Source organism: Miniopterus natalensis, chromosome 1 (genome assembly GCF_054644295.1).
Source record: "Miniopterus natalensis isolate mMinNat1 chromosome 1, mMinNat1.hap1, whole genome shotgun sequence".
NCBI lineage: Eukaryota > Metazoa > Chordata > Mammalia > Chiroptera > Miniopteridae > Miniopterus > Miniopterus natalensis.
In genome coordinates this window covers 65,150,828-66,304,260 of record NC_142081.1, presented here as the reverse complement: position 1 = coordinate 66,304,260, position 1,153,433 = coordinate 65,150,828, and the positions used below count along the sequence as shown (strand labels likewise).

At 40.9% G+C, this 1,153,433-nt stretch overlaps 23 protein-coding genes, 1 non-coding gene and 5 pseudogenes across 32 annotated transcripts; 14 read left to right on the top strand and 15 right to left on the bottom strand.

Annotated features, from left to right (window-relative positions):
* Positions 1–12,271: 12,271 nt before the first annotated feature.
* LOC107527031 (olfactory receptor 4K1) lies at positions 12,272–13,204 on the top strand. The gene has a single exon (XM_016199647.2). It carries the CDS (start codon positions 12,272–12,274, stop codon positions 13,202–13,204), a length of 933 nt encoding a protein of 310 aa, XP_016055133.2.
* Positions 13,205–30,821: 17,617 nt separating this feature from the next.
* On the top strand, positions 30,822–31,760 carry LOC107526994 (olfactory receptor 4Q2). Its single transcript, XM_016199621.1, has one exon. It carries the CDS (start codon positions 30,822–30,824, stop codon positions 31,758–31,760), a length of 939 nt encoding a protein of 312 aa, XP_016055107.1.
* Positions 31,761–38,164: 6,404 nt separating this feature from the next.
* LOC107526993 (olfactory receptor 4L1-like) lies at positions 38,165–39,103 on the top strand. Its single transcript, XM_016199620.2, has one exon. The coding sequence runs from the start codon at positions 38,165–38,167 to the stop codon at positions 39,101–39,103; it is 939 nt and encodes a 312-aa protein (XP_016055106.2).
* A 21,623-nt stretch (positions 39,104–60,726) lies between these two features.
* Positions 60,727–61,653, top strand: LOC107527030 (olfactory receptor 4N5). The gene has a single exon (XM_016199646.2). It carries the CDS (start codon positions 60,727–60,729, stop codon positions 61,651–61,653), a length of 927 nt encoding a protein of 308 aa, XP_016055132.2.
* Positions 61,654–75,222: 13,569 nt separating this feature from the next.
* On the top strand, positions 75,223–76,134 carry LOC107527029 (olfactory receptor 4K15-like). The gene has a single exon (XM_016199645.2). It carries the CDS (start codon positions 75,223–75,225, stop codon positions 76,132–76,134), a length of 912 nt encoding a protein of 303 aa, XP_016055131.2.
* Positions 76,135–78,075: 1,941 nt separating this feature from the next.
* Positions 78,076–79,014, bottom strand: LOC107527028 (olfactory receptor 4F15-like). Its single transcript, XM_016199643.2, has one exon. It carries the CDS (start codon positions 79,012–79,014, stop codon positions 78,076–78,078), a length of 939 nt encoding a protein of 312 aa, XP_016055129.2.
* Positions 79,015–105,672: 26,658 nt separating this feature from the next.
* On the top strand, positions 105,673–106,607 carry LOC107526992 (olfactory receptor 4F15-like; annotated as a pseudogene).
* A 31,859-nt stretch (positions 106,608–138,466) lies between these two features.
* On the top strand, positions 138,467–139,405 carry LOC107526991 (olfactory receptor 4F17-like). The gene has a single exon (XM_016199618.2). It carries the CDS (start codon positions 138,467–138,469, stop codon positions 139,403–139,405), a length of 939 nt encoding a protein of 312 aa, XP_016055104.2.
* An 18,185-nt stretch (positions 139,406–157,590) lies between these two features.
* On the bottom strand, positions 157,591–158,529 carry LOC107527027 (olfactory receptor 4F3/4F16/4F29). Its single transcript, XM_016199642.2, has one exon. It carries the CDS (start codon positions 158,527–158,529, stop codon positions 157,591–157,593), a length of 939 nt encoding a protein of 312 aa, XP_016055128.2.
* Positions 158,530–175,520: 16,991 nt separating this feature from the next.
* On the bottom strand, positions 175,521–176,459 carry LOC107527026 (olfactory receptor 4F15-like). Its single transcript, XM_016199641.2, has one exon. It carries the CDS (start codon positions 176,457–176,459, stop codon positions 175,521–175,523), a length of 939 nt encoding a protein of 312 aa, XP_016055127.2.
* Positions 176,460–186,688: 10,229 nt separating this feature from the next.
* LOC107527024 (olfactory receptor 4F3/4F16/4F29-like) lies at positions 186,689–187,642 on the bottom strand. Its single transcript, XM_016199640.2, has one exon. The coding sequence runs from the start codon at positions 187,640–187,642 to the stop codon at positions 186,689–186,691; it is 954 nt and encodes a 317-aa protein (XP_016055126.2).
* Positions 187,643–194,857: 7,215 nt separating this feature from the next.
* Positions 194,858–195,802, bottom strand: LOC107527023 (olfactory receptor 4F15). Its single transcript, XM_016199639.2, has one exon. It carries the CDS (start codon positions 195,791–195,793, stop codon positions 194,858–194,860), a length of 936 nt encoding a protein of 311 aa, XP_016055125.2. The 5' UTR covers positions 195,794–195,802.
* An 11,211-nt stretch (positions 195,803–207,013) lies between these two features.
* LOC107527022 (olfactory receptor 4F6-like) lies at positions 207,014–207,949 on the bottom strand. Its single transcript, XM_016199638.2, has one exon. The coding sequence runs from the start codon at positions 207,947–207,949 to the stop codon at positions 207,014–207,016; it is 936 nt and encodes a 311-aa protein (XP_016055124.2).
* A 9,023-nt stretch (positions 207,950–216,972) lies between these two features.
* Positions 216,973–217,893, bottom strand: LOC107527021 (olfactory receptor 4F3/4F16/4F29-like). The gene has a single exon (XM_016199637.2). It carries the CDS (start codon positions 217,891–217,893, stop codon positions 216,973–216,975), a length of 921 nt encoding a protein of 306 aa, XP_016055123.2.
* A 38,321-nt stretch (positions 217,894–256,214) lies between these two features.
* On the top strand, positions 256,215–264,558 carry LPCAT4 (lysophosphatidylcholine acyltransferase 4). Its single transcript, XM_016199546.2, has 14 exons — positions 256,215–256,391; positions 257,871–258,013; positions 258,333–258,553; positions 258,932–259,044; positions 259,165–259,225; positions 260,241–260,299; positions 260,494–260,528; positions 261,074–261,128; positions 261,256–261,338; positions 261,587–261,712; positions 262,081–262,213; positions 263,393–263,491; positions 263,850–264,006; positions 264,283–264,558. Exons 1-14 carry the CDS (start codon positions 256,278–256,280, stop codon positions 264,435–264,437), a joined length of 1,554 nt encoding a protein of 517 aa, XP_016055032.1. The 5' UTR covers positions 256,215–256,277; the 3' UTR covers positions 264,438–264,558.
* Positions 264,559–265,574: 1,016 nt separating this feature from the next.
* NUTM1 (NUT midline carcinoma family member 1) lies at positions 265,575–274,869 on the bottom strand. The gene is made up of 7 exons (XM_016199544.2): positions 274,839–274,869; positions 272,489–273,197; positions 270,408–270,536; positions 269,124–269,263; positions 268,344–268,630; positions 267,965–268,081; positions 265,575–267,637 (listed from the first exon to the last, which is right to left on the bottom strand). The coding sequence occupies exons 1-7, from the start codon at positions 274,852–274,854 to the stop codon at positions 265,682–265,684; spliced, it is 3,354 nt and encodes a 1,117-aa protein (XP_016055030.2). The 5' UTR covers positions 274,855–274,869; the 3' UTR covers positions 265,575–265,681.
* Positions 274,870–276,808: 1,939 nt separating this feature from the next.
* NOP10 (NOP10 ribonucleoprotein) lies at positions 276,809–279,632 on the top strand. The gene is made up of 2 exons (XM_016199636.2): positions 276,809–276,928; positions 277,226–279,632. Exons 1-2 carry the CDS (start codon positions 276,875–276,877, stop codon positions 277,364–277,366), a joined length of 195 nt encoding a protein of 64 aa, XP_016055122.1. The 5' UTR covers positions 276,809–276,874; the 3' UTR covers positions 277,367–279,632.
* Positions 279,633–281,534: 1,902 nt separating this feature from the next.
* SLC12A6 (solute carrier family 12 member 6) lies at positions 281,535–362,421 on the top strand. 3 transcript variants are annotated; one of them, XM_016199538.2, is made up of 25 exons: positions 281,535–282,981; positions 320,513–320,557; positions 334,797–334,891; positions 335,920–336,051; positions 336,930–337,076; positions 338,863–338,917; positions 339,238–339,368; positions 340,117–340,358; positions 342,609–342,823; positions 343,642–343,800; positions 344,179–344,277; positions 344,553–344,610; positions 346,437–346,611; positions 346,884–347,002; positions 348,154–348,252; positions 349,973–350,092; positions 350,852–350,956; positions 351,573–351,741; positions 354,602–354,797; positions 355,384–355,553; positions 356,760–356,891; positions 357,483–357,590; positions 357,798–357,982; positions 358,350–358,483; positions 359,524–362,421. In XM_016199538.2, the coding sequence occupies exons 1-25, from the start codon at positions 282,711–282,713 to the stop codon at positions 359,613–359,615; spliced, it is 3,453 nt and encodes a 1,150-aa protein (XP_016055024.1). In that variant the 5' UTR covers positions 281,535–282,710; the 3' UTR covers positions 359,616–362,421. The 3 variants fall into 3 exon arrangements, with proteins under 3 accessions (XP_016055024.1, XP_016055025.1, XP_016055026.2); XM_016199540.2 differs by lacking the exon at positions 281,535–282,981 and adding an exon at positions 297,860–298,019; XM_016199539.2 differs by lacking the exon at positions 320,513–320,557.
* On the bottom strand, positions 359,987–367,948 carry EMC4 (ER membrane protein complex subunit 4). 2 transcript variants are annotated; one of them, XM_016199542.2, is made up of 5 exons: positions 367,789–367,948; positions 367,368–367,482; positions 363,952–364,105; positions 363,486–363,646; positions 359,987–362,826 (listed from the first exon to the last, which is right to left on the bottom strand). In XM_016199542.2, the coding sequence occupies exons 1-5, from the start codon at positions 367,872–367,874 to the stop codon at positions 362,791–362,793; spliced, it is 552 nt and encodes a 183-aa protein (XP_016055028.1). In that variant the 5' UTR covers positions 367,875–367,948; the 3' UTR covers positions 359,987–362,790. The 2 variants fall into 2 exon arrangements, with proteins under 2 accessions (XP_016055028.1, XP_087678625.1); XM_087822499.1 differs by lacking the exon at positions 367,789–367,948 and having other exon boundaries at positions 367,360–367,436.
* Positions 367,949–382,547: 14,599 nt separating this feature from the next.
* KATNBL1 (katanin regulatory subunit B1 like 1) lies at positions 382,548–415,555 on the top strand. 3 transcript variants are annotated; one of them, XM_016199535.2, is made up of 10 exons: positions 382,548–382,652; positions 402,556–402,686; positions 403,560–403,600; positions 406,170–406,449; positions 409,557–409,675; positions 410,351–410,401; positions 410,493–410,582; positions 410,918–411,007; positions 412,538–412,631; positions 414,098–415,555. In XM_016199535.2, the coding sequence occupies exons 2-10, from the start codon at positions 402,570–402,572 to the stop codon at positions 414,128–414,130; spliced, it is 915 nt and encodes a 304-aa protein (XP_016055021.1). In that variant the 5' UTR covers positions 382,548–382,652; positions 402,556–402,569; the 3' UTR covers positions 414,131–415,555. The 3 variants fall into 3 exon arrangements, with proteins under 3 accessions (XP_016055021.1, XP_016055023.1, XP_016055022.1); XM_016199536.2 differs by lacking the exon at positions 382,548–382,652 and adding an exon at positions 385,492–385,631; XM_016199537.2 differs by lacking the exon at positions 410,918–411,007 and having other exon boundaries at positions 382,549–382,652.
* On the bottom strand, positions 411,334–411,957 carry LOC107526950 (small ribosomal subunit protein eS8 pseudogene; annotated as a pseudogene).
* A 34,755-nt stretch (positions 415,556–450,310) lies between the features above and the next one.
* Positions 450,311–464,126, top strand: EMC7 (ER membrane protein complex subunit 7). Its single transcript, XM_016199534.2, has 5 exons — positions 450,311–450,565; positions 454,744–454,863; positions 457,401–457,539; positions 459,518–459,598; positions 462,066–464,126. Exons 1-5 carry the CDS (start codon positions 450,327–450,329, stop codon positions 462,216–462,218), a joined length of 732 nt encoding a protein of 243 aa, XP_016055020.2. The 5' UTR covers positions 450,311–450,326; the 3' UTR covers positions 462,219–464,126.
* Positions 464,127–474,619: 10,493 nt separating this feature from the next.
* Positions 474,620–547,866, bottom strand: CHRM5 (cholinergic receptor muscarinic 5). 3 transcript variants are annotated; one of them, XM_087822458.1, is made up of 3 exons: positions 547,352–547,866; positions 485,728–486,117; positions 474,620–478,504 (listed from the first exon to the last, which is right to left on the bottom strand). In XM_087822458.1, the coding sequence occupies exon 3, from the start codon at positions 478,421–478,423 to the stop codon at positions 476,825–476,827; it is 1,599 nt and encodes a 532-aa protein (XP_087678584.1). In that variant the 5' UTR covers positions 478,424–478,504; positions 485,728–486,117; positions 547,352–547,866; the 3' UTR covers positions 474,620–476,824. The 3 variants fall into 3 exon arrangements, with proteins under 3 accessions (XP_087678584.1, XP_016055015.2, XP_016055017.2); XM_016199529.2 differs by lacking the exon at positions 485,728–486,117; XM_016199531.2 differs by lacking the exon at positions 547,352–547,866 and having other exon boundaries at positions 485,728–487,120.
* Positions 490,231–640,843, top strand: AVEN (apoptosis and caspase activation inhibitor). 2 transcript variants are annotated; one of them, XR_015715322.1, is made up of 7 exons: positions 490,231–490,479; positions 522,184–522,361; positions 629,211–629,281; positions 635,130–635,225; positions 637,915–638,278; positions 639,078–639,252; positions 640,573–640,843. XR_015715322.1 is itself a non-coding variant. In XM_087822468.1 (6 exons), the coding sequence occupies exons 1-6, from the start codon at positions 490,231–490,233 to the stop codon at positions 639,191–639,193; spliced, it is 1,074 nt and encodes a 357-aa protein (XP_087678594.1). In that variant the 3' UTR covers positions 639,194–640,012. The 2 variants fall into 2 exon arrangements, 1 of the variants encoding a protein (XP_087678594.1); XM_087822468.1 differs by lacking the exon at positions 640,573–640,843 and having other exon boundaries at positions 639,078–640,012.
* On the bottom strand, positions 520,625–522,150 carry LOC107526947 (hsc70-interacting protein pseudogene; annotated as a pseudogene).
* Positions 523,999–524,105, top strand: LOC148094166 (U6 spliceosomal RNA). The gene has a single exon (XR_015713688.1). It is a non-coding gene; the product is annotated as a U6 spliceosomal RNA (small nuclear RNA).
* Positions 530,821–620,688, bottom strand: LOC148094165 (lupus La protein-like; annotated as a pseudogene).
* On the bottom strand, positions 639,585–1,111,669 carry RYR3 (ryanodine receptor 3). Its single transcript, XM_087815056.1, has 104 exons — positions 1,111,619–1,111,669; positions 1,105,753–1,105,932; positions 1,026,294–1,026,449; positions 964,332–964,451; positions 938,307–938,414; positions 911,136–911,210; positions 908,847–908,925; positions 903,236–903,348; positions 902,216–902,315; positions 899,274–899,367; positions 894,764–894,838; positions 892,512–892,668; positions 885,806–885,979; positions 882,069–882,190; positions 871,288–871,456; positions 869,830–869,965; positions 866,255–866,350; positions 864,578–864,696; positions 858,861–858,994; positions 856,865–857,106; positions 847,302–847,494; positions 837,843–838,059; positions 833,811–833,915; positions 832,161–832,264; positions 830,738–830,821; positions 828,943–829,102; positions 827,177–827,324; positions 826,101–826,306; positions 825,312–825,486; positions 817,515–817,723; positions 815,693–815,868; positions 814,776–814,812; positions 813,130–813,293; positions 809,960–810,125; positions 803,465–803,551; positions 802,906–803,132; positions 800,612–801,407; positions 798,366–798,566; positions 794,797–794,899; positions 793,899–794,036; positions 775,533–775,806; positions 773,861–773,975; positions 772,196–772,325; positions 771,013–771,116; positions 767,770–767,905; positions 756,120–756,300; positions 754,791–754,902; positions 753,747–753,867; positions 744,527–744,696; positions 742,393–742,613; positions 738,841–738,931; positions 736,527–736,667; positions 735,029–735,192; positions 733,319–733,397; positions 729,451–729,540; positions 728,367–728,513; positions 728,111–728,173; positions 726,961–727,036; positions 726,727–726,850; positions 724,414–724,529; positions 723,762–723,829; positions 722,688–722,809; positions 719,835–719,884; positions 719,370–719,430; positions 716,901–717,139; positions 715,460–715,541; positions 709,984–710,114; positions 703,434–703,754; positions 700,653–700,893; positions 693,800–693,887; positions 693,603–693,695; positions 686,724–686,894; positions 686,380–686,439; positions 684,760–684,891; positions 684,190–684,302; positions 681,329–681,425; positions 679,298–679,404; positions 678,828–678,879; positions 677,793–677,846; positions 676,784–676,883; positions 676,552–676,631; positions 674,774–674,850; positions 672,201–672,274; positions 671,434–671,514; positions 670,881–670,969; positions 669,606–669,734; positions 667,279–667,383; positions 665,464–665,545; positions 663,484–664,811; positions 661,593–661,651; positions 660,764–660,932; positions 659,600–659,686; positions 658,227–658,427; positions 655,199–655,329; positions 651,934–651,976; positions 651,346–651,473; positions 650,870–650,930; positions 650,393–650,539; positions 647,026–647,160; positions 645,560–645,716; positions 644,329–644,393; positions 643,797–643,897; positions 641,573–641,624; positions 639,585–640,670 (listed from the first exon to the last, which is right to left on the bottom strand). Exons 1-104 carry the CDS (start codon positions 1,111,667–1,111,669, stop codon positions 640,575–640,577), a joined length of 14,910 nt encoding a protein of 4,969 aa, XP_087671182.1. The 3' UTR covers positions 639,585–640,574.
* LOC148094164 (large ribosomal subunit protein eL34 pseudogene) lies at positions 822,970–823,334 on the bottom strand (annotated as a pseudogene).
* Positions 1,111,670–1,153,433: the final 41,764 nt, after the last annotated feature.

Here is a 1,153,433-nt window from a genome sequence, read left to right as displayed (position 1 = left end):
CAAAAGTAGACGCATAGATAAGTAAATAGTTACCGAGGTGGATAAATAAAATTTTGTATGATATGAATTGCCTTATGGGAAGTATTTTTGTATATTGATAAGGTCCTGAAAATTTGTGATTACTGGACTCTGTTGCCAAACAAAGTTGTTCTTGGTAGATGCTATCATTTGAAAATATTCAGACTTTTTATAGAAAGGTTTTCAAATGTTAAAACTTACCAATGAAACCTTGGTTTTCAAATGAGCTTTTAGAAAAACTGTTAAAGCCAGGTTGCTGAGAGCTGGAGTAACCCTCTTCTCTCCCTGTGTGTTCTCTTACTGTTTTGCATGGTGATTTTTGGATGCATGTATCTAGATTGAAAAACAGGGGGAGAAGCAGCCATAGAAATGTAATTCATGTGAACTTCTGGCACTTACTCTGACTCCAAAAATATTCACTGAGCTTTTTGATAATCTTTCAGTTTATATGCTTCTGTCATGATGATTAATTGAATAAAAATTAGGATACTTTCTGTTGTAAATTATTTTTAATACTATTGGTTATTCCTGCAAGGTATATATGTATAACTTATGCTAGAGTTAGAAGGACTGACATCCAAATAAGATTAGAACTGTGACTTGCTTGGATCATGGGTTGATGTAGTCTGTCTGTGAAGTTTCTGGTATAACTTAATTAACATTTTATCTTTTACTTTCTGATTTTTTTGTTAAATAAATAAATCTCAACACCTAGCTTGTACTAAAATATCAGATTTGCATTTTTATTTTTTCCTCTGGTGATTTACACTGCCAGGGAGAAGATGTATACCTATGTACATTTAATTAGCCCTGCATTCTGCAGCAGAGAACAACCCACTAGCTGAAAAGCAAATCTTAGGTGCTGAGGGGCATTATCAGAGATTGAGTTCCTGACCATGGGTTACCAAGTGACTAAGAAACGAGCCCTGTTCATCATGAGCTAAGTATTATTGAATTTAATAAATCACGATTCCTAGCTGTGACAGCAGTAAGTCATCATGTATTGGAAGTGGGACACCCAGGACAGGCTGCAGCAGGGATGAAGGCTCAGGTAATCAGTACAAACAGGTAGCCCAGCACTCCACATCATCTACTTCTGCAGCATCAGTACCTTTACTTCAGCTCAATTTTATGGCCGCCTGGAAGGGTTCTATGGATGGCTCAATTTGATGTCATGGTGCAAACCAAGAAAGGGCCTCTTGCTGCATTACAGCCCATTCAGATGACTCTAATGGACACGGTGAGGGAAAATTCTGTTACTGGAAAGAGCCATAAACATTTCACTTAGTTATAAAATGGATCAATAATCCACCCATGTTTAAAAATAAACATGATTTTCTGGAGAGTGAAAAATGGCTTTGCTGGTTTGTTAGGGGTCTTGAAAGATCAAAATTGGAATACCAGAGAAAGGTATCCTGGTAGAAAGAATGAAGATGGACCTAAGCGAGTGGGCACAAAGTGCATGGCTATTTGTATCTCACATCAGTGACCAACTGAGATCAAAAGCACATACTCCTTTACCAAGGGTGGTCTCATAACCGCTATCTCTGCTACTGACCACTTATCAGCAGAAGGGACTGATGCTGAGAACCTGACATGGTGTCATTTCCCGGAGAGACCAGATCCATTCAAGTCAATCACATCACACTCCTTCCTGCATGCAGTGGAGAGTGACTTGTCCTTCCTGAAACTGACTCCTGCTCCTACCCCAGGGACTCCCTGCAGTCCCTTTGCCAGGACATTACCTCAGGGCTTACAGACTGTCTGATTAATGGATATAAGATTCCATGAAAATTGCCTCTGGATCGACAGATTAAAAAAACAGTGAATAAGGTGTAATTTATTGGATTTATGGTGAAGAGATGTGACAGCAGGAACATCATCATGGCATCTACTTTTCTGGGAAGCTTCCAGCCACAAAGAACTGTGGAATGGCCTATAAAAAGCTCAGATGAGACTCTAGCATTGGGATTACACCCGATTTGGTTGAAATGCAGAAGTCCGAGATGTAAAATACACATCGAACCAACAGTTCATTTGTAATTCTGTGTTACCAATAGCTAAAATACTCACATTCAGGAAAGAAGGTACGGCAGGTTGACCCTTCGCTCCATAGTTCTCATTGATGCACTTGCGGGTTTGGTGGTTCCTGCCCCAGCAATTCTAGGCTGTACTATGATTTTGCATTTATTCTAGTGATAGGTAGAACTTCTTGATTCTGTAGTTTGATGTATACTCTAGTTTTGGAAAACTTTCAGCCAGTATCTTTTCAGCCATTGCTTTAGCTTTATTCTCTCTTACTCTGTGACTTCAATTATATGTTTATTAGTCTTGCTCATGGCATTCCATATGTCTCTCTAATGCATGACTTTCCTTTGCTCTTTTACCAATTTAACAATGGAAAGCTTGTTTTTTGAAATTTCCCTTTTGTTTGTTTTGTATTTCTTTAAATGATAATAAAAATACTTTTTATTGAGACTTTGCATCTTTTTAAAATTAAAAATATGGTGGTTTTCTCTACTTTAAATATATTACACAATATGTGAAATGCATGCTTCTAATTAGACTCTCATTGGCAATAAATAAAAAGTATGTTTCCCCTAAATCCACCCTAATTATTTTTAAATGTATTTATTTGTTTTTTATTTTTCAATTATGTTTTACATACAATACTATATTAGTTTCAAGTGTACAACATAGTGATTACACATTTATATAATTTAGAAAGTGATCACCCCAGTAAGTCTAGTATCCACCTGACACCATACATAGTTATTATATTATTGACTATATTCCCTATGCACATTTTACATCCTCATGACTTTTATAACTGGCAATTTGTACTACTTAATCCCTTCAACTTTTTCAGCTAGCTTCCTAGACTCCTTTCAGTCTGCAAACCATCAATTTGTTCTCTGTAGCTATGTTTGTTTCTGTTTTGTTTGTTTATTTTGTTTTTTAGATTCCACTATAAGTGAAGTCATATCGTATTTGTCTTTCTCTGTCTGATATATTTCACTTAACATAATACCCTGTAGGTCCATCCATGCTGTCACAAATGGCAAGATTTCATTTATCATTATGGCAGAATAATATTTCATTGTCCATATGTACCACTTCTTTATTCATTCGTCTATCAATGGACACCTAGGTTGTTTCTAGTATCTTTGCTGTTGTAAATTATGCTGCAATAAACATACGGATGCATATATCTTTTTAATTAGTGTTTTGAATTTCTTTAGATAAATACCCAGAAATGGAATTGCTTGGTCATATGGTAGGTCTATATTTAGTTTTCTGAGAAACCCACATGCTGTTTTCCATAGTGGGCTGCACCAATTTACAATTCCACCAACAACAAAATGAGGGTTCACTTTCCTCCACATCCTCACCAGCACTTGTCTTTGTTGATTTGTTGATAGCCATTCTGACAGGCGTGAGGTGATATCTCATTGTTGTTTTAATTTGCACTTCCCTGAAGAATAGTGATGTTGAGCATCTTTTCTTATGTATATTGGCCATCTGTATGTCCTCTTTGGAGAAACGTCTATTCAGGTCTTCTGCCCTTTTCTTTTTCCTTTTAATTTTATTTTTGTTTAAAATATTACAGATGTCCCTTTTTCTCCCCAATGACCCATTCCACCCCATCCTTTCCCGCTCCCCAGTCCCTCTTCCCATCATTGTCCGTGTCCTTGGGTTGTGCATATATGCATATAAATTCTTCGGTTACTCTCTCCCCCTCCACCCAGCTGTCCTCCTCCATCTCTCTGACATTCGTCAGTCTGATCCATGCTTCCATGTCATTGAATCTATTCTGTTCATCAGTTTATTAAGTTCTTTAGATTCCACGTATAAGCGAGATCATGTGATATTTGTCTTTCTCTGCCTGGCTTATTTCACTTAGCATAATTTTCTGCAGGTCTGTCCATGCTGTCCCAAAGGGTACTAGATTCTTCTTCTTTACAGCTGCGTAGTATTCCATGGTGTGAATGTCCCACAGCTTTTTACCCACTCATCTACTGATGGGCACTTGGGCTGTATCCAGATCTTAGCTATTGTAAACTGTGCTGCTATGAACATTGGGGTACATATATTCTTTCTGATTAATGTTTCAGGATTCTTAGGATACATTCCTAGGAGTGGAATCACTGGGTCAAACGGCAGCTCCATTTCTAATTTTTTGAGGAACCTCCATACTGTTTTCCATAGTGGTTGCACCAGTCTGCATTCCCACCAGCAGTGTACTAGGGTTCCTCTTTCTCCACACCCTCGTTCTTCCCATTTTTAAATCAGATTGTGCAGGGCTTTTTGTTGTTGTTGTTTTGTTTTGTTTTTAGTGATGAAGTGTACAAGTTCCTTATGTATTTGTATATTAACCCCTTATCAGATATATCACTGGTGAATATGTTCTTACATTCAGTGGATTATCTTATTATTTTGTTGATGGTTTCCTTTGCTGTTCAAAAATGTTTTAGTTTAATGTAGTCCCATTTGTTTATTTATTTTTTGTTTCCCTCGCCCAAGAAGACATATTCAAAGAAATATTACTAAGAGTGATTTAAAGAATTTATTGCCTGTTTTCTTCTAAGAGTTTTATGGTTTTGAGTCTTACATTTAAGACTATAATTCATTGAGTTTATTCTTGTATATGGTGTAAGAAAGTGGTCTAGCTTAATTTTTTGCATGAATCTGTCCAGTTTTCCCAACACTATTAATTGAAGAGACTGTCTTTACCCCATTGTATATTATTGTCTCCTTTGTCATAGATTAATTGACTATATAGGTGTGGGTTTATTTCTGAGCATTTTTCTGTTCCATTGATCTATGTGTCTATTTTTATATCAATACCATGCTGTTTTGATTACTATAGCCTTATAGTATAGTTTGATATCAGATAGTATGATACCTTCAACATTGCTCTTCTTTCTCAAGATTTCTTTCGCTATTTGGGGTATTTTAGAGCTCCATATAAGTTTTAGGATTATTTGTTCTAGTTCTGTGAAAGATGACATTGGTATTTCAATAGGGATTGCATTGAATCTGTAGTCTGCTTAAGGTAGTAGGGACATTTTAACAATGTTAATTCTTCCTATCCATGAGCACTGTATATACTTTAATTTATTTGTATCTTCAAATTCTTTCTTCAATATCTTATAGTTTTCTAAATACATCTCTTTTACCTCCTTGGTTAAATTTATTCATAGGTACTGTATTTTTTTTTTTGATGCAATTATAAATGGGATTACTTTCTTAATCTCTCTCTCTAGCAGTCAGTTACTGATGTATAAAAATACAACCAATTTCTGAATATTAATTTTGTATCCTTCCACTTTACTGAAATCACTTATTAGTTCTAATAGTTTTTTGGTGGAACCTTTAGGGTTCTCTGTACACCGTATCATGTTATCTGCCACCCTAATTACTTTGAAGCTTTTCCAATCTGTAAGGTAAAGCTGTCTCATTACTGTTGTAGGGTTCTTATAGAATATTCCTATTCCTTTGGACTACTTGTGTGTGCCTTTGCTTATTTTTTTACTTGGTTATTAATATATCTTTATTTTCCTTTCTAACTATTTTGATTAATAAGAAATTAGCCTTTTACTGCTCATAGTTGTACATATTTTCCATTTTGGCATTTTTATTTAATGTCTAATGTGGTTTACCTTTGATATACCAAATCTAAAAAAATTTATTCAGTAAAATTTATCCATTATGGCTTCATGCTTAGGAAGAATTCTGCAACTCCAAGTCACAAAAACCTTCACCCTTTTTTTTTTAGTTCTCCTATAATTTTTTTAAATTAAATGTTTGACCCAACTGAAATTTATTATGCTGTCAGAACTGGCATACAGATAGGAATTAATCTTTTCCCACCAATTCCACAGGTTTAATAATCTGTATTTCCTTAAAATAAATAACTCTGCCACTACAAATGATATTACTTATAGGATCTATTAATACAAATATTACTACATGCTATTTTGTTTCATTTACTGTTCTCTTTATTTTTACTTTCTTAATTTTAATTGACTATATTAGGGTGACATTGGTTAACAAAATTATATAGGTTTCAAGTGTACAATTCTATAATAATCATCTGTATATTGTATTGTGTGTTCACCACCCCAAAGTCAAGTCTCCATCCCTCACCATTTATCTCCCTTTTACTCTCTTTGACCTCCTCCCACCCCACCCCCTTTTCCCTCTGATAATCACCATACCGTTGTCTGTATCTCTCTCTATATTTCTAAATATCAAGATATTTTAATTTTCAAGTGTTTGAATATATTTTGTTTGATAGAGCTACTTCCTTTTATTTTTCTCTTGCAAATATTTCCTGTGTATTCTCACACAATTCATTCTCCTACTAACCTTTATAGACTACTTTGATAATGATTCTGTTTTTTGCAAGTGAAAAAAACTAATTCTGACCAACCTAAGCCAAAAGTAACTATGAGAAGCATTTATCATTATCTGTATTTTTGATAGTAAGTTTGTGGAAGCAGCCTCAGAAATGAACAGAAACCACTAGAAGTTATGCAGCAGGAAACATAGACAAGACCATGTTTGTCTGGTAGAAACAACTGTTTACTGACACCAGGTCTTCCCTCAACCACTACTGCCGGAATCCAACATTCAAACCATAAAAATGTTTCACCTTTGGAAATATTTAATATTTTATAATAATACCATCCAAGTGTGTATATGCACACACTCTGTCTGCCAGGATTGTGGGGAGCATTTCAGGTACCTTTGTTTCAACAAAGAAGGCTTAGCACATCATACCACACAGGCTCTCACAATAGAGATGGAGATTCCTCCTAAACATAAAAAGGGTTTTGGAGTCTACAGTTGCCAAATAGCTAACCCTATAGTTACAGATGTATACCAAAGCATAATGTTGTCAACTTCTAAAAATAATTCTGCTATTTTATGAAAGAAGTGACACTATATTATATTTGGAGTTTAATTTAGAAATATTTAAATTTTTTGCAAGACTGAGTCTAATTGATAAAAAAGACATGCATCCTTATATTTTCAGTCCTTTTTAATACTTTCAGCGTTTTGAATGTTTCATTTCATAAGACCTGTATATTTATGATTAATTTTTCCCAGATACTTTATATTTTGTTTTATTTGGAATTGTAACTATTCAAGATATAAAAGCATAGGGGAACCCTAGCTGGTTTGGCTCAGTGGTTACAACATTGGCCCAAGGACTAAAGGGTCTTGGGTTTGATTCTGGCCAAGGGCATATACCTTGGTTGCAGGCTCAATCTCTAGCTCCAGTCAGGGGGCCTGAGGGAGGCAACCAATCCATGTGTCTCTCTCACATCGATGTTTTCCTCTCTCTCTCCCTTCCACTCTCTCTGAGAAGCAATGGAAAAAATATCCTCAGGTAAGGATTGGGAAAAAAAAAACCACAAACATAGTAATTTTAAAGTAATCTTTTTCAAAAGTACTATTATGTATATAGTAAATATTGGAATTTTCCTTAGGTTAACTAGACATTTAAAAATATGTGCAATATTATTAATTCAGCTTAAGTCCCTTTTATACAATTTTTGACTCTTGCCTTTGCATTCTTTCTCACACTCTTCAGAATTTGTACTACTACTCTGGATATTTTAAAACTTTTCTTTCATAAGTGTGTCCATATATTTTAGGTTTATAAAAAATGTGCACATAATAATTTTACCAACCTTCCATTTTTCCTTTGATATTATGTTTTTATTTATTTGTTTGTTTTTTAAAATATATCTTTATTGATTTCAGAGAGAGGAAAGGAGAGGGAGAGAGAGAGAGATAGAAACATCAATGATGAGAGAGTCATTGATCAGCTGCCTCCTGCACACCCCCGACGGGGGATCGAACCCGCAACCTGGGCATGTGCCCTGACTGGGAATCAAACCCCAATCTCCTGGATCCTAGGGCGACGCTCAACCACTGAACCACGCCTGGCCGGGCTGATATTATGTTTTTAATCTTACACACACATTCATATATAAAATATAACTTAATAATTTAAATTATGAAATGTATGCTATCACACTAAAACACTATAACTTTTATTCTCAAATTTATAGATATTTAGAGGTTTTTTTTTCAGTATCTATCTCTTTCAATCATATGCCATTGGTATATGAATATTTTACTAGGAGATATATATATACACACACATAAGTGGTAGAGAATCTTATTTTCAATTTCCTTCTTTAAAGGTGACCATTTGAAAATTTCATCTACATTACAACTTTTGGAAATCTAGAAAATTTCTTATATAAAATACAGTTGAAAAGATTGTTGACATATTTGGGGGGAGAAATAGAAGATTTGTCATCGAGAAATGAGAGCGCCTTTAAATATTTGAGAAATCATTATGTTAAAGTGGGAATAAATTTATTCTATTAAAATAAAAAATTTTTAAAAATTTATTCCATTAAACCACAGATGGTAGAACCTGTTGAGCACTCTAACTAGATTCATCTGTTTCGAGAAGTAGTGGAGGTAAGCACCCTGAGGATTTGATCATTTTGTAAGACTGTTTAATTGTTTTATTAACAGGAATTTAGGGTCCAAATAATTACTTTACTGACTGGGAATCAATGAAAATCAAACAATCTGTTGCTCTCATATGTACCAACAAACTGGAAAACAAACAAAACTTTTTCTTATCTCTTTCTGGAAAAACTATTTTTTTAACATAATTACTCTTACTGCAGGGTGACCTCAGATCTCTAAAGGGTGATTTCTCACTTCCCCAATGAAATCATTTGCCTGGAATGACGATGGAAGGCTTTATATTGCTTTACCTTAGGACACTGTAATTGCCATGGGCAACCGGATCAGAGCCCTCGCTACCTCAGGGCAGAGCTGCAGGACTTGCTTCTGCACAGCTTAGTGCAGGGACCAAGTTAACATGCATCAAGTCAAGAGTATATGGTAAATATTTTTGGTATGAAAACTCATAGCAGAAAGTAAGAAGCTTAGAAACAAACTGAAGGACATCCAATTTGGAGAAAATAAGGAAGAGCTGAAAGACTGGGAGAAATTACTAAAAGTGTAAGTATTATATACGCATTTGAAGATATTGTTTGGACGAGACAAATAATTGGTAAATTGCCTTCTAGATGCAAAATCAGAAACTAGAAGATAGCAAAGGAAAAATTATTCTTGTCTCAGTCAAATTGGAAACTCCATCTGGAAGAAGTGAATCCCTGCTCTCCACTTGTCTGTCTATCTGGCCCTCCCACTGCACTGGCTTAGGGTAGCCCTGATAATAATAGGATCAGTATCTGATGAAAAAGGGAAGTATGCTATAGCCATTACCTGTTCCTTCCCTGCCCCTTTAATGCTTTCTAGTCAGAGAATACTTAGCCATCTGTTAAGCAAATTTTTTTAAATTCTCACCTGAGGATATAGTTAGAGAGAGGAAGGGAGAGCGGGAGAGAGAGAGAGAGAGAATCGAACCCACAACCCAGGTATGTTCCCTGACTGGGAATCGAACTGGCAACCTTTCTGTGCACAAGATGACGCTCAACCTACTGAGCCACTCCAACCAGGCACTGCCTCTGTACTTAGAAGTTTAGAGGTAAAAATAGCTTTGGAGAGAATCTAGTTCTATCTTTAAGGTCAGTCATACTGCTAGTAAGTGGAAAATGCTATTTATCTTTACTACCTTAATTGTGAAGGAGAAAATGAGATGTAACATTGGAACCTAGTCTGTTCTACTTGGATTAAGAAATCCTAGGGAATTAGTGTGGAGAGGATTTTCTAGTTTTTTCCTATATTTTGAAAAATGAAGACCGACAAACCTTACCGTTTATTAGATATTGGAAAGACAGTATTGGCAGGAAATTTGGATATTTTCAGAAAATCATTTTTCAAAGTTAAGATGATCTTTCAAAAATGTATAATGCCGCTAACTTTATCTAACATGCTGTTAACCATTAGCTTTCTCCGCCTCTCTCTTCCTCCCTGCTCCCCCCCCTCTTTTTAATGTCATCCTAAAATAAATTAGTATTGGTAGGCTTTACACAGTGGATTAAATGCTATTAAAAGGCTCTCATAGAGTCAACTTTTATCTTTTTTAAATTAATAAATGGAGCTCTTTAGAGTCTTTTGCAGTCTTAGAAATGGGAATCTCTTTCCTTTCCAGTGTTTATTTGCCTTCTTCTCTCCCCTGCCCATGAAAATACACCATCAGACACAGCAGCATTGGCCCAAATCTTCCACATGGAAGTGAGAATCCCATGATGGATGACAGTGCTGAGGTCGTTTAAGACCTCATTGATATATTTCTATTCTTGAGTGACAAAAGCTTCTGCATTCTTCTTAAAACTAATAGCATAATTTAAATGCAAAGAGGGAAGCCCTTAAAAGGGTAGGACTTAGTGCTTCAACAACCAGGTTAAAATAACGTAATAAAAGCTTGTAAACAGTTTAAACATTTTTAAAAGATGGAAAAGTCTCACCTTTTTTAAAATATATGTTTTTTGTTGTTGTTTTTATTGGTTTTAGAGAGAGTAAGAGAGAGGGAGAGAGAGAGAGAAACGTCAATGATGAGAGAGAGTCATTGATCTGCTGCCTCCTGCATGTCCCCTACTGGGCATCAAGCCCGAAACCTGGGCATGTGCCCTGACCAGGAATCGAACCATCACCTTCTGGTTCACGAGTCGATGCTCAACTACTGAGCGTGCCAGCTGGGCTAAACATTTATAATTGGTTAAATTATGATTACCTATACACTTTTTGCTTTTAAACTTTAAATATGTATTATGTTAGTTATATCTAAATAACCTGGTTTAACAAACTATTGAAGAATATAGGTGCATCATTTTAATTAGTATAAGGACAAATAAATAATTATTGTGCACTGTTGGTTACACAGGGCTAAAGCCAAAAATGTTTTCTGAACCACTGGAGGTTGTATACGGGGGTCAAGTGGCCACATGGTGTCCAATGTGTTATGCAAAATGTCAAAAAACATTCAAGAGGCAATTTACACACTACTTAATTTTTCTCTTTTGAAAAGCAATTATATGTTTATTTTTTATTATTTTTATCCTCACTCAAGGATATTTTTTCCATTGCTTTTTAGAGAGAGTGGAAGGGAGAGAGAGAGGAAGATGTGAGAGAGACACATCAATTGGTTGCCTCCCGCACTCACCCTGACCCTGGCTGGGGATGGAGCCGAGGCACGTGCCCTTCACTGAGATCAAACCCGAGACCCTTCAGTTCGCATACAGGCCAGCGCTTTAACCACTGAGCGAAACCGGCTGGGCAAAAGCTATTGTTATGTTTGCAGCGCACCATCTAAGGCCTGTTTCTGAAAGGTGTTGCGGATTTTGATAAATCCAGGTATGTCAGGCATGTTTAGAAAGAGACAAAAGACAGAGTCAGAAGAGACTGAAAACACAATGGTGGTTCATTCATAATTGGTCTTTAGTGATGGAAAGAAAATTCTGATTAACCAATTGATTATTAAAGGGATGAAACAAATGTTCTTCATCTTCACAGAAATTTTCAGAGTCTCACCACTGCTGCTTCTTTCCAAGCAAACTGCTTCTATTAAGCTTGTTAACACACTGTCAACCACTTTATGATTCTTAATTTCAAGAACATTAGTCTAGTCCCCTTAGCCTTGCATTCGGAGCTAATTGCACCCGGTTTGCTCCTGACTGACCACTCCAAGCTTCATTTTTATTGCCGCTCAGCATGCCCTCTTCTCCAGACAGGTCACTCAACTCACAGCTCCCTGAGTATGCCTTTCATTTTTTTACCTTTGTATCTTTATTCTTATTACTCCCCAACCTGAAATGAAATTTTCCTTCACTTTTGTCCAGCAAATTCCATACTTTTAAAAAGTTTTGGCTTAAAATAGTGCCTACCCTGTGACACCTTACTTTACCACTTTGACATAATTTCTTTCATCTTGATAATATTTAGGGTATTAATGCACCACTCACTTATATTTGCTCATTTCTGATTTTATACTTTTAATATGTGTATCTTATGTTCCTAGTTATGATAGGATCCATATCTAATCCTCGTTTTTCACACTTCTCCCTCTTTTCACAGCAGTTACAGATGTTAGATATTAGCCAATTTTTTATAATACTTCATTATATTAAATTGACTTTTAATTGAAAGCTGGTTATATTTCTTTTGTATGTATACACCAGATATAGTCCTAATCATTGTGTGATATTTTCCTGATTCTTTTAAATTTAGGTACCTGTAGACTGGATCCATGGCTCACACAAATGAATCAGTGGTGTCTGAGTTTGTGCTTCTGGGACTCTCTAACTCGTGGGATCTTCAGCTTTTCTTTTTTGCCATCTTCTCTATGGTGTATGCGACGTCCGTGCTGGGCAACATCATGATTATTGTTATCATTTCCTCTGACTCCCACTTGAATTCCCCGATGTACTTCCTGCTCAGTAACCTTTCTTTCATTGATATCTGCCAGTCTAACTTTGCAACCCCCAAGATGCTTGTGGACTTTTTCGTTGAGCACAAGACTATCTCCTTTGAGGGTTGCATGGCCCAGATATTCCTTCTGCATAGTTTTGTTGGGAGTGAGATGATGTTGCTTGTAGCTATGGCATATGACAGATTTATAGCCATCTGTAAGCCCCTACGCTATAGCACAATTATGAATCGGAAACTATGTACAATCTTTGTGTTTATTTCCTGGGCTGTGGGTATTCTTCATTCTGTGAGCCATGTGGCTTTCACAGTGGATCTGCCATTCTGTGGCCCCAATGAGGTAGACAGCTTCTTCTGTGACCTTCCCCTAGTGATACAGCTGGCCTGCATGGATACCTATGGGATGGAAATCATGACACTAACTAACAGTGGTCTGATATCACTGAGCTGCTTTCTGGCCTTGATGATTTCCTACGCCATCATTCTGATCACTGTCTGGCGCCGGTCCTCCAGTGCGTCATCCAAGGCGCTTTCTACATTAACCGCTCACATCACAGTGGTGATTCTGTTCTTCGGGCCTTGCATTTATTTCTACATATGGCCTTTTAGCAGACTTTCTGTGGATAAGTTCCTTTCTGTGTTCTACACTGTTTGTACCCCCATGTTGAACCCCATCATCTACTCTCTGAGGAACGAAGATGTTAAATCAGCCTTGCGAAGGTTGAGAAATCATCACGTGAACTGGAAAAACTAGGCACCACCATGAAGGTGTAACCCTGAATGCGAGTGAAGAGCCTCCGCTGGATCACAGCACCATGCCAATTACTTCTGCTAATGACACGGGGTATTGAGTTATAGAATTGGATTTTTATCCTAAGTGCAAGGAAATTGCATAAAGTCGGCTCCTGGTTTAATATTTAAAGATAATTGAAACAAATTGTTTATTACTTATAATTCTAAAGTACAAATTCTCTTAAAGTATTTAATAATTCTTTTAAATATTTTATAAAAAATTTAGAGTCTAATCTACGTAAAACTCTACTTTTGTTACTAAACTTCTGATTCTCTTCAACTGAAGTGATATTTTATACTTTGTAATCACAAAGCATACACAAATTGAGTTCCTGATCTCTTCATTCAACTTATTCATAACATTTTTAAAATATATTGACATAGTAGAAAAAATATTGTGTTTTACAACATGGGTTTTATCTCATTAATGTACATTTACTAGCTTATCTTTTCCTGTGTTTTGAATATTTGATTATTTCTAATTTGGTTGTTATACATTTGGTTATATATAATTTTCCATACTACTACTATGTTCCAATAAAATTTTTCTATTTTCTTTTAGATTGATATTCATTTGTATTCATTATAAAACTTTTTATAGTTATTTGGTGCTATCAGCAACATGTATATTTTCAAAGCCTACTTATTTTAAAATAGGATAAATCGGTATAATATATAGAAAACTGCAGATATCTTTCAAGTTCATTTCAAATATGGCAAGTGTTGAATATTTAAATTCAGAGAAAACATTAATTTTATATGGACCTAAAACATACAAATGCACAAAGAAGCAACCAAAAACTATTTGCAATTGAAGACCAAATCTATTTGGTCATATGAAATCTATTTTTTCATATTTCTTGGAAAACAGAAAGGGAAAGTAAAATTCATGTAACTCTAAAAATAAAGATTTTAAAATCTATTAATTATTGTTTCATTTGCTAAAAGTTTTATTATGTACTTCTCCCTGGATTAACATTATGAAAAAGGCCTTGTAACAGAGAGACTAAAGGTTTTCTAACAATGAAAAAGAGAATTGCCTAACAGAAAATAGAAAGCCTGCATTCAGTGCACTGGATTCAGTATTCTAAGTATACTATAAGACATATGTTAGTGGTCATGTGCACAGATATTAACACTGCATGCTAAGTCTTAGTGCAAGCTGAGTTTTAGATATAGACATACAGTCTTTTTGAATCATGATACTACTTAGTTAAGTTTTCTTGGAATTTAGTCTTTTCATCAACTTTATTTATACAATGTCAAACATGATAATGATCTTTTAAATTTGACTACCTTTTATATATTTTTATACAATGCCCAAAACATTTTAAATATACAATAAAATTAAAGCGGTCATAATATTATTGGTAGTGGTTTTTTTTTTCCTTTTAACTCTGCCCTGCCAGTGAAAATGGAGAGGTGTTGCTAGTACCCTTGAAAAATCAAGTCATTTCACTGCTCCGATTCTAAGAATTATCATAATGAAGGAGAGGAGGGGAAAGTAAAGGGGAAGAAGAGGAAAGCAGCAGAAGAAAGAGCAAGAAAATGACAATTTATTAGTGGCTGTTAAATTTGGTCAATTTTTTGTAGTGCCAGAGATACCTTCTTCAGTTTTCTAATTCATACTTTACCATTGATTTATTTGGGTTTTTACTGATCAGACACGGCGATGACCTATCACATTAAGTTTGACAAAAATCCAAAAGTTATAAAGTAAAAAAAAAGTTGATAAATCTGACTACATAATTTTATTTTCTTTTTTGTTATGCATTTTTATTTTTTAAATTTAATTTATTGGGGTGACAGTGGTTAATAAAATATATAGGTATAAAGTGTCCAATTCTGTAATGCATCATCTCTATATTGCATTGGATGTTTACCACCCAAATAAAATCTCCTTCTGTCACCTTATAATTTTTCAGAGATTTCTGTTTTGTTTTGGTTTAAAGCCTATCACAAATAAACTCAAAAGGAAAACTAAGTGAAAAGCAGTATTGTTCTTAGAGGTAATACCTTTAATTTGTAAAGAGCTCTTACAAATCAATAAATACATGACCAAAAAGTGAATAGAAAAATTATCAAAGTATATGAATAGGCAATGTAATTAATTATTATTAATGAAATGTGAGTTACTCTTCAATATAAAAGTAAATGCTAAAACTAACATATAAAAAATGCAAGTATAAGTACGTGAGATTCCCTTTTTCACTTATATGATTGAAAAAGATTCAAAAGTCTATTAAATCTCTAAACTGGTACAATATATGAAGAAAATTTTTCAGTATTATTACATTTTAAAACTTTGAATTTGTAATTATACTTCTAGTATTTTATCTTACAGATGTACCCACGCATATGTAAAAAAAATATGTGCTTAGTACTTATTGCAAGCATTGCTTTTAAGAACAAACTATGGGAAAATATAAATATAAATAACCTAAATATTTATCAATGTAGACACCTGAACTATATTATTGGTACATCCATTAACAGAATGCCGTGCAGCTATTAAAAAAGAATTAGGGATCATCTAATGCTATGATCAACTTACAAAGCACAGAAGTGCTTTAGGTTATGGGAGGGCTAGAGAACACTTTATCATGGACTTCTGGGGTAGGAAGGGTTGTTAGAGATCATTTAAGACAGACTCCTTGCTTTTCACTGAGGAACTTCAAGACTAGAAAATAGACATGATCTGTCCAAACATTTCAGTGAACTAGTGACACAGGCAAGATTCATTTCTATATCTCAGTCTTCCCTTCTACCAAGTTGGAAGGTTATGGACTTATAGGCTTGTGGGAGGGCTGCAGTTTTAGTAGGTGTTTCATTAATATGGAGACTTCAACAGGATTATTCAAGCTGAGGAGGTATTACAATTATTAGAACAAATGATTTTTCTAACTATATTTAAACATTTCTGGAGAACAAATTTATTGTAATTTGATGATAGGTTAGTCTAGATATGCATGCTTTGGTATTTGTGTAACAAATATTTTAAAGATTTTTTTCCTCTTTATAACACAATAAGTTGTGTTTTGATTTTATAGTCCAAGCAAATGCACTCTCATAAGCTAATAGCTCTGATCCAGGTGGTACATTTTCCTTAAATAGTCTTGGGCAAAGAGTAAGAGTAAATCAACATGTCATGATTGATTTTATTCCCCTTAGCATGTATTCAATCACATCCTCTATATTGACCAAAGCAATGCTTGTTTTTTGATAAGAGATTTAGAATGAACCTAAACTAATAAAGGTCACTTTTTAAGTATCTAATAAGTGCCAATGACTTTCAGTGTTACATTTGACATCTATCATCATGGCATTGTATGGTGAGTAACATAGCTTGTCCCCATTTTATAGATGATGAAACTGAGAGGCTAAGTGAAAGCCAAGATTTTAATGCCTATATGTCTACAGCCGTTTCCTATTCATTGCAGCACCACAAGTAAAAACAGACTCAGCAGCTGAGAATTTACTCTCTTCTGTTAATTTTCTAAAGACTTGTTCTGAGATCAACAAAATTATAGCAGCAACTAGAAATTCATAAGCTAGAAAGAGCCTGTGAAAGCTAAAATAAATATCATAAAGTTTAACTACTAAATCCCATATCTTTAGCCCAGAGTGTTAGGGATGGATAGAGTTTTCAGGTCAAAATACTGGAAAAGAAAGAACTACAAAGATATATAGCTGCAGAAAGTCACAGAGGGCTCTCCTCAAGTACTTGACTACATATCCATCAGTGCATATGTGTGAGGAAGTTATCTGGAACCTGGGAAAGAACCAGCAGAAAAGAGATGGGCTAAACAATCCTCTCTTGGGCCAAGGGGGAGTTTAGGTTTCCTCTATCCAGAGTAGAGTTTTAGAGATGTTTTGCTTTGGTAGGACTAAAAGAATTGCGATAGACTAAAAGCTAATCTGAATCTTCACTAACAAAGCTTAGAAAAAAAGCCCTGAACCCATCAAACTGATTCCAAGTAACTTCACTGTTTCACAAAACTAAATCCAGTAACTTTTACAGGAATGGGTAGAGAAGGGGGAAAGGAACTAACATTGCAAAATGCACAATGTATTCACAATGAAAAATGACAAGACATGCAAAATAGCAAAAAGGTACGGCCTATAAGCAGAAGATAAAACAACCAATAAAATGAAAGTGAGAAATGACATATGTAATAAAATTATCAAGCAAGACTCTGGAAGTACCTAATACACATACTTCTTATGCTCAAGAAGGTAGCAGAAAAGATGAATATGTTATGGAAAAAATGAAAAAGATTAAAAAGCTCAAAGTCAGATTTCTAGAGATGAAAATGGGAATGCCTGAATGCAAAGTACACAGAAGAGATTAGGTTAAATTGGATCCTGTACGTAACTTGTGTTTCCTTCTTTCTCAATGCTTTTAACATGTTTTTCTTCTGCTGATATTCAGCAATTAGATTATGATGGGCTTTGGTGTGATTCTCTTTAAGTTCCTTTTGACTAGGTTAGCTGCCCTTCTGAGATTTCTGGATTTATAATTTTTATAATATATGGAAAATTATTGTTTATTTAGCAGTGTTGCTTAATAAAGTTTAATTTTCCCCAAATTGATTTATGATTCAATGCAATCCAGCTAACATACTTGAGGAAATTGGGATGCTAATTATCTAACTTACATAGACATGCGAAAAGACAAGAATAACCAACGGACTCTTGAAGGAAGACATACTACCATATGTCAAGAATTCTAATGTTAATGTTGTATTAAAACTAATATTAAGACTGTATATTAAGATTTAGTGGTATTGGTAAAAGAACAGGGAAACATGCTAATGGAACACGCCTGAGAGTTCAGGAACAAAAAAGCATGTATACAGTCACCTAACTTATAAAAAGAGATGATACTCAGAGCAGAAACAAAATGATGGTGCGTGGTCAGTTCTTTATCTACATTTAAAAAAACTTGGTTCTAATCTCACAGTTAACAAATATTAATTCCAGGTTTTTATGTATGTATTTTGTATAAATTGGAAAAAATACATATTTTAGACCATGATATTAGAGGATGTTTTTATGTTGTATAGAATACAGGAAATCCTAGGCAAGGATTTTTTAAATCGGAAGCAAATTACTTTAAACTTAAAAGAAACATGACAAACTAGACTTTATTAAATTACATCATCAATGGTCATTGAAAGACATTAAGCAAGTGAAAGACAAATCATAATTTGGAAAAAGACATTTACTGTGCATATATGCAACTTATATCTAGAATATTTTTATAAAATGCCTATATGTTAATTTTTAAAAAGCAGACTAATAAGAAAAATGGGCAAAAACTTAACCAGGTGCTTTAACAAAGAAAATATTTAAGTGCTAAATAGCTTATAAAAATTTGCTTAAATTTCATTAATAATTTGGGATATGATCACTGAAACTACAATGTAATACAAAGCATTACTGTCCTGGGTATTAGTAAGAAGGTGAAGCAACAAGAACTCTCAGACACCACTGCTGAGGTCATACATTTGTACAACCATTTTTGAAAAACTGTTGGCAGTATCTACTGAAGTTGAACATACACATACTCTATCACTCACTAATTCTATTAATTCTTTCCTAGTTGTTTATCCATCATATATAACACAGATCCTCACTAAAGGCATGTACAATAAATGTTTCTAGCAGTCCCACTTTAGTAGTACCATACTGCAAACAAGCCATAAACCCACTAACAATAGAATGAAGAAATAGTATTCCATGGTGTAAATGTCCCACAGCTTTTTTATCCACTCATCTACTGATGGGCACTTGGGCTGTTTCCAGATCTTAGCTGTTGTAAATTGTGCTGCTATGAACATAGGGGTGCATAAGTTCTTTCTGATTAGTATTTCAGGATTCTTAGGATATATTCCCAGAAGTGAGATCACTGGGTCAAAGGGCAGCTCCATTTTTAATTTTTTGAGGAACCTCCATACTGTTTTCCATCGTGGCTGCAGCAGTCTGCACGCCCACCAGCATGTGCTAGGGTTTCCTTTTCTCTGCACCCTCGCCAGCACTTGTTGTTTTTGATTTATTGATGGAGCCATTCTGGCAGGTGTGGAGTGATACATAATTGTAGTTTTAATCTAAGCGAAATAAGCCAGTCAAAGAAAGACAAATATCACATGATCTCACTTATATGTGGAACCTAATAAACAAACTGATGAACAAAATAGATGCAGAGACATGGATTCATGGAACAGACTGACAGCTCTTAGAGGGAAGGGAGGAGGGGAGGAGGTCATGGGAAGAGATTAACCAAAGAATTTATATACATATAGGCACAGCTCATGGACACAGCCAATAGAGGGGTGAAGCCCTGGGGTAGGGCAGGGGCTGTGTGGAGGGGAGCCGAGGTGGGGGTGGAAATGGGGCACATTTGTAATACTGTCAACAATTAAAAAAATGTTTTTAAGTCTTGGCAGAATTAAATGAGACACCCAGGAACCAACAGCAGCAGCAGGAACCTTATCGTCCTTAGCCAGGAAGGGCAAGAGAGGGAATAAAAACAGGTCAGAGCAAGAGCCACGAAGGGGCCGCAAGATGCTGAGTGGCCAAGTCAGTAAATACTGCCTGAGGTTAGGGATGTGGCAGGCATGAGAAGTAAAGAATTATGCAGACCTCTCTCTTTTTCTTCTCTCTAATCTCCTGCTAGCTTCTTTCACTCTCCAACCTCAATAAACGTTAGCGGAAAAAAAACCTGGATAATGTAGTCCATGGGGGTCAGCCCATAGGGTCAGAGAACACAAGGGGTATAAAATGGAGCAAATGGAGAAAAACAAAACAGCAAGAGAAGTGGGCAGGGATACTGAAGCAGGGACCGTGAGGCAAGTATCTCTGTCAAGAATTTTGAGTATAAATGGGAAGGGACAAGTTTATGGTTGGAAGACGACACCTTAAGAAAGCTGGGTATTTAACAGAATGAATGGAAGGAATCTAGACTTAGGGTAATAGGATTGGTTTTAGACAGGAGAGAATGAGTTTACTCAGTACATACTGTATCCTAAAAGCCCATATAAAGAAGCAAATTCACCCGGCAGGGCATGGCTCAGTGGGTGAGCATCGACCTAGGATCCAGGCGATCGGGGTTCGATTCCCGGTCAGGGCACATGCCCAGGTTGTGGCCTGCAGCCGATCAATGACTCTCTCATCATTGAAGTTTCTCTCTCTCTCTCCCTCTCCTTTCCTCACTCGGAAATCAATAAAGATATATATATATATATGGAGAAGCAAATTCAAATGCCCTGTTTCAGAAGGCGAAGATGATGGTCAGGCCATTTTCTGCACTCTCCGCTCACCATTACATAGGCCCTCAATGGTTAAATATCTTCATTAACCAACTGTGTAAGAAGGAATCTATTTTTGGGGGGGGAGTCTATTTTTGGTTCACTTTTATGCAAACTATCTGGCATAAAAATTAGTTAAAGAAAGTCCTATTTTGCCACCTGGTTCTGGGTATATGGACTGATTTAAATTGTTTTGCCTTAAAAGAAGGCATGAGGAGTAGGACATCTCTAAATCTTCATATTTCAAATATTCGGTTTTAATTTAGGAATTTTGGCTAAACTCTGACCATTAAAGTTAACATATTTTATTACAGGAAACTTGTGTGAGACTTTTTGTACCTATGTGCTTCAAAAAAGCCACAATAAAATATGATGGAGAAATAAAACAAAGAAATGTCAACTGAAATGGGAAGCTAATATTAACAGGTAGTTTATATTTCTGCTATGACAACCTATATTTTCCAGTTTTAAATAACTAATTCAACTTTCACATGAACCTAGCAGTGCACTAGAAATATGACAACATAGCCACTCAGTGAAAAGAAAATTTCACTAATTTTCATGGTGTCTTGTAAACTCAATTTGTCAGAAACTGCTTATTTGTTTATATTATTTAAGAAACAATTATGATAATCTGCAATGGAATAATAGATAATTGTATCCAATAGATTTTGCTACATGTCATGCCACCTTAAAATTTATTGTTTTGAAACAACACTGATTTGCCTGACCGGGCATGGCTCAGCAGTTGAACATCCACCTAGGATCCAGGAGATCAAGGTTCGATTCCCAGTCAGGGCACATGCCCAGGTTGCGGGCTTGATCACCAGTCGGGGGCTTGCAGGAGGCAGCCGATCAATGACTCTCTCATCATTGATGTTTCTATCTCTCTTCCCCCCTCCCTTCCTCTGTCCAAAATCAATAAAGATAAATTTTAAAAAATCAATAAAGATATATTTTTTTAAAAAACACAAAAAAAGACTGATTTTATATTTACTAAAAAAACAGGTAGATTCCTTCTCTGGTCTGGACTGGCATGTCTGCTCTCTGCTGAACTGCTGATAAGTCTGGAAATTGGAAGATCAGCAATGATTTCACCCACATACCGGGTGGTTGGCAGATTAGCAACAGGAATTAGCTATCGGCCAAGGCATCTCAGTTCTTTCCACATGGCCTCTCATCTGTGGTCAGCTGTAGCAGGTTTATACCAGCCCTTGAGTGCCAATTATTAAATTATTCCTGTATCTAGAAATTCAATGCAGTATTATGTCAAGGATTTTAAGAGTGAGGGAGGACAAGCCACCGTGGGTGCCTTAAGTTAACTTGATAACCAGAGGCGCCTAAGAAATAACAAGGAGGGGAAATACTCAAGTTTGTGGTGGCTCCTCAAAACAAACTCATTTCACTGTATAATTTTATTTGCAGCCTTTTCTGACTTCGGATTCCATCGGTAAACAGCCTTTTCTGAAAATTCTGGAGTCATAGATTTGATACAATCTGTGATGATACGTGAATTAATTCTTTGGCCAGTTTTCTGGAGAATTGGAGATTTGAAATATAGGGTGAGTCACCAAATTTGGTTCCTGAAAGTTAAAATTATAAGTGGAACTCAAGGAGACACTAGGCAATTTTCAAGTTATGATTTAAAACATTAATATAAAAAATTTCAGATGATTAGAAATAGGTAAAAACAAAAGACACTCTCTCCCAAGACCTGATTTAGATGTAGAGTCTTAAAAAGCTAATGCTTCTTTGCATTTCACTTTTGAGTTTTCTTAGTCACCACATACTTTTAAATCCTATAAAAGTAAAAATAACAAAAGGGAGAAGGTTCTGATAGAATTGAATGTAGATAACTGAGTTGAAAGGAAGAAAGTATTTTGCTTGTGGTCTAAATTCCTTATTATGAACACTCTTGCACAGTATAACTATAGTGTTTAAAAGCTCCCCCCAATCAAATGCCAATCATAATTCAATAAAATGCCTATGGTGGTTAACACCAATGGTCAGGTTTAAAGAAGCTTAATATCTTCAAGAAATAATTAAGAGGAATGAATGCACCAGATTCCTTGAAAAGCCGTATCACAGCTCTAGGAAGAGTTCCAGTAAGCTCAAAACCATTCAGTTTTGCTCTGGTTTTGTATTTTCGATTATATAACTTGTGAGTGGATAAAAGAAAGAGATCTAATCACTCAAGACAGTGATTCCTCCTATTCACATAATGCAATACTGTCTTTTTATCTCCTGTTTTAATTTGTTTAAATACATGACATACATGCAAAAGTGCACAAAGCAGAAATATACATCTTGATCAGTTTTCACAAAGTGAACACACCCATGTAAGTATCAATCACATCAAGAAGCAGAGCATTACCAACAATCCTTAAGCCCCTTTCTGCTCCTATTCCCTTTCAAGGAAACTGCTGTTGGACCTTTTTAACACCATAGATAAATTTAGCCTATTTTTGAATTTTATTTAAATAGGTTCATATAGTATAAGCTCTTTTGTGTCTAACTTTTTTGGTCAACATTAAGTTTGTGAAATTATCTTCCTCTGTGTTAGCTGCTCAAAAATTTTTTTGATATAATTTACTGTAGAAAAAAATGATTTAGATTTTGTCCTCATAGATCATTAAACTGGGTCTCTGTAATGTCAAAGAAAACATTTCAAATATTCAATTTTATTTGTAACCTAGTTGATTGCGTTCTTTAAATTCATGTACTTGGATATACCAATTGGTTGAACATCGTCTTGACCATCCCCCCTCCATCCTTTAGTAGTGTTGTCAAGCTGTTTATGTAATTTTTAATGATGCATGAAAACTCACATTCATAAATATAAGTAGAAATTTGAACCCTTATGGACTGAAGTGAAATTGAGAAATAAAACCCATGCTCGGTTCATTAATTTCTGTTTCTCTCCTATTCAGGTAATTGAAGATAAGTTCCTACTCAAGTCAATGAATGAGACAAATCTTTCCCAGGTGACCAGATTTGTATTGCTGCAACTTTCCAATTTCCAGGAACTCCAACCTTTCTTATTTTTCATATTTTCTCTACTGTACCTAACAATACTGCTGAGCAACATTCTCATCATTCTCACTGTGATCTCAGATTCCCACCTTTGATATTCCCAAAATGATTGCAGACTTTCTGGTTGAGCACAAGATGATTTCTTTTGATGCTTGACTGGCCCAGATTTTTCTTGTTCATCTTTTCACTGGCAGTGAAATGGCAGGCCTTGTGTCCATGGCTTATAACTGTTACATTGCTGTATGCAAATCTCTCCACTACATGACGATCAGGAGCCTTTGTATATGTATTAGCCTCGTTCTCTTCTCCTGGTTTTGGGCTTCATCTATACTACTAGCCAGTTGGCATTTACTGTTAACTTGCCATTTTGTGGCCTAATCATATAGATAGTTTTTTCTGTGACCTCCCTCTAGTAACCAAGCTAGCCTGCGTAGACACTTAGGTTGTCAGCCTACTAATAGTGGCAGACAGTGGCTTTCATTCTATGAGTTCCTTCCTTCTCTTGGTTCCTCCTACACTGTGATACTTATCACAAGTAGGAATCACTCCTCTGCCAGCATGACAATGACCCATTGCACACTGACTGGTCATATCACCATGATAACACTATTCTTTGGACCATGCATCCTCATCTATGGTTGACCCTTTAGCAGCTATTAAGTTAGTTACCTACGAAGGAGCTCCCATAAGACTTGCAGCTGATTTCTCAACAGAAACTTTGCAGGCCAGAAGGAATGGCATGAAATATACAAAGTAATGAAAAGCAAAAACCTACAACCAAGATTTCTCTACAAAGCAAGGCTATCACTTACAATTAAAAGTGAGATAGTTTCCCCTATAAGAAAAAGCTGAAGGAGTTTATTGCCACTAAACCAGTATTGCAAGAAATATCAGAGGGACTTCTTTAAGTAAAAAGGATAAAAAATGTGAATAAAAAATTCTCACTAACAAAGGCAAAAACGTAGTAAAAGCAATCGATCAACCAACTATAGAGCTAGTACAAAGGTAAAAAGGAAAAAAGTAGAAAGATCATGTATAAATACAACAATAAATTAAGGGATACACACAAACACACACAAACAAAAGAAGTAAGAAATGACAAAATCATAAGGGTAAAGAAAGTGAATGAAAATTGTGATTTTTAGACTGTGTTCAAACTGAAGTTACCATCAACTTAAAATAGACTGCTATAAACATAGCTTGGTATATATGAAGCACAGGGTAACCACAAACCAAAAATCTACTAGAGGTATACAAGATATAAAGAAAAAGAAACTCAAACTAACCACTACAGAAATTCAACAACACTCAAGAGAAGAAAGCAAGAGAATAAGAAAGGAACAAAAAGAACTACAAAAGCAATCAGAAAAATTTAATAAAATGGCAAAACTGCATGTCTATCAATAATTACTTTGATATAAATGGACTAAATGCTCCAAACAAAAGACATAAGGTGGCTGAATGGATAAAATAAATAAGACCCACTTCAGACTGAAAGACACACACAGACTGAAAGTAAAGAAATGGAGAAAGATATTTCATACAAAGTGAGACAAAATAATCTGGGGTAGCAATACTTACATCAGACAAAACAGACTTTTTTTAAAAAAAATTATCTTTATTGTTGAAAGTATTTCAGATGTCTATACTATGCAAAACAGTCTACAGTTATAATGTAATTCTTATCAAGAACCAATGGCATTTTTCACAGAACTGGAACAAATAATCCTAAAATTTGTATGAAACCACAAAAGACCCTTGAATAGCCACAGCAATCTTGAGGGGGAAAAAACAAAGTTGGAGGTATCATGCTACTAATATTGAACTATGCTAGAAGCCTATAGGAATCAAAATAGCATGGTACTGGCATAGAAACAGACATAGATTATGGAACAGAATAGAGAGCCCAGAAATAAACCCACACCAAATAATCGATGACAAAGGAGGTAAGGACATACAATGGAGTAATGATAGCCTCTTTAATAAATAGTGTTAGAAAACTGAACAGATACCTGAAAAATAATTTAACCGGATCAGTTTCTTACACCATATACAAGAATAAACTCAAAATGAATTAAAGATTTTTAAATATAAGTCTCAAAACCTTAAAACTCCCAGAAGAAAGCATAGGCAGTAAAATCTTTGACATTGCTCGCAGTAGTATTTTTTTGATGTCTCCTTGGGCAAGGGAAACAAAAGAAAAAATAAACAGATGGCAATACAGCAAACTAAAAATTTTTGCACAGAGAAGGAAACCACCAACAAAATGAAAATACAATCTACTGAAGAGGAGAAGTTATTTGCCAATGATACATTTGATAAGGGGTTAATATCCAAAATATATAAAGAAATCATGTAACTCAACACCAAAAAAACCCTAAACAATCCAATTTAAAAATGGACAAAGGACCGGAACAGCCACTTCTCCCAAGAAGACATATAAATGGCCAACAGATATATGAAAAGATGCTCAGCTTCACTAGGTGTTAGGGAAATACAAATCAAAACTACAATGAGATACCACCTCATACTTAGTATTAACAAGACAAGTAATAAGTGTTGGAGAGGCTGTGGAGAAAAAGGTACCCTCATCCACTACTGGTGGGAATGTAAAATGGTGCAGCCACTATGAAAACAGTATGAAGAAAATTTCAGAATAATCATATGACCAGTAATCCCTCCTCTGGGTATCTACATGAAAATTTTGAAAAAATTATTTGCAAAGATATATGCACCCCTATGTTTACTGTAACATTATTTGCAGTGGCTAAAATTTGGAAACAACAAAGTGTTTTTTGATAGAAGATTGAATAAAGATGTGGTACATATATTAGACAGAACACTACTCAGCTATAAGAAAAGATGAAATACTGCCATTTGTAACAACATGGATGGACCTTGAGACTATCATGCTAAGTGAAATAAGTAGATAGAAAAAGTTAAGAACCATAGGATTTCACTCACATGTGGAATATAAAACTGAAAGCAACAAATGAACAAACAAGACAAACAAAAACTCATAAACACAGACAATAGTATGGTGGTTACCAAAGGAAAAAGGCGGGTGGAAAGGTAATAAAGGGTAAAGGGATCAAATATATGACGATGGAAGGAAATTTGACTTTGGGTGGTAAACACACAATACACACTATACAATATACGGATAGTATATCAGAATTGTACACTTGAAACCTATATGATTTTATCAACCAATGACACCCCAATAAATAAATTAAAAGTTTACACAAGTCCCGGCCAGGCGTAGCTCAGCAGTTGAGAGTCGACCTAGGATCCAGGCGATCGGGGTGCGATTACCGGTCAGGACACATGCCCAGGTTCCGGGCTGCAGCGATCAATGACTCTCATCATTGATGTTTCTATCTCTCTCTCTCCCTCTCCTTTCCTCTCTCTGAAATCAATAAAGATATATTTAAAAAAAAGAAAAAAGTTTACACAAGTAAAAATTCAGTCAATTATAAATTTAGGCTAGGATTAAATATTTAAACATTTGCATCATGTAATATCTTTTTAAGTCTAGATAACTTCTGTATATTAATAATAAAACATAATAAACTGTGACAACACAAACATGAAATTTTCAGAAGCAAAAATATGTAACTAATGAAGACCTGAAATGTTCATACATGCTGCTGATGAGGCAAATGCAAATTAGGATAACAAGCTATCTTTTTTATCCATCACATTTGCAAAATTAAATAACAGTACCGGTTGATGTTACTCAGTGTTGGAAAGTGTGTGAAATAGTGCCACAGGTATTGTTTGTAGGAAAGTAAATAAGTCCAGCTTTTTGGGAGGAAAAAAATTTTTGACAACATTGTGTCAGAAATTTTACTTTCAGGCCTCTATCCTACAAATACTCACTGAGTGTCTAAAAAACTGTGAAAAAATTCAAAATTGGCACTATTTGTAACTGATAAAATAGTAAGTTATCTACATGCCCACCAAAAAAGTATTTATTTCATTATAACATACCCATTTAAAAAAATATTATGTATCAGTTATAAAAGAATTAGAGCTGTATGCAGTGCATGGAAGTGTACCTACTAAGCTCTCTCCCTGTTGCGTCTTCTGTCTTCTCTCTTTCTCTATTCTCTCTCTCTTTTCTCCCCTCTCCTTTCCTTCTCCCCTCCTCCCCAGTGGTATGGAAGTGGCAGTGGAAGAAAGGGGAGATTTTCATTCTTACTCTAGATATTTCTATAATTTAAAAAATAAGATAAAATAAAATCTAAAGTTGAAAATTCTGGTTAGAGAAGGCACTCAACATGGAGAACGTGGCGCAAGCAAAAGTGTCGGCAAGGCAACTGCAGCCCAGCATTCCTTAATGTTTCCCATCAACCTCAGTCCTGGGAACACTTGCCTCTCAATATAGCCCATCTGACATTATTGCAACTATCATAGCTTTTACCTTTTTCTTTTCTTTTTCCTGTCCATTGCCTTTTACTCTCATATCCCACCATCACCCCAACACACACATATCCCTATGTTCCATAATTTCTGTCAAAATGTTGTGATTAAAATTTTTTAATAATTCCCTTTGTGATTTGACTGTGAGTACCTGAGTCTCTAAATCCCTAAACAGCAAACTTTCCTAATGATGGCCGGTATATCCATGGGGTTCCAACTGATTTATTTATCTTCTTGGTTCTGTTGTATCTCAGATGGTTTTAGAGTGTTAGAGCGCCACTGTTCTATGATTGCAGGACCTAAGACCCTACACTCTACAGATAGAAGGTGCGTAATTTCACTTAGAACCTATTATACTGAAAGCATTCCTTCATGCTCCTGTCGTCTGTACCCACTTTCAGGATCAGTATTAATAGTAATGGTGGTATTTTTCAGTACAAAATTATATCAATTATAGAAATCAATGCATTTAGCATGGTTTTAAAAACATATGACTGCCTAAAGTTAACAGTGTTTGCCTTTTGATACTGGGAAAATATTTCTTCATGTTTTCTGTGTTTCCAAATTTCAGCAATAATCATTCATTATTTTTGTAATCAGAAAAAATTTAAATAAATAGTACAGTATAACTTGCAAAACAAATCCATTGTTAAAAACTTGCTTTTGATAAACCTGAGGTTGTTTGTTGTTATCTAGACAATAAATACTACTCTCAAAAAAATTTACATGGATTATAATTAAGGCTAATTTTTACCTGAAATTTAGTAACAATAAATAAATAATAACTATGTTGAAGAGAACAAATCCCAAATATTCATTTTTCATACAAAAACAAAATAGTAAGTCATAAGGTAAGTGGTTATGCATAACCACAGAAATTCACAGAAAGTTTATGTATTTATCAGAAGTATAATTGACTTTATTGCAGAAAATTAGAAACTATCAGTAAGTAAAGAAGTCCCAATAGTCAAAGTCAACATTTGTAAGTATTTTGCTGTCTTTAATTTTAGTCTAGTTGCTTATATAGTTTAACCTTTCTGTGTATATAGATTTTTGTCATGTGTTAAATATAATTTTTTGTCTTGTTTTTTCCCATTATTATTTAACTATTTTCAAGTTAATGAATCTTTTTGCAAACAAACATCATTTTAACAAAATAATATTTAAGTTTTGGGCTTTTTCTTCATATTACTTCTTGATACTTTCAATTGTTAGAGAACATATAAATATTGTATTTCTATTTTCTTAATTGTCTTAATTAAGAAGTATGTAATTTTTATTTTTTTATTTAAACTAACTTTTATTTAGTATAAAATTAATTTTCTTTTTTAAAACTTTTATTCTTATTGAATTACCTAAGTGAAGATATTTAGTTCATAGATTTAGAGGAGACATGAACTATGATAAGACAAAGAAAATTCACCAATATCTAAATTTGAAATTATTATATCTTAATACTTCAAAATCTGTTCTGTGTGTGTTAGAACTGTAAAACTTGAGTCAATAGCAGCTCTCATGATTCCCCAGAATCTTCAATGGACTATCACCTATTTCATCTAATGCAGTAGTTTCTTCCAGCCATTGCTCATATGAATGGATAAAATACACATACAAGCACACTCCTAGGATTGCTAATATTTTTATCTCAGAGAAATAATTTATTTTTACCTAATTTGATAGGATAGTCAAAAGACAAAGTCACCTAAATGTATAAATATTTTATAATTCTATTTAGATCATTAAAAGCATAACCTATGCCTATATGCCCATAGCTATGACTTAAGATGAGAAATTTATTGTAGACAATAAAAATCTGGACAGAAACGTGTTATAGACAATAATAAGCTATGCAGGCATTCAGGAAAGTGAGGTAAGGGTCAGTGAACTAGCAATAAGCCCCAAGTGGAATGTGATACTTCTTACAGCCATTTTCACGGGGCAGAGACCCGCAAGAGTCATCTTGATAGAAAAGAGCACAGGGTTATTATACTAGCCTGACCATCTATCTATACAGTGTGATTTCCTATCCCAAATAAAACCTCTACAGACCCAATGCCTGATCACTTAAATCTTAATTTCTACCTTCAAGTTTTATTTTTTCCTAAGGTTATGAGGAGTGTATGGGGCAGTGATGGGGATGCTCAGAGACTAACTAAAGGACTTATATATTTATATGCATAGCTCATTGACACAGACAATAGTATGGTAAAGACCTGGGGTGGGGTAGGGGCTGGATTGGGACATCTTTAATACTGTCAACAATAAAAATATATATTTAAAAATTATGCCAAAATCTCCATATGATATGGAGTTGCAATTATAACGTATGTTCTATTGGAGAAGATAACATTTTATTTTCATAATTTTTAGGTTCAATTTTTAAATTTTAAATAGAAAACTCACTTAAAATTTTAATAATCATATATATACATATATGTACATATATATATTACTATCTCAGGGAAATGTAACATATGTCTAGAGGCATTGTAAAAAAGAGAGAGAAGTAAAATACAGACTGATGGAAGAGAGATACATCAAGCTGAAGCTAAAGGTCTGGGACCAGGTAACTTCATGCTTTAAAAAAATCTTGGCTACTTCATTGTCTCAAAGTTGGAGCTTGTTGAAGAATATATTCTTGTATCAGCTAAGGAGAAAAGAATTTCTTCCAGTTGATCAATTAGGATGTAGTCTAGGGAAAAATATCTCTTGAAAATGGAAAGGTTCTTGCATTTTGTGTAAAACATCTCATCTATTTTTATTATTAATGCTCCTTGTTTAATTTCTTTGATCTAGGTGGAGCCAGGTCAAATGGAGGAAAATCAAACAGAAGTGGTGAGAGAATTTGCCCTGGCCGGCTTCTCGCAGACACCATCTATTGAGGCAGGGCTGTTTGTACTATTTTTTTTCTTCTATGTGTCCACATGGCTAGGCAATGTCCTCATCATGGTCACAGTGGCCTCTGATAACAATCTAAATTCATCACCCATGTATTTTCTTCTTGGCAACCTCTCTTTCCTGGACCTTTGTTACTCAACAATAACTACCCCTAAGCTTCTGGCTGACTTTCTTGATAATAAAAAGCTCATTTCCTTTGACCAATGCATTGTGCAACTCTTCTTCCTGCATTTTGTAGGCGCAGCTGAGATGTTCCTGCTCACGGTGATGGCCTATGATCGCTATGTTGCAATTTGTCGTCCCCTGCACTATACCACTATCATGAGTCGAGGACTATGCTGTGTGTTGGTAGCTGCCTCCTGGATGGGAGGATTTGTTCACTCTACTGTCCAGACAATTCTCACTATTCGTTTGCCCTTTTGTGGGCCAAACCAGGTGGACAACTTCTTTTGTGATGTTCCCCCTGTCATCAAACTCGCCTGTGCAGACACATTTGTCATTGAATTACTAATGGTGTCTAACAGTGGGTTGATCTCTACCAGCTCGTTTGTGGTGCTTATTTCTTCCTACACCACTATCCTTGTCAAGATTCGCTCCAAGGAGGGGAGGCGAAAGGCACTCTCCACCTGTGGCTCCCACCTCATGGTAGTGACACTCTTTTTTGGACCCTGTATTTTCATTTATGCTCGTCCCTTCTCCACTTTTTCTGTGGACAAAATGGTATCTGTACTCTACAATGTTATCACCCCCATGCTGAATCCCCTCATTTACACACTTCGAAACAAAGAGGTCAAGTCCGCCATGCGGAAGCTGTGGGGTAGGAGTGGGCTTCCCTGCAAAAAGCAGGCCTAAGACGTTGAAGTGGGTTTCTGAGAGCAACGCATCTGAGGGTAAAAGAATTCATTTTTACTAATGAGTTAGGAGATGATGGCCTAGTTGTTTGGTTTTCTTCCATTAAATTTTAATACTTCTATTTATGGCCTTATAATTAAATTAAACTTGGAAAAATTCCTTTCATATTGAACTATCCTGTCTCCTGCTTCCTTTTCTTCCCTGAAGCAAATGTTTTCTTTTTTTTTTTTTTGTCTTTTAATTTATCTTTATTGTTGAAAGTATTGCAGATGTCCCTTTTCCCCCATTGATTCCTTCTGCCCTGCACCCACCCCCACCCCATGCCTTTTCTGTTTTTATCAGCTTGTGATCTTACATTCTATCCATTCATTTGATCATATTTTATGCCACTCTTTCTTTCTTCAGTTTGCTATTACACACTGGTACAAACCACCCTCTCCAAACTTTCACAACTTTATCTCTGCCTTTCCATAGTTTTTATTTTCCTCTTGATTTTTAACTCTTTTTACTAGATGTCTGAATAAAACTAGATGAATTGAATAAGGAATTTATTTATGATTTTTTTTATTCCCACAAAATATTTAAAGGGATATCAATTAGATGAATTAGGGTGAATCAGATTTATCTAATTGTTGAACAGTAAACTAATGGGACATATTAGTTGGTTTCATCACTTTACCATACTGCTAACTACCATTTAGTAGTATAATTGACACAGCAATTGCTTAATAGTGTGGGTTCAAATGCCCATCTTTGAACTACAAGCCAAGTGAATCTAGAAAAATTGCTTATTGGAGCCCTAATTTCCTTGTCTGTAGTATGCATAGAATGATGCCTCTCTCAGTGCTCTTGTGAAGGCTAAAAATCATGATAGATAATGGATATATCTAGTTTGGTGCCTGGCTCATAACAAAGATTGACTATTATTTATTCATTAAAGTTGTTTTTTTCAATGACAGAAGATACAGCTGATAAAATTTGAAAATCGCTGATTCACTTTAATGAAACAACAGCCTGATCTATAAATAATTTGTGAAATACGTTAGAAAGTATACAAAAATGAGTCATGATATTTTCACCTTTGTCAATTATTGAAGTTTATATTCTGTCACTGTTATCATCAAAAAAGCCCTCATTGACATTGGATATCCTGAGGGTTGTATTAAGACTGATTCATAGGCTTATTTACCTTACTGAGGTTTTATAATCAAGGGTAAGAAAATTAAATTGACAGTAAAATTTATAACAAACTAGACACAAACAAAATATGACTGTAAAATACAGATGTACTATAAAGTATTTTCATTGCTTTAGCTTTTTTAGTGGATTATAGAAGCAATTTCAGCAGCTAATTTGGGTGATGAAAACAGTTATTTTTACATTTTGGAAAATAACCCCTTATCACATGTATCATTGCCAAATATTTTCTCCCATACAATAAGCTTCATTTTCATTTTGTTGATAATTTCCTTTGCTATGCAGAAGTTTTTAGTTTGATATAGTTCCATCTCTTTATTTTTTCCTTTGTTTCCCTTGACCTAGAAAATATATCAGCCAAAATATTGCTCCAAAAATGTCTGAGATTTTACTGCCTATGTTTTCTTGTCAACTGTAATGACTCATAATAAAAGCAATGTCTCTAACAAAATCTACATTAATCCATGGGTTAAGTGGTGAATTTGACTGGGATTTAAAATAGATTTGGAGGTAAGTGACAGAGATGTCAACCAATTTAAAATTCATTCATGACATCCTTTGTTGGCATGTTACTAAAACACACTTTGAAGCCTGTGATGCAAAGTACACCAGAGTCACCAATATGATTAATTTTGTAAAAGCAACACCATCTTGTAAAACAAAAATTTATTGTAATATTTTATAATGAAAGGTGTAATGATTATGAAACTATTTTGTGCCATCTAGATATTCTCTAAAAGTCTCATAGCAAAATACCTAAATAAAAAAATAGTTATTAATACTTTAGTGAGCATAAAACAGTTCATTATACCATTAATGTATAATGTCACATTTTAAATTATTTAACACTCTCTTTATAATTTCTACCTTCTGAATATGTTAATGTATATAATATATGCTTTTAGCAGTGAATTTATAACATATATAGAACAATTATTATATTGAGGATGTTATGCTCAGAAATTTTTGGAGATTATTCATCTAAAAAATTATCCACAAAGTTGTCAGAAGGAAGGTGAGATGATAGTTTGGGAGTAATGTGAGGGAGAGGAGGGGCCTGTTAAGTCAAACACGTCTACATTTACTATAGCACAACCAAACAGCCAGTACTCTCATGCCTGTTTTAATCATGCCAATGCCCAGAGACAACAACAGCATATTACAGGGCCTGAAATTAAGCATAAACCTATTTTCCTGGACACGCGAGGGCAGCAGCCTCAGTGTTTTAACAACTCCCACTGAAATTTGGATTCCCAGAGCTGCACAAAATCTGCCTCCAAAGTGGATCACATCTTTAGAAAAGAGGCAGGAAATAGTATGCAGAGTCATATACAGAGCACAGAGAGAGAGAAAGGTAGACTTTCAATATTAAATAATCCTGTGAACACATTGTGCTTCATACTGTGCCTTTAGAACAGGTAAGAGAAAATATTATAGAGTTCATTCATTAGAAGTTTAATATACTGAAGATGGTGTTTTAATTAATTTTGTGTTGGCTGGAAGGAAAGGATGTGACTTTTGAGATATCAAATCCTCTCTCACTAGGAGGTAACATAACTATTTCACAATGAGATATAACCAACAATTTTTATGAAAATTTAAAGGATATATGCTCTCGCAATTATATAGCAGAGTAAAATTTAACAGTAGATGGTAAGTTATTAAGGATGATGAATAAAATTAAGATAAGTAAATCCTGAGCATCCAGATAACTCATACCATCATCAAAAATAATGGAAAAGCTAGAAACACGTTTTTTTGCAGAATAAGAATATTTTTCTTTCCATAGTTTCAGGTATTGACAAAACATGTAAATGAGCATATCATAATGACAGTTGGAGAAGGAGCTGGTGAGGGAGATTAGTGACCAGAACTAGATATTTGGAAAATCCCTGTATAAAATTTACCATTAGAACATAAATATAAATGAGATCTTAAAGGAACAAAGAGGGAAAAGTCCTTACAAGATGTTCAAATTTAGGGGAATGAAGGGAAATGTAAATAACTCAGGAAATTTATTTTGAGTATTTTGAATAGTTGGGAAAGAATCAAGAATACTGTTTAACAAAAACAGAGGATAGTAAGTTTCCAAATACATACAGCAATCCAAAACATAAATTCAAATAGGGGACTAAGAAAATTTAAAACTAGATTAGATTGGATTTGCATCATGTCATTGATTGTCTTGTTGTGAAAGATATTTGGGTACAAGCAGCTGGATAGTAGTAGGAAGCTGTATTTAAAATACTAAATTAATATATTAAAAATAATTTTAACTAAAGAATAAGAGCAAAAGTATATAATGGTTTAAGTTTTATTAAATAAAATTTACATAGTATAAAATTCACCCATTTTAAGTACATATTTTAATGATTATTATATTTGCATAGTTATGCAACTATCACCACAATCTCATTTTAAATCATCTTTATCATCACAAAAAGAAAACTTGTGCCCATTTGGACTCAATCCCAAGCTCAAGGCGACCACCACTATACCTCTGTCTCTATGAGTTCACGTTACCTAGGCATCTCATCCAAATGAACTTATACTACATGTGGTCCGTTGTGCCAGGCTTCACTTACTTAGCATAATGTTTTTGAGGTCCACCTGTATTTTAGCATAAGTATTTATAATTTTTGAAAAACATAAAATCAATCAAGATTCAAATTATGTTTATTTTCTTAAAATGCTTATAATGAAAGAGGAAGGAAATAGTTACTTGAATAAATTATTTTTATATTAATACAATTTATATTATATTAATGCATGAGTAAGAGCAGAAATGTTCATATCCGAGTACTTAATAAAACACGTTTTGGCTCGTGCCTTCCCTAAAAGAGGTTTACATGGAAAAATTCTCAGGATGGTGCTCCTCCAGGCCCGCAGTCCATTCAGCATCCACTGCGCGCACCCCTGAAGGTGGGCCTGCAGGAGCTACATCACCTTCAGCTTTATTTTCCCCAATTTATAGGCATTATCTGTTTCTTAAAATATCTAAGAAAGGAAAGCAGTTGAGGGAATTAAGTTTGGATAACGGTGCTAGGATATTTTTGACAAGGGCCTAAGTAGAAATGAAAATAAGGTGAGAATTACAGGTTGTTGGAGAAAAGAGGACAGACATTCCTATGCACCTTCACCTCTTAACTCAGTCCCTTTGCTAAATTCATCACTCCTTCTTGTAGCTGTTCTTAATTCTTTTCTTCCTATAAATTCTCATGCATTCTCCAGTTCTCCAAACCTGTCCTTTCTGTTTACTGACCATGAGGAGTATTTTCACTTTTATTTTTTTATTTTTTATTTTAAATATGTCTCTATTGATTTCAGAGAGAGGAAGGGAGAGGGAGAGGGAGAGAGGTAGAAACATCAATGATGAGAGTCATTGATCGGCTGCCTTCCGCACGTCCCCCGCTGGGAATCGAGCCCGCAACCCGGGCATGTGCCCTGACCAGGAATCAAACCTCCTGGATCATAGGCCAGTGCTTAACTGCTGAGCCACACTGGCTGGGCTGTTTTTACTTTTAAAATGTTTTGAAGATAATAACCTAAAGCCATATCTGAAGCTGTCACTTGGAATTGGTCTCCATTCTTTTAAAATTCTTATATGCTGCTGCCTGGCGGGGCGTGGCTCAGCGGTTGAGCCTCGACCTAGGATCCAGGTGATGGGGGTTCGATTCCCGGTCAGGTCACATGCCCGGGTTGCGGGCTCGATCAATGACTCTCTCATCATTGATGTTTCTATCTCTCTCTCTCCCTCTCCTTTCCTCTCTCTGAAATCAATAAAGATATATTTAAAAAAATAAAAATAAATAAATAAAATTCTTACATGTTGCATACACCCTGTACTAAATTTAATATTTTCTTATATGGTTTATTGACATTTTTGTTTGATAATTATGTCTCTTTAGATTGTAAACTTTCTAGACCATAGGGCATTGATTCATTCTGTATAAGAGAAAGATAATGCAGTTAATTACAATATATAGGGATTCCAACATACCTATTGAATCATATCTCCTAAGGAATTCATGCAGAAGTATGAATTCAATAAATATTTAATAATTTAATAACTTAACCATACATATATACTTCTTTAATTTTGGAGGCAACATGGTATATTGGTATGAGCCCTGGTTCTGGTGTCAGAGTGACCGGGCTTCATACCAGCTTTAATCCTTGTTAGCTATGTATCCATAAGTAAGCCATTAAATACTTCTATGCCATAGTTTGCTCATAAGCAAAAATTAGGAAAGTAACAGTACTTGGGGTTGTTATGAATATTAAATGTGTCAATGTATGTGAAACACTTAGAACACAGCTTAGCACACAAAAGCCACCTACTTGTTACTGATCAATTTTGATCACTCTAATCCTATGAACAATGTCTAAAACGTTGAGTAAAGATGATTTAGTGTGATAAATCACAACCAGGCAAAATCTATATGTTAGGATTGAATTATTTCACTATTTGTTTCTAAAGCGCCACATGCATACACTTACACATAATGCACATAAGCCTGTGAACAATGGTAATACAAAGATTTGAGAAAACAAGATAAAAATGATCTGAGGCTAAGCTCATGTTTCCTGAAATTCTCAGTATACTACACAACAAAACTAAAAAGCAAAATTATTTTTAATGAATTCAAAGACTCTTTGCATAAATTAGTTTCTAACTTTGTGTTTGTACATTGTTTGTTTTAGAACCATAGAATGACCTTTGCAAATTGCTTCAGAGATATAGGACAGTACAAGTCCCTCATCTCCAAATCCTAATAGCTTATATATTGTGATAACATAATCTCAAGGAGTGACACATAAAGAAAATTGTAATTTAAAAAAGGCAAAATAAATACTAATCTAATTACTTATCTATTTTTTTCACATGAGCACATTAGTGACAAAGTCATGCTCAGTTGATGAATATTATTTGATAGAATACAGTAGAAAACAAAATTTCATTTCTTCAAATGCTCTTTAATTACTGAATAACTGTAAGAATATTGTTTCCAAGTGATGTGACCCATAAAATAATCTCAAATTATAAACAGGGATGGGCTGATATGTTTAAGATTATATGCTCTCATATCACCAACTATTATTAATTAATTAGGAATAGAAAACTATTGGTGCTAACTGTGGCTTAATTTTTTTTATTTTATTGCTTTCATATAAAAGAACTTCTGGGACTTTTCTGAACTGAGTAAATGGATTTCAAAAATGGATCTGCAGTGACTGAGTTTGTTTTACTAGGATTTCCTGGACAATGGGAACTTCAGATTTTCTTCTTTCTCACATTCTCCTTGGTCTACAGTGCTACTGTGTTGGGAAACATTCTCATTATAGTCACAGTAACATTTAGCTCCACGCTTCATTCTCCCATGTACTTCTTACTTGGAAACCTCTCCTTTTTGGACATGTGTCTCTCCACTGTCACCACACCCAAGATGATCACAGACTTGCTCGCTGAACACAAGACCATCTCCATATGGGGCTGCATGACCCAAATGTTCTTTATGCACTTCTTTGGGGGTGCTGAGATGACTCTTTTGATAGCCATGGCCTTTGATAGATACGTAGCCATATGTAAACCCCTGCACTACAGGGCGATCATGAGCCACCGGTTGCTGAATGGATTTGTGATACTTTCATGGATAATTGGATTTATACACACCATGAGCCAGATGGTATTAACAGTGAACCTGCCTTTCTGTGGCCCCAATGTTGTAGACAATATCTTTTGTGACCTTCCCCTTGTGATTAAGCTTGCTTGTATCAAAACATATACCCTGGAATTATTTGTCATTGCTGACAGTGGCCTGCTCTCACTCATCTGTTTCACCCTCCTGCTTGTCTCCTACACTGTCATCCTGGTCACTGTATGGCAAAGATCACCTGGAGGGCTCTCCAAGGCTCTGTCCACATTGTCTGCACATGTCATTGTTGTCACTCTGTTCTTTGGACCTTGTGTCTTTATCTATGCCTGGCCATTCAATAGCTTTGCAGGCAATAAAATTCTTTCTGTATTTTTCACTGTTATCACACCCTTCCTGAATCCTATTATTTATACTCTGAGAAATCAGAAAATGCAAGGGGCAATGATAAAATTATGGTTCCTACTTGCTAACTCTACACAGAACTTCTAAATTTAAGCACAATATAATTAACACTACTTTCAAGTACTATGCTAAAGGAACTTTAATAGATTATATTAATACATGGTTTTATTCTTCTTATGTTAAAATCACAACCATACAGAAAAAATTAATAATAAAATATTTATAATTCACAAATGCAATTATAACACATAACAATGATTAGCAGCCTGCAGCAAAAACAGACACAAAATCATTGAGTACTTTTACATAGTCATTCAATATATATTTACTAGTAAAGAAATAAATATGAAAAAATATGGTAAATATTATTAGAGATTTTAATAGATATAGATTGTTAATGACATTTCATAAACTTTTACTATTATTAAATGAGATACCATTACAAGTAATGACTGAAATAATGTTACCAACAAGGGGAAAATATGATTCTAATATCTTGAACAATGAGAGAAAAAAATAAGAATAAATAATTAAATTTAACAGTATAGTGAATATAAGATGCTAGAATGATTATATACCAGAGGTGGGGGGAAAAATGGGAAAGCAATTTAAACAGAACTTTAAAGAGCAAACTTGAAACCAAATGCTTCCAGAAATATTATAAGTATGCACAGTTGACTTTGTTTTTATTTTATTTTTTATTGATTTCAGAGAGAGGAAAGGAGAGGGAGAGAGAGAGAGAGATCAATGATGAGAGAGAGTCAGTGAAACCTGGGCATGTGCCCCCTGAAGGGAACCGAACCAAGATCTCCTGCATCATAGGTCGACGCTCAACCACTGAGTAACACCAACCAGGCACACAGTTGACTTTCAAACCTCCAAAGATAAAAGTAGAAGCACACATCTTGATTTTATGTAATATATAATGTAACCTTTTCTTTCCAAGAGCTTTATGTCAGACTATAGTTAAATTTGCCTCTTTCGTGCTTGTAATCCTTATTGCAATTACAAGCTAGATCTGATTTGCTTGGGAGCATTGATGAGGGGGACAGTGCCTGCTAAATTGGAAATCCCAGACTCATGGTTTGTTCATTTTAAATTTTCTCTCCCGATTCAATATAAAACATTCCTTGCATGCTCTAGTCAATAGCTTTGTAACTGATCCTAAACCACCAGATAAATCCTTCCTCCACTCATTGCTTTCTCTACAAGCATCCAGAGTGATGTCATTAAAATGCAGTTCTCAATGTTTCTTCCTTGACTAAAACTATTTCGTGGCATTCAGACACGTTCATATTCTGAACTGGCCTTAAAAAGCCTACATAATATGCCCTACCCCTGGAATTATGCTTTAATATACTCTTCTTCATAATGTTAGAGTCACATTGACCTTCTTTCGAATTCTTCAAAGCATCAGCATCTTAACTAGGACTATTTCCAGGCTGTTCCCTTCACCAGGAATGATCTACCACCTCTTCACCCAGCTAACTCCTTCTTAGAATATAAGACCCAGATAAAATATTACATTTTAGACCATCTTTCCTATAAGTCCTTGGTCAGTTTATCTTTTTTTATTTTACTCATGTATAGCGTGCTGCAATTTCCATTTTTTGTATAAAGTATGGTAGTAATTACTTGTGTAGTTATATGTTAAAGTCAGCTTCATTTTTAGGCACTAAGTTCCATGTATCTTCAATATCTAGCATACATTTTGGTGCACAGTAGTTTATAGATACATACTGAATAAATTTTTAAAGATGAAATAACTATATTCTAGCAAAATGTTACTCAATTATACTTACGACTAAGAAATTCATACACCTTTACTGTGAGATGTTATCTGTTAAAAATATTAAAGTATACAAGGGCATATGGTGTTCATATATTTCAGTAATTGAATTACAGGGATTAGAGCCTTTTAATTAAATAAAGAGAATTGAATACATGAAAAATTCAAGGCAAACGAATGAGAAGAAATAAAGCAAGTTCACCTATGTTCATTGCAGCGTTATTTGCAATAGCCAAGATCTGTAACTAGTCCACGTGCCCATCAGTAGATGAGTGGATAAAAAAGCTGTGGGACATTATATGTGGAATCTAAAGAACTTAACAAACTGATGAACAGAATAGATTCAGTAGCATGCAGGCATAGATCAGATTGATGAATCTCAGAGGGAAGGAGCGGGGTAGGGGAGAGAGCTTAACCAAAGAATTTATATGCATATATGCATAATCCAAGGACACAGACAATGGTATAGTGAGGGACTGAAGAGGGGAGTGGGGAAGGGTGGAATGGGTCAATGGGGAGAAAAAGGGACATCCATAGTGTTTTGAACAATAATAAATAAATAAATAAATAAATAAATAAATAAATAAATAAATAAATAAGCAAGCAAGCTCTGGTACATTTACACAATGGAATACTACTTGGCTGCAAAAAATAAATATAAAAAAAGGAAATCTCACAACATGGATGGAGTTGGAGTGTATTATGCTAAGTGAAATAAGCCAGTCAGAGAAAGACAAGTACCATATGATTTCACTTTGAGCCTGATCAGTGATGGAGATTGATGGGAGGCCTTTTTGAGGGATCCAATTATAAAAAAAAGAAAAGCATCATAAAGCAGAAGCAGAAAAAACGTGTGTATCTCAAATTTGATTCTTGGTGCAGATGAAAATAAATGCTTCCCTAACAAGGATTTGGATTGTCATCACACTCTTTGTATGTTTCATTACATTTAGGAGAGAATTTTCTTTTAACTTGATATTGAAGTGTGTAGGCTCAGGATTTGGCAGAGTAAACACTGGAAAAAGTGCTCCCTGAGAACTGGTTGCACTGAACTCTCACTATAAAGCTTTAAAAATAAAAACTTACAATAAAAAAATCACATGATAAATAAACAATAACCACAGCATAAGTGAGAGTCAGGAGACAGTGAGAAGACAATGAACAGAATGGGAAAAAATATTTATAAACCATTTATCTGATAAGGGTCTTGTGTCCAAGATACATAAAAACTCTTACAATTCTAGAATAAAAAGGCAAATAACTCAATTAAAAATGCACAAAGGATCTAAATAGATGTCTCCAAACAGATATATAAATAGCCAATAAGTACATGTAAAGATGCTTAGCATTAGTCACTAGGGAAATACAAATCAAAATCACAGTAAGATATTACTTCACACACACTAGAAAGACTATCATAAAAAAGACAGACAATAACAAGGAGCAATTAAAATCTTCATATATTGCTGGTATAATGTAAATTTGTACAACGATTTTAGAGAAAAATTTGCCAGCTCTTCAAAATGTTAAACATAGAGTTACCATGTGACCTAACAATTTCACTCCAAATATACACACAAAAGAAATAAAAACACATATCCCTCCCCAAAAATTGTACATAAATGGTTATAGCAGCTTTAACCATAATAGTCAAAAATTTTTTAAAAACCAAATGGTCATCAACTGATGAATGGATAAACAAAATGTGGTTTGTTCATATAATGAAATATTACTTGGCAATGAAAAAGAATCAAGGACTGACACATGCTACCACATGGGTGAATCTTGAAAAATTAGGCTATGTGAAAGAAATGAGTCTCTAAGGACCATATATTGCATGAGTCCTTTTGTATGAAATGTCCAAAATAGGACAATCCTTAAAGACTGAAAGTCGATTAATGGTTATCTAGGTCTGGCAGAAGAGGAACAAGGATACGGTCTTTGGTGTTTGGCTTCTCTCCTTTAGCCTAATGTTTTCAAGATTAACCACTTGCAGCATGCATCAATACTTGGTGATAGGAGTGATGTCAGCACCATAGCAGAGTAGGAATCTCTCCTTTCTCCCACAAGCACATCAGTTCAGCAAGAATTCATGGACAAATTACCCTGGTGAGAAATCAGAAACTAATTGAAAGTCTCCTGCACCCTATGGGAATGAAAAACCAGGTAAGGAGATTCAGGACACCCTCTCACTGGAGACCCTGCCCCTGGCACACAGGCACCAATACAACTTAGCAATAAGCAAACTGTACTACTTGCAGGAATTTTTCTCCCCTGTATTTTTCAAAAGACTGAATTATTCACCTGCAGTAGCATTTCTTTCCAACAAGATGTTTTCCCAAATCATCACTAGTGAAATCTTTAGCAATCAGGCATCTGTATCATGCCAGGGTCTACCTGTGTCCCTTCTACCACTTACAATATAGTCTTATTTGCCCACCAGGAGGTGAGTGAATCAGCCACAAGTCCCCATTTATCACCTGTTTTCTCAGACCACTCCCAGTACCAATTATGTTAGCTTAGGTCACCTGAGAAGTAGACACCAAATGGGATTAGAGTACATTCATGCAGTGGAATACTACTTAGTAATAAATTTAAAATTCCCTTAAAACTAGTACATAAAACAACAGATACATCTCAAAAATATTACGTTAGGCAGGAGACACTCAAAACCAAACAGTGAAATTTTATTTAAATAAAATTCAAGAATAGACAAAACTGATGTTTAGTGATAGAAATGAAAATAGTCATTAGTTCTGATGAAGAATATTTATGGCAAAGGGACCCAAGGGAAATTTTTGGCATGAAAGAGATATTTTATAATTTGATAAGTATAGTGGTTTTACACATGCACATATTGGGGGAAAATATCAATCTATGCATTTAAGGTTTGTTCATCTTAACATCTGCAAATTATTTCTCATATAACAAACAAAAATAAAAACAGACTGGTAAAAAAGAATAGCAAAAGCGATAAATAAAGTGGTTGACATAGTATTTGGGATAGTATCCTTTCAATAGTACTGGCAATGAAAACTTTTGGGCACACTGTGGAAGTGATTTAATTATTGTAGGACAATTTATTGCTTTGTTTCTTTACCGGAAACTTAGTTTTTTCTCTCCCTTGGGGAGCTCCTAGCCATCTATATGTTTTTATAGCCAATGTGTCATTTCATTCTCCAAGGTAAAAATAGGCCTGGGGGAAAGGAATTCTAAGTTAGCTGGACTTTAATAAATATCTTATTTGTTTGTTTTTTATATTCTCCTCCCTATTGCATTTTTGTGTGCTATATTTGTCTCTAATTTTATCTCATGTATTAAACTAGCAGTGTACTATAATTAATAGTATTTTCCAATTAGCTCTTTTCTTTTCAGCAAAATAAATCTGATTCACTAGTAAATTATTTATTACACAAGGACTTCAATAAATGGCAATGTTTTGTAAATTAAAATGTAGTTTAGAACATTTGACTCAGTCTTTGTGCGTATGTATACATATATACATGTTTTATATATATTAAACTTTATATATATATTAATATATGTAATTATATATTTATATATAAATATGTATAAATTCTCAGTTCAAACTCAAGAACATAGTCATGTTCGTGACTAATTAGAATTTTAGTCTTCTTATTTGACAAGGTAATGTGTCAAGCTCTTGTCGAAAAAAAATTCATGTCATAATTTCATTATAAACAGAGATGAATGACTAGCAAGAAGAATCCCAGAGGTTCTATTTATCTAAAAATATTCTAATTATATTAATTGAGGACTTAATTTGCAACTCATGCTCTAATGTGGAATGGTGGTAGACAAGGTTTCTTCTTTTATATGAGGATCTGCTTCATTCCTCAACACTAAGGTGACTCGTTTTAAGAACTTGAAGTCCGGTTTTGAGTTACGATTGAATTGACTTATTTATGATTGAATGAGTCATTATTGAACCGATTTCTTTTTACCTAGAAGTGGAAGAACAACTGACTTCTCCACAGGCTCAAACATCCATCTAATTTAAAAAAAGAGAAAGAAAAGAAGGAAAAAATAAATGCATATATATAATTAATAAAATGATGGACTTTACTGTCTTGTTACCTAACATCATATCTCCATATATAAGCAAGATAGACTTCTCCTTATTTCATCACTCTGTATTACATATGACTAGGATTAAAGTCACTAAGAAAGAGGTCACTGCCTGATAAGATCCTCAAACACCACAACTACAGAGACACATTTTCTTAAAATTTTTCAACTTGGACTAAACAAGAACAAACATAATTGTACAGCAATGAAGTATTACTAATTTCAAGATTACATGTGGATTTAGGAACGAAAACAAAAGAAAGAAAACAACTTCTAGAACGCTAGAAAGCAGGAAGCCAGACTAAATCATGGAGGACATGACTGGAGGAGAAGTGTTGATAATAATTTATTAACAATTGAATAAGAAACAACCATATATATAAAGAGTTAAGAAACTCTTTAAGCATTAACATGGAAAATTCCCCAAGATATATGGAAAGTGAAAAATAAGGTGCGAGATATTGTGTTTGATATTGTTAAACAAAAAAGTTCCACGGCTGAAAGCCTTTATATTTTATTTTTTAACTTTATTTTTATTATCGACACTCTTACAGACGTCCCCGTTTTCCCCTCCTTTGCCCACCTCCACCCAGCCCCACCCCCTTCCCTTTGGCCATCACCAGACTGTTTGTGTCTAGGACGAGCAGATGGCCAGTAGACATATGAAAAAAATGCTTAACGTCGCTAAGCATCAGAGAGATGCAAATTTAAACCACAGTGAGATATCACTTCACACCCGTCAGAAGACTACCATCAACAAATCAACAAACAAGTGCTGGCAAAGCCTTTTTAAAAGAAAGGACTTCGTAGGCCCACAAAGGACCAGGTCCGGGGACATGAAGTCTAACCCACAAGCAGCAGCGCTGGGTGGAGAAGGCCATGTGTTCACTGCCCTGGAGTTGAGTGCTTTTTACACATTATGTTCTGGGGAAGAAAGATGTAAGTTACTTTGAAAGAATTTACATTTGCTACAATAAGGGGGTAAGATAAGGTAAAGTGGAGTCAGTTCTATGATAGGAGCACCGTCTGTAAGGAAGAAATATTTACTACTTTTGATTGGTTAAAGGCAACGGTCCTGAAAGTTGACGCATATGCAGGGCCAGTGGTGGTCTAGTGGTGGGCCACAGACTCCCGGACATTGATTCAAAACTCCGACACCCATTCAGGAAGGTGAGCAGTCTTTTGTCAGCTGTCCCTCAGCTATTAACAGGCTAACCCCCCCCCCACTCCCCCCACACACATTTTCTCTCATTCTCCAGCTGCTGTAACTTAACTTAGAACATCTCAGCATGTTTTTCTTGTCAGTATGCTTTAAAAGGGAAAAAAGAATGTACATAAAAATTTACTTTATACTCACAGTTTTTTAATTTACACATGAAATTAATAGTTTCCTCTCTTGAAGCATAGGTAAATGGATGGGAGACTATGATGGGAAAATTTCTCACTGAATATATATTTTTTTACTTTTATTTTTTAATTTTTTATTGAATTTATTGGTTAAATGTTGGTTAATAACATTATACAGGTTTTAGGAGTACAGCTCTATAGTTTGTCATCTGTATATTGCATCATGTACTCACCACCCAAAGTCCAGTCTTCACAAAAAAATGATAATTTCCTCTCTTGAATCATGAGTAATGGATGGGAGACTACGATGGAATGATTTCTCACTGAATATATATATATATATATTTTTTTACTTTAAAAAAGAATGTTTAATTATGCAAACGCATTTCCTATAAAAATTAGATGTATGTTTTCAACAGCAGGGTTTATTCTATCACTCACCTCATCTTGCCCGAGTCATTTCCATGTTATTAAATTGCAATACTATTTGCAGCTACTCCATCTAAAATCATGAGTTATTCATTATTCTCCTTTTCAGACATCATGTGTATCAGCAAGTCCAAATGTCTCTACTATCAAAATACATGTCAAGTTCTACCTCCTTCTCCCGCCCTCTCCCAGGCTAAGTTGCCAACATATCATGCACATAGTACTGCAAAATCGCCAAACTGTCCTCTTTGCTTTTACCTTGGCCTCCCTCAATCCATTCTCCATACAGTAGACAGAGTGACCTTCAGATTACGTTACAATTACTCACTTAGAGTAATGACCAAATACCACATCCTGAGCAACGTGTGCCTACCTTTCTGACATGCCTTATACTTTTCTTCCATTTTCCTCCACTCTCCCACCACCATGGTCTCCTTTCTATTGTTCCTCAATGCACCAGCTCTTCCCTCCCTCATGGTCATTGTCCTTGCGCTTCCTGTTGCCTGGAATGCCTTTCCTTCAGGTATCCCCACAGCTACATTTGTTTAGTTATTCAGACCTCAGCTTAAATGTCACCTCCCCAGAAAACACTTTTCTAATAATCAAAAAGAATACCTGCCTTGTCTCCATGCATTCTTCAAAATATCACTGTTAGTCTTTTACTCTCTGGCTTTGTGTGTGTGTGTGTGCCCATTTCTTTTCTCTTTGGTTCCTTCCACTAGAATGTCAAATCCCTGAGGCCAAGGATCATAATCAGTGCTGAATTAATTGCTCATCCACCTATACAACAGGCCTTCCAAATGAGACACTCAAAACTTTTGTGAAATAAAGAAATACAGGGGTGGGCAAAAGTAGATTTACAGTTCCTCATGTGTAAAATAATAAAATAACTAATAAATAATAATACAAACAAGAATAAACTCTTGCACATACTCACAACTGTAAACCTACTTTTGCCTTCCCCTGAACACTTCCAGTTTTTCAGATTGGGAATCATCTGAGAAAGCGTGTAACATTTTCCCAAGAAATAACCCTCATGGGGTTATTGCCTTTTGAGTTCCATTCTTGAGATATGTTCACTATTACTGGATGTCTTGTTTAGCAAACTAGTGCAGGTCAATCTGAGATCCACCCATTAAAACACACACAAGTCATTCTTTTTTAATACTATACAATTGCCTAAGATGAAAAACATTTTCAGCAGAGAGGCGAGGTCTACTGTGGACTAGTAGTTAAGATCTCAATATTATTTTTCATTAATTCAAAGGGTTGTGATGTAGTAAATTCTGAGAAGTGAGATCCCTGGAAAGTCTGCAGTTAAATAAAACACAACAAAAACAAACACAAAACAAAGGCTTTGCATTTCCAAAGATTTCTCATCTCTCCTCTTCCCCCTCCTCTCTCTTCTCCCTACTCTTTCCTCCTTTTTCTGTATCTTTATATATGGTTTGGCGGTATGTGCATCTTGGTGGCCATAGTTTCTCTGTATCTTCATCTTTTCTCATTTTTTTTCCATATCTGTCTTTCCACTTTCCTTCCCTGTTCTTCTATTTTTTCCAATTATTTTATATTTCTAGCCTTCTGTCTTTCCAGGAATTTATCTTATAGATAAACTTTCACACAAGCAAAATGACATATGTTCAAAGTTATTTACTTGCAGCACAGATTGTAACAGGAATAAAAACTACAAATACCACTATCTCCACCTCTTTACCTTTTTCTCTCACTTTCCACATCTCCCACTGCATCTCTCTCTGAACTGGATGTAAATTTGAATAAAAGTATACTTGATAGTATGTTGTGTTTCTTTTGTAAAAGTTGTTATTTTAATTTTAATGTGACTCAAATTTATTCCATCTTTCTTTTTAATGTATAACAATGAGTGAAATAGACTTTTGTATGGTTAAATACTTTCCCCTCAGCAATATTTTTAAATTAAAAACAGAAAGGTCTTCATTTTGCTATAGCAGGACACAGAAATGACATATTCAAAAGCAAATAATTATAAATACCAAGGTCACACCAGAGTAACTGTTCTTTTATTTGAGAGGACACAGTCCTAGAGGGTCTATAAGAAACCATGAAGTTCTCTTAGGTAAGATGAATTATTTCTGAAAAGTGTTTTTGAGCATAACATATTTTCTCTCTCTACTTAGTTTTTCTGCACCAAAAATATGCAGATACTAACATACTTACCATTAACTTAACCTCACTACTTTATCTTACTAAACATCAATGCCTTCTCATCACTCATATGAATTATTTAATAAGATCACTGCCCCTGATAAAATGTCAAAATCAAGATTCTAACATGACTGAGTGAGGCCTTAGCTGACACATGTTTTGAATATTTAATCCTTAAAATTTTCTAATTCTAGTTGACATTCTAATAATTACCATTGGAAGGACTCTGCAGGCTTAAGGTTGCTATAAAACCCCAAGGCATATTCCCTATTGCATAGCAAATTAGTAAACTTCATAATTTACAATTATCCACCCTGAGAATATATATTTAAGGAAAAATTCTGGAATAATCAGTTAATCTCCCTTTCATCAGAAGAAAGAGGCTAGATAGCTATTTGTTTGAGAGTAGCGCTGGACTCCTGCCAAGGTGAAATTTTTGGTCATTGTTTGTTTGTTTTAACTGAGAGGAAGAAGAAATAGAACAAAATTCATACTATTTGTCTGGGATATCTACTGCCTTAAAATGCATGAGGATAGAATAATGCTGCAGAAACAGGGAAAGGGTAAGATCGAAATTCAGACATATAGCCCTTTCTATCTTGCTCCTCAAATACAACTCCTGTCACATCCTCCTGATGCTTAATAATATTTTAAAGGGCCTAAAATATTTAATTGCATTATTATAAAAAATGAAAATGTCAATAGCTTTGAAAAGTTCACCATTTGGATTTAAATTTGGGTATCACACAAATGACTGATTTTCCCCATGATAAATCAGAGATAAAGAGGAGGCGGAAATCAGAAATCATGAGTAAGAAGGGTAAGCTGAGTCCCAGAGACAAACCTGACTAACTTCACAAGTTTGCAAACCTCTCAGTCCCCATACTCAACTGGCATGAGCTTCTTCTCTAGCATATGGTTCTATTATACACCAATATGAGGCTCAGAGTTAGGGATCTGAAAACAAGAAAGACAATTCACAAACCTTAGCTGAATTAGATAAGAAAACTTCACATGGACAATTCCTTAAACCTCTACAAGTTCTACCCGTTCAGTCACCATCCCCTCTGAGATTAACGGCAGAGCAGTGTCAAAAGCTCTAGTGACATAGTGTCTACTTAGCATTTTTTTTCTAGAATTTGTCTGATCACTGAATGTTTTCTTAGTTCAGATTAAGTCTATGTGAATTGACTACTAATCAACTCATTTGATCTTTATTTATATCAATGCTGTGGAGTAAAAAGAGTGAATATATTATTTCTCTTTTATAGATTTAAAAATCAGGTTTCAAAGGACTAAGTGACTTAAGTTTGTAGAGTCACCTAATTGCAGAAATGATAACTTAGATAATAATAATTCCCAAACCAATGCTCTTCCTATAATATTCATGATACTGTCTAAAGCCTTTAAATATGAAAGGACCATAGAGGTTTCCACCATCTAATTAACTATCCCATTTATTTGATAAGTAATTGTCTGGGTGAAGATTTGTGCGAATGAATGAAATTTTATGTAATCTTCAACTCTAGTATCAATTAAATATTTCTGATGTGCTTCAGCCTGATCCACATTTTTTTAAACTTGTAAGAATAGGTAACAATATATTTTAATAACTTAAAATATAGAATCAATACCGTATCAGAAACCACACTGTCATTTTCAAACTTTTATTAACTGTATTTGTGTTGGCAGGGATGATATTAAGGAGATTTATTTTAAAGCACAAAGATCGGTCACTTTGTCTTTATCAGGATGAGTTAGAAATAAACAAAATATGTGAGAGAACGTGAGGTAACTAATGCCTAATTGAGAATGAGCAGAATTCAAAGAGGGTAATATTCAGGAGGAAAGGCTTACCACTGAAGAGCAAATTGAGCGTTTTTCAATCTGTAGAAAAATCCATTGGAATGGAACACTTAGGAAGTTCCTACAGTTTTCTCTCCACCATGGAAGGAGGAAAACAAGCTGTTGTCTCAGAATTCATGGAAAGACAGGCACTGAGTATAATGAAGCTGCACGCACGGAGAGAGCAAAGTGAAAAGATTTAAGACTGAGAGCATGTGGGGAATGAGAGAAAGAAGAAAGAGTCAAGGAGGAGCGGCCAGGAAGGGAAAGCAGGGATATAAGAAGTGAGAGAAACTGCGAGAAAAACATAAAGGAAAAGAAAAAATAAAAGAAGCTAAAGCAAATATTTTTAAAAAGTGAAAAAACAGTGTGTTGTGACTGGGTGGAAGGTTGAGCAAAAAAAAAAAGAGAACTCAGGGACACAGACAACAGTGTGGTGGCTGCAGGGGGCGGGTGGGTGGGTGGAGGTGAGAGGGTGCAGTGGGAGATAAATGGTGATGGGAAGAAAAGAAAGAGGAAAGTAAATTAAAAAAAGATAAAACTGAGTGTCTGAAGATAAAATTAGCAGAGAGAATAGGAAAAGATAAAAAATGAAAAAGAAGGGAGGAAAGAAGGAAGGAAGGAAAGAAGGAAGGAAGGAAGGAAGGAAGGAAGGAAGGAAGGAAGGAAGGAAGGAAGGAAGGAAGGAAGGAAGGAAGGAAGGAAGGAAGGAAGGGAGGAAGAAAGGCTTACCAATGAAGAGCAAATTGAATGTTTTCTTAGTTCAGATTAAGTCGATGTGAATTGACTACTAATCAACTCATTTGATCTTTATTTATATCAATGCTGTGGAGTAAAAAGGAAAGAAGGAAAGAAGGAAAGAAGCAAGAGGAAGGGGAAAGGGGAAAGAGCGAGATGCTAGCACGGTAGTCAGGCCTCTCACAGCTGGCTGCAGGAACCCTGGCAGGCTCGGTGTGGCCTGCCCATGCTGTGTGTCCCGCTCTATACGGGGGGGACATCGCACCCTCTCTCTCTGTGCATCTTCAGTGCCAGATGTGTGTATTGGTTGAAATAACAAAGAAAGTTAGAGATGAGAGTATTTAAGCTCCTATGTTAGCCTACACGAACAATACTTCTTTCCCTTATCTGACTAGAGCAAAAAACTTGTCCCTGTGAGCTCCACTGTTTTGTTTTTTTCTTTCCAGGAATTCATTTTGTGCAGAGTAATGTCCGTCTGAGGCTTATCTGTCCTCAGTCTCTGTGATGAGCCTGATTTGAGAATCACCAGGACAGAATGTACGGAAATGAGACTGGGAGGAGGAAAGTGGAGTGACGGCGTTAGTGGTGAGGAGTTCCACCTGCTGATAATAGACAGAGGACAGAAAATAAAAAAGGAAGAGTGGAAGAGACTGTAACTCTCAGAGTGTCACCTGTGCCTGGAATTGTCAACCCCCCAAAAACATGAAGTAACTGAGAACCTGGAATGCACCAAACGTCAGAATAGGTAATGGGAACTATTGACTTTCTTAAGAGCAGGGTTCTTCTGTAGGCGGAGTGAGGGATGAATGTGGAAGCCAATAGTTAGTTGTCTATGTGGGTAAAGGACAGAAAGGAGCTCCTAAGCTAATCTGAAGAACACCAAAGATTTTTTTCCCGTTCCAATTTGCTTCAACTCACTATGTGTGTGTTTACATGAGTGAATATGTATTTGTATGCACAAATATGTGCCCATGTGTTATAAATCCCTGTTCCATAACATCTGGCTGCTAATTATAAAGTTTACTAATCACATAAAACAAATGTTCTGATGTTTAGGTGATGTTTAGAACACCAAAGTAGTGCTGAAATTTCCCATGAGTTTTCTATGGACATTAAAAAAAATGTTTTTAAATATGTTTTTATTTATTTGAGAGAGAGGAAGGGAAAGGTATAGAGAGATAGAAACATAGATGAAAGAGAGACATCGATCAGCTGCCTTCTGCACACCCCCTTACTGGGGATCAAGCCCATAACCTGGGCATGTGCCCCCACCGGGGATTGAATCAGGGACCTCTTGGTTCATTGCCCAACGCCCGACCACTGAACTACACCAGCCAGGCTCTATGGACTCTTTAAGCCTGATTTTTCTTTATTCTTTCCTTCTTTCCTCTCTTCCTAGATCCTCTTTCTAGGGATGCTACCAATAATTTCTGTCAAATTTCAGTTGGGAATTTTTCCCTCTCAGGTCTTCCCCAACCACATTCAATAGCACTTAAAACAAGATTTATTGAGATATAATCAACATATGATAAAATTTACCATTTAAAGAACATAATTCAATGGTTTTAAGTGTTTTTACAGACTTATGCAAGCATAAACATGATATAATTTTAGAACATTTTCATCATCCTAAAAGAAACCTCAGACTCATTAGAAGTTACTCGCCCATTCTACCCTTACACCTAGACAACCACTCTACTATTTTGTGTCTCTATACATTTGCCTTGTCTGGTGACTTTGCATTAATTGAATTATGACTGGCTTCATTCAAATAGCATAATGTTTAGAGGTTCATCCATGCTGCAGCATGGATTAGTACTTCATTCCTTCTTATTGCTAATTTGTATTACATTGTAGCCATAGCACTTTTGAAAAACAAGTATTGCAGGTAAGTAAAACTCAAGGGAAATAGTTATATGTCACATTATAGTATTTTATTATAATCACCAATCTTTTATTTTTTATATCATTCCTGTAGTCAGACATGCCCACATATCACAAGACTATATATACATATTTATTTATAAAATATGTTTTTACAGTTGTAGTGATATAAAAATAATAAAACAATCACAAACATAAGACATTGTAAATGCATAATTTATAATAATACATAAAGTCCACTGATTTTATGCATTCTGGTTAATTATCTTGTGTAGCCCCTGTTATGAACACAGCCAACCCCTTTGGAGACCACTATGTAGATTAAGTCTTACTTCTAGATGTCTCCAACATGAATAGAATTCTTATTTAAACTAGCATATTTCCCCAAAAGGGGAAATGTTTATACAAGCAAGATCATGGTTAATTATTTAGGTGCCTAAATAAAACAACACCAGTTGATGGGACACTAACAATTTCCTAATCAGTTTAAACCAAGCAATGCAAGCCCTTTTTTCTATTTCCTAATGAGAATGAAGATGGAAACTCATTGCAAATTTAAGAATTATAACTGCAATTACTTTATTTTTCTCATCTGTCAAATGAGCATATTAGACTATATGTACTATGTGGCCAATTTTATTAGTTTGAGAGAGTCGAAATATTTTACATATTGTGATAAATTGTATATTATATAAAAATATTTGTGGGAAGGATCATTAGGCTATCATTATGAGATCTGAGGAAGAAGTAGGCTATGGATATATGGTGAGCAAGTGAGACTGGATTGGTGTTAAGATTTAAGAACAGGGTGTGGAGCATATGCGGGATTGGGACCCTACCAAGGGTGTAACTGGGGGACACCTTTATGTTTGGTGAAATGTAGGTCCCTTGCTTGAGATCCTGGTGAACAGTTTGGAGTAAGGATGCACAGGGCTCCAAAGCAGAACAATCTAATGAGAACTTTTAAGACACAATTTCAAGAGAAAAAAGGCATATAGCTACCTGCTGGGAACTGGACATTCTATAGAAACTGAAGAAAAGAAGTGCCTGCAAAAGAACTATGCTCTGTAGGGATGAAGACAGAGCAAAAACCCAGCAACTAATTTAAACATTGGAGATAGTGCACCACCACTAACAACAACAAGAACAAAATCTGACCATTTTGATAATGGTTAAGTTTTGCTTTAATCAGGAAATTTCTTCTTTTTTAAAAAATTTATCTTTATTGTTGAAAGTATTACAGATGTCCCATTTCCCCCCCCCCATTGATCCCCTCCCCTCCACTCTGAATCCACCCCACCCCCAGGCCTTCCCCAACCAATGTCTGTGTCGATAGGTTAAGCATATAAACATATAAGTTCTTTGATCAACCTCTCCTCCCACTCCCCCACACCCACCTTCTCTCAGATCCCTCAGTCTGTTCCATGCTTCTATGTCTCTGGTCCTATTTTGTTCATTATATTCCACATATGAGTGAGATCATGTGGTACTTGTCTTTCTCTGACTAGCTTTTTTTCACTTAGCATAATACTCTACAGTTCCTTTCATGCTGTACCAAAGGGTAAAAAATCCTTTTTTACAACTGTATAGTATTCCATGGTGTAAATGTACCACAGCTTTTTTATCTGCTCATCTACTGATGGGCATTTGGGCTGTTTCCAGATCTTAGCTGTTGTAAATTGTGCTGCTGTAAACATAGGGGTGCATAAGTTCTTTCTGATTGGCTTCTTAGGATATAATCCTAGAAGTAGAATCACTGGGTCAAATGGCAGTTCAATTTTTAATTTTTTGAGGAACCTCCATACTGTTTTCCATAGTGGCTGCACCAGTCTGCATTCCCACCACCAGTGAACTAGGGTTCCCTTTTCTCCACATCCTCGCCAGCATTTGTACTTTGTTGATGGTAGTCATTCTGACAGGTGTGAAATGATACCTCATTGCGGTTTTAATTTGCATCTCTCTGATGATTAGCGACTTTGAGCATTTTTCATGTCTCTTGGCCATCTCTATGTCCTCTTTGGAGAAGTGTCTATTCAGGTCCTTTGCCCATTTTTAATTGGATTGTTTGTCTTCCTTTTGTCAAGTTGTGTGAGTTCCTTATATGTGTCATTGACAAATATGTTCTCCCACACAAGTAGTTCTTTTTCATTTTGTTGATGGTTTCTTTTGCTGTGCAGCAGCTTTTTATTTTGATGTAGTCCCATTTGTTTATTTTCTCCTTTGTTTCTCTTGCCTAGGAGATGTATTAGCAAATACATTTTTACGAGAGATGCCTGAGATTTTTCTGCCTACGTTTTCTTCTAGGATTTTTGTGGTATCGTGTCTTACACTTAAGTCTTTTATCCATTTTGAGTTTATTTTTGTGTATGGTATAAGTTGGTAGTCTAGTTTCATCTTTTTGCATGTACCTGTCCAATTTTACCAACACCATTTATTGAAGAGACTGTATACTCCATTGTATGTTCTTGCCTCCTTTGTCAAATATTAATTGGCTATAATGGGTTGGGTTGATTTCTGGGTTCTCTCTTCTATTTCACTGATCTATATGTCTGTTCTTATGCCAGTACCAGGCTGTTTTGATTACAGTGGCTTCGTAGTATAACTTGATATCTGGTATTGTGATCCCACCAACTTTGTTCTTTCTTCTCAAGATTGCCGTGGCTATTCGGGGTGTTTTTTGATTCCATATACATTTTTGAAGTGTTTGTTCTAGGTCTGTGAAATATGCTGGTTGGTATTTTAATAAAGATTGCATTGAATTTATAGATTGCTCTAAGTAGTATGGACATTTTAATGATTTTGATTCTTCCAATTCATGAACACGGTATATTTTTCCTCTTGTTTATATCTTCCCCTATCTCTTTTTGCAATGTCCTCTAGTTTTCAGAGTGCAGGTCTTTTAATTCCTTGGTTTATTCCTACCTTAATATCTTAATTTTTGGTTGCATTGGTAAATGGGATTTTTTTTTAGTTTCTTTTTCTAAGAGTAAATTATCGGTGTATAAAAATACCATCAATTTCTAGATGTTAATTTTGTATCCTGCTATCTTGCCAAATTTGTTTATCAAATCTAGTAGTTTTTTGGTGGGATCTTTAGGGTTTTCTATGTACAATATCATGTCATCTGCAAATAATTGCAATTTTACTTCCTCCTTTCCAATTTGGATGCCCTTTATGTTTTCTTCTTATCTGATCACTGTGGCTAGGAATTCCAGTACTTTGTTGAATAAGAGTGGTGAAAGTGGATACCCCTGTCTTATTCCTGTTCTTAGGGGAAATGGTTTTAGCTTTTGCCCATTGAGTATGATGTTGGCTGTAGGTTTGTCATATATGGCCTTTATTATGTTGAGGTATCATCCCTCTATTCCCACTTCGCTGAGAGTTTTTATCAAAAATGGGGGTTGGATTTATCAAATGTTTTTTCTGCATCTATTGATATGATCATGTGATTTTTGTCTTCAATTTGTTTATGTGATGTATCACGTTTATTGATTTGTGAATATTGTACAAGCCTTGCTTCCCTGGAATAAATCCCACTTGGTCATGGTGTGTGATCTTTTTAATATATTGCTGGATCCAATTTGCTAATATTTTGTTCAGGATTTTAGCATCTATGTTCATCAGGGATATTGGCCTGTAATTCTCTTTCTTTGTAGTGTTTTTATCTGATTTTGGAATTAGGCTAATGCTGACCTTGTAAAAAGAGCTTGGAAGTATTCCTTCCTCTTGGGTTTTCTGGAATAGTTTTAGGAGCATAGGTATTAGTTCTTCTTTGAATGGTTTGTAAAATTCCCCTGTGAAGCTGTCCAGAGCAGGGCTTTTGTTTGCTGGGAAGTTTTTATTACTGCTTCAACTTTATCAGCAATTATCAGCCTATTCAGGTTTTCTGACTCTTCCTGATTGAGTTGTGGAAGGTTGTATTTTTTTTAGGAATTTTTCCATTTCATCCAAATTGTCCAGCTTGGTGGTGTATAGTTGTTCATAATATTTTCTTACAATTCTTTGTATTTCTGTGATGTCAGTTGTTACTTCACCTCTTTTGTTTCTGATTTTGTTTATTTGGGTCCTCTCTCTTTGTTTCTTGATGAGTCTGGCTAAGGATTAATCAATCTTGTTTATCTTTTCAAACAGCCAGCTCCTGGTTTCATTGATCTTTTGTACTGTTTTTTAATCTCTATATCATTTATTTCTTCTCTGATCTTTATTATTTCCTTCTGTCTACTTACTCTGGGCTTTTCTTGTTGTTCTCTTTCTAAGTCTTTAAGTTGTAGGATTACAGAGTATATTAGAACTTTTTGTTGTTTTTTGAGGTAGGCCTGTAGTGCTATGAACTTCCCTCTCAGGGCTTTCCTTGTGTCCCATAGATTTAGGGTTAATTTTCATTTATTTCCGGAAGTTTTTTATTTCTTTCTTCATCTCTTTCGTAACCCATTCATTGTTTAATAACATGCTATTTAGTCTCCATGTGTTTAAAATTTTTTTAGTGTTTTTATTGTAGTTCGTTTCTAATTTTATGCCATTGTGGTCAGAGAAGATGCTTGATATAATTTCAATCTTCTTGAACTTGTAGAGACTTGTTTTGTGCCCTAATATGTGGTCTGTCTTTGAGAATGTCCCGTGTGCACTTGAGAAGAATGTATGTTCTGTAGCTTTGGGGTGGAATGTTCTATAAATTTCAGTTAAATCCATCTAATCTAGTGCGTCATTTAGGTTCACTGTTTCTGTATTGGCTTTTTCTCTAGAAGACCCATCCAGTGAAGTCCCCTACTATGACTATATTGCTGTCAATGTCTCCCTTAAAGTCCTCCAGAAGTTTTTTTATAAATTTAGGTACTCCTATATTGGGTGCATATATATTTATCAGGGTTATATCCTCTTGTTGGGTCATTCCCTTTAGTATTATGTAGTGACCTTTCTTGTCTCTCATTATGGTCTTCATTTTGAAGTGTATTTTGTCCAATATGAGTATTGCTACCCCAGCTTTTTTTTTTTCATTTCCATGCAAAAATTTTTTCCATCCCTTCACTTTCTTCCTGTGTGAGTCTTTTGTTCTGAGGTGGGTCTCTTGTAGACAGAATATATTTAGGTCATGTTTACTTATCCACTCAGCCACCTTATGTCTTTTTATTGGAGCATTTAATCCATTTACATTTAAGGTTATTGTTGATAAAAACTTATCTATTGCCATTTTAATTCTTTATGCCTAGGTTTCTCTCTCTATTTCTACTTCTAATTACAGTAGTCCCTTTAACATTTCCTGTAATGCTGGTTTGGTGGCGATAAACTCCCTTAGCCTTTTTTTGTCTGGGAAGCTCTTTATTTCACCATCTATTATGAATGATAGCCTTGCTGGATAGAGTAGTTTTGGTTTCAGATCCTTGTTTTGCATTACTTTGACTACTTCATGCCATTCCTTTCTGGCCTATAGAGTTTCTGATAAGAAATCAGCTGACAGCCTTATGGGAGCTCCTTTGTAGGTAACAGATTACTTTTCTTTGCTACCTTCAAAATTGTCTTTGTCTTGAATTTTTAGCATTTTAATTATGATGTGTCTGGGCATGGGCCTCTTTGGACACTTCTTCCTTGGGACTTTCTGTGCCTCTTGAATTTGTGTGAATTTTTCTTTAACCAGGTTAGGGAAGTTTTCTGCCATTATTTCTTTAAACAGTTTCTCTAGCTCTTGCTTACTTTCAACCTCTTATGGCACACTTGTGATACAAATATTGTTACATTTCACGTTGTCCCACAGCTCCCTTAGACTTTCCTCCTGTTTTTTAATTGTTTTTTCTTTTTGGAATTCTGATTGAGTGATTTTTCTACCCTGCGTTCTAATGCACTGGTCTGATCCTCAGCTTCCTATAATCTGCTGTTTATTCCTTCCAATGTATTCTTTATTTCTGCTATGTTTATTTCATTCTTCATTTCTGACTGATCATTTTTCATAGTTTCCGTATCTTTTTTTATGCTGTTGAGCATCCTTACAACCAATATTCTGAACTTTTATAACTAAAAAAATGTTTATCTCCATTTCATTTACCTCCTTTTCTGGAGACTTCTCTTGTTTTTCATTTGGGGTTTGTAATTTTGCCTGCCCATTTTGGCTGCCTATTTGGGTTTGTTTCTATGTATTAGGTAGTCCTGCTAGGACTCTCAGTCTTTTGGACAGTCTCTGGTGCAGGCCAATGTCAGATGCTGTTTGTGACTGACCTTGAATACCCTATTTGGAGCTACCAACAACCCTCAGCTTGAGTTCTCCTCTGCTGGCGCTTGGTGTGGTTGGACAGGACCAAGATGCACAACAAAGTCTGCTTTTTCCAAGGCCCAGGTCCAGAATCAGATCAGGCAAAGACTAAAAGCACTCTGAGGTCTGCCTCAGCCTTCAGGCTAATTAATCTGATTCTTTTAAGGAGCCTCAGGCTGTAGAAACTCCACAAGGTAAGGAGAGGTTTTCCAGCATGGTGGGGCAATTTCTTCCCACTCAGGCAAAATCTGCTTGGAAGGTAAATGTCTGCCTTAGCAAGATGTCCTCTGCACTATGGGGGAATGACTCAGCATAGGAATCCAGAGAGGTGCTCTCTGAGCTCTATCTCCAGAGCCCCAAACCCAAGATTCTCCTCACACAGCTCCAATCCACTCTGCCTTCCATCTGCTGGAGCCAAAGGTGAGTTTCTGCACACAAACGTTTGTGTGTTGGCTTTTTAAGAGCATGTCTGCACTTCCAGCCATCTCTCTCTGGCATTCAGAAACCCAGCTGCTTTTCAGCCAGATGTTATGTGGTCCTTTCTCAGTTCTGGTGCTCTTGGCTAGGAAGCCCAGCCTAGGGTTTAGGTCCCAGAATACTCAGTGGGAACCCCCTACAGCTGACATATCCCTGTGTATCTTCAGCTGCTGCCCAGCTAGCCCTCTCATGCCTCTGTACTTCCTACAAGTCTCTATATGGTCTCCACTTTTCCTCCTTGATTATGAGGGTGCTCTACAGCTTGTCTTCAGTTGCAGTTAATTATTCAGGATGTTTTTTCTATATTTTAGTTGTAATTCCAGTTTGGTCCCAGGAGAGTGCCAGTGTAACTTCCACTCAGTCTGCCACCATCTTTAATCTCCAGGAAATTTCTAATATACTTCAAGTAAAGTAGCTCACAGTCCTACAGAAGCACAATTATAAAAATGCATTTAAATGGGAACAATAGTGTGGCTATAAGAACAGTGCCTTAGGGAAACTGGGAAAATAAAGGGTAGAAAGGTTAACTCAAAACATAGGAGAGTTGTGAGGCATAAATTGTTTTCAGCTAGGGGATGTTGGATGTGGCAAATATTGTTTATATTTGAGGAAGACCTATAGAATAGATAAAAACCTGGTTATAACACATAATATTTTTCTGTTTGTTATTTTGTACACTGAGCAGTGATGGAGAGCGAGAACAGCACAGTGGTGACAGAATTCATTCTCCTTGGTCTGACCCAGTCTCAAGATGCTCAACTCCTGGTCTTCGTGCTAGTTTTAATTTTCTACCTCATCATCCTCCCAGGGAATTTCCTCATCATTCTCACCATCAGGTCAGACCCTGGCCTCACAGCCCCCCTCTACTTCTTTCTGGGCAACTTGGCCTTCCTGGATGCATCCTACTCCTTCATTGTGGCTCCCAGGATGCTGGTGGACTTCCTCTCTGAGAAGAAGGTCATCTCCTACAACGGTTGCATCACTCAGCTCTTTTTCTTGCACTTCCTTGGAGCAGGAGAGATGTTCCTTCTTGTTGTGATGGCCTTTGACCGCTACATCGCCATCTGCCGTCCTTTACACTATTCAACTATCATGAACCGTAGAGCCTGCTATGCCTTGCTGCTGGCTCTGTGGCTTGGGGGTTTTACTCATTCCATTGTACAAGTGGCTCTTATTCTCCACTTGCCTTTCTGTGGCCCCAACCAGCTGGATAACTTCTTCTGTGATGTGCCGCAGGTCATCAGGCTGGCCTGTATGGACACCTTTGTGGTGGAGCTCCTGATGGTCTCTAATAGTGGCCTGCTCACCCTCCTGTGCTTCCTGGGGCTTCTGGCCTCCTACGCAGTCATCCTGTGCCGTGTAAGGGGGCATTCCTCTGAAGGGAAGAACAAAGCTTTCTCCACATGCACCACACACATTATCATTGTGTTTCTCATGTTTGGGCCTGCCATCTTTATCTACACTCGCCCCTTTAGAGCTTTCCCAGCTGACAAAGTGGTTTCTGTCTTTCACACAGTGATCTTTCCTTTGATGAATCCTGTGATTTATACCCTTCGCAACCAGGAAGTGAAAGCTTCCATGAGGAAGCTATTGAGTCGGCACATGGTTTGCTGAATGGAAGAGAAGAATGAGAAAAGCAAAAAGAGGAAGTCCAGCTTGAATGAATTAAATCACTTTTCATTATGCACTGAATCACTCAGTAATTTATCAAATATTGTATTTATTAAGCACTGCCAATTTTCAGGTACTATTTTAGGTGTATGAATGAGACAGGTAAGATTCCCTGTCTCCTGTGGTTACATTCAAGTGGATAAAGACAGGTTAAACTATTAAATTAAAGAATAAAGCACCATAATATTCAAAAGAGAGTGCTCTGAAACAAATCAAAAGTAATGTTATGATAGAGTTTGACTGGAAGATGGCAGTTACTTTATCTCTGGTTGTTAAACAAGGTCTTGTTGAGTGGCATTTAGTTGACATCCAGATGACTTGAAAGAACAACCATGCAATTACCTGGGGACAGAAATTTCTAGGCAGAGATGATGACTAGTACAAGGGCACAAAGATCTTATGAGCTTGATACATTTGAGGACCATAAAGAGAAATAAAGTAGCTGTAATTTAGTTAATAAGTGTGAAAGTGGCAGGAATTGACATTGGAGAGGCTGATATGGGCAAAATCTTGTATTTTAATGATGGTAAGAATTTCAATTATTCAAATTCCAAAGAGAGGCCATTAAAATACATTAAGCAAAAATAACTATCTAATGTTTCCTATTTGACTTAAGGCAAGAGGGTGAAGATTCTGATTAAAGGGCTATGTGTAGTAAAATATCATTAAGTAGAAAGTATCATGCTGTTGAGTGTTTTTTATTAACACTTAAAGACTTAGTTATTTTTTCTTATTTTAGTGGATTCCATGGGACAATGTCATAAAACTATTTATATTTTAAAGTTTTGGAGAGTTTTGTAGTTATTCCTAATGGTTATTTATTAAATATTAGAGAGGAATTTCAGTTTACTCAAAAATCTTTTTACCTTGAATGCAATGATGATAGGAATTTGGTGTGTCAGTCATTATTTAGTTACAGATAACTAAATCACTCTGGTTATTTTTTAAAAATGGGAATAATATAAGGCATTAAGTATTTACAAAATCATGAAAAGGCCTGTAAGAGTAGCCTTAATGTGGCAACCAGTAATAAATCTCAAGACATTATCAACAAATTGGTATATACAAGGAGTTACTGTTCTCATAGCAATTATGGAGCTAAGAATACAGAAGTCATTTTTTTTTACTTGAAATTATCACAGGATCTCAGTACTTGTAAGTACTCCAGAACTGCTTTCGTACCACTAGATATCCCCACACACAATGGAGGCCTTGCATTCTGTTGTCTTTTTGCCCACTCCCATTATTCCTAAATTTAAATCTCACATAAGTGAATCAGAACTCCTGAGAATACATCAGGATTCAATTTTAATCCTAAAGGTCTATGGGTGAACCAGAGATAGACTGAATCTTATGAAGGCTGCAAATCAGTTTAACCCAACAAAATCCCTGTTTGGATTAAGGCAGGGTTTCTCAACCTTGGCATTATGAACATTTGAGGCCATACAATTCTTTGTTGTGAGGGGTTTTCCTGTATATTACAGATTTCTTAGCAGCAATCCTGACTTCCACTTGCTAGGTACCGTAGGACCTCCTTAGTTATAACAACCTAAAGTATCCCTACATTTTGCCAGTACTTTAGAGGGCAAATTTGGCCAAGCTGAAATGCACTAGAATGAGAGAATTAACCTCCACTATATAGATCTAGTAGTGAGATGGATGAACTGTCTTTTGGGGAAGACTATGTAACTTAAAATTTTTAATAAAAATCACTAGAAATATCAAAAGGTAGAAATATGTTATCAAAAATAAGAGGAAAAAGATAATTAAAATATAAATAGATTATCTTATGAAAGTAAATAAAAATAACATTATAATTACAATTATCAATATGTTCAAAATAATAGAAGAAAAAGTGTAGTAAATAGGTTAAAAAAACAGAATTTGAAGAGAGAGTTGGAATCCATAGAAAGAATTCAATGAAAATTCTAGAACTGAAAAGAGATATAAAATCTAAATTCTAGATGTTTAAAATTAAACACAGGAGCCTGGCCGGACGTGGCTCAGTGGCTGAGTGTCAGCCTAGGATCCAGGAGATCATGGTTCGATTCTCGGTGAGGGCACATGCCTGGGTTGTGGGCTTGATCCTCAGTTGGGGGCCTGCAGGAGGCAGCCGATCAATGACGACTCTCTCATCATTGATGTTTCCATTCCTCTCTCTCCCTCTCCCTTCCTTTCTCTGAAATCAATAAAAATATATTTTTAAAAAATTAAACACAGGAGAAACCTAGAGTGAACTGGCATTTAAGTCAATAGAAAATACTCAAATTGTAATGCAAGGATGGAAAATACAGAAAAGGACATTAGAGATATGTGAGATACAATGAAAATGTCTTATAGATGTGCAATTGAAGTCCAAGTAGGATAGGGAAAAGGGAGAATGGGAGAGATGCAATATTTGAAAAGAAAATCACAAACAACATTTACGAGTTGATAAAATACATCAATCCACATATACGAAAACTCTGTGTGCCACAAGCAGAATAAAGACCAATAAAAGACTCAAACAGATCAATATAAGATAAAAATAAAAGATAAAGAGAAAAATCTTAGAAGCATCTGGGGTAGGGAAATGCATGTTGATTTGAAAAGAACATGGTAGGACTAACAGCTTTTAATAACAGAAACATGAGAACCAGAGGACAATGGCGTGACAGACATATTTAATGTGCTAAAAGAGAATAAACCAATCAAAAAGTCTACATGAGATTTAAACATAGTCTTCAAGTGAAGATAAAATAAAGATACTTCAGAAAAATAAAAATGAGTGAATCTGTTGCCTAAGAAGTTGCACTAGATAAATATTAATAGCTGTTCTTCAGATAATAGAAAATAATCCTGGAGGAAACCACTAATTTGAAAGAAAGAATGAAAAATAAGAAAAAGTAGCTTGTTAGATATGTTTATATATGTAAATAAGCATACAGTGAAAGTGAATATTGGTTGTACAAAAAAATAGGATGATGTCTTGGGTTTGTCATATATATAAATACATGCATGATAGTTGTAAAAAATAAAATGTCATTTACATTTAGTAGGATATTTATTGATATGGCTAGATTAAAATTAGCTTTCTTGTGAGAAGTTTTATATTTATATTTTCCCACTCTTTTTGCTTCCTTTTGGTTTAATTGAAAAGACAAGAAAATGGATTCTCCCGTAGAGTCTCCATAAAGAAATGCAACTCTGACAACACTATGAGTGTATCTCAGTGAGATTTGCATCAGACTTCAGAATTAAAGAATTGTAAGATAATAAATATTTGCTATTTTAAGTCACTAAGTTTATGGTAGTTTTCTACAGCATAGTTTCTACAGCATAAAACTATTAGCATAGATTTTTAAATCTTTTTACTGTTAATCTCTATGTGTTTTTATTTGTAATAGTGGCTTCTTTCCTGCAACATATATTTTATCTAATACAACAAACAAAAATTAGGATATTCTGTCATTTACGTATATCATGATTATGGTTTGGTTAAAATTCCCATTTTATGTGTGTTGCATCTTTTTTTTTCAGTTTTGTCTTTTTTATATACTTGAGTGTTATTTTATATTATTATTTCTTTATATTTATTATTTATTTAAGCTTGCTCATTTTAATAATATTGGCTTCTTAGCTATCTCTTCTTTGAGTTTTTGTGTGTGGTTGTTTTAGAGCTATAAATGCATACTTTACATTTTTAACTTATCACAGTCTAATTTCTATATTATATCTTTTCAGTAAGAAAGTTACTACAGTAAGCTTCCATTTACCTCATCTCAGCTCTTTTATATGTAATGTCTACTGTTATCTATTGAGATAATACATTCATCAATATATTGTTGTTACTTTTGCTTTGTATAGTCATTTACCTTTTAAAGGGATTTAGGGCCCGGCAGGGCATGGCTCAGAGGTTGAATGTCAACCTGAGGTCCAGGCGATCAGGGTTCGATTCCCCGTCAGGGCACATGCCTGGGTTGAGGGCTCCATCAATGACTCTCTCATCATTGATGTTTCTATCTCTCCCTCCCTCTCCTTTCCTCTCTCTGAAATCAATAAAGATATATTTTTTAAAAAAGGGATTTATATAATAATTTTTTTATTCTCTTCATGTTTCATTTTGTATACAGCAGTTCCTTGAATAATGTCATTTTACTCAAGGTCATTTTATTATAACATTGATGAGGAAAAAATAGATTCTGGAGCTTGCACATTTTATTCTCCTCATGTCCATGTGGGTTTTCTCTGGGTACTCCAATTTCCTCCAACATCCTCAAGATGTGCATCCTAAAGATTGGCATGTCTAGATTGTCCCAGTATGTGTGAGTGTGATTGTGGGTGTGGGTGTGAATGCGCCCTCTAAATGTAACCTTTTAAATTTAAGTTGTAGTTTATGAACCAGAAGTGGTCTAACTTGGCAAATGTTCCATGTAAACTTGAGAAGAATGTATATTCTGTTGCTGTTGGAAAAGTGGTCTTTAAATGTTAATTAGATCAATTTGACTGATGCTTTTGTTGAGTTCAGTGATGTCCTTACTAATTTTCTGTCGGCTGAAAACAGAGTGTTAAAGTCTCCAACTGTACTAATGGTTTGGTCTATTTCTCCTTAGAGTTACATCAGTTTTGATTCATGTATTTTCATGCTCTGTTGTTAGGTGTATAGACATTAAGGAATGTTGTCTTCTTGGAGAATGAATAACTTTTCTAAGGTTTTCTCTGTCTGGGAAAGTGGGGTTTTTTTCTCCTTCACTTTTGAGGGATAATTTTGCTGAACATAAAAATCTAGGTTGATTTTTTTAACCATAAAAATTTTACTCCACTTTCTTTCTACTACATGGTTTATGACAAGAAATCTGATGTAATTCTTATCCTTGTTCCTCTATAAGTAATGTGACTTATCTCTCTTTAGCATCCATCAAGATTTATTTTCTCTTTTCTTTTGTTTGGTTTTGAATATAGTATGCTCTGGTGGAGGTTTTCTGCTTGGTGTTCTCAGACCTTTCTGGACTGTGATTTCATGTTAGCTACTACTATTCTGAAAGTCCACTTGTTTTGCATCTGTATATACTTGAAGATCTTAGATTTCACTTATGAGGCTTTTCTGAGTTGCAAATCCAAATTTTTCCCTCTATAAGACTCACACTGTATACATTTTCTTCCACAGAAGTTATTTATAGCTTTCAATTATTTATTTATTTACATAAGTATTTGTTTGATATCTGGTTCTCCCTCAAATTCTAAATTCCAGTCAACCTAGTTGGTTTAGTCAACCTAGTATTCCATCGTAGACCATTGTCTTGCACATCGCAGGCAAATGACATAAACATTTGCTCTCCTCAGGGGCCTAAAAATGTACATTTATATTGGGGGTTTTTCCTTCATTCCCCTCTCATCTCCCTTGCTCCCTCTCTCCTACTTCCAGAGATCCCCTTTCCCACACACTCTGCACACAAGTCCTTAACTCAAGCTCCTCTTTGGGAGAAGGAAACTTAAATTAGACAGGAGCCCAAAGTGGGAAGCCCAACGTGATGTGCTGGTGGGAGACAAAATAATGTTTCATCATGCTTGTGAGAGACCAGAGGGACCTATAGAAGCAACCACATTGGGCCCTTGGCCATGTAGCAGAGGCAAAAGTTGTCATTGTTATGGATACTTCAGCTAGAAAGAAGGCAAGAGTGCAAATCTGGTGTGATGTCTAAACTAAATCTAGTACACAACCATCACCATTTTACAGATTACACATTCTTTTGTTTATCTGGGTGACTTTGTTTGGATACTGTCAGAAATATACAAAAAACACTAAACAAATTAACACTAAATAATACAAAAAATCATTTTACATATTAAAATATATTAGGCTTAAAGTTTGTAACTTGATTGAATTCCCACAGTTCATAAGTGATAGAGCCAAGTTTCAGACTACGTCTTCCTGGCTTCAAAGCCTGGACTTTTCGGTTCACACCACTCACTATCCTCTTTCATGCACTATGCTAATAGAGTTCTCGCTCTTAGAAATCACATCCCTTTACCCCAATATCTCTGTGGAGTTTACCTATTATTCAATCAAATTTGGCAAATTCCATCCCACATTCACCCATCGGTCCTGTCCATAGTGATCCTTTAATCCTATGAATTTTGTAGCCCTCAATTATTTACTAACTTTTGCTGTTCAATGTTTTATTTATTAATCTTGACTTACCAACCTAGTAATACATTCTTTAAGGTAAGAAGTGTATGCTGTATGTGTTTAGATCTAGCAGTTCTTCTAAGACAGAATCCTATGTCAATTTCTTCCCTGAACAGACTGCCAGAAGAAAGATGAGGAGCACCAAGCAGGGGGTATCCCACCAAAAAAAACCCTTTGCTTTGAAAACAGCAGGTTGAAGAAATATAACTTTATAGATCCCAGGGTTCCATAACTGCCTGGGAAGAAGATGAAGGTAGGGATAAAACAGAAAATGTCATTTCTTGAGTCTAAGAAGAGATCATCAAAATAGTACTGTTAAAAATGTGGAAGAGAAAGTACATTCAATACTCTATCCCTTAATTCTTTTCTCTTCATTGCTTTTGTACAACAATTTTTATCTCAAAGATGTCTTGACCTTATTTAAAATTATATTAATCAGGCTTAGGTTTTCTATATTTCTTTCTCATTGTAATTGGTTAGGAGCCTCATTGCCTAGAAATTACAGAAGTATACAAATATAGTTTTAAAGCCATTGAGATTATTAATGTCATGACCAGGTGAGCTAGTCATAACCAAAAAATAAAAACAAAATATTTTTTGTCAAATATTGATAAGGAAAAATTTAGACCCAGTTTAAGTTGCCTTAATCATTTCTAGTTTTCTTTCAAATAAGTAGTTGATATAAAAGACAATGAAACAAAATAAAAGAATAAAGTTTTTATTCCCTGCCCTCCATTACCTCATGGAGGTCATCTGTATTTAGGTGGTCAACACAAGTTGATAATTACAATAAGTCTGCTGAACAGAGGACCTAAATGCCACTAGCCTATTACTTTTTTATACCAGCAATCTGGGAGAGGATCCAGAACAACATTCAAAAAGTCTATCTATTACCTTATTTAAATATTTCTTTTTGCCCAATAATTACTTAACTCCAAATTATAACTCTTACTTAGTTGGTGGTCTTAGAGTAGCCATTTCTAACATAATCCAGCATCCTGGTTTGAGACATGGATGTTTACCTCTCTCTCAACCAATTACTTACAATCCCTATGTAAGCCTTTGAAGTTGGCAACAACTCATTTCCATGCATAATTAATTAAACTTTGCCTCCTTCTTCCACCTTGAATATTAATGAATAATATAAATCTCAATGGCAATTATTCAAGTTTGAATCTTCTTGAATTGTGTGCATGTGTTTTAATTCTAGTATCTCAGCTTATGCTCTTGCGGTTACTTTGCTTGGCCCTAACAGGCAGTTATTCACGTTTTCATCATAACCCTCATGCATTGTGGCTGGTCCACAGGCCAGGGAGCATTCGGTACTCCCCAGTCAGCTGTGAATGCTGACACATGTCTCAGGATGATAATGTAGAAGTACAACATTGTCCCAGGTGTAGCATACCTACATTCAGGATGAGCAGAATGATTCTTCAGTTCCAATAAGAATAAATCTTTTGAGACTGCATCTGGTGGTGGTTGATGAATGATTGCAAGCCCTGTCAAGTGAGTTTGTCAATATGACCCAGAGATACTGCTCTCATTCTCTATTATAATTCCATGATGCCCAGTTCTTTGAAATCATTTCCATCTGCCTGATTGGACCACTTCAGGCAGATGATATATCAAGTGGCCTGTGTTATAGAAATGTTCCACTTCCTAGACAAAAGTCCTGAGAATATCCACTTTTTAAGTTTTACCTAGGGATAGGTGAGCAAGATCTAATGAGGTAACTACTCCTTCTCCCTCTTAAAGAATTAAAAAAATAATAATAATAATAACAGTATTAACACCTCCGTCAAATAAACAGATCAACCCCTACTCTTCTACTGTTGTTGCTTCTTTCTTGGTGAAGTTGAAACAAAAGATTTATTTACTCTGTAGAAGTTTAGGTAAATGCTTGGAACCTGTCCAGAGTCTCCCATCATTCAGGTCTACTAAAATGTCTATTTGGTAAAAGTCCTCTAAAAATTAGAAGAGAAAGAAATGAACAATAGAAAGTCATCCTGCAAATATGCTGCATCATAGCTGCCCTTCCTTGATGAACTTATGTGAAGTTGAGGTGCTCCCTCCATATGCAAGGTTATTTTACTGTAATTGCCATATTTAAATATGTTTGTATTCCCCAAGTTATCTAGAATATTCACACAATGGAACCTGAATAAATAGTTTATTTACTGGTTTACTTACGGTTTTCATTCCTTAAACACAATCAACTATACTTTAATGTAGAGATGTTTCTAGGCTATGTCTCAAGACACAGGACTTTTCTTTTCCTGATCTTCAACCAAGGTGACCAGTGAAATCACATCACTAACATTACCCACACAGTTAATGCCAAGCCCAATAATCCTACCCTTGTACCTCATTGTCTTTCCATGTTTGCTTTCCAAACCCCAAGGGTCCATTCCTAAGGTATGAAGAGAACACTTTTAAAAGGTGTCTTTACTTCTCAACAAAAAATGAGGTATATTGTAAATAAATTTTCTCTTAATTTCTCTTTATTTCTCTAAAAGCAATCATTACCATTGAATGAAAGCTATTTAAACATAAATTGACTTTAAATAATTTGTCTTTTAAGTACCCTTCCATATTCTATATATTTAATAGTAAACTAGACTCCTCCAAATATATATGTGGATATGCACACATCTAATGATGTAGATGCATTGAAAGGAAACAGAAATAATGACCATCAAAATGTGGACAAATTATTTTTTGTGAGTGAAAAGGAAGTAATAAAAAGGGAAGATAGAATCATACTATAATATTTCCTTTTCAAATCTATAAAGTGTTGGAGTCTCAATAACACTGAATGTACATAATACTTTGTAAAAGTATTATAAATAAAAGGTAGGTTTCCATTATTATTTTGTTAAGTAGAAGAATATTAATGATGATTCTTTCTACTCAGTGTTAAACCTAGAACATTGCTCAAGCAACCACAGTAATTTTTGAAACTTTAAAATATTTTTCTACTCTTCATTAAAACCCTACAAAACCAGCAGTTCAAGGCACAGTTGGCGTACACCAGTGACTAGCTCCTCTTTCTCTGCTTGTCATCTCCTGCCCACTTATCTAAATCATCTGGATTTTGCCTGGACCAGAAACAACAACTTAGGTCTGAAATAATGTTGTTTCTTAAAAAATAAATAACTGAAGAAATATTTTAAAACTGTGTTTAATTTTCATCATTAGAACTTATATAATTGTACTCACCAGGTCTGTCTTTGACAATAGGCACACTTTCAGGTGATACTCTCAATTCAGAGAAACTCAGAAATTAAGAGGTCCCAAAGGAAGACAGCATGACTAGCTTGAATGTTTCCTACCCCAGAGGCTACTCTCTATAGTGAATATATGCCTCACACTCTCCCACAGTTTGTCACAACAGAAAATGGATTGTTTTGCTGAAATACGATTTTGTTTCAGATTCTAGTTAGAATATGAACAATGTTTTATCCATGGAAAAAAATATGGTGTCTCTCTGGTAAGAAGATGTAATCTGTACTCTGTAAATTTCTTAACTTCTCCTTTAATTCCCTTCCCCTGTCACATTGAAGACAATGTCACAATGTTTTAATACCATATATCCATAAGTAGTAATTGGGATGGAATTAGTGCATACATCGCTTCATAGATTCCAGAAATATCAAAGGTTTCTTTCCTCAGCTACATCTTGGGACTTCTGGACTTCCTACAGCATCAAAAGATATGCCTTCTACATAGTAACACAGCACCTTCAATGCCCTGGTTGAGGAAGTATTCATGTTCTCACAGCACCACAATCATCAGCTTCCAAGTTTTCATGGGTTTAGGTGCTGTTTCAGGCACAGATATGTTACTATAATTTACAGAAATTTCCAACATGGGGAAAATTGATTGTTAATCATTTAGCTCAGAAAGAAGCCTAATAGAAAACATGGAAGAAAATCTCTTAGAAGCTATAACAGTCAATAGTTACCATGGAAATGGAATTATGCTCTTGGAACTGAACAGCAGAAGACACAGAATGATGCCACAGAAAGAGAAGGAGTGAGAGGACACTGGGCATGCATCCCTGTCATGCTATTTGCCAGCTCTGAGACTCCTAACAGGCTACACTGAGAGTCAACCTCATAACAGTAAGACATATTTCATGGGGTTATTGTGAAGATTAAGTTAGATAATGTAAGTCAAAGTTTCTAGCACATGGATGTATTGAGAGAGAGAGAGAGAGTTAGGGAAACACACAGAGAAACAGTTTTTACATGATCCTGAAATTAGTAGCTCCAAAAGGAAAAATGGACATTTTATCACTTTTTGCTTTTTCTTTTCCTAAGTTTTGATTCTCTTTGGTGAGTTTTGCTTTAAGTAATTTGATTTTTATGTATATTCATGCGATCTAGAGATTTACCTCTCCCACCTAGGACATGCTTGAAAATTAATTATAACTGTATTGTTAATGTAGATATTAATATAATTATTTTAGCAGTAATATTTTGCTTTTATAATTCAACTAAAGTAACTTTTAAAGCCAATATTAGGTGAGAAAGAGGGCATAGGCTTTTACTTCTTTGGTATAACGTACAGCACCTCGTTTATTTTTTTTTATCTGAAGTGCCCAGAAGTGATGAGTATGCAGTAAGAAAATATCCAACAAATTCTTGTTGGCCATACTAGAAAAATTAAAAGCCTCTGTACAATTAGTACTTTCTAATTCTGTTTTTATTTTCATCCTTGGTATCTGATAACTCTAATGAATTTAAACGACAACATCAACAACAACTTCAATGACAAATAACAGTGAGGGTAAGCCTAGACTAAATTAGAAGAAATCCTGAAGCAATTAGTGTCAAGAGCAATAACAGAATTATTCTAGACACAGAGAATATATTTCATACAATTATTGGCCATTTATATTTCTTCTTATGTTGATAACTTCATAGAACATTAATTCTTAAGAAGAGTTTTATTTTTTTTTCTTGATTCATAGAAATCGTATTTCTTCTCAACCAAATTAAACTGTTCTCTAAACCAATATTCTTTCCTAACTCTAACAGGCCTCTGTTACCTGGGTTACTTTGGCCTTTTACCTTTTGTTGACTTGGTTTTTCCAGCAGTAAAATGAGTAAGATTGCTATTGTGGTTATGAAACAGTGATTAAAAGTGTTTTGCATAGCTCTGAGTTATATAGAAAGGCGTTTTAAAAACTATACAACTGTTCCCAACTTCAATAGAGGGCTATCAACACCAGTTATCAAGAACTCAGTAACAGCTGTTAGAAATCATTGATCTACTGTGGCAAAGACTTTGAGATCCAGATATTTGAAAAAAAGAAGCAGGAAGAGGAGAGGGAGGAAGAGCAGGAGGAGGAAGAAGGAAAAAGAAGAGGGAGAAGAAAAACTGGGAGGAGAGAGAAAAATGTTTAAAAGAGAGAGAAAGAAATATATAGATCTATATTCCAGCTTAATAAGATTGTTAGATTTCTTAAAGTAATTTAATAGCAAAAATAACTACTTTAAAGACAAATTTAAAGTTTCTCTGACTTGTGACAAGAACTCTAATTAATTTGTATATGTAATTTACTCCGCTATGGCAAAAGAAAGTCCCCTGCCAAAGACTGTTTGGGAGAATATATCTTTCAAAAATCATGACTTCTCAGGCTAAGGCATACGAGACTGAAGGAAAGTAGCTTCCTATGGACATGTTGGAAATGGAGGGATTTGCCTAACTCTACAAATGTGTAGCCAGAGCCTCAGGGCCCAAGGACCTTCGCAAAAAAATCTGTCTCCCAAGAAAGGTGATGCAGTCTCTCTCCCAGAGTTCATTATGGATTTTGGATCATTCTAATCATTGCAGAGACTTCCAGATTTTAGTTTCTCAGAAAGTATCCTGTTTCGAATCAGAAACTTGACACCAGATTCTGTATTCCGTGGTCCTAGATCATGCCTGGCAAAATGGGCTTTCAAACACATTTTAGAGTTCGATATTCAAGATTCAACTTCAGCATTCACCGTGGCTGATGTATACCTCAGGCTTTGAGTAATTTCATACAGGTTACAAAAGCTCTGAGTTTTGTTTTGTTTTGTTATTTTAATATATCTTTATTGATTTCAGAGAAAGGAAGGGAGAGGGAGAGAGAGACAGAAACAGAGTCATTGATCGGCTGCCTCCTGCACGCCCCCTGCTGGAGATCGAGCCTGCAACCCAGGCATGTGCCTTGACCAGGAACTGAACCCTGATCTCCTGGATCCTAGGTCAATGCTCACCCGCTGAGCCACGCCCGGCCAGGCAAGCTTTGAGTTTTATGAACAGATACAATTTCTTCCTGTTGTTCATGATTTGTCCTTTCTTCATTCCTTGAATATTCATTCTTTCACTGATTGTTAACCCCCTTCTCCTTGATTTATCTTCTCTTCTACTTAGTTAACTCTGTGAAAAAGTTTTATCACTTTGGCAAAAAGAGATATTAATATCTCTTTTCTACCTGATTGACTCATTTATTTATGCATTAATGAAAAAATCATTAACCTTCAATAATGTGCTAAATGTGATTTCAACTTTTCAAATTTATATATAGAAACTATTTTTCTACCATACACCCCCTACACAAAATGTCTTTTTTTAAAATGTTATTTTATCTCAGGTCCACAGTATTGAATTGATTATAACCCTTAACTCAAAACATACTCTCACTATTTTTTCATCCCCATTTTGTGTTTGTTAATTTACTAATAAATTTATACCTATGAAAACATCATAGGTATTTAGACCTAATACAAGATCTAAACAATTGATAATAGCATACAACTGCTCATGTGTTCATACTCATGCTGACCCTTGGCCTTCCCACCCTTGATGTTACTTACATTTTAACATCTTTCCTTTTTGTACATAGTTTTACCATTTATACAAGTTCCTGCAAAGTATACTGCTAGTTTTCTATTGTTTTTCACCTTATAAAAATTAAGCTGAATGGATCCACTTTAGACTTTTTTCCATTTATTATTCTATCTTACTAAGATAGATTTATCTCATTATATATAGTTATACTTAATTTGTCACAGTTTTCAATAATATTACATTGTCCCATTTATGGGCATTATTATAAATTTTTCCTTATATACACATATGCAAGAGTTTATCTTGGGTATTTAAATGAAGTGAAATTGCTGGGCCATAGAATGTGTGAATGTTGAACTTTACAAGATAAGGTCAATTTTTCCCCAAAGTGATTATATCAGTATACCCTTCCTTTAGCAAAATATAAGAAATTCTCTTCTCTTGATTCACATACTGTTTACTCAAAAAATCTAATTTCATGTTTTTTCTTCAGATGCATTTAGAACAAACTGGACTAAATGGAAGAAGTTAACCAGTCTGCGGTGTCAGAATTTATTATCCTTGGGCTTTGTAATTCATGGGAGCTCCAGGCCTTCCTCCTGGTAATATTTTCTTCACTTTATTTGATCACCATTTTAGGCAACATCTTCATTGTGCTCCTAATCATCACTGACCTTCATCTCCACTCCCCTATGTACTTCCTGTTAGCCAATCTTTCATTCATTGACTTCTGCCTTTCCTCAGTCACTACTCCTAAAATGATCACAGACTTTCTCAAGGCAAAGAAGACAATCTCTTTTGGAGGCTGCATGTGTCAGATTTTCTTTGGACATTTCTTTGGAGGGAGTGAGATGGTGCTGCTTGTGTCTATGGCCTACGACCGTTATGTGGCCATCTGTAAGCCACTTCATTACTCCAACATCATGAACAAACGAATGTGCATCGTGTTAGTGATGACATCATGGATCATTGGCTTTGTGCATTCAATAAGCCAACTAGCTATGATTATAAAGCTCCCCTTCTGTGGACCCAGGGAACTGGATAGCTTTTTCTGTGATATTCCATTGGTGATAAAGCTAGCCTGCATGGATACCTATATTCTTGAAATGTTGATAAATGCTGACAGTGGGGTACTGGCAACCATCTGCTTCATACAGTTGCTGATATCTTACTCTCATATTCTATTTACTGTCTGCCTTCACTTTAAGGACAGGGCATCCAAGGCTCTCTCCACCTGCACTGCCCATATCACAGTAGTGGTGCTGTTCTTTGGGCCTTGCATCTTCATCTATCTGTGGCCACTCAGCATCACCTGGGTGGACAAGTTTCTTGCTGTATTTTATGCGGTCATTACACCTCTCCTAAATCCAGCCATTTACACTATTAGAAACAAAGAGATTAAAAATGCCATTAAGAGACTACGATGTTAGCATATGGATTTCTCTGGGTATTTTAGATTCCTATATTATCACAAGGTTCACTGTAAGCTCCCTAAATTAGTCACACCTGTCCTGTTACTTGGGACTGGGAAGCATTCCCCAATTCACATATGGAAATCATATGTATATCTAAATGTAAGTTTTATGTCAATTCTCTTACAGTCTACAATCTTTTTTTTTTTTAAATATATCTTTATTGATCTCAGAAAGAGGAAAGGAGAGGGAGAGAGAGATAGAAGCATCAATAATGAGAGAGTCACTGATCGGCTGCCTCCTGCATGCCCCCGACTGGGGATCGAGCCCTCAACCCGGGCATGTGCCCTGACTGGGAATCGAACCCCGATCTCCTGGATCCTAGGTCAACACTCAACCGCTGAGCCACGCCCGGCCGGGCTACAATCAGTTATTGATCATTGAATGCAAAATGATTTGGGAAATTTGGCCCTTTTTTATAACTATGAATTTGATCGTAGCCAAGGATGAATTGAAATTAATAACAATGTTAATGTTACCTATTACTATTAGTGCTGCTTCTTCAACACTCACCACCACATCTTGAAATTATTATGCTAAGCATTTTCTTGAGCAAGGAATTTTGTATAGATCTCTAAATTTTTGTCAATATGTCAGTGCACTAAATATTGCTATCTTTATTTTTAATGGATAAATTTGTTTCTCAATTAGTTAATATTTTAGCTACCTATCTATCTGAAAACAGTATAAAGGTAATCATTACTCATTTTCTATCACACTCAGAAAAAATCTGAATCATAACTATGATCTGGAGAGAATGTTGTTCCCTCAACTTCATGTTTCAGCCATTTGTGAAAGGCATGCAATTATCTTTAGAAAATATACATTAAATACAACAATAGATGTACTAACAACCTTTGGGGATTTTGCTGCTTCTCTTTCTATCTATAAATGGACAAAGGGAGTTATTATCTACACCAATAAAAGCAGGGGAAAAGTGTTATAAAAGTGAGGCCAAAAAAATCTAATTTTAGAATAAACTATTCATTTAATTCACTGCAGTGTTCAGGTGGCCTGCAAGCAACTAGATTGTATACAATATTTGTGAATTGTTCATTACTGCATATGACAAAACTTTTAAGAATCCTTCCTACATTATGCCTCAAAAAGATATACAAATTTACATCCCCTCATTTGAAATCCATGGAGCTATATGTACTTCAAATTTCATATTGCCTTTTAGAGATAACATGGTCCTGTTAACTTTGATAGAGTGTGAGACATAGACCCCTAAAAAACAAATTACTATTTCTGTATATATATGTGTATATATATTTATCTGTTCTGATTTTTAAATTTTTCTAATTTCTCTACATCAGTTTGGATAATATCTATTAAATTGTCTTTGAATCTATTTATTTTCTTCTGCTGTGTCCAGTCTGTTTTTAAGCTTACTCAAATTCATAATTTATATGTTTCTTTTTTAGTTATAAAATATCACCTGATCTTTTCTTAAAACCTCTCATACACATTTTTTTGTCTTTTGGAAAAAAATATAAATTTGATTATTCATATCCTGGGTTTAAATTGAAGGAGAGTTGCATTTTTCATAGTTTGCTCAAAAGTTTGAGTGTATTAGCTCTAAGTTAATTCACTTGAATCCAGACAGGCTGATGTCTGAGGTTAAACTTTCCACAGATTCTGAGTCTGCAATCTATGCTTTTTCAACAACTTCCCATAAACATTTTCTGGGACATTAATTCAGTTGTCAAACAGCTTGTTTAAAAAAGGGTTAATGTGATAATTCAATGTAACCTCATAATAAATTATCTATTTTAAATATTATAAAGTGGTGCCTTTAGAAAAAAACAGCCCCAAATTTTATATAATTATTTAAGCATTTGCATTGCTTGAAGTTGCTTGAAAATTTACTCTGTAATTTGTGCTCTTGTGAGTTATTTAAGAGATCTTCCTCAAACTCAGGAGTTGACTACTCAGTCTTCTCATTGCCATCTTCATATCTTTGTTCCTCAATGTGTACATAATAGGATTCAGAATGGGTGTAATCAAAAACTCCAAAATGGCCAGAAACTTATCCACTGGCACTGTGGGAAACGGCCACATGTAAATAAAGATGCATGGTCCAAAGAACAAAACCACCACAGTGATGTGAGCCGAGAGAGTAGAAAGAGCCTTAGACATACCACTTGAAGAGTGTTTCCATACAGTGACCAGGATGAAGATATAGGAGATAATCAACAAGAATAAGGTGGCCACGGAAATTAACCCACTGTTGGCAGTTACCATGAATTCCATTCTGTAGGTGTCTGTGCAAGCAAGTTTGATAAACCAAGGAAGGTCACAGTAAAAGCTATCTATCTCATTAGGACCACAAAAAGGCAAATAAACAACAAAAGCTAACTGGGCTACTGAGTGAATGAGGCCTATAATCCAAGCACCAGAAAGAAGAAAAATGCACTTTTGTGGGCTCATGACAGTCAGATAGTGGAGGGGCTTACATATGGCCACATATCGGTCTAAGGCCATGACAATAAGCAGCACCATCTCAGATCCCCCCAGGATGTGAAGGACAAACATCTGGATGACACATCCCTGGAAGGATATGGTTTTGTGCCCAGAGTACAAGTCAGATATCATCTTGGGAACCGTTAAAGTAGAAAGACAGAAATCAATAAATGAGAGGTTGGCTAAAAGGATGTACATGGGGGAATGTAAATGAGGGTCGAAAGCCACTATAAACACAACAAGGAAGTTTCCTAGGACGATTGTTACATAAAGCACTGTAGAGAAGGCTAGGAGGAGATGCTGCACTGGTCTATAGGTAGAAAGTCCCAGGAACACAAATTGAGACACTTCAGAATAATTTGCTCTGTTCATTGACTTTGTGTTACCTGAAAAACACACACACACCAAATAAAAATAATTATAAAGGAATGCACCACAGCTATTGAAAGAAACAGTTGTTACTAAGTTTTAAATTCTGATATTAAAGAAAAATCTTAACTCCTGGCCACAAAAATCCTTTGAAGAGTCATACAACAGTTTATTCATTTAACAAGTATTCATTGAGCAGCTACCAGGAAGGCCTCCTAGGTACATGCATTGTGCCACATTCTGGAATAAAACATACATCTTGTCTCTATGTAGTCTGTAGTCTAGTTGTGAAGCTAGGCATTAAATAACTAATTGTCTAACTAGGTGATTATAACTTATTTGAAAAAAAAAGACAAAGGGCTATGCAAACGGTACGAGCTCATAGAAGTATCATCTACTCCAGTCTGGAAGAAGGCGCTTGTGCTAAAATCTACATAGGAGCTAAATAAGTAGAGAAAGATAGGAAGCATGATCTATGCAGGGGAAAGGCATGGGAAATATTCTGAAGCATGAAGACACAGATCAATTTGGAATAAATAAAAGAAGACCTGTAAGGGTCTGATCAAGGTAGAATCATATAGGGTATATAAAGAATTTGGTCCATATCTTAGAAGTGATAGAAAACCATTGAGGCAGAATAATGAAATAATGTTAGTGCTTTAAAAAGTTTTCAGTAACTGCAAAGTGAAGAATGTAATAGAGGGATCCAGAAGAAAGGGAAAGAGGCCAATTAGGAGCCTGTCAAAGGATAATATTAAATCAGTACAGAAAGAATGACTTTGTCAATAAATGGTGGTGACACAATTTACTGAAGTTGGTAAAAATAAGTTGAATTCCATACTTTCCAACAGTAACTAAAATGAATTTTTAAATAAAAATAAAAGAAATAGAAAATATGGGCTTATTTTTAGGTAATCCTTTGTATGAGAAGATTCTTTCTAAGCATATCCTAACGTGCAAATCGTGCAGAAAAAAACTGACATTTTCAGATTCAAAATTTAAATCTTCTATATAAATTTTAGAAGAAAAAAATAAATGTACGAAAATAGTTGTTAAATATAATGATAAACCAAATTTAAAATGAACAAATATAAAGACTTGGACCAAATATGAACTCTAAATAGTTAACATATGAAAAGCAGTCACATTCACTATTAAAGAAATGTAAATAAAACTATAAAATTATTATTAAATTTGTTTAAAAAAAGAGTTAAAAATTAATAATATGTGTGAGGCTGTGAGGAAAGACACTCTCTCAAACTCTATGACTCAGAGTACACATTCATACACCTTCTCCAGAACACAATTTTAAAATATATATTAAATATTTAAAACTTCCCTTATGACTAAAGACTCCCATTACAGTACATTTTTCTTTTTTTTTAATCTCACCTGAGGATATTTTTTCCATTGCTTTTCACAGAGAGTGGAAGGGAGAGAGAGAGAGAGAAACATCAATGTGAGAGAGACACATTGATTGGTTGCCTCCTACATGTGTCCCAACAAGGGCCGGTATCAAGCCTGCAACCCAGGTTTGTGCCCTTGGCCAGAAATGACCTAGGATCCTTCAGTCTGAGGCCCAACATTCTAACCACTGAGCCAAACCAGCTAAGGCACAATAAGTTTTTATTAAGATATAACAACAAATGAGTTAAAATATTTATCAATTATGGCAAATGTTATACAATTATTTATAAAATAGGAAAAATATTGAAAATAACAAATCAAATCAATGAGGAATTGTTACACTACAATAATACATTCAACTGGGAAAGGCACTTAACCTTGTATGTAGGAAAATATCATTTAAAAGTTTACAATAAATCTTTAATTAAAAAAAAAAAAATAGCTTGAGCCTGGCCCACACGGCTCAGTGGTTGAGCATCAACCCATAATCCAGGAGATGGAGGTTTAATTCCCAGACACAGCACATGCCTGGGTTGTGGGGTTGATCCTCAATAGGGGGCATGCAGGAGGCAGCCAATCAGTGGCTCTCTCATCACTGATGTTTTTCTCTCTCTCTCTCTTCCGTTCTCTCTCTGAAATCAATAAAGACATGTTAAAAAAAAAAAAATAGCTTGTAAAATAAAATGTATAAAAAACACATTTTTAAAAATTTAAGTCTAGAAAATAGAAATTAAAGATAATCAACAGATTGTTGATCTCTGGGTGTATATATATTTATTAGCTTGCACTATATGAAATTGGTATTTCAGTAGATAAAAAAATAGTCAAATATCAATTCCACAAGTTATAACTAATATATTAAACTTATTTTTTTCCTTACAAGATTTTCTAAGCAACTATCCTTTTCCACAGTCAAACATTATTGATGTTTATTCCACACCTAAATTGAATACTATATGGGTTTCCCGCTGTTCCCCACTTGCACTGTCACCACCAAGTTTTCCTCCAGGCCACGCAACACTAACAACCACTCTTTCTCATGTCATCACTTCTCCCTGTGCTGCTCCACATCATGCCCAGGCTTCAGCTTGGACACAACGTGCACCACATTGGCAGAAAATTAGCATAAGCAAGTGGGAACACCATGGAATAGGCTGAGGGCATCCAGGCCAGGCAGAAATAGGCATCCCGAGGGTTATGGCTGTGGAGCAGGTATTATAGCCCAAAGGAAACACTATGGGGGTGATGCTAGGAGGCCCTGCGACAAAGCACTGGATGGAGAATGTTATAGTGAATAGCTGGGGAAAATAGAGCAGAATTGAACCAGAGAGAATGGGACAATCAATGAGATGAATGATAGTGGTTATGACTTTAGAACTGCCAGCTGTTTTTATATTTTGACCATGTAATGCATGAATAGTAAAAGATGCATATTCTGAAATGTAGAATGTACATTCAACATGATCACAATTATGAAAGATAAAGAAAGAATAATACAATAAAAGGAAATTTTCCATTATTTTCTCTGAGTAATGAAAATAAATGGGTGATTTTGTTGCTTCTCCTTTTATTTATTTTTCAAAATTCAGGATTTCTTAATTTAGTATCAATTGACTTCAGTTGATAGAGTTCACTGGGAGAAAAATAGGTAATATTGTCATCAAGTAAGACTATAGATGATTTACACCAACATATGTTAGTGTACTAATTCCAAAATCGGGACTTCAATTAAAAATAAAAATAAAAATACACAAACAAATAACAGACAATTGAAAAAATGCAAATGGCAAACTCATCTAAGGACATTCAACTTCACCAATCATCAAGAAAATGCAATTTTATCCTGGCTTTGTTGCTCAGTTGTTTGGAGCATCATCGCATAAACCAAAAGATTGCATATATCTAGGCTGTGGGTTCATCCTCAATGGATGTTTCTCTCTCACACCTATGTTTCTCTCTCCCCTTTCTCTCTCTCTAAAAATAATCAATAGACATATCCTTGGATGGGGATAAAAAATATTTAAGAAAAAAATAAAACTAAAAGAAAATGCATTTTTAAAAAACAGCTTTGTTTTGTTTTACCATTTTTTCCCCTAACCAATTGACAAGACAAAAAAGAAAAGAAAGAGAAAGAGATAAAAAAATTAATCCCATTGTGTTCAAAAGAGTTCTTATGCATGGTTGGTGAGAGTGGGAAATAGTAATATTTATTAGAATTTTAAATGTTTAAATCTAAACAATAACAGAGGCTTTTAACACTAAACAAAGGGTTGAATTCCTGGAGGAAGTATCATAAGCAAAAGGAATCCCACAGTTTAATTACACAGTGTTGATATATATATTTATATGTTCAGCACACTATTATTCAATAGCAGTGGCAAATAATTATAAATAACCAAACTGTAAATGAATATAGAATTTTTAATCAAATTATAATGCAGCTAAATCCTCAGCTATTATGTAGCTATTAAAAACAATAGCATATGCCTGGCTGCCATGGCTCAATGGTTGAACATCAACCTATGATCCAGGGGATCGAGGTTCAATTCCCAGTCAGGGTACATGCCCAGGTTGTGGGCTTGATCCCCAGTAGGGGGTATGCAAGAGGCAGCTGATCAGTGACTCTCTCATCATTGTTTCTATTCTCTTTTCCCCTCCCTTCCTCTCTCTGAAATCAATAAAAACATATTTTTTTAAAAAACACAAAACAATAGTATAGCTCTACATAACAGGCTTAACATGAAACATATCACTTTAGTGTAATTCAATAGTATGATTTTGTGTGTATACACATAAAAACATCTTAAATGCCTAAATTTTAAGATTAATATAGAAAAACGTGATTGAGTATACATGACTAACTTTCTAAAATCCTTGTTTCTGCATTTTAGATGTCTGTTACAAAGAAACGACATTTGTTAATAAAGATTATGGATCTCTCAAAATACAAATGTGAAAATTTGAGATGTACAGCATGCTAAATGAAGAAAGGCAACACAAATGAAAAAATGAAAAGAAATGTTGCTAGTAGATGATTAACTCTTCTCATAAAAAAATCAAAACAAGAGGGATTCCAAGATGGCGGCAGATTAAGTGGAAGCTGCCACTCTCTCAGGACCAAACTGGAATTACAACTAAAATAGAGAAAAACTATCCTCAATAATCAACTGAAAACTAGCTGAAGAGCACCGTCATAACCAAGGACAGAAAGTGGACACCACATAGAGAGTGGTAGGAAGTGTGGAGGCACAAGAGGGTTGGCCAGGCTCCCACAGGCAGCAGCTGAAGGTTGGAAGGGATCTCTCAGCTGTGGGGGTTCCCACTGAGGACTCTGGAGTCTAAACCCCAAGCTGGGCTTCCCAGCCAAGAGCATCTGACCTGAGAAAGGTGCCCATATAACATATGGTTCTGAAAAACAGCAGGGGGTTCTGTCTGCCAGGGAGAGATGATGGAAATGCAGACACCCTCTTAAAGGGTCAACACACAAAATTATAATGTGCAGCCACTCTCTTTGGGCTTCAGCAGAGAGAAGGAAGAGTGGACTAGAGCTGTGTGAAGAGAATCAAGTGTTAGGCGTTCTTGGGAGACAACTCGGATTCCTGTGCTGAGTCATTTCCCCAGACTGCAGAGTACATCTTTCTCATGCAGACCTTTCCCATCCAGGCAGCTTTTTGCCAAAGGGTGAAGCAATTGCCCTACCCTGTTTGAAAACCTCTTGCCTCACCCTGTGGCATTTACACTGTGCTATAATCTACAGACTGATGCTCATTAAAAGACTGGAAATAATAATCAGTCTAAAGACAAAGGCTGACCTCTGGATGCTTTGAGTCTTTGCATGATCTGCTTCTGGACCTGGGGTTAGGAAAAGCAGACCTTGTTTCACATCTTGGTCCTTTCCAAAAACACCCAATCTCAGCAGAGGGAGCCACAAGCAGTGGAGTTCAGAAAGCTTCAAACAGGGTACTAAAGGCCAGTCACAAACAGCGTCTGACATTTGGCCTCCACCAGAGACCATCAAAAAGACTGGGAGTCCTAATAGATCTACCTAATACATAGAAACAAATCCAAACAGGCAGCCAAAATGGGGAGACAGAAAAACAAGCCCCAAATGAAAAAACAAGACAATTCTCCAAAAGAAGAGATAAAGGAAATGGAGATAAGCAACCTATCAGACCTGGAGTTCAGAATACTGATAATAAGAATGCTCAACAGCATGAGAATGATATGGAAACTATGAAGCAAATTAAGAATGACATAGCAGAAATAAAGAATACATTGGAAGGGATAAACAGCAGATTGCAGGAAATTAAGGATCGGATCAGCAAATTAAAAGACAGGGTAGAAAAAAAATCACTCGCCCAGCCGGGCGTGGCTCAGCGGTTGAGTGTCGACCTAGGATCCAGGCGATCAGGGTTCGATTCCCAATCAGGGCACATGCCCGGGTTGCAGGCTCGATCCCCAGTCGGGGGCGTGCAGGAGGCAGCCGATCAATGACTCTCTCATCATTGATGTTTCTATCTCTCTATCCCTCTTTTCCTCTCTCTGAAATCAATAAAGATATATATATATTTAAAATCACTCAATCAGAGAACCAAAAAGAAAAAACAACTAAAAAACAGAACGACAGCTTAAGCAAGCTGTGGGACATGAAACATAACAATATTCACACCATAGGAGTGCCAGGAGGGGAAGAAAGTAACCAAGGGAGAAAGAGCCTGTTTGAAGACATAATAGCAGAAAACTTCCCTAACCCGGTCAAGGAAAAAGTCACACAAGTTCAGGAAGCACATAGAGTCCCAAGCAAGAAGAACCCAAAGAGGCCACACCCAAACACATCATATTTAAAATGCCAAAAATTTAAGACAGAGAGAATCATAAAGGCAGCAAGAAAAAAAGCAATCTTTTACCTACAAAGAAGCTCCCATAAGGCTGTCAGCTGAGTTCTCATCAGAAACTCTACAGGCCAGGAGGAAATGGCATAAAGTATTCAACATGATGAAAAGCAAGGATCTGAACCAAGAATACTCTATCCAGCAAGGCTATCATTCTAAATAAATGGTGGGAAATAAAGAGCTCCCCAGATTTAAAAAAAAAAAAAAAAAAAAAAAAGGCTAAAGGAGTTTATCACCAACAAACAAAGTGCAAGAAATGTTAAAGGGTCTGCTGTAATAAGAAGCAGAAATAGAGAGAAATAAGCATAAAGAATTAAAATGGCAATAAATAAGAACCTACCATTAATAACCTTAAATGTAAATGGATTAAATGCTCTAATCAAAAGAGGTAGGGTAGCCGAATGGATTAGGAAACAGGACCCAAATATATGTGTCTACAAGAGACCCACCTCAGAACAAAAAACTCACACAAGGATGAGAGTGAAGGGATGGAAAAAATTTTTCCATGCAAAGGGAAATGAAAAAAGAAGCTGGGGGAGCAATACTCGTATCTGACAAAATAAACTTCAAAATAAAGGCCATAAAAAGAGACAAGAAAGGTCACTATATAATGCCAAAGGACAAGAGGATATAACCCTGGTAAACATATATGCACCCAACATAGGAGCAACTAAATATATAAAAATACTTCTTGAGGACTTTAAGAGAGAGATCAACAGCAATACAGTCATAGTAGGGGAATTTAACACCCCACTGACCCACTGGATAGATCTTCCAGACAAAAAATCATCAAGGGAACAGTGACTCTAAATGACACACTAAATCAGATGTATTTATGAAACTGCCATTTGACCCAGTGATTTCACCCATCCCACTTCTAGGAATATATCCTAAGAAATCCGAAACACCAATCAGAAAGAATATATGCACCCCTTTGCTCATAGCAGTGCAATTTACAATAGCTAAAATCTAGAAACAGTTCAAGTGCCCATCAGTAGATGAGTGGATAAAAAAGCTGTGGGGCATTTGCACCATGGAATACTATGCAGCTGTATAAAGGAAGGATCTCGTACCCTTTGGGACAGTATGGATGAACCTGGAGAGTATTATGCTAAGTGAAATAAACCAGTCAGAGAAAAACAAATATCACATGATCTCACTCCTATGTGGAATCTGAAGAAAAAATAAACATGAACAAAATAGATCCAGAGACATAGAAGCATGGAACAGACTGATGAATCTTAGAAGGCAGAGGTAGGCAGGTGGGTGGGAAGAGATTAACCAAATAATTTATATGCTTGTACGCATGACCCACAGACACAGGTATAGTGGGGTGAAGGCCTGGGGTGGGGAGGTAGAAGGGGGCAATGGGGGGGAAAAAGGACATCTGTAATACTTTAAACAACAACAAAAATTTTAAAAACTCGAAACTAAAAATAAAATAAAATAAAACTATTAGTATGGCAAAAATTCTCAGCAAAGGGTGCATCTTGAGGTACAACCTGTATATTTTTATATTTTTAACACCATTTTTTTCTGGAGGGGTGTGTGTGTGTGTGTGTGTGTGTGTGTGTGTGTAAGGATAGAGATGAAGAAAATAGAGGAAAGGGGAGAAAAGTGACAGAGATAGAATAAAAAGCAGGAGAAAAGAAAAATAAGCAATTCAGAGAGTAAAAAAAAAATGGAGACGGCAGCCTCTGTGAGAATTACAGTCCTGCTTAAACTCCTTCAGTGAGTTTACTTCTTCACCAAGTTTAGACTCCTTCAAAGAGGTGCTTCTCTGTCCTCTGTCTATTCCCAGCCTCACATCTAGATTCTCCCCTACCCCCACAAAGTATCCTTCAATTTTCTTGAACTGACAAATAAAATAAGAACAGACTCATAGATACATAAAACAGACTAAGAGCTGTCAGAGGGGGGTGGTTGGGGGGCTGGGTGAAAAAGGTGCAGGGATTAAGCAATAAAAATTTTAAAAGGCACAAAGATTGCCAGAGGGAAAGGAAGGTAGAGGGAAGTGAAAGAGGTCAAAGGGGATAAATGGTAATAGAAAGACACCATGGAATACTACGCAGCTATAAAGAAGAAGAATCTCGTACCCTTTGGGACAGTATGGATGGACCTGGAGAATATTATGCTAAGTGAAATAAGCCAGGCAGCGAAAGACAAATATCACATGATCTCCCTTATACGTGGAATCTGAAGAACTTAATAAACTGATGAACAGAATAGATTCAATGACATGGAAGCATAGATGAGACTGATGAATGTCAGAGGGATAGAGGAGGGCGGGTGGGTGGAGGGGGAGAGAGTAACCAAAGAATTTATGTGCATATATACACAACCCAAGGACATGGACAATGGTGGGGAGAGGGACTGGGGAGGGGGAAGGAACGGGGTGGAACGGGTCATTGGGGAGAAAAAGGGACATCTGTAATATTTTAAACAATAAAACTTAAAAAAAAAAAAGGTAATACACACATAGAAATTCACCGAAGAACTTATAAGCATATATGCACAGCCCATGGACACAGACAATAGACAGAGGAAGAACTGCGGAGGGGTGGGTGATGGGGGGAGGGGGTAGAGGGGAGAAAATGGGGAACACCTGTAATCTTCTCAACAATAAAAAAAAAGTAATGAGGAAAAAAAAAAAAGAAAGAGACTTGACTTTGGGTAGTTAGTACGCAGTGCAGTGTGCAGATGATGTTATAGAATTGTGTGCTTGAAACCTGTATGGCTTTGTTAACCAATTTCACTCCAATAAATTTAATAAAAAAATTGTTTTAAGCATCTGGCAGGGTGAATCAATCCCTCCCGACCTCCCTGTCACTTTACCATAAGCCAATAAAGTGACTCCAACAAGTTTAAAAGGGAAATCCAATTAATAAAAATGAATTAATAGAAGAGACTTCATCTAGCACAATTTCCCATGGAATAACAGCAGAAGCACGTTAGAAAAGATAGACCTAACAAGGGTGCAGCCCTGTTGGCACCCATGTGCTGAGGAGGCTGCCCTCAGGGTCTGTAGTCTAAATATATGTCATTGAGAGGATGGGATAGGATACATAGGGAGTGAGGCTGGTTCCTTATAGTCCCTCCAGGCACCCCACTGTCTAAGTGAGTTCTGCTTTATTATTTATTGGCTAAATATTTTTCTAAATAGTTATGTCTTAATTATTTATTAGGAAGCATGCTACATTGTTTTAGATTCCTCCACCATTTTAATTCCTTTTTGTCCATTCATCTCAACCTTATCAGACCTAAAGCACTCCTCACTGCAGCTCGTAACTACATTACTTGATTCTAATTAATCTTTCCTTTCTCATTCTATGAAGCAGGAGCTAAAAATGGCAGCAGCAGCAGAAGCTCCTTGAGTGCTGTTGGCAATGTACAAGCAATGTCGTGGTGATGGTGCTCAGTCATCACCAACATACTAAGTACTTTCCTTCATCTTTCAAACTATCTCCCACCTAAACTGTGGATTTGTCTCCCATGTCCTTCTGTTGGTACATACAATTATCTCAGTGCACACTTCTCTTGTAAATTATTTATACTGTTGGTTATTTCTACATTTGAAAACTGTCTCTCTCCAATAAAAAAAATGAAATAGTAAAAAAGTAAACAGAAACGGTCTATTTTACAGTATTCATTACTTTTTTCTTACTAATCTTTTTTTTTTTAATATATCTTTATTGATTTCAGAGAGAGGAAAGGAGAGGGAGAGAGAGAGAGATAGAAACATCAATGATGAGAGAGTCATTGATCGGCTGCAGCCGGCAACCCGGGCATGTGCCCTGACTGGGAATCGAACCCTGATCGCCTGGATCCTAGGTCGATGCTTTAACCACTGAGCCACGCCCGGCCTGGCCTTACTAATCTTGATTAGTTCAAAGTGATCAAAATGTTTATGAAGGTGTACATAACCTTTTGTCTTTCATTCCTTAGACGAGTCTTCCCTTTGTTATTACTCCTTTATCTTTTTAACACAGGTTAGAAATAATTAAAACAAATATGATACTGTTCAACTTTGCACTCTCCCCAAATTTCTGAAACTAACTTTGCATGCTTATATTAATTGGTATTTATGACATCCAACCAACTGAAACACTCTCTTGAAAAAAAATTTTAAATGTTAGTTTGCGTATTTATTTTAAATCTTCCCCTCCAAAAAACTTTGAAGTCATTGTCAAATATACTATTAGGGATTTTTATCTGATTACTTTATTTGAATATCACTAAACTCTATGATCTACCCAATAATACCTAAATATGTTGTTCATGTTCTTGAAGAAATATTACAAGTATGAAATAAATGTATATCAATATATCTAATGTCTGTCCAATGAAAAAAATGAAAGTCTGAAAATTCTATAGTAAATTTGCATATTTAATTTAAGGTTTTGACCAGAGGAACCAAAGTTTCTGTTCATTCCTCTTATTCTATGAGAACAGAAAGAAATAGAGCACCTTATTACAAAGCACGATGATCTTGGCAGAGGAAGAAGAATCAGAAAGCTTCTCTTATTTCTTTTTTCTCCACATTCTGCTGCTCATTCTATTCTCACTGGCCCTGACTGTGTCCAGCAAGATTCTGTGACCTGCCTTCTACAAACCAATCCCTCTGTGAAAGTATAGATACTTCTCTAATAATTTTGAATCCACTAATTTGTGAACTTCAAACAACTTTCTCCGCACCTGAATAATAAAGCTGCTAAGGCACTGGAGTATGATTAGCTCATCTAAAAATTATTTCTATCAAGCAAGATTCACATTTTTATTTCCTTAGGAGTGTTCACTAAACCTTAGGAGAATATTACCCCACTTCACTCCTTCCCCACTCCTATGCCTGCTTATCCACGAGCATGAATGTCAGAATGCCGCTAGGGTCACACTTAGATTTTCCTAGTTTCAAGGACAATATTCTATCAAGTCTAGAGTAAAAAAACCCAGTGCTCTGTAAAATACCCTTGAATAAATGTAAACAATCAACAAAATTAATCTTACCCAAAAGTATGGGACATGGAAGAAAAAAAAGCTCTAGTCTTAATGAGTTTTCAAAAAACATCTAGGTACAGTCCAAAGCAGTTCACCTAATAACCAGCTATCCAAGTCATTCTCATCCCTCCTGGAATATGCTATGATCCAGACACAAAAAATCTTCCCATAAATCAGGGCATAAACCGGACACACAGAACAGCCCATGTAGCCTGAAACAAAAATTCTCTCCTGCTAAAAATCAGCTCCTAGGAGGCAGTCAATGTTTGTTGAACTGAAAAAGAAAATCCTCATAATTCTGGAATCTCAGCAGACTACCAACTTTAATTTTATCTTTTTCACTTACCTGACCGCACACACATACACACACACAAAAGAAAAAGGATATCAGAAGGCAACATATTCTGATATGCCTGTGTCATTTTTAAAATCTTTTCATTTTGATGCCCTGTGCTTATTTTTGGTGCATAACTAGAGTAAGAGCTGCTTCAGCACAAACATCACCTCTCAGTGACCAGCTGGTTCTCTGGTGACTTAACAGTCCTCAACCCCATTCATCTTGGGAATTCAGTGTTGGAATCCCCAAGGCCTGAAGAAAGATGGTGTATTAAAAGTTTGGTACAGAGTAAAGTTAAGCTAACGGAAAACAAAGAAATATTTGTGCAACCAAGCACACCTGAGGAATCCTTTAAAGAAGGAACAATATTTCCAGGCAGTAGAATGTCTATAAATTACATTTAAACTAATATCAATGAACAGGGAATAGTTGTTAACACAATGAATAAGTGGGGTTTAAAATCCTATTGTGAAGCGTATTCACAGTGAAAAGGCTTAAGTGAGAAACTCTGCCCTTGCATTTCCATTTTAATGAAGTTAAGTCTCAGGTAAAATAAGTAACTTGACCAATGCTGCCCCTATTGATTGTGGAGCTAAGACACAAACCCAGATCTGTCTCATTTCCAAGACCATGTAATTAACAACTGTACTGTACTGTCTCCCTTTCGTGTCATTGTTATTGCACATTAACAGGGGTTCACAGGTTTATGTAGTTTTTAAATTTCATAATGTAACTATTTCATGTCACATTTATAACAAGGCAATGAGGTAAAAAGAGGATTTTTTTAAATTAATAGGTTAAAAATGACCTTACAGCACATGATTCACTTAATGTTGGTAGCAGGACAGAGACAAGAATTTACGTAACCCTGAGATTCTGCCCTAATGCCAAACATACTAAATGCCTGGAATGTTGATCAAAAAAGAAATCTGAACAAACATAAAATTTAGTCTCATACAACTTAATCATGGGCGTTCAAAGCTATAATAAGAATTCCTTTTAAACACATAGATTCAACTGAAATAAATATGCAAACATGAGTGTTGTTACTGAGGTTGGTGTTAATCATTTCCTGTTTACTAAATAGTATGCCAAGTTCTTCATGAAGCCTAATTTGGGGAGCTTAAAAATAGCTGATAAATGTTGTAAGTTGTTTAAAAATCTCACAGGCACAGAGAAGATTCAAAGTTGTGCGATTTTTTAAATCATGCTTATCCAAATTAAATAACCAAATAAGTAATTAATAGAAATTAGTACCTCAGAAATTATGGAAATCTGTCTAAAAATGTAATTAATTGTGATGAGTGAAAGAATAGAGTGTATATATAAGCTTTCAAGAAATTACTATTGTTAGGGAATGAACTTCTGTCACTGGAAGAATTAAAACAAAAATGAATAATCAATATGACAGAATTGCTATAGGATAAAATTAAATAATTTCTAAAGTCTTTTCATACAGAAGAGTTTATGAGTCATTAATATAACTTCCCCATTTAAAGTCTAATTTGGAATATACATTAGATGGTAAAACAGTAGTTGAAAAGTAAAATAATTTACTCATTACCGATTATTGTTGAACTACAAAATACATTTCAACAATCACTGACTTAAATATTACTCTCATATTATTGTATACTTGAAACCTATATAATTTTATTAACCAATGTCAATTTAATGAATTGGCACAGCCTCACAATCCACCCTTTTAATATTATAAGAAACAAAGGAAAAGGGGAAAACCTAGTCAATAAACCAATTATTTGATTTCTTAATAAGCCTCTCTCTTCAGGAGTCAGGGTAGCAGTTTGCCTTATGACCTCAGCTATCTTATGGATACAAAAAGAGTCATTGATTTTCAGTGTTTAGCATTTTTCTTATTGTAAAAATGCAAGTAACAACTTACAAGCACTTTACCTGTCAGACATTAAACTAGAAGTTTCCTTTAGCTCCTTAGTGTGTTTTTGTTGTAATTTCAAACTTGTCTAATGACTAATTACAAAGTTGTTACTTCCTTTTGCTTTATGAGTTTATAGTTCCTACACATTTTCAAACTGGCTAATTCTGATTGTTGTTCATCCTTGAATGAGCCTATTATTTCTGAGCCAGACGGTAGCTGAAATAGCAGGCAAGGAAGAGATGGAAAAGCAGGAAGGTAAGGAAATCATAAGTGTATAACTGCATGAGCTTTCAAAAATGAAAACAGACAACCAACACCCAAGAAAATAAATAGACCATTACCAGCTATCCAGAAAAACTTTATTGCATTATAAAGATTTTTATTGTTTTTCAAGTTTCAAAAAAATCATATACTCCTCAAAGTCTCCTCTAAACCAACACCCTTTCTCAGATCATACCTCTCATTGGTCTTTCACTAAATAGCTATAAGGCTTGAGAAAGTCACTTAACCTCTTTTTTACTGTTTTCTCACCTGTAAATGGATCTAGGTGTCATCATGACTACATGATATTGTGCCTGAAAAGTGCACTGTAGCACCCAAGCAGGTGAATAAGCATTGAATTTTTATGTTCTCAGACTGAGATGCTTATGGACTCAAGACTTGGGACACAAAATTGCTAGTACAACAAATAAATTTATTTAAATGTTTTGAGATATAAAAATGAAAGAGGTAAACCAAACTTCGAGAGGGAGAAAATAAGATAAAGACAGAGAAGAGCAGGGATAGTAAGGGACAAGAGAAAAGAAAGAAATGAGGATTTAATAATAGTCTTTCATGTTTAATTCATTTAAAATTAAAAATGGCAAACAAACAAAAAAGATAAAGAAAAAATTATCTAATGACATATGTTGATATGTACAAAATCACTATTGATAGGAACAGTAATGGAAGGACGCGCTCACCACAAGAAGATAGTAGCTTTAAGTACTACCTTCAAGAATGTGATGTTTGTCTTTCGCTGCCTGGCTTATTTCCCTTAGCATAATACTCTCCAGTTCCCTCCATGCTGTCCCAAAGGGTAAGAGATCCTTCTTTTTTATAGCTGCATAGTACTCCATGGTATAAATGTCTCACAGCTTTTTTATCCATTCATCTACTGATGGGCACTTGGGCTGTTTCCAGATCTTAGCTATTGTAAACTGTGCTGCTATGAACATCGGGGTGCATATATTCTTTCTGATTAGTGTTTCAGGATTCTTAGGATACATTCCTAGGAGTGAAATCACTGGATTAAAAGGCAGTTCCATTTTTAATTTTTTGAGGAATCTCCATACTGTTTTCCATAAAGGATTATTATACATGGAATCTAAAGAACAATAAACTGATGAACAGAATAGATTCAATGACATGGAAGCATGGATCAGACTGACGAATGTCAGAGGGATGGAGGAGGGCCGGTGGGTGGAGGGGGAGAGAGTAACCAAAGAATTTATATGCATATATGCACAACCCAAGGACACGGACAATGGCGGAGAGAGGGACTGGTGAGGGGGATGGGACAAGGTGGAACAGGGCATTGGGGAGAAAAAGGGACATCTGTAATATTTTAATCAAAAATAAAATTTAAAAATTTTTTTTTAAAAAAAGAAGGAGCTTGGGAGAGGACAGATGAAGGGGGGTTTTGATATTTGATCCAAATACATCAAATTAACTATTTGAAATCTTATTAAATTAGACTATATTCATGTTTTTTTTAAATAAAGTAGTGAATTTAAAAATATTCATCACTTACAGAAATGCCTATAATGTGCTTTACATTAATCAAAGTATTAATTTTCAGTACTCTGCTGAAGGAAGCACTGAAAATGTTGAGTCCTAATATTCCCCTGAAGTCCCAGGAAGCAGAGGTTCAAGCATTCCCATTTTGCTGAGAGTTTTTACCATAAATCAGTGCTTTTTCTGCAATTGTTGATATGATCACATGACTTTTATCTTTTATTTTGTTTATATGATGTGTCACATTTATTGATTTATTGTACCAAAGTTGCATCCCAAGATAAATCTCACTTAATCATGGTGTATGATTTTTTTTAATGTATTGCTGGATATGGCTTGCTAAAATTTTGTTGTGGATTTTAGCATCTATGTTCATCAGGAATATTGGCCTATAATTTTCTTTCTTTGTAGTGTCTTTATCTGGTTTTGGAATTATGATAATGTTGGCCTCGTAAAACGAGCTTGGGAATTTTTCCTCCTCTTGAATTTTTTGGAATAGTTTGAGAAATAGGTGTTAGTTCTTTTTGAATATTTGGTAAAATTCTCCAGTGAAGCCACCTAGTCCAGGGATTTTATATGTTGAAAGTTTTTTTTATTACTGCTTTGATTTCATTAGTTGTAATCTGTCTATTTGGATTTTTCTGATTCTTCCTGGCTCAATATTGGAAGATTATATGTTTCTAGGAATCTATCCATTTTGTTCAGATTGTCCAATTTATTGGCATATAGTTGTTCATAATATTTTTTTGCTATACTTTGTATTTCTTTGGTGTCAGTTGTTACTTCTCCTCTTTATTTCTGATTTTATTTGTTTGGGCCCTCTCTATCTTTTTCTTGTTGAGTCTGGTTAAAGGTTCATCCATCTTGTTTACAATTTTAAAGAACCAGCTCTTGGTTTCATTGATATTTCATATTGTTTTTTTAAGACTATTTTGTTTATTTTTGCTCTGATCTTTATTATTTACTTCCTTCTACTCATTTTCAGTTTTGTTTGTTGTTCTTTTTCTAGTTTCTTTAAGTATAAAGTTAGATTGTTTAGTTGAAATTTTTCTTGTTTCTTGAGGTAGGCCTGTAGTGCTATGAACTTTTGTCCCAGGACCACTTTCACTGTGTCCCATAGATTTTGGATTGTGTTCTCATTTTTAATTGTTTCAAAGTATCTTTTGATTTCCTTCTTGATCTCATTGTTAACTCATTCATTGTTTATTAACAGGTTATTTAGCTTTCATGTCTTTGAGTGTTTTTCAGTTTTTTCTTGTGACTGATTTCTAGTTTCAAACCATTATGGTCAGAGAAGACACTTGATATGATTTCGGTCTTCTTAAATTTATTAAAACTTGTTTCATGTCCTAACATTGTCTATTTTAGAAAATGCTCCATGTACACTTGAAAGAATGTATATTCTGCTGCTTTGTGGTGAAATGTTCTGAAGATATTAATTAAATTTATCTAACCTAGTGCATCATGGAAGGCCACTGTTTCCTTGTTGATTCTCTGCCTGGAAGATCTATCCATTGATGTCACTGGAGTGTTAAAATCCCCTACTATGACTGGCAATTTTTCCCTTTCTGTCCGTGAAGATTTGCTTTATCTACTTAGGTGCACCTGTATAGGGGGCATAAATGCTTCCAAGGGCTATATCTTCTTGTTGAATTGCTCCCTTTATCATTATGTAGTACCTTTCTTTGTCTCTTACTATAGCCTTTGTTTTATAGTCTGTTTTGTCAGGTACAAGTATTGCTAGACCAACTTTTTTCCCCTTTCCATTAGCATGAAATATCTTTTTCATCTCTTTACTTTTAATCTGTGTGTGTCTTTTCATTCCAAAGTGGGTCTCTTGTAGACAGCATAAATAAGGATCTTGCTTTCATATCCATTCAGCTACCCTATGTCTTTTGATTGGATCATTTAAGCCATTTACATTTAAAGTGATTATTGATAGGTACCTATGCATTGCAATTTTATTCTGCATAACTATGTTCCTCTGTTTTGTTTTGTTTTCTCTTATTGTTCTTAAAGGAGACCCTTTAATATTTCTTGTAATACTGGTTTGGTGGTAACAAACTCCTTCATCTTTTTCTTCTCTGGAAAGCTATTTCTCCTTCAATTTTAAATGATAGCCTTTCTGGGTAAAGTAGTCTTGGTTGTAAGTCCTTGATTTTTATCACTTTCAATATTTCATGCCAATCTCTTTTGGCCAGAAATGTTTCTGTTGAGAAATCAGCTGACATTCTTATGGGAGCTCCCTTGTAGGTAACTAACTCACTTTCTTTTGAGGCTTTTAAGATTCTCTCTGTCTTTAATCTCTGACATTTTAATTATGATGTCTCTTGGTGTGAGCCTCTTTGGGTTCATCTTGTTTTCAACTCTGTACTTCCTGGGCTTGTGTGTCCTTTTCCTTCACAAGTTTGGGAAGTTTTCAGACATTATTTCTTCAAATAGGTTCTTGACCTCTTGCTCTCTCTCTTGTTTATTTGGTACCCATATGTTGTGGATGTTGTTATGCTTCATGCTGTCCTGAAGGCCCTTAAACTGCTTTCATTTATTTTAATATTCATTTAATTTTGTTGCTCTGATTGGGTGTTTTCTGCTACCTTGTCTTCCAAATCGCTGATTTTATCCACTGCTTCATTTAATCTACTGTTTATTCCTTCTAGTGTATTTCTCATTTCAGATATTGAATTTTTTATTTATGACTTTTTTTTATGAATTCTATGTCCTTTTTCATGCTGTTGTAGTCCTCATTAAGTTTCTTGACATGCTCACTAAGTTTTTGGAGCATCCTTATAACCATGTTTTTAAACTCTATACCTGATAAATTGCTTGCTTCTATTTCACTTAGCTCTTTTTCTGGACATTTGTCCTGTTCTTTTGTTTAGGGCATGTTTCTTTGTCTCCCCACTTTGGCTCCATTTTTGTGTTTGTTTTCATGTATTAGGTAGACCTGCTATGTTTCCCAGTATTGGTAGGGTGGCCTTATGTAGGTGTCCTGGGATCCACTGGTGTAATCTCTTTGATTGCTTGAGCTGTATGCTCCAGGAATGTCCCTTGTGTGAGTTATGTGAGCCCTTCTGTTGTAATTGTCTTGATTGCTATTGTCTCATTCATGCATGGGTTTGACATTCAGGCTTGCTCACTGTAAGTATTGGCCTTAAGTACAGTGTAAAAGCTGCTGTGTACATGCTGACCACACTAAGCAGAGTTTGCTTCAGCAGGGTCTGGTGCCTGCCAAGATCTCCCTTTGGATATGCCATTTGTGAAGCTAATTGAATCCCACTCTGATGATGTCTAAAGCTGGCCACTGGATGTGCTAATTCTGGTATGTCTTGGGAGGGAATCTGAAGCAGGTTGATGTCAGACCCTCCTTGTGACTGGCCCTAGGAAACCTTTTTGGAGCTACAAAGTGATACACAATTTGTGGTTGCCTTTGCTGGATATGGTTGTGCATGGGAAGAACCAAGATCAGTTCTGAGTCCGGGAGCAGGTCAGCAAATGGCCCAAGGCACCCTGAGATCTGCCTCTGTCTGTTGGCTGCCATTAGGCTCAGTCACTGAAAGGCTTGTTGGAAGGAGGGAGTAGTGGCCTCCACCCAAGAGCCACACAACTCAGTCAGTGACACCCACTGAGTCTGCCCGGGCCTCTATACCTCAGCCCAGGCAGCTGACTCCTCAGGAAGGCAGGATCTCCACAGGGTGGATTGGCAGGGAATCCAGATTGTGGGGCTATTGCATTTCCCCAGGCTGATGCCATATGGAGGGCAGTGCTCCACCCAAGAAAGATGGTGCCTATAGTGCGGGAGAGGGACTTAGCACAGGGATCCTAACAGCTGTCCCTTTAGCTCTCTCCCCAGAGCTACAAACCTCAGCCTCCCCTCATGTGACTCTAGTCCACTCTGCCCTCCTTCCACCGGAGTCTAAGAAATTTTGTGCATTGTCCTTTTAAGAGGGCACCTGTGTCTCTAGCCGACTCTTGTGTCTCTCTGGCAGATGGAATCCCAGCTGATCTTCACAGCTTGATGTTATGTGGGCACCTGTTCTCAGCTCTTGTGCTCTTGGCTGGGGAGCCTGACATGGGGTGGAGACCCCATGCTCCTCAAGGAGAACCTTCGCAGTTGAGATATCCCTTTGGCATCTCAGCTATAGCCCATGGGAAGCAGGGCCAGCCCTTTTCTTGTCTCTGCCCTTCCTGCCAGTCTTGATGTGGCTTCTTATGTAAATCTTTGGTTCAAGACTTCTGTTCAGTTAGTCTTCAGTTGATATTCAGATCGATTGTTCTAAATTTTAGCTGTAATTTCAGTTTTTTCCTGTAGGAGGTGAGTGTAGATTTCACCTACTCTGCAGTCACCTTGGATCTCTCTATTTGTTGACTTTTTGATAATAGCTATTCTGACTGGTGTGAGGTAATAACTCATTGTGGTTTTAATATTCCTTTCCCTGAAAATTAGTGATGTTAAGCTTTTTTTTAATATGTCTGTTGGCCATCTGTTTGTCTTCTTTGGAGAAATGTCCTTTCAAGTCCTCTGCCTATTTTTTTATTAGCTTGTTCATTTTTTTTGTTGTTATTGAGTTGTATGAGTTTCTTATATATTTTGGATATCATTACCAGATACATAATTTACAAATATATTTTCCCATTAAGTATGTTATCTTTCTGTTTTGTTAATGGTTTCCAACTGGTTCATTTTAAAATTAAACTTTGTTCAAACTTTGTGTTTCCTCTTTGCTGACTAATCTCTGGTCTATATAGACTTCTACAAAGAAAAATGCAGAGCTAAATGGTTTCCTGGTGGATACTGCAAAACATTTAAGAAAAAAAAATTTATATAAACTTCTTTGAGAAGAGAAAATAAAAAGAAATACCTTTGGAGGGATAAAATTAGAGTTGGATTATCAAAAATATTATACAGTATGTATATTTCCATTTCCTTTCCCACAACTTGATGCTATTTCCTTGACTTATAGCCCAACACCACTCTGACTTCTGTTTCCCTAGTTACTTCTCTTACTCTGACCCTCCTGCCTCTTTCTTATAAGAATCCTTTGATTACATTAGGTTTACCAAGATAATCCAGGATAGTCTCCCCACTTAAAGTCCAGAGATTAATAACATCAGCAAAGTCTCTTTTCCCAGGTAAGGTAGCATATTCACAGGTTTCAGGAATTAGGACATGTACATCTTTGGAGTCATTATTCTGCCTATCACACCTGGTAATCTAAAGAGCTACACATGTGCAAGCCTGTACATATAATCAGTAGAGACAAGACAAGACCCCATCTACTTACACATCCCTTTCTAAACCCAATTCTTACAATAAACACAAAGAACAAAAGAAGAAACCCAGCAAAAAGCTAAAGCAAGGGCACACTTATAAACTGCCCAAGCTTTGAATATATTTCCCAATGACATATAGATCCATTGGCAAAGGCTGGAAACTCTACAAGCTCAAGGCATTTGAGCACAACCTTTCATCAATGATTGGCCAAATAGTAAGCTATGCTGAAAAAGATTCGACCCCAAATACCATGCTTAAAAAATTTTTTAAATAATTTAAAAAATACTGAGTAGAGACTGCAGTGGTCACATATTGCAGAAAAGAGAGACCCTGCAGAATTAACTCAGGAAGGCACAAAACAAAAAATAAAATAAAATAAAATAAAATAAAATAAAATAAAATAAAATAAAATAAAATAAAATAAAATAAAATAAAATAAAATAAAATAAAATAATAAAATAAAATAAAATAAAACATCCAGAAAACAACCCCAAGTTGTGGAAAAGAATTGGAATCCAAGTTACTACAACGTATTATCCAAAATGTCCATTTTTCAACAAAAATTTATGATATATAAAAAAAAAAAAAAACAGTAAATAAGCTCTATACTCAGAAAATAGACAATAGAAACTGTCTCGAATGGGCCCAGATTTTAGGCTTAACAGACGAAAACTTTAAATCAGTTATTAATAGGATGTACAGAGAACTAAGGAAAGCTATGTTCAAAAGATTTAAAGGAAATATGAAAGCAATGAATCAACAAATACAAAAATATCAAAAAGAGATAGAAATTATAAAAATAATAAAATTTAAATTTGGGAATTGAAAAATATAACTACATTTTTTGAAATTCACTAGAAGGGCTCAAAACAACCATGAGATGTCAGATTACAGGATCAGCAATTTGAAGATAGATGAACAGAAATTATTCAATCTGAACAGAAGAAAAAATTGAAAATAAATATAAAAACTAAAAAGGCCCTCAGAGACCTATGTGACACCATCAAGCACACCAATATATGTAATGGGAATCACAGGAGAAGAGAGAAAGTGGCACACAAAAAAAAATTCAGGAAATAATGTCCCCCAAAACTAGTCAATTTGGATGAATAATATAAATCTACAGATCCAAAATTCAAGGAACTCAATCAATTCCAAGTAGGATAAATGCAAATATGAATTTAAACCCTTACCTAATATCATACACAAAAATAAATACACAAAGTGGATCAAATACCTAAATATAAGAGCTATAGTTTGAAACTTTTAGATGAAAACATAGGAGAAAAGCTTCTTGACCATGAGTGAGGCAGGGTCCTTAGATAAGACACCAAAAGCATGATCCATAAAAAACACAAAAAAAAGGAATAAACTTCTGATTCATGCTACAACATATATGAATGCCGTACACATATAACTGAAAGAAGCCAGTCATGAGAGACTATATATTGTATGATTCCATTCATATGATAAATCCAGAAAAGGTAAATCTATAGGCACAAGAAACAAATTACTTGATGTCTGGGTCTGGGAGTGGGAGTGGAGATTAACTATAAATAGGCACAGGAATTTGGGTGGGGAGGAGGAGATAAATGTTCTAAAACTGAATTGTGATGCTAGTTACACAACTCTATAAATTTATTTTAAAATCACTGAATTGGATTCCAAGAAAGCAGTGGATTGAGTGGAAGCTACACTGACAATCTCCCCTGACCAAACTGGAATTAGAGAAACACAATCCTGACTAATCTACTGAAGACTAGCTGGAGAGCACCCTAATAACCAAGGACAAAAAGTGGAAACCACATAGAGACTGGTAGGAAGTGAGGAGACATGAGAGGGCTGGCTGGGCACCCACATGCAGCAGCTGAAGATATATAGGGATATCTCAGCTGTAGGAGGTTCCCACTGAGGACTCTGGGGCCTAAACCCCAGGCTGGGCTTCCCAGCCAAGAGCACCAGAACTGAGAAAGGTGCCCACATAATATCTGGCTGTGAAAAGCAGCTGGGTTTCTGTCTTCCAGGAAGAGATGGCTGGAAATGCAGGCACCCTCTTAAAGAGCCAATAAACAAAGTTTGTGTGCAGACACTCACCTTGGGCCCCAATAGATGGAGGGCAGAGTGGATTGGAGCTGTGTGAGGAGAATCTGTGGTTGTAGGCTCTGGAGATAGAGCTCAGAGGGCACCCCTCTGGATTCCTTTGCTTAGTCATTTCCCCACAGTGCAGAGGACATCTTTCTCAGGCAGATATTTAACATCCAAGAAGCTTTTGCCTGGGGTGAGGGTCTAGCAATTGCCTCATCCTTTTGGAAACCTCTCACCTCAACCGGTGGAGTTTCTACAGCCTGAGGCTCATTAAGAGACTGAATAACAATCAGCCTCTGGGTTCTTTGAGTCTTTGCCTATTTTGCTTCTGGACCCATGGCTTGGGAAAGCAGACCTTGACACCATCTTGGTCATTTCCAAACACACCCAGTGCCAGCAGAGGAAGCCACAAGCTGTGGAGTTTGAAAGCTTCAAACAGGGTACTAAAGTCCAGTCACAAACAGCATCTGACATTGACCTACACCAGAGACCATCCAAAAGACTGGGAGTCCTAGCATATCTACCCATTACATAGAAACAAATCCAAACAGGCAGCCAAGTGGGGAGACAAAAAAACAAGCCCCAAATGAAAGAATAAAAGAATTCTCCAAACTCTAGGGCCCTTTGTGCCAAGTATTGGTATATACTAAGCTGGCTAAAAGCTCCTTTTCTCAAAAAGAACATAGTTGAAAATGAAGAACATGCAAAAAGTATAATACACTTTATTACAAAGAATGTAAAAGATACAACACTAGTTCATAGAGGGAAGATATTTACTCTGCTTAGGGTCTTCAATGAACACCTCAGAGCAGGTGATATTTAACCTTGTCTTGAAGGATAAAGAGAAAGGGGAAGGAGCATTGTATCAGAAAGTTTTACCTATATCATCTCAAGTCCTCACAACATCAGGAGAATTAAATTATACTTCTCCCATTTTATAGACAAAGAAATACCACCAGCATCTTTTGGTAGCCTGACTTAGTTTATATTGCTCATAAATGGCAGAGTTGGGATGGCAACCAATGTCTACCAGAACTTAAAACCAGACAGTTATGCTTTGCAATGACTAGAAACAGCACTGATGAAAGAATATGCAAAGGCATAGGAATGTGAAAAAATATGGTGAAGTGTTCAGTTCACAAGGATTTTATGTTATATGCTTTTGAATTTTAAATATTTTTGAAGATAGAAGCAAAAGCTTAAATAGGAGAGTAATGTGATCATATTTGATCTTTAGGTAGATCTGAAAGCAGAATATAGAAAGAGCTAGACTTAGGTAAGATTGGAAGCAGAGAGGTCATTCAGAAGGCTTTTCAGTCATTAAGATGAGAAAGTATATAGACCTGAAATAAAAATTGACAGTGGAAATAAAGAGGAGGAAACAAAACTGAGAAATATTCAAGATATATAATTTTCTTTCTGGGATATAAGGTGGAAGAGGAGACAAGGGTGCCACATATGTTCCTGGGTTGTGCCTCTGATAGAATGGTCATGGTACTTCTTAAGGTATTTAGAAAGATGATAAAATCATGAGGTCAGCCTTGAGCATTTTACCTTTGAGATCCTTGAGCAATTTCCACGTATGTATTCTACTACAGTCTTGGAAATATTATGCTGGAGTCTGGGGCTAGAGCTTTAGATATAGAAATCTTCAATGAGTGGGGGAGTGGTTAAAACAATAAAGCATGTTTGCAATGAACAAAGATTTTAGAATAGACTCCTGAGTCTCATCAACAATCAAAGATAAGCAGTAAAAAAAAAAAATTTAAAAATCCATGTATCAGTGAAAGACACACAAAAAAGTGAGAAATATAGGAGAAAATTTAAGAGACCTCTCTTATACAAATATTAGGAATGCATTCAGCTGCAAGTAACAATGTAAGCAATGCCTTATTTATACTCTCTTAAACAAACTAGGTTTTACCTTTTCAACATTACAAGATGTCAGAAGGTATACCTTTGTTGATATCAGTTAAGAACCTTTTAGACAGATTTTCCTCTATCTGTTCATATTAGCACATTTAACACATTAACTTCAAACTCTTGTGGTCTCTGCACTTTAGGCACATTATCAGTACTGAATGCAAGAAGCAGTGATCCAGGAAAAGAGTTTTCTCCATGTTAAGCTATGTGTTTTAATCTGAGAAAGAAGACCTTCCACTGAAGACTCTTCTATATCGCATTAATCAAATCTAGGTTACATTCCCCTCTTAAACCAATCTGCAGCCAAGTTAAATTGGATTATCATGTTTCATCTAGGGACTAGGATAAGGGCCTACCCTCTCCCAAAATAGAGAACATCTCTACCAAATACCTAAGCAGATAGGTGTTCTGATAGCAAGAAATCAAGAAGGAAAGGCTTTGAGATAGGCAACATATATAGCAGCCAATGTCAGAGAAGTTTCATAAACAATGGATGGTCAACAGTATCAAACTTGAAGAGGAACTAAGAGTGAGAAGTGATTATTATACGTGATTTTTTATATGTAGAATACTGTGTGGTGGTGACTTTTCTAAAACATTTTCTGGAGTTGGAAGCTAGCTTGTTTTGGCTTGTTCAATAAACAGAATGTGTAAGTTAAGCTTACTTGGAAAGAAGTTGAGAGTAAAAGGGAAAATCAGAAGAAATCTCCCCATTCTGTCCTTGATAGATTTGATTTTTGAAGGAGAGATTCTATGTGTAACAGATCAAGGGAAGTGAAAAGTTGAGATGAAGGGAAAAGTTGATTGATGCTTCCAGATTCTTGGAAAGATCTAGAGTTTACTTGGAGGCGCTGGCCTTGAAGAGCATAGAGCAGTGATTAGTCCTACAGCTCTGAATACTGCAGGTCCTGGCTTTGCCTCTTCATCTTTCTGAGGCTCAGTTTCTCCATTTGTGAAATGGAGATAATAAAACTGGACTTATTTTATGGAGTTGTTAAGAGGTTTGAAAGAGGTGATACTCTTAACACAATGCCCTGAAGTAAAAGACACTCAAATGTTACCTGTGATCATTATAATTGATATTAACTATTAAATATCATAGTTATATTTACTAACCTTTACTCTCAGATATACAAAATTTTAATTTATTTTTAGTTTGTCATTAATTAATCTAATTACTATGTTGTATACCTGAAATAATATAATATTGTACAGTGTTACCTCGGTTTTTCAATGTAATCCATTTTGGAAAACCATTCGAGTTCTGAAACTTTCGAAAACTGAGGGATTAACAGCCGACAGCTAGGCCTCAAGATCTTGCACTCGGCAGAAGCCATGTGGCATGTTCGACTTCCGAGGCGGGTTCAAAAACCTAAGCATTTACTTCCAGGTATATGGCGTTTCGTAAACTGAAATGTTGGCCAATGAAGACTTTCGAAAACCGAGGTACCACTGTATATCAACTATAACTGAAAAATAAATTTTTTTAAAAGTGGTCATGGACCAAAGGTGAAATGTAATAAACCAAGTATTATAATTATTAAGTCCTGTGCACCTAGTTCTATTTAAATTTTAAAAGACCGAGGTAGAGAGTGATGGGATATGTTCAAGTACTTTTGTCCTCATGATCTCTATAGGCCCAGTGAAGTAAGAGAATATTAATGGGCTAAGGTGCAGGTAAGAGAATATAGAATTAATATGAAAGTATTAACAGTGGTGTTACAAAAGAGATGACATTTATTTGGTGTGAGAACACTTAGGGCAATGGCTGGAAAAATGATTCAAAAATCTTTGAGAAAAATACAGAAGAGGTTTAACTACGGGATAAAAATTAAAGTCACCCCTCCTGGCTCTATATGAAATATTTACTATCACATTTCCCCCTTTGATATTCCTCTTATATAATAAATTTTTGCTAACCTAATTTCTTCCCATTTTTCTATTTTCATCTTATCAATCAATTATATCTAATTTAATTAGCAAGGAAAATAGGAAATCTATGTTTGTGCCAGTAATACTTATTCTTTTTAATTTTTATCCCCAGGTCACTTGAAAATCAGCTCTTCTGACCCAGTCAATGGGTGGACTAAATGACTCTGTGGTCAGTGAATTTGTGTTACTGGCCCTTTCTTGTTCTTGAGACAAAAAACTTCTTCTCATCTTGATATGTTCTTTGCTCTATTTAGGGGTCATCTTGGGGAACCTTTTTATTTTGTTTTTGGTAATTTTTGATTCTCATTTACATTCTCCTATGTACTTTCTGCTGGGCAACCTGTCCCTCATTGACATGGGCCTTTCTTCTACTGCAATTCCCAAGATAATCACAGGTCTTTTAAATGAATACAAAGTAATCTCTTTTCAAAGTTGCATGACACAGATATGTTTCATTCACATCATAGGAGGAGTGGCGATGGTTTTACTCAGAGCCATGGCATTTGATAGGTGCACAGCAATCTTTAAGCCACTTCAATACTTGAAAATCATGAATTCTAAAGTGTGTGTTTCATTTGTAATCACTGGCTGGGTAACTGGGGTGATCCATGCTATGTCTCAGTTTTTTTTGTTATAAACTTGCCTTTCTGTGGGCCTAACAAAGTTGACAGCTTTTACTGTGACTTTCCTAAGATTATAAAACTTGCATGCACAGGTGGAGCCAAGCTTGAGTTTATTGTTACTGCCAACAGTGGCTTCATGACTATGGCCACTTTCGTCCTGCTAATCCTTTCCTATTCCTTCATTTTGGTCACCATCTGGAAATGTTCTTCAGGAGACTTATCTAAGGCATTTTTCACTTTGTCATCTCATATCACTGTGGTTTTTTTGTTTTTCACTCCATGCATATTTCTTTATATCTGGCCTTCTCCCCCACCATCACTCGATAAAAACCTGTTCATTGTTGACTTTGCTATTACACCTGTCTTGAATCCTGCCATCTATTCATTAAGGAACAAAGACATAAAGGTAGCAGTAAAAAGATTGCACAAAAAGATATCTTATTTCAGATTTTGTTGACCATATATATTTTTGGGAGTTTTAAAACTATACATTCAACTCCATGCTGGCCCATCTCCACTTAGGCACCTCAAATTTAACATATCCATAACAAACTCATCATCTGCCATCCTAAATCTGTTACTATATCTGTGGAATATAAGACTATTACCATTACCATCATGAGAAAACTAAGTCCATCATGCTAAGAATTTATATTCTTACAGAGAACAGCATGATTTGAAAGAGGACATTTTAATTTTGAATTTTTTGTTATTTTGCAAATAAAATGATATAATAGCATCATTTCTACTATTCATAAGGTCTAAAATAACCTGTAAACTTGTAGTGAATGTCAAAAATCATCACATTGAATTGTTATATATGTAGGTCCAATGGCTTTAATTATTACCTAAAAGAAGATCCAGAAACAAAAATCTGAATGCAAATAGTTTATTTGGAAGGAATTCCTAGAAGACTGGTTCAGCAATGAGGCCATGATACAAGGAAGGAGAGGATGCCAATAGTGTCTGTGTTAATTGATATCCTACTACTGTGAACAGCTGCGGTGCAGTCCTGCTGTGGCTCTCTAAGAGAACATACAGATTCTATGAATTACTGTTGTCTCACTTGAGAGGCAAGAAAGTCATGTATTTTCTTTTCCAAGTATATAACTTTCTTTCTCTTAGGTAGTTTAAGCATTCTAGAAATCTACAATACTAAGATAAAGGGATTTTAGAAATCACTTTATCCAACCTCTTTATTCAAAACCATTTAAGATAAGACTGGGAAGAGGAAAGAGTGTAGTGAAAAAGCAAGTCTCCTTCTTCATTCCTCTCTAAATCTTTTCTTTTTCTTCCAAATTTACTTATGTTTTTTACTAACTCTTACAATTTTTAAAAATTTATCTTTATTGTTGAAAGAATTTCAGATGTCCACTTTTTCTCCCCATTGACCCCTTGTACCCACATCCACCCCCCACGCCAGGCCTTCACCACACTGTGTGTCCCTGGGTTATACATTTTGTATTAGTGTAGCTCTGAGGCATTAATTCCATGGGAGTTTCAGGCTTCCCTACATAGTGGGTGGAACACCTCTGATATCCAAAGAGGTCCTCAGGTGAAAATCTCTGGAGCTTATGGTATAAAAGAATCTACATTCTTGGAAATACTAAGTTCTAGGGGGATGTGTGTGGTGTACCAAGAGCAAATATCATAGGCTAGAGTCATTTGATAATTCCACATCTTCCCATGCTCGAGACATTTATCTCCATAGCAGTTCATTCCATCATTGATTCTTCAAACACAGGAATGTTAATAGAACAAGTGCTTATGGCTCATGTCAATACACATGTTCTCAGGATTATATTCATCATTCTTTCCTCCACAACTCATTCTAGATTTTCCTCACATTTATCTAACATTCCTGCTCATCTAGATCCCTTGCTCAGATCCATATTTTTCTATCTGAGCAGTATGAGTCAGTCCATGATTATCATGTTCCTGTCAGGCTGTAATTGTTGCAATTGCCCATTTACAGTTATCAATCATAGTTGATGCAAGTTATCAGCAATTCTATTTTTTCATGATAAAGAAAGTTAATTATTGCTGGCATGAAAATAACTTTTTATTTGTCTGCTGATCTATAAATACAAGGAAACCAAAATGGCCAGGGAGCTACTAAAATTTTGTTTATTGTAATGCTTACTCTGTCCCCAAAAGAAGCATTCTCCCCAGCCCAGCATAGGTCAAAGATGTAGGTCAGAAAGCTCAGATTCTCCAAGGAAGTGATAGAGAATGAAGTCACGCTGATCACCTGCCCTTGGTTTTGAGACCTATGCATTCTAGAACACAATACCTAATAATGTCCATTGGTTCGAAATATATATCTACATTAAAGCACAAAGTGTCACCTGCAAACTGGCACATATTTGCACCCTTACAAGGCTATTCCATGTTTTATCAGACTGACAGCTTCTGTTGGATACAAGCACCAGTAGGTCACTTGGTTGTGTGCCCTTTGTTGCACTTTCTTTGCTGTAAAGACATTCCTATTGTCCTAAACAATATTATGAGAATATTAGGCATTCTGTGTACCTCTGGATCATCTCATGGCCAAGGTACTACTGTCAAACCATACCTGGAAAGAACATTTATCTTCAGTAAGAACAATTCATTGTTTTTCCAGCAAGGAAGGGATATCCAATGTAAACAACCTGCCATCAGGTTGCTGACATGAATGCCTCAACAAATGAAACCATATCAAGTGTTGAGCATCCATGTGTGAGCATCCATCCTTGAAAGGTCAAACATTCAACAGTGGATATAGCTAGGACTGCTTTAATGAGAAGAGACCTTGCTGAAAGAACCCATGGAAAGACTTCATCCTTGACATTCATAAATATTCCATTCAAGGGCCCATTGTGCAAGCACTGGAGTGGGTGAGCCAGGTAATCAACTCTGCTACTTAACACTATTCTTGGACTACAATATGATAAGTACACATGTCTTTATTCCTGCTTTCTTCTGGCTAAAAGAACAATTATATCACATCTCAACATGACAAAGTGACAATCCCACGGTTGTGAAGAAATTATAAAACTGACCCACATTTTTTAGGACGAATATCATAGAATAGAGTCATTTGATAATTCCCAGCAGAGTGCTAGGTTCATTGCTATTTTTTCTTTCTTTAAACACATAAAATAGAAATGTTGACTCATATGGTTTGAAAAGGGCAAAATAAATGAAATATAACCTCCAAAAGTATGTGCTGTTGAATGTACACTCATAAAATACAGTAATTAGAATAGCAAAGAAAGCTCAGATGAGAGCTAAGTTCTATTCTGTAATAAAGGTGTATTATCAAAACAGAGGTGAATAAATCCATATAATAAATAATCAAGCATTTGAACAAATAAAAATGTTGTTTTTTGTTTGTTTGTTATGTTATTTATTATAGTACTTCATTAACATGAAATAATTTAATTTAGAGTAATATTTGTGTTTAAACCATATAAACACTATCTTACTGACCCTCCCAGATGAGGGACCCAAACCAAGATCCTTCTGTCCAGTAACATGCATGCCAATAGAACAAGACTGAGTTCAGTAAAGCAGGGCAGAATATTTATTCTTTGATCCAGGAATGGAGGAAGGTGAGCTCATGCTCTAACGGGACCTTATCCAACTGAGGAGAAGCCTTCTGTATTTATAGGATGTGGCATGGCGTGGTTAAATTATTTTAATCATGCATAGTTATTCTACTGTTTTACTGGGCAATCTTGCATTCAGCCCTTTTGCACATGGTCCTTTTTTATTGTCTTCACCCATGGATATGGTTTTTTAAAATTGATTTTAGAGAGAAGAAGAGAGAAGACAGAGAGAAGCATCAATGTGAGAGAGAAACATCACTGCAAGAAAGATCAATCATTTGCCTCCAATACAAGCCCTGACCAGGGATGCAACCAGCAACCTGGGTATGTGCCCTGACCAGAATCAAACCTGAGACCTTGTGGTGCACTGAACAACACTCCAACCAGCTGAGCCACACTGGCCAGGGAGCACATTGTCCTTTTTGCAAGATGCCTCATTGCCATCTTGGTTTTTGCACTGGGCTTCTTGGTCATTGTGGACAGTAATCTTTTTCAGTTCCCTGGGTTCTGGAGGAAGGGGGCACAATGGACTAGAGTCATTGAGGAGGGTCTGGGGCTCATGGCTCCAGGGAAGAAGCTGTGGGGGACAGTGCCAGGATCCCCGTGCCAAGACACTCTCCAATACCACAATCACTGACCTTGGGTGGAGCACTCAAAAATTTGGGTCTTTACACACACAGAAATTAGATACATACATATCAAAAATAAGTTAACTTGATCAAAACATTTTTAAATTACATACAAAACAACTTTTGAAAATGTAGATGAAATGTATAGAATTGTGGCATAAAGTGTGCAATTTTAAGCAAGGCAACACAAGCACAAAACATGGGGGGTAAAGACTGTATTTTACTACACTAATTTTAAATTTGTTGAAAAAAAGACTTCTGGTTTTGGGCTTCCACATGTAAGGAGTTTGGAAGTTGCTACTCATCCTAACAAGTAAAAAGCTGGACAGTGTGAAAAATCAATAACTCTTCTTGGGTTCGTCAGAAAGGAGAAGACACAGGGCAAATTGATGGCCCCAAAATTAGAGAGACAGACATGCAAATACAGTTTAATGTGGCTTACTGGAACAGAAACAAACAAAAGGAAACTGAACTACCATTGATGAGTTGCTGGTGGCTCAGTGCAGACAATTCTGAAAGTTAAAAATATTCCAGGGGAATGCAGTCATGGGGGTTTTATCAATATTGTGAGATTTACTTCCAGGAGGTTGACCAGATTCCAACAGTAAATATTTGTGGGGGGCGGAATAAACCTTGGGATTCTGGCAGAAGGAGGGAAAAAGGAACTATTTTGAAATATACCAGAGCCCTCTGCCATCTTAACAAGCCCTGCCCTCAAAGGAAACTATTTAAACAGAACCTAACCTATTGTGGTATTATCAGAGCCTCACTGACCTGGAAAAGGAAAATACCCAACCCTAGCCAGCTCTAGTCTCCATGTGGGAGAAGAGAGATACCCAACTCCAGCTCACTCTAGCCATCCTGTAGCATCTAAAGAGGGAGGAAAAAACTGAAAAACATTTGTTAAGTTCATTGTACAGAGGCCTAGGCTCACTAAAAGACTAAGACCTAATCAGAGAACTATAGGACATTTCCTTTTCACCCATGCCTTACCGCCACATTACTAAAAACCTATTTACAGCAATTCCTTTTACTCAGTAAACCATGTCCAGATATCAAGAAAAAATCAGTAGGCATACCAAAAGGCAAAAACACAATATGAAGAGAGAGAGCAAGCATCAGAAGAAGACAAAACAGGGATGTTGAAATTATAAGACTCGGAATTTAAAACAACTATGATTAATATGTCAAGGGCTCTAATAAGTAAAGTAGACAGCATGCAAAAACAAGTGGGCAATGCAAGAAGAGAGGTGGAAATCCTAAAAGAGAACCAAAAAGAAATGCTAGAGATAAAAAAACATTGTTGCAGAAATGAAGAATGTCTTTGACGGGTTTATCATTAGATTAGACATGGGTGAGGAAAGAAATCTCTGAGCTAGATGATACATCAATAGAATCCTTGCAAACCAAATAGCAATGAGAACAAAAAACAAAAACAAACAGAACAAAATATCCAAGATCTGTGGGACAACTACGAAAGGTTTAACATTTGTAATGGGAATACCAGGAGGAGAAGAATGAAAGAAAAGGACAGGAATAATATTTAAGACAATAATGACTGAGAATTTCCCTAAAATTAATGTCAGGTACCAAACCACAGGAAGCTCAGAGAACACTAAGCAGGATAAATGCAGGGGAGATGGGGGACTACACCTGGGCATATTATATTCAAATTACAGAAAATCAAATATTTAAAAAATTTTTGAAAAAAGTCAGAGGAAAACAATAACCTTACCTATAGAGAAACAAAGATAAGAACTACATCCAGCTTCTCCTCAGAAACGATACAAGAATCAAGAGAGTAGAGTAAAATATTTAGTGTTGGTATGGAAGAAAGCTAACCTAGATTTCTGTACCTCATGAAATTATTCTTCAAAAGTAAAGGAAAAATAAAAATGTTCTCAGTTAAACAAAATTTGAGGAAAGTTATTTTCAGTAGACCTGTATGTGAATATATATTATTTATATATATAAATTATGTGTACTTACATATAAGTGAAATGAATGACACCAATGATTAAAAAAAAAAAAAAAAAAAAAGGTGAGAGAAAGGAATTGAGATTATCTTGTTATGATAAGGTACTCACACTAGCTATAAAGTGGTAGAGTTTAATTTGAATGTGGACTTGGACTTATTGTAAATGTGTATAGCCAACTCCAGGATAATCACTAAAAAGTTTAAAAGCAGTAATAAATGATATGCTAAGAAAGAAGGAAAAATGGAATTATGTCAAATGCTCCATTAAAAATATAGAAGGCAGAACAGAGTAGAAAACAAAAATAGAAACAAAGAGCAAGGACAAAAAATAGAAAACTAATAAATATGCTAGATATTAATCCACTATACAAATAGTAACTCTGAATGTCAATAGTCTAAATGTACAAACCAAAAGACAGAGATTATCAGAGTGGATCAAAAAACATGACCCAACTATATGTTATCTATAAGAAACCTACTTTAAGTATAAAGTCACATAGAGTTTAAAAGTAAATGGATAAAGAAAAATATACCACACTTCGAAGTAAGGAGAGTTATCAGAGATAAAGAAGGCCATTATATAAAGGGGTCAATGCTCCAAGCTTTCACAGCAATTCCAAAAGGGTGTACACCTAAAAACAGAGCAGCAAACTACGTGAGGCCAAAACTGATAGAACTGCAAAGAGAAAAAGATGAATCAACTCTCATAGTTGGAGACTTCACTTCTCTATCAGAAATAGACAGATCTGGCAGGCAGAAAATCAGTAAGGACATAAACTCAACCACACCATCAATCAACTGGATATAATTGACATTTGTAGACTCTTCATCCAACAACTACAAAATACAAATTCTTCTCAAGCTCACACACAGCATTCACCAAGATAGACCACATTTGGGGCCATAAAACACCTTAAATTTATTTACTTATTTATGTATTTATTTATGAACAATTAAATCTTTAATTGAACATTGATTCCTTTTATCCACATAGCCAAATATGGAAATAACCCTTTATTTTTTTAAGTAATTCAAAAAATCTCCCAGAACTAGTCTTCTCTAAGTTTTCCCTGTGTTAAAAATCCTCTTTTAAACATTTATAATTGAAGCATACACTGCCATCAGTAAGGACGCAAATTAGATCAACTGTGAAGCTTAGGAACCAAGGCTCTCATGTCACCGCTCATTGTTTGGGCAAGCATATTCTTTTGGCCTTCCCCTGAGTGAAGTTTTGCAATTTTTTTCCCCTGATAAGTTTTATTGGACAGTAGACCAGGATGCTGACTTCTTATGATATAATCTAGAGGGAAATCCTTCAATCCCTTGGGAAGTAACCATTGGAAAAATTTTTGTTTCTTTAAAAAAATAAAGCTGCATCTTTTTGAGATCAGATATATTTTTGCCTAATATTTAACACAGTTAAATGAATGAAAATCATACAATGCTTTCAGATCATAATGGAATAACACTAGAAATCAATAACAGAGGGATAACTAGAAAGCCCCAAAATACATAGATATCAAACAGCAAACTTCTAAATAACACGCAGGTCAAACCAGAAATCTCAAGAGAAATTTAAAAACATTTTGAACAAAATGAAAATGAAGACACACTTATTAAAAATTTGTGAGATGCAGTGAAAACAGTGCTTAGAGGGAAATTTATAGCACTGGATGCATATATTTTAAAAAGCAATATCTAGAATTTAAAAATCTAAGTTTCCACTTAGGAAATTGAAAAAAAAAAAAAAAAAGAGCAAGTTAACCCTAAAGCAAGCAGAAGAAAAGAAATGATAAACATCAGAAATCAATGGAACTGGAAACAAAGTCAACAAAGAAAAATCAATGAAACCAAAATCTTTTTCTTTGAAAAGATCAATAAAGTTGATAAGCCTCTAGCAAAGGTAAGTAAGAAAAAAGGGAGAGGACAGAAATTGCTAATATCAGAAATGAAAAAGAGGCCATCACTGCAGATCCCATGGGTATTAAAAGGATAATAAAAGAATAAATACTATGAACAACTTTATGCTCAAAAATTTGATAACCTAGATGAAATGAACCAACTTGTTAAAAGACACAATTTGACAAAATTCACATAAGAAAGAGATCATCTGAACAGGCCTATATCTATTAAAGAAACTGAGTTAATAATTAATAACCTGTCAAAACAGAAAGCTCCATATGAGTTTACTGATGAATTCTACCAAACATTTTTTTTAAAATTATACCAATTCTCTACAATCTTTTTCAAAAATAGAAGCAGAGAAAATGCTAACTCAATCTATGAGGCCAACATTACCCTAATACCAAACCAGACAAAGACATTACAAGAAAAGGAAACTATTGACCCATATCTCTCCAGAGACTGGTGCAAACATCTTCAAAAGAATATTAGTGAATTGAACCCCCAAAGTATTTTTAAAAATTATACAAAATAGTGAAATGGAATTTACCTCAGCTATTCAAGGCTGGTTCAACAGTTGAAAATCAGATGATGTAATCTATCACACCAACAAGCTAAAAAAGAAAAATTACATGATCTTATCAGTAAATGCAGATAGATAATTTGACAAAATTCAACAACCATTTATGATTTTAAAATCCTAATAAACTAGGAACAGAGGGAAACTTTCTCAACTTGATAAAGACTATTGACAAAAACAACAACAACTCTACAGATAACATTATACTTAATGGTGGGAAACTCAAAGCTTTCTCACTAATATCAGCTACTAGGTAAAAATATTTCCTCTCACCATTCCTTTCAACATTGTACTGAAGTCCTTGTTAATGCAATAAGGCAAGTAAAGGAAATAAAAGGTGTACAGATCGGAAAGAAGACATAAAACTATGTTTCCAGATGACATGACTATCAATGTAGAAAATCCGAAAGAATCAACAAAAACTCCTAGAACTAATAATATATAAGATTCCAAGATACAAGGTTAATATACAAAAGTCAATTACATCCTATATACCAACAATGAACAGGTGGAATTTGAAGTTAAAAACAAAATACCATTTACATTAGCACCCAATTAAATAAAATACTTACATATAAGTCTAACAAAACATGAAATATGTACAAATTTATGTGAGGGAAACTGCCAAATTGCTTAATTAAATTAAAAAAGAGCTAAATAAATGGTGAGCTATTTCATATTCATGGATGGGAAGACTCAATATGTCAAGAGGTCAGTTCTTCCAAACTGCACTATAGATTCAACCCAATCCCAATAAAAATCCCAGCAAGTTATTTTAAGGATATTGACAAACTGATTTATTAAGTTTATACTGCAAGGCAAAAGATTCAGAATAGCCAACACAATATTGAAGAAGAGCAAAGTTGGAGGACTGGCATTACCTGACATCAAGACTTACTATAAAGCTATAATCATCAAGACAATGTGTTATTCACAAAAATTTTAAAATAGGCAAATAGATCGATGGAACAGAATAGAGAACCTGGAAAGAGACCCCCAAAAATGTAGTCAACTGATCTTTTGCAAAGAAGCAAAGCAATACAATGGAGCAAAAATAGTCTCTTCAACAAATGGTATTGGAACTGGACATCCATATGCAATTAAAGTGACTCTAGACTTAGACCTTACACCCTTCATAAAAGTTAACTCAACAAGGGCGGCTGGGAAGATGGCGGCCCTGCGAGAAGAAGCAGAGCGCCCCGCTCCCAGCCACGGACTCGATTTCCTCCTAAAATCCTACAGAGCCAGCTTAGGAAAACCACAGAAACATACCTGAGTGGACGGAGTGCGAGTGGGGAGCACTGAAGACACATCACAGAGTCCGGTAGGAGAGGGGGCGCAGGGAGGGGGATCCCCCCTGAAGCCTGTGCTGGGCGCCGAGCCCCGAGGCCTGGAGGCTGCAGAGCTCCCTCCCCTCGGGAGTGCGGACGGCCTCCAAAAGCGGGGACCCCACACCCGGAGCAGAGAGGGGAAGGGGCGCCCCACGCACAGGACAGAAGGGCACAGGGGAGCAGTGAGTCTTGGAAGGGACGGCACCTTCCTAGGAAACAAAGCCTCTGATCGCAGATGGCGCCTTCCTAGGAAACAGCCTCTAATGGCGGCCGGCGCCTTCCTAGGAAACAAAGCCTCTAATGGCGGACGGCGCCTTCCTAGTGAAACAAAGCTTCTAGTGGCGGCTGGGATCGGTGTTTAGTGCTCAGGGTGCCAACCACAGGGAAGGCTGTCCCAAAGTGTGTACCACTGAGTGGTAAGGGACTAGAGGACTGCGCTGAGCACCCGCACACGGGGACCCTCTGCCTCCCTGTGGGGCACTGTGTTGAGCCCCAGAAAGCGCTGAATCTGCGTGGCGCGGGGGAGGGGAGGAGCCCTCCCGTCCTGAGCTCCTGGTGCTGAGAGGCTGGGATCTGTGACCAGCCCTGAGGGGCGCCGTGGTGGCCCGTGAAGCTGCCCCGGCTTTGCTGAAACCAGCGGTGCAGGGAGCTGCAGGGAGCTGACTTGGGTCCCCTCCCGCTGGGGGCCTTGGCGCACAGATGGCGGGACCTTGCAGGGCGGGCTTTCTGCCTGTGTGTTGCTTTGTGCGTTTGTGAGTTTGGTCATGGAACTGGCTCCCACCTTCCCGGCATGCACTGCGAGGACAGACCAGAGGAGGCTGGGATTGGGGTCTGCACAGTAGACTGAGGGGAGGGCCTGGTGAGACCAGCCAACCAGAGCACAGCAGGGAGGGGTGGAGCCCGCCAGCCTCTCCTGCAGCCAGGAGCACAGCCCCCAAGAGGAAAGGGGCGGGTCCCACTCACTGAAGCCCCAGACACCCCCCCAAGGGCACAGTCCTGAGGGAGATGGGAGAGCATCTCACAGGAGGACTTTACAAGAATAAGACGCTCAGGGACTGTTGTTTGGGAACTGGAGGAAATGCTGAAACCCCTGCTGGGGGCTGGGCAGGCAAAGGGCTCACCAGAATGTTTTTTTAATCGAACTCACTGAGCCCAGGCTGCTGAAATGGCCCATACAGAAAAGGCAACAGGCTGAAACCAATCTGAACTTGCAGCAGGCCAGAGCCTGGGGAACTAGAATCAGAGGACAGGGTAGGGACTGAGGAGCTGGCGGTGGAGCAGAGACTAACTCCCGCAGAGTGAGCGCCTAACAGCAACACCTCTAAGGGAAGTAATACCCTGAGCTACACTAGCCAACTTGCACCCTAAAGACTCTACAGAAGACTCTGGAGTAAAACCAGGCAACTACAAAGTTGCAAAGTATTTGTCAAGAGGAGGTGGTCCACGGAGAGCCTCAGATCAACTATCTACCTAACGACACCAGAGCCAAACCTAGATGGCTCCTCACATTGGGTGATACACAAGTACCTCCCAGGAGAACTGAAACTAGCACACAAAACAGTGAGCCTCAGACAGCATAAGCTGCCCAGAAGAAACCCACCTGATTGTCTTTTTTTCTTCGGTTTGGTTTGGTTTGGTTTGGTTTGGTTTGGTTTGGTTTGGTTTGGGGTGTGTGTGTGTGTTTTTAATTTTTTTGTTTTTTCTTTGTGTGTTTGTTTTTTCTCTTTTTTCCTTAAAAAAAAGAAAGAGGAGAAAATTTGTTTTTTCTTCTTTTTAAAATTTTATAATAATTTTTTTTTATATTTTTAACTAAATTTTTTTCTCTTTTTTATAAAAGAATTTTGTCTTGCTTAGCTTGTTTTTAGTTTTCTTTTGTTTATTTGCTTTATTTTGTTTTATCCTTGCTTTTACAATCAAAACTTTCTGGATATTCCTGCTTAATGACTGGGACTTTATCATTATAACCAGGTTTACTGCTTTCCTCTATAGTTTCCACCAAATCTCTTACCAGACTCCCTCCCTGCCTAGGTTATAGTTCTCTCTCTCCTCTCGATCCATTGGCATAACTTTTTTTTTCTTTTTTCTTCTTCTACTTTTCTTTCACTCATTTCTTATCCTCCCTTTTGTCTTCCTGTCTTTTTATTCAATTGTTAGTTTCTCTTATTCTCTTTATTGTATTTTTGGTTTCTCATTTTCAACTATTATCGTATTCCTATTCTCTCCCTTAATTTTTTGCTGGCCCTTCTTTCAGAATCTTTTCTCTGCTTCTTTTATCTCCCAGTAGCTTCTCTATTTTTTACATTTTAGTTTATTATTATTTTCTAAATTTTCACCACTATTAACAATATACATCTCTCTCTCTAAGCGTTACTTTTCTTTCTCTCTTTCCTTTTTTTAAGCATTTTTGTGTGGAGGGGTGTGTGTGTGTTCTCCCTTCACTCTCCCAGTTCCATTTTCATGTGGGTTGTTTTCATTGTGACTGTCAAGATATTTTGTAAGATACCTCTTGTTTCCTGGAAGTTGTGTATTGTCCTGCCTTGCCAGCACCCATACAATAGCTTACACAACGAGGTTGGGGCTGAGACACAGTTAGCCAACCTGAGAGGAGGGTCCTCCCAAGGACTGATCAACGACAATCTAGACCCAACCACAATAGGAGAACATAAAGAAACCACAAAAGGGACACCCACAAGAAGGACATGCCTAGAGCCAAGAGCTCAGAAGTATAAGGAAAACACACCTCTGGGCTACTGGACCCACAAGACAAGATCCCATTCCACAAGACTGGGAGACAGCAGATATATCTAATATATAGATACAAACACTAAGACCTACCAAAATGGGGAGACAAAGAAATAACCCCCAAATTAAAGAAAATGAAATGTCGCCAGAAAAAGATTTGATGAGATGGAGTTAAGCAAGTTATCAGAAATGGAGTTCAGAGGATTGATTATGAAGATGTTCAAGGAACTTAAGAAGACACTAGGTGATAAGATTGAAGACCTTAGTGAAGACATGAAAAAAGAGATACATAACATAAATACAACTCAGACAGAGATAAAGAATGCTGTATCTGATATCAAGAATGCACTGGAAGGAATTAAAAGCAGGCTCAATGAAGCAGAGGATAGAATAAGTGACTCAGAAGACAAGATAGAAAAAAATCACTCAATCAGAGCAGCAAAAAGAAAAAACACTTAAAAAAGCATGAGGACAGTCTAAGGGAGCTTTGGGACAACATAAAGCAAAACAACATTCACATTATCAGAGTGCCAGAGGGGGAGGAAAGAGAGCAAGGGATAGAGAACTTGGTGGAGGAAATGATGATAGAAAACTTTCCTAGGTTGGTGAAGGAGAAAGTCACACAAGTTCAGGAAGCACAGAGGGTTCCAAACAAGAGGGACCCAAAGAGACCCACTCCAAGACGCATCATAATTAAAATGGCAAATGTCAAGGACAAAGAGAAAATATTAAGGGCTGCAAGAGAGAGACAAGCAGTGACCTACAAGGGAACCTCCCATAAGGCTGATAGCTGATTTCTCAACAGAAACTCTTCAGGCCATAAGGGAGTGGCATGAAATTCTCCAAGTAATGAAAAGCAAGAACATGCAACCAAGATTGCTTTATCCAGCAAGGTTATCATTTAAAATCGAAGGTGAAATAAAGAACTTCCCAGACGACAAAAAAAAGGCTAAAGGAGTTCAGTACTACCAAACCAGAACTGCAAGAAATGCTAAAAGGACTGCTTCAAGAAAAAGAAGGAAACCCAGCCGCGCATGGCTGAGCAGTTGACCATCGACCTAGGATCCAGGTGATCAGTGTTTGATTCCCAGTCAGGGCACATGCCCGGGTTGCGGGCTCAGTCCCCAGTTGGGGGCGTGAGGGGGCGGCCGATCAATGATTCTCATCATTGATGTTTCTATCTCTCTCCCGCTCCTTTCCTCTCTCTGAAATCAATAAAGATATATTTTAAAAAGAAAAATAGCAAGAAAAGAAAAAGAAGGAATAGTGAGAGAAAGGTACATCAGCATAAAGGGGAAAAATGGATTAAATAAGTTTATATCAATAGTAACCTTAAATGTAAATGGAATAAATGGTCCAATCACAAGACATAGGGTAGCTTAATGGACAAGAAAATAGCACCCAAATATATGCTGTATACAAGAGACCCACCTGAGAGCAAAAGACTCACACAGGCTAAAAGTGAAGGGATGGAGTAAAATATTCCATGCAAATGGAAAGGAAAAGAAAGCTGGAGTAGCAATTCTTATTTCTGACAAAACAGACATCAAAATAAAGACCATAACAAGAGACAAAGATGGTCACTACATAATACTAAAGGGATCAATCCAACAGGAGGAAATAAGCCTTATAAACATTTATGCACCCAATATAGGAGCCCCTAAATATATAAAAAATTCCTTGGGGGACTTTAAGGGAGTGATTGACAGCAACACAGTCATAGTGGGGACTTTAACACCCCACTGTCAGCACTGGACAGATCATCAAGACAAAAAATCAACAGGGAAACACAGACCTTAAATGACTCACTAGACCTAATGGATTTAATTGACATTTACAGAACATTTCACCCCAAAGCAGCAGAATACACATTCTTCTCAAGTGCACATGAAACATTCTCAAAAATAGACTACATGTTAGGGCACAATGCTAGCCTCTACAAATATAAGAAGATTGAAATCATATCAAGCATCTTCTAGTACCACAATGCCATGGAACTAGAAATCAACCACTATTAAAAAAAAAAAAACTCAAAAATATTCAAACACATGGAGGCTAAATAGCATGTTATTAAAAAATGAATGGATTACCAATGAGATCAAGGAAGAAATCAAACACTTCATGGAAAGTAACAAAAATGAACAGACAACAACCCAAAACCTATGGGACATGGCGAAACCAGTCCTGAGAGGAAAATTCATAGCATTACAGGCCTATCTCGAGAAACAAGAAAAAGATCTGATGAACCATCTAACACAACAACTAAAAGAACTAGAATGAGAACAGCAAGAAAAGCCCCGAGGAAGTAGAAGGAAGGAAATAATAAAGATCAGAGCAGAAATTAATGACATAGAGACTAAAAAAAAAAAAATACTAAAAATCAATGAAACCAAGAGCTGATTCTTTGAAAAGGTAAATAAGATTGATGCACCTTTAGCCAGACTCACTAAGAAATAAAGAGAGAGGACCCAAATAAATAACATCAGAAATGAAAGAGGCGATATAACTGACACCACAGAAATACAAAGGATTGTAACAAAATATTATGAGCAACTTTATGCCAACAAATTGGACAACATTGGGGAAATGAACAAATTCCTAGAATCATACAACCTTCCAAAGCTGAATCAAGAAGAGGCAGAAAACCTGAATAAGTGGATAACAACTAATGAAATTGAAGCAGTAATCAAAAAACTCCCAGCAAACAAAAGTCCTGGACCAGATGGATTTACAGGTGAGTTTTACCAAACATTCAAAGAAGAATTAACACCTATTCTATTCAAACTATTGCAGAAAATTCAAGAGGAGAGAAAACTCCCAAACTCTTTTTACAAGGCCAGCATCATCCTAATCCCAAAGCCAGAAAAAGATACTACAAAGAAAGAAAATTACAGGCCAATATCCCTGATGAACATAGATGCTAAAATCCTCACTAAAATACTAGCAAACTGGACCCAGCAATACATTAAAAAGATCATACATCATGACCAAGTGCAATTTATTCCGGAGATGCAAGGCTGGTACAACATCTGCAAAGCAATAAATATGATACAACACATAAACAAAATGAAGGACAAAAGTCATGATCATATCAATAGATGCAGAAAAAGCATTTGACAAAATCCAGCACCCATTTCTGATAAAACTCTCAGCAAAGTGGGAATAGAGGGATTATACCTCAACCTAATAAAGGCCATATATGACAGGCCTACAGCCAACATCATACTCAATGGTCAAAAACTAAAACCATTTCCATTAAAAACCGGAGCAAGACAGGGATGTCCACTTTCACCACTCTCATTCAACCTAGTACTGGAAGTCCTTGCCATAGCCATCAGACAGGAAGAAAACATAAAAGTTATCCAAATTGGAAAGGAGGAAGTAAAACTGTCATTATTTGCAGATGACATGATACTGTACATAGAAAACCCTAAAGACTCCACCAAAGTACTACTCAATTTGATAAACGAATTTGGCAAGGTAGCTGGATACAAAATCAACATCCAGAAATCAATGGCATTCTTATACACCAACAATGAACCTTCAGAGAGAGAAACTAAAAAAGCAATACCATTTACTATGGCAATTAGAAAAATAAGATACCTAGGAATAAATTTAATCAAGGATGTAAAAGACCTTTACTCGGAAAACTACGTGACACTGAAAAAAGAAATAGAGGAAGATTTAAACAAGTGGAAGAATATACCATGCTCATGGATTGGAAGAATTAATACCACTAAAATGTCCATACTACCCAAAGCAATTTATAAATTCCATGCAATTCCTATTAAAATACCAATAGCATATTTCACAGACCTAGAACAAACATTTCGAAAATTTATATGGAACCAAAAAAGACCCCAATTAGCTGCAGCCACCTTGAAAAAAAAGAACAGAGTGGGAGGGATCACATTACTGGACTTCAAACTGTATTACAAAGGCACTGTAATCAAAACAGCCAGGTATTGGTACAACAACAGGCATATAGATCAATGGAATAGAACAGAGACCCCAGAAATAGACCCACACCGTTATGGTCAGTTAATATTTGACAAAGGAGAAAAGAATATCCAATGGAGTAAAGGCAGTCTCTTTAATAAGTGGTGCTGGGAAAATTGGACAGATACATGCAAAAAAATGAACCTAGACCACCAACTTTCACCATACACAAAAATAAACTCAAAATGGATAAAAGACTTAAATGTAAGTCACGAAACCATAAAAATCCTGGAAGAAAATATAGACAGTAAAGTCACAGACATCCCACGTAGTGGACTTTTTACTGATACATTTCCTAGGCCAAGAGAAACAAAAGAAAAAAAAAAAAAAACATATGGGACTACATCAAACTAAAAAGTTTCTGCACAGCAAAAGAAAACAGCCTCAAAATACAAAGGAACCCCATGGTCTGGGAAAATATATTTGCCAAGGATGTACCTGATAAGGGGCTAATTTCCAAAGTGTACAAAGAACTCACATTACTCAGCAAGAGGAAGACAAACAACCCAATTAAGAAATGGGCAAAGAACTTGAATAGACACTTCTCCAAAGAGGACATACAGATAGCCAAGAGACACATGAGAAAATTCTCAACATCGCTAATCATCAGAGAGATGCAAATTAAAACCACAATGAGGTATCACTTCACACCTGTCAGAATGGCTAACATCAACAAATCAACAAACGACATGTGCTGACGAGGGTGTGGAGAAAGGGGAACCCTAGTACACTGCTGGTGGAAATGCAGACTGGTGCAACCACTATGGAAAACAGTATGGAAGTTCCTCAAAAAATTAAAAATGGAGCTGCCTTTTGACCCAGTGATTCCATTCCTAGAAATGTATCCTAAGAATCCTGAAACACTAATCAGAAAGAATATATGTACCCCAATGTTCATAGCAGCACAGTTTACAATAGCTAAGATCTGGAAACAGCCCAAGTGCCCATCAGTAGATGAGTGGATGAAAAAGCTGTGGCACATTTACACCATGGAATACTATGCAGCTATAAATAAGAAGAATCTTGTACCCTTTGGGACAGTATGGATGGACCTAGAGAAAATTATGTTAAGTGAAATAAGCCAGGCAGAGGAAGACAAACATCACATGATCTCGCTTATACATGGAATCTAAAGAAGTTAATAAACTGATGAACAGAATAGATTCAATGACATGGAAGCATAGATGAGACTGACGAATGTCAGAGGGTTGGAGGAGGGTGGGTGGGTGGAGGGGGAGAGAGTAACCAAAGAATTTATGTGCATATACGCACAACCCAAAGACATGGACAATGATGGGGAGAGGGACTGGGGAGGGGGGTGAGATGGGATGGAACGGGTCATTGGGGGGAAAAGGGACATCTGTAATATTTTAAACAAAAATAAAAATTTTTAAAAAAGGTAACTCAAAATGAATCATATACCTACATGTAAAATGAAAACTGTAAAACTCCTAGAAGATAACATAGGAAAAAACCTAGACAACCTTGGTATTGTGATGTCTTTTTAGATACAATACTAAAGATATAATCTATGAAAAAAATAATTGATAAGCTGGACTTTATTAAAATTAAATTTTTCTGTTCTGGAAAAGACAAGATCAAGAGAATAAGAGAAGCCACAGACTAGGAAAAAATATTTGCAAATGACCCATCAGACAAAGGACTATTATTCAAAATATACAAAGAATCCTGAAAACTCAACAATATGAAAACAAATATTTGATTAAAAAATGGGCCAAGCAGAAAAAAGTATGGTGATTACCAGAGAGAAAGGGGTGTGAGGATAGTAAAGGGGGTCAAATATATGGTGACAGAAGAGGATTTAACTTTGGGTGGTGGGCATACAATGCAATATACAGATGAAATATCATAAAGTGGACATACACTCAAATCCTATATAATTTTATTAACCAATGTCACACCAATAAATTTAATGCAAAAAATAAAAAGACCCAGAATCAAAGTTTAAATCTCAGCTACAACCCTCACAAGTAATTCTTGTGAACACTTAAAATGCTACACTTTAAAACAGCACCCCAAATCCTGGAACAGAAAGAGATTTGAGCCTTTCCTCCTGTCTTCTTGCCAATTGACTGGCAAATAAAGCTCCTTTCTTTTCTCAAAAAAAAGGGGGGGGTCAAAAACCCCAACTGACTCCTCACCAATAAAGATATACAGCTAAAAAATAACTATATGAAAATATGGTCCACATCATATGTGAACAGGGAAATGCAAATTAAAACAACACTGAGATACCACTACACACCAATTAGAATGGCCAAAATCTGGAACACTGACAACACCAAATGCTGACGGGGTTGTTGAGCAACAGGAACTTTCATACATTGCTGGTGGGAATGAAAAATGATACTGCTACTTTGGAAGAGAGTTTGGAAGTTGCATACAAAACTTATCAGACTCTTACCATACAGTCCAGCAATCACTACCAGTAACGGGAAGGAATAAAAAATGTTTATGGGACTATCCCCTTTGCATAAAGCCTCTTGCTTGTTTCTGAATAAAATATTGATACATAGGGCTCACTTTCCCCCACTCACAAATGAGGGCATCTGCAACAATTATGGATGACGTCTTTCTTCCCCAACTCAGTTTATCTACATTTACTATAATAGGCTCATGCTTCCATATTTCCTGCCCTAAATGGAATGTATTTCCCATGTACTCAGCACATGGTTTCACCCAATATATAGGAGATATGCTTACATCTTCCTTCTTTCCTTACCTAATATCATCAACTATCTCTCCTGATAGTTTTGTCTCTTGGGAAAATTAATATGACTCCTAGACTTGGTTCCCAAGAGAAATCAATAAAACGTTGGCTATTAGGGATCTCAGGAGCATCAATGGGTCACTAACACCTAGTGCCACTAATTAACTGTATTCCCAGTGGAAAGAAACATATATTTTTGTCTTGGAGGTGCTTACACTACAAAGAAGGAAACAAAATTATTGAGTTTCTCCAAGTGCTGCTTCACACCCTAGAACAAAACAGGTAGGTCAGAAAAATGCTGCTCATGTTGACTGATACCAAAGCAATCTCTCTCTTCTATTTTCCCTGAACTTTCTGTCTTTCTTTTCCACTTGTCTACTTCCCTTCTCTCTCTAGTTATTCCAGTCCTTTGGGCATTATTCTTGCTATTTTGATTACTAAATTTTATTATGCCTGAAGAAAAAAAATATTTCTAAAAGGATTGACAATTTTTATGTCTCTTTTGGTGAGTAGGTATATCAATCTTGTATTTCACACCACTTTTTTCAACATCTTATATACTTCACAATTCTCACAGTGAGGACCAAATATGTTTATTTCTTGTCATTCTATTCTCACCCATACTCCTAACAGATTACACCAGGAAAAGTGATTCTCTACCTTCACATTGGATTGCTGGAGTTAGTCATTGCCTCAACTTGATATATTAGATAAAGCATTTAATGACATTAGCCAAAGACTGGATCAGAAATTTTAAAAAGAATGACAAGAATGAACATGACATAATATAACTGTTGTCCATCAGTTCTGAAAAGTAGATTTTTAAAAATTAGTGAATATGGTACATCACTAAACAGGACATTGGTAAAATGAGTTTTGAACTGCTTTGCTTCTTTGTGTTTTTAATATTGTGATGGTTATAATAGCTCATGGCCCCTTAGAGGAGGGGAAATTCTCAATCATGAAAGTCAGAAGACCTAAATTCTGATTTTCTGCATTACCTATTTCAAAAGGGTCACACGTTAAAGCCAAAATATCCAGCTGGGATAGCAACCAACTCTTACAGGGTTCTGTCTCCAGAGAATTTCTGATTCTTTAATGCTTTCTAAAAAAGCAAAAGAACTAATTTTTTAATTGATTTGAATGCACTCTTCCCTCATGCTCTAAGCATGAACTCATTATTTTAGAATTAACTAACTAAAAGTTAGAACCAACTCCTAATAAGTCTTAAAACAAAAGATGTGACTTCTTTAAAGATGATAATTCATCACAACTCTAGTAGTATGTAGAGTTACAAGTAAATCTGATTTCACTGCACATTTTTAGCTTTTCTTTATAGACAGATTTCTTCAATCAGTCTTATCTATTATAGAAAAGTACAAGGGAAAATTAGGAAGTATAAAATTTGGTTGGCAAGCTAAAGGGGTAACATATTTTCCCATTATATTCAATGTATGACTTCTTTGTTCCAAAAAACTGGGGTGGACACACTAGGATTCTGTAAAATGCCATCCTTTTACCAATCATTTATATCCCTTAACTCAAAACTCACTCAAATATATTCATTTTTCACTAAACAAAGAAGCATGTACATTGCTTGTTTAAATTTGGTTTAAAACACCTATAATTAGTACTCCTGTAATTATCATTCACTGACTGAGAAATAGAGGTTTAACCAGGGCTAGTGAAAATATAAAACTAGTGCAAAAAATAATTTATCTCTAACTATCACATATATTCATAATCCACTTTCTCCATGAATCTCACAGTATTTTTTTTCCTTTTCTTGCCTCTCTTTCTTCCCTGTTGCTTTTTTATTCTTTTTTTTAAGTAATATTATTACAAACGCATGTCCAACATAGAAAAATACAAAATATAGATAGTCAATCTTTTTAATATTATAATTACCGAACATGTCATTACTCAGATTAATCATCTTAATATGTTCATGCAGATACATATTTTTGCAGCATAGTCATATAAAATCACATAAGACATATTCCTTTGTAACCAATTTTTTTCACTTAATAATTTAGTGGGCATGGCAAATCTAGATGCAAATCTAAATTTGCATCATTTCTAACTGCCACACTCATTTTGGTACGAATCTTATCAATTTCTCCTTTCTGCATACCTTCTCATGTCTTACTACCTCTTTTAAGTGTACTTTTAATTTTTCATTTTAGATTAGATCATGAATGGGCCCAAATATATTTTATAGATAGACATATTCAACCTTTCTACTTAATCTTGTAATGGTTATAATAATAATCACAGATATTCTCTATTTAAAAGTTGTTGGTAACAATTTTACTCACCTTTAAATAGCATTTTAGCAAAACTAAGCTTCAAATATTTGAAGACAAGGTATCATGACCATTATCTTTGACTTTCTGTAGCCCTGTAGTTTTTACATGCTCTTAATGTATCCTGATTAAATATTTTATTTCAGTAAAGATAACATTATTTCTCAGTTTTATCTTTGAATTGCCAATCCTTAATCCTAGAACAGAGCTCAAAAGTGCTCCCAATCCTAGCAAAGTAGTAAAAAGCCTTCTTTCTGCATCTTCTGATACTCTTTCTTTGGGACTTAGAATTTCACTTGATTTAAAATGATCTTAATTCTCCAAGTGACTGCTTGCAATCACAAGTATTGGAAACTTTCCAAAGAGTAATCCTTTTCATTTTAATGCTACCATCCCCCTTAAATTTAACATTCTTCCCTCATTGGCTGGTTACTATTCTATGTGTGATTAATACCCGAGACTTCTCTGATGTGAAGTAAAAGAAAATCAGAGAGTATGTTCTCCTAGAGTATGTATTGACAAAAGTGGCAAAGAGTGTGAACATTCAAAAGATGGTTAAGTATTCATGACATGAATATTTTTTGTTGAATATATATGGACAAGACTGAAGAAGTCAGAATTATTGAACAATAAGCATGGTAATGAAGCACTCTGTCAGGAGAATATTACTCTTTGCTCCTAATTTCTCCACCTTACCTGACATATTCCCATAATTATTTTCTTGTCTCTCTGCTCTAACATCTTTTTTAATTAAATTTATTGGGGTGAATTGGTTCATAAAATTATGTTTCAAGCGTACAATTCTATAACACATCTGTATGTTGCATTGTGTGTTTACCATCCAAAGTCACATCTCCTTCTGTCACCATATATTTGAACCACTTTACCCTTTACTAGCCTCCACCACCCCCTTTCCCTTTGGTGCCCGCCATACTGTTGTCTGTGTCTATGAATTCTTGTTTGTTTGCCTTGTTTGTTCTTTTGTTGTGTTCAGATTTATATCCGACACGAGTGAGATCATATGGTTCTTGACTTTTTCTGTCTAACTTATTTTGCTTAGTATGATATCCTCAAGATTCACCCATGTTGTCACGAATGGCAGTATTTTATCTTTTCTTATGGCTGGGTAGTATTCCATGTATATATATACATATATACCACATCTTCATTATCCAGTCATCTATTGAGAGACACTGGTTGTTTCCATGTCTTGGTCACCATAAATGTTGTGGTGAACATAGGGGGTCATATACTTTTGTGCATAAATATTTTCAGATTTTTCAGGTACATACCAAGAATGGGGTTTGCTGGGTCATATGGTAACTCTACTCTTTTTTTAAAAAAAAAAAATTATATTTATTGTTGAAAGCATTACAGGTATCAAATCCCCCCCCCCATTGACCCCCTCCACCTCACTCCCACCCACTCCCCAGGTCTTTACCCCATTATTGTCTTTGTCCATGGGTTGTGTATATATGCACATAACATCTTTGGTTAATCTCTTCCCACCCTCCACCCCCCCTTCTCTCTTCCCTCTGAAATATGATGGTCTGTTGCATGCTTCAATGTATCTGGGTCTATTTTGTTTGTCATATTCTTTTGTTCATTGGCTTCTTCTTAAAGAAGACCCTTCAACATTTCATTTAGTACTGGTTTGGTGGTGATGAACTCCTTTAGCTTTTTCTTACCTGTGAAGCTCATTATCTGACTTTCCCTTCTAAATGATAGCTTTGCTGGGTAGAGTCATCTTGGTTGTAGGTTCTTGCTTTTCATCACTTTGAATATTTCTTGCCACTCCCTTCTGGCCTGCAAGGCTTCTGTTGAAAAATCAACTGACAGTCATATGGATGCTCCCTTGTAGGTAGCTAACTGCTTTTCTCTTGCTGCTTTTAAGATTCTCTCTTTGACTTTAACCTTTGGCATTTTAATTATGATGTGTCTTGGTGTGGGCCTCTCTGGCTTCCTCTTGTTTGGGACTCTCTGTGCTTCCTGGACTTATAAGTCTATTTCTTTCACCAGGTAGAAGTTTTCTGTCATTATTTTTTCAAATAGGTTTTCAATTTCTTGGTTTCTTTCTTCTCCTTCTGTCATTCCCGTAAGACAAATGTTGCGCCACTTGAAGTTGTCCAGAGACTCCTTATACTATCTTCATATTTCTGGATTCCTTTTCTTTTTGCTCTTCTGGTTGGGTGTTTTTTGTTTCTTCATATTCCAAATTGCTGATTTGATTCTCAGCATCCTCTACTCTACTGTTAATTCCCTGTAAATTATTCTTCATTTCAGTTCATGTAGTCTTCATTTCTGATTGGTACTTTCTTATGTTATTGATGATCTTAATAATTTCCTTAATAGTCCTACTAAGATCCCTGAGCATTATAACCATTATTTTGAACTCTGTATCTAGTAGCTTGCTTGGTTCTATTTCATTTAGTTCCTTTTCTAGAGATTTCTTCTGTTCTTTCCTTTGTGACATGTTTCTTTTCCTCCACATTTGGCTGCTTCCAGGCGTTTGTTTCTATGTATTAGGTAGAGCTGCTATATCTCCTGGAATTGGTAGACTGGCTTTGTCTAGTAGGTTCCCTGTAGGGTCCAGTGGTTCAACCTCCCCAATCACCTGAGTGGGCCTTCTAGGTGCTCTCCTGTGTGGGCTGTGGGCACTGTCTTGTTGTAATTGAGCCTTGGTTGCTGTTGGCATCACTGGGAGGAATTAATCCCCAGGGAAATCAGCTGTGAGGACCAGCTGCAACTACAGCCAGAGAGCTGCTGTACTGGAGACACAACTATGGAGTAGGATATGCTTCAATGGGGCTTTGGTGCTCACCGAGGATGCCCCTTGAATGTGTCACTCATGGATGTGGTAGGGTTGTAATCCAGCATGGTCAAAGCTGACCACCATGTGCACTGTCTCTGGGGCTCCTGGGCGGTGCAAAGTCAGCCTCTGCCTGTGCCCTGCCCAGGGCCACCCAGCATGATCTTCACAGCAATTCGTACATGGCTGCTACTTGTGCTGAACTTGGAGGTGTCCAGGAGAGGCCAAGCTATGAACCAATGCAGGCTGCCACTAATGCTGTGCCTGGGGCACTTATTAAGAGGTATGAGGAATGCTGAGGCCAGCTGCTGCTTGTTTGAGAGATTTAGGAAAGTCCTAAGCATGAGGCTAGAGAGGCCACTTGCATAGAAAACCACTGGAAATGGCTTAGATGAGATTGCAAGTAGGGAGGGGCAGGGTCTCCTGGAATCACCAGGGTGGGGGGAAAGGTGTGAGTCAGGTTGATGGAGATTCAGATATGGCACCTTCCTGCCAGCACCTTGGGGGAAGGGCTCATCAAAGGAACAATGGCCTCTGCCAGCTCTTCTGTCTGGGAGAAAGCTGCCTCTCCAGCTCTTTCCCTGATTCCAGGTAAGTTAGTTCCTCCCTGAATGTTCCAGGTTCCTTTCAAGCTGCTGTCCAGCACTAGAGCTCAGAGGGAGTGCTTCTGAGTAAGTCTGTGCACAGGCCCTTTAAGAGAAGCTGCCTGGGACTCCAGCAACCTCCTTGTCCCTTAGCCCCAATCCCCTCTGATTTTTATAGCCTTAAGTTGTGGAGACTTCTCAGCACTGGAACCCTGGGCAAGGGGGCCTGATGTGAGCTGGGACCCCTTGCTCCTCCAGGAAACCTCCACGTGCAAGATATTTCTCCCAGTTTTAAACTGCCCACCAGGTATAGGACCTCGGCCACCTCTCTGCAATTCAGCCCAGATTCCGCCCTGCATCTGCACCCCTCCTACTAGTCTCAGTGTGCTTCTTCAGTTCCCTGGTTGTAAGACTTCTGTTAAGCTAGATTTCAGGAGGTTCTGAATGATGGTTGTTTTGTATTTTAGTTGTAATTTTGATGTGGTTGTCGGAAACAGCGGGTACCACTGTTACCTATGCCGACATCTTGTCTCTCCTGGTAACTCTATTCTTAATTTTTTTAGGACACTCCTTAATGTTTTCCATAGTGGCTGTACCAGTTTACATATCCACCAGCACTGAATGACGGTTCCTTTTTCTCCACAACTTGTCCAACAACTTGTCTTGTTGATAATAGACATTCTAATAGGTCTGAGGGTGATATCTCATTATAGTTTTGATTTGCATTTCCATAATAGTGAATTTGAGCATCTTTCCATTTATATATCTGTTGGCCATGTATGGTCTAACTTCTGATTATCTCATTTTTCCTGTTTGTTCATCTTCTTTTTACCTGCCCTCTCTGTATGTTTTCTAACTTCCTATTTTGGCACTAGCAACATATTTCCCACAAAATCACTGATAGGCAAACAATGTATCAGTGTTTAGTACTAGTATCTCTTAATTCTTCCTTATTTTATACCATCAGAATTTTTCAGATTCTTCTCTATTGATTGAATAAATAGATGGAGCAAATGACTCTATGGTATTGCCACTTGTATCAGTTGGACTTTCAAATGCATGGGAGATAGATGTTTTTCTTTTTTGGTTCTTTCCTGTGTTCTACATGGGAATTACCCTAGAAAACCTCTTCATTGTGTTCAAGGTAATTATTGACTCTCATATATGCACCCCCCCATGTACTTTCTATTGGTCAACCTCTCTCTTCTTGATCTAGGTCTTCCCTCTGCCATGACACCCAAAATGATATCTGATATTTTCACTGACTGCAACATAATTTATTTTCCAAAATGCATAATATACTCTCTGGAAGATGGTTGCAAAGTAGGTGGAAGCTACACCCTCTGAGAACCAAACTAGAATTACAACTAAATTAAAGAACAATCATCTTGAATACCCAACTGAAGACTAATCAAGAGGCAGAAGAGGAGTCTTCTCACAGAAGATTTACAGAAGAAGCCATGTCAAGACTGGTAGAAAGAGTGGAGACACGAAAAGGAGAACTCTCCAGAAAAAGAGTTAAATGAAATGGAGGTAAGCAATTTATCAGATAAAGAGGTCAAAGTAATGGTTATAAGGATGCTCAATGAACTTAGTGAGAACTACAAGAGCATAAAAAAAGACATAGAAACCATAAATAAGGGCCACTCAGAAATAAAGAATACAATATCTGACATAAAGAATACACTGGAAAAAATAAACGACAGGTTGGATGAAGCAGAGGATCAAATCAATGATTTGGAAGACAAGGTAAAAAATCAGAGCAGCAAAAAAAATTTTTTAATTAGAATAGTTTAAGGGATCTTTGGGACAACATAAATCATAACAATATCCACATCACAGGGATACCAGAGGAGAAAAGAGGGAGAAAGAGATCAATTTGAAGAAATATTGACTGAAAACTTCCCTAACATGATGAAGGGAAAAAACCATACAAGTCCTTGAAGTGAAGAGAGCCAAAGGAGATGAATTCAAAGAGGCCCACATCCAGACACATCATAATTAAAATAGCAAAGTTAAAGACAAAGAGGATCTTAAAAGCCACAATAAAAAGACATTCAGTTACCTACAAGGGAGCTCCCATAAGACTGTCAGATGATTTCTCAAAAGAAACTTTGCAGGCCAGAAAGAACTGGCAAGAAATATTCAAAGTGATGAAAAGCAAGGACCTACAACCAAGACTACTTTATCCAGAAAGGTAATTATTTAAAATTAAAAGAGAAATAAAGAGTTTCTCAGACAAGAAAAAGCTAAAGGAATTTGTTACCTCCAAATAAGTATTACAAGAAATGTTAAAGGGCCTGCTTAATGATAAATAGAAGAAGAAAAAGAAGAGAAAAAAACATAGAGGAACATAGTTAAAAGAATAAAATGACAATGAATACGTATCTATCAATAATCACTTTAAATGTAAATGGCTTAAATATTCCAATCAAAAGACAGGGTAGCTGAATGGACACAATAGCAAGACCCATGTTTATGCTGTCTACAAGAGGCCCACCTCAGAACAAAAAACACACACACTCTAAAAGTGAAGGGATGGAAAATGATATTTCATGCCAACAGAAATGAAAAAAATCTTGGGCAGCAATACTTATATTTGACAAAATAGACTTTAAAACAAAGGCTATAGTAAGCGATAAAAGAAGGACACTACATAATGATATAGTGAGCAATTCAACAAGAAAGTATAACCCTAGTAAATATTTATGCACCTAACATTGGAGAACCTAATATGTAAAGCAAATGTTGATGGACATCAAGGGAGTGGTTAACAGTAATACAGTCATAGTGGGGAGATTTTTAACATCCCATTGACATCAATGGATAGATCTTCCAGATGGAGAATCAAAAAGGAAACTGAGGCCTTAAATGACACACAAGGCCAGATGGATTTTGTTGTATCTTCAGAGCATTTTAATTCCAAAGCAGCAGAATATACATGCTTTTCTAGTGCACATGAAACATTTTCTAGGATAGAGCACACATTATGACACTAAACAAGTCTCAATAAATATAATAAGATTAAAATCATATCAAGCAACTTCTCTGATCATAATGGTATGAAACTAGAAATCAAACACAAGAAAAAACTGGAAAACTCAAAGACATGGAGACCAACATGCTACTAAACAATGAATGGGTTAACAATGAGATGAAGGAAGAAATCAAAAGGTACCTTGAAACAAATGAAAATCAAAACACAACCCATAATTTGTGGGATACAGAAACGCAGTCCTAAGAGGGAAATTCATACCATTACAGGTCTATCTCAAGAAACAAGGAAAATCTCAAACACTCTAACTTTACACTTCAAGGAACTAGGAAAAACCAACAATAAAAATGCCCAAAGTGAGTGAAAGAAAGGAAATAATAAAAATTAGAGCAGAAAAAAAATATATAGAGTGAAAAAACACACACACACACCCATACAAAAGATCAATGAAATGAAGAATCAGTTCTTCAAAAAGATAAAAGAGACTGAAAAACTTTTAACGAGACACATCAAGAAAAAAAGAGAGACTACCCAAATAAATAAAATCAGAAATAAAAGTAACAACTGACAACAAATAAATACAAAGGCTCTTAAGAATATATTATGAACAACTATATGCCAAAAATTGGACAATCTGGACAAAATGGATAAATTGCTAGAAACATACAATCTTCCAAAACTGAATTTTTTGCATTATAAAGAATCTCATATAGAGTTTTGTCTTGGGTGGGTATTAGTTACAGAAATGAAAGCTAAACTCTCTGAGTTTCTCTCCTCCTAAAAATACACATCCTGTGACTGAACAGACAGGTAGGAAAGATGCTTTTAAATTACAAAACTGCCTCTGTCATGTTTAGTTGTCTCTCTCTAGCCCCCACAACTCCTCTTTAATTTCTGCTCTTCTGCAAAATATTTGTCAGAAATGTTCTCCTTTTTGAAATGCTTTTTTTCTTTTATTCTATACCATCTCTCTCTTATTCTAAAATTTTAATCATTGAATTGCACTGTCTCATAAAATTAATTCTAAACACACACATACATTTTTAGTTGGTCTCCTTAATGTAAAGATTTTTCAAGATTCACATGTTACTGACTCTCTTGCTCTCCAATTTTAAACTTTATTTTTCATTGTGTAAAACAGCCATCTGGCCTCAGCTATTCCCACCCTGTCTGACAACCAAATTCTGGGGGGGTTTTGTTTTTGTTTTTGTTTTATTTTTAAATCTATCTTCATTGACTTCAGAGAGAAGAAGGGTGAGGGAGAGAGAGAGATAGAAACATCAATGATGAGAGAGTTGTCATTGATCAGCTGTCTCCTGCAACTTGGGCATGTGCCCTGACTGGAAATCGAACGCGATATCCTGGATCCTAGGTCAATGCTCAACTGCTGAGCCATGCCCAGCCGGGCCCAAATTCTGTTTTAAATCAGAGGAAAATAATCTCTATCCTTGACCTCCAGGATTCTGATGTGGTTCTCTCTCCTTCAGTATTACTTTCCTCCACATTTGAAGGTTCTAGCCAATGCCTAATCTGAGAAGATGTGCTCAGGTTCAAAAAGATTTTGGCCCCATACCAGGGGGTGGTACAGAGGAGCTGGTGGTTATAGGTTTTGAAATGGAACTGTTCAACGATTGGCCAGGTTGTTTGAAGAAATAGGTAAGGGGATAGGAAAGAGCAATATTCAATGAAAAAGAAATAGGTGGTGTTTTTTTAGAAATAGAAGACCAATTTTATTTTAAATGAAATAAGTACTCAGGGATAAATAAGGCCCTTTCAATTAGGTTATGGTGATCTTATCAAATATAAACAATTCTAAATTTTTTCATGACTTTCTCTATTAAGAAGGTGTAGAGCATTGTCAAGGGTGACCATTGGACTGGAAGTTAGGTTGACTTCCAGTTCAGGCTCTGTGAACATATTGCTGTAAATACACTGGCTAGCCATTTAACCTCACTGGGTTGATTCTCTACCTGTAGAATGAAGTAACTGAGGTAATCTCAAAGTTCTTTCCCACTTCTATACAAATCTATAATTCTAATCCTTTTTGGGGGAGGGGAGTTAATATGTATCTACATGTCTCCCCCCACCCTGAATGACTGACAAAACTTAAGTCTCCCACAGGAAAGATGGCAGATTCTATCAGGACCTAGTTTCTAAAGTACTCCTGGGAGCCTCACAAAGTCACCAGTGTTTCCTAAGATGGCAGAGAAACAAAGCGTGTGGTCTTTTTTTCCAAGCAAACTCTTATGTCATCAGGATTTTTTCAACAATGATACATATTAATTTCAGATGTAACAGAAGGGTGGGTGGACTTTCTTCACTTATCTAAACACTAATATATATATATATATATATATATATATATATATATATATATATATATATATATATATACACACACACACACACACACACACACACACACATACATATAACTGGGTTATTTCCAGGAAGTACAAGCTTGTAGAGAAAATATTATTAAATTCAATTTCTCTATATGTTTGTGAGGGCTACTCTTTTGCTTCTTATATGAACAATTTTGTATCCATTTCTAAAAAATTCATTCAACAAATATTTCTTGAGCTTTTTCTATGTGTTAGTCACTGTTTAAGGCAGGTGTTTGTTGGACAAAGCAGAAAGGGTTTCTAAATAATGAACTTTAACATAGGTAAAATACTGTCTGGAAGCTGAAGGGATGTTTTTAATCAATTGCTTCTTAATATTTTAGAGGTGACTTACCTGTCAGGTGAATCATTATGTCCAGGGTCTTTTGTTGTTCCATATAAATTTTTAAAATATTTGTTCTAGTTCTGTGAAAAAAACCGTTGGTGTCTTGATAGGAATTGCATTTAATCTATAGATTGCTTTGGTTACTATGGATATTTTAATCTTGTTAATTCTTCCTAACCATGAACACAGCATACACTTCTGCTTATTTGTATCTTTTTCAATTTCTTTCTTCAGTTCTTTTAATTTTCTGAGTACAGGTCTTTTACATCCTTCATTAAATTTATTCCTAGGTATATTTTATGCAATTATAAATGAGATTGTTTTATTAGTTTTCCTTTCTGATAGTTTATTATTGGTGTATACAAATGCAACTGAATTCTGTATATTTATTTTGTATCCTGCTACTTTACTGAATTCATTTATCAGTTCTTGTAGTTTTGGGTTGGTTTGTGGTTTTTTTTGGTGGGGCTAGTGGATCTCCTGTGAGGGGTAGGCACCAGCCAGGGTCATGGGAAAGTGGAGGGAATGGCCCCCACCTTAAAGCCACACAACTCAGTCACTGACACCCCCTTATTCTACCTCTACATCCTAGCCCAGGCAGCTGACTCCTCAGCAGGGTGTAAGCTCCACAGGGTAGATGACTGGGAGTCCAGAGGGTGGGGCTATTTCATTCCTTCAGGCTGATGCTGTATGGGGGAGCACTCCATCCAAGAAAGATGGCATCTGTGGTGTAGGACAGGGGCATGGCACAGAGATCCTGGCAGCTGCCCCTTCAGCTCTCTCCCCAGAGCCACAAACCCAGTCTCCTGTCTCACAACTCTAGTCCACTCATCCTCACTCCCCTAGAGCCCAGGATGAATGAACAAGATTTTGTGAGCTGACCTTTTAAGAGAGTGCCTGTTTCTCTAGTGGACTCTCATCTTTCCCTGGTGGACAGAATCCCCACTGCTTTTAACAACCAGATATGTGGGTGCTTCTTCTAGGCTCTGGCGCTCTGGGCTGGGGAGCTTGGCTTGGGGTTGAGACCCCATACTTCCCAGGGAGAACCTTTGCAGCTGAGATATCCCTCCAGAATCCCAATGGCTACCCTTGGGAACTGAGTCATTTTCACACCTCCACCCTTCCTACCTGTCTCAATGTGGCCTCTTCTTTAAATCCTTGCCTATAAGACCTCTGAAGCTAGTGTTCAGTTGGTTATTCAGGCTGATTGCTCTATATTTTAGTTATAATTCCAGTTTGATCTTGGGAGGAGGTAAGTGTAACATCCACCTACTCCACTGCCATTTTGGATCCCCTTACTAACCAATTTTAAATTATCAACATTGAACAAATTTTATTCAGTATCTTAAAAATCGATATATTTTTTCTTTTCTTTCAGATCACTTCAGAGTCTTCCATCTTTATAAATCAATGGACCAAGTAAATGGCTCTGTGGTAACTAAGTTTGTGTTACTGGGACTTACACAAACCTTGGGAATGCAGTCTTTTCTTTTTCTTTTATTCTCTTTAGTCTATGCGGGAATTATCCTGGGAAACCTCTTCATTGTGTTCACAGTAATTTTTGATTCTCACTTACATTCCCCCATGTATATTCTGCTGGCCAACCTATCACTCATTGACCTGGGCCTTTCATCTACCACAGTTCCCAGGATGATATCTGATCTTTTCAGTGACTGTAAAATCATTTCCTTCCACAGTTGCATGATACAAATGTTCTTTATTCATGTTATGGGAGGAGTGGAGATGGCACTGCTCATAGCCATGGCATATGACCGTTACACTGCAATCTGCAAACCTCTCCACTATCTAACTATTATGAGTCCCCAAATGTGCATGCTTTTGATAGTGGCTGCTTGGATCATTGGAGTGATTCATGCAGTGTCTCAGTTTGTTTTTGTCATAAATTTACCTTTCTGTGGCCCTAATAATGTGGGGAGCTTTTATTGTGATTTTCCTAGGGTAATTAAACTTGCGTGCATGGACACTTACAGATTAGAATTTGTGGTCACTGCCAACAGTGGCTTCATATCTACGGGAACTTTCTTTTTCTTAATTATGTCATATATCTTTATTCTGGTCACTGTCAGAAATCATTCTTCAAAGGATTTGTCCAAAGCATTCTTCACTCTGTCAGCTCACATCACTGTAGTGGTTTTATTTTTCACTCCATGCATGTTTCTCTATGTGTGGCCTTTCCCAACCAAGTCCTTGGATACATTTTTTTCCATTGTGGACTTTGTTGTCACCCCTGTCTTAAATCCTGTCATCTATACTCTAAGGAACAGAGATATGAAAGTGGCAATGAAAAGATTGACTGGAAAAGTTGTAAGTTCTCGGGAGATGATGTGACAGATTTTATTGATAAGAGCACAAGATGAATATTATGGACTAAAAGGACACTTGTGATTACCATAAACACTATGAAATATGTACAATTTCATCATTGCCTTGGAAAAACTGAAAAGTACCCTTGTGATTGCCATAAACACTATGAAATATGTACAATTTCATTATTGCCTTTGAAAAACTGAGAGGTCTACAGAAAAAGAGGTATTAAATCAAAGAATTTTATTTTCAGATGGAGTTGCAATTTTTGTTAGTTATAAAAAATAGTGTTATGTATTTCAATTTAACCTACAAAACTAAATTGTAGTTACCGTCTATGACTACAATTTTCAATGTGTATATTAATATATACATGTATATACATATGATTTCCTTTTTTCACTATGTTGATAGTGATAAAAAGTATCATTGGAAATCAATTAATATTTCTATGGAAGTTATATGGATCCAATGGATAAAATATGAGTTTATATAAAGCAACAGACATTGAAGTCAAGGAAGAAACAATTCTCATCCTAATTGTACTTTAAGTTGAGTAAATAAGAGTGCAACACTATGTTACAACTCTTAAGAATTTTTTTCAGTCTTTGGTTGTCAGTGTGTTTTGTACAATGATATTTTACAAATCGACTCTAGTACTTTGCATTCTGTAAAATTTGCCTGTGTTCCATTTTCCCCAACAGCCAATTTCTGTTGCCCTTGCAGTCTTCCCTAAAGCATCTCTTGATTCATTCTTTTAAAGTATCTACAACTCTAACCATATTTGAATGAACTTTTTACCTAGAGGAAGGTACCCCACTGAGACCTCAGTTTATTTCATGTGCCTGTTCTTAAGCTAGGGTGCTTAGGACAAAGAGGGCAACTAACATTTTTCAGGTAAAACCTGGAAAGTCTAATGGTCAAGGAGCACAAATGAGAGATCACTTGGATATATTTCTATGACTAGTTGAGGAGCATTAATTGTAACAACTCAGTTCAGTTTTAACTTCTGCGTGGTAATTAAAGATGCCCAATAGAATGATAAATGATAAGTGAGACTTTATTATTGATCAAGTAATTCTCCTATATTTTTTCCAAAATTGGTCATCAATGTTATAAGCTTTACCCTTTTTATAAAATCTAAATCTTTATTACTCTTTGTCTGGTTAACCCATCTGGATTTTAATTTTACAACTTTCTCTTATTTAATTATTTTACTATAATTCTTTAAAAATTCACCCTTAGACTCAGTGAGGTAGCAAAAATGTCTAAGTAGCCAAGAAATTGTGACAATAGCCTTTAACTCAAGATTATTTTGGGAATACTCTTTTGAAACTATAAGAATTAGTCTCAGTACTCAAATTTCAGGCTGGCTACCTCCAGATCTCTTCACCTACCTCTGGTCACTTTCAAAAATGGCTCTTAATTAACCAAGTGACTTACTAAGGAGGACAATTTGTATAAATTTTATTCTCTTGGAAATGTTATCCTACAAGAGAATGTGAACGTAAAGGAAAATCTGTTCTCTTATTTGCCCTGCAAATTGCTGTATCTCTTCTAGTTATGAAGGTAGATAAAATGATGAAAGTGAAATATATTAGCAGAACTAAACAAAATATACCTTCTTCTCAAGTGCTCACAGAACATTCACAGAATTTGATCATTTATTAATTCTCAAAGAAAACATTAGTGTCACAAAGTAAAAATATTACAAAAAGTTTTCTGATAACAATGAATAAAACTATAAGTTGAAAATAAATTTGAGAAACAAAGGGTGCATCAATCTTAAAATTTAGAAGTGTGCTCTCAATTCTAGGATAAAAGTGACACTACAGAAAAAATATATAAATTTTCTGTATAGTGATAATAGAGTAGTACATATCAAGATAGCTAATATACATTTAAAGTAGTGATCAGAGGGAAACCTGTAGCCTTAAACACATTTATTTATTAAAAATGAGAGAATTAAAGAAATGAATTAAAATGCCTATTCAAAAATTTAAAAATAAACCAAAAAAAAAGTAAATTAAAAAACTGCAAGTAAATTAAAAAACTACAAGGAAAAAAACAAGATAGCAATAGAAATTAATAAAATAAAGTAAAACTACATCAAATCAGTATACAAAAGAAATCTTATTATTTTTTTTAAATCTATGAAGTGGACAATTATAGTTTCATCACGGATAGAAAAAGGTAAAAGACAAAAACAAATAATAAGAGGATATAAATTTTGATGATCAGTAAATAGAAAGTCATTTAAAACAATGTTGTATATATCTGTATAAATAAATGAGAAAGCTATATGAAATGAATAATTTCTAGGAAAATACGTTTCATCACTACTTACTCTAGTAGAAATATAACACTTAAAAGGAGCAATTTCTATTGAAAATATACAGAAATTTATCAGGGAATTATAACAAACACACACACACACACACACACACACACGCACACCAAAGTTTCTTTTTTTGTTTTGGGTTTGTTTTTTTAAAATATCTTTATTGATTTCAAAGAGAGGAAGGGAGAGGGAAAGAGAGAGAGACAAACATCAATGATGAGAGAGTCATTGACCAGCTGCCTCCTGCAAGCCCCCTGCTGGGATCCAACCTGAAACGCAGGCATGTGCCCTGACCGGGAATCAAACCAGGATCTACTGGATGTTAGGTCAATGCTCAACTGCTGAGCCATGCACAGCCGGGCCACCCCAAGTTTAATTGGTTCACAAAGAAATCTAGCAAAGCCCTCCCTGGTGTAGCCCAATGGTTAGAGCGCCCAACTGCGCACTGGAGGGTCTGGGGTTCCATTCCTGTTCAAGGGCACCTACCTGGGTCGCTAGTCTCCCACCTGCCCGGGGTCGGAGCAGGTGTGGGAGGCAACCAATTGATGTGTCTCTCTCACATTGATGTTTCTCTCGCTTGCTCGCTCTCTCGCCTCCCCCCCCTTCCTTCCACTCTCTCTAAAAATCAATGGAAAAAGTATCCTCACTCTTTGGGTGAGGATTGAGAAAAAAAGAAAGAAATCTAGCAAAGTTTTAGAGATCAAATAGTTTCAATAAAAGTAAATTATTTCAAAGAATTAAAAATGAAAATTACTTCTAAATTATTTTCATGAAACAAGTACACTGTGCCCAAATTAAATAAAAATAGTAAAAAACAAAATTATAGACCAATATTATTCATGAAGGTTGAGGTAAAAATTATAGATAAAATATTAGGGAATTAGATTACATTTCTGATACCATACAAAAGAATAAACTGCAATAGGCCTGAAATCCAAATATGAAACATGAAGATACACAGTAGAAAACACGGCTGGGTGTCCCAAAAACCCTGAATATAAGGGAAAACTTTCTGTGACACTAAACCCAGATGTGATGTTTTTAAATGATGAATTAAAACAATAATAAGCAATAACAAACTTTTGCCACCCAAAATATTATTTTTAATAGATGCAAATTCAAGAGACATATTGGGAGCAAATATTTACAATGTATATCACAGATAAGACTAATGTTCCTAATGCATAAAGAACTATTAAAATTGAAAGAGGAAGACCAAACATCAAATAAAAAATGAGCAGGGGTTGATGGTGCGGATGGAGGAATACTAGATCCAAGGGCTCATTGCTCTGTAGCAGCCCTGACAAGTCAGGCAACGGCTATCAGAATCAACTTCGTCAGAACTCTGGAAAATAGCCAAAGGCTTAGAACAAACAAGTGAATGATGAATTTTTTTTAATGCAACTTAAAAATAGTAGGATAGCTTTGTACCTTTTTTTCCATTCTCACAGACCCCTCCCTGTCAGCATCAGCCTCTAAGATGGTGGCCCCGGGGGGAGCACAAGAGACTTTATTCTCAAAGAGTTGTGTGTGTGTGTTCTGTCCTGCCCGAGGGCCACCTGAAGAACTGATGCAAGGCTTTTATCTTTGTTTCACCTGAATCAAAACTCACTCCGTGTGGAAAAGGGGCAGGCATCCTTCGAACACCCTGTAAGGCAAATGAATAATACAGGACGACAGTAGAAGCAAACTATGCATCCCTGAAAGCCTGAGCGGGAAGACTGGGGAGAGCTCTTTTGGGAAATGAAGTTATTCAAAACTGCTCATTTACACTTGTCGCTGCTAATTTTGGGGGCTCACACACTCCCAACCCAAAGGACTGTGCGCAATGCTAAACTTGAAATCACTGCAGAAAAGACATCCTAGGGAATTCGGATGGCAAGGTGAGAAATGGGCTGACCTGAATTCATGGTATAGAACTTCAGCGTAATGGTAGTTTTCCAAGTTTATTTCAGTTCATAAGGTAAAGTATTTCAAATAAATTCGTGATCATTTTGCATGGGAAATTTATACTAACACTAGTCTACCATTCTTTGCAGTTTTTGCTTTCTTGGGGAAATTTTAAGGTAGGCACAGGTTCATGTTCAGGTTTTAAGCACTTTTAGAACAATGAGAAGCGCCTTTTTAGAAATAGGTGACTTTCCAGCTTGTTAACCTGACATCTCTGTCTGTTTAGTTTCTGGGCAGATTTCATGTGGCATCTCCTCTCTCCCCATTTTTTACATAAATCAAATCCTTTGTAGAGGTGGAATCTAAGCGTTTGTCCATTTTGCTTGGCATGTGCAGTCTGTTGCTGTGCCCATTCTGCATTTAATGCATAATTAGACATTGAATCAATAAATGTAAATAGAACTTTTGATCTGTATTGCTTTTATACAAAGCTTATCTTAATAATAAAACATTTTGTTCTTAACAAACAAACAAACAAACAAACAAAAAAAACCTGCTAATTTTAGTGGGGAATTGAGAAAGCCATATGCATACCCGGGGCAGGACACACACTCAGAAAATGCCTGAGAAAATCCTAGGCTTCCACCTCTGACTGAATTCTAGGCTCATTTCAGCAGAAGGTAAAGGCTAATGCAGAATTATAAGAGGCCTAGGTATTGAAGGAGTGCCCGAGCACATACCCAACCAGCAAAGACTGGAACAGGTGTTTTTTAATTTTTTCCCCTCTTTCTTGTTTGTTTTTTTTTCTTTCTTTCTTTTTTGGCTCCTGGTGTTCAAGAAAATCTCTTTCAAAAATCAGCAGCTGAACACATGCCAGAGGAATAGAGATTTCAGATACTCAACATAACAAAGAACACAGAAACTACAAAAATACTTTAAAAGTCACTAAACAACAACAAAACAGCTAGATCCCACAGCAATTAAAAAATAAACCTCGAGGAGACGAATCTGATTTCCAGAATTGCAACATTATTATGCCCAAAATGCCCATTTTAAAAAAAATAAGCACGCAAATAAAAAAAGAAAATGTAGCTCATGCACAGAAGAAGTAAACAGAAACTATCTCTGAGAAAGCACAGACACTGGATTTACTAAACAAAAACTTTAAATAAGCTTAAATAAACTCAAAGAGCTAAAGAAAACCAATAGAACAATAGAGAACAAATCAAGAATATCAGTAAAGATGTAGAAATTATTAAAAGGAGCCAAACTGAAGTTTTAAAAAGTACAGTAACTGAAACAAACAGTCCTGGAAGAACTGGATATCCACATGCAAAAGAGTGAAGTTGAACCTCCACCTCACACCATAAACAATTTTTAATTCAAGTTGCATCAATGACTTCAACATAAGAGCTAAAACCACAAAACTCTGAGAAAAAAACATAGGAATAAATCATGACCTTGTATTGGCAATGAGTTTTTAGATATGACACCAAAAGCACAAACAACAAAAGAAAAAATAAATTGGGCTTCATCAAAAGTTTAACTTTTGTGTAACAAAGGGCATTATCAAGTAAGTGAAAAGATAACCTAACCAACTAGAAAAATATTTACTAATAATATATCTGAAAAGGCTCCTGCATCTAGAATATATATTTTTAAAATTACAATGGAGCATCAAAAAGACCAAAAAAATCAAACATGGGGTAAAAAAGGAATAAACATTTTTTCAAAGAAGATATACAAATGGCCAGGAAGCACATGAAAAGATGCTCAACAACATTATTAGCTATTAGAAAAATGCACATCAAAACCACAAGATCCTACTTTATAATAACCATAAGGCCATTATTTAAAACTAAAAATAAAATAGGAAATTTGTTGGTGTTGGTTAGGATGTTGAGAAACTGGAATCCGCATACACTGCCTGTGGGGATGTAAAGTGGTGCAACCACTTTGGAAAACATTTTTACAGTTTCTCAAAATGTTAAACATAGAGTGAGCATATGACCCAGCAATTTCACTCCTAAGTATATACCTACAAGGACTGAAGACAAGTAGTCAGACAAAAAATTATATATACGCGTTCATAGCAGCACTATTCACAATAGCTAAAATATCCAAATAAAACATCCATCAACAAATGAACAGATAAACGAAATGTGGTATACAATGGAATATTATTCAACCATAAGAAGAAATAAAGTACCAATACATGTTATAATGTACATGAACCTCAAAAATGGGTTGAAAAAAGCCAGTTACAAAAGATTACACATTGTATTATTTCATTTATGTGAAATATCCAGATTAAGTAAATCCATAAACACAAAAAGCAGGTTGGTAGTTGTCAGGGCCTGGGGGGGAATGGAACTGCTTACTGGTATGCGTTTTCCTTTTGGCGTGACGAAAATGTTTTGGAACTCAAGAGAGAGTGTATGTACAACATTGTGAATATACTAAATGCCACTGAATTGTTCACTTTACAATGATAAATTTTACATTATGTACATTTAGCTTCATTTTTTAAGGATGAAAGATGTATAAACACTCTGAAAATAGATTTTAAAAAATCACTTAACCGTATAAAAAATGTTAAACTTCATCAATAATAAAATAATGGCAAACTAAAACCACAATGAGATACCATTTCTCACACATCAAGTTGGCAAAAACACTAAAACTCTTGTCAAGGCTGTAGAGAAACAGTAGGGTTCGTGTAGGAAGACAAAATAGTTCAACTCCCATGGAAGGGAGTTTGGCAATATCTAACAAAACTATGTCTGCATCAATCTTTAACTCATCAACCCCACTGTTGGGAACTTATCCTGGAGACACAGCACCAAAGATACAAAAATACATATGCAGTATTATTATGATTGCAAACTATTAGACACTACATAAATGTGCAAATATTAGAGATAAAGGTTTGATAAATTATGAAACATCCACACATAAGAGTACTATGCAGGTATAAAAAATCAAAAAGAGTTCTATGAACCAATAGGGAACAATTTCATAAGTGAAAAATATGAATTGCAAAAGCATATGCATAGTACACAAATTTTGTGTAAGAAATAAGGAAAAATAAAACATTAATTTGTTTTAAAAAGAAATGTAGCAAGCATGTACCAGAATCTGGTGACTTATGTTATCTATGAGAGGTAGAAGGAAATATGTTGGAAGGGATAGAGTGGAATGGGACAGTCCTTTAAGAATGCATAATTTTGAATTTTAGTCTTATTAATCTTTTACATATTCAAAAATTAAAATTAATCCAAAAGGATAAGTTGTGTAAAGTCCCTAAAACTGAATGCAAAGAGAAAAAAAAGACCCCAAATATATTTCAAATAGAGGGTACAGCCAAACTGAAGGGGAATATATAAGAACAAATCCAATTAATTTTTTTTTAAAACAATTTCATTTGAAAACAATTTTGTGTGCATTGAAGGATTAAGCAAATGAATAAATATATTTGTGTTGTTAGGACCCAAAATTCTCACTGGGAGAATAAAAAGAGAAACAAATATATAATAGGAGAAGGCAAAAAGAAGCCCACTGAGTTGGATAGAATTGGTATTGGTATTATCTATTTAATCTCTCTTTCCTCCTCTCCCCCTCCCCCTTCCCCCCTCCCCATTATATAAGTAGTGTATATATAATGTATACACACACACACACATATATATATATACATATGGAGCATTCACAATAACAGAGGGGAAAGTCACAATTATGCCTCTTGATCACCTATAATCTTACCAAAACTAGGATCAAACATGTTTGGTCAAACCTCTGGTTGCAGCTGAAATATGGATAAAAGACAAAGGTCAGTGGAAACGCTGAACTGCACTGGGTCTTAAATCAGTAAAATTCAGAATACAGAAAAACAAGTGTCAAAATGCCCAAGATTTTCAACAAATAAATTATATGGAAAAGAAAAAGTTGGAGGGAAATATGTATGTTGGAAGAGATTGGAAAGGCATGTCAAATGATAAAAAAAAAAAAAGGCCAAGACAAACTGTAGTGTCTTTGGATGCACTTTTCGAAGATAAAGCTGTAAAACTAGGCGAGGAAGTTTTACTAGAACAGAGTCATGATTACTATAAAGGAGGCTGTGATTTGGACAAGTCACAGAGAAGATTTCTGGGACGGGATAGCTTGCATAGCTTTATATAATGACTTGAGTGATGATTACTTTATAAAAATTAATTATGCTATAAATTTTTGTGTCATTTTCTGTATCATGTTTTATTTTGCAATTAAAAATTATAAATAAAATTAAAGTCAGAGTATAGTGAACAAGGTACAGCACAAAACCTCCAACCTATACACTCCTGTCACTCTTGCCTGGGAGCCTGCCTTCAGCTGCCACTAGCAGAAGCTAATGCTATCAGTGCACGTATATTTTTAATACTGAAATGCAATGAACAAGGAGAATGTTGCTCCTCTGTCTCAAGGCATCTTCAGGAAGCCAGAACAACTCAGAAAGTTTCTGTCTGTTGCATAATTCTCCCCTGGGCAAAGAGTTACACAAATGCTGCCAATGTAAAGGCAGCTAATTAACAGTACTAATTATGCTTGGGTAGTGACCAAGTGGAGCTGCAGAGACTTGGTGTTACCTGCCAGAAATCAGTCTGCTATGGGAATAGGCTCTTAGAATCATTTTGGTGTTCCCAGGGTAACTAAGGGGAAAAGTGGTTAATGGGTCACTTGGGGGTGACATTTCTGTCTGTAAATTACCATTTCCTTCCCCTACTATAATTTTTTTTTTCTTATTTTGGCCATAAAGCCAAAAGACAGTCCTTGAGTAACAAGGAAAGCAAATAACTAAATAAGAATAACAGGGAGGAAAAACTGTATCAACTGAAATATTACAACCTCCCTGAGCCCTTGAATAATACTATCTTCTATAATAAACTAAGGAGGTTCGAGCAGATCAACCTCATTCTGTGTATGCTAGCTTTGGGTCAAAGTTTGTAGTCAACCAAATAAAGCAAACTATTACAGTCACTACCAGCCATCTGAGCTAACATATGGAACAGAATCATTGCTGAGCACCGTAATATCATTAAATGGAGCCCAATATTATATTCCTTCCACCTAGTCCAACATCCTTAGAATTCATTCCCAATATGTGAAATCTTGCAATTCTTTTGGTGTGTACTGCATCTTCTCATGAATCCTACTTTGTCCCTGACTCACTAGAGATTTCTGGGACTTGAGACTGGTTATAGTACTAGGAGCAGTGTGAAAAGGTGAAGGCAGAAACAGGATTATCGGCAGTCCCTGTAGGGCAACTCACTCAGGAGAAGTCATTACTGTTTCTTCACGTGAGTGGAGACAACTCTCTTCAGGTACAGAGAGAAAAGATGCTTCCACCGGTAGAAAGGACTGGAAGAATTTAGAGATTCAAGTTTCTTAGTTTTATTGGAATCTGCCAATATTCCTCCTTTTTTTATTTTCAAGGTTTTACCCTTTCTTAATCAATCTCATACCTTTAATTTAAGAGACAGTGTGAGGTTGTGAACTCAGTTTGTCTTGTAATTCAGCAATCCACATATTATAATTTTCTTCCCTAGAAGACATTACCAGGTAGCTACAAAAGATAAAGTTTATTTTAGGAGGGTCATAAAGGCTTTATGGCCCCTTACTTCATCTTGAGATTGGAATTTGTACTGACATGGTCTAGATTGGGTATCAGGGTAATGTTGTTCTTGTAAAATTAGTTTTGGAGTGTTGACTTCTCTTCAAATTTTTTTAAAGTGCTTTTTAAAAGATTTACATTAATTCTTTTATAAATATTTAGTAAAATTGATCAGTAAAGCCATTTAGTCCTGGGCTTTTCCTTATTGGAAAGTATTTGATTACTGATTTAATCTCCTCACTCATTATTGTCCCATTCAGATATTACATTTATTCAAAATTCAGATTGGTAGGTCATAAGTTTCTAAGAATTTGTCTGCCGGAAGCTGTTCCATCCTTGCTGCTTGACACAGTCCTTCAAGGAGGAGACCTCTGCACAGCCAGTGCTCCATGGGGCTTGGCGGATGGCAGATCCCTCTTCCCATGCTTGTTCCCCTTCCTGACGCTCTGTGTCCTTACCCGAGTCACTTCACCAGAAAAGGGTTTTTGCCCTAGTTGGAAACTTTTCCCTAGCAGGGTAGTCAGGTGGGACTGGAAAAGACAATGATTCAGTAAAAGCCCCAAGTATTACAAAGATATCATGTGGCACCTATAAGGAACTTAGACTCAGGCTGTCAGCAGAAGAGTTAGGACTTGTTAGGCCACTACCCCGGGGACCTTCCCACCAGGGAACAGGCCTGGGTCCGGGCCCCTGCTGTCTCGGGGCGCAGGGCCATCCACAGGGAGGCCACAGTGAGTCCCCACTAAGGAATGTATTACTGGGGATGTTCATATTAATGGAAAACTCTGGGAATCCCCACAAGGAAAGAGCGGTCTAGGAAAGAGAGTATTTCAGTCTACACCTGAGCCCTTATCATACACAGGACATCACACTGAGGACGGGCTGCTGTGGGGAATGTCAGCGGGGAGACTGAGGCAGGTGCCAGACAGGCGGGCAGTCGCCACAGCTAAAGACAATCACGCGCAAGCTCCAGAGCCCTCACTTAGGACTCGCATCACCTTCACATAAGAAAAGCTGGCTCAGTTATCCTCTTTTTAGCTCTGTGGTAGATCAATAAAATAGTAACTTCAGAATATAAATAACAAACTAGAGATTAACCTGTAGAATAGCCTATAGAAATATAAACAATAGGTAAGACTAAAATTAACACACCTAAACTGATGTAAATTCTTTAGTAGAGGTCAGATAAGAAGGTACAATCATTAACTGAAAGGCCAAAACAGAAACCAGAACAAAGCATGACGTCATGTTGTTTAACCAACAATAAAATCAAATAGTTTAAATACAGTTGTAACAAGGCAATAAAAAGAGAAGTTGGTTGTCCTGATGCTCTGAACGCTGTCTCCGTGTCCTTCCTTCTTCTCCGACACCGTCCACACCTTTGGGGACCCCTGAACCACTGGACCCTGGCATTTGTCAATTTGTTCTAGGTTATCCAATTTATTGGCATATAATTTTTATTTTCTTTTACTTTAAAATTTTGTTTTACTTTTAATTACAGTTGTCATACAGGATTGTATTCGTTTCAGGTGTACAACCCAGTGACTAGACATTATATAACTTTTTAAGTGATCATTCTGATAAATCTCGTACCCATCTGACACCATACGTTGTTATTACAATATTATTGACTATATTCCCTATGCTGTACTTTACATCCCTGTGACTATTCTGTAACTACCAATTTGTACTTTTTAATCCCTTCACCTTTTTCACCCATCCCTCAAAACCCCTCCCATCTGGCGACCCTCAGTTTGTTCTGTAGCTATGAGTTTCTTTCTGTTCCACTTGTTTATTTTATTTTTTAGATTCAATTGTTGATAAATGTGTATTTATTGCCATATTATTATTCTTTTTTTTTTAACTATTTTTCTTCTTCTTCTTAAAGAAGACCCATTATCATTTCATGTAATACTGGTTTGGTAGTGATGAACTCCTTTATCTTTTTCTTGTCTAGGAATCTCTTATGTGTCCTTCCATTCTAAATGATAGCTTTGCTGGGTAGAATAATCTTGGTTGTAGGTCCTTGCTTTTCATTACTTTGAATATTTTGTGCAAATCCCTTCTGGCCAACACAGTTTCTGTTGAGAAATCAGCTGACAGTCTTATGGGAGCTCCCTTGTAGGTAACTAATTGCTTTTCTCTTGCTGCTTTTAAGATTGTCTCTTTGTCTTTAATGTTTGGCATTTTAATTATGATGTGCCTTGGTGTGGGCCTCTTTGGGTTCATCCTGTTTGATACTCTCTGCAGTTCCTGGACTTGTGTGTCTTTTTCCTTCACTAGGTTAGGAAGTTTTCTGTCGTTATTTCTTCAAATACATTCTCAATCACTTGCTCTCTCTCTTCTCCTTCTGGTACCCCTATGATGTGGATATTGTTATTATTCATGTTGTCCCAAAAGTCCCTTTTTTTTCTTTTTTTTTTAAACATATCTTTATTAATTCCAGAGAGAGGAAAGGAGGGGGAGAGAGAGATAGAAACATCAATGATGAGAGAGTCATTGATAGCTGCCTAGCCCACAACCTGGGCATGTGCCCTGACGGGGAATCGAACCCCGATCTCCTAGATCCTAGGTAGATGCTCAACTGTTGAGCCACACCCGGCCGGGCATCAAAGGTCCCTTAAACTTTTTTTTTTAATTTTTTTCTTTTGATTGCTCTGATTGCATGTGGGAGGTTTTTTCTACCTTTTTCTACCATGTCTTCCAAATCACTGATTCCATCCTCTGCTTCATCCAACCTACTATTTATTCCTTTAAGTCTATTCTTAATGTCAGATGTATTCCTTATTTCTGACTGGTCCTTTTTTATGGTTTTTATGTTCTTTTTTATGCTGTTGTAGTTCTCACTAAGCTTCTTGAGTGGTGATCTTTATAATCACTACTTTGAACTCTATATTTGATAAATCGCTTGCCTCCATTTCATTTAGCTCTTTTTCTGGAGAGTCCTCTTGTTTTTTAATTTGAGACCTGTTTCTTTGTCTCCCCATTTTGGCTGCCTCTTTGTGTTTGTTTCTATGTATTAGATATATCTGCTATGACTCCCAGTCTTTGTAGGGTGGCCTTATTTAGTAGGTGTTCTGTGGAACACAGTGGCACAATCTCCTTAATAATCTGAGCTGGGTGCTCTAGGAATGTCCCTTCTGTGTATTGTGTGGGACCTCTTGTTGTATTTGGGTCCTGATTACAATTGGCTTATTCATATGTGAGCTTAACCCTCAGGCTGGCTAACTGTGAGCCTCAAACCTGACCACTGTATGTGAACTGTTGTGTAGGTGCTGACCACATGAAGCAACATTAGCCTCAGCAGAGTTTGGTGTCTGCCAAGATCTCCCTTTGGATATGCTGCTTGTGAGGCTTATTGGAACCTGCTCTGATATTCTCTGAAGCTGGCCACTGGGTGTGTTGGTTCTGGACATTTTCAGAGGGCCACTGTCTGTGCCTGACCCTGAGCAAACTGTTTGTAGCTACAAGCGATCCACAGTTTGGGGCTGCCTTTGCAGGGCTTAGGTGCATGCTTGAAAAACCAAGCTGCACACCAAGGCCAGCTTTCACCAGCACCAGGTCCAGGGGCAGGTCAGCAAAAGTCCCAGGACACCCTGAGATTTGCCTCTACCTGCCTCCACCTGCCAGCTGTCTGTTAGTCTCAGTCACTATAAAAGCCTCTGGTGGAGTTGGGAGAATAGGGCTAATGTATCTCCTATGATGGGGAGGTGATGGCTTGGCTTCAAGGAAGGTGGTGAATGTGGCTCCTGCCCCAGGGCCACATGACTCAATCTGCCCCAGAGTTTGCCCCAACCTTGACAGGGAGAAGCCAGTAGGGGTCAGGCAGTTGGTGCCTCCAAAGACCAGAGAGTGGGTCTGCCAGAGCCCAGCGGGTAGTTCTATCAATCTCCTATAGGTTGGAAGAGCCAATCAGGTTCATGGAAAAGTGGAGGGAATAACCCCTACACCAAAGACAGACAACTCAATCACTGATATCCCCTGAGCCCATACCTCTACACCCAGGCCATGGCAACTGATTCCTCAGTAAAGCCTACGTCTGAAGGGTGGGGTGAGAGGGAGTCTAGAGGGTGGGGCAATTACTTCTTCCCAGGCTGATGCCACATGGATGGGAGTGCTCCACCCAAGAAAGATGGGTTCTTCAATATGGAAGAATGACTCAGCACAGGGATCCTGGTCGCTGGCCTCCAGGTCTCTCCCCAGAGCCATAAACCCCAGACTTTTCTCATATGACTCTAGTCTGCTCTGCCTTGCCTCCACCAGAACCCAGGGTGAGTGTCTGCAAATGAAATTTTGTGCATTGGCCCTTTAAGAGGATGCCTGTGTCTCAAGAGGACTCTGGTCTCTTTCTGGTGGACAGAAACTCTACTTCTTTTCACAGCCGGATGTTATGTAGGCACCTCTTCCCAGCTCTGATGCTCTAGCTGGGGAGCCCAGCTTAGGTTTTAGGCCCCACATTTCTACGGGAAAAACCCCCACAGCTGAGATATCCCTTCGGAACCTCAGCCACCACTTGTGGGAGCAGGGCCAGCCCTTTTCACATCTCCATCCTTCTCACCTGCCTTAATGTGGTTTCTTCTATAAATCGTTGGTTGTAAGACTCCTCTTCAGCTAGTCTTCAGTTGGTTATTCAGGATGGTTGTTCTTTAATTTAGTTGTAATTTCAGTTTAGTCCTGGGAGGAGGTGAGTGTAGCTTCTATCTACTCCACTACCATCTTGAAGTCCCCAGGGTATTGATTTTCTTCCCTTTATATGGGAAATTTTCAGCCATTATTTCTTTAAATAAGCTTTGTTCTCCTCTCTCTCTCTTTCTCTCTCTCTCTCTTCTCTTTCTGAATCTACCATGATGCATATATTAGTTTTTTTGATGGATTCTCATACTCCCTTAGGCTTTCTTCACTTTCTTTCATTCTTTTATCTTTTTTGCTCCTCTGAAGAATATAAATTCAGATTTCTTCAGATTCGTTGATTCTTTCTTATTCTGATCAATTCTGTTTTTGAACCCCTTCTAGTGAACTTTTCAGCTTAATTATTGTAGTCTTCAGCTCCACTATTTCTGTTTGGTTCTTTTTTCTATCATATCTATCTCTGTTGATATTCTCATTTTTTCAAATATTGCTTTTCTGGTTTTATTTAGTTGCCTATCATGTTCTCTTGTAACTCAATGAGCTTTTCAAAGATGATTATTTTTAATTATTTTTCAGGCAATTCACAGATCTCCATTTTTTTTTGGATTGTTTATTGGAGATTTGTTTTCCTCTTTGAATTGTGTCATGTTTCATGATTCTTTATGTTGTAGATTTTATTTTTTCACCTATGCATTTAAAGAAGTAGCTTCCTCTGCAAATCTTTATGGACTGGTTTTGACTGAAGAGACCTTCACCAGTCAACAGTGCTCAATATGAAGCAAGATCTGTCAGAGTAAGTGCTTTAAGTCTGGAACAAGGCCCTCTTAAATTCTTTCCTGCCCTCATGGGAAAAAAAAGCTTCAGTTCTGTGCTTTTTCTCAATCTTGCAGAACAGTGCCAGCTTTAAGAGAACATCCATTTCTTTTCTTTGTGGCTAGTTGACCAGAAGACTGGGCTTTTCCAGTGTTTTAGCACTCAGTTTGAGCAAGAATTTGGCTTCACAGAGGGCACTCTGAATTTCTGGGGATTAAGCCCCCTTGCTTCCTTCCCTCTTTCCTAGAAACAAATCTCTTTCTATATTTATTCCAAATCTCACAAAGCAGCACCAGCTATAAATGGTTGCCCTCCCCTTTCCTATGTTCTGAGCTATCTCAAGGAGCCAGACTCTGCAAATTGTTCAGTGCTAAATATGAGCTGAGATAAAAACCTGCTGTTTTATGGGCCATTAGAGAAGCCTTCATAAATATTTTTTAATCCTCACCTGAAGACATGTTTATTGATCTAGAGAGAGAGGAAGGAGAGAGAGAGAGAGAGAGAGAGATCTGTGAGAGAAACATCTATCAGTTGCTTTCTTATACGCTTCCTGACAGGGGATTGAACCTATAACCTTTTGGTGTACAGGATGACACTCCAACTTACTTATCCACACCAGCCAGGGAAAGTCGTCATAAACTTAAAACTATTCAGCCCAGCCAGGTGTGGCTCACCAGTTGAGTACTGACCTAGGATCCAGGAGATCATGGTTCAATTTCCAGTTGGGGCACATGCCCAGGCTGCAGGCTCGATCCCCAGTTGGGGCATGCAGGAGGCAGCCAATCAATGAATCTCTCATCACAGATGTTTCTATCTCTCTCTCCCTTTCCCTTACTTTCTCTGAAATCAATAAAGATATATTTTTAAATAAATAAATAAACAAACAAGCAAGCTACTCAAATCATACAAAGTAGGCTGTGGACTACAATGACAATAAATGAGAATCAATAACAAGATGATATCTGGAAATTTTCCATGCAGTTTTAAGCCATGTGTTAAAAATTAAATTAAAAATCAGAAAGTATATTGAACTGCATGAGAAGAAAACAAGATATATAAAATTCTGTGATGCAGTTAAATCAGTGCTTAAAGGGAAATTAATACAACTAAATATCTGTGTGTGTGTTTTTAAAAAAAAGTTTCAAATGAATGACTATAGTTTCTATGTAAAGAAACTAGAAAAAGGGCAAATTAAAAATGAAGAAAAAAGAATATAAATATAAACAATAAGAGCAGAAGTTAATAAAAGAGAGCACAGAAATAGAGAAAAATAAATGAAATGAAAACCTGGTTCTCTGAGAAAATAAAAAAGTTGAAAAACTTCTAGCCATGCTGATAAGATAAAAAAGAGAAAAGACACAAACTACCAATAGTCAGAATGAGAGAAAGGAAAATATTGCATATCTTATAGGTTTTTAAAAAGATAATAAGGGAATATTGAGAATGACCTATTCCAGTAAATTTAACAATATAGATGAATGTACAAATTTCTTAAGATACACAGAGTACAAAAAACTGAATTTATAGTTGAAAACCCTCACACAAGGAAAACTCCAATTCTAGGTGATTTCACTGGTGAATTTTACCAAACATTTAAAAAAGAAATGATTCCAATTCTACAAAACTTTTGCAGTATAGTTAATGTAAGAAAACTGAAATTAACAGAAAAATACAAGAAAAACAAATAAAAACTCATAGACACAGACAACAATATAGTGGTTACCAGAGGCAACAAGGGTGGGCGGGTAGTAGGATCAAACATATGGTGAAAGAAGATGATTTGACTTTGGGTTATGGGCACACGATGCAATATACAGATCATGTATTATAGAAATGTACACTTGAAACATATATAATCTTATTAACTAATATCACCTTGATAAACTTAATTTTTAAAAAGACCAGCATTACCCTGATACTAAACCAAAAAAGGCATTTTACAAAATCCAACATTTATTCCTGATTTTAAAAACATTCAACAAACTGAATAGACTGGAACTTCCTCAGCTTGATAAAGGACATCTATGAAAAACCTATAGTTAGCATTATATTTAATTATAAAATACAATGTTTTTCTCATAAGAATAGGAATTAGTCAAGGATGTTCACTTTGTTTAACCACTTCTAGTCAGCATTTTACCATTTAATCTAGCAAGTGCAATAAGGCAACAAAAATGAAAAAAATAACCATACTAGAATAAAAGGAGTAAAATGTCTTTATTCACCAACAAAATTATAATCTATGAAGAAAATTTTTTTTTAATTTATTTTTTATTTTTTTTAATTTATTTTTAAAAATATATCTTTATTGATTTCAGAGAGAGGAAAGGAGAGGGAGAGAGATAGAAACATCAATGATGAGAGAGTCATTGATCAAGCCCGCAACCAGGCATGTGCCCTGACCAGGAATCAAACCCCGATTGCCTGGATCCCAGGTCGACTCTCAACCGCTGAGCCACGCCCAGCTGGGCGAAAAAACTGGTAGAAATAACAAGTCATCAGGATACAATGTCAATAAACAAAAACAAACAATCTACTATACTTACGTATATTAGCAATAAACGATTATAAATTAAACAAAAAAATACTTTTAAAACAGTATCAAAAACTTAAATACTTAAGGATAAATCTCAAAAAAGATATGTAAAACCTATTCACTGAAAACTATATTACATACCTGAAAATTTTTAACATGACTTACATAGATAGATACACTGTTTTCACAGCTCACTCTTCCTCAAGAATAAATATATCCTTCAGTTAAAAAATATGTTAAAGGTTTGACAACATTCAGATCAATATGTGATGCCTCAAACTTCCTGAATCTAAAATGCCAAACACAGAAACAAAGGCTACACCTTGGTTAGTGAAAAGGCCTTATCATATCACTTAAGAGATCTTTCTGTAGGTCACTAAGTTTTTGCATACTCTCTTCATTGCTGCCTTCATCTCTTTATTCCTGAAGGTGTAGATGACTGGATTTAAAAAAGGAGTGAGAACAGCATCAGAGAGTGCAAGAAACTTGTCCATCTGGGAATTGAGGTGTGGCCATGTATAGACAAACATGGTTGGGCCAAAGAACAAAAGAACTACCGTGATGTGAGCTGACAAAGTGGAGAGGGCCTTGGATAAACCACCTGGAGAATGTTTCCAAACAGTAAACAGGATGAAGACATAGGAGATGAGGAGTATAATGAAGGAACCAACGCAGATAAACCCACTGTTGACAGTCACCATGAACTGCAATTTGTAGGTATCTGTACAGGCCAGCCTAAGGAACAGAGGAAGGTCGCAGTAAAAGCTGTTCAAGACATTAGGGCCACAGAAGGGCAAATGAACAATAAATGCGAGTTGGAACAGTGAGTGACTAATGCCAAGGGCCCAGGCAGCAGCTGTAAACAAAATGCACATTCGTGGGCTCATGATGGTCAGGTAGTGGAGAGGCTTACATATGGCCACGTATCTGTCAAAGGCCATGGCGATGAGCAGCACCATCTCCACACCACCAATGACATGGATGAAGAAGATCTGAGCAATGCAGCCTCCGAAAGAGATGACTTTATGCTTTTTGAAAAGGTCATAAATCATCTTTGGTGAGGTGACAGAGCAGGCTCCTAAGTCAATGAAGGAGAGATTGGCCAGGAGGAAGTACATGGGGGAGTGTAAATGAGGATCACTGGTCACCGAAAACACAATGAGGATGTTTCCAGTCATGCTTGCTACATAGAGCACAGAGGAAAACACCAGGAGGAGAAGCTGGATCTCCCACGAATGGGTGAGTCCCAGAAACACAAACTCAGACACAAACGAGTGATTCTTTTCATCCATAGATCCACCCAACTGGGCTGTGGCTGAGATTATGATAACTAAGAAAACGAGGAGGAAATTGTGATTATGGAGATGACAATATGTGAAAGAATTTCAATGTTCTCATTATAAATGAAAAGTATACAGTTATCCAATTCCTCAAATATACAAAAACAAAAAACAAAAGTCAACATAATATCACAACATGTGAGCTGCAACGTATTTAAACCTATCACCAGTACTCTCACTGCAATGCTCAGTTCTCAAATTAACAGATTAAGCAAGAACAAAAGACTCATGAGTGTTCATGACATCCATCATCTGTTTAAATCACTTCTGATACTGATTATTTCTCATTTCCAAAATATCCCATCCTGCTTTTATGTATATTCTCATTACCCTTTCTTTCTCCAGTTTGCTCTCATAGTTCACTGATAAAAAGGAGGGATAAGAGGAAAACATGATTAACTGATGGGCTGTCACCTGGGGTGACATGTTCCTGAGAAATGAGTTGAGACTGAATTAAGATAGACTGCAGATTGAAACTGAATGAAGAGACTGGGGTATGTGAAATTGGAAAGCCTCTAAGTATAGTAGAACAGGGCAAGTGTGTAGACTCTGATAAAAAAAAGAACCAGCACTATTTTCCATCACACTTTATCACGTCGACTGCTATCCTGGGTGCCTCTAATTTCCACACAATTTTTTATAACTACAAAGCCCTAAGTTGGCCTCAACACTCTGCAAGACTTTCATAAGAAGCCTATGCCTCCTGGTGATGCAAGGCTCTCTCTAGGCCTAATAAATGTGTATTTGGGAGATTTCATCAGAGTTTAGCCAAGGCACATGCTTAATTTAGCCACTAAAAATACGAAGTAGCTCTGCAGCTTTTTTCTGTCCATACACAGAAAAGTATTAAGGACCAGCACTTGGTATAGATGAGTTATTAAATTTTAATTCATCAGAGCCTCAGCCTCCTTTTGGTGACACCTTTTATGTCCACTGGCATCCCCCTCACCCTTTAAAGTACTGAGCACTGCCTGCATGGTAACCTGTTCTGATATTTTATATTACCCTGCTTTCTTTGACTGAAATACATTCTGATATTTTATCTTCAAGACAATTTGTATTTTATACTTTTGATTTATGATTACAAAAGTAAGAGGACTATCAAATATTAATGAGACACATTTTAGTAGGGCAGATTAGCTTTCTTCTTGATCTTAAACCATAAAATACAAAATGTAACACTGGAGATTAAGTCCTAATATGTATTGTATTTACATGTGATGTGGAGTGTGAGCAGAGAACAGTGTTATGTTTCTCCATGTCATATACCTACCTCAGTCATTCCCTAGAGCAGAGAGCAGTTCCTGAAAACACTTAATACAAGTTAATCATTTTAGGAATTGATGAAATACAATGGAACAAGTATATCAACATCCTTCATTTTTGCAGTGACAACTCTGGACTTTCTCACACAAAAGGCCCTATGACTGATGGCCTCATTCATCCCAGACCATAAAACTCAGAGGCTGTCACTGTGTCCTGACCCCAATTCTGGGTCACCATCGCTGGCATGAATTTCTCTATATTTTCACCTACACATGGTAATTAGACTGTCACCTCCTGAGCCAATAGTCCATAGTCTCAAGGTGCACACTTTTTATTGCTAGAAACCTGGCGCCTGGAGTGGGGGACTGGGCAGGGAACGGCCACTTATGCTGCTCATCAGGGCAGGCAGAGTCAGCACAGGAGAGGACCGATGGGATGAACATGCACCGAGAGGTGATGGAGACACTGGGGAGGGGCCGGGAAACTCAGTCATTGTTGAAAAAGACCCAAAGCCCTAGTGAGAAAAAGCACATGTCCACATTGCAATGAGAAGAAAATTCTCATGGAATTATGTAAAGACCATTTTGTGCAATTGGTCATCATCTAGATGGAAAACATGAGGCCCGGCCAAGTAAACCGAGTTTCCCAGATTCACACAATTGTCAGAATTGGGCACCAACACTTAGGTCTCAAGATTCCTCTTCCAGAAAAACAAATGCTAGAGAGAATAATAAAGTAAAAAAGAAAAATTGAAAACAGTGATTTTTCTTGATTAAAACTCCAGCAACATTTACACAAAGTGTCCATTATTAATACTAAACTATATAGTAGGCTAACGGCAAAAAATATATAAAATGTGTGTCCAATTAGGATTATTTGACTAGTACAATAAATAGTTAATTATATTTGGGAAAATGATTACTCATTGCTACTGTGATTTGTGTACTGACTCTTTTTTTTTTTTTTAATCCTCTCCCAAGGATATTTTTTCCATTGCTTTTTCAGAGAGAGTGGAAAGGAGAGAGAGAGAAACATCGATTGGTTGCCACCTGCACATTCCTCAACCGGGGCCAGGGATCAAGCCTGCAACTGAAGTATGTGCCCTTGGCTGGAATCGAACCTGGGACCCTTCAGTCCATGGCCTGATGCTCTAATCACTGAGCCAAACAGGTTAAGGCTGTACTGATTGTTATTTTGTTGGTTCTGTAACTGGTCACTACAATAGTTAAAAAAAACTTAAGATGACACAGACATTAGTATGGGGAAGGCCTGCAGGATGGAGGAGATCAATGGGGAGAAAAAAAGGGGACATCTGTAATACTTTCAACAATAAAGATAAAGTAACAAAAAAAAAACTTAAGGTGAATCCTGGCCAGTGTGACTAAATTGGTTGAGTATTTTCCCATGCACCAAGATGTTGCTCATTCAAGTCCCTGTCAAGGCACATGCCCAGGTTGCCATCCCCAGTAGGGGGTGTGCAGGAGGCAGCCAATCAATGTTTCTCTCTCGATGTTTCTATCTCTCCCTGTCCCTGCCTCTCTCTCTAAAATCAATAAAAACATATTTAAAAAAAAAAAAAAAAAGTAAGGTGATGTTCCTAAAAAGCCCATTCTTTTAGTCTTTCTAAATTTTATTATCCTCAAAGGTCAATTGAAATCCCAATTACTTCTTGTCTCTTATTGAAAATTTTCTTTCATATGGATTTGTTCTTTTTCTAACTCTTGTAAGTCAAAGAACCAACAAAACAGTTAAAAATACATGAGTTGCACACACACACAAAAACACAATCTAATGTGGAATACAATACACTTAAAGTGAATAGTAAAATGAATATTTGTTGAGGGTTTTGTTTAGGGGTGGGTGGATAGAAGATAACTTGTGTTAGCTAGAACAGGTGGGAAAGGCTACACCGGGACATAGATATTGATCTGGCCCTTTAGGAATTAGAGAGAACTGAGTGCGGAAAAATAAGGAAGAGATATACAATGTGAGGAAAATACTTTGAATTATATAATATGAAGTTATCCATTAATATTAACTATCATTATTTATATGTACATAGCCCATATTATATACCCAAGTACCTACAGAAAGTCAGCAGATAGTTCTTGGTTGAGAGATTAGATTAATAACTCCAGCCTGCAGTAAGGCAATTTCCTCAGGTCAAGGATCTTTATTATTCTTGATTCTATTCTCTCTTGGTCACCTATTCCAATAGTTTTAACAGGCATAAGGCGAAATTCTCCATTTAAAAATTTATAGAATCCATGACAAATACTCTCCCAGTGAGAAGGCACCTAAAGCTTCACAACATATTTCTTGCCGGGGATTAGATAGCATTTCATCTCCAAACCTAGAGCCAGCACTCATCTTATTTTTCCAAAGTCTATGGAATAATCTGATATGCAGAAAAAAATAAATAAAGCAGGGAGAAAGGATAAAGAATGAATATATAAAATACAGGAAAGATGGGTAAATTAAGGAAGATATTCACAATATCAAGAAAATGAGCATCAGAAGAGAGAATGAGCTGAATAAATTTCAGGTAATAGGAAATACAGCAGCCTCTGTTTCTGAGAACCCAGGTAAGTTAAAGAGAACATCAGTCTCTCACCTTTAATTCACTGATTCAGGGCCGCTCCTGTCTTTGACTGGGGTACATTTAAGGAAGGAGACAAAAGGCAGATGCTTCCATTACTTGCCCGCTCAGGCTCACAGAGTTTCTGTGAAAATCACACATGATGATGAACGAAGAGTTTGCTGCACACTGATATAAATCACGTAAAGATTTTAACTGTTAGTGTGATGTGAGGAGTCTAGCATACACCAGGCAGGAGAAAGGGGTATACAGAGCAACAGACAACAAGCACATGAAATTCTCCCCGGTGTGTGTCTTCTGTGTGTTCGACCATTCCAGAAGGGCTCTCTGTGCAGTCAGCTTCTGTTATTGAGGGTCCCAGCACAGTCACTTCCAAAGGTATGTGACTCTTCTATATGGTAGAGTTATCACATTCAAATGTCCAGAAATCATTTCCAAATTTTCATTTTTATCTTCTTCAATCCTAAAAATACAAACATTCACACATTGCCTTTCAGACATTCTAGCAGAATGGTTAAAGCCTGGACTCTGACATCAACCAGGCTTTTTTGCTAATCCAGGCTCCACCACTCACTTACTGTGTGAACATGACAAAGTCACTTGACTTCTCTGAGCTTCAGCGTTCTCATTACTAACATGGGGATAATAATACCTCACTTGCAAGGTGCTTGAGAAATAAATGATGTAATAAATGTAAACATTCCTAACCATACCTAGCACGTAGTATGGCACAATAAACGATATCTATTATATATTGAAGACTATATGAGTGACTTTCAAGTATAGAAAATTATTCTTCAAATTCAGATTCTGTCATTATTCTCAAGTATTGAAACTAGACCTAGTTTTAGGTAAAGTCTTCATGTCTACACTTGTATCCAATCACTTAAGTATATTTCCCAAATGAAAATTTTGCTTCTTAGTGGAGATACTACTCAAAGACTGCCTGAGGGATGCAGGAAGAAGCTTTGTGCTCTGATGAGGCTGTGCCCCTTCACCACTGCTATCTCCACAATTCAATGCCATAAACTTCAATTCCCCATATTAAGAACATTAAATATTTTATGACCACATCAGATAACACTGGATATTTCCTTTGTCATTCAGGATAAATGGGAGGAGAAAAGGAAGAAAGGACCATGGCAGGTGCTTTAAGAGATTTCTGAAGGCTGTGTCCATCCAGGTGCAAATTTGTGTTGATCTGCCAAGGCAAGAAAGACAAACATACAATACCAGCTGCTCAGGATAATAGGCTTTTCTCTCAAACTGCCTTTTTCATGAGGTGTACAAATTCTTTAGTTTTTACCTCCACTTTAATTGCGTAAGTGGAAAAAGGAGAGGTATTTTAGACATATTATAAAGTCAAATGGTTACTCAAGACCCAAGTTTTAGTTATGTTCTATTGTCATTTTTACCTCCTCACTTATTCACTTTGTTAATTTAAAATAAATTTACTTGTAAGACCTTAAACCATAAAACTCTTAGAAGAAAACATAGGAAGTAAACTGACATCAGTTTGAGTAATATTTTTTTTGGACATGCCCCCTTGAGCAAGATAAATAAAAGAAAAAATAAACAATGGGTCTACATCAAATTAACAAGCTCTTCACAGTGAAGGAAACCTTCAACAAAACAAAAAGGCAACTGACTGGGAAAATATATTTGCAAATGATATATCCAGTAAGGGGTTGGTATCTAAAATTATAATACACTCACATTACTCGATAACAAAAAATAAACAATCTGATCAAAAAATGGGCAGAGGACATGAAAAGACATTTCTCCAAAGAAGGCATAGAGATGGCCATCAAGCATGAAAAAATGCTCAACATCACTAATCATCAGGGAAATGCAAATCAAAATCACAATGAGATAACACCTCACATATGTCGGAATGGCTATCATCAATAAATCAATAAAGAACAAGTATTATTAAGGATGTTCACAAAAGGGAACCCTTGTGGACCGTTGGTGGGACTGCAAACTGGTGCAGCCACTATGGAAAACAGTATGGAGTTTCCTCAATAAAACTAAATATAGATATACCTTACAGCCCAGCAATTCCACTTCGGGGTATTTTTAAAAAAAAACAAGAACCAGCCCTGGCTGGGTGGCTCATTTGGTTGGAGCATTGTCCTGTACACCAAAAAATAGCAGGTTCGGATTCCCTGTCAGGGCACATAACTAGGTTGCGGGTTTGATCTCTGCTCGGGATGCTTATGGGAGGCAACCGATCCATGTTTCTCTCTCACATTGTTTCTCTCTCTCCCTTCTTCTTTCTCTAAAATCAATTTTAAAAAGCAAAAACAAAAAACATATCCTTGGGTGAAGATTAAAAAGAAAAAACAAGAACATTAATTTGAAAACGTACATGCACCCCTGTGTTCATTTCAACATTATTTACAATAGGCACGATATACAAGCAACCTAGGTGTCTGTCAATAGATGAATGGATAAAGAAGTTGTGATATATGCCCGGCCGGCTTGGCTCAGCGGTTGAGCACCGACCTAGGATCCAGGAGATCTCCGTTCAGTTCCCAGTCAGGGCACATGCCCAGGTTGCAGGCTGACCTTTAGCAGGGGGCGTGCAGGAGGCAACCGATCAGTGACTCTCTCATCATTGATGTTTCTATCTCTCTCCCCATCCCTCCCTCTCAGTGAAATCAATAAAAATATATATATATTTTAAAAAGTTGTGATATACACACACAAACACACACACACACTGGAATATTACACAGCAATAAAAAAGAATGAAATCTTGCCATTTGCAACAACATGGATGTATCCAGGGGATATTAATGCTAAGTGAAATAAGTCAGGTAGGGATAAACAAATACCATATGGTTTCACTTATATGTGGAATCTAAAAACAAACTTATAGAAACAGAGACCAAAAGAATAGTTACCAGAAGAGAGGAGATTGGGGAATGGATAAAAAGAACAAGAAGAATATAGTCAATAATACTGTGATAAGTTCATACTAAGACAGATGATTATTAGAATTAATGGGATGATCATATGTAAAGTATAAAAATATCAAATCATATATTGTACCCCTGAAACTAATATAACCAATATAAGATTGTATATCAACTATACTTAAATAAAAAATAAATTAATAAAATAAAATAATAAAATGGATTTACTTACTACATGCCAGATCTCAAGATAGACCAATGTTATACAAAGTCAATCCTTACCTAATATTTATACAAATATACACCAGACATTGTGTGATGCATGTCATAGAAGTGGAATAGACCCTCTAACATATGAGAAGTGTGAAAATAAATAACTATAGTGATGAGGAAAGAAAGCATAGCAGATATGGCATTTGTGTGTAGCTTTAAAAGATGGTAAATACTATAATACACAAATGAAGGGTCTAAAGAAGTAATTTTAAGCAGGTGGTAAAATATGAAAAATAGATATGTTCAGTATTCACTGGGTTAATGGCAAAGCATGAAGACTGTCCACAGCATAGCTACTGTTTTGGAGAACAGAAAAAAATAAGATTAGAAAGGTGGTAGAGGTTAGTTTGTGCCTAACATTCTAGGTATTTAAGAATTATTAAATAAATATAAGGAGTCAATCAAGAATTGGGTGCAAGGAATTGATGATGAGGCCAGTAATAAGGGAAGATGCTTCATGTATCAGTGTGATGGGTCAATTAGAAGAAACAATGAAAGCAGGGAGTCCTCTTAAGTGAATGCTGATATATGACAGATCTGGAGGGCTACACAGATGCACTAACAGTTATAGCTGTCAGACTGTAAATGAATAAAATAGAAATACCGAGAAGTGAAAACCCAAAGGAACTGGTGACCGATTAAAGTTGGAGTGAACATGAAGGAGAGTAAAGTCAAAGATGACACCAAGACTTGAGCATGAATAGATAAGACAATGGTGGATTTTTTTTTTTTAAATAAGAAAATTGGACATGGATTTGTGAAGATAGGGAAAATAGATGGTTATATTTCTATTTAGCAGTTAGTTTCAGATACTAGCAAGAAAGATGTCCAGGTGGAAAGAAGAAACAGAATGAATGGAAAAATATTAGATTCGAGATATAATTGTATAGTAATCCACATAAAAGTAACAACTGAATATATAATAAGGACCCTGAGGGAAAGAGTATAGAGAAAAAAAGCAGAGATCAAACCATATAGAATGTCAAACTGATAATGTAAAAGGAAGGAAAGGGAAATCAGGCAGAGCACTCACAGAGGTCAGAGGACAACCATCAGTGGGCCAGAGAAGCCAAAAAAGAAGAGTGTATCAAGAATGAAGGAGGAAAGAGACTAAGCATGAAACGAAACAAAAACACAACCTCATAGACACAAACAACAGTGTGGTGATTACCAGAGGGAAAGGGGAGTGGGAAGAGATAGAAGAGGGCAAAGGGGGATAAATGGTGACAGGAGACTTGACCTTGGGCTGGGAAACACAGGACACAATATACAGGTGATATAGGGTTGTACATTTGAAACCTATATAATTTTATTAACCAATGTCACCCCAAAAAATTCAATAAAAAATTTAAAAAAAAAAAAAGAAAATTCCAGGCTTCTAATCATGGTTTTGTCTTTCTGGTGACCAACCCCTCTTCAGAAGCCCACCCACCAAGACTCACCTCGAACCAAATTCCAAGGGACCTAGGAGCCCTGTGTCAGCAAGCAGGGTCAAAGGCCAAATATTAGGACAAAAAATAACCCTTGGCCATTATTACTTAGGAAATTACAAGGTTTCTCAGAGCTCTGCATCAGGAACCAGGGACTGAGATATCTCACAACTACATACCTATTTGAATGGTCAAAATTCAAAACACTGATGACAGAAAATGCTAGCAAGGATTTGGAGCAACAGGAACAGAAAGCTGGTGGGAATGAAAAAAATGGTACAGCCACTTAGGAAGACAGTTTGGCAGTTTCTTACAAAACCAAACCTACTCTTACCATAAGATTCAGCAATCATGTTCCTTAGTATTTACTCGAATGGATTGACGGCATGCCCACACAAAAACCTGCACATGGAGGTTTATAGTGGTTCCATTCATAATTGCCAAAACTTGGAAGCAACCAAAATGTTTTTCAATAGGTGAGTGGATAAATAAACTGGCACATCCAAATAATGGAATATAACTCAGTGCTAAAAAGAAATGAGTTATGAAGCCATGAAAAGACATGGAGGAAACTTAAATGCATATTACTAAGTGAAAGAGGTCGATCTGAAAAGGCTACATACTAAATGATTCCAACTATTTGACATTTAGGAAAAGGCAAAACCATGCAGACAGGAAAAAGATTAGTGGTTGCCAGGGGTTAGAGGGGAGGGAGGGATGAGCAAACAGACTGTGGAAACCTTTGAAGGAAGCAAAACTATTCCATAGGATACTACAGGGGTGGATACAGGTCATTACATATTTGTCAAACCTCATAAAATGTACAACACCAAGAGTGAACCCTACTGTAAATATAAACTTGGTGATAATTATGTGTCAGTGTGGGTTCATCACTTATAACAAAAATGCTACTCTGGTGGAGGATGTTGATAGAGGGGAGTGTATGCGTGTGTGTGTGTGTGTGTGTGTGTGTGTGTGTGTGTGTGTGTGTGAAAACAGGTGTATAAGAACTATCTGTACCTTCTGCTCAATTTTGCTGTGAACCTAAAACTGCTCTAAAGAATAAGGTTCATTAATTAAATTTTTAAAAAGAACGAAGGAGGAAACCAGAGGAGAAAGGGAGGAAACAGAGTAATTTTGTGACTGAAGAAAGTGGGATGATAAAAGAGAAGAAGTGGAAATTGAGGTAGGAATTTACATAAAATTTGCCACTTTGTAAATGGGCAGTTTGCACCTGGTATATCATGAACACACATTATACATATCAAACGGGCTCATTGATGAATGAATAATATAATAAATATGATAGAGCTACCAAAGAATGAATTAATGAAAAACCCCCATTAGAGGCTGGATGACAAAGTTTCCAGAGCACCTACATGCCACTCTGTTCCAACCCACACCAGCAAGGCTCCACAGCTTGACATCAGCCTAAAAGAGCTATAACCCTGATGACGACGAGGGCTGAGAAGCCGGTGGAAGGTGAGGCAGAAGGTTACAAAAGGATGAAAGGTTTCTAGGCACTGGATAGACCCACCAGGTGGCCAGACTGACCATAAACCACAGGCTGAAAGGAGGGCACACGAAACCCAAAAAACAAAAATTAAAAAAGAGGTCAAACAGTTGGGAAATTTGGAAAGGAAGAAAAATAGTCATAACTAAACTCTGAGTCTTCCCTGACATTCTTCTACAGTTTTATTCTCATTCTTTGAGGGCAAAATGTACACTTCCCCCTACTCATGCCCTCAACTGATCACGCAAGTGACCGGTTCATGGGCCTGACTCCTGCTCCACCCTTCTTCTCTAGTGCCAGCAGCAACCTGCCACATGGAAAGCTGACATCACAGAAGCTGAGAAAAGCTTAATTTTTGTGTTCCCAGAACATAGGAACCTTGGCTAGCTGATTTATTCACTATAGATTTTATTTCAGACCTTCCCACCTACCTATTTTGCCAGGGAACTAAGAGAACAGCATTAGTAAAGATTCAGAAAGATATGGTTCTTCCAGAATGGACTGAATCCTATGCAGGATCATTCCAGACGAACACAAAGAGCTGTATAAAACAATCAGAGCAGCAGCTAATTACAGCCCCAGGGGGTAACGGCCAAAGGAGGCTGCAGAGATCTGAGGTTGTGAGATCACTTGGCCTAGGGAATCGCGGCCTATGGCCCTTTAGGTTTTCCCAGTGTAGCTAAGCGGGGAAGTTATTAATGAGGAGAAAGAAAAGCATTTGGTTTTCTTATGACAATGAGTTCTTTTGCCATTTTAGAACTGGTTTTTGATTAAATTTATTGGGTGACAGTGGTTAATAAAATGACTTAGGGTTCAGGTGTACAATTCTAAAACACATCACCTGTATATTGTATTGTGTGTTCGCCACCCCAAGTCAAGTCTCCTTCCGTCACCGTCGATCCCCCCTTTACCTCTTCTGCCTCCCCCGCCCTCCTTCCCTCTGGCAATCGTCATACTGCTGTCTGTGTCCGTGAGTCTTTCATTATTCTTCTTTGCCTAATTCTAGCCCCAAACCCTCCCCTCTGACAGCTGTCCGTCTATCCTCCGTGTCTATGAGTCTGTCTCCACTATGTTTGTTACTTTATTGTGTTGATTAGATTCCACATATAAGTGAAATCATATGATACTTGTCTTTCTCTGACTAGCTTATTTCACTTAGCATAATACTCTCCAGGACCAATTATGCTGTCGCAAAAGGTAACACATCCTCTTTAGGTCTGCGTAGTATTCCGCTGTGTGAATGTCCCACAGCTTTTTTAACCCCTCATCTACCAGTGGGCACTGGGCTGCTTCCAAATCTTGGCTATTGTAAGTAACGCTGCAATGAGCATAGGGGTGCGTATATTCTTTTGAATTAGTGTTTCAGGTTTCTTTGTACATATTCCCAGAAGTGGAATTGCTGGGTCATAGGTCGCAAAATGTTCAATATTTTCTTCTAGAAGTTTCAACATTTTAGATTTTATATATAGGTCTAGGATCCGTTTTGAGTGTAAGATGTAAGATAAGGATTGAGGCTCAATTTCTGCACATACTGTGAGGACCCACCGAGACAGAGGCAGGCCCCTAGGCCCCGGGACAGGACAAAAGGCATACATGACTGACTCAGTAAACTGCAGACGGTGGAGGCAGTTCCAGGAATTAACTTAAATCGGTGGGTTTGACAAATACCAGGTGCACTCAAGCTTCAGGCGCCTGTGGTTGAGAAACATCCTGAGCCCACCCTTCCTAAAGAATTTACAACCCTTGCAAGGACAATGATTGCTTGCTCACTGTAACCCTATATAAGCCTGTTGTAAATTTGGATCGGGGTTCGAGTCAGAATTCCACTACGTTGGATACAACTGAACCCCAGCTAGCTGGAATAAAAGTCCCTTTTGCTGTTACATTATCAGCTCTGGAGTGATTGTCTTTCTGCCGCATAGGGGATCTGATTCTCGGACATAACAAGATGATAGATGATAGATAGATGATAGATAGATAGATGATAGATTAGATAGATAGATAGATAGATAGATAGATAGATAGATGATAGATAGATAGATAGATAGATAGATAGATAGATAGATAGATAGATAGATAATAGATAGATGATTGATAGATATAGATAGATAGATAGATAGATAGATAGATAGATAGATAGATAGATGATTGATAGATGATAGATGATAGATGATGATAGATGATAGATAGATAGATAGATAGATAGATAGATAGATAGATAGATAGATAATAGATGATAGATAGATAGATAGATAGATAGATAGATAGATAGATAGATAGATAGATAGATAGATAGATGATAGATGATAGAGATAGATGAATAGATACATAGTTACACAAATACAGTTAAATATATAGAAACTTAGGTACATATGTAAATTCTATGTTAGGTTTTGATACGTGTATGTAAAATTTTAACTGTAGTAACACTGACAAGGGTTGCCAGAGCAGGGATTGGGGAAAGTTGTTTTTCATTTTACATCAGGTGGTCAGGTGGGAAAAACACTGTGGTAAAGAAACACTTGAGCAGGGATCGTCAAAAAGGGAGGGTGTGAGCTGAGTAGATGCACCTGGTGGTGTGGGCAGAGGGCTCCCCAAGTCCTGCTGTTCTCTGGGCAGAGATGGGTGACTTGCAGGTGTGTGGGTCCGTGCACAGGAATCTGACAACAATATGGAACTAGAAATGCTGGACCTGAGGCTCAGGGAGAGGGAACCTGACACCTGGGCTACAAAACTTGGAGCTACGTGATAACAAAGCCCCAGCCCAGTGGGATCAGAATCAAAGATACAACAGCAATATGATGTGACAGACGTTGGCCCCTCCCTGATCATGGCTGATAGGAGCCAGTATTCCTTGAAAAAATAGTCATAATATTTAGTAAGAAAAAGGTTGAAAAGTATATATTCATAAATTCTAATTTTAATAAATGCATATATATTTATTTTTAAAAATAAAAGTGAAGGTGACATTAGAAAAAGATCAGATGATATTCTTAGAAGACAAATAAAATAATGATTAAAAATCCAGCCTCCGGAACCAGACTGCCCAGAATTAAACTCAAATATACCATTTACTAATATTAGACAAGTAATTTAACATCTGTGTGCTCCATCTCCCACTCTGTAAAATGGGATGTTAATAGTATCGATCTCAAGGATTGCTATGAGGATTAAATGAATTAATACAAGTAAAGCTAAGAGCAGTGCCTGACACATAGTACGTATTCTGTAAATATTTGACATTTTTACCAATGAACTGAAAAACAAAGCTTGACAGGTGACACAAAGCAATAAAAGTATATACCACAATACTATAAAAAGACAAGATAATGGCAATATATCACAAGACATTTCTATGGGGTGAGGGGAGTACAAAGTAGAAGATAAGTGTAATATGTATTAGAACATAAAATAGATTTTATTTTTAAACTGGTAACAGCCAAGCAAATGGTAACAGCCCAGAAAAGGAACCCGGGCTAGTTGTGAAATGGATAAAGCCTTTTCAAATAGCATCTGATTTAGTCATAACCATAATCTGGGAGTTGTATTGCAGCTTTTGAAGAAACTGAAATTCAGAGAGGTTAAGTAATTTAGATAACACAGCAAGTAAGTTGGTGCTATTGGGACCAGAATCTCTGAATTTTAACTGCAAATTTTGTGCGATGTTATAGTGTCTTTTATTTTAGATTCTTATTTTAACAGAAAGACTATGATATTTGGGTGAATAAGGAAATCTATATGTTGAGCATTCCAAATCTGGCCTGCCTCCTGTTTTTGTAAATAAAGTTTTATTGGAACTCAACAAAGTCTATTCATTTATGTATTGTCTATGGCTATTTCAATACTACAACAGCAGAATTGAGTGGTTGCAATGGAGATCTGCAACCAATCTGAAAAATAATCTGGCCCTTTACAGAAAAAGTTTGCTAACTCCTGATTTACTTGACTAAAAATAAAATCAAGAACATTCTTCAATCTATGGAAAAAAGTATGAAAGCAAGATTTGTGAATTAGAATGTGTAAGTAACAACAGATCGTAAAGATAATTGCTCCTTTTTGACCGTAACCAAAAGGCTGAAATAGCAAAGCAGAAAAAGTGAAAAGGGAGCTATGGAATACAAACAGATAATGAAGCATGGTTTTAACAAATGTACCAATTATAGGGCAGAATAACTTGAAAATAATAGCATGGTTCTCCTGAAAAACACTTATTTACATCATTATTTAACATGTGTGAAAGGTATTATTGGCACAGTAATTTGGGAACTGAAACAGAAGGGTTAATATAATCTTTGATTTCAATACCTTTAATATAAAAGTGTCTCTTCCTAATCAGGAAAGAATGTCACTCTTTCTTCAGTAAAAACAAAATAGACAAGTGCATGGGTGGTGAGGGTCCGTGAACCCTCAGTAGGTAGCCCTGGTTCTGGTTCACGAGGGCGACCTAAGAGGGCCCTGAACTCACCTTCTCCCGTGAACACACCAAATCTACAGATACATGTGGAACAACTTCCTCTTTAAAAAACCCTAAAAACTGGCTAAATGATTCCTACACGTGGAGCCAGGGAGAGAAGGCCCACATCTTAGCAGGTAGGAGAGGCTGGAACACAATCTCGCCATAAACCCCACACCAGGCACAGCGACCCACAGTGGGGAGGAACCAAAACCTGGAGCTTCTCCCTGGTGAGGAAAGGGTTTGAACCCCACAAGCACCCCAGCTTTTAAGACCTGCACCTGAGACAAGCTCCCAAGACATCTAGCTTGAAAACCAATAGGGCTCTCATCCACAAAACCATCAAGGCTATCACCATCTGAGAAACTGCTTTTCAGGCTCAGGACTCACCTGCCCCAGGGCCCAGCGTGAAAGCAGCGATCAAGGGCTTTCTGGACTGTTGGGGAGAAGCGCCTTTGATTTTTGCTTGTCTTGGAGTATTAGCCTGAGGGGCAGGCATCCTATCTGGCACACATTTGAGGGCCCACTGGAGCACTTTCCAGACAGACTGGCCAGCACCATCTTCTCTCTCTCCCTCTGCCAAGCTCTGGAGCAGTGATTTTCAACCCATGTGCCACAAGAAATTTTTTTTAATGTTTTTTTTAATTGATTTCAGAGAGAGCAAGGGAGAGGGAGAGAGAGATAGAAACATCAATGATGAAAGAAAATCACTGATCGGCTGCCTCCTGCATGCTCCCTACCAGGGATCGAGTCTGCAACCCCGGCATGTGCCCTGAGGGAATCCAACCGTGACCTCCTAGTTCATAGGTCAATGCTCAACCACTGAGCCAACTCCAGCTGGGCCACAAGGATTTTTAAAGCATGCAATACCTGAATATTTAGTCAGGGACACTGACCTCTTTTCCCTTAGATTATCAAATTTTAAAAAATGACAACAGCCAACACAACAATAGCCATCTGGTGTGAATGAATCAAAATTATACCCTTTTTTTGGTCAGATCAGCAATATATATATATATTGTGTGTGTGTGTGTGTGTGTGTGTGTGTGTGCTGCAGTTTGGTAATTAGTTTATGTGTGCCATGAGATAAAAAGGTTGAAAATCACCACTCTAGAGCATTAGTATTTCCCCACAGAGAGCTTTTACATGAGTGTCTGGTACCCTGGGTTTGTGGCTGCCACCCAGGGAATGCCCCTTGAACACCTGATGCTGGTGGCCAGGGGTCTGGCATTCCTGGATCCCAGCAGACTGTAAAAATCAGAGAGACAGTTCTTGGCAGACGACCACCCCCAGTGCACAGCACAGATAGCAGGCTGAAACACACCCCAGTCTTTCTGTGACAGAGGCCTATTTGCCTGTCCTGGAGCTTTGGCCTGAGGGGCAGGCTTCAGGTTGACCCAGATGTAGGGGCGCAGGGACAGACTTGCTCTCAGGGAATAGAGGCGGGCACAAACCACCTCTGCGCTCTCCCTCTGCTTCACTCAGCTCACCATTATCTCCCAGGCAGAAGCTTATATACTCATCTGAAACCCCAATTTTTGCAAACGCCGTCCAGGGGATCGCCTGGCACTGGTGATCAGCAGAGCTTACGCTTGAGGTCCCACAAGGCTGCATATATTTGCATACTTTAAAAGCTGCTGCCTGAAGGTCTGTCTTTCCATCAGCCTGAATCTAGGTGCTGCCTGAGATCCTCTCCTTCTGGGACACTGACAGGTCTTGGCACACCCTCAACCACTGGGAGCCACTCAAAATATAATTGGCTGTTTGTTAGGACAATTGCAAAAGTATGGGAAGCAACCAAGAGCTAGGGCAGGGTTGAACAATAAGGTTTATCTCCTACATGAAGTCACTTCTTCAAGACTGGTAGAGCCAGGCTGGGTGTGGCTCAGTGGTTGAGCATCGACCTAGGATCCAGGTGATCCGGGTTCGATTCCCTGTCAGGGCACATGCCTGGGTTGTGAGCTTGGTCAATAACTCTCTCATCATGGATGTTTCTATCTCTCTCTCCCTCTCCTTTCCTCTCTCTGAAATCAATAAAGATTTATTTTATTTTATTTATTTTTAATATATCTTTATTGACTTCAGAGAGAGGAAGGTAGAGAGAGAGAGAGAGAAACATCCATGATGAGAGAGTCATTAATTGGCTGCCTCCTGCACGCCCCGGACTGGGGATTGAGCTCACAACCCAGGCATGTGCCCTGACCGGGAATGGAACCCGGATCGCCTGGATCCTAGGTCGATGCTCAACCACTGAGCCACGCCCAGCCAGGCTAAAGATATATTTTTTAAAAAAGACTGGTAGAGTTCGCTGTTTTATCTGATGCACAGAAACCACCACTGCCCGTCAGCAAAATGAAGACTCAAAGGAACGTGTTGCAAACAAAAGAACCAGACCTAAGAAAGATGATTCATTCTTCATTAAGGTTGACTATTAGGCACAGAAAATTTATGAGTATCACTTGGAACTTCAGTGTTTCAATAAAGCCACTTAGTGATTTTTTCTAAACCCCATGGTCTGACGGAACACTCTTCTCATTGCCATCTTCATCTCTCTGTTTCTGAATGTATAAATGACTGGGTTTAGAAATGGCGTTAAAACTGCATCAAATATGGCTAGAAATTTATCCAGATGTGTTGCAGGAGAGGGCCACATATAGAAAAAAATCAGTGGCCCAAAGAACAAAACCACCACAATAACATGAGCTGACAGTGTGGAAAGAGCCTTGGCTGAACCACCTGAGGGGTGTTTCTGAAGAGTGGCCAGGAGGAAGATGTAAGAGAGAAGAAGCAAGAAGAAAGCACCCAGGGAAATGAACCCACTGTTAGCAGTGACCATGACCTCCAGCTTATGGGTGTCTGTGCAAGCCAGTTTGATGATCCGGGGTATGTCACAGTAAAAGCTGTCTACTACATTAGGGCCACAGAAGGGCAAATTTACCACAAATGCCAACTGGGCCGAAGAGTGAATGAGACCAGTGGTCCAGGCAACCACTAAAATCAAAACACACATTCGTGGGCTCATGATGGTCAGGTAGTGGAGGGGCTTACAGATGGCCACATATCTGTCAAAGGCCATGGCGATGAGCAGCACCATCTCAGTGCCTCCAACAGCATGGCTAAAGAAGATCTGAGCTACACAGCCCCCAAAGGAGATGACTTCCTGCTTCCTGAAAAGATCACAAATCATCTTGGGTGCTGCAATAGAGCAAAATATCATGTCAATTACGGAGAGGTTGGCCAATAGAAAATACATAGGAGAGTGTAAATAAGGATCGGAAGTCACGGTGACCATTATGAGGAGGTTTGCCATCATACTAGACATATAAAAAAGACAAGAAAAGAAAAAAAGAAGAAGCTGGATCTCCCAGGAGTTGGAGAGTCCCAGGAGCACAAACTCAGACACCACAGAATGATTGGCTCCATTCATTGACTCAATTGGTAGGTGCACTCTCCTGTTACCTAAAGGAAGAAAATGATACAACTCAAATTAATACTATTATATTAATACCCTCTATGGAAAAGTATATAAATTTTGGAAGTCAAATAATACCTGAGCATTTCACAAAAATCAAATAACCTCCTGTTGGCCACTGTTGCTGTCATGACATATGACAGTAGTAGAGTTGTCAGGTGGTCTTGCTAGCACAAGGAACGGGGAGTGATCTGGTGGACTGGTGTCCATGGATGCACCTGATGAAACCATAAACAAAGGGCATTCGATACTAAATTGCTTTATCAGTTTGATCAGTGTTAACTGTTCTCTCCCTAGAGGAGTAATAACCAAACTAGATAAGCAAAAGAGGACTATTACATGACAAAGAGACTGGTAAGGTCCTGTGACTCTGATTTTGTTCCTCAAGCAAGAAATCATCCTACTTTATACTTCCTAAAATATGATTAATTCATTAATAACTAAATCAAATGGTACCTCATCTGTCTAACCTTCCTCATGGCCCACCTATACATCCACATTTACTTAATGTATTTAGAATTGGTCACATGTCTATTTCTTCCATATGATTATAAACTGTTCAAGGTTATAAATCATTGTGCCTATAATTTTTCATCCCATACGGTATCTTGCAAATATTAGGTAGTGAGAAAAAGATTTTTTTTCTTTAGAGAGGAAGGGAGAGGGAGAGAGAGAGAGAAACATCAATGATGAGAGAGTCGTCATTGATCAGTCAGTTGCCTCCTGCACCCTCCTCCCCCTGCCCACTGGGGATCAAGCCCACAACCCAGGCATGTGCCCTGACTGGGAATAGAACTGAGATCTCCTGGTTCCTAAGTCGATGCTCAATCATTGAGCCACGCCCGACTGGGCGTGAGAAAAAGATTTTAAATAAATGAATGATTGGACTGAAGTAGGTCTTATCTATTAACTCATTTCCTTCAACAAACATTTATCAAGCAGCTACTACATCCCAGGAAGTAGTCTAAGCACTAGGAATATAGCCTAGAACAAAATACACAAAAGTACCTGTCCTCGTGGATCTACGTTTTGGCAGGGGAAAAAAGACAATTAAAAAACAAATACACAAAAAGATATATAGGTGTCAGTTGATGATTTCACTCTGGAGAAAAATTAGGCAAGGAAGGGGAATAGGGCAATATGGGGGTGCTTTTATAAAATAGAACTGATAGGAAACATTTTGCTGATAATTTGACTGATCAGAAAATTAAAGAAAGTGAATGAGCAAACCATGAAGGTTTGGGGGTGGGGAGATTCCAGGTAGGAATAACAGCAAGAGTAAAGTGAGTTCACTTGGTCTGAACCTGAGTTTTTTGGGGGCCGGGCAAGGGGAGTGGTGTATGTAGTAGGGCCTTATAAGCCATAGGACTTTGGTTATTGTTCTGAATGAGACAAGCAACTGGAGTTTGAACAGGGGAACAAGAAAATCTGGCTTACGTTGCTAAGAGATCACACTGGCTGCTGCATTGTGAATACACTTTAGAGTCTCAAGGATAGAGCCAGGATTATTACTGCAATAATCCAAGCAAGAAATGATGGCGGGTTAGAGGTAAGGTGATAAAGGTAAAGGTAGTGAGAGGTGGTCATCTTCTGGATGTACTGAGATGATGCATGGTGAAATGTACAGGGCTATAAATACCCCTCACCTTTTAGGGACTGTAAAATAGTGCATGTCATTGCAGAGTTTTCATAAGAAAATAAACAAAAATTATGAAAGGTACTAGTAAATATATATTTAGCCACTAAATTTAATAAGGACACTAGAATAAGGAGGCATTTAAAACTTTAAGAAGAAAATCTGTGGGAAATAAAAAGAAGTCATCTCTAACACAGCAAGTAGAAAGCTATGGAACTCGATATCACAAGAGCAGTACAGGCTGAAATGTTATAATCCAGTAGGAATTTTTGAGTGAAGAGAACAAAATATTCTTTAGTTTTTTAAAGCTAAGTCACTGACCTCTCTATACCATGTGACCAAATTATCAACCCAACACACATCCAAAAATGCAAATGAAGAGCAAAATACTAGACCTACAGAATATTAGCTTCTACATTTAGCCATAAAAATCTCAACTCAGTTACTGTCAGACCTGCATGTACCAAAAGACAAAATGTGCCTCTGCTATGGTTGGCTACACTGGCCAACTTATCAAGGGCAGACCAGATTGCATTTGGGCAAAGATGCAGATCAAGCTCCTAAAGAATATATTAGCCACTTCTACTACAATGAATGGCAGATGGCACAAGGAAGCCATTCTCTTTCTGAGTCATGTGCATTTACTCTGCCAAGACATCTAGAACTGTGATAGAAATCTGTATGTACTCAACTGCACACGCCAAAGATGAAAATTGAAATATTACAGCCAAGAGTCAGTTGTACAGCTATTTAAGAAGTTTCCTCTGCTTGTCTAAAAAGTTAGGCAGAGAAAAATTTAATCCTCCTAAGCCTCTCTTTATAGGTATACAACCAGGGTAAATTAAAACTGAAAAATATTTAATTCTGAAAATAAAGAGCTAATAATTGTCAATAGTATAGTAAAACTCTGTTGTCATTGACACCTACTAATGATCAGAGCCTCAGCAAGAAGGAAACTGCAAACTCCTCCCAATTCTATTCATGGCCAATAGGTAAAGAATTCCTAAAGTCAAAGTTTTATAAGACCAAATGAACAGGAAAGCATTTGAAGCAATATTCAAATGATTCCTTGAATGTTAGAATTAAAAGCACATAATTAACCATGACATTCCATCAATACTCTCTCCAAAACCTGAAGCAAGATATGTTTCAATCTAGAATTTGAGAGAACAGCACTGGAGTGTCAATGAATGAAATAATGTAAGCAAAGGATATGTAATGATAAAGGACCTATGTTAACTACTGTATGAGCAAGTCAGTACAAACATCTCACACCCAGTAAGATCTAATGGAATATTGTTTAACTATTGCCAACCTTTGTTTGGGGCATAAACTACTAAAGATCTGTGCTTGAAAAATTACTAATGTAGAAGTAATAATAACCTCAATTAAAAGTAAATCAAAAAATTTTATTTTAAAAAATACACATTGCCCCCCCCAAAAAAATTTTTTTGTTGATTACAAATTTCCAGTTCTTTGCATCCTGATCTACATACTGGCTCCTTTTTAATAGTTTAGTATTTAATAACTACTTTCTTAAAAATAGCCTTTATGTTAAATATCTCTACAAGTCATTTCAACAGAAACTACATGGAAGAAAAAGCAACAATAAAGTCTAATTAACCATTTGGCTGAATAATTGACCTGGATGATGATCTATCAGATGAAACAGCAAAAGTCACTACAGTGCAGAAGCCAATCATGAGTTTTAATGAATAATTTCCTGATATATATGATCTCCTTTTGGGAATGAACCAAGAACTACTTTGCAGAAGTATATTAGAATGATCAAAGGTGGGAGCAAAGACAGAATATATCCATAATGCATCCCCCATATGTGCACCTTTCTTATAGGACTTATCAAATGAAGGGAAATATACCCATTTTAGTTTCTCTCATTAAACCAGTGTTCTTACTCAGGATGCTTTACTTCCCCACAGGGGACACTTGGCAATGTCTGGAAACATTTTTGGTTGTCACAACTGGGAGGATCAGAGTTGTTACTGGAATCTAATGGGTAGAGGTCAGGGATGCTACTAAACATCTTACAGTGCTCAGGATAACAGTGTAGCCCCAGCAACAAAGAATTATCCAACCCCAAATGTCAATAGTGCCAAGGCTGAGAAGCCCTGCATTAAAATATAAGTATCTTCAGGGAAAAGTCAAAGTCTTATATATTATTCTATTCCCCCAGGTTCCCTGGCACCATCCCCATCACATGGTGTACCGCTAATTAGTATTTGTTCGATGGGTGAAAGAGCAAGTGGATGGATGAATGGATGGATAGATGGAAGCGGAACCAGATTGAGAGAGGAAAAGATACTGAACAAATGGACAGATAAAGGATGGATGACAGAAAAGCAAAGGAAGAAAGATTTCTAAACAGTTGCTAATAAGTAATTTTTAGAAACACTCTGAGCTAATAATGGCCACACTTCATAAAAATGTAAATTTTATGGAAGAATTAATTATCTCTAGACACACACACACACACACACACACACACACACACACACACTAGCCATATACCTAATGTACTCCCTAATTTGACAGGTAGAATTAGGCTTTTTCTAGGCACCCAAGCAATACATCTTGGAAATAAGATACTAATGTCCCCAATGTTTAAGCAATAAGAAATGACAAGTCTTTCACATCCTTCAAAAAGGTTAATGGAATAAAAAGTGAATACATCTTTTTCTAAGTCATCATTTGAACTGCCAAATTCCTTGCCTGTGCTAAAGACATTACATTGTGCTGACCCTGACTCTCTTCCGTAACTTTAGTTTTACCCTGGAAACCTAAGACACATTTCTAGTACCAAGGTAAAGTCAAAGTTAGTTATTTGCCTTCCTCCACAATCTATAACCCATTATATACTCCCTCACGTGATTCCTTTTCCCTACATTATAACCTACCTAACCACAGCCAAAATTTGATTGATATCTGCACACAGAGATTCTACAACTAAGGCAGTTTTTCTGAAACTGAATGGAATATATTAAGTCTAATTTTTTTCCTGTTCTTGTCTTGACTTTCCATCTTCCCACCTACCTGTTCTCAGGCCACAGCATCTTCAGGGGACTAGAATACGTTGCTAACTGAGCTTCTGCTTGTACCAATACTATGATATAAAAAGCCAAAAGAATTTTAAAAGGCAATTAATTAACAGCACTGGAGAATAGTGACCAGGTGCTGCTCAGAGACCTGGATTTTCTAACTTAGCTCATGTGGTCAAGGGAATTCTCCCTGGAACCCAATTGATTTGGTTAGAACAATTGAAAGAAAAATATTATAATTAGTCACTGGAGATGAAACAAAACTGAGACTGGGTGTTTTAAGAGCATCACCTTTGGCAATTTTACCTGTCAATTCTGACTCACTGATTGGTGGTTTAAAATGAGATAGAATATCCCGGGAGTGTGAAGACATTTAAACAAAATCAAGTGGATTTTACTATAAATTTCAATCAGCCTAAGCACACATAATGCTGAAAAAGTAGGAGAAATTGCTTGAATATCTTTCATATTTAAAGACAATGGCATGGGAGAGAGTAACAGGGTGAACTGTTTATTCATGTTAGGTGGTCAAGGCAGCTGAGGTCTGAAGGGTGAGAAGGAGCCAGCATGGCAAAGAGGCATTGAGGACCCTTCTAGGAAAAGGAACAGCAGGTCAGGCCTGGAGGCAGGAGGCAGTTGTGCATTTTTTACCCTTCAAAACCTACTCAAAGCTCTCCTTTTCCAGAAACCTCTGAGTATTGGCCCCAGTGCATATCAATTCTTCCATATCTTTTTGTCACTTTCAGGATCCCCATCCAAGCAAACCCAGCAAGAAAATGTGCATAAAAATAAAACCAATGAAAGATTTACTTTATAAAAAATGATGCTTTTAAAACAAAACTAGACCACCTAAAACGAAACTAGACCACCTTCTTACACTATATGCAAGGATAAACTCAAAATGGATTAAAGACTTAAATGTAGGACTCAAAACCATAAAAATCCTAGAAGAAAACAAAGGCAATAAAATCATGGATATTTCTCATAGCGATATTTTTTCTGGCTTATCTCCTCAAGCAAGGGAAACAAAAGAAAAAATAAACAAATGGGACTGCAGCAAACAAAAAGTTTTTGCACAGCAAAGAAAACCATCAACAAAATGAAAAGACAACCCACTGAATGGGAGAACATATTCACCAAGGATACATCTGATAAGGGGCTAATATCTAAAATTTATTAAGAACTCATACTACTCAACACCAGGAAGACAAACAATCCAATTAAAAAAATGGGCAGAGGACCTGAATAGCTACTTCTCCAAAGACGACATACAGGAAACCGATCAATAGACATATAAAAAGATGCTCAACATCACTATTTGTCAGAGAAATGCAAATTAAAACCACAATGAGACACCACCTCACACCTGTCAGAAAGGTATCATCAATAAATCCACAAACAACAAGTGTTGACCAGGATGTGGACAAAGGGGACCCCTAGTACACTGCTGGTGGGAATGCAGACTGGTGCAGCCACTGTGGTAAACAGTATAGTTTCCTCAAAAAATTAAAAATGGAGCTGCCTTATGACCCAGCAATTCCACTTCTGGGGACTTATCCAAAGTAACCCAAAACACTAAATTTGAAAGAATATATGCACCCCTATAGTCATTGCAGTGTTATTTAAAATAGCCAAGATATGGAAGTAGCCCAAGTGCCCTTCAATAGGCAAGTGGGTAAAAAAAAGCTGTGGTACATATCTACAATGAATATTACTCAGCCATTAAAAAAAGAATGAAATCTTACCAGTTGCAACAGCATGAATGGACCTAGAGGGTATTATGCTCAGTGAGATGAGCCAGCCAGAGAAAGACAAATACCATATGATTTTACTTATATGTGGAATCTAAAGAACAAAATAAATGAACAAACAAAATTAAAACGGGCTCACAGAAATAGAAAGTGAACTAGTGATTGCCAGGAGGAGGGGGTTTAGGGGACTGGGTGAAAGAGGCGAAGGGATTAAGAAGTACAAAGTGGTATCACAAAATAGTCACAGGGATGTAAGTAAAGCCTAGGGAATACAGTCAATAATATTGTGATAACAGTCAATAATATTGTGATACGGTGTCAGTTGGGGCACTGGAAACACTGAGGGAAACACTATGTAAAGTATATAATTGTCCAACCACTAAGCTGTACACCTGAAGCCAATACAAAATAAAATTAAAAGAAAAATAATTAAAGAAAAATCACTGTAGACTTGTTTGTTTCTGGGTTTCGGCTGTTTGTTTCCAATCCTGGTTTACACAGGGCTGATAGTTTATTCCTCAGTAGTAGCAACAAAGATGGTGAATTTGGTTTTGTGATCTAATCATTATTATTCTCAATGGTGGAACCTATTCTCTATCAGATGACAGATGATAGAAATTTTGGTTTGTTAGTTGGCTTTTGTTTTTTCCAATCTTTTTGTCTGTTTACATCTTTTCTATGTTAGTCTTGTTTCCATTGGAAGTAGAGGTCCCATTAGAGATCCAATGTGAGATTTTGTGTATCTAACTATACTTTTAATTTTTGGTAAGTCCGAGTCTTGATCAGTAACTGAAGTTCTGTAACTGACCTTAATATTTTTATGTGTGACTGTGTTTCTATAATCTAGGAGGTTTTTCTTCCATTGTACGAAAGTGAAATCTTTTCCTAATTCAAAGACATATTAATAAATTAAATATAAAGTCTCTTAAAGGAGTTCTATTAGTATTGCTTGATGGAGATTAGTAAGTACTGACTTGAACCTAATATTCTGCAAATTCCTAAAAAATAAAGAAAATGGAATTTCCACTGTTTTATATATGCCATTTTTTAGAGAAAAAAATCTCATGTAAATTAAGGCTCACAGCATTTTTTAAAATTTATCTTTATTGTTGAAAGTATTACAGATGTCCCTCTTTTTTCCCCCATTGACCCCCTCCACCCTGCTCCCACTTGGTCCCCAGGCCTTCACCACACTATTGTCTGTCCATGGATTATGCATATATGTATGTAAGTTCTTTGGCATTTTTATATGAAAATTCAAATTCAAATAATCAAAATTAATTCTTGGACAACAGACTGATTTGGTAACTTTTTTTTATAAAATAGCCATAGATCTTCTCCCTGATCTTATCAGAATGGAGTATAAAGAAAGTATTCAAAATTACAAAAAAAATTGTGTATTCAAACAACTGGAATTATCATTTTGACAGTTTTATAGTGAGTCCACTGAAATATAACTTCTGAGATCCTTAGTTATTTTAAGATTTTGGTTTAGTGTTAGTAAACTGTTTAGTGGAAATTCATTGGATAATTTTTAAATAAGACTGATTATTAAAACATCAGTCATGGTGTGTGTGTGTGTCTTTACTTATACCTTTATAGAGTGTCTATATCTTTGGATCATGTTAGTAAATGTGTTTGTTTTTGCTATTCTAAGAACGTTTACTACCTTTAAGAATGCATACGTAGGGTGTTTGTGGCGGTAAGAGTTATATTTTGAGTCTTCCTGAGCTTTGTTAGTCTACTGAAATCATTATGACAGACAGTTCTCAGTTACCCACCTTTAGGTTGACAAAGACTCTCTTCTCCTTGACCAAACTTTAGTCAGGTTCCTCTGAGCCCACTTGTCCACTAGGCCTCAACCTGGGGCCCATTGTTGCTGGACTGCATAGCTCACTTTTAGCAATAATGCTGCTGTCAGTTTAGAGAAAATACCTCACTTTTAATATCCAATAAAATTTCTAAAGCCCCACCCTTGATATCTGATCACTTGGCCTGCCCTCAGGAAGAATTCTGTTAGGTCATTTTAGCAAGCATTCTCTCTATCCTTCATGTCTCCTCTTAGCAATTTTCCATCCACCAACACCTTTTTTCTATCTCCTCTTTGGCTATAAATCCCCACTTATTCTAATTGTATTGGGAATTGAGCCAGTTCTATACTGAGGTCTCTTTTCTCCTGTTACAATAGTTCGTAATTAAAATCAGTTTTAACCACTTAAACCACTGTCAGAGTACTGGTCTGTGAAGTAAGTTAGTTACTTTGGTTAAAGTCATAAAATAGGTGATGGAGACTGTACTAGAATTATAGTCAAAAGTTAAGATTGACTATGCAAGGTAATAGGATCTAATTTTGTTTATCAAGAGGAAAAAAAGGATAGCTTCATCCTAAGATAGAATGTCTAGTTCCAGCATCTGAAAGAGGATTGTTAAAAACAAACCCAATGAAAATAGAAAGCTGTAGAAGGTTCAGGAAGCAAATTCTGTTTGCTTTGGTATCTGAAAACAAATGATATATGTTAATATTTTGGAAACATTTGCACAGCTCAGCTTTGATGGGTTTCTTTTTAAAAACTTAGAAATGTTTTACCACCAAGCTCTATATTGAAGCAAGACTAAAACTGGGTTTTTTCTCTGTTTGAATGACATAACAAATTTATTTTGATGTATTTATTCTGCTCTTGACTAAAGGAAGTAAATATCATTTTTTTTCTTTTTTTTTTGTGCTCAGTATTTTTTATCTTTATTGTTGACAGTATTACAGATGTCCCCCTTTTTTCCCCCATTGTCCACCTCCACCCAGTTTCTTTTCCAACCCAGGCCTTCAAGTAAATGCTATTCTTTACCTTCTGTGTAATCTTCTGAGTTAGCAGATATTCTTTAGTTTACAAAAATAACTTTTTGGTCTTATACTGACTTTATATTTCTCTATTATTTAAAAAATATAGTTAATTGCCTATGAAAGAGCTAGAGTTCCTCTACTGTTTATTTTAAATATATTTGCACTCTGATTAAGAGGTAACTATGCTACAACCATTCCTGTTCTCTACACTACTCTTATGCATTGATTTGTGTCCACCAACTAAATATGTTAAAATCGTAACCCTCAATACCTGTGAATATGACCACACTTGGGAATACAGTCTTACTGCAGTTGCAGATATAATCAATTTAAGATGAAGTCATGCTGAATTAGGGTGGGTTGGAAGATACTTCTTCATGTTCTGAGGATCTTACTGAAGTCTTCCCTCTTGTGTGTTTACAAAAATTACTTCATATAAATATTATTCCTTAGAAATTTAGGGTCAAGATTATTAAAATATTTGGTTTACAAATACTTTATGTAACTCTTTTCAAAAGTGAATGTCCCTCCCAACCAGGCATGGCTCAGCAGTTGAGCATCAACCTGGGATCCAGGAGATCGCGGTTCAATTCCTCTTCAGGGCACATGCCTGGGTTGCGGGCTCAATCCCCGGTGAGGGGCGTGCAGGAGGCAGCTCATCAATGACTCTCTCATCATTGATGTTTCAACTCTCTCTCTCTCCCTCCCTTCCTCTCTCTAAAATCAATAAAGATATATATATTTTTTTTTATTTTTTTTTTAAGTGAATGTCCCTCCCTTCTGAGAAACAAAAGGGATTCAATATCAGTGTGAACAATAAAATTAAAGTAGAACTCTCTGAGTTTGACCATCAATAATGAACATCAGTAATCAGCGAGGGCTCTTTGCAATTCAGGCGTAACTTAAGAGATCTTCCTGTAATTCACTAGCTGTCTGCATACTCTCCTCATTGCCACCTTCATTTCTTGATTTCTGAATGTGTAAATGATAGGATTCAGGAAGGGAGTGAGAACTGCATCAAAGATGGCCAAAAACTTATCCAGGTGTGTGGAGGGAGATGGCCACATGTAGACAAATATCAAAGGACCAAAGAACAAGACTACCACAGTGATGTGAGCTAACAGTGTGGACAGAGCCTTGGATGAACCAGCTGAAGAGTGTTTCTGAACAGTGAGAATGATGATGATATAGGAAATGATCAGTATGAAGAAGGAGCCAACAGAGATGAAGCCACTGTTGGCTGTGACCATGAGCTCTAGCTGGTAGGTGTCTGTGCAGGCAAGTTTGATGAACCGAGGAAGGTCACAGTAAAAGCTATCCAGAACATTAGGACCACAGAAGGGTAATTTTACCACAAAAGCCAATTGAACCACGGAGTGGATAAGGCCAGTCGTCCAGGCAGCCACTAAAAAGAAAATGCACATTCTTGGGCTCATGATGGTCAGGTAGTGGAGAGGCTTACATATGGCAACGTATCTGTCAAAGGCCATGGCTATGAGCAGCACCATCTCCACACCACCAATGACATGGATGAAGAAGACTTGAGTCATGCAACCGCTAAAGGAAATGACTTTACGCTTTCTGAAAAGATCATAAATCATCTTGGGAGAAGTGACAGAAGAAACTCCCAGATCAATGAAGGAGAGGTTGGCCAAGAGAAAGTACATGGGGGAGTGTAAGTGAGGGTCAGAAGTTACAGTGAGCATAATGAGGGAGTTTCCCAACATGCTTCCCACATAAAATGTGGAAGAGAACACAAAGAGGAGAAGTTGGAGCTCCCAGGAATCTGTGAGTCCCAGGAACACAAACTCTGACACCACAGAGTAATTCGCTCCATCCATCGGCTTTGTCAGCATTGCTACCTGAAAATGTAAATTGTGATAATCATGTAATAAATTAGGTAAAGATTGAAGTTATGAAAGCCTTTCTCTAGTATTAAAAGACCTAATGTGCCCAGGGCCTCTGAAATGTAATCACAGAGAACTTGGTGGCTTTTATGTGGAGTTGTGCTCCACTTCAAAGTCGTCTCTGCTTCTTCCCAGAGTTGATGCTGTGATATCACTCATGATACAAGATAGTCAACATAAGTAACAGGAATTCAACCTTAAACCTTTTGCTTTTTGTCTCAAAACTAATATACGGCCCAGTCACAAGGAGTTAATTACTATTGCATTCCCTTTCAAGCCTATAAACTTTATCTGACAGACCCTTCTTCTCTTCTTTCCTACTCCTCACCTCTGAGAACATTTTCATCTTAAATATTACTTATTTACCACACCTATGATGTCTTGCTTTATTATTACTAGTATTTATAATTACTAGTATAACCACCAGGTTTTCTCTGCATTTAATACCTCTTTGCTTCCTCCCAGGGTTGATACTATGATGTTCTTCCTTCATGAGATACAAGGTTGATCTAGGTGGGAAATAGGAATTCAACTCCAAATTCTTTTGATTTTTGGTTCTAGACTACTAAATCCTGGCTCCAGTCACATAAAACTGTAATATTTTGAACAAAAAATAAATAATAAATAAATAAATAAATAAATAAATAAATAAATAAATAAATAAATAAATAAATAAAGGCATTGTGGGTTTAACATCTCCCTCAGCTCAAACTTTCTGCATTTTCATATTTAAAATGTCACAAAACACCTTCCTTATATCCAAGTAAAATTCTACCTCCTCTAATTTAAGACCACCTCTACTTTTACTTTTTATAACTGTGGGAAATATAAATAATTCTGTGTCCTTTTCAAAAATCCTTTATGTACATAAATGCAACAAATTAAGTCAACCTTAGCTTTCTGTTTGCAAGATTTAACAAATTCACTACCTTTTATATTACTTATTAGGATCTCTTTCTCACTCCCTTCCATCCAAAAAATTTCTCAACCTTCTCTAAGCCTTTCTTCATACTACTTACAGCTTAGAGATAAAATTAATATAAAACATTCTAATTCTAAACCACATAAGAGACCAGGGAAACTAGTTCAATCCCCTGGTAGTTTATTTTTAAATTTTTTCACACCATATTTTAAAATGGCATTACATTGGAAATTATTCATTCTGCTTTGGATTTTTTGGTCTCCATGTCTTTTATTTCCATTAAGGTGTCTATAAAATATTCTTTTATTTTGTAAACTTGACAAATTCCTAATAAATTTGCTTCCCTTTTCACAGAAGATGATCATTTTATACCCATCTCTCTTAAAAAGCTAATGTAGAGAAAAATATAATCACCTTTTTTTAAAAATCTGTGTGTATCATCAATTTTTCTTGCCTGTTTATCAAAGTGGCAGAGGGCGAGAATCATTCATTTAATCAGCATCATGATTAGAGTGATTAATTGCAACCTATGCTGAATCTAGAATATTGCAAAACCACTTGACTTTTTCTAATGTCTTTCACATTACCTGAGGCACAGTGTGATTCTAACTAAATGTCAAGGTCAGCTAATCTTCTCTGATATTTCAATAAACTTTTCTAAATTATGTTTTTATACTATTCAGTTTTATATCCTGGGCACTATCTACTTTGCTTTAGGATAGCGCTCAAGCACTTGAGTATATGGCTCATATTCTTAGCAATTCCAAAGACAAAATTACGTCTGAAATAAAGCCACTCTTTGAATTGTTAAATTTATTTCCATCCTTCATTTTACCTGTTTGAAGAGAACAGCATCTTCCAGGAGTCTGAGATTTTCCTGTGTTCTCTAACACAAAGTGCCATCTAAAATCCTGCCGTAAGAACAAATGAAGCTGATTACAGCTCAAGACAGTGACCAAGTGATACTGCAAAAGAGTGAGTTTAGAAGGAGCTTATGGACCAAGGGACTTTGTCCCTAGAGAACTACTTGGTTTGACCAGAGCAACCAAAGAATCTAAAAACTAATAAGACACCAGAGAGGAAGAGGGAAACAAGAGTAGAATATTTTTGTTTAAAGGCTCCATGCTATTTTGCTGGAAAAATTATAAATATTAGTGGTTACCACTAAAATTAATCTCTGAAAATTGGCAAATATTAACTCAAAAAATGAACTGTAATCATATTGTTAATCTCCAAAAAAAGCCAATGTGCTTAATTTTTTAGTATAGTTTCAGTGGTAGAAAAATGTACACAGATTTCATTTTTATACAATCATATTTTGAGTAATGGATGTGCACAAAGATTTAGCTATAAGAAGTTTATTCCAGTGAATAAAGTATATAGAGTTTAAAATTGAATGAAACAATTAAAACATAACAATTCATGATAAATTGGTTATAATACATCCATACAGTCAAATTCCCTGAAGCCACTGAAAATCAAGTTCAAACTCTGTATAGTCTAAAACACACTGTTGAATGAAATTCTGGGTAGCAAAGTAGCATGTATAGTATGTTATCATGCATATAAACACATATCCATATCTGAACAAATAGACAATAAACTTTTTTTGATAAGTACTTCAAGACAGTGGGATTGGTAGGTGAGAAAACAACAATTTTGACTTTCAATTTTGTATGCCTGTATCAGTCCAGATCCTGCTAGGACAAAAAAAATTTTTAAATGGCACACTTAAATTAAGAAACTGGAAAAGAGCTTAATAAAGGCACAAAGTCTTTTATCCGGGGAACAAATAGGGCAGGAAAGATAATATCAGGATAGAAGAACTTGAGCATCATAGAATAATTAGCTATTAAAGTATTGCAGAGTGATCTAAAGCCAAAATGTTAGTCTCCCCCAGTGTATGTCATATGAATTATGTAAGGGAAAAGGGGGAAAATGATAATATAAAACATAGCTATCAAAATCCCCTTTTGTATAGCTGTTCAGTAGATCTATTTTGGTAATGGAATTTCCCTCATTTCATCTTACCTTCTATCATCAATACTTAGGCTGGACAGGGTACTCTACCTGGTGGGGTGAACAAAAATTTATTCCTATAGATTAATAGTCTTGAGATGATCCTCTGTTTAATGGGATGCCACTATTTTCCACTGGGCAAAGGATCACTGAGCAGCACTCCAATAAAGCCCCTGAGTTCTGGGCTTGTCCCCATTGTGGAATAGGAACCGAATTTTCCCTGGTAATTGGGATCTGTCACCCCAGCAATGAATACTGTTCCTAGACCCAAATAAGAGAACCCCTTGTCCTGGTGTTTATCTTACAGAAGACCTAAAATTGGCTCCTTCCCAGTCATGCCTTTCACCATGGTGTGAAGATTTCGAGGAACCAAAGAGACATGTCTACCTGGAGCTTATGCCCATCCTTCTAAATCAGGTTCTGGTCCCCAAAAACCCAGGAAGGTTTTTTTTTAATTTCTTTAAGAACTTCCCCAAATTTGAGAGAAACATCATTTGGTTGCCTCCCAAACGTGCCCCGCCAGGGTCGAACCTGCGACCTAGGCATGTGCCCTGACCAGAAATGGAACCTGCGACCTCCCGGGGCACTGGATGCTGCTGCAGCCAACTGAGCCACACATGGACTTCCATCTTTTCCCTCACTTCCCACAGATGTCAGGGTCAGGTCCTTTTCTCTCTGCTGGTTCAGTGATTCAAGGAGCCCAAAGAGGTCAAAGACTAGACTCAGCTCTGTTCCCTTTGGAAACATTCTTCCCTGAGGCCTTAGGACCTCCGAACCTACTAAACTAAAGTTCCCAAGAATAATAGGAAACACAAATTCACAGTGCTGCTCTCAGCACTACCGTTTATTATTGGTCTTATTTGGTCCTATTTTTAGAGTGACTTTTTCCTTGGCTTCATCTATTCCATCTTTAAGGCAGATAGCAATGTGTATATTGGCCACTGGTTTAAGATACGTAGTACATCAAATAGACAGCATCCTAATCTTGCAAGCTGTTCACCTCCCACTTGGTACAAAAGCTGAGCATTCTCTAGGCCATTCCACTACTCTATCAAACCAGTTGTTTCTGGGCGTTGGAGCACAAGTCCAGTGAATGCCATGGGTGTAAGCCCATGGTCACACTTCATTTTCTATTACGATATGTCCAGATATAGTATTATATGTCACATCGTAGCAACAGATAAAGCAGTAACGATATTCTATGATTCAATAAATGGTAGTGCTGAGAGCAGCACTGTGGGTGGGAAAGGCAAAGCAGTGCCTAAAGTAAATAAATAAATAAATAAATAAATAAATAAATAAATAAATAAATTTATATAAGCATATTATATATTATTACATATTTTACATGTATATTATAAACATATAGTGTTTTTAATATGTGAATAGTAATATTTTTATATTTACATATGCTTTGTATATATATTTACAATAAGTATATATATATAAAAATAAGTATTTGTAAGTTGTATTTATATATATAATATTTATCCCTATGGAGTGAGCTTAGAGATAAACAAATGTAGATATAAATATCCCTATGAGGATAAGCATCTCCCCATTTCATAGAAGAAGGGTTTCATTCTATTTTTTCTGCCCCAGGTAGACAGCTAGTCCTCTCAGAGCGGAGTGAGATATGGCACCACACAGGGTGCTGTCCATTCGCTTTGCTATTGCAAAGCTTAGGCACTCGGGGGTGACTATAAGCAGATCAGCCTCAGTGAGGGGAAATTCTTGTTGTTGGTTTCATGCAGAGGTGTCAACTATGCTACTATGGCCACGTTTAGTGCCAGTTAAGCAGTTCTAGAACAGCTGGGGAAAGAGGCTGACTGACATCCACAGGGGCAAGTGTTTTTGTTCCCGTACAGTGAGTGAATAACCTCTAATACTTCTTCTTAAAATATGTTTTACTGATTGTTTTAGAGAGAGAGGAAGGGAAAGGGAGAGAAACATCGATGAGAGAGAACATCCATTGGTTGCCTCCTGCACGGCCCTCACCCGGGAATCCAGCTGCAACCCAGGCATGTGCCCTGACCGGGAATCAAACCAGGACTCCTTGGTGCATGGGCCAATGCTCAACCACTGAGCCACACCGGCTGGACATCTAATAGGCTTTTACATGAGCATAAATGCTGTCATTCTCTGTGCTTTTCTGAGAAGTCCAGCTGCATACCTCTCCCCAGAACTATGATACTGTATGAGTTTGTTCTTTTTTAGGCTCCGAACAGCTGAACCAACCACTAGGCCTGCCCACAAATTAGTAAGATTTGTGCCACAAGCCATCTTTCCTTCCAAAAAAAGAGTACAACTAAAGGTATTCCCTGGGGCTCTTTCCATTAGATGGCTTTTCCTGGACCACTGCTCTTCAAGGCAGCCTCTGAGTAAAGCTTAACGCCACGGCCACTCACTCACAGCATCACACGCTTAACTATTTGTAAGCCAGCCTATGTCTTCTCCATTTGCGAGTGATGGGGCCCCTGTTTGTGAGGAAGACCCACAAGTAGGAATTGTTTTTAATTAAATGAGTTATTCTATTATTTATTACCAGAGACCCATAGTGCAGGGGTTAAACTAACAGGCCCTGGATCCAAACTGCAACACTTTGAGCCCAGGCTTATTACTCAATAGACCTTGAGGACATTTTTTATTGAATTTATTGTGGTGACATTGGTTAATACAGTTATATAAGTTTCCAGTGTACAAATTCCCTCCTCTTGAATTTTTTTTGAATAGTTTGAGAAGGATACGGGTGTTAGTTCTTCTTTAAATGTTTGGTAAAATTCACCTGTGAAGCCACCCGGTCCAGGACTTTTGTTTGTTGAGAGTTTTTTAATTACTACTTCAATTTTATTAGATGTAATCTGTCTATTCAGATTTTCTGGTTCTTTCTGATTCAGTTTTGGGAGATTGTGGCCTTGAGGGCATCTAACATCTTTGTGCCCCAATCCCTCCTCTCTAAAATGGGGATAATGAGAATATCTGCTCCATACAATTCAAGGTAAACCACTTAGGACTATACCTAGACATACACTGCACAGTTTCTGGAAAACAAAACCCTGCACACATATTTTATAAATATTTTATTTTTATGTTTATTGAAATATTTTAAATTTATTTTTCTGGGAGAAGCACAATGAGCTCAGCATGACTTACTTAAGCAGAATACACAATTCACCAATCACATTGTTTCCCACAAAAAAAGGGAATATTATTAATTGTAAGCATTTGGGAGGAACTTCAAGCCTACAAAACAGAATATAATCAAAGATCTCTCTGAACCCCACAGTAGACCAAAAAATACTGTTAATAATGAATTTTAAACATTTTTTTCATAATTAACGCAATGGTTTAAAATTTGGCTTTGGTGGGCCCTGAACAAGGAAATGTGTGATAGCGGTAGAAATTAGGAAAGGGTTCAGAATTGATAAAAAAGTGTTAAGTGCTAAGGAGAATACAAATGGGAGGTATAACAGTCTCTCTTCAAATATACCTATAGGAAAAAGTTAAAAGAGTGAATGAAATATGAGCAGAAATTCAAATACAAAATTGACTTGAAGGTACAAGGGCACTGACATAAGAACCAGAGACAGTTTTTGGTGCCTGACTATCTCTGGTGATTTTTGGCCGTGTGCTTCTGGATAAATTCCAGTCACCCTTCAATTCCTGGCTTTTAGCATGTACAACTGAGGTGATTAGAACAAATGATGTTGATTACCCATTCTAGCTTTAAATTCAAAATTCTAACATAGAATTAACAATTTTCCATACTTGTCAGATAGAGGAGCCTGATAAGGAGGCAAAATATGTTGGTACTGGGGATACAAGAAGCAAAGAGAGTAGTAAAAAAGAAAATTAAAATCAAAATAGTTATGTAGCAAATAGATGAAAATAATATGAATGCATATTCTACCTATCAATAGAATAATCTGTGTAAAATAGGAAAAAGGTAAACTATTATTTGCTCAAGTACATGGTACTCTCTTAGACCATGTAAATTAAAAAAGATATTATGATTTGGTCTTTAACACTGATGTACAGAGTGTCAAAGAATATCATTTCTCATTTAATGATGAAATAGATACCATAATTTAATAGATACTAGATCTCTAGGCATATAACATGGCCTAAGTCTTGAGTATTTCTCTGAAATTGCATAATGTTTTTTCTGCAACCAGCATGGGGGAGAATCTTATAGTTCCATGTCATCAAAGCCAATTCATTTACTAAATCTTCCTGTAATGCACAAGATGACTGTACAATCTCTTCATTGCCACCTTCATCTCTTTGTTTCTGAATGTATAGATGACTGGATTCAGAAAAGGAGTGATAAATGCATCAAAAATAGCAAGATATTTATCCAGGTGTGATGTGGGAGAAGGCCATGTGTAGAAAAACATCAGCGGCCCAAAGAACAAAACCACCACAGTGATGTGAGCTGACAAAGTGGAGAGGGCCTTGAATAAAGCACCTGAAGAGTATTTCCAAACAGTGAACAGAATAAAGATGTAGGAAATGACCAGCAAGACAAAAGATCCCACAGAAATAAGTCCACTATTGACAGTAACCATGAACTCCAATTCTTGGGTATTTGTGCAGGCAAGTCTGAGGAGCCGAGGAAGGTCACAGTAAAAACTGTCCAATACATTAGGGCCACAAAAAGGCAAATCTACCACAAAAATTAATTGAACCAATGAATGGATAAAGCCAACAACCCAGGAAGTGACTAAAAAGTACATACATATTCTTGGACTCATGATGGTCAGGTAGTGGAGAGGCTTACATATGGCCACATACCTGTCAAATGCCATGGCGGTGAGCAGCACCATCTCAGTGCCCCCAATAGCATGACTAAAGAAGATCTGAGTAATACATCCCCAAAAGGAGATGGCTTTGTGCTTCTTGAAAATGTCACAAATCATTTTAGGGGCTGTGATTGAGCAAAAAAACATATCAATGACTGAGAGGTTAGCCAGGAAGAAATACATGGGGGAGTGCAGACGAGCATCCAAGGTTACAGTGAACACAATGACAAGGTTTCCCGTCATGCCCGCCAAGTAGAACAAAAAGGAGACGACAAAAAGGAGAAGTTGAATCTCCCATGAATTGGTGAGTCCCAGGAACACAAACTCTGTGACTGTGGAGTGATTCATTCCATCCATTGTCTCAGACACCAGGGTCCATTTTCATGTTACCTAAAATGAAGAAAATTTTTAGAAATGTATAGCCAAGTAATAGTGCTCAAGAAAGAAAGCCTTCAGTCCATGAAAAAATCATAACATTAAAATCTCACACAGCCAAATAATCTTCACTACATGCACACTGGACTTCTACTTAGAGAAGTCAGCTGGTTCCCAAATGACATTATGGTTTTCAAAACTACTACTACTAATTTAATTCCATTTCTGGACCTGTGTTCCTTCTTCTTTCTTTAGTATTACATGCATATTTTTATATTCTCCTGCCCAGTGTGTTCGACTTCGATAATGTATGTTATCTTCAAATACTTTTGACTATGATTTCTTATAAATTAATATTATTTCAGTCATTCATGTTACCATCTAACAATTTTTCATGCACAGCATACAGCTTCCAAAGTCCCTTTTGTTATTCATATTGTTCAACTGGACTTTAAAAGTTTTCTTTCTTTCAACTTTCAAAATTTCTTTCATTCTATTCAAATCACAAAATCCAGTTCTCAATGTCCCAGCTCAAACGTTTTCTCATTTGTGAAAATTTCCAAATCTGCACATTTCTATACTCCTTCTGCACTGTTAGCATTTATTGCACTTTGCCTCTCATAATTACATAAATCTCCATCTCTCCAATTAAAATATAGCTTCCTGAGTACAGAAATCATGTCTGGTTCATATAGGCAGCCCCCACCTCCATCACAATCGCTAATGGTGACTAATACAGTCATTTAATGAATGTTTCACACTTGTTGAATGACGGATGACCCTGGAGTCAAGAAAGTACACTATAATTCAGTAAGGTTCATATTAACAGTATGTTTTGTGTTATCAATCAGGAGTTATCACAGGATCCCAAGCCTCATTCCTACAGTTGTTTAACTATTCAAAGTAATATTTGCACAAGAAAATTCTGTCATCAAAAGAAATATGGGGGTCTCCATTATTAACTTAAAATAGTCAATAAAGGGCCTTTGATATGTTTCAAAATGGGAGAAAAATCATTTTATTTTATAAATGACACTCACTTTCCAAAAACAAAAATCTCAGTTTTTCACATAAAATATGTGATGAGCTGCGATCAATAATCTCCTCTTCTAGTGTGTGTACACAATATACACATACACTGGGTCACCAAAGATAGGAACTCTGCCACATTAAAGTTGTCCTTTTTTGTTCCAAAGTGCATTTGGAATGGACAAAAAAGTGACAGAAATAAAAAAAATTTAAAAACTGAGTGAAAAGAGCCAGACAGTGTCTGTGTCTATAATTGAGAGAGGATGATGACTGAGGTACAAAGTCCAGAAAAAGAACCAAAGGACTTTGCACACATACCAGTATGGGGAGATAAAGGCAAAATTACAATTTTTAGGGAGAAAAAACTACCAAAGAAAAGCCATCAGAGGTCCACTGTTCAATAGGAAGTCCCTGATTTAGTACAACACCTATGTTTTATCAGTGAAATAATTAATATAGAAAGAGATACAGGTAGTGACCTGATCATTAGCACTAAGATAATTGGTGGGAGAGTTTATACCAGAATCAAGAACCCCTGACTCTCACTGAAAATTCTTTTTATTAAATAGCTTTTGTTTTAGTTTTCTATTTCTGCTGTAACAAATTAACAGCAACAGTAGTTTTAAAAACACACAGTTCTGGAGATGAAAAAGCCAAAATGGGTCTTTCAGGCTAAAGTCAGGGTATTGACAGAGCTGCATTCCTTATGGAGAGTCTAAGAGAAAAACCATTGGCTTGCTTTTTCCAAAGTTGCCTGCATTCTTTGGCTCATGAGCCCTTCCTCCCTCTTCGAAGTACATCACTCTGACTTCTGCCTCCACTGGAGTACATCAGTCCAATATCCTCCCTGACTCTGACCCTCTGCCTTCCTCTTATGAGGGCCCTTGTGATTACACTGGGCTAACCCAGATAATCCAGGATAATTTTCTCATCTCAAAATTCTTCATTACATCTGCAATGTCCCTTTTGCCATGTAAGGTAATACTGTCACAGGTCCAAGGATTAAAACATGGCCAACTTTGGGGGCCATTATTCTGTATACGACAACTTTCTTACATGTGACCAAGTATTTTAGGAGAAAAAGGAAAATATTAAAACTAATCAATACTCTGACATAGGGAATTTCAGATAGCCTATCAGGAAGGTGAAAGAGATATTTGGAGGAAGGACAGATATGGTGGGAGCATCCTGACTTTTTCCCCGAAGCTACACTTAAGTAACTTCTGACTCCAACTACAACCAGGACCAAGCCTGAGCAACTAATGTCAACCAATGAAAGAATGCTATGATAATCAGTCAATCAATATGGTCTTGGACAAGTTGTTATGCCAGGTGTATATGACTCCTGAATGGTTCTCTGAATTATTTTTGTTCATTAATTTAATAAATATTTTGAGTGCCCAGATGCCAAGCATCACTTCAGGCATTGGAGACATAGCATTGACAAGAATTTTTGCCTTTGTGGAGTTCCCATTCATGACAGAAAATGCAATTTTTGTCTGTTACATACAATTCTTCTTCTCTAGAAGGGATAATAACATTTGAAGAGGTACTGTAATTAGTTAATTTTTCAATACCTGAGTTCAGAAAAACAAGCAGTAGCCAAGATACACTTCCTTTGAAGAGGGGGTTTCAGCTTCATAGGAATCCCTTTGCTAAATCATTACATTTTAATAATTCTAACTTCTTACCTCTGTTTCTCCAAACCTAGGGGTGGTAGCTATTTCCTGAAGCTGTTACCTTCAGGATAATATACAGTTCTCTTTATATGCTTTAACTACTAGTTAACTGGTTCATTTTTTTAATTTAAGTATAGTAGTTACTATATTAGTTATATTAGTTTCAGGTGTACAATATAGTGTTTCAACATTGTTATACCTTAGATGTGATCATCCCACTAATTCCAGTCATCATCTGTCACTCTGCAAACTTAGCACAACATTATTGACTATATTCCCCTTCACCTTTTTCACCCATCTGCCCACCCGTGATCCTCTGGTAATCATCCCATCAGCCTATGTTTTTATTAATCTGTTTTTTATTTGTTTTGTTTGTTCATTCGTTTTGTGTGTTTTTTTAATTCCATGTATAAGTGGAACAACAATATGGCATTTGTCTTTGACTTCTTTCACTATCATAATTCTGTAGACTAACTGAAGTGCAGCTCAAAAGCGATGGGGGGAGAAAGATTTCATGGCTCTTTCACTCATTCATTCAACAAATATTTACATAGCATCGATAAAGTGCTTAGTACTCTGCTAAGCCTTAGAGACAGTATAAAGATGAAAGGAGAATAGATACATAGCATGTGGAATAAAGGAATGAAGAAATCGAACACATACGAAATGAGACTGTAAAGTTATCAGAACAATTTTAAGAGTGTGTAAACTGGTTATGACTTACAACCAAAGTCATGAACTATGAACCAAATAATCAAAATTTTTCTAGAAATAAGCAGAAAAATAAAGCAAAAAGATTACTGAGGGAAGAAATGCTTCTAACCAAGTTTTTTAAGACTTCCATTAAGCAGGAAAAACGAGAATATAATATGAAGTAAAAATATAAGCACTGCTTCCGCTAAACTGAATTTGAATAGCAAAAAGTAACAAACGAGAACAGCAAAAGAAACAGTGGTAAACTTGGCTGTTAATGAATTTGCAAGAAATAGAGTCAGCGAAATTTGAAGGGATTTATTAGGTCATTCAGAAAAAAAAATGAAATTCTGTGTGACAGAGTCTAGCCAGAGGGCAAGGACACTTTAAAAAAAAATTAAGTCCATTTTTTAAAATCTGAAATAAATGCATAGGAAGATGAGAAAAAGGAAAGCAAAGTAAAAGATGGACTGTGGGAAAACAGTGCGGCGAAGGCCTGGGGTGGGGCAGGGCCTGGGTGGAGGGAGCAAAAGGGGGGGAAACTGGGAGACATCTGTAATGCTATCAACAATAAATATATATATAAATTGGACTGTGGAATGCAGCAGGGGAGCAAGATGGTCAGTTAGGTGGAAAATTATGACAAAGAGGAAGAAATGGAAGAATGGGAGCTTGTTCAGATTTGTAATCTTAAAAGCCCCAGGACCCAAAATTATGTTGTAATTGCACCGAGCATTAGAATTGCTTTCTTTTAGGCTAGCATCCTGAATTCCCTAGTTTTACTTTCATTGCTAAGGGAAGGGTGCTCCCTTAAATTATTACAGACAAACAAGTTACCAGATGGTGTTCCTTAGCTCAGATCTTATGCGGGCAAGAAATGAGAGTTTTGACAACAAAGATATTAGTGACCCATTTTAAACCTGATTCATTACCCACAAAGGATTAGCTTGGACAGGTTGCTGCGGAAGACAGATAAAGAGCAGATGAGCTCAGCAGGAGAGGAACAGACCTCAGGCATGAACAGGAGGAATGGGCTCAAAGACAAAATGCACCTCCCCTACAATCCCTTCTCAAGCAGAGGAGAGAACATAATGCCAATAGAAACTATCAGCAGACCTGGAAACTTACCCAGTTCCTGTCTTCGAGTCTTCCGATTTCTTAGCTATCTAATGGCTCTGAGTATAGTCTCTGAACGGCTTGTAGAAGACGCTAGGTTCTGGATGCTTGACCACCCTGAGGCACCCCAGGCCCTCCGTGGAAAGGGTGCTGCTCTCCTACGACCCTCGCCATTTCAGATTTTTCCCTTTGAGTTCCCCAGTTCTGACCTAGCTATGACTCTCAAGAATTATAACAGGCATGAATTATAGCCATCATTTATTTAGACCACTCAAACGATTATGTCTAACAAATGCAGATTCTGCAGCACTTAATGGAATGATGATTTAAATATTTTTATCTATATGGAATTAGAATTGGGCAGCCTCTTAGAATAGATTCATAGGAATTTTGCATTTTAAAATTTAGAGGGGAAAACAGAGAGATGCTCATTATCCCCACTTAATAATATCATTTGGCCGAAAGAGATCTAAAAATATATTCTGACCCAGTTCCTCTGTTTTTTTCTCCAACCAGGACATGTCAGTTATTTATCAGTTCACAAGGTTTGAGAATTCATTTTCTTCCTTGGTTTCCTGCTTTTTATTAACATGATAGTACAAAGGTTTTTCCTTACAAAAGGAAAGTTCTTCTCCTTTCAATTAAGCCAATGTCCACTTAATTCTTTCTCTGTGAAATATAAGGAAGGTGTCAGCAAACCTCTCAGGTAAATGTTTAATATCCTTGACCTTGGTGAAATCAAATAAGGATCACTCCTCTGTACCCTCTAGATTTAATCACCTCAATTCCTCTAGCCTGTCCTCAGAGGATCTATCTTCTATCCCTTTATCTTTGTGACTCTGTCTAACCACCCCCATTTCACCACCAAACATTTCATTGTAGTGACCTAAAAAAAATTCTTATAAATGTTTTAAAACATAAACAAAAACCAGAGGATTGATTGCTGACTATTAAACATTATACATTGAGTTTTCTACTTTTTTCCCTCTGTGCTTCCATCACCTAGTTTTAACTGACACAACATTATTTTAGAATGAGCTATATCCCTAGATATTTTTCTTCTAAGCAAGTTTTCAATCACGCTTTCTCCACCTTGATTCTATGAAGTTGGGGGTTTATTTTTTAAAAACTTTACTTATGCATTTTCTCTTCTTTATATCTTAGTTATCTAAAGATAGAAGTGAGGCAGAAAACAAACTTATTATGAGGACAACACACATATTTGTCTTTACTTTCAGTACTAAGTTTCTCTAAAGATCCTGAGTACAGTTAACAAATCAACCTACATTGTAGTCCTGGCCACAGTGTGGACTCCAGACTCTGCAACGCGTCTCCAGTTGCACCTTTGGATCTCTAGGCCATTTCTAAGTCCTGGTTAAAAATTAGGTTAATTCTTGCTCTCCATCTCCACAGCCACTCATATTTATTCCCCTGTTACGCTCCACCACCATCTGTGTCTTCCTGCCTCCGGATCAAAGATTAATTGATACAAACAAAAAGCAAAGTGTTACCTGAGGTTGTCTCATTGCTGAAGTTTATCTAATATAATGTCCTCTTGTTGTCAACTTCACCCCATTCTTCCCTTGTAGCTATTCACAGACTATTATCTCAAGCACACAGAGGTAAATATGTTTCCATAAAGGGAAAAAATAGCTAATTAACTGCACTGGAGGATAGTGACCAAGTAATGCTATGGTGACCTGGGGTTGCAAAACTAACGTCCATTAGTCAAAGAAATTGTGTCCTAAAACTGTATTCGTTGTGATTGAAGCAACAAAGGGGAAAGGCTGATAATGAGTCACAGGAGGGGTGAACGACACTGGAATTTTTAAGAAACTTAATCTCTGTCCTTTTTTTTGCCACTTTAAATCCTATCATAGTGAAAGAAAGCATCCCTATGTAATTTGATAATATTTACTTTCCAAGAGATACAAACAAATTACATGAAACAGCCTTATAAATATTAATTCTCCCATATATAAATAAACTAGGCAAATGAAAAAATAATTTAAAATTATTAAAATTTTAATTAAAAATAGTTTATAGCCTGGCAGGACATGGTTCAGCGGTTGAGCATCGACCTAGGATCCAGGAGATTGAGGTTCAATTCCCGGTCAGGGCACGTGCCGGGGTTGCAGGCTTGATCCCCAGTTGGGGGCCTGCAGGAGGCAGCCGATCAATGACTCTCTCATCACTGATGTTTCTGTCTCTCTCTCCCTCTCCCTTCCCCTCTCTGAAATCAATAAAGATAATTTTTAAAAAATAGTTTATAATGTGACATTTGTAAATAATAAATTACCACATTGCAATAAGTACTTTGAGGATATGGGGTTTGTCTAATTTATATTTGTTTCTTCCAAAGCAGCTTGTACAGTTTCCTGCAATTAAACGGACCTACTATACATTGGTTGAACTTAACAAGAGAGCTCAGTCACTGAAATAATTCCATTGTCCTTTACTGTGCCTGTCATTTGGAGGCAGTAATAATATGAATAAGAAAGTTCACTTCAAAATGTTAAGAGGGAGTAACAAGCTTTGTTTCTCTCTGTCTTTTTTAGTCTCGGGTGCAGACGCCTGAGGCAATCATACTCCTCTGTAGTACACTATTAGCATTGGTTTACAAGGGCCCCTCTCTTGTTTTACTCGTTTACTCTCTTTCACCTCCATTCTCCACTTCAAATCCCTTTCCTTTAGAGGCAACCATCCTAGTGTTTATAAAATATGTCCTCGTGTTGTATGTTTTATCATAAAACATGTATGTTATTTTGTATGCACATACAAAATGAAATGTTATATATATATGTTATATATATTATTGTGATTCTTTTTTATCCGCTTAGCCTATGTTGCTATATGTACATCTAGTCTATTATTTCCAAATACTGCATAGTAATCCATGGTGGGTATGCACTATTTTTGCCTGTCTGATCTCCTAATGACATACAGATTATCTCCAAGGTTTTCAGGACCACTGCATGTGATTGTACAAGTATTGGGTGCAACTTGCCCAACACCCACATCCCATAACGTTAATATTCAGCTAGAACACAGCTGTCCAATAAAACTGGTTGTTGAACATTGGTTAAAATATAGCCACTGTCACAAGTCCCTTGAGGTTCCACCTGCCTCCCACGTTCTTTCCCCAGAATTTATTATAAATCAGCTACTAAAAGTTAGTGTCTGACCCGGCCAGGCGTGGCTCAGTGGTTGAGCATTGACCTAGGATCCAGGCGATCACGGTTCGGTTCCCGGTCAGGGTACATGCCCAGGTTGTGGGCTGCAGCCAATCAATGACTCTCTCATAATTGATGTTTCTATCTCTCTCTCTCTCCCCTTCTCTGAAATCAATAAAGATATAAATAAATAAAATAAAATAAAATAAAATAAAATAAAATAAAATAAAATAAAATAATAAAATAAAATAAAATAAAATAAAATAAAATAAAATAACATAAAATAAAATAAAGTTAGTGTCTGGAAAAACTGAGGTCTCCAGGATCTTGCTCCAACTCTGTGGCAAACATCTGTTCTAATGGGTCAGTGCCTATACCATGAAGCTATTTCTTATTTGAATCCTTTCCTGTACTAAAAGCAACACTTCGGTGAACACCCGAGAACATATCTCCCCGGAGATCAGCAGTAACAATGATTATGTGTCTCAGTGCGTTAAGAAGCATTGACTTCTCAACTAGTAATCATTATTATATTAATCACTCATTTATAACATAGAAGAAGTAATACAAATAAAGCAAATCTAAATTAGTGAGTAAATATCAGCACTAGAAATAATATCAGGGTGGGGGACAATTTTTTTCTCTACTGTCTAGAACCCCAGACTGAGGGCACAGAGAGTAGTCATTATTGCATCCTTGCTGCTATGGTAACATTCATATTCAATTTCTTACTCCAATAGAATTAGGCCAGAGAACCTATGTAAAACCCATCCTGGGCTAGGAGCTGTCTAAGGTTATTACTCTATCAGGACACTGGTAGAGGACCGGTTGAGAACTGCTAAGGAAAACTAAGAGTTGACAGAAGTTCAACATAGAAACATCAGCTCTAAAGGCTTAAGATCAGGAAACTCAAGAAGAGAGGGGCCAAGAATTTCACAATGATAGAAGTAAAAGGTAACTGAATCAAAGAAGGAGCAAAAGAAGAGAACCATGAGCAATCATGTACAGCTTGACTTTATAGTCCAACCAAGGTGAGATGGAGTTGAAAAAAAACTGTTGGTAATACCCACATGAAGTATATAAGTTACACAGACAAAATCATAATAAGCCATCATCAAGTCTGGGGATAACTTGGGGGAAGAGATTGACTAGTCAAGTAGGAAGAAAGAATGCAAATGGCAGAAGTAACATCTAATAAGTCACTCTCTTAAGATCAACTAATAAATCACCTGAGCATGTTTAACAGCACTAGAGGTGGCATGACTATTATGTGCCCCCTGATATGATGTATGAGAAAGTCACTTCATCTCTGCGCTATTCTGTACAAAAACCCAGAACCCCAGTCTAATTATGAGGAAAACTTCAGACAAACCCAAATTGAGGGACATTCCACAAAATACTTGACCAATGCTCCTCAAAGCTGTCACAATCATGATAAACAGGTAAGACTGAGACTCACAGCCAAGAGAGAAAAAGAAAGACATGGTAACTAAATGTAATGTGCTATCCTGGATTGTACTCTGGGGTAGAAAAAGGACATTAATGGAAAAACTGGTGAAGTCGGAGTGAAGTCTAGTGTTTAGTTAATAGTAATAGTGTTGGTTTCTGTTTTGACAGCTGTACCATGGAAATGTAAGATGATAACATTAAAGGAATCTGAAGCGGGGTGAGGGGTATATAGGAACTCATTGGACTGTCTTCACAACTTCTCTGTAAATCTAAAATTATTCCAAAATAAAAAAAATATTTAGAAATGGACTGAAAAAGAAATTTAAAATATGGCTGAATAGATTTATTAAGTGAAAATCATTTATGAACATTTGTTGAAACTCTGCTATTTGACAAATAGACATTCAAAATACAAGATGAATAATATAATGGTGCATGTCAGTAAAAAATTACAGTCCAGTGGAGACATGAGATTTGGAAACTGAGGAAACAAGATCTAAATTGACAGAAGGGCCTTGGATTTTTTTCTCTGTTCAAAAAATCTGGCTTGGTTGGTCAGAGCATAGTCCCCATATGCCAAGGTTGTGGGTTTGATCTCTGGTCAGGGCAAATACAAGAATCAACCAGTGAATGCATAAATAAGTGGAACAACAGCTTGATGTTTCTCTCTGTATATATCTCTCTCCCCTCTCTCCCTTCCTCTCTCTCGAAAAAAAAATCAATAAATACATTATTTTAAAATAATAATAATAAAAATAAAATGACAGAAGACAGCAAGAAAACAGGAGTCCATCAACCTAGATTCTATATTTGGATCTTCTACATATTCCTTTTATGACCTTGAGCTAATTGGTTAATTTTTCCAGTATCTAAGACTTTCTAAAATAGGGAAACTCTATAACATTATTTATAATTTACTTTAAAATTCAAAAATTGTATGATCCTAACAGAATTTTAATAGTTCTCTAAGCAGCTGCATTTGCTGTATAAGCTCTTCTCTTTCAGCTCTGATGCAGGAGCTGAGGCTCTGCCATTGGAGGGCGCTGGGGGGAGAGTGCAAGGTTGGAGGAGGAAGGGCTTATTGCTCCTTCCTGTGTGCTGCCTCTGGCCTTCTCTGCTCCCTGTGCCTGTGAGCATCACCCAGCCACACTCCTCACCTCAGCACACTTGGTTTCTTTCCAAGGCAGCGGCTGTTTTCCAACATTAGAGAAATTTGTGTCATCACACCCTCCCGAGGAACACCTGTGGTAGCCAGTGACACCCCTTCCTCAGGGGTTGTGCCCCTGTCCCATCCACGTCCTCTAAACTCAGAGACACTAGCACCAGCCAAGCAGCATCCTCTCCTCAGATATTTGAGTTTCAACTCCACAGGTACTTCCTCCAAGCTTTTGATAGGTTTTTGGTTTTTAACTTCAAGTTTTAATCATTCTAAACTCTTCCTTAGGGTAAACGTGTTTCCTACAGATGCTATGTCTGTGATATTTTAAAGTTCATTCTTTTTCAAATACCTTTAAAGTTTACAACTTCATAATTAATAACTCTTTGTATCAAACTTTCTCTGTTCAAAAAATCTAGTATGGTTTCTGCCTCTTCACCGGACCCTGAAAAAAGCCAGATTAGCAATAACACTGAGGGAAGCTAAAAGATAATGAGCTGGAAATATAGAAACAAATCATCTGTATAGTAAGATAAATCAGATGACGAAGAAAATTAACAATTGTCTTGAAAGTAAGACAGTCTACTTAACAGAAGAAAAGTAGAAAATGGACAATAAGCCACGTGCTGACTTTGAAAAGGGATTACTTAACATTGATATTTATTCTATTAGCACTAAATAGAGGTCAGACCATTGGTAAGAGAGCCACAACCTGTAGTCCTAGGTCTCTTACATAAGCAGAGCCCAGAGATTAACATCACAATTCAATTTGGAGAGGAAAAAAAAGACAGGACACAAACACATACTAGTAGATAGTGACATTCCGTTTAAATTTAACATACCTTATTTAGTTCATATCCGTCTGAAATTCTAGCCTGCTTTGCCTTTTTATACATCCTCAGTATACTTAAGAAACTTTAATTCCCAACTGAGTGCATAGTCTCCTCATTGCCACCTTCATCTCTTTATTCCTAAAAGTGTAGATGACTGGATTTAGAAAAGGAGTGAGAACTGCATCAAAGATGGCAAGGAGCTTATCCACATGTGATGTGGAAAATGGCCACGTGTAGAAGAAGATTAATGGCCCAAAGAACAAAAAAACCACAGTGACATGAGCTGACAGAGTGGAGAGAGCCTTGGACATGCTGTTACCTGAAGATTTTTTCTGAACAGTCACCAATATAAAGATGTAAGAGATAATCAGAATTAAAAAGGAAACCACAGAAATAAAGCCACTGTTGGCAATAACCATAAATTCCAATGTATAAGTATCTATGCAAGCAAGTTTGATAAATTGAGGAAGGTCACAAAAAAAGCTGTCCAATTCGTTAGGGCCACAGAAGGGCAAGTCTACAACAAAAGCCAATTGAGTCACTGAATGAATAAGGCCAATAACCCAAGAAGTGACTAGAAGTAAAATGCACCTTCTCGGGCTCATGATGGCCAGGTAGTGGAGAGGCTTACATATGGCAACGTATCTATCAAAGGCCATGGCGATGAGCAGCACCATCTCAGTGCCTCCAACTGCATGGGTAAAGAAGATCTGAGCTACACAGCCCCCAAAGGAGATGGTTTTGCACTTTCTTAAAAGATCGTAAATCATCTTGGGAGCTGTGGAAGAGCAAAATATCAAGTCAAGGATGGAAAGGTTGGCCAGCAGGAAGTACATGGGTGACTGTAAATGAGGGTCAGAGGTCACAGTTAACACAATGAGGAGGTTTCCCATCAGGCTTGCTGCATAGAACACAGAGGAAAAGAGGAAGAGGAGAAGTTGGATCTCCCATGAACTGGAGAGTCCCAGGAACACAAACTCAGACACCACAGAGTGGTTGGCTTCATCCATTGCCTCTCTCTGTCAGCAGAGACAACTCTCATGATACCTGAAAGAGAGTAAGGAGACACTTATTTAGGAAAAATGGCACTGATCTTAATCTTGGGCAATTCATTAGTTAACAGAAAACTACACAAAGGCTGATGTATGCCTTTGGAGACCATTTCAGTCCCAAAGCAATCCATATTCTTGTGTTGTATATTTCATTGCCAAAACAGATTGCACAGAATAAGAATCCATTTACTTGCCTGGAGGCCATGGCTCAGTGGTTGAGCATCAACCTATGATCCAGGAGATCACGGTTTGATTCACAGACAGGGCACATTCCCAGGTTGCCAGCTCAATCCCCAGTGGGGGATGTGCAGGAGGCAGCCGATCAATGATTCATTCTTTCATCATTGATATTTCTATCTCTCTCTCTCTCCCTTCATCTCTCTGAAACCAATAAACACATATTTTAAAAAATTATTTTACTTATTTGAATGGCTAGTTCTGTTGTATTTCTAAGTGTCATTATTTCATAGTCATATATCACATTTGACTATAAATTAAAAGGCTTTCTATAAATTATTTACATATGTGAAATAATTAAGTGACAATGGGTTTCATAATTGGGACATTTCTCAGTATATTGATACCATATCTACGATTGCATTGGCAAGTTCTTTCAAAACTCTTATAAACAATTTTTAAGACCTGAGATGTAAATTTCTCATATCTGAAAATTAGGAAGACAAGATGAGTTACTTAGAGGAATGAAGGAAAAATAGAAGTTGAGGATGCCAGTGCATGGCACTCACCATTTCACAGAGGGAGGATAAGTGCTAGAAAAAGTGACACAATTATGGGTTCTGTGGAGGAGATTCTGACTAGAGGTGGAGAGAGGAAAGGATGTGGAATAAGAATGACAATGATGAGTTATAAACCCCAAAGAGGAGAGAAAGAGTAAGTGAAAATATAGCAAGATACTAGTTTTTGCTTATCATTTTGGCAGAGATTTAAACATTGGACAAAATCCACGGTTTGAGCCTGGTCAGGCGTAGATCAGTGGTTGAGCAATGACCTAGAATCCAGGAGATCAGGGTTCGATTCCCTGTCAGGGCACATGCCCGGGTTGCGGGCTCGATCCCCAGTGGGGGGCATGCAGGAGGCAGCCGATCAATGACGATTCTCTCATCATTCATGTTTCTACCTCTCTCCCTCTCCCTTCCTCTCTCTGAAATCAATAAAGATATATTAAATAAATAAATAAATAAATAAATAAATAAATAAATAAATATTTAAGGTTTGAGGCGAAATGGGGAAACAGTCTCATAACCAGAGATGGGAAAGTAAATTGATAAGACATTTACCACTCATGGACATGGACAACAGTGTGATGATTGCCAGAGGGGAGGAAAAGGGGGGAGGTGGAGAAGGGTATGGGGACATAAATGGTGGTGGACAGAGACTTGACCTGGGGTGGTAAACACACAACACAGTGTACAGATGATGTGTTGTAGAATTGTGCACCTGAAACCTGTAGAATTTTGTTAACCAGTGTCACCCCAATAAATTCATTAAAAGGAAAAAAAATACTCTCATCAACTTTTTCAAGCGGGTACTTTAATTATCCTTGATTTATGAAAAAAGAAACTGTAGCATAGGGGAGCTAAGTAACTTGTTCACGGCTCCACAACTGGTACATGGCAGCACATCAGGTTTGCTTGACTTCAAAAGACAGCTTTAGTAGATGCCATCACAGTTTTGTGATGTTGCTCAGTGTTTTGTAGAATAGAGCACTGTTGTTCAGCAGGTTTCTCATACCAAGTTACCTGATAAGCCTTCAACCTATATCCCAAATGGTTGATCGTATCATCCAATGGGGGACCTCCAACCTTTAGTGTAGATGGATAGCATCTGTGAGGTCCGGAATGCACAGCCCTTCTACCACCAGACATGGGGCATCAGAAAGTACTCCATAGAATTTCTTGGATTTCTTCAATATTTTCCCCTGCCCTCTTTGTGAATCAGTAACAATTGTCCACAGCTTATGCATAAATTTGGATTTTTACCTTAGTCTCCTCTTCCAAGAAAACAACAGCAAGATGTAGCCCATGAGGTTCAGCCACTTAAGAGCAGTGGGGAAAGTTTCTCTTCCTCACTGCCCTTTGTGGTCACCCCTAGATGACCTCTTTCATGCCACAGAATCTACTTACAGGTGGTACCAAACCTTTGTATGGAGCCACCACTGAATTCTCTCTTCCTCATAACCCAAGTAGAGCCTCTGTTTGATCGGGCCCTCTATTACTTCTCTGAATTCTCCTCTGACTTATACTCTCCTTCTCACTCTTTTCTCCCAGCCACATAGATTTTCATAATGTTCTTCAAACACACCATGTATGCACACTACTGCCTTAAAAACCTCTGTTTTGGTTGTTTCCTCTGTCTGAAATGCTTCGCATCCCCATACCCACATGGCTAGCACCCTGCCCTCCCTTCCTTCAATCCTGTTCTCCAATCTCACATTCTCAAGGAGACCACCCATGCCCCCCAAGCCCAACACCTAATCCTCATCACCTTGCTCTACTTTATTTACTCTTTTCTATAGCATTTATCACTTTCTTATATACTGTAAAATTTGCTTTATTCTTTTTATTTTAAAACAAGAAAAAAATAAAACACTTACCACTTTGGCAATACCTTTCCAAACTTTTATAAGATCCTGTACTTTGACTCAGCTACTCTGCTTTTAGGGGGAAATTTCTGGATATGTATGTGTGCACATGAACAACATGGACAAATAAAAGATATAGAGATGTTCGCTGAAGCATTGTTGCTTATAAGAACAAAAGCCTGAAAATAAGTGTGTAGAAATAGGGGACTAGTTCAATAATTTCTCTTAGATCCCTTACTTGGAATACTATGCAGCCACCTATAGTGCTAAAGAAAACCTAATTGCACATATAAAGGATAGATAGGAGGAAAGGGGAGAGTATCTTGTATTCATCTTATCCCATCTGGCTTTTTAAAAAATTACATAAATAAATTACATATATAAAATTACATAAGTAAAACAATAAATGGATAGAAAATGCCTAAGTCGACAGAGGTAAAAAAGAACATTAACTATAATTATTTCTAAGGAGTGGGGCTGAGAAAATTGTGCAGGAAAAGGGATCTTTTACTTTTCACTTTATGCTCTAACTTACTATCTTACATTTTTGCAGAGAACATATGTCAATTTTACTTTTACAAAAAGGTCAATGTATGTGGATCTTAAAAATTACACAATTTGTATATTTAGAGATTCAAAGCTTCCAAAGATATAATCATAATGTATCTCCCAAATTATAACACAGATCAAAGCTACTCCAGGAGGTTTCCTCTACACCACGCTTCTTTTGCTGTGATGGCCCAAACTTTTCATCCAGCCTATGGCCCAGGAAACCACAATATATCAAAGCTAGTTTCTTCAGCATTGTCCAAAATTCTTCATATTTTATTTCCACTGAACTCAAATCTTCTGCTCCCACTTTATTCTCTTTCTGGAGACCAACACTCAAGACATATCTACACATGTCACTAGGATAACTTTCCCAATACAGAACATGAAGTCATGTCTTGACTCTACTCCTCCTGCTGTCTCCTGTATTTTGGTTGTGAGTTTATCTGCTGCCATCTCCATGTTGAATAACAGAATCAATTAGTTTATTCTTGTTGATTTGATTCCTCCTTCTCACTGCTCTATTGTATTTTCACTTAAAGGTCTGATCTCCAACAAAAACAGTTTCCATCCATCTAACTTACCTGGACCAATGGAACTAGAGGAACAGAGAATGCAGGGCTCTTGCTTTTGAAATGTCATTATCACCTGACATAAAAAGCCACATGTAATACCTCCATCACAGGAAAAGCAGCCAATTAGCAGCACAAAAGTTACTTAAACACTGCTGTACAGACTTGGGATTGCCATCCTGAGTGCATTTAGCCAAGGGAGTTGTTTCCTAGGACTACAGAAATTTGGCCACAGCAACCAAAGGGAAAAGCTGGTAATGGGTCACTTGAGGAAGAGGAAAGGAGACTAGGGATCTTTTATGAAATTACTGATTTTTTTAAATCTTTTTTACTTACTTATTTTTCTTAGTTGTGAAGGGAGAAACCTTGCAAGAATGAAAATATATACCTTTTTGAAAAGTGAAAATTATGTTTATCATCTTCATAGGAAGAAAGGGAGGGAAAGAGGAGAAAAAGAGGACTCCAGTTGTTACCCATTCATGGAATAGCAAAAAATGCCTCTTTAATAAAGAGCTCGGGCAGGCTGTAAATTCCAGTTACATTATTTTCAGTATTGTTGGTTATATTTAAATTTTTCTTATAATAAAGCACACTTTTATAATTTAAAAAAGAGATCTTTAATGTGGCATCTAGAATGTGCTCCATGTCACATTAGAAAGGATAACTGGAGTAAAGATAATAATGTATACAGATGGTCCGTCAACAGTTAGTTTTTATGTGTGTGATGTGGAGAGATGAATAGCGGCACGGGAGCTGAACTCAAAATGCTAGTGGAGCTGGAATGAGGCAAATCGCTAATGGTTTAATCTCTCAGAGGTTAGCTTCTTAAGAAGAAACAACAGAATGGAAAAGCTCCTTTGTTTATATTTTATCTTTACATCAAAAGTATGCAGAGTCAATGAAAGGGACATTGAGGAACTATAATTATACAGAGTAATCTATATCGCTTATCTATTGCTGTCCCACAAAGTAGCTTAAATCAATAGCATTTTACTTGCTCGTGACTGCAGTTAGGGCTGAGCTCAGCTGGGCTTTCCCATGAGGCATCAGTTATCTGGTAGCTCGACTGGGGTTGGAGGATGGGGGGGGCCTGCCTCATTCACGTCTGGGGCCTTAATGCTGGCTATTGGCTATGCCGCTCTCCCCAAGGGGCTTTTATCCTTCAGGAGCCTTGCTGACGCTTCCTTACAGGGTGGTGGGGAACACTACAAGGTAAAGGCAGAAGCAGCAAAGCAACCTGTGTTCAAACTCTGGAATTCATGTAACATCATCTTTGCCACAATCCATTGGTCAAAGCAAGGAACAAGACCAGGCCATATATAAGGTTGGGGAAATAGACTCCACCTCTTGGCAGGAGAAGGTGCAAAATATTATAGCTGTGCTTTTCAACCAGCTAGAGATGCATATCTACCCATTCTGAGCTCTGTTGATTAGGTCTCAGTTAGAAGCTTTAATGTAGGAATCTGATGTACATCATAACATGCTGTTGCTCCAACTTTTGCTAACTCAAAGGCACATCAGCTCTCTCCCATTCCTGCTTTTATCTTAGATTCAACAGTTTTGTAATAAGCCACTTTCATTTTCTAAACAAGTGTGTATCCTGATTCTATATATGAGACTTGGTTAAACTACATAACCTTCCAGAATCTTCTGTGCCCAGGACTAACCAGCCTCCTAATTGTCAAAGAATATTCAGGAACACTGAGGTAGAGACACAGTCACATTACTTGATCTGAAAGGAATCCTATGGGAAAGAAATTTCTCACCCTCACCAAATAAGATCAGATGTGTACAGAATTGTTTGATAAACTCAAGGTGTTCAAAGGAGGGCAGTCTGGTGCATCTGTGAGAAAATCATTATAAAAACAAAAGACATCTGACAGAGTAGGCCAGACTAAGCATCATGCCTGTGTTAGGATGGGCAGTAATTCCAGGTACTGAGCAAGGGTGTGCATGACACTCCTCCAACACGGCCTCTTTATCCCTTCCCACATCATCGCCAGATTCCTGCATGTCCCTGTGCTCTCTGAAAATGATAGGGCTATGATACCAAGAAAAACCTGAGAAACTAGAGCCCAAGTTTCTTGTGTGGGAACCCCTTCCCACCAAAGAGGCTGTGAGGAGAAACATAATGTAGGCAAAGGGCTGACTGTCCAGAGCAGACACACAGTTTCAGCAGGGGCATGTGGGCAACTCAGACATCAGCAGTTTGGGAGAGATGGACAATGATACCAGCAGATAGCTGTTTGCCACAGAATGGCTTCTGTCTTGAAGCAGAGGAATGGCTCCAGCGTGACCATCAGAACAGAGAACCTTCCCACTCAAGTACTCTAGAGGAAATACTTGGGGAGGAGAACCCAGAAAAAGATTCAATTTCTACTTCTCAAACAGGTCAGAGAAATGAGACTTGGACTGTTGTGGTAAATATGACACATTTATACTCAGCAGATCCTGGAGCCTGGTGTTTTGCCTTAATTTTACTTTTTTAACTTAATTCCGTGTCTGCTTATTGAATACTGTGTGATGACATATATTAAAATGTTGAATGCCAAGATAAATATTTTCTTATATTATTTTAACTCTTTACCAACCAAAAGATATTTTTACAAATATCTTTTACAAAAGCCTAGTTTTACAAAATGTGTGAATCAATATGTATGGGGAAGTTTTCCTTACAAAACTTTTCATTTACAACTGAAAATATTTGTGGTTGTCATTCATATAAATGCCTATAAAGAAAGCATATTATATCTGTCCATTTTAGATTTTATATATTTCACCTGGTAGTGCCTTATACAGCAGAGATGTCCAATTATTGTTTGTATTTATATATGCAAACAATAATTATCTATGATTATTAATTGTGGCCATAAGGAATCAATGGGTCCTGGGAAAGTACAAATGAGGTCAATTTTATGGGATCGAGATACAAAGAGACTATATCCTGAATTATTCACATAAAACTGGAACTTTTTTGTGTGAAATAAAAATCTGTAACTATAGGCATAATAACTACCACATCCAAGGAAATCAGAGACCCTGTATCTTTAAGAAAACATGTTCTCAATGGGGAGTTCATGTTTAATGAGTACAGAGTTTCTGTTTAAGATGATGAAAAACTTCTGGAGATAGATAGCGCTGATGGTTGTACAACAATGTTAATGTGCTCGATATCACTGATCTGTACCCTTAAAGTGGTTAAGACGATAAATTTTATGTTATGTGTATTTTACCACAATTTAAAATAAAATTTTTGTTTTTAATAAAAATAAATTTAATTAATTTAAATTAAAACTTAAAGAAAAGAGAAGTCAGCGAGGTTTTAGGAAAAGCCCATTTTCTAATTAGTTCTTATTGTCATTTGGTTTATTTAATCAGTGAACATTCTGCCCTGGCTGAGTGACTCAGTTGGTTGGGGTGTCATCTAGTACAGGAAAAGGTTGTAGGTTCGGTCCCCTGTCGGGACAAGTGCAGGAGGCAATTGATTGATGCTTCTTTCTCATATAGATGTTTCTCTCCGCCCCCCCCCCCCCGCCTTCTTCTCTCTCTAAAACTCAATAGAAACATATCCTCTGGGAAGGAAGGAAGGAAGGAAGGAAGGAAGGAAGGAAGGAAGGAAGGAAGGAAGGAAGGAAGGAAGGGAGGGAGGGAGGGAGGGAGGGAGGGAGGGAGGGAGGGAGGGAGGGAGGGAGGGAGGGAGAGAGAGAGAGAGAGAGAGAGAGAGAGAGAGAGAGAGAGAGAGAGAGAAAGAGAGAAAGAGAGAAAGAGAGAAAGAGAGAAAGAGAGAAAGAGAGAAAGAGGAGAAAGAGAGAAAGAGAGAAAGAGAGAAAGAGAGAAAGAGAGAAAGAGAGAAAGAGAGAAAGAGAGAAAGAGAGGAGAAAGAGGAAGAAAGAGAGAAAGAAAGAAAGAAAGAAAGAAAGAAAGAAAGAAAGAAAGAAAGAAAGAAAGAAAGAAAGAAAGAAAGAAAGAAAGGGAGAGAGAACATTCTATTATAATCCAAGCAAATTCACAGTAAATTTGTCTCTTTCTCCAAAATACATTTGAATTCAATAACATTTAAGTACCTGCATTGCTATAACTCTAAGCACTTTGTTCCCCACTGATCCCTTCCACCCTGCTCCCGCTCCCCCCTCCAGGCCTTCACCACACTATTGTCTGTGTCCATGGCTGTGCATATATGCATATAAATTCTTAGATTAATCTCTCCCTTCCTACTCCCCCACTCCGCCTTCTCTCTGAGATCCTTCAGTCTGTTCCATGCTTTGTGTCTCTGGATCTATGTTGTTCATCAGTTTATTTCGTTCATTAGATTCCACATATGAGTGAGATCATGTGATACTTGTGTTTCTCTGACTGGCTTATTTTGCTTAGCATAATACTCTCCAGTTCCCTTTATTTGCTTTTATTTTCAGTTATAAACCTGGTCCATATAATATAGAAGTCTTTTGCATTTTTATTCATTTATTCATAAAAACCAGTACCACCTCTTTTTAGCTTAAAAATATTCAATCCATTTATAATATTTTAAGTCATATAGTTTTCTTTGCCATATAAAAGTAATGACTATTGTTTAAAGAATAATTGGAGTAAAACATAATTACCATATACACTGAGTAGTGTAGGAATTCACATCTCTGGTCTCAGAACATTTGATTAATTAAAAATATTAAAGATTCCTGAGTTGTTACTCAGTAATTTATCCCAAATTTTACCCTTCAATTCTAACTAAATCTAAAAACTTTAGTACTAACTAAATCTGAGCATGTATGGGCAAATCCAGATGTTACAAGCCTCAAATTCTCAAAGCTACCTAGGTAATTATCTTTATTTTGTTGATTCCTCCAGGTATATAGACACCTAGTAACTCCAAAGGCATGAATATCGGTACATATGTAGATTAGAAGAGATACGTCTCTGAGAATCACTACCAACGAGAAGACATTTTGCTTCCACTGAAAATGTGCCCAGTATGCAAGATTGCAGCTTTCACCAAAGTCTTCAATAACAAAGAAGGACACTACATTCCAAAACTGAAGTCACTCCTTCTCAACATTTTCAGGATCCTTAGAGCAAGGGTCCCTATGAAAAACTAACCAAATCAGAAGAGTCCTTGAGGAGAGATTTCACGGTGGATATTAAAATCAGTTACTAAGCTGAAAAGATCTGTGAAATGTTTAATTAAAGAGATTAATTTCCAAGTATAGTCAAGATGAATCTGAATTTCTTGGATTATGTGTGAAGGAACGCTTCCTCAAACTTCAAACCTTACCAAACAGTCTCCTCATTGCCACCTCCATCTCCTTATTTCTAAATGTATAGATAATAGGATTCATAAAAGGAGTGATAAGGGCATCAAAAATGGCTAAAAATTTATCTATGTACGGTAAGGTAGGGAATGGCCGCACATAGACAACAATGCAGGGACCAAAGAAAAAAACCACCACAGTGATGTGAGCTGAGAGAGTGGAGAGGGCTTTGGACGAACCACCTGAGGAGTGTTTGCGAACCGTGACCAAGATGAAGACGTAAGAGACAATTAAGACAATGAAGGTGCCCATGGAGATGAAACCACTGTTGGCAATGACCAGAAACCCCAATCTAGCTGTGTCTGCACATGCAAGTTTGATGAACAGAGGAAAATCACAATAAAAGCTATCCATTTGGTTGGGACCACAAAAGGGTAAGTTTACAACAAAAGCCAGTTGGGCCACAGAGTGGATGAGCCCGATGGTCCAAGCAACAGCCAAAAGAGAAACGCACGTTCTTAGGCTCATGGTGGTCAAGTAGTGAAGGGGCTTGCAGATCGCAATGTATCGGTCATAGGCCATCACCATGAGCAGCACCATCTCTGTGCCCCCAACAGTGTGAATAAAGAACATCTGAGTAATGCACTCTTTCAAGGAGATGACTTTACGTTTTCTGAAAAGGTCATAAACCATCTTCGGGGTTGCAATGCTGGAAACACCCATGTCAATGAGGGAGAGATTTGCCAGGAAAAAGTACATGGGGGAATGTAAGTGATGGTCTGAGATGATTGTGAGCACAATGAGAAGGTTTCCTAGCATAGTTGCTATATAAATTATTGTGAAGAACAGAAAAAGAAGAATCTGAATCTCCCAGGAACTGGTGAGTCCCAGCAACAAAAATTCAGACACCACCGAGTGATTTCCTCCATCCATCAACTTTATGTGTGAGGCTGACCCAGAAGTTACCTGAAAAGCATAATAGAGAGGAAACAAAATTTTTTTTAAGTTGAAAGGGAAGTCCTAGCTATAGAGCTACACAAACGTCAAAAACTAAACATTACCTTTTAATTGTGCACAGTTACTTCGAGTTTATGTAGTTCAAAAATCACAGTGTCAGCACCAGGAATGTTTCCATGCCTAGATCTTTGGTATCGTTTAATCATATGCCTCGAATTTAGTTTGGGTTTTAGTGGATAAAGAAGAGGGGAAAATGTAGACAAAGGCACCTAAGAATTTAAGGAGAGGTACGTCAGGAAATAGAGAGACATATTTACTAATTTCTACACAGAATGGAAATATGTGCAAAAAGGCACAGAGAACTATCTAAAGAGGTTTCTATTTTATTATTTTTAATGACTGCCTAATGTTCACAGTGTTGATAGATTATAATTTATTTACTAATTTTCCTATTAATAAGCATTAAGCATTTACCTTGTTTCTAGTTTGTTTTTTGGCCCCTACAGACAATGCTGCAAATATTTATCCTTATACATGCTTCCTTGTATATTGAGGCTTCTGTTTCTGTGTCATGGATTCCCAGGAGTGAGATCACTGCGTTAAAGTACATATATTTTTAATTTTAGTAGTTCTGCCTGATTGAATTCCCAAAAAAGCCTGTAACCACGCATATTTCCACAAGAATAAATGTTAACACTTTTTAAAATTGTTGGGTGTAAAGTACATTGAGTGTAAAGTGATAGCTCACTGTTACTCTAATTTTCATTTCCCTGACAACCAATAGATTTGAACATGTATTTTCTTTGCAATTTGGGTTTATTCTCTGTGAATTTCCTATTCATATCTTTTCTTATCCCCTACTGTGCTTTTTCTTATCAATTTGTAAGAGTTCTTTTTATACTATAGATATTAAGCTTTTGTCATTTCTTATACATTTTCTCTAAATCAATTCTCTATTAATTTTGTTTGTGGTTTGTTTTGCTGTACTCAAGTATTTAATTGTTATGACTAAATACAGCTATTATTTATTTTATAGCTACTGAGTTTAGTCTTAAGATCCCCCTTACTCCTGGATCATACATATACACCCTTAGATTTTCTTTAAATATTCTATTATTTTTTGCTCTCTATTTAAAACTGTGCTCTATTAATTCTGTGTATATTTTAAAATATAAGTCCACTTTTAATTTCTTTTAGGTAAATAGAACTGTAATGGCACCGTGTGTCAAATGACCTGTTCTTTCCCTATTGAATTTAACTACCATTTTTTTATTACACAAAATTCTTAGATATTTTGGGAATTGTTTTTGGATTCTTTATTCTATTTCCACTAATATATTTGTCTATTTGTGTAGAAATGTCAGAGTATTTTACACTAGGCTTTATACCATGTCACTATACCTGATAAAGCAATTCTCTCCTTCATTGTTATTTTTTACACTTTTTGGCTAGTCTTGAGCATGTATTATTCCATATTAATTTTAAGATAATTTTATCCAATCCTCCAAAAAATGCCATTGGACTTCTGATTTGAGTTGCATTAAATTTATATATTAACTTTGAATGAAGTAGCATCGTAATGATTATGTCTCCCCACTCAAGAATAATACATTCATCCAGTTGTTCAAACCTCGTGTCTTTCCATACGATTTTGCCCTTTTTTTATACATGTTCTATGCCTCTTTGTTTAAATCATCCCTATGTATTTTATGGTTTCTTTGACATTATGAATGGGATATCTTTTCCCATCTCCATTACTAGACTCTTCTTGCTAGAATGAAAAAAAACCACACAGTTATTTTGTTGTCTGTTACTACATTTGGTTATTGTGTGTAAGAGTTTTCCACGAAAATGTCTTGGGTTTCCTAGACTTGCAATAATTTCAAAAGGGACAGATAACCTTTCTCCTGTTTAATTTGTGTTGGTTTGATTGAGATGGTATTCAGCCCAATTATTAACATGGAAGTCCTGCTATACTCCCCCCCCCCTTTTTTTTTGTTAATCATCCCTTTCCCCGTGACAAATTTCTCTACTCCTATTTTAAAATAAGATGCCAACTATTTTCCTTACCAATAAGTTTTATCTCCTTCCTGTTTTACCTTATACCAGATAAAATGAGACCTTCAAAATCTTTTTCTCTTTCTTCTTACCTCCTCTTTCCATCTGAACTGAATCAGTTCCTTTTCTTTCAGGAACTTCTATTTGTCATAGTATCCCTCCTGAATTTATCTTCTCTCTTCTGTTTCCCTTTATGAATTCCATGTCATTACTTTTATCCTATGTGCTTTAAGACATCCATTGCCCTTAACCTTCTAGCCTCAAATTTGGATTTCAAGAATAATCATCCTTGCCTGGCCAGCGTGGCTCAGTGGCTGAGCATCGACCTAGGATCCAGGAGATCGTGGTTCAATTCCCGGTCAGGGCATATGCCTGGGTGGCGGGCTAGGCAGACAATCAATGACTCTCTCATCATTGATGTTTCTATCTCTCTCTCTTTCCTTCTCCCTTCCTTTCTCTGAAATCAATAAAGATATTTTTTTTCAAATAATCATCCTTTGTTTAAACTCATCTGAATTATTCAGCTCCAAAGGGTATTGATTATATTGCTCATGAATCCCTTTACATGCTGTTATTATTTTGCATTGAAATTAGCATCTGCTTCTTTAAGCAGCCCTGTATGCAACATTAGCTTAATATTATGTATAAAGTTCTTTATGAGTATAAATTATAATATTTGAGATGAACCTTCAGAAATCATCTATATCAACCATCTAATTCCAAAACTTAGTCAATATATCCAGTCTAGTCTGGTACTTTTTTTACTCCAATTTCTCCAGGGATGTAAAGGCTCCCTACTACACAGTGTTAGACTCCCTGTTAAGTTTTGTTAGAATAATAACTCGACAGTAAAAAAGTACCTAAAAATATCATGGCATTGAGATTTGAAGTAAACTATAACTCTCAAAAGCAATATTCTTATTTATTGTTTTGTGATGATTTAATTAAAGAAAAGCTGACAGATCTTTTTTAAGGCCCAAACTTAAAATTAATCTCTTCACAAATATTTTCTGGTACAGTGGAGGCTGATCTTGAAGACAAATAAAATTTTACCTACAAGATAACAAAGAACTAGAATTTAAAATAAAAATCCAATTAAGAGGTACAAATTTCCAGTTATAAAAACAGTCATGAAGATGCAAAGTACAGCCACTAATGTTGTAACAACCATGTATAATGTCATATAGGTACTAGACTTATCAGTGTGATCACTTCATAAGTTTTATAAATGTCTAATTACTATGTTGTACACCTGAAACTAATATAATATTGTATGTCGACTATAATTGAAAAATAAAAAACAATTTTAAAAAACATTTAACTGTTGCTATCTTTCTATAAAAAGTCTATGGGTGATTTTTTTTTTTTCCTCTTCCTATACTTTTATAATTTTTTTTACTTTGCACATGTATTTCTCTTTAAAAACTATTACTTTAAAAAAATAACTACTCTAAGTCATTGACAACTTAAAGTCAAAAATAACTTCAAGGGCATGAGGAAATAGCTTTTACTACCAAGATACTTAATAGAATTTCATAGAAGGCAAAGTGGGTCTTTAGTATCTATGACCTCATCTCCAGCTCCTGCACCATCTCTTGTCATACTGACTTCTACTACTACTCAGTTGTCTACTGCCCTCACATTGTCTGCTGGCTATCCAAAGATCTCCACTATGTCATTCTTGCCCAAATCTAGTCTCTTCTAAGTTCCTAGCCTCCAGAATTATATTTTTCAGACCCTTTTCAGTTAAACTATATACATGTTGACCCACTTGTACACGAGGTGTCAGGGAAAATTAATGCAGCTACCTCTGTTTATGAAACTTAAACTCTAATAACATTTTTTATTTTTGTTAAATATGTTCATAACTATGCCATGCTTCTTAATTATTCCAGACTTATGCAACTCTCCCACTCTCAACCTGCCCTCCTTGCACATCAGAAAGAGACATCAATAAATTAACACTCAACTTCTGAAATGTTGCCTCTGTACCTGATCTTAGTTCCCTATGGTAAAGTTTTTACTCTGCATTCCACTGATATCTTGGTCTGTGTTAGATCAAAAACAACACAGATGAATCTTCTCTGAGTCCTAGCAATGACTCACAGTCAAGGATGAAAATGTTACTAACTCTATTTGCAAAGAAAGGCAATGGGAATCAGAATACTCTATTTTCTGAGTTAGAACCAAAAAGAATCTACTCAACTCAAATGGTAGATTGAGTTTCTCCAAATTTTGTGAGAAGAGAGAAAGCTATCAATATATAAGATATATAATTTCTAAAAGAGAAAAATAAGAATTAGTTTGATGGATGCTGAGAACCAAATAACAGAAATTGGGAGTTTATAAGACATAGAAACTAAAAACATTACTTAGGAATTTATCCAGAATTAAAAACTAAAAAGAGCCCAGCCAGCATGGCTCAGTGGTTGAGCATTGACCTATGGTCCAGGAGATTGCAGTTCAATTCCCGATGAGGGCACATGCCTGGGTTGCGGGCTTGATCCCCAACTGGGGGCATGCAGGAGGCAGCAATGATGACTCTCTCATCATTGATGTTCTCTCTCTCTCTCCCTCTCCCTTCCTCTGTCTGAAATCAATACAAATAGGGGTTTTTTTTTTAAACCTAAAAAGAAATACAGGATAGCAGAATAAAAGGGAATATGAAATAGAAAACAAAATTATTATGTTGTTTCCTCCTCCTGGAACACACTGTTTAAGGCCAAATCTTACCCTTCATTCACAATCTAGCTTAGTGTTATCTCCTTCAAAAATACCTTCCCAATACCCTTAATAAGAGCCATAACTTACTCACTTGGATACTCCCCTTTGTGCCTTGTTCAGAATGCATATGTAACAAATATGTTGAATAACAATTAAATTGTAGATTAAGTTTAAAAAGTAAATAATTACTGAGCAATCATTAGAGAGAGATTGATGGATAAGTTGGATAATGCTCAGTGTGCTAAGCAGTAAAACATTTGTTTTACATATGTTTTTCATGAGAGTAATTGAAGTAGGAGCATCTTTCTCCGTTTGGGGAAAGACAGCTTCACATTCTGAGATAGTAACCATTTCCAAAACAAAGAGCTTAATATTGTTTTTCTCAAGTAAAAAAATTCTAATTAGCAAGTTGAATATTGGTGACCAAATGATGGGTCTGAGCCTTGGGAATAGTCACCTTTCCTTGACTGGATTTTCCTGGGAATTACACCTCAGAGTCCACATTGATTTTCACCCAGGGGATAAAAGGACAAAAGAATGGAAGGAAAAAAGGTATCTTCTGGGTACTAGATTTAATGGTCCAGAAAGGTTTTTGCCTTAAAGTGAGTCAATAGCAATAACTGACTGAAAATCCAACACTTTACAATGCTTAAGAAGCAGCTGGAAGGGGAAAGAGTATTACTTCACTCTAGTACTAACTAGGGATTTCATGGCAAAAACATTCTCTTTAGCCCAGCCAGTGTAGCTCAGGGGTTTAGTATTGACCTATGAACCAGGAGGTCATGGTTCAATTCCCAGTCAGGGCACATGCCCCGGGGTTTCAGGCTCAATCCCCAGTGGAGGGTGTGCAGGAGGCAGCCAACAGATGACTCTCTCTCATCATTGATGTTTCTATCTCCCTCTCTCTGAAAGCAATAAAATAAATAAATAAGCATTGTCTTCAATGAGAACAAGGAGGTAACAGCAAGTGAGAAATCGCAGAACATAAAGCTATCTCTTACTTTAATAATTTTGGCTTTCTAGATGCTTTTCAGCCTACAAGACCCAAAACTCATGACCTTAGACTTCAGAAATGTTTCATCAGAGTGCTGACAAGTTGTAAAGTTTTAATTACTGGAGTATAAGAGGAAATATTATGTTAGAAAGTTTTAAAACAAATACACATCTTCCAGGAAATCTTTCATTGACCACATTTAATAAAAGAGGTTCTTATACTTTTCTTTCATAATCCTATGACCTTTTTCTCTGTTTCTATTATTACCATCATTCTTCAAGTATTATTGCCTCATATTAACCCTTACAAAGAATTACAATCAGCCCGGCCGGGCGTGGCTCCAGGTGATCGGGGTTTGATTCCCAGTCAGGGCACATGCCCTGGTTGCAGCCTAGGCAGCCGATCAATGACTCTTATCATTGATGTTCCTATCTCTTTCTCTCCCTCTCCTTTCCCCCCTCTAAAATCAATAAAGATATATTTTAAAAAAAGAAAAAAGAATTACAATCAATTGGCTCCAACACCACCACCATATTCTGCTGTAACCTCATCAGTAAAGTAAAGCAAACAGTGATGGACAGTGCAGAACATGTTGTCAGTATTTAATAAATATTTGTTTTAAAAATATCTTTGAGAGTCAAGATGGTGGCATAGGTAAATGCAGTCCTCAGAAAGTCCCACAGCCACATTAAAATTACAACTAAACTACAGAACAACCATCACTCAGAACACCTGAAATTTAGCTAAACGGAAGTGTTATAACTAAGGATATAAAGAAGCCACATGAGACTGATAGGAGAGGCAGAGATGCGGAATAGGCTGGAAACCTACTACATAAGGCCACTCTACCAAGTCCAAGAGACATAGCAGCTCGACCTAATACATTAAAACAAACACAGAGAAGCAGCCAAAATGAAGAGACAAAGAAACAGGTCCCAAATGAAAGAACAGAAAAAGTGTCCAGAAAAAAGACTAAATAAAGTGGAGGCAGGCAAGCTAAGAAATACAGAGTTCAAAACAATGGCAATAAAGATGCTGAAGAAACATTAGTGAGAATTTCTGCAGCATAAAAAAAGACATGGACCCTGGCTGGTGTGGCTTGGCAGTTAAGCAGTGACCTATAATCCCAGAGATTGCGGCTTGATTCCCAATCAGGGCACATGCCCGGGTTGCAGGCTTGATCCCCAGTAGGGGGCATGCAAGAGGCAGCCAATCAATGACTTTCTCATCATTGATGTTTCTATCTCTCTCGCTCCCTCTCCTTTCCTTTCTCTGAAATCAATAAACTATTTAAAAAAAAAAAAAAAAGGAAACATAGAAAGTATAAAAAAAACCACTCAGAAATGAAGGATATACTAACTGAAATGAAGAATAAATTACATGGAACCAACAGTAGAGTGGATGAAGCAGGGAATCAAATCAGCAATTTGGAATATAAAAAAGCAGAAAGCACCTAATCAGAACAGAAAAAAGAAAAAGAAACAAAAAATTAGGATAGTTTAAGTAACCTCTGGGACAAGTTCATTCGTACCAACATTTGTGTTGTGGGGACAGGGGTGCTAGAAGGAGAAGAGAAGGAGCAAGAAATTGAAAACGTATTGGAAAAAATGACGACAGAAAACTTCCCTAACCCAATGAAGGAGATAGACATACAAGTCCAGGAAGTGCAAAGTATCAAACAAGACGAACCCAAAGAGGCCCACACAGAGACGCACCATAATTAAAATGCCAGAGATTAGAGATTAAAGAATGTGGCGGACTGAGTGGAAGCTACACTGACACTCTCTTGGCTCCAAACTGAAATTACAACTAAAATATAGAAAAACCATCCTGAATAATCAACCACAACTAAAAATGAGCTGGAGAGCATCCTCATAACCAAGGAGGGGAAGTGTAGAGCACATAGAGACTGGTAGAAAGTGCAGAGGCACAAGAAGGCTGGCTGGGCTCCCATAGGCTGCACCTGAAGGTCCAGAGGGATATCTCAGCTGTGGGGGTTCCCACTGAGGACTCTGGGGCCTAAACTCCAGGCTGGGTTTCCCAGCCAAGAGCACCAAAAGTGAGAAAGGTGCCCACATGGCATCTGGCTGTAAAAAGCAGCTGGGTTTCTGTCTGCCAGGGAGAAATGGCTAGAAATACAGGCACCCTCTTAAAGAGCCAACACACAAAGTTTCATGTGCAGCCACTCAGCTTGGGCTCCAGCAAAGGGAGGGCAGAGTAGACTGGAGCTGCGTGAGATGAATCTAGGGTTGTGGGCTCTGGAGATAGAGTTCAGAGGGTCCCCCCTTGGATTCCTGTGCCAAGACATTCCCCCACACAGCAGGTAAACATTTACTATGCAGGCAGCTTTTGCCTCGAGGGGAAGCAATTGTCCCATCCTGTTAGAAAACCTCTCTCCCCACCCTATGGAGTTTCTACAGCCTGAGGCTCATTAAGAGGCTGTGAATAACAATTAGCCTATGGGTTCTTTGAGTCTTTGCCTGATCTACTTCTGGACCCAGGCCTTGGAAAAGCAGACTTTGGTGTGCATCTTGGTCCTGTCCAAACTCACCTAGTCCCACCAGAGAGAGCCACAAGCTGTGGATTGAGGAAAGCTTAAAACAGGGTTCTCAAGGCCAGTCACAAACAGCATCTGATATTGGCCTGCATCAGAGACCATCCAAAAGACTGGGAGTCCTAGCAGATCTACCTAACACACAGAAACAAATCCAAACAGGCAGCCAAAATGGGAAGACAAAAACACAAACAAAAACAAAAGAATTCTCCAGAAGAAGAGATAAATGAAATGGAGATAAGCAGTCTATCAGATATAGAGTTCAGAATTCTGATTGTAAGGATGCTCAAAAGCATGAAAAAAGATATGGAAACTATGAAGAAAATTAAGAATGACAAAGCAGAAATTTTTAAAAAAGAATACAATGGAAGGAATAAACAGCAGATTAGAGGAAGCTGAGGATCAGATCTGTGAGTAGAAAAAATCACTAAATAAGAGACCCAAAAAGAAAAAAACAAAAAACAGGAGGACAGTTTAATGGAGCTGTGGACATGAAATGTAACAATATTTGCATAATAGGAGTGCCAAAAGAGGTCAAAAGTAAGCAAAGGATAGAGAATTTGTTTGAAGAAATAATGGCAGAAAACTTCCCTAAACTGGTGAAGGAAAAAGTCACACAAGTTCAGGAGGCACAAAGAGTCCCAAGCAATAAGAATCCAAAGAGGTCCACGCCCAGATACCCATAATTAAATGCCAAGAATTCAAGACAAAGAGAGACTCTTAAAGGAAGCTAGAGAAAAGCAATCTGTTACCTACAAAAGAGCTCCCCATAAGACTGTCAGATGACTTCTCATCAGAAACTCTGCAGGCCAGAAGGGAATGGTTTGAAGTATTCGAGGTAATTCTAGACAAGGATCTGAAACCAAGACTACTCTATCTAGCAAGACTATCATTCAAAGTAGATGTTGAAAGAAGGAGCTTCCCAGACAAAAAAAGGGTAAAGGAGTTTATCACCACCAAACCAGCATTGCAGGAAATGTTAAAGGAACTGCTGGAATAAGAAGTAGAAATAGAGAGAAAGAGAAATACAGGCATAAAGAATTTAAATGGCAACAAATAATACCTATCAATAATAAGCTTAAATGTAAATAGATTAAATGCTCCAATCAAAACACAGAGTAGATGAATGGATAAGAAAATAAGACCCAAATATATGCTGTCTACAAGAGACCCACCTCAGAACAAAAGACACACAGGCTAAAAAAAAATATTTTGGAGGACTTTAAGGGAGAGATAGACAGCAATAAAGTCATAGTAGGGGATTTTAACACCCCACTGACTTTACTGGATAGAACTTCCAGACAAAAAACCAACAAGGAAACAGTGAGTCTAAGTGACACACTAGATCAGATGGATTTAATTGACATTTACAGAACATTTCACCCCAAAGTTGCAGAATACACATTCTTCTCAAGTGCATATGGGTCATGCTCAAAGATAGACTACATATTAGGACACAAAGCAAGTCTTTTCAAGTTCAAGAAGATCAAAATTATATCAAGCATCTTTTTTTTTCTTTTTCTTTTTTAATTTATTTTTATTGTTGAAAGTATTACAGTTGTCCCATTCCCCCCTCCAATTGACCCCCTACACCTTGCTCCCGCCCCCTCCCCAGGCCTTCACCCCATCATTGTCTGTGTCCATGGGTTATGCATATACGCATATAATTTCTTTGATTAATCTCTTCCCACCTTCCACCCCCCTTCACTCTTTCCTCTGAAATATGGTCATTTGTTACATGCGTCAATGTCTCTGGATCTATTTAGTTCATCAGATTCTTTTGTTCTTGTTAAAGAAGACCCTTCAACATTTTCTGTAGTGCTGGTCTGGTGGTGATGAACTCATTTAGCTTTTCCTTGTCTGAGAAGCTCTTTATCTGACCTTCAATTCTAAATAATAGCTTTGCTGGGTAGAGTAATCTTGATTGTAGTTCCATGTTTTTCATCACTTTGAATACTTCTTGCCACTCCCTTCTGGCCTGCAAGGTTTCTGTTGAAAAATCAGCTGACAGTCATATGGGTGCTCCCTTGCATGTAATTAACTGCTTTTCTCTTGCTGCTTTTAAGATTCTCTCTTTGTCTTTAACCTTTGGCATTTTAATTATGATGTGTCTTGCTATGGGCCTCTTAAGGTTCCTCTTGTTTGGGACCCTCTGTGCTTCCTAGACTCATAAGTTTATTTCTTTCCCCAGGCAGGGGAAGTTTTCTGTAATTATTATTTCAAATAGGTTTTCAATTTCTTGCTCTCTTTCCTCTCTTTCTGGCACCCCAATAAAGCAAATGTTGGGCCTCTTGAAGTTATCCCAGGGGTTCCTTGTGCTATCTTCATATTTCTGGATTCTTTTTTCTTTTTGCTATTCTGGTTGGGTGTTTTTTGTTTCTTCATGTTCCAAATTGCTGATTTGATTTTCAGCGTCCTCTACTCTACTGTTAATTCCCTGTAAATTATTCTTCATTTCACTTCATGTAGCTCTCATTTCTGATTGGTACTTTATTATGTCATCGATTTTCTCAATTATTTTCATCATACTTTTACTAATATCCTTGAGCATCCTTATAACCATTATTCTGAACTCTGTATCTGTTAGCTTGCTTGGATCTACTTCATTTAGTTCCTTTTCTAGAGATGTCTTCTGTTCTTTCCTTTGTGACATGTTTCTTTGCCTCCACATTTTGGCTGCTTCCTGGTGTTTGTTTCTATGTATTAGGTAGAGCTGCTGTGTCTCCTGGAATTTGTAGTGGCTTTGTGGAGTAGGAGTCCTGTAGGGCCCAGTGGTTCAGCCTCCTCAGTCACCTGAGCTGGGCCTTCTAGGTGCTCCCCTGTGTGGGCTGTGTGCACTGTCCTGTTGTAGTTGAGCCTTGGTTGCTATTGGCATCCCTGGGAGGAAATGACCCCCAGACTAATCAGCTGTGAGGACCAGCTGCAACTACAGCCAAAGAGCTGCTGTGCTGGAGACACCCCTATGAAGCAGGATTTACTTCAGTGGAGCTTTGTTGTTCACCAAGTCCGCCCCTTGAGTGTGTCACTCATGGATGTGGTAGGGTTGCAATCCAGGGTACTCAAGTCTGACCACCAGGTGCACTGTCTCTGAGGCCTCCTGGGAGGTGCAAAGTCAGCCTTTGCCAGTGTCTTGCCCAGGGCCACCCAGCATGAGTTACACAGCAAACCATAGTTGGCTGCTGCTTGTGCTGGGCTTGGAGGTGTCCAGGAGAGGCCAAGCTATGAGCTAAGGCAGGCTGCCGCTAGTGCCAGGCCTGGGGCCACTTATCAAACTGTATGGGGCATGTTGCTGCTTGTTTAAGAGATTTTAGGAAAGTCCTAAGCATGGGGTTCGAGAGGCACCTTGCACAGAAAAGCCACTGGAAATGGCCTGGATGACCTTGCAAGTAGGAAGGGCAGGGCCTCCGGGAATCACAGGGCGGGACCAAAGGTGTGAGTCAGGTGCTGGTGATTCAAATATGGCGCCTGCCTGCCGGCTGTGTGCGAACGACTTGCCAAAGGAGCAATGGCCTCTGCCAGCTCTTCTGCCTGAGAGAAAGCTGCCCCTCCAGCTCTCGCCCAGATCTCAGGCAGGTTAGTTCCTCCCCGAGTGTCCCGGGTCCTTTCAGGCTGCTGCCCGGCGCTGGGCTCAGAGGGAGCGCGTCTGAGTGAGTCCGTGCGCGGGCCCTTTAGAGGAGCTGCTGGGGCTCCCGCAGCCTCTGCGACCCTCAGGGACAGTCCCCGCTGGTTTCACAGCCCGGAGTTGTGGAGACGTCTCTTCCCATCCCTGGGGCCCTGGGCTGGGGGCCTGATGTGGGGCTGGGACCCCTCACTCCTCCGGGAAACCCCCACCACCAAGATTCCTTACCGGGTTTCAACACCGGGTGTGGGCCCGCGGCTGAGTCTCCGAGATTCAGCCCCAGCCCGCCCGCGTCTCCCCCTCCTACCGGTCTCGGTGCTTCTTCAGTTCCCTGGTTGTGGGGCTTCTGTTCAGCCAGATCTCAGGAGGCTCTGAGTGATGGTGGTTCTGTATTTTAGTTGTGATTTTGATGTGGTTGCGCGAGGCGGCGGGTGCAGCTGTTACCTACGCGCCATCTTGTTTTCCCATCCATATCAAGCATCTTCTCAAATATTTACACCATGGAATACTATGCAGCTATAAAAAAGAAGGATCCCTTACCCTTTGAGATAGTATGGATGGACCTGGAGAATATTATGCTAAGCGAAATCAGCCAGTCAGAGAAAAACAAGTATCACATGATCTTACCCATATGTGGAATCTAATGAACAAAATAAACTGATGAACAAAATATATCCAGAGGCATAGAAGCATGGAACAGAGAGAAGGTAGGGTGGGTGGGTGGGGAGAGATTAACCTAAGAATTTATATGCATAAATGCATAACCCATGGACACAGACAATAGTGTGGTGAAGGCCTGGAAGAGGAGATCAATGTGTGTGGGGGGGGGGGGGAATGACATCTATAATACTTTCAACAAGATAAATTAAAACCTTTCTAAAAAAGGAAAGGGTAGCAGATTGGATTAGATAATCATTGACAATCCCCTCCAGGTTTAATATCTTATATTGCACATAAATATATTTGAGATTTCTGATGAAATAGTCAGGGGGGAAAAAGGAGATTAAAAACAAACACCTTCAGCAAGGTGGCAACTGTTGATAACTACTCCTGTAAGCACCCCAACAGGGGACTGGACCTCAGTATAGGCACGTGCCCCGACTGGGAATTGAACCAGGACCTTCCAGTGCATGGGACACTGCTCCAATCAACTGAGCCACACCAGCCAGGGCTGAGGAAGCATTTTTAAATAAGAAAAATAGAGGAAAAGAAAGAGCAATTATAATGAAAAGAAAGTTGAAAAGGAAAGGAAAAAATAAAATTATATAATGGATGGCTAAGGTTTTCATAATATCTACTTCAGGGTTAGAAATTTGAGAACTTAGCCAAATTTCAAAATTATCTTGAACATTAATTATACATAAGCTTCTATTCTGGTACATGAAGTTGTTAATTATCAGCTCTGCATATAAGTAACAGTACATTCTACTGAGACCACAAAATAGCCAATTGTTGTGCCTAGGAAATTGTGTCATGTCATCACTCTGGGTTTTTATTGACTTGGTAATGAAGTACAGAGAGAACAAATTCCTCCTGTATCTGAAAATGTACAATGTGTGGCATATCTGCTTAGAATGATAGAGACTAATCTTGCAATCACAAAGAGTTCATGTCAACCTTATATCCACTCACAGAAAATAAACTGTCTAGGGGAGAATAGCCCCAACAGTAAGCTTAACTACTGGTTCATCTTCCAGAGCTGTTTTCTCCTGCTCTCCTGGTTTGAGAGCCCCAGGAGACTATGGGTCTCCATGACACATCAAAGCTCTCCTTTGTTTCAAGATGACTTCAAAAAGAACAAGTATCTTGATTAAGAACTTGAGACTTTTATAGAAAATACTATGCCCTTAGGAACTTCCATTGTACTCTATATTACCTACAGATAAATAAGCAACCAAAAATAAGTATCAAACCAGAAGAAAAGTAGAAGGTTCTACAGTCTGTAGACTTGGATAGTTGTACCAATGAAAGCAATTTAAGTTGGTGTGATTGTCCCTGCCTTGATTAGATAACAGAATAATTGAGATATTTAGTAGGTGATCTTTCAGGAGATTCCCTGGTGAATAAAGATGATGAAGGATACAAAGATAGTCTCTTTATCTTGTTCATTGCATGGTAAATCCATAAAGAGAAATTTTGTTTTTTATATGATGAAGGAAAATCATTTCAGTAATACCAATAAAACCATGATTTAGCTGCAGAGTTGATGGACAGATTCACTGCCTAAGTACTAAATTGGGACAGTTAATAACAAAGTTAATTTGATTTCATAAACTATCTGGGATAGCAATTGAGCCTGAGAACCAAACAAATTAAGCCTGAGAACCAAATAAAAAAAAAAAAAAAAAAGAATGAACAAATGAATGAATGAGCTGTTTCTTCCTATTGTCGCAGATCACCCCTACCTTCCTATTTCTCTCCTAGAAAGAGGATCTAAACTGCTCATTAGGCCCTGTTAGAGAAAGGCAGTGCAGAATATTGATTCTAGAGTTAACCTGCCTGGCTTTAAATCCTGACTCTATCACAAGTTACATAACATTAAATAAGTTACTTCATCTCTCTATTCCTCAATTTCCTCACCTTTAGAGAAAATTCTAGAGTCTACCTAATAAGATTGTTATGAGATAGAACCAACAGGATTCATTCTTACATTATAAGAGATAACATTTACTTGGAACTATGAAAATACACTTTTGATATTACAAGTGACTATCTTAGTTCCAGCTGCTATAACAAATTACCGTAGACTGAGTGGCTTAAACAATAAACATTTCTCACAATTCTCGTGGCTGTAAGTCACCAGCAGATGTGCCTGGTGAGAACCCACTCCCTGGTTCATAGATGGCCATCTTCCTGCTGTATTCTCACAGGGCAAAAAGAATCAGAGCTCTATCTGGAGTCTCTATCTCATTCCTGAGAGTTGCACCTTTATGACCTAACCACCTCTGAAAGTTCCCATCCCCTAATACCATCACATCAACATATGAATTTGGTGGAACACAAAATAATAGCTCATGTTTACTAAGCTCTCACTAGAGGCCACTTTGATCAACTTATAAAATTCTCACAACTTTATGAGATAAATCCCATAACTATCCCTATTTACAGATGAGGAAGCTGAGTCACAAACAAGTCAAGCAATTTGTCCAATGTCACATGTCTGGTGAGTGTCTAGGTGCCAAGCCTTTCCCATCAGCCCCACCTAGTGGTGTTCCTCCAGTTTACAGTCTGGCAACTAGCAGAGCCAGGATGTAAACCCAAATTGAACATCAGTGCCAGGCTATCAGCATGCTTTTTCTTTTTTTTTTTTTTTCTTTTTTCTTTTTTTATGTTATACTGAGAATTTAACAAAGCAATCAAAAAATATAGGATCTTTCTCCAAGCACTTATTCTCACTATTTCACCAACTACTTCATTCCACGTCTGCTCTAATCTCCCTTGTGATGAGTTATAATCAATCTCTGTGGGGGAACTGCCTGCCCCCTGGCTTGGGTTCTACTCTCTGGAGCTGCACAGAGTTTGTCTGCTTTCACATGGCAGCCCCTCAAACACTTAAATGCAATTTTACATCTCCCTTGAGTCTTGCTTTCATCTTTTGGTTCCTTTAATTCCACCAAGTTAGTGTCCACTGAGGCAATAGTGTGCAGCAGTTTCCAGGTGTGTGTTTGAGAAACCTCCACTTACTAGCTAGCACATTTGAACACTTTTCCTAAGCTCTCTAGGCCTCAGATGCCTCATCTGCAAAGCAAAAATAATAAAAATTCCTACATCATAGAACTGTTGTGAGTATTAATTTAGATAACACATGTAAAGTGCTTAGCACCTACCTGGAAATTATTAAGTGCTTAATAACTGTTTCTTGTTTTGATTATGACTGTTACTCTTAACATCCCAAGTTCAGCACTGCAAATTCTCCCTGCTCAAAGGGAGACCAACTTGTACAGAATGACCTATACAATATCATTTCGTTATGCATTGTGCATTGTACATGAGGCAGTGTCACAGAAAGTAGCCTAACCTAGATGCTTTGCCTTATGGATCTGTTATAGACTAATTGTGTCCCCCCAAAATTCAGATGTTGAAACCCTAATCCCAATGTGATGATATTTGGAGGTGTTAAAGCCTTTGAAAGGTGATGAGGTCATGAAGGCAATGCCCTTATGAATAGGATTAGTGCCTTAAGAAGGGGCCAGAGCTCTCTACTCTCTTTCCACCATATAAGGATACAATAAGTCAGCAGACTGCACTCCAGAAGAGGGCACTCACAAGAATTCAACCCTGGTCTTGAACTTCATGTCCTGGAACAGTGAGAAATCAATTTTTGTCATTTAAAAGCCACCTAGACTATGCTACTTTGTTTGGTCAGCTTGAACAAAGACAACTGGTTTCTAAATGGGACACTGGGAAAATTGGCTTATTGCTTGGAACTGCTATGGAGATTGATTGTGATAGAGTGTGTCTGCCACCTACTGTAATTTTTGTGAAATACCAGCCAAGAAAAACTTGGACTAAAACCTCACTGTTCTAGGAACTAAAGGAAGTGTTGCAAAGAATACTGCTAGGGTTTGAGATGCTCCTAAAATTACACCCCTTTTCTACCTTTTGACCAATAAATAAGGTGGCTGGAGGCCAAACATCACTCTTGTTATTAATAAAGCTGATGTTCGAGCATGTTGTATAGAATATTAGAGCTACAGAAGCGTTCAGTGCTGCATGCCAAATTAGACCTTCCCAGGTACAAGCAGGACTGAATCACCATAGACCTTCCCACATGGAAGACTATCCTTATAAAACTTAGTGCCTGAAAGAACAGAGAAGAAAGAACGCTGCCTGAGAGCAGGAAGGAGAGAAAAAATGTCCACTTTCTCCCTCCAAACTCACCCTGGGCAAGGAAAAGCTCAGTCTTTGGTGCACAGCTCAGTGTTTCCCACACTCATCCAGCGCCAGCAGCGGGAGCCACAAGCTGTGGATCACTGATAGCTCTAAACAAGGTACTCAGGGCCAGTCACAAACAGCATCTGACATTGGCCTGTACCAGAGGCCCTCCAAAGAGGCCCAAAACCAATAAACCCAGTGGCCAGCTGCAGACAACAACAGAGCAGGATCTAATAAGCTCTGCAAGCAGTTTATCCACAGGAAGATATTGGAAGGCTCTAAACCCTGCAGAGGAGATTTCCACTTCATGTGATAAGCAACTGCACAGCAGATTACATGCTGTGTTGGGGGTTGAGCCTCATTGTCAGCCAGACTGAGGGTAGAGTCCATGCACAAATGTGCCAATAGTAATCAAGACTCAATTACAACAGGAGGGCCCAAAAACCACGCACAAGGGACAGTATTAGAGCACCCAGGTCTGGCAATCAGGAAGACTGTACCATAGGAGTCCATAGGTCACCCACTACATAAAGTCACTCTACCAAGACTGAGAACCATAGTAGATCTACCTAACACATAGAAGCAAACCCAAAGAGCAGCCAAAATGGGGAGACAAAGAAATAATCCCCAAATGAAAGAACAAGAGAATTCTCCAGAAGAGCTAAATGAAATGGAGATAAGCAATTCATCAGATATAGAGTTCAGAATACTGATCATAAGGATGCTCAAGAGCATGAGAAAAGAAACACAAACTGAAAAATGACCAATCAGAAATGAGGAATGACATAGGATAAATAAAGAATACACTGGAAGGAATAAACAGCAAATTAAAGGAAGCTGAGAATAAGATCAGAGAATTAGAAGTCAGGGTAGAAACAAATCATTCAATCAGAGAACAATAAAGGGAAAAGAATTTAAAAACAGGAGGACACTTTAAGGGAGCTGTTGGACAACAGGACTGTAATAATATTTGCATCATAGGAATGCCAGAAGGGGAAGAAAGTGAGCAAGGGATAGAGAAGTTGTTTGAAGAAATAATGGCAGATCTGTGAAGGAGTCCCACAGCTGGCCTGCCTGCCTCCTTGACAGAGTCACACAGCTGGCCTGTCTGCCTCCTTGACAGAGTCACACAGCTGGCCTGTGGCCTCCCTACCAGTGGTGCCCACGGCCAACTTGACTGCCAACTTCAAGGGGTCTCATTGCCTGCCTGTGTGTATGCCTCCATGACGAGGTCACACGGCTGACCTGCCTGCTTCTCTTCCAGCAGCACCTCCCTGATGGGATGCCTACAGCCTGCCTGCCTACCTCCTTAATAGGGACACACGGCTGTTTGCCTGCCCCCTTGAGGAGGGTGCACAGCTGACCTGCCTACATGCCTGCCTACTTTGCCTCCTTGAGGAGGTGTGAGGCCTGCCTGCCTTCCAGCCTGGCCCACCCCCTTGATTGGGCACTCACAGCTTGTCTGCTGGTCTGCCTGCCTGCTGTGCTGCCTTGATGTGATACATACAGACTCCCTGCCTGCCTGCCTGCCTGCCTGCCACACCTCCTCGACAAGACCCACCAGGCCTGCCTTCCGGCCTTCCTGACTCCCCAGTGCAGAGCGACCAGCCTGCCCGCCAGCCTGCCTGGCCTACAGCCTTGATGTACTGCACCTGGTCCGCAATTCTGACCCATTGCCTCCCAAACACATAGGCTTGCCATCAGGACCTGGCTGACGAACACAGGGCCCTGGGACTACCAGAAATAAGGCTCATTCCCTGCAGCCTTGACTTGGTACCCCAGGACAACCTGCACAATAAAATGGGGAGAGAAAGAAACAACACCCAAATGAAAGAAAATGAGAAATCACCAGAAAAAGAACTAGATGAAATAGAGGTAAGCAAGTTATCAGATATAGAGTTCAAAGAATGCTAAACCAACTTAATAAGAATCAATTGGAAATGAAGAATGACTTCACTGAAGGAAAAAAAAGAATACACTGAAAGGAATCAATGGTAGATTAGAAGAAGCTGAGGACCGAATCAGTAAATTAGAAGACAGGGTAGAAAAAAACACCCAATTAGAGTAGCAATTAGAAAAAGAAATTAAAAAGCAGGAAGACATTTTAAGGGAGTTTTGGGACAACATGAAATGTAACAATATCTGCATCATAGGGTGCTAGAAGGAGAAGAATCCAAGCAAGGAATAGAGAACGTGTTTGAAGAACTAATGACAGAAAATTTCCCTAACTTGGTGAAGGAAAGTCACTCGGGTTCAGGAAACACAGAGAGTCCCAATCAAAATGAACCTAAAAAGACCCACACCTAGGCACATCATAATTAAAATGGCAAACATTAAAGATAGAGAAAGAATCTTAAAAGCAACAAGAAAGAATCAGTTACCCACAAGGGAGCACCCATTAGACTGACAGCTGATTTCTCAATAGAAACACTTCAGGCTAGAAGGGAGTGGCATGAAGTATTCAAAGTAATGAAAAATAAGGGACTGAACCCAAGACTACTCTATCCAGCAAGGCTATCATTCAAAATTGAAGGTGAAATAAAGAGCTTCGCAGACGAAAAAGGGCTAAAGGAGTTCATTATTACCAAACCAGCATGACAAGAAAGCTAAAGGGGCCGGTGGAAGAAGAAGAAGAAATGTAGAGAAAGAGAGGGATACAGACACAAAGAAAGAATGGCAATAGATAAGTACCCATCAGTAATAACCTTAAATGTAAATAGCTTAAATGCTCCAATCAAAAGACATAGGGTAGGTGAATGGATAAGAAAACATGACCCAAATATATGCTGCCTACAAGAGACCCACCTCAGAACAAAGGACTCACACAGGATGAAAGCGAAGGGATGGAAAAAAGTTTTCCGTGCAAATGGAAATGAAAAAAAAAGCAGGGATAGCCATGCTCGTATCTGACAAACTAGACTTCAAAATGAAGACCATAACAAGAGACAATGATGATCACTACGTTATACTAAAGAAAATGATCCAACAAGAGGATATAACTCTGATAAACATACATGCACCCAATATAGGAGTAACCAAATATATTTTTAAAACTTCTGGAGGACTTTAAGGGAGAGATTGGCAGCAATACAATCATAGTAGGAGACTTTAACACCCCACTGACATCACTGGATAGATCTTCTAGACAAAAAATCCACAAGGACACAGCGATCCTAAATGACACACTAGCTCAGAGGGAATTAACTGACATTGAGAGAATATTCTACCCCAAAGCTACAGAATATACATTCTTCTTAAGTGCACAGGGAACATTCTCAAAAATAGACAACATGTTGGGGCACAAAACAAGTCTCTATAAGTTCAAGAAGATTGAAATCATATCAAGCATCTTCTAAGACCATGATGGCATGAAACTAGAAATTAACCACTATAAAAAAACCTCAAAAATATTCAAACACGTGGAAGCTAAATAGCATGTTATTAAACAATGAATCAGATACCAATGAGATCAAGGAAGAAATCAAAAACTTCCTGGAAAAAAACAAAAATGAACAGACAACAACCCAAAATCTATGGGACACAGTGAAAGCAGTCCTGAGAGGAAAGTTCATAGCAGCACACGCATACCTCAAGAAACAAGAAAAAGCTCTAATAAACCATCTAACACAACAACTAAAATAATTAAAAAGAGAACAGCAAGAAAATGCTCGAGAAAGTAGAAGAAAGGAAATAATAGAAATCAGAGCAGAAAGTAATGACATAGAGACTAAAAAATCAATACAAAATTTCAATGAAACCAAGAGCTGGTTCTTTGAAAAGATAAACAAGATTGATGCACCTTTAGCCAGACTTACTAAGAAACAAAGAAAGAGGACCCAAATAAATAAAATCAGAAATGAAAGAGGCGATATAATAACTGACACCACAGAAATACAAAGAATTGTAAGAAAATACTATGAGCAACTATATGCCAATAAACTCAATAACCTGGGTGAAATGGACAAATTCCTAGAAGGATACAATCTTCCAAAGCTGAATCAAGAAGAGGCAGAAAACCTGAATAGGCTGATAACAGCTAATAAAATTGAAGCAGTAATCAAAAAAATCTCAGCAAACGAAAATCCTGGACCAGATGGATTTACAGGCAAGTTTTACCAAACATTCAAAGAAGAATTGACACCTATTCTCCTCAAACTATTCCAGAAAATTCATGAGGAGGGAAGACTCCCAAGCTCTTTTTATGAGGCAGCATTATCCTAATCCGAAAATCAGATAAAGACACTACAAAGAAAGATAATTACAAGCCAATATCCCTGATGAACACAGATGCTAAAATCCTCACTAAAATACTAGCAAACCGGATCCAGTAATACATTAAAAAGATCATACACGACCAAGTGGGATTTATCCCAGGTATGCAAGGCTGGTACAACATCTGCAAATCAATAAATGTGATACATCACATAAACAAAATGAAGGACCAAAATCATATGATATCAATAGATGCAGAAAAAGCATTCAACAAAATCTAGCACCCATTTTTGATGAAAACTCTCAGCAAAGTGGGAACAGAAGGAACATACTTCAACATAATTAAGGTCATATATGACAAACCTAAAGCCAACATCATACTCAATGGTCAAAAACTAAAACCATTTCCCCTAAGAACAGGAACAAGACAGGGTGTCCACTTTCACCACTCTTATTCAACATAGTACTGGAAGGCCTTGCCACAGCCATCAGACAGGAAGAAAACATAAAAAGTATCCAAATTGGAAAGGAGGAAGGCAAACTGTCATTATTTGCAGATGACATAATATTGTACATAGAAAACCCTTAAGACTCCACCAAAGTACTACTAGATTTGATAAATGAGTTTGGCAAGGTAGCTGGATACAAAATTAACATCTGGAAATCAATGGCATTCTTATACACCAACAATGAACTCTCAGAAAGAGAAACTAAGAAAAAATACCATTTACCATCGCAACTAAAAAAATAAGATACCTAGGAATAAACTTAACCAAGGATGTAAAAGAAAACTTGGAAAACTACAGAACACTGAAAAAAGAAATAGAGGCAGATATAAACAAGTGGAAGAATATACCATGCTCATGGATTAGAAGAATTAATATCATTAAAATGTCCATACTATCCAAAGCAATCTATAGATTCAATGCAATTCCTATTAAAACACCAACAACATATTTCACAGAGCTAGAATAAATATTCCAAAAATTTATATGGAACCAAAAAAGACCCCAAATAGCTACAGCCATCTTGAGAAAGAAGAACAGAGTGGGAAGGATCACTTTACCAGACATCAAATTGTACTACAAAGCCATTGTAATCAAAACAACCTGGTATTGGTACAACAAGGCATGTAGACCAATGGAACAGAACAGAGACCCCAGAAATCTACCAAAGCCATTATGGTCAGTTAATATTTGACAAAAGAGGCAAGAGCATATAATGGAATAAAGACAGTCTCTTCAGTGAATGGTGTTGGGAAAATTGGACAGGTACATGCAAAAAAAAATGAAACTAGATCACCAACTTACTCCATACACAGGAATAAATTAAAAATGGATAAAAGACTTAAATGTAAGCCATGAAACCATAAAAATCCTGGAAGAAAACATAGACAGTAAAGTCACAGACATCTCATGTAGTGGAATTTTCACTGATAAATCTCCTAGGAGAAACAGAGGAAAAAATAAACAAATGGGACTACATCAAACTAAAAAAGCTTCTGCACAGCAAAAGAAAACATTCTCAAAATACAAAGGAACCCCACAGTATGGGAGAACATATTTGCCAAGGATACATCTGTAAGAGGCTAATTTCCAAAGTGTACAAAGAACTCATACAACTCAACAAGAGGAAGACAATCCAATTTAAAAATGAGCAAAGGACATGAATAGACACTTCTCCAAAAAGGACATACAGATGGCCAAGGGACATATGAGAAAATGTTCAACGTTGCTAATCATCAGAGAGATGCCAATTAAAACCACAATGAGGTATCACCTCACACCTGTCAGAATGGCTCCATCAACAAATCAACAAACGACAAGTGCAGGCCAGGATGTGGAGAAAGGGGAACCCTGGTACACTGTTGGTGGGAATGCAGACTGGGGCAGCCACTATGGAAAACAATATGGAGGTTCCTCAAAAAATTAAAAATGGAGCTGTCATTTGACCCAGTGATCCCACTTCTAGGAATGTATCCTAAGAATCCTGAAACACTAATCAGAAAGAATATATGCACCCCTATGTTCATAGCAGCACAGTTTATAATAGCTAAGGTCTGGAAGCAGGCCAACAGCCCATCAGTAGATGAGTGGGTAAAAAAGCTGTGGGACATTTACACCATGGAATACTATGCAGCTGTAAAGAAGAAGGATCTCATACCCTTTGAGATGGCATGGAGGTACCTGGACAGTATTATGCCAAGTGAAACAAGCCAGTCAGAGGAAAACAAGTATCACATGATCTCACTCATATGTGAAATCTAATGAACAAAATAAACTGATGAACAAAATAGATTCAGAGACATAGAAGCATGGAACAGACTGAGGGACCTCAGAAGAAAGGGGGGGGGGCACGAGATTAACCAAAGAACTTATATGCGTATATGCATAACCCAATACACAGACAATAGTGTGATGAAGGCATGGAGGGGAGCAGGTGCAGGATTGAGGGGGTCAATGGGGAACAAAGGGGGACATCTGTAATACTTTTAACGATAAAGATAAATTTTAAAAAAATAAAAACAAAAAGAACAGACTAGGTATGTCTCTTCTCCACCCCTAACCCTCCATTGGCTCTAACTCTGCTCAGAGTAATACTTAAGACGATAAAATGACCTACAAAGCCCTATGTGATCTGGTTTCTCAGGATCTTCCCCACATTTCCTATTATTTTCCTCCCATCACTCTGCTGTTTACCCATCCTCCCGCATGTCAGCTTGTGGGGCAGGCTCCCTCCTCAGAGCCTTTTGCACTTACTCTTCCCTTTGTTTGGACTGCTGCTCTCCCAGGTAGTTTCATGCTCACTCCCTCTCTCCTTAAGTCACCATCTCAATGGGTCTCCTCTGATTACAACCCCAATTACCACCACCCCAACCTGCTCAACACTCTTTATGGCCCATCCTTACTTCAGTTTCCCCTTTAGCACTTAGCACCATCTGACACTATAGATATATTTACTACCTGTTTTTTTGGTCTGCATCTCCCATCATCACACACACACACACACACACACACACACACACACACACACGGCATGCAAGTTTTGAATGACGCTCCAGGAGAGCAGAGATTGGTTTACTGTGTTCACGGCAGTGTCCCTGTCCTCTAGAATACATAGCAGAGCCCTGCTCAATAAAAGTTTGTGGGATAATTAACATAATAAATGAACATCTTGCCCAGTTTTCTAAGTCTACAGATTACCTGTTTGTAAGTCACCTGGTATGCTTTTGGGAAAATGCACATTCTGAAGCCCACCCCAGATCTCCTGAATTAAAATCTGTCAGTTTGGGCCAGGAAATTTGTATCTACCTGGAAGCACACAAAAGCTTGAGAACTTCTGATCCAGCCCAACCCAGTCATTTTACAGAAAGGGTCTGGTGGCCAAGGCGACAGGGCTAGTTTGCAGAAAACAGGGACTATAACTACCATTTCATGTTATTTCCACTGCAAGTTATTTTCATTGTATCATCTAAAATGGTATTAAGTTCTCTGGAATAACTTGGAAAATGACACTAGTCTTTGGGCTTCCTACAGAGACATGAAGCAACACTTAATTAAAATATTTATTTCAAAGAAATAGTTGCAAAATGAAAAAAAAAGTAACCAAAAAAAAAAAAAGAGTATTTCTAAAGATTATATATAATTTTCAGGAAAATATAAGTTTTAATAATGGAATTTTATTTCATTCTTTTGACCCAAATTTTCCACTACTACATTTCCATCCTGTACTAAAGTGTAATAATTCATGTAAGTGATTTTATTTTTTTTAATTTATTTTTTTAATATATCTTTATTGATTTCAGAGACAGGAAAGGAGAGGGAGAGAGAGAGATAGAAACATCAATGACGAAAGAGTCATTGATCAAGCCCACAACCAGGGCATGTGCCCCGACCGGGAATTGAACCCCGATCACCTGGATCCTAGGTCGAAGCTCAACTGCCCAGCCGGGCTATAAGTGATTTTAATTAAATGCTACTAGGCGCTCTGTTCTACAGCAACAGTAACAGAAGAGACAAAGTCCCTGCCCTCCTGGAGCAGACACCAGGGAAATAGCCAATAAACAAAAAGATAAATATATAATTCAGAGAGTCATTAGTGCTGTGAAAGAAAAATGAAACAAGTTACCAACATGGAAGGCAATGGGAGCAGGACAGGAAGGGAGGAGGGATGTTATTTTATATCAGGGATTCAGGAAGGGCTCTTTGAGGCATTTAAAGAGACTGGGATGAAGGAAGGAAGGAAGCGAAAGCAAGATAAAGTGCCCTGAGTCAGAAGTAAGGTTTCTGAGGTCTTAGGTCAGGTGCTCCAGCAGCAAACTGAGAGAAAGATCAGTTTGGGGTGATTTATTAAGAAAATTCCCCCCAAGTGTTGGCAAGGATGTGGAGACAAGGAAACACTGTGCACTGTTGATGGGAATGTAAATTTGTGTAACCGCTCTGGAAAACAGTACAGAAGTTCCTCAGAAAATTAAAAATAGAACTATGATATGATTCAGTGATTCTACTTCTGGGTAATATATCTCAAAAAGGTATCTGCACCCCATGTTCATAGCAGCATTATTTACAGTATCCAAGACTTGGAAACAACTTAAGTGTTCATCAACAGATGAGTGGATACAGAAAATGCAGTGCTAGTATGTATACAATGGAATATCATGCAGCCATAAAAAGAAAGAAATCTTGCCATTTGCACAGCATGGAAGGAACCTTGAGGGCATTTTGCTAAGTGAAATAAGAGAAAGACAAATACTATATGATCTCACTTATATGTGGAATCTTTAAAAAAACAAAACTGAATGCAGATACAGAAAACAGATTGGTGATTGCCAGTCTGTTGTTTGGGGGGGGAAATGTGTAAGGGTGGTCAAAACGTACAAACTTCCAGTTATGAAGTCAGTCAGTCATGAGGATGTAATGTACAGCATTTTAGACCACAGTTAATAATATCATATTATATATTTAAAAGTTGCTAAGAGAGTAGATCTCAAAAGCTCTCATCACAAGAAAAAAAAATTGTAACTATGTGTGGTGATAGGTATTAACGAAACTTATTCTGGTGATCATTTTGCAATGTATACAAATATCAAATCATTATATTGTACACTTGAGACCTATATAATGTTATGTCCATTATACCTCAATTTAAAAAATCATTATGATGCCCTGGCTGGTGTTCTCAGTGGTTAGAGCATCGGGCCACACACCAAAGGGTCATGGGTTTGATTCCCAGTCAAGGGCACATACCTGAGTTTGATTCCTGGCCCCAGTAGGCTCATGAAGGAGGCAACCAATTCTCTCTCACATCAATGTCTCTCTCTCTCTCTCTCTGTCTCTCTCTCTTCTCTCCCACTCTCTCTCAAAATCAATGGAAAAAATATCCTCTGGTGAGGATTAAAAAGAAATCATGCCGTACATCTAAAACGAAAGCAATGTTATATCTCAATTAAAACATTGAATTTTTTTAATGGCTCATGTGAGCAATATTTCCTGAGTCCTTATTTTTAAAAGAAAGAATTTGCTTCCAGAAAAAAGTAGGAAGGGAGTTGGGGAAGCAAGACCAGGAGGAGAGAAAGCCAAAAAAGGATGCAATCTCATACAAAGTCCAGGCCTCATCTGTATCCTGCAGGGGACATCTGGAATGTAGATTATTGCTCAGAGTTTAGAGTTTATCCCAACTGGAGTCAAAGGAGCTGTGTTTTCATGCTTCTGCAGCAGCTAAGGACAGGGAGGGCTGGTGCAGGAGGAATGTAAACTGTGGGCCACTTCCTTTTGTCTTGGCCTGAGCTAAGCAGCTCCAATACTGATTTCATTTCCTTTGGCTATAAACCTAGAAGTTAAACTAAGTGAAATAAGCCAGACACAGAAAGGCAACTACTGTATGATCTCACTCATATATGGAATCTTTAAAAGTTGAACTCAGAACCAGAGAATAGAACAGTGGTTGCCAGGCGTTGGGGGCTGGAAGAGATGGAGAGATGTTGGTAAAAGGGTACAAACTTTTACTTATGTATAAATTCTTAGGATATAATGAACAGCGTGGTGACTATAGTTAACAGTACTGTATTATATATTTGAAATTTGCTAAGAAAGTAAATCTTAAGTGTTCTAACCACACACACACACACACACACACAAAGAAAAAGAAAGAAAGAAAAGGTAACTTTGTGAGTTGATGGATGGGTTAACTTTATTGTGGTAATCTTGCCCAATGTATAAGTACCTCAAATCATTACATTGTACACCCTAGATATATAGGATTTTTATTTGTCAATTATGCCTTAATAAGGCTGGGGAGGAGCAGTTCTAATGGCCCAAGGACCATCCCCCTAAGAGAGTTGCAGGTGCTGGTCATTAAAAAACACACAGAAATCCTTTACTAAGGGGTCCAAGAGAGTCTAGGCAGAGCATTGACAGAGGTCACTGTAGTGTGTTCAGAAACTGAAAGTCTAGGAAGGGGGGAAATGGTTGGAAATAGGATTGTGTTTCCAGTATTCCAGAACACCATTCTTTTTTATTATTATTATTATTATTATTATTATTATTATTATTAAACAGACATTTATTGAGCACCTATGATGTGCCAAATACTATGCCAGCCCCGAGGATACAGTGATGGACAACAGAGACACCATTACTGTGTCTTTTTGGCATCTATAGTCTGACCATGAATGGAAACCCTAAATTACCTTCAAGCTCCAAAGGACACAAAACAGAGGAACAATTGCCAGTTTAGGAGTCCCAGAAGGCCTCCCTGAGGAAGCGGTATCTAAGCCGAGGCTGAAGGGAGAACAGGATGTAGTCAGGCATAGGCTGGGTTAGGGGTAAGGCAAGGAGGGAATGTTTCAGAAGAAGGAACCTCATGTTCAAAGGCCAGGCGGCGTGAAGAATGTGGTGGGTTCACTGAGCTGAAGGAAATCTGGCACGACTGAGACAGAAAGACTGAGTGGCAAGAGGTGAAGTTGAGGATGATGAGAGTGACTGGATGAGCTAGGGGGCCAAGCTGAGAATGATATATTGCCGTCCAAGGACAATGACAAGATTTGAATAGAACTTGGTAGCTAATTAGATGTAAACGTAATGCTTGGTGATGCTGGATTTACAATACATATTTCAAAGAAAAATTAAGAATATAAGAGCAAGTTTTGGGAAAAGTGTTTTACCACTTCATTCTGTTTTGAAATATTATTTTTATTAGCATCAGATGTGTATTTTGATATTTCAATACATCTGAAATCTGAATGTTATGTGACGATCCCATTTTTGTTCCATATATATATATAACATGTATTTTTATATATGAGAGAATATGTATAAAATTGTAACAATGGGTTCCTCTAGAAAATAGGACTGTGGAAAGTTTTTGCTTCCTACTTTGCATATATGTGTATTGTTTGACTTTTTATGAGCATATATTTTCTATATAATTATTAAAATGTTGCTTACAGTAATACTCAAAAAAAGAGAGGAAAGGATAATAAAGGAAGGCCCTCTTCACAGATGAATGCTAGCTAGAAAATATAGAGGAAATGACTGAATTAAGAAATCACGCTTTTGTCCTCACAGTGTGATCATTGACTCAAATGGAAACAATGAATGCCAAAGCATTAGGAGATACTGATAGGAAACATGATGCGTATGGTAGATTGATTGTAACAAATGGGCCCAGTTCTTTCCCTGTAGCCATGCCTCTTGCAATGTCATTCTGTAGCAACCTCATCAAGAGATGAAATGTAATTTCCCATGAATCTTAACAGGCCTTGTGATTTGTTTTTGACCTATGGAATGTGGAAGAACTGACAGTGTGTCAGTTCCTAGCTGAGACCTCACCCGCTCCCACTTCCTGTCTTGGAGCCCCACCACTGTCATGAGAGTCAACAGGCTAGCCTGCCAAGGAGATTCAAGGTGCCACGGGCAATAGCGAGCCAACACCCAGGAGCAGAGCCACCTAACCAATCCACAGCTGACCACAGATGCACGAGGAAGTCCAGCTGAAGTCAGTAGAACCACCCTCTAAACTCAACTGAAACTGCCAACCCTCAGAATCATGAACTAACTATATCATTGTTTTAAGCCTCTCACATTTGAGATGGTTTGTTAGGCAGCAATAGCTAACTGATCTAAAACCACAGATAAGTCACTCATTGCAGAGGTGAAAATATGTGCCATTCAATGGAGCGACCTGTTATTCACCACCCTACCCCTCACTGATAGTAGAACAACCTCACATTAGTGTTTCCTTAGGTAATGCAATAGCAGATGCACAACACGAACGCTAATGTATTCCTGCTAAAATTCTCAACTAATGAAGCCTCTAAACCTCCAGTCATGTATACAGAAATACAGGGGAGAGAAAAACAAGTGATGTGGCAGCATGGAGAAATAAACAAATCAGAACCTGGGAATTTACAAGATGCTTGGCAGGGACCTTTTAGAAACATAAAACATGTCATAGAAAATAAAGGCAAAAGAGCCCTGGCCGGGTGGCTCAGTTGGTTGAGCTATCCCATGCACCGAAAGGTTTGGGTTCGATTCCTGATCAGGGCACATACCTAGGTTGGGGGTTCGATCCCCGGTTGGGGCACATGCAGGAGGCAACCGATCAATGTTTTTCTCTCATATGGATGTTTCTCTCCCTCCTCTCTCTCTAAAAATCAATTTTTTTAAAAAGCATGTCCTCTGGTGAGAATTTTTTTTTATTTTTTAATAAAAATAAAGGAAAAAGAGACATTACAATTCTGGAGGCTGGGAAGTCCAAGATCAAGTCACTGGTAGATTCAGTGGCTTCCTGTATCATAGACGGACATCTCATTGTGTCCTCACGTGGTAGAAAGGGCAGTGGAGAACTCCAGTATCTCTTTTATAAGGGCACTAATCCCATTCATGACGGCTCAAACCTCACTACCTAATCACCTCCCAAAGGCCCCACCTCCTACTACCATCACATTGTGGGTTAGGTTTCAACATACGAGTTTTTGGAAGACTACAAACATTCAGTCTATAGCACCAGTCAACCCACTGAATCATGAAGAATAATTACCCAAGGACATGTTTTTCACTGATTTTAGAGAGAGGGAGGAAGAGAGAAAAACAGCCATGTGAGAGAGAAACATCGATTGGTTGCCTCCCATTTGTGGCCCAATCGGGGATCGAACCTGCAACCTGGGTATGTGCCCTGACAGAGAATCAAACCTGCCACATTTCGGTGTACAGAACGACACTCCAACCAACTGAGCCACACCTGCCAGGGTTTATGAGGAATAATTCTTGTTTGAAGCCACTAAGCTTTGGGATGACAGGTAACATAGCAATAGATAACCAAAACACAGATAATCGTCATAAAAACTCTATAAGGCAACTGCCATTATTATCTTCATCTTGTATATGAGAAAACTAATACTTACAGAGTTTAAATAACTTGTCTAAGTGTTACCTGACAGGGTCTGACCCTGGGCAGTTCTTCCTACTGCTCACCAGTAGAGTGTAGGTTCTTGAATTCGCATAGGAACGATTTCACAGTATGAGTCCAGGCGATTTTGAGAGTATATTTATTAAGCCAAGTAGAGTGGAACAAAGGAAGGACTTAAGGTAGAAGAAGAAACAGGAAGGAAAAAGAGAGCAAAGGGGGCCTTGGAGACAGGTTCAGGGAATAAGCCCCTGATGAGCTGCAGCTGCCCATTGCTCCCCTGGTTGCAAGTCTATGGAGTCCCTTAGAGTTTAGGAGAAAAACAGCAGAGATACAAGGTGTGGACATGCTCTAAAGAGAGAGCGCCATGGATCCCTTGTCTTGAGGCTTTTTATCTTTCCTTGGCTGGCTGGAATCCTAGGAGAGGTCTCTGGGGAGTGTCTCAACAGAATATTCATTAGCTTTTCAGATATGTCCTTCAATACGTTAATTCATCAAAATGTGTGTATAGAAGGGCCAGGGTTATTTTCTGGTTAGTTTTATTTTTAAAGAATGTTATCAAAGAGGGACTGTGACCGAGGTCAGCCTGCCCTGGGACGGTCAGGAATATGTAAACCATTTGTTCCTAAGTGTCCTTGGTTAGGGAAGATAAAACCTTGTGATTTATTAGCTGGCTGTAAGTTGCTCAAATTGTTTGGCCTTATCTAATTATTTTGTCTCAGCTTCTCTTATTCCATTTGTTAAGGAATTTCCCTAGCTCCCTTACTATTCTGCCTCACAAGGTCACAGAGTTCAGAAGCGGTAAAACTAGGAAATAAAATCCATATTGGTCTGATCCTAGAGCCTAACTCTTCAGTATTACATTACAGAGCTCCTGACAGAGGCTAGTCTGTGCCCTAAGATAGACAATAAAGTATAAAATTCAGTTTAGAGTCAAAAAGATCTAGAGATAATGTATTCAGAACATGAAGGAACAAACACCTTCACTATAAAATTTTTGTCACCTGGAGGCAGCGTCTCCAAACACAGGGCTTCTATTCAGAAAATACTGTCAAAAACAGCTCTATTAGTGTTCACCCCAGGCACTGCTAGAGCACCAGGGAACACAGAGACTTTTACAAAAAATAACCACCTTCCCACAGAGAGTAAAGGGAGGAAAGATATTAATTAGCACCAAGCATGAACACTAACATGTGGACTCAGTTGGCTATCATGGTTCAGGAGAAAAGAGTCTTTGAAGAAAGATTAAAAACCAATGACAGAAAAGATGTGTAACATCACTCGCCAAAAGAGAAATGGAAATTAAGATTAAAATAAGATATAGCCATGTACCTATAAGAACAGCTAAAATTAAAAATAGAGACAATGCCCACCCTAGCCAGGTGGCTCAGTTGGAGTGTCATCTTGTGTACCAAAAAGCTGCGGATTTAATCCCTGGTCGGGATATGTATGGGAGGCAGTCGATTGATGTTTCACATAGATGTTTCTCTCTCTCTCTCAAATCAACTAAATTATATATATATAAATAATCTCCTTGGGCAGGGATTTAAAAAAAAAATCTGAGACTTTCACCTGGCCCAGTAGCTCGGTTGGTTAGAGCATTGTCCCAATACACCAAGGGTACAGGTTTGATCCCCAATCAGGGCACATATAAGAATCAACCAATGGGGGACTAAGGGGAGGAAATTGGGGACATCTGTAATACTGTCAACAATTTTAAAAAAGAATGAAAAAAAAAGAATCAACCAATGAAACTATAAATGAATGGAACAACAAATCTCTCTCCCTCCCTCCCTCTCTAAAATCAATAAATAAAAATTTTTAAAAAGGTCTGAGACTCTAAACACCAGAAAACATTTATTAAACATAGGTATATTCAGCACTGTGGTTCACTCAGAACCACAGAGGTGGAATCACCCCGTCTCCTTTGTTCACATGTGCCTTTATGCTATAAGCTCCCTTCTTTTTTATTCTTTTTTTTTTAAATATATCTTTAATGATTTCAGAGAGAGGAAAGGAGAGCGAGAGAGAGAGAGAGAGAGAAACATCAATGATGAGAGAGTCATTGATCGAGCCCGCAACCCAGGCATGTGCCCTGACTGGGAATTGAACCCTGATCACCTGGATCCCAGGTCGACGCTCAACCGCTGAGCCACGCCCGGCCAGGCATGTAAGCTCCCTTCTTACAACATTTTTTCTCATTTCAAGCCTATCTTGAATATTCGTGAATGTTAAAGTTTGTGATTTCCCCCCCCTCAATCTCCTATCTCTCCTAAGTTCTTGGTGAACTTAGAATGAAGGCATCAAGCGTGGGCTAGCTGTACTGGTGAGCAGTCCGACCTATTAGCTCCCAAAAAAGAATCTGGCTTGATATTAAATGAGCTTCTTGCTTATTGAGATTTCAAAACATGGTCCAATATAAATCCTGACTAAAGAATAAGAGGGGATGAGAAAGCTGGAATTCAAGTTCACAACCACAATAGACTTATGTCCAACTCATCCATGTATGTATACTCCCAGCACTTAGCATGGTATCTGGTACATACATGTTGCTCAATAAACATTTGTTAATTAAATTGAAGACAAGATGGTTTGTCAGAAGAATTTCCACCTAACTTAAGGCACCTCTGAAACAAATAAAAATACATTTGATCCCAAAAGTATGTGGGAAACACACTTCTGATTTTGATTTTTTTTCTACCATATGCATAGACTTCTCCAAAATCTTTATCTCCATCCCAAACCCCAGATCCACATTTCTAAAGTCCTACTAACGATGCCACCTGAATCTAGCGGGTGCCTCCCACTAAATATGTTTAAATCAAGTCAATCTCAAATCTCCCTAGTCTCCCAAGCTAGACCAGTGGTTATCAAACACCTAAGAGATCATAGCGTCAGTAAGGTACCAAAGACAGGTTGATAGAGGGGGTCAGTCACAGGCGCAGACAGTAAGAGTGTGCATTGTCTGTAGAGAATATAAAAACAATAATAAAACTGCCTAACAATCAGTCAGCATTTAATTATCACTGAGCCAGCCAGGCATGGCTCAGCAGTTGAGCATCGACCTAGGATCCAGGAGATCGGAGTTCGATTCCCGGTCAGGGCACATGCCCGGGTTGCAGGCTTGATCCCCAGTCAGGGGCATGTAGGAGGCAGCCGATCAATGACTCTCTCATCATTGATGTTTCTCTCTCTCTCTCCCTCTCCCTTCCTCTCTCTGAAATCAATAAAGATATATATTTTTTTTAAAGTTTAAAAAAATAAAAAATAATAATTATCACTATGCACCAGCGATTCTGAGCGTCAGTGATAAAACACTTGTCAAAAAAACATATCCTATGAGTCCAGGTTTTAAACAATTGCTATGGTTACTTTTGAGTTTTAATAACATTTATTTAAGCTTCAAGTTATACCTTTTTATTACACACCTTTTAGCAAACATCGTATTCTACATGGAATTTAACTCAAAGAACTCTCAGTTATACAACTGCCCCCAGACACAAGCAAACTCAGTAGCTATTCTCATTCATTTAGAGAGTAAGTGTGCAACAGTCGAGAATCATTCCAGATAACTTGCATCCTTCCTGTCTCCAGACCCTGGGGTACCCGATATGCCTATGTTTAGTACTTCTGAGATAAACAATTATGGCATAGCAACAGTATCTTAGCTCAGGTTGTTATAACAAAATACCATGGGTGACCTGAGAAATCAAATTTTATTTTCTCATAATTCTGGAGGCTGAATGTCTGAGATCATGATCCATTTATAGTGAGGGCTTTCTTCCTGGCTTGCAGATGGCAGCTTCTCACTGTGTGCTCACCTGTCCGAAAGACACAAGCCCTTTGACTGCTTTTATAAGGGCACTAATCCCGTCATAAGGGCCCCACCTCGGGGTGAAATATTCGAGGTATACTACTGCATGGAGTAATTCCAAGGAGTCTAGAAATTTGCATAAACAAATATTATCTGCAAGCTGAATAAATAATAGAACTCACATTATCTACATAACCACACAATGTGGTTAAAACCCTTAGGATGGAGGACCCAGTGCCCTCTCCCTCCTGGGTACACGCCCATGCCCTTCCCTTCCTCCTTCCCCTTCTCCCCAAGGCGGCTCTGTCACCTTTACCTTCCTCATTTTTAAGCTTAAAGGGTCCTTCCTTTACCTCTTTTTTTAAACTAAATTTATTGGGGTGACAATGGTTAATATGAACATATAGGTTTCAGGTGTAGGTTTCTATGTTACAAGATCTGTATATTGCCCTGTGTGCCCACCACCCAAAGTCTTATCTTCTCCCCTCTTCCTTTACCTCTATAACTTGTTTCCTAAGCCCATTTTTTCCTACAAATTACTTATTCTACCTCTGTGATTTTCCAAATAAATGTTCTCTTATAGTTTGAGTCTTGGCTCTGAATTCTTTCCTAACTAGAACTCAAGTGTTGAGGTTGCTAAACCCAGGTCCAGTCTGATCTCACAGGTCTAACACCTGGTGCTGTTCCTTTCCCCTACAACAAAAGTATTATTACCCTGGGTAGGCCTGACCTAATCACGTGAGTCCTTTAAAAGAAAGTCTGGATGTCCGAGATTCAAAGCAGCCACACTTTCTAGTGCTGGCTGTAAGAATCAAACTGCCATTAAATGAATTCTGCCAACAACTAAGGAAACTTAGAAGCAGATCCTTCCCTAGTCAAGCCACCAGAAAAGAACATGGCCCTGCCAACACCTTGATTTCAGCCTGTGAGAACCTGAGCAGAGGACCTAGCTTAAGCTGTTTCTGGACTTCTGACCTAGAGAAACTGTGATAATAAGTGAAGGCTGTTTGAACTGCTAATTGTATGGCACTTTGTTACACAGCAATAGAAAACTAATACAGTGGATTTTTGTACATAAGAAAATGTCTGGCTCAAACTGGCTTAACGAGCAAGAAAATTTATTTTCTCATGTAACAGGAAGCCCAGAAGTACTTCAGACTTCAAATTGGTTTGTTCAGCCCTAGCTGGTTTGGGTCAGTGGTTAGAGCCCTCGAACTGAAGGGTCCTGAGTTTGATTCGGGCCAAGGGCATGTACCTCGGTTGTAGACTCAGGGTGAGTGCCAGAGGCAACCAATCAATGTGTCTCTCTCACATCAATGTTTCTCTCTCGCTCTCTCTCTCTCTGAAAAGCAATGGAAAAAAAATCCTCATGTGAGGATTTTTTTAAAAAATTGGTTTGTTCAGAGGCCCCTTTCTGTTATCAAAGATCCAGACTCTTCACATCTCACCACTCTGCTACCCTAGTGATAGCTGATCCTCAGGGTAATTGCAAAATGGCTCCAGCAGTCACAGGCGTCACATTCAGAGACATCCAGAGGATAAAAAGAGAGTGTTCATTAGAGTGTTCATTCGTAAGGCATTCTCATGAAGAGTGAGGAAGCTTCCCTGAAGCTCCTCGGCAGGTTTTCCTTCATGCTTCATTGTCCAGAGTCACACATCCATTCCAAATCAGTCTCCGACCAGGAGAAAAAGATTACCTCAGATGGGTTCCACCCAACCCGGCTGCCCCTGAGGCACATGGGCATGGGGCAGCTAGATACTGGAACGAAATCAGGATTCTGTTAAGGAGGAAAAGAGAAAAAAAAACAAATAAAACAAATCCACTACAAATCCAGAGTTGCTCTACAAAGAAGACAAAATGTGTGAAACCTCTGGCCCATCAGCACTGGAGAATGAATTAGACTAGAACCTCTAAGCTAGAAAAAGGCAAGCAGAGGGGCAATGAGCAGCTGATAGCAAGCGCATTTGTGACACATATTAGCAAAAAGATAATGAAGACTTATTTAAAATATCTTTAAAATTTTAATATTTAAGGAGCAAGAACATTTCAAGAGACATGAAAGGTAAAACAAACGATGGGACAATAGAAATTCACACCAGACATACTGCCTAAGGGCTTTCAGCAGTTCCAGAGAGAGAAAGAATTAGTAGTATCAAAACTTTGATACTATGTGGTTATCCATAATTTAATTACATAGTAATTGGCATATAATTATTATTACTCTCTGGGTTTGAGTCCTAAATTTAATAACTCCTCCTGGAGATTAATCAAAGAATTTATATGCATAAATGCATGACCCATGGACACAGACAATGGTACGGGGAAGGCCTGGGGTGGGGCAGATATGGGATGGAGGGGATCAATGGGGAAAAAAGGGGACATCTGTAATACTTTCAACAATAAAGATAAATTTTTTAAAAAAGATTAGCTCAACCCTTCAAAAATAAAATAAAATAATTCCTCCTGGTTCTGGTTTTAGATAATTTATGTAAAATATTCAAGGCATAAAAATAAGATGTCATTATGCACTTAATGAATTGCATTAAAAAATTATAAAACTAATGAAACTACCTTGGAAAACCCAAGATATACAGAAACCGGCCCTCCCTTACATTGTAGATAAAAGATCTACATGTATCTAATCATCATATTATACACTTTAAATGTTATATGTCAATATCTCAAAGCTGGAGATTACTATTAATTTAAAAATAAGTAAAAGAGACCTATAGAACCTTCCCTCTAAAACTCTTTAAGAAATAAATCTTGACTAGGATATCCTTTATTTCTTAGAATTCTGACTGCTCTCTTCTAAGGATACAGGCGGTTGTGTCAGTGAGTCAATTATGGGGCAGGGAAGGAGGTCTGGATAGGAGTGACTTCTGGCTTTAGCCTGATTCCCCTTCCAATAAAAGATTAATGGTATCCAGTGACCCAGCTGCCCATCGATCTGCCACTGTCCTCACTATCCTCACAAAGTGGTGACCGACAGGGTTGCAGAAGAGAGAAATAAAACAAGGTGAACCGAAGGCAGCTTCCTTCCACACACAACGAAGCTTCTTCCTTTTTGTCAAGGGTATTCGCTTTCTGATTGTTACTGGCTGTGGGTCTCAAAGCCCACTCAACTCCCTGATCTCACCATCACCTAACAACCAGTGGCTGGCCAGCTGATGAGTTTTCTAGCCTAGTTTGGAGTTGAAAAGGTATTTCTCCTCTCACACAGTGGAGAGAGGGAGACAGCAACAGAAAAGAGACACTAGAAGGAAAAAGTGTTGCCTCTGGAGTCACCCCAGCTTTCCCGGTCCCCGACCTGGCTTGTCGGGCCCCGGGAAGCATGTGGGCCGGCGTCCTGAGGGTTGCCGGCGACGCGCGGATCCAAGGAGCCCTCACACCAGAACAGGCGACGCGGCCTGGAGCCCGCAGGACGCGGACGCGCCGAGGTGTGCGGCACAGCGCGGCCGCCAGGGGGCGCGAGCGCCGCCAGTCCTCGCGCGATGGCTCGGCCCGCGCCGGGAAGGAAAGGTGGTCGGCCTCCGAGGGGAAGCAGCAGCCCGGAGCGGGAGGGCTGGACCCCGCCTCGGCCCCGAGCCGCCGGCCTCCGCGCTGGGCGCACCGGCCCTTCCATTCCCCCCGCCGGAGGGCCCCACCCCAAGCTGCGCCCGCCGGGTGACCTCGACGCGCGAGCCCAGTAGGCGGGCGATCTCGGCCACGCGCCCACCTCGAAGCCCCAAACCCGCTCCCAGCGGAGGCAGCGGCCGGGTCGTCGGAGAGGGACGGCCAGAGAGCCAGACCCGAGGGCACCCCGCGGGCCCGCCCCGCGCCCAGTATCCGGCCGCCGCGGAACAATGGCCGGAGGGGCTGCGGACGCCGCGGCGGGTGCAGAGGAGCCCGAGAGCTGGGAGGCTGGAAGCCCCGCCCCTCGCCGGCTCCCTGACAACGCGAGCGGGGCCGCGCCGCCTGCACCCCCGCCCCTCGGCGCCCCGCACCAGGCGGGGCCGGGGCCAGAGCGCTGCCGCCGTGCCGCTGCAGCCGCATCTGCTGGCTCTGCAGAGCGGGGCCCGGGGCAGCGGCCGGGCGCTCTCCCTTCCACCTTCTCCCGCCGCTATGAGCCAGGGAGGCCCGGGGGGCTGCGTCCCCCTCGATCCCACCTCCGGACCCTCAGCGCCCCCCAACCCGTTTGTGCACGAGTTACATCTCTCCCTCTTCCAGAGGATTAAGGTAAGGTGTGGGCAGGGGACGTCGGGAGGGCTCCTGGGGATTGGAGAAGGAGGCCGTTTAGAGCCCTGGCAGATGGGGATGGGGGTCCGAGAAGGACCCGGGTGAGGCTTGCGGGGCGGGAGTCCGGGGTGCGCACGTGGGGAGGGGGTTGAGCTGGAGAGGACGCGGGATTGAGCGATAGACCAGCTCCTAGGTGTGAAGGAGCTGGCTAGGTGAGGATGGAGGACTGCAGGGGAGCAAGGGTGGGGGAGATGGAGGACACCGGGAATGCGGATTACATCCTGCGGAGGCCCACGGGCTGGGAAGGAGTCGGAGGCTACGGAAAGCCGGGGGTGGGGGCAGGGGCGTGCTGAAGGCTCCTCCAGGCTCTGAATTAGAGGAAACGGGTTTCTGGGCCCGCGGTCTGCGCCCCCGTGCCCTTCCAACGCCCCCTCTTTCCACTCCCCCCCCAACCCACCCACCCACCCCATCCTGCCGCACCTTCAGGGGGGAGGGGAGGCTGAGAAGGGGGTTGGCTGCAGGAAGTGCGGGGTCGCCGCAGCCTAGCGGAACTGCCGAGCGGCGTGGGGAGTGTCCAGGCTCCTGCAGCCCTAGCCTCCCCCGAGGCGAGCTCCCGGGGCCGCGGTGTTTACCTGCGCTCTCCCCTGGGCAGCGCGTGGAGTCGCCCTGGCTCCAGGCAACCTCTGTGCCTCGGAGCGGGGCTGAGCTCTTCTCTCCCCCATCCCCCAGTACTAGGGGAGCGCTGTTTGTTGCGCCGAACTAGACACTGGCCTGCGGCCTAAAAAGTGGATCTCAGTGTGTTCCAGGCCCAAAGTGGAAAGAACCATCCTCCTGGTTTCTGTTGGACCTAGGAGCTATTTATGGAATGGGACGTGGGTGAAGAGGAACTGTCTCTAGCCTACTGCACATCAAGCCCTGTGCTGGGCGTGTTCACATGGGTTATCATTAAATACTCTTAACAACCTCTCCAAGTTCTAGGTGCATTTGATGACATTCGGTGTTATAGGTGGGATGGGGACCATCTGAAAGATAGGAAAATGAGGCCCCCGATCCTGTTCATCTTTTTTTTAATTCTCACCGGAGGATATTTTTTTCTATTGATTTTGTGAGAGAGACATCGATTGGTTGCTTCCCGCAAGCAACTGACCAGGGGCAGGGATCCAGGGATGGAACCTGCAACCAAGGTACATGCCCTTGACCGGACATTGAAGCTTTGACCCTTTGACCCTTGGACCTGACACTGTAACCACTGAGCCAAACCAGCCAGGGTCATCCTGTTCATCTTTTAATTACTCGTTCTCGTTGATACCTTCACCCCACCTCGGATGCCAGCCCAGTTTCCTGCTCCCACACCACCTGTCACCGGATGTACAGTGGGCGGTGGCCCTCTGCTCCTGGGTCTCTGCCGTGTGGAAAGGGAAGCCTGGGAGGGAGCACCTCCCGGCCCTGAGGTGGCGCGTTCTCTCCCACCCTCTGCAGTTCTGCCTCCTAGGGGCACTGCTGGCCCCCGTCCGAGTGCTTCTGGCCTTTGTCGTCCTCTTTCTCCTCTGGCCCTTTGCCTGGCTGCAAGTAGCTGGTCTTTCTGAGGAGCAGCTTCAGGAGCCACTTACAGGATGGAGGAAGTAAGTGGGGGATTAGCCCCCAGACACCCTGCTTCTAACTTGTTTCCTGCCGCTTATTCTGCTCCCTTTTTGAGAAGAGCAGGGAGGGTGCTGAAGCTCTGGTACTCAGCCTGGCAAGGTGAGATGAGTCACCTAGGCCCAGACCTGGTGCTCAGGACCTCTAAGTGATGTGCCTTGATATGTCCCAAAGTAGCCAGAAGTGACTTCCACCCCTTGGCCAGAGGGCAAAAGAAGGGCGCCTGCTTTTCCAGGTGCCTAAGCCTGGGTTGAGTGCGGGTCATACTCTCTGCCTCCACTGACACCCCACCTTGCCCTGCAGGACTGTGTGCCACAACGGGGTGCTGGGCCTCAGCCGCCTGCTCTTTTTCCTCCTGGGCTTCCTCCGGATTCGTGTTCGGGGCCAGCGGGCCTCTCGCCTCCAAGCCCCTGTCCTCGTTGCCGCCCCCCACTCTACTTTCTTTGACCCCATTGTTCTGCTGCCCTGTGACCTGCCCAAGGTTGTGTCCCGAGCTGAGAACCTTTCTGTGCCTGTCATTGGAGGTGAGAGAGTTTAAGAGGGGTGAAGGGGAGAGATGACAGCTCTGGGCAAAAAAGACAGGAATCAGATGGACACACTCTGAATAGAACTGACCTCAAGGTTGCAGGGGAGAAGTTAGAAGAGATTGACTGGTGTGGGCAAATGAGATGCAAATTAGCACCATTTGTGAAGCCACCTCTCAGACTCAGAGGGCTGGGGCTTAGAGAGGGTGTTGGAAGGAGCCCTGGTCAGTTCTCTAAAAGGAAAACACACAATAAAAGGAGGGGCCCCAGGGCAAAAAGATAACAGAAATATCTCCTACTGTAGAAGGAGGGGGACTGTGGGTGTTACTGCCCCCTGGTAGGAACCAAGTGACTCCTTGTATCCTCTCTGGACCCCAGCCCTCCTTCGCTTCAACCAAGCCATCCTTGTATCCCGGCATGACCCCGCTTCTCGACGCAAAGTGGTGGAGGAAGTCCGAAGGCGGGCTACCTCAGGAGGCAAGTGGCCTCAGGTGGGTAAGGGTCTTAAGACTCCTCACCTTTACTGTGCTCCTAAAGAGGCTCCTCTTTCCTCTCTCCTCTCCTTTAGCCTACCCCACCTCATTCTGGCCCCTTGATTTTTTTTTCCCCAGGTACTATTCTTTCCTGAGGGTACCTGTTCCAACAAGAAGGCTTTGCTTAAATTCAAACCAGGTGAATAAAATGATAGTGGGTGGTAGGGATGTAGGCAAAAGGAGCCCCAGATTTGAAGAGCGACTCTGGAATAACCCAAGAAGTGGAGGTGTTGTAGGCGGTGGGATAGCACTGGGTGTTAGTCTGGTGGTGTGAGACCAGTCCTGGGTTCAGCAACCTTGGTACTTGGGTTCTGGCTAGGAAAGAATTCAGAGCCAAGACCCTAACTATAAGAGGACATTTATTTGTAAAGTCACAGAGGTAGAAGAAGTAATTCCTAGAAGAAATGGGTTTAGGAAACAAGTTATAGAGGCAAAGGAAGGGCCCTTAGAGCTTGGGACTGAGGAAGCTAATGGTAACTCTCCTGGGGGCAGGGAGGGAAAGGGAAAGGCACGAGCATGTTCCTGGGTGGGAGAGCACTCTGGGTTCTCCATCCTAAGGGTTTTAGGGGAGGTCCCAGGGGAAGATCTTAATAAAATATTCAGCAGTTTTTCAGGTATGTCCTTTCAGGGTTGTGGTCCCCAATGATTGATTAGTCAGTGCCAGGGCAGGCGTCATTATCCAATGTAGCTGGTCCTGAGGTCAGCTGTGGCTGGTTTTGTTGCTTTTCTAGGCCTGGAGCTGAAATACAACTGAGGCCTAGATGTTATCTCTAAGGTCTGGGTGTTCAAACCTCTTGGCCTGTGATAGGCTAGGGGAGGAAAGACCACCCTGGAAAAAAGGTCCCACCCTACACTTGTCTGTTGCTAGACACCTGGGGCTTTCCATCCTGATGACCTTTTGTACCTGGCCATTGTCCTTGCTCTGCTCCTGTCTGTCTAACTGCCTATCACGGAGGGGTGGGGAAGGAATGGGAGACAAGATACCACCTTGCTGACTCTGAAAAGTCCCAAGAAGTCAGAGAGAAAATTATAAATGAAGCAGAACAAGACTAGATCTCATCTGAGGACTGTCCCAGACCCCTGTATTTCATGCCTTCTAGCTACCTCCACGTACTAACCTCTACCTGGGGGGTGGGGGTGGAAATGGGATTTAGGAGCCTTCATCGCAGGGGTCCCTGTGCAGCCTGTCCTCATCCGCTACCCCAACAGTCTGGTGAGTCTTAGTCCAAGAGAGGGGGAAGGGGGAGCATGTATTCACCCTAATGGGTGAAAACTGTTAGTGCCATGATGGGGTGTGCATGTGGGGGTGGGGCCAGGGCGGAGTCACAGCCTCTGCTCAAAGAGGATTAGCCAGTTCCAGGGAAGAAAAGTAATGCCAGTCTCCCCCCACCTCTGTTTCTCCCATAGGACACCACCAGCTGGGCATGGAGGGGCCCTGGAGTGTGAGTTCTGGTGGTCCTGGGTGAGGGTAGAGAGCAGGGTCTATCGGAGAATTCCTGGGCCATCTTCTCATCTCCAGACAAGGCCAATGGCCCTTCATTCTTGGATGAGGGAGCTCTAGAGAAGGAGATGCCTGTTTCCCACTGTTTTGTTATGCTCTCCCAGTGTGATCTGGAAGTGCTTTGAGCTATCCCACCTAATCATTCCTGCTGTGATTAAAGCTCCTTTAACTTATTTCCCTATTTCTAAGTGATTTTCTCCCTCGCTCCTTTCTTGAGAACCACCATCGGGCTTGCCTCTTGCCCTTTTCCCAGTTACTCAAACCTTCTCCCCCACAGTTCTGCCTCTGGCACATCCCTTCAAAGCTTCTTGCTTCCCCTCCCACCTTTCCGGCCTTCCCTCTGTCTCCCAACTGCAAATTTATCCAGCAGACTTTATGGCTAGGAGTCCATTTTCATAGTGAGCAGAAATTTCCTACTCCCCTGTTCCGGGTGGGAGGAGCTCATAGTGAGAGATTAGTGAACATCTGAAGTCTCTCTGCTCTTAGACTCAAAGTCCTCTGGCTCACAGCCTCTCAGCCCTGCAGCATCGTGGATGTGGAGGTATGATCGCCCCCCCATGGTGGGGTAGGAAAGTGGGCACCCACTGACCTCTGAAGCTTTGGGGGAAAAGGGTGGGAGTGGTCACCCTGGCTCTGAGGTCCTGATGAGAAGTGTGTGTATGTTTCAGTTCCTCCCTGTGTACCACCCCAGCCCAGAGGAGAGCAGGGACCCCACCCTCTATGCCAACAATGTCCAGAGGGTTATGGCACAGTGAGTGTTCCGCAGGGTGCTTCCTGGAGCAGATACAGGGCAAAGGGACCACAGGAGGGATGGAGCGCTGAGAGTGTGAGGCAAAGATGGGGAAGAGGGCAGTGGGAAGGCTTAGTGGACATCTGAGACTGGGTGGAGGGGGGTTAAAGGGGCCTAATGTCCTCTCCCTAGCCATAGGCCAGTCAGTAATGAACCCTCGGAGGATTCTTCTGCCTCCTCCCTCCGTTCCGTCCCTCTTCATCCTATAGGGCCCTGGGCATTCCAGCCACCGAGTGCGAGTTTGTAGGGAGCTTGCCAGTGATTGTGGTGGGCCGGCTGAAGGTAGCATTGGAGCCACAGCTCTGGGAACTGGGAAAGGTGCTTCGAAAGGCTGGGTAAGTGACCTTGAAGATGAGCGAATGGGCAGTGTCATGTATAGACAGAGAAAAAGAGTAGGAGGAAAAGGGAGAGATGGGAAGAAGGAAGGAAAGTCTTATTAAAAAAAAAAAGTGGGAAGATAGAGGAAATTTTTAAAAGATAGTGGAGTAAAAGGAAGGAAGAAAAAGAAAGGGGAAGATATGTAATTACCCCAGTGAAAAAAGTAAAGAATGGCTCTCAAGGGACTATGAGTCAGAGTATATCTTAGAAAAACACTAGATGTACCTGCACTGGAAAACTCTTGGGGCTGGGGCCAAGCTCCTGCTGGGTGGTGTGCCCAGGAAGAAACTGAGTCAGCTCTCTGCCTTCCACAATTCCATTGTAGGCTGTCCCCTGGCTATGTGGACACTGGGGCAGAGCCAGGCCGGAGTCGAATGATCAACCAGGATGAGTTTGCCAGGCAGCTCCAGCTTTCTGACCCTCAGACCGTGGCTGGTGCCTTTAGCTACTTCCAGAAGGTAAAGGAGCTGGGATGAAGAGTGCAGAGCTCAGCATTTAAGGATGTCATCCACGTGGCCATGGCAGTCACATTAGATGGCCAATTTGGAGTCTGTGCTGGATGTTCTAACCGCTATTGTCAGATGACCAACTTCTGAGGTTCCCTGGGGAATTTATTTTTTAATAGAGTATCCAGTGCATCGCAGAGCAGTGTTTTAATCATTGTGGTGTAGAACATTAAAGAAATAATTGGTCAGTGAGATCCATAAATTTCCGAAGCCACTTTAGAGATTGGCAAAGGTGAGGGATCATACGACCTTGAGGGAGACTGTGTGAGGGCTTCAGAGATGAGTCATGAAGGGTAGGTGGGAAGGTGACAGAGGAGACAATGCTGGACAGGTTAGATGGTTAAGAGTTTGAGACTCAGAATTATTTGCTATATTTGGGCAGATTTTTTAAAATATCCCACAACTTCTCTGGGGAATTTCTGAACTTCTCAAGAATCTTGGCAAACTGGATTATTTTCTGGGACTTTACCAGGTTTTCCTGTTGAATTATAAGATTGTCCCAGGAGATTCTTAATGTTTATAAACAACCACCAGTGATCCTGAGGAGTTCTTTTTTGATCTAAGATGCAGACTGTGGCTCTCAATGTCCTCTGAAGGGACAGAAGACATTGATTTCTTAGACTGAGGCAGACCGTCCCTGAAAGGAGCTTCCCCACTTAACCTGTAGCAGAACAGAACCAAAGTCCGAATACCATGGTTCCCCCACAGAGCTGGCAGGCATCCTTCTTGGTATTTTTGTCAGAAATTATGCCAGTGGCCCCCTTTTAGTCTGTTGGACCTGTTCTCCCACATAGGATATGAGTCAGGGGAGAACTGGTTTTCCTAGCTTGGAGGCCAGAAATGCCCTCAAAGGTAGGTCAGAAACTTAATGGTAATTTCAGCATTCCTGAGGGATTACTTCACATTCCTAGAAGATCCCTTTAGAAGAGAACTTTGTCACCAGGTGACTTGGGGCAGTAGAGCTTGAGCAAACCCATGATCTGAGAGAACTATCAGGGATCCTGGAGCATTTAGGACTCCAGGTTCTCAGGGAAGCAGACACAGGAGTCACCTCCGTGCCTGCGGAGAAGAGGGAGGAGAACAGGGTTGCTCCCCCTCCCCCATCGCCCTCGTTTCTCTTCCACACTCCAGGATGCCAACGGTTTGGTGGACTTCCGAGATGTGGCCCTTGCATTGGCAGCTCTGGATGGGAGCACAGGCCTAGAGGAGCTCACTCGCCTGGCCTTTGAGGTACCAGAGTGTTGGGAGGAGAGGGCACATGGTGGCTGTGCTCAGCCCACTCAGAAGCCTGTGTGGTATACTGTTTGTTACCAGTAGCTTCTGCATAGCTGGTGCTTGGTATCCACCCCAGTGCCGCACTGTAAACCCCAGAGTCCCAGTGTGTCTGTGTTGAGGCATAGCTGGGAACAGGAAGAGGGCAGCAGCTATGAAGTTCTAGTTCTCTTGCAGAAAGGACCCAGGGTGGGCAGGGAGGGCCTATGTTTTGCATTCTTAGAAGAGGAGGAACCTGTCAGGCAGACCTTTGGGAGGGAGAGTGTGGGGTGATGGCATGAGGAGGGTGCTTAACTTGTGTCCCCTTCTCTCCCAGCTGTTTGCGGAGGAGCAAGCAGAGGGGCCCAGCCGCCTACTGTGCAGAGACGGCTTCAGCACCATCCTGCACCTGCTGCTGGGGTCACCCCGCCCTGCTGCGGAGACTTTGCATGCCGAGCTGTGCCAGGCGGGACCCCGCCAAGGCCTCTCCCTCTGTGAGTCACTGTCTTCTTAGCCCACATGGGCATTAGGGGCACCTTCAGCACTGGGCTGGGAGGGAACAAGGGCTGGTGGCCAGTGCCAGGGATTGGAACATCTGAGAAGTGAGAATGGGAGGAATTGGCTAGGAAGGCAGAAAGAACATAAACTTGGACTTGAGAAGTGGAGATGAGAGAGAGAAGACATACCAATTCTGAGAAAAGAGCAAGGTGCCTGTGTCCTCTCCTTCTTAGATTATTTTGCTTTTCCCCATTTCACTCTCATGTGTCCAGGTGAGTTCCAGGACTTCTCCCTCCGTGATCCTGTCCACGGGAAGCTTTTCAGCACCTACCTGCGCCCCTCCCAGACACCAAATGCCTCATCCCCAGGCAGCCCCACAGCTCTGGCCAATGGGACTGTGCACTCACCCAAGCAGAAGGACGACTGAGCACCTCGACCTCCCCAGCTCGCATCTGGCCCGCAGACTCAAGGCAGCGCCAGGGGCTGACCCTGGGCCTCGAGCCCTCTCTGCTCCTGCTTGATTTTTAGTTATTGTTTGTTTTTTTTAAGTTGATTTTCATTTTTTTGTTCGTTTGGGGTTTTTTGTAAGAAACTATTTTATATATAAATATAAATATATATCTATATCTATTTAAAAAATATGAAGCTCGGTCACATTGATGGTCACATTAGCTGGGAAAGAAAGGGATTACGGTCGCCAGCTGCCCATTGGACAATCCCGAAGGTTCCCCAGGTCAGTCCTGTTGGCCAGAGCTGGATGAATCCTCACTTCCAGCTGGACAGGGCGCTTTGCTGCACAGAAATCCTGCAAATCTCGTGTCCTTTCCTCTTGTCATGCCCTGTATGTGCACATTTTAACAGGCTTACTCGTGAACCTCTTTTCAGCGTATTCCCTCTCGTTCTGTCCTCATTAGAGATTAAAAAATAACTAACTGCCATTCCATATTTAATAATCCTACTGAGGTTGATGCCTCCTCTCTGCAGCTCAGACCAACCACACAGGAGGGTTTTTCTGCCTTGGGATTGAATTGAGGACAGTTAAGTCCCTTCTGTCCAGTCTCTTTTCAAGAAGGAAGAAAACAAGCCCTCCTCTAGACACAATTATGGAAAATTCGATTTAGAAAATTAGATACCTATCCCAGGTTTTTTAAAAAGGCACCTTTCCATATAGACTTTTGAAGGGAGACAGGCTGTCCAGAGAAGCCCTCCCAGCAGCCAAGTCCTGGCCTTTGATGAGGGGAGAAATGAAGTCTCATTGGTACTTTTCAGTGCTCGGGCTTATCAGAGAGCCTGCATAGGCTAAAGGCTGGAAAGTTCGATCTGTAGACTCTAAGACCACCCCACCTCCTTTTTTTACAGCATCTTACCCCATCTAGGAGCCAAGAAGTAAATACAAACTAGCACATTGAGAAGTATTTGCCAACAACAACAACAAAATCTTTATTTTTTTCCCATATAACTTCTTCCAAAGGTACTTTGCCCTCACCTCCCACCAGGGCACCTCCTCCAGCCTAGCTGGTGTGACCTCCCTCCTCACACTAGCCACTTTTGCAGAGCTACAAAACATAGGATTGAGAGCAAGTCTCTGGTTTGTGTGCAGCCAGTGTGAAATCTATTCAAACGGCCCGGCTTCAGGGACTGGCGGGAGGGATAGGAAGGTCCTGCTGCTCCCTACTGGCAACGGCGCCGTTTCTTCCTTCTGCCTGTGCCCAAACTGTCACGCCGCCTTTTACGAGGCTGCGAGGGTAGAACCAGGGGTGTCTCCCCGGCGACCGAAAGTTCAGCTCCCAGGTAGGGCCTCTTTCCAGGAGGAACTGGAACTGCAACTAGAGCTCGCTTCTTAGACTTGGCAACAGGATATGGAGCTTGGCCGGGGCCTCTTGCCTCAGCAGAGAGGGAGCAGGATGCTCTCTGGACCCCCTGACCTGTGGAGGACAGGCCCGAGGCCGGGTGAGGACCCAGAGGAGGCCGCCTCGGCGACAGGCTCAGTTTAGAGGCCAAGAGGTAGGCAAAGCTAGAGAGTTCCTCATCTTCCTCCTCCTCTTCCTCCTTTCCTTTGGCCCCATCTGCTGTGCTGCATGTTTCACTAACAGGAGACGCTTCTTTCAGAACTGAGGCACCCCTGGCTCCCCATCGGGAAGTTTGTCCAAGGCCCTTGGGAGGAGATGTTTTGGGGGTCCCATGTACATAAGACTCTCGATTCCCTGGTAAGGGAGCAAGGTCTTTAGGATTCAACAAATCAGTGTCCTCCCTGCCCTCTCCTTGGGGGTGAAAAGAATCAAAATTTAATGCCCGGGTATCTTCACTGGCCCCTAACTGCAGGCCAAAGTCATCTCTAACATCTAGTATGTTGTTGTGACCTGTGGTTTCCAACAGAGAGATGGAACTGCCTCTGTTCCCCACCTCTTGGCTGGCCTCAGGGAAGGAGGAGGCATCCTGGGTCCCCAGGATAATGACATCGCCCTGACTAGCAGGCAGGAGGGTTTCTTTGGAAACCAGTGTGGAGGCATCAATACTGCCTTCCAGCAACGGGGGGCAACCTTCAGCCCACAGGTCAGTGGGATCCTGTATAGTCTCAGGACTCTGTTCTCTCTTTTCTTTAGGCCTCAAGGCCAGGCTGTAGTTTCTCTTTTCTAAAGCCGCTGTGGCATCTGTGCCTCCACAGGGAATTGCACTGCTCCCCACATCCCTAGGTCCTGTGCTATCCCCAAGACCCAGAGAAACGCTGCTTCTGGAGCCCAGAGCCTGGCAGCCTCCCTGGTACTCAGGTGCACATGGCCCAACATGGAAGTCCTCTGTGACCTCGATTTCTAAGGGCAGCTCTAAGCCTATGGCATCCATCTCACTGCTGAGCCAGAGTCCTGGACTGAAAGAAGCCTCGTCCTTGTCCCCAGCTGCTCTCGGGGAAGGGCTCTGCTCATAACTCTGAACCACAGGAGGACCTCTGTCACCTCCCCACATGACTCCTGAGGAGACCTCCTGGGGCACGAGCAGCTCCTTGCCTTGAGGCAGCCCTCCAGCACCCCCTGTCTGTTGTCCTGTCTGCAGCCCCAGGATCTGCTTTTCTAAACCCTGTCCTTGCAGAGCAGCTGGCTCTGCGAGGGCAGCATCCAAACTGGGAACTATCTCGAGCTGCGGGGGGTCTTCCTGCCAGCAAAGGGACAGAACCTCAGAAGTCCCATCAGCCACCAGGGAGTGCCCAGGGGACCCAGCACCTCCCAGGTAGTCATCTTGGTGTGAGGATATCTGGTTTGTAACTTTCCCAGGCCCTCTTCTCTCTGTACCTAAGGGCCCTTGAGCTCCCTGTGGAGCTGCAAGTTCTATGTGCAAGTCCCAGCCGCTGGGGGATGGCAGGGTGTTCCCATCCCTGCACGTGCCCCTTGGGCGATCTAGAGCCCATTCCTGCCCACCATGCACTTCTCTTGCCTGCTTTCCGGGAGAAGCAGCCTTCCCAAGGCAAACAGTGCCCCCAGCCACCCGAAGCCCAGGAGAGGGCCGAAGCCTCCCACCCCCATCTTCATCCTCATCAGAAACGGAAGCACTTGAGTCCAGTTGAGCTCCAGGGCAACTTGGAGCTGCCTCTGCATCGTCTTCCTCCTCCAAGGCCAGGAGCCGCTTCTGGACCAGCTGGAAAAAGAATAGACAAATAGCATGCCACACGAGGTGGGGACGGCTGGCTGAGTGGTGGGCAGGGCAGAGAATGCAAGCAGGTGGCTTAAGCGACAGTATTAAAGGCAGATACCATAGTTCTTTTCTGCCTTCTTGGGCCTTATGCCACACTTTGAGCCCTTACACTTCCCTTTTCCTGCACGTCCACAGTCCCTTACCTACTGTTCAGTACCCGAAGCCCGCTCCTGAAGTTCATCTCCAGATGTCATGCCACCCAAGACAGCGTAGGGTTAGCTACAATCATGCGAGCTCCTGGTTCTGATATTCCCTACCCCTCAGGTATACCTGGGCAAGGCTGAGTCCTTCTTCTTGCTCCAGCTCCTCCATTAAGGCCAAGGGGTCCCTCTGTTGTTCCGGGGACAGTAGGTCTGCCAGAAATTGAGGGTGAATGACGGCCTCCACCTGGGCAGCGGAAGTAAACGTGTTATGAGGCTGACAGGAGGTAACTTGTGAGCCCGGAGGCTCTAGAGAAGCCATAAGCCCCCTCCCCCCCAGGGTTGTTATAAACCATGACCACCAGCAGCTACACACATTCACACGTGTACATACATGCACACACATTGCTCAGTACAGAATAGAGCCTAGGGCAGAACCCTAGATCTTTGGTTCCCTGAAGTTCCCACCCCAGGATCTCCTAGAAACCAGACATCCAGGCCCAGCCCACCTTGGAGACAAAGACCTCCTGAGAACACAGCTCATCGATGTAGCTCAGGAGATCTGGATCTGGATACATCCCTTCCTCCTCCTGCTGCTGCTCTTCCCCTTCCTGTCTTCCGTCTGACTCCCCAATGACCAAGTGACTCCCCACCAGCCCTTCCATGATGTCAGTATACTCTTTCACAGCTTCTGGTGGGATTTCCTTGGGTGCCTCAGGAACTGGAGGCCTCTGGGTTTTGCGCTGCCGCCGGCGTGGGGTCCGTGCCTTGGAGGCCGCCTTCTTGGGAATGTACGCTAAGGGAAGAGATGAAAAGGAGAAATGGAAAGTGGCACACAGACTACAGCTTCTGCTTCCCAACCCCACCCGAGAACACGAATGTCTCCAGGCTGGATCAGGCCACCCTGAAAAGTACCAGCCATGGGCAAAGATTGAGGAGTTGGAAGGTCTGAGAAAATCACCATATGAAGAACCTTGGAAACCCTGAAATTTCGGGAAGTCCCCTGATCCAGCCCCCATTTCTTAGTCAGATGAGGTATTATGGGCTCCGCTTACAGCCTTGGTGAGAGAATAGTTGGTTTACTTGGCCAAGATCAATACCTGGTTTGGGACCAAGGGAACCTGAGAACCCAGACTCCTATATTTGCCCTGTTTGGAACATCAAATGCCACTCCCTGGAGGGAAAGTGGCAGATGCAAGGTCAAAGCCTTCCCCAACCCATGACTGCTTTCGGTATGCCTCCCTTTGAGCCTTTGGTGTACGGCTTCTGTTAGAACTGGGTAACCTTACCTGGCTGCTGGCAAACCCCAGGGGCCCGGGGACCCTGAGAATCAAGTTTCAGAGGGGCTGCAGGAGGCAGACCCTGGGACCCACTCGTCAGCTGAGTGTTCTGATTCTGCATCTCCTCCTCAGCCTCAAACTCCATGAACCTGCAAAGGACAAGAAGGCCCAGGCAGTGCTGAGGCCAGACCCATCGGGAACCCGAACACCAGGAGGGTGCTGCTCACAGATAACCAAATAACAGTTCTGAGGAAACCTCACAAGGTCACCACATAGTCCCTTCACCTGCAGTCATCATATAGGAAGCTTGTTAAGAAAATAAACAACATAGAGCTTGTAAGCTTCTCTAGGACAGAGCCATGGCTTTCACTTCTTTTTCATGCCCAGTCTAACAGCATCACCAAGGGTATAGAGCAGCAATGAATACAGACTTGTTGAATTCAATCAGGCCTATGCCACAGCCTGGTAGGACCCCACCAGCAGGCCCTTCCTCGAGGCCTCATCTGTCCCTGCCTACAACCATAAAAAAAGGCTGAAATCCTGCAGGGTCTGGAGTTGCCATTCAAGGCAGTTCCCACCAGGAGACAGTGCTGAGATCCAGGAGTCCTGGGACTAGGCCCTGGAAGGGTGAATATAGGAGGTATGGGTCCAGAAGATTTGGGGGAGAAAGTGGAAACTAAGCATGGAGGAAACGGTTCATTTTCCTCAGAGTTATTTTTTTAACCAAGGAGATTATTGTGGGAAAATGGAGGGTATAAGGCAGGAGACCACTCTGGGCATCCAGGACCCTGGCTTCCCCTGCCCAACCTCTTCAAGAACCAGCTCCTCCCTGGGATGACAGGGGTAACTGATTTCTGTGCCACTATTTCCAGAGGAGAGGTGGTCCCAAGTTCTGCATCAATAAACACTTTGCTACCTGGCCAGTAGGTAAAGAATAGTAAAGAATCTGTCTAGTAGGGCTTACCTGCTCACTGCTAGATCCCTTCAGCATGGAATTTTTACACCAATTGAGCTCCAATCCCCTCCTAAGAGCTTCAAAATCAAGGCCCTTATATAATTCAAGATCTGGAAAAGGGAGAGCTTCCAAAAGGAGATAGGACAGAAAAACCTCAAGAGTCAAGGTGGTGGAAGAAGCAACGAGGATCCAGGAGACCCTATCCTAGTCCACACCCTTCCTTCTAGGATCCTTTTTAAAAATCACCCACACACCCAGACTCGAGTCTTCCTTACCTTCCCCCTACCCTCCCAGCCTCACAGCCCCCCATCAGGAGAATGAGGGTTCCTCAGACTCACTTTTCTGCCATCTCATAAAAGATCATCCGGTCAAAGTTGCTGGTGTGATCCCACTCCTGCACAGCCCGTGGCAGTCCCTCTTCCAGGGTCATAGTGGGCTTCAGCCGGGCCAGGGAGCGAAGCACTGGGCTAAAACCCCCATTGGGTCAGTCACAGTTTACAAGTGTGTCCCCCACCCACCTGTCCTGACACTGTCCTAATACATACACCCAGCCCTTCGTCAGCGCTAATGTGCCCCTCACTCCCCAACTTGTCCCACTTGATTGGGCTTCCGGAACCCCTTCCCCCTCCATCCATTCATTGGCCATCCTGGCTTTTCTTCCCACTGAAATTTACAAATCTCTCACAAAATCAAACATGATTCTTCTCCCCATCTTTTGAAGTCAACCACCCTTAATTCTCCCAGTGCTTTCCTTAACTAAACATTCAGAAGAAAGCCCTCATGTTGTTAAATTAATGGGTTTCATTGTAAATCAGGCTTAGCCCTACCCAAAAGGCTCCTGCATTTTAAAAAAGGCACTCACTAAGCCAAATGAATCTCTCATTGAAAGTGATGTGGTATTTTTATTTGTTGGTTTTTAAGTGTTGTTGTTTTGCCTCCAGGATACCCCTCATAGACAGACAGTCACATATCAATACTCTTTTAGCTGTTTGTGATTCATTTTTGCCTCCCTGAAACGAGTCCTCGGACATTATTGTGCCTAAGATTACCTGGTGAAGCTTGTTATAAATATGGATTCCAGGAGTCCAGAACTGAGAGTATTTTACCAGCTTCCCAGGTGACCAGTACAGAGGGTCTGGGCTGCACTTTGGGGGAGACCCTGCCTAGAGGCCCTGAGTGTGGACAGCAGCCTTAGGCCAGGACCAAAAGCAGTGCTCACTCAAGAGTCAGAAATTCAGCCTGCCAGGCTCCAAGAGAGACTCAGAACTGTGTGAAGAAAGCAGGGAGTAGATAAGATGACCTACACTTAATTATTTGGGAGAGCCTCTTGGTTTAGCCACTCCAGAGTCAGAGTGGAAAGGGAGATTCCTTTAAGAGTTGGCCACTGAAGGAATAACATGTAGGTTTTTTAAATCCAGTAAAACGGAGTATGTGTTACATAGTGGCTTACACAAAATGTTGAGGGTACAGTGCAGTGGAGAGAGGCAGCAAGTCTGGGTAGGAAAAGGAAAATTGCTCAGATGGCCATGATGTTGTTTTATAAACCCAAGAGAGAGCCCATGATCCTGGGCTCCTTGGCTAAGAATCCACTCATACTCTTAAGCAAAAGACTTTGGCCTTTTGTGAGTTCTTTTTCTCTTCTAGATTGCCTTTTTATAATAACAGCAGCAGCAGCTACCATTTAATGAAGCATTCTCTGTGCCAGGTGCTCTGCTAAGCACTTCACATATATTAACTCATTTCATCTCAGCAACCCTCTGAGGTAGTAAGTATAATTATCCCCTTTCTAAATGAGAAAAATTAGGGCAAAGATATGAAGTGTCAAGCCCAGGATCAAAATCTAGGGAGTGGTGGAGTCTAGGCCTAGGCCCTCAACTACTAAGCAAACTCTACCACCACCCCATTTCAACTTGAATTCCCCTGAATAAAATAGGGGTGGTGGAGGGGGATACTCAGAAGTTCCTTTGCCTGGCCCCACACTGTCCTTCCCTCCCACAGGAATGGGTCAGGGCCCATCACTCCTCATCCTGGTAGGTTTGGACAGCTCAACTCAATGTCCAAAAGTATTAAAATAGAACCAGAGGACCCTAGCACTTGGTTTCAGAGACCTATGGTACAATCACCTCCACATGTTATGACAAGAAACCTCTCTGAGCTTCAGTCTCCTCATCTATAAATGAGGATTACCATAAAAAATGCTTGCCTGAACTCAGAGTTGTGAGCATCGCCTGAGAGAAGACACCTGAAGGCTTGTTATATTGTTATTATCACAACCACCATGCTTTTTGTACTCATAGCATCTCCACCACCCTCATGACCTGCCTCAAGTATTCCTACGTAGCCTAACCTATTTTGTCCATCCCAAAGCCCTCCTTAGTTAAAAGCCCTAGGGTAATTAATCCCTGGTCTCCCCACTTACATAAGAAAGCAAGAAAGAGCTTCTGCATCAGGACTTTGGGATAAGTGCTTCCGGGCCAAGGCTTTGTAGCGCTGCCAGCGTCGGAAGTTCTCATAAACACCCTTGGAGGTATAGGAGAGGTCACCCAGTGATGGCTTGGATTGGGCCACTGCCAGAACTCCTTCTCCAGTCGCCCCATGTGGCCCTGGCCAAGCCTTTTCTGGGGGCACAATGGGGGCCAGTTGGGCAGCTGGTGCTGGAACCTGGGCAGGAAGGCCTGGGAGGCCCTCCTGGCTCACCCCAACTGTCTCAGTGGGCAGAAGGGTCTTCATGTTAGAGGCTATCACAAATTGAGGGGGAGGGACTTCGGGACCCCCACAGGGAGCACCTGAGGCAATCCAATTGTGGGCAGTCTGAGTGAGGATAAAGTTCTGAGTTTGAGAGGGCTCAGCTGCCCCCCCTTCTGTCTTGACTTTGACAATGACCTTGCCAGCTTCATTCCCACTGTGGCCGGGGCCCCCATCCCCTGTCACCAACAATGGATTGGGGAAAGCAGAGAGCATCAGAGGGTTGCCTGGAGAGAAAGCTGAAGGCATGGGGGGCTGTGGAGGCAGCTCCCAGAGTGGTTGGTCTGGTGGGCCAGGAGCAGATGGGGGAATGGGAAGTGGAGTGAAAGAAGATAGGGCAGTGCCCGGTTTCATGGTCATATCTGGTCCAGGCAATGGAGATGCTGTTGAGACAAAGAAAAAGAGGGAATGGAATAGGAGAAAAGCAGACCAGAAACTAGGTTATCAGAGTTCCACTTTAGTCCTTGAAGAATCAGAGTTCTGATTCTCAACAGGTGAGGAAAGGTATATAGAGGGAAACTTGTGTAGTTTGCAAATGTCCCCCAAGTGATTTTGATGTCCCTTACTCCCAGTTAAAAATTATTGCACTAGAGAAGTTGCAGTGACCCTTGGCCCCAACAGCTCATGCTCCATAAAACATCCCACTCAGCATATAGTTGTGTCTCTTGTTAAACAACATACTCCAAACCCATGCAAACCACCTGAACCCTGCTTTCAGCTGCTCTGTGGTCCCTGCCACCACTCACAGAAATGCTGTTCCCAGGAGAGGGGGTGCGGATTAAATGTCTGGTTCTCAGAAATTTTGTTATATAATAGCCAGGAACAACTAGAGATAAGGGCCAGGAAATGGGTGACGGGGGGTGGGGGGGGGAAGGAGTTTTCCAGAGCCTTATGTAGCTGCTGCACATGTTAAAATTTGGCAGTGCAGACTATCTGGTTCTGCTTGGAGCTGCTATCAGAAATTTAGGACCCACCAAGAGCAAGGCACTGACAATGAAGTTTGAAACGGTACCTGCTAAGGAGGAATTACATGGGCTCTAGTCAAAGAGACCAGGATCAATTCATAAAATGTTACTTAATGAATCAGGACATGTGTCTCCTAGGACTTTTTATAATAATAAATCATCTGCCTAATTTCATGCTACTCTCCTCCCCACTTATAAAGAGTATTCCCTGCAAACTAACAACACTCAGCTTCTGCTTCCTGACCATGAAGGAGTTGGAATATGAACAAATTCGTCACCTCAACCATAGAGCAGAGGGCCAGGTGTTCTGACACAATGAAATGGGTCTGAAGGCCTGAGTTCCACAAAAGGTAGAAAAATTGAGTGTTTCTCAGGGAAGCCTCAGTTCTCATCCTGCCTGGAGTGGTTCACCTCCCCTGGCCCTGAGGAATCAAGGAAAACTGCTTCCTAAACTGAAAGAGAAGCCATCCCTGGGGCTGGAAGGAGCCCTGAGACTCTGAGCAGAGGCCCTTATACCTTCCAGTCTAGCTTTCAGGAGGACATTTCTCTACAGACTTGGTAACAGATAACCGCACTGAATAGCTTTTCTAGCTAAGGCCTCCACCCCACTCCACTCCCCAATGCATCGAGAGTGGCCCCAGCTCAGTTCTCTCATGGCAAAATTCTAGATCAAGCTCCAATTACCTAAATAAGACACAGGAACTTGGGTTTTCCCCTTGAACGGTCTCTGTGCCACATATACCATACATACCCTTCCCTGTCCCTGCCACACAAACGGGTTGAAGGGGTCTCTCTTCCAGAGTAGCAAGTTGCTAACTGCCATCCCTTCTCCATACTTCACTCTCCTCTGAGTGCTTTGATCTACCTCCCAAAAGGCCCTCTTCCTTCCCCAACCCCCAGTCTTAATGGCACAATCTCCTTCCTCAGCCTCCCCAAGTGTGATGCCTTTGGTGGGCTCTAGTGCTCTCACATTCCTCTAAGTCAGTCCAAAGTGCTCATCCCCAGATAAAGCGTCAAATTTGAATCTCCAAGGACCCTGCCTGCCACCTGCAGACTTGCCTCCATCTGAAGTCATCCTATCAGGTTTGGGCACTACCCGTGGCTGCCTGGAAGCCTCCAGAATGAGAAAGTCAGGTCCAGGACCCAGAGAGTAACCTGGCTGCAGTAGATACACAGGGATCCAAGGAGGGAAGGGTAAAGATCAGATCAAAACAGAACTAGAACCTAAGACTCAAGGCATTCTACAGTGGGGGAGGGGAATCTCCAGGAGGGGGGAGGAAGGTATTCCACAAGGGGCGCCGGTATATTGTCAGTAACTAGGAATTCCCTCCAAACCAGAGTATGGTGACACAATTGTTGTGTACCTCTTTAGGGCAATTTGTAAACTCTCGGATTCCCAACACTATATTTTACATCTCCATTCCTTATACAATTCTTCATTAATATATTTAGTTTTGTGCCCTTCAACCCCACCCAATTCTGTAACTGACTTCCTATTTAATAGCAGGTTGTTATTCCACAGGGAATGGAATATCTGAAATTAGGATTGTCTGGGAAGATCCAAAGTGTTTGGCTGCTGTGTGCATATGATTTCCTTGGAAAGCTGCCCTGCAGTTCCTGAACAATCCACTACCAGTAGCTCGGCAGTCCACAGAAGGCTCAGCCTTAATCCTTGGCTGAAAAGCCCCACACTATCAAAAACTGGCATTCAGCCTAAAATATCAAGACCAAAAAGTCCTTTTGTCCGTTAAATTATTTTTGTTGTTTAAAAATTTTGTTAAATAATTTTAAATTTTTTTTTCTTATTTAAATTATTTTGTTGACACTACTGCAGATGCCCCCCCCCCATGCTCCGTTTGCCCACCTCCATTGAGCCCCCACCCCACCCCCTTGGCCCTCACCACTCTATTGTCTGTGTCCATGGGCTATATATGTTCTATTATTATTATTATTATTGACAGTATTACAGACGTCCCCAATTTCCCCCCCACCTCCTCCCTTCACCCAGCCCCCACCCCACCCGAGGCCTTCACCACACTATTGGTTCTAAAGTGAAAGTATGCAAAACAGCATACAGCAATCTCCCTCCCACTCATTTCCTCTGGAACCCGAGTTCTTTGTCCCAAAGGAAACCAATATTATGTTTCTTGTGAATCCTTGCAGAAATATTTTATGTACTACAAGTACATATGTCTGTATCATTACATTTATATTCTTTTTAAAAAAAATCTTTCAGGTTTTTCTGGTTATAAAATTAATACATGTTCCAACGCTTTTGCGATTATAAATAATACTGCAACAATCATCTTTGCAATGTTACCTGAGTTCCAATTTTCATTTCTTTAAAATAGAGTCCTATAAGGAGAATTTCTACGTTCTTTAAAATACTCGAAATACCCCTAAGAGGGAGATCTTATTATGCTATTATTAGGTACTCACCACTATAAGAAAGAGCGCTGAATTTGTGGTAGAGACCTGAGTTTGAATCTTGGTTCGACCACTAAAACAGACTTCACCAGTTCCATAAAATAACCTCACGCTCTCTTTGTGGTACATAATATTGAATACCCATCATGCACTCTTACCGCCAATACTTTAAAATAGGGCTGGGGAACCGGATGTAAAAGAGGGGAGGAAAGAAAACTTTCTTTCTTCCCTAAGGTAAAGGGGTTCTGGATCCTGGAGCCCTTTGTTTTTCCAGGCACTAGAAACCCACTGCCCATGAAATGGGTGTGCATCTTGCGATAAAGACAGGATTCTATTCACTAACGTTCACCCCATGTCCATCTCTATCCCCCTGTAACACCTAGCAATGTTTGGCACACAGTGGGCACATTTCACGTGTCTTAAAAAGCCTAAAAGGTTGCAACTGGGCGCCAATGGCTCCAAGGTTGCAACTTGGTTGCAACTAGGCTAAGTCCTGCACTAGTGCGCCGCCTCCTGCCCAGCTGGAGAAAGGCCTAAAAAAAGACTACATTTCCCGGCTTCCCTTGAGAGCTATTTCCGGCTATCCCGGAAGGACATTGACGAACACGTGAGGCCCTCTGTTAGGTTGAGCTGCGCACGGAACTGGAAGCTCCTGCTTCAGCGAAATCATGTTTCTCCAGTATTACCTCAATGAACAGGGAGAACGGGTCTATACCCTGAAGGTGAGTGGGGGAAGGCTGTACATGGGCTTGGCGAGAATTGTAGGTGGGAGGAGAGGTTGAGACCAGCCGCCGAGTCGCCTAGCTGGGTGAGGGGAACTGGAAAGCCCAGAAGCCGGGCGTGGTGGAAGCTGGAGTGTGTGACTGCTTATCTGACCGCCGCGCCTCCAGTCTTCCTCTTGACCCTTTTTCGCGCTTCCCCTTCCCCATCCCAACCTCCAAGTTTCTCACGACGCCAGTGATTGAGTTTTCGCACCACTTCTGTACTGAGATTATGTCCTGTCTTTCTTCCTCGAGCAGAAGTTTGATCCTCTAGGACAACAGACCTGCTCGGCCCATCCTGCTCGGTTCTCCCCAGACGACAAATACTCTCGACACCGAATCACCATCAAGAAACGTTTCAAGGTGCTGATGACCCAGCAGCCGCGCCCTGTACTCTGAGGGTCCCTTAAATTCCATGTCTCTCCTGCCACCTGCTACCCCTTTCTGAGACTACGAAACCAAGCTTTTCAGCCTGTGAGCCTTGAAGCCCTCTCACCACCCTTGCTCTGTGGAATCCGGTGTCATCAGTACTTTGGAACATGCTTGTGCGAAGCAGTCATGGTAGCATCCCCCTTAAAGGGAACAAGTTTGAATCTTCTTTTCATATTTTGAGTCACTGCCAGGTTATTAAAATAATTTGAAAGAGCTCTTATTTTACATGTTGTGTAAAGGAAAGGGTGGTTTAGAAACAAAACAAAAAAAACACACAAAAAAACGAGGAAGATGAGAGGGAAGAGTAACCCAGGGGTATACTTGGAAGAAAATCTTAAGTAACTGCCATAGCTGGAGTAGTGCTGTACTTTTAGTGATAGGAGGGTGTTGGTGAACGGAAGGAAAGGTTGAGAAAGACTCTCACATAATTGTGTGCATTCACTAAGCAATAACCCTGCAGTCATGTAATTTCTTGCCTCTTGCAATGACATTTTGGCTCAAAATGGAAGAGTTGCTTGACAAATAATAGCCATATTATATGTAGAGGGAAGTTAGTGAATTGGAAGTCAAGAGACCAGGATTCTCCTCTATTTGTATAACTTTAAGTCATTTAACCTATTTAGCCCCACTTTTGTCATCATTTCTAAGTTTTCTTCCAACTCTAAAACTGATTGGGTTCAGTGTTGGACCTTAATATATCTACTGTATTGTCCAGCTATTGTGAATGGGGATGCCTTTATGCATATTTACTGCCCCTCGGGTAATATTCCCAGGATTTTAGTTCTCTTCATCAAGGAATTGCCCTCTTACATATACCTAACTTTATATTCTGTCTGGCAGCTAGCTGCCATGTGGAACTACATGGATCTTAATTTAAAAGATGAGATATGAGAGATTCAAGCAGGGATTTTATTGTTTTTCAAGCTACTATTGGGGGTTAATAAAAAAACCCTGGGAGATTTCTGAGTTTTGGAGCAGCTGTCATGGGACAACCATAAAAATTTTAATCCAATTACTTTATATTACACGGAAGATGAGGCAAAATATTGTAAATGGTCATTCAAAAAATGCTATCTTGCTTTTTTGTCTCCCTCTCTCTGTCAAGTTAATCCACTCATTTCCCAATCTCGTTTGTGGCTTTTGACATTGGATTTGAATATTTGCTTAGTGCCACAGAAAAATTGCTTTGTGGAGATTGTGTTCTAATTATGCAATATTTTTCTATTGCATCAAAATTGTAGACTCCAGAAGCAGATGTAACTTAAATCAGTGCAAATTTGATTTATGGTTTCTCTTGGAATCTGATGTCTGAGCATCCCAGCAGAAAAGACTAACGAGAAAAAAAAATCTAAACTTGGGTCATAGTTAATGGAAGACATGACTTCATGACTTTCAAATCAATTACTTTAACTTATAGGAATAGTGAAATAAAATACTTGTCTCCTGTCGAGCAATTTTTTATTTCTTAGCCTATCCTCTTACAGGGTTCTTAGCAATGCATCTGATGGATTTTAAAGAGTTATCCTGTCATATTAAGGGGATAATGATTGAAGAAATGTTAGAAATTCTGCAAATGGCTAGAAAAAAGAATCTGCTATGGAAGTTTCTTAAGCGCCAAAGTCAGTTAATGAAATCTTGCATTTTTTTAGATGTTGACTGTAGTTCTATCTTTATAATTTACCCCATCACCCCCCTCCCAGCCCCACTTCCTCGGTGCTATGTTCTGTGTAGACTGAACTGATAAGACTTTGACCTGGAAATATTCTGAATTGAAATAGAGTAGAAAGACAAACTGGCTTGAATGTACCAAGGACTTTTTGCTTAAGACGTCCCCTAAGTATTAACATCTGAGACATGCTTAGAAACAGAAGAGTCTTAACAGGTTTAGGATATTGGTAGTAGGTAGTATATACGTATGTAAGTGAATGAAAATACTCTGTGGTAGAAAACAAAATTGGATGCAGTAGAACTCCAGCGTTTCTTTCTAAAGGGAAAGTCTCTGAGATTTGAATGAACAGCGGATCTGCCTGAGAAAAAACGGATGCCTCAGGTAGGTCAATTTCTTGCTTCTTGAAGTTAGAATCAATAGGCCAAGCTTCATAAAAGCATCTAGCTTTGAGGAGGTTTACATTTTTAAGTGGGAATTGTTTCACATTTTGTTACCTGGATCTTTTTTCAGACTTTGGACTTTGTCATTTATTAAAGGGAAATTCCTGGCTCAGGTCTTAATACAGTTCTGATTTGTTGCTAAGGATGATGCTTAAACATTTCCACTTGTGTAGAGGAAGGGCAAAGGCAAAGCTAGGGCCCAGATTGTTAAATTTAAATGTCTTGATCAAAGCTACAAGAAATAACTTTCAAACAAAACATTGATGAGCCAAAATATGTTGAACACCTCTATTCGTGTATTAAATAAACATGCTAAAAACATTCTGGTGGCAGTAGTAGGGAAAACATTGGGAATGGAGTCAAGAGAAATTACCTTCAAGTCTAAAAATTTTTTTTTTTTAATCCTCAGCCGAGGATATTTTTTTCCACTGCTTTTCAGAGAGAGTGAAAGGGGGAGAGAGAGAGGTAGAGAGAAACATCGATTGGTTGCCTTCGGAATGTGTCCCTACCAGGTCCAGCAATTGAGCTGAGGTACATGCCCTTGGCTGGAATCAAACCCGAAATCCTTCAGTCCATGGGCTGACAATCTAACCACTGAGCAAAACCGGCTAGGGCCAGGTCTAAAACTAAAGGTGTTTTCGTTAATGGAATGTTCAGTCTGGCTAGAAAGTGAATATAGCAATTTTTTCAGCTTTATTGAGGTATAAATAGTTGACAAACTACATATTTAATATGTACAACATGATTTTAATAGATGTATACACTGTGAAAGGCATAGCACAAAGATAGGAAAAGGAAAAATGTAACAGTGCATAAATTCAAGGAGACAATGCAGTGATTTTCAACTTTTTTTAATCTCATGGCACACATAAACTACTAGAACTCTGGCACACCAAAAATACATATATTTTGCCAATCTGACAAAAAATAGGTATAATTTTGATACATTCACACTGGATGGCTATTGTTTTGTCACTAAGGGAAAAGAGGTTAGTGCCCCTGACCAAATTGTAAGGTAGTGTATGTTTTAAAAATTACTACAGCATACCAGTTGAAAATCACTGACACAATGCTTTAGACCTCTACATAAAAATTCCACTAAGGGAAGGGTCATACCTAGACACGTGGTATTTGGAATGTTCGTGATTTTTTAAAAGAAATCATGAATTTTCAGGGACGCTCTTATTAAAGGGGATTTTTTAAGTCCTCAGGACAAGGGGAAATCACTGACACAATGCTTTAGAATAGACCTCTATATAAAAATTCCATTAAGGCCCTGGCCGGTGTCTCGGTGGTTAGAGCGCGGGCCCTGCGGCCGCGAGTTGGATTCCTGCCAAGGGCATCTCCCTCCGTTTCCGCCTCCAGCCCTGGTGGGGAGGTAGGGGGAGGGGAGGCAGCCAATCCATGGGTCTCTCGCTCATCGATGTTTCTCCCCCTTCTACTCCCTGAAAAGAAATGGAAAAAATATCCTCGGGTGAGGATAATAAATAAAAATTCCATTAAGGGAAGGGTCATGATATTAGGTGGTTTGTGATTTTTTTTTAATCATAAGTTTTCGGGGACACTCTTACTAAAGAGGGTGGGTTTTCTTTGAGGTTCTGAGGACAAGCGGCAGGGCCTGCTCCCTGAGGTACCTCCAGACTGGGTAGGGGCAAGAACGCAGGACCAAGAAGGAAAAGGATTTGCTAAGTGCGCGTAGCTTTGGTCCAAACGCACGACTACAATTCCCGTGCTGCTCAGGGCCTCCGACGGGGCCCCGCCCCTCGCCCGCCGGACCCGCCGCTACTCCAGCGAGCGCATGCGCGCTTGCACTCCGTCCGCCTGCGGGCCGCGCAGACTGGGCGGGGCTCCCGGAGTTTGCGGGACCGTTCCGCCCTCCGACCGTTCCCCCGCTTCTCTTCGGACCGTTAGCCTCGAATGAGGAACAAGCCGGGAGGGAAGGGAGGGGCTGCGGCTGCGCCGGTACAGCCCGCTGGACCCGGGGCCGGGAGCGGCGAGGTCACGTAACTGCAGCTCCGGCGTCTGGCCGGCCCCCCCGGCAGCGCGAGCCCTCCGCCTCCGGGCGCGCTGCGGCTCGGAAACAGTTACCGGCTTGTAAACAACAGCTGCGCGCGCATCCCCTGTCAGCTGGCGCCGGGATCCCACACCTGCGACCTCCTTCAGTCATCGCCGCCTCCTCCTGCTCGGCCAGCCAGCACCAGCTTGCGAGGCTGTCTCCTCTTCTGCTGGGACTCGGAGGAAAAACGGCGAGGGGGTGACCTGCGCCAGGGACCTGGTAGGAGAGAAAGCGTCTCCCTGCGAAGAGGTGGCCTGTCCTGTTACACGCAGGAGAAACCTAGCGGGCGGACCGTGGGCTCGATGGACTAGCAAGGACCTGCCACGATCCTGAGCTGCAGTCCGAGGTGTCTCGATCCGCTAGCCTCTCTTCCCAGATCCCAGGAACCTTTCTGCCAGAAGAGCGGGTGGGCCACCCCCGCAGACCTCTGAGAGGCAGGAATCCGCTCTGCCCCTGCATCCTCCTCTGCTCACCCTTCTCTCCTCATTCTCCGTCCTAGTGTGGGATATTTTTCCCGTTATGCATGCGCACCTCTCCCACCAGACCCAAGTGGATTATCGGCCTCAAAAACCTCGGGTGGCTCTACTGCACACACCTCCTCCCAGCCAGACCTGTGGGGTATTCACCTGATATACAACAGGTGGCCGGTGTACACCGTTTTGCAATCTCTCTGCTATATTTGCATCATAAGGGTGGGCCTGTGCGCGCTTGGCTCAACTAAAACCGTGAGACTTTTACCAGATAAAGAACTAACTACCTCGGTCGAAACCTGGGGGTCGAAGGGAGAAAGCCTTCACCTGCTTCTCTAAGATCATGGCACTGAGCCCGCAGCCCTGGATCAGAAGACATAGTTAGATAGCTCTTCATTCTGAAGGAACGAAGTTACACGAGACTGGCATCGTTTTGTCTTTTTTTTTTTTCCTTAAATATTTTTCAGCTACTGGTAGTGCACTTTCTAGGTCAGTCTGCTTGAATTCTGAGTATAAAGATTCTTATTTGGGTCTCTGTGTGGTGTAAATCAAGGTAATTGAGATTTTTTTAAGTTATCTTTTCTGTTTTTGTGATCAAAAGCAGCTAGCTAGGAGGAAGGATTTTGCGGGTTTTTCTGTTTTGCCCTTATAAAGGAGGAAAAAAGAAAAAAGAAAAATGCATCCTCCAGAAACCACCACCAAGATGGCTTCAGTTCGGTTCATGGTGACACCAACGAAGATTGATGATATTCCGGGTTTGTCAGACACCAGCCCAGACCTCAGCTCCCGGTCCAGTTCCCGAGTAAGATTTAGCTCCCGGGAGAGTGTTCCTGAAACGAGCCGTAGTGAGCCTATGAGTGAGATGTCTGGAGCCACCACTTCACTGGCCACGGTGGCACTGGATCCAGCCAGTGACCGGACTTCTAACCCCCAAGACGTTACTGACGGTAAGTAGAAACACAGATGACAGGATTCTTTCCTTACTGGCTTATTTACCAAGGATAACTGTTTCCTGGGAGATCGTTTTTCTGATTTATATGCAGTAATCAGGAACCTCTTTTTGAGATTCTTAGGAACCCTTTGAAATAATGGTTAGCATAGTGGTTCTCTGCAGTAGTAATTTGGCCTGTGGGAAGATACATGGCAAGAAGAAAAGTAGATGTACGTTTTGACTTCCTTGTTTTTATCTCCTTAGAATTGAAATGCGTATTTTGGTTAAGGATGAATGGCAAAGAATTTAATAGATTTTCAGCACAGAGAATACTAAATTGTAAAATGTAGCGGAGAGCTAAGTTTTGGGGCTCTAACTTCTACAGTCTGTTTTTAAGGCTACTTTACAAGGAGTAGTTATTGATCACATTAGTTATTGGCTTTTCTACAAAGACTTGAGATATTGTATCACAAAGTTCTTTATATATTTTTTACAGAGACAGTAGTTCAAGCAGCTAAACTCACTCTGGGTGAGGCTGGGTAGATTTAGTGTGCTATCTTGTTGAATATAGAAATCCTAAAGACGCTTTTAGGGCCTGATTCCCACATAATTTTTTGACTTTGAACTTTAAGTGGAATGTATTGAGTATTGAGCCTTTGTAGTGAGAAAGCACACAAGCCACTTCTAACTTAGACTGACCACTGCAGACTTTTAGCTTCCTGAACCAGTTTGTGTTGGCTAGCTTGGATGTTTTCATTGGATTTAGTGGGAAGAAGTGATGAGAGAAATGAATGGAGAGATCATAACATTTTTAGGATTCTAAAGTTTGAGAACTACTATATTGCTTTATGTATTTAGTTTTATATTTTTATATATTTAGTTCTATATTCTAACTAATGTAGATATGACTGGTAGTGAAAATTCCTTGTAAGAATCTTAGACTCTGAAAATGATATTCTACCCAAATTTGAAAACCATAGCTTCAACCACTAACCTGTAAAAGCAAGTCTGCCTTAACCATTTTCTAGTGTCAGAAAATGTTGTTCCTCCTTACCTAAAGGATGCAGGAAACCAGAATGATTTTAGTTCCTTATTTCTGTTTGTACTGTTAAATGTCTGGAGACAAGGTAGATTTGGTAAAGCTAATAGTCCTAGAATTATCCTCAACTAATCATTTATTTAATGGAGATATTACAGGTTGGTTCCTGGACTTATTTTCAACTTGACAAACTTTACACTGTGTACCACAGTATCAAAATTACATTATGAAATAATAAAAAATAATTCCTTTCTTCCAGACTAACTCTAAAGTATAGTTTTAGTTACTTATCATACGGTATTGAGGTGGTAAGATTACCAGGTAAAGACTATATTGGTGCTAATTTTTTTATTGCTGTAATTGTTATTAGGTAATTTATAGTTAAGTATTGTTAGGCTTGTGGCTTTTCTGTTATGGAATTGTATTTGTATTTTGTTTTAAAAAGTGGGTTTGTTTCTATAATGTGTTAGCTTTCCAGAACAGGATTCTTGCCCAGGCTACTATCTTACCTGTAAGCATTCTTTACAGGCCAGAGTGCTATCGTTTTATACTATAAGGGGAAAACTGAGGACATGTCTAGGTGAAATGTTGTGTAGGTGGGTACAGAAGTTAAAACTTGGCTCTGTAGCACATTCCTTAATGTTTAAATACGCTCTGGTACCAGATGATAGGGAAATTAACTGTCCAGCCATTGGATCATACTTTCCCCCATATCCTGAGGAAACTAGTTTTCTACTTTCCCAATAACCTACTTTTTCCCTTTTTTGTTTTTAATTCTTATGATGACTATCATCCTCTGATATATTTTTCGCACCATTAGAGGGAACTGGTTAGAAATATAATTATTTCACCTTTGGCTTCATAATGCCTTGTTAGCCATAGATCTTCAAAGGACGCTGTTGTCAAGAATATCAAGGGCATATTAAGCTACATTTTTCTCTGGGCTGGAGTTAGTATAGGAAAACTACTTCCTTTCCTACAATTAATCTTTAAGCTCATAGTGTATTTCAGATTGTTTTTGCTATTTTAATATTTAGAATTCTGATTTTTTTTTTTTTTTGGCCCTTTCTACATATCCTTCTATGATTGTGATATTGGTATGATTCTTAATCCTTTCCACACAATTCCCATGCCTTCCATGTTTCTTCCTGTAGAGAAGCTTACCACCCTAAGTTTGTTTTCTTATTATATACCTTTTACTCACATTACATTGCACAACCAAGGTGGAGGTGACACATGAAGTTTTAAATACTTATTTTTGTGTTTTAATTTTTTTCTACTGTTGGCCTTTTGAAAGTAGATAATTATCTTTCTGCTATCGAAGTATTTGTTCTCCTTTCATTGTATCAGGGTTCCATTAGAAGTTATGGGACTGGCCAGTTGGTAAATAAAATCAAGACTCAGCGTTGTATTTGCTTATGCATGAAGAATGTCTTAAAGATACAGAAGGAACTGTTGAGAGTGGATATCTCTGGAGAGTTTGAAAATAGAATGGAGAGTGGGAATTTTTCTTTATCTAAACAATTTAGAAGGAGATGTACAATTTTATTTTTTTAATCCTCACCCGAGGATATTTTTTTCCGTTGCTTTTCAGAGAGAGTGGAAGGGGCGGGGGGGGGAGAGAAAGAAAGAGAAAGAGAGAGAAACATAGATGTGAGAGAGACACATTGACTGGTTACCTCCACATGTGCCCCGACCAGGGCAGGGATTGAGCCTACAACCAAGGTACGTGCCCTTGGCCGGAATCGAACCTGGGACCCTTCAGTCCGCGGGCTGGCGCTCTAACCACTGAGCAAATCCAGCTAGGGCAACATGTACAATTTTTTATATTAAGAGTGTATCACTTTTATAATAAAATTTTTTATATTTATTTATGTATTTATTTATTTTATATATATCTATGATTTCAGAGAGAGGAAGAAAGAGAAACATCAGTGACAAGAGAGTCATTGATTGGCTGCCTCCTGCACGCCCCCTACTGGGGATCAAGCCCTCAACCCCCGGCTGGTGCCTTTATCCGGAATCTAACCACAACCTCCTGGTTCATAGGTCGATGCTCAACCACTTAGCCATTACGGGCGAGCTGCATCAGTAGTTTTTAAAAGCTCTTCAGCTTGTTCTCATATAAAGCCATAGCTCAAAAGAGAAGAATGATTAATGCTACATGCATTGGAAGAACTTTCCCACCTGAGCTGGGCTTTGAAGGATGAGCAGAAGTTCACCAAGTAGATAAAGCACAGCAGGTTTTTCCTTAAAATCAGTAGGTCTTTTTTTAAAAAAAAAAAATTCCTCAAAAATTGCTTTTTAGATAGAGAGGAAGGGGGAGAAAAAGAAAGAAGCATTGATGTGATAGTACAGCACAGATGGGCTGCCTCCTGTACACCCCCAAAGGTTGCACAGGACGACGCCTATGCCTAACCAACAGAGCCACACCAGCCAGGGCAAATGTCAGTAGGTCTTATAAAATGTTAATTTGTACTTGGAATCATTACATTACAAATGGACATTTAGCCTATTCAGCAGATCCACCAATTCTTTGTCATCAGTAGGTCTCATCAGTGTGTCATGCTAGGGTTGAATAAGAATAATGTTTTCCCTAGCCGGTTGCTCAGTGGTTAGAGCATCTGCAGGTGGACTGAAGGGTCCTGGGTTCAGTGCCGGACCTTGGGTGTGGACTCGATCCTGGGCCCCATTCGGCTCGTGCCGGAGGCAGCCAGGCAGTGTGTCTCTCTCACATCTGTGTTTCTCTCTCTCCCCCCCCCTTCCACTCACTCTGAAAAAGCAATGGAAAAAATATCCTTGGGTGAGGATTAAAAAAGCATAATAATAATGTATGACTAAGAAACTTCAGGAGCTTTTTTTTTTATAAGAACATGTTTCAAAGTATTAAGCACTTTTTTAATACTTTTCAAAAAAACTTCTGTTTTTTTGCCTCAAACCAAAATAAGTGAGTTACAGTGTATTGCCAATCTCAGGTGATCATTACCCTTCTTTTAAAAATACTTTTTTTTTTTTTTGGTTAATCCTCACCTGAGGATATTTTTTTCCACTGATTTTTTTTTAGAGAGAGTAGAAGGGAGGGAGGAGGAAGGAGGGAGGGAGAGAAAGAGAGAGAGATAGAAACTTTGATGTGAGAGAGATACATCAATTGATTGCCTCCCACTTGCACCCCCACCTGGGGCCCAGGATTGAACCTGCAACCCAGGTACATGCCCTTGACCAGGAATCAAACCCTCAACCCTTTGGTGTGTGGGCCAGTGCTCTAACCACTGAGCGACACCGGCCAGGGCTAAATATACTTTAATATTATATGGTTATTGAATACAATCCATTTCACTTTGGCAATCTAATAGTGAGCTAGAACATTGTATATAGAGAGTAGTACGATGGATAGTTTTATAAAAATACATGGATTTGGTACCTTCCTAGTTCACCTGATGGCATCCTCTGATAGTTATTTGTTTGTTTTTTAAGAGTTTTCAGTATCACTTTATTTCAGTTATAAACCACAGCTGTTATCCCCTGTTCTCCATACTCCATAGCCAATGATTAAACTTTATAATATGCTATTTTGTACCACAAGAAGCAATCAGCCAAATCTAGAATGTGGGAAGTTTTATTGAATAACTAGATCCTTCAACAAATAAAAATCATGGAGTGGAGGAAAAGTTATAACAAGGGAGGGAAAGCTGTTAGAGATAAAAAGCGTATCAACCAAATGCAATGTGTGAACTTCATTTAGATCCTCATGTGAACAAAACAACTGTAAAAAGACACTTTGAGATAATCAGGGAAATGTGACCATGTACTTGGTATTAAATGATACTAAGGAATTATTGTGAATTTTCTTACTTAAATTTATGACTTTGTGGAATGTAAAGCCCTTATCTATGGAGTTTCATATTGAACTATTTACAGATGAAATAAAATGTACTTACCCCCTTCCCCCAAAAAAGTTGAGGAGAGAGAGACAAAACAAGATTGACAAACGTTTATAAATGTGTTGCATTTGCCCGGCCGGGCGTGGCTCAACGGTTGAGCATCGACCTAGGATCCAGGCGATCGGGGTTCGATTCCTGGTCAGGGCACATGCGTGGGTTGCGGGCTAGCCGATCAGTGACTCTCATCACTGATGTTTCTATCTCTGTCTCCCCCCTCCTTTCCTCTCTCTGAAATCAATAAAGATACATTTAACAAATAAATTTGTTGAATTGGATTCAAAGGTACATGAGGATGCATTTTACTGTCCTCTATGCTTTTATGTGTATTTAAAAACATCTATAATAAAAGTTTTCAAAAGGTTGAGCTGCAGTTAAGCTGCTTTAATAGAAAGGCTTTTCTTTTATAGAAGTCTGTCATAGAATGCTCTAGATAATTCGATTAAATATCAGTGATTGGTAAAGTGGTGTTTTACCAATACATACTCAGATACATTTTACTTTTGAACAATTTTAAGCCACCATTAAATCATTGGTGGAATTTAGAGTTAACAAAATTTCAGAATCAAGTCAATATTGTATGTTAGTCAACCTGAGAGGCTATGCAAAACTTTTTGGCTGTCTTAACTGAATAAGGGCTGAAGCTTTTTATATTTTTCCTCCTAAAATTGAGGGTTTTTTTGTAGTTGAAAAGTACAGAAATAGAAAACAAAAGCTGTATTAAGTTATAAGGAAATGATAGGTGTGTTTAGGTCTTAATTCTAACTTTGGGTTGTTGTTTTTTTCTTTTTAAAATTTCCTGTTATTTTAGCTTAGCTGGGTTTCAGTCTCCGGTTTTCTTGCTAAATTAAACAGTGACAACTTCTGTTTTGCGTTTTTATTACTGCATTGCTGAGCCTTATTACATTTTTAATGGCCTTGAGAAATTCATGCACGGTACTCGATAGCATTCATCTGTTTACAGTTGGAACCATTTACTAGGTAGCTTTAATTCTCAGCAAAGTGGCACCTGAATTTCCTCCATTTTACCAGTTGAGTCTGCTTTTACTTTGGGGTAAGAGTATTCACTTTTCATATTGCTAGTTTAAAAAAAGAAAACACTAATAATTAACCATTTTTGTATACACGTGTACATTTTCAATTTGAGGATCTATGAGAAATTGAATGCAGTTGAAATACATCTTTATTCTATATTGAGAGTATTAGCATCTAGCTTTTTAAAAAGTACCTAGAAATAATACTTATTTTCACAGTTGGTTAATTTATATCCTAAAATGCATGTAAAAATTATGTTTTGTTGATTTATTTTTTCTACTTTAGCAGTGTGCTATTTCCAAATAAAATTTTAATAATAGGAAAGAGAAAGCATTCTTTCCTATCAGATGAAGTTAATTCTTTCCTTTCCTGAAAAATCATCAGTTTTGATATTTTTTCATTTTAAAAAAGTCATTTTCTTCTGAGCTTGGATGGGATTTCTTATCCAGGAGAAAACTGAAGCTGATATGGTTAAGTAAGCTGCTCAAGGTCTTACAAGTAGTACATCAAAGAATAGTGATTTGAACCCAGGTGTGTGTGATTCTAATACATTGTTCTTGTCATTACACTTTCTCTACTATGCTAACAGTGGTTGGCTCTGTTGAAACATGTATTAAGCCTCAGTTGTATAGTACAGTAAAGGAAGCATAAAAGAAATGCAATTTTTATGTTCTGTGTACATTTTTGCAATTATTTTGTCTGGCATTGGGAGCGTTAAAAGAAATAGTCACAGAGGGTGGTGTAGTTAATAAAATGACATGTTTCCCAAGTAACTTAAGGTTCTGTGTTTCTAAAAGGAAATCTTTCCAAACTGTGTATTTTACTGTTTTTTAACACAAATGATGTGCAAATCCTAGGGCAGTGTAGTAGTGCTGAATTACCTGAAGAGTTGTTGTTTTAGTTACATTTGTCCATCTCTGCTAAAGTTAATGAATATTCATATTTTGACCCAAGTCTCAGTAGATCTATTTTTAAACGGAGTTTTGTTGCAGGGGAGGGAGGAAGTAATAACTTATAAGGAACTTTTTCTTCTATGAGGTGAAAATTAACCAGGACATTTTGTTTTGAATTGTGTTTTCATTTTCCTTTTTTGGAAATATGTCCTAAGTTTTGGCAATATATGGCTTAATATCAGTTTTATATTCTATACACTGTTTATAGTATTGACTAGAATCCCATCTAGAAAGTATTTCATAATAAAAGAATGAAATGTCACACATCAGAAATGAAATAACTGCCCATGCTACCTCTTCGGTTGGTGATTCTTGGGTTCTATCATACCTGGACTATAATGACATAAGGCTGAAAGAAATAGACAGCCTTATATAGGGAGTAACAATATTGTTTTTAAAAAAAAGGTAACAGTGGAAACTGAGGGCTCTGAGTACTCAGTTGCTTTTGCTAATGCCTTCGTATTTGGGTCAGCAGCCAAAATGACTGACTTAGCTATCAAATTAAAGTAGTTGCCCATCAAGTGTACTACTGTGTTCTTTCCTCTGGTGAAGACTCACAACTTTAGGCCCCTGAAGAAGTAACTGGGTGAGGTGATGGTGTGTTGTGCTCTCCAGGTTCCTTCTATGCTTACACTGTTTGTACAGAGTCCTGGTTTTATATTGCATTTAGTATCTCCTTAATTGGACAACAAGACCATGAGTTCCTTGAGGGTGGGAACAGTGTCTTGTTCTCTTTTGCATTCCTATTTCCTGGCACATAGTGGGCACTCAAATATATATTGAATAAATACGTGATTCCTTCAGCCTCTGTAAAGCATGAGATTTTCCTGATGTTTGATTTGGAGAACTCTTTGTCTTCCTTCTCTACAATATTATGAATCCATCAGAAAATAATGTTGTTGTTTTTATGAACAGTATTATCTTTCAGTTATTAGCCCCCAAGTGCATTATACTATATTCGTTACTGATTCCATTTTATAAAAATTCATTTTCATAGGCAGTGTTATGTAATTTTGAGATGTAGAAGTTTTAAGTCCTTGCTGGCCATGGTAGTCGATCCTCACCAAAATAATTGACTAATTTATTCAGTTCTTTCTATAATTATCTACATAGTAAGGTAAAATTCAGAATTTGTGGCCATTTTGATATTTTGAATATTTATTGTTGCAGTATCTGAGGGAGAAGAAGGGTTTGCTGAATATGGTAAATATGGAAAATGTGTACTTAAGAATGAGAGTCAGGCCCTAGCTGGTTTGTCTCAGTGGTTCAAGCGTCGGAGCAAGGACTGAAGGGTCTCAGGTTCGATTCTGGTCTAGGGCACATACCTCAGCTGCAGGCTCAATCCCCGGCCCCAGTTGGGGCAAGTTTGGGAGGCAACTAATCGACGTGTCTCTCTCACATCGTCGTTTCTCTCTCTCTCCCACTCTCTCTGAAAAGCAGTGGAAAAACTATCCTCGCATGAGGGTTAAAAAAAAAAAGCAAAGAATGAGAGCCAGTATTTTTCAGGCTCCAGCTATAGTGCTAAACTTAAATAGTGAACTGTTACACATCCTCAGTAAAATGTTTACAATATTCTCTAACACAGAGCTATTCAGAGTGTAGGCAGACAGTGCTGGTCCATCAGCTGTTTATTACCTATTTGTAAGGTGATAAGCTCAGAAATTGAGAGGTTTTTTTTAAAAATATATTTTTATTGATTTTTAGAGAGAGAGGAAAGGAGAGGGAGAGAGGGAAACATCTATGTCATTGATGGGCTGCCTCCTGTATGCTGCCTACCAGGGATGGACTGAAAACCGGGCATGTGCCCTGACCCAAATCCAACTGGCAACCTTTCAGTGCTCAGGACAACACCCAGCCAACAGAGCTACACTGGCTGGGGCAGAAATTGATAGTTCTTAAGGAAGTTGTATAGCAGTTTAATAGAGCAATTTTATGTCTGTTGAATCTAATAATAAAAATTGAAACTTACATTTTGTATATTTTTATTTCATTTTCTAGTAATTGTTCCTTATTTTTTTACAAAATTTTTAGCCCACAATAAATTGGAAATTTAAAGAAAAATAGTCTTTTACCAGAGATAATTTGTAAGCACTGTTCTAAAATAATGGTTCACAGCCTTTTGTATATTTGCCTAACCTGAATGATACCATGTTCAAGGGGGTGTGAGGTAGTGTTTCCCTACCAAGGGCCCTTTGAAGCGAGAGTATCTGAATGGGGTGGGGCAGTGGGTTAGTCTTTCATGCAAGTCTGATATTTTTCTTAAGAATCTCTGCTCTAGCACATATAATCTCTTTCCTCTCTCCATGTAACTCCATATCTGAAGTTAGATGTTTTAAAGAATTCAGATCTTTTTCCCCTCAAACACATCTCTCTCAATAGGACGAATTATTAGATTGATCACTGTAAAGATTTATAGAATAAAGAGTATGAAGAGTTTACGACTGAGGATAAAACATGATTAACCTTTTTAGCTCAGAGTTCTTCATAAACTTACCTCGATCAAGAAAATTAAAAATGCCCAGTCGGAGTGCCTTGGTGATTAAGCGTCAACCTATGAACCAGGAGGGCATGGTTCAGTTCCCTGTCAGGGTACATGCCTGGGTTTCGGGCTCCATCCCCAGTGGGGGGCAGCAGGAGGCCGCTGATCAATGACTTTCTTATCACTGATGTGTCTATCTCTCTCTCTTCCTCTCTCTCTGAAATCAATTTAAAAAATTTTTTAAAATAGAAAGAAAATTAAAATATAACGTAGTTAGTTTCTACTTGTATTTAGTTGCCACTGGCAGTTGCAACGATTCAGTGAGAATGTCCACCCTAAATATTTTGCAATAATAACATTAGAAGCAACTGCTTGGAAGTAGATTCCACTTTATTACTTCTTGTAAAAATAGCATTTCTAATAAACTGAATGTCGTAAGCACAAAACTATTACTATTAACTGGTTATAATTTTAAAAATTAAGTGTGGCTAGATGTCAATAGTGGATAAAGCTCTCTGAGTGGTGTCTTCAAACAGTAGGAGCTTAGGAGAGGTTCATAAGGTTTGAATCTGTTTCTAAATCAAATCCATTGTTCTTTACTCAGCACTCCCACTGAACTTGTGTATGTGCATGTGTATGCATGCACATATGCACACTTAAATTACTGGCATAAAAATTTGTCTTATGTGCACGAGAGATGGAAGGAGAATTCTGTGAAAAGGTGTGGACAGATAAGATGAATTAAATCTACATTGTGTGTGCTCATGAAATTTAGTCTGTTCTATTTTATACATCTCCAGCTTTTTACTAGCATGCTGGTATATACTTTTGATCAAGCCTTAATTGCATTTTTTATTTAAAAAAAAAGAATGTTACTGGACATGTTACTAAAATCTCAACATCATATCTACAAGATGCTCTGAAGAATGGTAAAATTCATGTATTCAAAATGTATGTGGCTTTTTAATTTAAGGGATTTTGCTCACTGATCACTTATTATAGTTTTCTTGCATCACAGATCCGTTTTTGGCATGAATTATTAGTTTCTTTTTCAGAATCATTTCAGCAGTGAGATTGTTTGGTTCTAGATTATTTGTATAGCTTTTGTACAACACAGTTCTCAGAGGAAATACATGATTTGCTCTAAAATTGATTTTTCATAATATAGTATAATAATGTATTATAATATGATAGAGAATTCTTATGTTGAAAAATAATTTTCCAGTCCAGCCTGCATGGATCAGTGGTTGAGCGTCAACCCATGAACCAAGGAGATCATGGGTTGATTCTAGGTCAGCACACATGCCCACGTTGTAGGCTTGATCCCCAGTAGAGGGCGTGCAGGAGGCAGCCAATCAATGACTCTCATCATTGATGTTTCTATCTCTCTCTCCCTTTCTCTCTGTGAAATCAATAAAAACATGATTTTTTTTAAAAAAAAGAAAAAAATAATTTTCCATTAACTTTCCATTAATTGTTTCAATCTTTTCACTAAATCTAACTTGTCTTTATTTAATAGGTGGGTTGAATAAAACAAAATGCTGGTTATCATGAGTTGTTAGCTGCGATTAAAAATAAGTAATTGGCCCAGCCGGGCGTGGCTCAGCGGTTGAGTGTCAACCTAGGATCCAGGCGATTGGGGTTCGATTCCCAGTCAGGGCACATGCCCGGGTTGCAGGCTCGAGGCAGCCGATCAGTGCCTCTCTCATCATTGATGTTTCTATCTCTGTCTCTCCTTCTCCTTTCCTCTCTCTGAAATCAATAAAAATATATTTTAAAAAAACAAACAAAAAAAAACAACAACATTCAGTTCTCTAAAATCAAAGTACTGGAAAAGCATTTTTTGCAACTGCCTAAATTTTATGTGAAACAGAATTTGACCCATAAGTGATGTGCTTTTATACTTAGATCCTAAGATCTTTAGATTTCAATTCATTGTATTACTTGCTAACATTTTATTATGAAAATATTCAAACATACAGAAAGTTTGAAAGAATTGTATGGTGAACACCCATATTCTTATCCTCCAGATTAACATTTTGCTACTTTGTTTTATTACATATTTATACCTTCCATTGATTCATCTACTTTAGAAGCATTTCAATGAAAGTTGCAGACATCAGTGTGCTTCAGCCCCAAACACTCCAGTATGTGTATAATTAATGTATAATTTATAATGTGTAATGTTTTTGAGATTTATCCATGTTGTTGAATGTTATCAGTAGTTCATTTCTGTTTATTGTTATCTGTTGTATGAATATACTACAGTTTCTTTATCCTGTGGACAGATACATGGGCTGTTTCCTGTTAGGATATTATGAATAAAGCTGCTATAAACATACTTGTTCAGATTTTTTAAATGAAAATATGCTTTTATTTCTCTTGGGTAAATACTTAAAAGAGGAATTTCTGGGTCATAGGGTAGATGTATGTTTTAATTTATTAAAAACTGCCAGACTTTTCCAAAGTGATTGTACCATTTTACATTGCCACCAACATTTGCTCTACATCCTTACCAACAGTTTTAATTGTGATTTTAATGTGTATTTCCCTAATGGCCAGTAATGTAATGTTGGGCACTTTTTCAAGTGCTTATTAGCCATATGTGTAACATCTTTTGTGAATTGTCTGTTTAAATCCTTTGCCCATTTTGTGTTGTTTTTTTATTTTTAAATTTTAATGTTTTTGTTAATCCTCACTGGAGGATATTTTTTCCATTGATGATGATGATTATTACTTCAGAAAGGGTGGAAGGGAGGGGTGAGGGAGAGAGAGAAAGAGAGAGGAGGGAGAGAAACATCATGTGAGAGAGACACATTGATTGGTGTGGGATCGAACCTGCAACCCAGGTACGTGCCCTTGACTGGGAATCAAACCCGCGACCCTTGGGTGCGTAGGCCAACGCTTCAACTACTGAGCCATTCAGGTCTTTTTGTTACTGAGTTGTAGGGCATTTCTGTATGTTCTAGATACAAGTCCTTTGTATATTTTCTCCCAGTCTGTGACTTACCTATTCATTTTCACAATGGTGTCTGTCAGTTCATTGTATCTTTTTAAACATTTTATTATAAAAGCTTTCAGATATACAAAAAGTTTAAAAACTTTTATAGTAAATATCCATACACCCACCACCCAGCGACTGTCATTAACATTTTATTGTACTTGTCCTATCACATATCTATCCATCTTCTTACCTGTACAATTCAAGGTAAATTGCAGGCATCAGTTAACTTCTCCCACATACTTCAAAATGCATATTATTAGTTAGAATTCAGTAGTAGTTTGCAGATTTTTTTTTCTTTTGAGGTAAACTTTTTATACAGTGAAATACACACACTTTAAATGAACATTGGCTGAGCTTTGACAAATTCATACACCCGTGAAACTCTAAACTCTATCAAGATGTAGAATATTACCATCACTCGGGAAGTTCTCTCATGCCCCATCCCAGTTAATCACCTTCATCTCCCCAGAGGCAACCATTATCCTGGTTTCTCTGTACCATAATTTAGTTTTGCCTGTTCTAAAACCTCATATCAGTGGATTCAAATATTGTGTACTCTTTTGTTTATGACTTCTTTTACATAGCATAATGTTTTTGAGTTTCATCCATATTGTTGCATGTATCACTGATTGATTCCTTTTTAGAGCTGAATAGTAATTCTTTGCGTGCACATATCATATCATAGTTTACCCATTCTGTGAATGTACACCTGGGTTGTTTCCAGTTTTGGGCTATTAGTAATAAACTCTTACGGACATTCTTGTACAAGTCTTTTTTGGGGAATATGTTTTCATTTGGGGGGTGAATACCTAGGAATGCAATTGAGGGTTATAGGGGAAAGTACCAGACCCTTCCCAAAGTGGGTGAACCAACTTACACCCTAGTAACAGTGTATGAAAGTTACTTTTGTTCCACATTCTCACCTAATTTAGTCTTACCAATTTTAGCCATCATGGTGGATTTATAATGATGCCTCATTGTGGTAGTTTATTGTACTTAAAATAGCTATTTCTTATATCCTACCCTCTATCTAACAACTCCTTATACACAGCACTCACATACCTCAGTTTTACCACTTTCCCCCCAAGTTTTTCTGTACTACTTTAACTTCGCCTTCAATTGTTTTTATGCCCCTGCACTTTCTTTTTCTTTCTTTTTTACCTATAGTCCACTCTAGGAGAGAACTATTTTTAAATTGCTGACCACTATGGTACCAAAGCATCAAGTTGATAAATAAATTGCTCCTATCACAGATTAACAGGAATTTGTTACCTTCCTACTTGTTTAGTTTGGGGAACTTTTTAGAGGGGAGAGGTTTATAGGATAAAATTGTACATAGGCTTATATGCACAAGCTGTACACTGATTCTTAAACACAAGTCATTTTTTCTGTCCATCAACTATAGATTAGCCATAATTCAACTCTTTATAAGATAAATATGAAAGGCAAGCTCCTATTGGAAATACGCAGTGGCACTAAAGTATTCAAGAATTTGGAACCCAGAATAAAATATTGAAATCTTCGACAATTTGGTAGTGTTTTAAGTTCCTTTGAATAAATTAGAATAGTTACCTGAGTTGTGTGGAAAAATCACCCAAGGTACAACACTACCACACCTGACTTAGTTTCTTTCAATTATTAGAATAGTTACCAAGACTCAACAGGTTAAACTTTTCTCTTTCCCATGTGTAGTAGTAATTCTCAGTCTTGGCTGCACCTTAGAACCATGGGGAGAAGGGTGCTTTTAAAAGTTTGTTGCCCGAGTTCTGCTAGAGAACAATTAAATCAGAATATCTAGGATGAGACCCAGGAGTCAGTAACTTTAAAGTCTCCCCAGGTGATTCCTGTGTGCAGCCAAGATGACAAGCCAGCGCTACACAGGAACTCAAAACTTAGGTTGAGCATGTGACTCCCCCCCCCCCCCCATGAAACAACAACTTGCCGCCTCCCAACAAAGGTCTTAGAAGTTTTTAAGTTGGGCTTCACCACTTAACAATCTCTGTGACTTTGGGCAAGTTCTCCAGCCTGTGGATTAAATGAGATCATAATGAAAACTTCCTAGTGCAATGAAGAGCACAAAGTCGGTCTTGAACAACGACTGATCTCCTTGGCTTTTAGAAGCGGTGTGCGTCCGACTACCTGTGGCTGAGCTCGCCGCGGGCTGCCGTTCACGAATTCCGCGCGCTCGCCAGCTTTTGGCGGCTCCCAGAAAGGAAAGCAGCCCAAACAGTTCATGGGATTCTCGCGCTTAAAAACCGTGAGCGAAGGGTGGGGTGCTAATCCTTTTAAGCGAGAGATCGAGGCGGTGGAAGGCGTGTCTCCCGCGCTCCCCTGCCTAGGTGGCTGGTCACGTGAGCCCCGGCACTTCCCGGTCCCCGGCGCCGGGCTCCCTCGGGCGGCGGGCAGAGTCGGGCGCGCGGTGGGGTGGGCGCGGCGGCTGGCGGGACGCTTGACGCCGAGAAAGCTCAGGGTTTCCGCGGCAATGCCGCACTTTACCGTGACGAAGGTCGAGGACACGGAGGGGGGCGCGGCCGCTCCAGCCCCCCAAGAGGGGGAGACCGGCTTAGCAGAAGTAAAAGCCCGGATCCAGCCCTCAGATGAGCCAGGTAAGCACTCACCTGGGCGCTCTCGGAGCTTACAGGGGTTTTCGTGAAGGAAATGGTAACATATATTCCAGATACCTCCTTCCCATGGAGAAAAAGGATAGTGGGTGAAGTGTTTTTCAGTCAACTGTTTCACTCCCCTGTATATCTGATAACCTCGTTTCTCACATTCTGGTTTGTTTTCCCCACAATGAGTCCTGTGTTCCTTACCTACAGGTGAAATCGAATCGGTGGCAGGGTATGAAAGGAGTTTTCAAGCAAAAAGAAAGGCAACAGTAAAAGTCAATTCATGCAGAATTTAGAATTCACCTTTTGCGCAGACAGGTTAAATTATACCTAGAAAATTACATAGAGAGAGAACATGGTTGAGTAGTTTTGTACAATGGACTTTGCACTTGTGACTTCTCAAGTTATTTAGTATTTTGCCTCAATTTACCAGTTAAACAGTAACCTAATAGTGAACGGCCGACGAATTCTTCAATGAAAGAACAAAAGTACAATAGATTGTTATGGTGACTAGCATAGCATTGGGTTTAATAAATTTGATGAATGCAATAATCCCTATTATTTTCTTTTAATAGTAATAGTTACGCTTCCTGGGGGAATTGTGGTTTGGAATTTTTAAACAAGCAATTAAAAGCTTGGTTAATATTATAGTATTAAATATAGTCGTAGTTTGAAGCCCTGTTTTTTAAGTCTATAAATTTCATAAATTGTCAAAAACTTCTCTAGTGTATTAATGAAGGCTATGGGAATAAGTAATCTCAAAATTCCTTTTGCTTTTAACTTTTCTCTACAGCAGGTAACACGTCACAATTCCTTGCTGTAAACAGCTGTTTACTCTCTCCTGTCTAATTAAGGCTTCATGAATTTTTAAGAATCTTTAACTAAAGATAGGGACTATTAAAAACAAATATCCTTTTGTTAATTTTTTCCTTCTGAAGTGAGAGAATTTACTAGGGAAGATAAGAAAGAAAGTTTTATGGGAACTCTTTGTCTGCCGTGTTGTTTTCATTTTGCTAAATAGGGTGATAAGAAGTTGAAAGTTAAGTTTAACCTACTTTGAACTTGTACCTGATTTTCCCGAACCTTAGCGCAAAGAACTTAGGTTCTCTTTCGGAATTGTGTGTATTTGAAGCTGCACTTTCTTAGTTGCTTATGTTTGCTGCCCTTAAATTTTAATCTTTTTAGGCTTTTGTTCTTTGCTGTTGTCTTCATTAATTTCACAAAATGCAAACAAGTGAAATCTATCTGTACTTCATTTCATTTCTCATGGTTTCTTATGTCCTTTCTTCACCACCTCTTTTATTATTTTGTCTTTACTGGTTCCACAGCGTTTGAGGAAATTTGCTGTATTCGGATTAGAACAGTGTTAAAAATCACTTAATCTATTATTAGTCACCTAGAAAAGCTATAACATTTTTTTATAGCAACCAACTTTGTGGTAAATGACATTGCTAGGCCTAATTTATTTTCTTCCGTAGTAATTGTTTGGGACAAGGAAGACGTGAAAGATGTAAGTTGAATTTAATAGGCTTTTTATTGGCGTTTTCCATGACAGCCCAGAAAGTGTCCACTTGAATGAACTATTTGTTTGGTAAGTGAACAACTGATGGAAATGTTACCTGAATTGTATTTATCTTTATTGTAGGATTAAATTAGAGGGGAAGAGGGAGGGAATATATATGGGAATAACCTAAAGTTTTGTTTTTTCACTTAGGAGTAGGATGTACTTGAGGATAGGTGGTGTTTTTGGAGTAGTTGCTTAAAATGCAACCTTTTCTTCTGAGCTACAGTAGCCTAACTTGATTGTGGGTCTGTTTGCAAGCACTTCTAACACCAGCCAGCTGTATAACAAGTTGTGTGTGTTTTTCATCGAGTGTTTCTTTCTATAATGAAAAATATGGAGAGAGAAATAGGTACTGTCATATAAATTGAACATATTTAAAAAGCAGATCATTCTTTAAATTTTAAAATGTGTTTTTTAAAAGATGAGATTTATTGAACTAGGTAGATAATTTGAGATAAAATATAAACTAATTTTAAAAAGAAATATGTTAATCCCTGCCATGCTAGTTGCTAGAGTACTAATATGTTAGAACCCTGCTTAATTTTGGTTTTGAAGGTAGAAGCAGAAACAAACATTCTTGACTGTTTTTCTCCCCAGTCATCTGTGCCTCATCCTATGTTTTCTAAGCAACTTGTCTACAGAAATAGCACGTATCACACTATGTGTTTATCACCTATTTACTTGTCTCTCCCACAGTAAATTGACTGTAGACTCCTTGAAGGTAGAGACTTTGTGGGATCATTTTTGTACCTCCAGGTCCAGGTGAATTGGACATAATAGGCCATAATAGGCAATTTAATGAGATTTCTTCGCCGCCTTTTTTATTCACCAAACACATGTTTAGTGCAAATCTCATGCTAGGTGTTGTACGTTTTCCCTAAGGGGAAGTGTAAGTTCTGCACCAAAGGCAGCAGAATGGCTTTAGAGCCAGGGACCTGGCATTAAATCCCAGTCCTAGTAATTATTACTAATTAGGAGTAGTGATAATTTGTATTATTACATGAATGACTTTGGGCAAGTTATTTAAATTCTCTAAGCCTTACTTTACCCATTGATAAGACAAAGGGAATAACAGTACCTACTTCACAGGGTGGTTGAGAATTACGTGGGAAAATGAATATAAAGCACTAAAAAATAAGAGCAACCTCTTACTCATCACATTGTGGTTAGTGGTTTAATAAGAACAAAAAGAAACCGCTTTGGATAACAGGTGAGGAAGAGAGTTAATGATACTGCTTGGAGAGGACCCTGGACATAACAGGGGATGGGGCATAACAGATTCTGGAAGGGAGGTCTAGAGGAGATTACAATAGGAGCACTTAAGATGTGAAAGGAAAGTGCAGAGCATGTGGGAAACGAAAGTTCAAGATAGTTAGCACATTGGGCTTGTGGTAAAGATAACTAAGAGATGAGACTACTGACTGAAGTGTTACCAACTTCCTCCTCTCCCTGCTCCGTGGGAATACCGGGTGTTACTACCTTTTTAGAGAGAAATAGAGGCTGCTAACAGTAATTTGTCTCAGGATACGTGGTGAGTAGTGGCAGAACCAGCATTCAAACTTCTTAAGTTGTGGGGGGTTTTTTTTATTTGTTTGTTTTTTTAACACCCCTAAGTATCATGTTTGCTATGTGGAACCAGTAGCTAAGTTTCTGTCTATTGCACCTATTAGGAATTTTAATAGCAATAGGCATTGAATTTAATCAAAAGGTTTTCAACATCTACTGATGATTCTCCGTTTTCTTCCTTTAATCTGTCAACATTGAATTATATTAATAGAGTTCCTGATGTTGAACTACTTTTACACCCCTAAAATTGAACTTACTTGGTCATAGTCCATTGAGTTTTTAATGAGTTTTTGGGGTGACACTGGTTCATAAAATTATGTAGGTAATAGGTGTACAATTTTATAATACATCCTTTGTATATTGTATTGTGTGTTTACCACACCAAGTCAAGTCTCCTTCCGTCATCGTTTATACTCCCTATTCCCTCATCTTCCTCTCCCCACCCCCTTTCCCTCCGCTAATCGCCATACTGTTGTCTGTCTATGAGGGCTTTTTGTTTTGTTTTGTTTTTTGCTTAATCTTAACCTTTTCTATCCAGACTCCCAATGCCTCTCCCCTCTGACAGCTGTCAGTCTGTTCTCTGTATCTATGCATCTGTTTCTATTTTGTGAGTTTATTTTGTTCATTATATTCCACACGTAAGTGAAATCATATGGTGCTTGTCCTTTTCTGACTGGCTTATTTCACTCAAACTTCTAAGTTTTATGTGCTTCCCATCACACCATGATGCCAAGTCCTAGCTTTTTAAGAGTAACAGAGAGTGTCCTGGCCAGGTGGCTTATTTGGTTGGAGGGTTGTCTCATGCACCAGAAAGGTTTCAGGTTCAGTTACCGGTCAGGGCATTTACCGAGGTTTCGGGTTTGATCCCCAGTCAGTGCGCTTATGGGAGGCAGCCGGTCAGTGTTTCTTTCTCACATTGATGTTTCTCCCTCTCTCTTCTTCTCTCTCTAAAATCAATAATAATAATAAAACATATCCTCAGGTAAGGATTAAAAAATAAAAGAATAACAGAAGCTGATTTCATATCTTAATGTGCATGGACTACAGGACTTTGATGTGAGCATTATCAAATCTGTGATTTTTTAAATAGGAACAGAGTACAACAGAGTTTTACTGTTTACTGCATTTACTTAATCAGGTACAATTCATATCTTTAAATATTTACTGGGTTTAAGTATTCCAATGAAATAATTGTTCTAAATCTCCCTCACTCAGATCTTACAGTATCTATGGTTTAGGCAGATTTTGACTGTTGGACTTGTCTTCACTTGATACAGATAGCAGATTAGAGTATTTCCCCTTCCTTTGAAATAGAGTTCTAAGGAAATTTTCAGAAATGGCCCTGTAATGGAAAAAAGGAACCTGTATCGGTATTGAACAGCATCTCCAAACATTAACTCTCAAGTAATCCAAATGGTATTAGAGAGATTTTGTGTTAAACAGAGTTTAAATTTAATTAAGAACCCACAAGATGCTAGATGGTTAAACATAGTTCTGCTTGTTACTCACTGAAGGTTATGTTCCAGAGAAGGTGGTATGACTGCCGCCTTTTACTGGCTAACATTCCAATAGGTTGAAATAGCCACAGAGCTTCTTTGTATTGATAAAAAAAAAAAAAATTTTCCGTAATGAAGATTTAAAAGCTTTTTTTTTTTTTTTTTTGGTCTTTTAACTATTCACATGGGGTTTTTACTAACCCAACAAACAGAAATTTGAATCTGTATGTTTTAAAATCTCAGGGTCAGAATTTACCTTTACAGTTGTCTCGATGAGGAACGTTTTTCTGTCTTCCTCCCCACCCCTAATGTTCTATTGTTGTCAGAAAGGCTAACACCACCTGGAAATATCTTTCCAATTCTTTTTTCCATGTATCAAAGATTTTAATACAAGAATACGAATTTGAATATGATTCCTATCAGTTCTTTACATCTTAAAACTTTAGTTTGTTGACTCTTCTTGGTCATATTAGGCTCTGACAATCTTGAACACATTCATTCCCTGTTTTAATACTATTTTCACCAGGTTTTTAGAACCTCTTGCTCCCCAAATTTTCCTTGCTTAGTGTACCAGCGCTCTGTGTACTATCTGCTACTTTTGCCCCACAGGAGATAAACCAGATTGGAACTGATTTTTTTCTATAAATATAAAATTTCTCCAAAATGTACATACATGCATATTGCTTAACATTTTTTATTCTAGACTCAAAGAAACATTTAGTTTAGGGTTGTAAAAACATATTAAGTGAAATTCAGCATATTGTAACATACTCAACAAGTTTTCAAATTTTAGACTGAATTTAGACATATAGCACAGATTACAGAATTCATTATAAGCTAGTAAACTGTAAAGAATCTAGCATTTCTTGGTTTTGCCAAGTTGAAAGTGGAAACAGTATTACTAAAAATGTCATCAACATTATAGTAATAATTGCCTAGCACCTACTATATGCCAGGCATTTTACCAGTATTGGCTTATTTAATCCTCATAACAATCAGGACAAGTAACCATTATCACTATTTTAGAGATGAGGAAAGTGAGATGCCAAGAAATTAGGTTATTTAAATGGTAGGTGTGTAGTTCTCTGTCACTCTAAAGCCTTTTTTCTTTTCATCATCCCACACTGTCCCTTTATTTTAAACACACACATAAATTAGTTTTGTTTTCTGAACTAGGCTGCTCTATTTTCTCAGTAGTTACCAATTCTTTTTAGGTTCTATTTCCTTTGTGGATTTCTCAAAATTAATTGATCCTGGGGCTGGGGTGCAGGGGATCAATGGGGGAGAAAGGGGGACATCTGTAATACTTTCAACAATAAAGATAAATTTTTTAAAAATTGCAAGTTACTTGCTGTTCCTACCTTTTCACATGTTGGATTGCTTTTTTATTTGGTGTAGACTGTTTCCAAATGTAAATATTGAAATTAATATAACAAGAATATGCATCTGAAGGTATGAAAGATATATTTATTTTAGCACACTAGAAAAAAGTGTATTATTTCATGTATCTGATTACTTAGAATGAAGCTAGATAATAACACAAATTTGTTTAGAGAAAAACACTAATATAGATAGAACACAGACATAGTAAAGGCTGAATATGGTGCATAAATAACATAGATGATTTTGATTAATTCCAAGCACTCATATAGTGAGTGAGACCTCATTTTCTTGCCTGTGCGTTCTTCCCACTATAACGTAGACTGTTTTTGTGACAAGAGATTTCAGTGGTTGTGGTGGTTGTGTTAGAGATGGTGAACCTGTAGTAAGAGTACTTTTCAAAAACTGTCTTAATCTTTCTCCACCACATTGCCTTTGATCATATATTTTTATTTATTTGAACGCTCTTCTGCTTTCTCCCCATCTACCATAAAGATTTACACAAACCCTCATTACCTCGAGACCAGGCTCTGACTCATTTCCTCCAAAATGACTTGCCTAATTCTCTACCCCACCTTTGATTATCCCATCAATCAGTAAGTATCCACTAGCACTCAAACTTACTTTGCAGTGAGCCCTGAAGTTGCAGTGGCTTTGTGATTATATTTGTATCTGAGGGCAAGGAATAGTGTTTTAATAGTTTTTTGAAAATTATATATACACACACACACACACACACACACATAAATTCTTCACCCGAGGATGTGTTTATTGATTTGAGAGAGAGAGACAGAAACATCGATGTGAGAGAGAAGCATTGATTGGGTGCCTCCTGTGTGTGTCCCGCTGGGGGATGGAACCTTTCGGTGTGCCCGGTGATGCTCCAACCACCTGAGCCACCTCAGCCAGCGCCATATATATAATTTTTTTTATTATGGAAAATTTCAAACCCACAAAAGTTCAGTGACTTTCTGTTCACTTTTCTTACCTGTTGGTATTTTTCTTTATTTTTAGATGTTCTCTATATTTAGGGTTCTCAGCCTTTTGTGATGTAAGTTGCAAATATTTTTCCCAACCAATATTTCTTTTAAAGTTTTATTGAGGTATAATTTTCAAAAAGTAAACCACATATTGCCCTAGCCGATTTGGCTCAGTGGTTAGAGCGTCAGCCAGTGGACTGAAGGGTCCAGGGTTCGATTCTGGCCAAGGGCACGTACCTAGGTTACAGGCTCCATCCCCAGCCCCAAGAGGTGACCACCAGTTGGTGTGTCTCTCACATCGATGTTTCTCTCTCTTTTTCTTTCTCTCCTCCACTCTCTGAAAAGCAGTGGAAGAAATGTCCTTGCGTGAGGATTAAGAAGAAAAAAGAAAAAAAGTAAAACTAACTAAATAAATAAACCATACATGAGTTTTGAAATATGTATACACTCCTGAAACAATTATCATAATCAAGATAATAAACATTTCCATCACCTCCAAAAGTTTCCTTATACCCTTTATAACCCACCACCTATTTCCCTGGTCCCCAGGCAACCACTGATCTTTCTGTCACTATACATTAGTTTGTATTCCATAGAATTTTTTTTTAATATGTCTTTATTGATTTCAGAGAGAGGAAAGGAATGGGAGAGAGAGAGATGGAAACATCAATGATGAGAGGATCATTGATCGGCTGCCTCCTGCACGCCCCTGACGGGGGATCAAGCCCGCAACCCGGGCATGTGCCCTGACCGGGAATCAAACCCGCATCGCCTGGATCCTAGGTCGACGCTCACCCGTTGAGCCACACCCGGCCGGGCATGTATTCCATAGAATTTTATGTGAATGAATCATACTCTCTCTTGACTGCTTTTATGCAACATAATTATTTTGAGAGATCTGTCTAGTCTATGTCCTTTAAATTTGACTTACATTAAGATCTTCATTATTTCTCAGAGCTTAATATTTAGGGCAGTAGTGGGTAATGATACAAGCCACAGAAATGTGCACCTTCAGAGGCTTTTAAAATTTTTGACTTAATTTGCCAAGATTCGAATGTTTTTAGGATTAGTCTGTAAACAGGACTTACTTTTCAAAGAGGGCTCTGGGAAGGTGAAATCTCACTATTTTTCTGTTCCTGATTCCAGCCTCTGTCCGCCTCTCTTGAGCCAAATGACCCCTTGATCCAATGAACATTTAGGTGCCAAGTGAAGCTGTCAGGGAGAGCTGGCCCAGGTCTTGTTCCTCAGGGGTTGGACAAGAGCCTCGAGGTGAGGGTAAGAATGGCAGATCTAGGAAAGAGCTTGGCTTGGTAGAGATCCATGGACTCCTCAGGGGAAGGAGAAAGGGAAAGAGCAAGGAGACTCACATCTCCCTATCCCTGCGGCTAAGAGATGTAAGGGGACCCGAGAGCTGGGAGGCTTCCTCCTGGGTCTCCGCAGGGCTGACAGCTAGCCTGCTGCACTGCCTGCCTCTGGGGGTGGAGACTGTGTGCCTTTCTGTTCTGAGACTGCTATCACTTGTGGTCTTTCAACAATGAAACTTAAGCCCCTAGGTGGTAACAAAGAAAACAACCCATCTGGGGAGGCCAGGCAAACAGAAAAAGAAAAATAACTTAGAATAAACAATGTGATAGATTGAAATGCTGGAGAAGACAATAGCCTGAATATGAAAATAATAAGAGGAGCATTCAAGGAAGTTCAAGTGATGTATAAAAAAAACCTATGCCCTAGCCAGTTTGGTTCAGTGGTTAGAACATCAGCCTTCGCACCCTTTTAGTTTCGATTCCCGGTCAAGGGCACGTACCTGGGTTGCAGGTTCGCTTCTGCCCCTGGTAGGGGCATGTGTGGGAGGCAACCAGTCAATGAATATCAGTGTTTCTCCCTCTCCCCCTCCCTCCCTCCCTCCCTCCCTCCCTCTCTCTCTCTCTCTCTCTCTCTCTCTCTCTCTCTCTCTCTCTCTCTCGTCATCTTCCCCCTTCTCCCTCTCTCCCACTCTCTCTTCCCTTCCTCCCACTCTCTGAAAAGCAATGGAAAAAATATCCTCAGGTGAGAATTAACAACAAAAAAGATTTTATTGAGCAAAAATATGATTTCCCAGCTAAATACTTATTACCACATGACTCTCAATCCATGCACACCTTTTTATTTTTTTTACTATCTCCACTGAAATGTCAGTACCCTAAGAGCAGGAATTTTTTCTTTTGTATATTCTGCTAATCTGTGTCAACATCCAATGCCTACCACACTGCCTTGCACAGAGTAAGCACCTAGTATGTAATTATTGAATAAGAAATGACTGAATGAGTATGATCGTGTATTGGCCTGGAAGATCAAGCAGAAGAAATATCAAAGCACAGAGCCAAAAATACAAAGAGATTGAAAAGAAAAGATAGAGACTTGGAGGATAGATTCAGGACACCTAATGTGGCTAATGTTGTAAGTTCAAGACAAAGGGACAAATGGAGGAGAAGCAATATTTAAACAAATATAAATAAATTTCCTGAGTTAAAAACTTCATTGTGCAGAATGAAGTTTCAGGGAAGATCAGTGATAGAAAACAGACACCTAGAGTTATCCTAGGTAAAATTTTTGAACTCCAAGGGTTTATCTTGGAGGTTTCCAGATAGAATTTATTGTACCTATAAAGTATCAGACTGGAATCAGAATTCTAATCCACAACACTGGGAATTAGGAGGCAGTGGAAGAGTATCCACAGATTACCAAGAGGAAAATAATCTGAAATCCCTATTCCCAGGGAAGATACCATCCCCCCTACAAGGGAGAAATAGGTTATAAATATACAAAAATTTAGAGACTGTATTACCACTTAACCCCCCTGAGAATATTTAAGGAAGGTTTTTAATGAAATAAGTGAGCCAGAACAGAGATCATGAGATGAAAGAGATAGAAATAGTGGAAAATGACATACTTTCTGGGTATGTGTTATGTAAATGCTAAGGGCTCTAAACCCAAAGGGACATACTTCTACTTCAGGGGACAATTCAATATTTATGATGTAAAATTACTAAGTCAATAGGAAAAAACCTCAAAACTGTGGGAGGAAAAAGAGGTAAAAGCTTTCCAAATGGAGATGAGGAGAGAAAAATGCCAGTAAGCTCGTGTAAAGCTGCTGAAAATTACTAGTCGTCAGGGGAATGCACATCAAAACCACAATTAGATATCACCTCGCATCACCTAGGAAGGCTTTAATTAAAAAGGTCGACAATAACAAGTGTTAGCGAGGATGTGGAAAAACTGAAACCCTCCCTCATACACTTCTGGTAGGAACAAAATGGTACAATCACTTTGAAATACGGTTTGGCAGTTCCTCAAAACGTTAAACATAGAGCTACCATATGACCCAGCAATTCTATTCCTAGATAGATGCCCAAATGAAATGAGAATAACAGGAATGTTCATAGCAGCATTATTTATAATAGAAAAAGATAGAAACAACCCAAATATCCACTAACTGATGAATGAATAAGTTAATAAAATGTAGTATATTCATATAATGGAATATTATTTGGCAATAAAAATAAATGAAGTACTGATACACACTACAGTATGGATGAACCTTGAAAATATAATCTACAGAAAGTAGATTAGTGGTTACTTTGGTTTGGGCAAGGTGGCAGAGTGAGATGGAGATTGACTGCTCATGGGTACAGGGATTCTTTTAGAGGCGGACCAAATTCTAAAATGAGATTGTGGTGAGAGTTGCACAACAATGTGAATATATTAAGAAACGTTGAATTGAACACTAAACAGGGTGAGTTGTATGGTATGTAAATTGTACCAGTAAAACTTTTTAAATAACATGCAATGACTTGCGTGGATCGTCAAGGACTTTGCTGAATGAAAGAAGCCAATTTCAAAAGGTTACATACTGTAAGATTCAGTTTAATTAATTAAGGTAGATCATGACACATTTACTAATAATCAAAACATTGTATGTGTGCATGTGTGTATACACATACATACACACACACTAAAAACAATGTTTTTAAATTCTTCAACATGTACCATAGTTTTTACTTTTTCTTTGTATGGTTGCAAATTTAGAAAAATGTTAAGTTCAGCCTGCATTAAGCAGTTAATCTTTAACCATGACGTGAAATCAATACAAGTTTTTAAAATATCAGAAATGAAAAATCTTTTTAAAAAGTAAAATATCAGAAATATTTATCATTTCCTTTTAGCCCCCATAATGCAAAGCTTTAAGTTCCTTAGTTCCTTAGCTCTTTAGCTTCATTGAATTTGGATGTTTGAGTCAATTCCCTCCCATCCTTGTTAAGGAGGTATTCTGTATGGTCAGGCCTTACTCTTCCAAAACCATCTTAAAATGAAGGAATCAATGTTTTTCTACAGTGTATGAAGAATAATTTTGATCATCTACAAAGCCAAAGAAGGACATAGATATCAACAATATTCTTGAATGTTTGCAATAATCCCCAAATCCTTTCTTCTGTTACTTCTTGGTGAGATTTTTCTATTTTTTCTCTCAACTGTGTAAGTACTGCCCTCTTCTAGTACTTATATTTTTCTTGGCTGATCAGTTTGCGATTTGTCCCAAGAGACTGTCTTTGTATTATGCTGTGGGCTTTATTAAATATACTTTCTGCTATTATGTTTGCTGTGTTCCAAGTGTTATATAGACTGGACATTGAATCACAGCTGTCTTCATTGCAGATGAGTTCTTCAACTTCTAGTGGATAATCCCATATATCTAGGAAGAGTTTTAACAAAACTTAATTATTCAAGTGAGTCCAGAACATACTTTACATCATATTCATTTTCTTTATGCAAATCTGAAGCCCAAACAAAACAACAAAAAAAGTGTCCTTCTAAGAACATTTCTCATGCTCAGGACACCCTACTAAACAGCACTCGTTTCCTCAAGGGCCTCTATTAATCTAATGTTTATACTTCGCATATGCACCAGAATTCGAAGGATATTGTTGATCAGTGCTCAGTGCTGGTGGCAGACCCACCTGTATCTCTTGGTGTCTCTTGCCACTTCTTTCTGTCTGAAGCCCAATATTGTCCCCCAGCACCCATCAGTTCCCCCCTCCAACATCGGAGTGCCCCCCTCCCTGCACTATAGTGCGCCCCTGCTGCGAGAGATGGGCTTGAGTGGCCTGCGGAAGACTCATAACGGCCTGGTTCTCGGTTTCCTCAGGCTTCAGCTACGTGCCTGCTGCCTCTGTGTTCTCACCACCCTTTCGTTAAACCAAGTCAGAAGGGTCAGAGGGAAGATCGCTAAGTGAGTTTTCTTGAATTTCTTCAGGACTTGTGTATAGTGTTCTTTGCTCCCATGGGCATGTTTGGCTCTGCATTTTCACCACTCCCTACCTTAATGAACTTTCTCATCCTTTTAGTGTCTAGATTTGGTGGGGGAAACTGGCATGACAGCATTGCAGTCATAGTTCTTTATGTGGTTGTTTTCCCTCCGTTTCCTTCTGTGGTTGCACTTTCTTCTGTTCGCTAGTATTTCCAGGGCTTGATCTCAGTTCCTCTCTTTTTACATTGACTTTTAGGAAAGTTTATCCTTTTGTCTTCAACTCTTACATTCTGATGATGACTTTAAAATCATTGTTTCTATCATTAACCTTTTATTGAAACTAGTCCTGATTTTCTATCTCTTGGTCTTTTTCTTTGAAATCACTTCACATCAATCAATTATTTAGCAAACATGTATTGAACATTTTATAGTGTGTACGAAGCTCTATGTTACAAAAAATTGTTATTGTCACAGCAACATTAAACAAAGTTCTTACCCTCACAACACTTATAATCCCAGATTGACTCACTGGGCCTCTTCTTATTCTCTTTACTTTTTTTCCCTCTCTCAAACTATTTATTTATTTGTTTATTTATTTATTTATTTATTTTCTCCTTTAATTCTTAATCTTTTAAAAAATATTTTTATTTATTGACTTCAGAGAGAGGAAAAGAGAGGGAGGGAGAGAGAGAAACGTCAATGATGAGAGAGAGTCCTTGATCGGCTACCTCCTGTGAGCCCAATGCTGGGTGGGGATCAAGCCCGCACCCAGGCATGTGCCCTGACCAGGAATCGAACCACCATCTCCTGGATCCTAGGTCGATGCTCAACCACTGAGCCACCCCAGCCAGGCTCTCTTCTCATTCTTAGTCTTGGCAGTTGTGTTGCTGGTGGTGGGGAGAAGGGCATATGTCACAGCTGTGAAAATTGGTGCCACCACAAATTCACCATTTCTAACCTCAACTATGCTATTAACACTATTGAAAATTTCTTCTACATGATCCTAGTTAGCCTCTTTTACCTAAGTTTCTCACAAAACTTTTAAAATGCTCATTAAGCTCCCCATCCTTCATTCCCTTATATTTAGTACTTCTGCTTCACAGAGAAAACTGTATCTCCAAAACACCTCATCCCAAACTCTTACCAACACCTGTGTTCACACCTGTCCTTCACCTTCTTCCTCTTACTCAATACTTTCCTGTACACCTGTGCCGTAGAGCCCTTCTTTCCTCCTCTCTCCTGTGTCTCCTCCTACTTTATTGACTCCTTTACCTCAGTGTATTAAAATATTCAACCGCTCTCCTCCGCTCTCTCCTCTTTTCCTCTGTCTTTAACCAATTGTTGCTCATTTAGTCTCACAAATATTTCTCCATTCTATGTTCTCCATCTGCATTGCTTCTATGTTAGTTCAGGTTAGTCCTTTGTCACTTCTTCTCTAGGTTCCTAAAGCCACCCATTATAGCAACTGCCGTAGGAATTTTTCTGAAATAAAAATGTCATCCTTTTATTCCTCCATTTAAAACCCTGTAATGTTTCCCTATTGCTGGCTAAATAAAGTCTATACTGCTTAGTAGGTCATACATGTTCCTTCATGATCTAGAACATCTCAGTGTAACAGCCTCCTTGTCTGTCACTCTTTCATACTGCACACCAGATACTGTATAAGAAATGTTCTTGAATGTCTTTTGTTTCCACAAATTTGTTCCATCTTGCTGGAATGTTCTTTCCTGCACTTTCCAAGCAAACACCACTTCTTCCTTAGTGGCTTTTCTGTTACGTTTTCCAGGGGATGTAATGTACATACCTTCATATCTATTTGTCTGTATCTCTAATGTACTATAATCACTCTGATGTAATTGACTTAGTAATAACGGCTACCTATTAGAACTACTCTAGAGACCACACTAGAGATGCTTGTTATTAGCACGTGGATAAATTACAGTGGTCTACTGAGTAAGCCCATCCGCTTCTAATAAATCTGGCATTTATTTCACTTTTGCATATTGCATGCAGGTTTCCTCACCTAAGATACTACTTTCATTTTGAGACTTCTACTTAGAGAATTTCAGAATTGTGCTTTTGAATTCTACATGATTTTTAAGGTTTTTAAAAAAATTCTACTTAAGGCTCATGCTGCCTTGATATCCATATTGTCCCCCTCTTTCTTTGGGCCCTTGCAGCACTAAAGGCTACACCACAGGTTATTGGCTCTCCCACCTTGGGCAAAGCAGTTTTGCTTTCTCAGAGCTAGTTTCTTCTGGAACATAGGAATTTGATATGAAGAAGGTAGAAAATTTTCTCTACATTTAGCCATTTAGAGACTACCTTTATAATCTTCCCAGTTTTATATAGCATATTTGCATTACTTTAATATATTTTCTTAAGTTGAGTCACTGACTGTCTGGGGTTTTATGTAAAGGAAACTTGTACTAAACAAAATGCCAGCATGCTTGCCATAAACAGAGTATAAACTAAAAATAAATGTGGTGCAAATGATATTAATCTAGCTAGATACTATTGCCAAGCAGAGCCTCTGAGCCTGTTAAAAAAAGAGAGAGCATCAAGTTTTGAATATATGTTCAAGATATTCTAACACAGACATAAGAAAATGATATTTGATAAAGTCCTTTGACTCTCCGTTAGCAGGGTTAATGGCAGGGGTGTAGGGAGAAGGTGGAATCATCCTGATCATCTAAAGTCACAGTTAAAACCTACGAAGACGTTTACAACAAAATGAATTTAATAAACTTTTTAAGGTAAAATTACAATAAATATTTGTGATACATGTAATCTTCTAGAAGTAATCAAAAGTATAAAAATAACAGAAATAAAATAGTCTGGTTACTAAACTTCAAATATCAAAAGCAGAACCATATTTACTATCCTACGTGGATGACCTTTATCACCTCCTAATTTCTCTACCCTTTCAGCCCTGACTCTGTATTGGATTTCATAACCACTTAAGTTTCCCTTACCCTTCTCATGCCCTGTGGGGGACAGGGGAGCATGTCTTACTGAGGTGAGTAGTGTATTTGTATGATATTTGTATGGCTACAGGCCTCACTTCAAGTTTCTGGTCAGATGTCACATTATCTGAGACTCAGAATCAAAACCAGCACAGAGCCCGGCTGGTGTGGTTCAGTGGATTCCCATCATCCCATGGACCAAGAGGTTCCTGGTTTGATTTCCATCAGGGCACATGTTGGGGTTGTGGGCTTGATCCCCAGCAGGGGGTGTGCAGAAGACAGTCAATCAATGTTTCTCATTGCTATTTTTATCTCTCCCTCTCCCTTCCTCTCTATCTAAAAATCAATGAAAACATGTTTTAAAAAACCAGCACAGAAACCACCCCCACTAATCCTCTGTCTCCTCCTCTGCTTTTTTGATCTATAACTTATCACTTGTCACATATAATGAAGTATGCTGTTTGTTTATTGTTTGTGTCCTGTTGACAAACATGTAAGCTCTTTGATGGTAGGGATTTTGTTACTATTCTATTAATTAGAATGGTGTTTCACATGTAGAAGGTGCTCAAATGATATTGAATGAATGAATGAATGAATGAATGAATGAATGAATGAATGAATAGAATTACAAATTTTAAAGTAACATGGACATCAAGTTTGCAGATTAACTCATGAGCTCTCCTTCCAACTTTTACCCTCACAACTTTTACCATCTTCACTACAGTCATTATCATACCTTTCTAAGATTTCTGCCGTAGACTAATTGGTTCCCCATTTCTGTTCTTGCTTCCTCCACAGTCCATTCTCCAACCAGCAACTCCATCTTTTAAAAGGTTAATCAGACCTTTCATGCTGCTATTTAAAACCTTCAGTTGTTTCACATAATTTTTAAAGTAAAATCCACACTTTTTACTATTGTCTGCAATACTACATGTATGTTACCTAATTTGCTCACCTTTTTTTAAAAAAAACAAAAACACCTCTTACTCACTGTGTTTTAGCCACATTGTTTCCCAAACTTATTAAACTTATTCCCATCTTAGAGCCTTTGCATAACTACTCTGCCCTGATCAGTTTTTTGAAGATCCTCATGTCTGTCTCCTTTATATGCAGGTCTCATCTTAAAGACTATTTCCTCAGAAAGGTTTCACTGTCTACCCAATCCAAAATAGCCTCTCCATTCACTTTTCTTAATTTTGGCTTAAATAAATGTTATAAAGAAAATAATCGTGGTTATTCATTTTCTTTTATTCTTTGTCTCACCAAATCTGCATGAGCATAGGAAATTTGTCTTAATCACTACTCTATCCCTAGCACATAGAATAATGCCTAACACTTATTAATTACTCAAATATTTAAATGAATGGATAGTTGAGTGAATGAACGGACCTTTATGATAGCTATATGGGGCACTTCATAAAACCACAGATTCTCAGGTCATTAGGGTTAGTTATGTGGCCCAGGAATTTGTAGCTTAACAAAAATTCCAGATGATTCTTTGAATGGGCACATTCAGAAAATACTGGCTTAATGGGAGTATTGCCAAGTGAACAAATGAGTAAATGGGAATGCTGACTCGGGGGGTTATCTTTTAACCTTAGTGTACTGATATGAATTAGTCGAACATTTCCCAAAGTGTATACAATAAAACACTAATGAAGATGCTTGAAAAAGTAGTTATCTCTCTTGATATATTTAGGAATGCCAAATATTACATTCTTCTTTTGTAGATTAGCTGAGCAACCATTAACATATTGAAGGATCTGAGAAACTGTACATTATAGAAATCTACCTGACTGTTAAATGGATTTACCAAAACTCCTTGCCACCCCTGTCCAAAACCATTTTCTCACCAAGTCCGTATTAATATACTACAGAGTGTGCACTAAGCACTAAGGCACACGTGCTGTACATGAAGGACACAGACAGTCCACAGCTGAGTGCTACTGCCACAGATTATTTGCTCCATGATTAGCTGTCTACGCAGATCCCTTGCACAGCAGATAGGTGGAACTAAACTATAAACCCCAGCAAAATTATAGATATATATTTTTTGGCAGAAGTAAACCCTTAATATCTTTTTAAAATTATATTCTTAGTATATTAAAAACTCAAGTGTCTTCCAACTCTCCTTTATGGGGTAAGACTAGAAATAATGACTTGTTAACTTTTTGTTTGTATTGCTTTACATTTCCATCTCACTGTTTAATTTTACTTTGCCTAAAATTGCCCGATGTTTTTCAACCATCTATTTATTTAAACACAATCACATGTAAATTTTTCCAGGTCTATCTAGTTTAATTGCAGTAAGTTCAAAATCTACATGACGAGGATAGGCTTTTCAGATTTTACCTTATTTCAGCTTGTTTCCTTCTTAAGTTTCCCACTAAAATGAGGACCTACCCATATAGAGAGGCAGAATCTAATAAATGTGAATGTTAGAGTAATTGTCTTTGATTCCATCTTTAATCATCTTTGCCTAAATCAGAGCCAGACGATTTCTTATGATGTTGATGCTTGTTTGGTTTTTCAGAAGTTGGAGTCCAGAAAATCAGAAATGTGGTAAGACTGGTGATTTCAGGTGTTTGCTATCCTGAAATACTTTTGTAGTACATCTAGAAAATATAGACAACGTAGCATAATAAGCTGATTGTCCTGACGTATATGCATGTAGGCATGTCTACTTTTCCTGAACAATTAGGCAACAGTGTTCACTTTTGATTGTGTTATTTAATGAAATTACTGATTCTATCTTTAATGAAGACAAACCTTCCACACTGAGTTTTAGATGCAAAATACAGATAGTCTTTGTTTCAGATTCTCTACCAAGAATGGTAGATGAAGTTATTATCAAAGGAAATTCAGAAAAGACTATTTCTGTGGGCAAACTAGGGGAGATAATAAAGCTTTTCAGCAAAACTATTTACAGAGGCAGTTTTGCAAGTGAGTACCACCCACAATCATTTTTCTCTGTTTTCCAAGGCACATGGGAAGAAACAGAATAAAATCTTCACCCTTTACCATTTACCCAAGATAAATTAAATATATTGAGCAAGTGCCTGTTTGTAAAACAACTATACCATTACTGTTTCGAGGAAATATTTTCAATTTATTTTTATGATTGCATTTGTGAAAAGGTTTATGTTTCTGTTTTTTATTTGAACTATTATTTGACTAGTAGAGTGTCACAGACTTTTGAGTATTAACTGGTTATATTATGACTCAGAAGTAGCTTAATTCATTAAGACCAACAAAGAGTAAAAATAGTTACATTATTGGCAAATTCTTCCTATTACAGGAAGTAATTTGGTTAAAGTAAATGGCATTTTGAGTAATATTAGGGACAACTCCCAGTCTTAGGCAAACTTGGGTGTGCTCTCACCAGTGACATAGGCAGGAAAAAATGTTAAATGGGAGTCTTCAGATATAGGACAATAGAACGAAGCCCAGACATATCCTAGATGCCCAGAACAATGTTAGGTTGACTGCACTACACAGTTCGGATTGCATACTCAGAAACGCCCTTCCGTGTAAACCATGTACCAAGTATGATTTTTACAGGCATGCCTAGTTTCATTCTAGTGGCTTCATAAGCCTGTTTGTTCCTAGATTTGCCCTTGTGTCAGCTTTTATACATATTAATGTTCTTAAGAGTTAATCTTCAACTTACAAATAAGTAGAGACTACCCCCCCCTCCCCGTTCCTTTCATTATAATTGAAAGGCAAAAATCTAAGCTGGATTTTAGGGAACTACACAAGGGTGTTCAAAGGAAGAGAACCTGCTTGACTAGAGAATGCACACACATCACATGTGCCCAGCTCGGAAGGCAAGGCAGCATATTACACAGTACAGGAGAACATAATTTTTCAAAGAAAAATCATTTACACTCCCACGTCTAAAATCGTACCTATTCTGCTTGACTGTTCTGAGATGTTTTTCCATTTTTATTCATAGATACGTTCCTGGCAATCCCAGATTTGTTTTAGGCTCTCGTACTTCATTTTAGAACAAGAAAGTTAGAATTGCAGAGTACGGAAATGCATGAACTCAGGTTCTCAAGACATCAAGACTGTATCTCTAATCTTTCTCTTTTGGCCGTAGTGTGGTGTGTCTTTGGCCTCTCATTAACCCAGGCATTTGTCTTGTCCACTATAAATACTAAACTGAGCTTCTCAATTTGTTCTGTCCCAGCACACCTGAGAAAAAAGGCATTCCCATTAATTACAGTAGGTGGGAATCAGAATCTTGAGGAGTCTTGGCATGGTTTTAGGATCACTAGAGTAGATCTAGATGATCACCAAAGTTCTTCTGGTTCTAAAATTATATATTTTTTTCTCTCTACTCCTCCTTCCATACTATTTGTACACCTGCTTCTCTATAATGATGGGGCCCAAATTTTCCCCTACATGAGAGAGAGGAGGGGTGAGGAGAGGGGGAGAGGACAAGGGAGAAGATCTAATATATTAACTTACTATGGATCTGTTATTCCTACTGTATCTTATGTGCAAGAACCACGCATATTCTTTTTTATCTTTATTTTTTTATTCTAATTGATATACGACATTATATTAGTTTCAGGAGTATAACATAATGATTTTATATTTGTATATACTGCAAAATAATGAGTCTTGTTAACATTTGTCACCACACATAGCTGCAGAATTTTTTTTCTTATGATGAGATAAATTCCATTGCATCATGGTTTGTGATCCTTTAAATGTACTGTTGAATTCATTTTGCTAATATTTTGTTTAGGATTATTACATCTATGTTCATCAGGGATATTAGCCTATAATTTTCTTTTGTCATGTCCTTGACTGGTTTTTGTATCAGGGTAGTGCAAATCTTGTAAAATAAGTTTGGACGAAGTCCCTCCACTTTCCTTTTTTGAAAGAGTTTGAGAAAGATTGGTATTAATTCTTCAAATGTTTAGTAGAATTCACTAATGAACCATTATTTATTTAGATGGGAAAACGAGTTTAAATTAAAACTGGGAATTCACCTGCTAGTATGTTGGGAAAAATATGTTAGAATAGAAAAATTTGGAACTTTTTCAAAAGTAAATTAAGAATGAAAATCTTCTAAAAATATATCTTAAAATACACACACAGCATTTAAAACTTTAATTGTCTGAATCAGCTTTCAACTTTATTTTCTCCTTGAGTAGAGTATGTAGAGTGCACATCAGGAACCAGAATTTATTAAGTATTCTCATTGAGTCTTTCTGTCTAGGATGCTTAAAGTGTTAGATTTAATTAAAATTATATATAAAACCTTTATAAATACCATAGAAAATATTATTTGAATTCTTTCTAAAATGGTAATTGTTAATCTTTTTTGTATCTTGGATCTCTTTGCCAGCCTGAAGCCTATAAATTCCTTTTCAGAATAACGTTTTTAAATGCATAAAATAATACACACATAAATACATATATACATAGGATTAAAAAAGAACCCTATTATATTAAAGTATAGTAATTAAAATATTAGACTTGTGATCTCATAAGTGCTTCTTTATCAATGCATTGAATAAGATCTAGCATCCATTCTAATAATTACCATAATTTAAAAGTAGCACTGAACCTAAAAGATATTGCGATATATGCAGCAATTCTAAATGTGATATGAAAATATATGATGATATTGACAAAATCACAGGTACTTTTATGTAATTTGTTACCTACATTATATTTGGAGAAAATACTAAACTTCAATTAGAGGTTAGTGGAAAAAAAGGTGTAATTTTTTCCCCCATTGTTGTTCACAGACCCCACCCGACCCCTTGCCCTGACTAAAATTTTTATTCCCCAGACACATTTAAGAAAGCCACATGTAATCCTCTGTATCACAAGAGACTTAATTTTTAAGGAAAGTGGAACTGAGCCTTTTCCATATTTAGCCCTTAATGCTTTTCGAGCTTTTAAAATAAGCAAGTGGCTGGTTGTTAAATGGTGATTGTTAATATCTCTTGCGTTAGGAACTTGGCTTGTAGCCATTAATTTTATGGTAGATTGCTGAAGAAATAGATATGTATAAAGTCCAGTTTTGTCATTTTATCTTAAAGTCAAATCAGACCTGCTAATAGTTACGAGCGCTTTACTTGTCTTGACTTTGAGCTGCCACGGTTGTATGTCGTATGTTCCGTTGTCATCTATGAGAAAAGGTACCTCATGTTGTAGGCCTTGGATCATCCTTTTGCTTTATGAAATTAGTATTGCTTTGTCAAATTTGTGTTGTTGCTGTTATTATTATTCTTTTTAATCCTCACCTGAGGACATGCTTAGAGAGAGGAAGGGGGGGGAGACATTGATGCGAGAGGGAAACTGATCAGTTGCTTTTTGTACGCTCCCCGACTGGGAATCACACCCGCAGCCCAGGTATGTGCCCTGACTGGGAATCGGACCTGCAAGCCTTTGGTGCACAGGATGGCACTCAACCAACTGAGCCACTCTGGCCGGGCATGTTATAATTTTTTTTAATTTACTTTTTATTTTAGTAAATATATATAAAACAAAGGCTACCATTTTAACCATTTTTAAGTGCACATTATTGGCATTAATTGCAGTTCACAATGTTGTACAACCACCACCACTATCTATTTCCAAAATTTCTTATCACCCCAAACAGAAATTCTGTACTCATTAAGCAATAACATCCCATTCCCCACTCCCCTCATCCCTGGTAACCTCTAATCTACTTTCTAAATATATGTAAGTTTGCCTTTTCCAGATATTTCATATAAATAGAATAATACAGTACTTGTCCTTCTGCATCCAGCTTATTTCCCTTAGCATAATATTTTCAAGGTTCATCCATGTTGTAGCATGTATCAGAACTTCATTTTTGTGGCTGAAAATATTCCATTGTAAGTATGTACCACATTTTGTTTTATCTGTTCACCTTTTGAAGGACGCTTGGATTGCTTCCACCTTTTGGCTATTGTGAATAGGGTTCCTATCAACACTGTCATACAAGTATCTGTGTGAGTCCCTGTTCTTATTTCTTTTGGATATATACCTAGGAGTGGAATTGCTTGGTCATGTGGTAATCCTATTGTTCAACTTTTCAAGGAAGCAGTGCAATTATTTTTTATAATAGCTTATTATATTTTTGTTATCCTTTCATTAATGTTTCTTAAGCACGTAACAAAATTTTGTTTTGCTTATTTCCTTGGTTAACTTTTGTTGCTGATTTTTAAGAAATTATTTTGGTCATTCATTTTTTTCTTTTCTTTTCAATTGTTTGTTTTTCAGACCCGAGTCAGAACTCCATCACAGGGGAACACAGCCAGCTGTTAGGTATAGTATTACAGTGGGGATTGACTCTCACTAACGTTACCCTTTTCTGTTTATACTAACAGACATTACTCCCTTCTCTAATTCTATTTTCTATTTTCTACTTTTCACTCAACTTTTTTTCCTGCTGTTTCTAGTCCCAACTTGGTAAGTTTTAGGTAACTACTTCTGCAATTGATTGCTAAGACTCAATTTAGCTATACTAGAAAATAATTTTAATACAAATACCAAATTATGTTGTACATCTAAAACTAATGTAATGTTTTATGTCAATTATACCTCAAAAAAGGTAATTTTAACAGGGTCTGTGGTGGAAGAAAATCTGTAAGAAGTGCAACTTCTTTTTCCAAACTGTTAAAAAGAAGATACACTATTCTGCAATATCTTGGGCTTTGCAGTTACTTTGCCCTTTCTATTATTTTTCATGGTCTTTTGTTATCTTCATTAAAAATACTTTTTAATTGAATTTATTGGGGTGACACCGGTTAACAAAATTATACATATTCCAGGTGCACAATTCTGCTACACGTCATCTACACACGATATTGTGTGTTCACCACCCCAAGTAAAGTCATTCACCTTCATTTTAATTACTGAAAGTACTTCATAAACACCATGGCCTTAAGCAAACTACAGTTGAAGTTCCAGTTTGTCATCTGTGAAATACCTTATGGAAATGAGTTTATTTCCTTTAGGTTTTGCTTATTTAAATTGTAGTAAGCTTATAATTTGACAAGAATTACACATCTCAGAACTGATAAATTTTTAAAATATAAAAATAGAACACTCAGATGAGGAATTCACATAATACAAAAAATATATACTCTAAAGAAAGTAAAAGTCCTCCAGAGAACCTTTTCCTTACCACTTCACCTCTGCTCACCCTGAGATACTTGCTGTTAACCCTTTCTGGGGAATTATTCTAGAAATTTTAATTTTCATATTATATGTAACCATCTTTTTTTTTACCTTTTCTACCAATGGAATTATACAGACTGTTCTGTGACATCCTTTTGTTCGCTTAACATTGTATCTTGGACATCTCACACTAGTGCATAAAGACCTGCCTCATTCCTTTGTGGCAGAATAGTATTCCATTGTATGGCTGTGCTGTGACTTTACTCAACCAGTTTCCTATTCACAAGCATTTATTTCCAGCTGTTTTACTGGAAATAAACATCTTGCCATGAATATCTGATACTTATATCCTTGCATTCCCCCTTGCTGGTATATTTGTAGAATAAATTCCTAACAGGTGAATTCCTTGCTCAAAAAGTATGTACATTTTCAAAAAGATACATCAACTTAAACTCCCACCAATAAGGAGTATGGAGGCATACTTGGCTCCCTGTCTTCAAAAGTAGATATTATCAATAGTAAATTTTTTCTTATCTAATCAGTGAAAATGGCATCTCTAGTTTGTATTTGTACTTATTTAATTATGAGTAAGTACTTTTCAATATATTAACTGCCATTTTTATGTGTGTGCATCTTTTGGTTTTAGTCTTATTTTCAATCCTCACCCAAGGATATGTTTTCACTGATTTTTAGAGAGAGAGAGAGAGAGAAACATCAATGCGAGAGAGAAACGAGAAATAATCGATCACCTCCCGTACTGGGCCCTGACTGGGGATCGAACCCGAGACATGTTGGTGTAGAGGACAACACTCCAGCCAACTGAGCCACCTGGCCAGGGCAGTTTGAGGCTTACTTTGATTTGTATGTCGCTGGACTTTTAGCCGTTTGAATATGTTCAAAGCAGCTGTGAAAAATATAAGCTATCAAAATGTCTGAAGTAGGGAAATTACTTGACCTGTTTGCTTAATTAGCTAAAGAAACTGGGATACTTGTCTTCTTTTTCAAGGTTAAGGACATAAGTTTCTGGTTGTCTCATTCCTTTGAATGAGTTTATGTGCTGGAACAGTACCTGTCAACCTAGGTACTAAATAGGTATTTGTTAAGTAAATGATATGACATAAACATAGCTAGAAATCTGATCACCAGGGTTCTGGCCTCGTGGTATTGGGACTGTCACCATTCTCTTTTTTATATTAGATAGTTTATTTAAAGTGTTCAAAATTAGTCTTCTCTATATGAAAATTTTATATTTGGATCAGGAATGATTAAGATTGCATGGAAAGATTTTGTCATACCATGAAAAGTATATTTTCCCCTACACTATTACATTGTTCCTGTCTCTGGTACGTGACTGAGGGTAGAGAAGTTTGAGAGTAGTGAGTTCATCAGCTGACCAGGAGCAGTTGTGTAATGGAGGTGGGGGAGTTGGCACGGTCCCTGTGTTCCTAAGCTGCATTTTATTTTCGATTAGGCACTTATACTAAAAGATGGCAGACGAATTGTAGGGAGACAGAAATAGTATGTGCTTGTGAAGGAAAGGTTTTCTTAGTATTAGCCAAAAACCCTAATAGTGTTGCAGAGAGACTTCTCCAGACATTTGGCAGCCTACAATCGCACTCAGTTTTAAACAAACCTGGGAATTTATCCAGAGTCTTATGGCCAGATTCTCAAGTAAGTTCATCCTGCTTGCTATCCTGGGTTCTCTCTCCTGGGTTCCTTAGGTCAGATTGTATTTCCTTTTTTCTCATGCTCTTGCTAACTACCGTCTTCTGTCTCCCGTCTTAAGTACCTTTGTTTTAAGTACAGCTTCAAAATCCTTAAAAAGACTGGTTTATTTTTAAAAAATGTTTTGTTTGCAAAAAAATGAAAGCGATTTTTTGTTGTATTTTCTAATTCTAGCATCAGAAAAGGCATTGGTAGCTTGAATTAAAATCTTGCCAGATCTCTATAAAAAAACCTTGTTTAGGATAATTTGGCCTAGTAGGTGAAAAACTGATTGCCTGCCTGCTGAATGGAATTTATAATAGCGTTTTCCAGACCTTCTAAAATTTTTTCCTGTCAACAGGGTGCAGCTCTTTTAAGGTACCTACTGTTCCCACTGACTCATCAGATCTCTTGCAAAACTCAGGGTCAGCCTGAGGAGATCTCTGAAAGGGTGAAACTGCTGTTGTGATAGAGAATCGAGCTGTCTGCTTAACGATTTATGATCTCTCTCTCCTCTCTCACTCTGTGTGTGTGTGTGTGTGTGTGTGTGTGTGTGTGTAATTTTCAATTTAAAAAATTGCAGAAAGCCAGCAAGCAAATGAGCAATGGAGGCCTTGGCATTTTTATAAGTTTTACCAAACATTCAAGGGAAAGTAATTTACCAAACATCAAGGAAACTCTTCTACAGTTTCTCTTAAGGAATAGACAGAACAAGGTACCCCCCCAAGTTTGAGGCTTGTAGTACCTCGATACCAAAACGTGACAGTGACAGTGTGAGGAAGGATAGGCCAGTTTTACTTATGAACACATATAAATATCCTAAGCAAAATATTTGCAATCTGACTAAAGCAAGACATTTTTAAAATTGTCCCTGTGACTCGGTTGGGTTTCCAGTAGAAAGACATGGTTGGTTTATCATTAAAAATCAGTTTATGTATTAACCAATGTCACCCCAATACATTTAATAAAAAACTTTAAAAATATCAACTTATGTAACTCAGCATATTAACATATTAGAGGAGATATATTGTATAATCATCTTAATAGATGTAGAAAAAACATTTTATTTGAAACATATCCAATATTTAAATTCATGAATTTATAATGATACTTCAAAAAAACTTACTGATCACCAGTAGCTTAGTGAACAAATTCATTATTCTGAGAATTTGTCAATAAAGGGTAAAAATGAAGTATTTCTCTTTCCTTTAACTATTCCAATGGATAACCAAATAGGATATTAGAAGGAATGTCTTTTTGTAAAAGTATTTCAGTTAATAAATGAAAGAATAATATCTTCAGAATATCACCATTTTTTTAACCCCATAAATTAATGGATCTAGGCATTAATCATCAGTAGTTGCTAATATCTCAAAAAGAAAGACAACCAGATGACATGTACTTCCTGATGGAAGACCAAAATACCACTATGAAGGAGTTTTCCTCCCTCCCCCCACCTAAAAACAGTAAATGTTGTTAAGCCTCTAGACCCAACTACCAATATATAGGAAATACCCCCAAACAAATGTTAAACAACATACACATGGATGCCATCATCTAAATTCGGACCATCAAAAACTACTAAACAAATAACTTAGTTTCTTCAATAAATAAATTGCAAAGAAAGCAAAGAAGCTAAGGACTTCAGAGATATAGCAGCCAGTCATACTGTGTGCCTCTTATTTAGCTACTGATTTAAACAGATGCTAAAATCAAAACTATACTAAGGGGTTACTATCTAAAATTTATAAAGAACTCATACAATGCAACACCAAACAATCCAATTTAAAAATGGGCAAAGGATCTGAATAGACAGTTCTCCAAAGAGGACATATAAATGGCCAGGAGACATAGGAAAAGATGCTCAATGTCACTAAATCATCAGAGAGATGCAAATTAAAACTACAATGAAATATCACCTCACAACCTGTCAGAATGACTTCATCAAAAAATCAACAAACAAACACGGTGAGGATGTGGGGAAAAGGGAACCCTTGTGCACTGTTTGTGGGTTGCAAATTGGTGCAGCCACTGTGGAAAACTGTATGGTGGGTCCTCAAAATATTAAAACTAGAACTACATTATGACCGAGCAATTCCACTTCTGGGTATATAATTGAAGAAATCCAAAACACTGATTTAAAAGGATATGTGCACCCCCGTGTTCATTGCAACATTATTTACAACAGCCAAGATATGGAAGCAACCCAAGTGCCCATCAGTAGTCAAGTGGATAAAAAAAAGCTGTGGTACATATATACAATGGAATTTTTAAAAATATGTTTTTATTGATTTCAGAGAGAGGAAGGGAGAGAAAGAGAGAAACATCAGTGATGAGAGTCATTGATCGGCTGCCTCCTGCACAACCCCCAGTGGGGATCGAGCCTGCAACCCGGGCATGTGCCCTAACTGGAAATTGAACCCTGATCTCCAGGTTCATGGGTCGAAGCTCAACCTCTGAACAACACAGGCCAGGCTATATACAATGGAATATTACTCGGCCATAAAAAAAGAATGAAATTTAACCATTTAGGACAACAGGGATGGACCTAGAGCAGGAATGGGGAACATCTGACCCTCTACAGCCTGCAAAATCATTTGGTCTGGCCCTGCCAAGGCAGTTGCAGGTGGGACTTGAAATTCAATAAATCTAGATTTCTTTCATAGCTAATTTTTAAGTTGACAATTTTGTATGCCCTTGAATGATGTTATAAATATCCAAATGGCCCTCAGCAGATAAAAGGTTCCCCACCCCTGACCTAGAGGGTGTTATGCTGAGTGAAATAAATCAAACAGAGAAAGAAAAATACCATATAATTTAACTTATATGTGGAACCTAAAGAATAAAATAAATGGATAAACAAAACAGGAACAGCTTCATAGATACAGAGAACAAACTGAGGGTTGCCAGATGGGAGAGTGGTTAGGGGGTCTGGATGAAAAAGGTAAAGGGATTAAGAAGTACAAATTGGCCCTGGCTGGTGTTGCTCGGTGGCTAAAGCGTTGGCCCCTGCACTAAAGAGTCTCAGGTTCGATTCCTGGTCATTTTTAGTGAGAGCGGAAGGGAGGGGGGACAGAAAGAAGGAGAGAGGGAGGGGTAGAGTGAGAGCGAGCGAGCGAGCGAGCAGGAGACAGGAAGAGAAGCACTGATGTGAGAGAGACACATCGATGTATCTGGGTTTCAGGTTTGATCCCTGGCCCTGTTGGGGCGTGTGCAGGAGTCAACCAATCGATGTGTCTCTCTCACATCAGTGCTTCTCTTCCTGTCTCCCGCTCGCTCGCTCGCTCGCTCTCACTCTCCCCCTCCCTCTCTCCTTCTTTCTGTCCCCCCTCCCTTCCGCTCTCACTAAAAATCAATGAAAAACTATCCTCTGGTGAGGGTTAACAAACAAAAAGTACAAATTGGTAGTTACAAAACAGTCATGGGGATATAAAGTACAGTATAGTGGATATAGTCAATAATATGGTGATAACTATGTACGATGCCAGGTGGGTATTGGAAATATCGGGGGGAGCACTGTAAAGTTCCTAATTGTCTAACTACAAGCTGTACACCTGAAACTAATACAAAATAATATTGAATGTAAACTGTAATTGGACAATCAAGTTTTAAAAAATCAAAAACATAATTTATAGCAGTTGAGACAGCCTTTCCTGTTCACATGGTCACGTAATTCCAACCCAAACCTGTGCCAAGGGAAAGTAAGTGCACTTACTGTCCTACCTCCTCAGGCCACAGAAGGCTGCTGAGCAAGATCCCGAGGATAAGGGAGAATCTGACTCACTGTGAGCCCTAACTGTGGTGTCAGTGGTATCTGACAGAAGCAGTATTACAGAAGTAATAGCGCCATAAAAATAAATTTTTTTTGAAGAGCAAGACATTCTGTTTGCAAAAAAAAAGTATGCCATAAAAAATGGAAACCTGGCTCTGACAGTATGCTCAATGGTTAGCACTTTGGCCTGCCCACAGAAGTGTCACAGGTTGATTCCCGGTCAAGGGCACATGCCTGGTTTGTAAGTTTGATCCCCCTCCCTCCCTTTCACTCTCTCTAAAAATCAATGGAAAAAATATCCTCGGTAAGGATTAACAACAATAAAATAATCTGAAATCCTCAGTATGAACCAATGGCATTCCTATCAGTTTTCATTTGAATTGTGCAATGAAATACCCAGCAGTGAGCTTCACAGTAATATCAGTATTATTTGGATAGTAAAATGAGAAAAAAGAAACATAATAGTGATTCCATTCACTATTTAATTCAAAGCATTACTGAGACCAGTCTCAGTAGGTGTCCTCCAAAGGAATCTTCTTAGAATTCTGGATAACCTAAAACAGCCCCCACATGTGGATTCGGTTCTTAGTTTTTGCAGAGTAAGTGTATTTGCTTTTCAGACTTTAGAACTCCCATTCCATTTGGGATTTCCTGGGGTCACAGTAGTGACGCAGACTTCTGAAGGCAGCACATCTATCTGAAGCAGCATGATTTCCCATCAAGAATTGATCAGTGCCTTTCAGTATAACCCTCCTGATTTTATGTCAGATTGAGCCAAGCCTTTCAATTAACCACTTCTAATGAGAGCTTTGTTCCTTGCCTGATTGGCCAGGAGCACTAGGGAACCTTCCATTCTACAGCACCACTACAAGTAGGCCTTTGGTAGGACAATTTTGGAGGCATCATTGGTCTCATAAATGTAGACAAAGTTTCCAGGGGCATTCTTCCACCCCTAAAAAGTTAAGCAAGCAAGCAAATGGGAGTTAGGCCAGAAACAGCCAGGACCCGATTAAAAGTTAAGGTGGTTACACTTGAAATTTGAAACTAGAGTGGCCCCAAACGTGGATGTGCCAGGACTGCAGCAAGGAGAGCCAGAGCTGCTAGGAGGTGGCCAGCAGGCAGCAGGATGGGGCAGGAATGTTCTGAGGCCTATTTTTATAGCAACCATTTTGTAAGGCTATTGAGCAGCAGGGCAGTAGGACATTGAAGCTGGGACTCCTACTCTTGTAACCCTCAAGAGGGAAGAAGTGGTCCTGAGTCTTGGATACAAAATTATTAAGTGGCAGATCAATAAAGGATATAATTAGAAAGGTGAGCATACTCAGGAATGAAAGACTGTTTAGAGAAAAGGGAAACAAATGGAACTTGTAAAGAGAAAAAATACATAATTATTGTATTTGTATTGTATTGTAATAATACATAATTATTACAGATGAAGAGGTTAAACAGTAGATTAGGAACAGGTGAAGAGTGTTACGAACAAAAAGAAAACTACACCTAGACATAGCTTAATGAAAGCTGCACAGCACCTAAGAAAAACTTGAAAGCAGCCACAGAGAAAAGACATTCAAGAACAACATAATGATAGGAGCGTTCTCAACAGCAAAACCTAGCAAATAATGCTTTAAAGTGTTTGTGAAATTATCTTAGAATTATGCTTGGCAAGACATTCAGGAATAAAGGCAGAATACAGGCAATTATAGGTAAAGAAAAGCTGGGATCATTATGTACCACAAGACTTGCTCTAAACTAGTGGTGTTCAAGTAGGAATGATTTTGCCTCCTAGCAGATATTTGGGAATATTTAGAGACATTTTATTGTTGCTACTGGAGATGCTACTAGCATCTAGTGAGTAGAGGCCAGGGAGGCTCTTAAACATCCTACACTGCACTGGACAGTTCCCCTACAACAAATAATTATTTGCTTCAAAATTTCATGGTGCTGAGTTTGAGAAACCCTCCTCTTAAAGGAATTCTAAAGAATGGACCTCAGGGTAAAGGAAAATGATCCCAGAAGACCAGTACTCTGAAATGCGACAAAGAATATTGAACATACGAAATGGTTAACATGGCCCCTGACCCAAGTCAGTATTTTCTCTATGGAATAAATTTTAGTGTCTTATTCGTGAAGTAGAAAGAAAAAAATAGACTACTGGAACTATTGGATAGTAATAATATGTAAGTCCAGAGAAGAGAATTTGAACTGAAGTGTTTGAAAAAGTCTTTGTTGTTTGGGAGGATGACGATCTATTGTTTAATTTACTTAACAGTTTTTAAAAATAAAATGTGTGGTACAATTTCAAGAGTAATTATTAAAAGAATAGAAATAGACTGTGGAAACTCCAAGAAAAGATAGAGGAAAAATGGATTAAGGGAATACCAACCAAAAAAATCCAGACAGAAAATGAGAAACAGGGACAAATAGAAATAAAAAGATGGTAGAATCCAGTCCAAATATATCAGTCTCTAAGGGTGATGGACTAAGCTTGACAATTAAAAAGACAGATTGTCAGATTTTTAAAAATACAGTGATTTGCTGTTTACAAGAGATCTACCTAAAGCAGAAAGGGCATTTAACAAAAAGACAGCTAGTGTAGTCATCATTGTCTTTTTCCTTCTATTGCCTTAGGGTTTATTCTGCTGTCTTTCTAGCTTCCTGAAATAGGTACTTGGCTCATAACATTTTTATTCTTTTAACTACTTTTGCTGGATCCTACAGATTTCAATAAGTGGTATTTTCATTGTCACTCAATTTTTAAGTATTTTAATCTTTGATCCTTGAATTGTTTAGCAGTATTTTTTTATTTCTAAATTTGCAAGGATTTTAAAATGTATCCTTTTGTAATTAAATTCTTATTGAATTGTTTTTATTGATCAAGATCATTGACTATATTAGACCTGTTTGAAATTTATTCAGTCTTTAAGATTTAGTGCATAACTTTTAATAAATTTTCCATATACGTTTGATTAAAATGTATTACCTCTAATTTTGGATGTAGAACTCCTATGTCCATTAGATGAGCTCTGTGTCCATTGTTCATTGCATTATTCAGGTCTCTTTAGCCTTGCTTATTTTGTTTGCATTATCTGTTATTGAGAGAAATATGTTAAAAATCTCCATGTGTGAGGGTAGATTTATCAATTTCTCACTAAAGTTCAGTCCATTTTTTGCCTCAAATATTTGAGGCATGGGTGGGTGGGATGGATGGATGGAGTAGGCAGCTTTTTCAATTGATTCCCAATGCTCATTTCTTCATAGTATTCATGCCCTTGCGTAATCCTTTCCCCTTTGAGTGAAGGCTGTATTTAATGAATCCTTCTAATTAATAGAATATGGCAAAAGCGATGTTAAAATGAGATTACAAAAGGACTGTGATGTCTATCTTGCACTCTCTCTGGCTCTCTCTTTTTTCAAAAAATATATCTTTATTGACTTCAGAGAGAGGAAGGGAGAAGGAGAGAGAGAAAACATCAACCATGAGAGTTTCATTGATCTGCTGCCTCCTGACGCCCCCTGCTGGGGACTGAGCCCGAAACCCAGGCATGTGCCCTGACTGGGAATCGAACCACAATCTCCTGGATCCTAAGTCGATTCCCAACCGCTGAGCCACGCTGGCCAGGTTCCCTGGCTCTCTTCGATAGCTTGCTTTGAGAGAATCCAGCTGTCATGCTGTAAGCTGTCCTATGGAAAGGCCCACGTGGCAAGGAACTGAAAAGAGGCTTTTGGCCAAAAGGCCTGAAAAGAGCTGAATCCTGCCAACAACAATGTGAGCAAGGTTGGAAGTGGGTCTTCCCAAGGCCTTCAAATGAGACCACAGTCCTGGCAGACCATTGAGTGGTACCTTATGGGAGGCTGAAGCAGAGGCCCAGCTAAGTCATGCCCGTGTTCTTAGTTCACACAAACTGAGATAATAAGTGTGTGTTGTTTAAGCCACTAAATTGGGGAATAACTTGTTACATAAAAAAAGATAACTACAAACAATAGGTGTATGTTTTAAATTGTTATACTTCCTTGTTTTTCTCTTAAAGAAAAATTTATCCAATAATAATAAAACTATATCAGGTTTCTTTTGGTTAGTATTTGCCTGAACTACTCTTTCCTTTACTTTCAACCCTTGCATGCCCTTATATTATGTTTCTTATAAACCATATATTTTCTTTTATCCAACCTTTAAATCTTTGTTTTAACTACTGAATTTGGTCTATTACATTATTATAATTACTGGTATTATTGACATATTTGGACCATTCTGTCATCCTAAATTAGTATTTCCATTTTCCCCACTTTTTTCTACTTTTTAAATATTTTCTTACTTACCAAAAAAAAAAAAAAGCTGTTTATATTACCCCTGTCCCACTAATAAAGGAAATAGTATTTGCACACGCTCATATTACTCTCTCCCTGGCCCCAGCCCCCATGCATCATGTTGCTATTATCTAGAATAGTTCAGTGGGAAAAAGAGGGACTGTGCAATAGATTCGGAAGAACTCTCCTTTTGCTAACTTCATAGTCTGGCTTCTTCCTATCTTCCTAACTATTCCTTCCTTTCCTCAGTCTGCTTCAGCTGTGCTACCTGTCCTGTTTTATGAATCCATTAAGATTGTTTTTGCTTTAGGATCTTTTAAAATTGGTATTCCCTGTGCCTGAAATGCCGGCTTTTCCTAGCTTATGCCAAGGGTATGCTACAGCCAGCTCATACTAGCTCGTGGGAGCCAATTGTATGCATCTTTTCCCAAAACCATGTTCAGTGACTTCACATTAGTAGTTGAAAATTGTCATATGAGTATTTACACCACAGACATTGTCAAATATTAGAAATCAGTAATCTTTGTTTTTAAAATCTGGAGAGCCTGCTTACCAGCACAGCAGTGATCTTACTGAAGTTGTCCTTCCCCTCCCCAGTCATGATCTGTCTCAGAACACATATCATTGAACTTACTGCTTCTTGAAATGTCTTTGTTTTTGTTTTGCTTATTTTGTCTTCTGTTACTTCAGTATATTCACAATGAAAGCAGCATCTTTATCTGCCTGTCCATCCCAAGGGCCTAGAATAGTACCCAGCACATCATAAGAACTTAATAAATTCTTGTTGAATTAATTGAATAAATGAGTAGCTCATAGTGGTGATAATTTTAAGCTGTGTCATTCTCTTGTGAATTTTCTGCAACCATTAGAGAGGGAAAAGAATTACACTTTCCTTTTTTTTTTTTTTATAAGCTTTTATTATGGAAATTTCCTAAGTTACAGAAAAGTGGATAGAATATAATGGACCTTCACAAACCCATTACCTACCTTCAATCATGCTTTTAAGCCCCCACCTAACTTTTTTCTGGGGTATTTTAAAGAAAATTCCAGACATCATATGATTTTAGTTACCCTTTAAAAAAATAGCAACCCATCACATTCAAATTTCTCTGATTGTTTCAAAATGTCTTGACACTTTTATAAGAGTTCACCTTTTTGTCTGGCTGGCGTGGCTCAGTGGTTGAGCATCCACCCACGAGCTAGGAGGTCATAGTTCCAATTCCCATTCAGGGCACGTGCCCCAGTTGCTGGTTCAATCCCCAGTAGGTGGCAAGAGGGAGGCTGCCAATCAATGACCCTCTCTCATCGATGTTTCTATCTTTCCCTTCTCTTTGAAATCAATAAAAACATATTTTTTTAATAAAAGAGTTCATCTTTTTTTAGTTTATGCCATTTATTTGTTGAAGAAATCAGGTTATCTGTCATGTAGAATTTGCCACATTCTGAATTTTATGATTGCATATTTGGTGTGATATTTAACATGTTCCTCCTCTGTTTTCTGTGAGCTGGCAATTAGATGAAAAGACTTGATTAGATTTAACTTCCATTCTTCTAACATCTTAGGTCGCACAGTATACTTTTCATTGAATTACATTAGGAGATTGTGTTGTCCCACTTTTAATGATGTTAAGATTGATCAGTGGGTTCCAGATCACCCTGATCCATCCACGATAAAGTTCTGCCTTAGCCTTTCACCTAATGGTTTTTGCAATCATTGATGGTCATTGTCTAGATCCATTATTTCATTAGGAGTTAAAAATTGGTCATTTTATTTTCTAATTATATTGTCCCATCTGCAATTATTAGCCAGGGTATTTCTATAATGAAGAAATGTTCTTTATTTAGTTATCCTTATATACAGTTGGTATAGGAAAGGCAGGATAATTGTTGGATTCTTTCTGTGGATTATTTTTTAGAATTACATGTTGATTTTAGCAACTCTGTAAAAGTGATTAGATTTTTTAACTTTATTTTTCAATTACAGTTTACATTCAGTATTATTTTGTATTAGTTTTAGGTGTACAGCATAGTGGTTAGGTATTTACATAATACATGAAGTGATTCCCCTGGTAAGTTTAGTACTCACCTGGCACCATATGTAGTTATTAGAATATTATTGAGTATACTCCCCACGCTGTACTTTACATCCTGTGACTGTTTTGTACATCTTTTTTTTTCCTTCAAATTGTTCTTCTTAATCCCTTCACCTTTTTTAGTCAGCCCTTCAACCCCCATACTCTCTACAACCATCAGTATGTTTTCTATGTCATCGAGTCTGTTTCAATTTTGCTTGTTTGTTTGTTTTGTTATTTAGATTCCATATATAAATAAAATAATGTATTTGTAAAAGTGATTATATTTTTAAAATATGTTGGATATTTTGCATATTTGCATTTCAATCCATTGCATCATTTACTTTTAGTAGTCATATCATTCCATTTTAGCCAGGGGGAACTCCTTCAGGTTGGCTTTTCTGTCCTTTGGCATGACCCAGTTATTTATTTATTTATTTTAATCCTCACCTAAGGATATTTTTTCCCATTGCTTTTCAGAGAGAGTGGAAGAAGGAGAGAGATAGAGAGATAGAGAGAGAGAGAGAAAGAGAGAGAAACATTGATATGAGAGAGACACATCTATTGGTTGCCTCCCGCACTCACTCCATCCAGGGGCGGGATCGAGCCTGCAACCGAGGCATGTGCCCTTGACTGGAATGGAACCCGAGACCTTCAGTCTATGGGCCAACGCTCTAACCACTGAGCCAAACCAGCTGGGGCTGACCCAGTTATTTTGATAGCTTGTTGCCTATTTCCCAAGCTCATCGTATATATATTTAAGGTTATGGGACTTTAAATTAATTTCTTTAATTTTTATATTGGCATCTATTTTCTCAATATTTAAAATCTTGGTTCTTAATGGCCTTTGCATATTTTTTAAAATGTTCTTTCTTTCTCTTCTACCAGACAGTTGTAATTATATAGCTTGCACAATAAAGAATCAAAGTTAAGGAAGTGCTCAAACACCACAAACACTGCTGTCCCAGGGAACCCAGTCTTTTTTTATTTTTTTCTTCATACCTAGTTTACCAAATTCTTGTGGGGTGCTTCTTTGAATATAAAATATGTGGCAAGTGTTTGTATAAAAACATTGCTTGATTAAACCACCTAATGTCATTTACAAAAGGTCGGACAGCAACTGAAGGCAGAGAGCTTTTATTGCTGTTATCAACAGCAGCAGTGTGGGAAGTAGCCCATGTCTAGCATGGTATTGAGCAGGTAATAAATATTGAATTTCTTTTTTCATTGTAGATTTGGATGACTTTAAGAGACCCTACTAGGCTGGAGTCCTAAAAGAATAGTATTTCCAGAGGTTTTCATATTGTTAAGAAAAGGAATGAGCTATGTTTACTTCTTAGAGATTTGTTTTTGCTCTTCTTGGAGAGGGAGCCACATTCTCCAAGCAATGCTGATTGAGTTGTACACTCTCACATTAAAATCTGAATATGAAAGTGGGTTCTATATTAATACAGAGACGACAGACAATTATTTGGTGCTGGTGCTTCTTCAATACCAGTGAGAAACTAACTTGGTTTACTTTTTCCCCCAGATGATGGCCATAAGAAAGCACGAAATGCTTATCTCAATAATTCCAATTATGAAGAAGGAGATGAATATTTTGATAAAAACTTGGCACTCTTTGAGGTAATATGTGGGAGAAAACTAGGACAGATTTCAGGAACAGAGATTTCAATATAGTAGCTGTTATCCATTAGTTTTAAAACAATACAGGCTGGATAATTTAATAGCTAATTGTTAAAATACAATACTTAGAACTTGTCATTGTGGTTGATTTAATCTGTATAATCTAATTATTACTAATTAATGGGTAGCAATTAAATCAAATTCCTATGAAATAGGAAGAGGAATGTTGACAACACAGGCATATGGAGAACCTTGCTATCAAATTCAGCTGGGATTTAAATGTTTAAATTGGAATTATCTTCTGAGTGTAAAATAATGTGTTTTTCAACTCTGTGTTTGAGAAGACTGACATTTACCTTCAAACTACTAATCAAAAAGCAGTGTGGCAAGCAGGCTGCTAGAGGCAGAGGACCTGTGTGTCTTCTCTAAGACAGCATGGCCTCTGCAGTCGGGTTGTTGAAAGGAACTATTTTATTCCAGTGTTTATGTCCACTGCCTTTGTTTGGCTTTGGACAGTGATATGAGTGCCACTTCTCAAGTGTGCCCATTTTTTAAATGATGTTTTCTTTCAGCTTCCTTCAAGAAAAGGTCTGAGGTGAATATTTAGTTCAATTACAGAAGTTTTTTGTTGACCTGTTCTTGGTGCTAGGAATAATAGCCATAAATTAGTAGAATGTTCATAGCCTAAAGAAAGAGAGTACTCTGATTAAAGGTCATATTATCAATGTTTTTTATGAGATTACACCTGTCTGTAGGGGCCAGTATGATTTTGTTTTTACTGTAAAGTTAAGCTATTAGAAAGAACCAGGAAGCTTTTCGTTTAAGAATTTTATAAGGATTCACATAGGCCTGATTTAGTGTGATATTTTAATGTGGGGGGAAATAAAGTCTCATTGATAAATCGTCTTAAAATATTTACCCATGAAATATTTTCTCATTTACTTTGCAATTTTCTGATAAGTGGTCATTTTGATGCTATTTCCAGTGTGTTCTTCATCACTCGTCTCTTCCATACTTGTTTTTTTTAGGAAGAAATGGACACCAGACCAAAGGTGTCCTCTCTCCTCAACCGCATGGCTAATTACACTAATCTGACTCAAGGAGCAAAGGAACATGAGGAGGCGGAGAACATCACTGAAGGGAAAAAGAAGCCCACCAAGGTGAGGCCTTAGAAAACCAGGATAGATGAGAAGAGCCCCATACATAAAAAAGGAGGAATATCCAGTATCTCACTGTCATGCAGTCTAAATTTTAGTGTGGGGACACATCCTTAAGATGTTTTAACTGTGTTGATAAATGTTCTAAGGAAACTATAAGCAGGGTAAAGAGACCAGCAAGGGAGCCAGAGCAGAGGGCACTGCTATTTTAGAGAGGTTGATAGGGTGATATCTGAGCAGGGCCCTCCCTGATGTGAGGGAGTGAGCCACGTGATAGCTGGGAGAAGAGCATGCCAGCGCCAGGCAGCAGCACTTCAGAAGAAGCGTGTCCACACCTACCTGCTGGTGCTATCTTTCTGGGTTTTTCCAAGACCAAATATCAGTCTTTTTTATCAAAATGAAAATATGGAACAATATTACAAGTTAGTTTTTTGGTTGTTCCGGGGTAAAACAATCCTCAGATCTTTATTTTACCAACTACATTTATCAACTACCATGAAGGATTTATACCAGATTCTGAAGATCAAGTCATTAGTCCATTTTTAAGTGAAAAGAGAAAAGTAACAGCTTGGAACAACAGAAATTTTTTAAGTTGTTGGGGTGCACTTAAAAGTTTATTTGTATGCAAATGCCTATGTAAACACGTGGGGACCTATGAAAGGTAAAACTGTATAGCTCTAGGAATAATAAAAGGTACGTGATAGACATTTCTAAATTGGAGATTTTATTTGTGCCTCTTTTAAATTATTTATTAAACTTATCTCTGCTTTGAGATAAATGTGATAGTTAGGGAGCAAGTTTTCATATAAAAGTAAAGAGATCAAGTCCTCTTTTCTAGATGACTAGATAACTTTTTCTTTTGCCAACATCTTTCTTTTCAGAGCCCCCAAATGGGCACCTTCATGGGTGTCTACCTCCCGTGTCTACAAAATATTTTTGGAGTGATCCTGTTTCTACGCCTTACATGGGTGGTGGGCACAGCTGGAGTTCTTCAGGCCTTTGCGATTGTCCTGATCTGCTGCTGCTGCGTAAGTGCAGAGGTGGCTCCTGGAGACCACCTGGAACCTTGCCAGTGCTCAAGAGTATGTGCACTTGACCTCTTGGGGAATAAAACAAAGAATACTAGGGAAAGACTCATTTCAACAGGAGGGATTATTTTGATATTAAAACCAAAAGGATTTTCAGTTATTTAATGTCAGTCACTGCTTATATCTATAATAAGATTTACTAGAAATTATAATGAAAGTCTACAGGAAGCAGAAGATACAGCCTACAAAGGATTCAGAATACAAACCACTTGAGCCTGATAGCACCAAAGTTTTCACAGAAAATGTGTTAGAAAATGGGGCATACTGCTCCAGGAGAGAGCTGAGAAACAAAACTGATTGTTGTTTGGGAGTGAGGATCGTTTGTTTTGTTTTGAAGGCTCATTCATTTTCTCTTTCCCAGAAATTCACATGTTTTTCCCAGGTCTTCTCTCCACTATACTGAGAACATTTTTTCCCCCTCACCCAACGATATGATTTTTATTGATTTTTTTTAGAGAGACGAAGGGTGAGAGAAAGAGAGAAAGATCAATGTGAGAGAGAAACATCGATTGGTTGCCTTCCATAATGCACCCTGACTGAGGATCGAATTCACAACCCGGGTACATGCCCTAACTGCCACCTTTTGGTGTATGGGACAGTGCTCCAACCAACTGAGCCACACTGGCCAGGCCATACTGAGAACATTTTCATCTATAAGTTGATAGGGGTTTTTTTAAATTATTATTTTATTTCCCTGGCTGGATGGCTGTTGGTTGGAGCATCGTCCTGTACACCAAAAGTCTGTGGGTTTGATTCCCAGTCAGGGCACATACCTAGGTTGCAGGTTCCATTCCCCTGGGGCGCCTATGGGAGGCAACCAATTGATGTTTTTTCACATCGCTGTCTGTCTGTCTCCCCTTCTCTCCCCCTCTCCACCTTCCTCTCTCTCTAAAATCAATAAACATATCCTCTGGTGTGGATAAAAAAATTATATTTTATTATTTAACTAGCAACTGACCTCTTTTATTGCATCACCATTATATCCTCCGTGTGCATTATGCTCAGCAGAACACTCTGCAGAGCAGCGCAAGCAGCCATAGTCTGTATCATTAAGTTAAAATTAGTGGTACCATCTTTTTTTTTCCATTTTCTTAGTCTTGAAACCTTATTGCCATGTTTGGCTCTCTGATTGCCTCTTACACCCAGCCAGCTCCCCAGGCCAATCATGCCTCCCTCTGAAATCTCTTACATTCCGCACTCCCTTTGTATTTCCATTGCTGCCACTGCAGTCCCTGTCTGTCACGGAACTACTGTAACAGCCTGCTGGCAGGGCACGCTGCCTCCATCTACTCCGTCTGCAGTCCATGCTGTACTCTGCTGCCAGGTGATGTTTTAAAAATACAGTTCTTAGGAGCTCAGAGGTCTTCAGTAGTTCTCCTCCTTACTGAATATTGCTCTTGTTATTGTAGCCAGCCTTTACTCCGTTTCTAATCTGTTTTCCAAGTTGTTTGGGAAATCCAAGAGGAGATCAGTGGTTCTCAATAGCACCTAACCTACTGATTATGATGTAGGGGCATTTTAATAGAATACTCCAGGTAATAGTAGTGTGACTTGTGTAATAAGTTGTACCCACATCATCTCATTTCCATGCCATTAGGTATGACAGGTAACTTCCTCCATAAAAGTAGGTAGAGGTAAATTTTCCCTAAGTTCTCTGAGGTCCACAGATGGGAAATAGCACAGAAAGGTATATAGTAACAATCTCCTCCCTTCTTTTTCCTTACAGACAATGTTGACTGCCATCTCCATGAGTGCCATTGCGACTAATGGAGTGGTGCCAGGTCAGTAGGCTAAGCACAGACTTCAGGGACTGTCGGTGGTTACTGTGTGTTTATTATGTGAAGGCCTGAAGGTAAACTTTCAAGGAATCGAATCCTGTTTTGATCTGTTGGCCATAGATACTAATGCTATTTAACTTTAGAATATCATCTTTAAAAGTTTCTTTATGTTCTAGGCTAGAATCTTTCATTTTTACTGCATTCTTAGCTTCCTTTAGTTAGAATATATTTAATTGGGCCCTCTTGTGCCCCTAGTAATATTTATCCTTCATGCATATTTTTATTCTTACTTATGATTCTTCACATACCTCTTTGTGTTTTAGCTGGGGGCTCATATTTTATGATTTCCCGGGCACTGGGCCCAGAGTTTGGTGGAGCTGTTGGCCTCTGCTTTTACCTTGGTACCACATTTGCAGCAGCCATGTATATCCTTGGTGCCATTGAAATCTTTCTGGTGAGTAGTCACTTAGTTGTGTTCTCCGATGTGGGTAATATAGATTTGGATTTACTTTGTTCTTCGATGTCAAAGCTTCTGAGAGATCAGCTGTAAGTGATTGATTGTGATCAGCTGACCTGTTACAGGCTTACCTCATTTTATTGCATTTCAGTTTATTGTGCCTTGCTTTATTGCACCTAGCAGACACATGTTGGCCTCCTAGTTAATATGCAGCAGAAAGGCTGAGGGTATCCTTTGCCTGCCTACTCCTTCCCCTCCTCCCAATCACCACCACCCCACCACCTCAACCAAGAAGTTAGTCTCCAAGGAAGATTTGTACCAATGGGAGGGAAAGTAAAATAAAGTTGTGGGCTTTTTTAATATTTTTATCCCAATGAAATAGAATTTTTTTCATTTCTTTATTCACTAGGATATATTTTTTACTATTTAAACTAATGATAGCAGAAGTAGGACTCAAGATGACCATTACAATTATTTTACATAACCCTTTGTCTATAAGTTATTAATGCATTCCTTGTTTTTTCGATTTGGAAATACAGATATTCAGAACAGCATGTAGACTGAAAAAAAAATTGGTGATATCCCATTTCTGTAGGCATTCTAGATCCAAACAGAAATTAGGCTAAGTCTCCAGCCATTTGTCTGTCTCAGCTTTGCTTTCTTTTGTGAAACCAAATCAAACTACAGCATCCTTTTACTTGCTTACTTTGAAATTACCTAATTTTCTACTTTTTCTGCGTAACAGATATATATTGTCCCCCGGGCGGCCATATTTCGAAGCGATGATGCCCTGAAGGAATCAGCAGCCATGCTAAATAACATGCGTGTCTATGGCACAGCCTTCTTGGTCCTCATGGTGTTGGTGGTCTTCATCGGCGTGCGCTATGTGAACAAGTTCGCCTCACTTTTCCTGGCCTGTGTCATTGTGTCCATCTTGGCCATCTACGCTGGAGCCATCAAGTCGTCTTTTGCCCCTCCACACTTCTCGTACGTTTCTGTCTCTCTGACGAACCATTCATGTTGGGTAGTCATTAGCAGTATCTGGCGATGTGATCATTTCAAGTGAGAATTTTCCAGCATCTCTGAAATGTCCCTTTTGGATAAGCCTGGTCAGCATCTGGCGGGAAGCCTCCCAGCAGACTGCCTAGTTTGTTCGTGTTGATGCTGTTCCTTATGTCCCAGGCGTAAACCTGGCAGCTGTAACTATCATTTGGCTGTAGATAATTAGTTTTTTAAACCCTCTGATAATGATTGGGCATATTTGAACTAGTCATAAAAGGCTTTTCAAACAGTATAGTTATTGCCAGCAACCTTTATAAAGTATTTAACTGGGGGTTCCTTTCATTAATGTAAAAGCAAAGTCAAAGGAAACCTAAACTCCTACCAAAATATTTGTAATTCATTGAATTTTTTATTCTGTTAGTACCAGAATGGACTTCCTAGCCATAAAATAAAGGGAAATAAATGTCATTATTTGCACTGCTATCTCTCTGTGTATAAGTTATATTATACACCATAAGTAGTTCTGGTACCGTAAAGTATGTTTTTTGAAGCAGTAATGGATTTGTGCAGATATGTGACTCACAAGCTCACCTGTTTTCCATTTGACTAGTGGCAGAGGGACTAACCAGCACTGAGTATTATTTGAAATTTGTTATAGAGATTGTCTTTGAAAAGTTACCTGGATCATACAGGGATTAAATTCATCAGTACTATGTGGATTTAACCTGATTACAGAAAAGTGGATTTTCCAAGATGAAAAATTAGGTTCAGAGATATTAACTTAAATTACTTGCCCAAACGTTAGTTAATAGCAGAGCAAGAGCATGAACTCTCTGAGTTTCTTACTGCCAGTCCAGTATTTCTTCTATGCTAAATGATGTCAGCAATAGGTTCCATCATACTTTTTTAATCTGCTCATCTAGAGACTACAGCACAGCTAAAGACCCATTTCAGAGTCATAAAAATACTAAGGCCACATTCTGGCTATGTCTTAACTTGGGAAATTCCATTTTGCCTCAGGTTCTCCTCTGATGCTTCTCCTCTTTTCTGGTGGATAAAAAGGTTATGATATGTGATATTTTCTTTAAAATATTCCAGCAAAGCCCTAGCCAGTTTGGCTCAGTGGTTAGAGCATCGGCCTGTGGACTGAAGGGTCCTGGGTTCAATTCCGGCCAAGGGGACATACCTCGGTTGCAGGCTTATTCCCCGGCCCTGGTCTGGGCTCATCCAGGAGGCAACCAATCGATGTGTCTCTCTCACATCGATGTTCCCCCCTCTCTTTCTCTCTTTCTCTCTCTTCCATGCTCTCTGGAAAGCAATGGAAAAGATATTCTCGGGTGAGGATTTAAAAAAACCAAATATATATATATTCCAGCAAAAAAGACAAAAAACCTAGAGGAATGCATGAAACAAGACTGGGAAATGTTGAAAGTGGTTGAAGCTGAGTAATGGGTACATGGTTCATTGTGTATGCATGCTATCATCTTGCAGATTTTAAAAGTTACTTTGTTCCTCCTGAAAGGTATTTTAACTGTGGGTGTATTATTCCTTTGTACGTATTCATATCTCCGGACTAAAGAAAAAATAAAATCAGCAGTGAATATTTCTGTTATCCTTAAATACCCTCACTCCCACTGGGTCCAGGCTCATGTTCAAAACAGGTCTCTCTTAGGCCACAGAGAGATTGCTTTTTAATTCTAGCCAAGCTGTATTCCTCCAAACAGTGGCCAGAGGTTTGACCTTTAGCAAAACATTTTCAAGGGGTTTGTTATGAACATAAGCCTTTTCTAGACCAAAAATAAAATTAGGGGAATTTTTTTTCTTTTTGGTAAGAACAGAAGGACCTAACAATTGGTTAATAACCTAGAAATTGTGGAAGATGAATCAGCAGTGTATTATTCACAGTCTTCATATTTGAATTCTGTCACTACCAGCTACCATCTGTGTGACCTCATGCACAGTACTTTATCTCCCCAGGCTTCAGTTCCTCCATCCACAAAATCAAAATAATACATATTTTGTGAGATTGCTATGAGGATTAAATTGGCAGAAGATGTAAGTCACCATTTGCAGAGCTAGTCAATAAATAGTTTCTTTCCCATCCATGACAGTGAAGATCTCAGAGATGACATTTTCCTTTTACTAACCTCTTTATTATTTCCTAACCCATTTCGAACCCATTTTCTTTTTAAAAATCTTCTTCCTGTGCTTTATTTTCTGTTTGTTTTTACTTAGGGTCTGCATGCTGGGGAACCGCACCCTTTCATCAAGACACATCGACACTTGCTCTAAGACCAAGGAGATCAACAACATGACAGTACCATCGAAGTTATGGGGCTTCTTCTGTAACTCCAGTCAGTTTTTCAATGTCACCTGTGACGAATACTTTGTTCACAATAATGTCACATCAATCCAGGGCATTCCTGGATTGGCTAGTGGTGTCATTAAAGGTAAGTCGGGAAGTTTTTGAACAAGTTTTTCCTTTGAGGAAAAGGGGCTTTGCCCTCTTAGACTCCTTTGTAGTCCATGAAGACTCACTGCCAAGTGTCATTCCCCGCTTAAGCTCAGCACACAACCCTTAATTCAGCATCTTTCTGCTTTTCTATTAATGAATTTATTCTTTCTCAGGACTCCCTTACAGTGTTGTCTGCGAAAAAATTACCTCCTTTTGAGAGCAGAGCTGAGCAAATCACTTTTTAACCTAGAATAAATAATAAAATATCCGTTGTGTTATAGTAAAATTACTACTCATCTTCCAGCATGACAGCTGGAATGTAACTATTTTAATGTCACCGCATCCACATGTGTGTTTTCCTAACTTGGCTGCATTTCTGAAACTCTTTCCTTAAGCGACTTCTATTTTAAATGCGTGGTCCCCAGATTTCTTTGCGTGTAAGCAAGTTTACACTAAGAAACAGCATTGATGACCAATAAAAAAATAATAGGTTTTGCGGGGCATTTAGCTTTAGTCTGCTTAAGTTTTACTGCTTCGCATTAGTAAACTTAACTGGACTTGTATGTACCAAAGCATTTTGTCAAATCATATTTGAACCAGATGAGAAAGGGCATTTTTAGTTTTTTTTTAATGTGTGCTGTATTGGACAATATGCGTGTGCATATATACATGTGCTCATGCAGAAGCAAACATACCTTTAAAAACTATATAAATGAGGAATCTGATTTAGAAATTTTTGGGGGTAGAAAATTGTATAATTATCTTGTTTCCTTACTATTGCTGTTTATATCCCCCCTCTTTTCCCCATTACAGAGAATCTTTGGAGTAATTATCTACCAAAGGGAGAGATCATTGAAAAGCCCTCAGCCAGATCATCTGATGTCTTAGGCAACTTAAACCATGAGTATGTCCTCGTTGACATCACCACCTCCTTCACTCTTCTGGTGGGGATCTTCTTTCCCTCTGTCACAGGTAAGCATTTGGGCTGTTGTCTGTTTTAGAAGCTATCAGAGCCCGACCGGGCGTGGCTCAGCGGTTGAGCGTCGGCCTAGGATCCAGGCGATCAGGGTTCGATTCCTGGTCAGGGCACATGCCCGGGTTGTGGGCTCGATCAATGACTCTCTCATCGTTGATGTTTCTATCTCTCTCTCTGCCTCTCCTTTCCTCTCTCTGAAATCAATAAAGATATATTTAAAAAAAAAAAAAAAAAGCTGTCAGACACAAGGAGCGATTTCTCAGCAGACAGAATTATATTCTCAGGGTTCCTCGATTTGTTTCTGGCCTCAGTCTGACCTATCAGAGTGCCCAGGAACTTGAGGAGTTCACTTACTCTTTTTTCCTTCCCTGAAGGCATCATGGCTGGGTCAAACAGATCTGGAGATCTGAAGGATGCTCAGAAGTCTATTCCCATCGGCACTATCCTCGCCATCATGACCACCTCCGTTGTCTGTATCCTTTCATGGGTCCAGCCTGAGTCTCCGTCACAGGAACATCAGGGGGAACTAGAGTGATCAGTGTTTGTATCCTGGTAGTAAAGATATCTGCTTGCTACCACATCACTGCTCACCAGATAATCCAGCCACCTCATCTTTAAAATCCAAGAAGGGATTTCTAGGATTAGTAAATGTAGCAACTCATTTTACTGATAGAAGAAATACCCTGAGTGTCTACTTTCTATCTCGTCTTAGAGGGTGAACGTCCGTTTCCTTGACTCAGTATCGTAGATTTAAGCAATGTTGTCCTTTTTGGTGCATGTATTGAAGGCGTTGTTCTCAGAGACAAGTGAGTAGTTGATTTCTTGGTAAGAATTATGTCTTCTGTTTTGTCTGATCATCCCACATAGTCCCAAGACTCAAAACTCAAAGCCCAGCCTCAGGCATCTGTCATGGCTAGCAATTAGGAAATGATATGTACAGTAGTATACAGCTCCCAAAAAGGTTAGCGAGTGATAAGGGCCAATGTGTTGTTATAAATATGTGAGATATAATGAATATAGTTCTTAATGAAGTAGTGAATTTGTCTGAATAATAATGACTTTCCCGTATATTAAGAGCTATTGGAAAACCAAGACCTAAAGTAAAGGCAGGCGAGTTAAAAAAAACTTCCAGGTATCTCTAGCCTCTCCTCTAGGAGACATAAGTATGTATCCGTTTGGCATTCTAAATAAAAGCTTGAAACTTGCTGTCTCCATTTCCTTCATGAAGGTTGCTAAGTCTTTTTCCTTTCCTCTCACTCTGAGTATAAAATATGTTTTTGCAAGAAATTCCTAGAAAAACCTTTCCCTGAAACCTCCTATATCTCTTCCTGTTTTCCCTGTCTTGGGGAGGTAATAGCTTCACCATCCATCCACCCCTTTCACAGGAGCCTAGATGTCATCCTAAGGCTTTCCCATCAAGTCCCTCTTCCAGTTGGTTTCTAAGCCCTGTAAGTTCCACCTTTCCCCTTCATAGATCTCGTTCTTTCCACTATTCTTTATTCTCATCACTTCGTACAGGGATTCAGAATTCTTTGTAATAATCACCCTTTCAGTTTTACTATCTTCTAATAATCCCTCTTCCATGCTGCCACCAGAATGATTGTTCTAAAACACAAAATCTGATCATACCAACCTTCCTGCCTCAGAGCCTGCCAGAGCCCTTTAAACCCATTGCTTTGATCTGGCCCTGTTTACCTTTTTCCAGGCCATGTGCCATCCCATCATAAACTCCCAGCGTTAAATGTACTTGTGTCAGATCTCCATCCACCCACACATTCAAGTGGTTTCCTTTGCTAAGAATGGGGCATTCCCGCCTGCCAGACTTACAGTCACCCTCTAAGAGTAGACTGAGTGTCTCCTGTGCTGTGGCGCTTTCCCAGGCTCACCCAAGCAGAGAGAACCACTCCCCGTTGTTGAGCCACTGTATTGAACATGCTGTAGTATTGCGTTTAACACACCATATGCCAGCTACTTGTTTTCCTGTCTCTCTCCCCTACCGGATTGAGTTCTTTGAGGGCAGGAACCCTAATACAGGTCTACCTAATTTTATTGCACTTTGCAGAGACTGAGTTTTGTACAAATTGAAGGTTCATGGCAACCATGTATCGAGCAAGTCCATCAGCTGCTATTTTTCCAATAGCATTTGCTCACTTTGTGTCTGTCTCTCTGTCACATTTTGCTAATTTTCACAGCATTTCAAACTTTTTCAGTATTATATTTGTCGTGGTGATTTGTGGTTAGTGATCTTTGGTGTTACTATTGTAATTGTTTTGGGGGATGACAAACCTTGCCCATGTGAAACTTCAAACTTAATCAGTAAATGAGTTCTGTGTGTGCCGACTGCTCCACTCACTGGCAATTCCCTCATCTGCCTCCCTCTCCTCAGGCCTCCCTATTCCCTCAGACACAACAGTATTGGAATTAGGCCAAACAGTACCTCTACAACGGCATCTAAGTTTTCAAGCGAAAGGAAGAGTCGCACCTCTCTCACTTCGAATCAGAAGCTAGAAGTGATTTAGCTTAGCGAGGAAGGAAGGCATGGCCAAGGCCTGGGGGGCCGAAAGCGAGGCCTGCACCCGACAGTCTAAAGTTGTTTCCAGATTAAAGTCCCCCCCTCTTCCTTCTCTCTCAGGTTTGGGGATGCTGTGAAAGGTAACCTGGTGGTAGGCATCCTGTCGTGGCCATCCCCGTGGGTCATCGTTATTGGTTCCTTCTTCTCCACGTGCGGGGCCGGACTTCAGAGTCTCACGGGGGCCCCACGGCTGCTCCAGGCGATAGCGAAGGACAACATCATACCCTTCCTGAGGGTAAGTGACTCTCTCTCGTGCCCTCATCCTTCTTTTCTCAGGTCTTACAAGAAGCGGTGTGGTCTTTATAGGCTTGGAAATTACTAGATCAGATAATACGAAGACGTGGGTTTTTAGTAAAAGACTCACTGTACAAGTTTATATGTGAGTTGAGTAAAGGTGTTTAAAAGACAGTACAGTTGTAACACTGTTATCTTTCGGATATCCAGAACTATAGCCTTGACTCAAACGCTCCCACGCTCCTGTGCCTGACGTCTCCCTTGTCCGTACAGGTTTTCGGTCACAGCAAAGCCAACGGGGAACCTACCTGGGCTTTGCTCCTGACTGCTGCCATTGCCGAGCTGGGGATCCTTATCGCCTCTCTGGATCTTGTGGCCCCGATTCTTTCCATGTAAGAGCCAGTGTTTGTCTTTACTCTTCTTGTTTATGGAATGTATAATCCATGCTGATTTCCATCAGGCACATAACAGCAGTGGTAACAGCAGACTGAGCCAAGTACAGGTGTAGCTTCACCTGAATAGTAATATTCCCGGAAAGTGCCATGTATGGCTCATTGTCATGGTTTCTTCCTACCTGTGTAACTTCAGATGTCCTTTGCCTTCATGTCTGAGCATTATCAGTTGGTGGTAGCACTTACTACTACTGTTAGCTTTTATTCATTCAGCCGTGACTTACTGATGACTTACCACCTCCTCGGCCCTGGGCATTATACTGGGAATACACAGGTGAAGGAACTGACGGTGGGTGAAGGAAGCAGTGATCCCTGTTCGTTATGATGGGTGCCGTGGTGAAGGTGCACACCGAGTGCCATTAGGCCTCCCAAGGGAGGCGTCTAAGTGGACAGAGACTCAGGAAAGGTGTTCAGGAAGAAGTGACACTTGTATCTGGAGGGAGGACGGGTTGTTTGCTAAGCGACTAAGGGGCGAAAGCTATTCCAGGCAGAGGACACGTGAAGGCCTGAGGGGTGAGACAGTGCAGAGAGCGGAAGGCAGGTAGGCTTTGATGGAGCGGAGGGTGCCTGTTGGGAAGCGGCAGGCCAGAGAAGCAGGTGGAGCCAGGTCCCTGCGTACCTGGAACTTTCACCTGGAAGAAGCAGGTAATACTTTGAGACCAAAATGATTATATCTGTGTTTTAGAATGACCAATTTGGTATAAAAGATAGATTCGAAGGAAGCTAAAATTGAGCTGGGAATGCCAGTGGAAGCTTATTTAACTAATCTAGGAAGGAAGCAATGAGAGCCTGAACTAAGGTGAGAGTGGTAGAGATTTTTAAATACGTAGAACCCATAGGACTTGCTAAGTGGATTTGGAACAGGGGTGAGTGACGGACACCTGGGTGAGGAGTGGCTGTATCATGGCTGAGAGAGATCGTAGGAGAGTGAGCGGTTTGTGGGGAGGGGTTGACGTGGCTCTACCTCCTAGTCTGAATCAAAGGCCCGTGGGTTAGAACCGAGGCTTCAGGACAGCAGAGGTCCCAGTTAAGTTGCCCTTGAGGAATCATTTTACAGTAATAGTCATTCCTCTGACTTTTTATTCTGCCAGGTTTTTCCTCATGTGTTACCTCTTTGTGAACTTGGCATGTGCCTTGCAAACATTACTTCGAACACCCAACTGGCGACCCCGGTTCCGCTACTACCACTGGTAAGTCTGCTCTTTCACTTCTTTATTCCCCCTGCATTCGGAGAGAGCCCACCATTAAACTTGGAGAACTAGGAGATTCTGGGATCTTGATATAATTTTTTTTCTCGACTAGCTATTTCAACTTTGACCGCTCACTTGAATTTCCAGCCTACTGCCATGTTTTTCATATATTCCTTTAAGATAATTGATAACACCCACTTGAGAATAAAGATCAAAACTGTGAAATAAATATTTTCATCCCACTACAGTCTTCAGGCGAAAACAACTTCCCCTTTGCAGGTCTTGTTTCCCATTTCCCTCTCATCTCAGCTCTGGGCTTCACTGCTTTCTGCCTGTGCTCTCGTATTCTCATCAGTTTCATCCTCAGATTCTCTTCTTATGACAATTTCAGTTAGTAGTTACAAGTGTGAGCTTTTGGCCTAACTAGGGTGGCTCAGCAGTTGAGCATCGACCTAAGATCCAGGGGATCGCAGTTCGAGGCCCAGTCCGGTCAGGACACATGCCCGGGTTTCGGGCTCGATCCCCCGTCAGGGGCGTGCAGGAGGCAGCCGATTAATGACTCTGTCATCATTGATGTTTCTTTCTCTCTCTCCCTTTCCCTTTCTTTCTCTGAAATCAGTAAAGATATATTTAAAAAAAAAAGTGTGAGCTCTTTGCCCTAGCCAGTTTGGCTTAGTGGTTAGAGTGTCCATCTGAAGGGTCACGGGTTCAATTCTGGCTGGTCAAGGGCACTTACCTCGGTTGCAGGCTCGATCCTTGGCCCGGAGTATGCAGGAGGCAACCAATCAATGTTTCTCTCTCTCTGTCTTTTCCCTTCCCTCCCCTCCCCTCCCTCTGAAAAATCAACGGAAAAAATATCCTTGAGCAAGGGTTAACAAAAATAAGTTAATAAAAATAAAAATGAGCTTTGGAGTCAGATCACCAAAGTTGAAATGACAGCTTTATTTCCCAGCTTTGTAACCTTCAACAAAGCACATAACCACAAAAATTTCATTTTACTCATTTGTAAAATGAGACTAATAGTACTACCTATCTCATAGGGTTGCTTCGAGATACTCCAAAGTGCTCAGCAGACGCTAAAGCTCTCAAAGAAATGTTGCCAAGCTGCTGCTATCATCCTAAAGGGGCCATCATGTTTTTAGCTACCACCCCATCTCTCTCCCATTTCTTTTCTCTCATAGCTAAAAGTTGTAATACATCCGGTATGTGCCCGTTGCTACATTCCTCTTTTCAAACTTGCCCTTTGACCCCTTTCAGCTTCACTTACCAGTGGTGGACATTGATGTGACCTTTATCTGGCAAAAATTTAGATCTTCAACTGATCTTAACACCTCCCGTCCTCTTTCTAACTTTAACTTTAGTTGAAAGTTCATTATGAACTTTTTTGTGTTACTGTTTTGCTTTTGTTGTTTTTTCTTTTTCTCTTACCACCCTATATTTTAATTAGATCCTAATGTTCTGCAGATTAACAGCTCTCCTATTTATGTTTTGAAATGAATTATAGAGCTAAGAAGTTCATTACACAGAAGAACTTTAGTAAATGTAGTTGTCTATTGCATTTTACACAAGTACTTTCTGTAATGGACAGGGCTTTTGTTGTTTGTTTTTTAGAAAAAAATAATATCTCACCACAGTTTAAAAAGCACCTCTAGCACAGGCTTCTTTTGTAGCTACTTAGAAGAACACTTTTTTGTTTGTGTTTTTGTTCCTAATTTTCTAGGACCCTCTCCTTCATGGGCATGAGTATCTGTCTGGCTCTGATGTTCATTTCTTCCTGGTATTATGCTATCGTAGCTATTGTGATCGCCGGTATGATCTACAAGTACATTGAGTACCAAGGGTGAGTCTGGATTTGAGCTTGATCACTGCTAAAACTATCACAACTGGCTAGTTTGGTTAGAGTCAGCCCAAAGAAAATTGCATTAGGATCCAGATAACTTTATTCATTCATAGCTAAGTTTTGTACCCCTGATGATTCTCTTAACCATCCTATAGCCACAGCTTTTAATCGCAAGGGGGACCTGTTGAGAAAGTATGAATGGGTTGATGAAAAAATAACTAAAAAGATATAGCCAAATAGTAATGAGTATTAAACAAAGTATAACACAATTATAAATGCCATTTTAGTCAAGGCATTTCTCTGAAATGGAAAAGATATTAATTAGTCCTGAATAACTTCGTAACAACTAAGATGACTAACAACTTCCAAAAATTAGCAATAAATAACAGATTCAGATTATATTCAGTTTTGCTTTCTCCCATTATTTTCAAAATAAACTTCAGATCTGTATTAACTTCCTAATTCAAATTGCTGTTTTACATTATTGCTTTTGAATAGTTACGTAGAGGGACAAGTGAGTCACCCTTCCAGCCTTAATTCTTAACTGTGATGCAGTACAGTTGATGAACAGTAGTGGTGATCTGCTTCCAGTGAGTTTATGATGTTAGTAAAGAGCATTATATGCGTCATTAATGAGTTTTAATCTCCTGCCTTGTGCATATGTTACTTTTAGATTCAGGGGCAAAAATAAAGTTTATTTTTTGAAATTGTACTTGCTATGGTTTAAATCTGTTCCTGCTCTTTTCTCCTTTCTCCCAGAGCTGAGAAAGAATGGGGTGATGGTATCCGGGGGCTGTCCCTCAGTGCAGCCCGGTTTGCTTTGCTTCGGCTGGAGGAAGGACCTCCTCACACTAAAAACTGGAGGTAAAGAAGGGATGTGGGGAGGGCAGATGCGTAGAAGGGGTCAAATATATGGTGATAGATAGAAACTAGACTTTTGGTGGTGAGCATACAATAGTGTATACAGATATCAAATTATAATATTGTACACCTAAAACTTATATAATGTTATTAACCAGTTACCTCAGTAAAAAAAAAATTTTTAATATAAATAAAAGACTTTTAAAAAAGGAAAGGACATCAACAGAGCTTTAGTGGTATTTGGCACATAGCTACACACAGAAATGTGTGCCTCATTGATATTACAGGATAAGGAAATCATGTGGTTAAAGGAATTGGTGCAATGGACCTGTTTTGAACTGTCCCGAATCCTTGATTTCTTTCTTTTTTCTTCATGTGATTTATGATCTAGATTTCTACCATTTTTATTCTTCCTTGAAGATGGATCCATTTGAGATAATACTGGAAGGATTCTAAATAATTCTATACTCTTATCATTTCTTCTAATCTCTTCCTTCTGTCAAATTACCTGTTTTATACAGATCTCCTGAGTTAAGGGGCGGAATTGTCATTCTGTTCCCCTAACCCGAAGTGTTTTCTCACCCACACCCCTCTCCCCCCACCAACAATTTCTTTTCAGGCCTCAGTTGCTTGTCTTGCTGAAACTAGACGAAGACTTACACGTCAAGCACCCTCGCCTGCTCACCTTTGCTTCGCAGCTTAAAGCGGGAAAGGGTCTCACGATCGTGGGCTCTGTCATTGTGGGGAACTTCCTGGAGAGCTATGGTGAAGCCTTAGCTGCTGAACAGGTGAGAGTCAAGGCTTATTGCCCCTGTGGAATTGAGCTTACGGTTGTGTGACGTTAAGTGGTAAGACCTCAGACATCCAAGTAAATCCCTGTCCTGAGTGACCCAGGAGATTCCCCTCTGCCCAGATAATAAGGCGAGCCAGAGGACAGTAATGTATTCTCTCTTTCTAGTTAAAGCATTACTAAACTATAAGATCATCAAGGCTAAGCACTATTTCCAGAAGACTCCAAACATCGACTCAGCCCTGAGAGAAGTCATGGGAATAAATCGTGCCTTAGAAATACGGAGATGATTTTTCTCAACATTGTGACAAGGAGCAGTGGGGAACTTTTCTTCCTCTTTACTAATTTACATGGCACCACGAGCAGGATTTCTTTCCTGCTCTGATTAGCTTGCTTATTATTAAAACTCTCCCCGAAAAAGAAAGTAGTTTTCCCTCTAATACTCCTTATAAATGATAGAACTAACCCTTTGTTTGGAGAAATTTTCAGTTACATTTCAAAATTTTTACTGGCCTTCATTTTAGAATGTTTTGAAACCCAAAAAAACTAGTAATGCTGAAAAAAATATTAATCCAGAATGATGGCAAAAATAAATAAAAAGCACAGGATTGGAAATGAAGAGACCCTGTATAATACCCTAGCTGCACTACTAACTTAATCTTTCCTTTGGGAAGTCATGTGGGAAATAATGATTTTCCACATCATTATTCCCTTCACCTTTTCACCAAGAGAGGAAATGAAACATCGCCTCCAAATTGGCTTGAATAAATAAAATAATAGTAAAGCAAATACAGATGTCCTCAGTAATCACCATTAAAATATCAAAAAGAATATGGAAATAGGAGAGACAAAAAAGAAAACATACCTGAGAAAATCCTAAACTGAACTGTCAAATTTCTAGTAATATGAGTCAGGGCATGCCTCACTGAGGAAGGAAGTGTTATCCGGGAAATTGAGAAAGCCCTTTCCCCACCGTGTGCCAGGGTTGGGGGCCTTACAGTATCTCAAGAAAAATAATTTTCTGAGACTTTCACAGGAGAATGAGTGATTTATTTGCGTGGAATTACATCCCTGGGTTTTTAAAGTCCCATTCCAGTCACAGAAGAAGTGTAAAAGCAAAGCCAATGTCCAGAGTCCCTGTTTCATGTTGCAGCTGGATCCAGTTCAGCGTCAGGCTAGTTACAGTTTGTTTCTCCGTTGCGTGTGGGGATCCACATGGCCATGGGCCGTGTAGGCGAATGCAGGGGAGCCAGAAGTGCGCCCCTGCAGCAAGAGAGCCCAGATCTGAAACACCTTTGTTCAGGGAATTAGGTACCCCAAATCTTCCCACGCTTGCAGCGGCCACGCCCATTCTGGCCAATAGCCTCTGTTCCCAGGTATGACTGACAGCCAGCACCTTTGCTAGTTCCCCCAACTTTACTGGGCATACATCTGTTATCTGGGAAGTTAGGGTATCCCTTTCCCCACTGAGTGCAGCGGGTAGAGTCCTTACAGCATCTTTGGAAAAAGAATTTTCTGAGACTTGCACGGGAGGATGAGTAATTTTTATTTGCATGGAATTACATCCCTGGATTTTCAAAGTGCTGTTTCCCTTAGTACAGTGCTGGAAGACATGTAGCTGGGGATGCAGTAGAGCCTAAAGCAAAGCCTGTGTCCAGAGTTTCTGTTCCATGTTGCAGCCACATTCAGTTCAGCATCAGGCTGGTTGCAGTCCATTAGTCCACTGTGTGGGGGTGTGAATGTAGGGGAGCCAAGAGAGCAAGCCGCCTACCACAAGAGTACCAAGAAAGCCAAGAGCAACAAGAGAAACCAAGAGCACAAGAACCCAAAGCACTAGCTTACAAGAGAGTGAAGTGAGTTCCTTTGTTCAGGGAATTAAGTATCCCAAATTATGCACCCTTGCAGTGGCCATGCCTATCCTGGCCAGTGACCTGTTCCCAGGTGTGACTCACAGGCAGGTACCTTCCCTAGTTCCCCCCAACTTTACAGGGTATGCATCTACTTCCCCCCTGTCCAGTCTGTTCCCCACCAATCTAGAGAATAGACCGGTGGCTCCCTAGGGAGTTGTAAAGCTTTAGCTTCCTGGTGAAGCTGCCCAAGTGACATGCCTATATTTGGCCTTCCTTTTGCTTCTTTCCTGTTATTAATAACTAGGTTAATTACAACGGGGTCAGAAGGAGATCTTATTCACACTCATCCTGGTCAATTAAGAAAGAATATTAACTATTCATTTTGTGAAGATCCCTATTCTCAATTTTTTGGGTATGTTACAAAGAAAAAAAAAAGCAGAATAGAAAGGCAGAGGAACTACATGTAGACAAACCACCTATATATACAGGGTATCCCAAGAAAATGTATACACACTTTAACAGCTGATAGCTCAATTTTGAAAATGAAATGTATTTTAATAAACACTGCCTTTATAATTATTTAAAGTGTGTGTATACATTTGGGGGGGGGGCACCCTATACATAGTAAGCACTTAGAAAGTGAAAAACACAGCCCTGGCTGGGTGGCTCAGTTGGTTAAGGCATAGTCCCATACACCCAAATGTTGTGGGTTCGATTCCTGGTCAGGGCTCATACCTAGGTTGAATGTATGGGAGGCAACTGATTGATGTTTCTCTCTCTCTCTCTGTCTCTGAAGTCATGAACATATCCTCTAGTGGGGATTTTAAAAAAGTGTAAAAGACAAAGGATCATGAAATTTCATTGGGATAACTTTAACTTTTTAGACTTTTCTATAGGAGATATGGTCTTAGGCAGAGTTTGGAAAGAAAAGTGGAATTAGAGGAGGAGTAATAAATTAAAAGGTCCAGGATGAAGCAATTCTGTGTTGAAGTTCTGTCTCCCTTTCAGACCATAAAGCACCTAATGGAGGCAGAGAAGGTGAAAGGATTCTGCCAGCTGGTGGTGGCCGCCAAGCTGAAAGAGGGCATTTCCCACCTCATCCAGTCGTGTGGCCTTGGAGGCATGAAGCACAACACTGTGGTGATGGGATGGCCTAACGGCTGGCGCCAGAGTGAAGATGCTCGATCTTGGAAGACTTTTATTGGTACAAAACACTTCTCTTACTATCCCAAGGGCCCAAATAGGGCAGATAGTGAAAGCCCTGTTACCCTAACCCCAACCCTAGCCCCCTAAGTAGAGGCTGTATACCGTTGCTGAAGCATGGTCTTATAAGGGCACCCAAATAACTAGTAGCAATAGTAACCTTATTCTACTCACCCCCTCTAGCTTTACATTCTGTTCATGCTTTGTTTATTTCTGTCAAGTCTCATGTTGGGAATTACCTCTGAAATCAACATGTTTTCATTTGTGAGTTCCCACATTGACATTCTCACAGGAATTGGAAGGATTGTCCTTCAGCTCCCAATTCTCCCAAATTCATACATCTCCCCTTAAAATGCAGTAAACAATGTATCTAGTAATGTGCACAGTGGTATTCAGTCTAATTCTGTTAGCTTGTCAGTTTTTCTCGGTGATTTCCGTTACTATATGAGGTATGACCTACTGTGTAAATAGGACCCCTTGCTCAAAGACACGTAAAGGAACGTTATCCTTGCTTCCCTGTCACGGCGGGAAGCAGGGCAATCCTAAGGTTCTTCTCTGCTTATCCCGATTCTCTTTTTATTCCCTAGGCACAGTTCGAGTGACAACTGCTGCCCATCTGGCCCTGCTAGTGGCTAAAAACATCTCGTTCTTTCCCAGCAATGTGGAGCAGTTTTCTGAGGGCAACATTGATGTGTGGTGGATTGTGCATGATGGGGGGATGCTCATGCTGTTACCATTCCTACTGAAACAGCACAAGGTATTTTAGACATCTTTTTAAAACGCCTTTCTCCCTTAACTTCTGCCCTGTTTATTAGATAAATTCTTCCTCTGATTATGTAGTATTGGGGCTTTGAGTCAGAAGAGCTGGGGATTATTCTTGGCTCTTCCTTGACACCAGTTTCAACCTTATGAGAAATATCTTTGTAGTTGATATTTACCTATCTCCAAATGAAATTTTGTGAATTGATAAAGTTTCATATGAGCCCTTGGAAAAAACATTAACAAGTAAACACGTTCTTTTCTTTTTTTTAACCCTCACCCAAGGATGTTTTTGCCATTGCTTTTCAGAGAGAGTGGAAAAGAGAGAGAGAGAGAAACATCGATGTGAGAGAGACACATCGATTGGTTGCCCCCTGAATGTGCTCCTACAGGGGTGAGGTGGGGGGCAGCCTGCAACCGGTCTACATGCCCTTGGCCGAAATCGAACCCAGGACCCTTCAGTCTGCAGGCCAATACTCTAGCCACTGAGCCAAACTGGCTAGGGCAGTAAACATTCTTTAAAAAAAAAAAAAAAAGACCAAGGTTTCTCAAATTTTGGAAACCCAAGGGTATGCATATGCGTGTGTGTGTGTGTGTGTGTGTGTGTGTGTGTGTGTATCAAGTAAACTGAAATTTTAAATAAGTATAGTCTATGCATGGTGTCATCAATATGCTATCTGAATAAAGCACCCTCTTAATGTGTCACGTGCCATCTTTTCTCTTTTTGCCAGGTGTTTTCTTGTTATGAAATTAAGACTGCTTAAAACAGCCCTGGCTGGGTGGTTCAGGTAGTTGAGTGTCATCCTGTATACACCAAAAGGTTGCGGGTTTGATTCCTGATCAGTGCACATATCTAGGTTTTCTGGTTCAATCCCAGGTGGGGCACATGCGGGAGGCAACCAATCAGTGTTTCTCTCATATTGATACTTCTCTCTCTCCCTCTCCCTTCCTCTCTCTCTAAAAATCAATAAAAACATATCCTAGGGTGAGGATTAAAAAAAAACAAAACCTGCTTAAAACAATATTTAATGTGTTTCTTAACCAAGCTTTTGCCCTAGTACAATAATGTTGCAAGTAGGAGGCTAGGAACCAATACACCGATACTATAGCAAGGTGTTCGAGGTAAAAACGCCCATGTTTTAAGAAATGACTCACTCTTCCCTTCTTACGTCAAATTTTCCATGTACGTATGGTACTTTCTCAGGTGTGGCGAAAATGCAGCATACGGATCTTCACAGTAGCCCAGCTGGAGGACAACAGTATTCAGATGAAGAAGGACCTGGCCACCTTCCTGTATCACCTGCGCATCGAGGCCGAGGTGGAAGTGGTGGAGATGGTGAGAAAGCTGAGTTTGAGATCGAAGAAACCTTCTCCCCGCCCCTCCTGTCTTCCAAGTACCTTTTCTGGTTTGGAAAATTCTTTAACTGCAAATGTAGATTGATTCCTTAGTTCCAACACAACCCTAATATATTGATCTAGATAAGTAGTATGCGTATATGACATGTGTTTGGTGGGGTTTTTTTAATTTTTGTTTTCTTCATTACCTCGCCGTTATATTTCTGTCAGATTCTTGTCCGCTTAATATAATTTCAGTAAGTTTTCATTCATGTATTCATGCTAAAACCAGAGAGAGCTCCTATTTTTGTTTTTATCACCAACAGTATTTAAAAAAGGCTAGAGTTTGTGTTTTGTGTTTTAAGGAAACATGTAATGGTTAGATTGTAGACAAGATTCTCAGGGCTTCTGGATTTGATCCACACTCCACAGCGTTGTGTTTATGCAGCTCAGTGACTGAACAAAGTAGGAGAGAGACTTAAGTCGATATGGTGATACTTTCTCAGGTTTAATGTAGTGAGCGGAGACGAAAATGTGTGACTCACCCTTCTTTCTCCTTTGTGCGTATTGCTCACTCTGATGCATGTGGCAGCACGACAGCGACATATCAGCTTACACTTACGAGCGCACTCTGATGATGGAGCAGAGGTCCCAGATGCTCCGGCACATGCGACTTTCCAAAACGGAGCGGGACAGAGAGGTGAGGCCTTGCTGCGTCCCGCTCTCCCAGCCCTGCGAAGCCTGGCGCTGAGAGGGAGGACGCTGTATTGCTGTTATAAGAGAACAGAGTCTTTCCTCCTCGCTTTATCAGTTATCCCCCTATAATCGCATTATTGTTTTGAAATCCTTGCGAGGTGAGGCGAGAGGGAAAGCTGGGGATAGAGTCGGAGCTGTGTGGCCCCCGCAGGCGCAGCTGGTGAAGGACCGGAACTCCATGCTGCGCCTGACCAGCATCGGCTCCGACGAGGACGAGGAGACGGAGACCTACCAGGAGAAGGTGCACATGACCTGGACGAAGGACAAGTACATGGCGTCCCGCGGGCAGAGGGCCAAGTCCATGGAGGGATTCCAGGACCTGCTTAACATGCGCCCGTAAGCTTCCCGCTCCCAGGCTTAGCACTAACAGTGTCCTAGGCAGGCCACAGGTGTGCCTTTGCCGGGACGCACGGGAGGCAGTCTGTTCGTTTCACCCCAAACCCAGCCACCTGTGTTGTTTGCCTGCGTATCAGCTGCCACTTAACATTGTACACAAGGTAACCATCCTTCTCTGTGTGTTCCTGGTATAAAACAAGCAAGCACAGAATGAGAAAACCCAGGAGACTGTTATAAGGAAATCATTTATTCATACTCAAAGCAAAAAAACTCTGTATCTCAACTTTTTTAAGGTTGTTGACTACATGCCTGGTGTTCTGTTTGCCTTAATCGCCTCTCTCCCCCCCACTCCCCCTTCCCTCCCCAGGGACCAGTCCAATGTGAGGCGGATGCATACAGCAGTGAAGCTCAATGAGGTCATAGTTAACAAGTCCCATGAAGCAAAGCTGGTTTTGTTGAATATGCCAGGGCCGCCCCGAAACCCTGAGGGTGATGAAAACTGTATCCTTTCCAAGAGTGGAGCTACCAGTAGGGAAAATATTAGCTTGCTTTTTAGATGAGAGTACTAGGTCACTCTAAGTCATTGTCTCTGCCAAAATTTCCCTCTTGAAGAAGGAAGACTTTTAAAAGTCTTAGGCAAGGATTCTTACAGAGCAGTGAGATTCATCTTCTCTTAAGGAGTTGGGGGTACAAAATGTTCTCTCTGAACCCTAAAGAGACTTGTAGGTTGTATATTTGCAACATTACTTCTAATATTATGTGTAGAACCCTTCTGACAATCCTAGAGGCAGAATACCAACTTTCTCCTTCTCAGGCTCTACCCACTTGCAAAGCCTATTTCTTCTGGGTGGTATTAGGGGAGAAGCAGTTGAAGTGGACTGTCCTCTGAAGGAAAAAAAAAAAAAGAGAGATGAAGGTTCTTTCTCGTACTCTGACCCCTGGATTTTTTTTATGGGACCACTTCAACACTTCAGTGGTGTCAACGGGTCCATTCCCACCAGTATCATTAAGGAAAAGAAATTTTCTAAAGGAAAAAAGAGCTGGCAGAAAAATTCAACTTGAGCAGCTTCACTTAGAAATTACTTGGATTCTCCCTAGAATTTTTTTTTTTTAAATATATCTTTATTGATTTGAGAGAGAGGAAAGGAGAGGGAGAGAGAGAGAGACAGAAACATCAATGATGAGAGAGTCATTGACCAAGCCCACAACCGGGCATGTTTACTGACTGGGAATCGAACCCTGATCGCCTGGATCCCAGGTGGACGCTCAACCGCTGAGCCACGCCCGGCCGGGCTCTCTAGTAATCTTAACAAGCTGCTCTGTTGTCGCTTTTTCTTCTTTTTTGGCTTGTTTTGCTACATTATTACACATTACTCGTAGGTTTTTCCTATTTTTAAAAAAATTTAGAAAAAGAATCTAACAAATGGGAGAGAGTCTTGTACTATATATGCAGTTTTATAATCCGATAAACCCTGATTATCATACCAGGTTATAAGGTATGTTCTTCTTCTGCCTGTTTGTCTCCTTGACAAATTCTGAAGACATGGAGTTCCTAGAAGTGCTCACCGAGGGACTAGAGCGAGTCCTCCTTGTCCGAGGCGGCGGCAGTGAAGTGATCACCATTTATTCGTAACCTACTGCTGAACGACTGCTTGGCTTCACCCTTCCTAAAAGGCTTCCATTCTCCTTGGAAGTACCAGCTCTTCACTACCACTCCCACCAGCTAGAGGCCTCGGTCCCGTACACATCACCTGAATGAACTCTCCACGAGCTGAGCCTCAAGTACTCGTGCAAAAATGTAACAATAGTTCTGCTCTTTGCTCTCATGTGATCTGCCCCCCTTTCAGAAGCAAATATTCCCTCAACATTAGAAAAATGGTCAGTTCCTAAAGCCATGTCTGTATCAGTTGAAGGCAAGTTAGAATTAACAAGCTAAACCAATAAAATGAATTGCCAGAAGTGATACTAGAAATTCAACTGAAGACCAAAAGCAAGTACATATCCAACATTAAAGATGAGTCTCAGAAGTCATGGTTCATTGATGACACCATGAGGGTAACAAATAGCATCATCATACTAAGGAATTCATGGCCGAGTATATGGGGATCGAACATCCTGGTAAAGATAACCTATGGCAAGCCAAGATGAAAACCTTTTCTAGCTAATTTTCTTGAGTGTACCCACTGCTCCAGGACTCTAGTTTTGTATTAGGGCACTGATACACAAAAACTGAAACATGGCTGGGGCTTCTACTTCTTCCTCCAAAACAAGATTTTCCCCAAAATACCAGGTTTAAGTATACATACTGTGTTGTATATTTCAACTGTTTGTTTCTCAAAACCCACCTTGTGGTTAAGATTGTAATGTAGGCACCATAACCATGGAAATTTTTAAATGGTGGAGTAAAAATTATTTCTTTTAGGTTTTTTTCAAATGGCCAAACTACAGAAATTTTAAATAGCTATTAAGATTGACTAGAAATATAATCTGGTTACCTGTGTGACATGGGCAAAACACGCAAGCTGTTTTCTAAGAAATATAGGTGATGATGCACATTGGCCGATAGGTTCACCTTTCCTTCTCCCTTTCATGCCCTCTGGGTTAGTAGGCACAGGTCAGAAATCATAGGAACAAACACTAGAAATCCCGGCTAACTTCCTTCCCTAATAGGTTTCTATCTTCTCAAGGGGAAATCCAGCAGTGAAATTTGAAGTTCTAGAGCCATATTCTTTCCATAGTGCCAAAGTTACTGAGATGCTGCTCCTCACATACTTCACTGAAGTGGCACCCACCGGCATGGGCCTAGGCAAGGAACTTCCTTCGCTAAGGAACCTGTGGACTCATTTCTAAAGCCATAGTGAAGACTTGAGGCACTCAAATGCCCAGAGTATGTGCATTTTCCTTTCCATTTTAATTCTTTATTCTGACTGCAGAAACTTGGCTCTAAACCAAGATTGTCCTAGCCAAGTCTCCTACTTTAGTCTTGCTTTAGAAGCTTTAAGTGTTATGGAAATACTTACGCAAGCTTAGCTTATTTGCTAATTTCTGATAACAAAACACCTGTGTTTCAAGCATAAGGAAATTATCCTGTGTGACTAAGTGGTAATTTCAAATATATGAGGTCATTTCTTTTGCAGGATAGGTTATTTGGAGAAACAGTTTGCCTATATTTATGTCTGCTTTTGAATTTCTCTTTATTGATCAATAGTGCCACTTTTTTGATTACCCATTAGGATATGAAGCTTTTGATTACCCAATAGGACATGGAGCAAGCTCACCGAGGTGCCAGCAGACTATTCATTTGACCCTGACCCCTACAGAGGAGAAAACCCTTCAATATGGCTTAAGAAGTTGAGTCCTTTCAATTTGTTCCTTTTACTTTTCTTTCAACCTCCAGGCCCAGTCAGGGTAGCAAAGTGGCCAGAGTCTTTGTCTTTTATTCTGGTCCTTCCTGCAGAGGGTAGAAGCATTATGTACAGCTTTCATTCAACACTCCATTGCTTAGCTGAGTCCAGCAGTAGTCAGACAGGTTCCCCAGGATCCAAGACATTGAAGATCCATGCTCTAAAGGTCAGCCTGGCCAGGAATTCCTCTACATTTACACACACCTTCTGGCCAAAGTGATATTTATATATATTTTCCATATAGAAAAAATGTGGGCAGTTAGTTTTAAAAGCTTTTTGTGGTTGGAGCTCTGTAAAAATCTTTTAAAAGAACAAGGGAATTTGTGGCTCCTAAAATAGCCACTACAGCCCCGAAAATACAAAATCACTGTTACGTGGGAAAATGGTTATGAGGCCAGATTTAAACTCATCTCTGTCTAGAGCATTTCATGTCTGTATTGCTTATGTTGTTTGTCTACAATGTGTCTTGTCTCTTTTAATCACTGCAAATAAAGCAATATCGAAAACTTGGTAAGAATGCACCTTAGGGGAAGGGGTTTTGTGTTTCAAGGAAGAAAAAGAAAAGACCTCCTGCCCTTTGAATAAGATCCAGCTTTTTAAGTCTTAGCTGTGACTTTACCAGGGCAGGTTATAACAAACATTTCCCAATTGCTGGCCCTCTGCCTTCAATAGCTTTCTTAAAAGCTAAAGCTTGAACAGCATCTGCTTGACAGGAACCAGGTTCCTCTTGGCAGGGGAAAGATGACTACTTTGTATCTTCCGCTGCCTCAGATTCCTGTGGCCCCGATTCCTCCAGTCCTCATTCCCCCTAAATATGTTAAAAATCCATTATTGTGGATATTAAAGTAGCAATTTACTGTAAGCATATTTATGTGCTCTTTTTGTCTGGTTTTTCTTTTCATCATGTATAATCAGAATCCAGCATTAGTTTCTCACATCTTCCACAAGTGTCTCCAACAGAATTTTCACATCCCAGCTTATGTTAGATAGAAGTGAAATATTAAGGAAAACAGATTTAAGAAAAGCGTATATAATTTTTTTAAAGCACTGTTCTTGACCATTTAATTTATTGAAAGGAGATGCTGCTGTGGTTCTTGATTTAGCAGCAACCACTCTTTTGTTTACATAGTTATGGTTTTATTTGTTGTTTTGCTCTATACTGGAAACATAAATAAAGTTTTCTACATTATTTTCAGTCAAGGGTTGTGGTAATTTCTTTGTGTTTGTAGCAGTATGTACATTGTCTTTCTAGGATGTGTCTCCTCACCATGGAGAAAAAAGTGCTTTCGGTTCTTTTCAGCATGAGTGATAATGTTAGGGGTGAGTATGCCGAGGAGGAGTCACTGGGCGTAAAGAAGGTTGTAAATAAGATCCAAATAGCCACCAGGTGCTTCTTTCTCAAGTTCACAAAAGCAGTCCTCCGCCACTGAACTCCATCCTCTGAAACAACAAAGAGTAAATAGGTCAGTGGGATTGAGTACTGAAATAACTTCCTGAATCAAGTACTTAATACTTTAATCAAATTATTTTATCCTTAAAAAACAACAACTAGCCCTAGCCGGTTTGGCTCAGTGGTTAAAGCATCAGCCTGCAGACCAAAGGGTCCCAGGTTCGATTCCGGCCAAGGGGCATGTACCTCCATTGCAGGCTCAATCCCCAGCCCTGGTTGGGGTGCACGCAGAGGCAACCAATCAATGTGTTTCTCTCACATCAATGTTTCTCTCTCTCTCCCCCCTCCCTTCCACTCACTCTGAAAATCAGTGGAAAAAATATCCTCAGGTAAGGATTAAAAAAGAAATGAGCCCGGCCGGGCGTGGCTCAGCGGTTGAGCGTCGACCTAGGATCCAGGCGATCGGGGTTCGATTCCCGGTCAGGTCACATGCCCGGGTTGTGGGCTTGATCAATGACTCTCTCATCATTGATGTTTCCGTGTCTCTCTCTCCCTCTCCTTTCCTCTCTCTGAAATCAATAAAGATATATTTAAAAAAAAAAAAAAAGAAATGAGCTCTAATACCAACTCTAATCCCCCACTATCAAATGGATCAGCTATTTACTGTCCACTACAACTGACCCCAAAGTTAACTTTTCTTTTGCCTTACCTCAGGGGGTTCAATGAAGGCTAACCAGTCTGATGCATGTGTAGGCAATAGGCCCATGGACTGGCACTTATACACGGCCAATGCCAAACCCATGAGGTTCCCAATGAGATACACCAAACCCTGAAGGAACTTCTGGCTTGAACTTTCTAGCATCTTGAAAGCTGTTGGGGTAACAAAGTATGAAAACCAAAACAACTTTTTTTCCAATTATGAAACAGGCACATATTAAAATAATATAATACACATAGGTCCACAGTAAAATAGCAAATAGAACTATTAAAAGTGAACAAAACCCATGATAAGCAGTTTTCCCCTCTATGTCACCACCACTACCATCACTGCCCTGCACACCCTCCCCCTACTACTAGCCATGAGCCATGCAAAGATGTCTAATATGGGTTTTGCCTAAGAATTTGCCTCTAATTCTTAAAACTTTGGGGAGGATTACTATTTCAAGAATACTTACTGGCTGAAATGGCCATAAGTGCCTGAATGGGTCGCCAAGCCATCATACACACCATCATAGTAGGAAAGATGGAGATAGTATTGCCTGCCATATACATGATGAAGAGGTTCATGGGGATCTGTTTGAGGGGACCCAAGGCAATGTCCCAGCAGCGCTAAAACAAAGACACAATTTTATCCTCTGATCACTACCCTCAGTCCCACATTTACTGCATCACTGATGTTCAAGTCAAATGAGCACAATTCTCAATTTTGTGCTTCTGACTGAGCTGACACCTCAATTCTACCACCTCTGGCTTCCATGTCACCACAGGAAGCCTGCTCTTCTACTAAAGATAATGCATCCTCACTCTGTGTTATGTTCTCCCTATTGGTTTTTCATATGTCATTTCCTCCCACAATTTTAGCTAAAGAAAGGTTTTCCCTGCTTTTGTCCTTCTGCATCTACCGCTGTCCTATCTACAACTAAAGAAACAGATAAATCCACATAGTGGGAGATTAGCATACCTCAATCAGTAACTAATAGAACAGACAAATTAAGATATAAGAGATTTGAAAGACATTATTAACAAACTTAACACAACTGACATATATAAAGCACCCACCAAGGTAGGCTTCATTAAGAAGGTAACATTTGAGATAACAGAACAAGTCATAAAAGTAGCCAGGGGAAGAGTATTCCAGGGAGACGGAAGGACAAGTACAAAAAGCCTGAGATGGGAGCTTGCAGAATTCACATTCTTCTCAGACACACATGGGACATTTACAAAAACTGACCACTTGCTGAGCCATGAAGGAAGTGTCAATAGCTTTCAAAGAACTCAAATTATACAAAGCATGTTCTTTGATTACCATGCAATTAAGCTAGAAACCAATAACAAAAAGATAACCAGAAAATCTCTTAGGAGTTGGAATTAACAAATGTACTCTAAATAATTCACGAATCAAAGAAATTATAATGGAAAATATAAATATTTTTAACTGATCAAAATACATTTTAACACTTGGGGGACACAGCTAGAGCTCTGAGAAATTCATAGCCTTAAATGCAAATTAGGAGACTAAAAATAAAATAAGCATCTATTTCAGTAAGTTAGAAAAATAACAAATTAAACCCTAGGAACTGAAACGGAAGGAAATAAAAACGAGAGTAGTAATTAATGAAATTCGTTAAATCAAGCCAAAGGTAGGTTTTTTAAAGATTAATAACATGAATACTGGTGAACCTAATGAAGAAAAAAGGATGGAAGACAAGTATTCAACACTAGGAATGAAAAAGGGGCATCTCTATAGGTCTTGCAGATATTAAAGTGATCATATTATGAATTTTAGGAAATGGTTCAATTCCTAGAAAAAATACAGCTTATTTAAATGGCATAAGAAATTGGAAATATAAATAATCCTATAACTGTATAAGAAACTGAATCTGTAATTAAGCCCAGATGGTTTTCCTTGGCAAATTCTAAACATTTTAAGGACAAAAATAAACCGATTTTATACAAACTCAAGAGGATAAAAATGAACATTCTACAACTCATTATATGGGGCCTCATAAATACCAAAACCTGACAAGGACATGAGAAAAGTTTATAGACCACTACCAGTCATGAACCTAAATGCAAAAATCCTAAACAAAATATTAACAAAGCAAATCTAGCTATATAAAAATAATAATATACTACTATTCACTTGGGTTTATTCACATTAAATGAATAAGTGGCCATACTTGTAAACAGTTCCCTAATGTATCATTTACATGGAAGATCATTTGTCTGGAAGTTTAAATATCACATCGTTCATACAACAGGACTGTTCTATAATATCATAAATATTTTACGATAACCTACCTTTAAAATCAGGCCATTTTAATAATATTTTTACTATAAAATATTATATTTCAATTTGACTTCAAGACGAAAAATGATACCAAGAAAAAATTGATACTAGCTCTTTCATTTTCATGTGAAATATCACTGGAATTTCATAAAACAAAGATAATTTAGTATTGGACAATAGGAAGGCTGAGAGGAAAGAAAGTGCAGGCACTGTTATAGGCACTTGGGAGGCAAACTCCTGCTCTCATGGAGCTTACAAGAATAAATAGATAGGTAGTAAAATAAGTAAACTATATCATATGTATGAATGACAGTGAAATATAAAGTGGAAAAACAGGACAGGGAGGGCCACCAAGGTAGGCTTCATTAAGAAGGTAACATTTGAGATGACAGAGCAAATCATAAAGGTAGCTGGGGGAAGAGTATTCCAGGGAGACAGAAGAACAAGTACAAAAAGCCTGAGATGGGAGCTTGCCTGGCATATTTAAGGAGAAGCAAGGAGACCAATCTAACTAGACTGCAGTGAAAAAAGGGGAAAGTGTTAAGAGATGAAGTCAAAGATGTTACAAGGGGCTTAATCAATGTAGAGTTATGTAGAACATTATAAAGACTTTGGCTTTTACACTAAGTGAAATGAGCTACAGAAGGGTTTTTGAGTAGGAATGATCTGACTCATGTTTAAAAGGATCATACAGGCTGCTATGCTGGGAACAGACTACAGATGGCAAGGTGGAAGTAGTGAGACCAGTTAGAAGTCCACTGCAGAGAGGGACACAAGGAATCTTTTCAAGATGAAGAAAATGTTCTCTTTCAAGATGGTGGTGGTTTCGTGGTGATATACTACTATGAAAGCTCATCAGATTGTACTCTTTAAAAATCCGTGGTTCTCCACTGAGGGCAATTTGCCTCCCTGGAGATATTTGGTAATGCTGGAGACATTTTTGGTTGTTACAACTAGGGAAGGGCACTTTTGGCATCTAATAGATAAGAGGCCAGGGATGCTGTCAAACATCCTACAGCGCACAGTAGAGCCCCCATTACAACGAATTAATTATTCAGCCCAAAATGTCAATAGTGCTGAGGTTGAGAAACCATAATTTGAATCACTGCAGTATACTGTACATAAACTACAAAGGATTGATTTTTATTTTTTTTGGTCTATTGCAGACATCTGGATGAAGGATGGTAGTGGCTTAGACCAGGATGATAGGTGAAGGTAATAAGTGGTAGTAAGATTTTGAATCTATTTTGAAGGTAAAGCCAACAGAATATCCTGACAGATTGGTTGTATAGAGTAAGGAAATTAGAGTAGAAAAGGATGACTTCAACTGGAAGGCAACTGAAAAGAGATCATTTTCAACCTACTTTCTTATGCCTTATGTTCCAAACATCTTTTCTTTTTCCAATTCTTAAGCACTTTTGGAACTGATAGTTAAACTGTCAACATCTCAAGCAGTTGAGCTTCCAAACATTCATGATGAGGACCATCTACAGTAAGATATTCTGTGCTGTCTGGGAGAGAATTGTGGGTGTGTAGGTCAGGACTAGCCCAAAGACCACGGTGACATCTATACCTCTGTACCTTCTCCACCAGGATCCGGTCCGTCTCTTGCACGCTGGTATCTGGCACTTGCTTGTCCAAGTAACCGACTGGGTACAGCGAGTCTCCCTGGCCACCGCCCCGGTCACTTCGGCCCCTAAAGAACCAAACCAAGAAATGAAGGCTGCAGACTCCCACACTTCATATCGCACATTTCCTGTTCTACTACTCATAGGACTAAAGATCTTCAGAAGCACCTACCCAGATTAGATCGAGCCCTCTCCTGGGTTCGTCACACCCCTGCCTACTGGGAAGACTGAAATATGCATCCTTTGGGCACAAAGACCTCCACGGCAGAGAAGCCTCTAGCTCCCCAGGAGTCGTCTTTGTGCCACCCAACCAGTCCAAGTTCCATCCCTCTGGGGCAGTTCTGGGGGGAAGGCTCTTGGCCCAGGCTCCTCACCTGCTGCCTCCTCCAGGCCCGCTCAGCTCAATAGCCCACTTGAAGCGCCGGCCTCTGTTGGCCACCAGGCTCCCCTGGGCCGTCATGGCAAAGGATGCCAACCAAAGATGTGAAGCCAGTTACTCTGAGGCGGAGCGGAGCCTCAGGCCCACCGGCGTCTGCGACTTCAAGGTCCCGGTCTGCAAGCCCACTTCCGGCGCGCGAGTATATACGTCACTTCCGGAAATTGGCCGGCGGAGGAGCGCAGAGTAGGTGGAGGCGCCGGAAGTGCCGGGTGAGGCAAGCTGACAGGCCTTCAGTCTTCCTAAAGCCGCTCCCGCGCATTCCGTCCTTTTCGAAGAGGCGCGTTGTGTCCCTTACTCTGAGGTGCACTTCACGGGGTAGAGGGAAGGTTCGTACTGAGCCTGCTTTAGGCGCTGAAGCCTAGAAAAGCTGCTTCAGTGCCGACGCTCTCCCGGAAATTACAAGGTTCAGATCTCGCTTTAAATCCTGGCTTCATCACGGATTGCGTGACCTTGAGTTATTTAGTAGCTGCCGAGTACTGAATGCCCACTGTGTTCCAGGAGCTTTGTGTTTATTATTTCATTTAATTCTCACAGTGACGCTGCGAGGTGGGTAGTTGTATCCGGTTCTGCACAGAGGCTGGGAGGCAGTGTGGGCGCGGAAGGCCGTGGGCTCGAGGTTCCGGGGCCTCCTTTCGAATCCGGGCGTCTCGACTTAACTGGGCGACCTCGGGCAAGTTAAATTGTTTATGTTGTTGCAAACTCTTCATATGTAAAAGTTGGGTAATCTACTTACTTTCAAGGTTTGTTTGCGAGGTTAAATGGCGTGCTTGCCAGATATGCATGATGTGTTTTTTAATGCCATTAAATAATCTACAACGTTTATTTGTAGTGATTGTGTTTTTTGTATTCAGTTGTACACCTATATCATAACTTAACCTATTTTTGGATATTTGTTTTCTGTTTTATTTTTCCCTTTTATAACCCATGTTGCTGTGATCATCCTTGCACCTCTTTTCTTATTTCCTTAAATTTCTAGAACTGCAATTGGTAGATCAGAGTATGCACGTTTTAAAGGAGTTTTCATCCAAAACGCCCGCTAAGAAAATTGCATCTATTTACATTCCACCAGCTATAAAATTATAAAAATAATTTAATTGCCAGTTTGAAAACGGTACCATATTATTTTTAAATTTGTATTATCTGACTCCACATTATTTGACATGACTGGGGGTGGAGAGTAAGGGGGAAGGAGTGCTGTGACAATGGCTGGGAAGTAGGGTAGAAAAGAGCCTCTTTGGCCAACTAAAGAGCTTAGAGCCTTAAAGAGGATGGTCATATGGAGACGCTGAAGATTACCACCCCCGCTTTGTTTTCTGATTTTAGAAATATTATGTGTTCATAGAAGACCATGAACAAGGCAGAAATGAAAAAGGCTTTTCCCCTTCCAGTTGATTATACAATGTGCACCTATCTGATCACAGCTTGTAGATTGCTTTCCTTCTTTTGATTTTCCTGCCCTGATTCCAGTCTCTGGTGAACCTCTGAGATTCATCTAAAGCTTCACAGGGGCCTTGGCCCTATTAGGCATTCCTATCCCACCATTTTCTGCAGAATAGAACCTACCAAATTCCATTGTTTGTTGACATCTTCTAAGCCCTTGTCTTTGCCACCGACCCCACTGTACCCTAAATTCCTTGAGGGTAGAAACTATATGTTAATTATCTTTGATTACTCATCCTATTGCCTTGCTCATATAAAGTACTGAATAAATGTTTAGTAAATTAATTGAAAGTAAATGTAAGACAAAACTGTGAGTATACTATAATTACATTATATAAAATAAAGCATAAAAGTTAGAAGGGAGGGTGTACATAAAAAGTGTTATATATTGTATTCTTTTATTTTTAATCCTTACTCAAGGATATTTTTTCCATTGCTCTTCAGAGAGAGTGGAAGAGAGAGAAACATCAATTGGTGCAGGTGACCAAGCCTGCAACCGAGGTACGCACCCTTGGTCAGAATCAAACCCAGGACCCCTCTGTTCTTGGGGCCATGCTCTAACCACTGGGCTAAACTGGCTAGAGCTATATATTGTATTCTGGTAATGATTTTCGTGCAATTTGGCTTGATTTTCAGGCTATTCTTGTTATGTTTCTTTAGTAAGTTTTAAAGGAACACTTTAGAACATTGTTAGCCTCTTGAATCATATATTCCTTCCCTTTTGAAGTACTGCCCTATTTCTTTAAAAAAAATTTATAGCCTGAATCAAAGTTGCTTTGGCCTCAATAAAGTATTCCAGGTCTTTTATTCCTTAATCCTGGTAGTCTTCATAGTGTTATTTGTTAAAACATATTCCAAAGAACATGAAGATACTGGGACTGTGCTGAGGAAGAGCTCCAAGGTCAAATACTGCATATTATACTTTGTACATACACACCAGAGATTCTCAGTGCTATTAGTGTAACATTAAAATCACAAGAAATGATTCAGTAAGAATCTCCTTTAATTTTGTTTACACCTAAATAAGAACACACCCCCCCCTTTCTTTTCTTATCACATCTGTTAGTGTCCAATGGAATCAATATTTCATAGAACACAATGGGGGCAACTTGCTATATATTACAATTCAGGAGAAAGATGAAGGCACTCTCTGTAAAACTCTGCTTGTTTGTTTTTTTAAGATTATAAGAATATCATTAGAAATAATCCTTTATGGAAATGGAATTTTAACTTGGAACTGAACTTTTGAGGATTCCAATTATTGTACAGATTTTGTTTTGCAAGAAAAATGAATGAAAACCTAGATTCTAATCCTGACTCCAAATGAACTACCTGAGTCACTGAGTTTGGAACTCTCGTGGCTTTAATTTCTTCATCTATAAAATGAGGGACTTGTACTAGATAACTTCTGAGGCTACCTTCTAGTTCTAAAAATGTATTTTTTTTACACATTTTGCATGTTATGTCATACATTCATAGAAAAAAAGACTCAAATAATAAACACATAAAGGAGTAACAGGATTTCATATCACTTTTTTAAATTGTACTTTCCCATACTTTTCCTAGTTCTCTGCATTGTGCAGGTACAAATTTTGGATTTAGAAAAATGTAAATGTTTTTTTAAATGTAACCATGTGTGGTGATAGATGTTAACTAAATTTATTATGGTATATACATATATACACATACATGCACAGGGTGGGGCAAAAGTAGGTGTACAGTTGTATTTGAGACAGTTTATTCTTGTATTATTATTTATTATTATATTATTTTCCATATGAACAATTGTAAACCTACTTTTGCCTCACCCTGTATACATACATCAAATCATTAAGTTGTACACCTAAAACTAATTCAGTGTTACATGTCAATTATATCTTGATTAAAATTTTTTAAAGATAAAATTTTTAATGAGGTATCTTTGGTTAATAACATAAGTTTCAGTTGTACAATATTATAATTCAATATCTGTATACACTATCGTGTGCTCACCACCCAAAGTCTAGTTTTCATTTGTCACTATACATTTGACTCCCTTTACCCATTTCACCCTCTCTTCACCCCGGTTATGACACAACATGATTCTAAACCTAGAAGCTGTCCTGGATTCACTGGAGACACACTGGGAGCTCTTAAAAAATACTAATGCCTGGGCCACACCTCCAGTGATTCTAATTCATTTGCTTAATGTGGAACATGGACAATGGGAGTTTTGATAGCTCTCCAGGTGATTCTACTCAAGGACTGAGAACCACTGATTAGAGCACTTTGTTGCTTTAAAATAACAAGGTTTGAACTTACGCAAAGTAATTTAAGCAATCAGCTTTTGAGAGCCTCCTGTATGTGTCCCACTGTGCTAAACTTGAGTTAGAAAATAATGGGAATATTGAAATTGTAAAAATAAATATTAAACTTCGCTTACTTTGTGCTTTTGAGCAAATATGATTTTAATTAAACTGTTAGAAGGCACACCACGATTCCATAGGTCATACCAGTTGTCTCATTTTACTTTTATAATTTGTGCTACCTACAGTTTTTGTAATTGTTTTTGTACCTCACCTCCCCACAACCACTTCTTTTTAGGAGTCTAAGAAGCTGACTAGTTCTAATACTTCACAGCATTCTCTTCAGAGAAGTTGCCTTTGGATTGAAACTTGAACAAGGACATTTTCTTTTCAAATAACCCAATTTGCAAGTCTAGACCCTTCTAAAGGGGAAAAAAGGAGCTTTGATAGATATGTTTTAAGTCTATGCCATTTAACAATGTCTATAATAATTCTATTCGGCTATCCTCACTGGCCCAACCAGTTCCCCAGTGTGCCCTAAAAGCTCTTAAGCCTTTTGACAGCTTCAGTGAAATGGGCTTCCTTTGCAAATCCCAGTTATTTGTGTTATTTAACCTTACCATCATTATTGCCTTCTGAAAAGGACCACCCTACACTGTTTTATTCGTGATGCAATTTCTTTCATGTCAGCAATAGGGTCTTAACAAGAAGAAAATTTTCATCCATTTTGTCTGTTTGCATTTTCAAACCTCCTCAGTGAAAAAAATACTTTTTTTTTTGTAAGATCCTACCTTGATAGTTATTATTGGGTTTCTGAATTATTTCTATGTGGATTACAATTTTTTTCAATTTCTGGTTCATGGCTCTGCAGTGTCACATCACCCTATCAGCAGTCACATGAACTAGTATGGTGCTGGGAGAACACGTTGGTTAGTAATACCATTCTTCCTTCGCAATTAACTTTTTTTTCATTTTGGGAGGACTGTTGTGCAATTCACATTTTAACAAGTTCCCATTATAGCACTTTCCTCCAGCACTTGCTTAGGAAGCTGAGAGGGTTGCCATTCCCACAGATTCCATTAAAGGGTAAGAATGAACCACAGCATGAGTCATAATGATATATTACTGATGGCCTAACATGTTTCTTCAAGCCTGGTTACTCTGGATTCACTCTGGTAATTAATTTCAGCTATCTTGGAGGTGGTCTAAACTGTCTCTACATCAAGTATCTGAATGACCAATCAGGTTCTTTGTGGCATATTTTCTTGTGTGCCAATTTTAAAAATCCTCAATTGGTTCAAGATTGTTTTATAGCCTGGGCTTTTTTATGGAAGGAGGATTTTAATGGACTTAATGTTTGTGTCCTTCCAAAATTTGTGTTGAAGCCCTAACCGGCAATATGAAAGTATTTGGGGATGGTGCCTTTGGGAGGTACTTAGGGTTCCACGAGGTGATGAAGGTGGGGCTCTCATAATAGGATTTGTGTTCTTAAGCAAAGACACAAAAATTGTATTATCGTTTAACCACTACTCTATATACGTGTATTATTAATACATAATAATATTGAACATAAACTGTAATTGAAAAATAAAATTTAAAAGTTACTAAAAAATAAAAAAAATAAGAAAGACACAAGCTAGCTCTCTCACTCAGCCAGTGAGGACACACAGTGAGAAGGTGGCTGTCTTCAAGCCAGGAAGAGAGCTGTCACCGGGATCTGAATCAGCCAGAACCTGGGTCTTGGACTTTCCAGCCTCCAGAACTATAAGGAAATAAATTTCTGTTGTTAAAGCCACCAAGTCTGTGGTATTTTGTTACGGTCATCTGAGCAAACTAATATAAGGATGGAATTGTATTCAGAAGAATTGAAGGAGAACATAAAGTACTTTTTGGTACTTGAAAGACAAAGTCATACCTTAAAACATATACAAATGTAGAGTTGTTTAATTTGTAGGAGCTTATTTTGTAAATGGAAACATACTGAATACTGTCCACTGACTTGTTTTTTTCACTTAGTCTCTCTTGGATGTCTTCCATGCCTGTCACTCAGATCTACCTATTGTTTTATTTATTTATTTATTTATTTATTTATTTATTTATTTATTTATTTATTTATTTATTTATTTCCTCACCAGAGGATAAGTTTTTTTTACGGATTTTAAAAGGAAAGAGACAAACATTGATGTGAGAGAGAAACATCGATCTGTTGCCTCCCATTTGTTCCCCAAGTGGGGAGATCGAACCCCCAACCTGAGTATGTACCCTGACTAGGAATGGAACCTGCGACCATTCGGTACACAGACGACACTCCAACCAATTGAGCCACAGTGGCCAGGGTGTATGCCTCATTCTTTTAAAAGGCTACAGAGCACACATGGCATGGATACATGGTATTTTAGTTAACTTTCCCACAGATAGATATTTAGGTTGTTCCCATTTGTCACTACTACAGAAAATGTTACTGTGAACATCTCTGGGTAGCTTTTCAACACAGTTCTGTAGGAGTCATACAATTAGGATTGCTTACCACAGAGGTTATACAGTTACATTGTTGATAGTTTCAAACAGGCCCTCCATATGTGCTAATTTACATTTTTAAGCATTTGTGAACTAAATTATTTCTTGTAGTAAATTGAATAGTGTCTCCCAAAAATTCACACCCACCCAGAACCATGTGACCTTATTTGGAAATAGTGTCTTTGTGGAAGTAATTAGTTGAGATGGGGTGGATTATGGGGGTCCTAAATCCAATGATTGGTATCCACATAAGAAGAGGAAAGGATATATACACTCAGCAAAGAAGTCGGTGTGACAATGGCAGCAGAGATTGGAGGAATGCAGCCATAAACAACCACTGCCAAAGCCACCAGAAGCTAGGAAGAGGCAAGGAAGGAATCTTCCCTAGGGCCTGCAGAAAGAGAGCATGATCCTCCCAACACCTTGATTTTGGTCTTCTAGCCAACAGAGGTAAGAGACTGTTTCTGTTATTTTAAGCCACCCAGTTTCTGGTACTTTGTTACAGAATCCCTAGTAAAATAGGACACGTTTCTAAAAACAGGCTTCATACAAATGAATTAAGCTAACCAGGGTTAGTTAAGTGGGAAATAAGTAATAAAAACTGCCAAATCACATCCTAAACTTTCAAAAATTTGCACAAAAAGTTTCATTTCCTGCTCTGACCTGTTTGGCTCAGCAGTTAGAGCATCAACCTGCGGACCTAAGGATCTCCCGGTTGATTCCCAGTCAAGGGCATGTACCCAGGTTGCAGGCTCCATCCCCGGCGCACGTTTGCAGGAGGCAACCAATCAATGTCTCTCACATTGATGTCTCTCTCTGTCTCTGTCTGTCTGTCTCTCCCCCCCTCCTCCCTACCCTCCACTCTCCAAATATATACATATATATCTCCTCGGGTTAGGATTAAAAAGATAAAAGAGTTTCATTTTCTAATTGCTATGATGATTCCTTTAATAAAGTGATTTTTAAAAATAGTTTAATTACAAAAGAAGGACATTTATTGTTTAAAGTGGAAAATACAAATAAGTTAAAAAAAAAGTAATCAACAAATCCTGCAATGCCGATAAATATATATGTATATCCATAGACATTTTTAATTTTTTTTATTTTCTTAGTTCTTCCTTTTTTGTCAGTATAAAATATTTAAATATTTTAAAATTTATCTTTGTTCTTGAAAGTATTACAGATGTCCCCCTTTTTTTCCCCATTGACCCCCTCCTCCCTGCTCCCGCCCCCTCCCCAGGCCTTCACCACACTATTGCCTGTGTCCATGGGTTATGCATATATGATTTTGACTCTTCCAGATGTTTTTGATTTATATTTAGACTTATTTCGCATACTGTTTTATAACACACTATTTCATGAAGATCCATATTTTTATTTTTATAAAAAGCAAAAAAAAAGGATGGCTAAATTTTTCCTATTTTTTTTTAATGTCTCTTACAGCTCTGCCAGATGTTCAGGCTCTGTTCGTTTTATCCAGCCCTGGCTGTGATCATGAGGCTCCAACCCCACCCAATTTCCACCTTCCTCCCCACCCAGCCTGCAGCTGGAGCCACATCCCTTTTCCCAGGACCCAGGACTAGTCATGCTACTCTTTTTATCTTTTTTTTTTTTTTTTGAGAGAGAGAGACAGAGGGAGGGGTAGGGGAGAGAAAGAGAGACATCAATTTTTGTTGTTTCACTTATTTATGCATTCATTGGTTGATTCTTGTATGTGCCCTGACTGGATAAACCCGCAACCTTGGCATACCAGGACGATGCTCTAACCAACTGAGCTACCCTGCCAGGGCCTCCTACTCTTTTTAGATAAGAGTAATTATTTAGAATATGTGTGCTCTCCCTTCAGAGTTCAGGTAAGTTTGAGTAGCACTAGATAAATCTTTCTTTTAAATACTCACAATTAATGTTAGTATTTTAAAGGTTCTAAGAAGCACTACAGTAAAAAAATATTTGTTAATCCAGCCGTTACCAAACTTCTGTGGCCAAAGAAGACTTCCCCCGCCCTCTTTTTCTTTTTCCTTTTTTCCCCCCCAACCTATCAATATCTTGTAGAACTGGTGTTCTACAGAACACAGCTAATTTTGGGTAAGAACTCAAGCCAGTTTAGGTTCAGACTCAATTTTGTTATTACAAGAGTGGTTTTGCCTTGAAGTGGACCTAGTTGGTAATCTTCCTATGACTCCCATCTCTTAAGGCTGGGCACCTACTGTGTACCTTTTAATGTCCTTTGCCAAGGACATTATCCTGCTTTTAATCATTGTTGCCCTGCCCATTTCATTTCCTTCCTGTCTGCCCCTGCCCTTGAACACTTCACTAACTCTGTTAAGAGGCCCCAGGGGTATTGACCACCCGAAGCAGCTGCGTGATTAAACTTATTGCGTATGGTCATACCTTTCCGATACCCTGTACTCATTTCCAGGCCATCAGTTTCACAGTGAATCTGTCTCCGAAGCATTGCCCGCCCCCTCCGAGCTGGTCCTGAATTTTCCAGCTCAGGATAATTTTTCCTGAGGCAGCAGCCAACCATAATGTGTTTTCTATTTTGGGGGAAAAAGCACTGAACAAAAAAAGATAGGGGTGGGGGATGTTTTGCAGAGACATAATCGCTGTGCTAAGTACTAGTGTGGGGTTTTACATACTTTATCTTATTTTCCAACATCCCCATTGTGCAACTAAAGTAAAAATGGTGCAGAAAGGGTGCAAAGGCAGTGACCTAGGCTTCCAGTAGAGGCGAGCCTTGCTCCAGGCTAGTGTTCTTTCCACTCTAACATGCTGCCCTGTACCGCCTCCCGCTCGGTGCGTGTACCCTAATTGCAGGTAATCTTCTTGGGGGAGGGGGAAAATGTTCTCTGGGGATTCAGATTTGAAGACCTATAAATACCAGATATTGCTACCTGCTTCTCAGTTGTTGAGATGTAACAGAGAGCTGCATCAGAAACGAATTGTCTTAACAGGAGGACCCCCACCACCCACCAGTCCCCACCACTCCTACCTTCCACCTCCCAAAAAACTCTAAGCAAAGCTGCTACTTCTGTTGAAAAAGATACAGTATAATATATGGAATGGAAATCTGTCCATGATGTAGTATTTGTGAAATGGGAATAAAACTAAGATATGACAACATGTGTACTGTGAGCCCATTTTATATGTATAGTTGTATACACGTTTACAAATGCATAGAAAGATTCATCCACTTGTTAATAATAATCATCTTTTATAACGTGGGAGATGGTTGGGAAGAGATTAATTACAAGGAGGGCTTTACCTAGTACAATATATAGATTTCTGTATTGCTTTATTTTTGCTGTACAACCAGCATGTATTTTTTTATAATTAAAAAGATTAACATAGTTACATATTGGGGGGGGGGGGGGACTGCTGTTTCTGCCACCAAGGAGAGCCTGCTTTGACTCTCTAAAAATGTGTTTAAAAAAAAAAAGCATGAATCTCATGAACTAGCAGTGAGGTTTGCTCATTTTCATTGCTATTGCCTTATCTGAAGCATTTCTTCCTTCCTTCCTTCCACAGCACAGGAAGGTGGGAAAGGGAGGAGCAGAAAACAAGGGATCAGCTTCTCACTGGGACTGCCCAAATCAGCTGCCCAGAATTTCCCAAAGGCTCAGATGCTGAGCAGTGGATGTAGTTACCCATGGGATGGATGAGCTATTGCTGTCTTTAGATCTCCTCAAGCATTGGCCTCTATCAGCCCTGGCATCAGTCTGAGTTGATGAGAATGACATACACAGTAAATGCTATGGCTCCCTGAATCTTCAGCCTGAACTGTGACACTTTCATACCTAAGGTTCTTGCCATCAACCCTCCCTTCCTCCCACTAGCCGTCTTGCATCCTGGTGAGAGATGAATCCTTCTAAGTCTTGATTTAAGTCTGCCACTTTCCTGCTCAAAGCCTATGCCGTTTGTTTTTTAAGTTTCAACTGTCACGTTTATTATATGCATTTCTACAGACTGGCATGGATTGACCTACATAATATATATGATATTTATTATTAAAAAGGAGCTTACAAAATTATAAGTAGGATATTATCTCATTTCTGTTCATTAATATAGTTACATTTGCATAGTAAAATATCTCAGAAAATATATTTTCAAACAGAAACAGTGCTTACCCATGAATAATAGACTTTCAAGAGTTTCTAATAGTTTTTTTTTCCCCCCCAAATACCTTTACTTGATCATTTCAGATCTTTACAGCCTGTCAGGTGACTACATACCTTTTCAATCTTCACTCCTGCTACTCTCCAGGGCTCTTGCCATTCCAATCAAATCAGGATAGACAATGGTCCTGGTTTTACAGGAAAGGGACCTGCCCTGGACCAGGCTGTCCTGTATTGTGTGGCTTCTTGACTTCATGCAGAAAAGATTTCACAACACGCGTTCAGATGATTTTGAGAATACACTTATTAAAGCTGGGGACAGTGAAACAAGGGAGGGCCTAGGATAGAAGAAGCAATGGAGAGAGACTAGGCGGGCTCGCTTTGGCTCTCCAAAAATGTGATGAAAAGAAGTGAGCCAAAGCAGAGCTGCTGTCAGCTCACTGCAGAGCAGAGAAAAGGGGACCTTGGAGACAGGTTCAGGGGGTTAGCCTGGGACAAGCTGCTGCTGCCCATTGCTCCCCTGGTTGAAAATCTCATGGGGGTCCCTTATTGTTTAGGAGATGCACCCCTGTGGGGGAAAGGAAAGGCGTGGGCCTGCTCCAAGGAGAATGGGCCCTTGATCCTTTGTCTTGAGGGTTTTAAAGGCCAGGGGTTTAGGAGTGGTCTTAGGGGAGGATTCAATAGAATAGAATATTCATCAGCTTCTCCAGGTGTGCCCTTTCAGGGTTGTGGTCCCCACTGATTGGTCAGCACCAAGGTCATTAGTCATTGTAGCTGTTCCTGGCATCACCGGCCAGGTTTTGCTGCTTTTCTGGACCTAGAGCTGAAATACAACTGAGGCCTAGATGTTATCTCTAGGGAGGAAAAATCATGGGGGAAAGACCACCCTGGGGCAAGGTCTGGGCCAGTTTTGCCCGTTGCTAGGCACCAGAAGCTTTCTGCGCTGGTGACCTTCTGTATCTGGCTGTGAATTGCTCTGCCAGTTTGTTCAGCTATCTCTCTGTTTTCCCATTCCACTTGGTAAGGAATTTTCCTAGCTTCTTACTATCCTGCCTCACTGGATCTTACTTGGCACTCCCCCCCCCCCCCAATCTGGAACACCCTGCCTGTTGAAATCCTGTCTAGCATGTCAGGCCTAGCTCAAACCTTCCTCCGCAATCCCTCCCTAACTCTCTAAGAAATGCATGTGGGACTTTGCGTGAGTGTTTTCTCAGGTGAGTGTTTATGGTTAGGGTTACTCTGTACACTGTCCCTGAATGATGTCCTTAACCCTAAGAGACGGGGTGTGGGGCACAAAGACTAACTCAGCTGCCCTTCCGTCAGATGGAAGGAATGTTTAAGGCAGTGAGAAGGAAGGGATGAGGGAATGGCCCAGGGCTAAGCTCCCTCAGAGTCTGTCCACCGTGAGGGCGAGCAGTGAACCACTTTTCTGTGTACAAGGACTGGCGCAGGGATAATAAAAATGTTTGGTTTGCACTTTTTTATCTATCAAAAGATAAAAAACTTGGCTCTGGCTGGGTGGCTCAGTTGGTTGGAGCATCATCCCATGCACCAAAAGGTATCAGGTTTGATTCCCCATCAAGGCACATACCCTAGGTTTCAGGCTCAATCCCCAGTCAGGGTGGGTACAGGAGGCAACAGATGGATATCTCTCTCACATCAATCTTCTCTCTCTCTCAAATCAATAAAAAAAAACCAAAAAACACCATATCACCAGGTGAGGATTTAAAAAATAAATAGCCCTAGCCGGTTGCTCAGTAGTTAGAGCATCGGCCCACAGACTGAAGGGTCCCGGGTTCAATTCCAGCCAAAGGCATGTGCCTCAGTTGCAGGCTCAATCTCCGGCCCCAGTGGTTAGGGTGTGTGCTGGAGGCACATTGACATTTCTCTCTCCCCCCCCTTCCACTCTCTCTGAAAAGCAATGGAAAAAATATTCTCTGGTGAGGATTGAAATAAAATAATAAATATATAAATACATATATAACTTGACTGAGGTCCAAGGGGAAAAATTTTCAATTTCATTGACTGGAAGGTATCAATGAAGAAAACTGACCTGCATTTTCATCACTAAAATGCTATACATTTCATAAGTAGCAATATAAAGCCACTGCAAATTTTTTCACCTTTAAATTATGCTGACACTTGGCAGTCACCTGAGCTCTATGAGCGAGGGCCACTCTTCCACTGGTGAAAATCTCCAAACCTGAGCCTGAGGATGAACCTGCCTGAGACACTGTGCCCTAAGAAGCTCTAGAAATGAGAACATCAAGATTTTCCTCTGGCCTTCAGACCACCTGAGGTCTTATGTAGCGGAGATGCTGCTATGTTAACACAGCAGATTTCCTGAGTCGACTCAGAACGCCGTTATTTGTCCTACCTCACCATCCAGCATCCCTTGAGGGTAAGTACTGTCTTACACTTTTTTCACCTTCTTCTGGTGGGGGCCTAGTACAATGCCTTTTATATAGTGGGTCATCAAGAAATTCCTGTTTATGATGATGGTGATGAAGAAATAGCGTGAGAGAAAGTGACTTCACCCATGTGTGTTAAATTTCATTTTCTTTAAAACCGCACACCTACTTAGTGGAAGTCATACTCAAGGAATGTCCTAAGTTGCACACACGTAGAACCCAGGGCTCCTGCTTCCTTCACTCAGCCTGCTAGACTCTCTCAAGAGTCCCACCTGTTAACAGGTGTGGCCCCACACATAGGCATGTGCCTGCTTGTGCTTAGTATAATCTGGGAGTCACTCAAAGGCATTGTTTATGCAAAACATATCCTAAAAATATTTCTCCCATGGACCTAAGTTAGTGCCTGAAATTTTCACCATTGCTTAATTTTTTGCAGTAAGAACCCTGTTAGTAGGGAGGAAAAATACATTGTTATTTTCATCTAGTGATATCTTAGCTCTGATTAGCTTATCTGCCAGGCCACCCAGGGCTCTGAACTCCCACAGCATTTAGAATATATTCTTTTATCACTGCACTCACCACAGTGTATCAAAATGATCTCTATCCCTGTTTTCCCAAGCCACTGTGAGCTTCTCCAGGTTATCTCAAGCACCTGGTACAATGTCAGTGTGGCAAACAGTAGACCCTCAAAAATATAGTTGTACCAAACTTAACCAACCTGTTTCTTAGGCAAGCCCTGGAGAGTCCTGTAAGGAGTGCCTAAAAAAGGTGAATCAAAGGATGTAGAGTCTTGCAGTGAGGAAAGTTTCCATCAAAAGCACTACTTGAGCCCTTACCCTGTGGCTCAGCTGGTTAGAGCATTGTCCAGTACACCAAAAGGTTGAGGGTTTGATTCCTGGTCAGGGCACATACCTGGGTTTTGGGTTCGATCCCCAGTTGGGGAGCACAACCAATTAGTATTTCTTTCTCACATTAATGTTTTTCTCTCTCAAAAAAAAAACAAAAAAAAAAAACCAACAAAAAACCAACAAACATATCCTCAGGTAAGGATTTTTTAAAAGCACTACTTGATTGGCTTCTGCAAGGGGTGAGAGGCCCACCAAAGACAAACTTGCTCCTGTCACAATTTGGTTAACCTCGATCGGTGGCTTACCTTTGAAGATGGGTAGATTCTGCTTCCACTAACATAAAGAGAATTACCCTCAGTAATTAAAAGCATATCAGGGACAGATCCAAATTTAACGTCATACTTTACTGTACCCCATTCCAAAGAGACTAAGCCTGCTTCCTGGGGACAAGGTCTGCATCATGCATATTTCTTGCGTTCTTATGAGTATGACTCTAAGTCTGGCACATATTAGGAAATAAAAAATAACAATTACATAGTGCTTACCATGTGCCAGATACATTCCTCTAAGCATTTTATATGTATTAACTCATTTAATCCTCACAATAATGAGGCAGCTACTACTATTATCCCCCTTTTACAGATGAGGAAACCCAAGCGCACGGGAGTTTATATGACTTACCCAGCGTCACAGAACTCGAATCCATGCTTTTAAATACTTTGCCTGGTGCATTTAAAATGGGAGCGACTTAATCTCTCCCTGCACCATATTTTTATAGCAGATCGTTTGAACCTCGTGGTGCAACACTTAAGGGACGGTCGCCCCCACTAGGTTGTCATTAGCGCGGGGTCATTTTTTGACTTTTGTCATCCTCAGTTCCTTAGGGCGCATTCCTTACGGCGTAGCAGGAAGACTGTTGTGCGTACCTGTAGCCACCAGGGGGCACTGCGGCCACAGGTCCTCTTTCCCCCTCCCTCCTGCGCGGCCCGAGATGGGCGGAGCCAGCGTTGGGCGGAGCCTGAGAGACGCCCAAGGGGGCGCAATCCCGGCGGGCCCCGCGCGCGGCCGCTTTTGAATGGCCCTGAGTGGGGCTCGGCTCGGGAGCCCGGGGACTCCGTAGGTTTCGGGCGCAGCTCGTCAGCGCCGGGGCTGGACTGAGGCGCCGCGGTACCATGAGGCGCCGGTAAGTGACGCCGGGCCTGTGCGAGCCCCGCGCCCGCAGCCCTCTTGCCGGGACCGGACGTGTCCTCGGGCCTGGCCGCGCCCTGGGCCCACCTGCAGGCCCCGCGGGGGCCTCGGCTCGGCCGGCGGCGGGGCTGCCCGGGTCGGGGGCGGTGCGAGCCCGCGGCCCCCGGGGCGGCCCCTCTGCCCGGCCGCGGCTGGGAAGGTCGGGGCTGCGGCGCCGGGGGCGCGAGGGGGCGCGAGGGGTCCGGGCCCGGAGAGGCGCGGACGGAACCTGCTGTCACTTATCGTCGGGTGGAGCCGACGTCTGCGGCCCGCGGAGGGGGAAGCACGGAGCGCGCGGCGGGCTGGCGGGGGACGGGCTTTCCCGACGGCCGCCCGGGCCGGCCGCGGCGTTTCCTTATTTTCTGACGGCTTCTTGGTGCCCTGACAGATGAGCTTTTGTTTAGCTGGACAAAAACTTGACATAACTGCATAAGCATTGCTGATTACAACTTTAAAAACCTCATTGTGTACCCTGAAAAGTTGTTCAGTAACTACCGAGGCTTTTACTTCGCTCTTAAATTGGCTTAAATATGGAGATAACAAAGAGTTGATTTGTTTTCTCGTGGCTTGTAAAGTTCCGTGAAAACAGAGTTGTCTATGTCAGTTTCTTTGCAGAAAACAGAGTTGTCTATGTCAGTTTCTTTGCAGATTAATAAAAAACCAAACACCTGTAACAGAGATTCTGTAATTACCAGTTTAGCACCAGCAAAAATTCTGAGAAACTAGTCCACGTAATAGCTTAAACTTGTAAATAGCTTATCCTGCTTTTCTGTAAAACCAGCTCCAGGTTTGAATCAGAACTGTAGACATTGGCGCTTTTTACTTGGCTAATAACTAAAAGTGTAATTAATAGTAACAGTGGTTACTATTTATTTTGGCTTTCTATAGGCAAGCACTGTTTTGAGAGCTTTGCTTTGGGACAGATACTATTATCCCCGTTTGACAAGGAGGAAACCGAGGCACAAAGAAGTTAAGTAACCTGTGCAAGGTTACACAGCTAATAATAGTTGGGACCCAAGCCGGTTGGCTTCAAGCTTCTAACTCTCTAGGCTACGCTATTGCCTTCTCTGTGGCTTTTTTTCCAGTTCACAAAGTGCTTTCATTTCGTTTACCTCTTTCAACCTGGGATGTAATAGACATATGTGTAAGGTGTGTTTGTGTACACGTATATTCACACACTATAAAATCAACTTGTCTGCTCTTGTTGACCATACTTAAGTGTTGTGTACTGAGCAAAAAAAAAAAAAAAGCCATTGGGTATTTTAAGATACGTGGAGTTCATAAAGTTCATGTTTGTGTTGTAGTTAATAGTTTTAATTCCTTTGTTTCATTTCCTGAAAGTGTAGAGAACAGTTGAAAACCTACGTGTTCCCAAAAATTTTAAAGGGGAAAAAAAACGCAAAACCTAAGTGTTTCTGAAAATATGCCGTTGTATGTTAATGTTTCATTCTGAAAAATTATTGATGAACAGCAGAGCATTTAAATTCATTCATCAGTTATCAAGCGTTTGATTGCTTCTGTGCCCAGCACAGTTGTTAGCCCAGTGGCTATACGACAGAAATGTGTCTGAGCAAAAAGCCTGAGGGAGGTTAGTCTAGTTTGGGATATGAGATTAACAACAAACAAATATATATGTGTATTATGATACTCTTTATTAGTGTAGTGGACGTATACTGAACTGAACTAATTAGTAAAGCTTCTGCAGAGAACTGACAATTGAAGGATGGATATAAGCCATTGAATAGAAAAGTACGAATGGGAATTTTAGTGAGGAAACTCTGTTCAAAGACTTGGAATTGAGAATGAAAGTTATTTTTCTAGGAACAGTAAGTAAGTCTGGTCTATTTGGAAAGTTCCTGTTGAGAAAAAGAAGATGTGGGCAAGACTATGAGGAATGTTGTGTAAGACATATGTCAAAGAAGTTTAGGCTTGAGGTATATATATATGGATATGAGCAGAGATGATTTTGGAAGTTTTAAAACTTTTCAATGTATGGTTCTCAATGGGGACAATCCCCTCCCCCACCCCAGACATTTGGCAGTGTCACAGGATGGGGCAATGGGAGGTGCTACTGACATCCAGTGGATAGAGGCCAGGAGTGCTACTAAACATCCTACAATAGGATAGCCCCTTCATAAGAAGTGATTACCCCGAGCGTCAGTGGTCCTGAGATTGAGAAACGCTGTTCTAAGTTGGTTGTTTTTATGGCCAGCTCTGCTTCCATGTGTTGTAGATAAGTATGAACAAGGAATTTTAGGAGCATGTGTATGAGCAGTATTAAGTTGGGTAGGCGCTGGCTCTGAGACCTCAAGAGGAAAGAAGACTGTTGTTGTTCAAGTCCTGGGGAAGGGAGAGACTGGAGGAAATAGGATAAGAATGGACAAATAGTGGTAAAATGAGAGTTTTTTAAATAACATTTTTTCTAAGTGTGAAAATAATGCATGTTTATGGTAGGAAATGCAGAGAAAGTGTGAAAAAACAAAACACAGTTATAAACTCCCCCCAAAAGAAAGAACAACTGTTAATACTTTCATGTAGCGTGGTTCCTTTCAGATCTTGTTTTATGCTGATAAATATTTTCCTTTTTATAAAACTAGGATTATACATTTTTCTCCCTATGGCGGTTGAGTGTTTTGTTTTATTTTGTTTTGACTCAGCATAGCATGAATTTTTCTCATGTTTCATTTTTTGAAAAATGTTCTTTTTCACGGTCAGTCTTTGTTTTTTGTATGTATCCTTTTGAAATTGGGAATTTTGCTTTGTATTCACAGGAGACATTTTGGAAGGAAGAAATTTAGAATATGGTGACTGATTAACTATACAAAACAGTGGGGGTAAAAGTCTACGGTATCTCCAAAGTTTTAAATCTGGGAAGCTAAAAGAATGGTGGAGCTACTGAAATAAATTGGCACTCTCGTAATAGTTTTCATTTTAGGTATGTAAACTGACATTCACAGAGACTCATAATGACATTTTAATGAGGACCCTTGATGCCTATCACCTCACATCCTTTCTAAAACTCCTATAATTAATCTTCCTTTGATTTTCTTTTTTTCCTTTTTTTTAGTTTTTATTTTTTGTACTAAGCTTATTTTTCAGTTCTTTCTTAGCAAGTCTTCCCTTTTCCCCGTCTTGGAAAGGTTTTTAGAAATGTATTTTCGATTAGAATCCTAAATAAGGCTCAAGTTTGTTTGTGTTGAATTTTACTTTGGGAGAGGTTAGAGGACTAGTTTGGGATTTTAAAATGTATAGATTGCTACAGTTTATAATCAAGAGGTGAGTATAACTGTTTGAGGGGAGGAGGAATTATCTTTAAAAATGCTTGCCCAGTGATGGGATGCCTCATAACATCACACCAGTAAATATTACATTGCTATTTTATCAGTCAGTATACTTGTTCATCTATGTCAGTAAATTTGGTGCTCTCTGGAAAATGTATTTAGGAAAGTAAATTAAAAAAGACACCTTAAACCTAATAAATATTGTACTTTTACTGGAAGCATGCACTTTTCAAAGTGAATAGGATATAATTTCATTGTTGGATTAAAATTCTGTTTTCTACTTTGTGCTCATCTCCAAGTATCTTCTAATAGCTAATATCCATTAACTTTGGGGAAATTTTATATTTTCTTTTTTGTTCTTGTAACACAATGAGAGAAATGGGGGAGAGAATGAATAGTAAGGTTTCTGTTTTCAATATATTAACTTCAGGAGTGGATGACTGTTAGTCATGTGGAGATGACTTGTGGACATTTGGAGAAATGAGTCCAGAATTTGGGGGAAACATTGAGATGAGCTGTTATGTGTTTTTTGTGTGTTTGTTTTTTAATGAATATGTTAGTTTGATTACATTTAAGTCTTGGACCTGGGAGTCATTACACCTCCTTAAGGCAGTGTTTGACTCCTCTGCTGGAGAAGAGACTATTCCTTAAGAGAAGGGGTCATTTCCAGACTTCAGTATGTATTCTGATTTCAGCCCAGGAGATAAAGTGGTAGCAAACCGCTGTAACTGATAGGGATGTGCAGTAATCCTCAATTTAAGAATTGGAGTATGAAGAAGATTAAGAACTTTGTTATAAAAGGACTCTAGCATCCTCTTTTGTTAATTTCTTTAATTCTCAAAGGGCAGTCTACCGTTATTTCAAGGTCTTAGGGTATACTTCACATACTGACCAGGTACTGCAAAAATTAAGCACAAGTGTTAATAGATTGTTAATAGATTAGTCCCAAATCGTGAGGATAGAATGTTAAAATTAGTTTATATTAACTGTCTTTTTGAGAGTTGTATATCTTATTGGTTTATCCTTTCATATATAGTCTCTCTGTCTCGAAAGCATCAGAAATACCTTTAGTAACCAAACAAGGAGTCAAAAAGGATCCTTAAGGTGACATTGTTTTGTATGTGTATCTATATATATATTTCCACTTATGAGTTTAAGAAAACAATTAGAAAGGGTTAGAGTATTTTTCTTCCCTGTGAATATTTCCAGAAAAATACTGGAATGGTCTAACAGGGAGAGTAAGGGATATTTACCAAAACATGCTAATAAAATAATCATCTACTTGGCTTAAGAAACTCCAAGTCTTCCCAAAGATTCAGATGTTTATGTAGCCATTTAAGAAGAAATGTATAGTATACTATTAATACATTTTACTTTCATTGAAATGTAATACTTGCATTTAAATTCGAAATTTAAAAAGTCCAAAAGGACTTTTATCTCATCCCCCAGTCACACATGTTCTCTCTAGAAGTGACATTTTTCCCCAGTTTCTTGAGTATCCTTCCAAAGATATTCAGTGAATATACAAGCAATTGCCCGTGTACACATTTTGTTTTTACCTAAGTGGTAGCATACTGTTCTCCTGTTTCCCCCACCCCCTACCAGTATAAGGCATAAAGTCACTGCAGTAATTAAGTCTGTTGGTCCAAAGTACTGATAAAGGTGTTGATAAAAAACCACCTAGCTTCAGAATTTAGCTAACTTTGTTTTCCTATTATTAATCTCAGTTCCTTAATGTAGTATGCTGAGTGGCCTAGTTATCAAAACTGAGGAAGAGGTGGTGGGAATGGTAATTCCCCATTAGCATCAATTGTGTAATTTCTATTTCAGGTGACTTGGTTATAAGAAAGTTAGAATTCAGTTTGGCCTAATTGATTGTAATGATGTGTCATCATGTCGTACCCACTGAGTCTCCAGAAATCTGTATTTTCATGCTTGACTTGCCTTCCTGAATTTGACATCATTTCGCAGGCCAGCCTCCCATGGGAAACTGAATTAAGAGAACGTGGTGTGATGAGTATCATTCTGCCAATAAAAACAGTCAGGGTTTATTTTAGACACTAGGGGTTTGAGTTGTTCTGGACATCGAATTGATCAGATTAAGGGGACCTAGTTTTATAATTTGAATATTTAATGATTATCAAGTTCCAATAACTTGGTAAATTCATTTCCTCAATAGGAATAAATGTAGCATGTGTAGGAGACATCCAGGTAACCTGACGGGACACCCTTTCCGTGGACAGTGCATGAATAAGCACTGCCTGGGTTTGTTTCTGCTTCTCTTTTCCTTCTCAGTGTTGTCCACCCCCTTCCCCTAGTCCATGCCCTATCTGACACATTCTTTCAAAATGTTAATTTAAAGTTAGATTAGAACCTAGCACAAAACTAAACAAGTTAACAGAATGTATCATTATTCTAGCAGTGTAATAATGTCTCTTATAGCTTATAAAAAGCACAATTAACAACCATTCCCTTTGTCACTTTTAGAGTACAAGTGTTCACTGCCTTTGTAACTCCCCTCCCCACCCCTTGCTCAAATATACCTGAGAAAGAGATGTCGCACTTAGGGAATCATGTAATCTTTTGAGTCTGGCTTTCACATTAAAGGGTTTTTTTGTTTGTTTTGAGTTTTTATAATAAGTTATCTCTACAATGGGTCGCATGATTGTTTAACCCAGCATTTGTTTGAACACTCTTATAATAGTTACGGAAATTAATTTTAAACATTGATTAAAATAAAGTGAAACACTGAGAATCACTTGGCAGTCCTGCTCTACTACAAGCTGTTACTCTTGTAAAATGATTCTTTATAAATATCTTTACTTTAAACCACTCTTCTACTTCATAGTTGAACTCAGAGAGCAATTTTTCTTCCTCAGCTCTTTAGATAAGTCATCAGGGATATCGTCATGCTTAACATATTGTATTATAATTGCTTGTTTTTTTTTCTTTCATTGTAAACCTTGTGGTGATGATGAGAATTTTATAACAGGAAAGGGAAGTTTAAGAGTATGGGCAGAAATGAGGCAGGAAAATACAAGTCGCTATGATATAGTTATATATAATATACCAAGAATTCTTCTACCTTCAAGTGATTCATGTCACTGCATTTTATAATTTTACAATTATTTTGTGTTTCTTTATATAAGAATTTGTGTGTTTTGAGGCTTAAGAAACTATATCCTATTAATGTATTGTTTTCTTATGTTAAAAAAGAAACTTAATTCTTTTATTTAAAATGTAAGTTTTTTACTGTAGAAAGTTAAAACAGAAAAATAAATGATTCAACTGTAATAACACTTTTTAGAAAGAACTTTTATGCTTTGTTCACCCCGCACCCCATTCTACATATATACTTACAGAAGAAACACAATAAATTTAGGAACTGGTAGTAAAATTTGCTGACATCACAAATCATGTTTTTTACACCAAAGGCACTTGCTTCATTAGTGATATTTATGTATAACTTAATAATACCTAACATTTACAGAGTGATTAACCCAGACATTGTGGTAAGTAGATTATTTTATTTCTCAAAACACTACTCTGAAAATAGGAACTTAAGTAACTTGCCTAAGATCACATAACTAGTAAATGGTTAAAGCAGGACTCAAACCTAGGAGGTCTAACTTTAGGACTTGTTTCCCATTACAACATACTGCTTAGTCCTTTCAGTTTAATCATGTAAGAAAAGTACAATTTCATGGTAAATCTTTCAGCGGAAAACTAAAATATGATATTGTTTATTGTCTGTCAAATTTTTGAAGTTAAAAATTGATAATATAAAATCTTCTGTTATTAAGGGTGTTGATAGTGGTCATTCTCTGTTTCTGTTGGCAGAAGTCCTGATGTGGAGGGCAACTGTCCGTCTCTGCCACATTTTCCAAGCTTATGTTGTTACCAATATAGTAAATAAACAATTTAAAACAGGAGTTTAAAAGCATTTTCTTTATAAAAACTAATTGGAATGCCTTGGATAGACTGGATAAAGGCAAGTGACACAAAAACGTCCTATCAAATTTGGTGTAGGTTAGAAAGCTAAAGATAGCCTGGCCAGGCTTGGCTCAGCGGTTCAGCATCTACCTGGGATCCCATGAGATCGAGGTTCAATTCCTGGTCAGGGCACGTTGTCTGGGTTGCGGGCTCAATCCCCACTCGGGGGCGTTCAGGAGGCAGCTGATCAATGACTCTCTCATCAATGATGTTTCTGTGTCTCTCTCTCTCCCTCCCCCTTCCTCTGTCTGAAATCAATAAAGATATTTTTTTTAAAAAGAAAGCTAAAGATAAATGAAGTAAAACTATAACCATTTAGGATTTTGCACTGATAATGCTTTGTGAGTACCATTAAGTTCTTGAGCCACTGTAAAGAAACCCAAAGTAGAAATAGATGATGCATGTGCATGATTTTTAGATTTTAAATGAAAATGTATTCACTAGAGTGGCTAAAATTAAAATATTAATAACACCAATGATAAGACTGTGGAGCAACTGAACTTTCATATGTTGCTAATGAGAATGTAAAATGATACAATCACATGGGAAAGCAGCTTAAGTTATACATTTAAAATTGGTGAGCTCTATGTTGTTTATACCTTAATAAACCTGAATTTTAAAAATAAAAAAAGGACATCACAAGAAATCATTGACAATGGCTAATAATATATATTTTTTAAATATATCTTTATTGATTTCAGAGAGAGGAAGGGAGAGGGAGAGAGAGAGTTGAAACATCAGTGATGAGAGAGTCATCATTGATTGGCTGCCTCTTGCATGTCCCTGACCAGGAATGGAACTGCGATCTTCTGGATCCTAGGTCAATGCTTAACCACTGAGCCACTCCCGGCCAGGCCTAATAATAATTCTTTACACTCATACACTGTTGATGGGAATGCACAGTGATATGACAACTTTTAAAAGTTTGTAAATTTTCACCTGGCCGGAGTGGCTCAGTTGGCTGAGTCCATCCTGTGCACCAAAAAGTTTGCTGGATTGAGTCCTCGTCAGGGCACATACCTGGGTTGTGGGTTTGATCCCTGTTCAGGACATGTACAGAAGGCAACTGATTGATGTTTCTCTCTCTCTCCCTCCCTCTCTCCCTTCCCCCCCCCCCCAAGCATGTCCTCAGGTGAGGATTTTTAAAAAAAAGTTTGTCAATTTTCTTAAAAAGTTAAACATACACCTACTATATGGCCCAGCCATTCCACTCCTAGGTATTTACCCAAGAGAAATTAAATTTGTTCATGCGAAGATTTGTACATAACTATTCATAGCAGCTTTATTGGTAATTGCCCAAACTGGAAACAATCCAAATGTCTATCAGTAGGTGAATGGATAAACAAATTGTGGTATATCCACACAATAGGATAGTGTTCTGCAACAAAAAGGAGTGGACTGTTGATACATGTAACAGCATGGATGATCCTTAAAATAATTATGTTGAGTGAAGGAAACTATTACTCCCCCCCAAAAAGAGAGTATATACTACATGATTCTGTTAATATAAAATTTTAGAAAATGCAAACTATTCTATAGAGACAGAAAGTAGATCAAATGGTTGGTGAGGATTTAAAAGGGGCATAGGAAATTTTTGGAGATGATAGGTGGTTTCACTACCTTGATTATGGTAATGGTTTAATGAGTGTATATGTAAGTATGCTTTAAATGTGTACAGTTTATTATATACAGTTTAACTTTAAAGTTGTAAACAACTCCTTAATCACATAGCCAGCCAGTATTTAAACTTCCCTGATTCTTACACTTTTTAACAGTTTTTAAAAAACTAACCACATTAAAGCTTTCACAAAAAGAAAAAGGGGAAAAGGTAGGGACTTCTGAACTCACTGTACCTTTTACGACAGCATGAATGGACCTGGAGAATATTTATGCTAAGTGAAATAAGTGGAATCTAATGAGCAAAATAAACTAACAAACAAAATAGAAACAGACTCATAGATATAGAGAATAGACTGACAGCTGTCAGAGGGGAGGGGAGTTGGGTGACTGGGTGAAAAGGGTGAAGGAATTAAGAAAAATCAGCAACTCAGACAAAGACCATAGTATGATGATTGCCAGAGGGAAAGGGGGGTTGGGGAGGTAGAAGAGGTTGAAGTGTGGATACATGATGACAGAAAGATACTTTACTTTGGATGGTGAACACACAATAGAATCTGTAGATGATGTACACCTGAAACCTATATAATTTTATGAACCAGTGTCACTCCGATAAATTCAATAAAAATAAAAATAAAAAAATTATTGTCAGCAATATTTTTTATTCTTTTGGAGGCAGGGTAAAAGCAAACATTTTATAGATGAAGAAGATGAGGCTCAGCTGTTTCCAAGGTCACAAAGCTAGTTAAGTAGGAAAGGTGGAAATTTGAACATGGGTCTGTTTGACCTAATCTTTTAGCTACACCAACCGTTAAGGTTGGATGAGTCTTTAAGTTTTCACCCAGGTAGTGAGTTGTGAAACCTACTGCATAGTGAGCAGAAAGCTTTCCAGAGAGCTGGGAGAGGCATAGGGAGCATAAAGGTTAAGCTTTAAATGTCCACTGGCCTCCAAGTGAGAGGACTCACCCCACTTCATTGCACACAGAGGGCATGAGGGCATCTACCATCCTCAGGGCCACACTGAGCCCCATGATTGAGCAGAACAAAGAGAAAGCCAGAAGGGCTGCCTTAATAATCACCAGTCAAAATGTAAATATTCCAGACGCTTTGAGGAAAGTTTGTGGAACTTTCAGTACTGAAAGGTAGACCAATTTCCTGGAGAAAAGAAGAATGGAGCCATGTTCTGTCAAGTGAGTGGCTGAGTGTCCAAGGAGTCTGGTGAAAAGCCATGAATGACATGTGCTCTGCACTTGTTTTTTAAAGTCAGGTTATTGATATACATTTACATGAGTCTTGACATACATACAGTTTTGTGATCCCTACCACAGTCAAGATATAGAACGTGTTTCTCACCACAGAAAGTTGCCGCTCATCCCTTTGTAGTCAACTCCTACCTTCCCTCCAGACTCTGGCAATGATTGATATTTTTCTTTCCCTATAATTTTGCCTTTTCTAGAATGTCATAAAAATGAAGTTGTATAGTATTTAGCCTTTTGAGTCTGGCTTCTCTCATTCAGAATAGTGCGTTTGAGACTTATTCTCATATTGTCTGTGTATTAGTAATTCATTTCTCTTTACTGCTGAGTAATTGATAATTTTTATAGAAAAAAATATTTTAAAATCAATGTAGGAAAGTAAACATTTTAAATGAGCTGTGATGACCAGACATCTCAATTTGCTTGGAACAAACCTAGTTTATGCCTATTGACCCAGCATAATTTTTAATATTCTCTCCTTTCACTCTCAAATGTGTCCTGGTTTGGATGATAGATTATACAGTTGCTATAAACTGACAAGATATAATTATAGTTTACTTGCTCTACAGTGTTGTCAAATTTGCCTTCCAAAATGCCAGAATTATATATATTTATATTTTATATAAATATTATGAGTGATAATAGCAATAATAACTTACATGTACTCTTTTTTTTTTTAAATCTGCATCTGAGGATATTTTTTTTCCATTGCTTTTCAGAGAGAGTGGAAGGGAGGTGAGAGAGAGAAAGAGAGAGAGAGAGAAACATTGATGTGAGAGAGAGAGACATTGATTGGTGGCCACCCATGTTTGCCCCGACTGGGGCTAGGGATTGAGCCTGCAATCGAGGTTCATGACCTTGGTCAGAATCCAGTCCAGGACCCTTCAGTCTGCAGGCTGACACCAAACCAGCTAGGGCTATAATCTCATTTTGATCTTTATAACCATATTTTCATTTTGCATTTAAAATAACAGATTCAGGATAGAATAAAGGACCTGCCAAAAGTAATGAGCTAGAAAATGTTAAAACCTGTATTATCTATCTACACATTTACCCTTAATCTCCCATCTTAGTTGAGAGGCAGGCAGTCTAGTATATTGGTGGAGAGTAGAGGCGATGGTGACAGAATGCCTGGGTTCCAGTCCTGGTTCACCTTTCTTGCTGTTTGACCTTGAGCAAATTATGTAATCTTTCTGTGCCTCAGTTTCCTCACCTATAAAAGGGGCATAATATGATCATAATGTGATAATGCCAATGGTGAGCATATTGTAAGCTTTTGATAAAGGCTAACTATTATTTTTAATATTATGGATTAAAACCACTGCAATGGAATCACCCTCCCTCAACAAAAAACTTCCTGTCCTCTCCATATAAAAAAATAATAGGGGATGTTTTGTTCTTTTTCCCTTCTAATTAAACAAATTTATTAATTTCTAACTGTAAGGTACCTGATTATGAAGGTTTTCTACATTTAGATAAATAGTTTAGTCTTGGTGTAGTAAATCAATTCCACAAACTATGTTCCTTGGAACATCTGTTATCTTTCAAATTTTATGTATATCTGGCAGAATGAAAAAAGAAGTAGAATGATGGCTAAATGTGGGACTCCCGAGTTAAATGAAAGTATGCAGCCTTCTCAGAGCCTTTTTAATGTATTAATTTTCAAGAAATAGTTTAGCCCTGGCTGGGTAGTTCAGTTGGTTGGAGCGTCATCCCAATATGTCAAGGTTGTGGATTCCATCCCTGGTCAGTGTACATACAAGAATCGACCAATGAATGCATAAATGAGTGGAACAACAAATTGATATTTCTCTCTCTCTAAAAAAAATAAAAGAAAGTTTAACGTGCAGCATATTCAAACTTATTTGAACAGATTAAAACATCTATTAAAATCTATCTAGATACTCTAAACATAATTTGGAAAATTAAGTAGGAAACTTGGAGATTTGAGGTTTTTGCCATGAACACTAAAGGGAGTGATTATAAAGGATGATTTCTAGGGACCAGGAACAGGATGGTGGCAGGAAAAATTGAATAGTTCTAACAGTACTTTAGGCTTGAAGTGATGAAACTGAAGATCTAACAGTGAAAAGGGGAAGGTCAGAATGGATCCAGGAAATATTCTGAAGGAAGAGTCAAGAAGACTTAGTGATTGGCTGGAAGGAAGGAGAGAGGAGTCAAATTATCTCTCAGGTTTCTAGTCTGAGAGAAATTTGATGCCAGTAAATTAAAATGTAGCTAGGAAGGGCAGCTAGTTGGTTTGACATTGGGAGAAGCAGAAGAGGTTTGTTTTAGATGTGTTGACTTGGACCTAGCAATGACAGGTCAGGAAGTGGAATACATAGAAGAGAGACTAGGTCTAGAGCAATGACTGAAGCCATGAAAGAATATTTTTCCAATTCCAGTTTAGAGAGAAAAGAGCTATTGAAGGTGAAGGAACCAAAAGGGAGTAAGGGAACAAGGAAAATCAAGATAGTGCTGTGTCATGTGAACAAAAACATGGAGGGGTGGAATTGAAGTGATAAAAATTCTAAATGGTGATGAAGAATGAGCAGTCTTTAGAGTTGGCTTGGCTGACCTTGATGAGCATCATCAGTGCTATAAAGGCTCCCTTACAGCTTCAAGTGACCTTGAAGATGCAATTTTTTCAGATGAGAGGGCAAAATAAAAGCAAGGTTGTAAAGGGTTAAAGAGAAAATGGAAACTAGAAAGCATTCATTGTAGAAATTTGGCAGGAAAGAGAAGAAGAGAAAGAGTATAGGAGTTGATAGAGGAAACCTGAGTACGTTTGAAAGCAGAAGGGGAGGAATCAGTTCAAAGGGAGAAATCGAAGATATAAAAGTGTATGTGGGAGCTAAGTCCTAGATGGGATGAGAAGGCAAGAATTGAGAAAATTGGATGGAGTAGCCCTAATTTTGGAAAAGTTAAAATAGATTCTTCCTATAAAATGGTACTCCTATGTGTTGGCATTTACACCTTTTTCACTTTTTTACTATAAGGGAATTAAATAATTAAGCTTCTTTTTATAAGATAATGACCTTATTACATTAAAATATTTACTTCTTCAGATTATGAAAATAATTCATGTTCATTGTAGAAAATAGAGAAACCTGTAAGTGAAGGAAAAAATCACCTGTAACTCCACCAGCAATAAATAACTTCTGTTAATGTCTTGATAGAGCCTTTTTGAATGGATTGATTTTATATGTATATTTTAAAACCAGGATTATACTATATATTCCATTTTCTGTCCTGCTTTTTAAGATACTGTTATTTTGGAACCTTCTTCCCCTTTGCGTAGTACTTTGTAAAAACTGATCCCATTTGGATCAACCTTGGCATTCTCAGTTCTCTTTTTATCTCCTTGTTTTTTAACCTAATCCAAATTCCATCATTAAATATAAGTGCTACAATGACCAAAGCAGTTATTGAGAATATAGTAGCTGAATTTAGGAGGAAGGAATCAGTATCCCCAGGCTTTAAAGATTGTCCCAGAATATCTTATTTTTACCTTCTGTTCCTCTCCCCTTCACTGAAAGTCTTGAAGAAAAAAGTCCATATTCATCCTTTCCTTTCATTTTTTGTGTGGCAGCTGCCTCATAGAGAAACCAATGATTTGTCTTTAAGCCCTGTAAATTCCCTGTGGGGCCTTAGAAGAGAGAAAAAAAGGTTATCCTTATAGAGGGAGGCATGGATGGGAGGTAGTTCATAGATTATGTTCATCTGTCCCTCCTTCGACATCTCAGAAAAATAGTACTCTTATTTGGCTATTCAGAAATGAAAGTGTTGACTCTAGTTGGGAATTAATTGGATTCAATTAATGAAAACAAAGATGTGGTAGAATGACATGGACACTAACTAACTGGCTTGAAGTGAGGAGACTGGAAATCTGACAGTGGAAAAGGGAAGGTCAGAATGGATCCAGGAAATACTCTGAAGGAAGATTCAAGAAGACTTAGTGATTGGTTGGAAGGAGAGAGGAGTCAAATTAACTCCCAGGTTTACTTGATCTCTCTGAGTTAAAAAAAGAAAGAAAAAAATAGGCTGAAGCTTTAAATTCTAAAACCCCTTTATGTGTTTTATTATTATAAGATAGTGATTATAAATTTTCAACCTCAAGATCTTGGTAAGAATACCATATAAATACCCCTTGTAATAGTTTGAGTGACTCTGGTGGTGGTGATTGGAGGAGAACCACTGATACCAGAAATATTAATTATTATAATTCTTTGTACACAACCATGCTTTCTTTGTTTTTCAAGAAGAGGAATGAAATTGCCTAGTGAAATTGCAGGCTTAAATACAATATAAGTAATTGATATACTATAGTATATTAATGTAAAAAGAAAGCTTAACTTAATTTGATCTTGAGCTGTAAATAACAAGTTATTAGAGACAGAAGTCCAGGCATGTTTCATTCCTGTATGATGAGCTTTTCTCACTGGGAGTAGGTAGGGAGTAGCTGAACACTTAGAGCTATTTAATCTCTTGATTTGGCAGCCATTGTAGTAAATTATCTGAATACATCCCTTTTCATCTTTCTGGTATCAGATGACTACTATATAAAGGCAATTTATCCCTCCTGCTCCTTCAGCATGCCACTGTTTTTTCTACCTTCTCAAAAAAATACCCATAGCAATTACTGTATTGTCTTTGTTTAAGAAAATACACACTATATATCCGTGTTCAGAACAGATAAATAAAGTTAGTATTTTGGTCTCTTCTTAATATCTCCTACCCTTGCTTTATCTCTCAAAGCCTTGTTTCCTTTTATTTTTTTCATTAAAAGATTATTCTTTCTATTTTCTATAATTAGTGTTTTCAACCACTCTTTTTAAAATATATTTTTATTGATTTCAGAGAAGGGGAGAGGGAGAGAGAGATAGAAACATCAATAATGAGAGTCATTGATTGGCTGCATCCTGCACAGCCCCTGCTGGGGATGGCGCCCTCAACCCAGGCATGTGCCCTGACCTGGAATCGAACCTCGATCTCCTGGATCCTAGGTCGATGCTCAACCGCTGAGCCATGTCGACCAGGCTTCAACCACTCTTGATCCTATTTCTGATTATTCTCTTTTTGTATATTATCAAATGGCACTTTGGAAATACCTAAGAGCCTCAACAATTGCTTTAAACTATTTGAGTAGCACTGTCAAATGCTCTTGGGGAAAGAATAATCCTATATTATTGCCCAAGAAAGTTACTGACTACCAAATTTATAAGGCATAAAGCAAAATGGAATTTATAGTGTAAAAATCCTTTGTAAAGAGACTTGATCATTAAAATTTTCACCTTTTTGAACTTTATTGAAATATAACTTACCATAAAATTCACCTTAAGTATATATACAGTTTACTGATTATATACAAAATTATGCAATCACCAGCCCAATCAAATTTTAGAATACACCCCCCCAAAGAAACTGTGTGCATTTCCAGTTACTCCCACTCCTACCCCAGCCCTAGGCAACCATTGCTCTACTTCTGTCTCTCTAGATTTTACCTTTGTGGGCATTTCATATAAATGGAATCATATATTATGTGATCTTTTGTTTTTGGCTCTTTTCACTTAGCATGGTGTTCATACTTATTATAGCATGTATCAGTACTTCATTCCTTTTTGATACTGAGTAGTATTCTAAATTGATATAACTCATTTGTTTATCCATTTACTAGTTGATAGACATTTGAGTCTATCATGTTTTTGGCTATTCTGAATAATTTTGTTATAAACATTTGCTTACAAGTCTTCTGTGGACATAAACTTTCATTTCACATAAATAAGTATGTAGGAGTAGAATTGCTGGATGGTATGGTAAATCTGTATTTAACATTTTAACAAACTGGCAAACTGTTTTCCAGAGCTACTGTACCATTTTTTATTCCCACAGTAATGTGTGAGGGTTCTAGTTTCTCCACATCTTTCCCAACACTTTTCATTGTCTGTTGTTTTTATTATAGCTGGTCTAGTGGTTGTGAAGTAGTATCTCATTGTGGTTTTGACTTGCATTTTTCTGATGATGTAAAGTCCTTCATTCTTTAAAAAAAAATGCAACATTGAATGTTCTTTAAAAGAACCTTTTTTTAAAAAAAAAAATATATCTTTATTGATTTCAGAGAGAGGAAAGGAGAGGGAGAGAGAGAGATAGAAACATCAATGAGGAGAGAGCCATTGATCGAGCCCACAACCCGGGCATGTGCCCTGACCGGGACTCGAACCCCAATCGCCTGGATCCTAGGTCGACGCTCAACCGCAGAGCCATGCCCGGCCGGGCTAAAAAAAAAACTTTTAACCTATGAAGAAATGAATATTTTTCCATATAAAAGGGAGACAGACTATCAATAAATGTTATCTTCTAAAGGAAAAATATTCAAATTCTATAGACTTTAAAAATTGTGTGTGTGTGTAATAAACAGGGTTAGTCTATGGATAAAGGATTCTGGTAGTTTGTACTAAAAAAGGTTGAACTAAAGACAGGTGAAAGCTGTTTCAAAATTATCATTTTTACATAGTATAAAATGGAATTGTTACTAATTCATTCAACATGTATATATAGAGCACTTTGTATGTGTCGGACGGTGTTCTAGGTCCAGGGAATATAAGAGTGAACACAAGCAAGGTTCTACCTTTCATGGAGCTTATATTCTAGTAGAGAAGACATAATAAACAGAAAGACATATATATCTAGTAGTGGCAAGTATTATCAAGAAAAATAGGGTAGGGTAGGGTAGGGTAGGGTAGGGTAGGGTAAGGAGATAGGGGAGTGAAGGTAGGTGCTATTTTAGAGTGTGGGTCAGGGAAAGCCACTAAGGAAGAAACCATAAGACTATATGAGGGGAAAGCGTTCCTCAGATACAGAGGACAGCAAATACACAGAGCCTTGAGATGAGATATTTTATCATTCATCCTCCACTGATCAGGCAAAGTTTGGCCTGAAATAAACATGAAACATCTTTGGTACATTAGAGCAAATGACTTCTTAAAACCTAATACATTTATAAAATGGAAATTATAATTTCTGCATCAGAAATTATAATGTAAAGGAGATACTGAATATAAAGCATCTATAGTTCTGTGTTAAGTGATAAAATGGTGGTAGCTAGTATTTTATTGGAAATTATTGTTGTTATTGTCACCCATTTTAAGCTTTCAAAATTAGTTTTCCAACTGATAGTCTTTAGTAGTCTTTGTTTTTGTATCTTTTAAAATTTACAAAATCTTAAATCAGATACTAATGCTTTAGGAATGTCATAATCTTAGTGAAATAGGACCATTGCCTCACCTTTAGACTATTATGCTTTTGATTATCATTCTATATTTATTTATTTTAAAAATATGAATGACATTAGAGACCTCTTTCTCTAATTATTTTTATTTCTCAAGGCTCTTTTGTGAAAAAGGTAACTTCATGTTTATTGATGAGTTGGATTCCAAAAAGTTGACTTTTTATAGATTGTGTAATAATCAGATTATACCTTTTGACAGAAAAAAGGGTCTACTCTGATAGTAATTAATTTCCAGGGGTATTAGTTGGTTTGTTTTTTGTCTCATTTGTGTTTTGGATCCAGCTTGTTCTTATCTCTTAAGGATTTTTTAAAGTCAGGTTTATTGAGTTATAATATACATCTAATAAAAATTCACCCATTATATTGCATAGTTCTGACAGTTGGGTAACTACCACCATAATCAAGAAACAGTTCTTTGTGGACTTTGACCATCACTGATGTCAATATTTTTAGATATGTATGGATGTATGTATGTGTGTGTTTCCCTCTGGGATTGATCTTCTGCACTCTTTTCTGAAGTGTATAAGCCTGGCTGCAAGCGTCTGTGAGGCAAGTGGTAGAAAAAAGGTTAGACGTCTCAAGATTTAGTATGTAAACTTTCAGTTGATTCCCAACCCCCCTTTAGAATATGTTCCTTTCACCCTCATTTGTGACTGGTGTTTCCCATCCCAGAGACTTTGTTTTTACATTTTCTACACTATAAAGCTCTAGTATTTTACTGGAATGGAGAAGGGTATATAGGGATCCATGTGTCTTAAATGGGTAATCAATCATTCTACTTGTTTTTAAGCCCTTTTTTTTTTTTTTTAATATATCTTTACTGATTTCAGGGAGAGGAAGGGGGGGGGAGAGAGACAAATAGATCGAGCCCACAACCCGGGCATGTGCCCTGACCAGGAATCGAACCTCGATCGTCTGGATCCTAGGTCGACGCTCAACCCCTGAGCCACACCCGGCCAGGCTAAGCCCATTTTTATCCTCACTTCTTGAGATCCTCAGTTTTGCTGATTCCTGAACCTTTGGGGGATTCTGCTTTTCACCTTTCCTTGCTGCTGGTTTAAGATTTGGCTTTCTCAAATCTGCCACATCATTTATCACTTATACTTTACTGGTTCTAAAATGCTACCATCATTTCCTCTTCTTTGTCCTTATGGGTTTTATGTCTTTAAATGGGGTCTCAGGGACCCCATTGTAATGGGGTCTCAGGGAAGGGTAGAAGTAATTGCATATGTTTAGTCTGCTATCTTTAAATGTCTCCCTTCCTTTAAAAAAAAAAAAGCAAAAAAAAGCCCTAGCCAGTTTTGTTCAGTTGGTTGGAGTGTTGTCCTGAAAGGTTGTTGGTTCGATTGCCGTGGGCACATACCTAGGTTGCAGGTTCAATCCCCGGTATGGAAGGCAACCAATTGATGTTTTCTCTCACATCAGTGTTTCTCTCTCTCTCTCTCTCTCATCCCCTCTCTAAAATCTATAAGCATATCCCCGGGTGAGGATTGGAAAAAATAAAAAGCTTACCTGGTGGACACAAGACCCTTTATGATCTAGCTTCTGCCTATCTCTTCCAGCCTCATTTCTCACTCTGCTGCAATCTACCCCTAGCCTAAGCTCCGGGCACATGCATCTGCTTAAGATAATGCTAAACAAACCATGTTGCTTCATGCCTTTCAATTCTTCACATGCTGTTTGTCCTTTAAGACTCTCCTTAGTGAAGCTTTGCTCACTCACATGGGTGGCCCTCTGTCAGTGCTTATTGTATTGCTGTAGTTAGTTACTTTTTTAAAAGTCTCACCTGAGAGGTTTCTTAACCTGGGGGTACAGGTGGAAGGGCTGTTCATGGATCAGATATAATTGGAGGAATAGGAGAGTGTAGATTATTTTTTCAAAGGTAGAAGAAAGCTTTGGAGAGCTAGCTGCAAGAATGAAAGAAAAATGTAAGGATTTGGAATAAGCAAGTCAGATATATATAGTTTGACTTTGGTTCTTCTGGCTGCTTGTGGTGATATATGTAATTTTGTTCCAAAACTTTAGGCTTCTGTAGAATTAGATGCCATAAATATTACTATTATACATATAGACCTCATTTCATGACCTGTAAATTTAAATTTAATATATGGCTAGTGATGATGGAAAATTGGGAGATTGACATTTTATGTTGACCCAAAATACATGCCATGTTATTGTTTACTGGTGGCAACTAAAAAGAATGAGAACAGAAAGAGCCTTAGTTTCCTGAAATGCCCTGTCTGTGCTTCCTCTGTATTTAAGGTTTTTAAAAATTTATAAATTAGAATGTGTTCCCTGCTTTACTCATAAGCCTTTTTTATATGGTGAGGAGCTGTTGTTGTATTTTTATATGTGTATTAAGGAAATGATCAGGCTCTTTTGCTTTTTGTATTTTCCATTTATTATTTTTATTTTGTTGTCTAGGTATTTAAGAGATTATGGCATCTGAAACCCACAATGTTAAAAAACGGAACTTTTATAATAATATTGAGGATCATTCCATTGATCTTCCTAGAAAAAGGATCTCTAATTTTACTAATAAGAACATGAAGGAGGTAAGTCCATGGTTTCTAGGTAACAGGTAAGACAGTATCTTAATCTATTCAGGCTAAGAATACCATAACAGAATACCATAGACTGGGTGGCTTCAGACAACGGAAACTTATTTCTCACAGTTCTAGAGGCTGGGAAGCTCAAGATCAAGGTCCAGGCAGACTTGGTGTCTGGTGAGGGCCCACTTCCTGCTTCATAAATGGCTGTCTTCTCGCTATGTCTTAGCATGGTGGAAGGAGTGAGAGAGCTCTCTGGGGTCTCTTTTGTAAGAGCACTAATCTCATTCATGACCCAGTCACCTCCCCAAAGCCCTACCTCCTAATATCATCACTGGGGGTTAGGATTTCAACTTGAATTTGGGGGAGACAGTCTTTTGTTTCATCACAGGTAATTTAAACTGTTAGGTCTATGGATAGTTCTGGTAAAATTATTTAAAGAACAGAGGTACTAATTCTGCTTAACGTGCCATAATTAAGTAGAATTAATAAAATATTGAAAACTTTATATTCTGAAAGCTAAAAACTTTTTGTCCAGTATACTGGTTTGATAGGATATAATTCTAATACTTTAATATTAAAGAGGAATCATAGAGGTGCTTTTTGTTCACCATTGCAAGGCATATGAGCATTGATATAATTTCTTTTAAATCACATTAAAATTCAACTTATTAAGTACCCTTTAATATGTTACTAGTGGCATGGAAAATAGGAGATGTTGTTGTAACTAATGATTGAGATAGAGCATTAAAACTGAAAAAAACTTTAATCTGAAAAACTTAATTGTTGAATCACAGATTTGTTAATATCAATCATAAAGTTTATATAGCTTTATTAAAAAACTTAAATATGCTGCAACTATCTATTTTAATTTTTCAGGTTAAGAAATCTCCAAAACAGTTGGCTGCTTACATAAATAGGTAAGAACATCTTTAAAGTTTGTGGGAAACAGAAAATATTGAAAGCTGGGTAAAAGTAGGGAAAAAATAACTATTTTATTATAATAATTAACTTATTATCAGACAGTTCCTTTGTGCTAGGCACTGTGCTAAACATACCAATATTATCTCTAGTCCTTACAACAGTCCTACTGCGTAGGTTTCATACTCCCTAATAATTGATGAGGAAAACTAAAGATCAGAGAAGTTAAGTGATTTGTTCAGGGTTATACACCCAGAAAGTGGTTAAAATGGCATTCATTCTCAGATCTGCCAAACTGCTGCCTCTCAAAATGTGATCAGAGGACCCTGGGGGTCCCTGAAGCACTTTCAAGGTTTTTGAGTTCACTATATTCATATTAATACCAAGACATTATTCACCATTTTCATTTATATTCTCTTATAAGTGTACAGTAGAGTTTTCCAGAGGCTACATTTGATATAATAAGATTGAATGGAAAAGCAGATAATGAGAATACAGCTGTCTTTTCTTAAACCAGATATTAGAGATTTTGCAAAGAGGTAGAACAGTGCCATTCTTCTCACTATGTGTGTGTGTGTGTGTGTGTGTGTGTGTGTGTGTATATATATATACACACACAGGATTTTATAAAATTTTCTGCGTTAGCCCTGGCCCTCTGTGGCTCAGTTTGTTGTGCATCATCCTGAGCACCAAAAAGGTTGCTAGTTCAATTCCTGGTCAGGACACATGCCTGGGTTGTGAGTTCAATCCCCAGTGGGGGGATTGATGTTCCACTCTTAAATGGCTGTTTCTCCTTCTCCCTTCCTCTCTCTCTCAAAATCAATAAAAATATTTTTTTTAAATTCTGTGTTACTCTCTAATGAGGCTATTAGTTTTAGATGAGTTAACAGATTTTCTCAATTTTAGTTCCTAACATAATAAATATCAGTATTTCCCACATAAAAAAAAATTATTTTGAGACCTCAAGAATTAAAAAAAATTTTAATTAAATTTATTGGGGTGAATTGGTTAATAAAATGATATAGATTTCAAATGTTCAGTTCTAATACGTCATCTGTATATTGCATTGTGTGCTCACCACCAAAGTCTAGTCTTTTTCCATCACCGTATAACCGACTCCCTCTACCCTTTACTACCCTCCCACCACTCTTTTTTCTGGTAACCACCACACTGTTATCTGTGTCTATGAGTTTTGTTTGTTTGTCTTGTTTGTTTGTTTGTTGCTTTCAGTTTTATATCCCACATATGAGGGAAGTCATATAGTTCTTAACTTTCTCTGTCTGACTTATTTCACTTATCATGATATTCTCAAGATCCATCCATGTTGTCAGAAATGGCAGTATTTCATCTTTTCTTATGGCTGAGTAGTATTCCTTTGTATATATGTACATCTTCTTTTTCCAGTCATCTGTCAAAGGACACTTCAGTTGTCTCTATATCTTCACCATCGTGAATATGCTACAGTGAACATGGGTGTACATATATCTTTTAGAATAAATCAAGTTTTTTGGGTGGACACCCAGAAGAGGGGTTGCTGGGTCATATGGTAACTCTGTGCTTGTTCTTTTTTTTTTAATCTTCACCTGAGGATATTTTTTCCAGTGCTTTTCAGAGAGAGAGAGTAGAAGGGAGAGAGAAAGAGAGAGAAACATCAGTATAGAGTCATTGATTGGCTGCCTCCCACCCAGGGCCGGGGATTGAGTCTGCAACTGAGGTACGTGCCCTTGACCCAAATCGAACCCAGGACCCTTCAGTCCCAGGGCCGACACTTTAACCACTGAGCCAAACCAGCTAGGGCGGTAACTCTATTCTTAATTTTTGGGGGAACTTCCATACTGTTTTCCATAGTGGCTGTACCAGTTTCTATTCCCACTAGTAGTGAATGAGAGTTCCCTTTTCTCCACAACCTCTCCAACACTTATTACTTGTCTTGATAATAGCTATTCTAACAGGTGTGAGGTGGTATCTCATTGTAGTTTTGATTTGCATTTTCCTAATAGCTAGTGAAATTGAGCATCTTTTTATATATCTGTTTAGCCATTTCTCTGTCTTCTTGGGAGAAGTGTGTTCAGAAGACCTCAAGAATTTTTAAGAGTACAAAGCATCCTGAGGCCAAAATATTTGAGAAACACTATACTAAACCTTGAAATGTGCTCTATTGTGGTTTCTTATTCAAATAAAATTAAATATACTTCAACCTAATGAAAATAAACTTTAAAATATTCAAATATGTATAATTATTTGTCACTTTGTTAGAAAAAGTTTAGGTGACTAGAAATTGTTATAATTTTCTTACTCCCAGAATGGCCTGTAATATTTTATTTTAAAAGCATCTAGTCATTATGCCACTTTTTATTTTCATTTGGTATAAAGTATCATCCTTTTCATTACTTTTTAGATGGTTTGTAATTTCCCACTTTGATCTAAAATTTAAGATTTTTAAAAATTCTGTTTACTTCTATTTTTACTGGATTGTAATTACACAGTGTGACCTATTAAATCTTTCTGTTTAAAAATTTTTAAAGGTTTTGATGTGTGTTTTTGTTGTTATTTTTTTCATTTTTACAGAACAGTTGGACAAGCTGTGAAAAACCCAGATAAACTACGTAAGGTGATCTTCCACAGAAAGAAAGTTCATTATCCTTTTCCAAATTCTTGTTCTAAAAAGAAACAGTCCCCTAGAAGTGGGGGCTGTGACATGGCAAATAAAGAAAATGAACTGGCTTGCGCAGGCCACCTGCCTGAAAAATTACACCATGATAGTCGAACATATTTGCTTAACTCCAGTGATTCTGGTTCTTCACAGACAGAAAGTGCATCATCAAAATACAGTGGGTTTTTTTCTGAGGTAAGTTTATAAACTTAACTTTATTCTTGTTGTACTATTGGTTTTTTTCTCTGCCACATTCTTCTAGCAGAATAATTTGCCACCCATTGAATTCAGATTTATTTGAAACAGTTGTAACTCCCTGACACAATTTTCCTGATTAAACAAATTTGAATCAGTAGTTTATTCCATTTCTCTTAAGTTAGTGATATCTGAGGTAGATTGAAATGATTGATTAGCTGCTATAAATATCCAGAATGACAGGTTGGCCAGTGGAGATTTAAAGGAAAAGAAAAGAAATCTTGCTTAAAAAGTGGACCACCATAGCCCATCTGGGCGTGGCTGAGCGTTGACCCGGGATCCAGACGATCGGGGTTCGATTCTCCGTCAGGGCACATGCCCGGGTTGCAGGCTTGATCATAAAAAGTGGACCACCAGCCTGGCTGGGCATGGCTCAGCGGTTGAGCATTGACCTAGGATCCAGGAGATTGTGATTCAATTCCCGGTCAAGGCACGTGCCTGGGTTGTGGGCTCGATCCCCATTGTGCAGGAGGCAGGCGATCAGTGGCGACTCTGTCATCACTGATGTTTCTATCTCTCTCCCTCTCCCTTCTTCTCTCTGAAATCAATAAAGCTATATTTTTTAAAAATATAAAAATAAAAATAAAATGGTCATAAGCGATAAGCGTGTAGTATAGGTGAATGAAGACGAGCGTCATTATTTAGAATAATAATTACAAGTAAATAAGATTAAATAAAGGTAGAAAATACAGTGTTATTAAAATAAAGCCATAATGAAGTGATGCAAAAAAAGATTCTTTTTGCTAGTGAAAATGTTCTCAAAAAATTAGATCCTGGAGTAATAGAAAGTTAGCAATGCTAGGAGAAGTGAAGGAGGTGTGTATAGTATATGTGAGAAAAGAGGGAGGAAGGAAGGAGAATTTGGCTTAATATTGAATTATCATGGAGCCCAGAGAACAGGATGGTAACTTAACCTTAGTTTTAAAGAGAATCACTGTCATACTAATTCATTCACAAATACTTATTGAGGGTTCCCTACTGTGTAATGCATTCTGCAGACTCTAAGGGGAGAGATTGGTGGGTGAAAAACAGACACTGCTCCTGCTTTCATGTAGTTACAGAAGTGAAGAGGCCAACACTAATCAGATAATCATAGAAATGACAAACTTTGAAGGAAAGTAACATGTAACTATATAACCCAGAAATCTGGCCTTGATTGGGATCCCAGCTGATTCTTCAGTTGTCTTGAGAGAATAAACATTGAGTGCAAATGCTTTTTAAAAAAGTTGCAGTTGTGATTTGAATTAGTGCCATGGTATAAGACATTTTTTCAAGGCCCGCTTTTTACTTTGTTCTCTGATTTTTATTGCTTTTCACAAACCTTTCTTTTTCCTGATTGACTAGTGCCTGCTCTAAAAACCTAAATCTAAAAGTGATACCATATTATTTTGTCAAAGTTAAAGTACACATAACCTTTGATCTAACTATTCCAGTCTAAAATTGACCTTACACAAGTATCTGTACAAGTACACATATTTACATATATAAGAATGTTCATTGGTGCATAGCTTTAATAGGGAAAAGTCAGAATCAATCTAAATAAACATAAAGACAATATGTAGTTGTTTTCCAAAAATTAGGTTGATCTTTGTTTTAACATTAATAAATCTTCTTAAAATATAAGTGAAAAAGCAGGGTTTTCAAAAATATACATAATATTTTAATTTTATAAATAGCTGATTTGTCTTTGTCTAGAAAATAGTATGGAAAGATGCACACCAGTTTGTTAACTGTGGTTACCTCTAAGCAGTCTCATTAGATGTTTTTGTGGGCAGGTAGTTACTTTTAATTTTATGCAGTTCTGCATTATTTAAGCTTTTTTTATATTTAATTTTTTCTTTTTAATCCTCGCCTGAGGATATTTTTGCTTTCCAGAGACAGTGGGAGGGGTAGGGAGGGGGAGGGAGAGAGGGAGAGAGAGAGAGAGAGAGAGAGAGAGAGAGAGAGAGAGATGTGAGATGTGAGAGAGACACATTAATTGGTTGCCTCCTGCACACACCCCAACAGGGGCCCAGGATAGAGCCTGCAGTGGAGGTATGTGCCCTTGGCTGGAATCAAACCCGAAACCCTTCAGTCCTCAGGCAGACACTCTAACCGCTGAGCCAAACCGGCTGGACTTTTTATAACAGGAATATATTACTTTATTTTATAGGAAACACATATAAATGAGTCAGTTTAAATACTTGTCACAGAACTGAATTTTTATGGTTCCTTTTTTATGTGCTATTCAATAAATGACTTGCCTATATGTTTACCTTTTCCTTTAAGCCATATTATAAATTGAATCCTTTTATAGGTGAACTAGAAAGAATTTATTTCATAAATTATTGATATTTAAAAGAAAAATGGTAGCAAATAAGAAAAAGTACTGGTTAAAAAAAAATAGCTCCTAACTTTCTTTAGATCATTTGTTTACAATGTTCAACTGCAATATACACACACACACACACACACACACACACATACATATATATTTTAATATATCTTTATTGATTTTAGAGAGAGGAAGGGGGGCAGAGAGAGAAACATCAATGATGAGAGAGTTGTCATTGATCGGCTGCCTCCTGCATACCCCCGACTGGGGACCAAGCCCACAACCTGGGGCATGTGCCCTGACCAGGAATTGAACCTTGATCTGCTGGATCCTAGGTCGATGCTCAACTGCCGAGCCACACCGACTGGGCTATATATATTTTTTTGGTGGGTCCGTAAATGGAGTTACCTTTGTATAATTTTTCTGTTTTTTAAAAATTTTTTATTGGATTTATTGGGATGACATTGGTTAATAAAATTATATAGGTTTCAGGTGTACAATTCTATAATACATCATCTGTACATTGTATTGTGTGTTCACCACCCAGAGTCGTCTCCTTCAGTCACCATTTATCCCCTCTACCCTCTTCTATCTGCCCCCACCCTCCTTTCCCTCTGGTAATCACCACCTTTGTATAATTTTAAAATATGTTTACCAGAATAATTTAATTGAAAAGATGATTTCCTATCATATTTCCGTGTGCTTTTTAAGAAATTCGATTATTGCCTTTTAGGTTTCTCAGGACCATGAAACAATGGCACAAGTTTTGTTCAGCAGGAATTTGAGATTGAATGTAGCTTTAACTTTCTGGAAAAAAAGAAGTATAAGTGAACTTGTAGCTTATTTGGTGAGGTAAGTGTGACCTTTTATGCTTTTTGTTCAATAAAAGTAATTTCCAATGTGTTACCTAGAAGTGTCTCTTTTTTGTTATTACTGGCTAAAGTTTTAAACCTCTGTATTTAGCTTCAATAGAGACAATATGGTTTAAATTACATTTATTACCAGTCTAAGAGCAACCAAAATACAGAAAACTGTTTTATCAGGCTGAATAAAGTTGTTACCTTTTCTAAGATTCTTATCTATAAAACTAAGAGATACGAGTATGGGAAAACTAAACCTTTAAGAGTCCCCTATGAGTGAAAATTTTAAACATTACTTTCTCAAATGTTACCTTAGTGAGGCCTTCCTTGGCCACCTTATTTAAAAGTACACATTTCTTTACTCTATCTTACCTGTTTTATTTTTCTCCATAGCACTTACTACCATCTACATGTTCTATATATTTTACTTGTTTATATGTTTGTTGTCTGTCTCTGCCTTCTCACACACATACACACCCATGCTCACGCACATACTAGAATGCAAACCCTGTCTCTGTTTATTGCTGTACCCTCAGTATCTGGCTAATCATAGACACAGATTATTGGTCGAATGAGTGAATTTCTCAGAAGCAGTGTGAAGTTCATCATATGAAAATAATTGAGGAAATCAGCTCTCTAAGCAATGCTATTCTTTTTGTTCCCACAGGATAGAAGACCTTGGAGTGGTGGTGGATTGCCTTCCTGTGCTTACCAATAGGTAAAAAGAATATTTTTCAGAAAACAAATTAGTTTTAAAAAAGGAAAAATTATGACCTGTTCATATTTTTATAACTTAGTATTTATTTTAGTTTACAGGAAGAAAAGCAATATATCTCACTCGGCTGCTGTGTAGACTTGTTGCCTCTTGTAAAGTCACTACTTAAAAGCAAATTTGAAGAGTAAGTGCTAATCTGAATCTCAATTCATTTTCCTTTTTCAACATCCTTGATTTTGTGCCCCGTGAGTGCATTAGTAGTAGATTGAATTCCATGGGACATACGTGGTTACTCTTTTCAAGTTGGTTATAGTCTAATTAGGAAAAGAATATGAAGTGACTAAAGACAATTACAAAAGCATCTATAAACAAGTTACATAAAATACAGTTTTATGAAATAAATGTTTAAAAGGAGGAAAGATCAATGTAATGTGTTTTTTTGAGTAGGGGGAGTATCATTTTTTTGTAAAGACTACCTAGATGAAAACACTTGAATTTTGTAACAAAATGTCATTTCAGATATATAATAGTTGGTTTAAACTGGCTTCAAGCAGTCATAAAAAGGTGGTGGTCAGAACTATCATCCAAAACAGAAATTATAAATGATGGGTGAGTATACCTTTAAAGATAACCTCATGCTCCTAAATCACCCCCCCCCCCCAGAAAAGCAGCTGGATTAAGCTAGGTGATAATTTTTTTTCATGATCATCAGTATATAATACTTATCCTTTTTGTTTCTAGGGAAATATTAAATTGGAATACTGTTCATATGAGAAAATTACACATAGAAGTTCAATTCCAGAGCCCAGTAACCCCCTGTACTACTTTTAGCAAAACTCTACTCTTCATTGTATTTTATTTTTTATTATTGATTTACTTATTTATTTTAGAATAAAAATCTTTGTTACATGAGGTAAGATAGGAAAAAAGGGGATTTATTTGCCTTTCCGAGCCTTGATTTTCCTCAGATAGAACTCCAGCTCCTTGCCCTCGAGCACATAGCCATCTGCTTGGCCACACTGGCCTGGTCTTGAAGTGATAGGTGCAAGAAGCTTGCCCTGCTAGTCTGGCTCCTCTGGAAGACTGCTGATTTTGGCATTCTTTTTCCTTTCATTATATTTCTTCTGAATTTTCTTTGATCTTTTTTTTGTTTAAAATCTCTTCCTCCTCAGGAGTCAGCTTGGCTCCCTTCGTGTGGCCCAGGGGCAGTGCCTAGTGGGACTGGTGCCTCTGTGGGTAGGGTGTGCTGTCAATGAGCACGACGCAGTTCTTTACTAGGGTCTTAGTGCGGACCAGTTTGTTGTTGGGTGCATCATAGACAACATCAGTAATCCTTGTTTTGCATGGACAACACTGAGCCCCAGGAGAAGTTGCCCACGTCCAGCCTCAAGGCTCAGTACTTCTTGTTGCCTCCCCACACGTGCACTGTGTGTATGCTCCAGGGTCTAATCTTAGTGTTGGCAGCAGGGTGTCCCAGCTCTTATTTTTGCTGCTTGTGATAGGGCTTTCTCTTGCCCCGTGTTGTAATGCTTGTGCCAGTGGTCCCGAGAGATGCCCATAGCTCTGCACTGGCTTCCTACTCTTCATCTTAGAAGGAAAAAGCACAGCAGAGGTTGAACCATTATAATGAGTAAGGGAGAGAAAAGAGATGGCCTTTAGTGGAATAAGTAATGAGACACAGGAATGGAGGCATCCTGCAAGGTCCTTTGGCTACCTAGACATTAACTTCAGAACCCAATATGGACAGTTACAATTCTAAAAACTGTATTATAATCATCATAACTTGAGTATTTCCTTGATGTGAAAATATGTAGGTATTTTACCAAATGAGCCAGATTATCATGAAGCTACAAAAAATATCTCCCAATGGTTTCCTTAAAGTTTATATATAGTTTTCTTTTTAGACTCAAAATTTCCTACTGCATACCCAAGAACAAGTTGTCTAAGTGCTTCATGCCTAGTTTTCTTACCTGCATTAACAAGTAACCTTTAATTTCTGTGATTGGCATGTACTATTTTAGAACTGCTTGACTTCAATTAGTATAATTTTCTCTGGTAAGTACTTAACTGTTTTCATTAAATGTATTTACTACCAAAGTTCATATCATATTATATTTGCATTTTCCTTTTTCCTCCTAGAAATATTCAGATTTTAAAACAACAATTAAGTGGATTGTGGGAACAAGAAAACCATCTTACTTTGGTTCCAGGATATACTGGTAATATAGCTAAGGTAATCTATCTTTAAGCGTAAAATTTAAGGTTAAAATCAATATTTAAGCTTAGTTAAAATTTAGAAATAATATGTGAGTATTATGCAGTTCGAAATGAACTCTCTAAAATCTTGAGGCAAAGTAATTCAGTAATACTCAGTAAGGTCTACAGTTAATTTCTTATTTGCAAATGCTTATGGTCTTCTGGATATGAATGTGACTTTGACAGGGAACGCAAGAATTACAGATAAGACAGAATGTGTTTGATATACAGCCACAGAAATAATGTGCTAGAGGTTATTTAATGACCTAGTTCCAATCAAAGAAAAATATTTGAAAAAGCTAAAAATCCAGGTAAAGAAGGCATCCGAAGAGTAGGTGAGGAATACAATTAAATGGTTTGGGGGATAGTATATTTTATTTGACTTTGGCTAATGTCATGCTCTTTGGGAAAGTAAACTGTTCATATCACAGTATGAATTGATTTGCTTGTCTCTTAAAGGAAAAGGTACATTGGACTTTAATATTTAAACTCCAGAAAACATTGGCATATAAAATACATATAATTTCAGAAAAAAGCCATTGTTAAATCTATTCACCTTTTTACTGAGCATATTGCTATCATAAATGAGCATTAGCCAGAAATATAAAAGCGTTCTTTAATTTAAAAATATATAATATACTAAATAAGACGATTTACGTTATAGACTTGTAAAAATCTTCTTGGATACTTCAAGAAATGAAGCAAGATGATGTACAAATGTGTGTTACCACTGTGTATAATTTTACTTTGTAGAATTTTTAATGATTAAAATCTTATAAGCAGAAATCAGTTTCCCAGTAGTATTTTCCTGTTGTTCTTTTGATATTGGGGGAAAAATGAAGTGTAAAAGCTGAAAAAAAGTGGAATACTTTTAGAACATACATAATATATCACATTGTTCTGGAGGGATCTTATATTCTTGGTAATAGAACTGAAAAATTATTGTTTTCTTAGAAATTTGCTTTTCATTGTAATTTTTTATAAAGGGAGAAGCTTTATTGTGAACATGAGATTAAGACAATATTGAGTGATTAAAAGTTCTCTGAAGTTGCTTAAGCTATGATAAAAACCTCCTTTACAATATTAAAACCTCAATTATAGTTTTCTTGAAGGTAGAAATCAGAAACATAGGCTGTCATCAAACTGAGGGAATTGCTGTGAATGATTTAATGAACCTGCCTAGCTATAAAGGCAGAGTTGCTTGATCACAGGAACCAAACCATTTACTCAGCATTTAGCAAACATTTATTGAGCATGTGCTGTGTGCCAGGCCCTGTGCTAACCAAATGCAGATTAAGAAGTTGAGTAAGACACAGTTTTTACCCTCAAAAGTTTACAAAGGGAAACTAAAGCAAATCAAGTAACAAAAAGGGAGAAGAAAGGGGTTGAGTATATGTGTATTTCATGTATAGCTAATGGAATGCTTTTGTTTTATTCTCTAAGGATGTAGATGCTTATTTATTACAGTTGCATTGAAAGACTTCATCTACTAAAGAGCATTTGGTTGTTCAAAGCATCCCTGGACTCTGTGATTTCTGAATAAGTCTCATTGGAGAACTGTGAACTGTGGAAGAAATCAGAACCTTTTTTTTTTAAAGCCACATAATAAAACCACTAACAAAACGCTAACGATCTACTTCACATTGAAGTGGAAAATTATCCGAAAGGAGCAGCTTCAACTTGAGTGAGGTGAAAGCGCACCGTGAAGAAGATTGTTCACCTTTGCTGCACTTGGGATTTATATGGTTATTTGGCAACATTGTTTAAGAACTACTGGATCTTAATGCAGTCCTGCATAAGAATATACTTTATACTTTGTGAAAAATAAGACAGAACTTATTACTAGGAACCGCAAAGACCAATCATCATTACTTTTTTTTAAGATTGTGTTTTATAAGGAAACACTCAAATGTGTGCAGCTATTTTCTTATGTTAAAAAGACTTTGAAAGTTTAAGACATCATAGCAAATAATACTAAAGGTTGTTTTTCCACACTGAGATACTCTGTATACAAAATGCCTTAATTATTAATAAGCCAATGTGTATAATACCAATATCTGTTTTTAAAAAATTAAAACCAACCATGCTTCTGGCATGAAAATTATGGAATTAAATCAGGGGTTTCCATTCATGTAGAAGGTTGTCGTCAGAACTTATTCCACACCATCTTTAAAACTTGAGAATATTTTTGATATTTCTGAGTTTTTTTGGCCAGAATTGTCATGTCATGTACTTATGTATTATTCCTATATAAAAGAGGTGAATATGTATTTGTATGAGTGCTTGTCTGGAAGTGTTCAGAGAATTGGCTAATTTATATTCACTTTCTATTGTATATAGACTTCTGATATTTCAGTTCTGTATCATTTAAGCTTCATTTGAGTAAATTTACTAAATATTCCCATTTTTTGATTTTTAAAAATCTGGTTTTGTATGAATTCTAATTCTTTTTCACTACATTATAATTTAAAGAATTACATACAATGCTTTAGAAATGTTTACAGTTAGTGCTGATCTTGTATTTTAAATTCCAGTTCCAACACTACATATTACTACCTCCTCCAATGGTTGGTGTGAAATGCCAGCAGACTGTATGAGGTCTTTTTCTTTTTAATACTACCTTTGGTGTCAATGAACCCACTTGTGGAATGTCATCACAGCTGTATATCTTAGCCTGTCTTGAGAGTGAGTGGGAATTAAATACCACTATTGGTTTGTACATCATCTCATCTTTAATGAGCCCGAAAGGCATCTGAGCAAAGATTTTAATATCAAATTTCTATGCAGTAATCTTTCAAGCACTTGAATGTAAGTCTAGCATTTACCCAAGTTGCAACTACTGATGTGAATCATAAACAAGCATCTTTCTTGCTTTAAAAATATTAAAAATGTTATCTTTTACTGATTTCTCCTTTTGTGTAGCTATATTTCATATAGCTATATATTCTTCACAGTGAACATCACTTGTAGTAATTGGCTATTTTCTTAAATCTTTAGATTAGGATAATTTCAGATTACTGCACTTCTGTGATTTGAGAGTTGAGTCATTTAAGAAGTTGTTTTTAGGAGGTGGGAATTTGAATCGGAAACCTACGTCATCTCTGTGAAACCTTAAGATGATGAAATATAACCTTCCTTTGTTCCTATTCCTTTAGTTATCACTTTATCTAACAGTTTGAACCAGTTAACTCAGAGTGTGGTGCTACTGAGGCTAAGGACAGGAGCTCGATCCTTTTACAGGTTCATTCACTTTACACACATACACAGAACTATTCATGGCTAGAGACTGCACCTTTTCTTAAGTATCCATCTCACAAATTCAGCTTTTGGTCACAAGGAAGATGGTGTATATAGCTTAGCATAAACCCTTCACCTCAAATAGAAAGGTAACTCAAATAATTGGTTTATGTAATACCATAGACTTTTAATCTAATATTTAAAACAATATTATATTAAAAATAATATATCTAAAATGCTGTGTCACTATAATTTTCTGTGGGTAAGATCATTAACTAAACAGTACCTTCTAAAAATTAAACTCCAGTAAATCAAACCATTAAAAATTAAGTACAAATGCAAATGAAACATAATAAGAAAATTTACTATCCTTTTTAACAGGGTTGTCCTAACTTTGGGTTTGTTGAAGGAGAGTAGATATTCCATTTTATTTACTTGGAGCTAAATAAAGCAGCAGTCTTTAGCTCACAAAGATTATTCAATAGCACACACTTCTGATTCTTGGCCTTTGCAATTTGTCTTAGTACCTACCTCTCTCATTGACCCAGTAATGATTAGTATTACTTGATTTTAAGATTCTTGGATAAAAGATGTTAGATAAGTAAATATTACTAAACACTTCACTATTAAGCTCTGAGCATGCTATATAATCAACACAGTGTTGATATCCAGAAAGAGCCAAAGAAAGTGTTTACAAAGTATTTTGTCTGTTGTATTGACCTAGATTAGGACAATTGCTGTCTGTCATTGCTGTGCTGCTAAGCAGAACTGAGGGACTGTCCAAGGTCTCGATGCCTTACTACCTCTTCTACCTTCTTAGGTTTTCTGTACTGAACTCTGCTAACTTTGCAAGTCTAAGGACAGGTAGTAGTTTATTGAGGTGATAGAGGGTTATAATCAAGTGATTTGTTTCTAACTAGGAATAAAAGTGAATGTCTTTTGTAATAAGTGATCATGATCAGGAAAAGAGTTAAAAGTTAGGAAGCAAGCATTATCAGATGGTTTTTAAAATTAATCCTTTGGCAGTAACTTTAAAGGTAATTGACACATTATTTTACATGAGTCCTGGGATGTGAGTATTTGGATACAAATATCTATATCCACTTTGGGGAATCTTAATGTTAGCACTGACACCTAAGGGCTCCTGAGGAATTAAATCTGTATCCACCCCCTAAACATAACCTAGTACATGTCATATCCTGACCTTAAAAATCGCTTTGTGGGTTCAAGGCTGTATTTCTTGCCTTTGACATAGTAATTTTCTCAAACTTAGAACATACCTACATTTGGGTAACTAATTTGAGTAACAATTATTACCTATTAAATACTGATAGTAGAAATAATATTTAAATGTTTATGTAAATGAGTCAAAGAATCTGAAAAAGCGAAATTTAAGTTAATGTTTTGTTAGACATTCACAATCTCTTCTGATTTAAGAACAAGATGGTAATGTCAGTTGCCTTTGTTGATTTAAAGGAAAAAAAAGAATCATGAGCAGCTGACTTGCTGGAGTAACTCATTTGGATGCACTGCTTCTTTCAATACAGACTTTTATTTTCTGGATTACTCCAGGTGGGAAAAGTATTGCTGGACATTTGTTGGTAGGTATTTCCTCCTATATTATCCTTTCCCCCTCAATTTCCAGTTCTTCTAGCTGTGAAAATGGTTGTAAAACTTTATAACACACTATTCCCCCTCCTTTTTTATACTGTAACAGGAACATAGAATTAAAAGTTCCTCCCTAAACACTGTTAGCTTCTAATGTGTAGTATAGCTTGATTGATTCAATAACAGCACCACCCATAACAACAAAAGTAAATACTGCATATCATACACCCAGTATACTGAGTACATTTTGTTTGTATTTGGTTTTTTTAAGTATTTCCTTACTGATTTTAGAGAGAGGAAGGGAGAGAGAGAATAACATCAATCGATTGCCTTCCACACGCACCCCAACCGGGAGTCAAACTCGCCACCTTTTGATGCTTCAACCATCTGAGTCATACCAGCCAGGGCCTCAGTACATTTTCTAATGCTGTGCTTAAAATACTATTTCAAATATTGTAGTCATAATTTTATTTAGGTCAGATTATTGATTTAATAGTACCTGTTAAAATCAAACTTTAGTAAAACGTAAGTACAAAACAGTACAGTTGACCCTTGAACAATGTGGGGGTTGAGGGCACTGGCTCCCCCACCCCCTGCAGTTAAAAATTCACATATAACTTTTGACACCCCCAAAACTTAACTATTAGTAGCCTACTGTTGACCGAAAACCTTACCAATAACGGTCTATTAACACATTTTGTGTTATATGTATTATATACTGTATTCTTACAATAAACTAGAGAAAAGAAAATGTTATTAAAATCATAAGAGAAAATACATTTACAGTATTTATTGGAAAAAACCTGCGTATAAGTCGACCTGCACAGTACAAGCCCCTGCTGTTGAAGGGTCAGCTGTGGATACCACAGTATTTTCATCTATGCACTGTAATTAATCATAAAGCAAGATGACAGGTACTGTGCACCAGTAGTTCTATGAAAGGGCGGCCCCATAGCTGCCAGTATTTTTCACAGCAAAGCTGCTTATATAGTATTGCTTTGATATACAAATTATTATTTTCTAAACTGTGAAGTTTTCAGATGAGAAATGCCAGGCATCTGAATAAGGATTTAGCCCCTAAGTATACTTGATTCTTATGCTTTACAATATTCTGTATTTTCATTCAGATTTAAATCAGAATTTTCTGTTAACGTCCTGGATTCGGGCAAGTCTGTTGTGACTGGATTTACACCAAAGCTAAGAAGAGTTGATCCAAAGTGTTTTCTGGGGTAAGAAAGAGGAGTTGTGCGTGTCCTGGAATACACTGAATTGCCAGAATTACTTGCTCCTAGAATTATTTTATTGCATTAATCAACCAAACAAACCTTCAGCATGGAGCCTGGACTAGAATTAGGCCTCACTGTCCAGGAGTCAGGAGGAGTCAGCATCTGTTTACTTTTCTACTTTGATTTTAGAAAATTAAAAGTAAGTAAAAGAAAAAACTTGATTAGCTGTTTGTATAAAATTAGTTAACAGGTGAGTGAGGACCTACCTCACCTCTGGACTTGCCCTGCAATACACTCACCAGTTCCTCTCTGTGCAACTGCAGCTTTGCCTCAGCAACAGCAGGAGAAATGAGAGTGACACCTTTCTTTTAGGCAGGTTCTGAAGCTTACTAAAGGTTTAGAAGAGGCTTATCGTTTCCCCTTAGCCATCCAGATTTTTCTGCTCCTTAGAATAGAAGATAAGAAATCATTAAAGGGGAGAAACCAACTCACTTTTTATTCTTTTCATTTGAAGGCTCCTCTCCCTGTCCCTTAGACATTGGTGTTCTTCAAGCTTGTCTTAGGGTCTTTCTCACTTTTACTGTTTTCCTGAAAAATTCTCATTTGTTCCCATGGCTTCCTTTACCATCTACATTAATTTCATCTTAGGAGTGGAAGGAAGGCCATTTTGGGGTTCATCAGGTAGACGTGGATTTTTTTAAAGGTTGAGAAAACATTGAACTGTATGATGGTCACCCTCAAATACATGTCTTGACCTAAACCTAACTCTTAGCTCGTAAATTATATATTCATTGCCTACTTGACACATCTGTTGGGATATCTTGTAGAATCTTAAGTCTACCAGGATTGATCTCACTTTCCACCTCCACTTCCCTCCACCAACCTACCCCCAGCTCCACCCCCACATGGACAAAAAGTCTGTTCTGTCTGGATCCTGGGTTTCCATCCTCATTAATAGGCCTCATATCAGCAATTATCAAGCCACAGCCTGTGAATCATCTTTGACTCATCTCCAAATCACTGAAGTCCTGTTGGAGCACCCCCTAAATTTTATCTTTCTGCATCTCTCACCTTTCCTGCCATTACTTTAGTCTATGTTATTACAGCAGCTGCCTGACTCTGGCGCTCCTCCTTCATTCCTACAACCTGTTCTCCACACATGCTGCCCCGGGTAGTGCAAAGCACAAGTCTTTCTGTGTCACTCCTTAAGGCCTCTCAGGAGAGAGTCTGAACACTGTGATTTACGATCTTCTGACAGCACTTCCTCCCCTCCCCCTGCTCCAGGTGGAATGATGTTTCAGTTTCCAGAAAGCATTACACTTTCTGCAAATGCTTCCTTTGCCTGGGCTGGGCAGGAGCCTGGTGGATGGAGAGAAAGAGGGGAAAATGGGGGCATCTGTGATACTCTCAACAAAAAAAAATAAATTTTTTAAAAATGCAAGGGTGTGGCATCTTTCGACATACATTGTATGAGGAAGTAATTTAGTAATCCAAAGCTATTTGTGATAGCCTAGCAGCTAGAAATGAGTGGTTCTAGAATAAATATAACCAGTTTTCTTCTCTCATGTTTTTTGTTTTAGAAAATTGGTCTATAAATGGTCATGCTATAACAAAATAAAACTTTAGCTAAAATGCGTTTGATTCTTAAAGGTTGTTAACGTTTGTTTTTCTACTGTATGGTTTTTACCTTCCACATAAAATCCATGCAAATGAGGACCATCTTACAGTGCAAAATTAAGATATTTTCATATAATGTGTAAAATATATGTTTTTTTCTTGGAATTAAGGGTATCCCTTTGGTGTTTGTGTTTCTTTTCTGTTTTTATCTTAAAGTGGTTGAGAATCATGTGAAATAGTGTAAGTTCCTGTTTTAAATTACCAAAGTAGTTCATACCCATCTATGAAAATAGAATGAAAAGATGAAAATTAAATACCCATGATCTCATCCACCTAGAGGAACCATTATGTCTCTCCTAGGTTTTCTCTTATGTGTATGCATTTTAAAATACAAATGGATTCATACTCTACATACTGATATTTAGTATATTATTTTCTACTTTCCATAACACTGGAAAAACTTGAAGGTAACTGAACCATTTTTTTGCCTATTAAAGCTGTATGTTCTGAGCAGTTACTTTTAATTTCTTTTGGGATATTGGAAGAAGCTAAGAAATATTTGTGAATTACTTTTGAAGCACTCTTAGTATAGGATTCTGTTTTCTTTGACCATTGCTAATCATTACCTATCTTTTTGAATGTTAGAAAGAGGGCTTATAAGGAAAAACAATGTAATTTCTGTATTTTGAAAAGAAACATGTAGATTTGTTTAAATGATCCTTAGTATTTGGGAACAAAATTTCATCTTTTAAACCGAGGAGTATTTCCTCTAGCCATCAAACATACTTTTCTAAAGAGTAGTCAGTTCTTATGTATGAAACTGATACGATATTAAGCAATACATAAATATTGAGTTAGTGTAGAACTAAGATATGACTTTTAAGATTCAGCCCTATCCAAATACAATAAGTCCTAATAGACTGACTTTTTCTTAAAACATTTTCTACAAGTGGAGAAAGGTTGGTTCCCCTCAAACCTTTAAAGTGGGTGTGTGTTTGAGTTGGGTTCACCCCACCCATGGATTTTTCATTTAAATCTTAAATGTTATACTGCAGGCTGCAGGCATGACAGGCAATGAGCAGGTGAAAAACCAATGAAAAGTGTTCAAAAACAACTGTGTTGACTAACGGGCTTCTTAATGTATTTCTGTGGTCCACAGAGAAGGCTGGAGAAAGTAGCAAGGAGATGGTGCTGTGTCAGCTGCTTTAATTGCGGCCTTAAAGTCGGTGTCTCTTTGGATTTTAAATTGTTCCTATGCAGCTTGTTTTATTTTTGTTTAATCAAATGAACGAGAGGGTTTTTTAACCTATGGGAAGAAAACAAAGACATTTTCTACAAAGAGTCTATTTATTGAAGTGCTTCTCACTGAATAATTTTCTGCCTAAATAATTGTTTTTTAGTTTCAGTGTTCTTAATTAAAAAGTAATCTGCGCCCTAGCCAGTTTGGCTCCGTGGTTAGAGCATCAGCCTGAGAGCTGAAGGGTCTTGGGTCGATTCTGATCAAGGGCACGGGCCTCAGTTGCAGGCTTGATCCCCCGCCCCAGTCGGGACATGGGTGGGAGGCAACCAACCGATGTGTCTCTCTCACGCTGATGTTTCTCTCTCCTTTACACTCTCTCTGAAAAGCAATGGAAAAAATATCCTTGGGTGAAGATTAAAATAAAAAAATGATTTCTGCTTTGTCAGAATCCATATGGTTAGGCTGATATGTGTAATAACTCCACTCTACAAATCTTCAAAATATGAAATAGGTAAAGTTTGCTTTAAAGTTTCTGGTGATAACTAGAAATACTTTGGTACATTATCTAAGCTAGTTGTTTTTTGTAAATTTTACTGATTATTGATATAACTTTGGAATTAAATAGTGATAACTAAAGTGATTATAATAATTGACATGTGTTTGGTATAATTTTCAAGAGAATAGCTAATGCTTTAGATTAGTATTACACCATTTATTTTCTTATGCTTTTCTTGGACAAATGATATAATTTTGTAATTAGAATTAAATTAAAATAACCTAGTTTTTTGTTGTTGTTATCTTTATCAGGTTAGTGGAACCTAATAATTCTTTGAAGATATGAGCTGATATGGGGGGACTCAGTATAAATTTTGTGTTTAAGTGACATAAAACTTAGGGCTTTTTTAAAAAATGTTAATTCAGCTGTTGACTTTGTGATATTTGAGGAACTGCATTATATCTTTGAAATCAAATACTTTAATTAAAAGATATTTATAAAATGTACACAGCTTCCATGAGCTGCTCGTAGCAGCTGGCACACCCACATTTGTCATATTACATGTGGTGTGAGTTTCATGTCTGCTACTTTTATCTCTTGATCCATCTTTTCTTTCAAGAAAAAAGCAACAGCTGACTACATAGGAGAAAAAACTTCCTCAAATACATTCTAGTAATATTTATTAGCAGTGACCTGAGTATATTATAACATTGATAGTTTAGAAATATACATATACAACCACTATAAGCCAAATGTTTAAAGATAGCAAAGAAACATACTTGGTTCAGCATTCAACAATTAAGTTGTTAACAAGTGTTTAAATTTATATAAAGAGCTTCAAAATTAAAATAGAATCGATGGGATTTTTTTTTTCCTTCTTTAAATTAGGCTAATGGAAATTTCTTTTCTCCTGTTAGTCATTCTGATTATACAGTTCTCTAAAAGTCATATATCAAGTAAGTTTTCCAAAACATTTATTGGAAAATTAAAAAGGTGGTTTTACATCCCAATGACTGCTAATAGGTATGATTGATGCTCTGTCTAAAGTTCTCTATTTATTGCATGTCATTGTTTCTGGGTAATAAGCTGGTTAAGGCAGTGAGACTCTACGTAATCAACAGATTACTTGCTATGTGCTTGTTGATGCTAAGCACAAAGGTTAGGTACAGTCCCTGTCCTCAAAGAGCTGCTCTTTTTTAAAAATTCAGGTGCTCCTTTATTTTATTTTTTATTTATTTTCATTGTAGTTGACATACAATACTATATTAGTTTCAGGTGTACAACATAGTGATTAGACATTTAAATACATTATGAAGTGACCACCCCATAAGTCTAATACTAATATGACACCACACATAGATATTACAATGTTATTGACTATATTCCCTATGCTGCACTTCATATCCCTGTAACTATTTTATTAACCAGCAATTCATACCTCTTAATCCCTTTTCTCTTTTTCACCCATCCCCCCAAAACCCATCCCATCTGGCGACCATCAATTTGTTCTCTGTATCTATGAGTTTATATTTTGTTTTTTAGATTCCACATATAAGTAAAATCATGTGGTATTTATCTTTCTCTGTCTGACTTACTTCACTCAGCATAATATCCTCTAGGCCCATTCATGTTGTCACAACAGCAAGATTTTTTTTATGGCTAATTAATACTCCGTATAAATGTACCACTTTTTCTGTATCCATTTGTCTATCAATGGACATTTGGGTCTGGGTGGAAGGTTTTTATTAAACGTAGGCAAGGTGGGGGGATAGGTTGGTCCTCAGCTTCTGACACTGACTGGTAGGATGACTGCCGACACAGCTGGTCCTCAGACCTTCTCTCTAGATAATGATTTCTTTTCTGGTCTTTCCAGAATTGTCATGGCAATTCTGGAGGTGGAGTGATCCTGAAACTGCAATGCAAATTTATTATAAAGTAACGATAATGGCCCTGTTGATCACTTTTAGGTCAATATGGCTATCGAATCTGGTTGAGACCAGCTTTCATTTGTCTCAACTACAGGAAACTGGAGAAGGGACGTGGAGAACAGGTGGTCAGTAAAAGTCACATCCACAATGTTCTAGCCAGGACAGAAAAGGGAAGTAGAGCTTGAGGCCTTTGTTCCCTATTTTAACTTTCCTGCCTCACTTACGTCCTTGATTATACTGAGTAATGGCTGTTTGGTAAATTCTAAGTATCCATTTTTTACTTTTTCTTTCACGAGTTGTTACAGCAACATTTTTTCTAAATTGCTACTTTTGGCTCTTCGTAAAAAAGTCACATTTTAATTGTAAATGGTATGCAAAAGTAAAGCTGTAGATCTCCTTTGGACTTGTGATGCCCTCATCTTTTATAGGAAAAAATGTATATATTATGTAAAATCATAGCCTTTAAATATACCAATGCCTTTGCTTCTCCCTGAGTTACCATTTTAGCTCAAGTATCACTGCCTGGGGGAGTTGGCATTATACAGTGGTTATGCAACGACTGCAGATTGCATTCTTAGTTCACAAGATAAATCCTTACGCCAAAAGCACTCCCTTTGTAGGGGTGTGGTTAGCCTAGAATAAAGCATTCTGTGAACTATCTCGAATGAAATTGCTGAACTTTCCACTCCAAAGTTGCTTAAATTCTAGGGAATTTGAGGTTTTCCTTTTTTTAAAAAAATAAAAATTATTTTCTAGTCATTTTTAATTACTTCAATTACAGTTGACATAAAATATTAAATTAGTTTCAGGTTTACATCCCAGTGATTAGATCATCCTGATAAATCTCATACCCATCTGACACCATACATAGTTGTTAGACTATTACTGACTATATTCCCTATGCTGTACTTTACACTCCCATGACTATAAGTACTAATTTGTACTTCTAAATCCCTTCACCTTTTTCACCCATTCCCCCAACCACCCTGACATCTGGCAACTGTCAAAATGTTCTCTGTATCTATGAGTCTGTTTTTGTTCTACTTGTTCATTTATTTTTATTTTTAGATTCATTTGTTGATAGATATGTATTTATTGCCATTTTATTTTTCATATTTTTTATCTTTGTTTTTCTTCTTTTACTTAAAAGAAGACCCTTTAGCCTGGCTGGGCGTGGCTCAGCGGTTGAGCGTCAACCTAGGATCCAGGAGACCACGGTTTGGTTCCTGGTCAGGGCACATGCCCGGGTTGCGGGCTCAATCCCCAGTTGAGGGTGTGCAGGAGGCAGCCAATCAATGACGACTCTCTCATCATTGATGTTTCTATCTCTCTCCCTCTCCCTTCCTCTCCGAAATCAATAAAGATATATTTTTTTAAAAAAAGAAGAAGAAGACCCTTTAGTATCTCATATAATACTGGTTTGGTGGTGATGAACTCCTTTAGCTTTTTCTTGTCTGGGAAGCTCTTTATCTGACCTTCAATTCTAAATGATAGCTTTGCTGGGTACAGTAATGTTGGTTGTAGGTCCTTGCTTTTTATCACTTTGAATCTTTCTTACCACTCCCTTCTGGCCTGCAAAGTTTCTGTTGAGAAATCAGCTGCCAGTCTTATGGTACCTTCCTTGTAGGTAACTGACTGCTTTTCTCTTCCTGCTTTTAAGATTCTCTCTTTGTCTTTAACTTTTGGCATTTTAATTATGATGTGTCCTGGTGTGGGCCTCTTTGGATTCCTGGACTTTCTTTATTTCTTATTTTTAAAATATATATATCTTTATTGATTTCAAAAAGAGGAAGGGAAAGGGAAAGAGAGAGACAGAAACATCAATGATGAGAGAGTCGTTGATTGGCTGCCTCTTGTACGCACCCTACTGGGGATCGAGCCTACAACCTGGGCATGTGTCCTGACTAGGAATCGAACCACAATGTCCTGGATCATAGATCGATGCTCAACCACTGAGTCATGCTGGCTGGGCACTTCCTGGATTTTTATGTCTATTTCTTTCACCAGGTAATGGAAGTTTTCTGTCATTTTTTCAAATAGATTTTCAATTTCTTGCTTCGTCTCTTCTTCTGGCACCTCCATGATGTGAATGTTGGTATGCTTAAAGTTGTCCCAGAGACTCCTTACACTATCTTCATATTTTTGGACTCTTTTTTCTTTTGCTGTTCTGATAGGATGTTTTTGTTTCCTCATATTCCAAATCACTGACTTGGCATCCTCCACTCTACTGTTGATTTCCTGTAAATTATTCCTCATTTCAGTTAGTGAATCCTTCATTTCTGACTGGTTCTTTTTTATGGTTCCTAAGTCTTTTATCATTGCTGTTGAAGTTCTCACTAAGTTCCTAGAAGTTCTTAGTAAGTTTCTTGAGCATCCTGAAACCATTGTTTTGAACTCTGTATCTAGTAGTTTGCTTGCTTCTATTTCATTTAGTTCTTTTTATGGAGATTTCTCCTGTTCTTTCATTTGTGGTATGTTTCTTTGTCTCTGCATTTTGGCTGCTTCCCTGCATTTGTTTCTATGTATTAGGTAGAGCTTTCAAGTCTCCCAGACTTGGTAGAGTGGACTTATGTGGTAGGTTTCCTGTAGGGTCCAGTGGCACAGCCTCCCCAATCACCTGAGCTGGGCACTCCAGGTGCACCCCTGTGTGAGCTGTGTGCACTGTCCTATTGTAGTTGAGTCTTGATTGCTGTTGGCATCACCGGAAAGGATTGATCCCCATCCAATCAGCTGTGAGGACCAGCTGAGACTACAGCAAAAAAGCTGCTGTGCAGGTGTCGACAATATGGAGTAGGACTTGCTTCAGTGGGTCTTTGGTGCTCAAGGAGTCTGCCCCTTGAGTGTGTTGCTTTTGGAAGTGGTAAGGTTGTAATCTGGCGTGGTCTGAAGCTGTCCACCAGGTGCACTGGTTCTGGGGCCTCTTGGAAGGAGCAAAGTCAGTCACAAGGCACAAGCTACCAAGTCATCTACAGATGGCTGCTACTTGTGATGGGCTTGGAGGTGCCCAGAAGAAGCCAACCTGTGAACCAAGGCAGGCTGCCACTAGTGCTGGACCTGGGGCCACTTAGTGAGAGGTACAGAGCATGCTTGTTTGAGAGGCTTTAGGAAAGTCCAAGGCAAGAAACGAGAGGCCAGTTGTATGAAAAAGCCATCGGAAACGGCTTGGATGAGTCCGTAAATTGGGCAGGGCAGGGTCTCAGGGAATCACCAGTGGGGGCGAACAGTGTGAAACTGGTTGATAGAAGCTCAGATATGGTGCCTGCCTGTTGGTGCTGTGGTGGGGAAGGCTCAGCAAAGGAACAATGGCCTCTACCAGCACTTCTGTGTAGTAGCTGGGGAAGGACTGGACTAGTCCATGTCTGAGGTTCCTTTGAGCTGTGCAATTCTGAGTCTGTGGTTCCCAATTGGGAGGAAAAGAGGATGAACAGTATTTTCCCATTTCTTCTTCTAGGTTTCTTATTTTACTTGCTTTGCTCAAACAACATCAGAGTCATCCTGCTTGAAGTCAAGATCCCACACACCACCGGCTGGCTGGAGGATGACTTGTCCTGGTCCCTGTCTGGTGACACTACTGTTAACTCCACTCTCCTCGAAGGTATTGATGACTGTGAGTTTTCCTTTTAAGGGTTTAGAAGGAAGCTGTTCCTTAGCACAAGCAGAGTAATGGGTGTGTAAGAGCACTGGACTAGGACGAGGGGACTCTGAGTTTTGAACACTTCAGAGAACTGAGACTCAGAGAGTTTTTCAGGTGAAGTGGGTTTTATTTATGTAAATTAGGAGAAGTGATTCTGACTTCCGTTCAATACCCCTAAATAATAATTAACTCTGGTTTGTGATAAGTCTTCTACATACAACACAACTTCTGCTTTGACACCACAGAGGAAGAATATCTTGATAAAGCTATGCCAACTTTGGCCTGGAAAGACAGATTTAGACAATATTTTATATCAACCGAAGCCTTTTTTATATTTCTGAAACTTGGTCAAGAAGTTGAGCTAAATCTGTAATGCTTAATAAGCTTAGTTCCTTCACTACAGCCTGCCCTGCCCATTTTTTGTATACTTAAGATATTAAAGATCTCAATAGATATACAAAAGCCAGTTGATTATAAGCTTTGAATATCTGTATTTATAGGAACCTTACAACACTTTATTTGGAAGAGCACTCAGTACATGCATTCTTTACCTTCTGAGGATTTGCTGAGTCACTGGATTATGTTTGTGATCCTTCATCATGTTTAGTGAACTTAAACATTATTTCTGTGAAGCACCACAAAACTGTAATTGTGTCCCACAAGCACATTTCCGACTCCTACATTCAAATCTTAATTTCCACTTATGAACTTTTCTAACATTTTATACCTATTTGCCCAAGACAACTTGACCAGTCAGATTTATGAGACTCAGGTAGTCCTCCCCCCTCCTTTATTTTTATCCCAAGAGCTGCTAGTATTTGATTGCAGTTTTATATTAATAAACATTTTTTAACCACTGTTTTAAACTTAATTTAATTTTTCCATCACCTTTTATTCCCTCTATGCCCTCTTCCACCTCCACCCATCCCCCACCACCCCTGCACATTTTTCTAATTATTTGACTTGTTGATATTGTACATATGTTATTGCAGATCAAAGATAGTGCTAAAGAACACAAATATGCCACTCTTTTTAGAAGCCTAGAGCCCTTGCTGTAATGGAAGTCCCTCAGGACAAAAGGTTTCTGGGAAGGATAATAGCTAACACTGACGGCTGTGTCCAGGCAGTGCTCTGAGCACTTGACATGCATTCACTCATTTTGTCCTCACAAAAGCCATGTGGCACTATACTTGTCCTTATGAGGAGATGGGAGTACAGAGACTTTTACCAACTTGCCCGAGGCTACTCAGCTCCTAAGTGGCAAAGCAGTCAACCTGGCTCTAGAGTCTGTGCTCTTAACCGCTAAGCTATCTTCCTCTCCCAGAAGAGTAAGAGGAAGGAGGTGGGAAAGGGGTGGGGATGGGGCAACCTACACAAAATTTGACCTTTGAAAATGGAATTTTAATTAAATAGATGTTACTATCATCCTTGACCGTTATGTGAATTGTGTAATTCTTCAAAGAATCTGTTTTATTCTTTCAGGATATGTGCCTAATAATTTTTTATTTTGCATTATACCTATTAAATCTTATGTGGATGTTTTGATTCATTTCTATGAAATTCCAATTGTTCTTCATAGCAATCATTTCTCCATAAGATCTAAAATATATCTTACATGTTTATACCTGTTTTATATATATATATATATATATATATGCTTTTAACAATGTATCCCTCTACTACAGCGTCATACAAAATCATCCCCCACCCTGGCTGGTATGGCTCAGTATTAGAGTGTCAGCCCAAGGACTGAAGGGTTGCAGGTTCAATTCCCGGTCAAGGGCACGTACCTGGGTTGCAGATTCACTCCCCACCCCTGGTTGGGGTGCATACAGGAGGCAACCAGTTGATGCCACATTGATGTTTCTCTCTCTTCTCTCTTTCTCCCTCTCCTTTCCTCCCTTCTACTCTCTAAAAAAGCAATGGAAGAAGTATCCTCAGGTGAAGATTAACAACAACAACAAAATCATCTCCATAGTGCTGTGCCTTCCCAATTATAGGTGGAGCAAGGAAAGAAAAAGTTCCATTTAAAATTAATTTCATTAAATATAGCAATAAATCAAAGGTGTTTCTGCTTATATTTTTCCTTAACTGTGGAAGTTTTATTAGATATCAAAACCTCTTTTGCATCAAAATTGGCAAGATCACGTCTAATCCATGGCCAAATTATAACCCACCAATATACCCTAATGGAGATTAGCAAAACTAAGAAAATTGATGCTAAAGTAGCTCTAATACGCCTGTGCCATAAAGCAGGGAAAAGAAACAATTATGCTATTATATCTAAAGTAGTGTTTTTTTAGTACAGTTCAATCTGTCTCATTGTGCATTCTTTGTATATGTGAAAGGTATTCATTATTCAAATATAACCATAAGGCAGAAAATATGTAAGAAGAGTAATATGGGAAACCCTTTCTTCATTCATTATATTTGTAACTAGGACACCCTATAGTAAGAGTCACAACATGAAAATAAGACTTCTAATCTGAAGGTAAAGTTAAAGAATGATACTGGCTTCCTTTCTAACCTTAATTCCTTAAATTAGAAGGCTTGCATTCTGTGTGTCCCCCCCCCCCCCCCCCAGTATCCTTAAAATGAACAGGAGGCTAATTTTCCTGGGATATCTATTGCCAAGGATACAGGTTTCAGGAGTGAGAGTTAGTTTCACAAAGGCTGCCTCCTGTGATCATGGGAAGTTTAAGGATAGGAAATAAATGGTTACATTTTCTGCCTCTTCCCCCAAAAGTGAGTTTGGAGACAAAATTCTTAAGTTAAACTAACCCTTTCAAGCGTCAATTTCTTGCCCTCTCCTCTTTCCTTTGGACTCTGTTTACTGGTGTGCTAGGTGTTAGAAATACAAAGATCAGTCTAGACTTGGCTCTGCCCTCAAGCTGTTTCCAACTTGGGCAGCATGTGTTTGGCTCAGTAGTGGAGGGAACTATAGGACTTTATGGGCCCACAGAGGAAGAACATCTAAACAGACTGGGGGAAAGGAGACCATAAAGAAAAGATTCACAGATGTATCCCAAGTTGAAGGTAGGTGAGTAGGAGTTAGCTAGTTGAGGAATGGCAGTACAGGCAAAGCAACCAGTGTGTCTGAAGGCATTGTGGATGAAGCAAAGGGCACACTGTGGAAGGTGGCAGGAGCTTTATGGGAGGGGCCAGATAATAAAATATTTTGTGAGCTTTGAGAATAATATTCCAAGTCCTTAAATTTGAGTTAATATTTAATAATTCAAAGCAAGTAAATTGCATGCAAATTTATGTTTTAGACAACTTATTCTGTCAATAGTATGGAAAAGGAATCACAGGGGGCTCAATGGAAGGAAGATGCTCTGTTAGAAGGCTATGGGTATGACTCAGGCTGGTAAGGGAGAGGCCTTGAAATAAAGCAGAGGCAATGGAATAAAGAATAAGATAAGAAGGAGGTTAAAGTAGACATTGTACAAAGAAGTGAAGTTGGTGTTCCAGTTGTCCATTGCCCTAAAATTTATTGGCATATCTACAAGGATGCAGAATACTAGATCAGCAAGAAAAATCTATTCTATTTCCATACAATAGCAATGAGAAAACTGAAAATGAAATTCAGAAAACTTCTATTTACAATATCATGAAAAAGAATAAATTACTTAGATATAAATTTAACAAAAGGAGTTTTCTACTTTGAAAACTATAAAGCATTGTTGGAAGAAACTGAAGGAGACCTAGATAAAGGGAAAGACACCCCATGTCAATGGTTTGGAACACATTATTAAGATAGCAGTTCTGAAATTCATCTACACAGTCAATGCAATCACTATCAAAATCCCAACGAACTTTGCAGAAATTGATAAGCTGATCCTAAAAGTCATTAGGAGAGCCAAAAAAGCTTACGAATGAAGAACAAAAGTGAAGGACTTACACTTTGTGATTCCAAAACTTACTATAAAGCAACAGTAATCTGGACAGGTGGTACTGGCATGTGAATAGAGATATAGACCAATGGAATTGAAATTCTAGATTTATAGTCAATTGAATTTCCACAAAAACAAATGGAAAGAGAATAATTTTTTCAATAAATAATACTTACCTACATGCAAAAGAATGAATGTGGACTGCTCACACCATACACAAAATTATAAAATGAATCAAAGACCTAAATATAAGAGCAAAAACTATAAAACACTTAGATGAAAACATAGGTATAATTGGATTAGTCAATATTTTATTACATATGACACCAAAAGCATAAACAACAAAAGAAAAAAATCAAACAAATTGGACTTCATCAAAATAAAAAACTTTTGTGCTTCAAGGGACACCATCGAAAGTGTGAAAAGACAACCCACGAAATGGGAGAAAATGTTTGTAAATCTTATATATGATAAGAGACATATCTAGAATATATTTTAAAACCTATTACAACTCAGTAATTAAAAGACCCAATTAAAATATAGGCAAAAAAATACACAACCAAAGAATCTAAATAGCTCTCCAAAGAAGATATACATGACAAATAAGCACATTAAAAGTTGTTCAGAGATTAAAGATGGCAGCAGACCAAGTGGAAGCTACACTGACACTCTCCCAGGACCAAACTGGAATTAAAACTAAAATATAGAAAAGCCATCCTGAATAATCAACTGCAGCTGAAGACCAGCTAGAGAGCATACTCACAACCAAGGAGGAAAACTGGAGACCTCATAGAGAATGGTGGGAAGTGTGGAGGCATAAGAGGACTGGCCAGGCTCCCAGAGGCAGCAGTTGAAGGTCTGGAGGAATATTTTGGTTGTAGGGGTTCCCACTGAGGACTCTGGGGCCTAAACCCCAGGCTAAGCTTCCCAGCCAAGAGCACCAGATCTGAGAAAGGTGCCCACATAACATCTGACTGTAAAAAGCAGCCAGGTTTCTGACTACCAGGGAGAGATGGCTGGAAATGCAGTCACCCTCTTAAAGAGCCAACACACAAAGTTTCATGTGCAGCCACTCACTTTGGGCTCCAGCACAGGGAGGGCAGAGTGGACTGGAGCTGTGTGAGGAGAATCTAGGGTTGTAGGCTCTGGAGATAGAGCTCAGAGGGCATCCCCTCTGGATTCCTGTGCTGAGTCATTCCCCCATACTGCAGAGGCAGACATTTACCTTCCAAGCATCTTTTGCCTGAAGGGGAAACAATTGCCCCACCCTGCTGGAAAACCTCTCACCCTACCCCAGTGGAATTTCTACAGGCTGAGGCTCATTAAGAGAATTGGATTAATTAGCCTGCAGGCAGAGGCAGACTTCAGAGTGCTTTGAGTCTTTTCTTGATCTGCTTCTGGATTGGGGCCTTGGAAAAGCAGGCTTTGCTGTGCATCTTGGTCCTGTCCAAACGCACCCAGCCCCAACAGAGGGGATCTCAAGCCATGGGTTGCTGATAGCTCCAAACAGGGTACTAAAGGCCAGTCATAAACAGCATCTAACAATGGCCTGCACCAGAGACCTTCCAAAAAGACTGGGAGTCCTAGCAGACCTACCTAATATATAAAAACAAACCCCAAAAGGCAGCCAAAATGGAGAGACAAAAAAAGCCTCAAATGAAAGAACAAGAGAAGACTCCAGAAAAAGAGCTAAATGAAATGGAGATAAGCAATCTATCAGATATAGAGTTCAGAATACTGATTGTAAGAATGCTCAACAGCATGAAAAAAAATATGGAAATTGTGAAGGAAATTAAGAATTACATAGCAGAAATAATTAATACATTGGAAGGAATAAAGAGCAGATTAGAGGAAGCTGAGGACTGGATCAGCGAATTAGAAGACAGGGCAGAAAAAATCACTCAATCAGAGATCCAAAAGGAAAAAACAATTGAAAAACAGGAGGACAGTTAAAGGGAGCTGTGGAACAACATGAAACATAACAATATTTGCATCATAGGAGTGCCAGAGGAGGTCGAACGTAAGCAAGGGTTAGAGAACCTGTTTGAAGAAATAATGGCAGAAAACTTCCCTAACCTGTTGAAGGAAAAAGTCACACAAGTTCAGGAGGCACAGAGAGTCCCAAGCAAGAAGAACCCAAAGAGGCCCACGCCCAGACACATCATAATTAAAATGCCAAAAATTCAAGACAAAGAATATTAAAGGCAACAAGAGAAAAGAAATTTGTTACCTACAAAGGAGCTCCCATAAGGTTGTCAGCTGACTTCTCATCAGAAACTCTACAGGCAAGGCGGTAATGACATGAAGTATTCAAGGCAATGCAAAACAAGGATCTGAAACCAAGACTACTCTATCCAGCAAGGCTATCATTCAAAATAGATGGTGAAATAAAGAGCTTCCCAGACAAAAAAAGGCTAAAGGAGTTTATCACCACCAAACCAGCATTGCAAGAAATGTTAAAGGGACTGCTATAATTAGAAGTAGAAATAGAAGCATTGAAACAAATGTTAAAGGGGCTGCTGTAATAATAAAAAGAAATAAAGAGAGAAACATAGGCATAAAAAATTAAAATTGCAATAAATAAGGACCTATCAATAATAAACTTAAGGACTTTCAGGGAGAGATCAACAGCAATACAGTTATAATCATGGACTTTAACACCCCACTGACTTCACTGGATAGATCTTCCAGACAAAAAGTAAACCCAGAAACAGTGACTCTAAATGACACACTAGATCAGATGGATTTCATCGATATTTACAGAACATTTCACCCCAAAGTTGCAGAATATACATTCCTCTCAAGTGCACATGGCTCATTTCAAAGATAGGCCACATGTTAGGACACAAAACCAGTCTCTACAAGTTCAAGAAGATTTAAATCATATCAAGAATCTCAGATCACAATGTCATGAAATTAGAAATCAACTACAGTAAAAACACTCAAAAACATTCAAATACATGAAGACTAAATAGCATGTTATTAAACAATGAATGAGTTATCAATAAGATCAAGAAAGAAATCAAAAACTTCTCGGAAACATATGAAAATGAACACACAACAACCCAAAACCTATGGGACACAGCGAAAGCAGTCCTGAGAGGGAAGTTCATAGCACTGCAGGCCTACCTCAAAAAGCTAGAAAAATTTTAACTATCTAACCCTACAACCTAAAGAATCAGAAAGCTCCCCTGTGAAGCGGTCTGGACCAGGGCTTTTGTTTGCTGGGAGTTTTTTTTATAATTGCTTTGATTTCATCAGTTGTTATTAGCCTATTTAGGTTTTCTGATTCTTCCTGATTCAGTTTTACATGATCTCACTCATATGTGGAATCTAATAAACAAAATAGACTGAGGAACAAAATAGATCCAGAGGCACAGAAGCATGGAACAGACTGATGAATCTCAGTGGGAAGGCAGGGGTGGGGGAGTGGGTGGGGAAAGATTAATCAAAGAACATATATGCATATATGCATAACCCATGGACACAGACAATAGTGTGGTGAAGGCCTGGGGGGTGGGGATCCATGGGGGAAAAAAGGGGGGATATCTGTAATACTTTCAACAATAAAGATAACTTTTTAAAAAAGTTATTCAATATCATTAGTCATCAGGGAAATGCAAATCAGATTCATAATGAAATACCACTTCAGGCTCACCAGGATGAAAAAGACAGGTAATAACAGGTGTTGGCAAGGATGTGGAGAAATTGGAACCCTCATACACTGCTGGTGGGAATATAAAATGGTACAACCACTTTGAAACACAGTCGGGTGGTTGCTCAAATAGTTCAACAGAGTTACCATATGATCTTGAATTCTGCTCCTAGGTATATACCCAAGAGAAATGAAAACATGCCCACAAACAAACTTATACATGAATGTCCATGGCAGCATCATTCATAACAGCCAAAAAGTGCCTCACGGACTGAATGTTTGTATCCCCCCTCCAATTCATATTTTGAAATCCTAACCCCCACAAGTGATAGTATTAGGAGTTTGGGGCCTTTGGGAGGTGAGGGTGGAACCATCATGAATGGGATTAGCTGCTTTATAAAAGAGACCCTTCTGATATGTGAGGATATAGTAAGAGGACAGCTATCTCTGACCCAGGAAGCAGATATCGAGTCGCCAGGGCCTTGATTTTGGACGTTCCAGGCTCCAAAACTGTGAGATACAAATGTTTGTGGTTTAAACCACCCATTCTACGGTATTTTTCTTATAGCAGCCTGAATGACCTAAGACAAAGGGTAAACAATCCAAATGCCCATCAACTGATAAATGGATAAATAATGGTATCATAAATGCAATATAGCCATACAGTGGAACAGTATTTGATAATAAAAAGGAATGAAGTATTGAATATATATATACACACACACACTATAACATGGTTGAACCTTGAACAATTGCTAAGTGAATGAAGCCAGTCACAAATGACAACATTGTACGATCCCATTTATATGAAATGTCCAGACAGGAAAATCCATAGAGTCAGAAAACATATTATTGGTTGCCTAGGGGTGCGGGTGGGGGTGGGGGGAGATTGGGAAGTGGCCAGTAAGGGGAATGAGAGGGATGATCTATATTTGATTATGGTGATGGACACACAACTATGAATACACTAAAAGCCATTGAATTTTACACTTTAAATGGATGAATAGGTCAATGAAACTGTTTTTTGTTTTTGTTTTTTAAACTTAGTGAAGTAAAAAACAACTATTTTATTACACTAAAAAAAAAAAAGTCAGGAATTTGGGCAGGGCCCTGCAGAACAGCTCCTATCTACTCCCCCAGGACTGGATCCTGAGCTGGAGTGACTCGACTGGCTAGAGCTGCCTGGGATGGCTCAACTCAGGTCATAGGCATCGGTGTACTGGAACCAGCTTGCACCAGCTTCTGGGAAAGCCCTCAGTGCACAGCCCAACTCCACCTTCAGCGGCATGACCTGATAGCTGTAATTGGTCATGGTGGAAGCATTTATACCACGTAAGTTGGAAATGCTACAAATCAAGATTTCCTGATTGGAGTGTTCGAGCAAGGTACAAAGAAAAAAATGAAACTGATTCCAGAAGCGTCTAAAAGAAGCATGTGGTTGTTTTGTGCTTTGTTGTTTTTGTTTGTTTTCAACTGAGACGTTAACAGAAGAAACAGTTGTTAACATGAAGGAGATGTTAATAAGGTGGCAGAATGAAAATTAAGACTGGAACATTCTCCTGCTAAAGTCAGGAAGCCTCTACCAGCCTGTGTGTCAGGCTTTCCAGGTGACTGTCACCTCGTGACCTGCTCTTTTAGAAAAATAAAGGATCGTGGCATAGGTTGGGAGTACCACAGACCACCGTGAAAAGCCCAGGAGCCCGTCACTTACCCTTCAAGGACAGCAATTATAATTTCAAATATTTTAAATTTCAAGTTATTGCAATGGGAGGGGCATGTGAAATCGGGACAATTAGGGTTCCTTTGACAACCCTTGTGTCCCTATTGAGGATGAAATATTTGGGGTTGATCTTTTTAGAAGTTCCCACTACTTCACGATCCCCCTCTGTTTCAACACAAAAGTTTGGGAGAATATGAGCTGTGAGTTAAATTTTCAAGTGTGTGTTGGTCAACAGATTGTCATGCATGTAAACACAGAGATTTAAAACCAGACCTCAGTGGAAAAAGACCCCGTAATAGGTACCTGCTGCGTGCAAGACTCGGTGGGCTTTGTAAGGAGGTTCGCACATGAAAGAAGAAGTGAAATGAGTGGCCTACAGCATGCGGAGGCAAGAGTGTGGTTGTGTGTGGTGGTGTTTCTGTTTACTTTTTCCTTCTTGGTGGGTGTAGTTGGATACAGGTTGATTATTTTAGTCTGAAGGAATCTGGGAAAGAGCAACTTCAAGATAGCACCTTCAGATAGTATAGCTCTGCTACTTCCAAACTTTTTCATCTCATGACACACATAAACTAATTACTTTAATTCTGCGGCACACCAAAAAAATATATTTTTGCCAATCTGACAAAAAATAGGTATAATTTTGATTCATTTACTCTGGACAGCTATTATTGTGTTAGGTGTTGTCATTTTATTATTTGACAATGTAAGAGAAAAGAGGTCAGTGCCCCTGACTAAATAGTCAGGTGTTGCAGGTTTTAAAATTCCTGTGGGAGGCGTGGATAAGTGGAACAGACTGACCGATCTCAGAGGGGGGGATGGGAGAGGATGGGAAGAGATCAGCCAAAGAATATAAATAAATAAAGAATTCTTGCTGCACACCAGTTGAAAATCGCTGATACAGATCAAACAGCAAATTTCTTCAGACAAACACTTCTAAGCTTACTGTGTGTAGAGTTTCTTTATCTTGTTTTCTAATTGATGCAGACTGTGTGTTCTGTTTTACTGTTGGTTGGGACTAGAACGCACCCACACCAATAACAGGAACATAAAAGCCCAGCCCTCTTCAACTCGCTCAGAACCTGTCCGATTTAATCACGTCAGCTCACTGCTGCTAGTGACCTAATTGGACCTTCCTTGCACCTTAATATGGATTTAATAAATTTAGAAAATACTATAAGGTACTATTTGGATAGTAAAATTTTATGAACCTATTGGGCAGGTTGTCTGAGGCAGGAGTTGAACAGGATTATTAAGTTTTCTCCCTTATCTTTTGTAACAAGTAGCTAGAGGAATCTTTCCACCTTACAAGAAAATCAAGTCATTTCCTGATTTAAAAAACTTCAGAAGTGGCGCATTGCCCCAGGATAAAGTACCTTGGCTTACTAGGCCTTTCATGTTCTCGTCTTTGCTCATCTCACCTGGACCTCTCACACACACACTCACACACACACACACACACACCCCACCCCCCACCCCCCCCGGGTGTCGGTGTACTCTTTAGCCAGTTTGTCCCACACACCCTGCAATTTCAATTCCAAGCTTTCAAACTTGCTGTTCCTCCTGCCAAGAACACTTCTCCCTCCGTCCCTCTCTGCCTCTTCCCTCCAGCCACCCTCCCCACCTCCTCCTAAAATAACTCTCTGGATCTCTGAGCCTTAGCTTCGCTTCGCTTCCAGTGTCTGTCCCGTCAGTGGAGCCTCCGCTGGCTCTGAGCGTCTCTGGCCCCGTCACCGCCGTGGGTAAAATGGGCTGTGCTGCATTTTACGTATTTGTCGGTAGCTTCTTAGGTAGGACCGGTCTGTTTAACTCACCGTTGTATCCCCAGCTCCCTGCATCCTAAATAAGAAATGTTAACACAAATTAGTTGAAGAAATGAGTAAACAAAGGAACAAAGGGCTGCTGAGAGCCTTTTACTCAAGCAGAATATTCAGATAAGAGCCAGGTGCCTGTACTGATCGGTCCCTCATTCTCCTCGGCGGTAGCCACCGACTGGCACCTGTTTTTCCCCCTGAAGGGGAGATTCGCTCCGTAATAGCGCTCCTGTAACAGGACCCTGCAAACCCCAGGGCACATCTGCAAACCCTCTGTTACTGCCACTGGGACTTGCCGCCTTACACATGGATCATTGCTTGTAAGACTGCATATTTTGTTGCAGAATGAAGGTAACAAATAGACAATAATTGTGGCAATAAGACACCCAGCACAGCACCCTTTACAGTTTCATTATGTGATAGGTGTGCTGATAATTATGGTAGAACCCAGGGGACCTCCTCGATGCCCCCCCCCCATTGGTTCCTTTCCTCTGACCCGTCTCAGGGAGGGAGGTGAGTAGGGGACTCAGTAACTCTATTGTCAGCACTCTCCAGTTCTGTTTAGGGACTTCACTGTCAGCTTCTGAGGCTTTTTCTGCCTCACCTCACTCCCACCCCCTACCAATGCAGAATTATAAAGTATTTGGGAAATGAAAAGTTGTTCTCACAGAAAAAGATTAGGGACCTCTGAGAACTAGAGTTGGGTAAACCTAGGATAGGGGAATTGAACTGCTCTATTGCAAACACAGTTCCTGAAGATTCTTTGTCTGAAAATTGTTCATATTCATTTAATTTAATGGGTCAGAGCAATCGGGCTAAAAGAACAATGATTAATGCTGTTTGCCGATTCCTGTTACTGCTTTTCTGTCTGGTATCAGGACATAGGCCTCTCACCACTGTAAGACTAATTTACTTTTTGTCTTAGAAAAGCATGCTGGCTTTGAGGGAGAAGTTTGGTCAGGGATATAAAATCAGTCTCCTAAATCTTGGATTTCCATAGTTGTTTCTGCTGTGTGGCCTTGAATATGACACATGTCCATTTCAGGCCATGAATGTCTTTGTGTAAAATGATCTCCCTGTGTAATTATAGGGGAGTTTATTTCTAAGTGATGTAAACAAATGAAGAATGGAAGGGACTAGATGCAATTACTTTAAAGTAGATCAAACATTTTATTGTAGTGTGTATAAGAGAAACACTTGTACATTTCACCCTCTCCTGGAACAAATATATGGTCACAGAAAGCTTATTAAATTGATCCTATTTCTAATTCTGTATTAATCATAACAAGGTCACACTGAAATGACCTAGTGATTAGTTAACATAATAATAACACTTGCATGTGAGTGCTTTTCACATGCCTGTAGCTGTGCTACATGTCCCATTACATCACCTCGTTTAATCTTCATAACAACCCCGTGAGGTAAGTACTCTAATTCCTGTTTTTTTCTATATGAGGAAATTGAGGCTCAGCAAAGTGAAGCCACTCGGCCAAGGCTCACTGCTAGTAATGGACACAGCCGAGATTCAAACTCGGGTTTGACTCCAAAGCCTATGTGCGTATTCTTAACCCCTACACTGTTTTAAGTGTTGAGTTAGAGCCGGAGAGAAATCTGTTAGTGTCCTGATGTATGGACAGAATAATTTCGGCTTCTGGAAATTTGCTACTAAAAGCCACACAGGAAGCATTCAGCTTAAAAATAAAGCCCAGCATTTATAGTATACTTTGTGTTCTAAGAGCTTTACTAGGCCACTTATTTAAAAATGCTTCCTCCTGTGACTGGTCAGTAGCTCTCCAACGTGGTGCATCAGAATGACCTGAGGAGCGTGTAAACAAGAGAATATCCAGACCCACGGAGTCACATTCCCTGTGGGTGGGGCCAGGCACCCGATGTTTAACAAGCTTCCCAGGTGACTCTGACACACACAGAAGTTTGAGGATCACTGAGGTCTAGGAATGACAATTCTCAGGTTTGTAGATTTACATAGGACTGCCCAGGACATGTGGGAGTGGCTAAACTGCAATGCATAAATTCCAAAGCACCATCCTGTCTAAGTTTATAGAATAATTATCAATGGGCAACATCGGTGGCATGACCTCATGTAATAGAACTGGTGATCTCATTTTTCTTTTTTCCTGTTGAGAGGTCATTTATTAGTCGTAATAGCTGGCACTCTCTTGTGTATATGTTGAGTCTTTTTCCCTTGGCATGTGAGAAATGATGGTTGTTTTCCTATAACCACTATTAAGATCTCAAGGAGTTTAGAACAACTGTTCAGACTCCAAATAAAGAATCACAAAATCCCAAGATTAAGGTCATCATGTACAGCCATATGTTACTTGAATTCTCTTTTATGGCATCTCCGCCAAGTGTCTCAGTGGCCTATTTCTGCTAGATAGCTGGCACTTCTGGCAACAGTCCATTCCATCTGACCTCGAAAGTCCTTCCCTATAATACGCAGAAATCGATTTCTCTAGAACTTCCATACGTTGGTCGTAGTTCTCACCCCTTATTAGAACTTCTTACTCAAATCAGCCAACCTTTGCTCGAGAAAGTAACTCCCTGATTGCTGTGTTCTGGAAGTTCACAGGATGCCTCACTGTTTGATGTAAGCTGTGTGCTCCATGGCCAGGCCATCTGCCAGGCTATTTTCTGTATAGATGAACTTAGAATTAGGACTTAGACTAAATTCATGATTCATTGGTTTAAAAAAATAAATGTAAGTAATTCTATATGGAGAGATTTATTTGGGGTGTTTAAATATAGAGTCCCAAGTGACAAAAACAAATTACTGTGATCTGACATTTTGTTAAAGAACTCTAAGCGTTCCATTTTAGTCCTTTTATTAGCCTGATGTTGGATGTAGCAACCAGATTAAGAGTTTTAAACACTGTCTCCTTTCCCTGTGAGTTGTTCAGAACCTTCTAAAAACCTGGTGGTTGTCAATAGGTCTCTTCTAAATGAGAAATATAATGTACCTTAGCTTCCTGCGATTCATTTGCTTTTTGAAGCTCAAAAGAAAAGGAACATTTGTGTCCTCATTGCCAAAAAACTTCTGGTTCTAACACTCTTTTTACAAGATATACCATCCTTTTCACCATCCTTCCTCACAGACCAGAATCTGATCTGGCGCCCAGGAGAAAAACAGCCAATGTATCACTAACCAGCTGTCCAGTTGCCACCAATGTTAACTTTCAGTGCTCTGGATACAATGAGAGTCAAATGCAGGCAGAAGCTAAGATAACAAGTCAGGTAATTGTTGGGAAGAGATATTTCCCTGGCTGTAGCTACTTTTGGATATAAGGTCCAAATTTTAGAGGAAAAGCCAGACAAATGTTGGTTACTACTGTGACCATTCAGATAGGCTGGCCAGAGTGGAAGAAACTTTAAGACACTAATTTAAGACGGAAATGACAGCCCTAGCTGGTTTGGCTCAGTGGTTAGACCGCCAGCCCAGGAACTGAAGGGTCCTGGGTTCAATTCTGGCCAAGGGCATGTACCTTGATCCTGATCCCTGCCCCCATTGGGGTGTGTGTAGGAGGCAACAAATCTATGTGTCTCTCTCTCTTTCTCTTCCACTCTTTGTGAGGAGCAATGGAAAAAATATCCTCAGGTGAGGATTAAAAAATAAATAAATAAAATAGAGAATATTTAAAAAAGAAGGATCAAAATGACACTGAATAGTAAAAGAAAAATTGCTGTTCGATTATAATTTATGGCAAAGGTCAGCTATGCCTCCAAGAGCCAGTTCCTTCTCTGATATAATTTTCCTGGGGCTAGAATGAAAGACGAGCATTCTCCTCTATCTCCCTTGATGCTTCCAGACTTTTGCCCTTTTATCACAGATCATCTTTCCTAAAATTACTGTGATCTCTTTTTGTCACTTTTAGTATATTGAAGATATTTTTGCCACCACTTCTTTAGCATCAGGTTCTACCTACACTCACTGATGATGTCTTCAACATTCACGTTGATTCTTCAGATGTAAAACAAAGCACAAAAAACCCATGTATGAGTCACTTGTATTTATTTTATAAGAGAAGAATATGAACTTATAGACATGTTCTGACAACTGAAAAACTCTGTGGGAAATTATGTATCTGCTTTAGTATTAAAGGACTGAATGGCATTTGAACTACAATAATACATGTCTTAAAGTCTGGTTTTGGAAAATTATAGGCAAAAATATATTGATTTGTATCACTAAACTTTCTAAGGTTAACTCCCACATAAATCAACAGATAATGTGCATTACTAGTGACTCACAATTAAGAGTAGGAAGAGCAGCAACTGAAAATTATGACTAACCCACAGTACTGCTGATGCAGTGTTTCAGACAGCATCCTGCCTGAAAATCGCAGGAATTCTAACTATCTGCCTCTGCTTGTTAATTGTGGGAGCGCAGCAACCTGCCAAGTATTGCATGGCTGCAAGTCCTCCGCATGGAATTCTAATTTAGAGTCTTCAGTAAACCAAGGCCAACTTCTGTATATGGCACAGTAGGCACAGTGCCTAGGGCCCAGGATACTTTTAGGAGCCTATAGGTATGTTTTAATTTCTTTTTAATATTTTTTATTGATTTTTTTTTTTTTTTTTTTTTTTAGAGAGAGAGGAAGGGAGAGGGAGAAAGAGAAACATGGATGTGAGAACAGAACATTGATTGGCTGCCTCCTGCACGCCCCCTACCGGGGACTGAGGCCACAACCCAGCATGTGCCCTGACCAGGAATCGAACCAGTAATTTTTTGGGGCACAGGACAAGGCCCAACCAACTGAGCCACACCGGCCAGGGCTTAATATCTTTTATAATAAAAAGAAAACAAGTAAAACAATAATGAATCTGCCTGGGTTATATTTATCTTTATACCAATGCAGTCATAAAGTAGAATTGAAATTTGTGTGTGTGTGTGGAGGAAGGGGGTCTACAAAGGCAAAAATCCTAAAATCGTGTAAGTCGCTGTGGTAAACTCTAATACTCTGCTAATGAAGCTCATGAATACCAGACTTTAATGGTTCTTAATAATTCACAAAATATAGCATTTAGTGTGATATGAAACTTTATGGAACTGCTTGTGTGTGATCATAAGGACTAAAGTATTTTAGTATCTGGGCTGGAGGATTCTCATAGTCCACCCATAAACAGAAGGCCATGCTGTGATGATCACAGCTCTCCCCCACACATCCCTGCTCAAAGTATAGTCCATAGGCTAGCAGCATAAATGAATTTGTTAGAAATGCAGAGCCTTAAGATCTACCCAGAACTTCCTAATCAGAATGTACATTTTTACAAAATCCTCAAATGATATGTGTACATGGGAAAACTGAGAAGCACTGTCAGTTTTAGAAGAATCTATACCTAGGAAGTACTCTGCTTTCTAATAGAGAAGACATCTCCATAAGGGATATGATTGAGGAAAAAAAAATCCTTGGTCCATACAAAATCCTCTACCCATACAAAAATAAGTCGTTCAGATCCCACAAGAAGCAGAGGAATCTTCCAACAAACGTGGAAAATGTGTTCATAAAAAGATAGTAAGAAAACTATAAATCTCTTAGAGGAAAATACAGGGAAAATTTTCATAATGTTGGATTGGTAAAGATTTCTTGGATATGGCAACAAAAGTACAGGCAACAAAAGTAAAAATAGACACTGGATCACATAAAAATGTAAAAACATTTTTAAAATATATATATCTTTATTGATTTCAGAGAGAGGAAGGGAGAGGGAGAGAGAGATAGAAACATCCATGATGAGAGAGTCATTGATCGGCTGCCTCCTGCACGCCCCCGACTGGGGATGGAGCCCGCAACCCGGGCATGTGCCCTGACCGGGAATCGAACCCCCATCACCTGGATCCTAGGTCAGTGCTCAACCACTGAGCCACACCAGCCAGCCAGGCAAAATGTAAAAACTTTTGTCGGCAAAGGACACTATCAACAAAGTGAAAAGGCAGCCTATACAATGGGAGGAAATAGTTGCAAATCATATATGTGATAAGGAGTTAATATTCAGAATATATAAAGAACTCCTCTAACTGAACAACAACCTCAAAACAACTCTTAAAAAATGAGCAAAGGACTTGAATAGACAGTTCTCCAAAGAAAATATGCAAATGGCTAATAGGCACATGAAAAGATACTGAACATCACTAGCTGTCGTAGTCCCTTTGGGCGGCTCTAACAGAATAGTACAGGCTGGGTAGCTTAGACCTGAGCCTGGCAAGGCCAAGGCCAAGGCACTGGTGTGGCTTCCTGCTGATGCAGCAGCTTCCTGGTTCACAGATGGCACCTTCTCTGTCCTCACTGGGTGGGGGGGGCTGAGATCTCTGTGGGGCCTCTTTTGTAAGATCACTAACTCCATTATGACGGCCCTATTCTCATGACCTAATCACCCCCGGAAGGCCCATCTCATAATACCATCGCCTTCCGGAGTCAGGATATCAACATTCGCATTTTGAGGGGACACAAACATTCAGGGAAATACAAATCAAAACCATGAGATACTGCCTCTCACCCATTAGGGTGGCTATTATAAAAACAAACAAAATAACAAGTGTTGGCAAGGATGTAGAGACACTGGCGCTCTTGTACGTTGCTAGTGGGAATGAAAAATGGTGCTGCTGCGGGGTAGGGGGGATCAATGGGGGACAAAGGGGACATCTGTAATACTTTCAACAATAAAGATCCATTTAAAAAATGGCACGCTGCTGTGGAAAAACAGTATGCTGATTGCTCAGAGAATTAAACACAGAATTACCATATGATCCAGGTGTCCCACTTCTGGGCATATACTCAAAAGAAGTGAAAGCAGAGATTCCAACAGACATTTGTACACCCATGTTCACAGCAGCACTATTCACAGCCAAAAGATGGAAGCAACCCAAATGTTTACCAACTGATGAATGGATAAAAAAATAAAAAAGTATATATAGGGTGTCCCAAAAAATGTATACACACTTTAACAGCTGATAACTCACTTAATTGTGAAAATGAACTGTATGTTAATAAACACTGACTTTATAATCATTCAAAGTGTGTATACATTTTTTGGGAGACACTCTGGACATACAGTGGAATATCATTCAGTCTTGAAAAGGAAGAAAATTGTGACACATGCTACTACAACAGGGATGAACTTTGAGGACATTGTACTAAATGAAATAAGCCAGTTAAAAAAGACACTATATGATTCCACCTTTATGAGCTATCTAGAGTTGTCAAATTCATAGAAACTGAAGGTAGGAATGGAGGTTCTTAGGGGTTGGGGGCAGGGGAACACGGAGAGTTGTTAATGGGTATAGAGTTTCAGTTTTGCAAGATGAAAAAGTTGTGGAGATTGGTTGCGCAACCATGTGAATATACTTAACACTACTTAACTGTACACCTTAAAATGGTTAAGAGGGTAAATTTTATGTTATGAGTATCTTACCACAATTTTTATAAAAGGGCAGTAAGACTCAGATCAAAGCATGCAGAAGACCCTGCTTTTAGACTTCTTCTGCACTGATGTAAAGAGAGCTAATGCTTTTTCAAGGCTGGCACGTGAGGCAGTCGACACAGGAATGGCGCAGGCAGGGCTGAGGGATGCCTTCGTGAAGCTGAAGTTCAACTACTGCTGCGCTTCTCAGATCCTGTGACGGGTCTTAGAGCCAGTCCTGTAGCCTCGGAGCCTGTGGTGCAATTGCACATTCCTCTACTGTCGTCACAGGCCAGGGACAAGCTGAACCCACTAGGCCCGAAGAGCCCAAAAGCACGGGGTAGTTAGTGTTACATAACTTCTTCATTCTACACGTTGGCTTCTTGCTCTTTATTGTTCAAATCCAGTAACTAACAATACTTAGATTTTACTGTTTACAAAGCACTTTTGCTATAATATCCTGAGATGTTTAGAATTTTGCCTCTTATTAAAGATGATTGTTTTCTCCTCATGTTTGTAAGCCATTTAGCATATCTTCACACTTCCCAAATTTATTTTACTCAGGTTTTTCACAGAATTTGGTGGAAGGGATAAGAACTTAGAGTAAGCTGAAGAAAGTGAAATCTTTCCATTGTAATTTATTTTTGCAGGATGTGAAGGCAAATTAGATGCCTCTTGTACTCCCTTTAAGAGGGGTGGCTGACACATCCAGTTCAGGAGACTTCCATAGGGAACTTCAGAAAGCCAAACCAGGGATCCTGGTGGGCGAAAGGCAGTTTTAAATATGAAGGGAATTGGCTCCAGTTTGCTCGAGTGAAAAAGATTAGCTAACCTATTTGAAATAAATGAGGTTCGAAAACTCAAAGGGCAAAAATCACAAGTAAAAAGCAGGGTGTTTGGGGATTAGCACTGCTGAGGTCTCCCGCGCACTGTGCTGGTGTTACAGGCACGCCTCATTTCATCGCGCTTCATAGGTGTTGCATTTTTTATAAAGATTAGGACTCACTTTATTGTGATACTAGCTTTATTTTGGTGATCTGAAACTCAACATGTAATATCTCCAAAGTATGCCTGTACTGTATTTAAAAAACAAACTCATTGATTTAATATAAGAGAAGGAGCTAAGGGTATGATCCTCATTACTTTGAAGTCACACCTTATGAATGACTATCTCTTCTGTGACAGCCAATGTAAGAAGCAGCTTGAAAAGCACATGACACTGAGAGATGCCGACAGGCAGAATACTGAGACGGAGAGAAAAGACCAAAACCACTTTAGTCTTATCAGGAAAACTCTAAATAAGGATGGCAATTATTTTTTTGGCTGATTTAAATTTTAAGAGTTCAAAGTAAATTCTATTATATTTTAAAATCAATTTTAGTTTCTCCCTTTATTTTTAAAAATAGCTTTATATTTTTATAACTTATATTTATAAAAACAGTGCAAAAATCTGAAAAATCATGAAAAACAAAATAAATATATATTTCCCCTGGAGTGAACCTCTGTTGGTATAATCCAGCATTTATAAAAATGCCTTGTGTAGTTTTTTGAGTGTTGTCTCTGCTCTTATCCTTGTTCACCCCCTTGTGGCCATGTCATGAAGAAGCCCAGAGCCAGGTAGCAAAAAGGAAAGAAAAGCAAAAGGCTTGGAAAACAAACAAGCCACCCCTCACTTTAACGATATTTTCCATAATTAAGATAAAAAGGTCTGCTTGATATCTATATGGGTCAGGGTCTTGTCAGGACATACATGGGAGACTTGAAGGGATAATTGTAAATTACCCCTCATTGAACTTTCTTAGAAGTTTGGGCAGTGGTAAGGGAAACTGAAAGGGATGTCCTACTGATACCTCCTGCTGGCTGAACCCAACTGGAGGCACCCTGAAGGTGAAGGAACCAAGTTTTTGCAATCCTTCTGGGTCCAGTCTTCCAGGGCACATGGCAGTAAAGGGTAGGAAATGGGTCCTGCTGGGCAAACAGAACAAGTCCAGTACAAAAATCTTTATAACATATTTTATTACAATTATAGTTTGTTTCATAAGGTATGAATCCAAGGGCTATAATCTGGAATAACTCTTGTATAATTTGGCATTGAATATCTATGCAATTCCTGGGACCTACCTGGGGGGAAAACCAGAGATTTCAAAACTTCACACTACCTGAAAACATTGCTTAGGCTTCTCTCCTCCAGCTAATGATTGTGGGGGTATAAATCTGACATTTTAGGGGTTCAAAGCATTGGATACTCTGGTATTAGAGTGACAATAAGATGGGGGGAGAAAAAGGCAGAAATGGGGATATAGAGAACTCAGTTGCTGTTTGCTGGTGGTCCTGTCCCACCCTTTGTCCCACATAAAAAGTAAACGCCTGGGGGGACCCGCGTGGCTCAGTGGTTGAGCTGGACCTAGGCACCAGGAGGTCACGGCTCCATTCCTGATCCAGGCGCATGCCCGGTTGCTGCTCCATCCCCAGTAGGGGGCGTGCAGGGGGCAGCCAATGGATGTTTCTCTCCCATGGATGTTTCCAGCTCTCTATGCCTCTCCCTTCCTCTCTCTAAAAATCAATTTTTTAAAAAATAAAAATTTTTAAAAAAGTAAACTTCTCAGCTCTCACTTGGATCGGGGTATTGAGACCAGCACTGATTAATAGTCAGACTAAACATGTGTCTAAGACACCAGCAAAGAAAGATCACCAAAAATATGTGAACGAAAATCAGAAAATTTTAGGATGAAGCTATTTTTATTTGAGCATATTTGAGCACATTGTAAGTTTTGTATCATTTTAGAAAAGTGAAATTTTATTTCATACTTGAGGGTTGTAGCACCTGATAATCTTTTTACAGCAGACTAGCTCCTTTCAAAGATCAAATATGAAGAAATGGCTATCTTCAAAAGACTTAGGGACTGTACTCCTAAGAGGTAGCTCTTGATGCTCAGGAGAATAAAGTATCTACCCCCCCCCCCCCCCCCCCAAATCTCAGGCTAGGGACTCAGAATACTTGACTCTTGTATCTCTTTTATTCAGTTTTTGTTGCTCTCCCGTGGGAGGCTAAGTCTAAGAGTGCACTGGGCAAATACATGCATTTCTCTTGATAATCTTGATGAAGGATTTGTGGTAGAGAGGGCAATGTTTAAGGCCAACAGAAACCTTGAGCAAATCATTTCCCTTTTTATCATCAAGAAAATGAAAGGAGAAGGTGAGGGGAGGTGGAGGAGGGCATAAGGGGAATAAACGGTGATGGGCGGGGACTTGGGGTGGTGAACGCACAATACGGTGTACCGATGATGTGCTGTAGAACTGTGCCCCTGAAACCTTTGTTACCCAGTGTCATCCCAATGCATTGCATAAAAAGGGGGTTAAAAAGAAAAAGAAATTGGAAAGATGAGATCTCTGAAATCTCCGCTTAGCCCCAGGATCACACTGGCAGGCTTACTCCCTCCCCCCAACGTTGTTACCATGCAGAAAAGAACGAATGGTGAAGATAAATGTCCCCCAGCTCTTTCCCTTTTCACCAGAGGCAACCCTTAGTAGATAGGTTACTTATTTTTCCAGCTGTTTTCGCTGTAGAGACATTATCTCCTTTGAACCTTTTCATCTCACACGCCTTGGGGAATCTCTAGAAGTTCTTTTACACGTTTTCTTCTGGACCTGTCCCCCGAAGCCTTAGCCTCATTAGCAGACTCTACTGCAGATCCTCTTCCCACCCCGTCTTTTTTTTTTTAAATATATCTTTATTGATTTCAGAGAGAGGAAAGCAGAGGGAGAGAGAGACAGAAACATCCATGATGAGAGAGTCATGGATCGGCTGCCTCCTGCACGCCCCCGACTGGGGATCGAGCCCGCAGCCCGGGCGTGGGCCCTGACCGGGAAGCGAACCCCGATCGCCTGGGTCCTAGGTGGATGCTCAACCGCTGAGCCCGGCCGGGCCCCACCCCGACTTATCGACTTTTACTTTGGAGAGGTCCCCGACCTCGGTGGTTGCCACAGCAACAAACACTTCACTTTCTGTGGGCGGCCCCTTTGAAGGGACCAGCTGCTCAGCGCGTCTGCCAGACCCGAGCGCCGGGCACATCCCCCGGTTTGAGCCAGCAGCTGGCGGCAGAGCCGGGCGCGCAGTGATGACGTCGGCCGCCGGCGCCCGGGGACGGGGCGGGCTTCCGGGGCTGCCGGCGACTGCTGAGAGCTGCTGTCATGGCGGCCGCTCGGTGGGGCTTCTTCTCCGTCCTGCTGCTGCTGCTGCTGCTAGCAGCGAAAGCCCGAAGCTCGGAGGTCGCCGGGGCCTCTGCCGAGGGGTCGGCAGGGGTTGGGGTCGGCATAGGAGATCGCTTCAAGATTGAGGGGCGTGCTGTTGTTCCAGGAGTGAAGCCTCAGGACTGGATCTCGGCGGCCCGAGTGCTGGTAGACGGAGAGGAGCACGTCGGCTTCCTTAAGTGAGCGTCCCGAGGGCCGCAGGGGAGCGGTGGGGATGGAAGCCGGAGGGGAAGTCCCCCGGGAGAGCTGAGTGTCAAGACCTGAAGACGTCGCTGTCGGAGGGTGGAGGGGCGGGCGCCGCTAGCGGTCTGTACCGGGAGACGCTTTCCCCTTCCCAGCCGAGCAGCTCGGAATGAGGATGGCAGGTGCTTCCCCGAGGCCGGAGCGGGGGTCAGTTACCTTCAACTCCACTTTGGCCCTGTATGGGGACGACCACCCCTGGGCCCTGGGGACACGTGGACGCCTTATTTGTCTCTTGCTGAATTCTTCCCTTTGCATCTCTTCTGATTTCCCTGAATCTGGCCGTTTTTTGGTTTTTGTTTTGTTTTGTTTTTTTTTTGCATTCATTTCAGTGTTTTTGTAACTTGGTGTTATGTAGAAAGATGCTAAGCAAGTGGGAATTCTGAAAGCCCAAAAGGCTTCTAGTGATGACATAGATTGGGAGGCTGATGCTGCTTCTAAAATTAATAGGCACCGAAATCCCTAAAGCACCCTTTTCACCTGCAGGTGGGATTGCTGTTCTTTTTTTACACTTGGATTCGTGCAGAGATTTGCAACATCACTCTTGGCATTTATGTAAGACTAGGGTTTCTCTGTGTTGCTTACGTGCTTCGTTCCTCTCTAGCGAATAGTAGAAATGGGATTTCAGGCCATATTAAAAGACATGTTGAATTTATTAGCACTCTCATTTTGCAGTAGCCTGCTTTGCGGATGTCTAGACAAGTGTGATGTTTTCAATCTTTCAGTCGTTTCTTGGAAAGTAAAACTGCGAACTGAAAGAAAATATTTAGGAAAGAAAGAGTTTCTCTGGTGAGAAAGTCAGACCACTTAAATGTGGACGTAAAATTCTAAACTTGATTTGCAAATATTCAGATAATCCAGATGTTTTTGAATGAGAATTTCAACCTTATATTAATAATAATGACAAGAAGCTTGCAACCATTACTTTAATGCTATTAAAGATCTGGCATTAAGGCATTCTTTGGGTTTACCCTAATTAATGATGTTTTAATGATAAAGTTTTCATTAAACTTTGGAAAGTTAGCCTTCCTTGGCTATTTGGCCTCTCTTTGCTGCAGTATACAGCTTTTTAAAATTAATATGTCTTTATTGATTTCAGAGAGAGGAAGGGAGAGGGAGAGAGAGAGAGAAACATCAATGATAAGAGAGTCATTGATAGGCTGCCTCCTGCACGCCCCCTGCTGGGGACCGAGTGGGAACCTGGACATGTGCCCTGAGTGGAATTGGACCATGATCTCCTGGATCATAGGTCCACCGGCTGAGCCACCCCAGCCCGGCAGTATACAATTCTTTTAAAAAGCATTTATTATTTTTATTTTAAAATAACATCTAAGCAACATGTATTGAAGAAATTATAAATAATAAAGTAGAGCTAACAACCCTTAATATTTTATTGTTTCTTTTCCAGCCTTTTTGGAATCATATGACCTATATATATATTTTAATCCTCACCCAAGAATATTTTTTCCACTGCTTTTCAGAGAGAGTGGAAGGGAGAGAGAAAGACAGAGAGAAAGAGAGGGATAGAAACATCGATGTAAGAGAGAGGTTGCCTCCCGAAGGTGCCCCAACCTAGGCTGGGCATCGAGCCTGCAACCGAGGTTTGTGCCAGTGGCTGGAATTGAACCCAGGGCCCTCCTGCCCGCAGGCTGATTCTCCAACCACTGAGCCAAACCAGCTAGGACATTACCTATATTTTTAATAGTAAAATACAATATATACACTTTGTAACCTGCTTTATTTACTTAATATTTTGTGAGCAGCTCCTGATACTATTTCATGTTTTTCCATTTGTGTGTAGAATGTTTGATTAAGAATTAATATAAGGAGTTTATCCTGGCAAACTTGTTGGAAGAGGGATAAGTAATTTGTCTTGTACCCGTTATGCATAACTGGCATGCAATTTTGATTTCTGTTTATGCTTATTGGAGGTTACGTGGGACTTGGTTAGTGGAGATGAAAGGAGTTTGGCTTGAGGAATTCCCGTGCTACCTTCTCACTTTTATCACTATGTATACGAACCATAATTTGTTTAACCAGTCCTCTGTTTTTGGATATTTAGGTAGTTTTTAATTTTTGACATAGGAAGATTATGTACTGTACTTTTATGAACTTTTTATTATGGGAAATTATAGACGTGAACTAAAATAAGCAGAATAGCTTAATGACCCCTTAGCTACCCATCACAATCTGCTGTTTTGTTTCATGTCTTCTCTATACCTCATTTATTTTTTCTAGACTATTTAAATATGGTCCTAAAGATGATATGACTTCACTCTAAAAAGCATCATTTTGTATCTCTAGAAGATAAAGTCTTAAAAAATAACACAATACCATTATTGATTCAACAAAATTAATAATGCTGTAACATCATCTAAAAATACCAGTTCATTTTTACGTTTCCCAACTTATTTTAAAAATGCTTTTATGTATTTGTTCTTTCAGATTATCCAACAGGGCATACATGTTGTAGAGTACAGTTTTAAAGCCAAATTTGAAAATTTCATTATAAAATTTATGTTATCTTGCTAAAGTAAAATATTTACCTTAAGGTGAAAAATCTGTTTGCATTTTCTTTAGGCAATTAGTTCTGCTATTATTTTGGTTACAAATAGTCATTAGTTAAATTGTTTGTTTTTTCCTGGACCTAGAAAAATGTTTTAAAATTCATGCAGTTAGGGCCCCATAAAAAAACAGAAGATACACTCAAATTAGATAATTCAAGGAAAGTTTAATGAAAGGATTAAACAGTGTAGTCATGGTGTAGGGAAACCACCAGATTGTGCAGTACCCTGAAGTTTACAACTTCAAGGCTATTACCACCTCTAAGGTGAAGGGAGGAAAGGAAATAAAGGTTACTGGAAGCTAGATAGGAAGAAAGGGACTGCCTTAAAAGGAGCTGTGTGCCTTGACACAGCCAGTCAGAGGTGGCCTCTCTGGGAGTGCACTTCCAGAAAAATACACTAAGCTCATCTTCCCTTTCCCCAGTGTACAGAGAGGAGAATCATGGAGAGTGAATCTGAAGGGCAAATGGACATCTAGCTCAGGAATAAAATTAACTTAATGGTTACATTTCAATTCTGTTTTAGTTTAGTGTGTACTTTAAAGTAGCAAGGAGTACCTTCTCTTATTTTTTTATTAAATATTGTGAATGTGGCAGGAATCAATTATTCCTTTAACAGTGAAAGAGCCCAATGATAAGAAGCATTATTTAAAAATATTATGATAGCCCAGCCAGCATGATTCATGGTTGAACATCGACCTGTGATCCAGGAGATTGTGGTTCGATTCCCAGTCGGCACATGGCCGGGTTGCGGGCTCAAGCCCTAGTAGGGGCGTGCAGGAGGCAGCCGATCAATGACTGTCTCATCATTGATGCTTCTCTCTCTCTCCCCCTCTCCCTTCCTCTCTCTGAAATCAATAAAGATATATTTTTTAAAAATATTATGACATTGGGAATTCTCTGATAAAGTTGCTCCTTTTAGAATCAATCAGTTGTTTTTCTGAAACAGAAACTTCTTTTTCCTCAGAATGGCAGTTTCTCATTATCAAAACAAATTAATTTTGATCTGTGAAATTTGCCCTTAATGGGATGGTTTTCTAAGCCCAGGAAGTTTAGAAGAAATCAGTTAGGAAAAGGTGGATAGTTTTAACTACAAAAACAGAAAGAAAGAAGAACAGCACACTGCAAATTAAAACTAGGGGAGAAAAGCTATTTTAATATAAAAAATTCTTGGAGGTAATTGTCAAAATTGGAACTGCTAATATTGTAGAAATAATGTATATTGGTAGTTTCCCTTGAATGAAGACATGACTTCAGAATAGGAACTGTGCTATCACCTGTTATCTCCATCCCACAGAGGGAATAGAAGTACTCTCTATGTCAGGGTTCTCTGTTACCGTGGAGTGTTGGGGGTATTTTCAGAACCCATGCAGTGTAATTATGGAAGCTGAAGCATGGGACAGTTCTTGCTAGTTTGGGGGTATTTTTTTTCTTCTGATTACTCTGAATATCATACTTAGGGGATTTGGTTTGGGGGTTAACAGATGATCTAAAGCATCAAAAAATAATAAACTATTGATCAGAAGTGACTAAATATGATTTTAATTTTTCCAGGACAGATGGGAGTTTTGTGGTTCATGATATACCCTCTGGATCTTATGTAGTGGAAGTTATATCTCCTGCTTACAGGTTTGATCCCATCCGAGTGGATATTACTTCAAAAGGAAAGATGAGGTGAGAGCAATTGATTTAATTTTTACCAAAGTCTGGGCTACCAAATACCTCATATATTACTTTTAGAATTTATAGTTAAGGTTGAAAATTTTCTTATTTAAAACTACAGGTATTCCTTAAAACATTTAAAACATCCTTATATTGTTTTAATCTGAGGATTGATAATATTGTAAAGTTGAACTTTCTTCTGCTCTGGCTTAAAATTTACTTTAAAGCTCCTGATATGATTATATAGAGAAGAGATAAGATTACTTATTATACAACAAAAGCACTGTGAAAGTTATAATTGAAATGTGATTTAAGTTGGAAATAATTTAACATTTCTAAATTGGAAATGTTATTCATCACCTGTTTTCATCAGGATATTTTGACAGTATCTTAGTATATATTTGCTAGTATGTTGCTCTAGAAATTTCTTTAGTTCTTCTTGGAATATTTAATGTGCAGTGGAAATTTAATATTTCTTGGGAAAATAATAGATGACATTGTAAAGTTTATTTCAAAGTGAGGATCATGATAAGAAAAAAAAAAAGCACAGCGTTAGAGGCTGGCAGACTAGGAAAAATTTTCAGAATTTCTAAGTAGGTGAACATGTGATTTGAATTTGAGGTGGAAAGAGTTTTGAACTCATTTAGGCTATGAGTGTGGAATACTGCAAACACATTTGCAGTTGGAATCAGTTGTATAGATGTCCACAGTTCAGAGTTAGCCTTCTGTTATAACCCCCAATTTCTTTGTTTATTTTATTCTTGTTTCCTGCCAATAGTATTCTTTTTGCTCTAATCTTACTAGGAAGTATATGAAGCAATTTTGTCTTTTTATTTTTCCTAGCTTTATTGAGGTATTATTAACAAATATGAAACAATTTTAAGTGGTAATGTCTCTTCTTTGAACTACCACAGAATTACTCCATGTTGCTGTAATAAAGCACAAGTCATGCAATGGCAATAATTTTGGGGTTGGAGGAGGTGTGGTTTATTACTGACCTTTTCAGTATGTGCCAAGCTTATTTAGGTTGATATGTAGCTACCCCAAATTGAGCTGATATAGTAAGAGATATGTTCACTTAGTACCATAATATGTACAGTTGAGTTAGTGTTTACTCCTAAAATGTTTTCCTTCTATCTTTTTCCTTTTTTTAATTGCAAGTTTCTAAAGTATAATATGTAAATATGCTGTAACTCAAATAGAATAACACAGAGAGCTATCTTATCCTTTATATCAGCTGCATATTAGTCCATTGATGGATTTGCCATCATTTTTATAACCAGCTCCTACTGATGGACATGTGAGATTTTCTTTCCCTTTTTTAGCATGAACAGAGACAGTTATCCTGTAGTGATTTAAGTTCTTAATGTTATCATGAAACTAATGCCATGATATCACTAAAAATACATTGTTTAGAAACAAATTACTTTCCCCTTTTTTTCAAGTTCAATTCCTGTCTTAGATAATTCTGCTTTGTCCAGATTCTAGTCATATTTCTTGCTGTTGGCTATTCAGAGCAAGGGTGAAGCTTTGAATTGAAGCTAATACCTTGCATATATGTTTATAAATAATCTTTGATGGAGTCAGTGATAAATGGATTGCTTCAAAGTACATGAACCTCATTAGGTATTGACTTTCTCATACTTTTTAGAGACATACAGATTTTTGTTTTTTAATGTACAGGTAAAATTCTAGTATGTAAATCTAAACCATGAAAGACTTATGACTTTATACATTTTGAATTGCAAGCTTGGAGATGGGGATATGTAGAATACATTATACATAATATATAGGTTGAAAAAATTTTTTAATTGCAAACTGAATATTGGAGGGAATAAGACTTGTTAAAAGGGGATATTTGATACTTGTCTTTAAAAATTAAATTTAAAAACTAAATTATTTTTATTTATTCTTTTTACTCTGTTTGAATTTTGAATTTGTAGTCTAAGCAAATAGAAATATTTTTCTAAATATAAAGTTTTATTTGCTTTTTTACCATGGGTAAAGAGTACTTCCTGCTTTAGCATTTAAGGACTGGTTGCAGCAGTGGGATTCATATTCTCAGATCCATTCCCGATGATTGGATGCCTGAAGCATAGGTAAAAAAAACAAGGCCCTTATCATTTTAATAATTGGGGGTGGGGCAGAGTAGAGAACAAAGTGGGATTCATATAAGATCCTAATATTTTTGACCAGTGTTTCATAAGCATACTTGGTAAGTTAGTTTCAAGTATGCGGGACTTCTATTTCTGAAATTTTAGCGGAATGTAAAACCTTAGAAATGCTGGATAAAATATGTATAGCTATTTCTTTTAAATGATTAGCTTGATTCCAAGTCTTGTATTCTTTCCCTACATTTTGCTAAATATTTTAGACATACAGATAAAGCTACTTTGATCAGATTTTCAAGATCAAAAGTTTAGATACCTAAGTATTTTGGAAGAGCTAAAGGTAATTATAAGGCTTTGCTAATATATTGTAGGCAGTTCTAGTAACTAGTAATATTTTTAGTAGAATTGCTGATGCTTTTTTTCATGTTGCTTTATCAGAGCAAGATACGTGAATTACATCAAAACATCAGAAGTGGTCAGACTGCCCTATCCTCTCCAAATGAAATCTTCAGGTCCACCTTCTTACTTTATTAAAAGGGAATCATGGGGCTGGACAGACTTTCTGATGAACCCAATGGTATGTATCAGGTTACAAGAAAGTATCTTTACTAATCTCTAATTTGCTTCTGGGCAGTGAGATAGAAATCTGAAGTTGGATGAAAGGATAATTATGAATAATTTGTGGATTTCAGGAAAATGGTGGCTTGGGAATATATAATGAAAAGAATATAGTGACAATTGCATGGTAGACTTGACTTTGAAATGTGCAACAGAAATTGGATAGATACTTATTTATGTTGAAATGTTTAAAATTCAAATAGAATAAGAATATGTGATAAGTCATACAGGAGCTGTCTCCTTTTTCGTACTACTTGCATATTAATGCATTGATGAATGTGCCATCATTTATTAACCAGCCCTTTATTGATGGCATAAGTAAGTTTTTTTCTTTCCTTTTTTGGCATGTGTAGTGAGCAGAGAACTTATTCTGTGGTAATTTAGGTATTTGGTATTATGAAACTGATATGATGCTCTTCACTAATTAAAAAACACAAATAGAATACATTCTTTAGAAACAAATTGACTTTTTTCCCCCTGTTTTTGAAAGTTGAATTATTATATTAGAATTGTCTAAGTTTTTATCATACTCCTTGCTGATAGATATTTAGATTACAAATAGGAATGTTTGAGGCTGTACATCCTCTAGAGAGGAATAAATCGGTGCCTAGAATCTCCTATCAAGGATCAAGAAGCAGAAGGGTGGAGTGGATAAGAGAATTCAGCAGTGAGACTTTAAAACTTACTGAGAAATATCTTCCATGTTCTAATTTTTAAAAAATATTTTATTTATTGATTAGAGGGGGAGGGAGACATATCAAGACATCGATCTGTTTTTCCACTCATTGATGCATTCATTGGTTGATTCTTTTTTTTTTTTAATATGTTTTTATTGATTTCAGAGAGAGAAAGAGAAACATCAGTGATGAGAGAGTCATTGATCAGCTGCCTCCTGCATGCCCTCTACCAGGGATCAAGCCCGACACCCGGGCATGTGCCCTGACCAGGAATGGAACCATGACCTCCTCATTCATAGGTTGACACTCAACTACTGAGCCATGCCAGCCGGGCCATTGGTTGATTCTTATATGTGCCCTAAGTGGAGATCAAACCCACAACCTTCATGTATTGGGATGAAGCTCCAACCATCTGAGCTACCCGGCCAGGGCCATGTTCTAATTTCTGAAATTCATGGAAGCATATCCAGAGCTATAACCTTCTGGGTCATCTTTTGAACTGATCTGCTAAAGTAGTTGCCTAGTATTATATTTCAGACTCTAGAGGATGTACATTAATGTGAGGTGCAATATACTGTTTTTTCTAAGAACCAAAAAGTCATCTGGAAAGAGCAGCCCAGCTGGCTCTCAGGATCACCAGTCCCAATGCCAGACTGCAGATTGAAGCAAGTGAATAGATAGTTCTGTTTGCAAAGTACTCGTGTAAACTGCAAACTGGTAGGTGGCACAAATACAAAGTAAAGTGTCTATAAAGTCCAAACACATATAGATAAGGCTTTTATATTCTGCAACAGTCAGACATTGACTGTTGCTATCAAAAGGGCTTGTTTGCCCTGGCTGGTGTGGCTCAGCAGTTAGAGCATTGGCCAGTGCACTGAAGGGTCTTGGGTTCGATTCCCGGTGAAGGGCACATACCTGGGTTGTGGGTTCACTCCCTCCCCACGCCTGTCAGGGAGCATGCAGGAGGCAACCAGTCGATGTGTCTCTATCACATTGTTTCTTTTTCTCTCTCTCTCTGTTTTTGTCCCTTCCCCCTCCCTCTCTCCCTTCCACTCTCTCTGAAAAGATATCCTCGGGTGAAGATTAACAAACAAACCAGCCAACCAACCAAGGGCTGGTTCAGTAGAACTGAGGTGGTTGCTGCTAGTTTTATTCTATATACAACATTTAAATCTTTAATTTTGTCATTGGCTGTTAGTGCAGACTTTGTTCTACTGTTAAGTAGAAAGAAACATTTTCTGAAATTTCCCTCCCCCACAGGTTATGATGATGGTTCTTCCATTGTTGATATTTGTACTTCTGCCCAAAGTGGTCAACACAAGTGATCCTGACATGAGACGGGTAAGATGATTGCCCAGCTGTGATTTTTGACCCATATTCTGATGCCTGTCCATCTGTTGTGGTAGGTGGCTTGGGCCTGTCCACTTTACCCTAAGACCCGAGCCAGGTTCACCTAGAGAATGTGTTAACACAGTGTTATGCTCCTGGGATTTAGATAGTCGTTTCCATTGGACCAGTTAAATTCAGTTTGTGCTTGATAAGGGCCTGGGTCTCTTCACACAGCTAAAACATTCTAATTAGTACTAACTCTTTGTCCTTCACTTGTTAAATAGTTGAAATGTATAATAATCCTGGTACACCTAACCTAAGTATTTTGCAAAATGATAGCTTCTTATAATCTATTTTTGCTTTACAAAACTCTTCAGAGTATACATTTAGTTTATGTGTTCAGGCACGTGAAAGAAATTTGAATAGACCAAGGGAGAAAAATAGAATAGTGGCTTTCAGACTTTGTACCACAAAATTGTACTGGCTTGGCACGGGGGAGAGCAATTGCCACGTAGGATGCTTCAAATTTAGTGCCACCACTTTGTCTCTTTTAAGTATTGGGTCCCATATAAAATATTCAATTTTTTCAAAACCATTGTTCATTCTTCTACCCAAAATCATCAATAAATATCTTCTTAGTTCCAGATTTTTCCATATAATTAATGTATTGATGTGCTGACATCATTGCTGAAAAACATTTACTAATCAATTTCTAGGTTCTGGGTACTGGGGAATATGCAGATGAATTATTGTATCATCCCTGTTATCAGCAAGCTCATAATCCTATAAGTGTAGGAAATAGAAAGGATTTATAAAAAATTCTTGCCATCAAGGGTGTGTGTGTGTGTGTGTGTGTGTGTGTGTGTGTGTGTTAAGTAGGAAAATAAAATAAACATAAAATAAATAAAAATGTTTGCTGAGATAAGTTCTGTAGAAGATGAGGCATTTTATTCCAAGCTGGAATGGCAGAAAAAGCTTCATGAAAAAAGAAAGCTTTATAATGTTTTATAATATTTTATTGCTAAATTTTGGCATTTCTGCGTCACTGTTGGCCAGAAAGTATACATTCTATACAATCCTTGTATCTGTTAAGCCAGTTAACTCTCTATGACATCAACAGAGGCAACTTCAGAAGTCACACTGGATTAAAAGTTCATTACTTGCAAAATGCTTTGTACATGGTAAGCAGTATAAAAAGTTGTTTATTCAAGAGCTTCAGGCGAGTTTCTCTCCCGGGAGCACGTCTGCACCTTTCCCTTCCCCCTCTTCTCTCTCAGGCGAGCATCTTCTAAACTCTAAGGGACCCCATGAGACATGCAACCAGGGGAACAATGGTCAGTGATAACTTGCCCTGGCCTAACCCCCTGAACCTGTCTCCAAGGCCCCCTTTTCTTTGACTTCTCATTGAGCCCGCCTAGGCTCTCTTCTGTTGCTTCTTTTCTCCTGAGCCCTTCCCTGTTTCACTGTCCCCAGCTTTAATAGACATGCTCTCAAAAAAAAAAAAAAAAAAGCTTCAGAATTGAACAGATTAAAAAAAGGAGTTGATATATTTTTGCAGGGACTCATACGTATTACCACATACATTTAATTCTTGATTATTAGGGCACATTCACATATCTGATTTATATTCATAATGTTTCTTTTCCTGGCCGTATTTCTAAAAGCACTTTCTCCTTGAAAACTCATGTATAAATTTTACCTCTGGGGAGAAAGCCCAAGCTAATACCCAAATAGTGTTCAGTTTTAAGTGATAGCTAATATAGTATTTGCTATTTTTTCATGTCTGAACTAATGCAGTTTTAATTTGGAATGTTACATAAAATTCAAAGGAAGCAGACATTACATTAATATTGTGAAAATGGAAGAGTGCTTCACAGATTGTTGGCTCAGTACGGGGAGGGCAAAACCTCAGAATAACAGTACCAGGTCCTTATCCTGCCCTGCCAGCAACTTGTTTGTAACATTTGCGTTGTTTGCTTCACATGCTGTAGTTACGGTCACCCAGCTCATCCAGCCTAGATTTATTAGTAAGGGTCTTAGGAATCAAGTCTTAGAAATACTGCTGTTACCTTCCAAATTACTCTCATACCTTGATATTCTGGTTATATGTATCTAAAGGAAGCAAGAGTTTAAAAAACCACTCATCAAAACAATAAGAAAGCATTTTAATCAGAAAACAAAATAAAAAGGCAGGAATATGTCACATGCGTCCATTATCAGAGGAAATGTCTTTTATAAAAACAAGCTGAATCAAAACCTAGGCAAGCATTTACTGGACATTTACTAAGGATCAAAATGCTTAATGGCATGAAGGAGGTATGAAACATGGTTTCTGAAGTGCTGTTGGGTATGACATTGCATCATGGCTTAGAACCAGTGCCTTTCTCTACTCTCCTTCTTCCTTAACGGAAGTGTTAGTTGTACGGTGACCCAAAGGATCCCTGTGCCCTTCATGCCATTATGCTTTCTCTTCCTGCAGGAGATGGAGCAGTCAATGAATATGCTGAATTCCAACCATGAATTGCCTGATGTTTCTGAGTTCATGACAAGACTCTTCTCTTCAAAATCATCTGGCAAGTCTAGCAGCGGCAGTAGTAAAACAGGCAAAAGTGGGGCTGGTAAAAGGAGGTAGTCGGGCAGTTCAGAGCTGGCATTTGCACAAACACGGCAACACTGGGTGGCATTCAAGTCTTGAGGGAAAACCGTGTGAAGCAACTACTGTAAACTTGAGTCATCCTTAAAGTTGATCTCTTATAACTGTTGTGTGTGATAGCTCTTCAGTACGTGTTTTGAACTTGGTACACAAGAAAACTCAGCTTTCATCCTTGTGTGAGGTCAATATTGATGTCACTGAATTAATTACAGTGTCTTATAGTAAATGACATTAATAAATTATATGAAGTACTATACATTATGTATATTAAAGTGTCTTAACCCAGAGATAAAATTATCTTGTCATTTTTTTTCCACTTAATGTTTCTTTTACTCCTGGAAGTTTTCGTTTATCTTTCATTATCTAAGGCCTGAAATTGATCCTTCCTGTTTAAAAAGAAGTGGTTGATATTTTTAGAGCAGCACGAACTATGGTATTTTAGCCAGATCATTCAAAATTCTCAGCCCTGCCCTGCCATTTAACATACCCTAATGATTGAGGTACACATTCCTGATGTACTTTCAGTTTTTATTATTACAGTTAGTTTCAGAGTATGGATGTATGAATTACAATAGTTATCAATTTTTAAATTCTGCTTACCATCTGTGCTATTCATTATTGAGTATCAGCCCTGTGCTGTGATTCAAGGTGGGATGCGGAAATAATGTCCAGTGTCTGCCCTCAATAGAGCTGACCACGGAGAGAGGGAGCACAAATAATAATAGGGAGTGAATGGCCAGGGGAAGGAAGCGCAGCAGTAGGAGAGCCTTTTAGAGTCTGAGGATAGAAAATCACATCAACCTTAGAGCTTCATGTAATATTGGTGGTGTAGCACAGTAGCTTTTCAGTTCCGTCATCTCTCCTATGATTGATTTCCAGAGTTGTTGGAATATAAATTACTACTTTCCACTCAGGGGTGTCTCAGAAACTTTTTATTTAAATAAGTTACAAAAATTTCACACCTTTTCTTATGGTTCGTTTTAATTAAAGAGGAGCTCTGAGGCTATATATTGCTTCTAGTAGAGGACTCCTCTCCTTCCCTGCGTTAAGGAACCCCCTATTGATTTTCTTCAGGTTATTAAATTAGCAAAAAACAGCAACAAAAAAGATTGGTTCCAAACTCTTATTTTCCCTTTTGTAATAGGTGCCATTATTCATTTTGAAATGAGGTACGTAAGTTTTCTTTTAAAGAAATAAATTCCAATGCAGGATATTTATATTTATATTTATATTTATGAAGGAGGAACTATATCTCTGTTTGTATTATAACACTAAAGTTACCAAACTGGTACTTTATGAATGATTCAGGTGGGAAACTGGTTAATGTGAGAACTAGGTCTTTTAAAATAGAGTATTTTATTGAAAATAAAATATTAGAACACTAGTTAAGTGAAAGTTATAATTTAAAGGAGACAGTATAGTAAGAGTCATAGTTGTATGACCAGAAATTATCCTGAAAAATTTTTAAATCTGGATTGTCAAAATTTGTATATGAAGTACCTAATGAAAAGAAATTAAAAAGCACTTCCGAGGAAATTACCATTTCAAGTGTTAATTAAGAAACTACATGTGGTTATTTTACATGATTCTAACACCATCTGAATATAATATATATATATGTATCCCTTATCATATTGTGGAATGTTATTACATCACTTGCATATGAAAATCTTATCTTTGCATAGAACCTTCATCAAATGCTTAGTGTGCTTACAGGTGCAGAAATGATTGTATCAGAAAATAGGGGTTTAGTGCAAAGAGCCCCTGCTAACTTGCTTTGTGACTTTGGACAAGTCACTTTCCCTCATTGGACCATGTCTTGTTCATTGTATTTCCAGCATTGAGCATGTAGACACACAATAAATGTTTGTTCAATGAATAAATAAATGGGCCTCAAGTTTCCTCATCTGTGAATTGAGGATTTGGATTAGACCTGTAAATTCCTTTTCAGATCTAAAATTCCATTATACTTTTAACCCAGTCCTATTATTTCCTACCCTTAAGAACCATATGATCAGTGATCAGTGCCAACTTTCTCCTCTCTCACTTCCTTGTTTATTTTCTGCTATTCCCCATTTGGAGACAGAATCTTATTTTGCTCTTCTTTAGGACCTTTCTTAGATTCAATTTACATGCATCTCCTTTGAAATGTAAACTTTGTGTTTTAAAATATTTTAAATCTACTAAGTTAAACCGGGGTAGACTTGGTGCAAAACACATCTTTTTTTGCCCATTCTTGCAAGGAAGTCATGAGTGCCCAGGGTGCATTCATAGCACCCAAGTTTTTATAGGAGTCAAAACCTCATGACTCACCCTGAGTCTGGTTAATATTTTGAAGATTCAGGATTTTACCTAACCTTTCCAGAGTAAAGTTTCTTATTTTCCCCTTTGTGTCCTCTAACAGGAGGGAAGAAGCAACTAGTCAGCAACTTTTCAGTAGGGGAAGGGTTTCAAGGTCCTGGTGGGGAACGCCCATGGTGATCAAGGACAGTACTTTCATTTTAAGTGGTCACTCAGACTTTCAGGAAGGGGCGGTAGTGCTCAACCAAGTAAAAAATTATTAAAAATATTTTTATTAAATATCTTTAAAAAATTAAGACAAGTATTTTCATTTTTGTTTATTGCCTTCCAGGTCGCACATAGACATATTTTTGCATGTTTACAATAATGTATGAACCATTTTTAAGCCCAATAAAAATTCTGCTAAGCACTAATCTTAGGGAACACAGTAGAAGCTAGTGGCTGAATTTAGTTCAATTCAAGGAGTATGTTGAGATAGGACATAGTACTGTATTCTTTTAGCACTGTAAGTGTGATTATTGTCATCATCTTTTAATTTTTACGGTATATGAGAATATCCAATTGGTAAAAGTATATTACTCAGGGGAGCTTGAAGATAGGTTTTGCAAAATTTAGATGCTGCCTATAAACTCTAAACATTGTTTTAATATTCTGGGAAAGAGTTGATGAAATATAAAAAGAGATATTTTAGGAAAAATCTTCCCAAAATAGCACTAAATATTAGCATACCTTTCCCCCCCTCAGGAACACAACTGACTTTATTATGGGAGCACAAGGGAACTGAAGCCTTTCACAATGACTTCAGTCTGGTAGGGTTGAGCCAGCCAGGCAGGCAAACCTGAGATGAAGGAGCAATAAATGAAGGTCAGGCAGTAAACAAGAGGAATGGGTGAAGCCATAAAAATTAGCTGTGCAGAGCATTTCCAACAAAACTTTTGACAAGGCATTTAATTCCATTAAAGTTTAATAAACTAGTAATTATTGAATATTCATCTGTATCTCCTTAGGTAATTTTGAGATAAATATTCCATATAAATGAATGTAAATCATTTGTTCTCACTTTTAATGAGCTTCTTGACTATGTATTTGGATATTTTATCTTTTAAGTATGTTTCATTGATTTTAGAGAGGGAGAGAGAAATACCGATGTGAGAGTGAAACATCAATCAGCTGCCTCCTGTATTCCCCCTACTCAGGATTGAGCATGCAACCTGGGCATGTGCCCTGACTGGGAATCAAACCAGCGACCTATCTGTGCATGGTACGATCCTTAACCAAATGAGCCACACTGGCCAGGGCATATATTTGAATATTTTAAAACATTTCTAAATAACTAGTAAGAAAATGAGAAAATACTTAGAATTAAGTGATCATGAAAGTTTGGCATGAAGATTAAGAAATGGAATCATTCTAGAAATGTGATGATTCATAAGGAACTATGAGAAGATGGTGTAAGGAAAGCTTCCTTACAATAGCTTCTATTGTGGAATCGTGTCCATTACACACAAGAAAGAAAGAAAAATACCATTTTGCGTTTGTCTCTCCACAGGACTGGATGGACTTGCCTTTCCACCCACAGCTGGTTGGACGGAGGGTGGGACTGAGTGAGTCAGTTGGGTGGTACTGGATCAGAGGAGGCAGCATGTTGATGCTGAGCCACAGGTAAGCAGAATCAACAGTGGAATCTACAAGTCTGAAGAGTCTGGCCAGCAGAGAGTGTAGCAAAAGCCCAGGTGGGAAACCGTGGTGACTCCAGAGAGGGATGGAGAGAGTAGCTGCCAGATAAGAATCCAGTCCCATGGAGGCTCGGCTGCTCTTACAGTGGGTTCTGTAAAGCCTCTTGAAGTCCTCCCTCCACCATCTCCACCCTAACCTCTTACTATCATCTGTCCTGACTAGGTGAGTACTGTGTCCAGTTTTTGCCTCTAAGATGATACACTGAGGTCCAGAGAAAAGCTGCCAGTGATAGGTATTCATGTTTTCCGGTACAAATGGTTCTATTGACTTCATGACTATATTAATTGGATGCAGTTTAGGAAGGATTAAAGGGTATACTTTTTGCAGTTTGGTAAAGAGAATGCTGAGGGGATTTTAAAAATACTTAATCTCTTTAAAGCAAATTCTGATCAGCTGTGTGCCACTCCATGCAGTCAGTCTGGGAAAGGAAATGGACTTCCATTGCAGCAGAAGGACTTGCAGTTGACCCTTGAACAATGTGGGTTTGAACTGTGCAGGTACACTTACACGCAGATTTTTCACTTGACCCACACAGTTCAAACCTGTGTTCAGGGGTCAGCTCCCCAGTTGGGAATCTGTGTATGCAGAGGGCTGACTGTAGTTCTATGGATCTTTGTGGGGAAGTCAGCACCCCTAACCCCCAAGTTGTTCAAGGGTCAGCTGTAGTTGTAAAATTCTTGACATGGTAAATAAAATCGTGAAATGCCACTCTGAGATTTACTTTTCTTGGAGATCTTCAGAAAATGGGGCAAAAAATCATCTCTTAAGATGGCTTATATGTGAAGCTACCTAATGGTCTCTCAAATTTCTTCCTATCCCCCCAAATAAATTATTTTATTCCCAGAATGTGAAGAATGATAGGATAGATAAAATACCAGTGGAGGAGGAAATGAGATATAGCAATAAAATTGGACTGTAGGGAAGGGGAGAGGAAAATCTAAACTCTAACAATAAGAGATTTCCTGTCTGGCTGGTGTGGCCCAATGGTTGAGCACCAAGAGGTCACCAGTTTGATTCCCAGTCAGGGCACATGCCTGGGTTTTGGGCTTGATCCCCAGTAGGGGGGATGCAGGAGGCAGCTGATCGATGATGTTTCTCATCAGTGTTTCTCCCTTTTCCTTCCTCTAAAAAAAAAAAAAATCAATAAAAACATGTATTTTTTTAAAAGAGAGATTTCCTTTCTTTAACGTATACCTGCTGATTGTCGTCCAGTTTACCCCCTGTAACTGGTTCTCCCCTGAGGAGTGGGTGCAGCCCAAAGGAGTGTTCTCCGAGCAGCTGTATTTGTGGAGCTTGGTTCTGCTTTTATAGGCATAGCTGATTGTTCCAGGAGGAGTATCTAACTCAGGCTAGGCTGAAGGCTGTTGCTTGGGAATTTGAAATTAAAACTGAGGGACTAGATGGCTACATGTAAATTTGTAAAATGTATATATTCTGTCATGTAAATTACAAAGAAGAGAAAACTGACTCCAGACAGAAAATACAGAATGAAGCAGATGCATAAAGAGCTGAAATGGGAGATGAAGTTTGAGAATTGTACCTTAAATCCTTTTCTGAGGAGACTGCGTTCGTGCCCTTGGGTTCCATGGAGCACTGCTATACCCTACAGTATAGTGTTGATGTGTTTTACTTAAGCTAGCACCAGTAGGTTTTTGTCACCTGATTCCAAGTGTCCTAACTTACACACTTTTCCAGAGCTGACCAAAAGAATGTCCAACCTGCCGAAAGCCTCCTCCACTTCCTTCAGTCATACAGAATTGGCTCTCTTGCCTCCATATTCATCTTGAATGAAGGAGTCAGAAGGGACTTTCTGACTCAAGGCGGGGAGGTTGGGTGAAACAGATTCTGGCTCCGTCACTTACTAATCATATGATCTTGGGAAGCCTTTCTGAGCCTCAGTTTCATTGTGTGTAAAATGGGGAAAATATCTGCTTCATGAGTAGAACTGTTCAGAACACTTAACATGTATTATCTCATTTAATAGTCACACTAACCCTATGCATTTAAGTCCTCAATAAAAGTTTGTAATTATTAATATTCTTACTTTTTGGGTGTGGAAACAGGTTCAGATTTTCCCAAGCTCACCATGGTAACGTAGAACAAGTCCTGTTCACTCCTTCCTGTAGTGCTTCTCTTACACCAAAAAAACAACATTCATATACCCATGTCAACACAGCCATACATTTGTTACAGCTGTTCACCCTTTGCCTACCATCCTTGGCATGACTTAGGGACTTGCCTCTCTCCTTCCAAGCTCTTCTCGGAGAGAAGGGGTGGTGCAGTCAAGAGAAATTGACTTCCAAGACAAAGCACTTCTAGTCCCAGTCTGTGGTGCCTGAGCTTCAGTCACTGTAAAACTAATCTTTCTAAAAGGCAAATCTGATGGGGTCAGTCCCCTATTAAAACCCTTTATAGACTCTGTGGACTTAAAGATAAATTTTCTGACCACAGTCCCTCCAGATTCACTTTTTCTCCCACCTACATCTTGAATTTTTCACATTTCTCCATTTTAAGCTATATATACACACTCATCTCTGGGCCTTTTTGATTATTTCTTCCTCTCAACTCTCTACCCACTTTTTTCCTATTCTTTTCATGTGTACCCCTTACATCTTATTCAGGATTTAGTGTTGAAATTACCTTCCACAAAAGTCTTCCAGGCGGATACGAGCTTGGGTAAGAGCCTCTCCTTTGCCCCCTTTATGCCTGTACTTAATGCCATCATTGCGCCTCCTTGTGTCGGATTCCCCGTTCACTTCTCTCACTTCGCTCTCTGGGCTCTAAGCTGCCTGGACTGTCAGGCACTAGTAATACAACAGTCCTGTCCTCAAGGAAGGGTAGAAGGAACATCAGTTTCTCCTGTGAAACAGCTCTGGAGTGGCTGCCACATAGAGCTTTGTAATGAATTGTTGGGATCCCAACTCAAATTAGTAGACAAACATAGAGATCAGAGACCTATGGTGAATTGAGCTTCCACTCCTCAGGGAACCTGAAAGATACTAGCCTTGCCAGAAAAACAAAAACAAAACCACAAAACCCAGGAATCTTGCCTCACGACTGTCTCCTATCTCAGGTATGCACTGCTTATTTAGTAAAGACTACATTGTGAAATCCCTGTACTATTATCTGTGCCAAGGGTGTTGGGTGAGAGGACACAGTGGTGAGCAAACAGCATGAACTCCGGCCTCAGAGCTCGGAGTTTAGTGGGAGAGAGAGACCAAACTCATACAGATGTGTAACGAAAACCTTGATAGGTGCTCTGAGGAAAGGTCTGAAGCGCCATACAGGGACCTGTGAGGTGAGATGAAAGAGAAAGCAGTTATACGGAAAGAACAGAATCGGCGGGGCACTCCAGAGGAGGGAGCGCACCTGGAGAGGTAGGCGGAGGCCTCCCCGGGTGTGCTGCGGGCCTGAATTCACTGGGTCTCCCCGAGAACACACCTGGCGCCTCTCAGGACAGACCTGTGGGTGGCGTTCCAGGGTCACCTGTCTGTGACTACTGCTAATCAGTCCCTGAGCAAACTTACGTGAAAATCATTGCCAAAAACCTAGAATCTAGTAGAAATCTCAGGGTCCCAGAAACTTTGAGATAATATAGTAATTGGAAGAAAAACGAGCCTCGCCTTCCCTCTTGCCTTGCTCCCTACCCGCTCGGGTTCAACCTCAGATCTTTAAATGATGTGGCCCAGCATCATCTGTGGCATAGAGATGGCTTCTTTTCCCTTTTATCCTCTGGAGCTGACGGGATCGGTTGGGAAGAAGGGTCCTGCCCTTCTTCAAGGCCTCTCAGTGGACTCTTGGCTCCTGGGAGGCTCTCAGTCCTCTGACTCTGAACCAGCTGCTGACCCCAAGGCTCTTTTCTGTGGGGATGAAAAGGGGCCATGTGCTAAACCTGACAAGCTCAGGGGAGGCCTGCATGGCGGCCTTGCAAACTCAGACCTAAAATAACTGCAAAGGATGGTCTGAAATTAAAACCTTTTAACTAAAAGCAGTCTATGGTGGGTAGTCTGTCCTAGGCTGGTGTCTTCCCTAACAGGTTAATTTTCATCTTAACTAAGCCTGTCCTTTTTGTCTTTTGTATCTGAGATAACATATCTGATTAACACATGCCTTTGTAAAACAAAGTAATTTCCTGCTTTTCCAGACCCTCAGCGCACTAGGGCAGAGACTAGGAACCCTCTCGTTGTTATTATCTTGTTCATCTATGAGATAGAAAGTGTTTTCCTTGCTTGGTTATTGTCATGGGTTGAATTGTGTCCACCAAAATATGTTAGAGCCCTAACCCCCAGTACCTCAGAATGTAACCTTATTTGGAAATGGGGTGTTTATAGAGGTAATCAAATTAAAATGAGGTAATTGGGGTAACCTAATCCAATATGACTGTTGTCATTATAAAAGGGGGCAATTTGGACACAGACAGACATGCACAGGAAGAAGATTGCTGTCTACAAACCAAGGCGTGCCGGAGGCTACCAGGAGCAGCCGGAGAGGCCTAGAGCAGACCCTTCCCCAGCGCCTTCAGAGGGAGCAAGGCCCTACTAACGAACGCTTGGATATTGGACTTCTGGCCTCTAGAACTGTGAGATAATAAATTTCTGTTTTTCCAAACCATCCAGTTTGTGGTACTGTGTTATGGTAGCTCTAGGAAACAAGAAGAGTTATTTTAAAAATTAGACTTTATAAGTCTTTAAAAAAAATCCCTCCAGGAAATGACTGGTTCTTCTCAAGTTTAGAATGAAGAGGACAACGATCCCTGTGCACTAAGCTGTACAGGGTGTGTCTGTTAGAGATGAAAACGGTCAGAAGTAACCTCTCTCTAATCTATTTTTAGTTATGGATAGGAGCTCTCCTTTACTTGAAGCCTTAGATTTTCTGCGTTTGAAGTGTTTGAGTAACCAGTCTGCAAGATGTGAACGTGAGGATTGCCGAACAGTACTTCGCAGTTTTGTGTGTTTTTAAAAGCATCTGTTTGTACTTAGAAAAAGCAAGATTATAAGGATAGACCCTAAGATATTTAGCAGAGGTTATCTCTGTGTGGTAGAATTACTGGTAACTTTTATTTGCTTCTTTATTTTCCAAGTTTTCCAAGCGAATTCTTACTATTTTAGTAATCACTGTATTATAAAATATAGTGACTATAAAATAAGACCTAGTATAGTTTTATGTTTCTGAACGCTTTTCCATGGCAGTCCTCCAAACCCCAGTTTACATGGGTATTACCTTTTCCTCTTCGCCATCTTCCAGCCCGTGGTGTTCCCCTCTGCAGTTCACTGTAGAGTACAGTAGGGAAACTGGGCTGCAGTTAGAACATCATGGTAAAGCTTCACGGATTTTGATTGAAAGTGGCTGATCTGTAAACATATTTTTGGATATATGCAGAACTACTAAAAATAAGCACCAGTTCCCGAGCTAGTGATATTGGGGCTAAGCGGGCTGAGTATGAGCCGCTCTTTGTTCAAGGTAAGGGTGCCCATTTCTTTACCAGGACACCACTGAGGATGCATTTATGCAGGATAACTCTCTCTAGGAAATCGGTGCTAATAAAACTGTTTGGAGGACTGCTCTTAGCAGGAGCATAAGGGCATTCGTGGGGCATCTGGTGGTATGAGGCTTATTTGAGGGTTATATAAGAAAATTAGGACTTTTTAGACAAATAGATTGCCATGAGGCACACTAATGTAGATGATTCTTGATGTGATGGTCAAGGCCAGTGAGCAGAACTGGGTCTTGACTTTTTTTTTTTTTTTTGCATTATCACAGATAAACTTAAGGTGGCCACCCCCACACACATTAATTCATCAAGGGAGATGGAGGACAGTGCAGTTCATTGGGAGGATACCTTGCCCAGCTGGATGTGCCCTCTGTGATTTTAATATGAATAGTTATTTGGGTGTCAGTCTTTTGCTTATTACTTAATGTCTCCAGAGTTGTTCTACTTGTGTCCTCATTAACTGAAGCAATTTTTGAACACAGTAATTTGACTGTATCCCTTCAATCTTAATCTGAAAAAAACTGTAAGCAAATATTGGAACTTTACTAAAAGGTAGTTTTTCACAGTGATATGGGTGTTGAAATTCTGAAACTCTTAAAGCAAATTGAGCAAATGGTGATTCTCAGTGTTGGAGAGGGAGATACAAATATGGAAAAGGGAGAATCCTGTGGCGTAGGATTGGAATTGCAGATGTCGATATGAACTCATTGCTTTTAATAAGTATCCGCATGCAGATATTTCTTAGTTTCATCCACTAAAGGGGCCTAATAGCAATGAATATATCCTGAGTCCAGATCTGAGTCAGGTACCATTCTCTACTTAATGAAACCAGGACTTGAAGAAATGGCTGATTCCCGGGCTGGGGAGAGTCAAGATGAGCCTAGAACTTTTTGTTGTATCAGAAAGTAAGGGAGTGCTCCAAAAATGTTTAGGGTATGTCAAAGGGTCCCAGGAAACATCTTGAAGTTCTCACTGCTTAAACTGGTGATAGTCTGAGCACTGAAATAATGACAGCAGTGAATTTTTAACCATTTACTAAAATAAGAGTTAATGAGTCCATAATGATAATGAGAACATACATAAATAAATCAGAAAGAAGCAAAAAGCATTTCCGCAGTAGAATGCCAGCCACTTGGCAGTCATCATGGTAATAACTTGGTTGGGTGAGAATAATAAACAGGTGCTGTAATTATTGGGTGAAAATCTGATAACCCACAGGGAATTTATATAGGCTCAAAGTTTCTTTCCCCAGATTGAAGGAGTCTAAAGAGACCTGGTAACGGGGTGCAGGTGTGATCCTGACTAGATCCTGAACTGGAAAAGAAGTTCTTATACCTCATTTGGACAACAGGCAAAATTTGAGTGTGGACTGTATTACATAATATTGTTGGGATGTTAAATTTCCTGATTTTTATATTTGTATTGTGGTTATGTAATATAATATCCTTGTTCTTCAGAAATACCCACTGAAGTATTTAGAGGTCAATGGACACAATGTTTACAACTGCAAATGGTTGAGAAAAAATATGTGTGGGTACACATACACACAGGGGTGAGCTACACATGTGGCAAAATGTTAACAACTGGGGCATGTGGGTGAAGGATGTAGGAGTTTTTTGTACTATTCTTGCAGCTTTTCTCTAAGTTTAAAATTATTTTGGGAAAAAAAAAGTTTTGGTTTTTTCATTTCCTGCTGGTTTGTTCCTTGATACTTAAAACATTTAGTTCCCTCCCCCCGCCCACTCACGACCTGAAGTCCTCATTCTGTAAGAGTTTGTGCAATCTCAGTCTTTACTGGTGACATGGCCTGGGGGAGATGGAAATTTGTATCCCTTGCAGTGGGGGTGAAATGAATGGGGCTCCAGCCTTTGGAACAGTCGAAGAAGAAACGCTGCTGTTGTTTTGTTTCAGGGTCTGTACCAGCCGAAGGGCTGTGGTTTGGGGTCTGCCCACCTCCCTTGTCCTGGAGGGAAAGGGAAGCATTTTAGTCACAGGAATCTCGTCATCATTATTTCATCTTGATTTGGTCATTGGTAACAGAGGAAAGGGGGAAATCACAAAGGTAGCAAGAGGGACATGTATCCATATTGTGAATCAACCCCTCCCTTCCTAAAAGGCCAGGCCATGCAAATGTCTGTGGGATCTCTAATATAGAAGGATCTATCAAGCTAACCTGAGACTATTTTCATGTTTAAATGCTTTGCACTGGACTACTGTGTGGTTAAATTTCTTTAATTTCCAGAATGATGCTTGTACAATATACAAAAGCAGCCCAGTCCCCACATCCTTTGCTATACTTCCAGTATTTATAGTAGACAACTGAATATTCCAGTCCAGAGATTAGGTGCAGATTTCACAATTACAAAGAGCAGAGCATCAGCGTCTCCCTCGAACACTGACCGAAGGAGCAAAGCAGAGGCCGGGAATATTGACAAAATGCTTTAAACAAAAATCATACTGAAAAGAGATTCCTCAACAAGTTATCAAATTCACAGCCAAGGAGAAACACGAAGTTAGCAACATAGCAGCATCCAGTAGGTAACTAGTCAAACAAAGCTGTACATCGTTTACCCTAGACAGAGCGTGGGAACCTGGGGGCATAAAAGGCCTAAGATCTGAAGTTAGCCCATGCCTTGCAGTTTATATTTGGATCTTCCTTCTGAGGACTCCACCAGAGGCCCGATGCTAGTCTCCCCTAGTAGTTTGGGCTTTTTTGTGTGTGTGTGTCTATGCCAAAGGGCATAGGTAGTCTGCAAAACTGGCTCTCTCCAAAAACCAATGATAAGGAAGCACAGGCCTCTCCATTAATGTCACATATGATGAACAAAAAGTCCTAGGCCACCGTGGAGTGTGACAGGATACCTCCAACACTGCCCCTCCGCTCCCCCTCCTGCTTCAAATTCTGTGTTGTTTTGATTAAATTAGCTTGTTTTTCTTCTCTCTCTTGGAACAGTGAATGCCCAACATGGGCTCAAAGTCCTGTTATTCTCTTGGAGGGATTTTCATTTTTCTCAGGAACCAAAGCCTTAAACTGAAAAACCCACCTGCTTATCTAGAGCTGGTGGAGCAGGTTTGCTCATGAAGTCACACCCTGTTGGCATCACATAAGCCTGGGAGCCTCTGTCTTGGAGAACTGAGCCAATTAATTAATATTCTTTATCAAATTCTTGGCAGGTATCAACCTGCCCTTCCCAAACGCTCAGCAGCTACATTCCTCTCCAGATGTTACATCTCAACATTGAGTCCCTAGAGGGCTGGAGGCTCGGTCTGCGTTTCTACTGCCCTGGAGCATTCTTGGGACTTTGTAAGAGGCTGATTTGCTCGTCAGGGGTTGGGTGAAGCTCTCCTATCCTCAAGTACATGCCTAATTCCCAGGACAGCTAAACCAACTATTTTTACATCTTCTTAGCAAATGAGGCTGAGAAAGAGCAGGCCTGTATTAAGTGAAATGAAGTCTGGAGGTTTTTAAACACATCGCAGGTACGGTGAACAGGTTAAACAAGGAACCCTGTCTGGCAGGAGTGCTTCATCTTTCAATTTCCCCTTGCTGCCTTCTTTGTGGATCTTTCATTAATTGCATGCACTGTTTTGTAGTTTCAATTTCTTGCACATTGGTTTATTTTCAGAACTATCAAAGAAACGTCTTAGATTCAGTTTATGTACACAGAGATTTCAGTTAAATTTGGTTTTTAATAATCCTGATACTCTATATTTGATATAACCGCTATATTTTCATACATTATTGTGACCTATATTTTGTTTTTAAAGCCTCATCTTTCATTTTTAATGGCCATAGCCAGCTTCACTGGACCTCAACTGTACTTTTCTGGACTTCTTATCTTTGACCATGAATTTGAAGGGGAATAAGTCAGTCATTTCTGAACTGTGATCGGAGGACCTATAAAAAATAATAAAACCTTTCCGCTGCTGTCCCCCCACTTTTGGCTGGAGGCTCCACAGTGACCTGCTTGTGCCTAGGTATGAACTGGGGTCTGAATGAGGGAAATTGGGGGCCTGCTAAAGGCCCTAGAAGAAGTTCAAAAACATGGAGTGACACCAAATTTGTTTTCCACATTAGCCTCAGGTTGGCCTGCAAAGAGATTAGAAAATAAGACCTCTGAACACAATTTAAGAGAACCCTGAGGAAATAACCTGTAGAAGATCTTTACTCCGTGAAGGGCTGTGTTACTACTAGCCTTCCTAAGAATAGAGCATGAATAAAGGGGTTTAAACGGACACAAAATAGAATGCACAATATTTGTTTAGAAAACTAGGAAAAAACTCCCACCAGTAAAACATAACTGACTGGAGACTTGATATCTTTGTTAGCCGAGTAGAGGCCCCTGTCTCGGACTGGGTGTGGTCAGGTTTCAGGCCCTCCCAGACGCAGGCTTCTGAAAGGAAGGATGGGGGCCAGCATGGCTTCAATAGTACCAGGAATTGGCATCCGTTTTGAAAGAGAATAACATAAGCTTTGCTCAGGTGTAGGGACAGGAAAACATACCACAGTGCAGAACACATAGCTGTATAATAAATACTTCGTAAATAAATACTGATCGGTTTATAAAGGAAGTCTTAGAAGCCAGCTGAGTAACACTCCTGTTAATAGGTAACACTGACTGACATTCCCCTGGTTCTCACGGCGCGGGACAACTCCATAGACACACACATACTGCGCAAAAGTGTACAACAGGTTCCACAGGGGAGAGGTTTCCAGCTGGTCCCTGCTGCTCCCCACAGAAGGTTAGACAAAGGTTCCCTCAGTCATTGTTCACCATGACCCAACATGCCTGTGAAGTGCCACTAGTCTGTCCACTTCAATGACAAACTCCAGTGGCATCAGGTGGCCTTAGTTACAGATAAGTATAATTCTATGTGGCAGCAACTGTGGCAGGTGTGGCTCATTTCTTTTGGCGACAGGCCTCAAGCCTTTACAAAGTCCTCAGGGACTCAAAATGACGGATGTCTATTTTGAAAATCAGCCAACCCGAACCAGCTTGCGCATCCTCAGAGGAAGTGAGTGATGGCCGTTCTTTTGAGGGGAGCTGCTAACTTTTCAGGGGAGCTTGCTGTTCCCCTGCCAGTACAACTTCTCTTCCACTTTTTTCTTTTTCCATCGGCAGAGAAGCAGCATCTTAAAGGTCTTCCTGAAGGTTCTGTTGCAGAGGGCATAGCAGATGGGGTTGACAGTGCTATTGACATAGCACAACCAGTAGCCCAAGTGCCACAGGGTGACTGGGACACACTTGTCACAGAAGGTGGAAACCAGGACCATGATGTTATAAGGGGTCCACGTGATGATGAAGGCCAGGAGAATGGCGCTCAACGTCTGGGCTGCTTTCCTCTCTTTGACAAGGACCATTCTCTTTCGTTTGGTCATTTGATGGCTGAGGTTGGGATCCAGGCCTTTCGTCGAAGGGTCCTTGGACACTGGGGAGGAGCAGGGCATGATTTTCACTTTGCGGCAGCCGTTGTTGGTCTCCTGGGCCCCGTCAGCTTTTACCACCAACCGGAACTTATAGGCCACACATTTCTGACTCTTGGGCCTCTGGGCAGCTGCTGGAGACAGGAAGTATTTGGGGGTGTCGTCGTCATTTTTTTCAGTTTGACCTTTCACAAAAGTTTCCTTGGTCTCTTCAGTGCTGAAATCTTCCCTGGGGCTTTCCTTGGCCTGGCTCCTGTAGACCACCTGGAAGTCGGGGTCAGCGGCGGGCTTGTCCTCATCTTCCGAGGAGGGGCAGCTGCTACATGTCGTGAGCTGCTCGGCTTTGTCCCACTCAGCGCTTGGGCCAGTGGCCTGGGAGGGCTTCCCGGTGGTGGAGGTGCTCCTGCGGGAGGATGACCAGGAAGCTTGGCTCCTTTCCCTCTGCGCCAGCGCGGGCCCAGGGCAGCTAAAGCAGGACTGCAGCAGAGCCTTGTGAGCTGGCTTCCTCTTCTCAGCTTCAGCCACAGAGTCCGAGCCCTGCAGGTCAGCGAGGTCCTTGGTCCGCTTCTCTGTCTCCCGGTAGATTCGGCAGTAGAGAATTGTCATGACGGAAACAGGAATGTAGAAGGCAGCGATGGCAGTGCCAAAAGTGATGGTGGGCTCAGAGAGGAACTGGATCTGGCACTCATCCGGAGGCACCGTTCGCTCCCCGACCAAGTACTGCCAGCAGAGGATTGCTGGGGCCCAGAGGATGAAGGAGATCAGCCAGGCCAGGCCAATCATGATGCCGGCCCTCTTTGGGGTACGCTTGGCCCGATACGTCAGGGGTCTCGTGATAGAAAAGTAACGGTCAAAACTGATCACCAGAAGGTTCATGACGGAAGCGTTGCTGGCCACATAGTCCAGCGCAAGCCAGAGGTCGCAAGCCAGACTCCCCAGGGCCCAGCGCCCCATGAGGATGTAGGTGGTATAGAGGTTCATGGAGAAGATCCCGATGATGAGATCTGCGCAGGCCAAGCTGAGCAGGTAGTAGTTGTTAACTGTCTTCAGCTGACTGTTGACTTTGAAGGAGATCATGACCAAGACGTTGCCCACGATGGTGACCAGGCTTACCACCGCCGTCACAGCGGCAACGGTGATGACTTCCCACAGCCCGTGGCGTTCCAGAGGCTGGTGGCTCACTGGGGTGCCATTGACAGTAGTTGCATTGTGGTAAGATTCTCCTTCCATCCTGGTGCAAGAATTTGCATTAGGAGTAGGTCAGGTTCTATCCTATTCTCTTTTTTATCTACACCCCTTCTGGGACAGCATCTGGAAGAGAGGGAAATACATTAGCTTCACTCGCCAGCATGAATTTCTTTTCCACTCATTGTTTATAATTTCTAACAAAATATTGAATGTGGTCCCACACACATGTGGGGCAAGATGCTGAAATCTCTAAAGTTTTTTTAACCCTCATCCGAAGATACGTTTTTATTGATTTTTAGAGAGAGAGGAAGGGAGAAAAAGAGAAACATCAATGAGAGAAACATTGATTGCCCCCCATATACACCCTGACTGGGGATCGAACCTGCAACCTTTCGGTGGACATAACGACACTCTAACCAACTTAGCCACCCAGCCAGGGCAACTCTCTAAAGTTTTGAACATTTTTATAAGGACATCATCCCTTCGCTTTTTAGGATTAATAACATCTGAGCACCTTTCTTGTACACCAGGCTGCTGCCCTCTTGTGGTTCCCAAAGGCAATTTTAAAAAAGGTCTGGGAAGATGAGAGCAATGGAAAAGGAAGGAGAATTGGATTGTCGGGGAGTATTAATAAGGAGAAAGCAGGTGAATTGTTGCTTTGGGCTGCGGTGTCCTTAACGGCAGATACTTTTTAAGTTCCTGGTGATAAGTACTTAGTCTGTCATGCACTGGAGAAAAAGATAAGTTGTACCAACTCTATAGTCCAATAATTAAGATTATTGAGTTTAATTATAAATTCAGTTGTTAAACATTATTGAGGCACTGTTGTGAGCCGAGACTGTATTACAAAACTTCATCCTGACTTCATGCACAAACTCCCACTGGGTACTTGGTTTTCATTAAGAGGGTTTGAAATTTGCCCCAGCTGCTGCTGACTCTTCCTTGGGCTATATGCAATGCCATAGAAATGTTTTAAAATACCTTTTTTTTTAAATTTAAAATTTTTTTCTTTTCTTTTTTTTTAAAAATATGTCTTTATTGATTTCAGAGAGAGGAAAGGAGAGGGAGAGAGAGAGACAGAAACATCAATGATGAGAGTCATTGATCGAGCCCACAACCGGGCATGTGCCCTGACCGGGAATTGAACACCGATCGCCTGGGTCCTAGGTCGACGCTCAACCGCTGAGCGACGCCGGACCAGGATAAATTTCTTTTTCTTTTTAAGATAATTTTTAATTATAGCTGACATACAATATATTAGTTTCAGGTGTACAACAGTGATTAGACATTTATAAAACTTATGAAGTGATCACCCTGATAAATCTAGTGTCCATTTAACACCATACATAGTTATTACAATATTATTGACTATATTCCCTATGCTGCACTTTATTTTTTTATATTCACATGATTTAAAAAACTTTTTATTGAATTTATTGGGGGTGACATTAGTTAATAAAATGCTATAGGTTTCAGGTGTACAATTCTATAACACATCATATGTATATTGTATTGTGTGCTCACTATGCAAATATCTTTTTATTTTTATTAAAAATTTTTTTTGTTAATCCTCACTTGGGGGTATTTTTCCATTGGTTTTTAGAGAGTGGAAGGGAGGGAGGGGAAGAAAGAGAGACACAGAGAGAGGGAGAGAGAGGGAGAGAGAGGGAGAGAGGAAGAGACATCGATTGGTTCCTCCCGAACTCACTCCTACGTGGGCCAGGGATTGAACCTGCAACCCAGGCAAGTGCCCTTGACCAGGAATCAAACCCAAGACCCTTCAGTGCGAGGTCTGACACTCTAACCGCTGAACCACACCAGCCAGGCCCAAATATCTTTTAAAAATCTGACTATAAGATGCTCCTTATAAAAGTTGAAGCAATGTCAAAATGTATAACTTAGGAAACAGAAGTCTCCTCTAGTTCAGTCTTGCAGAGGAAATCAGTGCTAACAGTTTAGTGTGTATTTTGACAGCTTCCCTTTATGTATATACTAACCAACATTTAAATACAGTTATTTTTAAGTGGGTGAATTGTTAATGTTTGCACTGAATTTTGTTTTTTATTTCTTTTGTATCAGTACATCTTTGGGATCACTTTTTTTTTTTTTTTTTGCATTTTAGTGACTGCTCATTATTTCACTTAATGGATGTACTATAATTTATTTAATCAATCCCCCATAGACAAATTCCAACTTTTAAATTAAATTTTCTTTTCTAGTTAAAAAATTTACATGCATGAGAAAAGCTTCAATGAGTACAAAAGGGAAAATGGTGAAAGATTGGTCTCCCTCCCACCTCTGACCTCCAAGCTCCCTATCCCCCTTTTCCAGAGGTCACCAGCTACCATTTCTTATCTTTCCTTCCAGAGAGATACTATGTGCATATGCTATATATTTGGTGGTGTATGAAAATAGCATTACAAAACTCCAGGCTCCATGGCCTGGTGACAGAGGGCGGAGAGAGGACCCTTTGATGGCCCCCCCAGCGCGCAGTGTGGCCGTTTTGACCCGTCTTTAATAACAGTAATTGACATAAAGATGACAGATTTGTAAAGGGCTATAGATTTTCTTTGTTTTCTATTTTAAACTGTGTTTTTAGATTTTTAAAGCCTCAGGCTCAATATGGCATTGACGATATTGTAACAGAAACCAGGTTCTCCCACCTCCCTCATCTAGTCCCTTCTCTCTCACATCCCGACTGACGCGGTCCAACCCCATGAAACACCTCTGACTGGCCCCTTCACTCCCGCTGCTCCCACGCTGGCCCAGGCTCGTTACCTATACCAACAGCTCCTTGGCATTATCAACATCCAAAAGCTGGCACAGTAAATCCCAAGAATGCCAGGTCACTAGACACAGACTCCCCAGAACCTGAAAAGCCCAAAGTTACTTTATACCCTATAATTATCTGGAACTTTAGAAAAGCACTAATGCCTGCGCCCCATCCCGGGCCTGCGAACGCAGAATCCGTGAGGGAGAGGCATGCCCGTCACACCGTTTTGAAATTCCTCCAGTGATTCTCACGTGCAGCCAGGCTGCTCCGGCTGCAGCTGGCAGATGGCATATTGGCATCACCTGGGAGCACGGTGGAAATGAAGAGCCGGTGCTTCTCCAAAGGTAACATGCTAAGGAATTACCTGGAGGATCCTGTTAAATTGCAGGAGGGCGGGGCTTGCACTTCCACTGTTCTCACCAGGGCCCAGGTGGGCTCTATGCTGCTGGTGCCTCAGCCACACTTTAAATAACGAGTCTGAGGATAATTCCTGAACTTCCTAGAAAAGAGGAGCCGAAGCTTACAAAAGTTGCTCTTGAAACTAGAATTTTCCAGCTAAAATGTGCAGTAACATTTGGATTCCTCTCTGCCTTCCAAGGACATTTGAGTACATTTTATTTTTCCTATTTAAAATTAACATGTATTTCCTGTCCAGCTTTGCTTCCCTCGATTCCTTGCATTTTTTCCTGCTCATTTTTGAGAAGATAAAATTTCCTGATTCCTGGTTGCTGGAAATGAACAGATCTTTCTACAAAGACACTTGGAACATGAAGTAGGTTCCATGGCTGAAGGATTGGTTTCTTTTTTTTCCTTCTTCTATTTTGTTCATCAGTTTATTTTGTTCATTAGATTCCACATATAAGTGAAATCATATGGTACTTGTCTTTCTCTGACTGGCTTATTTTACTCATAGAATACTCTCCAGGTCCATCCATGCTGTCACAAAGGTTCTTTTTGTGGGTGAAAGTTGGGTGTGAAAACTGAATTTTGGGCATGATAGTCCTCCACAATAAACTTTTGGAGTCATTAAAAGGTTTTTGGGAAAAAGATTGTATTTGTGGAGGGGTAGCTCTGTTTTTTGTGGGGGGAGAGAGGTTGCAAAGGCAAATGAAATATAAATGGTTATCTGAGGGGTGAGAAGCCTGAGTTCTTTTTTGGTTACTCATACTTTAAAAGCTCCCCTTTTCCACTATGCTATTGAGAGTATATTTACTTCTAGGGTGCCAGCATGAGCAGAGAGCAAATAATCACCCCAGGTTTATTTTCTACCATTGAACAAAAGACAAAGAATCCCGGAATAATAAAAGTCTCTGTTCTGCCCAGCTGGTGTGGCTCAGTGGTTGAGCATCAGCCCATGAACCAGGAGGTCAGGGTTCGATTCCAGGTCAGGGCATGTGCCTGGGGTTTCGGGCTTGATCCCCAGTAGGGGGCGTGCAGGAGGCAGCCGATCAATGACTCTCATCATTGATGTTTCTCTCCTTCTCTTCCTCTCTGAAATCAATTTAAAAAAATATTTTTTAAAAAAGTCTCCCTGTTCCCAACCTTGGCAGATTGCTTCTTGTTTCTTTGTTGTCAATAAATCACAAATGAAACAAAACATATTAACCAAAAAAGGGTAACACTGTACCAAATGAGTTCCCTTCTTTGTGGAGAGGCCTCCTTGGCTCCTGAGGCTTTGCATGAGTTCAGACCTTACTTTTCTGAAATGCCTTTTCTTTGAGAAGCTTTACGCCCAAATGTGTCTTTGCTATTCTTTCCCATCTTTCCTTTTCAGGGACAAATCAAGAGAATTTAGGCTTATTGTACACCTTCAACTTACACAATGTTATATCTCAATTTTAAAAAAAGACAAAAAGTGAGAAAGTAGTTTAAGCTCACGTGGTAACTTTGGGTTAGATATCAGAAAGAAATTCCAGCGAAGGAATGTGAGAGTTAGGGAGGTTCTGGACTTGCCTTTTTTGGTTTCTGTTTTCAGGTAAGGTCTATCGAACTTTTTTGATTGATAAAGTAGAAATGCTGTCCAAAGATATATTGTAATTAAGAAATGGCTTCTCAATGTTGCTGAAGCAATAATATATGGAACAGAATTTCAATGTGACATTTTTTAAAAAACATGTTCTCTGTTCACCACTGTGCTATATGTTGTGGGGCAGGTAAAAGAGATACACTGTTCTTGATCGGAGGGAGTTAATTTTTTACAGTGTAAAAAAAAGAGGATATGAGAATTAAATTGAGCCATTACACTATATTTACGTGACAGAGAAGTTTGATAACAAGGACATCAAATGATTGTGTTTTTATTGTAGGACAGGAAAACAGAGATGGGACTGCTTTACGCGAGGGCGTAAACTGGAGACACTCAACGCGTGCACTGTGTGTCCCTCAGGCCTGGAGCCTTCTGTTGGGGTTAGTCTTGTCCTGTTATCCCAGAGTACTGGGAAAATATTAGCATTTTCTGCATGTGCCATGATATGAAATAGTCTGGGAAGTGCTGCCACAAATGGGTTTATGTGAGAATCTGAAAATCCAGAAGCTCTTGACTATATTGTCCAAGTCTTCCCAACAGGCTCAATGGCACGGATTATATATTCATATTTGAATTCCGAAGGATACCATGTTTTCTGGAAGCAACTATAAGAGGCATTTCAAGGAGGAGGGAGTGATTGACTGCATCACATGGGGCTGATAAAAGAAGAAAGATCAGGACTGAGCCCTGCCTATTGGGCTCCGTTTCGTGGAGATCACGGTGAACTCTGTCGTTTTGGTGAAGGGGTGGGCATGAGAGCCTTTGGGGCGTGGATTAAAGAGCGAAGGGAGCCTCGCCGGGCATCGCTCAGTGGTTGAGCATCGACCTAGGATCCAGGTGATCAGGGTTCGATTCCCGGTCAGGGCACATGCTTGGGTTGCGGGCTCGATCCCCAGTTGGGGGCGTGCAGGAGGCAGCTGATCAATGACTCCCTCATCATTGATGTTTCTCTCTCTCTCTCTCCCCCTCCTTTCCTCTCTCTGAAATCAATAAAGATATATTAAAAAAAAAAGAAAAAAAAGAAAGCGAAGGGAGAACTAGAGACAGTCCTGTAGATGACTCTTCTGAGGAACTTTGCTATAAAGGGAGTAGAGAAATGGGACAGAAACTGGGACAGAATTTTTTAAAAAGAAAGGTGGAACTACAGCATGTTTGTATGCTAATACGAATGTCCGTTAGAAGGTACCAAGTGACATGTAGAAGGCAGCTGCTGCAGAGATGTCCTCAGGGAGGTGAGCCTGTGCCACAGTGGAGAGCCCTCTGCAGAAGCAGGAGAGGAGCGGAGTGCATGGGGACGTAGGGAGGCTGTGAGCCGTGGTGATGACGGTGGTGGAAATTTTTTCCTGATTGCTTCAGTCTCTGTGAGATCCAGAGCGAGGCCAGTGTTTGAGAGTGAGGATGGAAGCAGAGAGAAGGGATCAAGTTGTGAATTCTGTATTTTAAGAGTTTGGTCATTTTCAGGAGTTCTCCGCCCCTGACCTCAGATCGAGAGGCCAAAGCATCATTGTGACCTGACAGGCGGTTCACTTGCCCTCATCTTTACCAGGTTATAGTCTGGGGGCTCTGGCCTGATAAAATAGCGTCTGCCAAAGTCCCTCCCCGAAGCCGATGGCAACCCTCCACAATGGACGCAACCGTTTAGAAACATATAGCAAATAAAGGACATCTTTTTGAGAAACTGTATCAGGGCTTTCCAGTTTGCATTGTTCACGTTCTAAGCATCAGGAATCAACTAGACCATAGACAATCTGCCTGCCTATGAAGAGAAGAATCAGGAACATGCATTTGTTACATGAAAATTACATATGGAGGGGAACAGTGCTATTTTTAAAAGTCCTATTTATTTTTAATTTATTGATTTTAGAGAGAGGAGGGAGGGAGGGAGAGAGAGAGAGACATCAATTTGTTGTTCCACGTATTTATTCATTGGTTGATTTTTATATGTGCCCTGACTGGGTATTGAACCCACAACCTTGGCATATTGAGATGACACTCTAACCAACTGAGCTACCCAGCCAGGACCTTAGGTCCTATCTTAACATCTGCCTTCATCAAACAGTGAGAGCTGATAAGATCCATGGCCTTGGACTAGCATTACTAAATTTTCTTGTGACGTTTAAAGGGTCAAAAACGACCTTGACACGGTGGTTCTCAAACTTGAGCAGGATCAGTATTGCCTAATGGAGGGTTTGTTCAGCCACTGACTGCTGGGCCTCCTTCCCAGTTTCTGAGGCTGGGGGAGGCCTGAGTATTTGTATTTCTACAAGTTCCCAGGTGCTGCCGGGTTGCTGGGCCACATTTTGAGAATGATTGCCTTAAGAATTTGATTCCTTTAAAAAAAAAAAAAAAGGGTCATATATATTTAAAAAATGCAAAAAGCATAGTTTATCTTCTTAAGGAGCTACGTATGTAATTTAACACTTTGTTTTGCTATCTCATGAGTACTACCCAAGGGAAAACTTTTTATTCATGCAGTGGCATATGATTAAAATCAGAACTATCAGGTAAAAGCAATCCCAGAAAATCCTCATTCCCTTTGTTATTTACCAAGTCAAAACGTCTCTGGTTTCTTGCAATGCAGGAGGTACTTGCATGGCATTTGCCTCCTTGATGACAGGTATCTTTTCCATGCAGATCAGAATCAAATGAGGAAAGCATACTCAACATCTGGTGAAGGGAACTTCCGCCAGTGGTGTTCTCCAAAGGAGAGGTGTTAGCAGGGGGCCACTAACCTGAACACTACTGGTTGGATGGAAACACACACCTTGAATTAGTAGATGGGGGAGGGGAGAGTAATGCAGTCCCTGGACTTCTGTTGGCATCTGCAGCACAGACTTGAGGACACAGGTTCTTAAACCAGTGTCTGGGTATGAATCCCAGTTGTTACTTAATAGCTTGAGCTAGTTATTTAACTCCATTCTGATTCAGTTTCCTTATCTGTAAAATAGGAATAATAATAGTCTTTACCTCACAGGAATATTATGAAGATTAAATGAGTTAGAATGAATAAAGTGCTTAGAATAGCACCAGGCACAAAGTAAATGTTAAATCTTAGCTCTCACTATCGGCAAACAAGGCTGCCTGTAAAACAAGCACCATAATACCTCTCAACAGTGTTACTGAGTCTTACGTTGCCTGCTAAGTGAAAGTATCAAGCAGAGTGAATGTGTCCTAATGAAGTCGGCTTTATCTGAAACCCACTGATCTTTTTAACCGCACAATTTTGGAGGCTTCTGGAGGGACAGTTACATAGTTGAAGCCACTTGTGCTAATGGTTCTCATCCAGGGTGATTTTGCTGCTGAGGGAACCCTTGGCAATGTCTGAACACATTTTTGTCACAACTAGGGGAAGGAGAGTTGCTAGTGGGTAGCAATTACAGCAGTTCCTCTTCCCTGTGGTTTTGCTTTCTGTGGTTTCAATTAACCACTGCAATCTGAAAAATATTAAATGGAAAATTCCAGGAATAAACAATTCATAAGTTTTAAGTTTCATGCCATTCTGAGTATCACGACGGAATCACTCATCCTCCTGCTCCTTCCCATCCAGGACACGAATCATCCTTGCTCAGGTATCTTCACTGTGTATTACCAGCCCCTTGGTCACTTAGTAGCTGTCTGAGTTATTAGATTGTTATGGTAGCACAGTGCTTGTGTTCAAGTAACCCTTATTTTAATTAATAATGGCCCCAAAGCACACAGGAGTGATGCTGGCAATTCGGATATGCCAAAGACGTTGTAAAGTGCTTCCTTTACGTGAAAAGGTGAGTCCAGTACAATCAGGTATTTTTAGAGACACATTCACATAACTTTTGTTACAGCATATTGTCCTAATTGTTTGTTCTTGTTGTTGCCTAACTTAGAAACTAAGTTTTATCATATGCATGTAGGTACAGGAAAAACCAGTATATATAGGATTCAGTCCTATCCAGTTTCAGGCATTCACTGGGGACTGGAACACATCCCTTTCGGATTAGGGGTGACTACTGAGTGGTAGAGGGTGGGATCCTCTTAAACATTAATGCACAGGACAAGCTACCACCCCAAAATTTAGCCCTAAATGTGCCAAAGTTGAGAAACTCTTTATTTGTGTTAATGTCTGGCATGAGATTAATACGTGGATGTTCCTCTTGGTTAGAGACCAAATCAGTGGTGTGCCTGAAATTTAACCACCTGTTTCTGCCCTTACCCCCAACAAAACCCTGATTGGCAGAAATTTGCCAATTTCTGTGGTGTGACAGTTCCCACCATGGCCCATTTCAAGTTACTGACTTTATGTCACTGACCATAGAATTAGGGAGAGACAATGTACCAAACCACTATCATTGACACAAGGGTTGGGGGGCCAGGTTGTCCACTGGATTCTTTTTTTTTTTTTTAATTTTATCTTTATTGATTTCAGAGATAGGAAAGGAGAGGGAGAGAGAGACAGAAACATCAATGATGAGAGAGTCATTGACTGAGCCCACAACCCGGGGATGTGCCCTGACTGGGAATTAAACCCCCATCGCCTGGATCCTAGGTTGATGCTCAACCACTGAGCCACGCCCGGCCGGGCTGTCCACTGGATTCTTAAAATACTATTTACATCTGTCTGTACCTCCTGTTAGCTCCTAATGGTGTGCAGAGAAAAGGGTACAATTCTCTCTACTCTTCTCACCTTCCTCTTATTCAGTTTCTTTAGAGCAGGGGTGGGAAACATCTGGCCCGCGGGCAAAAATAATTTGGTCTGGTCCTGCCAAGACAACTGTAGGCAGGACTTGAAATTCAATAAATCTAGGAGCTTTTCTCATAGCTAATTTTTAAGCTGATAATTAAAATATATATATATTTATTGATTTTAGAGAGAGGAAGGGAGAGGGAGAAACATCAATGGTGATAGTCATTGATCGGCTGCCTCCTGCACGGCCCCCACCTGGGATTGAACCCACAACCTGGGCATGTGCCCTGACCAGAAATTGAACCTCAACCTCCTGGACCATAGGGCGATGCTCAGCCACTGAGGCACACCGGCTGGGCTAAGGTGATAATTTTGCATGGCCTGGGAATAATGTTATAAATATCCAAATGGCCCTTGGCAGAAAAAAAGGTTCCCATGCTTGCTCTAGAGGTAGAATTGCTGAATTTGAGTTTAGCATGGGAATGAATAACTTAATGCCACGGTGAGTCTTAATTTTACAAGTAGAGACAAGGAAAAAAAAGGGGGGAGGAAGACAGGGCCTGGAGGAACAAAAAAAGGGAAAGGCTGGAGAAGAGTAGAGAGGGAAAAGAATAAGAAAAACTGAAGAAATAAGTGTGAGAAATAAGTGTCTACTGATCAAAACATTAAGACAAAAACAAAACAGAAAATGCAGAATACAATGTTAAAAAATACTATTATCCTGATAACACTCTCTCCCCTAACTCTGCGTTCCCTCTCTTGACTAACAGCATCAACCACCTGGTCATTCAAGCAAGAAACCTGGGCGTCAACCCTGACTTCTCACCCCCCCCTCCCCACCTTCCCACTTAGAACTGGACACGAAGTCCTATTAATTCTCCCATCTCCTCTCTGGCCCATTATCTGCCTCCTTGGCTCTCAACTTAATTCAGGCCCAATTTGTGGCCTAGATTATTCCAGTGGTTTCCAAATGGCTCTGCCTAGAATTCTAATTCTCCTCCACAGAATTATCAACCAGGCAACTCCTGTCCAACCCTCAAGCTCTGTCTTAAGGGTCTGTTTCTCATGAAGTCTTGGGCATAGTTTAAATTTTCTTCCCCTGGGCCTTCACCTTGAACCATGCACACACTGTCCTCGGCAAACTACTGCAATCATCTGTTTACAGGAGTCTCTTTCTTATGGGAAGTGAGCTATTTGAGGGCAGAGACAATGTTTTTTTAAAAAAATCTTCAGGACCTAGCATTGTGCCTGACACAGAGTAGAAAACTAAAGCAATGAATAGTGTTAAATTTATGTTATATACATATATATATACAAACAGACATACACACATATATATATAATTTATATTAAGGGCGAGGAAACACTGGGAAGAAAACACCTGTCGTGCAGCACTGATTGGATGGATGTTTTAAGCCCTTGTTCTTGCTTTTTTCGTGTGGTTTCCCTAATACAAAGTTAAAAATGGCCCCCAGGTATCCCCATAACCAATTACCCTTCCCCCCTTGGTTAAAAATACAGACTGATGCATAAAATGGATTACTATTTAGGCGTAAAAAGAAACGAAACATTAAGCCGTAAACAGGGCTAAGTCTCAAACCCTCCTGCCGAGGACGGCACAGGGAGAGGCTGCAGCGAGCGCGCCGGGCCCGGGCTACCTCGCCCGCAGCGCAGCGCTGCGCGCCAGCGTCTCTGCGGCTGTTCCCTCGCCTGCAGAGCGAGGTGACAGGGCTGCCGCGGGAATCTGACGCCCAAGCGCTCAGCAGGAGGGCGCGCAGGCGGTCACTCCCACAGCTCTCCGCAGGGCTGAGCCTGGGCTGCCGCCCACCGCCCTCCCGCTCGCAGGGCCCGCTGCAGCCCGCCCCGCGCCCCGCCTGAGGCCCGCCGCCCTTCCCTCCGTCTCCTCTTGAAGCCCGGGTTCAGCACAATTCTAAAAAGTATACTCATCCGGAACAACCGGGCGATTAAAGAGAAACATTAGCTCGCCGTCTCACCACACAGTTAACCACTTAACATTTTGGCACACACGTTTTTAGGCACTTCACGCAAACACACCCATCTTTGTCTTTTCCCTCTTTTTCACTTAACAAACGTATGTTACACAAACGGACGGTTCTACAGCCTGTCCTTTTCCTCACCAAGGCCCGGCCCCACGCCCGCCCCGGCCCCCCGCCGGCGCCCCCAGCCTCCCCGCGGCCCGGTTCCGGCCCCACCTGCCGGCCCGGGCCGCCCCGCCCCCGCCCCCGCGCGGCCTCCCTCCCAGCGCGCCCGCCGCGCTCGCAGCGCCCGGGCCCCTAGCTCGCGGCTGCACCGCGCGGCCCGTTTCCGGTCGGGCCAGGGCGTCTCCGCGGCGGCCCGGGCCCTGCTCGCTCGGCACCGCCGGCAGCGGCCAGATGCAGGCGGACCGGGGAGCTCGGGGCGGCCACGGACGCCGGCCCGGCCGCGACCGGCCCGGGGGGGACCGTGACCGCGAGAGGGCGGGAGCCGCGGCGGCTGTGGCGAGAGGCGGCGGCGGCGGGGACGGAGGCGGCCGCCGGGGCCGCGGTCGGGGCTTCCGTGGCGGCCGCGGAGGCCGAGGAGGAGGCGCCCCGCGGGGCGGCCGCCGCGAGCAGGGAGGCCGGGGCGCCGGCGCCAGAGCACCGGTAAGAGGCGATGGTTGGTGGGGTCGGGACCGCGCGAAACCCGAGCTGGCCGGGTCCCTGTCGCGAGTTAAGAGCCGCGAGCGGCGTGCGGGGCGCGCGCCAGCGGGGCAGGGGCGGCGCCTGCGCGGCGCGGGCGGCGGGGCGCGCGCCGGGGCGCGCACGTGGCGCCGGAGGCACTGGTGCGCCGCCCGCCGCCGCCCGGCAGGTGGAGGCCGCCCGCCGCCGCCTCGGGATCCCGGCGCCGCGGTCAAGCCCCGGGGCCGCGCCGCGCGTCGGGGCTGCGGCGTGGGCGCCTTGGGTGCCGGCGGAGCGTCAGTGTGGTTGACCCTTGTGGGGTGGGCGTGAGGCCGGGCTTGGTCTCCAGGCCTTAGGGCCGGGCAGCCTGACGTTACGGGGAGACATTCCTGTTACTGGGAGAGAAGGCGCTTTTTCTTTTTCGGTCTTTTGTGTTCCCTGTGCAAATGCCTGGCACACCATAGGCGCATAATAAATGTTTACTGAATGAAAGAATGCCCTCGATGGACTGGACTCACAGGGGGCATGGGGTCAGATGCATTGTTCTCTCTCTCTCTCTTTTTTTTTTTTTTTTTTTAAAAAAAGAGTAGTAGTTATCTTTTTATTTTATATATGTAGGAATCGGGTCACTGGCCTCTGTCTTTTTGAATTTTCAATCAGTAAATGTTTCAGTAATCAGGGCTGAATTTTAATAGCAATATGATTGATGGGTCATTGTCACGCATTCATAAGGAAATTTCTTAAAGATCGCAGCAGGGAATGATATTGGCAAACTCTTACTCCACTGATATCCCAGCTAAAGGAGTTAGATTACTGTCTTTTTGTGAGCTCTTTCTTATTTTAACATTTATAGTACAAAACTTTTGAATTTGCGTGTGCATAGGTTAAAAAATTCTTTTTAATTTCCTGTAACTGAAATATTTGCAATGTCTTAAGGGCACAGTAGGTAAGACATCCCTGAAGATAGTGGTTGTATACAGAAATACAGAGTTGGAAAAAAATTATAAAACTAAAGATTTCAAGTGTAACATACTTAACCTTGTTAGGATCAAGGTAGGTAATAAGTAAAATCTGAGTGAGGTATGAAAAAATTCTTAGTGTCAGTTTATCAGAAAATGAAGGAAACACAGATCAATCCACTGTGCACTATATATCACATTTTACCTCTATAACATTATTTATATCTATATATAGGTATAACTATATATATATAACAACTTTATTTTTATTTTATTTTTAAAAAATATATCTTTATTGATTTCAGAGAGAGGAAAAGAGAGAGAGAGATAGAAACATTAATGATGAGAGAGTCATTGATTGGCTCCCTCCTGCAGGCCCCCTACTGAGGATGGAGCCCGAAACCCAGGCATGTGCCCTGACCGGGAATCGAACCTCGATCGCCTGGATCCTAGGTCGACACTCAACTGCTGAGCCACGCTCGGCCGGGCAACAACTTTATTTTTAAAGCAACTTAAAGTTGTTTAAACAACTTTTTGACAACCTTATTTTGTATATACATATGTAACATCTTCAATTTTAGAGATTAACTAACTTGTCTAAGCTGTCATAGCTAGTGGCAGAGCTGGGATTTATACCAAGCTGTCATTGACTCCACTGTGTTTTCTCTCTTACATTTTTGTGAGTCAACCTCTGCTTTACTGAGAACAAAGTAGACACTCCTTGGCTACAGGGATCATGTATTTTGTTTGTTTGTTTTTATATATCTTTATTGATTTCAGAGAGAGATAGAGAGAGAGAGAGAGAGAGAGAAATGTCAATGATGAGTAATTGATCGGCTGCCTCCTGCACTCCCCCTACTGGGGATCCAGCTGGCAACCAGGGCATGTGCCCTGACCTGGAATCGAACTACGATCTCCTGGATCCTAGGTCAATCCTCAACCGCTGAGCCACGCCAGTCAGGCTATATTCATCTTTTTGATGAGCTATTAGCAAAGAGAAAGTCAAGGCCTATTGGTTTTCCTTGGAATTCTTTTCCCTTTTTTCCTCCTTGTAGTTAATGATAGTAACTTACAGTTATTGAGTACTTGGTATGAGATGAGAGAACTGAGGCACGGTTAAGTAACTCACAGTTAGGAGAGGTTAAATAATTTATCCTTTATCACTCAGCCAGCAAATTGCAAAGCATGGATTCAACCCAGGCATTTGGCTCCAGGAACTGTTCTTTAAACTACTCCCCTAAACTGCCTCTGGAGTGACTTTGAGATTTGAAAAGGGGATGTGTGGAGGACTGTTGAGTGATGCTTTTCGCGTACCTGTTTTTTCCTCATGTCTCAATATGGTTATAAGACTTTAAGGTAATACTGATACCATAGTTAGTTCTTGTGGATGTCAGCAGATCTTCGCTTTCTTGCTCCATGTTTATATGGCAGCTGCTTTTAATTATGTTTTAATAATTTGTGTCTAATAAAAGATAAGGTAGCTGTGTATAGCTGAATTGAGAGTAGAACTTGGAGGCATTTTTTCCTGACCTAACTTGCTTTGTAAACAATAGTGTAAATCCTTTGCCTGAGGATTTGACATTTGACATTTTTATTGCTACTATTTCACTCAGTAAAAGGGAAATCTCTGACTTGGATGTTCAAGTTTACTAGGAACCTGGAAGAAGAGAGATGTCAAATCATAGTTGTTTGGCAGGTTTCTAAGGCAAGCTTCATTGTTGCTGGAAGGAGTCACCCTTATTGTGTTAGATTAAGAGCCTAATAAAGCTCAAACTAAATGACAGCCTTTAGACTATCTTTCCTTTTTTTTTAATTAAAAAAAAAGGCTGAAGCTTTTTTTTTTTTTTTTTGGTTAGAAGCTGAACATGCTTATGGGTCCCCAAAGAAAATTGCTCTAAGATTAGCTCTTCAAAATTCATGGACTTGACCTTCTCCCCTGCTGTTGCAAACCACTGCTCAGACACTGTGGCTGTTTGGCATCCTTACCCTTTCTAATGTGGACTGTTTTGAGGTTTGCTTTCCTTACTGACTGTCATTTCACTTACGCATTTCCATTACCGACACAGCTGATTCTTAAATCTTTCCCCTTGTATTCTGCCTGAAATATTTTTGATAAATTATGTATGATGTTGTACTTTAATGTATATATCTAACATTTTTAATCCCTGGGTCAGGTAGTTTCAGAATATAAGATTCCTGCCTGACTGGCATGGTTTAGTGGTTCAGCTTCGACCTATGATCCAGAAGATCGCAGTTCGATTCCCTGTCAGGGCACATGCCCGGGTTGTGGACTTGATCCCCAGTTGGGGGCGTGCAGGGGGTGGCTGATCAATGACTCTCTCATCATTGATGTTTCTATCTCTCTCCTTTCCTTTCTCTGAAGTCAATAAAGATATATTAAAAAAAAAAAAAAGAAATCCTCACATTTCAATGATTACCAGAACCTCCCTGTGAAAGAGGCAGGCAGTATTCAATGTAGTTTTACAGACGAAGAATTAGTAGGTGGGTGGATTTAGGCACTTTTAGGGTACAGCCAAGTAGTTGGTGGTGGGGTTGATACTTCAGGTTGAAGTTTCTGACTTCTAGGATGAGATTTAATTTTTTTTGTTTATAAATGAGCAAAACAACTAACTGAATTGTTTTCCCTCCCAGAACAATTATGTACTTTTTAATGCTTTCCTTACAAGCATCTTTTTTTTTCATTCTAGTATAGCCAATGGTTAGGCCGTCTTGAACTGTACATCCTTTAGATCTGTTGACTTCAGCTTTTCTAGTTTATTTAATATATATCTTAGTACTCTTTTTAAAAAATATATCCTTATTGATTTCAGAGAGAGGGAGGGAGAGAGAGAGAGAGAGGTAGAACCATGAATGATGAGAGAGTCATTGATCGGCTGCCTCCTGCATGCCTCCTGCTGGGGATCGAGCCCGAAACCTGACCGGGAATCAAACTTCGATCTCCTGGATCCTAGGTTGATGGTCAGCCGCTGAGCCACGCTGGCCGGGCTCTTATTACTCTTTGAGATAGCGATAGGTGTAGTAGTAAAATATGGAGATGGGAATTTAAGGTGTCCACCAAATGACTTAGGAATTGAGGCTTCTGCCCAGTATCCTAAAGTCTAGGTGTGTGACTTCACCACACTGTACTTTCCAGGCTATAAAAGTCACATTCTATTCCTTAAACATAAGTTCTCAGTGGACTGCTGTGATAGGTGACATTAAAAAGACTGGGAAACTTTTGCATTCCATTTGCCTTCCCTTCTCAGTTTCTGTTTTCTTTCTAGATTTGGGACATTTATAACAAGTATTAATTCATTCTCATTCTGTCACTTATAAAACATTTAAATGTAGAAAGCCTCTAAGAGACCATTCAGTTTTAGAATGCCATCATTATAACTTGTAATCAATTAAATCATCCTTGTAGATTAAAAAAGTTAAGTGTTAGATTGAGATGTGCTCTGTAAGTACACTTTCTGGAAGTGCAGATTGCTTAAAAATGACTGTGATGGTGATGCTTCATTTCCCACTTTAAAAAAAATTAAATTTATTGGGTGACATTGCTTGATGAGGTTATATAGGCTTCAAGTGTACATTTCTATGATACTTCATCTGTATATTCCGTCACCGTGTATTTGACTCCCTGTCCCCTTTCCTGTCCTCCCCCCCTTTCCTCAGGTAACCGCCATGCTGTTGTCTGGGTCTATGAGGTTTTGTTTTTCTTGTTTGTTCATTTGCTGCTTCTAGTTTTATATTCCACATGTGAGTGAAATCATATGGTTCCTGACTTTTTCTCTCTGACTTATTTCGCTTAGCGTGATAGTCTCAAGGTCCATCCATGTTGTCGTTTTTGTTGTTGTCAGTCCTCACCGAAGGATATTTTTTCCATTGAGAGAATAGAAGGGAGGGAGAAAGGGGGAGAGAGAGAGAATGAAAGAGGGAAACATGGATGTAAGAGAGACACATCAATTGGTTGCCTCTTGCACATGCCCCCAACCAGGGCTGGGGAGTGAACCGCAACCCAGGTGTGTGCCCTTGACTGGGAATAGGATCTGAGACCCTTCGGTGCGCAGGCCGACGCTCTGACCATGGAGCCACATCGGCCAGGGTTCGTGTTGTCATCTCTTACAGAAGTTCTGTTTAAAGGATTTTTTTAAAAAAGAAAAAGCTAATAGTAGAGTTAAGAACAAATGTGTAATTGCTTTTTGGCCTATTCAAATAAGGGACCATAGAACCACCTGTCAAATGAAGGTTGAACTAGGTGTATGAACCCCAAGGCCCTTGTCCAGCTCCAAAACGACAGTGGAAAGAACATTTCAGGCTTCTCCCAGGCACCATCTGTTGCACAGAAGGTGTGTCTGCTCACAGGTGCGATGAAACCAGCCACTAAAGCAGTTTTAGCAGTGAACAGCAGGTGGGGTAAGAAGTCCAACATTTTCCCAAATGGAAGTAACATTCATTTCGTACTCTGGTCATCGAGGGAACAACCATGGAATGCATGCAAAGCTGAGTATGTTCAGACCTTAGCTGAGTAGGTTAAAACAACAGCAACAGTATCGTGATAGTTATTATAATTCTTTACTCCTCAATTTTGACTGCTTCCTGGATTGTTGATATTTCAATCCAGATGGAAAAATCTGAGAAATGATAGACACTCATCATTTTCTTTTGTGTTTCTCCACCCCTTATTTTGTTAGAATAGCACAGTTGTACTCATTGGGGAAAAAAAGAGTAGGAATCAGAGAAACAAGTGACAGAAGAAAATCATCCTTTGTTAATGGGGTTTCTTATCTTTTGGATGTGTGGGCATTATTTCTGACTGCTCATCAATGTGCATGTCATGGCCAAGGGTAATTCAGGCAGGGATAATTAGTAAATGTGTGAGTTTAATATGCCACTTAATATTTTATCCTTAAGGTATTTTTAGATGAAAATGTTGGCTGAGAGCACATTTGAATCTAACACTTAATTTTTTAATCAACGAGGTTGATTTAATTGATTATAACCTATAATGATAGCATTCTAAGACTGAATAGTCTCTTAAAGGCTTTTTACATTTAAATGTTTTATAAGTGAGAAAGAGAATGAAAATGAATTAATAGCTGTTTGCTATAAATGTCCGAAATTTAGAGACTGACGTGTAGTATAAACACATATGGTATGTATTATCATATTTGTGAAATTTTAATATAGTTTCATTTGGTACTGAGCATTAATGTCTTAGAGTCAAAGTAGAAGTTGCATCTACAGAATAAATTTTGTGGACTAAATCACAAACTTTGGGAGTTCTTTTCTTTTGGGTTATTAGCCTCTTTTGATATATTGACTTTTGTGTCCACTACTTTCTTTTCTGGATTGTAGAAACTGAGTTTATAGTTGTAGTTTACGTATATAGTGACTTTTTGGTGCCAAAGCCATCTGTACTTCCCCACCCTCCCTGCTTCCAAAGCTGGCATATCTTTAAATACATATATATTTTAAAAGAACAACTTAAAGGGGGCACCTTTATTTTTTAGTGCAGGATCTGACTACATACATTGTATAAACACATATAATTAGCCCGTGTCCATCTCTGTAATTTCACATATATATTAATATATTAATGAATATATAAGTTTTATGTTAATATACTATTTGTAAGCTTTTTATATTCCCAGTTGTTTCCTTTTTGTTTATGGTAATTTATATGACTAGATAGTTTTCTGAAATGAATATTCTCTGGGCAAAATAGCTTCTCTTTTTTTTTCTTATGTACATAATGATTATTAATGTTGTTATGGACTGAATGTGTCCCCCAAAGTCACATGTTGAAGCCCTAACCCCCAGGTGACTGTATTTGGAGACAGGACCTTAAAGAGGTAATTAAGGTTAAATGAGGTCATAAGGGTGGGGCCTATCCTGAGGGAGCTGGTGCCCTTATAAGAAGAGGAATCGAGAGATCCAAGCGCTCTGTCTCCTTGGCAGTGTGAGGATACAGCGAGAAGGCAGCTTTCTGCAAGCTGGGAAGGGGTTATCACTAGACACCGAACCTCCTGGGACCTGGATTTTGGACTTTCCAGCCTCCAGAACTGTGAGAAATAAGTTTATATTGTTTCAGACGCTCAGTCTGTGGCATTTTGTTGTGGCACTTCAAGGTGACATACAGATGGCTCGCTTTCTAACCACAAATAAATATGTACTTTTTTAAACAGTAGTTTAATGGAAGACTTCAGATGAAGTAGATTAAGAAACCATAGGGAATTTTAATGCCAAGGACACCTGACTGTTACGTTACTGAAATGAATAGCCCAGCCTGCTTTCTGCTGGAGCTTACATATATCAGTTCTTTTAGTTCCTGATTTTTAAATTCTCTTATTTGTGATTGTTTACTTCACACATATGAATAACACTTTTTTTCCTTTTCCATTCCTGGATTAAAGGGCTCTTCTGCTCGAAGCAGGAAATTTCTTTCTATAGTTAGTGTATTTGCGTTTTGCTGCTGTAACAAATTGCCACAAACTTAGGGGCTTAAAACAATGCAAGTTTATATCTTACAGCTTTGGAGTCTTAAGGTGGGTCGCACTGGGCTAAAATCAAGGTGTCGGCAGAGCTTAGCTCCAGAGGGGCTCCGGGGAGAATGTTTCCTTGCCTTTCTGGCTCCTAGAGGCTGCCCACATTCCCTGGCTCTTGACGCTTTTGTCTTCAAAGTCAGCAACATAACATCTTTCTGACTTTACTCCTGTGACAGCGTCTTTCTCTCTGTCCTGCCCCCCTCTTCCACTTGTAAGGATTCTTGTGATTACATGGGGTCCACGTGGTAATCCAGGCTAATCTCCCTATTTTAAGGCCAGCTGATTAGCAACCTTAATTCCTGTCTGCTGTGTAACCTAACATACATCCAGGTTCAGGGATTAGGACATGGACATCTTAGGGGGGCTGTCATTCTACCTATCACAGGCAGAAAGTGATTTAATTAATTAATCTTAAATATATCTTTATTTCAGAGAGAGGAAGGGAGAGGGGGAGAGAGAGATGGAAACATCAATGAGGAGAGAGTCATCATTGATCCACTGCCTCCTGCGTGCCTCCTATAGGGGATCAAGCCCGCAACCCGGGCATGTGCCCTGATCTGGAATCGAATCTCGATCTCCTGGATCATAGGTCGATGCTCAACTGCTCAGCTGTGCCGGCCGGGCAGAAAGTGATATATTTAATAAGGTGTAAGAAAACTTTGTTTTGAAAAGTACTGGAGTTCTTGTCTTGCAGCCTGTTTGCTTCTGGTGGAAACATGCTTTGTGTTTCTCAACCATTTAAACCCATGTCCTCTGTTGAGGAACAAAACTCTGTCTATTCTGTGGTCAGTAATAAACAGTTTTTTTCCTCTTAAATATTCACCCCTCCCCAAATGTCTGAGCTGAAATACGGTTTGTCACACCTCTGCTTGGCCTACCTCTGGGCCATCATTTCAGCCCTCCGCATTATTTGAGGCTCTGGGCTCTGGGCTGTGGCGTTCGTATTTTTGTTCAGACCTAAAATCTCTGTAGTATTCGCTCTGTTCTCATCACCGGCTTCATTTCACCCATAGTAGTAACTTTTTGGTACTGCTGTTGTGGACTTACTTAAAGAGGTAAACATGCCTAACAAATATTTTATAAACTTCTCCGTGTACTTAAGAGGTAGGTAGAGTTGTGGATAGTGCTTGTTCAGAAGAAGTCGAAGACCTGTGACCTCAGTTGCTTAGTTGATGAGAAGCTGATCCCCAGTCTCGTCATATCTATTGAAACAACTCCTAACAATAGGATAAGGTGATTGCTTCTGTTGGTACATGGTTTCAGAACATGTATTCTGCATCTGTAGTTTTAAAAATGTATTTTATAACTTTTTAGTACAGTTTTAAATTTACAGAGAAGTTGAGAGAACAGTATAGCGCATTCCTATATATCCTGTACCCAGTCCCTCCTGTTAAAGATATCTCACATTAGTATGGTACATGTGTTACAATTAATGAACCAATATTGATACATTATTATTAACTATCCCTGTGTCCCAATATTATGTTTGTCTGAGTTTTCTTTCATGATTAGACTGAGGTTACAGGTTTTGGGAGGTAAAATACCATCATTGCATCATATCAAGAGTACGTAGGATCAACATGATTTTGTTACTGCTGGTGCTGATCTTGACCACCTGGCTGAGGTAGCAGTTGTCAGGTTTTTCCACTGTGAAGTCACTCCTGTCTCCCTTCCATGTCTTACTACACAATTGCCTCCTTGAGGGTGGAGTATCTATCTAAAATATTTGGAATTCTTCTGCATGGGAGATTTGTCTAACCCATTTACTTGATCACTTATGCTAGTATGGACTCAGGGATAGTTATTTTATACTGTGGGCTATATAACCCAATATTACTTTATTAATTTTGTTGCTCAGATTGTTCCAGCTTTGGCCATTGGGAGCTTTTTCAGTTGTCTCCTGTGCTCCTTTGAATGCCCTCATGTGTGCGTGTGTGTGTGTGTGTGTGTGTGTGTGTGACTTTCTACTTTCTGGTACTACTAGAGGCTCCAGGCTCATCTTGTTTATTTTCTGCCCCAGTCCTAGGATCAGCCATTTTTCTAAGGCTACAGGACTATGCTTTATACTGGATTTTGTGTTTTGATGATCGGCACCAAAGAAACAGTTTGATCGGCTCGTTGTGTCTGCCGTCGCAAACATTGAAAATAATCGCTGACCTGCTACTACACATAGTAACGTGTGGTGAGAGAGAAAGGGAGAGAGAGAGGAGCAAATCCCCGTTGTAAAGCTGATTGGTAAATAATTGAAAACAAAACAACAACGACAAGACCTCAAATGAATATCAAGTGTGGCTTAGTCAGAGAAGAATTATTTTGAGTGATTCTGAAGTGATATTTTGACTGTGTAGTCCTTGTTGGATAAATCCTAAGAACATAAGTACCTAAGAGAAATTTTAAATTGTATTTAGTATTCTTATTGTTAGTAGTGACATTGACATCGTTATGTTGACATATACACACACATATATCAGAGTATGTATATGTGTGTGTGTATATATATAGCGCGCAGGGTAAAGGAAAAAAGTAGTTATGTTAATGTTAGCAACTCAGATTTTTCAGAGTAAAGAGATAATATAAAAATTGAAGCAATTAAGTAGAAACCCTGTAATCTTAAATTTGAATTGAAATATCTGAATGAATTTAGATTTACTTTATCTTTTGCAGTATGTATCTTCCACTGAGAAAGCATAGAAGTCACCGTGAACACTCTTAGCACTCTGATTCATTTCTAAACACTACTTCCCACTTAAAGGAACCAGGCATATTGGAGAAAAGGCTGTTTCCAGGCGCGGGGTAGAAAGCAAAATGTTATTAAAGGTTACTGGAGCTTCCAATAGATGGGACTGTTTGAGCATCAATGAGAATAATAAATGCATTGGATTGAGATATATCAAATATGAGTTTTTAATGATACCCCCATCCCCCGCATTGGTTACCTTTGGAGGCTTCTTAGGTAAACATGTACAGTTCTGAACACTGATAAGTTAAGGAAAAGCATGTAGCAATCACCCTTTCTTGAATGAACTATACTTCAGGATAATCAAATAGTTGATAATGAAAGTTAAAAAAAAAAAGACAAATTGCACCTAGTAAATGCAGAAGAAAGGATAGAATTAGAAAACTGCCATTTTTAGCTCCTAATGAACTAATAGATCTAAAAAATAATCACCAATGGATCAAGCCACTAGATCCAATTACCACTTGTGGAAATAGTGGGACAGAAGAACAAGGTAAAGGACACTGCAGAGAAGCACTTAGTCAAATCCAGAATGTGAGAGATTTTATAGTACAAATACAGATGAAAGGAAACTTAGACATATTAACCATGTGCAACATGTCAGCCTCGTTTGGACCCTGGTTCTTACAAACCAAATATAAAAGGACAGACTTGAGACATTTGGAGAAAATTTGAACATAGACTAGGTATTAGATAATATTAAGGGATTGTTTCTTTTGTTAGGTATGATGGCATCGTGTTTATATTTCAAGAAAATTTTAATATAAGAACTACATAATGAAATGCCGTGGGTAAAATGATAGATGTGTGAGATTAAAAAAAAATACATTAAAAAATACGTTGAAAAGTGTGTGTGTGTGTGTGTGTGTGTGTGTTTGAGAAAAGTAGGAGGTGATAGATTAAAAACAAGATTGGCAAATTATTTGTAATTGTTGAAGCTGAGTTATGGGTCCCTGAGGATTTAGTGTACTGTGTTTGAAGACTTTTTTATAATAAAAATACAAGTTAAAAAATATAAGTTAAAAAGCTAAATGTAGTCTTTCAATTTTCTTTTGTAGTAGAAAAGGAATAATCTGGCATTTGAGATTACTATTTATAATATATATAATGCTATTTTTGGGATGGATTATGTTTCATTTATATTATTTTTAATTGAGTTTATTGGGGTGACATTGATTAATAAAGTTATATAGGTTTCAGGTGTACAATTCTATAATACATCAACTGTACTTTGTATTGTGTGTTCACCACCCAAGGTGGTCTCCTTCCATCACCTTTTATTCCCCCTTTACCCCTCCTACCTCCCTCCACCCCCCCTTTTTTTCTGGTAATTGCCATACTGTTTGTTGTCTGTGTTTGAGTTGTGTTTTTTTTTTATCTTGATTCATCTTTAAATTTGTGATTTGACTTTTTGATCTATTAAGATTGAGTTTGAAGTGGATTAGAACATTAGGTTTAGCTCTGAATTTGAAGGTAAATTTTTTTGGTTGGGATGGAGAGTGAGAAAGATGGTGAGATGAGACCTATGGTCTGCCTTCCCGTCATTTAGGATACAATCCAGATTCCTTACCAAGCCCTATGAGGCCCTTCATGATCTATCTGATGGCTGCTCGCCTCTTAGGCCTCATTACATTGCTCTTTCCTCCAAGTGCAGCCCAGTGCAGCTAGAATAGTTGCTTTATTTCTTATTCTTGAATGTAGCCGGAGTGCTCTCTCCTGAGGGCTTGTGTGCGTGCTGCCTGGAACAAGCTTTCTAGACCTGGAACCAGCACGGCTTGAGCTCATGCTCGAATGTCATCTTTAGGAGGCTGCCCTGACTGCCAGCGTCCTCATTATTCTCCAGCCCCCACCCCACTTTATTCTTGTAGTATTTGTCACCACCGGAAGTCACCGTGTTTTATGTATTTATACAGACACTATATGTTTATTTATTCACTCGCTTGTTGTTTGGCTCCTCCAGCAGAATGTGAGCTCGGGGAGGGCAGGGCAGCTGTCTTGCTGGCTGCTGCGTTCCGCCCGCCCGAGTCAGCCCGTGCCTGGTAGCCAGGCTCGTGGTAGCTATTTATGTGACTGAGTAATGGACTCTGGGTTGACGTCTGGTGCTGCTTCCAGTGTTCTGGAAACATTCATTTGCATTCTCTGTTAGCAGGTTTATGCTTTTCCTGTTATAGCTAAAAGCAGTAAAGGGAAGATAGGTTTACCTCTGAAACCGAACCCACTTTTAAGGGCCCCTTCCTGGACACAGCCCTCTATTATTTTGCCGTCAAGGAAAAGAGGCAGAATGAGTTTAAGTGCTTCTGCCAGAGAAAGAAGCACCTTCCAGAATTTCTAACACGATTTCTTTCTTTAATGCCTTAACAGCCTGAATATGTGTAGGTTAGTTTCTTAGCCCTGATCGCCAGACCTGATGAGCAGCTGTTTTCTATGAACAGTAACCACCCTCCTGGGCCCGTAAGCCTGGTGTGGTTGGGGTGGGAGGCTCACAGAGGCCAGGTAGTTCTGTTTTCCTTTCCTGCCTCCTGTTTAAGGGTGTGACATAGATAGTGACACCGAATAGGACGGTAAAAATGTCAGATGGTCATGGTTTTATGAGTGAGCGGTGGGGTTTTCTCTACCCGGCAGCAGCCTCAAGGGGAAGGTGAGATGGGCTCAGGTGTGCGTAGGTTCTCCTGGTGTAATGTGATCCAGAGGGACGCTGTCTCCGCAGGTAACAGTGAGATTACTGGGAGGACAGGACCAAGGCGAAGGTGGCCCACTACGGCCTGTTTCTCCTGCCGATTGCAACAGAAAACTATGGACAGATGGATCACTTTGAGGACTCAGAAAAGAAAAGAAAAACTGGCAAATTGGGAAGGAAGTAGAAACCCAGAGAAGTGACCTGTATGGGGGACCAGTGGGGTGAGTTTCTCATTGTTTTTCTTTTCTCTCTGCCCTGGAGCCAAGAGCAGGCTCTCAGCAGAGGCAGCTAAAATCCTAGAGAAATCCCATCTTTCTGGCCAGAAAACCAGGAAAATGCAGGCTGGAAAATATAGGGCTGCCCCTCCTTTTCTTTTTTTTTTGAATCACAGGGTGGTGAGGGAGAACCTGGAGCCAGGTTAGCTGGCGGTGTCAGCAACTGAAATATCTGTAGAAATCCTGTCTTTCCAGCCAGGGGAATTGGGAGAAAGGCCCCTGCAGTCCAGAGAGTTGAGGGATAATGCTCCTCTTTATTTACGTTTTTCTCTGTCTCTGCTTTGCCCTTGAGGGGCAATGTAGGCAGCTGGAACTGCAAGAGAAACCCTGTGCTTGGGCTGGGCATTGGGAGAGTCCTAGAGAGGAAGGAGCTGAAGGGGATTCTCTCATGTTTGCTGAGCATGAGGTGGGGCGAGACACGGACGGGACACAGACCTAAGCAGCCAGACCCTGAGAGCTGAGGTGACATTGGAACTGTTGCTCACAGAAGGTGAAACAGAACTTGCACTCTGAACCTAACCAGACTGATTGCCTGGTAAATGAAACAAATAAGTGAAATCATAATATCCACTAGAGGATTTTTAACAGAGTTTTAAAACAACTTTTTTTATTACAGTCTAAGCAACTTCATGATCAGAAGTTTATTCTGTACCTAAAATTTCACAATGTATCAGAAAAATTCTTGAGGCAAAAGGCAATCAACAAATGCCAGCCCTCGGATGACTCAGATGTTAGAATTATCAGACAGTCATTGAAGCAGTTATAACTCTGCTCCACGAGAAGAACTGTCTTGAAAGAAATGGAAGGTTAGTTGTATTTCTTTTAGACAAAAACATAGAAAATGTTTGTGACCGTGGGTTAGGCAAAAGTTTCTTAGATATAGTACCCAAAGTATGATCTGCCAGAAAAAAAAGATAAATTGCACTTCATGAAAGTAAAAAACTTTTGCTCTGGGAAAGACACTGTTCAGAAAATAAGAAGAGCCCTGACTGAGTAGCTCAGTTGGTAAGATGATAAACTTAAGTACTAGGGACTGCAACTTGGCAATACAAAGGAATGAACCACTGTTATTTACAGCAACTTGGATGGATCTACTGTAAATATACTGTGAAGAAGTGACAGTCTAGGAGGGGCGGACAGTTTTCAGGTGATGGAGATTTTGGGTGATGGACTGTTCTCTTTCTTGACTGTGGTGGTGCTTACATGACTCCATTTGCCTAAACTAGAACTTTGTATTTTATTATTTGTATAAATTGGAAAAAGGAAATAATCATTGAGGAGCCATCTAGTCATGATTTTTATCAGGTCCTAAAGGGTAAGTATCCTAGAGCGAGAGGACTATTACTTTTCACATGAAGTACTTTGGCAGTTAGTAGTGGGTCACCAGCGGTCTTCAGAGGTGGAAGAGAAGAGCCTGCCCATTGGCGGGTTTGGAAATCTGTGATTTCTTTTTTAAGGCTACTTGTGTCCTTCAACTAATGAAAATTTCCCCTCTGGATTGGGACTCTGTTCCTGTAGAATCTCACTGTCACTGTTTTCTGAGTGGCTTCAGGACCACTGGATATAAATAAGAATAAGAGGAGTTTCCCTTTTCTTTTTAACCTTGAATGCACTGAGTTGCTGTGGGTAAAGCCTGAAGAGTGGGCTTGGGGATTGTGTAGAAGGAGGCAAGGTTTATCTTGCTGGCGCCTGTGACATTTTCTTTGGGATACACTGTTTCTTAGGGCCCTCTTCCTGTCCCTTTTATTCTCTAGGGCTGTCTGAGACATCCCATTCAGAATTATCTTGATACAGTGCGCCCCAGACATTTTATTTTCTTCTCCCCTTGTCAAAATTGTGATAATGACAGTGTGTGACTCTCAGGAAAGGGCTTTATATCTAGTTACTTCCATCTAGTCAGTGTTATCTCTGTAGAAACCCCAGTGTGTGCACTGTGCGGGGCAGATGAACCTTTTTGTGCTAAGCATATTACGGGAAGATACAGCATCTTCATCCTGCCAAAGCTCGAGTTCACTTCCTAACAGGCTTTAGCTTTTTCAAGTTTAATTCTTTTGAGCGTTTCGATTATGATTTTAAATTCACAGGCCTCCTTACTGGAGGAAGGTAATACTAGAGTTTAATTTGTGCTTCTACCACAAAAGAGTATTTGGACACTGTTGGTGGGATCCCGAGAAGGTGGAATAAAGTGTCGCTTTAAATTTCTATGAAGCAGAGAGAGCCTCGCACTTGTAGAAAAGGTAAGGCACACATCGTGGCAGCAGGCAGCAGGCGGCTGGGTGGAATTGCCCCAGCATGCAGTTAGTTAGGCTTGCTGTGCCGCCGGCCGAGGCCCGCAGCTGTGTGCTTTGCATAATCCCAGCCCTGGGATTTGCATTCTGCCCTTGTGGATCCGGAGCTTTGAGAAAATCCACCTTTCTCTAATGCAGGGTAAAAAGCCTTCTTCCTTAGGCGTCTTTGCTGCCCTTTCCTTTAATTAAAGTTTTTTTCCTCCCCAGTGTTGGAAGAGCTTCCTAAAGGTCACACTTGAAAAGGGCTGCTGAAGAGAAATGCAGATTATAGTATTTTGTCTTTTTATGGGGGAAATTTTCTCTTGAATCACTGCTTCTGAAAAGTGCATTTTCTTTTTTTTAATTAAATTTCTCAGTTTTGGTTAAAATAGTGTGGCTTGGAAGGAAGGTGGCATTTTTGCTAATATGTACCCATGATGTCATTCAGCTGAGAAACAAGGGAACATGCGGTTCAGCCAGAAAACCAGTGCCTCCCAGATGTCATGCATTGTGTGCAAAGTAGGTTTCATCTTTAATGCACGCACTTGTCTTCACTGCAAACAATGCTCTCGTATTCTGGCTACAAAATATTTGCACTTGAAATCCCTAAATACGATTTTAGCAGTTGTTACTTGATTTCCATGGGCTTTCTGGGATCCCGCCGACAAGAGCGTTGGAAGTGCTCACTCCCCTTTCTCTTCATGTTAAAGTTGTTTGGGTAAGTGCTATTGAAGAGAAAAGACTTAACATACAAAACATTCAGCCAGCCCACAAAAGAAACACTATGCATTTTACACAATTCTGGTCATTGGGGAAGAACTGAAAAGGAAATAAATTCAGAGGAGTTTCAGATGTAGAGAGCTAGAGAAGGTGGAAGAGGCGTCACAGTTTCAAGGGTCCGTGAGATACACGGTCAGAGAAAGACTTTTCAGGGAATTGGCCTAGTGAGTCATCCCTCATCATTTGCTCAGTGTGTGTCGGGCTGTCCCTCCTGAGCTAAGTGCTTAGAAGGAAGACTGCGCTGGCCCATTTGTTCTTTAACGTGAAATGACCATAAAGCAGCTTTTACTTCCAAGGGCTTGAGTGTGGCCCTTGTCTAAACACAGAACTGCTAGGAGTTACGTGGAGATATTATCTTGTATCATCTGAAATTAGAGCTTGTTAAACTTACAGCTTTCTGCCCTAAGGAGAGTAACGTGTTGGAGTCAGGGGGCCTGAATGTCGTCATGAGTGGGGCTTTCTGAGGGCACAGGAATTCTCGCTGCGCAGCTGTAACGCCCCCCAGCCCCCCTGACTGAGCTGCGAGGTGGGGTGAGAAGTGTGTTCTACCAGATGCTGGCATTAATCCTGTAATTAATAATAGGTTAAGATTACACCTGCTTGGTGTGGTGTCCTTTTTCCACGTTTCACCAGTTTGTCACTGGATGACATCATCTTTTGTTTTAGTTTGCTCTGAGGTACTTTCGGCAGTTTTTGCAGAAATGCTCATTAATTCTCTTGTTTAATTGTGCATTTTTCTTTATTTTCATTGATTATGTGTATCCCTCTCTCCCTAATCTCCGGTCATATTTATTTCTTCTGTTAGTGACTTCTTACTGTCAAGCCATTTCCCCATAAGTGAACCTTGATGTTTTCAGTGATTATTATGAATGGGTTGCCATGAATAAGTTTTTGGGTCAGGCTTGGTCTCTTGTGTGGTGGTTGGTAAATTTTTGGAGTGGGTACATGGCCTATTTCAATTGCATATCACCTGTTTATGTCTAATTGATTATGTGTAAGGAAGGTATGTCTCTCTCTCAGAGCTTCCCTGAAGTTAAATCAGATAATTGAATGAGAATGAGTTTTGAGAGATAGTGTCATCGATGTAGAGAAGGTTGTTGCACGCATTAGAAGATAATTGAGATTTTGCTTAGTGAAAAGACTTATTTGCAAAAACACTGGATTGCATTTTAGGCAGATTTTCCTTGTTCCTCTGTTGTAAAGACCTTTGCCGAGTTCTTGTCTGAACCTCATTTCATTGCTAAAGCCTTGGGGCTTAAACCAGATGATCTATAAGGATGCGTAAGGAGAGGAACTATTGTTTCAAGCCAATTTCCAATTTGTCTCCTTGAGTTAGTATTGTGGAGCACATTTCTAAAGATATTGGTAAGAAGATCTCTTATAATGGCAAAAAAGGATATTATCTAGCAGTAAAACCTTTATTTTGAAGCATAGAAAAGAGTAGATGACTTTATGAAAAAATCTAGAATTTATTGAACCTGTTGGGTGCATTGGATAAAGTATGAGAGCTTACAAAGGAATTGTATGTGATATTGCAAATCCTCTGAGTGTTGCTAGAATAAATAGTTGCTGGGCAACAGAGTTTTCAATCCTTTTGGAAGCTCTGAATGAGGCTTACTGAAATCACCTTGTCATTGGCGTCTTATTAGAATTGTTAGCTACATAGTAAAAGGGACATTGCATGAAAAATCTTAAGTGATAAATGTTTCAAAATAGCTGATAAGGAACGTCTTTGAGGAAAGCTTTTAACTTTATTGGAACAAAGACGAGCTCTCTATGCTGCTTAAAATGGCACATGGCTGTGGTTACTTTGCTGTCTCATTTTATAGGGAGAGTTGAGCACTCTGTGCGAGGCTTTCTGATGAATTGTTAACAAGTGGACTGACTGGGAGAACCTGGGGTGGTTGGGTGAAAAGACACTTGGAAAATCGTATTTTGATAAGCCCAAGAGATGATTGAGAAGGCAGTGATTTAGAACTGAGATGTAAAGAAGAAACAAACCTTTTGTCTTTGTGAAAATACCTACACTGTTGTAAAACGGAGCAGCTCACCGGAGGAGGGGATTCTCTGTGTTTCAGTTGTTCCTTCATTCCTCTGTGCTCTGTGGCATAAAAGCACACAGACACTTGCGTTTAGCTAATAGTGGGGCTCACAGGTTTGGAGAAAAGCATGTTGGCTGGATCAAAAGCTCCTAGAAAGGTTTTATGAAAGATGCAGGTTACATTTGCAGTTCAGGAGATAAAAATTGCTGAGAGACTTTTGACCCAAGTGTAGTATGAAAGAAAAGGGGGACACTTGTGAGAGCAAGGAGACTGCCACATGCAAAGGATGAAGTAACAGGGAGTAGGTAAGTGACCACATGAGATGAATAAATACCCATCAGAGTCTACCTTGGTGCCTATGTTTATTATAATGAGTTTTTAACATAAGTTTAAAAAAAGTCTGTTGTGCTGACCTGATAGCACTGTGAACTTCATTCTGATAAAGAACCTAGGAAATAGAAAATTTCCTCCAGGTCTGTGCCCAGCTGGTGGTTACTGTCAGATCTGGGGTGTATTGTTTGAAGGAAAGGCATAGAGCTTCTGAGGAGCTGGGAATGGAGAGGAGAGCTGCGCCCTCCCACATTCTTGATTCTGCTAACTGGTAATTACCTTTTTCATGCTGCTTGTTTTTATGAAACTCTCTGAAACAAGGGAACGCCTATGAGAAAGAGATAAGAACTTAGCGAAGGAAAGGGGTGGAGTGAAGAGCCCATGATCTGGGTCATTGAACAACTGTTTTGTGGGTTGGTTTATGTTTTTTGTTTCTTCTCGGGTACTTTTCATCTCATGCATTGATATCTCAGCAAGATGGAGACTGGGCAGCTAGTGGGTTGTGTATGTGTGTGTTTTAAACTCATTTTCCCCTAAAGACTATGGGTAGAATATCTAGTTACATACTTAGAACAGTGAAATTGTATTCTAATAAAACAGCTTTTGATGCTTTGTTGAATTTATTATAAAAACGGTCCTATCCTTATAATATCTGTCCTTATAACCACAAAATATGGGATTTGGGCCATGATCCTTTGTTGTTCCTGATTTTCATGTGAAATCAGTTTTCCTAAACTTTTAACAGACACTCTTAAGGCTAGCTTTGCAGATTTCATGGCCCTGGAGCACCCTCTGCTGTTATTTTGAAGTGCAAAACTGTGGACCTTCTCATCTGGTATGTCCCTGCCTCCCCCCACGACCCCACCGCACCCAGCCAATATTTTCCCTTTCTCTTCTTTGTCCCTCTTCTCAATTTGGATCCTGGCCCCAGCAGTTTCTCTTTCGAGTGGAGCTTTGTCCTGCAAAGCACTTTTGGGACTTCATAGGGCCCAGACTCAGCCCCGTTAGTCTGTTCTATGAACTTGTACTCACCAGCTGTTGGAGAGCCTGAGAGCAAACATTTTTAGCTGCTGTTCTCAATGCACCTGCCAAACTAGAAAGTTTCTAGTGAGCACCTGTTGTTTATTCTGGGATGCTAGGGTCTCTTGGAGGCCCTGAGCTTCCCTCTGCATCCTCTCAGGGTGCTGGTACCATGCAGATCTTGCGACTGTTGGTGATTGGTTCCTACCTGCTCATATTTGGGGCTTGGAGGAGAGATTGTGCCACCTAGATTTTGTGAATGTTGTCTATGGAGTTTGGAATTTGCTATCTTACTTGCTCTGTGTGGTATTTAGTGGGGAGTGGTTGGGAAGACTAAAATACTGTCATTACTGCCACCGTCTTCCCAGATCCTTATACATGTTTTTCTCTTTTCAAACCTTCCCATCATTGATCTCTCTGGGTTTTGTTTTGAACAGCAGTTATCCTTGGTTAGAAGCATGTTCTCTGCTAGTTCTCTCTGAGCCTGGGAACCACCTTCCAGCGGGAGATGGTAGCAGTTTCCTTCACGAGACCAATCTCAGACCATGTGTCCATGGTTGGAGCTGAATTATTCCTGTTCCCTCAGCCTAAAATGCCTTCCTCCTCTTCCCTGGCCCAGGATCGAACCACAGCCTTGGTTTGTGCCCTGACCGGATATCGAATCCACAACCTTTTGGTGTATGGTGTACAGGATGACGTTCCAGCCAGCTGAGCCACACTGGCCAGGCTAGCCTGAGTTCTTACATGAAGTTCAAGCTGTAAAGCAGATAAAATGAACCCAATTCTATTGCCACTCTCCCCCTCCTTCCCACAAGGACTCCATCTAAAAGGACTTCCATGAAGGATAGTTTAAAATCTCCAATGAGTCCAATTACTGCAGTTTAATTTCCCAAGCTACCCATAAATCATAAAACTCTGAAGGTCTTTACAGTAAGTCTAGCCCTTTAGTTGGCTGCCAGCAAATGGTAATTTGCTACCTATTTCTATGCCACCTATTTTTAGCCAAGTCTCTGAAACAAAATTACCCACCTGAAAAAGATGTAAGAACTTAGAGAAAGAATATATAAGGTTTCAGGATGAGTGACAAAGGCTGTGAGGTGTCACTAGTAATGTTTCTCTTTCCCTCCCTCCCCTCTTCTCTCTCTAAAACCAATAAACATAACTGAAGAACTTATATACAACAATTTAACCTTAAAAGTCTATTCTGGTATTTGTATAGTCACTACAGCTCTCTTTTGCATACTGTTGGCATGAACATTTTTTTCTATCTATACTTTATTATAATGATATTTCTAGCTTTGAATTTAATGTGTCTCCCGTAGACAGCATAAGTTGGATTTAAAAAAATTCATTCTCACCCTGGCCAGTTTTGCTCAGTGGTTAGAGCGTCAGCCCACAGACTGAAGGATCTTGGGTCTGGTTCTGGTCAAGCGCATGCACCTCGGTTGTAGGATCAATCCCGGCCCTGGTCGGGTGCGTGTGGGAGGCAACCAGTGGATGTGTCTCTCTCACATCGATGTCTCTCTCTCTCTCTCTCTCTCTCTCTCTCTCTCTCTCTCTCTCTCTCTCTCTCTCTCTTTCCGTCTCTCCCTTTCCCTCCCCCCCCCCCCCATCCATCCCTTTCACTCTCTGAAAAGCAATGGAAAAAATATCCTTAGGTGAGGATTAAAAAAAAAAAAAAATTCGTTCTCTCAGTACCTGCCTTTTGATTGAATTGTTTAATCTATTCACATTTAGTATTATTGATATAGTTGAATATTTGCCCCTTTACCTTTTGTTTTCTTTTTTAAAATATATACTTATTGATTTCGGAGAGAGGAAAGGAGAGGGAGAGAGAGATAGAAACATCAATGATGAGAGTCATTGATCGGCTGCCTCCTGCACGCCCCTGACTGGGGATCGAGCCTGCAACCGGGCATGTGCCCTGACCGGGAATCGAACTGCAATCTCCTGGATCCTAGGCCAACGCTCAACCGCTGAGCCATGCCCGGCCGGGCTGTTTTCAATATGCCTCATGTGTATTTTGTTCCTCTATTCCTCCTCTACTGCTTTCTTTTGCATGAAGTGAATATTTTGAATGTAACATTTTAATTTCTTTATTTTTTTCACTTTTTAGTCATTTCCTTAGCAGTTGCTTTATATAAATGTGTAAAATGTACTGTATACATTTTAACTTATCAGAATCTGCTTTAGATTGATGCTAACTTAATTCCATTGAGCTTTAGAATAGACTATTCCCTTTTCCCTTTTTTATGGTTTGTTGTACACATTACATCTCTATGTAATAAAACCAACAATGCATTGTTAAAATTCTTGCCTTATATAATTTTATATCTTTTAAAGGCTATGAGAAAGAAAGAAGAGTAAACATATACTTATAGTTTTTGTTATATTGGCCTTTTTATTTCCTGTTTCTAGTTTTGTTCATTTGTTTCTGTGTATTTGAGTTCCTATGAGGAGTCATTTCCTTAGTCCAATATAGTTTTTCTCCCACCTACCTCCCCTGAGTTGGTATTTGCAAATGTATTGTTGGGCCTATAACATGTAGAAATATAATGTGCACACATTGTTTTATAAAATTGCTTTTAAAATCAGTTATGGGAGGAGAGGCTATATCAGATATGTGATTTGAAAATATTTTTTAGTTTCCATTTTCATTTTGTCCATGGTTTCTTTTGCTGTGCGACAGCTTCTTAGTTTGATGTAGTCCTATTTGTTTGTTTTTGCTTTTGTTGCCAAATCCAAAACATCATTGCCAAAACTGATGCCTGGGAGCCTATCAGCTGTTTTCTTCCAGGAATTGTGTGGTTTCAGGGTCTTACTCTCAAGTCTTTAATTCATTTTGAGTTGATTTTTGTGTATGGCGTGTTGTCCAGTTTTCCTCGCCCTATTTATTGAGAGTTCCTTTTCCCATTGTATATTTTTGGCTCCTTTGTCATAAATTAGTTGACCATCTGTGTGTGTGTTTATTTCTGGGCTCTTTATTCTGTTCCATTGATTTATGTGTCTATTTTTTATACCATACTGTTTTGATTACTATAGCTTTGTAATACAGTTTGATGTTTTTCTTTATCAAGATTGCTTTGGCTATTTGGGGTCTTTTGTGGTTCCATACAAATTATAAGATTGTTCTATATCTGTAAAAAATGCCTTTGGAATTTTTATAGGGATTGCACTGAATCTTTAGATTGCTTTGGGTAATATGGACATTTTAACAATATTCTTCCAATCCATGAGCACAGAATATCTTTCCATTTGTGTCTTTTTTAATTTCTTTCATCAGTGTCTATTAGTTTTTAGAGTATACCAGACAAATTTTGGAATGATGATGTTAATATAATGCTGTCTGTATATTTATAGTTTTCACATTGCTTTCATCAGTATTTTGTCTAAGATCTTTGTAAAGTGAACTAAACATAAAATCTTTAGGAGTTTTGAAGATACACCTTTGTCTAAGTTACATCAAGTGTCTTCTAAACTTCGTTACCTCTTATTACCCTCTTGTGATGGAAGCTAATGACAGCTGTCCTTGTTTCTGCAGTTGGTGGGGGTAATGAGATCCTTGGTCAGTGCTTTTTCTAAGTTGGGGATTAGTGAGTTATTCAACTCTGTGAAGCCCAGCATATTATTAACACATCTGGTAAATATTAAATGATGATTATGACGGCCATTAATTCTGTCTAGGTCTCCTGCCTCCCATGTCAGTGCTTGTTTCATTGAGTTAATATTTCCTCCGGTGTTTCAGATCATAGCCCTCTTTCACATCAAGCTAATTACTTTGTTCAGGTTTACATTTTTCACATGTGTTACAGCTATGTTCAGTAGTTTTGTATTAACTGGGGAAGTCTCTGAACTCTGATTACCCAGTGGGCCAACAAAAGAACATTGGATTTCCCCAGAATAAAACTCTCTAGTATTTTCAGCTCCAGTTCTAGCCCCCAAATTCTTATTAGTTGCAAAGCTATTTTCTTTAGACTGTTCTGGTATTTGTTATTTGTATAGCAGATCTCATTCAGCCACATGCCTTTCATCTACTAGCATCTTTTCTTTCTGAGAAACTTTTAGTAATGGCAGGAAACTGCTAGGGTCCAGGCAGTCTTTGCAATGCTTAGATTGTAATGTAGATTGCCATTTTATTTTTGTGCTGTCAGGGAGGCTTATGATATTTGAGGGCTGGGAGTGATCTTGAAAGGTCTGTTACTCCAGTGTTTCATGAAAACGTATGAAATTTGATTTAGGTGAAAATTACTAGCATTAAATCTCTTAGGTGAATAGTTGATGGGGAACTAAAAATTTGTAGTGGACCAAAATAACACCACATAGAGAAATTCCTAGATGCAAGGGGGAAAACAGTGGACGGGCCAGTCTTTATCACCCAAACCCACTGGTTAATATTGGCGTTACTTATGTTGGCCTGGCCTTTTATCATCTCTCATTTCACGTGATGTAACATGAAGTTCCGAGTACCATCTATGATGTGATTTAGCCAAAAAACATTTAACTTGATTTCCTTGGGCATTTAGACTTAAAAAATTTTTTTTTAAATCCTCACTTGAGTATTTATTTTTCCTCCCTTGCTTTTCAGAGAGTGACGGGAAGGGGTGGGGGGTGAGAGAGAGAGAAACATTGATATGAGACACATCGATTGGTTCCCTCCTCCAAGTGCCCCAACTGAGGCTGGGGATCAAGCTTGCAACAGAGGTATGTGCCCTTGGCTGGAATAGAAATCCAGGACCCTCCTCCTCTGGCTGATGCTCTAACCACTGACCTAAACTGGCTAGGGTGCATTTAGATTTTTCAGATTAAAAAAAAAATTAAAAAATTAAAAAAATTTTTATCTTCGTTGTTGAAAGTATTACAAGTATTTCCCCCCCATTGATCTCCTCCCCACTGCACCCCTCCACCCGGGTCTTCACCACACTATTGTCTATGTGTATTGTCCATGGGTTATGCATATATGCATGTAAGTTATTAGGTTAATCTCTCCCCACCACCCACCCACCACCCCTGCCTTCTCTCTGAGATTCGTCAGTCTATTCCATGCTTCTATGTCTCTGGGTCTATTATGTTCATCAGTTTATTTTGTTCATTAGATTCCACATATGAGTAAGATCGTGTGATACTTGTTTTTCTCTGACTGGTTTATTTTGCTTAACATAATACTCTCCAGGTCCCACTATGCTGTCTCAAAGGGTAAGGGATCCTTCATTTTTATAGCTGCATAGTATTTGAAGGTGTAAATGTTCGAGAAGATGCTTGATATTTCAGTCTTCTTGGATTTGTAGAGACTTGTTTTGTGTCCTCACATGTGGTCTGTCTTTGAGAGTGTCCCATGTGCACTTGAGGAGAATGTATATTCTGCAACTTTGGGGTGAAATATTATGTAAATGTCAGTTAAATCCATCTGATCTAGTGTGTCATTTAGAATCACTGTTTCCTTGTTGATATTTTGTCTGGAAGATCTTTCCAGTAAACTCAGTGTGGTGTTTAAGTCCACTACTGTGACTGCATTGCTGTCAATCTCTCCTTTAAAGTCCTCCAGAAGTTAATTTATTTTCAGCCTGTGTGAGTCTTTTGTTCTGTGGTGGGTCTCTTGTAGACAACATATATTTGGGTCTTGTTTTCTTATTCATTCAGCTACCCTATATCTTTTGATTGGAGCATTTAATCCATTTATATTTATGGTTGTTATTATTGGTAAGTACTTATCTATTACCACTTTGTTTCTTTATGCCTCATTCTCAGTCTCTTTATTTCAACTTCTTATAGCATTCCTTTTAACATTCCTTGCAATGCTGGTTTGGTGGTGATAAACTCTGTTAGCCTTTGTCTGGGAAGCTCTTTATTTCATCATCTCTTTTGAATGATAGCCTTGCTGGATAGAGTATTCTTGGTTTCACATCCTTGTTTTGCATTACCTTGAATACTTCATGCCTTTCCCTTCTGGCCTGTAGAGTTTCTGATGAGAAGTCAGCTGACAGCTTTATGGGAGCTCCTTTGTAGGTAACGGACTGCTTTTCTCTTGCTGCCTCTAAGAATCTTTGTCTTTAATTTTTGGCATTTTAATTATGATGTGTCTGGATGTGAGCCTCTTTGGGTTCTTCTTGCTTGGGACTCTCTGTGCCTCCTGAAGTTGTGTGAGTTTTTCCTTGACCAGGTTAGGGAAGTTTTCTGCCATTATTTCTTTAAACAAGCTCTCTAACCCTTGCTTACTTTCTACATCTTCTGGCACTCCTATTATGCAAATATTGTTACATTTCATGTTGTCCCATAGAGCTCTTAAACTGTCCTCCTGTTTTTCAGTTGTTTTTTCTTTTTGGCTCTCTGAGTGATTTTTTTCCTAGCCTGTCTTCTAATTTGCTGTTTTGATCTTCAGCTTCCCCCTACTCTGATGTTTATTCCTTTCATTGTATTCCTTTTTTTAATTTCTGCTCTGTCATTCTTAATTTCCTTCATAGTTTCCATATTTTTTTTTCATGCTGCTGAGCATCCTTACAATCAGTATTCTGAACTCTGTATCTGATAGATCATCTCCATTTCATTTAGCTCGTCTTCTGGAGAATTCTTTTGTTCTTTCATTTGGGTTTGTGTTTTTGTCTTCCCATTTTGGCTGCCTGTTTGGATTTGTTTCTGTGTGTTAGGTAGGTCTCCTAGGACTTCTAAAGTCTTTTGGATGGTCTCTGGTGCAGGCCAATGTCAGACACTGTTTGTGACTGGCCTTGAGTACCCTGTCTGAAGTTTTCTGCACTTCACAGCTTGTAGTTTCCTCTGCTGGGGCTGGGTGTGTTTGGACAGGATGAAGATATGCACCAAGGTCTGCTTTTCCAAGCCCTGGGTCCAGAAGCAAATCAGGCAAAGACTGAAAACACCCAGATGCTGTTTTTCAGTCTTATAATGAGCCTTAGGTTGTAGAAACTCCACAGGGTGAGGCGAGAGGTTTTACAGTAGGGTGGGACAATTGCTTTCCCCCAGGCAAAAGCTGCTTGGAGGGTAAATGTCTGCCTGAGAAAGATGTTCTCTGCTATATGGGAGAATTACTCAGCACAGGAATCCACATGGCTGCACTCTGAGCTCTATTCCCCAACCAGCATCTCTGGATTCTTCTTACACAGCTCTAGTCCTATCTGCCCTCCCTCTCCTGTAGTCCAAGTTGAGTGGCTGCACATGAAACTGTGCGTTGGACCTTTAAGAGGGTGCCTTCATTTCTGGCTGTCTCTCCCTGGAAGACAGAAACCCAGCTGCTTTTAACAGCCAGATGTTATGTGGGCACCTTTCTCAGTTCTGGTCATCTTGGCTGGGAAGCCCATTCTGGGGTTTAGGTCCCAGAGTCCTCAGTGGGAGCCCCCACAGCTGAGACATCCCTCTGGACCCTCAGCTGTTGCCTGTGGGAGCCCAGCCATCCCTCTGGTGCCACCACACTTCCTGCCGGTCTCTATGCAGTCTCCACTTTAGATCTTTGGTTTTGAGGGTACTTTCTAGCTAGTCTTCAGTTGCACTTAATTATTCAGGATGTTTTTTCTATATTTTGTAATTCCAGTTTGGTCCTAGGACAGCATCAGTGTAGCTTCCACTCAGTCTGCTGCCATGCTGGAATCTCCAATTTTTTAGATTTTTAAAATCTGATATTTCCTGTAATCTAATCTATAAGCAAGCACTACAAGGCAGCAGTTAGAGAGAAGATGATTCCTTCTGCACTCTACCTGTACTGGTCTCTTCAATAAATCAATGTCATAAAAATAGAGATTGTGCTATATTCAAAGAGACTTAAGGGACCGACAGTTTGATACAATGCATGGTCTTGAATAGGATACTGGCTTGGACAAATCAGCTGTAAAGGAAATTTTGGGGTTCAGGAAAATTTGGAAGTAGCCTGGTTGTCATAGGAAAAAAAATGTACTGAAATGGAAAGGTAGAGAATATTGATGAGAAAAATTTGGTAACCAAAAAAAAAAAGTAGGTACAAATATATACATAGAAAAAAATCTGGAAGTATATGCAATAAGGTGTTAGTAGTGGCACTTTCAGGTGATAGGAAGATGAGATTTTCATGTATTTTTTGCTTGTTTTTCCCTCCTAATTTTTTGTAATGCACATTTCCTGTTTCTGTGTTAATACAAACTTATTTTAAAAACTCTATACTAACCTATCCTGTACAGATGGGTTGTTTTAGTATATTTTACAAGTTTTTTTCTTGATAAGGATTTATAGTTTTTAGGATATTTTTTTGAACTGTGTCTTTAGATTCTACATCTCTTTTCTTTAATTTTTTTTTTATTATGGAAAATACCAAACACATACAAAAATAGATAGAATAATATAATGAATTTTCATGTGCCCATCATTCAGCTTCAGCAATGGTCAATTATGCCTCATCTAATTCATCTCTACCCACCATTCATCTCCATTATTTTGAAGCAAATCCCACATCATATCTTTTCATTCATAAATAGTTCATTATTTATTTCCGAAAGATAAAAACATAAAAAAACACAATACTGGTATCATACCAAACAATAAATAAAATAATATATCCTTAATATATCAAATATGCAGTCATTGCTCACCTTTCTCCAGTTCTCATAAGTGATTTTCTCTAATTATATTGTTTCATTCAGAGTACAAATAAGTTGCTGACATCACAACTGGTATGTTCATTAAGCCTTTTAATTTACAAGTTTCTTCCTTCTCCTCCATAGTTTTTTCCCTTTCATTTTATTTGTTGAAGAAATTATCTTTATTTTTTATAATTTCTCACATTCTGCATTTTCCTGCATGTTCTGTCAACCTTTGAGTGCCTAAGGCAGGAACTGTGCTCTACAGTGCATCTAGGCAGGGCTCCCACTTAATGCTTACAATGTAACATATTTATGGGGTGTTTGTAAAATCTGTACATTGATAGGGTCGATTTCTATCCTGAAGTCCTTTGAGTTTTTTTTTTTAATTTTTAAACTTATCATTTTCTTTATCTTTGGAGAGGGAAAAAGGGGTGAAAATATAGTTGCAGTATTTAAGAGCTGAAGAGAAAATGAATCTTTTATAATACCAACAACTCTACAATAAAGAACAACCACAGATCTCATCAATTTTATAACTCATGCTGGATCAAGAATTTAGGTTTAGGTTCTCCTCTATGTATCTCAATTAATTCAAACCCCATACTCTCTTCAAAATACAAAGGTAAACTCAATTGCTATTTCCTAAGTAGAAGACCAAACACCAAATGGACTCCTTCCTTCCAACATTTTTTGTTATAAGATTTCGCCAAAGTAGAAATCTAATACTTAAATATGAAATCTCCTGGCCAAGAAGAAAACTACAGCTGTTATGGGTACTACCCTACGTAGTCAATCACTGTATGCATTACATATTAAATTAAACCCAGCACTGAGTATGCTTGCGCAATTATGCAGTGAATTACTCACTAGCAGTGATGACACTAGTGATGACACTGTCTTTAGCCGAAGAGGAAGGGGGAAAAGATAGAAACAAATCGAAAGCTGACAAAGAGTTGGGTATTTTCTAACCAGAACAGGCAATTTTAAACATAGGGAATACTTTTCTTTTTCTATTTCTATTTCCCCTATGTGGAAATAACATGAAACACTTATTTTATATATCAGACAAGAATAGAGCTAAGTAATCCAACTCTATTGCAGCATTATAAAAATCATCCCTTTAACACATGTAAGATTTAAATGCATCTGCACAAGGGTGCATGTTACATAAAATGTAAGATTGCAGCTGCCCTGCCTAGTACTTCCATTCCCTACCCACTGCTATACTAGTAGTCCCAATAGTTCTTTCGAAATAAATCATTTTTTGAAAAACAAAGCATTTAAAAAGAGAAATCAAAATGGGTACAGCCCAGCCGGGTGTGGCTCAGCGGTTGAGCTTCGACCTAGGATCCAGGCGATCAGGGTTCGATTCCCGATCAGGGCACATGCCCGGGTTGGGGGCTGCAGCCGATCAATGACTCTCTCATCATTGATGTTTCTATCTCTCTCTCTTCCTTTCCCTTCCTCTCTCTGAAATCAATAAAGATATATTAAAAAAAAAATAAAAATGGGTACAATATGTGGTTACTGAGGTAATCATATAACCAACTCAAACTTTATTTAAATGTTATATTTACTTCCTACTAATAAACCTTTATTTCACTCAAACTGAGCAATAAATCTTCCATACTGAAGTATCTTTTGCCCAATTAATTCAAAGGAAAACACCAACATGATTAGTAAAGAAAAGTGTAGGGTTTAATACATCCTTTTGTTTTTAAATATCTTTAAGGTTTAAAGTGTTTAAATTTTATAATTCCTAGTAGGAAAACATTATCTGAACAAATACCGTAGTGGCAAACCACTGTAAAATGTTATAGCTGCATTTGGGGCAGAGGGGTAGGTATTCTCTTCAAAGCACCCCAGCTGCACGAGAAGGTCAGAGGTACAGTGGTTTGTATTATTGTGACATCCATCGGGTGATCCAAGTTGCTTTTCTTTCAGCAAGGGTTTTATTTGTCAGAAGGGCATTACGCTTGACCTCCAAATTTGGCTGACAATTTACTGATGAGATTCATAACCTTTGGGTTGCTCTGATATTTTCACATGTTTGCTGGATTCTGAGCCACATCCTGGAAGGCCACCATAACTTCTGGATCCTGCATGGCTGCAAGAGCCTCTGGATCACTAAGGATTTCATTGAGCCCAGGCATTCCTCCCATTTCAGGCATTGGCTCTTTTCTAGGAAAATTACCAGGCATTCCCTCAGGAAAGCCACCTGGAAAAGAGCCAAACTGAGCTCCTTCTGATTGTCCTCTGGCTTCTTCCTCCCTCTGGGCTGTTCATGTTCTTCCTGAGCCTTCTTAACCCTTTCCATTCTTTCTTTGACCTCTTGCTCTTCCAGTTTCCGCTCATACTTTCTCCTACATTTTGCAATTTTCTGGGCCCTTGGTTGAACAACTCTCAGCATTGCACTAGCATCTTCATCATAATTCAATTTACATGCAAGGGCAAGATTGTGGGCTGCTGCTTCCCAATGGCGCAGAAGTCTGTGTGCTTTCCCTCGCCACTGTGTGAGGCTGAGCTGAATCAGGATTTATTTCAATAGCTCTGTCACAGTCTCGGATGGCAGGATTTGGCTTCTGTCATTTGGTGAAGACACGGGCTCTCTTGGCATACAGAATGGCCCAGTGAGGATTCAGCTTGACGGCATCTGTGAACAAGTCAGTGGCTTTCTGTAGTTCACCATCATTTAGGGCATCAGTGGCAGCCACTTTTTTATCGCTTGCCTGATCCAGCATCTCCTCAGTTATCTCTACATTTTCATCTCCCATTTCTTGACGGGCATTGGTGTCTGGTTCAATCACACCTTCATTATCGATTTCTAGATCACTTTCCTCACTTGATGTTTCGTCTCTTTATGCCTTCCTCCACTTTCTTACTATGTGTTTTTTCTTCCTTATTTTCTTCTGATTGAGTTTTAGGAGTAGCAGGTGGTCTTTTACCTCCCATGCTCTCCACCCACTCCCTCAGAAAGCGCGTTTCCTCCGTGTGCAGAACGCGCGGATCCTGCTTAGGCATTTTCACCAAGGCCCGAAGCTCGCTCACTTCGCGGGGCCCATGGTCGGGAAGCCAGGGAGGCGGCGGCCTGGCTAAAGTGCTGCGGGATTCCAGGCCCCACCTCGGCGCCACCGTGCAGACCAGACCAGAACTCTCCTTTGAGTTTAAGATTCGTACAGCCTTGATTATTTCAATAGGAGGAAACAGCTATTGAAATAGGATACACTGGGGTGGATTTTAGAGATATCAGTTATATAAGTTTTTAGGTAGGAACTCGCGCAGATTTCCTTTTCAAAGCGAAATGAAAATTTACCCTAGAAGTACACTCTGGTGTAATGGGGTTATCTGGAAATATTATTTAATTTCCTCAGAGCTTGGTCTGTAAATGTGCTCTCTAATGTGATACCTGTGTACTATTTTGGGGGTTTTAGTCAACTCCTAAGGCTGCTAAGGTCAAGATTTGCATTGACTGTGTATTGATTTTCTCTAACGATTGCAGGTTGAAGATGGCAGTGATGCAGAGACCTATGGAGAAGAGAATGATGAACAGGGAAATTACTCTAAAAGAAAGATAGTCTCTAACTGGGATCGATACCAAGATACTGAAAAAGAAGTCGGTAACGAAAGTGGAGAATCGCAGAGGGGGACAGATTTCAGTGTTCTCCTCAGCTCCGCAGGTATGAATTCCGAGTCCTCGCAACCGGTTAGTGCTATGAAAGTTGCAGAGGCACTGATGTTCTGTTTTAAATTGCATCTTAGTAACTGGCAATTCATAGATTGCCCTTTGGATTTTAAATCCAAGTAAAGGACAGTGTGTCTAATGGTTTGTAAGGAAAAAGATGGCGTCTCTTTAAGTGGAAGTCAGGGTCTCCAAGCACTGGTTGCAATGACTTCAGTCGTAGTTGAAATGGATAAAAATCTTCATAGAAGTGAAAAATGCTGAACTATGCCCCTCTCAAGTGGGCAGTCTGAGGAACTGCAGGATTTTCTTTGATTTCAGAGGAATCGGTTCTTATGTTTATAAAAAGCTTTATAGAGTTTCTAGAATATGGGTTCTTTTTTCTCTTATTTTGTAGCCAGGAATGTGCATATTAGTGGATATGCATATATTGGAGACATGTGCACCTGAATACCAAAACTCTTCTGTTATGCTTTGGACAGTCTTCTCTTTCAGTAGGGTGGAAAACTCATTCCTTCTATGACCAGCTGTGTTTTTAAGATTGACTCCACCTTGAGCAATGTGCAGTGATGTGGAACCAGAGCGCAGTTTCAGGAGATAAGGGAGCAGGGCTGGTTGTATAGACGGCTACTCCCTGTTGGGTGGGACATCAGAATTTGAAGGATGAATGGAGGATGAATGCCTTTCAGGGGTTAGGGATGGGAGGTGATGCGGCTATAAAAGGGCAACATGGTTGAAATGGATAAAATGGTTTATATGCTGGGTACACAAAGCTATGCAAGTGATAAAATTGTGTAGAACTTACACAAACACAAGTGAGTGCAGATAAACCTGGGGAAGTCTGAATAAGATTGGTGGATTCTGTCAGTGTCACATCCATATCCTGGATGTGATAGTATACTGTAGTTTTATAAAATGTTATCACTGGGGGAAACAGGGCCAAGTGTGTATTTCTCTGTATTATGTCTTACAACTGTATCCGAATCTACAATTATCTCAATAAAAGAATTGCCAGGTTAAAAAAAATTAAAGATGTGAGAAGCAGTGAAATAATATGAAAATAATATTTTCAGTTTGTTTTGAATTCCCTCTCCCCCAACTTTTGTGTTGCTTTTTTCTACCTTTTTTTTCTCTCTGCCTGTATTTTTGAGTGCCTATGCTAGACTAAGAGTCATAAAGTGATAAATTCTCTCCCAGCTTATTAGTTGGAAAGAAAGAGGTGAGTGGAGTAGTTAGTGAGTTTTAGAGTGTGAGTCAGAAGAGCAGATTCAATCTGGTGTCATTATTTTTATGGGCACACAGTGTAACCACCTTAGGTAGAGGTTTGCTGATGTCATGTAACTCATTGACTGTTCTGGGACTGGTGACTCATCTTTTTGCCAGTCAGTTGAGTATTTTTCTCTTGTTACCTGCATTTTGGCCAATTATGGGTCTCAAAGCACTTTTATTCAAGGTTGGGGAAATGTAAAATGTGTGCTGGTTAGCTTCAATTTTTATCAGCTATTCTGCCAAAAGATTTCTGGGGGAAATTGAAGTAGTGCAGTAAAATTAACATGTGGACTACCTGTTGGTTTAATTGAATCAATTGTGCAGTCAGTTTCCACGACAGTATCTGGCAATAAAAGATACTGCAGAGTGCTCACTTGGGCAGCACACGTACTAAAATTGGAACAATACAGAGAAGATTAGCATGGCCCCTGCGCAAGGATGGCACACAAATTTGTGAAGTATTCTGTAGTTTTGAATGTCAACTGTAATTGAAAAAAAAAGATACTGCATAAATGTTTGAAGGCGATTTAGAATTCTAATCTAACTCAGCTGTTATGTGCATTGACTTATGATTTTGGTTATTTATTTTAGCTTTTATTTATAACTTAAAACTTGGCATGGTTTGGGTCTCATAGGTTTTTGTTTTTTTTGTGTAGTCTCTTTGCTTATTGATTTCTTAGTGGCTTGCTTATCTTTTGATATGTGTTTACATTTTCCCCCTCTCCTACTGATTTATTATTTTCTTTTCACATAGCACAAGCCTGAGAGGAGCTACCATGCTTTCTTCATATGTGCTGGAGTGGGGCTACTATATTGGTTTACTTTTGAGAGGTGGGGTTCATTCTGTGGTCTTAAAATAGTAAGAATATCCTCTAGATTGGCAGACCATACTCCTCCTTAGAATGCTTCTAATTTCTAGTATACTGCTCTTGTTTTTATAAATAAATATAAAACCCAGGAAAAATATCGCTAGTTTGTTAGAGGTGCACATGACAAACTTTCTAGATATCGCTGAATTGCTCTCCAAAGTGGAGATGAGCTAGAATTCCTAGTGTTCACTGTATTCACCAATATGTAACACTGTTAGACTTTTTAATTGTAGCTAGTTGACTGAATGGTATCTAGTTGTGGTTTAACAATTATTTGAATGCCCACTATTTCCAGGTACTGTTTTAAAAACTGAGTATACTGTAGTGCACAGAACAAAAACACCTGTGACACAGTTAACATTGTAGAGGCTGGAAGACACAGAAAAGAAAAGAAAAGAAAAGAAGTATATGAGATCTTAAGTGGTAGATAATTTCTCAGGATAGAAATGAAGTGGGGAGAGGCTGTCACAATTTTAGAAAGAGTGGACAGAGAAGGTCTTACTGAGAAGATGACGTTTCGAATGAAGACTTGAAGGTTGGGGAGCAGACATTGAGGATCTGTGGGAAGAGTGTTCCAGGCAAAGGGAATAGCAGGTTGAAAGACTTGGAATCTCTGAGATGAGCAGCCTCTGGAGGGTTTTGAAGAGAAGAATAATACAACTAATTTAGATTTTAACAGGATCACTCTTGCTGCCGTGTGGGAGTCCCCCGAAGATGGGTAAGGGAGGGAGTGGGTAGACTAGTTGGGTTATTGAACAATTTAGACGGGTGTTGATGGTGGCTCTGCCGGGGTGGGGGGTGGGGAGAAGCAGTAGAGGTGGTGAAACATGGTTGGGCTCTGGATCTATTTTGAGGGACTTGCATATAGGTCTTGCGTCTGTGGGAAATAAAACTATGTACAGGTATGATACCAGGTTTTTGGCCTAAACAGCCAGAGGAAGGGAGTTGCCATTATTATTGGAGGTGCTCAGTTTTGCATGTGTTAAAATTGAGATGCCAGTAAGACATCTGTATTCATCAGGGTTCTGTAGGAAATAGATGGCACACTCAATATAATGAGAAGGAAAGTATTAGCAAAGGAATCATTTACGAAGCTGTGGGTAGGATGTAGGGAAAGCACAGAGATAGTGCAGTATGGGGAGGGCAGGCAACAGCAGAGATGTTACCACCCCTAGGTACCGGGGAGCTCTGAAGGAGAGATTTGTGGAGAGCAGTTCACCTTGAGGGTGAATCACCTTTGGTCAAGAGATTTAGCCAGTGAAGTGAAGGCGACTCCACAGGGGGGGGGAGAGGGGAATAAATACCCTGGTCTTGAACCCTTTTTCTCCTCCATTCTCTTGCCAGGGCTCCCCATAAGCTTAGCCTGCTGGAGGCCAGAAGGCAAGGGAAGCCTGTTACTGCCGTCCATGTAGGTCAACTCCCAGGGCAGAACAGGGAGGAGAGGTTGGGGGGCGAGTCTGGAGTAGCAGATGGAAGAGACCCAGCACAATATCCACCACGAAATAACAAACGGGCTGGAGAGTAAAGGCGCCTGGGGTTCAGGATCCAGGCCTGGAGTGGAGGTGTGCATTTGAGTGATGCCAGCCTAGAGATGGTATTTAAAGTGATGAGAATGCATGAGAAGGCCAAGAGAACTCTCAGCTAGAAAAGTACTGGGCCCCGGGCGCCACAGTGTCTAGACATTAGGGAGATGAGAAGAAGCCAGGAAGGGAGCTTGAGCATGAGGGGCAGAAGGAAAAACCAGGAGACATTGGTGTCTTCAGATGTTTACAGGAAGATAGAGGGATCTGTGTCAAACGCAGCTGATGACAACCAAGAATTGACGGTTGAATTTAACAATATGAGATTACTAGTGATCTTGGTTAGAGCAGTTTTGTTGGAGTGGTGGGATAAATTCTTTCTTGGATTTAAAAAGAATGTGGGAGGAGAGACATTTGAGACAGTAAGTATAAACAATATTCATTTTAAGGAGTTTTATTCTAAAGGGAAGGAGAGTAATAATGGACAGGTGGGGAAAGTGGGTTAAGACATATTTTTTAAAGATGGGAGAAGTAACTGCATGTTTACTTGATAGGAAGATCCACAAAAGAGGGCAAAAATAATAATTGGGGGTGAAGTGAGAATTGCTGGTTTTATGTTCTTAGGTACACACAAAGTGTTGGAATTTATTGTACAGGTGGAGGGATTGCCCATTGCTAGGCTTTGGACAAGTTTTTCCCTGTAATCAGAGGAAAGGCAGAATATATGGGCGTAGATACAGGTGGGAGGGTAGATAGATGTGTTTGGGGCTTGAGGAAGCTCTCTTGTAATTACTTCTATTTTCTTAGAGGAAAAAGAAAGCTGTGAGTGAGGGCCAGGGAGGAGGAGAGAGCAGAAGGTAAGAAATAGTTGTTTAGGGACTGTGGGAGAGTGAATGAAATAGGAACTTATGGTATGGCTGCTGGGTGGTAAAAGAGGGCCACTGGAGGTGAGTGTCCAGGAATTTAAGGTGCGAATGGGTGTTTTCCCTCATTCACTTTCTGCTGTATGGGTGCACATAGAGGGGTGGACAGTAGGGTTTAATCATGGTTGCAGTTCAGCCAAGCAAATGCAATGAAAAGGGGGTGATTAGAAAGACTGACACTGAATTTAAGCCGGGTAAGGAGGGAAGTGCAGGCATGGAGAGGTGATGGGCAGTGAAGAGATACTGGGATCAATGAACTGGAAATTCCTCTGTGCACACGGATTGTTGACCTCCTTGCGGGGCTGTGAGCTGGCAAGGTAGGAAGTGGTGGCTGTAGAGTCGAATGTTTGATGTTGAAGTTTGGTGATGGCCGGGTTGTAGATGTTAGTAATGATATATTTTAGTATAAAAACATGAGTGACTGGCTCTGAGCTGTGTGGAGAACTTGGTCAGTGGAGGTTGGTTGAGCATCTTTATTTGCAGTTCTTGCTTTTCTCTGAACTTTCTGCACACATTTTTTTGCTTCTTACTGACTTATAGATATTTTAAATATATTCTTGATACTTATCTTTTGATGTTTATAATCACGCATTTCTTCTAATAGGAGATTTACTTTTACTTTTATAATGGTGACTGTCAGTGCATAGTTTTACGTTTTAATGTATTTGAATATATCTTTGTATCTTATGGTTTATGATGTTTTAGGTTTTGTTTGATAAATCTGTTTTTCCCCCAGGATTATGAAGATGTCCTAAAAGTTTAAATTTTGGTTTGTTTTCTGAAGTGTGTTAAATTTTATTGGTTGCTAAATTTTTTCAAAATTTTATTTTTAAAAACACTTTACTGAGGTATGATTGATATGTAAAAGGCTGTAAAACTTGATGAGTTTTGGGTTAAATATATCTATACCTGCAAAATCATCACCAGCATAGAGGCCGTAGACATACCCTTACCTCCCAGAGTTTCCTCCTGCCACCTTTATTATTATTATTATTATTATTATTATTATTATTATTGTGTGTGTGCGTGCATGTGGTAAGACCACATAACATAAAATCTACCCTTCTAGCAAATTTTAGGTGTACAGGATGGTGTCGTTAGCTATAGGCACTATTCTGTATAGTGGATCTCTAGAACTTATTTACCTTGCATAACATAAACTTTTACATCCATTTTATATTAGTGAGGTAAGGTGGCATAATTACTCTACTTTGCATTTTGGTCTCCTAAAGAGTGCCTAATGTTTTGGATTCAATTTTCTACTTTTCTTTATTAGGATATGATTTTTTTACTAAGTACAAAAGTAACCAAAATTGGAAGCAACTTATCCGCATTGAACATTTTGGTTTTTACTATTGGCCATTTAGGCTTAGCTGTGATGTTACAGTCTTTCCTTGGTCAGTGTGGTTCAGTGTAAGGAGCGCAGGCCTCTGAGGTGAACAGGTCTGGATTTGAGTGCTGTTCTGTCACGTGTCTGCCTAACCTGAGGCAATACTGTTTCTCTCACTAGGAAATGCAAGAATAGAAAGAAGTGCTTGATTTGGTGATGTCGGCATCTTATCTGAAATTTACTGCTGATTTTCGTTCTTCTTTAAATGTAACCATGGTGCCTAGATTTAATATTTATCTGATTTTTGTTGTTGTTGATAGCTTAATTAGCTATGTTAAGTCAAGTAAAGTCTAATTTCCCCCCTTGAATGTTAGACATATGGCAATGGTTGCCAATAGAATTTATGTGTCTTCATTTTTCTGAGAAATTAAAAGTTCTTCTTGGGTATAATATAAGTGATTATTGAATCTATTTATTGGCTAACCAGTGGTGGTGGTCTAGTCTCTGAGCATTTAAAAGTTGGTGGTCTTAGGTTAAGTCATAAAGTCAAGCCTTTTCCTCTTTCTCCCACTTTGCTGCCTATAGTTGTTCATCTGGTTTTCCTCTCATTCTCAGTGCCTGCCAAGTGCCACGAACGATGGCCGTTGTCACTGCACCACGTAACTCAGCCTTGGCATCTCAGACAAGGACTCTGTGCTTTGAACTGCTCTTTATACGTATTTTTTAATTCCCGAGTGAGCTGTGCTGTGTACGCACCTCTGGCCCAATTTTCGGATGCCGTTTGAAGGCAGACCTTTGGCTGAGGGTACATCTAGTTCGTTGCATTGTTTTTCTCTAGTAGGGTTTCCATTGTAACAGTGAATTTTGCAGACCAGTAATAAATATAAAAGAGTAAACTTCTGTTGTACACACTGTTGGTGTGTATGTACATTGGTATATTCACTTTGGAAAATAGTTTGTCATTTTCCAGTAAAGTTGAAGATCCAGCCCTTCCACCCTTGGAAGATACTCTAGAGAAATTCCAGGCACGTGCACCAATGTTCATAGCAGTGTTCAGAAGAGCCCCAGATGGAAGTGACTCAGGTGCCCATGACTGGTGGAATAAATACGTGGCTAAGTGGATGAAGCTCTCAGATATAACGTGAAGTAACAGAAACCTACATCCCCTCACAATTCCTCAGTGGGATTCTATTTTAGATAAAGTTCAAACTTGAGAAAAATGTAAACTGTCTTACTTAGAGATGCTGTTTAAATGGTAAGGTGAAAACCAAGGAAGTAATTATCACAATCAGGATTGTGGTCACCTAGTGGAGAGATGAGGGGGGAATGAATGGGGGGAGGCTTATAGGAGGTGTTGAGGGGGTGGGAGAGACTTCTGATGTTGCCAGTATTCTAGTTCTTGATCTGGATGACGGTTACTTATGTTTGTTTAATAATTCTTTAAATTGTGTGTATATATTACCTATTTTATTTACATATCTCTGTATACAAGAAAAAAAAATCTAAAAATGATAGAATTTTAGTTACGACTGCAGACCATGGGACACATTTTTGGAGAGGTGGTCCCTGCAGCACCCCAGTTTGTGCCCTGAGGAGGCAGGTGCCGCCTGCTTTGTTTCTGGCCATGGGCAGGGGCAGCTGACGCTTCCAAGTGGAGGATATGGGAAGGGGGCTAATTTGTTTGAAATCATACTTCTCCTTGTCAGATTAGGTGTCTTCAGATGTCTTTTTAGGACTCTTTCTGTAAGCCTCTGAAACACAATCATGCCTTCAGCTTTTCTTCAGCAGTATTCTTGCAATTCTAAGTTAGGTTTCATAAGCGTTGAGAATGATATACTCTCACTTAACATTCAGGCATAAAATGTTAGGTCTTTAAGCAATTTTTCCACCCTCCCCCTACTTTTTTTTCTTCTTTCAAATGATGAGTCATTGAATTAATGCCATATGCTTTATCTGTTTCTTTCAAGATGTCACAGATAACCAGTTAGAAAAATGCTTACAGCATGAGCAGAATGCACCAGAGCAATAGTGAAGATAATCACGTAAAAAATGTGTGTGCAAGTCTATAAGCTCTGCTTAAGTGGGACAAATAAAAATGAAATGATTAGACTAGAGTTTGGTCAGCAGAATTGTCTATGCATATTTTCATTTATGTATCTTCTTCAGTGTAATTCTAGGGAAAGTTAATTTGGGGGGAGGGAGATTTTAATGTAATGACTTTCGTGTCCTTTAGCCAGCAATTAGGCTGGAAGGGGAAAGAAAGCAGATCAGTGTAGCAGCCTACACTTTTAAATTAAACTGGACTTTTCCTTCCCATGAAGCAGCAGGACAGTTGTATTCTCACTGATTCAGTTCATTTCCCCCCCTCTTTTTAAATGGTATGTATTTTACTAGTTTTACTAATATATTCTCATATTACAGTGGCAGTTCAATGGAAGAATCCTTTGGCAATTGAAGCATCTGAAATAACACAAAGAACCAGATTAAAAAAAAACTTTATTTGGACAACAACAACAATAACAGACAGGTTAAACCACACAAGACAATCTTCCCTTTCTTACAGCTGGACATGGAAGTGGGCCTAATTTGCTTTTGTTTTTTAAAACCTCCGGAGATAAAAGCAGCTGAGTATGTAGAAATTAGTTTGCTAAACTACCCATGCTCCGCACCGTTTCATGTGTTCTGTCGTTTTGAGGCAGGTTCTTGGTCTGTTTTCACTGGACTGGCCCAGCTGCACCGTTTTCACCATGTTCATTATCATCAACTGTCATTCTCTTGCCTGAAACTGTACTTTTCCTCTACCGGACCCAGCCTTGGCAGCTTTAATTGCTTTTCCTTTTCATCTGTGACCTTTTGGCTTCCATTTGTTCAGGGATCTTGTTGATCCTCTGTGATTTTTTTTGGGGCTGCTTTTTCTACCTCTTCCAGGGCGTCCTGAATTGTGGGCTACCATTACTGCCTTCGTCATCTTTCTCTAGTGCTTCTTTAGCTTTTTCTTTTAAATAGAATCATTCCCTCTTTTGTTTCCCTGATAAAGTCTGTCCATTTTATTTCCCCACATTTTGAGAAAAGGAATTGTGGATCTTTGGTACAGGCCTGATCATTGCAGTAGTCCCTAAATTCCAGTAAACATCCAGTCGTTTCTTCTAGAGTTTGCATTTCAGCATCTATAGTGCTTCTGTTTTCCTTCTTGTTAGCTCTTCATTTAGCTTACACTTGGTTGTGCCGCCTTCATTTTTTTTTTTTTTTTTTGCAAAGTAATCTTCCTTGAAAAGTATTAGAAGACATGGCTTTATGCTTTTGGGCAGGTGTCTTTGTAAACTTTTTAGCAAAGTCAGTATGATCAGATACTGCAAATATCGATCCCTTAAATGCTTTTTTTTTTTTTTTTTTTTAAAAACTACATTTTTATTGATTTTAGAGAGAGAAAGGGAGAGGGAGAGAGAGATAGAAACATCAATGATGAGAGAGTCATTGATCAGCTGCCTTCTGCATGCCCCCGACTGGGGATCGAGCCTGCAACCCGGGAATTAAACCATGTGCCCTGACCGGGAATTAAACCATCATCTCCTGGTTTATAGGTCAACACTCAACCACTGACCCACACCAGCTGGGCCCTTAAATGCTCTGTGTGATGGTTTTTCTCATTTGAAGATTTTATACTTGACCTTTATTTTCTAATTTTTATGTCATCAAGGGTTGCACCAGTTGGGAATCCTTTCAGATAAGTGGGTCTCTTTTTACATAATTTTTTATATTTATCATTCATCAGAAAGACCTTTTATACTCATGAAAGAGATTTGCATGGAGAGCTTCTGATTTTTAGCTTTATCTTCATTTATTTCCATGAGTTCTGTCTTTGATTTTCTTAAGGCTTCTAGCAAAGCCTCTTAGGCAGTTTAATATGTTTAATTTTATTATTATCTCTAGAGGCATCCGGTTTTCGTTCAATTTGATCGGTTCCTTTAAAATTTGTCTCATGGAAAATTTGTCACTAAAATAATACTTGATTTGATGACAGGTTTTGGTCCCCTAGTAGCCATTTTTTTCACTATCACTGTTTTCATTTTCAACAAGTGAGGAAAGCTGTTGAGTTGCAGGATATCTTGCATGTGGATCCATTCAACTGAGTGAGATTATGACCCAATTATTTATTTTTTGAACTTTTTATGTTCTAATACTCCTTAGATTTTTCTGAGTTGTTGCAGAGATACAGAGAATTCCCATATACCCATTACCTAGGGTGATGGCTTTTTTCTGTTCCAAATCAGCATACTATGTTACATTTATTTATCTCCTTGGTCTCCTCTAATTGGTGGCCATTTCTCAGTCTTTTCTGGACTTGACACTGTTGAAGAATAGTGACCACGTATTTTGTAGAATGTTCCTCAGCTTGGGGTTTTTCTGATGATTTCTCATGATTGGACTGAGGCTGTGGATTTTGGGGGAGAATACCACAGACATGATGCATCTGTCTTGTTGATCTTATCAGTGGACACACAATACCAACATGCCATTACTGATAATGTTAACTTTGATCACTTGGTTAAGATGGTATCTGTCAGGTTTCTCTGTTGTAAAGTTACTTTCTATTATCTGTTTACTAGATGAGTGACTAATTGCTACTCATACAGGGATGGGAATTAAGATTTACTTGCTAGAGGGAGGGGTAGCAAGGAATTTGTGGGCATATGTTAAAACAATGAGTAAGTAATAAGTACTTTGGGAAAAGTATTTTGAAGCTGTGCAAATACCCTGGTTCTCCTTAAAGGCCCAGGGGAACCAACTCTCTGAATGTGGCAGAGAATTGCCTCGGATAAAAGGTGAAATTGTAGGTGAATGGATAAAGAAGAGATGGTACATATATTCCATGGACTATGACTCAACCATTAAGAAGAATGTAATCTTGTTATCTGCAACAGCATGGATGGACCTAGCGGGTATTATGCTAAGTGAAATAAGTTAGAGAAAGACAAGTGCCAGGTGATTGCACTTGTATGTGGAATCTAAACAAACTAAAGGAATGAGCAGAACAGAAACAGAGTCAGAGACACAGAGAGTGGACTGGTGGTGGCCAGAGAGGAAGGGACTTGGGGGGCTGGGTGAGAAAGGTGAGGGGATTAAGAAGTACAGATTGGTAGTTACAGAATAGGCATGGGGATGTAAAGTACAGTATAGGAAATATAGTCAATAACACTGTAATAACTATATATGGTGTCAGATGGGTACCAAATTTATCAGGCGGTCACTTCATAAGTTATATAAATGTCTAATCATGGGATTGTACACCTGAAACTAATATAATATTGTACATCAACTGTAATTGAAACATAAGAAATTATTCAAAAGGAGAAAGTCAAATTGTGATAACTAAATACTTGACCTTTCTGTTTAAGGGTTATTGGCAGAGCTATCTGTTGTAAATGGTGCTGTTCTTGTGTTACTGACTCTTCTGTCAATGTTTTTGAAGAATGGAATCATTTATATTAACTGAGTGGGGTTAATGAGGGTACATTTGTGAAACAAGGTAAAACATCAAAAACTGATTTTAATTTCTTCCTCGTTAATCAGTTACAAAATGCTTATTTTATCTCTTAGCATTTGCGGCTACCAAGTAAGAAGCTATATATACACAGCGGTTAGCAAAAGTAGGTTTATAGTTCTTCATCTGGGGAAAAAAAAAATACAAGAAACAACTGTAAACTTACTTTTGCCAACCCCTGTGTATATATGTACATATATATGTACGTATGTGTGTGTGTATGAGTGTGCATATACATATATGATTACATGTATAAATATATATTATTAGCTGCATTCCAAATGACTTGAATCACATGTCTAAAATTCATTGATCAGAAAATCTTTAATGCTGTGCTTCTTTATTCAAGAGACAGTCATGGTTGCAGTCTTCTAAAAGTTACCCCAGTGGGAGTTGATGCATGAGGAGGCATGCTTCAGTGAGTCAGCAGTCATCCCAGCACATACCAACTATTTGGTTGAACTCCCTCAGAAATTGGGATAATTCTAGTGTAGCCATTATTGTCCAAACAAAGGCTGGTCCAGGGAGAGAATGTGTTGAATGTGTTTTTAGATTCCTAAGGGGGGAAACATCTTGACATTTTGATGTATGGCATAACCATTTATTCCTTACTGCTTTTCTCAGCAGCTTCATAATCTAAGTGTATTTCAGTTTAGTAAGAAAATCTGGAGTGATAGTATTTGGTACAGTGTCAGATATAGGTAAGGATTTCTAGCACTTAAAAAAAATTGTAAAGTCTTAAAAAAATATAATCAAGATTTGGCAGTGATGGTTTAATAACTGTCAAATTGAATCTGACTACTGCACTGAGATTTGGCCTCTTAACCGTATGTTATTGCTTTGCTCTAGAATAGATTTTAGTAATGAGCTACTGTGAAAAATATTTTTATTTATTGTCTCCTTTTTTTTCCCCAGAGGAGCATTTCTAGTTCTTGGGGTCATCAGATGAGTAGGGTTTGGGTGGGGAGGGCTGGGGGCTGGGAGAGGGCATGGTTTTGCAGGAATCTGCAGTGGAGAAGGCAACATTGTGATAAGTGGGGGGGGCCAACTTCTGTATTAGGTTGAATAAATGAACTGCCTTAATTTGGGGTGAAGGGGGTAGAGGAGGTGTACGCATAAGTACATGTGTTAAAATAGGTCTTATAGAGTACCTGGCTGGGTGTTTTGTACATTATGTACAATATTTTATTTAATGAAGATAACCCTGCAAGGTCAGTATTGTACCATTTTATAGATGAGGCAAATTAAGCTCAAAGAACTTAGATGATGTGCCTAATGCCACATAACTAGCATGTGATAGAACTGTAGTATGATTTCCTGCCTGTCCGATTCCAAAACTCATTTCTGTTTACACTAAATTGTTGCTTTCTGTAGAATGCTTGCAGTTGGCTGTGTGGTGAGTGGCTCTTTGGGTAGACTGTATAGAAAATGAGCCAGTAAATGGTATGGAATAGTTGTGTCTCCTCCCTTCCTCCTCGTAATAGAAACAAAACAAAACAAACATTTGGCTACTCTGAAAAAGTTATCTTTGTTGGATAGTTTGGTGCCTTTTGATCTGGTCATGACAATGGGAACACTACTCTTTTGACTTGCTACTTGGTTCATTTATACTGAAAAACATGGAAAACAAAATATGGATTTATTTCAGATCTCTGACTTGTATTATTATGACAGTTACTCAGGAACTCTAACATGGAAATGACTTTTTCTTCACTGCTGGTAATTATTAACTCAAGTAAAAAGATAATTATGTGTTAAACTATTTATGCTGTGTATGTGCAAATGAAATTCATCAGCTTCAAATTAGGAAAATTGACAAGGTATACTACTGTTAATATTTTTTATATTTTGTTTAAAATTTCTTATTTAGATATCTTACCATAATTTTGAAAGAAAATAAAAAAAGATTGCTGCCAGGGCTTGGAGGAGTCTTGGAAAAAGTTGTGGTTATAATATTCTTACATAAACTCAGTTTAACTGCAGTAGACTGTTGAAAATTTTTGCAACTTGATGATCCCTATTTTAAAGTGATAGAGTAGCCCTAGCTGGTTTGCTCAGTGGCTAGAGCGTTGGCCGGTGGACTGAAGAATCCTGGGTTCGATTCTGGCCAACAGTGTCTGTACATCGGTTGCAGGCTCCAACCCTGGCCCTGGTTGGGGCTCGTGCGGGAGGCAACCAATCAATGTGTCTCTCTCCCTCTCTCTCCTCTCCCTTCCACTCACCCTGAAAAGCAATGGAAAAAATATCCTCAGGTGAGGATTAAAAAAAAAAAAGTGATAGGGTACTTATTTGTAAAACATTTCTTTAAAAAAAAAATGTTTTTATTGATTTCAGAGTGAGGAAGGGAGAGGGAGAGAGAGTGTAAAAACATCAATGATAGAGAATCATCTAAGGGCTGCCTCCTGCACGCCCCCTACTGGGGATCAGCCCTCAATCCGGGCATGTGCCCTGACTGGGAATCGAACTTCAATTTTCTGATTCATGAGTCCACACTCAGCCACTGAGCCACAATGGCTGGGCTGCAAAGTGTTTCTGAATCCTAGGTTAATATTTTTTTAGTTTTTATTGGAGTCTCAAATGATGTCATTTTTAGTGTACGCTAGTTTTAACTATATAAGAGCTATATATTTTTCTCTTATATTTTGAAGCCTGAATGCTTTGCAAGGTAGTAATGCTTTAATTTGTATATGGTATAACTGGGATTTGAGAATTAGCTAAGGTATTTGCCTATACCTATCTTCAGAGCAGGAAGTAATTTGGGGGCTCTCTGTGTATAGCTGATAATGATAAACGGACCATGTTGTGGGGCACATTTTATCTTCAGACCTCCACCTCTTCTTTCCTTTGTGACACTCCCTTTCCTACCCATTTGGGTACTTTACCTATTTTAGTGCCTGATTCTTTTATGCACTCGTTTATGCTTTGCCTGCTCTCCGGTGTTCTCTCCCAGGAAACCCAGGCATGTATGTTTAATATTCAGACTTTATTCTCATACTGTATATGGCCAGCAGGGCGCTACTGGAGAAATTGGAGGGAGTGTTGCTTGAGAGGCAGTTCATTTGGAGTGTTCGTGAGTGGAACTATACTAGGACACCTTTATATAATTAAAGCAACAGATATGGTGAAATGATTTTAGAGGAGGCTGCTCAGTGAGGTCTTGTCAAGTTAACACATTCCTGGTGCAGTGGCATTTGAGTATTTGAAAGGTATGCCGCTAACAAAGATATTATTAAATCTGGACTGTGTAGGAGTATGCATGTCTGTCAGCTATACAGTGTAATTTCTAAATAAGAATTTGCTGCTCCTGGTGGAACTTGAAAATAGTGTGTCTTCAGCACTACACATTTGATTTTCCTGTACCTAATCACTGCTCTGCCTGGTTGCTATGAGCCACACCAGTTTACAACAGGATCACTCAATAAAATAGCACTAATTCGTCCAGAACATTTTAAATCTTCTCCCTTGTTATCTTTATGCTTTTTTTTTTTTTCTTTAGATCTCAAAATCAGAGTGAAAAAGTGAGTTGTTTCTTGCTTTGAAACCCAGAGAACAGATAATTAAGAACTATTATTGCGTAATGAACTCACAGCTAGAACAAGTCAATGTTCACCTGGATGGTTTCTTCGAATGCAGGCCTTCAGTCTCTTGCATTGCTCCTGCCATTCCAATAACCAGCAGTTGACGTAAGAAAATATACAGCCACATACAAGTTGCTTTTTTCTTGACCACTTAAGGTCCCTATTGCTTCTCTGCAAGTGCCCGTTAGATTCCCAAGGCTGCCAGACTAACTACTCTTCATTGAGTGGAGTTAGCATATCTTGAACTTTTGATATCTTTTTCCTCATTTTTAAGGCGCATCATGGAACAAAATAATCTCATAGCATTTGGTCCATATTTAGCACTTTTCAGATGGGGAAACTGAGACTCATGTCAGTTGGTGTTTAACCTAAGGCCATATAGATACTTGTCGGAGATGAATTGCCCAGATGGGTGTTTTTTCTGTAGGTTCGTAGACAGTGCGGTTTCTAAATCATAGCAGTAGACACCTCACAGAATTCCAGTTTTTATTTTGGAGAGGAATTTGAGTTGATTCCTTGTGGGTAAACTATTATCAGATTGGTATATAGGAAGGAAATAGAGATCATTTTTTTTTTTCCAGAGTTAAAAGCGAGGAATATTCTCAAGTGTATAGACTTTCCTAAACAGATTCATATAGGGTGAGAAAAACCTGGACTACTGTATAAGATAAGAGGTTTGGTCTGTTTTCTGTTTTTTTGTGTTTTTTTTTAATCCTCACCGAGGATATTTTTTCTATTGCTTTTCAGAGAGAGTGGAAGTGGTGAGGGGGAAGAGAGAGAGAGATAGAAACATTGATGTGAGAGAGACAGTCCAATTGGCTGCCTCCCACTCTCTTGCCGACCAGGGCCAGGGATTGAGCCTGCAACTGAGGTATGTGCCCTTGGTTGGAATTGAACCCAGAACCCTTCAGTCTACAGGCCGATGCTCCAACCATTGAGCCAGACTGGCTAGAGCTGTTGTCTGGTTTTGCTTTTTTTAAAAATATCTCTTTGCTGATTTCAGAGAGGAGAAGGGAGAGGGAGAGAGAGAGAAGCGTCAATGATGAGTCATTGATCCGCTGCCTCCTGCACGCCCCTACTGGGGATCAAACCCGCAACCAAGCATGTACCCTGACTGGGAATCAAACTGCGATCTCCTGGATCATAAGTCGAGATGCTCAGCTGCTGAGCCCCTCTGGGCGGGCTGTTGTCTGTTTTTTATCTGTCTTGTTCCAGTACCCCTACTCCCTACCTTTGCCTGACATGGACCTGTGTCTCTTTCCTCTATCCATTTTCCATGTTCGTTTTTGTTAGACTTGGGATTCAGGTCATTACTCACTGGTTTCCATGCTTGTAATTTATATCCTTCTAATGTTTCTTGGGTGCGGGAACCCTGAGAAGGGCAAGAACTGAGGCTGATTGCCATTTTTATCAGGCCCTTCAGGGACCGACTTAATTTTCCTTCAGTATTTTTGTTTCTAGTTGTTTTTTTTTTATGCACTTACTTTCCTTCTTTTCCTCTTTCCTCCTCTGTCCACATGGGTTTACCATAGCCTAGCACCACACTATAGGCTACACCACAACATGTTCGGAGGATGCTGGGGAAATGTTAATACTTTTAAAAGTACCACTTTGTTCAGCATGGCCAATCTGTAGTGGTCTTCTCCTAGAGAGATGATGTTCTCTCATTGTCTACTCTGGTCCCCACAGTTTTCTGGACCAGTTATTTGTAGTTTTATACAGGGGCAGTGAGTTTTGAAATAGTATCTCCAATATAAGCCTGGCTGCTTTAACGGGGGAGCAACTTACCTGACCATCATATTTTTGGACGATTATATTTTAGAGTATAATAGAGAACCTGTGATTCTCTGTTTGTAGAAATAGAGTTTCAAGGTTCAAAAATTTACAGACGTAGATATAGGGATAAATGAAAAGGAAAATACATTTGGACCAGCCTTTCTTTCAAGTGTCCTTGAGGGAGATTGAACATGTGAATTGTGTGTGGTGAAGTCACTGGGTTGGGATACAGTAGCCTGACTCTGAGGATGCTCGCCTAGCCTAATGAGAGAGAATGTGAGTGTATGAAATTGGAATTTATTGTGATATGCAGTATTTTATGTGCTTGTGAATAAAGGCAAGGGGACAGTAGGAGGATTTGTTGAAGTGCTGAGCAGGGGATCTCTCTGGTAGCAGTATGTGAGAAACAGTATCTTTCAAGGCAAGAGTATTGGGGCTCACTCTCAGTTATCCTGAAGTCAAGCTTTCCTGTCTCACTGTAGAGTCCAGCCTGTGTTTATTTTGTGGTTTTTGTTTATTTTGTTTTTAAAAGGGAACGGGTGTGTTTTCTGACATTAGAGTGAGGAGATGCACATTTCAGACTTCTTTAGTACTGACTTGCGCCAAGAACGCATTGCTTTAAGCAAGATATTAACCTTGCTACAACTAGGTTGTGCCTTTTTGGCCACAAGTTCAGGGATCTCTTTTGAACAAAAGAAATCACTGTTGAGAGTTGATTTCTACCCAAGGGACCCTGTAATATTGATTATTTTCCTTCTATCCAGGATGTCACTATGCCACAGGAGCTGACAGGGGGAAGATATAAGAAACTAGCCTGTGATTCTGTTGCCTAAGACATTGTTTCAAAAATTCATCTGGGCATCTGAGAAAGGAAAGGTGCAGTAAATGTTTTGGTTTTTTTTTAATCTTCCCAGGATATGTTTTTGTTTTTTTAATTGATTTTTTAAAAAGAGAAGAAGGGAAAGATAGAGAAACATTGATGTGGGAAAGAAACATAGATTGGCTGGCTCTGACTATATGCCCTGACTGGGGATTGAACCCACAACCTTTTGGTGTGTGGGATGATGCTCCAGCCAACTGAGCCACTGGCCAGGGCCAATAAATGTTTTTTGTTGTTATTGTTTTTAATATCTTTGTCTCAGCCATGGCCTGTAGCTTAGCTGGTTAGAGTCTCATCCCAATACACCAAGGCTGCAGGTTCAATCCCTGGTCAGGGGACATACAAAAAGTAACCAATGAATTCATAAATAAGTGGAACAACACACTGATGTCTCTCTCTCTCTCTCTCCCCCTCTCCCCCCTCTCCCCCTCCCTCCCTCCCTCCCTCCCTCCCTCCCTCCCTCCCTCCCTCCCTCCCTCCCTCCCTCTCTTCTCTCTAAAATCAATAAAAAAATCTTTGTCTCTTGTCTTGGTATTTACATTTATTTAAAGTATTTGTAATGAAGATAATTGTATATTATGGTTACAAAAGGTCCTTCTCCTGATACTAAAAAACTTTAATAAAGATGTATAAATTATAATTGGCTCCTAATACATTTATCTCAAATATTGCCTACTGGGAATTTTCTTCCCAGACCTATTTATGGAGGGACCATGAAGAAAAATCTGATGCAAAAATGGCAAATTGATATTTGTTAAAGCTGAGTGGTAAGTCCATGGGCATTGGTCATGTTTGAAATAATTCATAATAAAATATTTAAAAATAAATAGAATCTCAAGAATATATTTGAAAAGATTTTAAAGCATTTCAGGTCGAAAAAAGACATTGCTCATTTGGGAGATTGGGTTCAAAATGGGAATCATTTGAGATTTTGGAATAATAGTTATGAGACTTCCTTAGTATACAGGAAATAGTGCTGGAGCTGATCAATGAATGGAAATGAATAATTTATTACATAATCACAATAAAGTATTACATAATAAATTATGACATAATTATGTCACCATATTTGAAACATGTTTTTGGGGGGTGGGGTGGAAAATGATATTTCCTCTTGAGAAAAGGTTGCTTTTCTTCAATATATCCTGCCAGATATAAAATTTAGTGGTACATGGTTTGTAGTTTAAATACTTAAGCTCTATTTCACTCTCAGTCAAGTAAATTATAGAGCTCACAAACCTGCAGTCAAATAAAGGCAACTAAAATGTTTGGCACAATGTTATAGGTGAAAACATAAAGGAGGCTTTGTGGTATTTCCAACAATTGAATTTCATTGACTTTTTATACTGAATTCTGATTCCTTTTTTGTACTGAATTATGACAAATTCTCACTGTTTAATTTCCATGCCTTCTTGATTGCAAATGATGTAATTTTCTGAGATTTTGTTAATTTTAGTTACTTCTGGGATATTCTAAACCAAATTATAGACGTTTAGTCTTTGTTTACCAACTAGTGATTTATTTGAATTCTAGGTCTCTGTGTGATCATTGTTGAGACAGCAGGATAACTGAGTAGTAGTCCACGTGTCTCAGCAGCACTGTTTTGCAACCTGTGCCCACCAGGGCTAGCAAAAGCTATTGCTTCGCATAGCTTATCCCAGGAATTTTAAAGTATTTGGTGGTGTCTATATGGAGTCAAATGCATATGTTAAAATGCAGAAGAATACCTTTGTGGATCCTCTAGGTGGCACAACAGTTTCAACACATACACCTTAGGAGCCAGTCCAGTAAGTGTGGGGAGGGGAGGGGCCGTCTAGCTAGCAGGCCCTAGGCTTTCCATTTCAACCCAACCAGGGTAGATCTGCTTTTATATGCTTTATATATCTTGATGGTTTCTCTAAGATCTTGTTTGAAAGAATGTAATACTGCTAAAATGATGGAATATCAAAGGTCAAAAAACCTTGAGTTGTGCAAACCAACATCAAACCCCAGATTTCTGTGGGGACTTAATGAACGCATCACTCATGTGCCCTGAGCGTCTCTAGAGACTGTCCTCTGTGGACTGCATCCGACACACACGTTTAGTTCTAGAGTGAATGCGAGCCTCCTCCAGTGCTCTTCTTACCTTAATTTTTATCAGAGAGGATGAGGTCTAGCATAAGCTTTTAGTTTTTGACCTTAGTTTGAAAGAGATCACCATTGTTGGCATAGATTTAACGGTTAGATCTTACACTGTGGCTCTGAAACTCAGAAAGGAGATTTGACTTAGATACTTGTGTAGATTCATTCCTCACAGAGAGGGAGAGAACACAGAATAATTGTAAGATTTTTAAGCCTGCCACTTCCCCACACTCATCTTTGAGTAGGAAGCCGATTGTAGTATCACTTCAATTTCTTTTTCAAAATGCTTATCCAGATTCTCTTGTAATCACTTAATAGTATGGCCAATTTAGATCCTTTAGGACTGTCGATGAAGTTATAAGTCACAATGTTATGGCAAATGTGATTTCCATAGGTCACATACAGCAAATACGGGATAAACTTGCTATCTGTATTGTATACTTTATAATATAACATACCTCACAGATCTGATATCTCTGTAGCCATTATTTCAGTATGACTGTCCCAGAAAGTTCCCCGCCTTGAGACTTTTCTGTACTTGTTCTATATGCTCATTACTAATGAATTAAAGCTGAAGTATATTTTAGTATCATTGTTCTTCTGTTTGATGAGATTGCCCTTGAGAATATATTAGGGTACATTTCCACATTCATTTAATACCTCTGTTAAGTAGTGCTGTGCTTACCTTGGGAATAGACAAATTAAAGAGATGTGGTCCTCATACTTGAGGCCCTCGCCCATGAGGATGCAGAGAATGGTAGGTAGGATGAGTGTGTAAATAGGTTACTAGTGCAGTATAACAAGGTGTCATGAAAAAGGTGTGATCAAAGTGCTATGGAAGTTCCTAGACCTGGAAAACTCTTCTGTAGATATTACTACAGGTTACTCAGAAACTACTGCATGCAGAGGACTGTGTCCTTGCGACACATGTGAAGGAAGACATGCAGCCGATGGGTTAAATATTAGAGTAGCACCATGTTATTTGCTAAGTCTGATAGACTCACATTATTCAACCCCCCCCCCAGCATATTTAGATTATTGCACCAAGAAAATTTTGTAAACAGCTAAAGATATGGGGATAACTGAACTGGAAACTGCCTTTGACTTTTGCTACCCAAAGAGCACATTCATTATATGTTCATAAAATGATAATCAGGAAACAAGAAGCCCACGTATAGTGATGACAAAGTGGGACCTCAGACTGTGGGTCTGTGAAAGTGGTAATGTTTTTCCGATTGATCTGCATTCTTGAGTTATTTCACTAACACCTCCAAGGCCATGTGAAAAATGGAGCTTGGCAGCATCTTTAAACAACTGGTGAATAATAAAGCGGTAGTAATTACCAGTACAAAGGATGGAAGGCTGCTTTAAGAGTCCTCTCGCATACCATTGTTTCAGCAAACTGTGTAACTATAGATGACAGGACTTCAGCTTGGCTTGTAGTTATTCATGGAATGATAATTCTTTTTTTACACTTCATCTGTGTAGACTCTGAGTCTCAGAGGCTGAGACACAAGTGCCTGTTGTCTTGAAGCGAGGCTCTTGCAACTAAAAGGATAACCTGCACCTGTGCTCCGGGTGGGAGGCCTGGTGGCTCTGCCTTGTCCTTTGCAGCTAGAGCTGCGTAAAAGATGGCACAGAAGGGAGAGATGGCGCACTTGGGTGCGTGTTTGTAAGTGGAGCTCTCACTCCCAGATTGTTTTTGTTATTTTTTGCAAATTTTTGTTGAAGACTTTCGTAGAACACAGTAGTTTTGTTTATTAAAGAGATTCTTTTTAGGATCACTCCTAAAAAGAGATTCCTCCTCTTTTCATGAATTCATATTTTCTTGAAAGGATGGTCACCAGCTTCTTCCCTGCCCCCACTTTAGAACACTAGTTTGTGTGCCACATACTAATTAATCTATGTCATGAGATCACTTTGTAATCTATATTTAGGAAATCTCTCTCTCATTCAGAGAGATTCTTCCCCATTTTGAGTGTGTGGATCATTTTCTGTTTCCTGAGTAGCCTCAGTATTACTGTTGGAACCAAGGTGGAATTTTGCTCCTACTCCTCTGTTCCCTAGGTCCCCCTTCCAGGTGTTGTCTGGTTGCTTCCTGGTATTTTCCTCACTCCCATTTTATCATCATCTGTGAATTTTATTAATGTGATGTTTGCTGCCTTTTGAAAATTATTAATGAAGAAAACTGTGAAATGGTACTTTTATCTTTAATAGCTGGTGCTGTAAAAGTGTCAACTGCAATGGAAGCCTCTTTCTCTCATCCAGCTCCTGTCCTGCTTCTCTGTAGTGTCTCTGTGATACGCCTTGAAATGACAGTGCTCACATCTCTCATGACCAGTTCACACTGAAAGGATATAATCATCTGTTTGATATTACAGCCACTTCCCCAGCTACTGATTGTGATGTCACAGGCCAGAGATTATGCTCGCTCAGCTGGAAGAAGCTGGAGAGGGGCTCACTCTCCATGGTGAACCATCATTTTTACTCAAATCTGGCCAATTCATGACGAAAAGAAACCATTATGAGGAACAAATATACCAGCTAGTTGAAATACCCAGTTGAATTAAGCTTGAAAAACTTTTCCATAATACTGGGATGAAAGACAGTATTTCAGAAATTTTCAGGAAAATTTGAAAGTTATAGTAATGCAGATATCAGTAAATATTTATTTATTGAGTTTAAAAGTATTATGTAGTGCCAGTCCCTTTAAATTAAATGTTAACGTTTAAAAATGAATTTTAGGTATATTTCTAATTTTAGGTACAAAACTATTTTGCTTGCTGTTTCAGACAAAGATAACATATGAAGTCAACAAAGATGTTAGATGGGAGTATTTTATTTTGACCTGAACACCTACTTTTATTTTCTCATAGTTTAAATAAAAAGTTTATAGCTTTTGGATGTTTTAAAGTGTGCAGAATCTGTGGATGTAGTGATAAATATCACTGCAAGGATAGGGTAGCCAAAATATTTGCTCCATTTCTATGAAGAATCCAATGATACACAATCCTATTACTTTTACAATATAATACTTTTCTATAACAAATGTATAAAATACATTTTAAATTATAGAAACAGGCAGTCATTGACTACTTCTTTCAAGAATGTTCAAAAAAATTTTAATTGTTAAATCTATCCCATAAACCAACCAAATCTTCAGGTACTAACATAAAACTTTTTATCCATTTGTACCCATGAGATGCTATGCAATTTTCAACTTTTTAACAAATCATTGATAAAGTTAGCTAATTGATAAAATTGAGCTGATTGATAAAATTAGCTATCATTTTTTATTTTTCACTAAAATGAAGAGGAAAATGTAGATTATTCCATATTACTATAGTGTTTTAGAAACTGTTTTTAAACTTCAGTAATCATTATGCAGAATGGATTATTAAAGAGAAAACCCTTGATTTAGATGGGAAAGAAAATGAAGACTCATTGGGACTGATGCCCACCAGAGCTAAAGGGGAAGAGAGTGATACCGGTTTGCCCATCTATTGTCATTAGAGAAGTCATAGAAGCAAAGTCCCCAGATTGGTAGGACATGAGTCTCTATGTACATTACAATGAATAAACAAAATCCAGAAGACTTCAGAAATATGATTTTATACCCCCTTCAATTCTGTTCATTGGAAACAAATTGTTTGAGCATAATATTGTTAACCTCATATTTTTGCCAAAGTTAATTAAATTCCTCAATTATGAGTTGAAGTATTGATTAATATTTTTACTTACAAAATATACACATACTTCCAAAGCATGTCAGTTTACAAAATATATCATAATAAAGAGGAAAAGATGAAAAGAATCCTTAAGGGTTCAGGTAAATCTCAGTGTAGGTAAAAAGCAATACTTTGCTTTTAGTTAGGGCTGGTAGTACAAAGCAACTATTTTGAAATTTCTTAATGAACATTTTTCTCTGCAATAAATTGGTGCATTACACTGTCACTGCTTATATTTAAATTGCTGCTTTCCTTTGGTACTGGAAAATGATGGGTGAATTTCTGTAATGAATTCAGATGCAAAAGACATGATATTTCAGGTTATTTATAGATTGCTTTGAAAAGAGTAACAGGATCATGTAATTCACTCTATTAAAATTTGAAAAACAGGAAAGAATTCAGTGAAATGGAAGAGAATAATTTCAGATTTTATTGTTCTTTAGACAAGTACTGAGTGATTACTTCTGATGCCTTGTATTGTCAGATCTCTGTAGTTAGGTGTGATTTGCTTTTGTTTCTCTTATCTCCTGTATTTTAAGATAATAGAAATATATTATTTGTTGTAGAGCAGCTTTATGAAAAAAATTAAGCTTGGAACTTTTCCTATTGAAGTTATAAGAAAACTAATATGGTTGAAAAATCTATGTAGGGTATTAAAATTCTGACATTCCTGTGTGTGTGTTTGTGTATCTAGAAGTTTCTTTATTGGGTGATTTCTAGGGAATTTCTAAAAGCCACTGTACCCTATAAAATTCTTTGATGGCTTCAGTAGTTCTTTGCATTTTACAGTTTGGACTATTGATCTAACTTAAAACTGTGAAAATACCAGACATTTTTAAGTCAGAAAAATGTCCATATTTAGTCTCATAAAAATATGCCCAGTACCCTCAGGGTAAATTAAGCTCATTCTACTTAAGGGTTATTCCTAATTTACTAGAGATTGTTTTTCTTTAGTGTGAATGAGAGTGACATCACAGCCTTTTTTTTTTTTTGGTCATGATAAAAATCAGTCATTGAGCTTTGATTTATTTTGCATTAATAGAAGTAATATAAAAAAACACATTCATTTTTTTCTGTTTTACCAAGTGCCCTGGGAAACACATTTCATTTGAATATGTTCAGTTAACAGCATCTATGAATGGCTCATGTGCCCCATTCAGGGCTCTCTCCATGCATTTTTTCAGGCTGTTAAATAATACAAAGTTGGGGTTTAAAAAATGAAGACAAAGATGGGACCAATCCAGTGAAAACCAAATGGGATTATTTGGATGTTTTATTACCTAGTTATGAATGATTAGTTTATGTAACATAAGTAAAATTAAGACTTCACTTCAGAAGGCTTAAGTTTGCATAAGGATTAGATGAAATTTAAATCTCCCGGCTCATTCACAGCATCTGCAGGTTTAGCTTCACAGTCAAGATATAAATGAATGTTACAAAATTAAATCTTACCTGGTAGTGGTTCGTTTGAAGCTCAGTAATTTGAACTCGGGCTGGAAATTGTAAGCTTCGGTACCTGAAATGCCTATTGCCTGTGGGGTGTTCTCTCGCCAGTGTGTTTGATTTCTTGCAGTGACTGTCTGTCCGTCTGCCTGGTAATCCTGTAGCATTAGGACGGCACGCCACAGATGAAGATTCCACTTGGGTAGGATTGTAGAAAGAGAGGGTGCATTTTGCCTTTATCTGATAGCAGCGGTTGATGTGACCACGGACAACTCGAGCGTTCAGAACTTATGAAAAATTCATGGAGTGTCTCGGCAGTGAGAAAGCCCGGCCCTTTCTCTAGACCTTCTGCCTTCCGGAAAAGTTCTGTCCACAGTTCAGCATTCTCCACGCTCCCGAATCAAGTTGCTTAAGAAATGATCTGGACAGAAGCATTCCTTGTTTTTCCCCTCTGCCAACTTTTCAGTCCGTTGGCTGGCTTTCGGTGGAGGCGAAGGGGTGCTTTCTCCTGTGGTCCTCGTGCCCTGAGGCACAGTCCTGGCCCACTGCCTTTGAGCAGGGAGGGACAGTCCCCACGGGGAGCATCCTCGGCGGGAAGGGAGAGCTGATGGGGGCTATTCAAAGCAGACGGCACTCGATGGGGTGACGCTGTCATTCAGAATGAGCCCATTAATTACTCCTGCTGGTGGACGGCGGGGGGGCCCTGAGGGGAGCCGAGGAGGGAGCGGATGATCGCATTTGGTTTGATAGGTGCTCTCTGAGCAGCTTGTCACTGAGAAGTGAATCCTAGAATGTGATCAGGTGGCACGGGCGAGAGTTGTTTTGGCAGACAGTTAAGTGACGTATCCTGGGAGGAGAGGGAGAGCTGAGCGCGGAGTTAGCTGCAATAAGCTTCCAAATGCTTTTGGAAATGTTCATTTTCTCCCGTTAGTCCTTCTGGCTGGAGGAAAGGACTCTGTGTTTAACCTGTGCACCATCTGCAGATATTTCGCTGAGCTCTTTCCTCATAATAATAGTTTTCCCTAAAGAAGGGCAACACTTTTTAAAAAGTCTTTGAGATAAAAAAAGTATATTGTGGGTTTTGAAGATTTATAGCAGGGAAAAGGCTGCTTTTTGGGAAAGGCACACCTGTTTTTATATATCTTTTGGGCACTTGCATTTCGTTGCTTTGGAATCAAGCATCACTGGGTATAAAATTTTAGTAGGGTCTTTGAGATTTTTCTTAAATTAGATGGGATTCTGAGTAGCTGTATAAAAGAATAGATCTAAAAATGCCAACTTCATAATTTTTGTACTTCATTTTTTTAAATATCAAAAGATGTTTTTTCTATTGTCCATAGAGTCTGGAGTGTTTCTGGACTATTTGCTTATAATTGTTTTTTAAAATTACAAAACATATCAAACATATATAAAACCATGGAAATATAGGAACTTCTATAAACCCATTGCTCAAATTCAGTAATGACCAAGATTTTGCTTCGTTTAGTTTTTTTTTTTTTAGCTAAGTACTGAAAAGCAAATCTCATCTCACGCCCACATGCTTTAGTATGACATGACCACTGTGCCATTATCACACCCAACAATAACAATAATTAAAAAAATGATAATTAACAATGGGGTTAATTGTTAATAATTCTTTGAGATCATATAATCATAGGGTTTTTTAAAAATTAGAATCTAGTTATAGTTCATACTTTATAATTAGTTGTTAGGCCTTAGAATTTTAAACGTTGACTTAGATGATCACATATGCGAAAGAAGTAAAATTCTGTTCTATAGTGGTCTTCTACACACACTTATAATATGAATATCTACATAAGAGAACATATCTCTAGAATATTTTCTTGAAACTTTTCCACTTAACATTATTCATGGTACCAAAAAGGAATGTTTTTTTATATAGTAATGATTGGCCATTGGTGAGGTTCATTGTTTCTCTAAGTTTTTCTTGACTTGTTCTGGAGTATGTGGTTTATAATTTTACCCCAAGCTCTTGAGGCTACTTTTTGGGCTGGACAAACTCAATCAAAGGGGCATGGATGGAAATTATACCTAGGCTCAAAGCCACTACTTAGCACCATGCTCCATTTCTATTGAGGTACAGAATACTGCTCTCCAAAGGTGTTCATATTGTGTGTCCTGTTATATGTCATGCTGTGGCATGACTGTTTGGTAGCTTTGTGTAGCACTCTTTGTTTTCTCACATTATGCCCTGTCCCTTACATCTTGCTGAACAAAGAGTATAGGTATGTTTTTATTACCTATGTATGTACTTTATTGAGAGCTCAGTAGTCACTATGACCATTATGTACAGATAAGCTGAATAGAAAAAAGTGAGCTGAAATGCTTTTTCTAAGTTTTCTTTGTAATTTTCCCGCTCAAATTTAGGTGGGTACTTTGTAAATGTGCAGGTTCTACTGGAGACCATTGTGTGGATGGCGAGAGTAGTTCTAGAGGGAGCTAGATTAATAGATTGTGAGTGCATCTTGGGTGCAAATCCCCACTCAGTTTTAAATCATCTTCCGGAGCACTAGCTGTAAACGGAATTAATAGGAAAACATTGACTGAAGCAGTGACCTGTGGGTGACCTCTGCTCTTGTGAGAATCACTGTTCTCCAAGATTTTGTTCTTGGTATTCCTGATGTTGATCTTGTTTGTAGAATGCTACATTCGTTTTTATTTTCTACAGGATGGACTTTATGCTTTGAAGGAATTGTGTCTGTGAATAATATTGTTCAGCAATTTAGTAACTAGTGGGGAGGCTGGCTTGTTCGGCTCACCCCAAGCCTCCATACGAGAAGGAGGGAAAGTCTCAGGGAAATGGACTTCATGTTCTCTTTGATGCACGTAATAAAGCACGATTTTCTTTTGTTCACAGGTATCAACTCCCATTATTATGTTTAATCTGAACTCTCCAATTTCCACTATAAAGTTGAACAAACAACTTCCAAAGTTTCATAGGCATCATAGATTTTTAAAGAGCTTTATATAATAAGATACATCCCCCCCCCCGAAAGTTGTGGTTTTTTTTTTTCCCCCCAAGAATATTTGGTCTATACCTAGAAATATGCTCACAGCTGTTTTTGAGTTTGTGGAATTATAACTGCCTTTATAAAGAAAAAAATAAAAAATAGTCTCCTCTTTATGTTTTTCATTTCTTAGGTGCATAGGATTGTGGTTAAAGATTTCATCTGTGGCAACTATTTTTTTAGGGCATTTTAAATATTCATAATCTCAATTAAGTATGATTATTTTTCAGTTAATATACCAATAAAAAGGTTGCATTTTAAGAGAGTATTGAAGAACCATGAAAGCTCTTTCTAAAACAAGTATGCTTGATGGGGCTACATGTGATGTCTTGATTTGAACTAGTAAAGCTGTTATACCAACAAGTTAAGACTTCGGAATTAAAGCTGTAAAAGTAAATAAATTGAATTGCATGAAAAAAAAAGGCTCATTTGTTGCTCTTTTTAAAGATGTCAAATCTTTGTTGGCTTACATGGGTCATTGTAGATCATTGAGCTCGTTAGTTGTAATAATTGATAAATACTTGGTTCCTTACTAGGTATATGACACTATTCTAGGTTCTTAGAATGTATAATGCATCTAATTTTCATAGCTTTGAGGCAGAGAGTTTTATTGTTTCTATTTTAGTTTTTAAAGTATATCTTTATTGATTTCAGGGAGGGGGGGGAGAAGGAGAGAGAGAGAAACATCAAAGATGAGAGAGTCATTGATCGGCTGCCTCCTGCACGCCCCTGACTGGGGATGGAGCCCGCAACCCGGCCATGTGCCCTGACTGGGAATCAAACCGTGATCTCCTGGATCCTAGGTCGATGCTCAACTGCTGAGCTATGCCCTGCCAGGCAATTTTATTTTTCAATTATAGTTTACATTCAGTATTATTTTGTGTTAGTTTCAGGTGTATAGTATAGTGGTTAGACAGTCACATACTTAGTATTCTCTCCAATATTTCTAATTCCCACCTGGCACCATGCACTTCTGTTTTATAAAGGAGAAAACTGAAATGCAGAGAGGTGAATTAACTTGCTCAAGTTGACCCAGCTAGTTAGACCTTGAACTGTGGTATGAATCCAGTAAGATTCCATACTAAGAAAAAGATCAGGGAGACATGCCTTTTAAGTGTGAGACTGAGTATAATTTTGAGAGTGGTGCCTCTCCAGGGTAACCAGTGCTCTACCAAAATGGGGTCAGCAGTTTCTCTGAGATCACAGATGACTGGCAGATGACCCTAATAGTTGACTGTCTTTGAGAAAAAGACAGTGAATTTAATATAGGATGTCTGTTTCCTTCCTGGCTTCCATGCTTAGAACTTATGAAGGGGTGATTTTCTTTTCTTTTCAAAATTGTTTATTCTTTTATAGCCTCTCAAATAGCAATATGTTTTAGAATACTAGCCATTTATGTTTAAAAACATTAAAAACAAGTGTGGTGCTATGAGAGGATTATGAACTAGATTTGTATACTTTCTAATAAACTAATGATTAAGAAACAGTTTTCCTTCATATGTATTACATTCAGATAAACCAATTGCGTTTTAACCTTATTTGGATTTGTTTATGCTTTATTTTTAAACTTCCTTAGTTCATTACTTTGTCACAGCACTCACTTGTTTCACTCATCTTGGGCCTTAACCTGTGTCCTGGTGTTGGGCCCTTTCCAACCTGTCCTCCAAGTTTGACTTCTCTTAGTGAGGTGCAGACACCACTAGAGGTCTCCAGCCCACACGTTAGGAAGCTCTGATTTTACAGGTGCACCCTGCTAAGTGGAACTGATATGTTCCCTGGGAGATTGGTTACTAATATTTCTCATTAAATATTTATTAAGTGTTTCTTATGCTCCAGGTCCTAGACTATGCTATGTCCTGGGGGTAAATAAAATAAAGTAAAAAAAGTCAGGCCTCTGCCTCTAAGAACCCTGCAGTCTAAGTGAGGACACTGAAGTGTGGGCACATGGTCACAGATCGCTTGTTAGGCACGACCACCTCACACACTCTGAGATCCCAATTACCAGGGTCCTTGAGACTTCAGGTTTATCAGAGCTTCACTCATACTCTTGACCTTCTCTGTAGCTCTTCATCGACTGTGAGGTCACTTCTGCTTTCTTGGTGAGCCTGATACTGCATCTTCATCAGGCTGGCAAGGAGCCAGTCTCGGGCCAATCAGATGATTGGGCTGAGCTCTGGTTTTTGCTTTCTGATGCCCTTCTCAGCCGTTCCAGGCTTCTGATCTTTAGGGAAGCACTTCACACAGGAGTCAGCCTCTCCCAATCCCAGAGAACAAGGCAAGCCCCCCAGTTTGGGACCTTTCATTTCCATTTTGCTTTATATTAGAGATTTCGTTTTTAGGAAGGGTCTGTGTCCGGTTGGCATTTCTGTAAGTCAGGGTATTTAATTAGAGAGGTCTCATAGCAGCATGCTCGTGCAATTATTCCGAGTGAGTCATGAAAAGCCTCTAGCACAGTGCCTGGCACATGGAGGCCATGTGCTCGGTGCCGGCAGTTGTCTTTATGACTATGGAATTTAATTTAATTTTAGTGCTGGAAGGGCCTTCAGAGATTATTTAGTCCATTTTATACAACCGATTTTAGGTTTTCTTTTTCATATGTGGATAAATATTTTGAATGAAATGGCAGTTTTGAATTTTAAAAGAAGTTAAGGGTAAAAATGGGAAAGCATTAAAATATTTCAACACAAACAGTGATAATATAGAAAGCCAGGCAATTTGTTCGTCTTTTATTTGTAACAAAAGTTCCAGTGGGAATTCTGAAAATAACAAGTTAGTGACCTTCTGGAGAGTAGATCTATTTTTAAAAGTGTAGCATTCTTGAATACTTAGGTGAACAATGATTGAAGAAAAGATAGCTTGGTTTCTGAACTAAATAACTATATGGATGAATAGGAACTATTCCATGAGACATACTATTTACTTATTTTTCCTCATAAGAGAAATTCTACGAATAAGAGAAAATGTTTTACAAGAAAGCAAGATTACGTCAGTCCTCCGTTGAACAGTTTAGAACCTAGAATATCTGCATTGTTCTTGGCACAGGTTGTATAAAGGTGGCTAAAGAGAAACTGTTCCCCAGCAGCTGACATGGAGAGAGGGAGACAAGCATATAAATGAATGATGTTTTCCTAAGTGTGATATTTACTAGAGTAGTTACAGGATAGGAGAGAAAATGGGGCTTGCCAGCAGGAGGAAATAGATAGTTTCGCTTGGAGAGGCAAGGGAGGTTTTTCAGAGGTGGTATGTTAAGTCCTGTTGGCTAGGTGCCTTTTTTTTTTTTTTTTTAAACTTTATTGTTGAAAGTATTACAGATATCCCCCTCCCCCCCATTGATCCCCTCCACCCCGCATCCGCCCCCCCCCCAGGCCTTCACCACACTATTGTCTCTGTCCCTGTCCGTAGGTTTTATATATATATATATATATATATATATATATATATATATATATACACATATATACATATATATATATGCTTGTAAATTCTGATTACTCTCTCCCACCCACTCTCCCACCCCTGCCTTCCCACTGAGAATCGTCAGTCTGTTCCATGATTCTATGCCTCTGTATCTATTTTGTTCCTCAGTCTATTTTGTTTATTAGATTCCACATATGAGTGAGATCATGTAAAACTGAATCAGGAAGACTCAGAAAACCTGAATAGGCCAGTAACAACTGATGAAATTGAAGCAGTAATAAAAAAACTCCCAGCAAACAAAAGCCCTGGTCCAGATGGCTTCACAGGGGAGCTTTCTGATTCTTTAGGTTGTAGGGTTAGATAGTTAAATAAAAATTTTTTCTAGCTTTTTGAGGTAGGCCTGCAGTGCTATGAACTTCCCTCTTAGGACTGCTTTCGCCGTGTCCCATAGATTTTGGGTGGTTTTGTGTTCATTTTCATTTGTTTCCAGGAAGTTTTTGGTTTGTTTCTTGATCTTATTGCTAACCCATTCATTGTTTAATAACATGTTATTTAGCCTTCATGTGTTTGAATGTTTTTGAGTGTTTTTACTATAGCTGATTTCTAATTTCATGCCCTTGTGATCTGAGATTCTTGATATGATTTCAGTCTTCTTGAACTTGTAGAGACTGGTTTTTTGTCCTAACATGTGGTCTATCTTTGAGAATGAGCCATGTGCACTTGAGAGGAATGTATATTCTGCAGCTTTGGGGTGAAATGTTCTGTAAACATCAATTAAGTCCATCTGATCTAGTGTGCCATGTTTATGACTGTATTGCTGTTGATCTCTCCCTCAAAGTGGCTCGGTGCTTTTTGAATCCCTTCTGCAGAGTTAATTTTAAGAAGCCCATTTTATTTTTCTTGTTTATCTCAAAACACTAAGAGGCATGTTGTGTGCTAAGTGAAGAATGCGGTTTGAGATTATATATAAAACATTGAAAATATTTCTAATGGAAGTGGCTAGGCACACAAACTCTCTTCCTCTTTTTAACCCATGTGTTCTAGTTGCCATAACAACCTGACGGTGGTAGTGCATTTGCAACTGTGGTTGAAGTTGTGTCAGCAGTTCCATTATAAGCTGCAATTTTCAGGATTTTAAATTCAATGTCATCTTTACTGATGTGACATATGAAAGTCCCATCTCTCTATCGATTTCATTTTCCAGTATAGTTGAATACCCAAAAGTCATTCTCCTTTCCCCTCCTGTTGAAAAAGTCCGTATATCCCGTGTCCAGGATTCTGCTTTTGTTTGTGAATATGTTATTGCTAAAAGAAACCTACATATCTGATTAAGTTCTCTTCTTTTATAATGAGGAAATTGAGGCGCCGAGGGGCTAAATGACTTGCCTGAGGGCAAATAATTCAAAGGAATTTAGTAGTTAATACATTGCCAGCACTGGTGGTGCTGAGGAGCATCTTTACTTAGTGAGGCCTCTGACCTTTGATTAAATCTCATGATGACTATGCCTTTAATTTATTTAAATATGTGTGTCTCTGTATATTTGATGCGTGTCCTTGCTCGTCTAATAGCATTCTTTTAAAAAAATTTTTTTAAGTTGATTCTACTTAGTTGGAAATAGTCCACTTCGTTGTACATTCATTGTTGATTCTTGTATGTGCCCTGCCTGGGGATCGAACCCGCAACCTTGGCATACGGAGACGGCACTCTAACCAACGGAGTTACCCGGCCAGGGCTGATAGCTTTCTTTTGCCACAAACAGTCTGGGCTGTAGAGATTTGCTTTTCTGTCTGTCCAGCCTGCGCTCAGTCGAGCTTCTCAAGGTCGGGCGCCGTGCTTGACCCAGTTCGCCAGCCGCTGCCGGGCCAGCAGCGCAGCCTCCTCCCTTCTTGCTGTGACCGCTTCACCTGGCTGCTTCTGATCCTAGCCGCCTGTTTCTAGTTCTTAGACCTAACGACCTGTCACTGGTTTGCTGTGGCCTGACTCTTCCCTGAGAGCGTGACAGGAGGAGATGGGGAAAGAGGGAGTGAGCAGGAAGGAGGGAGGGTGTCCTGGGCAGCGGGAGAAGCACACGGAGGCTGGGGACCCGAGGCAGCCGGTGCTTTGAGGGCGCCGCTTGGACCGAAGCGCGGGGAGGGGTGAGGGAAGGCTGCAGGTGCCAAGGGGCTTGAAGATAGACTCGTCCTGGGCTTCCTGCTGAGGAATTTGAACTTCATCTAGTAGGTAATAGGGACCCACTGAAAGGTCATACGTCGGGGCGTGTTATGAGTACCTAAATTACTAGAATTGAAGATTGAAGTGTGCATTAAAGAAAGTGAGGCATAGATAGTCGGACATTCTCTGAAGTACGAAAATGTAAACCCAGAAGGAACAGTGAGGAGGAACTTAACACGAGATGTCCTGTTTCAACTGCATTTTAATGGGTACCTGGGATTACACTAGGCAGGGAAGCGGGAGCGATGGCACTGGAGACATGGGAAGCGGCCTGAACAAAGGATTGGGGCGAGGACATGCTTGGCACGCTAGGGAAATCTTGACGGCACCGCTGCTGGTGCGGTGTAAGGTCTGACGGGGCCAGTGGCTTGAGGTGAGACTGGATATGTTGTGTTGTGACCAGGTCGCTAAAGGGTTTTGGTGCCTCACCAAAGAGTGTAGACTTTATGCTCTGGACAGCTAGAAGGGAGCCATGGTCCGTTTTGAAAGGAGCAAGAGGGCATTGAGTGACATAGTGCAATAGCTCTGGCAGTTTAGAGGCTGATTTGGACAAGGCGAGGGGTAGAGGTACACTGTTCTGCTAGACCAGGTCAAAAGTGAAGCTGGCTGTTGAAAAGGGGGCTGCGGTGAGAAGGATTAGAAATGGAGGGTTAGAATCAAAGAGCCGAGACATTTCAGAGGTTAGATTTTCCAGATGTGGTGACTGACTGCAGAGAGCAAAGGAGGGGAAGGATTGAAAGAGGGAGTTTTGTCATTCAAGCTTCCAGGCATCTTATTTTGCCATTTATCAACGTAAGGAAAACAGTAGGAGGAGATAGATTTGGGTTAAAGATAATATTTAAAGAATTATATCCAAATTTTTAAAATTCAGGCATGATTTACTTAGAAAATGCTCAGATCCTAAGCAAACATTTTGATGAGCTTTGACACTTGTGTACACCTGTGTAATCACCTCTAAAACAAGATGAGAATAGGGGTTCTCAGCCTTTAACGCTAAAGAGACAGCTGGCGGACGCCTGCACAGACTGCTGCGCCCGCTCCCAGAGTTTCAGGCTCAGTAGGTCTGGGGTGCGGCCTTGAGAATTGACATTTCTCGCAGTCCCCAGGTGCTGCATTTTCAGGGACAGCACTTTGAAAATCACTGAACATACTGTCACTTCAGAAAGGCTTTTCCTCTCTCTCCCCAATCCCCAGGGAACCATGGTTTATTTCTATCATCATGAAAAGTTTGCCTGTTCTTGGGTGGGGTGGCATACAAATAAAATTATACCATGTGTATTCTTCTGTCTGGCTTTTTTCACATGGCAATGATTTTGAGATTCACCCATGTTGTTGCATGTAGTTTATTCCTTTTTATTGCTGAAGAAAATTCTGTCATATGACTATAGCACCATTTGTTCATCAATTCACGGACATTTGTTTTAGTTCCAATTTTGGGCTTTTATGAATAAAACTTCTGTGAACATTTATGTACATCTCTTTTTGTGGCCATATGTTTTTGTTTCTTTTGGGTAAATATCTAGGAATAGAAATGCTGGGGCATAGGGTGGATTTATGTTCCATTTTCTAGAAAATTCCCACATTTTCCCTAGTGTTGTAAATATAACTAGTTAAATGGTGATTAAATGTTCATTGAATCTGGTGAGATATTGATAGATATTGACTAGACTGAGGTACTTTTGTCAAAGAAGAAAGGGCTGGGTGGACAGGGAGGCTTGGCAGAATTACCCTTTGGGACATACACATAGTTAACACTGATTTAACTCTTCTCCAAACCCTAAGGGAATTTAAGTCTCTTCTTGACCTTAAAAAACACGAATCACTATTTATTTAAAGAACATCTATTAAGCAGTTACTGTGTGCTGGTCACATAAAAGTACATGGGTCCCAATACCTACCCTGATAGAGTAAATTCTTGTATTTTAAGAAGGTGTAAGATAATACCTTAAGTCTAAACTGCTCTTAATTCTAGTTTATCTGAGTGTCATTATCTCAGAAATGCTAAGCACCAGGAAATCATGACATAAACAAAAATCCCCAAACCAAAAAACTCCAAGTCACTTCAGATCATTGGGAAAAAGATGGATTTGTAAATCAGTGATGTTGGTCCAAGTGGAGTCACTGTCTGGAAAAAAGTGGGATTCAAACCTCATACCGTGTAACAGAATAAAGTCTGTGTGGGTCAAAAATTTTAATATCAATTAACAAACTCATAAAAGTATTAGAGAAAATCACTGACAAATTTTTTTCTGATGTCAGAATGAGGAAGGTCTTTCTAAATATCATACAAAATCCAGAAACCATAAAAGACTGTAAAATTTGATTACATAAAAATTAAGAATTCCTGCCTGGCAACCATAATGAAAGCCAAAAGCCAAATGATTATGTGCACGGAGGTGGGGTTGGTGGGGAGGATCACCGCTTTTATCACAGAGAACTGATTTCCAATGTATATGACGAGTTTTAACAATCTTATTAAAAAAGGGCAAAGGCTATGAGCAGACTGTTCACACAAAATGAAATGCAAATGGCTTTTAGACGTGTGAAAAATGCTCATCCCACTCATGATAAGAGAAATGCAAATTAAAATTAAACCGAATACGTATTTTTAGCTATCAGACTGTCAGAGGTCAGAAAGTTTGATAAGACACCGTTGGCAATGGTGAGGCTGGGTAGTGTTGGGAAAGGGCGTTTGGGTTGGGGGAAGGGGAGCAGAGAAATGGAGGCTGAGAAGTCTGGTCAGCAAATTGGAGCAGGGCAGGGAAAGGGGGGGGGCACACGCACTTACACTAGCAGGGAGCGACAGCAGCAAACTAGTGTCGTGGAAGACAGGGAAACTAGACACATCAAAGCAGTAACTCAGAATGTTCGCCCAAGACTGTCACTTTATAATGATTGATCAGGGTCACCACAGAAGGTTATATTATGCGCAGCATTTTCCATTTAAGAAAGCATTAAAGTAGAATTTTAAATTAAATTAAGCACACTCAATAAACGGTAATTTAAAGATAGATTTTTTTTTTTCAGTTATCTCAAATTTAATTTTTAGGGAAAACTTTGTATTTGAAGATGATGAATACATGGAAAACATCTCAACTGTTTTAGCTGCTTATTGCTGTTCTTAGCTTCTCTTAGAGTGACTTCTGTTACATCACCTCATGTTTAGGTAATAGTGGCCACCCCTCTGTCTCTCTTTGGGTGCCAAAGAATAGGTGACATAATTTACAGATAGGGAGAGAGATGAATGACAATGCTTGGTTTTGAAAAGGCAAGTAATAAGTGTAATTTAACAGAAGGGTGCTTTTTAAATTCCCACTCTCTCCCCTCCCCTCCCCCATATTTCTTGCACTCCTTTTATTACTTCTGCGTCATTGCTTATTCTTCTCTCAGATTCTAAAATTTATGGTGCTCTTTTAAATGAGGTTGTTATCACTGTTCATGACTAGTTTAGTATTGGAGGCAAAAGGTTAGATCAGATAACTCGTGCGATGCCTTTTGGCCTGGGATGTTGTCATTCTCTGCAGTGCTCCGTGGTTTTAAGCATTGCACATTGTGGATTGTGCCTTCAGATTTTATAAGTATTAGGGGCAAATAGGGCACCAAATATTTAATGAGATTCTTGGCTACTTACATTTCTAACACAGAATGTCATTATATGCTCGAACCAAAAAAGTTAATTTACATTTTCCTTCTCACTCACAATTTGGTCGCTATCTAGATTTAAAAAAAACTTTTATCCTGTGCCCAAGTATATTCAGTAGTTCTTTTGAGTTACTAAGGCAAAAGCTTAAGCAAAAAGATAAACCTAATAGACTACTTTTAATACTGATCAGCATAGACCCCCATAGGATTTTCTGATAGGCAAGGCTGTAGGTGCTGTTAAAAGACTGTGATGTTAAGTAATTAGTATCTTCTGTGGCATCTGAAAGTAAGGGTATTGTTTTGTATTGGGTTTTTGGAAGTCACTGTTCAAGGTGTCTTGTACTCTTTCCAGCGCAGAGCTGTAGGAAAATGACTATCTGATAATTTTCAGTGGTCCTTTCAGGGACTTGTCTAGGTAGAAAATCTAATGACAGAGAAGCGGTGGCACTGATAACTCAGGTGTTACTCATCTCAGTTAAGAGTTGAGTTTGTGAGACTAGAAGTAGATGTAAACATCTTGTTTACTGAGACCAGGATACTTAGGAACCTGGATGTATTGTTGAAATGTTTTGTTTTCCTCTTTAGCTCCTTGTGGACAAGGGTCATGCGCTCGTGTGTATTTGTAGCTGTCTCCTTGTTGTACCATGTTAGGCACTCAAATGTAGTTACTGGCTGATTGACACATTTTGTCCATATTGTTTTCCTTGGTTGGATAGTTTCATTTTCACATCCAGTTCAACCATCTCCGAAAATTAGGTAAAATTTGAGTTGTCATACAAAAACCAAATGCATGTTTAATCTCTATTTTCCCATTTATGCTGTTTGGGGAACAATTTTTTTTGAAGTTAGTACTGTTTCATCATTCATGCAATTTCATATCCTTTCAAAGATTCATTGTAATTTTTTGCCATTGAATGTATTGATGTCTGACTCAGAGAAGTACTGAAATTACAGTGAATGAGACTTAATTTCTCATTTCCCTCTAATCAACAAACATGACAGGAATCTATGTGGCAGGCAAAGCAGGATAAATTTAGGAGTTGTCTTCTAAGAATTCAAGGAATAGGTTGTAAGGTGTGTTGCTATCTTCTCAGTGCTTTGCCTTTTTCAATTTCCTCCATCTGTACCCCTGAAACCTAGAGTGAATATTTTTCTCTTTTGACGTCATAAATAGAACTGACTTATTTTTCCATTTAAAGATACTATTACCCCCCCCCCCCCCCCCCCCCCGTTGGTGAGCTGCTATTATCTATATAGCCACCGTGGTACAGACTCTCATTTCTAAAGCTAGGCCAGACAGACAAAATTTGGTTCTAAAATAATCTTTTGTTATTGCGGCCACATAAACCCTGGGTTATCTAGAGATCTTGCTATTGAAATTGCATGGATTTTTGAGCTCTAGAGCTGTGCTTACTTGGATGCAGATGGTGAATTGTGTGTGGTAGGTATTTAGGAAATTAATGTTTGGCATTGGTCTTACCCAGCTTTATAAATGGAGTTGAGTGATTTTTCTGAAGAATAGAAGCTTTCTTCTCAGTTAAGATACATTTTTTATTTAAAGTCTATGAATGAAATTTTCCTCCTGTGCTATCATGGTTTTTCCTAAATGATTTCTTCTTAACCATAAAGAATGAGATTGACATGAAGGAAAAAGGGGTAATAATCTGTAGATCAAAGTCTGAAAGGAAGTAGGAAAGGATATATAATATAAAAAATTAATGCCATAGATCAATATTGGTTTGTTTTTATCTCCACTCTGTATTCTCTTGGAACCCTAAAGAGCAATGTTGTTCTCACCACAGACCGGAAATATGGGAGACATAAAATCAGGAGCATCATTCTTGTCAAGGGTCCACTCTTATATTCAGTACAAGCTAGATGAATTCAGAAAGAGAGGGAATTAGAAAATGTGCATAGTGGTTATAGAATTGAGGTTATGCAGAGAAAATGTACTAAAGGGGATAGGTGCAGAGCTTCTATTTGAGAATCTCTGTCTCAGATAGAGAAGGGAATTTGTTTCTTATGTATCTGGAGCCATGTGGGCAAAATGTCTCCTGCTGTCAAGGAGACAGGAGGAGTATGGGCTCAGGAATAATGAGATGAGAGACCCCACGTGGGGGAAAAGGGGAATTAATGCACGGGTTTGAAGGCTCGTTTAGTCTTTATTTAATTTTTGGCTCAGGGAATAATGGCAGTAAGTATTACATGACATGGTCAAAATAGCAGTTGTAAAGAAACTGTCTTGGGAATACTTCGAAGCACGTGGAGCCCAGGAGACCAAACAGTATCTGCCTCCTTCCCACTTGGGGGCCTCCTGAAGCTTTGCTGCTGAAGACGGGATGCCCCCAACACTTCTCAGGCCGCGTCCTGCCTCCTCTCTCTCAAACTCACCCTTCTTTTGACCATGCTTTCCTGAACATACCATGCTCTCCCCTTTTTATTGTTTTATCTGATTTTTCTCCCTAATCCACTTTTCCCTTTTCTTTAAAAAACTTACTGCACCCAGTTCTCATTTCTGCCCTGACACTTCCCCCGATGCCCCAGTGCAGTCAGTCACTTCCTCCCGTCTGCGTCCTCTTGGCCCTGGCCAGGTGGCGCAGTTGGTTAGAGCACTGTCTGGATTCCCCAAGGTTGTGGGTTCAATCCCCGATCAGGGCACATACAGGTGTCAACCAGTGAATGCACGAATAAGGAATAACAATGTTTCTTTCTCTTTCAAACGAATCAGTAAATTAAATCAAAAGAAGGATATTTCCTTTGTGTGTCCTCTCTCTACCTTGTCCTGTGTTCTCACAATGGTTGTAATGACTTGTTTGGGTGTCTGCCTCCCTTACAGCTTTTGAGCTCCTTGCGGGCAGAGGCAGTGCCTTTCATCTTTGAGGTCCCAGCACCTCAAAGCAGAATACTTGGTATACAGTAGGGCATCAATCAATGTTTATGAAATGAGTTGAGTTACCATATTTAAATAATGCTCAGGAACCATACTTCATTTACATGCATTCTTGGGGGCTCTAGCTCCTGCCACAGAGTCCATGAGTATAGTGATGGCTGTTTTCTTAAATTTTTAGTGCCTCCAACTATTTATGGAAAGATAGTAAAAGTGTTATTTAAAAGTATTGTTACTCTCTTTATTGTGATTCCTCCTACATCTTTAAAATATCGATGTTTTTCAGACATTTAGGAATTTAAAATTTACTTTTTAAGTATACAAAATAAATTATTACTTCAGTGATGCTAGGTTCTTTATATCAGTTTGTACAGCAACTGAGACAGCTGATATAGGCCTTTCAGAGGAAGTATTTGATATTTTTATAAGTATACTGGATATTTTTAGAAATAGCATGTGGTCTCATGTTAATATCTGATTGTATATACAGGGTGCCCCCCAAAAATATATACACACACTAACAGCTGATAGCTCAATTGATACTTCTTTCTTTTCATATTTAACCCATTGGAATGAACAATTATTCAAAGTGTGTATAGATTTTTTGGGACACCTGTATACTTGATTATGTCTACACATAGTTTCAAGAGATTTTTCTTGTCATTCTCAAAAATGAAAAACCTTTAAAATGGTTGGAATTGTTCGTGTATTTTTTACTTAGTAGAAATGCATTATTGCAGTAGTTTCCATCCATACAGACAGAGTATAGCTATCTTTTATGTTCCAAATGATTGTTTCCAAGGGAGTCTAAGAGATTATATTTCATGGTTAAGTTATTTAATTTAGTAGTCCCCGGGTGCATCTACATATCATAGATATTTCTGTTTTTCTTATCTTTTTCTCTCACCCTCTCATGATGTTTTTTCACTTTTCTCATTTCGTTGGTTAGGGTATAATGCTCAATGTTCAAGAGCTTGGAGCACCCCAACTGTTTGGCTTTTTTCCCCTTCCTCATACTGTGGGCAATATGAGTTTTTTTTTACCCATATCAATCCCCAACTGACGCATCTGTATGTGGCCACTGGTATTTTCTGTAGTGATTTCTTGGAGTTAAATGGAAAAAGGGGCTGGCAGGCTAGATCTTGAATTTGTCACCTGCAACTTAATCTTCCTGATTTCTGTGGAGCTCCTTCCCTTCATCCCCAGCTATGCCAAGTTCTGAGTTGAGAGTTCTTCCAGTTCTGTGGTTCTAACCTCATCTACACATTGGAACGAGCTGCAGAGATTTTGAAACTACAACCAGCCACCTCCCAAACCAATCAAAATTCATATCAGAAACTCTGGGTTGGGACTCACCTAAGTTTTGGAATTTTCCACATGATTCCAGTGTGCAGCGGGGAGGGAAATCATTGCTTTAGTGGACCCTCCTGTCATCTGGCCTCTAAGTCCATCTCGGACCCCGCTGCCCCTGTACTTTACCCACCTGCCACGTCAGCAGGCCTGCTGTTCATCTGTGGAGTTTGTTTCCCCTTCAAGGCCTTGCACTCACCCCCCTCTGTCTGGAATGTTCTTTCTCTGGATACCTGCATGGCTCACGTCTTCTTTCAGATTTCTGCTCTGTAGCAAGAGCCATATCACACGCCCTGTCCCCTGCCCTGCTTCCCGTTGCTCCATAGTCACGTTAGATCTGTCACAGGTTCACAGGCTTATTTCTCCGCACTAGAGTGGAAGCTCCGGGGGGCGAGGCCTTAGCTTTGTTCCCTTGGAGGTATGGGGGCATCTAGACCGAGCCGGGCACAGAGTAGTTGCTGGCTATCAGTTGAATGAATTTCTCTGGAGGAGTTTTCCAGCTGGCGTTGGAGGGAGGGTCGGTTAGGTGATTGCGTCGTGTTGGGCAGGAGATCAGGGAGTCGAGCTGCTCTAAGATTTTTCCAGCCATCCTTTTGCTTTGCGGCCATCCAGGCATGCATACATTCAGAGATACCTGTGCCCTCCATCTGGGCTTCCCTTCCAAGGTTCACATAACTAGGGCTGCAGGTCAGTTACCTCCCATTTTTCGCTGCTATCATCTCTTCTCTTTGCTATTCTGGATTTAGGCTTAAAAAATGTCTTTAACAGTTTCTTAAGTGAGAGTTCAGGAGGGAGTGGAGGTGAGATGTGTATTCAGTCCACTCTGTCTATTATTCATGCCTACTTCCTTCACTTACAGATTAATTTCTTCCATGAATTGATTATCAACTTTGTGCCAGGCACTATGACTAAAATATACAGCTCCTGCTCTTGCTGAGGCTGTGTCCCAGGATTAGTAAGTGGTGAATCTGGATGGAAAGGATCAGGAGTTCTTTTTACTCTTCTTGTAACATTTTTGTAAGTTTGAAATGATTGAAAAATAAACGTTTTTTAAAAACCGTGTCACGTAGGGACTAACTGGTAAAGAGCCTTCTATGGCGTGTCAGAGATCCCGACGGCTTTGCGAGCCATCGAAGGTTTAAAGCAGGGAGTGCCGTGATACCTTTGGAATTTATAAAGATTAATAGCTCTGAGTGTAAAGCAGAATGGGTTTGGGGCATGCGTGACTGGAGGCGGGGAGAGCAGGTTGGAGGCTTTCGCAGTAATCCAGAAATGATGAGGGCCTAAGATGAGACACTGCGGATGGACAAAAGCAGCTTTTCCCATAATATTCATTTTATCGGATTCCCTTGGAGCTAAAGCTGCTTCTGTGGTAACATAACCCACCGATATCCCATTATTAAGGAAAGCAAGCTTGTTCTTAGAGACTAAGGTTCTCTCTGGTGGTTGCACTCGGAGACAGAGTACTAGGATTTATGACAAAATTGGCACTGCAGTGTACAAGAAGGCCGCCTGGAAAGGAACAGGGGTGATCACTGTTCAGAGAGCAGCTCCGTGTGTCATTCCGAGACACTGCCCAGACTGAATTCAGTGGGTCTGATAGAGAAAATGTTGGAATTTGTACTAATACAATTGTTTAAAGTCATCTCAGCCAAGTATTTCCTATTATATTAGGCTGCATATTTCTACATCATTGGTCGGCCTTCGCTCACTCCTGTTGCCATGGAGAGTCTGTCCCTGCTCTGCTAGGCTAATAAGTGCCTTAAGGATTCTCTGTAGATCTGCTTTAGTGGAAGAGCCTTTCTGTCGTTTTTACTCCAAGTGTTTCTCTTTTAACAAAAGAATTTTTGGTTAATTGAATATTTTAAAATTTATATGGACTTCCGCCTCACATGTGGGTATTGTTCTTTGTGCTCACTGCTATGGGCACTTCGTCTAGAGAAACAACAGTCCACACAAATCCCACTTTACCCATACAGTGTAGCAGGTAACTGAGAAGAACTGCAGATCTGGTCAATTGATCGCACAGGTAACAGGTCTGATCTGCTCCGGGGCAGGGTTATGGCCTAATTAATCTTTATATTTCCTGCAGTTACCACAGTGTAGTTGCTCGATCACTGTTAAACTGACCAGAGGATGTGAGAGCAGGAGAAGGTTGTGTCCTGGGAGCCACATTCAGGGCTGCATGGGACTTCCAGGCAACTTCATTCAGTAGATGTCTGTGTGTGCTGAGTAAATATGGTAACATCAATTTTACTTGAAGATTTGGGACAAATAACATGATTAAAAACATTTTTAAAAAATTGTAGAAACACAGAACGTAAAATTTACCATCTTAGTCATTTTTCAGTGTATGGTTCAGTAGTGTTAAATATAATCAGATCTGAAACATTTCTAGACCTCCTTCATCTTACAGATCTGAAACTATACTCATTAAACAGCTTCCCTTTCCCCTTCCTCCATGCCTGGTAACCACCATTCTTTCTTTTTCTATGAATTTGATTACTTTAGATACCTCATATAATTGGAATTATGCAGTATCTGATTTTTTGCTTATTTCACTTGGCAGAATGTCCTTAAGGTTCATCCATGTTGTAGCATGTGACAGGATTTTCTTCTTTCTTAAGGCTGAATAATATTTAATTCTATGTATATATAACATTTTATTTATCCATTCATCTATCAGTAGGCATTTGTGTTGCTTCCACCTCCTTGCTATTGTGAATGTGCTGCTATGAACATGGGAGTGCTAGTCTTTTGGAGTTCTTGATTTCAGTTCTTTCAGATATATACCCAGAAGTGAGATTCCTAGGTTATATGATAGTTCTATCTTTAATCATTTTAGGAACCTCTTTGCTGTTTTCTGTAGTGGTCACAGCATTTACCATCCTACCAATAGTGCACAGGGTTCTAATTTCTCCGCATCTTCACCAACATGAAAACATTACTATTTTTGTGTTAAATGTATACTATGGTGTTGAATCTTACATTTCAAATGTATTTTGAAGGTTAAACAGATTTGATTTTATGCTAGACCCTGTATCCAACAAGAGTAGTACTTTGGTGGAAACATTTGAGAAGCCCTGAATTGTAAAAGAAATCCTCAGGATAACCTAGTTGAGAAGGATTCATGTGTACACGTGAAGATAAAGAACATCTTCCTAGAGCAGCGTGTCACAAAGTGCAACTTCATTGTTAAACACTTGGTACCATAGGCAGGTTGTAGGGAAGTGAAGACTTCCTGAGAGTAATATAGTTTGAGTGGGAGCTTGAAGAACAATGGAAAGGAAATTGACAGCAGGAAGGATGTGCATTAAGGTAAGAAAAATATGTGATCATGATTTTACAGCCATAGAATTTCACATTGAGAGCTGATATTCAGTGCTTTTTCTTTTCTGTAACTGGATGTAGTGACTGAGAGTGTACTTACTGAGGACAGGTTCAGTATTTTTATTGTGATTTTCATCAAGACCTGACAGTAAGTCATCAAATGTAATGATTTGGATCACAAAATCCCTGGAGTGGATTTAAAAGACTTAACAAACACCATTTTGTTAGCTAATCTATTAGGACCAAGTGTTTTTTAAGATGGTGATTTAGGGTAGGCTGACCCTTATTTTCTTTTGCTTTGACATGACCAGAAGGAAGAAAGAACACTTACTGTCAAGAGAGCAAATGTTGAAAAGCTGAAGTATTTAGATACCTAACAAAGTGTTCAACTCTTTGCAAGTATTTCCCCATTGTATGTGACTCTAAGTCAATCTTAATTCAAGTGTTTATATTTTCAATATGAATGCTGGGTATAATCCTGTTGTCCCATAAGTCTTATTATTTTTTTAATAGGTTTTCTCCTTTTATAAGGAGAAAGACTTATCCATTTTTAGTTTTTAAATCTCCCTTCTGGTTGTTTAAATTATACAACAGTTGGAAAGTTAATTTAATATTTAGAAATTAGTAAAAGATTTTTAGTAATATAGAATGTCAGAAGCAAACAATGAAAACAAATCTGTTTCAGTAAATGATTTTTGAGTCATATAGAATGTCTGAAGTGAAAAACAAAACAACAAAAAACAAATCAGTTTTAGTTTAGCAATGTGTGAATTAAATATCATCACATTATGTTTAAGCAAGCACTTTCCAAAACGACTCCCTTGAGCACTAATGTTACAGGGTGTTAATAGATATTCTGTGAAGAAAGGGTTTTGTAGTTACTTGGGTCAAGAAACCCTGGATTAAACAATATAAATCAGACTTCTATACACTAGGGCTTCTCACAGCCTTTAACATTTCCATGTTCATTGTAAATTGCTCAAGAATAAGGTATAGCATCTAGCATTTCTGAGATATTTGTGGCATTCTTTTTTGTTAGAGCATTTACAGGACTAATATTCTGTAGAACAAATTGTAGAAAGACAGATTAGGAATTACTAGAACCAGAGTTTCATTGTAGGTCACAGGAAGGATGTATGGTCCCAATGAGTTTGAATCCTTGTGGCCAGCCAAAGAGATGAGAATCCCACAGATGACAGGCATTTGAACTAGATGTTATGTGTGCATCCTGCTCCCCAGTTTCACAGCTATGCCTGAAGTCTGCTTTGGGGACACAGCACTGGGGATGATCTGTCCTGCCAATCAGTAACTCCTAACATTGTATCTACATTTTCAGGACATAGGGAGAAACTGAAATGATGATTGATAAGACGGGGAAATGAAGTTATTTTGTTGAAATATTGGATGTTATTTGATTTTGAAAAGAGGTAATAGTACTTTAATGGTTTTTCAGGGTTGTTAAAAGGAAACTGGGATGCTGATTTACATTGCATTTAAGTCCAAATTATTATTTTCAGCTCACTGTACCACATTTTCCCCTTTGTGGAAAGGGTGTTACAGAGTCTTAGAATTTTAGAGCTTTCAGAACTTTTAACAATTATTTCATGTTGTTTTTAAGGATGAGAAAGCTGAAGACTAGAGAGATGAGCACAACTCAGTTCACAGCTAGTTTAGACTAGAATTCAGGTCTCCTGCTTCCTAGTTGAAAATTCTTTCTAGTGCTTTTTGAAACTTCCCAGTGTGGCAATGAACCAACCAACCCTCCCTCCCTCCCCCCTCCCTCCCTCCCATTCCTTTAGAGTTTACCTCTGTAGGGGACTTGGTCTTAAGCATATTTTATTCTGTTCTACAGGTTACTCCTTAAATAACAGTTGATACTGATTTCTATCCTCTGATCCTGTCTCCTAACATGGTGCCATTTTACATTGGCAATTCATAAATTAGAATTGATTATAAGATTTGATCAAATTCTGTTGACCATGTTGTAAATTCAGTGATATTTTAGTAAAGAAGAGGGAGGAGTGAAAGACTGCGGGAGGTTCCCAGGGTTTTTAGTGGCTGGGAGAGTGACAATGCCATTAAAAGAAATAGGCATATTTGATGCTGTGAGTTTGGCAGGAAATGTGATGTTTGTGGTTAGACATCTAGAGCTACCTTGCCATTTACTCTGAAAATATAATTTACACATTCTCAGTTTAAAAAACTGAACAGTATGACATGTTGATTACTAAGTCACTGCTAAGAGGTTCTGTATAAATGTGTAACAAGTAGTTCAGATTTGTAGGAGTTCTTTGTATATTCTAGAGATGGCTGTTCATTTCTGTTGATTACATGTGTGAAAATATTTTCTCCCAGGAAATGGCTTGTTTAAAAATGTTTTTATTACCTTGCACAATTTAATAAAGCAATGGATCGTAGACCTGAAAGTAAGACCTACTATAAAACTTGGTTGAACCCTGAGAAAGAAGACACCAACTAAGAAGGGCTCCTGGTGGCTAACTAGGCTCAAAATAAATCACACACACAACCTAGTAGCCATTTCTACACAGAGAACTCTCGGGCAAACCTCACTTCAGGAAGAGACCTGCACTGAACTGCCTGCCTACACTGTGTTTCTGCAGCCTGAGCCAGGCCTTCTAAAGGAGTCCCTGGAATCCTATTTCAACCAATAGGACTGAGGTATTTCCATCCAACTGGAGCTGTGCTGCTCAGACCAATCAGAGTGGCTCTACTCTGACCAATCAGGACAGTGCCTTTTGGATCAGTGAAACTGTGCTGATTTAGGGTCTTCATTTGCATGAGGACAAACCAGTCAGGGACTAGGGGACAGGAACTTCCCTCTGGCTCTGGGAGTGCCCTTTCCCTTTCCATTGGGGACTGAAGATTACCTCTCCCCAGCTGAGCTGAAACACTGAGGATGTCTTGCAGGAGCAGAGCAGTACAGCACAAAACAGAAGAGTGGAGCACAAAGCAGACTGGCACAGAGCAGAGCTGTGTAGCCAGAGAGGGGCCTGGCCCAGGGCCACCTAGCCTGGGGCTGCCTTGCAGCCCTGCTGTGTTCACAGCCGAGCTGTGTCACAGTTGAGCTGATTTACTCTGAATAGTTTCCTTCTTCATGGTGCACACCGAATGGAGGATTCCTGTTAGTGTTGAGTTGGCACCAACATCCATCTGTTCATGCTTATAAACAAAAAAAGGAGAAAAATCTTTGAGATACTGAGTTGGGCAAGTATTTTTTAGATAGGAGTCAAAATGAACAAAGAATAAAAGAAAAAATTAATAAATTGGTCTTTATCTGTTTTAGTTTGGTTGGGCTGCTATAATAAAGGACCATAAACTGGATGGCTTATATCAACAGAAATTTATTTATTTATTTTGAATGTCACTTAAACAATATTTTTAATTGAATTTAATGGGGTGACATTGGTTAATAAAATTATATAGGTTTCAAGTGTACAATTCTATAATACATCATCTGTATATTGTACAGTGTGTTCATCCAAAGTCAAGTCTCTTTCCATCACCGTTTATCCACCCATTACCCTCTTCCACCATCCTCTACCTCTCTTTCCCTCTTTTAATCATCATACTGTTGGCTGTGTCTATGAAGTTTTTTTTGTTTGTTTAATCACTTCACTTTCTTTACCCACTTCACAGCCCCGCTCCCTTATGACAGCTGCCAGTCTGTTTTCTGTATCTATGAATCTGTTTCTATATTGTTTTATTTTGTTCACTAGAGTCTACATATAAGTGAAATCATATGGTATTTGTCTTTCTCTGACTGGCTTATTTTGCTTAGCTAATACCCTCCAGGTCCATCCATGCTGTCCCAAAAGGTAAGATTTCCCTATTTTTTCACCTGAGTAGTAGTCTATTGTGTAAATGTACCATAGCTTTCTTATCCACTCATCTACTGATGGACATTTGGGCTGCTTCCAGATCTTGGCTATTGTAAATAATGCTACAATAAACATAAGGGTGCATATATTCTTTCCAATTAGTGTGTCAGGTTTCTTCAGATATATTCCCAAAAGTGGAATCACTGGGTCATAAGGCAGTTCAATTTTTAATTTTTTGAGGTAACTCCACACTGCTTTCCACAGTGGTTGCACCAGTCTGCATTCCCACCAACAGTGCACGAGGGTTTCCTTTTCTCCACATCCTTGCTAACACTTTTTGTTTGTTGATTTACTGATGATAGCCATTCTGGCATCTGTCAGGTGATATATCATTGTGGTTTTAATTTGTATTTCTCTGATGATTAGTGATGTTGAACATCTTTTCATATGTCTGTTGGCCATCTGTATGTGCTCTTTGGAGAAGTGTCTGTTCAGATCTTTTGCCCATTTCTTAATTGGATTGTTTTTTTGGTGTAGAGTTGTATGAGTTCTTTATAAATTTTTGATATTAGCTCCTTATCACATGTGTAATATGTTCAGTGGGTTGTCTTTTCATTTTGTTGTTGGTTTTCTATGCTGTGCAAAAACTTTTTGGTCCCATTTGTTTATTTTTTTTTTGGTTTGTTTTCATTGCCTGAGGAGATATATCAGAAAAAATATTGCTTTGAGAAATGTCTGAGATTTTACTCCCTATGCTTTGTTCTAGGATTTTTATGGTTTTGAGTCTTACATTTAAGTCTTTAATCCATTTTGAGTTTATTTCTGTGTATGCTGTAAGAAGGTGATCTAGTTTTATTTTTTGGTTGTACCAATTTTACCAACACCATTTATTGAATGTACTGTCTTTACCCCATTGTATGTTCTTGCCTCCTTTGTTGAATTAATTGACCATAAAGATGTGAGTTTATTTCTAGGCTCTCTATTTTGTTCCATTGACCTGTATGTGTTTTTATGACAGTACCATGCTGTTTCTATTACTCTGGCCTTATAGTATAGTTTGATATTAGGTAGAGTGATTCTTTCAGCTTTGTTCTTTTTTCTCAGGATTGCTGTGGCTATTTGGGGTCTTCAGTGGTTCCATATAAATTTTTGGAATATTTGTTCTAGTTCTGTGAAATACACCATTGGTATCTTGATAGGAAATGCATTCAATCTATAGATTGCATTGGGTAGTGTGGACATTTTAATGATGTTAATTTTTCTTATTCCTGAACATGGTATATGCTTCCACTTATTTGTATCATCTTAAATTTCTTCAGTGTCTTACAATTTTCTGAGTGCATGTCTTTTACATCCTTGGTTAAATTTATTCCTGAGTATTTTATTTTGATGCTATTGTGAATGGGATTGTTTTCTTAGTTTCCCTTTCTGATAGTTTGTTATTGGTATATAAAAATGCAACCAATTTCTGGATATTTATTTTGTATTCTGCTACTTTACTGAATTCATTTATGAATTTTAGTAGTTTCTTGGTGGAATCTTTAGGGTTTTCTATATACAGTATCATGTCATTCACAAATAGTGACAGCTTTAGTTCTTCCTTTCCAATTTGGTTGCTTTTTATTTCTTCTTATCTGATTGCTGTGGCTAGGACTTCTAGTACTATGTTGAACAAGAGTGGTGAAAGCAGACATCCCTGTCTTATTCCCTATCTTAAGTGAAACACTTAATTTTTGCCCATAGAGTATGATGTTGGCTGTGATTTTGTCATATATGGGTTTTATTATGTGGAGGTATATTCCCTCTATTCCCACTTTGCTAAGAGGTTTTTTTTTATCATAAATGGGTGCTGGGTTTTATCAAATACTTTTTCTGCAATTATTGATATGATCATGTGATTTTTATCCTTCATTTTGTTTATGTGGCGTATCACATTTATTAATTTGTGGATATTGTACCAACCTTGCATCCCCAGAATAAATTCAGCTTGATCATGGTATATGATCTTTTTGATGTATTGCTGGATCTGGTTTGCTAATATTAAGTTGAGAATTTTAGCATCTGTGTTCCTCAGGGATATAGGCTAATAACTTTCTTTTGTTGTAGTATTTTTATCTGGTTTTGGAGTTAGGATAATGCTGTCCTCATAAAATGAACTTGGGAGTCTTTCCTCCTCTTGTATTTTTTGGAATAGTTAGTGAAGGATGGGTGTTAGTTTTTTTGAATATATGGTAAAATTCACCTGTTAAGCCACCCAGGCCAGGACTTTTGTTTGTTGGGAGTTTTTTTTTTTTTTTTTTATTACTGCTTGACTTTCATCAGTTTTAATTGGTCTATTCAGGTTTTCTGATTGTTCCTGATTCAGTTTTGGAAGATTGTGTATTTCTAGGAATTTATTCATTTCATCTAGATTGTCCAATTTGTTGACATACAGTTCTTAATACTTTCTTACAATCCTTTTTGTATTTCTTTGATGTCAGTTGTTACTTGTCCTCTTTCATTTCTGCTTTTATTTGGTCCCCTCTCTTTTTTTCTTGATGAGTCTGGTTAAAGGTTTGTCAATCTTGTTTATTTTTTCAAAGAACCAGCTTTTGGTTTTATTGATCTTTTGTATTGTTTTTAAGATTCTATTTTGTTTATTTCTGCTCTTTATTATTTCCCTTCTTCTACTCACTTTGGGCTTTATTTGTTGTTCTTTTTTCAAGTTCTTTTAAGTGTAAAGTTATATTGTTTATTTGAGATTTTTCTTGTTTCTTGAGATAGGCCTGTAATGCTCTATGAATTTTCCTCTTATGAGTGCTTTTGCCGTGTCCCATAGATTTGGGGTTGTTGTGATCTCATTTTTATTTGTTTCAAGGTATCTTTTTATTTTTTCCTTGATCTCATTCTTAATCCATTCATTGTTTAGTAACGTGTTACTTAGTCTCCATGTCTTTGTGGGTTTTTCAGTTTTTTCCTTGTGATTGATTTCTAGTTTCACACTATTACGCTCAGAGAAGGTGCCTGATATGATTTCAGTCTTCTTAAATTTGAGACTTGTTTTGTTTCCTAACATGTGGTCTCTCCTAGAAATTGTACCATGTATACTTGAAAAGAATGTATATCTGCTGCTTTGGGGTGAAATGCTCTGAAAATATCAGTTAAATCTGTCTGACCTAGTTTGTCATTTAACGCTGCTGTGTCCATGTTGATGTCTTGGGGTGTTAAAGTTCCCTACGGTGACTGTATTACTGTCCATCTCTTCCTTTATGTTCATCACAATTTGCTTTATATATTTAGGTGCTCCTGTGTTGGGTGCATAAATGTTTACAAGGGTTATATTCTCTTGTTGGATTGCTCCCTTTATCATTCAGGTAGTGTCCTTCTTTTTCTCTTACTGTAGCATTTGTTTTAAGTCTGTTTTGTTCAGATGTAAGTATTGCTACTCCAGCTTTTTTTTCTTTCTTCCCCCATTTAGGTTTGCATGGTAATGAACCCCTTTAGCTTTTTCTGGTCTGGGAAATTCTTAATTTCTTCTTCACTTTTAAATTATAGCCTTACTGGGTAAAGTGGTCTTGGTTGTAGGTCCTTGCTTTTCATCACTTTGAATATTTTATGCCAATCCCTTCTGGCCTGAAATTGAGAAATCAGCTGTCTGTTTGAGGGGAGCTCCCTTGTAGGTAACTTACTGTCTTTCTCTTGCTACTTTTAAGATACACTCTTTGTCTTTAAAAACTTTTATTTTAATTATGATGTGTCTTGGTGTGGGCCTCTTTGAGTTCATCTTTTTTGGGACCCTCTGTGCTTCCTGGACATGTGTGTCTTTAGGTTAAGGGAAGTTTTCAGTCATCATTTCTTCAAATAGGTTCTTGATCCCTTACTCTGTTTCTTCTCCTTCTCCTATGATGTGGATGTTGTTACACTTTATGTTGTTCCAAAGGTCCCTTAAACTATCATCATTAAAAATTTTTTTTTCCTTTTTGCTGCTCTTACTGGGTGTTTTCTGCTGCCTTTTCTTCTAAATCGCCAATTTGATCATCTGCTTCACCCAACCTACTGTTTATTCCTTTTAGTGTATTTTTCACTTCAGATATTGTATTCATCATTTCTTACCGCTTCTTGATTGGTTGTGAGCAACAATCCAGAAAATTCATCACCCAGGAGAATGCAGTGGCATGTGGTGGTCGGTGGTTTTATTTTAGATGGCGGCCTGGAACTTGATGCAAAGTTTCAGCATACATTCAGGAATGTGAATAGTCTTTTGTTAGTTTCAGCCCACAGCTGTTAACTGATTAACTTCAGTTGTCTCTCCCACTCTCTGGCCAACTGTAATTTAATTTAGGACATCTCAGAATTTTTCTTTTGTCAGTGAATGCATTATATTCAGATTGTTTCTGTAGCATATTGATTTCACAGTGCAATCAGTGAGTTAAATATATCCATCATTTACCAGTTAGTCATCCTCTTTAATAGGGACCTTAATATGCTGCTGAGAATCTACTTAACAAAAAGGTTGCAGTGAAGGGAACCAGTTGCCCTGAATAGTTATCCAAGGTTATTTTGAGATCAATACAAAAAGAAAAAAAAAAAAAGAAGAAACACACACAGAAAACCCCCAGTCTATAGATAGATAACACATTGTGTGATTCTCCCCCTTCCCTGCCCCCTGCAAATTGTTTACTATTCTTTGGGTTTGCAAAAGAATCACTTGAAATATAGCTCCTAAAGGTAATTTCAATTATATTATTCTAATTTCATTAGGTAATTTTTGCTAAGTCATAGATTGAGTCTCAGCAGTGATAAAGGAGGGATTTCTATAGCAATCAAAGTTATTTTTTCAAACCAATCTTTTTCCATTATGGGTTTGTTCCTTCCTTTTGTTGATGCTGATTTTAAATTTTAAATGTGGAATCTGAGCTGGTTGATCTGTCATAATAACTTGTGATCCAAATCTTCATTGCAAGTGGAAATGACTTATTAACTGACTTGGTAATTTTTTCTTTTTTAAACTCAAGTAACATTTTGAATGAAGCTTCACTACTTTCTCTTTTAAATACTTTTAGAAACTTTCCTGACATTTTGAGGGAGTTTAAAGTTAAAAGTTACATTTAGAGTTATGTGAAGTCATATAAAGTATGTTGGCCATACAAATTTAACAGAATTGCACATTTATTATTATATTGTATTTGGCCCATTTATGATTAATTTTCTTTAGAAAAGAGAAATGATCTTTCATAAGTATCTTAGCGAGTTTCAATCTTTGTGGTTATTTTGGAGGCAGAGCCATTAGATTCTTCTAGAATAAAAATTTCTCCTTAGATGCCTTAACCCTAAGAGATGTAGTGTTTTGACTCTGCATATTTCCTTGTAGTGAACTTATTTTTGATTCCTTCTAGCTTTCTAAAGTTTCTTACTGAGTTCTTTATTGCAGCCAGTGTTAACGTGTGGTGTAGTCATGTTAGAAAGTGACCGAATCATAGGCAACATCTCATCAGTATTGTAAAGATAACTGGGAAATGGGCAAAGCTGTGGGCAATATTTGTCATTTTAAGAGACTGAACCTTATGGTTGAAAAAAATTCACTTTTTCTTCTATGTTTTGGATTTGCCAGATTTACAGCCATTTGCTAAAGATAGTGGACGGAATGTTCTTTTGTGTAATAGTGATGACTGGCTTCTGTTGTAGCTCCCCGTCTTGCATTGATTATTGAAATGCTGAAGGCTTTTGTTGTTGACCACTATCCAGTTGTCCTGTGTTCTGGCCTGGGGTTTCTCTGCATCTCCACATGAAGCTGGACAGGTCACTAAGGTCTAACCATGTTCCTTCAGAGCATCACAACCTTGTTCTTGCTTCTAAAAGACCATTATGCTCCAGCAGTGTGTACAAACAGAGAGAGATAAGGGCTCTCTTTGGAATACGCTCCACTCCTCTCCAAAGACATAGAGTTGTTGTGTGATATTGTGATTTCTAATAAGAAAATACATATTTGGTCTTTGTTGCCATTTCTGGCACAAAGTTCCTTAAACCCTTGGAATTTCCTAAGTGATGAGAGCAATAAAGGTGTCTTGTTATGTTTAATGAAGTGATTTTTGGATGGTTCCTAAGGATGAGGTCTGGTTGCCAGGCCAATAAACCATATGATTATAGGGCTAGAACTTTCAGTCTCACCCTCTTGACCTCTGGGTTGGGGAGAGGAGGTATTGGTTGAGTCAGTTGTCAATGGCCAATGATTTAATCAGTCATACCTATATAATGAAGGCTCAGTCAAAACCCAAAACGACAAGGTTCAAAGAGCTTCTGAGTTGGTGACCACATGGAGCTTCAGGAGAGAGGCATGCTCAGAGAGTATGAAAGCTTTGAGCCCTTTTCCCATATCATGCTCTATACATCTCTTTCATCTGGCTGTTCCTGAGTTATATCCTTTATAATAAACTGGTAATAAAGTGAGTAAACTGGTTTTCTGAACTCTGTGAGCTACTCAGGCAAATTAATCAAACCTAAGGAAGGGGTCGTGGGAACTTCTGACTTAACAGTCAGTTTGCCGGAAGCTCAGGTAACAACCTGGACTTTTGATGGGCATCTGAAGTGTAGGACAGTCTTGTGGGACTGAGCCCTTAACCTGATGCTGTCTCTGGGTAGACAGTGTCAGAGCTGAGTTGAATTGTGTGACACCCAAGTGGTGTCTGAGAATTGCTTGGTTGTGTGGAAGAAACCCCACACATTGGAATCAGTGTCAGAATACTGTTGTGACCTTTGTGATTCTGGAGCTGCCAGCCTATGGAAAGGGACATGATTCTTCCAGGTTCCCCTTCATCTCAAACACTGATTGATCAGGTTATGTCCTGTAAAGGGAATGTTTGAGGCAGTGGTTTTTGAGCTGTTTGAACAGGACCCAAGTAAGAAAAACAGTTTATATTGCTATCCGTTCCTCACACATACCAGACATAAAAGTCATGAAATAAATCTTAACATTTACTGTATACAGTGTCTTTGATATATCCTATTGTTTATTTCATTATGAAAATGCTAATACCCATTACATTGATTTTGCAAACCACTGATGTATCAAGACGTGCAACTGAAAAATAATTCTGGCTTAAGGAGACTTTTTATTATTCTCCTTCATCATTGCATATTTTTCCTGTTAGTTTAACTTCCTCATAGAAATAATGCTCCAGAAATGTGTCCATCATAATGTCAGTATACATACAGTTGTTCTGGGAACTATGTTTGTCTTGTGTGTGCACATATGTAACTGACAAGATCATGTTACTGAACTAAAGGATTTCGTTTGCCTGCATGCATCAAAGCCCAATCAAACCCAAACAGAAGTTTTCATCGAAGAAAGTAAAGGTTTATCTAAGGAAATGGCCCTAAGCCTGGAGTCACAGGTGAGGTAGTGCTGTATGAAACCGTCTCCCTGATGGCTTCTAGGGGATGGGTTATATAGGGGGGAAATCATTACTCATGGTGACTAAGGGAGTTAGGGTCCTGGTCTCCACTGACTGCTTGGAGCCACGGTAGAGGGTAGGTGGTCATTCATCTGGTCCTGAAGTCAGCCATAGCATAGCTCTGTCTGGTTTTACAAGGGTGTGGTCAGTGGGGTGGCTCTGCTTTTCTGGGTTTGGGGCTGAAACACAACTGAGGCTTAGATGTTATCTTTAGTTTGACTGGAAACTCTGGTCAGCAGACCGGAGGCTTTGTTCCTAAGACTGTTTGATGCTGACCAGAATCTAATTTTCCTGAGGGCTTAATGATTAAGGGAGTGGGTGTGCAAGGAAGGAGGGAAGCAGGTGAGTTATGATGCTGAATGAGGCCAGTTTGAATCAAAAGGAAAGAAAGGAGAAAAGGTCCTAATGAAACATGAAGTTTCTGTGGGGTTGCAGTTACTGTATGACTTTTCCACATGCATACCTGCTGGTGGAAATGGAGACTTCAGACTATTTTGTTGATTTTGAAATAGTAGATACAAACGTGTCAAATTGGGTATATGTTGCCCGGCCTGGCGTGGCTCAGCGGTTGAGCGTTGACCTAGGATCCTAGGCGATCGGGGCTCGATTCCCAGTCAGGGCATATGCCCGGTTGTGGGCTTGATCAGTGACTCTCTCATCATTGATGTTTCTATCTCTCTGTGTCCACCTCCTTTCCTCTCTCTGAAATCAATAAATATATATTTAAAAAAAAATTGGGTATATGTTATTAAGTAGTGCAAAGTTTCTCAGAACTTGTTTTAATTCTTCAATTTCTGCTCGTCTGCATCAGGAGATGTAGCTTGTTTGTAACATCTGATGCTACTCTTAGTGATCTGCATCTTGACCTGGTAAGATGTACTTATTAGCCAACTTGATTTCTAATTTTTACATGCTGGGAGTCTGTTCAAACTAACTTTATAGGACACTGGATAGTGTAGGATGCAGGATATTACTTCTCACTGTGATTTATTTCCCTGGAGATCAGTGCCATGCCACCTCAGAGTCAGTTCTGTCCTTGTCAGTGCAAAGACTCTGGGTGTTTTCTTACTGTGATCTCTGTCTCTTTCTTCTGTCAGGGGACTATTTAGACAATGATCACCTATTTTCTCTGTTGCGAATTAGCTGTATTTCTAGCTGTGAGAAAGATCTTTCTAACCAGTCAGCTCTTGTGTTCTGCCTACTACGTGAATTCTAATGACCAAGCTCTTTATTAAGAAAAAAAAAAGATGAAGTAAAATATTTAAAATTAAATACTTGGTTTTGCTATAACACTGTTTATTTTAATGAATTTAGTGAAAGCATCCAGCATAGTTTCTTTTTGGCAAGTAAATAAATTTTTTAAAAAGGTATTAAAAGGTCCCTTAATGGTTATGTGCTGGCTGAAATAACTTAAAAAATAAACCTATACAAAAGATCCTATAAATGGAATTTCAGTTTTTGAAAGCTTTCTTTTTAAGTGAGAGGGATAATGGTTTATGATTCAGACCATAGATAATGTCCTCATTGTTTGCACCGCACCTGCCATTGGTAGTCATCCTGAAAGAAAAGCATTCACAGGAAATTGTAGAAAAAACTAAGGGGTAGGTTGTGTATGCAAGTAAATACAGAATCTGCCCAGAGAAGGAAAAGGGCTGTTTAAAAATCATGAACTCATGGTTATCATGACTATCATGCCATCAGCTCTTAGTATTTCTTAAATTAAACATATTACTTTTCATTCAGAATTTCATATTTCGTGTGATCAACTTAATTTTGGATTCACAGTGACTATTCCCATAGCATTTTTCATTTAGCAGGAAGGTATTTATAGGCTGTTTCACATGAAAAGAAGAGGGAGTATTTTGCTCAAAGTCTTTAAGAAAAGAGTTATGGATGATAATTTCTGTATATTTTATTCATGCTAACATTCTTTTGTAGAAAGTCTCTTTGTGTCTAGGACCTGACTTTTACTTGGCTTAAGCTGAACTTGAAATTAGTATTTAGTTAATAAATTATCTTTAGGGATTGATAAAGTGGTTCTTCTTTACAGATGGACCCCAAATAGTACTGGTGTCATTTTTCATTTCCTTGTCTTGAGTGACGATGTCAAGATGCTATCTTGAATCAGATCTTTATTCCCCAATAAAATCTCAACTTAGGTACTTAGTTCTGCTCACTCCTAAAAGATTAGGAAACCACAGACAGAGGGACAGAGAAAGATAGCAGAAGATTATTTGTAAAATGATGGAAGGTATTTGTTATTTTTTTCAGTTGTCTTGGGGACTTAATGTGTCATATTAGGACAGTTTCCTAATCTGTCCCTCAAGGTGCGGTTCATATATGGGACTGCCTTTGTAGGTCTCAAACAGACAGTTGATTTGTAGCATTTAGGAAGAAAGGACTGGATTTTTTTTTTTTTTTTTAGGAGCAGTTATGCCAGTTATAACTGAGCGTATCTGTTTTCATCAGTCTGTAATCATATGCTTTTAATTCAGTTCCCCAGTCGTTCAATGCCTTATGTTCCTGTTTGTTCTGAATACATTTCCCTTCTTAGGTATGTGAAGATTAAGCTTCACATGTCTGCTTCACTGTGTACTTAGGGATACTGTGTTTCCCATTTATCACCGGCTGCTAATCTTAGCAGTGAGATTAAATGACATTTGTTAGAGGGTGTTTTGATCTATCTTTGAAAAGGGTGGTAAAGAATCATTCATCACAGTAATGCCTTCTTTTTCTTCTTCTTGTGTGCAAATTTAAGTTGCTCGCTGAAGCAGATTCTAATTTTGTAATGGTGGTAGAGAATTCTTGTTTTGGTTTCGTGGCTTGTTTAAATAATTAAAAATCCGATAAATCCTTGAAGCATTTGTAAATTTAGCAGCCTTGGTAGCCAGCCCCCTTTCCTGCATTGGTAGCTCGCAAGGCTGGCGCCAGTCCTACACAGTACTTTTCTCTTTTTTCCTTTGACCCAGGGGTTGGCCCAGTCCTGTCTATTGAAAGACAGTCTACAGCTATGAGCTGTGGGCCACTCGCTTAAAACCACTCAAATTATGAAGTCAGGACATTGGCCGTGTGATGCTACACTTACTGGGTGACTGGGGTTAACATTTCCGTGCCTCGGTGACTAAGGTCCACAGAAAGACCTGGGTGGAAACGAAATGTGTGTGGGAAGCAGAACGCGCCAAAGCACAAGCAGGACTCCGGAGCTCCGGTGGAAAGCACGCACACGTCACAGGCCGAGCATGTTGTTGATTCTGGGTCACGCAGCGCGATCTCCACCCCTGTGGGTGCAGCGCCCCACCCAGGGCACGGGTCCCTCTGCCCCGCCAGCTGCGCCGTGGCCGCCCTCGGCCTGGTCTGCTTTCCCGCTGCGGCTGCAAACTCCCGCGCCGCGCCTTGGGCCTGGCGCGCCCTCCCCGCCCGGTCCCTCTCAGCAGCGCTGCCCTGCTGGCCGCCTTGCTGTGGTCAGATTCAGAACCGCCGCTAAGTTTCCTTCCCGGTGGGAGCCTGAGGTGTCCGAGCGTCCCAGTTGCCCTGTGTGGAGACGAGCCTTGCACGCGGCAGCCTCAGCAACCAGCTCTCCTGGTTTCTGTCGTAGGGGCTTCTGGTGAGGTTTATGGGACGTTCTTTAATAGTGGCTCCCGGCGATCCTGGACAGGGGGAACTTCCCCTTTTCACTAGGTGTCCAGCGGTGTCGCCTAAGCGTTAATTTGCCAACCGGATCCTGGGCGGTGGGGCGGGAACCCCCCCCCCCCCCCCCATGGCAGAAAGCCCTGCCCGCGCCACTGCGCTTGGGGCTCTTGCGCCCCGCGCTCGTGCCCGGCCCGCACGCCCGGCCCGCATTTCTCTCGAGTTACGACGAATTTTCCTGGTCACTTTAAAACTTTCCTGCATTTTCACCTGGTTGTCCCCACCTGGAAGCACACCCTGCCTCACCCGTCTTTCCACGTGTCTAACCCCTACCTTATTTCAGTTTACTTATGCTCAGTATGTGCTGCTTTGTTATATCCAGCAGGTGTGTGTTTATTTATTTTTCAGATTTCCGTTCAGTACTATTTTGTGTTAGTTGCAGGTGTTGAGCAGGGTTTTGCTCCTTTTTTGTTTTTGTTCCGGCTGGACGACGAGCCAGCCGGTGCCCCGCGTCGTGGGAATGCCCCGCGTGCCTCGGGCTTTCAGTGAGCGGCTGGTGCAGAGGGAGATACCCTGTGTTACAGTCTGCAGCCAACCGAGGGCCGAATCTGGCCAATTGCATGCTTTTGTAAATAAAGTTTTATTGGAAGCACAGCCACATCCACTTATTTACTTGCGGCCCATGAGTGCTTTTGTACTATAACAGTGAGTTGAGTAGTTGTAGCAAAAACGAAGTGGCCCACAAAGCCTATTGTATTTATTATTTGATCTTTTACCGAGTAAGTTCCTCAGCCTGCTCTGCATTTGTAACATTGCAGGCTCTTACAATTGTACCTCTTAGAATTTGGACATCCCAGAATAATTCAATTAATATGCCTTAGATGAAGTGACTGTGATTAGTCTTCATTAATGCATTCTTTTAACTATTATATTGTAAGGTTACATATAATTATCACTAACATTATGGAAGTTAAACACATGCTTCAGCGTAGAATAAATTCCAAGTACTCCTTCAATTGCTAAAACAATGTTTGACTAAATCGTACCTTACCAATTCTTTTTTTCTGCCTAATAAGATTGTTTCATTGACATGGAACAAAGAATGGTAATTATCAAGTTCATTCCCACTCTTTTTACATTATCCCTTTCTAAGGTGGTTTGCCTTAATCTTGTAAAAACTTTCTAATTTTAAAATACAATTTACATTCTTAAAATATGTGTTCTTGAGTTAATTCAGAAAGCATAAGATCTATTTTAAATTAATACTTATTAAACATATATATGGTACTGATTAGAATACCTGTAAAGCAGATATAAATTCAACATTGATTTATTTATTCATTCCCAACAAAACTTTGATTGAGCTTTGTTTATAGGACAAAAACAAAAACAGGAATAAAGAAAGATTAAAGCATCAGACATAAAGCAGAAAACAAATTTCATGAAATAAGCTGTTCAGAAGAGAAGGTCTTTGAGATAACACAGAGGTTTAGATGTTAAATCAGATCCACAAGAGTTAGATATTACCCCACATCAGGCTTTATTAATAATTTACTAATAATTGGTTTCCCAATTCATATGACATTTTTCAAGGGGTTATATTCCATAAATTTAAAGATTCCAGATTTGTTAACCATAAATAATCCTAGGCAGATTAGGTACATCCTGATAAAATAATTCCGTAGATAAGTATTACTTTGTCATTGTTGTTGAGATATGAAAAGTAAAAGTGAACATTTTCTTAAAAGTCCTAAAATAAAAGTCAATTTAAAAGAAGTTGAGTTACTTGGGAAGCCAGTTATGCCTTCAAGAGGTGTTGACTATATTTGAAGATGAGTTCTGATGCCAGAGGAATTCATGCTTCCTAAATATAAGACATAATTAGGGCACACTGATTTCCAAAGTCACATTTTCTGTAATGGAGATCCTTTCTAGCTAGGACAAATTTCCTCTTCATTAAGCTATCAGAGCCCAGGAGGCTTAATAAGGTGGTAACAAGGGAAGGTGCTGATGCTCGCATGTCTTGAAATAATAACTAGCAACTTCAAAAGTAGTATAAGTACAAATTAGATGCTCTGGAATTTTTTTTTTTAAAAGACCTGGTATAGAGAGTGATAAATAGTGGAAGGAGATGGACATGTGGGTAATGGAATTTATATTCACTTAGAGAAGGAGAATTAGTGAGGAGTGGGGACTATCTCATGGCTTATAGTTACTACTTCGTAAGTTTTTAAAAAATTTTATTTTTCAATTATAGTTTACATTCAATATTATTTTGTATTAGCATAGTGGTTAGACAATCATATACTTTACAAAGTGTTCCCTCAACACTTCCAGGACTCAGCACCACACATAGTTATTACCATATTATTGACTGTGTTCCCTGTGCTGTACTCTACATCTCTGTGACTATTTTGTGACTACCAATTTGTACTTCTTAATCCCTTCACCTTTTTACCTGTCCCCTACCCCCCTCCTCACTGGTAACCATCAGTCTGTTCTCTGCATCTGTGAGTCTGTTTCTGTTTTGTTTGTTCATATATTTTGTTCTTCAGATTCCACATATAAGTGAAATCATATGGTATTTGTGTTTCTCTGACTTATTTCACTTAGCATAATACCTGCGAGGTCCATCCATGCTGACACAAATGGTAAGATTTTCTTTTTTTGGCTAAGTAAAATTCCATTGTATATATGTACCGCAACTTTTTTATCCACTCATCTATTGATGGGCACTTGGGTTGCTTCCATATCTTGGCTATTGTAAATAACACCACAATGAACATGGGGTGCATATATTCTTTTGAATTAGCATTTTGAGTTTCTTCGGGTATATATCCAGAAATGGAACTGCTAGGTCATAAGGAAGTCCCATTTTTAATTTTTTCAGGAACTTCCATAGTGTTTTCCATCGTGGCCGCACCAATCTGCATTCCCACCAGCAGTGCACAAAGGTTCCCTTTTCTTCACATCCTCGCCAACACTTGTTGTTTGTTGATGATAGCCCTTCTGACAGGTTTCAGGTGATACCTCATTGTGGTTTTAATTTGCATTTCTCTGATGCTTAGTGACATTGAGCATCTTTTCATATATCTGTTGGCTGTCTGTATGTCCTCTTTGGAGAAATGTCTGTTCAGGTCCTCTGCCCATTTTTAAAAAATTTTATTTCAGAGAGAGGAAGGGAGAGAAAGGGAGAGATAGAAACATCAATGATGAGAGTCATTGATCGACTGCCTCCTGCACACTGCCTACTGGTGATTGAGCCTGCAACCCGGGCATGTGCCCTGACCAGGAATCGAACCTCAATCTCCTGGATCATTGGTCAATGTTCAACCTTTGAGCCACTCCGGCTGGGCCTCTGCCCATTTTTTAATTGGATTGTTTGTTTTCTTGGTGTTGAGTTGTATGAGTTCTTTATAAATTTTGGATATTAATTCCTTATAAGATGTATCATTGGTGAATATCTTCCCCCATTCAGTGGGTTGTCTTTTCATTTTGTTGACGTTTTCCTTCGCTGTGCAAAAATTTTTAAAATTGATATAGTCCCATTTGTGTCTTTTTTTTTTTGTTTCTTTTTCCTGAGGAGATACATCAGAAAAAATATCTGGAAGAGAAATGTTTGAGATTTTACTGCTGGTGTTTTCTTCTAAGAGTTTTCTGGTTTCGAGTCTTACATTTAAGCCTTTAATCCATTGAGTTTATTTTTGTATATTGTGTAAGAAGGTGGTTCTAGTTTCATTTTTTTTGCATGTATCTGTTCTATTTTCCTAACACTATTTATTGAATAGATTGTTTTTATCCCACTGTATGTTCTTGCCTCCTTTGTCAAATATTAATTGATCATAAAGGCTTGGGTTTATTTTGGCTCTGTTCTGTTGTATTGATCTATATGTCTGTTTTTATGCCATGCTGTTTTTATTACTATAGCCTTGTAGTATAGTTTGATATCAGGTAGCATGATTTCTTAAACTTTGTTCTTCTTTCTCAAGATTGCTATGGCTATTTGGGGTCTTTTGTGGTTCCATATAAATTTTTAGACTATTTGTTCTAGTTCAGAGAAATGAACCATTAGTATTTTGATAGGAATTGCTTTGAATCTATAGATTGCTTTGGGTAGTATGGACATTTTAATGATGTTAATTCTTTCTATTCATGAACATGGCATATGCTTTCATTTATTTGTATCTTCTTTAATTTCTTCAGTGTCTTACCATTTTTTGAGTACAGATCTTGTAACCCTTACTAAATTTATTCATAGGTATTTTATTTTTTTGATGCAGTTGTACTTTGTAGGTTTTTAAGTGTTCAACAATAACTGTAATGCAAAACATGGTAAGGAGGGTGAGAGAAGAGGTTAGATGCTATTAGACCAATTAATTCAGCAAGATTCTTCTGATTAGTCTTTTAAGAGTCAGATTTTAAAACTATCACTGTTAGAAATAGAGATGGCTATTAACTGGTAGGAATGAATGTTTCCATATACTTACCAAAGGAACACAGATTAAATGGTTATTACCCTTTGCCAAATCAATAAATGTAAACTTACATAGAAGATAATATTCAGTATTGATAAAGGTACAGCATGAGAGGCACTGTGATTATGTGGTTAATGGCAGTGTAAAATTGACAGATATTTAGGGAAAGCATTATAGCAGTATTTTTCCAGATATATAAAAATGTTTTTCTCTCTTGTAATCACTTTGCTATTCTGAATCACTCATAAAGAAGTAGAGGATCAGATAAAGATTTATACGTAAGAAAGTTAATTCAATCTTTTATAATGAAAAATAGGAAGCCATCTAAACTTCAACCAATATCACAACAATTAAGTTGTGTGGTAACCCTAAGAGGGAATATTGTATTATACAGCCATTAAATTAGGGTCATAGAAAAATATATGGTAACTTTGGACACATTTGTGATTCAATATTGATTTTAAACGGTATACTTAAAATATATACAATTTGGGTAAAATTGTTAACACAGGACATAACGATGAAAGTAAAATGAGGAGTTATCTTAGTTTAATTTCCTCAGTATGGTTAAATAACAGGTAATTTGAGGTTTCTGTAAATATTTTATGGAAATTAAAAAAATATTGTTTTTACTTTTATAATGAGAAAAAAATGTTATTAAAAAATGAACAGCTGTTCTCCCCATAATCTGTGTGTCCCATCATAGGGGCTCTGATGGCCTGGTGTGAGCGGATTCTAACAAAGGCAATAGTTTGCCTGCACTGAGTCCAGCCTGGCACGAATTAGGTTTTCTTTGCATGTTCCTTGATTTGAAATTAATCTCTTGGGAGGTTAGACCTAATCACTTTGCCTCTTTCTGTCAGTAGCCTAAAGAGAACAAGAACCTTAATGTAGAGTATCACTTTTAAAATACTAAAATTCAATGGGAAGAGTTATGGTCACAATAAGTGGTTGAAGCTAGACTTCGTAGAAGACTATTCAAAAGTTATCAAGGGCAAACATAAATTTAGCTATTGAAAACTGAAAAATGAGGAAGAATATTTAGAAAGTTAATCATCAAACATTTATTATCTTTTACATACTTGCCACTGTGCTAGACATTCAAAGATGAATCAGAGGTGGCCTTGTTTCTCAAGCTCATAGTCTAGTGAGTCAGATGGACATACAGGTGAGTCATTAGGAAGCTGGGTGGTATGTCCAGTAGCAGAGCAATGGCCAGGCTGTGTGGTCTCAAAAGAGTGCCACTAATTCAGGTTGGGGTGGGCAAGAGGAACTCTTCCCGGAAGGGTATCATGAAGGGTGCTGAGGGTTAATTTTAAAGTGTATAGGATCGAGGTAGCTTAAGAAGCATAGGGGACAGTTATTCCAGAGAAAAGAAACAGCAAGAACCAGGGCACGGACGAGAGACACAGCCCAGTATATTGGAGGGTGAAGGGGACACGTCTGTTACTAGAGTGTAAAGTGGCAGGTAGGTAGTGGATCAGGCTGACGAGGTAGGCAGGGGGCAGATAACAGTGCCCTCTTTATTTCCCATGTAGTGGCCTTTCAGGGGTTTTAAGCAAAGAGTAACAGTGAGATTTGCAAATTAGGAAGACTCTGGTGGAATATATGGCATGTGGCTAGAGGTGCAAGCCTATAGGCATGAAGAAGCAGCAGTAATGGCCACTGCAGGGGTGGGCCTACAACATGAAGTCAACAGGATGGGCAGAGGGACAAAGGTCATAGTGGGATTGCTAAAACTGGGGAGGAAAAATCAAGGATGTATGTTTCAATACCTGTTGGTTAAAAAAAATTTTTTTTTTGCATCTGTATATACATAGACACATAGAAAATACTAACTGTAAGAACCTTATTAAGACTATGACATCACTAATATTAATTATCTTTAGGTAGTAGGAATTCAGGAGCAAATGCCTTTTTTCTTTGTGTTTTTCAAGTATTTTGCTTTGAATGTGTATTACTTTTTATCATCGGAAAAGGAGCATGGCCTTTTAAAAATAGTGGGAGAAAGATAAAAGAGAGTACTGGGGTTAAGACATAAATCAGATTTAGGGATCAGACTGCTATAAGAAGGAATAGCATAAGGTCTTGACCAAAAAATAATAGGACCAAGTGAAGAAAGCCAGGCACAGAGACAAATACTGTATGATCCCAATTATATGAGGTATCTAGAGTAATCCAGCTCAGCGAAATGGAAAGTAGAATGGTGTTTGCCAGGGACAGCATGTGGAGATGAGTGGGGACAGAGGGGGAAGATAGGGAGTTGTGTAATGCCTGTCTGTTTCTCCTCCCCCACCTTCTCTCTCTCTCTCAAAAAAAAAAAAAAAAAAAAAAAGGGCAGGTATATTGTGAAGGTACCAAAGAGACAGGAGATTGTAATCAGAGACTAGGAAATGGAAGTTTCAGTGTATTCTGTAGAAGTGATACGGACCTACATTCATTAATATAAATGAATGTATAGTTATAAATCTGTGTCCTGTTAGATGGGAAGCTCCTTAGAGGATGCTTGGAATTATTCTTATTTGTACTTTTTAATAGTTGAGGGAATGAGACTAAATACTTAAATATGCTCAGTGAAATTCTTTATCAGTTGAAGAAAGCATGTATGTTGAGTCTTGCATATTTGGAAGTAGCATCCCACACGTTGAAAATGCCTTTTGCTTGCCTGTCTTCCTTCTGTGTTCTTACTCTGAGCCACAGGTTGTGTCGCCGCATAGATCTCAGCATTCCTGCAGTCCCTTCCCATACCCTTCTTGTTTTCTGTCTAAGTGGAATTGATATTCCACTGAGATTTGGGGAAAATATTATAAATGTCGACTCCACCCTGTAGAATCTGATTGAATGGCTTTTGGGTAGGACCTGGGCATTTCTAGTTTAAACAAGCTTCTTGGGTGGCCTCATACACACCAGATTTGCACAGCTACTGCTTGAGAATTACCAGCTTTGCCTTTCTAAGGTTGGAATTACCTTATTTCTTTTTGCTGTATAATATTACTATTTCCTAATGTCGTTAGACATTACTGAAGTTTGCTGAAGAGTCTGGAATTTATTTTCCTGAGAAACTTGATGTCAGCAAGACACTAATATGGATCCTTTTCTTAAAAACAAAACCAAAAGCAGAGGCATGAGCTATTTTATGTTTGATGAAGAGAAGCCAACAGCACTGACCTGTATTAAAAAGGTAATTTTCTTCACATTGAGGAAATTCTTAGTCATTCGAAACCATATAATTTGTAAGAAAACGTTTAATTATAACAAAGATGCTGTAATTTAAAAAACTGAGAATTCAGAACATGCTTCATTAAATTTTATAAAATGCTATGTTTTTCTTTGATACAAATTACAGCAATCTTGTGTTGTCTAAATTTAATAAACAAAGGTTGCTAGATTTATATCATCAATTTGATATTAAAAGTACATACTAGGGCCTAAATGAACTTAAACCACCATTTCAAAGAACCTTGAAGCACTTTTTAAAAGTTGATTAATCTTGCCCTGGCCAGTTTGGCTCAGTGGTTAGAGCATTGGCCCAAGGACTGAAGGGTCTGGAGTTAGATTCTGGCCAAGGGCATGTACCTTGGTGGCAGGCTTGATCCCCAGCCCCAGGCATGTGGGAGGCAACCAATCAGTGTGTCTCTCTCACATCGACGTTTCTGTCTCTCTCCCTTCCACTCTCTGAAAAGCAGTGGAAAAATATCCTCAGGTGAGGATTAAAAAAAGAAAGATTAATCTTTTCCAAGCCTGCTAAGAGTATTTACTTTGCTTTCTTAGATACATTTAACAACCTGTTTTTATATCAGAAAGCTTAAAATGAAATATCTTATTTCTGGTTTTTGCTGCACAATTTTATTGTAAAATAAAACATAGGTACAGAAAACCACATAAGATAGATTTATAGCTTAAGAAAGGCAAATACCTCTGTACTCACCACCTGGGTCAAGAACTAGAACCTGGTACAGCAGGAGTCTTCCTTCTGCTCCCGCTCATTCATAGCCAGGTCCTTCCCTATTAGTTACCACTGCCTTGAGTTTGTAGTAATTACTTCCTGTGTTTGAAAAAAATACTTTCATCACCCAAATGTAGCTCTAGACACTATAGTTTAGTTCATTAAAAAAAGTTGATCTATTTTTGAAATCTCTTTTAATTGATAGCAGCACTCTTCAATAATGGGTGCCACACATGTAATTTTAATTTTCTAGTAACCATATTATAAGAAGTAGAAAGAAACAGGTGCAGTTAATACTAATATATTTTATTTAACTAAATGTATCCAAAATATTATTTCACCATGTCATCAATGTAAAATTATTGAGATATTTTACATTTTTTGAGGAGGAAGGGTACTAAACATTTGAAATCTGGTGTCTGTTTTATGCTTACAGCACATCTCAAATTATCCCAGATTTGGCCAGTTGGAAGCCCCTTAGCTATCTGCTTTATACTTGTGACATACCTCATCATTTTTGGTGTGCTTCCTTACTTTCTGGCATTGAAGATGTTCCAAACTCATCTTGTACCTGTTCTGTCCCAACCCTGGACTTGGCCATTCCTCTTGGGAGCCCTGGTTTTTTTTGTTCTAGTGATTTTAAAGACCAAGATATGAGCACTAGGTGCATACATTGTTCCCGGGGTGTCTTTGCTAAGTGGCAAAGCTAGGGAATAGATATACCTGTGTGTATGTGTATACATATATTGATACATACATACACATGAACATACACGTATATGCATGTATCTCTCCATACACACACACACACACACACACACACACACACACACACACAGTAATCATGAGTTCACATCAGTACTTCCAATTCCAGTCTATCCCCATGGGTTCTTTCTTGCTTTCCTCTCTCACATTCAGCATGAGAACCCTGACACTCAGTGCTATCAACTCATTCACTTAGTCGCACAGGCCTGTAATTCATCTAGTATAGCTTCCAAACGGCTTCTCACATTTACCACTACAAAAAAATAAACCTTCTGGAAAGAATTCAGGAGTTATTGGCTGTTTTGCCCCCAGTATACAGTCACATATGGTGTTTATAAATTTCTTGAATTAGTTTTCTCCCTCCCACCCTCCTTCAGTGCGGTTATGGTATTTGCTTGAAATACAAAGGAATATGTTTGTTTTTGGTTTTAGGTGTTTCTTCCTCTACCCACTCCTACTAATTTAATTTTATATCTATCTATCTATCATCTATCATCTATCATCTGTCTGTCTATCTATCTATCTATCTATCTATCTATCTATCTATCTATCTATCTATCTATCATCTATCTATCATCATCTATCATCTATCTATCTATCTATCTATCTATCTATCTATCTATCTATCTATCTATCTATCTATCTATCTATCTATATCTATCATCATCATCTATCATCTGTCTGTCTTCTATCATCATCATCATCTATCTATATCTATCATCTATCTATCTATCATCTATCTATCTATCTATCTATCAATCTATCTATCATCTATCTATCATCTATCTATCTATCTATCTATCTATCTATCTATCTATCTATCTATCTATCTATCTAATCTATCTATCTATCATCATCATCTATCATCTGTCTGTCTTCTATCATCATCATCATCTATCTATATCTATCATCTATCTATCTATCTATCTATCTATCTATCTATCTATCTATCTATCTATCTATCTATCTATCATCTATCTATCATCTAATCTATCATCTATCATCAATCATCTATCTAAGTAATGAACATTGCCATCTTTCAAAGTTAAAACTATACAAGCCACACCCAGGGAAGTGTCACACTTCCTCCCATATCTCTCCCACCCCGCTTTCCCCAACCCTCATAGGCAACTTCCGTCACTGTTTTCTAGCTTATCCTTACTTTTCATTTTGTAGGAATCCCTTTCCTTCTCACACCCTGTGTGCAGAATAGGCAAATCTATAGAGACTGAAAGTAGATACATGGTTGTCTAGGGCTAGGGAGGTTGGGGGCCAGGGAGTTGCTGATGGGCATGGGGTTTCTTTCTGGTATGATGAAAATGTTCTAAAATTGTCATAATGGTCGCACAACTTGAAAGGAACTAAAAACTATTGAATTGTGCACATTAAATGGTGACTTGTACAGTATGTGAATTACATCTCAGTAAAGTGATTTTTTTTTTTTTGAAAGGTAGCATGTTTTATGTACTCTTTTTGTACTCTGCTTATTTTACGTTCAACTAACTGTGTCTCCTGGAAATCACTTCCCATCACTTCATAGAGATCTTTGCTCTTTTTAATAGCTACTTACTACTTGGTTGTGTGGCTGTAGAATAGTTTACTCAGCTGGTGTCCTGTTCTGGGACATTTAGGTGGCTTTCATTTGTTGTAAATGGTACTGCAGAGAATAACCATGTGCACCTGTACCTTCTGGCTGGTGAAGGGTTATCTCCGGGGTGCATCCCCAGAAGTGGGATTGCTGGGTCAGAGGGAAAATGTGCCTGTAGTTATTAGATAATGCCAGTTTTCCTCCATGGAAGATGGTCTTATTTTGCATTCCCAGCAATGAATGTCTGTCTCCCCCTAATCTTGTCAACAGAGTAGATTATCAAGCTTTTTGGTTTTTGTCAATATGGTGGCTGGAAAATAGTATTTCATTATGGGTTAGATTTGCATTTCTCTTATTGTTCAATTATTCAGATTGAAGATTTATAATATTTTAAGGGCCATTTTTATATCTATTTGTGAATTGTCTTTTTTTTTTTTTTTTTTGCCTGTTTTCCTGTGGCATTTTTTGTTATTGTCCTGCCATTTAAAAAATCTCATTGCATATTAGAGGCATTTACCCCTTTTCTCTGTGTTTGTTGAAGATATTTTCTCGCATTTTGTCTTTGCTTATGTAAACGTTTTTATTTTTAGCCAAATTATCAATTTTTTTAAAATCTAGATTTTAAATTATAGCTTAGAAAGCTTTCCCTTGTACTCATGTTATCGAGGAATTCACCTATAGAGTATTTCTTCTAGTACTTGTTGAGTTTCATGTTTTACATTTGGATCTCTGATTTATTTGGAGTTTATTCTTCTGCACAGCTAGGGGAATCTAATTTATCTTTTTCCAGATAGCTATCCAGCTGTACCAATCCTGTGTATTAAAAAGGCTGTCTTTGTCTCAGTGGTTTGAGATATATCTCTAGCATATGCTGCATATGGGTCTATTTCCGGACTTTCTATTCCATTGGCATCTCTGTATGCATGTGCTACACACTGTTTTAGTCAGAGAGGCTTTTTAATGTGTTCAATGTTTCTCACGGTTCTTCCTTTTCATTGTGTCCCTAGCTGTTTTTGTGTGTTTATTTTTACATTTGAACTTTATAAAGAATGACTATAAGCGAATTAGAGAAAGACTATAATTTCACTCATATGTGGAATCTAATGAACAAAATGCACTAACAAGCAAAAGACAGACTCATAGGTAGAGAGCAAGCTGACATCTATCTGTCAGTGTGGGGAGGGTTGTGGGGCTGGGTGGGTGGTGGTGGAGGGATTGAGGGGGAAGAAAAGAGAGAAACTCCTAGATGGACAACAGCGTGAGGATTGCCAATGGGAGGGGGTGTGGAGGAGAGCATAGGGGGGATAAATGGTGATGGAAGGAGACTTGACTTGAGGTGGTGAGTGTACAATGCAGTGTACCGATGATGTGTGGTGGAATTGTGAACCTGAAACCTGTATAATTGTATTAACTAGTGTCACCCCAGCATATTGCTAATCACCCCTACCATGAGGCTTAGGAAATACTGCAAGGTAAATTTTTTTTTTTTTTACTGCACAGTAATTTTAATATTAGGTGAAGCAAAACATAATTAGGAATATAAATCTGCTCAAATCCCTTGATGTTCCATAATGTGCGGTACAGTCCCAAATTAATGATGTTTTGGTTGTCTCTGCTATTTTCTTCATTACGAGAACTGTAGTGAATATTTGAGAATTAGTGTTGTTTGGAACCTGTATGTATATTTCTACTCTCTTTAAAGCCAAATCAATTTAAAAGTTTAACATTTGGCGTCAGACTTTGTTTAAAAGTAGCCGTGGCTACTGTTGAGGTTCGTAAGAAGCTAGGAAAATTCCTTGGCAAGTGGAATGGGGAAAGTGAGACAGCCGAACAAACCGGCTAAGCAATTCACAGCCAGATACAAGTCACCAGGGTGCTTAGCAACAGGTCAGACTGGTGCAGGACCTCACCCCCAGGGTGGCCTTTCCTCCCCTGGCATAGCTCTGGTTTTGCAGTTTAGATCCCCAACCTTTCCTATCTCTGGTCACGCAGTTTAGACCTGCTGACCTTTCCTTCCTAGAGATAACATCTAGGCCTCAGTTGTATTTCAGCTGCAGGCCCAGAAAAGCAGCAAAACCAGGCAGGTGACGCCAAGAACAGCTACATTGACTAGTGATCCTGGCGCTGACCAATCAGTGGGGACCACAACCCTGAAAGGGCACACCTGGGGAAGCTGATGACTGTTTTATTGAGGTTCTCCCTTAAGACTTCCCCTAAACTCCCAGCCTTTAAAAACCCTCAAAAAAAAAAAAAAAAAAAAAGGACCCAACACATACTCTCTCTCCCAGAAGCATGCCTTTCCATTCCGCCTCTTCTTCTCCCATAGGCATGCATCTCCTAAACTCTAAGGGTCCCCAGGAGACTTGCAACTGGGGGAGCAATGGGCAGCAGCAGCTCATCCCAGGCTAATCCCCTGAATCTGTTTCCAGGCCCCCTTTTCTCTGACTCTCCAGTGAGCTGACAGCAGCCCTGCCTTGGCTCATTTCTTTCCCATAACGTTTCTAGAGAGCCAAAGCAGGCCCGCCTAGTCTCTCTCCTGCTGCTGCTTTTATTCTAGGCCTGCCTTGTTTCACTGTTCCCAACTTTAATAAATGTACCCTCAAAGTCACCTGGATGAGTATTGTGAAATCTTCCCTGCGAGGTCAAGAACCCACACTACAGGCTGGCCCGAGGCAGACCTTCTCCCAGCCTGTCCCTTTCCGGCAACACTGTATTTGTTAAAAGCCTCTTTATATCTTTTTTCTATTATTTCTTTTACATGGTAATCTTTAAACAATATACCTTTGTCTATAAATAAGTGTTTGATTAATTTTCACTAATGAATTTTCAAAGTTCTTATCAAATGTGGATTTTAGTCACTGGCTTAGGGAGACTTGGTTTTCCCTTTTTGCTGTCAGTGGGGGTGTAGTGCACATGAGTGTCATATGTCACCAGTCTGGTTGTGATGATTGATTTGTCCAATTAGCAGAGAAAGACAAGCCGATCCCTTCATAGAGACGAGGAGCTAAGATTAGAACAGCTAAGCATTTCATGTGGGCAGAACTTCAACTAAGGTGCCCTCTTTGGGAGGGATTTGGTTACATATTGATGGAAATCTGTAGTTGCTGATGTTTTATATTGTACTTTTGCCCTTATACCAAGAATTGTCCTTAACAGTATAGATAATAATTTTGTGAGGAATCTCCTTTTGATTCCCATATTTAAATCACTTTTTCCATGAATATTTTACATTTCTACATGAAAAAAACCCCACTTATAAACCTAATTTTAATGACTACTGTTCCATAGATTATACTTTTTAATATTAAGCAAAAACTACCATATGATATAGGATGCCTTCCAACTGTGATGTATTATCTTTATAACACAGGGAGAGCATGTAGGGAGCATTAGTATTTATTATGCCTTTTCTAAAAGACATACATGTGTTTTTTCACTTAAATGTAACAATAGGTCTATGCAGTAGATAGTATTAAATCTTATTTTACATATGAGAAAGTTAAGAGAGATTAAGTAACTTTACTAAGAGCTAATGAGTGTGGAGCTGAGCTTTAAGCACACGACTCTTTGCTTTCTGTTACCTCATGCCTGTTTCAAAGATCCACGTATAGTTTACATAGTGCAGGGAGTCTGTAGGTGACACAGATCTTTCTTGAAGGCTAGAGTTTCTTCCCTTTCCCCTTATCAAATTCTGTTATTGCAAGGTCCAGCGTAAAAATAGTGAACCCAATTGCATTTCACCTCTCTGTCTCTCTCTTTCTCTGGAAGTTCTTGTTTACCTTGAGCTAACATCTCTCTCTCGGTGTATGACTGAGAAGAAACGGAGGAACCATGTAAGTCCTAGCTAATTGTTAGCCTGTAAATAACGTGAAGTTTGCTAAGATGATTCTTAATTGTTGTTCCAATGGTGTGTGTAATTTATAACAAATCAGGTTTCCATCTTTTCATATGCCAATTAGATGAATACACAGTGACTTGTCAGTGTTTACCTAATATATGCTTTTATTTTCAGAGCTCTGTGTTATTAACTGTTATGTTTAGCTCTTCAGCGGTCTCAGTTTATGGCTCAGAAATTTGAATTTTAAAACCCCTGCCCTAGGGGTGCCTTAGATTTCAAATGTGATTTATGCTTTTAACAGAGTTCTCCTCCCACTTGGCCTGGCTGTACTGAATGCCTCTGTTTCCAGGCATTGCATTATTTCTAAAAGTCACTTGTAATGAAAGGTATATAGGGCTGCGTGAAAGGCTACGTAAAATATTTTATCCTTTAAATGCAACTCATCAAAAAGAAAAGGGAAAGAGATGGAAGCACAGATGAGAATCGCTGGGGATACTGTCGACTGTGTGGTGTGCGCTGTGGACCCTTTTCCTTTGTCCCTGAGAGGCCCAGCGCTGGCCTTGGTCTGCTGCCCTCAGTGCTGACCGGTGGGTGGAACAAGCGGTAACCGTGGAGTTGGCTTGGCCAGTGTGGCATCGGCACAGGGGTGGTTTTGATACGGGGCATACTGAGAAAAAGTGGAGGTGCCAGGAGCGTGTCCCGAGAATAAGGAACATTTATTTAATATCTGTAAATATTTTTGAGAGAAGATTTTAATGAGTTGAATTCAGTGCAGTTTAATTTTTGGAACCGTTCTCACTGTTTTAGCTTCTCCCTTCTAATTCAACGTCGAGTCGCAGTGGTTCAGTGGTTTAAAGTTGCTTTTCTTCCAAAGACCTCAGAGCATTTTCCTGGGGAATATCTGCGATCTTGGCATTGCCCAGAAGTGGCAGAGGGAGAGCTGAAGTGGCAGGTAGTCAGCAGTGACAGTGGAACTAGTGTATCTCCTGCCTCCTGGTTGGAGCTGCCTTTTCTATCCGATGGACTTCAGAAAACTCCAATTCCCGTGCAGGTCTGCCCCTGCAGGAGTAAATGCCTTGGTCTAGCTGCAGGATGTTCCTGTTATTTCAGCCTCACCAGCATGATGTGCCATTAGAATCTCCTAGCATAGCGAGCAAGGCTCCCTCGGGTGAGTTGGGCATTTTATGAGCTGTTTCTCTCCCTGTCACTTTCTAGATCTTAGAGTAGAAATTCCACTAGTGCTCTGTGAGAGAGGAAGCCTGTGCCCAACATCACTCTCGCCCTGGGCTAAGTGAATGAACGTGAAAACTGGTAGAACTGTCATCAGGTCACAGTTACTTTGCCCACTCTTGGCCTCTGTGGCCAGTGCTCTTTCAGCACCAGGGACAGTGCCTGGCAGGTTTTGAGTCTGTAGTAAATGTGTTGACTTTGTATTGTTTTCATTTCTCTTTTGTTTTTTTCCTGCTGGTGATTTCTGAGTAGATACCTTAATAATTGTCTGGCAAAGTTCACAGCCACCTCACAGCTGCCCACCTTGTCTGTTTTTAACACTCGCTGTAGCTCCCCACTGACAGATCTCAGAAGAAAGGGATGTGTGCCCTCCACAAGCGCCAAGGGGACATCTAAACAGACTCATTTTAACAGGCAGTACCTTGCTTCCTAAGCATATGTTTTTAATGCTTAAAAAAAGTCCTAGGTAAATACAAAGTGTGGTGTGTATAATTTTATATACCTGGTGGATTTAGTAATTTCAGCCACTCCAAAATTGTTTTGATTTTAAACATTTGAAAAATGAAATACATAGATGTGTTTTTTTAACTGGTGGCATGATAGGGGGTAGAAATAGAGCTGACACTTTTAGCATCTAATCAAAATTCTTTTACTTCCAAAACTACATTGCTAATTCCAGGGAACAGTGTGCTGACGGTGCCTACAATTGAGATTTCACCTTTGTCTATGATGATTTTGTATCTCACAGCAAGCATTATTGTTAACAGGGAGAAAAGAGCCCTGCTTCCTTGTTCAAACCTTAAACTAGTAACACATCAGTATTTAGTCACGCTATTGTTAGCGCATCAATATAGCGTAAAATCACTGTATAATCGCAAATGGGCCAATAGTTTTCTTACATGACAGCTCTCATGTTTCTTTTTCCCCTGCGTGTTTTACTTTTGTCTTAATCTCCAAGTTGCCAGCCTTTCGCCTGCTTTCTTCCTCTCTCCAAGGTAGCAGGCATAAAATGGGTGTGAGCCCTGGGTTTCTGCAGAATCGCACACCAAAATGTCAGGGCTTAAGGGGAAAATAGGGGTCAGAGCTGGCCCTTCAGAACCTATGCAACTTTGTAACCAGATCACTAACAAGCACCAAAACAATAAGTAGTAATTAGGGAAGATACTGTGAGGGAGGGCCCAGGCAGGCAGCTCAGAGCAGTAGAAGGCTGCTGCAGGGGTTATGAAAAACATAAAAACACTACTTCCTGAAGCAGCTTCAGGACTCAGAAAGAATTAGGTGAGGGAAACTGGTCATGCTTCAAATCTCCAATTTTGTCTTTCCAGACCCACATCTTTGGTGAATCCCCCCTCGCCCCCCCCCCCCCCAGTAGTCCCCTGTGTGAATAAGACTCAGACCTTCTGTAGTTTTCTCCATTAACTGGGTTATATGTCTTTTAAAACACTGATTTGTATACAATAGCTAGAAGGTGGAAACAGCCACACTAATCAGTGGATAAATGGATAAACAATATGTTTATCATACGATGGAATATTACATACAATGGAATATTATTCAGCCTTAAAAAGGAAGCAAATTCTGACACATACTGCAGCATGGATGAACCTTGAGGACATTATATCAAATGAAATAAGCAAGTCACAAAAAATCACTTGTGTACTATATGATTGCATGTGTGTGAGGTTCCTAGAGTAGTGAAATTCAGGGAGACGGAAAGTAGAATGGTGGGGAGGGGACGGAGGTGGGGATTTTGTTTAATGGTACAGAGCATGAATGTGGGAAGGTGAAAAAGTTCTAGAGATGGATGCTGGTGGTGGTTGTATAACCATGTGAATGCACTTAATACTATTGAATTGTATACTTAAAAATGATGCAAGTGGTAAATTTCATTATGTATATTTTATTTACCACAAATATTTTTAAAAATTGATTTGTAAAGTGGACATTGTAGTAGATGAAGAATAGTCTTTTATCTGTTGGTTGCAAATGTTTCTCCTGCATGTCATTTGTCTTTTGACTTCATAGCTTTTGGCTATATGGACACTTTACATTTAATGCAGTTACATGAGTTTTGTATTGTGTTTGTAGAGGTCTTCCTCACCCCCACAATGATAAAATATAAGTTTTACCCATGTTTTCTTCTAGCACTTTCACCTTTTTGCATGTTTGTGTCTTTGTTCCATATCGAGCTTATTTGGGTGTTGGCAATCTTGCGGCGTAGGACAGTGTGGCAGCGATGTTTCCAGTGCTTTATTATTTTCAGGGTTATTAGGAATTCAGGGAAACAGCCTTTGCTTCTGTTTGATTCTTACGAGCTGCTGAATTTTAACTTTGTTGGAATGGGGGTGAGGGGAATGAAAGCCACGCAACCACGGGAAATCTGTGCCTCCAAGGCAGCTACTTGACAGATTATGAGGACTCTTCTCACATGCTGGCCTAAACAAGGTCACATTTCCTTCTTCTTGATGAGCTGACTTAGCAAAAAAAAAAAAATTTAATGTATGAAAAACATGGAACCAGAGGGTTGACAACGTCCCTTAAGAAACAACATGTCATTTAAAAAGCATAATCCAGTTCGGAAGCAAAATAACTTACCTTGGTACCCCACCCAGGCTTTCCTCTGAGATAGCCCTTAAAATTCCCAGAGCATGTCATGCCAGCCGGCCTCAGGGGGCTGCCCTTGAGACAGAGCAGCCTCTGAGTACAGAGGAAAGTGACAGCCTCCAGCTCCGTCATTTGAAGTCCCAGCTTGTAGGAGAGTTAACTTAGTGCCTAGTAGGTGCAGGAGAGAACTGGGGTTGGGTGAGCAGGGGCACATCCCAGTGACATCTGGACTTTTGTAACGCTAGGCCAGTGGTGGTCCAGATGCCACACTGGGGAGACATTCCAAGTCTATAATCAAGTTTCCTCTCCTTCATGGTTTGTTGGGAAAAGCTGTGGACCATTGGACCATCACCTAGAAGAACTTGGTCTTTATTCCTGCTCTACCACTAATTAGTTGTTTGACATGAAAAGTCAGTTACCCAATTTGGGCCTCATTTTTTAAGTCTGTAAAACGAGGCAGTTGAATCCGATAATCTCTCAAGCCCCTCACATATCTCTAGTATTCTGTGTATTGTGTCAGCACAGAGGGCTTACCCTCACACGATTTATATTTGCTTTTGAAATATTGTTAGAGGGACAGCACTCAGACTCTTCTTCTTCTTCTTCCCTGACCCAGGGAATCGGGGGTAAGGGAGGTGAGATATCTCATGGTTACTGCTGAGGGAGAAATGATGGGGTAGTCACTGCTGATTGTTAGTTGACTGGTATTGCTGTTTTTGAACAATTAGGAGTTAGAAAAGAAAATCTGATTTAAACTTGTAACCTATAGCTGAATGTCAGGTTTTAGACCTTAAGGAAATTATATTGTGGTTGAAGAGAAATATGACACCAAAATGATATTTTAATTGACTTATGTGTCTCTGCAATCAGATTTTCTGTTTAAAATTTTTTTAAAAGTTCTTATTCTGAAACTGTACCCACTTTTCCACACTAGAGTTGTAATGTCAGACCATTGAGAACATTTAGACGCAATGTAGCTTTGTGGGAGAGGTGACCTTCTAGATCCCAAAGAGTTTCAAGGGTTTCATTTCCATAGAGCAGTTACAATTGCACAGTCCTAGAAAAGGGCTTAGAGAGAAGAAAAGGGGGGGGGGGGGGGGGGGGAGAAGATGCTTAAATACAGGCGTAGGTGCTAGGACAGGAACACACGCAAGAATTGTGGCCTTGGCATTCTCACTGTGAGTTTCAGCAGAATTGCTGGCAATTAGATTCTCTATTCTGTGTACTTGTTCGTAAAAAAAATAAAATAACTATAGTGTTAGGGCTCTTAGCTCTATAACCTAAAAGGATGAGTTGGTTTGCACTCTGGGAACACTCTTTTGGAGAGAAGAATTACCTAAGAAAATAGTTTCACCACAAGTTAGAAATCTTACTGCATTTTGTGCCCTAGCTTGCAATTTAACAATAGAAAAATCTTTTACTGGAGCAAATAAATATAAACACTTTTGAATCACTGTTGCATTTTCAAGAGGGAACCATTTCAGCAGATGAATGACGTAGATTCCACAGAGCAGCAGAGTGTTGGGGGCCCTCCAGCTGTTCCTAGTTCTGGTATCACATGATAGCTGGATCAGTAGGGAAAACTGGAACCTGGGTGATGAACAGTCTGAAGAACTACATCAGAAAAGTCCCGTCATATTCTTTTTACCTCTTCACTGTGTTTTTTGGGCAGGAAAGAGAGGAGATTAATTTTTACCCCCATTACTCCCTCAGTGGCCCCCAAACACCTACCAAATGAAGCGCAGGCTCCTTATTTCGGCATTTTGCCACCCGCTCCCTGGTCCTGGTCCCCACCTACCTTTGCAGTATATCATACTTAGAGCTAACGCTTTCATCAAATTGGACTCCTTCCTCTTATCGTTCTTGCCTCCTCTCTCTAACATGATAGCCTTTCTTCCCTTGACGTAGAATGTCCTGGTTTTCTTCACATCTCCTGGCCCAAGTCATACTCTTCTATCCAGGACCATTTCAAAGACCATTTTTTAAATACCACGAAGCCCTCCCTTAAGCCCCCTAGAATTCTGAACCATAGCACTTTCGACTTCTTTCTGTGTTGTCATATCTTTGCCTTGTTTCATAGCTATTTGTGTGTGTTATGGGTTGAATTATGTTCCTTCAAAAGGTGTGTTTAAGCCTTAACCCCCAGTACTTGTGAATATGATCTTATTTAGAAATAAGGTCTTTACCAGTATAATCAAGTTAAGACGAGGTCATGCTGGATTAGGATGGGCCCTAATCCAATGACTGGTAACCTTAGAAGAAGAAGGAAATTTGGACACAGAGACAGAGGAGACTTCGGGGGGGGGGGGGGAGTCATGTGACCACAGAGGCAGAGATTGGAGTGATGCGGCTCCATGCTGAGCACCACGGATTGCCAGCGACACCAGGAGCTAGGAAGAGGCGAGGAGGGATCCTCTCCCAGAGCCTCCAGAGAGAGGGCAGCCCTGCTTTTAGCCTCCAGAACTGTGAGAGAATACATTTCTGTTGTACGCTCCCCCGAGTTTGTGGTACTTTGTTAAGACAGTTCTAGGAAACCAATATAGTGTTTATCTCATCTTGACTGCTGCCCTGCCCGCATTGTGCTGAAAATGGATTGAGTTTGGACTGTAATTTACTCATTACCTCCTCAGTACTGACAGATTCCTTCAGCTAGTTTTTAAATACTTTCATGTCTTTGAGGTATGATTTGTGTACACTAACATTTACCCTTTTAGGCATACAGCTTTTATAAACGTCTTCAGGCTGTGGCCATCACCACAGTAGCAAGATAGAACATTTCCATCATCCCGTAAAGTTCCCTGTGTCCCACTGCAATCCCCTCTCCCTGCCCCCGCCCCTGGCAACCACTGATTTGGGGGTTTTGTCATTTTCATGGTATGTAGCCTTTTGTGTTTGGCTTCCTTCACATTGCACCATGCATTTGAAGTTCATCTATGTTGTTGCATGTATCAGTATGTTTCTTTTTATTGCTCATTCAGCTAATTTTCATTGAGTGTTTTATGCGCTAGCTATTGTGCTAATGCTCTGCAGGTGCAGTAACGAATACCTACCTTCTTGGGGTTTATGGGTCACACAGGTATAAAACGAAAGACTGTCAAAAGTGCTCTCATGGCGAAAGTGCACTGTATTGTAGGAGCACAGAGGAGGAACATTTAACTTAAATTTGAGGGATCATGGAAGGCTTCCCAGAGGAACTGATGTTGAACTTGAGACCTGTGGATGAGTGATTCAGGTGCAAGCAGGTGATGGGAAGAATGAATGCAGGCTTGTAGCAGCTCATGAGAGTTGATTGTTAAAAATTTAGGAACTTTGCAAGCTGATTGTTAAACCATTGCTAACTTGAAATTGGCTACAGTGGGAGTATTTACACCATGGGTATTGTTAAGCACATCAAATCAGGACTTTCCCCCCCCCAGACAGTCTTCCTGCATACCATCCTGGACGGAGAAGCAAGGGGAGATAGTTAACAATGAAATCAAGAAAGAACATGATGTTTTTGAAGAACAAAAACAAATTCAGTAGAGTTGAAGCATAGAGTGTTGAGGGGAGAACTGAGGGCCAGAGAATGAGCTGGGGACCAGATTGTGTTGGGGGATGCAAGCCGTGTTATAAAGCCTGAATGTCCTTTTCTCCTAATTTTAATTTCTCTGTCAGTTCTGGTTTGGTTTCACTTGATTGATTATTTTCCTGATCAGGGGGAATCATTCGCCTGCATCTTTGCATGTCAGGTAATGTTTGATCGCATGTCAGAAATTGTGAATTTTACCTTCTTGGGTGTTTTATACTCTGCATTCCTATAAATCTTGGGTAGTTTTAGTCTGGGATGCAGGCAAGTTTTACTTGGGAACAGTTTGAACCTTTTGGGTCTTGCTTTTAAGATTCCTTGGGTGGGACCAGAGCAAGGTTTAACATTGAGTTAACTATTCCAACTACTGCAGCAAGACCCTTTTGAATAGTATCTCTCATGCCCCATGAATCATGAGGTTTTTCTAGTCTGACTAGTGGGAACAAGCACTATTTCTGGCCCTGTTTTGGTATGTGGTACTGGTTCCTCTAATCCTTTTGGGTTCTTTTCTTGGCCTTGGGCAGTTCCTCTCACTTACGCAGTGATCAGAGTCTGCTGAGTACTTGAGGGGACCCTCCCTGATCTCCAGAGTTCTCTCTCTCAAGCTCCCCCCTTTCTGGAATTCTCTCCTGAAACTCTGTTTACCTTGATTTCCCTGGATTCTTAATTCCATCTTCTCATCGTGGGGAGTCTGCTGGACTATGCCTAGTTTCCCCCAGATTTTTCTGTTGTTTCAGGTGGGAGAGTAAGTGGGGTTCTTGGTACTCCATCTTAGTTGGAAATAGATGTTAAACTTTAAAATCAGTGGAGAGCAGTTGAAGACAGGTTTGAATAACGGGGTGACAGGATCAGATTTGCATTTGAATGTAGTACAGCATAGAGAATGGATTGCTTTGCTTACCTAGTGGACTTGCTGAACACCTGAGACAACAATTTTGGAGGAAGGTAAACCAGTTAGGACACCACTGCAATAATTCAGTTAAGAAATACCAGGGCATCATCAATATGGTTTGAAAATAGTGTGTCCGTGTAAGAAATATCTGTAAGGTAGAAAATATGAACCAGAGAACAAAAACAATGGAAAATCAATAGGTTAAGCTTCAAAGACAACAAATCTATTACAATCCAGGTCTGATTAGAAAAAAAAAAAGAAAAAGTATGAATTCAGAGAGGCTGCCTACCAGAGGCAGAATCCAAAAACTTGAATACAGGTGTGACAGAGCCAAACCCTTGGAAATGTTCAAGAAGGAAAAACATGTTTACAACAGAGAAAGTGTGCCTTTGGACCTTGCTATGCTGTAGAATTGGAGCATCCAAAACATGGCCTGAAGTTTAATTCCTATATGTCACCTTTTAATCACACAGATTGGACAGAACAATTAGCATCTAAAGAACTAATCAGTTAGGAAAAAATTAGGTGAAAAATGGAGAGAATTATAAGCAATTAAGTATAAATTAAAACATCATTATACTATTTTAACAAGCAAAAAATCTTATAGTACTTAATACCTTAATAAATATTTATGAAATATACTTAATAAATAATAAGCCTTACACTTCTTACTAAATTGTGGTTATAAATACAAAAATTATTGAGAGGGTTTTTGAGAAATAGGTGGATTAATTTAAATGCCTTTTCCTGTTTAGTAGATGTCTAAGTAGTAGAAGATATATTCCAAGAGAGCAGAGACATTGTTTAATCTTCTGTATCTCCGGCTTCTAGTTTGTCACATAGTAGGCACTTAATAAATACTTGTGTAAATGTGAATGAACACACTGCAAGTGAACTTGCAAATTGGATTCAGTAGATCGATAGAGCAACACAGACAAAAAGCATCAAAGTATGTTTTATATACTTGGGCCCAATAATTCCAGTTTCCAAAATGTAAGTCAGGAATCAAAAGTGGCAAAAACCTTAGTGTTTTGTTGATGTGTGAACCTTGAAGAATCAGCCGTAGGGAAGGAATACGCATTTGACAGATTTGCTGTTTTTAAAAAAAATGTTTTCTCAGGGGGAAAAACCCCCATCATTCAACTATGTGTGTTCTTCCACTTTTAGTTAGATATTTGGTATTAGCTGCCCGTGGAGGAAAGTCGTGTCAGTTGTTTGCCTGCAGCCTTTCTTGAGTGGAAGCTCTTGCCAGCAAAGAGCAGTGAGGCCCTGCGAAGAGCAGCCTGTGCCTTGCTGTTCCGCAGCCACTCTGTCCCGAGCGGGTGCCGTTGGAGATCTGCCAGGATTCAGCATCTTCTTTCCAGTTCTCCAGTTATAGGAGCTGGTGAAGAGCTATTTAAAATGCTCAGCATCAGGGTTGTTCTTTCTTCCCACTCTTTTCTGTTTGAGAAACTGTGAGAAGGAGCTTGGTATCATTGATGGAACACTGTGATCATATTCTCTTCCACCTTCTTTCATTGTTGCACATTTAGCCGATCAGAGGAGCTGCATAAGCAAAGGAAGGACCCCATGGAGTGCATGCCCTTCCGGCCGTTCTGTCATCAGCACCAAGACCTCTCCTGGCAGTTTCATTTTCCTTGTAGCAGTGACCACACTTTTTATTCAGGAAGGATGAAGTGCCAAAAGAACAGACATGTTTCTGAAGAATTTATATTGAGTCATTATTGTTGCAAAAAAACTGTTCATAAGCCTAGAACCCTCAGGAAAAGACTGCTTTCTAATACAAACAAGGCTGGTGTTTTGTATGAATCTCTTATACACTGAAGTTTTCCTGGAGATGAATTTCTACAACTTGCTTATTAATAATAGCAAGGGCAGTATTTTAAAGCCATGTTTTCTGGTAAAAATTTTAGGACATTTTTCTTTTTATTATTATTTCAACTTTATTAAGAAGTAATTGACAAATGTAATTGTATATATTTAAAGTGTACAAAGTAATGATTTGATATACATTATGGAATGATCACCAAGGTCAAAATAATGAGCTCATCCATCACCTCACATAGTTAACTATTTTTTTTTTATGCTGAGAACACTACTCTCAGCAACTGTCAAGCACACAGTACAACACAGTATTATTAACTAGTTACCATGCTGTGCATTAGATCCTCAGAACAACTTCTTACAACTGGAAGTTTCTGTCCTTTCACCTACATCTCCCCTTTCCCTAGCCCCTGACAGCCACCATTCTGCTCTCTGCTTCTATGTGTTTCTTATTTTAGATTCCACATATAAGGGAGATCATGTAGTATTATTTGTACTTTTCCTCTGTCTGGCTTATTTCACTTGGCATAATGTCTTCCAGTTTCAAATGACAGGATTTTCTTCTTATATTCCATTTTGTGTGTGTTATACAAACATATATATGGGGGGTAGCAAAAGTAGGTTTATAGTTGTAGTACAAATAAATAATAAACACTAATACAAGAAGATAAACCTACATTTGCCTACCCCTGTATATGTACACACACACGTGCGTGCACGCACAAACACACTACATATATATCACATTTTCTCTGTTCATTTAAGGATGTTCAGGTTGTTTCTATACTTTGGCTACTGTGAACAAAGCTGCAGTGAATCATGAGAATGCAGATATCTTTTCAAGATCCTGTTTCATTTCCTTTGGATATGCACCTAGAAGTGGAATTGCTGGGTCATAAATTTGTGCCATTTACTTGCCTTGGATAGAGGTAATTGTTAGAATATTTTAGAGATCCATCTTTAGCTTCTTTTTATCTTCAGTTTTTTAAAAATACATCTTTATTGATTTCAGAGAAAGGAAGGGAGAGAGAGGGAGAGAGAAACATCAATGGTGAGTCATCATTGATTGACTGCCTCTTGCCTGCCCTCTGCTGGGGATGGAGCCCGAAACCCAGGCATGTGCCCTGACCGGGAAATGAATGGTGATCACCTGGCTGAGCCATGCCTGGCCGGGCCCTCTTTCTTCAGTTTTGATGGCAACTGAAGATTTTTGTATCTTCGTCTTTCCACACATTCTTAATTAGAAGTTCTTGATTTATCAGAAAGTTCTGATTGTAATGTAATTCTGTGTTTTATGTTTCTGCTGTATGTTTTTGGCAAGCTTCATGAAAATAACATGTTTGATATTTTTCTTATATTTTATCCCCTACCCCCTTTATGTCACATGGATCGCTTATATTTATTTGCTTATTTATTCTTTGATTTGTACACCACTCATTTGCTTATTTGTTCTTGCATTAGGTTTGTGCATTATTCATACAGCAAACACACATTTACTAGCTGCCTATAGTGTGCCAGAAACTGTACTGGTCCCAGGAGTATGTGATACTGAAAAGAATGGGCTCTGACAGTTTAATAAAAAAACTTGAGATGATTGCTTCAGTGAAAATGTATGTAAAATGCAGAAATGATCTTGGCTTTGTGTGGAGCAAGGTGGTGTGGTGTGAACGCCCCCCCCCCCCAAGATCAGATTACTGCTACCTCAGTCAAATAATTTCCGTTACCCCATTCTCTCAAGGAAGCAGAAAAACTTGCAGTATCAGTTAGCAAAAGCCTAGGCGCCGTGTCGGTGATCCATCATCGCGCCAGGGTAGGATCAGTGGGCCACAGGGAAGGGAACTCGGGCTGACACCATGTGGCAGGTTGGTTGTGTGAAGTTTGGCGTCGCAGGACACTGGGCTTGAAGCCACCTTGCCGCCCCCTCCCCGTGTCAGGGAGCATCTTTCTTCGCATGTCGTTTTCACAGCTGGACCTTGCGACATGCCCCTCACCCTCCCGGGCAAACCTGTCTTCAGATTTTCCACCCGTGTGTGTGGGGAAAAGGAACCATAGCTGCTTTGTAAGTCTTAAGGGACATGACCTGAAGAAGATTAAAACCACAGTGTGCATATTCTTTGCTTTAATATTTGACAGGAGGGCAAACCAAAGACTTAAAATTCAAATTACTCTGCATATCATTTGCCCATTGAAGCTGTAGCTCAGTAGAATACTGTAGTGTTTTTCCAAAATAAAAATGAAGAAAACATAATGGGATGAGAAGGCAAGTTGGATGCTGATTTTTTTTTTCCCCATGCAGAAATATTTCATACCCACTGGGTAAGGAAGAGGCCGAGAAACAGGTCATGTAAGCTTTACATTGGCGCGTGGAAGGGGCTCCAAGGGGCGTCACGAACTTCCTAAGGAGCCGCACAGTGCTCGAGTCCTTGGCTGAGCTCAGTGTGTGCAAAAACAAACGAGCAAATGGAAACGCACTTCATACAGCAACGAAGGAGAGGACAGTAAAAGCCAAAAACGGTGGGGTGCTCACAGGGGTGATCTTGGTGTCCGTTGGAAAAGGTTTCATATTACTGACTTACATGAAAAGGCCATCATTATTCAGCAAGCGGAGTCTTCGAGTTTTTGAATTTAATATATTCGCCTTTTGAAGTCTTTGTAGTGCAATAGTCAAAAGATGCCCATTTTTGTAGTTTAGTTAATAGAACAGATTCTTGATGCTTTCATTCAGAAATCTGGAAAATGTTCAAAATGTAAAATATGGTAATTAAATATGGCCTGAAAGGTATATTTTCAAGCACAGTGGTACCTGGGTTTTTGAACGTCTCTGTTGACGAACATTTCGGGTTAGGAAGTGCTTCGGTTCCCGAACCCGCCTCGGAAGGCGGACGCGCCCCGGCAGGCAGGGTCCTGAGGCCCAGCTGCCGGCTGTGGCCCCTCGGGTCCCAGCGTTTCAGAGCTCGGGCGGGCTCCGAAACGGAGTAGATTCGAAAACCCAGGGACCACTGTATATATAAATTGAAGAACCTTTTTTTGAATCTATAAGAATACATCTTACTTGCATTACCAAAATAGGAAAAAAAGTAGAAATTCGTGTTTTCTATAGATAATATCTTAAACTCCCCAAGATTAAAGCTATTTAATAAAAATGCCAACTTGATCTATAAAGTACATTTACGCATTGTTTTTAGGTCCTCACACAGTCTTGTGAAGAATCATGATTGTCATATCCCCGTTGCTGGAGGAATTAAGCGTATCTGGTGTGACTCCATTGGGAGAGGACCCTTGGGTACTTGCGCCTCTGGACTTTGCCCTATGCGCCTTTGCCTTGCCTGATTGTGTTTTGTCTTTTGCTGTAATAAATCAGAGCCACAAATATAACTATGTGTTGAGTCTGATGAGCCCTCCTAGCAAATGGCTGAACCTGGACGTGGTCCTAGGGACCTTACAGAAGGGTGCCCCTTAGTGTCTCAGCTATCACTGCATCTCAGACATCCTCTCTATCAGTTATACAGATGGGCCTCACTCTTTTTAACAGCTGTAGAGTGTTCTATTTTTGGAATGTACTGTGAGTTATTTAACTGTTCTCCTATTAATATTTAGGATGTTTCCAGTTTTTCATTTTTATAGTCAATGCTTGGACCTACACATTGAGTTCTAAAAGTAGATTTACTTTGGTCATTTTTGAAAGGTACAGCTCAGTTATCTTTCAAAAACGTCTATGACACTATGCTGTACATCTGAAACTAATATAAAATAATATTGAATGTAAAATGTAATTGAAAAAATTTTAAAAGGCTGTTCCAGTGTATGTTTTCACTAACAGTATATTAATACTCCGCTTCTCTACATTTTTATTAATCCTGGATTTATTATTTAAAATTTCGGTTCTCATGGTCAAAAAGTGGAGTGGTCTCTTATGATTGTTTAAATTTGAGTTTTTTGACACCTAGCAAGTTTGAGCATATTTTCCTATGTTAGCTTACTTTGTCTATTTGTATCTTTTGTCCTGAATTCTGTTCTGTTGAGTATCTTCTCTAGGTTTCTTTATAGGTACTCTTGGTATATGAAGGATATTAGCCTTTTGTCTTTTTTATGTTACTTTTTAAAAATCAAGTCAGTCTTTTTCTAACCATTGTAGTGTCTTTTGATTATGAAGAGTTTTCAATTTTAGGTAATAAAATCTGTTAATCTTTCCTTTATTGATTTTCTGAGTATCAATTAAGCCTTGCTGTGAAAAGTCTTACCCCATTCTAATCAAACTATTCCCTTCTGGTTTGACTTTGTATTTTTGTAGTTTCAGTTCTCACATTTATATTTTAAATTTATCTGAAATAATGTGTGTGTGTATCTGTAGAAAAAATGTGAAAACCTAATGTAAGTTTTCTTCATATGGATAGCAAATAGATCTGCCCGTTGGCTATGATGTTCTCTCCCCTGACTTGAAATGTCATCTTCATCCTGTACAAAGTTGTTTGCCTGCCTGGGTTTCTTTCTGAAGTGTATACTCTATTTTCCTATTCCTCTGCCAGGACTAGACTGGTTAATGATATCAACTTTCTAGTCTGGCATTTTGATGTGGCAGGTAAGGCGTATTCTTCCTTTTTATTTAAAATATTTCAGAAAAATCTTGTTTGTTCTTATGTGTTTACTCCTGCAGGTGAAACACAGACTAATTGCCAAATTCCCTGCCTACCCAAAATTAGGATGGTGATTGAAATTGCATTGAATATAAATATTTTTTTGGGGAGAATTGACATTTTTATAGTTGTGAGATTTCATCCAGAAATGTTATATTTTTTCATTTATATCTTTTCCTTATTTTTCATTATTCCTTCCTCAAAATTTATGCTCTAGTAATACCAAAGCACATGCAGGTAGGTACTCACCATACCTGCACTTTCTCACTTTCTGACTTTGACTCTGGCTTTAATTACAGTCTCCTAGCTTTTTGCCTGGCTAGCTGCTTGCTATCCATCAGGTCAGGCATCACCTCTTCTAGGAACCTTTGTCTGACACAGCCCCAACCTGAATTAAGTATCCCCTTACCTCCCCTACACACACACACACACACACACACACACACACACACACACACACACACACACACACACACACACACTCTCTCTCTCTCTCTCTCTCTCTCTCTCTCTCTCTCTCTCTCTCTCTCTCTCTCTCTCTCTCTCTCTCTCTCTCTCTCTCTCTCTCTGCTCCTATAGGGTATTTTGTCTATTACATGTTCTGTAACTTCTTATTTATGTAACTGTCAACCCATCAAGGGCAAATAGGCCTGTATAATTTTATACTTGATCATAGCCAAAAGGCCAAGAAGCGATGCCTATATAATTTTATGCTTTCAGTACTCAATACAGTCTTATTCTTAGTAAATTTTGTTAAATGAATAAACAAGAATCTTTATAGTTTTACAGTTTTCTTCATATAGGTCTCAACATTTCTTAAGTTTTTATTGCTGCCATGAGGGGGTTTTCCCCCCACCCCAGCCATTGTCTAATTGTTTATTGATAGTATGTGGAAAAGTTATTGATTTTTTTTTTCATTTATCTCTAATCAGCCTTCTAAATTTCTCTAGTGTTTCAGGTAGATCCCCTTGGCTGGTGTCCTATTCTTGATATTATAGCTTGAGAAGAGGTCACTGGAAGTGACTGAGATAAGTTATAAAAAATTATTCTCTACTTAAAAAAAACAGCTTTCCTATTAATGGAAGATCAGATATGTTGTTTCAGAAAATATTTTAGTTTTCCTATGTATTAAATCAGTTAAGTATTATCTAAATAAGAAGTAAACTAAATTCAGATTTGGTTACCTTATATTATATAAGGTTCGCCCCATAACCCCCAGCAAATCTGAGCCAAATAATTAAGTATCATTAAAAAATATATAGTTGTGAGGCAGATGGGGTTTTCTTAATATTAATGAGTTGTATAGATGACAAAGGTGAACGTGCGGTTGATTTGGTCATTGGGACGTCTGATACATTGATGGGTGTGAATTTTTAGATTGTCTTTTCCCTCTTACACCAGAATAATTTTTTTGTGTGATGATAAATTATATACATACTGCTGTTTGGTATAGAATTATTTCTAAGTAAAAGAAACAATATTTAGTATTTATGTTTTTCTTTTTATTATGATAAAGGAGCAACTTATAATGGGATTTTTTAAAACATCAAACTCTGAAAAGTACTTTGAATGCCTTAGAACAATGGCAGTTCTTTCTATGGTTCTCATAATTTAGGCTAACACTTGATGTTTGGCAATAGATTATTGGTCTTTGAAGGCAATGAATACATAGGCAGAATTTCTAACCTTAATCATCTTATTCATTCTCATTCAAGATTACAATAGAAATTTATTACAGTAAGAAGCAAATGTGAGCTTTCAGTCAATCACAGTACGTGGCTATCACTCTTTCCATTTCTTTTAACCCTGTGGTCCCATGGCAAAAGGTTTTTTCCTTTGCTATGATATCTTTCCAAAACTGCTACCGGGAACTCAGCGTGAGTCTTAGATGAACTAAGTGACATTATTTGGGAGAGCCTTGGCATGACTTGGTTTTGGGGGGGGTGGGCATACAATATCTCAGGATGGAGCAGCAGCATGATTCCTACTTATGTTTGCTTGGTGATTGTGTTAGCAACAACTAGATACTACAAAGCATTTGCTACCCGCAACCGGTGACTGTGTTAAAGCAATTTATGTACAGAACTCACTTAATCCCACAAAACTCGGGACTATTATTATTCCCATTTGACAGAAAGGTCAGGCAACTTTTTTAAAGACACACAGGTACTAAATAGTGGGGCCAAGATTCAAACTCAGATGGTCTGACTTCAGAGCCTGATCATTGAACAACCATAAGAGCATAAGTGCTGCTTATACTTTGACTTACCAAAATAAATATCCCTAAATTAAAATCCCTAATTTTGTCCTAGTGGCTCACTTCACTCCTTCTCCTTTTCCCCTTTCTTTGAAAATTAGGTCTGAGGACCTGACTTGGTATCCTTCAGGCTGGTCTCATTTTTTTCCCTTGTCATCACTGATAATATCTGAGAAAACCCAGCCCTTCACCTTTCAAAGTGTCATTGAATATTCAGTGACATAGTATAGTGTCATTGAATCTGTCAAGTAAACCTTTGTTGTTTCTTTAAAACATTATAAATAAGTGGATCTTAAAGTCTTAAATGTGTACGTTGTGAGTTTCCTTTTATATCCAGTTACCGTAGCCCTTGTCAGCAGTGTTAACATTATGTGATCATTGGGTCTGACACTCTGGATTCAGAAAAGACTTTTACGTGTAACCAGTTACCTGGTGCTAACAACAGCATCTATGAAGGACAAGGACCTCTCTCAGGCTGACGTTGACTCTGGTCCTTGTGGATTCTTGCCCAGGATGGGTTGCAAGAGCAGTTGAGAGTGAGCTGGGCTTTGGTTCGTAGTCTTGAGTCAGAGCAAACATGTCATTGTGGATCTTGCTGTGACCCACATGGTTCATAGTGTCTGACGAGTAGAGCTGCTTTGAGAACTTTAGGGTGTCTAAATGTGAGCTCTCTCCCTGCACATGGATGGCCCTCTGCATAATGCTGATCTCTGCCATTTTATTAGGTATCCATTTTAAGGTGTTTTTTTTCCCATCGCATAGATGGCCAGTCCATATTTTGCTGTAGTTTATGAGTGTTCATTGCTTAAGTGCAGCACTATGAAGCCAATCTATGGTCTTCGTGCTGTTAGCTGATCGCAGGCCCAGCAGCAACCCCAGAAAAGGGAAAAGTCAACCATGTTAATTACACAAGTTATAAAAAAATTTAAAGTTAGAAATAATAAAATATATCTAAACTACAGAATCCAATCTTTCTCTAGAGACAGTAAGTTACCTTGAAGAACTTCACATCTATAAATAGAATTGTCAGCTTTTGAATGTCACAACTGTTAAAAAAAAAGCTGTATTTCTCATTTGGCAGGAGGATGGCCCTCTCCAGAAAAACCAAAGGAAAGCATGCCAGAATTTATTATATTTAAACAGTTTTAAATATATATTGGGTTTAGAAACATTGACATTTCAAATAGCTATTTTTTTGTCATTCCCCATCAGAAGAGAAAACCTTCTCATCCTGTCCTGAAAAGGGGTGATAAAAATTGAAATTTTATTTTGTAACAAAATGCCACTCTACAACTCAATTACAATTCCGACTTAAAGGCAGTTTTTTAGTACTATTACATCTTCACAACCACAGCTATAAGTAAGTAAGCTTAATATGTATCATTCACTAACATTTAACCTGTGAACACAAAAGAATGCTTTGTCCAGTTCATTGGAAATAGGCACGTGGAATAGCAGGGAGTTTAGGTTCCCCTCCCTCAAAGGTGCTGGAAGCTTGGATTAGAGGGAGAAAAGGAGACTGTCCATCTGCCATAATCAGCAGAGGAGATGAATGGACCAGACTTGTAGACATTGGGCTGTATGTGTATTGGGCCAGGGGCCCATGTGTAGGGGGTGCTCCCTTTCTTTCCCTTCAGCCTGTGAACTCCGCAGGCACGGGAGTCAGGCTGTTCCACAGCCCCATGGAGCAGCCAGCCCAGAGCATGGCTGGAGAACCTCGGATGTCTTATAATTCCCCCTGTAGAAACCTCAATTTAATTATGTACCATTTTTTTTGAAATTTCCTAGAACAGAATTCTTCTGGATTTAGCCTGGACATAAATCTGCTTTTTTTGGTATCCATTTCTAAATTACCAAGACAGGAAAATGGCTTGGAAAGTGGCTCTATCTCTTCTACTTGCTACCCCTTTTCCTTGGAAAACAGAATGAGTTCAAAAGTGGATGCAGGTACACAACCATTTCCCTAGGTGATCACGATCAAATCTCTTCTCATCTGAAAAAGTGTGTCAGTTACCATCCTGGGGTTTATGTGATGTCAGTTTTGATGACCATACAAGTTATGCATTATTATCAATCACTTCACCATTTTAAAAACTTTGCTGTATTATAATTTAAGCTTATTTTAATTTCACTACTAAATAATGAGCAACTTTAAGATCTACTCATTTCCGAAAAATATCAGGCAAACAGTGGGTCTGGGATATTTTCCTCCTGTCCAGATAACTCCAAAAGCCAACATTCCACCTTTATCTAAAATTGGATTCTGCCCTTATAAATTTTCATTAATTTTCTCTGATTTAAAAAGCATTCATCCAAAGAATTGAATTTCAATCTGATCAAACTTCTAGTTCTAACAACCAGTTCATAGGAAATGTAGGGGGGAAAAAAGAACAGATTAAACAACAATTTGGGAGTACAAATCAGCAAAATCCAGAAAGTGAAAAAACTGATAGGTTAAATGATCTGGTTTCCTCAACAAATAAGCCATGAGTACTGAGGAGATTTAAGGGACACATAGCTAAATGCATTGTGGGGTGTTTGTTTGGGTCATGACTGAATATAATTACAAAAAACGATCTTCCTCACGAGAAACACAAAACATTTTATGGTGATATTTAAATATCTGCATATTCGATATTTATTTTTATTTATTTTCTTTTTAAATTTATTGGGGTGACATTGGTTAATAAAATTCCGTAGGTGTCAGGTGTACAATTCTACAACACATCATCTGTACACTGTATTGTGTGGTCACCACCCCAAGTCAAGCCTCCTTCCGTCACCATTTATCCCCCTTTAACCCTCATCTGCCTTCCCCAGCCCCCTTCCCTCTGGCAATCACTGTACTATTGTCTGTCTATGAGTTTTGTTTTTTTTCTTAATCCCTTCACCTTTTCCACCCAGCCCCACAAGCCCCCTCCCTTCTGACAGCTGTCAGTCTGTTTATTATTTTTAATTACTGCCATTTAAACATATAATATTATTGTTATTGTATTAAAAGACGATCTTATACTTTAGAGGCATATACCAAAGTTAAAAAAACAAAAACAAAACATGCTATTTGGTTGATACCCAGAGAGCCCCAGATGGGGCTAAATTTGCAGAGGTGAGTGATTAAAAAAATAAAATCGGCCCTTAACTTGCTGAATTCTGCCCAATGGCATCTCAGTAAACATGAAACTGAACAAAGCTAGTTAATTATATGAAAAATGATTGCTAAAACCTGTCAGATGAAGTTTGGTAAACAGATTCCACTGGCACCTTGCCTAGCCAAAGTTTCTCATATAAGTAGCTGAAGGCTTAGAAGGTAATTCTTCCTTTGAAATAGCAAAAGCAAACCCAACATTTATCATCCTCATCCTACTTCTAAAACATGAGGTACACCAATAATTTAGAGATTCTACTCTGATAATTCACTTGCACAAATTCTGCTTTGAACTTTGAAATCCTGAAAAAAGTTTTGCTACTTTTCACAATACCCATGAAAAGCAACAAATTTCTTTTGAGAAAACAGTAAGACACAAACATGCTCACCAAACTGGAAACACTTGCGAGCGAGCATTTAAACAACAGGGGTTTCTTTCTAGCTAATCCACTGAAGTTCCTACCATTTAACAATGAATGTATTCTGAAAAGTTTTAAGTAAAGCCTTTGGAAACTTGATAGCATTTTAACTGTGTCACAGAATCTCAATATCTAAATGAAATCTGCTCATGAATCCTTTGGTAAATCTGCAAATTATTGTTCAGTTTATCAGGTGACTATCTGGTGATTTTGTATATCAGTCTTTCTTAAAATTCACCACCCTCTGTCTTTAGATATGGAATGGAAGCTTTAGATGAAAGAAAGCCAAGCATACTCTAAGGCTGCTGTAAATAGAATCAACACCCTTACCACTGACATCTCAATCAGATCTACCAAATACGAAGCAACTTGTGGCTTCCAGTGAAAGCTGTGTGTATCACCCACCTGAATAATGCCAGACCGAGCAGTGCTTATCAAAATGTGTTGAATAATAACCTGGCGCCCGCATCTGTCATCAGTTTACTGTATTGTTCAAGTCCAGTGTACAGGCACTGCAGCGTCAGAATTCCCATTCCCCAGAGGAAACAGTTGTATCATCTAGAGTACAGGACTGTGTGCAGTGTCTTTGGCCTTTGGTCTTACAGATTCCATTCATTACCAGAGTTTTTTGGGTCAACAACTGCCCTCCACCCTCACTCCTTTCAGTAAGGCTATTTCACACGTTTGTAGCACAGACAGACCCTCTTGTCAGAGTCTGCGTTTTTTCCTGGGATACTCTGACCTCTCAAATGGGTTTTTTAATTTGGATACATTACAATTCACTCTTTGTGTTGTAGGTTCTCCAGGTTTTGACATAGGCATGACGTGTTGTGTTTCCCATCACAGTGTCATAAGAATAGTTTCACTGTTCTAAAAATCCCCTGTGCTCCACCTACTCACACCCCCTCCCCAAGCCCCTGGAAACAACCGACCTTCTTACGCCCGTCTCTCTAGTTTTGCCTTGTCCAGAGTGTCATACAGTTGGAATCAGACAATATGTAGCCTTTTCAGACTGGCTTCTTTCACTTACTGATATGCATGTCTTGATCCTCAGTAACTTATTCCTTTTTATTGCTGAATAATATTCCATTGTGTAGACATAGCATCTCTGTTTTTGTGCAACTTAAATGGGTAAATACCTAGTCGTGCAACTGTTGGATCACATGGTAAGACTTTGTTTAGTTTGGGGATATTTTTATGGATACTCTTATTCTAGAAAACAGAAGTATGTCACTGATAGCCTTACTCTTCTAGGTAAGAGAATCTAGTCACTCTTTTTTAACGTCTGATTGTCTTCTCTATATTTTTTTATTCTCCATGTTATTTTATTGCATTAAAATCTTACCCATTTGGAAGACCAAAAACAACAACAAAAAGGAATGGGTGTGCTCTCCCTCCAAGGAGCACACCCTCGAGGGCCTTTCCCTTCCCTTCCCTCTTCTCCCGAGGCTCTTATCTCCTAAACACCAAGGGACCTCGTGAGACTTGCAGTGGGCAGCAGCAGCTTATCCCGGGCTAACCCCCTGAACCTGTCCCCAAGGCTCCCTTTTCTCTGACTTCATAGTGAGTCAGTGCAGCCCAGTCTAGGCTCATTTCCCCACCTAGCCTCTCTCCTGTTGCTGCTTCTATTCTAGGCTCCTCCTTGTTTCACTATCCAAATAAAGAAAAAAGCAAAAAGAATGGCTTGGGTAGATGGCATATAGCCACAGCATTGGTTTTTAGAACGATCCATTACCCTATGCAGACAGAGAACTTTTGAATCTTAAATCCTCTTTGTTTTTGAAGGTGACAATTTGACAGCGCCCCCCCCCCCCAAGTTAATTTTTTATTTAACTGGGGAGGAGGTATGCTTCGTGTTGTCTTGTTTAATCTGTAAACAGCTTAAGGATAACCATCACATACTGTGTGTGAGTACTCATGCAAAATGTGTTTAACAGAGAAGAACTAGCCCTGATTGAGCTTCACTAAGCCTGGTGGTTATTGTGGAATATGGTGTTAAGCAGTGAGACTTGATAACTGCATGAGGAACGCAGAGTCACGTCAAGAATAGGACCCGTGACACGGCCTTCTCATCAGTGACCTTGCCTATTCACCCCTCGCCATGCTCGAGCCAGGCTGGTCCTTGAATGGCCAAACTCCCCTCTATCTCAAGGCCTCGGCCCGTGTGGTTTCTGTGAGGATACGCTGACCTCCCAGACTCATTCCAGGTGGACTCAAAATCTAGAATTAAGAAAGTTTTACAAAGAAAACCAGGCTCTGGGATATGGAGAAGTTAATCAAAACTCACTTCCACATGTTCTGTGTTGGCTGCATGAGTTGACCTCAGTAAAAAAGTATGTAGACTAATGGTTTCCTCTCTTCAGCTCGGGTATTGCTAGTGCTTGCTGGAGCTGCTCAATTGGAGACTTTTATGAAGAATATTAGGAAAATCCTTATGTGGTTTTGAAAAAGAGGCTTTATAGGATCTTAGGAGTGAGAATAGAAGCTGAAAGAGCTGTCAGCATCTAAAGGTGTGGATATGAATTTGTACTTTATGCTAAGAAGATGTGAATTCCTGTTAGAGGTGATTTCAGTGAACTGAGCTAAGGTGCAGTAAGAAAATAATCAGACAAATCAAAGAGAAGACAAAAGGTAAGACTTTTTAACTCGTTAACTTATGAGACTCTGGCATACATTTAGCCAGTAAACAACAAATTGAAAGCATTCTCATAGTCCTGATAGAAGGGGGTTCAGGCATTTTCTCTAGCAAACCCCACAGTTTTCTCTAAATTGGAGGGCATGCTTCAAGCCATTTTTCCTTATCATGGGATTACAGCATTTGGGAATTTTAATTATTTAACATTATCCATGATGGAGAACTTTTAATTTCAATAAGAAACATTGGGCAGGTTAAAGTAGAAAGTACCATGTTTGAGAGACATAAATAATAGGGATAGTTAGACTTTCAAAAAGATAGGAAAGAAAATGAAATAATGAGAAGGAATGGATGACAGGCCAGAAAATTCAGGCAAGGCTCAACTCTGCTGTGGGACCCAGATACTGAGTTTCCTAGATCTTTGGAAAAGACAGTGTAAGCGTATTAGTGGGACTGTGCTGTTTCTGTACAAAACTAGAATTTTATCCCATACTTACCTCTTACCAGAATTGGAAAAAAAGTTGAAAGGCTTGTACTCTCTAAAATTTGTTTTAATTATAATTTGAGAAGCTTGAATGTTGCAAGTATTTCATTAAAATAATTGGAGGGAGCTCATACTTCAGTGAACACCGTCATTACACTCAAGCTGCGCCTTATTAACTGCCTCCTGAGTAAGATCTTCTAATAATTTGTCAGAGATTAGTTGCTTCCCCAGCCCATATTTGTTCTCCTTCTTCTCAAACTCCTGATTCTTATCTGGGCACATGGCCACTTGGGAAGAAATTAGTTATCTTGTGTTCTTTGTATCTTGATAAAATGATATGATATAGTTCTGGCTAAAAGAGAGATGAATAGAAGTGTTCTACGGTAGTGTCTAGGAAAACTTAGCGGGTAGATGGCGCATGCCTTTTGCCCCTTTTTCTTTGACTCTTTTTCCATCTTGCTGTCTGGAATTTTGATGGGGTAGCAGGAGGTCTGGTCATCATCTTTGATCATCTAGGAATGGCAGAGCAATGATCTGGAAGGAGTCTGGGCCACTATACCAGCCTTTGACTGCCTAAGTCTTGACTTTTTTAGTTTTTAAGCCATAATTTTTCAGGTCTTTGTTTAATGCAGCCAGACCTAATCCTAACTGACACACTATTTTACTTCAGAATAGTTCTAAATCTTATGACTTCATTGTCCACGAGAGGATTGATCTTTATATTCTTATTTATTTACCCTTGTCTAATCACTTTCAATCTTGGAGTTCTGTGCTAAAGTTTCATGTTGGCTTTGTTTCTGGAAATAATTGACCCGAGAAATTGTAGTAGACTGTCCACAGTGGTACAGGGTTAACATAGAATATTCGACTATTTTGAGGAAAACAGCTAGACTCTAAATTCTAGAATGTTAGCATCATCCTTCTATCATAAAGCCTAGAACCCTGTTATGGTACCTGAGTGTATTTCCTTTTACATAATCCTTGCAGATGGGGAAGCAACATTTTAGGGACATTGGGAAGATAGGCACATCTATTATGTAGTGCTCAATGTGGATATTTGATGCTCAGGGGCTTTGGGGGCCCCACACCTGGTGAGAAAGCTAATTATAAGTCACTGTTGAACAGGAGGAGAGATTTTTCTTACCTCTCTTGTTCTTTTAGCTCAACTTGACTTTTTTTTGTATTAATCACCGTAGTGGCTTGTATAGTCTTCCTCACAAAGACAAAGTGTTAGCTGTTGCTTTGTTTTAGGGTAAATATTGGAGTGCTTGACATCTGCATCTAGAAAAGCTCACCCATGGAAGTTAGAAGTTGGGGGTGGCAAGGATTTTTTATGTCCTATAGGCTGAACTATGATCATTTCTGAACTGATCTGTGTTAGCCTGTGGATTAGGATCCACCTTGACCTTCCAACAATGCCATCTCTCGTAGATGAGAACAGAGAAAGTCAGAGAGAAGAAAGGGTACGTTTCATTTTCTGTATCAGCCATTGTGTTGACTATCAGGGCATATTCTTTTTTAATGAAGATTGTGAACTTGTCAACCTATAAAGTTTGTGTTTTCCCAGAGACATGGTGTCCTGGTTGAGGGCATATTCTAAGGACTGTGGGGGAAATAAAGGAAGGTGCTCATGATAAAAGCCAGGAAAATGGAGCTGAAAATGAAGTACTCATCCAGAACTCGTGATACATTTCTCTTGCTTTCTAGAGTTGGTTTCCAAAATAACGCACCACGGACATCTGGGCCAATTTTATGAGAAAAAGATCCAAATGCTGAGGACAGATTGGTAATTCCCAGTTATTAGAACTGCGTATTATTAGGTGGGGGCACACTTTCCATCTTTTACAGGCACTCTTCATATGCACCTAAGTCTGTATTGTTGAAACTGAAAGTATTTGCTGGTTTCTCGTTACCCAGATAAAGATTATTCCTTTTAACCCCACCCAAACTTCCACTGGAGAGTTTGGTCATGTTAAGTACCTTTGCTTGGCAGAAAACTCTTTTGCTGATGGAGCCGAAAGGGTAAGCTTAAAATTCAAAGACAAGTTATCTATGACTAAGCTTTTAGAAAGCACAGTACTGCAGAATTCTAACAAGTTTAGTGTCCACATTGCCACTGATCATAAGACATGTATTAGACCAATGTCAAGAAGTTAGGCAGAGTAAGAATCCTGGGTATCGTAAGTACAGTGACAGTGCTGGTATTTTTATTCCTCTGATGCTAACATTAGAATACCTAGAATTCCATAAAAATGCTCATTTTAAAAAAGTACTATAGTAGTTATTTAAGGGAACCCTGAGTGAATCTTTTCCTAAAAGGAATTCTATATTTTTGAGTTTGGATTTTCATATCTTCAAATGTCAGCATATCAAATATTAGCATACCAAATATCATAAACTATTTATTGAGTATCCGTTTTTGTTCTAGGGAATTCGGATAGCTGAGAAGCCTAGTGGAAATAGTAGAAAGACCTTTATTAGTTGTAGATATAATAAATGCTAGGAGCCAAGAGGTCTTGTTGTCCAACCACTAACTGGCCCTGTGGCCTTGGTCACGCCACTCAGCCTCTCCAGACCTAAGGTTCTTCATTGTTCTATAAGGAGAAAGTTGCATGAATGGCATCTGTGTTTCCAGCTTTGAGATCTAGGGATGTTTTGCCTTAAATACATGCTGAGAAGGTCCCTGCCCTCAGGCAACTTAGCGTTTTTCTAGATTTCCTTCTGTTTGGTTCAGTTCCAGTAATAACTGCTGCTTGTTTACAAAGGAAAATACAACTGGAATATGTATTGTGCAGAAAGGAAAAGTCTCCCATAATCACAACTTCTGAGAGATAATCATTCTTAAAATAGGTATATAATTATCTCGATTTATATGTGTACATATATTAGTATTTTTGTGATTTATATTTTGTGTGTATATGGATATCTCTATATATCTTATTCATACTCTACTAAAACTTGACTATTTTCATGTAACAGCTGAGTAATGGGTATCCATGTCAGTACATATAAAGCTACCTTATTTCTAAAATGGCCTCATGGAAGAATGTCACTAACTGAAAATTCAAGGTGCACCAAATACACACTTTGCCAAGTGGTCAAGTGTTAAATCATATTTGGCTGAAGCCAAAGCAAAATGTTACTGTTGTAACATGGATGTCTGAAATACAAGAAAAAAATCTGAAAATTTAATATAATGATTGAAATTGTATTATAAAAGTTGTTAGTAGCCAGATTTAATTTTGATGATGTACAGGCAGGCATTCTTGTTTCTCACCACTGTCTTCTGTTAGATTGTCCCCATAGTCACTCTATTGTATATTTGTGATACTAAGTAGCTGGTGGCTTTCAGTGGAAGTGGGCAGAGGAGCAAGATGTTGGGCCAGCTTTGCCAGAATCAAGGACTGCTGGTGGTACTTAGCAGTTAAACTTGTCCTCTCTAATAGTAACTAAGTATAAAGACCAGGTTATTGACCAAGTGAAGACTTATCTTTCATTAAACCCTGGACTTGGAGATTTGTGTGCTGATCATGAGTTTCACTGAAGGAATCCCAGCAATTGAAGCATGGTGCACTGCTTGAAACATACTTTCGGAGTATTTTCAGAAGCATACTTAAGATTGCTGCTTCCCACATGTCTAATTTCCAACATTTTTGCTGCTTCACACAATTAGTTGATTGAAAAAAACCTGTCATTAATTTTATCTCTAGAAATGTGGCCTTCGAGCAATGTAGTTGACTTTCAAGATATAACAAAATTGTGTGTGTGACCTGCATCTCAGATTTCATTGCATCCACACCAACCTCAGCATGGTGGCTGAAATAGAATTATATAAAACTTTTATTATGTAAGAAAAATGTGAACTCTCAAGGTACATCAACCTCACCCGTTTTAGCACATTCTAGTGAGTAAATTATGTTCTTAATAAGCAATCGTTGGATTTAGTAGGCCTGCTACTTTGATATTCTTATCTGCAAAGTAGAATATTCTGGAGTTTTTGTTGCTGTTGTTCAAGCAGCCTGTCTAACAGGCACTGGCTGCTCCTCTGTCATTTGAGGATGTTGTATGAGTTAAGTACACAGCAAGGCAGCCATAGCCTTTTATAAGTCATGGAATTAATCTTTGGCTGAAGAAGAGGGAAGAAAGTGCTGTACCCCTTTTATGACTCCTAGTTGTGTTCAATCCACTGTACTGTGATTACTGTCTGAATATACAGCTGGTGAGTGCCACCAAAACTCTGAATGCTTATGACTCCTAAGACACTCACGTCACCATTTGTTCCATCGTCAACAGCTGGCTGTCACTGTTCTCTACTGGTTTCCAATCCCTGCTTCTTCATTCGGCTTCACCGTTAGTGTGAGACCAGGAGCTCTCAGCAAGGCAATGAGGCAGGAGCAGAACCTAATGCACTGCTAACGTCCTGTGCTGCCCTACTTCAACATACAACATAGAGAGTGTCTCCAGTTTCCGCATGTGCACATGTCTGATGTACAGGATATGGGAGTGGCACATTTGGTAACACTACCATCCTTTTCATGCACGTCATGTTGTAATTCAGGAAGAAAAATTTTGGGAATGTTTTCCAGAAGCATTCTTAATTTTAGGGTTCACCATTTCGACAAGTCTGAATGCTCCTTCGGGTTCAGTGAGAGGATTAGAGGGGTTGACATTCCTCAGTAGTCATTTTAACAAGTTTATTTTTCAAAAGAAGCCACTTTATTCTTTATTTATTAGGGTTTTTAAGTTGTGTTGTTTTGAAGTTTGATACCTGTAAACAAACTGTTTTAGGTATCTCATTTTTTCTCAGATAGCCATTGTTGGAATCTTACCTGTATTTGAAAGTAAATATTCAGATATTAAATATATATATAGTATGCCTTGTTTCAGTACTGTCATCTTGTGCTGATTATATGTTATAGTAATCTGTGCAATCACAGGATTGTTTATAACAGAAGCTCAGGAATGCCAAAAATAACACTGATTAAGGCATTCAGCTATTTGGTTAACTTTTAAAAATCTACTGGATTGAGTTTTTTAAAGAATAGTTCTGATTTTATTGCCATTTTCAATTTCTTTTTAAAAAATTATTTTTTGATTACAGTTTATATTCAATATTATTTTATATTAGTTTCAGGTACATAGTATAGTTTGTTAGACATTCATAACTTTAAAAAGTGATTCTCCCTCAGTATTTCCAGTACCCCCCTGGCACCATGCATAGTTATTACAATATTGTTGATTATATTCCTTATGGTGTACTTTACATCCCTGTGACTGTTTTGTAACTACCAATTTCTACTTCCTAATCTCTTTATTTTTTTCACCCCATCCCCCAACCCTCTACCCCTCTGGCAACCATCAGTCTGTTCTCTGCACCTATAAGTCTGTTTCTATTTTGTTTGTTTTTTAAACTTTTTCTTTTTAGTATGTTTTTATTGATTTCAGAGAGAGGAAGGTAGAGGGAGTGAGAGATAGAAATATCAATGATCAGAGAGTCATTGATCGGCTGCCTCCTGCACGTCCCCCACTGGGGATTGAGCCTGCAACCCGGGCATGTGCCCTGACCAGGAATCGAACTGTGACCTCCTGGTTTATAGGTCAATGCTCAACCGCTGAGCCACACCAACTGGGTTTTTGTTGTTGTTTTTTTTGTTAATCCTCACTGGAGCATATTTTTTCCACTGATTTTTACATCAATGTGAGAGAAAGAGAGAGAGACATCAATTGGTTGCCTCCCCCATGCATCCCAAGTGGGGCTGGGGATTGAACCTGCAACCCAGGTACGTGCTCTTGACTGGGATTTGAACCCTCGACCCTCTGGTGCACTGAGTCACGTCAGCGAGGGCTATTTTGTTCTTTAGATTCCACATATAAGTGAACTCATATAGTATTTGTTTTTCTCTGACTTATTTCATTTAGCATAATACCCTCTAGGTCTATCCATGATGTTGCAAATGGTAAGGTTTCATTCTTTTTTTTATGGCTGAGTAATATTCCATTGTATATATGTACCACAGCTTTTTAATCTACTTTTTTTTGATGGGCACTAGGGTTGCTTCCATAGCTTGGCTGTTGTAAATAACACTGTAATAAACACAGGGGTGCATATATATTTTCAAATTAGTATTTTGGGTCTCTTTGGATATATTCCTGAAAGTGGAATCTCTGGGTCATAAGGCAGTGTCATTTTTAATTTTTTGAGGTAACTCCATACTACTTTCCACAGTGGCTGCACCAACCTGCCTTCCCACCAACAGTGCATGAGGGTTCCCTTTTCCCACATTCTCGCCAACACTTATTGTTTGTTGATTTATTGATGATAGCCCTTCTGATAGGTGTCAGGTGATATTTCATTGTGGTTTTAATTTGCATTTCTCTGATGCTTAGTGACGTTGAACATCTTCTCACATGATTGTTGGCCTTCTGTATTTCTTCTTTGGAAAAGTATTTATTTACATCTTTTGCCCATTTTTTAAATTGGATTGTTTGTTGTTTTGGTGTTGAGTAGTTTGAGTTCTTTATAAATTTTGGATATTAACCCCTTCTTAGATGTATTATTGGTGAATGTCTTCTCCCATTCAGTAGGTTGTCTTTTCATTTTGTTGATGGTTTCCTTTTCTGTGCAAAATCTTTTCAATTTGATGTAGTCCTATTTATTTTTTTCTTTTATTTCCCTTGCCTGAGGAGATAAATCAGAAAAAATATTGCTAAGAGAAAAGTCTGAGATTTTACTGCCTGTGTTTTCTTCTAAGAGTCTATGGTTCCAAGTCTTACATTTCAGTCTTTAATTAATTTTGAGTATATTCTTGTATATGGTGTAAGAAGGTGGTCTAGTTTCATTTTGTTGCATGTATATGTCCAGTTTTCCCAACAGCATTTATTGAGTGGACTGTCTTTACCTCATTTTATGTTCTTATGTCCTTTGTCAAATATTAATTGACTGTAAAAATGTGGGCTTATTTCTGCACACTCTATTCTGTTCCATTGATCTGTGTGTCTGTTTTTATGCCAGTACCCCACTGTTTTATTATTATAGGCTTATAGTATAGTTTGATATCAGGTAGCCAGATTGATTTTTAATTTATTCATTTATTATTTATTTCATATATTGGCCACTCATATTTCTTATTCTCACCCCTTGTTTTCTATTAGGTGGTTTTATTCTGATTGATTTACAAAAGCTCTTTCTATGCAAGAGATGTTAACTCTTTGCCAATATGTGGTACAAATGTTTATCACCAGAGACTATGGTTTGTATGACTGTTACATTTTAGGATTTATTGGGGTTTTTGGGGCCTTTCAGTAGTACTTTTTAAAAATTAATATTGCACAGATATTTACAAAGAAACCACACATATCACAATACACATAGGCATCCACATCCATATGCAAGACCTTATTAATTATATTGTTCAGAATCTTTATATCATAATTTTTGATGGATCATATTGATTTGCCAATGACTAGGAGTAATGACTTTACCCTTTTTCATGATAAAGAACGTTGCTCTTGGCCCTTTTGGCCTTGAATTTGATCTTGTCAGATATTAATGTCGTGACCCATGTGTTTTGAAATTGGTGGGGTTGGTGTAGGTTTTTTTTTTTTTAAATCCTCACCCTAGGATATATTTTTATTGATTTTTAGAGAGAGAGGAAGAGGGAAGGGGGAGAGAGAGAAACATCCATCAGTTGCCTCCCCTCCACACCCTGACCAGGCTGGGACCTGCAAGCTTTTTGGTGGGTACGGAGCCTGCTCCAACCAGCTGGGCCCCCCCGCCTGGGCATGTAGGTTTTATCTTTCAGTTTATCTTTGTCGGTCTCTTTAATTTTGTGTTCTTGACCCCTCCCCCCTCTTAATGTAGAAATAAAGACAAATAGATGGTTAAATCACCTGAGAGGTGTCACAGCAGGAGGAAGTGCGCTGTGCCTGGGCTCCTGGCGTAGAAATCGAGGACAAGTGGCGGGAGTGTGGGGCCTCCAGACAGGGAGAAGGCGTCAAGGAGACATGAGGACGGTGTGGGATGCGGAGGACGTTTGGGATGTGAGCAGGACCGACTCCAGAGCAGGGAGTCTGAATAAACAGGAAGGAATGTGGGCCAATGAGGCAGGACCACAGTTTGGAGGCTCCTGAAAGCCAGGCAGAGACGTAATTCTTCCCTTAGAATTAGCTGTCAGACGCAGATACCCAGACAGACACGCACCAGGTGGGCCCGGCCAGGCCGCCCCGCAGGCCCGGCTCTCGGGCTCCGCATGCCCATCTCGCACCCGCATTCTCCCGTGTTCAGAGCGCTCAGAGCAGTGGGCCGCGGGTCACGGGCACTAATCTGAGACATGTTTTGTGAGTTTTATCTTGCACTTGACATTTGAGGCGGGTGATTGTTGGAGTGATGGGAGAGGTTCATGACCTCGCCTCCAGGAGATATTTTAAGCCTGCCATGTTGCATTCCCTTCAGTCCTAGCCTTCCCCTTCCTTTCCCGCGGTGCCTTCCCCCAGAATCATAAATGCTGGCTTCCTTGCGGCCTTACGCAGAGACTCGAAAGCACGGGAGATACGGGGAGGCGGCCGTGCCTGCTGGCCCGGCTGCTTGGCCGCCTGTCACGGAGCCCCGGGCGGCGGCCTCCCGGGCACGGATCGAACAGCAGGTGCAGCTGCGCGGCGTTTCCGGGGCCCACCACCCCACTGGGGGAGACCGCTGCATTCAGGACGGCCAGCTCCTCGGAAGTGGAGCTCTTCCTCGGAGAGCGGGTTTGGAGAGCTGAGCGTTTTCCTGTGGCTTTTGCATAAAGTGGCGTTTCTGATTCTAGGGGACTCCTTCGCGCAGTTCCGGTTTGCTGAGGAGAAGGAGTGGGACAGCGAAGCCTCACGGCCTCAGCAGGTAAGCGGGTCAAGCCGAAGACCGACCCCGCGGGTATTATTGTGAGGTAGAGTCTTTACGTAGAAAAGTTTGGCAACTCATGTCCAGTCTGAGTTACCTGAACCGCTCATAAAGCTCTCGGGGAGCTCCAGGGTCGCGGGTGCCCGGAGCTGGAGCTGGAGCTCACCTTCCCCTTGCGCGCCTGTGGGCTGCTCGCGCAGGCTGGGTTCACGGGGGCAGGCGAGTCATGGTTCTGAGTGGATACGCTGCCATTTGGGCTTCCCCCTTTTCCATTTCTGTGACAATCCCCTTCCCTTAGGGTTGACAAGTAGTTTTTTCCTCCCACGTTGTTTTTGGTGTTGAGAAAAATCCTTTCTGGCCTTAAAGAACTCTTCTTCCAGAATTAGGAGAGTAAAGCTATAGAATAGGAACAAATACCGTAGAGGGCTCTCAGTGAGTCCATAAAGCTGAATATTTTATTCACTTTGTATTCATGCCATATTTTTTCCCCAGGGAGTTTTGGTTATTTTTCTTATGAAAGATAACAGGTATATTCGCCCCTTTGAGATGCACAGAGACGTGGTGGTGGCTCGGTGGTGCTCCCCGATTCCGGGGCTAGGGCATGCTCCCCGGTGCAGTGATTAGACAGTCTGCTCGCAGCCTCAGGTGGCGGAGCAGCAGAACCCAAAGGTGGGGCGCCCTTCTCCCCATTCTGCTACCAGCTCAGTGCACACACTCATTTTATCTCCAGTGCACACACTGGAAGTGGTTAGTTGCTTGGGATGGACAGTTTGTCTTATACAAACTGAGGAGACGGGAATTACTGTTAAAGGACTGCCTGCCACTTTGCAAAGAGTACATATTATACGGAAAGTTGAGAATTAAAAATATTTGTCTTTGCTTGAGTCTCTTCAGGCACATACCCCACATACAATTTAGAATTCCAGGACAGGCTGAAAACTGACAAACCGACATCACTGACAAATATGGTGAAAACCAAACAACTCACATTTCAACTCCTTTTGTGTTTTTTACAAAATTGATTTGAAAAAGAGGAAGGGAGAGAGATGTGAGAGAGAAACATTGATCGGATGCCCCCGCATGCGCCCCAACTGGGGATCGAACCCACAACCTGGGCATGTGCCCTGATCAGGAATTGAACCCGCCACGTTTAGGTGCATGGGACAACACTCCAACCGACTGAGCCACACTGGCCAGGGCTCATCTCCTTTTGAACTATGTTGGCAACCAGAGAAAATTACAATTATCATGAGAGTTTCAAATAATTTTAAGGTTCTTCATCAAAACACTGAGCACCTGTTATTTACTGGATATTTTATTAGACGCAGTGTATTCAAAGGTGGATAAGACAGAGACTGTGCTTGTTCGTCACCCCAGCGCCTTACCCTAGTGGCTGACATATAGTAGATGATTAGTAAATGTTTTTATGCAATAAATGAAAAAGAGTAGAACATTAAATAAGTGGTGTAATGAATGAATGAACATAATTCTGAAAGAGACAGTTACTGGGCTGCACTAAAAGCCTTTTAGTGCAGTTCCTGACATGGATGAAACACTCAAAACTACTGGAAGTGACTGAGAGCAGTACCATGGGAAAAAGATCATTTGAATGGGCCTTTGTGGATGAGTCTGATCTGGTCGTCCTGCTGAGGGGGTAACAGGAGAACAGAAGGTGAGCTGCAGGGCCAGGCCTTGCTTGGCGGGGGAGTGTGGCTGGAGGGTAGTTTTCCCGGGGAGGAGGCTTCAAGGGCAGGTCTGGACTAGTTGGTACCAGCGGTTTGGTCTTCATTTTCCTCTGGGGCAGATTAGCATGTAGGAGAGAGCCTCGGCTTTGGAGACAAACCTGAGTGTGAATCCTTGTTCTGTGACTTGGGCTAACTCTTTTTCTTCTCTTGTTTTCTCATCTGTAAAATGGAACTAATAATAAAATATAACTTGGAGCTGTAATAAGAATTAAATTCAATAATAGTGCAGTCCCTGACATGGATGAAACACTCAAAACTAGCTTTATGACTATTATTTGTTAATAAGAGTTTTATTTAGCAGGAAAATGGAAATGGCTAGATTTGACCTCAGCCTTTGGGAAGCGGGGACTGAAGAGGTCAGAGGCTGCAGGCTGGGAGACCAGTTAGGGAGGAGATTATGTTGGGTAAATGAGAAGGGATGAGGGCCTGACAGCGTGAGGCAGCGAGGGTGGAAAAGGGGTTCAGATAGATGGGACCTCAGCAGAGGACGGGGTAGCATGTGCTGCTGACCAGATATGAGACATAGGGACGAGGGAGATTTGTAGTGGAGCTACGCTTTCCAGCTGGGTGACCAGGTGTAGCTGGGTGACCAGGTGAGTGGTGATGGCATTAATGGAGCAAAAGAAGAGTTGAAAGAAGGAGTTTGATTTTAAACATATTGAGTTGAGGTATTGGTAGGACACATCAGAAACTGAATTTACCATTTCCCCATCAAAACTGTTTTCTGTCCCAGTTAAATCCTTCTTCTTGTATACTTGAGAGACAGGAGCTTATGTGTATGTGTGTGTGTATACACATACATATATGTGCATTTCTACTCATGCTCCCTCCATCCCCAGTGCAACCAGTGGCACACGACAATAAAGAGCAAGAGGAAATAGTAGGAGTTTGATAGTGGGGCATGTTAGGGCCTCAGAGGACATCCTTATGGGAGAGGGACCCAGCCCGTCATGCTGATGTGCCTTCGTTTCTTTGTAGTTCACATGCAGGCTGATGGAGACGTAGCCTGGTTGTTGGGGTCTCCGCTTTAGCTGTGTTGGTTCCTGTCACTATAGGGGGCTGTCCTTAGGTCTATGAGTGGGATTTTCACATCTTTCTTTTGGACAGTGTGGAGACATGTGTGGAAGGAAGGTGGGAGAACTTCTTTGGGTGAAAAAATACATCTTTTTTTTAATCACCTTTTTTTCATTGCATTTTTCATTTTTGTTGACATAGTGACTTATTTATCCAGCAGAGCTTCCTTGAGTGACTGTTGAGTGCTGGGTGAGATGCAGCGGATCCTGAATGCCTGGTTTCTAAAGGTTAGACTCTCAGGTCCACCCTCCAGAGTCCAGTTCTGAGTGAGGCCTGAGAATCTATGTCTTGAAAAGCTTCCAGCTTTGTAAAAAGGGTGCCAGATTTGAGCACTTCTGTCAAGTGTACTGTGGTCCCTGAGTCCAACATGAACATGGCCAGTGCTCTAGCTCCTGAGGAAGGCGTGATAGTCTGAGTAAAGGCCATGGTGACTGCTCCTGGAAAAGGAAGAAGGAGAACTAAAGAAAAGGAAAGCAGTTCTAGACTTTTTTAAAGCTGCAAAGTGGAGTTTCTAGCAGGTTCTTTGGTCACCAAATAGTGTACCTTTACACAGACTCTGAGACTCAGAGCCTAATAAGGTTCCTGGACAGAGGAGCCTTCAGGATTACAGATTCTCACCACCCAGACAGACTTGTGTGCACACTGATGGCAGAGGCGGGGAGTGTGGGGACTTTGTCTAACAGTCGAGGCTGGCTTCCCTCTGCCAGCCTAGGATTATACGGGAGTGAAGGCAGCAGGGTGTTCCGGCGTTGCAGACCAGGCTGTGACTCCAGCTGCAAGTGACTCCAGCTGGTCAAGTGGATATGGGGACTGGGCTCTCCAGACAAGTATAACCTACCGATTATTTTAAAATATGTAGCAGAAAGCTAATTCGTGGTTGTTATTCCAATTAAACCTATTTTAAAATTCATGCTTTACTGTTACAATTCAATTCAGCTCCCTTTATATCTAAGGCTTTCAGCTTTAGCCCTTTAGGGGGCAAAGTGGTGATGAAAAAAGGACAGTCTTACAAAGCAGCATTTGGTGGCAGGCTCTAGGCTCTGGTACTCCTGCAAGGGGACAAGGAGCAATCACCTTGTTGGCTCGAAGTGTCTTGACGGCATCATGGAGGTGGTACAGTGTCAGCTGGGCCTTGGGTGATGGTGGGAATTAGAAATGTGGGGGAAGGAGACATTCCAGTAGCAAACACAGCCCAGTGCCCATCATTCAGAACACAGCTCACAAGCACAGCTGTCCCTTCCCTATCTCTGTGGTCGGTCTCACAAACTTCATTTTTTATGATGTACCTTCTTATCACATTGCACGTGATGCAAGAGGGCAGAGGACGTTTGGATACTTTTAGCCAGACCCCAGCACGTCTCAGCAGTTCTCTAGGGAGTTAAGAGAACAATAGGTCACAGAGGGAAAGTTCTTGCTCTTTTGTAGACTGAATTAAGGGGGGCTATGTGTGTGACTTTGCAGAGCCCTTGGCCAGTTTGTAATTTAGTGACTTAGCCATGTGTTGATCATTCAGGATCACTCCTTACTAGTGGGTTGAGTGAGTCTCTTCAAACTGGAGAACAAAGACTTGGCCACACTGCTTGTGATCACAGCACTGAGGTGCTGAGTGCAGGGCTGAGGAAAGGCCTGGACACCTGCTGAATTGCTCACTTTCTTATCAGGACTTTGCTACCCTCCATCCTGTTCCCTAAATACTTTTTCTTTTTAGATGTAAGTTCCTTTTTTCCAGCACAAGGGGCACAATTGGTGCTGGTGACATTGCTTACCTAAGAGCCAGCCACCTTTGGAAAGTTTCAGAAGGGCAGTTGAAGAGCCAGCTTGTTTCTTTCGATCCTGGGCACTGCTGTTGCGGGGATTGGGGGTCAGAGTGGGTCTGGGTTTAGTTTCTGGGCTCTTCTTGAGCCCACCAGGATGACTATGCATCTGCATCATAAACTCATCTGCCCGAGGCGTTCAGGATTCGACTAGATAGATGAGCCCTGGGTTTTGTTCTAACTCAAAGTTAGTGATTATAGAAGAAGATGTGGTTGCAGTGGTAGGTGAGTTGGTCAGTGATGTTTGCCTCTAATGTGCGGTCACTGTAACCACCTTTCCATTTTTTCCTTTCTTTGGGCAGCCAGGGCACCGAGAAGCAGCTGTTACACTATTATTAAGCCATGTGATGATCTGGAATGTTTTTTCAAATACTGTCAACTTGGGAGGCCATTGCATGGATATGACTTGGCTTCTATGAATGGGGAGGGGGTCAAAAGGAGCTGTTAGTGTTGGCCTTACTCTCTGCTAGCACACTGCTAGTGGGTGGGCTTTCATTCTCTGCCCTCTGGTTAGCAGGAACCTCACGGGCTCCTTCGCTGTGCCTCTCTACCGCAGCTCACTGCCTGGACAGCTCTTCCCTCCTCTCTCGAGGGTCATCCACCTGTATCTGAGGGAGGTGTCCACTTAGATTTCACTGAATACCCATTTTTTAGTTTGCCAGGAAGTCCAAGAGTGTCCAGTTTCACCCTGGCCAGTGTTTCTCAGTGGTGAGAGCATCAGCCCACGCGCCAAAGGGTTGTGGGTTTGATTCCCGGCCCCGGTTGGGTGCATGTGGGAGGCAGCCAATCAGTGTGTCTCTCTCACATTGATGTTTCTCTTTCTCTCCCTGTCCCTCCCTCCCTTGAAAGTCAATGGAACAAATATCCTCCAGTGAGGATTAACAATAACAAACAACAAAAGAGCGTCCTGTCCGGTTTCCAGGATACCATGCATTCTTGACAGCAGGGGTGATCTGTGGCTCAAGAAGGTGGTTCTTGGTTTTGCTCATCTTAATGCAGAGGTGATAGACATAACCACATCAACTGTGATTTATTATCTGATGTACTCCCAGCTCAATGTAAATCATCCCAGGGGATTTATTTAGTTACTTTCGTTTTCTGCTCTTTTATTTCTAGGAGGTCACATGTCATCATCACCAGAAATACGTATCATATGCACATGTATGATCTGTGCCTCTTTCTTATTTACTTACTTATTTATTTACTTATTTATAGAATTCAGCATTTTATGTGGACTGTGAGTCACTGGTTCAAGCCCTTCAAGAACTGCCTCTGTCACTCCGACTCAATGTTGCTGCTGAATTGGTCCAGGTAAAAACACTGATGGCATCTTCAAGCTGGTGTGGATTAGGGTAGGAGAAGACAAAGAATGAAAAAGAACCCATGGCAGGATGTCTCAGATGCAGCCTTTCCTTTCATAAAGCTGAGGGGTTTTTTTTGTTATATATTTTTTTATTAGCGTTTTATAAAGTTTTAAGGGAGAATGAGTGTTTTTTTGTGTTTTTTGAAAATTTTTTTATATTTTTGATACATTTTAAGGAATCAAATGTAATGGAGTTGAATGAAAAAGTATAAAGTCTGGCTGGTATTTTCCTCACAATATTTATGTTGGGTACTAAGGACATAGTGGTCAAGTAGATAGACAGACATGGTGCCTGCCCTTGTGGAGCTTAATCAGATTATCACACAAATGTCCAAATTGTGATAATTGCTATGAAGGAGAAGTAAGTGTGGGATTATAAAAGGGAACCTGGTCTACTCTGGTGTAAGTAGGGATGGATTTTCTGAGGAAGTGACAGATAAGCTGAGACCCAAAGGAGGACATTGGAGTTGGAATTCAGTCAGATCTACGGTAACAGCAGCTAGCAGGAGCGTGCTGGCTGTAGACGGAGAGTAGACTGCGGGGTTGGGGTGGGCGTACTTATTAGTTAAACTGCACTTACAGGAGGAGAGGAGATGAGGGGAGGCAAGTTAGGGGGCTATTACACAGGTCCAGGTGAGTAATACTGTAGCTTGGACTAGGGTGATGATGGTAGAGATGGCACAGAATTGGACTCTTTAAAGGGATACTTCAAAAGAAAAATTAAGAGGACTTGGTAAACGACTGAAATGGAGAGAGAGCAGACAAAGAATTATTCTAGGTTTTCCAGCTTGTGCAACTCAGTGGTAGGTGGTAACCAGAGGGGTGAGGTTTGGACATTATGGGTTTGTACCTCTGAGATATCAAAGTGAAAATATTAGTCAAATTATAGTTCAGAATTAAGCGCTGGGAGTAGAAATTTGGGAGGTATCTATATAAAATGGCATTTGAGAGGAAATAGCCCAAGGACTGTACTATAAGGAACTTCAAAATTTAATTGTGGCTCCATTGAATTTTTTTTTTTAAAGTGAAACCCTGGACAGTACTAATTTTAAATAGAACCCTAACAGCTAAAATGATCAACTTTGTTTGGCAGTTGAATGTGATGCTGTTCCTATTGCACTTGCTAGTCTCACATTTAGGGCAGCAGGCGGAATTCAGGGCTGGAGGACAGTGAGGGGCGGAGAAGTGGAGAGGATGGCATTGGCCTCTGATGAGGATCACTGAGGCTTCTTTAGGAATGTGGGGGGTATCTGGGGTTGTCTCAGTGACCGAGAGAGGCTACATTTTCTGCTGGGTGTCCGGGTATTCAAGGTTCTGATGTGTTTAGTCCCACACAATGAGGAATGGTTAACAGAACACATCAGGGAACCGCTGAGATGAAGGTGACGGGGCACCCAGGACTCAGGAGAGAAACAGGAAGTGTTGTATTTGGAAGTGAAGGACGAGTTGGCGGCAGGCTTAGAGTAAAGGTGTATAATAACTACAGTAATACTGAAAACCTGCCTAAATTGTTTTTAAACCCCTCTCCTGCCTTCTGTGCCCTGATGCACAGCAGTTATTCTCAGCTGTGTTTGCACATCAGAAACCCGGCGGGGAGGTAAGAAAAACCAAAACAATGCCAGACACCCAGGTCCAGACGATGTCTGGAAACAAAGCTATTCCAGGACTAAAAGAGAAGGACCACACCCCAGCATCGCCCTGCACACTGACAATATGAGCATTTGAATTTGTGCACACTGTCATACTATCTTAGAAGCCCTGAAGAGTTATTAGCAAATTGGATCTGCTCAAGATGCTTAACTACAAATAGGGGACGGTGCCGCCAATAGTAGCTGAATTTCATTCTGCACCTGTCCACTCCGATGCTGTGCTGTGCTGGTTGTGCCAGGCCTCCCTGCAGAGCAGTGGTTCTCAGCCTAGCTCTGCATTACAATCACCTGGGAGTTTTTACCTTTTATTAAGTTATAACAGTTACACCCGTGGACTTGGCATCCAAATGAACAATCAGAATGTTCCCAGCGCTGCAGAAGCCACCCCTCTCCCACTGCTCTGGGCCACTGTTTCCCTAAAACCACTATCCTGACTTCTAATACCAAAGGTCAGTTTTGCCTGTTTTTGGCTTTTTACAAATACAGTCAAATAGTATGTTTTCTTTCATGTCTGGCACTTTTCACTGAATACTGAGTCAGTCTTTTTCTTCTTGGTGAGCTTGCCCTTCACCTTTATATTTTTGCTTTTAAGTACAGTGAACAGATCTGGTTTGCTAGTTACTTCTCAGTCCTTTTACAGAGGTTTAACTCATCACTGACTTCAGTGTACATTCAGGTGGACCTATGGCACTGTCATTTCTCAGGCCTGATGGAAGACAAGGCCATTTAGATTTCAGCTCCGAGTTAGCACAGAGCTGAGGTGGGCAGAGTGGGGGGTGCAGCCCTCTTATGTTTCAGTGAGGTCACCCACATCTACCCATATCATTAAAGGCGGTGCTGTGGCAATCCTGCACCAGAGACCCATGTGACCTTCCTGTCTGAATTGTTTCCTACTCCACAGCTTGATGGCTTCCTTAGCTTCTGTTTCTGCTTAAGCAAATATGGCAGGACCCACATGTTCAGCTCAGTTGTTATGCCTCTCTTTCAGACCGCCCTTCCTTTAGAGCTTCCTCAGGTGAAACCAAAGAGAAGTGATGAAGGCAAGGGACTGGGCATGCAGTTAAGAGGGCCGTTGGGGCCTGGAGGAAAGGGGTCCGTGTCTGAGTTGAAATCTGTGGCTGCCGGCTGCCCCATGTACCTCGGTAAAGATAGCCCAAGACCAGGCCCTTCGGAGGCTTCCCAGAAACCCGCTTCCCCACTGCAGTCAGCAGCAGACCATTTGGAAGAAGAATTAGACCTGCTGCTTAATTTAGATGCGCCTGTAAAAGCTGGAGACAACATCTCACCAGACCAGACACCTCAGGACCTGGAATCTGAGAAAGATGGGGAGGATGTGGCCCAAGAAGAAAGAGGTACGGTCTTCATTTTACTCCCTATGTATCTTCTTGATTCTGGTGCTTTTGTGAGAACAGCCTCACCCGCATCACGTCCCCACACATCCCCATCAGTGTCTGACATCGATCTGGCTTTGTCCACTGACAGCTATTTCTGTGCGCACATCTCTGCCTCCCCTGAGCCAGCCTTTCTGGCAACATTCCTCTCAAGGTGCTGGGCTTCCGAAGCTGCTACCTGCCGGATTGCAGTGTTAAACCCGGGGCTGCGAACTGAACTTGTGCTGTGAAAAGGCATTAAGATCTTTGTAGCCCTCAGCTGTGCAGCAGCAGGCCTTTTAATCGACTGTGTGAACAGCCCAGTTAACCATCTTTTCCTGTGTCTTGCTTGCTGTTTTGATCTTATTTTTTACAAGAGAAGAACACATCCTCATTTGTGCATGTCCTGTGAGGTGGTGGCCCATCTGATGTGGAGAGACCTAGGGCAACGGCCTTAGCCATATACTGCATTCAAGAGCCCTTAGTGGCTTTCCAGGATTGTTACAATAGTAAAAAGAAAACCAAGCTGTTGGTCTTTTTAATAACCTAGTGAACTGCGAAATTTAACTTAATAAATAGAGAAGCCAATTTCTATTCTATTAATTTGTTTAGATATTATTGTATCTTCTTAGGGAATAGGAACAATAATAGAATGTTTCCCCTTGCTGTAAGCAAAGTAATAATTATGGTTGAATTATATCATGGCGCAAACCCCAGGGATGCTTTTGCCCTCAGTCTTGGGACTAATGTGAAGTTGTTAACATTGCTTTTGTTTCCCTAGTTCCTGCAAAACCATCTGTGGCAGAAGAAAAGGGCGTGGAACCTGAGCAACCAAGCACATCAAAAAATGTTACTGAGGAAGAGCTCGAAGACTGGTTAGACAGCATGATTTCCTAACAAAAGAAGAAAAAGAGAGAAAATGGAAAAAAGTGCCTGGAGCCAATTTTGGTTGCTTTGTAAGTAAGGATGGGCCCAAGGCTGTCCTTGAACAGCTGGTTTACAAGCTTGCCCCAAGCCAGCGTGTTCCATCAGGCTACGCAGTAAACACCTACCTCTGTGTTTGACAACATCCACAATAATACATTTAGGAGGCTCGCTGCATTTTTCTCTGGTTTAGTAATCTGAGAGACTCATGAAGGGCAGGAGACCGGATGGCGCTTGTTTCTAGCAAGTGCATGCTGCTGCTGAGGAGAGCGAGCAACAAGGCATGTGTTTGGCCAAAATAAAACAAATGCTGGTCTATGGAGTTTTTCTTTTTTTGTGTGGGGTTTTAGGCCATTTGCGTCATGTCCCTTTTCCCAGCAGTCACAGCGTGGTTGTAGAATCACCCAGAAGTGATGCATTACAAGAGGCCACACCACAGATTGGCACGTATTACTTTTATTGCAGTGGGCACTTCATCTTATTTAAGATTCACCTAAACATAGCAGCTCCACTACTTACGAAGGACCATAAAGCATTACTCAATTTGGCATAGGATTGAGATTTTTCTGAGATTTCAGTACAGTACTTTTCTTCTAATAACAGCAACTGACAAGCTGTTACTGAAAAACAATTATATGAATAACCTTCAAGTGCAGCTTCTGAAAGACAGAAGATCGACACAGCGATTTTATGGAAGTGTCCACCTGGAACATAAACATAAAAAACTTGCATAGCTATATCTAAAGAGGTTTTAAGGCACTTAATCGATAGTTCAGTGTCGACAAAGTGTTGCTTTTTTTTTTTTCTCCCCTATTTCTTTAACTGCTTAAAGCTTTTCAAGCTAATTCTGGGTACATTCACTAGCAAGTACCATGGGAAAAATTAGACTGCAGTTAAAATGAGTTTTTTTTGTAGTTCAGACCATGAGTCACCAGTAGAAACTGTCATGTGACATTCAAGTGTTTAAAATTTCATGTATTATGCATTCACGACTTCATACTTGTAGTCCTTTTCTCAATGATGCCATCCCGACAAACAAGTTACATTAGAACTGAAAAACTTGAAGGCATTCAACTAGAGTCCTTGATTTAACATTTTCAAAGGTTATCTCCCAGAGGGTATATCCATTAGGCAAATCAATTGCAAAATATCACACATTTTTTTTGTGTTTTTTTTTTTTTTTGGTGGCTCCTTTTTGGGTTTGTTTTTATACAGATTTTTAACAGACACTTTCTTGTTGTAAGGGAGGCATTTGGAAAATGTCACCTTTCAAAAATGTTGCAGAAGTGTAAGAGAGGGTTTAATTTCACTTTGAAGTGACAGTCCAGAATCATGGAGTTTCTCTCATTCAGGTTTATCCAAGCTGATCTTCGTACTGTTTCCGAAAGCAGTCACCAGCTGGGAAGAAATCCCAACACCTTTCTTGGTACATCTTCCAGACATAAGATTCCTGAAATAATGGGGGAAAAGGCACTTCTTTTTAAACCACAGTAAGCTAACACTAAACCTGTTTTTGCTCTGTTGTGTCTCCCTTTCAGAATATTGATGTGGGTTTATATGAGGCTCAGCTGGTGCATTCCTTCTTGTTCCATTCCCAGCCCATTTTGGGGGCAAGAGGTTTCTTCCTAGTTCTGTCCCCCCCCCCTGAAACCAACTCAGTGACTGCCACTAGAAATACTTAAAGATTAACAGTAGGCTGATTCCACATCATGTGTAATTGATAGAAGAATGCACGCTGAGGGAACATAGAGCACTGGCTTAGGCAGGTGCCTGGAGAGCTAAAGCCAGATCTGGAAACCAGCTGCCTCTCTCCTAAGTGTTTGCACTTTGAAGAATTCCTACAAATCCAGTGATGTTACAACATTTGATAACCTGTCTCTTCCGCCTGTGTTCTGTCTTTACATTTCTTTTTCCCTTTGACACAAACCTTCATTCATACTCTCATACCCACCCCTCCACATCCCCCGTGTCACCCACACACAAGGTTATCTTTCCTGTGCGATCCTCATGGCATTTTATCTGATTCTCCTGTTCTTTGTCATCGCCACCCACTTAGCTCCTCATTGTCTTTTGCTCTCTCATGCTCCCAACCTCCAGCTATTTAACTCTGAAGGGTTTAGAAAATGCCAGTGTTTGTTGGGAAGGATAATCGGGTCTTTTGGGACAGATTGGAGTTGCCTTAGAGTTTTGGCTTCTTAAGTCACAGGGGATGGTGGGAAAAGGCATGGGAGAGGCTGATGGGATTATCTGTCTCTTTCATGTAGCCTGTGCTCAACCGATCCTTGAGACTTAGGAAAAGGAAGCTCTGCCACAGGAGTATGATGCTTAATTAGACATTTTTTCCCCCCTCACCTGACCCGTGTGCTCTGTTTCATCTTTGTTAATCAAATACATCAGGAAGAATCTGGAACAAAGAAGACAGGTATAATAAATGAGAGGAAGACAATATTAGATACTTCAGTTAGGAAGCCTAAATTCATTTACTCAATCAAAGGCACCAGAGGAGGGGTTCAAACATGCTTTTTATCATGCTGTTGTCTAGGACTTTCCAGACTGGAAAAATGACAGTCATTTTCTAATGATATACATTAATCTCAAAATTAGCCTTTTCATGAAAAGAGACCCCTTTTTTACTGTGAGCTAAGATCACTTATGAGGAAGCATTTTGGCTATCATTTTATTGTTTAAAAATATCCTAATCTAAACAATAAAATGGTAAACCAAACTGTTCCCGCACACTTCTTAGTAGGCCAATTTATCATCTTATAAGAATGGAGAATTGAAATTATATGTGCGTCTCAAGGATATGGGATTTTTGGAATGTGTTTTAAATTGCTCCGATTCTTCCAGAAATGCAGTTCTGTTTTTGTTATAGACTGAGTAATGCTGGTGTGGCTTCACTGGCTCTAACTGTGATGTGTCTGAGATTTGAGTCTCTGTGTTGGGAACACACAAGTATCCCGGGAGGCCGAGCTCGCGTTACACAACCTCAGAGACAGCTTCCAGAGGAGCCGGTCTCGTGCCCTTCAGGGAAAGGATCGTAAAGCTGTCGGTAAGAAAGAGAAAGTAAAAATAACACTCTTCTGAGGGTGGAGAGGGCCTGAGCCCCAGATTCTGAGTTCTCTCAGGGTCTCCTTAGGTTTGTAGCTTCAGACTGAGGCCCACGGTAGAGGCTGTAAACACACCAGCTTCCTTCCTCCCTTTCCTTTATCGCACTGAGAAACAAGGCATGGCCAGTATTTTACCTTGTTGGAGACCCAGGCATGTAGGACATTATCCCTTTCCTAGCACATTTACTTCAGGGAGGGGGCTTTCCCCTCAAGCTCTCTGTGAGAGGGGCACAGAGATAGAAAACAGACTATTATAATACAGAGGGCTGGGGAAGACATAGCCAGATAACATAGAACCCTTTCACTCTCTCCTTCACTGGTCCTGACACATGGCCATGTGCTCACCTTTTATAGAGGGACATCCACCTGATCACCTCCATTAAGATGCAAATTCTCTCAGTGAGAATGAACGTGGGTGGGTGATGGTCAGACTTGGCGAAGGGCGTGCCAAAGTTATTTTGAAAAAACGTGTGTTTTCATCTTGAGAAACTCTTAAACTAGCAAAAGGCTTGCATTGGGGAGAAGAATATATTCTTCCTACTTCTCTGATAACACCTTTCTCAAAGGCTACGTCTGTACCATTTTAAAGATTAGGATTTTCTAAATACAGTGTAGACATAGAAGGGAAGGGCTAGGCCAGGGAGCAGAGCTGAGCAGTTTTGTTTTTCTTGCAAATGATCACTTACAGAATCTGAATTGTCAGGTAATCTCTAGTCTCTATAAATTCTGTAAATTATCAATTTCAGGGGCAGTCAGTCCATGGTACATAATAGGCTCTAAACAACTTGTTCTGGAGTGAATGCTTTACCTTGGAAAAAGTGAAATGTTTATTGTTTGCCTACTGGGTGCCAAGGCCTTAGGTGCTGGGAGAGAGCAGTGTGAAAACACGTCCCCAAATCTCCCGCTCTCATGGAGCCCATGTACCACTAGGAGAGGACAGACACAGTGAGGACTGAAAATTCACCACGAATCCAGCAACATTCGGACCATTGGCCACCTTGATGGGAGGAAGCCCTGACTGGGTGGGCACAGAAAAATCAGAGACAGTGAGCATGGACACTTTTTAAGTTTTGCTGGAAGGGAGAGAAAGCAGCAGTGCAATGGCTGTAAGTAAAAGCGGGGCCACAGATTTTTTGTTGTCTCTCAAAAAATTTGTATAGTGATAGGACAATTCCAGTAAAGAAAAAAATTGCTGGAGTTATGTCATCTTGAGACGAGATGGCATCTAATTCCAGTTTGAGGGACTGACTTTTGCTCAGAGCAGGAATAGTCCACAACCCACACCTACGAAAACATGGGAGGGCAGGGGACAAGGACTCCTGGAAGTTCTTTTCTAATCGCCACTATTTCTTAGAGAAATAAGAGGAAATGGCATCAGCAGAGACTGAACTAAAGGACATAACTGTTGGTGTTATTCTACCGCTCCTTCCCCCTGCCCGGCACCCCTGTCCACCAAAACTACTCACAAGTAGTTGGCTAAGTTGTGCTCTTGCAACGTATGTGTTTCAAAACCATGGGGGGTCGTGTCAAAGTAGTCATTGCCAATCCCACAGATGAAGCATTTAGTCTAGAAAAATAACACGCAGTAAAGGCATTAGTAGGCGTGACATTACAGGCAGAAAGAAAAAGGGTGATACCTGCTTAAACTGAGAGCTGCTGAAAAATATTTCTCAGATGCTTCAGGTGCTTAGTCATCTGCTCCCTAGTGCCCCACACCTCGCGCCCAGCTAGCTGAGGATACTTGCTCCTGCCCAAGCGGGGGACAGGGTGGAGGCAGCAGGCTGCGAGGGGTGGGGGACAGTGCAGCACAGGGTGGAGCACTAAATGCCCAGAGCTGGTGGACAGGCACCGAGAAGAAGATGGGAATGGAAAACAAATTTTATTGGTAATTTTGCCACGGGCTGGCCCTAAGTAATAGCAGAACCTATTGTTTAAAACAGGTTCGTTTGCTGTGAGATACAAAAACAGAGTTGGAATGAGTAGTTAGAAGAACATTACCTCCATATCTTCTCGTACTTGTTCCTGCTGGTCTCTTAGCTCTCCAAAAGCATCAATAATAAGACCTGGGATTTTAAATATAAGAGTTTTAAATAATGTGTTCAGTGGTTCAGGATAGAGGAGTGACAGCAGGAATGGCAGAGGCCACTTGGTTTTGTAAAAAAGTAAATCATCAAGCTGAACTACTCAGTGAAAACAAAATCAGAAAAAAGTTCTTGTTTTTAAATGCTGCATCCTGGCTAACCATTTCTCCCTGTTCCGCTAACTGCACCTTTCTGCAGTATGTGCTGCTAACTACTCCTCCTAGAGACGTTTTCCTCTCCGCCCTCTGTTTCACTCAGCCACTCATTTTCTTTTCTTCCCATTGAGCTCTCCCTCCCCTAGCCCCTTACTCATGGATGTGTCTCAAGGTCCTTCCTCAGTTTCTTTGCTTCTCTGTCTGGGGAATCTCCTCTACACCAACATCTCTGACCACGATGGGTCTCATTTCTATTTTTGTATTTGTTTCTATTTATTTTACATGTACTTATTATTTCATTCTCGATTTGTTCCTTGAAGGACCTATTACAGCTAACTGCTCATTAGCTCTCAACACCTGCATGTCTTGCAGGTACCTTAACTCACCATGACTCAAATTTATTCCATTCCTCTTAATTCCTGACAAGCTATTGACTAAATATCAGTACCACTACCCCTAAAGAAGAGAAAACCTGTCACACTCTCATAGGTCCTCTCTGTGCTCCTTCCTCACCGCTGCCTGGGAGGCAGTGAGGAGGGCAGGGGACTGTGGGCCAAGACTAGACACAGGAGAGCTCTAGGAAGCAACCAAACAGGTCATGGTCAATTCGGAGTGGGGAGTGGCAGGAAGGGGCCCTTTGTAAGGATTCTCAAGTTTCTTGGAGATACTGTGGGTTTGGTTCCAGACCACTGTGAGTCTCAATAAAGCGTGTCGTAATCTTTTTGCCAGTAGAAGGTCTTGACTTCAATTTGTAAAAAATGCAACATTTGTTAAGCACAATAAATGAGGTAAGCCTGTATCAGTGCCTGAGTGGGTCTTTGGCTCTGTACATAGGCAAGGCCTCATAGGTAGTAGTAGATGCTCAATAAATGCTGAATTAAATACATGAATGCACAAACCTCTTTATAAATAAAATAATTAGGCTGTAGGTGTAGGATGGTAGAGAGAACCAGATTAAGCCCTGTTCATACTTAACATAACCGACAGCCCCACCTTGAATGATGGCCAGCAAAATGACAATGACGAAGAAGAAGAAGGTGATGTCGAAGACAATGCGGTACATTTCGTACGGGTCACCAGCAGGGTCTTCAATCTCATCGCCGATGCCTCCTCCGGCTCTCACTCCCACGTACATGTGGAATAGGTAACACTACACAAGAAAAATAATGTCATTTCAAGTAGAAGTTTTGTTTTTAGCAAGATGGTCGGATCATTCACTTAATTAGATCAAAGTTCGGCTGCCCTGAGCCAGGGAAGGGCGCTCGTCCACGATCTCGGTACTCCTGCTGCTGCGTGCTCTGCACCGCACCCCCGGTCAGTGTGCTGTCTACCAAGGGGAAGGGCGCTGTTACGTTTAGCTATTAAGCAATCAGTTTTGCTCATATTTTTTAAAAGTTTTGAACTTCCAGATATATACGAGAGGATTCATTTAAGGCGTGTATAAATTAAAAAACGTTCAGGCTCTGATGAGTATGGCATATACCAGATATTAGTTTTCCCTCATTTAATTTTAAGGGTGCCAGGCTAGGCTCCAGCCTCCGGGAAGAGGCCCCTTCTACTTCTCTGCATTCCCCTTACCCCTGGTTGGGGCGGGATTCCTGTAGCATCTTAGAGAATAGACTCTCTCCTTCTGTGCTCCGTGTGTGGCCCAGGGCAGGCATCTGGGCAGTGGCTCACAGAGCCAGGCGCCCCCCGTCTCTCCTCCTGCCTGGATGGGTTAGGTCCAGAGGGAAAGGCAGTCTTACAACTGGTAAAAACCAAGGCAGCGTGGAGATGGGTGCTGGTCACATTGGTGCTCTGGTAACTGTAGTGTTGCTGTCACATAAGGGTGCCTCCCAACCGCCAGAAGGCATAGGAGAGTCTTTAGCCAAGAAGTCTTGCCCATTTTCTGGAGAAATGACCACAGGCTGGGGCAGTTCGCTGTCGCCCATCCCTGCCTCATGTTCCTTCCCTGACCTCTGGTCACCATGAACGTGCAGAGATGCTACTGCAGCTGTGCTCGTTCACCCTGAGCTGTGCCCTTCTTGCCCACAAGGGGCTCTGCTGGGAACGCCCGACCTGGTTCTGCTGCTGCTGTGGTGGTGACCCCCCCTCCCCCCCGCTGAAATAAACTGAGCACCAGGTCCATGGGCCTTTGCTCTGCTCTCAGAGACAAGGAATCGAAAGCGTGCCTTCTGTGAATTTAGAGACAGGTCCATTCACACTCAGATACAAAGTATTCACATCTTTGCCACAAACACAGATGGCCCATGGCCTGCTCCAAGGTGAGCTGCTCCTTCCTCGTAGCCTCAGGCGGGTGCCCATGAGACCCGTTTCCACCACTACTCTCTTGAGGACGCCCCACTGAGCGAGACATCTCCATCCTCTGTTCTGCTCTGTAACTCCGCCCTCAGTCCCCAAACCCACAGCCCTCCTCTCCCAACGAGGACAGGTGACCCGGCGGCCTGAGCGGCGCTCACCGTCATCATATCATCACACTTCATGTCGGGATCGTCGTCATCCTCACTCTTGTTGTAGAACTTGCGGAAGAAGTTGAAGGCCACCACGGTGTAGAGGTAAACCACCACGGCCAGGAGCCCCACGGTCAGGACCAGCTGCGGGGGAGAGAAACGAGCTGGGGCTTCACTGTGGAATGTTCGGGCGAGTCCCAGGAGACGGGAGAGGTGAGGCTGGGCCGGGAGACGGGAGTAACGATGGGGTGTTATGGACTAAACTGTCCCCCAATTCATATGTTGAAGCCTTTCCCTGCAGTCCCGCAGAATGTGACTTTGGAGGTAGGGCCTTTAAGGAAGTAATCATATTAAAATGAGGACATTACCGTGGGCCCTACTCCTATCTAACGGGTGTTCATATACGGAGATTAGGACACAGAAAGCAACAGCAGATAGCTGAACACACAGAGGGGACGAGCAAGTGGAAAAGAGCCAGAGGGCAGCCAGGTGAGAGCCACAGAGCAAGCCAGACCTACCACGCCTTGGCCTTGGCCTTCCAGCCTCCAGAAGTGAGAGGACGTGTCTGTTGATTAAGCCACCCAGTCTATTACGGTGGCCAGAGCAGGCTAATACCTGGGGCCTATGTAAACTACAAAGGGATTTCGGGATTGAATAGTGAAGGTGCCAGGAGGAAGGCTACCTTGTTTTTTTATAGTGAGAGCAGGGACCTGAAGCTTCACGCGATGCAGCTTCTACTCTAACGATGCCTCTAAAGAGACGAGAGATCCTATGGACCAGCAGGTGTCCCTACATTACACAATTTCATAAATGACCATGAACTGGATAATTGTCACAACTTTGAAGTTACTATGAGAACTGTTTATAATGGTTGAGTAAAGTCACATCTTTCATAACCAAGATATCTGCCCAGACCTTTGCAGGGGTCACAGGGCATGTTCATCTCCTGGCTTAAAGAGGGTCCACAAACGAGTGCACAGGACCTGCCCATGGGGCCTACATGAGGAACTAGGTGCTGAGCAGAACTATGAACATCAGTAAGATAAAATCTCAGCCCTCAGGAGCTACACATAAGGGGTGGGCATGAGCGCCAAGATAAGTAGCAGAAGAGGCATATTCAGTGACTTCTTGAACAATGAATGGTAACCCATCTAAACCTCAGAGAGCAGACCTCACAAACCCGCTGATTTTTGAAAAACAGAACAAACCTGGGCTTTGCATCAAGGAAGAAAGAAGCCACTTAGCAGCTGTGTGGTCTTGGGTGAGACATTTGGCCTCTCTGAGCTTCAATTCTCTTCTCTGTCACATGAGGATAACATCTACCTTACAAAGCAGCTGTGAACCCATTATAGTACCTGACACATGGCACATGCTGGGCACATTTTTAAAATAATCTTATCAAAGTTTATTCAGCAAGGCCATATAAAAAGTCGTTTAAACTTTCCATTTAAGTTACAGTCTTAATGCCATTAAGCTAAATCAATAAAAACTAGAGTTTCAATATCTGAGTAAAGGGGAAGGAAATAATTCTAAAAGAACATACAGAACTGGCATTCCACAGATCACACTGGGAAGCATCGCTTTATAGGAGAAAACTTCCCAAGATAAACATGCATGTAAAAAATATGCAATGCCTTCTCCCAGGAACCTATAAGGAAGCATTTAACTCTAAGTCAACATCTCTCTCACAAGTTCTGTTATTACCTCCCCAAGCTTCAGCTGCTTGTGCGTGGCAGCAATTTCTATTTCCAGCTTTCCTCATTCTCTTTACCACCAACCCAAACAAGAAACGACTGTTGCCACAACTACCAGAAGCCTAGAAGAAATAACCACCCTAATACCTGATGATCTAGCACCTTTCATTTTAGAACAACAGTCAACATGATTTTTCTTCTGGTTGGAGTCTTTATGTATTTCGTAAGGTGTACAACCTGATGATTAAATATATGTCTACATTGTAAAGTGATGACTGAAATCAAGTTAATTAACATATCCATCACCTCATATAGTTATTTCTGTGTGGTGAGAACACTTAAGATCTACTCAGCAAATTTCAAGTATATAATACAGTAGTTTAAACTATAATCACCATACTTTACATTAGATTCCCCAGAACTTAGTCCTCTTATAACTGGATATTCATGCGCTTTGACCAACATGTCCCCATTTCCCTGACCCCAGCCCCTGGTAACTAATACTCTACTCTTTGGTTCTATGAGCTCAGCTTTTTAGATTTCATATATAAGTGAGATTATACAGTATTTGTCTTTCTGTGCCTGGCTTATTTCATTTAGCATCATGTCCTCAAGGTCCATCCATGTTGTTACAAATGGCAGCATTTCCTTTTTTAATGACTAATATTTTGTTGTATGCATGTGTATATACCACATTTTCTTTACATGGTCTACTGTTTCCATACCTTGGCTATTATGAATAATGCTGTGTGAACACAGGGTGGAACTTTCTCTTCAAGATTCTGATTTCATTTCTTTTGGATCTATACCCTGAAGTGGGATTGCTGGGTCATGTGGCAGTTGGATATTTAATTTTGTGAGGAACCTCCACACTGTTTTCCATAATGGCTATACCAAGCTTCCTTCTTTTATCTTTCTCATACAAAGGTTGAGAGATGTGAGGGGACACGTCTCATTCATGGAATTGCACTTAATGAATGGAATGCTAAAGGGTTTGAATGTGTTGACGGAGGAGCAGTTAGAGGGTTCACCCTAACAACACTGTAGCAGACAGACTGGATATTGATGAGACCGGATATGACAATGGCTATATAGATACATAATTATGTCTTTTAACTTTTACTATACTATATCTACAGATAGATATACAAGTGTACCTGTATCAACTGTCAGTTTTCTATATATAAACACACACACATATATGTGTACTAGACATGCATATGGCTATATGTATAGCTGTTTATATGTATGTGTAAACATGTCTAAATCATTGGTTCTTAGTTGGAAGCATATACCGGAAGTACCTGGGGAGTGTTATAATTACATATGACCACTTGCTCACCCCCAGTGAGTATGCCAGATCCCGGGAGGAAGGGGTGGATCTACAAAAGGTCTCTAAAGTGATCTGGTGTGTCGGTTACCTCCTCCCCTCCCCTCTTCCTTGCCTGATCTAAATGTAGGGATTTCTGAATCAAGGTCTTATGCCTCTTAAGTGATGGCTACAATTTTATTTTTAATTGGCTGCAATTGTATAAAAATCACTATTAAAGTGTTTTGCCAAGTAAGGGGTACTGTACACTGACAGGTACCTTCCTGTCATACACTTGTTGTACTACCTGTTTTGGTTACTTTATTTTCCGTGTCTAGGTCCATTCTGTCCTGTACTAGTATAAACCCAGTACCTGTTTGCCGTTATGAGTTACAGATGACAGAATAGTCCTCAGTGTCTTGAAGCCCATGGCGATATCCAGCAGGTGAGCAGCAAAAAAGAAGTTGTTGTAGTGGCCCAGGATGGACATGGTTGTGTACCAGGCCAAGTAGAGGAAGGACTGTGGAAATGAAGCAATTTAGCAGCTTTTCAGGCATCCATGCCTCCCGATGCTCACTGAACCCTTTTCTCTCATCTTTGGGGACAGAGTGAGGACAGAGGGTTTTTAGATGCTGAGGTGCTGTGGACTGGCCTAAGAATTGCCACATGAACCCCCACCTGTCTTACACTACTGCACAAGAGAGACATCCCCAGCCCCTTCCAGGCTCTCTGCCTTTGAAGCAGGCCCTGAATCTTTCTGGGCATGCTCCCTAGCTCCTTTCCCTGTGGCATCTAATGACATCCCTGAATGTGGGGCGCAGAATCTTGTTTTTCCAGATGCCATACTTACGTTGTCAGTAAAAACAACTCCCAGCTTCCAGATATGGTACTTCATGTCGATGGAACTTAGCCTAAAGGGGAACAAATAATTTAAAAATATGTAAATGTCAGGCTTTAGCTAAGTGTTTAATAAAGGGAAAATTAAGTTTTTTCTCTCTCTCAGCTTTAATAACCTAAATGTGGCTCTGAGCTTTATCAAGTTGTATGTGTTTCCCTGTGAGACTGGGAATGGCAGAATCACACATCTGAAATTTTAATTCGTCTTCTCTTTCAGCTCTATCAGGCATGAACGCCGATAGGTCCTTACTTTTTTAAAGCAGTGCTCTCCCAACATGTTAGAATCCAGAGGAAACGCCTATGCGGGCCTAGAGCCTGAGAGAGCAAAGATCCGATTGAGAGTTTCCCCCTTAGCGCCTTGAAAGGGGCTGGAGGAATCAAAGGGTCTCGTTTAGGCAGACTTTGGGTTTTAACTCCTGAGCTCTGTACCATGACACGAGAGAGGCCGCCTCTGCTTTGGTCTCTTCCACCGGGCTAAAGTCAAGGGCGTTTTTGTCTAAACCAAGGAGTTCAGCAATGCGTTCCGCTCCGTAGAGATCGCCGTACTTGTTGATCACCTAGAGCAAAAAGAGGACAGGGTGAGCTCGGGCCACTCGTCACCAGCAATGTTTTATCTAAGCCCAATGTCTTCAGGAGTCTGCTATACTCTGGGCTCTTCCAAGGGGTTGATAAAGACATGATTCAAAAGGCAACGGCAAAATAAAGAGAAAAAAACAACTCCCAAAGAAAACAAATGATAAAGGCTATCAAATGAATATTGCTTTTCGAGCTGCTATCTTTTTGGAGGCGAGAGAAAAACCTAGTGTGCAGAAAGCAATGCCTGTTAAGCTGTTGAAGGCAGGTGAGGAGAGGAATGAAGGAGCACCTACGTATGTTCAGTTAAACCCCTTCTGTGACTTACTCTTCAGAAACCATCGTAAAAGTAACATCAGATTTACTCGTGTTAGCATACGGAGAGCTTAAAACCTATGACATTTTTTTGGTGGGCATGGGACTCACCCCACTGACAAGGCTTACCTTTCTCTTTACAAATTTGTCCCAGTAGTTGTTAGGAAAAGATCTGAAAAAAGAGAATGAAAAAGGGGGTTCTTAACATCAAGCCCAAGCGCATCAAGAAACTCTGCAATTTGCGTGTCTGGATCTGCGACCCCCGTGGTGTCTGTCCTGCTGCTCACTGAAGACTTCAAGGCTCGATTGAAGTTCAGAGTCACCGCAGGACTGATGCCTGGTCCCACTACTTTGTACTGACTTCTGAAACACTCGGAAAGCCACTCTGCATTTTCTATTCAGAATTATGCCTAAAGAGCCAGGAATTGTGATGAAAGGATTAGACAGAAGCAAAAATGAATGGTTACTGATCCCAGTATTAGGCAGAAACAGAACCCTGTGGGAAACACGAGCATTTCACCTTCATTCACTGAGTGCCTAGTTTATGTCAGTAGCTGGGGTAGGTGCTGGGGCAATGTGTAGACAAGGTCGCTAACTATGTATAGTTTCCAGTCTGGGAATCACCGTTAGTTAATTTCTAGAGGGTTTTGCTTAACTATAGTGCTCTTCCACTCTCTTCTCCATTCCCTCATAACTCCTGTGGGGTGTGCTTTCCTCAGGGAATTAGATCTCTCCTTTGGAGGTGGTTCCCCAAAACATCCCATCCCTCACCCCCCAGAGGAACTTCTTTCATCTGCCTGGTAGCTTCTACAAGCTCCACTGCAAATAGTTTTCTATTGTTGAAGTCAAGAAAGAACTGCCACTTTCGGGTTGGCAAAAACCATTTAAAATATTTTGCTCCTCTACAGAATGGTTGATCTTCCTGGGAGGGTTCCTTGTGAGGCTAGATGGCAGCCAAGGAACTGCTGGCCCTTGGCACTTGCTTCTTACTTCTGTTCTCCTTTACTTGACTCATTCTTGCTGGATGTGGAACACACAGTCTCCTATTCTAGAAATCACCCAAGTTGGTGGTGAGGAAGGGGGGGCCTCCCTCTATTCATGGACCTGTCAGAAGAACTCTAAGCAAATGCCACATCTCCCCAACAGGGCGGCAATCTTTAAGAACATTTTTTTTATGGTTAAAGCAGTTTCTTTGTCTTAAACATCCAAATGCCATTTAAAAGCAAGAACAAATGCTGCGTTTATAGAGTAAATTGCTAACAGGGGGATGGAAATAATTATGTTGACTTTCTTCTTTGTACATTTTTCTGCTTCTGATTTTTTTTTTTTTTATGTATTGCATAAAATAAACAAAACCAACAAAAATCAAGCCAGGCTTCCTCTGTCCACACTGATTATCTCCCTTTCTCTTAAATCCTTTATAAAAATGGTCCATAACATACAACTCAGCCTCGGTCCCAATTTGTTGTAAGTGGTACAGGGCCGCTGACTGAAGGCTCTGGGCAAGACCCTTTTGCAGATGATCTTACTCTAGTCTGAGTATTTTTTGTGCACTGACTATGTATATAAGCTCCTTGAAGGTAGAAAAAATGTGTTTACTTGGTAATACTCCTTAAGCTGTGGGATAGACAAAAGAAACTTCAGCAGGGAAGTGCATAAATAAATGATACATCTATATATGAATGGTCAAGAAAAATAGTAGAAGATGCTCAACCTCTTTAGAAATCAGGGAAATTCACAGTGAGAGGCCATTGCTCACCTACTGGATTAGCAAAACTATCTGACAATAACAAGTGCTGGCAAGGAGGCAGAGGAGCAGGAATTCTCATCCAGTGCTGGTTGGAAGGTACATTGGGACAGACATTTGCATATACTACTATTCAGCAAATTTTACTCCTGGGTCTCTACTGTTGAGAAACTTTTTTCCTTGTGCATGAGTTATAAAAATGTTCATTGTAGCACTGTTTGTAATAGCCAGAAACTGAAAACTCGAAACATCCACTGTCAGGAAAATGGATAAATATGGGGTAATATACTCATATATGTGTTTTGAAACAATTCAGTTTTGCAAATAACCAAACTATGGCTACACATATCAACATAGGTGAGTTCTCAAACATAACACTGAACAAGTGATTCAAATGACAGTATAACGTGTAGTAGAATTTCATTTATATACAGTCCAAAAATAGTCACAATGAAACAATATATAGAATACACACCTAAGTGGTAAAACTATAAAGCAAAAAATGATTATCACTAAAGTCAGGAGAGTAGTTAGCTGGAGGTGGGGGGAGAGATAGGATCAAGGAGGATCATAACATCTGGGACCGTGAACCTGTCTGCAATGTTCCACTTTTTTAACCTCCTTAGTCCAATTTATTATTATACCTTAAAATATAAACATTTTATGTCTTCTATGTGTGCATTTAACAAGATAAAAATAATATTAAAAAAAATCTCTTCATGATATATAGTTAACTGAAAACAACAGGTTACTAAGTACTACACATACCATGACGCCATTATTGTGAAAAAAAGGTTCACTTATTAAATTTTAAACATCTATTTATTTATGCATTTTCCTACTTGTGGACATTTAAGCCACTTCAAATAAAAAGTTTTAGCGGATATTCTTGTTGGCACATTTTAGTGTTCTTGTCTCATCTCCTTAGGATAAATTTCTTGAAACGGAACTGCCTTTTTACTGGTACTTTTAGGCCATATTATCTTGTGCCACAAACACAAACATTACTGATAATTGCAGAAGGCTTACCAAAGGATTAAATTATTTAATAGCATCCAAAACTTCTGCACCATCTTAACAAAGGCTCAGAAACTGAACTTGGTCCCTCTTCCTTAGTGGAAGAGATCGGCAGGGACGGGCTTTTGATCTGCACATTCGCTTTTTTCTCCAAGCAAAGAGTCTTCCCTTTCTAGGGACTATTTAAAAAGCTCAGTCTTGCCTTTGTAGGGCTGCCTCTCTCAGTCTGCTGACCATCTTTGGATACGGAGTGATGTTCTTCTTCTAGCGGTCAGGGTCGTTGTTTCTAGATGTGTCTATTTTAATTGTCACAGCTAAGAGTTTCAACACAGTCACCTTGGTTTACCTATTTAGCGCTATCTCTTCACCTGTCTTTCAGAACATTAATTTATCTTGCAACTCGTGTTTTCACAATTGTGACTACACTGGCCTAGAGCATGACCTTCACTAATGATGATGGCCATTTTTTGAACAGTTAGGGAAAGGGAATGACTCATAGCTTGATGCCTACCTATGCCAGGCACTGGGCCAAGAATTAATATTCCAGGACTGTAGGGGGTGACATTTTCATCCCTCTATTACTAAAGAGGAAACTAAGGCTGAGAATGCTTGGGGTTGGGGGGTACTTACGGGGTGTTGATTACCAAGCGGTCCCATTGCCCCTTGATGTCATCTTCAGATGGCTGTTCGGTGATATAGAGGCCATCAAACTCCAGCTTCCTGGCAATTTCTTTTTCTCTTTTGAATACCACCAAAGGGACCTAGGAGTGGGAAGACACTGGTTACTCAGAGGTTTCCTAATGAAAGCCCTCTCTCACAAGCATTTCTTACAAATTGGCCTTCCATCTTCAGGGCAACACTCTTTTTAGTGGAATTCTTAGGTGCCTAATTGTGTGTCCAAAGTCAAAACTCATCACTCCTTTGGCTGATGCACCTTCCTTTCCAAAAGCTGATCTGACTCAGGCCATCCTTTAAGGTTTGGGCTAAACAGCTTAATGCAAACTGGACTCCTTGAGCCATCCTAGTGAGAAGGCCACATGCAGATGAGTCCCTGGGCCTGCTGAGTTCAGTCTCAGCAGCCTTCTAGATGGGAACTGAACTCAGAAAGGGTGAAAAACAATTCTAGAATTGACTGGTCAGCCACAGGAATACCATGAAATATTCTAACCCCCCCTTGGGGGCTAGGGTCATATTTATCGCATGGCACTGAAGTTTGGTTAATGAAACAAGGTCTGACAGAATGAGATGACTCACTGGGCTCTGTACAGTCTTTCTGTACTGAGGTTTTCTTCCTGAGATTCTTTCCCAGGAGAGTTCCTGCCAGGTCGGAGCACACTTATTTGCTCTCACTGTCACTCCCTGTTCTTTTATAGTCCCAAGTCTGATTTTAGACTTCATATGGTGGCATGGCTATAGAGACCTACAACACGGAAGGATGGTGAAATAGTCCACTTGCCCCAACCGTCACCAGACACACGCACACTTCAAATACAGGACAGAGTTAGTGCGGTCAGAGGATACTACTGAAATCCCAGAGGAAGTCAGAAGGGCCAGAGCACCTCTAGCCAGAAAAGCTTAGCTCAGACAGAACCAGGGCTTCTGATTCGGCTGGGAAGCTACTGGTCACTTAGCAACATCCTTGAGACACTGGTCTCCAAACAGTTTCTTCTAATAACTCTTTCTCAAAGCTAATGCCATCCATATGCCTCACGCTTCCCCTTTATTTCAAAGACAAAAAGACAAAATTTAGATCATGATTTGTAAAGAGTTACCTCTTGCTCTTTTTTCTTTAAAACAATGCAACGACACCGAGGAGATAAAAGACTAACGATAGGAAGGAGGTGAAGGCTAATAATAGGCATTGTGTGCCGTGAGGACTCAGCGACTGCTGCCAGCTAATGGATATGTGGGAGGGGAAACAAAGACAAAGCTGCGCTGACTAATTTGTGCTGAATTTTGAAATGACTCTGAATAACAATAATAATATTGAGTTTTGGAGCTGCACTGATCCCTGGGATCCAAAGCATTCCCCTTCAGTCTTCCAGGAGTTTGTCTTGCTTTGTAAGCAGGACTTACACATCTTCAGTCCCTAGATAGTGTCTCTTTTGTTTTCCCTCCGTCAGCAGTGTATCTGCACCCTGTCCAGCAAGAGGGGCTCTAGGATGGTGACCTAAGGACTGGTAGGGAACACTCTATGTTACTATGTCTGATGTTCTGAGCACTTTTACACACATCAATTCATTTAACCCTCCCAGCAGCAACTTTTAGGGGCCGGTGGTACTATTACAATACTCATTTTGACAGAGGAGGAAACAGAGGAATGGCAAGGTTAAGTAGCAGAGCTGTGAGTCCAACCCAGGAGGTAGGCTACAGAATCCGTGCTTTTATTGTCACAATGGGGTCCTCAGTGTGGTTTAGGGTGCATGGTCTCTCCAACAGGGTGACTGAACTGCCTACATGATACCATAGTTCACTGGGAAAGTGAGGGCCACAAGGATAGAAATACATCTCCTGGATCCTGTCCCAGGAGATGGCTTGGTAAGGAGCCAAGACGACGTCCTACTAAAGAGAAGAAAAAATGTAATGAGAAAAAAAATGTGGTATAGTAGAAAAAGAACCGGACTTAGACACCAAAACCAGAATGACTGAAGACTGACGGAACTGTGGCAGCGTCTGAGGACGGCCCAGCGAACCGGGTCTCTAGTATTCATGCTCTTGTGTGGCCCTCCGCACCCCTGTGCCACATGAAGCTGGGCTGGCCCTCGGGCTTGCGCTAACCAACAGCATGCAGCAGAAATGACACTGGCAGTTCTGGGCCTGGGCCTTAAGAAGGGCTGGCAGCTTTCACTTTTGTGCTCCTTTTGGAAACTCCACGGTACCATATGCAAGAAGTTCAGCTGCCTGCCTGGAGAGCGAATGTGGAGGGGCCACATGGACAGGGCAATGCCCTGAGCCTGCATGGAGAGGCCCTGAAACCCCAGCTGAGCCCAGCCTGCCAGACGTCACCTGTCCACTGTGCCAGGCATGAGCGTGTGCCAGCATGGACGGTCTGGCCGAGCTGAACTCCCAGCGGATTGCTGATGCAGCCACCATCATGGGGAGCGGCGGAGCTGCTCAAATGGGCCCAGCCAGTCCACAGAGTCAGAGAGATCAAATGTCACTTAAGCTACCAAGTTTTGGAGTGATTTGTTATCAACAATAAACAGTAACAGAAACAGTAACTCATCAGTAAGTCTTCTTCTGATATCTTGAATAGTCAAAACCTAATAATTTTTGAAAAGTAAAAAGCTCTTTTATAAAAACTCCAACATAAACTCAAAGATCAGAAGAAACTCTCATTACAAGGTCCACATGTGACTTAGCACGATGATTCCAATTTTATGAAATTCAGCAAGTGGTGCCTGAAATGGGACTCACAGAGCAAGGCTTCTCAGACTAGAGATCCTGAGGATCACGTTAAATTACAGATTTTGATTTCAAAGGCCTTGGGCGGGGCCCAAGATTGTACAGATCTAACCAGTTCCCGGGGGATACCCAGGCTGCTGCTCCACAAGCCTGTCTACTAGCAAAGTCTTTGAGAACAAAAGGCTGGCTGGGTTAAAAAACGATGCTTCCTCCCTAAGGAGTCAGATTAGGTTCAGAGCGGAGAGCAGCTCACCTTCAGGCAGTAGTAGCCCACCACACAGACCAAGGAGATGATGGTGTGGACGACAGCCAGGGCCCGCAGCGCTGGCGCCATGTACCCCGTGCTCTCCTGCAGGACAAAGAACACCATCGCTTCTTCCTCTTCGTCGTCGTTGAAGGAATGCCACAGGTTCGCCACGTCCTCTGTCTCCTCTTCCAGAGGTTCTTCAGTGACCTGGCCCGAGACACACACTCCTGTGAACATCAGAAAGGGCCTCGGCCACCGGATCGCCCCACGTACTTTATGTTGCTGTGCAGATAAGGGTGACTCAGCATTATGTGCTGAGTGTGAGGTTTTAGGGTGACTTATTCCTAGGAGTCCTCAATATCTTTAATAATTGCAAACAGCATTTTAAGGAGACAAAGTGTATCTTTTGAGAAAAAGCAAACATATTTAAACATCAGGGAAGTTCTACTGTACATGCTATAATCTCTGTGCCCCAGGAGGTAATCTCTGAAATGCTGTGGCCTGGGAGGAAGTTAAGACACAAATAGGTGCACACACAGCATTTTCCATTCTTTCTTTGGTGCCACCAACATTCATAACTTCAACTGCCATTCCTACACAGATGGCTCCCAAACCTACACCTTTGAGACTTTCATCCCACAGCTCCAACCACCTGCTGGCTATCTCCACCTCGACGTTGTCTGCAGTCACTTCAACCTCCATATGTTTAAAACCAAGTTTTGCCACATCCCTCTGTAAACTTCCTACAGGTGACAGAAAGCCATTAGTTCATGGAGTGGAAGGTTGGTGTGGATAGAAGCATGTTTTATAAAAATTAAATTGGTTATTTTAAATAGGAAGGGAGAGAGGCAAGACAGAATAGCCAATTGAAGGCTATGTGAAGAGTCCAGGACCTATCATTCATTAATTCACTCCATGAACATTTATTACGTGCTTGCAGTGTACCAATGTTCAAAATCTTCATTTCTCTCGATCATTCTCTCCTTTCGCACGTTCAGAACCAACTCCTGCTAGTTCTTCCTTCATAATGGTTCTGACGTACATACAGGCCAACAACGATGGTTCTCTGCCACCTTGTTCCTCAAGGAGAGATCTGGATGACTCATTTAGAAATGCCTCCCAGTTCCTAGTGTAGGGTCCAAGGACATAGTAGATGCCCAACAAATATTGAAGAATTTAAGTAATGAATAGAAAACCTTGAACTACTGGAACATTGTCCTTGCAGCAGTCTTCCCGTTCTTTCCGCTGCTAAAGATAGCATCCTTTTTGGAAGCCACTGTCTAAGAAATTTCTTTAGATATTAGAATGTTGGCTCTAATTTCTATTATTTTTTTAAAAATAAGGTATATTTAGCAAGTAACCCTTGAATGAAGTATCACCTTGTAAAAGAGCAGGATGAAGTTGATGGCGAAGGCTACAAACAGAGCGAGGAACCTCAGGTTGTAGAAATTCCTGGCCAGGTAGTGCTGAAAAGACAAGGACAGGCAGATGGCGAGGAGCTTTGCAAGGGAAAGAGAGTTTCCTTCTCTCACACAGATCTCTTCTGGCTAGAGGTTTACACAGGCCTAGTCCTACTCTTTGGTAACCAGTCTTCTAGGACAATTCTGGCCTTCTTAGGGCTCATTTGGGGGAGAGACTAGAAATGGTGATTAAAAAAAAATCTGCTTAGAATGATGCTCAAAGGAACCCAGTCCCAGCTTATCCCTCAGGGAACCAAATGCCAAACATGTCATTAGCATACTCAAATGCTGCTATGAAGGTGCACACGTGTGCATGTGCGTGCCTGCATGTGTGTGCATGTGTGGGCGCGCATGTACTGAGCACTTCACACAGAAAGTAGTCTCTTTGCACATTAGGAGTGATCTAAGCTCACGAAACTTGTCTCTCCAGCTCCCACCCTGCATGCAGCCAGACTGTGGCCTCTGGTCCCTGTCCCTTTGTAAGTCACAGCCCCTGCCTCTCCCCTCTCAGGGGGCACCCTTCCCAATCTCACTGCCATCTTCCTGGAAGGATCAGCACTTGAGGACTCAGATGGTAGCTGCATGGGGAAAGCTCTGTCTCTGTGGAGGGGTCTCCCCGCCGGTGCCGGGGGAGGCGTGGTCCTGGCCATCAGCAGCTGTACCTCAGTGGGCAATTTGTCACAAGCTGGGCTGATCGCATGTGGAACAGCAGCTTTGGAGGACTAGTGTGAGAACCTAACCTCCGTAGGTATATTCTCTGCACCCCTAATGATCCACCTACTCGTGAACTTTGGCCTAGGGGCAGCTAAGTCCCCACGTGACACACATGTAGGCCCAGCTCAGAGGAGGCATTTCCACTCTTCAAGACAGCACTGGTCAGAGAGGGTCTCCACTGCTTGCCTCTTGCCAGGTCACCCCCTTTCTCTTCCCCCAGCACAAAAGGAAACAGGCAGGTAAGTGAGAAGAGGAAGGAGAGCGCGAGGAAGCAGAACTAGCCAAACTGCGCAAACCCCGTGTCCTTCCCTGGCACATTCCAAAACCAGCGGCCATTTCTCGGAGGTGTCCCCGGGCCGCAGCGCTTACCAGGAGCTTGGTCTGATAGACTTCCAGCCCTTTGAAGAAATTAGCCATGAAGGCTTCAGGCTTCTCAACTTTCTGGCCACGCCGCCGCTTCTTCCTTTTTGTTGCTTCTGCCCACAGGGCCTTGGCTCGCTCCTCTCCGGCCGTCTCCTCCTTCTCTCCATCTTCCATGCTGCAGGAGCAAGAACCCCGGTCAGCACGGAGGGCAGAGGGGGGCCCGGCCCAGACAGGGGGAGCGAAGTAAAGAGAAATCTTACAATTCTTCCTTGGGGCCGGGAACCTCAGGTCTTTATCACCCAAGTGATAAAGTGCCTGGACGGCAACTTTGCACTTAATGAGTGGTGTCCACTCTGATGAGCCAGGGTCATAGGTGTACAATAGTTGTATGTAAGTTGTGAAATTTGGCTTAATTTTTTTCCTTCAGAAAAGTTCTTTATTTTTTAAGACTTCATTTGAATTAGCAATATTACCTATTCTCCAAATTTATGGTAGGAATTAAATGAGATATTGTGTAAAAGACTTACTTAGCACAGGGCCTGACATGTAATAGGTATCAAATATATTAGGTATCATCATCATCAAAATTATATAACGTTATGAAATGTGGGTGTTTGATAATTTGGCCAGATGGTGAAACTCTGACCTACTAGTGAGATTATAAAGTTATGTTTATTGTATAGCTGAGGAAAAAGGAAATGTATCCAGAGCTTGCAAAATATTTCTTGTATTACTAGAAATCAAGTACTGTATTTACCATAGCAATAGAACAGTAGATGCTATCAAGAACTATCTTCTACAGGATTTTGAATACTCGGCCCTACCAAGAACTTACTCTGCCTTCTCAGGTTCTACTTTTCCTTCTGATTCATGTGCTGCTTTCATCTCTGCTGCCTAGACAAAAACAACAATCAGTCAAGTTCTCCCCAAATCAGTGAGTTCATGGTGAAGAGCCACATCGCTGGCCATTTTCATCTTCTTGGTCCGAAGTCCCAGTGGCTTTCTCTTTTCATGCTTCTGCTTTCCTCAGGGTCGCGGAATGTAAGTGTCCTGCTATAGATCAAGGTACTCTGGAGAGATGCCAAGACAAAGACTCCAAACCTGAAAACTTACCGCCCTGTTATTATTCAACTCAAAGAGAAAACTTGTGGACACTGTCAGAGCCCCATGGCACTGGTCCTACTGCCCCACGGGGTCAGGGAGAGGTGGTGCAAACCAGAACCTGATTCCATCAGACAGGATACCTGCCTTGTCTTCAATCCTCTACAACCCTGTTCCCTCAATCCCTCTGACCGATGACCACCGAGGTCTACATGGCCGATGTGATCATGGCCTTTGTTCTGACACCTGAACACCCAGACCTCATGTCCTTCCCTGGGACATTCCAAATCCTTCCCTGCACCAGGACCTTTACATCAGCCATATCCTCTGCCTGGAGTGTGGCTGCTTTCCATAGGCCAGATACCTTTCAGGGTGTGGCTCATAGGGCCGCCTTGACCATCCTATTTATAGTAGGGCTCACGTTCACTCTGTAACACGTGTCCTTGGTCATTTACTTTAGCATGTCACAAATGGTAATTATCTTACTTATCTGTTGTCTTCTTCTATTAGAAGTTAAGCTCCATTAAAGCAAAAATGTTGTCTTTCCTGTTAACTGAGTTCTCACATCCTCAGAACACAGCCTGGCATGGAGCAGGCCTTGAATGAATCCCTGTTATGTATCAAACACTGTTTATGCTGCGGGGCTACATCAGGGAGCAGAAGAGAGCAAATAAATTACTATGGTAAGAATGCCTCCGATTCCGAAGCTTTCTTCCCCGACTCTCCACGCCGGGGGAGCGTTCTCTCCTACACATTTCCTTATCACCTGGCATGCTTCCTTCCTAGCATTCTTCACGCTTACACTCATTGTCCAACCTCTCTCTTTTTTACAAAATTATAGCAACAGTGCATTTCTCATTCACCACTGTATTCTCAGAGCCAAGAACAGGGACAAGCACATATTAGCTAGTCAATAAATATTAATGTAATGAATGAATAAAAGTTGTCTTTGGGCTCTCATCTCTTCACATTTCTCCGCATACTCTCTCTAGTGCTAGGAAGGGGCTGTGAGTTGGATGCTGCAACAGAGGGAAACACCCATGACCAAGGGTTGACCAGGGGCCAACATCCATGACCAAGGGGCTCTGAATTACTGTTAGCTTATTCTCTTAATCTAGTCGACCGACTCAAAGTCCAAATTTCATAGTGGGTGCATCACAAAAATGAAAATGTCCCAAACATGATAAAACTCACTGGGACGCTGTGCAAAATTATATGGTATCATCTGGACCTTTGAGACACTGCAGAATTATTGTCTCACAAGAAAGTCTCATCTTATGCTATACTTGGTTTTCTATGCTTTCAGTTCACTGAATGAACCTGTCCCCCATGAGAAGTAACCTTCTAATGAGAGTGTAGAGGCAAGGTGAGCGTCACAGGTCATCACGTTGGAACTCCGCCATGCAAACTGAGGGCCACTCAACAACTGGACACTGAGACAACCATTTAAGTCGCGCTCTCCCCAGACACGGCAGAGCTGAATTATAAGATCAGGGTAATCACAGGAAAGCTGGTGTCCATTACACTGTTGGCTCCGAGGGAACTGGTGTCAGTACTGATTGCAAAATAGAGTAGCAAGTCTTCTTCTGGGCACCTAGGGAGATGGTGGAAACAAGTCAGCTTACCTGCGCTTTCCTTTTCTTCCGGACGGTGCTCTCTAGCGTCGGGGGTTCATCCTTGCCGATAATCTCAGAGAGGTCACCCAGACCCGCTTCGGGCCCATGCTTTAGGCCGCCTTCTCTCTTGGGGTGCAACCCAAAAGGATCTGACACGAGATCTGCATCTCCCTTCTCACCCTTTAAGAAGTGCCCCAGGTCCGTGGCGATGCCCGGCTCGGTCCCTTCTGCCCTCTCAGCCTCCACAGCGTCGTCGTGGATGCCGAATTGGGTCGGGTCAGGCATGTCCCCCAGGATCTTGGTCACCCTGATGTTCTTGGCCCCTTCTACCAGGCCCCCCCCAAACACCGTGTTCCAGAGGATCTGAAAGACTCCCCCCAAGACGGCGAAGAACAACTGGAACAGGCCCACGAACAGCGCCCAGAAGAAGGACAGGAACACCCTCACCAGCTCCTTCACCGTCATCTTCCTCACCGCCCGCCACTGCTTGCGGAGGTTCCTCAGGGTCGCCCTCTTCAGGAAGCCGGCGACGCTCCTCTTGCCCGAGGCACAGGCCAGGGTGAAGGCCGAGGCGGACTCGAAGGACGCGTCCTCCTGGCCGCCCTCAGTTTCCGCCGTGTAAGGAGAGTCTTCTTCGTCTTCCTCCTCCTCGTCTGGCCTGTCAGCTGCGTCCGACTCGGAGATCTGGGATGCCAGCTGCATTTCAAAGATGGTGTCCTCGCAGAAGTTCACGAACAGCTCCATCTTCTCCTGCTCGCCGCCTTCGTTGACCACGTCAAAGATGAACTGCCGCTTGGACTCCTTCACCTGGGGCTTTTCCCACTGAGTGCGGCTCGACTCGCTGATCTCGAAGTAAACACGCTCGATCTTCTTGGCGCCCCCCATGATCTCGATGCGCCCGAGGTAGGGCTCGAAGTAATTCAGCACGCTTTCCGCGGGGTCCAGCAGGCACTTGAGGCGGGAGTCGTTGGGCATGTGCTCCGAGAGGTTGGTCAGTAACACTGCCACGTTAAACCCTATGTCCTTGGCCGGCTCGTGGAACCGGTCTACGAAATCGATGTAATTAAACATGTCATTCTCATCAGCTTCCGCGCAAGAAAGGAGAAAGTCAATCTCTGACTGTGTGTACTGTTTTTGCCCTTCCATGGCCTTCTGGAATTCTTTTTTGGAGATAATCCCTTTCCCATCAGGGTCATATTCTCGGAAGGTGTCTGAGCTGGTTAAGTCTTTAAGTTTCAAGAACATGTCAAAGAATTTCAAGATCATTTCTACATTGGTAGATGACTCTACCAGTGTGTCAACCATCTGCTTGCCAATAGTTCCATTTACCACATTCCCTGTGAGGCAGGTTCAAAAAGACATACACATATATCAATAAATCCAAGCCATTGTGTAACTGGTCAGGTAGCTATTTATAGAAGACTTATGTGCCAAGTCAGTCAGCTCTTTTCTGACTGTGATGATTTGGAAATGGGCAGGAGGGAGCAGCAAGCCATAAAGACTACACCACTAGGAGCCAAGGGGGATAGAAACAGAGGGAAGGAGGAGAGGCTATACCAGTGCCTTTTATCTGGCCTGGGGCCTGGGAATTGGTTTTGTTAAAAATTATTGGGGACACATAGGAATAAGTGGTGCCCCTCTTATCCCCTTAGACCTAGGAGGGTGACCAACTAGATGGCTGGCATACACACTGGCAGCCAGATGTACTGAAAAGCAATGGGGAGAGGGAGAGGACAGGGAAGAGCGAAGCTTGGAGGTTTTCCCCAGTTCATTCTGGCTTTCCTATTGACATAAAATGAGTTGGTTTCAGGCTTTGTCCATCAGATCATGTGCCCCTCACTCATTTTTTTGTTGCTGAAAATTTGGTTTTCTAACCAATGTCATATGGCATGAGTGACCTGCTAGGAGGACAATCTGCGCGATTAGTATGGTTAGTGCTCGGACCAATTACAGTTTGTGTGAATGCCTAGTTATACCAAACAGCCCAACCTTCCAGGAGGGACAGAAGCATCACCACCATGTCCTGAAGGAGATCCAAGAGTTCCTTCAGCAGCTCGATCTGACTGGAATCCTAGAACAGAAACAGGAGATACCCCTGAGCTATCTGATCCCTCAGCAAAGTACAGGGCAGTGAGCAAGGAGAGCCTGCTCTGGAAATGCTGGGTGGAGGCTGCGTCAGTCTTGGGGATGAGCTCCCCTCTCATTGTGAATGCGGACGTCTTACCATCCACTGTCTGTGGCGTCAGGAAGCTTGCTGTAGCAGGGCTCGGCCAATAGCACTCTTTTACGGTTTTCCTTTCATTCACACAATGTGGCAGGGGTACCACTTGCTGTCCAAAACTACTGAACAACCCAGTCCACCAAAGAGCTGTCAGGTATCTCTAGTAGCTGACGCTGTTCTTTATACTGGAGAAATACAAATGATCTTTTTGGGGATACTACTGCAATCCAATTAAGGTGTTGAGATTAAAATCACTAAGTGGGTTCTCCTTTTTTTTTTTAATGTATTAATTTAGGCTCTGGATTAATGTAGGTTCTCCTGAATCTAGTTGGTGGTGATCTTGGTGCCACTGGTCCCTTAAAATGTTAAATAATTGAGGCTATTCCTCCACACAGTTTGATATTCATCTGTTTGGTTTTATTTTCAGCATTGCACGCAGGGCATTGCCAAGTTAGCACTGTGCTTCACACCCCACATCACAGAAGCAAAATGATCCCTGGAAGATCTGAGCTGGGCACTCTGGGGGTGAGATTAAAAAATGCATCTGGGCCACACTTCTTTTACAGACTCTCTCTGAAGACAATTATTTGTCTAGCTCTTCAAATTTCAGAGGGATTTCCCCACCTCTGGTGTGTGTCACAGCTTTATACAAAACACACGTGTGGAATATTACAACTGGAAGAGACCTCAGAGGTCAGCTATGCTAACTCCCAATATTTTATAGCCGATGAAGCAAAAAAACGGAAGAGGGAAGTGACTTCCTGAAAGTCACCAGTGAGGAGGTGGCAGGACCAGGCTCTTGTCTCTGGAGCCTCTACACCGTCCTGCCCTAGCTGGGTGACACAGGAGTCAGTCGGCTGACATATTGTTGCCGAATTAGCAGCCCTCCCGAGAACTCTCTCCTCCCGTAAGGCCAGAGTCAAAAGGGGAAAAATGAAAGGGTTAAATAGCACATTCCAGAAGAGAGGAGGCAGATGTAAGAGCCTTGAACAGTGTACACATTATTTAAGTTGATGCTGCAAATGTTATTCTAATCAGCCTGAAACATCCTGAAGGTCTCCCTCATGCGTTGCCATGGAGAGAGACGACCAACTCCTACATACACTACATTTATTTGTTCATAATAAATGTTCTGAGCGAGTCCGATTCATCTTGCCAGAGAGATGGGGAGTGAGAAGGAAAGGCAGAAATGGGGCGGGAGGGGGAAGCGAAGGTGAGAGGGAGGGCGTGTGAATTAGAGACGTGCAGACGCCCGACAGGGCGGACGGGGCGGTAGCCTGTTATCAACGACAAAGCAGTGACAGGAAGCAAAGGGGATTAGTGCCACAGAAAGCAAATGTGGAGGCAAGTATGAAAACTTGGTTGGTGGGACACCAGGAAGGAAGCTGCATCCATGCAAAAGCCCATCTGGGGCATCCATTCCCGCCTCCCATTTAGACCCCATGGTTTTTAAAAATGAGACCTAATCTGCTTGGCTTTTTCAGCCACATGATCAAGCAGCCACATCCACAACGAGATTATCAAGGGGTGGGGACTGACTTAGCATTTCACACCAACGACCCACTAGGGATCGGCCACAGTACCTGGGAGAGTTTCATCTGCATGTTAGCAAACACGTGGAGGAAGCCGACCACCGCATCCCACAGCCGGCTGTGAGCCAGGCTCTGCTGGTTCCCAATGCAAGGGCCCTACGGAGAGCAGGACATCCTGTTTCACTTAAACAGCACGAGCTGCTCTGAAACTGGCCCGAGGGAGGGCGTGTAACACCAGCTTATGCGGACAGATAGCTCCTCCCCAAAGTCACATATTACGTGCTCAATATTTCCCCAAGATGTTAACATCGCCCCATCATAGGATCCTATGACTAGCAAAAGCCACTAGGAATTCCACAGTCTAGTGATTTCCAGAGATTTTCTTTTAGCCTTAGAATACATTCTTCAAATAAAATCTTACACTGAAGGACATTATTTAATAGAGTTAAATGCTTTAGCTGAAACAGGACTGAAGGGCACTCCTGCCCACTTTCACCTACACCTTGCTTACAAGGGGTCCTGAGGAACTCAAGGGTTCCGTGGAACCCAATGTGAAAATGAGGCCCTAGCACATCTATTGTGACCTGGCAAAGCTACATGGAGAATGCTATGACCACATGGTTATCTACTCAAGTTAAAAAAACAAAACACTGAATAATATTCCTGGTGTCCAATTACTTTTAGGATTTTCTTAACATCAACCTGAATATCAGGTATAGCACCATCTCTAACTATCTCTTCTGAAAGCCAAACACAGAAGGATGACAATTCCCAGTTGGCATTTTCCATGTTAATAACCTTTCCTGTTTTTGCAGATCATTATTGAACTGATATTTCCTATCCTAAACTCTTCCTTATAGTTTATTTTTTCTACCTTTTAATCAATTCCCAAATCACTCTTCGGTAAGAAATTTCCAAAAGGAACACTGATACTATCTCATGTGCTATTAACAGTCTTGGCAGAATTTCCAGGGAGCAGGTGAGCAGGAGAAATACTGCCTGCTTCCCTAAGTCACGTGAGCATGTTTAAAAATCGCTGTTTATGGACATTTGGTGTCCGGTCCCTAGGAGCCTCTAGATTCTTTTTGGAACAAAATCCTTTGTGGAAAGAAACTAAGTGTCTCCTTTACTTTTGGGTTAAATGCTGCATGGGACATTCTGAGGATTGGGATGGGTTCTGCAGAGAGCAAATCAGATGCCTGTCAAATCTGTTCAATGATCCTTACAGGCATCTCACACTGTGTGACACTTCAGATGAGTCACCTGTTCCTAGGCTTCTCTCTCCATGCTCTTACCATCCTTGGATGACAAGGATCAATCTCTCCCTTAAAATCCTCCTTTTCAAGTTGACAGTCTTAGTTTTGTGTTTATCTTAGTAATCAAATATGATCTGACTGTGCCAGTTGATTCATCTTATGTATCTTTTTTTTCTTTTTTTTTTTAATACTCGCCTGAAGATTTTTTTTCCCATTGCTTTTGAGAGAGAGAGAGAGAAACACTGATGTGAGAGAGACACATCAATTGGTTGCCTCCTGCACACACCCCAACTGGGGCCAGGGATTAAGCCCACAACCGAGGTACGTGCCATTGACTGGAATCGAACCCAGGACCTTTCAGTCTACAGGCTGATGCTCTAACCACTGAGCCACACCAGCCAGGGCCATCCTATGGATCTTTAAAAAATTTATGTAACATCACTGAGGACGGTGACATGGCTACTGATTTTATAGCATATTATGCCCGAGTATGTCTTTTCATGGTAGCTAGACCATGGTAGGCAATGAACAGAGAATGCTGTGAACAGAAAAAGAATGCTGCAAGATCCAGACATTCAACCTGCAGTTCACCTCTAGATTTATCTGCCATAGCACCTGGCTATGTGCTTCTGAAGTTACCTCTTCCATAGAGTTCATTTCTGACAAATTCATAGGGTCTCAGGAATTCTGTTTTTAATCTCAGGACTCAAGGTAACATCATTTATGCCTTTACTCCTTCATTCTAGCAATCATTTCCCTATTCCACTGACCACATTTACTGAACACCTATGATGTGCTAGAAACTGCTAGAAATGAAGACTTTTAAATGGAATAAGAAGTTTTTTGTCTTCAAAAAGCTTTCAGTCTAGGAGGGAAAGCAAAATATAACTAGGTAAATGCAAGTGTGACAACACTATGAACAAGTCACAGTGGGGACCCATAAACCATAGCATCTCATAGAGTGTAGGTACTACTGGTTCCTATTTATAGATAAGAAGTGTTGTCAGCAGTAGGCTAGATGCACAGTCCATACGTGCATCGGAATATTCTGCAGGGAATGTAGAACACGGGAATGTTGAAAATGTTCCCATTGCTTTTGAGCATGCATTCTGTAGCACATACCTGGATGTATTCTGTAAGAGAATTGAAAATCTGCTTTGTGACCGCCAGAGCTTTGGAAAAATTGTGCTGCCCAGATTCATCAATTATGTCCTTCCCTGAGTAATACCAGTAGAAATCACTGATTGATTCCTGGGAACAAACAAGTAAGAGTTTAGTTTCTCTCAGGCTTCAGTCAGTGTCGCTAAACTGGATGTTTGGAAAGAGTATGAGAGAGTCCTACATCTCTGTGACCTCTTGGTTAAGCCAGGAGCCTGGCACTCTGTGAAGACGCACAGAGATAGCTGGTCCCTGGCATCTCTAAAGGACAGGTGCCCCTCCACAAAAAAGAACAGATGGGAGAGAGGACCACTGGACCTGGGTGACTATGATATAAGACAACTTACCCACAAGAAAAAATGTACACGGAAGATAATAATGATTATCATCCAAATAATCATAATGGCAACAACATAACAGCTAACACTGAGTGGCAGGCATTGTTCTGAGCTTATTAGATATGTCAAACCTCTCAATCGTTACTCTCACCCTATGATACGGGTCCTATCCAGCTTATAGATGAGAAAACTGGAACACAGGGAGGTTAAATAGATTGCTCCAGGTCACAAACTGTTAAGTGGCAGAAGTGAATGAAGAATTAGCAAAGAGAAAAGAGAATCCTTCTTTGTGTTTGTGTAGGCTTTCCTGATATTATTTGGATTTTCCTTCAAACAGTTAAACCAAGTGACTTCTCAACACTAAGAGCTTGTAGACTCATCTTATTTGTACCACTTTCTAGAACTTTTCCTCAGTGAAGAATCTTTCCTCAGTCACAGGTTGTATTAAAGCTCTGGGGCACTGTGGCTAGGTTTTCACTGGCAAAATTAAAAGAAACCAGCATTTCATAATAGATTATATGGTTTTAAACCATCTCCCCCAGGTCAGTCTTTGAACATTCAATTACACATTTTAGGCAGAGCAGGGCCTCAAATAACATTGTTTTGTTCAGTGTCATTTGGTTATAATATTGATGAGATGCTGTGGGAACTTAACTCTTGCTTATACCTGTTAGCTTATGGCAAAACTGGCTTCATTATAAGTCGTTTCTCTTAAAGTCGCAGAACCTCTTGATCACGATGAGGACTTACTGTATTTGACTTCCCATATTGTGTGTGGACATAGATGACAATACCTTCCCTACTGGGGCTTGACTATCTCCTGGGTGTCCCTCACCCTGTGTGACTGTCTTTAGCTTTTGGAAGCACATCTGAGACATGCCACCATCCACAGCCCACTCACCTGAAGACGCAGGAGGTAGTCCACGGTACTGATGATGACATTCACGGTGGTGGTGTTGCCCATCTGAGTCCGCAGGAAGTTCTGAAAGTCTGACAACACCAGGGCTGGGTCAGAGCCCATCCCTGTCATACCTAGGGAGCTGGTCATGCTTTCTTAGGTTAACTCCGACGAGGCACACTATGTGAACAACCTTACAAGGGCACCCTGTTTGGGTCTTGGTGGATCCTGCAGGACAGAGCTCTAACCTGAGCCCTCCCATCTTGGTGACACCAGAAACTGGGCCTAATGAGCCTTCATGGACTTGACAGGAAAGCGCTGAGTATTTAGTTTCACCATCTGAAGATCTTGGAAACAGCATAGCCTGGGTGGCACTAAATAACTTTAACCATGAGTTAAAGGTCATTCTACATAGGGTTTCTTAGTTAGGGATGAATTAACTGCTGCCCTTAAGTTAGCAACTGGTGGTATTGAATGTGACTTCCTGAACTGAATCATAATTTTGTACATGAATTATTTGTCAAATAGTTTTGACAAATCTATCTGTTCCACTTACCATTGTTATGTCCTTCACAAAGTAACTGCAGGAATCTAAAGAGATCGCGTGTGAACTCGTCATTCTGGAGTACTTTTTCACCTTGAAAACAGGATACTGGTAAGCATTTGCTTGCTTCTCAACATAGAACACTTTCTGATGCAAAAGACTGCAAAAATGCTACCAGAGCTGTGTGAGAATGGTGAGGAAAGGGAACACTGGAAGAATGCTGATCAACCTGATGAACCCGGAACTGAGGCTGCGCAACATAATGACCAGCGAAGCTAAAATATTTAGCCCTAGGATGCATTTGTTAGGAAAACAACTACGCTAGTGGCAGGGATGGTTCACAGACCATAACCCATGCTTTGCAGATGGAAGACTCTTCTTTAATCAAACATCAAACTGATGGGTTAAACTCGGCATGCAGCCACCAAGCCTAAAATGTGTTGGAGCTGAGGCAATTAGATGGGATCCCTTAGGAGTCACACATGGTAGGAGCTCAGGCCAGAAAGTCAGACTCACCTCGCTCACGAACAATGACTGGTGATGAGAGAAAAACAGAAGAATACAAAGTAAGAAAACCATAACTACCACGATGTCTTTAGCTAACACTGGCTCTACGAACACATCCAACCCAGAGGGTGGCTTTATCAAGATTACTAATGGAAATATTTTGCTGAAATGGAGCAAGCCCTTGAAGATCAAGAAGCAGTGAGCAGGGGCTCTAACGGGAAATAGTTAAGATTTTTTTCAGGAAGAGAGTGGCCTTCACATTCGTTACTTACGTGTTCCTTCCTCAGTAACCATCCCCAGGCCTTCAGCTTTATTCTGTCTCTCAAATGCATTCAAATCAAGGACACTTGTAATAGACAAAGGAAAACAAGGTTCAGGGCTACGCACACTGGGAAAACGGCTTACTAACGTCAATGTGCCTATTGACTAAGAATATCCTGTCCTTGGATTATCATAAATGCACAAACACATCACAGTGTGTTTGAGATTCAAATAGGTTTTGTGCCAAGCAGTGTTGCCCAAGGAAGGCTAGAGTCACGGACCTTGCCACACCCATGGGGAGGGCAGAAACACTCGTGGTGGCTGTCAGTGTTTGTCCAGTTTGAGTCCTTTCTTATGGATGAAGATTTAGAAAGGTTTTCCAAATAAAGGAGGAACAATTTGTTTCTAAGATTTTTCAAGGGAAAATTTACTTTAAAGTGTCCTAATTAATGTTCACCTCCCACATTTACATACTTTCTCTGAGAATCACAAGGAATTGTGGCATTTCGTACTTAGGATGAATACTGACGGACAGCGCTACACATTTTCGGATTTCGAAGGGCCATACTCTAAGGATCCTTGTATCATTCAGCAGCCAAAGAGTAAGCGAGATTAAGCTTTCTAGAGGCAACGGTGTCCCTAGGTGTTCCTGAACCTTTGATAAGTTGGTCTTCATTTTTGTCCCCACTTTCCCCAACCTTTCCAGTCACAGCCACCATCAAATTCTCCTTAGTCAGGAACCCCTAGTACAACCACAAAGCTTAATAATAAGGACCATATTATTTCCAACTGGGGCTCATTCTACTGCTCTAACGGACTCTAGCTCCTTCCCCAATCTGAAAGGTTTCATAGAACATAAGGTCCCACAAGCCTATATATAGCTCTTAGGGAAGCTTATGGCTGAATCCATTAAGATTCTGCAAAACCTAGTCTTCCTTTTAGCACTGGGCAAAGGAAATGACCATCAGCTTGGAAAGACATTAGCGGAAAACCCAGAACCAATTTTCCCCTTTTAGGGAGTCTTGTAGAAATATTCTGCAAATCAGATGAATTTAAAAGAGACAACAGTGAAAATTCCTATTGCCATCTTGTTGGCTCTTCCCAGATCCTGCCATCAGAAGGGCCTGTTCAGTAACAAAACTACCCTTTTATTTCGGTGTTGCTGTCACGGGAGCAGGGGACTGGACGCAGCTGCTTTGAAGCAGCGGTTCTGATTAAGGAGGCAATCCATGCAACAGGCATTTCTGACCCTTTCCCCATCACAAAACTCCCATTTCAAATGTTCTAATTTCCCTAATGCTTAAATGTCTTACAAGTATGTATTATTTTTATAATCAGCATAAGACTACTAAAATATCTTAAAACTTCTGTTAGAACTCAGTTGGCCTTGAGGGTATGTCACCTGTCCCCCAAGCCACCATTATAAATGAGTTTAGCAATATTAAGTATTACTGACCACCAAGAGAGCTCTTAGGAACTTAATTGAGAACTTCACGAGCAATATGGAACTGAACTGCCTTGATTTTTGCCACCTGAGTCCACATGTATGATTTTACCCTCGGTGAATCAGGCCTGGCAATATTACATTTTCTTTTTGCAAGAGAGGTAATAAACGAATTGGCTGTCATTGGGGGGTAAACGGAGGTAAGAACGAGGGATTGTATTGCAGCTCAAATATGCTCCCTTCAGGTCCAGGGTACAATACTCGCCCAATCAAGTAAGGTTAGTAAATTACAAAGTCTGCTAAAAAAAAGAATGTTCATCCTCCAAATGTTCAAATGGAAAACGTAATGTTCCATTTTAGAGAATATTAACTGGAGGCAAATGAGCTAGATAACTATAACTTTGAATTCTTTTTAGAATGAGTTGCAAACTGTTCAAAATATGTGTGAATAATAGAGAAGAAGCTGACGCTTTGCTTAGATTTCTGGCTCATTTCTGAAACAAGCAGGTGTAGTAATCAGACTTTTGACTACAAACCGTTCATTTGTCAGAGTTCAGCCATGAGGTGTGGCTTCCACAACTTGGTAACGTAAATGGGAAGTTCAATGCCTTGCTTTTTAGGTTATGTCAAAATGTTCCCACGTTAGGATGTACCTCTGTCAAAATATGTACCCACCAAATATCTATTCAGACTCAAAAGACCGGTTAAGGCTAAAGATGAACAAAATGCCCAATGAAAACATAGCCTTGAGTCACAATGAGGCATTTCTCTTCTTTTCCATTCTTTTCTGGTTTGGCTTATATGAACATATATGTTTACAAGAAACTCACGCTCAGTTCTGAGCATAACAAAAAAGGAGGTGAGGGTGATTAAAAAGCCTAATGAACAGGTGTAGAGGTGTGTGTGTGTGTGTGTGTGTGTAATGGAGATTACATTTCCCCCTCTGAATACTGTTTGAATACAATCCTGAAAGCTGGAGGAACAACACTCATCCACCCTCTTCACTTTCTGCAGAGGGTGACTCCTCTCTTACTGTCCCACCATACGCCAGTTTACTCCGTGGCTCTCCCCATCCCACCTCCCCTTCCCTTGAATAGTGAAGAGTTTCAAAAATGCTGTGGCTGGTTTCCCCATATTTACCTGCAAGACTGCATCAGACCAGAAAGGCTTTGAAAGAACCCAGCATCCTTCTTCTCCTTCAGGTAATCTAACATTTTCTGCAAGGGAGACACATTTTAAACGGAAAAACAATGGAAACTATGCCATAAGTACTGACCCTCCTCGTTGTAATGGAGAAATGGCAAAATTCCAGCCAAGCAGGCACGCGGAGTTGGATCCAGGGTGGTGGGCTGTAACCCTGGGCACTGAAACCTGCCATGTGTCTGACCCCACCCTCTACTTACAGAGCCTGAATCATTAGGGTGGACATTTTATTTTATAAGGGTCCACTGGTATTTCTGCTAGGGCAGCATAGTAGGTCTTCCACATTCGTAGCCTTACTGTCTGAAGCCTCTCCTATTTGGGAACAAGCACCGAGGCCACGGTTTAGTAATGCTTATGGTTGGGAGGTAGGAGCTGAACAGCTCACGCAATGAGTTAGACACAGTGAAGCGAGGAGCTAGCCAGTAAGGAGTCCCACTGAGAGCTCAGTCTCTCTTTCGCAATCAGACTTCCTCTCTGTTACTGGGAGGGCAGGAACTTTGTCTGGCATAACAAAAATGTTTTGTTTTGTTTTTTAAAAAAAAGCCTTTCAAGAAAATCATCTGAAGGGGTAGTGATGGGAGAGAACAGAAAGTGAGGGTTGTCTTAGAAAATGGTGGTTCTTAATGAGAAATTTGTTTGGGATGAATAAAGGCTGGGAAAAATTATATTCAATAATGGTAGTTATGTCCTGGCTGGTGTTGCTCAGTGGTTTGAGTGTCAGACGACGCACTGCAGGATCGCTGGTTCGATTCCCAGTCAAGGGCATGTACCTGGGTTGCAGTTTCCATCCCCCGCCCTGGTGGGTGCATGCAGGAGGCAACCAATCAATGTGTCTCTCTCACATTAATATTTCTCTCTCTCTCTTTCTCTCTCTCCACCCTTATCCCTCCCTTCCACTCTCTCTGAAAATCAATGCAAAAAATATCCTCAGCTGAGGATTAAGAAAAAAAATAATGGTAGTTATGAGTTTGGAGATTCTCAAAAGCACTGGGATATAAGCCTCACAAGTGCCAAGAGTATCTGAAATGTCACACAGACATCTGCTCACAGATTATTTGAGCCAGAACCCAGAGTGCCCAGGAGACACCGGTGCATTACTGTCTTCTGCAGCCAGTTCCAACCCAGACTGTTGAATGAATTCCACGTGCCAGGCACTCTGCTCCATGCTAATGTGTCCTCGTTTATTGCATGGTGGCAGCGGTTTCTATTTGCATCACTTGCTGCTACACCCTCCACCCCTAGAACAGGGCCCGGCTTTAGGGCATTGCCAGCAATCACTAAACAGCTGTTGAATGAATGAACAAATGAATGAACAAACAACAGGTGTGAGGGATTATGAACCCCTTTGCTCACAATAAGGCAGCTAATTAAGTGAAAAGGTTGAAGTGAAATGTTAAGGCTTAGAAAACTTCCTCTAGAGCATAATTGTGTAAAAAAAAAAAAATCACCTAATGATGAAAAAATATAATATTTTTCTCTTTGAACCCTGGGTAAACTCTCTTGATTAAGTTCACATGTGCCTGTCAACACCCAGCCTGGTTTTACCTGTGTCCCCAGCTACTCTCATGAAAGTGGCCACTAAGGACAAACACCAGCAAAGGTGATTCTGGGTGGCTCCCTCTGTAGCAGAATCAATTCCTCTTCCCCAAAGCGTGACAGCTGTCAAATGGGAATACCCCAGGAAGCCTGCACCCCCTCCGGAGAGTCCCCATTACCTGCTGCACGCCTGCATTGCCTCCATTCAGAATGGCGATCCCCAGCTTCAGAGTCTCAACCACCATGGGGCTCATCTCACCTGTCATGGTGAAGATCCGATTGCATTGACAAGGAAAGAGAGGGTAAACAGCACCTACTGGGCTTTATCAGGACTATTTCACAACGACTTCATTCACAATGTGGCTTCTCTGTGGTAGTAACAGGGGCCCGTCCAGAAACTGTGGAAAACACCTTTGCTGGCGCTTATCATCTGAAGGACCATCTCAGCGGCTCCGCGCTCGTGCAGCCGAGCTTGCTGATAGAGGGTTTTCTGCTTTTCCATTTCTTTTTCCTGGAAAAAATACACAGGGAAAAGATTTGTTTACCCCCAGGGAACTCACTGTGGGGAGGTAAGTTGAGAGAGATAATCTTTACCTGCCTGAGGAAGGTGACACACAAAGCAGATCTCTGAAGTTTATCTGTTGGTTTATTTATTTATAAACCAACTACTCAGCTTTCCAGAACTGTCCACCCACAAGTCACTCATATTTTGATGATTAATTTTCCACTTTTTGTATGAGAGGCAACACGGTCCATTGCTCTTTTATACTATGACCTCAGATTAAAATGTGTTTGTTTTCAATGTTCTGGCATGCAAGGAGGCCTGGTCATACAAGGTCACCTGGAGTGTACCTGTGCGACTGTAGAAAACACCCACTTGCCTAGAACGCTCAAACCACAGTGAGCAGAGACTCTACCAGATACGGGGCACTAGAATACCAAGGCCTTCCAGAACTGTAAATATAGTCTTCTATTTTCACTGTATACTTTTGTCTATAAAAGAGTAAAAGTCAACAAATACAGTTTTGTCTTGAGAGATTTAGGGTCCTGTACTGCCTCAAAATAAAAATTGCTATTAGTACATGTACAGATTAGCAGGGCCAAACCCATCCCAGCATCTTTGTTGCTTTGAATTTTCATTTTGGGATGTTTAACTTTGGCCTCCTGTGGCCCTTTACTACCATACTTGGGTAGAAGTATAAACCTAGTGGGGTGGTTTGCTGCCTGCTGGCTGCCTGCTACCTTCTGTCAGGCAGACAGACAGACAAACGGAACCACAGCTCACAGGGTGCTTTCCCCAGGCAGGCTTGTATGTTTGCCGCCAGCCACACAGGCCACTGGCCAACGTCAGCACCCACCTCTGAGGCCCCGCCACTGGCTCTGGAGGGCGGCCCTGTCTTCAATCTTCGTGAAAACTTACTTCGAATGTTTTTTCCTTGTCTTCCTCCTCTTCATCTTCCCCATTCTCACAACTCTGGATTCCGAGGAACAGGGAAAGGAGACAATCAAGTTACAGGCGGACCTGATGAACGGGACACTGCTCCACTGTGCCGGGGGACAGGACGCGATTCACAGGCTCCTCGGGACCTCAGCACATTGTAAAACCAAGAACATTCTGACCACTGTGGGCAACTTTCTACTCCAAATGCCATCTTTGCAGTTACCGAGAGGTTCGGAAATGAGAAATGGGGACACTGAGACCACACAATCAATGAGGACCCATCTGGTTTAAACGGAGACCTGAACTCTTCTACCTAGTCAAATTCTAGTGTAAAACCAGAGACAGGAGTGTGGGGAGCTGTCCCTGTCTGAACAAGAACCAGGGGCTTGGCAAGAAGGTCAGAGACATCTAGGATGCAAATCCCAAAGTGTCCTTTCCCATCGTGACCCTGTGGTGTAGCCGGTAAAGGAACAGGTGCTCTGTACCCCAACGTGTCCCCCTTTCTGCCTGACATGAAGGTTTCCCATTTGAGAAGGAGCAGTCCCCTTAACCACTCAGTGTTCCAGAGGTCATCATCCCTCCATGAGACACAGAAACAGCATCTCTGATCACGTGCCTCTTTTAGGACACTAGGCTCTCCCTCTAGTTTCTGAGCCTGTTTCCAAATGGACTGAACTGCCTTCGCCCACAGATGTGTTTGAACTGTTGGACGGTTCTGAACACTGAGTGACAAGGCGAGGGCCATCCGTACGTCCCAGCCCTGCTTGGCTGGCTGAGCACCCCCAGGTGAACCTCGCCAGCCAGGACCCGCTGTTTCTGCAAAGCTTCAAGGCTGTCTCAGGAGGACGGGGGAGGGGTTTCCTAATGCCACCCGTATGGTACATGAACTGCGCTGTGCCTGGAGCTCACGTCATGACCGACCCCAGGCCTGCTGCTCAGCGTGACAGTTTCTGTGCCTGAAGAGGTCCAAGGGAGGACAGAACGAGGGGACAATGGGCCGGAAACCCGGGGTACCTTGGCCATCATGCTGGAATAGGAGGTGTACAGAGGGTCGTCTTCCAATGTGCTGGAAAGAATAAGGGAAATATTTAGCAGGCTACCTTCAAGGCCCAGCCGAAAAGGCCAAGAGCCACATACATCCTAAATGATATGCATTAGTGAATGACTTAGAACCCCCTCCCCCACCCTGATTCTGAGAAACCACCCTGAAGATCTGAGTCTGCACTGGCTTGCCATTGAACTCAGGGAGGAAAGTCACAGTTTCAGGCTCTTTAATCTACACACTCAGCATCTGGCATTATGAGGACAGGGCCATGGCTTATGGCGTTTCCCTAGATGCTTCCTGATGGCCACCATTAGGGCAGCAAGGAGGGCTGTGCGAATCTGGCATCCCCTTTGCAGGCACTGCCATCAGCGAGAGGAAGGCTTGGGGTGGACACAACCGCGCCAGGTGCCCGGAGATGCAGGGCCTCCGAGGTGCTGACCTCCTCTCCGTGAGAGCATTGCGGCTAAAGTGGAGCACGATCTGGTGGAGTGGGTCTGGCTGCCTCTCCGTCTCCATCTCTTCCTCCTCTTCCACCTTGGGAGATCTCTGCACAAACCAACGCAGACAGGTTTTAGGCGTGGATCGCGGCACACCCCGCACGGCTGCATGCGAGAAGGTAAAGCGCAAGGCACAGACTGCGTCAGACGAAAAGCACAGAGAGAAACTGCTCCGTCACGTATTTATTTCAGGACGCAAGCCCTAAGGATGCAAGGTTCGGCATATAGATGGATATACTTCTTTCAGCCAATCAAAGAAACATTCCAATTTTGGGTTAAAACGAAATGAAAGGAAAAGCCAAAGCCTAACCCCAGGGGAGGAGCTCCAGACCCCAGTTAGCAGAACTCGCATGCAAGCTCTGGGCACCCGAGGTCAGGAGGGAAGCCCTGGATGGTCCCCAGAGAGGTTGACCTCTCGGCCCACACCTGAACTTTCTCTAGGGGAACTGGGCCGGACAGAGGGATGGGGCAAGAATTACAAAGCCCTGGGGCCATTTTGAGGGGCTAACACCGCTCTAGATTCAACCCAGCTAAACATTTCTCTTTTCTAACCTCACTCCTGATTCTAAAAATCTTTTTCCTGAGAGATACCATCCTGGAGCTGCAAGCCTTACAGTTTCTCCTCTTGTAGAGTCTTTCTCTATCTCCTTTTACAGAAAGGGACAGAGCAGCTGATGCCAGAGGTCAAAGTGAGCTTCTAGCACAGCCAGCAGGGTGGAGCACATTCAGTAAGTTGGTGAGAACTGCACAGGCTGTGAGAAGTTCAGAAGTGGACGGCCAAAACGACGCTCACTGTCCCCTGACAAGGACCCGGAGGGCATGACGCTACGCGAAATAAGCCAGCAACAGAAAGACAGACATCACATGATCTCATTTATATTATGAACAAAATAAACTGATGAATAAAATAGAACCAGAAACATGGAAACACAGAACAGACTGACGAATCTCAGAGGGAAGGGGGTGGGGGTGGGAAGAGATTAATGAAGAACTTACATGCGTATATGCATTGCGCATGGACCCAGACAATAGCGTGGTGAAGGCCTGGGGTGGCGCAGGAACCAGTTGGAGGGAGACAATGGGGGGGGGAATGGGGGACATCTGTAATACTCTCATCAATAATGATAAAAAAATCATAAAAAAAGAGAGAGATTGGGAAAACCGAGGAATTCTTTCTCACCGACAGCACATATGAAAACAATGAGGGCCATAATGACAAATGAGAAAAAGTAGGGAAGAAAGGATTAAAGGGGGGAAAAAAAAGATGGGCAGGGGAAAAGAAATACAGGGAGATAGGAAAAGATAAAAAGAGAAAGAAGTATAGGAAACAGTGAATATGAGAAACGTAGGGCAAGACTAACAGAGAGAAAGGGATATGAGAAAAAGAGAAATAAGAAACAGCAAAAAAAATTTAAAAAAACCCAAAGAGTAGGAGGGTTTATTTTCTTTCTGGACCAGGACGAAGCTCTGGTTTGCTACAACCACATTTCCCCCTGGTGTGTGATTGTGAGTAGTTTTACAGCATGAAGTCTGTTAGAGATGGGGCATGACACATTTTCCGAGGGCCAGCTACAGAAACGTGAGATTCAGGAAGGGGACCTACACGTGCCTTTATAACGCTGAGCTACTGACCCCAGATGCGGGGCCCTGGCTGGGGCGGGCAGCCTCCTGTGACCAGTGGTGCTCAAAACTTAACTTAGCGAGAACTTTGCACGGCATGGCTCTGCGTCCCAGGAAATATTAGTTGTTGACAATGATGACGAGCATGATCAGTTCCTAGCACCTCCAAGGGAAATTTATTCTCTGGCTCTCATGACCATTAGCAGGGCTTCCCTGATAATTTATGCCGTTAATTCCTTTCAAATTTACACACTCGGTTTTTGTGTATCTTTAACTGTTATAACGCACACACATGAATACAAAAATCAAATCCATTCACACTCATATCTGCTCCCAGTTGAGTCAGTACTTACAGCCAGATCCTGTACTAGTCTCTCTTCAAAGGAATACTCCTCTGTTTCTATCCAAAATCTCTGATAGCCATGGAGGAAGAGGTTAATAGAGCGGTGCCTGAGCGGAAGGGGTGAGAGTGAGGTCAAGAGGGATCCATGGGACACCTTATTTTAGTTTGGGCGGTACACAGTTAGTAAGCAGAACAGGCTTTTGTACAATTCTTAGCTTCTGATTGGTCAGCCGGTAGCATATCACCATAAGCGTTTATTTTGAAGAACCCAGAACTCTCTAACATAGTGCTTCCTGGATGTCTGGGACCCCTTCTGAATGAACTAACAATGGCTAGTGGAAGACCTGGAGGTAACCATAATCTCACAAGGTCTTTATCATATTTCCTCTCTGATGAAAAATAATTCATTAGGCCAAGGAATAGCCCAGATGTATTTGTTTAATACGGCAGTTTGGTTCTTTTGGCTGATCACCTCTTCAGGTTCCAATCTAAGTAATACTGATGGTGAATGGGTTAGTCTCAGATAAACTTTACAGGGCCTCCAAGGAGCCACGCCTGCAAGGTGCTGCAGCTTTTACTTAGGAAGTCACGGCTTGGGCGAGCTGAGCTTATCACCTAGCTCCTGTGTGCCTCATGCATTCTAGCTGTGGCCCTGGTATCTGAAAACTCTGAATAACTGGCACAAGCCACTCACTCCTTAGAAGCCAGGATTGAATCCTGGGAATATCAGCCACTGAATAGCAGTTAATTGATCACCAAATGAGAGGAGAGTAGTGAGGAGGGAAGGAGAGAAAAGGAACATGAAGGTCAAGACCAGAGTCATCAAGACCTAGTCAGGGTTTCCAGAACAGAGCCCTTGCCATCTTTCTTTAAAATCTGACCAATCAGAGTAATTTTTAAAAATTGTACAAATTGGTGTTTTTATGGTAATGTTAAATCATGGTCAAGAAAGGAGGAGTGTGCAGAGAATGAGCAGGTCCCTCCATAGGTTACATTACCATTAAAATGGGTATAAGCCTGTCATACTGAGTTTTTTCATTAACCTTTTCCAGCCAAACCCGTTGAAAGGTGCTCAGGAAGAAATTGTTAATTTTTTGTCTGGAGAAAAGCACACAGATTTTCTTTTAAAAACTAACACCAGAGAAACAGTTTCCATATAATAAAATCAATCCCTTTAGCCCTTTAATTTGGAAGCTTACATGCAGTTTATATCGTAAGATGGAGAACAGGCTTGGTCTCCACCCTCAGCTCCTTAGATAGTTTGTGTTGCTGTTATGAAATCTCCTTACAGTCCCTCACGCTAGGAGGAAATCCAGGGCAATCCCCCAAAACAATGGGGTTAGGGGTGGGATGGCCACGTTTCACCAAGGACATAGTGAGTTCCTGAACTTACTATTACCCACACAAGAGTAGAGTTGCTGAAGCATCAACCAAAATATGAAAGGGTGGTACTAACATTTTCAGTGGATTTAGGAAAAAAAAAAAGCCTGTTTTTGAGAGATGAAAATTTCTGTCTAGCTGGTTCCTGGAGACATACTTAGAGCTGAGCCCTTCTGGAGGCCAAATTAGCACATCAGGCATGAATCCCCATCAGAAGGGAGTGTGAATGCCTTCTGATGTTTCACCACTTCTGGAAAACAGAGAAAAACCCTATGCATTTTGCTTTTTCTACTGGGTATGAATTTCATTTTTTGTTTTTTGGCCAGGACTTCAGCAGCCTTCACTCCCATGACAGCTTGACTTAATTTTTCAGCTTTTTATTAATGAATTCTACTTGATTCTGTGGTGCCTGATTCCCTTCCAAAGACACTAGTCTGTTTTCTTGAGAGACCTGGAAAAGCAAGTGTGTCTCAGAGGCCATGATTCTCCACCATCTTCAAAGGTCCTAACTAGGAGAGCTCAGTTGGCCAGTTGGCTCAGGAGAAGGTTGCAGGACACTCTGGACAAATGATGGTGAAGTTGCACAATTTGATGAAAGCAAAATGTCAAGCACAGGAATAGTTCTTTATCTGATATTCAAAAAACAAACACCTTAATTTATTTGTATGGGATTCAGAATGTACTTGTCCAAGTCAGTTTATTTTTCCTGACCAGGTGATGTTTCTACCGATTTGAAAGTTGATGAAGCAGAAGCTGATACTCAATTACCAGTTGACCTCACCAATTCTGAAATTAGTCTGAGGATGGAATGTGGCCACATCACCAGTGAGTCTTGGTGGTTGATGCTGGCCAAATCTGTACTGATATGCAGCACGTGTGTTCACACACATTCCAGAAAAGCCTTCACATGTTTTTCACTTCAGAGTATAGACTAAACTACCCAGATGAAGGCATCACGTCCTTGACTACCCTCTTGGGACAGTGCCCTTTCTTCATCTTGAAGGCACATACACTATGCAAAGGATTCTCAAGTTACATTTCTGTACCTGCTGAGGAAACAGTAATTTTGGTGTCATCCAAGTACCTGAGCAGAGAAATATTATTTGGTCTATTGATGGAATTTAGAGTAAAGTAGTTGAGAAAACAGTTCCTTTTTTCCAGGGTGCCTTCACATCCTCACAAAAAATCCCATGTAGGTAAAACTAGAGAGCTTCCATATGCTTACGTGGCTGACTTCACAGTGCGCAACAGTGAGCCAAGGCAGGCATGGGGTACTAGGGAATCTCATCTGGTTTCAGTTCTCATGCTTACCTTGATTGCCTTAGGAGGCTCTTACACTATGTGAAGACTGTAATGGCTCCATGAGTGAAGGCCTCCAATTTCTACCTTTTGGAGCATGAATGTCAGGGCCAGAAGAGAGCACAGCTGTGGGAGGATAGCTTAATTCCCAGCACCGGCTCACAATACAGAAGAAGATGACAGAATACTTGCCTGGGCAGGTTGTAGAGAGGGGCCATCCTGAAACAGGCCACCACTGCCCGCTTCCGCTGCTTAGACAACAGTTTGTGCCAGACTGCCTTCTTGGACCTCAAAGGCTGCTCCACCTGAGGGGGAATCACATGGGCAGGTGAGCATAGGCTGAGAGGGTGGGCAGCTGCAGCCCAGACTTCTCAGCCCTGCAAGAATTTGTATTTCTCAACTGTAGTCAGTAAAATGTACCCATTAGTAGATGATTCAGTTTGTGGAGGTCTTAGGTTTTCTTTCTTCTCTCAATTGTGTTTGGCTGTTTATTGCTTAACAGAATCTTTACGAATGGGTGGGCGACTTCAACAGGTCATTTGTGCTAATGACAAAAATTTTTAAGACACTGTGAGGGGAAAGAATTGAGGAGTCTGCTACCATGAAGCACCAAGATGGCACCTGGGTGTGAGCTGGGATGATCCCTGCTTCTCGTTTTCTGTCTTACAAGGGCACTTTTAACTAAGAGCTGAGTGTAGACAGGAGCTTTGTATTCTCCAAGGTAGTCTTGCTTTCTTAGTACTCAGCACAGATGCTCCTTACCTGCTCCAGGTGGAAGACAGCTGCTGAAATTCTCTGCACACGCTCCACTGTCTTTTCTGGATTGGAAGGTTCTTCACTCTTCAAAACATCCTTGTAGAGGTTCAGTTGCCACTTTACAGCTGGGTCATCAGACTAAAAATTGAAGCACACACATGAGGTGAGCAGTCTCCAGTACTTCCTGTACTGAAACAGCCTTTCACTCCTAGCACAGTTCCATAATAATCAAGACTATTCTTTCTATTATTGCCTCTCTCTTATTTTCTCTATTATCTTTTTCTGGAATACTGTAGATGCTATGCAGGAACTTCTCATTCTAGCCCATATGTCCCTTAACTCTTCAGTCATACTTTCTATCCCTTTCTTTCTCTGTGCTACATTCTATTCCTTAAAGCAATTTTCCAATTCATAAATTCTCTTTTCAGCTGTGTCTAGCTTTTTTTTTACACATAGATTGGATTTTTAGTTTCAATGACTATTTTTAATTTTTGTAATCACTCTGAGGTCTTTTTCAACATTTTCCCTCTTCTATAACAAAAAATAATGTCAAGTCTTGATTTATGGATTCTATTACTACCTTTCTCTCTTTAAATATTTTAACCATACTTAAATTCCTTTCTGCAGTTCCTTAGGCTTGAATTCTTCTCTCTGTTGCATTTTCTGGCTTTCTAATAATGGTAGGTTTCCTTTCACATTTTGTACTTTTAAAATATGAGCTTGTCTTTAGAGGAGTTCTATTAATTGGCATTGCAGCCCGTATTCTAGGGGGTGGAGACTCTCCAAGTGGTTTCATGGTTGTCTTTGCAGAAGATTCATGTTTTATTGGTTCAAGGCTAATTTCATGTAAGTTTCTTGCTTTGAATTTCTGTACAATGTGAGTAATTAGATCCTACAGCTGTCTTCCGTTAAGGTTATTAGAAACCCCAGCTGCTAAAATATCTAGTACAGAGGACTCTACAAGTTTTTCCAACTGCATCAACTTCTCCTCAATACTATGATTTAATGTGTCTTCTATTTTTGGGTACTTGGGACTTCTTTTTACTGCCTTTTTTTTTGGTAGTATTTTTTTTTCTTCTATTATTCTTATATGTTTGGGAAGAAAAGAAGAGGCTATTTGTGCCAGCCTAGTCTTCCATCTCAGGGGATAATGTATCTCATGAAAGAGCTCTTCAGATTTGCAGGCCTGGAAAAATAATCAAATAGCCTTTAAAATCAAAATTGTCTTGATTTAAAAAAATTATACCAACTCAGATACAAAATTATTTTCTTTCAAATCTGGAGAGCAGGAGGTGCCAAGACTTCCCCCAGATGTCCTGTTTCCCTGTTTAACAACTATCACAGTCAGTAAATTCTGAGGCTGGGTCCAACCCCCTGCTCTGGCTGGACGTTAGTTCACACAGTGGGAAGTGGGAAGACATGCTTTACTGGTGTGGTGCCTCTTTGCAACTGCAAAGGAAAGAACAAAAATTAAGAGTACTCCCCCCCAAGATTAAGGGGAGAGAGCTAATCCTACCAATTTAACACAAGTACTCTGAGACTGTTTTTAAAAAAACATGGGTAAATTAAGTGGGAGGAGGTCACCCAGAAGGCTGTGTGCATCTTCATTGTCTTTCTGTGCATCACCTTTTCCTGCAAGTGCAAGTTATTCCGCAGGTGTTCCTTCACCTCTTCATCTGTGTCCCTCTGTGGAAAGAGATGTTACATTTTATTCCTGGAGGTCACTATGGAAATGTAAAGCAGGGTGCAGGGAGGTATGACAGCCAAGGGAGAGTTTTGCCGGGATCTTTATTCAAGAACAAAAGAAATTACAGAGGACTGTTCCAAAGGGAACATGCTAACTCCCAAACCGGCTCCAAAGACGTGCTGCCTCTGCTCACCTTGGTTTCTGTCCATTTGCTCCTCCCCTCCCCCCACGGAGGACTGTGCACCTGCCTTACACACTCAGCTAAAGCAGCTGCGCAACTCACATAGCTGTATCGTGCTTTTGCGAGGGAGATCAGCTCCTGGTCGCCTGGGGTGCACATATTCAAACCAATAGGCAGCATTTTCTTGAGTGCAGCCACGATGAGGGAGGTCTGGATGGAATACAAGTCTCCCCTCCGCTTCGTCTTCTTCCGTTCCTGGTCCTGTCCTCCAGACTAGGAGATGAGGTTGACAGAGACAGAGGGGCTCAGTGATTCTGCGAGGAACTGCCTCACTCGGAGGCAGCCTGCCTCCTTGCGGCCCTGTCAGTACAGGTCAGGCCTTAGCACATTTCAAAGGACAGTGAAAGGAATGTGTTGAACAAAGACAACCAGGTGGCCATAGAAGTCCCTGAGCCCTCTCCTTGTGGGCATGCTCACAGAACCACGTGACCAGACGCACACCACAGACACCTACAGTCTTTGCTCACTCACTTCCAAGTTGAATAAACGAATAAACATGTTTTTTCCCCGAAATGATTTGAGAACTAGCAAAATGACTTTGGCTTTTTCATCCCTTACTGGGAAAGTTCATCCAATGAAGTGGTAAGTTTCAGAGAAGAGTCCAATGCACTGGGCTGAGGCACCCAACTAAGAACCTCAGAGTCTACACCACTTGGGGGTGGGGGGCGGTGTGTGTGTTCAAGCAGACGAGGCACTGCAGTGACCAGAGTTTTCATGATGTCAGACTCTGAAAGAGCAAAGCTTCCCTGTGGTACCTCACTGGCTGGACTCAGCCTCAGCTGAATGGGCACCTGCTAGAAGTGTGTGTGTGGAGGGGGGCAGGGGAGCCAGAAACATAAAATGAAGCGAGGACCATGAGGGAGAGCGAACTGGTGCTCACCAAAGCTTTGCTTCACGAGGCGCCCAGGGAGTGTTTGCAGCAGTGAGGTGGCAGCTCTGCAATTTACAATGAGCCCCGGGGCCCTGGGAGCAGGGCTGAGGCCAGATGCCTCCCCTGGGACTGGGATGGGCTAGAGCAGAATTCATTTTATAAAGGATTGCCTTTCTGAGAGGAGGAGGGTTAGGATGAACACTGCCTTGAGATGATCTCTTTAAATGACTTTCCAAAGTTTGAAAGAGGTTCAGAATTATTCAGACAGTCTTCAAAGGGATTCAATTTCTTTCACCCAGCTGCGGTGGCTGCATCTTCAGGTGGTTACATCACAGAAACCACAGCAAAGCCCCTGACTGGCAAAACCCAGTCTGGCCGACCACCACCAGGAATTCTACTGGCTGCAGGGCCACCCTGGGCTCGGTGATCCAAAGCAGCACGCCAGACCCAGGCCAGCAGTGGGAGGGGCAGCGAGAAATAGGAGGGGGAGGAAGAAATGAGGCCAAGAGGCAGTGGCTTCTTGTGTTCCAGAGCACAGCAGAAAGCGGGCTCACACGGAGGCCACAGTTCTCCTATCATTTCCCAAGCGCCTGCAGGGTTCCGTACATGTTCTACCTCCGGTGCAGAATTCTAAAGGCTGTGGCTAAGGCAAAACTCATTTACAGTCTAAATTACCCTTGAAAATGCTTCATATCATCCATCACCCACTTTGATGTATATAAACTACGAGAGACCCTGTGCATCATATAAATGGAAAAGGCAACTCCTAACATGCCGTTTACAATCCAGTAAACGTGCAAAATGTAACGATGTGAATTTGATGCACAATTTAAATAGTTTCTTGCTCACTCTCTCTTTTATCTCGCCAATCCCAGTAGTTTATGATCAAATGGTGCATGTATAATGTGACTCCAATGTACCTGCTACTTAAATAAAACATTTCCAATCCTCCCAATGACTCTGAGATAGAAACAAGTTGGTTTTATCGGTGAGAACATGATGCTCAGAAAAGTTAAGTGATTTTTTGCAAGGTCACAAAACAAGTAGCATCTGAGTCAATGTCTAGACCCAAGGCTATGAGTCCATGGCTCCATTTCCCCTTTCTAACCGAGAACTCCCTGGGATCTGGTTCCTGCACATCCCCTTTCTCTGCCACATATCTTAGAGCAGACTGCTGGGGACAATAGCAGCAGATAAACATTAATGAAGAGACAGAGAAATATTCCCAAGTTAATAACCTGAAGTCACTGGAAAATTGTCTGAAGGTTTATTCTACCATATGCACATTTTATGCAGAAGCTCATGGTTATCTGCTGATTTCAAATCCTGGAGCTTAGTCCTTGGAAAACTCTTTTTGAATCATGGGAACCTTGCACAAGAGGCAAAAATGTACAGTGTGAAGGGCTGGGACCACTGATAGCAAGTGGGATTCTGACCCTGCAGGGCACATCTGAGGAGTGTCCCCCAGGTTCTCAAGCCCTGTCAGTATCCCTGTCTGTTAGCGTGCTGGCTGCAGAGTAGGTGGCTGGGGAAGGGAGCAGAGATAGCAAGGAGACCTCGGTTAGGTTAGGGCGAGGCTTGGCTGGCTTCCCCGGCTTTCCCATTCCAAGGGTGGGTAGGCCTACATTCACTCTTTGACAGGCAGTTGTCTTCCCTGGAGCAGGCCTGGGGGACCTCCAGGTGAGAAAATCCATCCTGTACCACCCCCTTGGTGATCACAGTGCAGAGGGTGGCCAGAGCCTGGCACCTCTACTACTAGAACAGAAAAGACACGTCATGCATTTGACCTGTACCTTTACTTGCATGGCCTGTGTGGAAAGACAAAAGAAAACAAGGAGAAGAGTCAGTCAGTAAAAGCAGGGGTCCAAGGCATAAGGTACCACATGTTAGTCATAGTTTCTTAGCCCCAGTTCCTCAGCCAACACAACAGAAACTCAACCCTGCTGGAAGCCAGTTGAACATGGCATGTAGAGCGAATGGGAGATTAGGATGGAGTTTAATCTGGTCATAAGGACTTACACTCAGACAAGCAATGCACCCCTGGGCCAAGGTCATCTCAGAGACCAGCCTTCCAGAGTGCGTGACACTCAGACCAAGGTGGTCTTCAGATGAATTCTTTAGATCTAAAGTCCTTCCCCTCCCCATTCCCTCCTTCCTTTCACCTGGGTGGGCTGTAGACAATCTGTCATGTTACCAAAGACCCCAATTTTCTTTCTTCCTTCCACCCACCACATTATCACCTCTAGCAGATCTGTGATTACCAAAGTATGTAAAAGTCTAATGACTGTGTTGTATACCTGAAACTAATATAATTTTGCATGTCATCTATGACTGAAAAATAAATTTAAAAAAAGAAGAAAAAGAGAGGGAAGACCTGAGCCAAGGGGTGATGGGTGCGTTTCTGCTAAAAACAAAAAAGGACTCTAGGAATATCTCAGGTGGTTCAGGGTCGCCCCACAGCCTGAAGGATGGAGCACGTCCCTTGTGCTGTGACAGTTACATACTTTTGGTCAAAGGCTCCTACATTCTACAGGTTCTAATTTTATTCTTTTCTTCACATATTACTAAGATTAGTTAATGCATTTTGCTAACACTGGAAATACTTTTTTAAAAAAGTTGCCAAAATTTTTTATTTTCTAAACAAAAATTTATGAATTCCTATACCTTTAAAATTATTTCATTTCCCCCAGTAGTTTAAGATCAAACAGATGATTTTATGTGTGAACTTAAGGAAAAAACATAGACTTTTAAGGGATGAAGGAAGTAAATAAAGGGGGGGAGGGGAAAGGAGAGGGGAGGGAGAGCACTCAAGCTGCAGAAGTACACGAACAAAAGGAATAAAAATAAAATGAGAAAAGGTGGAGGCTGGAGGGAATGAAAGAGAGAGATTGAGACTAAGAGAGAGAGACACACACACACACAAAGGGAAGGGGGAAGGGAAGGGAAGGGAAGGGAAGGGAAGGGAGAAGAATGAGCAATAGGGGATATTGGAGTAAGAAACTCACACACTGAAATCACTCATGGGGTGGAGTGGCTTTAAACAGAGCAGCACTCCAATATTTACTGCACACAACTCTTTCATTGTTTATAATCTTGGTCAATGAACTGGCATTTCTTGGGCTAAATGAGTTCTAACTTACCATTGCCCTCCGAGGAAGCTGCTGCCATTTTTCCAGAAAACAAAACAAGTTTCAAAACAAAACAAAACAAAAACACTTGCTCAGCTTAGTTATGTTTAGCTTAACATATATTTGCAAACTGGTGTTATATAAACAAAATATACAATGAGCTCTCCAAAAAATCTTCTTTAGCCTCCAGAAAAAATCACACATTGTTGAACTGACCTCAGTTAACCAAGTGTGAACAGGGTGGCCCACTGTATATTTTTCTTTGCTTCCTTTCCATTGGCAATGGCAAGTGCAGTGTGTGGACATGCGGCATTCCAGTACGTGGCTGCCATGTGCACTGTGGCCAATTTCATTTACACAACACCAGAATTCAATAAAGGTGGAGGTAAAAACAAGCACAGGTGACAAGTGACCATTCAGATCAGGTAGCAGGGAGAACCTCTCATTTCAGGGAGGCAAAGGCAATGAGAATTCAATTGATAATAAGAAAGACTACCCCCTCCCTGGCTTCTCAATATGTAATTCTACATCCAAAAAACAGCAGGAATGGCTATGGCTGTGAGTTGCTGTTTTGGAGGCATGGTATCTCTCTGTCTGAAGTAATGCTCTGTATTTATGTAATACTATTTTTTCCTAGAGATGCCATTTGAAACTGACTTTTAAACAGAACATCCTAGTAGAGCTGGGAGAAGTCAGGTAGTAAGCTCAGCCCCTATAATTGGGGCCCAAAGGAGGTAAGTGAATGAGGCAAGGCCATACCTCCAGTCAACAGTTGGGCCAAGAGTAGGACTTAGCTTCCTTTTAGTCTCTAGTCCTATTTACTATTACATTTTGTGTCTCAACAGATGCAATAGGAACAATATGAATATTTGTTACCCCGAGAAGCATGGCAAATATTATTTAATTTCTAGGGAGGGTCCTCATATTCATTGCACTATAACTTGACTTTATCCCTTGTGCCTTAGAAAAAACTGGCATCCAATGTCAATGGAAATTAAATGAACGTATTTGCTCCTGTAGACTAACCTTATCAATAGGGGAGATGCAAAGATTCTGAATATGACCATCCTCTGACAAGACAAATATACCATTTTCCTCATTCAGTGATGTGAATGAACATGATTTCAGGTTAGTTTGTTAGTAGGTTAGTTTTGAAATATCACTCTTTGTCATCTCATCTCTTTCCAAGTGTGAAACCAAGGACCCTGAATATACACTCAGTACCAGAGGGTTGAGATATCTTTGCTATTTCTGCTCATCTGGGATCTGAACTCTTGTATCCGAGTCATTTCCATTGCTTTGCTGCTGTCGCTGATGATGACAATGAATTCTAGCTGGTTCAGTCCTGAGCCAATGGGTCTACTCCAAGTTGAAGGCAGCTTGGAATCCGCCTGGGATTTATTTAGGTAGGTGGGGTCAAAGGAGAGACTGTGATGGCTGTAAGAAGATCCTTCAGAGGGAACTTAAGATAAATAAATGTCCAGGGATCAGGAGTCTGAAATATCTTACCTTGTATACCTGACATGAAGAGCAGATGTGTTTGCTAAAAGTTGAATGCAAAATGAACTTTGGAAAATCAAATAAAAGTTATATAAAGCTCAAAAGGATCCACGATAGGTAAAGTTCCTATGTGTCTAAGGTTCCTTTTCAGTGTGAATACATACTCCTGATTGTTTCACTTTGCATACGCACAATTTTATTTATCCAACTTTATAGAGCAGTGTATACCAGATTCTAAACTTTAAGAGTCAATTTTTGGGTGAAGGAAGTGTTAGTGTCAACATAGCTAAAAGATGAAGGGCTGGCGAGTTTGAAGTGATGGAGCTGATCAGAGGTAGCCACACATAGTGAAGATGTGAGTGTTGATTTTTGGTGTCCTACCAGCCCCTTGTCTGCAGCTCCACATACACAGGTCTTCCATCTCAAATGGTTATTTGGAAAGATGCCCCAAGAGCTTCACTACAAAGCCATGATTTGTCATCTTTCCAGAACTGATTTTCACTTTTGAGGGGTCCCCATGCACACTCCACCTTCGTGTTCTTCAAAGGCAGCACTGTACCAGCAATGAGAGAGACGCACATCTCAGGCATTACATGGCACTTATACTTGACGTATATAGTCAGTCCTCATTGCCGCACACTTCTCAAGGGAAGAGAGTCAAGGGTAAGCCATAACAGCTGGTAACAAAATATCCCAATTAAGTAAGCCTTGGTTTTGTATATACACTTGAAGGAGTGTGTCTCAGAATTCTCTCCAATCAAAACAGCGAAGCCTCACTGTGCAGAGCTGACCTAGGAGTTCTGGGAGACCAGCTCCCCCTCCCGTATTCCTGCTACAGTCCTCCCTATAGGTTATTTTTTTTTCTCCAGACAGCTGTCTGGTATGCCCTCTTTCAAACATTTCCTTCAGGGAGATGGACAAATGTTTGGGTTTCTGAAGGCAACTCACATGGAAAATAAACAGAAGACAGTAAGAGGTCAGCATAGCTGAAACAGAGCAGCTGTTGGGAGTTCCAGACAGGGGGACAACAAATACACTGTAAGAACATGTGCTAGGGAAACCCTCAAAGCCAAGTAAATTCCTAATCAGAAGGTGACTCTAGCCACCTGTATTTTTGCAGCTTCCCTACACAGGAAGTAGTTCTATTTTAAAATGACTGGCAGCAGGTTTTAGGGACCTCTTGAATGTCTTAGGCAAGTCTTGAAACATAAACTTTTGGAAATACAAGCAGCTATTTATTCATAAAAATGTGATGACCATGCTTATTTGAGAGGAGTTCCTTGTGGCTCATTCTCAAAGAAACAACAGTAGAGACTGCCGGCTTGACCTAAATGCTGTATGGAGCTGATCCCCTCAAACATCAAAGATACATAGCTCAGGTCAAGGTTGAAGAGTCTTTGGAATTGATTTCTTAGGACTTACTTTTGACATCTTGCTTTTGCTGTCTCCAGTTAAAAATGCCAAATTATTAATTTCGTTCTGAATCACAAAATTTTGCTCTTCCCTCTTGAAGTTCTAAGTGGGGGGAAAATAAAAAAAAAGCACACGTTACAAGACAGCTCTCTGAGGTCTGTACCTTTCACAGCCGTCTCTAAGTCAGGGCCCACATGTGTCCTTACGTGAGACTTGCACCACAGGATGAAGACCTCAGCCACCATGCGGAAGAGCTGGTCAGAATTAGCATCGGGGCTTTTGAGCCAGTTAGATCTGAGTTGAAAAGTAAATGAATATACATATGAAATTCAGTGCTGATTAAAACAGTCACACTCATTGGACACTGTATGAACACATTTATCCAGATAAAACTATATTCCCATAAGAAGGCTATCATCAGAGAGGCTAAAGATCGATACACTCCTTCCATGCTTAGATATAGGCATGTAATTGTAGATATTTTAGAGGACCTACAGTAATCATTTCCATTTACCAAAAGATTCAAGGATTATCTTAGCAAACAGATGTCAGAAATCAACATTTCAAAACTGTCAAAGGTAGGTTTCTTTTTCTTTAAAATGTAGAAGTGATTAAGGTTATACTTTAAGTTTTGGGACAAAAGTCCTTTAATACATAAGGCAGACAAAACTAGAAAAGTCTTGGTCACTAAGACATCTAATCTTGTCACTGACACTTGTCATTGTCAAGCCTCTGAAATGCTGAGCGCTCTACAAACACTTCAGGCTTCAACACTTTTCCTTTCAAAGCCAATTTTAAGAATAAAATTTGTAGGACAGTATGTTTTTCGCTGTTGACTGAAGTGCATGGGCAGACCAAACATCTCCTTCGTCCCCTGAAAAGGTTTGGAAATTCCCTATAAATGGGTATTACTCATTTCTTTTTTAAAACAAACAAACAAACAAAAATACATACATATAAAAAACCCCCAGAAAACAGTGGCAGCAAGAAGGCTAAACTGCAGTAGAATCCAGCCAATTTCTAAAAGTTCTCTTGCCTCTAAGTATCAGACACATTTGAGTTAAATTATATTTTGAAAGGGCTGGGTGAGTTGGCATTTTCAAATATCTGTAGAGTGATGTAGAAGTTAAATTGTCTATTGCCTTTCTTAAGTTAAAGAAAACTTTGGCTTCCATGGATGGTCTGAAAAACCCACTGCCCCCTGGTGCATGCAGAGTAATAGTTATCAAAAGCCAGTTCCCTGAGCCCCGGGACACCAGGCTGCAGGGCCCTGAGCAGCCTTACCTTCCGCCCACTCAGAGCAGCACGCACCAGGCTGAGAAAGGCGAAGGCTAGTGAGGCCAAGGCCACTTTTGGGTCCCTCTCATCTCCTGAATTCCCTGCTGCCCTGTGCCCCAGCCTCACACACGACCTTACCTAATCCTTCCTGTTTTCTTTTTCAACTAGTCTCTTCTCTTCCTTAGGAACAAAACCCCATGTTATTCAGGGTGGCGCTGTGCCCTGCTGAAGATCCATTACCCAGATTTCCCCGAGGGATCGCACTGTGACTAAATTCTGATCAATGAGGTGGAAGGGGAAGTTGTCCGATGGGCCTTTGGAAAAGCTTCTGAAAAGGGATCAGATAGCTGAAGGTGCCTCTTTGCCTTCCTGCTTCCTGTCTGGAAGGATAATACAATAGTTCTAATTGGCATTTTGCACCATAAAGCAACTTCAAAGTTGGAAGCCAATGTTAAGGATGGAAAGACATAGGAGGGAGGGTCTCTAATGAGTAGCAACCACACTAATTCTGGACTGGATATCTTTGGACTTCTTTTATGCGTGAGATTTAACTTCTAATTTGTTTAGGCCACTATAATCAGGCATCCATTACTGGAAGCCAAATGCAATCCAAACTTGAGGCTTGCTATCGGTAATGTTTTTTGATTTCTTTCATATGACTTTTTCAGAGGTGCTTTTTCAGGGTCAAGTGTAGGTTTGATCAGAACTGGCAGCTGTTCATTCTCTAGCGTTTTGGTTTAAATGAGCATTATAGGTTTGCACTATGCCCTGAGTGGGAAGAGGCGAAGGGTCATACCCTCTCCTACCAAGGAAAAGTACAGCCACAGGGCGTGTGAGTAGCAGGAGCCCTGAAAACAACCTTGGGTCAACATTCCCCCCCGGGAGAAAGACCATTTTGACCCCTTTGCCGTCCTATGGGAAAGCAGTTTCAGTGGAATGAATTTTTTTTCATTACTCTTCCTCTAAGAGGAAAAACTTTACCCTTTATTTCTAGGGAATCCTTTCATCAGGTTCACAGTGGTGGGTGTGCATGAAGAATATCTCATTAAATGTCTTCCCCCAGGTACACAAACGCTGCACCTCTCTCAAGCCAGATTAAGATGGTATTTGCAGAAGACTAGAAGATCCTGACCTCACCTCTCCTATTTGCCCAGAGCCGTCACCCCTACATGATGTGCCAGGCTCATCTTCCCCTGCTCCCAGTCTTGCACAGAATTCATGGGGTCTCTTAATATTCAGACACTGATCCCTTTTGGAGGCACTTAGGTGATTCCCGAATCTCTTTTCATCTGCACTGCGAGCTGCCAATGGGCAGTTCGGAAACGCAAGGCTGCGGGTGGAGGAAGGCTGGGTTTAGAGGCAACGGTCAGTGGGGGTGATGGCTGAAGCGACCCAAATGATAAAATTACTGAGCATATGAACGGAGAAAAGAAGCACATAATAAACTCTTGGATGATGGCAAGAGTAAGGAGAGTTTGACTTTCATTTTCAAAAAGACAAGCTATCAGATTTTGAAAGAAAGCAAAGCCATGGTCCTACGTTCACAGTCAGGTTGTCTGACACAGAGGTAAGAGCTTCTCTCAGGCTTGTTCCTGAGCCTCCAGTAGAAGACAGTCTGAAGCAGTCACCACACAGGGCTCCCTTCGACAGGTTGAGAGATGGGCTTTCTCCAAAATCACACTATTTAAAGTTGTTTATTTCCATGTTCCGATTGTTTCTGATTTCCAGATAGGCTGAGAAACCACTGCCTCTTTTTTTTTCCCCCCCTAGGTGCCTTTTATTTCATTGCCTCTTGTAGAGGGACTCTCTTGAGCCTATGCTGATTTACTGTCTCCTGGGTGAGGTGATGGAGGCTGATCTGCCTGCTCTGACCACCCCGCACCAAACCCCGGATTCCTGCTGGTTCTGGGTCAGCTCCAGGCTGAGCACTGACCCACAGGAGTGTCTCTTCAGAAGAGTGTTCCAGGCAGTGAAGGAACTTGAAGCACTGCCGTGACGGGGCTGAAGGAAGTACAGAGGTTTAATATAATGAGGAAAAACAGGGAGGCGGTCAAGAGAAGATGGCACCCTTCAAAATTTCAATAGCTGCCACAAGACAGATTGGCACCGTTTTGTGTGGCCCTGAAGAGCACAGTCTGAGCTCGTGGTACAAATAGTTACAGATTCAAGCTCAAAATGGTTTAAACTGTCTGGGACTAGAATGAGTTGCACACAAGGGAAGGATGCACCTGTTGTCTATAACCATGGTCAGTAGTCAGAGGTGGAAGGGCCCTGCTAGGGAAAAGGAAGGGGGTATTTATTCATCCAGTTAGAGGGAAGATGGAGTGACCTCAGATATTCGGGCCAACTCCACAATCCCATAATTCCAGGCCAGCTAATTCTTCTGGGTGAAGAAAGGACTTGAAGAAGGTGAAGGCACACACATAGGAAGGAGGCATTTCTAAGCAAGGCTCAGATGACCATAATGCTCCATAGTGTTCAGGAAAGAAGGGGCTGATAAGCGGGGATGAATGAATTAATGATGATCTTAAAGACCGTCTGACACTGCCATTTTTAGCCCTGCCAAACACGGTGGAGGTGGAGCGCACTCGATCTTGAGTCTCGATCGTCAACAGTGACAAATGCCACTAAAGATATTCTCGGAGCAACCTTACTCTACTCTCATTTTTGTTTTCAACTCTAACTGACAAATTCCTTCTCTAAACTGTTAACATAATATGTTAATCGGAAATGACTAAAATGATGACTCTCAGAGCAGGATTTCTTTTGAGGAAGTGAGTCAAATTTCTCCTAGATAGGTAAGAGATTATATGTACACACACAATGTGAGTGAAGTGTTTATTTTGAAGTGCTAAATATAAGCTAAATTATTTTAAATAGTAAGTACAATTTACCTTATAAAATAAACGCTAAAGTGGGCATATTCAGACCTATTTTCTGCCCATGACAGAATGGCATACCACTCAAAATGTTAGCAATGTTCCCTCAGATATTCCTGTGTCCTTTCCATATCTACAATGAGGTATTTTAAAATCAAGCTTCCCCAAACTTATATTTTAGGCCTGGAAGCTTTAAGAGGGCGTGGTATAATAAAATAGATCTATTTGGTCTTTGCCTTCCACTGGGGCCAACAATCCTTTGTTCCTTTTCCTGTTCATGGTCATTGGTCTCCTATGTGCCCACTTCCCTCATCATTCAGCTTAAACTCCATAGTCAGTCTTTATAATCACCCTCTTACATACACCCTCAACTCCCTAACCCATATTTTGGGTCATAGTCACTTTGCAAAACCCCAACCGTGGTCAAATCCAGCTTCTTACTCTGGGCCAAGGCCTGGCAGCTGAACTGGCTGGGGGAAAAGACAACCTGCTGCTGGGTCTCACTTTAAATTCATGATCACAGATCTCAAGTGGGGCTCTCGGTGCTGCTGCCTGGCAACCACACGGCACTTCCCTCATCCATCTGCTCTCCCACTTCTCCATGGTCACCGCCTTATACCCCCTTCCTTACTCCTCAAATCTCCAAGCACTTTCTCCCCTTCCTCACTCTTAGCTGATGTCTTGCTTCCTACTTCACCGAGGACGAAAGCAATCAGAAAAGGATTCCTACAGACTCTATCCATCTATATATATGAATGTAGGTGTATGTCATGTATGTTATGTGTGGTATGTACATATGTATGCATGTAAATCTGTGTGTGTGTATCTACCAGCATTAGCACCCACTCTCTGCCCTCCTGCCTGCTGTTGTGAATAAACTATCTGAGGCTGATCCTTTGCCTGTTCAAGGACATTGCTTTAGAAATTCTCTCTCTCTGATCAATTTCCTCTTCTCGACTGGATTATTCCCATTAACAAAGAAACATTCTGACGAGGCTCCCATCTTAAAAACTCTTCTCTTGACCCTAATTTGGTCTCCAACTACCATCCCATTTCCCTGTTCCCCCTTAAAATAAAACTTGAACAAGTTTCCATATTGCTGTCTCCAAGTCCTTTCTTCCCATTCTCTTCTAGCCCAATCTGAAGAGGCTTTCATCTCCACTGTTCCACTGCAACTGCTCTGGTCAAGGTCACCAAAAAACTTCAGTCAGTATTCTTTACTACTGGAAATGCTTTATAAAGTTGGCACCCAGGACACACCATTCTGTTGGTTTCCTCCTGTCTCTCTGGTTACTCCCTCTCAGTCTCAGTCTCTGGTCCCTCCTCTTCTGCCTGACTTCTTAATGTTGGAGAACACAAGCCTGAGTCTTTGGGACACTTTCTCCCCTTCAATCCTTTATTTCATCCAGTCTCATGGTTCTTAAAGACTACATGTCAATATGCTGATGATGCCCAAATTCCTAGATCTACACCAGGCCCCTCTCCTGAACTCTGCCCTCATATTCAACTGTCCAATCAACACTTTCATTTCTATATTGATTAGGTAACTCAAATTTTGCATGTCCAAAAACAATGTCCTGATCTTCCCCTAAAAATCTTCTGTACCCACAACCTTCCCTGACTCAGCTGATGAAAATCTCATCTTTCCATTTGCCAGAATCATCTTTTACTTGACTCTCCTCTTTTCTTTCATCCCCAATCTAGAAGTTCCAACGGCTCTACCTTCATAATAGACCCAGAATCTGATATCTTCTGTCAACCTTCATTATTACCACTCTGGTCTCAGCCAGCATCAACTCTTTTCATTCTCTTTTCTTTTTAATTGTGGTAAAATACACATAACATAAAATTGGCCATTACTGACATTTAGTACATTCACAATGTTGGGCAACTATTTCTAAAGCATTTTGAGGGCTCTAAAAGAAAACCCCAATCCCGTTAAGCAGCTGCTCCTGATCCCCCCCCCAATACCCCCTCTAGGCTGGCAGCCTCTAGTCCGCTCTGTCTCCACAGCTCACCATCAGCTTTTGACTGGACCATTGTGAGCTTCCTAACTGGTCTCACTTCCTTATTTGCTTCAATCCCTCACCACAGTGTTCAAAGCGTGAATCAAACCACATCACAGGTTAGCTCAAAACCCCCACCAACTTCTTATCTCAGAGTAAAAGCCAGAGTCTTCAAGGCCCTGACTCATGTTGCCTCTCTGACATCTACGCTCTCCATGACCCTCACTCTGCCCCAGCTACACTAGCCTCCTTGTGATCCCCTGAACATCCCAAACTCACTCCTTCCTCAGGGCTTACACCAGATGGTCCCTCTTCCTGGGACACTCTTCCTCAGACCTGCAGGGTTCCTGACTTCATCTCCTTAGGTCTTTGCTCAAACATCACTTTCTCAGTAACATGCAATTTACAACTGCAACTCCACCTAATTCCCCTTACCCTGCTTTGTACAATTAACTGTCAAATTAAATATATAAATATATAAGTGTATGTAAGTCTATATAATTACATAAGTACTTGTTTTGTTTACTGTCTGCATGCCCCACTCCCCTGCCAGAATGAAAGCTTCCTACATCAGACATCTTCATTTTGTCCCATCTTGTTCCCCAGTGCTGAGGACAGTCAGTGATATCTGTGGAATAGACATGTGACAGAACAGCAGAAGGGCATCGTGGGTCGCAGCTCCTTCTCACCTATGGCATCTGAGGATGGAAGGGGTGGCCATGCCACTGATCATATAGCATCACTGGTCAAGGGAAACACTGCCCAGAGGTCCAACACTAGGGATTATTGGGGGAGGGTGCTGGTGGAGGCCTCTGTGACCTCCCTTTCTCAATTGTAACCCAACCCAACACCATCTTTGCATCCCGTGGACATGCTTCCCCAGGCCTCCTCCCTACCTGTTGTTGTCCACGTAGCGGATCAGCATGGGGTAGAAGGCATAGAGGTCTCTGCAGAGCACTGCAAACTCATCCAGGATGAGGAGCTCTGCCTCCTGAGTGTCCCCTTTGCTGTCAGCTTTCAGCTGCTCCTCCTCCTGCACAGTCTTGACAGCTTTTTTCTTCAGCTTCTCCAGAGTTGGGATGAAGTGACTTCTGAGCAGGTCAGGCCTGGCCTTGCTGATGATGGGCTGGGCGTACACTGCGTTTGCAAACAAAGGGCCTCCCCCTCATTTCCCATATTATGACAATTGAATAAAAGAAGTGATACTAAGAGGTGAGGCTGTGAAAATCCATCAACACAGGATGGCACTGTCCCTTGTTCCCTTCCTTAATCTCCCACTCGGTACTTCCCTCTGATGAAGCCACAGCTGAGGGAGATGGGGGAGCTATAGGAGAAGGTCCTGCTCCTGTTCTGCTAGACCATGGGAGCCCCTGCCACCCCTGAACTCCTCATGCATGCTCGGTGTTTGCCACATATCCTAGCTCTTCGTAACAACTACCTTGTATCATTTTATAATATGCTCATGCTGGTTTTGGCTCACTAGCTAGATTATAAACTTCTTGAAGGAAGCCTTTTGTTCATAATAACCAACACTGTGCGCAGCCAAGAATAGGCACCAAACACTATGCTTTCCAGTTATTTTCAGAAAAATCTGTTGTTAAAAATACATTAATCCAGTCACAGTTCTTAGCCCCCAACACTTGAGGACTATCTGCCTAATGCCTGTAGAATCCTCTGGGCTCCAAGGAAGGCAGATAAACTATTATCAGCTATAAGGAGCTGAGAGAGAGGATGGAGTGGCCACGAGGGGTCAAGGAGCAGAAACCAGCAATCAGTGGGGTTCGGGACTATAATTCTGACCCTCTTACAGAGAAAGATAAACCTTTATACTTCACCCTATTTCTTAAATAAAATATCTCATTGGTTCAATTCATAATAAAGATCAGAATCTGAGTAATTATAAAAAAAAAGTGAAATGAAATTAATGAGTCATGAACCATTGGCAATGTTCATGGTATATTTCAAAGTTTCTTTTTAAAAAAAAAACCTTTATTGATTTCAGAGAGAAGAGGAGGGGAGAGAGATAGAAACATCAATGATGAGAGAGTCATTGATCAGCTGCCTCCTGCACACCCCCGTCGAGCCCGCAACCCGGGCATGTGCCCTGACCGGGAATCAAACCCCCATCGCCTGGATCCTAGGTCCACGCTCAACCACTGAGCCACACCTGGCCAGGCCAAAGTTTCTTTAGCTCAGAGCATTTTAATTGAAAACAGCCTCCTTTCCAGAACTTTAAAAAAATTATCTCATTTTGCCTTATTTTTTAATTTCATAAAGACTGTTTTAGAAAGAGAATGTGACAGGAGGTCTCTGCTGAGATGCATTAACCAAGAAGTCGAAACTCAGAGACATGATGGGTTGAATTTCATACCCTGCCCCTCACTGAGGCGCACCTCTGCTTTGGACCTGGAATCAGAATGGCTGTTCCAGAGGCAAGTGATGTGGGGTTACTATTTAAAATTGATTTTGCTTAGGTAACAGGAATTAAGTGGCCTGACTGTAGAATTAATTCACCCGAGGAATAAAAGGCCAAGTCCAAATCCCATCAGTGCCTCTCTTGCTGTGAGGTCTTTCCTCTCTGCTCCTCTAGGGAGCTCTAGGAGCTGATCCTTTATCTCCTTCCTTCCCTTAATCCAGATGTACAAATGAGAGCTCCTCAACAAACTTCCTTAGGGCTAACAATATTCTTGGGCTAAGGTAAGAAAGGAACACACCTTTGTTTACTCATGTTCCAGAAGCCTCTGTTTACCATCTAGCAGCTGTTAGCACCCAAATGTTTATCACTTTGATCTCAGTTCATTTCTGAGAAAAGGGGGAGATAGGAACATTTCTTCCTCAGTCTGCCAGAGGATGCCTACCAATTTGTCCAGGGAGGGAAATACCTACAGTTGGGCCGATACTCCCTGGGACTCAGCCCCTGTGTGTCACAGTCCAGGAGATAATATGGGTGAACCTGCTAGGGTGGAGGCCTCTGTCTAAGCTGTGGGTCCATCCAGTGCAATGACTCTGCCTTAGGTTCTGTCTCCTCAGGCTCTACTCTGACACAGAGAACACTGAATATTTGTGGTTTCCTGACTGCAGAAAGTACAGTTATTCATTTTCCTAGTCTTTCCTTTACAGAGGTTGCTTCAGGAACAGAAAATCAGCTAACACCGTTTATCAAGAGCCTATGCACACAAGGAGTCCCAGAGGAACACAAAACACCCCACTTGCAAACCACCCCAAAACAGAGTGGTACTACTATGAACCTAAATTAGAGCGTGTCTGAGAAAGCATAACGTGAGATACGAATGCTAGGAACTCACAGTACAGCCCAGCTGGGAGTGAGGTTATACATGTGGAGAACAGAGGATCAGTTACCAAGAAAACAGGGACAATTACTGCTGTAAGAGCAAATGGGATTCTTAAATACCAAAAGCAAATAAAGCAAGGCTCATCTGCGTCAGGTAGAGTTTATCAAGAAGGGCTTCCCGGAGGTCTGAGGGGCCTGCATTAGCTGGGGAGCTGAGCAGGAGCATTTGCTCTAAGAAGCTCTACAGGGGAATAAGTCAATTCTTTTTACTGTTAAGTAACTAAGAGGGGTAGGGAGAAGAGTTTAAAGATAGACTAAGAGATGAAAAGAGAATCTAGGCATCTTGGTCCCTGAGCCGGACGTGGGAGAAAGGCATTTCTGGTACCTGCGATACGTTTCATCCAGGAGGCCTCGTCGATGCCCAGGTTGTTGTTGATGATTTTCAGGATGTTGCCCAGGATGATGCTAAGGTGTTCCGAGGTGACTTTGGTGCACCAGGGCCCCGTGCTGGGGGGCAGGTGCTCAGGCCCCTGCTCCCACCAGTAGGACAGGTAGTTGCAGAGCATGGGCAGGATCACCTCGATGACGTGGGGCATCTCTGTGTACCGGGCCCCGGACTCGGCCAGGCGGTGGATCTCCTTCATGAGGCGTTCCAGCGGCGGGATGTCGGGACACATCTCTTCCACCGTGTCCGGCATCCCCAGAACTGACCGAGAGCACACAGAAGAACGAAGGAACGGTAATTCAAAAGCACAGTGGCGCAATTTCTCTCCTCTGTCCCACCCTTCCTTTGGTCGTTAGACGTGGCTTTCCACCCCAGAGCCTCGCACGAGCGAGCCCTGGATGTGGGGCTTCTGCCCGCTAATGGCTACAGCTTCCAGACAATGGGTTATCCTCCCACGTGTCCCATTCAGCTTGGAACACCTAAACATAAGGTCAAGTGAGCACGACAGGGACCCAGCTGAGGGGTATTTCAGGGCCTCTCTGTGACCAAGCTAGTCTCTGGGCTTCTCCCTCTTGTCCTGAGTGCGGGACTAGTCAGAGAAAAGCAACTCATAGATATTTAGTTGCCAACCCATGGTTCAGTCGCCTGGATCGCATCTGTACTGTTTAGAAAGGAAAAGGAAACCATCTCATCACTGTCCCAGCTGGACTACAGTCAACAATACATTCCATCCAGTTGAAATTTTGGGGAAAGAAAACATGACGCGTGTTGATTTCCGCATTTACAACAAACCTGAGGTGACCTGTGCCAAGACTTCCTGTCAATCACTTAAGCCTTTTTGGTCTTGCAGACTTGTGCACAAGGAATAGTGAGGTAGCCGGCCCTTTCCTCACACTGAACGACTGTGGTCACTTTGCTGGACAAGTACAGACAGAATGAAGTGGTGACAGAGTTCAACACTGAAGGTTGTCAGATACAAGAATAGCCAATGGAAGAAGCCAGGGGTAGCTGCCCGGTTCTCCTTAAGGAAAATGACACCCTTTCCCCCAAGTTGGGAGGAGACCAGAGCATCCTGAGGCTCCCAACAGGTGAAGAGATAACAAGGGATCTAAGCGGAGGAACAGGAGCTGGTTGGGAAAGAAGCCCAAGCCCCAAGCTCTGCAGGTGCATCCGTTTATCCCACAGCTCCCCACAGTCCACCTAGGCCTGGGGGCAGAAGCCACCCAAAGGCCAAATTTCTCACAGTGGGGCCAAAGCATTAGGCACCACAAGGGCTAGAGCCTGAGAGGCCACAGGAAATGTGGAACGTTTTCCCAGGGCATCAGTTCCACCAGAAGATTTGAGGAAACAATATTTGATACTAAAAGTAAAATGTAAAGTTCTCATGAAATTTCACAGGACAGAGCAGAAGCCTTCAAACAGAAGTTTGTGTTTAGTGAGGTGGGTTATGCCTGCAGGCCTTTTGCCATTGGTGTTGATGCTGGTTGGAGGTCTGCTTTGGATCTTAGGTCTATAGGAATTGAAGGGTCAGAGGCCACAGCACATTCTTTGGCCTTTAGGAATATTGGCCAATTGAAAGGGACTATTTTGATCTCTCTTATGATTACAGAGCAGAGCTACAGAATAACCCTGGCTATCGTGGAGACTGTGCATCTGTAGTGAGACAGGCGGTTCTACTGAATGGCATGTGGCAAAGACCTGGACCTGGAGGAGCCCCTGCTGTGGAGCAGGCCCCATGAGGTCCCAACATGCTTTCCCTAGTGATGACTTTCTGTCATTGTTACTATGGCCTTCTGGTAAGTAGAAAGCTAAAGACCTCTCTGCCTTGGAAGTCAGCAGTGGACCAATGTGCCTTAAAATCCAGACAATTCCAAAGGATTCACAGCATGAAATCCAAAGAACACTGCACTCCTGTGATTTACAGTGGAAGGGGCTTTCACGAGCCAGACGTGGCCCACTACCAACGCCGGTCATTTGCAGAGAACAAGTCCAGCTTGTACCTTTTAGCAGAACAACAACAATCAGGGGTGACATCAACATGGGAGCCTGGGGAGACTCACAAACAAAATAATTTTACACAAACAGTGCCAGAATAAATAGGTAAGGACAGAGAAGTCAAGCCTTCTACTTTCTAGCTCTGCACATGGAACAATGCCAACCACCATAGATGCAACTGAACCTTATAGTTGTTTGCTGTAAAATTATAAATGAGAAGGCTCATGTGTATATAGGTGTGTGTGTGTGTGTGTGTGTCTGTGTGTGTGTAAATGGCCCATTGACAATACATCAATAGGAACACTTTTTTTCCTACCTAAGAAAAACACAGAGTTGTTTGAGGTTTCTGCACTGGAGTCATTATAATGACCTTTAAAAATTATTTATATGTAATTGGTTCTTGAGTAGAGAACCCATTTGTGATTCAGATTGTGTTTTGTACTTCAAATGCCACATAATGAAACCATAGAACAGATGCTGCTGAGTTATCTACCTGAAAAACAGCCTCGGCGGAGTCTTATCAGAATCAGACACAAGACTGTTGGGGGGATCATTCGGACCCACTGCCCTTTCACCTTCTAGATCAGTGATTTTTGACCTTTCCCATCTCATGCACACATAAACTAATTACTAAAACTCTGTGGCACACCAAAAAATATATTTTTTGCAGGTCTGACAAAAAAAAAGGTATAATTTTGATTCATTCACACTGGACAGCTATTGTTGTGTTGACTGTTGTCATTTTTTTATTTGACAATCTAAGGGAAAAAAGGTCAGTGCCCCTGACTAAATAGTCAGGTCTTGCATGTTTTAAACATTCTTACAGCACACCAGGTGAAAATTGCTGGTCTAGATCAATAGTTCTCAAAGTGAAGTCCTCCCACCAGCAGCAGAGTAGTGATAGGACCTTCTGATGCCAGACCTACTGAATTAGAAACTCTAGGGGTAGGACTCAGCAAGCTTTATTCTAACCAGCCTTCTGAGGGATTCTGATGTATGCTGGAGTTTGAGAACCACTGAGTTATATTCTAAAGTTGTGTTTTCTTCACTGAGCAGCTCTTCCCTCAAGAAGAGGGCATCAGAGAGTCACCTCTTTGCAGTAGAGGCAGAGCTTACATGGGAACTGGACCTCCTTTCTCTGGTTGATTATCTTGACTAGGGTTTGAAAAGTAAACTGGTTGGGGACTAGGATGTTTTAGCCAATTTAATATCTGATTAATAGACCACTGCCACACTTAACCAAGGATTTTATCTAGTTTTGAATAACTGGCACATAACAGTATTAAACCTTTTCTAGGCATATCTTAATAATTTTTGGAGGAGTCAGAAAATGCCCAGGAGCTTATAGGATAGGAGAATTACTAATGTGAGTAACTGCTGGCAAAGCACTGTCAGTTAATAGAGATGTCCAATTGACTGAAGGCTGGATAAATCAGTTCATACTGTATTTCTAAACCAAGACTCACATCATTTGTCACCCTATACATTCCTTCCCCTTCTTGATCCCTTAGGCCATCCACTTTATATAATGAATGATGTCTACTTTTGTAGAGTCTATTAAGCCATCACTCATTCTCTGGCTCCAGGCAACCTGGTTACCCCAGAATACATATTCATATACAGTCTACTTTTCAAGAGCCATACATGTGCTCAGCATTCACTCTTTGATTAACTGAGTGATGAAAAGAATGGGCTTGGGGACTTGGGTACTGAGTCCCACAGTACATCACTGACGGATGAAGAACCGTGTCATCTCTAATCACAACCTTGTCTCTTTTCCTCCCTGTAGAGTAAGCAATGATGGGTACTTATTTTTAATTTATGAACATGTCTTATTAAATCAATGTAAAGGTATGTAAAATAAGAAGCAACATTTTTCAAATTACCCTTGAGAAGAAGATAATGGGACAGAGCCCTTCTCTTCCTCCCAAAGCCAATCCAGGGTTTCCTCCATCTATCTTTGTCAAGTTCCCATTTTGCCTGCTGCTGTACCTGTATGAGCCTAAGAGCAGAGTAGGCCTTTCTCTTTCCCAAGGTTCAACTCTACACATTGGTGATACAGAGACCAAGGTGCACTATTTCATGAATCAGAGTTGGAGCAGAATGAATGTATCAATATCCAGCACTGTCGTGACCGGGCCCATGACCCTTTGGAGTTGGGGAGCAATGCTTGGGCTGGCATTTGCTTACAGATGTCACAGCCCTTCTCAACATTACCAAAGCTACTCAGTTGTTGCTCAGCTCCCACTCAGCTGCAAGATGTGACTCATTTAAAATCATGAGAGGGTGGAAAAAAACAAGGTTGGAAATGTTTTTGGTAGTCTAAGAAAGGGAAGAAAGGGGAGAAAGGGTGAGATGAGGCTGAGGGTGTTGCGGACTTAACTTAGAGATTTCATCTGAGACTTTGGAAAGTGGAGGCATCTCAGCAATGTTTCTCTCTTAAGTAGCCCTGAGAACACTAGTCTCCATTGTATTCTTGCTCAGGAAAAGAAAGAGTTTTATAAAGTGGCCTTGTCTAAATTGTGCTGGTGATCATTTCTGGGGGCAAGATGTTTCTTTTATGTGAAGTAGCAAAAGCAAATGGGGATAAATCCACCATGGCTGAGAACTCTGCTTTCTTAGATGGAGAGACTGGTGTCAAAGAAGAGTGGAGCATGAACCCTGAATCGCTGAGAACACTCTCCCTTAGGGTCTCACGGCAGCTTGAAAAGGGGGCCCGAACTAAATGGAATCGCTGTGCTGTCCAGTCACCTGCTGGTCTGGTGTATCAATACTTTAAGGAAATACTGGTTCTGAATAGCATGGTTCTGGCTTGAAATAGTTTACTATGGTTTTAAAAAATATGGTTGGATTTTAGAGAGAGAGGAAGGAAAAGCGGGGGAGAGAGAGACATTGATGTGAGTGAGAAACATCAATTGGCTGCCTCCTGCGTGCCCCATACCGGGAACGGAGCCTGCACCCAAGGCATGTGCTCTGACTGGGTATCGAGCTGGTGACCCTTCGGTGCATGGGACAACACTCAACTGACTGAGCCATACCGGCCAGGGCATGGTTTTTTATTTTTCTTAATATTGGGTAGGCCCATGGTGTGATAATTTTTGCTTCCTGTTACATGAAATCATTGTAGTTCTTTCTAGTTGATTCAAGGTTCCTGCTGGAAGCTCCTCTAGTCCACTGCCCTTCAGCAGGATCGCAAGTCATCCACATGTGAGGACTCTCCCTTCTACCCTGGGGCCGGTTTACCACCTGCCTTATATTCCATGTTTAAGTTCTTCTAGAGCAGGGGTGGAAAGCCTTTTCTGTAAAAGGACAGAGCGTAAATACTTTAGGCACTGCAGGCCCGTCTCTGCTGCCGTGGCTCCACTCTGCCCCTGGAGCGGAAGGGGAGCAGAATGTGCTACTGCAAATACGCCTTTTTGGCATAGGGGTTATTTTGAGCTGATTATTTTTAAGAAATAGCACAAAGCAGCTCTGAAAACAGAGTAGAAGTTACCCTTTTGTCAAAGAACCCTACATTTATAACGGAGATTTACATTAGAAAGGCAGTCTACCAGGAAGAAAACTGTCACCAAACAGGACTTTTTCATCCAAAAGACATCTGAAGGGCAGGGCAGCCTGTGTTGACAAACATTTCCTCTTCCCACCTTCCTGTGAACTGCCTCCTTCCCCTTTCCTTAGCCAGGATGGTATTTAATTCTCAATCTTCTGGCTACCTTTCCAGTCTCACATCTTTGTGGGGCACCCGTACCTACACATGTGATTAAAATAGTTTTATTTTTCTCTTGTTAATCTGTCTTTTCTATGGGGGGTTTAGCCAACAATAATGCAGGGCAGAGAGAAAATTATTTCTCCCCAACATAGTGCTAAAACAGGCACAGACAACATCTAAATGAGTGGGTGTGACCATGTTCCAATAAAAGGTTATTTACAAAAAAAGGCAGTAGACAAGATTCAGCTTATGGTCATAGTTTGCCAACTGCTGTCTTAGTGCATCAATGCTCTGGTTAAATTCTGTTTCTTGTGTGATTTCACTTCCCTCTGGTGTTTTCCTATGCTTTATTTTCCATGCAGATGGAGAACATGTGGTCACCATTCTTGGAAACACAGCCTCTCTTTGGACTTGAAGAGCATAATTAGCTTTTTAGTGCAGATATGCTCCTTCTGTTGACACTGGAGAGAAACTGTGAAAAAGCCATCACACCTCCAGATGCAGGAGGAGAAGTGAGATCCAGAGTATATAGACAAGAGAACCTGCACTTTTAGGATAGAAGGGATTTAGAAATCTACTACACTGTCTCCTTATTTTATAGAGGAAGAAACCAAAGTCTAATGATAACAAAGGACTTGCCCATGCCCACTTTCCCAGTAAGATGGAGACATGCAACCCGGTCCCAGCCCTGGCCTCCCGGCTGCAGCTCCCTGCCTGCATGGCCCTCCTTCCCGGTGGCTCTCCTCCCAGCACGTGGGCTGACGGTCTCTGTGGGAAGATACTTACTAGATCTCTCCCTGGGGGTTTTGGTGTTGAAGACTGAGAGTGGATTGTAGCGGTTAAGGGAGGGCTCCAGGAATGCCACTGGGATGGCAGCTGCCAGTGAAGCCAGACATTCTCCAAGGGCAGGACGTTGTCTGGAAACAAAGAAGTCCATTTAGAAGTGCAGCCGCTCACATGCTAGCTCCATGGGTCGGCGGGCCAGGCCCCTTCCCCAGGATGTCTCAGGGTGCTTCCCCATAGATTACTCCACTGAACATCCCTGGGCCCTGGGCTCAGCAGGGTTGTGTGCACTTCTTTCTCCCCCATTTTTTTGCTGGACACTAACCAATGGTTTGCAATGGTCTCATTACTTGGAACCTAGTTATTAATTGGTTAAGGTGATGCAATATGCTACATAGTTTTGTTATCTCCCAGCACGTCTGAGGACAAGTTTTGCTGGGATGCACATTGAATCTGATCCTCCTTGTCCTCAAAATGTTTTGAAATTACCCTAGTCAGTCTGGCTCAGTGGTTAGAGTGTCAGCCCGTGGACTGAAGGGTCTTGGGTTCAATTCTGGTCAAGGGCACACACCTCGGTTGTGGGCTGGATCCCGGGCCCAGGGTGTGTGTGGGAGGCAACCAATCACCGTGTCTCTCTCAGCTCTCTCTCCCTTCTACTCTCCCTGAAAAGCAGTGGCCAAAATATCCTCGAGTGAGGATTTAGGAAACAATGTTTTGAAATCTTCTGTGTAATTTCTCTGTGTTTATTCCCTTCTATGGATGGAGCCTGTGTTCACTGGTGGGAACAGTAAATGTGGGCCAAAAGCTAATTAGACACAAAATAAAACACCTGCTTTGCAATAGAAATAATAGGTCCTAAAACAAATTGCTTGATTTAGAGGAAAGACCTCTGACACCTATTACTTCTATCTCTTCCTTTCACAAATGTTTGAGTGTCCACCACTTAATAAAGCTCTCGGTTTGAAGTCTTTCTCTGAAACAAGCATCCAAAAAAAAGTAAAGTGCTTGGGATTCCTAGTTCAGGTTTCTAGTTCTCCAACTGAGAGGACTTGTGCCTGCTCATGGGATGACCAAGTCTGCAAGCGTAAGTGATGGGAACCAGCTGGTCAAAGTGGAGCTAGTACTGAAAGAGTGCTTCCCCCTCGCAGACCTGGGCCAAGCCTTGGAGTTGTTCTATCTAACCCGGCAGGTCCTTTCTGCTAGTGAGAAAATAGAGTGACAGTGCTGGCTTGGGACCCCGTAAAGGGGCTGTTATCTGTTGCTTTCTGATGAATGAAAGACCAGAGCCATCTGTCTGTCACCCATAAACATCTCCTCTTCGTCGCTCATTGGCATTCAATCATGGACAGACTACACACCTGTCCTGTGAGTTACACATGTGATGTCAGTTCCCATATGAGGGAAAAATTTTCTTTGAATTAACCAATACTGTGAGTCCTTTGTTAGACAATGATGCCAAGATAATCAGTGGCAAATGTAGACCACAGATCTACAGTTAAGAACTGGAAGGGCTTACAGTGTTTAAGTCGATCTTGTTTGTTTTGCCCTATGACTGACCAGCTCAAATTGAGCACAGATACTGTGCACATGAAGCCCACTAGCAAAACTCCTAACCAGGAGGGTGTCAGGCTGCGCCTCTGGAGATGTTACAGAACCACCGTGGAGAAAGCTGCCGGCAAGAAGGGGCGCCCTTGCCGTCAAGAGCAAACCCTTACCCCACTACTGCAGTTCTGTGGACACAGAAAGGCATTCAGCCCTTGAGTTCCCTGCTGCTCCCACCAGAACCTGCACCTGAGACTGTTACCTGCCCTTCACTATGACCACAGCCAACACATCTGGCAGCACTGAGAGCCAGGATGTCAAAGCTGTAGGGTCGCTGGGTGTGGATAACAAGCACTTGCTATCTAGTGGGGTGTGACTAGGGGAGCCAATGCTTCCCGAGGAGGAAGCCCGATGGTTTTAGTCTTTGTCTTCCAGGTGGTGAAAGGCCTTTCTCACTGAATGCAGAGCAAGGCTAGAGCCCGTAAGCAGTGTAAATAACACATCTCCCCTGTTTCGGTTACCTGCAATCTGACACTATTAAAGGAAAAATTCCAGGAACGAAAATTCACAGATCTTAAATTGCATGCAGTTCTGAGCAGCATGATGAAACCTTGCACCATCCCTCCCGGGACGTCAATCATCCCTTTGTCCAGCATCTCTCCTCGCAGATGCTCCCTGCCTCTTAGTCACTTAGTAGCTGTCTGGCTTATCAGATGAACTGTCACAGTGCTTGTGTTCACGTAACTCTTATTTTCCTTAATAATTCCACATTCACATAACTTTTATTATAGTATATTGTTATGTTTTATTTTATTATTAGTTATTGCTCTTAATCTCTTGCTGTGCCTAATTTACACATTAAAATTTATCATAGGTATGTATGTATAGGAAAATACATAGTATATATAGGGTTTGCTTACTATCTGTGGTTTAGGCATCATTTCAACTTTAGACCCGAGTGACCAACACCTCAGTGACCCCTGAGGTGAGGGCCTGTTTACATCAAGTACCAGGACCTACGACAGGTTGTTTTATTTCTCAGTCAACAGTCTCACCATTTTACTAACCACAGTCGCCAGTGAGGAGAGATACCGGGTTTCCTCTCCTCAGTCTTGCCTTTTGAGAAGGAAACAAAGAGCTAAATTGTGATGGGGAAATGAATGTCATAGGGAGAGCATCAAAGGAAAAAATCCTAGGTGAAAATCAGGGCTGGCGAGGAAGAGCAAACCTGGGAGGGAATTTTCTTTGGCTCAGGGAGGAGAACCTAGGAATCAGCAGGTCCTGTGCTGTCCTGGTGCTAAACGGACCCATTATTCCTCTCTTTCTCTTTCTCTCACCAAAATTAAAGTCATGGTCTCATGAAAGTGGATTTCTAGAAACTTAGTCTTATACAAAGGCAGTCCCTAGAACAAAAGGCAGTTTTCAGTGCTGCACTGACTTGAGGGACATGCATGTCCCTGTCCTGCCTGATATTAATTATTGAGAAACCCCAGTCTCTACAAGCTCAGGACAGGACGTTTTCTAGTCTGGAGCTCACCATGATGCTAATTAGCGAGTGGGTCAGGAGGGATGTAAACAACAGTTCTCCCGGCCTCTCCGTGAAAAGTTCTATAACAGTGAAGCTCAGATGTCTGCCAATTAATGCTCCTGGCTGTGAAATACCAGAGTGGATGGCCTTGGCCTCCAGGCCCCAGAGAGACTGAGCTGGGCAAAGGCCTGCTGTTCTAATGCTTCTCTGGTCACCAGTGCCCCCCAGAGGGTGATGTGCGTGAGGACCAATGGAAACAAGGGCTACACGGCAGCTCCACAGCAACGAAGGATCTACCTGAAGAGCTTCTCTCTGGATGTGGAAACTCTTTTTTCCCCTCCCTCAGTTCCTACTGTCTAGCACAGTCTTTTCCATATCTAGTAATTGGCCAATGGTGACAGAGTGAAGAGGGTTCAATTTGTATTTCAGGTCTTGTTACTTCCTAGGTCATTCTCTCAATTTTATTTCTGTGGATCAGGATCTTGTTTCTCGAATGTCTGTTGCCAGGGATACAGGCGGAGACAAAGTCATCACAGCAATAATAATTACACCCTGCACATATCTGGGGATTTGTGGCTGTGAAAGTTCCTCCATGTATATTCCAGAGGATGCCAAGGAGAGAAAACAACACGCAGCAGAGGGGCAGAAATCGGAGGCAGGGATGGTACCAGAGAGCGACCTCAGGGGGCCAGGGAAAGTGTGCAGTGTTTGATCAGAAACACCCGGTCAAAGGGAGCCAGGGAAAGAAGGAGAAATCAATCTCTAAAGTATGGCTCACTACAAGTCTAGGATTTTAAATCGTTTACTAAGAGATGGACAAGAAGAGCAGCCTTACTCTAGGTGCTTCTCCCAGCTGACTTCTACCAACACTGATTGTAAAACACAGGCACCAATATTCACAACGCTGCGGAGAGCAGATATGTAATATAACTGGAATGAATATGTGAATAAAGTATAAAAAGTCATGAAGAACACTCATTTTCTGGTCTGACATTTCAGAGCTGACCTTTCTTTGACCTTTTTTTCCCCCCAGGAAAATAATGCATAAGTTTTTCAAAAAACAGTACAAAGAAACACATATGCATATAGACACATGTATAGACACACATAAAATGAGAGATTAAGACACTGAGGAAATATCCACAAATGTTAATGGAAAAAATGAATTCAAGACACCACCCCTAAGTGAACTTCCTGAACAACTCCCATCAAACGAAAAATTTTAAATTAATTCTCCTGTTGATTTGGTATAAAATATTGTTGAAACTTTTGTTAGCTCAGTTCCTAATTCAAAATGACAAAAGCAGCCATATTTTATGTAAAACAATAAGGAAAGCTATGCAACTATAAGGAATTAAAATCATAATCAAAATAAAGTGGTCATTAGTTTCTTAAGCTCCAGAAGCTGGTGGGAGCTGTGGTTATGGAGACACGGCATTTCCTGGACATGTTTGGTTACTAGTGTATGACTTCAAGTCAGTAGTTCCTGAGTTCTTGAAGGACCTGGGGTCTCTTTTTCTTTTTGCTTTTTTGGGAAATTACAATGAGAATTTATGTAAGTTTTGATGAGAAGCAAGGATTTATCATTGGTTTGTTTGATAAAGGCATCATAAACCAAGGAGGCCCCCAGGGTATAGATACCAAGGGATGCTTAGGTTAAATAATTTCAAGTACAGATCGAATTCCTTCCAGTTTCCTCATTTGAAAGGGCAAAAAAAGTCTTCCAAGGATAAGACTAAGTCCAGAGTTTGTTAATACTGTGTTTATCTTTCTTATCTTCCCTATACATTTAAACAGAATAACAGAACACATGGCATTTGATGGTGAAAAGCAGGGGTCACAAAAGGCCTCCATGGCTCCAGGCGGATTAGCGAGCAAAGCTGAAACGCAAGCACTCTGTAAATCAGCTTGTTCAGATCCAAGATTATTGAATACCATTTCTGCAACCAAAGTGTGGCCTTGTTTAAAACTATAGCTAATCTGACAGCTGAGAACAGTCAAGGTCCAGGGTTGTATCACACAGAAACTCATTAAACACTAAAGCAACTGCCTCATGCCCCTTGAGCTTCTCAGCAAGCTTTAACCACAGGAATCCTGGAAGCTATTTGGAAGCTGTGATTATGAAGAAATGGGCATTTCTTTGACATTTTTTGGTCACTAGCACATGATTTTCAGCTTGGCTATCTCTCTCCTTCAGCCACATATATTCACCAGCAATCTCCACAGCAGTCATCAATCTTAATAGCATCATTCCACTTTTTAATATTGCCAAAAACATTTCATAATCTAGGCTCAAAGTCACCATCCCATTTCAGTGGGCGTTTTGCTTTTGCCGGATTGAAAAGATGCTATTACTAAGTAACATTTTTCTGAGTGTGAACGTGCTAACCTCCTCTGTTCATCAGTTACCTTTCAACATAGATGTTCTTCCCCGTCCCAAGGGAGTAGAGGCTACACAGTATGTGGTAGCATGAAATCTGCACGTCACCCGCTGCAAAGGAAAAAGAGCTGTCGTTACCGTGCGTCATCTCAGCTCTCCACCTCCTGCACACAGGAAGGGTCTCAACAGAAAAAACAAGCTGGCGTCACCTGAGAGCCAAAGAGAGCTCCTTCTCCCCCCCCCCCGCCCATAGAGCCCCTTTCTACCCAGATGCTAGCTGCTGAACTGGAAGAGAGAACATCGATAGGAAAACACCCTCCACCAACCCCTCCCAGTTCCTCTGGGGGGCTTAGGGTGGGGATCTCAAGAAATCATTAGACCACTGAGTCCTTCTGTATGGGATTTTTTTTTTCCAGTAGAGGGAGACACTGAAGTCAGATTTTATCCAGAGGACCATGTCCTCGCTTTGAAAGGAAGAATGTAATAAATTTAAAGTTCGAACGAGCCTTTTGTTCATTTCCCAGGAAGATATGTACAAGATCCCTACCTCTTCAGAGAGAGAGCAAAGTTCCTCGTGTTCACCTGTCCCAAGTTATCTGAGGGAAGTTTTGAAAACAGCAATTTAATCAGATCATGACTTTGCCACGTTTTCTAAGGGAAGGCGTGTTCCACTTAGGAACGCAGAGTTTTTCTGCAGGCTCCATGCCAGTTAATGTCTGGAGCTCACCACACGGCTGGGACTAACTTAACACAGTGAGAACTAATTCAGTTTTTTATTTTTTTAACACGGAGGTGTGTTATTTCCATGGCACGAATAAGGAGTTGAGATGGTCCCCCACCACGTCCCCCAACCGCATGGAAATAACCGCTTTTCAGTTGTTTGGGGATATGGAAGACACAGCCTTAGCTACGACAACTGGTTAAATTAAATTAATCAAGTGCCAACATTTAAAGTGTGCAACTGAAGCTTGGAGGCAGAATACTCGCATGAGGGGTCTGTACGTGGTATTAAGTGCAAACTAAAGTGAAACCAACCGACCATGGTCTTCTGAAGGCTCAGATAAGGAAATGTTAGCCGCTTTCCTCGGCTCCTGGTATTCAATGAATAAATTAGGGCTCTTAACAAGAAAACTGGTGTCTGAAAAACCCTGGGAGCAAACCTGGATCTCCTGCTGGATTACTCAGATAACCTGTTCAGATTAAGTAGCTACACAAAGGCTGGGAGCTAAACCAGTGGGTGAAAATTCTGGTCTCGAATAATAGTGAGAAAAGGTGAAATATTATATATTCGAATTTGGGGAATTCTTCTCCTCCAAGAGTCTACTACTTGATTTTTAAATCTAAGAAGAAAAACGTGTGGAATGATTCTCTTTCCACTTCTCCCTCCAGGTCAACCTCATTGACTGAGCCACACACTTGCCGTCTGTGGCCATGTGCATATAAATCCACGACACACAGCATCTGACTCACAGAGTAAATCCACCCCGAACTGGTGCTGAGCCACGTGCTCAAAGATGGACGTCAGGATGGGGAGCAGCGCCACCGTGGTGTAGTTAATGTTCTGAGAGACGCCTTTAATCTGCGTCCTGGAATGGGTGAACTTCCCGAGCTTCAGGTTTTCCGAAGTCTTCTCTAAGTCTTCCGCAGCGTTTTCAAAGAACGCGCGTAACCCGGCCTTCACCAGCTCGGAGCCCGACTTCATGACCGTCCTGCAAGCAAGCAACGTTCAAAACCACAAGCATCGTCCGAACCTTTGGCTAACTCCCTTCCTTAAACGGGTGACTTGCAGTGCAAGCTGGGCAGACGTCTGACACTCCAGTCACCTGATGACACTGTGTCAGGAGCAAGGGAGAGGGTAGTTGGCGTCCAGGAGAAAGCTGGACCACACAGACTCCAAGGGGCTAGCACTGGACGGTATGCTCAGTTTGAGGGAAGTTGTGTTCAGTTCTTCAGGAAACATAGAGGGTGATTCAGAATGAAACTGATATTGTCACCTGCTATGTGTATCATGTAGCAGCTGGCTACGAACTTCGGCAAATATCTAATTTAAAGGATGGTGAGGGGAGTTTTTCCTGCAGCTCACCAGGGATAAGCAACTATTTTGTTGTTAATCCTCACCTGAGGATATTTTTTCCACTGCTGTTTTAGACAGTGGAAGGGAGGGATAGAGGGGGAGACAGGCGGGGGGAGAGAGAGACACATTGATGTGAGAGAGACACATTGATTGGTTGCCTCTAGCACGTGCCCGGACCAGGGGATTGAACCTGCAACCCAGGTACATGCCCTTAGCCATGGCCTGATGCTCTAACCACTTAGCCACATAGGCCAGGGCAGGATAAGCAACTTTTATAAGGTCTAGCGAGATGTATTAGCCCTTCTATGATGCAGGGCCTCTTAGAAAGAGAGAGCAAAGGAATAAGTTGACTGGAGCTTAGATTTCTATCAGCTTGCAGGGGTGTCCTCCCTTTAAAACAGGCAGCTTAGTCAGTTCACAGACAAAACCAATGCGGGCATGGAGATTAGCTATGTATATCTATTTTATAAAACTTAGAATTGGAACAAAGCCTACAAAGCATCTATTATCTTCCATAGTTCTACATCTTACTCATAAGATGATGACAGGCTTGCTACAAGCACAATTGCTTTTTATCTCCCGCATTTTCATGATCACTCAGCCAACCAGAGAAATAAAAGCAAGGAAATAAAGTCAGTGAGCCTTGCTCCCATCCTGTAAGTATTCATGAGCTATCTTTCACCCGCCTAACTTTCTAGTCACAGCTTTTGTCAGGTCTGATGATCAAACAAACTGACCTGCATTTATTTATTTATTTATTTTATTTATTTATTTTTAAAAAATATATCTTTATTGATCTTGGAGAGAGGAAAGGAGAGGGAGAGAGAGAGATAGAAACATCAATGATGAGACAGCCATTGATCGAGCCTGCAACCCGGGCATGTGCCCTGACTGGGAATCGAACCTCGATCGCGTGGATCCTAGGTCAATGCTCAACCGCTTAACCTCGCCCGGCCGGGCTGACCTGCATTTTTTAAAAAAAATGGACTCTCTCTTAGGGCATTCCACATGTTTCTGGGAGAAAAGGTCCCTTCCTGGTCCAACTGCAAGGGATTTTAGTCCCCTGGGAGGCTTTGGTCTGGTCCTGCAAACTTTGTGCTGTCCTAATATCTCCACAATATGTTTGTTTCTCTTGAAAACCTGAAAATCCCCTTTAATTACCGCCCCCTCCATTGGTAACCATTCTTTGTTTATAGTCGATTTTCATCCTCTGGCCCCTCTTGAGGTTGGCGGCTCTCCTCTGCATTTGGGATGAATGTCCTTTGACAAGGGACCTGAGTGTGCTAATGAATGCTCCCTGTCAGTTCTTTTCACTGCTTCTCTCTTTTTTATCTCATCAAATAGAAAATATTTGTTTTATCAGACTACATGCATTTTTAAGACTTCCTTTCCCGTTCAGCACTCTTTCCTACCAGGCCCTCAGGCCATGGGCCCAGACTTTGTATGTGATCCTCTGGTGGTCACAACTCCCTTCATTTCCTTCCTGGGCCAGTCTGACTTCAGGGTTCTATGGTTCCCCTCCCCAGGATGCTGAGCCTTGCTGCCCGTCAGCAGCTCTTGCTTTTTTTATGGAGAATTAGGAACAGAGTGGTGCTGTGCCACATTATATATTTTATCTCCTAAAAGATGAACTTCTCAGGACAAGAAGACAAGAATGATCAGATGCTCAGTTTTCAGTGGTCAGCACATGCCACGGCAGTGGCCCTTTGTCACTTGAACTGAGAAACAGAGCCATCTTTTCCTTGTGTTCCTCCCTGCCCCTCCAGTCCTGCAGAGCAGTGCAATCGCCAGTACAGGCATAAGTGAGAAGAGAGGGCCAGAGAGGGAGTCTTGAAAAACTATTGGGAAAAACTGGGCAGACTTACCTCGTGTCGAGTGTCTGAGCTAAGATGTGAAGACAGCTCACCATTGTAGTAGAATCGCTCCCTAGAATAAAAAATATCATCTATGACTCCCCAAACCATTCAGCCTGATTTTCAAACACAGTCTTATCAATATACACAAACCACAGCCCGGCATAATTAACCACCGACACACAGCGTGCCAGGCCTATGTCAGGGATAGTGCGTTTATCTCTGGCCTGACACATTCGCTTTATGATGGATGTTGGAGGCAGAGCTTAAAACACTCATTGGTGTGGAAAATCTGAGGTGTTAAAGGGATAGAGAGGTCATCTATCATACTTCAGACCAATTTCCTATGGCAAATTTCGGTGACACCTTAGTTCTCAGGCTCAAGTTGTCTGCAGGGGCCACAAATAGAGGCAAAATGGGAGTTCAGGATAATTACAGGGACGAGTGCAGCCATTAGCAATACCTCTTCTCACTCACCGAAGAGAGAAATCCTGTGCCGAACAAGAGCAGCAAGTTTGCAGAACAGGCTGAAGCAGAAAAGAGAGTGAGTCGGAGAGGCACAGAGATTCAAGGATTAATTCACCCCTCCCTCGGCCCCCATGCTATGAAACAGAGCACTGAGCGGCACTCTAGGAAGATGCACTGCTTTCTTCTCAGACAAGCCTCTGGACCACACTAGGAAAATGTGTGGTTCTCATAGTCTTGCTGGAGAGTCATGAAAGGTACTTCTCAGGGAGCTCCAACCTACAGAAAACAACCCTTCTGGAACAGTTACAGTGCTCTGCAGTGAGCCGGCTGCTGCAAACCATCCCTCGCAATAGAGAACTATGTACTGAAATGTTCATTTGTGTGACATTCAGGGATAAACGAGGATTCTGGAAGGAGGCATAATTTTTCCAATGTTGCAACAGACGGGAAACTGTTCTGCAGCCTTCATTGGGGTGTGAGGCCTTCGCTGGGAGATGGGCAAGAAGGTGCAGCTGGAAGGTTAATGGTTCAGGTTTGGGCAATACTGCGTTGACCCAAAAACATAAGTTGCTTTTCTCTGCCATTTCCCATTCATCGATGGGCCTGGCCAGGTTGCTGTCCTAGCTTGTCCTTGGAGGCCAGGAAAGCCCGTGTGCTATGCTTTTGTGCTTCCCGCCCATATTATCTGCCATGGAAGCTCCTGGAGGTCCAGCTGTGTCTTACTGTTTTACTTTCCACAGGGCCTAATAGAGGGCCTTGCGTAGTTAGGAAAGAGCCCATGAATGTTTCTGAACATGCTATGGATGGTCCCTGATGGACTCTGTATGGGGGCACCAGGCCATCATTTGACCTGTGTTGTCATGTTCTTGGGAGGAGATCCTCAGAGCTCTGACGTTACCTGACACTAGCACAACTAGGCAAGAACCCAGCAACCCCTTCAGAGAGCAGCCCTTCCTGGTGGAACAGGAAAAGGGAAGCGTGAATAAAAACACTTGGTACAGGCCCTGGGACTCCAAGATGAGGCTGAGCTGAAGTCCTTCCCAATCTCTTATTCATCTGTTGCCATGGGCTTCACGCCCCACACAGTGCAGAGGTCTTTTAGAAGACAGCTCAGATGGAGAAGAAACGCATCCTGAGTTTTGGTCGGAATGAAAACTTTTTCACCTTTTAGTGGTTTTCAATGAATACCCTAGGCCTTTCTGGGCTGTCTCCTAGAAATCACAGCCAAAGTCGTTCCTGGTTAGTCATTTGTTTTTCCAGCGGAAATAAGTTGGAACGCCCGGCCTAGCGCTTGAGAGATCTCAGAATGAGTTATTAGAAATTTGGCAACCAGCTAGTTTGAAATTAAATCTGGACTGCTGCTTTTTCCTCTCTTTCCCTGGTGTTTGGTTTTTTTTGGAGCTGTGTATCTGGTGGTAACTCTTGGAATTGGGGAAGGGGGAAGCCTGGAGGAAAGGGAGCTCTGCGATCGTGGAGGGCAGCAAGCAGGATGCTGGGTCTGAAAGCTATTTGCAAGGCTGATTAGCTTCAGGTTGTATTCCAGCCCTGACAAATGGTGCCCGACTGAACAAATGTTACATTTCCATGAATTAATAATCTAAAAAAAATAGAAGAAAACAGACACACCTGCCCTCTGTTGGATTATCCAAATATCTCACTTTCTCCCTTAATTCCTAACTTTTACAAAATACGCTAGTGTGTCCTGCAAATATTTGGGAAGTCATTGGCCAGTAACGGATTCCAAGTGTATCTCATTTTGATAGCACAGGTTCCTCCTTTCTTAACAAATGGGGTTAAGTGATGGCAGTGTAGGGAAAAATGGCACACGGTCTGGATAGAGAGGACTGGGCCTCCATTCCTGCCCTAACTTACTCTCTGGGTCACCTTAAGCACTGTAGTCAACCTGACCAGGCCTCAGTTTCCTCATCTGCAAAGTGGAGATTATAACAACACAGTGTTCTTAGATTTAAAGCATTGTGTTAATGATACAGAAGTGGGCCACACTCTTACATATGAAAAATTAAGCTCACTGCTTAGCCATGTGTGTTTAATAAATGTTAGCTAAATCCTAATATTGACTATCTTCCCGAAGATGCTGATACCTAACAGCTGGGCCCTTATTAAGTATTATGCACACTGTTCACCATCAGTGGATGCTAGGGAAGGAGTTGATCAGCTGCCTTCATCACAGTGCTTAACTCTTTGCTGTTTAGAAGTCTAACCCCTTCCGTGTCATTCACAGATCAAACACAGAGAGGACCTGAGGCATGCTGGATCCGTCTCTGAGCCTGATCCTGAAGCATCCCTTTTGGTCTTATCTCTGTTGAGGCATCCACGTGTTATGTCTGTGAAACGTAAAGGGGGCTGGCGCTTTTGATGAAAAACATTTCCCTATTAAGAATTTAACTTGAATTATGTGGCTCCACATTTCAAATCTCAAATCGTCCACACCAGAACTTGTAGGATCTGATTCTGTTTTTAAATTTTTAATCCTAAAAAGCCTGATAAGAATGGGATTGAAAACAGCGTTAATCTGTTTCTTCTCAACGTTGCATGTTTGCTTTTCCTAAGCTTCAGAATTACTTCACCTTTTTCTAAATGTTATTTCAGGATCGAAGTTGACCTGATCTATAAATTTTCCCCCTAGCCCTACTGAAACCCCCAAACAGTGCACTTTTCTTGGTTGCAAAGATAATAATACATAAAGTATGAATAAAATTTCTTTAAAAACCAAGGTGATGACCCAAACCACTAATCATCAGGATACAGTTCATTTCTCCAGGGCTCACTGAGTCTCCAGGAATTGGCGTTTTCTGTCCATCACCTGAGCACCGTGGCCTTGCCTTCCTTTTGCAGACTCACCTGGCTACCATTTCTTTCTCCTTGTGGGAGGCGTACCCGCTGCTGCTAAGGGGCTTCAGAGGGGACGACAGGAAGTAGAGGCGGTGGTTGGTGAAGTACTGGTCAACCAGCGGGAGGAGGACCTGGAAAGCCCGCCAGAAGTTAATTTCTAGGGAGCCAGCCAAAGCCCTTCCTTTGCTTCTGTTGACAAAGTTCACCCTCAGTGAGCAGAAAGCCTCTGAACACCAGTCCTGGAATTCCCAGGAAACTCTGCCCAGTGCATCTGTTTCTGATGCATTTTCTTCTTTTGTGCCTGAGCCCAGAGGTCCTGGGGGCGTGTAAAAGGACAGGGCCACCAACGAAGGGCCCAAAGGAATATGAGTACAGAACCCCCGAGTCAGCACTGTCAGGGGAGTCCTGCGGGACACCTGCACTGAGATGTGGCTGCTTGGGCATGGCGTCCAACAGGTACACCCGAGGCCTGGCCCAGCAATACGAGCCCTGCACATCCCATGACTGCTTCTCAGAGCACGCTGCCCCGAGGGCGCCCACACAATTAGTCCTCTGAGAAGGGCTGTACGGCGGAGACTGCTCATTGGCACCCAGGCTCACTCTCCCCTCTTTTTTTTAGCAATAGAAACCCCTGTGTTTTGGCTGGACACCAGGTCACCAAACTAGAGAATGCATTATCCAGTCTCCCCGGTAGCTAGGTGAGGCTAAAATGACTAAGTTCCAGCCACTGGGATAGAACTTTAAAAAAGCAGCAGCTCGCCCTTCCCTCTCCTTTCTCCCTTTCCCACAGACGCGGCACAGGCGAGCCAGTTAGGACCACACTGACACAGACCACGCCTTAGGAGAGGGTGGAGTGACAGAGAAGAGCCTGGGACCTTGAGTGATGCCGTGGAGCTGAGCACGCTGCCCACCTCCTGGCACCACCCACCTGCCTCGGGGATGTTCCACAGAGGAGAAACACATGTCTGTCTCACTGAAGCCACTGGGGTTTTGGCTATCTTTGTTGGGCCAGCTTAACTTGTACCCTAAACTGTACAGATCCTAAGAAGAAAGTAATTTGGTTAAGTACAGAGAGTCACTTACTTTGGCAAAGAATTTGATCTCCTGGTCATGGGGAGACCGTTCAGTTTTCCCACTGATGACAATGGCTTCTACAAAGACACAAGTAGCACAAAGTTGGCCAGCATTAAAAAACAAAAACCAAACAGCCACAGCATTTTAGAAACAGAGCAGCTCTTCTAAAGGCCACGAAAAGGCCGTCTGAGTTGACAGAGCAGCTTATATTTTACAAAGTACTTTACAGTTGTGCTTAGTTATTTTTTGTGTCAGTTTTCTAAGCTGTTTCACTACCCTTTTCTCCACTTTTTTTTTTAAATAAATTTTTTTTCCTTTTCTCCACTTTATTGATGAGAAAGGAGCTTCAGAGAGGGTAAGTCATATGCCCACGGTCTCAAAGCAAAACAAAGGGAAAGTTAAAGTATGAAAAATGACCAATGGTTCAATCAAACCCAGTAGGAAAACCAAGGAAGAAACCGATTTTTTTTTTTTTAAGTGGGGTGGGCGGGTGAGTGGGGGAATCTCTGCCACTGCTTCCTCCCCAGAACCACACACCTAAAGGGGTCATGAACAGCTAGGGCACGAAGGCCTCATTCCTTGACAGAGAGATGCCAGACTCTGATATTATGAGCTATTACGAGAAGCATACGTGTTTGTGACATTGTGCAAGGATACTTACCCAGATGGGCAATAAACTCTTGAGCAGAATCAACATATTTCAGGATCTTCTTCAAAAACTTATAGGCAAACCTCTTTTCCATGGAGGAGGCATCCAGCTCCATGTCCTTCATACCTCTAGGTTGGAAGCGGGTAAGCCCCAGGAAGCAAGAGATAACTACGTGACTTTGGCGCACCGGCAATCCTACCTGCATTGACCTCATTCTGCAAATGTGAGCTGTTATCCTGGCTCAGTGACCAACTCATCTGACTGATCTCCCTTTGCACTTGGGAACCTGCCTCTCTGAGCACGCAACACCTGTATTGCAATAATTCTGAAAAGATTTTTCAAAAAGATCTTCATTATTGAGCTGGGGATAAATCAGAGAAGCAAGCAAGAATCCCTGCCCTCATGGAACTCACATGTTAGCTATAGACAGAAACACAAAATAAATAAAATAAGATATACATTATGTGGAATGCTAGAAGTTAATAAGTTTTGCAAAAAAAAAAAAAAAGAAAAAGTAAAGCAGGATGAAGCTGCTCAAGAGTGTCTGAAGTGGGGGAGAGAAGATAGTAGTGTTAAACAGAATAAGTGCTACTCTCACTGGGAGGCAGATATCAGAGTAAAGGCTTGAGGGAGGTGAGAGAATGAGCTTATGGACATCTGGGGAAAGAGCTTTCCAGGCATAGGGAGTGGAGATGCAGAGGTCCTGAGGCAGGAGCACGCATACTGAGTTGGAGGAATATGTCAGAGGCCAGTGTGGATGGCATGGAAGTGAGCAGGTAGTCAGGAGGGTGTGGGGTGGGTAGTGAACTAAATCATTAGGGCCCTGTGCACCATCCTTCGAATTTTGCTTTTGCTCTGAGATGGGAGGCTATCGAGTTTTGAATAGAGGAATGACTTGATATGACTTACACTGTAACAGAGTTACTCTAGTTGCTAGGTTTAAAGTTGACTGTGGGGACAAGGGTTGAAACAGGGAGCCCAGGTAGGAGGCTCTTTCAGCAATCATGGTGACAGCATGGAGGTGGTGAGACGTGGTCAGATTATGGGTATCTTAAAGGTAGAACCCATCAGGATTTCCTGAAGGACTGGATGTGCACTGGGAGAAAAAGAGGAGCCAAGGTTTTTGGCTTGAGCACCAGGAAGAAGGGACTTTTCACTGAGCAAAGGGAAGGTGAGGATGGAGCAGGTCTAAGCTGTGGGTAGCAGGAAGCCACCAAGGAGTTCTCCTTGGTGATGGGGACCTCGCTTCTTCATCTGTACGTCCAAGTGCCCACCAAAGGCTCTGGCACATGGTAAATGGCCACTAGAACATTTCACCAAATTCAATAGTCTTTCTTCTCCCTCTGATTTCCTTGACTTTCTTTTTAGCTATAGTACAGAGGAAAGTTTCATTTCTGTGAGCAAGTTACTTATCAGCAAATCACAGTACGCATTCTTGGTGTTAAGAACAGGATTAAAATGACGATGGGAGTCTTTCTCAAGTGCTTCCCCGGAGGCTGTCTCCCACTGCCTGACCTTTCCTGCTTGACAATATGGCAAATGCGTTTCATTATTTTTTCATATGAGATACAATAGAAATATTTGTATAGATTTTTAGTTGGGTTACTGCTATTCAGGGGCAAAAGTTCTATAGGGAACTAAAAGAAATAGCAGCTGGCCCAGCAAACATTTCTTTCAGGAGGAATGGCTGGATCAGAATAGGAACGCCAGCTTGTTTTCCACTCCACGAGGGCTCAGCACGCAGGACCCTGCATAGTACAGCCCACCCCTGGCATTTGACCAGTGAGAAAACAGGTTCTACTTTTAAGACTTAAGCAGCCAAGACCATTCTCATATAAAACTTTCACCTAGATAATGCTGACAAATCTAAATTTAAGATAAAATGTCAATGATGCTTAATATTGTTATTATATAACAATTAAATACCATATTATTGACTATATTCCCTATGCTGTGCTTTACATCCCTGTGACTGTTTTGTAACCAGCAATCTGTACTTCTCAATCTCTTCACTTTTTCACCCAGTCCCCCAACCTGCCTCCCCTCTGGCCACTTCCAGCCTGTTCTCTGTGTCTATGAGCCTGTTTCTGTTTTGTTTGTTCTTTTATATTGTGCTGTAACTGATTTTTAAAATTGATATTGATCAGTCCTGTTTATATCAGAAAAGAGGGCTTCATCCTGCAAAATAAAATTTTTCTTATTTCAAAAAACTCACCAGCTATCCTTGCTCTGATCCACTTTGTAGGCGGGTGATTAAATACCTGGAGGGAAACCACACCTGCAAGCCCGCCCGGCCACATTAACATCACCTGGAAGATGGCTTACCTAGAAACCACGATGCCATTCACCTGGAGGAATTTAAACAGGTCCTGTGCCTTCTCTCGGTCCCTAGACTTCTCCTTGGCGGTCAAGGTGTCATACGGTACCAATAGAGGGTGACTGCCACCACCTGGGGTCAGTAAAGTGAGAGATGACACTTTTGGCCCTTCCTTTGCACTTCCTGGGAAGCACACCTGCCCCTCAGCTCACCTCTGGGGGGCTGTGGGGAACCAGGCTTACCTTTGCTCTCCAGCTCCAGCTTCTTCTTCTTGGCCCAGATGTTGTGATAGTTCTCAGCTATGACCTCCACCATTCCCTGCGCCCCACCAGGGAGAGGACCGTCAGAGAGAGAGTGAGAAACATGGGCTCATGTCTGCCAGGCTATTTCAGGCAGCCTGGGGCCAGAGCTCCACCAAATGCTAACGGCACGCTGCTGGGCGTCTCCCGTCATTAATTAGCCTGTGCTTACGCGCCTCGTTAGTTTTATATCTTCTCATACACACGGAAAACAGCTTTGGATCTGCCCCTCCCTTATAGTGTATCATCCTGGCGGTTTGATGCATTTATGAGAGACACACATTTCCATTCGGAAGTCCATTCTGGTGGCACTGGATGTGTCACAGGACTGGAGATTAAGGAGCTGGAGGTGAGGGTGAAGGAAAAGTCTAAAATCCCTAAAAGCCTTTAGCTTAGCAAACTAAAAATAGTCACGTCTTGCGGAAGACTGCTGCAAATAAGATTTCTCAGATAGCATTTATCTTTATAAGGTTCAGGAGACAGTGACCTGGAATGTGTCCTTTGGAAAGAAACTTCCTCTAAAGTCCAAAGGTTTGTCTGATGGACTCGGCGAGGAGCAGCTGCCCTGGCTGGGGCTGGTGATGCCCACCGTGTGTGCAGGAGGGAGGACGGGGGGAGGGGGGGGCAGCTTAGGGCTCTTTATTTCATCTTCGTGGTTGTATGTTCCTAAATCCCACAACGACTGCCTGTCTACATTATCGGGGAACTCAAGTGAACCCACTATGGGATGCTGGGGAGACCTACTGGGACCAGAAAGCACCCCCAGGGGTCTTTTCACAGATCTTCTCCTCACTGTTAATAGTTCTGTTCTGGGTTTTGATGCTGAAATGTGCTTGTTTGTCCTTTGATTGAGTGATTACCTGTTACGATGTCCCTGGCAGAGGTACAAAGCTTCACCTTCTCAGATGAGTGTGTAATTCTGTGGAAACCTTCCCTGCGGCCCTTTCCAATTTTTATATTTCAGTGGCGATATGTTCTAGGCATGCTTTCCTTTCTTATTCTTGTTTAAGGAAAATACTTTGGAGGGTGATAATTCTGCACTTGAGGGGCTTTGGAAAGCAGGCTGTGCCGTTCTGGAGGGACCAGCACTGACCTGCAGCTCTCTGGACAGCACCACGTTGCAGAGGTCCAGCGGGGCAGGGCTGTAGCTGTTGCCCTGGGAAGGCAAAGGCAGAATCACCGAGGTTGCCGACATTTTCCTTATTTTCACCAGCATCCCGGCATCAGCTGCCGAAGATGCATCCTAGAGAAGCCCAGGGCTCCCTGTTGGTGGTCTTGGCTTCGGGACCCCAGGGGGAGGTTCCCACCTTCCCCACGGCTTGGGGGGAGCCAGCTTGGCCTTGTCATACCTGGCTGGCCTGGGACACGCTTCGAAGCTTCTCATTTTCCCGTTGTTGAACAAGGGCTTCTCCTTCCTTGGTCCTCTCCACAGTCCAGCCCACAGCCAGCATGGTTTTCAGGGACTCTCTGGCTGGCCAGCGGTAAATTTCCTTCTCCTGGGAGAAAATCGGAGCAGAAGAGCCTTGCAGAGCACGCCCAGCACTCTGACTGGCCTGATTCCCTGGGGAAGCGGCTCTCACGATGGATGGGGGTAACTGGGTCCAGCGTCCTCCCCCTAGGTCTGAGTCCCCTCTACAGCATCCCTCCCAAAACACACAGTCAGTCTTTCTGATGTTTTTCAATATAAGACCCCGCAGTCTCCTGCCTCCAGAGGGAGTGAAGCAGATGTCACCCACAGGCTGTGGGTAAAGGGAGCAAGAACAGAGAGGGGCTTCTCTCGTGCCCGTAGCTGGTTAACAGGCGACTCGCCCAAACGCATCTGCATAAAGCTCTCCTTTGAGCCTGCAGAACAGAATTTCTGAGATTTAGAATTCTCTTTAGAGTTGTGCACGATTTTATAGGTGGTCAATATGCACACAAGATACACCTGCCGCCCTTTATGGGCAACACCAGGCCTACAGCTTACAGAGGACCTTACTGACTGCAGAGAGAAATTCAGAGTGGGGCTGGACCACTTTCTTAGTTAAAAAAAACCATGAGACCTGCTCACATTTCCTTGGGGACTCTCTTCTCTACGCCTGTTAACTTCCATGATTGGAATTCATTCCTCTTTGAATTTTGTCCAGCAATTCACCCCTCTCCCCATCTCCACAATCTAACAAAAGCCCTCCCTACTCCAGTTGCATTCTACATGCTGAGCTGTGCTTCTCTCTCCAAAGGGCTCTCAGAGCCTAGGAGCAGACCTTGAGGCTGGGCTCTAGGGAGTGTTGTGGGGTGGTGCCCGCCGGTGAGCTCCTGAGAAGTTTACTGTGCTTGAAAGTGTCTAAGAAACTGGAAGAGGAATGTGCCCTGAATGCCTCTGACAACCTGATGCCATTCCCACGGCAGGAAAGCCAGACAGCCACCCAGTGATACCTGAGGCCCGTTCCTTACCTTCTCCGTTAACGTCTTGAAAGGCCTTATCAATGGGTGCGTCTTCATGTTTTCGTCCAGGGAAATTCCATATTTCCATCCATTCTGACTCTGCAGACATGTTCTCAGTTCAAACATCCCTGGCACCCAAAAAGCCCCACTATGTGACCCAAATCCCAGCTTGTTGTCACTGAACAAGTGGAAGAATGGAATGTGACAGAGCTTGGAAATTGCCCCCCAAAATGTCTAATGGATCCATGAAGGCTGTCAGGCCCTCTGCCCCTGAATGGTGAACTCTGCTCCTTCATTTCTTCTTGGTTTGATTGCTGTTCCCTCCACTTACTCGCTTGCGTTTCAGGCTCACTACAGACAGAAGGATGTTTTAAAAGACCCGAGAACAATGCTTCTCCAGTCGGTGCGTCACATTCATGGCCAAGGATGGAAGCCAAGGCTAAAGGCCTGTGAGGACGGGCCCCACTGACCACTGCACCCCTTTCCGCCAAGCCCACAGCAAAACTGTAGCAATGGGTGCTTTCCGGAGCCACAGAAGTTTATGAATTTCAAGAGTCATTCGACATTGTTTGAATGTCTACTACTGTAGGTGCCAGACTCTGTCCTAGGCATAAGGACAAGCTCCTGCTGCCCATAACTTCACAGCTTAAAGGCTCCAGGCTGCTTTTTCTGTGTCTCCGCTACCCACTTACTAACAAGTACATGGGGCACACTCTCCCTGGGTGATCTAATCAAGTCCGCAGTCCAACCTTAAATCAGTATGTCCAGCCCAGCTCTCTCTCTTAATTTCCAAACCTATTTAAGCTCAGGTTCCTCTCAACAGGTCTGACACAGAATCTGCATTTTATTCTCTAAGTGGCTCCCCCTCTGGGGTTCCCTCTGCCTCAGGGAATGGCAGAGGCTCACACTCACTTTCTGAGCCAGGAATCCTCCTTGACCATCCCTTCTCCTCTGCACCTTCTCACATGGTTCCAGCTCCCATCTCCGGGCCAGGATTTTCATTCAGGCACCACCAGCTCTCGCCTGGATCACTGCAACAGCCTCCTACACAGTCTCCCTGCCTCCAGTCCTGCCACCTCTCTCTGGGTCCATTTTCCACAGCACTGCCAGAGGACATTTATAAAATCACCCCTATCAGGCACTCTACTGCTTTAAAATTTTCGAGTTCTCAGTTGCCATCATGGCAAAATGCAAACTCTTCCTGGTCTCTAAAGCTACAGCGAAGACCTCGTTGGCCTGTCTAGACCCATCTCACCATCCTTCCCCTGCCCCACTCCATGTCCTGCTGTATGGGACTATGGTTCCCTAAAGCCACCACTCTCTCTCTCTTGCTTCCCTGGATCTGCACTTGCTGCCTGAACAATGACCCGTCCTTTATCACTTACTGCAGATGTCACCAGCTCGAGGAAGTGTCCCTGGACCCCAACTGTTGGATTAGGAACTCCTCCTGTCCTGTGTGCCCTAACCCTGTGCTCATGCCCATCCCAGCAACGAACAACCTTTACCCCCATGGTTGCTTTATTCTGTTTCTCCCACAAGACTGCAGGGCTCGTGTATTTTTAATTAATTAATTAAAAAATATTTTTTCAATTATAGTTTACTTTTAGTGTTACTGTGTACTGGTTTCAGGTGTACAGCGTAGTGATTAAGACAATCATATACTTTATAAAGTGTTCCCTGTGATACTTCCAGGGAACACCTAGCACCACACATAGTTATCACAATATTATTGACTATATTCCCTGTGCTGTACTTTACATCCCTGTGACTACTTGGTAACTACCAATTTGTACTTCTTAGTCCCTTTACCCTTTTTACCCACACCCCAACCCTCCTCCCCTCTCGCAACCGCCAGTTTGGTCTCTGCGAGCCTGCAGGGTTCTTGAGGACAGGGAAGATATTTTTTTTCTTGTTAGAGAACTGATGCCCATCTGGCCACAGTGAGCAAACATGTTTCCTTGAAAACGTGAAGCTCACGGTCTAGTGGGAGAGAGAGGGTAATCAAATACCACACCAGTATAGTTGATGGCTGGTATAAATGTAAAACTGCTGTAAATATAACTATGTAAAGCTGCTATAAAGATGCTACAATGGAAAAGAGCAAGGTGCTAAGAGGGCCTATATCTGAGAAATCTGAGGAACAGGCATCCCAGGAATTCACACGTGGATGGGTATCTGCAGGAGGAGCTGATGGTGTGCAGGTGTGTGAGTGCAGGTGGGCACCCGGCTCAGACAGAGGAGGGTTTCAGGCGAGTGTGTGTGTGTGTGTGTCGTGGGGGTGGGTAAGAAGGGGATGTGGCCGGAGAGCAGAGGGTGAAGGGACAGTGAAGCTAGAGACGGTAGCAGGGGCCAGATTAGGCAGTGCCTGTCAGGCCATATTAATGATTTTGACATTTATGTTAAAAATAGTTAAAAGTTACTAAGGAATTTTTACACGGAGAACAGTGGTAGGAGGGGACCGACCTGCACACTGAAGCTATGACTTGTCTACAGTGTGAAAGCAGGCTGGGAAAATGCTCGAGGGGAGACTAGGCTAGTTAGGAGATCATCACCACCGTCCGGGCAAAGGAGGACGGCAGCTCGGGCTAAAGCCATGGGCTGGGGCAGACGGAATGATTCGAACTCAGGAGGCACTAAGGGGGTAAACCCACGTGGCTTGGTGGTGGACGGGCCATGGCCATGGACTGATGGGGTGCTGCTTCCCCCTCTTTCACTGGCTGGCAAATGGCATATCTAATGGGTGCTGAGAAAATACAGATGCTCTTGAGCAAGGGTCAGTCAGCTACGGCCCTTGGGCCAAATTGGGCCGACCATCTGGTCCATAAACACGGGCTTACTGGACACAGGCGTGTGCTTTTATCTATGCACCGTCGTGGCTGCTTCTGTGCCATGAATGGCAGAGATGAGCAGCTGCAATGGAGACTCTCTGGCCACAATCCTAAAATGTCTACTATCTGGCCCTGTACAGAAAAGTTTGGCCAACCCCTGCTCTCGAACCGTGAGGCGTCAACTCAGCCCATTCTACAGTTACAATGACTGTTGTCATCATCGGCCCCCCAATGGGGACCATGGGAGAATAAGAGCTGAGCTTAGACCAGTGCGGAGGCTGAGCCGGTGGTGCAAGGTGTCCCCTCTCCAGGACACGTGGCACGGAGGTGGTGTCTGTGGCCCTGCCGTGGACTCGGTTCCCTGTTCCACGCTGCAGCTGCGGCTGAGCAATGGCCCCAGTGCTTGACTGGCTGTCCACAGGAATCCTGGACGTCTCTGGCACATTCCCCCCACTCTGCCTGCCAGCGTTAAAGGGCCGACAGAGCAATTAAATGTATCAAAGCAGGCTGACCTCGTGTGGTGAGGAATTTTAAACACCAGATGGACAGGCTTATTAATAAGGGCGCGTCTGGGACTTCTGCTCTGCCTGCCGCGGGGAGATGTGTGTCCCCCGCCTTAGGATAAAATCCAGCTTCCCAGTGAAAGGCAAGGGTAAGGCTCTCAAGTTTATTTTCCCTTTGCCAAAAAAATTTTTTTCAAAGAAAAAATGTAATAAAAGCCTCCCAACCTGCATTAAGCGTTAACATCAAACACACGTGAGCTCGTGCTTGGGCACACACTCCAGGGAATGCAGTGCTGAGAAAGAAGCGCACACTCACAGAATCGATCACTTTCTTGAGAAAAATACAAAAAGCAGCACCTCTAGCTTCTGCCACCTATTTTCCTGACCTCCGCCAACCCTGGGAAAGTGCTACTCAGAAATAATGAATGCTCTTGGCATGGCGAGTCTGTCACTTAGACACATCGGGTCGATTTCCAGCACTGGACCCTTGAATGCTCTTGGGCTGTTTTTCCCCTTGACAGTTGTCAGCTGGAGGATAATCCCTACCTTGTCACAGGCCCATTTATCATGCGAATGCTCAGCATACTTGGTGACGATGTATTCCAGTTTTTCAGGCAAGGAGAAACTGAAGCGAGAAGGAAAAGAATAAGTTACCACCTCGCCAGGCACCTCAGCCAGATGTGCCGAAAAGACGGCCAGAACCAACCAAGCTCAAGCTGGACACCAGACGCAGGGAACTTCCTGAGCCGAAGGTGTGGCACACCCAGAGCAGTCACGGACGCACCCAGGTCTAACCAGGGGACCTCTCTACAGGAGGCTCTCCTGTAGGTAGCTCCCTCCAGCTGCTCTGGGTCCTCTCGACTCCTGAAGGGCCACTCTGGCTCCTGGGCCAGGCCTGTCCAGGTTACAGGGTGAGTATCCCTTCATCCAGAGACACTGGCCTGCCACCTCATGATGCAATCTGGAATGGCAGGAACGGGAAGCTAAAGGAGAAAATGTTAGAAAAAACTAGCTGTCTACCTCTTTGGTTTCAACGACTCATATTTAAATACTAGTATTTTGGAAGTACAGTAGACACCTGTTGTTTCTGTTAGTCTTAGCAGCTTTCGTCCCTTCTGTTGGTTGTAGCACCTCCTTTTTTCTGTTAAGGGACAAATCTTGCATTGCACACAGTCTTATGTGAACTGCTGAGAATGGGCATCTGACTAGACCCTTCAGACTCACTTTTCCAGGAATTTGAATCTTGAGTCAGATGAGACCAGGGCAGTGAACTCTTCAAGGGGATTCTTACCATGCCCCTTACCTCTTCCTTGTATCAGATTCAATTCTGTTTCCCATCATCCATTCAGCTCAAAGCTCTGTCTGATGGACTGTGTATTAATTTCCCCAAAGATGAATTTTACATTTTATCAAAGCCGACAGCCCCAGGGCAGGGCTCAAGCTGTGGCTCTCATTTGAGAACTACTGCCACAAAACACAAGTCCGAGGGCTCCTAGAGGATGTCTTACTTTCCCTGCTCGCTCTAAAGCAGTTTTGGAGTCTCCTTTTAAAATGCACCTGGAGATGAAGACCATATGCTCCACGACACAATCATACCTGGGGCAGAACTGCCACGGGCCAAAAACGTGCATATGTTTCATCCATGGCCTAATCATCACCAGTGAGATACACTGAAGAGCCAGAGGGAGAAAGTGAAGGTGCTATTGTGGGGTTATTCCAAAGTTTCAGCATCGTTAGCGGGCAGAGAGCAGGTCCAGCCTCTCAGGTGGGGACCTCGTGCTGTTCTGCCGTCACAACCCAAGCCCTGTTGGGCTCAGGTGAGCATTATTTTTGGAGCTGTTGTGATGTATGATGCTATTAGAATTGTACAGACCTAATTCACAAAGAATGAAGATTTTGTCAAAAAACTTATTAATAAATTAATTGCCTCATTTGTCAGGGTGGTTCTTGCAATGTCTCAGATGACATTTATTTGTGGAGAGCATCCATCTCTTATAATAAATAAACCAACTTCACCCTTTAAAACGAAAGCCCAGAACATAATAATACAGTTTGAAGTCAGATATGGATGCATTAATCCTTCAGGAACCAAGGACAAAACCAGTACCTGATGTGACTTGTGGTGTCAAAAGAAACAACGAATAGTGTTGGCAGAGGGGAAGGAATAGACTCTTATATTTCTTGCTACCTTCTGAAAGAGAAACACTGGCCACTGGGAAGACTACAGGACCAGCTCAGAGATGGTTCTGGACTCACTTCATGGTGTTGATGGGCTTGGGGTCAAAGTTGCCATCTGCATCCACTGAGATCTGCTTCTCCAATGTGGCCGAGATTCTGGTGTCTAAGTAATCGGGTGGCAAGGCCCCGGCAATAGCACTGAGACAAGGCAGGGCCATTCGGAACAGATCCGGGTCATACTTCTGTGAGGAAAACCAAAGACCATGTTAGTACAGAAGCCAGATACAGTGCATTCACTTATCCAGGGTAACCAGCACGGGGAACATGTAAATCCTTCAACACACTCTGCTGGAAAGTGAGGGATCCTTGGAGGTTGGCGTGATAGTTTGCAAAGCCCTCAAGGCACCATTGGCTTTAAGTTGAAAAACGTTAAGTCAAGGTTTAAATCAGTATCTCCTAGCCCTGGTTGGGTGGCTCAGTTGGTTGGAGCATGTCCTGTACACCAAAAAGGTTGCGGGTTCGATTCCTGGGCAGGGCACATACCTAGGCTGCAGGTTCAATCCCCCGTCAGGACGTGTATGGGAGGCAACTGATTGATGTTTCTCTCACATCAATGTTTCTCTCTCTCTCCTAGTTAATTTCAAGAATACCTAAGGGTTAAAGTGGTTCTCACTCAGCCAGAAATGTCTGTAAACTTGCTTGCTGTAGAGGCTTATAGAAGCTGACCCAACCCATAGCTGGAGAGGACATCGGAAGCTTTGCCAGGCCCCTCAGTGGCTGACAGGGGCCATGTGTTGATATCATCAGAGCACATCCATTCTCTCTTGAACTGGCCGGGAAGGAATTTCAGTCAAATAACATGGGGTTAGGGACAGCTTCGGATCTGCTTACACAGACCAAAGGAATACAGGAGTAAAGACAACTTAAGTGCAGGTGAACAGGCCATGCACACGTTCCAGACTTCTGTAAGAAAACCAGACCTGCTCACGCTCTCCCCCTAAGGCTGATGCCCTCGAAAACCTGACTAAATTGGGTTATGGGAAATGGAGGCAAGTCTGAGAGCTGGAGCTGTCCTTCCATCAGACGGTGCAGGGAGGCTGTGGGTTCAGGGGCCCTCGGTTCTCCCTCCTCCTCAAACAAGTGGCTGTGAAGAACTTCCCCACTGTGGCTTAAGTCTCCTGAGATCCCACACCCCGACCTCAGAGCAGGCGTCACGACTTCTCCTCTAGGCGCGAACCTGGCGAAGCCCAGCTAAGAGGGGCCACACACGTCGGGGGAAGGAGTGGCGGTGGGGTCAGTCAAGGCTGAAACCAAGAAGTGATTTTGTGGTTGACTCTGGTCGTTGCTCTGCCCTGTATTAGCTTCATGTGTCTGGCAAGTTCCTCAGCTGCTCTGGGACTTTTCCTCACCTGTGAAACCAGGGTCAGAGTAGTTCCTACTCCAGGGGGCTGGGGTGGGAATGAATGGGACACTTGGAAAGCGCTTGGCGCAGTTCCTAGCGCGACTGGCCGGTATTATTTGTAGCAGCTTGGCTAGACGAGGGCCTCCCCCTCTGCTCGAGCAGCACTGTCATTACCTTATGGGAGAGGGAGTCAAAAATCCCCCAGAAGAGCTTCTCTGTGAGGTGCAGCTCTTCCTCCACGGCGAGGCCGTAGCTGCCCCACCCCGAAGGCAGGCAGTAATACTTCCAGCATTGCTCATAGTGGCTCGTCAGGAGCTGGAGGTTCCAACAGCACCGCAGTCAGAGGGGTCGGGAGGATCCGCAGGCATCAGCAGCATGCAGGGGAGAGCAAAACAGCAAGCGGCCATCAGGAGAGCGAGACGGCATCCAACAGCTGGTTATCTAGAGAGGCCCTCGACCACCACCGGAATGGCCTGCTTTCCTGCCTAATGAGCTCAGCCCGAACTGAACCCACCCAATTAACTCGTGTGCCTCCTAACGTGCCCCTATAGCAGTTGCTAAAAAACGGATAACTATTCCTACTCCCAATGAGAAAATTCTGCCCTCTGGCAGGGGCAGGAAGAACTTCTTGAGGTCTTTGCTTATCAATCTGGAAGGTGCTGGGCGATGCTGATATGGGGAGGGGGTGGTGGGGAGCGCGCTGGGGGTCTGAAGATTTTCTCTAGATTGACTTCTGCCCGTGGCTTCCTTCCCTTTCACGCCAGCCTTCTGATGGCCCAGCCGTGTAACAGAAGTTCCATAAATGGCCAGCAGAGGGCAGACGTACACCGCCAATGTTCCCATCCCAGCAGGTGGGATCCGCAGCCTCTAAGGGTGGGGTTCCCGAGGCTGGGTGAAGAGGTGAGGGGATTCAACAACAACTACAACTACTCATAGACACAGCCGGCAGTATGGTGATTACCAGAGGAAAAAGGGGGTGAAGGGAGGTAGAGGGGGCTATAGGGGGTATAAACAGTGACGGACGGAGACTTGACTTGGGGTGGCGAACACACAATACAACATGCACATGATGTGTGGTAGAATTGTGCACCTGAAGCCGCTAGAATTTCATTAACCAATGTCACCCCAGTAAACCCAATAAAAAACCCGAAAAATCCCTGACCTAAGAGGTAAAAGTGAGCTTATTGAGGGCTACTCATAACGCTTCTGTGCAAGCCAGAATCCAGCTGACGGCACTGGCTGCTGAGGAAGCAATGTCAAGTTGAACTGAGAGAGCTGTGGTTTTCAAACACGGTACTTTTCGAGATTAGAACTGGGGCAGTGCCCTGGCTGGTGTGGCCCTGTGGTTAGAGCGTCGGCCTGTGCACAGATAGGTCCAGGGTTTGATTCCCAGGCAGGGCCAGGTACCTGGGTTGTGGGTTTCCTCCCTGCCCCGAGTCTGGGTGCATGTTTCTCTCTCTCTCTCCCTTTCTCCCTCCCTCCCTCCCTGAGAAGCAGTGGAAAAAAGATCCTCAGGTGAGGATTAAAAAATAAAAAATAAGTAAAAAGGAACTGGGGCCTAGGGTAGAGCCAAATGAGCCCTTGGAGGGTGGTGGAACCTCTGACCACACACAAGCTGCCCTCTGCCTGGCATGGAGAAAGGACTGAACTAAAGGCTCCTGGGAATTGTTTAATCCCAGTAAAATGCTTCTTGAAATCCTTGCTTGGGCTATTTCTGGAAAAAAAAAAAAAAGGAAACATCCTGTTACAATCACTAGGCAGAATTTTTGGCCATGGCTGGCACTTTTGAATATGCTAGTACTGCAGATGCCACAAAGGCAAACGATGAAAAAACCCCGCTCTCTTGTGTGGAGGCTGATTCTGATGTCTCCCCTCCCCGCCCCCCAAGGCCCAGATGCTCGCAGTGCTAGTGATAAAATGTTAGTAATTAATGAGAAAATCAGGAAAGAGGAAACAAACAACAACAAACAAAAAACCAACCAACCAACCAACCAACAAAAAACAGAAAGAAAGAAAAAAGAAGGCCTGTGGCCTTCCTTTACTTTAGTAAAGAAAAAAATGTAAAAAACAAGAGGATCTGTTACAAAATAAAAGAAAAAGCATAAGGCAATCTGGAAGAGAAAAGGGACATTTTAGTTTCTGTACTTAAACGAGTCATCACAGGCCTTCAAAGGTTTTTGAGGTTGAAAACATTCTGAAAACCCAATTAGGGCAGGAGAGCCCAACCGCAGGTCGCCTCACTGACCTGTGCTGAGTAAGCAGCAGTTGGAGGGAAGCCACCCAGGAGACTGGAGCAGGTCATGACTCGGGAAGACCTACTCTCTTCCACCCAGACACACTCGAGAAGGGGTTGATTTTGTGGGTTGCATCTTGTAAGCTCTCAGCTTAAAGGAGAAAAGCCCATTTAACATGCCCCACGTTGCGAGGACATCACGTCTCCCGGGCAGGCTCCCTTGCCACGGGCCTGCTGTGGCGAGTGGGGGGTTACCTTCAGAGGCATTTTGCAGTACTCGTTGAGCTGGGGCACATCGAACACCAGGCGCCGCAGGAGCTGCTGCAGCATGGAGGGCCTCAGGTGACTGCAGCGAGGAACGGGGCGAACGGGGGTCGGGTGAAAAATAAGGGAGAAAATGAGAAAGGAAGGACAGAAGAAACACGCAGCAATAATCATATATTAGAACTAAGCCTCCAAACAATTAGCTCCTAAAATACAAACGCTTTTAAAAAAAAAAAAATATATATATATATATATCTTTATTGATTTCAGAAAGAGGAAAGGAGAGGGAGAGAGAGAGAGAGAGAAACATCAGTGATGAGAGTCGGGGCCTCCTGCAGACCCCCGACTGGGGATCGAGCCCGCAACCCGGGCATATGCCCTGACCGGGAATCGAACCCCGATTGCCTGGACCCCAGGTCGATGCTCAACCGCTGAGCCACGCCTGGCTGGGCTAAAATACAAACTCTTGTAAAACACAATCGATGGTGAAACACTCAAAAATCTGAGTAGAGTTAAAATACAGAAAGAGGGACATGTGGCTAATAGATTTAGGTACCTAAGGTTAGAGTCCAGTCACCATTAGACAGGATGTTCTAGGGTCTATGTACATTCAAAGTATAGCCGCTGATTAAGTACAAAGAATGTGACAGAAAGAAGGGGCAGGTGCTTTTAGTCTAAGGACCAGGAGTCCCTTTGGACTCTGCAAAGGGAGAAGCTGGAGTGGACCAGCTGTATGGTGGAATCTGAGGCCACCTACTGGTATGATCTGAAGGGAAATTTAAGGCCCCTGAGTTACTGTTGGATCCTTGAAATTCTCATTATTAGAATAATTTCTTTGGGTTAAGGCTCCATCCTCAAAAACACTCCTTTAAAAAGCAAGTGTACCAGCTAATAGGAGAATGATTTATCCAATTATCAAAGAGTTTATGGCCTCGGTGTTGGGTGCATGTAAATCCTGAGATAGAGGAAGGAGAGATAAGCATTGCTGATTTAGCCTTTATTTTTAGATTGCCACGTTTTAAAATCTTTTTTAGATTTAAAAATATTATTTTTCAGTTATAGCTGACATACAATATTATAGTAGTTTCAGGTGTATAACATAGTGATTAGACATTTATACAACTTATAAAGTGATCACCCTAAGTCTAGTATCCACCTGGCACCACAAACATTATTGACTATATTCCCTGTGCTGCACTTAACATCCCCGAGACTCTTTTGTAAGTGCCGATTTGTACTTCTTAACCCCTTCGCCTTTTCCACCCAGGCCCCCAACCCCTTCCCCTCTGGCAGCCATCAGTTTGTTCTCTGTATCTATGAGTCTGTTTCTCTTTTGTTTGTTAGTTGGTTTCTTTAGATTCCACATATCAGTGAAATCATATGGTGCTTGTCTTTGACTTATTTCACTTAGCATAATACCCTCTAGGTCCATCCATGTTGCCCCAAATTAGATTGCCAAGCTTTTTAAAAATCTAGGGGAACCTCTGGATTCTCTCCAGAGAAAAGTTCGTGTACACAGTAGGCACACTCTGGCAGGTAAGTTCCGTTCGCAAACCCACAAATTCCTTCCACAGATGCCTAAGGAACCATGGAGGCAAAGTGAGTAACTCTGAGGTTAAAGTGTCAGAATGCCGGGAAAGAAAGCCTCGGAGGATGGATGGAAGCAGAGGCGAACAACAAAACTCATCTATTTCACAACTTTATCTAGAGCTGCTCTGTTGATTAAAAAAAAAAAAAAAGCCCTGGAGTTAAAATACACAGCAAATCAATGGCCTTGTTGCTGACTCCAGCAATTATAATGTAAAATTCCTCAACTTTTCACATTATTGTTTAGCTTGTTGAGAATATCACCTAAGACTGACCAACTTGAATAAAATCAAGGCGTGAAATAAATCTCTATTAATTCCTGACTTATTAAAATAAATAACGACATAGCTAGTTAAATACAACCAGCTTGGCTACTGTATCCAGAGCTCATCTAGGCCAAGAGGAGATGTCTGGAAGCTCCTCTGAGCATAGCAAGAGGGCTGTTAGCTACATTTTTAATTTGATGTAAAATTCTAATTTCCCCAAGGTCTGCTTCTTTAAAAGCATTGCAGCTGATGTCAGTCTCATCAACATGACTTGAATGCTAGGAAGCAGCTTGTGCTGGGAAAAGGGGGCTCCTTGAATGGTCTGGTTCCTAAGACACCTGCTGAGCTCAGATCTGGCAAAAGGTAGAACAAGACCTGCAGCTGCTGCTGGTGCAGCTACTAGCTAATTACAGAATCAACAGCGATGGGATTACTTTGTGTGTAAACTCATTATTTATTCCCCTGCCACCATTGCAAAGAAAAGTAGGGACCCATCTACACAAGCAATGGGGCCATTACTCCTCCTTTGGAAGAGGCAGAGTGGAAACCCCAGGAACCCTATGGACTCCTAGAGGCTGTAAGGGCATCTATCCAGCTTTGTCTTTTAAGACCAAAAAATTCTAATGAACTTAATTCTCTGCCAGTTTTAATAATCTTGGAATGAATGACATAGTGTCAGAGTATAGGCCCTGATTTTGGGGGGGGGGGAGCTCAAAGACCCCTTTTTATGGGGCCTTGGCAGACGCCCCTCCCTCCTCTGCCCTCTAGTCCATGTTCCAGGCAAATAGTACTGTACAAGGACACAGCCTGTCCCCTAAAGTAGCTGAAGCCTGTAGGCCTTAGAAGATAGAGAGACAGCAGATAGAGCTTACTTTTAAGAAAGCATTTTAAATGGAAGGAACTTTACTATATTTGAAATATAAATAAGTGTGATATTGCCTTTTAGTTTGGTGTTCTAAAAGAACCAATCAACTGTTATTTTCCAGGTGGCCCTAGGTCTCAATACACAGTCACCCCTGGTGTGATTAGGAAACAGCTTATTCAACAAGAATCAGGACCATCCAGCTGGTCTGTGGGTCCTGTCTCCAGGACAATCTAAAGCAGAGGCTCTCAGCCTCACTGCATTATGGAATCACCTGGGAGCTTCAGAAGCTGGAGGTCTGGGTCCCATGCCTAAAGGTTGGATTTTGGGGGTGGAGGTGTGACCTGGGCACTGGGGTATTAACCCGATATTGCCCCAGCTGATTCTAATATGTAGCTGAGGTGGAAAACTGGCTTAAAGCAGGAGACTCAGGTCCTGGATCAGCTGCTGAGACCTGCTGTAGGAAGAGCCTTCTTCCTTTGACCGCACCAGACCTGACGTGGTTTCCTGAGGAGCCAAGGCTCTTGGGGTGACTTTACCCTCTGTCCTCCGTGGCTCTGATGCCTGCTTGCAGTGGTGAGAATTACTGCCCTTTCTTCCCTGCTGGGATTGGAGATCCCTTTTCTTTGCTCCTAGTGTCCGAGGTCGGGAGGTGGGCTGCTTTGATTCACACTTAGTCTGGCCCCTGTGCAAAGGTCCACACACACACAGCTGGCATGGATGCACGCACAGGGGTGACATGAATGCATACACACAGGTGACATGATGCATGCACACAGCTGACATGGATGTGTACAGAGGGATGAAACACGTGGGAGGGGTACTTACTTGCAAATGGCAAGTAAACATTCTTCTATGGTGTCTCTCTGAGCCTTGGTGAGGGAACGCCCCTTGGAAAGCCTATAGATTGTCTGCAGTGTGGAATCGATTAAGGAGGCGTAGTGTTCTGTCCCGGCAAAGAGAGGGGCGCACCTGGTGAGGAGCGGGAGCACCGCAGAACATATGTACCTATTTAGCGCCAGCGCAGCCTCCGTGGTGCTGAGGGACACCTGGGAAAGGGCATCGGGACACCGGTTAATCCCCTGGGAAAGCGAGCAAAGCCTCCCCCTGACTGAGCGCCCATCTAGCAGGCAGGGGAGTTCACACGTGTCTGCTTGTCATGGCAACGAACTGGGCAGCTTTGTGCCTTCTCAGCATACTGATTTCTTTTCTGCATTTTAAATGGGGGGAAAAAATCCTGTTAAAAAGAAAAAAATAAATGGAAGAAAAGCAAAGGCTGTCCAGTCCTAACTCACTCCAAATGATCCACAAACATCCATCCCGCTCCAAAAATTCCAAACTCTTCAAATCGGGTGATGGCCAGTCTAACCCAACATCCTTGATGTGTGCAAAATTCAACTACATTATTATCCCATTCTAGCTCTTTTTTCTCACCCCAGGGAGACTCACCAGTTGTGATTCTGAGATTAGTAGATGGGAAAAGGCCAAGGAAGCTCTCAAACTTGCTGGTTTTGCAGAGAGAAAGTAAAGTGGCTCTGATCCCCAGCACTTAATTTATGAGCATCATGAACAATTCACAATCTGATAAATGACATGAGGGCAGGCCTTACTCGGCATGGCAACAAGTGTCCAAGGAAGAGAAACGTGGGACCTTCTCTAAAACTGCTGCAAATCTCCCTCACAGTGTCCTCTCTTGTTTATTTAGACAGGCCGAATTCAGGGAAGGCCCCTTAGTGACACAGAATTTAGCCAAAGCATATTTACCTATCCTTTCTGAAAACTGCAGAACTTTTTTTAAAAAAATACCTTGAGATACAAAGAGATAAAATATTATTTTATGTGATCATTGTAGTGATTATATCTGTAACTTGTGATTTGATAAACTGTACACATTCCTGGGAGTTACTCTTAATTATCAGAGCCTGTCTCCTAGAAGCTTGAGTAATCACATTGAAAGAGCTAATCTTTCACATTTATCACTTTAACAGTTATTAAAATGAGGAAGGACAGAGCTTTTATTACAGTGTCTTGAAAGTTTTCAGAAGAGAATGTATGAAAACGTGTGTGCTGAGAACTGAACAGAAAACTGCTTTTGTAGATGGTGTTTAGACAAGCATGTGATTTGGACCCCAAATGCTTACTTGATCTATCAAAAACTGAATGCTCTGATGAGGAACCTTAGGAATATCCTGCAAGTTAAAAAATTATTACAAACCAAGGAATTTACAGAAAAGCTGAAAACAAAAGCAGCTGTGGACCCTGTACTCCTGGTGCACTGTGCCCCTGCTTAGGCCTGACTTGGGGCATCAGGCATCTATGCTCTTTAACTCCGGGGCCTCCTGTCTTGATGTCTGTTGATACTGGACGACTGTACCTCACACTTGAATTCCGAGCTTGGATTTACCCGTGGCCTCTCGTCCTGACCTTGTCATGCCCTGGGCTCCAGGCTACCCTGCCTGATGGCCAGCGCATTAAACTTCGGGAGTGATGTGGGAAAAGGATTCCCAGCCTATCATGTTGCCAGCCAGCCCTTTCATAAGCAACAGAGCCAGACTTTTCACATGAGGGCGACTTTGTCCTGCAGGAAACATTTGGTGAAATCTAGAATTGGTCTGGGGGATGGTGGGGAGAGGCCAGGGTAAGGTGGTGGGTAGGATGTACAGCAGCAGCTACACATCCTACAATTCACAGGATGGCCCCCCCAACAAATAGTGCTGATATTGAGAAACTTTGGAAGAGAGGGAACTGGATTGAGCATCTGAGGTCAAGTTTATGTACATCTAAGTCTCTGGCCAATAAATTAAGATCTTCCATTACTTGGTGCCTCTTTTTTCTTACCCTTTAAAGCAAGCTACTACTATGTAATCAGTGAGTGGATTAAAAAATGCTCACTTCTAAATCCAATGTTACTAATTTATTTACAATGATGGGAAAAATATTTTTTCTTATTTGAGTCACTTACTGTATCTAGAGAGGCAGAGGCTCTTAAGTCAGGTAAAAATCCAACCTCCAGCAAGTGGAGCAGAAAAGTTTGATCCTTAATTCCATAAACGCGGTCCAAGAATAGCACCATGGGGGCCTTGTGGTCAGGGCAGAAGTTGGCTGCCATATCCGGCTCACTGACAGATCCATCTGAAAGACACACAGAGAATGTCATTTCCCCTTGTCTAGCTCCACAATCTCAAAGGCAACACAGAGTTTGTCTGTCAATGGCTTGTTCGCCTAACAAGCAACATAAATTTTGGAAACAATATAATATTGTGCTGAATCCAGCTTATACTGGCTTGGAAGGGCTGATGGTTAAAATTTCAAGAATTTTGTGAGTCAGTTGTTAGATACGCTCATTATTAAAAAAATAAAGTTTGTAGTTAAGTAAATTATATTTAAAAAGGTAACAAATACTCAAAATTCATTACTTTCTAATTATTCTCTTGAGGTTATTTACATCCATTGTATTTGTATGTTGGAAATACAATACAATGGTGTGCCATGTGTGACTCCGTGCTCAGTGACATCCTGTTGGTAACTTGAAATTGACCATGGTGAGAGTATTTATACCACAGAAATGGGCAAATGCCAGGAATCAGGGCTTGACTTACTGCTTTGTGGATTGAAGACATAAAAAAGGGAGGGAGAAAATGTAAGGCAGAATAAATTTAGAAGTGTGTCATGTCTACAGCTATTACATCATAAATAGCACAAAACTGAGAAAATCTTCCAGTATTTAAAAACTATTATCTGATTTAAGTGAAATTTAGATCAGACCACCTAACAATTCTAATCTTATCTTAAAGAAGAGGTTCAAAGATGAAGTGAGGAATGACATGAAGAAAATAAAAATTGCTTGACTTGGGGAACAAAGATAGAATTTTGAAATAGGATACAAAAGAAAAAGTCTTCCTCCTCCTATTTTGTTAACATAAAAAACTAGAAAACATAGCCCCTAAATTATGAATCTATAGTCAGAGCATATTTAAGTACCATAGTTCATAAGGCACCCTAAGAGCTGCAGAGATATAATGCTATTCAGCCCAGAACCTCATTTAGCCCAATGATCACTGTGGGCTACTGGAAGAGCCAGGGGGGAAGGGGCTTTCCAGGCTGGAAGCTGCCTGCCTCTCCTCTCCTGAACACTAGGGGGAGCTGGATCCAAATGAACCTCTCAGGCACACCTGGTGCGTTGAGGGACAGGATTTTCATGGTGTATCAGTAAGTGTTTTGTGCTCAAAAAATTTGGAAAACACAGAGTTCAACATTTATTTTCTTTATCATACATTTTCTCAGAGGCTCTATGATCCAATGTGCTTGATGAAGTTTTATAAAAATGTCATATTTCAAGAGTGATGTCACCAAGATTGAGGAGGAGATCCCAGTCTCTCTAGCTAACAAAGATCAATGATTAAACAGGTACCCATGAACAAAAATAGTACTGGGAGAGCTCAGGAGTCCAGTTAAGAAATTTCAGCAACCTAGTGGAACAAACCACCTGAGAATAACCGTACAGAAATGGGAGGACGAACAGCTTTATCTTGCCTGCATTGTCCCATGCCCCAGGCCGCCACCGCTTGGTGCCAAGGAGAACTCCTCAGCTAGAAAGAGTTCCCTCTGCTGGAAAAGGGAGAGGGGTGAGGGGAAGCAAGCCTTTCGGGGTATTACATGAAGGACCTGCTTTGCTTTCAAACTTGGTGAAAATCTGTCTTGTTACTAAAAATATTGGGGGTCTTCCTGACTGTTCTCATCTTTTTCATTTGTGAGTATATAAAGGTTTAATATATAGGGCAAAGGACAGATGTAAGTTCAGCAAGATTGACACCCATTCAGTCCAAATAAGTAACAATTAAAATATCTTGTTTAATCAACAGCTATATAGGACACACTTTGCCTGTCAGCACCTATCAGAAATTTAGGAGAACTTTTCTCGTCTTGTCTTGTTTAGTCCATGACGGTCTAGCTCCAGATATATCTCATCTCCAAACATTCATCCACCAGATTGATCCAGAAAAGCCATGCTGAGTGAAAGAAATCTTTTCTTTTGACTGTATACTCTAATGAACTTGAGCCACTGACTGCCCTTTTGCACAGCAGAAGAGAGTTTATAATGGTAGAAAATGCTATAATAGCAGGTTACAAGTTAATTCTATGACTTCATTAAAATTGTTGTCATTTAATATTAAATAAGGTCAGAATGTGTAAACATTTTTCAGCTATAGTTGATTAGGTTTTGAAAACTATTGTACCTAAGAGACCTCTTTGTAGCTAAGCAATCTTCTTGAAGTATAGCAAAATCTGACAGGCAAAATAGCTAGAGGCACTTTTAAATCCACAAATACAAATGACTTACTCTGTTGGCAATTATATAAAAAATAAAATAATAATTGCAATTGTACTTACTAAATGGAGCTAGTCAATTTCTTATTAACAGGTCTGTTTGTACTACAAAATAACAGCACGACCCTGAATAAGACCTTTAAACAATGAATATTCACAGGGAGCAGAAGCAGAAGGGGTCTATTTCATACTACCTGGAATTCTCTTCCAGTTCTGTCTATTCTCCTGCCATTTAAGTATAGCATTTAACACAGTGAATTGATGTCTAGAGATGGCTAAGAAAAGAAAGATGGGCAGGGCTACTTGTATCAGCCAAGCAGCAGGAGCCAGCGTGGTTCCCAGTGACCTGCTCTGCAGAGAACCTTGGCAGCTTTTGCCACTGACAAAACCAACCACCAGCACAGTCACCACAAAACCCTGGCAGATTTCACAGGGTTTTTCATGTTTGCAGATGCCCAGATGCCTGAGTCTCTCTCCACTCCCATCCCCCTCACTGCTGGAACCCAGGATCTGCACTGGCAGCCTGTGCAGCTGTGTAGGTTCAGATGCTAGCTTAGACCCCTGCAGCAGATACCCATTGCCATGTGTGCACTCAGGAACAGACTCCCATCACTGGCCTTTATTACCATGCACGTGTGATGAGGTCCTGTAGCCATGGGAGTGCATACTGACAGCCAGGGTCCCCACAGCTGCTTGTGGGCCCAGTTCCAACTCTGTCTCCTATCAATGGCCTGCACTGCTGTGCTCACCTGTAGCTAGCACCTTTAGTGGTGAACTTGTACACCACTGGCCAGAGCCTTGTCACTGGCCTCTACCTCTGTGCACCTGTGGCGAGACTCTGAAACCACAGGAATGCATCCTGACAGCTAAGGTCCCCACAGCTGCTAGTGCACTTATATGTGACCCTTGTCCTTGCGGCTGGCCCTGGCCATTACCACTATGTGTGTGTATGCAACTGGCCTGAGCCACTACACAGACACGTGTAGCTGGTCCCTGCAGCTGAGTCTGTGCATACCACTGACTCTGAACATCACCACTGCCTACCCTGTTCCCAGTCACTAGACATGGAAGCCCGCTAAGGATGTCAACAGCTCTTGTAGCCAGTGAGGACTCCTGGCAACTCTTGCCAAGGACCATACAGTTGTCAACATTGTGGACCCCAGTGGCCCTGACCTGACAAGACATATCACCCCTCCCCCAGACCCAAAGCTGCTACACACCCCCACCCTTGGCACCTTGCTTCACTAGACCTGGGATCACAGCATACTCCAAAGTGCCCCACCCACAGGTGAAGGTGTTTCCTTACCAAAGTCAGTCCATAAAGGCTGGAAGAGATGACAGATTCTTCAAATGTGCAGCTACCTATGCAAAGCTACGGGTATCACAAAGAATAAGGAAACATGAGACCACAAAGGGACACAGTAAACTTCTGGGAACTGACCCTAAAGAAATGAAGATACATGAATTGCCTGACAATTCCAAATTATTACTTTAAAGATGCTCAGAGAGCTACAGGAGAACACAGAAAACCAATTTAATTAAATCAGGAAAATAAGAACAGAATTAGAAGTTCAAAAAAGATAGAAAATATAAAAATGTAAAAACAACCTGTAATTTTGGAACTGAAGAATATAATGACTGAATGGAAGAATTTAATAGAACACTTCAGCAGCACACTGGAACAAGCAGAAAAATCAGTACACTCAAAGAAAGATCATTTGAAATTACCCAGCAAGAGGAACAAAAAGAAAAAGAATAAACAATAATGAAGACAGACTATGGGGCTACTGGGACACCATTAAGAGAAACAATCTACACATCATTGGAGTCCCAGAGGGGAAGAGAAGGAAAAGAGATAGAAAGCTTAAAAAATAATCACTGAGAACTTCTCAAACCTGAAGAGATATCTGGATGCCCAAGTTCATGAAGGTAATAGTCACCCCAAAATTTCAATCCCAAATTATTTTCTCCAAGATAAATTATAAAATTGTCTAAAATCAAAGACAAAGAAAGAATTTTAAAAGCAGCATAATAAAAATAATTTCTCATTCAAGGGAAGCCCCTTTAAGACTACGAGCTGATTTCTCAGGAGAAACCTGCAGACCAGGAGAGAGTGGAATGATACATTCAAAGTGATGAAAGAGAAAACTGCCAACCAAGAATACTTGAACCAACAAAGTTGTCCTTCAGAAATACAGGCAAGAGAAATACTTTCCCAAACAAACAAAAGCTGAGGGTAATCATCACCACTAAACCTGCCTTACAAGAAATGCTGAAAGAAATTCTACCAGCTGAAATAGAAGGATGCTAATTAGTAAAATGAAAGTGTACAACACACTAGTAAAGTTAAGTATATAGTCAGGTTGAGAACACTGTAAAGAAGAAAATAATAAAGACCAGAGCAGAAACAAATGAAATGCAGAATATAAAAACAATAAAAATGATCAACAAAACTAATAGCTGATTTTTGAAAAGATAAAATTGACAAAACTTTAGCTAGACATACCAAGAGAAAAGGAGAGACAACTCAATAAATAAAATTACAAATGAAAGAAGAGACATTAAACTAATACCACACAAATACAAAGGTTCATAAGAGACTACTATGAACAATTGTATGCCAACAAATTAGACAACCTAGAAGAAATCGATAAATTCCTAGAAACATACAACCTACTGAGAATGAATCATGAATACATGGAAAATATGAATAACCAATAATGAGTAAAGTGATTAAATCAGTAATCAAAAACCTCCCAACATGAAAAGGCTAGAACCAGATGACTTCATGGGTAAATTCCAACAAATATTTAAAGAATTTATACCAAGCCTTTTCAAACTCTTCCAAAGAACTGAAGAGGAGGAAACACTCCCAATCCAATCTTATTTTATGAGGCCAGTATTATTACACTGATACCAAAGCAAGATAAGGATACTACATGAAAAGAAAAGTACAGGCCAATATCTCTGATGAATATACAATTGATTCTAGAACAATGCAGGGACTAGGGGTGCCGATATCTCCACACAGCTGAAAATCCACACATAACTTTTGACTCCCTCAAACCTTAACTAAAGTTGTCTGTTGGTATCTGCAGGAAATTGGTTCCAGGACAACCCCCACAGATTTAAGGGACTTGAGTATACCAAAACCTGTGTATACTCAAGTCCCTTACATAAAATGGGGTATAACAATGCATACAGTTAGCCCTCCCCATCCACAGACTTCCAACTGTGGGTCAAAAATACTGTCTTTGATTCCTGGTTGGTCGAATCCATGGATGCAAAAGCCATGGATACAGAGGGCCAACTATATATTTATTGGGAAAAAAATCCATGTATAAGTAGACCCCAGCAGTTCAAACTTGCCTTGTTCAAGGGTCAAATGTACATGCAAAATTTCTCATCAAAAGACTCTCATACCAAATTCAACAGCACATTAAAAGGATCATGCACCATGATCAAGTGGGATTCATCCCTGGGATGCAAGGATGGTTCAATATACACAAGCCAATGAATGTGATATATCACATTAATAGAATGGAAGACAAAAATCATATGATCATTTAAACAGTTACAAAAAAGCATTTGATAAAATTCAACATCTTTTCATGACAAAAACTCTCAACAAATTGGGTACATACTTCAGCATAATAAAAGCCATATAGACAAACCCACAACTAATATTCTGTGTTGAAAGACTGAAAACTTCCCTCTAAGATCAAGACAAGGTGCCCACTATTACCATTCCTATTCAACATTACTGGAAATCCTAGTCAGTGCAGTTAGGTAAGAAAAAGAAGTAAAAAGCATCCAAATTTAAAAGTAAAAAGTAAAACTGTCTCTGTTTGATGATGACATGATCTTATATACAGAAAATCCTAAAGTCTTCATCAAAAATTGTTAGAACAAATAAGCAAATTCAGTAAAGTCTCAGGATACAAAACCAACATACAAAAATCAGTTGTGTTTCTATACTCTAACAATGAACTATATAAAAAAGAAATAAAGAAAACAATAATCATTTACAAAAGCATCAAAACCAATAAAATACCTAGAAATAAATTTAACCAAGGAAGTGAAATAGTTATGTACCAAAAACTGTAAGATACTGATGAAACTGAAGAAGACATGAATGGAGAGAAATCCTGTGTTCATGAATCTAAAGAGTTAATATTGTTTAAATATCTGTAATACCGAAAGCAATCTGTAGATGCAATGAAATCCCTACAGAATTCCAACATCACAGAAATGGAAAAACAATCCTAAAATTCATATGGTATGAAAAAAGACCCTGAATAGCCAAAGCAGTCTTAACCACCCCCCCCCAAAGTTGGAGGCATCACACTTCCTGATTTCAAACTATATCACAAATATAAATAATCAAAACAGTATATTATTGGTATAAAACAGACACATAGATCAGTGGAACAGAATTGAGAGCCCAGAAATAAAGCCATACATATACAGTCAAGAAATATTTGACAAAGGAGCCAGGAATACTCAGTGGAGAAAGGATAGTCTCTTCAATATATGGTGTTGGAAAACTGATATTCACATGCAAAAGAAGAAAATTAACTCCTTTCTTACATCATTCCCAAAAATTAACTCAAAATGTATTAAGGAAATTTTAGACCTGAAACATAAAACTCCTAGAAGAAAACATAGGCTTAAGCTTTTTGTTTGTTTGTTTTTTAAATATATCTTTATTGATGTCAGAGAGAGGAAGGGAGAGGGAGAGAGAGAGAGAGAAACATCAATGATGAGAGAGTTGTCACCAGTAGGCTGCCTCCCACACGGCCCCAACCAGGGATCAAGCCTGCAATTCCGGCATGTGCCCCAACTGGAATCGAACTGTGATCTCCTGGATCCTAGGTCGATGCTCAACTGCTGAGCCATGCCCGGCCGGGCTAGGCTTAAGCTTTTTGATATGGATCTTGGTGATGACTTTTTGGCTATGATACCAAAAGCACAAGTAATAAAAGCAAAAATTGACAGGTGGGACTCCATCAAAATTAAAAAACAACAACAAACCAACCCTTTTGCACAGCAAAAGAAGCAATCAAAATAAAATGGCAACCTATGTAACAGGAGAAAGTATTTGAAGACCATGTTATCTGACAAGGAATTAATATTGAAAAATATAAGAGACTCATACAATGCAATAACACAAAAGCAAATGTTCCAATTAAAACTGGGCAAAGGGCATGAATAAACATTTTTCCAAAGATGACACAAAAAATGACCCACAAGTACACAAAAAGGTGCTCAACATCACCAATCATCAGGGAAATGCAAATCAAAACCACGAGACATCATCGCATATTTATTATAATAGCTATTATAAAAAAGACAAAGGATAACAAACGCTGGTGAGGATGTGCAGAAAAGGGAGCCCTAGTGCACTGTTGGTGGGAATATAAACTGGTGCAGCTACCATGGAAAACGCTATGGAGGTTCCTCTAAAAATTAAAAATAGAACTACCTTTTGATCCCACTTCTGGCTATACAGTAAATAAAATTATCATCTTGAAGAGATATCTGCACCCCTATGTCCACTGTGGCATTATTTGCAATAGCCAAGACATGGAAACAGTCCAAGTACTCGCTGATGGATGAATGGATAAAGAAGATATGATACACAAATGATGGAATATTGAGCCATAAAAAAAGGAAATCCTGCCATTTGCAACAGTATGAACGGACTTTGAGGGCACTCTGCTAAGTGACATAAGTCGGACAGAGAAAGACAAGTACTGTGTGATCTCACATATGTGAACTCTAAAAACATTGAACTTACAGAAACAGTGAGTAGAATGATAGTTACCAAGGATGGGGGAGGTAGGGAAATAGGAAGATGTTGGTCAAAGAGTTAAAACTTTTCCTTATAAGATGAATAAGTTCCGGGATCTAATGTACAGCATGGTGACTACAGTTAATACGGTGTTGTATACTCGAAGTTGCTATGAGAGTAGAACTTCAATGTTCTCACCATAAGAACAACAAAAACACAGTAATTATGGGAGCTGAAGGATGTGTAAACTAACCTTATTGTATTAAACATTTTGCAATATATAACTATAATCAAATCATCACATGGTATAATACCTTAAGCTTACATAATGCTATATATCAATCATATCTCAATAAAGCTGGGAAAAATGTGATACATTCCAAAGCATTTCCTAAATTTATTGACTCCAAACCCCTTGCACACCAATTTATATCTTCTACAAAAGTGTTCCACAGAACACCGGTTTGGGAAACACTAACAGCCAGAGTCATGCTATCTTTTCAATTCCTCCATCTGCCTGGATGAAACTGCCTGGAGAGCAGGTGGAGTGAGGCAGAGAAACTGAGGGCTTCTGGGAAAGTAGACATTTTGCAAAGTTAACATTGAGTGTTACCAAATGTCACAAGTAGCACTGGGGAAAATCTGTTTGTACATAGGACTGTGGCAGAACAGAGCCTGTGTCAGGTCTTATGGTTACCCCAGGTGGCTGCACAATCTGGGGGACACAGAGGCAGAGAAAGAAGGCCATGGTGAGAGCTGTCATTGGTCCCATTCCGTCAGCCTCCTTCCAGAGGGTTAGAGTGCTTGGAGGACTGTGAGGTCTGGACTGTCCGTATCTGTGGGGTGTAGGGTGCAGAAGTCTCTGACACTGGGGAGCAGAGGAGAGCAGCCAGCTGGAGCCAGGAGAGAACTCCTCACCAGAAAAAGAGCAAGGCCTTCCCCTGGGCTGCCTGCCCTCAAGTAGGAGCCTAGAAGGACTGCGCTGGGCGACAGAGTCCTGACCCCGAGAGCGGCCCCCAGCAGGGACAGGCGGCACTCAGCCCTTAGCTGCTTCTCTTACCTTTGTTCAGGGAGGGCAGCTTCAAGGGGATGCTGATGATTCCAACCAAGTCCTCGGTGGGGACAAGGGAGCGCAGGATTGACCTGATCCGGATGGCTTCCCCCTTTCCTGTCTGGATAAGCTGCAATGTAGGGTTGGAGAGTAAGATAAAGGAAGTTCCCACACCCCTGTTCCACCCCACCTCCAAACACCTGACAGTGAAATTGTTTTCTTTAAGGGCCAGGTACACTTCTAGATTTCTCTAATTGTCACAGACACTTATGACCACAGGGAGAAAGAAGAACTTTCTCTTGATTTTCTAGAATAAGTGCTACTGAGGGATTAATTGACCAAGGAGTCACTTGATTCCTTTGCTGTGATTACAATGATCATGCAGTTATGGTATCAAATCTCAGCAGTAAGTGTGGGTTATTGGTGATTCTCAGTGTGACTGCAACACAGGGAGCTCTCAGTGACCGCGACAGAAGTGCTGACTAAGTGGCCACAGTTCCAGACTAGAATGCTGCTAAATGGAGAAAGACTTATGAATTTTAGTTTCCTAAAGGGATGATGAATGCTGGGACTGGAGGCAGGCAAGAGGAGTGTAGAGAATGTCCTAGAGAAACTGAGACTCTCAGTGGAGTCATTCCTTAGTCCCACGTCAAGCACATCATGAGAAGGTTCTTTGGAAAAGACAATAACGTGGGGAAAACAGAAGGCAGCAGGAAAAGGGGAAGACCAAATATGAGGTGGTCTGACTCCATAAAAAAAGCCACAGGCATGAATCTGCAGGAGCTGAGCCGGGCTGCTGAGGACAGGACACTGGACAGCACTCATTCACAGGGTCACTAGGAGTCAGAGCCAACTCAACAACAGGTAATGTACACACATTCCTTAGAAAGCTGCAGAATCAGGTACCGGGGATGGAAACGACTTTCTCCCAGGGAACTGAGAGAAAGGCACATCAGCAAATGCCAGAGACAGAAGAAGGAAATACATTCAGGAGGTCGACAGTGCTCTCGGATCAAGCCCCTCCACGCTGCTCTCTGAGAACTCATTACTTACGTGCATTTCAGGAGCACAGCGGCCTAGTAGATCTATAAGAGCTGAATAAAATGACATAATTGCATTGCCCATGTGCACGATCTCTTCTTCGTCTTCAGTGTCTTCTGTGCTGCTGAGAAAGAACCAAAACAGGAGGTGTGAGGAAGCCTGGCAGCCATGGGCATGTTATTAGAGCTGTGTGGCATGGAAATACTTTGCTCCTCCAGGGCATCATGCATCCATTCCCTTGGGCACCTTTCCTCTCCCCAGAAGTCAACCAGGTGGTTCTAGTCACTAAGTTCAAAGGACCCAAACAATCATCCATGACATTGCTAGGGTCGCATGAACTTTAAGGCACAGGTATTGACATTCAGCTGATCACTCAGACTCATGGAGAAGCACTGGAATCCCTATAGTTCCTACCAACCATTCATTCCCCTTTCCTTCCTGAATATACGTGGGAAACACTTTGGACAGGGAGTTGAGGGGCCTACGTCCATGTCCTGGCTTTGTTGCTAACAAGCTACACAACCCTGGGCCTCAGTTTCTTCTCATGTTACATAAGGAAGTTGGGACAGCTTATGTTTTAGTTTCTTTCTAGGTCTACTAGGTCGCCCGCCAGAATAAATGACAAAAAGTCAAAAAGTCAAAAAAAAAAAAAAAAAAAGCCAACCAGCTGGAGAGGTATCTCTGCTGAGTTCTACCCATTCTCTAGATTTTGGGGGCTAATCTAGAGGCTGTGATTAAAAAAAGGGAAATGGTCATAAAAAATAATGAAAGGAAAGTCACAAGGCAATCTGCCAACACACTATCTATCTCCTTAACCTTCAAAGACCAAGATTAGTGATGCTGTGATTTTTTTTTCACATTCTGCAATTCTCCTTTTTACCCAAAGAATCAAATAAAAATACTTTCAGAAGAGTAAGTATTAAAAGTGGGGTATGAGATGAGATACCAAGGTTTAAAATACTGAAGGGAACAGTCTGGAGTCAGACAACAACCGTAACTTGGTTGGTCCAGGCCTTTTCGCCTCTACACAGTAACCCCTGCGGCGATGCTGTGGGGAGGATCAGAGCTAAGAGCTTGCCAGGCTTCTGGATTTGCCAACTGGTCTGAGTGCAGTAAGAAAAATGGAAGTGGGTGAAGGTGGTATTGATCGCAGGGCTTACTGGGAAAGTGAAACAGCAACATGCTTGACAAAGTGATTTAAAGTGTTTTCACCACAACTGTTAAGAACCCGTGCTCTCCCCCAGGGGGAAAGGTACTGACATGTCTTTAATGATTCCTGTATTGACAATACTGGGAGCTCACCAACTAGATCCCTACAAGAAGGCAATTCCATTCACTTACACTTCTCTCTTGTATCCCTGAGAGGGGAGGTCGAGGGCTGGGTTCTCGGAGATCTTAATGGCTCCCTGCATGGCTGCCAACAGGCCATTTCCACCTTCCCCCCGCAGGGCTGGGCCGAAGCACTCCGGGCGTCTGATGAGCAGCTTGACCACCACACTAGCATTTTCTTCGACACTTTCACCTACGGAAAAGAGGCATATGTCTTTCTCATTGGGAAGGACCACCCCAGAATTTATTTCTAACTGATGAGGCTGGGAGAACAGCCTCATCTAATTTGGCTGAGCTTGCCACTCACTCGTAAGATCAGGAGGTAATACTGATGGAAAGAAAGGTGAGCTTTGATAAATTAAGTTAGAATCTGTTTATTTGATATATTGTGATTAACCAATAGAGAACAGAATCCTACTTTTAAGTTCAGGATTTTGTGCTGTTCAGATTATTTCCCCATCTTATGTTCTCAGAGAGCAAGAAATATACCATGGAGTCTGCCAGCAATTACCGATGAATTCACAGGTGACTTAGAGAAGAAGCTTTATATATTTGCTAACTCTATGAGGGGCACTTAAAAAGTATTTCCTTACTTTTCTGAGAAGAGATAGGATGGTAACTCAATTAACCTGTGAGAAGTGATATATTAGCTCCTGAGCTGTAGTCTCCCAGTCTAATACCTACCCCAGAACAACCAGGGTTGTGTGGATGGACCTCAGAACATTCCTGAAGTCATTTCTCCATGATACAAATTTACTTGTAAAGTTGTCTTGGTTATACTTGAAATACCTCTGTGAGAAGCTAAAGGTTGGAGAATTATATTCTGCTGGTGTTTTCTTTGGAAGAACCATAGACCACTAAGACAGGGTCTCATTCCTGAAGAAGTGATTAGCAGTAGAACTCTCATATGTAGAAATGGAGAGCCAGTGTCTCTTAGAGCTGATACACAGAGTCAAGAGCAGTTTAACAGCTGTTCAAACAACTTCATAAAACACACCTTCTGTCTCAGATAAAATCTGAATTTGTGTCTGGGAATTTCTCTCTTGGCCAAAGCTCAAAGACAAGACTTTTTGATGTTGTATGTTGGATGAAGCCTGAAGAAAAACGTCTACAAAATAATTAGATATTTCTTGGAGGATCGTGCTCTGTAACAGAGGTTATTACACCTGGATATGCTCTTGTATTAAATACTTACTCTTGCATAAAAATTACTGCAAATCTTAGCAGGGTCAAATAAAAAGTATTCATAATCTTACAGTTTCTGTAGGTCAGGAACACTGGAGTGACTAAGTGAGGTACTCCTGACTTGAGATCTCCTGTGAGACTGCAGCCACAGTGTTGGCCAGGGCTGCAGTCTTCTGAAGGCTTGACTAGATGTGGAGGATCGGCTTCCATGCTCACGCACATGCTGGCAGGAGGCCTCAGTTCCTCACCACGTGCACTGCTCCAAAGGACTGCTTGAGTGTTTTCATGGCATGACAGCTGGATTCCCACAGGGTAAATGATCTCAGAGAGGGAGTAGGGCAGAATGGCAATGCCCCTTACAGCTCTGTCACACTTCTGCTGTACCCTATTTGTTAGAAGTGACACTCTGTGTCCAGTTCACACTCGACGGGAGAAGAATCAGGCACCATCTTTTGGAGGGAGGGACATTGAAACATGTATACACACATCTTGAAACCGTCAGAGGAGTTTTAGTTCTGTTTTAATAAAATTTTTTATGAATCGATTTAAAAGTGTTGTGTGAGTAGTGCATTAGAACGAGAACCCAGAAAACCTGTCTCTTCAGTCCAGCTTTTTAGCAAATCACTGTGTGAGTATGCACCCTGCACAATCTCACTGGGTCTCATTTGTACTGTTGAGATGCTCATGCCTCTTCTAGTTTTAGAGTGAGTCTATTAGTCTAACCCAGACGTAGAGATTTCTCCCGTCATGCCCAGAGGTTCAGAGGGGCTGAGCTTGCTGCCCAAATGCTTATAATTAACTTGTGCTCACCTTCCACACAAACTCATACTTGAACACATTTCACAGCCCTGGAGATCCTACCCTATGTCTCAGCCGTAGTCCTTCCTGGTCAAGAGGATGGTCCACTGACAACCATTTTTTTTTTTTTTTTTAAGTCACTCAACCTTCTGCATTTCAGGTAAATTTAAAGATTGTAAATATAAACCTCCTCTTTAAGTTTCCGAATGGTATAACTTAAGAAAAATTTTCATTAAACTGGATTTAAACAGCTCATCAATATGCATTCACTGCTTTATAGTTCAATCCTTCAAAAAGAGGCTAAACTTTTTGTAAAGACGTTTTTCTTCAAGTTTAATCTAATGTATAACATAGAAAAAATAATTTGTTTTTATTAAACCAGAATCCATGCGAGGAAAGTTCTCAGGAGATGCTAAGAAGGTAAAATAATCTCAATAATAGTACAAAGAACCAATGAAGAGGGAAACCAAGGAGAGTTTGAGTGACATTGTGTGATTTGTAGAAAAGCTCAGATAAAGTGAGGATGCTCAGTCCTAAGGTCATGCTTGCCTATTTGTTGAAACTAACATCTATATCTGGTAGAGTCTAGTCACAGGGGGGATACTTAAAGAAAAACACCAGGGTACTCAACATATTTGAAAGCAAATATCCTTAGTCCTAGATAAATTCATATAGTTCTCAAATGTTTTTGGCCCCAAAACTTACCAAGTAGCACATACATCTACCCTCCCAGTTGTCATTTTCATTTTAAGAATAAATAATGCAGCCAGCCCTCCCACATGAGAACACAGCAAGAAGACATCAAATTTGCTGGCAGCTTGATCTTAAACTTCCTAGACTCTACAACGGTAAGAAATACATTTCTGTTGTTTATAAACAAACAAACAAAAAAAGAGAATACTGAAGCTAAAGCTGAAATTTTCAGTGTTAAAATTAGAGAGAAACCCCCCCTGCTAATCAACTTATTTAAACATTGTGCTCTGATTCTTTTCGTTGTCAGGATGGAAACACTGGTGGGTCAGCCAGTCTTGGCCAGCGTGCTGAATTCACCTTAGCTCTTCCCACGGTCATCAGCATCATGGAGTTTGACGGGACATAGACCACAACGTGCAGCAGAATCTGAAAAACCAGACTCTGAGTTCTACACTGAGTTTGCTATTAAAATTCATTTGCCACATTAGCCTCATTTTTATCTGAATCTCAGGTTCAGATCTAAGCCAATTAGGTTGGCTCTACTAACTGACCCTGGAAGCCATTCCTTGATTACTGAATTGTGGGGGATAGAGAGGGCAGCCTACAAGAGGGAGAAACTAAAATGCAACCACTGCTGCTAATTAGAGAGGGGACCATGGGAAAGAATTTCCAAAGGTTTCACAAGGTAAAGAGAATGGCATGATTAGAAGAGAGAGAGAACATTCTCTTCTTAGCTACCTGCAGCCCGGCGTGGGCTGCACTGCCAACCAGATCCACTGTAGGGAAGATGAATATTGACCCTGAGGGATTTTTACAAGGGACAGAGAGATCTGAGGTAGGTTAATTTTGCCCAGGGGCTTACAACAAAGCTTTAGCTTGAGTTCCAAAATGAATAGAGCTTCACAACAGTGTGAATGTTCAGAGTGACTGTCTTCAAAGGCTCTCAGCTCTGCCTTCCTATAACTACATTCCTTTCTCCATTCCTGAGAAGCTGGATGGACATGGAATGACTGCTCATTTTACCCTGAAGCAATCATCCTCACCACAGGGACGATTAGCAGGGATACAATGATTTTACCTTCAGCCCATTGCTTTCTGTACTCCATATTCTCACTACATCCCTGTTTTAATGCCCTTTTCCTTCTCACTCCCTTGGCATAAACCCTTGACCTGGGTAACTCCATTTCACCCTTCAGAACAAGCTTAAACTTGGCAGCCCCAGAGGATCTGGTCTCCTCAAACTCTTCCTTGAAGCACTGAACACAAGTATAGTTAATTAAATTGTTTGTATTTGTTTGTGTCGGTTTTTCTTACTAGACTATATATTTAATAAGAACAGGGCATTCATTCTGAATTATCTAACTCCATATGTTCAAATATCTTGTTAACGCCTGGCATATAACAGGTATTTAAAAAACATTTTCCAAAAAATTGAGGAGACTCCACTGAGACTCAAGATGGAGGCTTGAAATGACCGGAATGAAGGCGGAGGGTGACTATGCATCATTGCGTCACCAGACCAGTTATTAGCCTCTGTTTACAAGAGCCTGATTTCTCAGATTTCAATCAGTCCTAAGGAAGTGAACATATCTTCAATCAAGTCCCAGTGCGATAAGGGAGAGCACTGGGGGCCCCGCAGGAATGAGTCTAAGACACTCTCACTTTATTTAGAGAATCACAAGGCAGAGGTGATGGCCAGGACCCAATACATTTTTTTTTTTTTTTTTGGTAAGTGCCAACTTTATTATAGTAGTAGGAAACTTGTACAAGCAAATTAGTTAATGTGGTGAAGACATAAAATCACCTCCTTAGTGCCTGGGAAGAGAGCAGATGTGTCTATAAATTACTGTGACAGACAGAGAAAACCAGGGCTTGTTTGCATGTTTGGTCATTAGTCCAACCATTCATTGAGCTTTATTACATGCCAGTGGCTGATCCAGGAACAACTGGGCAAGTAGTGAAGGAGACAGCCTGGACAGCGCAGTGAGATGAGTGGAACAGGGCCACCCCAGCAGATCCACAGACCTTCAGCAGAGCTTCCCAGCCAACTTGCAGATATGTGAGCAAAAACCACATGCTTAATATTACATGTCCATGAGATTATGCAGTCATTTGTTGTGCAGCAGAGGCTGACTGATACAGGGGTGAGAGTAGAGGCAGGGAAACCAGTTCCTACGCTTCTGTAGTGGTCCAGGAGGAAGACAATGATAGCTTGGAGTGGGATGTGGCCAATGGGAATGGAGAGAAGCCGGTGGAATTCAGGTATCTTTTAGACACTGAGTCAAAAGAATTCTTGATGGACTAGATGTGGGGAAAAGGGAAAAGGTTGAATTAAGGATGCCACCTAAGATTTGATTTGAATATCTGCAAAATTAGTTGTGCTAGTAAGAGAGATGGGGAATCTATGAGGAGAACAAGATTGGGTAGATAATTATAAATTCAGTCATAAAATGTACAGAATTTTAGATACTTGTTCAACTGCCAAATGGAAATATCAAATAGCCACAGGATAAACAAGTCTGGGGCTCAGGGAAGAGGAAAGGATGAAAATGTATATTTGGGGGATAATCTGCATGTATGTGGACTTTGAAGCCAAAGGACTAAATGAAAATCTTGCAGGGTGGACTAGCACAGGAACCCAAAAATTATGGAGACCAGTATTTAATCCCAAATCATGCTACAATTATGCTTATGTGTCTAGAATTTGGGTCCCTATGGATTTTTCATGACATATGTGAAATAAAACTTGGGTGACATTGAAGCCTGGAATCAAAACTGAGGTATGTTCTGATAGAACATAAGCCCCTGTTAAACACGGGCATTCTCGCCGAGTTGATGAAAATCGCTTTGTGATGAGCACCAGGCTCACAACACTGCTGCCACTTTGTGTGAATAGAGCTGATGAAGCAAATTTTGCCCTGCTATACCATTTCAGTGAAGTGCACAACTGTATTTAGGCGTCAGACCGCATTTACTATTCTTATCAATAAAATGACTGATAGAGAATGGGTTTTGGATGTCGGAGCCCACTGCCAAGCTGCTCAACCAGCCCTGGCGCTGGGACCCAACAGGGAGCTGTGGGGAAGAACCACTGAGCAATTTACTGAGCATGAAAAGAACAGGCCAAACATCCTTTCACCCAGGCACAGGTTTCCTGGTTTTGGTGCTCTGGGCATTGGTTTACCATTGGCTTCTTTGAGTAATTTATTTTCTTTTACTTGTGTTGTTTTGACTACTTATTTCTGGGCTTCGATGCTGCTTCACTTTGAGATTTTACAGATGGAGTCACACTTCCTTGCCTTTGTCTCTATAAGCCTTCACCTGGCCCCACTGACTGATTTCCTTCACCTTCTCAGGCACAGAGATTCAAGAGGCCCAGTGGGAGAATGAAGAAGGTGGGGAAGAGGCAGCAAATGCCTTACAATCGGCGAGAAGGTGCAGCACAGGCGTTACCCGACCCCACTGGCCATATCTCAGTGTGTCTCACATTCTGCCTTCTCCCCTGACCACCCTAGCCTGACATGTCTCCTGAGTACAGCACTGTTATTCATAATTGTCTCAAACTGCCATTTAAATCTTTTACCACTGGTTAATTTTTTGAAAGTTTGCCGAATCTTTCCAACTGTACTGTAAATTTGAGAATAAGAGCAACGTCTTATATTATAATCCTAACCATCCCCAGTCTTCAGTACCAATCATACTGACGAACGGCTGTTGTATCCTTTCTCACGCTAAAAACATGGATACATGAGCAGAAATGACTCAGCTGATTCTTTTAAGCATCTATACAGACTATGCCCTTCAAAGTTAATGTGCTACTTTGTACTCTTGACCCTAAAAGAATCTTCCAGCTTTATTGAGATATAGTTGACATATCCTAAAAGATTCGTGTCTCCCAGTTCAAAGGCCCATCAGTAGGCTCTCCTCACACTCTGTTAAATTATGTCCATTTCTTTCCTTAAGATGTTATTCAATACTTGTCTTCTTGCCCAGGCATCCCTAGATTCACTCTACCGGGTTCCAACAAGAACCATCGTTGCTGGCCTGCTGAAGTCACATGCGCGTCACTACGTGGATAGGTGTGGTTGATAACAGAATTTTTAGTCATTATTCCGTATACATCTCTGATAATTCAACTTAGGTTTGCTCTGTTTCCTGCTTCAGCTTGTAACTGGAACCAGGGTCGAACTTCTAGAGCATGTCTCTTGTCACTTCTCACAGATCCTCAGGTAGTCTTCACATGTCATGTGATGGATGCGCAACTTGTAGCCACTGATGATACATCTGCCTAGAGAGATTCCGCAAAGCTGGGAGAGACTGAGTTTTTAACAACCAAGTTCATTGCCTGGGGAAGATGATATCATGGGAACACTCCAAAGACTCAAAGGAAGCACAGAAGAATCTTTCCCTTCTTCTTGTGGATTGGTAAGAAATCTTTTACTTCTTGGAATCTACTTTAGAAAGGGATTAATCAGACTCCCAGACATATCTGTGTCTAGACTGATTATAGAATTTGCAACTGCCGAGTAAACAGAAGCTTCTGAACTTCATTACTCTGAGTTAAACACACCCCAAGGCTTACAGCAAACTAATAAAAATAAAGTAGAGAAAATTATATACTTCAAGTTCTTTTAAAGACAAATCTTGTTTAAGAAGATTAATACAAACATCGAGAAGGACCAGAAAAATAATGTTAGAAATAAATTTCCAGTTCTGTTACTTTGACAGAGCAAGAGCTTTTGATTTGGCTTTAAAAAATGTGTTTTTTAAAAAGCATTAGAACCGAACAGTAATTTAATAATGCCACAGTTTTGTGACAAGCTCAAAGGAAAAAAATGCTGTTTCTCCTCATTCATCAGGGAGACGGCGCTGCCAAGACCATGCTGCATAATGATTTGACTAATGCTTGGCCCCCTGGAGCCAGACTTCCCCAGGTCAGATCCTGTGAGCTGTGTGACTCTGAGCAAGGTACTTTCTCTATAAACTAAGGAAGATAAGTGTACCTATTTCAGTGGATTTTGTATTATGTAAGTTAATACACTTAAAAGTACTTTGAACAGTGCCTGGCATGTGGTTAAGGCTCAGTAAGTGTAAGCTGTTACCATCGCTACCACCATCCTCATAGCCCACTATCACCAACTCCATCATCACTCACTACCACCTACCACGGGCACCTCAACAACCCAGATGGCATCTACCACTCAACCACCATATCCCACCATCATCCGCTATGACCACCCTCCCCATCGCTTATTATTATCACCGCAACATCACTAACCCCCACCCAGCTCAATCACCCCCCAAACGTGCTATGACCACTACTCAACCATCATGTCCCACCAACAATATCATCACCAACCACCACTCACCATTATCATTCCCCATTGTCCACCATCACCATCTAGCACCGCCCATCATTCCCCATCGTCTCCATCCACTACCCCTGCTCCCACCGTCACCAACCACCACGACCATCCCCATACTCTCCCATAATGATCCACAACACCCTTATCTTTCACTGCTGAGCGGAGGTGACAAAAGTGGCCAGGAAGTCCTTTTCAATCACCTCTTAGACATAAAGATTTATAAAAGGCTTTGAGATCTGGAGGGATCTATTTATTAGAGTCTTCCCATTTCAAATGCCCTAATGCTCTTGTAAGAACTATGAACAACACTGACAACTAACACGACTGCGGCTGTGTTTCTGGCCCTGTGCTAATCTAAGTTTATTATTTCATGTAAGCCTCACAGCAACTCAGTGAGATATACTACTATTATCTCTATTTTATATAGTATATAAAGAACTGGGGCTAGGGAATTTTTAGTAACTTGCCTAAATTCACAAAACTGGTAAGCAGTAGGGCTATATTTGAACCCAAGATACTCTGTTCTCCAGCCCAAGCTCTTCCACATCACTCTGCTGTGTTTGGGTCACTCATTCTCATTCTTTATGTGTTCAACAAGATTCTAACATTTTCTTGCTCATACTCCCCACCTCTCTCTTTTTCATGCTCTTCCCTGTGACAGTCCATTTCTGCTATTTCTTTATTTTATTTTTATTTTTTTATTTTTTAAAATATGTCTTTATTGATTTCAGAGAGAGGAAGGAAGAAGGGGAGAGAGAGAGACAGAAACATCAATGATGAGAGAGTCATTGATCGGCTGCCTCCTGCACGCCCCTGATTGACCATTGAGCCCGCAACCCGGGCATGTGCCCCGACCGAGAATCGAACCACGATCTCCTGGACCCTAGGTCGATGCTCAACAGCTAAGCCACGCCCAGCCAGGCTATTTCCACTATTTCAACTACAGATGACCTTCATATCTACTTAGTCCCAAACTGTTGATCGATTGATCTCTATCATATAATCTCAATTAGGGAATCTCAATTTGGGGGTCACATACTGCAAAATCAACATGGCCTCAGCCAAACCAAGCTCATTGTCCATCTCAATCCATTTTCTTCCTCTCACACTCTTATTTCTTTCTTTCTACCCTTAAATTGCTAAGCTTCAATCTGACTTCAGTTTCTTTCTCTCAACAGACCCAGGCCTAGCCACCATAATCATCACTATCACCCAGTTCTATAAATTCTGTCTCTGTAATTTCTTTCAAATGAATCTTCTGCATTCTGTTCCTACCACCACCATTATAATTCAGAAACTTGTTATCCTAACCTGGTCACAGAAGTTCCCAGTGGTTCCCATCAGTCTCTCTTTTGTTAAAAAGATCTCCCAGTTCTCTGCACACTGAATCAAGACTAAACAGTCCAAGTTGGCATTTAGGTTTTCCCAGTAGAGCTGCCAACCTACATTATAAACCTCATCTTTTACTAGAGTCATCCATTTATCTACCTATCCTCTAGATCACGGGTGGGGAATGTCTGGCCCGTGGGCCGAAATCATTTGGTCTGTCCTTGACAAGGCAACCACAGGCAGGACTTGAAATTCAATAAATCTAGGAGCATTTTTCATAGCTAATTTTTAAGTTGATAATTCTATATGGCCAGAAATGATGTTATAAATCTCCAAATGGCCATTGGCAGGAAAAAGGTTCCCCACCCCTGCCTAGATCAATAGATCACTGTTTCCTGAACACAGTATGCTTTAGCCTTCTGGCCACTGTTCATGCTCTTCCCCAACTGGATCACCTCTCCTGTATCTCTGTGTCTGGAACTTTGAACCTTTAAAGCTCATCTCTAACATCACCTCCTCCATGAGGCCTTCCCTGATCTTCTCAACAGGATGTGAGTTACCCCTCATGAAGCCTGCCAGTACTCGGTCTCTCTGCCTTACTCCACTTATTGTAATGACCTCTGCCCATGTGTACTCTCCTTCCTAGACTGTGAATTCTTTTAAAGCAGAAGCTAACATTCTTTGCCCAAACCAAATGTGTTTTTATATTACAGAGACACAATAAATATGAAATAAAAATGCACATATCTTCCTACTGATTGGTCAACTTGCTAGAGGAGCTGCATTATGGTACTATAGAGACTATATAAAAAGGGAATAAAACAACCGGGGACAGACTAAACATTTTGGTCTAGGGTTTAGTTCAATGTGGTCATATGTAACCATGAGAAGCAGTCTAGATAGGAGCATAGCCAATGGATTCCTTTACTTCCTTACCCCATGCACAGTCCCACTAAATGAGTCAATAAAGCTCTTGGTCTTGACTGCAAAGGTGGCCAACATGAATAAATCGGTCCTATTTACATAATTTGGTGAGCTTTATGAATCCTCATAACCCACTTTAAAAAATTCTCTTTATTACCACAGTAACTCCGCATTAATTTTGGGCATGTGATCACTTGGAGAGGAAGTAGAACAGGCTATTAGAGGCCACCCTGAAACTGGTCTCAAAGAAAATGGAGTTTAGCAATGCTGGTGATGAACAGGTAGGGGCAGGGAAGCGCAGAGAGAAGCAAAAGACAGGTGATTAAGAACCCGGCTGGCTGAGGTCCAGGGGAACAAAACACAAATATCTCAAAGTCTGTAACCCAAGCAGGAAAAGGGAAAAACCAGGAAAACAGAAATCATTCAAATATTTAGAGTATGTTACAGTGTAAGAAGGTAAGCACATGGGATGGGGGTGAAGACAGACGAGAAAAGCACATGGGAATATAATGGTCATGTCATGTCACTGTATTTTGAGGTAAATTCTCATACTTAGCACAACTGTCATGATTGCGTATTATGTGCGATTCCTTTTTGTAATCACTTAACCAGCCCAGCTGGATTTGTTAACCTTTAAGGGCAGCCTGAGAGAAGGAAGAATGATCATAAGTACAATGTAGATACAACTGAATTAGTATTATAACAAAATCTTGGGAGACAAGGTACATTTTCAAGAAAGAAGTCCACTTATTTTATGCAATATTCAGCATATTATACTAGGGCAACTGCAAAATTTTTGTAGAGTTGGAATTAATTATAAGTGGGAGGTGGCTTGCATTAAGTAGAAGAATAGTAAAGGTTGCTAGAACAATTTGTTTCTCCAAGGAATTTAGTTATCTTTTATAGCTATTTAGTTATTCTTGATTTATTAATTCATTTACCATCCATCCATCCATCCATCCATCCATCCATCCATCCATCCATCCATCCATCCATCCAATAGTCTAAGAATCTGGAGGCATCTCTGCAGTTAACTCTGTGAAATAGGTAAGATGAAGATATTAAAAAGCCCCCCCCCCCCCCACTTTTATTCACAGGAGAAGAGGTAGAGAGGGCTGATAAGCCCAAGTCTACACAGTGAGTTCTTTGCTGCATCTGGCACTAGAGCTTAGTACTATGTCCATTAGATGCTCCTCTCGATCCTTGTCTGGGCTGATTATCTCCGATCTTTTTCCAACAGCTGCCACCTACATGTAGAATCTATCATATGAATGGAAAGGAAGCAACGGAAGGATCTTCTTTTCCTTGTATGTACCCAGTACTGAGCCATCCTAGGTCTGAAAGGCTGTGGAACACTTGGGACTCACTGTTCACGAAGACGGCAAACCTCAGGAAGGACAGGTAACGCTCCCCTTCAATGGGGTTCCAGCCTATGTCAGGGTACCCTTTGGCCAGCAGCATGGGGCAGCTCTGTAGACCACAGCCTGCCAAGTAAGTCACCACCTGCAAAGAACAGCACAAAAGTAAGTGCCCAAGGTTTTTACGAGATAGCTGTAAGGATGGACTATGAAATTTTGGAACCTGTGGGGCTTTCATTTCCCTAAAAGCTAGAAAGAGCCCAAAGCTTTTAAAGCCAGTAATTTAGTAGATTTGAAGCCGGAACCTCCAATTCATCTTTGTTTCCCAGTAATTGACAAGACTGGTGACCACCCTTATGTACGAATACGCCATGTGCTATCAATTTCCTGGTTTTCCCAGTTCTGGCGAGAGGCGGGTGGGTGCCACTTAAAAGTAGGCCTCCCATCCAAGTAACCCAAGGACACGGACAATGGTGTGGAGAGGGACTGGGGAGGGTGGTGGGATGGGGTGGAATGGGTCATTGGGGAGAAAAAGGAACATCTGTAATATTTTGAACAAAAATAAAAGTAAAACAATAAAACTAGGCCTCCCTAGGGTGCATCTGGGGAGACAGCAATGGATCTAGGCTGGCCATGTACACTTGGCCATGGTATTTTAAGACCAAATATCCAGTCACTGGTTCACTCTCAGGGGGCCCTTGACTAATCAGGGGTCCCTACTCAAGTTCTGCATCAACAGCAGTTGCCCAGAGTGAAAGGCAAGGTGCTGAGGTTGGCATGGCTAGTGAAGGGGCCACGGCCAGTTACAGACTAGGACTGGCAGTGTGGTCTTTGCTTCCAGGTCACCAGGCACTTATCATAAGATCTCAGCTCTGTGATGATGCAGAATATTAGCATATGCCTACTTTTAGATGGTATTGGACAAAAGCCTGGCAAATAGACATTTTCTTGAAATGCAGTTGTTACTCTAATTTAGCCTCTGATATTTTCTGGATACAGGGAGAAGGGGAGGCTCCACTGTGCTGCGAAACCCTCACAGTCAGGAATGGTGTCTTTTTCATTATTTAATCCCCAGGATCTTTAACCAATGTCACCCCAACAAATTTAATAACAAAAGGAAAAAATCCCCAGGGGCTGGAACATACCAGGTGCTCAATAAATTTTTTGTCAAGTGAATAATGTATTTGCTGATGTCAAATACTTGAAGTCATTTTGCCAGAATAATGAATCTAAGTCAGAACTCGGTAAGAAACTATCATCCCTCTTAAACCAGCAAGGATACTGTTCTTCTTGGACCTTAGATTTGATTTGGCCTTTAAAATGTCAGGAAAAACCATCAATAAAGGCAGGAATTAGGCAGTTTTCAGGATTCCAGGCACAGGGCATTTCATAAAGTAAGTGTGTGTGTGTGTGCTGTTGTTGTCTAATCTTAAGGGACCTAATTTCTGCTGTGATCAAGAGAAGGAAGGAACTGCAGCATTCATTGGTCCTTTCTCCCTCTCTCCCAGGAACCAAACTTGGGAAGTTTCCTGACACCCCTCTAAACAAAGTCTGTGCACTGTGCTAAGCTGCTGGAGGCACTTGAAATGGGCAGAAAACCCCATCATCCCCTTTGCAGATTTCCCCAAGCCCCTGCTTCTCCCCTCTCCCAGCCTCCTGGCCTCCACTTATATCCTGCATCTTCCAAGGGATGCTCAGGGTCTTTGACCAGCAGTATCATTGGAAAAGATGAGTGTGGCTGAGGGTGGGGTACTGAGCACTAAACCTTGCGGCACTGTCTGGTGGTAAGAAAACCATTAGCTATTTTCTATATGAGCATCAGTTGTCACCTCACCACCTAAAACACTGTGTTATTGGTTATTGTTGAAATGTATAAATACTAGGGTTTGATTGAAGTCTGTCCCGCTAGATGCTAGCTGCAGAGGCCATGAGTATGCGTGGACTGTGGAGCAGCTATCACACAATGTGCTGCTGACAGCACAGCATTCGAGTGTGCGCGTGTACAGGGGGCAGGGTCTTATTTCTGTTCTAATAATTTATTCTTTTTGAAACCAGGCTGTTTTTTCTAAAATGAAAACTGTGTGGTGTTGCTCCTCTGCTTAAAGAACTCCAATAGTTTCCATCCCTCTTGGCTCACAGTGAGGTCCTATCATTTAACAAGAGCATGGCCTCTGGGGCCAGATACTTTTGAATCCTGGTTCTGACACTGACAAACCCCGTGACATTGAAGATGTTTTCTAATCTCTCCATGCCTCAGTTTTCTCTCCTGTAACTGGGGGCAATAATGAAAAGGCATGTTCCGAGGGTCACGTGAGGTGATTCGGAGTGGGGTCTGGCACACAGTGACTCTGCAGGGCATGCCTTCTGTTATTACCAGTGATGGCAGCGTAACAACCAAGTCCTCACTCACCCTCCTCACCTCTCAACCCCGAGCACTCTGTGCTCCTGCCCTGCGCAGCTCTCGATGCCCAGGCACACCACGCGTGCCCCTCTGAACCTCGGATGTCCCGGGCATGCTCTTCCCAACGACGTAGCTGATTAGCTTCTACTCACCCCCTAGCTCGTCACTTTCTGAATCAGTGTCCTGATCTCCTTGCTGATCCCCTTGTTGCACAAGGTGCTCCTCTGCCATGTGCTCCCCAACCCACCCCACAGGGGATGACCTCTGACTCGTCCCTGCCCCCTCACTAGACTGCTCTTCACACTCAGAGTGCACTGTTACTCTTGTCAGACATCCAGTCAAGGAAACAGTCCCAAAGTGGGATGGGGAGCGGTTGGGTGAGCCATCCCCAGTCACCACCACCTGCAGGGGCACGGTTTTATGGTCCCAGTGTGGGCAGCTCAGTTTTGTCTTCTTTGTGCGTGGACCAGCTACGTATGGGCATTTGTATCCTTTATGCTGATTATACGGTTTTCTGTCATGTCTCTCTAGTATGTGAGTATAAACTTGATGACCCAGAACTTGATCAGGAACCACAGGTATTTGGGAGTGGTCCCTGTGGATGAGTGAGGCTGGGCCTCCACATATACAAATGTCCACATACTCATGTCTACAAACATGGCTATCACTGCCCATAGGAGGCGCTCTGCTCCCAACGATCATGTGGTTACCAGTCGCTCACATTCTACCACTTTCATCACGTGGGAAAGAGGTTCAGAAGGAGGCCCCCTGAGCCTCTGGTCTGCTCTTGCTTGGCTTGGCTCACTATAGGCAGGAAGGAGGGAGCACATTGCCTCCCCACAGCCAGTTACCTTCTCGAGGTCTGGTTCCTCTAGGCCCAGTGCTAACTCGTTGTTGTCCATCACGGAGGAAGCCGCCACATCTAGCGGAGTGGATCCCCTCATCGATGGGGAGGCTGAGAAAGGAGGAAAGAAGGAGCTAGAAGGGACCAACAGGCCACCCCTGGCGGAGCTGAGGCTGCAGTACACATAACTGGCCAGGAGAGGGCAGCAAACACACTAAACCTGGTTCAGGCTGCTGCTCTCTGAGGGGACTGCCGGCCAGTTTAAGGAAAGTGCTATTTCCTGTCCCCCACTCATTATTGACTGTGAATATGGATTAAGTTAGAAAATCAGTTCATGGGGCCAGGTGGGACCACAGATTTTCAAGTGCTTTTCTAACATGAAACGTCCTGGGGCCTCGTTTGATGATCACCCCAAAGACTCAGATGCCCTCTAACAGCTAAGCTCAGACGACTTGGCCATTTCCGGGGCCACCACCTAGGATTTAAAAATAGCTTCGAACGGCATTAGTTCACATAGTCATCGGGTCACCAACGTTGTCTCTGGCTTCCCTTTGTCCGGTCCTTAGGTGGCATTTTACAAAAAGAGTGGTAGCCTGCGGCTGCGTTTGATAAACAGGGAGCCTGAGAGTTCAGGTTTCACGTGCACGGACGTGGATATCTGCGTCTTCCACAAATGCATGTGGTTTACGTCAGAACAGTGAGTGAGGCACACGCACGTGAGTCGTGTTGCTTTTCTAGTGTGAGATGGATTCACACTGTTTATCCACCTTGCTCTTGGCCAGGCCACCTGGAGGCTCCAGAGAGCACTGCCTGGTTGGCCAGTGGGACAGGCACGCAGGCTGCAGCCAGCCTGCCAAGAAGGGGCTGCATCTGGGACCGTGGTCTCGTTAGCCGAGTGGGCCGGGAGGAGCTGGTCCCCAGACCATGTCTGCAATTTCAGGCAGCATTTTATAAACCTGGTCCCGAGAGAGAGGAGGTAAAACTATGCCCACACGAATCTGTCACCAGGCTGGAGAGCAGAGTCATGGAATCATTATTTCACTTGTCTTTAGACCAGGCAGGGGTTCTTTTTGTATTAAAAAAACCCCCACAGAATGAGTGTGGCTTCTTTCCCTTTCCCTCCTGAGTAAGTGGTCTGCAGGGGGAGTGTCGCCTCTGAGCCCCGATGTGGAAATTACGACAGGACTTACCTAGGCCAACACTGCTGTTCTCTAGCAGGTAACTCAGATGCTCAAACATGGCCTTCTGATTCTGCCGGCTGATTCGACAGAAATAGCAAAGGAAGCGGCAACAGCTGGCAACCATCTTTGGAAAAGCGATCTGCAGGGAGGAGGGGGAAGTGTCAGGCAAAGAGCCTGTCATGAGGTCTTTCTGGAAAGTCGGACTTCAAAGTGTCTTAGGCTGAAGTCTGGCAAGCTGTGAACGGTGTGGAAAAATAAATCTTCTCCTTACTTCCCATTTGTTCCGAGACTTATTCGTAGGAGAGACAGAGAGTACGCATCTAAGGAGTACGCTTCCAAAAATACTGACAGCTAGTTATAGTTTCTGAAACATCTTTCTTTCAAAGGAAACAGACGTCAAACAAGAATCCCAGTCACCCTCAGATGTCAGGGGAAATTGCACGGCCCCACACCAGGCTGTTGTTTCTAACCAGGAAGGGGGTGGACAGGCTCCGACGGGAAACTGCAGAAGGGAGATGGGTGATCATAGACAAATGGGGCCCAGCCCTAGATCGAACCTGGGTGCTATGGGTAAAGGCTGCCTCCCCCCCCAGTTGTGGGAGCCTCGAGAGCATCACTTCTCAGCCTGGGAGCCTCCCCCAATTACCTCTGCGCTCCTCCCCTATGGGCTCCTATGGCCCTTGCAGCCTGATTCACACAATTTAGCACCGAGATGCCATCTTCTATTACTGTTGGCTGTGTTTGGCTTCTCTGCTGATCAGAGTAATTAGCATCTCCAGGGCCTGGCCATGTCTCATTTTTGATCCGATAATGCTCACAGTAAATGGTGTCAGAGTGAACCACGCTCGGGATCCTAGGAAGCCCTTGATTTCCCCCGTTAGAATCACAGAGGGTGCTTGAAGAAAGGTTCTGAAACCTGCAGTCTACCTGCTTGCTCAGGCATCGGACGTTTACCCAGGGACCTCCTGGAGAGAGTCCACTTTCCCCAGAGATCAGACAGAAGCAAGTGAGGAGGAAAGTGAGCTTGGCGTCTGTCCTTCCTTCACGTGTCATCTCTCAATACTGATGGGACCGCATTCCTAGGACCCTGGCCCTCTAAAATTGCCAACATATGAACACATACGCCACCTACTGCCTTCAGAAGCTATCTGGCTCTGAGGCAGACCCCAGACAAGTTGGGCCCTGTTTCTTCCTTTCCCCTTGCCAGCAGGAGCTACCCCGACAGCAGGCACCTTATGGGGCGCCGGCCCGGACAGCCTCAGGAGACTGGCTCACAGAGAAAACCTGCACACTCCTGGGGGACACTGCCAGGATCGCTATTAAGATCTTGTCTTCCATTAAAACAGCCTTCTGCTGATACAGCACAGGACACACCAGGCTCCTGAGTGGAGCCAAGAGGATTCCAGCTGGGAAGAGCAGGGCTGCAGAGTACAGTAAACACAGCAGCTGAGAGCCCAGCAGAGGGAGCGAGAAAAGGCCCTGAGCTTCCAGCACTGAAGCTCTTCCTCTGGCTGGATGCCACTCAGCAGCATCGTCCCACCTGTGGGTACCTTCCTGGCTCTGTGCATGTCCCTCCTTCACCCTGGGAAGAGTAACAAGCAATGGACACCAGCCACGTGGCTGCAGGCACGTCACCTCCTGTGTTCCCACCCAGGGGTCAAGCTCTGGCATTACCTGAGATTTCTCTGCACCCAGCACGTTCACCATCACCTCCATCACCGTCTCGTGCATGCCGAGGACCCGCATGAGGTTGGGGTGCTGGTAAAACACCTTGTTGTTCATTATGTCTCTAGGGTAAGGAGCGGAGAGAGACATCAGCTCATGTTTGTGTCAGTGCTACAGAAATTCAGCGATGAGCACACACAAATGCGCACACACCCACCAAGGGTGAAACAGCAAGTGTGAGGCTGAAAAGACAGCAAGGAGGTACTAGGTCAGTTGGAAAGGTGTGGGGTGCGTTTTTAGCAGACAGGAATATTCTGTGCTCTTTTATTTCTGCTAAGTGCTTGCTTTCTCTTTGAAACATTTCCTTCTAATGACATATTAAGCAGTTGCTCCTTGGTCTTTGTACATGTAATAGCTTCAAGGCAGCCCAAATCACTGAATTCCTGCAGGTACACAGGGTCTTCTGTTTTTCTCTACTCTTATCCTTACACCTATGTCTCTAGGTACTTCAGTTTTGTTAATGACAGGGCTGTACCCTTTTCTTAGGATAATTGTATATTAGGTAACAATGAGGACAGCGGTCCTCAAAACCCAACGGAATTATCAACAAGATGTGAAAGGAATTATGTTTTTAAGTCATTCAATATAAATTCACAAAATAAAGCCACAGGCAAATCTGACTGCAGGAGCAGCCTGCGACCTGGCTGTGTGATGCCTGGCAGGGGTTACCCCCCACCCCTGTGATGCAGCTGCTGAGAGGAGACACCACCAGCTTTTACTGCTGCTGTGTCTACTGCAAGGGCTGTGGGAGATGCTAATTTGGTAGCTGTTTCCCCTTTCCATAAAGTCTCTTCATTTCTACTGTAAAATTCTTTGGAAACGAGTTTAAGAGTGCATGTATTCAATACCCCACCCCACCCCACCTGGTATCGTCAAAGTCCCTGTTGCAGGCCCCGGTGATAGAGGCTCCCTTAGGTTGTGGGCTCAAGGGTGGTGGAATGGAACAGTCAGCAGCAGGAAGGCTGCAGTTCTAGTTCTTGATTTTAATCAAGTGACACTGGGGGCTGGTCAGTGAACTGTTTTGGGCCTTGGTTTTCTCATCTGCAAAATGGAAGTGCTGTGTTACCCAAGTAAAGGAAACCTTTCTGATGTCTAACATGCTTTTTGACAACATAGTTTCTAAGGAAGAAACCCCAGCTATCGTTATGGGAAAAGGTGTTTCAGAACTGACAAAAATAACACTCCAGGAGAGTCCTGAGAAAAGGAAGTGTGCAGGTAGTAATTTTTCAGAGCAAGTCCCAGGAGTTTTCTAGTCAAAAGCAGGCATGCTCAAAAAGTGTCTCTCTTGTTGGGTTGAACACACTGTCCTTTCCTCTAAATCTTTTCATTGCTTCCCTGAGGCTATTTTCATCACATTCAAGCTAAGTAACTGTTTTTCTCCAAGACTCCTCCCTACTTCTTCTGTCAATGTCCCTTCACTCTGATTAGCAGGTAGTCTGGTCTCTCAGGTTATCAAAGGTGACTGATGTGGCAAGGATGTCATCCCACAAGGGGTACCTACAGGAAGGGGCACGCAGAGATTGTGGATGATTTGATTCTGGAACATCCATAGAGCAAGGTAACCCAGTGTTCCCACCTGACGCCCTTCTGGCAGACTTGCACTTCACGGTGGATGACCTACCCCAGCCCATTGATCATGAGCAGCTCCTCTTCCTTGCCCATCCTGACACTGAGGAGGCAGCGAATCTGGCCCAGGGCAGCCAGCAGGTTAATGGTGTCGCTCACAGAGGCCTGGCTGATGGTGTAGGTCTTCCGCAGGGCCTGCAGCAGTTCCCCGATGCTGTCGTATTGCCTCCGGAGGAGGCTGAACATCATCCGGATTAGGTCTGCGTCCTGGATCTGGTCCTCCTGGGCCCAGCGGATCATCGTCTGGGAGATGAGTTCCTTCAGTGTAGCTGGAAGGAAAACAGGAAGAACCAGTACTGTGGCCGCCCGGCTCAGGGAGAGCTGCGTGCTTCAGCTACTTCATTCAGTGATAAGACACATCAGCAGCTGATCAAGGTTAAAAAATCCTTTTTTTCAGAACAAAACTGGAGCTATCATACTGACTTCAAATTATACTACAAAGCAACTATAATCAAAATAGCAAAGTACTGGCAGAAAAACAGACAGACCAATGAAACAGAATTGAGAGCCCAGAAATAAACACACATGCATGTGAGCAAGTAATGTTTAAAAAAAAAAAAAATTTATATATATATATTTGCCTGGCAGTTAAGCATCGACCTAGGATCCAGGAGATCAAGATTCAATTCCTGGTCAGGGCACATGCCCGGGTTGCGGGTTGTATCCCCAGTAGGGGACGTGCAGGAGGCAGCCGATCAATGACTCTCTCATCATTGATGCTTCTATCTCTCTCTCTCGCTCTCCCTTCCTCTTTCTGAAATCAATAGATATATTTTATTTTATATATATCTTTATTGATTTCAGAGAGAAGAAGGGAGAAGGAGAGAGAGATAGAAGCATCAATGATGAGAGAGTCATCATTGATCGGCAGCCCCCTGCATGCGCCCAACTGGGGATCGAGCTGACAACCCGGGCATGTGCCCTGACCAGGAATCAAACCACGATCTCCTGGATCCTAGGCCAGTGCTAAACCACTGAGCCACATCTGGCTGGGCCAAATATTTTTTGACAAAGGAGCCAAAAACACATGGAGAAAATAAAGCCTCTTAAATAAACAGTGCTGGGAAAATTGGAAAGCTACATGCAGAAGAATGACACTAGACTACTGTTTGTCCCCTATACAAAATTAACTCAAAGTGGATCAAAGACCTAAAAATAAAACCTGAAACAATAAATTACATAGGAGAAAACATAGGTACTAAACTTATGGACCGTGGCCTTAGAGAAGACTTTCTGAATTTGACCTCAAAGACAAAGGCAGGCAAAAATAAATGAATGGGACTATATCAAACTAAAAGGCTTCTGACAGCAAAAGAAACTAACAACAAAAGAAAAAGGTAACCCACCCAATGGGAGAAGATATTGGCAAACAACAGCTTCAACAAGGGGTTAATATCCAAAAGATAAAATATTAATACAACCCAATACCAAACAATCTGATTAAAAAATGGGCAGAGGACATGAACAGACACTTCTCCCATACAACCTCATTAGCTATTAGAGAAATGCAAATCAAAACTAGAATGAGATACCATCTCACACCTGTTAGGAATCCTCATTCCCTGCCAGTGGGAATGTAAAATGGTACAGCTACTATGGGAAACAGTATGGAGGTTCCTCAAAAAATTAAGAATAGAGTTACCATATGACCCAGCAATCTCTCTTCTGGGTATTTACCCCCCAAATTTGAAAACATTTATTGCAAAGATATATGCACCCCTATGTTCAATGCAGCATTATTCTCGGTAGCCAAGACATGGAAACAACTGAAGTGTCTTCAACAGAGGATTGGATAAAGAAGACATGTTACAAACATACAAAGGAATACTACTCAGTCATAAAAAAGACGAAATACAGCCATTTCTGACAACATGGATGGATCTTGAGAGTATCATGCTAAGTGAAAGAAGTCAGACAGAAAAAGTTAAGAACTATATGATTTCACTCACATGTGGGATATAAAACTGAAAGCAACAAATGAACAAACAAGACAAACAAAAACTCCTAGGCCCAGAGAACAGTATGGTGGTTACCTGAGGGAGGGGGTTTGGAGGGGTAGTAATGGGTAAAGGGGGTCAAAAGGGGGTCAAATATATGGTGATAGAAGAAGATTTGACTTTGGGTGGTGGGCACACAATGCAATATTAATATGATGTATCATAGAAATGTACACTTGAAACCTATATAATCTTATTAACCAATGTCACCCCAATAAATTTAATTAAAACACTTTTTTAAGGATGGAGTATGGAATGCAGAGAAGTGGAGTATGTTATCAAAAGACATATATGAGCCATACTACAATAAAATATCTCAATTTTGAATTGAGGGTGCTAAATATTCTATTTTGATTAATTGATGTTTGAATAGATGCTGGAAATAGAAGACTAAATAAGACACTGTTCTTGCCTTCAGGGTGCTCACAAGCCAGAAACACACATTTTCATGTTCATTTTATAAAAACCAAATTTTATCTTAATTTTTTTATAACACCATGTAATAAGTACTAAAATGGGGGTATGTGCAAGGGCCATGGGATAGAGTGGGGAGCAATCAATTCTGGTGGGTTAGGCAGGAGAAGAAGACGTTGCTGCTACTGCTTTAGAGTAAAGCAACATTAAGTATTGGAATTTCTGCACCATGGTTATTATCTCCACATATTTAAAATACACCACATACCATGAACTGATTAGGCCATCCCATTTATTCAAGAATTGTAAAAGGCATTTTTACATTGTAAAAGGAGATATAATTCATTAGGAGATGGGGTGAAGCGGACACAGACACTCTGCCAGGTCTAAAGGCTTTGCACTTGGACATCTGGCCATCGCGTCCCGAACTGTGTTGCTCAGATCTCTGCAGGAGCCAGCTCACTGCATCATGCGCTACTTTCACAAGCACCAAGAGGGAAAGACCAGTATGATTCTGAATGTGGAATTTCTCAGGGCTCATATGGTGCACAGAAATACCACTGTATGAGTAAAGAAAAGATCGCTGAAGTGGGACTCAAACCAGCTGTGGGACTGTCAGAGGTTGGACTAAATGGCAAGTGCTGACCTGCATTGGTGTGGGAGGGTGATCTGAAGGGTGGGGGAGATCTGAGCAGGAGGACCGAGCAGAAGGGAACCCCACCAGAATGGCTGGGAAGGCGCTGCGCACCCCTCCCCATGCCACACACACTGCCAGAAGGTGCCGTGACAGGTGAGAAATGCTGCTTTGAAATCATAACTGCATCCAAGTCCGGCTCTGCCTATCACATTCCCGCAAGGTATGAATGGCACCAAGGTCCTTAATTCAGACCTGGCAATAAAGGCAGAGCTCAGGGGACCGTGAAGGTCACGCAGTCCATCAGTGGAAGGCCTGGGAATAAACTCAGACGGGTGCTTCAGTTGCCTGCGCATCTCTAATAGTCTAGTTTTCTACCTCCATATACTATATATAGCAGGTGTCTGCTCTACATCCAGTCTTGGCTCATCATAGGATATAAAAATAGAGCTCTAGAAGAGATCTAGATGTAAAGGATTAATTTAACTTACTGCTGTGTCTATCAACCCTGTGGGTATTTCAGGTTCAGATGGGAGATGGAAGCTGAAAAATGTAAAAAACGATACGAAAGGCAGAGAGAAGCACAGTTAAAAGATGTTCCTGAGAGATCTCACTAGGCAGGGATTGCTGACTAATAGCTGTTAGGTTAGATGGTATCTGAACACTCTGGGGAAAAAGTTATTTACGGGCTAGACTGGGCTCCTCTCAGGACCTTGTTTCCTCAGTAGCCGAATGTGGAAGTTCCTTTCTCCTACTTACTATTCACAGTAAGGAATGAAAGCAAGATGAAAACATAAATGCTCTTGGACCTAACATGAGTTTTTCTAGTCCTGTACAATTCCCCTTTTAAGCCTATATTTTTGGCTGGAAGAATTACAGTTCTCGCCACTAACAAGCAAATTCTCTGCAGGGATCATCGGCATCATCCCAGTCCAGCCACACTTGAGAAGCAACAATCAGAACCGTCAATCATCACAGCCCAGCTTCTTTCCAATGGGACATTTCAGAGTCATAATGAAACCAAGTAAATACTAGCTTTCCCTCAACCTGTATTTCAGATTAATTCAGGATTTGAGCGAGTTCTTGGCCTCACAATGACTTAAAAATCCAAATCAATATGTATAGTCTAGAAAATATAACATTTATAGCAAAGCATCTCAGTTGAGGGCAAATGGGAAAGGAAACAGCTCTTTCGCCTGAAAGGATGGAGCAGGAATCGCCCATAGGCTCTTTGATCAGGCAGCCTTCATGGTAAGAATAAGAGAATGAGATAAATAAACATGAGTGGGACAAGCTAAAGCTCAGTTAAAAACAAAATGTGGCCCGGCCGGCATGGCTCAGCGGTTGAGCATCGACCTAGGATCCAGGAGATCGTGGTTCGATTCCGGGTCCGGGTCCATCCCCAGCAGGGAGCGTGGAGGAAGCAGTTGATCAATGACTCTTTGATCATGGATGTTTTTCTCTCTCTCTCCCTTTCCCTTCCTCCCAAACCAAAATGGGGCCCCAAGGTCACAACAGAAAAAGCAAGACTCATCATCGTAGTGTTATTGATAGACAGATGTAATTCAGCGGAAGGCATGACATTTGAGGCCATTCTTGTTGATCAAGCTTTCCATAGGTGAGACTGAGGTCCAGAAAGTGAGAGAAAGAATTAGAAAGAAAGAAATGGGAAGAAAATTGTGAGGAGGGGAAGGAAACATTCTCAAGAGCCCTGAAAAGCAGTGTATTTTGTGGCCTGACACATGCTAGACACCTAGCACCCTCCAAGCAAACCTAGGCTGAATCTGTGAATTTCTAATGGTCTGAACACTTCTGAAATTTCAAAAATGGAGCTTGACACCCCTTGGCAGCCATGCTGCTGAAAATTCCTCAGATTTTAATTCGCTCCCATGAACCAGCAGCAGAGCAGCATCAATGTACCAGGGTCAAGAGGTGAAAAAAGAACACGTGTCTAGAATGTGGTAGGCTCTCCGCGTATCTGCACATTTGAAGATTAAAATAATTAATGCCTATAACCATGTACAGCACATATCGTGGGCTTTATAAAGATTAACTATGATATCATCTATACAGTAGTTATAAAAAAGTGTGGTCCACAGACCCTTGGGGTAACCAAGATCCTTCAGGCTGCTTGCACGGCCAAATGTACTTTCATAATAATTCAAAGACATTATTAGCCTTTTTCATTGTGTTGATAGCTTCCCTGATGGTTCAAAAACAGTGATAGGTAAAACTACTAGTGTCTTTGCGTAAATCAAGTCAGTAGCACTGAACTTTATTCTTAAAAAAAAAAAGTTTTATTGATTTTAGAGAGAAAGAGGAAGGGAGAGGGAGAGAGAGACAGAAACATCAACGATGAGAGTTACTGATCAGCTGCCTCCTGCACGCCCCCTGCTGGGGATCAAGGACGCAACGCAGGCATGTGCCCTGATTGGGAATCAATCTGGTCACCTCTTGGTTCATGGGTGGATGCTCAACTGCTGAGCCACACTGGCTAGACTAGAACTTTTTTTTTTTTTTGCCACTCCCCCAGGAAAATGTCTAGTTTCACATAAGAATGTTCTCAATGAAATATAATCATTATTAATTTTATTGATAATAAACTTTGGAGTATATACCTTTTTAATATCCCGTGTAACAAAATGGGAAGTTGCCGAAAGCACTTCTGCATGTCAAAGGGCAGTGGTTTTCTTGGGAAAAGCACTTGTGTGATTGAGCTGTGAGTTAAACTAGCCACTTGTTTCATGAAATATCATTTCTAATTAAAAGAACCACAAACTATGGTTAATCAGACTTTGGTAACTGATGGGCATTTTCTTAAAGATGAAAGAAGTGAGCCTATCACTTCAAGGAAAACCACTGATAGCATCTGTTGCTATAATACAATTTGAGCTTTCAAGTGAAAACTATAATTTTGGGAAAAGTTTATCTGCCACTGTGAGTTTGACAGCTTCCCAATACTTAAAGTCTTTTCTATTCAATTGTTATTAACAAATGTGATTTGTAAACATTTTATAATTAAATGTGTCAACATTTGGAAGCTCTGTATAACTTGGTGAACCAATAATTTCCCCAATGGCCAACGTATGACGTTACAAAATCATGCATGGGTAAAACACCCAATCAACATGTAAGACAAACCGAGGCCTTTTTATATAACCAAGTGCAAACATTTCTTTATTATGGTTTTAGATTCTACATGGCAGTTAACTTTTGAGAAGCTACTACTTGTTGAGGTTTTTTTCCCCCCTATTCTTCAACCAGGTATAAGAATCCAACTATATTGTATTAAGTCAGACATAAAGATTTATTAACACGCAAACCAGTGTCACTCTTCTTATCCTTTTGCTGTATTAAAATTTTAGTTGTTTTTATAAAAGTATGTTATTTACATAACATGTAATGGGTTTTTATTATTTTTAAATTTCTCAGTTTGAAATTCGAATTCAGTAATATTGATAGGTATATCCGCATAAGCTAAAGCTTTTTGAAGTCTTTGAAAATTTTTAAGAGCATAAGGGGGTCTCGGGACCAGAAAGTTTGGGAACCACTGATCCATATAAAAGGGCCTACGCTGAAGTGATGGCCATGACTGAAAGGCAAAGCTTCCCCTCTGGCTAAGAGGAAACCCCGTTCCAGGACACTGTGTGATTCCAATCAAGTAGCTGAGACCTGGGCCTTGAAAGGGACACTTAGGAAGCATTCTGTGTTTGTTTCCGGATGGGAGGTAGACTAAACCTGAGTATAAGAAGAGTAAGACACTTTGCACTGAAAAACAAAGAGAGGGTTAAAGAATCATCATTTTGAAAACCGAGTCCTGGCCGTCAGCAAGGGCCTCAGTCATTATTCATTCATCACTAATGGGCTTTCTGCCAGCCTGAAGGGCCCCTAAGTGCTCCCCTCTTCAATTTGGGTTTAAGACTGGTCATCTTCAGAGCAAGGGGGGAGCCTGGTACCTTCCACACTGGCTGTGTGGCCTTCTTCAGCCTGTTCTGCAGCCAGTGCTCTGGGGCACACAGAGAAAAGGTACCCTGCAGGCTGGAGGGGGCGCTAAATTCTTTGCCACTAACATTAGCTACCCTTCGGCAATGACTTTGCTCTCCCTCACACTGGGAACCAGGGCTGCCCGCTATGGAAGACTCTGCGCTGGCGTCAGTGCATCTAGGCCTCAGGACAAATCTTATCCACAGGTTTCTTCCTGTCTTCATCTTAGTAGCTGAGGAATCTCCAGTTATGTCCCCTCTAAATTAGCTTATGAATCAAAGGGCATTTTCTGTTAAGTGCTGAGTAAAGCGCTCTACATGGAACTATTTCAAGACATAATCATTACCCACAGCAGCCTACTTGGGGAAACTAAATACATACATGTGGAACATTATTGAGAAATAAAGTATAAAAAAATAACGGGTAAAACTGTGCTTTCTTAGGAAATAAGATAATTCATTAGAAAGTACGACATCTATAGTAATACTAACATTCATAAGAAATTAGAGAAGGTAAATGATAAGTTCTTCTCTTATTTCCCCCCAACATTCTTTATCTAACTTTCTTTATATTTCTAGAATAGGTCCACATTGCACGGGGACTGAAGGAGGAGGGGAGAGAGAGCTGTCCCATGAAGCTAAGAGGGGCCTTCGAAGGGATGGCTGGCATGACTGAATGGAGAAGACACTCTTTGCTGGGTGAATCTGGAATGCCATTCCCCTTCAAGAGACAGGTCATACAAGTAGTCTCTGTAGTGAATATTTTTTTCTGGTATCAGAGGGGGGACACTGACAATTTTGGCAGGAATTTCAATAGCAAAGGGAGTCAATTCTCAAGATAAACTGGAACCTCTTTCTTAACCAAAGAGAGACGGATACATTAAGAACAGTGACAACTAAATGGTGATTTCATTTCTGCTACTTTTCTAAGTTCCTCTTTGGAAACGCTGCCCTTTGAGGATGTAAACACTTTAGTATTCACAGGAAACACAACTCCTGAAAGGGGACAGACTCCAGGAGAAGGTAAGGGTGAGGCAGGGCGCTCAAGGCTGCTGTTTGTCACAATAGTTCTCTCTCTCTCACACACACACACACACGTACACATGTTCCTAAATACTCCACTTAGAACCTCCACCGTATGTAATGAAATTGCTTCCATAGCCTCTGTTGCAACTCTAGGATTTTTACCCACTGACTCACCGCTTTCAAGAAAGCCGTGTCAAGTGCACTGGCTGGTTCAGCTCGTGGGATTTTTAAAAACCTATAGTGTTCTTTCCAAAAAGGAAAACGAACAAAATAGGTGCAACAAAACACTTGCTTTCTGCCGAGATATAAAATAAACCCTATGAAACAGAATGCCTTAGGGAAGCTAGTCATGCGCATGTGGTTTCCTTGGCAATTATAAATGGCTTCATTTATGAAATTATTATTAACATCCTAGCTCACTCCATTTTCACAATTAGTGTAATTAGGGAGAGTCACATTTAGGCAATTATTTCAAATATATGATCTAGAAACTACACTTAAAATGATTGTGCAGGCTAACTCAGAATGGAAATGTTTCTAAGGCATTGTATTGTTTAGGAAGACTCGATGCCTGAAAGATGCTTTAAAAGAAAAACAGCTACTTCAATTCACTACATGATTTCTGGACTAGTCAGATATTGCACGTAAGAAGAAAGGAGTAGAGGATGTTTAAATTAGAGCCAGCCTTAGCACATCAGTTTGGGAGTCCAGGTATTCTTGTTATTTACTTTCTTCCACTTGCCATTTTATAACCTGCTGCTAGATCTCAGAACCCCAAGCTCACCATTCTGTGAGCCTTCTAAGAAAATTCTCTAGTGTTACTCACAGTCTTTAGTAAACTCTTTCTTCAATGGTCAAATTATCAGCTTTGCAATGCCAACTACAATAAGAAAAAGGTCATTTATTCTCATGGTGTAGGTTTAAAATTTTAGGCTGCAGGGGTCTGGAAAGAGTCTTTTATTTCCATCTCTAAATCTAGTGCAGAGTCCAAGTGGCCATCACGCAATGAAGTGCATGCTCATTAACAAAGAGCAGACCTTGGTCTCTGGCAAAGCAGATGCCTGCAGTTTACAGATTCCAAACCTATGCTGGTGTTACATTCCCATGAGCGAGGTCTTAAACCTGGGTCAGTTTGGAAGAAAAAGTCTTCTGATTACATTGAGGAGAGGTAGCAAATAAAATCCACTGTGCTTAGTTTAAACTTGGAAAACAATTTATAATGTTCATACTTACAATTAGAAAAGAAAAATAATTCTGTGCATCTCTATTACATACACTGATTTTTAAATTCTGGATGATTAAAAAGTCAGCATGAACAGGTGGGAGATCATTTTCGAGGGGAAAGAACAAGTGTATTTTGACCTCTGCTTTCTTCCTCCCTGTGGGAGGCTGAATAATGCCTCCTGAAAGATGTTCACCTCCTAATGCTTGGAACCTGTGAATACCAGGAAGCCTTTCATAGCAAAAGGAAAGCTGCATCTGTGATTACGATAAGGATCTTTCCTTGGGAAGATTATCCTGGATTATCTGGGTGGGCTAAATATAATCCAAGGGGCCTTCTGAGAGGGAGGCAGGAGGGTCAGAATCAGAGAAGGACATGCGATGACAGAGGCAGAGGCTGCACTGATCCCATTGCTGGAAGGGGCCACTAGTCAAAGCATGCAGGAGGCCTTTAGAAGCTGGGAAAGGCCAGAAATGGATTCTCTCCTAGAGCCTCCAGAAGAAATGCTCTGCTACTAACCCACTTTAGATTTCTGATCTCCAGAACTGGGTGACAATAAACTTGTGTTGTTTTAAAGCCACTAAGATTGTTGGCAATTTTTTACAGCAGCAAGAGGAAACTAATATATTACCAGTGATGGAACGTCCTGGGTTGAGGATATTTGACTCCTTTCCCAAAGCTACAAGTCAGGCTGGAGGGGCTCCGTGAGCAAGCTGCTGTGAAAGTGCCCACAGAAGCCAGGATCTGAGAGATGCATTCTCGGTTTTTGCTGAGGCAGCTGGAATAAGTGACAGAGTGCAGACCCAGGGGACGCCTGCCTGCATCCGGCCAGAGCCTCGGCCAAACCAGAGCAGCAGTAAGCGTGGGAAGCACCCACTGCCGAATGCTGTGGCCAGTTCGATAAGGGACGCAGGGCACAGTCAGCAGTTTACTTTCTAGTCACACTCATTGGTTCATGGATGGGCCTGTGCCCAGATTCTCCAGTCAGTGATCTCAGGATCCTTGTTTCACAAATACCAGGGCAGGAGGAACTTTCCTGCTTTTCCCTAGGGCACTGTCATGACTGGACGAGGCCCAGAACTGCCGCCACCGTCTTGCCGCCAGCTGAAGGCGAAGCCGGCCCACGTGGAGAGCGAGCGAGCAGAGCCGGGGCACTGACTCAGCCCGGGGCCTGGCTCCATCTCTAAACTTCCAGGTACGCCTTGATCTGTCAGCTACTCTACCCGAGTTGGGTTTTGCTCTTTTTTGCTGAAAGCACCTGCTATGACACACATGCCAATAAGGTTCTTATGACCTGGACTTTGTAGATACACTTCAGAGGCAGAGAGGTAGACAAACTTCTAAGTACTGAGACGTTACACTGAGAGCATTATTTTACAGAATTCTTGCCTAATGTCACAATCGGTAAACGACAGATTCAAGCCTTGGCTGCTAGAATCTAAACCATCTCAGAGTTGCTTACTTTCAACAGCTTCACAACATTCAGAAAAGTTAGTAATGCTTTAAATTCATATTATACTGTCCGGGTGCTTTATTATAATTAACTATGAAATGGATTCAGAAAGAAATCATAAAGCTGTAGCTGTTTTGCTAACTGACTCTGAGCTGCATAGTTTGTTCACTTTCCCAGAGCCTCAATTTCTGTCTTTTTTTGTTAATGCTCACCTGAGGATACTTTTTTCCATTGATTTTTTTAGAGAGAATGGAAAGGAGGGAGGGAGGAGACAGCGACAGAGAGAAACATCAATGTGAGAGAGACACATCAATTGGCTGCCTCCTGCACGCGCCCCAACTGGAGGCCAGGGATCGAACCTGCAACCGAGGTACGTGCCCTTGACCAGAAAATGAACCTGCAACCCTGCGGTTCGAGGGCTGATGCTCTAACCACTGTGCAACACCAGCCACGGCCCAGAGCCTCAATATCTTCATCAGTAAAATGAAGTTAGCAATATAAAATTCAAGTTGAAGAAATGAATGCAAGGATGGCGTAGTGACAAGAGTGCTGGGTACTTTGTTCCAGCTCTGGCTGTGTGACTTTGGTAAAGTTGTTTTACTTCTCTGTGTCTATCCACTTCCATGAAGTCAAGTCACTTGTGGCTTAATATTCTAGAATTCTGTCTCTCTGACCCACTGAGCTCTTGAAAGGGTTGCATGAATTTATTAAAATAGCAAATGAATGCCTAAGGCTTTATTGGGTTAAACTGATGAGCACCAAGAATTTTACCACCACATTTTAATGCCAACCGGCCCTATCTCGACATTAATTACCTTGCTTGCTTTTACTGATAGCAAAACCTGAGGCTGAAAAAAATCAGAAAATTCCAGTGGTTCCTGACCATGGCGAGTGGCCATTATCGAAGCCTCATTGCACATCACTAATTGCTTCTGTTGGCACCAAGATGGCTTTTCTGATGAGTGTCCTGACTGATGGCTGAGGAAGAGCCCTTCCTGTGTCGGGGGTACAGTCAAATGGCACAACAGCCTGCTGGTGTAGTTGGGGAGATTTACTGTGGAAGGTCTCACGTCCTCTGTGCCCCAGAGCTTCCCCTGGGCTGAAAGCCTGGTCTGAATTATAAAGTGGCCAGATACCTACGACTTATCAGCATGGAAGCTCAGGGTGGGAAGTTGCATCCATTCCTCCTACGGCTCTTGGAAGATTCATCATGTTAATTTCCCTGTGCTTCCCCAGGGCCTCTCTGGCCCAGGCTGTGCAGTCGGGACCACTTCTGCCTCATTCCATTAGAACATGATGCTGTCGCAAACCCTGAGAAAAAGGTGACAAGTCTCTGAACACCTGAAAGGGAAAGCTGCAAAGACAACAGGGAGCCTAGTTCCTGGATGACAAGAAAGAACTACTCCATTTACTGCATGTCCCCAGGGCCCCATGACCAGGAGCCGGCTGTCAGATCGCAGAGGCGAGCGATGGTGCAGGGCCCACCCCAGGCTCTCAGCCAGCAGCTGAGCATCTAAGAAAGCGCCCTGCTCGCCTTCATCCAGCTCTGTATTTAATTTTTGGACGTGTACCTGTGTTTCCTTCTCTACTGGCTTCACTGGCTGGGGAAGGAGGGTAAAAGTTCAAGCTGCTGGCTAGGATATTCTATTTTTTTATTACAATAATAGTAGCCAACATTTACCAAGAGCTTCCTATGTGTTGGACCCTGTGCTAAGCACTGCTCCTGAATCATCCTTTAACCCTCACAACGACCTTGAAGGAATAGAAAAAGATGCAGCAGGGCCAGAGTTTCCCCAACAATGATGGTCATTACTAGACTAATCCTCGCTTTGTTTTTATAATTAGTCAAAGAAACACTTCAACTTAATAAACCAACCAAGGTTCCTGTAAACAGGTGGTGTGCTGAGGCAGCCAGGGGCGTGAGGGCTGGAGAAGGAGCACTGGAGACGGAGCCTCCTGCCTCCATCCAGCACTGGCACGAACCCCACAAATCTCCCTGTCATCCTGGCCCAGCTGTCATTGACCTTGGCTCTCAGGGACGGCTGTGTGTGGACAGTTGTGTGGCAGTTGGGTATTTCTGCTAAATGTGTTTCTAAATTTCCCTCCCTCAGCGGTGTTCTACCTTGGGCAGAGCCTCCCCACCTGAGACAATGAAGACAAGTGTGGAAGCAAAAGGACTTTCTCCAGCCACTGGACACCCCTACCTGTCAGAAGCAGCCCTGCAGACGGCAGTGAAACCCCCGATTCTGCCAGTCCCCCTCTGTAGCCCTCTGGGGTCTCATCCATCTTATGGAGATAATTAGCCTGTTGTTTTTGAAATCAGTCAACCGGCCCCATAATCACTTTCTCAAAAATGTTCAGGTGATTAAATGACCGATGGTGACAATGGGGAAAAGCGCAGAGAATAGACGATGTTGCTGATGTGCTAGGGAGGGATGTCTCTGAAATGAACATGCAGCAGAGGTGGGACAGCAAAGGACTCAGGGGACTGAGGCCTCTCTCTTTACTCTGCTGGAGAAATAATCAAACTGCTTTTATTTTAGTTTCTATGTCTAGTCAGGATGGAGAATAAACTGATTATGGGGCAAGCTATGGGCCACACATCCTCAGTATCTACGCTTCCCTACCCTCTCCCCCCGCCCCTGCAGGCCCCCTCCCAGTCCCCCCTGCACAGAGTTCTCAAAGAGCAGGGGCCCTGGACATGGAGCAGGACTCCGGTCTTGGCCAATTTCTTACTTATTGCAAGAACCTTGTCCAGATTATTTTGTTTCTCTCAGGCTTAGTTGCCTGGTGTGCAAAACAGGAACCTGGCTGCCTGGCTGGGTCACTGAGTTGGTTGGAGAATCGTCGCATACACAAAAAGGTTGCAGGTTCAATTCCCAGTCAGGGCACACACCTAGGTTGCAGGTTCGATCCCTGGCAGGGGTGTGTACAGGAGGCAACCAATTGATGTTTTTCTCTCTCTCCCTCCTTGCTTTCCTCCCTCTTCCCCTCCCCCCTTCCTTTCTCTCTAGAAATCAATAGAAGTATATCCTCAGGTGAGGCTTAACCAAACAAACAAAAACCCAGAAGCCTGCCTGTCACTGTACCTGCTTGCTTACCGCGAGGGTAAAGTCCGACGAGGGGGCGTGAAGTGTCTAGCACAGTACCTGGCACAAAGCAGGTGCTCAGTAAATGTTAGGTCCTCATTCCCCTGGTGACCAAGCTCTCCTCTCCGTCAGGCCAAGGGCAGGCCGAACGCTACAAGGGTGTCAACAGCTAGAAGTGAACTCCAGGCGTCAGGCACCTTACAAAGGTAGGGCTGGCGTATCTCGGCAACCAAGGCAGATGCCACCCGTCAGGCATCTACTGCTGAGAAGTGCTGGACCGGGAGCCGGTGTGTCATCAGAATGAGCTCTGATCCCTGCTTTGCCACCCGTGTGCGCAAGCTGCTTAATGCCCCGGACGCTCCGCTTCCTCATCTCCGCGCTCGAGCTCATGATCCTGCTCCGCCTGCCATGCAGGGCTCTCCGGGCGAATGGGAGGGGTGTGAAAAATCCTGCAACTTCTAAGGAGCTAAATAAAAGGCTCTGCCCCTCCCCTCTGTGCCTGATAACTCAGTCCTCCGTCTCACAGGGACCCACAAAGACCATCTGTAACACCTCCTCTTCCTCACATTTCTAACTGGTTGCCGAGATACGCCAACCCTACCTTTGTAAAGTGTCTGACGCCTGGAGTTCACGTCTTGCTGTTGCCACCTGTATCAGTTTTTATTGCTGCTGTGACAAATCCCCACAAACTCAGTGACAGAACAATGCAAATGGGCTGTCTCACAGTTCTGTCGATCAGAAGTCTCACCCAGAGCTGGGCTAACCCAGGCTGGTTGTCGGGAGAGAAAAATCGAGCATTTATCGAGGCCCTACTCTGTGCCAGGTACTATGACAGATGAGGCCCCTGGGGGAATAACTCAGTGGCTGTGTATTTATATTCGGGGAAACGCTGCTTAAACTATAGTGTGTGGGAAACACAGGCCTAGAACTAACAGGCAAAGGATTTTCTAGGGAATTTGCTGGATTGGGATATAAAAACCAGTGTAACCCACTATGGTGGGCTGCTACTATTAGATTTTCTCTCCTCATTCTCATATGATCTTTCGCTAAGGCTGTAAAAGCTTTCATCTTCAATATGACTTGGAGTTAGTTTCGGCGAATGCAGTAACGCTGAGCCAGCTGGCAGGATGCTCATGGGTGTCAGGACACTGTTGCTTCCCCTTTCCTAGAAATGTTGAGGTTTCCCTGCAGGTCATCTGGCCAACACCAAATACTCTGAAAACTCCGAGTCCAGATCTTTGGCTTGGTTGACTTTTTGATGTTAAAATTTTGTCTTCTGTTGGGTTCAGATTTCCTACATTATAGCAATGAGTCAGGTCATGAGTTACCTCATAGATGTAGTAGGCGAGATAAAAAGATGATGGTTTTAGCCTAGCCAGTGTGGCTCAGTGCTTGAGCATTGGCCCAGGAACCAAGAAGTCACTGGTTTGATTCCCAGTCAGGGCACACGCCTGGGTTGCAGGCTTGATCCCCAGTAGGGGGCATGCAGGAGGCAGGGGATCAGTGATGTTTCTCTCTCATCGATGTTTCTATCTCTCTATCCCTTTCCCTTCCTCTCTCTCTAAAAATCAATAAAAACATGTTTTTTTAAAAAGATGATGGTTTTAAAAAGCCATGCTGTATGTAATACTTATGTTGGAGGCTCCTGATATATTTCCCCAAAGTTGTATACACGCACTTTGAAAAATTATAAAGGCAGTGTTTTTAAAAATACATTTCATTTTCAAATTTGAGCTATCAGCTGTTAAAGTGTGTGTACATTTTTTGGGGATACCTGCATATACTGATAAATTCTTTGCCAAGTTGCATGAGGCAAGGGAAAGAGGGTAGAATCAGAGTCAGAAGACCCGAATCAAGTCACAGCTTTACTCATCATGGTTACCTTGAGCTGGTGACATTCAGTCACCTGGAAATTTTTCTGGAACAAGGTAAGGGTGGAAAAAATATATAAAAGTATCCCTTAATTCTTTTGAGTCCTGTTTTTTAATCAACCAAACAATGGAAGAGTAAAAAAAATACAAACAAACAAACAAACAAAAATTAACAGCAGTAAACTAATAGTCAGTCATCCCTTGGTGTCTGCAAGGGATTGGTTCCAGGGCCCCCTGCCGATACCAAACTCCGGGGATGCTCAAGTGCCTTATATAAAATGGTGTAGTGTTTGCATATAACCTATGCACATCCTCCCACATGATTTAAATCACCTCTAGGTTACTTATAACACCTAATGCAATGTAAGTGCTATATGAGCAGTTGTTACATTATATTGTTTCAGGATAATGACAAGAAAAAAAGTCTGTGCATGTTCAATACAGACACAACCGTCTCAGGCCTAACTACATAGAACACATCAGCAACAAAACTACACAGATACAGGGGGCTGACTATGCGACAGATTTGGTAAATTGTCAATTCACAATAGCATATTATTCTCATTATCTATACTTTTCAAAATTTATGAAATGCAAGGCTAAGAGAAGTCAGATAAACAATAACAAGGACAAAGTTACCAATATTTTAAAGGATTTTGACCCCTTTATTGCAATTGGCTACAAATTCAGAAACACTGTCTCCATTCAATCAAAATTAAAAACAATTTTGGGGGTGTGGCAGTTAAACCATTCCTAAGATTTTTTCTCTTAAAATGCCAGCTTTGAGTGAGGGGCTTCATGCATCTGGAACATGTGGCAGGGAACCCGTATGCTGACAACCAGGCGTGCTTGACCACCTTCTATGTCTATTTCTGGGACTCCTGGATAGAAGACCTTTGACACAAAGCTTGTACCTTTCATAATTCTGCTTGTGGAAGGGAAGAGGCATGGGGGGAAGACACGGAGTCTCAGACTGGGGTGGCCTCTTGGTTTGCATGTTCTACCAGAACAGACAGAACATGATCTTTCTGCTCGAGGCCCGAGCTTCAGTGCTAAAGATTGCAATCCTTGGGCCTGGGCACCATTCTCAGACTTAGGGAGACTTCACAGGGCCAGGTGATTTCACCTGACTGACTCCATCTCCCTAACATGAAATGGTCCCCTTGGAGGGAACCTAGTTGTGACATATTCTATTAGAAAGAAACATCTGCTTTCAAAATAGACTCTCAGCCGGCAATATGGGTCAGCTCAGTCTATTTTTAGTTCTGCTTTGGCACGAACCACAAAGAGAGTCTAAACTCACTTTTTTGGGCCTTTAGAATCCTGCTGGGACATCCTGACCAAATACCCACCCTACCATTTCCCTGGTGACAGATGGGACTGATTAAGGGTTGCCAGGGCAACTGTTGCCAAGTACCTCATGCACTTTTCCAGAGGCTTTGACACGTCTGCTGATAAATGGTGAGGACTCTTTCCTTTTAGAGAGATTCTGACAAAGATGGAAGGTCAATATAAAGGGCAATAAGATATATGGACCCCAAAGTTAGTGTTTTTAGACAAACAAATCGTATTTTGACAGTCTATTGCTCTAGTCTACGAATTGAAAGCGCATTCTAAAATGGGTAAGAACAGAAAACAAGATAAAAGGCAACTATATTAAACCTGGGGAATTCCTTCTTCTTTCAACAAATGAAATACTTGCAGAATCTGACACTAAAGAGCAGACTGATTATATATAATATACAAACCATGTTTCTTTGGAAATGTTAATGGCTTATAGACAGTCAACTGCTCTATAGAACAAATTATGATCTTGTTTCAACATGGGTCACATGGCAGGAGTCACCTGTCCTATAACAACTAAAGAAATGAATTTGGACAAGGTTTGGCATTGTTGCGAGAATAGGTCAAAGTCCTTTAGGATGTTACATTATCAACATTGTAGCCAAAGAAACAAAAACAACCTCCCTAAACCCCACATCCTATTTCCTTTACTCCCTACCCCCTTTTTAAAAAATCCTCATGGAGGATATTTTTTCCATTGCTTTTCAGAGAGAGTGGAAGGGAGAGAGGGAGAGAGAGAAACATGGATGTGAGAGAGACACATAGGCTGGTTGCCTCCCGCACGCACCCTGACCAGGCCCAGGGATGGAGCCTGCAACCGAGGTACACGCCCTTGGCCGGAATCGAACCCGAGACCCTTCAGTCCGCAGGCTGATGCTCTAACCATTGAGCCAAACCAGCTACGGCTCCTTTACTCCCTTTATTATTATTTTGCTTCCTCACTGAGGCCATTTTCCGTGCTTAGGAACCACAAGAAGATGTGGTGGGAACCACAATGATTAGAGGAGGAGGAAGGTTGTGGAGACAGAAAACGAAGAACAGAAACATGTTCCTGGGCGTTTTTAACTAGAGATACAAGAGCAGGCCCACCAGGCAACAGACCCCTTAGGTTTCAGAAGCCTCTGAAAGTAAATTCCTTAAATCAGAAGAAAAGCAGAGCCCCAAATATACAACCACCACCACCACCACCACCAATTTCAACATTGCTTCCTCTGAAGCTAAGCAGCCCATCTCTACGGCAGGGATTTGTTAGAAAGCGGATTCCCTTAATTGGGTCTCAGAAGAGCCCTGTGTTGGCAGCGCTGTGACTGAGAGGCACTGTCACTTACTCGGGCATTTCTCTTCTTCCGCTGCCGGCTGAGACTTCTGCGCCTTGGGAGGGCCTTTGATTTTCTGCAGCAAGGCTCGGAGCTTGCCCGCCCAGGAGGTGTCCTCCGCCTCCTCCTCTTCCTCCTCCAGGGGAACCCCTAGCAAGTCACAGAACAGAGTGAAAGCCTTAAACACTACACGAAGCCATCACACGATTGGGAGAACGTAAGAACTCTGCCTCCCACCTTTCACAAGTTTTTAAAAAAATAAGATTTCTTTTGTATGAGAACATCGAGTCATTTAAATCCCAGGACTTAACCCTTCTAACCTATACCCCCGAAGCACTCTGGGGTCTCTAGAAAGAAAGAGTTAACATTGATTACTGCAAATGAAAAGACCATCTATTATCCTATATGTTACTCAACCCACTCATGTATAAGCAGCTCAAAGGCTAAGAGCCACGAAAAACCAGCAGACACGTATCAAAGGGAGGAATCGCTGGCTTAGAGTCCTTAAGTGTAGAAGTTACAACAGTCCATCGTTGCAACAGCTGCAAAGCAAAGGGGATCAGAATCCTGGCTCAGCTGGAAGCACAGTCCCCATCCCAACTCTCCAACTTGAAGTGAGTTGGCTGAGATTTATGTAAGGATCAGTTATTTTCTTTCCTTCTTCAGAGATGCAGTCCCTTCTCACATCTCAGCAGAGTCTCTTCCAAATAGGAGAGACTTTTCGGTCCTGAATTATGTCAGGATTATTTCCATTATCTTCTCTGACCCAAGTAGTTTGGATAGAACCATTTCTTGAATAATTAGTATTGTAATTTTAAGTAGAAAAATATCCTCCCCCCTTCCCTCCCCCCTCTAGCTTCTGAAGCTAGAGGAACAGACTTGTCTTGGGTCAAGTGCACCCGCAGCTCACCGCAGTGGGTGAGGAGGTCCTCGTGGAAGTCATACAGCTCCTCCCGGATCTCGTCTGGGCAGGGGCAGTTCTCTCCCAGTTGAAAGTTAAGCAGCATGTTGATCTTTGAGGGACAAAGAAGAATGGTTAGTTGGTTCTCAGTAGTGGCCCAAAGAGCTCAGCCCCTGCCTTAGATAGACATCTAACATTCTTTGCAAATCTTATTTAACTCATTTTTGTGTGTGTATTAAAACAGTCAACATTCAAAAGTAGCTTGAATTTTTCTGATTATAAAAGTAGTTTATTAATTGCACAAAATTTGGATAACACCTAAGGAAGAAAATGTACTGAGATTTCACCAGCCGGAGATAACCGCTGTTAATATTTTAGTTAATATCTTCCAGCCTTTATGTATGTAGATTTAGGTTATACCCTGAACTTTTTTGAAACTCATTTTTTTCTGCTTAATTTTTTTTGAGCATTTCCTTATTTACTAAACCTCGTTTTTAATAGGTGCACGGCATTTTCATCGTATCGATAAATAGCAATTTATGTAAAATTTATGTAAAATTAATGACCTGGTATATTTATTTTCATTTTATTATCCTTATAAAGTTGGTTTTAATTTCCTTTTACATAAATTTTGTTCACATCTCTGACCACTTTCTTAGGATAAACTCCTGTAAGCCAAATGACGAGATCAAAAGGTTTGCACATTTTAATGGCTTTTGGTATGAATTTCCATATTGTCCTCCAGGAAGCTCACAGCAATCTGTATTATTATCAGATTTGTACAAGAGTGTGTATTTCTTTGCCATCTCCATTACAGTAATGAGGGTTAACACACTTTCAAGTATTTTCCAGTTTAATGGGTGAAAAATGTCATATCTCTGTTGCTTTAATTTGCAGTTAATTGGTGAGGTTGAACTTTTCCACACATAAGGACCATTTTTCGTTCATATCCTATAAATATCCCATCCATGTTCTCCTTCCATTTTTCTGTTGAGTAATTATTGTTTAAAGAAAATTAATCGACAAGTACTTTGCACATCTCTAGACTATTAAACTCTCATAACAAATATTCCAAATGTATTTCCCAGTTTTCAGTGAGCTTTTAATTTTGTTTGATTTTTTTTGACATGTAGGTTTTATGTATTACAGTCAACCCAACATCTTTTTCATTATAGTTTTGTCTCAGGATTTAAAAAAATATATATATATCTTTATTGATTTCAGAGAGAGGAAAGGAGAGGGAGAGACAGAAACATCAATGATGAGAGAGTCATTGATCGGCCACCTCCTGCATGCCCCCGACTGGGGATCGAGCCCGCAACCCGGGCATGTGCCCTGACCAGGAATCGAACCCTGATCACCTGGATCTTAGGTTGACGCTCAATCGCTGAGCCCTGCTCGGCTGGGCTCAGGAATTCTTAACTGTTTTTGTGCCACAGACCCTCTGACAGCCTGGTGAAACTCATGGGTTACTTCTCAGATTAATATTTTAAATGCACGAAATAAAATGTAGAGGATTACAAAGAGAAGCAATTATACTGAAATCTAGTTATCAAGATCATAAAAAACAAATTGTTTATGAACTCATTAGACAAAAGGACCCAGTGGCAGGTCATATATCCATTGTGATCTGGAAGCATGTAATGAATGTGAGTGATATTTCACGGTATGAAAACCACTGTAATATGATATGAAAAAATATGCAATTTATGTTGCTGACAAAGTCAGGTCCTTGCTTTGCTGCCTACCTTAACAGTTAAAAAAAATACTATTAGAGATTAACGAAAAGTTGGTAAAAATAAAGCTGTCATTCATTTCCCACTCAGGTCCTAGATGTCTGAATTCTTTCCATAGACCCACAACTCCAGGCTGGTGAACATACGGAGAGACTGGAGCGGTAACTAGAGGTAATCTTGTCCATTCTCCTGCCTGAGGCAAGATAACCCAAACAACACGCTAAAGGTTATTTTCTCCTTCTGTTTAGGTTTCTAGGTTAGAAAAATTTACAATCTCTTTTATTAAACCAGGAACCGTATTTAACATTATGAAGATCCTTAATCATAGCTTCCACTGCAAACAATTTTTGGAAGTAGGTAGTAGTATCATCTGCAATAAAATAATATTTATAAGACAGGTTGGAAAAGTAATTTCTGTGGTTGTTCCATAATGTTAAATTTTAGTAATTATATCAACAGCATATATCAATAGGTTGTTTATTAAATAAAAATAAGACCTGAAGATCTGGTTGCAGAATTAGAAAATTAATTTCTTTATTGACAGATCTTTCCTCCAGTGGAACACTTAGGAAGTGCTGACCCATGAGCCTGCAGGGCTTAAAACCAAAAGGGAGCTGAGCCGAACTTTCTGCTGGAGGTCATGCCTTCAATGAAGTCCTTTTGAAAGTGAAAGGCTTGCTGAGTATTTTGGCTAATTTGCCAACCATCATTGGACTAATCTTAGTTTTACCTACTCTTGCACTTAGTTATATCCCCCAAGCATGGTTTTTCCATCTCTCTGAATACTGTGGATATAGGGCTGAAAACCTCTATTTTCCCTCAAAGGTTACAGAAGGATGAGAAATCATATCACTGTTTTAAAATTCTAATTCTTATGCCTCTTATTTCCCAAGTGATTTTGCATTGCTTCCCCCTAAAATTGATTTCAATCTTCCATACCCTTTGCTGATATTAAATTCTTATTTAGAGAGCTTCTGGGTAGATTCCGTCTAGAAGCGAGGAGGAGTGACAGGAGGGACAGTTGAGTTTGGCAGCAGTTAGTGTCCCTTCTTTCTTTTCATTTCTAGACCAACAACATTGACATTACCTGGAAACTTGCTAAAAATACAAATTCTTGGGCCTCACACTAGACTTACTGATCTAGAAACTCTGGAGGTGGGACCAGCTATCTGTGTTTTATTAAGTCCTTGGTGGTTCTGATATCTGCTCAAGAATCACTGGTCTAACACAGGGAAGAATTTCTTGAGTTACAGGCTTCGGAAATGAGTCTGAAATGACTGTTCAGTGGATTGTTTAGAAGGCTAAAGGAGGAACTGATGCCCAGCTCTGGGGAGGCAGAAGAGAAGGTAAGGAGGCAGACTGGGGAAAGAAAGGGTGGGAGCCAGCATGGCCCTTCCGCCAGCCAGGATCATGAGCTACGCCCAGGAGGATAGCGCACCCTCTCTCATAAGTTGGAACATGTTGACCATATTCTGTAGATCTCTGATAGAGAGCAGTGATTTCTGGAAGGATTGGACAGGAATTCTTAAAGTGGTGGGCCCCTGCCAGGGTGCAAGTTGGATCTGACAGTGATCTGGTCTTTGACTTAGTGATAGGGACATGGGTGTGAGTAAGGGAGGAAGCGTTGCCTTCTGTATAGCTTTGGAAGGGTTATTTTCCCACCCAAAAATAATTGGCAGGTGCTCCTCGGTTGCCAGACTAGGCCTGTCTCCTGGTGGTACTGGGTCTTGTAATGTCCCCCAGCTCTCGTGGCTGCCAGGCACATAAAGGTTTCAAGTGCCCTGCTTCCGTAGGGTTCAAATTCTTTAGGAATGGGATGGAGGCTCAGAAAGGGGGTTTCACCTGCTCCTGTGGGGGTGAGCGGAACTCCTTGGTCTTCCGGGCGGTCAGGGCCGCAGACATGTTCAGGGCCTGCATGAGCTCATTGTAGCGGAACTTCTGATTTGTCTGGAGCTTGGAGACATAAATGTCACCAAATGCCACAATGGCCTCCACCCGGTGCTGCAGCTCACAGTCACAGAGGTAGCTGAGGAGCTCACACATCTGCAATAAAAGTGATAGACGTGCTAACATAACAGTGCTTTACGTCAATTGAGGAAGCTCCTAGCATCCCCATTTTATAGATGGTAAGACGGAGACTTAGGTGATTTCAGTAACCTCTCTAGTTCACACAGTAGGCACAGAGCTATTACTTGAATCTAAGTTGGCCTGAATGCAGAGATCAGCTCTTCACCCACCATTAAGCCAGGAGAACAACAGAAATAAGCTCAGAGTAAATCTGTCTGGAGAGAGAGAAAACATTTCTAAAAGAGTGTTTTCCTCAGGCTCTATGCTTAGGATAGAAACTGGCACTGAACTGCACTGTGAGCCTGGCTCCTTCCTGACATCTTCTGGCTCTCTCATGTTTTTGTCCACAAGCACTGCTTTTCTGTGATTAGTTCTTTAGGATTGTTATTGTTACTAATCTTATCACTATTAGAACTTATACCAATAAGAGAAACAATAGCCACAACTTATTGAGCACTGACTGTTTGCTGGACTCTGTGGCAGGCACTTGCTATACTTTATTTCCTTTAATCCCTGTGTTCCTGATATTTTTATGAAAGCAGAAGTTCTATTAACCCACACCCACCTAGCCCTTCCTGGGATTAATGCACACTCTCCAGTTTGTCTGGGCAGTGGAGGGTTCTCGTCTAGTGCATAGTCTCTGGCATATCTGCAAACCTCTGCTCCTGCCAGGTGAACTAGGACCCAAAGCTTATACCATTCATATTTGTGCTATAACTACAACATTTAATTGAAAATTATATGAGCCATTGAAATTGGAAAACTAAGTTGAATGACTAAGCGACATCTGTAAGAGGTAAGTTTTTTTTTATAAAAATGATAAAAATTGGGTGTGAGTTAGACAACTACAAATAATTGGGGGAAATCATAAAAATCTAGAAGCATTCTGCATTCAGCTTTCCAATTATCTCTAAATCTGCATGTAGTCTACCCACACTGGCAGTTGTAGATGGTGCCTGACAGGTGTCATCCACGCAGGAGAGGGCTCAATGTGCCAGTCAGAGATTCGCATTAAAGGAAAGGGCTCCACCCTACATTACAATAGCACATTTACATATTTTAACACAGCAGTTAAGGTTTATATGTAAAATTTGTTGTGCTTCTCCTCTATATTCAACATTCTGATCAACTGACCACCTACCAATCCCATCACATTGGATAAGAGAGCTTCAACTACGGATTACTTGATAATACATTTTATGATAAAACACATTTCATATTGTATTTTATAAAAATACATTTTAAACCTATGTTTTACTACATTATCACCCACGTTTTACAAAACAGAAAGCTAGGACTCTGATGGGCTAGTGATTTGGCAAGTTTATATTACAGGTAGTTAAGGGGCAGAGGAGCAGGAGTTGAAATCCAGGGATGCCTGAGCCAACCTCACTCCATGGGGCAGACTGTTCTATTCTCATTTTCATTTATCTTTCCTCAGTTCCCAGAAGACAAACTTTATTGTCATCAGTTCTTTACTGATGCTACCTTACATTTGGTAAGACTATGTTTTAGGATGTTGAGATTTCCTAGGTGATGTCAAGGGGATAGTGCTAAATTAGCCTGGTTCTTCCTTAGCTCGTATGGCAGTTTCTAGTATGTGCGAGGGTAACAGGTTCCCATCAGCGTGGCGATCAGAGCATGGATACAAGGAGAACTGGTGATGAGTGCGGTTGCCCTAAGTGTCTATTCCTTTGGTCTATGCCACAGCCAGGACCTCACAAACATACCCTTTAGCCCCAAAGGGTAAGAGATAAGATCAGGGCAAATTCATCACTAGCACCAGAAAAATGGTTTTGAAGCGTGTGCCTTATTAATGAGGGTTGGCATTTTCACTTTGGCTTGGGGAGACTTAGGGAGCACAGTCTAAGTTAGAAACAAGCATGACTGGTGGGTGCTCTGAGCATTGTTACCCTCCAGGCTTAGAGCAGTATCCACAGTCCCAGCCTTACCACCACTCGCCTGTATTGTCTCGCTCCCCAGCTCTTTCCAAGGGAAGGATCTTTGATGTCCCAAGTTACCTGCAGCTTGACGGACTCGGGTAATCGGGTCTGCAGCAAGCCTTTGACTGGAGCCTCCTTGCCGGCCTTTTCCCCAGCCTCCACTGCCTTCTCCTCCACCTGAGTCACTTCCTCCTTCTCTGCTCCCTCTTCTGTGTCTCCACTGTGCTCCCCAAACACAGACGGATCGATCAGGAGGAGAATCTGCCGAACGTCATCGTCGTCAAACACCCCCATGACCAGTAGGGTTCCGATGAGTTTCAGCACAGGCACGAACTGGAACTGCACAGACCCCCCAACAGGGTCTCGGATGTGAGCCCCACTGCACTGCACGGCCTCTGTCAGCATGCCCAGCGCCTTCATTTTCAGAATCTCCAAGGGAATCTCGGGGCTCTGCTTCTGGTGCTCCTCACTGGTCAGGACAACGCAAGGGGTGGAGAACTGGAAGCCTGGCTTCAGGCACGTTCTCAGGCCCACCCCAGGCAGCCCGTGCCTCTTGGACTCATCTGGGTACAGGCGGATTTTCCTGGTGGTGCTGGTAATGGGGATGATGTATTCATTCTTCATCATCTGCTTTCTCTCCTTAGCGCTGGCCAGATGGATGCTGATGAGCAGGTCATAGAAACCAGACCGAAGGAGGCCAGGGAGGTACTTGTTATCAATGGCGTAGAAGAGCTGGGCGAGGTCCACGTGGCTGCACAGGGCGTAGGCAACTCGGCTGTTTCCCAGGGCGCACACAGCGCTGTAGAGTCTCAGCGTGTGGTAATGGAACTGCATCAGGTCCTCCTGCTCACAGAGCTCCAGGATGTCCACACACCTGAGAATGAGATGAGCAACCAACCACTCCACAGGAAGGAAAATGTGTCAGAACTGAGCCAAGTTACTGCTCTGAATCCCCAGGGATTCGCCCAACCCGATGAAGGCAGGTGGGGCAGAAGGATGAAGGCAGGTGGGGCAGAAGGATGAAGGAGTCTCTGCCACACTTTCTCTTCTGGGTTATCATTCCTCTCCCAGTTCTGGTCCTCATCTGTTCCTGATCATCCACCATATCTAACTACAAGGATCTCCAAAGTCGGTAGGTAAGACTTAGAAAGATACTAGTTTACCAAATATTATAGTACTCCTTATTAGGGAAAACCTCAAAATCTCAACACTGAAAAACATTCAGGCATAAGACAGAGGTGACTTGGTCCTGTTATTTGTGGACTCAAGGGGATTCTCTGTCTCCTGATGTAGATGAAACCCTCCATCAATCTACCTTCTACAATCATTGTTATAATCTCCAATCTGCCATCATCCACGGGGCTTTCCTGCCCCTGACAACAAACACACCATACTCTCGTCCAGAGAGAAAACACTTCCCAGCTTGCAATGCGCAGAAGTAATCAACTCACTTTCTCTTCCTCCTTCCTGACTTTAGAGGTGTGTTTGCCTGTTTGCTGTTTCCTCATCTGTGGGAGTCCAGGGTGTGGGCTCTGGTCTTTGCTTAGATTTTCCACTTTGTTTAGCACCTCACCATGGATCTGAGGACCCTTATCAATGGCTTACATGGGTGGACTGCTGGTCTTTTCTGCTCCTTCCATACACTAGCCTGCCCTGCTGCTCATGACCCAAAGGAACACCTAACTGAGAGCTAGGCAGGTGTCAAATACCTCCACCCCCTCTCTATTACTTTATTTTTTTAGTCCAAGAGATCAAGGGGTAATAATATCCATAAAACAGAACTTACTTAATTCTTACTACACATAGAAACTCCACATATCTTTACCTACACAATCCCATTTTTTTCTCCCAGCCATCCTTTGGGTGGACATTTATCTCCCTGCACCCATGAGGAGACTGAGGTCTGACGTGCATGAGTAACTCACCCAAGGCCACACAGCCAGAAAGTGATAGAGCTGGGACTGAACCCAGGCCATCGTCCAAGAATGCCTCCTAATGAGGGGAGGCCAGGAGCCTGATTCTTCGTCCTCTAAGTAAGTTGGGCATACTCCCCACCCCCCCCAGTCTTGCCATCACTAAACATGTATTTAAGGATCACACCAACATTTTTAATTAAATGCATGGACATGTCCCTGAGTGCAGGCCCTCATAGCTGCAGTGAAGCCCCCGTGGCAGGCATCTCACAGTGAACAAGCTATTGTTTCTGAGTGAGAAGGGAAAGAGGAGAAACTGAGGCTTTGGGGAAATCAACAGTCGTCTTGGGGCTGTGCAGGGCCCTTGGTCGATGAGGAAATGCCTCCTTCCCTTCTGGGTTTTGGGGGCCCTGCCTCCCCACCTCCCAGGCCTGCCCCATCCTCTGGGCCCCCCACTACCTGTTCTCCTCGGGGATGTGCAGCGCCATCATCTGCAGGGGCTCCAGGCACTGCACCACCCAGCCATGGCGCTCGCTCACCCGCTCCGTCTCCACCTTCAGGAAGCTGCTGGGCATGCGGCTCCAGAGCACGGGCTGGATGGTCTGCACGTCCAGCCGCGGGGGACACTGCGGGACTGGGTTCTTCTCTTCGCTCTTAAATATGGCTGCTGACAGGGGCAACGCAGTCTGGGCCAGGGCGGGAAGGCATCCAGGGGGGGAACACACGTGCAATACAGAGAGTCTCAGCTGCTGGCCCACGATACCCAACAGGGTTAGTATAAAGTAAAGACAAACAAATGTGCCCAGGGACCTCTAAGGGCTTTGCCAGCATTAATTAAGACCTTGCCTAATGGGTTATATGAGCATTAATTCTATTAGCACCCAGTAGAAGTGGGCGAAGGAGAAAATGAGAAGGGTATATGAGAAGCGAGAAGTGACAGGGTCCCGTGTGTTCTGAGGCCTAATGATCAGTGTGCCTTCTCTTGTCACAGGCCTTAGATGAGGGGACAGAAAAATACCTTCAGCTTCCCAAGTTCAAACTGGAACAAAGAAGTGCTGGTAGGCTGCAGGAAGACTGCTGGGAACACTTTGGTATTGGGCTCCACCTGGAAACCAAAACAAATGGAGAGGTTTGTCCAGAGCGATAACATCACGGACGGCGAAGTCACTGTGCGTCCTAATCACCGCCACACTCTAATTCCAGCTGAAGAGGAGAGTTCAGGGACTGGTCCTTCTGCTCTGCTCAGAAATTCTTAGAGACCTGGTACCTGTTGGTGATTATCAAACACTCAAACACTCTCTCCCTCTCTCTACTTGGGCCGAATCCCACATCCTTTCATTTTCTCTCTCAGGTAAATGAAGCCAACAGCTTTCTCCAGTGCTCAGGAGGATGGACACAGGTGGGAGCTACTAACTTGCCACCAAAAGCAGTGCCTGATCTTGGTCACTGAACAACTAAATGCTCTGGCTCTTCACAGAGTACAGAGACACCTGCCCAGAGGGGGTGACCACTGAGGGCGGTACAGTAATTTCTGAAGGCAAATGGACATCGGTCGGGTACGCCCAGAAGGGCTCTCATAGCAGGGTTTCTTAACCTTGGGATTACTGACATTTTGGGCTTGGAAAGTCTTTGTGGTCGGGGCTATCCTGTGCATTGTAGGGTATTTTTGGCATCCCTGGCCTCTACCTGCTCGATGTCAGTAGTGCTTCCCACCCCTGCCAGAGTCGTGATAACCAAAAGTGTCCTCAGAGATTGCCAAATGTCCCTTGGCGAGATAAGCACCCTCACGTAGGAGCCGCTCTGTGCAGGCAGGGCTGAGGGGTGCTTTCCTGGAATAAGAGGAAGGGGCTGCCTCCAGAGCCCGTCTCCATAGAGCCCGCCTCCTCTCTCAAAACCTCTCCTTTCACTTGGTTCCTCTGGACTTCTCTCCACCTTCTTCTCTCTCTGATTGTAGCTCTTACATTAAATGGCGTGGGTTCATGGACTGTCTTTTAGCTACCACTTAGACGAGGCACGTGGATTTATTTAAGACATTGGAGCTTCACTTATCACTTGCAAACTTTGAGGCAGGGCTTTTGGTCAGACTGGGAGGAAGAAGTGGGGCTCTAATTCCACCAAGTGAAGTCCTTTGCCTTTAAGAAAATTCAAACATTAGGAAATTCTTGCAACTCTTCTGACCAACCCATTTAGGGGATGGTGGGTGTTGTGGACATACTCTAAGGTACCCCCCCAGTTAGTCACCCTCCTGTATAATCCCCTCTGATAGAACTTGAGTGTTGTTTCTGCAAAAGTGAAAGGACTGTCATTTTATATCAGGCTCCATCTCAGCAGACAGAGAAAGAAGTAACCTGGTGTGTTGTGAGAGGAGGTCTTAGGGCACTGAGAGAGGCTGGCCCCTGGCTGCAGCCAGCAAGAAATGGAGCCTCTGTTCCACAAATGCAAGAAATGGAGTCCTGTGAACAACCACTGGAGCTTAGAAAGATGAGCTCCAGACAAGGAGGCAGCCTGGCTGACACCTGGACTGCAGCTTTGTGAGATCATGAGCAGAGGACCTAGCTGAGCTGTGCTCGGACTCCTTACTCATGGAGCCTATGGGACAATAAACATGTGCTGTTTGAAGTCACTAAGTTCAGGGTAACCTGTTACACAATAATAGAAAATGAATATAGAGAGTTTTCTTTCTGTCAGGATATTTGTTACAGATTTCCTTAGATGGTGAACTTCCTCAATATATTTAGGCATAAGATTTATAATAACACAATTTTTATTGCTGTGACTTAAAAGGCCACATGATCCAGTGCTATCATTTGCTCATGATGAAACAGGCCAGCTGATTAAACCCCAGCCTGTGCCCAGCACAAGGTCACTCCCATACACTACAGTGGGCTCAGAGTTCAGGTATCAATATTTGCTTTATCCCCAATGCTGGGAAATATGAAGGGATAAATGCCTATAAAGCCAAAAAGCAGCTTTGTTAAGGACATTCAACAAATAATTACGTAGTGCCTATCACATACCTGCTTTGTGCCAGACTCTGAATTTACAGTGGTGAGAGACATGAACAGGAAATTCTGATCTGATGCTGGTGTGACCTTGGCCATAAAGCAAGACTCATCCCTGGGCTGGCCCCAGATTTCTCAAATACCCATATGTGACACCTAGAACAATGCATGACCCTCAGGTCATTGCAACCCGAAGCAAGTAGAGCTCTAGCGACTTAGAAAACTTCACCTGGACCAGTGATAATCCCATAAGTCTGTGCTCCTTGGGGGAGAGAAGTGCATTCAGCTGAAGGTTCCCTGTGCTGAGCACGATCCCACCAGTATAGGGAGCTATAGGCCGAGGATGGTGGCATGTTTTTCGGTCCCTCAGGCCTGGTCCCTGCAAACTTCACACACCACCCAGACAAACACCAGGGCCCTCCTTACACCTCCCTGCGGAAAGGTGGTGCTCTGAAATCCTTCAGAATACCCAGGGATAGGGTGCTTTCTACCCTGCAGAGTACACTCCCACCTCGAAGAACAACAGAAATTTCTCTTTAATTACTGAAATGAGACTATAACATAGCTCAGTTGACTAGAGCGTAGTCCCGGTACTCCAAGGCTGTGAGTTCAATCCCTGGTCAGGGCACACACAAGAATCAACCAATGAATTCGTAAATAAGTGGAACAACAAATCTCTCTCTCTCTCTCTGAAATCAATTAAAAAAAAAAGAGTATAACACAAGTGTGGGCTTATGATGGATGTACACAAGGATAAAACTGGCAACGGGGGGTGTGGTGAACAGAATCCCAGCTGACTCTCCTGACCCCTGGGTCACTTTTGCGATGGTATACGTCACGTGGCAGGAGGTATTCTCAAGAGATAAGTAAGGCTACTAAACAGTTAACCTAGAGATAGAGAGATTATCCTAGTCACATGAGCCCTTTAAAACCAGGTGTTTTCACCTGCTGGGGGCAGAAGGGAAAGTCAGAGAGATTGGAAGCTTGGCAAGAACTGGACATGCCCTGGGGCTTTGGAGATGAAAGGGCCACCTGAGGAGGAATGTGGGCACCTCTGGGAGCAAAGAGTGGCCCTGACTAATGGCCAGCAAGGAAACAGGGACCTCAGAAGCCCAGCCTACAACTACAATTGGACCCTGCCAACAACGCAGATGAACTTGGAGTGGATTCCTCCCAGAACTTCCAGATAGAGCCAGCTCAGCCCAGCTGACACCTTGACTTTGGCCTTGTGAGAATCTGAGCACAGAACCCAGTCATAGAACTGTGAGATAATAAACCTGTGCTGTCTAAAGCTGCTAATTTTGTGGTAACTGGTTAGGCAGCAATTAAACAACTAATACGTGGCTTTCCAGTGGAGTTGGGCAGCTTGACAACAAATATTTAGCAAGCACTCAGTAGGCGCCAGGTGCTGTTTTATGAGCAGGGGACTTGGCAGTGAACATGAGAGATGGCCTCTGCCCTTGGGAGCTTCCACTCTGGATGGGAACTCACATTGTAATGGACAGTGAGCCCACATTCGGGTCAGCCGTGGAGTACTGCTGACAGTTTCCCCTTCGTTTTTAAGGTACCTTTTATCACTAGCTGATCAACTTTGTCCTTGCAATAACAGATGTTCTATTTCTAACTGTGTGTGAAGATCAGGGCATAGGAACTGGCCTGAACTGAAACCTAACTCCTCCGGCTCAGTTCTCAGAGCAATGTGGCTGGGGTGTCAATACCAGAGCAGTGGTATTTCTTGAACATACATTTTATTCCTGGTCTTGCCCATGATTACATTAAGTGGGACAGAAAAAAGGTTTTCAAATTTACTAGCAGTCTTTAATGGGGGAGCCCTAAAAATTTTGTTTGAGAGAACCCTTCTCTCGTTATTTTGGTTACTGGTCCTTTCCAAATTGAAAGCCAGTGTATAAATATCACTGCCCTGCTTCTCTCGAGATAATTGAAAAATGAAAACGGCTACAGCTGAAGAATAACAATTATCCCACTGCCAGGGGGACCAGAGGCACAGCCACACACACGTCAGCGTCTCGCCTGCAGTGAGAAGGGGGCTGCCTGGGTGTGAGCCTCCCCAGGGCTGCTGCGCAGAGCCAGGGTTCTCTCCTCAGTCACAGCAACATTTCTCGGGGGGGGGGGGGGAGGCAGGACTGGCACCGCTGAGTGAGAAATCGGGATTTATTCGCGTGAAGCAGAGGCAGCCATCCCAGAAGGGTAGGAACCAGCTCAGAGAAGACAAGTGATCAGCCCACTGTCACCCAGGAACTACTGGAAAGATGGGCTTAAAAATGGCCAGTGTCCTGCTCTCTGTGGGACACTGACATCGTGGGCTCAACATCGTGGGCTCTTCCTTGAGGAAGGCTGGTAACTGCCGCTTCAAATGCCATCGCTTATTTATTTATTTAGGGACTTCCGAAGCCCAACTAGCCTGAAGTTATTAGATGCTTTAGAGCTCTCAGCAGCTCAGGGAGGACCCTTCAGTCAAACTCATTTCAAATTTAATGGGAAAAAGCTAATGGATTCTGAAGACAGAGTAATGTACATAAGCAGTTTCTCAAGGGACTGGGGGGAGGGTGGGATTAGAAAGTACTAGGAGAATACAGCCTGGTTTCACAAAGGCCTGTTTCTGGGAACGGCTGGTTGGGCCCCCACTTCTGGACCAAGCCTGCTGCACGGTGTCGATGATTCTACCTTTTTCCAGGAACAGAAGGAGGTGCACACACTGCAGGGGGTCCAGAGAGGACGCAGCTGCCTCCATGCCAGCAGGCCGTCCCAGGAACCCCAAAAGGGATCAGCCCACCTGATCTTAGTCACCAAACATTTCAGATTTGGGGAAGCTACTGGATGTCTCCTCTCTGGATGCCATCTCCCCAACCACAAGCCAGAAAATGACTGCCAAGAGGCATTTCAGCCTGGAGGCTGCAACCTGGGGCTGATTCTGGGTTTTATCCATTTACATAGCACTGGGATGCTTTTCACTAGCTGCCGTTGGCTAAGCTTCATTAAACAGGGCATGTCATTGTCCTGGGTTGGCAACCTTCAGGAGGTCCTCAGTTCTTATCAATACCTGCCTCCTTTCTAAGTGGATTTCTCAACCACAATCCACAGAGGCCCCACACCAGTCTGTCCACTGTTGCTCAAACACACAGTACCTTATGCTTCCCTGTTTCCATAACGCGTCACACTCCCTGTGCCAGTCTTTCAACCTACTACACTTCCCTCGCTCCACAAGAAAAAAAATTTTTTTTTTTTGCTTCAAAATCAGGGTTTCTTCATCATGAGCACTTTTCTGACCACTCAATGGAGGTGAGCTCTTCCTTGTCTGAAGTCAAATAACACTCTGTCTGCACATACATGAGACTCTCCAGTCTATCCTCACAATGTCAAGAAGAAGGTTTAATGCAGAAATTTAACTCATCTTAGCCTTTCCCAGGTGTGCTCTGTAGAACTCCAGGCTTACAGAGTACTACTAACTGTTAAAGCAAAAAAAAAAAAAAAAGCAAAGCTCTTCTTGGTTAAATAGTATGAGAAATGCTTCGGTAGATAGGTTTCTTCTAAAGTATTTCTCAAAGTCGATGTTTGTTGGAAAACTTCTAGAGGAGGGTATGATATGTGGCATTTTCCAAGCTTCCATGGCCACCAGACATGAAGATCCTACTTAAGGGAAATCAGCTTTTTTTTTCATTATTGTGTAATTTTATTTTTGTTCACATCTTTTTTTGGTCCATTTTTTAAAAACAATTTTTTAAATCACAGTTTACATTCAATATTATTTTGTATGAGTTTCAGATGTACAGCACAGTGGTTAGAAAATCATATACTTTACGAAGTGTTCCCCCGGATATTTCCGGCACCCACCTGGCACCATCCGTAGTTATTACAATATTATTGACTGCAGGCTTCTGGTGCTTAATGACAGGTAAACCTACATGTGTACAACTGATGCTTTTCCTGATGAGTTCTATCAAAGTACACAGAATGTAATAGGAAAACACATTATTTACATACATGCATTTTAAAAGGACCCTGTAAGGAACCCATAGGGAATGAGACTCATCTTCTGCAAAGGGAATACTCCCTGGCAAATTAACCAGCTTGTACGGGTCTATATTTGATTACAGAAGTTTCTTAAAGCAAGGAGTATCTCCGTTCACCTCTTAAACTTTGCATCTTGTATGGCCCAGGTGACATAAAAGTAGCACAGGAAATATTTATGGAATAAATGAATAACCTTTTAGAGCCCATCACCAAGGAAAAACCCTCTTATCTTCTAGAAAGATGATCAGCATATATGATCAACCAAAAGAATACGATAGTTTCACACACACACATCCCATTTTTTTCCCTTTCTGGACAAAATGAAGCCACTCTACTCATTTATTGTTTGTTTTCCTAGATGGCTTGTGGGCCACAAGGGCTCATCATCTGCGCACGCTCTGATGGGGATGCTCAGTATGAGAATGAGGAGAGACCTAAGATGGGGACACCACTGTCTTGTCCCCAGAAACTGTCCCTACCTGGTAGCAGGTGCCAAGCTCTCTCCCATTGGCCGAGAAGGACAACATGCCCATTGCCAGATCCACAAGGCAGCCGATCTCCAGGTCCACGTTGCTGCGGCTTGATCGCTGGGAAGTGGCCACAATGTCCCCACCCCAGACCATGTAGCAGTTGCTGCGCTTCACACTAGGAGCCAAAAAGATGAAAGGCACAGAGTGGGGACTGGGGCAGCTTGCAACCAGGACTCAGGGGTGGACTGCCCAGGCTTTCCAGTCCGCCCCAATGACTTGTTTTCTTAAATGAATTCGTTCAGCTTCAGCCCAGTTTCCTCAGGCACAAACCTCTCAGTTTAGGGATGTGACAGTCTATCAGGCTACTTCGGTCCACAGAGCCTAATGCTTGGGGAACTGTTTCCCGGCTCAATGTTGGTCTACCTTTCTGAACCAGAGAATGGGGATGGAAGAATTCTCCCCTTAGAGATGGGAAATGGAGGCACAAGCAGGGTGCCCGCCATACTCAGACGTATATAGGCACTTGGTATCAGAGGCAGGATAAAAAATCTGGTTTCAGAGTCCTAGCCCAGTGTCAGGGCAAAAAATCTGTAAGACACTTGGAAACTCAGGGCCACATTCCTTAGGACGGCAGGCCTGGGCCTGGGAAGACTTGCAAAGTAGGTCAAGTTGGTCTCATGCCCTCCCAGCCCCCTGGAGTCTTCCCTAACTTCCAGCTGGGGTGCCTTTCTCAGCAAGCTGTCTACCAACCCACAGAATGTAATCTCCATTGTAGGCACCATTATTTAGATTTAAAAGTCAAATATAATAACCAAAAAGCCATCAAGGCTCCAAAGCCTGGTTCCTTAATTGTAAGATTTCAAATTTCGGGAGGGGTTAAGAGAAATGGCACAGTGGCAAAGGTGATTCCTGAACCCTTTGCTCTGGCTGTGGGCAGGGGACAGCTGACTAGGTAGCTCCTCCTAGTCCAGTCCTGGAGTACATCATCGGAGGAACCCGGTCACTTGAAGCAACACAAAGTGATTTTTCTCAGGTTAAACGAGAGTGAGTCTATACCTGATGGAAGGGAAACCCCTTTAAACATCCTAAGGTCAATCTGATTTGACCTTGGACAGCCAAGGGTTTGATAAGAATTCTCCAAGGTTCTTTCCAGCTCTAGAAGTCTATTACCCACCCCCTCCACTGCAAATCCCCTTTGTAAGTCACTTTGTGGCCACTGCCCAAAGATCAAGTGCTGTCCCCCTCCTCACCTGGCTGGTTCCTCAGTGCGAAGCCCTCAGGCAGGGCCAGTGCAAATTGCTCCTTCCAAGGAGTTAGAGCCATTGCTAGATTTCCATTAAGGTTAAACTGCAGCCATGTTACTACTGCTTTTTAGTGATTAGGGTACTAAGTATATTGGTGACTACTACAGGATTCAATTAATAATGCACTGAAACAGTGAGAGAGTGAAGTGCCATGATTTGGTCATAATTTAAAGGGCCCAAACTTGAAATAACCTAAAAACCTGAAAATCGATCCTGTTTTTATCTGTCATGCAAGAGACAAAGAAGGATTACTGAGGACCTACTATATACTGGGTCTGATTCTAGGTGCTGATGTTTCACTTAATTTTCACAATAAATGCTGTCACCGAGGCTCAGATAAATCATGCGTGGCAAGGCACAGCCAGGAAATGGGAGCAATACACCCAACTGGGATGAGCACATACATCTGCCTTTTGATTTTCTGATTGGAAAGGAAAGTCTGGATTGTCAACTGCTTTCACATACTTTCCTTGCCAGCCTGAACCAGATGTTGCTTATAGCATCTACTTTGGATCTCATTACATGATAGACATTCAGCAACGGTAATAATTGCAGTTAATGTTTACTGAGTGCCCGGGCTGTGGCACTGTTCCAGGCATTTTTCTATGCATTATCTCATTCATTCCTCATAACTCTGTAGCAGCAATTTTCAACCATTGTCAACTCATGGCACACATAAACCAATTACTAAGATTCTGCAGCACACCAAAAAAATGTATCATATTTTTTGCTGATCTGACAAAAAAAAAAAAGGTATAATTTTGATTCATTCATACTGAATGGCTATTGTGTTGGCTGTTGTCATTTTTTTTATTTGACAACCTAAGGGGAAAGAGGTCAGTGCCCTTGACTAGTCAGGTATTGCATGTTTTAAAAATTCTTGGGGCACACCAGTGTGCTGTGGCACACCAGTTGAAAATCACTGTTCTGTAGGATAGAAACTATTATTCTCATTTTACAGATGAGGAAATTGAACCCAGGGAGGTTAGTGACTGGTCCAAAGTCACACCTCTGGTAAGTACTGGAACCCAGTTTAAAATACAGGCGGTTTGCTTTCAGAGTCTGTGCTCTTAATCACCTGCCTACAGCGATTGTACCTGAGCCCCGACCACTAGTCTTTGATGAGCCAGTAGCATCCAAAGAGTGGTGACTCCAAAACCATTCCTGACTTTGTAGGGATAAAGATCAGCTTGAAAAATAATGTATTATATCTCTACACATGTCTGCATGAGGAAAGACTCCATTCAATCTCAGGTAGAAACAGACATGGCCAACAGACATGGTCTCCTGGGCCACAGCTGGCCAAGAATTCTCTTTCTGGTGACAGTGCCAATGGACTGGTGGGAGGATGTGGGTGTGCCCAAAATGTGTTTCCCTAAAGATCCCTAATTCTTACTCAGTGGTTATTATGCATGAATTTGCAATGTCTCTTTTATGTTGTTCGTGGTGTCAGTCATGACAAACTCGGGATGAGGAGTTCTGACTTGATCAGCTGCTGTGTGACGTGGTACATCATTTTATTTCTTCTGAAGTGACTTCTCTCAAGCATCCAGGGACTGTTCCCTGTCATGATGGTGTAGAAATTGGGTTTGCCCAGAAATCATGGAGAAGAGTCTGAAACGGAGCCCAGACCTCCCAATGGTCCACTTGTACCTCCCATCCCTGAGTCATGTTTTATAGACATGATGAAATTCTCCACTTTTTTCACTAATAACATGTCTCCCGTCATAGTACCCACTCCCATCCTTTTACTTAAGGACTTAGGCCTGTGCTTCATTTTCCCTTTTTAACAGATGCTGGATGTTTCCTTCTTTTGGGGTGTGAGGGTTAGAGGAAAAAAGGCTACTGAGGGGAGGGAGTGAGGAGTCTCCTTACCTTTCATGGACTCGGCCTCTTTCATCCCCCAGAGTAACAGTCACTGTACAGTTTTTATTCAGGTCAAACTTTTCACTGTATAGGTGATAGTCCGGAGTCACCCATCCGACCCAGACGCAGGACGGATCCTGTCCGGCAAAGATGCGGATCGCATAGTAGCACTGCTGGAGAGAGACCAGGCGAGGGAGAGGCACTGAGCTGGGGGAGCGTGCTCAGGAGGCAGAAACAGTGGTGAAGCCACTGCCCTCTTTCCTTAAAAGTGCACCCGGTTCGAGGGGTGCACTTCAGGCTTGGAAGAAGGGGTGCCTAGAGAGTTCGGCTTCCTTATTTTCCTCTCGTCTGTTGTGCTTTAGCACTGAGAATCAAGCCCTTCATCTACCACTCTTTGCTCAGAGGTCTTGCTGAGGAAGTAAGTGGCAGCCACTCGGAGTGGCCAGCACAGAGCCCTCACTGTCTGGCCACTGTCTTTGCCCTGAGAGTGGAGACAGCCGAGGCTCAGAACTCCTGCTACACTTCCCACTTCTACAGGGAAATTCAGGATTTTTTTGGGAAACTCTTGAAAAAGATGCTTTGAAATGAAGCCCCTATGTGGCCAAACATGCTTTATGTGACCCTCAGGCTCATCGCCACAGCAGTTCTCGGTGGATGTCATAACACTACAGTGTATCCCTATGTTATAACAATAAGGCTTTAAGGTAAGTGACTGCTTCACCGTGTTCTTTATGAAACTGAGCACATTCGCTCTTCATGAAGTTACTTCTGTTTGTTGTCTGTCATCTTTTTTTAACTGGAAGATAAAAGGATAAGTCAGTCAGCCCGGGGCTTGAATCTTGGCACTGGCAGCTATTCATCGTGTGACCCTGGACAAGTCATATGTCTTTTCTGTGCCTCAGGGTACATAATGCTGCCCATCTCGCGGGGTCGCTGCGGGAATTAAGTGGGCAGGTGGTGCCATGTGCCTAGCGCACGTGCCCTGCACAGTCTAAGCATGGACTCTTCCTCTGGAAGGCAGTTAACCTATAGGATAACATAACAGAAGGGTGACATGCATTTCTTCCACACACACAAAAAAAAGTTGTTTTTTTTTTGTTTGTTTTTGTCAGGTGCTAAAAGAAGAATGAGAGAGAGAAAGAAATTAGGACGTCTTGCTTTCTGATGACTACCTAGCTATAGAAAAGGGACAAAAATGAGCCTCCTATTTTCTGGGCTGGTTCCCTGGCTCCTTTTTCTCACTTGATGGCTTTCAACATGATTCCTGGCACAACTCAGAGAGACGGGAGAGTTGATTCATAGAAGTTTACATAAACGAGCAAAGAAAAGAATTAAACTGAGACCCCCCCCCAACTGATGTGCATTTCAATTAGAAAGGCAGTGCTGGGTCCCAGGTGGCAGATGGGCAACAAGTGCGCAGTGATGCCCAATTAGATGCTCCAGGTAGAGCTCTGCTTGGCACTGAATGAATGTCTTTTCTTCCCCCATCTAAGAAATGCCATAGATATGCTTTGGAAGCATCAAGATGGATATTAAAAGGCAGAGTAATTGGCAATTACAGAGGATCTCTAGACAGGTCTTTGCTGGAGGGGGCATATTACCAGGCACAGCAAAGACTCAAATAATTAAAACCGTAATTGAGAACATTTACTTACTGTGGTTGTTTGAGAGAGTATTTCTTGCATCTGTTTCCTGGAGGGAAGATAATCCGTGTCTTAGTTATTTGGCTGTAGAGAGAATTCCACAATTCTGACAGGCTACTGATCTACCTTTAATGATGACGGCGAGTTTAAGAAACTATTTCCTGTACACAAGTGATCTCAACTGGTCTTGGGACTTGTTCACTTGTAACCTGCTACCACAAGCCAGGGCTGCGACTTCCAACTGCTGTCCCTCAGCCCAGGGGGCGGGGTGTTGAAAAGATTGTAGTAATGTATGCGGGGATACATTACTCTGAATTCATTCCCCTGTTCTCTCAAGTAGCTGTGCTTGTTTGAAGCTTGGTAGGTAGTGAAACTCTAGAGAAAACCTGGACAAGACAGCTCCAAACAGGGAGACATATATCAACAATTAAAAATAAACACTGAAAGAAAGAAAGACAGCAAGGAATATATTCCTTATCAGGAAGGGAGAAATCATATTACTCATGAGTTACACAGCTTCTGGGCGGGACACTGGCCATAATAATACAAAGAAGGTGGTATTTGCCTCCAGAAGCTTCTAGTTTCACATAAAGGCAACAACAACCGTACCCTCTCCTTTTACTCCAAAAACACAGCAACTCAGGTTGCCAGGAGGCCAGTAACTCAGAGGGCTCGAGAAGAACAAACTTTTCCACTAGATGTGACCCTGTTTAGCTTGCTTGGCCCCCCAATTATGCATTGCACACACACGCACGTGTATGCCCATGTGAGTATACATACAGATCCCCATTTCTTCACCCGACTGAAGGCAAAGAGAACTCTACCCACAGAACTCTAGTTGCGCTGAGATAGAGTACGAAACACACAGATGGAAAGCCAACTTCACAACAGGCACGATCACCTCTGAGGGCTGGAGGCCTCACCCTCACCTTTTCTGGAAAGCGTCACTGTCCAGGCAGGGGCTGTGGCTGAAGGAGGAGTGGCACTCGACGGGCATGCTCAGGCGAAGGTAGATCATACTGGCATTGCTGTTCTGTGTGCCGAATGTCTTGTGAGTCACCTTGAGGCATGGAGGGCTGTCCATGGTGCTGTCGATCCTCACAACCTGGAAACACCATGGGTCCTTTATCTGACACACGAAGGAGCCTGACCTTGACCCTGTCCCTCCTTCCCTCACTGACATTACGTATGGCAAGGCTTTCTGCGAACTGTAAAAGGTGTCACCAATGATAACCAAGCCATTACTCTCATCCCTACTTGGACCTTACCCAATAGAAAAGAACAGATTTCCCTCTGGCTGGAGAAATTAGAGATTTAAAAAACTCCTACTGGGTTTTCTGCAAGGTCAGGGGTGGAGAACAGGTGTAAGACAGGGGCAAGTATCTAGATAATGCAGCACAGTGTCCACCGAGGCTGACCTTTCAGGTCAGGGGGCAAGTGGCTAAAGAAAATCTTCCCAAAGATTTCCATTGTCAGCGGGCATGAGAATATTTAAGGAAGAGGGTGCTGGATAGCCCAAAGCTCAAGAAGAAAAATCACAGCTTCCTCCGAGGGCCCTGTTCCCATCCGTGCACTTCCCATCTCTGCCACAGTCAGTGCCTGAGCGCTGAGGCTTCCCGAAGCCCCTCTACATACCAGGGACATTCCCAGCACCAGGGCACAAGCATTGCAGGGAACAGGGTTGGAGGAAGAAAATTCTAAACTGGAATTTTAAAAATGCATGTCAGGGTTTGCGGGGGGAGAGAAAGTAAAATGGGATAAAATGGGACTTACAATAACAATGTTCTCATGATCCAAGCATTTCTCCCTGCATTCTAGAGACTAGTTTTCACCCTGGGGTCCATGGGTGTGCTCAGATATTTTTGTGTGGTTTGTAGATTTTTCCAAATGAAGGATCTCTAGATTCCATCAGTTTGTCAAAGGGGTTCATGACCCCCAACAGTTTATGAGTCAGCTTTCAAAAGCAATGGCTAGGTAGGAATCTGAGAAATAAAATTCTTCACTGTGTAAGACTGTGGGGAAAAGTGGGGGGCTAAGAGTCGGTGCCTGTTGAATTTAGATTGGAAGGTGAGTTAAGGGAACTTAGCGTCAGGTAGAAGCAAGCTATTCAATCTGATGCTTCAATGAGCTTATCTGCTGACTTTCCATCAGCGCCCCGCCCCCACCCCCATCATGAGGAAACCGTGGTGTGCACGGGCAAAACAGGGCTGAGTAGGTATAGATTCAGAACCCAAATCAGGCTCCCTACAATCTTTGCCTCCACTTACCTTCCCCTACGAGATGGCAGCAAGATAATTAACGACTACACCTCGGCTTAAAATGCTGGCAATGATTCTGCAGAAATTAAACAGGGCCTAGAAGACATCCGTTTATGAAAAGAGAGGAAGCACGTCCAGGACATCTTAAACACAGGCTCTGAACTTTTCTAGGAAAACGATGTTTAAGGTCTCTGAATATCTTGGTGCTATGACAATGGCAGTATAGCAATGCCTGGAGAAAACAGGTGGCCCGAAGGCTTGGAGGCTGGTCTGCAAGGTTATATCTGAAAGGTGGTTGCCATCTGTAAGATGCCACTGAGCTGCCCCAATTAAGGCGTCTGCAGCTTCAGCTCTGAGGGCCAGCAAGGAGGGGGCTGGTAAGCAGCCAGGACAGAAACTTAGGTAAGCAGCTGCCCTGTGACAGGGGCATTAGCAGGAGCTTAGTGCCTTGGCCCATGTGCCTTGCCAGTTCCACCCCGGCCTGTAACATTACCTCTATATGGGGATGATCCTTCGGCACGTTGACAAATGTCGGGAGGCGCTTGCTGAACCACATCGCAACATCTCGGTTCATGTTGACAGCAAAAGGCTCAAAGCCCTCTTGGAGGCCGCACATGGTATAAAACTTGAAGGTACTGGCGTCCATCCCGAGATTCATGCGGCCGATCTGAGACAGTCCCAGAGAGCAGATGGGCACAAAGCCTGCAGAATGGTGAAGAAGGGCCCAGCCTCAGCCCACAGTGCAGTCCCAGGAGGCTGCGAGGAAGCCAGACCTTTGCTTCCTTAACAGCTTTGAGTCCCGGCCAGAAAGATCCTTTGTCTTACTTCCTGGCACATAAACTCAGCAACAGGAGGCACATGGAGATTATGGCTGCCCATGGTGTACGGGAAAGAAAAGTAGTTTGATTCAAAATAATTTGGGGGAAAAAAAAACCAATCATCCAGGCAAGATTATTCTTAAGCTGTAAATAAACATAAGCTGGACAAGTAAAACTGATAAGAGAAAAAGTACAATTCTTTATCTATGCCTTAGTTAAAACTGCTGTTGGCCCTGGGAAATTTTAAATACTGCTCCAAACAGAACAGCACAAAAGCCTGAAGAATGATTGGGTGCAAAGGTCTCACTTTTCTAGATCTCAGCATATTCCCCAGGGAGATGAGAGCTCTAATGGTTCTGCCCATTCCAAGGATAGGATACGATTCTGAGACATTTTATATGCTGACTCTATGCCTCTGCTTGTTTACAAAACACAGCCTCCAACCCCCACCCTCCTACTCTACGGTATGGCCCCCGCCTAAGCAGGAAGACAAGGGTTTTGAGGAGCAGCTGTGGAAAGCTCTCCGCCCCCCTACAGTTCTTGCCTCTCCAAGCTCGCACCACGTTAAAAAAAAAACGCTGCCTTGCCCAATAGACCAAAGCAGAAGTTTGAACTGTTTGGTGTTCCTCTTTGTGGACTATTTATAAATCATAATTGTGGACCAACAAATCAGCAGAGCTGGGAAAGCACTAATGATCTGGGATTTGGGAAGATGTGAGAGGCAGGTGGTTGACAGTGCTGGGAGGGGGGGCGGCTCTGAGGCTGGTGGCTAAGCCAGGCGCTGGAGCCCCTATAAAGAAAGCTGGTGTCATTTCTAGGGCAGAAATGTTTATTTAAGGGGAAATTTGAAAGCTGATTTTGGTAGCATTTACACTCAACAATAACAGCAGTACCATTTCCATAGTAGAGACCAGGGCCCATATGTTCCTAGCACGGGTGCTTACACTCTGCTATCCAAGCCACAATGTTTCTATGTACATCAGTGAAATAAGTGGGGAACCAATCCCTCACAAGCTAAGTTGGTTGCTTTCAGAAACGATGAACTTATTTAGGACACTTTAATACTGTTTAATGTGCTTTCTAAATAGAGAGCTTTAATACAATCCTAGCAGAATGAGGGTGATGTCTGTACAAAGATTCTCCTGTCAGGGCCACGAGGACTGAGGGCAGACTGGTGGCCGAGGCCCTCAGGAAGGTAGACGGATAGGCCAATCAGACCGGCGCCCATCCACACAACCTCCTGAGCGTGCTGTGCTTCTGGCACTTTCACACCAGAGATTCAGACGGATGAAACCATCTCCTTGCTATGGAGATTTTTATAAAGAAGGAACCTTTGGAAATCCGACTCCAGTGTGAAACAAGGATTGTTCATTGGCAAGTTTCTTGAGTCTCCACTGGGACAGAGGGCCCACCTATGTGCTATGAGAAGATGTGAACGAACGAGAGGAAACTGTCCTGATCCCTGGAGCTTACTGATGTGAAAATGGCAAACAGAATACAGAAGAGTCAATGTTATGCTATAAAACATCCCTACTCTCAAGACAGTGTTTTGGTCTTGGATGGGGGGGGTGGGGTAGTAACCCAACCAGAAAACTAGCACCACAGTAATTTTATGCTGGAGCCATGATCATAAAGTGTTTCAGCCTGATGTGAGCAGAGACAGGACGTCTTAAGAAAATCTCTCTTCTCCCTTCTTGTATATGAACCTGGATGGTAGAATAATTGAGCAACAGGTGTAAAAGCCTGAGTGGTAAGAAGCACAGATGAGGACTTCTGAATAACTCAGGTCACACTAGTAACTTCCTCGACCCAGTCACACTAACAAGGTAAGATACACGCAGGAAGGAAGAAAGGTAATCACATGGGGCCTTTTTTTCTAAGGAACTTAGGCTTCCCAGCATTCCTAAGCTATCAGCAGAAGAAACAACACTACTGGGGATAAAACTGAAGGCTTGAGGAGCTAACAGGCTGCACCAAGGTCATGAGAAGGGCAAGTGACAACACTGGACAAGATCCCACACCCTCTGACTCATAGTCTGGGCTGCCAGTCAGTGTACAAGAGAGGGAGTGAACGTTACAGGAATGATGCCCCAGATTTAAACAGTAGTTATGTCCCAGGGCAGGGGCTGCACTCATTATAGAGTAAAGTGCAGTCCCCATAGGGCAGGAGCCCCCTTTACAGGGAGAGCTCAACATTGCGTGAGAAAAGGTACAACAACAGGACCACAGAGGTGAAAACAATGGAAGGGGGTGTGGGGACCTCCTAGGGGATAAGTGGGTATAGCTGGGACAGCTCTTTAACGCAGCAACAGAGAAGCTAAATTCAAACCTTAAGCCAGAAAAGAGAGAACCTAGAAAGGACTGAGAACAAAGACAAATCTTTATAAAGTACCAGCATTTTCTCCTGGGGCAAAATACTTGATAACTGGATAGATTCAATCAATCAGCTCCCTCCACCCAGCGGAGCTCCTGCTAATGATCTCTTCATATTTACAATTTCTTTACTTGAGGCATTAACACTTCATGTAACTTTATAACTCTGCAAGATAAATAAAGGGGAACAATGATGATAAAGCACAACAGCTAATATTTATCAAATACTTTCTACGTACTGTCTAAGCACTGGGTTTGGGGCTTTATAGATTTCTCTCATTATTACCCCCATTTTACAGATGAGGGAACTAAGGTTTGGCAGACTGAATGACATGCTCAAGGCCTGTCACCTAGGAAGCTGCAGGGCCAGCACATGGACAAGGCAGCCTGAGGAGCGGTCCAGAGCAAACAGTGGGGAGCGAGGCTAGGGGGTCTGCTTTCTAATTTTTATCCACAATGACTTGATTTGTGACTAAGTCTTCCTTCACTTTTACAAGTGATTTTCCTAAGTGTCATGTAGTTGCCCAGTTGGCCTGCAGATCAGGCAGCCAGCCTGAGATCCATGACCACAAGACCTAGGACTGAAGACTCCAGGCTGCTTAGAGGAAAAGGGTTACCTCTCACAACTGGCCACGTGGCTCCCGAGAATGAAACTGGATTAAGAAGTTCCACCTGGTAAGGCCACCTGGCAGTACTATGAGCACGGACTCTCATAAGCACTTTGCACACAACCCAACTCATCCAGGAAGGGAACGGCAAGAGCACGTGCACTTGAATCCTGCAGACGACCCCCGCTTCAGATAAACTTTGCAGCGCAAGGCTTCCTACTGATTTTGTGACTAGGAAGGGGGATAGCCAGGAGGTCACCTTTTTATAATTCAGGAGCTTGGAAAGAAACCAATTCTCTAGAAAATCCAAACTGTGAATCATTTTTAATCCATTTCAAACTGAAGAAAGACATGAGAGCAAATCACTACCAGTCATGGAAAAGCAGATCTTGGAGAGAAGTGCTTAGATGACTGCCCAGACCATTCCTGGGGTGTTTCTGCGAGTCTCAATCCAACAGTACGTGTTTTACCCAATAATTTTCATTTCCCGCTAAGCCTCATGAAGATGGAGTTGAGGGATAGTGCTGAGTTTGTAACAAGCCATGTAGAAAACACAGGAAACAAAAGGCATGCTTCCCTGTCATGGCCAGTGTCTGAAGCATAGCACCCATCAGCAGAAAGAATGACAGGGGACTCTTGGTGCCATCGTGTTTGTGTGCAGATGGCAGTGACACTCCTGGCAAGTAAGTTTCACCTGCTGCCTCTGGAAGAGCTGCCAGCAGAGCTGGGGGAGCTGTTAAACCCCCGCAGGCTAATGGAAGGAACAGGCCAGGGGGCTGCCCCTGCAGACCCTAAAGCTGTAGCAGGAGCAGGATGCCCCCCCAGGGAGTGCCAGGCAGGGAGACAGAACAGGAGACTGGCACTAATGCCTCTTCCAGACGTCACGTTCTGAGGTCTGGCAGGATGATCAGGATTTTATCTTCCTTCCCTTTAAATGGAATAAAAGAGAAGACTGATAGCAAAGGTTTCACCAAAGAAGCTTCTGAGCTTCCAGGTGCCTTCAGGTGACAACATTAAGAGCTGCAATGGTCAGGGCCAGGGATCAAGGAAGGGAACAATAATTAGAAAAACTCTAATGAGGCAGATAAGAGTACATAATCTATGATGCAGAAGAAGATGGCGATAACAGCTTATAAGTAACCCAGAGAAAAACAGCCATGAATTTTAATGTCTGCCCCCATTCCTTCTCTCAAAGGACTAAAAACTTCCCACAGCACAACTCCCACTAGGATAATGCCCTGAATCAAGGCCAGGAGGCTGGCGACCAGAACACAAGCACATAGGGGATTTTGCTTTTTGAGGGCTACAATGCACAAAAATGTTTTGTTTGCAACAGATGCTTTTCCTAACAGCTCAAGGCGAGAACTGTTGCCTCTTTCCACTTTATACAAATGGAGAGATGCTATATGCTTATTCCAGGCCTCTGTGCCATTGTTATCAAAGAATGGCATGCAGACTCCCTTTCAACTGCCCTTCCTGAGCTTTCGCAGAACTAACTGAAAGAGCCTTCCAATTATCTTCTGTGTTATTAAAGTGCGATATGATACTACAGTATAATATGCTAACATAATACAGTACAATTCTATTATAAAACTGCTTCCTAGTAATAGACTTTGTTATTCTGAAGGTCAAATCACGTCCCTGGGCATGAACAGTCTGTGAGGCATCTCTTTCATTATAACAGATGATCTCTAAAAGCAGTTATCTTAAAATCTCTCTGTATGTTATAGCATTCCTTACTCAAACCCTACAACAGGCCCCTCCTGTGTCTTAGAGAGGGAAGTCCAAGGGTGCTTGGCCCAGATTAGACAATAAAGTATCTTGAATGAAAAGACTGAGCCTTGGTATTTGAGGCTGTGATCTGCACCTTGTCTATCTTTCCAGCTCCGTCTTCCATAAATTCCACACGCAGGTCTTCCAAACTGTCCTGCCGTTTCCTGCAGTTTCCCTGATTCGATTCCACAGCCACCCTCTAGTTATATCCCCTGAGGGGAGTACCCTTCCCGAGAGGTGGATGCCTCAGATTCTTTAACACTCAGTGTCGATCCCATTCTTACAGAATTTTCATTCTGTACTAGCATTTGCCGTTCATAACCTATGGCTTTGCATTACTATTTTTTCATTATTTTCACCTATTTGTTTTAATTACTCAGAAAAGCTTCTTTTTAAGAAAATATTTAGCTTTCTGACTCTGTGCTTTCCCTTCAACACTTTCACAGCGATTTTTCTGCTCCTCAATAAGAACAGCATGCTTGATCCTGTCGTGGACACATCTAGCACATAGGGATCCACCACCCGCCCTGCTGACATGTTTTTTCGTTTTAGATGATCTCATTAGAACTTCACAAACTCTGCGAGGTCAGTCTGGGCACATGCCACGTGCAGATTTTGGTTCTTTCCTTGTTGGTATGAAGGTAAACAATTCTATTACCAGGGGGTCGGGACTGTCTGGTTTTGTTAGAGGCAGGACGGTAGGACAGCCTCCAATGGACAGCACGTCAAAAGCTGGACCATTGTGAATGCCTGTGGACACCATCCCCAAAAGAGCTCATCTTACCTATTTTTACAACTAGAGAAAAGGCTCTTTTGGACCACTTGCAGTTGTGTGCACTGCAGACCACTGTTTCTTGGTCTTTAATGTGCATACAAACCAGTCTCCTGGCTGAACGCAATTTCTGATTCAGCAGGTCTGGTGAGGCTTGTGAATCTGCATTTCTCACAAATGGACCACACTTGAGTAGCAAGGCTTTGGACTTGCAAAGGTCTCCTAACCCTGCACAACAGACAAGATTCTTATCTCTTCTTTATGTTGAGTCAAAGCCTCCTAGAAGATAACATCCCTGGATCATGCACAGGACAGCCAGGAAAAAGTCTCCAGTCTTTCAACGCCTTCTACCCCAGGGAGCTTCCTTCCTCAAGGATGAGCCTGAACCTTCTAGTGTTTCATTCTTTCCCTGGCCTCAGGAAGACAGCAGTGCCTGTGGCGGGTAAATATCCCTATTGTCTACACTGCCCTTATCTACCTACACATTTCCTCTCCTGTGCCTCGGAACCAACCCACAAGCCTTTCTGTTTGCTGGCAACGTCTTAGAAATAGGAGTCTTTCTTTAGAACTCTGATTTTAAACCTTTCAGAAGGCATTAAAATGTGACCCCATCTGGCTTTAGCCATCCTGTCTTTCTAGGAAAATACAATGACTTGCAACCTTCATTTCCTCAAATAGGTGGCTCTCAGAAAAATCTTTAAAGCTTTTTTAGGGTAGAGCTGGATATGAATGTTGCAGATAATACGTATCCATAAAAAGCATGAAAGTGACTTATAAAGTTAAAAACATTCTGCAAACAAGGAATATTTATATTATTATATATACAGTTTCATGTACTTCTGCTGCTCTTGCCCATGCAGTCTTACCTTTTTTAGCTTTCTCTGTTGGGACTGTTTCTTTTTGTAAAGTCTCAGAGATTTAGAGCTATCAAGGAGCCCTAATCGTTTGAGAGGGGGAAATGAGATGCAAAGATGTTAAATCAAATCCACCCAAGGTGTCACAGGTGGGGAGGGACAGAGGCAGGAGGGGAGCCCAGGTCTCCTGACCCACCCACTCTGCCCCCTCCTGGCCTGAAACGAAGCAGCAGAGAGCACAGCACCCGTGTGGGCACAGCGGGAATGTCATTGCCATAGGATTTTATATCTGGCAAGGATGTTGGAACTTTGCAGTCTATCCTTTTATTCTCTGGTCTAGATGAAGAAAAGGAAGCCAGAGAAGTCAGGCCAACACACTCTGGGAGCCACACAGCTTGTCAGGAGTGAGTCAGCTCTCTCAGCCCAGGGCTCCTCCTGCACCCCAACCACCTTTGTACATAATGTAGCTCAGCAGACAGGAAATAAGCGCCAATTGCTCCTTTGTGTATCTAAAGCACTGCCCTGATTGTGATCTATTCATGGCCATTAATAAATGCCGCTGTGCTTGGCTTCCCAGTGTGATTGATTTTCAAAGTAAATTGTATTTCATTCAAGGGAACAGCTAAATTGAACTTTTGTGTTTCAATGGTTCTCATCAAAGCATCAAGTTCAATTACCCAAACATGCAGACTGACAATTTAAATCAGAATAAAAAGATAATTCTTTAATTCACTGACTTTTCTATTCTGCCAGGGACATTAGTCCCCATGCAATTAGCGCTTCCTCTGTAATAGTAGGAAACCTGGGGATGTTTAAACTGCTAAGGTGCAGACCAAGGAATTAGAGGAGAGTTTCTTAATCAGTCTATCTGGAAGTTCAGCACTTACATTTATGCTGCACATACCAACTATCCCTATTATTTATCTTGATTTCTTCAATAATGATAGTATAAGGGCTAGTTTTCACCACCTGGGTTTCAAATATGCAAAGGACAGTGTAGCCTAAATAAGGAGGTAGATGAGCTCACCCAGCTGTCCCTGGATTTTCCTATGACTCATGGAGTTGGAAGGAGGGGAAAGGTGGTCAGTTTACCATTCTCAATCTCGTAATCCGCGAAGGCAAGTTCTGAGCCTTTATTGGTGATCAGCAGCTCCCCATTCAGGGTGAAGATCATTGAAGCATCATCGAGGTTAATCATACATCCAACCACATCTCCTGGTTGCCAGGTACGTCCAAAATACCCACTCCCTTGATGCCAACGCTGGCCCTAGGAAACAAGATCCCAGAGCTCAGAGAAATGGAGGTCCGAGAAGCAGCTCCCAGGCAGCTAGAGAAATGACCAAGGGAGCAATTTCTCCTAACTAGTAGTGGTACCTGGTTTCTACAAGGCACTTGCCTCTCTACCAAGGACAAGTCACAGGGAGGAGTAATCTTACAGATGAATGCAACTGAGATACATAAGGCTCATCAGAAAAGGTGGCCCAAGTCTCCCAATACCTAGTCAGCTACAAGTCTCTCAATACCTAGTCAGCTGTGACAATCAGCAGGACTCCCTCTAGGGCAAGGTGGTAAGACTTTCCCAGATACTGGCCCATAGCGTTCTGCGAACCTCCTCTGGAGTAGAGGCAATGGGCTCAGGGACAAGGGCAGATATGCAGGTGATTAAAGAAGGAACTTGGTTGTATAGTCTTCCTCTTCCCCCGAGCAAGGAGGAAAGTGATAATCACTAGGTAATAATCATTTAAATTAGCCAGTGGTGGTGGACACTCATTGTGAAGCCAGAGACCCAGGCACTCAGTACTTCCAACCTCTGGCAAAATGCTTGGAGAAAAACAACAACAACTTTGGACTGAGGATGTGTGGACAACTGTCCAAACTCACCCTGCTGCCTTCAAACACAAAGGCTTGGTCATCGGCCCCCAGCTCAACATCAGGCCGACAGCCTGGCCTGGCCCAGCCAACACGCATGTCTCCTCCGGTCACCACCTCAAACTCAAAATACCACTTTCCAGATCTCACTGCATAAGACCGCTCTACCCGGAAAAACCGGATCTTGTCTATGCTGATTTTTTCCACAGCTGGGTCAGCTGTCGTGACAAGGAAAGGGAGTTGAGGGTGTAGAAGGGAAAAAGAGAACACAGAACTTCATTAATTAGGTAGCATTCCTTAAAAGAATTTGAAAACAAAGACTGATGATAGATCTGCCACTATCTAATATTCTGTTCATAATATAATAATCATCACCTACATCATATCATAATAACAATACAAGCTACCATTCACTGACCAATTACTTTGTAGTAGATCCTTTAAACACTATACCTCAGTTTTTCCTAGCAGCAGTCCTATGAGGTCATTTTACAGAAGAAAAATTGAGCCTCAGAGAGGTTAATAAATCACTTGTTCAAGGTCATAGAGCCCATAAATCAACAAGAGCAAGGATTTGAACCCAGGTCTGTCTTACCCCAAATCCAGCCCCTTAACCACTTGTAACACTGCTTCAGTGGCCTGGCACATTCTGGGGTATGGGATGACAATGACATGGTTATAATCTATAAGTTGGTATTTTAATCAGTGTTAGAATTTCATTTAGGAATGAGATTACCTGGTCCAAAAGTAAGCTGATATTCACATGCTTGGAAAATAAAAGAAATAAAGGTTTTGTGACCAAATAATCTGAAAAGCTCAGCTACTCTGGAGGGTAACTTATTCCCTGTGGGACTGGGGCATAGACGTGCTCATCACAGACACATCTGTCAGTGGGACAATGTTTTATCATCAAACATGATTCTCCCCGCCCGTCCCCCCCACCGCTTCTTAAAATACACCATTTAGTGTAGTGCTCTCAGCACCAATATCATTATTAACGGTACAAGTTAGACCTACTGAAAGTTAGCATTTCCCCGGAAGAGCATGTTTAGTAAACTGGGGCCGGAACGAGCACCTCCACGCTTTACCTAGTTCTTGGTCTGATGGCTCCACGTTGTAGCCATAACCAACGAATGTCCGAACAGCTTCCCGAAGGCTGTCCCTGTTTGACTTCTTGGTACGCTCATCCAGTAACGCATATGGCACCAGACGGGGGTTTCTTTTGTTCTTCAAATCCTACGCACAGCCAGAGAAAAGAGGTTTGGAGAAAATGCACTTTGTCTTTACAGTAGCTCGTCCCACTCACGCATTCTCAGCCGCAGTCCTGGCTTCCTCACAGGAGTCTGCTAGCCCTTCCCCCAGTGCTGTGATATTTGGCAATGTACATATTTACTACTTCTCTTCAGGACTGAGTATAAATGGAAAAATTTTACTAATGTCCAAAGCTAGCATTAAAGAAACACATTTTGCCTGGCTGGTGTGGCTCAGTGGTTGAGCATCGACCAACGATCCAGGTGATTGAGGTTCAATTCCCGGTCAGGGCACATGCCTGGGTTGCGGGCTCGATCCCCAGTCGGGGGCGTGCGGGAGGCAGCCGATCAATGACTCTCTCTTATCATTGATGTTTCTGTCTCTCTCTCTTCCTCTCCCTTCCTCTCTCTGAAATTAATAAAGACATAACAAAAAACCCCCACACTTTAATAATGCCAGGTTATGAAGAAAATGCAGTGTCATGAAATGGTTGGGAACCTCCATTCTCAAGGCAAGGCAGATGGGGTTTTCGTAACTACCCCCCATGGAATGATCATACCATGATTTAAACTGTTAGAGTCTCCTCACAGCCTCTTAACAGAGAAACATCTGTGTTCTTGGAAGCACATCAGAAAAGGTGGCAGACCCATAGTGAGTCCATTTCTTTGCAGTAGGCACACACTTGTATTAGTCTGCCTCAGTTCATTAGAGAGGGTTGAGAAGACAATGATAATTGCAGTGAGCAGTCATTATAAATAAATATGCCTGACATGCTGTTTGAACCCCCCCAATCCCCTCCCTACCACAGTTCCTGTAGTCGTGGTCTTCTTGGCTTTTATACATGTGTAGGTTCAGAGGCTCACATATGAATGAAAATGTGTACACACAGCAACTCCTGAACTTCCCTGACACTAATCCTGGTATTTACTGAGATGAAGGAAGCATGTCAAGAAGAGACGTGTGCCAGATGGTTTGGGGCTGAACTCTGGCTCTAAACTCTACCTAAATCCTTGCTGTGCCCTGGCTCTTAGACTGCCTCCTGCTCCAGCTAAGAATCTTGGCTGCCCAGGAATCTTGGCCCAATGAACCGAAATAAGGGGCGCAGGCTTCTTGGGAGGCTGGTTTGCCCCTCTCCTGGGCTAGTGTCCCCTCCTTTTCACTCTCCATGGTAGATACTTGAAACCACTTCAGAAATACTGCTAAGCTGTGATGTGGATTTGTGAGAGCCTTACCCTGGCCTTGGAGACCAGCATGAAAGCTCAACTCTCCACAAAGCATGCAGCAAGACAGGGGGGATGAGAGCAGATGCAGCCTGTGGGCACATACAAAGGGCAACAGGATCACAAGTGAACCAGCCTAACAAAGGAAAAGTAAGCCTGTCCATTTCTATAAAATTGGAGTTGTGCCTGGAGTTAATGTCAATGTGACCATTATGAAAGCCATCCAGGCCCAAGATTCATAAATAATGAAGGAGCTGAGGCAGGAGGGACAGAGTGCAAGGACAACCCCCATCTTCCAGTCTAACACCCACCAAAACAATGGCATGTTGATGGATGATCACATCTCCTAACCTTTCCAGCAGGCCTGACGCAGCACTTCTCACCTGTTGAATGCCATAGGTCCATCCTTGTTTTATTCTGTCTTTTGCCCAGACATTATGTGCATTTTCTGCAAGCTTATCCACTAAAATTTCCTGAGAAGGTAATAGCTTCACATCAGACAAATCCAAAGGGGCCGGCTTATAGCCATTGGACATCATGTAGCTACAAGTAAATGGAAAAAAATTTGTATTTTGAACTGATCTGAATGACTCCCCCATTCCAGATTTTAGATCCATAGCACATGATTAGAAAAGTATGAAAATAGGGCTACAGTCATAGGCTCTACCCTGTGGCAGAATGGACAGCTTGGTTCTATTTCAAGTCCATAGATGAAGCCCCTCATCTACCATCCTTTCTGCGAATGTGTGTCACAGATTCAAAGGAGACTGTCGGAGAAAGTGGATGGTCAGTGCAAATCCAACCTTATTTGTAAGAAAATACTTACACGCCCTACAAATAACGGGAACATTTACCATGCTGTAACATCACCAGAAACTCCTTCATTTTACTTTAAAACACAAAAGGTTCTAACCATACTGGCAAGGACAGGACCTTGAGCCAAATGGTTTCTTATAAATCAGCAGAGAATGATCACTCAGTCTTAGAAAGTTAAACCTTTACTTTGGGAATTTTAAAAAATCATGGCATTAGAGAATTTGTGAACTTGAAGTGACCTTCCTTAGTGGTTAGGTGTCCAGTCCAGGAGTCACAGCCTCAAATGTCCTTAATTTGAAGATAATGTAAAGATGGGAAAAAGCTCAGTACGAGTCCAGGTGGATGCATGTGTGAATGGAGAGGACAGGGGCACTCTGTGGAGTGAATCTCAGAGGAGCAGCTGATCATGGCCATGTGGGAACGTGCGTCCAGAGGCACTCATGGCTGCAGGGCCACTGAATGCCCAGACCAGGGCCAGAACCTAAAGGCGATGACTTGTAGACCAAGGCTCACACTACCCAGGAACCTCTAAGCAGCGTGAGATTCAGGGTCTATTGTAGGCATAAGACACTACCCCTTGTCCACCTTCTTGGGACTCCTGATCTTGGGCAGAGTCAACATGCACTGATTGCTGGGCATCGACCCAGAAGCCCTGGCCAGCAGGCTGCCCCTCCAGCTGCTGCTTCTCAGGCATGCTGCTCTCAGGCTCTGAGAGTGGGGCTTGGGAGGTTCACCGGGAAGAAGGGAAGAGAAGCATTTGGTTAATTCTGGCAACACCCTGGCTCATAACTAATTATGACACCTGTGTGAATGTGTGAGCATCCGAGTCTGGCACATGAGGGAGAGCGTGCCAGTGTGCCAGCGAGCCAGGGGATGTGCAGGTGAGCACGAATCTCAGTGTGTGAGCCCCCGTGACCCTGAGGGTGCGGGAGAGAGGAAGAGTAACACACATGCAGATTTAGGGGCCAGATTAAATCTTGGCAGAGACACCCATTTCTACAAAGGATTTATACGCCTGGCCCAATGCCAGAGGAGTGAATCTTTGCTGTGGCTACCAACCATTTTCGGGCTCCTGTGCCAACTGCTATTTTTACAGATCAAAGGCAGCACAGCCAGCCGAGAGTGCTGCATCTCCTGGCTCAAAACTAACAGTAGTAGCGTAGATCCAGGCAGAAGGGGCAAAAAGGGGGAAAGGATGGAAACACTTGTACTTCCACAGGCTCCTGCTCGGGGAGCCATCCCGAGCTAGCATGCACCTGGGGCTGTCACCTGCCTTTGTGCATGGGCCTCCCATCCTCCCAGTTAAAAAATTCAGACTGAAGCACTGAAATCTTAAAACCATTAAAAAAAAAAATCACCTACTTTTTGGACAGTTTGACCTTCTTAAGATTCTCTTCAGCAGCGGGGTTAACATGAGCGATGTGGCACCCCAAGGCCAGGAGGGTTCTGTGATGAAACAGAGGGAAAGACAAGGGTCAACTGCAAGGTAAAGGTCAGCAAGAACCCTCTCCCGCATCTGAGTTGATAGAAACAGACAGTCATCATTCATTTAGACCAGGCGGTTACCAAAGTTTTTCTGTAAAGGGTCAGGTAGTAAACTTTTAGCCTTTTTGGGCCATATGTCTCTGGTACTCAATTCTGCCAATATAAAGCGTGAAAGCAGCCATAAGCAATAGACAAACCAATGAGCTTGGCTTTGTTACAACAGAACTTTATTTATAAAAATAGGTGGCTGGTGAGATTGCCCACGGGCCACAGTTTGCCAACCTCAGATGCAAATGATAGCAAGCATAAGAATATATTTTAAAAAGTTGGTTCACAGGCCCAATTCGAGACATTTTTGAGTTTATAAATTTACTTAGAATTATATCCTGCTTCTGATTCCAGGGAACAGACAGGATCGTAATAGCAATTCCATGAGTCAGTGAGTATTGACTGTGCGCTCCTGCACAGTGACTTGAGCTGTGCTAGACCCTGTGAGGTACCAGAGCTGCACCCTCAAGAATCATCAGGGTGATTGAAGACATCACACATGTGAGCCCTGAGACAAGGCACAATGACCGAGCACTGTTATGCCAACAAAATCACAGTGTTAAAATGCTCTGCCCTGACAACTAGAGAGAGAACAGGTAACAGGCACCAAAGAAATTCAAGATGGGAGATACCAACTTGGGCTAAAAAATTTAAAGTCTGAATTAGGCTTTTAATCATGGGTGGGATCACAGAGAAGCTAAAAGTTGTGGAGTGGGTGGGGAGAGATTAATCAAAGAACTTATATGCATAACCCATGAACACAGACAATAGTGTGGGGAAGGCCTGGGAGCGGGGTGGATGCACGGTGGAGGGGATCAATGGGGGGAAAAGGGGGCCATCTGTAATACTTTCAACAATAAAGATAAATTTAAAAAAAAATTGAATTTAAGTGAGTCAAACCCTATTTTCCCATTGGTTTCTAGAAACGTCTTCTCTTTTTTTCTTGGTTTAACCTGAAAGAAGCTTTAACCTATAAGAAGCAGTTGGTCCTTTGTGTTTCTTTTTTCCTGCCTACATTTTCCCTCCCTATGGCAAATAGCAAAATGGCCTCTAAAGAAATATATACGCTAAATAACAATGGTGGATGTGTCATTCACTCTGCTAAATCCCATTGCGGCATGAATAATCACCCTCTAATTTATCAGAATGCATCATGTTTTCTAGGCAAAAGACATATCTTTGAAGTTGGGTTACAAGGCATTAAATCACCCACTCACTGTTTAGTCCAAATTCAACTCAATTAAACACTCACTTTAAGGTTTCAGTTGACATTTGCAGGTTATAATTCTTCTCAGTTTCGGGCAGCTTTGAAAACTCCACAAGGCAGGGGTGTTGCCTTTTATTGTCATCCCGTATCTAGGTGACAACATCAAGAATATAATTTAAGTTTGACAGCTGGCATTGACTTGGAAAACAGTAAAGGACACAGTGTGAAACATGGGCCAGGCCATCTCTATCAGGCGAGACAAAGACAGCTATTTGCTGATTGTCAATGGCTTGTGTTCTGTGCATTTGTTTCTAGCCAGGTGTCCGCATTCAGAGCATACTTTTCCACAGAAGCAATTTTACACGTGGTAGCCACGTTCCTGCCTGGCTGAATTCATGGAACCACAATGCTACCAATCAGCAGCATTCTTGAGAACACAGACTACAGAATCTGGACCAGTGCTTCTATTAGGAATCTAAAGTCAGCCACAAAGGTGAACCACATTTGTAATTTCGGATGTTCTAATAGCCATATTAGAAAAGCAGAAAGAAACATTTCAATAATGTATTTTATTTAACCCAATATATCCAACTTATTGACATTTTAATAAGTAATATAAGAGACAGATATTTTATATTTTTTTTCACAGTAAGTCTTCAAAATCTGGTATGGATGGTATACTTACAGCACATCTCAATTCAGACCAGTCACATTTCAAGTGCTCAGCAGCCACATATGGTCCATGGCTACTGTATTGGACAGACATTAACTAATCAAGCCATTCATTCAACAAATATTTGTTGAGTGTCTACTATGTCATAGGCATTGAGCTAGACATTAGGAGTTCAGTGGTGAGCTGGGATAGCCCCAGCCCCATGGAGGGGATACAGCCTCCTCCAGGAACTGGGAGCAAGAATAAAATAATCATAGAAATAAAGGTAAAGCTGCAACAGTGCTTAGTTCTCTAAAGGAGAGGTTTGTGGTATTATACGAGCATCTAGCAGAGAGGTGGTCAGATTTAAGGAGAATATTTCATGGTAGCTATGCCAATATATATGAGCTAGAGTGTAGGAGCCCTTGCAGTAACTAAGGTGGACTGTGCACATTTGAGAGTGTCAGGGTCACAGGAAGCTTCAGAACTCACCTGTCCTTCTGCCTTCAAAGTGACCTTACTCAAATCACAGAACAAAGGCAATTTTCAGCTTCTTTGAAAAATGTTTTCTAGTGAAAGAGATTCCTTAACCTCCTCTGAGTGTCCATTAATCTTAGTGATACATCTGAAAGCCATATTAAACAAATTCTAATTCAAGACAATGAATCAGCCTTTCGTCACCCATGCAGAGAGGACAGCTTTTCTCAAATGAAAGGGAGATGAGAGGGTTTTCAAAGGGGTGCTGAGGATGGACCACATCGCTATCCCCAGAATAAAGGAAACCAGCATTTCAGAGTAAAAAGGGAAGTAGGTTCCTGGTTCTGTCCGTGCAGAGCTGGTCCCCTCAGCACTCCTGATCATACTAAACAAACGACCGAGCAAGCCTGAAGCTGAGCACAGAGGAAGCTAGGCAGGTGGTAGTGGGGGGCAAGTTCTGGCTCATGAGGCTCCCCTCCTCATTCAGGTCTTTGAAGAACCCTTCCAGGTAACAAGGCGAGCCACCCCTTGGTGATCCGCCTGGGCCTGGCCCCTGGAGCCGGTACCTTGCCAAAAGTCCAGCCGAGCTCTATTTTGTTCATTCCCCAAAGCTCGTGGATGTTTTCAGCCAGTCTGTCTCGGATCTTCTCTAGGTGAGGTGGCAAAACCACCTGAAAGGAAAGGGAACAAGTGGGAAGTCAGAACTACAAGATCCAGTTGTACTGAAATCGATCATGGAATCTGTATGGATCAGGTGCCCTAGTTGATTTCACTACATGTGACCTAAGAGCAGCAGCTTCCAGAGATCCTTTCCTCTCTTGGCTTCCTCGCTGTCCACCCCTCTCCGTCTTTGTGGATATTGGTGCTGTGTGTTCTTCCTGTGAATGCTTCCCTGGGCCTTATCTCACTTCCCCACGCCGTCTCCTTGGGAGATCTCACCTCCCCGTAGCCGGGCACTCCCAAGTAAGTGCACCTCCAGCCATGGTCTCTCCTGAAGTTCAGACCCACTGTTCCAACTGCCTGCAGGATTTTCCCACCAAAGTTAACTTAATATGTTATTTGAAGATGAATTCATCTTTCCTTTAAAACCTTTTTCTCTTCTTGTTTTTATTTTCTCTTTTTGTTAAATGGCCCCACCACTGCTTTAAGCCTGGAAGTCACCCTAGTGTCTTTGCTCTTGGCATCATCCATTCCCCCCACCCCTCCACCTACTCAGTCATGAAGTACGTCATGTTTACGCACTAAGCATCTTTCTGAAGAGTCCTCTCCTCTACATTGCTCAATCTCATTATTTTCTCCCTGGACCACTGTAAGAGCCTCACAGTTGGTCTTTCTTACTCCCCCGCCCCCAATCTATACTCCACACTGGCCAGAGCGATGAGTCTACAAAAACAAAACCACATTAAAACACACCCCTCCCGTGTGTCTCCAAGTGCTCCTTGGCACTCCTAAGACTCAGACTAGATGTCTTAACTAAGCATGCAGTGTCTTTCTTCAGTTGTCTCATCACTGTCCTCCCAAACACATCCTTTCCAAACCTCTCCAAATTCTTCCAAAAGGTCACAGTGTCCCACAGTTCTGTGCCCTTGCATACGCAAACTTTACCTCATTAATACTCCCCATGATGCACATAATACATACACATATACATATGCACCCCTCCACACCACATAACAAATGACAAAGACTCTTTCCTTGACCAAACTCTAGACATGTGCCTTTGACTAGGCTCTATCCTTGGCCTTGCCCTCAAGGCCCCAATTTCAGCAAGAATCCTGCTAAATCAGTTTTGTGAGAATCTACTACTTCTGATATTTGATCACCTCCCATATGTGATCAAATTTTCTCATCCCTCACCATCTGGCAGGTGATAGCAGATCACTCTGGCCTGTCTTCAGCTAGAATCCTGTTAGATCAGTTTAGCAAGAATCCATCCCAACCCCTGATGTTTCCTTTTAGTGACTGTCCATCACTGACCCCCCAACCTTCTCCTTGACTATAAATTCCCACTTGTTTTTGCTGTTTTCAGCATTGAGCTCAGCTCTTTGCTGGAGTTCCTTTCTCTTTATTGCAATAGATTCTAAGTAAAATTTGTTTTTACCACTTTAACTGCTGTCCAGCTCTGGTTTTGACACAAAGACCCTCAATATTTATCCTTCTGAATTGAGCTCAAACATCACCACCTTTGGGAAGTCTTCCTCAGTTACCTTTAGGGCCAATTTCTCTGTGTTTTTCTGGAACTTTGCTCATACCTCTCCACTGAGGTCACGAACTGGGGCCCAAGCAGTTTTTTTTTTTCCTTATTTTTTTTAGTTTACTACTACAGTAATAAAACAAATTACAACTGTATTTGGATTCTACTGGTTAACTAAGATAATCTGTTTAAGCTAAGTGCTCCTTAGCTGATCACAGTTTGGAAGTAGATTTGCACATCAGAGGAGCCACATGCTTAGGTGAAAGAGGCCTCCACACATAACCCAGATCACAATGTCAGTGACTTCAGCTGGTGACTACCTGGGACAGAGTAATGCTGGCTTGATAACTGCCTTCTGAGTGTCTGGGGCTGGGCTGCTCAGAGCTGGGCTCCTTTCTCCCCTTGCTCAGCCAAGGGCTGGGGGTGGTTCAAGTACTGGGGCACTGGTCATGTATAACTACAGGGCTCTAGTTAGCGATACTTAATCTGCACATTGGTTAATGTACCCCAGGGAAAATGGAGTTGACTCTATGTGAGTACCTGATATTTAACTTCTCCTTTGACAATAATTTCACAGAACGGTAGATTCTAAAAAATGACAAGGTCTCCTTCAAGATAATTATACCTTTCCAATGAGTCCTTCCCTATTATTTGGTTTCCCAGCCACATTTCCCTAGATCCAGGGCCCATACCAGTTTGGCTTTGGTTCCTGTTGGCACTGTTCTCCTGGCTTATGGATCTATCTCTGCTCTTTGATTTCTAATGTTCAATTCTGCATGTTTAGAAACTCTTCTGACTCTTTGGTCAAGCCCTCTTCTCCCCCCTCATCAGGACTTTCCCTCATTCTTTTGATCTCTTTGAGAGGCCCCATTTCTTCCAATAAGCCTTTTCTGGGTAACACATACTGTTCTGATAACTCAGTAAGAAGGGCAGCACAGAGAAGCAGGAATCGTGCTCCTGCTTGTGCTCTCTGCCCACTTGGGCACTAGGCGACTTGTGCCCATGGAAAATCTAATTGGGTCCTTCGGCCTGCAAGCTTCTTGTGTAGAATACCCATGGACCAGATGATGGAGTCTGAAGATCACCCTGGCTCACAGGTTCCTCCCATTTGCCATCTACGTTCTCAACTCCAACTACTCTCCAGGTGGTGTACTAGGCTCTGTGAAGCAGGCAGAGAAATGATGCAGTTTCTATTTGATGGGACTTGACAGTGATCAGCTACAGGACATGAGAAGGAAACTCATGAGCATGGACACAGAGCTGAATGTAACAGCGTCATATGAATATTATGAAGAAATACGTGCTCAAGACCTGTTACATACCAAAAGAGCTATATGCCTACAAATTATCAACCCAAGCACCTCAGACACAAGGTCCCTTTTCATTTACTTTCTCTAACACCTAGAATAGTGATTTGAGTAGCACTGGTTTATAGAAAATACTGAAAGCTATTTATGGCCCTCAGCATAACCATGTGAACATGTCTCTCTCAAAATAGAGACCCTGGAAGGGGAAAAATGTTCATTTATCAGCGCTTTCAAAGCTCTCCTCTCTATCCCATTTCTTTCAGTTTTATTTCCAACTATTCTCCTACATCAGGGGTGGGGAAAAGGGCGGGGAACCTTTTCTCTGCCAAGGGCCATTTAGATATTTATAACATCATTCATGAGCCATACAAAATTATCAACTTAAAAATTAGCCTGCTGTATATTTGGTCAAACAGTTAATTGAATTTATTAAATTTCAAGTCCCGCCTACAGCTGCCTTGGCAGGGTCAGGTCAAATGATTTTGTGGGCTGTATCTGGCCCACGGGCCGGAGGTTCCCCACCCCCGTCCTACATGCTCCTCTCTCTCCAGGCGTCCAGCCACATGAGAATATTCATTACCACCCATCTGCACTTTGTGTTTTTGCTTCTAGCTCCTTACTTACCCCATTCCTGTTACTTCACCCTGGACACCCCTCCCCATGTGAGCTTACTGAAGGCCCTGACTGAATTCTGTCCTATTTACACAGGCTCTGGACCCATTCTAGCCGAGAAGGTATCTCTATCATTTCCTCTGCATACTCTTCATTTTGCACTTATTACACTTGGACTTCAAAAAGTAATGCATTCACCTTCTACAGCTTCAGCTTCTGGGAATTCCCAGAGAAAACTGAACTCTTTCTGTGCACGCCTCACAGAGCCTAGTAGAGTGCCTCATGTGTGGCTCGTGCCTAACTTGTTCGTTGGCTGAGAAATCCTGAAAGAGCTCAATCTACTCATCTGGTAGAAACATGAAGAGTAACAGTTCACAGTGTCTGACCATCCTATAGAATCTACAGAATGTTTCAAAGAAAGAGAGAGGATGCAGCCTTGTTATTTCATCCGTGCGGGTTGCCTCCTGTTGGCAGCTTGAACCTACCTGACTGGTGTCTATGGGGCATGGGGTGAAGGAGGCTTGGGAGAGGAACTGGGTGGTTCCCAACAGATCTCTAATGCCTTCAGTGTCACGTTTATATTCTTTGACAGGCTCCAATCTCATCTTTTCTTTGGGAAGTAAGGCTTCATAGCAAGGGGCATAGCCAGAGGGAGGCAGGAACTTAAATTCTCCGTGACGTCCACCCATCAGGAAGCGTACTCTGTGTCGTGTGGAGAGATCAACAAGAGAGAGATCAAAAAATAGCCCAGCCCAAATAGGTGCAAATTTAGAGCAGTTCCCCCTTCCCCCAAATTTTGTTGTTGGAAAGTGACTGAATTCATATTCAGCACAGCAAGCACCCTAAAGTGTGAAACAAAGCAGTGGAGAGAGCCCAGTGTAAGTCTCAGTCGACCATGTCAGCCAGGTACTTAAGAGTTGGTTTGAATGTTAATATCACTGGGTTTACAAAATATCCCTATTCTAGTAGGTAAATCATTACTATATATATTATTACTAGAGTATTAACAAGAACAATGATGATGATGATGATGATAATATTGTCTAAATATAACATTGGAATTAGAGCATGAGAGCTTTAAATCTTAATCTGAGAGAGATCAGTCACATATCAATGAAAGGAAGCATGATATAACTATCTGAGGAAAATAGGAAATTCTTATTTTAAGATGCAGGCAAAAGATTTAGTAACACCAGAGTATTAAACACAGATGGTATACATGACAGGGACATTAACAGAAATGCTCCACTGCAAAGGCTGTACTTTTCAAAACAGCCATATGAGGGCGGCTCTGAGGACGCATCAGCAGGTGGCCACTGCCACAGGGGCCAAATGGGAACAGGGTGTTTGCTTATTAGGGTCCCAGTACTTTTCTCAGGGGTACCACCGCCCTGCTGGCCTCCAAGCATGATTCCCTGCCCCACCTCACCAATGCCTGGAGGGACCTCCTAAGGAAGAGGAAAGAGCACTTGGGGGCTCGTAGTAATAGCAGGGACTAATTATAATGCACTGAAGTCTCCAATAGTTTAATTCAGCTTTCTGGCTGAATCTCAGTCTCAGATCTACAGGTTACGTTAGAGTTAGGGTTGGACCCCAAAGCTCCTCCTCCAAGGAGGAGAGGGTCAAAGTGAACTATTTCAAAATGATACTCACATACTCCTAGGTTAGCAACTAGAAATAGAGCTTTTCCAAATCAATGGCAACCGCATTAAAATGACAAGGAAATGAGACTGACGTTTTAAGTAATTAAAACATGGCAAGGTATGTAGTCTTGCAGGGTCAACAATAATTTCACACAGGAAAAAATCAATACATACACATAACACCTGCACACAACATTCACTCCCTCCATTTAACTACCGTTTACTAAGCCCCTAGGACTTGCAGTGTTCTCCGCACTAAGGATTCAGCACCAAACAAAGCATAGAGTAGGCATTCAGCTAGACAAATAGTCCTAACTTCTGACTGGGAGACATCAGATGAGGGAATAAAGAGGGAGATGTAAAATAACTTGGGGTTGCTCCTGGATTGGAGTCAAGGAAGGCCTCTTTGAGGAGGAGACATGTGATTTAACTCCAAGGGATAAGGGTAAGCCAATGAGTTCAAATCCCTAGGAAGAGCATTCCAGGCAGAGAAACATGTGCAAAGGCCCTGAGGTAGATAGAGCTTGGGTGGAGGTAGTGTGGTGAGAACACGGAGAGCCCGGGGGGCAGGAGAAGTGGTGGGAGGCAGCAGGCCTAGAACGGGTGGGGTCTGTGAGCCATCGCAAGGAGCTGAGATTTTCTTCCAAGTGGGAGGCTTATGAGGCAATTTAAAAAGAAATAAAAGCTTTTCAAGTTGCTCTTTGTAGACAGGCCTGGGGACTGATTAGGAGGCAATTACAGGCACCTAACACCCATTTATAGTCTCACTGAGAGATGAGGGTGGGTCGGATCAAGGTGATGATGTCCAATATGGAAAAAAACAGCCAGATCCCACTTTTTGGGGGGAATTAGGAATGTTAGGCATTGGAGTGGGCATGTGTGTGTGAAGCAAGGTGAGGCATACAGAGGAAGGACTAGCAAAGCTCACAGCACCACTCTGTGCTAGACCTTACTTCCTTTCTCTGAAATACTCTGGTCGGCAGCCTTGCAAGAGCCTCAGTGCTGGCTCAGTAATTGTGACTGTGGAAACAGCCCGAGTACGACAATGGAAAAGAAAAATCTCCCCGAGTGAGAGACATTAAGGTTTTGTGTTTTTTTTCCCTTTCCAATACAAACAAATTCTTTATCCAAACAGCATTTTATAAAATGCTGTTTTAAAATTAATTATAGAAACATGAAGCCTCCCACTTTCCCATTTTCAAGTACTAAACAACAATGCGATGGAGTTAGAACCACAATTATCCCTGGCGAGTGTTCCCACATTAAACGTTACGCAATAGGGCAAGATCTACATATATTAAGAATATGAACAAGGACATTAAGACAAAATTGAGTCATTAGCCTGCACTGTTACTAATTTGGTGAACCTGCAGGAAATAATGACTAAGCCTTGGAACCATTTGCCGAGAACTTCCCAATCCGACTGCAACGTAACAGACTGTGTTGCTGACACGTTGAAACTATGGGATAAAACGGGATCTTTCTGAGCAAAGGATGAGTGCGGGACTTTGTCACCTCTCTCCTCACTGAGCATCCTTCCTGCAAGAAGCTGAGCTGGGAGCCTGTATGGCAAGTGTATTCTTGGTTACTCTGAACTTAATTGTTCTTGAGCTCTCTTGCCAGTTCTATTTCGTTTTAAAATTCCTCTTAGGTTTTAAAATCTGCTGTCCTTTTTCTGGACAGATAACAAAATCAAGAAAGGTGGAGTTCCATGTAGCACTTACTGAGAACAGTGCTTTCTGTTTGTATATTCAGTTATTCAAAGGAGGATAATGAATATAAATCTTAATCTTATCTCCTCTAATGGCCACACAAACTGTAACATGAAAAGTTAACACAGCTAGTAATCAGTGTTTATTGCCTGCTGAAGCATCATCTTCCAACGCCATTACGCTGCGCTTCTGTGGGCAGCATGAGCGGTCTTGGGCTCCTTCCAAAGCCCTGTGGGCCGGGAGCCCTGCTCCCAGCAGGTGGCACTGGACAGGCGCTGGTGCCAGGCGCGCCCACCATCCGCCGCTCCTTCCCGCGCTGCCCAGAGACTGTGGGACAGGCTCCCACAAACCACCACCGCTGCTGGGGGTCTTCCTCACTCTCAGGGAGACCCAGACAGACCAGGTCAAAGGGAAGAACTAGGGATGAACTACAGGTGGGAAGGAAATAATCAAAGGAAATAGCTGAAATCCACTTTATTTGAGGATTTTAAAATGGGCTCCCTGCTGTCTCCGAGTTTTAGCAGGGGTCCCGAAGAAGGCCGATTCAGAGAAGGCCAATTTTTTTACATGCTGGATCAACTATGGAGGAGCTCCAACTGTCCCAAATATTATGAAACCAGCTCCATCAGCTTTAGCCCACTGTGCGCCTCCACAGGGCTAAGAAAGGCAGAGAATTCATGTGGAGAGACTGTCCAGGGGGTGGGGTGGGGTGGGGTGGCCTTTCCCATCTGAAGTGGAAGGATGAAGGCTTCAAGGAGCTATTCAGAAGCTTAGCAACTGGCCCCTGATGTTCAGTGAGGAACACATGTGCCTGGTGACAGAGGAGAGAGAGACAGACAGACAGACAGCAAGCAACAGACAGCCTCATGGGAAAGAGGCAGAGATGGGGCCAAGGACTATACTTCTGGAAGGCCAGATAGAGAACCCACAAGTGATCCAGCTGTCAGTCATCTCCAGAAAGGCAAATGACTGAGTAGAGATCAGAAACCCAGGGGTGCAGGCGGTGGGAGGCCTGGGAAAATGCAGAGGGGGGTTTGGGGTCAGTCAGAGGGAGCAGCCAACACTAGTGGCAAAGCTTGTGTCAAAGCAACTGCTGTCAGAGGCTCCCAACCGAGGCTCTTCAAGAAAACTACCAAAGGGCCCCTGAAGAGAAAGAGGCAGCCATTGTACAGCTGCGACACAGAGGTCTGGTGCCCCCGACAGCTGCGCCAACTGCACAGGATGAGCCCTGCCCCCCGTCACCTTGTCCCCTGGGATCAGCTCCCGAGGGTCTGAGACAGGGGCTGGCTAACTGGGGAGGAGCTGGACCAACAGGGACAAGAGTCGACCTCAAACTGCTGGCCGAGTGGGGGAGGCCTCAAACATTGGGTACAAATCTGGAGTTTTTACGTTCACATACATGGAACTTCTCAATTACTGACAAGATTGTTCTTATTCTTAAAAGGAGTAATAAGGTTACAGAACCTGCCCAAGAACTTCTCCAGAAGCCCAGAGCATGGACTCGAAGGGGTGGAAGGAGAAACAACAAAGTTACACCCACTAGTCTACTCCTGTCAATAAATCCGTTACCCGGCACTCGATGTTTGTCTTTGAAATTCATTCATAAACGAGACCTTTCCAAATAGAATGTAAGTCTCTCTCCTCTAGGTGTATTCGTCCCTGCTCCTTGGGTCCCACTGAATCTCCCAGCATCACAGAAAACTTCAGAGTTTTAGAAAAGATAATTTAAGAATAGAGTTCTTAATTAAAATTAGTTCTTTTTTAGCCTCAGATTTTTCTCTGTATTAATGGATTTTAAAAATCAATTTCGTTAATCAATTTAATCTCTTCCACTAAAGCACTTGCATCATCTTCTGGGGTCCTTCCCGTGGCCCAGACATTCCATCAGCTCTTGAAGGTTTTTTTCTTCCTAAAGTGATTACAGTAAGCAATAGTGTCCTTCGGTTCCTCCACCTCGGAATAAGCAATAGCTTCAGGAACGGCCACCTGGGAGTCCTGAAGTTTCGGGATGTGTAGAGGAATTTTCCATTTACTTGACTGATTTTGAAAACAGAGCAAATTGTATTGGAAAATCCTCACTCGTGTTTTTCATCTTTCGAGATTTGGGCGTTTTTTGCCTGCCAGTTTGCAGAAAAGCTGAGCATGCCTATTGCAGATTTCCAGATCTGAAAGACTGACCCATGAATAAAAAAAAATACAGCGAAAATCAAAGCTTCACTGTGCTCAGAAAGGACTAGGTTTCCATTTCACAGCTGACTAGCAAACGTGAAGTCCCCTTAGCCTTAGTTACTCTTATCTGCTATTGAGTCCCTCCTGGAGCGCTGTCCCAAAGGACAAAAGGATACAGGCCGCGGTTAAGAGAAGAAACCAGCAAGCTTTGCTGACCTGAATTCGACTCGTAAGTCATGATCCATAGGGGACTCCTTAGTCCATTTTGCGGAGACGGGAGACCCGGCTCAGGTATGTCCGTTCCCGCATCCATATTTCTTCCTGGGCGGTGTTTGATGAGAGGCCAGGGCAACCCAGCCAGCGCTCATCATGTTCTTCACAGAAGTCTATTTATCTCAGCAATAATTCCCACAGCACTGACCACAGCAAGCTGGAAATAGCTAAGCTGTTGGTTACCTGAGTTTTAGCCAAGTCCGGTGGATACCAACGGAAAACAAACAGCAACTGCAAACACCAACCATGTCTGGATATTGTTGTTTTATAAATTAGCAAGGGCTGGTAAGAGAGTTATTGTAAGATGATAAAATAATCTATGGGGAGTTTAACTCGAGCAATAATATATATTCTATTACAGCAGCGATTTTCAGCCTTTTTCATCTCATGGCACACAAACTAATTACTAAAATTCTGGGGGACACCAAAAAGGTATTATATTTTTTATCAACCTGACAAAAGACAAAAAAACAAAAACAGGTGTAATTCTGATTTATTCACACCGGATGGCTATTGTTGTGTTGGCTCTTGTCGCTTTTGTATTTGGAAATCTAAGGGAAAAGAGGTCAGTGCCCCTGACTAAACAGGTATTACGTGTTTTAAAAATTCTTGTGACACCCCTGTTGAAAACTGTTGTACTACAGTGACTAACTTATCAATTTTCTGCAAAACAAAATGTAGTGCCCAAATTTCACCATATCCTCAGCTTCTGAGTAATGCTCCCCAGGTGGGTCATGCCATGATGCCATTTTGCAGGATGAGGCCACCTTTTAATAAGAACTTCCTGGCATCTAAGTAACTCAACCTTTGGGAAGGGCTCCAAGGTACACATGTTAATCCCAAATTCTGCCCCACAATGAACAGGGCTGCTACACTGAAGCACCTGCTGCACTAATCATATTGGCCATAAATCACACTGAGAAGAAAATAAGAAGGCATATTCACAACAGTTAGGAGGTAGTACATATTGACGTGTGGATTTTGTTAGTAATTGTTCATGCTGCCTTCGACTTCACTGGGGGTAAATCTAATTGAAAAGATTTCTGCTCTTTGACAACTGCTGGCAGGGATATCCTAAGCAGGTGTTAATAACAACACAGTTTGTAATTATAAAATAATGTGGGGTCAACAAGACAAGACTACAACCTCAGTAAAGACTATTAAATAGGAAAATATGGGGCTATAAAAGAGAAATCTAATTTAGAAGCCACCCAGAATTTAAAAGTGAGGACATTTCTAAATACTTCTATGATGGGAGGAGAATCTTTCGATGGATATAACCTTGTACCTTGCTGGGAGACACACTACACACCAAGCAAATATTCTACTGTATTGGGTAAAAACACTAATTACTTTCAATTTTATTATTAAACATCTATTTTCAATAAGATACTTTAACTTGGAATTAAGATCCTGGTTTTCCTTTCCAGCTCTCTGCTCAGCTGAACAAAAGCAGCAGAGAGGGGAGCTGCGGGGTTTCAGTGCCGAATCGCACTTCACCAGCTGATGTAAGAGTCAGTATTAGCACATCGATCCCATGTGCTCATAAGTGAAAATAAACCAACACAGGCCCAGCGCTGACCCTGGCCAGTGACACCATGTGATGGACTGGATGTACTTCAGCAAAAGGTATTTCCCGAGAATGCAGGCCAACTGTGATGCCATTTCTCCTCAGATCATATCATATTCTGAGACCCAAAGACAGGAATATCTCAGAGGTGATATTTTCCTGACAGAAAGAAGGCTTGAGTGACATCAAGCCCCTGGCGTCCCTCTTTAGCTTGCTGAATTGCAATAAGCAAGAGCTCTCATAACGAAGGTGCTAGCTTTTCAAGTCAACACATTTACACAGTTCAGTTTCTATTCTCAGCAGCTGTGCCTTATAAATGGGTGGGACAGCTCATTTTTCTCATCTGGGAACTTTGCTTCTCTTAGTCCTGTGCACGAGGAAGGCTGAATGATCTGCTGATTGAGAGACAAGACGCTAGAAAGATCTTCTACACGGGGATACCTATCACTTATTTCTTCACCTGCTAGCTGCAGTTCTTTGCCAAGAGAAGATTTTTTAAAAATGTGCCCCTCAACAACAACAACAAAAATCACACACTCAAAAGTCCTAGCTCATAGCTCTGAGGAAGATTAGATGGATGAGTTAATGATTAAAAATCATTATGCAACAGACAAGATTGGATGAACTATTCTCCAAACACAGGATTCTCGGAAAAGACCATTAGCCAGCAGACTGGAAAAGACCCCTCTGGAGAGGTTTGGCTTCTGGCTAAGTGCTTCTCTCAGATGAGAAATAAAACCCAGCGAGTGGTCCCAGCTCTAAGCTCTGCTCTCCTCAACTTTCCTCCTCTCATGGCCCTTTCCAATGGTTTCCATGAAAACCACACTGATGGTTACTGTGTTGACTCTAGTTTCCCATTCAATCAATTGTGGTCTCCTTAAGAGACAGGGAGCAAGAATGGCTAAGAAAATTTTGGGAAGGAAGAGTTATAATGGGATCTTGCCCTACAGATGTTAAAAATGGTATTGTCAGACTAAAATAATTATGCAGCATCCAAATGGTACAAAGAAAGGGAAAGAGTGATGAACACAATAGTTAGCAATGGTGTGCAGAAAATTGGCATGCATAGTACAAGCCCAATTTAATGTAAAAATATTGAGGTATATAAATAAAAAGGTAATATGGTTATCTATTTTTAAAATAGAAAAATTTAAGTGTGTCCAAAAGTAAATCAAAAACTGAAAAAAGTATTTGAAAACTATAAGAGTTTAACAGCCTCAAAATATTTTAAAAAATTGCCCAAAAAATTTAACACCAGAAAGGCAGAAAACATAAAATTAACAAAGATATTGGGTTAAAATAATTCACAAAAATAGTAACCATCGAAAAGCTCAACCGCATCACTGATCAAATAGAAAACTAAGACTTTGAGATACAATTGTCTCAAATTAGCAAAGATGAAAAACAACCAATAACAGGAAAAGTTCACGAGGATCAATTCGGTTGGGTATTGCCAGATGTTGCTTTAAATGATACCACAGACCCAAATCCTTTATCTGAAAATTCTGGAGTTGTGTTTCAGACTTCAGAATTCTTTAGACTTTAAAAAAGAAAGAAGGTACATATAATACACACTTAAAAGTTCTTTCAGCCAGGTGGGGGGGCTGCACCCCATAATCAGATATTTCTATAGTTAAACATGTAGATATTCACAAGACATGGAATAAACGAAAGACTAAAACCAGCCTCATTTCTGTTGCCGACAGTTTTGCCACAAAATGAGTTCAGGGCAGATTTTATGGTGAAATAAATCATAAAAAACAACACACCCATGTTTCTCAGAGCCTTTTAGATTTTAAAATTATTGATAATGAATTCTGAACTGTTCCAACAGTCTTTCTGACAATCTATTTGGCCACGTAATGATAAACTTGGACTTCAAAAAGTTCGTACCTTCTTACCTACTTGTATGAGGAACTCAACAGAAATGCAGACACAGTTATGCTCAAGGATATCCATAATCATTTATAATGAAATGGAATCATTATGAAAGTCTAACAACAAAGTAATGGCTATATTACAGAAGAGCCAAATGAAAGGTTATTATGTGGCCATATAAGTCGTTTGGAGGGAGAGGCTTAATGACTCAGGAACAGGCTCATTACTTGTTCCTGAATGAAAAATAATCGAGACATAAAACTTTATATTTAATGGGATGCCAATTAAAAATATATACACATATTTATAGAGTAAAAGACTTGAAGAAAATACATCAAAATATTAAGAGAGATATACAGTTCAATGATGGGATCATGGATGATATTTATTGTTTTATTTATAACTGTATCTTTTAAAGTTTTTATACTGAGCATGTGATACTTTTTATAATTATTAAAGCAATTTTCTACACAGGACTTGTCTTTTTCATCTTACTATTTACCGGAGGACATTACGTAACCCCCGGCAGCAGGTATGTGTTCAGCAAGTCTATATGGAGTGAACGACTCTGCACTGCTCTCTCCCTGTTGGGGGGGTCTGGCTTGGGGTGCTGAAGTCCTGAAGGAGATTCCCACGCTCCCCAGCTCACAGGTGTGGGGTGGGGTAGCTACTCTCCATGAGATCATGGCCATAACTTACTTGACACCTGCTGAAAAGCTCACCACAGGGAAGAAGAGCCCATCAGTGTTGAAGTTCTCAAACATCCCCTGCACCGGCTGCCCGTTGATGCGGAAAGAGATGCTGGGCACCCCCAGGTCCAGGCAGCAGCTCACCACGTCGTCCGATTTCAGGAGGTGCTGGTTGATGGAGGCCACAGCTCTGGGAATGCGGCCTGGTGAGCAAAGAACAGAGAAAAAGGCACGTGGGACGCTGGAGGGCACGCTCGCAGGCTACCAGTGGCAGGTGGGGGGATGACAGCCCAGAGGAGGTCTGGACATGCGATTGTGTTGGAAATGCAACCCTGCGTCCCAAACGGTGTGAGACGAACAATGACAAATGACTTCCTAAGCTGGCAAGTGGGCAGCCTGAGCCGGCATGAGTCTCAGACGAAACTCTCAAGCTGCCAAAAATGAGAACAAGAATTCAACCTGCTCAGTGTGTGCTCAGATTCTGGCCTGGAGTCTGAAATAACAGACAAACTGCCTCTGTTAGGTGTGGGTCTTTGAGCAGGGTGTGTGTGTGTTCATAAGTGTCCTTGATCTCTTCTATTTCCCCTAAAAAATGTTCTGGTTGGCTTACCTACTGTTAGCCTAGCAATTCATTTCTGGAGTTACAGAAAGAAAAATAGTAGTAGCATTTGCTGTGGGTTGCCGTGTATCAAGCACTCTTCTAATCACTCTACATGGAATCATTCATTCAAAATTCACAGAAATCCCACAACATCATTATTTTCATTTGGCAGATGAGGAAACTGGAGTCCACAAAGGCGAGTGATTTGTCCAAGGTCACACAGCAAGTGACAGGACCAAGACTCAAGCCCAAGGAGTCTGGCTCTAGACGCGCCCCTTAACTGCTACACAGTGCTGCCTCTTGGGTGGCATACAGCGCACCAGTCATTCATTTCATCCAAAGTGTAGGAATAATAATGGTACCTTACAAACAATTCTGACAGCATCATGAGGACATCACTGTGCCCATTTTACAGATGTAGAAGCTGAGCCTCAAGTAAACTCACTGGTTCGGGCTCATGTAGCAGGTGAAGACTTGAGATTTGAACTCAAGCCCTCTGTGACTTCAAGACCTCTCCCCACCCTCACCCCTATGCCATCTTTTTACAGAACAACTGAAAGGATGAACACCTTACGTGTGGGTGCAGGACTCTCCCAAATTGTTAGGAGCCTTGAAAGCTCTCACAGAGGTAGATACGGCCATGTCAGCAGTGGATGCAGGAGCCATCAAAGGCAAGAACAGCAGTCATCTAGCCATTACGCTGTGCAGCAGCACTGGCTTATTTGCTTTAAAGAATTTCAATACCCCCAATAGGCAGAGAAACACTGTCACTTACACTCTGTATTGGTGACTTCTTTTGTTGTTGTTGTATATAGTTTTCATAAGATGATTTGTCATTTCCTGACCTAACCTAGTGAGAAAATCACCTCTTGCTTTTCTGTCACACCAGCCCATTCTGAAAGTTCTACAACTAAATTATAACCACTCTCCCCACCTCCCAACAGGTTTACAGTTCAACTGGGAAGACTGCGATGAAGTTAGGTATTAAAATGAGGTTTCAGGCAGAAGAATTTATAAAATGTATCTTGTTTCTTGATTACAGCAGTAATATGTGCTCATTACAAATGTTCATCATATATACAGAAAATGTAACTTAATAAAAAATGCTTCTACTTTCATCTATATACTAATCATCTAAACTGGGATATTGTAGGTTTAGTAACTTGCTTTTACTACTGATCAGATTACACACATTTTCTTTATAATGAGTCATTAGAGACTGAATTTTAATGGCTTTGTAATATGCCATGAAAATGTAATCTTTCAAAATCCCCTTCTGATGTGTGAGTTGTTTACAAATTTTATACATATACAGGGTGTCCCCAAAATGTATACACACTTTGAATAATTATTAATTCCAATGGGTTAAATCTGAAAAGAAAGAAACATCGACTGAGCTATTAGCTGTTACAAGGTGTATACATTTTTGGGGGCACATCCTGTGTCTATGCTATGTAACATTTCTATTCTCAGCTTAGAACTATTTAAACTTGATTATTTTTGTTGTGATTACTGTTTATTAGTGGTTACTGCAACTCTAAAGTACTAAAAGTACAATATTCCCCATAATAAAAAGAAAGAAATGAGGGGCCCCCTCCTGGTTATTTTGGGCGATTGACGAAGCCATATTGTATATACCCCCAACCTTCCACAGACAGGAAAGAGGCTGCACAGTGGGCCTGGGGCTGGGGAGCAAAGACAGAAGACTCAGCTCCTGCCTTTAAGAGGCCCATAGTCTAGTGGGAAATAAACATGCAAATAAGGAATTACAATTCAGTATAAGTATTGGAATAAAGGAGATGGCTTCCAGAGGTAAAGGATATCAAGTTGACTTGAAGAATGAAAGGTTCACTAGATAAATAAGAAAAAAGCATTCCAGACAGAATGAATGGCTTATGCAAGAGGACTGGATGACATTCAGTAAGTCCTCACTTAACAAGGTCCACAGGTTCTTGGAAACTGTGACTTTAAGTGACATGATATAAGGAAACCAATTTTACTTAAAGTGCATGTCAAAATTATCCCAGTCTGAGTGAGTGTGGGTGGCCTGAGATGGAAAGTCGTTCTGTCCAGGGTGGGTCCCACCTCTGCCCTGAGCTGCCAGGATAATCTCTGGCCATCTGCAACCCCAAACTGAACTAAGTGGGCTGAAAAATCATGATCTTATTTGCTTTTATAAATCTCTCTTAAACGTATGTATAGCTTACATTTATTTCAATGTGTAACATTCTAGAAGTGTTTATTTAGAAGTCTGATGTTTTTGTGACCAGAACTATGCTAGAGGAACTTAACTCTTGTGTATATGAATTAGCCTATGGTGAAATTTCTCTCATTTATCTAGTGAACCTTTCATTCTTCAAGTCAACTTGTCCCACGTGCCCAAGCCAACTTGAATAGAAGTCATCTCTTTTATTCCGATCTTTGGAATTTGGAAGGCAACTGGAGTACCCAGGGAAAACCCATATAGAGATGGGAAGACCATGCAAACTCTACACAGACAGTGGCCCTGGCCAAGAATCAAAGTTTTCCTTCATCAACATTATAACAAAATTATGCTGAATGCAATGATGTCATTGGAGGACCTGCTGTATTTGCAGAATGGCTTGAGTGTGGTGAGGCTGGGAAGTGGGCAATAGGGGGCTTGAGGAGATGTGGGGGCGGGGAGGAGGGATAAAGCTGGACTGGAACCTGGGGCCTGGGCTCCCTGCTCTGCACCAGCACATAACAAATTCATGCATACTGGCCAATTAGCAGGGATGGCCTCAGACTCCGTTTCTGTAACTTTATTCCTTTCTCATTATTGAGAGTGAGTAGCAAGTTCAGAACAAATCTAAGCCAAACCTGGAGAGCGTGTACAGGGTTTGACCCCTTTTCAATTTCTCCATTTGAGAAGACTGAGTACCCTTAGCTCCTTTCGTGGAGTTTAGATGTCCCAGGTCCCAGAATCTTTTCTTCCTTAGCACATTCAAGTTTGTCACAAAAGGAATCTATGATATCAAAGCTCAGCAAACCTTGCTATCTTGTCTCAATCTTGAGACCTCTTACTTTCCCATTAAAAACCAATGTTTCTGCTTCGATTGTTTCTTTTTCTCAAACAGTTTAATGTCTGGAAAATAGTCATCTGAACAAATCCCAGGAGGTTTCTGTGAATTTGGGAAAACTGGAAACTAACTGAAATACTAGGTTGGACAACTACCTTTAAAAGTATCCAGATCCTTACTGGATAAAAATACAAATTAGAAGGACCTTTACCTTTCTGAGATCATTTCAACTAGGACAAAACTGTGTTGTGACTCCCGGGTCCCCTCTGCCTATAGTCTTGGAGTGCACTGTGGACCTCTCTGCTACTCTGACCTCGGCCAGTAAAGATAAAAGAGTCGTTTTCAAGGGGGATGCTCTTCATTTAAGCAGTGCTTTGAAGCCATCAGGGGCTGAGTTCTGGGCTTTATTTAGCCTTCAATATACAACAGTTGCCAGGGCCTTTCTGAGGAACAATGACTGGGAGAACCTCTCTTGCCTGGGTTATTTTCTCTGTTGAAAACCACCACCAGGATGAGCAATTATGTCCTTGTGGTAAATGACGTTGCCTTTTACCTCTTTTATTCTAACAGGCTGGGTGCCAAGGAAAAGTTGCTGTTGAAACACTGGCTAAGATAATCTATCAGCATATTGAAATCACAATCTGAGCCTATTTTTAGAACACAGACTGTAAAGAAAACAGCTGGGACCAATATCACCTAGAAACTGAAGGGAGACTGTTGCTAATCACTGGATAGGAAACATACACTTAGCAAGTACTTAGAGCAAAGTAACAGGAAGTCTGTTTGAAACAAAAGTCCATTTCATATAATATTCATGATATAAAAGGTCAAATGTGAGTAGCATGAATATTTTGAAACTAGAAAAGATGGAATTATGAGATTGCTTTCGTACACCGTGTTATAAATGCGTTCCCATCTAGAGGAAGCAACTGCTACCCCTGTGAGGGCTTTCAAGGCTCCAAATGAATCAAAAGGGTCCTGCACCCCATGTTTAAACAAGATAGTTGTCCTTCCAATTGCTCTGGAACGAGGTGGCATGGGTGAGGAGCGGTCTTGGAGATACAGAGGGCCAAGTCTGAGTTCAAATCTCCAGTCTTTACCTACTACATGAACCTAGACCTATGATTTTATTTCTTAAAAAATCAGCTTCTACATCTGTAAAATGGGTACAGCGATGCCCACATGGTACTGTCAAGAATTGTTTGTAAGGTACCATTATTATTCCTACACTTTGGATGAAATGAATGACTGGTGCGCTGTATGCCACCCAAGAGGCAGTAGTGTGTAGCAGTTAAGGGGCATGTCTAAAACCAGACTCCCTGGGCTTAAGTCGTGGCTCTGTCACTTACTGTGTGACCTCGGACAAGTCACTTGCCTTTGTGGATTCAAGTTTTCTCATCTGTCAAATGAAAATAATAATGTTGTAGGGTTGCTGTGAATCTTGAATGAATGATTCCATGTAGAGTGATTAGAAGAGTGCCTGACACGCTGTAACCCACAGCAAATGCTACTACTATTGTTTTTGTTTCTGCAGAAACTTTAATTACTAGGCCAGTAGCAGATAAGCTTGCCAGGACATTGTAGACATGTCTTTTGTACTGTCAGGAAAAAATAACAATATGAAGAATCAGAGCACTGAGGGCTGAGTCCAGAAAGTGCTCTGAAAAATCACTGAGTTGAGTTATTGAAATCATTAAGTCCCTTAATTGAATGATAAAGGTACTGCTCAAAAATAGTGACTTTCAAATATGTTTAATATATTGAAGTCCTTTTAGAACAATCGACAGAAAACACTGTAGCAAGGAAAAGCAGAGTTGCTGCAGAGAGTGTTTCTAAGTTGTCTCAAGGGCTTTTCAAGATAGTAGGACCTCTGAGAAATCCTAGAGACCACCCACTGAGACAGGCTGGGAAGTCCCCTGGCCTCTGCTGGTCTGAAGAAAGCCCTGACTGATAGGCTCAGGCCCACCCGAAAGTCCCAGGAAGCTCAGAAAGGCCACTCATTCCTAACCCAGCATTTTAGGATAAAGGAAAAAGCCTCTTTATCATCTGCTGCACATCTTCAAATTAACCCAAGGATATATTACTGCGGATTTAGTCTATTCTGATGAGTAATGTAGGCAACTGGGAACACTGATGCTCAGCATTTCTATCACCCCAGGCACCGCAGAGCTTGGCATTATAACATAAACACAAATACTTAGGCATTTGGAAAGAGAGAGGATCCAAATATATAAAAATGCTGGTGTTCTACAGACCTCGGATCCCCTCCACGTAGCACTGGGGCTAGAAAGGTCTGAGTCACAGTGGGGCGTGTTTTGATAGACAAACAGGTAGCCGGGGATTCATCTAAGTAAGGAGGCAGGTAAAGACCCTCTTATGTAAATTTACTGTAGAGACAAATTATCTTGATGAGTTAGAAGTCACATTAAATCAAGAGGCACAGTTTTACTCCATTCATTTACTTCCTGTTATCACTTATCTCTTAGGAAGGTAAATTTCTCTGCTTCTTCCAATTTCTCAAGGGAAAAGTTGTTAAAAGGGAACGGTACGTGTGATTTCCTCCTGTGAAACTGCTTCCTAGCCAGAAACATTCTAGGCTGCTCTGGGCCAAGTTCACCTCTGAATGCAGATCTGAGAGGCTACACGGAGACCATGCTAGGAGAGGGAACATGGTGCCATGACCAGAAAAGACCAGTTCTCCCAAAGGGCAATCGCAGTGGCTGAGCTGGCTTGGGCTCTGGAGAGGGTTGGGCAGGGTACAGAAGGGGCATATTTGTAGAGCGGATGCTCAAAAGTGAATGCACAGGCGCCTGTGGTGAAATAGGCCTATGACGGCTGCCCTCCCGCTACACGGAGGAGCAGCTCACTGATGCTCCCAGGGTGTCACTCAAAACTTCCTTCCCATTCAGCATGGCACCTGGGTTCTTTAATCCCTTAGGACGGGGCTACTCTTACGGTCTCGAGTGAGGGATCCGAACTCTGGACTTGGTCGTTATGAGTATAGTGACTTCGCAGACAATGAGGGAAGGGAAAGCCATATTTACTGGGTATCTAGTGTGTCAAGAGTTTCATGTGCCTCATCTCACTTAAATTCTATAAGAGCCACACAGCACACACCTTCACTTTACCCGAGGAAATCAAGTCTCTGAGAGGTTAGGTCATTTGACCAATGTCAAAAAAAAAAAAAAAAAAAAAAAAAGTGGAGGATCTAGGACCCGGGCATAACTCCAAAGCCCTGCTGTTTCTTCTTGACTCTTTCCAATGACAAAGCATTGGAGGCACTGCAATTCCTCCCAACAACTGCAGCATCTCTACTGTGCTTCACTAGCGCATTAAAAGACCAGTCCAAGGCAGTGGCTTAATTTATGCACACATACAAGTTTAAAGTTAATGGACCTGGGCATTTGCATCTCAAGGAAAGGAAGAAAAATTGTCACAAGAGTTTCCACTCTCTCTCCCTGGCCACCCTCCATCGCTCCTACAGCAGGTAAGTCGGAGTGTCATTTCAATTTTATTTCTTCATCAGACAATTACACTCTCATCAGATAGTCCGGAATTCACTGCTGTCCTGGTGGGAGTCATTAACAGAAACCCTATTTCATCAGCTGGAGCACATGCTGACATATTTACCTGCAGTGCCTTCTGAGAGATATATGTTCTCTGTGTGCCTGTTGGAGAATTCAGAATAATGCCCAGACCTGAGGAAGCTTTGTATTTTAGTGGGCATGAAGATTATAAATCGTACAGGCACTGGTTTCCCCACATCTTATCAGGCACTGAAGACCAAGGCATGAAGTCCTCTAAATCTACCTCTATTACTAAGTGTGGGTACTTGCTCAGAGAGCCATGGTCAGCTTCTGAAAAGCTGAGTCCCATGCCTCTTTCCCCTATTCAATCCTAGGAGGCATTGCTAGTGGTAACTGCTGTGGGCACATCCACCTTCCTGGTGATCAGAGGAGGCAGGAAAAGAGGGATGAGGGGACCGCTGTCCTCTGCTGCATACTGTCCCCTCCTGGAATGATACACAACTGGACGGATGTTCAGGCCCTGGATGCACAGATAACAGTCCTTTCTGGACACACAATGAGTGAGGCCTCTGCCTGCCGACTGACTGATGTACCCATCCTGCAGATTCTACAAAGGGACACACTGAGGGTTCCACACAGGGCTGCAAAGTCTGGAAAAGACCGAACGATTTTTTTCTTTGAGAACGGTTAGTTTCTCTTTGAAACGAGAGTCCGGTTTGCTTCATCCAAGGCTGTAGGTGTGTTTCACATTTCCTTAACCAGTTCCCATGCAGAGTTCTCCTCAAGTGGGGAAGGGGATCCAGAAAATACTCCTGAACGGTGGTGGTGACATGGGGCAGATGAGCAGCCATCAGCAGGCAGTGGGGTGATCATTTTCTCAAGTCCCTCCTCTTCATTCCGTCACAGATTCAGCTCCACGGGACTCAGGAGCTATGGCTGGGTGCGAGCACGATGACTTTCCCCTCAAACCACTTCCCCGAAGACAGCTTTCTGAGAACCTTGTGACATGGGATGACACCCTAAGCTAAATGCTACTTCTGCACAGCCACACGCTTGGTGGCTCCATGACGGGGCTCTGAGAGCCTAGAAGGCAAGATCCACCTCTTCTCCCCATGAAGACGCAACTAGGGGAGCGACTAAGTTCGGGGGACATGAGAACAAGGCGACGAGACTTGCACCCCCCTCTAACCCACCGTCCTGCCATTCTGCGTCTGCTTCTTTCTGTCTGTGCCACGCGGTCCCTCGGAATCGCAAGACATGGAGAAAGGACATTCTCCTTCTCACAAACAACCCAGGACAAATAAGTATAGAAATAAGTTTACAGCATTCCTATGAGCTTGAAAATGCTTAAAATGAATTTAAAACAGCACACACATGCACAAGTGGAAAAGACAGACCACGGCAAGAAGCACGTCATCAGGACCCGAGTGACCGGCTTTAGCTCGAAAGCTACGCAGAGAAGGAAAACAGGATGGGCTCCCAGTGACAAAAGAAAACAGACAGGCTTGTCGTTCAGAGACAAACTTTTCCCTCCCGCTGGATTTAAGGTAGAATGTGTGTCACGGTTCCTTATGTAAGAGGCACACAGCACAGTGCTTATGTAAGGGATTTCTGTAAAGGACACAACTGCAGTTTTGCAAAAGATACAGATAAGACACGCTGTGGACAACAGACGGCGAGGCAGAGCTCCTGTTCGGGGTGAGACATGAGCATTCCTGCATCTTCACCCGGGCGGAAGCCAGCCCCTTCCTGCACAGGCACAGGCCGTGGACGGGCTTGGGGAGAACCATGTTTATCATAAAAAAAGGAAGCTTTGGATTCTTTTAACAGATGAGCATCTCCTGTGTGTCAGGTACAGATCCAGACATTTTATAAAGTGCATCACAGAGCAACATGCTCCACTAGCAAGATGAGGGGCTTGTAGTCAGATCCGGATCAATCCCAGTGTGACTGCGAATAAATTCTTTCTGTGCCTCAGTTTCCACATCTGTAACATGGGGTCCATGTTAGCTACCTTAAGGGGTCATTGTAAGGATAAAATGAGAGAAAATAGTGTAGGAATGGTATGTAGCCAAATGCCCAGTAAATAAATGCTGAGTCTCTTTCTCCTTCCCTGTTTCCCATGGGATCCTGATATCCTCGGCCCTTCGGGCTACAGATACAAACGCTGGGCTTGAGGAAAGGAAAGTGAGCTTGAGATCACGCAGCTGGAAGTGCCAGAGTCATGGTCTAAAGGCAGGACCGTCTCCTTTCGGATCGAACACTCTTTCCACTTAAGCACCCAATTAGTTTACACTCTAGTCTGTATCATTCATACAGAAAGTGACCATTTCAGCTCAAACAAGTCAAGCCTCAATCACCCCCAGGAAGAGATAAGGGGCCAAAGCTTTGGCAAGGCACTCACCTGACCAAAGGTGAAGTCCATCAAAGCCGTAGGAGTACAGGTCGTCACCCACACCGTTGCCTCCCCAGCCTTCTCCACCTCCGGGGTAGGGCGCGTAGCCCGAGGAGGAGGCCCAGCCCACCCGCAGGTGTGTGGGCTCCGCCGTGAGGAAGGGCTCCACCTGGTCAATTATGAGCTCGAAGTACCACTTCTTGTACTGCGCCGAGCCCTCAGCCACTCCCAGGAAGATGTTTGGCCGAATACTGAAATCACACACCGGAGAGATGGCATTTACTGACTTGTAAGAACTGAGAAAGCAAACTGAACCAGACCGGAGGAAGCGCTGGGCCAATTAAACCAAGGGCCAGAGCAATTTTGTGTTTTCCGTATTGTTCTTAAGTAGAAAAAGCTTTGAGCCTTCCTAAGCTTTAATCTTAGGAAGGTGTCAGGATAACATTAATTCCAGTATAAAATATAGAGGACCTCTCTCTCTTTAAATGTTCCACTCAGAGTAACCAACATTTACTAAGTTTCAGCCATAGGTAAAGATGTTGAAGGCATCATATAAAGCTGCAGATTACAAATCCTTGTTTCTTACTGTAAGTGAAAGAAATGACTTGTTCCATTCTTCCGGTAAATTGCTTTAATAACCCCCATTTTCGTAACAGCAGCTTTGTCACCCAAGCATTATTAATAACAATGGCCTTTTGAAAGCATTAAGAAATCATATTAGAAATAAGCTAGACAGAGAAGACAAATACTGCATAGCATCACTTACATATGTGGGCTCTAAATAAAAAGTTCACTGCGTAGAAACAGAAAAGTGTTGCCAGGGGCTGTGGTGGGGGCAGGGAAAATAGGGAGAGGTTGGTAAAATGGTACAAACTTTCAGTTATAAGATGAATAAAGTCTGAGGATCTAGTATATAACATGGTGACTATAATTGATAACACTGTATTTTTGCTAAGAGAAAACTGAAATTTGCTAAGAGAAAACTTAAATGTTCTCTCTCACACACACAAGGGAACTACGTGAGGTGATAGATGTGTTACTTAACACTTTGGGGAGACTCCTTTCCCAATGCGTATGTATACCAAATCATCATGTTGTATACTTTAAACGCCTTATCATATTGTTGGTCAATTATACTTCAATAAAGCTGAAAAAATAAAATTCAACCTAGATGACAGGAAAGGGGATGGGGAAAGAAGTCACACTCTTAGGCAACCTCATTAGGGGCTACAGGATTTCATGTATCCAGCAAAAACGGTTAAGAGCTTGGGAAACACACCTGGAGTTTTTCTGAGCGTCTACTATCCTGGGCTGGGGTATTACTCCATTTTGGGTGGGCAGGGAAAAACCATGTTGGTACCAAGAAGAAAAAAAGTTTGTATGGATGGCTCAGGTCTGCTGGCTGCTCCACACTTCAGAGGGGAGGTTCTTCTTTCACTACTGCAGAGTAGGGAGCGGGCCCAGGTGGAAAGCTGCTGAAGAACCTGAGGCCTGCCTAGTCTAGCCCAGTGAGTTCACCTGACTCTCACGTAGCCTTCTGCATGGGCCAGCGGCCTAGGGTTCCACCTGGGCCCGCGCTTTCCACCTGACCTTCACAGATCCTGGGGTAAATGGCCATGTGCCAGAGGATTCAATAAACTGTGGTATCAACAAGGGACGTCTATTCTATAACAAATTTTTAGGAAAAAAGTTGGTATATCAAAATAAATATGTTATGAAGTATGCATTGATGTTTAAAATAAAACGCGGTAGACCACTTCCAGCCAAATTCTTCAGCCCTCGGGTGGTACGTATATTCTACCCTTGGGCACTTCAGGAGAAAGGGCTGAGAAACTCCACTAAAAGGGTTGGAGTACAAGGCCCTAAAAGAGTGCACATTTGCCTGCTCTCATCTTATGTGCCAGAATCATCATGGGGATGATGGGTGGGAGGCTTTGGAGTCAGCCCTCTTCTTTCCCTGTCTGGAGACAAGATGCCCCTCTTGGAAGAATGATGGTGGCCTTACCTTGTCACATTGTTAATCAGCCGTGTCTGCAGGAGCAGGTTTCTCCGAGGCAGCAAGTTGTCACAGATCAGATTCTGGTTGGCTCTCACGGCCACCCCATTGCAGAGACAGAGGGAGCACAGCACATCCAAAACCTGCAGCAAGACACACCTACCAACTTAGGGCCTGACTGCCAGGACACGGATGGAAGCTGGCTTCCTGCAGCATCGGGGGCCAGGTGATGGGTGGGAGGACCTGTTCAGAGTCATGAAAGCCTCACCTCCACTCCAGGCACAAATAACGCCCCAGAGCCTTCTGCCTGTTGGGAAATGAGGCTGGGCTTCCTTCCAGCCCCTCTGCCTTGGTCTTGTACCCTTCCCTCCAAATTGCACATGTCATTTGTGGTTACCGATTGTTAAAGTAGATAAGAGTCGGGGCTCTGACGACAGACTGCCTAGGTTAATATCCCTTCCAGGGCCAGGACCGGGGTGAGGAGAGGTGTCCCGGGCACAAAATCCAGGTACCTCTTGGAGGGGCACGGGCTGGAACGGCCTTCATCGGCCACAAGCTGAAGCCCGTGCTCCCCTCTGCACCAAGATCAGTGGGCACTCATGCAGCTCTTCACAAAAGGCACTCAGATTCCAGTTTGTGGGTCTCTCACTGGGATATTATCAAAACTCATTAAGATACCCTTTTATTCCTAGTAATCTGTATTCAGAAGCATTTCACCCTCTCTACCTCTGCCCTCTAGAGTGATGCCAAACTTGCAAGAGCACGGGTGGCCCCTGAATCTAAGAGACTAGCCACCAGCGTCTGTTCCTTCTGTTTCCCGCCTGCCTTGGGAGTGGGAACAGCCCCTGGCTTCCCCCACCACATGCTGGCCTCTCTCCGCCCTGACTCCCCCGCATCAGCCTCTTTCATTCAGATTCTGTGTTCCCTCTGCGGAGCTAACGGTGCTGGGCCGGGTCCTGCCCCTGCCTCCCTCCCCTGCAGGGAGTAAGGAGTAGACATCAGTGACAAGTAACAGCCAGGGCTGTGGCAGGCTGTTCCGACAGGGGGCGGGGGGCTGCATTTCAGGCTTTCAAAGTGGTCACCGAAGACTCAATGCTTCGGGGGTTGGATGGCTTCAGGTTGTTGGTGGCATTTATATTTATAATTCCCACAAACCACTTTTCTACCTGACTCTCCGAATGTCAATTTTGTTTGAGATAAACGCAAAGCACATTTATGGGACAAGCAGAAAGGGACCCCAACGGCAGTTTTATGGACTCTTACCATCACCACTCTGTGAAATGTATGGGCTGTGAAACTGGAAATCCAGAGGATAATTTCTCACAGTAAAGAGCCATAGATGGCCAGGAAATTAAATACTTATCATCCAGCCTATCCCACATTGTCATCAGTCTTGCCTCGTAGTGACAGCTGCCGGAGCCTAGCTGTCACAGCCTGAGGGAAGCAGAACTTAATCTACATACAAGAGAACAGCAAAGAGAAAAGGGGCGCCATAAAAGAACACAGCCTAATAGGGTCTCATCTACGAATAAATGGTGCCGTGAAGAATTGTGGCTGACACTGTTTTAGGGTGTGGTTCGGAAGACGTAGCTTTGGGTACAATTAGGAGTAGGGACATAAATCCTTTTCTAGAAAAGTTTAAATGTGCTCTCTTGAAAGTGAAAGGAGTGTACAGAGGGCCAGTCCACCACGGGGACACACAGACACTGTGCCGACAGGTCATCTGTACTTTCTGATGGAGACATAACATCTCAGCGACCTCTGGGATGTGTGACCTGCTGTGGCAGTTACTGCTCAGTAAGTCACCAGACTGTTTTCCTTCCTATCCTGGGCACACTGAGACTACATTTCCCAGCCTTCCTTTCAGTTAGGGGAGGTCCTGTGACTGATTTCTGGCCAATGGAAAGTGGGTACTTCACCTACAGTGATGCACTGGCCCTAAAACCCCACACAGCCCTCTGTGCACTCTCTATCTTTCCAGCTGGTTGTTGAAAGCCAAGGAAGGATTGTAAAACCCAAGGACCTCCTTATTCCAAGTGTGATCCTAGGAGCTGCCAGAAATATAGATGCCTAGACTCCACTCCTCCTGCCCCAGACTTGCCAGATCAGAGACTTCACTTTAATACCACTCCTAGGAGATTTGTAAGCACATCACAGGTCGTGAAGCCCTGTCCTAGGGAATGGGGAGCTGCTGGATGGAAGGAACCTGTGTCTCTGAATGACCACATAGAATGGAGCCCTCCCACTGACCGACCTCCGACGGAGACAAGGCCTATGCATAGCTGGGAGCTTCCATCCACTCAAGGTGAGGCGGGAGCAGATCCTGGCTCCACTCATTCATTCCTTTTACTCATTCCTTACACCTTTAACAAGTGTGTACTAAATGCCTGCCCTGAACAACAGATGAGCTTGGCACTATGGGGATCACAAAGATGATCCCTGCCGTGAAGCAACTTTGTGTCTGTGAGAGAAATATGTGTGTAAACAAAACTACAATAAAAGGCAGGATGGAACCGCCATGTAACAGAGCACAAGTTGTGTAAGGATTGAGGAGAGGAGACCATGTTCAACCGGAACAAGGCAAAGCTTAGGGGAGGAAGTAGCATTTGAACTAAGTTTTGAAGGGAAGATAGAATTTTGAAAAGTAGGAAGGGAGGAGATGCTGAGGGATCAAGGGGCAGAGTGATTCAGAAAATAAGGAGTGGGCAGTGCACCCCCCTCTTGTCCCTTCAAGGATTGTGCTCTTTCCCTCTAACTTGTTTATTTCAAACCTGATCATGCTTTAGATGAGTGGCAATGCTTCCCATGGCTGGGACAGAGCCAGGAACTGAAAACTCTTTGAGAGAGGGAGGTACATTCATCGCCACTATTGTAGACACTCTCCATTCTGAGCACGTGATTGCAGGTGGCATGGTACAGGAAGGGGTTTCTCAAACCCATGAGCTGTACAAACCGTTTTTAAAAGAAAAATGTCATGACTCTGAAGACCACTTTCATGGACCCTCAGACTTCAGTCTGAGAAACACGAACTTATATGAAAATGCCTTCTATTTGTGAATTCTTCAATACAACGAGTTTGGTATTTAGAGAACTATAAAAATAAGAACACAAAGTGAAACATTCTCACAGAGCATGTGGGCCCTGAAGAACACGCTCACAGACTTCAGCTCGAGAAACCTGGAAGGAATATTAAACTTGGAGCTGGGAGACCTAAATGCTGGTCCTCATCTGTCATTAATTAGCCCTGCGGCCTCTGGCAAGTTGCTTAACACCTCAAAGCCGAGCATTGCTTCTGCCTCTGTCAAGTGGAAATATTAATAATGTTACTTCATGGTCTCATAATTAGGACTAAGGAAAATGCACGTGAACATGGAGGACAGTACCTGGCATTTGTCAAATGCAAAATGAATCTTAGCTACCGTCATCCTCATTATTCCTGTCGCTGTTGTGGGAGGAGTTGGGAGGTGCCTTGTGGCTGTAAATTTCTGTATTTATTCAGTCACTGTCTTCATGGAAAACTAAGTGAAGGGGCAGAGACAACTAGGACTGGAGAAAACAGAGCTGCCTGGATAGGAAAACATTACTTTGGCATTTTCCAAGCAAAGATCAAGTGTTGCAAGGGGAGTCTGGCCAGCACTCAGCACGTTCTTTGCAAATACCCCCTCCTGGTGATTTGAGATTGGACTTCTCTTTGGAAATATAAGTTATCCAACTGAATACTGTCTAAAGTGAAACTAAATTCATGGCAAGCCAGCCTTCATCCTAAAATCTATCCAAAGACAAAAAGGGAACATTTTGAGACTGTATGTACCAAGAAGATCACGTTGCCTCAACTTTGACATTTCCAGGATTTCTCAAACAGTGCCTCAGCTCTAGAAGAGCAAAGACTACTCTGCTAGTGCACTGGGGTAACATATAAGACCAGGAATTGATTTCTAGCACAGAACCTCGGCTCATTGGGCCTCGGTTTTCTCAACTGTAAAGTGGGCAGAATAGTCATCAACCTGCTGCCAAGTGACATCCATCAAATGCTCTGTGGCTTTTGGTTAAAAGGTGCCCTCACAACCGGTTTTTATTAAGTGCATAATGTGGTGTGACCACAAAGAAGCCCCAGGTAACAGAGGGAAGGGCTCGCAATAGGAATAGGATGACAGTTGCTTAATGATTATTCTCCTTACTAACTGTAGATAAGAGGTTTTCCTACAGACCCTGGGAGACTGGAGGATGTGCTGCAAGAAGGAAAACAGCTGTAAAAAGATAAGAGACACCTTGGGGCCTGGATGGGTCCATGGCTCTGAAAAAAAAAATGCATTTTGAGAACAGACAAAAGACAGGCCGAGCTTTGATTTGGTTTTAGTGCCTGGACCCTGACCCCCTCTGGGAGTTTGCCTCAGGAATGCTGACCAGTCTCCTGTCCCAGGAGCGGGGTTTTAACACCACTGAAAAATAGCTACCTCCGTATCGGAATTCAAGGTCCTGGAAGGAGACACAGGGACCACAGACCCTGCTCCCCCCTTTCCCCTTGCATGTAGTTCTCTTCCTAATCCCTATATAATCAGCTGGCAAGTAGGGGAGGTGAGAGCAGAATTTACAGGATGACCTGCTATTCTCCCTAAACTGCCGTCATTATTGGAATAAATAAATAAATACATGATTCAACTTTGTCTCTGCTTAATTTGGCTCAAAAGTGACAGGCAGCCTCGGACCCACTGGCCAGTTTCAGGGGGACAATGACACTTTCCTGTCAAAGGGGTCCTCTTGACATCCGCATGTAGCTCATGGCTCAGGTACTTATCGGTGACATCAGCAGGTGTTACTCGGGCACTTATCAATTATTCTCACTACACTCTGCAGATGGAAGGGAACATGTTGGAACATCGAGAGGCTGGACTGAAGTTGGAGCCTCATGCCTGCTTTTGATTTACCACCTTTGGGAAAGCAATTACAGATCCCACATATTTCTTTCTAATCTCTGCCAAGCAATTTCACAGATGCTAAGGGCCATGGCCTTTTTACTTCCTAAGGATGATACATATCATCGAAGCAATGCTGCAGAGGCTCATGCTCCTGCACCCCTTCAGGTGTGTCTCAAATGAGCAGTGCCCCCAAACGATGGCAAGCAAAAAAGGCCAGTGATCAAGCTGAGTTCTGTCCACCTTGCAGGATCCCAGCTGCTGTCTCTCATGTCCAGCCACGCCATCTGCTCTTGAAATACACTCCCTCAACCTTGGAGTACCTGCCTAATTAGTCAGTGCAGCAACCTGCATGTATGAGGGGCAGATGCTGAATAGGGTTCAGGATGAAACCTATTTTAATAGACTTTCCCCAAAGTCACCATGTCTTTAGACATATAATTCCATAACCATAGAGGTTAAAGGGACCTCAAAGAAAACTGATACAACACTGCACCTTAGTAAGTGAAGTGTCTCCATTTTACAGTTGAAGTAACTGAGGCCCAAAGTCACACAGCTGTTTTGTATCAAAGGGAGAGACCCACAGCTTGGGTAGAAATGAAGGGAGACCATCCAAGATCCAGTGTGACTGTCTGTCTTGTAGTATCTCCTAGGCCAGGAAGGGTCTATAAGAACCTGTTTCCCAAGGTGTTTTGTTTTTTTAGTTTTTTTAATTAAAGCCAAGAAAGAGAGCAGGCAACACACTCTCAATAACACACAATGGTTATTAAATGGCAGGAAGGGAAAAGCCAGGTAAAGTCAATCACCACCCACCTTGTGGTTCCGCCCGTGCTTATCCAGCAGGGAGATGATGGACTTGATGTGACCCTCTGCAATCAGGTTTAAGGCTTCTGGGCTTTCAATCAAGATGCAGTGCAAGACTTCCAGGATACCTACGTGAGTGCCACAAAAATCATTTGGACATTAAATAACCTGCCGAACTGGCCATAATTTTGAAATCTGGGCATGAAAAGACCATCCTGAGGGGACAGGATATCATCAATTCTCTGAATCTATTAAATATTTCCAGCCAGAAGAAAGCTGCAGTCACCTCTTGTAGACTTCAGGGACCTCTGAGGACCAACCAGTCTGTAATTACAGGTGAATTTTATTCAGCACCAACCCCATTTCCCTTTTCCTGGGCACAGACACAATACTTCTGTGTCAAAATATAGAAGAGCAGCTGTAAAATGGAATTCTTAATTTGATAAAACCACATGATACTTAACTTAAAAATAGAAAAGCAGATGCCCAGGTTACTATAAATTCTAAAGGTCATTCAGGTAATTTAGACAAAGAATATATATGCAGACATGCATAGCCCACGGACATGAACAGTAACGTGGTGAAGGCCTAGGGGCCGGGGCGCAGGGTGGATGGGGGCCAAAGGAGAGGGGGAATAGGCAGCATTTAAAGTGTTCTTCAAATAAGAGTTTACCTAGGAGTCACCCCAGAAATTATTTTTATTTGTAATGCCCTGGAATAGCAGATAAATTGTAAGCTTACTAAAATACACTATCTGTCTTTTCTGTTTTTTTCTTGGCACAATGAATGGATTTCTGTGTTAAGCGAAGGCTTAAGAAAAACTAACCAGTGCCCCAACAGCGTGGCATTTACAAGGGTAACACCATGATGAGTGTGCAAGGGAAGAAGTTGGCCTTATTGAGAAAATTCCTCCTCATTCTGTGGGTTTTTTCCCCCCAACGATTTCATAAATTGGCCTGAAATGTAGTGTGGCCGACAGGAGGAGACACTGAAGAAAAGAGAGGCTTCGGAAGGCATGCGTAGGTGGACAGTCCTGGGAGAGCCTTCCCTTGGCCTGTCTTGTCCACGCTCCTGTCACTTCTGGACACTGGAAAAAGCATCAAAACCTTTCCACTTCCCAGAGAGGGGCCCACACCTGTCATGTTCACTCATCTCCGAGGAAGCCGACTGCTGAGCCTCGTGGCATGGTCACTTGGTCACTTACCAACGATGACTCCTCTCTTGGCTCAAATTCTCTGTGAATCATGAGGGCTCTGGCTATGATGTTGAGGGTGACTCAGGGGGTGGGAGGATCATCATTTCCTCTATTCCACAGTCATTTTTCAGTCCTGCTTCTAACCCAAACTGTTAGGAGGACCACGTCCAGAGAGAATTTAGAAACCCAGAAAGAGAGAGGGTGCAAGCAGCAGTGAGGAGGAGATCAGGACCCTGGGTGGGGAGCGGTTAAAGGGCCCAGGGGATGCAGATGAAGGCACAGGGTAGAAGATGAAACAGACGAAGAGGCACTGCTGAAACTGGCTTAGAATTGTGCCAGGAAGATTCAGCTCTTTTGTTGCTGCTGAAGTCATTATTTAATTGTTTGTAATCCAGTGGAACACAGAATTGTTCAAAGATTCAACCTTGTTTTCTTAGAAAAGAAAAGAAAAAAAAGGCCACCGTCTCCATTGGTGTCCTGTCAGTTCTTACCTGAGGAAGATTCTAGTCTGTCCAACTTGCTGATTAGCCAATCAAGGTTATTGGAGAACTGTGCACAATTGTTTCTGTTTCCACGGATGAGGGCAGCTGCAGGCAAGGACACGTCTGGTCACGTATAGGTTAAAAGGCACAGGGATGGGCGTAAGAACTTGGGGAGCTGTTAAGTATACTCCACCTACTTAGCAACCAAAAGGAACTGAATGAGGAGCTTCCTCCCCTAGCCCTTTGATACAATCCTGTTTCTATATTTAGAAGAGTATAAGTCTAGCCTTCACTCAAATACTTCCAGAGAATCGGCTGTGTCCCAGGCACCTGCCTAGTGGCTGGGAATAGAGCAGTGGGAACACAACAGCAGAGTTCCTGCATTCATGAAGCAGGAGAAAGACAATAAACACACAAATTAATAAAATCACTTCAGATGGTGTTAAGCAAAAAGCAGTATCTGTTTGGTTATTTGCTTAAGAACTCAATGCCTTTCAATGTTTTCTTAAACCCAGCTAGAGATTTGCTATTCTTCAGTGCTACAAGAAGGCACCCAAGTGAACATGAGCTGGCCAGCTTGGTTAACCTACCAGGTAAGTAATAATTAAATATGAAACTCTACAATATACAGAACATATCAATACAGGACAGCGATCCCCCAAAGTGTGGTCTCTTGGGCCAGAATGTCAGTGTCACCTGAGAACTAAGAAATGCAAATTCTCTGGCTTTATCCCAGATCTACCGAATCAAAAACTCTGGGGATGGGGCCCAGCATCTGTGTCTTAACCAGCCCTCCGCCTGATTTTGATGCCGCTCACGTTTGAGAAGCAGTGATAGATGATATTGCCAAGGGAGGGAGGGTATATGATGTGATTAGATTTTTGCCAAGTCTAGACCAAGAAGTAACCTTCCCTCCATAAGCCAATTGCAGATGTAATTCTGGAACAAGTCCATGTCAACCGACTGGCCCCAAGTCGCTTGCTTTTGATGCTGTTGATTTTCAAAGATCGGGGTTTTACAGATGCTTGTAAGGTATTCGGATAAGGAAAGGTCTGCCTCAGGACCACTGCTTTGTACCTCTGCAGTTAGTGGAGGGAAGAATTCGTTCTGAGCTCCTAACCTGTTTTTCAGGCCAGCGTAAGCTCAGGGAGTCAGTCTGCCCGGGCTCAAGTCATAGTTCCACCACCTGCAACATGTGTGACTTTGTGCGTTTCTGAGCATCAGTTTCTTCATCAACAAATAGGGGATAATAGTAGTACTTACACCTGAAAGTGTTGCTCTGAGGATTGAAAAAATATATTCCACTACTTGGCACACAGAGCTCAATAAATATTAATCATTGTTGTAATAATTATTACTGCGTTTGAGCTGTATCATTACAAAATGTTGGAGTTGAAAGAGGCTTTACGAGGCCACACAGTACCACGGCCTGATCAATCAGCCTGATCTTTTGCCTTGTTTGTTTTACAGTAAATTTTTTATTTAATAAGTAGAAAGAGTACACTCTAAAACAACAATAAAATGTATAATATGGTAAATACATAAACAAGTAACATAGTCAATTATCATGGTCAAGTATCACGTACACACAATTGTATGTGCCATACTCTTACACAACTGACAACACAGGTATGTTTACACCAGCATCACCACAATACACGAGTAACAGGCTGTACTATGACCTGACTATGGCCATGACATCGTAAGGCAATAGGAATTTTTCAGTTCCATTACAATCTTATGGGATCACCTTTGCATATTCTGTCTATCATTGACTGAAATGTTGTTATGCAGCACATGACTGTATAGGACAAAGGGCTAGTATCCAAAATATGTAAGAAACTTGCAAAACTCTACAGCAAAAACAAAATTCAACTAAATAAAATACACCAATGGTAAGCAAGCACATGAAAAGAGGTTCACCATCAGCCATACGGAATTGCAAATTAAAACCACAATAAGGTATCACCACATACCTATCAGAATAGCTAAAATAAAAAACAGTGACACCACCAAATGGTGGCAAGGATGCAGATGAGCTGGATGGCTCAGGCATTGCTGGTGGGGATATAAAACAGTACAGCTGCTGTGGAAAAGTTTGTCTGGTGCTCAAAAAGGTAAATATAGAAATACCATATGACCCAGCAATTCCACTCCTAGGTACAGACCAAAAGAACTGAAAGTAGAGACTCAAACTTGGCACACACACGTTCATAGCACTTTTCACAACAGCCAAAAGGTGGCAGCAACCCAAATGCCCATCCACACATGAATGGATAAATAAAATGTGGTCTATACATACAGTGGAATATTATTCTGCCTTAAAAAAGGAAGGAAATTCTGACACATGCCACAACATGGGTGAACCTGGAAGACATTAGGCTAATAAAACAAGACAACCACAAAAGGACAAATATTACATGATTCCACCACATATAGGAGATAACTAGACTAATCAAAACCCTAAAGACAGAAAGTAGAATGGTAGTTTCCAGGGGCTGCGGGTAGAGAAGTAATTGGAGTTATGGTTTAATGGTACATACTTTCTGTTTGGGGAGATGAAAAGATTCTGGAGATGGAGGGTGGTGAAGGTTCCATGACAATGTAAAGTTACTTAGTGCCACTCGACTGTACACTTAAAAATTGCTGAAGCTGTACATTGTATATTATGTATAGCTTACCACAATTTTTAAAAATTCCATGACCAAAAAAAAGTCCATCTATGGCAACTCGAAAGTGAGTGGCAGATCAAGCTTTCCAAAGCCCGGAGCTCCGCTGGCTCAACCACGCCCGTGATCCCAGGGCCTCAGCCTGATCCCTGACATTGAGAATGGGTTTAACCTGATTTCCCTGGGCTCCCCTCTGGCTCGCTCTCAACTTTCTATGAACTTCCTCTAATGAGGAACACACTGCCCTAAAATGCTGCCTTGTCACCATGTCTGAGCAATTACTGGTGGCCACCTCCTTGCAGAGGCCAATACTGCTTTCTGCTGTCTGCCTCCCACAGCCTGACTGTCTGGGCGCATTGGGGGGCCCTGGGTACTGCAGACAGAAGCACATGATCACTCACTCAGAGCTATGAGAAGAAAGGCTGGGTGCTAAAACATCCTTAACCTTTATCTTCCCACCAAAATGAAATATAAGAAACAAGCCAAAGAAGCAGGAATCATGACTAACCAATAAGCAAACAGTGAAAGGACACAGTTTAAGAGAGCGACCATCCTAAAGCACAGGTGTCAGGAGTCTAGAACCGGAGGCACCGTGAACCTGGCCTAGTCTCACTCCTTCATGTTAAAGATGAGGAACTGAGGTTCAGAGAATGTTAGGTGGCTGCCAAGGGTTTCACCGGCAGTTTTGGCAAAACTGATCACCATCTGCTTCCACCTGATGCTGACTTCTTGCTCTAAGTTTGGAAAGGGCAATAAGCTACTAGTTAACAGAACCAATGGCTGGGTTAGGATCAAATGGTTAACAGAAGGCTCCCAAGGAATGAAGCTAGATGACAATCTTAGTTTGTCATGTGGAAATCCCATAGAGATCACCCTTGGGGATCTTCCCAGGGAGAGGGCTGTGTGTGTACTCACCCAGCAATTTGTACAGGAGGTTGAGGATTTCTTTCCAGGCCATGCCACTCTCCTCCCTTGCGATCCCTGCAAAGTGTGCTACGCTGTTGTAGATATTTAAGCGATCAATGCAATTTAATACAAGGGCCAACATTCCCTGTGAAGCCAAGTGGGGGAAAAAGTAAAAATTTCTGATTAAGGAAGTGAACCCCTTCAGTTCTTTCCCCTCCATTACCATGCAGCTCTTAAGGCTAATAATACTAATATGCAAGTAGACCTTCACTTGCCAGCTTGGGTTTTGGTTTTTTCCTCCTAAAAACAAAATATACATTTCTATGCCTCGGAGACCTAAATAGCATGCATTTTGGGAGTGAGTCAGCAGCCTCCTCTGACAGGTTTGCCCTGCACGTTTAACTTAAACCCAAGGCCTGTTGAGGAAGAGGGAGTGTAAAAGAGTCCCACAAATGCCTGCTCGGTGCCTGGTAAGAAATAACTTCGACTTACCCAGAACCAGGCTACCCACTTTTCTCTTAAATCTCAAATAAGTTCAAGAAATGCTATTCAGCTACACAAGACAACTATGCTTGCTTCCTCCCCACCCCTCAAAAAGGTGGGGTTTAGAGACAATAAGACCAAGAGAGTATTTTGAACCATAGTTCCATTTAATTACAATACTATGTCACCCAGTAAAAACATCTGTGCTGAGCTGTTCTTAAGGAGATGGAGTTCCAGTAGCTTATAAGGCATAATGCCCCCAGATCCGGTCTGCATAGATCATTAGACTGACTGAGCAGGGGTGGATCTATATCCCACGCCATGAACTCTGGAAATCCCCAGGAACGAGGGGCCACAGGATGCTGCAGGAGTATGACCATGGCCTGTTAGTGCCAAATCACCACACCCAATTTCAGAGAAGGCATGTGACTTGTCTAAGGTCATAAGCAGCCAGGGATAGAGCCAGACTAGCAACCCTTGAGCCCCAAGTTAGTGTTTCCCTCACATCCAGGCCCCATCCATAGTGACTCAGATGCTCAAGGTAGACCTAAGACCGAGCATGACGTACCTTTCAGACCAGCTTCTCAGTCATTTCTGATGTGGAAACTAGGCGTCTGTGTTTTTCAAATAGGTTTCCTAGATAATTCTGACATCTCCTAAAATTTAGGAATCACAGCCAGTGCCATGGTCTAATAGCTGAGATTTATTGGAAATAGATGTTGGATACACATGTGCACTGACACTTTAAAATATAACCTGGTTTGAATGAGCCAGTGTACATTGCTACCACGTACACACAGTGTACGTCAGGTGCAGCCTGACAGGGGAGGGCCGCTTCCAGTGCTTCCCAGCTTCCTCTCTTTCTTGTGCTTAGTGTCTCTTTCACAAACACGTGCATGGGTGGAGACAAAGCTAATTGCAGCCGCAGGGATGTCTTAGCCGTGGACACAAAGAGAATCTCAATTTTTAAATTTTTGGACTTGCCTCTTCCTTGAAAAGATTCTGTCTGTTTTTGAGCGAGCGAAGCTTGTTCTGCTTGGCTTCATGCTGCATTTCCTCCTCCGGGGGCTGGAAGTAGGCGATCAAGTCCTGCAAGGTCTGCAGGACCTCTTCTATCGGCAGGGTGATGGGGGCAGCTGTGCGATTGTTTCCACTGAAAAACCCAAGACAGACACGGCTCAGGCGCTGGGCCTCCAGCAGGGACCCTTGCGAGCAGCCACCAGGTCCTTGTCCCGTGCGCCCCCACCGGGCGCAATGTGCCGCCTCCTAAGGTAGATGGCAAACTGACACCTGCCAACTAACAGAGCAACAGAAGAGAATCTTCTGATTCAGTTTTAAAGCCACTTCACAAATAAAGGAAAATGACCCCTGGAGGTCTGTCACGCTTTTTCCTTTTTACATAAAAACATCTTTTAAAAGAATAAACTTGGGGACCCATAGTTCTTTTACATGATTATACGTTCTTCTTGGAAAGGTTAAACATGAGGCCGGGAGGGTTTCCAACCCTGGTCTCCCCCTCCACCCGTATCCCTGTCTTCCCTCTCTCCCTCTCCACGTGTCTTTTTGATCCTCTCTGTGTTTTCCTCTTACAGTTTCTATGGCTGTGCAAGCACACACCTGCTCCCCCCACATTTGTTGATGTCTCCTTCGATCTCCGTACCTGTCTCTTTCTCCTCTGACTTCCTCTGTGTGCCCTCGCTCTGTATCTCCCCCCTCCTCTCTCTCTCAGCATCCCCCCATCTCTCCACATCCTTCCTCTCTGCCTCAATGCCCCCCTCCTTGGTGCACCCCACCATCTCCCTCTCCTCTGTTGTGTTCCTCCTAATCCTGAATATGTCTCTGTGTCTCTGACACTGTGTCACACTTTTCAAAAAGACTTGTAATTAATCTTGTCAACACAGAGAGATCACAAACCTCCACGAATGGTGAAATGAGCCGTCATTTCCCCTCCCCTTGAGGGGTACACTGGTGAGTCTTTCTGAGAGGAAAGGATAAGAAGGGCTTCAGGGAAATGGACCCAGCCCCTAGGAACCTGCATCATTGGCCCCAAGGGACTGAGACTTGATTGAATGTATAAATAATGGCAGGTCTCTACCTGGGGCCAATTTCTAATGAGTTCCCTTTGCATTTACAGTGTATCTGGTTCTACATTAATCTGGACACGTGAGAAGAAAAGATTGTTTTCTTGGCCTAAAGCAAAGGCTGAACAAGCCTGGAAAATACTTGGGTTATAAGGTGTCAATAATTCCAAATCTGTGTAAAAAATGCCGGGTGCAGACAATGAAGGCGGAACGCCAGCGGAGCGCAGGGGCAGAGAGGCCCTGTGTGTGTCCCCGGCCCGCGGTGGGTGCTCAGGAAGAGCTGACTAACGACCATCTGAGACAGCACTGGACGAAGACAGTGGGGGAGAGAGTGTCATGAGGACGTGAGGTGAAGGTTCGGGATTACAAAACCCAATCAGAAATGACTGCCCCACTCTAGACTCAGTGAAGGGATGAATACCTTTCCCTTAATGTTTTTGGTTCAGTTAGAGAGTTTCTCTCTCTCTTTCTTTAACATTTTGAGTTTACTAGAGACACTGATGCCCGCTAAGTAAGCAGCGTTCCTTCAAGTGCTAAGAAAAGATGAAGAGGAGAGGTTACTTGGCATTTTTTTTTAGCTTTAAAGGGCAACTACACAGGGTCGGGAAGCCCAGGTGCTGGTCACTGTCATTAACAGTATCATGCCTGAGCACCCCCCCCCCTCGTTTCCCGCCTTTCCATTTTCCATCTGGAAAATGGGACAGGTCCACTGTGCTGGGGACACTGTGTGCTAGCCAGGGGCCTTCTGGGTCTAACTTTTTGTTCGGCGGGTTTCCCTTGCTGATCGCTTCATCTTGCTTCTTGAGAAAACATCAGCACAACAGCCCCCCCTGGACTGAGGCAGATGCCTTCCTTCCTTCCTTCCAAACAGAACACATGCCACGGGCCTGGCACCGGGGCAGTGGTGAAACAGACGTGGCCTCCCAGTGGCCTGATGCTGCTCACATTCTACTCTGGGGCCCCGGGGAGGAGCCTGAGGAACAGGGACAAGAGGGCATCTCAGTGCAGAACTAACGACAACCGGCAGCTGCCTTATCCCCCCTTTCCCCGGCTCTCTCCAGCCACTGCCTCAGTACATTCTCGCTCTTTGTCAAGGGTTTCTTTTGTTAAACTCAAGTAAGACCTTGGGTGTCTCTGAGTATCTGCCACATCATTACCATGACACATTTATGTGCTGTTTCCCTCCTAAGTTTAAGCGCAGAGGTCAGCTGGGCGGTCATCGCCTCCTCAGCAGGGTTTCGGAGGCCCCCTCATCGCCAGCCTCATTTGCCTGTCCATCTGTCCTGCTGGACAGCTCCCGGCAACTGGCCAGAGAATGAGACAGCAGGAGCAAACCTCAGCCTTTTCCTCTTCGCTGTTCCCTCCTGTCCCTTCCCTATTCCTTTAACTCGGATTTGTTCTCCCAGGCGGCCACCCCCTCCCTCTGGTTTCCATTTGTAGACGGCATGTCCTGTTGGTGTCTCAGAAGAGATGGGAGGGGAGAACGTAGCTCCAATTTACCTTTTTATCCCTCACTTGCCAGCTTTTGGCGAAATTCAAGTGCTCTGGCTTTTGCAGCCCTACCCCAGCCACACTGGTTTATTTTGCATGACTCTCGTTTCTGCTAAAACACCCGGTGGCCGAGAGAATCAAGAATTGCCCCCACTGAGGGCAGAACCTCCAGAACAGCCGAGGGAGGAGGTCAGCAAATCTCTCCCACAAAATAATGATAACACTGGGCAAAATCATCCAAAATCACCCTCTAGGACTCTGGAAATTGACCAAAGGCATATAGCAAATTGAGAAGCATGTATGTAAAAAAAAATATGAACAGGGTAAGAACAGGGGGAGTCTAGGTTGTTTCAGCCTGAGGCTGTTCCCTTGCCTTCCCCAGTTTTACAGAAAAAAAATTAGATCAGGGCAGGCCGTGTGCAAGCCACCCACATGCTCAGGAAGGACCAGAGAGGGGCCTCACTACCTATTCTTCCCTGGCTGAGCACCAGCCTTCTCCATGCAAGCAGAAAGTAAAACCTCAGACAGACTTAAAACTGCCTGAACTTTAACAGGTCATCCAACCCGCCTGGGTAGCAGGCTTGCCTCATAAGAAACACTAAGGGAAGTCCTTCAGGCTGAAGGAAAATGACACCAGACAGTAACTAGAATCAACATGAAGAAATAAAGAGCACTGGAAAAGGTAATTCAGGGGGTAAATAAAGACAGTATAAGTATATATGTATTTCTCTTTTGTTCCTGTAACTGATTTAAAAAAAAAAAAAGCCTAAGACAATAATTATAAAGCTACTGCTGGGCTCGTAACACATCTTCATGTGAGATACATGACAATACTATCACAAAGGAGCAGGGAGAGAACAGAACAATACTGGAGCAATGCTGCTATATTTTACTTGTTAAGCTTATATTAATTTGTTTCAAGTTAAATACATACTGAGCTCCCTAAAGCAACCACACAGAATACAACTAAAAAATTAGCTAAAAACTCAACAAAGGAATTAAAGTGATCCACTAGAAAATATTTACTACAAAAGAAGGCAGTCAAGGAGGAACAGAGGAACAAAAAGGGCAAGAGACAAAACGCACACAGCAGATAGCAGGCATACACCCAATCATTGAATAGCTACATTATCTACAAATAGATTACACACACCAATAAAAGGAAAAGACTGCCAACTTCATTTAAAAAAACCCAATGTATGCTATCTACAAGACACACTTTTAGATTCAAAGTCACAAACAGGTTGAAAGTAAAAAGGATTGAAGAAAATATACCAGCCGAACAGTAACCATAATCTGCATATAAAACATTTGGAGTGGCTCTAAAAGTCATACTTTAATACAGAAAATGTTCATAGAAAAAAGGGAGACACTTTATAACTACAGAAGAATCAATTTATCAGGAAAACATACCTATTATAAATATATGAACCCAACAACAGAACTCAAAGTATGTGAAACAAAAATGGACAGAATTAAGGGAGAAATGACAGTTCAATAACAGCAGTTAGATATTTCAATGCCCCATTCTCAATCAGTTAATGTAATGAACTGTACTAATAAAGGACAAAACTACGTGATCATCTCGATAGTCAAGAAAAAGGATTTGACATTATCTAACATTCATTCAAGATTAAAACAAACAAACCTCTCAACAAACTAGGGAGAAGAAAACTTCCTGGGCCTGATAAAGGGCATCTACACAAACCCCACAGCTAACAGCATATTTAATGGTCAAAGACTGAATGTTTCCTGCTAAGGTTAGGAACAAGACAAGGATGTCTGCTTTTTTCCCTTTTATTCCATATTGTAGTGGATGTTCTAGCCAGTATAATCATAAGGAAGAGAGAAAGGCAGGAAGGCAGGCAGGCAGGCAGGAAGGATCTCTATTCACCTATGATGTGATCCTGTGTGTAGAGAATTCTAAAGTATCCATGCCAAAAAAAACCAACCAACATTAGAATAAAAAAAAAAAAATTCGTTAAGTGACAGTATACATGGTTGGTATTAAAAAACATCATTTTCCATATACTAGCATGTATGAATGCCAGCAATGAACAACTTGAAGTGAAATTTAAAAAACAATTCCATTTGTATTGGGATCAAAAATACTTAGGAATAAAGTGCTCAAAAGACGCATAAAACGTACACACTGAAAACTATAATATTTTCCTGAAAGAAACTGAAGAAGAATAAATTAATGGAAAGACAGGCTATGTTTATGGATTGGAAGATTCATTATTATTATGATAAAAGTCCTCCTGAAACTTATCTATAGATTAAATGCAATATCTATCAAAATCCCAGCAGGCTTTTCTGCAGAAATTGATAAATGTACCCTAAAATTTATATGGGAACGCAAAGGACCCAGAAGAGCCAAAATGATTTTGAAAAGTACAAAATCGGAGGACTCACTCTTCCTGATTTTAATATTTACTACTATAAAGCTGCATTAATCAAGATAGTGCTGATCTGGCATAATAATAGGTACATAGATGGAATAGAACTGAGGGTCCAGAAAGAAATGCTTAAATTTACAGTCACGTGACTTTTGACAAAGTTGCTAAGGCAATTTGATGTAGAAAGGACAAATTTTCAGCAAACTGTCCAGGGACAATCAGGTAACCACACACTCCACATTCAAAAAGTGGATTTAAATCCTTTCCTCACACCATATACAAAAAAATGATTCAAAATGGATCACAGATCTAAATATAACAGTTAAAATTATAAACTTTCAGAAAAAAACATAGAAGAAAATCTTGGTGACTTTGGGTTAGGCAAAGAGTTTTTAGATATGGCACCAAAAACATGACCCATAAACAAACAGAAGTTAAATTAGACTTCACCAAAATTAAAACTTTTATGCTTAAAAATATACCATTAAGAAAATGAGGAGAAAAGTCACAAACTAGGGGAAAATATTTGCAAATCATAAATCTATAAAAACAACCAGAAGATACAAAAAAACTCTCAAACCTCAATGTGAAGACAAACAACCCAACTAAAAAATAGGCGAAAGACTTGATTGCATTTTACTAGAGAAGATATATGAATGGCTGATAAGCACATGAAAAGATGTTCAAAATCATTAGCCACCTTGGAAATGCAAATTAAAACCACAATAACATACCATTTCATATCCACTAGAATGATTATTACCAAAAGTCAGACAATAACAACCACAGGCAAGGATGCAGAGAAAATGGAACTTCATACATTTCTAAATGGAATGTCAAATGGTGTAGTCACTTTGGAAAACAAATTTTCAGTTTCTTAAAACTAAACATCTCCAAATATCCACTGATGGATGAATGGATAAACAAAACGTGGTGTTTATATACAATATAATAATTGTCGACCTTAAAAAGGAATGGAATTCTGACACATGCTACACTATGAACCTTAAAGACAGTTTTGTTAAGCAAATAAGCCAGACCAAGAAAGACAAATATTGTATGATTCCACTTATATGAGGTACTTACAATAAATTCATAGAAATAGAAAGCACTTTTTAAAAAATATATGTTTTTATTGACTTCAGAGAGAGGAAGGAAGAGGGATATATATATATATCTTCTGTATACACACACAATCATACATATACACACATATATACATTTATGTGTATATGTGTATCTATAACTATATCTGGTATACATACAAGAAGAATATTCTTCAGCAATACAAAAAAACAAAGCACCATTATGGGTTATAACAGACCAGGGATGAACCCTAAAAATGTAATGCTAAGTAAAAAGGCCCAATTCAAAACACCATATATTTTGTGATTCAGTTTATCAATTTAATGTATTAAGTTGAGACAGAAAGTAGACCATTGGTTGGCTAAGGCTGGGGGTGGCAATTGGCATAAACTGCAATGGACATAAGGAATTGTTTTGGGGTGATGGAAATGTTTAAAACTGAATTGCGGTGATGTTGTACAGTTCTGTAAATTTATTAAAATTCACTGCTTTGTACACTCAAAAGGATACATTTTATGATATGTAAATTATAACCCAATAAAGCTGTTTAAAAATAATTTTCTCATTGTCAGGCATTTAACTCCCACTTACTTTTTAAAAATAATAGCTTTACTGAAACATAATTCACATATCATACCATCATCTAAAGTGTGTAATTCAATGGTTTAGTGGATTTTAGTTAAATTTACAGAGTTGTGTAATCATCACCTCAATCAATTTGAGAACTTTTTCATCAGCTCCCCCCAAAATCCCATCAGAAGTCACTCCCCTAGTCTGTGATGACTACTCCTACACAACCACAAATCTACGTCCTTCCTCTCTCTCAAGATTTTTCTGTTCTGGACATTTCATATAAATGGGATCATACAACATGTGGTTGGTTGTGGCTGGCTTCTTTCACTTAGCATAGTGCTCTCAAGGTTCATCCATGCTGTAGTGCGTATCAGTCCTCCATTCCTTTTTATGGACAAATCATATTCCATTGTAAGGATATAGCCTGTCCATCAGTTGAATGTTTGGGTTGTTCCGACCTTTTGGCCATTATGAATAATGCTGCTTTGAACATTTGTGTACAAGTTTTTGCATGAACATGTGCTTCATATCTCTTGGGCATATACCTAGGAGTGAAACTGCGGGGTTATATGGTAACTCTCTGTTTAACCTTTTGAGGAGTTTCCAGACTGTATTCCAAAGTGGCTGTGACATTTTACATGCTCATCAGCAGTGTATGAAGGCTCCAATTTCTCCACATCCTGCCCCACACTTCTTATTAAGTCTTTTTTGATTAGAGCCATTCTACTGGGAATAAAGTGTTGTTATCTCTTTGTAGTTCTGATTTGCATTTTCCTGATGGCTAATGATGCTGAACATCTTTTCATATGCTTATTGGCCATTTGTATATCTTCTTCGGAGAAATGGCTATTTAGATCCTTTGCTCATTTTTAAATTGGTCCATTTGTCTTCTTAATGTTGAGTTGTGATAGTTCTTTAGTCTAGATACAAGTCCCTTATCAGATATACCATTTGCAAATAGTCTGTCCCATTATGTGGGTTGTTTTTCTTTCACTTTCTTGATGGCGCCCTTCACAGCAAAAAAGTTTATTTTGATAAACTCCAGTTCATTTATTATTTTGTTGCTTTTGTTTTCAGTATCATATTAAAGAAACCACTGCCTAGCTGAGGTTATAAAAATTTAAGCCTATGCGTTCTTTCCCAGGTTTTATAGTTTTAGGTCTTATAATTAGGTCTTTAATGCATTTTGAATTATTATTTTTTGTACATGTGTGAGGTAGAGGCCACTAACTTTTAAGAAAGATATAGGGGCAGAGGTTGAGAGAATTGGGGGCCAGATAAATAAAACTGTCTACCTCTGAAGTGATGGTTTTGGTAACAGTCCAGACTACATGAAAAGCTCATGTTTGTGTGTAGCTATCTTTTTTTGCCTATTCCAAGCCATTCATCCTTATACCCTTTCTTTGAAGAAGGGGAGCATGTCTGGATGTAATTCGGCATAGAAAGGAGGGAATATCTTGCTCGGGGATTGCAGGAAACCAGTGGCAGAGCCAAAAGCAAAGGATGGTTGACTTGCAGGCCTCAGTTCCATCCCCACTGCAGGAATACCTCTATGGTCTACTTTCTTTTCTCTAATTTAGTAACAGGATCCCTGAGTTTTGCTGGGTACATACCAACTCATCAGAGATTATATTTCTCGGCATCCCTGCAGCTAAGTATGGCCATGTGACTAAGTATTAGCCAACAGACTTCAAAATAAAGTGATCTGCTTTAGGGTCATATCTTTCAGAAAAGAAACTGTTTGCCCTCCCCTTTCTTTTTCTTCCACCTTTTGTAGGAGAGATCTCGGACACAGTGCTAGTACATGACTTTTGATCATGGAGATGAAGAAAACACAGGCCAGTGGCTGTCACCTGTGGCTGAATATTAGAATCACCTGGGGAGATTTAATTAAAAGCTGGTATTTGTTAATTCAAAAGACATATATATTCCACTGCAGTATTATTTACAATATCCAAGAGATGGAAACAACCTTAATAGTCCATCAATAGATGAATGGATAAAGAAGAAGTGGTACATATATCCAATGAAGTACTAACCATAAAAAATGGAATCTTGCCATTTGTGACAGCATGGATGGACCTAGAGAGTATTATGCTAAGTGAAATATGCCAGAGAAAGACAAATACCATATGATTTCACTTATATGTGGAATCTAATGAACAAAATAAACAAAATAGAAACAGACTCATAGATACAGAGAACAGATTGACAGCTGTGACAGGGGAGGAGTTTGGGGGGCTGGGTCAAAAAGGCGAGGGGATAAAAAACAACCTCAGACGCAGACAATAGTATGGTCATTCCCAGAGGGAAAGGGGGGGCCAGTGGAGGTAGAAGAGGGTAAAAGGGGGATAAATGGTGATGGAAGGAGACTTGACTTTGAGTGGTGAAGACACAATACAATATAGATGATGTATTATAGAGTTGTGAACCAGAAATCTATATAATTTCATAAACCAATGTTACCCCAAGGAATACCATAATTTGTTTTAAAAAGAAGAGATGGTAGATATATACAATGGAATATTACTCAGCCATAAAAAATGAAATCTTGCCATTTGTGAAAACATGGAAGGACCTAGAGCATATTATGCTAAATGAAATTAGTCAGACAGAGAAAGAACAATATTGAATGATTTCACTTATATATGGAATCTAAAAAAGAAACAAACAAAACAGAAACAAACTCATAAATACAGAGAAAAAACTGATGGTCACCAGATGGGAAGGGGTTGGGAGGCTGGCTGAAAAAGGTAAAAGGGATTAAAAAGTACAAATTGCCAGTTACAGAAAATAGTCACAGGGATGTCAAGTACAGCACAAGGAATACAGTCAATAATACTGTAATAACTATATCAGATGGTTACTAGACTTTTTAAATAATATAAATATCTAATCACTATGTTATACAGCTGAAACTAATATAATATTGTGTACTATAACTGAAAAATATTGTATGTCAACTATAATTGAAAAATAAATTTTAAAAAAATTCTAAAACAAAACAAAACTCTGGTGTTTGGATCTCAGCCCAAAGATTCTGATACAACTGGTTTGAGGTGCCACCTGAGGATCAGGGTGTTAAAAGCTCCACAGATGAATCTAACATGTGGCCAAGGTTAAGATCTCCACTCTGGGGCAGTGATCTGTAAACTTCAGCATGCAGCAGTATCAACTGGAGGGCCTACTCAAAACACAATTTTCTGGGGTACTACTCCCAGGTGTTCCATTTAGTAAGTCTGGGGTGAAACCTGAGAATCTGTATTTTTAACAAGTTCCTGGGTGATGCTGCTATGCTGGTCCAGGGACAAAAACCTGTAGGAGACCTCACAGCAGCAAGACAGAAGGAGCCTGAACCCCAGTAGCCAGATTATTTTCCTTAAAACACTCACCTACCCTGTAATATCACCTTAATGAGAAATAAAGTTTATCCTGAGCTGTAACAGCAGCTTAGCTCATATCCTAACACACATTCCTTGGATCACACTGTTTCAAAAGTAAGAAAAATAAAGGTATAATTTTTTTTTCTCATTTTATGCAAATTCACACGTAAAATCTCAACCCTCTTGGCTTTAGAGATATTTGCCTACAAGAGAAGGATGGCTCGGTAATTGGTGAACACAATCCACAGAGCTCTGTTTCGGCAGCATTGTTAAGGCCAGGGGATTATAATCCAAGCAGGCAGTTCAGTTACTTTTGCCATTTAAGTCCCAGTCATAGCTGGGTAACTCAAGGCTTCCAATGCGAATGCCCTTGGATGCAAACCACAGCAGTGATCCTGAAAGGTGCAGAAAGCCTTTCTAAATAGCAGAGAGGGAGTGGATGTGCCTTCTCTCTCCTCCCCTCTTCACACACTAATACAAAAGGGCCTCAGGGCACTGAAGTTATTTCACTTAATTTTCACAAGAAGACCTTGGGTATTCACGACACCAACCTGAAGAACCAGTGGGGCCTGGGCTCTTGTTGGGCAAAGAGCGAGGCTGGTAGGAGGTCACCCACATGGGGAATGTGTTTCAGTCCCAAGGTCTCTTTGGTAAAACTCTTTGCTAGTGTTTAACTATTTCTTGAAAACACTCACAGTGTTAAAGGAAGGTGGGCAGGTGGGACTGAGAGAGGGAGGAAGGAGCTCACGTACCTTATGAACTGGCTGAATAAGGCTGCTGTGTTCCGGATGATCCGAGCTGCCTGGGACTCCTCGCGCTGGCATCTCTGCAGTGTTAATCCGTCATCCATGTGGCCTTCCTGGTGGAGGATGACCTACAGAGCAAGGAACACCCGGTCCAGGTGACACACGACTCCACAGCTGGGCAGCCAACATTTCTTGCAGCATTTCCCTCCACCCTTGTGCGCCTTCTTTCTAACCAAGTTCCCTTGGGCCCATTTAGAAAATGGGACATTAACAAAGTTATTTTGCCCATATGCCCTAGTACTGACATATGAATCATCCTCGAGGCGCGATGCTTTGACGAAAATAAAATTTTATGTGCCACCGTGGTATGAATTACAATAAATTCCTTGGACCTAGATGGCCAATTTGAAAGGGTGAAAACATACTTTGTAATAGATTTTTCTCTTAAAGTGAACACAAAACCTTACTCTTGGCCATGGAAAAAATCATTTTTTTAGAGCCTTTTCCTTCAGAGATAAATTGAGGAAGAAGAAAGACATTAAAACAAAACCCTCTACTGGGATTAGGCTGGGAGTTTTCTCTTGAAGGAGAGGCTGGTAGGGTTAGCTCAGTGTTGAACTGGGGGAGCAGCTCAAGGCGGTAGTTGGCTTCTCAGGGAGGCTAGAGAGGTTTGAAAGCACAGGCTCTGGTACCAGCAAGCTGAGTTCTAGTCCTGCGATGCACTTCCCAGCTGTGTGACCTCAGGCAAGTTACTTAACCTCTCTGCTTCAACTTCACTGTCTGCAAATGAACTTATCTTAAAGGGTTGTTTGGAAGATGAGACAATTTACATGTAAATCATTTAGCATGTTTCCTAGAATATGAGGTACTCAATGTTTGTTATAAGGGGCAGTATATTGCTAATCTCAGATCAGTTGCCTGGACTGACCACCAATGACATCAGGATGCAATTTTTGGGTGGGGCTAGCAGCTTCTGGTATGGAGGTTTTCCCCTTAAAAGGGCTGAGTATGTGCAGATATTAACTGGGATGGTTTGACTCTAGTTCAAATCAGAGTCAAATCTGATTTAAGTTCCTGGCATGGTTTCCTCTTGATGTAAGTGAAGGGAGACCATTTGTAGGCCCCGGGTGATTGAAGGTGGTGGTGGTCAGTCGGTCTACATGGCAAATACATAAAACATACAACTTTAGAAAGTATCTTTAGAATAAGTATTTTGGGGCTTTACTATTCTTAGCACAAAGAAACAACGTGTTTTCCTTTCCACGTGAAAATCTCTTCCTAATTTTTTTCTCTTCTAAAGATATGTCCCAATATAACGAATTCACACAGGAAGTAGAATGTTAGCTTGCAAGAGTTTATGTTCATTTTTGAAAAAAGGCTTCACATCCCATCCACATACCGTAGTTTAAGCGTCAGCAAAGGATGCCCTTACCATTGGAGTCACCGTTTCGAAGCACTACTTTGCCAGAACTTCCCAGCAACTGGTTAACAACGCTGCATTTAGATTTGACAAAACATTGCCACTAGGTTGGTTCTGGCTTCATTCCCAGCTTTCTGGTCCCTAAAGACCCAAATCCTTAGGTTTTGCTTGTTCATGTAACACATTCAAACTGACCAGCCAAATAAGAAAGTAATGAAAAATGGGGAAATGCAGCTGTTAGAATATTGCGGTTATGTCCCCACTGATCTCTGCGGCCCAGCTCCTAAGGCCCTTTTTTCTGGGAGGAATTCCAGAGCACAAGCCTGAGGTAGGAATGTTAAAGACGATACTTCCTTTAAGGTGTTACCCTTCATTAGGTTTTTCACTGTGTCTGTTCACCATTGGTTTTCCTAAGTTCCTGCTTAGTTTGTTTCATGAAATGCTTAACACAGGTTTGGACATCCTTTGAATTTTTAGAGGGAAACTTCGCCTGCTCCTCACGAAACAGAGCAGGGCAGCCCTGTCAAGGGCTGAGCATTCAACACCACTTAGGGAGTTTCGGAAAACACCTCCCAAGTTCGCATGCACACTTCAGCAATAGGTGGACCTAGGGGACCACGGTTCTGCAAGAGAAAGGCAGAGACAGGCACAGTAATTCAACACCACAAACTGGGGTCTCTCCTAGTTGATAGGGTCTGTTGAGTAGGTCCCCTCCCAGCCAGAGTTACAGCTAAGACCCACAGATTCCACTCGCTTTAAATGTCATTATTACCTTAGTAGGTATGAAAAACTGTGTGGAAGCTCTAGATAATATTATCACACTCATAAAGGATTTCATTTTTTTCTGTTAGGCTGGTAGGATAGGTGATGGGTTTTTAATTTATTTTCAATTTGCCCTTATTTCTAGGGAATAGTCCTTATTCCTGGGGCAGAACCCTTTTGGGGTTTGAGGGACCCTGAACCCCAACCTCTGTCTCCCTAGTACTGTCACACGGCCCACATCTCTGCTTCGCTCTTCTCCCTCACAGTTTCCACTTTCTGCTTGCTGTTTTAGCTCACAGCCCATCCACGGGCAGCTCGAGATCCCAGAGCAAACTGCGGGTAGAATTTCAAGTTCACGTTTCCACAGTTCCCTCCATGCTGGAATCCTGGCCCCTCAAGTCACAGAAACCTTGGCTGACCTGATCTCTAACCTGTCTCCCCAGCCCAGTGAAGCTGAAGCTAGCACACGTCCCCATTCTTTGGGGCTGCAACTCAGCAGATATGCTGGGGGAAGCGATGACAGCTGGGACTCACCTTAGTGCACCTACCTTCTAATTGGGATCTTTAGGGCTCATGTCCTGGGTGCTCTGGTAGTTGAAACCTTCCAATGGGTCACTTGGAAGGTTGTGTGTGTGTTTTCCCAGCCTTTTTAATTGTTTGCAGAGGAAGGGTTTGGGCTCATATAAGCTGGTCTGTGTGGCCTCTTATTTATTCTATTTTCTATCTCCTTTTCATAATTTTATTTTCCATTTTCTGGATATTTTCCTGGTATGTTTTGCTTTACACAAAAGCAAGCTATTACCTCATGGTTTGCTCCAAATCTCCCTTCTTACCATCACCAGCCCTCTGGGAAACTTTCATCTCCACACTGGCTGGGATACCTGCCTAATCTGTACGCCTCCTAGAACCTCATCTGGGACTCCCTGACTACCCCAACTGTGTTTTGTGAGGGTTTTCCAAGAAAAGACAAAGCCTCACCCCCCTGGCATCAATTTTATGGTTCCCATCAAAAGAAACTCTCTTATGGCAATTGACTTTCTGGTAAAAAGATGCTGTGTGCGTCCCAGCCAGTTTCCCATGATAACAGGCCGTGATGGACCATTCAAATCTGGATACATTCTCTGTGGAAGCAGCATCATTCCACAATGTCTCTTCTCTCCGCATGTTGGTTCCTGTGGGCTTGTTACCATGCAATCTGCTTTTTCTCTGTAGAGATTCTATTTGGTCTCTATATTATGAAAACTGCACAGTAACTCAATGATCCGCTTAAACAGAGGGAGCAATGGTGTGGTTAATCCCCAAACACTTTACCACCAAAAGTCATTTAGTGCAGGTCTTAGAGTCCATTGAACAAATTCTGCCCCCTCCTCACATATTTGCCATCTATTTAACTTTTTTTGCACTGAATTTGAGGTCAAAGTACAAACTTAGGCTGTATGATCTATTCCAGAACAGTAACTAAACATACATCACGCCCACCTAATTCTCCCAATCACGTCTCCTGCCCAGTTGCCTTCACCTCAGTGTAAAACCATTCTGGAAAGCCTTTCTGACTCCTCACCTTTCTTTTCAGGGGTCCCAGGCGGGATGTCTTAGCGTCTTGTGCTTTGTAGGTCACCCACAGACCACTGGCTACATGCTGGACGAAGCAGACAGAATCTCCATACTTGATTTCAGGGACTCCCATGCCTTCTATATCTCTTTTGTGACTGGAATCCAATTTCTCCTTGATTTCCTATTTCACAGAAAATGAAAAGAAACAAATGCAAGCATGTCTGATTAAACAGGAATGTAACAGAAAACAAATCACCCATGCTGAATTTGTAAGCCAGGGAACTGATTACCAACATAATCACAATGTGTCCATCTAAGCCAGGCTTTCAGTGAGGCCTGCTTTCCCTATCTGCTGTTAATTGTAAAATCAATGGATTTCAGGTTTGGCTACTTTAATGATTATTTAATTTAAGTCCCTGGGAAAAGGAGACAGCTGGTAAGTCTCTCTTTGGTTCTGATTTTATATAATTTTCAGTTATATTTTCTACTTTTCTCATCCTGACTTACCTTAATAATTAACTCTTTATTGGCCAATTAACTTATTTTCAGCAAGTTTTGTATCTTCCATAATTCTAATGGCTTCAGGGATTTTAAATATATCTTCAAAAAATCAGTTATAGAAGTCAGCAGGGAACACAGACTCTTCGAGCAGGTAGGGGGTTACTGTGCCTTAAGTCTAATGCACAATTGTCATGTTCGCCTCCAATGGCCTCCTCGGTTGTGTGTTGCAGTCATGGGTTTCATCTTCCATTGACACAGTTTCACTAAACTTATGAAAAAAGGAGCTACTGTGCATCAGGGGTCCCCTTGGTGACAACCTGAGGTGCTTGTCGCAGAATGAGTCAGGAAGTAGACCCAGGCATGGCAAGTCTGTCCCCTCCTCATCAATCAGGGCCTGTGTGGTTCTACTCTATTTCCATTTCTTCTTGGCATCTGTGTTAAATTTCTCATTTGTAAAAGCCATGAGGCAGCATTTTTATTTTTTTACAGAATAAAAAATGTAGTGTGCTGTTCCCTCTGCTCTCATTCTTAATGATAGAACAATAGTAACATATGTATTGAGCTCTTACCATGGGCAAGGCAGTGTTCTAAATTCTTTACATACAGTAACTCTTCATAGCAGCCTCTGTTGTAGCTACAAATAATATCCCATTTTTACAGAGGAGAAAATAAAGGTAAATCATTTGCTCAAGGTCACCTAATAAGTAGTGAAAGGGCCAAGATTTAAATCAGGAAGTCTAGCTCCAGAGACTGTGCTCTTTCCCACTGCTCTAAACTCCTACTCATCCTTCAACACCCCGCTCAGATGCCACCTTCTCTGTGAAGGCAGAGTTGGTCTATCCTTCTGTATTTCCCCAACACAGTCTCATTCCTCTACTGAGCAATTAGCAACTCTAATTGTAAATGTGCTTGTTTATATGACACTTTCCACTTGCCAGGCTATAAAAGAATCGAGGGGCATGGGCCAGATTTAAATTAATTTTGGATTCCTAGCCCAGAAAATCCACCACCTATCACTTAATAAACATATATTGAAGGAAAAAATAAATATATATGTAATTTTTTCTTTCAAATATATTTTTCATTTTAGACCTTATTTCTTTCCCTTCAAACCTTCACAAAAGTAAAATTAGTTATTTTGCACATATTTGCAGGATCATTTTGAGCAATGTTAACACTTCCCAAGAAATTCTTATTTTAAATGTATGTTGAAACACTGGCTGGATTGTTAAATATGACTTGTTTCTCAACATAAATATTTCCAAAGGAACTTATTTCTGATTTTATTCCTGCTTTCCAATAAAAAAAGCCAATGGGAAAATAGAATTTGATATATCAGGATTTCTTTACAGGCAAGTTGTTAAGTGCATTTATTCTAAAAACACACACAAGAACAAAACAATGAATACTTGATTTTCACTTCAGAAATACCCATAATTCTGTAGACACTCAGGCCAGTAACACACTTAAATATGTCAACTTTTCAACTCTAGCCTGTTCTGTAACCACAGGCAGTACAGCAAAATAAAAACAATACACAGTACAACAGGGAAATATAAATAATTACACCAGTCATGAAGAGCTCACAGTTAACATACTGGATGCTCCCAAACTATCCATGATGATGGACGTTTCATTTATTTTTTTCGCTTTTCATTTATTTAAATATGACTTTGCCGAAGGGGGAAAAAAATCTAGGATCTATTTTTCTAGAGTCTCTGAACTAAATAGATCATTACTGTTTATAGGATAGAGTGTCTCTCTGTGTCTTTGCTTTTACAAAATAGCATCAACTCCCAAAATTCTATGAGAGTCACTGCAGTGGCTGCTTCTAATTTAATAGCGTAGGAGCAACAACAGCAACAAAATCCTAGGCATACAGACAAACCAACTCCCTCCCCTGTCCTCGTCAGTCGATCCCTACAGTCACCGTGGGGCCGGCTGCACTGCTGGCGTTGCATGCACAGGGAACAGACTCCCAGGTCACCCTCCTGGGCTCGTCGGACCTGCACAACAATCCTTCAAGACACAGTTCTTCGCCCCCATGTTTTATAAGGGACATGAAGGCTGAACAGCAAATGGCAGAAACAAAATTCACACCCAGGTTTGTCCTACTTCAAAGCCCATGGTTTTCCTTGACTGCTTATCTGGTCCACTTCGAACAATAAAATCTTGGGGAAGCATCAATTCGAGTTTTTACAATTCTTTGTAGAGTTATTTAAAATAAAACTTCAGGAAGCGGTGCTGTCTCTCTAGATGTCCGAGTCTTAAGGTAAATTTTTTCCCCTCTCCCTCCGTCTTTTGTTCCGTGCCCCTTCCCCAAATGACAGGGTGGTGAGGGAGTGGAGCAGGCCAGGACCTGGCACGAAGAGCGCTACTTCGGCACCGATCTTTCCACTGCGGGGTGCGCGGTGGGCCTGCAGGTCAAAGGGCGCCTGAGGATCCAGTCTGCGGGGTGCTTTGCACACCCAGCAGAGAGGGCAGCGGGCGGTTTCTAAAAGGCTGGCAGGGAAGGCAGGTTTGGCCAAGAACACAGTGTTCAGCACATAGTAGATATCTGGTAAACACTGACTGCATAGAATTTCAGGCTTTTATACACGGAGGGAAAATGTCCCCTAATCGGGAACAGTGATAACTGTATGCATTTATGCAATCAAGTAGGCAAAATCTGAGATTCTATCTCAATCATTTATTTAAGCCTGGCTTGAACATTAATTTACCCTTTTCTGAAATGAATTCGGTGTTGTAAACTGATGTTGAGACATGCCATCTAAACAGACAGTGTTGTCACAGATCACGTTATCTGACACCCCCCTGGGGAACGGCCTCGCAGTGTCAAGAGCATGGGAAATGATGTGTAATCAAGTTCATAGAAATGTGACATAGATGTTCAAAATAATAAATCTCTCTCCTTGAGTGTTTACAGGGAGGGTGTTATGACCCAAAATGATTACACCACGATGACAGAATACTTTTATGAAGATGGTGGGGATTAGAACACAATGGATTTCACTCTGTATTTTAGTGCGTGATCATGAGTCCCTTCAGCAAGCAGTTTTCAAACATACTGCAGGCTACACACTCTGCTGGGAGCCGGTGTTGGAACTAAGGGGGAGGCATGTGTGGTCTTGTCACCCGGGGCTCCTGGTCGAGCTAGTGAATGGGGACCATGAACAGGGCGCACTGGAGGACAGTGGAAGAGCTTTCCTCCTGCAAAAGGCATCTGACCCTCATCTGAGGAGTTCACTCACGAAGGTGTGTGGAGGGGTAGAAGGTGTTTTAGGTACAGGGTTAGCGGTGAGAAAAGTGAGCCTGTTGAAGACTGCAAATATTTAGTATGCTAGGGCTCAAGGCGACGGTGAGCGAGTGGCTACAGACATGATGGAAGGGCAGGCAGAGATCAGATCTTAATCTTCTGCGATAGACTTCAAAGGAGGTGCAACTCGATTAAGATCAAGGTGTCGCACAGAGCAGATGAGGGTCCAGGCCAGACCTAGGTGGCTGGAGGCCACTATCTCCTCCCACCCCCCTTCCGGATTACAGGAATAGTATGTGGCGCTGCAGTCTGGAGGTGACAATACCTCCCAGACCTCAGGTCTGATTTGGATCATCCTGCTGACGGACAGGGGACAAAATCTGGACCAGAGTCACGTTCCGCTCATTACTCTGTACAGGGCGGGGCAAAAGCAGGCTTACAGCTGTGAGTATGCGAAACACAGAGTTGTTTCTTGCATCATTATTTATTAATTATTGTGTTCTTTTCCATACAAACAATTCTAAACCTCCTTTTGCCCACCCTGTGTGTTTTACACAGCTTGCTCAGAGACCTCAGTTTGATTCCCTCTGAGCGAGACCAGGCCAGTGACTGTAGCAGCTGCTTGGCCTTGTTCACCTTCCATTAAGGCCCAGTCACACCCTTGCTCAAGGTTCGCAGGGCACCTGCCATCTTCCTCTTAAAGGGAGCTTTCTAAGGATTTGAACACACACTTGCAGCTGTTCCAAGGTCCCTGATTTAGTACTTATAGCTGTCACAGGCTAACACAACCTGACAGGGAGCACGGAGTGGGAAGCCCATCGTTGCCAAATGACTCACTGCCCAGCTAACCTAGTGTCCTCCCCGAACACACGGGAGTCTCTTTTCTGCCTTCTAGATTCTCCAACATACAGAGAGGGTCAGAAGAATACCCCGCCTGACCCCATCAACAAAGGCAAAAATGCACCCTAGCTCTGCCTCCCGGCTTGTCCGCGGAGTGCCCCCAACCCCTGTGCCACCACCCAGACCCCCAAGTGCTCTCTCACCATCACCTGCTCTATCACGGAACACCTGCAACAGGCAAGGGCAGGCAAGAGCTGGCAAGACGGCTCCATGCCCTTGCACGACTGAAAAATTGGGTCACGATTTCTTTCTGCTGGGGAACATCACTATTCCCCAGCGAGGGAAGCGCGCTGGAGAGCCCACTTGAAGAGAGCCCGCACCAAGTGAGGTAAGAACACATTTACTAAGGAGGAATCTGGAGGCCGCGAGAAATCGAGGCATCTCTAGTGTTCTTCTCCGAGAGCTCTTTGCATGGTGCATGGCAGGACTGTGTGTTCCCCACACGTTCTCTCTCTGTGTGTAGCTTCACAGCTAATGTTCCGCTCACAGTGTCCCAAGGAAGCCCCAATCTCCTGTGGGAACACAGCCCCATCTTGGCCTGCAGAGCCTAGGCCATTTTAACTTCAGCTCCTTTCAAATTAGAATGAAGCACAGCTGGGCTGAATACTGCTGTACGGAGGGTTATTTAAAACCTCTAGGATAGTAACTCCAATAAAATACAACCACATTGCCAAGTGTCTAGGACGATGTGACTCCTGGGTGACTTTTACATCCAGCTCTGCTATGCTGGCAGCACCCATGGTACCTCGGTGACTTTCAGCCATCAGCTGCTTGTCTCCCTGTGCATAGAAGTGGAGGGACTTGGGACAATAGGCAATGAGCCTTCTGAGGGTAAAATATGCTCATAGGCCAGAAGTGGTGCCAAGTGGAAGGAGTGTTATAAGGACTCTCTATGGTGCTCTGAGCTTTTCTGGATCTCCCCAGAGACCAGGGCATAGCGCTGAGCCATGCTCCATGAGGCTGAGCCAAGAAAGGAGTGGAATGGAAGAGTTCCTTTGCAACAGCATCTCGCCAGCTGCCTGGAGGGCCACTGGATTAATCTGCTGTCAGAAGAGGAGCCCCCTTCTGAAACGGTAAAGACCTCAATGTCAGCACATCTAGAGTGGGCTGAGGCGGCTGGGGCAGGGTGTTCACATAAGAAAAAAGCTAAGCTGCTGTTCTTAGAAAGGCATTTACTTGGACATCAGCCATGATGAGTCAGTTCTTGTTTTCCATGCCCCTCACCTCCCTTTGCCCACTCTCATTCCTGACAACCCACGTCCAGTTGTCTCTTAGGGGGAGAGTGTGATCTTGTTAGTCTCTGTTCTTAGGACCTTTCCATCGCTTTGCTTCATTGATTCTTTTAGCAAACTGTACTGCCCTAAAACACTTCCTGGAGGCCAAAATGTTTTATTACGCAGATATAAATTTGACTTTAAAATCCTGATTGTGCTGGGCATCTTTAAAAACAAACAAACAAAAGTGAGAGTAGCATGAAAGGGATGTTCTTAGGCAACCAGAATGAAGTCAAGGAACCAACACGCCACTGAAACAGCAGAAAATGAAGGTGATGCTGGTGGGGAATTTAGGGTGGGAAGCTCACAGTTCTTTTACTATCTGAAATACTGTATGGAAAAAGCCTAACTCTGATATAGTGACATTTTAGGGAGAAAAACCTATATGCCAGAGAGGTCTGCAGCCTAAAAAGACTATAGGACTATAGAATGAGGGAAAAAGGAATCTAAGCCCCCTGCTCAAAAACCACTTACAATTAAGTATTAAACAATGTTTCCATTAGCCTCTGAGCAACAATGTCCATTCCTGTGATCCTTTTGTCAGGTTTTTCACTCTCCTTTAACGTCTCTCTCACTTAAGATGTCATCTTTCATCTAAGATACTCATTCCTCTATGACCTCAATTCAACAGGTAGAGTAAGGAGGTGATTATCATAGGTTTAATTTCCAAATGCTGCTTGTTCCAGCCTACTTTCTTTGCAGTCATAATTCTACTTGGAGGTTTCATAGCTTTGGCTTTTAGAACAAGGTCAAAGTCCATTTCGTGAGACCTCAGACCTTACCTTTGATGCCCTGAAAGAGAAGGCTGTGGACTTGGTGTCTGACTTTCCCCGGTCTTGCAGCATAAGGCCTTGGTCCTCGGTCAAGGCCAGGTAGTGGCCTGTGGTGAGATGCCGCAGCCGGAAAGCCTGGCCCCATCTGATGTTACTGCCGCTCCAGCTGGGCAGATGAAACGGACAAGAAATTGCATTTACACAAAAATATTTATCCTGTGCTCTCATACACATGCTAGCAGACTTACAACCCTTCTGGCGGTCATCCCCTAAGGGACAGAGCACCAGTCACCCGGTTTGCTCTAGGATTTCCTGTCTTCATAAAACAAAGCATAGTGCTCTCTTGTGACCTCCCTTAAACACCAACAAGGAACATGATCCTGGTGGCAGGGCAAAAGTTTAATGTAACTGGAAGTTCCAAGCTTCCAATTTTTCCTTCACTCTACTGAAGTAACTTAATGCAAAAACAAACAAACAAAAGACTACAAACGAAAACATGAAAAGAATGGGAAGGTTGCCTTTTATCTTCAAGAGAAATAGTAAAAATATTTGTGCAGCTTACACTTGCCAGAGATAGGGAGAAAATAAAGAAGCCTGATAAATAAAATAATATTATGGTATATTAGAAGGCAATAAATTTTATGGGAGAAGAGTAAAGATGATTGATATAAGAAAGGTCCCATATTGAATGATAACCTTTATATGGTCCTACATCAAAAGTTTGGCATTCAACAAAAGTTACAGCAAGTGTCAGGGAGAAGTTATCCACTGAATAACCTGTAATATATTTAACTTTTAAGTTAGAATAAAATGTTTAAGAGAGACAGATGCCAAAATTTAAAGTAACTCTTCTCTTTATGCAACTCTTTGCAGCACAAGTAAATTCAAATTACATTGTTAAAAGGCTTCATGTTTAGCATGCTGGGGAAATAAACAACTGTTACTAGAACTCTATAGACATACTTACTTTGACTTTTATTTTATTTATTTTTTAAAAAATATTTTTATTGATTTCAGAGAGAGGAATGGAAAGGGAGAGAGAGAGAGAGACGGAAACATCAATGATGAGAGTCATTGATCGGCTGCCTCCTGCACGCCCCCTGCTGGGGATCGAGCCTGAAACCTGGGCATGTGCCCTGACCGGAATCAAACCGTGATCTTCTGGATCCTAGGTCGATGCTCAACCTCTGAACCACGCCCGGTCGGGCCTTACTTTGACTTTTATAACAGTCCATTAAGTAAGAACCATGGGCTAATATCCTGAGAACAAGAGTATAACTTTGATCAGGGCTGGAAAAAGAATGTAAATGCCTCAAGCCAGATAACAAGTAGGTGCTCCTTAAAACCAGTATTCCTTACGCCAGCAGCCTCCAGAGTTTCCCAGTAAAAATCTGAATGCATGTATGTGTGTGCATATAAGAGAAGTTGTAATATTTTCTTCTGATCTCTAATGAATTATTACGAGAACGCTTCACGAGAAAGGCTTTTACTCTGAACATGTTCAGGGGGAGAGTGAGCAGAGAGCCAGAGAGAAAGTTAGGGAGGGAGCACCCAGGTGGCAACAGTGGCCCTCCTCTCTTTCCCCAAGCAGTTTCTCTCTCGCCTTACTTGCAGCTCCTCTCAGCAAAATCAAGGTCCACAGCTTAACTGGATCCCCTTCAGTACCCTGATGTTTAGAGACCACGCGTTTTTACTCAAGCCTACGGCTCCAAAGTCTCAGCCTCCTGCTCCCTCCGTGCAGGTGCAACACTGTTTCTGACCAGTTCTGGTAACTACTGTTTCTTCACAGCTAAGCTCCCAGCAATGTTTTAGTTTTCCCTACCCCACGCCTTCAAAGCCACCACTCTGTCATTTAAAGCCAACCTTCCACTGGAGCCAACAAAGCTACTGAAACGAAGACGACTCATCTGGATTCTAGAGACTCTGTTTAAGAAAACAAACAGGAGCAGAGTGCTGATGGCCCTCGGCAGGCAGTTCTGAGGTTGCCTTTTGTAACCCAGCCGCCGCAAGGGTGGCAGGCAGGAGCCGTCCGGCTTCAAAATCAAAACAGAGGTGTTGGAAATCATGTGTGTGTGTGCGCACGCACGTGTGCGTGTGTGTTGTTCTTTAAATAAAAAGTTACAGAAATTTCAGATTTAGCTGTGGGCCAAGAACTTTTGAGAGCTTGCCAGGTGATAGGGAACAATGAAATATTTAAGAGAATGGACTGTGCCGGAAAGGTAAATAATCTTGAAAAGAGCACCACCCTGACCCTCCATTACCTTATCCGTAGGGGTTCCACTCTCCACAGAGATCTGGCTCGTGTCCCAGCTCCCCCAGCTTCGTAGAATATCCTCCTGTGAGCAGAGCTGGAGATTAGTTTCCGTAGGACACTGAGCAGCACTGGGCAGCTCCCTGCAGGGGCTGCTCAAACACGGCTGTTTGTCTAAGTCAGCAAAGCGAAAATCAAGAGTCAAAGGGAGACACACTTTCCCCGTGTCTCTCACGAGGGGAAAAAAGTGCCTAAGGTGAGGGGACTGCTTGCCACATACATCCCGTGGACTCTCACAGACCACCAGGTGTGCAATGAAGAAGATCGTCTCCATTTCCACGTCAGGAGTCAAAACAGCCCAACGTGGTCAGGCCAGACGCTGAACGCTCTAGTTCTTTCACTTAAGTGCCTTGATGTTTGACACCTTTTAAAATGTATCCGCACTTTTGAAACATGTATGCAGTAGAGTGTGAATTCATTTCCACTGTTCTAGGAAGCTTGGAACAAAGCTTTAATGTCTATAATGTTCATGATTTTATGACTGTGCTGTTCTCTCTTTTCCTGCAATAACTTAGGCTTGTAATGTGTTTTCAGATAAAATGTTGATTTTGGAATAATTTCAGATTTACAAAAAAGTTGCAAGGATAGTACAGAGCACTCTTGTGTAGTCTCACTCAGTTTCCCTTAATGGTATCATCCGACATGACAGTGGTACTGTGTCAAAACTAAGAAACCAGCGTCGGTACATCACTACTAGCTACACCTGAGACTTTATTTTGATTTCACCGGTTTCTCCATTAAATTTTTTCCTGTTTCAGGATTCAATCCAGGACACCACAATGCACTTAGCTGTCAGTCTCCCCTGTTTCCTCTGGTCTGTTACAACTTCTTAGTCTTTCCTTGTTTTCCATGACCGACAGTTTTGAGGAGTACTGGTCAGGTATTCTGTAAAATGTCCCTCGATTTGAGTTTGCCTGATGTTTATCTGACGATTAGCAAAGTCTGCTTTTTAATCTGTATGATAGGGACCAACCTACCTATATCACAGATTACGAAGAATTCTAGCTGTCCCTGGATGATCTGGTATTCTAAATCCGGACACTTTTTGAGAATCTCATGACCTTAGGATAAGGCTGATCACTTAACTGCATTTTAATTCACTAAGTTAAATCCTTTCTCTACCACAGAGGATTTGTATATATCACAACTGAATCACTGAAGCCCCAAAAGAACCTTGGTTTAGGTTTTTGAAATAATAGGTAACCAATAGAAAAGAAGAAATGTGCAATTATTTTTTTCCCCCCTCTAAAGTAGTAGTATAATTATGAGATAGCTAAAATACGAGGTGTGGGAGTCGGGCAGACCTGAGTTTGAATCTGTTTGCTGTGTGACCTTGGTCAAGTCCCTTCAGCTCTCAGTGTGTCCATTTCCTCATCTGTGAAGTCTAATGAGGGTACATAAATCACAGAACAGTTGTGAGAATGTAACATATTTTTAGTAATCAATGTGCCAAAAGATGCTCCCAAATACTACGCATTGTGGATTAATCCAATTTTTGTTTAAATATAGATGTTTACACATCCATAGAAAAACACATTTAATGGTACAGAAATTCAACGAAAAACTCTATTAACAATGGTTACCTCTGGGTGGTGGGATGACAGAAGACATTATAAATCTTTTTCAAATGTGCACATTATCGGGAAATACATGGACAGTATTAGGAAAGAAATCCGACATTACTTTACTGCTCTGACACCCCAGGTCACCCCTGAACCATGCCTAGCACAGTAATGATACTGCACTAACCTCCTCGCCACGCAGGAAAATGGGCTGGATTTTCACCGATGCTGCTCCCTCCTCAGTGAGGGCGGGAGGGATCTCTGGGGAGAGGACAGACGGAGCGGCCCTAGGTTGCGGGATTAGGGAACGCTCTCCCCCGAACATCTAAAGAATTCTGGAAGGTCTGTCCTTCCCACCTAGGAAATGCAGGCGGCTTCTTCCATTTACTCTCTCAAGGTTACCGAGGTTGAAACAACCTGTTCCTATTCTCTAAAACGCCTACCCAAGGAGAGGAGGAGAGTGGGTGGTAAGCTGAGGTGCTTTGAAAGCTTGCTGACAGCTTAGCCTTGACTTCAACGGCTTCCGTGGCTCACCCCAGGGGGCCTGACAAGCCAGAGGCAGAGCCGAGGATCAGAGCTCAGCAAGCTGCACTGATGGGGGTTTGTGCCCTGGGAGACCAGGAGGCCTCTCTATCCAGCCTTGCTGCTCCCAGGCTCCCTCCCCTTCGAGGGCACAGAAACGACTTCCTCCTGAAAGTCGGCCCGTTGCGGTGGAATCGCTTGCACGGGGTCTTTTAGTGGGTTCTCTTCCCCTAGTCCTTTGTGACTCCCAGATTTCAGCATTCCTGGCCAGCCGGGCAGTTCTGAGGACGTGCCTAAGGACATAAGACAACCGCGAGGCCTATCACTCACCTACCCAGACATCAGATATTGCTGCCGAGGAATCTGCTCTAAGGGACCAGCCGACACAAACCTTCAGGTTCCAGGTTAATAAAGAGCTGCTTACTCACCCCAGTCTCAACTCAACCCTTCGTACTTCTTTACAGAGGATTGGATTAAGCATTCTTAATCTATGCATTTCTTTTTTTCAAAATACAAATTAGATCCCGTGGAATCCTCGGCCAAGGGAGGGCCACCTTCGCTCTCGATTCAACGAAGGCTGCACGCCTGCTTCAGGGGGCCCGCTGGCGAATTCCTTCCCGTCTGTTTCCCTCTCCCCAGCACTTCCTTTCAAACGCCTGTCCAGCCTTTTCTTTCTGTCAGGATCTTGTTGAACCACCTGCAGGAATGTCCACCAGAGGCCGAGCCTCTCCAAGCAGCAGAGTTTCTACACAGGCTGCTGCCCATATGGCTCTAAATTTAATGACAGGGCCAGGGGGCAGGGGGTAAAGGGCCTTGTGCAAGGTTAGTATTTCATTTCCCCCAAATTCCTATTCTTAAAGGGAGAGCAGGTATGAGAAGAAAGAACCCGTGAGTTCTGATGTATTCTATCTCAGATGCAACTCTGTAAAACTCACCCACAAAACCTCTTCATCCACCTGCAAACCTTCCCCTGATGCAGCGCAATAAAATATTAACGAGACAGTACGTGGGCTACTGCATCATTCACTGTTTAAAGAAAAGGGAAAGAAAACTGCAACTGAACAGGATCACGGGACATTGGGTAGAGCACGGAATCCTGACTTCTAAGGGAAATCGAGTTTGCCTAACCACTGGACCAGTGCCAGGAGGCAGTGAGTGAATCAATCAGGCATTTGCCATAGGTCTGGGCTTTGTGTGCGCTAGACACTGCTCTGGTTCCCATGTCACATCTGGCTCCCAAGAGGGGATATTCAGAGGACAGACTAAGAGGAGACTCAGAACAATAAGGGATACATACTGCCAATGGATGGTGTCCAAGATGTACAATAATATGTTCCAGTTCTTTGCCTCCAGGGGTTCTGTAGTGCATCAAATAAGGAACAAGCCCTGGACAGAGTCAGCAGCTCTCCTCCTAGGCTCCCATCTACCATCAACCAGTGTGCGACCTTTGGGTAGGAGCCTGACCTAGATGATTTCTAAGTTGTGTGCGTGGATGTGGTCCATGTTTCTAATAAAGTGAAAGAGACAGTGAACACGGTCTTTTTCAAATGCACTAGCACATGTATTACCGCTAGGATACCAGAATCGATGCCATCCCAAATTCAGTCTAATTTGGGTCTGAAATTTGATTTTTAAAAATATATGTATATAAGATTTCCTTAGTTGTAGGGGCCAAGCTCTTTATGCTCTACTCCTCTGATGACAAGCAGAATACTAAAGCATCCTTCAGTGTGAATCTAAGAACTGTATTAATAGCTTCCATCTTTGGGTTTGGATTCCTGAAAAATATTCACTGTATGGTCAACCAGGAGACCAAAGATAGCATCACCCTCAGCAGCACCATCTAAGTGTTGCCCTTGGCACAATTCCCTGCTAAATCTAGCTTCTTCTGGATACTGACATTTGGTTCCTCCAATCCTATTTGGTAATAAGCAAAAGGAAATTACTAAATTCCACCTTACTTAGCTCACAAAAGGGGAATAATAGTGATGATCTGCCTGTGAAAAGCTGGGTGGATAATTTGTGTAAGTGCCCAGACCCACTAGAAGGATTAGTTTGATTTCCAGTACCAAAATGGGTGCTTCAGTCTACAATTAATGCTACCAGAAACTCCTTAGATACAGGAGCAACCAAAGAAAGCAAAGGGGTTGGGAAGCATTATAAAACTGCTTGCTGAAGAAGCAGTGTATGTATATACCTGTGAGTCACTCTAGTGTCCTGCCATTTCTGTTTACAAACTGCAACCCATGGTTGAAGTGGGGTTCACAACTGACCACCACTTAAAGAATTCATCTGTGGCCACATCCAAATGCAAGTGCTTCAGCATGAGTCATCCGAGGCTGGAGGCTGGCAGGCAGGAGGAAGCTGTTGGCTTACCTGTGCTGGGAGTCATTCTGGTCTGTAGATGGTATCGTCAAACACTCATCATGCCCATGGAAAAGACGTACTACATGCCCACCAAGCAGGTATCCTGCAAGAGAATCATATTCTACCATGAACTGATTTGTGCAGGTCTAACTCAGTTACGAAAAACAGCGAGAGAGAAGCGTTTTTGAAATTACAGATTCCATGAATTCAGGCCTCAGGCAGAAAATACAAGAATGTCAAAACAATTCTGACATTGAAAGTTAAATAGGGTTTCAGGGATGAGCAAGTCCAACATCAAAAGGTAAGGTGAAAATAGTGTCAATTCATATCACTAAACACCAAAAGGAAAATTGAGTTGCTACTGTTAGGGAGATAAGGATTTTCCAACTGCTTGTGATGTAAATACATTCAACACCCAAATCCTGGATGCGCTCCCACAATCTCACTGCGCGCTTCCTGGCAGAATCCAAATCAGGCTGCAAAAGTGCTGGGGGGTGTAGTGAACTGTTATTAAAAGTTGTCTTAGGAAAAGCGAGCTTTCGAATGCATTTAACAAACACAGATCGAACCTGGACACTAATCCTACCACATGAAGGGGAAGGCAGAATGACATTCCAGCATTCCTGAGCTGACAAGCACAGATGCCACTATCAATAAGCTCTGAGATTTTAGAATAAGGAATCTGAATAGCCATGGAGTTCAGAGATGGGCAGGAAACAATGAGATTCGAGGACATGATGACCAGGTAGTCTTCAAATAAGTCCTGAGCCTTAATTCAAAGCACAGAGTCTGAGCTTTACCTTGTACAAAAAATGGCCAATTTTTTATACCACTGAATTAAACACTTCTCCAGGCTAGTCTGTTCTCAGGAGACATATGGACTTAATATGCTCCATGTCTGTATTAGGATTTTTTTTTTTTTTTTTAATCGTATAATTAAATCACCTTAGGGGCTTGTGGAACTATTTTGGGTATTGGATGAAAACAGCAGGAATGAGAAGTCACGCCGGAGGAAAAAAGTGTTATCTGTGTATCTTGTGCAGGGACAGCTTGATATTCCCTTTCAATTTTTCTCATCTAGGCAAGGAATGTTTTTCTTAAACTTCCCCCAAACATTCAGAAGTCTTTTTCTGTTTTTCCTCTATCTTATTGTACTAGTATTTCCAGATGCATCTTTTTTTGCATTAAAATAATTCATGATATACTGTAGGGGGACTTTAAAAAAATGTTTTTTATTGATTTCAGAGAGAGGAAGGGAGAGGGAGAGAGACAGAAACATCAATGATGAGAGAGTCATTGATTGGCTGCCTCTGAGCCCACAACCTGGGCATGTGCCCTAACTGGGAATCAAACTGTGACCTCCAGGTTCATAGGTCAGTGCTCAACCACTTAGCCACACTGGCCTGGCTGTACGGGAATTCTTAATAGCCAATTTATTTAGAAAATTAAAATCATCTGCAATGATGCTCTTGATTAAATTAACTCTCCATTGTCTCATGATGGGAGGCCATGCCCCACATGGAGCTAATCATTTACAGTCCTCAGGCTCCTCTGATCAATATTCTATCCACACCGAGAAAACTGCCAAGTGCTGGTACATCACAATGTTTCTTAATTAAAATATGCAGGGCGACAGTCAGGAAAGGAGGGTCATAATGAGGGTCACTTACACTCTCAAGGGCTGGAGTGGTTTCTCACCAGTGGATGCTGACCGGCCACTGTCTACAGGGCCAGATGACTTGAGTGATGAGCTACCCAAGGGCACTCAACACTTCTATAAGGACAACATGATTTGCAAACACATCTTAATTAATCTCCACAAGCCCTCTGTTGGGGCTGGGAAATAATTTTATTCCTACAGCGAGCGTGAAAATTTAACATGGGAAAGATTCAGTCAAAACTTCCTTGGGGAAGATTTAAACCCAGTTTCTTGATTCCTCAATGAGAGGGAATGACTGACAATCAACATGGGGCAGTGGGTTCATTTTGGAATAATACAAGAGAGCTAAACGTACCCTGACCTTTTAAAGCCTGCCACAAGTTGCTGAGAGAGTTAAGTCTGTTCTTTCCCGATTATCTGCTTAGCTATGATGCTGTCTGAAACTATGCCGGTATCACCCTGACACTCTGTTTGCCATTTTCAAACATCAGATCATAAGAGGGCATCCTCAGTTTGAAACTACTAGGCTTAAAAATAGGGTTAAAGTCTGTGATGTATTTTTAAAAAATCTGATCTTGCTCTAAAGTGCCACAAGGCAATATGATAACCTACAGGTCACTGGCCCTTGATTACGCCACCCAGTTGTGATATAACCCACGAGTAAGGCAAGGCCGGTCTATTTATTACACAGCTTGAAAGGTGCACTGACTGCCTGGCTCCGAGAAACAGGGTATGTCGAACAAGCTTTGATGATCTTACTTCCAAGGGAAAAATAAAACAATGAGAATATTTCATTTATTATGTTTCAATGGCCTTCCATAAATACAAGTAGAAACAAATGGCCGAATGTACTTTTCTTACAAAGTCCTTCTCCCACCTGTATGGGGAGATGCACTGGGAAGAAATATTAACAATATCACCTTCCTGGCAAATAATCTCCTCTAAAATTGAAGTTGCTGAGGTCTGTACACTTATAACTATAACCATAAATAAAAGTGAGAAGTCAGTGGGTGAGGGAAGGTGCATATCCAAGTCCTAAATGCATCTAGTGCTAAAATAATAGCGGACTCCAAAAGATTATAAAAATAGTTCCAGGAATGCTCATGTAATCAGAAATCAGGACAGAAAATAATCCATACCAATGTCAGAGAAAGGAACTCAGGTGGACTAAAATGATGCTAACTGTGAATCAAGACATCCCCGTGGGAGCTGGGGAGCGGCAGGCAATGTCAATATATTCAGCACAACACAGACTGGCAGACTGGGGGCTGCACGCACGCACAAAGCACACCTTCTTCGATGCTACTTCCCGAGCACGTAGGATGTACATTCCAGAGTGTTTGCATAAAGGAGGCATCCACTTGTATGTTCGCACTGGATATTGAGAGGTGCTGTGGCAGAAACAAAAATGAGACATCCTTTAAATCACTTGGCCAGTCCTGACAGCAGCAGCTCACCTAGAATTTCAAGGATTGAATTAAATAGCCTCAGTGTCACCTGGCTCTTTCTACAGAGCTGTGAAAGATTTCCTCACCCAATCTAGAAGCGGCTTCAAAGTGGGAAGCTTTATTCAGGAAAGAGGGAGCATTTAGCTACAGAGGTGACAGGCAAATTTTGACTTCATCCCTTTAGCTGGATCCCTGATTCAACAGGAATTTAAAAAATGCATATTCTTGGTAGGGTACAGGAACCCACAAATGGGAAAATTTTCTCCAGTCTTCGGTCTAGGCAATATAAAATCTGCCAACAGGATTGGCAATAAGAAGCTTAAAAACTTATCTCTGACATGTCTCTGACCTTCAGGTATTCTACACGCATGCCCCCTCCCCACCAAGGGCTTGATGTCAGTCATGCTTGCTCAGTAACTATCCCCAGGTGCAAAATCTCACCTGCATCTTCCAACCACCAGGATATCTCACATGCTGAAACATTTTAAATTCTTTCTTTCTCCAACATAAGCTTATTTTCCTATATCTCATTCTTTCAGGCCTGTTCTCCACTGGACAAGAGCTAAGCAATGTGATAAATTCACAGTAATGGCAGCTAATCTGTAAATAGTCGGCTTTCTCTGGAGATGCCTGGTGCATTTCTGCGGCGTTTGCTGGGTGCAGTATCTTATGCTGAAAGGCTAGCTCCAGTTAAACTGTGGGCCCCCTGGCAACCTGGCCGGGGAGATTTAATCACCTCAAGCACGCGATGTAAAGGCGTCTCTTATCTTATGCAACCTGTTGTGGCTCTGTTCTCCTGGACCAACTGTCCCTAAGGGAACACATTCTGAAAATGAATGACTCCTGTCTTAGGAGGTACTTACAAGGTATCTTTCAGAGGACACGCTGACAAGGATGAGATCATCCCCAATGCGAACTTTTTCTCCCTCGGACCTCTGTTTGGAAGCGGGGTGTATGGTCCACCAACAGGCTTCTCCTACATAAACACTCCTTGAGTTAGTCATTGTGTCATAGAAGCCATTGTCTCTAATTCTGTCCCTCATTCTGTTTGCTCCTGATAAGAATCCCTCAAACATACACACACACTCTCTCTCTCTTCCTCTCTCTCTCTCTCTCCAGACCTCAATTTCTATTTATCTATAAGCTTTCCAGTTAGCCCCACATCTGCTTTGGCCTCCGTCTATCATTCTCATTTTCTCTAGCGAAAGGCAGTGTTGGGAACAAGTCTTGGAGGCCAGGAACTACAGGCACCTGAGCATTTTTAATACATATAGAAAAATGCTCTCTTCGCAGGCACTTACAAATCTTTGTTTTAAGAACTGACTTCATTGGACAGCTGACCACTTTCAGACTCTCTCTTTGCCGCACCCCACTGAATTCTTCTAAAACATCAATATCTCTACTGAAAATAATGAGAGATTTTCAAAAGGCCGAAATCTACAGGAACTAAGATAGCAGGTGTGACGTTGACAGCAATGAAAAGAAACTGACATTTTGAAAGGAAAGAAAGAAGACAGATGGTGTTAGCCAAGAAAAAGCTACCTCTAGTCTTTGGGTAAGAAAATGGATGAGAGGCCAATCTCAGGAAATAAGGCCGTTCCTGCTGCATATTCCCCAGAAAGTCTCTGGAACTGGAGGTCACAGCTACTTGTGAAGGTGACAGTAGAAGATGGGGGTGAAAACAGGAGGATTGGCTGAAAGTTTTAAAGGAACATTTAACCCCCTGCTTCCTTTCTCTCTGTCCTGCACAGCCAGAGAGGTGACTCTTCATTTTCTACCCAACAGAAGATTAGTTCAATCCATGCAATGACAAAACCTCCGAGGCCTGGTTTTGGAAATACTAGGCTCTGTCAAACACAGAAGCAAAGAATATTGAAGGTAGAGAATAAATAAAACTCCATGTCCTGATTATAACCCTAAGCTCCCTTCTCTTTGCCTCCATCCCTCAGCTTCCAGAACGCCAGCTGCGATGCTGACCCCCCCGCCCCCCAAAATTAGAGGATTACTCTTTAAGGAAGCCAAATAGCCAAGATAAAAGGCACTGCTGTTTGGGTGCTTGCAGTGAAGCCCCTAGGTCCCATCCGGACTGCCTGAAAGTGAGGTGAGAGAGGGCAAGTCAGCCACACACTCAGAGCTCCCGGTCAGCTTTCACTGCCCTGATCTACACCTGAGCGGAGACACAGGGTCACCTGGCTTCTGAGGAAGGTCTGACATGAATGACAGGAACAAAGCAAACAGCGCAGAGAGGGGCATGGAGAAAACAGGGATTACACAGAGCCAAAGAAAACTTTTTCAAAATCTTATAATTAAATAATCTTAAATAGATGAGAAAAAGTACATTAATGAAGCAGTAATGAACATATCCATGAAGGATCCTTTCGAAGAAAATCTCTCTGATCCCGAAAAAGAGAGAAAGAAAGGGTGATAGGATCGAGTTGAAAAATTCTCCCCCCCCCGCTCCCCCGCAAAAAAGAATGAAGAAAAACCAAAATAGGAGTGAAAGGGAAATTAGAAAACCAATCTAGAGAATTTCCAGGAAGCAAGAACAGAGAAAACAGAGGAAATTAACAAAGAAATATTAAAATGTTCCCAGAGCTGAAAGACAAGCATTTTTCAGATAGAAAGTGCCTACAAAGTGCCTAGCACAGTGGGGAAGAGACACCCACACCAGGGCCCATTCCTGTGAGACGCAGAGCAGAAAAAAATCCAAGTCCAGGCATATCACTATGGTATTTCGGACATCAGGGAGAAAGAGAAGATCTAAGTGGCTCTCAGAAAATATAAGCAGGCCACACACAAAGGATCAGAAATCAACAGCCAGACCATAAACCAGGAGAAAACAGGCAAAAACCTTCAGGATGTTGAGAAAAAGAAAATGTCCAATGCAGAATACAGTGAATTACTCGTGAAGCTGAAATTAAGAAACTTTCAGATTACAACTGACCTCTCATGAATCTTATCTGTAAAAGCTACTGGATAATGGGATCCACCAAAGTGAGGTGGTAAACCAAGAAGGGAGGAAAACAGGAGATTCCGGAAACATGGAGCCTAGGGGAGGGGGCAAAGGGAGTTTCCTGGGTGATGGTGGGTGTTTCTAAGAAGATGAAACCGACAGAACAGCTAACGTGATTGAATCTAATCAGGGGAGAGCGTCAGTTCTATGGAATAGTTTAGAAATGAATGAGTGATTGGGCCACAGAAAAGAAAACAAACAAATAAGGCAATTATTAACTACTGGAAAACTCAAAAATTATACAATAAAGTGAATGAGCATAGTATATAATGAGTCTCATTTACAACTAAAAGTCACAGTCATATCAATATGAGTAGTAAATATATTGGGAGGGTGGGAAAAAGACAGGGAAGAGTGGAAGGTAAGAGTTATTTGTTATTCATTTGCAACCAGTGATAGGTAGTACCTAATCAGGAAAGAATAACTAAATAGTATTATGTTATTCATAAACGAGTGGTAAACAATATAGGAACTGAAAGTAGATGCCCCAGGGAGGCAGGAATCCAGAACAGGAAGGGGGGGAGTGGGGGTGGGGCAGGAGACTGGTATTTTCAATCAGTGTAGGAAGAGTCTTTATTTCTTTAAACTATGCACAGGTATGGCTGATTAAATTTAAAATTTCATGACAAAAGAGGCTGATCTCTACATTTGCAGGGAAAATAATGTTTACATCCATTATGTGCTCTGGGCCACTAAGGGCATTTGGGAAAAAGTGGGTCATACACAGGCACATGGGGAACTAGTCTACTTGTTTTCCTGCCCTCTCCTGGGAACAGCTCAGTGGTCCCAGATTCAACAGGAAATGGGCCAGTTGATGACCCTAAAATACATACAACACTAAAAGCACTTTTTTTCATATTTATTTCCTCCTAAGTTGAATTCTAAAGCTATGTCTAAATGTTAAAACCAACAAAAACCCTTAAAAGGGGAAAAGAAAGAACTCAGTAACCAAGGGCAAAATGATCACAAGTTCTCTTAAATAAGTCAAACCATTTAATATCCTCTATCTAAGGGGGATTCCAGAATTGTTCAAGAAACAGCCTCCAGACCTCTCACATTTTCCTAGAGATTCAACTCAACCATTGAGCATTTACTTGTTTGCAACCCAGAAGAGCTTCCTGAGCCAAAGGTGCATTCACAGGATGACCTGGTAGGAGGCAGAATGGCACTCTGTTGGCTTTGGAGTGAATCTCCTCCTGAAGTGAGAAGACTCCCCAGGCAATACTGAAACTTATCCGCATTGTACACGAATCCTTCTTCTCCCCCCCACATACCAAGCCGGCCTTCTTCAAGGAGTGTATGAAATGGGTTCGGGTGAGGGAGGTAAAATAAATTATTTTAAAAAGCTCTAGGTTTCATGAGCAGCTGGCCAACCCTTTTCCAGCTGTCTTCTGCCAAAGCCAGCTTCCGATCAGCCAACTTGAACTTGGGTTGGTTCATCGGTTCATCTGTCGGCAGAAGTCACACCACGTCTATTTTAGGAATTTAGAAAAGAGTGCTGGAAACAGTAATACCTGATGCAACTTCCCTCTATTTTTATTGGAGGCTCTAATATTTAAACAAAATAGGTTTCCTGAGCACATGACTAGAAAGTGGTATTTCTCAATTTCTTCCCAACTCTCAAAAAATCTAACGTCGCTTTATTGATGTAAATAGTGACCTCATACAACTTTTCTGATTACATGCTTCTAGGCTCATAGCTGGTTTATATTAGAGGCCAACTTCCATTCAGCGAGTGTGGTACTTCACTCATTTTATAATTTTCAGAAAATGTTGAAGACATCTTAGAGGAAAGTATATTTTAAGAATAACTTTTTAGCTGAAAACAAAGCAATCTCAAATCAAATTCACATATAATCTTATTTTAGGGGGAAAAAGCCATAATAAGCCAAGGCAGGCCTATGTTTCTACTTTGTACAAAAAGGAGAGAAAGGGCTTCTCCTCAGGCATTCTTAGACACCACCGTGTAAGATGCAGAAACAGCAGGTGTGCATGGTTTAAACTCTAGATTTTTGTCTACATCACCTGTAAAATCAGACAATCTGCATCACTCCCTTATGAACTGACAGTTTTAGAACATCCCCATGGACTTGTGTTCTTTGGCTACCCAACAATGAAATCTCCTCCTCCGGGGAAAATGTTACGATGTTAGACTGCATCTGTGAAGACTCTTCCTGCGCTGTGACCCAGGCTGTGTTCCCTTCCAGGTCTCTCTTTGTTCCTGCCCTTTTTCTAAGCCTGGGGCTTCAGCTTTAGAGCAGGTTCTACCCAATATTCTTCCAGTAAATTCTCATTCCACTTGAGTTAACCTGAATGAGTTTCTGCTGTTTTCAACCAAAAATCCTGATTGGTATATAGCCCAACCTCTAAACTGAGCAGAAATTCCATATGTACTGCCCTTGGCAGATGGTCAGATTGCCATGAATATTTCCAGCTGCAGGGAGCCCCCTATAGCCCAAGGCCAGCTGTTCCTCTGCTGGGTAATTGTAGGTATTACAAAGCGGTTTCCTTCATTGAGGTGAAATATGCCTCCTTTCAGCTCCTACCCACTGCTCCATTGGTCTTTGGGCTAACCCACAGCAAGTTAGACCCTTCTTTGATACTATAATATAAATAAATAACTATAGTTACTCTGTCAATATTTTGACTAAGCTAAAAAAAAAGTATATGATGTATAGCACAAGTGGTAAGAAACAATTAAACCACATTAAAGTATATAGTGAGAACTTTATTTTCTTTTTCTCACTCCTTTAAACCTTCTAATTCAATCAGAAAAAGTTTTAAGTTGGAGCTTCTATGTCATGAACACAAATATTTCCTAATATTTGACAACACTGCTTCAATAATTTAATGACATGAGTTTCTGTTCATTATATTTACTTTTATGGCAAGTGATATCAGTTTTCCACTTACAGCAATGATATAAGCTTTACCTTTAAAACTTTAAGTACAAAGGTGAGTGAATTTAAAGAAAAACGTAAAGTAAATGATAATAAAGGTGATCCATTGGGAAGGTAAAACCATGACGGCGGGTGTCACTGACATTTGAAAGTACTGCTTTAGAAACAGCTGGCTCACAGCAAATAAAACGGGACCACTCCTTCGATCCGGACACTCTACTTCATTATTGCAGCCCTTACTGTGCTATCTGTAGTTTTTAGCAGTTATTCACTACCACTGGTTCTTATCAGTAATAATTTCACTACTAATTTTCACAACTTAACCCTAAAAAAATGTTTTTCTTTGATACTGGCAGACTTTGCTTAAATATTACGTTCTTATTCTTAGTTCCTATGTTTCCATCACACATTCTTTAGCATTCTCCAAAATTTTATCAGACCTATTTCTTGACCCCACTGGTTAGCTGGTTTGGAATCCCAAGAATAACCTATTCAGTATCCTTCTCAAGGGTCCTTAGCCCAAGACCCCACTGGGCAGGAGATCTGGGAATGTGGACTTACCTGAGGCATGTTCCTGTAGACCTACATCAAAGGCAAGTTTATCTGTCTGGGATCTTGATGTAGTCAAACATGTCAGATACTGTGAAACAAGAGCAGATGCTAGTGAAGTCATGCTCTTCTGTCAGGTCCTGGCATCTTACCGCTAGTTGGCTCCCAGCTGTCAATGTCAACACTGAGCTACTGTGAAAAGGGCTTATCTTGTCAATTATTATACTGCTTTTGGAGTATACTTTTATAATATATTTAAAACCTCAGAGATGTTCTTATCAGGTGACCCACGTGACTTAACTTACAGGACTATATGTTATAGAGGTAAGTTTGAAATAGTAAATGTGCTTTAGTTCAAAGATACTCTGAAAAACTTTTAAACTGCGAACAATATAAATGGAACATAAATGACCAACAATAATGGAAGGGTTGATCAACTTTGGGACTTCATTTTATGGACTGGTATATTACCATTAATTGCTTTTATCAAGATTGTGTAATAGTATGGAACAAATATAAAACAATACATTTGTATAGTTAACATGTATGTAAAATTGAAATGCCTAGCAACCAGGCTAAAAGAAATTGCACCACACAGATAAAAGAACAGCAGCAGAAACCATGATGATTCCCCCCTGCTATTTATTTTCTGTTTTTCAAATGTTCTGTGAGCTTTACAACTTCTCAAATAATGTCTGTATTTTTTCCAATTATAAAAATACATGTGCATGTAAAACTTAGCAATGATTTTTAAAATAACTTAAGGGAAAAAAAAGAAAAAACCAGGCCTGTTCCCTGTCTCCTCTACTGACGGGCACAGCGGCTGACGTTAGAACTAGACCAGGAGGCAGATATGCACCTGGAACCTACTTTCTGGGTTAAATGCCTAGTTCCCTGGAACAGGGAGATGGAGAATCATCGCGCAGTACAGTCAGATCTCTCAGGCTCTGTTCTCAGAGCTGCTCCCAAAAGGAGCAGTGTAGTCTGTTAGCTGCGAGTGGGATTTTTTGGGAGGGCAGTAAATCTAATGACCAATAACATAAGCCTATGTATCTCTACCATGATGTTAGCCTCAGTTTTCAAAGCCACAAGAAGTGTGATGTTTGAGGTTTTGTACATTGTATTTAGTTGGAAAAAGAGAGGTATTAGGGTTTTTTTTCACCCTTATGGGTAAGCACCAGATTCTGAAAGCTACATGATCGCCTCTCAGTCCTGGAGACTGTCCAGGAATGAAGTTTCCCCCCTCTCTCAATGCCCCATCTCCTGTTCGGGTAACCTTGCATCTGGTCATTTCTGTTCGCTGTCCTTTGCCATGAAGGACTACAACAGATGAATGTTCCAGCTGAAAAGGTCAACTTCGTACCAGTGCTCAGGAAAAGAAGAGCTGCAATAAATACATTATTTAAGAGGCAGCTGCTGCTCCCCTTGCCAATTTGATAGTTCAAGCTTTGAGGTGAACTTTGCAGTACGCTGCAGGTGTAAATGTGTGAGCGTGAAGTCGTGAATGAATATAAGTTTCCATTAGAGCCAGAGAGAGAAGACAAATCTTCCGTCCACTGACAGCAAGTGAGGATGATACGTGCAGGGACCGGGAGTGAGTGTGATTAGAGTTGGCACATATTATAATTAATTGAGATCACAATATTCTCCTTAGCATTCCCTACCAAAGATCTGCAGTATATGTATTTCACAAATTTATTCAAAACTTGAAAGAAATGTTCAAGTTACATAAGTTATCACCATTTGGGTTAATTCTGGGTCTAGATCCCTAATCAGTTGTGGCCTCATCAGTTTTCTCTTGCCTCTGGATTAACATAATATCTTCAAATTCTTCTAGGACTGAAGGCAATGGATATCATCCAATTTCCTTTAGCTAGTAAAAGAGGAGAAATTTCACAAAAATCCCATTTGATGGACTTTTTCCTCATGCTGGTTATCCTTATATACCCGAGAAGTCGGTTACCCCATAGTTTATTTGATCAATTCAACAATTCTTTATTGAGCATCTAGTATGTCAAGGTTCTGTACTTGGTGGGATTAGGTTTACTTAAATAAAAAAAACATGGTCCTTTGCCTCATGGAGTGGGGAAGAGGGGGGTGAGACATTATGCAAATGAAATATATCATTGTAAACTGAGGAAAGTTATACGAGAGAAATGCCGAGACAGTGATGTGCTGTAATGATCTCCCGTCCATGTTACTCCCACAGTTAACCTGGTCTGCACACCTGGTTTCCTGTGTGTCCCCCCCTTATTTTCGCCCCCATCCCTGAATGTGGAAGCGATGCCCAGATGAGCTTACCATCCCGCTGAAGGAGTGCCGCAGGAGAATCGCGTGGCCGTACAGCAGGGTCCTGTGGCCACCCCCTTGTGCTGCCTGTGGGGTAGGAGGAAAACCGTCAGCACGGGCCAGTCTGTGGCCTCTCTCAAAGCAAAGCAGCGCAAGAGTTCTACAGACAAACTACAGAGAAAAGACACATTGCAAAGCTCCCAAGGACTTCATTCTAGAAGAGAGTGGCCAGCCTCCGGGCGGGGGGAGGACTTGTGGCCAGAGTCATGCACCACCCTCGGGAGAGGGTCTGTGGGGCCAAACCTCCTCTCCAAAGGGCCCCTGCCTGGGATCAGCAGAAACACGGGGCCGATCTACCGGAGCAGCGTGGAATGAGACGGGTACTGCTTACCTTCCTTTGAAACTTCTCAGAAGCATTCAGAGTGGGAGAGAGAAACACACGTGATGTAACTACAGCCTAGCGACAGAAAGGCAGCTTGGCGCAGGCGTGCGGTCACTTTCTGTGCCTGGTGGTCTTTTCCCTTCAGGGCTCCTGTGCCTTCTGCCCACTCACTTAAATGGGTCCTATTTACCCAAATCTCACCAACAAGGGGTAGCTTGGAATCGAGGCTTTTAAAAGGGCAAGTTCTGAAGAAATAGATCCTTAAGTGGAGGGATCACTGAAGTACCTTCTCTGCCTCACCAGGTGCCTCCACTCCCGCTGTTCACACAGTGAGCCCACCCAGTAGGAGAGGGGGGCACAAGCGAAGAGGCAGTGCCCACCACAAAGCCACTGGGGTCTGCTTCCTACTCTTCCCTTAGTCTGACTCACATATAACTATCTCAACGAAACAGCACATGATATGAGACAAAACTATTATCTATTCTAGTTATGGGTGAGTAGGTAACATTGGAAAACAAATCTACAGAAAGTTCTAGAATATTTTGGCATCAGTATTTTCAACCTTTCACCTAAATCTCTCCCTGTCATGTTAACCTGCCCTTGGAAACAGTCAAATTATTTTGACAACACACCCCTTTTAGGAAAAAATACTTGCCCACAGGCCCCCATCCTTAAATACATGCAAAAAGAGAATCCAAAGCCTGCGATTAAAATTAATCATAAAGAGAAATGAAAACATTTTCCTTCTGTATGCCAAGGGCATCTATTCTGCAGCACATTTTGTTTAGAGCTACAGCCCCGCAGCCCCAGGGGCTGGTGGGAGGTTCTGCTCCTCTCCAGTGTCTACCTTTCACCAGAGCCCCTGGCAATGGGGGGGAAGCCGGTGGTGTGGAGAGAAGGCAGAGGTTGGATAATAAAGCCTGGAGTGATCCAGCTCCATTTGGATGAACAGAATCACCCTGCCAAAGAGATGATTTTTCATGTCATACAATGAGCCTAAAGGAAAGAAAACGGGTAAGTGTGCTATTGTGTTTTTAAAAAAGCTGATAACTATATATAACTGTGTGTGTCTATATATACAGTTATAACTATGTATAGTTACATCACTATATATAACTGTAGCTATGGAGAGATTTAAGACTAACACTGTGGAGGAATTCAGTGTTGTTCACAATATTTCCAAATTGCTTGAAATCATTTGAGCTAACTTTAGTTGCTGTATTTACAAATGTGTTAACAGCTTACGTTAAAATTAGTCACACTAAGTATTTTTCACATCTTGTCAGTCCAACTGGTACTTTCACTGTACATTTGTGTTATCACAGTTAACTGATAGCTCACGATGGCTTATGTTGTGGGTGTATGCTCCCAAACGAGTCCCGTGTCTCAAAGTGAACTACAGACTAAATTACATTTCCTAGTGTTGACCATGGGTCACACCTTCCTCCAGTCCATTTTCATTTCCACCGATTCTGAGTAATCATGAGTAAAGAGTCAAGAGCTGCTGACCCCAAAAAGTGGCACTAAAGAACTTGTGCTCCTCCCCTTCTCTGGCCTTCCAGTCCTTTATTATGGTGACAGCAGAAAAGCAGAGAGACTTAGCTACCCCACTGGGACTGAATGGGACATCACAGCCCTGGAGGCTCCTTCCTATCCCAACTCCTCCTTGCCTTAGGGCCGTTTCTCAGCCCTGCTGCACAGCACTGGTTAAAGCACAGGCTGCTGGCTCCATTCCACAGTGCTCCATGCACCAGGCCTGGGCGGAGCCTGAGAGCCTGCGTTTCTAACCAGCTCCAGGGGCTGGACACTGATGCTGCTGGCCTGGCGACCACATTTGAGAGCTGCTTTAAGGAATTATCGAGCTGCAGTGCTAGACGTGGAGTTTCCTTTGCAGAAGCATTGACCACCATCCTCCCCGCGAGAGCTACCGTTGGGCACACACTACCCATAAGGTGCTTTATGTGCCATCGAAGCCCATTCTCATACCTTTCCAGTTAGAAATGGTTTCCCCATTTCAAACGTGAGGCATATGTCCTGCAGCTGGGCGTGGTGGGAACTGCACTCAGAGTTAACTCCAGAACTTGAGCTCATTTCACTCTACTTCTCATAATATAGTCATTAGCCTACTGTGTACAAAACCAGTGTACAAAGCACCAGGAAACAGGATACAGGATATTCCCTCAGCTCCTCAATGAAGGGGAATTCATGCTGCTGCTGGAATTAAATGAGCTCTATTATATGGGAGGCACAGAATTACACTAAGTGTTGTATGTGAATCAACTCATTTTATCTTTTTACTTAGCACTGTGAAGTAACTATGGTAATTATCTCCATTTTACAGCAACGCAAACTGAGGCTTAAAGAGATGAAGTAATTTACTTAAAGTTGTACAGGTTCCAAACGTAGGGTTGGGATTTAACAAAGACAAGGAACTTAATCATATGTTACATTGACTTCTACTGTAGAGCCTGGAGGGGGGGGATAAGACTTGTGTATAAAAAAATCATGTTACAAATAGAAGCAACATGTCTGTTAAAAGAATTGAAGACACAGAGCATTGGAATAGGCAAGGAGGGTTAAGAGGGAGTTAAGGAATAGCTTTGTGGGAAAGGCAGACCCTAACATTCTGATAGGTCTGTTGACATATAAGGATGGAAAGAAAGAGGAACTCATGTTGGCAAAGGCCTGGAGGTGGAAAGTGTGAAGTACACGTAGGGACTAGCAGACATTCATTTCACTGATCAGCATTAGGGTTAATGGAAGGAAACAGCTGGAAACAAGGTGGGACACAGATGCAGTGCAGTCAGATTATGAAGGGCTCTGGCTGACTGTCCTATAGCTAAGGGGACACTGGTGTAGGTTTCTAAAAGGTGTGTCACAATCAAAACTGTACCTTTGTCCAGGCCAGTGTTGCTAAGTGGTTAGAGCGTTGGCCTGTGCAGTTGGATTCCTAGTCAAGGACACACACCTGGGTTGCAGGTTCGATCCCCGGCCTGGTCGGGGCACTTGTGGGAGGCAACCAATTGATGTGTTTCCCTTATATTGATGTTTCTCTCTCTCCCCCCCCCCCCACCCCTTCCATCCTCTCTAAAAATCAATGGAAAAAAATATCCTCAGGCGAGTTTAACAACAACAACAAAAAACACAAAGAAACAACAACAAAACTGTACCTTGGGGAGACAGCCCTGACTGCAAAATGGTGGGAAAACTGGAGGTGTTAAACCCTAGGGGCAGAAAAGATCATTCACTCATTCAGTTTCCATGACAACATGAGAGCGTGGAGATAAAGAACCTGGGAGTCATCCTTTACATCTTTTCCCCTCTCATCATACTCCACAGTCAATCCAAAGCCCCTTTGGTGCCACCTTCAAAATATATTCTGTATCCAATTACTCAGCACCCCACTGCTACCAGTCTAGTCCGACCTATTGCCCTGCCTCACCAGGACTATAATCACGGCTCCTAACTCTGCTTCCTGCTGTGCCCTCCCCCTTTTATATTCTGAGTTAATATGGCAGCCAGAGCGTCCTTTGAAACCCAACAATCACATCACATTACTTTCCTGCTCAACCCCCAGCTTCCCACGGCTCCTTCCACGTTTGGAAATATCACGTCCTCACCATGGCCTCCAAGGCTCTGCACCAGGAGTTGGCAAATTTTTTCTATAGAAGACTAGATAGAATCAGGTCTTATATTTAACTCTATGATCCATTTTGAGTTAATTTTTGTACATGGGGGCAAATTGTAGTCTAGTTTCATTCTTTTGAATGTGGATTTCCAATTTTCCCAGCACCATTTATTGAAGAGGCTTTCTTTTCTCCAATGTTATGTTTTTGGCTCCCAAGAAGACATACAAATGGCCAACAGAAACATGAAAAGGTGCTCAGCCTCACTAGCAATTAGGGAAATGAAATCAGAACTACAATGAGATGCTACCTCATAAGACAAGCGATAACAAGTGCTGGAGAGGGTGTGGAGAAGAGGGAACCCTCATTCACCACTGCTGGGAATGTAGACTAGTACAGCCACTATGGAAAACAGTATGGAGGTGCCTCAAAACACTTAAAAATATAGTTACCATATGACCCAGCAATCCCTCTTTGCAATCTACCCCCCAAAATTGAAAACATTTATTAGCGGAGATATATGTACCACTATGTTCACTGCAGCATTATTCACAGTGCCCAAGACATGGAGACAACCAAAGTGTCCTTCAATAGAGAGCTGGGTAAAGAGGATGTGGTGCATATATGCCATGGAATACTACTCAGCCATGAAAAAGAATGAAACACTGCCATTTGTGACAACATGGGTGGAGCTTGAGAATATCATGCTAAGTCAGGCAGAAAAAGTTAAGAACCATATGATTTCACTCATATGCGGGATGTAAAACTGAAAGCAACAAATGAACAAACATGACAAACAAAAACTCACAGACACAGACAACAGCATAGTGGTTACCAGAGGGAAGGGGGTGGGGTAGTAAAGGTAAGGGAGGTTAAATACATGGTGATGGAAGGAGATCTGACTTTGGGTGGTGAACACAGTGCAATATACAGATGATGTGTTAGAGACTCGTACACTTGAAACCTATGTAATCTTATTAACCAATGCCACCCCAATACATTTAATTTAAAAAATGACTAAAATGGGAAAGATGAACATAAAAAAAAGAAAAGAGAGAGACCAGATGGTAAATATTTTAGGCTTGGCAGGATGCATACGGTCTTCTTTCTTTTAAACAACTTTTTAAAATGAAAAAGCCATTTTTACCTAGAGGTCAGGCCATAGGCTGGATCCGGCCTCCCGGATGTCCTTGCAGCCCTACTTGATCTGGTTCCCTCCACCTCTCTGATGTCATCACCTACCAGGCACGCTCCCTGTCACTCCCATCTTCCGCCACAGGGGCTCCTTTAGTCCTCGCACAGCAGCTCCACCGCAGGCCCTGCACGGGTTTCCCTGGCCTGGAATGCTCTTCCTCCAATGCTCTCACGGCCAATTCCCAGCCTCCTTTCAGTTCTGTGCTCAGATACCTCATTAGAGAAGCCCTCTCTCATTGCTCCTTCAAAAACAACAATCATCCTTACTCTAGTACATTTTTCTGCTTTATTTTTTCTCATGGCATTTATTATTAGCTGATATGAATTCATATGTTATTTTTGATGTATATCTACCCTCCCTACCCATGAACGTAAGCACCATGAGTCTCTGTTGCATCTCTGCCACATCAACATCACCTTTATCAGAGCCTGGCTAATAGGAGGCACTCATTTTCATATTTCATATTTATTTTTCCTGAATGAATAATAATTGGAGGAAGCGGTCCTTTTGTCTCCCTTTTACAAATGGGAAAGGAGAAACTTTCCATGGCCATCTTATACGCTTGGATTTGAATCTGGGTCTAACTATAAATTCTACTCTTTTCACTATTTGATGCTAATTATGGAATGACTTTCCAGGAAAGAAGACTGCATGGATCTATTCACAAGGATCTAGATATCAAGGCCACGAGACTTTCCTGGGATGGCAGTCCTGTCTCTGCCACAGGTGACCTTGGCCGCAGTCACTGGGGGAGGAGAGTATCTAGTGCCACCTCACAGGACGGGGCAGGGCAAAGCTGTGAAGTGCCCTAATGCCATGTCCAGAGGAAAAATGTTCCACTAGATCATTAACTCAATTATCTTGCCAGTAATTTCAAAATTAATTCTGTCACTGACATTTCTTTTGGTGGTTCCCGGAGGACACTGCCTGCTGGTAAGATGAGCCTGATTTAGCAACGGAGAGAAGGGAGGACTGCTTCTCTCCAGGCATACACACATGAATGCTTCAAGACTGTTAGATCTTTAAACAGCCTTCTTTTATAATCTGAAACCCCCAATTCCACTTTGGGGGTCCCAGGCTCTATCTAGGAAGGCTTCCTTCTGAATTTATCATAACCCAGGAGAGCTAGGGGCCACCTTCCTGCGAGGGCTTGGGAGGCATGACATCATTTTCTGGATGTACATATGTGCCTACATTTTTCTTTCCTTCCTGACTTCACTTCAGTTCCAGTCTTTTAGGTTATCAAAGATAGAAGCCTTTCTAGAAAGTCACAGAATAACATTTCCTAAACATGCCGGGGGCCCTTTATATTGCCTGGGGTCTCCTGACATAACTGACAAGTAAATAATAATGATGCAATATAAGAAAAAAACACACCCCAAACACACACACACACACACACACACACACAGCAACAACAAAAAAACCCCAAATCAAAACCAAAGGGAACCAAAACCAAAATACCCCAACAACACTGAATAGTAGAAACAAATGCAAGTAATCCAGTATTTTCAGTTAGAAAGCATAATGAAATAGTCTATCCACGATTGCTACAAGCTATTACATTTTTAGGAATTTATTTAGATGAGCAAAATCTTTAAAATGAACCTAAGATAAATCTTTAAAATGAAACTGCAAACCTTTATTCTATAAAGTGAAATTTGATTTGGTGACATTCTCATTGTTACAGAATGAGAATCCTCGTAATGCTTGTAAATGTTTGTTCTCCTTAATTTAACTTACAGATTTAATGCAGTTTTAATAAAAATTCCAAGAGGGTATTTTGGAATTGAACAATATTGCTATTAAATTAATTTGGAAATATAAACAGTAAGAAGCAAAATTAATTCATTCTTCTAATGGTTCCAAAAGAAGAAGGCAGCACAATATAGGCAGTACACAAACAAATCTAAAATGCAGCACATAATAAAGCTGATTTTTAGTACAATGAGGGGAAGGCAAGATCACTAAGCAAAGATATGTGGATAGCAAATCAGAAAAGCATTCAGTAAGATCCACAGGAAATATAAAAGACAGATTCTGGATGGATAATAGAGTTAAATATTTCATTTTAAAATTAAATTCTAAGACAACTAGCATGTAAAAAATAGTCTGCATTCCTTTACAGACCTAATACTCATCCTTGCTTTGAAGTACATATGAACTTGAAGGAAGCAAAAGATGATTGTACCAAGATTATAAAACTTCAGAACAATGGAAACATCAACATTTAGTAAACTATAGAAATTCTTTGTATTACTTTGACAAACAGAGTAACATCTCATTGAAATATAGGGGAAAAAACAAGCACCAAATAAAGAAATAGACAAAGGATATGAATAAGTGATTCCTTTCAGGAATAAAATTAAAGCATATGGAAGAGATTTTATGTCCTCTTGTAGGGAGATAAAATGAAAGGAATGACAAAGTAATTTTGGTTTATCATTTTACATCCACTGAATTTGCAAAAATGGGGGTGGAACCCTAATACTGTCAGAGCTGCAATTTAGCCAGTGTGACCCAATATACGGTGGCACTGAGTAAAGCTCTTTTGCGAAGCAATATCAGAATACATAAAAGAGCTGTAAGAAGTTCATAATCTTTGCTGTAGTAATTCTATTTATGGGGATAATTCAAGAGAAGCAAACAAATAAAAGTGTGCATGTTGTTGTGATAAGAGCATTATAATGGGGACAAACAAGAAACCTGGAGAGAACCTAAATATCCAAAAGAAAAATATTATCTAGTAAATCACGAGCTCCTTCGGGATGTTCTATCCTGCAACCGCTAAAGACAACAATTACAGAGGCTAATGGCAACACAGAAAGTGTTTATGATAAACCACTAGGAAAAAGGCAAAAGGCAAAATGCCTTTCACAGTTTTATTTATGCAACAATGATCAGAAAAGCTATACAAATGAGTATAGCCATTTGGTTTGTTGCAGAATCACTGGAATTTTCCTTTTCTGAAATTTTTTTTTAACACGATTGTTTTAATAAAAAGTATGTGTACACAGAGGGCAGCGACATGCTGCATGCATTTAAGGAAATGAAGTTCTATGAAAGTGTCTTGTCCATTGGTTAAGACTTCAGTTGCTCAAGATGTGATGAATTTACTAGAATCCTCGGTACATGACTTTACCTACCTGAACGCTGGCTGACAATGCATATCTAGCCTGCCTGCTCTCAGGTACTGGCTCCAGAGTGTTGAATGGAAACCCCACAGAGGCAGCTTTTATCAGAGATTCCTGGGATGCCCTCCTGGTTCCCTCAGGCCAAGCCCCAGACTCCGTAGGAAAAAAATCACTTGCCCCAGGGAGTCACTCCTGCTGGAATCCCAAATGCTCTGGCTCTTCTAAAGGCCCTTGGTGGACCCTTCACCTGGGATCCATCCTTGCTCGGTCTCTACGCTGTTCCATGCTTCCCAAGGCTGTTCCATTCTTCCCAAACCGTCAGATTGCAGGTCCACTTTCCCTGCTACTATATGTCATCACCTTCTTCTGGCCAAACTCCCAAGGCCCCACACTGTCACCCCACTTTTCTCAGAGGGGTAAACATGGGACTATCCAGCTCAAATGGCACCAAAGGAACTGATGGGGCATTTTCCAAACAGGCCTTGGATTGTAAACTCATGGTAACAGGAACAATTTTGCTTTTTAAATAATAAAGAGCACCCTGGAATTTAGCAAGTGTAGGCCAGGGGTGGGAGGACATGTGCAGATTAGTTTGACTTGTGATTTGGAGTCAGAACCAGGGACTATGACAATAGAAACTCAGTAAGCATGTTCCTGCCATCCTAATTCCCTTACTAGGTGTGAAATCCTCAAAACCCAACCCAGGACACTAAACCCTGTCTTCGCCACCTTTTCTGGATTAAACACCCTACTCTTCAGCTGGGCAACTGCCAAGTCCAGCTTTTCTTGGGCTCCTCACCTTGGGACATAAAAACAGTATATAAGTATAAGGCATCTCTTTTTAAATTTGACACCCTGATTTTCTACATGCAACGGGATGGTTAATATGAATCTAAACTCTTATTCAGAGTTTAGCCCTTGGCCACAGAAAGCCCCAACATCAGGATGAAATCTCCTGAAGGGGTTTGGGGCAATCCAACCAGGAAAGCGCAGGCACGTGAGATAAAGGCACTTGAAAAGAGGCAGTGTTCTTGGCATCCTTCAGGGGCCTCTTGGGATATTGTTAAAAAGATTATGAAATATAGTTTTACTGAAGTTCGGAACAGAGGCGGAAGCTGCGGCAGCTGAGAGCCCACTTCACCAATTTCAGTGATGAAGACAGTCTCCCAGCTGCCTTACTGAAAAGAAGGGCCCACGTGTGAGAGGCTGCAAGGCGCAATAGGACCTCGAAGGGAGAAGGCTTATGGCAGTCGCTGCTGCAAGGTCAGCAGGGTGACCTTGACTCCAGGCAGCACCCTCAGTGCTGCCCACTCCCCATCACGGCATATCGCAGGCCCAAAGCAGGGAATGTTCCAAAAGCTGTATGCAGAGACTGGCTCTTCTCCTTCCTTTCTTTCATTTAACAAGGGAAAACCGGCAAAGCCAAATAGTCCAGCCACCCACCACCGAAGGACGAATTTACCATTCCCAGGGTTTATAATGCATTCAATTGAGCCAACCCATCTTCTTGGAAGCACCTAGAATTACTTTATCCTGGCTGAGAAGATTCTGGCAATCTTCTTTTTGTTCATGTCACTAATTCAGGACAAAAGATAAAAGGCGAGAACCTGATTTAAGAAACTGGAAGTTTTGGGTCACGAGCATCATCTTTAGCAAGAACCTGCAGAGACAGGAGAATTCCCTCCAAGGAAAATGTTGACATGGCTTCACTTTCACACAGATTTGGCCCATGGGGTAAGTAAAATCTGAGAGATGGTTCAGATGAATTAGGGACAGTGGAGGTGCCTCTGAGTTCATTACTTCCTGTGAGCCCTTAAAGCATGAGAAGGAAGAGTCCCTGGAAGGGGCAGACTTAAACCTTGAATGCCTGGCTGAAGACAACCGAGGAATCCCTGCCTTTCTAGTCTTTAAAAATAAGGGTTTCTGATCTATGAAAGTGGTAGACATGTGCAACAATTTTCCTTCCCTTCTTTCTCAACCCACAGTGTTTGGGAAATGAGTTAAAAACTTTTGCAGGTTCTCATTAGGCCCGGGATTTTACAAACACTGATTTGGAAAAAGGAGAACGAACATTATCCATTGAGGGAACAAAGGTGGCAGTTGGGAGGCCTCCAGATTGGACATGGGGTCATTCCAGATGCGTGGAAACATACAGATGTTTCTTTGAACACATGCCGCAGGGAAACCACACATCCAGGATGGCAGCTCTAACATGTTTCCTACTGTGGTGTCTTTGAAAATAGGAAATTGGCAGGAGATATTTGTCAGAAAATATTTGACATTTACCTTGATGACAAGTATACTTTGGAAAGAGGTAAAACAGTGATTTTCTTCTCTGAATTAATTTCCTCCCTTTCACCCAGATTTCTAAGAAACTGACATTGCCAAGTTCATTCTCTACATAAAATGACCCTGTCAGCCAGACTTGTTTTCTAGTCACTGCTCCGATTTTTATTTGAACCACCCATACTCATCAGGCCTCTGATGAAGTGGTGGACCAGCGGCCACATGGAGTCAAGGCTAAGAACTCTGCCTAATCATTTCCTTCCACCAACCTAAAAAATATAATTAATATTTCCTACAAAGTGTTTAACATCTGAAAGCTCAGAGTACCTTGACCTGAAAATTCAAACACTGTCTCTAATCTATTATCTCTCTAGGGAAAAACCTCAGTTCATTCTGAGAATGATAAAATAGGAATGCTTTTTTTTTTTTTTTTTTTTTTAATCATAAAATCACTGTTAAGTCCTACTATGTACAAACAAGTCTACCCATGTGGGCTGTAAGGAAGATGAGGAACTTGGTTATCTTTCTGTTTGACCCCCCCCCCCCGCACTCCTTAGCCTCCCCTGAATGCCCTTTGTCAACACAACTTCTCTTTCTTTGAGTCCTCTAACCCCCTGTGCACTGTTCCCAGTTAGGATCTTGCTGGATAATGAGTAATTTGTCCTGTTCTCTCATCCACATGGTAAGCTCAGGGCCAAGTTTATCCTTCCAAGAAAAACAAACAAATGCATCTCTGCTCTTTCCTTGAAGAATATGAAGGGGCTTTGGGTAGAGAAGCTGATTCTCAGAGGACAGGAGAAAAGTTACTCCTAATACTTCCTACCTGTCCATGGGCCATATGCTGCTCATCGGGTAATGACATGATTCTTCTGAACCTCTCTTGGATTGATTCTAGAGGAGTGGTTCTCAGTCCCGCTATTCATCAGAATCACTGGTGCAGCTTTAAAAATGAAAACAAAGCAAGAAAAAACAAACTACAGCCCAAAGGCCGGGCCATTTCCCTAAGATTCTCATTTAGTAGGTCTGTGGTGGGGCCTGGGCTCCCAGGCAATTCAGATGCACAGCCAGGCTTGAGAGTGGCCCCTCTAGGACTTCCCCAGCCACACTGGACCCTTCATCCAAGTAACTGGTATGATGCTTACAGTCAGCAAGTATTTCTTGGTTCTCAGAACATCTGTCCTGGACCAGAGCCTGATTTTCCCCTTAAGCATTTCTCCAGAACCCCACCGAACCAAAGAGCAAACATGACTGCTTCCCCTTGTCCTTGGTAGCTCTAAGACTAATGTTCAATCCTCTCTCTCAGCTCTGTTGCCATAGATATGACATATGGAAAGACAGCTTTCTTCTGTGAAATCTGTGTGGTAAGGGCTCTAGGCAATTCAAAGTCCATAGAGGAAGAATTCCAGGCCCACCACAGTCATCCCTAGATCCACCCATCTTTACGGTGTCCGAGGTCAGCTAGACCTTCTGAGCTGCCTCAGCCGCAATCTGGACTTCCCTTCTCATCAGTCTGGACTCTGTAGGGCCTGGGAAGAGATGGAGTTGATGGCAAAAAACAGAGCAGGTTAGGGGGAAGGGACTTCTACTTCTCTTACTACTTGGTCACGCCTCTCCCAATCAGTGGCTTCTAAACTTCTGTGCTCACTCTGGTTTGTGTCTCCAGCTGTTACCGGTCCACTTCAGCGTTCTGCATCCTTACTTACAACATTCTACTTTTCTTTCTGTCTGTAACGTTAGTGTCTTTTAGAGTTGTTTTGAATCACCTAACACTTGGGGGGTACTATTCACATAGCTGCTTTCAAAAACCTACTGTTCAGAGGCCTCACTTAGGTCTAAGCATTCCTGCAACCAATTAGCTCTTCTGTCAAAGAGAAAAATAAAAGTGGTGGTTTTTTTTTTGTTGTTGTTTTTTTAAATGTCTCCTCTGCTGATCTGTGAATGGCAACTGGGACCTGGATAGAACAAGCACCATCTGATCTATTTTCTCCCTATTGTGCAGGAAGTAAATTCATTACGCTGGCATCAGGAGGCTAACCTACTGGGAATGACAGTAAAACTCAACTTCCCTTGAGCTGCAAGAAACCAGAGCAAGCTTTATGGGCAAGGGGAAGAAGGCACATTAAAATTAGCACCTGCTGTTTATGAAGGAGGAGGAGAGAGGCTCAGAAATACTAAGTATGGTTTACAATTTGAAAAAAAAATAACCAAAAAGTAAACAAAACTAAATCTCAGTTGTGCTGATGTTTGCCTCTTTCAATGGGTGAAAAAAAAAAAAAAGTCATTTCCCAGTGGAATTGCTAGTTATCATTAATATATGTGACAACTTGGTATTGAAATAACAAATTCTCTAAAAACTAAATAAATAAAATGATCTCATTTACAATAGCATCAAAAACAATAAAATACTTAGGAATAAATTTAACCAAGTACATGAAAGATCTTTACACTGAAAATTACAGGACATTGATAAAAGAAACTGAATGACACAAATAGATAGATATCCTGTGTCCAGAGATTGGAAGAATATTGTTAAAATGTCTATACTACTCAAAGCAATCTACAAATTCAATGCAATCCCTATCAAGATTCCAAAAGCAGTTTTTACAGACGTAGAAATTTGTATGGAACTACAAAAGACCCCAGATAGTTAAAGCAATCTTGAGGGGGAAGCATCACATTTCCTGACTTCAAACTATATTATAAAGCTATAGTAAACCAAACAGTATGGTATTGGCATAAAAACAGACACATCGATCAATGGAACAGAATTGTGAGCCCAGAAATAAACCCAGGCATATATAGTCAACTAATAATTGACAAGAGAGCCAAGAATACCCAAGTGGAGAAAAGGTAGTCTCTTCAATAAATGGTGCTGGGAAAACTGAATATTCACATGTAAAAGAATGAAACTAGACTCTTATCTTATACCACTCACAAAAATTAACTCAAAATGAATTAAGGACTTGAACATAAGACCTGACTGAAGTCATAAAACTCTTAGAAGGACATGGGGAAAGAGTTCCTTCTCACAATAATTTTTTGGATATGACACCTAAGCAAAAGCAACCAAATAAAAAATAAACAAGTGGGACTACATGAAATGTAGAAGTTTCTGCACAGCAAAAGAGACAGTCAACAAAATAAAAAGGCTACCTGCAGAATGGGAAAAAATATTTAGAAATCACATATATGATAAGGGGTTAAATATACAAAATATATAAAGAACTCAATAGGAAAAGAAACCCAAGTAATAATTTTAAAAATGGGCAAAGAACCCGAATAAACATTTTTTCCAAAGAAGGCAAACAAATGGCCAAGAAGCACATGAAAAGATGCTCAACATAGGTAATCATTAGGGAAATGCAAATCAAAACCACAATCAGATTTCACCTCAGGCCAGTTAGAATGGCTACTATAAAAAAGATGAGAGATAACAAATAATGGTGAGGATGTGGAGAAGACGGAAGCCTTGTACACTGTTGATGGACATGTAAATTGGCATCCCCATGTTCATTGCAGCATTATTTACAATAGCCAAGACATGGAAACAGTCTGCCTGTCAACAGATGAACAGGTAAACAAAATGTGGTATATCTATACAATTGAATACTCTTCAGCCATAAAAAAAGAAAGGAAGGAAATCCTGCCACTTACAACAAGACTAATGTACCTTGAGGACATTATGCTAAGTAAAATAAGTCAAAGACGAATACCGTATGATATCACTTATACGTGGAATCTAAATAAAACCCAAACTCACAGAAAAAGAGAGCATATTTGTGGTTACCAAGGGAGGGGTGGGACAGGGAGGAATCAGGTGAAGGTAGTTAAAAGGTACAAACTTCCAGTTATAAGATGTAATGTACAACATGACTACAGTTCACACTGCTGTATGATATATTAGAAAGTTGCTAAGAGAGTAAATCCTAAAAGTTCTCATCACAAGGAAAAAAATATTTTGTAATGCTATGAGGTGGTGAACATAACTAAACCTGCTGCAGGAATCACTTCACAATATATGTAAGTCAAGTCATTATGCTGTATACCTGAAACTTGTATAGTGCTGTGTGTCAATTTCATCTCAATAAAGCTGGAAAACACACACACTGTAGCTGATCTCTGCTCTTTACACTGGGAGATGCTGCTGTTGACTGTCAATGATCTTCATAAACCTGAAGAAGCAAACATTATCTGAGAGGGTCCACAGTTGGATGGAGAGTCAGAAGGACAGGCAGACTTGGGCCAGGGCAGATATAAAAATTCCTGGTAACTTTCCACTGTAATTGATATGCACCTATAGCTGTTTATGCAGCACAAACAATCAAGGAAGATCTTCCTTAACACACTAGGAGACTGTTCATGAAACCCGGGGATGGAAATGACATACAATAGGCACTCCACACGTGCTTTTAAATAAAGAAAGAACAGCACGGTGCAATATAGCTGTTGACCAAAGGAAATCTGTTACCTTAAAGGGACACAGGTTCCTTTTATGTAAGTGTAAATGTCGGGGAATGTTGAATGATATTTGTTATTCACAAGAGAGAAAAATGCCAAGGTTTATTCATAAGATTAAAATGAATTTAATGTGTGTTTTTAAAGACTGCACTGTCAATGAGTCCTTATGGACAAACAGACAGATAGGGGAAGGGGTGGCAGAGCTGAGGAGCATTTTGCATTTCTGCCAGCACAGAAAAGTCAAGCGAAACAAAAAATCAGTTGGACCTATTAGCACCAGGAATCAGCACGTTAACTCGTCCCTCCTGGTTGCCTTGGGAAACAGCTCAATCTAATCAAAGACTGCCAATAAAGTAAATAGTGTTAGAGGTGAAGCAATCATGACCTAGGTAGCTCCACCTGGGGGACAGACACAGTAAAGAGCTGCAAAGGGATTTGTGCCATGGGAAAAGGTAGGTTTTGAGACAAGGAACTGGAATTCCACATACGCAGGGTAACTTGAGACTGCGTTCTTGAGAGAGCCGGGGAGAGCTGCAGTCCTACTGCTCACCCACCGACTTCCACTGAAATCAGTGTAGCTAATAGTTCATGGAGGCGTGTGCCTGTTGCCCTGCACATCCCAGTAGCTTCCCTGAAGGAACAATGAACAGGGAAATAGCAGTTACCCATTCTCCTGGCGACCAGGGTCGACTGGGGTCAGAGAACCGTCTACTGCTTAGACTGGTCCCCAGGTGAGGTGGCCCTGAGTGGGCTGCAGAAATAGAACAGGGAGTTGATATCACCACAAAACGGCAGCATCTTTTTAAATATTCACCCTTCATTTCCCCCATTATTGGAATCTCTAGATTAAACAGGCGTAGAAACATGTTTAGAACCCATCTAAAGGCTGAGAGAAAGAATATGAATTTGAGATGTTTTATTACATTTATTTTTAGTCCCCAAATTTGTGTGAACCTAAAATTGGATCAGGGTTCACAAACAGTTCTTTACCAAGCTGACATCAGAAAATGCCCAGGAGGGCAGGACACAGGGTAGAGCTGCCAGGGTTGAATCAGGGGGAGACAGTTCTACTGAGTTTTGGGCAAAGTAGCTAGTTTTCTCTCATCTCTGTGTCCTGAACTGCAAGTGCAAAGCTCTGCATTAAGTTTTAGAGAATCAGCACCATAGCTCTCTCTGCTTGACTGACTGAAGGTGCCTCAGTAATTACCACTGTACCCACTATTAAGATAAAATCTGGAGACTTCTGCACCCCAGCAGTAATTCTGAAATTGTTGAATACCAAGTTATAAACTTCAGAAAATAAACAACTATTTGAAAGACATACATACAATTTTCTTAAAAAAGTAATGCATTCAACTTACCTTTCTAATATCTCACCAAAGACATGAAAACAGGTATTTTCAGGTATTTTAGTGTGAGTTTCTATCCCTAGCTCCACTCCCACCCGGAGAAAAGGGATGGGGGAGTTAGTAGGGGAAGCACCTTCTCAAACAAATTTCTAGACTGTTCTTCAGCAGACACTGCGTGGTGGTGGCTGCACTGACACTGGAACAGCCCTTAACGCCTTCTTTAGAACAACATCCGGGCTCTCCTGCCCACCGCCCTCCACCATAAAGGCCTATAAGCAGCAGAGAAATGGGGGCGGGGAACCCAGCTTTGCATGGTTTACGAGATGGCAGCAGGTGATTCTCACTGACGTGGCTCACGCTCCTTCCATAACAAGAACAGGAGGCACAACAGGTGCCTATCGTCTGAGAGCGCCTCTCCCGCCCATCACCAAGAAAGATGTAAATAATTACAATCAACCAGGGCACCAAAGAGTGTATGACTTTCATTTTAAAAAAATTTGTAAAGCAACAGCTTTAAAGCCAAACCATGTGTCTAGTGTTTGGGCAAACGACTTAGAATGAGGAGTCCACAAGCTGAACACAAGGATAGGTCTCACTGTAACAAGTTCAAGACCTGGTGCAATTTCAACAACACGAGCAAAACTGATCATCAACATAGTTGCCAATTTTACATTTTGCCCAAAAAGGGCATGAGAAAAAGAACGCATAGCACTCTCACTGTAATTTCCAAAACACAAACAACAACAAAAAACCCCAACTTTAAGACCATTATACTATACTACCAAAAAAGACATAATCACAGAAAATAAAAAGGCAGACCTCCCCATTTAGAAAGTTAGCTCAATGAAACAACTCCTCCATTGTTTTTATTTTCCTCATTTCCCTGATGACTTTCTAGTCCTTTCTCAAGGACAGACACTGGTCCAGGGACAGTGTTCAAAGATGTTCAGGAACTTCTAAGGTAATCTAGAGCCCACATTTTGCAGAGGAGCAGAACAAGGCCCGGAGAGTGGCAGTGCCCAGGCCAGGTGCCCAGCTCCCACCAGCCCAGCACTTCTCTCCCTCCGACCAGAGCAGCATCTCAGGACTGAGGATCAAGGCTCAGCACCTTCCCCTCGCCCACCTCAGTGCCAGCCTAAGAGTCGGGGGTGCTAGACTCATTGGGGGGAGGTCATCTTGTAAATTATATGTCTAACCACTATGCTGTGCACTTGAAACTAATATTACACGGCAGTGATTTTCACCCGGTGTGCCACAAGAATGTTTAAACCCTGCAATACCTGACTATTTAGTCAAGGGCACTCACCTCTTTTCCCTTAGATTGTGAAATTAAAAAATGACAACAGCCAACACAACAATAGCCGTTCAGTGTGAATGAATCAAAATTATACCTATTTTTGGGGTCAGATTTGAAAAAAATATATTTTTTGGTGTGCTGCAGAATTTTAGTAATTAATTTATGTGTGCCATTGCGATGAGAAAGGTTGAAAATCGCTGTTATATGGAATGCCAACTGTAATTGGAAAAACAAAATCAGCCACAGCAGACGCCAGGTAAGAAGAGAAACCTGCCCTCCGCTTCCTGCGGCTCCTCTCAGGTAGGTGTCCAGCCGTCCGCAGAGCAGGGGCCTTTTCACCCAGCACCCCGCTACCATTCTCGTCTTTACTCTTTCTCTCTTTCCACTGGTGCCACTTGGTCATTTCAGGTCCCTTCCGCTCTAAAGCCAGACAGAAGTTACTGTAGGGCTGGGGTGCTGGCCGCAGAGTTTTTACTCCCGTAAGGATTAAAATGCCAGCCGAGATCAGGGCTTCTTTGGCACCGACTTAATTTTACTTCCCCAGAACACCCAATAAGAGCTGCTATTAAACTTCATGAGATGGAAATCAGCTGGAGCTTTTTCTAGTTCATTCAATATTCCTTACAAATATGTAACGAACTCTGATAGCTATTAAACGTAAATCACACGATCAAAGGACAAGTCTAACAAATAAACTGAAAGGTTTCTCTTGTCCTAGAATTTCTTGAATTCCAGATGGGCTTCATTTGTAAAAGGTAAGCAGGTCTCTTAAAACAAAATACATCCCCCCAATTCAAATATCTTACAATTTAGGATTAAAACATGAACTTAAAAATGCAGCTGAGATCCACTTTTACAGCCCATCTTTGACTCTGCCCCCAAATACAGCTATTTTTTTTTTTAATAAAATTGAAATAAAACATTTCAGCACAATCTCTCATCAAAACATCCCTACCCCAAGAACAGAACTATTTACCTACTTAGTATATGCTGGAGGAAGCTTAGACACCCCAATCCCTTCTCACTGCTCTAAGAAACTTTAATAAAAGTGTTTACATTTTTAAAAGATTAAAATATAAAAACAAAACACACACACACAAACACAAAAACACAAGAGGCGACCTTCAGCCCAGCCATGGGAAGAAGCTCAAGCTGTCTGCACTGAGGATGCCATGGCATGACTGTCCCGACAGCACTGGAATGTCTGCAGCGAGAATGGAAAGAACTCCAGGGCTTGGGCAACACTAGCAAAGCTCTATGTTATCACACTGGCCAAACAACACTAGGAGCACACGGGCATATTGATTTTGAATATGAGGCACTGACTCCAGAATGAAAACGATTTCACCAATGAAAAGGCAATTCCACTAAAGCTGAAGCACTACCTTCAGAATGGGGGAGGGGTATTTGATAGAGTCTGGAGCTTGAAAAATTAATTCTGTGGGTTCTTTCCCTTGGAAATGCTTCTACTCAGGAGATGAAGAAATGTAAAAAGCTAGTTAAACTTAATGGTTATTCTCAACTGTTGAAATGAACATTTAATTCTTTCGCTGGCTCACTCTGGGGTTGTCTGTCGCGTGAGAAAGAGAATATCGAACTAGCTTTTTCCATTTTTATTATGAATTCCAGCCTCATGGAAGAGCAGGGCTGGAGATGCATAATAGCTCTGGGAAAGGTCTGAAGCGCTGAGTGGCTTGGATTAGGCAAGGCTGCACACTTAGCTTCCCAAGTCGGAACCTATGGCCGTGGGCCATCTAGACATAGTCAGAGGAAAAAAGAGAGATTTTTCAAAACAATTTTCAATGTCTTGAAGGAAAAAAAATGAATCCACAGGCAAGCCATTCTCCTAATTGCGGAGCAGCAGTTTCACATGAGCTTTTTGGCAACAAATTTCTAAGTGTGCAGCCACCTCTAATTCCACAAGATCGAAGTGTGTGGTGTTTTCTTAAATTGCAGAGGCACAGAGAATGGAAATTGCCCTCCACACTCACAAGTGATAGGCCCAGCTCATTACAAATACCGCTGAAGCCAGTTGTCCATGCAAAGTACATGTATGTTAGAGGAAAGAAGAACATACCCATTCCGAGAGGTCACTGAGCTAGCGAGATCAAAGACAAACAGTCAGTGGGTGTGTCAGTGGGTGCAGGTCTTGCTGGAAGCTTTTAAGTAATCTGTGGAATCCACTGATACCACAGAGAAAAAACCCAGTGAGAATAAAGGGGGTGGATTTCCTACCTGGTGAGTATTTTATTTTAGCTAGAAGCTAGCAGTAGCATTAGATGCAAAAGTTTGTTTTTCCTTTCCTTTCCCGGTACAGTGCTGATGTCATCAAGAAACTAGCAAGCCAGCAATATGCTGTAGTCTAAATTTGTCTGTAGCACTTTTTCATAATTATATTTATGCAAGAAAATCCACCCAAAGGAAATGGTCAGTACCTATATCAGGTGATTTGGGATTTCTTTTTCTTAGAAATACTGTAAACAATCGGAGTTTTCTTATACCGAAGAGGGGCTTTCTTACCACAAAGTAGGGTCTTTCAGGTGGCATGTTAGATATTAATTAGATATCATGTTATCAAAAGGTCAGTCCAACAATAAAATGAGTCATTTGCGTACGTTTTCATAAGTATCAGCTTACAGAGACACATTAAAATCCATTATATCAGCATAAAATCCTAAAGTCATATTGTAACAGGAGAAACAGCTATAAGGAGGGAAAGGGGGGAAGAGAAGAGACATATGTTTAATGACAATTTGGTCTATAAAAAAAGACATTAAAAGCCTTAGTCTGGAGGCTTCTCATTATTATTTAATTTCTGAAAAATTAAAATTAAAATTTCTGGCTCTTTGAAGAAAGAAATTCTGTCAACACTACAGGATGCATCCCATATTCTTCCAAACAAAAATGTGCAGGAGATTCATGTCTCAAAAAAATTTAAAATTATATAGTCATTGCTTAGTGCTTTAGGGTTGCTGTCCATTCTCTCTGTCTACACCAAGGCAGAAAGGAAATAAACCCACTGATTCATTCTACCTGGAATGATGGGAGCCAGGGTCTCAGGAATAATGGCTCCTACACATAGGCTAGCATTTCCACAGCTAATCAGTGGGGCACTCAGAGGAAGAGGGGTGGTGACACTTTTCCATTCTGACTTGGTGCATTGCAGCCTTCACGGAAGAAGAAAGTACTTCTGCATCTAAGTGATGTAGTCATTTAGAGATGGCGAAACCAAAGCCCAGAGGAGGGAAGAGCGCTGCCCACAGGTGACAGTGAGAATTAAACCCAAACCTCCTAACCCCAAGCCTTGTCACCAGAACAGACTGACTCCCATGAGCAAATCTGAAAGGTGAACTCGAACCCAGAGCAAATTTTAATGAGTAGTTTTTGACACATAACCCCCCTAAGCTTTTACATGTAAGAGCAATTACACCAGGTAGATTTGGTTGTTATATTGTAAATGCGAAGTATTAGTTTTGTAGCAGGTGTGGATGCCCAGCCATAGATTAAAAAGAAATAGAAGCATCCAAAATCGGAACACTTTTTTTTCCCTTTCAAAAGAAAAATAGGGTCAGGTCAAGCAAGTTGAGAATTTAACACCATGGTAGACAGCTCCCTCAGGCGGGGCAGTAGGCAGGGGTAATAACCTCAGGTTGAACAAACAGCCTGCTGGGTGCTGGCACGGGGGGGGGGGGGGGCAAGCTGAGTCCTGATTGGGGGCACCAAGAAGATACTTGGAGAGCTTGATGCAGGGGCTTTTTACCCACTAGGGCACAAGAAGTTCAGATCTGAACACCTTAATGGGTCTATTTTGGTACATCCTGGTTACCCTGGGGTATGAGCAGGTCCTGGGGTTTACATCATGATACTTGAAGAAGTGACTATACTTTCTCTCCAAAGGAAATTTTATGTCCTATTCTAAAGGTACGATTGATGCCTACTGTTAGATTTGACTCATTCAATGACTTCCCTCTTTTAAAAAACGTAGTCTTTAAAAAAAATGTCAATGGGCATGAGGTTTATTTAGAATTATGTACACAGTTCCTCCATCAGTCTTCTTTGCTCCCCACACACATACTAAAACAAATTCTCATTGTGGCTCTATCCTGACAATATGGAGGGAAGGCAAAACCCCAGGTTAAGAGGCTAAATCTGGATAATGAGGGTATCCCCTCTCTTCTATAATACAGAAGAGGTGGAGCTCAGGGCCCCAGGAATAAAGAGGCAGGGTCCTATCAGCCCTCTTCATTCTGGGAGAGTTGACCACAAGGTCTCTAAGTGCAGGCACAGCTGGAGTTCAGACTTGAGACAGGGCCTCAAATTCTCCTCCTCAGCATCTATTTTGACTTGTTAATTATATAACAATGTCAGGGCAGATGCAGCTTTACAATGTTATTTTTTTAACGATGTTCTCACATTTTTGTGACTGCATTATCTGTGACTTGATAAGATGGGTGAATGTCCTGAACTCAGCTGCAAAGTAGCTCATGACATGTCCTTTTAGGACCTTTACATGAATACAGCACCATGTAAGGTTACAGGGTGTTTACAAGGTCACATGATGCTGGGAGACAACCTCCTAGCTTCTCGGAAGGCATGGACACCTTGTCCTTGGGCACGACAAATGCATCATATCATATATGTGCCTTTCTCTAGCAACCGTACTGTGTGTAGCATTCCCACTGTAAAGACGGGGGCAAATGAAAGAGCCTACAGCTCCCTTTTTGGGTTAATGGGACTGTCACAGAAATAATTCAGGGAATTAAAGAACCACCTGTCAGTGAGCATATCTGTGAGAAAGATACTTGCAGAAATAGCATCTTTCTAGGTCACACTTCCCAATCAAGGCGTATCAACATTCTAGATATTTTAGCATTTAAAGTCAAGCATTATCTTATGTGTTCAAGATATTATGTGCTCCTATGTGTCATATAAAGTGTAACATAAACGTGGCAGCCATAACATTTATTGTAATTATTTTTATAGGAATATTTCATGTCTTTTTTTTTTTAATGGTAAAAGTCTGCCAATGATGAAGTCAACTTTTAGAGAAAATTAGAGCCCTATCAGAAGGTGTGCAGCAGGTAACTTTGTTAACCAAGGTCTTTCTTAGAAGCATTAAGCCCATTCATGTCAAAACCCATTTGTAGTTACACAGCCCGAGATGTAACACGCACCTGGTCATAAGGCACAGAACTCCTCTTCCTTTGAATGTGAATATGTCTGAAGGATCTGTGACAGGTGGAATGGACCAAAGAAGAAAAGAGGAGCCAATATTCATCCCCCCCCCCCCCCAGGCTCTTGTAGGTACTTATTTAATTCTCACCTAATCCTATGAGGTAGGCTGCATTTGAAAGATGTGGAAAGTAAGGCACAGAAAGGAGAAATAATTTGCCCCAGACGTCACCTGGTCCAGTAGAGGCTGGACTGAAAAGACATCTGCCTGACTCTGAAGAAGGACCTTTTCTTACTACAAATGCTGTTTGCTCCACATTCAAAGTCACTTCTATAGGATGATGGGGATTGAGGACTCAGGAGGAGATGGTGACATGTCCTCTGGCCCCACATCCTGCTGAAGGAGGCTGGGTATTTCACGTAGTGTGAGTCCAATCCATCGCAAATGTGAAAATACTTTAATAATTACAAGCAGGGATTGTACTTCAAACTCCAGACATTTAATTGGCCACAGTGCCAAGTATCTATCTGTTGGCAATTTTCCCCAGAATAAAAGCAGATCAAATTTAATCAGAGGTAAAGAGACCCAAGGACGAGATTAACTAGGGTGGATCCTGAGGGGCACCAAATGTTCTCTGCCCCCAGGTCCTCACTGTTTGTTTCTTCTTTTCAACATAAAGCTGGGTCCCCGGTGCTATTGGCTGTAGCTAAGGACATTTCAATAATAAACTCTTGTTGTTAAGTGGAACTGGGCATCTTAGCAGAGAGAGGAATTCCTGCAGAATTGTAAGTCCTTGCAAAAGGACTTCTGTACACTCATCACGTGAATAAATAAACCACTGAAGTCATTTTTAAAGATGGCCTGTTGCTGTACAGCAGTGCACAGACACACCACGCAAGGACCAATTTATAGCTGGAAGGAAAAATCGTACTCCTCAAAGCACCCCATTTGGTGGCTGTCATGATCACTAGTGAATATAGTATCTATTTAAATGCAGTAGATACCTATTTCCAAAAAGAGAGAGGACAGGCATGCAAAGGAGGCGTCATCCCATTCAAACACCCCGGGCTCCCCAGAGAATGATTACAGTCTATCATGTTAACTCATTTCCTTCTTTCTTTTCCCTCTTTTTCTTTTTCTTCCCTGTTGAATATTATCATCTAAAATCAAATTAATTTCTAATAGTAAAAGTGCACAGCAATCACTTCAGAAAAGGAAACAATCAGACTCAGGAGGTTATATACAAGTATTATTTCTCATAATAAAGAAAGAAAGCCCGGATGGAATTGTGAGAGGGTTCTAGGAGGGTTAGAGTTACTGAAGCTGCTGTTAGGTAACTAATCAGTGGAGCCACCAATGAATAATAAAATCTTAATAACTTAAAAAGAATATCCTGTCCCATCTTACCCCAGCTCTCTTTTCAAGTCCCTTCCTTTTAGCTCTGAGATCTCTAGTTAATAAAATAATAATAACAGTAATAATAATAGTGTCAAGGTGAAAAATAACTGTTAGGTCTTTTGTTTTTTGTTTTGGTTTTACTTGTAAAATAGCACACAAAGGCAATAAGACGCATGGTAAATTTCAGTCTGACCCAACATGGTGATTATTGTTATCCAATAAATATTTAATAATAAAATTGTCATGGATCATTTATTTTGGACTTGAGTCTTCAAACAGAATAAATGTCCCAATAAGATTTAATGTATTGTTTTTTACATATTATATATTAAAGATGGCCCCTGCAATATATAGCCATATTGAGTAAACTACTTCTATAACATGGCTAGTAATTAAGGGAAGTCTGATTCATATGTTCCAAAGCTAAGTATTCAATTTTATTAAGCTGGTCTTCACCTTCTATTTGGAAAATAAATTGTTATTTATCTATTTATAAGACAAATGAAGTGAAGGCTATTATTTAGGTTCTTGGCAACAAAGAGGAGCAAGGATTATAACCAGAACTTCTGAATTTACTTTGTCATCTACAGGACTCCCTGAACCACTCAAGCTAAATGATAAAGAAAACGTAGTCCTCTGAAATGCAGTTTTTGAACACAACAGAATGCCCAAGAGACAATTCTCTAGTTAATAAAGCTTCTTTCTCCCACTTTCTATTCTAGGGCCATAAGTAGGCAGGGTCTAGCTGTCTTGGTTGGCAGTGAAAGTGGTGATATTCCAAGTCAACCAGGTCGCCCTCACCAAAGACATCTGTAAATGAATATTAGTCTTGGAAAAACAGTGAGTGATGAAAAATAAATTTGTTCCACTAAACTGGAAATGTCTGAGGGTGTGTGCCTATGGAGGAAAGACTGGGTACTGAGGTCAGTGCAAGGGGGAAGTGAACACAGACTTCAGAAAACATCAAAAGAACAAAAAACCACCAGTGTTAATGCTCTAAGGGAGAAAACAAAGCTATTTTCAGGTGGCTGACGAAAGTATTTTATTCTAAACCAGAACAGTGAGGAATCACAAAAATTAGTGTTAAGGACCCTAGAAAACCAGTTAAATATTCTAATTTTATAGATGAGAACACACTGGCCTCAAGAGATTAGAAGACTTGTGTGAGAGCACATTAAGAGCTGGAAGATGACCTAAATGTCAATATTAGTTCTCTTGAGCCTCCCGTCATGGTCTCTTCTGTCATAAGTGAGATACTACTTTATTATGTAGGAGCTCATTAGAGTCAAGTAAGAATAATCCATGCTAAGTACAACAAATCATTCTTACCTATATGCAGTTTACTCTCCAGTACAGGATGCAGAAAATTAGATTTGCAATTATAGTACAGAATGATAAGAACTATTTGCTGATTTTGCTCAAGCAAGGGCACCCATCTCAGACTTGCAAGGTCAGCAAAGCTTCTCAGTAAATCTAGTATCTAAACTGGCTCCTTGAAGGGGAAGTAGAGATGCCCTATGGGAAGAGAGGAGTAAAAAACTGTTCTAACTGGAGGGACTTGTTGACACACATGATCACAGGCAAAAGAGAACTGTCATGCTTGAGGAAGCAAAAGGAGTTCAATGTGGTTGGAACACCAAGTGCCTGGGGGGATGTGGTGAGAGATGGGTGGGACAGATGAGCAGAGCTTGCCAAATCCTGAAGGGCTTTATGTCTAGTTAAGGAATTTGGAAATTTTTCTCAAGGTAATGAATGACAAAGGATTTTAAAGCAGGTAAGTATAATGATTAGACCTGCAATTTAGAGAAAATACTATGAACAGTGGAGTGAAAAAAAAAATGGTGGTGAGCCCGGCCGGCCTGGCTTAGTAGTTGAGCATTGACCTAGGATCCAGGAGATTGCAGTTCGATTCCCTGTCAGGGCACATGCCTGGGTTGCGGGCTCCATCCCCAGTAGGGGGCGTGCAGGAGGCAGCTGATCAATGACTCTCTCACCATTGATGCTTCTATGTCTCTCTCTCCCTCTCCCTTCCTCTCTCTGAAATCAATAAAGAAATATTTTTTTAAAAATTGGTGGTGGTCATGGCGAGGGATTAAGTACAGGAAGAATTGAAGTAGGGATCCAGAAGACAGAAGGTAGTCACATAATGCAGTATTTAAGGGGGATGGAAAGAGGTGTTTGCATTAAGATATTCAGGCCATAGAGTTAAAGTAATTGATGGTAAATGGATATAAATAGTTGTTGGTCATTAAGGAAAGAAAGGGTCAAAAATTATTCTGAAGTCTCCAGCCAAAGACCTTCTGACATGGGAGACATGGCACATCATTCCTGAGTTTAATTCTTAGGGACCATTTCACTGACTTAAGTAAGAGAAACTCAAGACAGCCTGTGTTTGCTCATCGTGAGTGAAACTGGAATTCTGGGAACATGTCAAAGACTCTGAATTCTCCAAAAACTCTTTTCCAAACCGCTGTAACATGGTTGTGCTCCACTAGGGCAGTCACAGATGGCTGAGGAGACTTTCCCAAGAAAGAAGGACATGCTTGATAGACACTCTCCATCTCAAGGCCCTCTCAGCCGCTCCACATTCCCTGGTGGGTATGGAGTAGGGAAGGGGAGTTGGTTCAATATCCGATGCCCTGCTCAGACAGCACCTCTGTTGGTCTCTTCTACTTTCTGGTGGAAGTTGGTTAATCCAACAAAGGAAGATTAGGGTTACTAAATAAGAGGAATTAAACTTAGGGGGAAAGATTTACTGTTTCCATATGGATCACCTCAAGGACCCTAAGGCCTTCCAGTTCAAAGCTCAAGGAACAAAATGAAGTGTGTACTCTTGGTCTGTGGTGTGTTCCAATCCCCACCTAGGACATAATTCAGGTACTCACCCCTTCTCCGCCGTTTTCACCTGTGTTGGCAAGCATTTCCTGCAGGGCTCGGACCGAGAGGGACTGCTCCAGCACAAAATTGCAGACGCAGAGATCTGGAGGAACATACTGTGGAAATAAAGCCAGAATGAGGAAACCTATTCGTATCAGTTAGGGGTCAGTCGTGCAATAACATCTCAAGGACAAAGAGTCTATGAATCAAAGTGACAGTTGGATGGATGGCTGAGTAGGAATATAAAAGGTGTCTTTCTCTTATTGAAGTTAAGATGGGTTCATGCTGGATTCTACAGGATGAGAAAAATAAAATCCCCAAGTCGCAAGGGAACAGTGACCAAGATGTCAGGAGCGATTTGACTGAGGCCTGGAGGCACACATAGGAGAAGGACACATACACAGCCTTAGTGATGAAGGGACAGGAAGGACAGAGGCTGATGTACACTGATGTCTGGGTGGGGCCAAAGGAAGAAAGCCACTGGGATCTCATCACCAATAATTTGTAAGAGGTCAATGAACAGATTAGAATATGGCTCTAGACAATGGTGACCAGATTAGGAAATCCATTTACTTATTTAAGAAACCTTGATACCACAGTGTAAAAAGAGGCAATAGAGGGGATTAAGAGCTATAAAAATATATTTCTGGACAAAGAAATGTCGAGAATTATAAGAATTTATGACCTCTACAGCAATCATTCTCAATTATTTTGTGCTCAGGTAATGTCATGATATTCACATCTGTTCTGGAACATTTATCAATAACAGTTAAAGAGAGCCTTCTTTGCATACTGACTAGTAATAGCTAATGCTCATTGAGTACTTTCTCTGCCAGGCACTAAGTGCTTTGCATATATTACCTCACTTAATCCTCATGACCTCCCTATGAGGTAGGGAAGATTGATGCTCCAGTTCCAGCCAAGGAAACTAAGGCACAGAGAAGTGAGGTCATCTGCCCAAGGTAATGCCTTATACTTGGCTGGGGGTTCAAATACAGGCAGTCTGTCTCCAAAGTCCCTACACTTAACTCTATGCTGCTCCTACCACTGATGAAAATATTACAAAGATATTTCACAGCTAGAATATTTTCAATCAGCACCTCCTTAAGTATGACATTTATGTAAAAGACAGTGTGGTTGGTATTGAGAGAGGAACCAAAGAACTTCTATGCATAGCCCACGGATAGACAATAGTGAAGGCCTGGGGAGGGGGTGAGAGCCAGGTAGAGGGGGTCAAGGGGGAAAATAGGGGATATTTGTAATACTTCCAACAATAAAGATAAATTGAAAAACCGAAAAACACATGAAACAAGATCATTGTTCTTTAGTTTACAATCCAGTTTCACATACTTCCTTTGGGAATACGGCTTATAATCATCTTGCAGACCAAGCCTTTGTTTCCTATGTGATGTTGGCAGAGCACCGATGCCATGAGAACAACAGGAATGAGAAATGAGCAGAAGTCACCAGCAGCTGTGTCTAACACTGAGCCAGGTAGCGCTGTTTCCATGGAGCTCCAATTTAAAAGTTAAAGCAAGCCTGCTGCTAAGGCACAGGTAGCCTCTCTGACGTCAACATTTTCATTTTTAAAATACGGATAATGGAACGGGCCATCTTGAAGTTCCCTTTAATTTCCAAGTGTTTGTACATTCTTCATCCGCCACCCTAACCTCAATGCCCTCGAAAATAAAATAATGTCTCACTGCTGGACCTGCTTAGTGTTCCTCTTTATGAAAGTTTTAAGACCCCCTAAGCCAAGAATGGGCAATCCTACCCCAAAGGCTACTGGCCCACGGGTGACTTACATTTTAAGTACTTTTCTACTTGAATAACTTTTCAGGGTCTCGACAGTTAGAAACTCTAAAACCCCAGTCGTCCTAGAACTTTAGTATGACGGGAAATTGGCCATTTCTCTTTATGAAAGGGATGTAACCAAGGAGAAACTGTAACATGAGCAGACAACAGCCTTTATTTCCCACATTTCTTGCTTTGTTTTCAAAGTCTGTTCTTGTTACAGGTAATTAACTCATTTGTATGGGACTTGAGGGAGCAGACAGCTGGTCATGCAGGACAGAGCTTCGCGTCCAGGAGTGCTTTTAGAACTCATAAAGCATCATTACAAGCAGCATGTGATAATATGATAAAGCATTTCTCTAAAGACCTTATGCCATAAACATATGTCATCCAACTCAGTCTCCACAATATGATGCCATCTCAGAAGATCTGACAGAGGTCTTTCCCACCACTTCTTAGTCTACCTGCATCTGTCACCAGAATAGGAAGCCAAAAAGCCTGGTTTGAGAGTCTCCTTCTCTTCCACTTCCCCAGAGCATGTGATTTGGAGATTTCCTCTTCAGGAATGTCTGCAGTGATGGTTGGTACTGTACAGGGCGCTCTTTGGCTGAGTGATCTCAACATTCATGCACCAGTCGTATTTTTCTTTTCCTTCCAGATATTTAAAGTCCCAAGGTGCTCATGATTTAATTAGTGGCATAAAAGGATACACTTAAACAGGACAGTGAGCTGGGGGAAGAAGTATCAAATGTGGGAACACTGTATCTGCCATTGGCTTATATAGTTTCCTTACAGGTAGTTTTTCTATCTCTAGAGTGTGCTCCCTGCCTGGGCTCTCTGTGCTAGGGGATGAGGTCACATCACTTCAATGGCATGCAAAACAGCATGTGGGCAGTGGCAAGGGAAGGAACAGGGCAACAGGGATATCTGGAGAAAAACAAAATGCCACTAGCAGCTTTTGACATGTATGGAGTGCAGACCACAGAGCCATCTGACCTGCTACTCCAGCTGCCATCCTTAATTAAACTCCACACCCACCTGAGATCTCCTCTCCACATTCCCCAAGAATGAGCAAAGGCCACTGGTCCAGCAAAGCTAATTTGTTTGCAGTGTGAGAGTCCCCCAGGAGGCCAGCTCATTGTCTCTGTACTCCAGGGCCTGTGCCTCAGTCACTCTGCCTGGCAGGCATGGGACAGTGTTTGATGATTCTTAGCACAGAGAGAAGGGCTCTGTTGACATCTGTTCTGAAATAGCTCCTCATCACTCTCCCCAGCCCTGTCCTTAGCCTAGAGAAGCACTACATTTCCAAATGTCCTACAGAAAACCTTGAAAAGCCAGGGCCATGGGTACGCCAGGCACTAGGTATTCATTTAGCCCCCCTATATAAAAAATAGTGGGAAGGAGGCCTATGGACCCTTCAAGTTCCATAAACCTATGTAACGTCTTCCTCACTGCAATAAAAGTATTTTTCTGAGACTTATTAGATCCAAGATAGGGGGAATCTGATACTATTACTAGATTAACTTAGCATTTTTCTACCTAGCTTCCCACAATAAGTGCTTGGCACTGTACTAGTCAAGCCTTCAAGGAAATGCAGAGGTGAGTTAATTACAAGAAGGGGGATTGACATTCTTCTATTACACTGTTAACCACAGTCTGTTTTGACTTATACAGTTCATGTGGTATAGTCTGATTCACTAGATTGTGGGTATTGAAAAATGTGTCTTATTTTACTTTTGATATCCCCAATACATAGAACAGTAAGTGCTCAACTCAAGTCTTCTTGAACCAACTCTGTGTCCCAAAAGACCATCCAAGAATACGTGGCTGAGGTTGCAGACAGATTGCACTGAGGACTCACCTGCCTAATTGTGTCCATTCCCCAAGTCTCCTGCTTACTGTTTAACAGACCCCTCTTCTCCAATATCATGGGTCACCTCCCACTTCTCTGTTAATCGATCTGTTTCTCACCCAAACATGCCTCAATAATGCACCCTGTAAGAGCATCGGTGGCTTTGAATTAAAAGCAATATAGGGCATATTGGTTAAGAGTGAACGCTACAGTCTACTACAACCTGAGGTCCTGTCTCTGTTCAACTACTAATTAGCTGAATGATGTTAGGCAGGTAACTTAGTCTCTCTGTACCTTAGTTTCCTGATGTGTAAAATAAAGATGTAAGAGCACCCACTTCTCAGAATGAACTACATTTTTATGTTTAAAGAGCTTAAAATAGAAATCTGGTGCATAATAAGTACTCATAAATGTCAGATCTTATCCCACACAGCGCTGTAAAATCAAAACATCAATAACTCACTTAAATGCTCATTTATATAACTAACATTTTTGAAGCTCTTATTTTGTGTAAAGATAAGGTAAAACCTCTGCCCTTCAAAGCTGTGTGATCTCGTGGAGTGTCGGGGAAGCAAATGGACAATTTCCAAAGTATGATTCGAAATGTCCAGAGGTGAGTGAGAATGCAAGTAAAGGAGGGTACAGAGCTGAATGTGGCAGGGGTAGAGGATGGGGCGGGGGTAGAGGAGGGGGCGTGGGGGCAGGAGGGGGATGGGGAAGCCAGCAGAGAAAGCTGAGAAGTGAGGCTGAGCAAAAGTAGGTGTTAGACTGAGAAGTCTCGAATTCCCTTGTCAAGAGGTTTGGACTTTGTCTTCGGAGCAATGGAGCACCATTAAAGGAAATTATGCAGGACATGATGTAACCAAATTTGCATCTCTGAAAGATCACTGCAGGTGCAGTGTGAAGGAGGCTAGACCAAGGCGGAGAAGCAAATTAGGTGGTTGTTACAATAAACTAGTTACTAAGTGACAATGGCATGAGCTATAAGGTAATGGCACTGGAGAGGAGGATAAGGGAATGAATTTGAAATATCTTGAGAAATTAGGAAAGATAAGACGTGGTGATTAACTGGACGTGGGAGATGATGAAGGAGGAGTGGAAGAAGACCAGTGTATCTACTGGATGGTAAAGAGTGAAAAAAAGATAGGGTTCAGCAAGAACAAGCCACGCCAAGCATCCGAACGACCACAGAGACACTGATCGCTCTTGGCAAACTGTCCACTGGAATCTCCCACTTGGGCCAACAGAATGACGGGAGGGCGGAGGGGTCACTGGGACTATGTATGGGCACCTCTGCAGATGTCAGAGAGGTAGGCTCGCCTGGGAAAAGAGGTGGCATTCAAGAAAATGACACATATCCTCCACAAAAAGAGAATTCCCAGAGACCTAGCGACCAAAGTCAGCCCAGTTAACCTCACTTTCCTTTCCCACGTCCATCAAGCTGTCATCCGGCATTTAGAGAGCATAGCAATACGTATTCGGTACTGTACTCATGCTGCGGGGAACAAAAGAGAAAAGACAGACGTGTTTTCTATCCTTTAAGGACTTTTTAACCTTGAAGACACAGACCTACTCTACACGAGACTTTATGAAACAATGCCAATGGGCATAATCAATCCGAATTTGAGGGGTATGAATTATACACCCTGCAGGACTCAGAGCCCTATCAAAGATGTGATTGGAAAAGGCCAGTCCAGGCTGGAGGTTGGCCTGAGGAGGGTTTATGTTGGCAAAGAGTTCCTGGCACAGAGCAATGACTCAAAGTTTTGTTTAATGAGTGAACAAAATGAAACAGCTATTCTTTTCATTTTTTTGGTGTATCTACCCTTTCCTTTTGTTTAAAATTCCATTAGTTGAAGCAGCATTATTAAGTTATGGGCTTTACAGAACCTTTCCCTTACTTTGTCTTTTCACCAAAGGAAAAGGTCAAGCGCTGGAAGTCTTATGAGTCAGTAAAGAGAGTGAGCAAAGCAAGGAGAAAGTAGTGAGTAACTCCTGCTTGCTGATTTTTCCACCTATACCTCCCACTCCAGTCCCAGGACTGAGCAGGTGGATTCATGCCATTGATACTGTGTCATACATGTGGGCTGGTGGGTTTACATGGACTCAGCCCTACGACCGTGGCAGGCTGCGGAGTCTCACCTGCAAAGTGAAGTAACTTCTAATGTCAATCCATGGGCAGAAGGAGTGACTATGAGAATAGAAGCCAGAGCTAAGGAAGTAGTGCTGAGATAGCTGGGAGAAGTGAGTCTCACATTCTTGGACCCACATTAGGGGGAGTCAACATAGCCTGTGGGGTGTTCTTGGGCAGATGTTACAGAAGCATTCAACCAGTGACAAGTCTGAGGGTAGGAAGCAAGGGACTTGGGCAGGTAATTCTTTCCTCTGGGGTTCCACATAAACAAGGACAGGAGCAGTGAGTATGTTAATTAAGATCAGAAAATTTAAGCCAGAATGTAGGAATACATTGGCCCTTCCATCTTTACTTTTCTTGTGTTCTTCCATAGTGTTTAACAAAAAAAAATTTTTTGGAAGTTCTAGCCTGTTTTGATTGGATTATGTAAAGTAAGAAAAGATTCTTGGTCTAGAAGTGAGCCAGAACATTAAACAGAGCAAAGTGCTCCCCTGTGGCCCATGAGATGATAGTAAGGGTAATCAAACAGGAGAACCACAGGACAGCATCCACTAAGAGGACACCCCTATTCAAGAGCAAGGCTTGAAACTTCGTGCCGCTTGAGACTGCCTAGTCTGGGAGGAAATATGGCTGGTGTTCATTCTCCTGGCTCTAGGTTTCAAGTTGGGTGTATAACGGGAGACTATTTCTCCAAGGGAACCTTGTCTGCTGGTTAACAGGCAGAGCTGGTCTCAGTCTTCAGTGGCCTGGCTTCTACATGCTTTGTGTTTGTTCCATTGCACTACACTGCCTCAAACAGGACTGACAGCCATCTCCCTATGATGGTTCAAGGTAGTCCCACTCAGAGTCCCACTCAGAAGACTTCCCAAGCCCTCGGGGGCAGAAAATCATTCTATCTTGCAGAAAATGTTCCGGGTCAACCAGGCCCCTTGGGTACAGTGTGGCCTTGGCTAAGGACCACTGTTCATGGAATAGCCTCAGGAGAGCCAGAGATGGCACATGTAATTTGCATGTCAGGGGTTTAAAGCACTTTATAGACATTATCTCATCTACCTCCAGCAGACATGAGCTCATTCCTATCTATTATTGATAATACATAATTATTGGTATTGTGTTTATACTACAAAGCTAGAGCAAGTCAATGACCAAACTGATACCCACATCCCATCCTAACCAGGTTTTATTTAAGCGTTTAGGCTGTTCAGTGCTTTTTAAACCGACCTTTACCACTTCTGCTAAGTTTTTGATAGATTATAATAAAGTTACATAGTAAATCTAAAGCTGTTGCCAAGTCTCTGGATTTCTACACAAATAGATATCTTAACATCCATTTCAGAGTGGGTCAACTAAGACACAAGGGAATTAGGTAAAACTATGGGCAAGTGGAGAAACAAGAATAGACTCCATATACACATTTTAAGTGTCTCTATTTACCTGTCTATATACTTGTACCAAGTATTAGGTTAAACGCTTTATAAATATTATCTCATTTAACCCTTACCTCAACCCTGGCAAGGAAGAGATTCTAGCCATTTTACAGATGAGAAAACTGGGACTCAGAAAGATTGAAACACTTCTCCACAATCATATGCTGCAAACTGCATTTAAATCCTGAATTTCAAACTCAACTCTTTCTGACTCATGCTGTGTCAACATTCCTGAAGAGAAGGTCACATCCCTACCAGAAGGTTACAGAATTCTATTCTCACTAGGCTACCCCTTCTGCCAACTCGTGTACTTTAATAAAAACTTAAAGAATATATATTAGGTTCTTGACTATTTCGGCAAGAGTTCACTATTTTGGAATAACCACTGGAAATGCAAAGACTATAGACTGCAGTTAGTGGGACCACCAGGGTTCCAGAGCTTTACAGAAATCACGATTTCTGGCGGGCAAGCCCACTTTCATCTTTCTGTGCACGTCTGCAATCTGGGACTGACTTACCACGTAAGCTTTCCTTCCCAAAGGCACCTCGACTCTGGGCACGAGGGGGCAGCTTTCCTCCAAGGAATGTGTGCATTTTAAACATCTGTATATCCAGATTTTAAACATTTCGAGGGAAGAGATTTTGCTTGCATAAAGGGCCGTTACCATAGAACAAAGTTACAATACATAAAATGTTGCCTAAGTTTTCTAGTTTTAAAATGTTTTGTTATGGTAAAGGTAAAGATAGAAGGTTTTTCCTGAGATTACATCCAGAAACTATTCAAAATAGTCAAGGTCCAATTTTTGCTTGGACTTTGCTAACAAAAGCCATTATATGTGGACAGTAAGGTGAACAAAATTAAAACTTACAGCTGGAAAACATTATTTTGGGAGAGGAGCAGAGGAAGATGTATCTTTTTTTAAAAAAATGAAGTAAAAAAGGTCCCTTCTGATGCCTGAGGAATTACCACCGTCTCCAGGTGATTCTTCATTCTAGGGATGAGTGAGAACTGCCCTGAACCTACAGCTGTGGAAAATCACCACAGCAGGGCAAGGAGACTTACTAAGCAGAACCATCCACAGCCACGAACGGAGCGATTATAGGGTCTGATGCCATGCTGGCCTGAGCTTTACTCCACGAGCCAGAATCCAGAAGGAAAGAGATGAAAGAAGTTGATTATGTGCAAGAAAAAAAGAAAAGATTATCAAGTTATAGAAAGGTGTTGATATTTTAAAAAAATAAAAGGTTTCTACAAGGAAATTAAATATTAACTTAAGAACACTCGCTGTAATATTTTCTATATAAGGGAAGTACCACTACCACCTAGAAACAGGAAATCCAAATTGCAGGCCAACTTTCCCTTGACAAAAGTCTTGCCAAGAAACGCCAACCCGAAGTGATAAAGGACTGGAAACACTCACAGTCACTGCTTCTTTACCTCATCCCTCAAATGCCTGCATTCTGGCTGTTTAACTGACACTGATTGACAGAACCATTAGGTCTAACCTCTTTTAGGGACAATGTTTATTAATTCAAGTGACAGCAACATTTGCTGCATCGATTATCCTTTTAATGATGCTCAGAGATGTCTCAGACGAGCTCACATAAATAGGAGCTTGTTCTGGAAGCAATGATGCAGAAACACGGCGGCCGAAGAATGTCCTGGGTAAGGTGGCTAACGTTTCAGATTCCTGGGACCCTTCTCCAGTGGGTCCCTAAAAGGAGTCTCCCAGGAATTCTCCAGGAGCTCTCTGACTCCTCTTTGAGAGACACTGCAGAGCAACTGGATCAAACAAGTAAAATCAAGCCCTTGGAGAATAACCGATTCTTACTCTAAATCTTTTGTTAAAGAGTTCATCAAAATATAAGAATTTCTTTCAAATGAGGAACCCAGTAATTTGAAATGCATGTGGTTGTTGTTTTTATGATCTTGCCTCCTAGGGCCCCAACCAAAAATAACACCAAGGTGCCCTGGGCAACTATATTCCGCCATGCTTCCGTTATTTCTGGCAAGTTAAGAAAAGTGTTACTAAGAGTCTGGCGAAAATTAGTGCTGGGAAGCCCGTGTTCTTTAAAATAAAGAAGGGGCAGCCAACAAATCAGAGAAAGCACTGGGCAGCTGGCTTGTCAAACTGCCTGCTGGGGGGAGCATAGCTGACAGGCTGGATGGCTGATTGGGTTCCTGACTGAGCCAAGCTTTCCTCCCTGCCTGGCATGGTCAGCTCATTAAATAACAAAGGTGCCAAAGGGTGGACACTTGGAACATTTGCACCAGGAAAAACAAGAGGGGCAGCAAATAATACCTGCTGTTGATGGGCAGAGAAAACTGAAACAATGACTCCATAGGATATTAATATATGACCATAAATAAAACCCTAGCTTAATCAGCACAGGTAATACAACAAAGTCTGTGGATACGTAATGGGACCCTGAAACCCCCAGTTTTCAATGGGAACTGCCCGGAGAAACGGGAGCTGTTATTCTGAAGAGCTTGCCTATCAGAAGAATAGCTGAGATCCAAGAAGAAAGAAGGCAGCGCGTGGGGAAGGAGATGAAGCCGCACGCACGCTCAGTGCTCCCTGACGAAGGCAGGCGCCCAGCATGAGCCGGGCAGGGCCGGGCCAGGGCGCGGAGTTAGGCGCAGGTGTGATGGGCAGAAACATCGGGATGAGGGGAGAGCTGGGCTGGGCAGGCTGGCAGGAAAGCCTCGCCTTGCCCTTCATGCTTTAGCCTCGCACTTGCTTTACTTTAGTTTTGGTGGAGAGAAACTGACCAGCATGCGCCTCCCACATATTTCTTTCTATTTGGCTCCCACTCTCCTCCCTCTGGACTGATGATGTGGTTGTTGGGGAACTCAGAAGCCACGGTGAGGCTTTCCTCTATTAGCAGGCGGCGGCATCCAGCAGCTGCAGGGCGGGAGAATGTGTCTCTTGGCCTTTTCACTGCACAACAGGAAGGGAAGACTGAGGAGAGCGTTACGAGGTGCCCACGAGAGCTGAGAACACGCCAGGCTGGAACGGAAGGCTGACAGGGAGAACGGAGACGCTGGGTGCACAAAGGCAGTGCTGTCCCCTGAGGTGCACCTGTCATCAGCATCACTTATTTGGAAGAAAGTCCAGTGTACTGGGTCCTCCCTCACTGCAGCACCAGCTCCGGTGGGGCTCATGGACTCAGGATCTGAAGTGAGCAAAGAGCTCAGAATGACAAAGGGCAAGATGACAGCTTGGCTTCCAAATGGTTTGAGTTTTCCCCCAGTGCCTCCTTCCCACTCTCAGACTGAATCCAAATTCTACGATGGAAATGCAGATTTTATTTTTGGTCCCCTACATGGAATTTTTGCTTCAATAGAAATAAGCATATCACTATAAACTAAGTTCAGGATTTAAAAATGTTTGGTGGGAATAAATAAATAGATATTAAGTTTGCAGTTTTAAAAGTCTTTGTGGAAATAAGTTATAAATATTCTTCTCCAATATGGAAAAAGCCTTCCTATACCCTCATGGAAAACTAGACCCTATCCCCTCCAAATGCCTCATAGTATCTGAGCGAAACTCCTACCACTAGATGTTTACATTTGCAAGAATTAGTACTACAGGTGAGGATTAGTACTCACGCAAGGTTCAGTACTTGTGCAAGGATTTAGTACTACATGCAAGGATTAGTAACTACATGCAAGGATTAGTACTGTGTGCAAGGATTAGTACTATGTGCAAGGATTAGTACTATGTGCAAGGATTAGTACTCATGCAAGGATTAGTAACTACATGCAAGGATTAGTACTGTGTGCAAGGATTAGTACTATGTGCAAGAATTAGTACTCATGCAAGGATTAGTACTATGTGTGAGGATTAGTACTCATGCAAGGATTAGTACTACATGCAAGGATTAGTAACTACATGCAAGGATTAGTACTGTGTGCAAGGATTAGTACTATGTGCAGGGATTAGTACTCATGCAAGGATTAGTACTAGGTGCAAGGATTAGGACTACATGTGAGGATTAGCCCTACATGCCCCCATTTGGAAGGGGGACATCATATAGTTCTCATCACAAATATTTTAAAACATCTACCTAAAACAGGGATTTAGCACTGCCAGTTAGTAGCTTCACAAGTCAAAAACGTTCCCTTAATAATAAGCACTGCTTCAGTGGATGGTAAGAGAGAGAGAGACCTATCACCGCGTCGGACTATTATCTTCTTCAACAGCATCACCCTTACCAAGAAGCATTCTAAGTGTGGAGGATGGGTAATCATCAAAATGCCCATTGACCTGTGGGGACCTGCTGGATCTCATTCTCTCCAAACCTTCCCCACTGAAGTCACTCAGGGCGTGAGCTAGCACTGATCAACACAAGAAAAGCATTAGGAGACTCAGTCTCTTCCTACTTGAACCCAAACCACCCCTCAGCATCCGGTGAAGCTGGCCAGGAAATACCATGTCAAACACTTGCCTCTGCCCAACCATCCAAGTTCACGTGGCTGGGCCTTCACTTGAGTTCCTTTCCTCAGCTCTGCTAAGGAGCCCATCCACAAGGAGGACAGATTATGACCTTTCCTTTCTCTTCCCCTCCTGGATAACCAGGAGTTACCTCCAGTTCAGAATGGTTAACTTGGTGCCATAAAAGAGAATGAACATATCGATGGAAACTAAGGCAGCAATGTCACACCTCAAAAAGGTAAGTCCTGCCCTGGCTGATGTTGCTCAGTGGTTACAGCATCAGCCCACACACCAAAGGGTCTCTGGTCCTTTTCTGGTCAGGGGCACATACATGGGTTGCAGGTTTGATCCCCGGCCCTGGTTGGGGTGCATGCAGGAGGCAACCAATTGATGTGTTTCTCTCACATTGATGTTTCTCTCTCTCTCTCCCCCGCCCCCCTTTCTACTCTCTAAAAAAATCAATGAAAAAAATATTCTCAGGTGAGGATTAACAACAACAATAACAAAAAAGGTAAGTCCTTGCTCATGGTGACCTTAACAAAGTCTGCCAGGCCCTATGAAAATTAATGCTTCAAATTAGCCCGTTGCTCTCCAGCGGCATCTGTCCTTATGTTCTCAGTGAACAAGGCAGAGATGAAAGCCATGATTGGCTTCCTATTAAACGTCCACTTTATGGGAAAGAGGCAAGTTCATTTATTACTTACTATAGCAATTGAAAACATTCCGTGGCACGTTGTAGGTCAGTGAACGGGGTGCTAATGAAATCAAGGTCATAGCTGTGCTTCATTTTGGGATGATTCTGCACACCTAAGTTGGCTGGCTATGTCAATACTTAGACAAGGAAACAGGGGTATAAGATCAGTGACTAAGAATTCAGCCCTGCTGCAATCTCTGAAAGTGTCGAATCATGCAGGAGTTTGTTAAAAAATAACAGCTGATTTCTGGCTCCACCCAAGACAAGGATGGGGATTGAAGGACAAGCTCACTCAAGTTTGGGAACTGCTGCCCTTCTGGGTGAGCTCTGTGCCAAACCCCCGAAACTTAGCTGATCTTTAAGGATAAAGCATTCTTGGCATAATTTACCTGGGAAATTGAGTAGTGATCAAAACCACAGCACTATGTTTTCAACTTGAAAAGTGATCAGAGGAGGTTGTGGACACTTTCTCATGAACACCAAAAGTTCTCATCTTTTTTGGATGTATTTTTCACCAAAAAGTAATACCCTTTAGCTGTTTTCTAGAGGTTTTGCTAAAGGGTAATATTAGGCCTTCTGCATTTACTCAGTCTCAAAGTTTGCATTAAATTCTAAAAACTCTCCCTGTCTTTAGGTAAAAGAAGTCAAGTTGTCTGAACCTAGATTCCAGAGCTAACCAGGGTAATAATTCATATTTCACATCTCAAGTGACTGCTCTTGGGATGGAGGAGGTGGGGTAGAGATCAATTATTCCACCCTCCGTCTTCTGAGGCAGCAGAGCACCTGAACCACCCAGAAGACATGATAATCGTTCTGTCTTGAAGTAGAAACATCTTGGGATGTACCAGGAAGAGCTAAGGTAGGGCTTGAGGCAAAAATCTTTGATGAAAGAGCTCTAATAAGAAATGGATCATTAGGTCAAGGTGTTTTTTTTTTAAATTTTGTAAACCATTCCATAGCTGAAGAACAGCTGTTTGAGAGCAGCTTCCAAACAGCTTTCTTGCACCAGTTGTCCTTGTCTTCTAAAGGCTTTGGATAAAGCTGAGCTGAGTTTAAGTAGAAAGAAAGAAAAGCGATTTGAAAACATCCTAACAGAGAAAGCAGCTGAATCCTGGAATGACTGCATTAGGAACACTTTGTAATCATTCTCTGAAATAACGTGAATGAAGAAAAACAAAATCCTCCACAGTGTTTTGAATTACTTAAAATCGCCTATTTGCTACGTGCCGGGAAATTAAGAACAAACAAGATACTGTTTGCAAGTGATTCAGAAAATATTTCAGATCATATACTTTGTTAAAGTCACTATTTAAAAAGAATAAAGTGATTGAATAAGCTACTGAAAAAGAGAAAGTTGTGAATTTAAAAGTCTGAAAATTTTAATTTCTAGAGCAATTTTAAACATTTCCTTTATAAAACTCTTCTTACATGGCAGACAGGCAATCAGACCTGAGATATTATTATTTTTAATCCTCACCTGAGGATATTTTTTTTTAATTGATTTTAGAGAGAGAAGAAGTGGGGGGAGAGAGTGAGAGAGAAACATCTATCGGTTGCCTTCCATACCCACCCTGACTGAGGACTGAATCCCAAACCTTCTGGTGTATGGGACGACACTCCAACCATCTGAGTCACCGGGCCAGGGCAGACCTGAGGTGTTATTTAGCATAATATGTTCTAGCAAGTTTCAGGGAGAGCAAAACCAGGTGTCTTGAATCATTACCCAGTGTCCTTTGTAAATAATAGTTTGTGAATTAGGACCATTTACATAATTTCAAAAGGTCACATAAAAAGTCATAACTGTGACTTAAGTTTCTTCGCCAGGTTTTAAAATACCCATGAAGAAAAAAATAAATAAAAAAAGATATACCCATGATGTGGCTTGGGTTCTTAATGCTCAAGCTCTAGCACAAGGGCAATGCAGTGTTTTTCTTCCACGGAAAAAGCAACAACTGGAAAAGAGACATTCTAATCACAGAAAAGAAAAAAAAACGGCAAGTCTTTGTGATCCAATTAGCAAGTTCAGGAGTTGGTGAAGGAAGAAAAAATACTGCTAATCGAGACCAAAATAGCAGCTATTAGGTCTGAAGAGCAAAGTACTGCGCGTGGCGGGGGAGCGGGGTATGACTAATACCTGCTCATAATTCACCTGGGGCCATCTGCCTGCTGTGTAAAGCAAATGACAAATGGACAGCAGAGCGGTGGCGCCACTTTACACACTGAATAAATTCTTTGTGAAGATTCCACCTCTACGGTACAGGCTGTCTTTAAATAAAAAGAGGGGACTGGTATTGCCTCAAGCAGATAAGTTACCATGACAGCATTAATAACTCCAGCAGGAAGGAGGACAATATACATGAGGAGAGATCTCGGGGTTAAAAGGCTGGACTTTTTAACTAGGTCCTCGGGCCCAGCAAATGACAAATGCATTAATAAATTTGACGTGTGTTGCACTTGACTTTCATGCTATTTCTTTGGATCTGTTTCCCTTCTCACCTCTGGACTGTAAGTAATAACAGAGCATGGGGCTCAATGTGAATGTAGAAATAGGAATAAAACTTCCCAAAAAAACACATTTCAGCTGCTATTTGGGAAGAAATGGAAGAGGGAGCTATGTTTTTCACAAACTGAGCATAGTTAGGATTGTGCTCCAGCCCTTCAGCTTGATAAATTCACATATAGACCAACATGAAGTGAGTCTTTTTGTCCTATTTGCACAAAACAATAAATAGTCCCTGGCCCAAGCTGAACAGTAACTCAAGGCAGAGTAGCTGCTCAATGTAAAGCGCCTACCCTGGTCCCCAAGGACACCATCAGAGGCCAACCCACCGTGCATGCAGGACTGTGCAGAACACTCCCAGCCCCCCGTTTACCCCCACATGTTGGACAGCAAGGCTTGAACTTGTAAACAGGTGCTCCGGCGGCTAAGAGAAAAAGAATGACTACCCAGCCTCCATATCCTGGGTGTGTCTGCAGGGCCCCCGTCCTCCAGAAGGCTTCAGGACTAAACTCACCAAGGCAAGTACCTTTGTTTTCTTTAGACAACTGACAGCGTGTAAATTCTCTGCTGTAGTATTTTTCCTCTTTCGTACTCTCATTTCCTAATGCTTTCACCCTCCAATCTCCTGACCCATCCCCTCCCCGCTTTCAACTCTGCTGGAATATCTACTTCACGGTCAACACACTCCATCTTCCACCCCCTGCCTTCTCCCTGAAAACTGCCGGAACAGACAAAATCTGTCTCGTCCCAAAGGACCCCACTTCCCTTGGGGATCTCCCAATTACAGGATGCTCATTCTCTCCTACTGCAGGTAACCCGGGGTTGGGAGATGGGGTCTGTGTCTTTCTCCTGCCCAGCACTATTTCTAGATTACTCTGCCGCAAATTAACTCCTGTTTCTTTAAGTTTCCTACACTTGGTAACATCAGCTTCCACTCCCTTTTTTTTTTTTTTTTTTGCTGCTATTTCTGTGACCTTCCCATCCTCACTGAAACCTCTGGCTCCTTTTCATTCCTGCTCTTGGTGATTAAACATTCACATTGTTACTTGTTGAATTGTGTCCCTTCAAAATTATGTTGAAGTCCTAACCCTGGTAACCTTGAATATAACCTTATTTGGAAATAGGGTCTTTACAGATGTAATCAAGTTAAGAGAATGGAGCCTAACCTAATATGACTGAATGTCCTTATAAGAAAAGGAAACCGCCATGTGAACACAGACACGCACAGAGAAAAGGGCCACACAAAGACGTTGGCAGGACTGGAGTTACCCTGCCACACACCCGAGGACACCTGGGGCAACCAGCAACTGGAGTGAACGGACAAGAAGAGATCCTCCCGTGGAGGCTTTGGAAGGAGCACAGCTCTGCCAGCACCTTTATTTCAGGTTCTATTCTGCAGAACTGTAAGAGAATAAATTTCTGTTGTTTAAGCCACCTAGTTTGTGGGAATTTGTTACAGGAGCCCTGGGAAAATAATGTGCTATATGAATAACCTATCACATATTATGGCCTCTGAGTCACTTTGCTTCCTTATCAATGGCATTCTACACTCCAGTGCAGCCACCCTCTATCACCGTCAGATCCCTGGGGCCTGTTTTCAGCCAAAATGCTCCACTCTGAAACAACTGATTGACACGCTCCACGGTCTACCCATCCACTCCTCTTCCAGCTGGATTGCTTGCTCACTAGATGGCTCCCATCATTATTTATATCCCTTACACCTTTGCACTACTAGTCCCCTCCCACCTTTAGTTCTCTCCTGATGCCCCTCAAATTCTAAGATTTCATGGTCCGGTCTCCTAAACTCTCTTGCCCTTTTGTTGTTTATTATACTTATCTGGCAACACATTGCCCCTGGTTGAATTTAACTATCTACTTTCTTCATGACTATGCTGGGACTGCTGAGGGCTGCTACAGAAAATTGGTAGCACTAAAAATTCAAGGTTACCAACCTCAACTGGCTGCGAATGCTGGGCCCTCGCACCGCTCAGCAATCCTACTACTCTTCTCTGGGCAGCTGGCTCTCCAAAACTTTCTGCACGAAACCTACATATCAGCTCCCGTCCTTGCCTTCTTCCTTCCTATTAAACGGAATATGCATTCTTCCTTTACTTAAGGTCACTTCTTTATCTCTGTTCTTAATACCAATCCTTTCCACTACGCCAGCAATTTTCACACTAAACCATCCCTTCCTTCACCTGTACCCTCACCTTCTCCTTCTCTGTGTGTCCTTTCCCATCAAAACATTTAAACACGCCTAAGTCTTTCCTATTACAAAAACCCTTCCATTCTCAGATGGGCTCCAGCTATCCCTCTTTCTTTCAGAGATGCCTACAATGGCTCTTTATTCTATTTCCTCTTACTCTTCAACTCTACTAAATTGGCTTGTGCCCTCATAACCCCATTGAAAGGGCTCTCACCAAGGTTGCCACTGGCCTCCATGTCACTCCATCTAACAGACACATTCCATCCTATTACTTGACCTCTAAGTGGGATTCTACCCTATTGACTATGCTTCTTCTTGACACTCTTTCCTTGGTTTCTGTAGCTCCTATGACATTACACATGCCTGTTTTCCCTCTTATCTCTCAGGATTCTTTTTCATTCTCTGTGTTGTGTTTCTTTTCCTTCCCTCATTTTTAAAATATTAACGCCTTCCAGGCCATCCTCTCTTCTTAATCCACATTTCCCCCCACTCACTCTCATAGCTTGATTTACTACCCTAAGTCAACAACTCCTCCATCTCAACCTCTCTTCTAAACTCCTGACTGATATATCCAAATGCTTATCCAAATTTCCTCTTGGATGTCTTCCAGGCCTTTTGAATTGAGTATGTCCAAAGTTCATCTTATAAGCATCATCATCACCCTCTGTTCTAATTTATTCCTTCCTCAATATACCCTGTTTTACTAAATAATATACCATCTATAGGCAGCTAAAGCCTCTAGAGTCACACTTGACTCCTCCTACCTTAATCCCTTCACCATCCTGTGCATTCCATTAACCATACCTAAATTAAACTTAATCCCGTCTATTCATCATCAGTTTACATATGAGGAACTTGTGGCTTCCACAAGTTCATGTTTTCCTCAGACAATAAGCCCTTGTTCTTGTTCCACTTCCATCCTCGCTACTTTAAAATCTGTGCATTTACCTCCACTCTTTTCTTTTGCATATGCCGAAGCTGCACTCAATTTTCTCTCCTAACAGTGTCATGTTAGTTCCCTTTCTCTTTTACAACCTCAGTATCGCCTCCTCCACAGCCTCCTTCCTCTCTGCCTGGAAACATGCTTGTGTCTCTGATTGTGGGAACTTCTTCTTTATAACCCAGATTCTGCTTCGATACCTTTTTCTCTTCTTCCTTTTAACACTCAGCTCCTTTAAAGAGTAACAAACACTCACTGATGAGGTTCTGGTTCAGGTGATGGAGCAGCTCACAATAGAAAAACTCTCCCGACAATAACAATTATCAACTCCAGACAACATTTTAAAAATAGCTGCTTGAAGGCACTGGAGAGCAACCTCAGTCTAGAGGGAATATGACTCCTGAAAGATAGGAAGCTAACTAGGTGATATCCACATTTAATTAAATTTTCCCCAGGGCACTCCTCTGTCCATGGAGCTCTTGGGGGATAAATCCAATAAAAACAAACAAAAAAAACACCTGCTGTGCAAACTAAGGTCTGGGTTTGGGGCTGTCAGAATGTCTGGAAATTAAAGGAGAGTGCTAGAAAGAAGGAAATCACCATAGATAATAAAACCCCCAAATCAGCATACAAATTCTCTTCAAATTTTTGGTCAACTCATCAACTGTACTCTTTAAAGTATCTGATGCAAAGAAACAGCTGCAATGCTGAAAGAGTAAAGGTTTCAGCAGTTACTAGTTCTGAAATGTCATAATTTGGTGTTCAAGACTTGCTAGCTAGAGGGGGTTGAGGAGTTTTATTAAAACCCAAGAAGGCTACATCCCCATACCAATGATGATACCTTAGAATTAAAGGCAAAAATAAAATAGACCAAACCTCTACAAGATCAAGAACATTCCACCAGTAATTTAACTGACTGCCAGGAAAAAATACAGTACTCTTCAGGGGAAGAGAAAAGAATCTAGAATAACTACACAATATTACCTACAAAGTTCGGTATACAATCACTAGATATTCAAATTAATAGGAAAATGTGATTTATAATCAAGAGAAAAACCAGTCATTAAAAGCAGACCACAAACAACCCTAAAACTATTATAAATATGTTAATAAATTTATACAGGAAAACAATGGAAATAATGGAGAAGAAAATGAGAACTTGAGAAAACTATGTAAAACCTTAGGAATAAATTACTGGAAATTTTATAATTTAAAAATATAATATCTGATTCATTGGAAAAAGTTAATAGCACATTTACATTTAAAAAAGAATTAGTGAACACAAAAATATGTCAATAAGAATTAGTCAAACTGAAGAACAGATAGGAAAATAGTTTAGGAAAATACCAATTTTAGTGACCTATGGAGCAATAGAAAACAGTTTAATATATAAATAATTGAGGTTATAAAAGAAGGCTAAATGTGGCAGACAAAATATTTTAATAAATAATGGCTCCCAAAGTTCCAAACTTGATAAAAAGAAATACCCAAAACCAAGATATCCATACAGTTCAGCAACATTCAGTCAGGATAAAGTTGTAGATGAACCTATAATTTTCTTAACATTTTCTTTTCTTAAGCTTACTTTATTGTAAGAATTTAGTACATAACATACAAAATATATGTTAACTATTTTGTTATCAGTAAGGCTATTAGTAGTTAAGTTTGGGGGAGTCAAAAGTTATATGTAGTTTTTCTTTTCTTTGTTTCTTTTCTTTTTTTTTTGAAAGAGAGAGAGAGACATCAATTTGTTGTCCCACTTATTTATGCATTCATTGGTTGACTATTGTCTGTGCCCTGACTGGAGATCAATCTTGCAAACTTGGCATGTGGGGATGATACTCTAACCAAATGAACTACCCAGCCAGGGCCTATACAGGGATTTTTGACAGTGTAGAAGGGGGGGGTGGGTGGGCATCAGTGCCCTTAACCCTTGCATTGTTAAAGGGTCAACTGTATAATTATGAATCCTTGTAACTGAATCTTCACAATGATCTTATGAGATGGGTATAATTTTAAAGATGAGGAAACTAAGGCAAAGAAAGGGAAGTCATTTGCTCACATCAAAAAGCTTTCAAGCAGTAGAGTTAGCATTGCCAGCCCATGCAGTCTAGCTCCATGGTCATGTTTCTTAACTGCGGTACTGCACAGTCTTGGACTTCAGTGCTCCCAGAATGGTGGAGGGCAGGCAAAAAGACAGGTAAACTGTCATAATTCAATGCAGTAGATGTTCTGACTTCCTCATTTACAATATTTCTGTGCCTTATATCCCAATACAGAAACATTTAGTAATCTGCCTAACCTCTTTTATAAACGTATTTTCTAGGAAATATATGATAATTTCACTTACACAGTAAAAAAATAGCTATAAAATTTTAACACTGCTTCATGTGCTCTCTCAGAACATCTGCATTTTAGAGGTCTGTTTGATTTAAGCAAAATACATGTTTCTAACTTTGGAATATTGGGCATGCAGAGGACAGCTGCAGGAAGGTTGTGGGAGGGGAATGAAGATCTGCCCAGGTATTCTTAAAATCTAAACACATGGAGAAATATGTCTTCTTCATCCTTAAGCTGGATCCGTGATATTTTTATTGCTGAGTATTATAGAAATAAGATAAAGATTAGAGCTTGGAATGAAAAATCTTCAGAAAGTCACTTAGCTGTTTACATTCTTGTACCTTTCTTCTCTGTAAATGAGAACTGTGTTTGCTCCGTGGGGTTCTAAGGATTACATGAGAGTATGTCACACCCGCTGCATATAGCACATGATGCCTGATAAATGTAAAAAAAAAAAAAAAAAAATTCAGAAGTTCAACTTGTCTCTTTATATTGCACAGCAAGGGAGATTTTTGTAAAAAGTTTTATACTAGTTTGGCCTTTCACAAGATCTCAAGTCCATAGGAAATAACATACACTAAAATATCAATCAGAAGTTTAAAGAATGACAACCCCAGTCTGAGCCTCTGTCATTGCAAATTTGCACAGGCTTTGTGTTTGAGGAATAAACAGTAAATCTATTTCTGAGCAAAAGATAAAAATAACAGAAAATAAGTTATTTTTAGCCTAGAATCCTATCTTATTTTATGTCACATATATAATGATGTTGGCACAATAACAGATGTTTAATCCTGGGTCTCGAGAGCCTGTATGACTTTTCAGAAACCATAGCTGACTGCTTCCTTTTCAAAAGCAGAGGTGAAAACAACAGGAATAAAATTTCTCCTGAAAATTTTCAGTTTGAAAATTGGATTTGAAATGGGAATTTTATTTTAAAGAAACTACAATCAGGGAGACAGACAAAGTGCTCCCCAACAGAGAAGAAGAACTTCATTCTGAGACACCCAGAGCCCAAGGACTTTAGCTTGTCACTAGCTTCTCAAGGACACCAGGGTAAGCTGTTTCACTTCATCAATTTCAGTTTCATCATTGAAATCAGTGAAAAAAACAAATCAATCTTGGTCTTTTGAAACTGATTTTAAATAAAAAGTGCCCATATTCTTCCTACTTTTTGATGATGCTCTATAATTAAAGACTGTAGAATAAGGATTTGGGAAGGTGTTGGTGTTCCCCAAACATCTGACAAGGCTGCAGTGGTTAAATTACCACCAATAAAAATTACTGTGGGCTATGGCTTATGAAATTCTTTTCTCCTTCTGCATGAGAATTTGACCTTCAGTTAGTTGTCCAGTTTTGGTCTTGGGACAACCTGATGACATTGATATGTTAATTAAGTTGCTAGGGAACATTGCTTACAGTAAAAATGATCCCTGATTGGTACCCTGCATCTGGACTGGGAAGACTACTAACGCCTTTTAGGAAGCCATATCTCTGTGATTCCCCAAGTGTGAAGATTCTTGTAGCTGGTGCCTTCCTCTGTTGGGAGCCTCAAAGCTATGACTGTGGGGTGTGCGGTATGGGGTTGTTACAAGATACACTGGCTTCTACGGTACATGAAGCTTTTAAGCCACGGTGACTATTATACCTGCTTGATATAGACTTTGTCTCTTTGCACCTGAGTTGTCATCTGGGGTGGGAGATTCAGAAGCCAACCCTGTACCACTGCAAGGATTCTTACAAGAGTGCCTGACACTTCCCAGCAGGCAAGCTGTGGCTCTTGTGCCGCTGAGCAGACTGGTGCCAAATGATCTATGAGAGTCTTTTGAGTCTAGATGTTAAGTTAAACCATATAAGAGCCCTTGGTGGACACTGAGATACAAAACAAATGATACACACACACACACACACACACACACACACACACACACACACACAGAGGCCAGAGGAAAAATAGTAAATCCTGGTTCCTGGGAAAAAATGTTAGTCATCTGACATTACATTGACTAACATTGACTTAAAAATGACAGTCAATAAACATCTGCTGCTATTATAAATAAAATAAAGCAGCAATGTTTTTTCTCTATGTTTCCTGGCCTCTGGTTATAAGTCTGAGTCTTTCCTACAAAACCAGATGTCTTTTAGTTTCTCGAGCTGTGCTTAGTTGAAAGGGATGCTGAACGATGGTGCTTCCATCAATTAATAGCTGCAGCTTCAGGGGCCCTTCAAAGAATGGTGGGCCCTGGCATAGCGGAATCAGTCACAAGAGCTCTCCATCGTGCTAAATAGTCTCCATGTCTACAGCAAGTGTTGCTATTCTCACACTTTCGCTTCTTATTTTTCCACCCTCTCACTCCTTGCTTCAGTAGGACCTCCTTTTCTCAGGGCCTGTACACTAAGAGTATTCTCCGACAACCTTATCTCATCCCTCCTTCCTCTGAGGCCTGCCTTCTCCTTAGAGTGCATCTTAATTTTATATCTCCGAGTTTCAACTATCTTTAAATATCCTTGATTAGGAAAGTCCAAGGTCACCGGTTGGCTCTGATAAGAGTGGTGTTTAATGTCTGTGCCTCATGCCCAGTGCCAGGCTTGGGAATATACCTTCTCACTTCATTGCATGAAGTGAGCTTATGTTAGCTTCCAAGGACCTAACAATTCGCCCAGCCAGCTGTGAAATTGGACGGTAGGGAATTAGGTGAACTATCTAATGAAAAGGAAGGGGGCATGCCAGAAGGGATGTATGCAGAGCTGTAGCTGACTGCAGGAAAGACTGAGGCCTCAGAAAATGGGTTCATCTAGCAGGCTGCTCGCAGGAACGGTGACAGGAATTTCTCAATACCTAGTCTAACCTTTCTGTGAACTGGACCCTGTTTCTCTGTGAGAAGCTCTCATGGTGCACTTTCCTCATTACTACGTATAAAAGAGGCATACACTCATGAAATGATAGTGGGCATGTCAACTGTAACAACTGGTATATGCTTTTAGGAAAGCAGTTTAATACTGTTCATACTCCTGACACCATTACTTCTACCACTGGACACTTATTCCAGGAAGCAAAAGTAAACCAACAAAACCACATCCATGAATTTTTTTAATAACCATTAATCATTATTTTTATACCTGAGGGATACAAAGCATTTTTAGGTTATGATATATAGTTGTTTTGAATCTGTTTTAGGTTGTCTAGTTTAGGTAAGATTAAATCATAATATCCAATGGTTATATAGAGTTTACAGTGTACTAGGCAACTTACATGTGCAATGCACTTCCCATGTATTAACTAATTTAATCCTTATAACAACCTTATTAAGTAGTTGCTATCAAATTCCCATTAAGCAGATGAGGAAACTAAGCTCAGAGAGGTGACGGATCTTGCTCAAGGTCCTGGCTTAACTGCTGAGCGGTGGAGACAGGATTCAAACTCTGATGATCTGGCTCCAGAGCCTGTGCCCTACACCTCTGTCTCATGCTCCACTCAATGAATGACAAGAAAATGGTACCACTGGTTTCTAAGTCAGGCCAATGCTCTTTCCTCTGCACCAGACTGCACCTCATTCTGGCAGAAGAGAACACTGAAAACAAGGCTGAGTGACTTGCCCATGGTCACATGCCTAGCTAATGGCTGAGAATTAACTTCTTGACTTCTAATCTGATGATCCTATTATTTCAACCTGCTGGAAATGAAAAGAAAAATATCCAGCTAAGGAACAAAAGCAAATGAGAAAAGGCCTCAGGGAAATCAAGTCCGAGACCTTTAAAAAGACAAAAATCTTCCTTGTTTCTTTGCTCTGCCATTTATTTTAATGTGACTCTGTCCTACTGGTACTGGCCCTAGTGCCACTGGCAGGTGACTGCATGTGTGGATGAGTGACCGACGGGAGAGGGAGCACGAGGGAGAGGAGAGGGCCTCTGGGAGGTGTGGCCACCGTGGGCACATCTGGTGTTTTAGGATTGGGTCAGACCCTGCGTGCGTGTTTGTATTGTATATATTCATGTGGAGCAGTGACATGCCAATCAGCTGGTCCTATTGGAAAATGTAACAATTTCCTGACTGATGAAAAAAGAAAGAAAGAAAGCGAAGGTTCTGCCAGAAAAACTGAGCTTAGAGGGTGTGGTGGTTAGCTAGGTGTCAACTTGGCTAGGCTACAGTACTCAGTTGTTCAATCAAAGACAATCTAGGTTTTGATGTGCAGATGTTTTGTAGATGTGATTAACATTTATAATTGGTTGATTTTAAAGGTGATTATCTTTGATAACATGGGTGGGTCTCAGGAATTCAGAAGGCTAAACAAGAAAAACTAAAAGAAGAAACTTTTGCCTCAAGAGCATTAACTCCTGCCTGAGCTTCCAGCTAATCTGACCTAAAAGATTTCAGACTTGCCAGTCCCATAACTTCGTAAACCATTTTCTTAAAATAAGTCTCTATCTATCTATCTATCTATCTATCTATCTATCTATCTATCATCTATCTATCTATCTATCTATCTATCTATCTATCTATCTATCTACCTATCTATCATCTATCTATCATCTATCTATCTATCTATCTATCTATCTATCTATCTATCTATCTATCTATCTACCTACCTACCTACCTACCTACCTACCTATCATCTATCATCTATCTATCTCTCCATCCACCCATCCATCTATCTAGAGAGGGGGGGAGATTTTATTGGTTCTCTTTCTCTGGAGAACCCCAACTCATATAATCATTTTGCCAGGACTGCAAAGCACTCTGAGAATGCTGAGCACACAGATCCACTTGACGTACAGATCATGAAAAGCAGAAACAGTCCAAAAGTGAGGGAAGAAAAGTTTGGCTGAAGAGACGTGACACTGCAGGCCATCGTGCAGGCAGGGACCAGAGCAAAAGCTCCTCTCTGCCCCCAGGTCACCACAGGCAGACGGTTACCACAGTCCCAACAGTCAAAATGCAAAGCGGTGCGCTTGCTGCCAAACACAGGCCCTCGTCCTCATGAGTCCCTGCAGCAGTAAATGACAGCTAGCAGTTAAGAATACACCCTCAGATTTCTAGGAATTAACAACAAGAAAAGGTGTGCTGGGGGTATTAAAGGACCCTGCTCCATGAAGGCTGACCGTGACCTCATGGCCTCCCCGTGTACTGGTGAACAACAGACAGACAAGGCACCTCGAACTCTTCATAAGGCTCTAGGTTCCTGCTGAAATGTTTCCTGGGCTGGGGACAGTTATGTTTTAAATCTGATCTGCTTCCCATTTTAAAAATAAATGTGTCTGGTGGATGTGGGGTAGAGACGATCAATGAGGGTAAAAAGAGGGACATCGGTAATACTTTCAACAATAAAGATACATTAATTTTAAATAAAAATAAAAATAAATGTGTCCTTTTCTTTAAACAAACAAACAAAACAAAACAAACTCATAGATACATAGAACAGGTCAGTGGTTACCAGAGGGAAAGGGGGCTGGGGGTGGGCGAAAGAGGTGCAGGGGGTCAAATGCATGGTGATGGTAACTAGGCTTCACTTGGGGGCGGGGAATCACTTTGCAGTATATACGGATGTCGAATTATAATGTTGTACGCCTGAAACTTTAAAAAATAAAAATAAATAAATCTGTCCTTTCAAATATCTTCACCATCCCTGTCACCGCCTCCAGGCAGCCTCACCCCCTAAATGACGGCTTGGGAGGCCAAGGGTGGAGGTGCCAGGCAGGGAGTCCATCTCACCTTGGCTTCTGAAGTGGGTTCCAAGAAGCACAGGCGATTCCCAAGGCCCTCGGCTGCCAGGCAGAACTTCCTCTGCTCCTTGTGAACGTTGGCAACGCACTGGAGAACCACCTCGTCTTCCTGCCAGAAGAACAGACACACAGATGTGAGTGGCCAGGGACCGCCTCTAGGCAGAACCAGGCCCCCAGGTCGCCTTGCTGTCTCTTTACCAGGTATACTGAGAGGCACATGCTTTTGAACATTAAATAGACAGCCGAGACTTTAATTCACATGCCTGAATTCCCATGGCTAACTGGGTACCTCCCCCGACACAGATTCCGGGGTGGAGTCACTGGGAGCAAGCATGTGGATGGACATGCTACACACATAACATACACAGCGTGGGCCTCGCTTCTGAGACGTCTACAGTGCACACAACCCAGGTGAGCAGATGGTTCCGACACCTGACACTTGAGTGAACAGTAAGCAAATCTAAGCGATCTCCCCAAATAGATCTCCCCAAAGACAATAAGGTGTCATTGAGGGAACAGGGACCACAGCAGAGGAGGGAGGGGAGTGGGATTCAGGGCAGGAAGGTCTGTTTTGTGCAGGGGGCTGTGGAGAAGGCAAGAGTCAAGTTTTGTCGGGGGGAAAGGGGTGTATGTAGTAGGTGACACATTTGCCAGATACGACAGAAGGAACCCGGAGGGTACATACCAGGAGACGTTCTAGGCATATGGGAAAGGAAGGCTGAAAGACTCCTTGAAGGTTCAGGTTGAAAGAAGGAACTGAAGCTCAAGTAGAGGAGTCATTCTGAATTCCCAAGGAGGGGACCTCCCTCCTGTGCATCATTCTCAAAAGCAGTCTCAAGATTCCAGAGGCCTTGTCTGAATGGCATTCCTCTTGTTGATGGAGAGAAACAAGGCCGACCTCCATGCACACTAATATGCTTTCCTCTTGCACAGCCCTGCCTGAGGCTGAGGAAAACATTTCCTTACCAAGTCCTCTACTCCTGCTCCTCCAAGCTATTTGTCCATGCCCTCTACCCACTACCACTTGACTTTAGGCTTCAAACGTCAAAAAGATGTCAGGTGTGGTTAAGTTAAAGGCATAACCAGACAAGAGCTGGTTGGAGATTCCTCCTATGCCCCCTGGTGTTGTTTGTCCAGGCAGATTAAAAATAAACAGGGTCTTCTTAAACGGTGTCTACACTGTACCTAGTCATATGGAAAATAAAATCCTTCCATCTGGAGGGAACATAAACAGAGTTAGTAGTACCACACTCCAACAAAGGGGTCTCTGGTGCCCAGCGACTGTTCAGGGGCTACGGGATATGAGAAAAGCCACAAATCGCAGACGTGTGCAAAGAAGATTGAGAGGAAGAAAAAAGTTTCACGCTTTTGCTAGCACTGAAATGTCACTGCTCATCATTGCATGGAGTCAGTAATAAATTCAAGAGCCTTTGCTTGTAGTGAAGTCAGAACTCATGGTGTTCATTTGAATCGAGACAAGAAAACTCCGAACATCACTGCTGTCAAAAGGTGGGCTCAGCGAAACCTCTGAAGAGAATGAAGTTTTTCCCCAAGTGGAATCTCCCCCAGATCCTGGAGTGACAGAGGCTGTACCACCCTCCTAGGGGCCAAGGGCAGGGGGGAGTACTCTCGGTGTCAAAATGATTGAGGTGTGCTACATTGCGAAGCAGGGGTTGTGCAAGTTAAATGGTCCGTATTGCAAAAGTCAGGCTTCAAAGCATATAATTTTTCTGTCCAAAATGTCAAGAGGACCCCCTATTGAGAAATATTAAATATCTACCACCTACACACAATTCACCAGTAAAACACAGGCATTTGGAAATCACAGGAGCATGATTATGAACCAGACTCTTCATGACCTGGTGAAAGTAGAAAAAGTTTTCTCTGCAGTATTTGTCATAGAAAATCTCTTTCCACGGTCTCATTTCCCATGCCATTTCCACCCAACGAGCCCAAAATACCTTGGCTTGACCTTGCACTAGCTGACTCGAGTCTGTAGTTGTCTTCTGAAATTTACCTGTCGTGTAGTTCACATCCTCATAATCGAGGCTGCCAATCAGCTAATGCAATAAACAAACCTGCCCCGGCTCAGTAACCATGTGCTGAAGAGCAGACCAGCACAAGTGCTTCCCTAGGTCATTGTTCAAGGTGACACACAGATGGGTGTGGGACTAGCAGCCAGACTTACCCTCTCCAAACACTTGCACTTTTTCCCACCTGCTGTCTGGAACTGTATGCTCCGTGCTGACCAGGCTACAGACACCACCTGGAGTGGCCGCCTGTACCTGCCTTTGCTCCAGACAGCAGCTATTAGCTCCACAAACCTTCAACAGGCAGACCTCTGGAGTCTTCAAGTGCACGACACTGAAATCCTTGCACGCAAGTTCCATTTGGAACCATGAGGTGAGTAATTCAATCTATCTCATTAGTTCTCTCACTCCCTAGTAAAGCAGAGAACATGCCTCTCCAGTTACATGCCCTGCCTAGTTTAATCATCCCTGTGCCAACGTATACTCCCTCTTCTCCTGTCATCTACGTCCCTTTCGCTTTGCTTTAAACCAAGCCTGGGAATTCCAGAGAACAGCACTTCCAAGGAAGCCCCTTTAGTTGGAGGTTGCAAAGTCTTCCATATTTGGTATCACTCCAGAAGCCTGTGTTCTCTCAACACCCCCCAATGCCAAACCCAGACTGTTACTCTTTTACTCAGGTGCAAAACCTCTTATGTTTTGAGGTAGGGCTGGCCAACCTCCACATCTTCTTTGGCCATTTATCGACAGCCTCGTTACCACTTAGCTGACACTCAATGACAATTAGAAAATCTGATAAAAATCGGGGTGTGTATCCAACACACATTTATTGATCACCTTCCAATGACAAAGCATTCTGCCAGGATGCTGCAGAGTCTACCAGCTTTTATGAGACAAGATCTGTAAACACTGTCACAACAGAGCTGGTGGCTGAAAGGCCAGCTGACGGGCCCCTCCACGTTAGACATCATTTCCAGGAGCTCCAAGGATCATGTGGATAATTTATTCAGAGCAAGCACTTTCACCTAATTCTACTCTGTTTTAGTAACACACTCTCATGAACATTCCTTGTCATTATCTAGAACATGCTAATTCTAAACCCCAAAACTAGACGATCCCACCCGATGAACCCAACTTCTCTTGCTTGCTTTCTCGCCCTCTTACTCTCACTGTTCTTGCTCTCTCGTCATCAATTCCTCTACTCCAGAAGGAGAATGATAGATTTTTAAAAAATAAATAATTAAACTTATTCAGGCGACATTGGTTAATAAATTATATAGGTTTCAAATGTGTAATTCTATCATACATCATCTGTATATTGTATTGTGTGCCCAACACCCAAAGTCAAGTCTCCTTCGTCACCATATACTTGACCCCTTCACCCCCTTCCACCTCCTCTCCCCCACCCTCTGGTAACCACCATACTGTGTCTGTGTCTATGACTTTCACTTGTCTGGTTTGTTCATGTGTTGCTTTCTGTTTTATATCTCACATATGAGTGAAATCACATGGTTCTTGAGTTTTTCTGAGGAATGATAGATTTTTTTTTTTGATAGAGAAAATAACAAAACTCTAGGGGTTTGTTCTACTAAAAATTTATAGTTTTTTTTGTTTTGTTTTGTTTTTTGTAATATGTTTTTAGCTTGTTTGAACTCTGATTTCACCGGAATAAGACCATAACATTTTCCCTTTTTGTATGAGCCACAGCATATTCAACTCAGTCAATATCAAATAACCACACCTCCCATGTGCAAGAAAAAGAGACACAAACTAAAGAGAAGAGAGCGCTAGGTCAGAGGGCACAATAATCAGTAATGGCAATAATCAGTAATAATCAGTAACGGCGAGACCTTTCAGACCCAGCCTCCATCCTTAAGGGTAACGGATGTAAATCTCTTAAGTCCCCAGGAAACAATATCTGTAAGATCACAAAGGTTTTTCTGCTTCCTACCAACGAAGTGAAAAGGTCCCTGGCTGGATTTTAAAGTGCCTCCCCCCCAGTTGAGTTCTCCCCTTTACCTCTAGCCTTCTCTCTCCTTCATTCCTATTACCTTACTGTCTCCAAGCAAGTCTTGCCCAGCCTCCATAAAACGCTCCCTCTTGAAACCCCTCCATTCCTTCATTCAATTCTGTGTTCTCCTGGTTTTCCTACCTTTCTGATGGAGCCTTCCCATGTTCTTTCTCCTGCCGCCTGTAAATACAGGGCTCACCCAAGAGTAGGTCCTGGTCATTTTCCCCTAGCAATCTCATCCATTCCTCAGGCTTCCAGCTTCATCCTCAGGGGTTGCTATGCCATCTTTAACTCCAACCTGGTGGCATTCTAAGGTTCCAAACCTTCCCCCATTCCTAACTATATCCATGGAGTATGAACACCTCAATATGTCCCAATGCACTGAAGGGCTTCCTTTGCAGTCTTTTATGCTCCCTATGTTTGTTAACGACATAGCCAACCTCTCAGCAGCCCAAGCTCAAACATCATCTCCTGTCTCTCAGTCTTCCCTCCTTCATCCTACAGCAAATGGGCCAGAGGAAGGAGAGAGTGGAGGTCTAGAGACCTAGACAAGGCTATTACAACCCCAGAGCATTCTTCCTCTGATTTGTTACCAGAGGCATAGCTCTAACCTTATCAATTTCCTGCCCCAAATCCACAGTGGTATTCTCTCCACTATCCACAAAACAAATACAAATTTCTTAAACTAGCATCTAAGGACCCTCTCTTTCCAGCTTATTCTCCCAACTTCTTCCCTGCAGAACCCCTTGGTCTTCTCCACCTCCTTACTCATGCTGTCTCTAATTCTAAAGCTGCCCTGATGTGCCCTATTTTTCCATATTCACAGATTACCTATCCCCCCAAGCTTAGCCCAAATCCCACATTCTTTCATGAAACCCAAGTACTCTCTCTTCTCTCTGAACTTTTATAGCAATATCAGCAGACTCTTGCAATGTGGTTATTTACATGCATGCCTTATCCCCACTGTATTATATAATTTGAAACGGCTAACATTTACTGATCTCTGACTATCTGACAGGCACTGTACTTTATGCACAACAAACCATTTAAGCTTCAAATCAATACTATTATGTAGGTATCACTGTTATCTTCATTTGACAAAGAGGAGCTCTTGTACAGAGCAGTTTAAGTGACTTGTCTACGATCTCACGGTGGCCAGGGGTAGAGCTTGGCAGTCTGTATCCAAGCTCTCTCTCCTGCTCCTCTCAGCTGCCTGTGGAACCCTGGGAGGCAGAGCCCACATCTGGTTCACATTTACACCTATCAGGACACTCCCTAGGACGGTGCCTTACGCACATTACGCACCCAACTGTAATTTATTGAATAGGTGTATTTTTACCTTGCAATCCCAGTTAATTATAAACCGTTAAAGCAGAAAACTGCTTTTCCCCATCCAAGCTGGGAACATAATGTGTTTGGTAAACACATGCTGACTGATTGGGGCATGGACTCAGGTTAAAAGAGAGTTCTCCCCTCTCAGCCATATAACAACGTTATTATAGAAAGGGTCACTGTTTCATTGATGAGTCAGAACTGAATAATAATAATAAAAGAACAGATGCTAACATAAAAAAAGTAATGAGGAATAAGCAATAATGAGGCTTTGGGGGTCTATTTCAAACAGTTTTAGTCTGTTGCATCATTATTATTACTGATAATAATATCAACTATTCATTCTATACCAGACACTCTGCTGAGATTTCCCCCTAGATTATTTAATAGGCACAACAACACAACCATTTGAAGACTGAGGAAACCAAAGCTCAGAGGAATTAGGCAATTTTAATGAATGAATATTTAATGAAGTCATTATGTACCAGCATAGTATATCACTTCGGTGTAATCCTTACAATTACTTTATAAGGTAGGTCTACTATATATACTCTCTTAATATGGAGATAAAGAGGTTGAGGTACAGAGAGGTTAATTAGCTTGCCCTGTACCACACAGCACGTAAGTAATAGATCCTGACCTTGAACCTAGGACTATCTCAGTTAGAAGCCAGTCTTCTTTACCATGGTGCCAAACTGGCTCTCCTACCCCAAGAGACTGACCTTCGCAATAAGTCTGAATTTATGTCTTCCTGACTCTAAGGCATGGTGACGGTGCTGATAAAAATAGATAGCTCCCAGCCCTCTCAGATGGCCATATGACACTGTGAAGTAACCCAATCACAGAACACAATGCCAGAGAGAACAGCCAGGGAGCTAAAAATCCCATAAAACAACATTTTTCTGTGCCCAATGACTACAACATTGCAAGGAGCGAACATCATCCCAAAACTTGTAGAGGAGAAGGAAATATGATTAAAATCCAAGATATATCATGTGTCAGCGTCCCTCCAAGCTATTCGGCATGCAAGTGCCAGCTACTCCCGTTGTAGATCAAGCTTGCGGTGGTGCTGAGTGATTGTCCCTGGACAAGAATATAGTCTTTGGCTCTCTTTGCTTAGATTTCATGTTATCATCACAGGTCAGCTCTGACAAAGTAAAGCTTTTTCTGTACTCCTCCTCTAGCTATAGAACTTTAAACATGAAAATGAGTGGAACCTGCCTATTCTATCCCTGTTGCTCCTTTCTCACACCCTGGCTCACAGCCCAAGGGCCAGGACGACCATCTCTGAGTTGACGGCTAGGGGCACCTTGGTTCTCTCTTTGCTCCGGGTCATGCGCAAAGAACTTTTTGGAGCGAAACGAAATGGCTGATAGCCCTATTTAAGGTGATCATTCGGCAGCTGATGACAGCCCTATAGTTAGATCTGCACATCACTGGTACCACGAAGCTCGTGAGCAGGGAGCACGTGGAGCAGAGTACAGGCCAGCAGATTTCATGGCCCATATTTAAGTGCAGATACCACTGCAGAGGAAAATCCATAGTTATTTATTGCTTAAAAAGGGAAGATGTGTCCTAGCCACTCGTCTTGAACATCAGGCATGATCTTAGGGAACTGATACTAAAATATGTTCAGCATATAGCAAAGACATGGGTGAAAGAGCTCATTCTAAGGCTTTACACAAAAGGATCTCTTAAAAAAAATAAGTGGGCTTGCCCTAGCCGGTTTTGCTCAGTGGTTAGAGCATCAGCCCACAGACTGAAGGGTCACTGGTTCGATTCTGGCCAAGGGCACGTACCTCGGTTGCAGGCTCCATCCCTGGCCCCGGTTGAGGTACGTGAGGGAGGCAACCAATCGATGCGTCTCTCTCACATGGATGTTTCTCTCTCTCTCTCTCTCTCTGAAAAGCAATAGAAAAAAAAAGTGGGCTTTTGGGATGATGAAACTAGCCACAGTCTTTCACAAGGATTAATGACACAAGTGGTCTACTTGAATGTTCTAAATATCAATCATTTGGACTCTTTGCTTCCTTAGATTCTGAGCTCCTGAGGGCAGAACCTCCCATTTCTCTGTGAATCCTAAGTGCCCAAAATAGTGCCTGGTACTGAGCAGAAAAGCACAAATATTTGTGAATTTAGTAACAAAACTGTATATTGTAAAACAACTAATACAATTAACAAAAATGCTTATGCATCAAGTTGCACAATAAAAATCCCTTTTCACATTTTCTTACTCATAGTATCTGTGATGCCAACATGGAGACAGTCGGGATTCTATGAAGGGATCTATGATATCCTGTTTGCTTCCACAATGACTGATGAGACATACAAATATTCTTAATCTAATTTAAAAAATTAGAAGCCAGAGGTTATAGATGAAGGAAGAGGCTAACCAGTCCAATGTCCAGTTCTCAGAGACTGACATTATAGTGTGTCCCTCTAAAATCTTTATTGCTTTTGAATCTGTCAGAAATTAGAGAGAGCTCCCATTTCTGTTTCTTTACTATTCATTGATTGTTGCGACATTCAGTAAGAGAGAAATTTCAGAATCCCAAGAGACAAAGTTGATATATCTATCATTGTTTTCTCCTTCAAATGCTTTACTCATTTGGTTTGTAGGGTGCATGTTCTTTTGCTTTTTCCGCCCATATAGTAGCAGCTCCTTCTCAGTGTCCTAGGCTGGCTCATCCTTCCCTTCCCCTCTCTAATGCTGGGGCAGTGCTCCAGGGCTCCTCAGGGTTCTCTTCTTTACCTGCACTGCCCCTCAGCCCTGGAGATCTCATTTGATTTCATGGCCTTGAAAACCATGTGTATACTGATGACTTCCAAATCTGTGTCTTTTGCATAATTTTAAAATTTGCTCATACTTCTCTGAACTCCAGACTCATTATCTCCAGTTGCTTAGTTAACATCTCCACGTGGGTGTCTAATAGACATCTCAAGTTTAGTATGTCCAGCTCTCCCAAGTATGTTCCTCCTGAAGTCTTCTCTATCGTAAGACATGGCATTGCCATTCTTCAGGTTGCTCAGGAAAAAAAAAAATTTAATTTAAAACATCTTAGATTCAAATTGGTTCTTCTTTCCCTTCTCACTTCACATCCACAAGAAGTCCTACCCATTCTACCTTCAAAAGATATCCAATGGGTCACCCTGCATCTTCTTCATCACCACCTGGCTGAGGCCATCATCTCTTGTCATGATTATCGCAATCACCTCTGTACTTGTTTCCAACTCACATTTCTTCTCTACACTGTACCCAGAGGGGGCTTTTAAAATCTAACTGAAGTCGGGTCTTTCCACTACTCAAAACTCTCTAGTGGCTTCCCATCTCATTCAGGAAAAAGGCAGAATTCTTACTGTGGTCTCTGAGGTCCTAAAAATATGCTCCCCTCCCAGTCTCTCTTCTATCATTCTTCTGCTTGCTCAGTTTCAGCTGCACTGGCCTCCTTCTAGGAGCTCAGATTTTTGAAGCCTAACCCTTCCTCAAGCCCTCTGCCAAGAATGCTCTTCTGCCACAAACCTGCACGGCAACCTCCCTCTTTCAGGGTCTGCTCAGTGTCTCCTTATGACAGAGGCCTCCTTGATCACCCATATAAGGTTACAACCCATTCCCACTCTGTACTTCATCTCTTGCCTTTTTTCCCAATGAACACTTGCCACCTAAGATCATATATTTATTTGTTTCTTCTCTCTCTCCTCCTTCATTAGAATGTAACCCTCATGGATACTGTTTTGCTCACCACTGATCCCCAGTGCCTAAAACAATGTCTGGAACATGATAGGCACTCAAATAGTCACAGAATGACAGGCTAGTCATCGTGTTTCCTATTAAACACAAGGCCCACAAAAACTCATAAATTCATTATACTCTTTTATTCGTTTATGGGACGTGACCAAGCAGGCCTCGGTCTCAGCTGCAATTCTTTGCTTATGTTGGGGACTGACAAACAAAAGAGGCACCCACAGCCTACAGGACCCTGTCTGCTTCAGCAACCAAAGGAGTGTGCTCTTCCTTCTTTGAAACTTCTCCCATTGCCAAGAAGGCAGAGTTTGGAGCTTGATTATAAAATCTGCTCAGCCTCTCCCATGGCTGGGTCCCTTTGGAACCTGCAGGGAAGAGAGCTGAGGGATACGCCTTTTCCCTAAATTGACCAGAGAGACGGGCAGGCACTAGGGTTTACATATGAGTTAATCCCCCGCCATATAGAACATGCTGCTACCTGACATGGAAGGATGCAGTGGCCTACGACATGTCCTCCTAGAAGTCATGGTCAATATTTCAAATTTTTCTATTCTCATAGGATGGAAAAACAGTGATTTGGTTGGTACCAAGGGAATTTCAGGTCCCATATGATTTTTTCTTTAAAAAAAAATCCATTTCTTTCAGCTCCTACAAAAAAAGTTTTCTACAAAATTGTAATGTTGGTATTTGGAACACTTCTCTCCCACTCAATGAGAGCACACAGGTGAGTGGCTACATTCGGTGCATGCACACCCCCCTTCGGTTTCTTTCTCCTAAGGCATATCAGCCAGGGTGAGGAATGAATGGGAAAGAACTCAGAATACTTAAGGCGATCACAATGTACCGTGTCTAACTCAGGCAGCAAGGGTGGGTAATAAACTTACAACAGGAAAATTTAGGTGTCTGGATCTAACATTGCTCTGAATATAACTTTATAAAGGAGATTTGACCAGGACACTTCAACTCTCCAGTTTCATATTATATATGTTGAGGAGTTTGAGCCGTGTCTCCTTCATGATGCCATCTAAGCACAGTGACCCTAGAAAGACACAAAGAGCATCCAATTCTGATTCTACAATAGCACTACTGAGAGGCCTTGATGAATTACACAATGATACCTGTATTTTTATGTTAGCATATATATTCTTTATTTTTAAATCAATTTCCTTTATCAATGGTTCTGGAACCTTTGGCTTCTAAGTTGAGGCATAACTCCTTCCCTCGGCCATGCAATTCACCTGTGACAGCCCACCCACTTTTAGCCTGATCTTCTGACAATACCTATGCTCAGGGGAGCGAGCCACGTTACCATCTGCTCTCCTTTCTGGAGAATAAAGTAAGTATTGAGGTCTTTTTACTTACCTAAGACAGTGACTCAGACAGGGTACTTTCTGAAATTTTTTCCTTTAAGATTTATAGAAAAGGTAAACAAAACAAAAATATCCAACATATAGGACACACTCAGATACTCTCTGTATGTGCATAATCACTCCAGCTTACTGACTGATATAAAATCTCAGAGCCAGAACAAAGTATCCAGCAATTTCCACACAAAATCTAATAGCTACGGCCACTGTGCCTTTTTCACCAAGGATGCTTGATGAAATTAGTAGATGGTAATGAATCTAATGGGCTGACATTTAGATGGGCAAGTCTTTGAAAACAGATCACTTAAAGGCAAAAGAAGTGTTTTTATAATTTAATGGTACATAAAACAAGTCCAGGACTTGTTTCTTTAAAAAATCATCCGTTTCTTCCAACTTTACTCAGAACTAAGTCATACATTCATAAGAAATGTTTGTACGCCTGCTGATGTGCCACATTCTATCTAGTGGCCTGGGGTACGGTGGTGAACTAGATAGTCTAGATCTGCCCTCCTGAAGCTCCCATTCTAAGCGGGTGACTGTCTTGCTGAACACATGGACTCAAACTGGCTCTGGTTTGCAGATGATGATGTAATTGAGGACAAGAAGAATCTAAAACAGAGACAAGAATGCAGGGAGGGATGTTTATTTTTAAATCAATTTCCTTTATCAATGGTTCTGGAACCTTTGGATTCTAAGGTTCTAAAGAAACATCCAGGAGATATTTCTTTTTCCCCCCTCTAGCACCTTTTCAGTCCCAGGAAGGGCTCCTGTATATATGTTTCTATTGGAGAGCTCCCCCCTCTACATAGTTAACTCTTGAATTTCTGGTCTAAATCCCCTGTTACCAGAATTCCTCTGCTCAGAAGGCAAGAATGCGTTTGTCTTATATCCCTCATGTCTACCATACAGCAAACATTTCACAAATGCTTATTGAATGAAAAGAATGAAGCTTAGGAGAAATAGTGGATCAGAATGGTGGGTGAAATCTAAGTGAAAAGCTGTAGGCTGCATACCCAAAAGTCAGGAATCAAAACCACACACTGCCAGGGATCCTAGGCCCTGCCTCATGGAGAGACAGAGGACCCCTGAAAGTCAAGCCAAACGTGTTTCTGCTGATGGGAATACTCCCCAACATATCCTTCTATGGAGGGGTTCAGGGTTTGGCTCTCAGAGTCTCATGTGGGGTTAAGTCAGCTATTGTCTGCAGCAGCTTCCCGCACTTGAGGATTTCAATTCAGGGAGGCGATTCCTATCTGGACACAATGAATAAATAGCACAAGGAAGTCGTCTGCCGGCAGGCAACTCAAATATAAGGAGATCACACCATTTTATATTTCATAAAATCCTCAAAAATCTCAAGTTAGTTATCAGTATGCCCACTGTTGGTGCCCAGGGCAGGCTCCCCAAGATATCCCACAATGGCATGATGATTATTTGGAATTAAAATCACTGGAGAAGCAGCAGGAGCAGGAGGGGCTCTCTGACTCTCCTCTGTTCCCCTAGATGCGGGAGAGAAATCTCCCTCGTGATAGATGCCCTCCCCGCTCCTGAGGGCTGAAAGACAAGATTATCATGGGAGTCAAAAGATGCAGAGTCATAAAGCCTATAAAAACAAACCTTGAAACTCCTTTACTAATTTACTTCCCCAGCCCAAACCTTGCTTAGATTCCTTTCTAATGAGAGCCAAATTTTTTTGTCTTGTCAATTTCTTACAAATTTACTGTTTCTTTATCTAAAAAGTATTAAAGAGTGCCTGGTTCAACCATTTCTTTGAGCCTCATTTTATGATGTTAGCATCTTATTATGAGTCTCCCATGTGGACGTATTAAATTGGTTTCTCTCCTGTTAATCTAGTCTTGTGTCACTTTTATCATTTTATTGTTAGTCCACCTGTAGGACTAATCATAAAATTAATTCTCCCTCTCCCTGACAGTTTTGGTGTGCCAGCCAGGAGAACTTCCAGCTGGAAAACAGCTTTTCCTGAGATAGCTGCAGCTAAGAGATCCTGGGTGTCTGACAATTGAGTAGGCAAACAGGTAAGCTTTTCTTACCTTCTCCAGCTTCCTAAAATCTCTATCTGTGGGTCTGGTAAAAAACAAACAAACACAAAAAACAAACAAAACAAAAAATGATAATTTTTTTTTCCTCTTTCTAAATTTAAATTAGCAGGAGAAAATATTGGTGAAACTAGTTTCCTGGGGAAATACAACTCCAGTAGAGATTTGGTTTGATGTTCTCAAGATCCATCCATGTTACTGCAGATAGCAATCATTTATCTTTGGTTCCCTGTGTTTTGAAACAGCTCTTGAAAAAACAGCCCCTCATCTTCCTTAGGCTAACTCTGGGAATGAACTTTTGGATCTTATCAGGGCTGCATCCTTTGCATTCTAACGGGATGCCTCTTGTGTCTTTGGTTAAAGCCATACAAAGTTTATTGGTTTGAGTCAGTATTAAGATTAATAGATCACACTCCTCAATGGCCAGAAGATGCATCCTTTGAATTGGAAAAACTTCTAAACTGAGAAAAAAATTTTTTTAGAGAGGTCTCATATTGATGTACCGGCTAGCCATTAAGATTCCCTTAATAAAAATGGAAGGACAGAAATTAAAACAAAAATCAAAGTCCACTCAGCTCCCTTCCTATTTGCCTTCTGACTTTTGTAGATGTTATAAAAAAATCATTGGAAGCACAACTGTCTAATACTTAAGAAGAAAAAGGAAAAAAGTGATATAACAGCTTGACTTAAAGACTCTCTAACAAGATAAAAGAAATGAGACTTAAAAATCTAACATAAATTCCTTAAAACATGCGTGTGTGCATACACACACACACACACACACACGAAACAAAAACAAAAACAAAAACCTGCCCAAATACCATTCTACAGGTAAACAGAGGCTAGGCTCAGACATGTTAAGTGACTATGAGGAGTCAGATGGCTATTTTATTAGTCCATCCATTATTTGTTAACTTATTAAGTATTCATTAAGTGCCTAGTATACACCATGCACTGGTAGGTCCTGAGAATACAAAAATGCATCAAAGCTACTAAGGGGTGATTTAAATCCAGTTGGGTGTGACTTCAAAACCTAAGTTCTTCCCACTGTACTGAAGCTCCTTCTGTGAAGCCAGCGTCCCGTAGCTCATGCAATCGACACTCACCCCCACCGCTTGTGATGCAGCTTTTCAATTTCTCACCTTATTGGTGGGGCTGGGGGTGCTCCAGCTGGAAGGCTTTAATCGAAGGGGCAGCTTCCTCTTTCATAAATAAAAATAAGCCTCCAATTGTTTCTCAAACTTCTATCCAGTGAGAAAACAACTTCCATTCCCTGGGCCATTCTCTCTGCTCCCCTCCCCAATCAGTGCCACACCGCTACCCCTAAGCCCTGCTGTCAAAAATTCCTGAGCAATCACTACATCCTATGAACAGACAAAGAAAATGCAAGTGTCCTCCTGAAGCAAAAGTTCTCAGAGCTCTTGGCCAAATCAAAAGCAAATAAGAACCCAATAAAATTAAAAGCATATGAGATGGGGTCATCCAATTCATTTAAGCCTGAAGCTTGATTCCTTTTGTTACAGAGACTAAGAATGTACTTCCTGTCCTTCAAATGAACAAAACAACCAAAACTTCCATATAGTAATGTCTGGCCCTGAATCCTTACTTGCAGTAATTTCTGTCTCAGTCATGTTTGGGCAAGCTTTACCCTCCCTATGGCTACACAATAATTCCAGGAGATTTATATAGTCCGTGAAATTTGGAGCAAAGCAGCTACAGTCTACAGTCCATGAAGACTGCTGCCAAGATGCCCCTTGTCCAGGTCTGTGTGGTCAATGTGATGGCAAGTAGCCGCTGCTTCTCTAATGTTCTTAGCCACAGAGACTGTGGACCTCAGGGTGCTCGTGCTTCAGGTCCAGCATCCAGGTCTCCAGCCCCTTGGCCCTCATAGGCCTACCATCTCCCAGGTAGAGTATATGGGCAGAGCTGTAAGTCTCTGCTACCTATAGAAGCCCCTACCCTTCTCTCCATCGTCTGAAGCAAGGCTTTCCCAGGTTTGGCCACTTAGACTCACCCTGTCCAAGCCTCATGGCCCATTCCCCACTAGGACCACCCACATTTTCACTCCAAGAGACTGTGGAAAATAAAAGTCTCAGTTCCACCCCAGGATAAAAAGAAGCCCTAGATCTCTAGGACACAAAGCCCTGTTTGTCTTAGTGAGAAAGCAAAGAACTAATTCATTTTTATTCTATATTTTTCCCTGAAATTCTCTGACTTTGATGAGTTTACAGGAAAAAATAAATAAACCTGGCTCTGCTATAAAGCAGTGGGGCTCAGCCCCATGTGAACACAAGAATCCTCTGGAGCACTTTAAAAATATACTGATGCCTGGGCCCCACCCCAGTCCAAATGAATGGGGATCTCTGGGGAGGGGTTCTGGGTGCAGGTAACTGAGATCTCCTCAGGAGACTGATGCACAGTGCCAGTGGAGAGCTCCTCTACGGACTCAGGTCAGAGGTGATAGCTGGGGAAATCAGAGGAGGCGGGCAGATATTCTAGACAGGTATGGAATCACAAAAAGACACAAGTTTTAGGATGTCATAAAAGGAAAATAGTGGGCAAAAGATCAGGTATGGCCTCATTTCCTTTTAATCAAGGATCCAAAAGCTAGGCCACTGTGGACCCAAGATCCTCCAATCACCAAAGACTCTCCCTTGTGCAGGCCCCTCATTAGGTTTATTCCTCTAGAGTCTCGACCCATAGCCTGACTCCCTTTCCTTTCTCTCTAGGCCTTAATCATGCTGCCTCATAAGACTTCTTTCCCTGAGTACAGGGACTAGGAAGATGACCTGTCGGCTATAAATGAACAAGCAGAAGAAACTAATATCTCACAGATTTCTCCAAAACTAGAGAGTCATGGACAAATGGACTGAGAAGTTTAAAACAGAAAACTGGCCACCAACCAGCAAGTACTTGTGAAATGTTCTCAACGTACCTGGCACTATCTGTGCCATGATACCTGAGGATCCTTCCTCTCCCTTTCCCAACCCACTCCCCAACCCCTCCTCGACAAGTGTGAATGACCTTCTGGTAACTTCAAAAGAGGGCAAGTAAAACTGTTTTGAATGAATATACCACTCTTTATATTCCCTAGAGAAACTGAAGCACTGGGGCTAATTGAGCCTCAAAATGAATGAGAACTGTTCACAGTGGTAGTTTGGTTTTTCGCTCTCTCTTCAATACCATATTTCCTCCTCAGTGGCAGAAGTCAGGATATCTAAGCAATGTTCCAAAGCTAATCCATCTTACTTTTTCTTAAGCCCATCTTTTCTACCTGGAAATATGGAAAAGACAAGTTTAGTCTTCTTTTCAGAATGTCGGGAATATATATGGTTGGTATCACACATGTTAAATAATTTGCATGATATAGAATATACTTCAAACTTCTGAAATCATAGCTCATCTAGAGGTAGCTATCCGTGTGTTGAACACCAGCAAAATTCTGCTAACTATGCAAGATTTATGGTCCCAGGGATTGAGAGCCCTTCGTTTTAGGTTGTAAATCCCCGAGTCAATTTAGAATTAAGCATCAATAGTTACCCCTTTTCTATAAAGCAGATTGATGATATAGAAAGGCCCCTATTTTATCCTGGAGGGCACTAACTTTGGCTCTGATGACTTCTGATTCAACCTTGACCCACTAAAGCAGTACAGAGCAGACCACACCAGCAACAGCCAAACAGTGTCCATCTTTACCAGCGAAATCCTAAGTGCTCATGACATCACTTCTCCTGCACTGCCATTATTAGGGTTTTCTGTGCAAATAAACCTCCAAACCAAGATAAGAGAAGGGAAAAATGGCCCATATAGAATCATAGAATGTTTAGGGGAAGAGCACCTCAAAAGTCATTGAATCCAAACCTTTTGGGAGTTCATAAAAATGTCAAGGAATTCACATGCAAAGCGTCAAAAGATACATAAAAAACAACTGAAAACATAAAACTAAGTGAATGATGTAATACTATTTTGCACACTTCTCTGATTAAAAACTTCCTCTGTCACGTGCTTGCCTGCTCCGCCTACAGTCAGTGTCCATTAACTAGTTAATCCTCTTGGTATTCTAAAGATCAATTCTACAGGCTTTATTAGAGTTACTTAGCCCTTGGAATTCCAAGCAGAGTGAAAATGTATTATTCACCTACAAGTATGGGAAGGGTGGACATACAGAAGATGGTAACCATCTGTTACCCACTGAGGTCAGAACAAGACAGGATAGCCTTAAAAATATATCTGAAGAAACTGAAATGAGATGGGAGAAAGGACTTGCTGAAAGTGAGGGTTAAACACTTCCATAAATACATTTTTAAAATTTATGGTAGTGTTTAACCCTCACTTATGCACCTCTATGTTCATAGCAGCACAATTTACAATAGCTAAGATCTGGAAACAGCCCAAGTGCCCATCAGTAGATGAGTGGATAAAAAAGCTTTGGGACATTTACACCATGGAGTACTATGCAGCTATAAAGAAGAAGGCTCTCTTACCCTTTGCGACAGCATGGAGGGAACTGGAGAGTATTATGCTAAGCGAAATGAGCCAGTTAGAGAAAGACAAGTACCACATGACCTCACTCATATGTGGAATGTAACAAACAAAATAAACTCATAAAGAAAATAGATCCAGAGACACAGAAGCACGGAACAGACTGAGGGCTCTCAGAGGGAAGGTGGGGGTGCAGGAGTGGGTGGGGAGAGTTTAATCAAAGAACTTATATGTTTATAAGTATAACCCATGGACACAGACACTGGATGGGGAAGGCCTGGGGGTGGGGTGGGGGTGGGGTTGGGTAGAGGGGATCAATGGAGGGAAAAAGGGGACATCTGTAATAATTTTAGCAATAAAGATAAATTTAAAAAAACAAAACACTACCATCAATAATCAAGATTGGATTACAGTTATTTATAAATAACGCAGAACTATCTTCTCGGGGATTTTTAAAGTATCTTCTGGTTGGAATTCTGTGAGAACACATTCTATGAAAATAGCCTTTTTTTTTAAAAATATATCTTTATTGATTTCAGAGGGAGGAAAGGAGAGGGAGAGAGAGATAGAAACATCAATGATGAGAGAGTCATTGATCAAGCCTGCAACCCGGGCATGTGCCCTGACCGGCAATCGAACCCCGATCGCCTGGATCCTAGGTTGACGCTCAACCACTGAGCCACGCCTGGCCGGGCGAAAACAGCCTTTAAAAAAAGATTATTTTTGGTCCATTTACCCAGCTTCAGAGTCTTGAGACTTATGCTCCATAAATGTATAAACTGTGTCTAATTCTCCCTCTACTCTGTTTAGCATGGCATTATGTGCAAGTAAATAGGTAATAAAGTATTCTTGCTGCTCTTTGCTATAATAAGGCAGAGTGTTTTGCCGAATACTTTTTTCTAGAATCAATATCCCAAGACTAGGATCCTGGGGTCTGTTTCTTGTGACAACGTGACAAAGCTTTATCCATTTGTCCACTGATTATCTCTGCTCCTACAGCCAAGTGCTTTCACTTTAGGTCGACAGCAACTTCCAATTTGTCCTGTCTGGGGATATTTTCTGACCCTGTCTTGCTTGACCTCTCGATGTGGCAATGGACACTGCCGATCCCTTCATTTTTCTGGAAATGGTTTTCTCTTCTGGCTTCTAAGGAAATGCACTGATGTCCCAGTCATCTTCTCACCTCCCATTCAGCCTCTCGGCCTCTGTCCTCTGGCCCCTGCTCTGTTCAGAGTATTTACCTAGTGATTCCATCCAAATGACTGGTTTCAACTCACACCTCCTTCACGAACGACTCCTCAATCTCTCTTACCTGAGCATCACATCCATCCCTGCGTTACCATGAAGACTGCTTCGTTTTCTCCATTTGTACGTCCCTGACACACTGTAAGTCAATTCACCCCAAACTCATCTCATTATATTCACTTTCCCAGACTCGTTCCTTCTCCACTCCCTGCATGGGTGACAGGTGTCATCATTCACCCACATACCCGTGGCAGAAGCCTGGAAGTCACCCATAGCTCCTCTCTCCCACATATCTAGTTAGAATTTCCTTTACTTCTCCCTCCTCCCCATTCCCATTGCCCTTGCCTCAGTTTAGGCCTTACTAAGCTTGGCCTTCAGTTCCACTCCCGTCCATCAACTCTTCATGCTCCCGACAGAGTGATATCCCAAAAGACAAATGTGAGCATCTCATCCCAGTGTTTAAAAACTCGCCAGTGGTTGCTCATAACTCGAATTTTGTGGAGAGAATTCAAGTTCGTCCTCTTCATCTGGCGCCGGCCCTCAGCTCCACAGCCTCTATCTCCCCCCCCGCCGCCCCCGGCCCTCCCTCGAAGGGTAACCTTCAGCCCTCTGGAGCGACTAGCTGAAGTGCCACGCTTTCCTCTCACCTCTGGGCCTTTGCACATGCTGCTCTAGCCTAGGTTGCTTGTCTCTGTCACACTCCTCATTTTCTAAGACATCATGCACTCCACCTAATCTGAAAAGGCCCATCATGAGCTGCCGTAGTGCTCCCTGCAGTTTCGTCTGCCTTCCTCCTGGCTGTTAGATCACTGAAAATGGGGACTGGGTCTGATTCCTGCGTGTGCCTAGAGCAAGGTCTTGCACAGAGGGGGCCCAGTAAGTGCCCAATGAAATGGATGAGGGAGCTTAGTTGGCCCAGGGTCTTAAGTTTAAACTCAGCATGTTACACTAATAGAGTCACCGTTTAATTTCTACTTTTAAGTTTTTAGGCCAGGCCACTGGATGGCAAAGTAGGTAAAAAGACAAGGTCAGTGTGACATGCAATGGAGTACCAGGCTGGTTTAAAGCAAGTCTTACACACGAGCGCCCCAGCCGCCGGCTCTGGCGGGTGACAGGCCTACCTTCGTTCCATTGCGCTGGGCTCAACTGCGCTTCACAAATGTTGTGATCTTTATAAATTGAAGGCAAGGCCTTCCAACAGCAAAAAGATTACAACTTGCTTTAATGTGGTACTCACTTTATTGTGCTCCTCTGCAACTGAGCCCACAGTGCCTCTGGGGCATGCAGTGCTCTGATTTGAGGGTGCTCGGCAACAGCGTAACTCCTTGTTTCCCAGCCTCCAGTCTTCTCTTTGCTGGAAACTCCTTGAGGTCAGGGGCCCTGATTTTCAGTACTCCAGTACCTTCCCTTGGTCGAGGGAACCACAACCGCAGAAGAAACAGAGCAGAGGAGGTCCTCCAGCCTTAAGTCAGATCCCCACAATGCCTGTTCAGATTTGGATTTATTGCCAATTTTCAGGGGCCTCAGCCTGGCAAAAACCCAGCAACAACTCCTTCAAAATCAGCCACTCATTTACCTACGGACCCTCGGAAAGGATCCAATGTTTTGGAAAAGAGAGGCTTTGTCAGGCTGTCAGACTCTCTGCTCCTCTCCAACTGAGTCGAAGGGTTAATCCTTCTCTGTGCCCCTCCGTGTGTAAGTTAACCTTAGGTTTGCCGCTCTGAAGGAAGCTAATACTTCCTTTAACAACAGCCTCATGTCTTTTTCCTTTAGGTAAAGTGTCATGAACTAAATCCCGTGTGACTATTGCAGAAACACAAGGACAACGTGACACCACCCGCTCATTTTCCAAAAATAACAGGAGCTGCGATATAAAGGCAGTCAACGTTTGCATACAGATGCACATTTTTAGGAAGGCTAGATTGTCACTGTTTATATTGTACCAGTTGGTTCTTTTTGCATTAAAGCTGAGGCATCGTCATGTGTCCTATTGTAGATTTCTACTTTTTTATGGACAAGCAATTACCATGTAGGACTTTCTCACGCAGGCAATCATGGGAGCAGATGCTGTCTCTTTCTACCACGTGCGATGTCAGATGTTTTATGGAGAGATTGCTCTAGAGAAGGGAGATATAAAAGGGCCCCAAACAGCTAAAGGTACCCACTAGCAAAGCTGGAAAAGGCTGTGGAATTAGCTGCATCTGGGCCAGGATCTCAGACAAATAGCTATAGGATGCCTAAAAGCCATCTAAATAGTAGTTAAGGGCTTTTGCCCCCTCCCCCCCCCAAATATTGCTTTAAGATGGCACTTAACCTTCTCAACTTTCTTCAATTTAAGTTGACAAATGGATGTTCTAATAAAAGCCTTAGTATATTTAGAGCTTTAGAGATAGAACTTGTTGCTTCACTATATTCCCCTTTGAAGCTATAACCTACCATTCAAGTCGCCTGATCCTGAGAAGAAAATTCTAGTTTCAATAGCAACGAACTTCACTGGAGTCTTTGAAGAGAGGAAGGAAGACAGAGACAGAGTGCTGTTGGCTCTGTGACCCCAGAGAGTTCACACGACAAGCTACACATTTGAGAGATAAAACCTCCATTGGCACTGAACGTATTTTGCTGCAGGTTTTTATGTAATCATGGTTACAGCTTTGCGATGTTCTGAGAGTCTGTCTTGCACACTGATTGATTGTGCCACTTCGGCTTTCATGTGAAATCCATTACAGCACAGCGGTGAAGGGGACCAGGCTCTGAAACCAGACTGGCCGGGTTGAATCTTATCTCTGAATCGAGCCCTGTGGCTGTGGGCAAATTGTATTGACTTCTTGCCTCAATTTTTTTTTTCAGTTGTGAAATGGAAATAATAATTTCTTTGTGCATTGTTTGAGATTAAATGAGTTGGTAAATATAAAACCCCTGAAACAGTACTTGCACATAACAGGCACTCAATTGATGGTATTTTGTTCACACTGTTATTGTTTTATTGAAGCCCTTTATGAGTAAGCAGCATTCAATAGTCTGTCTCCTTATAACAGTAGGATACTCTGATCTTTACAGATGTGTAATTGATGTCTCCGAAGTTATAACCACGATTTAGAAGAAGAAATTGGGCTAATGTTTATATTTTATGTTTGTTTTTTTTACAACTGAGATGCTACTTGAAACTTAAACAAGGTATCATCCCTACAATAAATTACTGACCTAAGCCCACCCTATCAGTCCTGCTTTTGGAAGTTGGAAGTTATAGGAGAAGAGTCTTGTTTCTGTCCTACAATGAACTGCCAACACCCTCGGTGTTGACACCCACCAGGACTGACTCAAAAATACAACCAGAAACAACTGTTCCACCTTCTTTGAGCCCCCACTTGAACCCTATAACCAAGCTTTCCACTCCAAACACAGGTTGGATCTTTTTAATTCTTTGAAGTCAATTCTAATTCTCAGGAAGAGGCAATAAGAGGAGGCAAATAAACATGCCCTGGCCTATAAGGCTTCACCCCACTCTCAAGTTCTCGCTGGTTGCTGGAGTACAAAGGCCCTTTCCTGTCCTTCCACCAGACATCCATTGCCCTAGACAGTTTGATTAAGTCTGCGATCATGATTTAATAGAAAAAGAACCAAAATGAAATTCCAAAGTCCCCGGCTTGAGCACTGATTAGATTACTCGCCGGCTGCCTGGCTGTGGGTAGGACCTCACTGCAATGAGGCTCACTTACAAAGTGAAGTTATTAACGGCCAAGTCAAAGACTATTGTGAGAGGCACGTAAACGTGCGTGGAGATACCTTTTATAAACTGTGAAACACAGGGCAAACATAGTAAGTATTAATAAGCCAAGCTCTTGGCCTTTAACTTTATTTTTTAGTCTCCTGATTTGCCTGGGGCCCTGTCGTCCTTGCCCTATAACCCCTAGCTCCTGTCTGGACCTGATCTTTAGCCTCTAAATCTTCTGGGCCCCCTTCCACCCAGCCAAACCCTGGCAGGGGACTGAGATGCCACAGATGCATTAAAAATCCTGGAGTTAATGTAACCTGCTTGTCTGCCTCATAATCTGATGTGCAGTCCATTTTTCCCAGTTTTGTTTTGTTTTTAACTTGGGCTCCTCTTTCCTGACAATCCTGACAACCTCTAACAGAGCTATGCAGCCAGTGGACACTCTATATTTGAGCCTCTACTAGGCAAATGGGGACTGTTACTATACTGAACAGTGTATGGGGGTGGGAAGGGATGGAGAGGAGCCAAACAGGGTGCAGGTTTGAACAGAGGTAATGCCTGCCTGTGATTGCTAACACCTGGGGAAAAGATGAAGGAAACCACTATTTACTGAGTGTATGTTATATGCCAGCTCTGGGTGAGGCACTATATAAACAGCATCTCATGAAATACTAACAATAACCTCACATGCATTCCACAGGTGATAAACCTAGTAAGGCTCAAAGTATACATCATCTACCCCAAGCCACACAGTGGTAGAGATGAAATAAGAATCTAGGTCGGCTACAATGAATTAAGAGAAAAGTCAACTCATCTTCAGGTTGCTCCAGCCACTTCATAAATCTACGCTAAGGGCCACAGGGCATCTTTTTTCTAATTCTTTCAGAGATCACTGCAAACCTCCAAGGGGATGGGAAAAGGCACTTGAACTTGTTAGCTGGAGAGTCACTATATATGCCTCCTGCCTTGGAGCAGTGAGAAGCTACCACACAGTTTTCCATAGTGGTTGCACCAACCTGCATTCTCACCTGGCCTCCAGTGATTCCCACCTCCTGGGGTTCACACCCTCACGTAATCCCTGACCCTTGAGTTTGGCTCGACCTAGTGATTTCCTTTGAGTGAGAAAATACAGAAAAAAATGGTGTGATGTCACTTCCAAGATTAGGTTACAGAGAGACTGTGGCTTCCATGTCGCATGCCTTCTTTTTAAAAAAAAATATATCTTTATTCATTTCAGAAAGGGGAAGAGGGAGAGAGAGAGACAGAGACATCAGTGATGAGAGAGTCATTGATGGCTGCCTCCTGCACGCCCCACACGGGGATCGAGCCCACAATGCGGGCATGTGCCCTGACCGGGAATTGAACCCTTATCTCCTGGATCACAGGTCAATGCTCAACCGCTGAGCCATGCCAGCCAGGTGTATGTCTTCTCTTGCTCTCTCTAGTGGATGACAGCTGCCACATGGAGAGGTCCACATGGTCAGAAACTGCTAAATCCGGCCAATAGCCAGCAAGAATCAGAGGCTGTTAAGAGCCAGGTGAGTCTGTTTAGAAGCAGATCCTCCCCCAGTTAAACTGAGATGAACATGGAGATGACTATGGCCCCTGGTAACACCTTGATCAGCCTGAAAGAGACCTTGGATCAGAGGACCAGTAAAGCCACATTCAGACTTCTGACCCACAGAAACTGGGAGATCATAAACATTTGTTGTTTATGCCCCTACGTTTGGGGGGAATTTGTTACGCAGCAATAGGTAGTGAATTATCCTGTACATCAAATATTCTGAGCACTGAAACTCTCTCCAAGACATCCTTCTCAGACCCTTGCATCACAAATACCTGACACTTGTACCACTTTCCTTTCTGAATGTCTGGAAGATGTGAATAATCCATAACCACATTCTCTCTCTACACTCCAGACAGCCACTTCCAATCAATCAGAACAGGCCACCAAGACAAAGTCATTTGTCCTCAGAAGCTGACTGCATGGAACAGTACTATCACCTGTCGTCATCTGTCACCTAATGAGGCCCACAATCACATTCCTATGGCCTGTTATCATACTCTCTGATTTTCTTCAGGAGCCCAGCTACTGAAAGAGCAAGGCTACAGAAGGAATTGATTTCTGAATAAATCTCACCTTTGCTCCATCAGCAAAGGTCCCTCATTTACTTTGTCGCTATCTATAGAAACTCTTGCCCATGACTGATATTTTATGTGCATTTATTTATGTCATTAGTGTTCAGACACCTTCAAATCTCACTTTCAAAGCTTTTTCTTCGCTCCCTTTAGAAATACTTATTCATTTTTCTGGGCAGTCTACCAGTCTCTTATGGTCAGGGTGTTTTATAATTCACATAGAAACATGAATGAAAGATTGGACTCCTTACGTTTTTCAGGGTTCTTTTCTCATTCAACCAGTACATCTTTTCAATGGTAGTTGGGTGGCCTCAGAGTATAGGATCTTCTCTTTATTTTTATCTTACTCTTATCCAGTTAAACATGATTTGGACCTAAATGAGATGTCCAGATGGTAAAACACCTCCACATTCTCTTGTGGTTAGCAGCTGAGCAGATGTCTGCATTCCTGAGGAGCTGCCCACAGTCTGGGAGCCCCTCAATGGGAGACTCAGCCTCCACAAGGCATTGGGAACCAAGACAAGGTGGGCAGTAGGAACCTGAAACCAGCTTAGTAGGAGACACAACCTCTTCACAGGTTTAGCTTCATACTATTTAACTTCACTGTCAAAGACATGTAAACTGTGCAGGAACATTTTTTATCCATTAAGTTATTTTAAAAATAATATATTTTTACTATTATCCTAGCTCTGTCACTTTCCAATTTGAAGATTTGGGGCAGAATACTTAATTCAATGAGCCTCCATTTCTATATTCTCAAATTGGGGTTTATTGGGAGTACTTATTATGATTATCGTGACCAACTAAAAGCTATGACCTAAGCTTTAGAGCCACATGGAATGATAGAACTTTCTGTGATGATGAAAATGTTCTATAGTTAGTGCTGTGTAATATAGTAACTACTGGTCCCATGTAGCTACTGAGTGCTTGAAATGTGATCAGCATAAGTGAGAAACTGAATTTTTAATTTTATTTTAATTAATTTAAATGTACGTAGCTACATGACCAGCAACTACCATATTAGACAATGCAGCATTAGAAGAATATTTTATCCATGAATAAGCCTAGCATTCTCATATCCAACCCACAGGGAACACAACTACATTGCCTGCATTGACCAGAGAGCACAGCAAAATATAACCTCGACCTCTTAAGGAATCTTAAGAGCCCACTATTTCTCAGAGGAGAGCACTTTGCAAATAGGCATGGGATAGAGAGGGAAAGACTGTGCGTCTGACCTACTATTAACAGGATAGTCTGTCCCAGATGTTCTGAAGAATACAGGTCATTTTGTACCCAGTTATCATCATTATCATCTAGTCACCCTAATGGCCACTGGCTGGGTGAAGCTAAGGAGAGTATGGGAATTTAAAGTAACTGAACCAAGTTCTATGCACTGGACAATAGATGACCTTTATGACACTATGTGAAATGTAAGCTGTCTCCAATTCTCTAATATTAACACCTTATTTATTCTTATTTATTGAGCACTTCTTATGTCAGGTTAAACACTAGAATACAAAGTTAAACACAGTTCTTGACCTCATTTCTCTCATTCTAATCAAAGTTAGAGATGCAAGTAAAGAATTGTGGTACAGGGTGAGACGTATACTACGGTTGCATGAAAGAGTCTGTGATCAGCTGCATTTGTTGAAGTCAGTGCTGGAGGTGGCAGGGCAAAGTTGCAAAGGTACTGTAGAGCTTGCCTCCTCCAAAGTGTGTAAACAAAGGGAGAGTGCTTCTTGCAGGGAAGAGGTGTGTGCAGAGCCCACACCTTTGAGCAGCATCAGCAGTTCATGATTGCTACTGAGGGGGCAAATCTGGGCAGAATAAGGAAGGTAAGTGGGGGGTTAGAACATAAAAGACCATCCTAAGGAGTTTAGACTTTCTCAGAAAATGGGAAACCACTGAAGGATGTCAAATAGGACAGTCACAATGAGATTCTATTTTAGATCACTCTGAATGTTATGTGGGAGATGGACTGGAGTGGGGGCAAGACTGGAGGCAGGGGGATTAGTTAGAGGACAGCTTCGCTAGTACAGGAGAGAGGTCAGGGTGTGGGTGGAAGGGAAGGACAGATATGGGGAATCAACAATGGTTAACAAAACTGAGGAACTAAAGAAGGGCTGGAAGTTTCTACATTAGAATGAGTTTTATGGGAAGAGGTGTTTAAATAACATTGAAATACTGTTATGGGCTTAATTGTGTTCTCCCAAATTTATATGTTGAAGTCCTAACCCCTAGTACTTCCAGATGTGACTGTATTTGGAGACAGGGCTTTGAAACAGGTGATTATAGTTAAATGTGGTCATTAGGCTGGCCCTAATCCAGTAGACTGGTTTCCCCATAAGAAGGAGAGATTAGGACACAGACAGGCACAGAGGGGAGGCCATATGAGACACTGGAAGAAGACAGCCCTCTATAAGCCAAGGAGAGAGGCCTCTGAAGAAAGCAACCCTGCTGACACCTTGATCTCAGACTTTTGGCCTCCAGAACTGTGAGAAAATAAATTTCTTTCTTTAAGCCACTCGGTCGATGGTACTTTATATATTACATCTATTTTTATACCAATTTTCACCCATATAAAGAGACATTGGTGTTTATTCTAAAGCTTCCATATCTGGGAGGGAAAAGCTCAGCTTTCCTGTGTCTTCAATATTAAAGGAAAATCTTTTACCCCAATCTCTTTTACCTGGTCCTCATGGGAACACTAATTTGAGCAAGAGAATCAGGAAAATAGCAGTTAGTGAGGCCAATGATAGTTAAAGGCATTTTCTACAGGTTCTTAGTTTCCATCCTAAAATTCTCTCATGCAGAAAATACATATTAGTGGTGGGAATATTCTTAAGAAATTGCCTTCACTGTCCTTAGGACTCTACTCTGGAAAATGACTCTGAAGCTACTCCTGAGAGTCTGTGCAAAGGCTTAAGGGAAGCAAGTCTATAAAGTCTATCTAGTAAGGCGCTTCCGTGGCCTAGAGCCTTCAGAATCTTAAGGCTCATCTTCATTATCTAACTTAAAACACTTTCTACTTTTCTTTATGACGGTACAAAAAATTACATCAATTCTCCTCTATAAGATGTACAAAGTATCAAAATACAAAACAAAGACCAATGCAGTTGACCTTTAACTTCCATCAAAATAATACCCATTGCATTCTTCCCTCGAATTTCTTCTTCGAGCCTCCAAAGGGCTTTCACATCTATGCATGTGCGTGCATGTGTTTATTTTTTGGCAAAATGTCATGAGGAGAGACAGGAATTGGCATTTGCTATTTGAGACTGAAAAATTGAGAGGCAGGTTCTCAATGTGATGACGGTAGGAAACCTAAGGCCACACTCCCTAGAGGGGACCTCAATCGGGAAAAATAAGACGCAGCTCTCTGCTGACACGGCTAACAGTCATTTCGATGCGACTACGCCCCAAACAGATCTTTTCATTTCCTCCCCTGCCTTCCTCAATACTGCAAATACCACCATTTATCTAGCTGCTCAAACCTCAGACCTAAGCTTTATTGATTCCACCCTGCCCCCTGGGCCCCTCCGACATCGTCGCTCGGCCTCTCCCACCCCTGCCGCCTTCCAAGCGTATCCCACGTTTCCAGCCCGCGGCGCCCCGGCGGCTGGCTGTGGGGCGCAAGCTCTCCCCACCTCCGCTCTGACCCTGCGGCAGCCTCCCAACTCATCCTCCCGCCACGCTCCCTCCAGCCCGGCCGGTTATCTCCGCACTCAAATGACATCTTTCCGCTGCACCCCACTCCTCCGCGAAAAGCCCTTCAACAGGGTCCAGCTCTTCTTGGGATACATCCAAAGACCTTACTGCGTCCCACAGGCCTGGCATGACCCATCCACTAGCCTCCATCTCCACCTCGGCTGCCACCATTCTCCCCTGAGTCACTGGGACTGGGGACCCAATCTCAGGGTCTTGAATGTGACAAGCCCTCCCCCTCAGGGCCTCTGAGCTCCCTGCTCTCTCTGCCTGCAGTGCTCTTCTGCCAGCCTGTGTGAGCCTCAAATGTACCTGCTGAGACAGCTCTCTGCTCTGACCCTCTCGCACATGCTGTTAATATGTATGTCAGGACACCTGCCACAATCCCAATCCCTATTTATTCTCGTGCTTTCTCATCTGTCTCCCCTCCTCTAGAACGTTAGCTCCACGGGGCAAGACAGCTCTGTTTTCCCTGTCCCCCTGCCTCCACCACTGTGCTGTGCACATGGCCACTCAAGAAGCGTGACCCTGCAGGAGGGGTCGTGGTGGTTTCACACTGAACCCCAGCATAATGAGACACTTTTTGCCTAGTGTCCTAAAATTGAAATTAGCAAAATAAGACATGCTTTTAGGCCTCCTATTTTTTACAAAGCAAATTAAAATGCAAATTGACTTAATTTGAGGAGCTGCTGCTAAGAAAACTTCCTGTTCTAACAAGTTTCCTTCTCACAGAGCCATAGAATTATGTCACTTACCTGTCCGTGATAGCCTCCAAGTCTCAGCTTTGAGCACAGACACCATTAGGGGCCCATGACAAAATCCCACGAAAATGTTATTATTGTGGAACCCGACTTGGTGTTCCCGACTAAAATTTTTATTTCAAAAACTGCTATCCACAAGCCCTCAAATTCATTTCAGGCCCACAGGGCATTCTGCAATTACTACTCCAATATAACCTACAGGGTGTGAGATAATCTCACGCTCCAGCTGCCTCCTCCAGAACTGTGCTGTGCAGGTAGGGAAACGATTTCCAGGCTGTCTTACATGGAACCCCAGAAGAATTGTCAACACGTAGGCTGAAATCACCAAAGGTAGCAGGAGCAAGATGAAGGCAGAAGATAAGAGGGAATCATAAGGCAAATGCAAGAGAGAGTGTCCCACTGTTGTGCATGTGGCCGCAGCACATCCAGTGAATTCCTGAGTGGATGAGCGACATGGGCATGTTCCTTTTGTGTCTGCTCCATCATTTCCAGACTCTGGGGTTCCTGAGTCTTATAAAACAATGAAGGACCTGACCATCTGACAATTATGAACAACATCAAAATCTTCTTACCATCTCAAGGAAGCAACACTTCTGATATGATATTGTCCTGTTAGCAGGGCCTGTTTGCTAATTTCTCAGAAAAATAGAGGCTAATCTCTCTTTAAGTGGATTATACACTTTTACTTTACTAAACAGCCTATGTTGAACATAATTTAGCCCATTGTTAATAACTTGGGCCCACTGTAATCAAGTTAACAATTTATTTTGTGTCCTTAATGTGTCTAGTAGCCTATCTGAACAGCCCAGAGCACTGCCCTGTGAATTTTTCTGACTTCCAGGGTTTGGTTCATTTTCTAGGTATCAACTAGAAATGATTTGCTGTTGTTTATGCAGTTTATAATTCCCTCCTTTCTCCCACCTTCTACTCTGCTTTGGTCTGGAAATCCTAATTACTAAAATAACTATTCTAACTTACAAACAATACGCTTTAATTATAGCCTTTTCAATGAATGAATCCATGCACTCAGTGTTTTGGCTTTGTGACAGATATTTTGTCTGTTCATCATGTGATTACCAATTATAATTTCAATGTTCACAGATCCTGAATAAGTGACCTCCAGATAAGTGAAGTGCTGCTATGGTTGAAATTTCTGTCTGAAACCTATGTGGCTTGAGGAAAGCAAATAAACAAAATGGGACATTTCGGAGCAAGTTGCTGATACAGTCACATAGTTATAACCGGTGGTTCTAATTGTCTTTGTTATCAGCGTCACCGTAACTGAATGTCACTTCTTTGCAGATTCACTTCCCTATTTAATTCTGCCAGAAGCATTACAGAAAACCATTTCACATTGAAATCCTCAAATATAATTCCTCTTTGAAACTTTTTAAAAATTTTAGATGCAAAGTAAGAATGCATTAAATATATTTAAACTTTTTAACCTACCTAATATTAAGCAAAATAAACAATAAAATAAACACAAATGCTCAAAGGCAGGTTGTAGGAAAACTGCTAATGGTTCCCAGAGAACATAAATAGGAAATGATATAAAACAATGTAACTAATTCACAGTGGAAATGCCAACTTCTTGGCTGAATATTGTTTTCACAACCATCTTTTAGCTATGATTTCACTCTTAGATGGAAAAAAATAAAGGTAACTTATTATATTGATTACTGTAGGTCACAGATGATACCAAGTTGAGAAATCAAAACTTTTCTACTTGGTAGGGACACAGTCAGAAGTCAGTCACTGGCACTAACCCCAGTCTCTGGCTGTGTGCTCTCTCCGGTTTGATCCTACAATAGCTTATGGCCCAGCTGGGTGGTAGAGAAAATAAAACTTGGATGTTTCTATGGATAACCCAAAAAATAACTCGGAATTAATTTGCTGAACAATAGTCCAATGATACGGGTGAAAACTAGTTGTTGCTGTTTTTCTGCACAATTAATTTCTCTTCTCTCTCCTAATCTTAAGGAAATAATTGAGCCTCCAGCAAGAGGCTCTCTGTGGAATCCAGTGTGTTGACCATGGAAGGATCTAGGATAGGAATTTCATATTTAATAGCAGTAAAGTCCTTAGGGTATTTGCAGAAAAAAAGTTGAATTAAAAACCCAAATGTATAAGCAGAGCATTCAGTTAAAAGCAGAGGTCTTTTAAACAGTGGCCTTCTAGGGCATGAGCACTTTGTAAATTTAATTCTATAGTCACAGGAAATATTTCAGAGGCCTGATTTGGTCAAGTGGCTGGGAGCACGGGCTTAGGAATGGGAATGTCTGGGTTTGAGTCCACACTTGTACTAACTGTGTGACAAGGGGAGCATTACTTATCCCCCTCTGCCTCAGTTTCCTCACTTAAAAAAATGCAGATAGTAACAGCACCTACTCATCAGATTACTGTGAAATTTAAATCACCTAATATATTGAAAGTACTTGGGACAATTCCTGGAAAATTGTAAGTGCTATGTAAGTATTGGCTAAAAATCACCTTTTAAACACAGATGATCCCTACAAATGGGTTTTTGATCAAAATGGCATTAGTTAATGCTGTTGCTGAAATGGATGGTCAGAAAACCAGAACAATTTGGCAAACAGAATAAAGCTTGACATGAAATTTCCTCTAGGTATTCTTCACCGTAACTGCAATAAAGATTGCAATAAATGAATTTTTGTGAACAGTCCCTTAAATTTCATCCATAGCACTCAGTCTTCTTTGCAGCCTGCCTAGAATGATGGCAGATTCCCACTAAAGTGACCCTGACGACGCGACTGGCTGAGCACCAAGTGCTTGATGACGACAATGATGACAGAAATCATTCAGCTGTGCTGTGCATGTAACCGGGGTAAGAAACACGGCTACACAGGCCAAGCGACTTGAGAAATCGTTGTTATTACGACAGGAGCAAGCCAATGAGTCGGGCTGCTCTTCAGGGCAGAGCTCCGAGCACTCTTGCTGCTGACCTGTCTGTCATTCCTTCTCTGTTGCCCTCTGCACACCTAGTAAATGCATTTATTAAAATGCTCTCGCTGTGTCTATTTCAGTATTTCTTAAGGTGAACTTACAGAACCACCTACACAGACTCATCTGCATGTTTCAAAATCCAGGTTTTAGGCCCTACCAAGCTGAAAGATTCTCTAGGGGTGGAACCTGGGATTTAGAATTCTCAAGAAGAAACCTGTGGGAGTCACTTTGATACATGCAGGTTTTAAAGGTGGCACTGCTGACATTTGGGATCTGATAGATTTTGTTATTGGGGCTGCCCTGTGTGTTCAGCAGTAGCCCTTGCTCTGCACCACCAATTCCCCAGCTGTAACAACCAAAAACATCCCTCAACACTGCCAAATGTTCCCTGGGGGCAAGACTACCCCTGGGCTAAAACCACGGAGCTCGTCTGTCCTGAAACACACTTGGGCCAAGGCTCAGAGGGCTGCCTCAGGGGAGTGCGAGCCCATGGGCTCAGCTCCATGCTTCATTGTTGGAACGGGTTCAAGGCTGCGCTCCACACACCCAGGCTCCTGCTTACTTGTATTTTCCATAACGCCTTGCATGAGGTTGGGCTCAGTTTGTTAAAATGAAGAGATATAATTTGAGAGTTTAAAGGGACTTTGTTTTGAGCTACCTGTTGCTAGTTGCTCTGACATCAAACCAGACCCAGAGAGTTTTGAGCCAAGAAGCAAGCTCCCACCGGACCTGTCCTCTGATGGCTGGTTATTGTAACTGTGGTAGGGGAATTCATCTTAGTGCATTTAGTGGCTTCAAACAGCCTTACTTAGTGCATTTAGTGGCTTCAAACAGTCATTACAACACACAAAAGGCAACCGATTTACAATAAGGAGAGGGCGAGCACATGTTTATGGATGAGAAGGGACTAATGAATGACAATGCGATCATATCTATCATGTTTGTGTGCTTGCTTCCTGTATGTCAGCCAATGAGCTAAATGCTTCACATGGATATTTCAGCTGATCCTCCCAATAACCCCAGGGCACTATAAATAACCCCACTTTATTTATAAGGAAAGTAAAGACTTAATGAGATTGAGTAACTTGTCCATGATCACACAACCATTTTATAGTTGTAGTTGATTTAGTGTTAAAACATTTTGAACAAAGAATAATTGAATATTTGAATATTCCCTAATTCACTTTATGTGATTAAAAGCACTTACGCAGAACAGGGGAAAATCAAAGGCTACTCCCGTTCATGACTATAAATTTTAAAAATGACAAAATAATGGCAAGCTAAATCCAATAAAGTAAGAAAACGATATTGCATCATGACCTAATTGAGCATATTCCAGGGATTTTAAGATTGAGTACATAAATACACTTTCCGATGTTGCAACAATTGCATTAGTGGAATAAAGTAGAAAAATCACATGATGATCTTTAGAGATGCAAAAAAAGCGCTGAAATATCCATACACAGGCCATGCACATACACACAAAAAAAAACCCTAGAAAACTAGGAAGTAAAGGGAACTTGCTTAAGTCATATTCGATGATAAAATTGGAAGGAATCTTTTTAAAGATTAAAACAAGTCAAGTATATCCACTATCATTAGTACTATTTAAAATTGTGCTGTGCAATATGGCAAAAGAAAAAACCTGTCAACATTTGCAGCCTCTATCATTTCTTGCATAGAAATCCCAAATGAGTACAAACACAAAAAAAAATATTAAGAATTTTACAAGGCTTCTGGCTCTAAGATCAACACCCAAAAAAGCAGTAAAGGATTACAAAACAAAGTTTAAAAAATGACCAGATTTAAATAACAGCAGCAGCAATAAATGAATAAACAAGGAAAATATATTAACAAAATATTACAGGACTTATTTATTTTTTAACATTTTGAACTTTAAGCTAATAGAAATCCTTACCTCTTGGCCCCTAGGTTAATACTGGTCCATCCCCTTTCCTTTCTGCTTCAATTCCACAAAACCCATAAAAAACATTCTAAATGTTTGATGTGTACCCTTTTGTTGCTATGAGTTCTCCTAAGGTGTAGATTACAGTTTTATGTGCATGTACATTGACCTGACATAAACGGTAATGTGCTATTGATTCCATTCTTTCTTTCAGTTATTGCGTTTTAAAATCTATCAATTTCAGGAGAAAATCATAACCTTCATTGAAATTACAGAAGATCTGAATAAATGGACCATGATCAAAGATAAAAATATTTAAGATGTTAATTATCCTGAAATTAATCTAACAATTCAGCAAAATGCAACAAAAATACCCAGCGTGTGTGTTTAACTTGACCAGTTAATTCTAAAAATTATATAGAAGATAAAAGAAGCAAGAATAGCAAAAACACTTGAAAGAAGGTGATTAGGGATTAAGGAAGGGAGACTTGCCCAACAACGACACAATAACATACTTTTAAAGTTATAATGAGTAAGAGAATGTGGGGTGGGGACTCACATATCATGTAGACAGACCAACGTAAAGGTATAGCTCCGAAATGGGCCACTTTGGTGATACTTTAAGTTGGCTCACTCAATACCTGATATTGTTTATTAGTATCTAGAGAAATACCAACATGTAACAAACCCTAAACAGAAGCAAGAGAATCACAAAGTTTTGGTCAGAGGTTACCTCTGAGGAAGAAGGGGAGATGCAATGAGGGACAGACACACAGTTATTGATAACGTCTTGTTGCTTTAGCTGAATAGAGTATGAGTGTTCATTTTATCTTTATTTTTTGTCCCTTACATGTAGATACTATATGTTTTTGTATGCATTAAATAAGTCATAAAATTGCCAAGCTTCCACACAAAACTCTATTTTCACAAACACTGCCATCAAATTGGTCAATGTTGGTCTGAATTATAGCGAAGAGATAGATTTAGAGACAGAAATACGGGTAGGAATAAATAGATCTGACTGAGTTCTAAAACCTTCTAGAGGGAGTAAACATACTTTGAAACCTTTAAATGCACTGATGGCGCAAAGCTCTTGCAGCTAATAACTATAAGCACCACAACTACCAGGACACGGGAGGTGATCTGCAAAGCAAACATCTAAAGCTGTGACTGGCAAACAATCAACAAACAAACAAACACACTGGTGTATTTCACCAAGGGCAAGCAAGCACAGGCAATATTCCTCTGAAAATATAATCTATATGCTACTGTTTGCCTAATAAGCTTTCTCTCTGGCACAAGTTAGAAAAGACAACTCGATGACCTCACAAACTTTAAAAAAAAATTTTTTTTAAAAATATGTCTTTATTGATTTCAGAGAGAGGAAGGGAGAGATAGAAACATCAATGATGAGAGAGTCATTGATCAGCTGCCTCCTGCATGCCCCCCGCTGGGGGTTGAGCCCCAACCCGGGCCTGTGCCCCGACCAGAATTGAACTCTGACCTCCTGGTTCATAGGTCGATGCTCAACCACTGAGCCACGCCGCTGGGCCTTACAAACTGTTTTATTATTATTATTATTGATGTATTTAATTCTCGCCCAAGGATAATTTTTCCATTGCTTTTTCAGAAAGAGTGGAAGTGGGGAGGAGGAGGGAAAGAGGGCGGGGAGAGAAACATAGATGGTTGCCTTCCACACACGCCCAACCGGGGCCGGGGATCAAGCCTGCAACCGAGGTACGGGCCAGGCCCCGGCCAGAACTGAACCCAGGACCCTTCAGTCAGAGGGCCGACGCTCTAACTGCTCAGCCAAACTGGCTAGGGTGTCACAAACTATTTTTAAAGACAGTGACCTCCTGTGCTACTGTCTAAAAACGTGGCTAACCAAATGTAACCTACCATCAGAAAATATACAAAATATTATCTTATAATTTTGGAGAACAAGGGACCTCCTGTACTCGGTACCCTGTGTGCAGTTCGAATTGTTGCACTTGAAGAAAATGTAACAACTCTGGTGAAGATTCAAAAAGATTAAGTACAGTGATCAAGGGGCTGAGACTGTGTCCAACAGGACACACTAAAATTCAAGAGTTCGCCCACCTGTAAAATGAGACCTGAAAAGAAATGTAACGGAAATGTATCAGCTTATCCAAAGATATGGACAAAGCTCTCAGACTTGAAAGAAGGAAGAGAATCCACCATAATTGAAAGTCTGAAATGTACTAGCTACCAAATTAGGTGCTTTCTCATTTTATTTTCAAAATACAGGGTGTCCCCCCCAAAATGTATATACACTTTAACAGCTGATGGCTCAATTTTGAAAATGAAATGTATTTTAATAAACACTGCCTTTATAATTATTCAAAGTGTATACATTTTTTGGGACACCATATACTCTACGTAAGTTTTACAGAGTAATCATGTGAAACTCATTACTGCAAAAGATGCTACAGAACCAGTATTTAAATGGGCTACTTCTCACTTTTCCCTTTTCTTTTTTCACACCTCTCACGACTGCGTTCATTTCTTACACATTAATTTTCTGCAGTGTCCTTTAAACTCCTTGAGAGTATCAATGCCTCCTTTTCATCTTTTACGTCTAGCACATAGTACCTGACAAGTTTTAAGCGCACTGATTAAATGAAATAATAGCTTTACATAAATCTAAAAGGTATACAAATGGTCTAATAATGGAATAAAGAGTTCTGGGGGAGCCCGGCCAGGTGTGGCTCAGCGGTTGAGCGTCGACCTAGGATCCAGGCGATCGGGGTTCGATTCCGGGTCAGGGCACATGCCCGGGTTGCGGGCTGCAGCTGATCAATGACTCTCATCATTGATGTTTCTCTCTCTCTCTCTCCCTCCTTTCCTCTCTCTGAAATCAATAAAGATATATTTTAAAAAAAAAAAAAAAAAAAAAAGAGCTCTGGGGGACATGCCTAACCTCTGACACTAATGTAAAAAAAAAAATCACACAAGGATGCTTTTCTGTGACAATGGAGAGACAGCAAGCTGAGCAGTGTGGGGCTCCCAGATCCAACCCCGGCAGCAGGTTCATGCCTGCACACACAAACGGAAAGCACATATCTAACCACATACAACATAAAATACATCTTTATAGCACAGATAGCAATAATTCAGAAGGCCCATTTCACCTTCCTCCAGAATGTTTGCATGAGTCAAAGACTAATAATAAAAGAAAAGGTCAATATAGGTTTCGGGCAACAGACAAATCAGGTTCAAGGGTTGATCGATAAACGAATTTGATGCAGCACACACGATGGGCATCATTTCCAGGCCGTAAGACTAGATTTTTCTATCCTCACTTCATATGAGCAAGACATTAAAAACCCAATTAATTCAATGTAGAATTATTGGGACTGAAAACAGCTTCCCATCTCCTGGAATACAAGTGGTTCCCATGGTCAAAAATTGATGGATAACATGGTTGCGTCTATCTCAAGACTAGTTCCACAGTCACCTGAAACCCGACGTCAACGCAGCGTGGCTGCAAAGCTCAGGGGTGGGAATCTGAAGTGACAAGAACTTTCACAGCCCAGAGGGAGGGAAAAGTGTCAGAATGGCAGTTTTTCTCAAATAAATGATCCAGCAACAGGATTAAGGCTGACAGGTTAAATGTCAATGTGCTGTTTTCAAAACTATGTTTCTGTCATTCAATGGTGCCTTTTGTGCTCCCGAGATCCCATGCTGTTCTTCCTCTGACTTAAAGCAGACACCTGGCTTTCCCTGCTGTGCTGGTCACCTTTCCACCTTGGCACCTATGATTTTTATGATCCTCAGAAGTTCCTACTCATGACACTCATCTTGGCTTTCTCTAAAAAGCTCATTCAGCCATGGGAGAACATGAACTTAGTCTCATATGAAAATGCACAATTGATGTTTCTGAGGCACCTCTAAGTTAAGACCTGGCTGTTATACATTAGCATTTTACAAGCAGCCAAATCTGATGTAAGGCCAGGGAAAGGGTAACCCACTGACTTACTGGTAGAAAGAACCCCTCCCTATCTCCAATAAGTCAAGTGGTTCGTTGTTTGAAACATGTTGACAGGTCACTGGATGGTGCAAACCCTCCCCGAGCCCCACATACTACCCAGTCCCATCACAAAAGGGGCAATGCTCTTCTTTTCGTTTTAAGCTTAAGTTAGGTCAGTAATCATGAACACACTTATTTAAGTCATCTTGGCATTTCAGAAAAACCTAAATCCTCTATGATCATGCTCCATTCACATCTCCTCTCTTTCTTCCCAGAGGTAAAATTTAGGTTTGTCTCCTTCCAGACACATCTACATGCATGTACACATACACTCACATCTGCGTGTGACTGTGTGTAGATGCAGCAACAGAAGCGAGCTGGTATCTCGTACAACACGTGCGTATGTTCACTTTTTCCCCCACTCAGTGACCTTCTCTGTTGAGCTGGGACATACCTAGTTCATTCCCTGTAACTGCTTCATTGTTAGTTTCCCACCTCTGTTGGTTACCAATGGACACTCTTATGCTTATTTTCTGTTACAAACTCTGAAGTAGAAATGCTGGGTTGAATAGAAACTTCCAACTCACCCTCCAGTGTGGTGGTGCCAATTTACAGTCCCACCAGCAATGTGTGAGAGTACCAGTTACCTCACATTCTCGCTTATTCTTTATTTCGTCAACATTTTTTATTTAGGGTACTGCACTTGGGCCCACTCATTTTTGGACTCCCGAGTATATTCATTTCTCTGGGCAGGGATAGGGAAAGTGGCTTTAGGAAAACGGAGCAGAAAGAAAGCAATTCAGGTTCTCTTCTGAGGCTGCCAACAGTTGATGAGCTTACTAGCAGTCACATCTCGCAACACAAACAATATACACTCCTCTTGCCTAGTTTTTCCTGATGTTGGCTGTGAATCTCATTCATTCACTTGCACACATGCTCCGCTCATTTTAGACCAACCCCAGGAATACCCAGCCAGCAGGACTCGTGTGCTCTGGAGAAAATCAAAGAAACAACTTTAGCCCATTGCTATTATTTCTCCTTCCTGAAGAAACACTAATAATTACCCGTCTTGTGAAAAGAAATCTTGTTTATGTCAGACATTACTTAACAGAGCTCTGCCTTTCCAAAAGCCTACGGTCAGAGCTACCCTGTCACTTTAAGTAACTTCCTAAATTATTCATTGGATGTTTGTGATTTTCCTATACACGTTCAAGAAGTTCTCAATAAATCTATTTAAGCAAAATATACAAAGAAGTCCCTTAAAATAGTGTTTTGAGAGGGGATGCAGGGGAGTGTTGGGAAAGCATTCAGAGTTCGGAGATTTTCCTCTCTTCAAAGAGCTTCATTGAAAGCACAATGAAACATCAGCAACATCAATGACATATTTTAACGAGTAAATTACAGCACCATGAAAAGCTCAGACCTGATCATAGGGATCAGCGTCCCAGAAGCCAAGAGGAAGAAAGAGAGGGATCCCACAGCACTGCATACTTGCAACTTATTATCTGATTTAAAAAAAACCAAAAACTTTTCTCAGAACAGGATAACTTTATTGTCGCAAGGAACATAGTTTATAAGAGAAAGAATTAAATTTCTTTGAGCTACGTGACAACCCTCAGTGGCTCCTACACTTTACTAATGTAGGATACTCATTGGGCTGAAAAAAATGTTTCCTTGCTTCCTCACAAATTTCCACATCAACCCATAATAACAGAGCAGAAATAAAAGTATAACTTCTCTGAGGTCCGTGGTGGCATAACTCTTAAAAACACTTAGAACACATTGAAAGATTACCTCCTAGGCCTCCTGCATCATCTGTTTCAACAACTATCTGAAGGGCGTGTTAGAGAACACAAGGGGTCAGTGGGCGAAAAGGAGAAGCAAACTCCTGCAGAGTCCCATCCCTAAATATAAAGTATTGTTTCTTTTCCAAGGTGCCAGAGCCACTGGCCATTTTGATGGCCAAAGACAAGGTTCTTGTGGAGGTGCTGCTCTTAAAATTCTCAGGTTTCAACAGTCAATAATGTCAAAAGCTTCAAGGAACAGAAGTCACCAGATATTCAAATCACACTCAGTACGGGGTTACAGTATCTCAGGTATTTGTAAAACTTTAGCCCAGGACCAGGTGGCTTCACTGGTGAATTCTACCAAATATTTTAAAGAAGAATTTAATACCAATACTTTCACACACTTCCAAATTATTGAAGAGGAGGGAATACTTCTGTACTCATTTTACAAGGCCAGCATTACTCTGATACAAAAACCAGACAAGGACACTACAAGAAAAGAAAATAACAGGCCAATATCCGTGATGTATACTGATACAAAAATCCTCAACAAAATATTAGCAAATCGAATCCAATGATACATAAAAGGATCATACGCAATAATCAAGTGGGATTTATCCCAGGAATACAAGGATGGTTCAATACTCACAATTCAATCAATATGCTACACCACAGTAACAAAATGAAAGATTAAAAAACATGATTATCTCAATAGAGCAGGAAAAGCACTTGACAAAACTCAACATCCATTTATGACAAAAAACATTCGACAAAGTGGGTATAGAGTTCAGGCACCTCAGCATAATGACAATTCCACAACTAACATCACACAATGGTGAAAAACTGAACTTTTCCTGCACGATCAGGAGCAAGACAAAAAAGCTCACTCACACCACTTTTATTCAACCTAGTATTAGAAATCCTAGCCATAACAATTAGGCAAAAAAATTAAATAAATTAAAAAATAAAAATAAAGAAAACACATATAAATCAGAAAAGAAGAAGTAAAACTACCTTTCTTTGCAGATGACAATATCTTATGTATAGAAAATCCTGAGGGCTCCAAGATACTATCATAACAAAAAAATTCAGTGAAGTTGCAGGATATGAAGTCAATATATAAAATCAGTTGTGCTTCTATACACTAATAACAAACTATCAATAAGAGAAATAAGGAAATAATCCTATTTACAACTGCATCGAAAAGAATAAAATACCTAGGAATAAATCTTTTACAGATACTTTTATTTTTTTATTTAAAAAACTTTTTATTTTTCAATTACAGTTGACATACAATATTATATCAGTTTCAGGTGTACAACATAGTGACTAGACATTTATATCACTTATGAACTGATCACCCCAATAAGTCTAATACACATCTGATATCATACATAGTTATTACAATATTATTGACTATTTTTCGTATGCTGTACTTTAATATCCCCATGACTATATTTTTACCTAGAAATAAATTTAGCCAAGGAGGTGAAAGACCTGATACTAAAAACAGTAAGATACTGATTGATGAAATTAAAGATGATACAAGTAAATGGAAAGATATTCCATGCTCAGAGACAGGAAAAATTAATATTGTTAAAATGTCCATACTACCCAGAGCAATCTACAGATTCAATGCAATCCTTATAAAAATGCCAACAACATTTTTCACAGAAAAAAGACAAACAATCCTAAAACTTTTATGGAACCACAAAGGACCTGAAGTAGCCTAAGCAATCTTGATAAAGAAGAACAAAGCTGTAGACATCCTGGCTCCCTGATTTCAAACTATACTATAAGGCTACAGTAATCAAAACTGTATGCTGTGTGCTCTGGCCAGTTTTCTCAGTGGTTAGAGCATTGGCCCATGCACCAAAGGGTTGCATGTTCAATTCCGGGTCAAGGGCACGTACCTGGGTTGCAGGTTCGATCCCTGACCTCAGCAGGGGTGTGTGTGGCAGGCAACTGATCTATGTATCTCTCTCACATTGATGTTTCTCTCTCTCTCTCTCCCTCCCTCCCTTCCACTCTCCCTAAAAATCAACGGAAAAAATATCCTTGGGTTAGGATTAACAAAAAAAAAATAATGTATGATGTGGTCATAAAAAAAAAACCCACAACAGAACAGAAAACAAACCAACCAACAAAAAACAGTGTTCAATGGAACAGAATAGAGAGCCCAGAAGTAAACCTATACATGTATGTCCAATTAATTTACAACAAATATGCCAGGAATATACAATGGGGAAAGGAAAGTCTCTCCAATAAATGTTGAAAAAAACTGGACATCCACGTGGCAAAAGAATGAAACTGGACCCCTATCTTACATCTTACACGAACATGAACTCAAAATGGATTTAAGACTTGAACACAAGATCTGAAACCATAAAATTCCTGTAGGCAATAAGCTCCTTGACATGGGTCTTGGCAATAGTTTTTGGATTTGACATCAATAGCAAAGGCAATAAAAACAAAAACAAAGTGAAACTACATCATACTAAAAAGCTTCTGTATAGCGAAGGTAACATTTAACAAAATTAAAAGGCAATCTACTCAAGGAGAGAGAATATTTGCAAACATATATCTGGCAAAAATGCGGAGAAAAGGGAATCCTTATGCACTGTTGGTGGGAATGTAAATTGGTGCAGTGACTATGGTAAACAATATGGAGGTTCCTCAAAAAATTAAAAATAAAATTACTGGGAAGGAGGGCAGAAGGAGATTGACCAAAGAACTTGTAAGCATATATGCACAGCCCATGGACACAGGCAATAGACAGGGGAAGAACTGGGGAGGGGTAGGAGGAGGGGGGAGGGGGTAAAGGGGAGAAAATGGGGGATATCCATAATATTTTCAACAATAAATAAATAAAAATAAATAACTAAAATAAAATTACAATATGATTCAGCAATTCCATTTCTGGGGACTTATCCAAAGAAAATGAAAACAGTAACTCAAAAAGATATTTGCACCTCATGTTCATTGCCGCATTATTTACAATAGCCAAGACATGGAAACAATCTAAGCAGCTATTGATAAATGAATGGATAAAAAAAAATGTGATACGCACACACACATACACACACAATGGAATAATTCAGCCATAGAAAAGAATGAAATTTTGCCATGTGCAACAATATGAGGACATTATGGTAAGTGAAATAAGTCACACAAAGACAAGTACCATGTGATTTCACTTATATGTAGAATCTAAAAACTAAAATAAAAGAAATAAAAACACAAACTCAAACATAGAGAACATATTTGTGGTCACCAGAGTTGGGAGTGGGTGGTAGGCAAAACAGGAGAAGCTGGTCAAAGTTAATTTTATTAACTTCCAGTTACAAAATAAATGTCATGGGGCTGTAATGACAGCATGGTGACTATCGTTAATAGTACTGTATTGGATATTTGAAAGTACCTGAGGGAGTAGATCTTAAAAGTTCTGATCACAAGAGATTTAAAAAATTGTAATTATGTGTGGTAACAGATGTTAATTAGACTTATTGTGGTGATCATTTTGCAATATATGCACACATATTCAAGTTACTATGTTGTATCCATGAAACTAATATAATGTTATATAAGTAAATTATATCTCAAAACAACTTCAGTGAAAATCCTAACATAGTACCCCATAGACTCATGCTAACACTGTTGACATTTTTTTCATTAAAATATTTCCTCTAAACTACAATTCATCAGTTATTATTCACATTTAAAAATCAAGTCAGAGAAAAAATTTTCTGGATTAACTGGGTCTGACTATGTGAATGCCAAAAAAAGAAAAGAATAAGGAATTGAATTATCTTAGAATTGGAATGGACCTGAGTTTTCCCAGTCATCTTTCTCTTCAGGGAAAAAAGCCCTGAAGAACTTAGGGTAAGGTTTGCTTCCACATGGACATTTTACTTTGTCTTAAATGGATGTAGGAAGACCCAGAACCATGAGTCAGAGGTATATTGTTTTTGTTGTTTGTTCAACAATATAGAAGATTTTGTTTATCCAAAATAATTTAAGGGTTATTAAAATCTTTAAAGCATATACCTTAATATCTGCACACACAAAGACAAATTTCATGCAGGGAATTAAGGGAGAGAAAGTGAAACCCTTCTTAGAGTAGAGCTTGTTAAACCTGAGACAGCGCCTATCATTATTAATTACTGAGTGCTCACATGTTAACTGTCACTGTGTCATTTGATATGTAATAAGCTTATTCACTCTAATGCAACGCAGAGATGGAGACAGACGTAGAGAAAGAAGGATATGTACCATAGTCCTACCTGTTTGATGAACAATAGGTTTTACCTAAAAATTCCAGATTGTTCAGGAGTGTCAGGGTGGACTTCTACTACTGTAAGCCAAGGACAAAGACCTGAGCCTTTCCCTCAGGAAGCTTACCCTACAAAGATAATGAACAGTAATATATGGCAGCTTCTTATACCCGATGGTTGGGATAGACAAGGGGGAGGTGAGGTCAGAGAGACCTCTTTGGCTGGAAGGAGAGTGGATTTCAAAAGACTTCATCAAGACAGCATTTCCAGTCTGTGTGAGACCTGCCTTTGCTATTTTCTTTGAATCAGAACTCCTATCCAGAATAAGACTTCCTAGCAGGAACAGGGGAAGGGCTACACAGCCATGACACTTCTCTAACGTCAGCCTCATTTCATGCTTTATGTTAGTGAATCTGGACCTACTCCCTTTCCACCTCTGGCTTTCATGGTGATGACTTTGACCGTGACTGGTCCTGCTTAGAGAAGTGAGGGGTGCCTTGCACAGATGGATAAATATTCATTTTAGAGAAAGCCATGAATTAACTTTCAGTGACTCACTATCATACAATATCCAGTTTCAGCAAATAAAATCCAGGGTGCTTTTGTCATCATCCCAGAATATATTTTTCAAAAATACTAGTCATAAATATGAACCGAAGAGAACACTCATAAATATACAAAATTGTAGCTATGAGCAGAGCTCTCTATTACTAACTACCAATCATCACAGTTTGAATCTTTCTTAATCAAAAAGACCTTACAACACAGGCTCTGTAAAATGAGACAGAAGCTAAATCCAAGAAAGAACAGAGTATTAAACTTTGACACCGCTATATTGTTAGAATGAACACCCACTGACTCACACACCTACACTTCCACACTCACTTCAGTGCTTTTCTGCTTATTTCCCTGAAGACCCTCCATCCATCCATCCATCCATCCATCCATCCATCCATCCATCCATCCATCCATCCATCCATCCGAGGCAACATCTAGCCAGTAACTATTGGGCCCAGCAAATAATTGCTGAGCATGGTAAAGTGGAAAAATTAGCCCTGAGAATCTCAGGACCCGGTTTCCAACCCTGGTTCTGCCTCCAATCAGCTGTTGATTTACTTAACCTCTATGAGTCTCAGTTTTATCCTTGTTAAATGTGGGTGATAATAAAACATTAGACAGTTATTGAGAGGGTTGAATACAATTAGATGTATGTAAAAGCATTTAATAAACCATGTAACTGTTGTATAGTTTTTATACCTACTAAACTGCCTTTACTACAGAAATAGTGCCCCTTTACCACTAAGCGGATGGCAAGGTGCCACTTCCAGGGGCAATACTTTTTAATGACTAGATAAAAAACCCGGAATAGTGAGTGCCTGTAGCCTGCTATCTTTCAAACTCAAGATCAAAGGCCCATCCTCACTTCCAAGGCTGGATCCAACCTCATCTCAAATCTGGATGCATGGCTGAAGGCCATGAAGGACCACGGTGGATGCCTACAATCGCCACATTTTCTTAAAAACAAAGAAAACTTTCAGCTGAGCAATTTCAAAGCTTTGAAACCATAGTATTTCAAAGCATTAATTGAGTTCTTGATATTTACTTTATTATTCTCTTTTGCCTTAACTATCAAGAAGTGCAGAACTAAGTTTTATGGCTAGCTTTGAAAAGAATGCTTAGCCTCTGCTTTTTACTAGAACTTTTCCCCTGACTCACACCTCCTCCCCGTTTTATTAATATCTTTTCAGAAGAATGCTAGTAAATTTGTAGCCTTTATTATAAGACCAGAGAGTCATGAAGGGAGGTTATAAAGAATGAAGGAACATATCCACACATTTTGTTTAAATATAAAAAGTGACAAAATTATGAGTCTCTACCTAGTAGAATTTCAGACTACACAGTCAGCATTAGAGGACTCAATGGAGATTGTAGGCAACACAGGGTGATTTTATTGGGTGTTTATTTCTAAGTTGCTAACTATTGTGATCTCCCTCTTGACTTGCAAGCAGCAGGATTTTTATTGTCTCTCTAGTTTCAGATTTCACCAGAAATTGAAGAGCTGAGTCAGGACTACAAGTGGCCTCATCTGCCCACCCAGGATAAACTATTTTATAAATACAATGATGCCATGAGGAGTCAGAATTTCCCAAGACCTCTCAAGGAAATTGTAGAGACTACAGTTTATCCTAGATTTTACATTTCTCAAAATCACAGGGAGAGCAAGAGTATTTATCTTGAGAAGGCTCATTAACAGGAACATCTTATACAATTCTACGTCTCCCTTAGGGAGACTATTAAGTGACTTTTACACAAACTGGGTGTTCAATAAAGTTGTTGAATAAATAAAACACAGTGAAGAGCAACAGCAGCAAATAGGATTTGCCCATGGTTCACCTTTAAGGCATCTGTCCTGATGACTATATGACCACATGAAAAGACAGGTAAGTTTAAAGACACAGATACCCTAGAAGTCTGAGCAGCCATGCAAGCTAGAGAATATGGGAAGGGAAAAAGGCTGGTTTCTGTAAATGACTTGGTAATTTCCATATTCATATCTTGATCAAACCCCTACAGTGTGCATGATATAAATAGATATGATAAATGAAATCAATCAGACAGAGGAGTCCAATGCAAAAGCAGCCATGGACAATAGATAATTACTGTAACAGAGATAAGTGAGCCATGACCCAACCAGCCCAACAGGTAGGGCTTCACAGAGAAGAGGTCTTTCTATAGGCTTGAGAGCCAAGGATATGTTATTTGTATGAGGTTCAACCACGTAGAGGGAGGAGTGTGCACTGGGCTCTGGTCACATGAATGTGCTGGTCTATACTGGCCAGGGGCTCAGAGGGCTGAGGCGGAGGAGTGAGGCAGCAGACAAGGCTAGCAACCCAGGCTCTGAAGGGCCCTTTATGGACTGCCAAACAGTTTGAACTTTGTTTGGAGAAACGAGAAATCCAAAGAAATTCAAACAGAGGAGTTCTATATCTGGTTTTTAGAAAGGTAAGAGTGCAAGCTGCATAACAGGCCTCAACTGAACAATTACTGACATGCTCTGAGTGCCAAGCAAAGTAGCAAGAGCTCACCATGCATTGTCCTCACAACAGGCCAATCAAGTAGACACTGGTTTTCCCACTCTATAGGCAAGGACACAGAGTCTAGTGAGATTAAATAACCCGGCCAAGGTGTCACAGCTAGTAGTGGCAGAGCTAGGACTCAGGCCAGGGTCTGACCCTGATGCTGGTGCTCACAGAAGAAGGAGAGGAGGTCACAGGCAGGAAGAACAGCAGGCAGGCTGCTGCCCCCGTCCAGTCCAGGGACGAGGAGGGTCTGGACCAGGGCAGGAAAGTGTAGAGCTAGGCATATTGCAACAGCCAGGAGCTTCAGCTTTAGCAAATTGATCCTGAATGCATTAGAGGGTATTTCAGAGCAAATGCCTCTCTGAAAAACTTGAAAGAATGTGCCAACTACAAGTCTTAACCTAGAAACACAAGTCTACAATAAAATATCATTTTCTATGGCAGAAACAGGAACACATATCTTAAGAAGCCTCATGAACAAAAATGTCTTCAAAGCTTGGTATTACTCCCTAGAAAACATCTTTGCATATCTCAAACTAGCGGGCACACAACCACAATGAAACTGTGCTTCACACCCACTAGTATGGCTAAAATAGTAAAACAAAACAACAGAGAGGGAAAATAAGTGTTGGCAAGGATGCGAAGAAATTAGAATTTTCATATGTTGCCAGTGGGAATGTAAAACGGTGCAGCCACTGCGGAAAACATTTTGGTGGTTACTTGAAGAGTTAAACATAGGATTATCATATGACCCAGAAATTCCACTTCTAGATACTTATGCAAAAGAACCAAAAGCAGGGATTCAAACAGATGTGTGTAGGCCAGTGTTCACTGCAGCATTAGTCACAAGAGCCAAATGACAGGAACAACCCAAGCATCTATCCACAGATGGCTGGCTAAACATATAACGTATTTTATACATGCAATGGAATATTACTCAGTTATAACAAGAAGTAAAATCCTGATACATGATGATCCTTGGAAAAATTCTGCTAAGTGATATAATCCAGACACAAAAGACAAATATTGTTTGTTTCCACTTATATGAGCTGTCTAGAGTAGGCAAATTCATAGGCACAGAAAGTAAGTTACAGGTTACCAGAGCATGGGGGGGATGGAAACGTATTGCTTAATTTCATTATTTTTGTCACTAAATAAGTCTGTTTCCAAGCAGAAGAGCTTCCACATATTATGTGACTAAATTAAGCCTCCTTTAAAAATCCACCCATTTTCTTTGTTCTGCTTCTGAATACATCTGATATTTAAGTTACTATGAAATTCTACCTAACAGGTGGAACTGATACAAATAGGATGATTTCCAATCATCAGAAAGATATGTTTCAAAAGAAAAAAATGAACAAATCGATACTCTGATTGACAAACTCCCATGTATCTTGGTCAGCATGATTAGAGCCTAATCATCCCTACACGAACATAATTAAATGTGAATAGTGTGGTGAAGGCTAGGGGGCAGGGGGAGAAGGGTGGAAGGAATCAATTGGGGAAAAGGGGGGGACATCTGTAATACTTTCAACAATAAAGATAAATTTTTTTTAAAGTGAGCATTTAGTTCTTTAGGTTTGAGAATTCCAGCATTAGGCATGACATCGTCCCAAGTTTACAACTCTCTTTATGGCTGGAAAGGGGGTTAGATTAAACAAGACCTCTTCCCTGTCACCTCCTTTCCTCCAGCCCTTCAAGAGACTGCCTGGTTGTTATGCTCCCAAGATTCCCCCTTTTCATCATTTATCTAATTTCCACTGTGCTCAATTGTTTTTTAATCTACAACTCCCATTTACACCATTATTTCACTTGGAAAACTCATTCCACATCCCTAAAGTAAACGTTTGACCATTTACAAATTAAAGTGTGCTAGGTGCCCCTGGCCTGATTGGACAGGAACCACCACTAAAGATGTGTTTATTGAATTTCTACCTGCTACTCTGGTCCTGCTAACGGGATCTTATTGCTGGATCCTCTTCGGAACAGAGAATTAAACACACATATAAAAATCTCACTCTTGTGCTGCCTGGGAACTTCTTGTTATCAATAAGCCAAGAGGAAGCCTGAGCCATTGCTCCAATGTGGCAGCCTGGACCCTACTCAGCACCTGAAAATGACTGATGCCCCGGGTCTTATCTCCTGCAGGTGCCACCTGACACGGCAGCAGGTGCCTTACTGGTCTTCAGAGCCATCCCAGAAAGAAACAAGCAGGACTCTGTCGTGACTGAACCCTCAGTGGCCAATCTGAGCAGTTTACCTACAGGTCATGGCACACTTCATCAGAACCCCACAGGCTCTTAAAGTGCTCATTTCAGAAAGATGCGGCTTGGCCTAGACCTAGGATCACATATCCAGGGACAGAAAAGGCTCACGTATGCCCTTCAACAAGTCCAATTCATAAGTCCTCACTCAAATGCTCCCTGTCTCTCACACTGGAGGGCTGGACCCATGTTACAGCTGATGCCCTGGGTTTCAACTCTGGCTCCCTGACTTAACCCCATGCGAGAACCTGGGACTCTTATTCAATCCTCTGTGGTCCTGTGGTCCCAGTTTTAACACATGCATACAGATACTTAAAAGGTTAGCCTAAAAAATAGCACTACTGAGAGCTGGTCATTACCAACATAAGAGCCAGAAACTTGAACTTGACTAATTACTGAGATGGACTCATGAGCCTGACTCTTCCAAATCTGCTGCTCCTGGGCCTGCTCTCACCGCTGGCTGGACTGCATTCTCCTTGCCTCGCTTCCATTTATTTTATCCATTTTAACTCCCCAGGGAGCTCTAGGGAAGTGAAGCAACAAGAAGACAGCAGCTGGGTGTGGGTCCCTGGGAGACAGGGATGAGGCCAAGCCACAGAAGCAGTATCAGAAAAAAACACTCTTGACTTGTCAAAAGACTTTAAATTGCCATTTTTGCAAGAATAGGTTCTGTTTATTCCGTAGTTAAATAAAAAATAAAAAAGATAACCCTGTTCACTCAGGGGTGATGTAAAAAATGATGGTAATTCAAAGCCTTGGATGCCTCTGAGTCCTTTTCTATTGTGGCTGTTTTGTGATTATTGTACCAAGGAAAACACTTTTCACAGTCTTGTGGTTTGGGAATGAGATGTCCTTCCCATGTTGGCCTGTTGTTTTTAATTTAATTTATTGAATTGCAAGCATAAACTTCTAGACTTTAGCAATTCTGTGAGATGGAATGGGCTCACCCAGATTACTGAGGGATTTAGAAAAGCTGTGAAAGCTGACACCAATTTACAGTATCCTTGTGCCTCCCCACCGGGCATTAACCCTTCCTTTCCCACAGTTAAAGCCCTTGATTTACTGAAGCTCTGTTTTTATAGCACTAGTTTATTGACATATAATTCATTCCATAATGTCACCCTTTTAAAGTATACATTTAAATGGCTTCAGTGAGTTCACAGAAAGTGTGCAACTTTCACTACCATATAGTCTTAAAACGCTTTCATCACAAAGAAAAGAAATGCCGGACCCATTAGCAGTCAGACCTTGTTCTACCCTCTCCCCAGCCCCTGGCAACCACTGATTTCCTTTCTGTCTCTATGAATTTGCCTATTCTAGCCATTGCATATAAGTGAAACCATATAATATTTGTCCTTTGTGAGGCCCTTCTCCCTCTCTTCCCTTCCCTTATATGGCATGTGCATGAGGGTCTCTCATAGGCCCTCTCATTCTACTCTCCGCTGATGTCTGGGTAATCCCATCCCCTCCAAAGGCTTTTCTAAATGAGGGGGGGAGAGACACTGATTTGTTGTTCCACTTATTTATGCATTCATTGGTAGATTCTTCTATGTGCCCTTACTTCCTCTTGTGCAAAATGAGGACAATAAACTCTACCTTGTCAGGATGTCGCAAGAACAAATAAGAAGAGAGATGAAGGTACCTCAACTCTCAAGAGAGTGGCCTACAAGAAATCCAACAGATTTGCCTTGCTCTTAGAGGCCACTATAGAACTATTAGGCAAACGTAAATACCCACACAAATAACATTACACACAAGAATGTATTGAGCTTTGTGGGGGCAGATACACAGGGTCCGGGGATTGAGCGCTCTGGGCCACCTGAACACCCGTCCCCCTGACACTCTGACTATTCTATCTCTGGGTTGCTCAGCTGCAGGTAGGAAGGAAACCTACCAAATTTTCTTTTTCAGTCTTGTTGGATGAGTAGCACATCCATTTCCCCTATTCCATGCTCCACACCACTCAAATTCTTGAGAATGAGGCTGGATTCTCTAGAGGAGAAAGCGTATTAGGGTAACACGTTAAGGATTGCTGTGGGAAGTCACCCATTGTCTGATAAATTCATAATTATAGGTTGCATCTCCATTCCCTGAGAGGCACCATAACAGTCTTAGTTTTTCATTCTGAGGGTGGAGAGGAAGACTTTAAATCATTTAGGAGGCCAGCTGTGTTGTACTTCAGCTGCAAAATATGAATGTTCTCAAGTGTGCTTGGCAGATATTCTGGGTTGAAACACACACTGCTTATGCAGGCAAAACGTCCTGGTACTGCAGATGCCCGGTAAAGCGACTGGGGACAGTCCACACGCGGTCCAGCGACGTCAGCGCCCTCGCCGACCAGCACACGCTGTGTCAAGCTTTCCTGCTGCTTCCCGTCTTGTCAATAGGCACCAATTCAACTTAGAACCATGCGCCACAAAATTCTGGAATTAAAAGCAGTCTTAGCAACAATCAGATCTAATGCCTAAGTTGTGTCGATAAAAAAATAATAATAAAGCCCAGAAAATGTGAGCGTTCTATGTGGTCATATTTCCAGGGAGAGGTACTATTTCCATTCATTTGATAGAGCCTTTCGCCAGAAGCATACTTTATTTCCTTACAACTTTCAAACTAAAGTCCAAAGGAAAGCACATCAATAAAAAAATTAAAAGAAAGAGGGAGGGAGGAGGAGCTCAGTGTCTGTGATTGGAGACAGTCGAGTCCAATATCCAACTGACTGCACTGTGGCAGTGAGCCCACCTCCAATACCCAATACTAATGTTCCTACTTGAAACAGATTCCTAGCCCCTTCCAGGAAAGTCCACAGCAAGCAGGAGCAGGACTGACACCTCTAAGATGCTTGTTGCAAGTTGGAGAATTCCAAGTCCGCTGGGCCCCTGCTACCAAAAGAGATAGAACAGGGATTTTGGAGCCCCCGTTTGTCACAGTGGGTTTTTCAAATTTGACTTCTCTCTTTTACCTAATTTTTGATTCTGAGACCATGCCTATGTCTACTCAGGAACCTCTCCCTGCTAATTTTCCCCTTGCTCTTATATCTCTCTCTTTTTCTACTTAGGGTCCTACCCTCCTGCCCACCAAAAGCCTTAAGCTTCCCTCAGCATGAAGCTTACAGAGCAGGATGACTGCACACCACCCCCATCTCCTCCCACCAAAGGCTCCTCACCTTCCTGCCTTTTCCTGCACCTTTAAGCTTTTGGTCATTTCCAAAAGTCATCTATCCTCATGGCTGCCTCTTCCTCACTCTGCTCACTCCCTAACTCACTGCCTTCTGGCTCTGCCCTCACCATGCTAGCGGACTGCCCTGATTCCTCCAAGCACCTCAACTTCCAAATCCTGTTTTCTACACCATCTAAATATTTAGTTAATGTATCACTTTGTCTTTACACCTATACCAAGAAGTTAAGGCTCTCACGTCTCTTGACAACGGCCTTGTTCATGAGGGCTTCTGTCTTTGCCTTTCCCAGTGACATAACTGTATTGCTGCCAGAACTAGTTGTCTTAAAATACACATCTGATGACACCTCCTGCTCAAAACCCTCCAATGCCATATCCCTATAGCCTAGTTTATCCCATAGGATCTGTTCTATAGACTAAAGCCCAGTTTCCCAGTCCTTCCAGGATTACATTCTACTTGCTCCCACCTCTGGCCTATGTCCAGCTCTTTCATGTTTCGCTGTCTTCCTTCATGCTTTTCTCACTACCTAAAATATGCTCTTCCCATTTCTCCATCTGTTCCATTTCTACTTTTTCTTTAAAGTCTAGTTCAAGTGGCAATTCCTCCCCAAGCCTTCCTCGCTCCCTGACTTGCAGTGGCCATCCCCCGTCTCACTGCCATCTCTGCTCCTAAGCACCAGAACACTTCTCTATTACAGCACTTAACACACTGCACTGTAATTATTACTTACTTGGATTTCAGAGTTCTTTCATGTATTTGGAAACCACACTTACCATGGAGAGCATCTCTTTCTAATGTTCATCCATTGAGAAGGTTGCTAAAATATGATGAACTCTTGCCTGAGACACAGACTTTTGAGAATCATCTAAATTAGTGAGAAGAGTTTGGGGAAAAGACAAATGTGTTTTTACCGTTTCCTGGGAAACGCATTACCCTTCCTTTCTTTTCTTACGGGGCATAACAGCCCCCCGCAACCAGAAGTAGCACGAATGGTTGCACAGACACCATTCTTTTTCTCTTCAAAAGAAGAGAGTCATTTTTTTCTATGAAAAATAGTATCTGTACTAAAAACCACAATTATCAAGATGGTACACTTGCCTTTCAGGCTCAGAGATGGGCAGACCGTTCCTATCCTCAAAAAGAGCACAGCAATCAAGATGGACAAACTGGCCTAGGGAATCTTATTTTCTTGAACAGAATCTTTTTCTCTTGATCAAGACTCAACCCCAGCTGCCTCCCTCCAGAAAGACTGGCTTTCCTCCCCCTCTCCCTGACACAAATGCCTACAAACTTGGTTTTCTCCATTTAACAAGCAACTCTGTTTGCAAACAGGAAGCTGCTGAAGTGGGAGGGTGTGAAACATGCAAACCCGAGGACAGTTCTGAAAATTCCACTGTGGAGGAGCTTGATTTAGCCACACCACTCAGCATCAGAGCTATAACTGAACCTGTGCATCCCCAGTCGTGAAGGACAAGGTCCCAGTCCCATCCTCCTGAGCCCTGCTGACAATCTCTGGGCCCTGAAGGGAAACCACAGGGCTTTCCTCTCCTTTCCCCAGAGGGCAGGGAGACCTCTGCTAACAAGCACAGACATTAGGGTGGCTGCAATGTGATCCTACCAGTGACAACCAAGTTATCTGATGGAAACTCACACACCACCACCTGCTGCCTCTCCCAGGGCCATAAAGAGAGCCGGGGTTTCCGCTGTCAGCTTGCTCCCCTGGGAGGAATGGCATCAGAGCCCAGATCCAGCTCGGGAACATACCTCTGGCACTTGGAAGAGGTCACCAGCAAGTCAGTGCCCAGAACAACCCGTGGCCTTCCCGGTCTCCGGCCAAAGTGGTTCCTAAATGGAAAAGCTGCATTCCTGCCCCTGAAACTGACTCTATGGGCCCATAACTGTGTCTAGAAGGGAAATAGGTCTATTTCACTTCAATGGTCGTTTTATAATCTCTATGCCTAAGTAACTACTCTCAGTGACTTAGAAACTGTTCACTAAGGAGCCTCAAGAATGGCAACAACAGGTGTAATTTACACACGAGAAACATAAATTCGATATTACATTCACAGTAATATGAGATTTCTCGACAGACAACTGTGACAAATTCTTTCATGGGGGTTAATTTAGCTCTAAAATGTCTTTATGGAGCTAAGTACCAGAGAAAACATCCACAAGATAGGCAAGACAGACCAGGCATTTGCAAAGGGTCTGGCAGATTCCCCGCTCTCGACGCTTGCTGCTGAGGCGATGCCACCGGCGCCGTGCACGCGTGAGAAGCCATCCCTGAACAACCGAAAGTAAAGACCTGCTTGGAAGCACAGTCTTCTAACAAAGACACAGCTGCTCAGAAAGCACGATCGTTTGTGTGCGGGCGGTAAGTGAAATGAACTCAACGTAAAGTTGGTGCTGTGGCAAGTTTTAGGATTTGGATTTTGGCAGCCATGCCAAATTAGCAAATAACTAAAAAATAATAATTTTGAAGACAGAGCATGCCCAGAGAGCAGGTGGTGCGGCTTGACCGCCCTGCATCTGCCTTTTCTAGCCCAGCCTTTCACATTAATCCTTCTCAGGTCCATACGTGGCCACATTAACCCCTCTCGCTATGTACATTTCAATAGAATATACACGGATTCATAGTGTTCGAGACTTGTGATTACAGATGTCTGTCTTCATAATTCTTAAAGGCAGGAAGCACATTTCCCTGCACTACTTAATACCCCAAAGGAGCCAACGTGATGGCCACGTGTTGCGTAGAGGCAAGAACAATAAGTCATTTATATTTAATCAGGACATCTCATAACTTTTCTCAGGGGCTCAGCAAGGCAACTTAAACACTAGGGAAGCAGACTTTCAAACATCCAGAGCAAGAAAAACCCAGGCACGGGGGCTGAGAAGTTGTGGTGCCAGCCGGAGATCAGCTTCTGAGCCAGGGCTGGACAGTGGGTGGCCCTCCACCCACTGCTGTGCTATGTATATGGGCGCGGGGGGGCACCACCCCATCACTCGGAAGCTGAAAGAATTTACAGTGGAGAAGAAACTCCTCTGAGAGGCCTTTATATCTCAATTCCAACTCTCTCTGACAATTAGATGAACATAAGGCAACCAGAAACAAACACAATGCTCCCTGCTTTCCGAGTAGCTGGTTTTATTCGCCTGACAAGCCTTTCTTCTTGAATCCACTGTGGATGGCTGGTCCTGTGTTTGAATAATGATGGTGAACTTTAGTGATAAAAAGTTTGTCTAAACTTGCAACAAATCATTTTCAACATCTTGACACGTAGTGGATAATTAATTTCCACTGTGGAGGCTACCTGCCTATGCATTTCAATTCCTTTCAGATGATTCCAACTTTGGGAGCCCGAGCCCTGCCAAGTGTTCCAAAGAAGCAAAGCATCGTGTTCAGTGATTTAAAAATACATGAGGAGCAATAATGTCACCAAGTCTGATGAGCTAGCAGATCAGGCCAAATGCCTGCTTAATCAGTGCTGTGACGTGTATTTCCCAGGGGGCTGCCTTATATGAGCCTCTGGCTACAAACGGTGCCTCCGGTTATCATTTATCACTGTACACAAAACCCCAGACTGTGTTTATGCAGGGGATGTACAATTTTCCCATGTGGAAAATCAAACAATGAAAGAATGAATAACTGGACTCTGGTTCTTTCAGGAGACTCTTGGGTAGCAATCTTCCTCCAATCCAGGCCTTCTTACTCTACAAGGTAAATTCTTTAAATTCAGTTGTTTTTTGTTTTGTTTTGGGTTGTCTTTTTTTTTTAGACACAGCTAGAACTCCAGGAGTGAGCAATTCCTAAAATACTGTCTCTTGTACACCTCTGGTCACAATGAAATAAAAGGAGGAGATTTATGCTCCCGCCTGGAACAACAACAGCATAAAAGGAAGATGCTGTATATGAAACGAAGGTTTTCAAGACACTGACCATCAGGCATGGAAGGCCGGTGAGCCCTACAATTGCCCCAGTTCTCTGCCTGTGGGGACATGGGGAGGGGGAACGCGGGGGAGCCTGAGAAAAGAAAAACGGAGCTACAAATCTGGAGAGACCAGTGCCAGAGAGAAAAGAGCTGCACAGAGGGGACTCTAGGCAATGTCCTGGGACAAGAAAATCTTCCTGTATTGCTAAGCAGGATGCAGTCACCTAGGCCACTGGCCAGGTGAACTGGATAACTGGACATTCTCTGCCTGTCAGGGCTGGCAGACAGAAAGGCCCTTGGTTAGCAGTCAAAAAGTAGACCCCTGCTGCCTTATGAAAAAGTGATGCTTAGGTTGTTTTTTAGCCCCATCTGGGGACACATGCACAGAGTGTGGGTTTCTGTTGGATCTGTGAGGAGCACATTTCTAGACATAGATAACTCTAAGTAGATGACTGTAAATCTTAAAGATCCATTTTTCCATTCCAAAGGAACAGCAATTGAGGTTCAGACCAGAAATATTATAGATGCCTGTTCTGCCCAGTAGGGATGCCAGATAAAATATAAAATGGTACACAGCATTTGGGATATACTTATACTTAAAAGTTATTATCTAAAATTAAGTTTAACTGGCTGTCCTTTTTTTCCCCCCCTTAATCTGGAAACCCTACTCCAAGCAATGCTGTATAGAATAGCACTACTAGATTTGACTTCTGAGGGAAACGGGAAAGAAAAGAACACACACTGCAGGATATACTCAGACACACAGCACAGGTTACCCTGGAATCCAGTGGCTACACTGGGAGTAAACGCTTCTGTCCAGATTTTACACTCGTTTTCTACAGACCCCACCATTTTCTCTCGCTACCATGGATCAAGGTTTCTACTTAGTGAGTGTGAAGCTATGTGACGCCCATCCAACTCCATCTAATGACACGAAGTCAAAGTTACCCAACTCAGGTGTTGGTATGGGGTGAGATGGCACATCACCTCTCCTGCGCTTTCAAATCTCTGTCAGAGTACAAGCCAAAATCCTCACGGTGGCCTCCAACCTGGCTCCCATGCCCCACCTGCCGTTCCTCTGTCTCCAAGCACTGCCCACCTCAGAACCACGCACTGCCGTTCTTTCTGCCTGAAACTGTCTCTGCAGAAATCTCTAGGCTCATTCTCTCTCTTCCACCAGGTCTTTGTCCAGTGAGGCTCGTCCCTTCCCCCACACACAGCCTACCCGTGTGACTGTTTTACTTATCTTCTGACATATCCATTTACTTTCTTATTTATTGTCACTCTCTCTCCTGTCTTAAAACAAATACTCCATCAGGGCAAGAACTTTGTTTCATTCACTGAGGTATCCTCAAAACCTGGACTGGAACCTGGCACATGTTTGGAATTTAAGAAACATTTGTTGCCCAGCTGGGCGTGGGTCAGCGGTTGAGTGTCGACCTAGGATCCAGGCGATCAGGGTTCGATTCCCGGTCAGGGCACATGCCCAGGTTGCAGGCTGCAGCCAATCAATGGCTCTCTCATCATTGATGTTTCTATCTCTCTCTCTCCCTCTCCTTTCCTCTCTCTGAAATCAATATATATTTAACAAAAAAAAAAAGAAAGAAATATTTGTTGCCTGGCCAGAGGTGGCTCAGTGGTTGAGCATCAACCTAGGATCCAGGAGATCATAGTTTGATTCCCGATCAGGGCCCATGCCAGAGTTGGGGGCTCAATCCCCAGCAGGGGCGTGCAGGAGGCAACCAATCAATGACTCTCTCATCATTGACGTTTCTTTCTTTCTCTCTCCCTCTCCATTCCTCTCTCTGAAATCAATAAAGATATATTTAAAAAAAAAAAAAGGAAAGAAACATTTGTTGAAGGGATCAATGGACTGGCCTGAGGTGGTTCTCCACTCTTATCTTTCAGCTATGTCCAAACAGATTCTTCAGGACGCAGGGCTGGAGACTGTAGCCTGCAGCAGACTAGGTGGCTGCCTGCCCTGTATTATTTGAGGACTTGCAGGACAGGGCTGCCTCACCCTCAAATAGAGACCTTCTGTCCATTGTTTCATGGTAATTCTTTATTCCTTGGCTCTTAAAAGCTTACCTTCGAAAAAATCTCCAATGTAAATGTTCTTGGGAGGCAATTAAGTCTCATTTGGGCAAAATTTCACTGACAGGCTGATGAGAACAGATCACAGACAGAGGTTTTATGAAAGTGGGGTGAGGTTAGAGGTGGGGGAAAAACAGTCGGAGGATTCCTGAGAGCAGACCTGGAACACAAAAGGCCCAGCAGTCGGGCCAAAGGGAGCCGGCCCATCTGTTATCAGCTGGTGCACTCCTTGAGACTCCTTCCTCCCTAATCGCCTATGTAATCAGAGAAAGTGGCAATGAGAAGAAAGCATTTCCTTGGCATCCAATGGGACTCCTATTTCCATGTATCCGTGCCAAAGCACAGAGAGTGCTCTAATGAACCAATCTAATACTCTTTGCACCCCAACCCCCTTTCCAGACACAGGAGTGAGCTGGCAGCTCAGGTGGAACGGCCAGAATAACACATCCTTCTAGGTCCACTGCTTAGTTCAAAGGTAGGCGCATGACCGAAACAGGGCTGTTAAGGGTCCTTTTCAGAATTAATATGGATGGTGGGGAAGAGAGGAAGACATTCTTTTCTCCAGGTAAGTATTATCATTCCTATCTTCTCAGTGAGGCAACCTAGGCTTCCCAAGGTTGCCATTTGCCCAAGGCCACACGGCTAGTTAGTTATAGAACCAGGACACGTTCTATAGTGGTGAGGATGCCAGGGGCCTGGAGCCACTGTGGGTCTCTCTGCCCGCACAGAGAGAGCCTGCCTGAAAACGGAGCAGAGAACAGCAGAGCCAACCAAAGGAAGCAGAGCAGAGGTCTGATGACATCATCTGAATCTTCCTATCAACGGGGTCTGAAGCCAACACCATGGCTGTGACTATCCAGTTACATTAGCAAATAAGCTTTCCTCTTTATAGGCTCATTTGAGTTGGGTTTCTGACACTTGCAAGTGAAGGACCATCATTAACATACAGCATTACTACCTACAGGCCTTCCCTGCTTGGATCAGAGAGGCATCGGTCTATCAAATGAGCTGACCACTATGCTTTCTATTGGAGAAACTGCTGAACACATAATATATACAGGCTAAAAGAACATATCAGCACACCAGAGAGATTTCATGGTTCTTCAGATTTGTTCAGCCCGCTTTCTTTCTACTACGAAAGCCAAGATAAACCTACCATAGTCCCAGAATCTTGCCCTTGGCCTGGCATCTTAGCCAAGTAACTCAGTGAAAAGGCTTAGGGAACATCCCTAGGGAGTGAACACAAGACAGTTTAGAAGGTCACATCTTACCTGGGTAAGCTCCAAGCCACATACTCAATGCAGTGTGTCAGGACTGTGGTTTAGAGCCTCTCTCTGATGCCAGGATCACAGCCTTAAAAAACGAAAAACAGCCATGGCTGCTTGCTCAGAGCACTAAGCCACCTCTTGCATGAGAAATACCCAAGACCGAAGTTTTCTTTTGTATGTTTGATAGCCCCCCCCCCCAAATCATCACCTTTGATTCAGAGAATACATTATACATTTACAATATTTCTATAAACATTATCTCACTAGGGCCACCTCAAGGTGTTCTCATTCCTACCTCCCAAATGAGACAACAAAGGCTTCCCAGGATTGTCATTTGCCCAAGGTCACACAGCTAGTTAGTTACAGAACCAGGACTTAAACTTGGTCACCTGACTTAAGGATTCATGCTCTTTTCATTCTGTTTCCAAGTATCCTCCAGGATACTTGATGTCTGATATCAAAAAAAAACAGATTTTTTAAACATAAAGATTTTATGTATAGATTAAAGGTATATGTTTTGTCTAAAAGAACAAAAATTGGTCTATACCTTTCAAAAATCAGTTTAATGAGTGTCAGCCTTGTTTATACTTTTATTAGAGACTTTTAACTATTTTTCATTTGCCTTAAGTCTTTGTAATAGTGGTTAATACTCTTTGTGTTGTTTGTTGTTGTTTTTAAATAATTTGCTTGGTTTGTACACTTTTAACAGTGAATCAAGCCTAGTGTTTTTCCAATTCTGACAGTTAAAAGTAATGACCAGAAGTGAGTAGTCATTCTTCATTTAAAATCATAATTAGGTACCTATTTTGTTGATATGCTAATTGTGCTAAGTGAATTAGCTATTTCAATGATAGCTGTACCATGAATGACCAACCAGCCGGCTAAAGAGAGTGGTCTACAGGCCTGAGTTTTGGGATCAGATAAACTTAGTCTCAGATCACAGCCCCTCTCCCCATCTGTGTGACCTTGGCCAAGTTACTTAGTAGGTTTCAGGCCCATTGTTTTAATTGGTTCAGAAGGGATAACTATTTACCATGAAGAAATGTTATGAAGATTAAATGAGCACGTGAACTTGTAAATGTTCAATAAAAATGAGTTCCTTCCCTTTTACGATCATCAATATGTTTCATCATTTATAGTCAACAGCAAAAGCTGAAAAACAGCAATGCAAGTAATATATTGATTTTATGGCCTGTCGTCATTTCTACTAACGAAAGGCGCCACTCCAGATGCAAGCGAACTGTCGTTTTACCTCCCCATCACCCCTGAAAGGGAGAGGCAAACACTTCTGAAAGAATGGGAACATGTGGCCTGCTGTTAAACGTGAGAAATATCCACACAAAACAACTGTTTATCTTGGAGTTGACAAGATATTCCATATGCTTTTTTGGCAATTGCATTTATTTTTTACAACTTCTTTAAAATTATGGCTGGCTAAGAGTCTCTCTTCTGGCTATAATTTGGAAATCATCCAAGACTTACTTTAAGGACAAACTCAGCCAAATTCAACTAAGAGTGAAGATCTTTTGAAGAAGCTGGAGAAAGCAATGGGCTGGATTATACACACAGATAGATTAGTCTTATTAACCCTTTAAGTTCAGTGTTATACGTCACAGATACAAAAATACCTGAATATAATTATTGGCCATGAAGCTGATGGGAGACAAAATTATGACTTAACTTCACTGAAAAAAGAAAAAATAATTCATTTTATATTTTCTAAAATTACTTTAGTTTAGGTCAATGCACCATACATATTGATTGAGAGTTTTGTCACAGAATTATTATTCTATAGTGAAATTTACAATTTGAGCTAGAAGAATCTTCAGAAATCTCATCAAACCTATTGAAATACTCACATCTTCATTTCTTGCTTATGTGTATATATATTTATATACTAAGGATGTTTTTATTTAATATGTACCAGGCATATACATCACTGAATCAAATGTACTATTGACTCTTCTAAAGTATTTCAGTTGATCTGTTTGATTACCAAAACATCTGACATCCACCAATAGAAAAAAAAATCAAATCTCAACATTTCTCTTCCTAGTTTTCAAAGCTAGCTTCATGCCTTTAAGCATATATCTTATTTAGAGTTTAGACTTGCTTGTCTTCACAAACCCAAATATTTTATCAATTTAACTAAAGATACTGGCTCAAAGGTTATAAAAAAGGAAAGGCATTATCACAAACTGGTTTAATCGGCTACCTACGCATGGTTAGAAAGTAAATACCACCATAAACAATTATGCTAAAGAAATCTTGCTTCAGTTAGCGGGTTTCAAACCTCCTTATAAAGTCCTGGTTCAGAAACAAAGTCTTCGAGATTGCTCATGTCCAAACCAGCGGTTCCAGCCACTCATTCATTTCTACACTGCTTTGCAATAAAGACGCAAACTAAAATAGCATACCAAAGCAACGTGTCGTTAATAATTCTGTCTCTAGTCATTTGACGGTGGACCTGGTCACTCATGGCAGGGTCGTGACTGGGGCTGGCACTGCCCATCCATATCCATCTGTGGTGAGCTCACAGCTGCTCGCATCTCTGCGGCAGGCACCACGGTCAACCTAATTAGTGTCAGCAGGATCCGACATATGATTTCATAACAACAAATAGCACCAAGTCCTACCGAGACCTGACAAGACACAAACTTGATATCCCCGCAGCGCATCTCTGAGTCCTTGAGCAGGAGTCCTTGGCGCCCCTGCCGCAGGGCAGCTCTGGCTGACATGTCCTTAGTCCGTGCAGGATTTACACTGAACGGATCATCGTGGAAGCTGGTGGCCTAAGTCCAGCAGAGCCGTTTAATATTCAGCCTAGTATTAGCAAAAACAACAGCAGCCTGTCTATATTTCCACCGTAAATCAGGCTCTAAAGCAGGGGTCTGGGGCAAGCTGAGAAATAAAGGATCTTTATCCAGGCAGACGGTGACTCTACAATTATAAGGGAATCGCGTGGCTAACACTTTTCCCATATTTGATGGTTTATGAAAGCAACCGGTTTATGAAAGCTTCCTTTGTACCTTCAACATCTTGGGAGTGAAAACCCAATTTGGAAATCTAAATTTCACTGCCATTTACTAATCAGACCCCTTCAGTGGTGTATAAAACGGAAACTGTTACAGTCTCCCTGTTCTTTTAGGAAGGCACTTGTGAACAAATCAACCACAGAGCAAGTATAAATTCCTTAGTATCTTATTATTTCTGTCCTATCTGATATTCCTACACTGTACAGAAATATCCATGACCACGAAAATGTCCTTGAAATACAACATTTAAACCGATTTCCCTTTACTTTCCCCGAAACCAGCCTCTCCCTAAATACTTTAACCATTCCTGCAGAAGATTTGGGCAGATGCTTCTCTTCTCCACCCTCCACTTTATATAGTCATGAGGAAGAAACTCTTCTTTCTCTGGTGGAGTGTACTGTCCTGATTAAGGGGTCCTTGGGCATTGTATACTATCTTTTTAAAAAGTCATTGTTGAAATTAATATGCATTTGCTTAGAAAATTTGAAAAATACCAAAGATACAAATAAAAAGAAAGAAAATTAAATCCCCACAGTCCGCCACCCAGAGATAATCACTGTTAATATTTTGGTGGATAGCATTCAATTTATTTAGATATAGATTTGAGAGAGGCATCATAATAATTCCAAGATGCTAATCAAATATAAGATGTACCATCCATATAAGAGCTTGTCAGGTGCAGCACACATTGTAAGATGTTATCCTTAGTTCAAAAATGTTAAACTATGAAAAAAAAACCTGTCTTGGTCTTAAGGAAAAATATTTCTTGGTCTTAAAGAAGTAGGACGATCTTTTTTTTCCACATGGCATCACTCTAAACATGCTGTTTTGTAACCCATTTCCTCAAGTAAAATATTGTGAACATTTTACCACATAAAAAATTATCCTACAGGTCAGAAACTCTAGAATTTTCATATAATCGTTGCAATGGCTACCAGTATTCAGCTGGGGAGAGGGACAGAGCTGAATATGATCTTCAGGAGACCAGTTGCAGGAGCTGACCAGGTGGCTTAAATTCGTGCACTATATAAAGTGAACTTGTGGAATCAGATACCTGAGACAATAAGTTACACCCATCCTAACCAAGGCTATTACTGCAAAGTTAAAAGTAATACTTTTTTGAATGAGTTTTGAGAAGTTAAAAGTGCTCCATTGATGGATAAATGGATAAATGATGATATATATATTCTTAATTTATTTTTATTTTTCTACTACACTTGATGTTTAAAATTATTTTATATTAGTTTCAGAGATGAACCTTGAGGGCATTATGCTAAGTGAAATAAGTCAGACCGAGAAAGACAAATACCATATGATCTCCCTTATAGGTGGAATCTTAAAAAAAACAACACAAAAAAACCATGGAGGACAAATTGGTGGTTGCTAGAGGTGCAGGGTGGAAGAAATGAGTGAAGTTTTTATTTTTATTTAAATAAATTAAATACTTTTTAAAAAAGTGCTCTATGCATGTAAGTCAGTGCTGCCATCACTTCAAGGGAGGCGTCCAGTGGTCTCTAAACTCTATTACCCTTCAGGATGGTTGTCCCAACAGAGCAGTACTATTCTTAAGACCTCATGATAACTGAGCAGAAGACATTTCTATATAAGATTCTCCAGGAACACGCCTCTCCCGCAGCACAGAGAAGAGCCCTAGTTCATATTTGGGCCTGGGTTGCTAATGCCTTCATGTCCTGGTAGACAGACAACCTCTCTCACAGAGCCAACAGTCATTTCAGGGTGACCAGATCACAGCGGTGGTGAAGGCACGCTGCTGGCCTTGCAAATTGTTTATTTAAAATGTACCTGCCCAAGGTACCTTGCCTTTAGATGGTTATCATTGGCCCAAACAGTAGTTCAGAGAGCAGAGGTTAAAAGAAAAGGGGAGGGGTATTAAAATTTTACAAAAGAAGGTTCACAGAATATTTTTTCCTGTTCAGGCCATAGCTTTCAAGTGTTGAATCCAGTTGGGGGGAAGAAAGGGAAAGAGCGATGGTAACTTGAGCAACACCGGTCCCCAATGGAAGCCAACTTTTGTTTTAAGACTGAAAAATCAAGCACCTTTACTCCACTGCCTCACAAATCCGCCCTTTTCCCTTACCTGGCTCTGCACAGCTCCCCACGAAGGAGGGGGTCCTATGAAGGAGGTTCTCATTAGTGGGGAACTCAGCCCTCCGCAGCTCTCCCAGGCCTCTGAGCAGGAATCGCTGGGGCTTCCCCTGCTTCCCAAGCACCCGAATGCAAGGGGTCAGGTCCAATCAGTTACCTTCATCCCTGGGGGTGGGCTCTGGAGGAAAAGAAGCTACACAGGGCAGCCTGGAGGGCAAGGGGAAGAAGGTGGTAGGTAGGTAGCGAGGGTCATTCAATGATTATACAAATCAGGGCACTTTCAAGAATGTCCAGTAATTACAAGACAGTAACAAACTAGAATGGTCCCGGGTTACGCCTGGTTACCTTAGTGTTAGAATCCGCATTAATGTGTTTGGGCCTCACAAATACAACTCTTGAGTGGAAGGATTCAGACACAAAACAATACAAACACAATTCCACTTAAATAAAGTTTAAAACCTCGAAAACTTATCCATGAGGTTACAAGTCAGGTGAGAGTTTTCTTTGGGGGGGGAGGAGAGGAGCATGGGAGGTGTTTGGGGATCCTTGATAATACTCAATCTCTTGGCCTGGGTGGTACATGGACCTTGTGGTAATTCATTATACTGTTACAATATGTGCCTACTTCTGTTTGTCAGGCTTCAATTTTAGAAGTTGATTAAAAAGGGAGAGTAGGATTTGATTGTACATATATATGTGTGTGTGTGTACATCTATCCCCATAGCCACAGCTGTAACTATAATGAAATAGCTGTATCTTTCTTTCAGGCTTCCTCTGCTCCACTGCTATGTCACTTTTCTCCCTGCTGTGGGGTTGGGAAGGTACAGGCAGAGCAGCTGTGGCTCACAAACAATTCAGGGGGTCTTTTTGAATATAGGGAAAGAGGGCTTGATTCTAGATCCACTAATTTATTAAACTGGAACAACACAGTGCTTAATAAATGTTGTCCTTAAGTTGTACCATAACTGTTGTCCTTAAATGGACTAACAAGCTTGCAATCCCTGCCACAGTGCTCTGTGGCTCCGAGTGCCACCACCCCTCTCACAGGAGGCAACCGAAGCCCTGCCTGCCTGGGTGAGAATGGCATGGGACAAATCCCTCTCCCCAAAATCACACGCACAGAGAACTCGCTCCCTTTGCACACAGTGAAACTATTATGGATGCGTTTACCATCTGAAGACCTATCAGGATAGCACATCTAATACTATCCAAATTGTCAGTGACCTCATTATTGTTGACCCCTTTGACTCTGATCCCCATTTTTCTGAATGGGGGGCTGCCGAACACCACTCACAGAGTCCATGACTTATGTTTTTGAGAATAAAAATATAACTAAGTCACCAATTCCTCTCACTGCTGCTACGCTGAGGTCCAGTATGCCAGACACCCACAGACAAAACCTATCAACTTGGCTTTGACCACTGACATCACTTGGCCTATACAACTGAACAAAATCTTTTCAACAAAGGTAGTTCCCTTGATCGTTTCTGTAAACATTATGTGTTTGTCATACATTTTATTTAAAGCTACTTTAAGTTCATAAAAAATAATTCTTTAAGGAGCCCTTAATTGAATATTTATCTTGATGGAATACTAGGGAAAGAGTGCAAATAGATTATACTATTACATAAGTATTATATTTGATATACCAGGCTTTTGATATATCATAAAAATCACATGCATCATGTTCCCTTCTCTGGGATATATAAGCTCCAATTTTGCTGCAGATATTATTCCTTGCCTTATTATAACAGTATTAATAGAATCTATCTGGCTTAGTTTTTAGACCAAGGAAATAAAGAGCTTGGTCTGTGTTATTGGCCATGTAAGCATTCCTCTTCTGAGTTTCAAAGTCCATAAAGGGGGTTGAAAGAGGAAGGTGACTATCTGAGTGTTTCCTGTGGAATGAGAGGTCTATGGGTGAAAGACAAAATTCTCCCTAGGACTCTAGACTCAGGTCACCTGTTATCTCACTGATACCAGAGAGCCCCAATATCAGGGTCAGGTCCCTCATACATGCTAATGTACAGCAGGGGGAAGCAGGGGTGGGGGTGGGGGGCTACAGAGGCCCAAAGACTGAGAAAGAGGTTGCTGCTGAGAGAGATCAGAAATGGCAGTCCAGACCTTATCTGGCCCATAGAAGTTTTCATCTTTCTCAAACAGAGTTTTAAAAATATGAATCTGTTGTCAACATATAAAATCAGGAGATTTTAATATAATATTTTGTACACACTATCTTTTGAAACTCTTTGGTCTCGAGTTCCTTCTCAGTAACAACTGGCTGGAGCGAAGCAGCAGGTGTCCCTGTAGATGAGACACCTGTTTTCCAGGTTGCCACAGACCCCAGCACTCCTAGTGTGTCTTCCACTGTCCTGTCTCACTCCTGTGGCATCTGTCTGGCCATGTGATCATATGGGCTTGAGATTTCTGATCTAGAGAGAGAGGAGTTGAGGCAGTGGAGAGCTTGTGGTTAAGTCCCACTGCTTTACCAAAGAGTAGGCAAAGTGGCTTTCAGGTGGGCGGAGGTCACAAACAGACCCCTGAGGTGAAAAGCATGGGTCATACGTGCCATTCAAGCTGTCAGTCAGCCACAGAACACAAAAGGGGTTGGAGGTGCTCCACTTCCCACCCATCCAGACTGGATATATTTTCCAACTTTCAGTTTAAATGAGTGCAGTCCCCAAAGGCCTGCCCAGGCTCCTGAGCGAGGTGTGCTGTTCTGAGCCTGAACGAGCCCAGCTTTCGGAATCACTCAGGTGGGCCAACAACTGAGTATGAGATCACTTCAGACAACACCTCCATCCCTCCAGGCGCTGGAGGAAAGTCATAAATTCAAACTGTCTGTGTCCCTGAATGACAACATAGGTGGACCAGACATCCACAGGGGACAGGCACGGCAGGCCAGATAAGAACTCAATTTCAAGGCGAGCTGTCCTCAAGATAAATCACTTAGCTAACCAGACAAGACTTAACAAGCAGGGCGCTCAGAGGGAACCACGTCCATGTTCATCAGGGCACAAAGCAGTCAGATATGTTTTCTAGGATGTCTGACGAACGAATACGGGGCTCTAGCTTCAGAGAAAGGACTTAGCAGAGCTCCTGCCCATGTCACTGGCAGCCTGTCATTCATGGGTCTGGCCCGGATTCTACCACCAGCTCAAATTTTATGCTCGGCCTGTCTCTCTAGTTCGCCTGTCAGTCATCTGAGAGCTGAGCCTGACATGCAGAAATGCCCAGGGTTTAACTGCTTCTGTGCATGGCATTATACAGCAGTTGCTGAGTTCAAAAGGCCCTGGATGGATTCCATTTTTAAGTTTCATTTTTAAAGAAACTATCACAAACATAGCAGTGTTTCAGGAGCTACATGTGAGAAAGACTAATGGATAAAACCATCATCACCTCTGCACTAGAAGCACCTTCCAGAATTGGTCCACTGATGGAAGCTAGAGCCCCAGGTTTGTGACTAACATGCAAAGTCACACCTGAATGTATGCACAGCTATGACGATGAACACTAGTTTCTCACAATGGGACCTGAAAGCCGCCTTTATTTTATGTTTGAGCAAAATTTCTTGTTTTTCCTCTAAAAATTACCTTGATATCTCAATCCTTGGAGAACACATGTTTTCTGGTCCAGTGATTCTCAAACTGTGGGGAGCTTGTAAAATCTCAGTGTCAATTAAACCAGGACTTCTGAGACCCAGGCATCAGTATTTTTAACAATTCTTCATGACACCCTGGCCAGTGTGGCTCAGGGGTTAGAGTGTCCACCTGTGCACCGAAGGGTTGCAGGTCTGATCCCTGGCCCCAGTCAGGGTGTGTGCAGGAGGCAATCAGTTGATGTGTCTCTCTCACATGGATGTTTCTCTATCCGCCTATCTCCCTCCCTTCCACTCTCTCTAAAAACCAATGGAAAAAAATATCCTCAAGTGAGGATTAACAAAAAACAAAACAAAACAAAAACAAAAACAAACTCTTCCCGACTAGTGGTGTACTCTATACCAGTCTGGCTCTCCTTCCCTTTAAAATTCCAAATTTATTTCTATCTCTCTCTCAGAATTGGCTTTCAAATTCAATTCTCCTCCTTCTTGTTATTGCCCTAACTGGTTGCTACATTACTTGGAAATTAGCTTGACTTGTCAAAACCAGAATCAGCACATCTTTGGTCAGTGGAAGCCCTAGAGATTCAAAAATGAGCTTTTCTATGCAGCATCATTGCAGGGTCAAATCAGTTTGTGGCCTCAGCCAAGAACCTCATGCAAGGAAGGGAAGGATTCTTCCACTGAAATTACAGTTCTCTTCACAGAATATCACCCCAAAGAGATACTGAGGAGAAAGGCAGCTCAGCAGCCAAAGCGACAACTTGTGACTCAACAAGATAGAAAAAAACTCAACATGATGTTAAAAAAAAATAAAAATGGGTGTCTCATATCCTGCTCCCTGCTCCCAGGCCTAAAAACAAAAGATCTGTTATCTGGGCCAACCTAAACTGCATGGAAAGCTGGAAGGTAAAATGTGAATCGCTTTTCTCTCTCTCTGACTACCAAAGCCAGATTACTACATCCTCTGGTATTCTGATTCCCCATTTCTCTTTCCGGCCCTACAGAAAATATTTTAGACAACGTTAAATTCAAGTGGAAAGTTTGTGTATCCTGTAATGCCTGCTTCCTTGCCCACTGCCGCAGTCCATCGCAGAGCTGTCACCATCGCAGGGCTAACCAAGGGCTATTCTGCTCTGAAAGGAGACGTGGCCATGCAGTGTAAGTGTGTCCACACCGCATTCCCCAACATGGAAAATGCGGGTGGTAACACTTCAAGTGATTTCCTAAGGTGGTGAGAGAATGGAGAGGTAGCCTGTGCCACGTGGAGCCTGCAAAGCGCACACTTTGGAACCCTCCACTTACAAGTCGGCCGACCGGGGGAAACCTGCTCACTTTCCGTGTGTCTCAGGCTCCTCATCTGGAAGGGGGACCCCGCATCTGTGTCATGGGGCTGCTGGAGGATTGTGAGATACCACACTGTAGAACACCTGTGTCTGGCACACAGTCCTTGCTCAGTAGCTTCATATTTTCTTTCCCTGGAGTAGATTGGGAAGCTTACAGGAAAAGCTGGGTTGTGGCCCAAAGATCCAAAATTGGGAGTTTAGCTGGTTTGGAATTCAACTTATCAACCTACACCAGTGTCCAATAGAGGCCCGGAGAACATCCCAACCTGGCAACGTGCCAAGCCTAAAATCCACGATGGGGGGGGGGGCTAATCCTGAGTCCTACCAAACATTCGCCCCATGGTTTTGAATTCCTCACATCTTGTTCCTCAGCCAGGGTTCAAGTTGGCTCATTTAGATTTGCAGAATATGTATCTGCTTCCCTCACTGTAAACAATAACCTTTTTCTATTCCCTCCCCTTTTTTAATATGTGATTCCTTCTCCCCTTTCCCACAGAAATGGCTTAAAGACTATTGCATTTTCACAAATGTTACATAGGTTCCCATGGTCTTTATAACAACCTTGCTGTAGAAATAAAACCATCCACTGAGGCGAAGTTCTGGAGGGAAGGGAAAAGTTCACTTGATATTTATGCTGAACTTCTGAACACAAGTAATTGCTATGGGACAGTACTCCAGTCCTCTCTCAGTCCGGGGATGGTTTAGTTCCTTGTTTAAGTTGGGTCAGCTATTAGAGTCTACCTATTAATCTCCACTTAGCCGAACTGTTTCCTAAAAAATGTTTAAGTAATTACAAAAAAACAACTCTGAGGCATGTTCTACACTGTCTCCAAGGCCCCAAGCAGGGTGGAGTCCCAGTTCCACAGGGGTGACCTGCTATTCACCCTGGAATGGCTTCCTTCCCTTCCCTGACTCACTTTCCCCCTCCCCTACCAATGCTTTCTGGAATCACCTTCCAAAGAAACTACTTGTCTCCAACCTTATCTCAAGATATGTTTGCGGGTCAGTCCAACCTAAGACACTAACTCATGCAATGAGACCAAAAATGTTTACCATTGCAAAGAGACAGTATCTTCATTCCTTTATTCAACCGAGATCGTGTTTTTGAGGGTTCACCATTTGCCTGACCCTGTGCTAGGCTCTAGGGGTGCAAGAGTTAACAAGACACCATCCTTTTCTCATTAAATTTACACTCTAATGGGAGAGACAGACATCAAATAAGTAAGGCTTTAATTGATGGATGCTATGAGGACAAAGTGCAGAACACAACCAGAATGTACAATGAGACCTATCCACACCTGGGGAGAAGAGTTCTCCTAGGAGGCAGCTTTTAGCTTAAGGATGGGTAGGAATGAACAAGGTAAAGAGTGGGCGGAACAGTATCCCACACCGAGGAAACAGCACGTATAAAAGTCCTGAGGCTTAAAGAGACAGTTTGCAGGGAGAAGACAAATGGGGCTGGAGCATTGTGGAACAGCCTACACCCTCTCTAATCCCTTGTGAACTATCAAATTGGGCAAAATACCCTTAAAAAAAACCCCAAAAACAACTAAAAGGACTATTTAATTTCATTTGGGAGTTAAAATAAAAACACATTATTATTTTACTCATCTAATGATTTATCAATTCTGTTCAGTCCAGCCCTCAAAAATCTGATTGCTTTTAAACTGCACTTAAAAACATGAAATGCTAAAATTATTCTAAAGTAAAATTAGTTGGCTTCGTGGAAAGTGAAAGGCACATCAGTTCAGAATGGTCGGACCTCTAGTCCTTTCTTAGAAAGAAAATGATGTCTATGTTTGGGAACTACTGTAATCTTTGATCTGGAGTGTATGGGGGGGGGTTGGGGGGGCAGCTGGGGGGTTTGGAAGGATGCAGAAAAAGTGCATGATTAATCTAATTTCTACTGTTTTATGTGTTCCAAAGACCAGTGCCCCCACCCCCATATTTGGAGATTCACCAGAAGGATTCACAAGGCTCAGCTTACAGGACTCTTGGCTGTGATTTATTACAGCCATGTCACAAGGACACACAGCTGGATTATAACGGAATAGGACACAGGCAGAAAAATCAATATCGGACTTCCTTAGGCCCTCTCCCTCCTCGGAGGGGATGCATTGGCGCGTGCTCCTTTCTCTGGAAACTAAAAATGTAACAACATGTGTAAGGTTTCTGCCCAGGGAGCCCACTATAGATTCAGCACCCAAAGGTTTTCCTGGGGTCTGCTCACACAGGCACCCTCTGCTTAGAGCGTTCCACTATGGCAGGTTCCCAGAAGTAAGCGGGGTGCTCAGCATGATCGCGTTGCTTGTGCAAACAGTCTAGGCAGAGCAGACCATCCTTACATCTCAGAGAACCAGTGACGTGCCAAATTCCCAAATGCCAGCCAAGGGCCAGCCTTACACGCAGGCCCTTCTGAAGAAGGCCTCGGGCCTGCTATGTTAACTCTCTTCTGTACAGCAACCACCCCTGCTGTAAAGGAGAAACTGTGAAACAAATAGGCCTCATTTCCCCCTATTTTCAGTATTATAAGACCAACAGATGAAAATAAACAACTTCGTAGAATGTTTTATAGGAATTCTCTCCTGCAGCAGCTTGGTCCTGAGTGGTTTGGAAAAGTCAGTGTCAGGCAGCTCAGGTGAGATTTAGGCACCCCCAAGTATTCAGGTATTGAAGCCAACATAGGATAACAGACCAACAAAAACTCTTGGTTTGTAAGTCTCAAACAGACAATACAAATAGGCTATACTTAATGACTGCTTTCATTTTAAAAGCCCATTAAAAACTGAGACCATCTCTTCCGTCTCCCAGCAGCAAGGCTCTGCTTGGAATAAAAGTGCAGATTTCCAGTAACGAAGCCAAGTCATCTAGTGACATAAAATCCATTTACCACAAACATAAACATTTTCAGCAATAATTTACATATCTGAAGTGAGAGAAATTGGAAACTGACCAGCGTACCCTAAACAAATGGCCCCCTCACTGTAACTCTTACAGCCAGTGCCCTTTCTTGCTGCTCAGGCCGCATACTTACGGGATGCTAGTTTCTCATGGAACTCACTGTCACCTTACATTTTCATAAATATTCCTGAAAGGTAAAACAGCTGCATAAAACAGTAACCCATAAACACTAGGCTGTATCCCTGAAAAAGCAACGTAAAAACATTAAATAAAGTTTCACAAGGAAAGAATCATTCGCAATTTCACACCAAATTCCTATTTCATCTGCACATTGCTTTTGGTCTCTGTCCATATGCATATATACTTTATGAAGTTTTGATCCTACTGTACATCTATTCTCACAGATTTTTAAACACATGACAAATATTTTCCAAGTTTCTCTACAGATGTCATAATTATTATTCCATGCCATTATTTGCTATACTAGAATACTTTTACTTTTAATATACTAAAAATGTCTTAATCTGCACACAATGTCTGAAATCACAGTCCCCTTACCTACCACATCCCAGCTGCTGCCATTCCTCAAAAGCAACCGCTTCAAATGTTCCTGTTTCACATTTTTCTACCGATTATCTCCATTTCACTGTATAACACACTTATGTGATTATTTCTCAATTTACTGACTTTAGATATTATCTATTATTACTTTTAGTTTCTTTATTCTTTTTCTTTGTAACTGGATCAGACTTATCTTTATTTCTTCTTCTATCTACTATGGGTAATACTTTCTTAATTTCCCACTTTGTGAATAAATGAAGAATTATGATGGCTCTTATCCTTCCCTTCATCTCTCCTTCCCAACATCTAATTCTAAACTTCTGTTGTTCATATTTATGCTTTTATATGTAAGGCTGATATCTTTTACATGGGTTCTATAGCCACTGACTATCTTCTATGCTTTGTCTATAATTAAATTCTAAAAGTTGAAATCAAAGAACAGTATCTATATATTGATGACTCAATAAATATTGTTCACTTTAGAGCTATGTGATCATACCTACCTCCTTTCTAGACATCTTTTTATTATTCCTGGAGTTTCTAGTTACCTTTGTTTTCCCTCTTGCAATGTTTTTCTGTATCACATATGTATATTAGCTAAAGCAAGGGGTAGGGAACCTTTTTTCTGCCAAGGGCCATTTGGATATTTATAACATTATCTGTGGGTCATGCAAAATTATCAACTTAAAAAATTAGCTATGAAAAAAGCTCCTAGATTTATTGAATTTGAGTACTGCCTGAGGTTGCCTTGGCAGGGCCAGACCAAGCAAATTGTGGGCCGTATATGGATTCTTCTTCTGTGATAAAGAATCAAAGGTAGCAACATATCCACAGAATCTTTCCCCTACTATCCCTGTTCTCTGATACCTCCCTCATGAAGCAATCTTTTCTCCTGTTCCAATCATGGATAATTGCTACCCATCATTCAGTACAACCTGGCTATCCTCCTGGGATTCTCCTTCATTCCTGGATTGAAATTATTATTTCCAGGATTCCACCTTCCCTTTTTCTCATGTTCCCCCCCCTCCCCGCGCTTAGAATGAACATATCTAAAAATATCTGTATTCTACCCTTACCCTTTACCCTTGTCTAATAGTTTTTCAAAACAGAGATATCTAAACTGAAAAGAATTTTCACTCAAAAATTTGAAGTTTTACACTATTAAGCTATTGCACCCCTTGTTGCTATGATTCTTGTTCCTTTGTGGGTGGTCTGCTTTGAGGCCTGTTCCCTTCCTTAAGACGTTCGCAAAAGCGTCCCTCTACCCAGCTATTCAGAACTTTCAGTCACAGTGTTTGCTCCGTAGATCATACTTTATTCACTGTCGTGGACATTGTGACTCCATTCACTCTGGTCCTTCTATTTTAGGAAGTTACCTTAAATATTTCTTTGATAATTTTCTTTTTTCTCTTTTCTTTGTTCTCTCTCTTTCTGGTCCTCCTGGATGTACCCTTTCTTACTATCTTTCATATTTTCCATCACTGTATCGCTACTCTATTTTGTAAAAAATTGTTTCAATATTATCTTCCACACTTTCAATATTTTTTAAATTTCAACAGCCATATTTTAAATGCTTTGTTGTTCATTCCTTTTTTTTAGAGCATCTTGCTTTATGGATGCAGTCTCTGTTCACATTTTCTTTTGACATATTTCAGTTTTCTGTGAGGCCATTATTCCTGTCTCTTCATCATTTTTTCTTTTTTCATTTTTCAAAATATCTTCAACTATCAGGTGATCCTTAGTTACTTTTATTTAAGAATTGATCAATAAAAAGTTTTGAGGCACTTCATCCCATCAGCATGGCTATTATTTAAAACAAAACAAAACAGTAAATAAGTGTTGGCAAGGATGCAGAGAAATTGAAACACTTGTGCAATGTTGGTGAGAATGTAAAACGTTAGAGTTGCCATAGAAAACAATACATGGTTCCCCAAAAAAAAAGTTATCATATGATCCAACTATTCCACTTCTGAATATACACCCAAAAGAACTGAAAGCAGGGTCTCAAAGAGGTATCTGTACATTCATGTTCATAGCAGTAGCCAAAAGGTGGAAGCAACCCAAGAGTCCATCAATAAATGAACAGATGGACAAAATATGGCATATGCACACTGCTAGACAGACATGAGCAGAGCATGCGTGGTGGGCCAGGTACAGAGACTCACCAGGGCAGAAAGCTCTGGATGCCTAGCAAGGGGCAAAACTGGAAAAACAAGAACCTTGTCCCCAGGGGAACCTATCTTCCCCTAGTATATCATGTGGTTTAGACCCCCTGAGCCTTTCCTCCCTAAAGATAACATCTAGGTCTCAGCTGTATTTTAGCTCCAGGCCCAGAAAAGCAGCAAATCCAGACAAGTGGCACCATAGCTGCCTCAGGACCAGCTACATTGACGAATGACCTCCTGCCCTGGCACCTACCAATCAGTGGAGACCACGACCCTGAAAGAGCTCACTTGGAAAGCTGATGAATATTCTATTGAGACACTCCCCTGAGACCTCCCCTAAGATTTCCACCTGCAAGAAAGAGATAAATACACTGAGGAGAAAGGACCCAGCATGCGCTCTCCACCAGCGGAGCATGCCAGCACCATCTCCATCCCCCTTCTTCCCTCTGAGGGGACCCCAGGAGACTTGCAACCAGGGGAGCAATGGGCAGCGGCAGCTCATCCCGGGCTTACCCCCTGAACCTATCTCCAAGGCCCCCCTTCTCTCTCCAACTTAGTGAGCCAAAGCAGCCCAGCCTGGGCTCTCCTGTTACCTCTTCTATGCTCTTCCTTCTTTCACTGTCCTAAGTGTACTTTTGCTGCATCATGGACCCAATACCCTTTGACTCACCCTTTGGTTATCCCCACCCCCACCCCTTCTCCTTAAATACATTCCATTTATCTTTATTCACCATCTGAGATGGCTCTTTAGCCTGCCTGTGCACCACCGGCCTTAACCTTTACACACAATGGAATATTCAACTTTTAAAAAGACAGAAATTATGACACATGCTACAACATGAATAAAATGTAAGGCATTATGATAAGTAAAATAAGCCAGTAGCAAAGACAATACTGTATGGTTCCACTCATACAAAGTATATGGATTAATCAAGTTCATAGAAGTACAAAGTAGAAGAGTGGTCACCAGAGGCTGAGGGGAGAAGGAAATGAGGATTGTTGTTTAATGAGTACAGAGTTTCAGTTTTGCAAGATGAAAAAGTTCTGAAGATAGTTACACAACAATGTGAATATATTTAATAATACTGAACTTACATCTAAAAATTGTTAAAGTTTTTTTTTTTTTTTTTAAACTGACAGGGAGCTATAGCAGAAGCATTGGGATCCTGCCCATTATTTCTCAGTAATTACCATTTCAGCCCATACTGGTATGATTTCAATTAGATTTGAATGTACTAGTTCATGGCAATTTTATCAATTTGAGATGTGATCAAGCTTAATATTAATATTGTACATTCATATAAACATTTTTCTCCAAGAAAATGGGCTGTCTGGCACCTTTAAAGTTGTCTGGAAATGAAAATGTTCCCAATTTTGATAACATTAAGGCATCAAAGAATGAAAGGCAGTTAGTTGAAAAAACTGCTTACAACTCAGGAGTTCTGATTCTTAGTCACATCTTCTAGAGAGATACAAAGCAAGCAAGCAGGTGGTGTTGGAAGGGAGAGGATTTCAGGCTGTATGAATAAAATTAAATGTTACTAACTTCAGAAAAATAGACATAAAAGGTTAAAGATTTTTCTAAAGATTCAGCCCTTCAAATCCACATACTCTCTTTTCCTGAAGAACCCCAAATACAAACAGCAATCTTGAGAAAGAAAAATAAAGTTTGAGGAACCAGGCTACTTGATATCAACTATACTAAAAGGCCACGGTGATTAAAACAGTATGGTACTGGCATAAAAACAGACACATAGATCAATGGAACAGAATAGACAGTCCAGGAATGAACCCACATCTATATGGTCAATTCATATTTGACAAAGGAGGCTCTTGCATACAATTCAGTAAAGACAGTCTCTTCAATGAGTGGTGTTGGGAAAATTGGACAAATAAAATGAAACTACTCCACATTATTACACCATGGAAAAGCATAAACTCAAAATGGGTTAAATACTTAAGTTTTAAATTTTTTTTGTTTATTTTTGTTTAAAATATTACAGATGTCTCTTTTTCTCCTCAATGACCCGTTCCACCCCATCCCATCCCTCTCCCCAGTCCCTTCGATTAAAGAGACTTGAAACCATAAAAATCCTAAAAGAAAACATAGGCAGTAAAATCTCAGACATTTCTTGTAGCAATATTTTTTATGTCTCCTCAGGCAAGGGAAACAAAAGAAAAAAATAAACAAATGGAACTAAATCAAACAAAAGTTTTTGAACAGCAAAGAAAACCATCAACAAAATGAAAAGACAACTCACTGAATTGGAGAACATATTCGCCAACGATACATCTGATAAGGGGTTAATATTCAGAATTTATAAAGAACTTATACAACTTGAGACCAAAAAAAAATCCAATTAAAATATGGGCAAGGGACCTGAATAAACACTTCCCCAAAGAGGACATACAGATGGCCAAGAGACATATGAAAAAATGCCCGATGTCACTAATCATTAGAGAGATGCAAACTAAAACCACAATGAGATATAACCTCACACCTGTCAGAATGGCCATCATCAATAAATCATCAAACAAGTATTGGTGATGATGTGGAGAAAAGGGAACTCTCGCGCACTGCTGATGGGAAGGCAGGTTGGTGCAGCCACTGTGGAAAACAGTATGGAGTTACCTCAAAAATTAAAAATGGAACTGCCTTAGGACCCAGTGATTTCACTTTTGGGAACACATGCAAAGAAATCTGAAACACTAATTTGAAAGAATATATGCACCCCTATGTTAACTGCAGCATTATTTGCAGTAGCCAAGCAATGAAAGCAGCCCAAGTGCCCATCAGTAGATGAGTGGATAAGCTGTGGTACATTCACACAATGGAATACTACTCAGACGTAAAAAAGAAGGAAATCTTACCTTTTACAACTGCATGGATGGACCAAGTGAGTATTATGCTAACTGAAGTAAGCCAGTCACAGAAAGGCAAATAAATACCAAATGATTTCACTGATATGTGGAATCTAATGAATAAAGTAAAGAAACAAACAAAGTAGAAACAGACTCGTAGATACAGATAGCAGACTGACAGCTGCCAGAGGGGAAAGGGTTTGGGGGCCTGGGTGGAAAAGGTGAGGGGATTAAGCAAAGAAAGAAAAAATTCAGACACAGACAAAAGTATGGTGATTACCAGAGGGAAGGGGGGTGGGGAAGATAGAAAAGGGTAAAGGGGGGATAAATGGTGATGGAAGGAGACTTGACTGGGGCTGGTGACCACACAATACAATATACAGATAATGTCTTATAGAATTGTACACCTGAAACCTATGTAACTTTATTAACCAATGTCACCACAATAAATTCAATAAAAATTTTAAAAAAGAAATGTTGTTTCTGTTTTACAAAACTAGACATTTTTAGAGGAAAGAGGGAGGGCATTGGTGTCAGCACATTACTTGAAGATTCTTGATGTAGAAGCAAGTCATTCCTGCCCCAAATCAGTAATAACCTCGAAGATGAGTATTTGGCTTTGCCATTCAGATTTTAGATATACTCTGAGGTTTTTTGTTTTGGGGGTTTTTGTTTTAATGTATGGAGATAATTAGGCACCTGTTAATTTCAGGGTCTCCTCACTACACATATAAAAACATAGTGAAGGCAGCTATAGAACAAAATGACTTAAATCATACCGCTCATCACTCAGCTAAAAATAATCAGCTGAGCTTAAGTATCCTGGCATTTACGGGGATAAAAGAGAAAATTTCCATTGTCCCTGTTGTTAGCCAAAGGAACATATTTCTCCATCTTCTACAAGGAAAAAAAAATTAACATTGCGCACAAAGGGATAGCACCTGGCTCTAATTCAATTCTGCCAAGAGGCCCAGAAGCAATCAATAAACACTTATTAACTAATCATGTGGCATCTCACTCCTCTAAGTGAAATGGCAAGTGTTGTGCAAATCCAGAAAATAACCTTTAATATAGAGGAAAAACTTGGGGAATAAGAAAGCAGCAGAGCAATTGGTCTTACATCAAATTTCCCAGGAAACGGTTCAGCTTTCTTCGTTCTATACCTTCTGGGGACCAGCCAAGTGTGGAGGTGGGGGGGAATCAAGGCTAATGTATTACAGCCATATTTTACTATTTCTTCCATAGTTACCCTTCACCTTTAAATGCTTATGATATAGCCTCGAAGTTCCACACAACCCCTAATCAACCTTTAAAAAATCACTAGTCAAAACAAATGCAAAGTACTCAATTTGTGTCCACAAAGCTGAATTACAATCAGAGCAGCAAATGAATTACCCAGATAATTCAGGCAAAACCCACTCTGATGTCCATGGCCTGTACTATTTAGTAAACTAATTACGCCTTCCTTTACTTTTACCTTTCAAGTGCCCAGAGAGAGGCAGGTGATCTAGGTTGCTGGGCTCTCTGAAGGTTATAAAAAGAACATAAGCAGTCAAGCCATCTTTCTTCAGCCTGGATTCAAAAACTGTATCTTAAGATCTACAGGGGCAAGATTGCCAAAGGGAGATCTAGACTTAAGACCTAGGAGACAGAACTCACTCCCCATCAAACAGGGGCAGAGTGCACAGGGTTAATATTGCTTTGGTTTTTCTGCCTCCGTGGTCCCAGTAACTAGAGACAAACTGGACCACTGTAGTTGGAAAGGTAAGACTTAGGTGCTATGAACTCCATTAAAATGCCAGATGTTAACCCATGTCATTGGGTGTGAAATCCAGAAGGAAATTCTTGGAAGACACCAACAAGGACCACTAGTTCTCTTAGTCAAAGAATATTGACTGCCTAACAGAGACACCTCAAATGCGGCTTATCTCCAAACTGACAGATCTCAAAACTGCGGTCATTGGCACTGGGGGGGGGGGGGGGGGTCTTCTTCCTATGTTCCTTCCTTCCTAGGTGACACCGCCAGACAGACAGTTGCTACAACAATACAAACCTGGCAGTCATGCTACACTCTTCCCTCTCCTCCCATGTATGTCCTGGAGCTCTGACATACTCATATTTCAGTTGACCTTGACCCTCACTGCTGCATCCCCATCACGTCTCTCTCAGATCCCTGCAATAGTCTCCAACAACTGGTCCCCCGCCTCCATTAGATGCTTCTTCCACCTCCTTTCCCATTGCTGTCCTATGATCTTTTAAAAAATGTTTTTTCGATTGCAGGTTACATTAAATATTATTTTGTATTAGTTTCAGGTGTACAGCATAGTGGTTAGGCAATCATATACTTTACAAAGTGCTCCCCTCGATATTTCCAGTACCCACCTGGCATACACAGCTATTACAATATTATTGACTATATTCCCTATGCTGTACTTTACCTCCCCGTGACTATTTTGTGAGTACACATTTGTACTTCTTAACCCCTTCACCTTTTCACCCATATCTCCAATCCCCCTCTCTTCTGGCAACCACCAGTTTGTTCTCTGTATCTATCAGTGTGTTTCAATTTTGTCTGTTCCTTTATTTTGTTCTTTAGATTCCACATTTAAGTGAGATCATATGGTATTTGTCCTATTATCTTTTTGAAACTGTGATCATATCACTTCCTTATTTAAAATCTTGTTTAAAAACCTCAATGTAAGTGGTTCTAGGTGTAAAGATCTGCTCATCTTTTAACTAAGAATATTTTGGGTCAAGTTAGTCTTTAAATATTACCAAAGGATATACAATGACATGTCAAATTTGCACTCAATCCAGACCCCGAGAGTTCCTATGAAATTTCTTACTTATCGCAAAATCTTTCTTACATTTTTTACCTAATTTATGTTGAGAATTATATTACTTAAACATGTAGATATACTTTGTTCTTTTTTTAATCTTTATTTTATTTTTTTCCATCGCCATTTATCCCCCATGCTCTCTTCCACCTCCACCACCCCCGCAATCGCTATACTCTTCTCCGTGTCCATGAGTCTTTTTCCCCACCAACGCCCCTCGCCAGCGCCGTCTGCCTGCTCCCTGTCTATGAGTCGGCCTCTATTTTGCTTGTTAGCTCAGTTTGTTCATTAAATTCCACATGGGAGTGAGATCGCACGGTGCTTGTCTCTCCCCGCCTGGCTGCTTTCACTCAGCAGAATGCTCTCCAGGTCCGTGCACGCTGTTGCAAAGGGCAAAATGTTCTTCCTTTTTACAGCTGCATAGACATACTTTATTCTTTTGTTTAGCATTCAATTGAAGTATAACAATAATATATGTAATCACCTTTCTGTGGAGTTCTTTGTTTGTTTCTGAGAGAAAAGAACTACGTTGCAATACACGTACAATCCAGTTCAATTCCTTTAGGCCCGGCTGCTGCCTCCACGCGTGCTTCATGCCCCCTTCCCCACGCACAGCCCTCCTCTGGCGGGTCCCTAAACCGCAGTCCCACCGGGAGACATCTGCCTGTAATGTTCTTTGCTCTTCCTTGCCTGGCCCCCTCTCGCTCACCTTCTGAAAGCACTCAGATTGTATTGTGACCTCGGCGCCCCTCCTCCCCCCCCTGAGCTCCACGCGCTCTGGGAATAACGGCCCCGCTTCCCCGGCCCAGCACCAGCAAGCGGACCCCCGCAGGCCGCGGGTGCTGGGGCCCGCAGCACGTGCTCTCGGGGGGCAGGCATCCAGGGCAGCCTGGGCTAAGAGCGCCGTGAATGCTGCAGATGCCACAGGAGGCCAGCTGAGTGAGAGACGTGAAATCGGGGCTCTCAGGAATGACTTCAAGGAGTGGCAGGGCTGACCTGAGCCTTAGGAGGAAGAATGGCACCGAGAGAAACCCTCAGGGTAGGGAGGATGCCAGCGGCAAGCACCTGGGGGACAATTAGGCGGGGCAGCCGAGGACTGCCAAGGGCGGCAGGGAGGCGGACTGAGACTGACAACTCCTGGGCAGGCCCGGTTCCTTTATGAATTATTTCAATAAATATTTACTGAGTTTCTGAATGTTCTGGGCACTGGTAACATAACAGTAAAAAAGTAAAAATCCCTGACCTCACAGAGCTTTCGTTATTCCAGGAGTTCTGCTGCTAATTGCCGGTGTAACCTTGAGAAAATCACTACTCTATACGGTATCTGCCTCCTAATCTACGACATGAGCCTCGGAAATTTCTAAGATCGCTTTTCTCTCCAATATTCTAAGGTTAATAGGAAGAGGTTGGAAATGTTTGTGGAAACCACGTGATGATGAGCTCAGGGCGCTGGACTCCTTCAGCTGGGCAGAAGGGAGCCTTTGTTGATTTGTGTATGGGGAACACGCTCAAGGTTCAGGAGGTTTAGGAAGATTGGTCTAATAAACTGAAGACAGAAGAGAGGAAATCAGAGGTTGCAAACAATTTAGAAGATAACTGACCCTTACAAGGTGATGAAGCCTCAGACATACATTCTAAGATTCAAAATCACGAGTGAACAGCACAGATTTGATAATCCATGAATAAGCCACTTCTTCTTAAAAATACTGGCTCTAATAAATAGTGAGCTATAAAGGCTTCACAGCCCTGACACTAACCAAGATTGGCAGAACTGCGTAGAGCTTTGTAGGCCAAAGACAATTTTGGATCTCTGTATCAGACTGGGCTTAAGTGTGTAAGTGTTGCTTCCTGAGCTCCTAAGGACTGTCAAGGCCAGAGGAAACCATACAGCCTCGACCAGTGGTGAAACACTATGCAGGGTATGGCTTGACATCCATATAACTATGACTGGCCATATTGTGTAACACGAGTGAAGCCCAAGTAACACGAGTCTTCTCCCCTGGTATTCTGATAAGTATAGCAAGTGGAATTTGCTATCGTTAGCCTTCTCCCTAGAAAATTCTAGAGTGCTGATCACCCTAGTAGTTAATGGCTAAGTTGTCTCGAGTTCAGCCTTCCCACGGCTAAAATAACTTTAGAAATCACTCGAAGATAAATGTTCATTACCAGAGAATACCTAAAAATAGAATGTTGTAACGATCTCTCTGGTGTAACAGGCACTTCAGGACCACCATCCTGAGTTCTACCTCCTGCCTCCAAGAGCAGGCCCCCTGGTAAGACTGGGGTGCTGGGAGCTCCTTAGAGAAGGTCCCCAGGGAGAGAAGGCACCCATACAGAAATCAGAGCAGAATGGAACTGCAATCTCAGTTCCATTCTTCCTGGCTTACAAATTCCATTGTTGGCTCCCAATCGGGTAAACAAACAAACTGGAGAGATTGAGTCTAGGGTGGCAGGACAATTCAAGTCAAAGGCAACTGGACTTTGCTAACAGAATAATGACAAATGCATTTTTCTTCCCCCAGACATCAAGCCAGGCCAAATTCCGTTTTTCAGTGTCTATTCTGTCCCAATCTCTCCGACATGGCCCTTCAGTTTCACTCCTTCTAAGCCGTAATAAGCAATGGCCACAGGACTAGTCACTAACCAGTGTCCCTTCCATCCTTATTTCAGAAGGTTACACCAGTTCGTTAGTGCTCTACAATGTCACAGGCGAGCACTGATTCACTTTTATGTGATTACCAAGCAGTAGCCAGACTGCCTCTACTCACTTTTTTCCTGACCAGAAGATGGGAATTTGCTGTCTTTTACCATCTCCATTTTATATGGAGACTGAAGACTTCACCTTTACTGCATCCCCTCACCAGTGGGTATGAAGATTGACACTCAGCAGGGTAATTTATCCATAGTCACTCAGAAGGAAGAAATGAGAACATTTTTAGCAACCCAGACAAGGCTTTCAATTGTATTAAATGTAATAGTAAAACATCTTTTGAAAAGCTAAACAAATACTCAGAGTACAAACACCTTTCTCGTTTATTCCATAAAGAAACACTAGGTTCTCTCTCCCCATTTGCTTCTCCTTTGAACATTAGGTTTCGTTGGCTATCACTGCAAACCAGTTTATCACCAACCATGTGAGCCTCTGTCAAAGATGAGAAAGCCTCAAAATACCCACAAGCCAAGATGCTCGGTACCAGAAATCCTTTAAAAAGTCTGCGATGTATGGCCTCTGACCACTTAACAATGTTTCTCCCAGAAGACAACTCATACATTTATTTTTGTTTGTTTATTTTGTTTTGCAGTCCAGGCCAGGGATCTAACCTGCAACCCAGGTACATGCCCTTGACTGTGAATCGAATCCTCGGCCCTTCAGGGTGCAAGCCAATGCTTTAACCACTTAGCCACACCGGCCAGGGCAACTCATATACATTTAAATTGGGTTGGGGCTCAGAGCTATTTCAGTTCTGATGTTCTGATCCCTCCAAGAGTTCCCAGGATCTGTGGAAGAAAGTACTATATAGAGGGGAAGAAGGTGGCTGGCTCCCCTGGATCTCAACACTTTCAAGCAATGCCTACAGGCCCCTGTGGCTGTATATGATAATAACTACTATTAACTGAATGCTTACTCTATGCCAAGCACTATGCTAAGGGCTATATGTATGCCAATTCTTGAAATTCTCACTGCAATCCCTTAAAGTAAATATTATTATCCATTGCATTTTAGAGATAAAAAATCTGAGATATCAGAAAATGTACGTGACATGCTCCAGGTCACCCATGTAGTAAGGGACAGAGGGAAGTTTGAACCTGGAGAAATCTAGCTTGAGAGCTCATGCATTTAACAGCTCTGCTATAAAACCTCCCACAATGAGAGTTATCAAGCTCTACCTCACCCCCAGGCCCCAGTTCCACTTCCTCCCAGGCTCCCCTGTGGCAGAGACTATGCTCATGTTTCACAAAGACTGCATTTCCCAGTCTCCCTTGCAGTTAGGTTGGGTCATGTGACTGGGTACTGGACAGCTAGATATGAGTGGAAATGATATGAGCACATCTAAGCAGGGCACTTAAAAATGTCCCGTGCAGTCCTTCAGCTCCCTCTTCCCCTTCCATGGAGATGGCATAGTGATAGATGGGAGCTGTTGAGTGTCCCAGTCATTGTTTGGAGAAGAGCTGCCCAGGAGAGCCACTCAACTCACCCCAGGTGGTGCTCTGGGAAAGAAAGAAGCTTCTGTGGAGTGAAGTCACTAAGATTTCAAAATCAGTTTGTAACTATGGCATAGCCTAGCCAGCTCTGAGCACATACCGTGCATCTCCTTTGGGTTTTAATTCTCAGAGCCCATTACTGTCTACATCTGCCTAAATGAACCTGCATGATCCATGCGCTTTCCTTGCTTCCCTAAGCTCCAAATTACCTTCCTGATCGAAAGAGGTTACACTATTTCTGCTAGATTTCTTTCAAAACATTGCCTTCTGTAAGGATAAGTAAATAGATCAATGAAACAGAAAAGAGAATCCAAAAATAGACCCCACAAAGGCACCAAGAAATTCAACAGGGAAAGGAAAGTTTTTTCAACAAATGGTGCCAGAACAACTGGATGTTTATATGTAAAAAAACAAACCACAACCCCTAACTCACTCCATACACAGAAATAAATGTGAGATGGAATATAGACATAAATGTAAAAGGACCATAAAACTTCATGAAGAACACATAGCAGAAAACATGATGGAGTCAGAGAACATTTCTTTGACAGGTGTAATAGCTGCTGTGATGCACCACCCAGGTTCCCCACTCACACCAAGGCCCTCACTCTCCCAGCTGCAGGTGTTGGCTGTTGTGACTCATAAACGAGTCTCCTTCTAGTCATTTCCCCAGCAAAAGGGATCTACTTCACCCAGAGTGACATTCTGTCCCCAGAAGCAGGCCCTCATCCAATGACTGGTCAAACCGGGGATATAAAGGCATACCCCCTTGCCTCTATTTGCGACAACTTTGAAGGGTTATCCCAAGAGAAACGAAACATGTGCACACAGAAAGACTTACTCACGAATCAGCCTTGTTCATGACAGCCCCCAAACTAGAAACCCAAATGTCCATCAGAGAATGAACCAACTGTGGGATATTCACACAAGGGAACACTACTCAGCAATAAAAAGGAACACACTTCTTATATACCCAATGCCATGGATGACCTTAAAAACATTAGGTTGCACTAAAGGAGCCAGACTCAAGAAGTACACATGCTAGGATTCCATTTATATGAAACATCAGATGAAGTAAAACTATGATACTAGAAATTAGGAAGTGGTTGTCTCTGGGGTGGTGAGGGGGAAGTTGCTTGAAAAGCGGTGAGAAAATAAACTTTCTCGGTTGATAGAAATGTTTTATATCCTAATCAGGATGGTGGTTACAAAGGTGTATACAATTGTCAAAACTCATCAAACTACACTCAAGATCTGTGCAATTTCCTGTATAAAGATTAAATCTCAATAAAAAATGTTTGCCTGGCATCCGGGTTGGCTCTCTCACCCCCACAGGTGAGCAGGGTTCTCTACCACTGTGGATCCCACTGCAGTGGATTTAAAGAGTGATTCATAACAGGACTCCCAGGCTGTTGTCCGAAGCCTTCAAACTTCCATATATGACTTTGCCCAGGACTCTGCCCCCCTCCTTTCATTCTCTCCTGCATTTCATCTGGCTGAATTTCCCTTTTTAAAGAAGTTTTAAGATTCGTTGAAGACTGTGACAACTTCCTTCCCCATATATTCTCCATCTCTGAGCTCAGATGGCCAGCCAAACTCACTATTTTGCCAGCTGAAGACTTAACCTTTACTGCATCCCCTGAACAGTGAAAACTTACTAATAGTAACAGCAGCAATAACAGTAATGTCCATTTCTCAAGTGCTTGCTACGGGTCAAGCAGTGTTCTCAATGCTTTTTCTCATTGTCTTAGTCTCTTTGGGCTGCCTTAACAGAATATCATGGACTAAGGGGCTTATAAACAATGGAAATTTATTTCTCAGTTTTGGAGGCTGGAAAGTCCAAAATCAAGGTGCTGGCAGATTTGGCATTTGATGAGAGCCTGCTTTGTAGCTGATGTGCTTCTCGCTGTAACTACACAGGGCAGAAGTGGGAAAGGGAGTGCTCAGAGGTCTCTTTTATAAGAGCACTAATCCCATTTATGACGGCCACACCCTCATGAACCAGTCACCTCTCGAAGGCCCTACCTCCTAATACCAGCACATTGGGGGTTAGATTTCAACAAAGGAATTTGGGGGGAACTCAAAAATTCAGTCTGGAGCATATGCATTATCTCCCTTAAAAACAAGACAACCCCTTATGGTAGGTATTATTATCTCCAATTTACAGATGGAAAAAAATGAGATTTAAAGAAATTCTGAAACTTAGCTGTATTTATTGAGCCAGTAAGTAAAAACCCCAGGACTCAAACCTAATTGACTTCAAAAGCTGGATGTTCTCCACTAGACATTTTTGGCTTTCAACATATGTTTAGTAAAATATCTCTGCTTGATTAAAAAAATTAACAATATAATGATTATAATAAATATCCAAGAGAGTTTTAAAAAATAAATAACAGCATTTTTTCGTTGTTGTTTTAGAAATGAAGGGATTCAAGTTACAGCTCTGATTTAGGTGGGTAAATCTCACCTGGGGCTATGGCCATGGAGCAGCTGAATTCCTGGTGGGTTCTGGGAGCCTCCAACATGCCCCAACACATGCTAGCAAAATTACACTTCTGTTCATTCCATGTTTAGTGCAATATGCTTCACCTGCTCTCAATGACAACATGACCACTGTATTACCGTTCAGAGCCCATATGTGTTATGTTTTTTTAAACCCCAATGAAATTCAATTCAGACCGCCTGACACAATTTGAATCTCTCCATGGGAGCAGGTTTGACCCTCAGAGCCGAGAAATCTTTCTCGATCCCACTAAGTGTGGATGTTACTTGCCTCTGTTAGGCCACTAGCTAAAGGAGAGATGAGTTTACAGCTAGCTGCATGTCAGTCAGCTGGGAAGGCAGCCACAGTTCATACCAGATTATTCAGATGCTGAAGATCCAGCATCTGAAATTAAGTTTTTTTCTCTTTAAATTTCTTTTTCTGTGTACTCCTCTTTCTCTCTCTAGTTACCTATCTTTTCAATATTGCACTACTAATTAGCTAGCTGCTCCACTGGAATTTTTTTTTAATTTATTGGTTTGGTTTTTTTTTTAGAGAGAAAGAGATTTGTTGTTCCATTTATTCATGCATTCATTGGTTGATTCTTGTATGTGCCCTGACCAGAGAGCAAACCCACAACCTTGGCGTACCGGGATGACACTCCAACCAAGTGAGCTACCCAGCCAGAGTTCCACTGGAGATTTGACGAGTAAATAAAGACACCAAATTAAAGCAGCCACATGTGTTTCCTAACAGAAGCCCTGATTCAAGGCATAGTGAAGAAGATGGTTTAAACCATTGGGTAAAATAAGATTTCTTTTCTTTAATTATCTGTAAATTTCAATTACTCTTTATAGTTTCCAATCTCTTATTCTCTATTCCTACTGCAACATATTAAACACTGGTTTTCACTTCCCCTTGGTGTCTTGTACTATCACAAAATATCACGAATGTTGGCAGCTGTTGGAGGAGAGGCATGAGTCACATCTTAAATGGTTTGTATTTGGAATTAGAAACAGATACCCTGTAGGACCAAATCCCTTGCCATGGTTTAAATGGCTGTCTACTTAATCCCCCTGAGATGTATATTGTATTTTAAAGGTTGCAGTGGCAGAACTCTTGGCTATTTTTAATGGAAATGTTATGTTTTCAGCCCCACATACCACGTAAGCTGCTTACAAATTAAGCCACAAGGGCACTTCAGGACGTCCTCTGCTCGGAGTGGCAGCCCCTCGTGGCTGCAGCGCCCCATAGCTCACAGGGATGGGTTGCACTGTCCTGAAAACCGCGGTTCCCTGTCTCACTCTGTGCCGACCCTGGGGACAAGCCGCATCTTCACGTAACCACGGTAACTGTGGGACAAGCGAAGCAGAGCGCTGCCTTCGCACCCGCGTCCGCTCCCTCCGACAGCCCTCGGCTGAATCATTCGGGAGCGATTCGGGGCATCCAATTTGATTGTGGCGGGTCTGCAGCACGATGGGGGCTTTTTCCAAGACTGTGCACAAGTTAGAACACATCAGAATCTAAGACGCAAGTCACCTCCTGGAAACGTATCCTGGACAGAAAGCAAAACCAAACAAAACATCGGGCAGCTGTTGCCTCAACATCTGACAAGTGCCCAGAAATATACATATTGAAGTTCCACCTAGCGGTGCACCACCAACGCTGCCAACTTCACGGGAACAGGTAGGTGATCGTCTATACCGGGCCCTTTGCGTGAATGACTTCAGTTAGGCCTTGCAGCCACCTGATGAAATAGGCATTACTCAGTCCAATTTACAGACACAGAGATAATGACCGAAGGAGTTATGTCACTTGTTGAAAGTCTGTCAGCTGGTAGGTGAACTAGGAATAAATGCATCACATGATCTGGATCTTCTCTGGCATTTCCATACAGATGGTAGAAAAAGAAGGCAAAAACTAAGTAAGGACTCTAAGAACACCATCTGGGGATCTATTCCTAAGACAAGTTGATGAACCACGGACTCCCCAGGCCGCCCCTTGCAGATGAATTTAAGAGAGGCCAGGAAGGAGAAGACTTGATCAGCAAAAACCCACCATTCCTGGAAAACAAACTCAAAGTGAACGGATCACTCAGTAAATTCACTGACAGGGAGGGACCATGGCAGAGAGGTGTGTGGGAAGTATGAGATGTTGTCCATGAGATGTTACAGTGGTGCCTCCCCAGAAACCATGTTGAAGCCCTAAACCCCAATGTGATGGTATTAGTGCTGGGAGGTGGGGCCTTCAGGAGGGAAGTAGGGAGGTATCCAAGAGCTCCTCTGTCCTGGAATTCTCTCTCTCTTCCCCCCCTCGTCCCTCCTCCCCATCATGTGGGGGCACACTGAGAAGATGGCTTTCTGCGAGTCAAGAAGAGAGCTCCCACCAGAAACTAATCATGCTGACACTCTGATCTTGAACTGCCAGCCTCCAGAACTGTGGGGGGGGGGGGGGGGGAGTCTTTTTTAAGCCACCTAGTTTTTGGTATTTTGTTATAGCAGCCTGAGCAGGCTGAGACAGTGTCCCTGCTGCAAAGGATGGGTAATCCAGATTGGCTACCAAAGTTATCACGGAGACAATGAGCGATGCAAGGCTCACTGCTATGTGCTGAGTTAAAAGTCGTATAATTTGGGGGAAGACAAACTTTAACACAGATCAGAGTACTCGGGAATGCTGCTAAGGAGTTGAAACTTGAGGAGAGCTTAAATGTGGGAGGAGAGGGCCTTGTAGGTGAGAGGCCAGCAATGGCAGTGAGAGGAACAGGAGGGAGGAAAGGGCACACTCAGGTATTGCCTGAGTCACCAGTGGATGGGGAGGAGGGGGAGGCACACAGTGCAAGGCCAGGCTCTTCGTAATAAGGCCAGGCTCTTCGTAATAAGGCCAGGACCTTCAAGCTCTTTAAGCACTGTGTCCAGGGAAGAGCTGATAAAGCTTCGTGAGCTGAGCAGTGACACTACCAAAGCCTGAGTCTCCTCATTTACTTAGGAAAGCAGTGGAACCTCCTTCCCAGCCAGGCTGTGAGCACTGACTGGATCACCCATGTGGAGCAATTAGCACAGTGCCTGGGACCCAGTGAGCATCAGTGAGTGTCAGATATCATTTGCAAAGTAGTTTCAAGAAGGCAAATGCCTCCTTGGCTAGGGTGAGTAAGCTTCGACTAACGCCCTCCAGGCCTTAGCTTCTTGCAGAAATGCCCCATAAACTGGCAATTAAACTAGCTCAGGAGGAATCCAGCAGAGCCGACCATCACTGCTGGCTCAGCTCCCGGCCCTTTGCAAACGCCTCCCTCCCAGTCGGCCCAGGACTCCTGGGCAGCAGTCTAGAACCCAGGCTGCGCTAGTCTAGTCGAAACTTGCGAGGTGTCAGGAGCTACTGCACTTCTGAGCCTTGTGCACTCGCTCTTGGAGAGTCAGTGGTTCCCAGAAAAAGAGTCCTCCTATTAGATGTCAGTCTGTCCCTAGCTGCCAGCTCTGCTGCTCCCTGGTGTCTTATCTGCCTAGAGGCAACTAATTCCAAGTGGCAGAAGGAGCTCCAGACGGAGGCCAAGGCCTTGCATTGCTGTTATCCAGCTGAGCAACCCTCCCCTGCACCCCTGAGCCCCTTGAAGCCCCTGCCTGTTCCCTCATTCATAAAACAGGATAATGTACCCACTCAAAGAGCTGCTGCAGGATCACACGAGATAACTGTGTATGGATGCTTTTGCTAAATATTTACAAAGTAAATATTAAATAAAACATAGCTGTCCTGGGCTCACTTATTCATTGGTCAAATATCTACTGGGCACCCTCTATATGCCAGAAACTGTTCTTGGAGCTGGGGGTCAAATAAGAGACACAAAAGACCCAAATCCCTGCCTCATAGTGCTAGAGCCTTACAGTCTAGAGCCTAATCTCGCTCAAATGTAGATAGTGGACAGTGGAGTTACACCCATCTCTAACAGCTATTGCTCTGCCTATGAGTCATCTTCATTTCCAGTGTCTTATGTCTGTCTTCCCTGCCTGTCTTAAGTTGCCTTACACCTGACTTTGCCTTGGTTGCAGTTTTCCCTGCGGTTCCTCTGGATGCTTTACTTGACTTTCTCCATCCTGGCTCCCAGCCTTGCTTGTCTTGCACCAAAGCTGCCAACATCCTGGCATGACAATTCCCATAAAATGCCCGGCTGGAAAGTGGAAAAGTGGGTACATATCATAATGCCAGTAAGTTTATTTTGTATCTGTGCCACCATAGTGATTATCTACGTAAACGATGAGAACCATAGCCAAGAACTGAGTTAGCTCTCTTGATGGCCAGCCGTGTCCAGTCTGCAAGCAGCACAGTTTGCCAGTGGATTTCCCAGCACATCTGGCATTAGAGCTCTGGACTTTGGAGTCTGCGCCGATGAGAGCAACTAGGGAATGATCACTGTTGGTTTTCTGACTTCGTGATTACAGGCCTCAGAATAACTCCGCAGTAGCGGATGAGAGGTGGAGGTGGTGCAGACCAGGCACAAACCGTTCAGAGGGGGCAGGTGAAGGGCTCTGCCTACTCAGATCTGCTCAGATGGAAACAACATGCTTCTCTAAAAAGGGTCTCAGTGTATGGTTTTTACAGCAGCAGGGAGAAGGAAAAGCCTTCAGCAACTAAGACGTACTTCCAAGTCAAACCAATTTGGTTGCCATGGTACCAAGAATCCTACTGGGGAGAAAACGATGCATTTTCAGACACTTGTTTAAAATATTCAAGTAAGTGGCAGTAAGATGGCTGAAAGTGTCCCGAGGTTCCTTCCATTCAGGTGAGCAAACAGCATCAGTGCGCATTTCCCATGCCCCGGGCGTCCTCCATCACCCCTTAGGCTGGGTGTGGGGAGGGTGCTGAGATGAGGGAGATGCCGTCCATGCTCTAAGCCTCAGAGCCCAGGGGGTTTATAAATAAGTTTGTCTGAGAAACATTTCACAAAGAGAACTAAAATGTAAGGCAGACTGCGATAGTTACTAAAGGAAAGGTACAAAATCTATTCATTTACTTACTAATTCATTCAAAGGATATTTGCATCCAAGCTTTCTTACAGGTACTGGGTATCCAGTGATAAAACAAAGCAAAACAGAATTCCTTTCCTTACAGTCTAGTGCAGGGACAGAGCTGAGCAGTAAATGACAGAGTAAATAAGTGGTGATGAAGATGACAAATGATCGATGGATGGATGGATGGATGGATGGATGGATGGATGGATGGATGGATGGGTAGGTAGATAAACTGACAGTTGTCAGAAGGTAACAAAGGGAGTCTATGACAAAAGTGTTCTTTGAGCACAGAGGTAGGGACATTATTATAGCTGGAAGGGGGCAGGCGGGCTTCACGGACGAGGCACGCAGTAGGTGAGCTCGGCCATGGATGGTCATTAGGTTTTAACAGACAGGAAGGGAACCAAGGCCATTCAAACACAAGGAACTGGGCAAAGGCACGGAGGTGGAAGCGCCAGTGGTACTTGTGGACAAGAGAAGCTGGGTCGGGCTAGAATGTAGGCGCGCGCGCGACGGAGGAAGGAGGGAGGAGGGAGGAGGGAGGAGGGAGGAAACAAGGCGCTGGGACAGCGGGGCACAGTGCTTAAGACTGGACCCTGGAGCCAGCCCACCAGGTTTGGCCACTTTCTAGGTGTGTGACCTTCAGCAAATGACTTAACTTTTTGGTGATTTGGTTTTCTTTTCCACAAACGGGGGGTTATAGAGTTGTTTTAAGGATTAAGCGATTTTATACAGTTCAAATGTGTCAAGTAGTATCTGCACCTAGCAATGCATGCTGTGACTAAGCCGGGAATGGGGGCTCCGGCTAAAGCCTCTGACAATGCTGTACAAAGCCAGAGCTCACTCAGGCCCTTCCCCAAGCCTTGCAAATGCCCCTGCTGATGACTAAAGGCCATTATTTTGGGGTGGATTGAGGGAGGTAAAGCTTTCAGGATACTGCATTCTTTCAGACTATAATCTTCTCTTCTGGACCTTAAGTTTGGACCTTAAGGCTTGCGTCTCAGATCTCAAGGCACTTGACCCCACACCAGACAGTCTTTCTCCCATTGCTGGCCCTGCTGAAGGGGCTGCCCAGGGCTGAGGGCGGAAGGCTGGGGAGGCTGCAGGTGAAGGGTCTGCATTCCAGCGAGATGCAGCAGGAGCCTGCTCACTGCGTTTCTCTTGGAAACGACGTGTCTCATTCGGACGGGGCAACCATTTTATATTGAACATGATCACCTGATTGAACACCATGAACATGGACCTGGAGGTGCAGTTGTCCATCTCACCACTCCCTGTAGTCGCAGCTTGAACAGCCTCAGCAAGGCCCCAAAGGCAAAGCCAGGAGATGTGCTACACAGACCAGCGTGGGGCTGCTGACAGCTGAGCCCGCTGCCCCTTCAAGATACAAGCCCCACTGACTCTAACAGGAGAGGGCTAAACGGGTTAGCCAGCCTCATGGTAGGGAGCCAGCATGAGCAAAAGGAGAGGGAAAGAATGGCGACAGCAACGAGGCAAGACTCCCGTGCTCAAGCTGCAAAACCAGGCTATGACCCAGAATCTAGTCCAATTTACAGATCTGGATGAGCCAAGGTCGTTCAAACTCGGCAGGGGTCTGCTTCTTCCCTGCATCGGGCCTTACATCTTTCTGTAATTTACGTTAGTGACTTGGTAGCTAGGCTGGTTTTTCCAAAGGGAATGCTTAGGCACACTGAGGAAAGTTAAAGGGTTTTTGCAATTTACTGGCAGAATAGTGAGATATAAATAAAACTAGAGTTCAGTTTAAACTTCTATTGCCCTTTTGTACCTACACTGCTAATAATACCTCTATTCTTTCTTTATGGAAAATATGTGTCACATGAGTGAGGTGAAGGACAACTTTTGATGCAAAGGATCATTTGCTGCAGAGAAGCCGCAAAACTTTATATTAGTCAGTTTTCTCAGTGGGCCTCGATTTTCACTTCTGCAAAATGGTGAGGCTGGGGGGGATTGAGATTAACCAAAGAACTTATATACATAACCCATGGACATAGACAATAGTGTGGTGAAGGCCTGGGGCTGGGCGGGAGCAGGGTAGAAGGGATCAATGGGGGAGAAAGGGGGGCATCTATAATACTTTCAACATAAAGATAAATTTTAAAAAATGGTGAGGCTGAACTGGGAGGTCTCCTGGGTTCCTCACACATCAAATAGTGTCTGGGAACTTAGGGGAAGATGTTGCCACCAGATCAACCAACTCTACTACTGGGTATAGTTTTAGGAATGCAGGAAGCAGTTCAGAAATTTGTAATTCTGTATCTATGTATAAAGGAAGAGCTTCCATGTTCTGTTTTTAAATCATAGTGTACATAAGCACTGTTTAACTTCTTAAGAACAAATCCCTTTCCTGGCAGCCTTAGTACCCGACCAACAACTGTGCTCATTAGAAACGGTCCTCAGCAGGCCAAGGCCTGGGTGGAATTCTAGGGCCTTGTTTCTCTTTCCTCGTGCCACAGGATTTCTCTGTGTATGTGTTCTTGTGACTGGAAAAGCTCTGTCTGTGACTGAATGTCCTATAGCTCAGACCTTTTCATTGATTCAATCAGACTTCCCAAACATTTAAGTTAAATAAATGGAGATGACATCAGAAAAATGGCAGTATAGAAATTTCTAGCACCTGTCCCCTCCCAGAAACATCAATTTAAACAACTATCCATGTATGAAAATACCTTCACAAGAGCTAAGAATTCTGGGTGAGGACTTATAGCCCCTGGATGAAGTGAAAAAATAAGAAAAAATGCATTCAGGATGGTAGGAAAAATAGATTTATATTACCTGTATCACCACACCCCCAAGCCCCAGCAGCCCAGACAGACACCTTCCCAATAGAAGGAAAGTGAATTGAGCTCCCAATTTTCCGTAGAGCCTGCACCAGTATTCCCCAGGAGCAGGCCAACTCCTGCCATCCAAAGGGGTTCCTGGCATGCTCTCTTGAACCCAGGTCCCCAGTATAGCCCAGTACTGGCCAGGTCTTACTATCCAGGTGACTCTTATGGCCCCAGGCTACCAATCAGCTCCTGGGAACCTAGGCTCCAGGTGGGTACCCACTAACCCAAGCTCCAGCTGGGCCCAGTACCAAGTCGGCCACTCAAGCTCTAAGCCCCTACCAGGCTGGCCACCCTAGAATCTAAGCTGCCATGAAGCCAAGTTCCCAGACTGTCCCAGTACCAGAGAGGCCCTCACAGACTTAGATGTCAGGCCCACCCTAATTGTTCCCAGCACCTGTTTGGCCCCTGTGGCCCCAAGATCCAGGTCTACCCATGAAGACCCAGGTCCCAGGCCCATCACTGAAGACTAAAATGCCAGGACTGCCCCAGTTACCACAGACTCCAGGACTGCCCCCACGGACCCAGGCATCATACCTGCCCACCTGCTGGCCTCAGGGACAAAACCTGCCCTCCAGCAAACTCTTTTTAAAAAAAATGACAAGAAAGAAAACACTCCTAAGCTCATTTTTTTGAGGCTAGCATTACTTTGATACTAAAGCCAGATTAGGACATTATAAGAAAACTACAGAACAATATCCCTGATGAGTAAGTCGTAAGAATTCTCAACGAAATAATATCAAACCAAATTCAATAGCCATTAAAAGGATTATACACCATAATCAAGTGGGATTTATACTTTGGATGCAAGGATGGTTCAACATACACAAATCAATAAATGTGATAGAGCACTTTAGTAGGATAAAAGATAAAAATCATATGATCTCAATAGATGCAATAAAAGCATTTCACAAAATTCAATATCCTTTCCTGATAAACACTCTGAACAAATTGGATAAAGAAGGCATGTACTATATATAGCAGGCTTACAACTAACATCATACTCAATGGTAAGAGTTTGAAAGCCTTCCTGCTAAGATCAGGAACATGACAAGTGTGCCAACTCTTACAACTCCTATTCATTATAGCACTGGAAGCCCTAGCCAGAGAGATTAGGCAAGAAAAAGAAATACAAGGCATCGAAATTGGAAAGGAAGAAGTAAAACTGTCTCTGCTTGCAGGTGATATGATCTTACATATAGAAAATTCTAAAGACTCCATCAACAAACTCTTAAAACTAATAAGTGAATTCAGTAAAGTTACAGGAGGCAAAACCAACATAAACTCAGTCATGTTTTTATACACTAACAACAAACTATCTGAAAAAGAAATAAAAAAAAGCAATCTCATACACAATAGCATTAAAAAAAAAATACTTAAAAATAAATTTAACCAAGGAGGTGAAAGATCTGTACACTGAAAAACTGTAAGACATTGAAAGAAATTAAACTGAAAGAAATTAAAGAAGATACAAATAAATGGAAAGGCATCCATGTTCGTGGACCAGAAGAATTAATATTGCTAAAAATGTTTATATCACCAAAGCCATCTAGAGATTCAATGCAATTCCTATAAAAATTATAATGGCATTTTTACAGAAATGGAAAGAAAATCCTAAAATTTGTATGGAACCACAAAAGACTCCAAGTAACCAAAGCATTTCTGAGAAAGAAAAACAAAGCTGGAATCATTGCAATTCCTGATTTCAAACCATCCTACAAAGTAATCTAAACAATGTGGTTCTAACATAAAAACAGACACATAAATCAATGGAACAGAATAGAGAGCGCAGAAAAAAATCCATGCATATAAGATCAACTAGTATTTGACAAGTGAGTCAAGAACATTCAATGGGGAAAGGGTAGTCTTGTCAATAAGTGGTGTCAGAAAAACTGGATATTCATATGCAAAAGAATGCAATTAGACCCCTATCTTACACCACCCACAAGAATTAACTAGCAATGCATTAAAGACTTAAATACTAGTTCTGAAATTATATAACTCCTAGGAGAAAACATAGGGAAAAATATCCTTGATAAGTCTTAGTAATGATTTTTTAGACATGACATCAAAGCACAATTAGCCAAAGCCAAAGTCAGTAAGTGGGACTACATCAAACTAAAAAGCTTCTGCACAGCAAAAGAAACAATCAGCAAAATAAAAAGGCAGACTACGGAATGGCAGAAAATATTTCAAACAATCTATCTGATAAGGGGTTAATATTTAAAATATGTCTTAGAAAATCTCATACGACTCAATACCACCACCCCCCACACACACACACAAATAATGCAATTAAAACAAAGATGATTAATGTCACTAATCACCGGGGAAATGCAAATCAAAGTAACAATGAGATATAACCTCACACCTATTAGAATGGCTATTATAAAAAAGGCAAGGGGTTGACTGCCCTAGCTGATTTGCTCAGTGGTTAGAGCATCGGCCTGCAGACTGAAGGGTCCCGGGTTTGACTCGGGCCAAGGGCATGTACCTCGGTTGCAGGATAGGTCCCCGGCCCAGTTTGGGGCGCATGCAAGAGGCAACTGATTGATGTGTCTCTCTCACATTTAGATGTTTCTCTGTTTCTCTCTCTCCCACTCTCTCTGAAAAGCAATGGAAAAATATCCTCGGGTAAGGATAAAAAAAAGAAATAAGTTAAAAAAAATAAAGGCAAGGAATAACAAATGCCGGTGAGGTTATAGAGAAAAGAAAACCCTTGTGCACTGTTGGTGGGAATGTAAATTGGTGCAGCCACTATGGAAAACAGTATGAAGGTTCCTCAAAAAGTTAAAACTAGAATTGCCATGGGATCCAGCAATCCGACTTCTGGGTATTTACCTGAAGGAAATTAAATCACTAAATTGAACAGATATTTTCATGCCCTTTTCAGCATCTTTTACAATAGCCAAGACATGGAAACAACCTAAGTGTCCCTTAATGGATCAATGGATAAAAAATGTGAGAAATATATAATGCATATAATGTACATATAATGTAAGATTATTTAGCCATAAAAAAGAAGAAAATCCTGCCTTTTGTGACTACAGGATGGACCTCGAGGGCATTATGCTAAATAAAGTAAGTCAGACAAAGAAAGCAAATATTGTATTTTCTCTTTTATCTGTGGAATCTAAAAATCCAAACTCATAGAAACAGAGAGTAGAACGGTGGTTAGCAGGGGCTAGAGGGTGGGAATAATGGGAAGATGTTGGTTAAAGGATACAACCTTCCAGCTATAAGATGAATAAGTTCTGGCGATCTAATATAGGGCATGGGGACTATAGTTAACAATACAGTACCTTATACCTGATAGTTATTAAGAGAGATCTTAAATGTTATTACCACACACACACACACACACACACACACACACACACACAATGGTAATTATGTAAGGGAATGGAGGTGTTAACTAGTCGTATTGTGGTAATCATTTCACAATATATAGATGTATCATATCGTCATATTGTATACCTTAAACTTAAGAAAATTTTTAATCTTTGAGGCCAATATAAATAAATTAACTAATAAAAACAAATTAAGTAAACCGTATCTGAAAACTCTGAAGACGACAACAGAGTCAGGAAAAGATTACCCAGTGGAAAAGGGCAGGACATGGAGGTAGACAGGAAGGAAGGGAAGAGCCAGAAGGAGGATTCAGAGGAGAGAAAGATGAGGTCTCTAGGGCTATTTCTTGGTTATTTATTTTCTTTACACCTCTGAACATTTTTCAGAAATGCAATGTGACAGAATTTAACATCTGTTAATAAACTGCATATATTCCAATTCGATGACATAACCACTAGGAGGTATCATAGCCTCTGGATATTGAAAATAACTTACTTACAAAAATGTAAGTAATGTTTTGTTATTTATTTTTCACAGTCCTTAAATCAACTGCAATGTCTTCGGTAGCATTTAAATGAAGGAATGAGCACAATGTTATACTCCAATTGCTAGCATCACCTCTCTGATAGCAGATATGCCCAATTTCGCCCAGACAACCTTGCATTCCTTTAGAGAGGGGTGGCTTGTTTCCCTCTGTGATTCTCCATTCCATCTGAGCTGTTGAAAAATGCTTCCTTCTGATGGGCTAAAATTCATCTCCCGTAGTTTCTACAGATGGGTCCAATTACTCTCCCATTTGGGCCTTGGTCCAACTGCTCCCCCGTGTGGGCCATGTATACCAAGTAGATTCTTACATCCAAGTTGTTCCAAACATACATTAAAAGTTTTCCAATAACGGGATCCAGTATCAGTTATTAAATTTACATTAATTAAAACTAAATAAAATTTAAAACTCCACTTTTCAGTTGCACCAGCCACATTCATTTCAAGTGCTCACTAGCCACATGTGGCTGGTGGCTTACTACAGTGGACAGTGCAGCCTAGACACACAGCAAGTTTTAAGTGTGATAACCACTCTTGACAAAGATTTCTTGGGCTCAACTCATAAAAGTCATTTTTAAGCTAACGTCTATGATTGAGAAAAATGCAAATTGACAAAAAGGATGTATTGCATTCGGTAATTCCTTTAAATAGTTTCATTTTACTCATCACAGTAATACCAACATACTTGAAAAAAAATACCAATACAAATATCTCGAGAGCATATATATATATACACACACACATATATATACATATATATACATATATATATACGTATATATATATTTTAGCCAGCACACACTTCTTAATACACATGTGAATTTGAAAACCACTGTAGTAACTGCTGCCATAGCCCAGGTGCCCCAGTTCTCCTCTAATAGCGGAGAAAAGACCCAAGTTCAGCTGATTCCATCACAAGGTAGAAAGTGTAGGTGGCACAAGGGAAGTGAGGTAAGTATGCAGGTAACCCCTGGAGAACCCACAGGAAGGAACTAGTAACACTGCCCGGGAAGGCTGGGGGAACTCGGGGAGAGGTGGCTGTCATGCTGTATCTTGGGCACTGAAGATGGTTGTGGTTTATGATGTTTCAGGGAAGGGCTTTCTAAGCATGAAGTCTAGTGTGAGAAGACATGTGAAAAGCCTGGGAAGGACCACTGCGCCATTCAGCTCACTTAAAACACGGCGTAGGTGAAAGACGAAGCTAAGATGGATGAGGGAGGCAGGTGGGCCTTGCTGCCAGGCTAGGAGCTGGGCCTTTGAAGGCCTTTGAACAGCAGGTTGAAGCATATGGATGTATTTATACAAATGTGCAAGCTTATATTCATGAAATGAAGATGATGACGATGATGACAACTAATATTGATTAAATGTGCCAGGCCCTGTTCTCAGTGGCTTACATGCATTATCTAATTTAATTCTCCCAACAACCTTATGATGTAGAGGAGACGGAGAAACATCAGGCTGTTCATTTTGGAACACGGCGAGGCAAAAGAGAACAGAAGACAAAAATACCAAACAATAAATGCAATGACACAGGCCAACAGGGAGTTCTTGTTTACAAGAGCTGCAGAGCATTGGGTACAAAAAAATAAGAGGTGACACACCGCAGTAGGCAGGAGTGATGTGGTATAAATAACACAGCATTAACCCTGTCAGCTTCACCTCCCACGGGATACCATCAAGATGTTCTGAAGAGGACCGGCCTGGCTACGGAGAGATGGCCGGTGGCCAGGTGGCCCGGCCTAGTCACTGTGCTGTTTTCAAGAGCAGGGCTCGCTTCCAGTCAGTTACTTTCAGGGGTTCCCACTGAACCCTGCTCACAGAGGGGCTTAGATCACGCTTTCTCTCAGTATGCTTCCCTGACAATAAGCATCCAAGTCATGCGGGAATTGCCAAAATGCAGATTCCTGGGCGCTGTTCCAGCCTGATTAGCTCCAAATCACCGGGAGTAGGTTCTGGGAATGTGTGTTTTTAACATGCCACCAAGTTATTCCTCCCACACTAAGGACTGGGGACCACACTGGCCAAGCTGCTCCTACTCCAGAGGGAAAACCACAAAATAAAGGGGCTCCTCCAGGCTGGAGAGCCGTTCGTGTCACAGACAAGCAAGTCTTCTGCTGCTTATAGCTAGTATTTTACATCTATCATGCTGCCTCAGGACTGGGCACCTGCAGACTGGCAGTTTATTTTAGTTTTCCCTGTTCTGGCTACTCCTTACAAGGTGTAAAACAGAATTCTTCACCCTCCTCTGTGAAGTCCCACCTCTTGATACCAGCATGTGATTCCCATGCTGCTAGACTGCAGAAAGCCATGTGAGGACAGGGTTTTATTCCTCTGTTTCTGCAGAAACTGCACTAGTGTACACTTGCTTCTCAACCTTCCAACTCCACTGTAGACGGCTGAGGGAGTCTATCCTTAGTAATAATTCTGTGTCCCACGGTCAGCAAGCGGCAGTGGAGAGTCCCGGGTAAGGAAGACAAAGGCGTCTTTACCCAGTGGGAGTACTCAGATCTAGCTCCTGTTTCTCACCATATGCATGGAAGGTGCAGTAGCAACAGAGCCACAGCAGCCCAGCCGATGTCTTGCATCCGGGCCCACGAGCAATGTGGCCCCACTGTGTGCAGCTGAGAAGCTCCCAGCTAGCATGGAACATGCCATGTGCTCCAATTAGAATAGGAGCTGCCACCGCAGCTTTTCCCTCAATAAGACTGCTCTGTGCTCAGAGGATAAAGCTAAGGCAGAAGGGCAGGAAGGGGAGTAGAGAAAAAGGACATCGAGGAGGAAAGTAGGTAAACAACTCCGCTCAGCCCCAGTCTACTGCTCTGCCCAAGTGCAGAGAGCCACTCTGAGGCACGTGCCTTGGGCTGCAGAAACCTCCAAGGAAAGATTCACGTCTCAGGCACTTTGGAGTTGAACCAGCCAGATGCAAAACCCAGATCCACTACTTACTGGCTGTGTGTACTTGGGAAGATCATTTCTCCACTCTAAGGATCCAATTCCCCATTTGTAAAATTCATTCAAATATATGCTAAGCCATTCCTAGGTATTTACTAGAGAGAAATGATGCATCCATAGAATGCAATACTACTCAGCAGAAAAAAGAAACGATCTACTGCAGTAACATAGGCGAATCTATGTATTAAATATGTATCTATAATGCTTAGAAAAGCCAGACACAAAAGAGTAAATACTGCAAGATTCTTTTTATGTAAAATTCTAGAAAAGACAAACCTAATATATAATGATAGAAAGATCAGTGATCGGCTGGGACTAAGGAGTGGGCAGTGAGCAGGGGTTTAATGTAAAGGCGCAGGAAGGAACCTTTGGGGGAACTGTTCTCTCATGATTGTAGTAGTGGTTACACAGGTTTATACTTTTGTCAAAACTCATCAAACTATTCATTTAAATAAATGGGTGTATTTTATTGCATTTAAATAATATCTCAAAATTTATTTATATATAGTACATGTGCCAGGTGCTTTAAGTGTTGGGAATACAATCATGAACAAAACAAAGTCCCTTCCCTCATGAAGCTTATCTAAAGAGGGGAGAGAGAAAATCAATGCATAAAAATAGATTCAATTCATAGTGATGAATGCCATAAATAAAATAAAGCAGGGTAAGGGGATAGAGAAGGCTGAGATGCAGTTTTTGATAGAAGCTGAGAGAAGGTCTCTCTGAAAAGACTACATTTGGGTAGAGACTTCAATGAAGAGTGATGGGGGGGAGAGAAAGGAGGAGGAGGAGGGGGATGGGGAGGAGAAGAGGGAGGAGCAGGAGAGGGGGAGGGGAGGAATAGGAGGGGGAGGGGGAGGAGGGGAAGGTGGAGAAGGAGCAGGAGGGGGAGGGGAGGGGGAGGAGGGGTGGAGGAGGAAGAGGGAAAAGAGGAAGATGTGGGGGAAGAGCATCGCATCCCAAGCACTGGGAATAGGAAGTGCAAAGGCCCTGAGGCAGAACCTCTTGGGTGGTTGAGAAACCACTGTGGCTAAAGCCAAGTGAGCAAAGCTGTGAGTGGGACAGGAAAGACCTGATCCTGCAGAGGCTTTGAAGACTGTTCAAGGAATTGGAAATGAAGTATGTTGGAAAACAAGCGGAGGCTTTTGTTTGTTGTGCCTTTTTTTAAAGGGAAAAAAAATGATTTGCTATGATCTAATTTATGTTTTAAAATCATCATGCTGGTTGCTATGTGTAGAAGAGACGGAAGTGGGTAAAGACGGAAGCAATAGCTATAAGACTACTGTAGCACCCAAGCAAGAGGTGACGGTGACCTGGAGTAGGTGTAACTGCAGGTGGTGAAAGGAGGTCAGGGTAAATTTGGGAAGTAAAGAGTACCTACCTTCTAGGGTGGCTCTGAGGAAAAACTGCAAGTACTTCATATACTCTAAGCAGCTGAAATAGTGCTTAGACTAGTGCTTAGAATATTCTAAGGCCCCAAAAGTGCTTAGACCAGCACCTGGCACGTAGTTCAGTACTCAGCCATGTGAGCTCAGACTCTCACTCCTCTGTGGTAGACAGTTACCATCCCTCGGGAGAAGCCAGTGCTTCATTTTTTTAGCCAAAGGGTTGTGAGTGGGTCTCATCTACACATGTCTAATTATTGCTAAGGGGCTAGGGACTGTGAGAGAAACAAACTCTTGTGACTATTAGACTTGGGCAGGAATTAAGACCTCAGCTCCCCCTCGGTGCTGGGCTGACTCATGTCAAGTCGCCACATTTCTGCGGACCTTTTTCACTCTGGCACAACAAAGACCTTGATTTGTGGAGACAGGACTGAACTGGATGCGTTTCAGCCTCATCTAAATCCTTCTCTTTCTGGGTCAGCTATACATACTGTCAAACCAATTCCACGTAAGCCAGAGAGAGGCCAAAAGATTCTGCCAAGGGACACACCGTGGGCATGTTTCCCTTATTACTGTCAGAGACAGATCACAGGTGGGCAGTGGTGCCCCAACCGGTAGGTGTCCAGCACAAGCACCCCGCTGGCACCCCACCCAGCACTTTCTGGGGCCTAGTAGCTTGATCCACTGTAGTTAATCTGGACAAAGCCATCAAGCTGGCATCATTGTCCTCATACCAAGGAGGACAGCGAGGCTCAGAGAAAGTTTGTAAGCTGGCTATAGTCATGCAGCCAGGACTTGGACCCAACCTAACTCCATACTTTTTATTACTCAAATCTGCGGAAGGAAATAATCAGAGGAAAAGAGAGGCCCTGGATGCCGCTGCTAAGGTAAGCAGCAGTCACATATTCTTTTCCCCTGGCAATTTCAAACATCACTTACTGGCTATACCAGTATGAAAAGAGCTTGGGCACAGTCCTCCTTCTGATGAAGTTTTCCCATCTGGTCCAACACAGTTTTGCCATTCATGAAAAATACTTCTCATCTAAAAGACCCAAAGCATGATCGGGTTCAATGGTGATGGCAGGAGGGGTAGGATACCCTATATGTTTGTTTTTAAATGGTAATTAAAAATTAGTAAAAAGAAAGATTATTTAATAAACTATTCATAGATGAATTCTAAAATATCCAGCCTACTTATGAAGATTATTGCTCATTTTAAATATGCATGATAAAATAACATAAAAGGCAAAAATGCAGCAAATTGGAAGTCTGGATGGGTTCGCCTAGAGAACTAGATTCTGATTTTAAAGCTTGAAGGTTTATGAACATCAGAGAAGTTCTGAAACATAGAAGGGTCTTGAGAGCCTGACAGATTAGGGCAATGTGGAGTGAATGACCTGTGCGTGACTAGGGGATGAGAGTGATACACCGGTCATGTTCCAGTCTACATGCTGTACCTTTTTTTAGGTCCAACGTGGCAATTAATTTTTCCAAAAAATTAAGTCCCTAAGGAGGCAGGAGTTTTCTCTGTTCGTTTGTTTCTTTATAGGAACTCTTTCTCAGATCATTCAAGAACAGAGCTGAAGTGAGTTTAGAGAAGTCCAGCGGGCCTAAATAATCGAGGTCTGATAAGTGGCGGAAAAGCAGGACTAAGTCCTCTTTCAAGTGTTTAGACTTCTGCTTGCTGCAAACACCACCCACGTCCACTAGCAGGGCACACAGCGAGAAAGCAGAGACAGAGGCAGCAAACGGGAAAAGGCAGGCGGAGGAGCGCAGGGAGGACCGCACAGCACACTGCCACTTACTGAAGACCTTCCAGGAGAGTCGGCGAATGAGTCATGAGCCCCAAGGAATCATTTCTTTCCAAAGAGGCACACAGGCTGGGTGATCTAATAACCAAAGATTTTGCTGAACTGTGGTCCCACAGTCCTATTTTTCCACATTATAAACTATGACCGTTGACCATTTATTAGATGCTCACTATAAGCCAACTTGGAGGGACGTTAATGCTGTGTTGGTCCTTGAAGAACAAATTTCAGTCACATCCAACTGAACGGCTTCCTTAAGACTTGGAAGGAATTTTTGCTTTCCAGACGTCAGAGCTCGAGGGGAGGTTTGTGAGTGAGTATCGCCTAAGATGTATCTGATACTTCACCCCAGAAACTCCGGGACCTCTTCACCCTTCGTTTCCTCTCCCGGTTTACATACTCTCTGGATCTGAGCCTAGGTCTTCTCCTGGGGGCCTCTTCAGAGGGACTGCCCGGCTTCTGAATTCCACCTCACTCGCAGGATCCCTGAGGTCACCTTGACCCATGTATAGTGGTCAGTCCTGCCTGACCCCTGCCCTCCACCCAGGACCTCAGGAGCTCAGCCTGGGCCTCTGCTTGTGTACAAGGGGAGCTCTGGCAGTGCTGAGGGACAGAATCACAGATATCGGCATATGCTATTACAAAGGAAGCACATGTTGCTATTATTAAATTCACTTCCAAAGTGAATCTCCCTTCAGTCAAGGCTGAGCTACAGCTGATAATCTAATCCAAGATGACACCTCTTAAAAGCAGATTGGGCTTACAGAGTGTTAATGTTTTTATCATTTATTCAGTCAATTCCAGTGGCCTGCTGCATAGAATTAAATTTCAGAAATCCCCAAGTCCCCAGATTTTAACAGAAACATATTCAGATTAGCTAATAGTAAGCCCACAGAAAGATCCTCGTGTTTCTTATATAATAAACACAACTAAGGACTCCTTATATAAACTCACAACAATAGCTTTTGTAAATTATTTTTGATGTACTGTGGTTTGACATAACAATCCATTATTTTAATTATTGTTTTGGAGTTAACAGCTTTTGTTGTTTGACAGCCTGTGATGCTTACTGAAATTAATGAATCCATAAACCCATAAAGCTAATATTTTATTTGGCTATATCCTTTTAAGTGAGTAAAATGAGCTGACCTCTCCTTTTCCGTAATAATTTTGGGCAATTGCCCGGCCAGTCGTGGCTCAGCAGTTGAGCATCAACCTAGGATCCAGGAGATCAAAGTTTGATCCCTGGTCAGGGCACATGCCTGGGTTGCGGGCTCCATCCCCAGTCGGGGGCGTGCAGGAGGCAGCTGATCAATGAGGACTCTCTCATCATTGATGTTTCTATCTCTCTCTCTCCCACTCCCTTCCTCTCTCTGTGAAATCAATAAAGATGTCTTTAAAAATAATAATAATAATAATTTGGGGCAATAAAACCAGCTGGCTTTTGCTTCCACTTGTGCTTCTCACCTTTACCTATAAATGGTTCACCTGTGGTAATTCCATGTCCACCTGTCTTTTCTAGATCCTCTGGCTTCAGCTCTGTTGAATATGAGAATGGTGAGAAGTAGGCCTCCAACATCCTACCAGTCTTGACAACTGGTCCTGACTAGTGGAAAATTCATATAGGAGATTCCCATTTGGTCCCATCTGTCTAAATATTTACTTTCCATGGGTTTCAACTCCACTATTAATTCATTATATAAACTTATTGTTAATACATACCATGTATTGGATGCTTACTATGTGCCAGTCACTGTCACAATAAACCATCTAAATCCAGATGAGGGAACAGAGGGAAGAAAACTTAAATAATTGGTCACAGCAAGTGGGCGGGGGTTGCCAACCACAACACTAGGCTGCTTCTCAATAGTAACTGAGCCAACTTCTTGCCTGGTGATGCTATGCCAAGGATTATGCTAAGGAGTTTTGTATGTATTTTTTTAATCTCATTTAATCCTCAAAATAAACATATGATGTGTATATATCACTTCCATTTTCTTGAGGAAGAAACCAAGATTCAGAGAGACTGAGCAACTTAACCTTTTCCCAAACATAATTTTATTTATGTTGATATGTTCTTAACTATCAGTTTCTTCCATCTGTGCCATTGCATCTGTCCAAACAGAAAGGTCCACAAATTCAAGTTCAAACTTCTAAGCCTACCTCCGAAGTGACAGCCAGGCCCAAGGGAACCAGCCCCACCTACTTTGTTTTTCTCACTTTTTTGTAACAGTAACAATAATAATAAAAATGAGAACTGAAATTTTTATAGTAATTTGCAAAGCATGTCAAAACACTTCACTGCTATCTTTATGACAATGCTGTGAAGTAGGAGTGGTAATTATTGTGTCTTAGAGATAAAGGATTTGGGTGTAGTTGATCTTACATAGCTTGCTAAGGTCAAGCATCTAGTAAAAGGCAGAAATGAGGCTATAACACAGACCTTCTCACTTCAAATTCTGGGCTCTTTCTAATAAATGATGCTGCTTTACTTAGATTCATTGAAACTCATTATATGTATGACTCACAGAACTAAACTCATAGTCTTTATCTCCCAAATTCAACTACAGCTCTGCTGTCCATCTTCTGGGCATCGCTATCTGAATGTCCCAGCTGAAGGTCTTATTTCTTTGTTTCCCTCACAGTATCTACAATAGGATCTTGCCCGAATTGGGCACTTAACAATTTCTGAATAAATACATGAAGGATTTTAAATACTATAAAGTCCTGTAACTGAGCTGGTGTGGTGTGGTAGGGACCTGGACAGTGTAGAGAATGGGAGATACCAAGCTCTCTTCCTCTGCACCCCAGGTAAGTACCACTGGCATTACTGCTGCCCAGCCCAGAAGACCAGGGGTGAGCGGCAGCCATTTCCTCTGGAAGCTCAAGTAACAAAGGGCGTCCACAAAGCCAGTGGAAGTAGAAGCAACACGAGCCAGAGAGACCCAGACACTCCGGATGTCTTATGACTGGATTAAAGGTTGGTTCTTTAAGAGTCCATGAGGAAATATGGCAGAAGAGAAGCCTGAAGATAAACATCATGTCTTTGATCGCGTATGGTATCCACAGTAGTAGTAGAACCATCTCTAATGATTACCAGCACAAACATCTTAAAAGCTTCCAAACCTCAGTAACCTCATCTATTCAATGGGATAATAATATAGACCTCACTGGGCTGGTAGTAGGTTGTTAAATGAAGTATTGTATGATGCTAAATAAATACTGGCTATTATTAGAAGCATAAGTCTTGTTCTCTTTGTCATTAAATGACTGCAAGTAAGAAACCTTCATAATTAAATATTGAAAACACTATCTTCCCTAACCCCATGCTTCATTTGGAAGATACAAGGATGACAAGTCTACCAAAGCAACTAATGACATGATCTTGGCTGTCAGGGTACATGGGGAATGCTGCTGAAAGGTGGTTCTATCATGGACTGGACAAGGAAATCCAATTACTTTACTCGAGAATTGCTAAGGAAATTGAAGATCACAAAGAAGGATATACTTCCAGATCAGCCTTGATAAACTATTCCCTGAAAGATCTACCTATTTTATAAAGAGTATATGCAATAGTAAGAAACTACTCTGTACCCCCATTCCTATAGCAAAACTTCCCACCATGCTCAGAAAGCTGCTTAAATCAAGTCTAGAGTAGGTTTGCAAAGCAGATGAAAGGCCTAGCATCCTTGAACCATAAAAAGTCAAGAGCTGCCTTATGAAGTGATACTTGACACTTAGCAGTTCTCCTTTTTTTGTAAAGATGATCTCATTTACAGGATTTGAAGACTCTTGATGCTTCCCCATGGGTAGGTTCCAGGCTTCACATGTGGCAACAATCAAAATGTTTACCCTTAATGTGTGCAGTTCGCAGAAAGAAAAGCAAACAGGAGACAAAACTATTGCAGAAATTGGGGAGAGGCAGACCAGATCTAAAGACAAACAGAACTGTGTGGATGGGAACACTAACAAATGGGCATCTTACTACATGGTTCCTTTACAAGAAGTGTTTTGGCAGGTGCTTCTGAGCAGCTGAATTTAACAGCTGCAAGGTTGATTGCATCTTTAAAGGACTCTCATTGAGCCCACCTGTATCTAAGAAACATTTATCTTGGGTCATGACAATAAAGACTCATTAAATTTTGTATTCACCAACTTCTTTCCCTAAAGAACTCAAACTATTTGCCAGAGTCACAAAAGTGACCTCAGGAGATCATGACAATCTTTCTGTTGATTCTAGGCAGGCTTCGGATGAATGGGTGTCCAACCTGCCCTTTAAAGACCTTTCAACAGGGAGGACTCTCAGGTTTCCATTTCCCACAGCTATACAATTAGAAAAGTCTTTCTTTTCTAGAAGCTAAATCTTCCCTACTGGGAACGAGCTCTCTTTTATATAGATGTTATAAGGATGGGTTGTGTTACTCTTATAGAGGATGCCTTCTGAAGTGTCTGCCCTGGCAGAAAAAAATACCAAGATCCCCATTAGACCTTCCATGGGGGAAAATTGCTCTGCAGGGGCTTTTCATAGAATTACAGAAATCTAGAACTTTAGAGCTAAGAAGAATCATCATGATTTGTGAATCTGACTCCTGATTTTATTATTTTTTATTGATTTTGAGAGAGAGAGAGAGAAATATTGATTTGTTGTGCTACTTATGTATGCATTCATTGGTTGTTTCTTTTATGTGCCATGATCACAGATTGAACCTGCTATGTTAGTATACCAGACACCGCTTTAACCTACTGAGCTGCCTGGCCAGGGCCTTCTAATTCCTGATTTTAAAGAGTGGATAATCTTCCACCAGTATGCCCTCTGGTAAAATTGGGACCAGTTTTGAGCAAACCACTACAGTAGTTGCCTTATTTCCCAATCAAATTCAATCTACCAACAAGTCTACTTAGCTCTATCTCCCAAATACACCTCAAATATAATGCCTTCTCTCCAACTCCACCGCTGCCACCCAGCCCAAACTATTTTCTAACTTCACCATCACAGTCACTCCCTCATGTGTTTCCCTGTTTCCATTCTTGTCCTCCTAAAGTCCTTCCTGCACACACAGAGGGTAATCTCTTAAGAAAAAAGAGATCAAATCACATCAGTATCACCCTTAAAATCTTTCACTTGCTTCCCTTGGCAAAGAGAATAATTTAGAAATATCTTACCAAGGCAAAAATCAGACTTAGCTGTACATTACTATTTTCTTCACAGCCATTTTAGGCTGTTCTCATTGAAATTCAAACTAAATTAAAAAAATACATTCATATTCCTTAGAGGAATGGAGATGAAACAATACTGAGTTTACTGTTCTAAACCTTTCTACTTGGCATAACAAATGTCAGAAGAAGACCTCACAGATTAGGTTCTCCATCTTAGGAAGCACTTTTCAAAGGAGACCTTATGTTAGGTCTAAAAATGATTTCAAGGCCTATAGTAAATATAATATACTAAGAGAAGAGCAAACAGGTCCACATAGTCCTAATAAGCTAAGTGAGACATTTGGAATTACTTATACATATTTTCTAGAAATGGTCTAGTTACAGCTTTAACGTTGACCCTCTACATGACCACCATGAGTGAACAGAAGTGGAGGCAGGCTTCTGCTTTAAAACCTAATTGTAGTGGCCAACTTTGAACCTCAGTGAAAGTAATCAAATACTTTGACACTAAAGCTTTTGCTTGTGAGTAACACCTCATAAACTATTAGCTTAAGAAGTATCAGATCCAAAGTAACTGAGACACGAAGAAATACAGTGTATTTTTAAAGCCACATAGCTAATAACGAGCAGAATCAGAACTGAGCACCAAATCTCACAGGTTTCCATGCACCTGCCTCCCCATTATTTTAACTGAGTTAGGTCAACAAGGGGAGGCTCCGAAGTGTAGTGGGCTTGGCAGAGCAGTGAGAATCCAGACAAGTGGTAAAGCACTGGCTGATTCAGAACAACTGATCTTGTCTGCCACTAGAAGGCTTCAATCCTAAAGCTACTTAAATTTTTTTTCAATTACAGTTAGCATTCAATATTATTTTATATTAGTTTCAAGTGTATAGCACAGTGGTTAGACAATCATATACTTTACAAAGTGTTCCCTATGGCATCATAGACAATTACACAACATTATTTAATATATTCCCTATGCTATACTTTACATCCCATGCCTATTTTGTAACTACCAATCTGTACTTCACAATCCCTTCACCTTTTTCACCCAGTCCCCCAACCCCCCTCCTCTCTGGCTACCATCAGTCTATTCTCTGTATCTATGAGTCTGTTTCTCTTTTGTTTGCTCATTTATACTGTTCTTTAGTTCCACATATAAGCGAAATCATACGGTATTTGTCTTTCTCTGACTGATTTATTTCTCTTAGCATAATAGCCTCTAGGTCCATCCATGCTGTCACAAATTGTAAGATTTTTGTCCTTTTTTATGTCCAAGTAATATCCCATTGTAAATATGTACCACTGCTTTTTTTATCAGTTTCCATTGCTTGTCTATTGTAAATAATGCTACAATGAACACAGGTGTGTATATATTCTTTCGAATTAGTGTTTCACATTTCTTCAGATATACACCTCCAAGTAGAATCACTGGGTCATAAGGCAGTTTGATTTTTAATTTTTTGAGGAACCTCCATACTGTTTTCCACAGTGATTACACCAATATGCATTCCCACGAACAGTGCACAAGGGTTCCCTTTTCTCCACACCCTCACCAACACTTGTTGTTTGTTGATTTATTGATGGCAGCCATTCTGACAGATGTAAGGTGATATCTCACATTGTGTTTTTAATTTGCATTTCTCTGATGATTAGTGATGTTGATCATCTCATCATATGTCTATTGGCCATCTGTATGTCCTCTTTAAAGTGTTTATTCAGGTCTTTTGTCCAGTTTTGGATTGTTTATTTTTTTGGTGTTGAATTGTATAAGTTCTTTAAAAATTTTAGAAATTAACCCCTTGTCAGACGTATCATTGGTGAGTATGTTCTTCCATTCAGTGGGTTGTCTTTTCATTTTGTTGATGGTTTCCTTTGCTGTGCAAAACTTTTTAGTTTGATGTAGTCCTATTTGCTTATTTTTTCTTTTGTTTCCCTTGCTCGAGGAGATATATCAGAAAAAAATATTACTAAAAGAAATGCCCAAGATTTTACTGCCTACGCTTTCTTCTAGGATTTTTATGGTTTTGAGAATTACATTTAACTCTTTAATCCATTTTAAGTTTATTGTTATACACATCAGTCCAATTTTCCCAACATTATTTATCAAATAGACTGTGTTTACCCTATTGTTTGTCTTGCTTCTTTTGTCAAGTAATTAAATTATTGACCATATTGGCATGGGTTCATTTCTGGGTTCTCTATTTTGTTCCATTGGTCTACATGTCTGTTTTATGCCAGTACCATGCTGTTTTGATTACTACGGCCTTGCAGTATAGTTTGATAACGAATAGTGGGATTCTGCCAACTTTGTTTTTCTTTCTCAAGATTACTGTGGCTACTTGGGGTCTTTTGTGGTTCCATAAATTTTTGGATTATTTGTTCTAGTTCTGTGAAATATGCCATTGGTATTTTGATAGGAATTGTGTTGAATTGATATCAATTTCTTTTTTTTTCCAATATATCTTTATTGATTTCAGAGAGAGGAAAAGAGAGGGAGAGAGAGAGATAGAAACATCAATGATGAGAGAGTCATTGATCGAGCCCACAACCCGGGCATGTGCCCTGACCAGGAATTGAACCCTGATCGCCTGGATCCTAGGTCAACGCTCAACCACTGAGCCACACCTGGCCAGGCGATATCGATTTCTAAAGCTACTTTTTGAGAGGAAAGAAAATGGTAATATCATTAACAACACAAGAAAGACATTGTTAAGAGGGTAAAAAGACAAGTCATAGAATGGGAGAACATATATCTGATAAGGAACCTGTATCCAAAATATAAAAAACTCTAAACTCCACAATAAGAAAACAAACAACTTTAACAAGCAATTAAGGATTAACAAACAATTTAAAAATTGGATAAAGGATCTGAATAGTCACCTAAGGAAGATATACAGATGGCAAACGGCATATGAAAAGATGCTCAACATCATTTGTCATTAGAATGACTAAATCCAGAAAACTGGCATACCAAATGCTAGCAAGGGTGCTGAGCAACATGAAGTCTCATTCACTGCTGCCAGAAATTCAAAATTTGGAAGACAGTTTGGTCGTTTCTCACAAAGTAAACATAGTCTTACCATACAATCCAGCATTCACGTTCCTAGGCATTTGCCTAATTGAGTTGAAACCTTATGTCCACACAAAAACCTACACATGAATATTATTTATAACAGCTTTAGTCATAATTGCCAAAATTTGAAATAGCCCAGATGTCCTTCAATAGGTTAATGAATAAACGAACTGTGATATATTCATCCAAAGGAATATTATTTGGTAAAAAAGAAATAAGCTATCAAGCCCCCAAAATACATGGTGGAATCTTAAGTGCATATTGCTAAGCAAGAGAAGCCAGTGCGAAAAGGCGACCTACTGTACGATCTAACTATATGACCTTCTGGAAAAGGCAAAGCAATAGAGAAAGAGAAAAGATCCGTGATTGCCAAGGTTTCAGGGAAAGGAGGAGAGGGGTGAAGCACAGGGGGCTTTTATGGTGATGAAACTATTATTCTGGGTGATACTCTGTCAAAACTCACTGGACTTCACAACACAAAAACCTTAATTCTGACAAATTTTAAAAAATCATTTAGGAGATCAGATAAACTCAGGAAACAATGATGATAGCAACAGGAGAATCTAACTGTATTACAAATACATGAAACAACTTCATTGAAAAGAGTGGGGAAGACGATGCTAACCTATGTAACTCTGGAAATACATGCTGTCTATAGGACTAAAGGCAAAGTGAACTGCACATAGCCCTGCAGTCCAGTGGATTTAGTTGTCTCCCACAGGGGTATGTATGGGTTAACAATTCTGGTACTGCTATATATGTAGACTGGAACTGAACAATTAAGTTAATGGGTGGCAGATGGTAGGAAACAGGTTTCTCACTGTGGAAGTAGAAATTAGAGAAGCAAGAGAGGAGCCTAGAATGATCCACACAGTAATGTATTAGATTTGGAGACATCAATACGCACTCATGTTTAACTTAATGGAGATACAGATTATTACATACAGAATATTTATAGACGTATGTGCATATAAAGGTTAGTATACACACATATATTTCTTTGTCAGTTAAAAGAACCTAAAATAAGCAAATGCCAGTAGCAACAAGCTAACTTAGCACCTGGAACTTGGTTTCTAAAACCTTTCTCCAATAAAAGGAGAAATGGCTGATTCCAGGACTGGGGCAGGAAATATGCAAGATGAGCCTGGAGTATGTTCAAGTGTCAGACGTTAGGGACATGCCCCCCCCAAAAAAAGTTGGAGAGGTATCAAAGTGATACAAGAGTCAACTGAAAGAGCTCTCAGTGGCCAAAGCTAGACCAACCTGAGCAACAACAAAAAGTGACATTGGATTATAACTCAAAATCTAAAATAAATAGCCACAATTCCATGCTGATATAAATGATTGAATAAATTAATAAAGGGGAGAAGAGATATTTCCCATGCAGAAGACTTCCAAATAATTCATACAGATGCTCCACTCTCAAGGAAGTAGACAATTACTCCCATGCCTACGCATAGTAACCTCCCTCCAAAGGGGACCGTGTGGAAAGGGGGTAAAAAGCAACTTTATTGTGGAGAAACCCAACAGACACTGTGTCAGCCGGGCGATCAAGGTCAGCACCAGGAGTCATAAATCATGTTGAGAGTACATTTGGTGTAATGTGATGAAAATGGCACTTTGCCTCTGTGATTTTCCTCCCCCAAACCCAGAATCCCAGCCTAATCATGAGAAAAACATCAGGCAAATTCCAACGGAGGGACATTCTACAGTACAGCTGATAAGTGTGCCTCCAAATGTCAAGATCATCACAAACAAGGAAAGGCTGAAAAACTGTCACAGCCCAGAGGAGCTTAAGAGGACATGACAAGTAAATGTAATAGGGTGGTCTGGATGGGATCCTGGAACAGAAAGAGAACGTTAGTTAAAAACTAAGGAGATCTGAATAAACTATGGATATCAGCTAATAATAGTGTATCAATATCAGTTCATTAATTATAAAAATGGATCATACTAATGTAAGATGTTAATACTAGGGGAACTGGGGCAGGGAGGGAGAGTAATATGGAAACTGTACTATCTTCTCAGTTTTTTATAAGTCGAAAATTATTCTAAAAAACAAAGCCTAATAATTAACAAAATCAACAACACTAATTTGTGTTCTAATGGGCTATTTTTTAGGACCTGCACAAATGAAGCAACACGTTTATACTGGTTGACTGTTGCTCCTTCTGGTGTCTCACAAAGACGGGGTCACAGGGGAGCCTTGCCTATCAGTTATTTTTATGTCAAAAGGATTTCTAATTAAGAAAATATACCCCTCAAAATAGGGCATTTGGAAGTATTTTGAACTTCCGAAGAAATTAAACATATGTCAATTCTTACATCTGGATACGAATATTTAAAATATTTCCCTGGATAGAGCTGCTCAAGTTAGGAGATGAAGCCACATATAAACAAACCTCTGTACTGCCTCCCGATGCTTCTGGGGTTCCTGGTCTTGTAGCTCCATGGGGAGGTTAGTGTCACACTGGTGCAAGTTTTATTTGAGGATTCAGTACATAATTAAGAGTAGTAGATTTCCCCCATTCATTCAGTAGCACTGTTTTGAAACCACAAGAGGATGTCATAGTGCTGTTTGTAGAGAAACTGCAATTCCCTTTTTTTCAATAAATGTTTATGACCAATTCTCCATCAGCTATGTCTCTCTCACCCCAACACACACACACACACGCACAAACAACAATCAGTTTTGTACCTCTCTTAAATTCTAAGAATCACCTGCCACCTTTATGTTAAAAACAGAAAGGTCAGTATTCTTTAGAAGTTGGTGTAGTACTGTTTTAAAAATAAGAAAAAAGTGTAAATGATAGCTTAAAATTATGATATACCCATTCAATGGAATGCTACATAGCCTTTTAAAAATAAATATACTAACATGAAGACAGATCTAAGATAATTAAGTTTAAAAACTTGTAAACTAAGTAAACATAATTTATTTTTTATAAAAAATGGCATGTTAACATATCCAGAGCACTCAAAACTGCTTTACTGAGGGGTGGGTAGGATGAGAAAGAATTTTCACTTTCATGTATGGTTTCTATAATGTTGAAACTTTTATAAACAGAGTATATTAATTTTGTAATTTAAAAAATTTAAATATTAAAAAATGTCTATGTATTTCTTCTGAATATCATGAGGCCTCATGCAATGAAGTGCTGGCAGTGCAGGGAGAGCTGTGCTCTCTTCCAGGTTCTGCCAGGGCCCCGGCTGGGTCCATGAATGACAGAGAATGAAGCCTGAGACCTTCCCCTTAGTCCCAGGTTACACACTACCTTCTCCTGTGCTCAGTTGTTACCTAACACTGTTATAAAGGCATTTATAGAGGCTTTTTCAGGGACCATAGGACTTTTGAGCCGTAAAGAACCTTAGAGGCCATCTCACTCAACCTCTATTCATTGCAGAAATGCTCTGTTGAATCCCCGCCTGGTGGTTATCCAGAGGCTGGCTGGACACACGGATTGTAGTACCTCATGACAGCCTTTATATTCATAGGAGTTTCATGATATCCTTCCCCACCAAATAAACATTTCTAAATGCTGCTGAAAATTGCAGATGTTCAGTGACATCCTAAAATAACCATTTTAGTGCTGTGCTTAACACAATGCCTGGCATATAGTAGCTACTCAAGTAATAGTCACTGAATGCATAGATTGATTGTTCAGAGTAGGCAGACTCACACTCTGCTCTGTTCTTCTTTGACCCGAGTTCACATCATATATTTTGACCACTACATCACACTGTTACATCATATTGAACTTGCAAAAAAGCAATGACTTAGAAACCAAGAAACCTGAGTTGTGTTTCTGGTTGTGCTATTTATCAGCTGTGCAAATATAAGGAAGTCATTTCACACTTTGAACCCTCTTTTCTACCAGTAAAATGTGGGGAGGATAGGGAAGGTGGATTTTAGCAATAAAATTCTGAAAATAAGCTATAGCATCAGGACTTCTGCCATTCAATATAAATAATTGGTCTAAGCTCAGGACTTTTCAATCCTACTTATTAAATATGATGTTTATGTTTTGGTTTCTTATTTTGTGTGTTAAGTCACATCTCCTATCCCCACCACTTCAGCTCTCTAATGGCTGGGGATTTGATAACCCCACTGAAAGTAGAACAAACTGAATGTAGATTTGATTGCCCAAAGAAACCATCTTCAGAATGTTTATACTATTATACTCATCAGGAGACTTTCACCCAGAACCAGTCTTTGAAGTTAAAGTTGAGTGGAAACTTTTTAGAAATATCTTGAAGGCAGCAGTCTTAAGAACCACCCAGAAACAAACAAACAAACAAAAAAACTCTGCCTGAGAAAAGAAACACATTTTTTTTCTATATGAACTTGCTGATTCCAAAACTTCTTTTCAAAAAAAAAAAAAGGCATTCATCCACTAAGGATTAATATATAAAACAAGCAAATAGAGAACTGAAAGCTTTATTAGGAAACACTCACCAGTGTGGTTACACCCATAGTGGGTCTAATTTTCCTAAGTTTAGCTTTAAATTGTCAAGTGGTCAGTCCTGGGGAATATTTTCTAGAAAGAAATGACTTTTCATTGCTCAACTCAACGTTATCAAAACACCTTGGTCCAACCATTCAGCATATTAGGGTACAAGGTACAAGCTGTTTAATAAGGTCAACAGGGGCATTTCCTTCTTCAGTGCAGGTTTACAAGGCTGAATTGAAACCTCGCCTTCAATGTGGAAAAGAGTTTTCATTCTTTGGCTGATGCAGACAGGTAGCCTGCAGTCAAGCTGCTTTGTAAAAAGCAACAACAGAAATCCCAGCAAGTGAATGAACGTTTCTGCATTTCCACTGGCGACAGCAGCTCGGTTCTCTTCCTCCGGCCAAGAATTGTCTGAATCTTAAAATAAGCTTTAGAGAAGGTGCCATCTTTGGAAATCTTAACCTCTCTCCATTACACTAACTACTGCTCTGAAGGCAGAAGATATCAAGAATCACTACTGTACAGGAAAAATGCAAATGCCCCAGACATCCTCCCGAGTCACCAAGTAGTCAAGCTACGTGCAACTGGGCCAGAGAATGAGAAACCGAGGCAAAGGCCCGCTTCCATCCCTGGGACGGGGAGCCTCCCGCTTCGCTCTTACCTTCCTTCCTCTGAAAAATGGAATCGAAACAAGGGGGACTGAGTATAATAATAAATGGCAAAGTATTCGGAAAATATCAAGATGTGTAGGCAGGAAATAATCTAAAGGAAACAAGGTGTTTTTCCACTGATAGGAACCATCTTTCCCCGAGACAGTGAAAAATAGGCAGGGATGATCATAAAGCTCTCCTAAGATAGAAAAGGCTGGAACAGTCAAAAGACAGTGAAGTAAGAGGATCTGAAAAGCCAAATGGGGGGGCAGGGGGGGTGCGAAATCATGACAAAATAACCCAAAATAAATTCTCTGTGTGATTCAGCAGGAAGCACCACAAAGAACAGTATAAAGCGAGGCACAATGGGAGGTGCTTGTTAGACTGCAAAAGGGAAAGTGAATAAAAGATGAAGGTATTTCTTTTAATTTTGCTTTTGATGCAGGAGGCCAGGCTAGGGAAACTGGGAGCTTGGTGGGGGGCAAAGAGCCACCCCCATGCTTTTAAGGAATTCAGAACTTTCAGGGGACCTGTGGAAACAGACTCTCTGTTACACCATGACAATGCTGTCAGACACCCCCAATGAAGACAGCTCCGTGAATTAGCTCATGGGCTGCTTTTTTTTTTTTTTTTTTTTACGATGAGGTGAGAAAGTAATAAAATCATGCTCCGGGATTCCAATTTTCATTTCCATTATCAAAAAGAGCTTTGCTGTGGATGTTCCTTTCTGTCTTAATTAATAGGAGCAACACAGAATATTAAAAACAATCAAGTCTGGCTCTTGCAAAGCCTTCCACTTCTGCCCATGAGAGGAGGGACTGCATCTGGATGCGTCGTCACAGACTGCAATTCGTCCACCAACGTTACCTACGCGGAGGGGCCTTAGGGAGCAGAGTCTGAACAGAACTTCTGAGCTGTGAGTTAATATCAATAAGAAATGTCCTTTTCCTTCGGAAATGGTTGTGAGGAGAAGTCTCGGACTCTGGCTGGGAAATTTATAGTTTGGCCACAATAGCAATGTGAACCAGAAGTCTGAGGCATAGATTCAAGGTGCTGGAGCACTTTTAAAAGAATAAAAACTCAGGCAATTTTGAAGAGAGGCATCTTGTTTGTGATTTTGAATTTAAGGGAAGGAAAAAGCATTCTGAATGAGGACAGCAATGAATGCAAATCGACTTTAAATACATTGCTAATACTGTGTATCTGAAACTAGACACCAGCTTTCCTTCGAAAATGATTTTTTAAATTATTGTAGGTTATGATATTCCACCTATTAATATATTTTAAATCCTTAATCAGTGGATATCAATTCATCAAACAGATGTGTAAAGAAAAACTGGGATCAAGGGCTGAGGTCTTGAAATTAATGTCAAAGCTCAATTCAGCTGAGATGAATGAACATGTCTCAACTTTCAATGGGCAAAAATAATTTCTTATGAGTTTAACTTTCTTCATCTTGTATTTTATTACTAATTTGTAAAAAATGAGTTTTGAGGCCATGCAACAAATTGTCAGTTTTCTAAACCCCACACTATGAAAATGTGCAGATGGAAGGGGCCAGAAGTCAGAGAAGGCTCCCAGCAGGAGCACTTATGTAACATATGCCGCCTTCCTATGTGTTGAAGTAACCCACCCCACCACAGCTGCAGGGGCAGGACCTGCTGCTCACCGGAAAGCAGAAACCCTGCCCATTCATTCCCAGGTTGATCTCCTCCTTTCCCTGAAGAGCCATTTGTTTAGCATGCTAAGTAGGTACAGAGCATCTGGATTGGCCAGGGGAATCATTAGATCTGAATTCTGATTCCAGTCTTGCCACTAATTTGCTGAGTGGCTTTGGGTAGGTCATCCTTGAACCTCAGTTACCTCCTCTGAAAAAGTATAATTCTGGTCTAGAAATGACTTACAATCTCTTTGAGCTCTAACATCTTTTTCTTTTAATACTCACCCGAGGGAGGATATGTTTTTCTTGATTTTAGAAAGGATGGTTGAGAGAAAGAGAGAGAGAAAGATCAATGTGAGAGAGAAACAGCTATGGGGATTGAACCTGCAACCTAGGTATGTGTCCTGACTGGGAATCGAACCTGCAATCTTTTGGTGTACGGAATGACGCTCCAATCAACTGAGCCACCCAGCCAGGGTGAGCTCTAACATCTTCTGACTTTAAAAAAAATCCTTTTTGGACAGAAGGCAGTGACAGGTACAGTAGTGTTCCTATTCTCCTACAGGCTGTGGACACCACCCTGAGGGAAGTAATGTTCACCACTGGAGTCTTCTCCGCATTCTTGGGCCTCTCAAATCAGCCTTTTTTAACAGAGGTTCCACACAAGAATTAAACTTTAATGCCTTAAGTCATTCCCTCTCTGTGATGAATGATTTCCCTCCTATGCATCTAGATTAGTACAAACTAGTTATGTACCATCCTTTGGAGAACTGAGCAAACAGCCATTCAGATCAATTTTCAGGTTGTGTGATTCAGATGAGGAACCCCAACTGCGAAAGGCTGCAAGATATTACCTTTCCATAGACTCATTATAGAATATTAAAACTAAAAGGACCTTAGAGATCATTCTATTCCAATTATTCTCAAAGTGTGTTCCTTAGACCAGCAGCAGTAGTGTGTAGAAACTTGTTCGAATGCAAGTTCCAACCCCAGTCCACCGAATCAGAAACTCTGAGAATGGGGCTCAGCACTCTGGTTCAACAAGCCGTTCAGGCACATGCTCGTGTTTGAGAATCATTGCTCTGGTCCTCACACCTTGTTTTCAGATGAGAAGAATAGGAGTGCAAGAAGCCACTTGCATAAGATCATACCTCTAATGCAGGGGTGGGGAACGTTCAACCTGTGGGCCATATACAGCCCACAAAATCATTTGGTCTGGCCCGGCCAAGGCAACCACTGCCAAGGTGGGATTAGAAATTCAGTAAATCTAGGAACTTTTTTTAGAGCTCATTTTTAAGTTGATAATTTTGTATGGCCTGCGAATGTTATAAATAGCCAAATGGCCCTTGGCAGAAAAAAGGTTCCCCACCCTTGCTCTAGTGCCTTAATCAGACCTTGGGTGTATAAAATGAATTATGTCCTCTCCTCAAATTTGTATGTTGAAGCCCTGACCCCTAGTGGGACTATATTTGGAGAACGGGCAGGCCTTAAAGATGTAATTAAGGTTAAATGAGGCATAAAGATAGGGCCTCATCCAATGGGACTAGTGTCCTTAGAAGAAGAGGAAGAGACTCCAGGAATGTGTGCACACAAAGTGAAGGCCACGTGAGGACACAGAGAGAAGGTGACCATCTGCAAGCCAAGGAGAGGCCTCAAGAGAAAGCAGCCCTACGGACACCGTGAGCTCAGACTTTTAGCCTCCAGAACTGTGAGGAATAAATTTCTGTTGTTAAAGCCACCCCGGCTGTGGAATTTTATTATGGCAGCTCTAGCTAACTCATACACCAGGCTTCTGGTTCTCCAGAGAAGAGTATTTTCTCTTAATTAAGTGCTTTTAGAATTCTGGAACAAGCCTCCAAAGCCTAAAGAAACAAGTGCATCTCCGGGACAGCTGTTCTGTCGGCACGGCGACAGTGAGAGGAGGGCTTCCGGGCCGACCACAGGCCCGCGGGCCCGCGCTGCTCGCGCACTGCCCGGAGCCGGGCTCTCTGAACCTGCCACTTGCGCTGCGGTTTTGCTCAGTAATGTGCGAGCTGTGGTCCCTCAGAAAAGGGTTCAAAGGCGTCACTGAATCAGAAGCTAAGGAAGATTGAGCAACACAGGGTAAGCCCTGAGTGTCTTTCCAGAAGAAGCCTGTGGTAGGACTGGGACGGGTGTCTAGGAGGGCAGTGACCATTTTCCCTTTGACAGGCCAGCCCTGGAGAAAAGTGTGGCGTATACGCTTCATGCTCAATCTACCTTCTTCCTTTCCTCTTCTCTACTGGGCCACAAAACGTCCCTCCTCCGGCGTTCCACAGCTCAGGTGACAGCATTTTTACTCCTCTGACTATGCTGCCTGGAACCCCTGAGGTCACCTTTGACATTTTTATTTTAAATATATCTTTATTGATTTCAGACAGAGGAAAGGAGAGGGAGAGAGAGACAGAAACATCAATGATGAGAGAGTCACTGATGGGCTGCCTCCTGCACGCCCCCGACTGGGGACTGAGCCGCAACAGGGCACGTGCCCTGACCAGGAATCGAACCCCGATCGCCTGGATCCTAGGTCGATGCTCAGCCGCTGAGCCACGCCCGGCCGGGCACCTTTGACCTTTTTGATTCCCTCATCCCCCATAACCGCCAGGCAGCACCAATCCTGTCCATTCCCTGAGACACCTTCAAATCCTTCATCCCTCCTCTACCCTGGCTGCCGCTACTTTGGATGACCCTTTTGTCATCTGCTCCTGAACGCTACCTGAAGGCTTGTAACGGGTCTTGCTGTTTCATATCCTCTCCAAAATATGGTCAGAAGTCTTCCCTCCAAAGCACAAATCTCATACAGGGCGCCTCAGAATCCTACCTGCCCTGCCAGCCTGCCGTTCGGCCTCACCCCATCGCCTCCAGGAGCCGAGCAGCAGCTCACTGCCCCAGTCCTGACCTACGCTCCTTCACTCCTCCTGGTCTGTAAGCAGTAGCCCCAACTCCTTCTGGAAAATGCCTGTTTTTCTGTGGGGTGTGTGTGAAATGTCATATATAATATAACAACCACCCTTGAGCTCCCACCACCAATGCAAGAATAAGAAACAGAATTTTCCCAACCTTAGGAAGCGCTCTCCTCCCACCTCCCCTCCTCCATCTGCCGGAGGTAGCAGATACCCTTAATCTGCAGGGTTTTTAGTCTCTTACTTCCCTTTATAGTTTTCCTGCATGCATATGTACCCGTCAATAATATATTGTTTAGTTTTCTTGTTTATAAGAAAAACCAAATGTTTGTTGTTTTTGAAGACTTGCTTTTTCCACTATTATGTTCATAAGATTTACCCATATTGTTGCAGGTAACTTTAGATGATTCATTTCATTGTTTTCTATAAATATATAGAAATATATATTACACAACTTTCCATTCTATTGTTGATGAGTGTGGGGGCTGTTGATAGTTGTTAAACAGCATTAACGTGCTTGAACACATGATCACGTACATGTGCAGTTTAGAAGCTGTATCTAAGAGAACTGCTGGGCCACAGGGTGTGTGTATGTTCAACTGCACCACGTTACCAGGTAACCCCATGCTGTTTTCCAAAGTGGCTGCACCAATGGGCAGTCATGATGTACTAACTTTTTCACCTATTGATAAATTTAGTCTGATGATATTCTGTTTAGATTTTGTATCTGTGTTCAAAAGTGAACTTGGTAATTTTCCTTTCTTAAATAATCATTGACTGATTTTTGTTTAAAGATTGAACTGGCAAAAAAAAAAAAAAAAAGGTTGTACTGGCTTCTTACATTAATTTAGGAGTGTTTCTTCTCTTTACAGACTTTTATTTTGTTTAAAAAATATATCTTTATTGATTTCAAAGAGAGGAAAGGAGAGGGAGAGAGAGAGATAGAAACATCAATGATGAGAGTCATTGATCAACTGCCTCCTGCACCCCCCCAACTGGGGACTGAGCTACTGAGCCCGCAACCTGGGCATGTGCCCTGACTGGGAGTCGAACCCTGATCGCCTAAAGCCTAGGTCGATGCTCAACCGCTGAGCCACGCCCGGCAGGGCCCTTATGGTCTTTTAAAGGATTTTGTAAGATATCAGTTGCTTGGCCTTTTGCTGTTGTAGAAATTGCCTATAAAATTCCCTAAACTTTGTGTTTTCAGAAGAAACTTTTTAAATATGTTGATTCATTTTACTTAATAGTTTATAGGAGCATTCCAATTTTCTGTTTCTTTTTTAATCAGTTTTGATACTTTATACACTTTTAGAAATTTGATCGAACACTTAAGTTTTCAAAATTATTGGCATAAGCTGGCTCATAATATTCCCTTATCTTTTATTTTATTTTTTACCGAATTTATTGGGGTGACACTGGTTAACAAAATTATACAGGTTCCAGGAGCACAATTCTACAACACATCATCTGTGCACTGTACTGAGTGTTCCCACCCCAAGTCAAGTCTCCATCCATCACCACTTAATCCCCCCCTACCTTCTTTCATCCCTCCTCCCCCTCCCCTGGGCAATCACCTCACTGCTGTCCCACTATTCCCTTATCTTTTAAATCCCTGCTGCACCAGAGATTTAACAGTATTATTCTTAATACTGTTTCCCATGCCTTTTCTTATTTATATCAGTCTTTTCAGACTTTGAGAAGCACTTTAGTCTTTGCGTTGCAACCTTAAGTAACACATTATTTTTTCTCTTGCACGGAGCCCACCTATCCCAGATCACGCCTCACTGTCAAACCCAGATGAAGGATGACCTGCTGAGTGAATGTGCTGGCCAGCAACATGCTGTTCCCAGTGAGAGTCCACTGTGCTTTTTGCTACTCTTCTTACCGGTTCTCACAACCCTGGGCTTATATCTCCCAAATAAAAAGACAGTGGTCCCAGCTTATCCACGGAGGATACCTTCCAAGGCCCCAGGGGATGCCTGAAACGACAGCACCAAACCCTATATATACTATGTTTTTTCCTACACATATATACCTATGATAAAGTTTAATGTATAAATTAGGCACAGTTAGAGATTAACAATGCTCAATATAAAATAGAACAATTATAACAATGTATTATAATAAAAGTCATGTGAATGTGGCCTCTCTCTGATAATGGATTTGATAACCGAGAAGGCTGCTCGTGACTCTGGGACGGTAGCAGATACAGCGTGAATATGATGGACAAAGAGGGATGGGCCATGGTATCAGGAGATTTCCTCTTGCTACTCAGAATGGCATGCAACTTAAAACACATGAATTGTTTATTTCTGGAATTTTCCATTTAATATATTCCGACTGTGGTTGACTGCTGGTACCTAAAACTGAAACCTCAGATTAAGGGGGATTGCTGTATTAGAAACCTTAGTCTTTACCTAAGGTTCTGCTTTCCGGAGCACCCAAGCAGTCTTTTAAAATAAGCAGATTTTGGCTTTGTTTTATGGGTCTTTTATTTTTTTTTTTATTTCTGCTCTTATCTTTATCATTTTCTTCCTCTTACTTTCTCTGGGTTTATTCTGTTTTTTGTTTTTCTTTTTCTAAGTTCTTAAGTTAGACGGTTAGTTCATTTACTCCAACCATTATCTGTTTTTTAACAGCAGCCTTTAAGGCAGAGGTCTGCAACCAAGAGCGGTGGCCAAAACTGCCCCCTGACTATTTCTATAAATAAAGTTTTATTGGAACATGGCCATGCCCATTCATTTCATATTGTCCACGGCTGCTTTTGTGCTGCAATGGCAAAGTTGAGTAGCTGCAAGAGAATTGTGAGGGTAAATAGTGGTATTTATTATCTATTCCATTATAGACAAAGTTTGTTGACTTCTGCTTTTGTTACAGGCTAACTTAGAAATTTTAACTTGTATATTTATCTTAAAGTCTAAAATTAATATCTTTACATTCGTACAAGGTATGAATTCTTTATCATCAATCATTTCCTTCCTGATTTATATGCTCTTATTGTCCAGAATTTTGAATATATAATGCTTTTAACCCCAAAACTTACTTATGTTACTATTTCATATAAAGTTGTTTACCATTTTTATTTTAGTTTTGTTTTCCTTACCATTTGCTATTTCTTCTCAGACCCTCTTTCTGGGATCATTTTGCTTCCTCATAAAGTATATCCTTCAGTGAAGTACTGTTGGTAGCAAACTTGCTTAGATTTGTCTTGTATGTAAATGTTTTTGTTTAGTCTTCACTCTTAAAAGATTATTTCACTGGATATCTTATTTTCAGCACTTAATGAATAACTATATATTGTATGCATGTGTTTTTGTCACAGTAGAATTATTTAATTACATACTTATTAAAGGAATTAAGTAATTATTGTGTTGACTGTCTACACTAGATGTGTATTATTTTTGTCACAGCAGAATAACTAGAAGCATTGTCATCACTAAGTGAACGAAGGACACTAAGACTCTATTTTTAGTTAAATTATTAAGAGTCTATTTTATTTTCTAGCTAAGAGTCTATTTCTAATTTGCTACCAAAAATTACTTAATTAAACTGGACTATGCTTCAGTACATCTTCCTAAAATGTGGACTTAGCTAGTGACCTACGTTATAAGAACATCAGCAAATTAAACAGCTAAGCGAAGAGGTGGAATAAATTTAAGGACAGGTTATTTTGCCTTAACTATGTGCGTGTACCCTAAGGTGCTAGGCATCAGGAACACTTTTACGTTAATGCTTGAAAGACAATGAATCAAGTTTTAAAAGATTATTCTTCCAAAAGGTCCAAAGTATATTTGTCTTGAAAAAACTTGTTAACTCCGATGCATTAAAAAATACACAGTAGGATGAAGAGGCTGAAAACTTTAAACATCAACCTTTAAAACAGGTTCTTTCAACTGTGCTCATAAAACTGCAGGGAAGTCTCTGTCACTTGCGAGCTCAGCTCCCGAGAAAGCACTAGCCAGGAACGAGGCGAGGTCCTCTGCATTTACAGAGCACTGATGACCCTGCACGCATTAGGGCCACCAAACGTATCCCCCTCCACCCAAAATAAAGACAAAACCCAAACACATGTTAAGTGCAAAGATGCGCAAGCACATGGTCATGTGGACCAGCCTCTGACATGGCTCTGTGTTCCAGCAAGCCTCGGCCTAAGCCAGCGCCACCTCACCTGGACCCTGCTGTCACCTGCCAGCTGGTCTTCCAGCTTCCACTCCTTGCCTTCCACATGGGAATCAGAGTTCTTAACCACGTCACTCCCGCCTTGAAACCTCCCAGAGGGCTTCTCTTCAGAACAACACCCCAACTCCCTACTAGTAAAAGCGAGTAGAACACAGGGGTCAAGGCTGGAGCCCCCCTGGAGCCACAGCACGTGGCACTGGCACGTTCAGGCTGTGTGAAGTTGGACAAGTTGCTTAAACACTTTGAGCCTTAGTTTCTTATGAGTAAAATAGAAATAATAACAATGCCTACCTAATGTATAAGGTTGAAATGAGAGTGAAATGAGTTAATACGTAAAGTGTTTAGAATAGTATCCCCCCACTTGATATATTAACTTGGCTTACAAGACCCTGTTATACCTGACCCCTATTTACCTCTAATTTCATCTTCCTCTCCTGCCGTAGGACCTCTGACCTGTTCTCTCTCTTTTTCTCTTATGTTCTCTGTGGCTTCTCCCTTGTACCATTCAGAACTTGACTAAAAGATAATCTTATCATTTCGCCTTAAATAACCACCAGATCTCCACAAACTATCATTCCCTAGCCTCTAATTCTGTATTATTTTTCTTCTTAGCCTTTCACAGTATATGAAGTTATATTTACTCCTTGTTTATGTGCTCGCTGTCTGTCACTCTCACTGTAGTATAAGCTTCAAGGAGGCAGGAACTCCACATAGCATGGTTCCTATCATAGCCCTCCTGCCTGCTGCAGTGCCTGAGAAATAGTAGGAACTCAAAAATATTTGTTAAATACTAGGATAAGTAAAATGCTTACTAGAGCATATAGTTCTTCATAAATGAAATGTCAGTTTCTATTATTGTAAGATAGTATTAGACCTGGAACTGAGCTTAAAAATGATCTGGCCCCATTCATTTTAGAGACAAATAAGCATAGCCAAACTAGTGGCAGAGCTAGGACTGTGACCAAAATGCTAAATGGGTGGGTATATTTTTTAAGAGAGAATCCTGAGAAAACAAACATTTCACTGGTTTTTATTCAAAGTTTAATTCTTTGCAACTATATCCATAAGACTGATGAAAGGGATTGAGAACCTGGGACTAGGGTGGCTGTGAGTAGCTATTCCTACCGCAGCTGCAATCGGTGCCATGCTGCTGTTAGCGTGCTTAGAATTCCAGTTACTAATCCACTTACATGAAACAGTAAAACTATCTAGGTATAGTCTTTATCAATTTTTAATACCCTAGCACAAATTAATTCACAGAAACTGTAACAAGATACCAAACAGAACCACGATGTGAAGGAACACACAGGGTTTTGGAAGGACGAGTAGGAAAAGTTAGCACAGAAGAGCCAGACTCTGAGCAGCACCCTCCAGTACCTGGGTAGGAAGGTACAGCAAAGCCGGGGAACAAGACATGGCATTCTGGCCCCTGTTCCTGTGAGACTGTTTCATAAAGGGAGATACAAGGACGGAGAAAACAAAAACAAAGAAACTCCTCTTTTCACTTTATTTAGTGTCAGTTTACTTATGGGAACAAAAAGAAGGCACGATGAAGGAGTATAGGTTGGTTCGGCTGGTGCATGAGACACAGTAGCCCATAAAGGGTGTACCCCAATAATTTGGGGATAAAGATGTTACCCTGAAATGAAGTCAACAAAAGAATCACCTTGTGATGTTACTCATGAGATTAATTGGTCAGGATGGTGGCTCCAAAGAATGTAGCACAAATAAAAACTGACCACCTTGACTTAGGCCCAAAATACCTCAAGCCTGTATAAGAACATGGCCCTGGAGGCTATTACGCTAAGCAAAATGAGCCCGTCAGAGAAAGACAAGTACCCCGTGATCTCACTTATATGTGGAATCTAATGAACAAAGTAAACCGATGAACAAAATAGGAGCATAGATATGGAACAGACTGACGAATCTCAGAGGGAAGCCGGAAGCCGGGGGCGGGGGGATTAACCAAAGAACTTACACGCGTATTTGTGTAGCCCATGGACATAGACGACAGTGCGGTGAAGGCCTGGGGGGGAGGGGCAGGGAGTGGGGAGTGGTTTAATGGGGGGAAAAGGGGAACATCTGTAATATTTTTAACAATACAGATGAATGAATGAATGAATGAATGAATGAATGAATGAATAGAAGATAGCCCTGAAGGACCCTCAGGGCCTTTGTCTTTAGATCCAAGATCACTTCCTCTTGACCATATGCGCCGCCATCTGATTTAGCAACTGTTGCCTTCCCAACTCCCAACTTTTGGCTCCACTTCGTGGATTCTGCTAAATAGCTCCTTTCTTGGCTTTACATAACCTCAAACATCTCCCTGTGCAACGAACTCTGGAGTCTCCTGCAACTGGGTACTGTATTGCAGACTGCTTACACTGGGAAGAAACCAGTCCTATGATCAGGCATTGAATGAAAAACAGACTACCATTTGTCAAGTTGTAAGAAATAGACGGTATAAGAGCAAAAGGTTTTTTGGTTTTTTGGTTTGTTTTTAATCTGCACCTGAGGATATTTTTTCCATTGCTTTTCCGAGAGAGTGGACGGGCGGGGAGTTGGGGCCTGCAGGCAGAGAGAGAAACATCAGTGTGAGAGAAACACAGCGATTGGTTGCCTCCCGCTCACCCCTGGACCGGGGAGAGCCTGCAACCAAGGTACATGCCCTTGGCCAGGACTGAACCCAGAACCCTTTGATCCATGGGCCGACACGCTAACCACTGAGCCAAACTGGCTAGGGTGCAAAAGCTTTTGATGTTGAAAAAAAATGTTGAGAATTTTGAGAACTGGAGATTAAGCATTTGCTAGTGTAACTCCAGCTTCTAGTATATAATATGTGCTCCACTTTTTCTAGCCAAAATACACCCAAGTAGAACACCTCTCCACACACTAAAATGAATGAGCATGATACAAATATCCATTCAGAAGCATGTTTCCTTTTGTCATCATCAATTCTTCACTCATCAAACAGCTTAATGAACTTTAAAACCCTGTAGCCCAGCCGGGCGTGGTTTAGCGGTTGAGCATCGACCTAGGATCCAAGCGATCGGGGTTCGATTCCCGGTCAGGGCATACACCCGGGTTGTGGTCTCGATCAATGACTCTCTCATCATTGATGTTTCTCTCTCTCTCCCTCTCCTTTCCTCTCTCTGAAATCAATAAAGATATATTTAAAAAATAATAATAAATAAATGAAACCCTGTAAACCTGAAGCCTGACTTTCTAGTTTTTATATAAATCTTTTGAAACTTTTATTACTCATGCCCCTCAGGAAGTGACTTCCGTGGGCACATGAAATTTTTAGTTTCTTAGGACAGTTAAATATTTGATGCTGATCCACTATGGAAACCCAGCTAAGAACTACATACCAACTTTATCTCTATATGAAGTAAGGAAAAAATTCACCAGCCCATGTGCTTGACACATTGTCCAAAAACCTTCTCTAAGTCAAGGGGGAGGAAATAGACTTGGGAAAGAGGAGGAGGCAGGAGGCAGGAGGCAGGAGGCAGGAGGCAGGAGGCAGGAGGCAGGAGGCAGGAGGCAGGAGGCAGGAGGCAGGAGGCAGGAGGCAATCCCCAGGCTTGCAGACCAGACGTGGTGGACAACTACAGAAGGTCAATAGCAGGGAACAGCTGCTGTTGCTCTGACCTTACATCTCCTTTAATTGGAGCCCCGGTGGCCCACACTATTATTCCAGGGCTAAACTTTACCACACTTACGTTTATTTTCAGGGAAAGACTGGAAAACAGAGAGCTAGAAATGAGGAAAGAGAGAAGCAGCTGATAACAAGGAAAAAGAGAGAAAATAACGCCATGTAAAAACAAGCGAGCGAGGGCTAAAGGAAGAGAGAATACACATGCATGCGCAGGAAGGGGACAGAGAGTCGTCTTACAGGCTACACACATCTGGATGAATATGTGCCTGGGTTTATGAAAACGCTGCAAATGATTCAAAAGCAATATTAGATCCAAAGTCTAAGTAAGACAATAATTGCACCCAGTGTAACTTCTAGAAAGGAAGGCTACACACCAATCTTAACTAAAACATGGGAAATATATGGGTTCATCACTGCACAGATGTAATGGCCCCAAGACTCTAACGAGCTCTCGATGAAAGCAAGGAGGGTGCGATCTGAGGCACTCACTTCAACAATCCCACGCAGGCTAGGAACAGAGAAGGGCTCACCTGAAGACCTAGCACAGGGCCCAAGACCTAAAGAAAGGGACCCGAGAAGAGATAGCTGAAGATTAGGTGAAGGAAGGAAGCTATGATGCATGGCCTCTTAATCAAGCACCCCGAAAGTAAGGCTGTTGGAGGGCAGAGCTGTGATAGCAGCCCGCACCGGGGAATCAGGTGGCCCTAACTGTAGAGTTTCGTTGGAACATGAGGAATCAGATTTCAAATAAACTTACGTTTTCTCCATCTTGTTTTATTAAGCTGTTCTATAAGTGTTTATTCAGCACATGCCACGGGCTGTGTTGCGTTGGCCACGGGGGATACATGAGAAACGACAACAAAAATCCAAAGTCTCTGACTTAATCTCATACACACACACACTTCTTTTAAACTTCATGGAAAAAGGGTCATTTTCATTAGAAGTTCACACTGTCTAACTCAGAATGGAACCAGCAATTTCTGAATATGGAGTCTTTTTCTACGCTACTGGGAAAACACACATTTGGGTGTTCCAAAGTAATACTTGCTAAACACCTGGTCTAAGCCGTGAGACCTGGCAGAAGCACTGAATAAAAATAATCGTTCAGGAAATCGCTGAGCCACTGTGTGCACTGACAGAAACTGTAAGAAACCAAACTGGCTAAACAAAGAAGACCTTGCCCCCAGGAGGCTGTTCAGTCTTGTGAAGAAAAGGAGATTTCTCCACCCTGAAATAAAGTTTACACAACATAGGCAAGTACCAGATTATTTCGTCCAGACAACAATAATTAACGATTACTTTCTAGTCATATTCCTCAATAAACTTTTAGAAAAATGTTAAGCAAACAAGCCGAATGCATTCTGAATTTTGATCTACGTTTCCTCATTATTAGATGTGACCAAATCATAGGTCACTAAAGGGCAAGAGCCAGAGTATATGAATATGAAAGTGTTGCGTGACACCACCCCTAGTGGCTTTAGAAGGCCAGTGTGCTCCACGGACTAGGGATGGTCTCTGACAGTACAGGAGCCAACGTTTAACAGTCTGAGGTATGAGGGACACTGCTGGTACTTAACAGCCAGAGTCCTCGAGAAGGCCTCTAAGAGGGCCACAGCCCTTCAGTACTAATCAGTTTCTATTTTCTAGATGTGTTTGAAATACCTACTTCTTTTTCTGTCATCTTAAACCCCTTGGCCTGAGCAAGGTGAACCATCTTCTGTAGCTATAGAGTAGTTCTCACTCCATGAAGAAGTAGTTTAGGTGCAACATGAGACTCTTCTTTCATTTCCATTCCAGGGGCAAGGCCAGTTCCCTGTCAGTGGAGGTTCTCTCTTACTAATGATCCCAGACCTCTCAAGTCCAGTCTTTTCAGGTGCACTTGCTCAAGTGATCTATATTTGTCCTTAAAGGGCCAACCAGATTCTCAGAGTATCAGATATCCAACTGTGAGTTGAAGAGACACACTTTTAAAAAAAATCACCCTTACATAATCTTTATCTATATATTCTATTTTACCAAAACCATGCATACTGAATTAACATAAGCATATCTTTTGAAATCTTTTGAATTACTTGTATTTATGTTGCTGAGTTCTCCATTTCCTAATGGCCAGATCATCTTGGTTTGCTCCCCAGACAGTTTTCTTACCTCATCTCACAATAGTCTTCCCCTATACTCTAGCCTTTATAGGTCCCTGAACATATCATATACTTTCACACCTCTGGTTTTAGTATATAATGATTCTCTGCCTGAAATATATTTTTAAGCCCATTTTCCATTGATCAACACCTTACAAAATTCACTAAGTTCAAATATTTCCTCCCTTCAAATTTTCCCTAACTCTCTAATCAAAATTAACTATTCCTTCTAGAGTGTATAACTTTTACCTTTATCACTTTCTTTGTCCAACTTTATTGTTAGTTCTTTAGATGTCTAAAACTCCTACTATACTTTAAGGTCCATGAAAATAGGACTATGTGTTTTGCTCACCTTTAAATCTCCAGTTCCTAGCACGTGCCTTTCACATAGTAAATACTCAACAAATGCTGGCTGGCTGGCCAGCTGGCTGAATAACACATAGCATCTCAGCTTCCCTACACAAAAATTAACAGAGGATTGCCAAGGTCTTTACCTAGCTCCATAATGGAATAATAAATCATAAGTGAAATAATAATCATAAATGTCTTATGATCCTTTTATAAAGGTATTAGTTCTTATTTAGGTCATTGGACATTGAAAAAGACACAAGTGACTCATATAAGAAAGAGAGAGAAACTTCATCATAGTCCTTCCTACTCAGGACACAACAGGAGGAAATCTCAGAGGAAGGTTCAGAAGGACCTGTAGTTCCTAAAAGCGGACTAGGACTAGGAAAAAACAGAGAAAATATAAAAATAGAAACATGAAAGTAGTAAATAAAGTACATTTCAAAGCCAAACAAAAATCAATCCTGAATTGTTCAATAACAAACTATTAATACAATGGCTTCCCTCCATCTGTGCTACGAGTGAAGCTACGTTTCCCTCCAAGGCTGCATGTGCACATCCAGGGAGGGTGCTGGTATCTGCTGCCTACAGTTCTCAAGAATCCCGTGGAAGTAAAGGGGCCATCTAAAGTGGTTTCTAGTTTGCATGGTACAAATCAGAGATGTGAAAAGCACACAGAAATCTTTTCCAAAGTAAAAAATAATAATAACCATTTCTCAAATAAGCATCAGTTTGCAAATACCTAGAAACACAAAAACTATAAAAATATCAATAGTCACCCAACTAATACAAATGTATACAGCAGACATATGCTTCACATATATAACTGTCCCATATCCATTTTATATTTCCATAAGGACTTAAAATAGTCCTTAAATGGGGTTAGTCCTAAGAGTCGGCACACATATATGTGATGGCAGAGCCACCCTCCTTTCTCAATTTTCACAGGCTGACTTCATATAAGTCACTGAGGCCAGAAACTGAGACAGTAGTCCCCATATCCCAAGTCTGGATGATACCATGGTATGGCTGGGTTTTTAATCTTCGTGGTAACACATCCGTCTCACCAACCATAATGGCACAGAGAGAGAAACTTAGGCAGAGATAACTCAGTGAGATAGGGATGTGGGCTGGAAGGTCCACATGTGAGGATTTATTCATTCATTCAAGTATTCATGGAGACCTACTATGTGCCAAGCACCATCCTTAGTACTGAGAATATAGCAAAGGAAAAAAACACACACAAAATTCTGGCCCTTGACGGTAGGAGAGATACAAACAGGATAAGTAAATGAAGCATGTGAGATGTTGATAAGTGGCCAAGGAGGCACTGTAGGGAGAAACAATGAACATGAGAGTCACTCCTCTATGAACAGAAGACTCTACTCAGAGTTTCACCTAAGATAATGGCATCTACAAAGTAAGACCGAGGCACAAATTCTGAAATCAGGGATGCTTGGCCTCTTTGCTCCCTGTCCTTACCTTTTAGGGACATTTTTTATGTAGCCTCTCTTGCTCCTCCTGCTCCAGGAGATCCAGGGAAAGCTACTGCAGAATGGAAGCTGCCAGTGCCCAAGTGGCCATTCCTTTTCTTTCAACCCCAAATGCCACATTACCAGATCAAGGATTTATTCCTAGATAATCTAACAACCCAAGAGGAGGTAGAGCAACATCTAAACCCACTCCCTCACCCTCAGACAATACATTTGCCTTGGAGGATAATGCTGTAACCCAAGGGAGGATCTTCCATGTCAGAAATTCCATGCACCTCGGCATAGGATGAGAGAAAAGTCTGGGGCAAACCGGTCACATCCTCCCCCGAGGACATATTGGAACTAACACGGGGCCAGAGAGAGGTTAGCCCTAAATCTCTTTTACTCTAAAACCCCAATAAGCCTAAGTTTTCATTTTCATTTGGTTTCGGGAGATTAGATTAGTTCTGGGAGCCTCTTCTAGCCTTATGCAGCATTTGCCTTCTTCTGTGTGTTCTGGAAGCCTCACCAGGACATGAACACGAGTGACATGCACTTAGCACAGCCAGAGACCAGAGCAAAGCCCCAGGATCAGTCAACATGCTTGTCATCACCTGCAAACAGCTGGGAGTCAGGCACAGGTTCCTGTTGCTCGTTAAAAGCGTGATTTGGGGCTGCAACCTTCATGGGTTCAGAAAATCAAGCATAAATATGCACACCCACAGTGGCTAAGATTTCCAGGGAGCAGGTGGGAGAGCTATTTAGATTTTTTTCCAATTAGTTGAGTTAAAGGTTATAGTAAATAAATACTTTAAGTACATCTTCTCCTCTCCTCCCCCGCAATGGTTCCCATATCACTGAAGAGCAGCTGCTTCAGGATCCCAGGTGCCTGGGAGAAGCTCGGGCTGAGCATGAGTGCTGGGGCCTGGCAAAGGGAATCCCCAGCTCCTGGGGAGTAGGCTCTACCATCAACATCCTATACTGTAGCACAGAAGAGAAATATGGATAGTATGAGTCAGTGTTCATTACAGTTCTACAAACATTACCACTTTTAATTACCTCAAAAGTCACATGAAACGTTATTAATAGCCCCGTTTTAGAGATAAGGAAACTGTCAGCGTCTCATAGCTTGTAAATAGCTTGCAAATGATGAATCCAGAATTCGCACCCAGGACAGTCTTACCTGCAGCTCTTAACTACTCTCTTAATAGAGACCACATGTGATAATGGTATTGACAATGACGACAATGATAATGGTGATCTGAAAATAATATGTGGTACCAGAGAAACCATCAAGTTTAAGGTTGACAATAGGAAAGAACTAGGACATTCAACAGAAAAATAATTGGTCTGGCGAGGCAAAATTTCTACTAAATATAGTTATTTATGTGAATTGTGTACAATTATGCCTGATTATGAGTCAATAAAGTATTTATGTACAAAAATAAATCTGTCAGAGTAACTTTCACCTAAATTGTATTTGATTAGAATAGTGAGCTCTCGATGAATACGTAATCAGACCTCACTGTTGCTCAGGTTCTGATATGCATGTGTGACATCGCTACAGCATTTTATACTTTACAAAGTAGGCTTTCAGAGGACATCCTTAGGGCCAGACATTACCAGGTGTTGGGCGGAAGGAAGTAGTTAATAGTAATAAAATAGGACCTTGCTCTGGAGAATCTGGGGGTCTGATTGTTTCATCCTGACCTTTCCCTGTGAATTAGTTATGATTTTCACTATTCTATAGATTGGGAAACTCAGGCTGGAATAGATAAAATAGCTCAACCATATAGTTTAGTTCTCTATGCACAACTAAAATGGTGAAATGTTGCTAATTAATGAAATACCCAAATTTAGAACCAAAAGAAATCTCTCTCTCTTTTTTTTAAGAAATCAAAAGCCCACCCATTCTCTATCACTTAGGGAAATCTCGCTTTAACTTTTTGAAGTGAGATTTCCCATCTACTTAGCCTAATTCAGCTTTCAGTGATTGAGACCAGCATTATGAGTGAGAATGAAGAGCCAATTAGACTGATTCAACTTAATCAAAAACAAGGCACCATTAGCCAGCCCATGTGCCTAGACTCCCTATATACATGTCACTCTTCAAGGAGCAGAATATTTTAACTAAGTAAACATTTACTTCATCGAGGGAAGGGAAAATTTTTAACAGTGATTAAATAACCAACATTATCCAACTTAATTCCACGGAAATTAGAGAGGGAAAAAATGACAATGATGTTTGATAGAGAGGAGGGGGTGAGAATCAGAGGCTTGGCCCCTGTCTGCAGCAGGACCCTTGCAGGACAGGGCACTAAATATGTAACAAGAATCGAGCTTTCTTTTAGGTTTATACTTCATACCTGCAGACATGAGAATGGATCAGAGAAGGTGCTGAGCCAGATCTTTACAGTGGGATAACTTTGTGTTGCTGAAAACATAGCGAATTCCCAGGAAAGCAAATTTCCACATTTAAAACACAGGTTGAAAAAAAGTCTCCCAAACCAAGGCCGATGAGTTGCTTGAGTTTAGAATTCTCCAAATCATGTCGCCCACCCAGCAATGCGGGTAATCAAAAATTGCTGAAAGAAGTCAATCAGCATTTGCATCAAGAGGCTTTGCAAAGTAGGCCCTCTGAGGACTGACCTGTTAGTCTGTGCTCTGGAGGCCATGACCATTCCAGACTCCTTCCCATTCACAAGCCTGGTCTCCTAATAGTTCAGCAGAATGTCAGGGACCAAGACCATGGAATAACCACAGGGTATTTGTCCCTTTGTACTTTTCAACTATAAAATGACATTAGTGCAATGACATTTGGAGTAGCTAGTGTGACTAATGTCAATGTTTAAACTGTTTGTTGAGAGAATATTAATAGCGAATACATATTTATTTTATTATTATTTTTTTAATATATCTTTATTGATCTCAGAGAGAGGAAGGAAGAGGGAGAGAGAGAGAAACATCAATGATGAGAGTCATTGATCAGCTGCCTCTTGCAAGCCCCTGACTGGGGATCAAGCCCGCAACCCGGGCATGTGCCCTGACCAGGAATCAAACTGTGATCTCCTGGGTCATAGGGTCAATGCTCAACCGCCAAGCCACACCCAACCGGGCATGAATACATATTTATTGAGGACTTACTATATGTTTGGCACTCTTCCAAGCACTTTATATGGGTTAACTCATTTAATCCTTACAACAACCCTTTGAGACAGGCAATATTATTACTCTCATTTAATAGGAAAAAGGCACGGAAGTTAAGGAATGTCTCCAAGGTCACACATTTTAGTAAGAAAATGTTTGTACCACAGAAGTATGAAAAATTTAAACTAATTGTTATAAATGCCTCTGAAGTGACTGATGTCCTTGTTACCTCAAAAGGAGACTCAGTTCCCTCTTAACCCTCAGCCGCTGGAGGCATTGAACGTTAAGATGTCTTATTCACCTATATAATACTCTGGATAACTTGTCCAGGGCCAGGCATAGCAAAGTTGGTCAATAAATGTTGAATAGGTACCCTGCTTACTTTAAATTTCATATCTATATCCATATGACAATTTTAAAGGGTATTTAAAAACTAGCACAACCTAAATACATTTTGATGATCAGGTTTATCATTTATTAAACCCATTCATTTGTCTGCCTGCCCATCTCTCTCTTATACACTGTGATTAATGATACATTGTCATTTACATTGACATTTTCATCCAAGGACCTTGATGGGCATTGTAGGCCTGATCCTACTCATAAAAATATTCATGCATTCTAGGGAGTGCATTCGCTCCGAATCTGAGGCTTCATCCAAGGCTGCAAACTGGCAGGCAGCTCAGAATCCTGCTGCAGATGTGTTTTGCTTAGCTGGCAGTGTTTAAGAATCTTGTTATTTGAATGTGTAGACCAGGCCCACCTTTCTTTGCAAAAAAAGGGCCCTATTCACACATTTAGTTACCTGCCTGGACCCAAAAGTGTTTGTTTGTGAGCTTTCTGACCTATAGGTACCTAGGGATTTGAAGTCCACTGAATTTAACACCCATGTCCCTGGATTTTTTAATCTAAGGCTCATGCTTCAGATTGATAGGCACCTTTTCAGGCAATTGGGCGACTAAAAAACCTTTATTCCAAGCTACTCTCTCCATATATACACACCTACTTCTCCTGGAAGAAACTCAGAGTCCCTTCACTCCCATTTTCGAGGCATCTCTGAGATATAATCATCATTACATGATTTATAAATGGATGAACTAAAACCCAGGGAAGGACAGACAATCCGGCAGATACCTGGCAGTAGAAATAGAGCAAATGCTTTAGCTCTGAGTTTTACCCACTTGACTGGATGTTCCCTGTTATGTTTTTCATCCTAAAATGCTTCTTGCAAAGAAGTGAGATTTGTTCAAGACATCACTATGACTTATCCTTGAACCTTTTTCTAGCCAGCCTGAACAGAAGAGAGGATGACTTGGAGGTGAACCACTGCTAAAGTTCAGAACAAAAGCCACATGTCCTCCCGAGGAACAAGTGAATGATAGAGATGGAGGGGTTTATGAGGGGCTCACACTCCTCCAGGAGTAGTTGACTTGACCTCTTGGATTCAGCTTTTGTTCAATGGGGAGCTGTGGTCAACTGGATCTCTCTTACTGCCCTAGAATTATGTATAGTCTGGACCTGCTCCAGGGCTTAGGTGTAGCAGTTCCAATCAATACTTCTTACACTGTGGACACTCACGTGCTGTTGATGGAGAACTTTCCATTTCTTCCTGTAGCCCCACTGACTAGCTCTCTCCACTCGGGACCATTAAAGAACTCAACTGCAAAATCATTGGAGAGTAAATGTCAGGCCCTGTCACTGGTCTGCTGAGAAACCTGTGCCATCCAGTAAGATCCTTTCCTATTTGCTGTGTTGGGAGATATGCAGCTCTTCTTGGCATTCTCTCTTTTTTGCTGTAGGAACTGTGCTAAGTTGGTTTCGGGGACTCTCGATCATTTGCTTGAGATGCAATGAGCAACACGTCAACACATATGATAACTGATAGTGGAGTTTTACTGCTGAAACACTTTTCTACTTCAGGAAGGCTGCACCTTAGTTCTCGCTTTGATGCAGAGTCACTTCATCTTATAAAATCTGAGACTTTCTTTTTCTGATTGTTGTCCACAATTCTGAATTATCTAAAGTGAGGTATTTATGAGCACCAGTCCTGGCTACAAACTGTGCCCTTCCCAGTGCCTACCATGAGGCTGGCTACCTTCTCCTGCGTAGCTCGAGGACTCCTCCCCTCTGATCAAAGGTCATAAGCAGATAAAGATGGAGTCTCTATGGCACCCCCCCCGCCCCAGAGCCCAGACTGCTCTGCCCTAATGCGTCTTCTGCTCACCCAGGGTTCTCCGAGAACCAGTGCAGAGCTCACTTAGGCTTGCCCCTCTCGGTAGTACTCCCCAGTGCTCTTATCTTTCACCAGTTCAATTCCTTTTCCCTCAGGAACTGGCTCTGCTCAGTTGTTAATGATGCTCATCATTAATGGTACCTGCTGAGGTAGCAATTTTGCATTTCAGTATTTAATAGAAGGAATTTCTCGAGTCATGAGTCAGTGCTTTATCCCAAAGGAAGACCAAGGAGAAAGACAGCCTCTGTACACAGGTCACACCGACATCGATACCAACCCAGATTTTTATTCTTACACTTTCCTTACAGCTGTGCCGCCCTGCTCATCCCTTGGTTGGTTCCATAACATGAAATAACATAAACTGAACTCGGTAAAGAAACTGTTGGTGGTCGGTAAGGTTCTGCAAGGGAGCAGCAGCCCTGCCTCCAGAGCTCTCTCCTGCCTCCTTTGCACTCTTCAAGCAAGCAGCAGCAAGCAGACGTCACCCCGGTAAGATGGCTCGTGAGGTGGCCTCTTTTAGGGCAGCGAGTCCAATAAAAATAAGACCTCATTAAGCAGACAAGACCTGAAATCAATGCGGAGTTCAATGTCTAAGGAAGTGGAAGGTGAATGAAAAAGAAAAAAACACCCAGAAAAACAGGCTCTGGTGCCTCAGTGTCTCCTACCTGTAAGGCGTGTCCCACCTAAAATGACAAGAGCCCAGCATATTCCTGCAGAGTCAGCAATGTGCCCCGAGCTAGAGAATGTGAGGAGAGAAGGCACAGCTCTTTTGTTTTTAAATACTGCATCATCAGTCTCAGTGCTGATCTGAACTTTGTTTTCTAACAATCAGGAATCAGAAATGACATAAGGAGGAAAAAAAATAATCTTGGCAACTCACGAGGCCCAGCCCTGTGGCAGGGTCAGGGTTAAGGTGCCAGCACTTTCTCTTCCCTTGCTCTGAACTGAAGAGGTGCTATGACGGCAAAACTCACTGGAGCAAGAGAAACTGCAGTGGCTGGAAATCTCTTTGTCCCTAAAATACCCCACTGACGTCCAAAGAGGAGCACGGCTGAGAGGACACCGGTTCGAAGCCCTGAAGACGGGGCTTGGCTCGCTGGGTAGAAGCGGCGCCCTGCGGCCTCAGCATTGGCCGGGCTCCCACCACAAAAGCATCTGCCTCATCCAGGTGCGGCGACAGGAACTTTGCAAAGGCCCTGACTCCCTAAACAGATGGGACAGAGCAGCAAAATCCCTGGGGGGAAAAGCAGGGTTGGTTTACAGGAAAGCTGGCCCCGATTCTCTAGGGGAAAGGAAGAATGGGCTCATAAAAGACATGGGAGGGAAGCATTGGGAGGGATAGCTCTGAAAGGAAGAGATATGGGGTTCAATAAGAAAAGGTGGTCCTAGGGGAAATAATTGCTGCAGCTATTTTCTAAGAAGACAAAACATAACTGAGTGCTCTGTTTGGGGCCTGGAATCCTGGGGGCCTATGTGGCCTCTTGAAGGCTGTTGCACCGACTGATGTGCCTTCTCCATTAAGCCTTGTAGTCAAATTGCTTGAGAACAGTGGGCAATTGTAATTTCCCAGACGGATATACTGGGGTTGGACTAACACTGGAGATGACCTAACGACTCTGAGATGAAGGTGAAGATCTGTAGCAGAGAACATAAGAGAGAAAGGAGAAATGGCGTACTGTTTCAACAAGACCCCGTCATGAGTAGGGTTATTTCCTAGTGCAGGGGAAACGCAAAGACAATTCCCTATGAAACGCACCCTCTCCTCTCATTGGGGGTATTGCTGAAATTACCACTGCCTCTCCCCACACTTTGTGAAGCTGTTAAAGCGGGTTCCATCTCCATACAGTGGGGCAAACGAAACTTCAGTTTCCTTCAGTGACTCGTTCAAGGTCACAGCGAACTAGGGCTAGAAAGAAGAATTCCTGACTCTCAGTTCAATTTTTAATTACATCATTCCACTCCCACTGGATAAATCTTGTATTATGGGTACCTTAAAGATAGAGCTAATTTAGAGGACTTAAATAGATATGGAATTATGGGGAATGAGCTAAGAAGTATTGGTGTCTGAAGACACGGGACTTCTGGGCCTACACAAGAGACCAGTACAGATCACTGAGGAGGGTGCTAGGTCAATCAGAAATGAGGAAAGTGGTGGTGTCCAAAGCAAAATCTCCTCAAGTAGTCAGGTAAAGGAAAAATTAAATTATGAAATAAAATGTCCTTCCCAGGAACAAGTAAAAACAAGTGATGACAAAGCAAGCAAAAGAGGAAAATAAACACAGGCATAATAAGACCCATTTAAATACAAGTCCTTCAAAAATAATCATCGGAGTAGTTTCCTTTCCAGATAAAATCCTCTCGGCCTTCAGATAAACTGTAAGAAACCTGAGAAATATATTTTCCCTCTAAATCAATATTGGAAAAGGAATAAAGAATTGTTTTAAAATATATATATATATATATACTTCCCTTGAAGTGTCCTTGTCCTGCTTAACAATCATATTAGCATTAAAAAAAGAAAAAGATGCACAGACATAGACCCACTTCAGCTGCAGACCTGTTCACAGCCTCCCGCCTCTTACACTGGGCTACAACACATACACATAGTTCCAAGTTCACAGTCACCATCATCTCCTTCCCTGGGAGCTCAGCAGCCTAAAAGCCCTTAGGACAACACTGGCCATGGGCCATCAATGCCTTAGAGGTATGAGCCACCAGCCATGGTGCTGATGTGGCCTTTCTGACGCAATTTAAATACTCAGAAACCTAAGCATATACGTTCTTTTTTACAGGCAAAAGGAAAGAAACCATTATTTGTACAGTTGATCCTGGAAAATATATGGAGTTTGTATGATGCTGTCTTTTCAATGCCGTCTTTTAAAGGTTAATTTCTCTGTGAGAAGGACCTAGCTTCCTTCTCACATCCACGGGGGCATCCCCCTGACAAGGAGGGGACACTGGGTGCCCAGCTACTCTGATATAGCTCTTTAATAAGATGAGCTCTCCGAAGGCAAGGGAAAGAGTCTGAGAAGGGCGGGAAGTGACTTTGGGAGGCTCAGAGTGTGGAAATATTGTGAGTTTTCTCATTTTAACCATCACACTAATTCAGTAGGCCAGCTCTCCAAAAACAGACAGCTGGGTATATGGGGCCTGCCTTCCAGCACTCCCTCCCTGACTGCTCAGTGTCACCTAGAGCTGCTGTGCCTGAAGGAAGAAATCACTCGTGTCCACCTCCTCCCCCTGCCTCCTCCAGGGAAAAACTACCAGAAGCATGACACTGGCATCCCGCAGCTGTTACGTAAATGACTCTGCTGAGTGACGAAGTGAGCAGTAATCTATAAACTACCAAGTGACGGTTCACTGTCACTCCAGCCTGGGACAACGTGCTCTGGAAGGGCAGGAGCTCACATTAGTGCCGCAGCTTAAATGCAGGGATTTGTCCTGGCCACCCTGCAGAGAGGAACCCAAGACGATGGCAGTGGTCCTGATTCTCAGCCCGAGTGCCTTCTTGTTCCTTGAGAGCTGCAAATTTAGATGAAGGAGGACAGCTTTCTACAAGGAGGGCTAATGAGGCATCTATGAGCGATCTCTAATAGGAAATGGATAGAAACGAATGTCTACTTCACTTCGAGTTCTGTTTCAATTAACTTTGCGGTGAAGAGGGGTTTGCAAGGGGAAGGCTGTGGTATTTAAAAAAAACACACCAATAAGCTGAGGCTTGGGGGTTTTTCTTTCTTTCTTTTTAAACAGATACTCTCATCTGAGGGGAAACTGGGGGGAGAAAACATCTTCTGCCTGGCACTCTCAGAGCATGACGCGGCGCCAGCTCCACCAACTGTCTGGAGATAGAGTAATTGTCACTCTTCTCACTGTAACTTCTTGCTTTCAGACCAGCGGCTGGCAGGTTTATCTGCTTCTGAGCAGCTTCGAAGCCACGTCAGTGACACTGGCTACGTCAGCAAGAGCAATTGGAAGGGAGGCTGATGCCACTGCTAGCAGCAGTGGGAGGGCAATTTTTAGCCTTAAATAAAATTCTTAGGTCTGTTTGTCTGGCTTACTCTCTCTCATGGACTTGAACGACTGCCAGTGATTTCAGAGACCAGAAGAGAATGAGTAGTCCTACACAGCTGTGTCATGGTCTGGAGTGCAGGAGCATTTAGTTAACATGATCTGCCTCCACTTCCAAACCCCTTGTGTAGCGCCTGCTCCCGGCCTAGGAGAGGGCAGGCTTCAAATGTCCCAAAGGATGCAACCAATGTGAGCATCACCACCTAGCAAGTGTCTAAAGCCCCACGACACAGGCTTTACAGACATGACTGCAGTAATTCGGGCCCCTTTCATATCATTGATAGGTCTAGCTGCTTGCATTTTTGTCACCATTATAATAAACAGAACACCATACCCAACAACTTGAGGATCCTCAGCATAATGCTATTCAATAGTCTGGTTTTTAAAAATAGGTTTAAAAGCCTCTGCTCTCTGGAATGGCAATCCTGTAAAGTTCATGGTCGAAAAGACAGGGTTCTATCATATCAACCACCTTCTGGTCCAGAACAACATTAAGGTGAGGAGGCATCACATGACTAACATATGACCAAAATGCTTTAGAAGACACTGTTTTGGGAAAGAAAGAAACCCTAAGGTAAAGGTAGGTGGGGGAGTTCAGACTGAAATAACTTCTTGAACCCAGGCATATTCCAAGGTGAGAAAATTACTGTGCTAGCACAGCCCTGTCATTCCTGAGTCCCCTAAAAGCAGCAAGATAAAGTAAAAATTTTGTGCAGATCAAAACTTACGGTGACTGGGTTCAAAGAAATAATTTTGTTTTGTTCATGGATACTGAAGGAGAGTGTCAGAATTCAGAAAGCAGTGGGTTTCATTTCAGTATATTTTTAAGACTCTAACCTCTGGAATAATGCTCAATGCCAGCTCTGTAGGAGTTTAATTTATCGCTATGTAACAACGATTATCAGTAACTTGCTGAGTAACCATGGCCAAGTCATTTGATTTCCTATGCCTCAGTTTCATCACCTATTTTCTTCCAATAAGCCTTATTTCTCTCCAATAAGCCGACTCACTCTGATCTCTGCAGCAGGATGCCCAAGACACGAAAAGTTTAAGAACCACTGCTCTACAGTAAGCCGTAGCTACAGGTGTACTTAAGAACAGTTACACTGCCCCACGGAGAAGTCAGTGAGGTGGCCACAGAAGCCAAGAGAAACCTGTGGGACCGGGGTCTCAAGAAAACCACCAGGATTTTGCCTTGATCCTCTGGGTCATCCAGTCAACACTTACCCTAGGTGTCAGAAGGGAATTTTTTCAATCAATAATGCCTAGAAGATCATTAGGAATAAAAAGAAGAAATGAGTGACTGAGGAGGGCACAAGGCAGGGAGTACCTGGGCTGCCACACATCCAATACACGTATTAGAAGGAAAGCCTAGGAATTCCACGGGCGTTGGGGTGCTGGTGGAGGAACAGGCCGCTTTGCAACAAAAGGGCTGTAAACAGTGGCGACTGTGGGGCAGTCTTGGGTGCACTGTGAGAGGGGCGGGTGGGGTCTCGTTCTGCAGATCAGATGGCTAATCCTGCAGTATCAGAGGGTGCTGGGTCCTACTATATCTCCCAAAGGAGACCCAAGTCCCAGCTCTGACAGAGGAACCATGTTTGGAAGAGAAACTAAAAGCAATTGTAAGGAAGCGCTTCAAGAAAAAGAAGGAATGGTCCAAAAGATGGACAAGAGCTAAGTTATGATCTTCAGAGCCCAGGTCAGAAGAGGGGGTGAAAAGAAGAGAGGGAGAGAAGGGGAAAGAATTCCATTCTAATTTGGGAGAGCTAGACAGCACATATAAAAGGTTCTAACACAGAGCGATTTACAGTTTACAAAACATAATGACATTCACTATCTCATTTAATCTTTATCACCCTGAAAAGCTGGTTATATTTTCTCCGTTTTACAAGAGGAAATTGAGGCTAAGAAGGGCCGATTATGCGATTTCTCAAGGTCACCTGGCTGAAATCAGAGCTGAGGTGCACCCCAATTCCCCCCACTCACCTGGTTGTCATTCACCTTGAAAGTCTTTTCATTAACTCCTAGAGGGCAAGGTTGATGTGGCTACAAGAGACACCTCCCCCCCTCACTTCCCCTAAAATCTGGGGCAGAGCAGCGCCCTCCGGTGCCAGGGAGGGGACCTGAGTGACGCTGAGCCACAGCCCGGGGTTTCCCTGTCCTGCAGGGCTGAAGGAGCCGGCAGCAGAAGCCAAGGCTCTTCAACTCCAGCAGTCAAGTAACGCTCCAGCAGCAGTTGCCTGCTTGGGGCTTAACGTGCAAGGGGCAGCGCTGGGTGAATTTCCTTCCCAGCGATTCCAGGGCTGGGACCGAGCGCCTGCGCCCGCTTCTGGCGCCGGGCTCCCCAGGCTGGCCCCTGCCCCCGCACATCCCTCCGGCGGTTCCCCAGTGCGTGGGGGCGCCTCCGAGGCAGGGGGCTGCGGTGCGTTGTTGAGGGTGACAGAGCGGGCCAACTCTGGGGCGAGATCTTCCACTTCTGATCCTTCGGGTCAGGGCAACCACGAGCAAGCCCTGGTTGGGAAGTTTGGGCACCAAAGGTTTCAGATCAAGTAGCAAGTTGCCAGGAGAGCGGAAGAGGTGGAGGTGGAGGTCTGGGGTGGGGATGGCGGCAGGGGGGAAAGGGGCGGGCAGGAGAAGGAGCCCCATCCCACGCAGCCCCTCGCGGCCCCGCGGGTGGGTGGCTGGTCCGCCTCTGCAGCCCACGGGTGCGGAGAACGCGCCCGGCACGGAGCACCCGGCACCGCGGCGCAGCGCAGCCCCTCCTCGCCGGCTCCGCGCTCCCCCCCGCGCGCCCCCCGCCTCGCCCCGCCGCGGAGACTCACCGTCCGCAGGAACTGGATCTCGTCCTCGCCGCCTTCTCCCCCTTCGGCCATGGCTCCCGAGGCGTCGGCGCTGCCCCAGCCTCCGGCGCCTCCGCTTCCCCCGGCAGCCGCTCGGCGTGCGCGGCTCGCTGCTGCGCTCTCCTCGCCGCCTCCTCCTCCTCTCCCTCCTCCTCCTCGGGCTCCTGGCTCTGCTCGGCAGCGCCGAGCTAATCCCCGACCATATAGGGAGCTGGGCTAGCACCCCACTGCACTGCAGAGCGCCAGCGCCAGCCGGGCAGCCCGCCTACCCGCTCCCCTCCAGCCCGGGCCAAGTGCGCCGCGGCCGCCGGCCTCGCGGAGAGCGCAGCGCCGCGCGCGCGGGGCGGGCGGGGCGGCGCGGGAACCCGGGCGGGGACGGCGGACCTCCCCTCCCCGCGCAGCGCCGCGCCGCACACTCCGCGGAGGCGCACACCTCGTGGCGACCGGAGGGTGCCACCTACCCTGCCTTGATCACAAACAAAGGCCAGTTGCTTGGCTCCAGCGCACCAAGACCGAGCACCAAGCCTCCGGCGTTGCCCACTTCGCCCTCCCGTGATGCGTGCCTGCGTGTGTGTTGAACTCGAATGCCTTGTTGCGACGAGCGCCTTGGAAGGATGAGAGGGGTGTGCCTGTGGTTTTCCGAGAGGCAAGGAGAAAACGGTGCAGTGAGGGTGTCTACCCATTCGTAACAAAGTTTGCTACTCCCTGAATAGCCCCCTTTCTGCACCTTAAGAGAGCCCCTTCCCCTTCAGTGTCCAATCAGTACGTTTCACCAAAGCCCTGGATTGTCCATTGTTGCTGGACGGAGTAACTTTTCTCTGTACCTTAGGAAGCTTTGGAGGCCAGGGGGCATCAGAACCCTTTCTCTCTGCCTACCCCCCATCTCCTAAACTTATTCTTCATTTCAGGGGCCAGCTCTGCGGACACTAAAAGGGATAGAGGAGGGTATATACAGTGGAACCCCTCCCACGTCCTTGGGCTGCTGACATCCCGACAAGCCTTAGGTGTTTTCCTGGGTTTGAAGGCTGTCTGCATTGGTCCCTGCTAAAGCTGAGGGTACAGGGTGGCCCCTTCTGCCTGCTGGCCAGGAAGCGCCAGGGCAAGAAAGGCGCTCAAGAGAAGGGGCACTAGGAAGAGATGGAGACCGTGGATGAAGGGAAACCTGGGTGTATGGGTGGCAATTCTGGCACCTGGGCAAGTGGTAACAGAGGACACTGGAAACCCCAACCAATTCCACAGTTTCCTTGTGGAAGACCTCTCTCTCTCTCTCTCTCTCTCTCCCCCTCCCTCCCTCCCTCCCTCTCTCTCTCTCTATCTCTCAGTTATGCTGTAAGACCTTTTCCCTGAGCTCCAGTCCCACATTTTCTACTGGACATCAGAAATGAGACGAAAAACAATGTGTGTGTGTGTTTTCTCATATTGTACTCAAACTGCTTCCTTCCAGGGTCTGCACTTTGGCCCTGGTTTCTTTTCTGAAGCTTGCCTAGAATTAGTCAAAGGGCATTTTGTGGCCTTTCACATATTGGAGGACACCGGCCATGCTCACCTCTGTGACCCACCATCCTAGTCTTCCCTTCTCTTGGCTGAAGATTTCTCTTTCCCTCACGACCCCCTATAGCATCCTCTTTGATGGCCTGATTATAAGCATTCCAGTTTGTCGTTGTCCTCCTAAACTGTAGTGCTCGCCTCCTTGTTTGAGAGCGTGTACATGCAGCCGAGGATCAGATTGGCTGTGGAGCAGCACCAATGATGCCGATTGTTTGCGTTTAACTAGAATTTCTAGGGTTGGTTTTTTTTATCTCTCCCACATGAACCGCTAAAGTCCAATCTTCCCCATTTGAGTCATATCCAAGTACAAGATTTAAAAAATAGTTCTTCCTATTATAATTCATTTTATTAGTTTTGCTATATATGGTTCTTTAAGACTTTTTTGAATCTAGATGATCCCACCCAAAGTGCTAATTATAACTAAACTATGATATGACATACGTTTGGCATGTCATGTAGACACCTTCTTGGGTTAACTTTCATACATTTGTTTATGATTAATAGGTAAATAACCTACTTAAGTATATTACCTTGCAGTCCACATTTCCTCTTGTTCATGAGGAGACTACAAATACCCTTTTTTACATGCTTTACTGAAATGAAGATACGTGAGGTGAGATGCCACCTGCTTGATCAAATGACAGCACCACCAAGGGGCGCGGGAAAGGAGGCTGCAGCACCGGGAGGGCGCACGCTTGGATCCTTGGTGATCACTGTATTTCCCTTAGCGTGCTCGAAAGTGAGCTGTTTCATTACCCAGTCTAGGGCTTATTCTGTGCTCAGCCTATAGTTTCTTAGCCTATAGTTTCAGCCTATAGTTTGGGGAGAGTAAGCACATTTACCTCTATGTGAAATTCTCTTCCGTTTTCTAAAATTTCCCCAAAATTCATCAACAATGGTGTTGTACTCAGGTGCCCAAATGACTTCACCACCTTAGGATTTCACTCATCCAGGCCTAAGCAGATACAATACTGAATGTGAGAGCCAAAGTACTTGTCCTCAGGAATAGTTGAAAGAAAATGCAGGAAGAAAAAAAACCGGGGTAAGATAGCTAGGTGGGTAGGTAGGTAGATAGATACATTTATTTGAAACATCAGGCTCAGATATATGTTTTGTTATGAGTCATCCCATCAAATCTGGGAGCGAATAGACTAGGGTTAAGTTACTTGTCTAAATGTATACATCTGGTAAGTGGCATAGCTGGCGTTCAGACTTGCATTGTCTAATACTGTTCAGAACTTTTTAAACTATACCACCTTGCTTCTAGGACAGCAGGTGGAAAATGTCAGATTCAAAACTGGGTCTCTCCCCAAACCAGTTACACTTTACAGAGAGAGCCAGAGGTCTTAGGTCTTAGAGGATATAGTAGCTGCTGCAGTCTCATCAGAAAAACCAAGCCTCCCAGATTTTAAACCCCTGGAGAAAGCCATCAGCCATTACTAGTGAGGTGCCCACACTAGCCATTCAGGGAGATGCCCACAGAGTAATAAAATACCTTTGGGATACCTGAGTTGTTCAAAGCTAGCCCTGAATGTTGGTTGCATTTGAATGTGGCTGGGTGTGCAGCCGATGTCAACAGTAGCCGGAAAGCACATAACAACAATCCTAGGCTTATAAGGCCAGATTACAATATTCTCATTTTTATGTTTTCAGCCCGGCTATATACCTTTTCCATATATAATTTTTAAAGGCCTGACAAAATATGATGCCTGGTTATTGAAATAATATATGCATCTTTATTTTCCCCTCTGACAGATTCTCAAATGAAATATTGGTCCTGAGGGTTTTCTCATGTAACAGGGCCCCTTACGTGTATTTTACCAGCAAGATTGATATTGCTTTAAAATACTGATGAAAAATGGCCATAGTCATGTAACTCAGTATCTCACTTACTATGCTTTATTATTTATGGTGGCCAGTTGCCCACATAGTATTAATGAGGCCAGGGTTGTGGATTCAAGTCCAAGAGGACCCATTAGCTTCACTCTACATGCCTGCCAAAGACCCTGACCCCTTCACTCTGGACAAAAGCCTCAAAAATCTTTGTTTGTCTAACCATAGGGAAGGCAGGCCCAAGTCTGGTGACTGAGACCTATACAGAAGCTAAGAGGCCACATTTGATAAAGACAGCCTTCACCATATTATTGGAGTTACATGAAACTCTACATAACATTAAATCTGTCTCTAATATCCATTTCAGCCTCACCTCGCAACTGCAAGAATCATGCATTCGCTGAAAATAGATTTCTCCAGTAAACTGTGTTCACGGCTTTGGACTGCCTGGATCCAGGGAAAGTATAAAAAGCAATGACAGAGTAACTGTAGACATGAGGGACTGACTCTGCTAGCTGCCATCTTTTTGATACATCAGCATATACATAAGTACCATCCATATATTTACTGAAGATTTGTTTCCCATTAGTGCTTTTCCTTCAAGTGTTTAAATTGCAAAGTTCTTTTACTGGTGGTAAGGCAAGAAAGTATTGTCACCAGTTAAGCCCATGAACAGAAATTATTCCTAAAAGGACACCTTGCCTTTGATTTGGTGCCAATAGGAAGGATGGCATACACATTTAACAAAGTCGTTTTTGCTGATGTTAAGAAATGTTGAGCATTACTTTCCAAGATCTTTGCAATAAGCTACTAAGTTGATGAATTCCTTGAATCCAAAGAATTGAAAGCCATACCAAAGAGCCTCGACTTAAATTCCTTTCTTCAGTAGGGAGGGGATAGGTGCAGAAAAATATATATATATTTTTGTTTTCTGATGATATCTGTTTTATTTCTCTCATAAAAGCCACAGACATTGCAGCTGCTTAACACAAGCAAGGATCTACGATTAAGGAACCTCTTGTAGCTGAACACGTGGAAATGTCTATATTTTTTTTTCGGACACCTTAAAATTAGAAGATTACAATAACAAGGTCAAAGTTAATATGCCATTCTGGTGAAAGGCTCCTGAAACTAAACTACTCAAAAAGGGGACTCTGTCCTAGAGGGTTTTTGACCCTGAGTCTTAGCAGAGATGGAGGTAAACTGGGCAGACCAGCAGAGAGGCCAGGGAGGCGGATCCTCCCACCAGGTGTCATCCCTTGAGCTGATTCATCTTCAGGACATCTCCAGCTGGAACCGTTTGTTAAAGCAATAGATTAAGCCAACAGTATCATAGCTTGTTTGTATTTGCCCCCAGTCAACCTCTGTTTAACCTCAAACTTGTATCGTGGCTGTTGTGTAGCATAAACTTGGACTTTAGGCAGATGAGGGTTTGACTCCTGGGTAAGATTATATGACCCTGAGAAAGTGATTTGAACTCTCAGAGCCTATTTCATCTTCTGGAAAACAGGGATAAAAATACCTACTTCTCAAGGTAATGATAAATAAAAAACAGTAGTTGGAAAATGCTTAGCCGAGTGTCGTAGAAGTGCTCAGGATAAGATCCTTAGATATCTCCTGCAGATCTGCCCCCCTTCTTCCCCCTTTGTATTGGTTTCCAATGCCCTCCCTTCAGGTCTGTTTGTTCCTGCCTCTCTTAAAGTTTCATTTTCATTTGACTTTTCATGAGGCTTTTACTCACACACACACATAAAAAAATAAGACATGATGTCTTGGATTTCAGGAAACAATTTACTGCCCCAATAAGCAAAACATTCTGGGCAGGTCTCATGCGTTGTAAGTGAATGGTGAACACCAATGCTGCTTTCCGTGTTTGTTTCCTAGGGAGTTTGGCTCTGAGCTGTATTGTGTCCGCATCTTTAATGAGAAATGTATTCCGTTGCTATGGCAAATTGAAATTCGCGGCTTCTTCTGGAAGGTGGAGCTGTCATCACCCACCCTCCTCAGGTTTTCCCTAGGGCTTCATGAGATTGAGATCTAACAGTTTATGAAACTACACTTAATCAGATAGGCCTCACATGAAACTCAGTGCTTTTGATTTCTAATGTCTGCATTTTAATTCTCCCTGCAGTTCAGTGGCACAGATTTACCAACACTGCTGCCAGCAACAATTTGCTCTGACCTGCTACAGTTTTAATAGCTCTACCGAAATAGGTGGGTACACAGTGGGAAGGAGAGAAATGAAATTTTGTGTCATTTATTTCAGGTGCCAGGGTAAGACCTACATTTCAGTAAGTAAAAATGTAGGTAAATAAATTTATCCTGGTTCTAGGGTAATGTTTCTATGGCCAACCCCAGGGTTGAAATTATTTCTACAGCCTGTTCTGAGCAGATCCCACTTCCAGTATCTTCGAGCTAGTGAAATTTCCCTTAAAGTAATTCAAAGATGGTTCATTATTGGTGTATAAAAATGCAACCGATTTCTGGATATTTATTTTGCATCCTGCTACTTTAATGAATTCATTTATCATTTCTAGTAGTTTTTGGTGGAATCATATTTTTTATCTTCACCCGAGGACATGCTTTCATTGATTTGAGAGAGAGAGAGAGAGAGAGAGAGAGAGAGAGAAACATTGATGGGTGCCTCCCATTCTCTCCCTGGCTGACCAGGGATCAAACCTGAAACCTAGGTATATGCCCTGACCTGGAACAAAACCCAAAACGGTTTGGTATGGCATGATGCTCAAACCAACTGAGCCACCTAGGCAGACTCGGTGGAATCTTTAGGGTTCTCTGTGTACAGTATCATGTCATCTGCAAATAACAACAGTTTTGCTTCCTCCTTTCCAATTTGGATGCCTTTTGTTTCTTCTTCTTGTCTGATAGCTGTGGCTAGGACGTCCAGTGCTGTGTTGAAGAAGAGTGGTGAAAGTGGACATCTGTGGGGAGCCGGCGGGACTCCCCCCGGGGAGGACCCGCCGGGCGAGGTGCTGCCCTGGGAAAAAGACCCGGGAGGCCCGCTTGCCCTAGTGTCATCGAGAGAGAAATCTCTGAGGCATTGACCCGAGTGGTGGGCAGCGGTGCTAGCACTCGCCCTGCTCCCCCCGCTCCCCCTCCTTAGGGACTTGGCTAAGCTTAAGATTAACAATGCTTGCATAAGGAGGTACCTTGATCCAGGAACCGTGGCCGGGTTAGAAGTGCAGCATGTCCCAGCTGCCAATGATGTATGAACGGGACAAGAATGGGCATGTAGCATGTCCCAGCTACCAATGATGTATGTACAAGACAAGAATGGGCATGTAAGAACAAGGAACTGGACGGAGAGCAGAAACTGGGCAAGGATCACTAAGTTTATGTGCTTCCGCATTAAGTGTGCTATAAGTACAAGCTGAAAAATAAACTCGGGGCTCAGTCACGGACTGAAGCCCCCCCGATCCCATCCTGTCTCTTGTCTTTCTTTTCCAATCCTCACCCCCTCAATCAGGTTACTGCTCGACTGCCGGCAGGCTCCGGCAGACATCCCTGTTGTATTCCCCATCTTAAGGAGAGTGCTTGTAGCTCTTGCCCATTGAGTATGATGTTGGCTCTGGGTTTGTGATATATAGCCTTTATTATGTTGGGGTATGTTTCCTCTATTCCCACTTTGCTGAGAGTTTTTATCATAAATGAATTCTGGATTTTGTCGAATGCTTTTGCTGCATCTATTGATATGATCTTATGGTTTTTATCCTTCATTGTGTTTATGTGATGTATCACGTTTATTGATTTGCAGATATTATACCAGCCTTGCATCCCTGAATAAATCCCACTTGATCATAGTGTATGATCATTTTAAATGTATTGCTGGGTCTAGTTTGCTAATATTTTGTTGAGGATTTTAGCATCTATGTTCATTAGGGATACTGGTCTATAATTTTCTTTCTCTGTAGTATATTTATCTGGTTTGGGAATTAGGATAATGCTGGCCTCGTAAAATGAACTTGGGAGTCTCCCCTCCTCTTGAATTTTTTTGGATTACTTTGAGAAGGATAGGTGTTAGTTATTCTTTAAATGTTTGGTAAAATTCATCTGTGAAGTCATCCAATCCAGGACTTTTATTTGTTGGGAGTTTTTGTTTATTTATTACTGCTTCAATTTTACTAGTTGTGATCTGTCTATTCAGATTCTCTGATTCTTTCTGATTCAGTTTTGGAAGGTTGTATGTTTCTACACATTTATTCATTTCGTCCAGATTGTCCAAATTGTTGGCATATAGTTGTTTATAATATTTTTTTTACATTCGTTTAATTTCTTTGGTGTTACTTGTTACAATCACATTTACAATTGCATTTTATATATATATATATAAATTTAACCAAGGATGTAAAAGACCTGTACTCAGAAAATTATAAAACATTGAATTAAGAAACTGAAGAAAATACAAATAACTGGAAGCATATACCGTGTTCATGGATAGGAAGAATTAACATCATTAAAATGTCCTTACTACCCAATGCAGCCTATAGAGTCAATGCAATTCCTGTCAAGAACCAACAACATATTTCATAGAACTAGAACAAATATTGCAAAAATATATATAGAACCACAAAAGACCCCAAATAGCCACAGCAATCTTGAGAAAAAAAGAACAAAGTTGGAGGAATCATACTATCTGATATTAAACTATACCATAAGGCTATAGTAATCAAAACAGCATGGTAGTGACATGAAAACAGACATATAGATCAATGGAATAGAATAAAGAGCTCAGGAATAAACCCATATCTTTGTGGTTAAATAATATTTGACAAAAGAGGCAAGAACATACAATGGGGTAAGGATAGTCTATTCAATAAATGGTGTTGAAAGAATTGGATAGATACATGTGGAAAAATGAAGCTAGACCACCTTTTTACACCATGCACAAGAATAAACTCAAAATGTATTAAAGACTTAAATGTTAGACTCAAAACCATAAAAATCCTAGAAGAAAACATATGCAGTAAAATCTCGGACATTTCACATAGCAATATTCTTTTCTGATATATCTCCTTGGGCAAGGGAAACAAAAGAAAAAATAAACAAATGGGACTATATCAAACTAAAAAGTTTTTCTACAATAAAGGAAACCATCAACAAAATGAAAAGACAACCCACTGAATGGGACAACATATTCACCAATGAGACATCAGATAAGGGGTTAATATCCAAAATTTATAAAGAACTTATGAAACTCAACACCAAACAAACAAAACAAAAAACACAACCCAGTTAAAAAATAAGCAAAGAACCTGAATAGACATTTCTCCAAGGAGGACATACAGATGGCCAATAGACATATGAAAAGATGCTCAATGTCACTAATTATCAGATAAATGCAAATTAAAACCACAATGAGATATAACCTCACACCTCAGAATGGCCATCATTAGTAACTATCGACAAACAAGTGTTAGTGAGAATGTGGAGAAAAGGGAACCCTCATGCACTGTTGGTGAGAATGCAGACTGGTGTAGCCACTGCCGGAAACAGTGTGGAGTTTCCTCAAAAAATTAAAAATTGAACTGCCTTATGACCCAGTGACTCCACTTCTGGGAATACTATATTCAAAGAAGCCTGAAACACTAATTCTAAAAAATATATGCACCCCTATGTTCATTGCAGCATTATTTACAGTAGCCAAGATGTGGAAGCAGCCTAAGTGCCCTTCAGTAGATGAGTGGATAAAAAAGTTGTGGTGATGGAATACTACTCAGTCATAAAAAAAAAAGAAAATCTTACCTTTTGTGACAGCATGCATGGACCTGGAGAATATTATGCTAAGTGAAATAAGCCAGTCAGAGAAAGGCAAGTATCATATGATTTCACTGATATGTGGAATCTAATGGACAAAATAAACTAACAAACAAAATAGAAGCAGACTCATAGATACGGAGAACAGACTGACAGCTCTAAGATGGGAGGAGTTTAGGGGCCTGAGTGAAAAAGGTAAAGGGATTAAGAAAAAAAAATACTCATAGACACAGACAAGAGTATGGTGATTACCAGAGGGAAAGGGGGGTGGGAGGAGGTAGAAGAGGGTAAAGGGGGGATAAATGATGATGGAAGGAGACTTGACTTGGGGTGGTGAACACACAATACAATATACAGATGATGTGTTATAGAGTTGTACACCTGAAACCTTTATAATTTTATTAACCAATGTCACACCAGTAAATTCAGTAAATAAAACAAAATAAAATAAAATGATTCCAAGAATTAAACAAAGTGAACCTGTTTTGTCTCTACAAGAATACACATTTTTCTGTTCGTATTCAGAGCTCCAGTGTCCAGGGATGCAAGCTCTGCTTTTTCAAATTCCTTCCCAATATGTCATTGTTGCTGACAAGTATGACAGGATGCTCTCAGACTCTAATAAGAGTTCAGGAGACACACAGTGCTGCTGGGTGACTCCTGTTGCTCTTATCTAAGATCCAAATAAAAGTCAGAGATTTTAAACTCTACTCACCACTTCAACATAGAATTGAAGAGAAAATGAGCATTCTGATCCAGTGGGTCCATAGACAAGTAAAAATCTAGAGAAAATTTTCAGCAGTCCCATGATGTTACCACCCTTTTATGTTGCTCTTTAAGCACATGAAAAATCCAACTGTTAATGTTTATGACAATTGTTTTATAAGAGAGAGAACATTGTAGTATAATAGTAGAAAGGATGAATCTTAGAATTAAAGATAAATAAGTCTGACTTTATGAATAATTCATTACTTTCTCTTTCTCTCTCTTTCTCTCTCCTCCCCCTTTCTTTTTTCTTTGCTGCAAAGAAAATGAAAATTTCAGAGACCAGCACTGGTTTGGGAATCATCAATAAAGGCAACCTCCCTGTTCTAAGGTTAGGAAACTGAGGCTCTCTGAGATGAACTGAATTGATGAAAGCTGGGACTAGAGCCCAGATCTCCTGGCTTCTTGTGTAGTGTTTATTTCCTCTGCCTTCTTTGTAATAGAATTCAGGGTAATGGCCTGGAGGTACAGAAGGATCTTGGAGTGTCTCTTAATCATCAAATATAATTATTTTGTCTTCTATAAAGTCATGATGTTAAAGTGAATTTGCTGTGGTCTAATTCTTTAAAAACAAACAATACATTTGTGGGAATTTTCTGGTAGCTAGCTAGAGTACTGGTTCCAAACTATTTACTAGTTGTTAAAACCAATGCCAACAAACAACTAAAACAAATCCATAAAGTTAAAATTGAGGGCAATCCTAAAGATTCTTCACTTAAACACTTATACATTAAAACAGTGCATTGAGGAGGTTTGAGGATTGGTGAAGCCCGTACTTTTGGTTGGTTCTAAAATATCCTTTACAAAAGCAAAAAATTGATTTACTAAATTGCATGCCCTACCCATCACTTTTTGCGTTTTCCGTCCCCTCCTCCTCTTAGTTTCTATCTTTACACTCTAGTCACTAGGCTCAAGGATTAAGAGAGGCATCCAAAGCACTACATACGGTTTAATTTTGGTCCCTCTTCTGTCACCTGACTTTTGCAGTAATCGGCCCTGTTGATTAGTTGCTATTTCTCAGCATTACTCCCTGTCCTTGGGGTCCATACCATGGCACTATTCTGGGTCTCCTTCTAGCTCTATGCGTCCTTCGATGGCTCCTACTCTTCATCCTGACATGAGAAATGGGCATCCCCCAAGATTCAATCAACTCAAGTGTTCTCCTCCTCTATGGCTTCAGCCACGACCATCTCCATGCCCATATTTTTATTACCACCAGCTCTTCCAAGTTCCAAACTCAGTTTGTCTAACTGCATGCTGAACGTTTCCAACTGTGTGTGTCGCCATTTCTTTAAACACAGCATGACCAAACAAAATTCATCCCATAAGTGGGGGCCCTCCCACTAGCTCTCCGTTTCCACACCAACTGGCTTCTCCTTCCTCCCAACATCTCTGCGCCCATCGTTGGCCCCATCATCCTTGGAGGAACGATGGCCAGAATGAAGGCCTTCTTCCTCCAGGGACACTGGCAAGGGAACCAGCAGAAATAATGAGTCAAGATAGAAGGAGGCCCAGTCAGGTGGCTTGGTTTATTAGAGCGCCCTCCTGCACACCAAAAAAATGAAGGTTGTAGGTTCGATTCCCAATCAGGGCACACATTTAGGTTGTGGGTTCAGTGCCGGTTGGGGCACATATGAGAGGCAACTGATCAATGTTTCTCTCTCTCTCCTCCCCCTTTCTCTGTCTCTAAAATCAATAAACACATCCTTGGGTGAAGATTAAAAAAAGGCCATAAACACAAGCACATTGCTTCTCCCTGCTGCACTACCCCTACTTTGGCCTCTATAGCAGAGTTTGGTGTATAAGAAACAAAAGTAATGCCTCCAATAAAGAGTTACCTTCAAACCACACTAAGATCATCTAGAGTTAAAAAATTTTAAAGCAAAGACAATATTCAGGACTTAATGAGAGAAAATGAGCTTTGCTAAGGACTTATAGAAGAAACTGTGACTGTTACCCAATGGGCAGTGTATCTACTTGGATCAGCAAATTTCAGAGTCTCTTCATCATGGAAACTTGTGCTTTGAATCCTGGCTTCCACACATATTAGCTTTGTGAATTCAGATATGACACCTAAACGTGCTTTGCCTCAATTTCTTTATTTGCGAAATGAAAATAAAATTAAAACATTTTAAATAGGGTGGTTGAAGAATACAAGTACTAGTCAATATCTGTAAAGTTTTTAGAACAGATGCTAAGTTAAAGTCTGGTTTTCTAGAAGTAGACCTTGAGACAAGGATTTGGGAGATGATCCCAAGAAATACCTGTCAGTGAGGAAATGAGACAGGGCAGAGAAAGAAGTCAGTAAGGGATAAATGACCAAGTCAGTTACCACCGTGAGGACAAGAAGCCTAATTTCACTGGGGAACTCTGGGAGTTAGTGAGGAACATCCATTTCATAGCCACCCCCTGGAAGGACAAGCTCAAGTTTTTATGTACTATCTCCAGTCAGTCAGTGGTTAAAGGCTGCTCACAGGGTTGTGAATTCTTCAGCACTATCACCTGTTCTGGCTGCCAGAGAAAGCCCTCAGGCAGTTGAAAACTGAGCTGGCACGTGCCCTACATGGTAGGGCCCAAGGAAATACATGAGGACATTGTCTACCAGCATGCTCAATACATATGCTACTGTTATCATCACCACAGAAGTCCAAAGGCAAAGCAGATGAAAGCCAGGCTCTTCCTGCTGAGGCTGGGGGTAATCATGGGGGTGATGAGCCCAAGATTTGGCTGGGAGCCCAGTTCTCTCATCCGAGGCGATACACCTGAGTGACCTCTACAGATCAGAGATCCACAGAGCAGTTTGTGGAGCACAGTTCCTTGTGCCTACTACTAGAGTAATTCGAAAAAGGTAAAAATCTACCTCCTATATCCTCAAGGAACAGTAAATTAGTTTCAGAGACAAACTATAAATATAATACAGTAAGGTGTGCAGCAATGGACGTTAGGACTTGCTAAGTGTCCTGTGAGTGGAGCAGAAGTGGTTTGGAGGGGTGAGATTGCTACTGGCTGTGGCAGTCAGATGGGCTTGTAACCACAGAGCCAGCTCAAAATGGTTCTATCCTGTTTAACAAGATACTAAGTTGTTTTTCAGAGACAACAGACCAAAGCCACAAGTCATAAAGTGGAATCACGTTGCAGAGGAAAGAGCTTTGACCTCGAGCTGCACCTAGAACCTAAGTCTCCACCCTCACTCCTACCCCTCTGTGGAACCAAAGCACCAGGACATAACTGGAACTTAAACACTGGAACCCTTTCAGAAGCACAGGGCCCATTGTCCAGGAAATCTGATGTTGACATTCCTTTACCATAAATGGCTGAGTTCCAAGGTCCTCTAATTAAAACTTGCCGCACCAGCACTTCCACATACCTGCTCCCCCCCCCCCCCCCCAGCCCTTTAAAAACCTTTAACCTAATCCCACAAGATGGACTTGAGGCAACATTAGGTCTCCCATCTTCTTGGTTGGCACCTTCCTGATCAATAAACCTTTCCTTACTCCAAATTCTGAGGTTTTGAGTTTTGTCCTTTTGACACGTTGGGCACACAGACTTTGGATCGGTAACAGGCTCCATTGAATCAATAGGATTAAATTCCGCCCTGGGAATGATTAGAGTTTGATTAGAAGAAGAGAGCCTGGATACAATTTCCAGGAGGTAGCAATACACTGATTGGGACCAAGAGTTGCCCTGATCCAGATACCGGCCATCAATTTTGAAGGCCTGACAGCTGGGACTGCAGCTTAACACAACCCCCCGGTTTTCCTGGAACATGCAAAGTGCTTTGTGCTGGTGGTGAGGCCATTTCCCCCAAACACCACTCCCAGAGGCAGATTCAGCCTTCAGTCTCTCTCCACCACTGTGCTGACTTTGCATCTTAAACATTATCTCTCATATTAGAACAATAAGTATCAACAACCCTGTGATGCAGGCATTTTTATCACCATTTTTTGTTGTGGTGGTTGTTAATTCTTACCTGAGGATATTTTTCCATTGATTTTTAGAGAGAGTGGAAGAGGGGAGAGATACACTGACTGGTTGCCTCCCAACATGTCCCGACCGGGGCCAGGGATTGAACCTGCAACCCAGGCACGTGCCCTTGACCTGGGAATCGAACCAGCGATGTTTTGGTGCACAAGCCAATGCTCTAACCATTGAACACACAGGCCAGGGCTTTATCACCATTTTAAAGATGAAGAGATTGAAAATAAGGTTAAGAAATCTCCCTGAAGCTTCTCAGCTAAACTTGAATTTGTGTCCTAGTGTATCTGATTTCAAAGCCTGACCAAATCACTATGCTTTGATACTTCCAGTTCAAGCAAAGGAAAGAAAAAGAACACTTAGTTACTTTCAATCTGTGGATTGATCCAAAGCACTTGTATTTATAGGATATGTAGTCTCCCTCAATATCAATACAGCTATGGGGACTTCGAAGGCTACAGCCATTTCAGCAGCTGCTGCAAGCTTATGGAAAATAAACTGAAACAGGACAAAAGAGAACAGATTTAAATCCATTTGAGTGACTGCTTTCTGGCTTAATCAACAGATGGTGCGTTTATGGCATTCTTGGATCTCTAGGAGTGGAGGAATTCCTTGAGATCTGAGTTCAACCTCATCTCTACAAAAATTGCGAGGCTTATTGAGCTAGTGCTTAGCTTTCCATCTGTTACCTTTTGGCAGTTTTTATTTCTTTAATCAAAGGTACCCTTTATCTGAAGCTTCCTTTTGTTACAACAGATGTGTTAAAGATACCATCATTCTTTCATTCATTCATTCATTTCTAACAGGGCAGGTTAGCAAAGTAGAGAGGGTGAAATACTATCTTTCATTTACAGGTAAGGAAAAGGCAATGACTAATAGTGATCCTTCTATTTGGTTTTTTTCTTTTGACATTCCCCTCCTCCTGCCCCAGTCGGGATCCCCAGAGGAAAAGGCTCTGTAAGATTCTGGAGGAGATCACAGGCAGGGCAGATACAGGCTCTGCTCAGCTTTGTTTAAGTGATGGCTTGCTAATCCTTGAGGACAGAGGTCTCCTCTACTTTTTCAGCAGGTGACTCCATGCCTGGGCACTGAAAATCCTTGGGTAAAATCACACCACAATGAAAGAGATCAAATATGAAAAGATAGCAGTGGAGGGCATTTCCCAAATATTTCAGAAATATTTTAGGACTTTCTGGGTTCTGTGAGGCACTGGGCTCTCAGGGACTACCTGTGTGTGGACATGTCACTTCAAATTTAGAACTGCGTGAAGCCAGCAGGAGCTTGGAACGTTAATGCTGAAAATTTAAGGCTGCTCCCTAAGGGGCAGTGATCAGTCTTAATTGCCTGGCAGTGACATTGTGTTTCTCCAGAAGGATATACACAGCAATCGTTCCCTAAACTTTTCATGATGGTGATGGTAATAACAGTAGTTTAAACCTGTGGATTGATCCAAAGCTCAGAGTAGTAGTAGTAGTAGCAGCAGGCTAACATTTACTGTGCATTTATTTACTGTGTGCCAGGTACTATCCATTTTATGTATTTATTTATTTTTTAATTTTTATTATTATTGTTTTTTGTAATCCTCACCGAAGGATATTTTTTCCATTGATTTTTAGAGAGTGGCAGGGAGGGGGGAGCAAGAGAAACATAGATGTGAGAGAAAAACATCGATTGGTTGCCTCCTGCATGTACCCCGACCCTGACCAGAGCCAGGGATCAAGCCTGCAACCAAGGTACATGCCCTTGACCAGAATCGAACCCAGGACCCTTCAGTCTGTGGGCCAATGCTCTAACCACTGAGCAAACTGGCCAGGGCTATATGTATATTAAATCATTTCATTCTACAGCAGCCCTTTGCAGACAGTGTTATTATTCTTGTCTACTTCTTAAGATGAGGCAAACAATTCAAGTTACTTGCCTGAGGTCACATAGCTAATAAGTGGTGGGATTTACGGTCCAGCATCTGTATTAGTTATCTATTCCTATATAACCAATTACCCCAAAACTTAGTGACTTAAAAAAATTATCTCATAGTTTCTGTGGGTCAGGAATCCAAGTGCGGCTTAGCTGAGTCTTCTGACTCAGTGTCTCTCACAGGCTGCACTCAAGGGGTCAGCAAGGGCCGGTCATATCAAGGCCTGACTGGAGAAGGACCCACTTTCAATGTCTTATGTATTTATTGATAGGATTCAGTTCTTTGTGAATTGTTGCACGGAGGGTCTCAGCTCCTCTCTGATTGTTGGCTAAAGGCTGCCTTCAGTTCCTTGCCTCTCCAGCCTCTCCATGGGGAAGCTTACAGCTTGACAGTCAGCTTCATTAGATCAACTGAGGAACAGAGAGAGAGAGAGAGAGAGAGAGAGAGAGAGAGAGAGAGAGAGATGGAAATCACAATCGCTGTAACCTCAAAAGTGACAGCCCATCACTCTGCCATATTCTTTTCATTAAAAGTGACCCACTAGGTCCAACCCACACTCAAGGAGAGCGGATAATACAAAAATCATAAATACCAGGGGACAGGGTCACCGGCAGCCCCCTCAAAGGATGCCTCCTACACAGGCTGACTGTAGAGCCAAAGCCTTGACAAGAGGACAGGAGTCACACATTTTCTCCATGTTTACATTTGGAAGACCCAAACCTATCTCAACAAAGAGTATAGGGCCCAGCCATCATGGCTCAGAGGTTGAGCATCGACCTAGGATCCAGGAGATGGCAGTTCGATTCCCAGTCAGGGCACATGCCCGGGTGGCGGGCTTGAACCCCAGCAGGGGGCGTGCAGGAGGCAGCCGATCAATGACTCTCTCATCATTGATGGTTCTATCCCTCTCTCTCTCTTCCTCTTTTTGAAATAAATACATAAATAAATAAATAAATTTAAACAAACAAACGAATAGAGTGTAGGGACAGGGAGGCCAGCTCCAGCCAGGTCCTAAAGTTAGTAGTTTCAGGTCACCTGAGCTTCTAGAATTATATTTCTCCACCCAGCAAACTCTGAGTAAAGAAAAGAAGAGTTGTGAGTAATGATCATTTCCCTAATTCCTACTTTGAAGTTAGCGATGGGAGCAGTTTAACTCAGTAACAGTCACTCTCCCCTCTTCCTCTCTCTCCCGGTTCCTTGTCTTTCCCTCTATAATTCTGCATGTATATATGTACATCTCTGCGGCAATTTCTCTGCTTTTATTGGGTCTCTCCTCTGTCCCCCCCAACCCCATCTCCACAGATACACCTGATCACCTGACCAGCTTTCTTTTTGTATTTTCTTGCTCTGGGTTTTTCTTTATTCTTTATCCTTGGTTGTTTTAAAGTTCTAATTTCTAAAACATTTTTGAGAAGGAAGTCAAGCAGACAAATTCTTGAAAAGGTGGTGTGATGATCAGTTTTATGTGTCATCTTCACTAGGCGATTATGCTCAGTTATTTCATCAAACACTAATCCAGGTGTTGTTGTGAAGGTGTTTCGTAGATGTGATTAAGATCTACACGCAGTGGACTTTAGGTAAAGGAGATTATCCTGGATAATCTCAGGGGTCCTGGTCTAACATTTCCTTGCAGAAGAAATTCTGCCTGTGGACTGTGATATCAGCTCCTGCCTCAGAGTTTCCAACTTTCTTGTCCTGACAGTTTGCCATTTGAATTTAGGACTTGCCTAGTCCTGCAACCTTATGTCAAGGTCTTTCAATAAATGTGTGTGTGTTTGTGTGTGTGTGTGTGTGTGTGTAGTGTATATATGTGGACACATATCTAGATCTAGATTCAGCAGGAGCTTGGGAAGTTAATGTTGAAAATTTAGGTCTAACTCCCCTAAGGAACAGCAATTAGTCTTAATTGCCTGGCAGTGACATTGCGTTTAGATCTAGCTCTAGATGTATAAATAAATACAGAAGCTAGTGACTATTTCTCTAGTGGGTTCCTGAATGATGGATGGGAATGTCCAATAGTTCTGACAGTAGTTGGGAGAGGGAGGCATACTTTCATTTTTTTAAAAGTTGAATAACTGCAAGAAATGAGTTTTCAGAGGTACATTGTTTCCAGATGAGACTTCTGGATGTCCCTCAGATTACGCCACGCTGGCCACCTCCACTTTGGACTGAGTTAGTCCTTGGTAACATCCTCCTCAGGCTTGTTCAGCCACTTTTCTGTTTCCCACCGAAACTTACTTGTCTTTTTTTTTTCCATTCCCCTGGGGAACTACTTGCTAATACAGCTTTCTATTATTCTGTTTTATTTACATTTATTTGTATAGCTCTAAGTCTTGTACATTTATGCTATTTAATATAGGTTTATTTAAAAGATGAGTGATACATTTATATTTAAATAGAAGCATTTAATGTCTTAACCTCAAAATAAGACTAATGATCAGGTTCCTGGCACCACGAGGGACAGTGAAAGAGAGGTACTTTGGGACTGGAGCACCTTTACATGCTTCTCAAACCCTATCACTCAGGTAGCTGCCCAATTGGCCACCCCCAGGCTCACGACACTTCTGTATCTGCGCCAATATGTGGTCATAGGCTTACAGTAAGCCATGCAAGGTGCCTGTGCCAAATGCTACATAAAGATCACTGGTCTCAAAGTGTGGTTTGGGGACACCTAGAGGTCCCTAAAACACTTTTGGGGGTATGGTGAGTCCTCCTTACCTAGCTTCATATCTATGCCAGGCTATATGTTCTTCACATACTTCAATCAAAACAACATATCCCAACACTTTATAAATGAAGGAACAGTTATGAGAATCATGCTTTCTTTTGTTAAGTCATTCATTAAAGATATTCTTTTAAATGTAAAACAATGCCATGTTTCTCATAATATTTTGGGGAAATGCAGTTATTTTTCATAAAATATGTTATGGACAGTGGATTTATTGTGTTTTTTTTTAAATAAATTAATACATAACTATTTAAAATGTACCTGCTTTAATTTTGAATATGATAAATATCATAAGATGTAACAGACATAAACAAAAGCTCTTTGTGTCCTCAATAATTTTTAAGCTTGAAAACTGCTGCTATAAATCATTGATTATATTTCTGCAGGACCAGAAAGCACAGTGTGCCCTTCGGGGTGACTGGCTGGCCTCAGGAGTTAGAAACAAATTAGAGTGACTTGGAGCCTTGAGTCTGTCCCTTTTGCTAATGTCCCAATCCACATCAGAGGCCATGATTCATATTCCACCTTTATCTTCTGCAGAGCCCAGCAGGGCTGTGAGCACACAATATATACTCTAAAAGATGTAGTGATTGATTTCTGTTAATCTTCAATTGTGCAAAATGAATTAATTTAGAATTAAGAGATATCTGCCACATAGCTCCAGAAGCTTAATGGCAACCTCAAGGACTAAAACCTGAGCAGTTTGGGAGACCCCCCCCCCTTAGCATATTGCAGCTGCCATGTGAGTCCAGTGGGTGGGGGAAGGAGACAGGAGAAAGGTCCAGTAACCACTCAAGAAGCTAGATATGGTCTCCCCAGTCTGGAGACTTTCCTCAGTCCGTGGAGTCACAAAGTCCAGGAGCTTCTGGAGTTTTCCTTTGGCTAGAGAAACTGGCCGGACGTGACGCCTATTTTTACAACGTGGGATCTCAGATGAACTGTAGATGAGTGACTGGTGACATAAAACCCAGGGTGCGCTGCTTGTATGCGTGTTCCATTTTAGTGCAGTGGTTAAGTCCAGACTAGAGTATGGTTACAGGTGCTGAGTCAAAGTTCATCTTGCTGGCTGTGAGATCCTGAGCAAATATTTTACATGCCACCAGCCTCAGGTTCTCTATCTGTAAAATAGGAATAATAGTAATACTACCTGAAAAGGCTGTAGTGAAAATTAAATGAGCTAATATATGCCATGTGCTTAGCACAGGTGCCTGGCACAGCAAAGCACCTAAAAAAAATGTTAACTGCTATGGCTATTGTATATCTAATATTTCTTGTGTGAGGCAGAGTAGAGGGGCTGGAAAATGGACTTTCTTTTCTTATTTGATAGATAATATTTAATATGCTAAGCACTAGAGAGACAAATTACTTCCCACAGTGCTGGCTGAGAATGGGAAAGGGAAAAACAGACCTTGTCTTGCTTGTTTTTTAATTTCTAATCAAAAGCCCAAAGATTGAGGAAAAGAGAAGGAAAGGGGGGAGGAAAGGACAGCCACTCATTCGCTAGAGAAAATGTGCTTCCCCTTTGACCTTCTGCTGTCTGTGAGTTTGCCACACTCCTTCATCCAACAGGATCCTGTTTGTTTGAACAGGAGCTTCTGCTGGACGGGAAAGGACATGGTGTTCACCAGACAGTGTGTTGGTTTGGTTCTGGGGCCGCTGGTTAAGTCTCCGGCCAGAGTTGGTTTTCAGGTGTGGAGCCAGGAAAACATACTCCTCAATGCCCACATATTTGCAGTATGACATAGGGCTTGGACGCATGTCGCACCGATTGCAGCAGCCATCTGATTTGTTTCCCCTGAAAGGTTGTCTTCACGAGATATTATTAGGGATGAATGCTGTGAGCTGAGCTGTGCACCAAGGACAGCAGCCACCGAACTTCAAAGGCTCCTCCCCCCACAGGCCCCTGCAGGCTGGGCTGTGTCCACAGCCTGCCCCCCAAAAGATCTTTCAGCAGGGAGGGGACTGGGACTTGCAGGGTGGCTGCATTGAGAATCCAAGGGCTGATTTCAGGCAATGATACGCTGTTTCTCTGGAGACGGGCCATGGGGACTGCTTTCAGGTTCTACTGGAGGAACAGAAAGCAGCATGAGTTCAGGCTGAGTGGCTTGAATTAAAACCAAAGTGAACAAGAAAACACCCACTACTTCACCAATGATGTGCTCGGCTCCCCAAGAAGTAGACTAATGCAGGGGGCTGGAACGAGAGGGTGCTGAAAGTGAAATCAAGCAATCTACCTGTTTCAGAAGAGGTCACCAAAATAATAGAAAAGTTGGAAAGAACCAGGTGATGTCTGAAGGGAAGCTAGAAAGAATACATATTATTTCAAAAGAGAAGTAAAAGGCCACGGAAAAGACATAACGAAAATTTCTGTATGTTTAACAAGCTGTTTCCACTACTACTGGACAAAGGAGGTGGAAGTGGGTCCCCACTCAGCTGTCAGGAACTTGGGTTAGGCCAGGAGAAGCCTGCTGCTGTAGGAGCAGTGGGGAAGGGGGGAACAGGAGAGGTGAGGGAACAAATGCCCATATGAATCTTTAAAACAGGAGGGGTCCCTATGTGCAAGGAGTGGTTCAGGGCCACCTTTCAATTTTAGGCAGTGAGTGGCAGATATTGTAATACATAATTTTCTACATAATCTTTTGACCTAAAAAAACAAGTCCATCATCACCTCAGACAGCGAGGAGGCAATAGCAGGGATTAAAAATAACCAAGGCAAGAAATAAAAATATCAAGTTGCAAACAGCAAATGTATCCTTAATGAATGAAACTGGTTTGTTTTGGAAGCAAGGAGGTACAAATAGGAAAAAGTTGAAGGTTGTGATCACATGTATCCTTATTTTAATTTTTTGAGTATATGTTCTTGTTTATGATATTCTCCCCTCAGCATTTTGAGGTTCACTCCGCATTGCATTTCAAGTCACCGGTCCTGAGAGTCACACATCCCCATAATTAGGTTAGGTCGCCCCCTGGTGGCATGGAGGTAATCTAGTTTCTGATAAGGCGCGTGCATCCTCTGCTATCACTCTGATTTGAATTCAGTGTTCTGGTAGATAGCATTTTCATAGGTAGCAAATACAAACCTCACCATTTTTACAAAATAAAGAAGCAATGAATGCTTAATTATAGTTTCTGTTTAATTTCTTGTAAAGAGTTCAGAAAGCGCTTTGGGATCTTGAAGAACCTATGGGATATTCATTGTAATGTATTATCACAAGAGGTGTTATTAATCAGGATTCTATTGTAATTCTGAGATTGATAGAATGTCTGATAGAGTAGTGTCCACTGTTGATGGCAAATAAAACACTCTGGTTTATAAAGAGATGTTCTTAGCCAGGACAACCTTCATAAACCTACTTGAAATAAAACTGAAAAAGGTGGGGGGGCAACAAGTATTAAAAATATCTAAGAGGTAAGAAAAAATTTTAATAATTGACTTTCAGTAATTGTCCAAGCAACACGCTTAATCAACAAACAGAATTCTAGTCCTGATACTGTTGCTATCTGCCTCTGTGTTCTTGGATTTCATTAGATACTCCAATAGTTTTAAAACAGATTTTCTGTTGTTTTTTTCTTAAAATACTTCCAATATTACTTACAACCCAAATATTAGCCAAATTAATATTAATACACAATATTAATACTATCCAGGAGACTGCAGTCATCATAGACCTAATAATATGTGCATACACTTTATAAAAACAAAAACAATGAATGCACAAGAACGGTTTCCATGATTTGGAAGACACTGGGAAAGATGACTGAAATGAGATCGAAGTTGACACGTTCTGGACACAGCTTCAAGGAGAGAGCCTGACATCTAATATCAAGCTCAGATTTTGGAGGAAGAGGCTGTGATGAGTCTGGTTTTGGTCATGGGGCAACCAGGTCTGTCTGCCTGCAGCTGTGAACGGGGTGAGTAGGATGAGACTGGGGCCGGGGCAGGGAGCTCAGTGGTGTTCCCTGCAGGGCAAACTCTTTTCATTCTCTTAACAAGTGAATAGTCTCTTGCTTTGACCCTTGATAAGTATGTGCCTGTGCTGCTGTTTTCAATAATTAATAAGGAAGTGGATATATTTTTTATTTATCTCACTGAACTAGGTAGTAAAACCTAAGCTGTATTATTCAGTTAACATATTCGAACTGATGCCACAAAAAAAGGTTTTATGGTTCTGTAAAAATTTATTACAACAAATGTGGCACAGTAAAAAAAAATAATCTCGGATAAAAATGCATCTGAGCCTGAAATGTCTGCCATAAAACTCCATAATTTTTAAGTCAATTTTTAATAAAAAGGTTTGAGGCAGGATGAAAAATCATTGATGAAGTATTCTTTTACTATGTTTTTGCTTAAGAGTTTTATGTTTCCAGTGTCTTATATTAGCTGTTTCCTCTAACATGGAAGAGAGTAGAATTGTTAGTTTATGTCAATTTTTTTTTTTCTTTAAATATGTCTTTATTGATTTCAGAGAGAGGAAGGGTGAGGGAGAGAGGGATAGAAACATCAATGATGAGCGAGTCATTGATCGGCTGCCTCTTGCACGCCCCCTGCTGGGGATCGAGCCCGCAACCCGGGCATGTGCCCTGACCGGGAATCAAACGGTGATCTCCTGGATCCTAGGTCGATGCTCAACCACTGAGCCATGCCCGGCCGGGCAGTTTATGTCAATTTTATTGATTAGGGGGAAATTTTGAAGGTTTTCTTAAAGTAACAGAAACACTCCTGAAAGAGTCCACATGGTTCTTGTTTGATCCACCCATCCATCTATTGATAAATCTGTATATTCTGTATGTACCTCTATAAAGAGTAGCAAAGGTGAATGAGATAAAATATCTCTGTATTTAAGGAACTTGCAATAGAGTGGGACCAATAAGACAACTCCATGTATAAATATAAAAAAGAGGCTGAAATGGGTGCTTTAAAAGTTCATAGGATTGAAATTTTAGAAGATAAGGGGACATTAGAAATTATGCAATCCCGGTCCTCTCATAGTGTACACTCTAAAGAATATTTGGTATCCAGGGTCATTTCTTAACTCTTAAAATATATTAGCAGCGTTAAGAAATGACCCTGTACATATATATACGTGTGTGTGTGTGTGTGTGTGTGTGTGTGTGTGTATGGGAGATATATATCCCATGAAAACTGCCCATTTTCCATTTGAACAGTTTTCACTAAGAATAAATTCTTCCTGATATTAAGCAAACAAAATCTTCACTTAATTTAATCTTTACTTAGAAAGCCAGGCTAACAATTTCTAAACTATTTTCCTCGCCATAGATGTTCTGACATTAGACTCATGCGCCTGGCTCTCTGGTTCCCAGGGGCGGGCCTGAAGCCTTCCTGCTGGTTCGCCTGCTCTCTGTTGTCCTTACCGTGATGCTGAAATGGATCTGATCTAGTTGAAGTGTAACGGGGCCACTTGGTCGCATGGTAGTTGTCACACTCCTACAAATGAATTACACACAAGTATGTGCTTCTGTAGCACCTGCAGCACATGGATGGCCTGCGTTATACTTGAACTCAACTGAATGAAGCCCCATCATCCTGCCAGGAGAAGTGAGCGTGTCGTGGGAGGGACAGGGGTCCAGGGAGGCCTGGTTAAGGACATGACCCTTTCTAGTAGCTAGATCTTAAGAATAGAATCTGGGCATGTGGACAAGACTGGCCCTTGCCCTGGGTGTGAGGGCCCAAGCTAAGGAGAGAATAAAAAAGTGTGCCCTGGATGAGGGCAGGCCAGAAAGCAAGGAAATGTTAGAAATTTAACATTCCAGATGTAAGTCAAGATAAAAATAAAGATACATAGTAAAATAGCTTCAATAAGAAATTGGCAAGGATAAAAAGCAGATGTCAGAGGTGGAATCTAGAAAGGTCACTGAAAGCAATTTTAGGTCTTCCAGGGGTAGGCCCAGAGAGGGAGAAGAAGCTCTTAAGAGGACCAAGCCTGTTCCAGCACCTTCACTTAATTGATATTTACTATGTACCTTGCCCTGGGCTAAGCACTGCTTACAAATGATGAAGAAGCCCTATGCCCAGACCTCAGAGTCCTCACAGTCTCCTTTGGGAGATGGGCACAGGGCATCTACCTACCTCATTATGTGGTCAGTATAGTGACGCAGAAACACACAGGGGAACAGAAGACCTCTGAGGGAAGCGACTGTCTGAGCCTTATGGGAGGCAGAGGAGTTGGGTGGGTGAAAGGAATGGGAAAGAACCTTCTAGATGGAAGAGAAAGGTCAGGGGAAGGCCCAGAGAATGAGACACAGTACGGCATGGACAGGAGCCACTGCAGTTCTGCACTGTTGGATTGTCAAGTGTAAATCACTGTAAGTCAGAATTTTCCTTTCCTCTACTTGAGACATTACATTCAGAACCTAAGTAAAGGTCTTCACATTTATTAATTTTAATAGTTACATCATTTGTTTTGCCCTTTCATAGTAGTCTTAGGATGTTCTCAAAATATCAAAGGGCTAGAGTCACCATTTCCCTAGGCTATAGATCATCTGAAAATCTGATTAACGTTCTATCTCTAGCTTCCTTCTAGTCCTTGATTTAAGAAAAAGAAAGTTGAACAGTGTAGCGTCAAGTCCAGAGCCCGTCAGTAGTCTCTAGAGATCTCCTGCCAAATTAACATTGATCCAGCAATCAACAGCCTGTACATATGCTTGTTAAATTAGCTAACACTCCGCAGGAATGAGAGAGAGTAGGACGACTTACTGTCAGGAATGGCAGGTTAGGATAACTTGGAAAGGATCCAGATATAAACATGCAGCTGCCAAAGAGGAGGCCAGGCATCTGAAGAGAGATCCACACGTCCGTCCTGGACAGACTCCTGTCCAACAGGCGGCGGCAGCCAGTATCTGGAAACTGTGGTAACAGACCACAAGCAAGTAGTCAACCGGGGAAGACAGAGAATGAAGATTGCATCACCTAGTGAAATTATTCCAAAATGGAGTAGGGCAGAGTGATAGGGCTGATATTTGGAAGTCCAGGGGGACACTGAGCATCGGGAAAATCGTCTGTGATCTAGAAGAACCCTAGCTACTAGTCAAGTTCATGGGCAGGAACTCCAATCCCCAGGGGAAGATATAATAAGATGAAAGCATGGTCCTGGAGGTAAAAGCAGACCAAGAATGTAACAAAGGTTAGTAATAGGACATAGACAGTCCATAAGTACTAGATCTAGTTGTCAGAACTTGAACACCAAGTGAGAACTTGGTTCCAGAAGCGAGAAAGCAGACTGGAAATGCAGCACAGAGTCAGAGCTGGACTGGCCACAAGTGTGACCTGGGCTAGACCACTTGACAGCCTGTTGCCTGGAGACAGGGTAAGGCTGAGCACGTGTGTGGGTGGTGAGTGGCCCCAGGTGTAGGGAGAGGAGGGCTCTAGAGGCCAGGAGTCTGTACGTCAACAGTATTAAGTAGCTCATATTTCTATACCCAGTCTTATTGCAAGACTTGGTCACATAGGTTCGTCAGTTGGAGATGCCTCTATTATTTCCCTGAGCCATCAGTCTTACGGCCAACGTTAACACAAAAAGGATTACGATTTTGTTGAAGTAGCGTGCCTTCACTGCGGGAAGGTAGCTTCTAGTCATTACTGCTTGCTTATTCAAGTGTTCATAGACTTCTGTTTCATATCCTAATTCTGCTGGGAATCAACAAAACTCTAAACAAAGCCAAGAAAAGTTCAATAAAAGATAAGTATGATTCTATGACTGGGGAGAAAATATAGGTAGTTTCAGGTGTTATTTGCACTTTTTCTTAAAATATGGAGAGTAGATATCAATTGATGGAGTGGAAGTGAGAGAATGATCCAGTATGAAGGAACACCTTAAGAAAAACAGGGGAGGGGGTCACTTTTTTAAATTGATTTTTAGAGAGAGACAGAGACAGGGGGTGGGGGAGAGATTTGTTGTTCCACTTATTTATGCATTCATTGGCTGATTCTTGTATGTGCCCTGGCCAGGGATCGAACCTGCAACCTTGGCATACTAGGAGAACGCTCTAACCAACTGAGCTGCCCGGCCAGGGCCTTTAAGTTATATAAGTGTCTAACCACTATGCCATACGCCTGAAACTAATAAAATATTGAATGCCAAGTGTAATTCAAAAATAAAAATTAAAAAGAAAGGACAGTCAGAGATGATAGTTGATTATTTAGTCCAGTCTGGCTGGGGTATGAAAAGTTAGACTGGAGAGAGGAAGAGTCAGATTCTTGAGGCAAGAATATGAACTTTGCTGGGATGTAATAAGCAGTAATTGAAGGTATTTTCCTGGCTAGAGTGGAGCTTTAAAATGAGTGATGTAAGTAGTGAGAAAACATCAAACCAGCTCCAAATCAGGGCCACGCTATAAAATTACTGGCCTATACTCTTTAAAGTATTAATACCATGAAAGATATAGAAAGACTGAGAAACTAATCAAAGTAAAGGAAATTAAATACACATGAGAACTGAATGCAACATGTTATTTGTCTTTTGTTTTTTAGCTAAAAGAATATTATTGGGTTAATTGACAAAATCTGAATACGGTTCATAGATTAGCAAATACTCCTGTCAGTGAAATTCCAGGTTTTGATCATTGCATTGTACTAGGCAATTATGTATGAGAATATCTTTTCCCAGCAATGTACGCGGCAGTATTTAGGGGTAAAGGCATACATCTACAACCATCAAATTGTTCAGAAATATTTATATACATGTATATGTAAATGTATACAATGTGTGTACCAACTACACATGCATGTGGTGTGTGTGTATCTATTTAGAGAATTTAAAAGCAAATGTGATAAAATGTGAATATTCAGAGAATCTGGGTAAAAGGTATTCTGAAATCTTTTGTACTTTTCTTGAAACTTTTCTGTAGTGCCGGGGTCCAGCCCCAGGTGTCCAGGGGTCCCCAAAGGTGTGGACGGCGTCAGCGAAGAATGAAGGCAGGCCATGGAGACAGCGTTCAGAGCATCATGAGAATCAGCTACATTTTTATTGCCTTGTTACAACTGTATTTATACTATTTGATTTTATTGCTGGTTAAACAACATGACATCATGCTTTGTTCTGGTTTCGGTTTTGGCCTTTCACAGTTAATGAATATACCTTCTTATCTGACCTTTGCTAAAGAATTTACATCTGTTTAGGTGTGTTAATTTTAGCCTTACCTATTGTTTATATTTCTATAGGCTATTCTACAGGTTACTCTCTAGTTTGTTATTTATATTCTGAAGTTACTATTTTATTGATCTACCACACAGCTAAAAGGAGACTAACTCAGCCAGCTTTTCTTATGTGAAGGTGATGCGAGTCCTAAGTGAGGGCTCTGGGGCTTGCGCGTGATTGTCTTTAGCTGTGGCGACTGCCCGCCTGCCTGGCACCTGCCTCAGTCTCCCCGCTGACATTCCCCACAGCAGCCCCTCCTCAGTGTGATGTCCTGTGTATGATAAGGGCTCAGGTGTAGACTGAAATACTCTCTTTCCTAGACCGCTCTTTCCTTGTGGGGATTCCCAGAGTTTTCCATTAATATGAACATCCCCCAGTAATACATTCCTTAGTGGGGACTCACTGGTGGCCTCCCTGTGGATGGCCCTGCGCCACCGAGTCAGCAGGGGCCCGACCCAGACCTCTTCCCTGGTGGGAAGGTCCCCGGGGTAGTGGCCTAACAAGTCCTAACTCTTCTGCTGACAGCCTGAGTTCCTCATCAGCGGCACATGATTTTCCCAGACTCCTTGGGGCTTTTCCTGAATCGTTGTCTTTTCCAGTCCCATCCGACTCCCCTGCTGGGGAAAAGTTCCCAGCCAGGGCGATGCCCTTTCTGGTGCAGTGACTCGGGTAAGGACACAGAGCGTCAGGAAGGGGAACAAGCATGGGAAGAGGGATCTGCCATCCGCCAAGCCCCATGGAGCACTGGCTGTGCAGAGGTCTCCTCCTTGAAGGACTGTGTCAAGCAGCAAGGACGGAATGGTTTCCGGCACTGTAGGTCTAAAATTATGTCAAATAAAGGTTAAAAGAAAAAATAAAACATCTAATGTAGTGATGGAGTGTAGTGGTTGATTAGGTGGCTCCCAAAGGGTTAATGCAACTGTCCAAGTGAGAGGCGGAAAGTGCCAGGCGGAGGCAGGAACATTCAGCAGAAGGGAGTTGGAGTCATTCCACAGGCAAAGGTACCTGGATTTGGCAACTCTGTAGATATGATGCAGGAGGTCAGATGACTTGGAGTTTTCAAGTTAAGATGACTTCACAGCCAGAAACAGTTCCTAATCATCGTAGAGAGTTGCTGATAAGATTTCAAAATAAAAACTGTAATTCCAGGAAAGAAGCATGAAAGGAATAATATGGATTGAGACTAGAATCACACTGAATACTTAATAGGCAAGTTAATGTTGTGTTGTTATTGGGTTTTTTGGGGGGGGGGTGTTAAAGAACTTAATTTTGGTTAGCTGATAAACTTTTATTCATGCAACCAGCCAGAAAAAAATTTGCATCGATCCCCAGTGCAGATGAACAGAGAACTAAATGCTGAAAGGTGAAAAGCAAGCCCCATCATTGTGAGGCAAGCTTTCCAAGCAGGGCAGGTGCTGGCTGGGCGGCCCATCCCTCTCTGACTCACAGCCTCTCCAAGAGCCTTGCATCCTGCCCAGCTCCATGACTTCATCAGGTCACTCACGTGCCCAGGCTCAGTAAACAAGACCCCTGATGACCGGAGCTTGCTGGACCTCTTGACTGCACTTGCATATCCTGAGTGTTAAGCCCCCACCCGCTTTGCTTTCGCCAGTGCTCCTTCTCTTCTCATCTACTGTGGTGTGATGTGTTCTCTGCTCACAGTTCTTCCTCCCTGCCCTGGTTCACCAAGCGGACTTTCCCACCGTCCACCTTGGACCGGGCCTGTGGATGAAGCAACAGGTGCAGGTGCTGAGCAGAAGCATCACCTGTTTCTGCTTCTGTTCCTTCCTCTGCCAGAGCCACGAGCCCTAACTAACGGCTGCTCTTCCAGCCTGCTGCACGCGGACCCAAACCCCGGACCCAAGTCCAGACAAGTTCATGTCGTCTGTGTAATTCCATCACCATCCCCAGCATTCGGGTTAGGAGTAGGCTGGCGACAAAATTCTGCTGGTGAGAGAAGTCTGCAGAGGGCTTTGGGGAAACCCAGGAAGACACGGTCTCACTTCCTCAGGACATTGTTGTGACTGCATGCGACTCTTAGAGTGGCCTCAGCCATCCTCCAATCTGAGAGTTAAGATGACAACCTGATAACAGACCAGAGCGATGGAACAAAACCAGAGCCTCAGTAGCATGGCCGAGCCCCTGAGTCAAACAAGCCTGGAGCCTCTGGGCTTCAGATACGGAGGATTATACATTTCCTATCACCAGGTCACTAGGAGTTGGGGAACAGACTGAGGTCCAGAGGAGTGAATTGCTGTGGGTGAGAGGAAAATCCACAGGGCATAGACTTAATAGGTGGACAGTGATGCTTGAACTCAGGGATGGGGTGTGGGGTGACTTAGGTAGACTGGGGTCGCCCAGCCCTCTGCCTCCCTGACTAAGCATAGTTTGCAAGCAAAGCAAAACTTTAAAAAAGAACTTTCCTTGGGGCTTCATGTGCATTTTCTCAGCCAGTGTATCAGGGTTACAAATAATACAGGCTAAATACTCATACGTACATAGTAGATGTAGTTAATTTTCTATAAGCCTCCATCCTCACTAGGTACCAGAGAAACTTGTTAATTAACTTGCTAATTAAAGTTTCTGTCTCTTAGGGTTTAAACAATCTCTTTTTATTTAAGCAATCAGATTATTCAAAGTTTACTTTCCTAGCGGGGCTGGTGTAAATCGTGCATTTGGAAAACTCGGTGTCTGGGGTAAATTCTGAGCCTTCCTGGGTGCTGCTGTATCCCTCCTCTGCTTGCTGAGAGGTACATGAGACACCTCACTGGGTCCCTGCAGTAGGTGTCCTCTGGGGGCCTGCTGGTCTCTGCCATCGTGGGGCATGTCTGATCTGCACCCTTAACTGCTAATCACTGCGGTGTGGCTGGTTCCCTATGGCCCTCTCGAATCATGTCCTGGTACCTGTCCCTGGAGTCTGTGGTCCCAGGCACCTGGTCCTTCATGAAGACCCCTCTTATAGGAGCCTCTTTACCCTACTGGTGCCCTGGCTCCCCCAGCCCTTCCCATCCCTCCAGCAGGACACGTGGGCATCTCTGCAGGCAAGATGGGGCCAGTGAGGAGCCAGGAGCACTGTCCCAGGCTTGCCCGCCCCGTCAGTCGGCTCTGCTTCATCGCTCTGATGACATGTTGGACATGGAGCCAAACAGGGCGCCAGGGCTCCCCAAGAAGCCTGCAGCCTCCTCCAGACTCCTTCCAGGGTCGTGGATGCCTCAAAACCTACTTTAAAGTTCCCACGCTTCCCTCACTCCAGGCTTGGGCTCCAGAGGAGGAGAAGACCCTTCTGGACTTACCGTCGATTCCTTTCTCTTCACAAACCCAAAGGTGTCGAAATGTCCAGGCTTATCACTTCTCACAGGCCTCCCCCACCTGAGGCTCTAAGGTCAGGAGCACCAGGCATCTGTGAACAAAAGAGGGGGCGTGGGATAAGCCTGGCAAGCTCAGGGGCCGCGCGCAGGCCGCAGGCTCAGTAGCCAGCAGTAACCGCGCGGGGAGGGCTGGCCACGGATCCCCCCTGGGCAGGCCGCGGCAGCCCTCACGTCCCGGCCCGCAGCTCCTTGGCAAAGCTCGGCCCTTACCTAGTCAGCTCTGTCCGTTATTCGTATGCATCTAGGACAGCATACCTTTGAAATGCCGGGGTGATTTTCTTTTCCAGACCCCTGAAGGAACAACCAACAGCACCAGAGCACAGGACCCCAGCGGCTCTCATTGTGATCTTGCTGCCTGCATACCACTTCTGTTTTCTATAACGTTAAATGTTAACTGTCCTGTACCCCCCAATATAGAAGAATATGTGTTTCTCCATTTTGTTTATTATCCAGTCTAGACATTTCTCTGCCTCCCTGAGCTGCCACCAGTGGATCCATGTACCTTCCTTACATTTTCTCCTCTGATTCTAAATGTATAAAATAAGCTGCAACACTGACATTCTCTGGACAATTTTCTCAATCTGTTGAGATCTTGCTTCCAGAATGTCCTCAAAATTTGGCTCAAATAAACTCTTATAAAACTTGTCTATATGTTTTGACACTCTTCACCATCACATTGATCTGTGAAAGATGGGACACTTGACATATAGAAATCTCTCTTCTAGCTCCATAAAGTTTTGCTTTTAAGACTTTCAAATTTACTAAATTATTTAAGCAAAAAAACCTACAAGCCTTAGATTTGAAATTTAAATGACCTTCTTTTATTAGGTAGATTAACCTTTTACTCATGTGGGAAAATGAGCCTCAAGATTGCTTAGAGGTAGGAGGCCACAGAGTACTGGACTTAAAGAAATATATGATAATAAATCAGTTATATTGGCCTAGAAAAATGATGTAATTATATATTTAGTAAATTATATTGTGTTATATATTACATTTATTACATTTATTACATTTATTATATTATATTATATTATATTATATTATATTATATTATATTATATTATATTATATTATACACATATATTTAGCCACACTCAATAGTAGGGAATTAATGGAGACACTTAGGGGGGATGGTATCCCCCCAGCTACCCAATAAAACAGAGTGTACTGCCCATTTTCTCCCCTCCTCCACAGCTCCATTGCCAAGATCAGAAATGCAGGCTATCTGGGCTTCTTGGTCACCAAAAAATCCTTTCTGAATGATTTGATAAACAGTTAAAATTAGTCTTGCAGATTTCTGTTTCTCTCCACTGTTACACTAAGGAATGAAATTGAAAATGCTACAAGACAACCTTTGAAAAAATAGTATTTAAATGAAAAGGGGTCTGTAAACTTGTCTCATTAAATCTCAAATTAAAATGAGGCGGGACATGTTCTTTGGGGAATTGCTGTGGGATAGATACAATATCAAAATCGCCATAGCAATAGAGAACCACTGAACTACTTTCTAGTATGGAAAGTGGAATCAGTATTCAATGATGAATGTTTATGCCGATTCTTGAGCCTATCCCTTAACCCAGGGTCTTTCCTTTTTTTTTTTTTTTAACCTCAACCCATAATAAGAAATACATTTTATTTTCTGTGATGTACTCTGATCGATTCCGTTTTGTTTGTTTTCTTTAAATGCTGGTAATGACCCACTAAACTGATGCCCTAGTCCTGTAGTAGATTATGACCTATAGCTTGAAAAATACATACTGCCTTTAAAAATGTTTCTCAAAACATGAACCAAAGACACCCCAACCCCACACGCACACTACATATTGTAGCCTCCTGGAGTTCTGATTTTAAAATGCAGGTTCTGAGGCCTTTATTTCTTCCCTGGACTCTAAAAGGCAATACATTTGCCCATGTCAATGTCTCCCGATCACTATTCTCATTCCAGCACGGACCCAGGATCAGGTCTGCGATGACTGCAAACCATGGCTTCCAAGGGGTAAGGGTGGACCGAAGGAAGAAGCCTGAGCTCAGTGCTGAAGGAGGCTTGGCAAGCATGGGCTCCCAGAGGCGGGAGGGAGGGAAGCTGCAGGACCAATAGGCCAGGATGAGTGAGTGAGAAGGGAGGGACTCAGAACAAGGGGAGGGCCGAGCCTCGCTGGAATACAGAACAGAGCCGCCACTCAAAGTCCAGCTGGGTCACTCTCTGTGGGTGCTGACCAAAAGCAGAGGCTGAGAGTGGGGCCTGGGATTTCAACTGAAATAAGCTCCCCAGGAGATTTTTATGCAAATAAAGTTGTAGAGACATTGCTGGGCATAAATCATGCCATTCACTCTCTAAGAAGATTAAGATTTGCAGCTGCGGGCATGAAATAAATGTTTAACATGTGGCAATCCACCAAAGTGAGATTTAATTGCTTCACTGTCACTGTAAGACGTGCTTGTGTCTTCCAGTGGAGTCTCCGTTCTATCCCCTGCTACGGTTTCAACAAAATATTTGTTCTTCTGCAAGAGCCCCAGTAATTGGTTACAGTTGTGAACTGAAATCCAGGTCCGCTTCTCCTACCAGATGACTTGGCCTGAGTTCACTCGAGGGCATATCAGGGCAAATGTCTGAGATTGAAAGAGGATTTTTGAATGGGATAGCTTTGAGGGTAGGATTTTCTCAGCTAGGATATGCAAAATATTCCATCAGCCTAAAACCCAAATTCTGAAAGCTAATATATTCACTTTTTAATGAAGAAAATGTAACTATCAGGAAGATGGATGCTTATGTTTGCACCTTCTCCCTCTAGGCAATTTTCCTGGGATACTAAATTATCAGAGTGTTGCTTGGTGATCATGGCATTATAACAAGTGGAACTGGTCAAGCGAACCTATTGCCCATGGATGTTAGGATAAATGCACCCCCCCTTGCCTAAGGACACAGTTGCCCCAGGGCAGTAGGTCTCACTCCTGGGGTGAGGCTTTTCGTATCCTGGGCATTTCTGAGACACTGCTGGCATAAGAATCTGTAAATCTAATTTTTCTTTCTCATTTTTACAAAACAAAGTTTTCAAACTCTTTTCTTTTGTTTGTTTATTACAGAAAACTCAGATAAGCAAAATACACAAAATAAAAAAATACCCTCCCAGAGAAAACTACTATTAACCACCTGGGGATTCTTCCAGACGCTTCTGTTTTCATCAATTGTTGTTCTGATCTTTCCTGAACATAGCGGCCCCTTCCCCCAACCCCATCCCCAATCAGGAGTATAGCCTAGTCTGGGTGAGGAACTTGGGACAGGGCAGAGGGGGCAAGCAGAGCACCCAATTCCACACCTTTTTGGGGTGAACTTCAGATGTGCTGAGCATTTGGGCAGCACCCTGAGTGGGCAGCAGGGCTGCACACAAACCCAGAGGCCGATCTTCTGGGAGTCTGCTTGGCCCATGTTCCCTGGTGACCAAAGTTTCCCCATGAACTGCCCCCCTCAGGGAAGCAGAACTGGTCAGTTGAGAGCAAGGTGGTAATTACTGCTAATACTTATGGACCATTTATCGTATGCCAATCACTGTTTGAATCTGTCTTGACTTGAGTGCTTACTTAGTTTCAACATTTCCCACACACTGGAAACAGAAATACCACACAAAATGAAACCCTGCTCTCATGAAGCTTCCATTCTCATGTGGAGGTAAACAATTTTTAAACAAGTAACATAAATAGTATATTAACTGGTCATAAATGCTCTGGAGAATAAGGCAGGGAAGGGGGGTGGGCTGGAGGATAGTAGAATTTGAAAGGCAATGCTCAGGAAGGTGTCTTGGGAAGGTGACATTTGACTAAGCACCAGAAGGAGGTCAGGGAGGGAGCCATGTAGACATCGTGGGGGAAAGCAGTTTTTGGCAGGCGAAGCGGCAAGTGCCAAGGCCCCGAGCAGCCAGAATGGCTGGCTGGAGTCCGCAAACAATAAGGACAGAAGAGCCGAGGCTGGAGGTTAACTGGGTAACTGGTGTAGGGAAGAGCCAGCTGTGTTGGGCCTTGTTTCTAGGCCACTATAATGACTTTAACTTTTACTCTAAAGTGAAATGGGAGCCCCTGGGTGTGGGAAGTAGGAGGGTGACAGTTCTGATTTCCTTTTAACAAGACCCCTCCCCTCGGGCTGCTGTGTTGAGAGCAGACTGTTGGGGGCCCAGGATAGATGGGAACTTGTAACGCTCCAGGGGAAGCGATGGTGCCTAGGCTGGGGCAGAGGTGATGGCAATTGTAAGAAGTGGGTGTCAAGGTTCGGATATGTTTTAAAGATAGAACTGTCAGGATTTGCTGACAGATTGGAAATGGGGTTCAGAGAAAGGGGGAATCAAGCCTGACAGGGCGATGGAGGGATAAAGCTGCCATTTCTTGCGACAAGAAAAACTGTGGGAGAAGCAGGTCATGGGAGGAAGGCCTGGCGCCCAGCTCACATATGTTAAATTTGAGGTGCCCATTAGACGGAAAAGTGGACATAACTGTCCTCAGGCATGTAGTTGCAGGTCAGCACCTGAGATGGAAGGAGGTCGCCCAGGAAAAAGTAGGCAGAGAGGAAAAAAGGCCTAAGGCCTATCTCTGGGTCACACCACTACTTAGAGATCAGGGAGACCAAGGAAAACCAGGATATGAAGCTGAGCATGAGAACCCAGGGAGGCAGGAGGGAAACGAGGGTGGGAGGCCAAGGGGATGGAGGTGGGAAGGGTCAGTTCTGTCAAATGCTGCAGATAGCGAAGGGAGAGCAGTGGGGTGGGGGGGTGGAAATTATTAATGCCTTCAGCAACAGCAGTTTCAGTGGAGTGGTGGGGGGATGAAAGCTTAATGGGGGTGCTTTCAAGATAGCATTTGAGAAGAGGAACCGGAAACACAATAGACAATTCTTTCTGCAAGGTTTGCTCTAAAGGGAAAGGAAGAAAGGATGGATTAAAGAAATGCACCCTAGCTCTAAGTGCTTTTTATTAATTAATTCATTAATCCTTACCATAGCCCTACAAAGTAGGAACTAGTCTCATTTAAAAATAAGAAAACAGGCTGATGAAAGAGATGCTCTCAGCAAAGTAAGACTCATGGAACAGGCCTCGCTGGCCAAGAGTGGAGGCCAGGAGCACGTGGTTAACCGACCCGCCTCAGATCCCAAAGGTTGGTGCTTGTGTGTCTTTATGACTCGCCTTATTTTTCTTAACTCAGTAACTGAGTCTCCATTCTATACAAGAAAGAGTCTAATTAGCACAGTGTTATATTTAAAATCTCTCCCTCCGATGATCAGACTGTGTGGCAGGAGGCAGGAGTTCCATTTACATCTAACAGGTCATTTCTGAGCCCTCCTGCCCCTTGGTTTGAATTTAGTTAGGTTTCCCACAAGCTAGCACACTTCTGTCTCTAGCTCAAGAGCTTTCGTATGGCTTAGGATGGCTGCACAAAGGCATTGTGTGAGAACAACAGATATGGTCTCTCAAAGACTGGGACCCTTCCTAAGGAATAAAAGGCTATTTTAATCAAATTACAGGAGAATTGAAATATTTAGCATTTCATTCCTTCAAGCTGATCATGTTTTCGTGAATCACCTCACTGACTTTAATTTAAGAAAAAGTTTCTGTGTACAACTCAACTTACCAATTAATAGAAGTGTTTTTTGCTGTGACTATTCATTGCTTTTCCTTGATCCCAGAGTCACAATTTTACCTTGATGTGTCAATACAAGTGGCGACAGTTGGTTGTGCTCACATTCAGTGTAGTTCCAAATACTTCAATCGAAAATACGTGTAACCATGCATAGCTGCCAAGTGTTAATTAAAGTAATTTCCTAACGTCTTCCCTGTTTCAAGTAGCAATTATGGCTTTGGCATGTCTCTATCAGAAAAGGAAATATCTACTTTTCTGTTTTTGGAGGAACGCACGAGGAAAGATAGTACTGGACTAAAATCTGACGCTAAAAGCCCCCATTCAGGTTCCACTTTTGAGACTTTTACCCAAATGACTCTGATTCAGGTTTGGAAAAGGTTTTTACCGCTCTTCAAAAATACGTTTTAAAAAAATTATAGAAACCCCATTTATTGTTTTTTTAAAAAAGACACCATTTACTTTAGTTACTCAGCATGATGACATGAAGACACAAGCAAAATAGTTTTATCTAATGAAAGTCACTGTTGTATCAATAGTTTTATTTTATGACATTTATCAGCAGAAGCAAGGTAGATCCTGCACCCACCATCCAAATAGTCAACTAATTTGCTTTGGGTGTTTAGCTTAGAGGAGAGAGTGAAAGTGAAACCCCTTTTTACAACTTATTTATACAACAAATAATTATTGAGTGCTTGCTATATGTCAGCCACCGTACTAGTAACTAACATAGAAAACTAGGGAGAGCGGGTGCCTGGAAGATGCTTAGTACTCTCAGCAGAGTCATACCTGGTAAGGGAAAATCCCACATGCAGAAATGCCTACCTGGTGGGCTCCTTCTGAGCACCAGAATATTGATTACCTTTGCAACTTGAGGGCAGGTTGAATTGATTCAGATGACTATCTATGATAATACTTAAGAGATCATTTCTAATTATTGTAAAGTTAATCAAAGGATTGAGATTACCTGAACTCACATCAATGAACATGAACAGTAACTTACCATTCAGGTAACTTAAGTATTGCTAAATGACAGATCAATAAAGAGATAGATAGAAACAGAATAGATAAAAATGCTATATCCTGGTGTTTGCACATTAGCTTCCAATCCGTCCTTGCTACTAATTAATGAATTCTTTCTCTTTAGCTCCAGATTCATTTTCTCCTCACTGAGCTTCTACTGAGAGCAATTCCTGCTCCGGGCTGCTCTGGGCTTAAACAGCTGCTTCCTTGCATCAAGGCACTTGTTGCCTGTTTCACAGAATACATTTTGATTAGAAGATGTACAGGTTTAGATGTTATGTAACAGGGTCCCCACTAGTTTTATTTCTTAGGAGATTTCCTTTGTTAAGTCAACTTGGCAAAATGTTTGCCCGTATATGCTCATTAACTGGGAATAGTCTCTCGATTTGCATATCGCTGCTGCTTTCTGTCTCTATCTGGCTGTCCCTGAAGCCTTGCAGAAAAAAGAATAACATGTGTTGCATTGGAGCTGGAAAAGAAATCTCCCACTGCGCAGACATTACAGGTGTCACAATTCTTCTTCCATCTCTTAACCTTTAGATGCCCTTCTGTTTAGGCACCATTAAAATTCTAGGAGCTCATGTTCCACCAGGGGTTATACATTTACAATGGAGGTTTATACGTAATTCGGTGAGATTAAAGAAGATGGGGTAATAATTGCTCCAGGGGATGCAAGGAGGAGCTAGACCTTGAGAAAAGTCTTCAGTGTTTGCCAGGGAAAGAAGCGCAGAGACCTTTCAGATAAAAAGGAAAGATATGGAGGGGTAAGCTTTCATTATGTTTAACTCGGTAATTATTTTTAAGGGATCATAATCTAGTCTAGCCTGGTTCTGCTACTGAAGACAAGGGCCAACCCTGGAAAATGATGAGGACACTGATCTTCAGCCTTGTGCATCTGTTTCCTCTCACAAAGGCCAGTTCTCCCGAAAGCTGTTCAACTTCTCACATCAGCACGGACCTGCCCCACTTCCTCCCTCACGCAGGACATTTGCTTCAGCGTCCCAAGGCAACGACTTTTCATTTCAAAGAGTCCAAGATAATACCCTAATAACTGATCATAGCTGATAGAGTACTCTTTCTGGAAATAGTGATATTTTAACAGGTTGATCCTCAACGCAAAAAGGTTTACTGAAAACGAATGAACCCTTATTTGCGGAATGGGTGGGCTGTGGGAGATTGATGGGGTTATATTTTAGTGCAGTAATGTCTGTTAAACCGTGTGGAGAGAGCTAGTGAAATATGATCCTTTCTTTGAGTAATCAGGTGATAATATTGTCTCTTAGTCATGGTAATTGTTCCATTTGCCCTTTATAATCGAGATTCTATCTTTCCCAATCCGTGATGAACTGATTTCATTGGAAGCTGGAATGTGTTTTTGAGTCTTAATTTGTTTTAAAACTAGAAAGAGGAATGGCAATTTAAAAAATGTGCCAAGAAGCATTTATACTCATTTAGCTTAACAAGATTACATTAAAAGAGTGTTTTTCTTTTGTACTGAGGCTTTTAAAAATGGTAGGTAATTTACCTAGCTTTTAAAAAATTTCTATGAAAAGACTTTCAGCACCATTCTGGTCCCCATCCCCACCCCCAGTAAGTGGAAATGCAGTGGGAATACATTAATTAAAATGTCTAAAATTCTCTAGCTATTGGCCCTAAACCCTGGGGCAAATGTAAGTCCCTAATTACAGCTTATCAATTATAATTAAGTATTCCAACTATTCCCTAGATGTACTTGAGGGAAAAAAAAGTTGATAATAAATTTTAGGAAAGATTGAAAGCTCTTTCTGTGGCTGTCAAGGGGCCACTATCAACCTAGGGGAGAAAATTCTAACCCAAATTTGGGATGTCTTTATCTTCCTGAGACAGTCTCCAGACTTGGTTCTTTGTGCAGGGACTCTTGTGTAAAATCCCATGTACTGTTCCAGTAAGTTAATACCTAAAAAAAATAAATTAAAAAATAGAGAATTCTGAAGTATTGGGCAATAGAATTGGGTCTCTGGACCTAACACTCCCCTTTCCTTTATTATCAACTCCTTTTACTTCCACAACTTTGAATCATCAGGCTTTTCCTTCCCAATATCTATTTTGGCAGTGCTAGTCCGGGAAAATGAAGGGATTTGTTTTACAGCCCCAAGAGTCCAGCTTGATGAGAAGGAAGGCCCACTTGACTCGTAGATAAGACACCTTTCAGATTCTTCCTGTGGCTCTCAGGCTTCCTAACCCCTATCTCCCCTCTTGGATGCACTGAATAGAGAGATGCAGTTTGGATTTGGCTGCAGCCATGTGCACACATGCCACACAGAGACTGTGGAAGAGAAATGAGAGTGATCTCAACTCCGACCAGGCCTAGGGATTTGGGGAATGAGGAAATGTGTTCCGTAGAATTGATTTTCATTTCAGAAGAGTTGTAAACTGTCCAGAAAGTTGTTCCATAGATCTTATTGCTGCTTAGGAAGAGATTTAAACTATCCTAAAGTTCTGAATTCTGCTCCCACTGTGCCTACAGGGCTGGTGATGAGCTGTTGCCACCCCACCCACCCCTACCCACTATGACATGCTGCCCCACCCGGCTACGGATGACAGGTCCAGCTATGTGGCGAGCTCAATCAGCAAGGAGATACCTTTTCCAAAAGTTCTGACATTTACTTGGAAATCTCAGTGGGAACAGAAGGAATCTCGGTTGGGAAGAGAAGGTGAGTTCCGAGGATAGCATCGTAGGCTGGGATGCCTTGTGGGCAAAGAGAGTAGAAAGAAAAAGAAAAGGAGAGGGAGCAATGTGAGAAGGAGGTGGGAGAAGGAATTAAAAAGGGAATTAAAACAAAAAAGGTTCAAAGGAAAGAGAAAGAAGAGAAGGTAAAATGTGAAAGGAGAAGGGAGTTTTGGAATTCTAGGTTTCTCAGATTGGTTTTAGTCCTGAACTTTAATGTTGGTGCAATGGTTAGGAGATGCCATCACTGAGAGACTGATGTCTGCTGTTTCCCTGGAGTAGTTGCAGCCTGCTGTCCACGCTGCTGTTTCTGCTGCTATTTCAGGATCAACTCAGCCTGTAACGTCTAGAGCTCGTTCGAAAATAGGATGGCAATAGACTAATAGAAATCAGGCAGCCAACTTTTTGGTGCCCTCAGACTCTTCTATTATTTTTTTCCTTAAGTCTCCCTGAAGATCTGGCCTAGAAATAAACAAACTCTCGGTGTATTCTAGAATAGACGCAAGCTTGAGTACCCCTAGCACTTGCCCTGTGACCCGGTAAATGCAGGCCAGCAAGGAGAAAGGCAACCAAAGTGTGAAAATTTGTGAAAACAAAAACATTTCTGTACTCCAGTGGGATTCATTAATGGGACTTTAAATTAAACTATAATCTGGTTTACTGAAATTTAGCAAAATATTGTAACTGACCCTGGAAAGTGAGAAGATCCAGGGGGCATGAGTTTCTTCTTGACTCTGTCTTGCCTGATCAAAACTTTGACTGCTCCTTATGGTGGATCTGCCACATTGACTGGGAGCCCCAGTGATGCCCTTTTATGTATGCTCTGTATATAAATGATATAGAGAGATAGAGATAGAGATAGAGATAGAGATAGAGATAGAGATAGAGATAGAGATAGAGATATAGAGATGATAGATAGAGACAGAGATAGATAGATAGATAGATAGATAGATAGATAGATAGATAGATAGATAGATAGATAGATGATAGATGATAGATAGAGATGATAGATAAGAGAGATAGAGATATAGAGAGATGTGGTTCAGAAATTGACACACTTTCCTTTTGCTTATACTTTTAAATTGTATTATGTATTATATTTTATAATACATATAAAGTGCACAAATCTTCAGTATAGAGCTCAGCAAATTTTTAAATGTATAAATCCACATGTTAACACCACTCATATCAAGATACCGAACATTCTGAGTACCTCAGAAGGCTCCCTTGTGCTCTCTTCTCAGTCAATACTCCTTCCAAAGGTAACCACTATTCTGATTTTTATCATTTTTATTGGTTTTGTCTGTTTTTGAACTTTATATAAATTTAGTATGTTCTTTTTTGTGAATATCTCACTGAGATTTATATTGCTACATGCTGCTGAGT

Excerpts from the sequence above, each read along its gene's own strand:
- LOC107527031 (XM_016199647.2), top strand. The coding sequence starts at position 12,272 with ATGGCTCACACAAATGAATCAGTGGTGTCTGAGTTTGTGCTTCTGGGA.
- LOC107526994 (XM_016199621.1), top strand. The coding sequence starts at position 30,822 with ATGGAGGAAAATCAAACAGAAGTGGTGAGAGAATTTGCCCTGGCCGGC.
- LOC107526993 (XM_016199620.2), top strand. The coding sequence starts at position 38,165 with ATGGATTTCAAAAATGGATCTGCAGTGACTGAGTTTGTTTTACTAGGA.
- LOC107527030 (XM_016199646.2), top strand. The coding sequence starts at position 60,727 with ATGGAGAGCGAGAACAGCACAGTGGTGACAGAATTCATTCTCCTTGGT.
- LOC107527029 (XM_016199645.2), top strand. The coding sequence starts at position 75,223 with ATGGAAGAAGTTAACCAGTCTGCGGTGTCAGAATTTATTATCCTTGGG.
- LOC107527028 (XM_016199643.2), bottom strand. The coding sequence starts at position 79,014 with ATGAACAGAGCAAATTATTCTGAAGTGTCTCAATTTGTGTTCCTGGGA.
- LOC107526991 (XM_016199618.2), top strand. The coding sequence starts at position 138,467 with ATGGACCAAGTAAATGGCTCTGTGGTAACTAAGTTTGTGTTACTGGGA.
- LOC107527027 (XM_016199642.2), bottom strand. The coding sequence starts at position 158,529 with ATGGATGAAAAGAATCACTCGTTTGTGTCTGAGTTTGTGTTTCTGGGA.
- LOC107527026 (XM_016199641.2), bottom strand. The coding sequence starts at position 176,459 with ATGAATGGAGCCAATCATTCTGTGGTGTCTGAGTTTGTGCTCCTGGGA.
- LOC107527024 (XM_016199640.2), bottom strand. The coding sequence starts at position 187,642 with ATGCTGACAAAGCCGATGGATGGAGCGAATTACTCTGTGGTGTCAGAG.
- LOC107527023 (XM_016199639.2), bottom strand. The coding sequence starts at position 195,793 with ATGGATGGAATGAATCACTCCACAGTCACAGAGTTTGTGTTCCTGGGA.
- LOC107527022 (XM_016199638.2), bottom strand. The coding sequence starts at position 207,949 with ATGGATGAAGCCAACCACTCTGTGGTGTCTGAGTTTGTGTTCCTGGGA.
- LOC107527021 (XM_016199637.2), bottom strand. The coding sequence starts at position 217,893 with ATGGATGGAGGAAATCACTCGGTGGTGTCTGAATTTTTGTTGCTGGGA.
- LPCAT4 (XM_016199546.2), top strand. The coding sequence starts at position 256,278 with ATGAGCCAGGGAGGCCCGGGGGGCTGCGTCCCCCTCGATCCCACCTCC. Across the intron at positions 256,392-257,870 it reads CCCTCTTCCAGAGGATTAAG|TTCTGCCTCCTAGGGGCACT; the intron begins GTAAGGTGTGGG and ends CACCCTCTGCAG. Across the intron at positions 262,214-263,392 it reads CCTTTAGCTACTTCCAGAAG|GATGCCAACGGTTTGGTGGA; the intron begins GTAAAGGAGCTG and ends TCCACACTCCAG.
- NUTM1 (XM_016199544.2), bottom strand. Across the intron at positions 269,264-270,407 it reads TTTTATGAGATGGCAGAAAA|GTTCATGGAGTTTGAGGCTG; the intron begins GTGAGTCTGAGG and ends TGTCCTTTGCAG. Across the intron at positions 268,082-268,343 it reads AGGAGGTCTTTGTCTCCAAG|GTGGAGGCCGTCATTCACCC; the intron begins GTGGGCTGGGCC and ends TCCGCTGCCCAG.
- NOP10 (XM_016199636.2), top strand. The coding sequence starts at position 276,875 with ATGTTTCTCCAGTATTACCTCAATGAACAGGGAGAACGGGTCTATACC. Across the intron at positions 276,929-277,225 it reads AACGGGTCTATACCCTGAAG|AAGTTTGATCCTCTAGGACA; the intron begins GTGAGTGGGGGA and ends TTCCTCGAGCAG.
- SLC12A6 (XM_016199538.2), top strand. The coding sequence starts at position 282,711 with ATGCATCCTCCAGAAACCACCACCAAGATGGCTTCAGTTCGGTTCATG. Across the intron at positions 282,982-320,512 it reads CCCCCAAGACGTTACTGACG|ACCCGAGTCAGAACTCCATC; the intron begins GTAAGTAGAAAC and ends TTTGTTTTTCAG. Across the intron at positions 350,957-351,572 it reads CCTCACACTAAAAACTGGAG|GCCTCAGTTGCTTGTCTTGC; the intron begins GTAAAGAAGGGA and ends ATTTCTTTTCAG.
- EMC4 (XM_016199542.2), bottom strand. The coding sequence starts at position 367,874 with ATGACGGCCCAGGGGAGCCTGGTGGCCAACAGAGGCCGGCGCTTCAAG. Across the intron at positions 364,106-367,367 it reads ACCGGATCCTGGTGGAGAAG|CGCTGCTGGGACATTGCCTT; the intron begins GTACAGAGGTAT and ends TCTTTGTTTTAG. Across the intron at positions 362,827-363,485 it reads CCTTCATTGAACCCCCTGAG|AGGATGGAGTTCAGTGGCGG; the intron begins GTAAGGCAAAAG and ends TTGTTGTTTCAG.
- KATNBL1 (XM_016199535.2), top strand. The coding sequence starts at position 402,570 with ATGGCATCTGAAACCCACAATGTTAAAAAACGGAACTTTTATAATAAT. Across the intron at positions 402,687-403,559 it reads CTAATAAGAACATGAAGGAG|GTTAAGAAATCTCCAAAACA; the intron begins GTAAGTCCATGG and ends TTAATTTTTCAG. Across the intron at positions 409,676-410,350 it reads CTTGTAGCTTATTTGGTGAG|GATAGAAGACCTTGGAGTGG; the intron begins GTAAGTGTGACC and ends TTGTTCCCACAG.
- EMC7 (XM_016199534.2), top strand. The coding sequence starts at position 450,327 with ATGGCGGCCGCTCGGTGGGGCTTCTTCTCCGTCCTGCTGCTGCTGCTG. Across the intron at positions 454,864-457,400 it reads ACTTCAAAAGGAAAGATGAG|AGCAAGATACGTGAATTACA; the intron begins GTGAGAGCAATT and ends TTGCTTTATCAG. Across the intron at positions 459,599-462,065 it reads GTGATCCTGACATGAGACGG|GAGATGGAGCAGTCAATGAA; the intron begins GTAAGATGATTG and ends CTCTTCCTGCAG.
- CHRM5 (XM_087822458.1), bottom strand. The coding sequence starts at position 478,423 with ATGGAAGGAGAATCTTACCACAATGCAACTACTGTCAATGGCACCCCA.
- AVEN (XM_087822468.1), top strand. The coding sequence starts at position 490,231 with ATGCAGGCGGACCGGGGAGCTCGGGGCGGCCACGGACGCCGGCCCGGC. Across the intron at positions 522,362-629,210 it reads TGTTCTCCTCAGCTCCGCAG|GGGACTCCTTCGCGCAGTTC; the intron begins GTATGAATTCCG and ends TTCTGATTCTAG. Across the intron at positions 635,226-637,914 it reads TTGCTGCTGAATTGGTCCAG|ACCGCCCTTCCTTTAGAGCT; the intron begins GTAAAAACACTG and ends CCTCTCTTTCAG.
- RYR3 (XM_087815056.1), bottom strand. The coding sequence starts at position 1,111,669 with ATGGCCGAAGGGGGAGAAGGCGGCGAGGACGAGATCCAGTTCCTGCGG. Across the intron at positions 798,567-800,611 it reads CCGAGTCCGTCAAGCTGCAG|ATGTGTGAGCTCCTCAGCTA; the intron begins GTAACTTGGGAC and ends CTTTTATTGCAG. Across the intron at positions 710,115-715,459 it reads AAGAACATCTATGTTGAAAG|ACAACGTCCTGCCCTTGGAG; the intron begins GTAACTGATGAA and ends CTTTGTTTCCAG.